General features: G+C 45.8%; 2 protein-coding genes across 2 annotated transcripts; one reads left to right on the top strand and one right to left on the bottom strand.

Annotated features, from left to right (window-relative positions):
* Positions 1-232,903: 232,903 nt before the first annotated feature.
* Positions 232,904-233,674, bottom strand: LOC144790857 (uncharacterized). The gene has a single exon (XM_078665521.1). It carries the CDS (start codon positions 233,672-233,674, stop codon positions 232,904-232,906), a length of 771 nt encoding a protein of 256 aa, XP_078521647.1.
* A 76,392-nt stretch (positions 233,675-310,066) lies between these two features.
* Positions 310,067-880,043, top strand: BMP1 (bone morphogenetic protein 1). The gene is made up of 20 exons (XM_078666375.1): positions 310,067-310,287; positions 458,073-458,183; positions 522,369-522,530; positions 523,356-523,473; positions 556,160-556,338; positions 559,126-559,231; positions 562,369-562,493; positions 663,926-664,041; positions 712,874-712,976; positions 733,258-733,374; positions 738,772-738,917; positions 741,326-741,521; positions 741,821-741,946; positions 745,085-745,245; positions 789,893-790,073; positions 800,423-800,548; positions 841,345-841,472; positions 841,911-842,124; positions 877,080-877,330; positions 878,610-880,043. Exons 1-20 carry the CDS (start codon positions 310,143-310,145, stop codon positions 878,742-878,744), a joined length of 2,946 nt encoding a protein of 981 aa, XP_078522501.1. The 5' UTR covers positions 310,067-310,142; the 3' UTR covers positions 878,745-880,043.
* The last annotated feature ends 43,656 nt before the right edge of the window (positions 880,044-923,699 follow it).

Consider the following 923,699-nt stretch of genomic DNA (forward strand, 5'->3'; position numbering starts at 1 on the left):
GCATCCACACTGTGACCGCTATGACTAAAGGAAACATCTCCAAGAAAGCAATACTCTTGCCCCCATTCTTCCATTGTTGTGGGCATACCTCTGGGCACCACCTGCCCTGCCAGTACATCCCAAACCGGCATGCTCTTACAGCGTCGTAAAATATCTGCACGTCCCATTCGCACTCCTCTGGTGCGGACATGGGAATCCCATTGAATTCTTCGAAGAACTTGCCTCACATGTGTAAATCCTCCTTTGTCCCTGCGGACAGTCACATGTGATGGTGTTGCAACATGAGTCGCGCTAATGACCTGCTCAATCTCCTGAAAAATGCCCTCCCTGACCTAACTACCCTGCATGCAAAGTTTAGATGCTCTAGCAGCACCGGTACCATCCTCACCATCCCTTTTGTCTTGGCCAACATGTCATCAATAAACAATCTCACGTGCATTTTCTTATACGCCGGCAACCTCGCTTCCATGGCCACCGAATCCAACTCAATACCTAGAAATGACAAAACCGTGCTAGGACCCTGCGTCTTCTCTGGTGCCAGGAGCACACATAGTGCCCCATTGAGCTCTTGGAAATATGCCAACCAACTGTTGCCGACAGTCCAACGAACCAGGCCTTCCCACCAGGAAGAAGTCATCAAGGGAGTGACCCCATTGCAAGAAGGAACTAAACTTCTCGAACAAGGCACATGATATTGAACAACACATGAGAAACTCCTTATCCACAAAGATGTTCCCATCCACTTAGATGCCCAGCAGCTGAAAATCCTCTGGGTATACTGGCATCAGATGGAAGGCAGCCTTAATGTCACATTTTGCCTTCTAGGCACCCCTGCCAACGTGTTCCACTAGGTCCCTCGATTTGTCCCCTGATAAATAGGAAACTAATGTCAGGTCCTCGATATGAAATCATTCACTAACCCTCCCTGTGGCCATGACAATTTCTGAATCAACCAATACTAGCCTGGTTCTTTCTTTGGCACCACTACCACCGGAGAAATAATCAAATCCGTTATCGGGCTAACAGCGAATGAGCCCTCCATGCGCCCTGTTTCAACTTCCTTTTTCAATTTTCCCCAAACCACTGATGTATGAGCCACCACTGACTTCAGATTCTCTGCCCATCTTGCTGTCCGAGGGGCCTCATACCCCAATTTAAAACCTTCCCTGAAACCCTTACTCAGTAACTATGCATCCTGCTCCCGTTGGTAGAATGTCAGCCAGGCATCCACGCAGTCATTCTTAATAGATGTATGAGCATTTGCCCATGTAACCCCGCGCCACTCTTCCTCCCCTGCCTCTCAGCCCCCTGTTGTCCCTGCTGTCCACTATAAGCATTCTGTTGTTGGAAACCTTGCCCCCCTTGCTGTCCCCTTCCTGCATATCCTGCCCCGAAGCATTGCACCAATGGGTGCCTTCCTGCGCATTTTGAGCATTCATGACGAAATCTATATTATACCCGCGTACAGGTTCCTTTATTGTAATCCCAACATACCCCCGGACCCCCCCCACCTCTTTCGGTGTGTATCCTACCCCTCCCCTGGTGGGGCGATTTTGAAAGGGGCGGTAAACTAAATGTAGCCCACTGGCCGTATACGTTGTCTTCCCAAAGTTGACTGCCCCCATCATCTGGTGATACAATACCTTCCCAATTTGCCTCGGGATCCCAAACTAGTCTGGCTCGGAACTCTTTGTAGTAGTGCGACCATGCATAACCCCGTATGTAAACTGTGCCGTCCTAACCAAGTCCATGTATTTAAAACAAGGACACACACATGTCTGGGTATTTCTCGCAATATACACTTGCGAAAATCTGAAAAGCTGCTGTCCAGTTTTCTATGGTCCTCTTTCGATCTCTCTTTGGGCCGCAATTCCCTATGCAGGAGCTTCAACATATCCACATATTCTCCCTTCCAAATATTTTCTTTTATGGCTAACATGATGTATGCTCCCAAACGTTTAGTTGGTTTCATTGGTTTAGTTGATTTTAGGCAATCAGACCTCTTTGCTCTCTTTGGCCCCCATCGCTTGGCTTTTTCCTCCATCTGTTTTGCCATCTCCTGTGTCATCCATCTCTGTCACTGCTGTCTGAGCTTTTCCGCATACCTTCCTTGTCTTTCCACTAGACCCTGTCTCCCCCTCTGTCTTCCGCCCTTCTGTACCTACTCCTGTGGCCTGCACACATTGTCCTTTGCGCAGATTGATCTCCCCGTCCTCCCCTCATGCATCAGTTCCCGTGGACACCTTCCACCTTAGACTAACTACCCAGCCATACCCCCACTTTCTTAACAGGCTTCAAGGTTGTCATCCACACTGGATCCAGCTGCCTAACCAGTCCTGCAGAGGGTTGAGTTGTATGAGGCTTGGCCAGGACAACCGCTTCCTGCTCTGTGTCCTGCAACATACTAGGCACAAAATTACTTGTCCCCTCCTTTCTTCATCTACTATTTCCCCCTCCTCTATGCTATCTTCTTCATAATCCCATGGTATTTCTTCCCATAACCCACCTCTATTTGCGCCCCCAAATGTGCCTCTGCACACTGTCGCATACGCTGAATAAATTCCTCCAAATTTTGCTCCACATGTGGCGTGAGCTTTCGCTGTCGTTCTTCCTCCTCTTGCTGTCCCTGCATTGACCATGTCACCGCGGAGCTAGAGGCCGCATCGGCCCAACCGGGCTGTCACCCCAACGTGACCATATCAAACCTCCACTTATCACTGAGTCCGTAGTCCCTCGCCGTGGTCCGGCTGACCTTCCAAGACCCTGCCATCGCTTCCACTTGGTACTGCGGAGCAGCATCTGGCTCACCCGAGGTGTGTGCCTCTAGCACCCGTTGATCCTACAATGAAATGGCAAGGTCCAGCGGGCAGGGTTTAGTATCCCTATCCGTCCTTGCCTCCCATTGGGCCGTGCACAACTGCTAATACCCCCCCGCACCTGTACTGCTCTTCAGGTAACTGTCAGTGCCCCCTCACACCCCTGCCCCCCCAAACCGTCTGCCTAAAACCTCCTCTACTCGTTCCCGCAGAGTACCCCCTCCTGTTTGCCTGGGGCCCCTACCTTTGACCCATACGCTCATATAGCCTTAGCAGAAACTCTTGATTTCACTCTGCCTCATTACCATAAAACTAAACTGTAGATCTCAACGTTTGGAAACTGTGATCGAAAACTGTCCCTAACTGCTGGCTGCAGTGTCAGCTTACAAAATGGTAACACAGCCCCAAAAATGTCTGGCCTAAAACCCAAGCCCGAAGCCCAAATGCAGCCCAAAGAGAGCAAAATTGGGCCCGGGCTGCACCCATGGCAAATAAAAACCAAGGGTGTGAGCCTCCCTACTGGACAGCCACCCCCCCAAAGCCCCATTGTGAACACCGCACGTGCAACCTTTTCAAACCTGCCGTGCAACTATCCTAAAGTGTGAGAACCATGTGACTTAAGTAATCATTCTTAAACTAACTCAGAAAAAATAGATCTGCTAATGAAAACAAAATGAAAATAAATCATGCTGTTTACACCAACAAAGAAGTAATGCAAATCAAGCAAGAAACCAAAACAAATTTGTGATAAACACATCAAGGAATAAACCGAAACAATTTTGTGAAAAACACATTTTTGTTTTTCAATAAAACACAATGTTTGTTATCTTAATATGGCTGCTTGGTTATCTCAAATAGCCTCTGAGAGGGTGCTTTTTCCTTTAAAACATATGGGGTGCAAACATTGTTCATAGGTGAAAGGTGAGAATGTGGATCCTCTGGGTTCTTTTTGTGAAGAAGGAGATGATCCATCTGAGCGCGTCCCCTTAGATGCTGATATGTTCGATCCTTTCGATCAAAGTGTGGTGGAATACAGTGTAGAAGGCTGCTGAGAGGTCGAGGAGGATCAAAGCAGCTGTTTCTCCATAGTTGAGGAGGGTTTGTATGTTATCAGTGCTTGCGATTGTGCTGTGATTGCTGCGGAAGCCAGATTGGGAGGAGTCAAGTAGCAGATGTGTCAAGAGTTGATTGTTGATAATCCTTTCCAGTACCTTCACTAGGAATGGGATGGGAGAGATTGTCCAGAGGTTTTTGAGTTTGCTGGGGTCAGAGGAGGGTTTTTTGAGTAGTGGTCTGACATCTGCGTGTTTCCAGGTGTCGGGAAATGTTGCGGAAGTGATAGAGGTATTGAGTAAGATGGTGAGTTCCTGGCTAAACCTTTGGTTTATGAGGTTGAAGGTTTGGTGCAGGCATGGGTCTGTAGGAGCTCCTGAGTGGATGGATTTCATGGTGGAGGTGGTGTCATGGGTTGAGAGGATATTCCAGATGGTCAGTGTGTGGTTTGTGTCAGTGACGGTGACGGTGGTGTTGTATCTGTCAAGGAAGTCCGTAGGTGTGGGTTGGGGTTTGAAGTTCCTGTATAAGGTTGCGATCTTGTCAATGAAGAAGTGGTCGAGGTTGTTGCACAGCTCCTGTGATGGTGTGATGTTGTTTTTGCTGGCAGACAGGTAAGAGAATTCCTTAATAATGTTGAAAGGTTCCTTGGTGTTGTTGATGCTGGTTTCCATGTGTGCGGCAAGAGCTGTCTCCTTTGTTGCCCCCAGCAGGTGGTGGTAGAGGTTGAGGGAGGGATTGAAGGCTGCCCTGTCCGAGGTGTCTTTGAACCATCTTCTCTCCAACTGTTTGCTGTCTCATTTCACTGTCCTGACTTCTTGGATGTACCATCTGGCCTTTTCTCTGGATGTTGCTCGTGAGAGAGATGATTCTGTCTGTGGAATTTGTGATCCATGCATTAAAGTTTTTCACTCACTGTGCGAGGTTGGTGTCGGTAGTAAGCTTCGAGGTGTTGAGGGCATTTGCAGAGCATGTCTCAGAGATTTTGTTCTACCTCCAGTGGGTGGTGTTGGTCATCTTGGGGGTGATGGTGCGGGGGCTGGAGATGCTGAAGTGGATGATGGAGTGAGCGGTCCATGTGAATTCTATGACACGGCTGTATTTGATACGGTTGCTGAAGGTGAAAATTGGGTCCAGTGTGTGTCCAGCAGTGTGTGTAGGGTGGTGGACAATCTGGGTCAATCTGAGGCTGCTCATACTTCGGGGGGTGCAGTGTTTTTGTAATTGGAGTCGTCGATGTGGAAATTTAGGACGCCGAAGAAGAGGGGTGCTTTGTAGTCGGTGATGGTGCTGCAGAAACTGGAGGCAGGGCCATGGGTCAGAATGTGAGGGTACGTCTGATAGTTGTCTTGTCATCCACGTGGAGCATGAAATTGAGATGTTCCTGTGGGAGTGGTGGTGTTGTCGGTGGTGCTAGTACACTGTATGGTTTTATTGTTGATAATGGATGCCCAGTGTGAGGGTGGCAATGAGGTCCCATACTTCAAAAGAATGCTTGTTAGACCTGTCAGCCCTTTGGATGATCCCTCCTTATTTTTTTTTTCCCTTTCTGCCTTCTATTTTTGTGTCCACCGATATTTTTGGATGTTGACTTTTAAACCTCCGGGCGTCTCATCACTGCTAATCAGTGCTGAGGCGCAGGTGTGCCCTTTCTAAAATGGTGGCTTATTGAGTTTTCTAAAATGATTGCCCTGTCAGGAGTTACCTCAGAGCCATGGCCCATAGGCTAGCATTAGGGGGATCTAGAACCTTCTGGTCCCTTCTAGTGACCTGGGCCTACGTTATATAAGGGAGCTCACTGGTCAGCCATTTTGCACACACTAAGGAACTGACTGGAGTGCAGACTGCTGCGTATGGGGGATGGTGATCCTGACCAGGTTGATGGTTCTTAGGGGCTGCTGCCTGGTGTGGCGAATCCACCACCCTACCTGCTGAACTGGCCCAGCTGTGAGAGGAATATACAGGACCTAGTACCAGTGTGGGGAGTGGTTAATGATCGCTACCTCCCCCGTTGAACTTTGAGATCGCCAGGCCGTAGAGGGACCTCATGTCGCCTAATTAAGAGGTGGTGAGTGGAAACTTCGAGGGGACCTCCATTGTTGCTGTTCTTCTTAGAGAAGTGGGGACGGAACTATGAGTTTCTAGAATCTCCTCAGGAACTAGCGCCAACTTGATCTAAAAGCACAAGATAAAGCATTCCATTCTTTTCTAAAGACGGTGTGGTGTCATTTTTCTAGTGGAGGTGCGCTGAGTTACTGTGCTGAGTGAGACGCAAGTACAACAAGTTGCCTTGGAGTTAGGCCTTCCCACTTTGTGCCAGGCTACCCTAGTCGGACCGGTGATCCCGGGTCCAACAATGCTTGCATAGTAAGCGTGGGTTGAGAAGGCACATGCGAGTTGGTGTTTTGTGCAGGTGGTGTCTGTGATGTGTTCGGGGTAGGGCTGGTTGGTGTGCTGGTCTTTGTGCCGTGGCTGGTAAAGTAGCAGTGGGTGCACATGAAAAGTCCTAGTTCTTACATAAAAACCTACAGTTCATACAATTGAGAGCAAACAAATAATACAAAGTTGTGAAAGCAATAATCGCTGTGTGCTTAGACTCATAGAACTAATCTATGCCACTCCTCTAAAATGAAAGTTAGGGCATTAGCCCTCATTGAATAAGTGGTGGGTACAATTCTTATTTGTACACTTTTAAGTCCATCTATTCATCCTCAAGTAACTGTGGTAAGGTGGATCGTGGATAGTACCCAATGAAATTCTCCCTGGGTGACATTACATTTCTATCTTTGTTGTTCCTCAGGCAGACCAAGGCTGTGAGTGCCATCGGAACATGATACCTTATTGAATGTTGTGTTTCCTACCAACCCAACAAGTGAGATCACAGTTGCTCTGCCTCAGCCCAGTTGATGTTGCCTCAGACCAAGCCTTCTGCTTGTGGTGCACCTGCCCCTTCCTGACGAAGACAGGCAGCACCACCATCAACGATGAGGAGTTTGCACTTTGCTCTCTGGTTGTGTTCCATTGAATTTTCACTGGGGCAATCTTTCTCTGACCCAAACACAACCCAGTCACCCAAACAACCAGCCCACCATATGTCACAGCAGTGACCAGGAGATAGAGACTGAGGCCCCCACTGATTCTGGAGAGTGGTCTGACCTACTGCTAAGCTGCCTAGGGCACTTTCAGATAAGGCTGTCAAATGTGATCACGATTTTCTCAGTTCCAATTAATCACAGGCTCTATGTCTTCGTGGGAGGGATACCACAAAATACATTTGTGGTATCCCTGGGCATGTCTCAGCTATAGGAGATACTTTCCTGGACACAAAGCAGTAATGCTGGGGTCTCGAAACCTCTCCACACAGCCTGAGGTGCAGATACTTCTCTGTTTAGCAGCACACAGCTCCAAGTTGTTCCTCTCCCAGTTCCTCACAGTTCACTCCTTATAGGTATGATCTTCTTCAGGCAAGAGTACCTCTAGCACTCTTCCTCAGCAGTCAGCCAGCTGCATTCTTCAAGGCAGACTCCAGCATCTCTTTTCCTGACAGATCACAGAGCACCAATTTCCATATTTCCACACATGACAAAGAGTAGCTGGCATTCAGCAGCCCCAACCTTCAAGTAAAAAATAATTTTTGGGGTGCGGCCAAGATGTGCATACCCATGTGGCCTGGGTTTCAAGAAAGTGGTCCAATCTGGCGTAAGACTTATGAGCTTCCGAGTAATGTGTAGTCACTATCACTGGGGTGGTGGCTCCGCCATACGTCCCTGATCCCACAATCCTCCTACCACTCCCTACCACTCCCTGACATAGATCCTGCCCCCCCCGGTCCTCGGGTTAGAGCGGTCCATCCTTGCATCCATGACCAAATTTAAATTGCCACCCACCACAACCAAGGAGTCGGGCGTGTGGAGAACCTCGGCCAGGGCCTCAGTCAGGAACTTCTCCTGATGTTCGTTTGGGGAATAGATTGAGGCTATTGTGAGGTTGTAGGTGCTGATTTGTAGCCTCATCACAAAGAGGTGCCCCTTAATCTCTGCCACTGAGCCCTCTATGGAACCTCTGAAGCGTTTGAAAAACAGGATGGCCACCCCACCCTTCTTACTCTTCCCTGAAGACCAGAACTGCAAGGGTAACCACCTGGATTGCATACTGTGTCTATCTTTGTGAAGCAGGTGGGTTTCTTGAAGTAAAAATATATCCTCCTCCGAATGCTCGAGTAAGGAGAGCACTGCCCTCAGCTTGGTAGGATTGATATGGCCTCCGACATTATAGCTTCTGTGTTCTCCTTTCTCCCCCCTTCTGCTGCCTCGTTTTTCTCCTTTCTCCCCCCATCTGCTGCCTCGTTTTTCTCCTTTCTCCCCCCATCTGCTGCCTCGTTTTGCTCCTTTGTCCCCCCATCTGCTGCCTCATTTTGCCTTCTGTGTTCTCCTTCCCCCCAGCTGCCGCCTTCCCCCTACCTGTGTGCTGGTCCTTCTTCAGCCGGACGACCCAGCCGCCGCTGAGCCGCCCTCGGACCTCCTTCCCGCCACAGACCTCCGGCGACTCCGCCCCCCCTGCCCATTGGCCACCCCGCTACCGCCACCCAGCTGACCCGCCCTCCCGGCTCCTCACTTATGACGTCCCTAGAGCGACCGCGCAGCGGACGCGCGCAGTGGGAGCACCGCATGTGCGCCGCATGTGCGCCGAAGGTAAGCCCATCTGCGCCCGTCCGCGCCCAGTACCAGGACCCCTGGCCCCCGACGATGCCAGCCCACACGACGGACCTACGACGCCGCCACTCTCAACGCACTCAATGCCGGCCGGAACCACGCCTGCTGCCGAGCCACCCCGAGACGCACCCACGGACCCTTCACCTGCTGTCCCCCCATCTGCTGCCTCATTTTGCCTTCTGTGTTCTCCTTCCCCCCAGCTGCCGCCTTCCCCCTACCTGTGTGCTGGTCCTTCTTCAGCCGGACGACCCAGCCGCCGCTGAGCCGCCCTCGGACCTCCTTCCCGCCACAGACCTCCGGCGACTCCGCCCCCACTGCCCATTGGCCACCCCGCTACCGCCACCCAGCTGACCCGCCCTCCCGGCTCCTCACTTATGACGTCCCTAGAGCGACCGCGCAGCGGACGCGCGCAGTGGGAGCACCGCATGTGCGCCGCATGTGCGCCGAAGGTAAGCCCATCTGCGCCCGTCCGCGCCCAGTACCAGGACCCCTGGCCCCCGACGATGCCAGCCCACACGACGGACCTACGACGCCGCCACTCTCAACGCACTCAATGCCGGCCGGAACCACGCCTGCTGCCGAGCCACCCCGAGACGCACCCACGGACCCTTCACCTGCTGTACCTGCAAGTTCACCTGCCTCCGAACCTGCCCCGCACCCGCCAAGCCAGGCACCAGCAGCAACCACCTCAAGTGCATCCTGATCAACACCCGCTCCGTCCACAGACACGCCGTGGAACTCTGGAACCTCCTCGACGCTACATCACCGGACGTCGCCTTCCTCACGGAAATCTGCACCCGACATCGCCATCGCCATCCCGCCACGCTTGATCCAGTCTTCTCATCCAGCAAGCACATCACCTTCAGCCACTCCACCGGACTCCACTGGACCGACCACAGCTGCGTCCACTTCAGCTTCAGAAGAACCATGACCCACCACCACCCGCTTCAGATTCCCCACAGAAGCTGGAGTAAGATCACCACCGAGCAGCTCACCACCTCTCTCAGCCAGAACCCACCCGCCAGCGCAACAGACCCCAACGAAGCAGCTCGGAACTTCACACAGTGGCTGACCGCCTGCGCTGACGACCTCGCACCACTGAAGAACCCTCCCAGCAGACCCAGAAGCAAGAAGGCATCCTGGTTCACCGACGAACTCAAGAACTCCAAGAAGACCTGCCGCACCCTCGAGAAAGCCTGGCTCCTCGACCGGACCACCGACAACATGACCGCCCTCAAACACGCTACCCGCAAGCACCACCAGCTTATCCGCACCACGAAGAAGAAATCCCTGAAGGAACGACTGGACAACAATACCCACGACAGCAAGGAACTCTTCAGCATCGTCAAGGAGTTCTCCAACCCCAGTACTGGCACCAACGACATCACTCCGTCACAAGACCTCTGCGACTCCCTCGCCTCGTTCTTCCACCGCAAGATCGCCGACATCCACAACAGCTTCAGCACACCATCCACGCACCCCACCATCGAACCAACTCCCCCCACCACCACCACCACCCTCACCACCCTCCGCACCTGGACCACGGTGACCACCGAGGACACAGCCTGCACGATGAACACCATCCACTCCGGATCACCGACCGACCCCTGCCCACACCACGTCTTCAACAAGGCCGACTCCACCATCGCACCCCAACTCCGGAACATCATCAACAACTCCTTCAACACCGCCACCTTCCCGGAGAGCTGGAAGCTCGCCGAGCTCAGCACCCTCCTGAAGAAACCAACAGCGGACCCCACCGACCTCAAAAACTTCCGCCCCATCTCGCTCCTCCCTTTTCCTGCTAGGGTCATCGAGAAGATCGTCAACAGACAGCTGGCCGCCTTTCTCGAGACGAACGGATCCCTCGACCCCTCGCAGTCCGGCTTCAGAGCCAACCACAGCACCGAGACCGCCCTCATCGCAGCCACCGACGACATCCGGACCCTGCTCGACAAGAGGGAAACAGTGGCCCTCATCCTCCTGGACCTCTCCGCTGGGTTCGACACTGTCTGCCACCGCACCCTAGTCCAGCGCCTCAGCAATATCGGTATCCAAGAGAAGGCACTGGAGTGGATCATCTCGTTCCTCGCCGGAAGAACACAAAGAGTCCGCCTCCCCCCGTTTCGCTCCGAGGCCACCGAAGTCATCTGCGGCGTTCCACAAGGATCGTCACTCAGCCCCACCATGTTCAACGTCTACATAGGACCTCTTGCAGCCATCGCACGCCAGCACAACCTCAACATCATCTCCTACGTCGACGACACCCAGCTGATCCTCTCCCTCACCAGAGACCCCGACACCGCCAGAACCTGCCTACACGAAGGGATGAAAGACGTCGCCGAGTGGATGAAGGACAGCCGCCTGAAACTGAACTCGGACAAGACGGAAGTCCTCATCCTGGGATCTTCGCCCTCCGCCTGGGACGACTCCTGGTGGCCCCCAGCCCTGGGCACCGCACCCAAGCCAACCGACCACGCACGCAACCTGGGCTTCATCCTGGACTCCTCCCTCTCGATGGCCAGACAAGTCAACGCCGTCTCCTCATCGTGCTTCAACACCCTGCGTATGCTTCGCAAGATCTTCCGCTGGATCCCGACCGAGACCAGGAAGACAGTCACCCAGGCACTCGTCACCAGCCGACTGGACTACGGAAACGCCCTCTACGCCGGAACCACAGCCAAGCTACAGAAAAGACTCCAGCGCATCCAGAACGCCTCCGCCCGACTCATCCTGGATGTCCCCCGACGCAGCCACATCTCCAGCCACCTGAGGAACCTGCACTGGCTCCCCGTCGACAAGAGGATCATGTTCCGGCTCCACACCCACGCACACAAGTCTCTCCACGACCTGGGCCCCAAGTACCTCAACGACCGCATGACCTTCTACACGCCCACTCGCCAGCTACGGTCCACCAGCCTCGCCCTCGCAGCCGTACCATGCATCCGAAGAGCCACCGCCGGAGGAAGATCCTTCTCTTACCTGGCTGCCAAGACATGGAACTCTCTCCCCATCCACCTTCGGCTGACCCAGGACCATCTCGCCTTCAGGAGACAACTCAAGACCTGGCTGTTCGAGCAGTAGCATACCCCTTCCCCTAAGCGCCTTGAGACCCTCCCGGGTGAGTAGTGCGCTATACAAATGGTATGATTGATTGATTGATTGATAGCTGACTACCTTAACTTCCATCAGGTTGTAAAGAACCATGGGGCTATATGTCTTATGCTATGGAGCCGAGAAAGGGGGACAGACGATGGAAGGGACCACACAGACAGATGTGACTGGATGGACCCTCTCAAAAGGGCCACAAGTAAAAAGCTCACCGGAGAGAGGACCCCCCATCCAATAAAAATATAAACAAACCAGAAAACAATAAACCACCAGCAAAGGCAAACACACAAAGTCCATCTCAACGTTGCTGCCACTTGATGATCGGCAGGCTTTGGCAAACAGTTTTTCCTTGTACTGGCAGGTCACATCCTATATTCAGGGTTGCTATATTTACTGCAGAATATATTAGGTTACTTGATAGGCATCTTCAGTAACACATCACTTTCTTTGCTCACTGATTAACCAGTTCTATTTTGATGGGGCAGTGGCTAAAGAGGCTACCATGTAAGCAGCACCCACCTCTGATAATTCACGAGAATGCTCTAGAGTGAGCATAGCCAGTAGTGTCATTTTCACTTGGTGTAGAATTCTCTCCTTAATTTTTGCGATTAGCAGACCTGGATTATTTCAGCTCGAATTTCTTCATCTGTGTGGTCTAGCTCAGGTGTGCTGGCAGGATTGCACAGGTGAGCATAGAATGAGATTATAGTTTTGTCCAGACCTTGCTTAGTTTGACAATGAACCTCTCGCAGTCAGATTTTGACTGCGTGCTGAGCTGCCCATTTATGGCTGCTATTGTGGCATTATTTGGTATCCTTGTCATCAGCTTTGGGTTCTAATACTTTACCATGGTCATGGGTTTCATAGGTTGACAGCATATCACAGCACAAGATCACACAGGTTCTTAGTCTCAGCTTGCACATGCAGAATTCCACACATGCCCATAAATTTGTTTTAAACATATGTTGTTGCACAGAGACCATTTGATTGGGCTCTCAATGTGCCAGTATCCTTGTAAGTCAGACCCCTATCAACTGTAGACCTATGTACATAACAGTTGTCCAACAACGGGCAGACCTCTACAGACCTACGACAAACAGAAGAAGGTGGTACGAGCTCTCTTTTCTTTGGGAGATATGCAGAGGGATGCCCAGAGGGAAGTTGGGAAGGCAGACAAGATTTCAGGTAGTGGTTTAATAAATCTGATGGACCCCACATTTTGTTTAATAAATTGGAACTGAAAGTGGTCAGATGAGTTGATCCTCTCCCTTCCCTTGTAAGAATGCATTATTACTGCTAACCGCCACTGACAAGCTCTTACCATACTATGTATGTACACTTGCACGACCTTAAAAGAGACGTTTCTGATGCTCCATCACCTCAGGAGACTAGTATAAGAAGTGGATTATTATTTGAGGAGGGCAGCTGCCCATTTCAAGGAATAATGACTGTAACTGGCTAGGGTAAACCATAAAGTCCCTAAATAAACCTGAACTCAACCCCCTGGTAGTTGTGGCACAGAGCAGGGAGGCATACCTTAGGGTAATGTGTAAAGTACTTATGCAGTGCCAAAACAGGAGAACCAGAAGAGGTCATGAAACCTCGCTGTGACCACAGACATCCTAAGTCATACACACTCTGAACCCATAGTAACTGTCAGAGTAAATGGTGACTCGTGAACCTTCTGAATTACAGCAAGCTCTTGTCAGGGCAATCAGTTTGGCTACTTGTGGAGAAGTTACATTGCACAGGTAGGACGCTTCCAAGACTCCACTCAGAGTACATACACCATAAGCGGCTCTTAAGATACCATGTTGGTCTCTTAGGCAGGACCCATCAACAAAAAGAGTGCGGTAAGATTCGGGAAGAGGTACATCTAGTTTGTCAGGTCTCGGTTTTGTGTAAAAACTTGGTAATGCTAGCACAGTTGTGGTAAAATTTGCCCTCATCATCTCCCTTTGGATTCGGCAAAAGATAAGATGGGTTTAGTGTGTTACATCTCTTGATGGAAACATTTTCTGCTGCCAAAATGATTCTCTCATAGTGAGTTAAGTGGCAATTTGTCAAATGCTATGTGTGGGAATGGATCATGATGTTCTCGATCGGGGTTCACCGCTACAACCACTTTGAGACAACTGTTGTGGAAAATGTGAAATATGAAAACATAGCGAAACAACAAACACCAGCAGAAAGCATTGCACAGTCATACATAGTGAGAGAACAGTGTGGGCCAAAATGTCGTACAGACAAGAGAGAGGCAAAGAGTTTGGGAAACAGCCATAACAACGCATGCCTTACATCGCATTCCTTTACAAGGCGGTTGTTACAACAACCGTGTTGTTACAACGTGAACCATTACATCGCAAGTTGTTTCAACGACTTGCTGTAGGGGGCGCACTAGTGTTGGATTTAGAATCCAACACCTTCCCTGCTGTTGCACAAACTGGAGTAGGAATAGTAAATTATACTATTCCTAAGTCCAGCCCGCCCCCACAGCAAGTCGTTGAAATGACTAGTGATGTAATAGTTGGTGTTGTAACAACGTGGTTGTTGTAACGACCGCGTTGTAAAGGCATGCGATGTAACGAATGTGAAGTAAAATAATATATTCGAAGAGTTCACTTGAGGACATAATATAATAAAAACCTTGAAAGCGATGCAGTTAAAAGGCAACTCGTGTTTAACAAGCTTAAACAAATGTATGGCTTTAGCACATTGGTTTATTGGCACTTATTTTATGTTATAGATTGAAGCTTGACTAGACAGTAAGAGCAGGAGATAAAATTACTTAAAAAAATATACTATGGTCTTAGGGGCACGATGATAAAGCACACATACCACTAAAATTGTATTTACCACAAATATACATGCATTCAAGAATGAAGACTGGTTAGTTTGTTAAGCATTGTTGGAAACTGCAATAAAGACTGGGTAGATGTTTGAGTTTGAGGTTACGGGGCCACGTGCATTTCAATGCTTTCTACTTTCAATCTGTAACTACTAAGTCAATTATTTTTTGCTGGTCTGTAATAAAGTACTTTCTTATTTTGTATATAAGAAGCTGACTGTGAAACAGCAAATTGAGACCGGCTGCCTGCCTGTGTGAGGAGGGTCGATTTCCTGGTCACAACAGTAAAAAGCTGTCTTTACATTGCAAAAGAGGAGTCTGTCTTTTTTAATTTTGTTAAGTTTTAAAGTCACCCTGCAACAGTTAGCAAGCCAGCCTGGAAGTTCCTCTTGCCCTCACCTGACTGCTAAAGCCGTAAGACCACCCACCCCTGCTGCATAGATTATTGCACAGCTTTTGATAAGGAAAGCAGCCACTGTGTTCTGTGAATTTCTGGCTGTACATGGGGGACCGGTAGGATCCAGAGATTGCCATCTTTTTAAGGTGAGGACAATGCAGACAATGGTCCTTGTTTTTGTATATATTGTATCAGTAGTTTCCCTTGGCAATAGTAAACACAGATGTAGATATACGAGATATAAGGTTATAAGAGACATAAGGGTATTGCATGCAAGATTGTGTACATGTGTTGCACAATGTCAGAAAAGGCGCTACATAACTGGTTACCTTGTTAGTCCCAATATAAAGTTGGAATTGGTCAATATGGGAAATTTGAAATTGGAAGGTGCCAATATGTGTTCCAATGTTTGACATACAGCGACAGATGCAAAGCTGATGTAGCCACACTTTACCTCCAGGTACGATCTGAACACGCAAATGACTGCCCTGGACCTTATGTGCAGAAGTCATTCGATAGACTAGGAGATACATGGTTTGAAAAGATTATCCTCTCTGAGCGCAGAGGCAAATGACCGGTGGTTGCCAGGTGTATTTATCGTTTAGAGTACAATAAGGCTGATTAACATTTAGAATTAGTTGAAGTGTTCATATTTCTTATGCTGATGGTGAGTGCGTGTGTGTGTATATAAATAAAATGTGGCCTCAGTATGATGCTGTGTAATGTTGCATAATGTTATTTTCATGTGTATTGCACAATTGATAAAGGCAAAATTTATGAATGTTCTTGTTTTTAAAAAACGTGTGTAAGTTTTAAAGTAAGAGTAATATTTGACCAGATAGATAAAAAAAATTACATTGTAGAAGAATTTGAAATACGAATAATCATGGAGACTCCCTTAGTGCATATAGAAAAGATATTTCCAAATGATCAGAGAAAATTGCAAAAATACTATTTAGAAAGGTTTAAAGCCTCCCAGAAACATACAAATCCCAGGCCAGAAGAAGGGAGACTTGAGGACAAAATACTAGAGCATATTGGTACACATCTCAGAAGTAAATATGCAGGAGCCAAATTACAGAAGCGAGAAGCCACTTTAGCTCTATGGCAAGATTTGTGTGAGAAGCCTAAGAACCCCTTGAAAGTTGATATCAGTAGTACCCCGTCTATTCCCCCACCCCTATATGATCCTATGAACACCTCTCCCAAGGTACCTGCTATTTATTCACTGGTGCAGCTCCAGGAAACCTCAGTGGTATTTGAGAACCCCGACATTGAGACCCCTTTACAATCTCTAAAAGTTACCTCTAATGTTACTCTACAAATGCCAAAGCAAAAACATGCAAGTATATCTAGGCAGCAAGTACGGGTAGGTGACTACCAGTTTTCAGGACATCTAGAAACACAGTTAACACTACATTTAGATCCAGCTTCTCCTCAGGAAGATAGAAGCGAACAGCAAAGACCATGAGATAGTGATGACCAGTTACATGTTTCATCAGCAACATTGCTTTTGTTGCACAGAAGAGACACAAAAGGAAGGGCAGTTAGGAAGCAGATGTCCACCCACAGCAAAGAGATGGAGATGATGTTCGATATAGTGACTAGTGTATAGGGCTGTAGGTATGGTGCAATGGCCAGTATCCCAAGAAAGGAATATGACTGAAGGTAGTCTACTAACTTGGCAGAAGGAGAACGTAATAGTTTCACAATAAAGTGATTAAGAATGGATATCACGAAGTGAGAGTAGAAGAGAGGCAAGGGAAGTGAGGAGAGAGGGATATCACAATAATTTTTCAGGACAGATTCAGGGAAGACTTGGGCGAATAACAAATGGAAGAGTATAGACATAGGCATGTGGATAGTATGGGTGAAATGCTTCAACCACCAAAGGCTAGGCACCTTACCTATGATGTTAATATCCAAGAAAAAACCCTTATCGATTTGGATCACACAAAGAGTGCAAGGCCATTGCCTAATCATCTTGATATTAAAGAAGGAGAGCAGAAAATGCTTTCTAGAGTTAGGAAAACTTGAGCAACAGAGCTCGAGCGATTGCAGTTTCAGGGAGCACATGGCCACCCAGACCTCAGGATGGGATCTTGTGAGGCCATTGCAGGATTGACATACATGATAGACCAGTACAGCAAATTCATTTTCAATCATTTTTGCACAGCACAGATCTCACCCCTAGTGAGATAGTCGCTGAAGGAGAAGAAAATAGCTGGCACAGTGGTGTGCCATATGGGGATAATTTAGTAGATGGGACTGAAAGGTTAGCCTTACAGATGAATCCATGACCACAGAAGGGAAGGCTTGTTTGATCCATATGATATGGCGAATGCTGAGGATTGCATTCTTTTTAGTGAGGGAGATCTAGAATGGGATTATCCCTACATGCTGAAATGTTCCTTTGTATGTCAGAAATATGCTAGACAGCACTATCCCCAGCGTTCTACCACTCCCTTACAGATGCACCCTGATAAGCAGGGGACCTGGGGCACCTCGTTCTGTTCCTTGGACCCAAGAAATGACTACAGCTGCTTACAGAGGGAGCAGGGAACTGGATTAGAGCTTTCAAACAGCAAACTGGAGGTATCACCTTGGCAGTAGGGTGCATAAAGTGTCTTCTTAGCTCGCTTATAGAAGATGAAACAGACATTGATTTTCGAAAAGCTGGAGTGAGAAACGTTGCCCTCACTGACACCAGATATGATTGGTCTCCATTTGATTTGGTTAGAACAGTGGTTTGGGATCAGCTGAGGAAAATGTATTCTGATAGGCCAGACATTAGATCTCTCATGGCTCAATCAATGTAGCAAAATGAGGATCCCGCGCAGTTCCTTGATAGGAAGAAAGAAAAACGGACAAACAAGAGGTGACATAAAAATCAGCAGCTAAATTAGTGCAGCAAAAGTTGGCAAAGGAAGGAGCAATAGAAGGAGCTTAAGTGGCAGTCACGACTCGGATGACTGCAATATCTGTGGGATTGGTCCCAGTGACTACTCGACAACAGTACCCTCAACAACAGGATAATGTAAGGATAAAGGGAAGTATTAGAGGAGGACAAGGAGGAATAGGAAGAGGTAGGCTACGGCATTAAAGGATGGATCAAGTAGGTCATTATTGTCAGAGGTATGGACATTTCATTAGAGACTTCAGAACTAAGAGACGGGATGAGCAAAATGGAAGAGTAGGAGTTTACAATCAGCCAGGAACCACAATAGTACAGCCACAGCCAAATCTGCAAATCATATATGTGCCTCAGACGCCATCACAAAATATGCAGCCACCAGTAATGCCTCAAGCACAACAGGTGCCGCCTTAGCAAAACTACCAAACACTCCCCATGGTGACTCCACCTCAAAGTGAACAAGGAGGTGTCATTGTGAGAGGAGGGAATCCTTTCCAGATTAATTCTGTGTGAGGAAATACACAAGGAAGGTAACCACAGAGTATTTATATGTGTCCATTATTGTCAGTGACATACAGGCCAGATGGGGAACCCACTGTGACAGTAGCTCTCAATGACAAAAGGTATGTATTACTCATAGATACAGGAGCAACAAGATCCTGTATTAGAGAGGGAGACCCTCTGATTTCCAACAGCTCATTGGACACTCAAGAATTCTCAGGGGAAGTATTGAGGGTTCCTTTACTAAACCAGTTGAGGTGGAAGTAGGAGGGAGGTACATCAATGGCTGTTTACTGTTATTGCCAGCTGCCCTAGCCAATTTGTTAGGGAGAAATCTTAAGGCCATGTTAAATATGACTATTCATTTTGAATCTGATGGTACCATGAATTGTTCTACCCCTGGAGTGCTACCTTCCAGGATCATAAAACAGTAGGGTCCTACTGGTACATGAGCAATGACAAATGCAACATTTAATTAGCACTTAAGGCGAACACCTACCACTCTTGAAAATTGCTAGGGGAGAATGTACATTGATTCTACACCTCCCGCATCACATGGAGCGCTTGCACCATTGTGAGGTTGCCCTACATTTCATCGCACTTCTCTCTGTCCTGATGAAGACCGGTATGCTAGGATCTAAGTCACCTTGTGCAACCGTCGGGTCTAAACGTTGACTTTTTTAGACTAACAAGCCGGGACTGATTATTGAACAAGGAGAAATAAGAGACCGTACTAAATCCTGTAGACAGGCTACCTTTGTATTAATCCTTTCTTCACCTTCTCCATATCACTGCGCACTTGAGCACCATCTGAAACACATCTTTTCTTTTTGGAGCAACCGTTATACAATAAACTTGATGTATTCCTTTGCTGAATTATAACTAATGAATCTTGACACAAAAACTGAATCCCATTGTTTGACTCTTCATTAAGTGCATTTCATTTATGTTGTTGCCTTTTGTGTTTGAATTTGTTTTGTGCTCAACTAAAGCTCAAATTAAATGTTGTATTTGTCATTGCTCATGTACCAGTAGGACCATACTGTTTTACATACCACATGTTACCCAGGTCCTATGAGTTTTGTATGGGTTAGCCCAGTATCTTGTAATAGTACCTTCCAGGATCATGGCATTAACAGTAGATTCCTCTACCGAAGGTCAGATCAGAGCATGACCTGCAGATATGGATGCATTTACTATGGCAGTATATACAATCATAGCAGAGACACCTGAGTTACCTAAAGAATTTCTATTTTGGCAACATTGGCAAGACTCTTAGATGCCTAATGCTGAATTAATACTGCAAATAGAGGCTTTAGAGGTGCTACCAACTTATGGCGCACTAACAGCCAGTGACCATAACCATGTCTTATGGTTATGTGTTATCTTCATTGAACAAGGAAAAATGGATGACCAACTGTTTTGTGATGATTCCATGAAAACAGTTGTTGTCTTTCAAAATGACATACTATTGAGGACAGTATTAGAAGTAAGGATGCCCACGCCAGGTAGAGTTTTTGGTTCTGTTAGGGAAGCAGATCTGTCCCATGTACCAGACACCTTGTGGACTAATAGTCCAGATGATGTAGTCTTATTCGTACTGCTTCACCATTCAGAATTACATTAAATGAATGTGCTACCTTACCTAGCGTGAGGAAGTATACTTTTTCTAAGGAGGCAAATGGGGGGCGTGGCCAAGATGGCATTGTGAGCATACGTGCTTTGTAACCGTTCCGCTCCGGCCCTGGATTTTTGCACCTACATCGCTGAACCCCGGGGTCCTGGGGGGGCTCATCTGCTGCAGCTGCGGCACTGGATATTCTCCGCCGCATTGGACGGCCCGGAGGGGTTTTTGGAGGCCGTTGCGGGGGCTCGGACGAAGCACCAGTGCTAATGAGCCGGCTCGCCTGGACCTGAGTGAGCAGGGCTGGCTGCACCCTCCGCTGTGGCTCGGTGGGATGCAAATGGCATGGGACTAGGGAGCTGAGGCCCAGCCGACTGAGTGTGAAGCCTCCACGACGTCCAGGCCTGCTCGCTGGCCCCCATCCATATCTCCCGCTGCGGCCCGCGGAGGATGGGTCGTCGTCGGAACAACCACCTGCATCTGCATTGCCACTGGCCTTCTCCTGCGGGGCCTAGAGGCGTCGGAGAGGCGGTGGCGCCTGGCCTTCCTTGCCGGTCTTTGAAGGTATGGCGGATCCTCCTGGAGGTAGCGGTCCCCCCCTCTCATTAGCGCACATCTGGCAGCTTGGCTCCATGGCCCCCAGGGGGGCGGCGCTGTGCTCCCCCTAAAGACACTCCCAAGTCCATCTGCAGTGGGAGGCCCGACCTGAGGCCGGCCCCCCTCATTCACGAAGGCTCTTTACTTCGCCGTGACTACACCATGCGGCCTGGGGGCTATAACAGGACTGTGGCTCCGCCCCTCCCCCCTTTGTCTTTGCCCTTACTGCCAGAGAAAGATGCTAGTCAGTGAATCGTGCTGAGGGCCTGGGGAGGGCTGACATAGTGGCCTCCAGTATTCAGCTCAGTGTGTGGCAGGATGGCATGGGCAGAGCTTGGAAGTGCCCCGGCGGTGGGGCCGGACTCTGAGGGGACCTAATGCTTCACTTGCTTCTAACGCCTTATCTGAGGCCCAGGCTGTTGCACCCTCCCACTGCCTGTGGTGACTCAGGGGGTTCTCCCTTTTGGGCTCCCCTTGGAAACAGATGCTTTGCGGGTCCCTGCTGGTGAGCTCTGTGCTGGCGATTTCTTCTGGTGCCTCACAGGTTGGAACGCTCCATGCTCCCTTTGAATTAATTACCTGTCCGTCGCCCTTGCGCCCTCGGATCCCACCTCAGCCTCCAAGATGACCACTGCCTGGGCTAAGAAGGAGCTTACAATCAAGGACATGCTTGCTAAACCCCCACCCAGCGTGCGCTCCCTGCGGAACCTTCGGCCCCGGAGGAAGGCTTAGATGGGGAATCCCCATCACTCGCTCCTGTATGGATGCACTTTTCCTGTCGCTGAAGGAGGACCACCAGCAGATCAAGAACGACCTGGCTAAGGACTTGCAGGCCGTCCCGCAGGATGTCTCAGAGATTGGGGACTGAGTGGACTCCTTTGAATCCAACGACACTGCTAGGGGTGAAGAAATTGAGTTCTCCGCCAATAAATAATTTGCCTCTCTGATAGACAGATTGATTTACAGGCACATGCTGAAGACCAGGAGAACAGGTCAGACGCAACAATGTGAGGATTCAGAATGTGCTGATCTCAGTGGAGGCAGAAAATGTTGAGGAGTTCGTCTAGGCCCTCTACGCACAGATCTTGGAGGATGTACCCGTCTCTGAGATACGCCTTGACGGTGTGCACCTGGTCGGACTCCCCCGTGCCTCCAACAGGCCCCCGCCGGACATCCTGGCCTGTGTCCACAGCTTCCCCATGAAGGAACATATCCTGCGAACTGTCCGGGGCTCCAATTCCATTAGCTTTCAGGGTCACTCCCTCCAACTGTTTCAGGACCTCTCTGGTGTAACCCTCCAGAAGCGGCGACAATTCTGCCCAGTGGCATTGCATCTTCGCATCCTTGGCATCCCCTATTCTTGGGGCTACCCTTTCCATCTACTTTTCGACTGTGAAGGTCAGACTTGCCAGAACCTTTCGCACCAAGCAGCATATGCCCTCCTTAAGATCGCACAGCCAGAATCTCAAGCTGGGAGCTTGGATGAGCCATGGGCGGGAGGTGGGTGCTGGGAGACACAGCAGAGGAGACGGAAGGGCAAGAAACTTTCAAAGTCCAGCCCAAGGTCATCATCCAAGAACGCAAGGCAGTCCTGGAGAGCATTACCGGAAGGTCCTCGGTGGGAAGGACAGACTGATTCTACAGGGCCCATTTCCAGGGCCTCGGAGGCCTGTTGGTTGCAGTTTGGGCCTCAGGGTGGAGCAGCGCTCGGACTGACTATGGCCATGATCGACCCCATCCGGACCTTTCCTCATCGGTGGTAGGGGACCTCTTTCCAGGGCCTATCCCCCCAGAGATTCTATTTTTCTTACTGTTTGGTCATGTTTGTGGGGGTTCTTTTTATGTCTTTTGTTTCCACACCAAGTACCTCTGCACTCTCAAATCCCTAATTTTTAAGTACGATTGATTATTACTGGAGAAAATTACAGAGGAAATGAAACGCCGACTCACACGTATACGCTGAATATGTTGCTCTGACCGGTTTGATGCTGATTGTACTTTTAACACATAATTAGGAAAGGCCACACACCTTTATGGCTAAGTCGACATAGTGCAAAATCACGACAACTGGAATTTTCCCTATTATATGAATTTGAAAACTACTAATTGGCTTTACCCTATAATCCTACAAGAATTAGCCTTGACGCAGTCTGTGGTTGTTACCACGAAAGACGAAACACGTGTTGGCTAGGTTTGGAGTTGAAGATCGCCATTGAATAAGGATATTAAATGAAGATTATGAGAAGATTGCGACGACTTTGATTTATTTTGAACATTGATTGGTGTTGGAATTTAGCTCATAATATATCTGTTTGTTTTTTAAATAAATTACCAGATCCCTTCGTTTATTGGTAGAGGAGCCAGTATGACTATTGATCATTTTAGTCTTCCTTTCAACCAGGAACCTTGTTATCGATCATGGAACTATACCAAGTGCACTAAGTGACCATAAGCCGCTAGTTGTCTCTTGTTATTGTAGACTGAAAAGCAGAGGGTTAGCTCCAAGACTGCTAACATGGATGCCATAAGTAGACGGGGATAGATCCTCCAGCTGTGCTCCAGAAGCTGTTAATTACTAATGAAGCAGAGTTTAAGTATTGCATGGGTGACAAGGTAGATATGTTACTCATTTTTGCATTTGAAGTTATTACTAAGCCACTTAATGCTTTCTTAACCCAAAAGCCTAGACACCCGGCCCATAGCAAAGCATGATTGGTTTCATCATTCATACATTCAGGATGCTAAAGTGCTGCGGACAGCACTGCACAGCTCAACCAAGGGAGCAAACTGTCTTCAAAATACTTAGGAAGAACTACAACTCAGCTTCAGGCAATAGTAAGTAGGCTCTCAGGGTAAAGACTTGGGCAAATGTAACCCAGGCAATCAAGGCCAATGATGCCACTCTGTTTTGGAATACTGTTAATGCCCCATCGCTGAAAGGTGAAACAGTTTCAGAGCTCACTCTGCATGTCTCCCCCCCTATACATGGGTTGAGCATTATTCAGACATTTTTTATCTCTAGCGAGTGACACAGAGCCAATCGGCAGCTGAGTTGTTAAGAGTCCTCTAGAAACACACCTGGAGGAAGTTCTTTTGGCCTTCGACCACAGTGCAGGGGTAAATTGCCTGGGACAGATGGTTTTCTGGTTGATACCTTCAAGGCTGTGGGAGAACTCTGGGGCCCTCATTTTCTTGACATAGTTGCAGAGAGTATGATTTCCCCTAGCTGCGCTGACTCTATTGTAGTGTCCATCTTTAGGAAGGGGGATAGATCAGATCCGAAGTGCTTCTTCGTTATTTCATTACTGGATTCTTCTGGCAAACTAATCAGTAGGGCTCTCCTACAAAAATTGGAGCAGTGGGCCACCGATAACTTCATCCTGCCAGGAGCCCAGTTTGGTTTTAAGAAAGGGTTGGGGGACCTTAAAACAGTGTGCCAACCTGGACCTTCTTTTCTGGAAATCTACAAAGGTCAAAGCTGGCTCACTATCTTTATTTTTGCTAACCTCAGTAGTGCCTCTGATTTGATAGATTTGGCTCAAGCTGGGAATGTACTCACTCCTTTAAAGTCAAGAAGGGAATAAGGAAGGGTTATGTTCTGGCTTGTTTCTTTTTGCCCTTTACATCAATGGGGTTGATGATGCTCTCAGGGCTCTGCAGGCCAACGCGCCTATTGTCGCCCGCCGGTTGGTCCCTGTGGAACTTTCTGCCAGTGGCGCAGTTTTGATGTCAAGAACATCGTCGGCCTGCACAGACTATGGACACCTTTGTCGATTTTAAGGAGAGGAGGAAATTGAAGATCATTATTACCAAAACCTGTACGAGAACATATGGTAAAAAGATCTAGAGGAGCAGAAGCATCTATATCACAGATTCCCTGATTACAAGGATCAATACATTCAATTATTTGGGTTTAGCGCGTGCCAGCAATGGCTCATGGGTCAATCACTTACAAAGTGGTAAGCTAAAAATAAGTGGGGTCTGCATGGGTGTCTTTAGACCTTCAAGGAAGCTCAGTAGTCATCCTACTAGAGAAATGATAAATATATATGAAGCCAAAGCACTGGCTGATGGCTTGTATGGAGGAGGCATCTGAGGATATGTTCTGAGAGGCTCTTTACAGACAGAGGAGAATGCCTTCCTCGAGCATCTGCTAAGAATCCCTACCTATGTCTCAACATACATTACCCTTAATGAGGTGGGACTTAGCTATCTAGAGGATTTACTCTTACTAAAGCCGATCTTGCTTTGGCGGTCAATTTGAGCTAAGCCTGAAATGACCTTTACTAGATTTATCATCATGGATTGTCATACACTTGACCATCTTTTGAACATTCCTTGGCTCTTCTATATTAATGATGTGCTAAAGAAGTTTCATGACTCCCTCATAATTCAATCCCCATCCAGTGTGATGGACCTGCATAAAAGTGATTTTAAAGACCTTTTTTAGGCTCCAGATCTGGAAATAGGGCACTGGTGGAGGGTAGGAAACCTATGGTCAACCTATACATGTCAATTTCATCCGGGGAAGGCTTCCAACTGTATTAGTCTATGGGCTTGCGTTCTCACCAGGCTTCGAAAATCAAATTGTGCACTTTCTAGTCCCCTTTCCAGTAATGACACAACAACATAGCGATATGACCCCATGCCCATGACCATGTTTGGAACATCCCTTGGCTCTCCTATATTAATGATGTGCTAAAGAAGTTTAATGACTTCCTCATAATTCAATCCCCATACAGTGTGATGAACCTGCATAAAAGTGAGTTAAAAGCCCTTTAAGGCTCCAGATCTGGAAATAGGACACTTGTTGAGGGTAGGAAACATATGGTCACCCTATACATGTCAATTTCATCCGGAGAAGGCTTCCAACTGTATTAGTCTATGGTCTTATGTTCCCCGCACCAATTTGTTCTAACCAGGCTTCGGAAATTGAATTGTGCACTTTCTAGTCCCCTTTCCAGTAATGAAACAATGACCTAGCGATGTGACCCCCATGCCCATGTGATGGCACTTCAAAGCTGAGCACTAAGCACTTTATTCTTTTTTGTTGTTTTATGATGGACTGCAATGATTTTATCTGAAACCACTTTTCATTGCAAATAATGCTAGGTACCACAAATCTGCACTAAAATTCCTACATGCCTTGACGGTCTCTTTTCTATTTTCTAGTATTGCTTCATTTATATGGGTTGAAGTACAAATTAGGAAAAGCATTTATTTTCTAGCTTAATACGGAGCATACTCATTTAACGTATTTTATTATATTTTAGAAGCATATGATGAACTGAAGACACACTGTCAAGAATTGTCCTTCTAGGGACCATTAACTGAAGTTCTGGGGGCCCTCCAAATCTGCTGCCTATCAATCAATAAATTGGGGTATCCAGGTGCTGTGCTGAAGGTATCAGGTGAAGGCCCAAGTCTTGAGTTCCTTCCTGAAGTGGTTCAGCGAGGGAGAAGTGCGGAGGTGGGGGGTGTTCCAGGCTTTGGCGGAGAGATGGGAGAAGGAGTGTCCTTCAGAGTGGCGGATATGCTGTGTCTGAGTGAGTGCAAGGTGTGTGGAGCGGGGGTTTCTGGGGGTTGGTGGACGATCAGGCGGTGGTTCATGTAGTCTGGTCCTTGGTTGTGGAGGGCTTTGTATGCGTGGGTCAGGAGTTTGAACTGGCATCTCTTCTGGATGGGGAGCCAGTGAAGGTATTTCAGATGCTGGGTGATAAGTGCCGGCTTGAGCAGGTTGAGGAGCAGTCTGGCTGCTGCATTCTGGATTTTCTGGAGTCTTTGTATGAGTTGGGTGGAGGTGCCGGCATAGAGTGTGTTGCTGTAGTCAAACTGGCTGGTGAGGAGGGCCTACGTCACAGTTTTCCTCATGCTGATGGGGATCCATCTGAAGATTTTGTGGAGCATGCCGTTCATATAGAAGGAGGCCGAGGCCATTGTGTTGACCTGATGTTTCACTGAGAGTTTGCGCTCCATTACGATGCCGAGGTTTCAAGCATGGTCTTTCGGTGTAGGGATGGGTCCGAGCTCCGTTGGTCGCCAGGAGTCATTCCAAAAGGGGAGTATGGTTGCCGAAGATCAGATCTTCCTTCTGTCCATGTTGAGTTTAAGACAGTTGCGACAATCTTCATGCAGTTGTGGCAGTTGGTTTTTGTCAAGGTGGGGTTTGTTGAGAGTGAGAGGAGGAGTTGAGTGTTGTTGGCATAGGAGAGGATATTGATGTGCAATCTGACAATACCTGCAAGTGAAGTCATAAAGATGTTGAAGAGGGTAGGGCTGAGCTGAGGGATGAGCATTGGGGGACTCCGCAGATGGTGTGCTTGGGTTGCGAGGTGAAGGGAGGGATGTAATGTATGTTGTATGCATCCCCTGTATTGTTCTAATTATTGAGAATTGTAGTAGTATTGAAGCATGCACTTTATTTTATTACCACAAAACAATGGTCCGGGGATTAATTAATAGCCTTTTATTAATAATGTTGTATTATTGTTCTTTTATGGTCAACTTGTTTGCCCTAAATAAAACCTTTAAACAAAACCGAGTCTCCTGGGCTTACAGAACACCTGCTTCCCCTGGAAGAGTGGCCTCCGGGCAGCAATTTGCCTTTAGTGGTACAGGCTACAAAGAAGGCACAGGAAGGACTCTGGCTGGGCTACGAATATTACAAGTAGCGCTCCCCACTGTAAAACTAGCGAAAACGGCAATGGTAGAAGGGGAGTGACAACCGGACTTCTGCCTCACCTGAGTTGGCTTGCTAACAGCTGCTAATGGAGTCTACTGCTGAGCTCGCGGGCGGGCTTGGAAAATCCTAATATCGAAAGCAGTGAAAGCAACAGAGTATTTAACCTTTACTGTTGTGGAAAGGCAGCATCTTCTGTTAAATCCCTTGCTATAAAGTTACTTTCTGATAAACTCTGATAAATTCTTGCTACAAAGACATTGATGCCAGGCTGTGAGCAGACTACGGGAGAGCGGCTCAGGTTAAAAGGCTCCGGTGAGTTCACGTGTAAAAGCACATTAACTTTCATTGGATTTTTTTCTGCTGGGCTTCATTATATTAAAATAAGCAGCTGGACTCTTTGAAATCTATTGTTCTCGGTTTTTCTGGGACACTATAGGTAGTCTGGCATGGCACCTAAAGTTGCGCGAGGTGGGAAAACAAGAGCCACTGGGGAGTCTGCGGAAGGATCACGTGCAGCACTCGCCGCAAAGAGCTCCAAAGAAATGTCTGGTGGGGCTGAGCACCTGGAGAGTACTGTACAGGACAAGGGCATGGTACAAGTGATATCCAAGATACCGTAGATTTTCCAAGTGGCTGCTGGTAAAAAAGCTGAGACTTCTTTGACAATCACTTCAAAACCCAGTGTTCTTGACGTCCAGCCGGGGGGGGGGGGGGTGAACTGACCGGTCTATCTCTTGAGGAGAGTCACTTGTCTTTGGAACATGTTGAGCCACTGCAGGCTGATTTAGACATAGTTAATGAGCCTGTATTAATAGATGATAATGGCATTATCAGTGACAATAGGAATGAACCCACCAGTAGTAAGGAAAGCGAGTTTTATTCACTTTCAGAGCACGCAGAGGTGTCTGATATGGAAGGAGATTTTCAACTGCAGGAAGAAGGGTTTGGAGACATGACCCCTACAACCATGGATGCAAGCCATACCAAGAATTCTTCTTCGGGGGGCGGATGACAGAAACGCCTGATTGGGAGATCTCCAGTGGGGAGCAGTCATTGCAAAACACAGTTAGACGGCGGGCAAAAACGTGTAACGATTTTACTGAGAGGATAGCAGAAGTGGAGACTCGCATATCACTCCTAGAAGATCAGATGGTGGTTCAAAAAGACGCTGTCGCAGATATAAAAGCCAATAAAGACGATGTGCACAATAAGCTAGTGGACTTTGAAAACCGTCTGCGCCGTAACAACCTGCGTATTTTAGGGGTGCCAGAAGGACTTGAGGGGCAAGATGTGCGAAAATTTGTAGCTGAGCTGTTTGAAGAGGCGCTGCCTGAGCTGAAAGAATGGAATTGGCCGCAGGAAATTCAACGGGCACATAGATTTCTGTTTTGGCAATGGCCAGCAAGGAGTGGACAAGCAGTGTGGGGGATGGTCACAGGCAGGGGGTGGGTGGGCTCTTTTGGGTGGTGGTGGTAGGGGTGTAGAGGGCCACTTGGGGAGTAAGGGGTTGGGAGGGAATCTGCGAAAGGGTAAACATTTAGTTCATAGCACGTGCGGTAGGAATCTTAGAGTATATCTCTCGCATATATTGATGGCCATGAGATACTCATGTAGTAATGGCAGATAGGAGGCTGCGAATATGTTCATTTAATGTTTGTGGGCTGAACAATGTCCCAAAGAGGAAACGTGTTATCACTGAACTCCGGCTAATAAACCCTGATATTCTTTGTCTGCAAGAGACGCATGTTCCCTCGTCTAATCGTAGGATACTATCTGAGCTGGGATTTACATTGTTATCAACTTTGAAACAATCCATTATGAATAGGGGGGTGGCGATCTTGGTGCGTCATGGCATAATTGGTACGGGTAGATTGAGGTTGGATAATTTCTGGAGGTGGGCTATTACTGAGTGTAGTGTAGGGGGTACCAAGATTGCGCTTTGCACTGTATATGGGTCAAATTTGGATGAAGCTGAGATCTTGGAGTTTTTGAATGTTGAGTTGGCACTTTGGGGGACCCCATTGATACTACTTGGGGATTTTAATATACTTGGAGATGCACAGATGTGGGATTCTCATTTTGTTAAGTATAAAGGGCGTAAGCCTAAAGTATTTAGGGCCTTGCAGCAACTTTTACAGAAACACGGACTAGTTGATGGGTGGATAACTGTGAATCATGGAGATCCGGGTTATACATTCTTTTCGTCCCCACACAATAAGTTTGTTCAGTTAGACTATATCTTCTTACCTCGGTTGTTGACCGTTGGTGCAAAGATGCAGGTGTGGCCCCGTATTACATCGGATCATGGCCCCGTGGTTATGGACCTTGCTAGTCTTAGCCTTCCGCTGGAACAGCGGTCCTTTACATTCAATAAAAAATTGTTAAGTGATGGGGAGTATATTCGTCATATCCAAATTTGGGCTACGCTGTTCTTGGATAGTAATAGAGGATCGGCAACCCAACCAATGATCTGGGATTCTTTGAAAGCTGGGCTAAGGGGCGAAACACTTAGTTATGGCTGGGCTAAGCAGAAACGACAGAAAAAACATATGCAAGCTTTACTCGAGGAGTTAAAGAAGGCTGAGTGTGAACTTATACAAGCGGTTAGAGTTAATGCGGATACTAAAGAAGTGCAAACTAAGACAAAACGCTGTAAGGCCCGGATTAATGGGGTATGGAGTCAAGAAATAGCTGCTCAGTTCAAAATTCATAAGGAAGAAATATATGAATATGGGGAAGCAACTGGTAGATTCTTAGCTCAAAGACTGCAGGGCAGACAAACCTCCCAGCGAATTGAAATTATGGAGGATGGTAAAGGAGGCACAGTTGAGACCATGGAAGGCATAATGGCGGTATTTCATTTGTATTATAAGGAACTATATACCCAAGATTCTTTGGAGTTGGGCAGCATAGAGCGGTATCTCCATAATTTTGATTTAACTGAATTAGGACTAATCAAACGGGAAGAGCTAGAAGCTCCTATTACTATGCTAGAACTTCAGACTGCAATTGATGGATTAGTGTTAGGGAAAGTGGCAGGGCCGGATAAACTCCCTTTGGAGGTCTATCGCACACTTTTCTCCATTATAAAGGATGATATGCTCGCCACTTTTATAGAAGCCTAATGTGGGAATCCCCCACCATCCTGGGATGATGCCAACATAGTGATCTTAAAGAAAAAGGATAAATCTCCCAGGATTCTGCGGTCGTATAGACCGATATCATTAATAAATGCTGATGGCAAGGTGTATTCAAAGATCCTTGCCACATGGTTAGCACAAGTTATACCATCGTTGGTATGCCGGCACCAGCACGTTTTTGTGCCTGGCAGGAGCACAGTTAATCACCTACACAGGATTATTGCATCGCTAGACCTTGCTATTACATTGCAAAAGCAAATAGGGATAATTTTTTTAGATGCTGAAAAAGCATTTGACAGTGTATCGTGGTCATGTTTGTGGGCTACAATGCGAAAGATGGGGTTTGGCCTCCAATTCTTGGTAACATTTCAGACTATGTACAAACCCCCGCGGGCTCAAATTTGTACATTGGGGAAAGAGTCATCCTTTGTATATATAACTAGGGGCACCCGGCAGGGATGCCCCTGCTTGCCCTTACTTTTTGACATCTATATTAACCCATTGTGGTTAATATTGGAGACTAGTAATGGAATACAATCAATGGTAGTTGGGCAGCATTAGGTACGTGTTCTTGCTTACGCTGATGATATAGCGAAAGTAACATCTGACCCAGAGCAAGCATTAAGTGAGATTGAGAACCTGACTCAGCAATATGGGGAAGTCACCGGGTGTAAGCTAATTGTTACCAAAACCCAGGTTGTTTGTACAGAGGGGCTCTGTCCTGGGGAAGCACGTGTTACACCAGAAGCAAGATATCTGGGCATAAAGATTAGGATGTCACTTCAAGAGATAGTTGAAGTGAATTGGGTAGATATACTAGCTTCAGTACGAAGTCAACTGGAAAGGGTTGAGTGTCTGCACTTATCAATGGTGGGATGATGCAATGTTTTAAAAATGAGTATACTTCCCCGGGTAATGTTTTTTTTTAGGACGGTACCGTTAGAGCTCACAAGAGTATAATTAATGCAGCTTCAGTCTGTTGTAGACAGGTTTATATGGGGCTGGAAGAAAACTCGGAGTGCTCCAAAATATATGACGCTACTATTGACACGTGGTGGGTGTGGAGTGCCGATTTTTGCTTTTTATTATTTAGTTTGTCTTTTGCAGAACATGCAGTGACCGAGGTGAAAGTAAGGTTATTTGAAGCCCCTAATAAATATCAGATGTTGTTGGGGACCCAGGCAAGAGAGGCTCTGCTCAAGTTCTATGAACCAAGTTATTCTAAAAGAACGAGATATAAAATTATATTAGCTGCGTGGAAGATAATACGTAAAATTGTATCTATAAACTGGATTGGTTATTATACGCCTTTTAACTCCAAGGAAATATTCCCTCTGTTTTTTTGGGATACAAAGATGGATATTTGGAGGGATAAGGTAATATGACGTTTAGGGGATATTTACAGTACGGGAGTACTTGTTTCTTTTTCAGATTTAGTTGAACGATATAAAATATCTAAGAATGATTTCTTTAAATACTTGCAAATTCGTGATTTTATTAATAAACATTGTAGACACTCGCCCATTATAACTAATGATTTAGTAGAGGCTCTGATTAAAAGAGCTAACATTGGGACACTGTACGATATATTGCAGGCAACTCAGCGGGATGATATTGAGATGCACAAAGCAAAGTAGAGGGATAGATTTGGCAATACTGGCTCATATATTCTGACGGCAAATCTACGCACCCGACACGATAAAACTTTGTTTAATTTATACTATACACATGTTAAAATGATGAAGGGGGCGGGCTTCATGACGGGAAATGTTTTAGGTGTCAGGCGGAGAAAGCTGACATTGTACATATATTTTTTGATTGCATAGTGTTAAAACAATTTTTAGATGGAATCTCAGAATTTCTATCATAAACTACGGGGTTCGGTGTTGGTGTGGGTGAGGATATTGTGCCCATGCAGACTTGTTATCCTTTTCGATATTTCATATTTATGGCTATGGCCGTTACTCGATTATGCGTTGCCTCTATGTGGCTGCAATCAGAGGCGCCATCATATGAAATGTGGCGTGCTAAGTTTTATAATGTGTTTAATCTTGAATTTAGTTTGTATCGCATAAAATCTTTGAGGAAGAAACAATTAGGGATTAAAATTTAGCATCCTATGCTACAACATATGGCGATGGCGATTTGAAATTTAGTTGTTTTTGATTGTCATAGCTTTTCCTTCTTTCTGCTGTTTTAATGCTATTCATGTTTTGGTGTTATTTTTGTAACTACATAACATTCCTATATTAATGATTTCAATGATTGATTTTTAAATACTATATGCTATGAATTGAACAATAAAGAAAAGAAAAAAAAAGTGGGTCCGGTGCTGGAAATATACAAGGCACAAGCCAGAGGAGCTGCCCTGTATGGGGTGGAAATTTGGGGCCATCGGCCATCTGAACAACTTGCCAAGATTGAGAACTCCTTCTTCAGACAACTTCTGGGACTTCCCAAAAGTACACCGCTCACCCACTCCGAATGGATCTAGGAGTTAGCCCCATATGGAGCACCCCAGAGCTATCTATCTTTAGAGAGGAATTGAGGGAAGTGGCAAATTTAAATGGAGCAAGCAAAATATCTTGGCTTGCTCATATCAAGAATACTTTGTTATCCATGGGAATGGGAAATTTATGGACTAGTCCCGAAGACAGTTGTCTGTTAATACCTAGGAAGGTTCTGAAAAAAAACTATAAGGAGTATAATCTTACCATATTGCTGGGGGGTTCCAGGATTGGTACGTTGACAACATCCTTTCTAGAAGTTAAATTGCAATATAGTCTAGAACTTGTCATAGACGATATACAGCTGTCTCTTGCTAAGAAACTATACTTACAGTTCAGGCATGTCACACTTCCCATGTGTGCTCTCACACATAAGTGGGGGAGTGGCTCCACAAAAGACTGTCCGACATGTAATAATTGTACAGAGACCGACCTACATGTACTGTTTTTCTGTCCGGCATATAAGGTAGCAAGACATCGCTGACTACGACAGCTGTGTAGGAACCATTGTTCACAGGCCTTTAGGATCCTTAAATATGATAGCAGTATGCCCATTGCGTATTCAGTATCTCGCTATCTGTTCTCAATGTGGTTCGCACGCCGAGTAATTTTAAAGAAAGGGCAACCCCAACTAAATGACCCTACTTCCCAACTGTGACTCGAGGTTTTAAAAAAAAATTGATTTTACTCATTATGATTGAGATACCTGCACTTTTTAAGAATATTTATTATATGATATAATTCCTATGAATTACTGATCAAATATTCTAATGTGTATGTCTTTTAATGTTGGATAAATTGCACTGATTGTATTGTAGTTTATATGTTTTTTATCTGTGCTTTTATGGCCTTGTTAGGCCGAAATAAAGTATCTCTCGACTCGACTATATTTTAACAATTTAAAAAATAAGTATTTAAATAAAAAAATTATAAATATACTATTCCCACTCCAGTCTGCAACAGTAGGGAAAGCATTGGCATTCAAATGTGTACATTTTACTATTTCCCCTCCAGTCTGTGCAACAGTAGGAAAACTGTTGTATTTTGGAAGGGTTACATTTACTAATCCCACTCCAGTCTGTGCAACAGTAGGGAAAATGTTGGACTTCGCAGAAGTAAAATGTACTATTCCAACTCCACTCTGTGCAACAGTAGGGAAAGTGTTGGACTTCAAATGGGTTAAATTTACCATTCCCCATCCTAGTCTGGGGCACAGTAGGTAAAGCGTTGAACTTCGGAGAGGAAACATTTACTATTCCAACTACAGTCAGTGCAACAGTAGTGAAAGAGTTGAATTTCGAGGGGTTAAATTCACTATTCCTACTCCAGTCTGCAACAGTAGGGAAAGCATTGGATTTCACAGGTGTTAAATTCACTAATCCAACTTCAGTCTGTTCAACAGTAAGGAAAGCCTTGGACTTCAGAAGGCTTCAATTTACTATTCCCACTCCAATCTGTGCAACAGTAGGGAAAGTACTTTAATACAAGCACATAACATTTTTAAATAACTCTATTAGTTGACCAAATATATACAACTCTTAATATGAAAATTATATATCTAAAATTAAATAACAATATAAAAGTACATGATTATTAAAACTTTTAATAATTTTAAAATATGCAAAAATGTTATAAATGTATTATTCAATTGAGTTCCCACACTATACTCCCACAAACCTAGCAGCCAACACTTAAAATATAATTAAAAGAAAGAATTATAACAAAATGAACATATTTAATAATCAATTAAACATTTAATAAATAATAATAGCCTAAATAACTTTCCACCCTATCCTCCTACAAACAAACAGACCTAACCTGATACATAACGTAAAGAAGTATAATAATAAACAATTTACATAATTAATTATGATTTAAATAATTAATAATACATTAGTAATGAATTGTTAACAAATTATAAATTAATAAATGTCCCATCGTATACCCCTACAAACCCAACAACCCGATCTTATATTTGCACAATTTACATAATTGAGAATGAACTAAATAATCAATAAATGTATAGGGCTCAAGCATGTGGTGCAACTCTCTATGGGGCAGAATTATGGGGGCATTCCTCGGTTTCTACTTTAGTTGTAACTGAGAATAGATTCTTAAGCCAATAATGGGTCTCCCGGCCAGTACCCCGCTAATCCCTTTGCGCTTAGATTTGGGTATTACACCGATTGAGGACGAGATTGCCCTAAAACTGTTGACGTTCTGGCGAAGACTTTGGGCAACTCCCGAATTAGCACCATACCAGGCAGATACAAATGAGCTTTTATCTTACCCAGGCTTGGTGAAAAGGGTACCTTGGTTTGCTCATGTAAAGCACGAGTGCGAAAAGTTTGGCCAACCTTTTATTTGGAGCACTCCGGGTGATACCTGTCCGTCAGTCCTCTGTGCCCTAGTGCCCAAACCTACTGTGCCTTAAAGCTTGGAGCACTCCAAGCAAATCATAAATTAGGCTCCCTAACAACACAGTTTCTTAGAGTGAAGGATAACTATAAGTTAGAAATATTTTTGGATGATATCCTTCCCCAGGCTGCAAGAAAGCTGTACGTACAGTTTAGACATGGCACTTTGCCTGTACGTGCGGTCACCAATAAATGGGCCAGACAGAAAGAGGAGGGTTGTCCCGTATGCATCACACAAGAAGAAACAGAAATGCATGTATTATTTTTCTCTCCTGGCTACCAAAATGCAAGGCGCTACTGGCTTGTGCAGCTATGCCGGAATCTGCGTTTTGAGCATTGTAGGGAGGCCTTTCGGGTTCTAAAATATGATACATCCGAACCCATTGTGTTCGCTGTTTCAAGATATTTAAACACAATGTGGCGCAGGAGGTGGGCTTTTATTCAGAGGGGTAGAAATGTATAAAAAGTGTAGCAGCAGCATTTTATAAACATGATTATTGTATGTACAGTTTTTCCTAGATATTAATTTTTAGCATTTGATTAGTTTGTATATAGAATTGTAAATAGTATTAATTTTTTATATCTTGTCATTTTAAACTATTTATTGAACTATTGCTGCTATTCCCTTTAGCTGATGGTAGATCGCATTACATCAATCGATATACATTTCTCCAGCAGTGAAATCCTTTGTTCCTCCTTCCCCCACTCTTGGCTTGACGGTAAAAACCCATTGTACTCGCCTCTAAACTGTGAATTGTATTACAAATGGAGTGTTCCTTTTTAACTCTGATATATATCATTTTAATAATGTGTGCCATTTTGTGCTTCTGTTGCTTTTTATGGTCCTGGTGACCGAAATAAAAGTTTTTGAAACGAAACGAATCATTAATTAATAATTCATTATTAATAAATTATTACTTAACTTCCCAGCAAATACAAAAGGCCCACGCCTAAAATATAATATAAAAAATATTATATTTACACAATTTGAATAATTGAAAATCAATTAAATAATTATTAATAAACTAATAATGCATTATTACTCAATTATTACTTAATTAACTTCCCAACACATACCCCTACAAACCCTACAAACCACACCTAAAATATGACAAAAATATAATTACACAATTTACATAAATAAATATCAGTTACAAATTATTACTAAATTAAAAATGCATTATTCATTAAATATACTTAATTAACTTCCCACCTTGCACCCCTACAAATCTCGAAACCTGCTAGGACACTATAAATTACTATTAACAATTACATTTAAAATTATAAATAACCTAAACTTGCAAACTTTATTTAAAAAGATTGTCAGCAGTTCTACAAACAATATATAACATATGAAATTGAGATTTGAACTAAAACACATCAAGATAATTAAAAATTGGCATTTATATCTGCAATATTATTGAAAACAATATTTAAAAAATTAATATTCTGGAAACTACATTATTCACTTAAAAAATCAATATTGTTGTCAACGATATATCTGCATCACAATTTTTATGTGTGACAATATTAAGAACTCAATATTTGTGTATCTCAATATTTTAAAATTCAATATTGTTTCCAAATACGGGTCCACACCATACTAGAACTCTCATATGCCATTCATTAATTACTGTTTTGGCATTATGTTGCCTATGGTACTGGAATGATAGTCAAATACATTACCTTCAGAGCGATGATGACTTTATTAATTGACTGACTGTTTGTGCTTTTCTTTTTCCTGCCATCTTGTTGCTTTTAGTTCCTGTTCACGTCTTGTACATTTTATGGAGACTTGTTTTAGTGGAAATATGCATAGTAGTATTTGCACTTGTACAGTGTTTCATTCTCCATTGCACATTATTGTCCAGGAAGCACACTACACAGTGAGGAGTGCTTGTTTGGAAGAGTGCTATTCTTTGTGGGAAGCCTACATGAGTTGTGTGTGAGTAACCAGAGTCGTGAGCCTATCATGTGTTGGTGTCAGAGAGAAAACATGAGATAGGGTTAGTACGCAATATACTTCTCTGCAGTTGGCAAGCTGAGTTTATAGTGATTTGAGATCTTTCAAAACACCTCCTGCAGTGAATACATTAATTAGGAGATCCTCTGTGTAGACCTGGTGTATCTAAAGAAGAGACGGTGGAGACCCAAACAGATGATCTACAGGGATGCTCATCCCTTAAATTGCAGTTGTTCTCAAGGGGTTTGTAGTGCTTTAGAATATCCAGGATTTAATCCAGTGGATTCTAAGTGGCTTAGTTTAGGTGCAATAATGGTGTTTTTCTGATAGTACTAGAGTTTCATATGCCAGTAAGCTCTGTTCTGGTAGTAGCCAGGTTAGAAGTCCTTTCTCTGGACCACTGAGAGTGCAGAACATTCCTCCAGACTTTGTAAAGTCCGTTGGGAAAGATTCTTTAGAGCCGGGGCTATGAAAATGTACTCTATTGTTCCCTACAACTGGAGTGTCTACCAAAATTAAGATTAACATATAATTTGATAAAAGAGAAACATCTTCATACCTTCTGCACGTCTGTTACCTATTCTTTCTCCAAAGATGCCAACAAACTCCAGGTTTACAGTTGCTTACCTACTAATTTTGTTGCCCTTGGGCGCATTTCTGAAATTATTTTGGCCCAACATCTTTGTCTTGTAGACTGCACAGCATACAGCAATAATACTCTAGACAAAAATAAAGAAAAAACAATTGAGGGAGACCTTTAACAATAATGAAAAAATTTGCTTCATGTTAATGCACTTTTTTAAGTTTATCGGGGAATGCATCATAGAACAATAACATTGTTAGGGTAATTTGCAAGATTTTTCGGAATCATAATATTTGACAAATGTTAAAATATACATCCATTGTTCGGCAAATGTGTATTGAAGATGTTGGGCTTCAGAATGAATCTTTAAATGTACTGGTTGTAAGGTGCTCTTTTTCGGGTTCCAGTTATCATCACTAGCCATCATAAATTAATTGAAAAGAGGATATGAGAACTTGAACTTTTTATCACCATTATATATATCCGTGGATGAAAATGCTGAATCTACCCCTTTCTTGTGCTAATATGTTTACATTTTTTTTTTACAATAAAGATTTTCTTAGGGGGATATTCTCAAGAACGTATGATAACCATTGCAAATTTAGCTTATTGCAACTTTGCATATCGTAGTCTATCGCAGGAAAGCAACGCAGTATTATAGTAGTATTCTCAACCTGGCGGCACCATGTGATAGTCCCACGATAATGCGTCAAATGACTGCGTTAAAATCAATGCGATGCCGCAAAAATGCAAAACACTAACAGGAATACAGTTGAGATTAGGCCAACCGCACTACAAAAATCTGCTATAACCAGTGACAGGCCTGCAATTCTCAGGCGTAATGCGGGAAAATGCACTATAAAAGCCGAACAAGAAAAACACACCATAAACAAAATAAACTGCGTAGCAACATGGATGCACCCGTAACGAGTGCTCAGGTCAACTTGAACCCCACAAGCCTCACAGGCCACCTGTAAGGAACCTTGGTTTCGGGGAAGGCCAGGGAGAAGAGGAAGAGGAAGACGGGGGACAGGCCGCATGACAACAGGATCGTCGTCACAGAGGTGACAGAACACTAACAACAACTGTCCGTCACCTCCACCGTGTCATTGGATACACAGATGGAAAAATGGTTTTCCATCGTGAATGCACTCGGAGTGTCAAGGAGGCCAAGATGCGCTGGCACGATGTGAAAAGCTAAACCAAGCAGAAACCTGCTGCCAACAGAAAGGCAGCAACGGCGAATGGAGGTTGGGAGTCCTGCCCCATAGGAGGAGCTGGAGCAAATGGTAGCCACAGTCATCAGTGTGGAGGCGGTGCAAGGAGTCGGGAGTCCGGACACTGTTCGACATGACCTAACACAACATCAACAGGGTGAGTAACGAACAGGTACTGGGGGACGGGGGGTGATAGACACAATTGCACATATGCACAACGAGGGGTAGCACACCGCACACCCACAATAATGCAAAAGACAATGCCTGCTCTTTCGGCACAGTATGTGAAAAACTAGGGAGGATGACATCCTTGCCCCTCGGAGCGGCTAAAACAAAAGTTGGGGGCCAATCTTCCTCAGCTAACAAGATATCATAAGAAGAAGTCAGATTTTTCCAAAAAATCCCTTTAATAACACGTTGGATGTCACCTTCAATTAGGAATACTATGTCATATAATCTGTCAGGGGGACCCACTCAGGTGTCAGCAGTCTCAACTGTGATGAATGTGTCAGTTGCTGTCACCTTCAGAAATGGACGCATTGCTTGCCTCACTATGGTAACCACCGCTGCGCTGTCTAGCCACGTTACTGCCCATGTTAGGTTCTGAAGTTGTTTTCTCACCGTCCGTGGCATATCGTGCTGTTAAAGCAGCAACTTTCTTTTTCTGAAACTGAGGGCGCAGATGAGTAAAATTGCTCTTTCCTTTACCGTTAGTCTGACAAGGCTGTTCGCGTTCTTGCGGGGCTCCTCGACCTCTGCTGCAAACCTGGCGATCTCCTCCACTGGCTTGTGAGCCTGATGTTTCCTGTGAAGAACAAGGAGAACACTGATCAGGGACATGAAACCTGTCAGGAGACCTAATTCTAGCACGGTTGCGCAAATCATAAGTGTGCTCAGAATACTCGGGTATTGGTGACGCAGCACGCAACCCTGGTTTCTGTTGTTGCTTACCCTGTTTTTTATTTTTCTAATTCTTTTTAGGAAAAATAGGACGGTCGTCCTCATTAGACTGCGCCATCTGAGTTTGCTGTTGTGCCTGTATTTTAGCAAAAGGCTTAAAACCCAATGGTCTTGTAAGCGTCTGCAATAATGTTCGGTAAGTCACCGGGTTTCTCATCCCCTGGGACAAGGCGCAAAGCATTAGACACCTGAAAGTTAACCGCATCTACCTTCACATTTGCTAGTATGAGATCAGCAACCAGGTCAAACACTCCAACAAGCCTCATTCCCAATTCAACCGCCGCCTCCGGGCCATGCTCATCTTGAACACACTTAATCATGGAGGGCAGTACAGTCATAGAAGGTGTGCCGAAACATTTCGCATACACCGCTGCAAATACTTTACCCCAATTCTCACAATCGGCTACATCTGGTATTAAGTCTTTCTGCAAACTAATTGTTAGGATCCTGTGTTTTTCCACAGGAGTGGTATTAGGAAATACTGCTTCCAGCTGGTCAAATTTCTCAGCAAGCCAGTAAGGTAAATCATCCTTATTCTGGGGACGCTTGCCCATAACCGAATTAATCATGACGGGACTAATTGAGATCCGGACCGGGCCAGCTGGTTGTGCCGCAACCCCATGTGCTCCCACCTTGAGATTTCGGGAAATCTATTGGACTAACGCCCTATGTACCCCAATTAAAGAGGTATGTAACACACGCAATTCGTCTACAGAGACTGCTACATAACGTGGATGAGATGTGTACCCTGCTAAAACTGGCCAAGTGGCCCCAGGAATCGACAAAGGGCCTAAATGGACCGGAGTCACTGTGTGGGGGAGGGAGCCATTAAACCAAATACAGTGTTGCCATGCCGAAATCGGAACTTCGAGTGTCGTATATGGCCGATATACCATAGGTACTTCAGTGGGAGTGTCTGTATGGAACAACTTATCATCTCCATTCACAGCCGGAAAGGTTACCCAAGAGTAGAATACCTCACAGTGGTAATCTGGGTTAGCACCAACTACAAAAATAAGCACAATCCCTCGTCAGGCACTCCATATGCAGCCAAATGACGACGGAGTGGTGCGCGACTATGCGCAGCAATATCGATATCAGCCATAAGAACAAAGAAAAGTAAAACAACTTTTTTGCGAGGCAGCACAAAAGGGTCAGTAATTCAATAACAAGAACCTTTTTATAATATCAAGCTTGAAAGAACCTATAAAATATCAATATAGGTAGGTTATGCCGTCACAACTGTTTATCCGGAAAACAGGAGTGAGGGTATTGTGGACAAGTACAACTACTACTGAAGTGTCTCGAAAATAAGTACCAGACCAAACGTTAGGTGCGCCATGTTGCAGGGATTCTGCTCATGCACAGAACTATGCGCAGGACCTCGGTGTATTGTGGTGTACCAAAAAGCCACCTCAGTGCCTAGAAGCCCAGTCCGACTAGCAATAGTGTCTCATTCATTCTCCGTATTACAGTGAAGCTACCAATGATAAGACAACCTAGAACATGCGACTTAGTAAACCCATCAAGAATAGTGGGAAACAAGAACACTCTTTCGCTCTAACACTCATACTAGTCCACAATGGTATAGTTTAAAATGTTTATTTTAACTAACGTTCTCTAATGTACAGTACACTAGCCAACACTAGCAGCAAAATGCATAAGAATAATACAATCAGCATTGTTACAATTCCATAAAACACAAAAGGGGAAAACATATTATAATGAAAGTGGAAACAGGACTGTAGCGCTTTTACCACCCTTCCCGTGCTGGAAGCTAGTTTATTTATAATTATAGAAGACTTCTAGGCTTTGTCAGGGGGACCCCATACCTCCAAGATCAGATGCAATGGATCACATCCCAGGACAATCACAGGGCATCTCAGTTGGAAAGGTTTTCTCCAAGTGCCCTTTCATGCATATAATTCCATATTGAAAAGCACCCGAGTTTTTTTTGGACAGCTGTGCCTCCTGTTATGTTTATGTGCGTGGGACTGACTAACGTGAATCAACAGCATACATTGTTTTTCGACCTTGAACACACTGTGCAGAGAGTACAGTGTACGTATAGATATGTGAAAATCAGACCGTTCTCATGTGAAGAAGGCAAGCCCTGTATTTACGAGAAGAGAGCCATGCAGTGTCGTGTGCAAAAGCAGAAAAATGGTGTCTAAGCATATATTTCACTTATGCTAACTTAACAATGTCTGCAGCTGACCCCATATTCTCACTACAGTATGGGCCATGTGAAGTATCACCACATAGGAAGATGTGAAGAGCTGCGTGCATAGTCACTAAAACGAAACTGCATTGCACGCAGCTGTCCTGATGTGTGGGATGAGCGCATACAGGTGTTGCCTGCCATGGTAGAGACCACCCTAACTCCTGCCATGTGCAAATTCATACTGGGGTTTGGGTTGAATGTAAGTGATGCACACCAGAGGATCATGAGCTTCATTGAAAGGAATTTGGCGAAAGGCAGTGCAGCAAGTCACCTTGCTCCGCTGCCCTAGGCCAAAGTTAAATGGCAGGAATGCACCACATGTATGCAATATGATGAATTCCTGTCTTTTCTCCCTGCACTTGTGGATTTTTGGCAGGCTAGTGCCAGCACATGCACCCTTGCACCATAGTGGAAGTGTGCATATTTTGCATGCAGGATCGCATTTTGTCAGGAAGGGGCACCTTCCTGCACAGAAACATTGCTAAGAGGTGTTTTCTTCTTTGTGTGTGTGCTGCAGAATGCAACACAAATAGAAAGAGGAAGGAACAAGGAGAAATAAAGAAATTACTACTTGTTAGGCCTCACCTCAGGAGGCATAAGGATTTTGCACTTCCCCAGGTTTTTTACAATAATGTGTTAATCTGGGGCAGCGTCAAAATCCAAGGGTGCTGTTGGAAACACCCACTGCCAACTCCCCTGGAAGATATCCCAACCACAGAGTAAGGCAAGGCACCGATTGGCACTGCTTTGCCCTAATCAACATTTATGAAGACACTCAAAGCCATGCAGTGTAACTTTGCTTAGTTTAGGAAATATGATTTAGAGCCATGCACCACTGATGTACCTCTTCACATGGTACAAAGATGATGCAAGGCTCTCAATAATAAGCCCCCGTGTGTGTGTTTTTTTTTTAAAGAATAGATGGTGTGTGAGCCCGGTGTGCCCCTGGAGTACATTGAACTGGTACAGTGTTTGAATGGAGAGACATTGCACGGCAAGGAGATGAGAAGTGACATGAGTGCTGCAAGATTGCCTGAGCAAAACACATGCACTGCTGTGTGTGATAGTGTCACACTTGTGTCGCAGCTGTAAATGAATTACAAAGATGAGGTCATTGGTGTTCTACATCCTAAATGTGATGTGGACCTGGGTGAAAATATTGCACGTGTCAGGAGGGTGCTGAAAAAAGAAATATCTTACATTGCTACATATGTCAAAGCAGTAGCATGTGAAAATGGGAATTGTGAAGTGACAGGATGAGCTAGGTTGCCACAACTCGGGGCTGGATTTGTGGATGGTTGGAGGGTGAGGTGTATGGGCCTAGTTATGTGGCAACCCTGGGTAGGTACATGTCACAGAATATCATGACTACTAGCATGTGGGGTACAGCTTGACCCATAACCCTCAAATATAGGCAGCCATGTCAGTCAATTAGATATGTTGACCAACAATGTTGGTGTTGAATTCACATGAGAGTCAATGTATGATATGGGTGCCATCAGTGTGTGACAGTAAAGGGAGTCCCAGGGACAAACTGAGGATTGCCAGGGGAGTTTTGTACATGTACAAGTGAGCAGTGCTCAGTCAAATGATGTTTAATACTCTGCGGATAACCACATTTTGTAATGATGAAATAGGTGGGCGTCAGTGCTAGCAACCTGCCTAGTCTGACTGGGCCTAACACTTCAGAGTTCGTACACACTGCATACTGTTCTGAACTATGGAGCAGAGTGTGTTAGTAATTACATCACATGAGTAAACAAACATTGGAAAACCATGGTAAGTGCATGCCCTAACACATCCCTGCAGTATGGCAAGGTTGCTAACTGTGTAGTGAGTTGTGTGCACGCACTTGAAATATGAGACTTTGGCCACATGTATGCACAATGTACATGCAAGACAGCAGAACAATGCAGAATGCAGTGGTGTAGTGCGCGAAAGGCAGACTGCAGGATCAAATCAAATACATGACCAAACCCACATCTCTTTCCCTGGAGCTGTGGGCTGAGTAGTGCCTAGAGGAAATGCAGGTACCCGGGTGCCGTGGTGCAATGTGCACAGTAGTGGTGTCAATATGTGAAACCAAATTCAGAATAGCCATCAAGAAAAACAAATACTAATCTAATCAGCAAGGCAGATTTGGATCTCACATCAACATACCAGCACAGACAGGACAGGCCAGCAAGCTGTTTATCTATGTTTCAATGTCTGGTCTAAAAAGTCACCCTTGTCACACAGTGGTAGTGTGACCAAAGCTGAGATCCTGCCATCTGCAAGGCAACTAGAGTGCAACTTGACAATATTTCCTAAGAGTCATACACGTCCTACACATCAATGTAGAAATCGAAGTTAATGAGAATAAAGTCTGTATGTCACCCAGATTACTCATGTCAACATTTAGCATAGATCACTATTAACATATTTTTATTTCATTGCAGAGGGAAAAACAACACAACCTGAACAGTTGCCTGTCCTGGATGAGCAGCCTGTTGGTGATGACATCCTGCTCCCAAAGGACAATTACACCTTTCGGCAACTCTTCTATGCCATTGGAACACCTTCTCTGGTAGCGAGAGGGGATAACAGGGGTCATGGTATCCAGAGGAACTGTCCACATCTGGACATACCCCATCTGCCAACCCAAGCCAGCCTTGGACTCCAAGGACCACATTGTTATCTTCTTACAGCAGGCGGTAGGAGTTCAGTGGTAGCTGGTGGATGAGGTGCGAGTGGGTATGGAGACCATCACAGGCAGCCTAGAGGGAGTTGGTGAGTGCCTCAGTCCAGATAAGGACACCCCTGAGGCAATAAGAGGCATCTACCTTCAACTCGACAGATTGGAACAGTCCCTGGCTGACATCGCTGGTGTCATGAGGTAAGAACAACAGATCTGCTGATGTAACACCAGTGGTGTTAGCACCCAGTTATGGGCTATATGCACCATCCTTGAATCTTTGGAGCAGAAGAAGGACTCCTATATTGTTACAATGGGTGCCTTCCACCGCAGCATTGTTGCTGTGCTGACAAGTCAGTAGTCCCTTTTCTGCACTCTACTGCCTTCCTTGCTGGCACAGGTAAATGCTTCAGGAGTCAGGGTAACCACATCTTCTGCCCCTGATGTATGTGTCATTGGACAAAGATGGGGACTTCAACCTTCTCCCATGGAGCAATTTCCGCTAACATTTGTCTGTGCCACTTGGCCCATTTCTCATTGGACCTGTGTTTAGGATCATGCCACCGCCCTTTTCACCTGGTTCTGTCCCCTTTTGGAATGCCCTCCTGTTGATCAAATCCATTGGTGGACTGCTGATGTGGCCTACCTTCCCTAATGGCAATGTGGACCTCCTCCTCACTGAAACACTCTCTTCTCAGCATGGCACAGGACATGTCTCCCCCTTTAACTCTGTCTGGACATCCCCTGGCTCTCAAATAATGTTGGGGTTGTTGCTACAAGGAATGGTACTTGCAAATTGCTCAGTTAAACACTTGAATATAAAAGCACATACATGAACCCATTTTTTTATTTTTATTTTTTTTTTAAATATATTTTTATTGCAGAATAGTGCAGTATACATCTAGAACGATCTACAATCCAAACATTGGCATGCATAGCTCCCCCGCCATAACAAAGTAGCACACAGCCATTCAGCCCACAACCCGAAGGTCGGGCGGCGTAAATCAAGAGAGCAATGGCGGTCTTTATATCGTAGACAGGTAATTGTGAATATTCCACAAAATTCTTTGCATCCACATTTCCTTTTTCTCCCAACCCCCCGCCCCCCAACTCTCAAACATCAACTCCTCCCCCAGAACCGAAAGCAGGGTAGTTCCACAGTTACTATCTATACCCGTAGATATTGTGTACTAATGTGTAGTTCCCTTAACCGATACATCTACAATACTAATTCAGTGCAATATCAGATCAACAAGTGAAACCGGCATCACAGCACAACGTTACCCATCAGTAACCACCCGTTCCAGTAGTCTGTCCTCCCACCCCCCAACTCCCTCCCCCCGTTACAGAGTCGGTGGTGTGTGCAGTATCAAAGTCTCAAATCGAATCACAACAGTGTTCCAACTGGTTAGCAAAGTCCTGTATCATACAGTTCCACCACATGGATGCTGAGCGCTCATCTCGCCTCTTCCGTTGCGTGAGAGTCCCTCAGCGCCTGAACAAGGGCCTCCCATGATCGGGCCACCTCTAACGCTTTTTCATCACCTGTGCGGACAGCCCGTCGGAGCCGCACTGTACTTTCACAACCCGCCCACTTGCAAAATTCCCTACGCCATCTCTCACCTGAAGGTCCCTCTTTTGCCTTCCAATGCCATGTAATTTCACGTTTAGCCAACAGGAGCCCTAGATCAATAAACTTACTGGTCACCTTAGTCCTGGCTGTGTGTGGGAACCAATGTAATAGACAAGTGGCCATCCCGTAGTCAAGTTCCCTATCCGTGATTTTATTCAAAAGGACTCCTATCTCATCCCAATAACCCTCCATTCCTGGGCATGACCATAGCATGTGTTCCAGTTCAACACCCTCCTCTCGACACCTGGGGCACGCCGCGCCCTGGACCTGGAAATATTTCCTGATCCTGCCCGGGGTCAAGTAGGCTCTGTGCAGAATGAAATATTGTATTTGCTGGAACCTAGCGTTCCTACTGCCCTTCCACGCCCTCTGGAGAACTTGGCCCCACGTGGTGTCTGGGATCGGGCGGCCTATGCTCTCCTCCCATTTTGCCTTAAGGGCCACCAAGGGACTTAAGCCCTCTTTGAGCATCCGGGAGTAGAGGCACGTGACCGCTTTAACGGTCCCCGCCGTCATCACAGTATACTGACAAGCTTGTGTCAGCTCCGGTTCCGTCCTCCCTGTCCTCCAATGCTTTTGAATCGCAGTCGTGAGTGCTGCATGAATCAGGAAATCCCCCTCCGGCAGCCCATATATGTCCCGCAATTCCGGGAAGGGCATTAGTTCCCCGTTCTGGTATAGATCCCCCATCATCTGCACGCCCAGTATCTCCCAGCCTGCCAGTGGAGTCCAATCCCCTCCGTGTGGCAGCGCCGTCAGCATTCCCAACGGGATCTCCGGCTTACGTTGGGTGCTATTCCAGCAAAGTCGCAGCGTTCTCTCTTCCCCATTCAAATCTCTCAGATCTAGTTTTTGTTGTAGAACTATATAGGCTAGGACGTGGCGCTGCACTCCCTGCCCCTGTCTATCCTCCGGCCCCCTATATTCACGTGCTATATGCTGAGTTAGGACCTGCAGTTGGGCGGCCAGATAGTAGAGCTCAAAGTCCGGCACCGCCAGTCCGCCCTCAAGCCTGGGTCTCATCAATGTTGACAATGCCACTCGCCGTCTACCACTGCCCCAGAGGAAACCCACGATTAACGATCTTAGTTCTTTAAATATGCGCGGAGGGATCCAGATTGGTAATGTACGAAAATAGTACAGAAGCCGGGGAAGTGCGACCATTGTGAGCAATGCTATTCTGCCCATCACTGAGATGGGAAGTGTCAACCAGAACTCCATGCAGCCCTTCAATCCCCTGATACAGCGCCCTATATTCCCGTCCAGAAAATCTTTTTCACTGTGATAAATTCTCACCCCCAGATATGTAAGGCAAGAAGGTTCCCAGGCGATCTCTCCCAGGGATTCGGGAGGAGCCAGATCTGGGCGAGTCGGGAAGAGGTATGTTTTATTCCAGTTCACTTGAAGGCCCGAGACCACCCCAAAGCGAGAAAGCAGGGAGGTAGCCCCATGTAGATCGTGTTCAGCATCATGCAGGAAAAGGAGTAAATCGTCGGCGTACAACGAGATATGGTGCGTGTCATCCCTGTGCAACAGACCCCTGTACCATCGTCCTGTCCGTGCCTGGACCGCAAGAGGTTCCACCGCCAGTGCAAACAGCAGTGGTGACAGCGAGCAGCCCTGCCGGGTCCCTCTCAGTATTGGATATTGATCAGAAATCACCTCCCCTAGCCGCACCCTGGCCATGGCCGAGACATACAGCACCTTTGCCCACTTCACAAACTGGTCCCCAAGGCCAAAGCGGCTCAAAACGTTATGAAGAAACGCCCACTCCAAGCTGTCGAACGCTTTTTCTATGTCCACAGAGAGGACCGCTGCAAAACACGTCTCCTCTCGGTTCTCCGCTAGCACTCGGAGGAAGCGGCGAATATTCAAGGCAGTGCACCGCGTGGGGATGAATCCCGCTTGGTCCGCGTGGACCAAAGCTGTCATATGCGGTAGCAGCCGGGTAGCCAATATCTTGCTCAAGATTTTGTAATCCACTGTTAACATGGATATTGGCCTATATGATGCTACGTCCACATCCGGGCGCCCCTGTTTCAAAAGGGGGATGATCAATGCTTCACGCATCGAGCATGGCAGCCTACCCTCCTCCAGTGCCTCCCGGTAGACTTCCAGTAAGCGGGGTGCCAGTACATCAACATATTGGGCATAGAATTCGATAGGAAGCCCATCTGGTCCCGGCGTCTTATTCCGGGCCATCTGTTTGATTGCACCGCGTATTTCAGCTAATGTTATGTCCTGCCCCAATAGCTTAGCATGGTCCTCATCTATCTGTGGCAACGGGATCTCCTCCAAATAGTCTTCTACATCTGTTCCTGCGCCCTTCCGTCTACTGGCATAAAGGGATGCATAATAAGTGGCAAACCGCGATACCACCAGCTGTTGTGAATGAACCAGCTGGCCCGTATCCTGCTCTATCCGCATTATTGGTCCACTCCTCTATACAGGATCGGCCAATCTGGCCAACAGTGTACCGACTTTATCCCCTTCCACATGAACTTTCGTTAGATACTCCTTGTGATCAAAACCATGGAGCCTCTCAGTCTCTGCCGCTAGGGTTTCCTTGGCTTCCAGTAGTCGCCCCTGCAATTCTGGCTTTCCCGGCCTCTGCTGTTCCAGGTCCCGAAGCGCCCTCTCTGCTTTTGTTACATCAGTCAGCACCGCCTTCCTGATCCCCGCAAATTTATTAATGCAAATCCCCCTAATAACCACTTTAAAGGCGTCCCACTCCACCGCTCTCTTGGTCGCCGTTCCATGGTTCTCCCGAAAATAACCATCAATACCTTCTCCCACTTCTGCTCTAAACACCTGATCCTCTAGAGTATCAGGCCGCAATCGCCATGTCGGGATTGCTGATCTCACTCTCTGCCAGTCTAGAGACATCAACAGCGGGTTGTGGTCAGAAATAGTTCTGGCAAGGTACTCAGTGTGCTTCACCACATGTGCAACCAAACGAGAACACAGGATAGCATCTAGTCGGACATGAAGTTCGTGTATGGAGGAGAAGAACGAATAATCCATGTCATAGGGATGCTGCGCACGCCACACATCAACCAACCCCCACCTATCCTGCCAATCGGTTCTAGTTTGAGCCAGTTTCCGAGTCGGGGCAGCCGCCAGAGGAGGATGAGATCTATCCATGTCTATGTCTGCAATTGCGTTGAAGTCCCCCCCTATCACAGCCAGGCCAGCCAGATACGGCGCCAGCGCGCCTGACAGGGTAGCCAAGAAGCGAGCCTGATCTATATTAGGGGCGTTGACACTACAGAACACAATGTCCCTGCCATAGAGCTTACCCTCAACTGCTGCATATCGGCCCTCCTGATCTATTAGGTGTTTCGTGGCCTGAAAAGGAACCCCCGTTCTTATCCATATAAGCACCCCTCTAGCAAATGCAGAGTACGCTGTACTAAAGACCTGGCCTCTCCATCTACGCTGCAGCGCTAAAACCTCCCACTTAGTAAGATGTGTTTCCTGCGATTGCGCTACGTGGACTCCCCGCCTCAGCAAATAGGCATGTACTTTGTGATGCCTAGTCATTGTATGCAAGCCTCTCACATTCCATGTGATACATTTCAAGTCATGTAACGTCCCCATCACAACAGCTTCGCATTTTCGCCCATTGCACTGCAATTTCGCCCACACCACCGGCTCCCCCCCATCCACCAACATCCCATGAACCCCTAACAACCCCCCCCCCCCCAGAACAGGACCCAATAGTAACCTATCAGCCCCCATCCAAACTTCATAACAACACTCACAACACTATACTGCGGTAGCTACCACAGTGCACCTTAAGGGCAAAGAGGGTGCGACCGGGCCCAACAGGGAGCAGCTCTCGCCCCAGTCAGCCCGCCTCAGGCCCCATACGTTACCAGTTCAGAAACAGGAATATACAAGCGTCGACCGGTTCAGCCACATCAATAGACGGGTCAGAAAACCCTTAGACCACAGGAGTCCCGTACTCAAGTCACTCGTCCAGCATTCCCTCCGCCGTCCCTGGTGTGACCGCCGGCCCCGTTGCGCTGTCCGATTCCGAATGTTCAGCTTCTGAACGTTTCCCCTCTTCATCCGAGTCCGTGCCCAACGTTGATCCGGTGTTCTGGGAGCCTGTGATCTCCGCTGTAGCCGCTAGAGCACTCTGCTTGTCCATCGCCATTTGGGCCCGCAGCCTCGCCTGCAGAGATTTTGTCCGTTTCCGTATCTGCTGAGACTTACGCACCCGGTAGGGCTTCGGATGTGCATCCTGGTCCCGGGAACCGCGGTCCGTGCCTGCCTTGTACGTTTCGAACCACGGCCACGCCTCCTCAGGTGTTTGGAAAAAATGAGTCGCGCCATCCAGGATCACCCTCAGCTTCGCCGGGAATATCAGGGAATATTGTAATCCCTCATCACGCAGTTCTTTCTTGATCGCCAGGTAGGATGCCCTACGCCGCTGCACATCCTGGGTATAATCCGGGAATATAGTAACCATGGCGTTGTCAACCTGAAAGGGTCCCGCCGTGCGTGCCTTTTGAATCAGGATGTCCCTGTCCTTGTAGTGAAGCAGCCTCGCCACCACTGGGCGCAGAGGTCGGCCCTGCTGCGGCGGTCGTGCCGGCACCCTGTGCGCCCTCTCAAGCGTGAAGAAGGACATCAAACCTTCCGGTGCCACCACAGTCCTAAGCCAGTTCTCCAGATAGTTGATCATATCATCTCCCTCAATTTTTTCCGGCAGACCCACCACTCGTATATTATTGCGCCGATTTCTACCTTCTGAGTCCTCCGCCCTCTGTTCCAGCGACGTGATGCGCGCGAGGGCATCCTCCAGTCTAGCGTCCGCTGCCTTTTGCGCCGGTTTCAGTTCCTGAATGGCCAGCTCATGTTCCTTTACTCTGTCCACCAGTTTCGAGTGATCAGCGTGCAGAAGCCCCAGCCTGGTCGCCACTTGCGCTATATCCTGGTGGAGGGAGTCTTTCATCGCCGCTATCGCCTCCAGTATCTTGTCCAGGTGTCGGCGCAGCTCTTTCCCCGTTAGTTCTTCCTCCGGGTCATTCCTCGCCTCCTGGGAGTCATCTTGCCCTGCAGCCTCCTCCTTGTTGCCTTTGGGCTTCATGGTTTGCAGCGGGAGCGACACCACCCCGTCCCTCAGACGGCCTCTAGAGCACCCGCAGAACAGGTGTGTGTAGCCCTGTGTCAGCTCGATTCGCCTGCACTCACTCTTGCACTCAATGCAGTCTATGGATGGGCAATACCCTCCGAAGCAGCCCGCGCCAGGAGGGCTAGTGTGTCTCTTCGTCCCACTGGTGTCGGGACCTCCCCTACAGTGTCTCGTCCTGCAGCGCTCCTGCTCTCCACTTCCACCAACGTAGAGCTCCTGAAGGCCCCACCAGTCCAGCAGCAAGCGCCCCCCAGCGAGTCGCAGGCCTCTGCGCAGTGTCACTCTGTGCGTGCCACCGGTCTAGATCCTCAGCGGCTCCGCCATCTTAATTCGGAGGGCACCGATGGTCACCCTCCAGCTGCTCCAGGCCCAGTCTCACTCGAAGGCTGCCAGCCCCTGTGACCTGGTCTCAGTGGTCACGCTTCCCTATCCCCAGCTCATGCGGAGCCCAAACCCGCTGTCCGCCCCACCTCCGTAGCGTCGGACGCAGGCCCGGACCGACACACTCACCAGGGATCTCCGCCGGGTGTCCTCGGCATCCACACGCCTCCGCCGCCGCTCTTTGGGGTCCCGAACACACAGCCGCGCCTCAGCTAGCGTGCTGGTTCCCCGGGGGTTCCGGTGTAGCCCTGCAGTACTCAGGTGGAGATCCGGGGGCCCGTCGCCACACAATTAGGCCCGTTCGCTGGCCACATCACTCGGTGCCGCCCTGCCAGTTCACGTCCGCCCTGTGCCTGGTGACGCAATCAGCAGTGCCTCCCGCCGGTTTTCGTCGCCGAGGGGCTACCTCGGGGGCCCCGCATCCAGGAACGATCTCTCCTCTGCAGGTCAGTCCGTCCGCCCCCGCGATCATCACCAAGCCGGCGCTGGGACTCTTAGCTCCGGTCTCCGGTCGCCATCTTGCTGCTCCCCAGCCGTCGCAGAGATCAGGCAATTCGAAGCCCAGGACGCTACGGGGCCTCACGAACCCCAGTTCCAACCGTCGTCTCTCGGTGACACCTTCCGAAACTATGCTTAAGAAGATCAGGCGGTGTCAGGGAGTTTTATCAGGAGATTTGCAGGGGCCCGGAGCGGAGCTGTAGGCTCACGCCGCTTCACCTATCGGCGCTCAAGCCACGCCCCCCAGCACTTACATAAACCCATGTGTTGTACCTTTTTTGCAGGTACGACTAACTAGACAATGGCGGATGTGTGAATACAAAACACACTTCTCAGCATCTGAAGGAAATTGCACTACGGTCCCTATCACATGGTCTGTTTGGACACAGCCAAGCATCAAGTACCTCCACTGCCATGGCATCAAGTTGAAAGTCTTCTTCAACTACTGAACTTCCTGGCATTACAATAGGCATCAGTAACTAGAAGGACAGTTAATAATTCAAACCAATTATGCATTTGAATACATGCACCGATTGTGTCCTGTGAGGCATATGAGCAACTAATACATTCCCATACATCCACAGATAACTCGCTCAGTAATCATGACAATATAATAATGCACACATGTCAGCCCATTAAAGATATCACATATTTACTATATTAATACATGCAATGAGAACAACAAGATACCAATGGCCAGACTCTTTATTATTTGGTATCATACCTATGCCACTGAAGGATATAGAAGCTCCATATTACCCCCTAGATGTCTGTAAGCATCACCTGCAACTATTAACAATGTGGTTCCTGTGTTAAATGATGTATGGTGTAGTAAGGCACACTGGCATACACATGGTCAATGTGTTACTCTGTCCATGAGAGCCCTCACATGCAATGAGTGTGAGTGTAACCAGACATGACATAAACTTTACTATATATACACTGGACAGATCCTACCACTGCTGCGCACGCGCTGCTGCTGGCGCTTCTGGTTTTTAAATTTCCCTGTTTTGTATTTGCTTTCAGTGCTTGTTCACTCTCGTTTCCCCTGTTTTTAGCGGGGCTTGGTTGGGTTCGCTCCCCTCCCTCTCACCGCATTTAAAAAGCTAATTTCACCGCCATTTGGTGGGTCCTGGTCCCGAGGGTGGTCCTGTGGGCGCCATCTTGCCTTGGGCTCATATTTGGAACTACGGGCGCCATCTTGGAGCGTACTCGCGCTCGCGCCGAGATTGGTCGGCCTATTTAAAGCTCCCCTCTCCCGCGCAGCGGGACGCGCAGTTGTGACGCCCTCGCTGTGCCGGAGTCGTGCCAGAGTCCTGCCCGTCTGCGCTTGTCCGCGCTAGGGAGACGCAGGACGCGGCGGGACTTTATCGTACTGTGAGTATGATCCGTCAATATTCCAGTCTAGCTCTTCATTCGATCAGACGATGTTTGCCCCCGTGCATACACGCAGCTCAGCACCCTCTGTGTGGTCCTCCTACGTGTTCATGTGGATGGTGGGTACTATTGGCCCCAACGCTGGCTCCTAGCCAGTTACAACTGCCTCGTAAGAGGGAACCTCCACCCCCCATTACCGGTAAAGTGTGGCATATGAACATCAGATCCTTGTCGAAACATCACCGAGATATTTATGAACTTATCTCCTTAGAAAGCCCCGATGTCTTCTTTATGACGGAGCCCTGGCTTGGTGACGAGGACACGGCCACCATTAATCTGGCCCTTCCCCCGGGCTATGCTATTCACACATTGAACCGCAAGGGGAGAGGTGGAGGTATAGCCGTGGCTTTCAAAACTTGTTTTACTTGTACTTGGATGCCGATGACCCTGGCTGGTGCTGAGTGTGCCCATTTTTCTATCAGCTTTAGTCGGCAGCAAACATTGTCGGGTCTTTTGATTTACCGCCCTCCAGGTAGTGACAGTGCATTCAGGATAGCCCTTCCTGAGCTGGTAAGCTCTCTCTCTCTCCGCTATATGTATCAAGCTATTTAGCATTCGCAAAGGCCGAAATTCTGCGAATTTCGGCCTTTGCGAATGCTAATTAGACAAATGGAATGTATCAAACTAGTTTGATGCAAAATAAGGAATAGCAAAATTTGCTAATCCTTATTTTGCGATTGCACTTAAGGAATTGCAAATTTTGCGATTCCTTAAATGCAATGTATCAAACAAATAAAATGCAATAAATGCCATTAAGGATTAGCAAATTACCACCAACTTCTAGTTGGTGGTAATTTGCGAATTCTTATCAAAAATCTTTTTTGATAAAAACCAAAGGTGCCATATGACGCCCATACATGCCCTTAGGGCATGTATGTGCGCCATATGCCCCCAAATGTCTTTTTCAGGGGTGCAGCAGGGTGTTCCTGAGACACCCCTGCACCCTTGGAAACATCCCTAATTTGCGATCAGCAAATTGCTAATTGCAAATTGCACTTTCATTCCTATGGGCCTCCTGGCCCATGGAAATGAAGGGGTAATTTGCGATTGACAATTTGCTAATCTCAAATTAAGGAATGCTAAGGAATCGCTATTGGAAAGCGATTTTGTACATACATACCGTTTTGCATTTGCTAAATAGCGATTCCTTAAAATTCGCTATTTAGGAAATGCAAAATGGTTTGTTGATACATATAGCGGTCTGCTCTCTTCCAACTTTACCATATTCGGCGATCTCAATATACACTTTGTTGCCACGGAGGTACCTGCGGTTAGAGGTCTGCTGGATGATCTGGAAGCATTACAACTACTTCAACTGGTCCGTCATCCGACCCATGATGGAGGTCACATCCTCGACCCGGTTTTTACAAACCTCCAACTGGTCGAGGTTTCCCCCCCTAGACCTATGGGTTGGAGTGATCATCACCTCATTGAGCTTTCTGTCACAATGGTGACACAATTTACTGGGAAGCCTGGTAAAACATCTTTCAGGCGGCCCTGGAGAAAGCTCAAATTGGAGGATTTCCATCGCCTGTTAATCACTACACCTCGGGTCCATTCAGATGACGTTGCAACCGGTTATACCATCTTTTGCGCTTGGATTGGTAAAGTCCTTGACGAATTAATTCCAGCCAGCTGGAGCAGGAATCGACATGCTCTGCCTAACCCCTGGTACACGGAGGCACTCAGGTGTATTAAAGCTACTTGCCGACAAGCTGAAAGAGCATGGAGGAAGAACTACGATAAAGACCTGAAGGTCAGCTATCTGGCCAAGGTAAAGTTATACCATATTTATTTATTTATTTATTTTTAATATTTGTAAAGCGCATCATTTACCCTTGGGCGTCTTGGCGCTAGTAAAACCAATTATCTGTGACGGTCAACATGAGGAAGGGATGATCATTGAGCAAACAGCCAGGTTTTTAAAAGTTTGAGGAATTGGAGAAGAGAGGAGCTGTCCCTGATGTTAGGGGGAAGCGTGTTCCAGAGCTTTGGGGCGGCCACCAGAAAGCGCCGGTCGCCGCAGGTGACGGTTTTAGTGCGAGGAATGACCAGTTGATCGAGGGTGGCTGATCGTAGAACTCTGTTAGGTTTGTATTGTTGTAGCTGTTCTTTCAAAAAGTGGGGTCCTTGGTTGTTGAGTGCTTTAAACACAATACAGAGGGACTTGAAGTGAATTCTATTTCGCACAGTGAGCCAGTGGAAGTCCTTTATATTGTTGGATATGGATTCATATTTTGTTTTGCCCGAGAGCAGACGTGCAGCTGCATTCTGAATAGTCTGCAGTTTAGTAATTACTCTGGATTGAGCATTAAGGAAGAGACCATTACAATAGTCCAGAGAGGAAAGGACAAGAGAGGTAACCAGTGTTTTGATGGCTGAGTCAGGAAGAAAAGGACGTATTTTCCTTATCATCTTTAGCTTCAGGTGTGCTATGGACACTATTTTGTTGGCATGATCCATGAAATTTAGACCCTCGTCGAAGATGATACCGAGGTTCCTGACTTTAGCAGTTGGAATGGGAGGAGTGCCAAAAGCCTCTGGCCACCAGCTTGATGGCCAGGCTGGCGAAAGGGGTCCGAAAATGAGTACCTCGGTTTTTTCTGAGTTTAATTTGAGGCAGTTGGTAGCCATCCATTCTCCTATGTCTAACAGTCCCTTCTTGAATTTTTCAGCCACTAGATCTCCATCCCCCTTAATCGCCAACACAAGTTGGGTATCATCGGCGTAGGAGGTTAGGCTCATCCCGTGTGCTTTGATGGTTTTAGCAAGGTCCGACACATAGATGTTAAAGAGTGTCGGACTCAGGGATGAGCCTTGAGGTACTCCACATGGAGATGAAAGTTGGGCCGATTGGAAGGGTCCTAAGATAACAGCCTGCGTTCTTTTGGCAAGAAAGGACGCAATTAAGTCTTTGGCAGTGTGGCAGATGCCAAATCCCTCGACACGGTCGACCAAGATGGTATGGTCGACCGTGTCGAAAGCTGCTGATAAATCCAGCATTACTAGAATGGCTGTGCCCCCTTGATCCCTGATTACCCTGATGTCATCAGCAGCCTTAATCAAGGCTGTCTCTGTCCCATGGTGTTTCCTAAATCCAAATTGCGTGTTGTCCAGAAGATGGTGTTTTTCAATAAATTCGGAAATCTGAATGTTCATGGTTTTTTCAATCACCTTCGCCATGAAAGGGAGACTTGCGATGGGACGGTAGTTTTTTAGCTCGCTTTTATCCAGGGACGGTTTTTTTAACAGGGGTTTTAGTAGAGTGTTTTTAAGGGGGTCTGGGTAGTTGCCTGATAGGAGAATGGAATTGCACACCTGAGTCAGTAGTGGTATGATAGAGTCCATTACCGGCAGGAGTACTGAGAGTGGACAGGGGTCCAGGGGTGATCCTGATTTAATGGTAGACAGTGTAGTTTTTATTTGGTCGGAGGTGACTGGTTGGAAGCTGGGGAACATGTTAACTGGAGCTAAAATGGGGGGGGGTTGACTGTCCTCACCAGTGAGTTAGCGGAAAAAGCCTGGTAAATATCATCCACTTTGGTAAAGAAAAAGGAAGCTAGCGAATCACATAGAAGTTGCGATGGGGGAGGAGTGAGGTCGGGGGAGTTACCTGACAATACTTTGGTGATTTGAAACAATAATCTGCTAGAATTTTTGGCTTTCTGGATCTGGTCAGTGTAATAGTCTTTTTTGGCTTTAACGATCATGGCTTTATAGAGTGCCAAGGCTTCCTTGTAAGCTGCTTTGCTAGCTGTGTCATAATCTTTTCTCCATTGTCTTTCCTTATTACGGTTGATTTGCTTTTGTGCCCTTAGTTGTTCATTATACCAGGGGGCGGTAGGTTTAGATCTATTTCTGGATAGTTCTTTGGTAGGGGCTGACTGATTTGTGGCCTGGCCCAACCAGGTGTGAAATTGCTGAAGAGCTAAGTTAGGCTCTGTAGACAGCGTTGGACGGGTGTGATCCAGTATTAGCTTTAGGTCATCCTGATTGATATTTTTCCAATCTTTAAAGGGCTGTTTGGGGATGGGAAGGGGTTTGTTATTACGACGAATGTTGGTGGCTATGGTTGCAAAGATTGCATGATGGTCAGTCCAAGGCATGGGTAAGATGTTGGATATTTGTAAGCCTTCTAAATTGGAAAATATGGGGTCTAGGATGTGACCAGCTTGGTGGGTAGGGGACGTAACCCGTTGTTTGAGCCCTAGAGTTTCTAGATCGGAGATGAGGGTGACCGAATCAGTTAGGTGACTTTGATCCAAGTGAAAATGTAGGTCACCTAGAACCGTAAAGGCACTTTCGGTGGCTACTGATTCCATCATGGTATTAATGCTGGTTAAAAATGCTGTTTTGGATCCCGGAGGGCGGTATATCAGTATTCCCTTAAAATTAAACAAAGGTGAAGGGTTAATAGCAAATTGCATGGCCTCACAGGAAGTGGATGGAATGGGGGTTGTTCTGACAGGATATGAGTCTCTAGCTATTATGGCCAGCCCACCCCCTCTTTGTCTGGGCCTGTTCTGGCAGTGTGCTTTATATCCGTCCGGTACTGCGATGGCTAGGTCTGGCTGAGATGTGTCATCGGTCCAAGTCTCAGTGACAAACAGAACATCTAGTTTAAAATCTGTTATAAGATCTGAGATCTCCTGCCTGTGCTTACCGAGTGAACGCACATTGATGAGGGCAATAGATATAACAGCTCCTTCATCGTGCTTAGTTGGTGTAGTATTAACGTCAGATAATCGTAACGGAATGGTGCAGCTACAATGAGGGCAGGAGATGGCCAGGTGCCTGTGAATCTCAGAGGGTATTATTTTGAGACAGCTGGTACTGGTGGTTGGCCGAAGTGCCAGTAAGCCTTGACTAGTATACTTCTTATTGGTGTCTAACACTTGTTGGGCAGGGGTTATGGCCCTAGGCCCGGTCCCGGCGCGGACGGGCGCAGACGGGCTTGCCTCTGGCGCGCCTCTGGCGCGCCGCCGGCGCGCCCGCTGCGCCCGCCCGCTGCGCCCGCCAGCTGCGCGGACGGGATATTACTCCTATTTTATACATAGAAGGGGCGGGAAGGGCGGGAGAGTTGATGGACTAGAGCGCACCCCCTTACCTCCTCAAGATGGCGGGTGAGGTGGGTCAGGTCACGTGACCGCGGCTGAAAAGGGCAGCGCTATTGTGAACTGACAGCAGTAATCGCGCCTTGCACAGAGCGTTCCTCACAGTAAGTTTAAACAATTAATTACATTCAAAATGAGTTTTAAAAACACACAAATGACAGTCCTCTGCACAGACAATCACGAGATCACGAGGTTTAAAAAAACACACAAATGAAAGTCCTCTGCACGGACAATCACGAGATCAGGTAGCGTTTGTTAAAAAGAATAGTGAGAGAACCCCCGGCTTCCGCCTCAGGGGAGAGCAGTTAACAAATAAGGTTTTTAGAGCCGTCTGCCGAGCCCGCGCTGATTACTATGCACGGGAGTTCCAGGCGAGCTCAAATCCGTCCAAACTGGTTTTCAAAGTCTTGAAGGAGCTCACAGTGAACAGACTTCCTATTACGGAAGTCAGTTCTTTAGCTCACTGTGAGTTGTTAGCCAGCTTCTTTGTGGATAAAGTAAACGTCATCTATTGCTCTTTTCCTAAAGTTGACCCTGACAGTACGCCTTTGATATTGCGTACTTCTCAGTGTTTGGCCTCCCTCTCCACACCATCGGAGCAGGAGTTTAATCTCCTAGCGGCCAAGGTCAAATCTGGCTCTCCGGATGACCCTCTGAGACCTGCCCAGTTTTTGGACTCGGCGTCCCTCTGCCTTCCTCCTATTCGCCATCTGGTGGAGCAGTCCCTTACCATCGGCTCTGTCCCCCCTAGTTGGAAGGCTGCCTGCGTCATGCCCATTATAAAGAAGCCCGGTTTGGATCCGTTGAAGTCGGAGAGTTATCGACCTATCTCCCTTCTCCCTTGGGTGGCAAAGATCACAGAGGCCCATGTGAATAACATCTTAACAAACCATTTGGCTTCTGCACACCTTTTGGATCCGACACAGAATGGTTTTAGATCTGGACATAGTACAGAGACGGCACTTTTATTTATGGTGGAACATCTCCGCTCTACACTAGATAAAGGTCAAACGGCGGCACTGGTCCTTTTGGACCTAAGTGCCGCCTTTGACACTGTATCCCATACCATTCTCATTCGTAGGCTTAGTGAGGCAGGCATTTCAGGAAAGGCGCTGGAGTGGTTTCAATCGTTCCTCTCGGAACGATCTTTTCAGGTTGTGGTACCACCATTTAGATCTAAGTCCCATGCTATCACCAAAGGAGTCCCGCAAGGTTCGGCGTTGAGCCCCACTCTTTTTAACCTGTACGTTCAACCTTTGGCGGAGGTGGCGAAGAGTTGGGGTCTCACTATGGTATCATACGCCGATGATACCCAGTTGGCTGTGGCTCTTAACGGGGACTCTGACCAACTGGCATCGAACTTTGCGGAGGGCTTGAGGGCTGTTGCTAATTGGCTTACTGCCAATTGTTTACAACTTAACACCCTCAAAACTGAGGTGATGGTCCTAGGAAAACACCCTGATCTGTGGGGCGCTAGTTGGTGGCCTAAGGAGCTGGGATCCCCCCCAAAACCGGTTACTGAACTTAAAAATCTTGGCGTCTGGCTGGATTCCAAATTAACCTTCTCGCTCCATACTAAGAAGGTGGCGTCCATGTGTTTTGGTATCCTGCGAGGTCTGAGGCCCATCCTCAAATTTTTTGATGCCCCTACCCGCCAGATGGTGATCCAAGCTAGTGTACTATCGAGGCTCGATTACGCGAGCTCTCTGTTTTTGGGCACCAACCAGGCGGAAGTTCTGCGACTCCAACGGGTGCAGAATGCGGCAGCTCGGGCCTTGGTTGGCCTACCGCGCTTCTGTTCAGCCCGTAGCACAATTTCCAACTTGCACTGGCTGCCAGTATCCAGACGTATAGAGTTCAAGGCCCTTTGTTTTTCATTTAAAATTCTTAAGTTTGGTACCCCCATCATTCTTCAGCACCTTTTGTCCTTGTATATCCCTTTGCGCAGCCTCCGTTCCGCCGGACAAAACTTGCCACTGGTTCCCCGCTTTAAAAAATGCCGATTGGGTGGCCGGTCGTTTACGGTCTTGGCCGCTAAACTATGGAATGCACTCCCGGCCCACATTCGCTCACTGGAGGACCTTTTTGCCTTCAGGAAAGCTGTTAAAACGTACCTCTTCCCTCTGCCTTATTAATTATTCCCATCTTTTGTGTTATCAGTTGTGTTATCTGCACCAAATATAGCGCCGGGACGCCCCTTGGCTGGGGCAGCTGTGCGCTCAAAAATTCGAATAACGTAACATAACATAACATCAAATATTAGGAGCTAGGTCACAGAACCATGGAACAAGCTACACATGCCCGGGGGAAGAGGAATTGTGAGACCAATGTTCATCTAACCAAGAAAGTGGTTGCATAAAATCACAAGCAAGAAGTGCGACTGATGGAGCGAGGTGGCAAACACAAACTTTTGTGTACCCCTCTCGAAATTAATGTCCCATAACGTTAACATTTATTAATAGTATGTTTTGTGAAATTAACCAACCATAGAATAAGATGCACACACATATATTTTTTACTATACACTGGAGTACTAATTTTGCTTGCATGTTGCCATATAATTAATTCATATGTATTGTTATTGTGTTGTGAATTAATGTGCAGCTTAAATATAGACAAACGAAGACTAAGTGTGCTTATTGTATACGTTTTTTGTGCTAAGAAGTGGTTGATTATGTAAGTATAAAACGCATTTGTGTAGCTTATTTGCTAGGTAACAACTAATGGGAAACATTAGTATGGTGGGAGGTAATCAGAATGGGTTTTAATTCAATAATTAACATGAATTTGTGTTTGTTTCTGTGATAGTTCCAAAAGTGGCTTCTGAGGCCTAAATAAAAATGAACGTTCGGGTAAACAGTGAGCAAGAGCTGGACAGCGCAGGTGCGCCAAAACCTGCAAGTCAGAGTGAACAGCCTGTGTTTGAGGAGGTTCAAGGCTGCCATGGCCCGGAGCCTAGGATGGGTGCCAAACATGGACGATTGAATGTACTGATCCTGAGAAAATACTGTGATGTTGCCACTGTAGGAAATGGCTAGGCCAAAGACTGACCTAAAACAAAGACCCTTTATTTTTCTGCTGAACCATCGAGAAAATGATGTTGTAATGGTGAGATGATGCTCACCCACCCCGAAATTGTCCAATGAAATTTTGAATAAGAAATGATAGTTACTTTTTAGATAGATTAAATTAGGGTATAAAAACCCCTAGTTTTGTCAAGAAGTCGTCGCTTTTTCGATTTTATCTGGAAGTGCTGCCCGACTGATGACCGATTCCTGGATGTAAGACTCTAATGATTTTACTTCTTTGCTTTGCAGGATTTAGTATAAGATGAGGGTGTTAGTTGGGGATGTTAGGAGAGAATGAATTTGGAACTATCTGTTCTTTGCTAAACTTTAACTGAATTCTAAAATAAGCGATTCTATCCTGAGCTCTAAATAAAATGATCATTTTGAAATAAAGTTTAAGATTTTTCTGAATAAAGAATTAACTAATGCATAAATGTCAGACATAATAAAGTTTTGCTGTTAATAAAATTAGGAAAATCAAATTTTAAAAGCTGGTCTTGTGATTTTCCTACGCCTAATTTTCTTTCTAGCAGATCCATTGCCACTATGGTGGTGTGTCTGAATAAAATGGTGTTTTAATGAAACCATGGTAAAATGTTTTAAAATTGCAGGTGTAAATAATAAATAGTTAAATAGGTTTAGACGCTCCACCAAATGTTACAGCCTTTCTCCATTGCGATTCACCAAAAGCCTTGAAGCCAAGTGTAAGTGAACAGAGTAAATGCGCAGTGTTATGGGCCCCACTGGTGCATGATTTGTGTGTTTTAAGGTTTCAGAGAAATGGTGAGTAATGATTAGAAATAATTTCTGGAGCCGCGCTGTTGCAGTTATATCTTGGTAGCAGAGTAGTGGTTGCTAAGGAATTAGCTAGGGTTATGTATAAAGTACTATATACAATTTGATGCATAGATTTATGACTAACATCTGTTGAGTTTGTATTACGTTATATGTAGTTTTTGAAAAGGCTTCCAAGTGTTGGATGAAGCCAGTGCTTCTGTCTGCAGACAGATGAAGTGTGGCAAGGTAAAGTCGCACAGTGAATTAGTCTGTTTCAAAAAAGGAGTATCGCCGAATACTGCGGTGGTATCGTCGTATATCACTGTTTAGGGACATTAGGTGTGAAAGGATAAATGTATAGTGAGGACAGTCTATGAAATTTCAGCATTCAAGCACAGGGATAATTTTGTGTATCCTGATTAAAACTTACTGCTGGGAGAGTAGTAGGACTTAACCCGAGCTTGAAAGAAGGGTAAAGGAGCGGCGTCTACTTTACTAACGATAGAGGAATTCTGTGGTGGGTTAGATGGACGCGCTGCCTACTGGTAAAACAGAGTTCATGTATATATGAATAGGGTTTTCCGTATGAACGTGTGTAAATGATATTGCAATACGCGTTCAAGTGAAACTCTGGGATTGTCTCTAAGGAGGTGAAAAAGATCTCTGTATGTGCTTTCCTGGAGAAACGAGTTCGTTATTGCCTGATAGAAGGGTAAGGCCAGTAGTGTTGCCTTATCGACGAGTCTAAAAATTCTGAGGAGCTAAGCGCCGTCTACTCCGGTTACAGAATACTTTTGTGTGATTGAAAATTCTATCACTTTATTAGCGAAACAGATTAGTGGAATTGTTTTGTGTAAGTTACTAACTGATTTTGTAAAATATTTTGTAAATACGGCTTCTTGAAAAAACCCTGTAAAGGAGGGGTCAGTCGGAGCTGCAGAAGCCGGAGCGCTGGTGACGTCAAAAGTGTCGCGCTGGGATTGGTCTGTGTGACCAAGACAGAGTAGGAGCTGATTGGTTCATCACAGAAAGCAGCAAAGACTATTGATTAAGCACTATAGGGACGTATCGTGTTCTAACTGGTGCATTAGTGCGAACCGCGCTGTGATAGGTTGGTGTTACGGAATCAGCAACAGAATAGTACGCGATCTTTTGAAAGCAGAAAAAGTTACCGAAAATGTCATACTACTATTATGATGATGACAAGAAGAAATCTTCATGGTTTAAAAAGTTGAAAAACATGTTTATAAAAGACAAAGAGGTAGTTACGAGAGAGGGAAAAATACTTCCTTCACCGAAAAAGCCTGCTTCTTATATGTTGACAAAATATGGTTATCATACGTGTGTTTGGTTGGAAAATTGGGTACACTATACCAAGGATGATGGTGTGTTAGCCTTTCCCGAAGGAGGATTATTTGATTTGGCTATTTTGAGGAATTTGAGAGACAAAATGATGAAACTTGAACCGAGACCCAGACCAACTCAATTTGAAGCATTGGTTGAGTGGGAAGATGAGATGCATCAAATGGAAAGTGAGAGGTTAAGTAGACATCTAAGATCAAGAGGTAGAGGTAGAGATTTGTGGGGAGAGACACATGAGACTAGAATGCGAAGATGGAGGAATGGAAGTATGTGCGATGGCATGTATCCAGTCAGATTGGTAGAAGAATATGAGGGACGAAAAAGTACAGAGAAGAAAAAGAATACTGAATTAGGAAATCAAAGCTATGGTGAAAGTGAATCAGAGGATGCTGTTTTAGAAGAAATATTAAATAGAAGACCACCCCCATATCAGCCAAGTTCCTTACGGACTACCCCAAATGCCCCGATGACAGAAGAAAGAGGACCAGGACAACCATCAAATTTCAGAGATTTCCCCGAAAGAGTAGAAACAAGATATGTTCCGAGTACACCGATAGGAGAAGCTAGAATTACAGGAACCCCTGTACAAAGTAATGATTCACACAGAATTGTGCTAAGTGCAGAAAGACGAAGTAATGAACAGCCAAATATGTCTGATTATGAGCGTTCTGCACATGAATTGTTTTAAAACCTTACTAAAAATATGGAATCTGTAACCGTACCAGTAACAATAGGACCTGTGATACCAGTATTTGAAGATCAGAAAATAAAAGAGCCGAGATTAACCATTCCATTACAACAAAGTCTACAGAGAGCAAAAGAGAGTACTTATCCTGATTTATCAGAAATAAGGCAGAATATAAGTGTAAATCCACCAGAGTTAACTTTTAATCAAAATTTGTCATGCGGATTCCCGACAGGAGCAGAATCTGACTCTGCCACTCCAGAGAGAAGTGCAGATAAAATAGATTTAACACAAACACCTATGGGACCATCAGAAAGAGAGTTGAGTGAATGGATAAAAATGTTAAAATTAAAAGAGCAGGAATCAAAAGTGTTGGATGTGGCTAAATTAAAAGTAGATATGGAAGAATAAATAATTGGAACGATTGGGACAGACAGATTAAAAACGTACCAGGATGATGAGCTCATGTTTTTATGTAAAAGCATAACATGGAGAGCTAAGACAATGTATGATCAATTAGAAGAGGTGGCAAGTGAATGTGGAATAGAATTCTCTAAAATAAAATCATTGCAGAAAACTTATCGAGTAGATTTTGCAGAACGAGACATTGAAAATATGAACATTGCAGGAAGACAAGTTCAGATAAAAGATTTGATTGTGTTATTGCCCAAATGGGGTGATGTAGGTAAATGGAGAGTAAAATGGACAAAGAAGAAAGAAGAGAATAGTGATAAATCTACATTAGCTTTCCCCATTAGAGAAAAGGGAAAAGTGGCAACTGAATTCCCTATGAGAGAAATTCCTGGAGGAGGATATGTACATGTGCCCTGGAACAGACAAGATATATTGTCATTTATGAATGATTTCCCCAGATTAAGAGAAAAACCAGTAGAGTGGTATAGGCCAGTTGACAGACTTGTAAAGGTGTCAAAGGTATTGTGGATTGATTTGGATGGATTGTTTGACATAGTAGTGCCAACAGATTTATGGACAGAGTGTAAAATATCTGTGGATTGGCCAAGGGAGGAGTATCCCAGAGATGAGAAAACAGGAGCTCTATCACCAGACGTGATGAGAAAATACGAACAAGTGATAGTGTGGTTGAAAAATGAGATTAGAACGCAGGTTCTGAGGCGGAAGCCGGGAACATAGTTTAGCGCTTCATTTTAAAATATATTTTTAAGCTTCTGTACTTGCTCATTTGCACTTTCCCTACCTGCCCGCATTGCACACTTCCCCTCAGCCGATTTGGGTGCTGACGAGGGAAGCTACAGAGCCGCCATTTTGGGGGAAGTCTCGGGGTGGAGGTCTAGTTGTTGCCCTCTCCCGCCCTCAACAGGATAAAAGACGCGCCTAGGCTCACGCGCGCAGATTGATCAGAACGCAGTTGCTGAGGCGGAACCCGGGAACATAGGTTAGCGCTTCATTTTAAAATATATTTTTAACCTTCTGTACTTGCTCATTTGCACTTTCCCTACCTGCCCGCATTGCACACTTCCCCTCAGCCGATTTGGATGCTGACGAGGGAAGCTACAGAGCCGCCATTTTGGGGGAAGTCTCGGGGTGGAGGTCTAGTTGTTGCCCTCTCCCGCCCTCAACAGGATAAAATGGCTATACCTGCCCGGAGGCGCAGCGGACGCGCCGATGGCGCGCCAAAGGGAAGCCCGTCTGCGCCCGTCCGCGACCAGAACGCGGCCGGGGCCGGACACTCTGCCCGAAATACCATTATTCAAAGGACCACATATAGCCAGATGGAGATATTCGCACTTAGACCTACAGGCTGCTCTCATCCCCTGGTTTATCCATCTGAACCATGGAGTTTGGACTTTTCATGTAAGTGGTGTGGTTTTTCTCCAAACACACATATCGTACATGATAAACATCTTTCTCTGCCCAACCCAAACCCATCTCGGGGTCCTAGAACGGGGATATCTCTTAAGACAGCACTAATAAATTGCAGATCGTTGGTCAAACATTCTTTAGATATTCTGCAGTCCTTAAAGGACAATGATTGGGACCTCCTTTTCCTGACAGAAACTTGGTTAAGCGAGGAGACCAATCCTGCCCTTACTCTGGCTATCCCTGATGGCCATAGTATTATCTGTGCCAACCGGCAGAATGGTAAACAGGGGGGTGGAGTGGCAATTATTTATAAAACCAAATGGACGGTCACCTCACCTCACTATGATCAAATTGATTGCATTGAAGGTCTTCCCTTCTGCATCAAATTGTCGGCCTCTATTTCATGTGCTGGCCTTTTGATGTATCGTCCCGCTAATTCCAGCCCTACCCATCTTCCAGGCTTGATGGATTATATTACCTAAGCATGCACTCGGTATGCTAATTTTACGGTTCTTGGAGACTTTAACTTACATGCTGAAGATATCTCATGTCCCATCAGCTCGAATTTTATCTCCACCTTGGCAGCCTGTGATCTGACCCAATTAATTGCTCTTCCCACTCATAGAGCTGGCCACACATTGGACTTGATATGTTCCAACCTTCCCGATATCTCGATCGAAGACCCTATACCGGTCATATGGTCTGATCACTATCTCATTCCTTTTTCCATTCAAATGACCCATTTTGACAGACCCTCTTTGACCCCTAAGGAATTTGGGAGAAATTGGAGTAAAATCTCTCAGGCTTCTCTTCAAGGGCACTTAATAGACTCTAGTCCGCCTCCCGCCTCTGATTTGGACTCGTGCATTTCCAATCTTAATGACTGGGTGGGCGAGGCAATCGAGTCACTAGCTCCTCTTAGGCCAATCAAAACCTTTAGGGCTTTACCCGCAGCCCCCTGGTACTCGGACGAACTGAGACAGAAAAAGTCCACCTGCAGAGTACTGGAACGCCGCTGGAGACTGGGGTACTCAATAGAAAGTAAACCTGAGTATCGCACTGCCCTTAAATAGTACCGTAAACTGATCATAATACAAAAAAGAAGTTTTTTATCAGACAAAATTGATAAAGCCAGTAACGCCCCCAGAGAGATTTTTACGATTGTCAGATGTTTCACTGACCCACAAGCCTTGAATCGACACCAGCCGGTGTCTCAATCTCTGTGCACCCAACTCTCTGAGTTTTTTGAGGAGAAAATTGCCCTCATTTACGCCTCATTTGCAACCAGGGATAGCTCTGATATTAAGGAGGCACCGATGGACCATAACATCTCAGTCCCGGTTTTTTCGGAATTCTTGGAAATATCCGAAGAAACTTCCCTTCAGGAATTGCTCAAATGCAAATCTGGATCTCCTAGCGACCCCTGGCCAGCAAAACAATATAAAGCATTAGCAGCTCTCCTCAATTCCCATCTCAACCCTATATGGAATGCCTCTCTTAGCACTGGTATTTATCCAGAAGCATGGAAATATGCTTTTCTGGTTCCGATTTTAAAAAAAGCCAATGCGGATCCAGAGATACCTGGAAACTACAGGCCGATCTCCCTCCTCCCCGCCCCAGCTAAGATTTTGGAAAACTTAGCTCATCAGCAAATTGCTAGCTTTATTGAGAACCATGGCCTCCTTCATGATTCCCAACATGGTTTTCGCTCAGGCTATAGTACGGAGTCGGCCCTCATTGAAATGGCGGACTCTGTACGGTGGACACTTGACCGGGGCTCGAGGGCGGTGTTGGTGCTGCTGGATTTATCGGCAGCATTTGACACCGTCTCTCACTCTATCCTGCTGAGAAGGCTAAGCTCTATTGGAATCCAGGGCACGGTCCTTAAATGGATAGGCTCTTTCCTCACGGACCGAAAACAACAGGTTCATACCTCTCCCTTCACTTCTTCAGTTAACCACTGAAATGGGGTGCTCCTCAGGGTTCCTCGCTACGCCCCCTCCTGTTTAATGTGCACTTTACCCCTTTAGCTGAAATGATATCACACTCTGGCATTAAAACAACATCATATGCCAACGATATTCAGCTGCTTTTTACTTTTGATGAGTCAACCCCGACCACTTTTGATCCCCTTAAGATATGCCTCAGGAACATCGCCAATTGGATGGATTTGAATTTCCTCAGACTCAATGCGGGGGAAAAACTGAGGTTTTATTTTTTAATCAACCATCTCCACTAGATTCCAACTTATGGTGGCCGGTAGATCTTAGACAGGCTCCTTTCCCGAAGGACTCTGTTAGAAACCTAGGGGTCCGATGGGACCACCGTTTATCCTTTGGGAATCAGGTCCAAACAGTATCTGCAGCATGTTTTTCTAAAATTAAAATTATAAAAAAACGTATAAACTATTTACCCAGCGCTAACCGCAAAACAATAGTTCATGCACTCTGTTAGAAACCTAGGGGTCTGATGGGACCACCGTTTATCCTTTGGGAATCAGGTCCAAACAGTATCTGCAGCATGTTTTTCTAAAATTAAAATTATAAAAAAACGTATAAACTATTTACCCAACGCTAACCGCAAAACAATAGTTCATGCACCTATAATCTCGCATCTTGACTATGCCAATGGTTTATACCTAGGTTTGACAGCAGGCCTGTGCCATAGATTACAGACAGTGCAAAACGCAGCTGCCCGTTTGATCGGCGGTATCCCCCTGAGGCAACACATTTCCCCCTACCTGCGAAAATTGCACTGGTTTCCTGTTTCTAAGCGAATTGACTTCAAAGCCATGACAAAAGGCAAAGGCCCAGCCCATCTGAGGTCAAGTCTTCGACCATACAGTAACTCGAGAGTCCTCCGCTCAAACACTAAGCTGTTACTTGCGACTCCTAGATTTAAAAAGCTCGATCGGGTGGCAAAACTTTTGAGGTATGTGCCACCCAACACTGGAATAAGCTTCCGCTGCACCTTCGGATGAGCCAATCGGAACCCGAATTCCGCAAATCCCTTAAAACCTTTTTATTTAGCCTTTAAGCCTCTGTCTTGGTCCATCTGCCTCTGATCAATCAGCGCCGGGACACCCCGATGGGGTAGCTGCACGCTTTATAAAATACAAAAAATAAAATACACAAAATAAATAAATAAATAAAATACCCCCAAAAGAAACTGATTGGGTAAAAATAGACAGGACCACTCAGGAGCCGAAAGAAACTGTGCAATAATTTTATGAAAGGTTGTTGTTGGTTTTCAAACAATATATTGGTTATGAGGAATTAAATGGAAAAGATATGAGTCATTTTGTGTATAGGTTTGTATATGGATTAAGACCAGAAATTTCAGACATGATTAGACACAGCATGATGGATTGGCAGTCGAGCTCAGTAGATAAGGTACTGAGACAAGCAAAATATTGTGGTGAGGAGATTGATGCAAAACAAAAGGAGTTAAAAGAGAAAGCTCTGTGGGCACAAGTAAACGTAGCAGAGCAACAAGTAGCACAGATGGAGAATAGGAATGCAGGGGATCAAGATGGGTTTAAAGGCAAACCTAAATTGGTGGGGAATATTGATGAATTGAAAAAGAAAATGCCATGTTTCAATTGCGGCAAGTTAGGGCATTGGAAGCGAGAGTGTAAATGTTCGCCTAGAGTTAATGGGGAACATACATCATTGAATCCGCAGGTGCAGTTTGAGGTAAATCAGCAGCAACCACAGCAACAGCAGATAGCAATCAGCAAAGTCAGGTGCCGCAACCGCCACTGCCATACAGTGGGAATCAGCAGAGATACAGTGCAGAGACGGGATTCAGCGGAGGTGAGCAGGTAAAAAGACCGCAATGAGTAAATGCGTGTCCTCAATATTGGTTGCAAGAAGAGAATGGCAGTAAGCCGGATGAAAGTTTCTGACGGTGCCTGAGGGAGGAAGAAGAATGTATGCTTGGAGCCACTCTTGAGGTAGATCAGTCCGGTCCATTTGTGAGCGGAAAGGTGAATGATGTGGAAATAACTTTCCTAGTGGACACTGGTGCTACCCGTTCTACTGTTAGATCAGTGGAAATGCAAAATCTTCCTCTCTCGGGTGAGACAATCCAGGTTGTAGGTGTAGCTAATAGACAAATAAATACTCCTTTGACAAAACCAGTTGAAATAGAGATTGGAACATACAAAGATATGCATCGGTTTGTGGTGTGCGACAGTAGTCCTGTTAATTTGCTAGGCAGGGATATATTGTGTAAAATGAACTGTGCCATATATTGCTCACCAGATGGCATAGAATTGCAAACCCCAGATGAAGATAGTTTGTATAAATTGACAATGCTCATGATTGAAGCAGAACAAGTAAAACTGTTTCCTGTTTTTGATAAAGAGAAAATTCCTGTTGAACTGAAAGAGGCAGTGAAGGTGTGTGGGATTTCACTGGAAAGGATATAGAGTTAATGAAAGGGGTTGATCCTGTGAAAGTGTCTATAAAAAAAGGTGCAAGCTACCCAAATATACCTCAATATAAAATGACTGTAGAGGTAATTGAAGGAATTACTGCAGTAATTGACAAAATGATTGAACAGGGAATTTTAAGAGAAATTGAGAGTAGTCCTTGTAATTCACCAATTATGGGATTGAAAAAGCCAAATGGAATGTTTAGAATTGTGCAGGACCTGAAAAAGGTTAATAAAATTGTTGTCCCATGTTGTCCAATTGTTCCGAATCCAGCAGTGATTTTGTACCAAATACCTCATGATGCAGAATGGTACACAGCGATTGATTTATGCAATGCGTTTTTACTGTTCCATTGCATCCAGAAAGCCAACAAATTTTTGCGTCCCGGTTCCAAAAGCGTATCCTGGCATGGTGTAGAATTCCGCAAGGGTACACTGAGAGTCCATCAATTTTTAATCAGTTGCTAAAGAAATCATTAGAAAATTTGAGCATGCCTGGAGAATCTGTGTTGGTGCAGTATATTGATGATCTTTTGGTTGCATCAAAAACAAAGGATGCCTGTATAACTGATACAGTGGCATTGTTAAATCATTTGGCTGAGGAAGGACATAAAGTGTCTCCATCAAAATTACAGTTTTGTCAAAAAGAAGTACAGTATTTAGGCCATAAGATTGCTAAAGGAATCAGACAGGTCACAATTGAGAAAATTAAAATGATACAAGGAATGCAACCGCCTACAACTCAAAGACAGGTACGAATGTTCTTAGGAATGGTAGGTTACTGCAGACAGTGGATAAGTGGATTTTCATTGATTGCAAAACCATTACAGAGATTGACAAAGGCAGACATCAGAGACCCTATTGTTCTGACCAAAACAGAGATGGATCATTTGAACAGTTAAAAAATAAATTGTGTGAAGCACCAGCTTTGGGAATGCCTGATTATGAAAAGGAATTTGAACTGTACTGCAGTGAGCGAGAAGGATGTGCTTTGTCAGTGTTGATTCAAAGACATGGAAGAATGAGAAAACTAATTGCGTATTTCTCAGCTGTTTTGGACCCCGTTGCATAGTCTGAAAGCAGTAGCAGCAACCAGTGTAAGTCTGGAACAAAGTGAAGGAATTGTGATGGGATTTCCCGTGAGGGTGTATGTACCTCATTCAGTGGAGATTATCCTTACTAGAGCAAAGACTCAGTACATGACCAACAGCAGAATGACACGTTATGAGAAAATAATTTTGGGAGCTGAGAATGTGACAATTGCAATATGTGTCAATGTCAACCCATCGACATTGTTACCTGACACCATTGAGGCAGAAGTGAAAGGTGAGCTTGATCACAAGTGTTTAGATGTTCTGGAGTATTGTACAAAGCCTCGTCCATACATCAAAGATGAACCTTTGCTCGAATCAGATTTTGTAATGTTTGTGGATGGATCATGCTTGAGAACAGAGAGTGGCGTTCTAAGTGCTGCATATGCTGTGTGTACAGCGGCAGAAGTGTTGGAAGCATCTTGTCTGAAAGGAATTCATTCTGCTCAGATAGCGGAGTTGGTTGCTTTGATACGAGCATGTAGGTTGGGAAAAGAGGTGAAAGTAACCATAGTGACCGATAGTCAATATGGTTATGGGGTTGTTCATGATTATGGACAGCTTTGGTCCCAAAGAGGTAATTTGACTTCTGCAGGAACACCTATTCTGAATGCTGAGTTCGTAAAGACACTGATAGATGTGATACAGTTGCCTGAGAAATTGGCTGTGGTAAAATGTTCTGCTCATAAAAAGGGTGAGGATTATATCACCAGAGGTAACAGTTACGCAGATGCAATTGCTAAACATTGTGCAAAGAACCAAATTTCGATCAATCGAGAGAAAACTGAAGAACATGTTCCAAGTCCTTTAATGCTAACCACTGTAGTTGAAACTTGGCAGGAAGTGAAGCAGATGCAGGAAGAGGCAGGAGCAGAGGAAAAAGATATTTGGCTAAAATCAGGATGTAGACAAAGAGAGGAAGATGAAATTTGGGTTTACAAAGATGAAAGACCAGTAATGCCCGATAGCATGATTTCTGATATGGCCCGAATGTACCATGGTCAAGCCCACATTGGTAGAGATGTTATGATTCGTCTCTTCAGACAGACTTGGTATAATCCTAAATTCAGAATGATTGCTGAAAGCCTGTGTCAAAGATGCTTAGTCTGTCAGCAATTTAATCCAAACAGAAAAACTGTTGTAAGCTTGGGAACCATAGGACGGGAGGGTGGACCATTTACAAGAGTTCAAATGGATTTTGTTGAGCTACCTCCATGCAACAGACTTAGATATGTTCTTGTGATAATCTGCTTGTTCTCTCGATGGGTAGAAGCTTTCCCCACGCGGAGGAATGATGGATTGACTGTTGGTAAACTGTTCTTGAGTGAGATAATACCACGCTACGGGTTTCCGGTGATGATTGCATCGGACAGAGGCCCGTATTTTCAAAATGAGTTAATGCAGATGATCTGCGAAGCTCTGGACATTCGCCAGAAGCTACACTGTGCATATAGACCTGAGGCTTCAGGAGTAGTTGAACAGGTGAATGGAACGATTAAAAACAGAATTGCAAAAATGTGTTTGGCAACAGGAATGAAGTGGCCTGATGCTTTGCCACTTGTTTTAATGACACTGAGAAGCATACCTGACAGAAAAACTGGATTAAGTCCACATGAGATCTTGATGGGCAGGGTGATGAGACAGGCCTATGTACCAGTTGATAAGTTGTTAACAATAAATGATGACATCATACTGGATTACTGCAAAAATCTGTCTGATGTGGTAACTTCTGTGCTCCACCAGGTGGGAACTGAATCAAATTCCAAAGAGAAAAATCCAGCTCATGATCTAGTCCCTGGGGACTGGGTACGAGTGAAAGTTCATCGCAGAAGGAATTGTTTGGTACCAAGGTGGCAAAGACCATGTCAAGTTATCTTGGTCAGAACTACTGCAGTTAAGTGTGCTGAACTGAAATGGTGGGTTCATGCTAGTCACACCATCCGTGTGCCTGAACCTGAATACCCATACGACGGTGAAAGTACAACTGACTCTGATTCTGAAGGTGAACCAGAGAAGGATCCAGATATTGAAGATCGACAGGAACGTCGACATCTGGAAGTATCAGAAGCCAGTTCTGCGTCTGAAGGTGAAGGTGAAAGGGAGATTGTTGAAATACCACATTCAGAAGATCAACCTGAAGATCGAGAATCGGTAAAGACAAGCACCAGTAAAGACGCTAAAGAAAGTGAAGAAAAAGTTGTGGCAAGGGAGAAAACTGAAAAGCAATCTGAAAACTCTGAAAGTAGGAACGGAAATCCTGAAACTGGGGAAGAGGAAGTAACTCACGAAAAGGATGAGATTCCAAGTACCAGTTATGAAGGTGTTCCAAACAGAGTAACAGTAGAGAAAACTAAATCTGATGAAGACAAAGACATTGTGAAGATCATAATCAATGATACAGTAGAAGACACTGAAAGTGAAGCTGATGACAGTGCAGAGGAAACTCCATTAAGAAAAAGCACAAGAAAAAGAGCTTGGAGAGTGGAGCATAATACAATAGAGCCGAAGACAAAGAAAGTCTGGAAAGGAGACAATTGGCCTAAAGGAGCTGGAGGATTGAGATTCAAAATAGTAAATAAAAGAAAAGAGCAAGAAGATCAAGTGAACGAGATTACCAGAAACACTGGGAAAGAAAATAGAGACTATTCAAAGGCCAAAGAGAGTAAGACGTCCGAATCTGAGGTACAAATCACCTGAATGGACATATATTGTCCTGCCACCAATTGTTGAAGTTAATAGAATTCAAGAAAACCTGTACAACCCAAAACCAATTAGGAAAAGTGAGTAAAGAAGTCAACTAAGAGATAAAAGATAGGTGCCTAAAGTATATGATATTAAAGTAAAAAGTCTGAAGACCTGTGAGACGGATATTGTAAATATAGGTGAGGTCGGAGTTGAAAAAAGGTCGAAGAAAACTTGTTAGAAAAATTGTATTATAATATAATTTAGAATAGTAACTGACACAAGGTCGAAGAAAACTTGTTAGTGTGTTGAGTGGTGTATAATTTGTAAGTGACATAAGGTCGAAGAAACGGTGTTAGGGAAAATGGCAATGAATAATCATAAAACAAAATGTTCTATTTTTAGAAAATTGTGTAGATGCTTTACAATATGCATGGGGTTGTTGATTGTATTATGGATAATATTAGCTAATGTGATTTCTTTCCAAACTAGTTTAACAAAATTAAAAGCGAATGTGAGTTCAAATAAGCAAATTGAGAAAGAAAGGGTACCTGAAACTCATGTGTACCAGCCAGAGTTGCATCAAGATAGGTCCATTAGTTATTACACCAAAAATACTTTTTCAAAGTTATTGCTTGAGTACAATAAAACTATGAATGTCGACGACTGTTATGTTTGTGTAAAACTGCCAGCATCAGTGTCAGAAGGGTGACATATCAGAACCTTCCTCTTACATATGGAGTAACTTGTAGTGTAATTGCAAGTTTGTTTTACAAGACTGGGAAATTGGAATATCATTATTCCAATGTAGATGAAATATTTGCAAAATTAAAAATTGACGGTACATTAAATAAAAAAACCTGCAAAGGAAATGGGAGAATATTTTCTAGAAGTAGATGAGTTAACGCATGAGTACGCTTTTAATCATAATTTGACATGTAAAATGAGCGTTGAGGAGAAAACATTCTTAAACATGGTTGAGGAAAGAAGAATTGCTTACAAACGAAATGAGAAAATGAAACATGCAAAGACAAAATATTATACATTTGATGATGAGAATATTGAGGACAAAAATGTGAATGTAGCAATCAATATAGATGCACCAGTGTTGGGAAAATTTTGTATTAGAAGAGATAACTCAATGTATGACAATTATTTTGTGGGTGCAAGTCAGTGTGAAGATACCTATAGAATTATAGGGGGTTGGGGATTTAAAGGAGGAAATGATCCTGTTTTTCCTGGAATGTATTTTATTTGTGGGAATCAAGCCTATTATAGACTACCAGACCATTGGCATGGGACATGTTATGTGGGTTTGGTCTTTCCTAAAAATTTTCATGTAGATAGAGGTACTAATGGAAAGCATGAGATAGGTAAAGTTCTAAGTCGAAAAAGAAGAGAAAGTGTGTTAGAAACAATAGGTGATGTATTTGGAGCACTGATACCAGCAGTGGGAATTTCGTTCAATGCAAATTGAATCAGAAAATTGTCCACAATAGTTGATTGATTATCAACAGACACAGCAGGAGGATTCCTGATAGTAAATACTGAAATGGTTGCTATGAGAGCTATGGTTATGCAAAATCGACTTGCCCTTGATATAATTTTAGCAAAAGAGGGAGGAGTCTGTGGAATTTTGAAAGTTCAACATTGTTGTACTTATATTCCAGATAAAAGTCAGAATATTGAAAAGTATATTATAAATATTACAGATTTGCATAGAGAAATTGAACCACTGGAGGTTGAAGGTGTCCTTGAAAGGCTGGGTAAAGGTTTCTCAGCAATTAAGCATTGGTTTCAAGAAATAGGTAGTTCAATTATAGGTAAAGTACTAATGCCGATAACAATCTTAGTGATAGTAATTTTTATGATAAGGTTATGCAGTATATACAAAGGTAGAAGAGATTTTAGAAAGTCAATAAGGAGAAGGAATGAAGAACAGCAGGCAAGAATGAGAGAAAAGAACGAAATAAAAATGGAAGAAATCAAAGAAAAGTTTTTCAAAGACTCAAAAGAGAAAGAGACAAAAGTATAGATGGCATTAACAAAAAGAAATTGAAACATGTTCTGCTAAATTTTCCAAAATGTTGAGAGTTATTTGGTAATAAAATCACCAGATGAGGGAATTGATGGAGCGAGGTGGCAAACACAACATTTTGTGTACCCTTCTCGAAATTAATGTCCCATAACGTTAACATTTATTAATAGTATGTTTTGTGAAATTAACCAACCATAGAATAAGATGCACACACATATATTTTTTATTATACACAGGAGTACTAATTGTGCTTGCATGTTGCCATATAATCTATACTAATATAATAAAGAGAGAGCCCAAACCTTTGAGGCGGGTAATCTCAGGAACCAAAGCACCAATCACAACACCCAATACACCGTTGGAAAGGGCAGTTGCAGCAGAAGGACATAGGCTATGCAGATGCCCACCATATACATTTAAAAGGTAAAATAACCGTGCCAGCAAAGTAGTCCCTTGTGGGTGTGTCTGCGTTGTGCTGTGGGCGTGTGCTGGGGGCGTGACAAACGCTGGGGGAGTGTGGTACGTTCCGCCCTTCATGCCATGTCTCATATCGTGTGCTGTGGGCGTGTGCTAGTGGCGTGGGCGTGTGCGGGCGCGGGATTACGGAAAGAAAAGCGAGCGTTGTGCCCAATATTTCATTTTTTTTTCTTCCCAGGTTCTGTACATTCCAGCTCCGGGTGTCCACCCTACTCCCTTTAAATACCCCTGCACCCCATAATCATAACCCACCCTTACTCCTTAAAATACCCCAACACCCTTAAACACTAACCCATCTTAACCCTATAAATATACCCTGTACCCCAAAACCCAAACCTACCCCTGAACCCTAAAAATACCCCTGTACCCCAAAACCCAAACCTAGCCCTGAACCCTAAAAATACCCCTGTACCCCAAAACCCAAACCTACCCCTGAACCGTAAAATACCCCTGTGCCCCAAAACCCAAACCTAGCCCTGAACCCTTAAAATACCCCTGTACCCCAAAACCCAAACCTACCCCTGAACCCTAAAAATACCCCTGTACCCCAAAACCCAAACCTAGCCCTGAACCATAAAAATAACCCTGTACCCCAAAACCCAAGCCTACCCCTGAACCCTAAAATACCCCTGTACCCCAAAACCCAAACCTGGCCCTGAACCCTACAAATACCCCTGTACCCCAAAACCCAAACCTAGTCCTGAACCCTTAAAATACCCCTGTACCCAAAACCCAAACCTACCCCTGAACCCTAAAAATACCCCTATACCCCAAAACCCAAACCTAGCCCTGAACCCTAAAAATACCCCTGTGCCCCAAAACCCATACCTATCCCTAAACCCTAAAACTACCCCTGTACCCCATAACCCCAAACTATATCTGAACCCTTAAAATACCCAAACACCCCAAAACATATACCTCAGTACCCCAAAACATATACCCCTATACCCATACTTACCTTATCCAAACATTAAAAAAAACATGCTTTTACCATTCATGCATTTACAACGAATTTCATTGTAAATGTATGCGTGGTAAAAGCATATAAAATGTAATGCCATGCGTTATAATGGCATTGCGGAGTCACGGTACTTTCGTAATGAAAGTATGCGGAGTGATGGTATGCGGAAAGAAAGTTGCGGAATAATGGGTGTTTACCCTCCCCCGGTAAGTACATTGGTGGCACGGCGGCCCACATCTCCAGCAACATACTCATATTTTTTCACCACTGATTTGAAAAATGCACAGGTCTCTCTCATTGATGGCTAGCACCGACATACACTTTTAGACACACCTCCCGCCACAAGTTCTAGAATGGCGAACTTTAGAGCTGGGGAGCTACGTTCGAATCTCGGCATCAGCTCAACATCCTGTGATTCCAGGCAAATCGCTTTGTCTCCCCGTGCCTACCACAAATGAATGTGTTCTTCTGTAATGTAAATTGTGCTCATGCCATGTTGTCGAGTTCGCGCTATATAATATTGCAAGGGAAAATAAAGTAGGGAAACTCGAGTTCACACACTACTGATCGCGCACTCTTAAGTGCATCAGCAGTGCACTGTGAATCAGAGCGCTTCACAGGCCTGTCACAGATAAGAAATGCTATCAAAACGAAATCCTACAAAACAATATACTACTGGCCGGCAGCAATTCATACCCGGACAACGTCGGGCGGCTGCTAGTTAATTAATATGTGTTGTTATTGTGTTGTGGATTAATGTGCAGCTTAAATATAGACAAACGAAGACTAAGTGTGCTTATTGTATACTTTTTTTGTGCTAAGAAGTGGTCGATTATGTAAGTATAAAACACATTTGTGTAGCTTATTTGCTAGGTAACAACTAATGGGAAACATTAGTATGGTGGGAGGTAAACAGAATGGGTTTTAATTCAATAATTAACATGAATTTGTGTTTGTTTCTGTGATAGTTCCAAAAATGGCTTCTGAGGCCTAAATAAAAATGGACGTTCGGGTAAACAGTGAGCAAGAGCTGGACAGCGCAGGCGCGCCAAAACCTGCAAGTCAGAGTGAACTGACTGTGTTTGAGGAGGATCAAAGCTGCCATGGCCCGGAACCTAGGATGGGTGCCAAACATGGACGATTGAATGTACTGATCCTGAGAAAATACTGTGATGTTGCCACTCTAGTAAATGGCTAGGCCAAAGACTGACCTAAAACAAAGACCCTTTATTTTTCTGCTGAACCATCGAGAAAATGATGTTGTAATGGTGAGATGATGCTCACCCACCCTGAAATTGTCCAATGAAATTTTGAATAAGAAATGATAGTTACTTTTTAGATAGATTAAGTTAGGGAATTAGGGTATAAAAACCCCTAGTTTGGTCAAGAAGTCGTCGCTTTTTCGATTTCATCTGGAAGTGCTGCCCGACTGATGAACGATTCCTGGATGTAAGACTCTAATGGTTTTTTTTGTTTGCTTTGCAGGATTTAGTATAAGATGAGGGTGTTAGTTAGGGATGTTAGGAGAGAATGAATTTGGAACTATCTGTTCTTTGCTAAACTTTAACTGAATTCTAAAATAAGCGATTCTATCCTGAGCTCTAAATAAAATGATCATTTTGAAATAAAGTTTAAGATTTTTCTGAATAAAGAATTAACTAATGCATAAATGTCAGACATAATAAAGTTTTGCTGTTAATACAATTGGGAAAATGGAATTTTAAAAGCTGGTCTTGTGATTTTCCTACGCCTAATTTTCTTTCTAGCAGATCCATTGCCACTATGATGGTGTGTCTGAATAAAATGGTGTTTTAATGAAACCATGGTAAAATGTTTTAAAATTGCAGGTGTAAATAAGAAATGCGTTACTTACCTGTAACTGCAGTTATCCAGTATTAGTGTCTTTCATAGATTCACATGCCTGAATCATTCCCCGTCGTCGAGACGGGAGCCTCCGGTATATAAAAAAGTAATGTCTTAGAGACATACATAGAAAAGAATAGGCCCAAAGGTCTCACCTTAGTAGCCTATCCACGTCCTTTTGCAGGAAGGACCAAACAGAGCAGGCCCCAAGGGTCCCACTTTGGTGGCCTATCTGGGTCCTTTTGTAAAAAGGACCAAATAAAGTAAAACAGCCAATCAGCTACTACCTCCTTCTAGAACCTTCCTGCCAGAAGCCCAAGTCTCTCAGATTTTCGTACGCACCAAGCTAGTTAGGCGTAAACTCATTAGAGAGAAAGGTGAGCCCTGCCAGGGGAGGCGGGAGGGTGCATGTGAATCTATGAAAGACACTAATACTGGATAACTGCAGTTACAGGTAAGTAACGCATTTCTTATCCAGTATTTGGGTGTCTTTCATAGATTCACATGCCTGAATCAGAGTAGCGAGCAATACATTATGCACATTCTGTATGAATACCAGGTATGATTATGTAGATAATACATATCACATGAGTAAAAAGCACAAATGCAATGACATAAATACAGTAAGAGAATGTGCATACCAGTAAAGGATGGAGGGATGTAGTAGGGCTCACCTCACTGGAATAGATGGCGAAGCACTGCTCGGTCCACTGCTGCATCCTTCATCAGCTCAGTATCCAGGCAGTAGTGCCTGGTGAAGGTGTGCGGGGACTTCCATGTCGCCGCTCTGCAGATGTCCAATATCGGCACTCCAGCGAATAGCGCCGCAGACGTGGACATGGCTCTAGTCGAATTAGCTTTGACTTGTGAGTCTAGAGGCCGTCCGGCCTTGTCGTGACAAAAGGTGATCGCAGAAGAGATCCATCTGGAGATACTCTGCTTCGTCAGGGGCATGCCCAGCCGTGGTCTACTAAAGGCAATAAAGAGCTGGGATGACTTTCGAAAGTGTTGTGTCTTATCGATGTAGAATTTGAGACATCTCTTTAGATCTAGAGAATGTAGAGTTCTTTCGGCTGCCGTGGTAGGATTCGGAAAGAACGATCGAAGCACCACTGGTTCGTTAAGATGAAAGTCCGAGGGGACTTTTGGAATGAAGCCAGGGTTAGTCCGCAGAATGACTCTGTCCTCCCCGAATTGAAGAAAAGGATCCTGGATGGATAGAGCCTGCAATTCACTGACCCTTCTGGCAGAGGTTAGCGCCAGGAGGAGGGCCGTTTTCCAGGAGAGGAACTTGATCTCTGCCTTATGGATGGGTTCGAAGGGATGCTTCATTAGTTGATGAAGAACCACATTGAGGTGCCACGATGGAGGAACTGGTCGTGGTCGTGGAAAGGACCTGAATAGTCCTTTTAGGAATTGTTTGATGAGCTTGTCCGCCCACAAAGATGGGCACGTAGCCGTCCTTGTGAACCTTGAAATCGCCGCTAGATGCACTTTGATGGATGCATGTGCAAGGCCTGATTGCGCAAGATGCAACAAGTATGGCAGCAGCTCCTGTGGAGTGGCATGGAAGGGGTGCAAGCCATGATCCACACACCAGGAACAGAAACGTTTCCATTTTAGTGAGTAGGTTTTGTTAGTGCTGACAGCTCTAGCCTTCGCAAGGACATCTCTGCAATCCTGCCGGATGTTCAGGTGGCTGAATTCGCGGTATTCAGGAGCCAGGCTGACAACTTCAGAGAGCTCAGGTTCGGGTGTAGAACCTGCCCTTGGAACATCGAGATCAAGGCCAGAAACTGCTGCAGGCGAAGAGGGGGCCGGGCAGAGAGGCGATGAAGCTCCGTGAACCAGTGCTGCCTCGGCCAGGACGGAGCAATGAGGATCAGAGTGCAGGGTTTCGCTTTCATCTTCCTGAGAACCCTGGGTATCAGTGGGAATGGCGGAAAGGCGTATGCAAAGACGTTGCGCCATGCGATGGAAAATGCATTCCCGAGGGTTCCTGAGTGGTGATGCCTGCTTGCGAAGCTTGGGCATTTGGCGTTCTCTCTGGTGGCAAAGAGGTCTATGGTCGGGGTGCCCCACTCCTCGAAGATACGGTCCAGCACCTCCATGTCCAGTTCCCATTCGTGGGAAGGAGACCTCTCCCTGCTCAGTGCGTCCGCCAAGACGTTGTCCTTGCCCGGGACGTACTCTGCTTTCAACGCTATGCCATGTTCCAGAAGCCAGTTCCAGATTTTTTGCGATTCTCGAGATAACGAGATCGAACGCGTACCCCCCTGTTTGTTCAGGTAGTGCATCGTCGTGGTGATGTCCACCATTGCAAGTGGTTGATAATGGGTCGAGTGACTCGTATGCGGTCCTCGAAAGAGCCTGTGGCTTGGGTCCATTGCTTTGTCAGTGCCTCCTGGAGTGGACACATTTTCAGGCGGCAGTGGGGAATGAGCAGTATGCATGAAGACATCATGCCCAGGAGGGACTTGAACATGCGTACCGGAAGAGTCTTCCGCGAAGCCACTGCCTTGGCCAGAGAGAGGAGTTTGATTTTTCTCTCCTGAGAGGGGAAAGCCTTGACACGCTCCGTGTCCAGAGTCGCTCCAAGGAACGTGATGACCTTGGTGGGTTCCAGAGTCGACTTTGCGGTGTTGAGGGTCAGTCCCAGGCGGTGGAAAATATCCAGACAGGCGCTGGAAGATGAGGCTGCGGCGGCCGCTGTTGGTGCCTTCACCAACCAGTCGTCCAGGTATGGAAATACCTGGTGGCCTTGCTGACGAAGAAATGCTGCCACGGGTGATAGGCATTTGGTAAATATCCTCTGGGCCGATTTGAGGCCAAATGGAAGGACACGAAATTGGTAGTGCTGTCCAGCCACCGCAAACCTGAGGAACTTCCTGTGTCCTTTGAGAATAGGTATATGGTAGTAGGCGTCCTGAAGGTCTAAGGACGTCATGTAGTCCCCTTTCTCCAGAAGACCAAGGATTTCTTGCAGAGTCACCATACGAAACGATTGTTTCTTTAGGAAGACGTTGAGAGCCCTGAGATCCAGGATTGGTCGCCACTTCTTTCCTTTTTGGTGGATTAGGAAGAAGTGAGAGTAGAAACCTTGTCCCTTGTGGACCCGTGGAACTCTCTCTATCGCTCCCTTCTGCAGCATGGAAGCTATTTCCTGAAGAAGTAATCGTAGGTGCCTGTGAGATCGTTGGCACGGTGGTGTCGTTGAGGGAATAGAGGTGAATTCTAGGGAATGTCCAAATCGAATGAGTTGGAGTACCCACCGATCTGTTGTTATAGTTTGCCAATTTTGTAGGAAGTAATTCAGTTTCCCTCCAAGTCTTAAAGAATGTAGTGGTGGAGGGGCTAGCCGGGGAGACAAGTCATTGTCTGTTGCCAGCAGGTCGTTTTTGGCCCTTTCCTCGGTAATTGGATTTGCCGTAGGAAGACTGTCGTCCCTGTTGAGGTTGTCGCTGTTGAAATTGCGGCTTGGACTGTGAATATGAGTACGAAGACCGATTTTGATAGGAACCTTTGTACGTAGGTTGGCCTCTTCCCCTGTTGCCACGAAAGGACTGGGTCCGGAATTGTAGAGTACCCAGAGCCTTGGCGGTGTCCGTGTCCTTTTTAATGGTGGTGAGGGCCGCGTCAATCTGTTCACCAAACAGGTGCTGGCCATCGTAAGGCATATCTAATATCCTGGTTTGCACCTCCTGGCAGAAAGTGGTGGCCTTGAGCCAACCCTGTCGCCTCAGGACTGCAGCCCCTGCCAGTTGCCGGAAACCAGTCATGGCGGCATCAATGGCACAATCGATGAGTTCTGAAGCAGAGGTCTGGCCTTCTAAGAGAAGTGAATGTGCTTCCTCTCTGAGATCCTCCGGCAGATTGGAAAGATAGGGTGCAATGTCCGCCCAGAGTTGGCGATTGTAACGGCCCAGTAGGGCAAATGAATTAGCCACTTTCACCGTCATGGCCGACGTGGTAGTGAAGCGTTTGCCAACGGCATCCAGTTTCCTGCCCTCCTTCTCAGGTGGCGTCGACAGAGGCGAGGCTGGATTTCGTGAGTTCTTCTGTGCCGCTTGAGTCACCACGGAATCTGCTTTGGGGTGACCTGTCAGGCATGCCGGTGCCGATGAGGTGGCCTTGTATTTCTTATCAAGCCTGGGCACCACCACCTGTATAGAAGCAGGAGTTTGCATGATTTGTTTGCCCTGCTTCCAGATATAGTCAATAATTGGGATTGACCTTGTGGTCTTCCTAGTGGGCTCCTTGAAGTCATAAAGGAAGCATTCAGTTTCCTGAGTTTCCATGGACATATGGAACCTCTTGGCTGCCCGCTCAATGATGTTGTGGAACCCACCGATGTCTGCGGGTGGAGACTCCGAGGTCTGTGGATCCGGAGAGGCTGGAGAATGTGCCACATAGTCCTGGTCTGCATCCGGGTCCGACTGGTCGTCATCGACTTCCCCTTCCTCCTGTTCCCTCTCCTCTTCGTCAGATGAGGGAGCGTCCTGAATGGGTCCCTGTGTCCTTTCAATGACATGGGGAGTTGGTCTATGGCGAGATGAAGGAGCTGGCGCCTGTGCAGCTGGAAGTGCAGGCGCAGAGGGTTTCTCCGTGAACCTTTCCTTATAATCCTTTATGAGGAATTGCAGGTCCGAGACGATGGATGCGGGGAGACACACCATAGGAGTAACCTGTGTCTGGGATGGAGGTTGGACCTGTTTTTGTAGAAGGTCTTCTTCCTCTTTCCAGCTCCTCGTCTGTGGTTTGGCACTTCAGTACTAGGTCTGATGGGCTAGTAGCCTGCGATGTCTGACACGGCGTAATAGGCCGTTTCTTAATTTTCACCATGACATGGCTCACTTGCGGGGGAAAGGCATCCATGGCGTGGGATAGGAGTGCAGACTCCTTCCAGGGTCCTGTAGACGTCGACGCTGGAGTCGACGGTGTTATGGCAGGTATTTTCGTCGACGGCAATTTACTCGTCATCGACGGTGGTTGCGACAACGGTGTTTTCATCGACGTCATTTTCGTCGACGGTAAGGTCCCCACCGTCGACGGTGTACTCGTCGTCGACGGCTTTCCCACCGTCGACGGGATGATCCTCGTCGACGAAGAAGACTTCGTCGACGGCGTCGTCGTCCTCGTCGGTGTCTTCGACGAGGGTCTCGTCGTCGACGACGATATCTTCGTCGTCGATGGAGTGACCGGGATGGTCGACGGCGTAGGTCTACTAGCCGATGATGAAGGCGTCGCCGTCGTCGTCGAGGAGGAAGCCGACGATGCCGTCGTCGTCGACACTGTCGTCGTCGACGTCGAGACAGTTTTCTGCGCTGAATGCACCATCGACGCTGTCGTCGTCGTCGGGACCAGCGGCTGCTTACTGGGGACAGGAAGGTCCTTGCCAGACACAGATGGCTTGCCCTCTGAGGACTGTTTAGAAGTCTTCATAGGAGGGGTGTCTGTGGGGCTAGGGGAAGAAACCCTTGGCCTCTTCAAGGAAAAATGCGACGCGCCAGACACACTCTCACCTTCGGACACCAAGTCATCAGTCTTGGTTTTGAGCCTGTTGAGCCACAGCAGAAGTCAACCTTCTCGGTCCTTGAGGGTCTTGTTGGAGAAGGTTCGACATATTTTGCAGTCCTTTGCCTGGTGGTGAGGGTAGAGGCAATATAAACATTTGTCATGTTTATCCTCAATATGAAGTCTCTTCTTGCTGCAGGAGGAACAAGCTCTGAAAAGACCCTTCTTCTGACTATCAGACATAACTGTAGAAGACAATTAAATTCGTTTTTTGAAGAAAAAAGAGAAATTCCTGAGGAGAACTCAGGTGGAGACTCCCTAGCACAACGTGCGGTAGAAAATCTGAGAGAGTTGGGCTTCTGGCAGGAAGGTTCTAGAAGGAGGTAGTAGCTGATTGGCTGTTTTACTTTATTTGGTCCTTTTTACAAAAGGACCCAGATAGGCCACCAAAGTGGGACCCTTGGGGCCTGCTCTGTTTGGTCCTTCCTGCAAAAGGACGTGGATAGGCTACTAAGGTGAGACCTTTGGGCCTATTCTTTTCTATGTATGTCTCTAAGACATTACTTTTTTATATACCGGAGGCTCCCGTCTCGACGACGGGGAATGATTCAGGCATGTGAATCTATGAAAGACACCCAAATACTGGATAATAAATAGTTAAATAGGTTTAGACGCTCCACCAAATGTTACAGCCTTTCTCCATTGCGATTCACCAAAAGCCTTGAAGCCAAGTGTAAGTGAACAGAGTAAATGCGCAGTGTTATGGGCCCCACTGTTGCATGATTTGTGTGTTTTAAGGTTTCAGGGAAATGGTGAGTAATGATTAGAAATAATTTCTGGAGCCGCGCTGTAGCACCACACTTAGCAAATTGTCGATGACAAGTATGATTGGAGTTTCTGGCCAGGTGGGGGCCACTGCAATAGATACTAGTCACCAATAAAAACTGATGTCATAGTAAAATGGTGCAAGGGTGAGTGCGTAAGTGGCAGGCACCAGTGTGTGTCCCAAAATAGCAATCAATGGTAACTATTGGTTGAGAAATCCATCCGTACAATACATGTAGCATAAAGGTACACACACAGTACAACAGTAGGTGACTACCTGTGTTGGGCAGTGCATCCATTCACACAAAGAGTCCCACTTACAGCGGGCAAAGATTGTTGAAGATCCCTTGAGGTGCTGCATTGCAAACTTGACTGACTCTGTACATAGGTATCTCAAAGTTACACATATCTACAAACACAGCAGGGAATTCCTACATCATGTGCTCAAATTAACATAACCTAATATGACAACGTCTCCGCAGTAAAACACCTAGCATTCGTGAAAGCCGAAAACATTATTTCAAATCAAAGAAATGTAAAGTACCTATGAATAAAAACAACTACCCTACACTAACTACTGTTAAGTAAACTAAACTAAGCCTTACCTAACTTAAACTATCCTATCTTACACTAACTTAACTCTACCGTAGCATACCTAATCTAATTTTAGCCTATGCTACACATATACTACAACAGACATGTTAAGCATCAACCCCCACCCCCACACATAGTCACAAATTGCAAACCTCAACTACACCTATAAATAAACTACATACACATCAAATCCTAAACAAAGATATTTTTGGGGGTATTTCTGTTCTTTCTTTCTTTCTTTTTTCTTAAAGCCTAAACAATTTCCCCTACCCACTATATCCTCATAAAAATGTAAAAACTAAAACCTATTACAAAATATATAAAAATCTAAAAGCTACCTTAAATAAACATACCCTATCTAAAACCTACCTAAAATACTATGCAAAATACAAAACTGTCCAAAAAAAAAACAAATGTTCACATCAGCTGTGCAAGCTATCTATTCAATAGCCGTCTTGAGGTTTGTCAACCGGGGTTCCTGCTGGTGATGCTTCTCAAGGACAGTGCCCACTTTTCTGTTGACTTTTTTTAGTTTCTGGATAACGATGTATTGGAACCCTTAGTCCCGAGAAGGTGGGCTCCTGGCCTATGTGGGCTGACATGGGGCTGCTGGGGAAGTGGGCAGAGCTACACGTAGGGGTGGCTGTGTATCAGTGACGTAACAAAACTTGAGGGGGCCCCCTGCAAAGTACATGGAGAGGGCCCCCCTTGCTCTGGACCCAGTCAGGAGCTCTCAGGCCAGGGCCAGACTGGGAACCCAAAGCAGCCCTGGCATAATTTGTCAGAGCAGTCCCTCTATACTCTATAGTACGTAGTAAGCCGGCTTAACTCTTGCAAGTGGGCTTGGGGGGTAGGGGGTGGTTCTCCCCTAATAATGTTTTTTTAAATGGCAAAAGCGGTGCAAAAGTTGTGCATTATACAACATATTCTTCATTGTATATTCAAATGTATTAACTTTTAAAACATAGTAAATTATGACCTTACAGTGCACCGGGATATCCAGTCATACCCACGTTCTTACAGGGAACATAGAAAATAGACCAGAGAAGCACCACTAAATCTGTCTCTCTTTCTTTTGTACGTTTTCCATCAAAGGCCACTGCTTTGGCTGTAATGTTTGGCACCTGAGGGCAGAATGTGGGTGGTAGACAGAAGCCACATGGAAGTCTGGCTCATTTTGGTCTCGAGGTTCCGACCAAGAAGACCCAGAGCAATCAACTGCACGGAGGGTCCGATCTAGCTACTGTGCCGGGGCTGGTCAAGCCCCTTCACCCAACTGAAAGCAGAATATCAGGAGAAAGGAAACAGGCCAGGCTGAGCCGACCTCCCATCAAGCCTCATTTGGAAAGCAGCCTGTGCAACTGGGGGTTGCCAGACACTGTAAACATCCCAATAGAAGCAACGCTTTCCCACCACCTCTCCCTGAGAAGAGAAATACAGAACCACGAAAGAGGAAGAATACAAAGAGGTTCTGAGTCTACTCCCTGCTCAGGTGAAAATATGCCTCAGAGGAGCTGGCACTACCCACGAAGTTTGAGGCGATGCAGCTGTAAAACTGCTGGATGGTGGCCTTCACCTACGCAAGGGAGCTGGCTGTATAAACCTTCTTGTGCCACCCCCTTCCCTCTTGTGTCTTAGTGCACTTAAGGAGACCTATATCTGCCTGCAGCACTCTTTAAATCAGCAATGGTATGCCGTATCACCGCCCGGTAACAAAACACAATATAAAAGCATGACAACATAACACATAGAGAAATGTGGCACACCATACTATTGAACAACATAACATAACATATCATGCAATTTAATTATTCCATAAGCCAACATACATGGCAAAGCAGCTCTTTTAAGGTGGTGCAATTCTTACAATGTTGCTCTCGTGGTTTTATGTTTACTATAACCTTTCATTTAAAACAGCAGGATAACAGATTTTTAACATTTTCAAAATCATCTTTAGAGTCACATGTTCATCAAACAATCCACTACACTCTGTCTCGTGTTAAAAACACTAATGGTGCAACCTCAAACAGGGCTGGTCTAAGGCATGCACTCAAATAAGGAGTCCTGCCCCTTATAGGGTCATCCAAGAAATCAAGCATCCAAAAGCCCTGCCAAGCTAACTAACACATAAGTCAGCCTCACCCATGCAACCCAGGGCATTACAATCAGGATTTTGAAAAAACAGCTTTTCTGAAAAATTGTCACTTTTTTTTAAAATCTAATAATATGTCAATAAAATTCATTTTACTAATGTGCTTCTTACTATTATGACCACATTATCAATACTTTCAGCCAGTGTAAAACTAGATCATAAATATACCCACCTACACTTTCTGTCAATGGCATGGGCAGTACTGGCAATGTGGGGTCAAGAACACACACATGCTGGAGAAGTATCTCTTTCTAATAAATATCACAGCCAATGGTGGCTTGAGTATTTGAACTGACATGTTACTAACTTGGTAGCAAACCATAGTATCCTTAGTCATGTGTTCTCAAAATAGCTACATAGTGTATTTTGTAATCCATAGCACATTAGCAAGGACAAGAACCGCTTCAAGACTGTGTTATGACGGAAAGGCAGACATTGCGCTGTAGAAACTACAGGGACATACAAGGTAGGTCCAGGAGAGCCAGGGCCGTGCCAAATTTTTAGGATTTCCAAATAGAAGACATCAACATAAAATGATTCTAAATTGCATTTGTTTACATAGTGCATGGATAGCTGAATATCTTGCATTGATCCAGTTCTCCTGGACCTATGTTGGACACCCCTGAGAGACTCAACGTTTGCATTTCTTTCCGAGGAGGCACAGAAAGAAAAAGTAGCAAAAGTAGCTTTGTATTTCAAGTAGCTGCTTAATTTTAACAAGTGTAGATTTTAGAGCTGACAGTTCTAAAAGCAAATCGCCTACAGTGCTAAATGACCAACCATTGTCAGACGCACTGATAACCCAGGCTAAAAAGATCATAGTCATTTGAAAAACCAGTCTGCACCAGGGCAGTGCAGCCCAAGCCGATAAAAAAGTAATTAGTGGAGGTGGCAGCCTACACAAAAGTTAGTGGAAAGTGCTGGAGGTGCTTTTCTGCCTGCAGATGCACTCTTTTTTGGGTAATCTAAGTATATTTGTTCATTTCAGAGTCAAAGAGAGGGGGGAGATCTATCTTGAACAACGTTCCAAAGGTTATATTTTTTTTATTTAATCAAAATAATGTCCACAGTTTTGTTAAGAAAATATTGTTCCTGCAGTCTGACGAAGGCAGATAACAATTAGCAAAGATGCTGAGGGCATGTTGTGTGGACAGGCAGGAGAGCAGAGTCGCAGAAACTTGTCATGGACAGGTAGACTGGCTCAAAGGAGTCAGCTCCTTAACACTGAGCAGTAAACACTGGGGTGGAACTTGGTTATAGTGCGGCTGGGTCTCGGAAGAAGGCTCATGGTCTCATACTGTACAGAAGAGCTGCAGAAGTGCAGAAGCAGGGGCCTCTACTCCAGGTTCATCCTCCACCTTAGCTATAGAATATACAGTTAGATGATCCAGCCAGTGCCAGATCAGTGAAAAGATGTAGCAGACAGGCTCTCACCACTACAAGCACACATCAATGGCTGAAATAGCAAATACATCCAACTCATACAGTGCATGTGGCACTCATTGAGTAGTGGTTTCATCTGAATCTGTATTCAGCTTAATATCATGGCCTATGACACAGTAATGTTACTCAAAAAGTAAAACATTTGCAAGGTGATGGGAAGACACTAGGAATAAGTACATTGAATGCAGCGTGACTATGGCATTTTAAATGTTTGCTTTATTCTGAGTAGCAGAGCTGTGAGAGCTTTTACACAAGTTTTCAGTGCTTTCCTACAACTTGAAAAGCAAACGTTTTAAGGAAGTGCAGTGCACTCATTTTAATGCCGTTTGAAAAACAGAAAAGCTGTCCCATCTTTTTCACCCAGCTTTCAATATTTATGAAGGAGTAATGCCCACTATTCAGTGGATCATTGGGATAGAGCTTCAGGCCAGGGCTTTGAGCCATAAGGCCACCTTGCTGCAATACCTAGACACTGACAGTCTGAGCCGAGAGCGCCACTGCCAGAGTCACAGGATCCAAACCTGGCTTGGTTCTCGTCTCCCTCCCAGAGCAACATGTGCAATCCACATATGTGGTAAATGTTATTCTGCTTGAGGTTGCATTTACTTGGTGAGATCTCACTTTTGGGGGCAGGCAGAACCTACCGCTGAAAAGCAGACCAAGCAATGCAAGGAGTCACTCATACCCAGATTCCACCCGCTATCAGGCATTGTTAAAACAGTTGCCTTTGTTCAGTACTTGCAGGGGCCCCAGGGGGGGCTCCTGGGGTTTTTGTTAAGTCTGGTGTGACCAGGTGGTGAGGCATAATGAATGCTATGGTATCGACCCAGTACCCCCAGGGCCTGTCAGTTACTCCATGCCTCCCTTTATTACATCACGGTAGAAAGAAAAGGGCTGCTGGTGGACTCACCTGTTTGGGTGACCCCAGTTAGTCCAGCCTCACTACTTCTTTAACCCCCAGGAACCACAGCCCTTTAGCAGCTGAAGGATGCCAACATGGCCGGGTGAAAGCCTGCTACTCTGTGCTGCTTGCCACCTCTGTAGTCTGACTCCGATACTGGACTCTTACTGAGGCTGCAGGCTGGATGTGGGAGGGTCCACAGACAATCACTGAATCCTGCTTTAGTCATCCATCCCGGCCTTCTGCAAGAGCCCTCCACCCTCTCCTGCAATTACAACCCCCCTGGCCTGGCTTCCTGTGGAATCAGTGGCTTCCTAAAATGTAACAATAAAGTGTTACTTACATTTTTCAGGGCAGTGTCAACTTATTGCACTCTGCACAAAGAAAAGAGCACGTTGCTGTCTGTTGAATATCAGGACAAGCAAGGTGCATGGCTGAGAGGTCCCTGGGCCTCCTGCAGGGGAGGGATGGGTGGGGGCAAGCCCCTTTGTGCGCACACACATTTACACAGAGTTCTATCACCTGTCTCTCCCTCTCAGCATTGCTTCTTCCTTTGAACTTCCTTCTGACCTTTTTCTTTACTGCTCTGACCACTGTTTCTTTCTCCACCCCAGTGCTCAGATTCACTGATAAATCCTGGTGTGTCTCTCATTCCAGGCCTCTGTACACCAGAAAGAAACAAAAGCTATAAATTTCAATTGTTTCTTTTTTGTGTGGAGACCTTTCAGAACACAGCTACCTGCCCAAAGACAGGTTGCAGCTAAACAGAACTGATGCATTGCTAAGGCCTGTGTTTCAGCACTCTCTTCAGTGTGGGGCCGAGGGGGCCCCTTCAAGTGTAGGGAATCCTGCAGCTGCAAACTGTCTCTGGGCCAAGTTAGCTCTGTGCATGCCTCCTGGTCTCTCTGGGGCCCCCACCCTCATCCTCCTTCCGGCCTGGCTCTGACCGAAGAGAAACATTGTAACTTTACTTTGTTTCTCTTCAGTCAGCGAGGAGCTGAGCGAAGGCTCAGACTGCAGCTGCTGATTTAGAGCCTGTCTCTGTCACAGCTTTGCAGATGAGCTGAGGGGGCACCCTTCATGTACTGGACACTGTCCCCCGCACTGCGGGAGCTGCGGGGGTATTTGTTACGCCCCTGCTGTGTATGTCATGGCCCTGGCCTGGCTTGGCACTAGTCTGGCCTGGTTTGACCGTAGTCTGGCATGGCCTGTGACATACTAGGGATTGGCTGTGTGCTGGGTCTGGCAATGTTCCAAGTACCAGAGGCTTTAGCACATGTCTACAATTTCTGCATCTTCCGGTATGCTTTGCGGACATTCCCTGCATGCTGGTGACTTTCCTTGCACAGCTTGAAGGTGCAGGTCTCATCAGAAGTCATGTTGGCTAGGGAGAAAATATAAATACATTGTTAACATAGTCTAGACATGTACATGATGTCTGACATAATTAGTCTGATATTGTAAGACAATTACTCTGTACCTGACCATAACAACACCAGCAATAGGGATGAAGATATAGACAATATGTTGTCACTACATAGACATCACCAACTAGTACCAGTTAAGTTGAGTCAAGTGCCATCTGTGTATTTGTACAGACTGTAACAGAACTCACAATGAGATAGAACCCATATCATATGGGCCAGGTTTTCACACTCATGTAGATGTCCAGATCGACAAATTTGACACATGGGCCTGGTTACACTAAATTGGGAGTTGGAGTGGCGGCCAGCATAAGTTTAGATCATTGATCATAAACATAAGTGTACATGGGTGAGGTGATACAGTACAGACAATGTGGCTATCTTGGTATACCCCATTTAGGCTTTCACAACGCTGCACACGTTGCAGCTCTCACTCAGGGGTTTATTGATGAGAGCCCTGCAGCACTTTTGCCCCACATAAAGTGGTACATGCATGACACAGGGCTCTGACTAAAATTCATGAACCCACACTAATCCATCCTGCGTGGCTTTGAGTGGCCTCATAAATATATACAGGCCAAATAGGAATATGTCTCATTACAACTAATGCGTTTTTCACGCATTCCATTCCGTTTCAACGCGAACCAGTACATCACTAGTCGTTACAACGACTTGCTGTAGGGGGCGCACTGGACTTAGGAATAGTATTATTTATGTGCTGTATCTTCATTTCTCCTCGTTCTTATCTCTTTCTATGGGCTCTGTATTCTGCAGCACACATAGAAAGGGGAAAAGGCCTCCTAGGATTGTTGCAGTGCAGGAAGGTAAACCTTCCTGCACAGTAACAATTCCAATGACAGCACAGGCACCTTTGCACCATGGTGCAAGTGTGCTTGCATTTGCACTAGTTTGCTGAAACTGTGCCAGTGGAGGGAGAATGGACAGGAACGCACTGTATTGCATAATACGGTGCATTCAGACATTTAGACACTCCTGAGGCACAGCCGGGAGCACAGCTAATTTCGCGCTAAAAAACCCACATTTTTAAACTGTAATTACGTGTTTTGTATTTTAATCTTGCTCACTTTTACCTTGCTTTGGGACTCTGACACTGCTTCCCTGATACCCGCGCAGCCGAGATAATCGCTGCTGAGGGACAGGCTCTCCCCACTCGCCGCCATCAGCCAACCTCAGCGCAGGCCACGCCCACCTGCACGAGGCCACGCCCCCTTTGATACTTAAGAGCTGACTACGAGCTCGCCCTCTGATTTAGACACTCCTGAGGCACAGCCGGGAGCACAGCTAATTTCGCGCTAAAAACCCCACATTTTTAAAACTGTAATTACGTGTTTTGTATTTTAATCTTGCTCACTTTTACCTTGCTTTGGGACTCTGACACTGCTTCCCTGATACCCGCGCAGCCGAGATAATCGCTGCTGAGGGACAGGCTCTCCCCACTCGCCGCCATCAGCCAACCTCAGCGCAGGCCACGCCCACCTGCACGAGGCCACGCCCCCTTTGATACTTAAGAGCTGACTACGAGCTCGCCCTCTGATTTAGACACTCCTGAGGCACAGCCGGGAGAACAGCTAATTTCGCGCTAGAAAAAACCCCACATTTTTAAAACTGTAATTACGTGTTTTGTATTTTAATCTTGCTCACTTTTACCTTGCTTTGGGACTCTGACACTGCTTCCCTGATACCCGTGCAGCCGAGATAATCGCTGCTGAGGGACAGGCTCTCCCCACTCGCCGCCATCAGCCAACCTCAGCGCAGGCCACGCCCACCTGCACGAGGCCACGCCCCCTTTGATACTTAAGAGCTGTCTACGAGCTCGCCCTCTGATTTAGACACTCCTGAGGCACAGCCGGGAGCACAGCTAATTTCGCGCTAAAAAACCCACATTTTTAAAACTGTAATTACGTGTTTTGTATTTTAATCTTGCTCACTTTTACCTTGCTTTGGGACTCTGACACTGCTTCCCTGATACCCGCGCAGCCGAGATAATCGCTGCTGAGGGACAGGCTCTCCCCACTCGCCGCCATCAGCCAACCTCAGCGCAGGCCACGCCCACCTGCACGAGGCCACGGCCCTAACATGTCTATAAAACCATGTGTCCCCCACGTACGCGCAGCAGACGGGCGCAGCGGGCGCGCCGTCTGCGCGCCGAAGGCGCGCCTAATGCAAGCCCGTCTGGGCCCGTCCGGGCCCTGACGGACCCAGGCCCAGTTACTCTGCCCATTTCTCCCGTGGGCCGACTTGTCTATACTAGAGATAGGCTTCTAGCACTCAATCCTGCAAAAAAACCTGAGTGCAACTACACTCACTCGGGAGGAAAACCCTTCACCAACTGTGTCCTATGTAATCCGGCCATTACCACTCCAGAAAATCACGGCCTACAGATGGGCCTCCTGAACTGTCGGTCCCTCCCCAAACACTCCCATGAAATCAACCTTCTGGTACGGGATCACGACTTTGACGTCCTGTTCCTCACAGAATCGTGGTTGACTTCCTGGTCGGACTCTGACATCATCAATGCCCTACCCCCGGGCTATCAAATCCAATCCCAGAACAGACCCCTTGGCAGAGGTGGTGGCCTTGCGATAATCTACAGAGAGCAATTCTCATGCAGGTCTAGCGATGCCAATATCGACGACTGTGAAAGCTGCCACTTCGCTCTACAAATATCCCCCGCGAACTCCCTCTCGGGACTGCTGATATACCGCCCGCCGGGAACCCCAGCGAAATGTTCAAGTGCTCTTCTCGACACTGTCACCCAGATGGCGACTGCCACTCCCAATTTTCTTATTTTGGGAGACCTCAACCTTCATTTCTCAGATTCCAAGGACCCTACTGCGTCCGAACTTCTCCTTGACCTCATGGTCTTTGACAGTCGACTAGCTAATTCAGAGCCCACCCACGACAAAGGACACCTTTTGGACCCCGTTTTCACTAACATCCCGGACTTCACAACCCGCACCCCTCTCCCCCTCCCCTGGACAGACCATTTTTTGGTACCTATTTACTGGCATCTCTTCATTCCACCCACCCTACCGGCTAAAACTCAGGTCACTGACCGACGCTGGCACAAACTTTTGCCAGATGAATGGACCTCCGTTCTTAAGGCCACTTCTCTTCCCCCGGTCTCTGACCCAGCCACTGCTGACAAACAGTTCAGGCTTTCCACCTCATTGGATAAACTCCTCCCTATAACTACTACTCTTAGGCGAATCAAAAGAGTGAGCCCCGCTCCATGGTACACCCCTGAACTTAACCTCCTTCGTAAGGAATGCAAAAGAACGGAGCGCTCTTGGAGGAAGGATAAGTCGATAGCAAATAAAGACGCCTTCCGCACCTCCTTAAAAAATTACAAGATTGCTCTACGCAACACCAAAAGTACATTCTTTCAGGAAAGGATAGAAAATTCCTCCTGCTCCGCCAAAGAAACTTTCATCATTTTAAAAGAATTACTTAAAGTCCCAGATCCGGAACCTAAGAAGCTGCCAGACTCCAAGACATGTGAAGAGAAATGCATGAAACTAGCCAAATTCTTCGATGAGAAGATTCAGAAAAATCTTGTCTCTCTACCTCCTGTCGACCTCGGTTTCACCGAGGAAGACTGCATTAACTCAAGCCCTACTATTCCCCACTTAAAATCTCTTGGACCAGTAACCATTGAAGAGGTCTCAACCACGCTAGATACTATCAAAAGCGGATCTCCCAGGGACCCGGTTCCCCTACGTATTCTTAAAAAAGTGGCCCCCACCATCGTTCCTCCACTCACTGACCTCATCAACGCCTCACTGCTCCCGGGAAAAGTTCCCTCCAGCTGGAAAGCGGCGGTCGTCAAAGCGCTCCTAAAAAAACCCTCTCTGGACCCCGCGGACATGGCCAATTACAGGCCAATCTCCCTCCTCCCGGTAATCAGCAAAATCGCTGAAAAACTAGTTAATAAAAAGCTTTCGCAGTTTCTGGAGACTAACAACCTGCTCAGAAGCTCGCAAACTGGATTCCGCCCAGGGCAGGGCACTGACATCGCCCTACTTGCGGCAGTGGAGGAGACCAGAGCTCTTCTGGACGCAGGAGGATCAGTGGCAGTGATCCTCCTGGACCTCAGTGCGACCTCAGTGCGGCCTTCGACACCGTCAACCATCGGGTTTTAATCCAGCGACTCAAGAACATCGGTGTTGAGGGCACTGCTCTGACTTGGTTCAAATCATTCCTTGGCCACCGGTCCTTTCAGGTTTGGGAGAATGACACCCGCTCTCCCGAAACCCTCCTCCAATGTGGTGTGCCCCAGGGCTCATCTCTTAGCCCGACATTATTTAATGTCTACATGTCCCCATTGGAGGAGGTCGTCATCCCGTTCGGAGTGAAAATCATCAGCTATGCTGATGACACTCAGCTAGTGGTGTCTCTATCTCACCCAAACCAAGAACCATCGGACCTCTACAACTGCCTTGTAGAAATTCAAGGATGGATGAATAGTTCATTGCTGAAACTTAATGGTTCAAAGACAGACATTCTCCTCCTTGGCCAAAAGGGGCTATCCCTCTCCCCGAACATCTGGCCCCCCTGCTTGGGTGAACCCCCAGTCCCCAAGTCTGAGATTAAGAGCCTAGGAATTTGGCTGGAAAAAGATTTGTCTTTCAAGACTCAAGCCAAAAAAATCGCTGGTACCTGCTTTGGGCTCCTCAAATCTATCAGGAAGATCCTGCCCCTACTTCCTCCTGCCTCACAGAAACTGCTCGTCCAAGGCCTCATACTATCAAGGCTGGATTACAGCAATACCATCTATCTGGGCGCTCCCGAGGCTACCCTTAACAAACTGCAAAGGATCCAGAACGCCGCGGCCCGGATTCTCACGAATACCCCGGCGAGATCCTCGGCTAAACCAGCCCTGAAGCAGCTTCACTGGCTCCCAGTGAGAGAGCGAGTTAAATTTAAGGCTCTCTGCCTGCCCCACAAACTCCTACAGGATAAAGGCCCCCCCATCCTAAAAAAATTCATTAGGCCTTACAAAGCCTCAAGATCTCTCCGATCTGACCATGAATACCTCATCACCACCCCTAGAGTGAAGAAGGTGCGAACTGGCAGACGGCGCTTTTCGGTCAACACAGCCCGCCTTTGGAACGCCCTCCCGCGTGACCTTAGGACGGAATCTGACTACCTCCGATTCAGGAAGCGACTAAAAACTCACCTGTTTCCCTAAACTCCTTTTCCCTAAAAATTCCTTTTCCTTTCTCCCCCTCTGTTATTCTCTGGATTGTCCTGATCTTAGCGCTGGGATACTTACGGGTGACTACGCGCTCTACAAAAACCTAATAATAATAATAATAATAATTCACACCCTTTCACATTGGTGTAGGGCAGTGCAGTAAGGTGACTTGCTGTGCTGCCCTAAGCCAACTCCCTGTAACTAAGGGCCTAGGTACATATTTAGAGATGTGTATTTCCTGTGGCCAGCTTACATGTACCTTACTGTAAAAACAGTGGTCTTTGTCTGTGAGAATTTCTAAAGACAGTTTCGCCCAGTGATACGCTGAATCACTGACAGCTCATTGATGGTAGCTGGGTGTTACCTCCCGCCACATATTGCGATAGCTCATTCCTACATCAATCAGACACATACATCAAAATAGTACCATTTACTATTGACACTTACTGGTAGCATTGGGGTCCTGGAATAATTGCACCTCTCCCCATGAGAATGGAAGATGGCCACCTAAAAGACATGAAAGAGGATATGGCATTTTGAATTTTGCATTTTAGCATGTCAACATATTTATAAACTATACCATAAGATAACAGTATTGATGAAGTGCACACCTTGGAAAAACGCATTTGGCAATATGCCCAGCTCATTGCATGCATCGAGTCCATTTGCACCCCAGAACATCTGGGATGCTGGACTTCAGGGGTACTGATAATGACATGCCTGAAGCATGCGTCCAGGATGGGATAGATTGAGTAATGCTGGCCAGCACAACAGCAGAGTCCAGTGTGCCAAGGCACATGGGTGACACGATTTACCCTGGAAGTATCTAAGGAGCAAGTTAATGAACACCTTGCACCGCACAAGCATAACATGTTTAAATGCTCCAGTGGGCCAAATTGATATGTCACATAAATTTGATGTGACACAAAGCCACTTTGGGTGGGTTAGTATTGCCTAATACATATGGAGTACGGCAACACAGGCAAAATCACTCCCTTGCCAGACTCAGCAATAGGTAGGTATTCCATTGGCCTTGTGGGGGCTTTAATCACACAACACCCATGTCTAATGATGGCTGCCCAGATTTATGACACAGTGCTGACCTGGTAATGTGCAAAGACCATATGGCTCCCCAGGGGAGGCAAAAGGAGGAGACATGATTGGAGTTCTCCTCGTTTTCTCATGCATGCATGTGTGCCGCATTCTGCAATACATATAGAAAGAGGAGAAAGGGTCTCAGGTTTTACATTTGCTTACGCAGTTGTGCCTTCCTGCGTAAACACAATCCTTGCAACAACACAGGCACCCTTGCACCATTGTGCAAGGGTGCCTGTGTTGGGGCCAGTCTGCCAATACAGCACCAGTGGAGGGTGAAGGAACAGGAATGCACCATCGTCCCTATATTGGTGGAAAAGATAAATGTAATACTAATCATGTTTCCGTTTAGTGTTCCAGATAAAGGTACATCACTATATGCAGATATGACATCCACACATACTGACAGGTCCACCGATCTCCAGCCCCGGGAAGTCTATTAGATCGGTCTCCACAGAGACGATATCTGCTCATACTGCTTTAGCTGGTGTGTAGTAAGGGACTAAGAAAGAGAAGAGAGAGACCCCTTCACGCAACCAGCGGAGTAGGTTACTATTGCGAGAGCAAAATCGGAAAAGGGAAGTATAAGAGATCCTCAAAAGATTGCTTTTAAAGGTAGGTGAAGGTTAGGAATAACGAGGGTCTGTCATTCAAAAAGGAATTAATGAAGGGTAAAAAGTAATGTGGGACCCTTTTACCTCAACAGTTAGAAGTGGAAGAAAATATGTTTTTACAAAAAGGAAGTTAAACCAGGGAACAGACAAAGCGATAAGACTCGACAAAAAGGAGAGGAAAAAAAAGGGTTTCCAACAAGAAGGTGAGAAGGAGAACCTCATATTCAGTCATGCAGTAAGAGAAGCATGAAAGTGTGTTAATTAGGTTACTTATTGTAAATTTAATTACATTACCCAGAATCGTGTAAACCCCCCAAAAAGAAGAGTATGTCCAATTAAAAAGGAGTGCTAATACAGCAGTAAGATGAGATAAGGTAATACATCTACTGTTTGTTGTAAATTAAGCAGAAATGTACACTTTTGATACAAAGCGAGTCTAACCAGAGATGGGGCATGGTGAAATTATCACCTATAGGCTATGCATAAATCAAAATACATGACTTAGAATACTATACTGGGGTGTTTACCGGGGTTGTAAATGAATCAGATTGTGAGAAGTATTCAACCATAGAGCTGAATTAATCTTTGGACTAAAATGTTGCTAGTCTAAGATGTTAAGTCATTACAGGAATTGAATGATGCTAAATGGAATACAAAATAGAGAATTAATATGATGTATCTCCAACAGGCATAACCCCAGCAGGCAGCCAATCAGTGCCTAAAAAAGAGAGACATATCCTGGTCTTGAAAAAGATGGAACAATAAGAGAAAGCCATCGAAACGCGTTGACGCCATTAATAGGCACGATCTTTTTGGGGACTGTGACCAATTCTTAAACACAAGCTAAGAGGATTGGTTTGAAAAATGAATGTTACCCTGATGTGTCGTAGGATGACAAATTTAATTGTCTGTGTTTTTGTCTGTCTGTTCATTGTTGTGCGGTTAAATAGCAGAAGGGGTAATAGTGGGGTGTTCAGTCTACACATTTGAAAAATGTATTTGTATTTCCCTCTTATGTGAATATTGATTTTCATGTAATTTTATGATGAAGTGTTTTTTATGATATATGTAGAGAGAATTATAAATTGTGTTTTTTTACAAATATATGTTTTTAACTGCAGATCATGCAACACAAAAAAAATTTAAATAAAGAAATTATTTTATAATATTCTAATTCGGATTTGGATTGTGTATGTTTTAAGGTAACAGGTATAGGGCCATATCCAATACTGTGTAGTAAGGGACACCTTGAAAATATTTTTGTGGTGCCAGCGCACTTGCTCCCGTCGGTCATGTTTGTCCTTTGCAGGATAGCCCTTGCTCATCCTGCCACCAACCTCAAACATCCTTGAGAGGTAATGTGGTATGAGCCAGACCAGCCATCCCAGCTGTGGCTCACTGAAGTTCCACCCCTTCCCCTCCCAGACATACCCCAACCCTCAACAATCCCCCAAAAATGGTCTACTCTAAATCTAAAACCCCTACCAACTATACCTACCCGCAGTACCCCAAAACACAATCACCAACAGTACAATGACAATACAAAATACATAACATTGACACTACACAATATATGACAGCAACAGGGACCTGGACACAACACACCCTCTCAATATCAACTAATACACTTCTCCAACAGATACCCTCAGGCAACCTCCTCCACTATGCACTGACTAACAGAGAAGTGAAGGCGTAAGCAAATTCACATTTCCTAGTTAGCAGGTTGTCACACCCAATGCATCACTTCCTGCCTCTATCCCGCCCATTTTTACAAATGCATAGGTTTTTTAATGCATTGGTACTGGAATAGACGGTTTTATGTTATGCCAATTTAATTTATGACTCCCTCGAATCACCCCAAGGGGTATCTCAGTGCAACCAAGAGACAGAGCAACAAGAGCAGCTAGATAAGAACAAAATTGTCTTAAGTACTTTCCTAAATCGAGAATGATCTGAATAGATCCAAATATGGTGTGACAGTTTGTTCTAATAATAAGGAGCCAGATAGGAATAAGACATGCTGCCCAAATGGGCGCTTTTGACACGTGGAATGAGTAACAATGCTTTTTCACTCGGTCTCAAAAATCTCAGCGGGTTGTAGTGCCTACGTTTGGTAGCTATTTAACCAGGACAGTTTCTAGTTAGAGCTTTATGCGTAAGACAACACATTTTAAAAATTATTCTCTTCAGAATAAGGAGCCAATGCAAGGTCTGCAGATGGGGAGCTGAGGCAGCCCCAGGTGACAAATTGCAAAGCAGGCGATCCACAGTGTTCTGTACCACCTGTAATTTTGATAGCAACGTCTCATTTGCAAAAGCAAAACAAACGTTGCAATAATTCAGGCGGCTAACCACAAGGGCCTGGACCGTCGTTTTCCTTGCTGAGAGTGGAAGGAAGAGAAACGCTCTTCTGAATAAGTGCATGATATGGAAACAAGAACCTGAAGTTGACATCACCTGTTCTTTCATGGTAAGAGGTTGATCAAGGCGGACTCCCAAATTCTTGACCACCCGCTTGGGTGTTGGCACAATCCCAAGTTCTGATGGGCACCAGTTAACAGTCCATATTTGGTGGGCCTTGCCAAACAGCATAATCTCATTTTTTTCTGCATTCAACTTGAGAAAGGTTTCTGTAATCTGTGTGCCAATTGCTGGTATCCGTCTAAAAAGCTGTGTTTAGTTTTGGCTAAATCTTTCTCAAAGTAGATTACAAGCTGCGTATAGTCTGCTTATATTATGATCTCAAAGCCAAAGGCTCTCACAATCTTGGCGAGTGGTGCAAAATATATGTTAAAGAGCAGAGGGTCAAGACAAGAGCCCTGGGCACCCCCTTGTCCAGCGACATCGTGCGAGATTTAAAAGAGCATAAAATAATGGTTTGGGTTCTGTTGGACAGAAAACCGCCAAGCCAATTTAGCTCTGTCCTATGAATGCCAATCTATTGTAACCTATAGAGTAATTTGGGATGGGACACTGCATGGAACGTGGCCGACAAGTCGAGCAATACTAGCATAGATGGTATATTGCCATATACAGACACTCTGATATGGTCTGTGACCACTACCAAGGCTTTCTCAGTGCTGTAAGACAGTCTGAAACCCACTGTGATGGGTCTAGGATGTTGTTAACCTCAAGTTACTCTAAAAGTTGTTTGTTAATTAATTCTTCCAAGAGCTCACCTAATTAAGGAAGCAATGAGATTGGGCGATAATTAGAGAGGTTCAAATGTGTTAAACTAGCCTTTTTTTGGGTTGTATAAAAAATAATGATCCTTGACTAAGATTTAGGTAAACACTTAAATGAAGTTCATTTGTTATTCGGTTATGCAATTAAATTCGCATGCATTGATTCAATCAAGACAGTGGGAGAGATGTATTCAATAGTAGTCAATAACCAAAAAGTTTGACACAATTGACTTGGAAAAGCCAGGAAATTAAAGAAGCAATCAAAGTATAACCACACTATGTATTTTTGTTATATCAAAAATTCACTTATTTATTTACAATTAGATAAAACAGTTGTCTTAACGGCGCAATCGACTATCAAGTGTATAGTCAGTGAGGAAGAAAAGGGGTGCTCAAGTGATAAGGAAGGTGAAGAAAAAGACAATGGTGATAAACAGTTATATTATTTACACAATACAAAGCGGGATAGCCTCCGCTATCATATGGGGCCTGTCCCCTATAAATGTCAATTGGGGGGTGGGGGGGAAGAAAACCTCAAAATTAGGAGGGATACAGGCAAATCACTTGAGCACCACCTGGCTTTTCCAAGTCAATTGTGTCAAACTTTTTGGTTATTGACTACTATTGAATACATTTCTCCCACTGTCTTGATTGAATCAATGCATGCGAATTTAATTGCATAACCGAATAACAAATGAACTTCATTTAAGTGTTTACCTAAATCTTAGTCAAGGATCATTTTTTTATATTATCCATACCCAGGTCCTTTGAACCCCATTGATTGAATGGTCTTTTTTTGGGTTGGCCTAAACTGGGCAGCCTTCTATGTGGCAGGGATTTTTTCAGTGTTAAACAAAAGATTGAATATTAAATCTATGGCAGGAGCAAACTGATAGGCGAGAGCAATGGAGATCTTGGCGGGACAAATATCTAAAGGAGATCCGGATTTGGCTGAAGCAAGTGTTACCTGAATTTCCTCCAAGGAAAGCTTCTTGAACTTTTCCAAGTTTGGTACCCCATGGGCGAAGGGAGGTAAGGAAAAGTCACCTCCAGATAGTAGGGGAAATGCTGATAGATTTTGTTTAGTTTTTCTTCACAGAGATTAGCCAGAGAATCACAAGGAGGCTGAGATGGCTGGATGACTAGAGTAAATTCTCTAGGGTTTACAGAATCATTTTGAACTCTAAATAACATTTCAATGAGTTTTTTGCCTGTGAAATTTGATCCGAGATGTATAGTTTCTGAGATGTATAGTTTCCGAGCAGCATTTACGGTGGTAGCATGTACGTGCTGCTCTATACAGCTCTCTGTCACAGGTATTATTAGAGCACCTCCACTGGCTTTCTAATTTTTTACATGATGATTTCTCCGTTCTAAGAGCCAATGTATACCAAGGGGCGTGGGCACCATGGGAGGGAATATGATCCCTTTGAAGAAGGGTGATCTTATCAGAGGCACAATTTAGAACATTGTGATATTATGAAAGAGCTTGATCCATGTCTGGGGTACTTGTTTTGATGGGATGATTAAATGCTAAAGCAAAGGACTCAGGAGTGATTTTGCGCCAATGTCTCCTTAGGTTTTTACCTACTTTAGATGATTTATGCATTTCTGTTGTCGTAGGAACCCTAAAATTGATCAAAGAGTTGTCCGTTCAAAGTAAAAATTGTTGATGCTCACAAACCAGAGGAATAGAGATGGTGAAAACTAGATCTAATATATGCCCTGTGACATGCGTGGACCCTTTTACTCTTTGATGCAGTCCGAGAGAGGCCATGTCAGCAATAAACAGGCTCGCCTCCTCGTTGTCTGGGTATTCCGGGTAGCAATTAAAATCAGCTGATAAAAAAACTGTTTTGCTGCCAGGATATGAGGAGCCATGTATTCAATTAGGTGATGAATAAACTCCATTTTAGTCCCTGTAGTCGATATACTAAGGTAAATCTCCAGTGATCCTTGGGCGAAAGTTCAAGTTTGAATATGCAAATCTCTGCCCAATCAACCGGGTCAGCATCTATAATAGACATTTTAATCATGTTTTTTAAAATATTATCAATACCTCCCCCTATCCTGAGATCCCTATCCAATCTAAACATGGAGTCATTTAGTGGGAGGGCCGTTGTTTTAGCTGAGGAGGAGGCTGGGGTCAACAGGTTTCAGTAAGGAAACTTACCTCCGGAAGGCTTGCAGAGTTTTGTCGCATGTTTAGGCAGTTACCTAACATTAAGAAGGAAACAATCTAAGCCCTGCAGTGTTGAAACAAGGCATGCTTGACACACGACGCATTTACCGCAATGCCTTTTTCACTGCATTGGCACCGATGTGTGACTTACGAGCAAAACTACGTTTGCAATGCAATGCAAAAAAGGATGAATGTTTGAGTTTTGGCCTTGCACGCAACTGGCCTATTGTCTGCGATACACTGTGTAGTAATTTGTACATTGCAGGTGAACACAGCTTGAGCCTCACTTACCTTGCTCCTCTCATCCCACCTGACAGGCTTGATATCATCAGATGGCTGCATTGTCATTGTAAAAATAGCGCCTATGGGTGGATTTTTGTCTTTCTTGTGCTGACATATTGGTTGAAAATATGTTTATGTGAAGAACACATCCATGTTGTGATGTGTAGAGACATAACAAACCATTTGGTGTTTTGTGGGTTGCAGTATGTTTGGTGGAACGTAGGTAGCCGCGGAGTAGTCATCTTTTTGCTCTATTATATAGCATTGCTATGCCTAAGAAATACAATGTTGTATAAACTATCATGCACCACATCACTATTCATACATTCTGTCTGCATTGCAGACATAGATGTGTTTATGGATGCAATTGACACTAAGGGAGGCACAGAGACTCACTCAGCCCTGCAAAGTACCACGCATCAGGCGTTGGACTAATGCATTTTAGTGTGGTGGTCTGCATCACCGCACTAAAATGAGAAGTCACACATTTATAGCGGCTCCTGATGCTGTCAAGACCAAAGCAGCGCACGGCCCATTTCGCTGCTCTCACCGAACCTGACTGCTGCAGGAACTGGGGGCTGCCTCTGCTGCGCTCGCTGGCTTCATTCGGCATTGCATTCACATGACAAAGAGTCATGAAAAGTAATTGCAACAATGTGACCATGTTTAATTTGCCCAGTAATGCCAGCCAGGATGCAAACTATAAATAGTGCAGGCCACATGTGGAGCAGGAGTGGACACCAGTTATCACATTTTCTTAAAGTTAAATTCTGGCTGGAGTCACCTTCCCGGTACCACATGCAGTATTTGGTGCGTACCTGCTGCCTCTCGACTGAGTACCGCCTAATGGGCTTCTGGACAGACTGTGGTTGGTGCCTGCAGCCTGTTATGATCATGTTGTGTGAGTTTGGACCGGACACGGCTGCCAGAGAATATTTGGTGCCTGCGGCCTCTCATAACCCTGGCCCCGACAGTACTCCTTAGATTGCTCTGCCAGAGCCAGACGGTCAGAAGTCTCAACAAGGTTATTAGATACCATTATATACATTTTTGAGCATCAATAATCACTGTGCTGTGCCTGTTACAGAGCTTACTGCTTGTCTTTCTACTCTGTGTTTTAATTGGATACAGGACACCTGACTGGGACCTGCAACAGTGTCCGGTGCCCTTTCACTTCATTCCTGGCCGGTAATCCCAGGCAGAAACGGAACCATTAACCCTTCATCAGGCCTAGTCGGGATAACATGGGGGAGCGGTGGTGGTGGTGGTGGAGGAACCCGTCCCGCCCCCGTAGAGCAAATCTCAGGTGACACAGGTCAGACCTCCGTTAGGTTGCCCAGTGCAGAAGAGAGTGTGCAACTGCAAAGTGCCCGTGCACTACCCAATTGCCCCAGGTATTCAAGCACTGAGAATAGCTACTCACCCCTCCTGACCGCGGAACTGCACAGCAGGAAAGTCTGTGCCCTGGAGAGGGGAATGGGGTTGCGTCCGTACTGGCCACAGTGAGAGAATCCATAGCTTGGCTCTGGATGGGTGAGCCGACAAAGCTTCAATAAAGCCGGCCTTGTGCGTTTTGTCAGTGCATGGGGGTTACTGCTGAGACCGCAGTGATTTGCCCCCTTAGATGAGGTTGCAGGTATCTCTTAAGTTGCCGTTCTGCCACCAGTGCAGTCAGATCTTGAGACTGCAGGTCAGGTCAGTGTATGGGGTTGATTTTTTCTGTCTGTTTATGTGCTTGTCGTGCTAGGTGGCTGGGCCAGACTGCTGAATTTTCTGGAAATAAAATCCTGCATTAAGCTTAATTGGATGGAATATGACTTATGCAAAATATGTATATAGCATATGAGGAAAATCTGAAAATGTGGCAGCTATGGTGCAAGTCATGATCTCCTACTGTTGCACTGACTTGCTATGCTATTAAAATGTGCTTTTGCTGGCACAGTCACGTTGCTCAAATGGGTGTAATTTCTGATATTTTTGTTTCCCTCCTCTTTTTTGCTTGATTTTGCTTGCAAAAAAGTGTCACTCATATTCATTGAATTTCACTCATAATTTCACTAAAATTATGAAAACGTCACACATAGCAATCCGAAACCTTGGCAGCTATGCTAGCTGGTTCAGCCAGTCTACAGTGTATTTGGCATCCTGCTTACCAATTTACAGGACAAATATTATGCTGTGTTGTTAGGCTAATATGAATTTAATGGCGCAGACACATTTGCTTTTTAGACTTTGTGTCGGAAACAAGATATGTGGCACAGGCACAATGCACCTTGGAGAAAGTCTAATCGAAATCTGTTTGCCTATGGTATGACCATCACGAGTCCAGCTTCAGTAGGCCAGACAAGTGTGATTATTTATTTATTTATTTATGAATCCTGAGTGCCACTATATATATATATATATAGTCCCTACATTGCATTACTCTGCATTAGAGAGGGGTCCCTTCACTTTTGCATGTGGGTACTCCCTCCCCATCCACCTTCGGCTGACCCAGGACCATCTCGCCTTCAGGAAACAACTCAAGACCTGGCTGTTCGAGCAGTAGCATACCCCTCCCCCCAAGCGCCTTGAGACCCTCCCGGGTGAGTAGTGCGCTATACAAATGGCATGATTGATTGATTGATTGCACATCAGCTGTAAATATGTGCATATACTGAAAGATGACACCAGGCAAACCTGTAAAGCGTCAGTGACTGCTACCGTCACTGGAGTGATAGTACATGCATGTAGTTACACCTTATCATTTAATCTTTTCTTCTATTGTATTCTTTTATTGGTATCCTGTGTACAGCAACACACATAGTTGGAGCACTGGGGCAAACAGCAAAGATAGGTTATCAGTAAGACACACTTTTACAGTCGCATCCATTTCTAGTTATAACAGACACATCCTTGCCTCGTGGGGCAAGTGTGCCTGCACTGGCCCTAGTTTGCCATTTCAGTTCCCGCACAGGTCAAGAGGCAACATTTTTAAAGTGTTATGTTGGATACTGTACAAATCTTGCAATGTACTTGTAAACATAGCTGTGGCATAGGGAGACTATCTGTGTGGCCTTGTGTGGCCATTGCCAATACACGCTCCTCTATTTCTAACCTCAGGACATCATGTAGGCTATACAGTGTTCCACATATGTAAGACCAAAAGTATTGTCATTGTCATGACCCCCTCATGCGCCCTAAGGGCAGTGGACTTAACTTGCAAGGATCATGTTGTATTACCCATGTGGTGCTTCATGGACTGCAACTATGCCATGACTGAGTTTTCATAACCCCTCAAATTCCTTGACACTTGAGTCTGTTATTTTACCCCTGTGCTGCCCTATCGCGCTTAAGATTCCATGACCGTTGTTCCCCATTACCCGTGATGCCATTGTGCTTCAGTCACATCAAGCGTCCCCCAAAACCCATGACCATATAGGTACCTTGCACCCACTGCCACTAGAGTCTTGGTTTTGTGTTCCTTTGTGCAGGTTTGAGCTGAACAGAAGCATTAGTTTCCTGGCTGATTGGATCCAAACATCAGTTTGCACCTGCCCTGCCTGTAAGATGGAAGCCAGTGCAGCAACACATTTATCCTTCTAGAGTCATGGGGAATCTTCCAGGCTTCAACATGATGCATGTGTCACATGTGAACTGCTACATCTGTTGGATCCTCAACTTGGTATGTCTACCATCCCTAAAACCCCAGGACCTTGCTTGTCCTGTGCACCCTGCAAAACAATCTTCACACGTCCCAAGCACCTGAAGAATCTGCCAGACCCATTCTGTTATCTGATCTTCAGCAGTTTAAATTGGGCTGGTGATTCCCATGTGTGACCAGCTCCCTCAACTCCGCCTTCTTCTCAGCCTCCTGCAGAGCTACTCCAGCTACTATAGCATGATGTGGTATATGTGACAATGTAACCAGAAAATAGTTCACATTTGCTGTGTTTTGTAGAAAGCCACCCGTGTTTATGCGTTGTTACATTTTCGCATGACCAACAACCACAACACTTTGCATCATCTGCCAATGTAGAAAAAGCTAGAGGTTTGCGAAGTTTCATGGAGATTCATCAGAGAGAAGCCAAGTTATTAATGTTCAAAAATCCAGGAATTTCATAACTCTGGAAATCCTAACTATAGCTACAGAGAGAGTGTGTGTGTGTGTGTGTGTGTGTGTGTGTTTTATTAGGATTCTGATGATGGCATTTTTTCAACCGTAGTTCTCCTTTCCTTTGTTCCCTCACTTGATTATGCCAAAATGCTGTGCTATTATAGCAAACAGATTTGGGGCTGTCGAAAGGTGTACCCTTTTGAGCAATGACTCGATACTGCGGCATTTGTCGGGGCCAAAGGTGACAGTACCTATATATCCTGCAAAATATTCAGCTTCCACTTTCTAATGCTTGGTCCAAGAAAGTCAACTAGTTTGTTCGAACATTCCTTTGGGGAGCACAGACTCAGGGCATCGCCTGGGATGCTTGGGTCAATCAGTGTTCACTGGTGAGTTGGGGCTGGTGGACATCTGGCTATACTATAGGGCATTGTAGCTCCTGGTCACCAATGATTGGATGGGCGAGGGTTGGAGAGGACTCAGCCTGGAGGGCAGAGTTGGCCTTGTTGAGCCTGGACAATGGCCTACGTATCTTATATGATGGTCCCATCCCCAAACACACACTGGCACCTACAAAGGCGGTACTCCTGTGCTGGCGAGTCTCGCTCTTCTTCCCAGAATGAGACAAGAAGTTAACCCAATAAACAGCACTGTGGGATGGGCAGTATCATGTCGGATTTTCTTACCGGCTCTGGTCACGGTGGGGGGGGGTCCTCTGGATTGAGGCTGCAGGCGTCATCTGGAGGCTTGAGGCAGGTCAGGAGTCGCCGGATCTTGGGTCACGATCACTGGGGGGACTTCTTCGTGGTGTTTGTTCACTCAAACAGGGGCCGGGCTCGGCGGGTGCAGAGGGTGCTGGGTTCGCGGTTTCTGGCTGGCACCAGAAGCTGCAGTTTAAACATGGCCGGTGTTCATGGGAGAAACAGCTTGGAAAGTGAATGCAGGCAGGTCCTCCGGGGTTTTTGAGGTGGCTGGCCGCTGGACATGCCGGGGTTTCGCAGGAGCAGATTCGAGGGGAGACAGACCTGTGGAACTGGGGCCAAGTCAGTGGACATCATCCTCTTGTTAGCTCTGCACGGCTTCTCGTCCTTCATCTTTTCTTGTGGTTGCTGGATCTGAGGAAGGAAGGTTCAGGGTGCCCCTAAATACTGAATTTAGGGGTGTTACAGGTAGGTAAAGGGCAGGGACCAATGAGTCCCTTCCCTGGGGTGGGTACACCCCCTATTCTGACATTTTTCCAGTGGGAGGGGGGCAGGAGCATGTCCCTGGTTGGATGGGTCCCCCCATCCTCAAGATGGCGGGGACTCAAGGTTGTGCTTCACCTCACCTCCCCCACCTTGGGGGTGGAGTTGGCAGAGGTGGGCACACCTCTCTTCCTCACTTGCTTTTCCCGCTGGGTCTCCCACCCAAAGTGAGGGGTAGAATCAGTGGGTACCAGTTGCTGAGAGCAGCAAGTGGTCTGGAGAGGCTCACAAAGGCGGTATGCCTTTGAAGCTTCTCCTCCGTGAACCCCGCTCATCCTGAGGGAGGAGGCTTGGTACTTCGTCCCAGGATGTGCATTGTTTCAGGCCCCCTAGAGCGGTAAGCTCTCGACCCAGGGGTCCAGAAACATGTCTGGTGGTGTCAGCCTAGGCAGCCACTCAGTCAGGTCACTGGGAGTTGGTCGAGTTTCAGGGGGCATCGCTAAGATGCCCTCTGTCATGCATTTTACATTAAATCCCACACTGGTATCCGTGTGGATTCAATGTGCTGAGAAGTATGATACCAAACTTCCCAGTCTTCAGTGCAGCCATTATGGTGCTGTGGAGTTCGTAATGACAACCTCCCAGCACCATATACTCATATACTCTTAATGGCTGTACTGCTATTACAGTGCCCAGGAATGGACCTGGGTACTGTAGGGGTACAGGGCTCACGCACCTGTACCCCCACCACTGGCATAGGGCACCCAGCTAGAGGGGTGATCGATGTATGCCAGGGCAGTGTTTTGTGGGCATGGCACACAGTGTGCCATTCGACTCTTCACTTTGTTCTGCACCAAGACATGCAGCTTGCAAAGGCAGTGTGTGAGTGTCAGGGTGCAAGGCCTTCAAGGGTGGCACAATAAGTGTTTAAGCCCTTAGGGCCTTCTCTGGTCACAGTGCCCTGGGTACCTGTGGTACCATTTACCAGGGGTTGACATGTGGCCAGGGATGTCAATTGGGTTAGTTTTGGGGAAGGAACACAGGCCCTGGGCACCTAATTGGCAGGGACCCAGGGCACACCAAGGAAAAGTGCATCAGTAGTCTGGCAAAAAGTGGGGGGGTTACTGCAACAGAAACCCACTTTCCTACACCTGGAAACTCACATATTTGACAATGAGTCTAGGATGACCTGGGCACCAATGAGACACTCACCAGCCAACTCAATGTAGAAAGGCCACGCAGCAGCAACTATTCCTATGTAAAGCACATCGTTGCTGGAGGGCAGCCACCTAACATATCGACGAACACAGCAACAAAAATGGTGGGCTCCTGTATCAACTGGCGACTCAAGACATTGCCTCACGATTTATACCCGAGGTTACTGATGTCTCAGGCAGTATAGCTAACTTACCCCCGAGATTGCGGAGGCGTTTGCAGCCTACTACAGGCAGCTTTACACCCACAGTCCGCGGCCTCTTTAACACTATACCAACTCCTACTTTGAGCCAGACCTAGTGTAGAGCCCTCGAGGAACCGATCGATAAAGATAAAATTCCCCTGAAGGCTGGGAAAACCCCTGGCCCAGATGGTTTCTCCCTGGAGTATTACTCCACATTTTGAAATATTCTGGTTCCCCGTCTACTTCGGCTCTACAAGAAGGCCACCAGAAAGGGATCGTTCCCTAGAGACCTGGCGACTATTGTCATTCCAAAAACCAATCCGCCTTCGCTGGTCCTATAGCCCCATTTCCTTAATCAATGCAGGTATTAAAGTATATGCCAAGATCCTGGCGACTAGGCTCCACCCAATTCTCACCTCCCTAATACATCCTGACCATTGTGGCTTTATGCCAAATTGCAGTACCCGTCATTGCATCCGACTATTGCAATGTGCTCTTGCTGATGCAGAGGAACTGACAGGTGACTTAGTGTTGTTCCTTTTTGATTGGGAAAAAGCCTATGAGACTCTTGACTGCTATTATCTGGTAGAAGGGTTGCATAGTATGGGCCACATTTTTGCACAATGGTGTCACTTCTTTTCTCGTGCCTGACAGCTCAAGTCCAAATCAACGGGATGCCATCCTGCAATTGTGTCCAAATGAACGGGGAACCCAGCAAGGCTGTACCCTTTCCCCACTTCTCTTTGCCATGGTGATTAAGTCCTTGCACAGCTCAAGGGCTGGTACTGGGCGAATGCCTTTGAGGGAAAAAAAATCATGTTATACACTGACAACGTTCTTCTTCTTTATCTTGCAAACCTGGTGGTCTTGGGCCCTCAATCTCCTTTGTCTTTTTGAGGAGGCCTCCACCCTGCGCCTTAACAGGGCAAAGTTTCTCATTGTCCTTCTGAGGGGTGCTAGTGCATTGACCAATGGGAGGACAGATGCCTCCATTCGCTGGCTTAGTTTCAAGTACTTGGAAATGAACGTGGAAACTGTACTGGATCTCACCTGTGCCCTTAACTTGACACCTCTCTTGAGCAGTCTAAAGGCCAGCTTAAATGCACGGTTGGACTTTTCGTTAAATCTTCTTGGTAGAGTTGCATTAAAAAAAATGATACTTCCCCATTTTCTCTACATATTACATACTTTTCTGCTCTACATTCCAAAAGCTTGGTTTACAGAGTTTATGGCCATGTCTGAACTGGGGTGGCAGAGTGGGCTAAAGAATGGTGATGGATTAAACCCAGATCAGTTGGCTGGGGGTGAGTGCTTGTATTGTCAACGCTCCGTCCATCATTTCCTTTGGTTTTGCTTTGTTCGCCATAAGTTGGCAGGGTATGCTCAGACGTGAGTCCCTTGCTCACTTTGCCACTGGATTCAAGCAAGCCCGGCTGAAGACGGCTGCAATGCCAGAAACCGGTCCTGGGAAGCTTGTTTCCGGTCCAGGGAAGGCATGGCTTGTCAGTTTGGGCCAGGCTGTTCCCATGAGGCACAGGGTCACACTGATTTGCATATGGCCATGTCTGAACTAGGGTGGCAGAGTGGGCTAAAGAATGGTGATGGATTAAACCCAGATCAGTTGAATGGGGGTGAGTGCTTGTATTGTCAACGCTCCGTCCATCATTTCCTTTCGTTTTGCTTTGTTCGCCATAAGTTGGCAGGGTGTGCTCAGACGTGAGTCCCTTGCTCACTTTGCCACTGGATTCAAGCAAGCCCGGCTGAAGACAACTGCAATGCCAGAAACCGGTCCTGGGAAGCTTGTTTCCGGTCCAGGGAAGGCATGGCTTGGTAGTTCGGGCTGGACTGTTCCCATGAGGCACAGGGTCAGACTGATTTGCATATGGCCATGTCTGAACTGGGGTGGCAGAGTGGGCTAGAGAATGGTGATGGATTAAACCCAGATCAGATGACTGGGGGTGAGTGCTTGTATTGTCAACGCTCCGTCCATCATTTCCTTTGGTTTTGCTTCGTTCGCCATAAGTTGGCAGGGTATGCTCAGGCGTGAGTCCCTTGCTCACTTTGCCACTGGATTCAAGCAAGCCCGGCTGAAGATGGCTGTAATGCCAGAAACCGCTCGTGGGAAGCTTGTTTCCGGTCCAGGGAGGGCATGGCTTGGCAGTTCGGGCTGGACTGTTCCCATGAGGCACAGGGTCAGACTGATTTGCATATGGCCATGTTTGAACTGGGGTGGCAGAGTGGGCTAAAGAATGTGATGGATTAAAGCCAGATCAGTTGACTGGGGGTGAGTGCTTGTATTGTCAACGCTCCGTCCATCATTTCCTTTGGTTTTGCTCTGTTCGCCATAAGTTGGCAGGGTATGCTCAGACGTGAGTCCCTTCCTCACTTTGCCACTGGATTCAAGCAAGCCCGGCTGAAGACGGCTGCAATGCCAAAAACCGGTCCTGGGAAGCTTGTTTCCGGTCCAGGGAAGGCATGGCTTGGCAGTTCGGGCTGGACTGTTCCCATGAGGCACAGGGTCAGACTGATTTGCATATGGCCATGTCTGAACTGGGGTGGCAGAGTGGGCTAAAGAATGGTGATGGATTAAAGCCAGATCAGTTGACTGGGGGTGAGTGCTTGTATTGTCAACGCTCTGTCCATCATTTCCTTTGGTTTTGCTTCGTTCGCCATAAGTTGGCAGGGTATGCTCAGACGTGAGTCCCTTGCTCACTTTGCCACTGGATTCAAGCAAGCCCATCTGAAGACGGCTGCAATGCCAGAAACCGGTCATGGGAAGCTTGTTTCTGGTCCAGGGAAGGCATGGCTTGGCAGTTCGGGCTGGACTGTTCCCATGAGGCACAGGGTCAGACTGATTTGCATATGGCCATGTCTGAACTGGGGTGGCAGAGTGGGCTAAAGAATGGTGATGGATTAAAGCCAGATCAGTTGACTGGGGGTGAGTGCTTGTATTGTCAACGCTCCGTCCATCATTTCCTTTGGTTTTGCTTCGTTCGCCATAAGTTGGCAGGGTATGCTCAGACGTGAGTCCCTTCCTCACTGTGGTAAATAAATAAATAATACCTCTATTTTTGGATGAATAAATGAATAACAGATAGCTCAATAAATAAGAGTCAAGATTCGAGGTAGTAGGAGTTTTGCAGGTTTAATACAGCATAAGGACAGGAACAGGACAACCTGCATAGGAATAGGATGGCAGGGCCCAGCAGCTGCTGGGGCTGGATCTGGGATGAGCGCGCTCACATTTAATAACAATACACGATCATATATACTAAAACAGTTGCATTACAATACATACGATAGGCGGAGCAGTGGGTGTGGTCAGTAGCAGTCGCGAAAGATAAGGGTGAAAGTGGGTGTAACAGAGGCGTATACATAGACATGTGATGCAAACGTAACAGAATATGTCATGAATGGGGCGGAAACCATGGAGGGGGCTACCTGAGGAGCCGGGACCTCTAACCTGATGGTGCGCGCAAACTGGCAATGACGTATTACTAGGAGAAACTGGGGGCTTCGAACTCTGTGCTAGGAGCAGAGACTGAAGTCTGGAGAGTCAGGGCGACATGTACCTAAGCAGTATCTAGTATCTGATGTTTAGGGAACATGTTGATATGAACCAAGAGTCAGGAGGGGAGAGGCTAACGGACTCTAAGACTGGAGCATGCATTATTCTATATGTAGAGCGTGATGAAGAATATTAAATGACCATTAAATGCAGTATTTCTCTTACATGGAGACGTAAAGGCTAGACAATGACGGAAACTATTGATGCAGTTCAGTAGCTTTAGGAATGCAGAGGAGGAGGACTGAACTGATAACTGGAATCATAACATACTCTTGGCAGACTCCGAGGCAGAGCCAGGCTGAGCCGGGCACTGCGAGGCAGGAAGTAAGTGAAGGGTCGAGGATACAGGTGGGGGCTGTATCGCTCCTCAGCGAGGCTTCAGGAGACAGGAGACAGGAACTGAATCTGGTGTCCAGGCCCTTCTGAGGCCTAGAAACGGGGACTTTACAATGGAATAACGTGCACACTGAGAAACGTGGCAACGTAACTTTACATAGGCCTGATATTCGTAGTATTCACGAGAACTGGAAACTGACATACTAGATTTAGACACAACTGTAATTGCGTCTTTAATGGAACATAGGGAATACATATGCATATTAATCATGCACAGATAACTTATGATGGAGGACTCGTAGGGACACAGAACACGGCAAAATTTACTTTTCCACATTCCCTCCTTGTCACTACGTTTCCATCAGGAAACATCAATATTCATGATACCATCTATCATTTCATACAGTATCATTTGCTCGTCTCGAGTTATCCTGGAACGGGATCTAGAACGGGGCTTGGGACTAGGAATACATGATGTAGCACAAATGCCGCAAATCGCAGGGCCACATTGTATACAGAGGCAGCAGCTGAATATGATCGCTACTGCAATACCTAGAAAGGACAAGACTTTCCATCCCCAGGCGGAAATTATATTCCAGAACCAACCGGACCATGTCCAGGTGCCTGGATCTTGGTGTAACAGATGGGCAATTTTATGGAGTCTGGTTATAGCTGAATAAACAGACGGCGCGTTATTTGGAATGAAAATGCAGCAACTAGATCCGATGACTCTACAGGCCCCGCCCCTATCGGCCAATATGACGTCAAGGACGAGACGATTCTGTAAAACGACAAATCTCATAGCAGATTGCTCTATTGACTACAGCTTCAAGGGTTCTGGTTAACCTACGGATTAGCTTACTATTCTGGATAGGTCCTATAAAGAAGAAGAAACCTCTGTTGAAATCTGTATACTGTTCTAGGGCAGTTTCAGTATAATCGACAATGGGGGACTCCCTTCTATGTCTAATGTGTACTAGATGTGTATTTCTATGATAATCAGATGGGGCTAGGAAAACTGGTGGCAGTAGGAAGGCAATGTAACAGGTTCCCTCCCAATCGAGGGGCAGACGAATATATGCAGTTTGACCACAAATAAAATAAGAATGGCGTGAAGCTTTGAAAATAGATTTCCCACTGTCACTATACTTGACAATAGTAGTACAATCGCTATGTCCTACATGTACGGAACCATTATTTCTAACACATAATTCGCCTTTGACTGGTAGTACTGAAAATAGCAGGTAAGTCTGGAGTAGTATCAGACTGAACATTCAGGACCATGAAATTCGAAGAATAATTACCTAAATTGTACACTTCATTTTCTAGATCTAACCCTGTTCTGTGGGGAAGACCTTGCTTGTCTGGAAAACATGTACTGTTAAGAAAAGACATATCTGTTGAGGATGACGTTAACGTGGACCATGCTCCACACGAGCCATTATGCGAAAATGGATAAGGAAAGAGTGGCAGAACTCCCTTCAGTGTCTGGAAAGGGGGGAGTCGACCACACACCCAACAATTAGTGGCATTGCTGGTCTGGTGTGAATAATGTAGCATGCGGATGAAAGAATTATTTCGCATAGCGAGGCGGTAAGAGAGTTCATGAGGAGGCAGATCACTAAACGTGTGTTCTACTGTAGCATTAGCAGACTTATTTACATGAGAAACTGAAAAATACAGATAAAATGCATAACTGGTGCAGGAAATCATAATGCTGAGAAATAATATGAAACATAGAAAAACGATACATCGGATTGAGTTTTGACTAACTCTCTCACTATGGGGGTCTGTTTTATACATGTCAGAAACAGTCTAACCGTTTCACCTAGGGGAGGACTTAGACAATCAAACTGGCTGACTTATTTTACTAGACCGGAGTTTCAACTTATACTCCTGTTGCGGAGTTTTCTCTAACGGGGAGGGTGCAGTATCATTGTTCTTTGCGGGACAGTCCTTGAGAATAGTACTTTGGCAATCCTTCAAATCCTGGGAAATGTTCTTTGAGACGGGTTTCAGTCCATAAAATTTCTTTACATGCGAAAGGTGCACCCAGCCTTTGCGTCCCTCCAACTTCACGGCTGTACGGGTGGCGAGGAGGACCTGTCGGGGCTCCTTCCAGCGAGGCTCTAGCGGACTTGAGCGGTCAAAATTGCGAACCAGGACCATGGATCCTGGAACGATTTCATGCGGTGCCACCTCGGTATTGTCTGGAAATGCGGCGGCAACCTGTGAACGACAAGAGTTGAGGGTAGACATCAAGGAAGCTAGGTAATCTGTCAGCATATTACTTGAAACATCGGTAATACTTCGGGGTCTGGGTGTACCCCACATGTTAGGGGGGCGGCCGAATACGACCTCATACGGGGACAGACCTGATCTGGAATGTGCGACCATGCGCATATAAAATAGAGCAACTGGCAGAGCTACTAGCCAGTCTACACCTTTCTCTTGACAAACTTTTGCGATACGGATTTTCAAAGTCTGGTTATGTCTCTCTACGAGACCGGCTGCTTCAGGATGGCGTACACAATGGAACTTCCGCTGGTACCCTAACAAAAGGGAAACATGTTTCATTAACTCTGAGGAGAATGGCTGGCCGTTATCAGAATATACGACCCTAGGGAGTCCATAACGGGGGAAGAACTCACGAACCAACTGCTTGGCAGTGGTCGCGGCTGTGTAATCTGGAACTGGATATGCTTCTGTCCACCTGGACAAAGCGCATACAACTACAAGGACATACTTGAAACCTCGACATCGCTCCATCTGAATATAATCCATCTGGAGGACTTCAAAAGGGTGGTCAGGAGGCTGGAATCCACCTTGTTCCACCGGGACACTTTTACCTGGATTAAACTGGCAACATATCATACAGGTACGGACTTTCTGTTTGGCTGCAGCTCGTAAATGCTTGTTGAACCAAATGTTCTGGATACTGTCTAACATAGCTTTTTCTCCTAAATGTGCTGGACTATGTGCGGTATTGATAATGACTTGAACCATAGAGTCGGGGAGAAACCATGTGGCTTTTCCCTTCGTCACCCATCCCTGATCTGTCTGTACCCCTCCTTGTTCAGACCATTTCTTGATTTCATCGGGAGTAGCATGTAACTGGATATCTATGACATCTTGAGTAGGGTCTTTAACTGTCATACATGTAGTCGGATCTGGAGTGTGTGTCGGTGTCTTAATTACTGGAATGTCTGGAGTCTGTGCTGTAAGCTTGGCTGTGCGATCTGCTAGATCATTACCTTGGGAAATGGTGTCAGTAACTTTCGTATGTGCTTTGCACTTCATGATAGCAATGGATGTCGGTAAGTGTATGGCATCTAACAGAGCCTGAATGAGGAGACCATGCTGAATCTTGGTTCCATGAGAAGTCATGAAACCTCTCTCTTGCCAGAGCACTCCGAAGTCGTGTACAACTCCAAATGCGTAACGTGAATCGGTGTAAATATTAACTTTCAAGTTCTTGGCGTGTATGCAGGCTTGTGTCAGAGCAACTAGCTCTGCTGCTTGAGCGGACAGGGTGTCAATACGGTGTGTTTCAATAACTTCAGTGTCAGTAGTCACTGCATACGCGGCTACTAGTTCTCCTGTACTTGTTCTCATACATGAACCATCCACATAAAGTGTCAGGTCTGGATCTGGAAATGGAATATCTGTCAAATCTTGTCTTGGCTTTGTCATGATGTTAACTATTTCCACACAGTCGTGTGTGGCGGAATTCGAAGTAACTGATGGTAACAGTGTAGCAGGATTTAAAATATTGCAGCGTCTGATTTCTATGTGTGGCTGAAACAGTGTCAATTCATAACCTGTTAAACGTGCAATTGTCAAGTGCTGAGTCTGTGTTCGGTTTAAAAGAACTTCCACGGAGTGTGGAACTTGTACTGTCAGGGAGTGTCCTAATACTATGGAATCACTTTGTCTGATAGCTAGTGCTGTGGCTGCAACTGACTTGAGGCACGCAGGCAGAGCCTGGGCTACAGGATCTAATGTGCTCGAAAAATAAGCACAGGGCTTGTATTGTCCTGCTTGATCTTGTGTGAGAACAGATAATGCTGTACCTTCGCGTTCAGTGACGAAAAGTGTAAAAGACTTACTGTAGTTCGGTGTAGCTAGAACTGGAGCTTGACATAGGGCTTTCTTTAACTCATTGAAACTGAGTGTATGTTCAGATGTCCAAGGGAGAACAGTCGATACGGCTGCCTCCCGTGTCGTTAACTGTATCAGTGGCTTGGCTAGAAATGCATACTGAGGAATCCATTGTCTGCAATAAGAAGTAAGGCCAATAAAAGCACGTACCTCCTTCTGGGTCTTGGGCTGAGGAAGACTCGCTATTAATTGAATACGGTCAGGTGTCAACTGCCTACCCCACTTGGACAGTAAGTGTCCTAAGTAGACCACTTGCTGGACACAGAATTGAAGCTTCGAAGGGGACACCTTGTGTCCCATCTCGGCTAGGAAATACAAGACTGTGAGTGATGCTCGCTCGCAAGCACGTTCAGAACGGGCTGTGATCAGTAGATCATCGACATACTGGAGCAGGGCAGTGTCAGTTGGCATGTGAATGTTGTCTAGTTGTCTCTTAAGTGCTTGACTGTAAATACTAGGACTTTCTGTGAAACCTTGAGGAGCTCGTGTGAACATATAGCTCCTTCCATTTAAACAAAATCCGAAAAGAAACTGGCTGTCTGGATGAATGGGAACACTGAAAAACGCGTTCTTGAGGTCAATTACAGTAAAGAACGTGGCTTCGGAATCGATGGCTGTCAATAGGGAAGAGATGTCTGGGACAACTGGGTACTGAGGAATAATACATTTATTAAGCTCTCGTAGGTCAATCACTAATCGATATACTGGGGGTGCATTTGGATCAGTACGTTTCATGACTGGAATGATCGGAGAATTGCATACATTGGAGTCAGTTTCTACAACCACTCCTTGAGCGATGAGTTCGTCAATAATTTTGGATAAGGCTGCTACAGCCTCAGGTGGCAATCTGTACTGTCTGATTCGTGGTAACACTACACCTGGCTTGAGAGTCACACGATGGGGTGTGATTTGCATATAACCAACATCAGTTGGACCTTGCGCCCATAGATGCTGCGGAACATTAGACAATCTGGGATCAAAATCTCGTAATACATAGTGACCCTTGAAGTCACGTAGGAACAAACGTATTCCCTCTGGGGAACAGCATATAACTGCACCTAATTCTTTCAGTGTTTTAATGCCTAACAGATTTTCTGGACATGACTTAGTAAGTAACAGATCAGTAGTGCGGGACAATGGACCTACTTCTAGAGTAACTGGCTTTGATATTTCATTTACAATAGGTTTTCCTGAAAATCCAAGGGAAACATTTCTTGAGCCTGAGAGCGGAGCCCCTGGAACTTCGGCGTGGCTAATTGTGGTCCTACTTGCCCCTGTATCAATCAAAAACTTTCTGTCTTTCCCTAATACTTGACTGTGAACATAGGGACCTTCTTGATCTACAGGTATCTCGATGAGAGGCAAGCCTACCTCCCTCTCCAGGCTGTTTCATGAATACTGCTGGTACTCTGGATACTCAGACTGTGCATACTGGTACATCTGCTGTGTAACGTGCTGTGTTGCAGCGATGGGCTGCGGTGCTGTAACTGTCTGTGGTGCATTCTGTGGCTGAGGAATCTGTGAAACTTGTTCTTGTCTAGGCGGACGTGGTCTTTCTTTAGTCTTACCGGTAGCTATGTTGTGTTTCAGAACTGCACACTCGTTTATAAAATGACCTGGCTGTTTACAATAATTGCAGTTCCCTTTAACGGGAGCTGCAGGATGACTGGTTTGATTCGGACCCCTCTTCTGACTGTCTTGAGGAACGGATTGTGCAACTAGTACTTTCATTTTCGTGTCTTTCATACGCTTTCTCTCGTGTTCTTGTTCTTCCCTGATTCTATTTTGGTGGTATTGGAGCATCTGTAACATCTGGGACGGGGTATTAGCTTGCCAGGTACTTTCGACTTTTAAAACTCGATTTTTAATTTGTGGGCTTGAATTCTCGACTAATTTAGTAACAAAAAGATGAGGGTATGACTCACTACTTGTCTTGAGGCCACTGTTGATGCTAAAACATTTCTCAAATCTGGAATAATAATCACTAATATCTTTGTCTTGTTTTTGTTTACAGGCTGAGATTGCATCCCAGTCTTCCTTTCTCGTTGTCAACAATCTGGGTAAAACTTGAATCAATAATTCAGGTAATTCTTTACATTTTGCTCCAAGACCGGTACCTGGTACTCGTGCCTTATCTTCAGCTTCTAGAACTGCCCAATCGATCTTTTTCTCTCCCACCTCCCATTCTTTTTCCTTGAGCTTTTCATACACCCCTGCGGGCAACAGGACCTTTAACATTTTAATGATATCTGGATACGTGTATTCTCCCATACGGAGCATGTCTTTTAATTCTCGATGGAACCCTGCTGGATCTTTATCATGACAGGGGATTAATTTTTTCATCTCTAGGAGTTCCATCTTTGTAATCGGAGTGTAAACAAACACCCGTTCTAGTTCGCCACCCGTTCCTCTAACTGGGTGGACTTCTCGTAACGGATTCTGTCTGTCCATGTAAAATGGTTTACTTTCTGGGGGTGAGACATGAACAAAATACGGGTTCAAAAACGTTCTATATTTGTGACGCTGTTCTAGAATGACACTAATTAAATCGGTACCTAAACCTTTCCATTTATACTGGAGTAACTCATTCAGGACATCGTGTAACGGACCTGGATCAGAATGTTGACCCTCATACAATGTAATGAGGTGCTGGATCATATACATACCCGCCAGTCGTTGCTCGGCTGGGGGCATTTTCAGAAACATTTGTGCCACTATTTCGTCTGGAAAAGTGGTAGAATCAGTAATCCATCGGACTGCTGATCGGACCAGTTCTTGTTCATGCATAGTACTTAACTCACTATAACCGATTCGTGATTTCAGAATGTGATCGGTAGCTTGAAATACTTGTTCTAGAGAACCTTGTTCTGGTGCTGGATGATGAAAAATAGACTTGTGTTCTAGGCGTAAATGGCGATCTGGAAATCTAGATTTTCCTACATACGCTATTCTGTCGGGATTCTCGTCGTCTACCTCTTCAGTATCAGAGTTACTTTCTTTCTCGCTTACTTGTGCTGCTTTACGCTGTTCGTGTATCCTTATTATTTCTTTACGAATCTTCTTATACATACTCTCTATAGCACCGATAGTCTTGTGCTTACCCTCGGCTATATTATCACTCCACTTTGTCAGGGTTCTCATTTCGGCTTGATCTTTGGTCGGATAATCTTGTTCTCGTATTAGACAATTAATCAAAAACTTTAATAGCATGAGCTGGACTTCAGCTTTTCTTTGGCACATGACATCACTAATACTTTCTGGATCATTCCCTGTACGGATGAAACGATATATTCTGTCTAGATCTTCTTTCATATCTGGTAGGGTGACTAGATACTCGGTCACCTTTCTTACGCGTAATGAATACAAAACCATACTATCCTCGCCTGGGACTGGATCATAGCCACATTCGGTAAGGGCTTTTCTTATTTCTGCAACAGACTGATACCTGGGCGTACGCCGTGACGCTTGTGCATGTAATTCGGCTGACGTTAAACGCTTGTGTGGCGGCGGGGTTTGAGGAGGACCTCCTCCTGCGGCCCCTAAACTAGAATCGTCGACTGATCCTCTTCGTACTAGTGTGGCAGGAAATTGAAATGCGGGCTGAACTGGTATGGCGGGCTGGACCGGGGGGACCGTAACAGGTACTGCAAGGGGTACCCCGGTGTCTGGAGGAACGGGAAGTGCCTGATTTACAGGGACTGGCGGAGCGCGAACAGGATTTGCATATTCTGGGACTGTGTCGTCCAAATAGGACGAAATAAAAATATCAGCTGCGGTCGGTTTGTGACGTAGCTTGGTCGGAACTAATGGTGGCGGGAAATTACTGGATGCCTCCGGGGTCACTTTTGGCAGGCCCTCGGCAAGAAGAGGATACATACCCTCAATAAGAGCATGCCTCTGTCTGTCTGACTGTTCGGTTTTAACTCGTTCACCAATCTCGATTAATTCCCTTTCTTGGGCTCGTTCCAAGGATTCTCTACTTAATTCTGACTTTCTGATTTCTTTTTCGGTTCTTTTATGAGCTTCTTTGCGCCATAACTCGATGGCATCTTTCTGTGACTGTCTGGCTTTCTTTTTCCATAATGCTTCTTCTACTCGCATGATGCACTCGGCATCCCATGTACCCGATACGGGCCATCTATACTTTTCTTCTAACTGTTTGGTATACTCTACCCATAAATCTAGATATAATATGGCACTTATGCCATGCTTCTGATACATAAAATGACCTGGACTGTCCCTAGGCGGAACTGGAACTGCTGCTTCCAGCAGACCCTTTCTAGTTCTTAACTGACGTAACTTAGAAAACAAGGGCATGACTGGACTGTAATCTAGACACAATACAATACACAATGAACACGATACTTATTCCCCATTCATACCACGACATTGAAATACATGAAGAACATTTAAAATAACAGTTCGGACAGAATACTACCTGGAATACGGGACACAGAATACATGAATTTTCTCGGGAACAGAACTGACTGGAACAGAAACTAGATGCACTGCTGAAACAGTACGAAACTTACCGGTCTCATACAGAGACACGTCAGGACCCGCATCCACCGAAGTGGACACTTCGTTTGTGGGTCTGTGTACCACCAACCCACGGACCAGAGTCAATCAGATTGACCCTGTCTAGATACTACCCCAGTAACGGTACTCACCGGGCAGCAAGAACGGAAGGCCTCGGACTGGACTGGACTGCTTCGACGTCGGACGGACGAACTTCGGACTTCTGTTACGGGTGGGCCTCCGGATACCTCGGACCTTGGACTCTCGGCTTGGGCTCTGGTCGGGACTCGCCGCGTTCCTCCACCGCCTCGTCTGGATGCTGGACCGCCTCCTCCGTCTCCTCCGTGGGCCTGAGGGATACTTGAAGCAGAAATATCTGCACGTGCACGGTATGGTTCCGTCACGGCTGCAGAGGGTCAGGGGGCCGGCGTGGCTTCACCGGCGCGTGGGGAAAGGGCAAGTCCCTGTTCGGGCGCCATTATGTGGTAAATAAATAAATAATACCTCTATTTTTGGATGAATAAATGAATAACAGATAGCTCAATAAATAAGAGTCAAGATTCGAGGTAGTAGGAGTTTTGCAGGTTTAATACAGCATAAGGACAGGAACAGGACAACCTGCATAGGAATAGGATGGCAGGGCCCAGCAGCTGCTGGGGCTGGATCTGGGATGAGCGCGCTCACATTTAATAACAATACACGATCATATATACTAAAACAGTTGCATTACAATACATACGATAGGCGGAGCAGTGGGTGTGGTCAGTAGCAGTCGCGAAAGATAAGGGTGAAAGTGGGTGTAACAGAGGCGTATACATAGACATGTGATGCAAACGTAACAGAATATGTCATGAATGGGGCGGAAACCATGGAGGGGGCTACCTGAGGAGCCGGGACCTCTAACCTGATGGTGCGCGCAAACTGGCAATGACGTATTACTAGGAGAAACTGGGGGCTTCGAACTCTGTGCTAGGAGCAGAGACTGAAGTCTGGAGAGTCAGGGCGACATGTACCTAAGCAGTATCTAGTATCTGATGTTTAGGGAACATGTTGATATGAACCAAGAGTCAGGAGGGGAGAGGCTAACGGACTCTAAGACTGGAGCATGCATTATTCTATATGTAGTGCGTGATGAAGAATATTAAATGACCATTAAATGCAGTATTTCTCTTACATGGAGACGTAAAGGCTAGACAATGACGGAAACTATTGATGCAGTTCAGTAGCTTTAGGAATGCAGAGGAGGAGGACTGAACTGATAACTGGAATCATAACATACTCTTGGCAGACTCCGAGGCAGAGCCAGGCTGAGCCGGGCACTGCGAGGCAGGAAGTAAGTGAAGGGTCGAGGATACAGGTGGGGGCTGTATCGCTCCTCAGCGAGGCTTCAGGAGACAGGAGACAGGAACTGAATCTGGTGTCCAGGCCCTTCTGAGGCCTAGAAACGGGGACTTTACAATGGAATAACGTGCACACTGAGAAACGTGGCAACGTAACTTTACATAGGCCTGATATTCGTAGTATTCACGAGAACTGGAAACTGACATACTAGATTTAGACACAACTGTAATTGCGTCTTTAATCGAACATAGGGAATACATATGCATATTAATCATGCACAGATAACTTATGATGGAGGACTCGTAGGGACACAGAACACGGCAAAATTTACTTTTCCACATCACTTTGCCACTGGATTCAAGCAAGCCCGGCTGAAGACGGCTGCAATGCCAGAAACCGGTCCTGGGAAGCTTGTTTCCGGTCCAGGGAAGGCATGGCTTGGCAGTTCGGGCTCAACTGTTCCCATGAGGCACAGGGTCAGACTGATTTGCATATGGCCATGTCTGAACTGGGGTGGCAGAGTGGGCTAAAGAATGGTGATGGATTAAACCCAGATCAGTTGACTGGGGGTGAGTGCTTGTATTGTCAACGCTCCGTCCATCATTTCCTTTGGTTTTGCTTCGTTCGCCATAAGTCGGCAGGGTATGCTCAGACGTGAGTCCCTTGCTCAATTTGCCACTGGATTCAAGCAAGCCCGGCTGAAGACGGCTGCAATGCCAGAAACCGGTCCTGGGAAGCTTGTTTCCGGTCCAAGAAAGGCATGGCTTGGCAGTTCGGGCTGGACTGTTCCCATGAGTCACAGGGTCAGACTGATTTGCATATGGCCATGTCTGAACTGGGGTGGCAGAGTGGGCTAAAGAATGGTGATGGATTAAAGCCAGATCAGTTGACTGGGGGTGAGTGCTTGTATTGTCAACGCTCCGTCCATCATTTCCTTTGGTTTTGTTTCGTTCGCCATAAGTTGGCAGGGTATGCTCAGACGTGAGTCCCTTGCTCACTTTGCCACTAGATTCAAGCAAGCCCGACTGAAGCCGGCTGCAATGCCAGAAACCGGTCTTGGGAAGCTTGTTTCCGGTCCAGGGAACGCATGGCTTGGCAGTTCGGGCTGGACTGTTCCCATGTAGCACAGGGTCAGACTGATATGCATATGGCCATGTCTGAACTGGGGTGGCAGAGTGGGCTAAAGAATGGTGATGGATTAAACCCAGATCAGATGACTGGGGGTGAGTGCTTGTATTGTCAACGCTCCATCCATCATTTCCTTTGGTTTTGCTTCGTTCGCCATAAGTTGGCAGGGTATGCTCAGACGTGAGTCCCTTGCTCACTTTGCCACTGGATTCAAGCAAGCCCGGCTGAAGACGGCTGCAATGCCAGAAACCGGTCCTGGGAAGCTTGTTTCCGGTCCAGGGAAGGCATGGCTTGGCAGTTCGGGCTGGACTGTTCCCATGAGGCACAGGGTCAGACTGATTTGCATATGGCCATGTCTGAACTGGGGTGGCAGAGTGGGCTAAAGAATGGTGATGGATTAAACCCAGATCAGATGACTGGGGGTGAGTGCTTGTATTGTCAACGCTCCATCCATCATTTCCTTTGGTTTTGCTTAGTTCGCCATAAGTTGGCAGGGTATGCTCAGACGTGAGTCCCTTGCTCACTTTGCCACTGGATTCAAGCAAGCCCGGCTGAAGACGGCTGCAATGCCAGAAACCGGTCCTGGGAAGCTTGTTTCCGGTCCAGGGAAGGCATGGCTGGCAGTTCGGGCTGGACTGTTCCCATGAGGCACAGGGTCAGACTGATTTGCATATGGCCATGTCTGAACTGGGGTGGCAGAGTGGGCTAAAGAATGGTGATGGATTAAAGCCAGATCAGTTGACTGGGGGTGAGTGCTTGTATTGTCAACGCTCCGTCCATCATTTCCTTTGGTTTTGCTTCGTTCGCCATAAGTTGGCAGGGTATGCTCAGACTTGAGTCCCTTGCTCACTTTGCCACTGGATTCAAGCAAGCCGGGCTGAAGACGGCTGCACTGCCAGAAACCGGTCCTGGGAAGCTTGTTTCCGGTCCAGGGAAGGCATGGCTTGGCAGTTCGGGCTGGACTGTTCCCATGAGGCACAGGGTCAGACTGATTTGCATATGGCCGTGTCTGAACTGGGGTGGCAGAGTGGGCTAAAGAATGGTGATGGATTAAACCCAGATCAGTTGACTGGGGGTGAGTGCTTGTATTGTCAACGCTCCATCCATCATTTCCTTTGGTTTAGGCTCCCTGGAGTGTGACCCGCGCTATACAAACACTAATTACATTACATTACATTACTGTCCCACAAATGTAGCAAACTTTTTAGGATCCCCTAAAAACCTCTCTGGTGGTGCCAAAGGCAATTGTACTGGTTGAATCACATGAATGGTAGACGGACCTTGTACTGGTCTGTCCAGGTGGAGGTAATATAGGGTCCCTAATGTACTGAGCCCCTCTAGACCCAGTCGGACTGGTTCGGGATAAACCTGCAACCTCGCGCCGGAGGGTACCCAATTCATTCCTCATATCCTGATTTTCTCCTCTAAACGCATCTACTTCCATTCTTAATGCCGTAAGGGTTTCTAATACAGAAGTTAAGACCGTGTTCGTATCCATCGCTCGGGCTGTAGTTCACCGTGGGCTTGTCACTCTGTCACAAACAAAATGGGTTAACTAACCTTGAAAAGCCGGGTACAGCAGAAGCAATGCTAGTTCTCTCCTTCCCTATATGTGGTACCTCTTGAGAGCCATATATATATAAACTCTGCAGATAGGACCTCACAAGGGGAAGGGGAAAAATTGAGAAATTAAATATAACGGACTGGCAGCCAGAAACCATCTACAGCCTGTGTTCAGAGAGAGAGTAGAGGAAGACACTCTAGGTCTGCTTTCAGTTTCCTGCAGAAAAGACACAAGGACATTTATGAGATTTCCCCCCTACCCCTGTAAGCAAAGTGTATTATGTAATGCATACAAATACCCACTCACTTTTGTGGCTGTCACAATCACTCCGAATATCAAAAGGCACAAAAAAGGAAAAAATAAATCTAAGAGAAAAGAAAAAGAATAGTTCTGGTAATGAGAGTCTGGATAACCCTTGACCTGGCTATCAGAAAATCGGAAAGTTTATGGCAGAAATCTACTTATCTGCTGATGTCTTCTCACTGAATACGAGAAGCAATTCTCGCCGTACGTCCAACAGAAAGAAGCGTTCTTCAAATGTTTTGCCAATACTCCTACGAATTCAATCCGAGCCTCTCAACGGCTCCGTAACAATTAACCCAGAAATCAGCGCGAGCTCCTCTTCCGATCTGGAACTGGCGAGTATGCCGTAAAATGAATAAATGATAATGCGCACACTAGTTGGGAATCACTAGCGTGCCATCAAACAGTTTTGCAGAGTTTTGATAGCTAGAGTACGAACACGGAATGAACCGCGCCCGAAGTTGATGCCTTCAGGGGGAAAGTCTAGAGTTGAAGAATGAAATGGGCACCCTAAGGAGGGAGGTGGCGGGTCTGTCCCGTGGTAGTCCTAAAAGCGCTAGAGGGGCCCCTCTTATTAGGAACTGGACTCTTCCCCCTCCCGCTCCACATGACATATCTCAGGATCAGAGTGGAGGAGTTGGACCATCTACCATACAGGTGATCCAACCTCTTCAGTTGCCATTAGCTCCACCTGAGAGATATTTTGGAGATCCCAAAAAGTTTGGAATTTTCTTCGGACAGTGTAAGTTGCACTTCATGTGCAAGCCTGCAGCATTTCCCGATGTTCGGTGCAAAACCGCATTTTTTATGTCCTACTTGGGTGGAAACGCTGCCAGTTGGTCCTTCCCACTTATAGAGAGGAATGACCCTATGTTACTCAATTTCCATACCTTTTGTGAGGAAATGCGCAAACTTTTTGATAGGAAGGCGCACCAGCTGTCCCTGGATAGGGAACTCATCACATTAAAGCAGGGTTCACAGGACCTATTGTCATACATAACCACATTTAATAGGCTGGTAGTAGAAACGGAGTGGCCTGTTGAAAAAAGGACGCTGTTATTCTATCAAGGGCTAAGAGCCGAATTGAAAGATGTGTTAGCTCAAGTAGTCCACATGCTCGCTACTTGTGATGAACTGATCGACCTAACTGTACAACTGAATCACCGTCTTCTTGAAAGGAAAGGGGATCGACAGCGTTCAGAACCTCGCTTTGTGTACTTTCGGCCAAGGGCTGTTGTGGAAGAACATACACCTGCTTCTGATGGTACCGAACCCATGCAAATCAGTGGCATACGGGGACCACTGAGTCAGGAAGAAAGGAAGAAATGGCGTAACCAAAAGCTGTGTATGTATTGCAGGAAGGCTGGACATTATATCAGAGACTGCAAATCGAAATTTAAGAACGCCTCCAAAGATCACCAAGGATCCAAGAAGGTGCCAGTGGTAGAGTACTTACCAGAACCGTCGGAAAACTAAGGTACTCAAGCAAGAATGAGACCCCTTGTTTGAGTCAGGATTTGAATGAGGTCTTTTCTGCTGTAGCTAATACAGTACAATAATCTGTGGCCCATATGAACTTGTGTGTTACGTTGGAATTGCCAGGGGAGAAGCCGGTCCTGGTGCACGCTCTTTGGATTCCGGGGCTACTGGCAATTTCATTGATCAATAGTACGCGCATGAACTAGGTATACCATGCATACAAAAAGAGACTCCAGAACCTGTGAGAGCAGTGGACGAAACCGCCTTAACATCTGGGCCAGTTCGTTATCATACACGTTTGTTACCCATGCAATTCGGAATGAATCATTTCGAAACCATACGATTCGACCTCATTGACGCTCCAAACTTCAAACTTATCCTGGGCATGCCATGGCTCCCGCTACATGATCCACTCGTGAAGTGGGCAGCCCGTACTGTTACCATGAATTCTTCTTTTTGTGCGGAACATTGTCTCAGAGACAAAAGACCAACGCTTTCCCAGTCTGTTAGTACTGCCGAATTATTGGCAAGTGCCAGCACTACTCATAGTGTGTGCTGTATGTCTACGCTACCAGACGAATATAAGCACTATAAATCGGTGTTTGATGAACAAGAAGCGAACAAATTGCCTCCTCATAGGGACTATGATTGTGTAATCGATCTGGAGCCAGGAGCTAGCATTCCATGCAGCCGCATTTACGCACTAACCGAAGCGGAGACGGTCTATCTTCAACAATATCTGGAGAAATTGTTATCCTCTGGCTTCATTTGTCTTCTTCATCCCCAGCCTCTTCGCCTCTGTTTTTTATTCCAAAACGCGAAGGAGGCTTGAGGGCATGCATCGATTATAGAGCCATAAATAGAGTCACAAAGAAAAATCGATATCCCTTGCCATTGATACCTGTGTTGTTGGATCAGCTGAAAGGATCCACCATTTTTACCAAGTTAGATCTGAGGGGAGCATACCACCTGGTTCGAGTGCGGCGGGGGGATGAGTGGAAAACGGCTTTCCGCACCAAATTCGGGTTGTTTGAGTATCAGGTGATGCCCTTCGGTTTCTGCAACGCCCCCGCCGCGTTCCAATACTTCATGGATGAAGTATTGAGAGGATTGCTAGACGTGTCGTGCATCGTCTACATTGATGATATTTTGATTCCCTCCGCTTCTGTCGAAGACCATGTCCGTCATGTTGATGCGGTACTTGAACGCCTACAACAACATTCCTTATACGCTAAACTTGAGAAGTGTCTTTTTCATCCTAAGGAAGTAGAATTTTTGGGATATGACATCGGATTCCTCTTTACATCGGCGGCAGAAGCCTGGCAATAACTCTACACCATTGCCTCTGACTACTGTGCACTAAGATTCCCTTTTGCACCTGAGGCGGAAGCCGGGTGATAGCCTGTTTGTGCATTTTAAAAATCACTGTTTTCTGATAGCTTTGTTTGCGGCGTAATTTGTGTTTTTAATTGTCTTCATTAGTTAAATTCACATACCGCATTGACAGCGCGTCTTTTCCTCCTGCTCACAGACAATTAGGTTCTGTGGCCGGAGAAGCGTGATCAGCCCCCCTCAGGTTTGCAGGACATAAACTACAAGTCCCAGCGCCCTTGCGCTATCGAAGGGACTACAAAGGAAGATGTCTACCACTTGGCGCAGCGAACACGAGCAGCGAGCGCGCCATAGCCGCGCCAGAGTCGAGCCAGAGTCTAGCCCGTCTGCGCTCGTCCGCGCCGAGGACGAGCCAAGGGCCACCCATTATACTCAGGTGACTCCCTTATCTAGAAATGCTATTTTAGCCTTAAAAAGTTCCCGTTCTCATTGCCACCATACCCTCAATGTAGACAAGTGGGCAGGCCCCATGTGCTGTTCTGTCTGTAGACATACACTAAAACCCTACCACCCTATTGTCAATCAATCGACTCCCAACTATCTGACGGGTGGTCTGATAAATGCTCGCTCAATGTGTAAAAATTCTCTTCACATATTTGATTTAGTTAACGAAAATGAGTTTGATTGTTTATTTATCAAAGAAACTTGGCTTCGTGATTGGTCCAACCCTGATACAGTCCATGCCGTTCCCCCTGGCTATTCTATTTGCAGACAAGATCGCTTAGAACAACGTGGTTGTGGCTTGGCTATCATTTATAGAGACACCTATAAATGTTCAATTAGAGAGCTTCCTGATATTGAAGAAGCTGAGAGCCTATATTTTTGCATTCAAGTGCATGACACTTTCACCTTCTCTGGAGCATTGCTCTATCGCCCTCCCCGCAATCCCACGCAGTTTCTTGCAAGTGTGGGGGAAGTGTTGAGCGACTTGACCCTCAGATACTCCAACTTTACTATTGTTGGCGATCTAAACCTCCATTTAGACAACCCTAATGACAATCACGCCTCCAACTTTAAAGAAATTTTACAGATCCTGGGATTAACTCTCAGGACTCTCCAAGCCACTCACAAGGCTGGACACTCCCTTGACTGTATCAGTTCCAATTTGGATAAAATGACGGTTAATGATCCCATACCTCAGACCTGGACTGATCATTTCTTCATTGAATTCGATATTGAGCTCACAGGGAGTCAATTGAAGTCTAAAGAGGTAGCTAATAAGGGAAACACTTTACCCAATTGGGGAAAAATCATGAAACACCCTGATCTCACAAGCTGGATCGAGGAAAGTAAACCTACTCTTTTGGGGAATACTACCGTAGACTATCAAAAATTCGAGAGATGGATGACCGACATTGGAAATTAAATTAGAAATCCTGAAAGAACTAGAGATTCCATAGGAAAAAGGAAAATTTCTGCTCCCTGCTTTTTAGACACCCTAAAAGAACAACTGGTGGAAATTAAACTTTTAGAGCGCAAATGGCGACGAAACTATGACAATGACGCTAAAGTGATATATAAGAAAGCTAGGAGATCATATCACTCTTCCATCAAAGTTGCAAAGACTAATTATTTCACTTCCTGTATTGAAGCAGCAAATAACAAACAAAAAGAAATTTTTAAAATCGTCAACAGCTTCACGAAGCCTAAAACTGCAACCCAAGAGATCCCTCCGTCTCAGATCTTATGTAATGACATAGCCTCTTACTTCACCCAAAAAATAGAAACGCTTACTAAAGATTTCCCCCAAATTCGTAACAGCAGAACCTGCGAGTGAAACTGTTCTCAAGCCCCACAAACCCATATGGGAACATTTCAGTCATATTAGCCTTGACGACTCTTTACAGGGAATTTTTACCCTGAAATCAGGATCCCCTTTAGATCCCTGCCCCCCTACACTCCTTAAATCCATAATACAGGAGGTTAACCCTTATATCAATGCCATTATCAACTCGTCCCTCCAATCGGGGGAGATTCCTCCTCAGTGGAAGGTAGCGATAGTGAAACCATTACAGAAAAAGGTGTTACAAGACCCCACTATCCTCTCTAACCTACGTCCGATTTCTCTTCTTCCTGCCATTTGCAAGATTGCAGAATCTTTTGCCAACAAACAACTAATGGCATTTTTGGAAGAAAAGGACATTTTACATCCTTGTCAAGCAGGTTTCAGGACCCACCATTCCACTGAATCTGCACTCCTGTCATCCACTGAAACCATCCGTGCTGCATTGGATCAGGGCAAACATGCGGTCCTGATCCTATTAGATCTCTCTGCAGCATTCGACACGGTATCCCATGCTATCCTTTTACAGCGCCTTACCAATGCAGGCATAGCAGGAACCGTGTTCGAGTGGTTTAAAAACTATTTAGCACATAGGCGACAGATTGTGAGGCTGGGCGACTTTTCTTCAGAAGAAAAAACTACCAAAACAGGGGTCCGCAGGGCTCCAGTTTAAGCCCTACCTTGTTCAACCTTTATATGGTTCCCCTATTAAATCTAATTTCCTTCTATAACATCAGTACTGTCGCCTACGCTGACGACACTCAGCTCGTTCTGACCCTTGACAAAAATCAATCTAACGCAGAACAAATATTGAAAGAATGTCTGTCAGCAACCTTCAAATGGATGCCACACAACCATCTGAAGTGTAATTCGTCAAAAACTGAAATCATTCCTTTTGGACCCAATAATTCCTTCTCGCCACAAGATTGGTGGCCTGAAAAGGCAGAAGCCCCCCCGAATACTATCAATGCTGCTCGAAACCTAGGCATAAAGTTTGACAACACTCTGACTTTTAATCAACAAGCCAAGGAAGTAGCAGGGGTTTGCTTCGGCATCATCAGGAGCCTTAGAAAATTCTTTGATCTTCTTCCTCTGAGGGCCAGACGTACGGTAGCTGTTGCTCTTATAACATCTAGGCGGGACTATTGTAACAGCCTTTATGCAGGACTTAATAAATCAGCCCTGCATAAACTTCAAATGGTCCAGCATGCAGCTGCCAGACTGGTCCTCAGACTGCCTAGGAAGTCTTCGGCTTCTACAGCTCTCGATGCATTACACTGGCTCCCAATACACAAGCGCATACTTTTTAAAGTTCTTACCATTACCTACAGAGCCTTTTACCATCACGGCCCACTGTATTTGCGCAAATACTTCAAACAATACCATCCGTCAAGATCACTCAGGTCCTCCACAGCTAACCTACTCCATGTCCCCAGGTTCAAAATGTCAACCAGAGGAGGTAAATCCATTGCAGTCATTGGCGCAAAAGCATGGAACAAACTTCCCTCACTCCTGCGTCAATCTACTACTGAACTAAAATTCAGAAAACTTTTAAAAACATGGATTTATTCCTTGCCAAACTCCGAATGCATGGGATTTCTATGATGTGTCTTATAGACAGGTAGTCTCTCCTTCACCTACTACCTGCTGTTTTCAGGAATCCAAGCGCCAAGATACTCCCTGGAGTGGTAGCGCGCTATATAAGTCTCATCTCACATCACATCAAATCACATCACCTGGTGGAATATGCATGGATGAGAAGAAGACAGACGCCATCACCCGTTGGGAATCACCCTCCAGTGTCAAGGCCTTACAGAGCTTTCTGGGATTCCACAATTTCTATAGACGCTTCATCAGAGATTTCTCCAAGATCATTCAGCCAATGACACATTTACTACGAAAGGGAGCCGTCTTTCTGTGGAACGATGATGCAGAACAGGCATTTCGCATACTAAAGAACTGCTTCACCAGTGCTCCAATTCTTCGTCATCATGATCCCAGTCGCCCTTTTGTAATGGAAACAGACGCTTCCTACTACGCTATAGGAGGTATACTCTCACAACGTCATCAGGAAACAGGACAACTACACCCGTTGCTTTCTTTTCCAAGAAACTGTCTCCATGTGAAGTGAACTACAGCATTACAGACAAAGAGCTGCTAGCCATAAAAAAGGCCTGTGAAGAGTGGAGACACCACTTAATGGGAGCACGACATACAGTGGAAATCTATACAGATCACCGGAATTTGCTGTTTCTGAAAAGTGCAAGAGCCTTAATACCACGGCAACTACGTTGGTCCTTGTTTTTTGCTGATTTCGATTTTATCATAAAGTACAGACCTGGACCACAGAACGGGAAAGCGGATGCCCTGTCAAGACCTACGCCTGTACCTGACATTTCTTCAGCTCATATCGAAGAACCCCCCTGTATTCTTCATAAAGCCTCATTTCCAGTTGAGATAATGGCTATAACAACAGCGTCGGCCTTTTTGGATGAGATACGAAAACAAGTGGAGAAGGTAGACGTACAAGGGTGGGTTCTTATGGATCCTCAACACCGGTCCACAAGCAAGGACTTGCTGTTTTATGATAAGAGGCTCTATGTCCCGGAGCGTGATCTACAGCTCCAAGTCCGGCAATGGACTCATGACTCTTCTTTAGCAGGGCATGTGGGAAAACTGAAAACTGTACAGAACATGAACCGATATTTCTGGTGGGAGACATTGAAGTCAGACACCGAACAATATGTAGCAGACTGCTCTATTTGTGCACAGGCAAAGGCGCAACACCAGCGACCTAGTGGATTGCTCAGACCCATACCACTTCCTCCAGTACCATGGCATACGGTATCTATGGACTTCATTGTGGAGATGCCTCTTAGCCTGGGTTGCAATACTATCCTTGTGGTCATAGATCATTTAACTAAAATGGGGCACTTCATTGCTTTAACCAAATTACCGACATCTGGGGAATTAGCCACCGTCTTCCTACAGAACATAGTATGTTTGCATGGTCTTCCTGCAGTTCTCATAACGGACAGAGGCACGCAATTTACCTCCAAGTTCTGGAAGGCGCTGTGTGATGTAATGAAAGTAGAGGCCAGGTTATCTACGAGTTACCATCCTCAGACCGATGGAAAAACAGAAAGACTGAACCAGACCCTCGAACAGTACCTTAGATGCTTCACAATGCAACATGAGGATGAATGGAAAACTCTATTGTGGACAGCTGAGTTTGCATACAATAACACGGAGCATTCCTCTTTGGGGTGCTCTCCCTTTTACTGTCTCAACGGGCATCATCCAAATATGTTGCCGTTCGAACTGCCTGTTTCATCGACACATCCCACTATAGAAGAACATCATGCACATCTCAAGGAGGTACTCACTAATGCCAAAACACATCTAGAAGCATCCAGAGCCCGAGATAAACATTATGCTGAGAGAAAGAGAACCCCTGAGCCTACATATCTAGTGGGGGATAAGGTGTGGTTGAAGTTTAAGGGGAACACTAGATTACAGCCCAAGTTTGTTGGCCCCTATGTTATTCACAGTATCATCAACCCCGTAGCCATGAGACTCACCTTACCTGCTTCATGGCACATACACCCTGTTTTTCATGTCTCTCTTTTGAAGCCTTGCCCCCCAGGGACTAGATTGCCTAAGAAACCATTGCCAATGGAGGTGGAGGTGGAGAACGAATATGAGGTGCAGGATGTGCTCGACTCTAAACACATTAGGGGAAGGCTGCATTATTTAATTGCATGGAAGGGTTACGGCCCTGAGGATCGTTCCTGGGAGCTTAGAGCGAATCTCCATTGCCCCGCTCTTCTCAGGCGATTCCACTCGACGTCGGTCGTGGAGAGGGGGTTCTGTCACGGTTCATACCCGAGGAAGGGCTAGATAGTGGGAAACATGGTTGAATGCATGAACTACATCTCCCAGAATTCTAGGGATGGTGTTAGTCCTATCTTCCTTTCTTATCTTTTTTTAATCGCTTCCTGCCAGGGGAAAGGTGCTTGTCACCTGAAAGAAGAAGCCGACTTGGGATCCTATAATCCTTCGCGCCTGGGGCGCTTTGTTCCTTCGAGCGCCGGACGGCGCTGAATTCTTCGTTGTCACCTTTGCATCAGGGGCGCCGTGTGATTTTCCTCGCTCCGAAAGGCGCTCAGACCATAATTACTCTTCGCGCCTTTGGCGCCTTGTTATCTTCCTTGAGCGCCGAACGGCGCTAAGCATTTCTGTACTCTTCGCAATTGGGGCACTTTCATTCTCCCGCACCAGGAAGCGCGAGAGCCTTTGTTTGTTGTGCGCTGGACGCTTCTGTTCTCGTAAACGTCGAATGGCGTTTTTTGGTTGTTATTATTGAACCCGGGGCATTTGGCCTCAACGTGACCTCCTGAGCAGAAGGAGCAATCTCCTTCGCATAAAGTACGTGACCTTCAAGCCTCTGCTACGAGGTAACGGATCTCCAAGAGCTGTTGAGGGCTCGAATTAGTTGTGCATGCAGCATTGGATGGGTCTACACTGCGGATATAGAAAAGAAACGTTCATATATTTTTACTACAAGAGTACCAGAGGACAGACTGGTGACAGGTAAGTGCATAGTAGTTAAGAAGTATCTAATTACCTATTATGCCTTAGAACTATCACTGCTATTGAAGTGATACGAACTCTCTTTGCTTTCTTTTCTTTATTTTTCCTTTTGTGCCTTTTTGTCATGTGGTGCTGGCAGCAGTTATAATTGTAAGTGTATCACAGACACATATTACATTGATAGAGCACTGCCAGTGTTGTCTGTATATTTATGTGTGGATGATTATATCTTTATACAGGATACACTGAGTCACTGCAGGGAGAGAGGTCTATACAACTCCACAACAGTACTGACTGCTGCAACTTTATTGTTTCCTTTATCCCTTTTTTCCCCTTCCCCAACTATGGTGGCATCTGGCGGGTGTTTGTAATACTCCTAGGTGGTTCCATATAGGGGAGGGAGTAAACCAGCTTCTCATCGCTGCTGCTGTATCCGGCTGAACAGGTTAGTCATAACCTCATTCGTGACATAAAGAATCATCGCTATAAGATGCCAGCTCTTCCCATTCCTATAAGGCATTATCATGTGTCTCTCCACTGTCAACACCATCATTATTAATTACGTTACTAGTTGGAAGCCCCAGATTATTGTTATCAGAATTTCGCCTCTCAACTCCATTAGGGACTGACTCATTAAGTCACCCATGTTCGGCGAGCTCACTGACGTAAGAGTAGCCTGGCTACCCTCTATAGACAGATCAGTCTCTGCTTCTCTTTGTGTCCCGTTTTTAGTCCCAGCACCAGTCTCCATACTACATTGTATCCCTGGCTGTGAGACATTTTTAATCACACTCTGACACATCGGTATAGCCTCCAACAATGTCTCAGATAGTTTGTTTCTATTATCCCTCTGACTCACCGACCCGGTTGCAAGCAGCTCAGCAGCTTTCCCTGTTTGAAATAGATGCAGTATTGGCTTACCGACAGCTGAGCCTCCAGCGTTACTCCCAGCAGCAGAAGCCTCACTCGTATCCCCTCCTGTTCGGTATTGGCAAGGGCACGGCCAGTCCGAGTTCCCCTCGGAGGATTCTTTGGAGGCGCCATGTCCCACTTCCTAAGCAGCGTTGTTGGAAAGCCGAAAGGCAGCCCTGGCCACTTGCGTGTCGAGCGGCAGCCAGACAGCCAGCATAGCAGCCTGAACGCCAGCAGCCCGCGTCTGCCTCTAGCAGCGCCAATCACTTACATACGTCCTCGAGTACTCAAGGTTTCTCCGGACCCGGAGAAGTGCGTTTTAGACAGTTTTGGGGCTTTTGGAGCAGATAAGTAAAGCAGTCAGTTTTTAATCCATTGCTCCGCCGCTATCTCCCTCACTCCGGGTTAAATACAGTTGGATGCGCCGTTGAGTATGGAGAGGCTTTCACCGTGCGGTGTGCTCCGTGGCGGTGTCAGCCCGCCATCTTGCTCCTCCCCCGGCTGACCGATAAATCCCAGACCGATTACATGCACTCCTACAGTATTTTAGGATGGAATCAAGACTACGCTGCTCCAGGAGCAAGTTAGTAAGTCACAGCTGCCATCCCGCAGGAGCTACAGGGTGAGAGCAATGGTGTTGGGGAGGGTTTGAAAAATAAAATTTTAAAAAGCAAACAAAATACAGGGTGAAGCAAAGAAGGAGCTGGAGCGGGTGTTAGAGCAACATGGAGACTCTAGGTGTGGTGATTGGAGCAGGGAATAAGCACACAAAGGAGGGTTCAAGAAAATATGTGTATTTCCTTGGAGTGCAGATAGAAAGAGTGCAATGACAAAATTCATCTATTCAAAAGGATGGTAAAGAAGCTATGCTCCAGAGGAGAGCCAGGCAGAAGAAAGGGAAAGAAAACAAAGAAATGAAAAAGAATCAAGCAAATGAAATTGTTAAGATCATCAACCAATGGCAAGCAATGGGATGGCGCAAAGCCCATTATAAGTATTGGTCTTGTCCACAGTAGATAGTCAATAACAGACAGCTTTTAGATGAGACCTAAAAAGTGCTACACTGCCTAAGGGACATTGGAGGGTCTGTCACATGCCCAGAGGTGTATTTCCACAGAGAAAACTATCCCTATCAGACTGCTTTTAGTGTGCGAATGATTACAGACTGACAAGGGCAGTTAATGTAGTTTAATTTCTTTATAACTGCTGAGAAGCAGCACACCACTGACACTACCTTGTGAACCGAAAGGAGGTGAACACCCCTCTTTGAAGCCCCCTTTTCCTTGCAATTCGGAAAGAATCACGCTTTTGACATTGTAAGTCACAACGAGCCAGATGTATCAAGCAATGCTTTTGCTATTCTAAAATAGCGAATTTTACCGGTTCGTTATTTTGGAATCCCAAAATGCAATGTATGTAGGAATTGCTCAATATTTTGCGATTCCTTAACATTCCCTAATTGCGAATCACAAATTGCAGTTCGCTATTAAATGGGAATGGATTCGCAATTTGTGATTAAAAAATTGGTACTCGCAATTTGTGAATGCAAATCCAAGGGTGCTAGGGGGCCAAAGGCCCCCCTGATGCACCCCCAAAAAAAGTAAGTGAACATGTATGTGCGCCACATGGCACTTTGAAAAATGCACTTTTCAAAGGATTCGCAAAATACCATCAACTTGAAGTTGATAGTAATTTGCGATTCCTATATGCAAAGTCGCATTTAGCGAATGCTACATACATTGCAGTCAGGGAATCACAAATTGCGATTCCCTAAATGCATTCGCAATTTAGGTAATCGCAAAAAATTGGGATTAACTATATTGCGAATGCAAAAAGTTACATACATTGCAAAATGCCTTTTTGCGTTCGCAAACGGGCCGATTCTGCGATTTGGCCCGTTTGCGTACGCAAAAAGCCTTGATACATCTGGCCCAAAGACATTTGTGACTCGCAATGATACATTCAAACCTCTTCTAAACTTGTTTCAAAGACATCAAAAACCAGTGAGAGAAAAGGCCATCCAATTTAGGTAAGTGGAAATGCATATGAGTTGAGTTCAATTACTATTAAAACATTTGTTATGTTATGACAGTGGCAATGCATAGCGCACAAGTTTGCCATAACATAAACATGATCAACGTATTTGTCAAGCACACGTTCAGAGGGCTTTAACAATTGCTTATATATCGGAAAAAATCCAACACAGACTGGTCTGAGGTTGGGTTTATAAGATGTAGTATCCATAGTGTATTTGCCTTGTTAATTAATAATTAATAGTATAATGGATTACGGATATTAGGTACGAGTTTTAATGTGTGTCACAACAGTTCCTGCGGAAGCGCTTACGGGCAGTCTAGGTTACGTGGCTAGCCCATTGCTCAGTATGGTGTTTCGTGTGTACATTTACAGAGTTAGAAGTGGTAATGTGGAGCAATACTACCCACCTTCTGACCTCCTTAGGCTTCGCTTGGTGAGTGTATAGAGTTCTTTTGAATGTTTTCTGTTGTTAATTAGTGAGTGGAGTAGTGTATAGGGTGGACATGGTGATATCCAACAATACAGCCTATCTTTATGTGACGGGGTGAGTCCCCGTGGGCCCCTTGAAGGGGGTCTGACCACCGACTGGTGGTCCGGCCCGAGCTTTCACCTACCTCCGTTCCTTCTCCACAGCCCCCTGAACCGGAAGCAGCAGCGGACTGGAAAGCAGGAGACCCCGGATACTGGTGGCCGACCGCGGACGAGGAAGACGTCTATTCCTTTAAGGAGCCGGACTCGACAGGCGTGGCCACGCCCCCTGAGGACGACGCGTCGACGTCAAAAGGGATCCGGAACCAGGAAGCAACGGACGGCGTTTCCCGAGCAGCGAGCCCCGGAGAGGAGAAGCGAGTGAGCTGTCGTCGCCAGGAAGCAGAGGACGGTATCCCGAGGAGAGCAGAGGTGCCTGAGAAGCCAGGAGGCCCACGGTTCTGCGAGCCGCCCCGCCACGGTCCCACGGGAGGAACGTGGCTACAACAGGTACGGAGGCGTATGGCAGGGTGGATGGGAAGTCAAGTCCCTTCCGGGAACGTGTGAAGAGCACCGCAGTTGGAAAGAACGTCCGACCCCCTCCCTCTCACGAGCACTGCCCTCCACGTACTTTTGTTATCATTCCACCACCCACGGGTTTCCCTCACTCCCGGTCCCTTATAGTAGAGCGGAATATCTGGCACTGATACTCCTCTGTATTCTTTCCTTTCATACGGAGCCCGAGTTGGAAGACGTGGGGAGCCGACGCAAGAGCCACCCTGGACCCGCCTCGCCCTCCTACATATGACCCAGCAGCGTTCGCCAGAGAACGTATCACCAGTAGAAACCGAAAAACTTACACCCAAATAAAACCTTCGTTAAGAACTTTATTCAAGGTCTCTGCCTCTCCTTCCGTTAAAGTGCTGGTTACTCCCTTGGAGGACAGCCTAACCCTCGTGTCCCCGGACACCCCGGGACAACTGGTGTCAGAAGTGGGATTGGAAGAACAGTCTGTCTGTACCCCCGAGATGGACGCCCTAATACAGCACATGATCAAGGGCCAGGAGAAGCTGGAGTGGGTGGTAGAACGGCAATTATCGTCGGCGCAGGCCGACCGGGAGCTGTTTAAAGCCACGTTCACCGCCCAAATAGAAAGCCTGAAGAATGTGCTGCCTCCACCAGCGACCCCCCTAGGGGACATACGAGTGCATACTCCTCACCCATCCGGCATATCGCTCCAGAAGTACCTCCCAGGAGAAGACCCAGACGCCTTCTTGATGAACTTTGAGAGAGCCGCCCGAGCCTTAGGCTGGCCCGAAGACAAGTGGCCCTTCTTCCTCGCCCCTTTACTCACAGGAGAGGCGCAATCCGCCTACCAAGCAGCCAACCCCTTGGGCAACACCCCCTACGTCACCATCAAGGGAGTAATCCTGGATCACTTAGGCCTGGACCAAAACCTTGTTCTTTAGACTCAAAATGATGGCCGACAAGTGGCTGACCCCTGACGCCTGCTCCAAAGAAGAGATACTCCATAAAGTCTATTTAGAACAGTTCATGGACGCCCTCCCCTGCGCCACTCAACGATGGCTACGCCAACATTCCGGTCTGGGAATAGAACAGGCTATCGAGATGGCGGCCAATTTTGCGAGAGCCCAACCGAAGGCCCTCCCCTGGCATAATGAGAAGAACGCTAAACACCCCCTACCCATGAAACCGGACAGAAAACCCAAACCTCTCATGGAACAGCCACACCCCAAACCACCCGGAATGGTTTCCCCCATGGGCCGAGGACCACAATGCTACGAGTGTGGGGACTGGGGACACATCGCCCGGGTGTGTCCTAGAAAACGACCCCCAGAGGAGCCCATGGAGGTTGGGTATCTGCCCCGGACAGTCCTGTACTCCGCCGAAATGGGCGCATCCTTTTATGTGAGTATGGGGATGAATGGCTATCAGGTTCGGGTACTCCTAGACTCAGGTTGTCGTCGGTCGGTAGTACAGGAACGCTTTTTTCTCCCTAACCAGTACGTACTGAGATCCCTAGTACACATCAGATGCGTCCATGGGGACGTGAAGCCCTAACCTCTGGCCTCTATCACACTGAACCACAAGACGAGAGGGCCCTGTACAGTTCAAGTAGGGGTAGTGGATACATTGCCTGAGGATGTCATTTTGGGGGTCGATAATCCCGAATTCCTTTCCCTATTTAGGGCCTTTCTCAAGATGTCCCCTCCGAACAAAGACAGCCCCCGTCCGACTTATCTCACCCCGGAACCCTGGGTTACGGATCAGAGCTTCAGGTTCGCCCAGACCGAGGACCGAACCCTGTTCAACGCCTGGGAAACAGCCCACGCCCAACAGGGAGCCCAAACCCGGGTCTACCCGGGGTTTCAGATCAATAACGGGCTCTTATACCGACTGTCACAGGAAAAAAGCCCGCCCCAACTGGTTGTACCGAAGGCCTTTAGGGATCAGGTACTCTTCTACGCCCATACACATCTCACTGCCGGTCACGCAGGAAAGGAGAAAACCACGGATGTCATCCTGAGATGTTTCTTCTGGCCGGGCATCTACAAAGAGGTCCAGGAGTATTGTGCCCGGTGTGAAGTGTGCCAACGAAGGAACACGCACCGACCGAGTGCGGCCCCCTTATACCCCTTGCCCATCGTCGGTGTCCCTTTTGAACGCGTGGGTATGGATTTGATAGGCCCCTTGCCGAAAACAGCCAAAGGACACGTGTATGCGTTTGTATTGGTGGACTACGCCACCCGGTTCATCGAAGCGTTTCCTTTGAGGGCCCCCACCACCGCCGCCATCTCAGATCGTTTTGTGGAGCTGTTCGCAAGGGTTGGTTTCCCAAAGGAGGTGTTGATTGACCAAGGAACGCCTTTTACTTCCAGACTGATGAAGGAAATCTGCAAAACATTGAACATTAAACACCTGAGAACCTCTGTCTACCATCCCCAGACCGACGGATTGGTCGAGAGGTATAATCAATCTCTGAAGGCGGTACTCAAGAAGATGCTGACGTCCGAAGGACCCGAATGGGACAGACTGTTGCCGTTGGCCCTATACGTATTACGAGCGCAAAAACAAAGCAGCCTGGGTTGCTCTTCCTTTGAGCTCTTATACGGTCGCTTACCCCGATCCTTGTTAGACATCACAAAAGATCTGTGGGAGAACGAGGAAATACATGACCAGAAAACTGTATTGGACTATACGAAGCAGTTGAAAGGGAAGCTGGGTAAATTGAGGAACCTGGCTTCCTCCAACCTGGAAGGGAAACAGGCCGCCCAGAAGAAACGGTATGACCAAGGGAAGCGACTGAGACGCCTCTCCGTAGGGAAGTGGGCACTGGTGCTACTCCCTTCCGTAGGAGGCAAAAACAAGAACGAATGGCAGGGGCCCCATCAAGTCGTGGATACTATCGGGGACACCACCTACAGGCTGTGCTTGTCGGCGCGTAAGACCCAAAGCTACCACATCAACCTCTTGAAGGAATGGTTGAGCCCCCCCCCCTCGAGGCGTAAACAGCACCTCTCCCCAACTAGGAGCCCCTTCCACCATAAGAAAACTTTTGGTGAATCCCGACCTATCCCCTACGGAGGAGGAGGCCCTGCACGGAGTCCTACAACCGTATCCCCACATCTTCTCCGATCTACCCGGACACACCCACCTCGTGGAACATCACATCAATACCCCCGAGGGGAAGGTGGTAAAACAGAGGCCCTACCGGATCCCCGCAGCTCGTCGAGCAGCCGTGAAGAAGGAGGTCAGGGAGATGTTAGACCTGGGGGTTATCAGGCCCTCGAACAGCGAATGGTCTTCCCCGATTGTGATGATCCCGAAACCTGACGGGTCCAAAAGGTTTTGTATGGACTTTCGTGCTCTGAATGCTATTTCCTCCTTTGATACATTCCCGATCCCCCAGGGTTGACGAACTGATAGAAAAAATCGGCGACGCCAGGTTCATCACCACCCTCGACCTCACGAAGGGATATTGGCAGGTGCCCCTTCGTGAGGAAGACCGAAAGAAAACCACCTTCGTGACAGATGAAGGCCTCTATGAGTTCACCGTCCTCCCCTTTGGCCTCCATGGGGCACCGGCTACATTCCAGCGCCTCATGAACCGCATACTACAGCCTTTTCTCTCCTTTAGTTCGGCCTATCTGGACGACATTGTCATCTTCAGCAGGAGCTGGGAAGAACACCTAGGACACCTACAAACCATCCTGGACGCGCTATGCCAGACGGGCCTGCATATCAATGCCAAAAAGTCACGGGCAGCTTTTTCCAAGGTGAACTACCTGGGGTACGTACTGGGGGAGGGACACATAGCCCCACAGACGGAGAAGGTGAAGGCCATCACTGCAGTTCCCTTTCCCTCCATGAAAAAGGAACTAAGGGCCTTTTTGGGCCTAATAGGCTACTACAGGCGGTTTGTACCTAACTTCGCCGAAGTAGCCTCTCCCCTGACGGATCTGTTGAGGAAAGACGTGAGGCCGAGGGAACTACAACAGCCCTCTCAGTGTGCCCTCGAGGCCTTCTCTCACCTGAAGGTCTCGATGACCACTGCCCCTGTTTTGGCGTCCCCCGACTTCACCAAACCTTTTGTACTAGCCATGGACGCTTCCAATGTAGGGGTGGGGGCGGTCTTCTCACAGACAGACCCTGATGGAGTGGAACACCCCCTGTTGTACATCAGTCGGAAACTATTCCCGAGGGAGGCCAGGTATTCCACTATAGAACAGGAGGGTTTGGCCATCAAATGGGCAGTAGAGAAGCTCCGGTATTACTTGGAGGGAAAGCCATTCATTCTCCATACCGACCATGCCCCATTGAGGTGGATGCACCAGAACAGCGGGCACAATCCCAGAGTGCTCCGGTGGTTCCTTTCCCTTCAACCTTATTCCTTTACAGTGGTACATAAAAAAGGGAAGGACAATGGGAATGCGGACTTCCTTTCTCGGGTGTTTCTTCTCCCCGATCGGGAGAGTCCAGGGGTGGAGGAGTGTGACGGGGTGGGTCCCCGTGGGCCCCTTGAAGGGGGTCTGACCACCGACTGGTGGTCCGGCCCCGAGCTTTCACCTACCTCCGTTCCTTCTCCACAGCCCCCTGAACCGGAAGCAGCAGCGGACTGGAAAGCAGGAGACCCCGGATACTGGTGGCCGACCGTGGACGAGGAAGACGTCTATTCCTTTAAGGAGCCGGACTCGACAGGCGTAGCCACGCCCCCTGAGGACGACGCGTCGACGTCAAAAGGGATCCGGAACCAGGAAGCAACGGACGGCGTTTCCCGAGCAGCGAGCCCCGGAGAGGAGAAGCGAGTGAGCTGTCGTCGCCAGGAAGCAGAGGACGGTATCCCGAGGAGAGCAGAGGTGCCTGAGAAGCCAGGAGGCCCACGGTTCTGCGAGCCGCCCCGCCACGGTCCCATGGGAGGAACGTGGCTACAACAGGTACGGGGGCGTATGGCAGGGTGGATGGGAAGTCAAGTCCCTTCCGGTAATGTGGGAAGAGCACCGCAGTTGGAAAGAACCTCCGACCCCCTCCCTCTCACGAGCACTGCCCTCCACGTACTTTTGTTATCATTCCACCACCCACGGGTTTCCCTCACTCCCGGTCCCTTATAGTAGAGCGGAATATCTGGCACTGATACTCCTCTGTATTCTTTCCTTTCATACGGAGCCCGAGTTGGAAGACATGGGGAGCCGACGCAAGAGCCACCCTGGACCCGCCTCGCCCTCCTGCATATGACCCAGCAGCGTTCGCCAGAGAACGTATCACCAGTAGAAACCGAAAAACTTACACCCAAATAAAACCTTCGTTAAGAACTTTATTCAAGGTCTCTGCCTCTCCTTCTGTTAAAGTGCCGGTTACTCCCTTGGAGGACAGCCTACCCCTCGTGTCCCCGGACACCCCGGGACACTTTACTTTGTTGGATGCGCTCGTTCAGCATTATTTCTAACATATTTTGCTAGAATGTTGTACTGGAATTAAATGCTTTTGTGGTCACCTTGATGGCCATTTAAATGCATATCTCCTTCTGGATGCATGTAAAATGTTCTGCCCACATTTTTCTGCTGGGTACTTTTTTGCTATTCACCATTTCTGATTGAAGACTTGTAGACATGTCTCCAGCCTCTCTAAAGAGGGGTAGAGCCAATCCAGTTGTATTTACAACTATAAAGTTACTAGAAGTAACTTAATTATGGGCTTTAATGTCTGTCACCACAGCTCCTAACTAAGCGCTTAGGTGCAGTCTGGTTTACGTGGCTGGCCCGCCGCACCCCTGGGTACTCCCACAGAAACCATAAGAAAGACCGAGATGGAGGTTTCTGGCCATAGGTTTGTACATTTCATTTGGCAGTAGAACAAAATGCAGTTTGTGATTCATGGCCATTGTTTCCAAACAAACACTAAATCCCCACGGTTGACAGCATGCCCACCTGAAAGGTTGGATCTGTTGCTGGTTTGAAGTGCATGAGGTGATATATGTACTAACGTGTCTCTTTTAGTGTGTGTGAAAGAGAGAGACCTGATGAAAGAGAAAGACAGGGAGAGATGTTGTGTTTATAGTGCTTTTATGTGTTTGTGATGTGAGTGTCTACAGGGGTCACCACTGATGATGTGTTCAATTTAAGTAGTGGATAAATTTGCACTGGAATCATTCCTACGTCTTTAGTTGAGTTGAGGGGTATCTGTGGAATGAAGGTAGTGCAGGGGCAGCTGAGATACGGTCCACTGTAGGGCCTTCTTTTTGTAACAAGAAGTAACACAAAAGTACCACTAAGTACAAAACATTTGAAGCAGACCTTCCAGCAGAAAATGAGAGCCGCGCTCCACAATTCTCGGCTGCAGCTATCCGCACTGGTTGTATGGGTAGCTAATGTGAGAGAAATAACAACATGCAGCCAACCAAAGAGTCATATTACATACAATGAAGTTGAGACAGTTGTCGACGACTGGATTAATCAGTAAAATCTAGGCCTAACGGTCTCACAGCGTAAGCAAAGGGGGGTAGTAGTGACGTCATGATGATTAATAAAAACCGCCTCTGTGAGATATTACATTCCTTGCGTGTGTACTCAAGATCAAAACGCCCAAACACATCGCCACACGTCTTCAGTGTAAATAAAAAAAACACACGCACCTGCGCTCAACGTTGTGAAACCAACATTCCTATCGCCTGAAAAAAACGAGCTGTATTCGCGGAAATTAGCTGACAGTTCTATCTAAGCCAAGAACACAAAAAAACCAACACAGACTATTCAACGTGGCCGCGCTGTGCCTGTGGGCCTTCAGTGCATTTTTGCGTAAAACTTGTATATTTACAGACATGATTTCAGTAACATAAATTTCAGATGAGAGTAAGGCTTATACAAACTTGCTTTAACATGGCCATGGAGTCTTTTGGTCACAATCACGTTTTCAGCAGATGCATTAACTTCCTGAGTTATTTTAATAAATATAAGGAAATGTTAATAACTTAATGCACTAAATGAATACAGCAGTTCATCTACAGTGCTGAATTGCTTGCACTCGTACGTAATTGAAAGAGAAGATAAATGTCTCACAATGAAAATTATAACTTTGCTCTTTGCACACACACACAAACACACAACACACTATCCATACTGTATACACGTTCTAATTCAGCCAAGGAGCTTTTGGGACACCTCACTCCCTTTTGAGTCAGACTCTCTGATTGACGCCGGCAACATGAGAAACATGTTGCTGGAAGCCATTACATGACTTGGGGACTTAGTCCCTGGTCCTGAAGTTTGAAAAAAGTATATATTAGGGGGCAGGGTAGGGATACACTGACTCTCTAGGCCCCATGGGGCGACCTACAGAGACCCTGTCTAGGGCCAAAAAGAAAAAACTGTAAAAATTACCTCAATCCTGCGAGACTCTCGCAGGATCAAAAAATAAAATGGCGGCCAGGACACAATTAACCCCTTAGCTGCTAGGTGTCCGTGCACCCCCGCCCTTCCTCCCAGTGTTGAGCCCTTGTTTGACTATTTGAGGTAGTTTGCACTTTGGGCTCCTTACATTGTTTTGCATCTAAGGTATCCACACCAAATTTGCGTCCTTTTTTTCAACATCCTGGGATTTCTTAAGGTACCCAGGCTATGTGGATTGCCCTGGAGCGGTCTAGGAAAGTAGGCAAAATATAGCTACATGTTGAGTTTTTTGGGAAAATAGGAAAAATGTGGTCTGGATTAAACAGGTCTGTTTTTTTCCTAAAAATGGCATGAACGAACGGTTTGCTCTACTAAAGTAATAATCTTCCTAACTTTCAGAAACATACAATAAAAATCCTATTTTTTTACCACTGTTTTGGCATTTTTCAACGAGGTAGCCTATTTTTCCTATTTTTTTGTGTTGTTAGCCTACTTCCAGTTTGTGGTGGAAACTAGTGAGAAATCAATGGGTGTTTCAGGAAAGCTATAGATTTCTGAAAAGTAGAAGAAATTAGTAATTTAAGCAAATGGCCATATGCGTAGATCCCACAAGGGTTTCCCAAATAAACTAACTGTTGAAATAAAGAAATATTGAAAATGAGTAGGAAAAAAAAGCTATTTGTGACAACTTTTCTCATCTGTAACTTTTTGTCACGATGGCTGATTCACCATCGCAATATACCACTACGTCCACTAGATCCTACCTGTCGCGGGGATATATAGGGCTTGTAGGTTCTCCAAAAACCCAAGGCACCCAAAGCCAACAGCTGAGCTACACCATACAATAGGTTTTCATTGTGTACCTAGTATAGACAAATTCATAAGGTGAAATATTAAGAATGAAAAATGGGCTTCAAGGCAACATATGTATTACTGAAATAGGCATAAGATGTGGAGTTTAGGAGCAGTAGTTATTTTTACAACTCTAATTTGAGGGTAACATACCAGCATAAGATTTAGAGGGCATTTTTCAAAATGTCTTCTTTATTAAATACATGCAGTAAAATATGATTGTCAATACCAAATGTTCTACTATTCTTGCTCCCACAATGTAGGAAGCTGGACCTGTATATACTATACCAAACTAAGGTAGTGTGTGCACAGAGTCCAGTGGATCCCTAGAGTTATAGCAGAGGCTAAATTAGATAATCATCAACAGCTCTATTTGTGGTAGTGTGGTTGAGTAGTTAGGCTTATAAGGAGGGTGTGTTAAGCATTTATTGTTTTCACTCAATCAAGAACTGATGGCACACACTCAGAGACTGAATCCAGACCAATTAGGTAAGTATACAAAAGGTATAATTATATTTTATTTCTAGAACCAAGGAGGTCTTGGCACAGGTAAGTAGAATATGCTTTCAAATGCAAGACTTTCCAAGAAAATGCAACTGTGGTTGAAATTGAATTTGTAAGAGGTTTGTATTTGCTTTTAAAATAGTTCAGAATACATTGAGATTACTTTTGATTAATTTTAGATTACTTTTCCGTTACTTCGACTACTCAGGGTGATTTGCCTAGATATCACACCGTGGACCTTACAAAACACAGGAAAGTAAGAAAATTCTAGGTTCAAAGTAAAATTATGTTGGTTTCCCTACAAAAGCCAGTTCTAAAAACATTTTTGGAAGAAAAATCACTACATAGGTTCCTACAGAAGGAAAGAATGTTATCAGTTTGCAAGTAAACAACCTCCAAGAATAGTTGTTGGAGGGTTAGAACCAAGGTTCCTCAAGGTTCACAGAGTGCACCACCAGTGACACTAGGGTGGCTGGGTGCAGAGTGCAGGGGCCCAATGTTAACCAAAGGGGCGAGGGCCGCTTCGGTCAAGGGTTGCTCATGAGCAGTTCACTCAGTTGTGGGAGCAAAGCTCCTGGGGTTAGGATCAGCACTGCAGGGGCCAACAATTAGCACAAGAGCTGCATCACCAGCGGCACAGGGGTGGCCGGATACAGGGTGGCAAGAAGACGTTGGGTGCCCTGTTGGTTTCAATGAAGATCGCTGGTTCGAAAGAACTGCTGTAGGCTCAGTCGAGGAGGATTCCTGAGGGCGACCACTGGCACAGGAGGTAAGTTGGAGGGTTGAGGGATGCCTGGACACAGTCAATTGGGCCACCCAAGGACTTGGGGCATCGGGTGCTGGGGTGTCTTTGAGCATCGGGTGTTCTTACCAGCTCCGGTAGCGGTCGGGGGAACCCCTTGGGTTGAGGATGCAGGCGTTGGGTAGGTCGAGGCAGGTCGAGGATTACCATATCCCAGGTCAGGATCAATGGGGACACCTCCTCGTGGTATTGGGCCACTTGAACTGGGGCCGTGAGCATCAGGTGCAGAACCGCAGATTCGGCTTAATCCGGGTTCAGAGTTGGAGTCTTTGGTTAAGCAAATTCGGTGCTCAAGGGAGACAAAGTCTGTTTAGGAAGGCAGGGCAGATGCTCCAGGTTCTGGATGGTTGCTGGACACACCGGAGTTTCGCCGGGTGCGGGACAAAGTTGGGACAGGCCAGTAGGGCTGGAGCCAAAGCAGTAGTCATCCTCTTCTTCCTCTTTCAGCACAGCTCTTCGGTCCTTCTTCTTTCTTCTTCTTCAATCTGAGGAGTACAATGATTCACTCCTCAGCACTCAAGATGAGTAATGTTCTTTCCAATAGAAATGCAAAAAGACTTATATAATTTCTTTAATTCCAATTCTTTATTGAGGTATGTAGCGTCCGATATTCAGCAGTATATTGTTTCCAAAACGCAGCTTATTGTTGAGGTACAGTTGAACAATTTACAGCCAACTCGTGTTTCGTGGTGTGCTCTAGCACACATATGACTTCTTCAGGGCTCATTCCATTGCCAGCTAAATTCTCAATCTACTCGGGATAATACGCTGTTACAGTGAAATAAAATCCTTATGGCTCGCACTCCCGAGCCTACCAAGTAAATATTGATGTCTTGTCAGTACAGAAATTATTTTCAAGGATGAATAACCTAGAATGTATGATAAGGCAGCAAAATGTAAGTGTCCAAATGACGTATAAAGGCGAAGTATGAAATGCGATCACAAGTCCATGACCTAAGACAGGTTCCCCCGGGCCAGAAAGTTTGGTACACCTACGCCATATGGAGAACTTTCTGGCCCGGGGAAACCTGTCTTAGGTCCTGGACTCGTGATCTCATTTCATACTTCACCTTTATACATCATTTGGATACATACTTTTTGCTGCCTTATCATACATTCTAGATTATGCATCCGTGAAAATTATTTCTGTACTGACAAGATTTACCTGGTAGGCTCGGAAGAGCAAGCCATAAGGATTTCATTTTACTGTAACGGCGTATTATCCCAAGTAGATTGCGAATTTAGCTGGCAACGGAATCAGCCCTGAAAAAGTCATATGTGTGCTACAACACACCACGAAACACGTGTTGGCTGTAAATGGTTCGACTGTACCTCAACATCAAGCTGTGTTTCGGAAACATTATACTGCTGAATACCCAAATAAAGAATTGGAATTAAAGAAATTATATAAGACTTTTTGCATTTCTGTTGGACAGAACATTACTCATCTTGAGTGCTCAGGGGTGAATCATTGTATTACTGTATTCCTCCTGTTGTGGGGATCAACTGTAGTTGAATTGGCAGCCGACCACTCTCCCCTTGGAGCACCAACTAATACATATGTTACATAGTTACAATTCCCTATGTGTTAGTTGAGCACCCAGTCTTTCTGTTCTTTGTCTGGTTGCCAATTTGCTTTCTTCTTCAATCTGAGGGGGCAAGGTTCAGGGTCGCCTCTAAATACTAAATTAAGGGATGTTACAGGGGTGTGCACGTTGGCACAAATAGGTCGCATCCTTGGGGTGACTACACCCCCTATTATGCCACCCTCCAGTGGGAGGGGTGAAAATGTCTCCCTCTGGTTGGCTAGGCCCCCTCATCTTCCAGATGAAATGTGTTACTTACCTGTAACAGCAGTTATCCAGTATTGGTGTCTTTCATAGATTCACATGCCTGAATCATTCCCCGTCGTCGAGACGGGAGCCTCCGGTATATGGAAAAGTAATGTCCTATAGACATACATAAAGAAAAAATAGGCCTAAGGGCCTCACCTTAGTAGCCTATCCTTGTCCTTATGCAAAAAGGACCAAACTCTTAGAGCCAGCCAATCAGCTATCACCTCCCTCTAGAACCTTCCCTGCAGGAGCCTCAGTCTCTCAGATTTTCGTACGCACCAAGCTAGGTAGGCGTAATGCAGGTAGAGAGAAAGTGAGACCTTCCAGGGGAGGCGGGAGGGTTGCATGTGAATCTATGAAAGACACCAATACTGGATAACTGCTGTTACAGGTAAGTAACGCATTTCTTATCCAGTATTAGGGGTGTCTTTCATAGATTCACATGCCTGAATCAGAGTAGTTAGCAATACATTATGCACATTTCTGATGCAATGATGCCATATAATCAGTTATATAATACACTTAGTATCATGCGACTGTAAGCATTAGGATACATCAACATAACCAAATAGAAGAGATGTGCATACCAGGATGGCGGGATGTAGGAAGGCTCACCTCACTGGAATAGATGTCGAAGCACCGCCTGACCCACTGCTGCGTCCTGCAGAAGCTCAACATCCAGGCAGTAGTGTCTGGCGAACGTATGCGGTGACTTCCACGTCGCTGCTCTGCATATGTCCAGAATCGGCACTCCAGCGAACAGCGCTGCTGATGTGGACATTGCTCTTGTGGAATGTGCATGAACCGTGGCATTCAACGGCCGGCCGGCCTTTTCATGGCAGAATGCTATCGCTGAAGAGATCCACCTTGATATACTCTGTTTCTTTAGAGGTAGACCAAGCCTTGGTCTACTGTAGGCCACAAAAAGTTGTGAAGACTTCCTGAAGTCTTTCGTCTTGTCCAAGTAAAACTTTATACACCTTTTGAGGTCTAAGAAGTGTAATGTCCTTTCTGCTGCAGTGGTAGGGTTTGCAAAGAAGGAACGTAGAACCACCGGTTCATTAAGGTGAAAGTCTGAAGGCACTTTTGGTATGAACTTGGGATTCATCCTCAGCACCACTCTGTCCTGTTTAAATTGCATAAATGGTTCCTGAATGGATAGAGCTTGTAACTCGCTGACTCTCCTGGCAGATGTTAGAGCGAGCAGAAGAGCCACCTTCCATGAGATGTACTTGATGGGTGCTCGATGAATGGGCTCAAAAGGATGTCTCATAAGTTGGGCGAGGACCAAATTTAGATGCCATGTAGGTGGAATCCTTCTAGGTCTTGGGTACGATCTATAGAGGCCTTTGAGGAACTGTTTAATAAGCCTGCTGGACCAAAGCGAAGGGGCCGTCGAGGACCTAGTGTATCGTGAAATCGAAGCCAAATGAACCTTTATAGATGCATGTGCCAACCCAGACTCCGCCAAGTGTAGAAGGTATGGCAATATCTGTACAGGGGTGATCCGGAGAGGTGACAATTTGTGTTCCACGCACCATAAGCAAAACCGCTTCCACTTGAGGGAGTACGTTCTGTTGGTACTGTCCGATCGTGCTTTCGCTAGGACCTCCCTGCAGTCCTGTGGGATGTCTAGATGACAGAATTCTCTGTGCTCAGGAGCCAGGCTGATAATCTGAGCGATGGTAGGTTCGGGTGTTGGATCTGTCCGTTGGACATAGTTAGCAGGTTCGGGTGCTGTTGCAGACGAATCGGAGTTCTGATGGAGAGGCGATGAAGGTCCGAGAACCAGTTCTGCCTCGGCCAGCACGGGGCAATGAGGATCAGGGTACAAGGTTCTGCCTTCATCTTCCTGAGGACCCTGGGAATCATCGGGAAGGGGGGAAAAGCGTACGCAAAGACGCCGAACCAACTGATGGAAAGGGCATTTCCGAGTGACCTTTGTTGGGGACGCCAACTTGCGTAGTTTGGGCATTTGGCGTTCTCCCTGGTGGCAAAGAGGTCGATCCTTGGGATTCCCCATTCTGAGAACACCTGATCCAGTGTACCTTGGTTGAGCTCCCATTCGTGAGTGAGAGACGTCCGTCTGCTGAGTGCGTCTGCAATGGTATTGTGCTTGCCCGGGACATATTCCGCTTTGAGCGTGATCCCTTGGAGCACTAGCCAGTTCCAGATTTCTTGCGATTCGCGTGATAGAGTGAGCGAACGCGTCCCTCCCTGCTTGTTCAGGTAGTGCATCGTTGTGGTGTTGTCCGTCCTGACGAGCACCTGGGAGTTCTGGATACGTGGCAAAAAGGCCTTCAGTGCCAGGAAGACCGCTCGCAGTTCTAGAAGGTTTATGTGGAATTTCTTCTCCTGCTCCGACCATTTGCCGCTGACTTGGAGGTCCTGGAGAACCGCTCCCCAACCTTCCAGGGATGCATCCGTGGTGATCACCAAAGGTGCTGCTGGGAGGAGGAAGGGTAGTCCTGTCGACAGATTCCTGTGATTCATCCACCATTGCAGGGTCTTGGACATCTGTGGTGTTATTCTCACCGTGTCGTCGAAAGAGCCTGTACTTTGAGTCCATTGGCATGAGAGGGCTTCTTGCAATGGGCGCATCCTGAGGCGGCAGTGTGGGATGAGGAGGATACAGGACGACATCATGCCCAGTAGTGATTTGAAAGTTCGAACTTTTATGGTCTTTCTCGAAGCCACAGCCGTGGCCAGAGATACGATCTTGTGTTTCCGTTCCTTCGAAGGAAATGCTTTTACGCATTCCGTGTTCAAGGTTGCCCCCAGGAAGGAGATGCGTCTGGTCAGGGTCATGCAGGATTTCTCGAGATTGAGAGTTAATCCTAAGTGCAGAAAGAGATTGGTGCAGGCGTTGGAGGATGAGGTCGCGCCTGTCGCTGAGGGAGCTTTCACCAGCCAGTCGTCGAGGTAAGGGAAGACCTGGTGACCCATTTGACGTAGGAAGGCTGCCACAGGAGAAAGGCACTTCGTGAAAATCCGCGGCGCGGATTTGAGGCCGAACGGCAGCACTTTGAATTGGTAGTGGCGTCCTGCCACCTCGAATCTTAGGAATTTTCTGTGCCCTTTGAGTATTGGGATGTGGTAGTAGGCATCCTGGAGATCCAGGGATGTCATGAAGTCTCCTCTTTCGAGGATGCCTAGTATTTCTTGGATCGTCACCATCCTGAACGACTGACTCTTTAGGAAAGAGTTGAGGGCTCTGAGGTCCAAAATGTGCCTCCACTTTTTCCCCTTTTTGCGAATAAGAAAGAAGCGGGAATAGAATCCCTGTCCTCTTTGAGACGAGGGGACCATCTCGATCGCTCCCTTCGTCAACATCGCAGATATTTCCAGGAGCAAAGGCCGCAGGTGTTTGTGTGGCAGTTTGTGTGGCGGTGTTGGAGGTGGGATGGTGATGAATTCCAGGGAATGGCCGAATCTTATTAGTTGTAGGACCCACCGATCTGTTGTTATGAGATGCCAATTGTGTAGGAAATGGGTCAACTTTCCTCCAATTTTGAATGAGGGAGATTGTGGCGGGACTGGCTGGAGTAATCGGTCACTGGCGTCCGCCAGTGCCCCTCCTCTGGTTCTTTCCACGAAAGTTCGATCTGCCATACGAAGTTTGGCGACTCTGCTGTTGCTTCTGCGGGTACTGCGATTTATTTTGGTATGAATATGAGGATCTATTCTGGAATGACCCTCTGTAGGAGGGTTGACCTCTGGACCTGTTGCCCCGAAAGGACTGGTTTCTAGCCTGCAGCGTACCCAGCGCTCTAGCCGTATCGGTGTCTTTTTTGATGTTCTGGAGCGCTTCATCAATTGTGGCTCCGAAAAGATGTTGGCCGTCAAAGGGCATGTCTAGCACCTTCGTTTGCACTTCTTGTCTAAATGAAGTAGCCTTAAGCCAGCCCTGGCGCCGCAGGACTGCAGCTCCAGCTAATTGGCGAAAGCCAGTCATGGCTCCATCTATGGCACAAGCTATGATTTCCGCTGCCGAGGCTTGACCTTCTGAGAGCAGTGCCTTGACCTCTTCTTGCATTGTATCAGGTAGCTCCGCCAAATAAGGGACTAACCGCTATATGTATCAAGCTATTTAGCATTCGCAAAGGCCGAAATTCTGCGAATTTCGGCCTTTGCGAATGCTAAATAGACAAATGGAATGTATCAAACAAGTTTGATGCAAAATAAGGATTAGCAAAATTTGCTAATCCTTATTTTGCGATTGCACTTAAGGAATTGCAAATTTTGCGATTCCTTAAATGCAATGTATCAAACAAATATTATGGAAAAAATGCCATTAAGGATTAGCAAATTACCACCAACTTCTAGTTGGTGGTAATTTGCGAATTCTTATCAAAAAGCTTTTTTGAAAAAAACCAAAGGTGCCATATGACGCCCATACATGCCCTTAGGGCATGTATGTGCGCCATATGCCCCCAAATGTCTTTTTCAGGGGTGCAGCAGGGTGTTCTTGAGACACCCCTGCACCCTTGGAAAAATCCCTAATTTGCGATCAGCAAATTGCTAATTGCAAATTGCACTTTCATTCCTATGGGCCTCCTGGCCCATGGAAATGAAGGGGTAATTTGCGAATGACAATTTGCTAATCTCAAATTAGGAATGCTAAGGAATCGCTATTGGAAAGCGATTTTGTACATACATACCGTTTTGCATTTCCTAAATAGCGATTCCTTAAAATTCGCTATTTAGGAAATGCAAAATGGTTTGTTGATACATATAGCGGTATGTCTTCCCACAGTTGGCGATTATAACGTCCCAACAGGGCTATAGAGTTGGCGACTTTCATAGTCATGGCTGACGTAGTGGTAAACCGTTTCCCGATGGTATCCAACTTTCTTCCCTCTTTGTCCGGTGGTGCTGACAAGGGAGAGGAAGGGTTGCGGGAATTCTTCTGAGCTGCCTGGGTCACCACTGAATCCGGTTTCGGGTGCCCATGAAAACAAACTGCCGCCTTGGTGGGAGCTTTGTATTTCTTGTCCAGCCGTGGGATCACCGCCGGTATGGAGGCCGGCGTAGCCATCAGTTTCTTTCCCTGGTCCCAGAGAAAGTCTATAATCGGAATTGCTTTAGTGATCTTTTTTGTTTGTTCTTTAAAATCATATAAGAAACATTCTGTTTCCGTTGATACCATGTCCATGTGGAAACGCTTTGCTGCCCGTTCCACTAACTTATGGAACCCGCCAATGTCCACTGGCGGAGAATCCGACTGGCGTGGTTGGGGTGAAGCTGGGGAGGGCGCGACATACTCGTCGTCTTCGTCCTGATCCGTGCGATCCTCAGGGACTTCGCCTTCTTCCATCTCCTCAGCTTCCTCCTCTGAGGATTCCACTACTTGAGGTGAGACTGCCTCATGGGAGGCCTGCGGAGGTGGTCGCGTCTGTCGTGGGGCTGTCGGTGGAGCAGATGCAGCCGGCGTTGGGCCCCTATCCTCAGCAGCCCGTGTCTCCGGGAAACGCTGCTTGTAGTCCTGGATGAGAAGTTTAAGGTCATCCACGATGGACACAGGAAGGTACACCATTGGGGTCACTTCCGTCCGTACATGCGCTTGGAAAGAGTGTTCCTGGTAGGTAAACTCCTCTTGTTCCTCATCAGTGCTTTGGCATTTCACGTGGAGGTCTGAGATGGACATAGCTTGAGTCGTAATTTCCTCTTCCGATTCCTCACTCTGGAGAAAGTCAGAAGGTAAGTGGCTCTGCACTTTGCTTGGGGATGTCGTTTCCGGCGTGATCAGCTTCTTTGGCAGTTTGCGCGGTGGTGTCGGCGGAGGCAGCGTCCATGACGACGGTTCCACTAGTTTGGACTTCATCCATGGTTCCGCGTTGTCCCTGGTCGTAGACGACCCTGCCGTCGACGGTTTCGTCGTCGACGGCATGTTCTCCGTCGTCGGTGGTGCAAGCGACGAGATTTTCGTCGTCGTCGATGTTTTCGTCGGCGACGCGGTCGTCGTCGACGTCCGCGTCGACGACGCACTCGTCGACGATTCATTTCTCGTCGACGATTCACTCCTCGTCGACGTCTTCTTCGTCGACGGTCTTGGTGACGCGTCCTCCGTCGACGGCGGGCTTCTCGTCGTCGACGTCCCTGGTTTGGTCGTCGATGGTTTCCTCGTCGACGGTGTCATTGTCGGCGGCCCCGATTTTGACGTCGATGAGCTCTTCGTCGACGGGGTCGTCGTCGACGGCCCCAATTTCGTCGTCGATGGTGTTTTAGTCGACGACGGTTTCGGCAGTATGACAGATGGGATGGGCCTACCTGCCGACGACGATGATGGGGTGGTCGTCGTCGATGCGAGGACTGACGACGCCGTCGTCGTCGACACCGTCGTCGTCGTTGTGGAGACGGCGAGTGGCGTCACAGCTCTCTTTTGCGTGGAAGATGGCGCAGGCTTGGTGGATGAGTGCGCAGGCTTCTTAAAGGCGTGAGAGCCTGTTGCAGACACTGAGGAGGTCGTAGATTTTGCCTCTGAAGATTTCTTTTGCATCTTCATAGGAGGAGTGTCTGAGGGGCCAGGGGGGTCCCCCCTTGGCCTCTTGAGGGAGACGTCCGAAGTCATGGAGAAGCTGCCCTCTGAGGACACCACATCGTCCCTCTGTTTCAGCCTGTCCAGCCAAATGAGAAGTCGGCCTTCTCTATCCCTCAAGGTCTTATTAGGGAAAGATCGACAGATTTTACAGTCCTTGGGGACGTGGTCCGGATAAAGGCAGTATAAGCACAGGTCGTGCTTGTCCTCCACATGGAGCCTTTTCTTCCCACATGAAGAGCAGGCCCTGAAAAGGGCTTTCTTCTGGGATCCAGACATTCCTTAAAAAAGGTAAGGAAAGACAGCACTTACTGCTAGAGAAGAGTCTGAAATATCTCAGTTGAAGAATATGAGAAGGCAATCCTGTTTCCAAGTGAAAAAAAGTAGTTTTAGAAGATATCCTGAGGAGAGCTCAGGCTGGAGACTCCCTAGCACAACGTGCGGTAGAAAATCTGAGAGACTGAGGCTCCTGCAGGGAAGGTTCTAGAGGGAGGTGATAGCTGATTGGCTGGCTCTAAGAGTTTGGTCCTTTTTGCATAAGGACAAGGATAGGCTACTAAGGTGAGGCCCTTAGGCCTATTTTTTTCTTTATGTATGTCTATAGGACATTACTTTTCTATATACCGCAGGCTCCCGTCTCGACGACGGGGAATGATTCAGGCATGTGAATCTATGAAAGACACCCCTAATACTGGATAAGGAGGGGACTGAGATGTGTGCTTCACCTCGCCCCCCCCACCTGAGGGCTAGGGTTGGTAAAGATGGGCACACCTGTCTCCCTAATCTAGTTTCCCGATGAATCTCCTACCTAAAGTGGGGGTCAGAACCAGTGGGAGCCAGTTGCAGGGGGCAGCTAAAGGCAGGGTCAGGTAACAAAGGCGGCAGGCCTTTGAAGCTTCACTACACGGACCCAGCCCATCCTGGGGAAGGAGGCATGACACCTCAGACTAGGATGGGCTTTGTTTCTGGACCCAGAGAGCGGAGGCCCTCTACCCAGAGGTCCAGAAACCTGTCTGGTGGTGGCAATGTGGTGGGTAGCCGTTCAGGAACCACACCAGGGCTGGTCGTTTTTCAGGTGGTATCTCTAAGATGCCCATTGAGTGCATTTTACAATAAATCCTATACTGGCATCATTGTGGGTTTAATGTGCTGAGAAGTTTGCTTCCAAACTTCCCAGGTTTCAGTAAAGCCATTATGGAGCTGTGGAGTTTATAATCACCAACTCCCAGACCATATACTCTTTATGGCTTTACTGCACAGTCAATGTCTAAGAATGGACTTAGACACTGTAGGGGTACAGTGCTCATGTGACTGTACCCTCACCTATGGTCTAGTGCACCCTGCTAGGGAGGAGACTTACCCAAGCCACAAGCAGTGGGTTGTAGGCATGTCGACTATTCACTTTTCTCTGCACCAAAACACACAGCCTGCAATGGCAGTGTGTAGGTGTTATGGTGCAGGGTCTCTAAGGGTGGCACAATAGGTGCTATAGCCCTTAGGGGTTTTCCCTGGTCACAGTGCCCTTGGTACCCATAGTACCTATTACAAGGAGCATACATGTGGCCAGGGATGTGCCAATTGTTGGTACAAAGATTAGCTGGATCCCAGCCAACGTTCAGTCAAGTTGCCAACAGGTTTGTGACAAAACGTTAGGGGGTAAACATGCAAATAGGGGCACTTTCCTACACACAAATCTTCCAATACAAATCGTACCTTACGTTTGTGGGTAAGCCTAGTGCCAGCAACAGTAAATGGGCCAAAACACAAAGACGCATCACATTTTCCACTCAAAACTAACATGTTTTATCCAATGTGAGTAGCTGTGGATTTGGGGCCCTAGCTTAGCAGGCACCTAGGGAAACCTAGCAAACCTGTATATTTTTGAAAAACATACACCTAGGGGAATCTTGTGTGGGGGTGACGCTGGTGGCTCTCACCAGGTTTATGTACCCAGAATCCCTTAGAAACCTCCAACTTTGACTAAAAAACATGTTTTACTCATATTTCTGTGACGGAATATTCTGGAATCTGAGGGGAGCCACACACTTCACTCTACACAGCATTCCCCAAAGTCTCCCGATAACAATGGTACCTAATCTGTGTAGGAAGGACTAGTGTTCATGACAGGAAACGGCCCAAAACACAACATGGATACATCACATTATTCCAGTCAAAAGTGACCCTTTTTTGCAAGGTGGGTAGCTGAGGATTTTGGACCCTAGCTCAGCTGGCACCTAGGGAAACCTAGCAAGTCTTTACATGTTTTGTGAACTAGACACATATAGGAATCCAGGGTGGGCTGACTTGCATGGCCATCACTGGGTTTTGCTACCCAGAATTCCTTGCAAATCTCAAACTTAACTAAAAAAACAATTTTCCTCACATTTCTGTGATGGAAAGTTCTGGAATCTGTGGGGAGCCTAACATGTCCTTCTACCCAGGTTTCCCGAAGGCTCTCAGTAAAAATGGTACATCACTTGTGTGGGTAGGCCTAGTACCCGCAACAGGAAACAGCCCAAAACGCAACATGGATACATCACATTTTTCCACTCAAAACAGACCCATTTTTTGCATGGTGAGTGGCTGTGGATTTTGGGCCCTTCCTTAGCCTGCACATAGAGAAACCTAGTAAACCTTTAATTTTTTTCACATTATACGTCCAAGGGAATCCAGGGTGGGGTGACTTACATGGCTCTCACCTGGCTTTTTTACCCAGGTTTTGCTACCCAGAATTCTTTGAAAAACTTTGACTAAAAAAACATTTTTCTTACATTTTTGTGATGTCTTTCTACCAAGCATTCCCCCAAGTCTGCCAATAAAAAAGTGGTACCTTTCTTGTGTGGGTAGGCCAAGTACCTACGACAAGAAATGGCCCAAAACTCAAAATGGTTACATCACATTTTTCCACTCAAAACAGACATTTTTTTGCAAGGTGGGTAGCTGTGGATTTTAAGCCCTACCTCTGCTGGCACCTATGGAAACCTAGCAAACCTGTACATTTTTAAAAATTAGACACCTAGGGGAATCCATAATGGGGTGACTTGCGTGGCTCTTCCATATTTTTTAACCAGAATCCCTTGCAAACCTCAAACTTTGACTGAAAAATTGCAATTTCCTTACATTTCTGGGATGGAAAGTTCTGGCATCTTTGGGAAGCTACAAAAGTCCTTCTATCCAGCATTACCCTAAGTCTAATGATAAAAATGACAACTCACGTTTGTGGGTAGGTTGAGTGCCCGTGAGAGGAAACAGGCCTGTAAGAAAACAGGGCTTTTTGCAGGTGTCCCCCCCCCTTTTTTGCCCCCATTCCCAGTACAATAGATGTGGATTTCTACTCTGACAGTGCTCGGAAGACTACTAACCAGGCTCCAGGGCCAGTTCTCTTTCCCTAAAAAGGCTATGTGTGAAATGTCAATCCTAATTGACAGAGACTTTACCCCCTGAAAAGCCTCTACTTTATGGTACGAGGGGTACCAAGGGTATAGATGGGAAAGGGGTCCCCGGAGCTGTAGCCCTGTTTTGTGCCACCCTGTGTAACCCCATAAAACTTCTGACAGCAGGCCAGATATTGCAGACTACAGGAGCAGTGTAAACTGCTCAAACTAGATTGTGCCCTCGCCATGTGAGGCACAGTCAAATGCACTGCTTTTGGTATATTTAAGTCACCCCTAGAGAAGGCCTCCCATGCCCAGGAGTCAGGGTGTAGTATATTAAGAGTGTAGATATGTAAGGACAAGTGTATATGTCTCTATAGTGTCTTTCCCTTCAAAGTACACTATAAGTGATAGGGGGTCCATCGGATAAATTGGGACCTGCACCAAGGCAGACCTGGATTACTAGTTCCATTATCGTACCACCTAAATAGGTCTTATCTGGTATCAAACAACATTCCTTCTAACCCCTGAAACAATTTTCGTGCCCTGGGTGACTTGGCATGCAGCCAGAAGGCGACCTTAGACATGGCTCACCTGGTGGCCCCAGCTTCACTGTGTTCTGGTTGTCTAGCCGCACTTTCCCGTGCCTGCTGCCTCCAAGTCAGGATTCTGACTTCCTGCTAAAAAGTGCGATCACTACCAGAAGTCAGGAACAAAGACTTGGGGAGGAAGGAGGACACACCTCCCAAGCAGGCTAGTGAATTGGCACATGAAGGTGTTGAGCCTCAAAGGCTGCAAACACACTGATATGCACCTGGGCTTTCCCCCGGAGGAGGGCAAAATCCTACCCTTGCCCAAGGCTCACTTCCACCTGGGCAAGGCGGGAAATTAGATATGCAGGAGGTGTACACCCCCTGGAAGGCTGGCCACACCTCTAAGATGGGCAGCCTGATATGTACACCTAAAAAAGAATTCTGCCACCTTTAGAAGGGTAGAAAAAGTAGGTTCTGGGTAGAAAAGGTGACCTACACCCCGGATGAGGCTACTTCATGGGCGGATTAGCTGCAGGGACTAGCTGCCCATTGGCTACTCGCTCCCACACCCCTAACTCCCCTTAATCTAGGATTTAAGGGACCCCTTGACACCAGACAACAGGACTTCGCCCATAGCACAAAGCAAAAGATGGATACTTTGTCCCTGAGGCAACAGGCATGTAATGTCAAGTTTAATGTGCGATTTCTTAAAATCATACAAGTTACATAAAACACAAATATAACAATAAAAACACTGTAATTGAAACTCTTATAAAATGAAATTTTCTATGTGGGAACGTATTTTGCAAGCGTTGTAAAATTAATACAAAACATATAAAAGTGCTAACACACTTGTTGTTCGTTACAAAAAGTCTTGTCTTCTTTTTCTTTTTGTTTAAAATCATTAAAAGAAATGCGTGCTAATAGCATGAGTGTATATCGAGTCAGGTCATGCAGATAGCAGCATCTGAAATGCACAGGGCCTTGTCATTAGTGTGCAAAGAGCAGTGACAAATAGTGTACAACTTGTAAAAAGCAAATGGTATGTAAAAAGGAGCAATGCATGTACAAAAACAGCTCAGAATCGTGCAAGGCGTGCTGACGCAGGCCATAGAAAATAAAGTGCAGTGCCTGAAGGCATTTGTCTTGTGTGGTACATAAAGCATTATAAAGGTTCTTATACATAAGCAACATGAGGTCTGCATTTTATGAGGAACAGGGACAGAATTGATCAAAATTTGTTGCAACAAAATAAACCATATAATTTAGGTGCTAAAGTGCCTAAGAAAGGGCTACTTATAAAGTGAGAACAGCATTGTATAGTGGGGCAGATCGAGGTTAGGCCGGTCATGGGCCATGGGGGAGCCACAGAGAATGAGTTATATGTCCTGTCCCAAATTATGACCTATAACGTTCAATACAAAGTACTAAAGTACTATGGTTTGTGGAGTCCCAACGACAAAGTTAATCAGAATTTGCTGCAACAATACAGGGTCCTTTAATACTGCCCATGGTGGTGGGTGTTCAGGTTGGCTGAAGGGGCTGTTGGCTGTTTGATTTCTTAAGCAAATTACAGGCTTGCATTAAGAATTTACTGCACTTGGTCATGTCTGCAACTTAATCCAAGGTATATAAAAAAGGGACGGCCTCTTTGGCTGACTGAATACTGTGCCGTGGTAGGATGGGCTTCAGTAGGATTCGACGGACATGTAGCAACGCCAGGCAGCAGAGTAGTATATGTACTAAGGATTCTCTTCTGTAGTTGCCCAATCTGCAGCTGTTGATATTTTCAAGAGATCTCCAGGTTGGATTCCGTTCTCTGATTAGAAGTGGAACTAGTCTACCTGATAAAATTTGTTTCAAAACGTGTAGATGAGATTTAACTAAGTTGCGGCACCATTATTGACTCGTGAGTGGCCATGGGTAAAAGAGTTTCTATGTCCATTTCTCATGAACGATGATGCACATTTTTTCCTATTGCATATTTGATGCATGTATAGTTGATAATGTTCGAGTCCCAGTTCTCCACCACCAGTGCATATATTCCTTAGATATGGCACGTGTTGGACCAAGGGATATTGGTGCTTTTAAAAAATTATTTTATTTTGAACCTTCATTGTGTTGGTGGAGACGACCATTGCCTGGAAGTAGTATTATGCCAGGGCTACCAAGTTTTCTGGATTTCGCTAGACCAGCCCACATTCCAACCTGATCAAGGTGTTCATTGTGTGCAGTGAAAGGTGGAATAACTTCTTGTAAGCTGTACACTGGATCCTTTCTAGGTTGGTTCCCAGCATACTTGGAAATGCTTGCTGGGAGCAGTTGAGTGCGGATAGCAATTTGGCTTAGACCACCCTCCGTATGGCGGAGGTTGGGTTGTAGAGTGTGGTGTTTAATTTAGACAAGGAGTATGTGGTCGTTTTTGCTTTATTTTTCATTTTGCTTAGCTGCAGAGTCAGTCTGTCGGTTTCACATACCCATGCTCCTAGATAGTTATAGTGCTGTATGCAGTCTAGCCTCAGTGGCCAGAGTGTCAGCTAGTTAGCCTCTTCTTTGGGTATCTCACAAAGATCACAATTTTTGTTTTGCTTCCATTAGCCACAAGCTTATTCATAAGATTAAACATATTTAGGGCATTGAGTGCTTTTTGCAGACCAGTTTTCATAAGGTTGAACAGCATGAGTTGAATTCTCTTGTCTCCGATTCTTTGGGTGACTAGGGCAACTCCTGCTAAAGCCGAGCCCAAACCAGTGGTGTATACATTGAATAACATGGGGGCCAGCACAAAGCCTTGTTTCAATCCTCAATCTGTTTCAATCTTAGTGGTGGCTGTCTCTCCCCATTAGTTTAACTCATACCAAGGTCCCGGTATATAATGACATTATTGCTCACAGCAGTTTGGGGCAAATGTTCCATCTCACTAGCTTCTGCCATACGATGTTCTGGGCAACTCAGTCGAAAGCCGCTGAGTAGTCGATAAAGCATGCAAAGAATGGCCGTGATATGTGGGATACAGCTTAATGAGCAAGGTAAGATAGGGCTACAATATTATCCACAGTTGACCCTCCTGCTTGGAACCCAGTTTGGCAGAAGGGTATTAGGCCTTCCGTGCAGGCCCAATGCGTTAGCTCCCATAGAAGTACGTACACTGGTGTATGCTTAGCCCTCGATGTCTAGCAACACTATTAGCTGATGATTTCTTGGGTCGGTATTGGAGCCCTTCTTGAACAGAGGCTGGAGAGGGGATCCTCTCCAAGACTCTGGGACCTCTTCAAGTAGCCAGCATTCAGCATACAGAGGTGCTAAGGTCGAGGCCCAGTACGGTGAGTACTTCCTAAATAGGATCCCAAGAAGCCTGTTGGGGGCAACAGACTTGGAACTGAATGAACAACCCGTGTCCTTGGGTACAACCCGATGCTCCAAAAAAGAGGGACCCTCAGAAGAACTCTCAGTGTCCCCATGTCTAGTGGCACTAATCCGCTGCAAACTGCAGGTAAAAACACTCGCCGGTACCAAAAATTGCTAGCTGTCGGGTCCTCTGTGGGATGACCAAATCCAGGTGGTCTGGTGCATTGTGGGAATTGTAGTCTCACCTGCCTTGATGTTTCAGGCCACTACGTTACTACCCCAGAGCATGGGAAGTTCCAGAATCTTTTTGTTGTGCTTACTGCTGCCAAGGCTTGTTGGTCACCAATCCGGTAACCAATCCCCACACTCGACGCTGCATCTACAGGAAGCACCATGCAACCATCATTCGAGGTCAGCAGCTGAATATCTGTTGTGTTTTTGCATTCTGTTTCTTGCAGCAGAGCAATCGGTAAAAACAGCACCACCTGTGGCCCCTGTAGCACAAAGGACAGCCAGAACGACTCTGCACCCAAACTCCACGGGCTAGGTAAAATTGATTTGACTACTGTGGCCTGGTCCTGGGGCGTGCATAACGTTAACCATATAAGGGTTCCACATACCTCGGCCTGGAAGTGACCGATTGTCACCAGTGGTTTTTGCCATTGATCGCAATGTTATCTTGTCTATGTATTTTACTGCATTAATATTAATATTGCTTCACAAATCTTTAACTCCAGATATATGGATGCTAGTCCGTTAATTTTGGTGTCTAAATTTAGATAACAATATACTCCATTTTTATAAATTGGAGCCAGCTTCCTCTCGAGTCAGGTCAATTACTTATCAACCATGTTGGTACTCTAAAAATCGTAACACATGGTCCTCTAGTAAAGCCTGATTTATCTTTGCCACTCTACGAGGACTGAGCTAAGGATTTATTAGTGTAAATCCAAGGACTCTCTTTGAGGTATTGTGATACTATTACATGGTAAGGCTCACCAGTTGTTTTTAATGTGTTGAACTGAAGATGCAGTTCTTTTAAACTGATGAATTTAAATCCCTTTTTTAATAAAATAAATGTGATATCATGTTCAACTTGCACAGTTGCCTTTGAGTTATATGTTATGTAATTTGTCCTTCTATTATATATGGCACAAAAACTTACCATAGGAGGAAGATTGAGAGAAGTGAGTGAATGAGATTCAGAACAAGTTGCCAACCAGAGAATTATTCTGTTATTTCGACGCACAGAATAGGTTTCCCCACGGGATTTTCTTTCTTCTACTCACAAGCCACGCCAGGGAACATCCTTATGACCGTCCATATCGGCTTACCCTGGCGTCGTCCGGTTACGATTGTGTAACACGGCAACCCACGTCTCAATTGGGGTTATTGGTCCGGGCTACTCTGAGCATCGACTTGTCCATATGACAATTACACACTGCCTCGGCAATTTGAGGTTTAGTGAAAAAGGCAATTATTTGTTTGTCCTGATGATGGTTCCCATGACCCTTTAGGGGGACCGAAACGCCGTCGACTTGCTCACAGCACCGTATACAAATATTTGATTGTTAAATTAATGTAATGGTGCTACTTGATATTTTCTGTAAATTGAATACGTAAACAGAAAAACGTTTCTTTGCCTTAAAACCTTTCCTACTTTTCTCCAACTGTAATCACCCCGCAAGTGTTGGGCACAGGCTTGTGTACCACACAGGGGCGTTGTGGAAGGTATCCTTGTTTTATCCTGAAAAATTCTGTTTATTAAGTAAACTTGAAGGACCTCTGTCCGGCTGGACATGTCATTCTAAAATATAGAATTGATTTCGTCTATATTTATTGGTTGTGAACTGGATTATGCATGGGACCACTGTTGTTTGAAAAAATTGCTCCCCGAGGTCCCGTGCTGACTGAATTGGGGTCCCTTGTTGTTATAAGAAACTATTACATGGTAAGGCTCACCAGTTGTTTTTAATGTGTTGAACTGAAGATGCAGTTCTTTTAAACTGATGAATTTAAATCCCTTTTTTAATAAAATAAATGTGATATCATGTTCAACTTGCACAGTTGCCTTTGAGTTATATGTTATGCAATTTGTCCTTCTATTATATATGGCACAAAAACTTACCATAGGAGGAAGAGTGAGAGAAGTGAGTGAATGAGATTCAGAACAAGTTGCCAACCAGAGAATTATTCTGTTATTTCGACGCACAGAATACGTTTCCCCACGGGATTTTCTTTCTTCTACTCACAAGCCATACTACATAATATTCCATTTTCACACAGGCCCAAAATGCAACATGGACACATTACCCTTTTCCACTCAAAACTGACACTTTTTTTGCAAAGTGGGTAGCTGTGGATTTTGGGCCCTAGGTCAGCCAGCATCTAAGGGAGCCTAACAAACCTGCACATGTATGAAAACTAAACACCTGGGGAGGCCAATGTAGTGTGCCAGACGTGGACCCCACAATGTTTTCTTAGCCACATGACCTGCAAACCTCAAACTTGGCTTGAAATCACACATTTTCCTTACATTTCGGTGCTGAAAACTTCCAGAAGCCACAGGAATCCACACAATTCCTACCACCAAGCATTACCCCACTTGTGCCGATTAAAACACTGCGCCACTAGTGTGGCTGGGCCTAGTGCCCGCGACAGGCACATATCAAACCAAGGTCAATGGGAGCCCTTGCAAGGGGACTACCACTGACCTTGGTTTGATCTGCTCAGGGAAACCTGTGTTTGCTTTCGCTTGGCTGAAGCATTTCTGAATTTTTCACCAAGCGGGAGCAAACACCATGGCCACTCCCAGCAGGCGGGAGCTTTAAAAATACTCCCCTGGCTCCCCTCCCCTTTATTTAAATAAGTGGTCCCTGGGGCTGGGGTCCACAGGGCCGATAAAGGCTCAGATTTGATTTGATTTGATTTGTCAATTTGTAAAGCGCGCGATTGCCCGTAGGCGTCTTGGCGCTAAGATAAATCCATTCCATCTCTGCATCAGTGATTGATGTTTATTCAGAAAATAGCCATGTTTTTACTTCCTTTCTGAAGGTTTCCAAAAAGTGGCAGGTTTTTATGACAAAAGGCAGTTGATTCCATGCACGTACTGCATGTAACAGGAAACTTCTCCCTCCCCAGTTGGCTCTTTTGAATCTGGGAATCAGGGAAGGGGGCTGTCTGCCCCTCCGCCTGAAAATTACGCCGGACCCGGGGATTGGGGTCCTCAGTGCAAAAACAGCCCAGGGAGGAATGCCACACTCACCCCGCCCCTTTATTTACAAAAGTGGCCCCAAAGGCTCAGGAAGGGGGCCCCTGCCTCCCTCCCTCCCCTGGAAATTGCACTGGAGAGGGGGGCAACATGTACTCCACTCCCCTTTATTTCAATGTGTGTCCCGGAGACTGTCATCAGGGCCTAAAAAGATTTGGGGAGGGGGACCATGCTGCTCCCTCCTCCTTATTTAAATAAGTGGCCCCCGGGGATGTTGTCCCCGGGGCCAATTATGGCTCAATGAGGGAGTCCGCATGTCACCTTCCCCTTAAATAAATACACAGACCTGGGGGATAGGGTACTCGGGGTCTAAAGAGAGCTCAGTTAGGGGGGGTGACTGCCCCTTCCTTTTATTTAAATAAGTGTCCCAAGGGGATGGGGTCCCCAGAGTCTAACAAGGCTTGGTGATGGGAGGCCATGCAGCCCACCTCCCCTTCATTTAAATAAGTGGCCGGGGTGATGGAAGGAGGGCCATACGGCCCTCCTTCACTTTAGTTTTAAAAATGGCCATGAAGGAGGTAATACCCGGGCCTAAAAAGGGCTTGGGAGGGAGGCTGTGCATCCACCTCCCCTATAATTAAAAAACAAACTGGAGGATGAAGTCCCCAGGGGTTTACAAGGTTCAGGGAGCAGGGCTGTGCGCCTCCCTTCCTCCCCTTTAGTAAAAATAAAAGGCGCTGGGTGATGGGGTCGCCAGGACCTATGGCGAACCTCCCGCTGTGCATGGCCAAGGGCTGTGTGCAGTGTGGGGTTGGCTGCCTTGGGAAGCGAGGGGGTTGGCCAGAGGGGCTGGCCACAATCCAGTCCTTGTGTCCAAACCATCTCCATGCACGATTGAAGGCCCTGCGCAGTGTGGTAGAAATTCACTGAAATAAACTAAGGTTAAGTAACGTTATAGTTAGGTGCAATAAAAAGATCTGTTTCTTTTTTTTTTTTTAAACCTTATAAATTCAATAAAAATATTAAAAATTAAAGTAGTGTTATACTTAGGGGAATTTGTCAGTGCCAACATTTATGTTTTGAAGTGAAAAAAAACACAGAAATGCACCAGTTATAGTTAGCTCTTATAACTTGCCCTCCTGCCATGCACTGCTGACCTCACATACATCACTCATGACATGTTCTGTGACATAATTTAAGACATCACATATGACATCTCAAATGACCTCGTACAATACCACCACTACCAATACCACCACACCAACAACATTACAAATACTATCAACATGAATACCAGAAGTACCACAACTAATACCACCACAAATGTCAATAACACACTAACATCACTACAAATACCACAACTACTACCACTACAACACCACCACTACAACTAGCAATACACTAGCACCAATACCAGTATAGCACAAGCACCAATACCATAACCAACATCACTTTTAATACCACCAATACCACCTCCACATTACCAATAGCACTACTACTACTACAACCACCAACATATCAGCTCCACAAATAGCCCAATCACTGCCATGAACAGTAACAGCAATATCGACACTACCAGTACCACAACCAATATTACGGCTGCTACTGAAACCGCCAATGCAACCTCTCCAACACCACCCCCACTAGTACAATATCATTCACACCAAAACCTGCACCATCAATACCACTCTACCACTACCAATGGTACAATACCACCAACACAAACACCACCACTACCACCAACAATAACATCAATACCACAACCAATATCACTTCTCCCACCCATAGCACCAACACCAGACACACCACAAATAAAGCCTCCAATTCCAACACCACAACCACTAATACAACACTGCAATGTCCTCAATTCCTACAATACTACTCCAACACTACTACCAATACCACGAATATTAACACCATATATACCATCATAGTCCTATCCTCCACCAACAAAACCTCCCGTAATGGCACCACCACAGCAGTATCACCACTACCAACTGCTACCAATACCACATCATTAGCCCAACCAAGAGTAAGTACTAAGCATTGACCAAGCCAACAGGTCTGGCTTTAACCTGCTGCTGCACAGAAACATAATTTCTGCAACCCTATATTCGCATAGATCATATTAAACCCATACCTATTGGCTTTCGCACTGCCTGTTTGTAAGAAGTGGTTTGAAAGGGTGAATTCAAGTCACACATGCCACCTGCCTGAATAACAAAATTGCAGCCAGCCCACTGCGAGAATAATGTGAGCCATGAGGAACACTCACTAAATGAGTAAGGATACTTAATAATTGAGTTCCCTACGCTAACGAACTATTAGTTAACCACGTTAATTGCACCACGAGGTGCACGCTGTTACTCTTTGTCCCATTGGAGCCCCGCATTCCCTCACTAAACAAACTCTGCCTTCTCTAACTAAACTAACCCCGCACTCCTTAACTAAACTAGGCAGAAATAAATGACAACCCCTGACCGTGGAAAAAAACGGGGAAAGCGTGACTGCAATGTTTGTCTCGAGGAGACACCATCCGTCTTACCAAGACTTGATAAGGAGTCGGAATAGAAATTGTTCCTTCCTCAAGAAAGAAATGCTCCCACCCGGACCTGGTGGCCAGAGGGGAGACAACAATCCTGTCTGTGACTCGAGACGGGGGCGGGGTACCAAGCACCCCCCTGTTCTACTCTTGGGATGCGCTCACCAACACTAGTGAAAACGGAAATGCATCCGCTTTGCCCCCAGCTTCCAGAAACCATAAGTCTGCTACAGAAACTCTTCTAAAGTACAAGCGAGGACAGCATGAACCTACTGAAATACAATTCGCTCTGATGGAGTCAACAGGAAACAAGCATTTGCAATGCAATAGGTCTCGCAGTTGTGAGAGTTTGAGCTATTGGCATTTTAAATGCCAGTGCCTTTTATTTATGTATTGGTTTTTAAAACATAAATAAAAGGCATTGTCATTTACAATGCCAACATCTTAAACTCTCGCAAATGCGAGACCTATTGCATAGCAAATGCTTGTTATTTTAATATTGCATTTATATAATTTTGTTAATTATCAACAAACCAGACTCTCTAGGGTTTTATGAATCTGTCATGCTATTGCAAATGGATTAAAAAAAATATGTAATATGTTGGAAAGTGAAATAGGTACATTGGAGATACCATAGTAAAAACTATCCATAAGAAATGTGATCTTCATAAATATTGAATATTTTAAGATGATCATAACCTTGGAACGGAAAGGGATGTCTCATCCATTAGAGCAGAGGTGCCTCACCCCCCCCCCTAATAAAATGCCACCAGAAAAGAAAATGGAAAATAAAGTAAATTTATTACCATTTTATTTTTCATCAACCCGTCCCGAACAAGTGTCAGGACAAGGTCTGCGGTGTGGCAGGGTCATGGAGTGGTGGTATGCTGCCTGTGCACTTGCCGTAGATGCCAGCTGCTACCCAGAACAAATTCCAAGACTTTGAGGTGTGGCAGCCTTATTAGATATTTTTCGGACATAGTTTATTTTGGTCTCGGGAGAAAACGAGTTTGAGATATTACCATTGTAAATGACAATGCCTTTTATTTATGTTTTGTGTTCTAAAACAAACAAAAGGAATTGTTATTTACAATACCTAAACATTTGCAAATGCAAGACTTATTGCATTGCAATAAAGGGCCTCTAGACAGCTTGTTAGATTGTAAATATCAGAGGAAGAGTCCGGCCTGCGACATCTTCAAAGTAGTGATAAATTGTGCAGTGAATAAGATGTGTAAGTGTTGTAAATTACACGGACACAAAGTGTGAAGTGAGAGTTACATATAATCTAGAGGTGGTGGTACTTGTGGTACTGGTAGTTCTGGTGGTGGTGGTGTTATTGGTGGTGGTGATACTGGTAGTACTGGTGGTGGTCGTACTGGTGGTGGTACTGGTGGTGGTGGTGGTGGTTATACTGGTGGTGGTTGTACTGGTGGTGGTGATAGTACTGGTGGTGGTTGTACTGGTGGTGGTGGTGGTACTGGTGGTGGTGGTGGTAGTGGTAGTATATGTGGTGGTGGTACTGATAGTGGTGGTACTGGTAGTGGTTGTACTGGTGGTGGTGGTACTGGTAGAATTGGTGGTGGTGGTACTGGTAGTGGTGGTAGTGGTAGTGGTGGTACTGGTGGTGGTGTTACTGGTAGTGGTAGTATTGGTGGTGGTACTGGTAGCAGTAGTATTGGTGGTGGTGGTAGTACTGGTGTTGGTGGTGGTACTTGTAGTTGTACTGGTGGTTTTAGTGGTGGTACTGGTGGTGGTAGTACTGGTGGTACTGGTGGTGGTAGTACTGGTGGTGGTGGTATTGGTACTGGTGGTGGACCTGGTACTGGTGGTACTGTCAGTACTTGTGCTACTGGTATTGGTAGTATTGGTGGTGGTGGTAGTACTGGTAGTGGTAGTATATGTGGTGGTGGTACTGGTGGTGGTGGTACTGGTAGTGGTAGAATTGGTGGTGGTGGTACTGGCAGTGGTAGTATATGTGGTGGTGGTACTGGTAGTGGTTGTACTTGTGATGGTGGTACTGGTAGTGGTAGTATTGGTGGTGGTGGTACTGTAAGCGGTAGTATTGGTGTTGGTGGTACTGGAAGCGGTAGTATTGTTGGTGGTGATAGTACTGGTGTTGGTACTTGTAGTTGTACTGGTGGTTTTAGTGGTGGTACTGGTGGTGGTATTAGTACTGGTGGTGGTGGTACTGGTGGTGGACCTGGTACTGGTGGTACTGTTGGTACTTGTGCTACTGGTAGTGTTAGTATTGGTGGTGGTGGTACTGGTGGCGGTGGTACTGGTGGTGGTGGTAGTAGTGGTAGTATATGTGTTGGTAGTACTGGTGGTGGTAGTACTGGTAGTGGTAGAATTGGTGGTGGTGGTACTGGTAGCAGTAGTCTTGGTGGTGGTGGTACTGCTGGCTGTAGTACTGGTAGTGGTAGTACTGGTGGTGGTGGTACTGGTGGTGGTAGCACTGGTAGTGGTGGTACTGGTGGTATTGGTTGTATTGGTGGTGGTACCGGTAGAGGTAGTTTTGGTGGTGGTGGTGTGGTAAATAAATAATTAATTACCGGTACTATTTTTCTATGCATTAACTGAAACAGATAGCTCAATAAATAAGAGGCAGGATCCGTGGTATCCGAGTCGAATAGGCTTTAATCAGATGGCTCGAGCCAATGGACCATCGGGTTCCATCACCTGCAAAGGTTCAGGAAGAGACAGACACAGGACAAAGGGAAGTAAAAGCCTAATGTCATATTAACATCATACAGTATATATAGTAAAACAGTGCAATTGCATTGAATACAGTAGGCGTAACAAGTGACAAACGAAAGATAAGAACATATGGGCGTGCAAAAGAAGGCGTGCACAGAGCGTGCACGAAGACATGTGATGTAAACGTCACAGAAGTGTCATAAATGGGTGGATACATGGAGGGGGCTACCTGGGCAGCTGGAACCTTTAACCTACTGGTACGCGCAAACGGGCCATGACGTGTAACTGGGGAGAGCTGGGGCTCTGACTTCTGGCACTAGAAGAGGAGACTAAAGTCTGGGATGTCAGGACGACATGTACCTATAGCATATCTGATATCTTGTGTTTGGAGAACATGTTGCTTGAATCTAAAAGTCATCAGGGCAAAGGCTACTTGACACTAAGGCTAGTGCATGCATATATTCTATATGTTTTGCGTGTGCTATGACTCTTCTACGGATACTAATTCAGTAATTCTCTTGCATGGAGACAGAGAGACTAGACTATAGCTGAAAATGTTTATGCGGTTCGTTAGCTTAGAAATGTGAAGCCGGGGAGCTGAACTGATAACCAGGGCATAACATATTCTTGGCAGACAGGCAGGCGGGCCAGGCCGGGCACCGTGCTGCTTGGCAGAAAGTAAGTGAAGGGTCAGGGATGCGGGAGAGGCTGCATCGCTCCTCGGAGTGATTCAGAAGACTTGAAGCTTGAATCTGGTGTCCGGGCCCTGTAAGACCTAGAAACGGGGACAACTCGATGATTTAACGTGCACAATGTAAAGACGTTGGCAACATAGGCCTAATACTCGTTGCTTTCGCGAGGATTGGATAACTGGCATACTAACGTTGGACACAACTATAATTGCGTCTTTATTCGGTCAAGGGGGTAAATATGCATAGCGTACATGCACATATAGCATGTAATGGGGAACACGTAGGGACACATGACAGGGCAAAATTCAATTTTCCTCATTCCCTCCTTGTTCCCTACGTTTCCTTCAGGAAACATCAATATTCATGATACCATCTATCTGTTAATACAGCATCATTTGCTCGTCTCGAATCTTCTTGGAATGGGACTTAGGACTTGGAATTCAAGAGGTAGCGCACAAGCCGCAAATCGCAGGGCCACATTGTAAACATAGACAACAACTGAATATGATCATTACTACTATTCCTAGGAATGATAGTACTTTCCATCCCCAAGCAGATATTATACTCCAGAGCCAACCGGACCATGTCCAGGTGCCTGGATTCTGGTGCAACTGATGGGCTATCTTCTGAAGTCTGGTTATAGCTGAATAAACAGACGGTGCGTTATTTGGAATGAAAATGCAACAACTAGATCCGATGACTCTACAAGCTCCGCCCCTATCGGCCAGTATGACGTCAAGAACAAGGCGGTTCTGAAGAACGACAAATCTCATAGCAGATTGCTCTTCTGTTAAGTTACCTAGAGCGGAAGTAGTCTCATTCACTACTGCTTCAAGGGTTCTGGTTAACCTACGTATTAGCTTACTATTCTGGATAGGTCCTATGAAGAAAAAGAAACCTTTATTGAAGTCTGTATACTGTTCTAAGGCAGTTTCAGTTTGATCGACAATTGGGGACTCGATCTCCCTTCTATGTCTGATGTGTACTAGATGTGTATTTCTGTGATAATCGGATGGGGCTAGAAAAACTGGTGGCAGTAGGAAGGCAATGTAACATGTTCCATCCCAATCTAGGGGCAGACGTACATATGCGGTCTGACCACATACAAAATACGAATGACGTGAGGCTTTGAAATTAGATTTCCCACTGTCACTGTACTTGACCACAGTAGTACAATCACTGTGTCCTAGATGTACTGAACCATTCTTTCGGACACATAATTCGCCTTTTACTGGTAGAACTGTAATAGCAGGCAAGTCTGGAGTAGACTCGGACTGAACATTCAAAACCATGAAATTCGAGGAATAATTACCTAGATCATATACTTCATTTTCTAGATCTAACCCTGTCCTATGGGAAAGACCTTCCTTGTCTGGGAAACATGTTCTATTCAGAAGGGACTTATCGTCTAGGGATGATGTTATCGTAAACCATGCTCCACACGAACCATTGTGTGAAAACGGATAGGGAAAGAGTGGCAGAACTCCCTTCGGTGTCTGGAAAGGGGGGAGTCGACCACACACCCAACAATTAGTGGCATTGCTAGTCTGGTGTGAATAGTGTAACATTCGGATAAAAGTATTGTTGCGCATGGCAAGTCGATAGGATAACTCGTGAGGAGGTAGTTCACTAAAAGTGTGCTCTACTGTATTATTAGAGGAAAGATGTACATGTGAATCAAGAGGAGGAAAAAATACATGTAAAACGTAACTTATACATGTGATCGTAAGACTCAGAAATAACATAAACAATAACGTAATAATACATCTGCATCGCAGATTTTTACAATAACGTATTTTCTTGGAGTTTCGTCTAACTCTCTCACTATGGGGGTCTATCTCATACATGTCAGGAACCTGTCTAACCGCTTCACCCGAGAGGGACTTAAACAATTAAACTGTCTGACTTGCTAGACCTTAACTTGATTTTATACTCCTGCTGCGGAGTTTTCTCTAACCGGGGAAGATTAGAGTCAGTATCGGGGCAGTCCTTGAAAAAAGTCTTTGGACGGAGTCCATGAAAACGCTTGATGTGGCTGGAGTGAAGCCACCCTTTTCTTCCTTCTAGCTTTACGGCGGTCCTTGTGGTCATCAGAACAAGTTTTGGCTCTTTCCAGCGGGGCTCCAGCGGACTTGAACGATCAAAGTTCCTCACTAGAACGAGGTCGCCTGGAATGACCTCGTGCGGTTTCACTTGGGTGTTGTCTGGAAAAGCAGCCGCGACCTGTGAACGACAAGAGAGTAGTGCAGACATCAAGGAAGCTAGGTAATCTGTCAGCCTATTACTGTCAACATCGGTAATTTTACGTGGCATAGGTGTACCCCACATGTTCGGGGGACGGCCGAATACTACTTCATATGGTGACAGACCTGAACGGGAGTGAGCGACCATTCTCATGTAAAAAAGGGCGACTGGCAGGGCTACCATCCAATCTACACCTTTCTCGGCACAAACTTTTGCAATACGTATTTTCAGAGTCTGATTGTGTCTCTCGACGAGGCCAGCTGCCTCGGGGTGTCGTAGGCAGTGGAACTTCCACTGGTACCCTAACAGAAGAGATACTTGTTTCATGAGTTCGGATGAGAATGGCTGGCCGTTGTCTGAATACACGACCCTGGGCAAACCATAGCGTGGGAAAAACTCACAAACCAATTGCCTGGCAGTGGTCGCGGCAGTGTAATCTGGAACTGGATATGCTTCTGTCCATCTGGACAAAGCGCATACAACTACGAGGACATACTTGAAACCTCGACATCGATCCATCTGAAGATAATCCATCTGGAGGACTTCAAAAGGGTGGTCAGGAGGATGGAATCCACCTTGTTCCACCGGAACACCTTTACCTGGATTGAACTGACAACAGATCATGCAGGTACGCACTTTCTGCTTGGCTGCTGCTCGTAAATGCTTGTTAAACCAAAGGTTCTGGATGCTGTCTAACATGGCTTTTTCTCCTAAGTGTGCTGGACTGTGTGCTGTATTAATAATGACTTGAACCATAGAGTCGGGGAGAAACCATGTGGCTTTTCCCTTCGTCAACCATCCCTGATTTGTCTGGACCCCTCCTTGTTCAGACCATTTCTTGATTTCGTCTGGGGTAGCATGTGACTGTATGTCTAGTACGTCTTGTGTAGGATCCTTGACTGTCATGCAAGTTGTCAGGACTGAAACGTCTGTCTTTGTCTTGTCAGCTGGAATGACTGGAGTCTGAGCTGTAAGCTTGGCTGTTCGATCTGCTAGATCGTTACCTTGGGAAATAGTGTCAGTGGCTTTCGTATGTGCTTTGCACTTCATGATGGCAATGGCTTTCGGTAAATGTATTGCTTCTAACAGAGCTTGAATGAGGGGGCCATGCTGAATCTTGGCTCCATGAGAGGTCATGAAACCTCTTTCTTGCCAAAGGACTCCAAAGTCGTGAACGACTCCGAATGCATAACGTGAATCTGTATATATGTTTACGTTCAGGTTCTTGGCTTGTATGCAGGCTTGGGTCAGAGCGATAAGCTCTGCTGCTTGAGCAGACAGGGTGTCAATACGATGTGTTTCTATAACATTAGTTTCAGTAGTCACTGCATACGCGGCTACTAACTCTCCTGTACTTGTTCTCATACATGAACCATCCACATAAAGTGTCAGGTCTGGATCAGGTAATGCAATGTCCGTCAAGTCTTGTCTTGGCTTTGTCATGGTGTTGATAACTTCCACACAGTCATGTGTGGCAGGATTTGATGTATTCGAGGGTAACAGTGTAGCAGGATTTAAAATGTTGCAGCGTCTGATGTCTATATGTGGCTGAAACAGTGTCAGTTCATATCCTGTTAAACGTGCAATTGTCAGGTGCTGAGTCTGTGTTCGGTTTAAAAGAACTTCCACGGAGTGTGGAACTTGTACTGTCAGGGAGTGTCCTAACACTATGGAATCACTTTGTCTGATAGCTAGAGCTGTGGCTGCAACTGACTTGAGGCACGCAGGCAGAGCCTGGGCTACTGGATCTAATGTGCTAGAAAAATAAGCACAAGGCTTGTGTTGTCCTGCTTGATCTTGCGTGAGAACAGATAATGCTGTACCATCACGTTCAGTAACAAAAAGTGTAAAAGGCTTACTGTAGTTTGGTGTCGCTAACACAGGCGCATTACATAAAGCTTTCTTTAACTCATTGAAAACAAGTGTATGTTCCTGGGTCCAAGGGAGGACAGTCGATGTGGCTGCCTCCTGTGTCGTTAACTGTATCAGTGGTTTGGCTAGATATGCGTACTGAGGAATCCATTGTCTGCAGTAAGAAGTGAGGCCGATGAAAGCTCGTACCTCCTTCTGTGTCTTGGGCTGTGGAAGATGTGCTATTAACTGGATACGGTCTGGTGTCAACTGTCTACCCCTCTTGGACAGTAAGTGTCCAAGGTATACCACTTGCTGGACACAGAATTGCAGTTTGGAAGGGGACACCTTGTGCCCCATGTCTGCCAGGAAATACAAGACTGTCAGTGACGCACGTTCGCAGTCACGTTCTGTACGGGCTGTGATCAATAGATCATCGACATACTGGAACAGGGCAGTGTCAGTTGGCATGTGAATACTGTCTAGTTGTCGTTTAAGTGCTTGACTGTAAATACTAGGACTTTCTGTGAAACCTTGAGGTGCTCGTGTGAATTTATAGCTACGTCCATTTAAACAGAATCCGAAAAGGAACTGGCTGTCTGGATGAATGGGAACACTAAAGAATGCGCTCTTGAGATCAATAACAGTAAAGAACGTAGCTTCAGAATCAATGGCAGTCAATAGGGAAGAGATATCTGGAACCACTGGGTACTGGGGTATGATACATTTATTAAGTTCTCGAAGGTCAATCACTAATCGATAAACTGGAGGTGCATTTGGATCAGTACGTTTAAGAATCGGAATGATAGGAGAATTACATACATTGGAGTCAGTTTCCACAACTACTCCTTGAGCGATGAGTTCGTCAATTATTTTCGATAAGGCTGCTACAGCCTCAGGGGGTAACTTGTACTGTCGGATTCGTGGTAATACAACACCTTGTTTCAGAGTGACACGATATGGTGTAATATGCATACAACCTACATCAGTTGGACCTTGCGCCCATAAATGCTGTGGTACATTCAATAATCTTGGATCAAAATCACGTAACACATAATGACCTTTAAAATCTCGTAAAAACAATCTCACTCCTTCCGGAGAGCAGCATATTACCGCTCCTAGTTCTTTCAATGTTTTAATACCCAGTAAATTTTCAGGACAGGATTTCGTAAGCAACAAATCTGTAGTTCGGGACAATGGACCAACTTCTAGGGAAACTGGTTTCGATATTTCATTAACAATAGGCTTTCCTGAAAATCCCAGGGAAACATTTCTTGAGCCTGAGAGGGGAGCCCCTGGAACCTCGTCATGACTGATGGTAGTCCTACTTGCCCCTGTATCAATCAGAAACTTTCGGTCTTTCCCTAATACTTGACTGTGTACATAGGGACCCTCTTGATCTACAGGAATCTCGATGAGAGGCAAGCCAACTTCCCTCTCTAGGCTATTTCATGAATACTGCTGATATTCTGGATAATCTGACTGTGCGTACTGGTACATCTGTTGTGTAACGTGTTGTGTGGCAGCTATAGGCTGCGGTACTGTAACTGTCTGTTGTGCGTTCTGCGGTGGTTGCGTATTTTGCGGAACATGTTCTTGTCTAGGAGGACGCGGTCTCTCTTTCGTCTTACCTGTAGCTATGTTATGTTTCAGAACTGCACATTCGTTTATGTAATGACCTGGCTGTTTACAGTAATTGCATGTCCCTTTAACGGGAGCTGCAGAATGACTAGTTTGATTCGTACCCCTCTTCTGACTATCTGATGGAACCGACTGTGCAACTAGTACTTTTATTTTCGTGTCTTTCATACATCTTCTTTCGTGTTCTTGCTCTTCCCTGATTCTGTTCTGGTGATACTGTAACATCTGGAGCATTTGGGACGGGGTATTAGCTTGCCATGTACTCTCGACTTTCAATACTCGATTTTTAACTTGTGGCAAAGAATTTTCAACTAGTTTAGTAACAAAAAGATGTGGATACGACTCACTACTTGTTTTCAGACCGCTATTAATAATGAAACATTTCTCGAATCTGGAATAAAAATCACTAGTGTCTTCGTCCTGTTTCTGTTTACAGGCTGAGATGGCGTCCTAGTCTTCCTTTTTCGTGGCTAGTAATCTTGGCAAGACTTGTATTAACAGCTCGGGCAACTCTTTGGCTTTATCCCCAAGACCAGTACCTGGGACTCGTGTGTTATCTTCGGTTTCTAACGCGGTCCAGTCAATCTTTTTCTCTCCCACCTCCCATTCTTTTTCTTTGAGTTTTTCATATATGCCCGCAGGCAACAGGACCTTTAACATTTTGATGATATCAGGATACGTGTATTCTCCCATACGGAGCATGTCTTTTAATTCACGGTGGAACCCTGCTGGATCTTTATCGTGACAGGGCACTAACTTTTTCATTTCTAGTAGCTCTATTTTCGTTATAGGGGTGTAAACAAATACTCGTTCGAGCTCACCCCCCGTTCCCTTAACAGGATGCACTTCTCGCAATGGATTCTGTCTATCTATGTAGAATGGGGGTGAAACAGAAACAAAATGCGGAGTCAGGAACGTTCTGTATTTGTGGCGTTGTTCTAGAATGACGTTAATTAAATCGGTACCTAGACCTCTCCATCTGTTTAGGAGTAACTCGTTCAGTACATTATATAAGGGACCTGGATCAGAATGCTGGCTCTCGTACAGTGTAATGAGGTGCTGGATCATGTACATACCCACCAGTCGCTGCTCGGCTGGCGGTAGTTTCAGAAACATTTGAGCCACTACTTCGTCTGGAAACGTGGTAGAATCACTAGCCCATCGGACTGCTGATCGGGCGAGTTCTTGTTCATGCATGGTACTAAGTTTACTGTAACCAATTCGTAATTTCAGAACTTTATCGGTAGCCTGAAATAATTGTTCAAGAGAACACTGTTCCGGCACGGGGGGAGGAAAAGCTTTCTTGTAGTCTAGGCGTGTGTGTCTATCAGAAGGTCTCGTCCTACCTACATACGCTATTCTAGTGGGATTCTCGTTGTCTACCTCTTCGTCTGAAGAGTCATTCTCTTTCTCGGCTACTCTCATTGCTTCCTCCTTTTGGTGTATACTTATAATTTCTTTACGAATCTTCCTGTACATGGTTTCTACACTATTCTGTGTTCTGTGTTTTCCTTCTGCTATATTGTCACTCCATCTGGTCAGGACTCTCATCTCTTCTGGATTTTTATCAGGATGATCCTGTTCTCTTATTAAACAATTTATTAAAAATTGCAAAATCATGCCTTGAATCTCGACTTTTCTGTGTACCATAGCTTCGTGAATACTTTCAGGTTTCTCCCCTGTTCGGATGAAATGATATATTCTGTCTAGATGTTCTTTCATATTTGATATGGTAACCAAGAAGCTTGCAACTCGTCGTAAGCGTATGGAATATATTATCATACTATCTTCACCTGGTACTGGATCATATCTACAATCAGATCCGCACTCATTGAAATACTTTCTGAGGGCTTCGTACGTAGTCACTTTCGGGGTACGTTGTAACGCTGCATCTCTCAGCGTCAGGCGTTTTGTTTGAGGCGGGGTGATAGGAATACCTCCCCCTGCCCCTCCTGAACTGGAATCGTCAATTAATACTGAGTGTGCGGCTACTGGTAACGTGACTGGCAAAGTAGGGGTACGTAATGCGGGTTGGTCCTGGGGTACTGGCACATTAACAGGACCAACGACTGGAGGCACAGTAATTACATTATTGACAGGGTGTTGGACCTGAACTGGCGGAGTAGGATTAGTATTAACATATTCTGGGACAGTATCGTCTAAATAGGAAGAAAGGAAAATTTCAGCCGCGGTCGGTTTATGACGTAGCTTAGTCGGGACCAAGGGTGGCGGTAAATTACAGGATGTTTCGGGGGTCGCTTTAGGCAAACCCTCGGCGAGAAGAGGATACATACCTTTAATAAGGGCATTTCTCTGTCTGTCTGATTGTTCTGCTCTAACTCGTTCACCTTCTTCTAGTAATTCCCTTTCTTGGGCTTTTTCGGAGGATTCCCTACTTAATTCTGCTTTTCTGAATTCTTTCTCTGTTCTTTTATGCGATTCTTTACGCCATAATTCTATGGCGTCTTTCTGGGATTGTCTGGCTTTCTTTTTCCATATTGCCTCCTCTACTCTCATGATGCACTCGGCATCCCATGTTCCTGAAACAGGCCATCTATATTTCTCTTCAAGATGTTTGGTGTAGTCCACCCATAGATCTAGATACAGTATGGCATCTAAGCCATGCTTATGATACATGAAATGTCCAGGACTGTCCCTGGGAGGGACAGGAACTGATTCTTCGAGTAACCCTTTTCTGGTTTTTATCTGACGTAACTTCGAAAACAGCGGCATATTTGAACCGTACTTGAACTTGAACACAATACACAATGAACACAGTAATGAAATAGCAAAACAATCACTCATACCACGACATCAAAAAACACATTAATAACAGTTCCAACAGATACTACCTAATACATTGAAAACATAATACTTGAATTTCTCGAGAAACGGACTTACTAGAATTTCTGGATGCACTGCTAAAACAGTACAGAACATACCGGTCTCCTAAAGAGACACGTCATACCGTATCCACCTAGGTGAACACGTCGGACCGGATCTGTGTACCCAAACCCGTCGGACCGGGCACAAACTAATGAACCCGTCTAGATACTTTCCAGCAACGATACTCACCGGGAAGCAAACGGAAGGCCTCGGACTGGACTGGACTGCTACGACGTCTGGTTACTGCTACGCACTACGCATGCGCCTCGGGCTTCGGAAACAGGTGGGCCTCCGGATACCTCGGACCTTGCTCTCTCGGCTTGGGCTCTGGTCGGGACGATCCGCCTTCCTCACCGCCTCGTCTGGATGCCGGACCGCAGTCTCCGTCTCCTCCGTGGGCCTGAGGGAGACTTGAAGCAGAAATATCTGCAGGTGCACAGTAGGGGTCCGTCACGGCTGCTGAAGGGTCAGGGGGCCTGCGTTACATCGCCGGCGCGTGGGGAAGGGGCTAGTTCCTGTTCGGGCGCCATTATGTGGTAAATAAATAATTAATTACCGGTACTATTTTTCTATGCATTAACTGAAACAGATAGCTCAATAAATAAGAGGCAGGATCCGTGGTATCCGAGTCGAATAGGCTTTAATCAGATGGCTCGAGCCAATGGACCATCGGGTTCCATCACCTGCAAAGGTTCAGGAAGAGACAGACACAGGACAAAGGGAAGTAAAAGCCTAATGTCATATTAACATCATACAGTATATATAGTAAAACAGTGCAATTGCATTGAATACAGTAGGCGTAACAAGTGACAAACGAAAGATAAGAACATATGGGCGTGCAAAAGAAGGCGTGCACAGAGCGTGCACGAAGACATGTGATGTAAACGTCACAGAAGTGTCATAAATGGGTGGATACATGGAGGGGGCTACCTGGGCAGCTGGAACCTTTAACCTACTGGTACGCGCAAACGGGCCATGACGTGTAACTGGGGAGAGCTGGGGCTCTGACTTCTGGCACTAGAAGAGGAGACTAAAGTGTGGGATGTCAGGACGACATGTACCTATAGCATATCTGATATCTTGTGTTTGGAGAACATGTTGCTTGAATCTAAAAGTCATCAGGGCAAAGGCTACTTGACACTAAGGCTAGTGCATGCATATATTCTATATGTTTTGCGTGTGCTATGAATCTTCTACGGATACTAATTCAGTAATTCTCTTGCATGGAGACAGAGAGACTAGACTATAGCTGAAAATGTTTATGCGGTTCGTTAGCTTAGAAATGTGAAGCCGGGGAGCTGAACTGATAACCAGGGCATAACATATTCTTGGCAGACAGGCAGGCGGGCCAGGCCGGGCACCGTGCTGCTTGGCAGAAAGTAAGTGAAGGGTCAGGGATGCGGGAGAGGCTGCATCGCTCCTCGGAGTGATTCAGAAGACTTGAAGCTTGAATCTGGTGTCCGGGCCCTGTAAGACCTAGAAACGGGGACAACTCGATGATTTAACGTGCACAATGTAAAGACGTTGGCAACATAGGCCTAATACTCGTTGCTTTCGCGAGGATTGGATAACTGGCATACTAACGTTGGACACAACTATAATTGCGTCTTTATTCGGTCAAGGGGGTAAATATGCATAGCGTACATGCACATATAGCATGTAATGGGGAACACGTAGGGACACATGACAGGGCAAAGTTCAATTTTCCTCAGTGGTACTGGTAGTGGTAGTACTGGTGGTGATGGTACTGGTGGCACTGGTAATACCGGTAGTGGTAGTATTGGTGGTGGTGGTACTGGCAGTGGTAGTATATGTGGAGGAGGTACTGGTAGTGTTAGAATTGGTGGTGGTGGTACTGGTAGCAGTAGTATTGGTGGTGGTGGTACTGCTGGCTGTAGTACTGGTAGTGGTAGTACTGGTGGTTGTGGTACTGGTGGTGGTAGTAATGGTGGTGGTGGTGGTACTGGTAGTGGTAGTACTGGTGGTGGTAGTACTGGAGGTGGTGGGACTGGTAGTGGTGGGACTGGTAGTACTGGTGGTGGTGGTAATACTGGTAGTGGTAGTACAGGTGGTGGTGGTACTGGTGGTGGTGGTACCGGTAGTGGTCAGTACTGGTGGTGGTGGTAGTGGTAGTATTGGTGGTGGTGGTACTGGTAGTACTGGTGGTGGTGGTACTGGTAGCAGTAGTATTGGTGGTGGTACTGCTGGCTGTAGTACTGGTAGTGGTAGTACTGGTGGTGGTGGTAGTACTGGTGGTGGTGGTACTGGTAGTGGTAGTACTGGTGGTAGTACTGGTGGTGGTGGTGGTACTGGCAGTGGTAGTATATGTGGTGGAGGTACTGGTAGTGTTAGAATTGGTGGTACTGGTAGCAGTAGTATTGGTGGTGGTGGTACTGCTGGCTGTAGTACTGGTAGTGGTAGTACTGGTGGTGGTGGTACTGGGGGTGGTAGTACTGGTGGTGGTGGTACTCGTAGTGGTGGTACTGGTGGTGGTGGCACTGGTAGTACTGGTGGCTGTAGTACTGGCAATGGTAGTACTGGTGGTGGTAGTACTGGTGGTGGTAGTACTTGTAGTGGTAGTACTGGTAGTGGTAGTACTGGTAGTGGTAGTACTGGTGGTGGTAGTACTGGTGGTGGTGGTGGTGGTACTGGTAGTGGTAGTACTGGTGGTGGTGGTACTGGTAGTGGTAGTATTGGTGGTGGTGGTACTGGAAGCAGTAGTATTGGTGGTGGTGATAGTACTGGTGTTGGTACTTGTAGTTGTACTGGTGGTTTTAGTGGTGGTACTGGTGGTGGTGGTACTGGTGGTGGACCTGGTACTGGTGGTACTGTTGAAACTTGTGCTACTGGTAGTGTTAGTATTGGTGGTGGTGGTACTGGTGGTGGTGGTACTGGTAGTGGTAGTAGTGGTAGTACTGGAGGTGGTGGTACTGGTGGTGGTAGTACTGGTGGTGGTAGTACTGGTAGTGGTGGTACTGGTGGTTGTGGTACTGGTAGTGGTAGTACTGGTGGTGGTGGTACTGGTAGCAGTAGTCTTGGTGGTGGTGGTACTGCTGGCTGTAGTACTGGTAGTGGTAGTACTGGTGGTGGTGGTACTGGTGGTGGTAGTACTGGTGGTGGTGGTATTGGTCGTGGTTGTATTGGTGGTGTTACCGGTAGAGGTAGTATTGGTGGTGGTGGTACTGGTAGTGGTAGTACTGGTGGTGATGGTACTTGTGGCACTGGTAATACCGGTAGTGGTAGTATTGGTGGTGGTGGCACTGGCAGTGGTAGTATATGTGGTGTAGGTACTGGTAGTGTTAGAATTGGTGGTGGTGGTACTGGTAGCAGTAGTATTGGTGGTGGTGGTACTGCTGTCTGTAGTACTGGTAGTGGTAGTACTGGTGGTGGTGGTACTGGTGGTGGTAGTAATGGTGGTGGTGGTGGTGGTACTGGTAGTACTGGAGGTGGTGGTACTGGTTGTGGTGGTACTGGTAGTACTGGTGGTGGTGGTAATACTGGTAGTGGTAGTACTGGTGGTGGTGGTACTGGTGGTGGTACCGGTAGTGGTCAGTACTGGTGGTGGTGGTAGTGGTAGTATTGGTGGTGGTGGTACTGGTAGTGGTAGTACTGGTGGTGGTGGTACTGGTAGTAGTAGTATTGGTGGTGGTACTGCTGGCTGTAGTACTGGTAGTGGTAGTACTGGTGGTAGTACTGGTGGTGGTGGTGGTTGTACTGGTAGTGGTAGTACTGGTGGTGGTGGTACTGGTAGTACTGGTGGTGGTGGTGGTTCTGGCAGTGGTAGTATATGTGGTGGAGGTACAGGTAGTGTTAGAATTGTGGTGGTGGTGGTACTGGTAGCAGTAGTATTGGTGGTGGTGGTAATGCTGGCTGTAGTACTGGTAGTGGTAGTACTGGTGGTGGTGGTACTGGTGGTGGTGGTACTGGTGGTGGTGGTGGTACTGGTGGTACTGGTAGTGGTTGCACTGGTGGTGGTGGTACTGGTAGTACTGGTGGCTGTAGTACTGGCAATGGTAGTACTGGTGGTGGTAGTACTGGTGGTGGTAGTACTTGTAGTGGTAGTACTGGTGGTGGTAGTACTGGTAGTGGTAGTACTGGTAGTGGTAGTACTGGTGGTGGTAGTACTGGTGGTGGTGGTGGTGGCACTGGTAGTGGTAGTACTGGTAGTGGTAGTACTGGTAGTGGTAGTACTGGTGGTGGTGATACTGGTAGTATTGGTGGTGGTGGTGGTACTGGTAGTGGTAGTATTGGTGGTGGTGGTAGTATTGGTGGTGGTGGTGGTACTGGTAGTATTGGTGGTGGTGGTACTGGTAGCGGTAGTACTGGTGGTGGTGGTACTGGTAGCAGTAGCATTGGTGGTGGTGGTACTGCTGGCCGTAGTACTGGTAGTGGTAGTACTGGTGGTGGTGGTACTGCTGGTGGTGGTGGTGGTACTGGTGGTGGTAGTACTGGTAGTGGTAGTACTGGTAGTACTGGTGGTCGTGGTACTGGTAGTACTGGTGGTGGTGGTAGTGGTAGTACTGGTGGCTGTAGTACTGGTAGTACTGGTGGTGGTGGTGGTACTGGTAGTGGTAGTACTGGTGGTGGTGGTACTGGTAGTACTGGTGGTGGTAGTACTGGTGGTGGTGGTAGTGGTAGTGGTAGTACTGGTAGTGGTAGTACTGGTAGTGGTATTACTGGGGGTGGTGGTTATGGTAGTACTGGTAGTGGTGGTAGTACTGGTGGCTGTAGTAGTGGTAGTACTGGTGGTTGTAGTAGTGGTAGTACTGGTAGTGGTAGTACTGGTGGTGGTAGTACTGGTAGTACTGGTGGTGGTGGTACTGGTAGTGGTAGTACTGGTGGTGGTGGTACTGGTAGTGGTAGTACTGGTGGTGGTGGTACTGGTAGTACTGGTGGTGGTGGTACTGGTGGTGGTGGTACTGGTAGTGGTAGTAGTGGTAGTACTGGAGGTGGTGGTACTGGTGGTGGTAGTACTGGTGGTGGTAGTACTGTGGTGGTAGTACTGGTAGTGGTGGTACTGGTGGTTGTGGTACTGGTAGTGGTAGTACTGGTGGTGGTGGTAGTGGTAGTACTGGTGGTGGTACCGGTAGTGGTAGTACTGGTGGTGGTGGTACTGGTAGTACTGGTGGTGGTGGTACTGGTAGTGGTAGTACTGGTACTGGTGGTACTGGTGGTGGTGGTAGTAGTACTGGTGGTGGTGTTAGTGGTAGTACTGGTGGCTGTAGTAGTGGTAGTACTGGTGGCTGTAGTAGTAGTAGTAGTGGTGGCTGTAGTAGTGGTAGTACTGGTGGTGGCAGTACTGGTAGTACTGGTGGTGGTAGTACTGGTGGTGGTAGTACTGGTGGTGGTGGTACTGGTAGTGGTAGTACTGGTGGTGGTGGTACTGGTAGTGGTAGTACTGGTGGTGGTGGTACTGGTAGTACTGGTGGTGGTGGTGGTGGTACTGGTAGTGGTGGTACTGGTGGTGGTGGTACTGGTGGTGGTAGTACTGGTGGTGTTAGTACTGGTAGTGGTGGTACTGGTGGTTGTGGTACTGGTAGTGGTAGTACTGGTGGTGGTGGTACTGGTAGTGGTAGTACTGGTGGTGGTACCTGTAGTGGTAGTACTGGTGGTGGTGGTACTGGTAGTACTGGTGGTGGTGGTGGTACTGGTGGTGGTAGTATTGGTGGTGGTGGTACAGGTAGTATTGGTGGTGGTGGTACCGGTAGTGGTAGTACTGGTGGTACTGGTAGTGGTAGTATTGGTGGTGGTACTGGTAGTGGTAGTATTGGTGGTGGTAGTATTGGTGGTGGTACTGGTGGTGGTAGTACTGGTGGTGGTGGTGGTATTGGTAGTATTGGTGGTGGTATTGGTAGTGTTGGTGGTGGTGGTGGTACTGGTAGTACTGGTGGTGGTGGTACTGGTAGTATGGGTGGTGGTGGTACTGGTAGTAGTAGTATTGGTGGTGGTGGTACTGGTAGTGGTAGTATTGGTGGTGGTACTGGTAGTGGTAGTACTGGTGGTGGTGGAACTGATAGTGGTAGTATTGGTGGTGGTGGTAGTACTGGTAGTGGTAGTATTAGTGGTAGTGGTGGTACTGGTGGTGGTGGTAGTATTGGTGGTGGTGGTACTGGTAGTGGTAGTATTGGTGGTGGTGGTGGTACTGGTAGTGGTAGTACTGGTGGTGGTGGTACTGATAGTGGTAGTATTGGTGGTGGTGGTGGTGGTAGTAGTAGTATTAGTGGTAGTGGTGGTACTGGTGGTGCTTGTACTGGTAGTGGTAGTATTGGTGGTGGTAGTATTGGTGGTGGTGGTGGTACTGGTGGTGGTAGTACTGGTGGTGGTGGTGGTATTGGTAGTATTGGTAGTGGTAGTACTGGTGGTGGTGGTACTGGTAGTACTGGTGGTGGTGGTAGTACTGGTGGCTGTAGTAGTGGTAGTACTGGTGGCTGTAGTAGTGGTAGTACTGGTGGTGGTAGTACTGGTAGTACTGGTGGTGGTAGTACTGGTAGTACTGGTGGTGGTGGTGGTACTGGTAGTGGTAGTACTGGTACTGGTGGTGGTGGTAGTAGTACTGGTGGTGGTGGTAGTGGTAGTACTGGTGGCTGTAGTAGTGGTAGTACTGGTGGCTGTAGTAGTAGTAGTAGTGGTGGCTGTAGTAGTGGTAGTACTGGTGGTGGCAGTACTGGTAGTACTGGTGGTGGTAGTACTGGTGGTGGTAGTACTGGTGGTGGTGGTACTGGTAGTGGTAGTACTGGTGGTGGTGGTACTGGTAGTGGTAGTACTGGTGGTGGTGGTACTGGTAGTACTGGTGGTGGTGGTGGTGGTACTGGTAGTGGTGGTACTGGTGGTGGTGGTACTGGTGGTGGTAGTACTGGTGGTGTTAGTACTGGTAGTGGTGGTACTGGTGGTTGTGGTACTGGTAGTGGTAGTACTGGTGGTGGTGGTACTGGTAGTGGTAGTACTGGTGGTGGTACCTGTAGTGGTAGTACTGGTGGTGGTGGTACTGGTAGTACTGGTGGTGGTGGTGGTACTGGTGGTGGTAGTATTGGTGGGGGTGGTACAGGTAGTATTGGTGGTGGTGGTACCGGTAGTGGTAGTACTGGTGGTACTGGTAGTGGTAGTATTGGTGGTGGTACTGGTAGTGGTAGTATTGGTGGTGGTAGTATTGGTGGTGGTACTGGTGGTGGTAGTACTGGTGGTGGTGGTGGTATTGGTAGTATTGGTGGTGGTATTGGTAGTGTTGGTGGTGTTGGTGGTGGTACTGGTAGTACTGGTGGTGGTGGTACTGGTAGTATGGGTGGTGGTGGTACTGGTAGTAGTAGTATTGGTGGTGGTGGTACTGGTAGTGGTAGTATTGGTGGTGGTGGTGGTGGTACTGGTAGTGGTAGTACTGGTGGTGGTGGAACTGATAGTGGTAGTATTGGTGGTGGTGGTGGTACTGGTAGTGGTAGTATTAGTGGTAGTGGTGGTACTGGTGGTGGTGGTAGTATTGGTGGTGGTGGTACTGGTAGTGGTAGTATTGGTGGTGGTGGTGGTACTGGTAGTGGTAGTACTGGTGGTGGTGGTACTGATAGTGGTAGTATTGGTGGTGGTGGTGGTGGTAGTAGTAGTATTAGTGGTAGTGGTGGTACTGGTGGTGCTTGTACTGGTAGTGGTAGTATTGGTGGTGGTAGTATTGGTGGTGGTGGTGGTACTGGTGGTGGTAGTACTGGTGGTGGTGGTGGTATTGGTAGTATTGGTAGTGGTAGTACTGGTGGTGGTGGTACTGGTAGTACTGGTGGTGGTGGTAGTACTGGTGGCTGTAGTAGTGGTAGTACTGGTGGTGGTAGTACTGGTAGTACTGGTGGTGGTAGTACTGGTAGTACTGGTGGTGGTGGTGGTACTGGTAGTGGTAGTACTGGTGGTGGTGGTACTGGTAGTACTGGTGGTGGTGGTACTGGTAGTAGTGGTAGTACTGGAGGTGGTGGTACTGGTGGTGGTAGTACTGGTGGTGGTAGTACTGGTGGTGGTCGTACTGGTACTGGTGGTACTGGTGGTTGTGGTACTGGTAGTGGTAGTACTGGGGGTGGCGGTACTGGTAGTACTGGTGGTGGTGGTGGTAGTGGTAGTACTGGTGGCTGTAGTAGTGGTAGTACTGGTGGTGGTAGTACTGGTAGTACTGGTGGTGGTAGTACTGGTAGTACTGGTGGTGGTAGAACTGGTAGCACTGGTGGTGGTAGTACTGGTGGTGGTAGTACTGGTAGTACTGGTGGTGGTGGTACTGGTAGTGGTAGTACTGGTGGTGGTGGTACTGGTAGTGGTAGTACTGGTGGTGGTGGTACTGGTAGTACTGGTGGTGGTAGTAGTGGTAGTACTGGAGGTGGTGGTAGTACTGGTGGTGGTAGTACTGGTGGTGGTAGTACTGGTAGTGGTGGTACTGGTGGTGGTGGTACTGGTAGTGGTAGTACTGGTGGTGGTACCGGTAGTGGTAGTACTGGTGGTGGTGGTACTGGTAGTACTGGTGGTGGTACTGGTAGTATTGGTGGTGGTGGTACTGGTAGTATTGGTGGTGGTGGTACTGGTAGTGGTAGTACTGGTGGTGGTGGTAATGGTGGTACTGGTAGTGGTAGTATTGGTGGTGGTGGTGCTGGTAGTGGTAGTACTGGTGGTGGTGGTAGTGGTAGTATTGGTGGTGGTGGTAGTATTGGTGGTGGTGGTAGTATTGGTGGTGGTGGTGGTACTGGTGGTGGTAGTACTGGTGGTGGTGGTATTGGTAGTATTGGTGGTGGTATTGGTAGTGTTGGTGGTGGTGGTACTGGTGGTACTGGTGGTGGTGGTACTGGTAGTATTGGTGGTGGTGGTACTGGTAGTATTGGTGGTGGTGGTGGTACTGGTAGTGGTAGTATTGGTGGTGGTGGTGGTACTGGTAGTGGTAGTACTGGTGGTGGTGGTACTGGTAGTGGTCGTATTGGTGGTGGTGGTGGTACTGGTGGTGGTAGTACTGGTGGTGGTGGTGGTATTGGTAGTATTGGTGGTGGTATTGGTAGTGTTGGTGGTGGTACTGGTAGTACTGGTGGTGGTAGTACTGGTAGTATTGGTGGTGGTGGTACTGGTAGTGGTAGTATTGGTGGTGGTGGTACTGGTAGTGGTAGTATTGGTGGTGGTGGTGGTACTGGTAGTGGTAGTACTGGTGGTGGTGGTACTGATAGTGGTAGTATTGGTGGTGGTGGTGGTACTGGTAGTGGTAGTATTGGTGGTACTGGTGGTGGTGGTACTGGTGGTGGTGGTACTGGTAGTCGTAGTATTGGTAGTGGTAGTACTGGTGGTGGTAGTACTGGTGGTGGTGGTACTGGTGGTGGTGGTGGTACTGTGGTGGTAGTACTGGTGGTGGTGGTGGTACTGGTTGTAGTAGTACTGGTGGTGTGGTGGTAGTACTGGTAGTGGTGGTATTGGTGGTAGTACTGGTAGTGGTGGTGGTGGTACTGGTGGTGGTAGTACTGATAGTGGTGGTACTGGTGGTAGTAGTACTGGTAGTGGTGGTATTGGTGGTGATAGTAGTGGTGGTATTGGTGGAGGTGGTACTGGTGGTGGTAGTACTGGTGGTGGTGGTAGTACTGGTAGTGGTGGTACTGGTGGTGGTAGTACTGGTGGTGGTGGTGGTTGTGTTACTGGTGGTGGTAGTACTGGTGCTGGTGGTATTGGTGGGGGTGGTACTGGTGATGGTGGTACTGATAGTGGTAGTACTGGTGGTGGTAGTACTGGTGGTGGTGGTGGTACTGGTTGTAGTAGTACTGGTGGTGGTGGTGTTTGTGGTGGTGGTGGTACAAGGTAGGAGCTCGAGGCATATATACAGGGTGAGGAGCTTCAGGAAGCTACAGCGGGTTTATACAATAAGGATCAGTTTGAGGAATATATATACACAGGGTGAGCTGGAACTCGAGGCATGTACACAGGGTGATGAAGCGCTTGAGGTATATGCCGAAAGGTGAGGAGCTTGAGCTATGCCAGGTTATACAAAGAGAGGATGAGGAGGGATGCGGAATATATACATAGGGTTAGGAGCCTCAGTCATATAGACCGGTGAGTTAGAAGCTTGAGGTGTGTACAGAAGGGTGAGGCGCTTGAGGCACAGACGGATAGGGTGAGGCGCCTCAGGTATACTGAAAAAGAGAAGCGAGCACGAGGCATGTTTAGATGTGTGAGGAGTTATAAGCATATACACCGGGTGAAGTACGTGACCCACTTTTAGAGACACTGGACTGTTAAAACGTGGATGATGACTTTTGGCACAAAGACAGGCAGTGCGGGGACCCCGCAGCATAGACAGTTTATATCACCTTCAAGTGCTATAAATAAATTGTTCACATGGACTAAACAAGGCAGCGCTAGGAGAAATGCGATACAGAAAAGGGGGTGGTGATGAACAGAGTGTCTGAATTAAGCAGACCACTCTTACCCAGTCCAAAGATCAGGGCTTGATCCATCACCGTTATTTATCTCACTGCCCCATCCCAGCTCAGAACCTGGCTATATGCAAATTAGTCTGTCCCTGGCCCAGTGCATCATGGGAACAGGGCAGACCAAACTACCAAGCCAATTCTTCACCAGAAAGGAGACAAGCTACCGGGGACCGGTTTCTGGCATTTCAGCCTCTTCGGCCCGGCTTGCTTGAATCCTGATGGAGCAGTGAGAAAGGGACTCATGTCTGAGTATACCCTGCCACACCTATAGTGGCCAAAAACGATACAGAAAAGGGGGTGGTGATGAACAGAGTGTCTGAATTAAGCAGACCACTCTTACCCAGTCCAAAGATCAGGGCTTGATCCATCACCGTTATTTATCTCACTGCCCCATCCCAGCTCAGAACCTGGCTATATGCAAATTAGTCTGTCCCTGGCCCAGTGCATCATGGGAACAGGGCAGACCAAACTACCAAGCCAATTCTTCACCAGAAAGGAGACAAGCTACCGGGGACCGGTTTCTGGCATTTCAGCCTCTTCGGCCCGGCTTGCTTGAATCCTGATGGAGCAGTGAGAAAGGGACTCATGTCTGAGTATACCCTGCCACACCTATAGTGGCCAAAAACGATACAGAAAAGGGGGTGGTGATGAACAGAGTGTCTGAATTAAGCAGACCACTCTTACCCAGTCCATAGATCAGGGCTTGATCCATCACCATTATTTATCTCACTGCCCCATCCCAGCTCAGAACCTGGCTATATGCAAATTAGTCTGTCCCTGGCCCAGTGCATCATGGGAACAGGGCAGACCAAACTACCAAGCCAATTCTTCACCAGAAAGGAGACAAGCTACCGGGGACCGGTTTCTGGCATTTCAGCCTCTTCGGCCCGGCTTGCTTGAATCCTGATGGAGCAGTGAGAAAGGGACTCATGTCTGAGTATACCCTGCCACACCTATAGTGGCCAAAAACGATACAGAAAAGGGGGTGGTGATGAACAGAGTGTCTGAATTAAGCAGAATACTCTTACCCAGTCCAAAGATCAGGGCTTGATCCATCACCGTTATTTATCTCACTGCCCCATCCCAGCTCAGAACCTGGCTATATGCAAATTAGTCTGTCCCTGGCCCAGTGCATCATGGGAACAGGGCAGACCAAACTACCAAGCCAATTCTTCACCAGAAAGGAGACAAGCTACCGGGGACCGGTTTCTGGCATTTCAGCCTCTTCGGCCCGGCTTGCTTGAATCCTGATGGAGCAGTGAGAAAGGGACTCATGTCTGAGTATACCCTGCCACACCTATAGTGGCCAAAAACGATACAGAAAAGGGGGTGGTGATGAACAGAGTGTCTGAATTAAGCAGACCACTCTTACCCAGTCCAAAGATCAGGGCTTGATCCATCACCGTTATTTATCTCACTGCCCCATCCCAGCTCAGAACCTGGCTATATGCAAATTAGTCTGTCCCTGGCCCAGTGCATCATGGGAACAGGGCAGACCAAACTACCAAGCCAATTCTTCACCAGAAAGGAGACAAGCTACCGGGGACCGGTTTCTGGCATTTCAGCCTCTTCGGCCCGGCTTGCTTGAATCCTGATGGAGCAGTGAGAAAGGGACTCATGTCTGAGTATACCCTGCCACACCTATAGTGGCCAAAAACGATACAGAAAAGGGGGTGGTGATGAACAGAGTGTCTGAATTAAGCAGACCACTCTTACCCAGTCCAAAGATCAGGGCTTGATCCATCACCGTTATTTATCTCACTGCCCCATCCCAGCTCAGAACCTGGCTATATGCAAATTAGTCTGTCCCTGGCCCAGTGCATCATGGGAACAGGGCAGACCAAACTACCAAGCCAATTCTTCACCAGAAAGGAGACAAGCTACCGGGGACCGGTTTCTGGCATTTCAGCCTCTTCGGCCCGGCTTGCTTGAATCCTGATGGAGCAGTGAGAAAGGGACTCATGTCTGAGTATACCCTGCCACACCTATAGTGGCCAAAAACGATACAGAAAAGGGGGTGGTGATGAACAGAGTGTCTGAATTAAGCAGACCACTCTTACCCAGTCCAAAGATCAGGGCTTGATCCATCACCGTTATTTATCTCACTGCCCCATCCCAGCTCAGAACCTGGCTATATGCAAATTAGTCTGTCCCTGGCCCAGTGCATCATGGGAACAGGGCAGACCAAACTACCAAGCCAATTCTTCACCAGAAAGGAGACAAGCTACCGGGGACCGGTTTCTGGCATTTCAGGAGAAATGCGAGTCACGGAGGCCGGCCGTGAAAACAATGCAGTAATCGTGAAACTGAAATCACGGCCGGCCGGCCGTGAAAGCCTTTGATGCCGCAGGGGGTGGAGCGGCACCAAGCTGGGCAACAGATGGCTGACGATTTGATGCTGTGCATGCGCATTTTAGGTCAATGCGCTTGCGCATTGACCTAAAAGCGCACGGGCACAGCATCAAATCGCCAGTTAGTTAAGTCTGTTTAAGCCCCTATAGTCTCACTTCGCTCAATGCGCATGCGCATTGACAGGTCGCGAGACCTAAAAATGCCTAACAGCATCTCTCTCTCTCAAGACTGTCATCTATATCCTATTCTCTGACACACATAGCACATATACAAATCAGATGACCAGGTGACTCACCATAACTCACATGAATTAGACATAGCGTCACCTCAGGGATACTATAAACCAGCTGCCCACCAGGGAGCAAGAAAAATCAAACAAACCTCCAGTCAGTGCCTTTCCTCGTCCAGGAAATTTCCAAATAACACAAATGTGCATCATATTCATGTGCCTTTCCCCTATGTTTGTCTGCACAGACATGAAACGACCACCAAGTGATGCTACAGTGCTCCACGCAGAAAGGCTTGGCTATGCACTGAACTAGACAAACTCCGTCTACAAACGAAACATGTAACAAGCATTGGCATAGCCAAGAGGTCTCGCCTTTGGGAACTTGTAAGTGCTTATCCATGCAACAGTTATTGTTGCACCAAGAATATTGTGCTGCATAACTAAATGCTTAGAAGGTCCCAAAAGCGAGACCTATTGGCTATGCTAATGCTTGTTTTTTTTGTGGCAGTCATCTCTTTTGCCCCTTCTGACATGTTATGCATATTATTTTTGGTGCGTCGGTTGTCTTGAGTTTCGTAGCTTTCTACAGCACTGGTGGAAAGGAAACCTTGGGGTGAATGATCGCCGACCAAAAGACACTTCACACGTTGCCGTCAGGAGTCGGCGGTCATGGTAGGTAGCCTGTATTAAGGCCGGTTCCTTCCACAGCCTGAATAACTGTTGTGTGTGTGCTGCAGCCTGCTCTTAACTGATATTCTAAAAGTGAAGGGCTGAGTTGGTTGTGCAACAAAGTGTTGCTAGCTAGATGCAGCAGCGTAACTTGTGTTATAAGATTGTATCAATGAATCCTGTATCTCGGTCGGGGTTTGGCAGACTGTTTCACTGACCGTTCTGTGGCGGAAGATGATGTCTCGATACAGCTCAGGAAGAGCACAGGGTGAAAGAGAGCAAGTGAACGAGAAAGACCAAGAGACCCAGAGAGAGAGAGCGAGAGACAGGAGAAAGATGGAGACAGGAGAAGAGAAAGGGAGAAGGGACAGACAGATGAGAGGTGGCCTGGAGGGAAAGAGATGACGATAAAAGACTAAGTGATAAAGAATGCAGGGTGGTGCGTGCGCGTTAATTGAAATGGAGCCCACGAGTGGTATGTTAGAAAACCAAGAGCGAAGGGGGGTGGCGGTGGGGGTATGACACACAGATCGAGTGAAGGTGGGGATCTACCCAGATGTCCATCGAGAACTGACACTAGCATAAAGCATGCAATTAACACAAGCATTAAAACACAAGCGCGGCCCCGATGCCGCAATCGTGTGTTTGTTGGCCGGGGAGTGGTGCATGCGTGCATGCGTGCGTGCGCAGCCTGCTCTTTTTCAAAGTACATACTCATGCTTGTGGTGTGCCGCTGTGCACTCCCGAAAGGCGTATGCCGCCACAAGCACAAGTATATGCTTTGAAAAAGAGCTGTACAACGGCTAAAGGTCTCCTATACAGTGCATGCGCACTGCGTAGGCGAGACCTAAAAACACTCTACAGGTGGATAGCAAATCAAACAGTGGCAAATCCAACAGTCTGGCTTGCATTTTGAGTCCGTGTGAAAACATTAAAAAAAGTTGCAGGGGAAAAATACAACACAAAACCGAGTGTATCCTGTTTACAATGCATTTGTGAGATACACAATTCAATGTTTGGTGAATGAGTGTAATGTTGGAATGTAAAATCATTGCAAGCACTCCATAAAAGGCCGAATGATACACCAAATAGCCAATACAAGGCGGTGAGACAGATTTACTCCACTGGGCGGAGCCGTAACCCACTCTATGTATATTTGAAAGGACTATTAATAATAGGTAACAAGAGATGAGCTGTCAAGCCAGGCCTAAGTATGATCAGTACCAAGTGAACCACTGCTTTTCAACTACGCGTTGCCCTGAAAAAGCATAACATTGTGTCTTTTAATAAGAGGAAGGTTATGACCTTTAATAGGAAAACAGAAAGAAATAGAGCACAATCGCCAAACGCTATGTATATTGCTGATATTTCTACTGTACACATTCTGACACTTGTCTCGTAGTGCTGTTGGCAGTCCGAGGACTTTCTTAATCAATCACAATAAATCAGGGGCTTATAAACCGCAGCTACTCACCCGTGAGGGTCTCAAGGCCTGGGGGGGCTGCTGATCCCTCTGGGGGTAGGATCATTTGAAAAGCCAGGTCTTGAGGTCCTTCTTGAATTGGGTCAGTGACGTGGATTGCCTGATGTGCAGGAGGCTCCAGGTCTTGGCGGCGAGGTCAGAGAAGGATCTTCCTCCGCTTCTGGTATTGTGGATCTTGGGGACGGAGGCATGGGCGATCTGTGCGAAACAGAGTTGTCTGGAGGGCACGTGGAATGCGAGGATGTGGTTCAGGTATGCTGATCCTTTGTCATGCTGAGCTTTGTAGGCATCTGTGAGGAGCTTGTAGGTGATTCTACTGTTGACTGGGAGCCAGTGGAGTTGTCTGAGGTGTTGCGTGATGTGGCTGCAGCAGGGGCTGTTGAGGACCAGTCTGGCTGTGATGTTTTGGACGTTCTGTAGTTTTTTGAGCTGTTTCTGCGTGACACAGACGTAGAGTGCGTTGCCTTTGTCCAGTCTGCTGGTGATGACTACGTGGATTCTGTGGGGTTTCCATCTGATTGTCTTTCGAAGCAGGCGGAGCGTGTGGAAGCAGGCTGAGGAGACTGCGATTATTTGGTGGTTCATTGTGAGCGTTGAGTCCACTATGATGATGAGGTTGCGTGCGTGGTCTGTCATGGTGGGAGGGGTCCCAGGGCGGCTGGCCACCGGGAGTCGTCCCAGGCTAAAGACGTGGGTCCCAGGAGGAGTACTTCGGTCTTGTCCAAGTTGAGCTTGAGGCAACTGTTATTCATCCAGGCAGCAACGGCCTTCATTCTGCTGTAGAAGTTGGTTCTGGCAGTTGCGGGTTCATTGGTGAGGGAGAGGATCAGCTGGGTGTCTTCAGCATAGGAGACGATGTTGAGTCTATGGCTTCTGACGATGGCTGCGAGGGGGGCCTTGTAGATGTAAAGAGGGTGGGGCTCAGTTAGGAGCCATGGGGCACCCCGCAGCTGATCTCAGTTGGTTCTGGGAAGAATGGGGCAGTCTGACTTGCTGGGTACGGCAGGTGAGGAAGGAGCAGATCCAGTCCAGTGCCTTGTCGCAGATGCTGGCCTCATGGAGTCTCGTGATTAGGGTGCGGTGGGAGAGGGTGTTGAAGGCAGCCAAGAGGTCCAGTAGTATGAGGGCTGCGGACTCGCCCCAGTTGAGGAGGGAGCGAATGTCATCAGTGGAAGCGAGGAATGCAGTCTCCGTGCTGTGAGGTTGCTTCAGAAGCCAGATTGGGAGGTGTCCAGGACGTGATTTACTTCTAAGAACGCGGAGAGAAGGGTGTTGATGGCCTTCTCGATGACCTTGGCTCGGAAGGTGAAGAGGGAGATGGGTCTGCAGTTCCTGAGGTCAGGACGGCTCTGAGATCACCATTGCTGTTCAAAGTCTGAATCTGCTTGTAATTTGAGATTTCAGTCAGAACAGAGTTCTTTTCAGTTTGTAAATGAGGGGCTGTGTTGGCTTTCAGAATAACCAAGAGTACTCACCACACTCACACCTTGAGCTGGTCTACCGGGCTAGGCAATGATCCAGCAAATATCAAAACATTTCAGCCTTAAACCTCAAACACCAAAGTCACACAGAGCCAAGTGGACACGTCAGGGCTGCTAAACAACAGTAGTGTGAGTGTTTTTCCTCGTGCAAATTGGAGAACCCTAAAGCACTTCTCTGAAAGGACCGGGAGCTGTGTAATCCCCTAAGGATTTTGGTGCTCCATACCTGTGCCTAGTCAATGAATCAATAAATGTAAAATTATGTGGAACACATTATGCTTCACAAAAAGACAGAGAATATTTTAGCATCACACCATAAAGGTTTATTATAAGGTAATAGTTTACAGAATGCAAAAATCAGGGTACAACCAATTTATAATCAGAATGTGCATGCTTCAATGTGGGGTTCATTACCTGTCTTCACTAAACCAATGGGTACATTTGGGGTACCCCTGGCAAATGAGAAAACTTTTGGCATGGCCATAACTCAGGTCTTACTTGGCATCATCATCAATTCAAAAAAGGGGAAAGCAGACTACCAACTGAGAGCACAAGAGCATTTAGATCTTCAGTGCAATTTTGCCTTAAAGCACGCAAGGTCATGTTGAAACAGCTACAAGTATTAGTGAGCCAACTCAATTACACCTAACAGATGATCCTGATGGATTGCCCCTTCTCGCAATCCATTGCACAGGCCAGGTCAGGGCCCAAAGAGAACACCACAGGTTTGTAACATGACATGAGGATTTGGTTATCATTAATTGAGAATGTCATTGGGTGTATGGTATTGCCTGCCCCTTTACGGTAAAGGCAAGGTTTTAGGATTTTTGCCAATGCACCAGCAGTGGCATAGGTTTGATGCCAGTTTGGTAAATAATGTTACTTTTTTGGAACTGTATGCCATTGTAGTTGTCTTGCATATCTGGATTGATCAGTTCTGCAACCCGTCGGTAACCTTTTGGTCAGACAGCATGTCAGTTGTCAGTAGTTGAATAAAATAACTTCCAGCACACCAAATGTAAAAGGGTATTTGGTTTGCTAAAAGAACTTGTTCTGGTTTGAAGTATATTATTCTGTTTCAGGCTAAGCATGTACTCGTAGCATTTTGAGTAATGAAGCAGATGCCTTGTCTTGCAGGATTTTTGGAGTTTCTATCTGGGGTAGATGTAAACCCCTCTTCTGGGACTATTATGGAATCTTGGTGCCCAGCCCTACCAGAGCAATTTACACCCAGTCTTGTGCCCAAGACCAAAGTGGCTTATGAGGGAGCTTTTTACGCTTAACTTCCATACACTGCATGCCACACACAAACTTTCTCTTTGGATAGCTGGCCGGGTTTTCTTGAACACATGTGCACTGAAGGGAGATCAGCTTCACTTGCCAAGCGTCATATCTCAGCGTTAGCCTTTTTCTCTAAGCTAGGCGAGGCTCCATATCACTCGCATTCTTTCTTAATTAAAAAAGCTTTGAAGAGCTGGGAGAGGTTTAAAGAGGCCTCCCCAGAAAAAAAGGCGCCCACAGACCTTGGCAAACTGTGAAGAATCCTGGATGTTCTGCACACTGTGTGTAATTCTAGCTAAATGTTGCTGTTTTCAGTAGCCTCCCCTTTGCATTCTATGGGGCATTCAGAGGCACCAAGCTGGTTGCAGGATCTAAAACAGATATTTATTGGTGGCTATTATTCAGCCACATCTCCTAGCAGGATGGAGACTTGGTGGTCATGTTACCTCGCTACATAGACGGATCAGCTAGGAAAAGGAGAAACGTGATCTTGAGGAGTGTGGGTGGTGTCCTGAGGTGTCAAGTCACCGCTCTGACTGAGCTCTTGCACGTACAGCCTAATGCTGCTTCCACCTCCCTGTTGGTTCACAACACTGACAGCCCTTTCACTTTGTACCATTTTAACCAGGTAATGTGCAAAGCTCCACAGATGGAGGGCAGAGACTGCTGTGATTACGGCTCTCAATCTTTCAGATAGGTGATGCAATGTCACCAGCAGGTACAGGTCTTAGCACTAAGACGGTCAAGAAAATAGGGAAGTGGAAATACAATTACTACAAACTATGTTTGCCTCAATATTATTTAGATTTGAAGCACGAGGACAAGATGATTGTGGAAAGCAGAGATCTCGCTTGATGATGTCAAGGGGACACCTTTACTCCTGGTGACTGCAGGGGTCAGACTTCCGGTTCCAGACATCACTAGAGCCATCATTGATAGCGCAGAGTGGGTGCTTTATAATTGTGCCGGTCTGCCGCGGCGCAGGATGCCTTCACTCCTGATGATTGCAGGAGCCAGGACTAGCCTCCGACCGAAATCCAAGGTTTCAAATCCGACCAACGTATTACAATGACTTGTTAAAGAGAAATGTGCCTGTGCCTACTGAATAATTTAATTTGTGATTAGAGAGAAAAATCTCCAGTTTTTCACAAAAGACAATTTGTCCTGTATAAGATTGGATATCGAATATGGACATTAAAGAGCCTTAAGGATCATAATCAAAAGCATATCACTAATAGCGATATATGTATTGGATGTCTTTTTTGTTAAAATGTTTTTCATGTAAAATGTGGTTCTGATATGTTGTACTGCACATTTATGTCTTATTTAAGTTTGTTTGTTAAATTGTTTTGAGAACAAGGTTGTATTGATATGACACGACATACGTCTTTTTTCAGATTGAAAGAATTAACTAAGAATAAAAAATAGTGACAGCTTTCAAAAAATGTGAGGGACAGACACATTTCTCTTTTTGGATGCTAATGACAAGGGTAACTCGTCATGGAGTGCCCATTCATTTCAATGGAAATTACATTGAAGTGCCAGAAGATGCTTAGCATCCAAGTGGTTAACAAGTTATAATACGGCCCTGCTTGTGCCTTGCCCCCTTGGGCCTAACTCCTCCTTTTCCTGTATTACAATGACGGCGGTCGGATTTGAAACCAGCTGGTTAATCCGACGGGCTCAAGGAGCCCGTTGGCCAATCGGACCGCCACACAATCCTGTACAAAGGCATTTCCGCTGTCTGGATTATGATGTCGGTTTCCCACAGACTTTCCATGTTGGGTTTTCCAACATAGTAAGACTGTCGGAAAGCAACTTTAGGGGCCCCTAGCAGGGTCCCCCTTCATTCACGTCCTCCGGTTGGGGCCATGGGGCACCATGCCCCCTGTAAATCCTCACGGTGCCTGCCACACAGTGCAGGGATTTATGCAAACTTCCATTTCTCTATGGGAGCTTGTGCTGCGGGCAGGTTCCGCCCGCACCACAAGCTCCGATAGGAAAATGGGACTGAAGTTTGTTGGTTCCAAAACCGCAGTGATGTCAGTTATAATAATCGGCCCCTTAATCGGGTACAATAGCTATAACTATAATGATACTTTGATGGTTAGGAGATCTACCTGGTTTGGTCTGCTGTATAAGGAACTTTTTGGGGATTGTGTGATAGTTAATTTTAGGCACCCCAGATGGTGGCTTGCCTTTTGGATTTGGCCAGTTTCTGCCTCTTGTCCCTATCTTCCATCAAGCTTTTTCCTTTGGACTACTTTTATCGATATTTGAATCAAAGGCCTAAGAGGACTGGTCCACTGCTATGTCCCTCTAAGACAAAGAGGCCTTCGGTGGAACTGGTCCCAACAGCAAGAATGGTCATGATTCCGCTTCTCTTTGGCTTCTGTCTCCGTCTCAACCTTTTCCCCACTCTCTCGATTTCCGGGCTTTGTGTCCTTTTTCCTTCTGGGATTGGGCCGTTCTCTGCTTAAAGAGACGAGAGCCCGTTTTTAGTGTTGCATGTCTTTTCTTCACGTTAGTCTCTTCTTAATTTTTCCTGCAGGTGCTGCGTTGGTGTCGTGAGCCTGAAGAGAGGGATCCCGGACATACACTCAGTAAGTCAGGGTTTTTAGGGCAGAATTCCTCACAGGCACTCATTTTCATCTGCTCTGTTTAGGATTCACCAAATAAACTGATTTAGTTTTAATTATTATAATACCTGTTCTGATAAAGTTGTTATAGATGTCCTGGCCACACTACATGAACCACCGCCTCTTATTCCACGCACTCCTAAGATCTCACCGCCCAGCTTTGCCTCACGACGGTGCAGCACATCAAGAAGATCAGAACAGGAGGCCAATCCTTCTTGTTCTTGTGGCCAAGACATGGAACACACTCCCTCTCCACCTCCAGCAGACACCAGGACCTCAAGACATGGCTCTTTGATGAATCACCATGAGCATCCGGCAACTGCACGAACCCTGGCAGGCCCTGGAAGACCTCAGGACCTACTTGGCCTTCGACAAAATACCATGAGTGCCAAGGAGCTGCGCGCCCCCCCATGCGCCTTGAGACCCTTCCGGGTGAGTAGTTGTGCTTTATGTTATGTTAATTGATTTTTATATAGTGCAAAATCGCCGGCAGGTCTCTTAGCGCTTTAGAGAGAGTGGCCAATGACCATTAGCGGTTACATAACAGCGCAAGGAAGGGGGATTAGACTGTGTCCAAAGCCTCCCTAAACAGGACCGTTTTGAGCTGTTTCCTGAAGGGGAGGAGTGCAAATTCCTTGTGAAGGTGACCAGGCAGTTGGTTCCATATTTGTGGGAGTGACAGAGAATGCTCTGCCCCCTTTAGATGCGGTATTGCACCGTGGAAGGGCAAAGCGGCAGGCCTCAGATGACCGTAGTATACGACCCGGACCGTAGTTCTCAAGGCGTTTTTTAATATAGACTGGGGCTTGGCCATAAATTGCTTTATGGGCAATGCAGAGACCCTTACATTTTGCTCTCTGTTTAATGGGGAGCCAGTGCAGCTTGCACAGCAAAGGGGTGGGTTGAGACCTTCTAGGGAGCCTAAAAATCAGCCTGGCTGCGTCGTTTAATACTGCCTGTGAGGCGGTTGAAAGGAGGGGGACAAGTTTCCGCAACTGTCTCATGAGCCCTATACAAGTTTCAACCACTGGGGTGACTTGGTTGGCCATGGAGAGTCGATCTTTATGCCCAGGCTTTTCACGACTGGTACTGGTGTGGGGGTGGCACCCAGCTCTTGGGGCCAGAAAAGGTTACTCCAGGGATTGTTTTTCGTAGAGATGACAAGGACTTCTGTTTTGTCAGGGTTCATTTTCAGTGAATTGGCTGTCATCTAATTCACTGTGAATCTGAGGATGTTTTGCACCAGATCATCGGCATGGGCGGAGTTGTCAATCCGGAGGATGAGTTGAGTATCGTCCGCGTAGTTGAAAACTCAGCAGTCCATACAGGCTAGAGCCGCCACCAGAGACTGTAGGTACATGTTGAAGAGGAGCGGGGACAGTGCGGAGCCTTGGGGGACGCCGCAGGTGAGGGTGCCCCTGCCCGATACCTGCTCACTGTGAGACGTTGTACAAAAGGGGGTGGTGATGGACGGAGCATCTGAACCAATCAAACACTCACACCCAGTCAACAGATCTGGGTTTAATCCATCACCGTTCTTTAGCCCACTCTGCCACCCCAGTTCAGACACGGCCATATGCAAATCAGTCTGACCCTGTGCCTCATGGGAACAGTCAAGCCCGAACTGCCAAGCCATGCCTTCCATGGACCGGAAACAAGCTTCCGAGGACCGGTTTCTGGCATTCCAGCCGTCTTCAGCCCGGCTTGCTTGAATCCACCACCCCCTTTTGTACCACTGTGAGAAGTTGGCCTGGCATATGCTGTCCACTATTCTAGGGGGCACCTTGCACCAGTCCAAACGACCCTTGTTGATGGTAGGTTTAAGACAACCTTTATAGAAAGCTATCCTAGTGGTAGCTGTGGAGAGCAACATTCAGGCTAAGTCTTGAGGAATGTAAAGCAGCTTGTTTTACCAGTCTATAATCTCATGAATGACCAAATGAAAGGAGAACCACACCAGGCTATATATAAAAATATATGTATGTATTCTAAACACACCCCTCGAGGCTGGAGGCAAAAGTACAATACAGGAACTTAATTAGCACACAGTAAATTAGCACAGTATACATTTTGCCCTAGGGGCCTCACAAACCATATATTAAGAAAGTGGTATAAGAACCACGAGGGGCATAGAAACAAGGCCTAGGGCCTGTAGAACCACTAGGGCAACCAGGAACCATCGAAGGTAGGGACTCAGGAGACCCACGGGGGACGCGTGCAGGGTCTAAACACAGGCACGAATCACCATTCACTTCTAAGGAGAAAGTTGCGGTTAGATTTTCAAGATTAAGGACCCTTAGGAATGGACTAGGAACAAACTCCTTCAGTACTGGACACTTCGAGAGTCAAGACCCACGGGAGCTCGAAGTACTCGTGTTACCTCACCTAGGGAAGCCAGGTGCATAGGTGTCTTTTCGTGTCGGGTTTCGTCGTTGTTTCCTATGGAGGGCTGCACAGAGCTGCATCTGAGGAACCTGAAAGCAAAAGGGACAGAGTCTGGATCCCTAGCCAGTGACCAGGAAGGCGACAAGAAGATGCCAGCCGATGTCGAGTGATTTCAGGTGATGTAGGTGAAGCTTGACTCTTCAGCCACGTGGACCAGGAGGCATCAACGATGACCAGGAGCTGGATTTGAGCTGTTCCCAGTGGTAGCTGTGGAGAGCAGCCTTCACGCTAAGTCTTGAAGGAATGTAAAGCAGCTTATTTTACCAGTCTATAATCCCTTGAATAATCAAATGAAAGGAGAACCACACCAGGTATATAATCAAATCTATATGTATTTATTCTAAACACAACCCCTCTAGTCTCTTTATGAGGCTAGAAGTAAAAGTACAGTACAGGAACTTAAATACCACACAGTAAATTAGCACAATATACGTTTTGCACTAGGGGCCTCACAAACCATATTCTAAGAAAGTGGTATAAGTACCACTCAGAGCATAGAGACAAGGCCTAGGTCCTGTAGAACCGCTGGGGCAACCAGGAACCACCCAAGGTAGGGACGCAGGAGACCCACGGGGGACGCATGCAGTGTCTAAACACTGCCGCAAATCACCATTGACTTCTATGGAGAAAGTAAAAGTTACAAGTTTAGAGTTTAAGGACACTTAGGAGTGGACTACGGTAAAACCCCTTCAGTACTGGACACTTTGAGAGTCAAGACCCAAGGGAGCACCGAAGTACTCGTGTTACCTCACCCAGGGAAGCCGGGTGCATAGGTGTCTTTTCGTGTCGGGTTTCGTCGTCGTTTCCAATGGCGAGCTGCAAAGAAGTGCTGCAGGCGACCAGGAGATAAGTGTCCGGATGGATCCATGGGTGGATCGGAGATCAGAAGAAACTGAAAGCAGAGGGAACAGAGTCTGGGTCACTAGCCAGTGACCAGGAAGGCGACAAGAAGATGCCAGCTGATGTCGGGTGCATTCAAGTGATGTAGGTGAAGCTGGTCTCTTCAGCCACGAGGACCAGGAGGCGCCGACGACGACCAGGAGCTGGATTCGAGCTGTCACACGAAGGATGTCGAGTGCTGCAGCATCGGTATCCGGATTGGACCCAACAAGCCTTGGCAACAGAAACCCACGCAGAATGGCCAAGAACAGGTGAAGCACATTGGGACAGGTGTAGGCCTTCCTGAAGCACCTTAGCTTGCTTCGGAGCAGACCAGCAAGGTCTGAGGAACTCACCCTTTGGAGGGGAGTCAAGGCACATCTGGAGCAACCAGGAAAGCCCAAGAAACAAAGGATTTACCTTCGTGGGGACCCACCAGTCAACGGACCAGGGATCACGAAGGAGCCTTGAGCAGGAATGCCAAAAGCGGGCCCCCGGAACACCTGTGGAGTGTAGGCCCACAATCTATGGTGCAAAGGTGTGAGGTTTCTAGGGAGAGGTGTGGCGCCGCGGCCAGGGCGACTGACGCTGGAATCTGGGGACCTAGGTTCGATCCTCGGCTCCGGCGGCAGGTTAGCCCAGCACCATGTGACTCTGGGCAATAGCTCGCTTAATCTTCCTGACGGCCCCCAGCGCCTAGAGACCCTTACGGGTGATTGTGCGCTTTACAAATGTGGACTTTACTTTAATGTGGACTTTAAGGTGCTCAGGGCTTGGACTAAAAGTAGCCCAATGCACAACTTCGGGAAAAGCTTGGGAAGCCGATGCACTAGCAAATGTGCCGTATGTCCAGGAGTTCCGGTCCCACATCTCTCGTGATGGCTACAGGTTTCAGCTTTGCTGGGGACTCGTGTCGGCCTCGGAGATGTCTGGAAGTCCGTGTCCTGTGTTGCAGATTCTTCTGGATCTGGTGGGAGCCTCGAAAATGCAGACCGGCAAGATGCTTCTTTGGTGCCTTGTTGAACAGGGGAGACATTCCTTGACCCCAAGGGGGATTTCTTCCATCTTCCAGTCGAAATGGAATGTCGAAGGTCTAAGATATATGTTGCAGAGTTTCGTCCAGGGTAATCTAAAGTCCTAGGGACTGGGTACCTATACTTATACTAAGTTTAGGGGTTGGACTAACTCTAAGGTCCCACCTATGGGAGGACCTGGGGAGGGGTTGGTTACACCCCTTCCCCTTTGTCCAATTTCGAGCCTGAGTTCAGGTTGAGTGCCCCAGCAACCAGTTTGAACTGGGAAATGCACGGGGACACCTTGTGTGTCTGAAAAGCATTCACTGAATGTACCCACCTTGCCCCAATACACTAAAGCCTGTCTGGGGAGGTGGTTACACCTCCCTGGATAGGAAACCTATTGTCCAGGCCTCCCCTACCGGAGTTCCATCCAGCAGCAGGAGGTCACACTTGTGTCTGTGGCAGCAGCATCCATTTTGTGGTGCTGGGGCTCTGTTTAACTTCTACTGGTTAGACCACAGTGTACATGTCTTCTGCCTTTAGAAGGGTGGAATGCTACCCCCGCTCCCAGAACTGGCGGGGGGTAGTATTCCAAAGTGTTCGACACCAAACACGACATGTTTTGATGCAGCCATTCCAAAGTTGTAATTGCAAACACAACAGTGATGGACAGAATGTGGATCAATGTCACACATTCACCCCAGTCCAAAGATCTGGGCCCAAATCCATCGTTTTTCCACTCCACACCACCCTGGGTTAGACAATGGCGATATGCAAATCAGCGCTGACCCTGTGCCCCATGGGAACAGTCCAGTCCGAACTACAAAAGCCATGTCCTTCCCAGAACGGAATCAAGCATCCGAGGACCGGCCCGGTTTCGAGGTAACACCTCTCATCAGCCCGGCTAGCTTGACTCCAGTGGTGTGGAGTGCCTGGGACTCACGTCTGAGCATCCCCAGTACACTTAGAGCGGTAATTGCAAACACAACAGTGATGGACAGAATGTGGATCAATGTCACACATTCACCCCAGTCCAAAGATCTGGGCCCAAATCCATCGTTTTTCCACTCCACACCACCCTGGGTTAGACAATGGCGATATGCAAATCAGCGCTGACCCTGTGCCCCATGGGAACAGTCCAGTCCGAACTACTTATATACAAAAGTAATAGCTTCGAGCAAGAATTCTTGAGTTTATGATATGGCTATACACATATTTCTACAATAATACAAAGAGCGAAGTCATGTAAGCAAGCCCACATTTTAGATGTCCAGTTCGTGATAGATTACCCAGTCAGGCCCGGAACTCCCATCAGATATCGATGAAACACCAATAAAGAAAGGCACCTCCTAGTCATAAAACTGGCCATAAACAAGGAACGTGGACAGGTGCATGTTTGCAGAAAGCATGGTCTGTATGGAGTGAATGGTTTGTGGAATGTTATGCATTGATGCTATCGTATTCGGCCACTGGGCGAGGAGCTGCCCAAACAGGTCTGGCTGAAGGCAGTGGAGTCAGTTGGGACAGGTCAGGGGGAAGTCAGGGAAGGTGGACGTGTCCTTTTGGATCAAGCTCGACCTTTAATTGACTTATCATGAGGGCAAGGCACAAGATGGATGCTGCTTACAAAATGGAGTTTAAAGGGTCGGAACGGAAACTATGATTTAGGGGTGTTAGCAACCTTCGATTCCTATGCAAATGCATAGGAATGATGTCCTAATCATTATCGGTCTGTAGACACCAAATTCGTAATGGTACGTTGATATTTTGTGACACGGGTATTGGACCTCGATATCGGGATAAAGACAGGGTCCAGATTTTCAGAACCACAGACCCTCCTTTTGCCCTTATGTAAGGCAATAACTCACGTTAATCTGAGTCCAAATCGGTATGGAGAAATTCGTGGAGATGCTGCTGTAGCATCATTCTGTTACTCCGTTCGTCCTTTAACACAGGCTTCCGTACACATGAAGTAGCACAGAGGCCACAGAGGGCAGGAGCGCACTGTACACACAGGCAGAACATAAACAGAAGTGCTAAGATCATCCCAATGAAGATCAGTGTTTTCCATCCCCAGGCAGTGATCAGTTCCCAGAACCACCCCAGCAAGGACCAATCCCCTTTCTCAACGTGAAGGGAACCAGATATTTCGTGTAGTTTAGAGATGGCCTGGTACACTGTCGGCGCATTATCAGGGATGAAAATGCAACAACTGGATTGGATGACTCTACACACACCACCACGATCGGCGAGTATGATATCTAGGGTAATTCGGTTCTGAAGGGTCATAAGTCGATCCGACTGAAGCTCGGTTGTCAAATTGCCATGGGCTCCGGCCGTTTCAATCACGGCGGATTCAACTATCCTTGCTAATTGACGAATATTCCTGCTGTTCACCATAGGCCCCCAAAATGGCAGAAAACCCTTTGCAAAGTCAGCGAATTCCTGACTTGCGGTGTCGTCTTTACTCACGACACCCCTAGCTGTCCTTGTCCGATGGTAATCTGCTCTGGCCGTGTAGGTGGGGGGGCAGCAGAAATGAAATAAAACAGGTACCTGAGAAGTCAGGGGGCAACCATGTGTAGGCTTGGTCGTGGCAGACGAAATACGTGCCTTTGGCTGCTAGGAGTATAGGGGAGGTTCGGGAAGCGAACACATATGTCTCTGTGCAAACGCTCTTTCCTAATTGTGCTTTGGGATCCCTACCGATACCTTGTAAACATAAGTGACCTCGGTGTGGTACTATCCAAACCGGGCGGGATTTCTTCGCTGTCTGGCTCTTACTCAGGTAAACCCCATGTTTGGTCACGTTCCAACGGGTGTAGGGACCGAGTTCATCTTTGGGGATTGTCAGATATGTGTCGATATCCCTACTCATATTTCTTATCCCTGCAATTAGCGCCTTGTTACTGGAATCGCTCTCAGTGGAACGGGTCGGGTATGGTTCTAGGGCGAATAGGAACATGGTCTGGAAAGCCCACAGAGAACCATAATAACTGAATGGCAGAATGAAGTATGGGATCCCCTTATCGGTCGTGTGTGGCATGAGTCCGCATATCCAACAGTTCGATGTGTTCATTATGGATTGGTGTTGGTGTAGGAGTTGAATGAAAGAGTTATTTACAAATTCGAGTCTTCGGGCAGACTCGTGTTCAGGTAGAGGGTGAAAGTAGTGTGGAGAAATAGTAGGAGGAGGTGTCTGGGTGTCATTCAAAAAGGTAACTTTAAATACGAATAGAGTATAACCAGTCAAAAACACAACTATGCTACATAACAATAAAACACATATTATCAAAAATCTTCTTCTGGACAGTATCATACACAATTGTCTTTCAAGGTTCGTAAGTTTGGCAGGTCTCTCTACCCTAGGAAACTCCATCCTCTACTTGCTGCCCGCGGTGGTAGGTTGATTCTGCCAGGGAGTGCGCTCCGTTCAGTCCAGGGTAACTCCCTCGGACCAACCAGAACCGTTGACCTAAAACTTCCCCAGTTGCACTCCCTAGACTTCAACCGCGACCCTAGCAGCGGAACCGGATGGCGGTTCGAAAATCAAAAATGAGCAAGGTCCCTGAGAGTGAGAGAGCTGAAAAATCAAAAATAGTTCGTAGGGGAAAAGAAATTCACATTAGTTTGCATTTTTATTAGTCTCTTTGTCTAGACCTTAGGTTGTACCGTCGTTTCCCAGGTACGGTGTGGTCTTCAAACAATGTCTCAGGTTCGGTAGTGTCTAACTGCATAGACGGTGGCACAAGTCCTTGCAAAATATGATCTCTGTCCTTTTCGGAACCAGTCTCTTTCAAACGTGCATCGCTGAAAGGAATGAAACGAGGTACAGATTCTGTCTCTGAGTCAGCAAGTCCTTCGTTGACCCACCGGTCGTATGGAAGGGGCAGAGGGACCCGTTTACAATGGGTCCCATGTACCCAGTTCTTTTTGCCTTCCACCCGAACAGCAGATCTCGTGGAAAGAAGTACCAGGTGCGGTCCGGTCCACCTCGGTTGTTCGTTGTTGGTGCGCTGGAAGTTCCGCACCAAAACCCACGTGCCGGGTACGATGGTGTGACCTGGATCGTCAGAGGCTGGCGGAGAGGAACTGTGAACCTGTTGGTGTAAAACACGCAATTTAGTTGTCAATTCGCACAAGTAGTCAAGCAGTACGGGGTGTTCTATTTCACTGAGTTTCTTTGGTCTTGGCACGCCCCAGACGTTAGCTGGGCGGCCAAACACTTTCTCGTGGGGGCTAAGTCCTAATCTGGAATGGACAGTCATTCTGGTCGACAGGAGTGCTAGAGGCAAGGCGTCAGGCCATTTAAGACCTGTACTGGCTTGGATCTTGGCTAGTTTCAGCTTTAATGTGCCATTGTAGCATTCTACTAATCCAGCTGATTGGGGGTGATTTGCAGCGTGGAATTTTTGGTGTATGCCTAGACACTCACACACTCTCTTCATCACGCATCCTACGAATTCACTTCCGTTATCACTCCAGACAATTCTAGGCATACCAAACCTCGGGAAGAACTCTTTGACAAGGGCTTTGGCAGTTGATAAGGCGGTATTGTCCTTAAGGGGGTACGCTTCCACCCACCTTGAAAAGGCGCAAACAACAACGAGCACATATTTCAGATTGTTGCACCTCTCCATGTGGATGAAATCGAGCTGCAGAACCTCGAACGGATACGTTGGAGGCGCAAAATGACCAGCTGGAGTTGGGGTTCCCCTACCGGGATTGTACTTTAAACATACCATACAGTTTCTAACCACATTCTCTGCATATTTTGGGATATTACTATTCTCCCGTACTGGGGCCAATAGTTTACATATTCCTCTCGAACTGATGTGTGCAATTCCATGAGCCATTGTTACTACTGCAAGTACATATGCGTTAGGTAATAGCCATCGCTGGTATTCTGATAGTTTGACCCAACAACCATTCGAATCTAATCTACCTGTGCTTTCTCTCCATTCATTCACCTCGTTCTCAGTGGCCTCGGCTTGTATCGATTTCACGCTGTCAATGGTGTCCTCACACATTCCCACATCAGCAACCCATCTAGCGGGACCCACAACATACATTCGACTCATCGTGTTCCTTGCAGTCTCTTTCGACACCTCGTCTGCAAATGCATTCCCGCGGCCAACATCATCCTGAATCTTTTTGTGTGCACTGCATTTCATGATGGCAACTTGTAGTGGCAAGGTCAGTGACTCAAGGAGTTTATTAACTAGCTGACCATGTTGTATCTTTGCACCATGTGACGTAAGGAACCCACGTTCACGCCACAATCTCCCGAAACTGTGAACCACACCAAAGGCGTATTGGCTGTCAGTGTACACATTAACTCGCTTTCCTTTCGCCAACACACATGCTCTAGTAAGCGCAATCAGCTCTGCAGCTTGTGCAGAATTGTGGGAAATGCGCGCGGTCTCTATAATGGTGTGTAATGTAGTTACGGCATATGCTGTAGTCGTATCACCATTCGGCAACTTGAAACATGAACCATCAACCCATAAAGTATCATTGCATTCGGGAAGGGGAGTGTCCTGTAAGTCTACTCTCCCTTTTGTCTCTTCTTCTGTCCTAAAGCAGCAGTCATGTTTATCAATCTTGTCTGTGTCTGTTTCTGTCGGGATGGGAAGTAGCGTAGCGGGGTTGAGTGTATCACACCTCTTTATGTGGATGTGACTTGCTAGCAGTGTAAGTTCGTAACTGGATAGTCGAGCGCTAGTGAGATGTTGTGTCTTTGTCCTGTTTAGCAAAATGTCTACTGCATGCGGAACCATAACGATCAGAGTATTATTCATGACTAATCCAGCAGACTGTCGAATGCAGACAGCTGCTGCGGCAGTAGCTCTCAGACAACTTGGAAGGGCTTTAGCCACAGGATCTAGAGTTGCCGAACAATACGCGCATGGGCGCTGTTTGTCCCCAAAGTGTTGCGTTAAGACTGATAATGCACAACCTTCCTTTTCGTGGACATATAATGTAAAAGGCTTACTGTAGTTGGGGTTTCCCAACACAGTAGCCGAACATAATGCATCACGCAACTCGTGGAAACTCGTCTGACAATCTTCAGACCAGGGCATAGGATTGGGTGTGTCTTTGCAGAGTAGTGCCAGCAAGGGTTTAGCTAGTAGTGAGAAATTCGGTATCCATTGTCTACAGTACGATGTAATGCCCAAGAAGGCTCGAACCTCTCTCTGTGTCCTTGGGGCACTTAGTTCTGCAATTGCCTGTATTCTTTCTGGTGTCAGTCTCCTTCCCTCCTTCGACAAGATGTGACCTAAGTAGGTTACTTCTTGTCGGCAAAATTGTAGTTTGGAAAGAGAGACTTTGTGCTTCATGTCACATAAGTGACGCAATAATGACAATGTGGCATGTTTGCAAATTTCTTCAGTGTCTCCAGCGATCAGCAGATCGTCTACATACTGAATCAGAGTTGACCCATCTGGCAGAACAATATTGTCCAGTTGTGTTTTCAGGGCCTGGCTGAATATTGATGGGCTTTCGCAGTAGCCTTGAGGAGCGCACTTGAAGCGGAAGCTTCGTCCTCCTTAATTGAAGCCGAAAAGGTCTCTACTCTCCTCAGCAATCGGGATGCTGAAGAAAGCGTTCTTCAGGTCAATCACCGAGAACCAAGCTGCTGAAGCTGGAACCATGGTCAATAATGCAGTAATGTCGGGGACAACTGGAAACTGTGGGATAACTACCTTATTCACTTCTCTGAGGTCAATCACAAACCTATACACAGGAGGCTGTGAAGGATCAGTACGTTTTAAGACGGGCAAAACTGGACTGTTACAAACATTTCCTGTTGTTTCCTCAATAACATCTTTATCGATCAGATCATAAATTATCGTTAACAACGCCTTTTCGCATTCGCTAGATATTTTGTATTGAGGAATACGTGGCAACCTAACGTTGGCTTTCAAAGTTATGACATATGGTGTTATCTCCAAACGACCGACATCATTAGAACCATTAGCCCAAAGTATATCAGGGAGCAATGACAATTCAGCTGGAATATTTTCCTTTGACAAATACATTTGAGAAATGACTTTCTTACCTAAAGTAAGTTGTACTCCCAAGGGGGAACAGTATAGAGTCACATACAACCTCTTTAGTAAATCCAAACCTAACAAATTTTCACCGCAACCTGTTGTCAAAATGAGGGGTGCTTCTAATTCGCATGGGCCAACAGAAAGTGATATAGGACTAGAGATCGGGTTTCTAACAGGGGCGCCAGAGAAACCTACTGAGACATTCATTTCGCCAGACAAAGGTGCGCCAGGAAGTTTCGAGTGCATAATAGAACTTTTTGTAGCACCAGTATCCAGCAGAAATGGCTCTGACACTCCTGAGGCAATTACCTCGACATAAGGTCCATTCTGATCTACTGGAACCGAAACAACTCCCTCTCTTTGTCCATGGCTGTCCTAGCAATCGTTACCCTTATTTTCGTGTTCGGTGTAATAGTCGTCAGCATAGTACTGAGCTGACCTAGACAATGCATTATTCTGTTGGTCAAAGCTGTTCATGGAATTCTGAGGCGGAAAAGAAACTGTGTTCTGGGAGAAATTTCCACGACCCCTACCTCTAGGGGCATGTTGAACACCTCTTCCCCTTACACCTGAAACACCATTCAAGCGTCGCGCAAGAGTCGGACAATTACTTTTGAAGTGACCCTCTTCCTTGCAATACGCACATTGATTCGGGCCATACGGAACACGCTGATGGGGAAACTCGTTTCCTTGCGCGTTTCTCGAATACTGCTGTTGTTGCTGATAATTGGGCTGACTAGCCGTACGAGGCGGATAGGCCTGCTGGAGAAGAACTTTAGTTTTTAAATCTTTCGTCTTTTTGTCTGCCTTATCTAGCTCGTCTTTGCGCCTATTTTCATAGTACTGGGCTGTTGCTAAAATCTGCGCTGACGTAGAGACAGCCCAAGCACTCTCTGAATCTTTTAGTTTATTACATAGTTCAGGAAGTAAGTTATGTACGAATTTGTCTACAAACAATCTTTGGCCACCCTCGGTAGCCATATCTTGACCACTATGATCGGTGAAAGTCTCCTCAAATCTCGTGAAAAAGTCAGACACATTCTCATCTTTCTTCTGCTTACACGCAGATAGCTTATCCCAGTTTACGCGTACTTCAGGCATTATTGTCTTCATGTACGCGATAATCCTACCGGGAAGTTCAGCTATTAACGGCTCAGGTTTAAAACCACCAATTTGTCTAGCATCTGTAGTTGTAATGTTTGCCCATGAGTCACCTAGTTCTTGATCATGATTCGTATGACGAATTTTACTCCATAAAGGGTGTGGAACAACGTTCCCAAACAGCATGTCTATATCCGCTAAATTCATTATACATGAGCTTGCAGTTTGCGATAACTCCTTATAATACCCAGTCGGGTTTTTACGAGGATCAGGTAGTGTCTGCTTGAGTGCTAAAACTTCGGATCCTTCCAGGGGAAATGTACCCATACACGCTGGAAATGAGGCAGAATTGGCGGTACTGCATTCGCATCGCCCTCCCTCCAAACCGGAGGAACCTCTCTCATGGGGTACTGTCTCGCTCTTTTCCTACTAGATGTACCACATTCAGATGATGACCCAGAATTACCACCCGTACTTCGATACGATAATAATATCTCAACTGCTTTTTCAACATCGGGACCTACGATCATACCTTCCCCAAATTTAAATCGTACGTTACACAATTCTCGAGTGTTGCTTTCTTGACCATTATCTTCCAAATCCTCACACAGAAAAACACACATCTGCTCAAAGACGTATCTTTGAGTTGGTTCATCCCATTGACGGAAGACGTTCATGACAGACTCTACATCATATCTCGCTGTATCCATAGCCCAATTCCGTGCTAACTTATTCAATAATTCCCTCTCCTGATAATCAGGCATTTGGCTTCGTAATTGTCTTTGTTCCGTATTAGGGGTCGTTTTAGGCGACCGAAACAGTGGTGAAGGAATGTTAGTAACAATGCTGGCCATTTTATGCCAGACAGAAGGTGAAAGTGGAGGAATAACTGGTGGCAGAACAGAGTCACGCAAAGCAGAAACAGAAGCATTCGTAGAACGAGTATCAGAAGTAATAGAAGGTGCGCTAGGCGAAGTTGTAGGAGAAACAGGAGGACAAGTAGATGTGATCGGTGAGCCTTGAGGAGGCTGCACCAGAGAAATAGAAGCCAGCTGAAGAGCGGCTGGTGAGTGTTGTAAAGGAGCCGGCATACCAGCTACCAGAGGTGCAACTAAAGGTTGCGGAGGTGCTGTGGCATTTTGTGCATAGGGTGGTGGCGAACTTAGCAAATGCGCCATTAATGGATCTTTTTCGCGCTCCTTTACTGTCTCTTGCTGAAGAGATGGTAAAACAGGATAGCATTTATCTATTGCCATTTTACGTTGCCTGTGCAACTGCTCACTCATTTGATCTTCTTCGTTGTCTTTAAATTTTATCGCGGCTTGCATTACCGAAATACCTCTTTCTCTCTTATTTTTCTTTTCTAATTTAATTTCCTTTTGTTTGGCCTCTTTACGCCATAAACGGAAAGAGCCAAACATCGCCGGCCGGGCTTTCTTCTTGAACAATTTGACCTCTAAATTATCTAAAATTTCTGAGTCAAAACTACCATATTGGGGCCATTTTAAAACACCATCCTTGCGGGTGTATTTTATCCATACTTCATTATATGCGATAGGACCTACGCCATGTTTTACATAGAGCTCATACGTTGGAGTTCCAATTGGAGGAACCGGACAAGAATCCTCTAATCGGGAGTCCTTACTACAACCAAGACAAAACAAGTTTCCAAGTCTGCTAAAACCAGGCATCCTCGCTCACTAGTCTAGCTTCAAACTTCAAAGGATTATCTGTTACGATATTTCTTGTGAAAACACGAGTCCTTCGGCTTTGGGGCTTGCAAGTAGCAAATCAAAGCGTATCTCAAGGATACCAAAAACTAAGGACTGGGAGACGCTCCACTTATACTTAACTGAAGTAGTTGAAGATCTGTGACGTCGCTAGAAGACTCGTCTATTGTTTCGCTCTACCAAGGATCACTGGGTCCAAAACAAGGCGATAGTCAGGGCAGCAGTCCTTCGTAGCCGTCGGGACGCGGGGAACCTCGCAGCAAAGACCTTCGGAACCACGTCGACATACAGGGGTCGCTGAAGTGGCTGGCCGTCCTCCGGAATTTTCACACGAAGCTCCTCACGAACATCTGGCTTGGACCGTCGCCGCTTGATACCGCCCCGAGTTGGGCGCCAGCTGAGGTAACGGGTTTTTAGGAACCCGTTGGTGCCAGGGGATAACACCTGAAGACCTCTGAGTTCACCCTTGTTCCGGACCACAGAAACTCGGAGTCTTCTAGTCACAGTCAGAGATCAAGTTTTATTGGTAGCTACCAAGTAACACGTGTCCCAGAAGTACACCACACGGGGAGTATATTCTCGGGAGACTGTTCGTTTTTACAGAACCAGCCTTCTCCTTATATACAAAAGTAATAGCTTCGAGCAAGAATTCTTGAGTTTATGATATGGCTATACACATATTTCTACAATAATACAAAGAGCGAAGTCATGTAAGCAAGCCCACATTTTAGATGTCCAGTTCGTGATAGATTACCCAGTCAGGCCCGGAACTCCCATCAGATATCGATGAAACACCAATAAAGAAAGGCACCTCCTAGTCATAAAACTGGCCATAAACAAGGAACGTGGACAGGTGCATGTGCAGAAAGCATGTTCTGTATGTAGTGAATGGTTTGTGAAATGTTATGCATTGATGCTATCGTATTCGGCCACTGGGCGAGGAGCTGCCCAAACAGGTCTGGCTGAAGGCAGTGGAGTCAGTTGGGACAGGTCAGGGGGAAGTCAGGGAAGGTGGACGTGTCCTTTTGGATCAAGCTCGACCTTTAATTGACTTATCATGAGGGCAAGGGACAAGATGGATGCTGCTTACAAAATGGAGTTTAAAGGGTCGGAACGGAAACTATGATTTAGGGGTGTTAGCAACCTTCGATTCCTATGCAAATGCATAGGAATGATGTCCTAATCATTATCGGTCTGTAGACACCAAATTCGTAATGGTACGTTGATATTTTGTGACACGGGTATTGGACCTCGATATCGGGATAACGACAGGGTCCAGATTTTCAGAACCACATAGGGACTCACAAGGGTAACCCAGTAACCAATCTGGAGTGTACCTAATGTACATGCAATCAATTTAGAGAGAGAACAGCTAGGCTGGGGTCCTGGTTAGCAGGGCCTTAGCCAGACTAAAGTGGATAAATCAGTGAAACACAGCAAAAAGTAGGGGTAACCATAGTAAGCAGATCCTACTCTCCTACACTCACCCAACTGGATCATCTGGGACCGACCTGACAGGAAGTATTCTAGCCACCAGTGTGCCAACCCTCAGATGCCCAAGTCAGTGATTCGGGCCAGCAGTTGTACATGGCTGACCGTATCAAACGCTGCTGATAGATCTAATAAAATCAGGGTGCTTGTATTATTTATTGACAGCCATAATTCTGAGCTCATCAAGTACAGACAGCATCACTAGCTGTAATGTGCTCTAAAACCCGCCTGTCGAGCTTGGAGTAGCTGGTGTTCCTCCAAGAAGGACAAAAGTGTCTTAAGGACATGTTGTTCCACAACTTTCGCCAAGAAGGGGAGCTGGGAGAAGGGCCTATAATTCTTAAGATTAGCAGCGTCTGCTTCTGGTTTCTTTAACAAACCTCCTTCAGGTTGGAGGGTAAATAGCCAGTCTCCAAGGAGTTGTTCACTAAAACGAGGATCTGCCTTTCCAGCCCGGGAAGGGGAATTCGGAAGATCCTCGGGGCAGCAGGGGTCTGCAAGAGAGCCCGAATTGGTACGATTCATCTGTAGTGTCAGGCAGGCAGAATCTAAATTAGGGAAGATGGTAAGTTGCTTGCAGGGGAGGGAAGGGGAGGGACCTGGTTCTGGACCAGGGAGCCCTGGTTGATTAGGGTGTTATCAATCTCAGAGAGGATGTCTCTGACCTTATGGAGAAAGAAGGTCTGAAATACGTTGTAGTCTACCGGCGCGGCTGTAGATTTCAGCTCAGACTTTTGGTTGAGTTCTTTCAATATTCTGAAAGTCTCTTTCTGTTTGTTTGCCGCGTCTGTAATTCTTGCCTCATAATACTCGGCTTTCCTGGTTGTGATGGATTTTTTATATGAGGTAAGTAAGAATGTGTAGGGTGCCAGCTCAGCTGGGTGATATGCTTTACGCCACCGCTTCTCGGCTTGGCAGAGATTTTGCTTCCTTTCCCTCAAAGTCTTATTAAACCAGGGTTCCCCCTTGCCCTTGTCTATAACTCTGTCCCTCCGCTCCGGTGCCACTTGATCTATGGCTCAGTGCAGAGTGTCGGTGAGGGCATCACTCTCCTGGTTGAGATTCCTTTTCTTTAATTTTGAGGGGGGGGGCCTGAGTAGGGTATCCACTAGGTTATCTGCCTCCATTTTTTTCCAGCTTCGCACCTTTGTCCACTCTGGGGGTGGTTGTGACAGTTGGCTGTCCATCAGGACCCAGCAGCTAATTAGCGAGTGGTCAGGCCAGGCACTGGGGCTAATATCTATTAGACTGGCCCGTAGTTGCGAGGTCCAGATAAAGGAGCTTTACAAACCCCTGATTGGTTGATTGATTTGCTGCTCTAGGTTTATCCCTTGAAAAACACACCTTGACGATTAACCCCACTATGTTATTTGTTTGGGTGGGGGATTTTCACATTCAGACTTGAAGATATGACTCAAAGGCAGTTTTTGGATTTGAAGATCATATGGGGGAAGGCCAAACTCATTTTCTACACACACCCTACGGTGATGCCTTAAACGTCCTAGTTACCTAATCAATCTGAGGTTTACGAGTGATTTTCGCCCTAACGCGGAGGTAATTTTACCGTTTGTTTTCAGGAAGAGGCGTAACAAGTACCATTGATAAAATTCTTATTTCAGGAAAAAGAACACACTCCTAAGAGACTTTAAAGTTGTGCTAAGATGTTTGTGTAATCATAATATAGTAGAACTAAAGCTCAATCTGGTGATACCTGGGAAAGATGATTTCCCTATACTAAGCAACACAGGCATTGTCAGACCTAATGGGGTAAGTATTAAATGGTCTGCGGTTGATCCCAAGAAGTATTTTTCCAACTTAATTAGAGTACGGAAAGTTTTGATATTTGTTTAGCAGACAACTGCAGCCCTAATGAGGTAGTTAAGTCCTGTGAAGCTATCTGCTCTGCCATTAACGTAAAGTTAACAAACCCTGCAACCATCAGGGGTGATTGTGATAAAGGCTGGTTTGATGAAACATGAAGAAAGGGACACTCAAATCGAAAGAAGGTCATGAAAGCTCACCCTAAAGACCGTTCTATAATTGCCTAATGCATTAGAGAAGAGGCTTCGGACAATCTGGTTAAAGCCAGTGTTTTAAACGATTTCAGGCAGTTTTGATCCATTTGTAATTACCCATTTTTAGAGAGGAAAACTATCAATCTCTTGATCAGGGAGTCTCAGAAGATCAATGGATAGCCCATTATAGTAATGTGTTTTCGGATGACATAGACGGTGTAGTCAATGCTGAGGGTTAAACTTCTTATGCAGTTAATAAATGTAATTTTCATTGGTGTTTGAAGACAGTCCTTGCTCGGGGTAGAAGTCTCACAGGCAAAATTGTAGCGCCTGATGGTGTTGCTGTTGATTTGTTTAAAGTCAACCATACACTTTGAATTCCAGTTTTAACTAATGTGCTTAATACCCTCAATAGGGGTGTGCTACCTTCTACCCGGTCAGAGATAACGACTGCCCTTTTTTTTAAAAAGGGATGATGGATCGAACCCTCAGTGTTACAACCCAATAGCCTGCTTAACAGCTCAGTTAAAAATATGGGTAAGCTGTTATTGGAGAAGTTACAAAATTGGATAGAGGAGCACACCCTATTATCTCTGATCTGGAACATGTATTCAGGAAAGGCTTATGCACTCTAGAACAATATTTGAATCGGGAACTGCTGGTGAGCAAGTGCATCAAGGCTAAAAAAGGCTTCTTAATCAAGGCTTTTATCGACCTTGGCAGTACATTTGACTGTGTTAACCACACTAAAATGTGGCAAATTATGTATACAATGGGTGCTGACATTCACATCATGAATCTACTTAGTAACCTTTATCAGAATGTCACTGCTAGATTCCGATTTGGTACAGTAGGGGAGTGTACTAGAAATGTTAAGGTAAAGAAGGGCGTCAGACAGGCATGCATTCTAGCCTCATTTCTAATAATTCTGTATATGAATGGCCTAGAAAATGCCCGTTTGCAATCCACTGCTGACTTACCTAAGACTGGCTCTCGCCTGATATCTGCGCTGCTATATGCTGACGATGCTGTTCTTTTGGCTCGTACTGCAAACGGGCTTCAGTCACTGCTAGATTCATATACACTGTATATTGAATAACTGAACCTCAAAGTTAATTTAAAAAATAACTACCACATGATTTCTGGGAAGGGAACTCCTAAAACGAGGCAATTTGTTGTTAAGGACAACACCATTTTGAAAGTTCCTTCGTTTTCGTACCTGGGGTTCTTATTTGATAATCAGGGGAAATAGTTTCCTCAAATTCAAGTCAAAACCCTCCAATTACAGAAGACAGCCTCCTCTGTATTCAGTTTCAGTTTCAGTTTATTATTATTATGCATAGTTACTTAAACCCAGTGCAAAAACATTATACAAAACAGTAGAAAAAGACTTTAAAATATCATAAAATTTGTACATTGTAATCATCAATAATGAGCTTGCACTAAACCCAGTCTGAATGATCGCAAGTATTTGTCTTATGGTGGGGCAGCATGTTCCCTTAAGTAATAAGCTTCCACTAGAAAACCCAGTCTGGTTGAGCAAATTGTTTATCTTTGTGGCGGGGCAGCGTGTTCCCTTACATCCTGTAGGCCGCCTGCTTGTTGCCTATATCAATGATCGAAAGTTTTTGTTTTTGGCAGTTTTTGCTCGATCATTGCAAGGAACTTAACATATCTACAATTCAGTTTAGTGTTCAAAGGGTTCAGGCAAGCTAGCACTGCTTGCCTTCTCGTGCGAATCCCTAGCTGCTTGAACTGGCCCTTTAAAAGCTGTTGACGGGCTGGCTGTAACTCTTCACAAAGACAGGTCAGATGGAGTATGTCGCCCTTGTCTATGTTACATAGCGGACAAACCTCGTGGCCATTGCTCCTTAGCCATGGTGTTAGATGCTCGCTGCTTGGCAAGATCCCTAGTCTGTATTTCAAGAATTTCAGTTTTGTGGTCTTAGGATAACCCTGACTGAAGTATGGTTGTGATGACAACGTTTGTACAAATTTAATGTCATCCAAGCGTGTTTTCTTTTGGCGAATGTGGCCTTATCTTTTAATAAGGATAGACTTTTGACCGTTTTCCAGACTAGTTTTTTGAACTGGTTGTGCCCAAGTTGCATGTCCCAGATCGCAGTTAGATTGGTTGCCCCCAGGGCTTCCTGCAGGTAGGATCTTGCCTGAGATGTGTCCCTGTTTTGAATATCTTGCCATAGCAGCGAGTCTAGAGTGTTGGTGGTAGCCGAGCGAAGTTTGTGGCAGCAGATGATGTATGCTCCCTGTCTGGCAACAACTTGCTTTTGCAAACCAAATTCCAGCCTGAGTTGGGCAGGCGATGTATAGGACGGGAGCGAAAACATTATTCTATAAGCTTTTGTCTGGATTATGTCCAGGTTCTTGGAGTCTCTCCCACGAAGCGCCTCGCTGCCATAGCAGATAGAAGGGAGTAGCTTGGCCTGAATAGCTCTCAGATAGGGTGTTAGAATTGGCCCCATCAATTGATTGGCTATGTTTTTTAGTGTGACAGCAATGCACGCCCCTCTCCTTTTCACTTCCTGCTTTTGCTGTGCAAAAGTGCCATCTCTATCAAAGAGGACTCCCAGGTATTTGTAAACGAGTGCAGACTCTATTTTTTGACCGCCTAGGGCCCATGATTTCTGAATCTTCTTCTTGGTGTTGATCGACATGGTGCGTGTCTTGCTCAAATTTATTTTAAGTTTATTTTCCGTAGCATAGCTGTTCATTTGGGTCAGAAGATGCTGGAGGCCGATATAAGTGTGGCTGAGTAACACGACGTCATCCGCATACAACAGGTTGCTCAAGATTTTCCCTCCCAGCCTCGGGGAATGCGAGTTGCATGTGTTGAGTAAACCTGATAGATCCGCCATGAACAGATTGAACAATATCGGGGCAAGCACGCACCCTTGCTTGAGGCCTTTGGTGGTGCGGACTTTAGATGACAGATGTGTGCCGCCTCCTAGCTTCACCTGCACCCAGGTATCCGAGTGTAGAAGCTTCAGCATGCTTAGAGTGGGCTGCGGTAATCCCCATTGAGCCAGTTTCCCCCAAAGTCTGCCTCTCTCAATGTTATCAAACGCTGCACTAAAATCGATGTAGCACATGTGCAGCGGCAGTTTTTTTATTTTTGCTGCATCGATCATTAGAGAGATGGCCAGAATATTGGTAGCTGTTCCGGTATTTTTTCGGAATCCGGTCTGGTTCAGTGGTATGATCTGATTTGAATCCGCCCAAAGCATGATCTCCTCTAAGAGGGTTCCCGCAAAGTATTTTGCATCATTGTCGAGGAGGGCTACTAGTCGGTAGTTGTTAGGGTCCATTTTGTCGCCTTTTTTGAATATAGGGACAATCGTTGACCCTCTCCAGGATTCTGGGATTTTATTTAAGAGTCTGACTTCCGAAAATAGCGATTGCATGTTGATAGCCCATTCTGTGATCTTTTCCTTGAATAGGGCTGGCGGAATGCCGTTCGGTCCCGGAGCACCTTCCTTCCTGCCCTTACGAATCTGCTTTTTTATTAATGCTATTTGCTGACCGACTGTTATATCCGGTGTATTTTTGGGTAGGCCTTGCTCTCTCTTAGTCGGGGTCTTCGTCGTAAGCATTATGGAGTTGGGCTCTGTGATGTTCAGTATTTGCGCTCCTGCATATTCTGGTAAATCGTTGAAGTGGGTAGAGAGGTAATTAATCCATAACTCTTCCACAATATGCGAGCCTAGATCTTTATGCTGTGGTCGTAGGATCCTATTTGCTGATTGCCATAAGCGTGAGCTATTACTACTTTTAATGTCATGTAATAATTTTGCCCATATCTCATTTTCAGCATCTTTTTTTATGTTCCATTTTATGCTTTTGAGCTTAGTTCTTTGTTTCTTCAGCGCTGCCCGAAGCTGTGCGTTATCGGGGGCTGATCTTAGCTGTCGTAGTGTCGAGTTTACTAATCTTTTGTGCTGCCTTAACTCTGCTTTTGGTCCTTTTTTAAAGTTGGTTTCACTCATTTCTTTATGCAAATTAGTTTTTGGGGGGATCTTAGTTGCCAGTTCTTTTTGCAAAGATCCTGTGTATTGCTCCCAGTGGAGGATATGCCCAACTGCATTTGTTTTTTGTGTGTTATATCATTGGAGGGCAATATCAGCCAGAGTTGTTAAGTTGGTTGGCGTGCATTTGATCCTTTTTTGATTGATGGAGTAGATCACCCCATAAGTTTTGTCTGGCCTGATTGCAATAGGCGACTTTGTTGTCAGATAGCATTCTTGGGGGCGGTGGTCACTTAGCCTTTATCCCCCATTCTAAATTCCAAGATGTGGGGGGAAAGTGCCAGACTGACAAATGTATAATCCAAGATGGAGCTGGCTGTTTGTGAGAAGAATGTTTCTACTGGGGGTCGATCTGTCGTGAATCTTCCGTTTAGTGCCCGAAGATTTAGATGTTCTAAGTCATTAAGTAGGGCATTATATGGATGCTTTCTCTTGTGTTGCGGGGAGCTTTGCGATGGTATCGTATAAATTATGTTTAGGGCCAGGACCTCTTCTTCTGGTGATGAACCAAGCAGGTTTTGGTTAAAATCCCCTGATAGGAGGAAGAGTGGCTTTTCCATCTGAGACATATACTCCTCAAGTTGTTTGGTAATTATTTTGGAGTCGTTGCCTCTGTGTTTAGGATGGACATATGCATTAACAAGGCATATCTCTTCTTCTTTGTTGCAGAGTTTTAGTTTTATTTTTACTGTTAAGGTTGAGGATGTGGAGGAGTTCATGAGATCTGCCGAGGATATTGTTGTATTGGATATATATGTAGCTAAGCCTCCTGACTGGTGGCCGAATCTATTGGTTCTGACTGCTGCTGTTGAGTAGCAGGAAAAACCCGTGATATGTTGTGTGGAAGTGAGCCAGGTTTCCTGCAGCATTACTATGTCAAATTGAGAGATGTACTGCTGAAAGTCTGGGTCGTCCATTTTTGATGTTAGGCCATTTATATTCCAATAGCAAATGCCTATGGTTGGCTCCCTACCCTTTGCGTCATCTCTCATTTGTTGATGGCAAATCTATAAAGGAAAAAGCATCTCATCAGCCACACATGGAGCTAGTATCTGGGGTATGCTAACAGCGATGCTTTGCAGCAGGTTGAAAGAACAAGTTACTTACCTTCGGTAATGCTTTGTCTGGTGGATACAGTAACTACCTGTAGATTCCTCACCTTTTGAATTACCCCAACGCCCAGCATTCCACAGAAACATTTGTCCATAGGTCTCCCACGCCGACGAGGACGTCACAATGGAACGGCTTCACATGCAACTCCGTGTGACTTCATCGGAGCCATAAGAAGACCTCGTCGGAGTACTGACGTCAGTTCTACCCATTTTTTCTGTTCCTTTGAGGCGAACAGGTAAACCGACAACATTTCACAAGTATACACAACCAATTGAAACTGGAAATTCTAAAATAAAGACATTTCCTAGTGACCAGTATCACAATAATAAAATACGTAAATTACATGATAATCATTTTTCGATATAAAACAGGCAGGCAGCGGTGAGGGGGGTGGGTCAGTGAGGAGTCCAAAGGCAGATACTGTATCCGCCAGAAAAAGAGTTACAGAAGGTAAGTAACTTGTTCTTCTGATGGATACATCTGCCTGTGGATTCCTCACCTTTCTGAATTGAATCCCCAAGCAGTCATACTCCTAGCGGTGGGTGCCTGCCTATCTATACCAAAACATAATGCAGCACAGAACGTTCAAAAGTGGTGATCCCTCCTCACCTCTGAGTCTAAGCAATAATGCTTCGCAAAAGTATGAAGGGAGGCCCAAGTTGCCACCTTGCAGATGTCTACAACAGGGGCACCTCTAGCTCAAGCCGAAAAAGAAGGCTTAGCTCCAGTGGAATGAGCTTGAATACCTTCAGGAGGCTCCTTCTTGGCCAAGGCGTAGCAGTTCATGATACAGAGGATGATCCACCTAGATAGCATTCTTTTGTGGACAGCCTTGCCCTTCAGCTTGCCCACATACCCGATGAAGAGTTGATCGTCCAACCTGAAGTCTTTAGCCTTGTTCCGGGTAGAAGCTGACCACCCTCTTAGGGTCCAGCCAGTGAAGTCTCTCCTCCTCCTTAGAAGGGTGAGATGGAAGATAGAATGTGGGTAGAGCGATAGATTGCCCTTAGGTGGAAAGGAGTGACCACCTTAGGCAGGAAAGCAGTTCTGGACCTAAGAACCATCTTATCCGTATGAAATTAGGTGAATGGCAGCTTGGAGCTAATAGCCTGCAGCTCACTCACTCTCCTAGTGGAAGTGAATGCAATCAGAAATAATGTCTTAAATGCTAAGAATCTCTAGGAACAACTATGCAATGGTTCAAAAGGAGACTTCATCAAGAAAGTGAGAACTAAATTCAAATCCCACTACGGTACGATAAAGGGAGTGGGAGGAAACCTATTTGTGAGACCCTTAATGAATCTCAAAACTATGGGAAGATTTAAATAAAGAGGGTTGGTCTGGTAGCCAGAGAAAGCTGACAAGGCAGACAAATAGCCTTTACCCTGTTGTGCTAGGAAAAGAGAGAAACTGAGGATATCAGACAAATGGGCTCGGAAGGGATAGACTGATCTCTCTCCACACCATTTTACAAACTTGGCCCACCTACCAGAATAGACAGATTTGAGTGGAGTGTCTTCTGGCTGATAAAATAACATCCACCACATCCGGTGGGAGAGAGAAAGAACTCAAGTTGCCCCGTTCAATCTCCAGGCATGAAGGTGCAGGCTCTGGAGGTGGGGTTGTAAAGCCTGTCTCTGCAAGAGGAGGTCTGCCCGGAGAGGGAGACGGAGCGTCAGGTGCGACGAGAGAAAAATAAGGTCTGTGTACCACACCCTTCTTTTTGCCAGTCTGGGGCAGTCAATATGATTTGGGCCCAGTCTTGACGAAGCTTCTTCAGAACTTGAGAAATCGAGGTTACAGGAGGAAACGCGCAAAGAAGCTCTGAGCCCCAATCCAACTGAAACGCATCCCCAGCACTCCCCACATCGGATAATGGAGACTGCAGAACGACGGGCATTGCGTGTTCTCGTGAGTAGCAAACAAGTCCAACCGAGGAACCGCCACATTCTGAAAATGCAAGGGACAACCTCCAGATGGACATTCAGCACTCTGGCCAGATCATTTGTAATCACGCAAATCTGATGGTCCTGAGCAATGTTCCCTCTTATTTTTTTCCTCTGTGTGCGGCAGTGGAGGGTCTCTGTGCGCTGCAACCATGGCTATGTGCGCTAGGAGCCAGACCGCGCGTGCAGCGCCAAATGTCACCCCAAACGTTTACTTAAAAAAGTGAAAAGATGGTGCATTTTCACACATACAGCACCACGTTAAGGGTTTTAAGGCCGGTTTGCAAATTGGAAATACATGCCATAACATGAACTGGTTACACAGGCAAGTACACTTAATGGTTAGAAAAGCACAAGACTCCAACGATGGTATAATCATAAGATTTTACTAAATATTCTTAACTGGAGCACTGTTCATTGTGTGGGGAAGTGTCGAGAGCCTATAAAATATCACATATACACAATAGGTTACAAAAATTACATAACATATTTACAATTTGAAGTGAAATCTACTGAGTAATGTTGGGCTATCCCGCCACATACTGAGTAATGTTGGGCTATCCCGCCACACATAGTTTGTAAAAGTCTGACATCCAGGCAAACATGGACTGTGGGAGAGGGCCGTTCAAACATGTCAAGTGGCATCACTAGATGGGGAACAGGGTTGCTTCTCACGGCGATCCTTGCCATTTTTCCAGTGCTGATACACTCTATCAAGGTCAACTTTCCCATTCAGGAAGTAGGCCTTTGTCCTCATCAGCATATCCAAATGATTCTGCTCTAGTCTATTCCTTGCTTTGCTCTTGATACTATTCATGAGGCTGAATCCTCGTTCACAATCAGCACTAGAAGCTTGAAATGTTGCGCAGACATCAACAAGCTGAGACACCACACTATACTGAGCAGCATTGCGTACAGTGAAATTCACCATGTCTTGAAAGGTGGTAAATAACCCACCCTTTACATGTTCTGCCACCACATATTTATAGTCTCTGTATTGTCGTACAACATCTTCTGGTGTCTCACAATCACCCAAGACCAAGACATTCTTATACTTTTTAACAAGTCTTTGTATATTTTCAGTCCCAAAATCAAAATGGGATTGTGTTGCTATTGCCTGGATTTCAAAACTTGCCCATTCTTTCAGTTCATCTTCAGGGAACCTTTTTTGCATGTGCTCACAAAGAAGGGAAACAAAAGACAACATAGGCCCACTGTCAAACTCTTGCCTTTCCTTGTACAACACCATCAGATCTTTTACATTGCTGCTCCAAAAGACAGTGTCCCCCAAATACTGTTCTTTAATTTGGCCAATCTTTGCTCTTGCATACTGTACAGCTTCTACAGTAGTCAAAGAACGTTTTTGGAACAGTTTGCACAAAGATGCAAATTCACTCAGAATATCATTAAGTACTGTAAGGGAAATATGGTAGTTTGAGTCTGATAGCTTTTTGTGACAATATTTAGCAACTGGATCATTCTCTTCAACGTTCTCATGCTCAAAGTACTTAAGAACAACCTCGTAATTCCGAATTAGTGCACCAACTGCAAAATGCCGTGAAAGCCACCGGACTTCATTCAATGGTCGAAAAGAGACCACTTCACAATCAGTGACCGATGCCATTTCTTTCAGCTTGGATTTCCTTGCAGGAGATCTGGAGAACACAGTGTAGACAGTCCTCAATAATGTCTCCATCTCTTTAATAATTGGAACCCTCTTCCAGGCATCATCAACTCCCAAATCTTCACGATGAGCGACACAATTCTGCTCAACTAGATGGGGAATGGATTGTTTAAGGCGAGTAGCAACACCATTATTTTTACCCAGCATCACAGACGCACCATCGGATGTGAACATGACCATTTTCATGAGGTCCAGTTCATTGGCAGTGTAGAATTCTTTCACAGCAATAGTGATAGCCTCAGCATTACAACTAGTCAGCTTCACTATGCCCCCCAAACAGTGTTTTGTGCTCTGTTGAGGTTACAGGTCGGAACTTGAAGTACAGGATGAGCATTTTTGTAACAGAAATATCTGTGCTCTCGTCAATTATCAGTGTGTGATATAAAGCGTTACGAAGTTCTGCCATACCTTCACAGTGTATCACACTATTGATGGCCTCAAGGAACTGAAAGGCATAGTTCTTGCTCCGCCAGCTGTCTGGTATCTTAACATACAAAGCTAGGTGGTCATGGATGTCTTGTACAGATAACATTGAAGTGTTCATCTTGACTGCCAGCAACACGTTGTTGATGAGAATCTTTATTTCACCAGGCAGGGATCTTTGTCGTTCAACTACTTCTATTCTATTTGCTTTGTCAGTGGCAGTTTCTGTCAGCATTGCCCGCACTCCAAAACCAAACCTGGCAGCAGCACTTCTGTTTCTCAATATCACAATGGCAGACTCATGAACTTTGCTAAGTAGATGGCGTTTCATGTAGTCCAGTTTCCAGCCATCACTCCATTTCTTCCCTGTAGAAAAGTCCCCAACAATCTTGGCTTCGGCACATGTTTTGCAAATCAATCCCACGTCTGGACTGTATTGAAAAAGTTCCCCAAGTTGGACGCGAACCTTGCTTCGTGATTTCTGTGTCTCAGCCTCCACAATTTCTTCCATCCACTCTTCCTTGAATACAAGGCAACATTTCTTCCTTTGTGGTGAAGCATCGCACTCTGCAGAAGGTACAGCTTTGCGCTTGAACATATTTGTGAGAACTGGGTTTAGCCTGCTACGCCACAAAGCCTGCAAAATAAAGGAACATGGCTAAAGTTGATGCCTATGCTCATGATTGCAATGTTTCACATAGTACTGAGGCTTTGCCGGCAAAACGTAGAGTGCAATTACCTGGATTTTTCTGTTCACTGCCCTGCCCTGCCCTGCCAAACTTAAATGTAGCACTGTCCGTAGAGCCTACAATAGAAGTAAAGATTATTTCAGTACATTGCGAATTTGTGATACAGTAATATGCCATGTGCACCATAAGGGAACTCTACCAAACAATTACCTGTTGTGCTCACGTATGCCCGTTCAAATGTGTGGGGTACTGTCTGCAGAACCTGCAACGGAAGAAAACATAGGTAAGGTATGTTGTTAAACTACAATGTACAAGCTGCACCACAGTTTAACTCTACCAAACAATTACCTGTTGTGCTTGTACTCACGTATGCCCGTTCAAATGTGTGGGGTACTGTCTGCGGAACCTGCAACGGAAGAAAACATAGGTAAGGTATGTTGTTAAACTACAATGTACAAGCTGCACCACAGTTTAACTCTACCAAACAATTACCTGTTTGTTCTGCCTCTACTCACGTCTGCCTGTACAACTGTATTTGTGGCACGGTCTCACAAACCTGCAAAAGAAATGGGGTGCAGATTGTGAATCTATTTACCCAGCACCCCCCAAAATCAAATGTGGAACATAAACAGAATTACCTTTTCTTTGTGGGTACTCACGCCTGACCATTCAAATCCAAATACCTTGCAGACTGCAAACCTGCAATTTAAAACAAGATAGTTAGCAAAGGCTCTACGAGTTACAAACAATGAATGGCACTGGCCAGATACTCCAATAGGAAAAACGACCAAATAGTTACCTGGGATTCCAATTTAGGCAAATAGGCATGTGCCCATGTGCTTCATTATTAGCATTCATTACGTTAAACTGGTCTACAAATCTGCATTATGTGTTACACCTTCTGTGATGTGTAAAACAAGCTCCAAGGAGTCACCCACAATTTTGATTGGGCTGGAGTTTGGTGCTCTGATGAGCTTTATATCCTGATTGAAAGGATCCTTGAATGTGGTTGTTATTGTTTCTTGTTGTACTGATCAGGGGCGGCTCCTCCTCTATGGCAGTGGAGCATCCCCCACTGCTTTTAAGCAGTGTAAAGAAAAGAAACATAATATGATAATAACTTTTAAGTTATTATCATTGTATGCTTCCTGACGTGTCCTGCTGCTTTGCGGCTGGTGGGTGGACTGGGCTGCTGTCCGATGAGGGGAGGAGTGGTTTGCCTACACCAAAGTGCCCAATGACTGTTTGGTCGGCCCTCTCGGGCTGTCTGTGTGTGTGTCTGTGTGGCTGTCTGTGTGTGTGTGTCTGGCTGTCTCTCTCTCTCTGTCGGTGTGTGTCTGTCGGTGTGTGTCTGTCTGTCTGTGTATGTCTGTCTGTCTGTGTGTGTCTGTCTGTCTGTGTGTGTCTGTCTGTGTGTCTGTCTGTGTGTGTCTGGCTGTGTGTGTCTGTCTGTCTGTGTGTGTCTGTCTGTGTGTGTCTGTCTGTGTGTGTGTGTGTTTGTGTGTGTGTCTGTCTGTCTGTGTGTCTGTCTGTCTGTGTGTGTGTCTGTCTGTCTGTGTATGTCTGTCTGTCTGTCTGTGTGTGTGTCTGTCTGTCTGTCTGTGTGTGTCTGTCTGTAACCATGCAGCACAACTCACATTTTAGGTGGTACTCAATGTGCTCACTCTCCCACCCCTGCCCCCCCCCTTTCCCTTTGGGCATTGCTGCACCACAAAGACCACCTCACTGCTAATTTCTGGGTTACTTAACCCCTTCCATGCTGGTGACGAACCCCAGCCGTCATGCTCCACGGTGCTTGTGTGCTGATGACGGCTGGGGTTCGTCACGGCCCCGCCCTGTTCAGGCGGCGGCCGCACACGGGGGGAATCGCGGCCGCAAGGAAGGGGTTAAACTTCCAGGCAAGTTACAGATTAAGCAATAGGCAGTGGATGACAGGTTTGGATTTGGGAAGTAATGTTATAAATCCAAAAGATGTCTAGATGGGTTTCACCTTCCACTGTGAACACGTTTACAAACAGCACTGCCAAAAAATCAACCGTCTTTTAATCCTACTTAAAAAGCCTGTTTGGATCAGCCAAGTTGCAGCATTTTGCACCTCCTGTTATCTTGCTGTCATACTGTGAGAAACGCCCTGGTACAGAGAGAGCCTGTAGTCCAATGGGAGATTATGACGGCCTCCTGCAATATTTTCTGACAATGTGAAGTAATTGGATGATCGAACAATGTACACTGCTGTGTTCGCAGCGTAAAGCATGACTGCATTCGTTTAGGGAGTTACAAAGGGAGAAAGATTGGTTGTGAGGATATGAAATGGCAAAGGCCTGGTAGTCACCATGTGAAAAACCATAAGGAACAGAAGCCTGGAAGTGACATGACTTGCCATCAATCCTTGTTCTTTTGAAGTTTTATATAGCGCAAACTTGACCCGAAATCGGGTATCAGAGTGCTTAAATGAGCACCAGTTGTGTTTCATGAGGACACATTCATTTTTGTGAGGCACGGGGAGATTAAGTGATTTGCCCAGAATCACAGGATGTTGAGCGTCATTGCAGAGACTCGAACCTTGTTCTCCAGATTTGAAGTCGCCCGCCCTAACCGTTAGGCTACATCCTCTCCCCAAATATACATCCTCCCCCTTAAATATCTTTTGTTACCATGCTGCTGAACAATTGTCCTGTGGGAGACAATACAGTGCAAATTAGCACTGTACAGAAATAGGCAAAATAAGCAATTTCTTACAGCAGATGGGAGTTGGGGGAGAAGGGAGAAGCTAGATAATAAAAATGTAGTAAATACATCCAGTTGCGGTATGAACGTTACACTGATTCAATCAATTACTGTTCACATCAAATCACTTGATCATTTTTGCTGTTTTCGGGATGTTTATTGGTCGTAAATTATGATTTAATGAAACTAGTTGTAAATGGATAGGTGAAAAACCGGTCAAACAAACTTGAGTCAAATTAATTCATATAAAAACCTTAAACTAACCCAGATTGCCTGTGAACCAGATGTGGACCTTTCCCAGTGTAACCTGACAAAAATATTAAATAAAAAAAAATAAGATAATTTGGCTTTTTTGGTCTACCAGTGATGTACACATTGTATTTGAAGTAAATTCCAATTTGTTGCTTAATAAGAAAACATTCACCTGTTTGGAAAATAGCAATATTTCTAATCCCTAAAAATGTCAATTTGTGAACTTTTTTCGATTTTGGACTCTGGACACTTACATAAGTGCATGAAGATTACTCTGGATTTTGTTTCATAGTATATGCAAAATAACAAACTAAAGTTTGATAAAGTTTAACACAAACATCTTGGCATAAAAATGAACAAGTGGGCCGTCTGCTTTTACATAACGAAATGTGCTTGTGTTCAAATCTTTCAAATAAAAAGTCCCCTTTACCACTTTTATAGAGCTGCTGTATTCCATAATATAAATTCGGGATAAAAAGGTAAGCATGTTACCAATATGTAGTAAATGAAAAGCTGTCATACTGCTTCTTCATCTCTTTGTAGAGCACTATGCCATCAGGGTCCTCCAAACGGCAGTCTACATCATAGTGGCCTCCAGTGATCACCTGAAACTCCAGAGTGCACTTGGTGTCCTGAGCGATATCTTAATAGAAACACTGCTTGGCGTTGTCAGGCAGCTTAAACGTAATCTCCGAGGCAACAGCGTAACCCAGAAAAATAAGGAAAGAGCAAACGAATCTCCACATGGGCGCGATCCTCAACAGCATCATAGTTATCACGTTTAATGCCTTGATATGAAGAGCCCTTGCAGCGGTACCCCGGGCGCTGATACCAGCAGATGAGACGGAAAACGGAAGGCTTCCGGAAGCGCTCCCTCATGTATCCCTCCTCGTTGCCGTTGCTTTCTTTTCATTGAAATCTTTGTCATTTGTCACAATTTGTTTATATATATATTATATTGGGTGTGCTTCTAAAGCGCTCGAATTCCAAAAAAGGCTTCTTGGCGCTAGCGGAGATAGCAGGAAGCAACGAGATCGTGGCAGTTTAGCAGGAAGAGAAAAAGCCATGCCTGATGGGGAAAAGTACACCCCCCTCCCCAAAACCCCCGGCACCACCCGCCGCTGTCCCGTGTCCTCCTGCATGCCTGCCAGTAATGAGTGCTAAAAGCCCTCAGCCTGCTCGGCGCTGTTTAACTCGTCACCATTCACGGCCGCTGGACTTTGATTTATATAAATTAAATGTTGTCATAAATGACAAGACCACTATATGTAATTAGCAAAATGCTACATAGACAACATATGTAATTTGCAGCGTGGGCCACCAAATGCAATGACACTGCAGCGGCTGGTTAGAGAAAGGAAATGAACAATGTAAACGGGGCTGGGCGGCGAAGGAAATTACAAGTGTAAACTGAGCTCGGCTGCGGCGTCACCTCTTAGATGGAGATGGCTTCCTAGTTCCTACTACTGTTATTTTCATGCTCCTACCAGACCCGGTCCTGCCTGCGCTCAAATTTAATGCAGGCCGTCAAAAACAAGCATTTGCAATGCAATAGGTCTCGCAAAGTTTGAGCTATTGGTATTGTAAATGGCAAAGTTTTTATTTATGTTTTTTTTTTTAAATACCTAAATTATTAGCTTTGTCATTTACAATGCCAATAGTTATAACTTTCGCAAATGTGATACCTATAGCATTTGTAATGCAATATATTTTGTATTTACATGACTTAGATGTATTGATATTACAAATAACAATGGCGTTAAATTTTTTTAAATAACTAATACTTAAATAAAAGTTATTGTAATTTATAATGGCAATAGCTTAAACTTTTCTAAAGAACTTTTGTGAAATTATGTTCAGTGTATCAGAGAGCGCAATAATACGAGATCAGTGTGAGATCCTGAACACACCTGCTGCCAAGATGGATACCGCCCAGGCTCTCTGTGACTCCATCCACAAATTAACCTGCATGAGCGACGAGTTTACAGTAATAGCCCCCTTTCTCCTCTCTGATTAGTCCCTCTGGCGTGTCTCACTCTAATATGCTTACAGTGTATGTGTTATTGACTTTGCCAATGCTTGCTTATTTAGCATGGTCACTGTCATGAGTAGAATCAAATGCAGCAAGAGAACGTTGCATTTATAACGGACCTCTATATAGGTCAGCTGAACATATATTCGATTTGTTTTCAAATGTTATGGCTTCTCTTGAATAAATGAGTAACACACAAACCTCACCGGGAATCCTTGCCTCGCCACGGACCTTTGCACCTTTTGAATCCAGCCTGCTGAGCCGTTCCTGCTCGCCGGACCCGCTGCGCGGGTCCCGCTTCGCGGTCTCAGGCGGCTGTGGGGTACTCGCTTGGGGCTTCGTGTAGATACCGGCAGGGCTGCGAGGGTAGAGCGGGTGGACTCAAACTCCCAGGAGTCCCCGCGCGCCCGTTGTCAGCTGGGCTCCTCTCCCTGCCGGCCACGCCCCCAACCTAACATCATTAAAGCCCATCCAGCCCGCACAGGAGTGGAAAACCTCACCGGGAATCCTTGCCTCGCCACGGACCTTTGCACCTTTTGAATCCAGCCTGCTGAGCCGTTCCTGCTCGCCGGACCCGCTGCGCGGGTCCCGCTTCGCGGTCTCAGGCGGCTGTGGGGTACTCGCTTGGGGCTTCGTGTAGATACCGGCAGGGCTGCGAGGGTAGAGCGGGTGGACTCAAACTCCCAGGAGTCCCCGCGCGCCCGTTGTCAGCTGGGCTCCTCTCCCTGCCGGCCACGCCCCCAACCTAACATCATTAAAGCCCATCCAGCCCGCACAGGAGTGGAAAACCTCACCGGGAATCCTTGCCTCGCCACGGACCTTTGCACCTTTTGAATCCAGCCTGCTGAGCCGTTCCTGCTCGCCGGACCCGCTGCGCGGGTCCCGCTTCGCGGTCTCAGGCGGCTGTGGGGTACTCGCTTGGGGCTTCGTGTAGATACCGGCAGGGCTGCGAGGGTAGAGCGGGTGGACTCAAACTCCCAGGAGTCCCCGCGCGCCCGTTGTCAGCTGGGCTCCTCTCCCTGCCGGCCACGCCCCCAACCTAACATCATTAAAGCCCATCCAGCCCGCACAGGAGTGGAAAACCTCACCGGGAATCCTTGCCTCGCCACGGACCTTTGCACCTTTTGAATCCAACCTGCTGAGCCGTTCCTGCTCGCCGGACCCGCTGCGCGGGTCCCGCTTCGCGGTCTCAGGCGGCTGTGGGGTACTCGCTTGGGGCTTCGTGTAGATACCGGCAGGGCTGCGAGGGTAGAGCGGGTGGACTCAAACTCCCAGGAGTCCCCGCGCGCCCGTTGTCAGCTGGGCTCCTCTCCCTGCCGGCCACGCCCCCAACCTAACATCATTAAAGCCCATCCAGCCCGCACAGGAGTGGAAAACCTCACCGGGAATCCTTGCCTCGCCACGGACCTTTGCACCTTTTGAATCCAGCCTGCTGAGCCGTTCCTGCTCGCCGGACCCGCTGCGCGGGTCCCGCTTCGCGGTCTCAGGCGGCTGTGGGGTACTCGCTTGGGGCTTCGTGTAGATACCGGCAGGGCTGCGAGGGTAGAGCGGGTGGACTCAAACTCCCAGGAGTCCCCGCGCGCCCGTTGTCAGCTGGGCTCCTCTCCCTGCCGGACACACCCCCTAGGTCACCCTTGTGCTTCTTTAAGAGGAGCAGTCCTTCCCGCTGCGCGGGAGCGCGCGGGAGTGCGCCGGGAGAAGCCCGGGACAAGGGCGGGACCGTCTGTGGCCGTCCGGGGCCGGACGAGGTTGGGTTGGGCCAAGAGCCCTGGTCCATTTTATTTTATTTTTTATTTTTTATATTTAGATACTTTTGACTAACTGTACCCAGAGGCTCTAACACCTGCACATAAATATGGCCCTGAGATCAGGTAAACAACGATTGGTGCATATTCAAACTACACAGGGTGTTGTTTCAGGCCCCCTAGATGCTTTTATTACCAGAGCCACAGGAATACTAGAAAAAGAAATTCAACAGGTTGAGCATAGATTGTCCCTGGACTTAGTTACTGGGAAACGCTCCTCACTAGGTGCTCTGGCCTGTGCTAAAAGCCCATTAACCAATGCAGCGTTTAACTGTATCTCTACATCAAACGCTGACATAATAGTCCATGAGGATGGGGTCGAATCTATAACACATAGGTCACAAGAAAATATGGATCTGAACCCTGACTACAGTTCGACTAGTATAGAAGGGGATAGCTTACTTAGTGAGAATGATAAGTGTACTTCGCCAGGAAACCCGCAAGTACATATCCTTACCCTACCCAGTACTCCCGTCCCGTTACCTGTAATTCCTAAGCAGGCTTCACGAAAAAGAAAACACGTTTCAAGCCCACAGGGGGTCATGGAGCAGAAACAAATCAAACTAGATCATGCAAATAGCTCCTCCCACTCCCAGTCTACCCAAGGACCCCCATTAGTGTACTGCCCATCATTGGCCCACTCTGGGTCGTCAAACACTTGTCCAACCTGTTTTAGCAGTGATGATGCCCTGTTGGCAAAAATGGAAGCAATGGTTAAATCCTTATTGCTTCCAGTTATTGAGAATACTAGGATAATGTCTGCTAAAATAGATGTCTTAGAAGCAGCTATTAATATTAATATGGACCTCCTACAAAATTTAATACCCACTGGTATAAAGTTGAGGGGCCCAAATCCAAATGGGGGAACAACTGTAAATATGGGGACAACCAAAATTAATCCGCTGGTGACACCAACTACTAATATAAACAAGAAACAACAAACGGGGATAAAAATACCACCTGTTAGTAGAGTCCCGGTCAAAGAAACACCGAAGGCCAAACATCCATTGGCAGTCAATACTGTTCAGGGAAAAAAAGAACGAGGGAATGGTGCATCAAATCAGGGGAAAAACACCCCGGTTTACACTCCTGCATTGGGAAGGGATAATAAAACCCCATATACCGACAGGAATAAGAGGACTAATAATAGAATCACACGAAACCCATTGAGAGTTAATCTGCCCCCAGAAGCGTCACAATATACTATTGTACTAACAGGAGTGGCCCCCCTTAGAGAGGGTTCTAAAGAATCCCAAATGGATCTGCGAAATAAGGTCACATTCTGGCTGAATAAACATCGCCCACTTCCCCCTTCATCCCCTACCGAAATCCTTTATGTAAGGAGAGTAGAATGGGTAGGAAAGGGCGAAAAAGATCTGGAAGGGGACTGTATTTTAGTTTCATTTAGAGATCACTGGGTAGTAGACAGAATCCAGAGGAAACCAAGATTCGCCCGTCTGGGTGACGTTCAGACCTTAAACCTTGGCTACTTCTACCCCTATATACACCAAACTAATTACATGGGTCACAACCCATGGAAAGTTAAAGGGGGAAGACCCCGAGAGCCTGCAACACACCACCCCCAATATTATCCTCCCCTCCACAACCAATTTGAGGCACTGTCAGACCTAGAATGGGTGGACTGACTATGTGCAACGACCCAGTTACCTAGCTTAGGATCAGTGGAAGTCGAAGAAGTGTATACCCCTCCCACCCATATCCAACAACTAGCAAAGGAGCAACTGTTTATGCTCCATAATCCCAGGATGCAGAGGGAGCATGTGGGGACTAACATCACCACTTCTAATATAGAAGACAATGGTCCAATAGGTACTGATCCACTGACTGCCTCTATCCCTGTTAGTAACAATCATGCAGAGATAGATTCACTAAACTCACATATGGTGTCTTGGAATGTTGCTGGAGCCAAGTCGCGCTTGGAATCGGAGGATTGGTTGGGGTTTATAGGTAACCACGAGGTTGTATTGTTGCAGGAGACGTGGGCTACAGATCCATTTTATCTGGCTGGATATTTAAACTTTTCTAAACCTGCAATAAAAGGTATAAAGGGGCGGGCATCTGGGGGATTAACCACATGGGTAAAACAGGCTTGGTGTTTTTCAGCTGCCGAATTGTATATAGACAATCCTGACATTCTGGCTATTAGGTTGAGCATAGCAGGGGGGCAGGACATGCTTATTATTAATATATATTCCAGAGGCCTCCCTGGCGGCCGAAGCCCCAAGTTGATTGGTGCTTTAGACACGCTACTAACGGGCTGGAATAAAGCCTCACTAATCATTATAGCAGGGGATATCAATTGTACGATTGAGCCATTGTATCTGCCGGAGGATAACTGGGGGTTTGAGGAAGACGCCACATGGATGATCCCCGAACTTTCCAACAAAATTCCAGTCAAAGCAACGGATGCCGCCCTGAACTGGACGGCTTTTTGTCTTACTTGGGGACTTCGGGCAGTGAATGGACGCACCAAATCGGACATTGAAGCTAAACCCACTTTTGACAATGGTGTGAGGAAAAGTCGGATTGATTACATCTTTATAAAAATGGAATATTGGAGTATAATTGATGACATGGAAATCATAGTACGTCCAGAAAGTGACCATAATCCCTTGTCCTTGAAATTTAAAATGTTTGATCAGATAAGCCTAGGAGAACCTGTTCCAAGGGGGCTTGGGGTTGTAACCTTGGCAAATGATCGGAGGAGAGTGAAGTGGTCACTAATTTCAAACGATGCAACGATACAGGCCGACATTGAAAATGTGGTGACAAACACCATAAACAATATGAGGTCCGTTGCAGTTGAGCGGGGTCAGGGCGAATTAAATAAGATGATGGGCTTACATGACAAATGTTTTTCTAAACTTAAAATGATTTTATCAAAGCCATGTAAGTCAAACAGCGGTCACTCGAATCCCCTAAGAGCAAAATGGTACAATAGAGAATGTAGAGAGGCCCATAGATATCTCATTGAGCAAGTTAAATCTAGAGATTCTGGTGCAGTTAAAGAGGCCAGGAAAAGGTATAAAAGGGTGCAATGGGTGGCTAAAAAGGAATGGGAAGATGAGTTCTGGTCGGATCTACTAGACGCCAGTAAATCAAACGACCAGACTAAATTCTGGGATATAGTTAAATGTGGAAAGGATGGTGAGTTTCGTACTCCGTCTAACCATGTATGCCCGGAAGACTGGATTAAATATTACTCTACCCAATTTTGTCCAGTAGCTGTAGACCCCTTACCCAGACCTTCTATGCTGACGGTAACAATCCCCAGCACTATGACCCTGTCTTTTACTGAAGCAGAAGTGGAGTATGCACTAGGGTTAACAAAGAGGGGGAAGGCACCTGGGTTGGACCAAATTCCGGCAGACCTATTCAAAGCAAACATAGGCCTTTGGGTACCCTACCTAACTAATATAGCCAATACCATAGCAGGAGGTGCTAGCATCCCCAATACCTGGAAAGGGGCGGAGATCATCCCCATACATAAAAAGGGTGATAGATCAAACCCTGGGAACTACCGCCCAATCAGCTTAATTGACTGTTTTCAAAAAGTGTTTGCTCGAATGATTCTGGTGAGGGTTCTGGGGTGGATGGAGCTTGAAGGAATATTGTCCCCATTACAGGCGGGCTTCAGATCTGGTATAAGTACCATTGACCAGGTCTTGAGGTTTTGTATGATTTTTTGGAAGACTGTCACACTCGGCGGTGGTACCATTTTTGCCGCTTTTATTGACCTGAAATCGGCTTTTGATTTGGTGCCGAGGGAAAAATTATGGCGGGTACTAAGGGACCTAGGAATGCCGGGGGAATTAGTGGAAATTATTACTAGATTACACGAAGACAATTTCGCTAGGGTTAGATGGGGGGCACAAGGGCAAGTTACGGACCCATTCCGAGTATCACGAGGAGTCCGCCAGGGGTGCGTTCTCGCACCCACCCTATTCTTACTCTTCATAGATCAGGTAGTGAAATTCTTCGGGTCTTTCAACACGGATGCACCGTCCCTGGCGGGGACTAAATTCCCAATGTTGATCTTTGCGGACGACACCCTCCTCTTATCAAGGACGAGGGGGGGTCTGCAGAGAGCTCTAAATCACTTTGAGGAATTCTGTCACCAAAATGACCTCCAAATAAATGTAGGGAAAACTAAATTCATGGTTTTCTCCAGGAAAAAACCAATACGTAGTAGTGTTCAACTTAACGGGGTTAACCTGGATCAGGTTGACACGATGACGTATCTGGGGGTCACCCTGGATTACCGTTTGTCTTGGAAGCCACAAATAGAGACCCAGCAGTTAAAATTGGCCCAACTGACCGGCTGTCTCCTGCGAGAGCAAAAGAAATCTATCACCAAAAGGGTCGCCCCTGCATTACAAATTTATGATGTTAAAATTAATGCTGCAACACTCTATGGGGCTGAGCTATGGGGTTTTATGGATCTCTCAAGCTTGTATAAAACCCAGTGTATGTTTCTTCGCAACCTAGTGGGGCTCCCCCAATCAACTCCACTGACCCCTCTTTGTCATGACATGGGTTGCCTGCCAATAACAGACATGGCAAGGTTTAGAGTAGTGTCCACCTGGAGGCGTTTGTGGACTACGGAGGAGTTGGCACTCTTTGCAAAGGAGCTAACTGAGGTGAAGGCAATCGGGCGCTCAGAGCGAATACCCTGGCTTCAATCGGTGAAAAAGAGCCTTTGTGATATGGGTCTTAGTCATCTATGGGTCTCGCCAAGTATTCACAATTTCCCCCCGAAAAAGGAATTTAAGAGTTTATTTTGGGCCTCAACTCGTCACTCGTTGGCACGTGCATCAAGCTTTGACGATTTAACGGGGCGTTTTTTAAGATTCAAATTGGATCCGGCTCGTGAGATATACTGGGATCTTATCTCCAGACCATTGGACAGAAAATTGTTCCACCAATTTCGGGTGGGTTCTTTACCCCTTAATTCCTTTACTTCATCCTGGTGCAACAATACTACCAATTGTTGTACTTATTGCCCCGGGTGTAAAGAAACAGAGGGTCATTTTTTGTTCGCCTGCCCCCAATATAGAGAACCCCGTCTAAAATGGCTAAAACCCATTTTTAAACGCATGAAATGCAAAAAATCCTCGGATGCAATATGGGCCTTAAAAACAAATACATCTGATTTCACTGTGACATGTTTGGCCAAATATTTAGGCTGGGCATGGGTAATCAGGGCAAGAAGGAATTCAACCGCCACATGATTAAATAATAGTGTGTAAATTGTTTAGTACCTTCCAGCAAATGTCAAATATATTTTTAAGAATTGTTAAATTTAATCTCTAAGAATTGTTAAAATGTAATGTCTTGTTCACTTCTAACAAAGGTTTAATAACTTTTTAAACTGTGGTTTCTAAATAGAGTCTAGATCGTTGATTTTATATAGAAGCAACTACTTTATAATATTTTCTCTTTTATGTAGGGATAATGAAATTGTTTTCAATGAATGTCAAAATTTGTCTTTTATGATTTTATTATCGAAATAAAGACATTAAAAAACCAAAACCAGTAACACACAATGGCAATTCCTACCTAACAAATTCTAGTTAAAAAAACAGTTGTTCATGTTTGCTTGGATCCAGCAGCCTAGCAAATAAAGAGAGGCCCATTAATCCAAAATAAAGAGCTACCGATGTGGAAATAAGAATAAACAGAATCGTTTTCCCAAAATATCATGATGTAACACGGCACTGAAAAACCATCTACCGAGGATGCCTGGTTTTATTGACTGTTTCTCACACAGATCATTTCCTTGGTTTGGAAGATCCTGACTTGCACAGCGGTTTGGCGTGTTGTTTCATATTGCAGAGGGAAGAGGAAATCTGCATTTTACATCACAGTTCTACATCAACTTATTACTCCTACACAAACATTATCCCCAAAATAGCATGCAATTTGATTTGATTTTTTTTTTATTAAAACATATATTATATTTTGCCTGCCTTGTTCGGAAGGATGTCACACAACTTAGCTTTGAAAACAATATAGGCGAGCAGCCAGGCTATTTCAGCAGCCCTACGGTAAGTGTGAGAATGTATTGTTTAAGGTAATTGCATTCATTCGACTTACCCTTTTCAGGGCCTGGGTGGATATCTCCTCGTGTCCTGAAAGCTGTTCCTAGGCCGCACTGCCCCTGCACCCTTGGGAAATGCCCTGTCCTCCCCTGGGGGGGGCACATGTTTTCTGTTGTGACACGTTTAGGCCGCTGCTACCTATGGTAGGCCGACCTGTGTGTGCGAGGGACGCGTGCACGCCACCCGCCAGGTTGTAACCTTTTTGTGCGCTACTGGGGGTGTGGAAAACGCTCTTTAATTTACAAACGCAAACACTATTGGCTTTGCCAATGCTTGTCTCCTTTGTTGGTTCTTTAGCAAGAGCAGTATCCACAAACTCGGCACATATCCTGAGGCGGGAGGTGTATGTGGAGCGGAAGTGTTCCGTTCGGAGCCTTTCCAGAAGGTTCTCGTGTCTCAGTCCCACCTGTCTGATAAAGTTATTCTGTCGAACCGGTCCGCGTGCCTCCGGATGAACTGTCGGTGTACAATGCGACACAGGCACGTGCATTGTATAAAGACGAGAAGTGCCCACGTGCGAGCGCCTTGAAACCTGACCTCCTCCCAAGAGGTCTGCACCTCAAAATACCGCCGTCCAGCCCCTTAGGCGGCCTGCGCTCTGCTTTGCGTCCTTTTCATGTCATTTATGTGACAAAAAATGGGCCAAGCACGCACAGATACATTTCTCTTCCGAAATATCACTTTTCGCTTTTTAAGTAATGTTTTGTTTTATTTTCCTCTGGAAGTTGAAAGTTCAGCCAACTTTGTGACACCTTTTGAGGGATGATTTAGTACAGGTGTCCATATAGATTCCATAGGTTCCTGAGAACAACTTAACCATCTCCCTCCGTAGCCTGTCTTCGTGGAGGTGCTTCCAAGTCCCACACCTGAGGTGAAGGTAGTTGCAGGCCCCCGCCAAATGTTTAATTATTTACAGGTCTTTTAAAGTAGGCAACACACTAGTAAGGCGTCGAGGTGCTTTAACTTGCTATTGTGATTACCAAACATAGGATTTGTGCATAAAAAACATATCGAACAGAAAAGTATGCAAAAACAAAATAAATAAGGAAGCCGGTGAGTGGGGTTGTTGCGAGGGCGGGGGGCATGTGTGTGTGCGCGCGCGTGCGGCGGCGGGCTGGGTGTGAGCGTGCGTGCGTGTGTGTGTGTGTATGTGTCTTGGAGTCTGTGTGTATGCGTGTGTGTGTGTGACTGTGGGGGGGGGGGAGGGGGTTGCCTGTCTGGGTGCCTGCGTGACTGTGTAAGTGCGTGTGCGCCGTGTGTGTCTGTGTGCATGCATGCGCGCGCGAGAGGCTGACTTGCAGTGAAAGTGGGACAGGGGATGTGCACGGCGCCGGCCTGGGCGAGCGCGCCCACGAGGTCAAATCCGCGAGGGAAAGCGCGTGCACCTCCCCTGTCCCATTTACAAAGTATACTAAAGTATACTAGAGGTCCCTTCGCTACGCTCGACCTAAAAAGGAAAATGCATTATACCGTGTTTTTTTTGTTTGTTTTTAGTGCTGCTCGTGTACAGCGCTAGCTCTCCAATACCTTCGGGTCGATTTAGCGCTATATAACTGGGAAAAATAAATAAATCAAGGTTCTCCTCCTCAGAACCACATGTAAGAATTCTCAAGAAGTGCCTTCAACCGCACGGCTGGCACCCTGTCCGCAAAAGTTGCAATTAATCAAAACGATACAGTGTGTGCGCTGCAGAGGCACCACTGGAGAGCCCTCATGTGCTAGCGTGCATGGTTTACCAACAGTATGCAGGAAGGGAACAGACCAAGCAGGCATGAGACCTTCAGGAGTGGAACAACCGCTCCATTGTGAAAAAGTGGAATCATAGCCTGGATGTCCGGAATCCTCTGCGGAGGTGGGAAGGCTCGACCCACTGTATGGTCCAGTACTGCCCCTATGAACAGGATGCACTGAGAAGGCACCAGGTGAGATTTAGGTATGTTTATCGAAAAACACCAGTCGAACAATAGATGTGTTGTTTCCTGCAAATGATGCAGCACCATCTCTTGCGACTTTGCCTTGAGCAGGCAGTCGTCCAGATAGAGGAAAACAGGAACCCCGACCTTCTGAAATGTGCTGCTACCACCACCATCCCCTTTGTGAAGACCTAAGGTGCTGAAGTAAGACCAAACGGAAGGACCCCAAACTGGTAGTGTTGAGATCCCACCGTAAAACGGAGATACTTCTGATGCGACTTCAGGATGGGAATGTGAAAAAAAGCATTGTGCATCTTGATTGACACCATCCAGTCTTCCTTTAGCAATGTCAGAAGAACCAGAGCTAGGGTTAGCATCTTGAACTTGTCCTGCTTGAGGTAAAAATTCATGACCCTGAGGTCCAGGATCGGCCTTAATCCCTTTTTGGGAATCAGGAAGTACCGGGAATAGCATCCCTGGCCCCTTTCCTGCTCCAGAGCCGTCTCTATCGCACTTTTCTGCAGTAAAGATAGATGCTCCTCTGAGCATCAACCCTGTCAGGGGGGAAGGAGGGGGAAACTCCCGGAAGGGAAAGGCATACCCATTTTCCACGAGATCCAACACATAGAGATCTGAAGTTACAGACCTCCAATTTCACAGAAAATGGAACACCAGTCCTCCTACGGGACCAACATGCTCTAGGATGGAGGATCTATAGCTGCTTCCCTATGGTACCAGTTTGAGGGGCAGGAGAGGAGGAAGAGGAGACTTGCTGCCAAGCTGCGCCTCACAGATGACCTCTACCTTTTCCTCTGTATGACCTATACAGAGGGTTCGCCTGTTGCTGCTTTTGTGACTGCTGCTGTAGTTTGGCTCGAAAGCAAGGAGTCCTGCCAAACCCATGAAATCTGCAGTACCCATAACCTCTGGGATGGGACTGAAGGCCCAAGGACCTTGCTGTGGGTCTACTATCTTTAAAGCGCTGGAGCGCTGAGTCCGCTGTGGCACCAAAAAGACGAGAGCCATCAAAAGGTAAGTCCAATAGGGTGCCCTGAACATTAGGTGAAAACCCATATCCCCTTAGCAGAGCGTGCCTCCTGTTTGCAACTGAGGAACTCGTTACTCTGGCGTCAGAGTCCGCAGTTATCAAGTCCTGATTGAATGACCTGATGGGCCGCAGCTTCGGTGTCAGATAATACTTCCACGAATTGGCCCTGAACAACTTCCGGAAGCTTGGGGAGTACCTCCCTTGCGGAGTCCATCAGAGCGTGGATATAACAACCCAGCAGGCCTGTCGCATTTGTAGATTTCAGAGCCATACTGGCCGAGGAAAACATCTTCTTTGCCGATTGCTCCATCCTCTTGGACTCTTGATCTGCAGGCGTGTATGAGAAAGAGCCTGCAGACTGTTTAGATGAGCAGGATGCATGGACCACTAAACTCTCAGGAGACGTGTGTGTGGAAAGGAAATCAGGATCTGGTGGGCCACCTTATACCTCCTAGCTACCGATCTGTATTCAGCAGTGGCAGACATTGGTTCCTGCCATACCTCTAAAATGGGTTCAGTCAAAGCCTCATTATAAGGTAGCAAAGATTCCGATACAGAAGTTGAAGAATGGAGTACTTCTGTCAAAATGTTGGATTTAAGCTCTGCAGTAGGTAACGACAAATCCAGCAGACCCGCTGCCTTCCTTATTACAGAGTGATCAGAGGAAACCTCCTGTGTTGGGAGGCCTTTTAGCGAAGAGAGCCCCCATTCAGGTGATGTGTCCAGTCCGCTAGCCTCCAGTAGGCCCCCAAACTCCTGCAAAGGGCCAACAATTTCACCCTCTTTAGCCTCCTCCTGCTGTTCCTAATATTCTTCCTCCTCCTGCAGCCTTTGAGCTTTCCCCCTAGAACTTATTCTTGGGACCGGCATCGGCAGTGCCAGATGGGGTGCCGGTGACTTCGGAAACGGCTTTGATGGAGGCTCAACAGGAACAGTCGAAGGAGCTGGACCGGAGTTAAGACAGTCCCGGAGAAGACACATCTAACATCGCACTTTCCTCCAGGGATCGCACCGGAATTGAGAGAGACCAACTCCCTGGAGTCATTGGCATGAAAGGAGCCTGTGAGAAGTGAGGTGGTAAACCTCCCAGGAAGTAGGAAAGCTGCCCAAGGGGCCAACTGTCGCACCAGCAGGGTTAGCCGCTCCGGTAAGCATGCCAAATATTGCATTCAGGAAATGCGACACATCCGTACCTAGCGGCGGAAAGGCAGGCTATCCTGGACCCGGTACAGCCAGTTCAGACACCGCTCGAGGAGGCAGTCAAACTGGCTCCGGTTGGGGCACCGGAGACCCTGGAGCTGATGCTGGAGTGGCCGGAGGTGAAGGCATCGCCTCCCAGGGCGCCAGTGAGATTCTCGAAGCGTAGACCTGAGGTGAAGGGGAAGAAGAGACTTCATCCTTGCGGTGATATAGGAGTACCGGAGACCCTGACATTTGGGGTTTCATCCTTCGATGACTGACGTCTTGATCCATGGTGCCGCTTCTTCTTGTGCTTTCTCGATGACTTCGATGTATGCGGAGTCTGCGCCTTGGACTCTGCCCCTTTTCTGCTTCTTCACTTTGGCCAAAAGCAGCTTGGCATCCCTCTCTTTTAAGGCCTTCGGATTCATGCACCTGCATGATGAATACCCCTCGACGTCGTGGTCCAACGAGAGGCACCATAAACAATCCTTATGGGGGTCAGTAATTGACATGACGCCCACATTCCCTGCAAAGTTTAAAACCAGACTTCTGGGTAGCCATGACACTGCTACAATTACAGGCAGAACCTGCAACAAAGAAATTCCCAGAAATGGAGAGCCCTGAAAAACAAAATGTTCTGCGTGGACTCTGCGTAAAAAAGGGAACTGATGTTAGCACGCCGACGAGGTCTTCTTATGGCTCTGATTAAGTCATGCGGAGTTGTATGCGGAGCCGTTCCATTGTGACGTCTTCGTCGACGTAGGAGAGCTATGGAGAAAGGTTTCCGTGGAATGCTGCGCATGGGGTAATTCAAAAGGTGAGGAATCCACAGGCAGATGTATCCATCAGAAATAAAATTATTAGAAGACTCTTAGTAGCTCCCCAAGCTAACCCAGCACTTTTCTGTTACAAGGAACTGGGTCTTTCATACATTGAGGACATCATAAAATGATGCCCGATGCAGCTATAGCACTCAATTTGAGTGAAATTCGAACCCACATTGAATAGAGCTTTAATTGTTGATTATCTCTCGACTGTTCTTACAAAATACCATGGTTGGAATTTATGAGATCGACCTATACATTTTCAGGCTTTTCGTTGGGTAATTTGGAAGAAAGCATTCTCTTCAAGGTTATGAAATATACAAAAGTCAATGTGCAGGAGAATGTGATAGCCTTGAAGACAGTGGCAGGGACCAACGTGAAAATGCCAAGAGTTCTGTGAAAGCCCATGTTTCGTTTTGGTACAATCCATTTTATAGTGGCTCATATTACACCAGGCTTTGGTTTAAGGATCTTAGGGGCACATGCATCAAGCATTTTTGTCTTCGCCAATGGGGCGATTCGCAGAATCGGCCCGTTTGCTAATGCAAAAAATGTTTTTCAGATGCAGCAAATCCTGTTTTGCAATTCGGTAACCTGTTACCGAATCGCAAAATGGGTTTGCGATTCGCTATTTAGGAAGGGGCGTGTTTAGGGCATCCCTTCCTAATACCAAATCACCTCGGTATGTAGGAATGTTATGTGACCGAAATGCGGTCACAAAACATTCACATTTTACCACCTACTTTAAGTAGGTGATAACCAATTCACAAATGGTGCCAGTGAGTGGGAAGGGGTCCCCAAGGGACCCCTTCCCCTTTGGGAATGTTTGTTACAGCGTTTTTTAAGAGCAGGCAGTGGAAAATGGGCTGCATTTTAAAAAAAAAATGTTTTATTTAGAAGCAATCACAGACATGGTGGTCTGCTGACCCAAGCAGGCCACCATCCTGTGATTTTTGCGATTCATAGGGAGTCGCAAATTGCAACCTACCTCATTAATATTCATGAGGTAGGTCATTTGCGATCCCCTAGGAATCTCAAAGTGTTCAACACACCTTTCATGCATGCCGTTTTGCGACTTCCTAATTACAAATCGCAAGGATTCACAATTAGGAAATCGCAAAACGGTTTCTTCATGCATCTGACCCTTAGAGTATGCCCATGGGATGGTGTGTCTGTACAAAGCACATTAATACTGAGTTTTTTTTTGTAAGTTTGTTTTTTAAAACAATTTGTATTGCACTTTAAACAGTGCAGAGCTGCACTTTCATATTTACAGTCTCGACAATCTTACCTATTTGTCAAGCTGTACTCAGTTTTATAAATAGTACTGTGAGAATTTGGTAATCCTTACCAGAAATGCACGCTGTTTGGATTCTATTTTATATTTTTAACGAGTTTTATTTGTACAGTCTTATGCTAACTTTTATGGTTATGAAATGCTAACCAAGTAAGGATGTATCTGATTTGATTTAGAGTGTGACCCTAGTAATCGGGATAGTTAATAATGGCGTATTTTACTGACCCTTTACATTAGGCCAGATTGCTCCAGCCAGTGCATGGATTCTTGGGTACTCCTTGGATGAATGGCAGGTGCAGCATTTAAGGCAGTTCCTGCAGGCAAAGCAACTGCGACCTCCTTTCAGTTTCATCAGGACGACAGATGTGGTCTTTTGGATGGCCTGCTTTAGCTTGTCATAGAAGTTGCAGGCAAACCTTCACTCATCATTCTACAAATTGGTGGTAATGATTTGGTGCTCTTGCTTGAACAGCCTTCTGAGGCGACTTCTTGGCACCTCTTCACTAAGATTAATCCCTCACAGTTGTCTAAGGGGCGAGGCCATTTTTCACAGGGATGGCATCCATCTATCATTTCAGGGCAATAAGGTGTTCATCGAATCTTTGTTAGGTTTCTTCGTGCTGCAATCATAGGAGGCCAAACAGGGGGCGTGGGGTGGGGGCGACCTGGACGGTCAGTTGTCTATTCTTGCCTGTGGCAAGGCAGAGTGGTTCTTGACCACAAAGCTGGGAGATACTTTGGCATTCGAAAGAAAATAAACATTGGCATAGCCAATAGGTCTCGCCTTTGGGACCGTATAAGTGTTTAGCCGCGCAACAGTTTATATGGTTGCCCCAAGGATATTGTGCTGCATAACTAAATACTTAGAAGGTCCCAAAAGTGAGACCTATTGGCTATGCCAACGCTTGTTTAGGACTTACATTGTCAGAGTCTACTTTGGGATTTTGGAAGTCTAGGGGATTCATTGAGAAGGGCAACCTTTTTTATAGGTCACAATCAGAAAACATGGAAGGGGCTTGTACTGCGCAATGGAACTCTGTGAGGTTCTGCAATCTATACTTACTTTTCTAGTGGGTTCAATTGTATCATTAGGAAGTTATCCTGCCCGTCGAGTACCACAATGGGTTGAGTTTTCAAATAAACTGCTCTACTTCAGCACAGTGGCTCCAGGCTTGCCTTTTCCATAACCAGATTTTTCTTAATGAACTGTTATACATTTAGCTCCTTGTCCTACTTTAGGTGAGATCATGCTGATGCTTTCACTATTTTAACACCAGGTTTTATTCAATGTTTTTTGGGTAAATGTGAATCCAAATAACTCAGTGAAAGATGTGTAATACCTGGTACACCACATAAGTAATGGACTCTGTGATTAGTACCGCTTCAGAAATTGAGCTGTAATTGTCATGTTTATTCAAAATGGTCTTGTGCAGGAGAAACCTCCCTTAAAAGAAGTTGGGCTTGCTTGCTTGCTTCACTCATTTGGTCCAATTAGAGGAAGGCATTGATGTGCCACCACGAACTTCACCAGTATCTGCTGATGAGTATAGTCTATGGTCCATTACAGTTGATTTGCATAGTGGAAAGAATTCTCTTTTGAGCAACAGTGTCTACCAGACCACTTCAAACTATTTCACCCACCTTGCGGACCATGGCACTGCCATCATTGATGAGTTGTGCCAGCATCATGGCCACATTGTGATCAATGGTGGTCAAGTGGTCCGTCCGCTCAGCAGAGTTGCCCACAAATGTAGCCAGGGCAAAGACAGCTGCACAGCGTACCTGAAATAGAGACAAGAAAGGAATCCTCAAAAAACGTATCTTACCATAACAGCTCCCCAACAATGAGGACCCTGAGACACAACATAATGAGGCATACCTACAGGAAACTTAGTGTTCGTACTGCAAGCTCATGACTTAGAAAATATACTGAATGCCAGTGTGCACTTGAAGAAAAGAAGAGCTCAAGCAGTCTACATAAGACAAACAGACAGGCTACATTAACTGCCTCAAGAGGACATATTGGAAAACGGTCAGTCCGGAGCCATGGGAAGAAAGTAAAATCAATCATAGATTAAAAGGAGTGAATGCAGAGGTCTTTCAAGATAAGAGTGCAATTGCTAAACGATTTTACTTGAACAGAAACTTTTTTATGTTTTTTAGGGGATTGGGTTTCATTTGGAGTTGACTCAGAATGTTTCAAATAGGCACTCTAAACATATTATTTGTATTAATACATTGAATTCTGCTTGAAATTCCAAAACAAAATACTAAGTTAATGAATTCAATGATAATACCATGTCTTTTATTCTCGAGTGGAATTATAGATTGCTGAAGTCAGTGTACATGAGTTTCACTCTGGACACCTATGACTGTGACCGCTCTCAAGGCCAAAAGATTTTGGGCCAGATGTAGGTAATCCCATTTTACAGACTCTAAAATACGGAATTTTACCGATTCGGTATTTTAGATTCGGAAAATGGGATGTAGGAAAAATTTCGGTAAAAAATACTGAATCGGTAAAATTCGGATTTTCCGGTTCGGTATTTACCGATTCGGTAAATACCGAATCGGAAAATACCAATTCGGTAATACCCATTCAACCCTATGGGCCTCCAGGCCCATAGGAATGAATGAGAATTACCGAATCGGTAAATACTGAATCTGTAAATACCGAATCGGAAATACAAAATACACCCAATTGAGCCTGTCAACCAATCAGGATCATCCACCACACCCCACAACAAAGCAACAGAGGAACCAACCAATCAAATGCATCTACCCCACCCCACTACCAGGAAGTGGCCACACCCATGCAGGTGCAGAGTAACTAAACAGTCTGGAGAGCTGTGAGACACTGAGGAACAGGCTGCCCTGAGCTGAGCTGAGCTGCACAATGGAGTCCCAGGATTCACAGAGGGATGGAGCAGAGTGCAAAAGGAAACTGAAATTCAGCACAGCTGAACTGCAGGTGCTGGTGGAGGAGGTTGTGAGACACCACACCCAGCTCTTTGGTAAGCAGTCTCTGCATGTTGCAGAGTCTGCGAAAAGAAACACCTGGCTGGGGATCCAGTCCAAGGTGAATGCCATCGAGGTCACAACAAGGGAAATTGATGACCTGAAAAAACGGTGGTATGATCTTAGGATCATAACCAAAAAAAGCACAGAAAAAAGAAGCCAGTGCCACAGGGGGAGGAAGGAACCGGGCACCTGCACTAACAGACCTGGAGCAGCTGGTGGAGTCCACCCAGGAGCCAGAGAGTGTCCATGGGATAGGGGAAAACAAGGTAAGCTGCGACCGCGCTCTTTGCCAGGGCCGCTTTTCGTTGCTGCAAAAACGGTCCTGTAACAAAAACGGCCCCCAGGAGCCCAAAACCGGCCCCCACCCTTGTGGCGCACCGGGGGATTGCCCGGTGCCCGCAACTGCCAGTCCGGGCCTGAAGGCCATGAACTGGCTTGCTACAGCCACCTCCCTGCTATGTCGGCGCTCTGTCGCCATGCAAGATGGCATTGTGCACTGCTGCACGGATTTGTCTAGGGGGATGGGGAGAGTAACCTCTGTCATGGAACTACTACTGACAAACCAGTCAGCCAACGCTGGGGAATCAGGTGTAGAGGACACTGAAGATACCACCAGCAGGAGCAGCTGTAGCACTCCCATACCATGGGAAACTTGTGCCATACATCCCCATGGACTCCCGAAAAACGGTGGTGACCACCTTAGCCCTATCAAGACTCGACTACGGTAAAGCATTATATGCCGGGATGCAAGCGCAACACCTGACCAAATTACAACTCAGCAGCACGACTAATACTAAATATCCCGAGATCAGAGCATATATCGCACCATCTAGACACGCTACACTGGCTCCCCCTGGCAAAACGAATTAGATTTAAATCACTGTGTTTAACATATAAGGCGCTCCAAGGTTCAGGATCTCTGTTCCTTAGAACCCACCTCAAGCCATACGTCCCCACTAGAGACCTACGGTCCAGCCAGGCAAAACTGATACAAGTTCCTAGGTTCAAACAAACGAGATGGGTGGGCAGAAGCTTCCTGCTACATGCCGCCAAAAACTGGAATCGACTCCCTCTCGCGATCAAAAACAGTACCTCCCTAATGTCATTTAGGAAAGCGATTAAAACATGGCTGTTCAAGTCCCGATAAACCAACTCTCACCAAGTCTCTGGACATCATGTCTTTTCTACAGCGCCAAGACGCCCAAGGGCATATGAGCGCTTTACAAAACCACAAATCAAACCACAAATCAATACCCGACATTCGAAGAAGCAGCAGGCGCCAATCTGCTGACCCTGGCTCCACTGCCACCGTTGCCACCCAGCCTCGGGCATCCTGCACTGTTGTGCGTGGGTGCAAACAATAATGCTGCCCACAACCCACAGGACATGTCAGGGTGAAGTAACCTGTGTCCACCCAGTGAGGTATTCAGACATTGAAGCAGCATGGTGTGCTATCAGTAAATTGCCGTAGTGCCCATTAAACTACGACATTCACATACAAAGCCTGGCTGTGTCTCCTTACTTACATAGAAATAGCTGCGTGTGATCTCTGCCCGTCTCAGTCTCCCATCTGTGGCTGGCGCTGCTCCTGCTGCATAGGGCTCTGGCTGTTCAGTTCCATCATCAATGTCCTCATGATATGTCATTTCCACTTCTGTGCCTTTCTTGGTGGCAAGGTTGTGCAGCATGGCACAGGTCGCAAGGATCTTACAGCAGATGATAGGAGTGTACTGTTGTGCACCTCCGCTCTTGTGGAGGCAGCGGAACCTGCTTTTTAGAAGTCAAAATGTGCGTTCTACAACGCTGTGTGTTGCTCTGTTTGCCACATTGTGACACCTCTCACTCCTGGTAGATGGATTAAGGTAGGGGGTGAGGAAAAGGACCGCACAGCATAAGTGCTATCGCCTAGGTAGAAAAGAGAGTGCCATTACTTACATACTCATAATACATTCATCTGCAGTAACTATCAGGGTGTGTCACAGTTATTTACCTAGCAGGTATCCTTCCCCAAAATCTCCAGCAGCAAGGCGTGTGTAGATCCCACTGTTCTGGAATATGTAGGAGTCGTGGGTGCTCCCAGGGAATTTGGCCACAATGTCTGTTATGATGTTGCCAGCGTTGCATATCACCTGCACATTGATTAAGTGTGTTGACTTCCGGTTCCTGTATATGTATTCTATGGCTGCAGGTGGGCAGATTGGGATGTGGGTGCCATCTATACAGCCTATGACGTGCGGGAAGTGTGCTAGTTGATAGAAATCAGTTATGGTCTTCACCAGTTACGCATGTGTGTCAGGGAAGCTAATGTAATGATGCATTCTCTGCATCATGGCCTCCAGGAACTTCCTGAAGAAACGGGACAGGCAGCTCTGGGACACCCCACCTACCGCAGCAATCACACTCTGGTAACTCCCAGATGCAAGCAGGTGTAGGCTACACAGGACCTGCACATGGGGTGGGATGGCGTGCGCCCTTGGTGTTGGGTGCTCCAGGAGTGGGTGCAGGTCCCTGATCAAGTCCAGGATGGTTTGGGGGTCAAGCCTGTACCTTTGCAATATCTCAGGCTCAGTGAGTTGGAAAAGCGTAATCCTCTGCCTGTAGACGTGCTCCTTCCCTTCTCCAGACCCTCTGTCCTGCTGCCTGTAGCCGTAGCCGCCTTGCAATGATGTAGAATGCCGCCATTCTGGTCACACTGTTGCATTTTGGGGGCTTTTTTATAGCCTGCACCTGGTTACCACCTGCTTTCACTCCATGGTAAATACTGACTCTTAAATACCGAATTTCATGAAATTCGGTATTTTTGAATTTTCCTACATCTCAATGGTCATTTTTTTACCATTTCCTATTTACCGATTCGGTAAATAAGAATTCGGTAAATTACGAGTCGGTAAAATACCAACTCGTATTTAACAAATCTGTCTTTTTTTGGCTCCTACATCTCAAGAAGCCAATTCCGGTCGGTAACGGCTGAAATTCGGTATTTTCGGCCGTTACCGACCGGTGTTTGGCTACCTATATCTGTCCCTTTGTCCCATAAATTCTATCAATGCAATTGCCAGGGCTTTGTACAGGTTGATTAATCTGTTAATTGTAGTCAATCCCCAAGCCTAGAGTTCTTGTACGTTTTGACGTTTAAATCATGTATGTTGGGAAGAATGATCAGGCTAAGCCCCTCAGTTCCTGTTGTAAATTTTGTGGTCAGTGTCCAACCACAGACTGAGCTGCAACTATAAAGAACTGGGTGAGTTTGACCAAGTTGGTTAAGATCAAAATACATAGAACAAAGGACATTTTGAGAATTCAAAAGCACACACGCTACGAGCTGGAAAAAATAAATTAGAGGAGCTAATGCAGAACAGATGGAATGTCATTATACCGAATGTAGAGAACTCAATGAACAGAGAAATGAGCTACACCTAGAGCAATAAAGCATTAGCATTGTTACAGCCATAGGCTGACATTCGGAGAAAGACTACAGGATCTGACTGTTGGTCATACAACTCAAATAGGTGAGAGAACTCGGCCAAATAGTATAGATGGCTGCATAAAAAGGCCAGGAAGCCCATGGGAAATAATGAGCTACTACCTACAGATCTTAGGAACAGTGGGTGAGGAATAGTAGACATTGCACCCTTTCCTGGGTGTAGTAGGGACTCAAAACTGTGAATGATGAAAAACAGAAGAGTGTGACCGTAAAACAGAGTGTAAAAGACACCAACTTTGAACCCCTTGTGAGCATCACACCTACCCCTTGTAAAACCCTACCAATGTTTCCCTGTTTCATAACCCACAGTGGACATTTTTCTAGTTACCAGTTCAAGGAACATAGTGTAGGTGTAAGCAACAATTTAAATAAAAAGACACTTGTTCTGCACACAGAACCAGTGTAATCCGGGTCACCAACGAACTGAAAATGCTCAAATGTGACATTACCAACTTAACACCCCTGTGATCTCTCTTACTTATAACTGTCAAAGTCACAGATGTTTACTGAGGCAGGGTGCTAAAGCATCCCATTTTTTGGGAAAAAGTAATTTATTAGCCCTTCAAACGTTACAATTTGTCTTCAGTCGACGGTGCTTGTACAGATCAGCCACACACTAGTGGCCACGTTGGCACAATGTATTTTAGTATTTGTATGAATATGGGATTTGCAAAGCGTGAACCTAGCCAGAAGGCAGTGGACCCCTGCACACTGTCAACGAGTCATAGGGGGAGGGGCTAGAATCTGGGAGCAGGAGTTTACAGTCTATGGATTATGATGTAGTGGTGCATAAAAGAGGACAAACGTACCTTGCAAAGTGATGAGTGACATTGTTAGTGTTGGAGGGAGACGGCCTTAATGTGCTATCTGTGTGCAAGTCTGTGATCTCTGCAATTAGGGAACACCATGCAAGACTTGAGGGGGGTCCCCCTGATTTAGAGAGCAGCTGATGCAAGCAGAGCTCTAATCCCGAGGCCACCCTAAATCCTCACACACTGACAAGCGAGCTAACCTCAGGCATGGGGTCGGACAGCAGGCTGTAGAGCTTCTCGTGGGCGCTGTCGCGCACGCCACACCATCGCGCAGAGTCGAAGTTCTGCCAGATGTGCCCAAGACAGATAGCAACCCATTGGCAGAGCAGGGGATGGGGGTCGTTGGGCTGCTCTAGGCAGATGGCAATAAGGTTTCCCGTGAGGCAGGCTTCCTACAAAAGAAACAATTGCAAGCTCAGGTATGACACACAGCTCAACTTATGGCAGGGAAGTGACTCACGGCACAGCCCCTGGAAGAGTGGAATGGAGGCCACGCTGGGGCATGAATACAGCGCAATATAGCGAGAGCATACACACTGAACACGCAGCTCACAGGGGCATGGCTAAAACCAACTTGCAGCTCTCGGTGGGGCACTCTAGACCACAGCCCGCCAAGCAAGGGCCTCCACACTACACAACTCAGTTACTCGGGTATTAGAATCCACTCACACCCGAGCCTTGAGAGAGAGACACCTTTGGGGCAATAGGGGCCACCACACAGTGACAACATAACACAGTGTGGAAAAAGAATTCACGGCGCTAGCTCACGAAGTGCGAAAACACAAGGCAGGCAGAAGTACATGCTCACCTTATGTGTAATACTGTAGAGTGAACACACACAACAAGCATTGGCCGAGCGGCCTAAAAGTAAAGCTGTGCGGCCGCGAAATGAAAACAAAAAAACTGCGAGTGGTGCTCACTTGCGTCACCGCAAGTGCTACCTTGCCAGCCACCAGCTTGCTATTACGCGCATGCACGCGCTCTTGTTCGCGTGATAGTAAGCTGGTGGCCGGGAAAGTAGCACTTCTCAAAGCACCTACTAAATATCTCGGCCAGACCAGCGCATGCGCTGGATCATGCCGAGACCTAAAAAGTAGACACATTCTGGAGTGATTTGGCTTTAAATCTTATCTCAAGTCAGGGCACAGGTATTGCGGTGTAAAGGGCAGGGCCTGAGGCATTTGCTATAGCGACTGTCCTTAACCGTCCTGTGAACTTATTGCATGCCCTGGGGATGTTAGGAGTTGATGCTTACAGAGGAGACCACAATATAGCCCCATTTCCCAGTCCCCTCTACAGAAAGGCGCCAGGGGGAATCCCTTTTTAGGTTTCGCCTGGCGTAGCACTGCGCAGCAGTGTTCGCGCAGGCGAAATCTTATGTTAGAACAGTACGGGGCTTTGTCCCGCCTCTCTCTTCCATTGGCGAGCTCCATAAATGGAGGCTAGCCATTGGAAGAGAGATCTGTCAGTCATTGCCCGACCAGATTCGTGGGCGTTCCGGTGATTTTTACTCATCCCGCCCCTTTTAGAATGTCATTGCGGCGGTGGTTTATTTCTTTATTTTTTTTAGGTTTGTTTTAATCATTTCTCCTAAAATGGCAGCCGGGCGGTAGCTTACTTGCGAAGCTCCGCAGTGACGTGCTTGCTTTTAAGGGACAGTTATATATATATTGCATTGCGTACAGCCCGGGCTTACTAAAATCGAAGCTTGCGTGGTTGGACAGCCAGACGAGATTACGGTGTATCCTGCTTTTGAATATTTTTGAAGCCCGAACACAGCAGAAATCTCGGACGGAGGGGGAGCGAAGACTACAGCTACCAGACTGCCCGGCACCTGTTGCGTCACTCCTGCGCCCGGAGGCGCATAAATCATTGCCGGGCACACGAAGAACAACTTGGAATCTGTGTGGTAACAAACCTCACATTGGTTGTCGAGGTAGGTATCCGTGGACGTGTGATAAGTTTTACTGTTGCACCTGGGCCTCGTCTCACACACAGTATGTCCCGTGGCTGACTGCGCTCGAGCCACCCTCCTGGGGCGGGGGCGAAGCAGAATGGCCGCATTCCACCTTGATCATCGTGGCTTTAAAATGTAAGTGCAGACTGGGCTCACGAGGCAGGACTGTCACTCTCCAGTTTGGCTGTCATTTCCCCTCGAGACTTTTACTGCTGTAAAGCCCCTCCAGGGCCCAGTCTCGTGGAGCCCAGCCCTCTTGGCACTCCCTTGAATCTGCAGACTGAGCTGCCTGCACGGAAAGTATAGATCAGGCCCGCCTACCCCAAGCACATAGAGGAATATTTGCTTTCATACCATATGGCGATTGAGTCCACTTCCTTAACAGGGTCCAAAGGTTTATGTAGCCGGGTGGTCTTTGGGTAAAATGGGAGTTGACTCGAATTACAATCTCTCCAAAATTGTGCCGCAATCCATCAGTCTGACTGGAGTATTGTATTGCCCCGGCGTGTTTGTTATACTGCTTCAATTCCGGTGCCTGACTTTACATTAACAACACGGATATTACGCCTCAGGCGCATGCAGACTTCTATCACAATGGCTGGTTTGTCGGGCGGAAATGAATGGGGGACAAAATTTGTGCAGGCCGCCATACGCTTCTCAGCTCATATAGCTCACCCGCACCTGTCTGTGTCCGTGCCCGAGGCCTTTATGTCTCTCCACGCACCACGACACTGTGTGCGCATAGAGGGCCGGGCTGGCACACACAAGCACTTTAGGAGATGCCCGATACGGTGGTAAACTTTGCACAGAGCCATCTGGCCAAAGGTGAGTCGGATGGGCACAGGTACCGCTGCGGTGGAGAACACGACTCATCCACTGCTCGTGCCAATTCCGATGACAGGCCCCTTTCCCAAATTCTGTAATTGAAAAACTTAACTAAATAACCATTTGACATCAACCCGTATCCTTTCTTCTCCGCAGCCATCATCGCTGTCCTCTCCCTGTACCTGGTCATCGGCTATGGCGCCTCCTTGCTCTGCAACCTCATCGGATTCGTCTACCCCGCATACATGTGGTAAGTGCATGACATCACCTCGGCTCAGTCACAGGATGTGTTATAATGGGATTCCAGGCGGCTCTGACACGCTAACATAACTTAGTCCTGCCCTTCTACATTAAGTACACAGCTGCTCGTTTTGTCCCGGTGTTATTTCAGTCATCATCAGGGTTCTGGTTGTTTGTTGTTAATGACACTGACACATCCCTGCAAACCCATCACGGCCCCATTTGTCGTAAATACAAGCCCACGGCCTGCTTTCGCCTCCACTTCCTTCTATGTGTTTTATACCAGCATCATAAGTCCTGTGTTCAGGAGCGAAGCTATTAATGTGCGGCAGGTTCAGTGGCACCGGGGCCGAGACTGTCCTTTTTTTGCACCAGGGTCCCACTAGTTTGTGTTTTTACCAACGCCTTTGACCCTGCACCCACTCCCCCCCCACACTTCCCGTACTTTTTAATGCACTTTGACCTTTGATTACATGGTAGGCGCATCCTTCATCACATGGTTTCTCAGCGCTAGCACATCCAGCGGGTCTGCTCTCCCACGAAGCATGCGCGTCCCTGCATGTTTATCAGTCCCCGGAGGCGGTGCCTGTGAGAGCCGGGATGAGCTGGAAACAACCCACACCTGCAGTGTGAGAGACAGTGTGTATGAGAGACAGCAGTGTGTCTAAGAAAGACAGCAGTGTGTGAAAAACAGCAGTGTGTGTGTTCAAGGCAGAGTCAGCAGTGTGAGAGAGACAGCAGTGTGAGACCTTTTATTTATGTTTTGGTTTTTGAAACATAAATAAAACGAATTATTTGCAATGTCAATAGCACAAACTTGCGTAAATACGTGACCTATTGCATTGAAAATGCAATAGGTCTCGCATTTGCGAGAGATTAAGCTATTGCCATTGTAAATGACAATGCCATTTATCTGTTTTCAAAACCAACACATAAATAAAAAGTTTGTCATTTACAATGCCAATAGCTCAAACTTTTGCAAAGGCGAAACCGTTGCATTGTAAATGCTTGTTTTAGTTGACTCTAGTGTGGTTGTTTATGGGCTCAGCTTACATGTTGGTCCAACCTTTCCAGTTAGGCAGAGGGTAAAATTTGTCATGTGAAAGTCACATTTGGAGGGCCTGGGGTTTTGGTTGAGCAACAGTCAATTAGCCTGTGCAGTAAGGGCTCAGTTACCACACAGCCTAGAGAAAAAGGATTCACAGATTTATGCGAACTGGGAAAATTAATACCTAACATGGTTCCGTACATTGGCACAGACACCTGCTTAACATACCGCACCGTACCACAGCAACAGTCTACCATTTCAGACCCCCATGCTGCAGTAGAGAATCCAGAAGGCCCACACCAGGACTGTAAAAATGGTTGACGTGTTATACAAATAATGTGCCTTCTTTCTCAATAACTCACTTTCCTTAACAATACAGAAGAGAGTCAGAAAGAGGGAAAGAAACAGGGACGTGTCTGTGTATCTAAAGCTACAACTACAGGCATGTACATAAACATATTTATGCACATATTCAGAGCAAGGGACTTCCCACAGATGTTTGTGATCCCTATGTGTTCAAATATTCGAATGTCCAAACATTCATTAATATCTGTGCCTGCCCAGGCACTCCATTTTTGGAGTATGACCCACCTCTACACCCAAAATCAATCAGCCTGTCTTCCAATAAATAGAAAGTGTACACAAACATATTTAGAGAAAAGTAAAAGAAAATGAAAACATTTATGCATATTTATGATTATTTTCCAACTCGTCTATGAACTGAAATTTTCTATGAAAAATCAAAGGTGGCTGGCAGAAATGCATGTCTATCTTTCACATTCTAACTCTTCACACACCGGCTCTGCCAGTTCACAGATTGCAAGAAATCCGACTTGCTAAACAGTCTTGAGATGTTCACTCTGCATGCCATTAGGAGCTTCGCAGATCGGTTCACCCAATTCACAAACCTTGGTCTAGAAAAAAAATGCAGTTGTCATGTGAGCGCAAGATGAGCACACCCCATCCCCAGTGAAGAGGATGGCACGCTGCAGTGCAGAGTGGAAACGCCACTGTTTCCTTGGTTAGAATTATTCCACAAGAATCGTAAACAAGATTGTAAATTCGTATTCCTTCTCGAACGGGATAACGAGGCACCCAAATGGCAATACAAACTTGAAAAAAATATTTATCAGTCACTGACAAACTGACCATTTATTTAATGCCTAAAATCAGTGGTAGCTCGAAGCATTTTTAACACCATTACCGAGGCTGGCATGGCACAATGCCTACAGCACGTGCATCCAAAACCTTTAGGAAAAGGTTGATACCCCTGTACCTGTCCAGAACATAGGCTACGGTTGAGCTGCTCCAAATAATGACCTGCTGGGTTATGACGACTTCTCTGTAGGTGGAAAACCATAGAATCAACATAAACGTAGGTATGGGCACGACTGTACCAGGACTTTCAGGATTGTGATGTGTGTCAAATCTTACATATTCACTCACATTCCCCTCAGTGAGTTAAGCACGCACTCCAGAGACCACTCTGTCCAAAGCAGAATCGACTAAACCCTTTTTTTTTTTTAAATGATCACTTAGAATTTGCTGTGCTATACCCTTAATCCCTATGTTTTTGGCCCTGCCCTGTCACAGGCCCTTGGCCCACCCACAACAGTGAGGTATCATTTTGCTTGGGAGAAAAAGGGGAACTCTGGGTGGTAGGACATTTGTGCAGGCAGGGTGATCCCACATAAAAATGTGTGGAAAAAGTGATTTGTTTTAGCTAATTTTGATGTTTGCAGGGGATTCTGAGTAGGGAAACGTTGGCGGATCCACGCAAGTCATACTTCCCTGGACTCCCCAGGGTGTCTAGTTTTCAGAAATGTGGGGGTTTGGTAGGAGTCACTAGATGGCCATCAAGCCTGGGGCCAAAAACGCAGGTGCACCCCTTGTAAAACCAGGTTGTTTTGTGATAGATAGGTGGACACCTATGTTTTTGGTCCCGGGTTTGGAGGCATCTAGGGTAACCTAAAATACCCAGACATTTCTGAAAATTAGACACCAGTAGGAGTTCTGGGAGATGTGGCTTGTGTTGAACCCCCAACATTTTCCTTCCAAGAAACCGTTGCAAACCTCAAATTTAGCTCCTCTAATATCTGTCAGGATTGTGCAGTAGTGGTACCTACATTGCTAACTTATGGACTACAACTCCCATGATGTTTGAAATGGGAGGTGGTATTTAGCCAATGTAGCGCATGGAACAATGTGCATAATTTTGAATCCGACGTGCCTCTCTCGCTCCGCTGAGTGAGAGGGTTTCCGCTGCGGGAAGGAGCCTCTCTGTGATCTTGCTTCGTGATCCTGAACGAGAATAGCGGATATTAGAGGAGCGGTGAGTAATCGCTGGGGAGATTGTGGAGAGGTCCGTGAACCCGTCAGTTCTTTAAGGAACAGTAAATTAGCAGCCCCGCTGCTTTGAAGTTTCTGACGTGTCACTGAGCGGAATGCAGCGGTGATTGGAACCATGCATTTCCGTGTCAGGAGTGATTGTTGTCATTCGCTGCCGCCGCTCGTAGGGTGAATGAGCTCTCATTGACAGGATACCATAGCGGAACACAGTGGTGAAGTAACCACATGTTTCCGTGTATGGAGAGACATTTTTGGGAATCAGGACGGGAGTTACTACACGCCAGAGCGGATTGCGGTTGTGTTTGAACCATGCTTTACCATATCTGAGGGGAAGCAGGAGACAGTTTATTAGGTCTCGCCTGTCGATGCGCATGCGCATCGAGCTTGTTAGGTCTCGCCTGTCGATGCGCATGCGCATCGAGCTTGCGAGACTATTGCGGCTTAACCACTCTTTAACTAACTTGCAAGGAATCGTGGCGATTCCTTGCAGTGCCCGTGACTTTTAAGCTCAATGCGCATGTGCATTGAGCTTAAAAGCGCGTGCACATCAGTTCCCTCAGCCGCAATCGCCGTCTGTTCCCTCAGCCGCATTCCTCCGACACCTTTTGAAGTGAAGCTTAGCTTCACTTCAAAGGCCCCGGCTTCTTCACACCCACATGCCGCTCTCCCCGCTCTGCCCCCTCCCCTGCCCGCCGTGTCGCAGATCACAGAATCTTGTTGATCTACTTTCAAGCGCACGGCCGCTAGGCCGTGCCTCCCCTACTCTCCTCCCCCCTCCTCCTCCTACTCTCCTCCCCTGCCTGCCGTGTCGCAGCTGTCTAAAGCTAAAGCTAAAACTGCTCACACAATACTTGCATTGTATTGCATCGGTGGATTTGCTGGAAACTCGCTTTGTTGGTGACTTTTCTAGTGGAATGCTCAGACCATCCAGCAGAATTATTTATTGTACATCCTTTACCACTACTATTTATTCAATAAAACGGGAGATTTTGTATTCATACTAATTTTGGTGTCTGGGTTTTGGGTAAGCACTCGTAATGATGGCCGTCAAACGGGTTTCCTTTGATTTCTGTCAAGTGCTGTCGAATATCTGTGCCAGATGAAGGAAAGTCCTCCTGCTCGCCCAGCTCTGGGTTCATTGCAGACTTTCTCTTCTTGTTCTCATGATGATCACATCTTCTAAATCTGTAATGCTCTTAATGCCATCCGTATGTCGAGCTAAGCCCCGCAAATCTGTGAAAAATGAGAACCACGAAGATATGAACGGCCCTTGTATGCAGCGCGCACTTGTGTGCTATTGTAGCTGATAAAGATTTGTCAGCGCCCTCCCTAATTCCCAACCCCCCCACCCCTCCCCCACCCCTCCCCGACAGAACAAATGTAGTCTCATCCAGCTCATCCCATTATCACTGGCATCTTAAATCATTTTTACAATAAGAAAGCTTTACTTTTAAATTAAAAGCATATCAGCGGCATCTGTGCCACTGCCTCCGAATCCCACCAGCGCGGGTACAATCAGCCGGTCTTATCTTTGATTTATTTCTTTGGACATATGGGCCGCGCGAAGCTGTTTGGAAAGGAAATGTCCGCCCCACTCCCTTTAAGAAATATCCAGCCACAATCTGTCCATCTTGTATAGAACCTGCTCCAGGTCTCTTTATTGATTAGTCATAGTATTTTAATGAGCCTGTTTGCACTTAGTGAGCATGTTTTAATAGTGTTTAAGTTATTCGATAGGAACAGGTTGCATAAGAACGATTTTATTTCTACATGTTCCTTTTTTGTTAATGATTCGTTAAGCCTTGTTCTAAATGGTACTAATATTTTTGCACATCACATTATAGCACCAAAAGTAGCAGGCCTAGCCTTCCCTCACCACACAAGTTCGGCAAAGCTAAACTGAATCAAGTTTGTGTAGCTTACCACGCGATTATCATCCTTTTACGATGTTTATTTCAATACAAGAGGACAAAAACAGTTGTTTTGTGCCCCTCTTTATTAACGATTATAATGCAAGATGGCAAGTGTTTCCATTCTTATGCATGCAAAATCCTTCGTTTTTGCAGCAGATTACACTACACTTTATTTTTCGACTCAGCCCCACCCACTGTGACTAATGGAAGAATAAGTTTCATTTTTTTCACTGTGACTTTCTGGTTGAAACAAAGAACCAAACTTAATAGTCACCATCTTGAAGTTGAGAATGGTGCTGCCGTTTGTAACTGTGGTCTTCGTTTTGAACGGACTGACGTATGTGTAACTTAGGTTTGCAGTACTGACAGAGTCCTATTGGTCATGGATAATTTTCTTCTGCATCACATTTAAAAAAGAAAAGGCACGTGCAGCTTTATCATATTTTTTGTTAGACTTAAACCAACCAGTTTTAATGTTACAGTGAGCTGGCAAAATAGCGTATCCAATAGAATGTACAGTAGTCAAAAATATCCTATGAGCATTCACACCACCGGTGCTGAGGTGCCATTATTATTCACCCTCACTCACCCTCAATCACCCTCACCCTCACTCACCCTCACTCACCCTCACCCTCACTCACCCTCACTCACCCTCACTCACCCTCAGCCTCACTCACCCTCAACCCCTCACCCTCACTCACCCTCACCCTCACCCTCCCTCAACCCGTCACCCTCACTCACCCTCATCCCCTCAGCCTCACCCTCACTCACCCTCACTCACCCTCGCCCTCACTCACCCTCACTCACCCTCACTCACCCTCACTCACACTCACTCACCCTCACTCACCCTCACCCTCACTCACCCTCAACCCCTCACCCTCACTCACCCTCACTCACCCTCAACCCCTCACACTCACTCACCCTCACCCTCACTCACCCTCAACTCCTCACCCTCACTCACCCTCAACACCTCAGCCTCACCCTCACTCACCCTCAACGCCTCACCCTCAACCCCTCACCCTCACTCACCCTCACCCTCACTCACCCTCAACCCCTCACCCTCAACACCTCACCCTCAACCCCTCACCCTCACTCACCCTCACAACACATATTGTGTTACAATAGGTGTCACATTTGCGGAAGATAAAACTATCTAGAGATGTAGCATAACGACCAGAGCTGCCATATAAGTCACGTAAATACTAAACATGTTGCATTCCAAATGCTATAGGTGTCACATTTGCAAACGTTATAACTATTGGCATTGTAAATGACAAAGCCATCAATATAGCAATTTTAACATCGCAAAAATAAATAAATTATGTCATTTACAAGACCAATAACTACAACTTTTCTAATGCGATACTTATTGCATTCCAACCCCACTCATCCACGCAACGCCACTCACACACGCAACGCCACTCACACACGCAACGCCACTCACACACGCAACGCCACTCACAGACGCAACGCCACTCACACACGCAACGCCACTCACACACGCAACGCCACTCACACACGCAACGCCACTCACACACGCCACTCATCCATGCAACGCCACTCATCCACGCAACGCCACTCATCCACGCAACGCCACTCTTCCATTTGCAAAAAGAAAAATGTCTAACTATTCTATTGCGAGACCTATTGCATTTCCAATGCTTGTTTCTGTTGTTCACTGGATTCATTTTGTACATTGGGGAAAAGGGCAGAGGAATGCCAATGGAACTTAATGCACAACAGGGACAGCATTGTTAAGGATTCTTGTTCTTGCCTTCTGGGACTTGCATTGCTTTCTTGTGTTCTATACAAAAACATTGGTATTTATGGAGTATGTACGGTGATGAATGCTCTGATGACTTGCTGTGCCACCTAGTGTACTAATTCCTGTGAGTTCTCTGTTTGAGGTACATTATATAGCCAGAGCGAGGTCCCCTGGATTGTAATAAACAAAGGAGATGCTGTCTGTTAGCAAGGTATAGAAAGGGCTTAGTGAGACTTTATGAGAATAGTCTTTTTTCTCGCACTGTTTATATCTTTGCCTTTTGTTGTTACAGGTTCCTTTTCCCACGCTGCTCCTTCCCTTTCCCTTTCCCTTCCCTTGCCTGATCGCTCGAACACCCTGTGTTACAAGTGGGGTGTTGGTGGTATCAGGAGGTGGACCATTACTCGCTGCATTTGGATTCTGAAGAGCGTATCCTGACAATATCTCTGTGGGAAAGTTGGGGGTGGGATCACCGCACGGAACAAATTTCCTGCCACTGAGCGTTACCCTCAGTCTCCCGATAAAAACTATACCTTACTTGTGTGAATGGGCCAAGTGTCTATGATGTGGAAGGGCCAAAAACGTGTAGAGATTGAGGGGGGCCCAAAGCTGGTCCAAAAGGGCAGTTGGTTTATATGTTTTTATGCTGACGCTACTTTGGGCACCCACACAAGTGAGGTATCATTTTTCTCGGGAGACCAAGGGGAATGCTGGGTAGTAGGAAATGTGTGCCTGCGCCGTGATACAACTTACTCACACAGACATGAGGAAAATTTGACTTTGAAAGTAAATTTAACGTTTGCTGGGGATTCTGGGTAAGAAAACACTGGAGAATCCATACAAGCCACACCACCAGACAAGAGTCAGTACACGCACACCACCATCCACACACACCAGCAGTCACGCGCCATCCACACACACCGCCACCCAAGCGCCATCCATGCACTCAGCCAGCCAAGTGCTATCCAAGTACACCACCAGCCAAATGCTATCAATACACACAGTCAGCCAAGCAATATTCACGCACGCCGCCAGCCAAGCACCACCCACGCACTCCGCCATCCAAGCACCATCCCCACACACCGCCAGCCAAGCAGGGCTGGACTTGGAACAGCAACCAGCCCAGGCAGATTGCTGCTTGACCAGCCCTGGTGGTAGGGGGGGCGGGGGTGTGCTAGTAAAAATCACTGCTTCCGCTTTTATTACTGGGGCCCGATATTGCAGTACTGCTGCAAAACCGGCCCCCCAGTGGCAAAACTACCCCCCACGGACAAAAAAACGGCCCACCGGGGAAATGCCCAGTGCCCGCTATGGCCAGTCCGGCCATACAGCCAAGCACCATCCATGCACACAGCCAGCCAAGCACCAGTCCAAGTACACCACCAGCCAAACGCCACTCCACGCACACCACCAAGCAAGCGACAATCTACACTCACCATCATCAAGCGCGAGCCCACCCACACCATTAGTCAAGTGCAGGTCGACACACACCGCCAGCAAAATGCCAGCCAAAGTTCAGTACACACAGACCATCACCCAACCTCCAGTTTACACACACACAAACTCTCCCTGGTTTCTAGTGGTTTTTAGCCCCCGCTTGAGTGCAGATAAGAATAAAATATCACTTAAACAGCCAAAATGTGAGCCTAAAAAAAGGAAGCGGCCCTTGTCTGTGGGGCTTCTCCCTGGTATGCCCATAAACATATCCCTGGTGCCTAGTGGGCTTTCTGTCCTCCCCGCAGAGGCAGATAAGGGGCTATTGCTCCGATCTGCCTCACAGTGGAGGCAGAAAGACAGTAGAATGTTTTTTGATGGGGGTTAGGGGCATTGGCATACCCATTTGGGCAGCCACCACCCCTATGTATAAAATAAAAAAATACCTGGTGCCTAGTGGGCTTTCTGCCCCCACCCCCGGGGGGGGGCATTGGCATGCCCATTTTGGGCAGCCCCCAACCCTAAAAACAATTAAAAAAAATAATCCCTGGCATCTAGTGGACTTTCTGTCCCCCCGGGGGGTGGGGGAAATTGAGGGCTACTGCCCGCATCTACTTCCTGGGAGGGGAGGGGGGGGCAGAAAGACTGTGGAATTTTGCGGGGATGGGGGCATCTCTGGCAGCCCTCACCCCTAAATCCAATTAAAATAAATCCCTGGCATATAGTGGGATTCTGCCCCCCGGGAGGGGGACAGAAAGACTGATTTTCCCCAAATAATTTTGGGGGGAGCAAAGGCCCTTGTCCAAGGGGCCACTTTCCCCTCCCTGGTGGCTAGTGGATGAATCCCTGCTTGGCGATCGCCCACTAGGAAGGGGTACCATTGGAAAGGGGAGATTCTCCCCTTTCCAAGGATACCTCTCCTGACTTTCTGAATGCTCAAGGGGCTGAGGTAGCCCCCTGAGCACACAGAAAGACAAACTGAAATGAGCCTATCGACTCATTTCAGTTTCGGTTTCACTGAAATTACGGCAGTGCGACGTGCGCGCTCGTCGACATTTCAGGGAAACCAATTACACAGCCTCAGGAGCTGGGGAAGCTCTTCCCCAGCTTCCGAGACTGTTGGGGGGACCAAAGGGATTTCAGGTGCCATGTGTGAAGACGGCCGGGAGCCGTCCTGCGCACATGCCCACCGTGGCTCAGTACCGCTAGTGGCTGTTCTGAGCACGGAAAGGGTTAATCTTGTAATAGGGAGATACCAGTAAAAATATTTTCAGGTTGACACACACAATTTTAATATAGGTTTATTAACAAAAAGATAACATAAATGTTGACATAAGAGACATAACCTATTCCAAACTAGAGAAGCCATAACTAGGAGATTGTACAACCAGTGAACAGTAGGACTCTGGGATGCTAGTCAGTGCTAGATGTGGAGTCCACTGATGAAGCATAACACACTAGGTAGATGAGGATTCATCATCCTAACTGACTACATGAATGTACCTGCAGTTGTTGAAACCTGATTGTATTATTTTTATTGTAGGGTATTTGAAATCATTGATGAGAACTAGGGCCTGCCTAGAATATTAGTCTCTTCTTAAGGGGGAAGAGGTACCCATAGTTTTAGGCATGTTATTGGTGTGCCTTTTTTTTGTGAAATCATGAAATCTATTTATTGCATTTGTAGTACTTCTTTGTAATTTGCTACGTTTCATAGATATGAACTTTATACTTTTTAAACACTTTTTATTGTATGCTTTTTAACCACATGCATGCTACAGCGATTTTTGCGCTGTGCTGCATTTCTAAAAAACCCACTTTACATGACGAGCTCACCTTGTCATGAGTGTACCAGAGGTACACCTCATGACGAGCTGAGCTCGTCATGAGCGTCGAAGGGGTTAAGGAATGTGTGTATTTACTGTGACCTTTATGGTTTACTCATTGTAAAACCGAATAAAGTTTATGATGATGAGTACATGAATGTATGGTAATTCCATGCTTCCATACTTCTTGAACGGTTACATCTGTTTATGGTGAGCATACAATATTCCTTTAACTCTTCTCACTCCCTCTTTAGTGTGTTTGCTACCTGTGTGTACCTGCCTTGCATGTATAATATCCATGTTGTACCTTTGTTGTGTTGTGAAGCTCATTATAAAACTTTTCACTAAACAAAAGACAAAATGATTTGGATTGCCAATGCTTGTTTTTAATGCAGAAAGTAATTGAAAGAGGGAACCCTCACAAAATATGTGAGCAGAGTTTACTTTGGCTTTATGTGTGAAAGTTGCATGTTTTGAAATGGACAGGATGACTAATCAAATTGGCTCCATACCATGTATAACACCTCCAGCCTATTACTGCATTTTAGCCAATAGCACTTTGCATGCTGAGGTTTGAGCTATAATGACAATGTTAAAAATAGTGCTCAATCCGTGTCGGTGGTTATGTTATGTTATAAGAGACTTATAACGCGCACAGCTACTCTGGAGTATCCTGGCGCGATACGGACTCAGGCGTGTGGAAGGAGAAGATTAAAAGAAAGCTTGATTAAAAAGGTGTGTTTTGAGAAGTCTCTTAAAGGCACCGAGATCCTGCGTGTGACGTAAGGCGACTGGAAGGCTATTCCAGAGCAAAGCTGCCTTGACCGAGAGTGACTGACCCCCCAATCTAGAGCGTCGAAAGCGGGGGGTGGCCATCAGACGGTGAGAGGCAGAGCGCATAGAGCGTTGAGGTGCATAAAAGGCCACACGTTTCTTAATATAAGAGAGACCAGAGTCATGCATGGCTCTATGTGCTAAGGCACAGCTTTCCAAACTTTTCATGTTGGTGACACACCTTTTTGTGAAAAGTTTTTCAGGGACACGGTAACGCGAGCGAGCGAAGCGAGCTAGCCCGAACCACCCACAACCCCACACACAACCCACACACACAACCCCACACACACACATACAACCCCACACACACAACCCCACACACAACCCTACACACCCAACCCCACACATCCAACCCCACACACACAACCCCACCCCCACCCCCCCACACACACACCCACACACAACCCCAGACACAAACAACCCCCCACACACAACCCCGCACACACAACCCCACCCCCACATCCCCACACATCCCCCCCCCCACACACACACACACACACCTCCCCCCCACACACACACAGATAATGTATGTAGGTTTTGTCTGGATCTGAAGAAAACCCACATGGTTCGCAACAGAGCATGAACAGGAGATTTGCACATTTGTGATATTACATATTATATACCTGGAGACTGTGTGTCACTGCAGCCAGGTCTCAGTTTCAGGGGATTTGAGAGAAGTATAAGGGTGTGAGAGAGCCTCACACACATAGCTGCCAAGTTTGCAGATTGTGTGACATTACCATGGTTTCAGTGCGCTTGTGAGTGGCACTCAACTGCCAAATGTGTGACATTGTCCTGCGAGTAAAACGAAGCAATGAAGTGCATGTAAATAATTAAATATTACAAATTACACCCTTTTGTCACTGCGAAGCCTTCTAAAATATCTTTCAACTGCTTCGAAACCCTGAAATGGAAGGTTAAAATACTTGTACAAAATTACAGAGCAATGAGTTGCCGCCACTCACCCATTTAGGAATAAGCCAAAAAGCCTTGATCGCCAATGGCAGGATATCAGCAGTAAACACACCCACCATGAGCTGGATCCTTTGAAGGTTCAGTAATGGGTAAAATGAGGCCGGTGTAGGCTCCAGAAGCTCGTCGCTAAATGTTGCAAGAACTACTAGACTCTCTGGTAAGTTGTAGTTCATTTAATTCAAATATCCTGAGTTATCTTTACATTTTTATTATAGCCTGGAAACTCTCAGTCACAAGAAATGCAGCCCCCCCCTGTTAGGTGATTTCAAACCTATGTTATTTAAAGTACCCCACCCCTCGGCGCCAGGTGGTGTGTGGCAGAAGATCCTGTAACAAAAGGATCCTTGTGAGAAAAACAAAGAGTTTTGAAAATATGCATTGCATGGGAAACAATATTTGCAGCAAGAATATTAACCTTTTGCCCTTATAAATCATAGGGAGAACAGCTATCAGAGAAAACCCCGACCCTTAAAAGGCCCTGCGTTTCCAGCACAGACAACGTTTTACTCTGCTACAGGATGCAGAAACACAATTAAGGACTTTCTTTGTTGCCATAATGAAAACAACCTTCATTTGTGAGATTCTCAAATGCATTAGATGCATCTTAACTTTCACAGTGGAGTCACGACAGTAATGAAGCAACCAGGCACATAGTCTCGGTTTGTTCCAAGCGCACTCAGCACAGATCAGGACCATGCAACGGATTGTATAAACGTGCTATTCAATAAATGGCAAACCCTGAGCTACAGCACGCGCTGGAGAGCGTGCATAAGTCACATTATGTCCCTCGATTCGGATTTGCGACTGAGCCTGGCCTTCCTTTCGAGGGGAACCGCTTTCTTACAATGTTGTGGACTTGCGTCCCTGGAACCCTCTGCTGGCATTTCAAAGGGCACACGCCGTCAGTAGAGAAAGGACCAAAACTCAGCTTCACCGCTAGGTGGCGTCTGACAGGCATTTCTCTCTGGGACCTAGCCTTTTCCAGTGTGCACAGAGTAAAAGTGCACCCTCATCTGCATGGCACTATGCCCAGCTGGAAGCCTTAGCCAACCCTCCCAACTCCGCCCCTTCGCTAACAAACATTTAAAATATCGACAGTCGATTACGAATTTGTGACTTACCAGTTTCAGAGGCACAGTGAACCTCGGCTGGTGATCGCCAGTGTTGCCGCAGACAGCGCCCCGCCACCCTCTCGGCCAAGTGAAATGCTTGTTCCCGAGATTACAGTAATTACAACCGCAGCTTGAGCTCCAAACACGCGCTAAATGAAACATCAGCACGTCAATGGGCAGATAAACAGCGCATTCTTAATCCCCCGGGCAGCCCTAACAAGCGCGACACACCTACGCATGGGTAGCGAAACAGTAACGTGTCGCGCCACACCGTTTGGAAAGCTGTGTGCTAAGGTGAGGGCCTTGAACTGCACTCTCTGGGCCACCGGCAGCCAGTGAAGGTCACGGAGGTGTGCCCTTATGCTGGTTCTTTTAGAGATGTTAAATAAGAGTCTGGCCACCGCGTTTTGGATCAGTTGGAGTTTGTTCACTAAATATCCCGGAATGCCAATGAAAAGCGCATTTGCATAGTCTAAACGGGACAATATAAGTGCCCGAGCCACCATTTCCTTGGCAGGCTGAGGAAGCAAAGGGAAAAATCTACTAAGTGACTTGAGTGTACCGAAACAGACACCCGTCAGTATCTTGATGTGATCGGAGAATCTAAGATCCTTCCTGAACCAAACCCCCAAATTTTTTGCCAGACCTCCCTCCGAAAGTGGGCGGGGAAAATTGGAGGGCCACAAAGCCTCCACAAAGTGAGGCGGAAATTGCCCATACAGAAGAACTTCCGATTTCCCCTCATTGCACTTTAGCTTAGCCTGTGCTAGCCATGTAAACACTGCGGTAAGGCAGCTCTGAGCAGCCCGAGTGCACAGGTCGGGCCGTTCCAATTAAATAAAAGCTGGGTGTCGTCGGCATAGGCCATAATTTTGGCCCCTAGCTCTTCAGCCAGGGCGATAAAAGGAGTCAGATAGATGTTGAAAAGCAGAGGGCTCAGAGTCGAGGCCTGAGGGACTCCAGTAGCGACCTCCCTGGCTGAGGATGAGAAAGGAGGTATCCAGACTTGTTGGGAACGAGCATCCAAAAAGGACTACAGCCAGGTCCACACTGCCCCAGAAATGCCAATGGCGGAAAGGAGAAGCTGATGGGGGACCGTATCGAAGGCGGCAGAGAGGTCCAATAAAATCAGAGCCGCTCTGCCACCTCCATCCAAGCAGTCCCTAATTGCCTCTGCCATTTCCACCAGAGTTGTCTCTGTACTGTACGATGTTCTGAAACCTGACTGGGCTGGATGTAAAGTCCCCGAGGATTCCACAAAGGCATCTTGTGGGCGAAAGGCCACTTTCTCACAGACCTTCGCCAGTGCAGGTAATAGAGAAATAGGGCGATAGTTGGCAGGAACAGCGGGATCCGCCGTTGGCTTCTTAAGGAGAGGAAGAAGCTTGGCTTGTTTCCACTGTCCCGGTACAATCGCCACCTAAAGTGACCGGTTGACAATGGTCGTTACTTCAGTGCAAACAACATCAGCCACTCCTGCTAAGACTCTAGCCGGGCACGGGTCAGAAGGTGAGCCTGACTTGAGAGATTTCAGAATAGAGAGAATGTCAGACTCCTCAGCCCGAGTAAACTGCGAGAGTGATGTGATAGGAGGGATAGCGGAGGGAGATATTGGGAGGGGGTTCAAAGGTGGCACTGATAGATCTAAGCCTTCTTGGATTATTTGTATCTTATGAATAAAGAAAGCTGATAGCTCCTCGCACCATCCTGCGGAGGCAGGAATGGCCTTGTGTTCCGTACAGGGTGACATGAAGCTTTTAACAATAGAGAAAATCTCTTTCCCATTGTTATTGGCTTTCATTATTATATCAGCGTAAAAAACGCTTTTAGCTTCCCTGACCGCTGTATAGTAGAGTCTCTGTGCCGTACGCAACTTGGACTTAGCTGCGGGACAGTAGGCAGCCCTCCACTGATGTTCCAACTTCTTGCACCCCAGTTTCATCTCCTTTAAGGCAAGGGAGTACCAGGGCTGAGAAGGAGAAGGCCGGTGAGCCTTAGTGGATAGAGGTTTGCCTGAGGATTCAACCCCCTGACTGACCCAGGTGTTAAACCGGTCGACCGCCTCCTCCAGGTTGGCAGCAGGGTCAACCTGGGAGTGCCTAAGGGTCTCCATTAGTCCCAAAATATCAACCTTACGGGTAGGGGGGCCAGATGGAGCAAGTGGCCTGCGAGAAGGTTTCCCATATCCCAAGAGAAGGTGATCAGGGAATGATCAGACCAGGAGACGGGAGTGGATCTTCCGTACTCAATTCAAAATTAGAACATACCAGGTCAATCAGGTGACCCCTTGAGTGGGGGGGCTTAGAGACCCACTGGGTCAGCTGTGTCATGGCCAGAAGATCCAATAGAGCCGTGGAGTCAGGGGACTCCGGGTTATCTAAATGAATGTTAAAATCGCCCAAAAGGAGGAATTTAGGGAAACGCAGTGCCCGTCCGGCGATAGCCTCCCCCAGAGTCTTTAGGAAGGCTCCAATCTGGCCGGGAGGGCGGTAAATCAGCATACCACCCAGCGTGAAATGGGGCGATAGGGTGAATGAGAAGTCCAGGGCCTCACCCTCCAAGACCTCCACAGAGGTCTCACAAGCAAAGGCCCAGTGATCCCTGAACACCACAGCAGTTCGTCCCCCTCTCCCTGTCGTGCGATCCAGTAGTAGCCGCGGCGAACAGCGAGTTCAACCACCGGCTCAGATGACTTCCCAAGCCATGTTTCGGTGATGAACAATACATCAAGCTTACAGTCTACAATTAAATCAAAAATATTTTCTGCATGTCTCACCATTGAGCGGGCGTTAATAAGGGCTGTCAGAACGCCCTGCTCCTTCCTTACTATAAGTCTCCCACTAGAAAAATTAGTATCAAGGTGGAAGCTGCAACTGGGGCACCCCCCAGCAAGATCTAGGATGGCGTCACAACCTTTCAGACCTGTACTAGTGACCGGGTCCATAGATAGCAGTTCAGCGCGAGTATAGGCAAGCCGGCACGCCCTGGCTTCTGAGACAGATCTGGCAGCTTGGCTGGCCCTGTGCTCGACCGGGGCGCGGACGGGCGCAGACGGGCTTGCCTTTGGCGCGCCTTCGGCGCGCTGCCAGCATGCCCGCTGAGCGCGTCCGCTGCACGCTCAATTGTTCATCTGGTTTTAAGGGGGAGAGGAGGCGACTAGAACGCCGACCTAAGCCACTGCAAAACCGGAAGTTGCCTCCCTCCACAACAATCGGGACCAGAGAGCCCGCGGTGGAACGGGGAGTACAACCGGCAAAATTAAAGTGCAAATGTAAGTAAGTGTAAAAAACGAGTTACAGCTAAAGTGGATAAAAAGTAATTTCCTTTAAAACGAGATTAGCAGCATTAGAGTGTCACAGTGCAAACGAAGGATTCAAACACATTAAAATCAGTAAAAATGCACAAGTATCCACTAGCAGGCACTTCACACGCGCGTCTGCGGTGCAGGTGGGACTTGCCTGCACTCATTTTTGTGGACTGGCACTTATTTTATCTCATCATACTTTGTCCAAGAGCGAGAAAAATAAAAAAAAAAGGGGGGAGAAGAATGAGGAAGAGAAAGACAGAATAACAGTGAAAAAGGCTTAAAGTGGAGTTTGAAAAGGACCTGCAAGAGTGAGTTAAAGTGACAGTGAGTGCCTGGAGTGGAAAGAAAGGCATCAGGAAGAATCAAGACTACGCACTCTGCTGTCTTTTGGCTAGGTTATCTCTATAGAAATTCCATTTACATGCATACATACTTTCCTCTTACTCTTTGACTTTATCCTTGTCTTTGACAATGTAAAGCACTCTCCTGCCTTCTGATTAGATTAGTGATGTAGAAATAACATATACATACTCAGCTTTGGCATTCGGCACCATGACATTTGGTAACGCACGCTGTGGGCTTCTGGGCAAAACTTTGGTGCCCAGCACTTATTCTTTTACAGATTTAGCACTGGTTAAATGCAAAACTACAAGCTTTACAACGCAAAATACTGTTGGCTGAAAATTCCAGGAATGGTTAATGGCGTCATATGAAATATTACATAACATACTTGTGAAGTGCAAAATAAAAGGTCGTTCTCAACTTTCTGCTTTTCCATCTTGTAGGAATTCAAGCATAAACTCGCTGTGTGTGTGTGTGCGGGCAGATAGTCTTTCAAATGCAAATACAAGCTTCTCGCTGATAATGGGATAACATTAACACTCCTCTGAAAAACAATCCAGCACACTAAAGACTTTACTTAGCAGAACAATGTTCAGCAGGAGCTGAATAGTGTCTGGAGAGAAAGTGAGAAAAGGAAACATGCTGGCACCCCTCTTCTTGAGCCCATCCACGACCTACATGTTGGTGTGATTTAGGTGGAGTGCCTTCAACGCCGCTATGAAGCGCCCTACCTTGAACAGATGCTGCTCTATGATGGCCTCCATTGCCTAAGTTTGCAAAAGAAACTGAAAAAATAAGCATTTGCAATGCAATAGGTCTTACATTTGCGAGAGTTAGTTCTATTAGCGTTGTAAATGGTAATGTCTTTTACCCATGTGTAGTTGTTTTGAGTGTTGTGGCTGGATGTGGTGAACTGTAATTGTAATTGCATTTATATATACTGCTAACAAGATGAGGCCGCAGTGTGCTTAGAAAAGAAGGAAGCAGGACGTGTTTGTTATTTAAAAGGGTGGAAGTGACACAGGCCAGACGGAAAGAAACACATGGCAAAAAACTAAACATTCTGAAAACTAAAATCAATTACAACCGCTTTTAAAACAAAACCACTTACAACCAGATTGGTTACTTGACAGAACTTTGGGTCAGTATACACAGAAACAACATACATCCAAAAAAGTCCTTCTCAAGAGTGTTTTTAAAAACAGCTGGGTGGGGGGGGGCGGCACACCACGGTAGAAAAAGCAGGGGCACCGAAGACACTAGAAAAAAAACCACTATCTCGGTCTTTAACCCCTTGCGTCCGACGTCACGGTGGGCGTGTGCGGAAGACGGCCGGGGGGCGTCCGAACCACGCCCACGCCATAAATCACCCGCACAGCGGCGGAATTTCCGCCGCGGTTAAAGGGTTAAAGGAGCAGCACTCCCGCCATGTGTTCGTGCATGATGCACTTTGCTGCTGGCAGGCGATAGAACATTATGCAGAGCAATTTCGGGTCATGTGCCAAGTTATAATGCCAAAGAGTAAACAGTGAACCTGATAAGCAACCATCCAGATTACCAACAGAAGTCTGAAACAGTAGTGGAACTACAATACCCAACGTGCACCACAAAGAAGATGTGTAGCAATGATAGCACATACTGTTAACGTCAAACAAAAGAAATGCAAAGTAAAAAAATCCTGCCAGAAGTCAGCAACGCTATGGCTGGGCATGAAATGACAAACCTTAAAAACAATAAGGGATAGGTTAGAGTTTGGTATCTGATACCTAAAAACGAGTGGGCATGCAGCCCATCTGACACACATGAAGTATAGTGAAGTAAAATAAGAGTACCTGGAGAACAGACTGTCTGTATGTGGCTGGGTGCACCCAGGAACCATGTGTGGAGAAGGCAGACCCACGGATAACAGTGAGAAATGCGGCTACCGGAGTGGCAGGCAATAATCCATTCGGACTGGAAAGTGGGCAGACAAGGAAATCTTGGTCAGTCCCAGAGCGCTCTGTGAATGCCAAACATTTAAGTGTGAATTAAGTTATTGAGCTAAGTAAAAACTGAGCCGGTGAACCACAAGCGTGACTGCATGCAACAGCGTATCAACCAGAGGCGCAACTAGAGCCACATTTCGTGGGGGGGGGGCTAAGAAATAATTTCATGGGGAACTGAATCTTTACTCAATAGGCAGAGTGGAGCTGCGGGGGCTCGTAGAATGGGTGAAACAACAGCAAGGCCTCATTAACATGCAAATGGTCTTTTAAAGACCTGTGAAGTGCTTGGGTGCGGCTGTGTGTGTGCCCGGGAAGCTGTCTCATCCCGGGCTGCCACACACGACGGGGGGGCTGAAGCCCTTTGAGTCCAATGGGTGTTGCGCGCCTGGTATCAACGACAAATGAATGAACTCTGTATTAACATAATGGTGAAAGCAATTGTGACACGCCAGGGCCATCAGCTGTGACGCTGGTGGTGCTATGAGGCAGCAGTGGCTGTACGGGAGTAGCGCAGGGAGTGGCGAAGCGTATGTCCCGGGTACAGAGTGGTGGAGCAAGGCCAACACGTGCACACTGAACAAGAGCGCTGCATTTTATGGCGCGTCGTCATAAACTGAGACCCGGACACTGCGCTGGCGCACTGCACTGTATCTACATCTTCTAAGTAGTGCTTTAAATGGGCCGATACTGTCCGGTACGGAGTACCAGCACTTTTTTACTTTGAGGAGGAGAGTACCGGCACTTCTCAAGATAAATGCAATACATTCAATTGTAGAGTACCAGCACTTCTCATAAACAAGCAGGAACTCTGGTACAGACTACCTGCACTTTTATTTTTTTATTTCTAGCACTGCTTATAAGTAAATCAAATGACTGCTCACAGCAGGACACCTACACACTGCACACGGGCACTGTTCCTCAGTAATGAAAACTCTCTACTTACAACGTGAAAGCTGCAAGCTGTGCTCGAGCGCTGCATCTATCGCAGTCTACTCACACTGTGCCCGTATTTCTGTGCTGGCACAAGCATAGGTCTCGGGCACTACACTGGGGCTTCCACGCTACACCGTGACGCTGTAACTTATGAGTAAACACACTGCTTGCTCACACCTTGGCACTGCCAGTGCCTACTCAGAGTATGGACTCTCTGCACTGCACGCACTGCATCGCATCTCTTGAACCCAAGGTCCGTGCGCCAGTTACAAGCACCCTTCCTCGGATGGGGGACTGCGTGTGCTGACATGAAGCTCACCTAGCTTTCAGTACAAAGTAGACTTTTTTCAGTGCCATGTTTCCTGCACCAGGGCAACGACCCGGGCTGCCTGTCCATGCAGGGCACCGGGAGAGCTGCAGTCAGCAGTGGCAAATGGGGGTCCTGCTCGTAGATCCAAGGGGGTGTCAGCAGGGGGCACCGGCACACATCTCGCCATGCTCAGTCCGGGGACTGGCAGCAGAGAGCACAGGCACTGAAAGCAGTCACTGCATCCTCGGGCCCTGCAGGTCCCAGTCCAGCATCAAGCATTCCTCGCGGGGACAGAAGCGCAGACGGACCAGTCTATCTGCGGCCACAGATGAGCACCTGCCACTCTAGCCACAGTACTGACAGCGAGAACTGTGCCTGGAGACGGGAGCACACATGGACAATCTACTAACTCCCGCCCTGCCTGTCAGGGGCAGGGAAGGCTCTATCCACAGCTTCAGGACAGAAGCACACACGAGAGCGGTCGGTCTATCCTCCGTCACCGGCAGGGACCACTCTATCGCCTGCTCCGGCTGCAGCAGCTCCTCCTGAAGTCAGCGTGCAGTAAATTAAAAGGAAAAGCAGCCACCATGACTCAAGGGCAGCGTTCCGCAAGTGGTGTGTGCAGCGGCCGATATTCTGAAACAAATAAAAATTAAAATGAAAGCAGATAACGAACGCCAAGAATGCTTCCTGAAAAGAGCGAGAAATTCCAAGCAAAATATCCAGTCAAGGTGGGAGGGGCCTAATGGAGACAGGGCGGACATCAACAAATGCCGAGAATGCTTCCTGAAAAGCCCGAGCAAGTCTAGGTTATCACTAAAATGAAGCATTTAGCCACAGAATGCCGAGATACTGTGCCAAAAATGCAGATAACGAACGCCAAGAATGCTTCCTGAAAAGTGCGAGCAAAGCTAAGCAAAATATGCAGTCAGGGTGGGAGGGGCCTAATAGAGACAGGGCAGACACCAACCCCGCTTCCAGAGAAGCCGGACACAAAAGCAACGACAATAGATCTCTCAAAGGCGAAGCAGTGCATGCGCTGCAAAGCAGGCGAGACCTAAAAAATGAGAAGGGGGATCGGTCAGAGGGCATTCCTGGTGTTTATCCCGAGCACCCAAAGGCCATAATCTGCGGGCTCTGCAGCTGAAGAGCCTGAGAGTAGAACATGTCGAAGAGGAGATACTTTCGGTGTGCCTTGTGGCTTCTATTAGTAAGGGGAATGAGCACAGATGCCACTTTAGCAGTACACTACACCCAAAGCCGGCTCAGCATGCACTTTGGCCCTACCCAGTGAGCTCCTGGCCAGGGAGGTGGGATTTGGCCAAATACCATGTCCTACACCCAGGGGCAAGAGGCCTTGGCTCAAGAGCGTGCCCTGCGGCCTTGACATCACACCTTGTATTTTGAGATTTGATTAAAAAACTGAAAAAGAAACTTGTGAAGTATTGAAAGTTTAGAAATAAAACAAGTAGTGGTCATTTATCTAAAGAGACATGAAAATTGTCCCACAAGGTTGTTAACGGGAAAAAGACTTCCAGGAGCATGCTGGTCACAGCCAATTTATGTGCCAAGTGGGCTTTAGTCATGGGGGAATGGCAAGGTTGAAGGCTATTCTATGCACCAAGACCAAGTGTGCAAGTGCCATCTCCTTCTTTCGAGCTCGCCACCTAGAGCAACTAACCACAATATGCAGCCAACATGTCTCATGGTAGTTGCTAGTGCTCCCACAAACAAACCAAACCCATTGACATAGTGATGGTGTATACATGCATGTTCTACTCAGTGCTGTAGCCACTGTCACTGTATCATAGGCCAAAGTGCAAAGAAGAAAATGGACACCCCGGCCGCTGTTTGAAAGGTGAAATACAGCAATAATAAGAAAAAGTTGGACCATCAGGCCTCTAGGCCACTAAATCTGCCACACCAATTGAAACTACACCCCAAGTTATACTGAAGGTCTCATGGTTCACTCTCACCACCCTGCCTCCCCGTACTCCCCATCCTCCCCCACCCCACATCTCCTGATACTTCGTTTGGGACTACCTAAATCACACACACTTCCCAAAAATACCAGCATGGGCCAGAATCATTGAGTACTGCACTGGATGTATTGTGGTAAAAAACAGGAATTCTCACTCCCATGATACACTGCAACAGGGTTACTTAAGTATCTCTTCCAGAAAGCTTAGCAACAAGGTTACGAGCCTGTCCCTCCTAGAATGTATTACAGTATTAATGCAGGACTTCTTTAACCAGAATATATTTTTGCTGTGATTCATAACAGTAATTCAAATAAATCACCACAGTAAAGGCATTTGGCTACCAATGCATTAATTAATTGCAGCAAGGAGTACAGGACTACTCTTGCTAGAGCGTGCTGCAGTGGGAATTCAGGTGCAGGAGTAGATGAATGCTAATACATAGTGTATTGCAGCAGAAATATTGGGCTGTGGTTCCCAGTATGCACTGCAGCTGTATTGGATATTGCCGGACCTAACATTGACAGTACAGCTACATCTAAACTGCAGCAGAGACTGCACTATGGATTCTTCAAACCTGATCAGTTAATGATAAGGATGTACAAGACAACAGCATTAAAGCTGACTTTCAAACTGATTGTAGATGATGCATAATGGTATCTCATTTGATTTCACAAAACACCTTTTAAAAGCTTTGGCTTCGTTAGGTCAGGAAGAAGAAAATATGTTGAAGATTATAGTGTTAGGCACTATTGGTTCACTTGGTTCACTTGTCCCGGCAATGTCAACTTCCCGAAGACAGAGTCACAGCCGTTACTGAGGTGTGAAAATCTATAGGAATAACAAAGCCTCAAGATTTAAGTTCATACTTGTAGGTTGAATTAGGATCATTTGCAAGGCTCCACCATGCCACCAACGATTTCTCTCTGGTTCTTACATTGGGTTTGATGATACTTGCAACAGTATTCTTGTCCCAAAGTGCCATGGATTCACGGCTTGTTCACAAAGCACAGAAGAAAAGTGTCAGACACCTCGTTTATATAACGCATTCAGACTACATGCAGCTCTCCTTCTCAAAAACGAGATACCGATTTGGGTCAATATCAGAATCAGGGAGATGGATGGCCTACCAGAGAGATCCCTTATGGTTCAAGAAGTTTAGGGCTGTCTGCTGCCAAAGACAGCATAATGGACAAGAAGTGGCAGATGAGACATCTGACGATTTCAAACAGATGTCCCGCTAACGCCAACTACTAAATTAAGCCTTAAGTCTTTGTGAACTAGGAGGAGTCTTACAAATTGGCTAACTATCTTTGCAGAGCTGATTTGAAACCTAAATACCCTCAACGTGCTTTCTAAGATACGTAATAACACTGGACTAGGTATTAACTCTCGTACTACAAGTGAGTACTATGAATCAACACTTCAATTGAGTGTTTAACGCTCTAGGAAGGGCATAACACTAGACCATAGCGTAACTCACCCACAGATGACTCTCTGGGTCTGAGGCTCCATTTTCGACGACCTCTCATACCTATTTCGCCTATCTTTTCCTTCGATGCCCGCTACACGGCATCGCCAATTGCCCTGAAGAAGCCCATGTTGGGCGAAATGCGTTGGCTGTTTACAACAAATGCAAACTGTTGTAATCTTCCTTCTTCTGGAACCTCTCCTTTCCCCCCTCCCTCCCTCACCATGTTGGTACAATCTTAGAACGTTCACTGAAGGCAGCTTTAGAATGTTGGTTATGTGAGGACTACCTCTCCCAGCGCCAGCAGCTGAGGGTGCGCATTACTTGTTATGATATTAATAAACAAACTTGAACCTTACCTGAAAGTGTTTGGTCAAATTACTACACTTTCCTTGGTGACGAGGACGTGATTGCTGCGACGGGGAAAGCGGCGCACCTTTCCCTGTGAAATTTTGACTGCTGGAAGCTCGAGGTAGAAGAGGGTCGTCTCAGTGATCACGATTGGGTGAGGCACAGGATCCTGTGGTTTAAAGTGGATAAATCTCTCCACCCGGCAAGAAGCAAAGGTTCTGATGAGCCGCGGTTTCACAGATTGCTGTCTGTGTTAATTTACCGTCTGGTGAAACTGCCTGGTTACGGTGAGTTTCCCGTTAGGGAGGTCAGCCGGTGGTGTGCGTCATTATATCAGACTCTGGCTTGGATGTGTGAGCTGTGCCTGATTATTACTGAAGTTAACCGTTGGCCTCAGAAGATAAATGTACCTCTGCGGTGGCGCTTACTATGGAAGTCTCCCCGGTGTGATCGCGGTGTTGGACGGTGAAGTCAGCTGTTTCTGCACCCAAAAAAGTTCGCGTGGATTGACTGGACGGATGTTCTGGAGGAGATTGGCCGTCACGAGGAGCAGCGTTTCAAGAGAGAGGAGGATCACGGAAAATATTTTCCCTAACACAGGCTGATCAGTGAAGTGGCATCCGGAGCGTTTCCGTTTGTGCCGCGAGCCTGTGGTGTGAAGGAAGCGTTTTTGGTGAGGCGTCTTTAGCGACATATATTTTCTTATGGGCCGTGGCTGTGGAGGAACGCATCTTGAGCAGAGGTGCACGGTGGAGTTTTGAAGGCGCTGTTCCAGGACCTGTACTTGGCCCAGAGTTTTGAGGCTAACCATCGGTGGGAACAAGGGACGCGCCGAGGTTTAACTTCCGTGTTGTTCCTACTGGATTGAAGTTCCCGCTTCTATTCTCCTGAGAGGCGGGCCGGGCAGACATTTCAAGGCAATAAAAAAAGGACTCTATATCCTCACACGATCTGTGGTACAATATTCTTCTTAATTGGTTGGAATTTTTAGAGTGGAGAATATATAGATTAAAGGGTAATGGTGCTGTTGAGCTAATTTTAAGGTGTAACTCCAAGTTATCTGTAGTATTGCCAAAGTCAACAGTATAATTCACTACAGATGTATGCCCCATTTTAATGAAACTGATTAAATCTTTTAATTTAGGTTTGGTGTAACAGTGTACACAGCCACTTTCAAATGGGTGCTTGTTTCAGCAAGTTACTGTTGTTTTCAATTTACATTAATCATACAATTGTTTCTTAGTTTTCATTTTCCCTCCATACCTTCACATGGCGTGTTCAGGGATGAATCAGCCGCCTCCTTTCTTGAATGAATTGGGAGAACCTGACATTCCGTGGAAAAGGTGGGAGGGAATATTTAAATCCTATTTATATTTGATTGCGATAGGGGGACAAAACTACTCTAGCATAAGAAAGCAACACATCTTACTGCACAACTTGGGGATTCAAGGGAGAAAGGTTTTTGAGGACATCACTGGAAGATTGGTTGAGGATGAGCCTTTAGAAGAAGAACAGGTGGGGGATGTGTATGAATACACACTGAAAAAACTTGAGGCACACTTCAAGGTTATGTTATGTTATGTTATTTAATCTTTTGTATAGCGCACGGCGACTCAAAAAGAGTATCCCGGCGCTTTTTGTAAGGAGGGCTGCATCATGATAACATAACAAGGTTAAAAAAGGGGGAAAAGAACAGAAAACCGAAGGGCATACAGAATAAGGGCTACTGAGTAAACAGCCACGTTTTAAGGCCCTTTCTAAAGGCAAGTAGGCTGGTGGCTCCCCGCAAAGAGAGCGGCAGGGAGTTCCACAACTGTGGCGCTAGTAGTCCAAAAGAGCGGCCACCCAAACGGGCTCTCTTCACTCGCGGGACAACCGCCAGGAACAGGGATTCCGACCTCAAAGAGCGAGTCGGATGATAGAAAGTCAGTCTCCTTTGGAGATACTTTGCTCCCACCGCATGGAGGGCCTTATAGGCCAGAGTCAGAGCCTTAAAGGCAATCCGTTTCCGGACTGGAAGCCAGTGCAAGGTCTTCAACAGACCCGTTGCACTGGCCCGTCTATTTAAACCAAAAATGGCTCTTGCGGCAGCGTTCTGCACCACTTGGAGCCGCTGCAGCAGATACTCTGGCAGGCCCAAGTAGAGGATGTTAGAGTAATCTAACCTGGACCCGATAAGAGCCTGTACCGTCAGCTTCCTGTGCTCCTCAGACAACAGGGGAAGGAACCTCCGCAGCATCCTGAGGAGGCCAAAGCAGGTGCCCGACACCCCGAGAATCTGGGATTTTAAAGTAAGCCCATTGTCCATCTTGACCCCCAAGTTCTTAGCCATTTTGGAAGAACAAGACGGAGGGAACATATCAATGGGCCACCAGGCCTGCCAGTTTGGCTCAGTATCACACCCAAAGAAGAGTGTAAGGTCAATGTGGTCTTAGAAAGACATACATTTTTCAAAAGAGTTCAAAAGAGGGAAGAGAAAGTATCTTCCTACATTGCTGTCCTCAGGGGTATGTCAGCTACCTGTGAATTTGGGCCATTAGCAGATTCTTTAATACGAGATCAATTAGTCAGATGTACTAATGATCAAAAGGTCCAGGAGGAGTTACTTACTCGCAATCCAGATCTGGAGGAAGCTATTAGCATAGCAAAGGGACTTGAACACACCGCTCATTGTATGAGAGAAATGAGAGGGACAGAAACTTTTAGAGAGAAAAATTAACCTAAAACCATCAGTGGTGAAGAGGCGGTGTGCAAAATAGGAAATAAAAGCAGGGAGGAAGTTAAAAAAAAAAGTGAGGGTTTGCAATGCTATAGGTGTGGCAGTGCCAACCATTTGACAAATAATTGGAAGTGTCCAGCTAGAAATATGACATGCAGAAAATGTAGCAGAAAAGGGCACTTTGCTAAGTTTTGTAATGTTTTTGGACCCAAAGTGCATTTGATTGAAAATTCAGAGGAAGAGAGGGAGGAAGAAAATAACTTTATCTTCCAAATTAAAGATGAAGAATCAGAGGAAGATATACAATATCCTAGTTGTGAGATTAGTTTGGATGGACAGGATTTCAGGGTATATGCTGATTCCTGTTCTCCGTTTACGTTGATAGACAAAAAGGATCTTGATGAGAAATTCGGGGAAGGGATGTTAGAATTGGGGAAAGCTGACATCTGTCCTAGAGGTTACAACAAAGGACCTATACCTTTAGAAGGTATGGCTAGAATGAGAATATCCTTTAAGGACAGGCATACGGTAGGCAAGTTGTACATAACCAAAAAGGGTTCTAGTTTGTTAGGGTGGAGGCATCAGAAGGAATTGGGGATTAAACTTGATCCGAACAATCACGAACAGGTCTTGTTGATAGAGCCTCCAGCTATTTGCACAGATTTGGTGGAGGAATTCTCTGATGTCTTCAATGATAAGTTGGGTCTATTAAAAAACTACATGAACAAAATTGTTCTGAAGGATGGTTCTATCCCAGTGGTTAACAAAACCCGCTCCATTCCTTTGATGATGAGAGACCCACTAAAAGTTGAGATTGAAAGATTGCTAAGTCAGTGTGTCATACAAGAAGTGGAGAGCTCTTCCTGGTTGGCGCCAATTGTTATCACAACCAAGGTTGGGGGGCGGAGCATAAGATTATGTGTGGATTTAAGGTCCCTAAATGCTAATATTCAAGTTGACAGACACCCATTACCGAGAATAAATGAAATGCTGGCTGAGTACAATTCATGGGGCCAAGTTCTTCAGTGTCCTGGACTTATCCTCAGCATATTATCAAATCAGGCTACATCCTGATTCACAGCTCTTGACTGGCTTTACCACTCCTTTTGGCAACTTCAAGTTCTTGAGAATGCCATTTGGGTTGGCATCTGCAGCCTCTGCTTTTCAAAGAGCTATGCAGCACGTGTTGAAGGATTGTCCCAAAACTCTGTGTTTTCAGGACAATGTTCTAATTTATGGATCTAGTGAGAAAGAACATGAAAACAACGCACGCACTGTGCTAGTTGAGCTAAGAAAAGTGGGGTTCACGACAAAGAAAAGCAAATGCAAAATTGGAGTGTCATCAGTGGACTATCTAGGGCATACAATTTCGGAAGAGGGTATTAAGCCTAAGATTGATCTGGTGGATGCTGTATGGAGAGCCCCCATTCCAGGTAATAAAGATGAAATTCTGGCATTTTTGGGTTTGGCCGAGTACATGTCAAAATACATAAGGAACTTTGCGATGATCTCCCAACCTCTCAGAGACCTGGTAAAGAAGGATGTAGAATTTATATGGGGTACTGAACAGAGTAAAGCATTAGAGGATATTAAGAAAACAATCATATCTGCACCATACATAGGGAAGTTCAATGTGGAGAAAGACACTGTAATCTTCACTGACGCGAGTGCTAAAGGAATTGGAGCCACATTAGCTCAAAGACATGACTCAAAGATCAATGTGGTGGCTTTTGCATCCAGAACTCTCACGGTGTCAGAGCAAAATTACTCTACAGTGGAAAAAGAGGCACTGGCAGTGTATTGGGCAGTGAAACACTTCAGCTTTTATGTGTGGGGAATTTCTTTTGAAATACATACAGACCACAAACCTCTTTTGTCTTTGTTCAGCAAAAAAGAAATTGAAAGCATGACACCAAGGATTGCCAAATGGTGTATTGGACTACAAGGATACAATTTCAGGATGGTACATGTCCCTGGTCCTCAAAATAAGGTAGCAGATTACTTATCCAGGGCTCCTGTAAAACGGAATTTGGAGGAGAACATGGAAAGGGATTTGGTTTTCGAAATAAGACAACCTGCCATCACTAAAGATCTGTGGAATGTAAACATGGAAAAGGATGATGTTATACAAAATGTAAAAAAAGTGTAGTTGAAGGTTGGCCTAGTAGTTGTAAAGATTTGCCATTTCACCTGCAACCGTTTTGGAATGTGAAAGATGACTTATCCATTGCTGGGGATAACTTGTACAAGTCAGGAAAGATTGTTCCCCCTGTTGGTTGTTGAACCATATTGTAGATCTCACACATGAGGGACACCTGGGCAGAAGCTTATGTAAGGCTAAATTGAGATCTGAGTATTGGTTTCCCAAAATGGATCAAATAATGGAAGAAAAAGTCAAAGAGTGTTATGCATGTGGGCTCAGCGATAAGACTAGAACAATAAGGCGGGCCCCCCTCATTCCGGTACAAGTTCCTGAAGCACCCTGGGACTGGATATCACGGTTCAAGTCAAGGGTTCACATAATTAGTATCTACTGGTACTCATTGACTACTATTCGAGTCGGATCACACATAAATTGGTACATAGCATTGACACAAAGGCAATTATAGTGTTTTTAAGTGACACATTTGCTAAAGAGGGCATTCCCTCCACTTTGATCACTGACAATGGAGTGCAGTTGGTTTCGGAGGAGATGAAAGGATTTTTAAAAGATTTGTCTGTGAACCATGTACGTACTCCCCTTTACTGTCCTAAAGCTAATGGTAAAGTAGAAAGAGCCAATAGAATGTTGAAAAATTGCATACAACTAGCAGGAAGGTCAGGTATTTCAGTCGAGCAGGCCATAAAAGATATGTTATGGTCGTATCACACAACACCTAGTCTGAGTACAGGTTACTCTCCTTTCGAATTATTGAAGGGAAGGAAAGCGGGCTCCAAGTTGTCACCCAACTGGTTGTTTCCCAAAGAACCTGTTAATGTGAATAAGGAGGACTTTAGAAGGGATGTAGAGTCACGCCAAAGCAAGTACAAAATGTGGTACGACAAGAAGTGGGGTACGAGAGAAAAGGTTCTAAAACAAGGTCAGTTGGTGCACATAAGGAAACCGGAAGGGTTGGGCAGGAAAGGGGACAAGTACCTCGCACCAGAAAGAATAAAAGAGGTGCACAAAAACACGGTCACGTTGGAAAATGGGAAAAAATGGAGTGTGGACAGAGTAGCCTCTAGAAAAACGGAGGTGGAGCCCAGAGTGTGCAAAAGTGCTGAGGTGAGAGAAGACATGGGAGGAGAACCTCCTTTGAGAAGGGGTACTAGGCCTCGTACAGCACCGGGGTGGCATCAGGATTTCCAGTGGGATTAAGTATTTGTTGCTGACTCATTGGGTCGCTTGACCCCAGGTCCACTACATTGGTCCTATCTTGTTCTGTTCACCGTTTCCTCATTGTTCTCTCCCCTTGCTTTTCCTCCACCTTGTTCTCCAGCTTGCCCGGTCCCTTCTGCCACCGTCTTCACTTCCACTCCACTAGCTACTGCTCTTCTGCTTTTCTCCTCTTGGGAAGGAAGAGGTGTTGTAATCTTCCTTCTTCTGGAACCTCTCCTTTCCCCCCTCCCTCCCTCACCATGTTGGTACAATCTTAGAACGTTCACTGAAGGCAGCTTTAGAATGTTGGTTATGTGAGGACTACCTCTCCCAGCGCCAGCAGCTGAGGGTGCGCATTACTTGTTATGATATTAATAAACAAACTTGAACCTTACCTGAAAGTGTTTGGTCAAAGTAAATAAAGAAGCATTCTGGTGGTAGCAGACACTAAAATCCTGACGTGAGAAATTCACCATCCAATCGGCAGAATCTACATTTTTTTCAATTTTGCTACATATTTTGATGGTTGACTATTATTCACTACTGAGGAGAAGCCATACTCATGCTTTTTATATGATGGCAGCTTCACAACAAGAACTGACATTTAATTACAAAAAGTGCCCAGACACCTAATTAACTCCCCTACATTAATCGTAAATGTTTTTGGTGTTTCACTTGCCACAGCAGTGGTGACTCAAGTACTTTTGACTGTTACCATGATATCCAAAGCAGTGGGCAACTATCCGAGTAGTAGAACGTATGCATGTGAACTGTTGCTGGCTTTGGTTTTAGAATAATCTTTTAGTCTGTTTTGGGATGTGCGCCAGGGTCACACCACTCCCTTTTCAAGGCTTCCATGCCCCCATTTAGGAACCCATCTATTGTGCACGCAAGACTTCCTCAGGGATCCATTTTGTCTAAACCATTGCTCTTGAAAGGAAACCAATAGAAGGCTGACTCTGGGGAATTAGGTAATGTTTGGTAGAATATTAGGCCTCAAATATTGTATACTGCCCTACAACCTTTTACACTATTCAAGTACAATACTAAAAGACAAAGTATGAGATCAGTATGTTACTTCTCATTTGCTGCAGTACCACCATTGAGTTGTCTAGATGGTAGTCCTGTTACTAGGTCATTTGATTCTTTACTAGTAATCTAGAAAAGGATATAATAGGGTTATAAAGGGGTATCATGTTTCTGGTGGTTGGGGTACACATGACCCTCTAAATCGAATGGCTACACTGAGAACTGTGCTTCGGTTAGGGTCTCAACTATGACTTTACAAAACAATTTTTCTCGACCTCTATGGGCTAGGAAGATAGCTCGTACGTTGCTAGAGTCAAGATGACCTGTGCATGCCAAAAGAGCCAGTCCCTACATGGGGCGAGTGAAGGCAGACTGTCTTGTGGGACATACAGCAATTGGTATGGGACCTCAGTGAAGACAATTAAATTTGCATCTCTACAAGCCTGATGATGAGTTCTTGTTTCTTTATTCTCCTGACTCACAGTATTCTGTGTTTCCTTAGTAATCATGGATGTCACTAGGGCCTTGACTAAAGAGATACAAAGCTCCACACATAATTAAGGCACGAGACCCAAGTTATCGTGTTAAATAGGGGCAGTAGGGATCCTCCCTATACGCATCAAGATAAAAAAAGACCTGTGTCCCTGGACAACAGATATGCTGTGACAACCACTAGTCACTGTCGAGTCTGAGTTAAGGTGTCTGTAACCAAACTTCCTCCGTATCAGGATGCACTTTAGATGTCTGTCAGACATGAGAGCACTGCGATGATGATGAACTGCAGGAAAAAATAGGTCTAGGCATACCAGAAAAAAATCATACCAAGTTGTGAGGAGGAATTTCAGCCCAAAACAAGTGAATGGCTAAGAGTGAGAGACAATTTTATTCAACAGGAGTGCAGTCCCCCCAGAACACCAGAGAGATCATTGCCTATAACATTTCTTTATTGTTCTCATAGTCACAAGGCACAATGGGATGGCATTGGCATAGCCCGATAGCAGTACTGCTGTGATATAAATTGGGCTTATATTTGATACCAGATGTTTTCAGGATCCTTGTGGTTCATTGTTTGTAATCACCATTTGTATAGTTCAATTAATCTAAAGTATAAATACATCCTATATATGTTAAACTATCGCCCTGGCTGGACATCAATATTTATTAGGAGCCATTTGACTATATCATACTATATCTACATTTCTAACCCATGACCACTCCCTGTAGTAGGCTTTGGCTGCATGACCTTAGTACAATACCTAGAGAAAGCCAAGTCCCAAACAGGAGTCTTTGGCACTTTTTGAGAGATGTAGCAGTACTCTGGGTCTTTGGTCAACAATGGTTAATGGTGGTTACTCACTTGAAAACTGCCATCAACCACTGACTCCCTCAAAATCCTGCCGAAAATGCCAAATGCTTTCTCTGTAAAGTAGTTACTATTTTCCCTCAATTCTGGAGAAAGGCAAATCAAACACTGATGCACCACGCCTCACCTTAAGAAAGGGGAGCGCTGTGGATATCCCAACATCCTTGTGGTGAGAGGCTATACTCTGTCCTGTTAGCAGTTCTGCGCTTCTGCCTTATGCTGGATGAGGGAGACCACATGTTTTTTTTTTACTGTTAAAGTTGTGGATTTTCACACTTCGGAGAGCGTGCATAGTTATCGAGTTTACATTCACATCTGCACATTTCTTCCATGCATTTTCACTGCACAACGAGATTATTTTCACACTAAATCAACCTAGACAAGCAGCAAAACCCAGGAACCATGTTGTTTGTGCGTTAACCTTTTCCAGGGCTGTTCTATGCAGAGTGGCTAATGCATGGAGAAGTACTATGTAAGTGAACAATCACGGCTTTCTATGAAGTATATCTTATGAAAAAATGTATTGTTAATCTTAACACAAGATACATGCAATATACACGTTTTAAAAAGTAATTATTTGAACATGAATGTGGAAAAGCAAAGCAAAGACCTTCATAAGCTTTGTAAAGTTGTATTGAATTGTGGCATCTGTATAGCGTTGAATGGTGAGCTAAAGAGCTTATCCATACACAAAGCCTGCTACTATGTGTGGGTGTATGAATGGAATGTTGTTGCTTTTGCTTTAAGCCTCTGTGGGAAGTATTCCTGTATTGCATGTAGACCACTGAAGTGCAGTTATTGTGTTATGGGATGCGGGACTTGACACTGGGATGGGTGACAAAGTGTGGGCGATATAAATGTGCTTTTTTAGGTCTTGCCTACCAAACAGTGCAAGCTGCCTGGTTGCAAAAGACCTTTTGAAGGCTTACCAAAAACGTGCAGTGAGCTAATAACAATTACTTACTTGCCACTGCCATTTTATTGCTTCTTATTCAATAGCTTGTTTTCTGCTTCCTGTGTTTATCCCTCCCTTGAGTATAGCCTCTTTGTCATTTTGATTGGCTAATTTGTGTCCTTTTCCTACTCACTTTTAGCTTTTTGGAACTTCTTTTTTGATTTAAGTATTCCATGAGAGTGCATGTGTGTTCCAGCTCTTTCCCTTGTGGGCTTGCTCCCCCCTACCAAATACTTACTCCCCCGCAGTCTGGGATTCTGTTCATTATCTCTCAACAGCTTCTTCCTCTGCCCCCACGCAGTGTTGCTCTCTCCCTCTTGTGCTTCTCGCCTCTGCCCCGTGTTGCTCTCTTCAATGTGTGCTCTCATGTACTTTGCAGTGAAACTTCCCGCCACTGAGCTCTGGGTTCTACTCTTCACTGTGTTCTTCTCCCTTGCTCTCTGTGTTGCTTTATGACTTTCTTTTCCCCTTATTCACCCTCATTCCTCCTTTGTACCATAACCTTGCGGGCCTTTTTTCATTTTGTGCTAAAAAATATGTTTTTACTCACCGATTCCAGTGACGTCTGCCATCTTGAATCAGTAAATAACAAAAAGGTAAACAATTGGTGCCTGTGTCATTTTACTGGCACACACATGCATGGTGATAAATGTATGCACATAAGTCATCACACGTGCAACAGCGGAATGCCATGACCGCTAGTAGCAGCTGTGACATCGCACTTTTTTCTTTTATTTTGCCAGTGCTGCAAAGCAACAGGAATAAGCATGTTGCTGTGTTATCCACTCAGACAGCATTGGAAAAAATACGTTAGCAGGGGTGACTTTCTTTTGGAATCCTAACAGCTCGGATTAACTCTGGTGTTCCTTTTATTGTGTTGGTATCTTTTCATTATGTTCTCAATCTGATTTACAGTGCTGTCTGTGGACTGAAGCCATCCATTCTGAGATCTTATGGATCTGGAGGAGATAACAAGGTAAATGAAGTGTGAGAGTATTTGAGTTCTGCCCAAATAGACTGCGTTACTGTACTCCTTTATAGGATTGTCATTATGAGCATAAAGTAAGGAGACTTGCCAAGATGCATTGCGTTATGATCACCCTTTCTAGGTCTCACCTGAGCCAGCGCATGCGCTGCTCTAACGAGACATTTAGTGAGTGGGCTTTAAAAAGCCGACCACAGCTTTTTGTGTGGCCTAGAGCATGCGGTTACGCGCACACCTACGAGCAGAGGCGCCATCTTGCTTTGCTCTCTCGTCATGGCTCATTAAGTGCATCGCTCGCGGGCACCCTTACAGCCCGCGATCGCGATCACTTTCACGGCCACATCACTTTCACGGCCGCCTGGCCAATGCTTGTGTTTTTTTTTTTTACTTTTAGCGCGAGGACCGCTCATGCACCACTCGCGTGCTTGTTTCCTTGTTATATTTCACATGAGTGGGCTCCATTCTCTGCTAACCCTAATCTAGCACTCACATAGTTCCACACTATGCAGCCCTCGTCGATTGAAAGACTCCTTTATGCGCACCCTTTTCATATTGGTTTTGTACTTCACATTAGTATACACACTACCGTATGTCACAGGAATAAACATCCTGAGTTTCCCACTTCGGCTGTATATGACATTAGTGCATCAACTTGCTTCTCATATCCCTATTGTATTCCACAGAAATGTGCATCCTACGTTTCTTGCTCTGGGTGTATATGACAGTAGTGCACACTGATGCTGCTTGCTACTCGTATCCATGAGTATCTCACATCCCCTGCCCACTCCGTTTCTCTTATCCTGCTTAGTGTGACATTAGGACACTCTTTCCTGTTGTTACCTGCAGTGCATATTAGTGGGTATCATCTGATGCACATTCCATCTCTATCACTGTGTCGTACGTCAGCCCAGCACACACTTTAATTCTCTTGGCCAAGGTATACCACTTAAAAATTAACATACTGCAGCTGCCACTCCGGGCATTTCTTTTACAAGTGCTTATCCGGAGTCTCTTACCCTGTAGCAGCTCGCAGTAATGTAAACCCTGATTCTCGTACACGTTCTGATTCACACTCTACTCTACAAATTGTGGCCCCTTTTACCTAAGATGTATATTACACTTGCACACCTTGTGCTGCTGTTACTCTTCGTGTTTCACATGAGTACATACCCCATATTTCAGACCATTTAGTATCTCCCATTAGTGAAACACAGCTTTCTTAACCCCATTTCTTATACAACTGGGTGCACATCATGCTGTTTTTACCTTCAGGAAAGGTAACACAAGGTCATACCCTCTTCCACTAAATTTGTAGCAATTGCGCGCACCCTGCCTCTCTTGCACCTTTTGTACCTCAAATGAGTGTATGGAGATTTTATCTTTGAACTACCTCACACTAATGTTTATGCCATGCTCCTCTTAAACCAGAGTCTTTCAAATTATTTCGCATCTCACTTCTCAGACTCCTTGTATAGCACTTCCTAGTACACACCTTGATTATTTTACTCTGGTGTATCTTGCACACGTGTGTCACTTTAGTCACACCTCACTTCACTTCAGATTAGAATATTTCACACTAGTGCACCCCTTTTATCGAAAGCATTAGCTATTTCACAGCAGTACAACCTTAATTTACAATTGTTTCTTTACTATTGTTAGTTCACACTAATGTATATACCAGCTTCTCTTATTTTGTCGTACCTCACGTTAATACATATCCAGTTTCACTTATGTTCGTAAACGCCCTTCTAATGAACACTCAACATCACTTTCTACAGGTGTTTCTCATGCACATCATACACATGTGCACACTTCTCTTACACCTTATGTATCCCACATACGTGTATACAGAGCTGTAGCTTGAGTTAGTGCACATCCTATCTCTCATAGCTGAAGTTTGTGCTCAGCGCATCACTTTAGTGCACAGAAATTCTGGGCAGGGATCTGATTTTACGTATGATCCCAAAAATTACTAATTTAATTAGCAGTTCAAATGGTCTCGTATTTGCGAGAGTTTAAGCTATTGGCATTGTAAATGGCAGTGCCTTTTATTTCAAAACACGTGAATAAAAGGCATTTCATTTACAATGCCTTTAGCTCAGACTCTTATAAATGCGAGACCAATTGCATTGCAAATGCTTGTTATATTTTGACATTACAGAACGTCCATTCTGAGAGGATGTGACTTTTCGGAACCTGCAGGGTGGGCCATTTTAGAGTCCCTCGGGACCCAGCAATTAGTGATAAATCTCTCCAGTCTTCAAGTGGCATGTTTTTTTTAAAATAATTTCACTAAGGTCGAAAAATACAATTTCACAACTTTCTACACTCATATGCCCACATGCATCAAAGTCAATTGCATTCGCAAACGGTGCGAATCGCAATTTTCGGCCGTTTGCGAATGCAATTGACTAATTTGGAATTTTAGGAATCGCAACCATTTTGCGACTTCTAAAATTGCGATTGCATTTAAGAAATCACAATTTCAGATTTCTTAAATGCAATGCATGATGTCAAATGTCAAATGTCAAAGGTTCTTATATAGCGCCTTTTCACCGCAAGGTCTCAAGGCGCTTGCTTTGGGAACCCGTCCTGGCTTTTCCCTGGGAGATAACCCGTAACCCCAAGGTGAAAGCCAGGCATCCCGCCGCGGGGGGCCGTAGTGGAGATTAAGCAAGCTATTGCCCAGAGTTGCAGAGTGTGAACCCGTGATTCGAGTGGGCACCGAAGCGAGAATTATCGAGTCCATGGACATTTGGGCTCAAGACCCTGCTGCGTCGGGAATTGAACCCTGGTCCCGGGTCTGACCTCTGCTTCATGGTCTGCCTCCTCTAACCAGGCTGATGAAGGCTGATAGCCAGAAACCGGTCCTTGGATGCTTGATTCCGGTCTGGTTGCAATTTTCACCCCGAGTGGGCTGGGTATGCTCAGACGTGAGTCCCAGGCTCTCCACACCACTGGAGTCAAGCTATCCAGGCTGATGAAGGCTGATAGCCAGAAACCGGTCCTTGGATGCTTGATTCCGGTCTGGGAAAGACATGGCTTGGTAGTTCGGACTGGACTGTTCCCATGAGGCACAGGGTCAGAGCTGATTTGCATATAGGCAGTGTCTAACCCAGGGTGGTGTGGAGTGCAAAATAACGATGGATTTAGGCCCAGATCCTTGTACTGGGGTGAATGTATGACATTGTTCTACATTCTGTCCATCAACTGTGTTTTTTGCAATTTTCACCCCGAGTGGGCTGGGTATGCTCAGACGTGAGTCCCAGGCTCTCCACACCACTGGAGTCAAGCTATCCAGGCTGATGAAGACTGATAGCCAGAAACCGGTCCTTGGATGCTTGATTCCGGTCTGGGAAAGACATGGCTTGGTAGTTCGGACTGGACTGTTCCCATGAGGCACAGGGTCAGAGCTGATTTGCATAAACCCAGGGTGGTGTGGAGTGCAAAAAAACGATGGATTTAGGCCCAGATCCTTGTACTGGGGTGAATGTATGACATTGTTCTACATTCTGTCCATCAACTGTGTTTTTTGCAATCCTCTAACCAGTGAGCCACACTTTTATTTGTGAATTCGCAATTTGGAAGTGGAAAATTAGCATGAAGTTGAACTTCATGCTAATTTACCGAAAACTTTCAAATATGCACAAATTGCATTTTTGAAAGTTTTAATTTACACACACACATGCCCTTGGGGCATGTGTGTGTGTAAATTGCATTTAAAGTTACATTTCAGGGGTGCAGGGAGGGGTTCTTTGAAATTGCATTCACATTTTGTGAATCGCAATTTGAAATTCGCAAAATGTGAATGCCTTCCCATTCATTCCTATGGGCCTTTTGGTCCATAGGAATCAATGGGAAGGGTTTTCCTTAATTGCGAGTCGCAAATTGTGAATCGCAATTAAGGAAAAATACCGAATCGCAAAAATAAATGCAAATTGTTCATGCATTGCCGTTTGCGATTTCTAAATTGCGATTCCTTAATTTTCGCAATTTAGGAATCGCAAACGGGTGCAATGATGCTTGTGGCCGTTAATCCTGGAGCAGGAGTACCGCAGCGGTGCTGCGGGCCTTATGCCCTCTCTATTGAAGGCTTTAGGAATCAGCCTTCTGAATTATTAAGGAGCGTAGGATACAGTGTTCTCTAGCAGATGTTTGTCATATCTACATAATTTTGAAAGGGGAGGTGTTCCGCTGCACTACCTCTCACCATCTGCTCTGATGAATGCTAACAGATTTGGGTCAGTCTGAAAGATGATGAGTTAAGGGTGACGGCTCACCCAGTGAAAGGAAAAGCCAGGGGAGAACCTCAAAACAGGCATCCCCAGGGTGGCCAAATTAAATCGACCTTGCAGATCATTCACCTCTTGTTGTAAATATTGTAGGGAGTCACGTGTCCACTACTCCCAATGTAGGATACAAATACATGGGCAGTAGCAGCTCATGTTCAGTCAAACCCTGAGACAATTCTGAGCATCTCTGTTCGTTCAGCGCTGTGTCATCAGCCACTCAGAACAGCAGCCAACTGCAGACCATTACAATGGTGACAAGGTCGGCTTCACGCAGACCGGAGACGGCAACCACCCCTACGAGGCGCTTCTGACCTGAAGCCACCGGACAGATCAGCTGATTCCCCGGAAATACGCTCATTGATGCGGCGTAGTGCATACCAGACAGTGCTGCTCAGCGCTCATCATACCACACCTCAATGTGGCAGGAAAAAGAAAGAGTGCCAACAGCTACCACAGACCTGTGTCCACATCTGGTGTGCTCCAACGTAGCGGAGAACTGGTCAGATGCTACAGACCAAAGCCTAAGAATAATATCTAGGACCTGCCACCAAATACTGGACAAACAACAATACAACTGTACAGAGGGGTCACTGCATAACCTAGGCAATAAAAAAAATGCAGACAAATAAATGTGAGTCACTGAAGCGACAACAAATATGAATGCGGGGGGCTAAAGAACACATCTATGGGAGAAACAAAATAAGACCAAACTGAAAGGCAGGAAAACGTCAACAAACTAGACCCCAAATATCTCCACCCAATATAATCACCACAACGTCTGATACACAAGAGCCATGGCAGATGATCAACAGAACAGGGGAGACAATGGAATCCTTAAGAAAGAGCTGTGTTTGCAAGACCCACCCCAGCAACCTTAGCTCCAGGTATTCCACAGAGCAAACATATCAATAGCAGTCCTACCATCATTCAACAAATGGAAAGACCCCACCTTGGCAACACCAAGGTGGAAGACATTGGTGGGCAAACTGAATAAATACTTTTGTGCCACCCGTGAAACTGTTAGCTATGTACAACGCTTGCAGCTGCTTCTCCTAACTGGAGAGGAAGGTTAGAAATGTTCTGAAAATCTGCCTAAATAGAAGCAGAGAGAGAGCAACTATGACACCGCAGTGGCTGCCTTATATATGCACTTTGACCCTCAACTAAACTCAAGACTATTAGAAATGGGTTTTCTAGTTGGCTAGGGATTGCACCTAAGCCAAGCAGAATCCACCACTCTAGTCTGGATAAGGGGATTACACGTCTAAAATAACCCCTGCTCACCACTTTGGTAGCTTGGCACGAGCAGTCAGGCTTATCCCAGAGGCAGTGTGAAAAGCATTTGCACATAACAAACAGCAATACAGTGTAAACACTACAAAAGGACACCAGACCAGTTTTTTTCAAAAATCCAATATTTATCTGTGTAAAACAAGACCAAAACGATAAAAATCCACCATACAGTAATCCACAATACCAATAAAGAAAAAAATAAACTTTATATACAGTTCCTTAAAGTCAATAGCTCCATCCGGGGCTATCACAGTGTCATGAACAACAAATCCAATCGTTTTGGCCGACCACGGCAATGCAGGCCAGCTATGGTGTCAGGGAGACCCATAAAACAGTACCTTTGGAGAAGCAGGGGTCGGACTTTGCGGTGAACTCCGGAGGAGTGGCATTGGCAGGCGTCGGTTCTGGAAGTTGGTGCAGGAGCCGTTGGACCCTTGTAGTTGCCCGCATTGCAGGTCGAGCTCCTTGAGTACAAGAGCACCGGCGGCACCAGGTGGTGGGCTACGGTATGAAGTGGAGTGGTGCGACGTGCGGTGCTCTCAGGACGTGGTGCAGGCAGCAGCTCTGTGACGGTCATCCAGCGGCATAGGTGAGACCAGGGCTGTGGTGCAAAGTGGGCGGTGCGTGTTGCGGTGCTGACAGGGTCACGGTGCAAGAAGCGGTGTTGTCGTTCCTGAAGTGCTGTTATCGGTAGATCCAAGGCTGCGATGCGAGTCGGGACAATGCAGTGTGCGGGGCCCACAGGTCACGGTGCAGGCAGCGGCATTGGTTGACGATCTGGAGACGATGAAGCTGGTGTCGATGGGCCAAGGCTGCAGTGTAGAATGGGGCGGTGTGTCGTCGAACTTACGAGCCGTGCTCCCAAACCACGGTGCAAGCAGCTGTGTCGAGGTCAGCTTGGGGCATCGTCGTCGGTGAGAAAAGGGCTGTGGCGTGAAGTGGGACAGTGCTCATTGTTCTCCACGAGTAGTGTCCACAGGTCACGTGTAGGCAGTGGCATTGGCGACAGCATCGTGGCGTCATCGGGGATACCAGAGCAGTGCTATAAAGCGAGGTGGTGTGAAGTGTGGTGCCCACAGGTCACGGCGCAAGAAGCGCTTGGTGGCAGCATCAGACGGCGTTGTTGGTGAGACCAGGGTTGTGGTGCGAAGTGCGGCAGTGCCCTCTGTGGTGCCTTTAGGTAACAGAGCCAGCAGCAGCGCCGTTGACCGCTTCGAGATGCCTTTCTCCTCTGTGGCAGCTGAAACATCCAGTTCCAGAAGCCGGTACCCACAAGATGTTGAAAGTCTTTGATTTCTCTGAGACTTCCAACAGGAGGTAAGCTTGACATCAAGCCCTTGGAGATACTTAGAAAGCAGAAAGAACAGTCCAGTCCTTACCCCTGCCCAAGACAAAAGCAGCAACTAACTAAAGGCCAACCCAGCAAAGAACACAGCAAAGTGGTAGTCTCTCATCACAGCTCTTCCAGCTTTTCTTCCTGGCAGGTTCCTTAGTCCAGCAATAATCTAAGGTTCTGGGGTCAGGGCCCCAATATTTATACCACATTTTCCTTTGAAGTGGGTACAAATAAAGTTCCTATCGAACACATAAACCAGATCAGCCTGGCTCAGGCCAGGTTCACCACAGGAGGAAGAGAGAGCTTTGGGAGAGGCAGCCACAGTCCATTCAGGTGCAGGCAACAACTCCTCCCACTACTCTAAATGCAGCCAGGTCTATTCAGCCTGGCTATGAGGCACCCAGGAAAGGCAGGCCACACCTCAACCTCCTCTTGTGTCTGTCTAGTGTAGAGGCACATTCCCAGCTCCTGTCACTTTAAACCCAGACAGGGAATACTCAAAAGACAGAGGCACACGGGATGGTTAGACAAGGAAATATCTACTTTCTAAAAGTGATATTTTCAAACACACAATTTAAAAATCATCTTTACTAAAAGATGTATTTTTAAATCCTGAGTTTAGGTATACTAAACTTTTTTCTATCAGCTCCGACTGGCAAGCTACCTTGGTTAAGTGTTACCAAGAAGCTCCCATGTTAATATATGGGAGAGATAGCCTTTCAACAGTGAAAAAGAAATGCACAGTATTTCACTATTACGGCATGGAAAAAAATACAGCTACATGTCCTACCTTTTAAATACACTGAACCCAGCCCAATGGGCTACCTTGGCCCTACCTTAGGGATGACTTAGATGTAAGAAAAGGGAAGGGCCTGGCAAGTGCTTGCACTTGCCAGGCCGACATGGCAGTTAAAACTGTGCGCAGACACTGCAATCTCAGGTCTGAGACACCTTTGAAAAGCTCCTTGTGTGGGTGGCACCACCGCTGCTGCAAGCCCACTGGTAGCATTTGATTTTCAGGACCTGGGCACACACAGTGCACTGTACTAGGAACTTACTAGTAAATCAAATATCCCAAACATGGAAACACCAATCCATAAACACAATTTACATGGAAAGCATATGCACTTTATCACTGAATGGCAGTGGTAAAGTGCTTAGAGTCTTAAAACCAACAAAAACAAGGTAAAAAAACAGGAGGACAAAAAGCAAAAAGTCTGAGGGTGAACCTGCTGAAGAAGTCAAGTCTAACACAGACTATGAAAGGTTTAAGCTCTGATAAACATGACAATGTGAAGGGGAGTCAATGGATTGCTTTTATGCACATCAATATGAATTAGCCAGAACCTGCACAGACAATGACCCAGCAAAGTATGTCAGGGGACAAATAATTCTGGTTGTAGAACCTTAATACTAAGGAGACTGATTTAACGAGAACCAGGGATTAAACAGGATGCAATACTCATATTATCCAGGCCCTATGAGCTCTCAAACAGAACAGATGGACACTGCAGAGCAAAGGTAACAATCAAGTCATACCACAACCCATACCACCAGTGAAAGAAGAGACAGTTGATGGCATATGGGAAAGGACAACAGCACAGCCCGCCACAATCAATTTGTGACCAAGGGTGAATCCATGTACGAACTGTGGCATGGAGATCCGCGTGCCACAGAAATGTACAGCAGAAGGAAAACCCGCTTGATATGTAGAAAAATAAATCATTTGCACATTTCTGCAGGAGCAGCAGAAAGGTGAGAAGACCATCAAGGTGAACATCAGCACACTCATCAGTATTCAACATCTCACTAAGAACAGAACTCCATGCTCAACCAGCCCCCCTTTACAGCTACACACCTACAAGGCCCTCTACAACCAATGACCACTATAGATCAACCACCGCCTGAACTACCAACATGACACCTGTGCTCTATCTCCCTCCCTCACACTCCCTGCATCTGCCACTGCGAAGGACACTCCTCCTACCTCATGTCAAGGCCTGGAATTATCTTCCACTCCACCTCCGAACAGGATCCTCTTTAACAGAATTCAGAAAGGGGCTCAAGACCTGGCTTTTTGACTGTTCGCAGCAGGATCCTAGCTAGCGCCTGGGTACCTTCACGGGTAATTAGCCGAGCTCTACAAATCTAGTTGATTGTTTGAAGGTGACCAAGTTGTTAAAAATAAATTCTATCTAACCAACCAAGGCTTCAAGAAGCTCATCAGCTATAACACAGCAGAAGACCTTAGAGTAATAGCATTTGTGAAGAAGGTAAGAGACTGCCATGTCAGTTACTTCCTTCAGGAACCTGACCACCTATATCAAGAAGTAGGCACAGTCAAGCTACACATAAATAACACCATCAACACAATAGAACTATGACACAGGAGAATCCCATTCCACCTAAGATCCATGGTGCTATAAACATCAGATAGACTTAAAGGCATGGATGTAATCAAAAAAGTATCAGCATTCATCCTGTGGGTTTCCCCTATCGTGGTAACAACTAAATCAAAACAGGAGCAATTAGGATTACATTTACTATAGCCTCCCAACATGCCATCAAATGAGAACAACTCATCACCCCCACCATAGATAGCATCCTCGTTGACCTCAATGGAGCACAATAGTTTTTAAAGCTGGTCTTAAACATGGGAAATGACCATCTGCACAACGTCAGGAACATTACCACTATTTTCACACAGGTTTGACCCTGATGGTACAAGGCACTACATTTTCAAATCTCCTTTGCAGCCAATGCTTTGAAAATGGCATCTAATAAACACTATCAGGGCTAAAATGTGGTATCAATATCAGGGGCGACATCCTGATCTTCACCAAAACTGAAGAGGAACACTAGTGCTCAGGGTGCTCACTAAAGCCCAGGATGAGTGGAAATGGTTGTAAAAAGAGTATACAAGGAGGCCTTCCAGAATGTTAATGTTTCACTGTTGCATGAAGCAAAAAATGAAGCACTTCAACCAACAAAAACACACTGAGCTAGTAGTGGACAAAGGCGCAGTGTGGCTCCAAATCATTTGACGCAACTGCAGTCAAAAGAAATGTGGGCATCCATCACTTTCCTGAGCACAACCTCATGGACAGATAATCTCAAAATTCCCAGATAGAAAGTGAAGCACTAGCAATCAAGTAGTGGCGTACCCACTTCCATGTATACCTTTATAGAAGAGGATACACAGACCACAAACCCATAATCAACTTATTTTCTGGAATATCCCAACAGCCCCATTCTGGCATAAAGAAATGGGTAATGCAGCATCAAAAATACCTCTTTCGGTGACTTACAGGCCAGACATAGATAATCCAGTAGACTTTCAGAGCACCCTGTGATTCATGGCAAGAAGGCCAATTGCCACACAGGGAAACTGAAGAAGACTTTGACTCGCTCCATAGTCAGCATGCTTCCAGTAACTGAAACTCAAAGTTTTTGCCAAAGAGACACTGTAGGACGAATGCCTCCAGAAAGTGTTCCGAAAGTTGAGGGATGGGATTATGGAAGACATTCTTAAACAACCTCAAGACCCATGATGCATAGACCCACACCACTCTCTCCACACTAAGGTGAGAAAGAACAGATTGAGAGTAACCAACAAAGGGCTGAGTCAGAGAAGGCACAGACACTACAAGAGAGAGTACTCAGACTGGCCCACCAGGACCTCAAGGAATGGCAAAGATCAAAAAGACAAAAACCATGGTTCCCGAGCATTGACAGCCTTGTTCAAGCCACCATCCATGAATGTCAATGATGCAAGCTCACCAGTGGAGCTGAGTGTCTCACCCTGATCATCTCCTACGAACGTTTGAGGCCCCCTGGACGAAGGTCAGTGCCACCTTCTGCGCCTTTGCTGATGGGCTGCAGCTGCTAGTCATCACTGACTCCTGATCTAAGTCCGAGCAGTAGAAAAGGTAGGCATCAAGAGCATCTGAACATGTAGGAACTAATTTGGAGACTATTGTTGTCACATAGAGCAGACCATAAAAAAACTAAAACAGACAATGGACCACCATTTAAAAAAATATGAATTAGTCATTGAAAGATAACGTCCTGCTAGCACCAAGCGAACAGGGATGTGAAGTGATTCATGAGGTTCCTAAACAAAACCTGTTAGCTGGAGTGGAAGAAACTGAGGACATAAAGTGGTCTCTCCATAGCTTGCATCACTGCACACTGCACCATCCAATGTGTGTCCACCAGCTTGCTATTTGGGAGGCCCCTTAGTGAAACATGTCCTGAGAAGAGTGGGCGCCGTCTCTCTGCCAAAACGGCTCCAGGCAGGAACTGTGACAAAGAAGTGAGCCTGTCTGAATATTCAAAGAGAGGTACACAACAGAAAGTGGTGAAAGGAGGACCAGGTCCTAAGGCACTGTAGCCCCAGTATACCTGGGTCTGGTGGCACAGTGGACCAATTGATCCACTGTAGGGGCCTGTGTTCGACCTCATGGTCACAGGTTCTAATCCCGGCGAGTCCACTCAGCCTTTCCTCCATCTGAGGTCGATAAAATGAGTACCATTGAGTTGGGTAACATTATACAACTGTTATTCAGCGCCTTGAGACCTTCGGGTGATACGTGCGCTTTACAAATGTCCATGTTATGTTATGTTGTTATAATGTTTGTGCCTATAGACTGTTCTGTAAAGCATCACTTTTTACGTGTGCATTAAACTACTTTGTTTTATCAGTCCACTGGATTGGACAGGTATTGCGCTGCCAGCTAATTATTAAGTTCTAAGCTAACACACTTCCACAATCCCTCTCTGAGAAGCCTGCAACTGCTCGCCATCGCTATCACTGACAGTCAAGTTCTGAAGGAGCGGTACTTGGTCTATTTGCGCTGAGCCATAGTAGGACAGACTTCAGAGGCAAACACCCCCTGCCTCCTTGGCTGAAGCCTAATAACCCCTGCTTGTCCCGTGGCACCCTGGGGGGCTCTGAAACCCAGCCATTAGCATCCCATAAACAAGGTGGAGAGGAATATATCTCCCACATCCACTGAATGCTCACCACCAACCATCACAGTGAAGAAGGTGACAGGCGGAGGCACTGTATTTGCCCACCCTTCTCACTTTTGCTGGTACTTACTTAGTCATCTTTCATCGTCATCTTTCATCACTTCCGTCACCAGGTAACACTCTCTCTTCTCTTATTTTTTGAACGGGGAAAAAGAGTCACACATATTCCTCTCTCTTCTAAGTAGCAGCATCCACTTTTGAAGCGCGCGAGGGAGGGGGCAGTCTCTCTTCTTTTCAACGTTTATTTCACCTCCAATTTTCAGGTGGGGGCAGTTTATGCACCCCTTCCCTCTCCAGAGTGCTCGAGGCAACCCCCACGGAGATTTAGAGAGACACCCCCCTCTACGAACGTTCACCTCTCCCCACCTCTTCTGCTTGGCAGCCCTCCCAGGGATGGCCTTGTAAGAGTGGGCTGAGCTCCCTCCACTGATCCCGCCTCTTCCACATCTCATTTCTCCCAAAAAAAATCAGAGAAAGAAAGAGAGCGAGAGAGAGAAAGTGCCACCTCTTCGGAGCAGCGCTTACTTGGAGCTGGACCATGGGGAGCCGGGGGCGCCCTGTGCTGCTGCTCCTGCTGCTGCCCCTGCTAACCCCCGCCCTGGAACTCATGGATGACCTCGCCTATGACCTGGACGACGAGGATATCGAGGACCCCATCGACTACAAGGACCCCTGCAAAGCCGGTGAGTCCGCACTCCTATGCAGTCTCCCCCCGCGACCTGATCTGCCCTCCTCTCGCCACGAACTTCCAGATCCCTCCCACCGCCTCCAGGCTTCAAAACTCAAATACACGTTTCTGTAAGAAGCACAGAAGCGCAGCAGCCAGCAGTCTCTTACCATGTGTTTGTATTTATTTATTTATTGTTGGGGGTGGGGGGGCAAGCCTGTCTCCCCTCCCCCGTGGATGACTGATCATTTGAAAAAGGATTATAGCGGGGGGTGGGGTCCCACACTTCAGCGGTGCCTGGTTGGCAGATTTGCTGGGGAGGGGGACGTAATTAGTCTGAAAGAGCCGGTGGGGATTTTGAAGGGGGTGGGAGGCGAGTTGTGGAAAAGTTAACAGGGAAGGGGCTGTCTCAAAGCAGACTGTTTGTAAACAAGGGTGCTTTTTCACACGCCGTTTCAACTTAATTAATGCATTGGGGGATGATGTTACGGAGTGTGGTGGGAGTCTCGAGCCTGTAAAGGGGAATCACTGAAAAGAAAGTGCACCCTTGCCAACTCCCTTTCATTTATAACGAAACCTAGGATTTTCAAAATATTTAGCCTCGGGTCTAGTCCTAGCCGCCAGGGTCTGATGTTAAATAACGCCCGGGAGGAATGAAAAGGACCAACTTCTGAGAACCGGTGGCTCATCGCCTGCCCGCATTTCTGATGTAAAGGGGTGATCCGGTCTACTAGACCCCTCCTCCACACCAGCGTTCATTGTGAGAAGCAAAATCCAGATGTGCATCTCTTCTCCATAGTGGGCGATGATGACGTCAGCAAGACTTGCTTGTAGCGTTGACGTCACCCCCTACGGCAACGACAGCATTAGCTCTGTGCTCACCACAGACACATCACAACTACTTATGTTCCGTTTCTGGCAACTAACCGTACCGGAGTTAGCTCTATTGAAAGCAGCTTTCAACCCACGGCTGGCCACTGTAACATTAGCACTGGCTGAGAAAAGTTTATGGTACCAGCCAATGCATTACATGGAAATGTAAAAGTGCAGGTACCACTCTTTAAAGTACTTCTTTGCTGGTACTCTATGGAATTAAATGTATTGCAGCAGTGATGAGAACTGTTGATACTCTCCCTTTCATATTAAAGAAGTGCAAGTACTCGGTACTGGAAGTCCCGAGCTAATTTAAAGCACTGGTGCCAGCAAAAACAAGCATTTGCAATGCAATAGGTCTCACATTAGTAAACGTTTGAGTTTTTGGCGTAGCAAATATTAATGCAACACAACTAGCTCGATTCTTCTGGTAATGGAGACCTATAGAATGTAGTGTGGTACAGTGAAGTGGTGTAGTATAGAGTAGAGGAAATTATTATAGAGTGGAGTGGAGTAGTTTAGCATGGAGTGGTGTTTATTTGAGTAAAGTGGAGGAAAGTTGATAGAGTGGATTTGAGTGAGTGTTGAGTGGTGTAGAGTTTAGTAAAGTGGCGTGTATTGTAGTTGAGTGGCAGAGAGTGGTATAGATTGTTGTTGAGTAGACTTATAGAGAAGAGTGTTGGAACGTTGAGTGGCATAGAGTACAGCGTGTAAGAGTAGTATTAAGTGGAGTGCAATTGAGTGTGATACAGTAGAGTGGTATAGGGTTCGTAGAGTGTTTTAGAGCGGAGTGATGTTAAATGTGGTGGTGTTGCACTGAACCAATTGAAGTAATGTGCTATAATATGTTGCTATCTCCCCCAAGAACAACTTTCCTCACTGACTTGGAAAATGGTGTTGTGATTAGATAATGGGTATGGTAAGGGACACTTGAAAGTACGTATACAAGCAGACGGGGAGGGAGAGAACGAGCGAGTAGCAGTTGAAAAGAGTTGTGTTAGTAGTCGCTCGCACTAACTTGTTTTGGGTCAGGTGACTGTGAGAGCCACTGTGGTGCTTGCTAACAAAACTTATCAGCGCGCCAAGCATCACTGAGTCAGAAGAGCCTGTTGTGTAGCTCTGTGTGACAGGCTGCGACTGGCATGAAAGTGGCACTTCGAAGGTAATGGGCAGCATGCAGGACCGGGGCGCACAACAAAGTAATACAGGTTGTGGCTTATGGTGTGACTCGTATTAGAGTTACTTGTTGCTTACATGTGATTAATTTCTGATATTTATGTTTTTCTCTTCTTCACTGCTTGACTTTGCTCGCGATAAAGTGTCACTTATAGTCCTTGAAATGGCACTGATAATTACACTGAAATTAAGAAAATGTCACACATAGCAATCCAATACCTTGGCAGCTAGGTAGCTGAACCATAACACATAAGGGATGGCCCAGAGCTAGGGAGCGAGCGAGCAGTAAGTGTGTTGATGCCGTGTGCAGGACACATGTACATATATTTAAAAGGTATCCCAGGATGGCTGCATATTTATTTTGTGTTTTTAGTGGCTAACGCCGCTGTATGTGTGTGAGGAAAAAGGAGGGGGATGTTAATGTGCCGCGTGCCGTACGTGTGCACATGTCCTATCCTCTGAGTTTTGCCACCGAAGTTATACGCATGCACAACTGCTGGTGTTTGTACATGTGCACATATTTTAGGCGGGTGGCGAGAAACTGAGCAGCATTGGAGTAGCAGTTTAAACGGTAAGTCCCTGGTAAAGAATAAGGAGTTAGTGTGTGGGGTGCAGAGTTTTGGAGCATGTGTTAATGTGCAGTGGAGTTTTTTTGTTTTGGCGGTTGGATAAGTGGTGTTGCTATGTAGGGACCTGATGGTATGAGGAAAGGAAGGAGTGTGCAATGTAATTAAAGCAGAACATGCCCAAAAAAGAGGAAGGAAGAGAGCGAGTAAGAGGAGCAGCAGGGAGGCAGCGAGTGAGCAGGACGTATAACAAGACGCATGCACATCTCCTGTCCACTGAGTTATGCTAACGCTGCTGTACGCGTGGGAGCAAGTAGCAGTTTAATGATAGTAAAGCGTTATTGTGTGGAAATGAGACGGTGTATAAAAAAAAAAAACCTACGTAGGGGCCTGATGGTATGAGATAGGGAAGGAGCACGCAATGTAGTTAACCCCTTCCATGCTCATGACGGAACGGTTCCGTCATGAGCGTCGGTGCTCCGGTGCTCATGACGGAACATTTCCGTCATGAGTCAATGTGATTTATGACCCTTCAGCACTGCAGCGAAATTCGCGCAGCACTGAAGGGGTTAAAGCAGAACATGCCTTACAAAGAGGGAAGAAGGGAGCAAGTAAAAGGAGCGGCAGGGAGATAACGAGCGAGCAGGACGTATTACAAGACGTGTGTACATCTCCTGTCCACTGAGTTATGCTAACGCCGCTGTACGCATGGATGCAAGTAGCAGTTTGGTGATAGTAGGCGTCATTGTGTGGAAATGGGATGGTGTATAATTTAAAAAAACTACGTAGGGGCCTGATGGTATGATGAAAGGAAAAAGCGTGTAATGTAGTTAAAGCAGAACGTCCCTTAAAAAGAGGAAGGAAGGGAGCGAGCAAGAGGAGCGGCAGGGAGCGAGCGAGCAGGATGTATTACAAGACGTATTACAAGACGCGTTCACATCTTCTGTCGTCTGAGTTATGCTAACGCCGCTGTACGCGTGGCAGCAAGCAAGAAGGTGGCGTGTTAACGTGCCGCGAGCCGTACGCGTGCACATCTTCTGTCCTCCAAGTTCTGCTGGCAGCGTCATACGCATGCACGACTGTTGTCCTTTCTATTTGTGCACATATCCTGTCCCCCTTCGGATACGAAGTTGACGACAATAGATCTTGCCAAAGCGATCAGCGCATGCGCTGCATCGCTAGCCGAGACCTAAAAACTGGCTGATGCAGTGAAGCCAGCACCAGTCCAGAACAGGCAAAAGAGAAACCACTACCATCCACAGCACTGGCCAAGACCTACCCACACTGACGTCAGACCATGTCCACAAATAGTTAAGGCGATTATGGCGACACAAGTGGTGAACATAAAAATAGACGGGTACCCTTCCAAAACTTAAAAAGCATTACCAATCACTTACGGTAACCACCACACAGGAGAACAGAAGCCTTGGATTGACAAGGGGTCCTCCTGAGGGTGAGACAGGGGCAGAACTGGCCTTGAACCGCAGATGCCAGAACTTCGACTAGATAGATTGATACCTACAACAACAGTATTTGTGTCACCCAGAGAATGGGGGCAAGTTTCTAGAACATGAACTCATTCACATTTTAAGGGCCTCATTATGATGTCCGTCGGAAAGTATTCTGACCAACTCCTCGTCGGAATCGTTTCCGACTGACTCAGGTTCAGGGAGTCTGACTGATTATGATGTTTCTGAACACCATTCGGTCGGACTCCCATTGACTTCAAAGGGAGCCTGTGTTCCGACTGACAACACAGGCTCCCATTGAAGAAAGGAGTCGTTGCGGAAAACCTTGCACCCTGTGGCAGGCACCCCATGCTGGTGCCTGCCACACTGTGCATGGTTGCAAAGAGGGGTCCATGGGTACCCCAACGGGCCCCAACCCGGAGGATTCCGGGTGAAGAGGGCCTGCTATGGGCCCCCCAAGTCAGTTTCCGACAACCGATCTGTGTCCGACAAACCGTGTCGGAAAGGCTGTTCGAATCGGACATCGTAATTTGCCACTTGCAAACGCGGTTCACAGACTTGTACGATTCGGCTCCGACCAACTTGGTTCCTCCGAATGCCGGTCGGAAATAAGTAGGAAGGACCGAACGGTTACCTAACATAATCGGTTGGTCGGAAATTATTCTAAGGCGGTCGGAAACGCGGGTTCCGAAATGTATTCGGACAAACTGAATGCCGTTCGGAGCCTTACGACTGACATCGTAATGAGGCCCATAATGTCCTCACTACAACTGGAATGTAAACAAGTATTCCCCATAGAGGAATGGTCAGATTTGGGGACCCAGGGGGAAATTAGCTAAAATAATATAGAACATCAAATCTTTTTTTACATTAAAACTAAGTGATATAGGCAAACTCGAGTCAGAGCAGTAGTCAAGATAAGCTCAGTGAAGTTGCTTACTTTAATTAAAGAAGTGAAGCTTTGAAATCTATACCAACATAAAAGAGGGGTCAGTTAAATTCAAGTCTTTCATTTCTCAACAGCATTACTCGAAATTATTTAGGTTATTCGGCAGCAGCCCTTCTCCTGCTCTCCTTAGTTGGTTATGTTAAATGTGTCGGTTTACACTTCTCCAGAAAAAACTGAAAGTCCTGGGCATTCCTTTTTGTTTTTTCTTTCAGGGGATGGTACATCCCAACCTTTCAATGACTGACTTGCCAATGTAGAGAGATTCAAACAAAACTGTATCCTTGTGCACCAAGTGTCCTGTACCTTTCCATCACGCGGTGTCAAGGTCCCTTTCCTTTGTCCTCCAGATTGGACTGTCTCCCTTAGACGTGTGCAGAGACTTAAGATGTAGTCAAGGTCACTCCAGAGCAGAATTCATGAGATACTTCTCATTATTCAGGTTATGTGAAGTAGCCGCTCAAATGACAAATCAGAAGGAAGAACTTTCTTCGTTAGGTCCAGTATGTACCAAATGGGACAGCCTCTGCCAAGAGCTAAAGCACACAAGAGCCTACCAAGGTCTAGACCATTTCTGTCATGGCTGCCAGACCCTATCTATTATTTGTAAGATAACTGCATCACAAACTTGGGAACACAGATAAGGGAAACCCCAGAACCACCTGTGTAAACATCGGTAGAACAGACTGGGCAGCCGCTCTGTGCAACAGCCTAGTTGTGCTACTCATTCACACGGTCTTACAGGTTTTCCATAAACTTGGGGGCAGAGAATAGGGAATGTCTAGTCCTAAGTGTATGCAAGTGTGCAGAACACATTCGGTTTGGGAGAGCACTCTGCTTGTGCTACACACGCCATTCACTCCCCCATTAATGCCACAACTTCAGATGAGAGACTGTCCCCAAACCCAAAAACAATGAGTGGGCTGTTGGCATCAGTGTCTGTGAGATGGCCAGAAGAATCTGGCCCTTATTGTAGCGTCTTGCCAGCCTGGGTACTCACCAATGGCCATGCCACACACGGAGCTTAGTATTACTTGTCTTTATTCTGCTGCGTGTAACTGTAGACTCAACATTCTAAAACGAGCTTTCATGGCATTGTGCTCTGACACCTACGTCACAGCTCTACGGAGTCCGTAGGAGCCAAAAGGATTCCGTCATGAAATCTTGCAAGACACTACATCTCCCCCTCTGTTAAATAAAAAAGTAATTTTTTTTACAAATCGAAAAAATTTAAAAGAAAGTTGCCCAATTTTAGAGAAGCCACTCACAGGTAGGTTTCAAATTGCATTTAATGGAGCAGGCTGCAGTATGCTGTACAGAATAGTTTCACCCCAAAGTTCAAAGTGCCCGACGCGTTTCGTGCGGGGTCGCACTTCATCAGAGGCATCAATAGTTCACTGCTCGTAGCATTCATCTTTTTAAATGACTGTGACCACGTGCACAAAGGGCGTAGGCACACCCCGAGCATTCTGGTCTAAGTAGTCCTTGTAATTTAACTTCAGTGAGTAGCTTGCAGCAGAGAAATGGATTCAAATAAAAAACCACAGTGGGCTGGGGAACACTTCTGAACACGGCATCATGCGCTGCGTTACCTCTCCACCTGCCCTTCCTGCCCCTTTGTGTGCCTCCTCCCAAGACGTGGCAATTTCAGTAGCAGTTTCAATGGCTTGTTTGATTTTCTTGAAACATCTCTCATATTCTTGCGACTACTTGAATGAAACATTTTTCTTCATTAGCTCTCGTAATGGAGCACTTATGGTAGCAAAGTCTTGTATGTATCTTGACCAGTAATTGGCCATGCCAAACAATGAACATATCATAGAAACATCTTGTGAGTCTTCAGCATTTAACAGCCCGTGTACTTTAGCAGGATTGGGGGTCATACCCCCATCAGAAAAGATATGGCCAAAGAAATTTTACCTTTGCCTTGTAGAACTCACACGTGTTTGTATTCAAACTCAGTCCTGCATCAATCAGTAAGCGATTAACTTGGGTTAGAGCTTTATCCTGCTCATTCTGTGTAGCTCCGAAAATCAATATGTCACTGCTAAAGTTGAATATATTCACAACTGGCTGGATGACCCATCAAATGACGACTGGGAAAAGTTACGCAGCCGGTGACGCCCAAAACAGAGTCTTTTATAGCAAAACAGACCAACATGTGTAGAAAAGGTTGTCATATACCTGCAATCATCTTGAGTTTAAACTGATGATAAACTTTATTCAAGTGAAGGCGAGAGAAAATCCTTGCACCATTTAATTGCATTATCATTCCAGCAATGTGTGGACCTTGATGTTCTCGTTCAATTGCCTTGTTTGCTTGGCGCATAACAACACATATGATTACAGCTCCCTTAGTGTAATCTTTGGGCCCTACCGCCTTGGGAGAAACCCATAGCGTCGGACCAGTTGATCGCTCAATACTGTCATGCTAAGTAATGAAATAAGTTATTTTTCAATGGCTTCTTGTGCAACTCATATATGTCTCTGAGCAACAGGATGACATTGTCATTAATGTGTAATTATACTTTCATAGTCTTTAGCTGTCCCAAACAATGAAACACTGAAGGAAATTGACTTACTATTTAGTGGTGAGCGTTCATGTTGTAATTCACAGAAATCAGTCCCATATCACCAGAAGTACTGCAACTGAGAAGACAGGCACTTGCAGCTGTACTGTGAAACAGACGGATAGGTGCTTGTGCCTTTGTTTTCTTGTGTTTCAATGTTACTACAAATGGACCTTGACTTTTTATGGGTGTCAATGCAGCCCAGGTTTACATTTTGGTTTTCAATGGTGTAAGTCAAGGCAATGTAGACAATTATCTGCATTTCTCTTCAGGCATTATGTTTATTGATGCGCCACTGTCGATGAAAGGTATCAAGCAGTCATTTTTTTCAATGTAATTTTCAGACCATATTTGTATGACTTTGGTGCTTAGGCACGTCGATTTTTCTTTGACTGACAATTTTCCTCACATGCGTCCAGTCTGACATGCGCACATTTCTCTGAGGTAAACATTGGTGGCTGCAATACTAAAGATGACGAAAAGAATCTAGAGGTTTTTTTTGCTGAATTCAATCTTCCTGCCTAGTCATTAGTATATAACTTATCCTGCTCGATACTAACTTCAGGGAAACCCTAGTAAGCTATGGGAAGCAATGAATAGGTGTCGGCATTAGGGAGTCTTTCGTAAAAGTACTCCAAGCCTACAAAGCATAGCATGAGGCTACACAATGAGAGGGCTCACATCAGAGATCTGTGTTTCGTGAAATCCTAAAGGATTCTGCTCTCTAGCTAACAATTCATCTATTGGCACACAAAGCATTCAAAGTAACCAGCATCATTTCCCAGTATATTTCCATCTTCCTAGGTAGAAATTCGCAACATTCAGTTCTTTTCCAACACTCTCGATGGGGCACTTTTGATTTTTCTCGATGGGGCACTTTTGATTGTTCTTGAGTGTCCCTCTACGCCGTGAGAACTCATCTCCCACCTCGTTAACACATCTTCTTCTTTACTAGAATTTCCTCCCTCTACCTTATTATCGCTACAAACAAACAATGCCTTGCTCTAACAAAGCCTTGTATCTGCACCAACTCTCACATGAAATTTTATACATTAATATTCGGAAACCTAGGGCCTTTGGTTACAGCAGTTAGAGTGCACTTTGACATTTGAATATACGTGCACGCAATTTCAAATGAATGTATGAAATATTAAGCGGAATAAATCATGGTTACATAAAATTGTGTGTTATATTTAAATCATTTGTATAGTTGTGAGTAAGAGCTACATTTATAATAAAATGTTCAACATTTATATGCACTCATTAAATGATTGTGCTATGGGTTATCATGGAGCATTTCAATAATACAATCAAAATGCCCCCGAGTTTATTAAAAAATTAGAACACACGGAATAAAAGAAGTATTAATCTATATAAAACACCTTAAAAAGTAACATGTGAGGGAGGATACAAATTACGCTGCTCCAATCCCTTCTCTGATGGTGATGTGATGTGATGTGAAAAGAATTTGTAAGCGCAACATACACTATACAGTTTCCTGGCGCTAGAACATAAGGACACTAGGCAGCTGCCTGTAAAGGGCAGGGAGTGAATAGCCGTAACAGGGGGGGGGGGAGGGAAAAGGTGGAACGGGTCGGGGAAGGGAGAGCAAATTAATTGTAAGCAATACGAAACAGGTGGGTCTTAAGGAGGGATCTAAAATGGGAGTGAGGCGAAGCCAGCCTTATGTCCACTGGGAGTGCATTCCAGAGAGATGGAGCAAGGAATGAGAATCTTAGGCCTCCCCATTTCTTACGCTTGACTCTGGGGACTTTGAGTAGAGCCAAGTGAGCCGAGCGAAGATTGCGAGAGGGAACATAGGGATGAATAAGGGAGGAGATGAAAGTAGGACCCAAGCCGGCCAAGGCTTTAAAAACAAGGCATCCCAGCTTGAATTTGCAGCGTTCAGGAACAGGGAGCCAGTGCAGGGATTTTAGCAGAGGGCGGACGTGGTGGTGCCTCGGTTGATGGAAGATGAGGCGTGCCGCCTGGTTCTGGACAAGCTGCAAACGTTTAAGTTGGTAATCAGGGATGCCAACGTACAAGGAATTGGCGTAGTCAATTCTAGAGACGACTAACGCCAAGAGGGCCAGGGTGAGACCCCCAGTGGTGAGACAGCGCGCAATTTTCCGAATTTTTTGCAGTTGGAAGAAGCAGGAAGAAACAGTAGCATTTATCTAGGGTTTCATCGAAAGATCTTTGCTGATGATAACCCCCAGACTTTTGACAGAGTCAGCTGGACGGGGGGGGGCCCAAACTAGTGGGCCAGAAGTTGGAGTTCCAGGGGTTGGAAGGCTCTCCGAGAAGAACCAGTTCGGTCTTGTCGGGGTTGAGCTTCAGGTGGTTTGCTCCCATCCAGTTGCTGATATGACAGAGGGTGGTTTGAAAGTCTGAGACTGACTGGTCCGAGGAATTAATGTTAAAGACTAGCTGGATGTCATCCGCGTAATTGAACGCGGTGACATTCCTGTCTCGGAGAGATCTGATCAGGGGGGTAAGGTATAAGTTAAAAAGAAGTGGTGACAGAGAAGAGCCCTGCGGTACGCCGCAGGTCAGCCCCACCTTGTCCGCGGAGAACTGGGAAAGTCAGACCGCTTGCTGGCGTCTAGTGAGAAACGAGCGGACCCAGTCCAGGGCTGTGCCCCCGATCCCAGCCTGTCTGACACGGTCGACGAGGATGGCATGGTAGACCGTGTCAAAGGCGGCCGACAGATCCAGGAGCACTAGGGCCTGGCTGATGTTAGAATCGGCCCCCCTGCGCAGTTCTTCCATGACAGAGAGTATGACCATCTCTGTGGAGTGGGCGGGTCTGAACCCAGCCTGTTGAGAGTCAAGAAAGTGAGACTGCTCAACAAACGAGCTCAAGATGTTGGTAACGTGAGACTCGAGCACCTTGCTGAGGTAGGGGAGGAGGGAGATGGGACGAAAGTTGCTCATGATCGTGGGGTCGGCTGTAGGTTTCTTCAAGATAGGCATTACCTCGGCTGTCTTGAAAATGCTAGGAACTAGGCCAAGAGTGAGGGAATTGTTCAAAAGTGCCAGGGGAGGGGCTGGGCAGGCGGTGAAGACCTCACGAAGGATCTTGGGGAGGCAGCAGTCAGTTGGGGACCCTGAGGGGACTTTGCTAAGGAGAGCGGCGAAGTCCGCCTCAAGGATGAGGGGGATCTGGATAAGAGAGTGGGGATTAGGAGGGTCAGCATGGGGATTAGCGAGGGGCCCGGAAGAGTCAGATAGGGGCAGTACCGAGATGCTGTTTTTGATTTTTCCAATCTTCTCGACGAAGAAGTGATTGACAGAATCACAGAGTCCCTGTGAGGGGAGGGGTTTGATGGAGACCCTGTCGGGGTGAGATAGCTCCTCCACAATCGAGAAGATGTCTTCTGCTTTATTGGCTGACTAGACGATTTTATTGGAGAAGTACAAAGTTTTAGCTAGCACAATGGAAGACTTGTACCCTTTAAGTAGGGTTAAGAACTCTAGCCTAGCTTCTGGGGCATAGTTTGTACGCCAACGGCGCTCGGCTTGTCTAAGACCGAGTTTTAACGCTTTTAAGTCCTCGGTAAACCATTTCTGAGCGTCATGGGGGCGCCTAAGTTTGACCCGTTTGAGAGGGGCAACCATATCGCTGGCCGATACAAGCCAACGGGTTAAGTCAGAGGCTTGAGTGTCAATAGAGTCGGACTCAGGAGGACAGGAGGTGCTGAGTAAGTCGATGAGTTGGCTGATGTCAGCTTTGTTCCAGTTCCGGGCTGAAAAGTTCGCCTCCAGAGGCCTACTGGGACAAGTAGGGGCTTTGAGGGAAAATGAGATAAGGGAATGGTCAGACCATGCACAGGGCAGTATAAGGGGGGCCGAGATCTCTAAATTGGAGGTCCAGACCTGGTCCAGTGTGTGGCCTTTCATGTGCGTGGCTGAGTTGATGTGTTGACAGCAATTTAGGCCACTTAACAGGTCAGAGAAGGCCATAGAGCACGCGCTCTCCTTCTCGTCCCGGGGCCAGTAGTTAAAGTCTCCGAGGACCAGGATTTTAGAATTGTTGATTATTACCTGGGACAGTAGATCTCCGAACATAGTCGGGAAATCAGGCATGAATTGAGGAGGGCGATGGACTAAGACGCAAACTAGGGGCGACACTGAGGATTCCAGTCTGAGTGCTAGGCAGTCAACCTGGGGGATGGAGGGTACGGTAAGGACGGAGAACCTATTAGGAAGCTTGATGATGGCTGCTACTCCCCCTCCGTGTTTACCAGAGGCCCTGTTGGCTTGAATGATGTAGTAGCCAGGCGTGATGGCTGCCAAGACGTCGGGGGAGGATCCATCATGCAACCAGGTTTCAGTTATAAACAGTATATCGGGACTGTCGGCCTCTAGGAGGTGATAGATCTCCGTCTGATGTTTTGCGAGTGAGCGGTTGTTAAGGTAGCTCACCTTGAGCTTGAGGTTGGGAGGGGGTGCAAAGGAAGGGGGGTGAGAGGTGAGCCGATGAGGGGGAGGGGACGAGCAAGCATCGAGCTCAGGAAAAGCTTCTCGGGCGTATCCCAAGCACAATTGATCGAGTTGCAAACGGGCTGTTGGAGCTAGAGGCCAGGGGGCATGCAGATCGAGCAGCTCAGAAAAGGAGTATTGAACAAAGTGGGCAGGATAACGTGCCCCGTGCCACGTCCGGCCGTGGACGGGCGCAGACGGGCTTACCTTTGGCGCGCCCGCTGCGCTCGTCCGGGGAATGCACATTGAAGAAGGGTGAAAGGGGGCGTGGCCTCGTGAGAGTGGGCGTGGCCAATGTCTTGGCGCGAAATGGCACCGATGTCTTCCTCAGCCCGCGGCAGCGCTAAGATCCGCCGCGTGGGGGTTAGTTATAGGAGGATTGAGGATGCAAAGTGCCCAGAAGTAAGTGAAAGTATAAAGATGCAAGCAAATACAGTGATTTTTAAAAGCAGTTACGATAGATTCTCCCGGCTGTGCCTCAGGAGTGTCAGAGTCCTAATGCGCGGCTTGTATTCAGCGCGATTTTTATGGAGACTAGGGCGGGGTGGGCGTGGCCTCGCGAGAGTGGGCGTGGCCAATGTCTTGGCGCGAAATGGCGACGATGTCTTCCTCAGCCCGCGGCAGCGCTAAGATCCGCCGCGAGGGGGTTAGTTATAGGAGGATTGAGGATGCAAAGTGCCCAGAAGTAAGTGACCGTATAAAAGATGCAAGCAAATACAGTGATTTTTAAAAGCAGTTACGATAGATTCTCCCGGCCTCAAGATGGTGACTCAAGCCATCACATTAATCTCCAGATCTTATCAGATACCCAATTAAAACCTTTTGGTCTTAATTGCCTTTCATCTGAGCTCTTACAGATCTTTTATATCATCATAATAATTGCTTTGCTTCTCTTCTATTTCCACATCAGATCTGTTTCTCTTCACTCCCTTCTTTGCTTTCACCTTTTGGTACACCTTAAAAGACACCAATACAACTATTGCACAAAGCGCAATAATCACACGAGATTTCAAGATGGAACTCACTATTCCACTTCTGAAATTTCCAAACCAATTTCCAGCTGCACTGACTCAATTTTCAATTGCCTCCCATGCACCTGCTGCTGTCAACCCACTAAAATCTTTCTGCAAATCAGTAATATTTTTAATATAGTTTTGTAAATCGTTGCTGTTAGCTGGAATATAAGTACCGCACTGCTTAACTTTCAACATTCGGCAGACCCCGCCTTCTTTTGCAAGCAGGATGTCTAACACAAGTCTATTCTGCAAAAACCATGGTCCTAATAGTAACCGTTTCAGTATCTACAAGCAACAAAGCTCCTGCCGTACTAGTAGACAGCTTATCGACTACAATGCTGTAGAATACTTTTGAATCTTAATATCATAAAGTATCACCCTTACATTTGGAATAATTGCACTAAATATATCTCCAACAATCTCTCCAGCACTTGTTCCTCTTTTGGGTCTATTTTTCTATTCCCATACAGGATGGTCAAGATTCTCTACATGATGTATCTTAGGGAAAAGTACACCTAGATAACATTTGCCGTACTATTTTCTGGGCAATTTAAAATATGCATTCTTTCCACAAATAAAGTAAACCCCAGGAATCTCAGAATCATCTGGATAGAATTTCCATCGTGCTCTAGCTTTAAAAGTGTGATCATGTTCACTGTTCCCTACAAAGAAAGTGTCCAACTCATTCTTCTCATTCTGAATACATAATTTGCCTGTATGTGGCCAATCTAAGGCTAATGCTTCTGTACTTCCTGCCATTTGATGATCCCCTTCCTCGTGTGACCAATTGGGTATTCTGGTTAATCCAATGATATTAGCTAATGCTGCTCAGAACCAATTTTCTGATAAATGTACAAACTTCTTTTCCACATCCATCAACAAACAAGCCAAATTATGTCAATGAGCATAGGCTGTGTCTAAAGTTTTGACAGGGACAAAGTATCTTCGAACAGTGTCACTTATTTGTGAAATGCATGTTAATTCAAATGTTTGAACATAGGGACTTATTAAAGAACTAAATAATAATTTGAGTAATAATAATGGAAATGGCTGTCTATAGAAGAGACTCAGTATCAGACTACCAGAAACACAATACGTTAAAGGTATATGGTGGTAAGTGATACTTTCAACCACTGAGGCAGGCAATTGCATATAAACATAGCAATTTCTTGCATCCATGACGTTGATTACATTTATAACGCAATTCAGCGTACCACCTAATAAAAAAGTTTCTATCAGCTACCTGTGATTATTTAGGTTGAGACTGAACCTTCTCCTATATGGCATTAGATGCAGGGGAATAAAACCCCACAAGGAACAAAATTAATACTACAACTACAATTGACAAAGTAATCCCTGTTATACACCTACGATAATATGGGTTGGTTTTCATAACTTGACTAAAGTTAGACAAGAGGGTGGAGAATAACAGCTGCAGTCTTCTCTGTTGGTCTCCAGCTGGGCAAAAGCAAAACCAAGTTTGTGATGTGCAACAACACTATATACAAATCTACATGAGACTTCCCTAACCCTACTCCACTGTCTTCTCAAAGCAACCCTACATTTATTCTTCTTCCACTCTGACCTAGGAAATCTTATCTTTTTTTCTCTCAAACAATTTGTAAATGTCTCATATTATCTACTGTTAGTCCTAAAGTGTTCCAGTGACAAATAGTCTGTTGAAAATTATTTCCAACATAGAACACAGTTCTGGGCAATTTCAGAGATGTCGTAGCACACACTTTAGGCAATCTGGATTTCAGCATTTAATTGACCTGCTCCAAAATGCCAGAAGCCTTAGGCCAATAACTGCAGTGCAGTCTCTGCTTCACTTGCAATGCTGTGCATAACATTCTCAGGGCCTCATTATTAAAATTAGTTCCTCTGTCTGACTCGCGGGAAGTCAGAAATTCAAACCTGGGGCTGAGTTCCCTCAGCAGTCGCTTAGCTAAGTGAGATTATCACACCTTCTTGACTGGTAGGCTTCGACCCAACATGAAAAAATGCACACCAACACCAAGACGTATCTCAGCCCATTACACACAGCCATCTCAATAAAGTCACAACTTTTCCCCACATTCATCTGTTGGCAAACAATATACCTATGACACAACGCTTATGTCATCAATCTGAACTTGGGATTGACCCACATCTGCTGAAACAACCTGGCCATGGCATCTCTTGCTACATGCATTGGTCCATGGTAATGCGTAGCCACAAACTGCGGCGGCACAGGTCTTCCATCTCCTGAAACCCAAATTCCATCCTTTCTTTTTATACAACCTGCCTTTCCAAACTCTGCTACTCTGTCACTTCCTCTTGCAACCTCTTAACTTCTTGCCAAGTATCGGCAACTGTTAGCAAAAGGTTGCAATCGGTTTTATCTGTTCCTTAATTGGTATACTGTCCATTAAAAGTACAAGCATTATGAACACAATATTTTGTGACTTCATCTGCATATCTCTTGCCAAAAGTCACATAATCATCTCCTTTGCAATGCGCGGAACATTTCATGACTGCAACTTGTGCTGGTAAATGCAAGATCTCCAACAGTCTATGTACATGCTCTTCATTATGAAAGGGGGAACCTGACGAGTTCATGAACCCTCTTTGAAACCATAACTGTCCGAAGTCGTGCACCACACCAAACCCGTATTATCGGTAAAAATCGTCGCCTTCAGCTGATCAGAAAGACGGCATGCTCTAGTAAGGGCAATCAATTTAGCTACGTGAGCGGAGAATACTCCCTGTGTCCAGGCAGCCTCCACTACCCCTGAGACAAGACAGACTGCATAAGAAGCTCTCAGAGTTCCCTCCTGGTCTTGTAAACACGAGCCATCCACAAACAGTGCATAGTCAGATTCAGGTAGTGGTTCATCTTGTAAATCAGGTTGTGGCTTGGTGCACAGTGCAGTAACATCGACACAGTCATATTCTACTTAATCAGAACCAACATCACAATCAGGAAGAGGCAACAAAGTAGAATGATTCAGAATAGCACCATGATTAATGTGATCTCGGCCGACAGAATAACTTGTTTGAACCTAGTAAGACGGCTATTTGTCAGGTGCAGTGTATGTGTTCTAGTCAACAAAATTTCAACAGAGTGGGAAACCTAGACACTCGAAGGGGATTAAATTACAATGCTTTCACACCTCTCAATACTGACACCTGTGGCTACCACGGATTTCAAAGTAGAATATGGGAGATTTTGCACTCCTGCTTATCACTGTTTTTTTCTTTATTAATATGTCTAGGTCGACCAAATTTGAACCTGTTTGCCTGCTATGCTTAACATATGCCTGCCTAGCATGCGTTACTAATCATTGTTGTGGCCGGGTTTTCAATCCCCTGGACTTAAGCATGCACTGCTATATTGATATACTTAACTTAACATCCAATAAACTATGTTTGTGTGAACTGTTCAGCAGTATTTATTTTCATACACTTCATGAACATTGTGGAAAAGTAAATTTTGTCATGTTCTGTGTCCCTACGTGTCATCCATCATATGTTATGTGTGCATGACCAATATGCATATGTTATTCCCCATGTCCGATTAATGACGCAATTATAGTTGTGTCCACCTCTAGTATGCCAGTTTCCAGTCCTCGTGAATACTACGAATACCAGGCCTATGTAAAGCTACGTTGCCACGTTTCTCAGTGTGCACGTTATTCCATTATAAAGTCCCCGTTTCTAGGCCTCAACAGGGCCTGGACATCAGATTCAGCTCCTGTCTCCTGAAGCCTCGCTGAGGAGCGATGCAGCCCCCACCTGTATCCTCGACCTTTCACTTACTTCCTGCCTCGCAGTGCCCGGTGCAGCTTGGCTCTGCCTCTGAGTCTGCCAAAAGTATGTTATAGTTCCAGTTATCAGTTCAGTCCTCCTTCTCTGCATTCCTAAGCTACTGAACTGCATCAATAGTTTCCGTCATTGTCTAGCCTTCAGGGCTCCATGTTAAGAGAAATACTGTAATTAAATGGTCATTTAATATTCTTCATCACGCACTACATGTAGAATAATGCATGGTCCAGTCTTAGAGTCAGTTAGCTTTTCCCCTCTTGACTTCTAGTTTATATCAACATGTTCTCTAAACATCAGATACTAGATAGGGTTTAGGTACATGTCGCTCCGACCCTCCAGACTTTAGTCTCTGCTCCTAGCACAGAGTTCATAGCCCCCAGCTTCTCCTAGTAATACGTCATTGCCAGTTTGCGCGCACCATCAGGTTAGAGGTCCCGGCTCCTTAGGTAGCCCCCTCCTATGTTTCCGCCCATTCATGACATATTCTGTTACGTCTGCACCACATGTCTATGTATACGCCCAGTTACACCTACTTTTACTGTTATCTTTCGCGACTGCTACGCGTCACGCTTTCTGTTCCACCCACTGCTACGCCTACTGCAATGTAATGCTATGTGTTCGCGCTATGTATATATGCTCGTGTATTGTTATCAAAAGTTAGCGCGCTCATCCCAGACCCAGCCCCAGCAGCTGCTGGGCCCTGCCATCCTATTCCCGTGCAGGTTGTCCTGTTCCTGTCCTTATGCTGTATTAAACCTGCAAAACTCCTACTACCTCGAATCTTGACTCTTATTTATTGAGCTATCTGTTATGATATATGTCTAGTCAAAAATAGGGTATTATTTATTTATTTACCACATAATGGCGCCCGAATAGGGACTTGCCCTTTCCCCACGCGTCGGTGAAGCCACGCCGACCCCCTGACCCTCTGCAGCCGTGACGGAACCATACCGGCCACGTGCAGATATTTCTGCTTCAAGTATCCCTCAGGCCCACGGAGGAGACGGAGGAGGCGGTCCAGCATCCAAACGAGACGGTGGAGGAACGCGGCGAGTCCCGACCAGAGCCCAAGCCAAGAGTCCAAGGTCCGAGGTATCCGGAGGCCCACCCGTAACCGAAGTCCGAAGTTCGTCGTCCGTCGTCGTAGCAGTCCAGTCCAGTCCGAAGCTTTCCGTTCTTGCTGCCCGGTGAGTACCATTACTGGGGTAGTATCTAGACAGGGTCAATCTAAATTGACTCTGGTCCGTGGGTTGGTGGTACCCAGGCCCACAAACGAAGTGTTCACCTAGGTGGATACGGGTCTTGATGCGTCCCTTTATGGGACCGGTATGTTCCGTACTGTTTCAGCAGCGCATCCAGTAACTCTAGTCTGTTCCGTTCTCGAGAAATTCTTGTGTTTCTGTTCTCAGTATTCCAGGTATTATTCTGTCCGAACTGTAATGTTATGATGTTGTTCAATGTATTTCCAATGTCGTGGTATGCCTGAATTGTTTTCCCAATTGTTATTGTTCCTCGTCTATTGTATTGTGTTCCGATTCAAGTTTACAATGTCTCTCTTTTCGAGATTACGTCAGTTAAAAACTAGAAAGGGTTTGTTAGAAGAAGCAGTTCCTGTTCCGCCTAGGGACAGTCCAGGTCACTTTATGTATCAGAAACATGGCATAAGCGCCATATTGTATCTAGATTTATGGGTAGATTATACCAAACAGTTAGAAGAAAAGTATAGATGGCCCGTATCGGGTACATGGGATGCCGAATGCATCATGCGAGTAGAAGAAGCATTATGGAAAAAGAAAGCCAGACAGTCACAGAAAGATGCCATCGAGTTATGGCGGAAAGAAGCTCATAAAAGAACCGAAAAAGAAATCAGAAAGACAGAACTAAGTAGAGAATCCCAAGAACGAGCCCAAGAAAGAGAATTAATCGAGATAGGTGAACGAGTCAAAGCCGAACAGTCAGACAGACAGAGGCATGCCCTCATTAAGGGTATGTATCCTCTTCTTGCTGAGGGCTTGCCAAAAGCGACCCCAGAGGCATCCAGTAACTTTCCGCCACCATTAGTTCCGACCAAGCTACGTCACAAACCGACCGCAGCTGATATTTTTATTTCGTCCTATCTGGACGACACAGTCCCCGAATATGCAAATCCTGTTCACGCTCCGCCAGTCCCTGTAAATCAGGTAATTCCTGCTCCTCCAGATACCGGGGTGCCCTTAACAGCCCCCCCGGGTCAGCCCGCCATACAAGTCCAGCCCACGTTACAATTACCGACCCTGCCAGGACGAAAAGCATCAGTTGATGATTCTAGTTTAGGGGCCGCAGGGGGAGGTCTTCCTCAAACCCCGCCGCCATACAAGCGTTTATCAGCACTCGAATTACATGCTCAAGCATCACAGCGTACTCCTAAAAGTAATAAGTCTGTTGCAGAAATCAGGCAAACCCTTGGCGAATGTGTCTATGACCCAGTTCCAGGCGAATTTAATATGGTTTTATATTCCGTACGCATAAGGAGGGTGACCGAGTATCTAGTCACCTTGCCGAATATGAAAGAAGATCTAGACAGAATATATCGTTTCATCCGTACAGGGGATGATCCAGAAAGTATTAGTAATGCCATGTCTCAAAGGAAAGCCGAGATTCAGCGCATGATATTAAAGTTCTTAATTAACTGTCTAATAAGAGAACAAGATTACCCATCTAAAGATCCAGAAGAAATGAAAACTCTGACAAAGTGGAGTGATAATATAGCCGAAGGAAAGCACAATACCATGAGTGCCATGGAAAGCATGTACAAGAAAATCCGTAGAGAGATAATAAAGATACACGAACAGCGTAAAGCAGCACAAGTAAGCGAGAAAGAAAGTACCTCCGATCCTGAAGAGGAAGACGATGAGAATACTGCCAGAATAGCGTATGTAGGAAAACCTAGATTTCCAGATCGCCATTTACGTCTAGAACCCAAGTCTACTTTCCATTATCCAGCACCAGAACAAGGTTCCCTAGAACAAGTATTTCAAGCTACCGTTCATATTCTGAAATCACGAATCGGTTACAGTGAGTTAAGTACTATGCATGAACAGGAATTAGTGCGATCAGCAGTCCGATGGATTACTGATTCTACCACTTTTCCAGACGAAATAGTGGCACAAATGTTTCTGAAATTGCCCCCAGCCGAGCAGCGACTGGTGGGTATGTATATGATTCAGTACCTCATTACTCTGTATAAGGGTCAGCACTCTGATCCAGGTCCGTTACATGATATCCTGAACGAGTTACTCCAGTACAAATGGAGAGGTCTAGGTACTGATTTAATTAGTGTCATTCTAGAACAGCGTCACAAATATAGAACATTCTTGAACCCGCATTTTGTTCATGTCTCACCCCCAGAAAGTAAATCATTCTACATAGACAGACAGAATCCGTTACGAGAAGTCCACCCAGTTAGAGGAACGGGTGGCGAAATGCAGCGAGTGTTTGTATACACTCCAATCACAAAGATGGAACTCCTTGAAATGAAGAAATTAATTCCCTGTCATGACAAAGATCCAGCAGGGTTCCATCGAGAATTAAAAGACATGCTCCGTATGGGAGAATACACATACCCAGATATCATTAAAATGTTAAAGGTTCTGCTACCCGCAGGGGTGTATGAAAAGCTAAAGGAAAAAGAATGGGAGGTGGGAGAGAAAAAGATAGATTGGGCAGTCCTAGAAGCAGAAGATAAGATACGTGTACCAGGTACTGGTCTAGGAGAGAAATGTAAAGAATTACCAGAATTATTAATTCAAGTTTTACCCAGATTATTAACAACGAGAAAAGAAGACTGGGATGCAATCTCAGCCTGTAAACAGAAACAAGATGAAGATATTAGTGATTTTTATTCTAGATTTGAAAAATGTTTCAGTATCAACAGTGGTCTCAAGACAAGTAGTGAGTCATACCCTCACCTTTTTGTTACTAAATTAGTCGAGAATTCAAGTCCACCAATTAAAAATCGAGTTTTGAAAGTCGAAAGCACCTGGCAAGCAAATACTCCGTCCCAGATGCTCCAGATGCTCCAGTATCACCAGAATAGAATCAGGGAAGAGCAAGAACACGAGAGAAAACGTATGAAAGACACGAAAATGAAAGTGCTAGTTGCACAATCTGTTCCTCAAGACAGTCAGAAGAGGGGTCCGAATCAAGCCAGTCATCCTGCAGCTCCCGTTAAAGGGAACTGCAATTATTGTAAACAGCCAGGTCATTTTATAAATGAGTGTGCAGTTCTGAAACACAACATAGCTACTGGTAAGACTAAAGAAAGACCACGTCCGCCTAGACAAGAACAAGTTTCACAGATCCCTCAGCCACAGAATGCACCACAGACAGTTACAGCACTGCAGCCTATTGCTGCAACACAGCACGTTACATCGCAGATGTACCAGTATGCACAGTCTGAGTATCCAGAGTACCAGCCATATTCATGAAACAGCCTAGAGAGGGAGGTAGGCTTGCCTCTCATCGAGATACCTGTAGATCAAGAAGGTCCCTATGTTCACAGTCAAGTATTAGGGAAAGACAGAAAGTTTTTGATTGATACAGGGGCAAGTAGGACCACAATTAGTCACGCCGAAGTTCCAGGGGCTCCGCTCTCAGGCTCAAGAAATGTTTCCCTTGGATTTTCTGGAAAGCCTATCGTTAATGAGATATCTAAGCCAGTTACTCTAGAAGTAGGTCCATTGTCCCGCACTACTGATCTGTTACTTACTAGGTCATGTCCAGAAAACCTATTAGGCATTAAAACACTGAAAGAGTTAGGTGCAGTTATATGCTGTTCCCCAGAGGGAATACGTCTGTTCCTACGTGACTTTAAGGGTCACTATGTATTACGAGATTTTGATTCCAGACTGTCTAATGTCCCGCAGCATTTATGGGCGCAAGGTCCAACTGATGTAGGTTACATGCAAATCACACCCCATCGTGTGACTCTCAAACCAGGTGTAGTGTTACCACGAATCAGACAGTACAGATTGCCACCCGAGGCTGTAGCAGCCTTATCCAAAATTATTGACGAGCTCATCGCTCAAGGAGTAGTTGTAGAAACCGACTCCAATGTATGTAACTCTCCGATCATTCCAGTCATGAAACGTACTGATCCAAATGCACCCCCAGTATATCGATTAGTGATTGACCTACGAGAACTTAACAAATGTATTATTCCTCAGTACCCAGTTGTCCCAGATATCTCTTCCCTATTGACAGCCATTGATTCCGAAGCCACGTTCTTCACAGTAATAGACCTCAAGAACGCATTTTTTAGTGTTCCCATTCATCCAGACAGCCAGTTTCTTTTCGGATTTTGTTTAAATGGAAGGAGCTATATGTTCACACAAGCTCCTCAAGGTTTCACAGAAAGCCCTAGTTTTTACAGTCAAGCACTTAAGAGACAACTAGACAACATTCACATGCCAACTGACACTGCCCTGCTCCAGTATGTCGATGATCTACTGATCACAGCCCGTTCTGAACGTGACTGCGAGCGAGCGTCCCTCACGGTTTTGTATTTCCTAGCCGAGATGGGGCACAAGGTGTCACCTTCGAAGCTTCAATTCTGTGTCCAGCAAGTGGTATACTTAGGACACTTACTGTCCAAGAGGGGTAGGCAGTTGACACCAGACCGTATCCAGTTAATAGCGAGTCTTCCCCAGCCCAGGACCCAGAAGGAGGTACGTGCCTTTATCGGCCTTACTTCTTACTGCAGACAATGGATTCCCCAGTATGCATTTCTAGCCAAGCCACTGATACAGTTAACGACACAGGAGGCAGCCGTATCGACTGTTCTCCCTTGGACATCTGAACATACACTAAGTTTCAACGAGTTAAAGAAAGCCCTATGCCAAGCTCCAGTTCTAGCTACACCGAACTACAGTAAGCCTTTTACACTTTTCGTTACTGAACGCGAAGGTACAGCATTATCTGTTCTCACACAAGATCAAGCAGGACAATACAAGCCCTGTGCTTATTTTTCGAGCACACTAGATCCAGTCGCCCAGGCGTTGCCTGCGTGCCTCAAGTCAGTTGCAGCCACAGCACTAGCTATCAGACAAAGTGATTCCATAGTTTTAGGACATACCTTGACAGTACAAGTCCCACACTCCGTGGAAGTTCTTTTAAACCGAACACAAACACAGCACTTGACAATTGCACGTTTAACAGGTTATGAATTGACACTGTTTCAGCCACACATAGTAATTAGACGCTGCAACGTTCTGAATCCTGCTACATTGTTACCATCAGTTAGTTCAAATTCTGCCACACACGACTGCGTGGGAGTAGTTAACATTACGACAAAGCCAAGACAGGACCTGACAGACATTCCGTTACCAGACTCCGACCTGACACTTTATGTGGATGGTTCATGTATGAGAACTAGTACAGGAGAATTAGTCGCCGCGTATGCAGTGACTACTGACACCGAAGTTATTGAAACACACCGTATTGATACCCTGTCCGCTCAAGCAGCAGAGCTAGTTGCTCTGACACAAGCCTGCATACACGCCAAGAACCTGAAAGTTAATGTTTACACAGATTCACGTTACGCATTTGGAGTTGTACACGACTTCGGAGTGCTCTGGCAGGAGAGAGGTTTCATGACTTCCCATGGAACCAAGATTCAGCATGGTTTCCTTATTCAAGCTCTGTTAGATGCCATACATTTACCGACATCCATCGCTATCATGAAATGTAAAGCACATACGAAAGTTACTGACATTATTTCCCAAGGTAATGATCTAGCAGATCGCACAGCCAAGCTTACAGCACAAACTCTAGACATTCCAGTTAACCTGACACACACTCCAGATCCGATTACATGTATGACAGTTAAGGACCCTACTGAAGATGTCATAGATATCCAGTTACATGCTACTCCTGAAGAAATCAAGAAATGGTCCGAACAAGGAGGGGTCCAGACAGATCAAGGATGGTTAACGAAGGGTAGAGCCACATGGTTTCTCCCCGACTCTATGGTTCAAGTCATCATTAATACCGCACATAGTCCAGCACATTTAGGAGAAAAAGCTATGTTAGACAGTATCCAGAACATTTGGTTCAACAAGCATTTACGAGCTGCAGCCAAGCAGAAAGTCCGTACCTGTATGATATGTTGTCAGTTTAATCCAGGTAAAAGTGTCCCGGTGGAACAAGGTGGTTTCCAGCCTCCTGACCACCCTTTTGAAGTCCTCCAGATGGATTATATTCAGATGGAGCGATGTCGAGGTTTCAAGTATGTCCTTGTAGTTGTATGCGCTTTGTCCAGATGGACAGAAGCATATCCAGTCCCAGATTACACAGCCGCGACCACTGCCAAGCAGTTGGTTCGTGAGTTCTTCCCTCGATATGGACTCCCTAGAGTCGTATATTCTGATAACGGTCAGCCATTCTCATCTGAGTTGATGAAGCACGTTTCCCTGTTGTTAGGGTACCAGTGGAAGTTCCATTGTGTACGCCATCCTGAAGCAGCTGGTCTAGTCGAGAGACATAATCAGACTCTGAAAATTCGAATTGCAAAAATATGTAAAGATAAGGGTGTGGACTGGCTAGTAGCTCTGCCAGTCGCTTTGTTTTATATGCGCATGGTCGCACATTCCAGATCAGGTCTGTCCCCGTATGAGGTCGTATTCGGCCGCCCCCCTAACATGTGGGGTACTCCTAGACCCCGAAGTATTACTGATGTTTCATGTAATATGCTGACAGATTACCTAGCTTCCTTGATGTCTGCCCTCAACTCATGTCGTTCACAGGTTGCTGCCGCATTTCCAGACAATACCGAGGTGGCACCGCATGAAATCGTTCCAGGTTCCATGGTGATGGTCCGGAACTTTGACAGATCAAGTCCGCTGGAGCCACGTTGGAAGGAGCCCCGTCAGGTCCTCCTCACCACCCGTACAGCCGTGAAATTGGAAGGACGCCGCGGCTGGGTGCATCTTTCGCACGTCAAGAAATTCTACGGATTGAAACCGGTCTCTAAAAACATTTTCCAGGATATCAAGACTTGTCAAAACATTGTTCCTAAGGACTGTCCCGCAAAAGACATTGATACAACCCCTCCCTTGGTAGAGAAAACTCCGCAGCAGGAGTATAAGCAAAAACTCCGGTCTAGTAAAATAAGTCAGTCAGTTTGATTGTATAAGTCCTCCCCTAGGTGAAACGGTTAGACTGTTTCTGACATGTATAAAATAGACCCCCATAGTGAGAGAGTTAGTAAAAACTCAATTCAATGTATCGTTTTTCTAAGTTTCATATTATTCATCAGCCTTTTGATTTCCTGCACCAGTTATGCCTTTTTCCTATATTTCCCAGTTCTTCATGTAAATAAGTCTGCTAATGCTACAGTAGAGCACACGTTTAGTGATCTGCCTCCTCACGAATATTCCTACCGCCTCGCTATGCGTAATAACTCATTTATCCGCATGTTACATTACTCACACCAGACCAGCAATGCCACTAATTGTTGGGTGTGTGGTCGACTCCCCCCTTTCCAGACACCGAAGGGAGTTCTGCCACTTTTTCCTTATCCATTCTCACATAATGGTTCGTGTGGAGCATGGTCCACGTTAACGTCATCCTTAACAGATATGTCTTTTCTTAACAGTACATGTTTCCCAGACAAGCAAGGTTTCCCCCACCGAACAGGTTTAGATCTAGAAAATGAAGTGTATAATTTAGGTAACTATTCGTCGAATTTTATGGTCCTGAATGTTCAGTCTGATACTACTCCAGACTCACCTGCTATTTCAGTACTACCAGTCAAAGGCGAATTATGTGTCCGTAATTATGGTTCTGTACATGTAGGACATAGTGATTGTACTACTATTATCCAGTATAGTGACAGTGGGAAATCTATTTTTAAAGCTTCACGTCATTCTTATTTCGTTTGTGGTCAAACTGCATATGCTCGTCTGCCCCTCGATTGGGAGGGAACCTGTTACATTGCCTTCCTACTGCCACCTGTTTTTCTAGCCCCACCTGACTACCATAGGAATTCCTTCCTAGTACATACTAGACACAAGAGAAATCTCCCGATTGTCGATTATACTGAAACTGCTGCAGAACAATTCATTGATATTGATAAAGGTGTGTTCCCTTATTTAGGTACAGTTGTAAATAGTAAGCTAATCCGTAGGTTAACAAGAACCCTTGAAGCTGTAGTAGATGAGACTGCCTCCGCTCTAGGTAACTTAACCGAAGAGCAATCCTTTATGAGAATTGTCGTTTTACAGAATCGTCTCGTCCTTGACGTCATACTGGCCGATAGGGGCGGGGCCTGTAGAGTCCTCGGATCCAGTTGTTGCATTTTCATTCCAAATAACGCGCCGTCTGTTTATTCAGCTATAACCAGACTCCATAAAATTGCCCATCTGTTACACCAAGATCCAGGCACCTGGACATGGTCCGGTTGGTTCTGGAATATAATTTCCGCATGGGGATGGAAAGTCCTGTCCTTTCTAGGTATTGCAGTAGCGATCATATTCAGCTGCTGCCTCTGTATACAATGTGGCCCTGCGATTTGCGGCATTTGTGCTACCTCTTGTATTCCTAGTCCCAAGCCCCGTTCTAAATCTCGTTCCAAGACAATTCGAGATGAACAAATGATACTGTATGAAATGATAGATGGTATCATGAATATTGATGTTTCCTGATGGAAACGTAGTGACAAGGAGGGAATGTGGAAAAGTAAATTTTGTCATGTTCTGTGTCCCTACGTGTCATCCATCATATGTTATGTGTGCATGACCAATATGCATGTGTTATTCCCCATGTCCGATTAATGACGCAATTATAGTTGTGTCCACCTCTAGTATGCCAGTTTCCAGTCCTCGTGAATACTACGAATACCAGGCCTATGTAAAGCTACGTTGCCACGTTTCTCAGTGTGCACGTTATTCCATTATAAAGTCCCCGTTTCTAGGCCTCAACAGGGCCTGGACATCAGATTCAGCTCCTGTCTCCTGAAGCCTCGCTGAGGAGCGATGCAGCCCCCACCTGTATCCTCGACCTTTCACTTACTTCCTGCCTCGCAGTGCCCGGTGCAGCTTGGCTCTGCCTCTGAGTCTGCCAAAAGTATGTTATAGTTCCAGTTATCAGTTCAGTCCTCCTTCTCTGCATTCCTAAGCTACTGAACTGCATCAATAGTTTCCGTCATTGTCTAGCCTTCAGGGCTCCATGTTAAGAGAAATACTGTAATTAAATGGTCATTTAATATTCTTCATCACGCACTACATGTAGAATAATGCATGGTCCAGTCTTAGAGTCAGTTAGCTTTTCCCCTCTTGACTTCTAGTTTATATCAACATGTTCTCTAAACATCAGATACTAGATAGGGTTTAGGTACATGTCGCTCCGACCCTCCAGACTTTAGTCTCTGCTCCTAGCACAGAGTTCATAGCCCCCAGCTTCTCCTAGTAATACGTCATTGCCAGTTTGCGCGCACCATCAGGTTAGAGGTCCCGGCTCCTTAGGTAGCCCCCTCCTATGTTTCCGCCCATTCATGACATATTCTGTTACGTCTGCACCACATGTCTATGTATACGCCCAGTTACACCTACTTTTACTGTTATCTTTCGCGACTGCTACGCGTCATGCTTTCTGTTCCACCCACTGCTACGCCTACTGCAATGTAATGCTATGTGTTCGCGCTATGTATATATGCTCGTGTATTGTTATCAAAAGTTAGCGCGCTCATCCCAGACCCAGCCCCAGCAGCTGCTGGGCCCTGCCATCCTATTCCCGTGCAGGTTGTCCTGTTCCTGTCCTTATGCTGTATTAAACCTGCAAAACTCCTACTACCTCGAATCTTGACTCTTATTTATTGAGCTATCTGTTATGATATATGTCTAGTCAAAAATAGGGTATTATTTATTTATTTACCACAACATCATAATCTTTTCATGATCATTCCACTTTACATTTAAATGAAACAAACAGTTACAAAACATTCACTGTTGAACAACCAATGTATGAATGCTTGTGAATCTTTGCCCAATGCATTTCGGGACCAACTGTCCCTTCGTCAGGGGCAAAACCTGTCAATAAAGCACAGTATCAGCATTACATGCTCATCTGAGGCATAATACACTGCACATCAGGAGTCTGTCTATATAACACTACCACCAAATAAATGCATGAGTCATTTTCTTGTGGCCAGAACTACATTCAACCTTTCTTAATCATGATGCATTATCAAAGTCAAATACCATCCCTCATGAACTAAAATAGAATAAAGACTGAAAGAATAGACCTTTTTGTACCATAATGCACTGTCCCAGTCAAGTCAGTCTTATAGTATAGACAACGAACCAAGGGTCTAAAAAGCCTTCCCCACACCACATGTGTAGCGCATGCTTCATAAGAAAAAGATTCAAACTCCCGATTAACCACTGCTAAACCAACATCATAACGAAGCCACTGGACTCGGCGTCACCTATATTCGTTGTAAAATATGCGCATGTGTCAAACAATCAAAAGGTAAAAACCTTTTAACCAAATGAATTGTTCTAGTTGGAATCATACCTGCTTCCCAAGTATTACGGTGCTTCGAGCGGAGTTCGATGCTTAAACCTCCTCGACCGTGTAGTCTCAAATAGATCTGTAACCATACAGAAACCTGAGTTATCGAGATAGCCCTTGACTATACAAAGAAAAAGCGTACTTTCACTGTAATACGCCATGTCATATTATGGCTCTTCTTACCTAAGAACAATTCTGTAGCCTCGCCGTATTGTCTCAGTGCTGAAGAAGTTTCTGACTACTCGCGTCCCAATGTGTGCAATATGAGATCGGGTTCAAAGACCCGCGAGACTACCAACGAGATCAGGACCACGGGCGCCATCTTGGAGTGTGCTGAATGCCGGATTTTAAAAAACCGCTCTCGAACAAAGAACCTGAGGTGTATAATCTGCATACTTAAAAACAAGATAAAACCCAATTCCACCGGATGCATGTGATGTCTAATATATCTTTATGGTTGGAAAAAAATGCTCGCTTCACCGTCCATGAATATTCTCTATGTATGTCGGTCCCGTGCTAGTGACAAGTCCACATCAGTCAGTACAACATGTATTCCTATTAAATTTCATGAACGTTTCTTCAGAACCTTTTCCACAACTGCTTTTTTTTTTTTCCACAACTGCTCTTCAGAACCTTTTCAATCTAAATAATACATGTTTCATTTCAATCTCCATTTTTCACATAAAGTTTAAAGAAATGAAAGGCATACTTTCCGTTGTTATCAATTGTGGCATCTATTCATATATTTATGACCTGCATCGAATACATCATTATTGCAGTTTTAGTATTAAAATCGTCAGCATGATTAATTAACACCCTCAGCATGTTTATGTGCTAAGTCATGACTTAGATGTACAAAGGTGTGTCTTTGTTCGTGGTTTAAATTTGTGAGTTATAAAGCATGCTATTTCAAATTTGTCATTCAGACCTGTGGGCATGAGTGATTTCAATGTTTTAATCCAATGTGCTTCTCTCTGCAAGAGTCTTTTTGAATTATTTAGGCCCTCCTGTTTAGGTGTTTGCTCTATAATTTGAAATTTCAATTGAGCAATGGTATGCCGATGTTGTTCCCAATGTGTGTCCACACTGGAGTTCTGTTTTTTTATGCCACAGATTTCAGACATCCAGGCAACGCAGCGGCTACGGGATCTAATGTAGCCAAAAAATATGCAACAGGCCTCCTGGCATCCCCATGATTATGTGTCAGTACTGAGAGAGCATTGCCCTCTTTCTTACTGCAGAAAAGCGAACGTTTTATTGTAATCAGGCAATCCTAGCACCGGGGCACGGCAGAGGCTTTCTCTCAACTCTTGGAACACAACCAAACAGTCTTTGTCCCAGGGCACCAAAACCGACACATCCTTGTGTGTCAGCCTCTGTAGAGGATTAGCCACTAAGGAGAAGTTTGGTATCCACTGGTGACACTAGCCCACCATCCCCAAAAACATCCTGACTTCTTTCTGAGTCACTGGCGGATTCATGTGCATGATCACTGTTGTTCTTTCCTGCGACAGCTTTCTTGCTCTCCTCACAATGTGATGTCCTAAGTACATGACCTCTGTCAAACAGTACTGCAACTTGTTTAGGGACACATTTGTCCATTCTCAGCCAAATGGTTCAGTAAGGCAATAGTATCAATCTTACAAGCTTTGTATGTATTTGACGCAATCAGTAGGTCATCAATATACTGGACCAACACTGAATTGCAGGGCATGATCAAAGATCCCAGAGTCTTTTTTAAGATCTGGTTGAAGATGGAAGGACTCCCGAGTACCCTTGAGGAAGTTGGCACCATGCCAAAACACGGCTGCTGGATCGGAAAATGAAGAGGAACTGGAGAAAAATGCCCAACAAAGGTCAATGATGGTGAACTAATCTGCTTTGCATGGAATTTAAAATGGTATCCCAGCTGGATTCAGTACCACGGAACAACAAGAGATCACAATGTTATTTATCTTTCTCAGGTTCTGCACGATGCAGTACTTACCACTTGGCTTCTAAAGGGCGATAATGAGTGAGTTACAGGTACTCCTCATTATTTTCGTATCATGTTCTCAACCACCGTGAGTGATACCAGCAACCGTTTCTGGGGTCAAATTGTACTATGGGGTTCTTGGGTACTCAGCATTAGTCTTTACTTGTATCTGGACCAGTGTCCTTCCCTGCAAAATCCCAAACTTCCATCTTTACGGCATCCCTAAGATCGAAGGGCAACTCATCAACTGTCATCACTGGGAACATTGTAACAGCAAAATTTTGATTTGTGATCTTGAATGCAATATCTTCATCATTCGTCTGAAGCTCAATGCCCTTTGGTGTACAATAAATTATGCTATTTAACTTTCACAGCAAATCACATCCCACCAAACATACAAGGCTGGAGTCGCATACCACAAATTGATGATTTTCAGTGAAATACCCTATTTTTACAGGGACCTATTCGGTTGAGGGGTGAGGCATTTGCTGATTTGCTACTCCTACAACTTGGATTCTTTTTCCTGAGAGGGGTAAGTTTGGAACCTCCACTGTTCTCACAGTAGAGCGGGTAGCACCAGTGTCAATCAGGAATGTGACTGGGTGGCCATCTATTTCAGCATCTACAAATGAGCCACTCTGGTCTACCTCCAACACTACGCTAAGTGTACAATCTTCCTACCCTCTCAAGCACCATCAGGAGGAATGATCGGAACTATATCCTTCTGATGGCTCAAACACAGGAAATTGCTGAGCTATATTTTGGTTGTGGAAAGAATTCTGTTTCATGTTTGGGGTCTGATTTGTACTGAACCTAGGGTTATTAGCATTCTACTGCGGCATAAGGGTGGAATATTTTCAAACCATAACAATGTTTTTCTTCCAAACTCTCATACCAAACCTCTGACCCAAACCAGCACGGCAGTCGATGACGTGAAAAAGCAATAACAGCACAACTTTACACCAACCTACCAATCTCAGTGCGGCACACTATAATACCAATCTCGCTCCTCACAGCGGCTCACCCTCCTTTACAATTTCCATGAACACTCTCTCTTCACTAACACACACACAAACACATGTAATACAAATAACGATCAACAATTGTCTCCTTTACTAAAGAAATGAACAGAATGCAAATACCCAAGACATTTTTCTATTTCAACACACATTCTAAATGAGACCTCGACCTGAGGAGATTCACCCTGATCACCCCAATTTCCCTCTGCGCAAAAGGTTAACAGCGCTGATCATCTCTCACTTTCACACATAGAAATAAAGTCCCTATTCTCAATTGGGCCTTCGACGATGTCTCGCGACAAACCCCACAAACCCCAGCAAGCAAATTACCATACAGTGTCTTCTACACTTTTAATATCATCCGGGGATCTAAGGTCACGTCGGACCCACACTTGCACAACACTCAAACACTTCGCTAAAGATCAGACCATTTTCATACAACAAGCAAGCATATGTTAGCCCTATTAGGAGAATCAGTAACCCCTGTAGCTTGAATTAGGGCACAGAGATCACAGTAGCGAACACGACCCTCCCCACCCTCTTCCACCCAAGTGGATGAAAAGTATACATCTTTGTTACACTCCGAGATGCAGGCCTAAAACCTTAAGCGAAACCCTGAACCTCACCACTTAATGCTTTGAGCCCTAGGGAAGCCAGCAAAGCACCTGGAAGCAACTCTTTTCAAGAAGAAACTTTCCTGCACATTAGACTTCACGTAAACCGATGTATTATTTATTTAACTATGAGGCACGTCAAGACATCAAGCTGTAGAAAACAGAATCCTATCTTAACACTTTGGCTGCGGGGATCATTCCCCCGCTGTGCTGGGGGGCGCGCACAGCGCCCCCATGCGCATGACCAGCTCAACTCGTCATGAGGCACAGTGCTCATGACGAGCTGAGCTCATCACGGTCACACCCGTTTCCGTGGAACGTTCAGCACAGCAGGGGAATTATCCCCACGTGTGAGCGTTCCACGGCTCATGATGAGCTGAGCTCGTCATGAGCACGGAAGAGGTTAAAATAGCTGCTGTTGTATACCTGAATGTGCAAGGACAATGGGACAAACAATGTCCATTACAACAAAAGAACGATTCTTCTTTGCATTTAAACATATAGTTTTTCTTTTCTACTACTGATGAAAGCTCTTCTCCGCTGTCAAACAATTATGAACGTTAACACCATGTGGGTAGAATTCTCATCTCTTTATAAATAAATAGTGCACACATGGATGACAGCTTACAGGTCAACTTTTTCAGCACAATGGCACTGCAATGCAGTCCGTTATTCAGTGGATTTAGTGTCTTTTGATCTGTTTGAATTTGAAAGGTTATTATCTTTTGCTAAACTCTGCAAAGTAGGTCCATAATAAAAGATACAGAGGCAAATAGTGGAAACCCATAACTAATACAGCAAAGTATTATAGTGTCTTTTGATATAACTTGTGAACCGTATGAGCCAGAGAACTTTCTTTGTTGAAAAAAGGTCTTTTTAGCGATGCAATTAATGCACCCATACTGTAAAGACGTATTCTTTTTTTTAATTGACAACGTTTGTCTGAACTGTGACCACCAATGATTGTGATAGTTTTATGCTACAAAATATTTTGTTTCACAACAAATTTTATTGTTGATGGGCAAAAAAGAGCCCAGGAGGGTCCGGGCAATACATCGCATACATATTATGGCATTGGTAAAGATGTCAACTTTTTATAATAGATTTGTCTAAAACATGAGGATACATAGGACTGAATCGATTGAAAGTAAGCATTATAAACCAAGAACAAGAGTGTCACATCGTCCATGTAAACAATATTAGAAAATGACTCCATCGCAAGGGCACTCTGGACCTCCTCCACGGTATTGGTGCATCCAAGTTGTCCTGCACGGCATCTAGCAGAGACTGCGGGGGCAGATCGGCCAAAAATCGGTCAATGGTGGCCACAGGGAGAGCCTCCCGCGGGGCTTATAGGTTTGCGTAGTTGTCAGCAAAGTTAGTAGCAATGTTAGCAGGGTCAGTAAGGACCTGACCCACCGGTCCTCGGATTCCGGGAAGGGTCACAGATCAGAGCGTTTGCTGGCACAGGCAGTGTAAAAGGGTGCTGGATTTGTCACCTCATTGATAGATGCGGCTACGTGGCTAGCCAGTACAGCTTGGCTTCGTGTAGTAGGTCACTGGCATAAAGTTGTTGGGCAAAGGGGAGTTGGCAATGAGCTGTCATGCCGTCGGCCTCTCTGCTCCTGTGTTCCAAGTCTAAGATATGCACTTCCGTGTGGACCGGTTTCTCACGGCGCAGCCGACGCAGCGCAGTGCAGAAAGCAATGTCTACTCCCGCAGAGTTGGTTTCATGGCCTCCCAAAGGGTTACAGGGGAATCCACGGTACCAATATTATGTGAGAAGTATTCGGTGAGGGCTGTATACATCTGTTGATGGTATGGATCATCCTGTAGTAGCCATGTCGAGAAGCGCCAGAGGGGCGGGGAGGGAGCAGGGCCCAACTGCACTACCAGTGTAACTGGAGAGTGATCCGACAAGCCTCTGGGCAAGATCTCTGCCGTTTCGAGCCTGTGGATGTGGGGCATACATGAAGATATAGTCAAGTCATGAGAAGGAGTTGTATGTGGTCTAAAAGCATGTGTTTTCATTTGCAGCAGGGTGTAGTTTCCGCCAGGTATCGACACATCCCAATCCCTGGACTAGCGTGTGAAGTCTCGACTCGCGCGTGTCAGTCAACGGCCCTGTGCTATGCCATCTGTCCAGCGAGGGGCACATAACATTCCAGTCGCCCCCAGCTAACAGCAAGCCCTGCTGGAGCTCGCCCAAAGGGAAGTCATCCATTCCACAAAGGACGACCACAAGGGAGGGGCGACATACACACAGACAAGAGTGAGAGACTCACCGTAAAGCGTGCCAGACACCCGGATATACCTGCCCTGGGGATCGGACCAAGACCGGTCATGGACAAGTGTGTTTCCTGCAGCATGAGGATGTCTGCATTGTACCGCCTAGCCTGGCGGAGTACTGCCCCTCGCTTAACCTTGTCCAATAAACCCCGGATGTTCCAGATGATGATGATTAATCGCCTAGCCCGAGTGATCATCATGTCGGGTAGATATCTCACAAATGGACCAGCAAATGGGTATTAGAATGCGCACGGAGTCTAAGCAGGTGATAGCACAGCGTGACACTAACAAATAACATACATTTCCCCCAAAACCCCAACCCCTGCCTCCAATACCTCGATAACATTGAAGTATCTGTCGCAGTATGGTGAGCTTCCCGCCCCCAACAGAGGGTAGGATCCGCTCCCATCCAATGGATCCCAACAAACCATAACAAGTATATTAGGGCGTCTTGAGTCTCGCCAAAATGTACAAAACTATGCAGCCCAATTTAAATTGCCATCAAGAGAGCTATGCCATATCCACAGTTCGCAAAATGTTCATTCATGTCAGTGAGACTGGGATTGCCGACCACATGCTACAATATATTTGGTAGTACATCTCTCAATGCTGTCCATGAGTTAGGTCGCTACCATTAGAGTCAAAGGTACTGTAGGAGAGTAGGGTCTGCTTTCCTATGGTCACCCCATTTTTTGCTTTTTTGGTTTTTGACTTAATGTGGCTGTGGGCCTGCTAATGAGACCCACAGGCCTGCTGTTCTCTCTCTAAATTCACACCATGTACTTTAGGTACATCACCAATTGGGATTTGGGTCACTCTTATGAGTCCCTGTACAATGTACTATAGGTACCCAGGGCATAGGAGCACCCAAGGTCTACCAGGGGCTGCAGCATATCTTTTGCCACCCCTGGCTGGCCATCCAAACTGACACAACTGGCTGATCACTCAGCTGGGGCAAGGTTGTGTAATCACCCCTTGCTTGGATATAGTATTCCTATGTCTAACCTTATATCTGAACACATATACACCTATAAGTCAATCCTATGGCAGGCCTTAACAATCCTGAAGGCAGAGTGCTTGGTTTTATGTGAGATGGTGCTCTAGCATAAGCTGAGCCTGTCTTCAGCTTTCGGAACCATGTCCTTATAGCTGTTCTAGGATAATGCCATACCATATACTCTTAAGTGCACTATGAACCTCGCGGTTAAATGCTATCTTTGGTTTGGCTTTATCAAAACATGTCGTGTAAGGTGTCATACGCTTTGGAATACTACCCCCTCGCCAGTCCTGGCGACGGGGGTAGCATTCCACCCTTCTAGAGGGAGAAGACATGTTACTTCTATTAATCCCGGTTAAAGTTAGCCAGAGCCTCAGCATCACAAAATGGATGCTGCTCCCACAGACACAAGTCTGACATCCTGCTGTTGGGAGTCCTTCCAGCGAGGGAGGCTTGGACAATAGGTTTCCTGTCACAGGGAGGTGCTAGCACCACCCCAGACATTCTATAGTGTATTGAGGCAGGGAGGGCTGAATGAAAGGAGACACTGCCTGGGGCACACAAGGTGTCCCATGCATAGTCCAGTTCAAACCGGTGCTGGGGCACTCCAGCCCCAGCTCTGGCGCGAAACTGGACAAAGGGAAAGGGGTGTAACCACCCCCTTCCTGGGTCCCACCCATAGGAGGGACCTAGCAGGTAATCCAGCCCCTAGATTTGGTATATAGGTAGGAGCTGTGTCCTTAGACTTTAGATATATCCTGACTGAAACTCTGATACGAAACTGTGGACCATCGACATCCTACTCGACGTAGAAGACTGAAGAATTTCCCTTGTGGTCAAGGAGTGACCACCCTGTGCAAGCAGGCACCATCAAGCGCTCAACGGTTTGCTTTGTCGTTGCTCCCGCCGGAGCTCGAACACAGAGCCTGACAAGACCCGGACTTCCAGACATCCAACAGCCCGATCCACAGCCACAGCAAAGCTGAGACCCGTGGAGGCGACGAGAGATGTGGGACCGGCCATCTTGGAAAGCCAGCGTATTGCTTTCCGTGCAACTTTTGAGGCACCCTCGAAGTTGTGCATTGGGGATTGAGAAGCCCCAGCCCTGAGCACCGACTGCACCTAAGATCACCTCTCCACACTCACCAAGTGCTGCGTGGGGCCCTTTTGCATTTTCCTGCTCGGCGCGTCTGTCCGGTCACTTGCCCATTGGCTAGTGGCCTCTGTGACGACGAAATTCAAAATCTACACTGCTGGTCTGGTTGCTCCAGACTGGCCCTTGCTTCCCTGCGAAGAAGAAGCCCCTCAGTCCTTGCTGGCCAGAGTAAGAAGCCATCTTCGATCCCTGCGTGGGTTGCATTTGCCAAGGCCTGTTGACTCCGAATCGAGCACTGACACCGCCAACAGCGAGAGCCTTTGTGGGACAGTCCGTATCCAGCTCCTGGTCGTCGTCGACACCTCCTGGTCCACGTGGCTGCAGAGACAAGCTTCATGACATCACCTGATTGCTTCCCGACATCGCCTGGTTCCTTCCTGGTTCCTTCCTGGTCACTGGCTAGTGACCCAGACTCAGTCCCCTCTGCTTTCAGGTACTCTTCATCCTCGATCCACCCTTGGATCCAACCAGACTCTTCTCTCCTGGTCGCCTGCAGCACCTTTTCTCCAAGGCTCCATAGAACTCCACGCCGAAACCCACTTTGACACCTATGCACCCGCTTCCTGTGGGTGAGGTAACGCGAGTACTGCGGTGCTCCTATAAAGAGTAACTCTCCTAGTGTCCTAGTTTCAAGTGGTTAGCCTCTAGTCCAGTCGGAAGACTCCTAATTCTTTAACTTTGTAACTTTACGCACCCATTGACTTCTATGCGTGCACGCATGCGCAATTAGACACTGCACCCGCATCCCGTGGGCCTCCTGCTCCCTAACAACTGTTAGTCCAGTGTAGCCCCAGCGATTCCCAAGGCCATAGGCCTTACCATTGTTCGTGACGTGGTTCTTATACCACTCTTTTAGTATATGGTTTAGCGGGCCACCAGGGCCTATCCATATTTGTGCAGCTTATTGTATGTTATATTAAGTTTCTTGTTATGCGCTTGTGCCTCTGACCTCATAAAGAGTTCAGAGGATTGATTTAGAAATAAACACATATATATTTTGAATATATAACCTGTGTGGTGTCCTTTCATTTGGTATTAAAGGGATTGCATATGGTAAAACAGCTGGCTTCACATGCCCTCTTGAGTTAAGTCTAAGACTGCTTTTGTCGGGGGAGGAGCCAAGCTCGCGTCCGAGATGGCCGCGTTTTAGCTCGGCTCCGTTCGCCTGCCTGTTTTTATCGTCTATCCTGCTGTTATCCTGCCCCGGGAAGCCCTCTTTGTTGTGCTGTAGTGCTAAGACGCCTTGCAGGCACTCACCTTTTGCTCCGGTGGTCCTCGGGTGCCGTGGATCCTGTACGGCGCTCCCGCTCGCTTCGGGGCCTCCGGAGCGGGCTGGCCTGGACCTTCTTGGCGGCGCCCGGACGGGGCGGAGCAGGATGATCGGCCCTTGATGGCGCAGTGGACGTGGTCGTAGAGGCCGTTGTGCGTATAGGCCGGCTGTGGCTTGCTGGCCGGCTCCGGTGGGCCGGAGGCCTTGGGTGGAGGCGCTGCCTCCCGTTGACGGGGCTAACCGTACGTTCGGCTTGCTCCCCCTTTGTTCTCCGGTCCGGCCATTTTGATTTCCTCCGCCCGGGCCCGGGGAACGGGACCGGCGGCACTGGGGAGCCGGCGATTCCCCGTCTTCTGGTGGCCCCCCTTCCTGCCCTGGAGTGCCCTGCTGCCGGTCGGCTGGTCTTCATTTGCCTCGCTGCTGCCCGGACGGAGGTTGACGGCCGCCGCGGCCCCGCCGGGCTTCCAAGATGGCGGCCGACCCTGAATGTCTCAGCCGGGCCTGGACGAGCGCTGGAGGCCCGCCGCATGACCCGGGTGCCGGATACTGTAAAGGTTTTCCTACACTTAAGGATATCCTGGATGCCCTACACTCCTGGCGAGCTTCTTTGGCCGCACCCGTCACCCTGGAGGTGGATCCTCTCTTCGGGCCGTTCGGCCCCCGAAACTGGGTGCGGCTTCACTGTTGCAGGGTGCGGCTGGCCCTATCCTAGGAAACATGGGCCCGGCGACTGCCGCGTCTGTTGGGGTGCGGAGTTCCGTTGCCCTTCATCGTCCTGTGCTGTCTCCTCTGCCGCTGGTCCGGGAGCCGGATCCCGTCTGGACTGGACTCGATGACTCTTCCTGCCTTTTTTCGCCTCGACTGACCGACCATGGCTCCTGTGCCAACCCAGCTGGGTCGGCCTTTCTCGAACTGTCCCTGAAATTGTGCCTGCATTGTGTGCGATGTTCTATGACTTTCCTGGATCTTCCGGGTTTTACTCCACGTGTCTTATCTGGACTGCCGTCTGATCTCCCTGTTCTTTGCCTTCTGTTCTTCGCGGTCTGGTTCTTAGTGAATCGGACGGCCACGACTTTGGACAAACAAGGACAGGGCTGATACAAACTTGCCTCTGTGTGCGGTAGTCTTGTACTGGTTGGATGATCGGCATGTAACGGTATGATTATGTGTGATTTTACGGTGCTCCTGGAGTGTATCCTGATATTTTTTGACTTCCCGAGGGCTCTGCCTTTTTTCGCAGGCGGGTGGGTGGGGGCAGACAATTCTGTTCCTAGGCCCTCTCCCGTGTGTTTTCTCCCTTTTCCCTTCCCCTCCCTCTTTTTTTTTTTTGTCTTCTGTTTCCGTCTTGCCTTTGCTCTTCTATATTTCGGGTTCTAATTAGGGCGACAGGCACGCTGCTGGGGGGTAGGCCATAGCCTTCTGCAGGGGTGCAGGGTGGGCTTGAGGGGTGGGTGGGGGGGTCTGTCACTTTGGGGGGTCTTTTTCCCCCTTTTTTTTTCTCCCTTTTTTGTTCTATGGCTCTTGAGTATTCTCTTTTTCGGGACTCCTTCTCGTCATGTGTCCCCCTGGGGTGTTTCTGATGCATTGACCTTCCGGTAGTATAGTGATTCTGGCTCACTACGTATTCCGTCATCGATCTTTAATGGATGCCGTGTGCCGGTTTATGTTTTCCTGCTTTGTCGCCGGGGGGCGCGCGGTTGGAGAGGAGTCCCTTCCTGTTTCCTTTTTCTTCCTTCCCCTCCCTCTTTCGAGGGGGATTTCCTTCCTTTTATTGGGGTGTGTACCGTATTGCTTTCTACGATGGGATCATTTTTACTCATGTTTGTTAAGTCGGGTTGTTGCTGTGGTGGGTGGGCGCTGGCCGGCGAACGCCATATCCTCTCCTTGTGGTACCTCAGTTGGGATTGTATTTATCGATATGTTTGGTTCGTGTTGGATTTATCCTGTAATTTCTATGATCGCCGAATCGCGGCTCACCACTGCCCCTCCCTTGTTGCTTGACTCACTGCCCGTCATGATCCTGTACTCCCCGTTCCCATAAAAGAAAATCAACCTTCGTGTATCCTGTCCCTGCTGATTGCTCTATGGCTTTTGATATGTCTCCTGTGTTCTTTTTGTCATATCCTGTGGACACGTTTGTATTGCTAATTAGGCTTTTGCTATGTGGTGGCCAGCCCGTTCGGGTTGTAGGCCCGTATTTGTGAGCACTCTTTGTACAATAAAGGTTTAAAAAAAAAAAAAAAAAAAGACTGCTTTTGTCCATGCTACCACTAGGATAGCTGGTCTATAAGGTTGACTTTACAACCATCACCATAAGGGTTGTTTGGACTGATGCAAGGTGCTCACTAGAATAGTGAACATCATATACCAGGCCAACTTCTCACACCAATCTTGTTATAAAAGGAGTAATTTGTCGGCAATCAAATTGGCATGGCAGGACCAAAACTCAAAATTAGTTGCGTGGAGAAGCGGCAACCTAATTTCAAAAGAGGAATTTGGATTCTTAAAGAAGGAATTTCCAGTCATACCTTCGTTTTATTTGCTTCCTAAAGTCCATAAACGTAGGGACAAACCACCTGGGCGCCCAATAATCTCCGCCATTAACAGTTCAACTGAGAACATTTCAACCTACATTGACTATTTTTTACAAGACAGTGTTAAAAACTTAAGGTCTTATGTGCAGGATTCATTTTTAACCACAGCATATTTGCAGGCTCAAAAAAGATCAGAGGAAAAAACCAAGTACTAAATACTTCTTGCTACAAATCACATTAACATATGGCACCCAATGTGTTTTTACACCCCAGAGCTCAATTTACATTAAATAATTGTAGCATAACACAAACACTGGCTTTGTATATATTATTACTGTATTTTACCATAGTTTATGGTGCGTGTTACATGTAGATTGTAACCCCAAGCACAAATCGGGAGCAACACAATTGGCACACCCTCTAATTTATGCAGTGCTAAAAATGGACTCAAATACTGCCTGTGTCTGGTTTTAGCACAGACCCGACATATAAAGGAGGTCCTGTAATATCTAGAGCCCTGTGCCTGAAGTCAGAATATGAAGAATCTGCAGTGAAACAGTTGGGTGCTTCCTAGGCCTAATAAGATCTGGATTGATAGTAGCTAGGTTGTGTCATAGATGATTTGTTATTTCATCTCCAAACATTTCAGTGAAGTACCCTCTTGAAGAAAATATTTATTGTTTAAAGTAATTTCAATTAAAACTATTTTTTAAAACTTTGTAATTGAAAATGGTTTTTATTTTTAATGCTACGGTTTCTTTTGTAGATTTTTTTTTTATAATGCTCTAAAATATTTTTTAGAACTACTTCAACTATATCCCCATTTCTAACCTAAACTTCCCCTCATCTCAGCAAACCTGGACTCTAATTGTAACCTTGATGCCACAACTATACTCACCAAAACTATGTTCTCAACCTTTACCTTAATCTTCATTGAAACCTGGTATTTTACGTAACTCCATTACTGGCCACAACCCTTACACCAAACATTACCCTGACCCTAGCGCTAACATTTACCCTATACATAACTCCAACTTAACTATAGCCCTAACCTTTTCCTCTAATTCGTACCCAAACCATAACCTAACTCTAGATTTGACCCTTCCTTTTAACCTACACTCGATGTTCACCCGCCTTCTAAACCTGACCCTATTCAAAATCATATCCCTATTCCTCATTTTTGATATTCTAGATTAAATGTATTCCTAAGATTTGTAGTTTTCTGATGTTGGTTCTCAAATGTATGTTTTTTTCCAGTAAATGGTATTCTCTGAAAATGAATGGGATTAAATAGGAGAACGTGCTACATTGGATCAAATGTTTCTGTGGGTGTATTTAGTTAATGATGATCAAGAGTCGCAGCTTCTGGTGGGTAATTTGAATCTGCATTCTCCTCAGAGGTAAGGAAATTAAGCTGTGACTATGGGAATGTTGTGTATGTTTGGGATTTTAGAGCTGACTGTATTGTAGCGTGATCTGATCTGGCTCCAGAACTCCCATAGGTGTTTGATCTTCTCAACCATGAACTTCACATAGTTTCCCACAAATAACCATTGACAGGATCATCTCTCTCAGAAGGGGTTCTCTTCTATTGAATCATACCATCATTCCGGCAGCAATATTCTAAGATTCTAAGAGACTATGTTGGCAAGAGCACCTCTAATTCTCTAGCCACCAGAAATCAGGCACATTTAGTTAGACGCCTTACCTCTGTGACTGCCTTATCAGTATTCAAGGAGGCTAAATGATGGTCTTTTTCAAGAAAAGGCTTTTGCAAATAGTTTATGATTTCAGCTTCCCCACTGCAAAAATTGCAATGCGTTTAGAATGTCACATTGACAATCCTTTGTTATCTAAAAGAGGACTGTATGTAACCTCCAGGGCACTCCTTATTTCTACTCCTATTTCTCACCATACTAATTCAATCAAGAAGTGTTTGAGTCTCTGCAGTTCACCTCCATTTTCTAATGACGGGAAATCTTCAATAAGGGTTGGTACTTTCGCTATAAGGGATGCTGAACTCTGGAACTCGCTTCTACTAGCATCAAAACAACCCAAGGCTTCTTTTCTTAAAGACGTGAAGTTTTTTCTCTTCTTTGGCAACTATTCCAATATGATCAATGCCAGCCACATTCTTAATGACTGAATTAATGTGTCTTTGCCTATAAGTCAACCACCTTAGCAAAAGCTGTGCTTTATAGAATTATATTAACATGATAAGGCTATTTATTAATTGAGAGATTTTTGAGTGATTTTCATGTGACCTGCATTTGCTTTAGCCAGGACCACTGTCCTGTCAACCAAGGGCTTGCCTGCAACAGAGACTCCTCCTTCTTTGTTGGATTTTTACCGCTGAAACTGAATGGAAGTACAGAACATATTCTCACCTATAATGAAACCTACGATTCTTACACTGTGAGGACTTCTCTTTGGATTGAAAAAGACGGAAGTCAAGTGGAGAAAAGTGTTGATGGCTCTGTGGTGGTGAGTTCCTGATAGACTCATGTGACCACGTGACTGATGCGAGGTCCTGCTACAAGTGTTAAATGATGTGGCAGATGGTCAGTGTCTGCATTGTGTGTGAGACAGCGGGGTTGGTCATGCCCTTGCCATAAGGGAGAGCTGTGAAGGTATGGGAAGAGACCTTGGTGTTAGTGTTTACATTGTTTTCATGTGCAACATGGCCCTCATTCTATGTGTGCATGTATTTAAAACTGGAAGGGAGTCGCGCCTACAAAAAGACAGAAGCAGATGCTTGAAGGAGTAGTCTTAATATGCAGAATCAAATGTAGATGATTATCTACAATACCATGGAGAGACATCTGGTTACCAGCAGTAGAAATAACAGTAAAGTGCGACTGTCAAAGTCTCATCTTCATGAAGTGCCTATAAAAGTAGTGTTTTCATGCTCCGCTTACAGATGTTGCATTTCCTAATAGTTTGAGAGGTAGAATCTTCTAGATGGTGTGGGTGTACACAAAAATAAATCACCAGCCAAAACATTAATTTTGATAAAGGAAAGGTGTGTGGTGCTTCAGGTTAGCAGTTTTTAAACTTCTCACAGGATAACTTGCATTCATTGGTTGAACGATCAACAACACGAGTCATAGCCCTTGAAGGCACTATGGAATAAATGAAAAATCTTTGTACCCAACGTTTGTTGAACAGAAAGCCAGCTTAGGAGTTGCTAGCTGGAGTAGCTTCATTTTGCTTCCCCAGGCAAGTGACCATGAGAACTGCCATATTATGTGCCCATGGTCTTTTTTAGGTCTCGCCTGAGCCAGCGCATGCGTTGCCCTGGTGAGACATTTAGTAAGTGGGCTTTTAAAAGTCCGACCACACGCTTTTTCTGGCCTATAGCTTGCGGTTACGTGCGCGAGCACGAGCACAGCCGCCATCTGGCTTTCACCATGGAACCCTTACAGCGTGCCTCGCTCTGCCCCTCACCACCACAGAGCGCGTCCCCGCCATCGCTTTCACGGCCACGCGGCTGCGTTACTTTTACGGCCGCGCGGCCAATGCTTGTAATTAATTCCTGCCGGCCCGGGCCCCTGAAGGGAATTGCTGCTGCTAGTTCCCGCACACAGGCATGCCACTGGACATTTCGATTTGTGTCGTCTTCGACACTGCTGCCCTACTTGTGTGTGTGTGTGTGTGGAGGTCAACTGTCTTTGTCAGGTGGTCAGTGCGAGATTGCTGTCGCTCACTGTGTTCTTAGAAGACACATGGCACAGGCCTGGTCTGAACTTGCCAGTGTGGCAAGACATGAGTTGTCATTGCAACTTCTGCTGTTCTGCAGACTGAGAGAGGAGCATCGGCTACTCTCCTATCTTCATCAGCAACTGACCTGAGCTGCCGTCCGCGCGAATCACTTGCGGCCAGTCTTCTCTCGTCCATGCACAGTCTGTTCCCCGATCATTGTAAACCGCATTTCTGGAGAGGGGTAACACGCTCTGCCACTTTCACCCTTGAAGGTCCCGCCTACATTTGAAAAAAAAGGTGCTCATGCGTCATTAGGGGGATTGCCGTGTTGTTTGATGCTGAAAACCTTGGTTTCCAAGCTTGACAGGAAGTGACGTTCCAGTCAGCCTGGTATGCGGAAGTGCGGGTGTTGTTGATCTGCATCACTGTGTCCACGGCTGCACCGGACCTGTCGACCTTGCCGGAACTCTGAGCCTTCAGTCTGAGGTCCAGCCGAGGGGTGAGTGAGACGAACCGTTAACTAGTTTAAGTTTCTTGTTAATTAATGCCGCAATGGAGTTTTATATTATCTGGACCAAGACTTTGTGGCCAGTGGCTTGTGCATCGTTTGGACATTGTAGATACCATAGACATCGGTGCAGTGCGTGTAGAAGAGTTGTTGGATGTGGTTACCATCCCTGAGGCTGATTCAAACCTGGATTCCTGCACACCCTTATTGCTCTGGCCAGTGTAAATGAGAGGGAGCTGGACCTGTGCAGTTTCTAGCAGACTGAAAATCAGTATGGAGAATGCAGTGCAGACTAGGAGCCAAAGGATCACAACAGCTCAGCTCGCCTATGGAAGAACATACATTTTAAGCTCCCTTGATTGGGAACAAATTGCAATGAATGCACGAGCCATTCTGGAAACGGTCCACTATGGATTTGTTTAGGACACTGACAAGGGATGGAGTCTTTGAGGCAGTTGTATGCGTCCATTACTGGAGGATCTTCGCCAAAATCAGATGTTTCAGAGCTGTAGAGACAATATTTTGCATGCTCCAGAGAACTTCACAATGGCTGTCTGGTAAACGCTGCCACACAGAAACATTAGGCGAAAATACTGAGAGTCTGCTTTGTTTTTCTAGGCAGGCTTTGAACCCCTGAAAAGACAGTACCGTTCGCCAAGACCTCTTAATTTTAGTAAAATGTTATAGTTAATATACTTAAGTATAGGGGTTTTTAGCCAGCTCTCTTCATCCGTTGTTCTGTTGCTGTTTCATTCACGTTTTTCTTCTGTCCACTGCAGCATAAACATGGGGCACTGGGTCAGCCAACTTCAGCCATTGTCCGACTTCGCTGGAAGTGACAGCATTCTGCTCTTTTACAAGGGGCACATCTGGATCAAAGTATTTCCATTCTTTGGAATGGACTACTATGACAATATGTCCTTATTGATGGCAGCAAAACAAAATGTCAGCCAATTTAATTTTTATGTTGGCGACAGATCGGCTGCTCCTGCAAGAATAAGGATTTACAAAAACCATGACAAAATGGTGTCTCTGGAAATTGCACCGTTTGAAACCATTATGCCTTTGAAAGTTTGGATTGGACCCTATCCCTGTTTAGTTGATGGATTTTTGGGAGTGACTGGACTTTTTTGGGCTTTATGATATTTTGGGCTGTACAACCCAAGTCATCCCTCGTGCCTCAGGAGCCGCTGATGCAGCGGCCTAGGCATATCAAAGCTGGATGCTATCTTTTGTTACTTTTGTCTGGCACCTCTCCCCGGGTGAATGAGTCATTCTTTGAACTGGCATTTCCCATACCAGGGCTTATTGTTGAAAGGGAATCTAGTATGAGGACCCCGTGGGTACGTTTGAAGTTGTGTTTACCAAAGGCGTTACTGGCACCTTTTCCTTCTTTTTGTGTACAATTTTTCTTCATACTTGTTAATAAATCAATGGAACATAATGACATTGAACCCTTGCTGTGCTTGTGAGTTCCTAAGGCTGGTAATTCCCCAGGAGATTGAGTGAACTCTCAAGACTGGACTGCTTGATACCCTCCTCTATGGTCATGGGGATTAATGTGAAACCTTGCTCGGCGTGAGCAATCACAAGGCTGATGGTGAGACTGCTATATATGTCGGTTAACTGACCGCCGATCCTCAGTACCTGTTGTGCGTGTGAGCTCCCTGGGTTGGTGGGTCGCCTGCTGTGATGTGAAACAGAGACGATGAGGGGAACTTTGTGTGAAAGATGTCACAAAAGGCTGATGTTCAGACTATACTTTGCATATTAATGCACTGTGCTGATTTTCAGGACCTTCTGGGCATGTGAGGTCATAGTGATGATGGGTCACCTACTGTGCGGGTGAGGTTATGAGGCCACAAGTGAACCCTGTATGATGTGGCCTCACGGGGCTGGTGGTTTGCTTCCTATGCCTGTAACGTTAGGAGGCTGAAGGCAAGTCCCTGGTATGAATGTAAAGGGCTTGTGGGTTGCCTGCTTTGCATATTAGACTATAAGGCTGAAGGTGAGTCTCTGGTGGGTTGCCTGCCGTGAGTGTGAGGTTACCAAGCTGAAGTTGAGCCCCTCGTGTGGATGGGAGGTCACAGGGCTGGTGGACCTCCTGCTGTGCACAAGGGCTTACTAGGCAGACTGATAGTCCCTGGTGTACATATCAGCCAGAGCTCTCTAGTTTCCCAAATCCATGTGTGAGTAGGTCATCTAGGCGACATTTTCCCTTTGCATTCTGGGGCTTGTCACATTAATTTATATAGTGGGATCAACCGGTATGCAAATCCAGGAATGCAAAAAAAGCAAGCATTGGCAAAGCCAATAGGTCTGGCGGTGACTTCCAGCCCTTTGGCTTTGTCTACACCTGTTTTATGTTGTCATGTTTTTCAGAAAACGTTATTGTTGCAGTAGCTGTCCATCTATTGGCGACATTAAAAAAGCGCCTGATAGAAAAATAATTTTTGTCATCAAAAAGTACATATTGTCATAGTAGTCCATTCCAAAGAATGAACTGCTTTGTTGCGGATGTGGTTCTTGTGAAAGAGCAGAATGCTGTCACTTGCAGCGAAGTGGGACAATGGCTTAAGGTAGCTGGCCCAGTTCCCCATGGAGCATGATGTAGTGGGCAGAAGAAAAACATGAATGACGCAGCAACATACCAATGGATGAAGGGGGCTGGTTGAAAGCCCCCTTAAGTATGAATATTAAATATAACATTCTAGTAAAATTAAAACGCCTAACTGTGGACCTAAGACATTGGTCTGGATCAGCTTCTCACAAATGGAACTAGGAACCTTGAGAATTTTGGTGAGCTTGTTGGGATGGTGCAGAGTCCCTACTGTACGTTTGAGCGTCTCCTGTTATGAGTGTGTTCCAGAGACTGAATGTGCTGCCCTCATTCTGGGCCTCCGCGTATGTGCGTCAGAAGGTAAACAGTTTACACAGAGCGGTTTGACAGCCTTTCCGGGCCTCTGTTTACAGGACTTTGAATCATGTCCCTTCCAGTCACCAGATTGCTTCAATTTCTGACCTATCTGCTGACTGACTACTATATCTTTCCTGAGTGACCTCTACTTCTAATGGTGCCTTTCGCAGAACACAACATGACTGAGCACCCGAAACTCACATTCAAAGTGCACCCTTTGATTTTTCACACCGTACCGAACGAAATTTGAATTATACGTGGATGTTTGCAAATCATTACTCTCGCAATTATGCACATTTTTTTCGGGGGACTGTTACAACCAGAAAATGTTTTACCAAGAGACATTTCCTGCTCCAACCTGTCTTCTGCTGGTATCTTGCATAGCTTTTTTTGCATGCGGTATGACCTTTTCGTACATACCGACAAACCACCTGTGGCACCAGACTCGTAATTTTGGTAAAATATTGTGAAACGCTTTATGAACTTTCACACACTACGAATGCTGTGCATCCCTTCTGGACTTTAAGCCAGCTTGCCTACGCACCTGATCCTGACCAGGAGTGACTGTTTTATTAGGTTGAAGCCTACGCTAAAGACTTATTGGGGAAAATTCTGAAAGGTGACCTAAGTATGCATTCCGCCCATTGCTTACCATTAGCTTTGTGGTTTGTAACTCACATTTGCTCTCTTTCTATTTGCAGGCTTCATTTGTTTTAGACCATCCAGCTTCTTTGTCCCTCCCATGGAGCATAGCCCATTTACTGTATTCCTCCACCAGTGCTCATTTTCTGTAAACAGGCCTTTAAGTTTTGTTCTTGTCATAATTGAGGTGCATTCAAAGACAGAGGTCAAATTCTAGCTCTTTCTATCAAAGGAACTTGATGTTTACTTTTCTTTCTCTGACCGAAAGTGAGATAAATTATCTGACAATCTGGGGGGTGAAAGGAAAGGCTTGTTTTCTAGCACACAACAAAACTTAAATGGCTGTAAATGAACTGTGCAAATATTTCAGAATATATCTGAATTAGAAAAGCAAAAATTTTTGTAATTCTGAAGTGCTCTCGAATCAAATATTTTAATACTGTCAATATGGTAGGTGATGCCATTTCCACACATTATCGTTTATGCTCTGTATAATTTTACTGGTAAAACTGAATGTCTGTGCAAATGTAATGGTCATTTCAAGTGAAAATGTTTTATCTTTAATGACTGTGTGTTGGAAGCTGGGTTTCTGTTGCAGTAACCCCCCACTTTTTGCCAGGTTTCTGATGCACTTTGCTTGATGTTCCCTGGGTCCCTGCCAATCAGGTTCCCAGTGCCTGTGTTCTTTCCCAAAACTGTACCTTGTACCCCCATTTGGCACCTCTCTGCCCATATGTCAGTCCCTTGTAAAAGGTACCATGGGTACCAAGGGTACTGTGACCAGGGAACTCCTCTAAGGGCTGCAGCACATATTGTGCCACCCTTAGAGGCCCTGTACTGTAATATACACACACTGCCATTGCAGGCTGCGTGTTTTGGTGCAGAGAAAAGTAAAGAGTCGACATGCCTGCAACCCACTGCCTATGGTATAGGTGAGACACCCCTCTAGCTGGGTGCAATATACCACTGGTGAGGGTATAATTGCATGAGCACCGTACCCCTACAGTGTCTAAGTCAAATCTTAGACATTGCAAGTGCAGTAAAGCCATAAAGAGTATATAGTCTGGGAGTTTGTCATTACGAACTCCACAGCACCATAACGGCTTTACTTAATTCTGGGAAGTTTGGTATCACTTCTCAGAATAAAAGCCCACAGTGATGCCAGTGTGGGATTTATTATACAATGCACTCAAGAGGGCATCCTAGAGCTTCCCCCTGAAAAACGACCAGACTCTGGTGGGTTCCCTGACTGGTAAACACCAGCCTGCTACCACGAGACATGTTTCTGGAACTCTGGGGTGGGATCCTTCGCTCCCTGAGCCCAGAAACAAAGCCTTTCTTGGGCGGAGGTGGTCAGAAAGAGTCATCTGTGGCAGGGGAGCTTCAAAGGCCTTGCCGCCTTTGTAACACGACCCCCAGCCTCTCCTGCTATCAGGAGCAGACCCCCTTCCTGTCTCCCCTCCTTTTCAGCGGGAAGACAGGCAGGAAATATTAGCACAGCCCAGGAGGTGTGCCCACCTCTGCCAATCCCACCCCTCAGATGGGGGAGGCGAGGTGAAGTCCACTCTTCAGTGCCCGCCATCTTGCAGATGGCAGGCACTCTCCAATCAGGATTAGGGATTGTGCCCACTCTCCCACAGTATTTAGGGGGCAGCCCTCAACCAAGAAGAGCGATTCCCGCAACCTACATATAAGAAGGATGACCGAAGATACCCAGCAGAGGAGACTGCAGACAAGAACTGACTTGGCCTCAGCCCTACTGGCCCGTCTGCAGTTTCCAGAGATCCTGCGCCAAAAGTCACCTTGTCCTGCAGCCAGTGACCTCCAGAATGCTAGAAGGACGGATTGCCTTCAACAAAGACAGGATCTCCTGTGAACAGCAGGCAGCTCTGTTCAAAAGAAACTCCCAAGATAGACTCTGAGCCTGCTGAGGACAAAGAAACCCGACGCCTGGAACCACCACTGCACCAGACGCCTTCAGCCTGAATCCGGGTGGCCCACTGGTCCCAGTGAGGTACCCCAGCACTCCAGAGCCCAAGTCCACTGTGGGATGACCCCCGCAGGACTCCCTGACGTCGCCTGCAGCCTCTGCACCGAGTCCCCCCCCCAACCACGAGTGACCCGGTAAGGTGAAATCCAACCTCAAAATACACCCCTGCATCCAGCCGTCCTCCACCCTGGAGAAAAAAAACAAGGTGCACCTACGTCCTGAGCCCTCCAACTTACCTGCCCAGCTGTTGGTTCCTCACGGAAGTCTTCCTGGACCGAGCCTGCAGCCAATATCGAAAACCGACAACTTCCATTGAAAAGAACAGGGCACCTGACACCAAAACAGCACCCTGCACCCAGCCATCCCTGTGCTGCTGTGGGTGCACCTTGTGTGCCAAATCGGATCCCCCTTTGCCCTGAGCCTAAACAGGAGCTTTGCTCCCACAAACTTGTGGCCTGCTCGTGAGCAGCCACCAACCAGAGGCCCCTATCCCCCATTGTATAGCATTGGGCCTCAGCACTGCACTCTGCAACCGGCCGCCCTAGTGCAGCTGAGGGTGCTCTGAGAGTGCATACTCGACCCTGGAGGAACCCTGGTTCTAACCCCAGAAACCCAAATCCCACAACTAAGTACTTACCTACAAACCGATAACTTCATTACCTCCCATAGGATTGCATTGACTGCTTTTCTTTGAAAATTCTTCGAAGTGTAGAGTTGGTTTGTATGAAACCTTGAAAAACTGCATATGTGGAAAAAGTGAATCACTTACATTTTGTCTAGGAAATGTCTCAGTGTGATATCTAGGCATATCACACTGTTCAGCAAAAGTAATCCAAGAAGTAATGTGTACTGTAATCTACAAAGTAATTGAAAAGTAATTCTGATTATTGACTTACCTGTAAATCAACCAACTATTTGAACCTGCATTTAACTGTAAATGACTGCATAAATATTGAAAAGTATTATTTCACTTACCTGCACCATGCCTGGCTTGGTTTTAGAAGTAAAATAACGAAATAATATTTTTATACAAACAACATTGGTTTGAGTTCAGTCTTTGAGTGTGTGACATAATTTCTTGCCTGAGTGTGTAAAATAAATGCTTAACACTACCCTTGGATAAAGCCTTACGGCTCGCCCACACTACCACAAACGGAGAGTAAGGTATTATCTTCTTTTCCCTCTGCCTACCGTCGGGGTTCTTCTGGACTCTGTACACACTATATCTTACTTTGGTATAGTATATACAGAGCCAGCTTCCTACACAGTGCACTACTACACCAAGCATACTTCACTCTATGAAACTCTATCCTACTCTGGCACTCTATTCCACTTTACGCCACTCCACTCAATGACACTCTATGCCACTCCACTGTACAACACTCTACTACACTGTGCCATTTCCCTATAGGCCAGTCCACTCTGCAACACTCCTTGACACTCTATGCCTCTCCACTCCACGCCACTTTACTCCACTCTACAACACTCCACGCTATGCCACTCTGACACATTCACTCCACTCCAACACTCTGCTCTATGCCACACCACTTCACTCTACTCACAACACTGCACACCAGTTTACGACATTGTACGTCCCTTCACTCAATGACACTGAACGCCCCTCCTCTCAATGACACTATGTGTCGTTCCACTCTACAACCCTGTGCGCTCCTCCATTCTAGGCACTTTACTCCACTCTACGCCCCACTCCACTGTGTGTTAATCCGCTATACAACACCCCACTCTATTCTACGCCCCAACACTCTACAGCACTGTATTCCACTCTACATCACTGTATTCCCATCTACAAAACTCTATTCCACTCTGCAACACTTTACACCAATCAACAACACTCCACTCTCCGCTACGCCACTCCACGCCACTGTGTGGCACTCCATGGCACTCTACACCACTCCACTCTACTCCACTTTAAGACACTCTCCTCTATGCCACTAACTTTTAGCCACGCTGAAAAGCAGCCGGGCTGATGTACAACATTAATAAAAGTACGTTGGCAAAGCCAACAGTTCGTGGATATGCGAGAACTATTGGCTTTGTCAATACTTCTGATCTAATATTGGTGTGAAGACAAAGCCCTGCCAGGACCCCACACCCTATCCCTTCAGTGCACTCAGCCATTCTGCTGTAAAAGCCAATTTAGCTTGCTACTTCAAAGCATTTTTGTCCTGCAGAATCTTAGGGCATTTTCAGGACCGGGAACTCTGACATTTTTCCAGACCTGCAGCACCCATTAATTATGCTTTTGGGGGTTTAGTACGTGGCCTAATTGAAGAAGGCAGATCCGGTCAACCATTCTGGATTTTGTTTTGTTGCAAACTCTCACCTGAAGACAAAAGGAGCATGAGGCACTAAGAGTTTAACTATAGTATATAGTAGAAATAATGTTAATTCAAAGAATAATACATTTGCCTAAAGACCGCATGCAAGCTCATTAATATTTTTTCTATGATAAACTGAGTGCTTCAAACTCCTTCAACACTTTAGTAATCAATGCATTTGGGTAGAACTGTTACATCTAAGGGAGTCACCAACACTCAGACTCTTGTAAAAAAAACAATTACTAATTTGATGAACTACCAGTAAAATATTTTTAGCAGACTCAGCCTCTTGATCAGACAAAACCCCTTTTTCATTCCTCACGTGCCAGCTACCACAGCAAGACCTGTTTACATCACAAGTGGCATGAGGTACACAGAGAGGCAAAAGACAATGTTTCTCAAATAAAACACGTTACTTGTCACAGTAATATGCAGACCAGGCCTGTATAATATTGCGGTGCTGGTATAAAAATAGGCCTGTATTAGTAACAAGTCTCAACAGCAATGTCCCAGAGCATGGTGGAATCCAAGGCCTGAATCTTGGTTGTTCATGGCCTACATGTACAAGCAGTAGGGAAAGTTTCCTCTTAGTTGCTTCAAGCTTTATCAGTTACTCCGAGTTGCTGGATGGTTAGTGGACTGTCTTGGTCTGTGGTGAGTGATATTTGGACTGTGTGAGTAGGAAGCCTATTTGTTTGTTGTATTTGCTTCCTGGTGCCAGTAAACATTTACTTTCTGATGACTCGGCTTGGTTATCCAATTTTTGAGGTGCTGGGAACAAAATGGATCCTGCAGGTGACATCAGTTCAGTTGATGTCGGACCTTTCAAGCACTGTAATACCCCCAGTAGCCCTAGAATCATTCGACTCAGCCCTGAAGTCTGTGACACGGGTCTGAATAACAAGAAAACCTCCCATGTCAAGTAACAAAAATGCAGTTTATTAATAAACAAACACCAGATACTTTCCAGAATATCTTGCATTGGGTCCACTCTTTTTTTTTTTTATAAATATTACTTTTCATGGAAGAAAGTGATATAACTAATATCTTTGGTTGAATTTTATATGACAGTCCCTTGGTTTCATTTGGTGTCACAAGATTTGCAGGTGAAGGAGCTTGGTGGTGCCTACGAATGTTATTTAAGGTCCTTGAACGTGACAGTAGTTGCGTTTGTGGTGCCTGTGTTGCTGATTTGGGGTCTTTTTAAGTGTGCCTTAATTGTATGTGTGGGTGAGGATGCTAGTAGTGAGATCGCGGCTGTTCCTGAGGTGAATCCAGTTCAGATCCAGTAAATTAAGTTCAGTCTTCTACCACCAAAAGCTTCCTGGCCTTGCTTGAGGAATCCTCAGATCAGCGATGGGATACACATTCAGCTCAGTATCTTGCAACTCGTAAAAATCAATGTATTGCCCCTGGACATTCTGCCATCTTGTCCCTCGGTGTTTCTTCTCTCCTCTTGCCATGGGTTTCTCTTCTCTCCTGTCTCTGGTCCATTCTCTGCTCCTGCTTGAGGATCTTCATCTTCTCCTAGCTCTGTCTCTTCCATTCTGCCACACTTAGGGCTTTCTATTTGCTTCTGAGGGGCCCATGGAATGTTAAGTAATGCAAACAAGATCACAGGGCTGCAAGAGTCATCTTTATAGGTCTCGCCTAGGCTGCGCTAGCGCTGTCTCTTGAAGACCTGCTGTATTCATGTATGGACTTTAAGCTCCCCCATCTTTTCAATTGGCTCCTGTTACTGTACTTTGCAAATGGTGGTTTTTGATTTGTGAATAGGCTTAGTTGTCTCTCCTTAGTACCTCTTTTTCTCCTGTTGTTACCTCCCATGAGGACTGGCCCTTTTACATGTGTTGTTACTCGGGATGTTTTAATTGTAGTCTGTGAGCACTATTTTCTTAAACGATTTTCTCCTGCCTGCTGGTGCGGCAATCATTTTGGGCTTGTGTACTTTGAATTTTATCTTTGGCTTTCGTACACAGCATACCCCTCCAACCTCCCCACACTGCATGGCTGTGCACCTTTATTAATTTATTAACTGTCGCAATCACTATTGGGCTTGTGTGCTTCAAATGTTACTTGTTGGGGTTTCTCAAAAGCAAACCCCTACCACCTCAGCATGGCCTAGCACCTTTATTTAACGAGGCCGTCGACTTAAATTGAAGAAACCTAGCTGAGCGTCGCACTTGAATATGCTCTGCTCTATTTCTCCACAGAGGCGTGCAAGGGAGAGGAGTTGGCCGAAAGGCTAGGACTGTCGACCTCAAATCTGGGGAATCAGGTTTGAGTCTCGGTAAGGACCCGCAACATCCTGTGATTCTAGGCAAATCACTTAATTTCCCCATGCCTAACAAAAATTAATGTGTCCTCCTGTAACACAACTGGTGCTTTTGTAAAGTGCTCTGATACCCAATTCCTTTGGGTCAAATTCACTCTATATAAAGCTCAGTTTAAAAAAAAAGTACAACTCCTGCCCTGTAAGGTACATCTTCTGCGTGTAACATTTAAGCTTCTAAGAAAAAGCTAAAAGCATGTTGCCATCTGAGAAACAGAGGCAATGGGAAGGCGGCCATTCTAAACTGTGGAACTTTGTATAGGACATTGTTTACCAAGTAAACACATTTCCAAAAATAGGAGACAGTTGGCACAGTGTTCAAGCTTTAATCGGACCAAGATGGAATAATAGCTTCCGAAAAAACATATAAGTCCGTCTGGTTCCATGATCTTTTACAACTTTCGAATAGGTCTGGTGTTTAAAAGTTTGGGTCCATTTTGCGTTGCATTCCATAGCACGTTTCACTCTTGCCCTTCTCCGTGAGGACTACTTCATGATTTTGCGACCCAAGTAACGTAGCCGGAAGTACGCTGTAGTACTATGTTTTTTATGTTGAGTGTGGGCCAAAGATAAAGACTTTTACCTGAGGGGGATGATTTATTCGCCCACCAAAACTAAGGCACCGGTAGCCTGACTGTGTGTGTTTTTTTTTAGGCAAAACTCTTGTAAAGCACCACACATCATTCAGGTTACTACGGCAGAGGTGAGAGGTTGGGCTGTACGAGGTAAGGTAGGGGGTGTTTAAAGAGGCTGAATACCTTGGCTCAGGTTGTAAGATGGCAAAATAGGAACACATTGCAGGGTAAACGTTTGGGGACCAATTAAAACCAAGACAGCCTGAGTGTTGCCTGTCCCGATTTTATTCTGCCTTGGATTTCCCATAAGACGTCACCTGTGCCTCGGTGCGGGACATCTCTCTGACATAATGCCTATTTACAGATATAGAATTGTCAGATTGTCGTTCATTTTATTTTTTTTTAACCGTGTAATTATTGTTATTGTACTGTTTTAAGGCGCTGAAACGAGCTAGCCCCAAATCACCCCGTTTTCTAATGAGCTCACTTAACAACACATTCAAACCGCTGCAGTGTGCTTTCAGAGTTCAAGTCGATACGATAGTTAAACCCAGAGGGTTCTGAAAAGTTATGGTATAAAAGTTTCTCATTGCAATCGTATGTTGATCTATAAAATGTGCACTGGAAATCCCCTCTTCGTGATGACCGTTGGCCGAGTTGAATGTATTGAAAAACGCAAAATAGTTGCAAAACTGCATTTGGTGTATTTGTCTCTTCAACGGTTTTTTAGGTCAATGGATTGCCTAAAATTCCCGACACCCTGTGGCGCCTCACAACACGTTTCCCTTCGTCAACAAGTTTTTGTTGTTATGGTCTTTTTGCACTTAGAGTCTGCCGGCTTTCCTATTGGTCATTTCATCCACTTATACTTTATAATGAGAATAGTTTTTCCATTTAAGTGTTACTTATAATTATACAGCTCTCAAATAATCATGTCATCTGTAAACTCTTCAGTTAGTTTCCATATCAATGTTTCTATACTTGTGGTACTCCATGCATCACTATACAACACCTCCAAAAATTTAGAAAACAACATACATCCGCTTCACTACAAACAAATTTCCTAAGTAAAAAACAGTATTATTTACAATGCCAATTTCTCTAACTTTCACAAATGCGAGACCTATTGTATTGCAAATGCTTGTTTTCTGTTCTTGCCACTGCTTTCTTGACTCTTGAAATAAGGAGTACTAAAATATAGCAAAAGCAGCTCCTGCCACACCTGGAAAACCTTAAATAACCGATTGGGGAAACAATCCACCACCCCTATTGAAGTGCACCAGATCATCTATGGTTGACCTGTAGTTTAGTTGACCGCCCCCTAAGCCCTGATTTCTTGATTGGAAAATATAGTGTTCAGCAGCAGTATATGGGTCATTTTGCATACTAGTTAAGGAGGTACAATCTCTTGTGTGACACTTGGTGGCAGTGCTTTTCCTACTGGCTTCTTGCTGTGAAGATGGAATTGTTTTAATGCTTACGATTTATTATGCAGACTTTATTACTTTTACTAATGTTTTATTGTGTATGTCATTGCAATAGTTTTATAGAGTCACGCAATAAAGATTATTATTATTATTACAGGTGACAAAAGAGTTAACACTGGATGAGAGGCCCATCCTCCTCGTAGGATCGCTGGCTAACACTAGAGCCTCATCCTCCTCAGTTAATAACAATAATGCTTAGTTGTCTTTAACAAGCTTGTGTTGGTGTTCTAGGACGTTATCTATTGTGACGAGATATGTTATCATAAATGTTGTTAGGTTTAAACATAACTGTATGATCACTTAATGTAGACCATGCCATATTATACCCGCCAGTAACTCACATGCAGGGGTAATGTCTTATAATGGCTAACTGATGAGTGCTAGAGCCAATGTTGTGTAATGTATATGCAATACCAAAAAGAGGTATAGTGTGCACAGAGTCCAGTGACTCCACAAAGGTATAGCAGAGGCTAAAGTAGATAATACCTGACTCTCAATTTAGTAGTAGCTGGGCTGAGCAGTTAGGCTTATCAGAGGGCTGTGTAAAGCACTTTTAGTACACACTCAGGCCAGAAATGATGTCACACACTCAAAGACTGAATCCAGACCAATGGGTTGTACAAAAAGTTACTTTATTTTATTCTAGAACTAAGGTAAGTTTTTACAGTGTTTTACAAGTAGCAATACTTTTCAAGAATGCAGTAATGTTTTGTAAATGCAGTCCTATACTTTACAGTATTAAAGAATGTTTTCTGTAAATGTCAATCAAGTCAGAGCTATGCTTTTGCAGTGATAAGATTAGACAGTTCAATGCAATAGATAGAACAACAATACAATCACATGGAGGAGAACAATGTTAAACGGTTTGCAGGTAAGTAACTAACTTACTTTCCCAGGTTTCGGGAATATAGGACAATACAGGGCAAGGTTCAAGACCAGGAAGGTACTGCCCCACCAGCGGCACTGGGAGCCTGGGGATATCCCGAAGAGGCACGGTTTTCAGGAAGGTACCCACAGTCTTTAGGGCAAGTGCCCCGGGGTTTGAGGTGAGCACACAGGGGGCCACAAAGCAGCCCCAAAGCTACATCACCAGCGGCAGAGGTGCGGCTGGGTGAAAATCAGTGCCAGGTGCCCAATGCTTTCCATTGGAGGTCATTGGTTTTGGAAAGAAGCTGCAGGCTTGGACCAGTAGGCTGGATGGAGGCGACCAGCGGCTGGGCAGGTAAGTTGGATAACTGGGGGAAACCTGGACACCAACAGCTGGGCTCCCCAAAGTCTGGGGCAGGTGGAGGATGCAGGGGTGCCTTTTGGTGTCAAGTTTTCTCAGCTGGGTCCGGTCGAGGTCAAGAAAACCCTTCGAACAGAGGCTGCAGGCGTCGAGGGGGGTCCTGGAGAGGTCAGCCACCGATGCAGACGAGGTCAGGATCGCAGGGGAGACTTAACAGGATAGGCGAGTCACTCAAACTCCAAAAAAGGCTCTCATTCCATGAGGTCAGAAACTTCTCTGGTGGTGGCTGGCTGGTGGGGACCAGTCAGCTATTACACTAGAAGGTGGTTGGTTTTAGGGGGCATTTCTGAGATGCCCTCGGAGTGCATTTTATAACAAATGCAACGTTGGCATAAGTGTGGGTTTATTTTGCTGAGAAGTTTGGTACCAAACTTCCCAGTTTTCAGTAAAGCCATCATGGAGCTGTGGAGTTTGTGTTGACAAACTCCCAGCTCGTACTCAAAATGGCTTCACTGCACTTACAATGTCTGTGAATGTCACAGCCACAGTAGGAGCATGTTGCTCATGCAGCTGTGCCCTCACCTGTGGTATGATGCACCCTGCCTTTAGGGATGTAAGGCCTGCTAGAAGGGTGACTTACCCATGCCACAGGCAGTGTTGGTGGGCATGGCACCCAGGGATGGGTGCCATGTCAACTCTTCAGTTTAGTCTGGACCAAAACACGCAGCCTACAATGGCAGTGTATGGGAGTTAAGGTCAGGGGACTCTTAAGGTGGCATAATACACGCAGCAGCCCTCATAGGCCCTCTCTGGTCATAAGGCCCTTGGTACCAGGGGTACCTTTTACAAGGGACTTACATGTGGCCCAGAGGTCTGTCAATTGTGGAAGCGAAGGAACAGTTTTAGGTAAAAACACAGGCCCTGGGAGCCTGATTGGCAGGGACCCAGGCAACACCCACTCAAGTTGACATCAAGTATCTGGCAAAAAGTTGGGGGGTAACCATTCACTTTACTATGTGAACAACAAGGACCCTCTGTAAAAGAATTAATACAGTTCCTAGGACAGGGAAAACAATACGTGTATATCCATCCTAGGCAATTACAACAACAGTAAGGGAAACAGGATTGCAAGAAGGGAACATATAAGACAAAATCAATTATAAAACTATATTTTCTTTAATCAGACATTCATATTAAAAACATGAATCATATTCAACATAGTACAATTACAAAAACGCAATTACAAAAAAACAAATTAAAATACTCAATTAATATCAAAGGTGGCAATTAATAGTATTGACGTGCGTTTCGGCGTTGAGAAAACGCCTTCTTCAGGAGCCACAAATTGTTCGATTAAAAACTACTCGCAATGTTCTAGTAATGGTTCTTCCACATGGACGCAATCGAAGGCGGGTTGTGGATGTAATGTCCCCAAGGGAACGTAATCTAAATATTAAACGTGCCGCATCTTCTAAATTATTGAAAATATCACCAAATAATAATCTCTTTTGTCAGCGATCAATCGGAAGATGGCCGATGGCGTGTATTCCAGACCTATCAACTGGAGAATATTTAACACGTAATATCAGGAGAGGTTTCAATACAGTCACCCATATAATTATAAATGACTCTGATTGTTTCGACAAGTCAAGCGGAAACATGCGCTGATTACAAGCTGATATGCTCAAGATGGCTGTCGCCGTCTTAACCGCCGGAAGACGCCGACAGCCATCTTTTGCTTCGGCGCCCGTTGATTAAATAAGCGGCCGCGTTTTGACTCGCGTATTTTGAGTCTTTACCCATGGCATTGAACCATAGAAAACGAGGCCGTGTGTGAGCATATCAGCTTGTAATCAGCGCATGTTTCCGCTTGACTTGTCGAAACAGTCCGAGTCATTTATAATTATATGGGTGACTGTATTGAAACATCTCTTGATATTACGTGTTAAATATTCTCCAGTTGATTGGTCTGGAATACACGCCATCGGCCATCTTCCGATTGATCGCTGACAAAAGAGATTATTATTTGGTGATATTTTCAATAATTTAGTAGATACGGCACGTTTAATATTTAAATTACGTTCCCTTGGGGGAGATTACATCCACAACCCGCCTTCGATTGCGTCCATGTGGAAGAACCATTACTAGAACATTGCGAGTAGTTTTTAATCGAACAATTTGTGGCTCCTGAAGAAGGTGTTTTCTCAACGCCGAAACGCGCGTCGATACTATTAATTGCCACCTTTGATATTAATTGAGTATTTTAATTTGTTTTTTTGTAATTGCGTTTTTGTAATTGTACTATGTTGAATATGAATCATGTTTTTAATATGAATGTCTAATTAAAGAAAATATAGTTTTATAATAGATTTTGTCTTATATGTTCCCTTATTGCAATCCTGTTTCCCTTACTGTTGTTGTAATTGCCTAGGATTGATATACACGAACCATTCACTTTACAACATATTTTGTCTTTAGAAAATGTGAATTAAAAAAAAAAATAGAAGCTGCAGTCCTGTGACTGAACTCATATGCCCTATCCAATTGGGTTCCCCGTGTTCCATTTTAACATTCTCAGCTAGAGAAGTGAATAAATTGTTTTTTTCTACTAGCCAGGGAATTTTTAAACATCTTAATTCTTTCACATATTTTCACCCCTACCACTCACTTTTTTCATAACACACATAGCCTGACTCCATAAACAACAAGTGCTCCCACGTAGTTCGCAGGTAGAAGCACGCCCCGCCCCGCCCCGTAGAGGGACGGGAAGACCCCCATGATGAAACATGACACTATGGGATTCATAGTGTGTGAGGGGTATTTTAAAAACACATAGTGCTTCCCTTGTCATCATTGGAAAAACAGGCCTGTGTCGATTTTTTGAGACCTTAGGGCTATCATTGATACTGCAGATCATTGCTGATGACATTCCATTTAAGAACCAGTTACAAAACTCTTCAGAATACACAAAAGAGAAATTCCCACGAGGGACTTGAAGTTGTGGTAAAAGTTCCAGCCACATCCCAGGTTCCTGCTGTCACACGGCAACTTGTTTCTCGGCGGGATTATTTTTTTTGACCGTTTCCACATAGTACTCAGAACGCTGCCCACTGCCTACTTTAGGTCTCGCCTGTCGATGCGCATGCGCATCGAGCAAGCGAGACTATAGGGGCTCATCCAGACTTTATCTAACTTGCAAGGAATCGTGGCGATTCCTTGCAGTGCCCGTGACTTTTAAGCTCAATGCGCATGTGCATTGAGCTTAAAAGCGCGTGCACATGCCCCCAGCCGCCTGCCTTGCCTACTCTCTCTCACAGCCTCCCCCAGCTCCGCCCCCTCACTACTTGATTGCACGGCCGCTAGGCCGTGCCTCCCCTACTCTCCTCCCCCCTCCTCCTCTCCTCCCCTGCCTGCCTGCCGCTAGGCCGTGCCTCCCCTACTCTCCTCCCCCCTCCTCCTCCTACTGCCGTGTCGCACCTCTCCCCTCTCCGCCCCCTCCCCTGCCAGCCGTGTTACGGTGAAAGGCTTTTTTTTTTACTTAGCAAAGAGAAAGAATTCATGCACTGGGATTTTTGGGGGCGCACTTGTACAACTACCTGAAAAGCGAGCAGTGAAAACACGTTAACTCCGCGTGCTTTTGGAGCAGTATGAAAACTTAACTCGAAATACATTCTAAATGCCAGCAGTAGCCTTGCAACCCTAACCCCTCCCGCAAACATAGAGCTAGCAAGGAATCTACAATGGCAGAGTAAAAAGGGCCCAACCCGACCCGACTCAGCCGCTAGAAATAATAAAGAGCGAACATGAGATACATTGTGGAGCTGTAATACTGCAAGGACGTGAATGACCGCACGTAAACCCGGCGGCCATTTTGAATCTACAGCTACGTCAATTTCCTAGGGAAGCCGCCCGCAAGCCCCTCCCCTGCCCCAGTCACAAGCCCTGCACGCCTACTCCTCGTGTATCGGTTGCTGTTGTCGGCGATCTTCATGAGCCTTTCAGCCAATCGCACAGCAGTTCACGCCTGCTTCTCGTGAGCCAGCAGGGCCTTTTTGGCTTCCCATTGGCTGCGATACTCACACCGTCTCCCAGTGCACGGACCTAGTCGTCTCTCATTGGTTGTCTTCACTCTCACTGCTGTAGCATTTACGAATCACGCATGCCCCTCGTGCACAGTTTACCAGCTCCCCGACTTCACCATGTATTGTAAACAGCAAAACTTGGCACAGACTGTACATCCTTTGACTCCAAAAAATATTAATACGCAACCCAGCCTGTTAAAACTGGTTTGTTGAAATAAATGTGTTGATGATACTTAAGAGGCAACTCTGTTTTCGACCCATTTCTTAAGGTATTTTCCAGGACATACATAAACTACTCACCCAAATAAAATGTCAAGCTGTGTTTACATGGGAAGCTTTTTATTTTGCTCTAGGCTAACTTCAAAGTGTCAGCGTTTATAGGAAAGAGGAATGCAGTATACTTGCTCCAAAGAGCCTGCTTGTGCCTTTAAAAAAAAAAAAAAAACCTCACTCACCCTCAACCCCTCACCCTCACTCACCCTCACTCACCCTCACCCACCCTCAACCCCTCACCCTCAACCCCTCACCCTCACCCTCACTCACCCTCACTCACTCACCCTCACTCACCCTCACTCACCCTCACTCACTCACCCTCACTCACCCTCACTCACCCTCACTCACCCTCACTCACCCTCACTCACCCTCACCCACACTCACCCTCACTCACCCTCACTCACCCTCACTCACCCTCACTCACCCTCACTCACCCTCAACCCCTCACCCTCACACAGTGCAATAGGTCTCGGAGCATTTGAGTTAGAGCTTTTAGAAATGTTTATGGCTTTTTTTTTTTTAATTCTTTAGCATTGGCTACAGGAAACAAAAATGCTTAAGATTTACAAAAAAACCCATAAACAATTCTAAAAGCACTAACTCTAATGCTGCGAGACCTATTGCATTTCCAATGCTTGTTTTAGGCTGTTCCCTGTCAGCCCTCTTGCCCCCGGCTGATTCTGCCCTTGTCTCTCTTGATCCCAAGCACAGGCTCTCTGGCACAGCTTTTCCCGAGTGCTGCGAATTTGATTCGCGCAGTTAGAGTGCTACAATCAGTTGCGCACCCTTAAATTAGGGGTTGATCATTGATTTTTATTTTTTTTGTTCGTTCCTGCCAGGCAAAAACTTACCGTCATTGCGACCAAGAAGGTTCGTCGTCTTTCTTATAGTAGCCGCTCCGAGCGCGTCTGTGCTGTTGTCACGCGGAGCTGTGCCTTTCCCTCCACCTGTGCAGACTGTCCCGCTCGCAGGTTCAATCACACAGCTCATAATTACAGTAACGGTGACCTCGCTCTGTGCGCGCGGAGTTCACTGGCGCTCGGCACGTGCAAGTGCGACGTCACCGCAGGCATGTGCGAGCTACTGGGATGACGCGTGCACATGTGGCTTTTGTTCCCCCAGGCAAGGTCATCCTGAATTTGGTACGTTTCGTTGTGTGTATTATGCCTTTGGGTTTGTTGTATAGCTCCTATATATCCTTATATCGTGTTAAGTTAGCATAGGTACATTTCAGATTTAAACGCCATTTTTCCTTTCTTGCAACTTCTGCACACGACCCTTAATTGTTGACTTAGCTTTCAACCTAGTGGTTTGCCGTGGTGTATGTGAGAATAATATGTTATTGCTCTGATATCAGTCTTGTTTAATAAACCATGTCTGCACGGAGAGTGCTGAAGTTTCAGGAGCAACACGATATGGAATTGTTATGAGGTCTGATCTCCACGCCTTCATAGTCATAACACAAGTGCAGCCTTTGCCAACTTGGGCTTGAGGCGGGATTGATATTGCTTTGCACGAGAATTGTTAACACACTTGATGCGGTGCACATGCAGAGAGAGCTGGTGTATGCTGATGTGATTCCTTCATGCTAGGACACTAAGGTATGGGCCCGCCCTAAAACAACCCAAAGAGACCTTCTTAGCTAATAATATAATATATGTGTTAGGGAGGGTGAGATATAAGTGTTGTTAACTCTTATTCATTACAGCATGTTAACATGCTGTCACCATTCGCTTTTTATGTCTTAGTAACTATGCTGATAATTTTGCTACTGATAATAAGTATACTTGTATTATCTAAGATACTGCGCCTGAGAAGACGGCATTAGTAAATAAACATTTCATATGCACATGTGTCTTCTTTACTCCATGTTCTGGTTTGTAATGATAATATAACGAAGGAGTGTTCATGAGTCCCACGTACCCTGAGGTACTGTAAGTTCATGTTTTGGTTTGTCTAAACATTGGGTGTTTGATATGTCCAATGAGACACTGTAGCTAGCTCGGTAAGGAGTGAGTTGGTTGCTAAGGTAAGTTTTGGGACACCCTAATTTGCCAAGGTTCCACTCCTCTGTGCACAGTTCTGTGTGAGTACAGAAACCCTGCAACATGGCGCCCAACGGTTTCGGTGGTCTTGTATCATGACACTCGAGTAGTTTATCGTTCATGCCTTAACCCCTTCACATCCGTTTCCGGAAAACGGGGTGTTGGTGAAACCTACCTATTTTTTGAAATAGGTCTTTATTCAAGCTTGATTCTTACTTAAACGGTTTCTTTGAATTACTACCCAGTTGTGCTACAAAGTATTCTTTGTGTTTTCTTGTTTCCGATTCTGTGATGGCGGCAGCGGTGGCTATTGCACAGCATAGTCGCGTAGCGGTACGCAACCATCTTCAGACGTACCAGGTCCCAGTAGATGGGATGGCTGTGATTTTCGTGGTAAGTGCAGATCCGGCGTTTCCTTACGAGTTGTTTTACTCTTGGGTTACGTTTCCGGCTGTGGACGCTAATTCTGGTTTGTTCCACTCCTACACCGCCTCGGATGTCCCGGCTGAGTATACGCCATACAGGGCATTGGAAATACCTATTGATCATTGGCAGCATCGAGTTTGGTTTGATGGCGCCCTCCCCCACTCTTTGTCCCGTGCGAGGTTAGGTCCACTCTCAATTCCAGGTACTAATTGGCCTGCGTTGGGTGGCTTTACCCCGCACCCGAATCACGGGGCTTGTACCCTGGCAGAAATTCGCAGGCTACATGTAGTTTCCTTTTCCGTGATTCGTGCTTTAGTGCAATACATCGGTCGACATCTTCCTGGTGGTCCCCAGGGGGGTACGGCCGCTCCCATGGAACGAGGCGGAATGCGTCTCAATCCAGTGATGGTAAATTCGGTTTTTGGTGCGCGTCCTGTTGACAACGATGACTTCCCATTCTGGCTAGCAGAGAAGTTTGATCAACTGGAGGCGGTTTTTCCGAATTCTACTCCTGCTGATAAACATAGAATGTTGACGATTACTCTACCGAAGGATATTACTCCTGAACTTGCTGACTGTGACAGCTGGGGAAAAACATTTGCGGCAGTTTATACAAGGTGCTTCGGCACCCCGTCTATGACTGCCCTGCCTGAAATCGTTAGACGTGTTCAGAATGATCACGGTCCAGAGGCAGCGGTTGAATTGGGTATGCGCCTGTGTGGTTCTTTTGAGATTGTAAGTGATCTCATTCTCTCCAATGTTAAAGGAGATGCAGTTAACTTTCAGGTGTCGAATGCTTTGGCTGCTCTGCCCGATGCCGAGAAACCCCGCCAGTTAGCAAAGATTGTGGTGGCCGCTTATAAAACGATTGGCCGCACAAGTAGAGGTCTGAAATATTTTCCAGTGAAGGAGAAAAAACAACCACAGGGACAATCTGCAGTGACAGATGCCCAGCCCAAGTCCAAGAAACAGAATTGGCCTAAAAAACAGACACAGGGGAAGCAGACTACGCAGACTCAGGGTCCCTTTCCTGCAATACAAGCTCCTGCGCCACCCGAAAAAGTTTATGATTTGCGCGACCGCGCGATGATTAAATCGCCTGATCGTTTTCAGGGTTCTGATCAACGCTCTCCTCGTTCCTTTCAGGACACATCGGCCCAGAAGACCGGTGGAGGAGGAGGGGGTGGACGTGGACGTGGTGGCCAACAAGGACGTGGCCAGTCCCGCCAGACGGACGGCGCAGTGAAGCAGGAGGATTCTACGCCTCGGCGTCCGCAGTTTGCGAAAAAGAAAGTCGCAGCCTTAACAGCGCATCGATATGCCACAGATAGTGAGAACGCGGCTTCGGAATCTGACGTGGGCTCTGACCTTGCTGGACAGCGCGGCGGAGATAACCATAGTCAGAGAGGCGCTGCGTCCACTACTGAGGGTGACAGCGACTGATGTCTACGTTGTGATAGAAACAGCAGATACGAGACTTGCTCCCCCTGAAAGACTATATGAAATTGTCCTGTTAATTGAAGGTGACATACAGCGTACCGTTAAAGGTGTATTTTGGGAGAATCTGTCTTCTACATATGATATTTTACTTTCGGAGGCTGACTGGCCCCCACCTTTTGTGCTCGCGGCGCCGCGAGGGGAGGAGGTAATCCTACCCAGTTTCGCGAACACTGTCTCGAAAGAGCATGCGCAGCATTTTGCAGAAGAGTGGGCTCGGGCTCTCGCGCCGGCTCTGTACCGTAACCAATGTGGTTGGGATAAATTGTCGCCTTGCCACGAAATTCCGTTGCGGTCTCAGCCGCAGCCTCAACCTCAATATCCCATTCGGCGTGAAGCAAAATCTTCCGTCGCGGAAATCCTTGAACAATTGGAATATCAGGGAGTTATTGAAACGTGTGTGTCACCGATGAATAATCCCCTTTTTACTGTGAATAAACCTGACGGATCATATCGTTTGGTTTTGGATTACCGGCATTTAAACTCGCATTGCCGTAACTGTGCTGTACAGAATACCCACGGCTCTGCCCTAGTGGATAGTCTCGTGCGTAAGCGTTTCAAGACAACGCTTGACATATCCAATGGTTTTTATGCCCACAGATTGGACAGCTTTAGCTCCCAATGGACCAGTTTTACAAGCGCTGGAGTCCAAAAGCAATTCCGGCGTCTTCCAATGGGCTACAAGAATAGTCCTGGTGTATTTACCGCTCGAATTGTCTCTATTCTGGAGGCACTCGACCCTGATGCTTTTTCGTATGTGGATGACATATATCTCACAGACGACGATATTTGGGAGCATCTGTGTCGTGTAAATTCTGTTGTTTGCAACTTCGCAGACATGGGTTACAAATTTAACTTTGCAAAATCGCACATTGCTGAACACACAGTGTTGTTTTTGGGCTATGAGCTCAACAATGAAGGTAGAGGTTTAGCTCCTCACTTCTTAGAGAAGTGCGCACAATTGCGCGCTCCAACAACACTGAAAAAATTACAATCTTTACTGGGCTTTTTGAATTTCGGCAGAACTTACATTCCGGAATATGCCCAGCGTATCAAGCCTTTGTATGCTCTGATACAACCAACTTTCTCAAAATCATGCTGGCTGCCTGAGCATTCAGCCATTTTGCAATCCTTGCAGGCTGATCTGCTCGCTTCTAAATATTTACTGACTCGTGATAACCACACCAACCTGGTAATAAGAATAATTCCTGGGACGGTGGGTTTCACCTACCTCACTTTTAATGAAGGTGACACAGTACCTATTGCTTACAAGTCACACTTGTACACCTCGGCTGAGATGCGGTTTCCCACCATTGAAAAGGTTTTAACTGCTGTACAGATGGCTATTCTAAAGGAACGAGCTCTGTCACAGGGGAAACGCATGCTAGTGGTAACACCCTGTCCTCATTTGGAGGCAGTCACGAAAGCCAGTGTACCAAATTCAAAGGCTTTGCACCCTCGGTGGATTCAGTGGTCTGCGTCATTGTCATCCACGGATGTCATGTTTATTTTTGACGCTTCCTTACGGTCGCAGGAGTACTTGCAGTATGAATTCGTTCATCCTGCTCCTCTGGCGATGCGACCTTTGGAGGACTTCCATTGCATCATTTACACTGATGGGTCAGCGCAGGTTGCGCATGGCTCTAAACATGCCTACGTTTCCGCATGCGCCATTGTGGTCGGTGCTATGTTGAATGATGAGTTCATTTCCAGGGAGATACACACGTTGCCCCTGGGCGATTGCACCGCGCAATTGGCAGAGCTTCGTGCTCTCTTACTAGCTTTGGAGTACGCAGATCCTAGTGTTACTACTCTAATTGTAAGTGATTCTTACTACTGTGTCCAGTCTTACAATGAAAACTTGTTCTTTTGGATTCAAAATGATTTTCATGATTCCAAGGGTAGCACAATAAAACATAAAATGATCTGGGTTCGAGTGGCACAGCTTAAGGCTATGTTGCCACTCGTTTATGTGATTCATACTCTCGGTCATCAGCGCGTAGGAGTTCACGCTGTTGGCAACTCGCTTGCTGATGAAGCGGCGAAATCAGCAGTATCTACATACTTAGTTGCAGCAGTTACTAGGTCTAAAACCAAGATTGATAGCGACATCTTGGCAGCGATTGCTGCCTCTGAGAAGGGAAGTAAACATCCTTCGGGATTCCCTTCGAAGTATAAATACCACTTAAGTCCCGAAAAGGTTCCTTTTGTGACAATTCTTGATGTTGGGGAACGGCTGATTCCCAACACGGATCGCAGAACAGACTTGATTACAGCGGCTCATGAAGGTGTGGCGTCTGCGCATGCGGGCGTCTCAGCCACTGTAACGCAACTACAACAACGTTTCTGGTGGCGGGGACTGTACAAACAGACGCGTGATTATGTCCTTCTTTGTGACATATGCCAGCAGATTAAACCTTCAACTGCTACGCGTCCGCCTCAGACTCAGTTGTACATTTCTAATAAACCACTAGGCTGTGTTTATTTAGATCACTGCGGTCCATTTTCATCTGATACTGCGTATAAATACATCTTAGTAGCAGTTGACTCATGCACACGCTTTGTGTGGGTATGGCCACATCGCAGCGCTGATTCCCGGACTGTCATCAGAGATTTGCGTATCTTTATAGGGATTTTTGCCTGTGGTACCTTCCATTCGGATCAGGGTCCGGCTTTCGCCTCTAAGGCGTTTAAGGATGCCATGACTTCGATGGGGGTCCAAGTCAAGTTTTCGTCACCCTACAGACCTGAGGGTAATAGTGTAGTTGAACGAATGAACCGTGATTTAAAGCAATCTTTGACAGCCCGAGTTATAGGCACTGGCAGAAACTGGCTGGCTCACCTCTATGGCGTGCAGCGTGCTCTTAATAATCTCCCTAGAAGGTCTCTGGGTGGGCGGACCCCATACGAAATGCTCTTTGGCATCAAGATGTTCGTCCCTGACCTTGACGGTCTAGACTCGGTGGTTCGCGCCACTTCCTTTGACGCAGATGAACATTGCAATGTTTTACAGAATCTACAAAAGACGAGAGACACTCTTGCAAAGGAACATTTGCCCTCCACATCGGATGATGCGTTGCAGATCCCGGTAGTTGGCTGGCTACCCCAAGTTGGCGAACTGGTTCGAGAGAAGATCGACAACAAGAAAGAGTTTGGTCCCTCCTATCGAGCTCCAGTCCCAGTGCTTGGAGTGAAGGGCACAAGAACAGTCATTTTACCACCACTTCCAGGTCGTAAGGAAAACAGGTTTATTTCTATTGACAATGTCAAGATACACAGAGTGGCCGATTCTTCTTAGCATGACACCGGCTGTTTCCTGTCCTTCCATTGTGAGAAATTCAATTATGCCCACTGCTTCTAATAATGAACCTGAGGTGGCCATTGAATTACCTGCTGTTTCCAGTCCATTATTGAATAATTTACCAGGAACTAACCTTGATGAGACAGACTATACATACCCCACTGATTTGTCCATGCCTGACCTGCAAGCTCGTTTAGCCACGGAATCCAGATTTTCATTTGACTCTGCTTCCCTTGCCTCACAAAAACCCTCTAAAATTGCAGTATATGCTAGCCTGTTTAAAAAACATTTTTTGATACCTCCTTGGATATACATTTGGCTGGTCCTTTTTTCGGTTTACCTTTTTATGTCAATTGGTTTTGTGTTTTATTTTTTTCGGATTATGAATGGACACTATGTCGAGGAGAGAACTTGCATTACTCATTTGAATGGAACTTTGGCCCCACTTTCCTCTTCACATTCTACACACAGATTAAAAAGAGACTTGACTTTGGTTAACATCACAGCGTGGCCTGTTCTGGATGGAATCGCGTGGGATGCAGTTCGTTTTCAGATTCATGGCCCAACGGAAGTCGTTAATGTCCCTAATGTACTAAGAGTTAATATGGGGGATGTGGTGAAACAAAACATTCGTTCTGATGATTGGGATGTTAATGCTGTGGAAAGTTTGTTTTCTGATTTGAAATATTATGCTGCTTTTGATGCTGAGGATTTATATTTAGAATCTGCTAATTATGGTGAATTGTTCTGTTACCAACATTATGGCAATCACTTCTTACACAAGACATCTTCCCGAAGGGATGCGGTTAATTTTACTCAGTGGGAACATTGCCCAGCACCTACACAAGGGAGTTCAGAAACGTTTCTTAAAAAGTATACTTATTTCACTGACTTTAACCAGTCCAATCCCGAGTCCTTTTATTTTAAATTTCGCAAACAGCCACTGTCCAAGGTTAGACTTACCGATACAAAATTGTTGTATTCGAGGGCCTTCCTAGATCAATTAGTTACTGGGGGCTATGAGTTATGGAAGGAAACAATAGACCTTAAATCAGTTTGGGGTTCAAGGGCCTGGCAGGTACGAGGCACTGAGGCTTTGCACCGTGCATGTCTCATCCCGAATCATATGTTGTTTTTAAATGAAACCATTTCCCAGACCACATGCTTTGGATTGGCTACATCTAAAAGGTTAAACACCCCGTCTTTCCCGGAGTTGGAGGAATATGAGGATTGGAGTAATTTTACTCAATTGTCCATTAAAGATATACAGGCTCTGCTTCTTAATTCCTCCTTTAACATTTCCAGTATGAATCCTAAGGGTTGGCTGCTTTGGCACCGTAGTGCTGATTCTTGCCAAAAAAGATTTTTAAATATAACTGACGGTTTTAAGACTGTTAGATCTGATCCCCGGTTTGATTTGAGTCATACTGTCACCTCTTACTCTGTGGGCAAGTTGTGTCAAGCTTGGCTGAAACATTCAACTTTACCTGCGGTTAAGTATCACCTTTCCAAACTGAATGCAGACGTGGATTTAAATGATTTCATTAAAGGCCCAGCTAGTGGCAGGTCGAAAAGGTGGTTATATGGGGTTTACAATGAAATTTGGAAACTGTCACAGATTGAGGCTGCTTCACGCCTTAGAGCTATTGATCAGGCAAATCTTGAGAAAGTTCTTGCAGTTGTTGACAATAGCATTAACGTGCTTTCCTCTAGAATTTACACATTAGATAATATTGTGTCGTCTGTTGTTGATATTGTGCATGATGAAGTATCTGTATTATACCATGGTCAAAATCAATTACGTTCGATCATGCAGTTTGCATGGACACTTCAGACTCTGAAAATGGGTAAAGTTCCCTGGGGATACATGAACGTTTCCTCTTTATTTGCACCGTTTAATTTGACAGACAAACAACGCTTGCTTTCAATGCGTGATGCTTCCTTTTCTATGCTCCATATTGAAAGGTTGGAATCTTTACCTTTTTCTGTGGCAGAAGCCACTGCTGCTACGTGGCTTATCCACGGTTTAATAACGCTGCCTTTTGCTTTATATAAGTTTTCAAATTGTATGAAGTATGTGCCAATAGGTCGTTTTGAACCCTTAGGTAGCGGTTTTCTTCATGAAGTCTGGTCACTCCCATACACATACAGATGTTTCAAGGATGAACAAGAAGTTTATCTAACAGGGGATGAGTGTACTGAGACGCCAGATCATTCTTTAATGTGCAGACACATACAGTTACACGGTTCATGTAACAAGGACCGACCGAATATGGCTTGCGTTTTACAGGGCACGCCAGTTCCTGCTATCATCCCCACGTTTAAATTGTTAGAGAATGGTAGTTATTTAATGCTCAATAATGAAAACTGCTGTGGTTTAATTAAGGGTATAGCTTTCATAGTAACGGTTAGTGAGCGAGTTATTTGTTGCAGAAATGTTCTTTATCCTCCCACACGTGAACATAGGGAGTCTTCCATTTGGCCACAGATACCGACCTTGGGAGCAGAATTCAGCGGCATGGCTAGAATAAGAGCTCTATTGTCCCAGAAAGAGGTGGCCTTGAGCTCGGCCCGTGAAACTTTCGTGCTTCACATTGCTAACACCCGTACGGAGGTTCAGGCTCTATTAAACACTGATTTGCCTTTGCATTTCGGAGCCATGGTCCGTTCTATCTTTAACGCATCCTCCACAACGGGCCTAGCACATTTTTTTAAAGTTGTTAGCGGTGGTCTCGTGACTTCCTTTGAGAAGATATTTGGAGTCATCCCTGCCTTCTTCCATTCTATTTTTTCATCCCTATTTGGAGGGTTCCCGTTTTTGCTTGCATTAGCGGCTGGCGCATTGGTGGTTTTCTGCCTTTTTAAATATGGATGCCCTTCCTGTGCAAGACCACGCACAGCTACTACTGACGCGGTTTCGCAACCGCATGCTTGATTACTATGGCACACTGCCGTTAGCGACTCTAAGCACGGCGTTTGGATTATCTTTTCGGTTCTCCTATTTCACCTGTGTCCAGCCTGTATTTCGCTGTCTGACCTGTGATTTCCTTTGGGCCATTGATTTGTGTCTCTGCGGACCAGCATCTTCTGACGTCGATTTTGATCAACTGATGAGTCCTATCATTGCTCACGAGTTGGTTTGTTCTGACGAAAGGATTATGGCCTTGGCGGTGGCACATGGACTAATGGGTCCCTGGGATGTGTTGTCGGCAGCGCAAAATTTCTTGGAACTAAGTTTTCTTGAGAACCCACCGAGCTGTCCTCTGATGGTTATAGAGGATCCGGTGCTGGAAGATCACGTATGTTCCTTTCATCTTTTAAATTGGATGGCTGAACTGTTTTCGGATGAGGACAGTGACTTCCTCCTGGAGGCTGTTGCAGCTTACTTTTCATATACAGTCTTATCATAGACACTGCCTCAAATTGACATGCTGATTGATAGCATTTCCTTGATTTTATTGACTTTTGGTCAAGACATTTTATTTTTGCTTGCCTATTGGCTTGAGCCACATTATATTTGTGGGCTATTTTTTAGCATTAGTTTTTATAATTGAATTTTTATTCATGCTCGTTTATAAATGGATTCTGCTCTCATGTGATGGCACTTCTGTTACCTTATTTAGTCCGTTCTCGGATCATGGGGGGGTGTTGTATAGCTCCTATATATCCTTATATCGTGTTAAGTTAGCATAGGTACATTTCAGATTTAAACGCCATTTTTCCTTTCTTGCAACTTCTGCACACGACCCTTAATTGTTGACTTAGCTTTCAACCTAGTGGTTTGCCGTGGTGTATGTGAGAATAATATGTTATTGCTCTGATATCAGTCTTGTTTAATAAACCATGTCTGCACGGAGAGTGCTGAAGTTTCAGGAGCAACACGATATGGAATTGTTATGAGGTCTGATCTCCACGCCTTCATAGTCATAACACAAGTGCAGCCTTTGCCAACTTGGGCTTGAGGCGGGATTGATATTGCTTTGCACGAGAATTGTTAACACACTTGATGCGGTGCACATGCAGAGAGAGCTGGTGTATGCTGATGTGATTCCTTCATGCTAGGACACTAAGGTATGGGCCCGCCCTAAAACAACCCAAAGAGACCTTCTTAGCTAATAATATAATATATGTGTTAGGGAGGGTGAGATATAAGTGTTGTTAACTCTTATTCATTACAGCATGTTAACATGCTGTCACCGTTCGCTTTTTATGTCTTAGTAACTATGCTGATAATTTTGCTACTGATAATAAGTATACTTGTATTATCTAAGATACTGCGCCTGAGAAGACGGCATTAGTAAATAAACATTTCATATGCACATGTGTCTTCTTTACTCCATGTTCTGGTTTGTAATGATAATATAACGAAGGAGTGTTCATGAGTCCCACGTACCCTGAGGTACTGTAAGTTCATGTTCTGGTTTGTCTAAACATTGGGTGTTTGATATGTCCAATGAGACACTGTAGCTAGCTCGGTAAGGAGTGAGTTGGTTGCTAAGGTAAGTTTTGGGACACCCTAATTTGCCAAGGTTCCACTCCTCTGTGCACAGTTCTGTGTGAGTACAGAAACCCTGCAACAGGTTTCTATGTATCCCTAAGATTATTCTTCTGCCAGGTATTCTCCTGTGCTTAACGCTGTCTTGCTTCATTGGTCCCATCTTCCCTTCCCTCTTCCATCCTGACCCTGGTTCGTTGACGCACTTGGACAGAGTATTTCAGCACCGGAAGTGCCCGGAGAGGAAGATATTGCTCGCAGGCTGTGACGTGAACGCGTCCAGGGCCAGCTGACACTGCTATGTGTTTCAGTGTGTAGGAGGCCAGAGGGCCCCTACACCCTTCGTGGCCTGACAACCGTGCAAGAGTGGCAGCTTATTTTGTAACATAAAAAAGGTCTTTAGCACCATGTGTTCTAACCCCAAGACCTGTGTTACTTTGTCTTTCTGTAGTGTTAGCATCTGCCTTTATTTTTGCGAACAAGTCGCTCTTTTTTAAAACATTTTCCTGGGCAGTCGCGCCTTCATTTTGTCTCGTTCCACACAGCTTAATGACACTTTGAACATGAATATTCACCTTTACAGCCCCCCCGAGATTTAAAATAGCCAATGGCAGACCGATGAAAGAAGGCGCCGTCATACCTGCCAATAGACCCGATTCAGACGGGAGACTCTCGATTTTTGAAGCCACAAATGGCTTTGTTTTTGTTTCCCACATGAAATTGCCTCTGCTTTAATAGAAGTTAATGAGGGAAATACATTATCCTTATTATTATTTGTTTTAATCTCCAACTTTCCTTTTCTAAAATCTTGTCATAAATGGATCTCTGAGCTCGCTGTACCATTGCCCAAAGAAAGGATAAGACCTAAACTCAGTGACCGGGGCTTCATTAAGTAGCCATGAACCCTGCTTTTGACTACAACCAAGTGAAAAGGCTTTTGTGCCATTCCGAAACCCTGGAACCTGTCCAAGACTGAGGGCCCAAAAGCCAATGCTTTCTAATCTCTCCCCCAACCTCTTTCCCTCACCTGCTTGCTCACTTTATTTGCTAGGACCATCAGAAAAGTGGGTACGTTAACACGTACCCCAAGTGGAGATTGACCAATGTATTTCCTATTCTCTTGGTGATAATGGACCATAGTTTCCTGTGCGGTGGTCCCAGGACGAGATCTCTGGGCTTCAAACCAGATTCCCATAACCAAGGGGTCAGTCAATACTTTAGGGCCCAGGGCAAGAGCGACCTTGCATTCATGTTATGCCCAGATCCCTACGTTAGAGGGTGCAGTGCCATTGCTGACTCTTGGTCTTAAGAGATCTTTGCCATTATCCAAGATAAGGAGGTGTAGTGTAGTTCCTATCATCCCAATAGGCTCTGCGCATTGGAATAATACCTACAGCAGTAAAGGCCTAGGCCAGACGTTAACTAGGTCTACTACTGTCGATACTAGACTTAAAGTTTTGGGTTTGCCAGCTTAGCTCAGAGTTCACTAGAAACTTTCTCGAATGTTCAAGGAGGACTTAACTTCCCTGATTAGACAAGAAGGGATTTAGTTTCTGACAACCATAGAACATGACAACTTTGCTCTCCCCTAATCAAGAGTAAATCTCGAGAGTCGTGTGAACAAAAGGCAATTTATTTTACTCAGTCAGTACGTGCATTCTTAGTCTCATCCGAAGGTAGAGAAAAGGAAGAGACGGGCGTGTTCAATAAAAAGGTGTTATTTATTGATCAGTCTCTTTTCTCATACAAGAGAAATGGATCGATATTATTGCAATACTTATAGCTAAGTAAAGTGCATACATTAAAAGCAATAGTATAAAATAATACTGTAAAAACATTGATTTGGTTTCTAAGCCATAAGATGTTTTAAAATGAATAAAATATATTACATACACATATACATTTGACTAAACGTGCTCAACTGGTGTTTCTAGATACGCCTACCCCGTGTACCTGACCTAAGCCTAATACGTGGGCGGGAATAGAAAGTTACAGTTTAAGTTAAGTTTGTTTTTGCAAGTGAATAACTAAAGAATTCTCTGTGAGGGGTTATTCAGTTCTGTACCTGGAAGTTAGGATGAATGAGGAATTGTATCTCTTTCTCTGGTCTCGATATTCCAGGCTGCCTGCGAGGGCTACCCAGAAACGCCGGTGCTGGATTCTCGGCAGGAGAAAGCAGCGCGTCTCTCAGCGCGTCAGGAAGGCGGGGCTGCTGCCAGCGGGGTCTGCTCTGCTCTTGGCTTCGGCAAGTATGGCTGCTCCGTCTCGTCACCACGCGTGTGTTTGCATAGGGCAAGATCAGTAATATTTATACCTTTAAGGTGCCGAGATTGACGTAAGGATGGACATAGATACGTCAATAAGGATGTCATACGACTTGCTCGTTAGCACATTCTTTTACTGAAGTTCTCGGTGAAATCAAAACAATGGCCGCAGGGTTTTGCCCAGGTTGTCATAGGTTTGATTTGTTATGAGAACTCCGTATGCCTTATCAGGGGCTGGAGGAATATCGCTTGTCTAATTAGATCGCAAGCGTTATGACCTAATCAGATAACACGTTCCTGTGCCGTAGTGTGACTGCGTCAGATAACGGTATCTGCATCATGGGGGTTTTCTGCCTCATGGGCTGACTGCTAGTTAACTTGTTGGTTTGTTTAACTAGAATAGGGTCAGGAATAGGGGGATCGATTCAGAACCTATAGGAATACATGACACCCACTCCACGCTAACTATGGACATATTTACTAATCTAGGCATAGTATAACATAGTACAACATACTATAGAGTAGTGTGTATACCTTACCACCCCAAAATACATAAATGCATTTTGAAATTCTTCAAATATACGGAAAGTTTGCAGACATATATATCGTATGCACTCAAGCTATGGAATAATGCTAAAGTTAGCACGCATTTGTATACATTATTGCTTATTTGGTATATGAGAATTACACATGAAATGGTTTCTTAAATACAGAAAAAAGTTTCGAGACCATTCCATCACAGAATAAAATATTTGTGAACATACCAGCGGGCAGCTAAAGTCTATAAAGTATCTAAAAATAGAAATCTTAGTTCTTTAGGAATAGTTTCTTACTTTAAGCAGAAGATAAGTGTCCCGAAAAACCGAAAAAATTAATTGGGGCTTCTGAAAGAGTTGCTGTCCGTGAACTGGAGTGAAAAATAGTTCATGTGACTTTATTATTTAAAGTTGAAGGCCGAATTCAGGGAACGCCGTGTGCGAGCTTGCTCAAAAGTCTCTATTTCTGTTCGGGTGAGAACATCATATCATTTAGGCTTTCGGAAAAACTGTCAACAGCTTCCTGGGAAAGTTCCACTAACTCGGAAATAGGTGTAATCATGCATTCTTGTGCATGATTGTCTCCATTGACATTCTGATTCGCATTGCTGACAGAAGGTCGTACCTGTTCGATGCTGCTTTCATCTTGAACTTCACTACCCATCAATCGTAGTGGTGAAGCTTCCACGAATGCCGTCATCAGGATTGGTAGCCTTTGAGGGCAGCACAAAGCATGAACCTTGATCGGGCTCAACAATGTTTCTGCATCCATTGGCGCATCCGATTGTAGCGTCAGACAGGTGTCTAACACGCATTCTTCTCCGCATAGCAGACACCTTAATACAGGTAAAACACATCTTTGCCACATTGGTCGAAATGATAGAAACCAAGTCATGTTCAGGTCTCTAAGCCGGGAGAGTCCCAGGATTTTTGATATCCGGTCCCGGTATCCAATGGCTAGGATTGTTTCTTCTCTTGTCGCCAGAGTTTTGTCTGTGACATGGGTTGCCATAACGAAAAATAAGGACTAAGAATAGGATTCCTGCAATTAGTCCCAAGATCAGGGGAAGTCCGCCAAAAATCGAATGGACGAAATCTGGAAAAATACCCAGTATGGCTTTGAATGGTGTTAATGCCATCGAAAATACTGTCTTAAATACCTTTGAGACCCCATTGGTATCAGAAATATTTAAGATTTCATTCAGGATTTCCGCAAAATGTACGGGGGAATTAGTTGATAATAATGTATGTATCTCTGCAGTCGTCCTTGCGACTTGTAGATCATACGTTTCTTTTGATGACGAGAGCCTGGTAGGCGTCTGAAGAAGCACTGTTTTCATTCTGCTTAAAGTATCTATTCGAATAGAAGTAATTTTCAAATCGGGCCATGCCCTTGCCTCCCTGTCTGGGAAGGAGCTGGGGAACAATGAGCGTCCACAGCACTTGACCTTCGCAGTGGTAGTTACTAGATAAGGAGTCCCGGGCATAAGACTACAACATCTGCGGTCTACAATTAGAATGTAACTCCCATTATAGAGTCTTTGAAAGAATGGTCCTATTTCTGTTGCAGGTGCGCCTTGCTGGTGACATGAAAGGTTGTATGAATTCCCTTCACAGGCTCCATGCAAACTAATTCCGTTACACAGAAGTGTGCCACTTAGTGACATCGCACAATTGTTGCCACTAAAACACTTTCTGTCCTTTATTACTGACACATGCATGTGAATAGGGCAGGTTCCATGTTGTTTTAAGGTACCCCTTTCCCAATTTCTCGTACATGCCAGCCTGTATATATTTTTGGCAGTATTGAAACCTGAAGGTTGAGATTGGAATATTTATTATCCCATGTATTATCCATTCACTGACAGGTCGTTCTGACATTGTCACTGGTAATCTTTCGAGTTTTTCAATGCTCAAGATTGTATAATCAGCACCCTTTTGTGCCATACTGATTTGTCTATCAGTAAGGTTAAAGATTTGGAATAATGACGTTGTGTTGATTAGACGCCAAGGCACATAGCCTGAACGCAGATTTTGTAACGTCCAGCCAAGCTGTACAATAGAACGCAATTGTGACTGACCGTGTTGTAATAACAGTAAGTCTTGCGATAATATATCGATTGCTGAAGACACAATGCTGTCCAAAGAAAAAATTCTGGAGGACAGAGTCATTAACCCATTGTCCACTACAGAAAGTGATTTTTCCAAATTAATACGGTCAATTTCCCGTATTCTCTCTGCTGTTTCAATTTGAGTAACCTTCCAGGCCTCATTGTATGCTGCATATACAGAGGCTGCTATGAAACGCTTTTGACGCTGTTTGCGTGGTCCCATAGTGAAATCACGCAAGTCAGCACCATCAGTAAGTAAAGTTAGGTATTGCTTAATTTCTGCCAGTGTGGAAGTTTGTAGCCATTGAAGGCATAATTTGCCCACACTGTAGGTGGTTATTATCCCTGGGTGATGTCTTTGAGGATATCTAGGGTCTGGCCTGGTCATTTTGAACCCCTGCGTTTTGTTCAGGAATCTGTCTTGACAGTTATTAGTATCTGTGGGCCAGATCAACCACTGTTTCCAATCAGGATGTGTTCTGTTTTGGTTTAATATATGGTTTACGTCTATCTCTTCATCTGTATCAGAGTTATTGCTAAACATTGTTGGCTTTGGAATAGACGGTTTATTTAAGTCTTTGATTTTGGCTAAGCCAAGACAGGTGGTCTGTTGAACAGTGTCATTTAAAAATATCATTTGTTCTGGGATCATGCAGGCTCTAAACAAAGCTTCTATACCCTGTACTTGCCAATCTTTTGTACCCCAAACACTTTTCAATTCATCATTTTTGTCCCAATAATCAAAACCAAAAGTATTCATTTGTTCAAAGAATGAGTCTGAATATAACAATTTTGTGTTGGTTATCATGGTCTTGGTCCCTGTCTTATTTGATAATTTAAAATAAAATGCTTCAGCATTACTTGTGTTAAAACCTGAGAAATATGAATATTTGTCGTAAACGGTTCTTGAGCTCCCTTTTGGAGGTGTTGCACAATGTTCCCATTGATTATAGTTTAAAACATTTCTAGGTTGTGCAGATCTATGTAAAAAATGGTTACCATAGTGGTTATAACAGTACATACTATCATAATTGGTAGAACCCTGCAAATAATCATGTTTAGTAAATTTAGCAGACATTACTAAATCAGACATCATATTATTAATGCTTTCGAAGTCCCAATCATCAGCAAATGAGTTTGGTTTTACAAAGTCACTCAAGGAGATCTTAATTTGGTGTGGACATTTCAGGATCTCGACCGGACCATAAATTTCATAGTCAGTGTTGTCCCAGGCTACCCCACCAGGTATCGGATTGGCTGTGAAGTTGGCTGAAGAAAGTTCTCTTTTCTCGACGTGTGAGGATGTGTGTGGTTTGAGGATCAAGTTGATTTTCTGACTTGCTGTGTCCATTTTTGCATATTTTCCCTCAATAAAGCGTCCCAATGTTAGTATCATGATGAGCCAAAGTATGAGGATAAATGCACCAAAACCCACCCAAAATTCAATCCATGGAGAAATCAGATATGTTTCTTTCAGTTGTTTCAAAAGTTCTTTGGCTTTATCTTTAAAGGTTTTTGATGATGGCTGTGTCTTTGATTCACTGAAGCCTTCAGAGGAATCATCGAAGTTTATGAAGTAGCCAGATGCTGTTCTGTCAATTGTTCCAATTGCTTCAGGTTTACTGTTTCTTGCATTTTCACTTGGTACTTCATTATAGATTGGTGTGTCTCTGCTAAATGTTTTTATTTGGGTTTTCAGAGGTCTGAGTTCTATTGCATTGTTGCATAGACCTTGTTGTTCTTCTGTAGGCGTTTCGAATGTGATGAGCCTCTTCGTTAGGACCTCTGTACTGGTAGCAAACCTTGGTGTTCTGCTACTTATTGGGAGTCCACTTGGTCTACTATTTGTTATCGGCCACATGTTGTGGTTTTACCAGGTCGATGGATACAACTCGGTTCTCCTTTTTACCAGCAAGTGGCGGTAGTACAACTGATCTTGTCCCGTTGACAGACAAGACAGGAACTGCTTTTCTGTAAGAAGGCCCAAATTCCTTCTTTACCGCGATCTTTTCCCTGACTAGATCCCCGACTTTTGGAATCCAGACCGGTCTTGCTGGGACAGGTGGTGGTTCTTCAGTGGTTGTTGGCTGTTGTTTCAACTTTATGTTGCTCAGGTCTTTTCTTGTTTTGTTTAAGTCCTGCAAAATAGCCAAACGGTCTTTGATATCAAAGCTTTTTTCTTTCACCACTGAAGTCTGACTGTCAAGGTCAGAGATAATCATCCTAGTTCCGAATAATAATTCGTACGGACTGAATCCCTTCAGAGAATTTCTTGGCAAGTTATTGAGACTACGTTGGACACTTATTAGATGTTTGACCCACCCAGCTCCCGTACCTAATATCCTTTCCGTTATAGATTGCTTTATGCCTTGGTTTTTTCTTTACACCATCCCGTACCCTCAGGAAGGAAGTGAGAAGTTTCCCGCTGGGCTATGCTCATTTGGCCATGTTTCCCCCCATGCTTGAGGGCTAGAGTGGAGACAATGGTCAAACATAGCATGCTCTTAGCGTATATGCCATTTAGACTCGCAAATCTTTGTATAACAGTCCGGACGTCAGCCGAGTGCTGGTGATCTACATTATAAGTGGAACTAGCCTGTATATGTTAATCGCAACCCTTCCTTTTTACTCCTGATTTTTCCTGGAGTAAACCGACGAGGTATTAAACTGTTTCTCTCCCCACTGCGATCTCTGTTGCAGTTTGGGCAGTTTTTTACAAACATGGTGTGACGCAGACTCATGCCTGGACCACCATTACCTTGATTGTAATTCTTCCAGAGAATCTTTTAGTTTGAGGTGTCTGAGACCCTTCCCCATATGTGCGTCTGCGATTAACAAGTTTCTCCTGTCCATGTTTGGAATCACTCTATCCCCCACTCCAGGGATTCGAGCAAAAGGGACGGAGTTTGCATCGATTATGTATGTATAATTGAGTGGATAGTTGATCGGTAACGCTGAGCAGTCACCTTTTGATGACGTTTTTACTGCCAGCACTGTTTCACCGTCAATGTATTTTAATGTACGCTTTTTCCGATCTACGGGAGCCGTTTTAGTTGCTGCCGCTGTGGCTGTTTCAGCCAATGAATTCCCTGCAACGTGAACGCCATCACGCTGATGACTCAGTGAGTGTGTCACGTGAGTCTTTGGTAGTTCTTTTTGTAAAAGAGCTATTTGTTCCCAGAGCAGTTTCTGCTTTATTGGTGCATCTGTGTCATCTTTGTGACCGTTTTGAATCCATGTCTGCAAATCCTTGTTATATGATTTGACGCAGTAATATGAATCTGACACTATAAGTGTCGGGAATTCGCGATCCGCATTATCTAGCGCCATTTTCAATGCTATTATTTCTGTTTGTTGTTCAGAATTAGTTTCTACTGAGTGTGTTTTTGTTAATAGAGGTTTTAGTTTACCTCCGCGCCACACTTCTTTTGTAATCCCACATGTGGGGTTGTATGCTTGTTCTCCCCAAACGGGAGGTTGAGCATGTCCGTCTGTATAAATTACACAGGCGTAATGTCGTAAAGGCAGAATATCGATTGGCAGAGGGTATGTTTCTTCATATTCTAGATTTTTCAACTCTTCTAAATCTGGATCAAGGTAATAGTATACTTTGTCCGTTGTGATTGAATTCACCCATTGTATCCACTTTGGATTCAATGTTGTTGTTGGTAAATTACACGGTGTTGTTAGTGCCTCAAAGGCTGATTCTGCTGTTCTGACTGTGATATGTCTACCGTCAGCTTGATCTTTTTCTCTAGCTATTGCGGTTTGAACTGCATGAACAATTCTTTCTGTACTGCTGAACTTCTTTTCAGCTTCTGTGTACAAGTGTGATTTGAATGCAATTGGTACCTTTTCTCCCTCATTAGAGGTCAGGTATGTGAATCCGCATCTCCCTGGGATGACTCGAATCACAAGATTGCGTGTGTTATCACGTGTTTCTAATTTTGTTTTAATTAGCATGTCTGTTTGTGGGGATCTCAAAATTTCTGTGTGTATTTGAGTCCAATTGGATCTTTTAAAATCTGGTTTTATCAGTTCATAAAGGGGTTTGACCCTTTCTGCGTAATTTGCAATGTATGTTCTTCCGAAATTTAGGAAGCCTAGAATCAACTGTAAGTTTTTTAGTGTTCTAGGTGCTTGGATTACGGCACATTTCTCTAGGAAATTGTCGGCCAGGCTTTTGCCTTCACTTGATAACTCATATCCTAAGAATAGGACTGTCAGATGGGCAATTCTGGATTTTTTAAAGTTGAATTTGTAACCCTCTGCTGCGAACCCAAGTATTATGGTGTTCACTCTCTTCAAGTGAGTCTCCAAGTCATCATCTGTTAAGTAGATGTCATCGACATAAGATAATGCTTCATCATCATATAGTTGTAGTAATTCTGTTACTCTCGCTGAGAATACCCCCGGGCTGTTCTTGTACCCCTGGGCTAACCGACAGAATTGTTTTTGAGTGCCATTTATTGAGAATGCAGTTAAATATCTGCTCTCTGGTGCTATGTTTTGACAAAAGAATCCATTAGAGATGTCCAAGGTTGTTTTGTATTTTTTGCGCACTATGTTATTCATTAGTGCAGCACTGTGTGAGTTTTGCACTGCAAAAGTTTTGCAACATGTGTTAAGGTGTCGGTAATCCAAAACTAGACGATATGAATTGTCTGGTTTGGAGACCGGAAACAAAGGGTTGTTCATTTGTGAGGTGCAAGTTTCAATCACCCCCTGGTATTCTAGCTGATCTAGTATTTCATTTACCTGTTTTTTAGCTTCTTGCTTAATTGGGTACTGCCTTTGTGCAGTTGGTTGTGATTTTAACTGGATTTTGTGAGGAGGAGAATCCTCATCCCATCCTACATGATTTTTATATAAGGCAGGAGCTAGAGCCACTGCCCACTTTCTAGCAAGTGTGTATTTTTTATGAATTGGAATTTGATTTGAGAAGGCAGGCATAATTACTTCTTCGCCATGAGGGCACTCCCTGACAAACTCTGGTGGCCAGTCTTTTTCAGCTAGAAGGATATCATAGCCCTTGGAGAGATTATCCCAAAATAGTCCCCTTATTTTCCTAGTCTTATCCCCCTCTATACGCAATGTTATTTCGTATATTTTGTGAGGTTTGCTAACTCTGGTGTCCGCAGTTTCCACTTGAAGATATTCATTCGTGTCCACTGTCTCCAGATGATTCATAAGGACTTTGCGAGCTATGCTCACTTCTGCTGCGCTGTCTAGCATTGTCTGAGCCCACCCTCCGTTTTTCAGTTGTGTCCTCAGTATTCTCGGCATTGTTAACTACCTTGATACTGGCTACCTTCTTTTTTGGAAATTGTAATTTCTTTTTTAGCTGAGCAGGTTCCTTGTCTTTGGACTTGGTGTGCTCTTCTCTTTGTTCTGATCGTCCTCTTCTTTCCGATTTCTGCGAGGAAGTCTGAAAAGATTGAGAGGGACGTGTATCAATGTCTTGATATCTATCAGGCTTTTTTATATTATCCCTATTTCTAAGGTTATATCTTTTCCCAGAGGGGTCACTCTGGGGTGACCTGTGTCTTTGGTTCGGAGATTTCTCTCTTCGCCTAGGAGACCTTCCTCTGGACTGGAATTTCTTTTCTTTAGGATTGGATTGTTTGTTTCCATCCCAGTTCTTTTTTGGTGAATTATTATTAAAAAATATTTTTTCTGGACTTTCAGTCAGTTGTGGTTTTACTGGTATTCCACCTAAACTATCTCTACCTAGTTCCTCATAGGATTTTTCTATGATTCTGGCAATTTCAGCTGGTTGGTCTGCTATATCTGTCTCTTTTAACCTCTGGCGGATCGCCACGTTTGCTGCTTCACCTTTTATGTTGGCTAATAATATAGCCGAGACCTGCTTGAAGTCTTTCAGTAATTTCATACCAAGAGTTAAAGCGGGTTCAGGTCCATATTCATCTTGAATTTGTTTTAGCACATCTGGTATTACCGAAATGGATGGAACACCGTGCATTTTTGTGTAGATGGAAGCAAAGACTGTACCCCAAGTGTCACAGTCCTCAATGTGTGGTGCGATTCCCATTGGAAGGCAGATAGTCAGAATCCTGTGCTTTTCTAGCGGGGTGGTGTCAGGAAACACCGCCTCTATTTGGGTGATTTTTTGCGCTAGCCAGAATGGTATTTGTTCCCGTTTAGCCGGTACTTTACCTAGGCAGGATTGGATGTTCTGTGGTGTAATTTTATTTGGGTTCCCCTGGTGAGGGGTCAGCTGTGGAAGTTTAATCGCTGGCTGAATTGTTGATGTCCGCATCACATACTGGACTAATTGTCTATGAATTTTTATTAATTGTTTTAGCTGTGTTAATAGCTCTGCTGCAGACATCCCATTGATGTCTGGATGTGGTGTGTATCCGGCTAGGACCGGCCACGTTGCTCCTGGTCTACCTAAAGGACCGAGCCTGGTGATGTGATTGTTATGTTTTAGGGCGCCATCAAATAAGAGCAAATGCTCTTGAAATTTGAGTGGTACTTCCACCTCCTCGAAAGGAGTGTACTCATTAGGAGGTTCCTCTATTTTGTATTAGTGGAAGTACTTTGTTACAGCATTTGCTGCTGGAAAATGTATCCATGAATAGTATACCTCTGTCTGCCGATATTCGTGTGCCTCAATTACGAATATGACTGTGCCACCTCTAGGTGTCAGTCCATTTTCTATAAGTTTCAGAGTTATAGATCTCCTTTTGATGACCGGGATCCGTATTATATCCTGGTCTGCTGCCTGCATGGTAGCATCAGCTGCTGCGAGTTCAGTTGCTAATCTAACTGCCTCTCTTTCTTCTTCATTGTCTGACATTTTACTGTCCTGAAGGTTATTTCTTTTGTTTGCAGATCCGGTTTCTTATGGAAACAAAGATTAGATGCACAATATTTTGGAACTGTTTATCCTTCAACGTTGACTATACCAAGAACCATACATAGGAGTTCCCTCCTGCGAGGTCTGGCGGATATAACCTTTCACCCACTCCAGACGTCTTTGGAGTATTTGGGAAAAGGGGTCTGAGTGAGAAAGCACGACTGAGTTACTCTAAATGTCTTACGTTAGTTTTATCGCCCTTTCCAAACGCGTTGGGTGCCATGTAGTGTAGTTCCTATCGTCCCAATAGGCTCTGCGCATTGGAATAATACCTACAGCAGTAAAGGCCTAGGCCAGACGTTAACTAGGTCTACTACTGTCGATACTAGACTTAAAGTTTTGGGTTTGCCAGCTTAGCTCAGAGTTCACTAGAAACTTTCTCGAATGTTCAAGGAGGACTTAACTTCCCTGATTAGACAAGAAGGGATTTAGTTTCTGACAACCATAGAACATGACAACTTTGCTCTCCCCTAATCAAGAGTAAATCTCGAGAGTCGTGTGAACAAAAGGCAATTTATTTTACTCAGTCAGTACGTGCATTCTTAGTCTCATCAGAATGTAGAGAAAAGGAAGAGACGGGCGTGTTCAATAAAAAGGTGTTATTTATTGATCAGTCTCTTTTCTCATACAAGAGAAATGGATCGATATTATTGCAATACTTATAGCTAAGTAAAGTGCATACATTAAAAGCAATAGTATAAAATAATACTGTAAAAACATTGATATGGTTTCTAAGCCATAAGATGTTTTAAAATGAATAAAATATATTACATACACATATACATTTGACTAAACGTGCTCAACTGGTGTTTCTAGATACGCCTACCCCGTGTACCTGACCTAAGCCTAATACGTGGGCGGGAATAGAAAGTTACAGTTTAAGTTAAGTTTGTTTTTGCCAAGTGAATAACTAAAGAATTCTCTGTGAGGGGTTATTCAGTTCTGTACCTGGAAGTTAGGATGAATGAGGAATGGTATCTCTTTCTCTGGTCTCGATATTCCAGGCTGCCTGCGAGGGCTACCCAGAAACGCCGGTGCTGGATTCTCGGCAGGAGAAAGCAGCGCGTCTCTCAGCGCGTCAGGAAGGCGGGCTGCTGCCAGCGGGGTCTGCTCTGCTCTTGGCTTCGGCAAGTATGGCTGCTCCGTCTCGTCACCACGCGTGTGTTTGCATAGGGCAAGATCAGTAATATTTATACCTTTAAGGTGCCGAGATTGACGTAAGGATGGACATAGATACGTCAATAAGGATGTCATACGACTTGCTCGTTAGCACATTCTTTTACTGAAGTTCTCGGTGAAATCAAAACAATGGCCGCAGGGTATTGCCCAGGTTGTCATAGGTTTGATTTGTTATGAGAACTCCGTATGCCTTATCAGGGGCTGGAGGAATATCGCTTGTCTAATTAGATCGCAAGCGTTATGACCTAATCAGATAACACGTTCCTGTGCCGTAGCGTGACTGCGTCAGATAACGGTATCTGCATCATGGGGGTTTTCTGCCTCATGGGCTGACTGCTAGTTAACTTGTTGGTTTGTTTAACTAGAATAGGGTCAGGAATAGGGGGATCGATTCAGAACCTATAGGAATACATGACAGAGGCACCTGCACCTCCTGACCCCCCCACCCCCCCACCCCACCCCCCCCAGGGCCCAGAGGCCAGGCCACACCTACAAGGCCAAAGGTATCCTTTGTCTACTCTGTGGTGCGCATGAGTTGGTCTGTGACACATCCCGAGTCAATAATTTTTGTATACTTTCTGTCCTCGGCTAAGGAATGACGGGGCCTGTGTTCTGATTCAACAATTCAGGCCATAATAGTTCAAATCAATGGCCCTATGTAAGAAGGGCCTACACACCTCTACCCTCACCTAGGGGCGAAAGCAGAGTTTTAGTCTGACTATAGGTATGTGCTATAGCCTGAGCCATTAGAGTTATGCGGTAAGGGAGGATCACATTATGTAGCCAGAAAAAAGCAAAGTAAGCAGCACATTTTGTAGCTTTAGTCATTATTTTGTCATTTGTACATCTTAAAACTGTCTAGGCAAAGGTATTACCGTACAAGTATCGGAGCAACACTTAAATACAACTATAAGCAACTGGAAGATGACCAGATTAGCTTTTACAACTGCCTGCTATTGTTTAGCAATGTTCATGGCACCGTTTTTAATAATAATCAGTTTGAGCTAGAAACCGTTTTTTGGGGTTACATTTGAAAAATATGCAGCATAAGATGGGTTATGTAGCAAGTGTAGCAAGTCCATAACTGTAGAAAATGCTGCAGGATAAAAATCACAGTTTGTGTCCCTGACTACAACTGTGTCCCAGACATGCTGATGTGATGGGCATGCCTATCTCAAGCCCGGGCAGTTGGCTGATTGGGGGAGCGGGTGAGGTGGGAGGAGATTACTGGGCCCCTCGAAGTAGCATCAATTCCTCCATCAGAGTACCCAAGCACAAAGAAGAAGCAGTACACCGTTATGTGGCCAGCTGTTTTTCCAAAAGGGCATTCAAGGAAGCAATGTGTTTACAGCTGCCCAGTAAGTGAATGACAGAGGCAGCACAATCGGCACATAACACACATTTCTACATCTAGTTAACATATGTAACACTGCGCGGTTGGGTCCCAAAAGTTTCCCTGATGCGAGAAGAGCCAGGCTGATTGGGAGTGGTCACAGCCCCTGGGCATGGGATTGGTCGACTCCTCTCAAACTCTAGGAAGACATCAAAGGGGTGACTAAGCGCTGTGCACTTTCATCCCTGCCTTTTTCCATGTGTGTGCCGTGGGGAGAGTCGGCTCAACAAGCAGGAGTCTTACTCAGTAGTGCCTACACTACACCGCCCTGAATTAATCGGTGCCAGATTAATCCCACCAAGAAAACCCGTAAAGGTAAAATCTGCAGGAGTTCAAATCTCACATTCACTCACAAATATATTTGGACTGAAGTGCATACAGTACAAATTGAATGGACTGAAGTGCATACAGTACAAATTGAATGGACTGAAGTGCATACTCTACAAATTGAATGGGGTGAAGTGCATACAGTACAAATTGAATGGACTGAAGTGCATACTCAACAAATTGAATGGGGTGAAGTGCATACAGTACAAATTGAATGGACACAGCAGCAGAAGTTGCAGAGGCATGTACAGGGCTTTTGGAGCTCTCTTCTCAGCCCTTAACATTGGAAACACGCTTTGGCAATGCCAATAGGTCTTCCCTTTGAGATCTATTGGCTTTGCCAATGGTTTTAACCCATTTATGTTTAGCAGGTCTATCATGTGTACGTTTGAGAGCATTGTGAGGATAATAGCACAGTGAGCTATGGAAGATGATATGTGACTTGTACACCTTGCAATACCCCAGTTGTATGTAACACATCCTGTACATTCATTTACAAACTTATATCATTTATTGTACATGTAATATGCACGTGTTGATGTGAAGCACTCCGACACCCTGCATTGGAATGAGTAGGGCTATACAAGAAAAAATAGTGGTACTTAAATTATTTCAACACCTTCTTAGGGAAAGTAAACTCAATACAAATGCAATTTGCTTTGTATAAATACTGGGAAAGACCAACACCGCTGATATTTATTTATTTATTTATTTATTTTATTTTGATATCCTCACAGTGCATGCATAACTCCTAAACAGGGACTGCACAAAGTGAAAAGCTGCCTGTCTTAAGTATGTGTGAAGTGCTAACAAGTTGTGAGCCTTTGTTTCCCCTCGGCTTCATTTGCATCAGGTGTGAGGCTCCTGACTGCTCCGAGCCAAGAGACTGAACAAAAGGAGGCCTGATGACCCCTCAAATTCGGCCTTTGTTATGGGCCCATTAGCGATAATGGGGTAACCCTGTGTCTTTCAAAACCTGGATATTTATGATATATAAAACAAGTGGTTCTGTTGGGAAGTGACAATTGCTTTGCTCAGTGTAAATAATACAGTCTGAAATCTCAATTTCCAAAAGCATACAATTTCAATTCATTATTGGTTTAAAGAGTAATTTTTCAACCCTAGGCCAGAAAAGGGAACACACCACAAGAGCAAAGCAATTTGCCAAAAGTAACGTTATTTACTCAATTGGTATTTGCAACAAACAATGAATACGGCTGTCAACAAAACATTACAATTTGCGGCGATGAAGTGGTGACTGTAGTGCAGGATAAGCGACTTGTGGTGGTATGTGTGATTAACAGTGCTATACAGGCATAAACAAAGTAAAGTGGGTGGGCTAGATTGCAGTGGGGTAGATTGGGGTAGAGTGGGGTAGATTGGAGTGAAGTAGAGGAGATTGCCGTGGAATAGATGGGGTAGATTGGAGTATGGTAAAATGGGGTAGAGTGGGTGGGGTAGATTGAAGTGGGGTGGAGTGGGTTAGATTGGAGTGGGGTAATTTGAGTGGAGTGGGGTAGATTGGAGTGAAGTGTAGTGATGTAGATTAGGCTGGAGTCGGGTTGATTGGGTAGATTAGAGTAGGCTAGAATGGAATGGAGTGGGGGAAATTGGAGTGGGGTAGACTAGAGAGGGATGATTGTAGTGGGGTAGATTTGGGTAGAGTGGAGTGGGATAAATTAAGTGGAGTGGAGTTGGGTAGATTAGGTGGAATGGTGTGTGGTAAACTGTGGTACTTTGGAGTGCGGTACATTCTGTTTGATTGGAGTGGGGTAGATTGTGGTGGAGTGGGGTAGATTGGAGATCTGTTAGATAGATTGCAGTGAAGTCCGGAATTGGGTGAATTGGAAGGGAGTGGGGTAGATTGGACTGGCGTAAAGTGCAGTGGGTAGATTGGAGTGGAGTGAGTTGGTTTGGGTACAGTAGAGTGGGCTGGATTGGGGTAGAGTGGGGTAGATTGGAGCAGACTGGGTTAGATTTGAGTAGAGTGCAGTAGATTGGGGTGAAGTGCGTTGGATTGGAGTGAGGTAGATTTGGGTAGAGTGGAGAGAGGTCAATTGTAGTAGAGTAGATGGGATTGCAGTGGAGTGGGTTAGATTGGAGTGGAGTGGGTTAGATTGGATTGGAGTGGGGTAGATTGGGGTAGAGTGGAGAGTGGAGAGGGGTCGATTTTATTAGAGTAGATGGGATCGTAGTGGGGTAGATTGGCTTAGAGTGAGGTAGACTTAAGTGGGGTAGATTGGAGTGAGGTGGGTTGGATTGGAGTGGAATAGAGTGGAGTGGGGTAAGTGGTGTGGAGTGGAGAGGTGTAGAGTGGAGTCATATTTTATGTCATGGAGTGAGTGGCGTAGATTGGAGTGGAATGTTTTTTTTTGTTTTTTTTTCAAAAACCTTTATTGAAAAAGATCAAGGCAGACACAGTACATCGTGCAAGAATGCAGTGCAATACACCAAAATAAAAAGCAGGACGTGCGCTCCATTATACATTGGTGTCAATTGTCAACACAGTGAATAAACATGAAAAGAATGCCTCAGCTCCATCACAACAAGGTCCCTCCCTCATGGGAAAACACAGATCAAGCGTTATCAGCAATAAAAGGGCTAAAGAGAAATGGGCGGAGGCGCACATTCCAGGGGGGGAAAGCAGTCACTGACCAGCACCGGCGGCCGCCGCTGACCCAGGGCCGGCGGGGAGCGCGGGAGAGGCAGCGCCACTAGGGTGAGAGGGGGAAAGGAGATAGGCAATCATGGGGCCACACATGTCAACAGGTCGAGACCTAGCAGGCATCAAATCCCAAAACTCCGACAGGTGAGTCTGGAACCGAGAGGCATCCTCTAGCCAACTCTCAACCTTGGGAGCTGGCTTGCGACCCCAACACATGGCCACCCTACGCCTAGCAAGGACCAGCAGCATCGCGATCAGGCGGTGGGAGGCGTCAGGGCAGAACTTAACAAACCCTAGGAGGCACAGAGGTGGTTCGGGCTGCACTGTTGTGCCAGTAATGTCAGAAATAGCAGAACACACTGCTCTCCAAAACTCCGAGACCTTCGGGCAAAGCCAAGCCAGATGAGCAAATCCGCCGCTGAAGCGGCACAACGCACACAGTTATCTTAGGGAGTGAGCCCAAGCCTATGAAGTTGCACCGGGTTACGGTAAAGCCTATGCAGGTACTTGAAATGGATCAAACGAAGCCAGTAGTTTGGGGACAGCGTCTTCGTCTGATTACAACAATAGAGCCAGTCAGCTGGCAAGGTTTTGGCACCAAGATCAGCACCCCATGCCTCCCGAGCATGATCGGAGGTGATGGGGACGGACACCAGGGTGAGGGCATATAGTTTGGTGACTAATTTTTGTGGGGACAAGGAGGTGTAAATGAGATCCAGAGCAGGCATATTGGCTGGGGGTTGAGGGAAGTTGGGGTGCAGCTTCCGGCACGTGGCACGCAGCTGGTAGAACAGGAGCGTGTCCTGTGGCCCCAATGCATCAGGGAGCGTGAAAAAGATGTTCTCCTGATAGAGGCCCGCCACCGTCGTCAGACCCAAGCGCGCCGCACTCCTGGACATGCTGGAGGCCTGAAGGAAAGGAAAATCCGGGTGGTAAACTATGGGCACGGAGTCAGCAGAGAGCAAGGGGATGTCGGACAGGCGACGCAGGCCAGACAAGGCCCATCGAAGCATCCCAACCGCGTCGACCTCAGACCGAGGGCGCACCGCGGGCGCAAACAAAGCTGTGGACAGAGGCCAGGGAGAAGCTATATCCATCTCCACGGCAACATGAGGCTGATAAGGGTAGGGGTGGATGCAAAAATGCAGGAAACTGTCCTGAGCGCACAGGGCATACAGCTTGAAGTCAGGCACGCCCATTCCGCCAGCAGACATGGGTAGAGTAAGAATATCGTAAGCTACTCTTGGTTGTTTACTCGTCCAGACCAGTGAAATAATAAGGGAGCGTAATTTGCGTAAAAAATGAGCGGTGAGGGGGATAGGAATATTTAAAAACAGGTAGAGGAATTTTGGGAGGACCAACATTTTGGCGATTGGGATGGGACCCGCCAAAGACAGCGGGAGCCGACTCCACAATGGGATTTTGGATTCCAGCCAGTCTACCGCACAGCCAAAGTTCGATCTCCACAATTCGTCCAGATCCCTACTGACCCAAATGCCCAAATAGCGCGTGGGGCCAGAGGCCCATGTAAATGGAAAGTCAAGGGGGAAAGGCACAGTGGCGTCAGTCAGTGGGAAAAGGACCAACTTGCTCCAGTTTACCTGGGTGCCCGAAAGCCCACCAAACCGAATAATTTCGCAGACGAGAGGGCTAAGGTTCTCTCGGGGATGACGGACATAAAGCATAATGTTGTCCGCATACATTGAGACGAGTAAGGAACGAGACGAGAAACCAATACCCCTGTGAGTATGGTGCTGCCGCAGCCTGGTGGCCAGGTGCTCCATCGCTATAGCAAAAAGCATGGGCGATAGCGGACATCCGTGGCGCGTGCCACGAGAGATGGTAATAGGGTCCGAAACTTGGCTGTTGATGCGGAGACGGGCTGTGGGATTGGTATAAAGGAGTCTGATGTTACGCAGGAAGTGGTCGCTAAAGCCCATGCGTGGCAAGATGCAAAATAAGAAGGGCCAATCCAGCGAGTCAAATGCCTTGGTGGCGTCAAGCAAGGCAGCCAAGGCCGGAAGGTCAGGGTTAATTTGATGCAATACTGAGAAAATCGTGGGGAGGTTGTGAGAAGTCGCCCTTCCAGGGATGAAACCCGATTGATCGGGAAGAGCAATGGTAGGCATAAGTAAGAGAAGGCGAAAGGCGATCAACTTAGCAAAGATTTTGTTGTCTATATTTACAAGAGACGGGGGCGGTAGGAGTCGCGGCGGTTAGAAGGTTTATCGGGTTTAACCCCTTCCCTGCTGGGCACATTCCCCTGCTGTGCATTGGGGGAGGGGGGCGCGCGCAGCGCCCAGGTGCTCATGACGAGCTCAGCTCGTCATGCAGCACAGTGCTCGTGTGCTCATGACGAGCTGAGCTCGTCATGACCACACCCGTTTCTTTAGAACGCTCGCACAGCAAGGGAATTAGCCCAGCATGCGAGCGTTCTAAAGGTCATGACGAGCTCAGCTCGTCATGAGCACCGGAGCACCGTGGCTCATGACGAGCTGAGTTCATCATAAGCATGCAAGGGGTTAAGAAGAAGTGTTAGCAGCGCCTCGCGCAGGGAAGGCAGTAAGGAGCCGGTGTCAAACGAGTCGGCATACATTGCAGCTAGATGTGGTTCCAGGAGACCGGCAAATGTCTTATAGAAAGATCATCTAAACCAGGGACCCTGTCTCCGGGTAGACTATTGATGGCTGCCAATATTTCTTCTCTGGAGAATGGTTCATCTAGAAATTTACGATGGTAGTCTTCCAACTAGACCAAGGCAATGGAATCGAAATATTGGTCAAAGTCTACCCGTGGCAGAGGAGTGCCAGCGGAGTCGAGTTGCGAGTAAAAGTCGAGAAAATGGGACCTGATGTCATCCGGGGATGTAGTCCTGTCCGGACCACCGTCACTCAAGGCCGTGACATAGGAAGTGGCGCGTGGTGGGCGTAGAAAGTTAGCGAGAGTTCGCCCGGGACGGTCCCCCTCTCCAAAACGGCGCGCCCGGCCCTCCCTGCCCAGAAAGGACAGTTCGCGACCAGCCTCGTCGGAGAATTCAGTGTGTTTCTGGCGCAGTTTCGCCAGTGTCTCGGGACTGGGGCTTGCAGCCTGGGCGGCGCCATGTCCCTGATCTCCCCCTCCAGCTGCTCCAAAGTGGAACGAATAGAGCGAAGGACGCCTGCCTGCTTAGATATACACTCACCACGAATGACAGCCTTGAACCCTTCCCATAGGGTGGAGGCAGACTCCACCGAGCACGCATTGAGATCAAATAATTGGTGATCGCGGTCTGAATGTCCGCACAGAAGACGGGGTCCCGGAGAGCAGTAGGGGAAAGGCGCCAATTGAAGGCCTGCCGCGGGGAATGAGAAGGGTGAAGGCGGATCTGGACGGGCGTGTGGTCGGAAAAGGTGCGAGCCATGTGCCTCACATCGGAAAGCCAGGACAGAATATCCGGGGAGGTCAGCCAAAAATCTATACATGACCAACAGCCCCGCGCGCAGGTGAAGCAAGTGCCCTCCCGTCCATCAGGATAGGTATTACGCCAAATGTGATAGAGAGCATTATCGGTAAGAATAGATGAAAGAGCTGCAGCAGCGCGTGGATGGAAGAAATGGGAGCCTGATCGATCCAGAGTTGCAGATAGAGTGACATTGAAGTCCCCGCCCCAAATGATCGCCGCAGGGCCGCAAGAAGAGATGAGGTCCCAGACATGGGTGAAGAAGTCCGCGTCGTCACAATTTGGGTCATAGACCGCGGCAACCGTGACAGGTTGTGCCAGTAGCAAGCCGTGTAGAATCCAATATCTACCCACCGGGTCGAGGATTACCCTGTCCGTCTGCCAGGGAAGGCCCCGCAGCATCAGAATAGAGACGCCCCTGGCATATGAGGAGTAAGTGGCGGAATGGGATTCCCCCCAATACCTGGAGTTGAGTTTGGAGATAGTCCCCGGCAGCAGGTGCGTCTCCTGTAGGAGACAAAGATCTACTTTGTGGCGCTGCAGATGGTAATGGATCAAGCGGGCTTTGCGGTGACCATTCAAGCCCCGAATATTCCAGGACCAGCACACTAAATCAGCCATAAGAAGACAAGAGTGACATTGATAAAATGCGCAGCAGGCGGTGGGCCCCACAGAGGAGAACAGCGATCACAAGGAGCAGGAGGGAAGGAGGGCAGTGGTCAGCGACTCGGATGAGGGGGGGGGCAGACACCCGGGATCGTCCCACCGGGGGGTTGAGCAAGTGGGCCAGTAGACGAAAGGCTCACAAGCAACTAGCGGACAGGCAGGGCCTAAAGCGCAAATCTCTGCAAGGGATAATGAAGGCCCAACCCCGGGCGACCCAAAAGGGAAGTGACATAGTGGGGGGGAGGGACCGAGAGAGCCACAGGTTGACCTAAAAACCAAGCACAGTGCGCAGAAGCAGGACAAATCAAAGAGCACAATAAAACATAGCATATAAAGTTAAGAGCAAGTGACCAAGGCAGCAAGCACGGTACAGTGTCAATGGTGAAACATGAATAGACAGTATGGAGCAACAATACGGCGGCAAACGGAAGCCGCCACCTCAATAGAGGAGCAAAACATCCCACAACCCCCCCCCCCCACTTCCCCCAACCATTTCCTGCACAAGAACCACAGACCAAAAAACCCCAAGAAGCCCATCCACCCCACACCCACTCCAACCCCCCAATCGGGCTGAGATAACCACCCACCCCGCCCGAGGGACCCAGAACTTGGAGGGGGTGACCAAACATCATAAGTGGGAATCATCCCAGTGAGGGCATGGCAGGATTCGGCGGACACCCTGTTGTAATTTAACTTACTTGTATTTCATTGTATTTATGTTAGCCCTTCCTTTGTGTCCTTTCCTATTCAGTATTCCAGAGTGTTAGGTTGTTCTATGCTCTAGCCTTCCCCTGTGATTCTAACCTGTTACAGTTACGAGTTGGGTCAGCTGGGAAGAAGATCGCTCCTATCATCTGTGACAATAAATGACTACGCTGAACTCTACTGGTTATTAGTATCCTGCTTTATTTCATTTACAACATTTTGGCGACAATTTGGTAGCTGATCTGATTCGAGGATACCTAGCCACAGACAAAAACAGCAGCGAGTTCTCTCTTCTCAAAAAACAGATCCTGCGTGCAGTGCCTTGTCCTTTCTACGGTCATCGCGACGCCACTCATCGGCAAGAATTATCGGTAACTTCGGGAAATGTTCTTTTAAACGTTGTTTAACTTATGGGATTAGACATCATCCTTAACGTCTCTGTCTCGAGCGCAGCCACGAGAGCGTCATCAGCCGTGCTCTCGTGATACCCGCACTGCGTCTCAAAGTATCCTAGCAACGTTCCCTGACCCGCGTTACCTACGCTGGAGCGTGACGTCACCACGCAACGTGCAGCCATCTTGGATTTCTGTGTTTACTTCATTCGTCTTCCCCGAAGCTTCACTGCGCACAACGAGCAAGGACTCTGCTCCAAATTCACGGTGACTCAAAATTTGGTCTATAACTACTAACTTTTAATTGTGTTATATCTGCTTACACACAACGCTAGTTTTCCAGTACGAACGTGTTTACAGTACAACTTAGAAACTTGTTCTCTACTTAACAAAGCAGTATGGCACAACAAATTAATGTTGCTCTACCTCCACCATTTCTGTCCGAACCTGGTACTCCTCTCATTCCTTGGGAAGACTGGATAGTCATGTTCGAGAACTATTTAGATGCTTTAGATGGCCAGCAATTTCCTGCTAAACGCAAAAAAGCTTTATTATTAAGTGCTTTGGGAAAAGAGGCACAGTGTATTTTTAAATACTTACCTCAACAACTACACTCATCTGCGCAATTAGCTCCTGATGAATATACTGATGCCATGTCTTGTTTAGAAATCCGATTTGCCAAGGAAGAAAATTTAGTCTTGAATAGATTTAAATTTTATACACATAAACAACGTGCTGAGGAGTGTATTGATGATTTTGTAGCTCGACTTAGAGAATTATCAGTTAAGTGTAACTTTGGAGCCATGGCTGACGAGATGGTGAGAGACCAACTAATAGTACAGTGCAACAATAAGAAGATCCAAGAGCGGCTATGGGCAGCCAAAAATCCTTCTCTCAAAACTGCTATTGACCTTGCCAAAGTGGTAGAACAATCAGAGCTATGCATGAAGGAGTTGCATAAATCAACTTCTGTCTCAGTTGTTTCTGATTATACTTCACAAGAATTTGAGGGTTATGATGATGAGTCTGTTGCTGTTTTGAAATCTAAAGGAAAATTTGTTTACAAACAAAAGCAGAATGTGAAGCCTAATGTAAAATTTTGCTCAAGGTGTGGGAGTAATACCCATTCTTCCGATGCAAGGTTTTGTTTCGCGAATAACAAGGAGTGTTTGAAGTGTGGAAAAGTGGGTCACTTTTCCAAAATGTGTCGGTTCAAAGGTAAACAGAGAGTGGCCGTCGTACAAGACGACATTATGGAATTTCACAGGGATAATGAGAAAATTTTAGTAGTTGCAGAATCTCTTTCTGAGGTAAATCTCATCAACGAAAAGAGAGAAATTCGTCCAAAGGCCAAATTCAATATCAATGGTCGTGATGTCACTTTGATGGTAGACACAGGCTCGAGGCATACAATAATTCCAAAATCTTTGTTTAAGAAAGAATGGCCTGATGTCCCTCTGGTACAATGTGACATTGTTCCCACTGGGTTCCAAGGTGAACACATAGAAATGTTAGGGTATTTTGACGCGAACATTTCTTTTTCAGGCAGAATTATTGATGGGAAGGTATATGTAGCATTGGATGGCCCTCCAATCCTAGGGTGGATTCATCAGTACGACCTTCATATTAGAGTAGATCCTCGTGCTGAGTGTCAAGTCATGGTGGTAGATGATGAATCATTGAATGACATCATGCATAAGTTTGAAAGTGTATTCAGAAATGAATTGGGTCGACTTGATGGTTATGTCCATAACATTTTATTAAAGAAAAATGCTATTCCCATTCAGCACAAGCTCCGCAGAGTCCCTATAACAGTTAGAGATGAAGTGAAAAATGGAATAAACGAAATGTTACAGGGGGGGGGTCATAGAACCCGTTGAGGCTTCTGATTGGGTATCCCCGGTCGTGATTTCACGCAAATCGGATGGGAAGATTAGGTTCTGTGTGGACCTTAGGTCCCTTAACAAAAATGTAATTGCAGACACTTTCCCACGTCCCAATATAGGGGAGTTAGTTTCTACTTTGAATGGGGCTAAATTCTTCACTAAACTTGACCTTAAGAGTGCGTATCACCAGATTCGTCTTCATGATGAATCAAAGAGTCTCACAGCTTTCATTACCACTGAGGGCACTTTCCAATTTACCCGTCTCCCATTTGGCCTTACATCAGCTGCCAGTGTGTTTCAACGCATGGTGACGCAACTGTTTAAAGGCATAGGCAAAGCAGTGTATTTTCAAGATGACATCTTGATTTTTGGAAAGACTGTTGAGGATCATAACTCCACTCTCAAGGAAGTTCTCTTTAGAATTCAGGAGGCAGGTCTAACTTTACGCAAAGAGAAGTGCTCCTTCTTAGTGCCACAGATCGAGTATTTGGGGTATGAAATTTCCTCACAAGGTGTTAAACCTAAGAAAAACCTATTAAAGGCGATACGTTTAGCACCTTGCCCGGTTGACAAAGACCAACTCAGATCCTTTATGGGTCTCATTGAATTTTATTCTAAGTTTGTAAAAAACTTTTCAGACAAAACGGTTGTCTTAAGATCACTTTTAAAAAAAAGGGGTAAAGTTTGTATGGAATGATTCTCATGAAAAATGCTTTAATGATATCAAACAAGAATTGTGTGACGCGAAAATGTTGGCACCTTTTGATATTAAGCGCATGTCCACTCTAATGGTTGATGCCAGTTCGACAGGATTGGGAGCTGTTCTTTTGCAGAAGTATGATGAAGGTCTGAGAGCCGTTGCATTTGCCTCACGCACTTTGTCTCTTTCTGAGAAAAATTACTCAGTTATTGAGAAAGAGGCACTGGCAGCTGCTTGGGCAGTGCAGTACTTCCGAACGTATTTATGGGGTACTTGTTTTAAGTTGATCACAGACCACAAACCCCTTATCAGTATTCTCTCTCCGGGTAGTTCTGGTAAAGGCTCTCCCAGACTTGCTAGGTTGGCATCTAGACTTCAGGAGTATCAATACAAAATTTCTTTCATCCAAGGTTGGTGTAACATTCAGGCAGATTGTCTATCTAGACTTTCTGTTGACTGTCATGCTAATAGTGAATTGGATCTGCAGGATGATATTGCGATAGCATTTGTGCAGGACGTGTTGTCATTGGGTGTTGGCACTTTCACTCAAGCTGATTGGTCCTCCGCAATGTCTCAAGATATTGTTTTAAAGGCTGTTGTGAATATGATGAAGACAGGTGTATGACGGGAAAGTTGTGTCCCTGTTTCTGTTCGTCCTTATATAAAAATTCTGGATGAGTTGTCTTTTTCTGATGGTGTTATTTTGATGCGAGGAGATAGGTTTGTTCCTCCAGTTTCGTTAAGATCTAAAGTTATTGCTTTGGCTCATGAAGGCCATCTAGGAAAAACTTTCACTCAGCGTAGAGTTAAAACTGATTTTTGGTGGCCAGCCATGGATGCCCAGATTGCTTCTTGGGTTCAGAATTGTTCCTCATGTAAGAATAGTGAGAAAAGACTAAAGCTGGCAGGTGGTCATGCTTGTGGTGAGATTGTTGTTCCACAACGACCTTGGCATAACATAGCTCTTGATTTTATTGGTCCTATTTCTGAGTTGCCCCTGGATCAGCGTTTCGCTATTGTGGTTATTGATCTTTTTTTCAAAGTGGCTTACTGTGAAGTTTGTTCGTGATATAACTACCAATTCCACAATAACATTTTTGTCTGTCTTGTTTTCTGAAGAGGGGTGTCCTCATACACTGATTACTGACAATGGTACTCAACTCACATCTCTTGACATGCGTAACTTCTTAATTAATTGTGGCATAACTCATCACAGGACTTCGTTATACAATCCCCGTGCCAATGGAGTTTGTGAGAGGGCTAACAGACTTATCAAGGGGATTATTCAGATGTCTTTGGCTTCTGGTGGATTTTCTTATGATGCTGTTCGTGATATGGTTTGGGCATATCGGTCGACTCCACATGAGTCTAACAGCAAGTCTCCTTTTGAGTTGATGAGGGGTAGGCGTCTAGGAACTAAATTGAATCCCTCCTGGTTGAAGAATAAGTCTCTGGGACTTTATGGTGTGTCTCAACCTGATGATACTGTGCGGAAATTTTCCTGTGGTGACCTGGTCAAGGTTAAGCCTGGCAGAGTGTGTAAAGGTTTAAACAAGTTTAGAGGTCCTTATAAAGTTAAGTTTTCTTTTCCTGATTATGTTGTTCTTGAGAACGGTGAGAAGTGGAATCTTCGTAATGTTGCTTTATTTCAGAAGTGTGGCCTGTCTTCTAATTCTCCCTCTTTGGGAGGTGTCTCTCTGGTGCCTGATTCTTGTGACTCAGAATCACCTTCAACTTCTGGTTATTTATTTTCTTCTTTTGAGGAGGTACCTCCTGTTCCTTCTGTTGTTTTAAGGGAAGAGGGTGGTGGTGATGCATCTAATGTGTGCCAACAAGTTTTTCCTTTACCTCTTGGAGTTAATTCACCAGATGGACCTCCTTCTGTTACTAGGGCTCCTAGAACACGTCGACCTCCTCCTTATTTGAATGATTATCTGTGCTGAGCTGTCTTTCTTTCTTTGTGATTTGTTTTGTTAATCTTTATAATCTTTTATGATTATTTATTTTATTGTTGAACTGTTCTTTTCCTGCGTTATATAAAGGGATAAGATGTGTTGTAATTTAACTTACTTGTATTTCATTGTATTTATGTTAGCCCTTCCTTTGTGTCCTTTCCTATTCAGTATTCCAGAGTGTTAGGTTGTTCTATGCTCTAGCCTTCCCCTGTGTTTCTAACCTGTTACAGTTACGAGTTGGGTCAGCTGGGAAGAAGATCGCTCCTATCATCTTTGACAATAAATGACTACGCTGAACTCTACTGGTTATTAGTATCCTGCTTTATTTCATTTACAACACACCCCTGCAGTAAAGCAGGGTGGCCAAGCTCGGTTGAAATAGCGGCATCAAAAACAGATATCATACTGGTCAAAAAACATTGTCTTCACAGACAGTCATAGTAACTATGGCGGCTAGCACCATCTTGTGAGGAATTAGAGAAGGAGGGACAAGATTCTCTGTCCAGTCTTAGTAGCAAAAACCATGGCCCCCCTCTGGTTTGGAAAAAGGAGTGTGCCAAGCTAGAAGAGAACGGCAACGTCTACGACAGTTCTCATGTGAAGCAAGAAAAACCATAGTCCACACAATTAGTCGTTGTCACTTAAGCGGTTGGCAGTTTCGAGTGAAGACGCGGGGAGAGGATCTGAATTCCTTATCTAGTCTCTTGGCAAAAGCAAGCACCTCCTACGGATCGGGAAAAATAAGTGTCTTGGAGCCCTGGCAGACCCTCAGCTTCGCTGGATAGGCCAGGGAGTATGAGACCTCGTGCTTTTGGAGGATGCGTTTGGCTGGCAAAAACTCTCTCCTGGCATCCTGGACAGTCAAGGTGTAGTCCGGATAGAAAGAAAGGGTGTTGCCCTGGTGCGTGAGGGTGCCCTTATCGTGCGCCGCCCGGAGAATGGCGTCGCACGATAAGGGCAGAGCCAATAATTATATTCTAGAGTTGTAGAGAGGCTATGAGTTGAAAGAAGTCCATAGGTAGGGAGAGTAAAGCAAAAAGATGAATGTAGCTGTGTTAATACAGATGTCAGACTCGGTTTGAGGGACTAAAGAGCAGACAGTATCTACTTGGCCCCAACAGTGATGGTAGAGGTCATTTGAATCTAATGTCCTGTGGTCCTTTCTACTGTGGATCTGTAAACTGGGCCATATATAACCATTTTCACACTTCACTCTTAAGGTAGTAAACATCACACAATTCAGTCCAGCATACAGGGCAGTGATCCTGGTCACGAGTCTGCCTTGAAGTGCTAGCCCCGCTGATTTCTTGTCATGCTGTGTCTGACAACGGTGGCCTTCGATAAACTTGCCCCCGGTGATTACAGAAACTACTTGAATACATTTCTGGTACAGATTCTGTTGCCCACAAGTCATCTTCACAATCATTTCATGCATTTTGGGTGTTCTTACCCATGGTGATGTAGTGAGTAGGAAGAGTTTCTAGCGCTCGACTAGCATGGCTCTGGTGGCTTAGTTTTCAACCTGCAGGTGGAGGCCCACTGTAATTGGAGGCTGCCACGAAAAGGCTGGCCATGGCCTAGTCCCTTCTCAAGCAGCTGCTTGGGGTCACTCCTGTGTCAATCAGTGGGCCTGGTGCTGCCACGTTGGGGTGGGCCAGGCTGCTGTGACCTTGTTCAGTCAGTGATTTAGGTGAAGTCTCACCTGGGCTGCTGGCTGACTCCAAAACAGTTAGGGGCCCTAACCAGACTAATCTGATCACCCTGGTAGTTGCAGCACTAACCAAGGCAACACAATCACCCCAGTAGTTGCAGCCCGACGACGATGACACATTCACCAAGACAGTTGCAGCCTTGATGAGCCATTGGATTCATGTCGGCTTTTCGTGGTTCCTTAAAACACACACAGTAAAAGCAAGTTCAGATAATTTTGTTTAAGTTCTTGCTTGTCATGTATGCTAAGATCCCATTGAGGGGGCCTTTACCCACAATTTGTTTCATTGGGCCTATTTTCATCCTCATCAGTATTGTGTTAGATGGCCATCTAGCCAAAGATTGGGGGCTATTGATATTAGGACCCTGGACTCAATTGTATCGTGAAGTGGAATAAGATTGTGTAGAGTAACTGAAATCATAGTTTATTAGTGGTTACTCGAACAAGATTAGAAAGCCCTTGCAAGAGAAGAAGCGGATGAATTGGAGTATAATTAGCCTAACATCCTTCATTTTATATAAATTATTTAGTCAGCATGTTTCAGCCTATTTAGATCCTATGGGTCAGTAGGCCTTGTTACAACTGTCAAGGATCCCTGTATTGTGTCCTACATAACTATTTTAAGACCTTTTTAAGTGTATGTGTAGGTGGGCAGACACAACATACATAAAACATGCATTTGGTACTTGCCCTATGCTGCTTTGCTACGTGGCATGTGGGAATATGAGAGGGAACATTTGCCTGTAGTCACACATTCACAAAGGGGCTGATGTCTCTGTGTCCTTAGAGCTTTGAAGGAGGGAGGAAGTAAAACCATGAGCACTGTACCTTTCTTCCTTTTGTGTGTATTATTTTTGCAGTTCCTGTCAGGAACCTTCAGAGACCAAGGGTCCATGTGCAGCACAGGTCGCCCTTGGCTTTGTCTCAGGAACTCTGCTTTCTCTGGGTGTCCCTCAATCAGGGACACACTGGAATTCTTCTCCCTGACATTCTCTCCTACAGTGCTTAGTAGACTTCATTCCTCTCTCCGCTGGAAGGCAAGCTTTCAGGCACCAGGCAGATCCTCGGCTCCACTAACAGAAAGTGCAACCTTCACATGATGTCCCCTCACCTCTGCGAGACTGGCTGTCAGGCAGACACGAGTCCTGGTAACACAGCAGTCCTTTGAATACACTGTGGAGCAATCCCTTCTTTGGTCACAAAGGACTTGGATCGGCAACAAAGTCAGATGGTTTGGGTTCCACATTTGGACACATTTTTTGTTGACGGGGTGTGTATTCACTGTCTTAACCTTCAGAACTGGTTTGAGGTGGTACTTTTTTCAAGTATCCTTCTCAGGCTACTCTCCATACACAACATTAGTATAGAGTGATCTAATAGAGCACTGGGCTGTCTCCAAACCGAAACACCCACAGCTTGGGTATAATGAAGTGTGAGGTTTCTGCATTTGGTTGTCATCAGCCTCTTGGCGCATTAATCGTGGATAGACTAAATGGCAGCCCTTATCTAGAAACTTCCTCACCTTTCCCAACCGAAACTGCAGTCCAACCCAATCAACTAAATGGTATTGTTCAGAAAGAAATAAACAGCAGCCCCTGGCCCACTAAGGTAATTGTTGAATTTCTTAAAGTAGCCCTGTTCCACCCCATCACTTCAGTGACTGTATCAGTGGTGTAGCTAGGCTGCCATGGGGCCTAGTGCAAGCAAAGTAACTGGGCCCCCTCACTAGGATTACATCTCAGTCTGTCAGCTGCCCCCGACCCCCCTAAAATTCCTTAGACAAAGTCTGCATCTGCCATATCAAAACTCACTACCACTCTCATACACACACTAATACACTCATGCAAGCACACTGTATTTGTATTTGTATTGTATTTCTTATAAAGCGCTAACAATCATCCTGCGTAGGATATCACCTCGCTACACTGATAATGGTGAGTGGTGGATAGACCCAAGTCCTACAGTTAATCTAGTTTGGGAAAAAGGAAGGTTTTCAATTGTTTTCTGAATGATAGATGGCAGTCCGTAAGTCTCAGAGCTACAGGCAGCTCATTCCATTTGGTTGCAGCTACATCAGAGAAAGCTCGTTCTCCCATCCTGGCTCTCTTCACTCGAACAGTTGTTGCTCTTGCTGTGGATTGAGAGCGAAGATTTCTGGTTGGTGCATAAAACTTAATCCTATTTCTTAGGATACGTGGACCAGTTTTATGCTGTGCTCTGTGTGTTATACACAGTATTTTGAAGGTTGCTCTCTGCCTCATTGGCAACCAATGACGTTCTTTTATGCAGCTCTTGGCGGAGTCGAATTTTTTTTTATTACAGATTGCCTTGGCCGCCGCATTTTGTACTATTTGTAGTTTGGCAAAGAGATAATCTGCCATCCCTACAAACAGTGAATTTCCGTAGTCCAGCCGACTCATCAGTAATGACTGGACCAGGATCCTTCTGCACTCTATGGGAATCCAGGGGAAGACTCTTCTGAGCATTTTTAACAAGGCAAAACCTTTGCCGCAGATTGTAGTCACATGAGACTTCATAGATAGGGTGTTATCGATCGTTACTCCCAGGTTCCTTGCTGTCAGTGTCAGGTTAGGGGCGCTTCCCAGGGATACTGGCGACCAGCTGTTGCTCCACAGCTGAGTATGTCCCCCAAAAAGTAATATTTCTGATTTGTCTGCGTTCAATTTTAAACAGTGGCTATACATCCAGTCAGACAATTCGGTGAGGCAGTTTAGAAGCCTGCCCTTGGGGTCATCCTCCTCATCCAGGATTACAGTTAGTTGGGTGTCGTCTGCGTAAGAACAGATTTCGACACCCCACTTTCTTCCTATTGCTGCGAGGGAAGACACAAATACGTTAAACAACGTTGGGCTCAATGAGGCCCCCTGTGGGACCCCATATTTGATGTTCCGATGAGGGGATGAAAAATTGCCCATGCGCACTGATTGCGTTCTTTCCGATAGAAATGATTGCAACCAACCTAGAGCTCTGTCCCCGATACCTTTTGCTGCAAGAGTTCTTAATAGTAAGTTGTGTGGTACGGTATCAAATGCCGCCGAGAGATCCAATAAAATCAAGGCGACTGTTTTCCCCCGGTCTACCTGCATTCTGATATTATCCAGCACGGACAATAGTGTTGTCTCCGTGCTGTTGTTGACCCTAAAACCCGTTTGGGAAATGTCTAATAAGTTGTTTGTTTCCAGGAAGGTGGATAATTGCCTGTTAACCAGTTTTTCTAGTACTTTCGATAGATAGGGCAGTTGGTATATGGGTCGGTAGTTGGCAGGATTATCGATGTCTGAGCCTGCTTTTTTTAGGTCTCGTGGCGTTAACAGCGCGTAAGCGCTGTCTCCCCAGAGATCTTTTGTCACTGGGTCTGCTTCCCAGGAGACAGTACCTGGCCGCGCGCATCTCGCAAAAGGCGATCGGCGCAGGCCACGCGCGCGCGAACGCGATCGCTGTGTCTGTCTCCTGGAAAGCTCCAGCGCATGCGCATACACAGCGACCCAGTCCCCACTGTCTGCTCTCCCCTGTCGCACAGATCGCTCTTCAACCATAAATCAGTGCTCCCCCGAGCCACACGCTTCCCCGGGCACATCAGACTTGCGCTACTGCTTCTTACCTTCTCGTGAGAGCCTGACCTCCGGCGCAGTCCTCGGTGTCGAGTTCCTGAGCTCGACGTCCGTCTTGCGGGATCACGGTCTGAAATACTCCTCCACCTAACAAAAAAAACCAGCGGGGCATCTGTAGGGTCCCCGCCAGACGCTTGCAACCCACAGGGCGCACTCCTGGCCGCGGCCGGCATGTTTTCGGCCAAGGTTTACGTGCACTCTACTGGGCCCGTCACGGAGCCGCGGGAGGGGGCGTGGTGCATTGTGTGCGTGAGCTTCTACCGAGACAGCTCACGTCGCGCGCCTCTTAGGTTTCGGTTTCGTTGATCTCTTTCCGTGTGATTCATCATCTTGAAAGCGCTCTGAGCCGTCTTCAAGAGTGAGTAACCCAGTGTTTGAACTTACAAAGCCACTTTTAAATTATTGAATTACTGTAAAGTTATGAAGCAGTCGGAGACTTTTTATTCGCAAATATTAACTCAAACCAGACTGTCATTTTATTTTCCTCTGTACTTCATCACGGCTGCTAGTGGGAGGGGCCGAGGAATCTGAGCCCCCGAGATACAAGATGGCAGTGCTTCTCTACTAGGGTTAACCAGCGGCAGAGACCTCCTCAATTGGTGATTTCACCTCGGTGTAGCATCTGTTCCAAGTCGCAGCCCATTGATTTCTGAGGCTCGCAGTGTGCTCTTGAGCAACGTGGTACCTCATAAATAATGAGCGTTTTGTATGAAAGGTGAGGGGGGCATCTATGGCCACCAGCGTTGTTATTTCTGGTGCCCCACTGGTAGGAAAGGATTTGGAGCAGGACCGGAACTTGGAATCGGGTGTGTAAGTTGGTCAACTGCTCCCCTTTGACAGACTAATGATACTGATTGTGGGCGGGGGCGGAGACATGACAATGACTTTGTTAGAGGGTGAGTGTATGAAGCATCCCCCCTTTGTAAATCGCACACCTTATTCCCTTCCTCCATGGTGTGAAGACAACAGTTGGTCTGCGGTCCTCAGCGGCCTATGAATGGCAGGGGAGCCCCCCTTGGACGCCACACAACGGCAGGAGGTGGTGGGGGGAGGGGGGAGTACAATGCACCCCCTCCCGGCCCAGCTTGAACCTTCAGAAAGGGGCGTGGGGGCAAAATAGCTGCTAAGTTCCCCCAGAGGTGCACGGGGGTCACCCGTTTTAAATGCAGACCCGCCACCATACCTGTACCGCTCGGAGCGGTGTTCATGCCCACCTCTTGGTGGGTGGAGGGCGCTAAGGGACTACACAACTCTTTTGAGTTTTTTTTTTAAAATGGCCTCCCCGCGTGTGGAATTCCTAACGCCTTTGTGCTGTGGGGGAACGGGCGCCTTTTTTCTTCTTTTTTTTCCTCCAGTCTATGATTTTGTTTCATTAGAGGCAGCTTTAAGTGTTACAGGGAAACACACCCAATAGTCCCGGATTCTCACGAACAGACGACCACAGTCGTATGCAACCAGCCGGTAATTGAGCGCGAGCTTCCTCGCCATGTATTTGCTTTTTGGACTAAAATGAGGGCCTTTATTGGTAGAGGACGGTTCAGCGTCCAGATGGAGGGGGCACTGAAGGATTACAATTATGCTATTAACCTGTTAAATTAACGCATCATGCCGCAATTTTGTTGCTTCTATGCGCTGTAAACTGTAAATAACACACGTCCTCGTAACCCTGTCCAATGGGTCGCCAAGCTCGGAAGGGGGGAAGTTGGTGTATGTACAGACAAACAGACTTATGTACTTACTTTGTTATCCCTGGAAGGATGAAGAGCGGATGTTGCTTTAACCCTGTGAAATGGGCATGCTTCGAACACCTCAGCAGCGGTTTGCTTCTCTGGGTTATAAGTTAGCTGTCTAGAACATGTCATTAGTTGTCTTGGAATGGATGGGCCACGGTGGAAGTAGGATTTCATAGCAGGGAGGCAAGGGGAGTTTTAAAGAACTTTTTTTTCATTCTTGTGGATGGATGTCAGATTATTGGTCGTGCAGTAATGCACCGTAAGATGGAAAAAAAGCAAAAGCGAATAAAGCATGTCTCCAAAAGGGGCCATTTATCACAGAGTTTGGAAGCAGGGTGGTACATGAAAAGGCAGAGGAGCCCTGGAAGCAGAAGCGTGTCATTCACATAGCCCCTCTAAGGGGTATGAAACGCCTGCATTTGTTACACATAAAATATTTGCTACATGGAATTGCCTTGTGGGGATTCCATTGTAACTTTCACTTGAATTGTTGTCCTTGTTTGTACATGAAGCCTGCCCCCATCCATACCAGTATTAAATGGAATACATTACTCATGTTTAATTGTGTACGCTTCACCTTGATTCAAAAGTGTCCGTTCAGGAATTTACAAAAACAAAAATAAAGTTTCAAATACAAATCAAAACGTTTATATCAATATTTGCCAGGAAAAATGTACTTTGTATTCTAAATAAACATTTTATTAATAACTAGCAAAACCAGTTGAGAGTATTCCTACTACATATTGCCTACAAAAATATACTATATAGCCTTATCACTAACAGCCTACACGGAAAAATTATTTAGGAGTACTACAATAGATTGTGAAAAACAATATCAAAAGCAATACCAAAAACTCTAAGTTAAATACTGCGAGACCTATTGCATTGCAAATGCTTGTTAATAATGGAGTAACCATAGCGTTCTTCCAGTTAGTTGGAAATTCAGCGGATTCTAGCGAGTGATTCAATGCTTGTGTTACTGCTGGACATATAATGGGAGCTATTTGTGAAAAAATATGATGAGGACATGAGTCCAGCGGGAAGCCTGATTTAATTTCAAGCATGACTTTCCCGATTTCTTCTTCTGAGAACGGGCCGAAGCGGGAGCAGCTAATCTGGGGGGTGGATGACTCGGGGGTCTCTAAACATTCCGGATTAGCATGAGAGAATGAGGAGTACATTTTATCTATTTTTTCACAGAAAAAGTCATTGATTTTATCGCAGCCTGCTTGTGAGGGAGTCAAATTTGACGAGAGACTTGTAGGGCAGCATAATTCCTTGACTATTTTAAATAGTTATTTGGCCGAGTTTTTATTTTCTGTTATTCTGCGAGAGAAATATTCCTTTTTTGCCTTCCTAATGGCTTTATTATAAAGTATAAGTTCTTTCTTGTATGACAATCTGGCATCTTGGGTTTTTGTAAGTCTCCATTTATGTTCAAGTGATGTGCATTTCCTTTTTAGTAACTTTAGTTCTGGCCCATACCACTTTTCTGACATAGTTCGTCTAGGTTTGTTATTGGAGTGTAGCACTGAACAATGTTCCAGTGCGTTCCTGATATGGTTCTGAAGTTGATCTATTTCATCGTTAATACTAGTTTTTGTAGTATTAGAATATTTAAAATGTTGCTGAAAAGCTTCTACTATGAAGTTTTTCCAACTCCTGGTTTTTGCTGCTGCCGAGCATAGTGGTCTGGTGTTATTGACAGGTAGATTAATATCAAACTCAATCATAGAGTGATCCGTCCAAGTCATGGGTTTTATCCTTTAATGAGGGTTGAATTAATATTGGAGAACATCAAATCTAATATGTGTCCTGCCCTATGTTTGGTTGTTCGATTCTCTGGGACAGTTGTAACATTTCCATATTCTTCTCTAGCTGTTTAGCTAGGGGGTTATTACTATTATCATAGTGTATATTAAAGTCCCCTAGTAACAAGAAATTCTTGGTATTAAGACAGACCGGCATGATTTGCGCAAAAAGTTGAGTACTAAAGTCAGACGTACAGCCTGGTGGATTGTAAATTATCACACCACCGAGTAGAATATAGGTGTTGATGGACCTGAGAATGCCATTGGCTGTTGGATTGTGTAATGGGCTCTTGTCTGCATGTGAGGGAGTCTTTGAACAGTAGAGCTACCCCACCTCCCCTTTTTTTTCCCCTATTCAGATTAAGAATTTTATAATCCGTTGGTAGGGCCATTGCAATATCCGGGGTACTGTGGTTGTCCAGCCAGGTTTCAGTGATGAAGGCCAGATCGGGTTTTTCTGTGCTCAAAATATCCCAGATTTCGATTGAGTGTTTTGGGATGGATCTTGCATTGAGGTAAATACATTTCAGTGCAAGGTCTGGGGTGTTTATATGAGCAGAGCAGTACCAGGGATCACTCTCCCATTTGCAGTTCTGACAGCAAACTGGGCCCATGATGTTCAAGGGCTCTAGTTGTGCACATGACGCGGGGTGTTTAGCGCCTGAGATGTTAAGTTTCCTAAGCTCACAACTTGAGTAGGTAATTGCACTACTTACTGCTCTCAGTGTGTGGCTGGTCAGTTGTGCAGGGGTCGTGGCCCCTGGTCCCGGCCTGTCGCGGACGGGCGCAGACGGGCTTGCCTTTGGCGTGCCTTTGGGGCGCTGCCGGCGCGCCCGCTGCGCCCGCCCGCTGCGCGGACGGAAAGGCATGGTCCTTTTATACAGTGCGGAGGAGGGTGTGAAGCGTCCTGCAGCTGGAGCGCACCCCTTTCCTCCCAGTAAGATGGCGGCAACTAGACTTTGAGCCCCGGCGTCAGCGCCTTAGTCGGCTGCGCCGGGAATGAGTGGGCGGGTACAAGGAGCCTCGGTGCGATGTAATTCTCGCACCCGAGAGTCCGGTTTTTCTTGGTAGGTAAAACGGCAGATTAAAATATTTACAATTGCTAAAAACAGTTTTTTACGTGCAAAATGCTGGAAAGATTGTAGAAGGGCCCCCGGCTTCCGCCTCAGGGGAGAAATGAGCAATCAGTCTGAGCGCTGTCACACAAATGCCCCTTAAGTATGCTGGGAGGGCGGGAAGCGTCCTGCAGCTGGAGCGCAACCCTTTCCTCCCAGTAAGATGGCGGCAACTAGACTTTGAGCCCCGGCGTCAGCGCCTTAGTCGGCTGCGCCGGGAATGAGTGGGCGGGTACAAGGAGCCTCGGTGCGATGTAATTCTCGCACCCGAGAGTCCGGTTTTTCTTGGTAGGTAAAACAGCAGATTAAAATATTTACAATTGCTAAAAACAGTTTTTTACGTGCAAAATGCTGGAAAGATTGTAGAAGGGCCCCCGGCTTCCGCCTCAGGGGAGAAATGTGCATCAGTCTGAGCGCTGTCACACAAACGCCCCTTAAGTATGCTGGGAGGGCGGGAAGCGTCCTGCAGCTGGAGCGCAACCCTTTCCTCCCAGTAAGATGGCGGCAACTAGACTTTGAGCCCCGGCGTCAGCGCCTTAGTCGGCTGCGCCGGGAATGAGTGGGCGGGTACAAGGAGCCTCGGTGCGATGTAATTCTCGCACCCGAGAGTCCGGTTTTTCTTGGTAGGTAAAACGGCAGATTAAAATATTTACAATTGCTAAAAACTGTTTTTTACGTGCAAAATGCTGGAAAGATTGTAGAAGGGCCCCCGGCTTCCGTCTCATTGCTCTGCAGTCTCAAATTAGGAGGTTGAAAGAGCAATCTTGGACCCAGAATGTGTATCCTTGGGCATGGGGTGTAAACATTAGAAGGCACTAAAATGTCCATCATGATAAAGTAAGATTTACAAAGAGATCAGTAGGGTAGTGGCTCATAGACAAACCACTCCTCCTCCGCCAAAAGAAACAAAAATGCATAATTTACTTTATAAAAACACTACTTTTCAGGCAGGCTATCTTCTTGTGAGTGTTTCAACCGTCTGCTGCCAAGATAACGACTGCCCCAAAAATGCCTACGCTCTGCCCAATGAGCTTAAATTGGTTCCAGAACTCCACCCGGTCAGAGTCGTGCCAGTAACCTAGATTCCCATCAATAAACAGGATATTGAGAGGCAGGATGAAGGCGAGGAGCTGTGCTGCTGTAGTGACATAGTAGCCAGACAGGAAGGACAGGGCCAGTAGACCATACAGAACGAAGGGTAGCTCAAACACAGGTGCACCGCTCGATAGGAAGGAACAGAGTTTGGAGATAGGACACAGGTTAGGATGTAGGAGACATAGGTTGATTATCTGGTGCATTGGTCCACTAGTGTAATTCAAAGTTCTTGAGAAGCTACAATGAAGCCTAAATGTTGAGATTACCTAATCTACCTTCAGTCACACTTGCATCAGCACTGCAGACTATGTGAGTCTGACCTTGGTGGATTTATAGTTTTCTTCGTAGTGCAATCATGTACTAAAATTTAAAAAAGATAGAAATAAAGAAAATGAAATAAAAAATATGCCTACTAAATGTAGGGGGCATGTGCTTCAATAAAAAATGTAAAAGTAAGGCTTCACACTGGTTTGTCATCTTGGATCAGTTAACAATGCTATAGTATGCAGAATCATGTTTCAAGATGGTGGCATGGTTTTGAAGCTTGCAGCATAGATGCCTGGCGCTCTGCCTGGTACTCTGCATACAAATGTTGTGGTTCAGTGACAGCAAAGCGGCTGCTACTCTCATTACTCAATTAACACTAGACAGCATTTGCAGGTGAGCTGCTGGGAGATGAAGTAAAGAAAATATCTCCTGAGGCCCAGAACAGCAAAGAGTAAGCAGGCAAAATACTATTACTTAGCCTATCTGCCATTGTAACGACCAGCGGTTGTCTACTAGGCAGAGCCATGCATTATCATCAAAGCCAACGGCTAAAGAGGGCTGATCCACTGTCCAATTGTATGTATGCTGTTCTGTGGGGTTGAACTAATATATATGTAAATGATGCTCTGAAGAATAACTAATGTAGACCTACCCAAAACCTGGACCGATCATTTCGCGCTTAAATTCACCATTAGCAGGTCGGATAGAGGAAGCCTGTCCCAACGTAGAGTGAGTCCTCGTAGGGCTTGGAGGAAAGTCACCCCTGCAGCATTTAGTCAGGTTTTTAGACCCTCCTCCTTTGATAAAGGAGAGGGAAGTGACAAGGCCTTAAGAAAATGGGAGTCCTCTATCGGAGACACTCTGAATATCATTGCAGCACTCAGGGTAGTACGAACGCAGGAAAGGGCTGCCTCAGCCCCCTGGTACTCTGAAAGTCTTAAGAAGGAAAAGGCCCGGTGTAGAGGCAGAGAAAAAAAATGGAGGAAAACCAAGTGGCCAGAGAACAAACTTGCCTTTTCAGGAGCACACAAAGTATACTTAAAAAACTATAATTCAGCGAGGAGACCACTTAGGCTCGCGAATACGGGAGGCAAAGAACTCCTCTAAGGAGCTCTTTAAAATACTCAGAGTTCACAAACCCTAAAGCTAACACTCCCTCTATCCCCCCGACACAAACGCTATGTGATGATAGAGCAAACCATTTTAACCCCTTCCAAGCTCATGACGAGCTCAGCTCTTCATGCAGTACACTGCTTGTGTGCTCATGACGAGCTGAGCTCGTCATGAACAATGGGAATCTAGGATCTGCAGCACAGAGGATGAATTGCTGTAGCATTCATGTGGTTAAGGACAAGGTTGACCAGATCTACAGCTCGCTGGCTGCAGGAGCAGTACTGAAGGGGTCGGCCCCTCTGGGGAGAGATCCCCCACTACCTAGACTCGACGCCTTCACAGCTATTACCACAGTACAAGTGGAAGCGGTGCTGCATGGACGAAAACAGGGGCCCCCTCAGACCCAGCGGTGCCATTCATAATGGCTGACCTTGCCCCAATTTTAGCTCCCTCGCTAGATGAGGTTTGCAACATTTCCTTGGCTACGGCTTCATTTCCTAGGAAATGGAAAAAGGTGCATATAAAACCTCTGCTGAAGAAGGCACTGGCAGACCTGGAGTATCTGCAAAACTATAGACCAATTTCCCTCCTCCCTTGTAGCTTGAAGATCATGGATACACTGGTAAATAAACAACTTACGGATATCTGGAGCAGCATAGTTTATTGGACCCCTTTCAATCAGGTCCATGACTTCCACCAATGCAGCCCACAGCACGGAGGCGGCATTGGTGGAGGTCATGGATACTATCAGGATGTCGCTGAACAGAGGGACGTCCACCATGCTGGTGCTCCTTGACTTATCAGCAGCCTTTTACACCATCTATCATAGTGTCCTGTTGGACAGGTTGCGGGAGATTGGTGTCAAAGGCTTGGCCTGGACTTGGCTGCAGAGCTTTCTTAACAATAGAGCACAATGTGTCCAATTGGATACATTTGCCTCTCAGACCACAGCAGTAGAGAAGGGGGTCCCACAGGGCTCCATCTTAAGCCCCACACTATTTAACATCTATGTGGCACCGCTGGCCACCATCATTAGATTTTGCGGTTTTGAGACAATCTCGTATGCGGATGACACGCAGGTGATAATCCCCATTGAAATGGACCCAGCGGAAACCAGAGCAAAGTTAAAGTCCTGCATGCTGAAAATTGCCACTTGGATGAGCGAGAATATGCTGCAGCTAAACTCCAATAAGACGGAGATCCTTCTATTTGGAAAGGCGACGGAATCATGGTCTTCAGACTGGTGGCCAGTGGAATTGGGAGAGGCACCCAATCCAACCACTCAGGCATGGAACTTGAGTATCCTGTTTGATAACACGCTTTCAATGGAGGAACATGTGAAATCAGTATTGGGCACCTGCTTTGGCATCATGCACATGCTGCGGAAGATTTTCCCCTGGATCCCTCTGGAGGCCAGAAAGACCTTAGTACAGGCACTACTAGTTAGTAGACTGGACTATGGGAGCTCACTACTATTAGGAATTTGGAGGACCTTGCATCTAGGTTACAAGTAGTGCAAAATACAGCAGCACAACTGGTCCTCAACAAACCAGTAGGTACCCCATCCCGACCTCTCTTGCAACAACTACACTGGCTACCCATGAGGAAGAGAGCAGTGTTCAAGCTCCTGACGTCGGGTATTTAACCCCTTCCACGCTGATGACGAGCTGGGCTCGTCATGGCGTAGCCTCCTCGCACGCTGATGACGAGCCCAGCTCGTCACGTAAAGTGCGCTTTAAAAAATCTCAGCGTACGAGCGGAATTCCGCCCGCACGCATGCGGTTAAAGCACACCAGGGGATTGGCCCGGCCTATCTAAGGTAAAAGATAATTCCCTATATACCTGCCCGTTTACTGAGATCTAGCAATCGTAATCTGCTCCGCCCCTGTAAAATCAGGAAAGCCAAAATGGGAGGGTGCTCAGTCGCACATCTAGCCCCGCTCCATTGGAATCGTCTGCTTGATGAGCTACGCACCTGCACACGTTTGGGGCAGTTTAAGAAGCAGTTAAAAACTTGGCTGTTCTAAATCCGCAACTTTGTCCTAGCCTTCAGCACTGCGTAGCCAAAACGCTGAGAGATCCCTGTGGGTATGATTCGCTGTGCAATAGAAATCCTAAATAAATAAATAAATAAAAACAAAGCCCATTTGCCCTGAGCAAGACGATGTATTATTTTTCATGAGGCTGGAGAAGACAGCTAAACCCCAGTCTTTTTTTGTCAGATCTGAAACACATAGAAAAAGATAGAGCACAGTGAGCAAGAGTACAGAGGATCCTTGGTTCACACACAAAAGACATAAAGCATCGGTCAAGAGTATCACAATCTTCCCGGATAGACATGGAACAAGGGTGATACTGCAGGACCAGGGTAAGTTTTCTTTAAAGTGCTTTAAAAACCTTAGACTGCGTGAGGATGTGTGATGTACAAAAATCTCTCATGTTTGACTTCATGGACTATAATGCTGCTACATGTAAAATAATAATGTAGCCTACATATAGGATGCACATGACAACTTTCTTGCCTCCGAGTTCACTAATGGTATTCTCTTTGGAGTTGGGTACATGAATGTTTAAAAATTAACACTTAATAAATGCTTCTCTATTCACTTATCTAATTTGAATTACTAAAGTGTAACATTTGTCAAAGAAATAAACGTTATTTAATTTTGGAGACACTTCATATTTTTGCATAATATTTTTTGCATGATTTCCATGCCAAATCGTCTGATGACTCAGCTCGTACCTGGGTTGTTAGTGCCAACATGGGCTTTTACCGCCAAGACAGATCCTTAACTCAGCTCTCCCTGTTAATTTGTTGTCTCGCCGCTTCTACTACAGTACTGTGTATAAGTTACTCAAGTTCCACCTCTGTCAGTAACTCGCTATGGGGAGCAACACCTTGTTTTCTGAGATTCTGGTTCGTTTTCGTGGTTCTCATAAGGATAACTATTCCTACTTCTGGTTTTATTAAGGAAGAATTTGTCATTGGCATATCCAAGAAGTTGTTTACAGTTGAGTTGCCTGTGCATTTTTTTAGCATAAAATGAAACAAACAATGCTCAGATCATTCATTTCCCAGTTCCAGCACTCCTTCCTGAGGAGTTATATGTTCTTTTAACAGCCATAGTCTGCCCTCCACCTGTCAGGCTCAATGCAGTGATTACTTCGACAGTCTTGTCTTCAGAGCCCCCCATCAGCATGGGCATAGCTTACTCACCTCTGCTGGTGTCAGGTTGCCGGGGCTGAATAGCACACTCTGTGTTTACTAAAGCGAGCATGTGCACTGCTCTGCATTTACGTGTGCCACAGCGAGACCTTTGCAGGTGCTTCAGTAGATTCTGCTGCTTGGAGTCTAAGTCTTGCAGCCGAGGGTATCAGACAGAGCCCTGCTAAGCAGTGATGCTGAAATAATTTTCTGACGAATGGTGCTGCCATCAATGTTACATCTTTGAACTTCTAGGGAATCTGAAAAATTCAAGCATCACACAAAGAATGTGTCACGAAGTAACCACACCCATTCAGCAGTAGAATGGTAAGGGTGTAATATGTAGCTGGTGGTGGATGTAGAAGCACACTGTCACAAATATATTACTAAAACATGTTGTGGTAACCACTGCCATTTAGAGACAGCACATTTTCCATTGAAATGACTGTTAACTTTGTGGAGACGCACAGTTTTACCGAAAAAACTATATAGCACACAAATAACGTGTCAGCACATATTTGTCATTTCTGCATCACCAAGTAAAGTGTCTTGATTTTTTTTTTACCCTATTAAAATCTTTATTCATGACACTTGGCAATAAGAAAAAAAAACCTGCTTCATTTGTACTTCTCTGTTTATGTAATTATATATTTGTACAATTCAATCGTTGATATTTAAATTGTGTTGTGTGTTAGAAGAGAACAACAACCTACAGCGTTTCATTTCACAGCAAATGTTACAAGATGAAAACAAAATTTTAAGTCATCTTTAATGGTCATTCAGCTTTGGAACTTCAGCATGGTTATTTAACCCCTTCGCTGCTGCCGTTGGCCGTCGCGCGAGCTACCTCCCTGGTGCTGCGCACGTCACGGCCGCACCCGTTTCTTCGAACGTTCAGCACTGGCGCTGAACGTTCGAAGCAGCAAACAGGTTAAATGCCCTCTCCGGGCGCAAGGTGCTGTTGTAGTTGGGGCCCCCTACCACCTCTGGGCCCCGGTGCATTGCACTTACTGCACCACTGGTAGCTATACCGCTGGTCTGGATGCCTTCGGCCATAGAATGGAGGCAATACACTTCCCCTGTCTGGGGAAGCTGTCCTTTTCCTCCATTTTGTGTCCGGCCAAACTAGGGTAAACCAAAATGGTTCCCACTGCCTTCAGTACTCCGACTCACTCACACATAGAGCCCTACTGCCGCACACATACTACATGAACACTGCACACGCTCTTTACATATGCACAGGACGCTCCTTTGCACGCCTTTCAAATCCTACCTGCTGCCACCATTTGGATTTCCTTCCTTTGCCCGACTGGGAGGTGCTTTTCTGACCCAGAGGGAGTTCGCGGTGAGGAGCGCGGCTCCGGTGGGCCTCCTGAACTACAATCCCCAGCCTCCCTGCGGGCGCAGGTCCATCGCGTCAGTAGGAGCGCCGTGAGGTGCTCAAATGCACCAGAGCCCTCACGCGGCGCGGGACACTCCTTTGCACGCCTTTCAAATCCTACCTGCTGCCACCATTTGGATTTCCTTCCTTTGCCCGACCGGGAGGTGCTTTTCTGACCCAGTGGGAGTTCGCTGTGATGAGTGCGGCTCCGGTGGGCCTCCTGAACTACAATCCCCAGCCTCCCTGCGGGCGCAGGTCCATCGTGTCAGCAGGAGCGCCGTGAGGTGCTCAAAAGCACCAGAGCCCTCACGCGACGCGGGATGCGCACGGGCGAAGCCCGGGCCCGTCCACGCCCCTCAGAGCCCAGAGGAGACCGGGCCGGGCCACATCTCTAACATCCCTCGCATCCCTGCTAAGACTGTAAGACTGATTTATTCTATTGTTGGGCCTCTTGTTATGTTATTGGATTTTGTGTGGTACTTCGCCTAGACGGCCTTGAGGCCACCTCTTGGCATACAATTCCCCAGCAATGAGTAAGAGGAAGGTTGGGGATAGGGTGGTGGGCACTCTTGATGAATATTTGATCCGGGCCGAGACGGCATTGAACCAACAGATCCAGGCTGTAGAGCGTAGGCTGTCTCTGGAGCCCGTCTTCTCGCTGCCCTGTGCCCAGCTCCCTGTAGTACACGCTAGTATTGATGGAATCCGCACAGGAGATTGCACTCTGCCTGACCCCCTGTGTATATCCCCTATGTCAGGTACCCCCGATGCCTCCCTGCTTATAAGTAGCACACAGAGCCCAGCTAGGGTAATCACCAGGGGGAGAAAGGCCCTTGAAGGAAAAGTGAGGGAACCACCTAGTAAGAAAAGGAAAGGGCGCGGTCCCAGCAAGCAAACTGCCTCCACGGCTGCAACAGGGCCCAAAGGGGTTCATGCTTTTGGTATGTCACTGCCCCTAAGGGTAAACCCCCAATGTACCCTGCAGCCCAGCCCAACTTTGAAATACTGTGCGCAACCCTTAAGGACCAGTTAGAAACCCTCATAGACCCTGTCTTGAAAAGGCTTGATTTAGTTGTAGAGAGGCTTAACCGCATTGAAGCTAATTTTAATAGTAGCAAACAAACATCAGATGCTTTTATAGCCCAGACGAGTGGGGACTTGGTTAGTAACCATACCATTGTGGATGTCAATGCCCGACATAATGTGCCACCACGGACTTTAGTGGATAATACCCAGGCCCATATAGTGACGGGTGACCATCCAAAAGAGAGTGCGGTCTCTAACTTAGCCAATAGGGTTCCCCCACAGCAGCAGAGGGTAGCATCGGGCAATAGGCTAAGGACAGAGGAGGGGGTAGAAGGGAGCCACGACATGTTACCCAGCCTACACCTCCCCCCGGAAGCCACCCCCTATACGGTGATTTTAGCAAACGTCCCCCCCACTATCTGATGGGTCCCGAGAGCACTGGTCCAATCTTAAAAATAAAGCCCTTCATTGCCTTGGGAAAAGAATTGGTAACAGTAAGGCACTGTTTGAGGAATTTAAAATGGTGAGGCGTATTAACTGGATTGGTCATTCCCACAAATCCCTGGCGGGGGATTGTGTGGTGTTGAGTTTTAGGTCCCCGTCTTTAGTCGAACACATCTTAGATATATGTTCCCACCAGGCCCCTGCACCTAATGAGATCAAGATCTTACCCCTGGGTTTTTTATAGACCTGAGAGGGCTTTGTACTATAGGGAGCATTGGGTCCCACCAAGAGCCCTCACCCTAGTTGATCAGCCCATTATGACTAGCAATCGATATGACCTCTTATCCACCCTTGAGGACAATGATTGACTGAGGGATGGTAATGTTTCCCCTTGGTCTGAGGTAACCGGGGCCCCGGCATCACCTCGGCGGGTGGTCCCAGACCGCGTTGTATCGCTGGTCCGAGGAGAAAGTCCTTTACAGGCATTAACTCCCACAAATGTAGGCTCTCCCAGAGTATGCTCTGTTCAACACCTTAATATGGCTTGTTTGGCGGGAAGCCCTTGTTCTGACAGCCCCTCCTTTAGGGTTTCCTCATGGAATATAGCGGGTTAGAGCCTAAGTTACACATACCAGACTGGGCTAGTTTCGTTGACCAGACAGATATATGGTCCTTTCAAGAAACCTGGGCGGTGGAACCTATATTTTGTACGGGTTACTTGAACTTTTTTAAACCTGCAGTTAAGGGCCACAGGAGTAGACCGGTTGGAGGCTTGACCACTTGGGTATGTCAGTGTGAGGGTGTTTCTGTGGTTGAGGTTCCCATTGACAGGCCTGACATTATGGCTTTTAGAGTTAGCTCCACGAAGGGCCTCAATATCCTCATTGTTAACATCTACGCGAGGGGTCTTCCGGGAGGGCGAAGTTCTCCAACAACCTCACTTCTGGAGAACCTCCTTAGCACAGTGTTGAATGATGGCCATAGGGTAGTGGCAGGCGATTTTAATACCTGTTTTGAGCCCCTGGATGAGGATGATGGAAAGCTTACTGAGGCTGAGGACTCATTGTGGGGGGGTTCCCCAGCTGGAGTTAAAACCCATAAGGAAATGGAAGCAGGCGGCCCTGCATATGAAGGGGTTGTGCCTTGATAAGGGTATGAGGGCAGTTATTGGCAGAACGAAGTCGATAGGTTTGGCAAAATGACCTTCGACAATGGTAGAGCTGGGAGTCGAATCGATTATATTCTGGTTAAAATGGAGTTGTGGTCGACCATCGCTGATATGGTGGTGATGAGTAGACCGGAAAGCGACCATAACCCCTTGATCCTGACTATAATCGATAACAGCTTCATCTGTTCCCCCATAGATGAAGATGCCTTTGTACAGGTGAAAGTAACCCTAACTAATGATCAGAGAAGGGTCCGGTGGCCAAAGATAGCCTCAAATGAAAGATCTCGGGCTGCCATAAGGAATATGGTTACTAGTACCATGGACAAACTATCTAGCTGTGAGTCCCAGGAGGGGCTCAAGGATCGAATGTCGGGCATCCACAGCGAATTATTTCTGGGGCTTAAATCTCTTTTTATTAAAAACCTACCAATCCTCAACAAAAACAAAGAGCAGAGACCATGTACCTGGTACGATAATAGTTGTAGACAGGCCCAACGAGCACTGGTTATAGCTGTTAAATCCAGACTACCCGATGCCATCCAAAGCTGTAGGGCTACAGACAAAGCTGTTCAGAAGAAAAATTGGGATGAGGACCACTGGAGGGAGCTACTTCAGGCTTGTGAAGGCCGGAATATGACCCAATTCTAGCACCTTCTCAAATGGGGTAACTGCCCGCAATCCATGAATTGTACTACTCATGTTGAGCCCCAGCAGTGGGTAAGTTATTTTGAAAATCAGTTCAAGACTAGGGATCGGCTTGTAGCAGTAATACCGCCCCTCAGTTCTGAAGCATCCTTGATATTTGCCCCCAGCGAGGTGGAGTCTGTTTTGAAATTAATCCCGAGTGGTGAAGCCCCAGGGCCAGACTGCATCCCCGCAGACTTGTTCAAGCAAGAACAAGACCTGTGGGTCCCTTATTTAACAATCCTAGCTAATGCCCTTGCTAGAGGAGCATTGGTTCCCGACTCTTGGTTTGGGGCAGAGATATTGCCGATCTTTAAGAAAGGCGATCGCTCTGCCCCTGCCAATTATCGGCCGATAAGTCTTATAGACGCAGTACAAAAGATCATAGCTCGTCTAGTACTGGGTCGTATCCAGAGCTGGATGTCCGAAACCGACATCTTAACGCCCTTTCAGGCGGGTTTTCGTTCACACATAGGGACCCTGGATCAATCCTTTAGGTTTGTGCTCCTGTATTGGAAGGAAGTACTTCTTGGGGGAGGCATGCTCTTCGCGGCCTTTGTGGACTTAAGATCCGCGTTCGATATTGTGCCAGGGGCCAAATTATGGGAAGTACTTTTGGGGATGGGTATGCCCAAAGAGATGGTGGCGATTTTGGTCAACCTTCATGAACACACTTATGCCCAGGTTCGCTGGGGTAAACCAGGGGAGGTGACAGCAAGATCTGAGGTGTCTAAAGGGGTTAGACAAGGGTGTGTGTTGGCCCCACCCAGTTCTCTTTGTTTATCAACGGGGTGATAAAGTATTTGTCCAGTCACCCGACAGATGCACCAACCCTAGCTGGCATGAAAGTCCCCTTGCTCATGTTCGTGGACGACAGTCTTTTAATATCTAAGACGAGACAGGGTTTACAGCTGGCACTGTCTCGCTTTGAGTTGTTGTGTCGCGAACATGAGCTGGAAGTCAATGTGGGGAAGACCAAGTTTATGGTTCTTCGTGGCTCAAGAGCAGTTAGCGCAAGGGTACACATGGGAGGAGCCACTCTGGAACAGACATCTGTCTTTACCTACTTGGGGGTTACCTTCAGTGATAATCTAAGCTGGAAACCCCAGATAGACCTACTCGCCCTAAAACACGCCAAATTAGGAGGAGCCTTGCTTAAAGAACATAGGCACTCTTTAACTAAACCGATGGCTCCCCTAGTTAAAATTTATGATTCTAAAATCCTCCCCGCCATTATGTACGGCGCAGAATTGTGGGGCTTTAGTAACCTGTCCCCATTAAAGGTTCGCACAGAATACATTTCTTAGGTCTGCTGTAGGGCTGCCGCAATCTACCACATATATACCCTTATTGTATGACCTAGGCTGTCAGCCTGTTGAGGACATTGCACGGTATAGATCACTGGCGTTTTGGCGACGTCTGTGGACTACACCGGAACTATCCTTATACGCCAAGGCCCTACTGAAAGTTAAAGGGCTAGGGGGTTCTCATAGGATCGCTTGGCTGTCTGGAATTAAAACTACATTGAGTTATACGGGGATGGGGGATCTATGGGCCAACCCTGATACAGCTGCCTTTCTCCCGAAAAAGCTTTTTAGGGATGTTTATTGGGGTAGGATTAAAGCTAAGAGACACGCATCTTTGATTGGTAGCACCTTGACTGCAACATTCCTTGTCACTAAGGATGATTCTTTCCCGGAAGAATACTGGGATACCATAACGAAGCCACAAGACCGTAAACTGTATCACCAGTTTAGAGTAGGTACCCTACCGCTGCAAGGGCTAACGAAAAGATGGAACACATCTGGAAGTGACACATGTCCATTCTGTTTGGATCAGGTTGAAACGGTTGATCACTTCCTCTTTGTCTGCCCGCAGTATCTTCAACCTAGACGGTTGTGGTTAGGACCTGTATGTCGGTTAATGGGAACCAGATCCGCGCAGGCCGCAAGTAGAATCCTGAAAACTGACACCTCCAAACCTGTGGTTATAGGTGTAGCTAAATTTGTGAGTTGGGCCTGGATACTCCGGATCCGGAAGATCAGTTCCTAACCTCATGGTGTATATGACATGGTTGGTTGGTTAAAGAGGAAGCTGGTATTCCTCAAGGGTACCGGGATTTGATAGAAAGTTTTACTTGATTATATCTAGTTGTCAAAGTCTTTTGCTATTTTGTATATTTAATACTTTTTTAGCACTGGTTTTAGCATTTCTTATCTATTTATATGTTTTATCTATTCACATACTATGGATAATTAACTTCACCTTGTACAACTTGGATGATTTGTATGGATTTTTGTATTGTATACTTTGTCTTTTATGATGATGAAAATTCGCAATAAAGACTTATTAACTTGATATACACAGGATCTCAGTGCAAGGTTCTAGGATTTCACATAAACAGTTTAATTTTACACGACTTGCTTAAAGTCTTTCAGTAATTTCATACCTAGATTTAAAGCAGGCTCAGGACCGTATTCATTTTGAATCTGTCTTAGTACGTCTGGTATAACCCCCATAGACGGAACACCATGTGTTTTTGTGTATATTGAAGCAAAGACTGTTCCCCAAGTGTCACAGTCCTCCACATGTGGTGCGATCCCCATTGGTAGACAGATAGTCAGAATTCTGTGTTTTTCATGAGGTGTACTATCAGGAAATACTGCCTCTATTTAAGTAATTTTTTGAGCTAACCAGAACGGAATTTATTCCCGTTTTGCGGGTAATTTGCCAATGACTGATTGTATAGTCTGTGGTGTAATTTTATTTGTGTTCCCCTGGTGAGGGGTGTGCTGTGGAATTTTTATTGCTGGTTGGACTGTTAAAGTCCGCATGACGTATTGGACCAATTGTCTATGTATTTTAATTAATTGTTTTAGCTGAACTAAAAGTTCTCTGTCTGACATTCCTTCAATGTCAGGATGTGGTGTATAGCTGGCTAGAACCGGCCATGTGGCTCCTGGTCTACCTAGTGGACCGAGCCTGGTAATGTCATTTTGATGTTTTAGGGCGCCATTAAACCAGTGCTGATGCTCTTGGTAAGTTAGTGGAATTTCAACGTCCTCAAAAGGAACGTATTCCGCTGGAGGTTCCTCTGCTTTGTAGTAGTGGAACTTGTGTGTCACAGCATTTGCTGCTGGTAAAGTTATCCATGAATAGAATACCTCTGTCTGCCGATCTGCCTCTACTAGAAATATGACTGTACCACCTCTTGATGATACTCCATTTTCTATAAGTTTTATAGTTATGGTTTTCCTTATATTTGCCGGGATGAATATAGCATCAGGGTCATTTTGTTGGAGAGCTGTGTCATCTAAGACTGCTTGAGCTGCTATTCTAGCTCTCTCCCTTTCTTCTTCACTTTCTGACATTTTTGCTGACAGAAAGTTTGCAGAGCAAGTTTCAAGCAAACAAAGATTAGGTGCACAATATTTTGGAACACTGTATGCTTCAACGTTGACTAAACCAAAAACTAATACATAGGATTCTCCTCCTACTAAGTTTGGCGGATATTAACCCTTCACCCACTACAGACGTCTATTGGAGTTTTTACGGGAAAAAGGGGTCTGTGTGAAAAGCACGACTGAGTTACTCTAGTATCTAGCGTTAAATTATCGCCTTGCCCAACGTTGGGCGCCATGTAGTGTAGTTCCTATATTCCCAATAGGCTCTGCGCATTGGAATAACATAAATGATAGTTTAGACGTAGGACTTAGGTCGACTTTGTCTCTATTGAATGTGTTAGACTTAATGATGAATGCCAGCTAGCTCAGAGGTCACTAGAAACTTTCTCGAATTCACAAGAAGGGATTAGTTTCTGACAACCGCATAAACATGACAACTTTGCTCCCTCAAGAATAAGGAGTATATCTCCAGAATCGCGGAAACAATAGATAACTATTTTACTCAGTCAATCGTGCATGCTTAGTTTCACCAGAAGTGCAGAGAAACAGAGAGACGGGCGTTTTCAATAAAAGAGGTTATTTATTGAACAGTCTTCTTTCTCACGCAAGAGAAGTGAGTTGCTACAATTGCAACACTTGTCATAAAGTAAAGTGCGTACAGTAAAAGGAGTATTATGAAATAATACTGTAAAAGCATGGTATGGTTACTAAGCCATACGGTGTTTAAAATGGATAAAATATATACAATGATAAAATCATGACTAAACATACTCAACTGGTGCTTCTAAGATACGCCTACCCCGGTGTACCTAACCTAAGCCTAGTACATGGGAAGGAGTAAGTGAGAAGTAGTTTGAGTTGAGATAGTTTCTGCCAAGAATCTGAATCAAGAATTCTCTAAGGGTCTAATCAGCTCCGCACCTTGGTTATAGAATGAAGGAGGTCTTGTATCTCTCTCTCAGGACTCGATCTCCCAGCAACCCGCAAGGGTGACAGGGAAACACTGGAGCTGGATTTCTCGGCAGGAGAAAAGACAGTGTCTCTCTCATTGCGTCAGCGGGAGGGTCGCCTTCCTTCAGCACTTGCTACAGAAGGGCGTCGGGCAAGTAGATAGTCGATCTGCCCCAAACCACCGTGTCTTTTGCTAGGGCAGATGCTGGTATATTTATACCTGGAAGGTGCCGAGTTTGACGTTAGGTTGGACATAAGACGTCACTAAGAACTCGCAGTTCTTTCAGGACTCCGGGAGTTCTAGGACAAATCAATACAGGAGCAGGGGCAATTCCCGGGCTGTTGGAGGCTTGGTTTGTTTAAGAACGTGTTGTGCTTTCTAGGAATCTATGGGAGTAGCCTTGCCGTATTTGGACTGCATTGGCTATGTCTTAATATGGGTATGATTCTTATGCCTATATAAGGATATGATTTTATATAACCACATAAGGGCATAAATCGGGAATATTTACTAGAGTCCTAGATTTGTCTACAACAAGGGTTTCAGGGCTATAATTGGATTAATTAGCCCTGGGGAGGGAGGCCACGTGCCCCCCTCCACTTAAAAAAACAGAAGGTCTTGTGGGGAATTTGCCGCCAGGTCCTGTGCCAAACCCCCTGCCATGCACAGCCTGTGGCTGTGTGTGACGGGGGTGTTGGCTTTACATATAGTAATAAAATATTACTTTACGTTAAAAGAAAGAACCCTAGAAATTCACTGAAGAAAAGAAAGGTTAAAGTAACACTATAGTTAGATGTGATAAAAAGATCTGTTTTGGGGGTTTTTTTAACTGAAAAACTAACTGAATAAACAAAGGTTAAAGTGACATTCTAGTTAGGTGACTGTCAGTGACAATATTGACATTTTGAACTAAAAAAAAAACATAGAAATTTACCTGTTATAGTTAGCGGAGCTAACTATAACTTGTGCCTCCGCCATGCACCGCTTATGGCCTCACATATTACATTGTACCTTATGACATGTTCTATGACATAATTTGTGACATCACTGATGACATCTCAAATTACATCATCCAAGCTTCTTTTGCACATTCTGCTCTATAAAGTAGAGTGGCATTAGAAACCTGAAAGCAAGTACAAAATAACTCAGAATAATATGAAGAAGCATTAATGCCATCACAGATACAACTCCCTACGGTGTCACAAGTATGGCTTATGTGCAAAACTTACCCTGTACCAGTGATACTCCAAGTATGGCCCGGGGGCCTCATGCGGTGCTTCTGACCTCTACAGGTGGCCCCCTCATCAACAGCAGAACTGAGTTGCTGTTTACTCAACTCCGCACTAACATCAAAAGATGCTAAATAAACTCGCCAGCGTTTACTTAAAGGTAGATGTAAGTTAAAGAAAGGAAGTAACTAGGGTGTCCTGCACCACTTACCTTTTAGAAATGTCTTAATTTTGAAAGGCATCGTGCAGCAAAAGTGTTAAAGTAAGCTAGTTTGATCGAAATTCAAAAAGTTAATTGCATTCACATCCAGAACTTTTTCATCTTAGTACATCAGATTATTTCAGTTCATTGAGAAGTAATTTTTAAAAGAATGATTGTTTTCAAACATGAATTTAGAAGCACTTGTTCCTCTCCCCACCCTTACAATAATGGCAACAGCAAACTAAGAGGCAAGTCAGTGGCATGTGTTTATATTCTACATGAACAGCATTATAGTTTATTAAATCAAACAGAGAAGGTCGTTTTGTACAGCACACACACTCAAGTCTTGTATTTTGAGGTCCTCATATGTGATAATGAAGAAAAAGGAGGAAAAGTGAAATAAAACAATTGAGTAGGATCCCACAAATTGGTTAAGTGGAGAAGCCGTGATTATTCCCCAGATTCTGGTTTCACATTGTGCAATTCAGACACTAGATGTATATGCTTCGCTTTCCCTACACCCCACATTACAGCCAACCCCCTTGCCCCACCCCCACCCCAACCTCCGACCACCACCATGCTGGCATCAATGTGGCCCTCGATCACGTCACAGACCACATTTTTTGGCCCCTAGAAAAATGTTTGTGAGTACCTATGCCCTGTACCATACACTCCATAGATAGCCTACTTCACATTAACAATTAGCTACAGATGTATGGGAAACCCTCATTGCACATAGTGTTCAATCTGTATACAACTGTTCAGAGAAAGCTCTTCAAGATGCTCAGTGTCTGTTCCCAAATGAATGCTCTACTATGGACAGCTTTTATCTGTATCAAACCACTCACAGTAACCAAACCTACACTGAGAAAAAGCCAAGGTCAAAGACTAATTGGCTCTAACTAGATGTAGGATAACTGTACATGAGAGGGTTTCGATCATGACTGATTAAAGTGCTTGTGCGATAAAACGTAAAAATCTATGCTAATTACATCTGGTGAACCAACCTCCAAATATTTTCTAAAAACAGTAACCAATAAAAAAAAGCATACTAATACATTCCTCCTGAGGTTATTGTAATTTCTGGGCACACAAAAGATGATCAAACAACCTTGTACAAAGTACTTGTGTAATGAAGATATAATTTGTTCCTATTTATACCTAAAAATAATACTCGTAAAACTAGGTCACACCTAAAATTGCCCAAGCAACATTGTATATTAATACATTCCTCCTACATCTAATATTATTCCTTGGCCCCGAAGGAAATGGTCAGTAGCATTATTCAAAGTGCTTGAGCAGTGAAGGTATAGACCAGTCCTATTTACACCTAAAAAACATTCTCCTAAAAAATTTAAACCACACCTAGAAAAAATGTTCAGCCAGCATTCCTCAAGGCATTTGTGTAATAAAAATTAAGATCATGCCCATGTGAACCTGTAACAGTAGTTGTAAAACATTTCGAATGCAGTAAACCATAAAATTATATAATTAATGTGCCTCTCCCAGTCACTAGTCTTGCTTCGAAATTTTACATCTCCGTCGCCATGCACAGAGTATGTATTTGGACAAACTGAATACTAGCCATTCTGTGTTATCACTTTTTAGTATTCTAATGGAATGGGTTAAGTGTACTATAGGAAGTGTACAACAAATTGGGATAGTTCAAATCTTCCTCAATTTAACGTAAGAGGGACATTAAAGAATAAAGTGTTCCTCTGTCTTAATGCTTGTCTCGCATGAAGGACAGGAACATTGACCATCAATCCATTTGCTTTGGTACTTGTTTACAGGCAGAACTCCATACCTTACATTAGTTTCCAAGCCATGTTTTTCACAGGAGGATGCTAACCGATTAATTAAATTCTGCAAGCCCATGGGAGTTTTGGAAATCAATAGCATTTCGTCTTCCAAATGCAGATCCGGTATCCTTTGATCCTCTAATTTCAGGGAGTCACTGATGAAATCATATAGTGTGTTGATGAGCCCATTAATGTATAGGGTAAACACATTTGAGCTAATATGCATTCTTGTCGTACCCCACTGTTGATATGTATGCATTCTGTTGGCTCACCTTTCCTTCCCCATCTTACTTGGGCTAATTGTCACTATATAAACTTATTATAATGTGCAGTAAATAAATCGGCATTCCCTTATCTTTAAGTGCTATCTAGAATTTCTCTTGAGGAATTAGATCAAATGATGCATGGAGGTTCACAAATACTACATATAGAGATGTTCCTAGTTTCAGACCACAAATTTCCAGAGTATTAAAATACAGTTGAACATCTGGTCAATCGTGCTTGTGTTTGATCTAAAACCGACCTGGAAATGTGACGAGACTTGTTCCTCCTCCACCCAGTTTTGAATCCTCGTCAGTAACTGGCTGCCCAATACCTTCTGGGAATTATCAATCAAGCTAATGTCCGATAATTAACTGAATACCCCTTAACTCCTTTCTTATAGATCAGCACTATTTCAGCACCCTTTCAAGTATCGCGTTTTCCCGCCCCTTGCGCTATAGCATTGGATATCTGGTTCAGAATGTAACCCCAGATAACTGGCTTGGAGGAAAATAGATCTCCAGGCATTTTATCAAAGCCAAGGGCTTTACCTTTTTTCTTGTTGTCTATTGCCGACATTGTCTAATACAAAGTAAATATAATCAAGGTATCCTCCTTCTCTTCACTACCATTGATCAAGTAATCTTTAACTCCCTCAGTATCCGTCATGTCGTTCTGCTTTGAGTATAGCATACTAAAGTTGTTAGCCCATGTTTGTGGTTGAGTACAGAAATCTTCCTCTTTAACCAATTGTTGATTACCTTTGGTTATCCAGTGCCAAAATGACTTACTGACCTTCAGTATGGCTGTTTTAACAAATTCCTGCCAAAACTTATCGTCCCAGGTCTTCCTGACCCTTAGCCTAGTAGTTTTTTACTGCTTCCTTCCTTCAACTATGGCGCCTCTGTTGTCACTTTTAATAGCGATCAACAGCTTTTCCCTGGCCACCCTGTAACGTGAATCATACCACAAGGCACCATTGGAATTAGCCACTTTTCCCCTGACCTCTTTAAGAAAGTACTTTTTGATCATTTTCAATAATTCATTAAAAATACACATAACAGTGTAGTCATCCTGTGCTTGATTGTTGAACCAAATTAGTGCATTGGTTACCAAGGTATAGATTCGGGATGAAGTGTCCTCATTCCAATCTATTGTAGGCCATTTTACCCTCCTTCTGTTGTTAGTAAGAAGAATTGACACTTCTGTCTGTTGGGGAGAGTGGCAATGGGGAGAATATGAATATTTACCAAATCTACCACTAGGGAGTTATGGCCACTATTGTGGCGTTCAATAACTCTCATATCTCCAAAGTTGGGCCAAAGCGATAAATCTAATAGAATATAGTTAATTCTACTTCTACAAGAAGCCCTCTTGAAAGTGTGTCCAGACCCTTTGTCGGATGGTGTATGTGCTTTGCAAGCTCGCAATCCACATTGTAGTGTTAAAGAGGCTACCTGCATTGCTACCTTGGACCTTATGAGTTACTTGTGCGATCATCAATCTAGGGATGCCTCTCTCTTCATCTTCCTCCTCCTTAATCATCCGAATCACATCCAAGGGTTCAAATGTTGTTACATTTAAATCACCAGCCATAATAAAATGACTGGTGGTATTGGACTGCTCCAAATAATTGTTCAAGATAAATAAAGTTGTGGAGTCGCTGTTCAAACTCTGGAAACAATTACATATATTCAACAGCCTTGTGGCAAATCCTTCACTTAGTGAGTGGATACTCAAACCCAATATATCAATAGACTTGATATTAAGCCTACTTGCACTGCAGATTAAGGCTGACTTTATCCAGATTATCAACCTACCTGACGGCCGACCCGATGGTAGGAGGTAGCCTCTACAATATAATTCATGAAACCCACTCTATGAACTGGGCGTAACAGCCACGTTTCCTGGAAGACGCAGATGTGGAAACCATCAATAAAAGTTCCACCTTCTGCATCGTTAAGTTTGTCCTCAATCCCGCTATGTTCCATGATAGTATTTTGAGTTTTGTAGGGACATGATAGTATTTTGAGTTTTGTAGGGACGTCTATTACTCTGGATATTTGCGGTAATTGAGATTGTTTCCCTTCCCCTCGAGCTCAGCATTGTCTCTTTGTACCCCTGAAAACTCTGGTGAGGTAATACTAGGAATGATCTCCCCCGTGGGGGGCCTTCCATTTGGCATTGGTGATCCCTCTGTTTGTCAATCCGTTCCCCTTAACCCAACAGCAACCGCAATTGCTCCTCCAGCTCCTTTCTGCTGTATTGCTGACTGATGGGTAACTTGATCTCTATCCTTGCCACCAGGTATACATCCCCTCTGGGGCATAACTGTAATTGAATTGGATCTTGGAGCCCGTAGGTATTTGTGGTGCGCTTGTCCAGGTTCACTAGACCTTCCGCAAATTCCTCTTTAGATGATTCCAAGACTATATAATCACATTCTTCATCATATTGGCAACATTTCACAGCAAGGAGGTCAAATCTTATCAAGGAATATCAATGCATATAATGCCTGATCCAATGTATTACTTTGTTTGCTAATCAATCATTATGCTCTCTTACTCTGTCCGACAACCTAGCGACATTAGTCATGAACAATTTGGTGCCATTTCTCTAATGTACCTCATTTAACCCTGAGAACTCCCCTATACTTGATACTTGTACCATTGCCTTCCCAAATACCTAACTTCCCAGTATTATCAGACCCCTGAGCCCATGATCCTCCTTTTCGCTCATTCTGCCTTGCTTGCGGTGTACATACAGTCAGAGCCAACCGATGTTCTCTAGTGTGGTATTGGATTTCCACCTAGGAGTATGTTCTGTGTTCCCACCTGAGAAGATTGCGCGAGTTAAATGGTTTGGGAGGTCCAGATATGCGACTCCCTGGCCTGTTCTAGTAGGGTATAATTTGCCAGGTAGATGTAATATTGCTATTTTCCAAGCGTACACGTTCACTACTTGATGGCAATGCCACCATTTCCTGGTGAATCCTATGTTTTTGTCCTTTGGGCGGGGGATATGGACACCCATTCCCACTGTGGCTTCTCCTAGAATCACTAAGACAATTAACAACAGTCCTCCCCGCCCCCACCTCCCGAACACCCATTCCCTTCTTTTCCCTCTTTCTTGGATGACATCAATTGCATTCCTTCAACTTTTCTCAGCAGTAGTTCAATCTGTGTCCTCAATCATTTAAGTTCTCCCACCATCTGCATAATAGTGTATTTTAATATTGCAATCACAGGCATTGTTATATATGGTAAATGATGATAACCCATTCCGATTATCTTTGTTAACACAGTCTCTGTCTTCTAGCAAGGTAGTAAGAGGACTGTACCAGTTCTGAAAACAATCTTTGGGATAATCTCTTCTGTAGACCTTCCCTCTACATTAAGGCTAGGTGGGAATGCTCCTTGATCTGTGTAGCTTCAATTTCGACAACATCCCCTGTTGTGGGATTATCAACCACCTGGGGCCGACTTGCAGAGAGTATTTGTGGCATTTTACTCGCCGTTACAATTGTATGGCTTTTCCTTTTAAATATTTCTGCTACTCTTGGGCCTGTATCAGAGAGGTCCATCTTTTTCCCCTTGCACAATATTTATTCCACTTCCTCAATGAGGTCAGTTTCATCGATAGTACAGTTCTCTGCCGCATGGTGAACAGTTTTCTTAGCCTTTTTTGCCTCCTCTGAGTGCTGACCCGGGCCTTTCTTTCCCCCATTGTAAACAGTACAACACTGCAAGTCTTTCGGCAATGATTAATATAGTCTTACCGCAGTGCACTGTTTAACCTTCACTTCCCTTCAAAAAGCCAGTGAATTTTGAGGCTTGGAGCATTAGTGGGGTGGCCCTGCCTTGCCTCATCCTATCTTAGACGGATCTGTCTTGGCCCGGGTGCATCCCATGCCATGGGGTGCAGCGGTGGCACTGCAAATGATGAGGGTGGCTTCCTTGCCGCGTAGACAACTGTGTCCGGTAGTCCGAGGCCTCCGCCGGCAAGATTTGGATCCCACGCTGCAGGAGTGCATCGGTGGTTATAAGCACTGCCTGGCACTGAAAATGACGAGGGCAGCTTCCTTGCTGTGTAGACAGCAGGTTCCTGTAGTCCGGGGCCCCTGCTTGCAAGATTTGGTAGTATGTGTGAATAGTGTAAGTAGTGCTAAACTTATAAGTTTTAAAAAGTGTAGTTATATATTGTTCTGCAGTATACCACTGTAAATTTGCGATATACCGTGGTACATGCAGATGAGAAGTCAGAATGAGATTGGCTAATGGCTGTGTTTACCAAAGCTAAAATACAGCTGTGTTGTTTTTATCACAGTTTTGGTGACTTCTACATTCTGGGTTACGGTCTTAGATATAGGTAAGTAGTAGGTTTTTATTATTGTTCACTACCTATTACCACTTTTATTAAAGTAAAGTAATTGGTAGAGAAAGTTGTTTATAATTTCCTATATTTTTTATAGACGTCCAGGGAGAAATATGTAGAAACGTATAAATATTTGTCCCTACCTCTTACCACTGTACTAAGGTAGTAATGGGTAATAGAAAACCTAATAACTACCTAGATCTGATGGCGTAATGCAGACCACCGGCAAACTGTACCTAGAAAGAACATGGATAACTTTAACTTTTGTGAAGGCAGCCATTAACCTAATGACTTGTCATCTCTATGTACAGCGGTACTCTTGTGAAATACCATGACATTTCATGAAAATAACGTAACAACAGATCTCACTAAGTTAATATACACTATAACATAAAAAATACTTATCCGTAGTATTCAAAAGAATAATCTGCGGACCATAATGTGTAATCCTGACCTATTTAATTGAAATCTGTTCCGCTGTTTTGGCGCTACGTCCAATACAAAAAGCCAAAGAAAAATGTATTGGTGTCAAAACCTGTTTTGGTACCCCCCTTTTATCTTTGTCCACCCCTACCCCCACTCCACGACCGATCACCTTAAAACTTTGCATTGTCCGCAGTGTAGAAGGAAGAATATGTTGCCACAGCTTTGTGGAGATTCGCCAAACAGGCACAAAATTATCAAGGGGCAAAACACCAAGGAATTCCTGTCTTTGGTAACCTTAACTATAATTACAAGGGAGGGTTGGGGCTGTGTGTGTGTAGAGTTGTGTTCAACATATGTTTTGCACTGCCCATTTTACTCTTATAAAGCAAAGTGCTAATAAAATGTTATTGCTGTGCTCCCATGCCAGACAAATGCATCATTTGCTCATGAATAACATTTTGAATAGGATTTGCCGAATGTAAGATACCGTTGTATTCCATTAACATTGGGATTCCTTTTTAGGTCGCGCCTGCGATTGCAGGGGCGAAAGCCCCTGCTGTCGCAAAGCGATCTTTTGTAATCATTTCAGTCCTTTTCCCTTTCAAGGACTAGGCAGAGGAGACAACAGACTGTCACGCGCACGCAGCCGTCCGGAATCGGATCAGGTCACGCGCTCCGATCCCGGCCGGCTGTTCACAACACATGCACAGGCAGGCACACACGCAGGCACACACACACACACACACACACAGACGCACGCACACCCCCCCCCCCCCCCCCGCCCCCCCAAAATCACCGGTAGACGCGTAAGCACTCGCAACACTAAAGGAAGCACTAAAAACCGGAACGTGCAATTATTTCTACAGCTACAGGGGCGCCAGGATTGCCCAAGCTTACCTTCAGAATTATTCATGTGATGCGGAGCTGCTTTGTCTAATTTGAAACCATCATTTTGTAATTCTGGCTCCATGAATAACGAACGTCTCCCCGTTGCAGAAGTGAAACTTACTTCCCGATGCGGTGATGCGTCGAAGCTTCCCATTGGTCATTGAGCGTAGCTGTCCAATTGGCTGTTAACTTCTTGCTCCTAAAGCTCCGCATGATTGTTTGTATTGGAGCAATCCAGCATTTTTGCTTATGAATATGTCCTGGTGTCAGAAAATTACATAAGGACAAACTCGGCATGGGTCTCTGGGGAAATAGGTGTTGGAACCGGGATCCGACGGGCTCCCCCTACTTTCTTGCACTGTTTGTAAACCCAACCACCTATGCTCCTAATTAATCTATGGCAAAGTTCAGGCACGTGGAGGGGGCTTTTTCAGTTCTTGACGTACTACCTGCCAACACCCTTTGATTTCGGTATTCAAACACATGCGAAAACCCCTTTGGTGAGTATTAATCGTTCAGGAGAAAGGCTCATCCTATTCTGTTAATAAATATATAGCTATATAGAGCGTTTAAGTAGAATGTTCTTTACGGCAAATATGTGTTCAGGCACTTAAGAACCAATCTAAGCTGGTACTGGGTTCTCTATCAAATCTTCGGAAATGTGTCGACGAAAAATTCTTCGGAGGCAAAACTTTCAAATTCGGTGCGGGTAAATAACACATGCGACGCCTCTCTGCATGCGGTAAATACTCACGAGACTTGTGTTTCGAGTGTTTGTTTTATTTTTGGATTTATACTTAAAACGGATGGACATGAGAAGAACTATGTTTTCTATGTCTTCTATACCTTGCTGGGCATGTACTTTCTATTGCGATTGTTACCTTGAGAAAGGCTCAATCGTTCCGAAAAGCGCTGGGAAGCTGCTTTGCTGCCATGTGCTCTAATTCCACGCCGCTCTTGAGAGCCCATTGTGAATACTTTTTTTAATATGGATGTTCAGTTGTTCATAATGATTTCTTGATCATACATATGGTAACAAAAATGCTTGTAGCACTTCTTTATTTCAATTTTGTTTTGGCACGAGCCGGAAAAGGAGTTGTGTTTTGTAAGGGATGATTTGAAAACATATCAGCTAGTGCTTCTGCTGTGCATATCTTTTTTTAAAGAAAGGAAACGGGCGTTTTAGAACACATGTATTTATTTTTCACTTTTTTAAGTACCTTTTGTTACGTATTTGCTCGTGGTGTCCGAATGTTTGAGGATAGGTTGTAGCACAGCTGAAGCAGAACCAGGTTCAAGACTGGCGAGAGGTTCAACTCTCCCGTGATTCTGGGAAAATCACTCCATCTCTCCTTCCCGTGCCTAAAAAATTGAATGTGCCCGTCTACAAAGCAGCTGGTGCCCATGTAAAGTGCGCTGATACATTCGGGTCGACTCTACGCTATATAAAACAAAAAGTGAAAAATATTTCGTCGTCCACGGTTGGAAGAGGCCACGTTTTTTAAATGTATTTATTTAAGGGTATTATGAAAAGGAATAGCAATGTCGAGGTTTCTTATTTTTTTCTCCAACTTTTGATCGGTTTTGCTAAAGGAAAGAATTCGAATTGGTGTTGAGACTGTTTGCGTGGAAACCTAAGTAATAACACCAAAAGATACTTGAATGAATATCTAGCAGGAATGAGTAACTCGTACAAATGCGGTCTTTAAAATTTTGGTCGGGTGGGGGTAGATTCAGAAATGTTTATGCAAAGTGTTTGAGTTTTACTATAAAAACAAGCATTGGCATAGCCAATAGGTCTCGTTTTTGGGACCTTATAAGTATTTAGTTGTGCAGCACAATATCCTTGGTGCAACAACATCAACTGTTGCATGGATAAACACTTATAAGGTCCCAAAGGCGAGACCTATTGGCTATGCCAATGCTTGTCTATTATTGTGTTAAAGTTACATTTGCCCTAGATTGTGGCACATGATGGGACATAGAATGCCTTTCCTTACTGCACTAAATTTGGTCCTCAATTGTTGCATAGTTCCATTGGCCCTCGTCATATTGACGTGTCCCAGGCTGTAACGTTTACTGCCTACTAGAGAAAGCCTTGACCGGTCGACTTGTGTCATCGAACCCGTGAGAAAGGTTTTTATGTGCCATTCAGACAACACAGGCGATAATGTGGGTGGAGCCGTGCGTTGTGCTCTCCTGAAAAGACCTGGTGGTGCTGGTACAAAAAAATGCACCTAATGCCATCTTGCCTGCCCATTTTCCTTACTATTGTAAAAACTTGAAACCCAGCTAGTTCTTCAGCTTTACCTTAGCTGCCCCATTACGTACCGGTTTGAGATCCCCTTGAGTGTTTGAAGTTGCATCGAAGGGTGTATACAAAATATATTTTCCTCTTAAAACAGAGGTGAATTAATTTTCCTTGGCTTAATTGGTGCGAGTCTAGGGAGTACATTTCACTGCATGTAGCTCGGTGCCTCTTTCGGGCTGCTTTGTACTGTTTGCGTGGCAAGCTTGCCCTGCTGCTCGCTCCGCCCTCCCTGTGGTGTGTTTCCCATGATGGCCCGCTGTTTGGTGTAAGGAAGGTTGCAGTGTTGCTTCTGTCCATATGTATTTTTATTAGGTCTTGTGACGGATGCGTGCACAACCAGTGCCTGTGCAACACTTGTATTTTTTGTCCGATTACGACACGCACTGCTGTGCCTATTTTATGAGTGTTAGGGTAGGTTTTCCTCTATGCCTCAAACTTCTGAAAGCTCGCATCACACAGAAACAATATAAAATAGAAGTGAAAATAGCCCAGGCCTTCCTGCCTGCAGTGCAGCTGAAGAAGTAGCCGTTCTTAGAAAGCCCTAATTTTCTCAGAGTCGAGGTCTAATTTGGCAGTCACTAGTGTGCAGAAACATCTGGATGCTTCTGTAAAGTTTCCTTTGCGATCCCGTGACAGCGTAATGGGATGCTTGGCTCTGATGGGAACTAACGTAATTGCTGTCCAGTGATGGAAGGCTCCCCCCCTATCTGATGGGAAATGAGGTAACGCTGTCTGTTGATGGGAGATTTTTCTCTCCCTGTCTGATGGGAACTGAGATCATAGCTGTGAGGACATGGGAGGCTTTGCTCATGTTGTCTGGTTATGGGAGGCTTTGCTCTTGTTTTTTATTGGCGATTGAGTTGAGCATATTGTTGTATGATGGGGTTTGAAGTCACTGTTTGGTGGTGTGGGTGGATGATATTGCTGTCTATGGTTTGGTGTTGAGAACATTTCTGTTTGGTGATAATTGGCTTTGTTGTTCTGATTTGGGTTGAGGATATTAATGTCTGATGAGGATGATTTAGGGCATTGCTTTCTGGTTATGGGAGACGTTGTTCTTGTCCGGCGATGGGAGTCTGAAGCCACTGTTTAGTGGTGTGGGTTGAGGACTTTGCTGTGTGGGGTCGGGAGCTGAGAAAATTGCTGTATGGTGATGGGAGGTTTTGCTGTTGTCTTGTGATGTGGGTTAAGGACATTGCTGTCTGGTGGATTAATTATTTTTCTCTTGTCTGGTGATATGGGCGCTGGTGGTTGAGGACAGTCCTGTCTGGTTAAGGGGGTTGGCTTAGCTGTTTGTTGATGGAAGGCTTTACTCTTGTTGTCTATGATTGGTGTTCCGGTTATTGCTGTCCGGTGATGGGAGGCTTGGCTCCTGTTGTCTGTAGGTGAGTGGTTTAACTCACTGGAAGATGTAAGGCGTAGGTAGCTGTTGCTGTCTGGTCATTGGTAGCTTTGATTTAAAGCCTTGGCTTTTTGTCCTGTAGTGGTAGGCTTACCTCTTATTTGCTGCGAGGTGCTGAACTCACAAGGAGATTAAAGGCTTGGCTCTTGTCGTCGGGTATTGTGTGGCTTAGTGCGACCAATTTCTATCTGCAGCAGTAAACACATAGGCAGTTGCATTGATTGAGTCCTGGTGAAGTGAGGCCCACCCGTGCCAGAGATGCCCTTGGTGACATTTATCATCTCTGCCCTGAGATTCCCTTCTCTCAACCACAAACTGATATAGAACTGTTGAACAACGGGTTATAAAATACACACATACAATGATGAGACGGAAAGAACTATAACAAGTCTCTTTGACGTTACCTCAAGGGCAGTGAAGGTTGGTAATGGTGCAAAGTTAAGATTTTTCTTTTTTTCACCCCGAGGTTGAGTGCAAAAATGAACAGCCCGATAGGGACCCGTCCCGGCAGGACCCGGCACACTTAAAGCCCTGCCTATGCCTAATGTGGCCATTGGTTCACGTTGGAATCTCAGTGGCGAACTAAGGATGCTGCCCCTCGTGTATTGGCTTGGCGTGGTCCCAGCTACTCGTCCCAGCTGCTCCCAGGGGTCCTTTAGACGTGACGCATCACGCCGCCTCCTCTCCCGTCTCAGTCGGGACATTCCTGCGTGCCGCCTCAGTGTTCGTCCCGCCTTGCCCTCCGTCCTACCCTATGCTTTGGAGACCTCGGTTACCCCCTCGCGCACACGAAGGAAGCGTCGTGTGGAGGATCAAAAGTGAGAAAGGCGGTTTCAAGGGAAATATACTTAAAAACAAGACTCGGAAATAAGAGGGAGATTATAGATCACTTCAAAACACATTGCGTGTTCTTACCCGTTCAGCCAAATAGCTTGAGAGCGATTTTCGCAAGATCAAGCAGGATTGATTTTATGAAAAAAACTAGTTTTGAAGCCATATTGTTTATTAATCGGAGGTTGGGAAAGTGGTCGTCATAAGCAACAAAAGTGTTTTTTTCCTTGACGTGAGCATTTGAGTTTACAACAGACCTCAGTTCTCGGAAACTCTTTGGAAACCGTGGGCCGTGATTAGGTGAAGTCGTTTTAAAACAGGGTGTAGTTCTGGGGTGTCCGTGGCCCCAGGCCCCCACAAGGAAAGGTCAGGCAGACTTATTTGATTTATCATGGGCGTGATCAAATGATGTTCGCCAATCGCCATCGGATGACACATCGACATTTCCTACCCGACCCCCCCCCCCCCCCCCCCCCCCCATGTAAGGGTTTTAGAACCTTTTATAGCCGCCCGCGTCCCGATTTGCGTAAAATAATTTCACTGGGGCCCTCAATTGAGCGCACGCTTTGTAACTTCGACAAAGCTGGTTTTGTAGTGGTGCGTCTCAACCTTGCAAGCTAGTTACACGAAGGGTAACACCTAGCAAGCCAAAAGTTTCAAGTTAGCATTTCCAATATTGTGTCATGCTTCTTTCTCGGAAAAAATCCAATTTATAACGTTGAAAATCTATTGTGATCAAAGGATCCAAAACGAGTATAGGGTGAAAAGAAATTATGACAAAAATTGATGTTCATCGTTGCATTTTTATCGTGTTACATGATCACCCAGGTGGTTAATGTCCTCATGTAATGTCTGACCCTTCCGTCTAGTCCTGACTTTTCAGCCAAAAGCACTTTGCCCACTGGAATATTTGAGTCTGTTCATAAAATGTTAAATACAAAGCTACAAGTCCCCAAATGCAGTGCACCTGTTGCATAAAATATCAGGACTGGTGTAAGATGTGGTTTATGTATTTATTTATTTGGCGTTTATATAGCGCGATCAAGACGCTTTCGGGTGACATCGTTTTTTACAAGAATAGTAAGGGAAGGTATGTTACAAAACGGTAGGCAGTATATCAAAGTACAATATAAGCAGGACCACAGGAATTATGCTATTCTGCGGCTGTGACGATTTTGGCATAATTATGGATTTGCTGCATTTGCCACATAATCCATCTCTGTCGCATAACCTACTGATCCCCCCCCCCACTCTCCCCCAATTTGTTTCTAGCTCAAATGAATCAAGAGTTACAAAACATATGCCAACTTGTGTTCCTACGCACCAGAAGGCTTTTCGCGAAGGTTAAATGGTCATCTTTCATTTGCTTTTTGCTTAAATTGGGTGTTGTATTGGTACTAATTAAGGTGAACACTTTTCTCAGACATTGTTACGAGGTGAAAAAATGACAAAATAATGAAATAATACTATTACAAAATGTGCAGCATTATGACACATAATTTGGCTTTCATAGGTGCATGATTTAGTCTCACCTGCTGCATAATTTAGCCCTCCTCTGCCCCATATTTCCAGTGGCCCTGATAAAAAGACAAATGAACAAATGGTGAGAAACCAACATAGACACATAATGGCAGAGTCCTCCCAGTGATAGAACGGTGTGTAGATTTACGGTAAAGCGTAGAACAGGGGCGGCTCCACCGCAGTATTGGAGGAGTATTGCCCCACTGGCTCAGAGCCAGCAGGTAAAAAATAATCTATCATCGTTTTATTTTTCACCTGCTGGCTGAGCCAGCATGTGTAGGGAGGGGCGGGGCCTGGGCATGGGAGGGGGAGAAAGAGTGATATATGCTTTTAAGTGCGCATGTGTGTTTGACTGGCAGTCTCAGGTTGGCCAAACACACATGCGCACTTGGGTTTCTCCAAACCGATTGTATTGAACAGCCGGGTTGGAGAAACAGCACAGACTCCCTGTCCTGAGCGGAGCGTCAAAGCAGCCCGCTCGGGCTAATCGCCATGCTGCTGTCATAGCATGAGAGCAGTGCAGGGATTGCACAGGGAGTCTGATGCTGCCCCAGTGCCTGTTGGGACAAGAAGAAAGACCACTAAGGTGTGATGCGGGAGGCGGTTGGCAGCTTCAGGCAAGTCTTTTTAGTGAGGACGGTGCTGTTCTTATCGATAGAAATGGTGGCAACTGCATTATACAGCGTAGAGGGTGCTATAGTCACTTTATGCCCCTGTGGAATTTTCTTGATTTTTGTGGTGGTGAGTGAGTGAGGAAGGTAGGACTTTCCTCCATTGAGCACATCTGTTGGTGGTGAAGATGAGGGCATTCAGTTGGTAACCCTTGTTGTAGCAGGAGTAGGGGGTCAGTGAAAAGTGTTTTTGTTAAGGTGGAGGATTTTATGTTTGAGATTTAGCTTTGGCTTTTTTGTTTAGGTTAGGGAGTAGTTTATTAGGTATGAGTTCTTTTCTACAGGGGATAGTAGGGGTGTTAAGCTTGCTTCCATTGAGAGGATCCATGTTGGAGGATGTCGGTAGGCGGGAGCTGGGTAGATTGGAGCCTCTTTAAGATGGTTGCCATTTTTAGAATAGGAGTGAGCACTACTGTTTGGAGATGTAGGGAGGATGCTTCATTGTGAGATGAAGGGAGGATGCTTCTTCGTGACTGATTACCATGGGTTTTCTAAACAGTCTTGGCATTCCATTTCCACGTCTAGATCCTGAATATGTTGTAGAGCAAAACGTCCAATATTAGTGGCCATTTAGGTGCAGGGATGGACAATCATAGTGGAATAGCCTGTAAATTATGAAAGTACAATAACAATTCGAGTGAGATACTCTTTGCAACTTTTGTTGAGGCTTCTAAGAGTCTATTTTTAGTTTCTGGGCATCCTCATTACTGGGGGGAGAGGTGGACCTCCTTCCAGTGTAAGTAGGCGAGTAGATACGTGTCCTTTTTCAATTTTTGCAGTCGCAACTCACAATCAAATAATAGTCAAGCAAGGGTGTCCTCCATTTAGTGAGAGGATAGGGTAAGAGATTATGAGGGTGAGTAGCACTTGCACACTGATGAGGGGAGGAAGAGAGGAGTGAGGGTAATGGTCGGTTTAGGGACAAGATGAATCATGTTTAATGTAGAGGTGAAAATCAGGGCTACCTTCTGAGATGACCATCTCCTTAGTAGCACCTGAATGAATGGATTTGGGTAGGTTAGGGTCCTATGTCTCTTTTTGGTTTCTGGGCATCATGATTACTGGGGGCAGAGGTGGACCTCCTTTTAGTGCAAGAAGGCTGGTAGAGAAGGGCCCATTTTCACTTTTTGCAGTCACAACTCACAAACAGATAAAAGCCAAGCAAGGATGTCCTCTGTTTTGTGAGAGGGAAGGGGTTATAGTCGGAGACGATTAGGCCAAGATGGGGGGGTGTTTGTGCAGAGAGGTAGGCCAATCACTATACCCACCTCATCATGAGCAGACACCAACGTTCAGACTCGTAGCATAACATTCCAGGGTTATCTTAGTGTGAGCACCACCTAGAGGCCTGAGTGTGTGTGTGTGTGGGGGGGGGGTGGGAGGGGGGGTAATAAGAAACGGGGTCAGTTGGCAGCTCTGAAAATATGTAGCAATTCAAATATTGCATTTCTTTTCAGTTGCCCCTTATAAAAGGGCAGTTAAAAGCACAATTGCCAATATACTGTTGGCGGACTTGCCACCCTAAGAGTCGTCACAATGTGATACTTTATCAGAAATGAGGCATTAGGGATATTTGAAGCCCCCCCTCCCCATGACACCTACCCTCTTGACACCTACTCCTAGCCCTAGCGTGTCGACGGCTGACAAAAGAGTTACTGATTGCCCCTTACAAAGTGACTCTCCTCCACTCTTTTCTTCCAATAAAGGCTCAGGACTTTTTTTAAGCATGTTTGTCTCTGCTGCTCACATGCATACATAAAGCTCATCTTGGCCCTTGTCTGCCAACCTCCCATCCCTGACATTAGTTCATGCCCCCTTGGAGGGCTCACCTCCCAGTTTTAAGACTTCTCAACTAATGGGTTACAGTTATTATGTGTTAGTGTCCTAGATGGCTGCCTATTCTTGCTTTGCCTTGCCTAGAAATGGCTTTGGCATTCCATGGCATAAAGATGTCTTTTGGGGAAGAGGTGTGTCTAGGGCACACCCAGGATCCCTGTGCACAGGAAGCAAATCCCATCTGCATCTGATGCTTAGTCTGTGTAAGGAAGGACACACCCTTGGTTGCCTGTTCCTCGGTGAGAAGGCCTAATATCTATAGGTGTGGGAGATCTGTCCTGCCTGTTTAGTCTAATTATCCTCTGCTCCACTGTGTGTAGAATGATGAAGTATGCTTCAATTCAGTTTAATCATTTATACTGTGTGCAATCCAACAGGTATCTAGGCCTATGGGACCGGTAGGAGGGGAGAATTTATAGTGTTCAAGTGGTAGGTCTTCTGCTTCTTTCGAAATCACCCAGATCTTTGCATTGCTTAATATCTTGGGGCAGAGCAATTTAGAATTGGGGTCTCACTGCTTGATATTTACCTCACAGCATGCTACCACCATACCTACTTGTGTTGTGTGGATGCACACTCACAAAAGTGTTGTGATTTATGCTATGTCAGAAGACATTTGTAGAGCGCAGTGTTTGCCACTTACTGAAGTCTTGGTACGTATCACCATTCTGTTGAGCATGGCTCTATATATCCTATTAGTAGCATACCCCTTAGGGTGCTACGAGTGCATTAAACAGACTATGGAGAGGTGTGGTGCAGCGGCCAGGACAACTGAATTAGAAGCACAGGATTCACGTTTCGATCCCCGGCTCCGGCGGCAGCTCAGCTTAGCACCATGTGACTCTGGGCATTAGCTCACTTAATTTCCACGACGGCCCCCAGCACCTTGAGACCCGTAAGGGTGAGTAGTTTGCGCTTTTCCAAATACGGATATACTATCTCCTTTCTCTGGGTAGTTTCCTGCCTTCACGTGAAAGGCTGTTGAGTATTTGGGGGTCGGGCCCTTTTAAACTGCTGGGTTGGACCTCCTTTGAAGTGAATAGGACCATTTACCGTAACTGAAATCATTCAAAGAAAGCTCTAAATTCTAGTACAAATAAATTAATTGCCTTGACTTATGTATTTATTTCAAATTCTTTGGTTTTTCATGCTATTTTTGAAATACACTTAAACATGTCTGTTAGACCATATTTAGACAAATATGTTATTACACTCTACGAGACAATACATGGCTTTTAACAAAACTTATACCATGATTACATAAACACACAAAAATACATTTCAAATTGTACTTGTATGACCAGTCGGATATTGTACAGAAATGCTGAGATTACAATCGCTACTATTATTTATGCAATGACCCTCTTGCTGTTGGTGTCCCTTGGGGGTTCTAGATGAGTTAATTACATTAGATTTATCGATTATTTGTTGTCTTTCTTAGATGTTTACTGTGCGATTTTTTTATCAAGTCAGACGGGTGTGTCCGTCGACGCGTTTCGAACCTCTTATTTCTTTTGGGTTCTCCTCAGGACCCTGTCTGGTTAAATACTCAATCTCTTTGGGTTAAGAGACATTTGTAGTCCTTTACAAGTATTCCATATTTTAACAACTTCTTTCTGTTGTCCTTATTTACTTTATTTTATCAGCATGCTACATCTCTCCGGTTCAGGGAATGAATGCCTCAAAATTACCTATATTTTATGGCATAGATGGTGCAGGTCTTTTGAGAAACTGCAGCTTATTGAAAAGGAAGATTGGTGTTTACATTTCCTTTCCTTGGATTCACAGTGAGGGAATGTTACAATATGTACTAAGTGACATACAGGAAATACAAAAGGGGAGTCTGCAGGATGTCAGATGTTTTCTAACGTACAAGAAAATGCAAATACTTGTAAATGAACATTACAAATATTTCAAAATGTATGAATAGCAAGAAATATTTAAGGTAAGCAAATCGGTTTTTTGTAATTCTGAGCTGTGATGGAAGCAAATATTTTAATACTGTTGAAACAGTCCAAAACACTTTACTAATTTAATGCACAAAGATTAAATATGCGCTGACACTTGATTTCCGCATATGATTGATTGTGCACTATATAGTTTTAACACTAAAGTTGCTTTACCAATGCAAATTGAATGCACATTTCAAGAGGTCATGTCAATGCAAAATTTGCTCTGTCACATACAGAACCGTAGCGCACCAAGCCTTATTAATTTCTTTAGGGCAATGTGCTCCAAAACGCACCACAGAATAATTACCTTCTACTAGTTGATGGTGCTCATTTGGCAATCTAATAAACACTATTAAGAGACTCTCCTGAGAACCAAGTCTGAACGACCAGAAACAAAACTCTCCATGGTTCTCATAAGACTAAATAATAAAATCCAACTATTGAGACAGCTCTGCAAAGAACTAACAAACATAATAGATATACAAAAATATACAATGTATTATCCATCAAAAGGACGTATATTACAATACACACATGTAAAAATATATAGAAGATTAAAAAACAAACATACTGCCTGTCAGTTTATTAACCCATGTCATTTCTCATCGTTAAAAGGTGGATAGTTCATAATTCTATATTTCAAACAGACAATATGAGGAGAGAAGTCAGTTCTCACTATTCGTCGAGACATTTCGGCAGTATATCTTGTTGTTGACCACTCTCTTCACGACAATTGCTGGGAAATCACACAAATTTACTTCGGATTATTTACAAATAAGCAAATTAAGAACATGCCTAAACACAAACATAAAAATTTAATAAACATATACAATATTTTTTGCACATACAGCAGAGCATAGGATCAATTAAATCTCAAGTTGTCTCCGTCTCTTGGATAAAGAGGATATTAATAAAACCCAGGTCATACAAATTTGTTCTCCCCACTAAAAAGGTTTTATGCGCAAAAATATATTTTCTTTGTTTCAGGGAGATCTTTGTCTTCAAATCGTTTTATAAATCTAATCGTTGTAAAGAAAGTCTTAACATCTCTTTCAATCTCAAATCTACAAAAACGTGAAAGAACAAAACGTAAGCCGCTCTCTAAAGTCCTAATTTCTACAGGGATAAAGTTGGGGAAGATAACTGTATGATGCATAACTTCATGGTCCATAATCCGCAGCTGGAATAGAAACAAAGAAAAACACTTTTAAGTTATCAACTGTAAATTATTTCCTGGCCTAATAGTTTTTCCAACCCAGTCCGTTATTTTCAGTTTTTATTGTAATTGGATACATTTACAAGATTGTGTTTAGTGCACCTGTCCTGGCACTGTTCCAGTATGGGTGCCAGGAATCACATCACTTAAGTTTAAGTCCTTGAACTCGTTCAGGAAGGCACCCTTATTCACATGCAGCCTTTTTTTCTGAATCTAATACTTTGCGCTACACTTACAGCTTTCTCTGAGGAGGACCAAACAATTTTTCCTCTACCAGCTCTAATGAGAATGGCTGGGCCTGCACTAACTAAACAACAGCAGTTGCAACTATGCAGAGTGGGTGAGGACTGGGATGGATGCAATTGGTTGCTGTGCTAGGTAGGCAATGGAAATACACTAGGAGAGTGATTAAGTGCTTAAATAAAAGGCCTATACTGGATGTATGGGTGGCTGGTAGCAACAGTAGTTTTCTTTTGCTATCGTTGATTCACCACCAATATCTTCATGATGTCTTTTGAAGTCCTCAATTAGCAGTTGCATATGCAAAACGTGATACTCTGAACCTCTAAAATCAGACCTTAGCTGAGTTGTCTTCAAACAGTTTAATGATGACCCCCTCCCTCCCCCCCCAAACCACTCCCTCCCATGTGAAAACATTTCATCGCCCCACCTCCTCCAAAATCACAGACATCGTCTCACAATTTCATACCATTGGCAGCTCTGGACAGATTAAACAGTTCAATACAATACTTTCTAGACAGCCTGATAACGGAGAATCCATCTTCAAAAAAACTATGCTTCAACGTGTTGAAGTCATTGCTCTGTTTTTATGTTGTGTTAAAGGAATATTGGAGCCATCTTGACATTGTCTATTCTCTTGTTTTTGCAGTTGCCTTTTGGGGAGACATAGCATTAGATGAGGAAGATCTCAAGATGTTGAATGTCAATCACATCATAGACTTGAAGCAACAAACCACCCAGATCACCAGCAATTCATCAGGTAAATCCTCTCCTTTGCCTTATACCACATTACTGCTGGAAAATGTGTAAATTGCTTTCTCATTGGCACCAAACATGACCAGGCAAGCAGCAAGAAAATTCACTATGCTGCTTCATTAGATGGCAAATGCTATTAAACGCAGTTATGAGACAGGACATTTTCAGATCTTGAGGCCATTTTCAAAAGGAACCTTTTATGTAACCTGATACAAACTGCTTGCAATATTGTCAACTAGTATCCCTGAATAGCCGCACTATGTAAGGAGGAGGAGGAGGAGGAGGAGGAGGACTGTGTGACCAGACCCCAGAGATTGAACAGCTACTGTAACAATGGCCTCGATAACATGGAGCCTTGAGGATCTGTATGTCTTACTGGGGTTGAATGATGTTACTTAATATGAAAAGGTTTTGTTGGATATAACTTTTGTATTCTATACCCTGTTTCAAATAGCTGCATGTTAATTTTAACAGTGCGGACATCACAGAGAAAAAGCTTGTGTTTAAATTGTAACCGTACAGCATGACACTGATATGGGTAAGGGACAGATATAGGGGATGAAGAGCGGAAGAAGAGGATTTTTGGTTTTGTTGGCATTGTAGTGGGGAGAGCTGTATGACACCTAAACTTAAATTGAGGAGAAACCGATGTTAATAGTGTCATGCAGAGTATTGGGAGTTGAAATACATGTTGTTGCTTGGGACCAATGGACGAGTCCACAGTTCTTCATGACACGGTGGGCTACCGTACTGGAAGTCACGGTTCAGGGCCAAAGGCTCTTAAATAAGGAAGGCTCTTAGTGTGCTGGTTCCTTAAGTGCACTGCATTGTTTTGCCTGCCTTGTGTCTCCTGCTTCTTGCTAGACCCTTGTATGGATGACCACAACGCTGTGGTAAATTTACATTCTGGACGAAGATTTAGTTTTTTGGTTGATCTTTTCTTTGCCTGGCTGGTTTCCATCCCCCTAAACCTATTGCAGCTGCAGTGCTCCGCTGCTGAAAGAGGCTGACAATGTGATCCCCGAATAGGTAAGGGCCTAATACTAGCATCCTAAGAAACCTGCTGTTTACACAGGGATTATCCAGCTGACAAGTAAGTCCTGGAATTTACTTTCAAAAAGGAGCTTAGAGGGAAAACGGAAGACAAGGAGCCCTCAATTAAAAACTTGGTACTAGCACAAAACCCTTCTTTTGCACCCCAAATGTTAATGGCAAATTAACGTCCTTCCCTTAACCTTTTAGAAGGAGAAAGGGACCAGAGAGATGGGACATATCTCATATTGTTTAGGGGGCCCTTCTCCAGACAACCTTTTAAAACGTGACAGGATCTGGAAGGGAATAAGCCTTTACAATGCAGCATTTACCACGCAATGCCTTTAACAAGCATCCTTTACCAAGCATAAGTGTATAAATATAAATAAATATATATGTATATGTATATGTATATATATATATATATATATATATATATATATATATATATATATATATATATATATATATAATGTGTGTGTGTGTGTATATATATCCAAAAAAAGAAGCACCAGATGCTTGGGGGCCCTCACAAAACGTGTATTTAAATCAGTTTCTTCAACAGCACATTAAAATCTTGACTGGCTCGAGCAGAGATAGCCATTAGAGTTCCAACGCGTTTCGGGCGTCACCACGCCCTTCATCCGGGAAAATGGCCAATGGGGAGAGGCAGTGAGATCTTTCAATTTATAGTTCTTAAGTCCCGCCTCTTTGTTTCGCCGCTATGCAGTATAGTACTTGTAGTTGGTAGTTCAATGAGGCAATCCTATAGTAGGTACTCACTGCCACTTTCTCCTCCAGATGCTTTAAAATCCCTTAGTGGGTTGCTCGGGATACACAAGGTGATAACTGCGCTTTCCTTTACTGTAGAAACCATCACGTTATTCCTCTCGTGACATTTGAGAGTAATGGCACAGGAGCCGCACTTCCGCGGCGGGGGCTCTCCGCGATAGCGTGTTTTTATAACCTATGTCCCGAATATTAATGCCATATTTTGAAGGCGCAAACTGAAAAGTAATAACAGCTGCCAAGTGCCTTTAATCGTGCTGCGGTGCTTCAGTATTTTGCTTGTAGCGCAGAGTTTCCAGAAAGAGGGTCTCACCTCTCTCATCTCCTTTTCTTTCACATGTTTCCCAATAGCCACGGAAATCCTTGCTGGCTGGAACATGTAGAAAGCGGGTCATCCCCCTCCATCGAATGTTTTCAAAAGAGTTCCATTTTACATCGAATAATGTGAGGCTTTATTAAATAATGCTTTTAAAAAAAGAAAGGAAGCTTTTCTTAAAAATTATAATTATATCAAGCAGCATAATTGGTACAAAAAGACATCCAGGTTTAAATACCTAAAATCACCACTAAGGGTTTTTGTACTTTAAATCTTATTGTAGTCATTTGATAAAAATCATAGTGGTACCCAACTTTAAAAGCCATATCCATATTTGTTGAATTTCTTTGTAAGGTTTAAACATTTGTTACCCATAATTATATTGTTAATTTGTCAGTGCCCTTTAGTGCAATATTGGCTATACCAATGCGTTATTTGAAAAAGTGCACGTGCAAAGAAATAAAATGCATAATGTTCTATGTGCAATTCACCAATGTGAAACAAAGCTAAAACCTATAACATTTACTGTGATGGTAATAAGAGGGGGCTCTGTGCGGTTGTTTGTTTAGTGGCACAGAGTCAAATAGAAAATATGTAAGGTCTTTAGGATCCCCATTGTGGGAATCCTTAAAATGAAGTGCCACTGGGTAGGCTTGGTCATTATTCATGATGGCCCTATGTGCTGGAGAATCCTCTTGTGGCCCTGAAGTATAGTACTTCCAACATATTTAAGACCACAATGACACTCCAGCACATGGACCAAAAATTCTGACTTGCAAGTAAGGGTTCTGTGGATGGGTTTCTCATCATCACTAAAGGGTGTTTTATATGAGGATTTATTAACCCCAAGGTTACATGCCTTACAGACCCGGCACTTAAAAAAGCCCCTTCGTTGGGATAACCAGGTGGATTTGGTGTTATTCCAAGGATCAGTGTGGATTAACTTGTCCCTCATTGATGGTGCTTTGCTGTAGGTAATTGCTGCCCTGGTGGGTAGCAAGTGACCTATTATCGGATCACTCAAAACAAGAGGCCAATTTTTCCTAATGATGTTATTGATGTCCCTCGCCTGTTTGCTGTAGCCAATGATAAATCGGAAAGTTTCTAAATTATCCAAATTATCTTGTTGTGTTAATAATCTGCTGGATCTTGTTTCATATGTCCTAGACTTAGATGTTAGTAAGGTTTCTCTTTTTATGGCATTGCTTTTATTTATAGCAGTTGAAATTATGCTTTTAGCATAGCCCCTTTCAAGAAACCTTTTCTGGCTAGCTAGTTGGGCTGTCTGTAGATCATCGTCATTGCTGCAAATGCGTCTTAGCTGGAGCATCTCGCCATACGGTATACTTCATTTCAGGTGTTGTGGGTGAGCGCTCCTGGCATGTAGGACAGCATTACCAGCTGTTTTTCTGCGATGTAACCTGGTGGCTATCTTGCCTTCCTTAATATAGACCTGGACATCAAGAAAGTTAACCTCTTGGTTGCTTGTGGTGGCAGTGAACTCTAAATTGAGATTTTTTGTGTTGAGATTTTCAATGAATCTTTCCGCCTCTGGCCGGGTACCCTGCCAGATGATGAAAAGATCATCTATATATCTCAGCCAAACCTTGATGTTATGGGTGACTGCTCTCTCATGTTCTTTGTGAAGGACCAGCTCCTCCCACCATCCCATGTGGAGACAGGCATAGCTGGGGGAGAATCTGGCCCCATAGCAACGCCTCTTAACTGCTGGTATAGAACATTCTGAAAGATAAATATGTTATTCTTTCAACAGAATTCAACCATGTCTTTAAGCATTCTATGATGAGAAAACTCAGCTGGTCTTTGATCCAAATAATAAGTTAAAGCCCCCATACCATCTTGGTGATTTATAGACGTGTACTGTGAGGAAACATCCAACGGAATTAAAAGATAGTCATTATACCACTCACACTTCTGGATTTTTGATAAAAAGTCCCCAGTATCTCGGATGTATGAGGGTAACTGTTGGACATAATCTTGAAGGAAATAGTCCACATAAATAGAGGTATGTTCCAGTAGGCTGTTTCTTGCCGAGATACTCGGTCTTCCCGGTGGTGTGGCAGGATTTTTATGTAACTTGGGAATAAAATACATAATAGGTGTTACTGGATAGTCATTTCTTGAATACAGATATTCCTGTTGCATGAGTAAACCAGCATTTGTCCAAGCTATCCGTTTCATTCTGTATGTATTGTATGTGGTCTTGAGCACTATTCGATCACTTTTACGATAACAATGCCTGTCCTGGAGCTGTTTCATTGCCTCTGTACTGTAGTCCATTTTGTTCCCCAAACTAAATTTCCTCCCTTATCGGAATTGCGAATAACCAACTCCAGATTGGATCTGAGTTTCTTCATCAGTGAGCGATATTGAATGTCCATTTTGTTTTCCTTTGTTCTTATTGACCTCTGTACTTTATGATTCAATTTCTTGATATTATTCACTGCTTGCTCTTGAAATATGGCGTCACGAGGCATGATTGGCTTGAAGTTGGAGTTAGGTTTGAAAGGTGTTACTTCCTTGCTTTGATCTTTTGTCTTGTTGAGAGATACATTGCGTTCTTCAAATTGTGTGGTAGTCATATTTTCCACCAACAATTCCTGCATTGTTTGAAACGTTGGCAAATCAGAAGATGTTAGGCCATGGGGGGGGAGAAGACAGTTGTGCTGGAAACTCTTGAAGTTCAGTTATGTTTATCTCAGAGGATTTATTTTGTTGTATGAAGTATTTCTTGAGTTTTAGTTATCGTATACTCCTGTAAATATCCATACGAGTAGTGACATAATTAAATGAGCTTTCCGGACAAAATGACAGTCCTAGTGATAATAGTTGCTCCTCCGCCTTGGTCAAATCTATGTTTGCCAAATTGATTACTGTAGGCGCTGTTGTTGATGCTGTCGTCTCCAATTCCGGCGTTTTGATTGTCCTTGTTTTTTGGGTGCACTTGTATTTGGCTCCTCTCCTCTCCATGCGTTTGATGGTTGATTTTTTTAGTTGCGGTTTCATTTGATTTCTAGGGCGCAGCTTTTGCCTGTGCTCCCAACATAACAATTCTACTTCTTCTACCAGAGATATTTTTATTGGTATTTGTTTGTGCTCCATTACTTCTAGGATCTTGTTCCGTCTCGCTTTCCATTGAGGAACTGAGATCAGAGGTAGATGCTGCATCTGCTTGGGCTCCTCCACTTGTCTTGTTCGATTTTTTTCCCCAAAGGTATGCCTTATTTGGAGGCCTTAATGGAATCAAATTTCCTCGCAAAAGTAAAAATGCAACCACATTCATAGTCCATGGGTCTCTATGAAATTTGAATGCCTTTCTTTCTCTAATGATATCTTCCTCCTTCTTTAACCTTTTCATCATTTCATCTTTGAGTTTGCTTATTTCGTCGCTTTGTCCCATTTCAGCCAATACAGAGTTCAAAGTGTCTATTTCATCTTGTAATTTTAGGCGATCCTTCTCAGCATATTTTACTACTATATATATATATATATATATATATATATATATATATATATATATATATATATATATATATATATACGCTCGCGTGTAAAGACACAGCCACACTCGCGGGGAGAAACTTGAAACTTGAACTATATATATATATGTGTGTATGTATGAGTTAGGGCAATGGCGTTTTTAGGGTTCTTGGGTGGAAAAGGGTATTGAATGGTAAGGGCATTTTTAGGGTCTAAGGGTAGGTAAGGGCAATAGCAGCTCCTCCGGTATGGCATCAAAACCAGACAGAATCCACTGTCCTAGATTGGCACAGAGCAGTCAGGCTTATCCTCAGGGTCAAAGTTTAAAGTGTTGTCACAACACCACCCCACGCAACACACTAAGTACCCTACAAAAAGACTCACCACCATATGAATAAAACACTTGGGATATATACTTTACGGTTATATGCAATTATTAAACTCTTCCACTAGCAGCAGAACTGCATGAACATATATGCACTAGTCATAGGTATTCACTTGTCCCATTATCCCCTCAGCCTCGTAAGAAACATAAACCAATGTGCATATTTCCCCGAGGTGTTCATGATCCAAGCAATCCTTCCCATATCAAAAGTGACAAACATATGTGTTCCACTCCCCTACTAACACATTACCATGAAACACGACATTCCTAATATCACATACCCCATACAGGTGTAATGGTTAGACTTTGTCTCGTGACCCAGCCCCATAGCCACACAAACTACCCTAGCCAATAAAGCAAGTGCACCGGCCCGCAACACTTTGATTAGATTGTAGGGAACACCTAAAGCGAAAGGAAACAGTTATGTGTTTTCGTCCATCCAGATTAGTACTTCAAGCACCCAGTGGCACCTTTGAGTGTGGGATCGTTATCTTCCCCCATAGGCAAAAGACTATGACACCGGAAGCTGGCACGCTTCCAAATTGGAGAAATGTTTCCGCTCCAGGGGAGGTGCGGGCTGCAGTTGCTCCAGGCAGCCAGCTGTGGATGGCCACATGGCACAACAAGACCCTTGGGTCCAGTCACGATGTTCTCAACAGCAGAGCACCATGTGGCATGGGTCTGGGGAGAGGGAACAGGTGACCTCAGATGGAGGCCATGATGTCAGGCCCTTTCATCCTCCCGATCTGGAGGTTGGAGACAGTCTAGGCTTCCAGCTCAGGTCCCGCATACTCCAACACCCCTCAGACATCACACGCTAGCACAGATTTCCAGTTATAAGCTTGCATCCCTTGGACCTGGCAAACTTCACCCGCACTCCTCAAGCTCATCACATTAAGGCACCCCAGGTGGGCCGATGATCTTTAGGAGCACAGCCCTCTGCACAGTGTGATTTCTGCATACGTCAGGATGGGTCCTGTCCCAACTGACTATCTCTTCACCCATTTCCGCCGCACACTGCGCCATCCTTACGATCTCGTGGAAATGGAGTGTGCTTAGGGACCTGGGTGACGACCGGCCAGCAACATCCAGGCAAAATCCACTAAGTAATAATCCCCTCTTTGGAGCACAACAAGCACCAGGCCTCCCCAAGTATTTTGATAATCCAATTGCAGTCCCTTCTGCCCCAAAAGGTTCCTCATGTTGATGTCCCAGCGTTGAACAAGCGTAGTATGGGTCAAACCCCAAAGCGCATCTAACTCCTGAGGACAGAACCCCAGTAGGTATACACACAATGGTCTTTGAAGATGAGATCAGTTCAAAAGGCCACCTTTGAAATGCACAGGCCCTCTCTAAATGTTGTCCTGTCAGCCATCCTACTCTGGGAGGCTTGATCAGTATCTTTAGTGGGGCCAGGATCCTGCCTCTTTGGAATGCAGGTGTCAATTCCACCCTCTCTTATCCATCCCAGAAAGGCCCCTCTGAGTCTGAGGTCTGCAGTTTCCCTTGAACCCCTAGTTTATAGCAGTGTATCAGGAGTGCCGGGATGTAGCTGTCTGCCCAGCATCCAGATGTGAAGTGGAGACAGGCTGACAGGCACACAGAGCCCCGAGCATCATAATACCCACTTTCCCAAAAGTGTTATTTCCACATTAGTAATGTTGAATCCACTTACACCACCATAGAGGATTTGCCATTACTAACTCATCAATATCAAACACTGTATTGCCATTCTTCTGCATGTAGGAAATACAGTTCAATAGCCTTTAACACAGATCCTTCGTGTCAATCAATGCGAGAAGCAGGCCCCACTGTACCGAACTCACAATCTGAGCCATTCACTACCAGTGCATGTAGCGCACATGCGTACATGCCCTACCTCTTCTCGACACCCCACCCTTGCCTCAGAGAGTACTCCAATGTAGCGAGAGACATGCAGAACCTTGGCAAGTAGCTCTTTACATGCCAAGCCGAGCAACAGTAACCTGCACACACAGGCCACGCCATGGCAAACCTGTGGCACGTTTGAAGAGCTACCTCTGTGGGTGGCACAGCATGTGCTGGAGGCCCACAGAGGAGCATTTGAGTTACATGACCTAGGTATATTTCTTACCCCTAGGCCAGGGACTTACAGCCAACCTAAATCAGCCAACCATGTATACACCAATCACCAGTATGTATATGACAAGCACTGCGCTTTTGCACTGAATGACAGTGTCAATGGCGCTCAAAATCCTAAAGCTAGCACATACATCAGTGGAAAACCAGGAGGGACAATAGCAAAAAGTTGAGGGAAAGCACCCTAGAAAGGGTAATTTCCAACACCACCCCCTCCCAGTCGAAAGCCAGGGTAATTTAATCAATACCTAGGTAAACTTCCTTGCATCAAGCGATAGACACTGGACAATGACCCACCTCCCCCACTGTAAACAGCCAGTCCTCTGCGCCCCGGAACCTCATCGGATCCGTTCCACCTACTCTCAGGGCACACTAAGCCTTCCCTGGGAACCCCCCCAGGATTAACCCAGTGCCCCTGTTGGCTCCGAGGTCTGACTCCTGGCCTCACCCCAGGCAATCCTAGTTCACCAGTAATAAAACCAGCAAGAACCAAATCTCTGTCTACCCCAAGCCCTCCGTCCTGGGTGGTTTACCAGAGGAGGGGGGGTTGATAATCCTGGGTGCACTGGACCCGTTATCTGCTCCCACTCTCACCAGGTCAGGAATGGTCTCCAGAGCCTAGTCATCCAGCTCAGGTTTGGGACCCTCAGTCTAGACAGGGGCCAGGGGCGAGTTCTTTTGCCTCTTGCCCCCATTTCAGAAGTTCCACACACCCCCGTTGAGGAGGTATAACTCATGATTCCTGAACCGGGGGGAATGCATGTGCCAGCCATCCCCCCATGCTCTTCCTCCACCAGAGAACACCTTTCTGTGGATGACATCCAGGGTCTGCCCTTGTTCCTCCCCGGGTACTCCCTCTGGGAATACACCCTACCCTGGAGTAAGAGCCTTCCTGGACCTCTGTCCAACCCTACACTCACTCCTCCTCCGAGGACGGACAGGGGACCCCCCAACACGACTCGGAATTGCCATTCTTATCTGTACCTCCCCCACATTCTGTAATGGACTACCAAAGTGACTCACTTTATGTCCCTTCCCTAGTGCCTTTCCATCCACCACACTGGACCAAGAGGGCATACTACCACCACCTCGGCCGGACCTAGTCCCCTTTGCTTGTGAATCTTTCCTGTTGTTCTCCACCCTGGAGCAAGCACCCCCTTCTTCGCCTTCGTCACACACTTTCTCTCTGCCCTTGCCCTTCTACGTTCCCATTGGAATATCCTGGGCTCCACCTCGAGCCCCCTTTCTCCCAGCCTGTCCCTCAGTTCCTTGGAAGACTGACACGTAGAGGCGACACTCCTCCCTGCCCAAGAGGGCACCACTCCCCATTCCTGCAGCTCCTGATTCTGGACAGCATCAAAAGGCAGCCCCTGTCCCTCATTATTCACAACATAATTCTCCTCTGAATCTCCAGCGGCACTCCTGGCCTCCAGCCAGATCCTCAATGACTTTTGCAGCTCCCCCTTTCTCCAGCGGCCTTTAAAAGAACATTACAGGTCTGTGCAGTCTCCTGAGCGAGGTCACCTCCCTGGTTCCCCATTCATCATGTCCAAACTCCCTCACAGCAAGTACCCCTGCTGGTTTTCCAGACTTAGACATGACTGTTGTGGGTACAGAAAGGTTTCCAAACTAAATGGCAAACCACAGAAAAAAGTAACAAGGCAAGAAAGTAATATTGCACACCACAGCCATAGCAAAACACTGTGTTGCTAGGGCTTGTGCCAAACCAAGTCCTATCCTCGCCGCTGATCACAAAATGTTAGACCTACTGGTTCTGACTGGCTGGGACGCAGGGCCAGCTTTAGGGTGGTGCAACTGGTGCCACCGCACCGGGTGCTGACTTCAGGGGGCTAGTCTAGGCTTCCAACTCGGGTGCTGCAAACTCTGCAAACTTTCCCACAACATCTCTTGGATACCACATTCTACAAGTGGTTTCCGGCTGTAGGCTCGGTCCCTCAGACTCAGCAAACTTCCCCTGCAGTCCTCGTACTCCTCATGTTACGGCACCCCAGGTAGGCCACTGATCTTTACGAGCACACTCCTCTGCACGACAATCACTTCCACCCATTTTCGCCACACCCTTTGCGGTCCCTACAAACTCATGGAAATGGGGAGATCCTTTCTGTCCCTGGGATCTCGTGGACAGGAGGCCAGCCAACTACCTCTTAGAGAGTGCTTAGAGAGCCGGCCCACAACAGTTGGCATTTAGCTGCAGCCCGTGCAAAATCCAGGCAAAATCTATAAAGTGATAGTCCCCTCCCTGGTGCACAAGCCCCTGGTTACCACAAGTCTGCGGATAATCCAGTTGCCCCAATGGTTCCTCTTGTTGATGTCCCAGTGTCGAACCAGCGTAATATGGTTCCAATCCCAAAAGCGTCTCTAACTGCTGAGGACAGAGCCCCAGTAGGTACACCACAATAGCCTTTGAAGTTGAGATCAGTCCAAAAGGCCACCTTTGAAATGCACAGGCTCTCTCTAAATTTTGCCTGTCTGCCCATCTACCCTGGGAGGCTTAAACCGTATCTTTAGTGGGGCCATGATCCTGCCCCTTTGGAATGCAGGTGCCAAATCCACCCCCTCTTATCAGTCCCAGGAAAATCCCTCAGAGTCAGAGGTCTACAGTTTTCCTTGAGCCCCTAGTTTATGGCTGTGTATCAGTAATGCACAGATGTAGCTGTCCCCCCAGCACCCACATGTGAAGTGGAGACAGGCTAACGGGCACACCGAGCATCGAAATACCCGCTTTCCCAAGGTGACATTGTGCCACCGGAGAGGATTTCCCATTACTAACTCATTGATATCAAACACTATACTGCCACTCTTCTGCACATAGGAAGTTTAGCTCAATAGCTGTTCCACATATCCCTCATGTCAATCAATGCGAGAAGCAGGCCCCACCTTACCGAACACACCATCCGTTGCCATTTACTACCAGTGCATGTAGCACACATGCATACATGCTCTCCCTCTTCCTGACACCGCATCCCTTGCCTCAGAGAGTACTCCGATGTTGCGAGAGACATGCATAACCTTGGCAAGTAGCTCTTTACATGCCAAGCCGAGCAACAGTAACTTGCACACACAGGCCCTGCCATGGCAAATCTTTGGCACGTTTGAAGAGCTACCTCTGTGGGTGGCACAACCTGTGCTGCAAGCCCACAGAGGAGCATTTCCGTTACATGCCATAGGTATATGTTTCACCCCTAGAAAAGGGACTTACAGCTAGCCCAAATCAGCCAACCATGTATACACCAATCACCAGTATGTATATGACAAGCACAGCGCTGTGGCACTAAATGGCAGCGTCAAAAGCGCTCACAGTCCTTAGGCTAGAACCTATATCGAAAAACCAGGAGGGACTAAAGCAAAAAGTTGTAGGGAAAGCACCCTAGAAAGGGCTATTTCCAGCAGGTCACATGCAGTAAAAAGTGATAATGTGATTAAAAATCGAGAAAATAAAAAATAGAACAGAATTCAACCCTCAAAAAGTGAATCACCAATTTCTCTGTGAAAGAACAGGGTAGATGTGGGAAAGCTATGAAAAAGTCTCTGTGGGATGCTGCGCAAGGGGTCATTCAAAAGGTGAGGAATCCACAGGCAGAGAGTGTATCTAGAAAAAGCAGTACCGAATGTAAGTAACTTGTTTTATATGTATATATAATCACGCTCCAGATTGCACCAGACGGGTCACTCTCGGGCGGGTGCTCTTTGTGGTGGTGCACCACATAACATTTGCGCTCCTCACTCCTTATCTCCTCACCAGGAAAAGAGTATAAGCACTCACGGGGAGAGTTTCAAATTGATTTATTCACAACAAAACAGATGCGTTTCGGGTTGCCTTCGTCAGTGTTTACCGTTGACACTGTGAGGGGCCTTTTTAACTGTTTCATCATAATTCATAGACATTGAAAGGAGACTTACTGCCGACAATGAATGATGCGCCATTTGTAAACAATTCAAAAAGTGGGGGTGGTGATGGACAGAGTATCTGAATTAAACAGAACACTCGTACCCAGTCAAAAGATCAGGGCTTGATCCATCACCGTTTTTTAGCTCACTGCACCATCCCAGCTCAGAACCTGGCTATATGCAAATTAGTCTGTCCCTTATTTTGGCCACCACAAGTGTCGAAGGGTATGCTCAGACATGAGTCCCTTGCTCACTGCACCATCAGGATTCAAGCAAGCCGGGCCGAAGACGGCTGTAATGCCAGAAACCGGTCCCCGGAAGCTTGTTTCCTTTCCAGTAAAGAATTGGCTTGGTAGTTTGGTCTGCCCTGTTCCCATGATGCACTGGGCCAGGGACAGACTAATTTGCATGTAGCCAGTTTCTGAACTGGGATGGTGCAGTGAGCTAAAAAACGGTGATGGATCAAGCCCTGATCTGTTGGCTGGGTAGGAGTGTTCTGATTAACTCAGATACTCTGTCCATCACCACCCCCTTTTTGAAATTATTTTGGCCACCACAAGTGTGGAAGGGTATGCTCAGACATGAGTCCCTTGCTCACTGCACCATCAGGATTCAAGCAAGCCGGGCCGAAGACGGCTGTAATGCCAGAAATCGGTCCCCGGAAGCTTGTTTCCTTTCCAGTAAAGAATTGGCTTGGTAGTTTGGTCTGCCCTGTTCCCATGATGCACTGGGCCAGGGACAGACTAATTTGCATGTAGCCAGGTTCTGAACTGGGATGGTGCAGTGAGCTAAAAAACGGTGATGGATCAAGCCCTGATCTGTTGACTGGGTAGGAGTGTTCTGATTAACTCAGATACTCTGTCCATCACCACCCCCTTTTTGAAACCATTTGTAAACATGCACGACATTCTTATAAATGTATATTACATATTCACATATTGACATTTTGTTGCATTATTTGCATATTTACATTTTGTGAACAGTCACCTTATTTCATACGATTTGCGGGGTAATCCCTTGCCGCCACTAATGATTAAGCCGTGTATTGGCACTACCGCTGTTTCCCCTGTTAGTGCACCTAATGCCTGCCTAGTGAGAGGAGCAGTGGAACCATTCGTATATGTTTTATCTCATCGACTAAACAAGTATATACATACTTACATGATTGTATATTTACATGACGGCCATTTTGCCAAAGGCAACACAATTCATTAAACTGTAAATCAGTAACAGTCACTCTTCAAGTGTCTCCACTATCTAGCCATGGATTTGCAAATCTCAAATTAATTACAATGTCTTATTGTTCCAGTTATTGACTGGATCATATTATTATTTACCCAGGAGTACTGCCAGTTCTTCTCCCTTATTTAATCCATTGGGTGCCTTTGACTGTAGATCAATAATGTAGCGGGACTCCAGTCTCCGCAACTTAAGTACCCTGTCCCCTCCCCTTGGATCTAATGCTACATGGTCTATGGAAAAGTATTGCAATAGCTCCCTGTTGCCCTCATGTTTTATGGCAAAGTGTCTGGCTACCGGGTAATTAAAATCCTTATTTACAATTGCACGCTGATGTTCTAAAATCCGGATCTTAACACTGTGTACTGTACTGCCTATATATCGCAGCCCACACGGGCATGTAAGGCAATACACAGCGTGTGTTGTGTGACAGGTTAGAAATTTGTTGATGATCTTTTTCTGTTGCAAGCCTGGTATATCATAGGATAACACCTTTCTACTTTTGGCACAGACCTTACACTTCCCACAGGGATAAAAGTCTTTCATATCCTTTATTCTACCTGTCTTTTCGGGAATGTTCTGCAGATGACTGTGAACCAGCCGGTCCCGTAGGGATCTAGCTTTCCTGAATGTGATAAGTGGGGCCTGTGGAATGTCATTATTATCTGTTTTTAGGATGTGCCAGCTTTTTTCATTATATTTCTTAAAGAATTGGCATCATCTGAGTAGGTGGTGATTAGTCTAAATTTCCCTCCATCTTTCCCTGCTTCCTGAAAATTGGTCTTGTGTTCTTTTTCTTTCAATAATTCACATCTTGGAATTTTCTTTACTTTTTCCAAGGTGGTATTCAGGAGATCTTGTGTGTGGCTCGCTCTGTGTGTGGCTCGCTCTGTGTGTGGCTCGCTCTGTGTGTGGCTCGCTCTGTGTGTGGCTCGCTCTGTGTGTGGCTCGCTCTGTGTGTGGCTCGCTCTGTGTGTGGCTCGCTCTGTGTGTGGCTCGCTCTGTGTGTGGCTCGCTCTGTGTGTGGCTCGCTCTGTGTGTGTGGGTCTGTGTGTGTGTGTGGGTCTGTGTGTGTGTGGGTCTGTGTGTGTGGGTCTGTGTGTGTGGGTCTGTGTGTGTGGGTCTGTGGGTCTGTGTGTGTGGGTCTGTGTGTCTGTGTTTGTGGGTCTGTGTGTCTGTGTTTGTGGGTCTGTGTGTCTGTGTGTGTGTGGGTCTGTGTGTGTGGGTTTGTGTGTGTGGCTCTGTGTGTGTGTGTGTGTGTGTGGCTCTGTGTGTGTGTGTGTGTGTGGCTCTGTGTGTGTGTGGCTCTGTGTGTGTGTGTGTGTGGCTCTGTGTGTGTGTGTGTGGCTCTGTGTGTGTGTGTGTGTGGCTCTGTGTGTGTGTGTGTGTGTGGCTCTGTGTGTGTGGCTCTGTGTGTGTGTGTGTGTGTGTGGCTGTGTGTGTGTGTGTGGCCCTGTGTGTGTGTGTGTGTGTGGCTCTGTGTGTGTGTGTGTGTGTGTGTGTGGCTCTGTGTGTGTGTGTGTGTGTGTGTGTGGCTCTGTGTGTGTGTGTGTGTGTGTGGCTCAGTGTGTGTTTGTGTGTGTGGGTTTTGTGTGTGTGGGTCTGTGTGTGTGTGGGTCTGTGTGTGTGTGGGTCTGTGTGTTTGTGTGTGGCATTTGCAAGAGATTAAGCTATTGGCATTGTAAATGACAATGCCATTTATTTATCTGTTTTCAAAACAAACACATAAATAAAAAAATTGTCATTTACAATGCCAATAGCTCTAACTTTTGCAAAGGCAAGACCGTTGCGTTGTAAATGCTTGTTTAATTAAAGCTTGATGTTGTGTAATGCTTTCATTGTAGCATCCCATGTTGGTTTTCTCATAGAAATCGCCATCGTTCAATTGTCTTAGTGCTTCTTGGCAATATTGTTCCCTTGTTAAAAGGACAATGTTGCCCCCTTTGTCTGCGGGTTTGCAGATAATTTCGTTGTTCTTTTCCAATTCTTGTAATATGAATCTTTGTTATTTTTTGATGTTCGTCCTAGTCTTTTTTGGAATTCTATTGTTCGAGCGAAATGTTATCAAATCCTTCGTTACCGCATCTGAAAACGAATCTATTGCGTCATGCGGCATCTGAGGTGTAAATTGTGATACAGACTTAAAGCTTGTCGATGGTGCTTCTGACTCTACACCCGCCTGTCTCATTCTTTGTGTCAAAGTCTGTTCTTCGTCCCCTAGTTTCTCAGATCGCAGGCTTTCTAAGATCTCTAATGTGGATAGATAATCCGTTGTTAAAATGTCAGTGTCTTGAGATTTTAATTGCCTGCATTCTTTGACTGAGGGTTTTAATTTGAAGAATTTGTGTAGTTTTAATTTCAACAAATTTAAAAAGGTCAATTCTTCTTTTGTGTGAATTCCATTTTCTCATTAGGTCAAAAGGTCAGACCCAACTTCAGCGTTGATTCTTCCATGGGTGTTAATATTTTAGATGTTCGGTTTATGATGGTCAAGTTATCTTCATCTTCTACCATCTCCCTCCTCTCATGCTCCGAGTTACTCTTGTTGTAACAGCCACTCTTCCCTTCCCCTTCCAGTCCCCTCTCCTTGTTCTCCTGTGGATTCCGGTGGCTTGCTTATCCCTCCTCTCAGCCACGTTTGACGAATCAAATTGAACTCCATGTGAAAAAGGGTTTGGGGGTTTTCAGTTGAGGTAGTGGGGATTTCATCCCCTAAATATTCGCTTTCGGTTACTTCAGACTCGGATGTTTCTACTCTCACAGGTGGTGGCAGGGATTTCTTTTTGTTCATATCTTTTCCCGGTGCCTCATACTTTTTCACGAAAGTTAATATCCTGCCCTGTTGATAATCTCTTTGATCTCCATCAACGCTTTCTCTCTATCACTCCACACCAATCTAATCAATAGATCCAGCATTCCTTTACTTGATAGGGCCTTGTGTTCTGCCCATAACTCTAGTAACAGGGGTTCGGGGTTCTCATATGCGGGACCTGTATATATTCTAAGACCCCTAGGGACTCTCTCCACTTCCACATAATTCTGTAAGGAAGTGGCCTCCCACGACTTCCTTAGCTCTCTTTCATACAGTCGTTCCAATTTAGTAAAAGGACATTTAAATTGTTACTCATTTCTACATTTCCTTCTGCTTTATTTGATCCCCTCTCTATTTGTCATTTCTTAAACATCCCCATGACCACCTCTCTCCGCACCGACTCGCTAAACATCTCTTCACTCATGCTGTGTTCAAGTCTCAGCTCTCAGTGAGATCCTCCCCTTCGCCCTGTCCTTAGCCGCCTCTCCTGCGCTCTGCCAGCTTCCGCTGCGGCTTACCCGATTTGCTTTTCTCACTCGCTTCGGGTTGCCGGTCTGCGTCTGCACTTTGGAACTTTCTTTGCGCTCTTTTCGCCAAGGACGGTGCTTCCGTAATTATTTCGCGCTCCAGATTGCACCAAACGGGTCACTCTCAAGCTTACACTACATTTGCATATTCGGAGGGGGCAGTCCTCCTTGACGTTTCCATGCATGTAAGTCTAGAACGCCGTTCACTTAGAGTAACCTAGATATGCAGCCAGTAGGTAATGCTGTTGCGGTAGAATGCATTAAAGTTACTGGAACTTACTTAAAAACTGCTGCCTTCTCTTCTGATACTATTCAGTGGAGTCGGGCTGATCAGCAGCTCTGTCATCCTGGCATCCAGCCCCTCGAAGGTCTCAGAGTAGATAGATGTGGGTCAAATGTCTCCTGGTTTCTCCTTGCCTGGGCCTCCTCTGCTTCTTCATCGGTGCCCTTGGATGCAAAAAGAGACAGATCCATGGTATGGTGAGCAGCACCGTGGATGTGTATTCCATAAAAGTGCACAGACAGCAGGGGGAAAGGGATGGCAGTGTAGGTGACACTTTTCCTTTGTAAAGTAATTTCCGCTGGCGTCGTAGCCCAGGGTTTGCTGTCTGTGCACTTGTATGGAATATTATTGCTAAGAAAAAGGGGCCCCCTGATACTAATTTGAAGTACACCTAGACAGGGAAATACAATAATGTAAATAATCTAGGGCTACTTCATAAACTAATTATCTCAAAACATTAGAGGGTAAAGACATAGTAGTGACACTAATGATTGAAAAAGTACAGAAATAATTTATTAATCATTATGACAAATTTGATCAATTTAAAATACAGAGAGAGTCCTACAGATGCTAGTTATACAACAACATTCTTACCGGATTCATTCAATATACAAGCATACTATATACATATAATCGTATTGATATGTGTAGTCTTCTAAACAAAAGACAAATACATTTGTAGTTTGTGCAATAAGACAATTGATGAACACATAATATTTTGGGTGGTTTCCAGAATGACTCAACACGCGTTTCGACAGACAACATGTAGAACAACAAATGCAAGTATATAATCCTGTCTGCAGATAACAGGATTGTGGGGTCTCGAGCTATGTCGGAAAATGGTAAACTGCAAGGCTCACAGTAAGACCTTCACATGAAGATGAGTAGCGCAATGGCTGGAATTAAGATTTTCTTTCTTGATAACTTCTATTTTAGACCCCGGGGGAATGCTAGTTCCTTTTATGCGGAAGATTCCCAAAATGTGAGTTGATTGATGCAAGTTTAATCAAAAAATGCAGCGGGCAGCTCCCTCATTGATCCAGGCTACCGACGACTCAATAGACAACAGGAAAATGCCAGATGAAAAAAGCAAGCCCTGGGCTATGACGGCAGCAGAAATTCCTATACAAAAGAAAAGCGTCACCTGCACTGGCCATCCCTTTCCCCCGCTGTGCACATCTTCCCACTCCCACCCCATGACGAGGCAGCTAGAAGTGGTGATTTGTCATTTTGTGGGGTGTGAATGTTATGAGAATGACCAGAGGTAGTATGGGGGTGGGTGCGTTGGTGTGAGGGTTACACCAGGTGAAACGATGGTTAGGAGTTGCTGCTTGGCATTTAGACGTTATCTGACTTTTAAGTGTATTTATGTTGACATTGCAAAAGAAACACAGAGCGGCATACCAATGTGCGTCTTAAGCATACAATGCATATTCCAATAGTTCTCCACTCGATAATATAGTAAGTACTATTGCACCGTGTTATAGGCCATTGATTCCATCATCATATTGCAAGTACCCAAACGAAACAGCGATGTACTAAACGTTGCCTCTATCCCTAAGTCATTCTAACTTGGGAGTTAGAAGTTATAATATAAATAATAGATGTGGTGGGTTAGGAGGTAAAAACACCAACTCACTGCCATGTGCAAGGCGCCAGTGGCGTCCCTGCGGGTTGTGCACATACACAGGTCCCCCTTCTGCTCCCCGACAGAGGGCAGGAAGGCAATCCGAAAGCCCACGATGTCCACAGGCCCACGCCGCTGTTTGCAGTAACTGCAGATAAACGGGGGCTCTGGGGAGTGGTGCATCATTTGGTGAGATGTTCTGCACAGAACGTTCCCTCTTTCAGTCACTTTTTGTTTGAAGGCGATGTGGCCTGGGCGCGAAATTACCAACTTTGGAACCTTACTTCTTTTTAACTGAAATGTGTTAAACTCTGGAAAATCCCCTTCATTTCCCTTCGCTTAAAAGGTATCAAATTGAAAAGTATGATATGTATTATATATTTTCCCAACCAAAAACAAGTATCTCTCATAGATGTTCAATGACCATGGCCACGCTCTGCCCTGTTTGGGAGCCGTCACGGCATATAGGTGACCTACTTTCTGCCTCATTACGCTCTTGAGCTCTCCAGGTGACGGCTAGAAAAGCACTGAAATGTATGGGGGATTGCAAAAGTGGGAACACCCCTTCCGAATATTGGGGCAGGGTTGTAGGCTTCCTGTCAAGTCTGGGGTAATTCAACAAATCCCTCCCAGTGACTTGCTTGTACTGTCATGTCTATAGGGATGGTGAATGGAAATTCACTATGTAAAGGGTGGGTATTCTAGTGAAATCCCCAGCTCACACTGTGCATTGGGGGGAGGGGGGGGGGGGGGGCTTTGCGCTGAAATTTGAAACCCTGGCTATCTTAGGGGCGGGGGGGTTCTGAACCAACAAACCACAGCCCGCCCCTGTAACAACCATCTCTATTCGCCCTTCTCATTCTAAATCGTGCATTTTATGTTATGTTATGTTATGTGTTTTGTTGAGCGCGACAGCTGCCCCAGCAACGGGGCGTCCCGGCGCTAAGAACCATAGCACATGTTTGTTGTTTATATGCAAATGTTACTTAAGTCGTCATGCAGCACTGGCAGCTGTGAGGTGGACAGTAACACGTTGCATGTCGGTTTTGTAGTTTTTCTTCTCTCACCCTGAATGAAGGACTACAGGTATCAGGCTTCAAAGAGTGTAGGTGGCTGTCATGGAAGAGCTAAAGGGTTCTATTAAACGTGTTTGTGGTGGTTTGAAGCGAGTTTGTGGCACTATGTGCTTGTGCGAGGACACAGTACTCACCAAACATACTTACAACGCAATCTGAATTTGGGGCTTTTTTCTCTCGTTCCTTGGAGTCTCAGTCGCTGCGGCACGGGTGTTAGGAGCGGTGTATAACAGAAGGGGTGGAACTTGGAGGGCACAGCAGAGTGTTTAAAGTCAGACGCCCAACGCCCATTGGGCTCAAAGGGCTTCAGCCCCCCTCCTCCCCCATCATGTGTGTCGGCCCAGCTGAGACAGCTTCCCGGGCACACACACAGCCGCACCGGAGTACTTCACAGGTCCTTAAAACACCATTTACTGGTAATGAGGCTTTGTTGTGTTTTCACCTCTTGTTAGAGCGCCTGCATCTCCACTCTGCATATGGCTGGATGAATTTTCCCTCCCTGAAATTTGACTCTAGGTTCGCCTCTTTTTAAAGTAGAGGTAGGAGGGAGACGAGTTGATGTGAGGTTTAAAAGAGGGGTGAACGAGGGATTGAAGACGACGCGTGGTGATGGTCATGAGCGTCCGTGGGGGGCAAGAAGGGGCGCTCCCTGCGGACGCCCATGTACACATGCCACCATTGACATAGTACTAGAAGCCTCTAGCAAGCATAAAACATCCGACCCTCACATACCATGAGACTTGTGCAGCTCTCGCGTGCACAGTGAGATTAAGTGATGTGCTCAGAATCAGAGGATGCTCAGCCGATGCGAAGACTCAAACATACTTCCCCAGTTCTAAGGTCCGCAGCTCTGCCCATAATCACATCTCCCTGCTTCATCCTCTGGTCCAACACCCATGGGACAGTTTTACAGCTAGCAACATATGTTGGTTTATGCCTCCTTTGAAGCCACAACAAATACCTTCTAAAGTCAATGAACCTCTTTTTATTACAGTCATGGTACGAGCTACAAACAATACCACTTAAAATAATTTCAAGATCACTGATAGCAATCTAAATCACAGCACTGCTACAATGACACTAAATAATTGTAAAAGAAGGATGTTGTCTTTGTTTAAAAACAAAGTTACACAGCTAAAAGAAATTGACAATTCCAATAGTTCTCGCAAAGGTGAGATCTATCCCTTTGCCAATGGTAGTTTCTTTTTATTTCTCACTGGTGCTAAACTTCACAGCTATTTGGAGGATCAGATCACAATTATCAAAGACAGCAAAAAGTCCACCAAAGACAGTCTAGATCAGTGTTTCTTAACAATTTTGATTTATGTGGACTCTCACCTAATGGTTATTGGAACCCAGGGACCCCCACTGAATCATCATTGGAATCCGGAGAACCCCACTGAGTCATTTCTGTTGAACGATGAACCCGGCAAAACAACGTTAGATGATTTGAACTGCAAAACAATACACAGAGACTGCTCATCGTCCATACAATATTCTGTTTGATACACTCCTCCCGCAAATTAATCTGAGAACACTAACTTAATTTGTAGCCTCCAATTTCAAATTCCTCCACATTTCCAGAACATTTTTACATTTTCAATTGTGCATTTCTTATTTATTTATATCCACTTTATTAATCTGTTAACATTATTTAATTTTCTAAGTAGTCGGGGACTCCCTGGGTGGACTTCGCAGACCCCCAGGGGGCCCCTGACCACAAGTTAAGAACCACTGGTCTAGCTGATGTCAAACTGATTTGAGCACTACAAGTGTACCAGTGGATGGACCTTGTTATATTACAGAAGCAGAGCTGTAATAAACATTTAATAGCAGGAATGCTACCTTCATCCAAGCTGATAGCTGCCCTTGTAACCTTACCAGGAAAAGTAAGAGACGCTGACTCCTTTTATTTGGTGTCACACCTGAATAGCTCTTTTAGGTTGTGAACCCAAGGTAACACCCCCCAAAGGAGTCATGGTTCACAGCAATGATTTGAAGCAGATCTGTGGATGCTACGGAACCCTCACTGAACCCAATATAGAGTGTGCCAGTTGGGCTATCCAGCTTCAAAACCATATTTAATCCCAGTCGAAACTAGTTGACAGTCCTTCCACTTTTAGGTCCCATAGAGTCATGTAAACTGATGTCTTTGATATTTAGACCAATGTTCTTAATGCACCGGAATAGGATGATCCAGTCCTCGTGGGATTGCTCGCTTTATCTGCTAACTTAGACACCAAAACACTCCATCCTAATGAATATCTTACAGGAGGTGATTGGAGGGTTGGAGTGAGCAATCCATTTGGTTTAAATACATTCTTGAAGAGAGATGTGTTCTCACTTGTATAATGGAAGCCATCATCCATACACTATAGAAAAGCTCTTTCCCTTTGCTGTTTAAAGTCAACATTAAGCCTCTCCATGATCTGCTTCAAGTGACAAAAGCCACATTTCATAACTATGATGTTTCAATTAATCAAATCTTTAGATCAAGCTGAGATGCATGGATTGATGCATGATAACTTTATTCGTTTAAATGAGACAAGTTGTGTTTATATAGATCAAGACTGGTGTCACTGCAATGCAATAGGTCTCGCATTAGGAAAGTTTGAGCTATTGGTATTGTAAATGACACATTTTTTATTTATGTGTGGTTTTGAAAATAGCGAAATTAATAGCTTTGTCATTTACAATGCCAATAGTTATAACTTTCGCAAATGTGACACCTATAGCATTTGTAATGCAATATGTGTTGTATTTACGTGACTTAGATGTATTGATATTACAAATAACAATGGCTTTTGATTTGTTTTAATAATTAATACTTAAATAAAAGTTATTGTAATTTATAATGGCAATAGCTTAAACTTTTGTAAATAACTTTTGTGAAGATTATATTCAGTGTAGTTTATTGTGACGAAAATCCAAGAACAGAATTGAAATATTAACATCTTTTTGTGACATTTGTAATAAAGCTTGAAACATTGAGAGAACATATTTGAACCAGTTGTTGTTGAATGGTTGCCCAGATTGATGTTGTGGTGGCGCTGAGTGATGTTGTGGTGGCGACGAGTGATGCTGTGGCGTTCAGTGATGCTGCGGTAGCGCATAGTGATGTTGCGGTGCCCCTGAGTGGTGCGGAGTGTTGCTGTGGTGATGCAATAGATAGATAGAGGGAGGGCGATAGATAGATAGAGGGAGGGCGATAGATAGATACATAGATAGATAGAGTGAGGGCGATAGATAGTTAGATAGATAGATAGATAGATAGATAGATAGTGATAGATAGATAGACAGATAAATAGTGTGAGGGTGATAGATAGATAGATAGATAGATAGATAGATAGATAGATGGAGGGCGACAGAGTGAGGGAGATAGATAGATAGAGTGAGGGCGATAGATAGATAGAGTGAGGGCGATAGATAGTTGGATAGACAGATAGATAGATAGATATAGTGATGGTCATAGATAGATAGAGTGAGGGCGATAGATAGAGTGAGGGCGATAGATAGATAGATCAATAGATAGATATAGATAGAGTGAGGGCGATAGATAGAGTGAGGGCGATAGATAGAGTGAGGGCGATAGATAGAGTGAGGGCGATAGATAGAGTGAGGGCGATAGATAGAGTGAGGGCGATAGATAGAGTGCGGGCGATAGATAGAGTGCGGGCGATAGATAGAGTGCGGGCGATAGATAGAGTGCGGGCGATAGATAGAGTGCGGGCGATAGATAGAGTGCGGGCGATAGATAGAGTGCGGGCGATAGTGAGAGGGCGATAGATAGAGCGAGGGCGATAGATAGAGCGAGGGCGATAGATAGAGCGAGGGCGATAGATAGAGCGAGGGCGATAGATAGAGCGAGGGCGATAGATAGAGCGAGGGCGATAGATAGAGTGAGGGCGATAGATAGAGTGAGGGCGATAGATAGAGTGAGGGCGATAGATAGAGTGAGGGCGATAGATAGAGTGAGGGCGATAGATAGAGTGAGGGCGATAGATAGAGTGAGGGCGATAGATAGAGTGAGGGCGATAGATAGAGTGAGGGCGATAGATAGAGTGAGGGCGATAGATAGATAGATAGAGTGAGGGCGATAGATAGATAGATAGAGTGAGGGCGATAGATAGATAGATAGAGTGAGGGCGATAGATAGATAGATAGAGTGAGGGCGATAGATAGATAGATAGAGTGAGGGCGATAGATAGAGTGAGGGCGATAGATAGAGTGAGGGCGATAGATAGAGTGAGGGCGATAGATAGAGTGAGGGCGATAGATAGAGTGAGGGCGATAGATAGAGTGAGGGCGATAGATAGAGTGAGGGCGATAGATAGAGTGAGGGCGATAGATAGAGTGAGGGCGATAGATAGATAGAGTGAGGGCGATAGATAGATAGAGTGAGGGCGATAGATAGATAGAGTGAGGGCGATAGATAGATAGAGTGAGGGCGATAGATAGATAGAGTGAGGGCGATAGATAGAGTGAGGGCGATAGATAGAGTGAGGGCGATAGATAGAGTGAGGGCGATAGATAGAGTGAGGGCGATAGATAGAGTGAGGGCGATAGATAGATAGAGTGAGGGCGATAGATAGATAGAGTGAGGGCGATAGATAGATAGAGTGAGGGCGATAGATAGATAGAGTGAGGGCGATAGATAGATAGAGTGAGGGCGATAGATAGATAGATAGAGTGAGGGCGATAGATAGATAGATAGAGTGAGGGCGATAGATAGATAGATAGAGTGAGGGCGATAGATAGATAGATAGAGTGAGGGCGATAGATAGATAGATAGAGTGAGGGCGATAGATAGATAGATAGAGTGAGGGCGATAGATAGATAGATAGAGTGAGGGCGATAGATAGATAGATAGAGTGAGGGCGATAGATAGATAGATAGAGTGAGGGCGATAGATAGATAGATAGATAGAGTGAGGGCGATAGATAGAGTGAGGGCGATAGATAGAGTGAGGGCGATAGATAGAGTGAGGGCGATAGAGTGAGGGCGATAGATAGAGTGAGGGCGATAGATAGAGTGAGGGCGATAGATAGAGTGAGGGCGATAGATAGAGTGAGGGCGATAGATAGAGTGAGGGCGATAGATAGATAGATAGAGTGAGGGCGATAGATAGATAGATAGAGTGAGGGCGATAGATAGATAGATAGAGTGAGGGCGATAGATAGATAGATAGAGTGAGGGCGATAGATAGATAGATAGAGTGAGGGCGATAGATAGATAGATAGAGTGCGGGCGATAGATAGAGTGAGGGCGATAGATAGATAGATAGATAGATAGATAGATAGATAGATAGATAGATAGATAGATAGATAGATATAGTGATGGAGATAAGGTTAATGAGGGACAGGAGCAGGGTTAGGCATAAAGTCAGGGTTACAGACTGATTTAGGGCCAGAGAGAGCGTTTGAGTTAATTTAAACTGCAGGGCATAGTTAAGATTAGGACATGGGTTAGTGTTAGTTAAGGCTCAGTGAGCTAGCGAGGTAAATTAAAGAAAACAACATTAGAAAGAAAAGTAAATTCAAAACAAATTATCTGAAGTCAATGTACATGTCAAAGATTAGCAATTCGATGCATTAGCAAAATAATATTTTGACGACAAGTAAATGATATTTTGAGTGATTTACTTAAACTGTTCACCTAGTGCTGGCCCCAGGGTCATGCAGAAAGGGCCAGGTGGGTGACAGGTAAGGGAGTGCGTACCGCCCATGACCACAGATGGGCGCTACATGTGACTGTAAGCGCTGTGATGTTTTGTATGTAACACAGACTTAAAGTTACAGTACAATACACGCGTAGCCCTGTGAGGAATGCTGGATGACAGAAGAGGCACAGCAGTGCCAGAGGATGGTGGCCCACGGCAGGTCCAATAAGAAGCGGTCTTGGTGGCTCTTGATCTCAGCGCTGCACATATGCATTACTGATAGGGAATGAGGTAATGCCCTGCACAGTCTGGAGAGCCTGCCCTCTGTTCCAAGTGCTGCGCGCGCTGCTCTCCGGTGACATCATCAGGTCCTCATCAATCCAAACCTAATTACAAAGAACTCAATCTGGAAGGATGGAGCGCCGGAGGCGAACGCGCCATCCGCGAAAAGGCAGAGAGGGCGGCTGAGAAGCGGGCAGCGCTAGGATCCAGAGAGCGGCATGCACAAAGCTGACAAAAACAATGAAAATAGAATAATAATAAAAACACGACGACGACGACTGCAAACCCACCACAGGCCCTGCGTGATCGTCATGGGATGGCAGAAGCTACTTTCACTGAAGTATATTTACTCGCCCCAGAAGCGGACGTGTTACTTAATTGAGCTGCTAAGCTGGCAGCATGGACATGAACCAATATATTGCTAATTAAAAATAATTTAAAGTTATTAAAAGACATGGGCACTTTTATGGAGATGCAGTGTAATCAGCGGTAAGCGTGCGCAGTAAGGAAAGGGCATAGGAAGGGCTGTTCTCGCCAACGAGCAGCGCATAAGACTCCTGGGCGCTGTGTGCGTGGCAATTGCACTGGAAAAGGAACAATCTCGCGGCATTGCGTGGTGGGGGCGGGGGAGCGGCATTGGGGGGCGGGGGAGCGTCTCTTGAAGTCTCATGCCGATGGTGTGTGATGTGCACGCGCCCGGCTCACATGCACTGTAGGCAATCCGCCTTTGGGTGCATTTTTTAGAGCCCTTACTTTATATATCGCCAAGCATCCCTAGTGGGATGGGTTAGGCTCGACCTAAAAATGGAAAGAAATGCGTACACCAGAATCGATGTGGGAACATCTATAATCGAGGTGACAGACAAGGTCAAAACCTTGGGAGTCTGGTTCAATGCCAGGATGTCAGTAGACCCTCAGGCTAGCGGCGTAGTACATCTATGTGAATATTTCGGAACAGACCAGATGAATATGTTTAACAAAAAAAAGTCAGGGTTAATCAATATCCCCATTGACTTGGGAGCTTTCTAAGTTGAGGAAAGTTATAATAAAGCCATTTTCGTCTTGAAAAGTTAGAAGCCACCCGCCTAAATCGGAAGTGTTGGCATCCATGCCAGCCTGGTCATTTATCTCATTGGGCATTACTCCAGGGGGTTATTGCAGCTGATAGAGCCAGGGGCATAATTATAGAGGGAGACAAGGGATGGAGAGATAAAGGTGAATGGAGATGAGGATGGAGAGAGATTAGAGACGGGGACAACAGAGGAGACAGCCCAAATGCATGACAGAAAGGAGGAGATGTGGGGTAGGAAGAAAGCAGTACTGGTAGGTCTTGTCCAATTATAGTATGTCACTCCTTCTCTGAGTGTGACTATTCCTGCTGAAGTAGATTGAACAGACGGCAACAGAACCTTCATCGGTGTGAAAACTGTTTATTGCTATTCTAATATCGCGGAATCCTAAAAAATCATAAGTTTGAAGTTTTGCAAAATTCTGGTGCTAGAGCTGTGTCATCTATCTCTAAGCAAAACCATACCTAACGTCAGTACAAAATTTGTAAAATAATAAGTGCCAGGACCCAAGACATTTCTCTGGAGGCCACTGCTGCTTGAGCCTTTTTAGGTCCTTGTCTGCGCTCCTAAATACCTTGACCAATGACACCTACTTACCTTTACAGTCCTACAGATGTTGCAATTTGGACTGTACTAGGTGACCCAAAGCTGTTAATTGTTTGAGTACCCAGGTATTAATATTTTAAGCAAGCAATGATTTGGTAAACACTTTGCTCGTGTTTTTTTTTATATATATATAAAATAGACTGACAAGGCCACCATTTGATGGACTGCCTTAAATACGTGCTAGTGTTACAAAACAAATAACAAATTCCGGCACTAGAAAACACCAGCGCTAATTAAACACTGCCTAACCTACTCTTAAGTTAGTGCATTGGCAAAATGTCTGGGCTTAGACAGCGTTGATGTCTGGGCTTAGAAAGCGTTGTAACAGAAGAGCAAGACATGCAGGAGAGAAACTTAGAAGCAAACGGAGAAGGCTATAGTTGCAAAGTAGTCCTTGATGCCAAAGTAAAAAACAGCTTTATTCGATTCTGATAAAAAGCATCATAAAAGCACAAGTAAAAACCCATTAAAAATACAATAAAAAAAATCAAAGGGATGAGTCTGAATAAGAATTACATGTTAAATACAATTAATTCATAGTTTTCCTAGATTTGATTACAGACTTTAAAAATGATGAAACCAGGTGCATAATTAGTTCATCCTCAAGCATTTGTAATTTCATCAACGTGGTCCTACATTGCCTTAAGCCCCAATATTTTAAGAGTGGGATTAAGAATCTCTTTCGTGGCGCAGTAAAGAATTTACAGAAAAATGTGCAATGTAAGGTGGACTGTTTTGATACATTGTCACAGGGGCATAAGTCCAAATCTCTAGACCAACAATTCTGCACCGGAAATGTTATGAGTCTAAAGAAAGTTCCCCCCCTAAATCTGGTCAATAACATGCGCGCATAGAAGCTAGTCACCTTAATTAGGTATTGCTGTAATCCCTGCCCTTGGTGGATCAGATAATAATCCATCACATATGTTTTGCTTTTCTCAGCTAGCCAGAGCTTGCTCTCAAGATACTGCAGGCATGTGTGCTTTAATTTCTTTCTAGGGATTGAGGCTAGGCACTCTGGGGTATCAAAATAATTTGAGTGCCCAATATCAGTCAGGAAACCCTTCACATAACTAAGCCAGGGAATCCTGTTTGCCCCCTCTAAGTCTAGGCAGTCCCGTATCACTTCCCTGTTCAGACCTGTCTCCTCTGTTGACCATACTTTGTGCCACAACAGAATAGGGTCAACTTTAATTAGGTCTGAAACATAATCAATGCCTAGTTCCTGATGGCAAACAAGCGTTGAGGTATTACGAGGAACAGATAGTAGATAGCGGAGAAATTTATTTTCTACGAGCTGAATTGATGTAGGCTCGATTATACCCCAGAGGCCTGCTCCATAAGTCGCAGTGGACACGCATTTCGCTCCATAAATGTCCAACAGTACTGGGCTTGGGCGTCCACCTAGTTTATTGGCAAATGATCGCACGGCCCCAACTGATCTAGTAAATATCATATTCCTTGTCTCTAAGGCCGAGGTCCACGTCCCCTTTTTGTCAAAATTGATTCCCAAATATGAGAACGTGCCTGCCGTGGCCAATTTTAGGCCTGAGAAAGATTTTACATTTGGGGGGCTTCCTGGTAGCGCAGGACATTGTGAAAGTTTTGCTTGTGTTTATTTTAAGACCTCTCTCACACATATACCTAGAGAATTTGGTTACTGCTCTTTGTAAGCCCATTTGGGTTATGGACATGATAACTGCATCGTCTGCATATAGGAGTATTGGTGCCGGGGATTTCTTAATCCTAGGATAATCAAACTGATCTTCCGTGAGGTGGGATGCTACGCTGTTTATGTAAAGATTAAAGAGGAAGGGTGCTAATATGCAACCCTGCCTAACGCCCTTTTGGATGTTAAATTTAGCGGTACATTCTCGCTTTAATCCATACCTCACTCTAGCCCCAGCATCCCTATATAGTTCTTTAATAAAGACTAGCAGAACTGGTTCTAGGCCCATTTGGGCTAATGTGGACCATAATTTTTCATGGTTCAGACAATCGAATGCTGAACTTAGATCCACGAAACACAAGAACAGATTTTCATTTTTGGCCATTATATACTTAGAAACAATTAAAGGTAAGTTCAGGCCTTGTTATGTGGTGCCAAGTCCCGCCCTGAACCCATATTGAAATTGTGAGACAGTGCCTTGATCTTCCAACCATAACTGAAGTCTGTTTAGTATGACTCTCCCTGCGACCTTCATTAGTGAGTCCAATAAGGATATGGGTCTATAGCATTTTGGATCACTGCGGTCGCCTTTTTTAAAAATTGGAATAACAATGGCCTCTTGCCATGTGATAAAAAACCCATTCTTATTAGAGCTGTTTAAGACATTTGTTAAAAGTGGAGCCCATAATTCTAAGTTCGATTTGTATATATCTATTGGTACCCCGTCGTGCCCCGGGGCTTTCCCAGCGGCACTATTGTTAATGGCCTGTTGTACCTCTGTTAGAGAGGATTTCACATTTAATGGGAACGTTTTTTGGGCCTTTTCCTGGGCCCCATAAATTTCCTTGCTACTCTCAGTCGCATTTAAGGTATCTTTCTTATATAGCTCGGTAAAATGTGTGACCCATGCATTTTCTGTGATAAATCTTCTAACACTGTGTGAAGAACGGTGCGTTCACGGCCTTCCAGAATCCTATAGTATCTTTTATGAGGCTAGCTTTATGTAACGCCTGCCAGGCTTCTTCCTTCAGCTCGCGCTTGCGATTTTTTACTGCCTGATAGTATCCTCTTCTAGAAGATCTAATAGCTATCTGATTACGTGGTAAAAAAATTTAAGGTTGACATTAAATGCGCATGCGATTTGCTGCACTCGCTATTAAACCATCTATTTTCCATGTTTATTTCTGTTCTTTGTGGCCTTCTAAGAAGATTTTGTATTTCTTGAGTTATTTTAACAAAAGCCTCACATAAGTATGAGTCTTCTTTGTCCTCTGTGAGACAAGTCTCAAACTCACTGTGCATATTAATAATGAGGCTAGCGAAAACGGCTACTGGTTCTATTTTATTCCATTTCAGGCAATAGCCATTTTTCTTCGCCAAAGTCAATTTGTGGCTGTACAGATTTTCAATTAGGGTGTTTGATTTACCCCCAGCTTCCACAAATAGTAAGGATAAAAAAAATGGATAATGGTCACTCATGGCTACCTCGCTTACACTAAAATTAAGAATACAGCCAGAATGCTGCTTGGATATAAGGGCGTTATCTATGATGGTTTGAAAGCCCCTCCCAATAAAAGTTGGTTTAAAAGGGACTGGAACGGGGCACAATTTGTTAATGAACCCCAAATCTAAGTCAGAAATTAAGTTATTAAAATGATTACCCAATATAGTGTGGGGAAAATGTGCGCTGCCATCCTCTCTGTCTGCATCTAGCCCGCAGATATTCAGGTCACTATGTGAACATAGGGGGGAGTTAAAATCCCCAACCAATAGGACGCATATATCACCTGTCTGGTCTGCTTCAACGATAGAAGTAAGGTTTTGGGATAAGTTCTCTAAGATCTTTGAGGTCTCTGACTTAGGAATGTTGTTATAGAAGTTTACCAGGACAATTGTTTGTTTTTTACCATCTGTCAATAGCAAAATTTGAAAATATTCTGATGTCGGTTCAAACTTTACGTTTAAGCCATGCAGAAGGTTTGATATATAGGTGCACAGACCCCCCCCCCCTTATTTCTGCCCCTATTCGTACGAGTTGCTGGTGTGTGAAAGGTACAGAAACCATTAATATGAATTGGGCCAAATGCCCAGGTTTCCTGCAGAAATATAATAGAGTGTTTTAGGAAAAGATTTGTGCAGTCTGTATTATCTATCTTGCCCGATAGTCCTGCTATATTCCATGACATAAGACCTATACTTGTTAGCAATTCTACATTTTTTGAAGGTGGTCTAAATGTGCTCCGCGTAGTGCTATCAATGAGGGTTCCCATGTCAGCTGTCATTAAATCTGCGGGTGGCGTTTCCAGTCCAGGTCTAATACTGGTAATCTGGATACTGTTATCAGGAAGATGACCCACATGGGTCTTATCATTGGGCTCTATACCTATTAGTCCTTGATGCAGTTCAGTGCAGGCACTTGAGTGGAGCCAGAAGGACGCATCCAAACCAACAATAGAGATAGGTGAGAAGGGAATACTTCACAGGGCTGAGCCAAACACATGCTTGACAAATCCTCAAGTCAATAGCTGAAAGATGCTGATCGAAGACAGCCAGTGATTGAAAGGGGTGGAGTGTACCTAAAGGTCATTCTTTCTGTATTGGTAGCAAAACGTCTGTTTGACAACTGCACTATCAAAACTAGGCCTGAAAAGAATCAGTTTTAAGACACTGGCCTTAGTTAACAAATATTTGTTTGAAGCTTCCCTTTACTTCCTATAAATAGAGGCTCTGGCAGAATCCTTAGACGAAGTGGTTATCAAGCCTTCATATGTCAAATTAAATACAGCAAGATGAAGTGACTTCTTGGCCAGGTCCAGAGCTCTCTGAAACATAGTACCAGAAAATCTGAGAGCTATGGAACTACACATGTCACTCCGGAAAGCCCTTGGTACCTGTCTTTTATAATATGATTGTTTTGTTTATCAACGTTTTAATGCTAGGGATATAAAGCGCTATATAAATCATGGTGATGATGGAGTAGGTGAGAGATCGGGAAGGTAGTATGTTGCTTATTTTCATCACGATGTGGCATAAGCAACAAGGCTGTTGCTGTGGTGATCACGAGCTTCCTTTGACATTCCAGTGAAGACTTAGCCTACTACTGCTTCCTGCTCCTTACCTTGTTTCTCTTAGCACTTGTACATGTGTCAGAAGAACATGATGCACACTTACGGGAATTGTGGGTAGTGGAAGGAGTCCAGCCTACAACACTCTCATCCTTCTTTTTAAATCATGACTTTGGTCTTAAATCTCTTTACAAGAAACTTGAGCTACTAAATGTAATGAAGCAATGTTAAACAAAAAAAGTATGCCTTTTCATTCAGTTAATATTTCAAAGATTAAAGCCTTTGTAATGAGTGCCCCGAAGTGGGATGTGATATCTATCTCATCCAATAAAATCTAACATCACAGGTTTCAAAGGTGCGTTAAATAGTACGTCCTCCCAAGTTTGCCCCGAAAATTGGGTATAACCAAAATCTGCATGTCCCACTATTCCAGAGCCTTTTCCCCCCCTAGTAACGTGAGGCAGGTTTGACTGGTCAAAATGTGTCCACGGGTGGAGTCTTTATCGCACCTAGTATATACAAAGGTGTAGTGAACTCAGCACAACTAGTAATTGTGATCCCTACAAACCAGGTGTTGTATTAATCCGGGACCCTCGTAATTCAATATGTAAATGTAATACTTGCACAGGCTGCTTTAAAACACAACCTGGCGAGTTAAAGGTTCCATGCCACCTTCATTTGAAAATGTTAACTCATTTAAGTCCATCCAAATGAATACCCCAAAACAAATATGGGGAGTGTATTGCTTAGTCAACCTGAGGAAACATAAGTTGTGATTTTTAGGTCTCGTGTAGACCGTACATATGCTTTCTTTTTGAGCCATTTTGTTTACTGTTAGTGGGCTTGGAGCCCTCCCATTACTTACTATTGGTAGGATTCAAAGCCACTCTCAATTGTTTGCTTCCTGCTGGTCAGTTCTGCGGTCAGCACTTCCCTCTTCTTGCATGTGACACTCCTCTAAAGCATGGTCAAAGGAGTTGTGTCCTTAAACTGCTCGCACTTTTAGGACCTATTTTTTTCTTTTTGTTAAGTCACTGTATAGAGTGCATCTTTCCTAGCTGGCTCTGTTGTTTGCTTGTTGTTTTAGGCTGTCCAGCTTGACTTAGTCTCTCCCGTGAGTACTCGCAATCTATAAACAGGACTTTGAATCTTGTTCTTATCTTGTCTCATGTTCTGTGCATTAAAAGACAGAGGTCAAATGTCAGGCTTTGTTTTCTGAGGGAACTTGGTGTTTACTTTTCTTTCGCTGATTTCAAAGTGAGAGAATTTGTGGGTCAATTCATCCTGCTGAGTACCCATGCGAGAGGACAGGCTGTAGGATGTTATCTTTTCTAGCACATAACAAAAGTGAACTATGCTGATGTTTCAGAATACATCAGAATGAGAACAGTAGAAATAAAACACTTTTTTTGTAATTCCAAAGTGTGGTGGAAACAAATATTTAAATACAATCAAAACAAATTAAAATACTTGGTGATGGCATTTCCACACATAATCATTTGTGCGTAGAAAAACTGTTTGTCTGTGTAAATGTAATGGTCATTCTCATTTGGAAATGTTTTGTCTGTAATGACAGTGTGCTATCAAATCATGCATACTCCACACTATCCCCACTCCACTTTACACTACTCCTCTCTTCAACGTTCTACGCCACTTCACTCTACAACACTCTGCTCCACTCTATGCCATGCCATGCCACTCCACTGTAAGACACGCTACAACACAACTCGCCACTCCACACCCCTCCAATCCATTCTATTCTACTAAACTCTAATCTACCACAACCCAATCTACCCCACCCCACTCCAATCTACCCCACTCCACTTCACTACAATCTACCCTACTCCACTCCAATCTACCATTCTATCTACCATAGTATAATCCACCCAATCGAATCCACTCCAATGTATCCCACTCCACCCTAACCTACCCCCACTCTACTCCAATGTACTCCAATCTACCCCACTCTACTCCACTCCAATCTACCCTGCTCCACTCTACCCCAGTCTCCCCACTCTACTCTACTCCAATCCACCAAATCTACCCCACTTCACTCTACCCTACTCCAGTCCACCCAATCTACCCCACTCCAATGTAGCCCAATCCACTATACCCCAATCTATCATGCTCCACTCTACCCCAATCTATCCCACTCTACTTCACTCCAATCTATCCCACTCCAATCTACCACACCACCCAATCTAACCCACTCCACCCCAATCTATCCCAATCCAGTGTAGCCCAATCCACTACATTCTACTTCACTTCAGTCTACTGCAATACACTGTACCCCACTCCACTTCACCCCACTCCAACCTACCCTTCTACAATCTACCCCACTGCAGTCTACCCCACTCCATTCCAATCTACCCTACTCTAATCCACCCAGTCTACCCCACTCCAAGTACCCCGCTCCACTTCCAACCTACCTTACTCTAATCCCAATGTACCCCACTTGAGTCTCCCCCCTCCAACCAAATCTACCCCACTCTTCCCCAGTGTACCCCATTCAAACGAACCCAACATCCCTTACTCCACTCCAATCTACACTGATCTTTCACACTCCTATCTACTGTAATCCACCCAAATCTACTCCTATCTACTCCAATCCACCCAAATTGACCCCTACCACTCTAATCTATCCCACTACACTACAGTCTACCCACTTCACTTCAATCTACCCTTCCCCACTCTAACCCATCCTACTCCAATCTACCGCCCTCTTCTCCAGCCTAACCCCCTCTTCTCCAATCAGTCTACCAAACGCTACACACTACAATATACCCCAATCTACCCCACCCCAGTCTACCTCACTGTCCCCAATATACCCCACTACAATCTGCCCCACTCCACTCTAAACCAATCTGCCCCTCTCCACACCTCCCCAATCTACCCCACTCTACTGTAAACCAACCTACCCCACTCCACGCTACCCCAGTCTACCTCCGCTCTAATATACCCTATTCCACTCCTCCACAATATACTTCAAACCGATCTACCGCACCCCACTAACGTTTTGCCTTAGAATAAAGCAGCCACACTGGTGTACAACATGGCTAAAGCACATTGCGAAAGCCACCAGCTCTGGACTAGGCGCGACCTAATGGCTTTGCCAATGCTTGTTTTTGTGTGTGCTGTTACCGTTAGGAAGTGTTTGCCTTTCTGTTGACTGATTAGTTGGGTGTCTCGTGAGCCTGCCCTTCTCTCTGCCCTACTCCTGGTGCGGGAGGAAGCGGAGCGCCCCCGATATTTGCCAGGAGGACGTTTAGAGCAGGGTGAGGTGAGGAACAGGAGGGTGGCAGGGCCGGGACGCCGGGAGCGCCCCCATTGTGATGGATTTGGGGTCAAGTGATGGATCCCTCCTCGGGTTTGATTTCTGGCAGTTCCCTGCCATTCACTGCACTAGATTCTAAAATGCAATCTGTTGCTACCTAGCAACGAGTACACTTTTCAAAGGCTTCCCACACAAAAAACTACACAGCTACATTCCACCAGACCCACTGCAAACAAACTCAAATTGGATAGTTTTTTGTTTCGTCCGGGGCGGGGGCGGAGTTTTCTGGCATTTTTCGTCATGTGTTGCTAACGTTACCGCTTTCAATGAAGGCCTCAAAAGTCGGACACGTTTGTGAGACAAAACCAAACGTAAGCGCTCGCAGATCACGATTTTCAGAGCTGTCCGTGCAGGCTTTAAACTCGACAATCTGTTATGAATTTCATAATCCCAAGGTTTAGGATTCCGAATTCTGAGGTATTTTTTAAATGAGAACCTTTCTTCGGCGATACTAAAAATAGGTGCTTGCGCATGTAATTGATGGGGAGTTCGAAAAGTTGATGCAGACATCTGCATTTCTGTAGTCCAGAGGAATGGCGGTAAACATTTCTCTTCATGTGGTTCCTGCCGTGTGTTTGGCTCACAGCCTTCTTGCATATATACGACCCATTACTCTGTTCTCTGTCCCTGCCTCAAACATCTGTGGCCTCACCCATAGGGTGACCAACTGGCCTGGATGCAAATTCACGACGGTGAGTGTAAAAATTCAGGACAAAGGGTCAGAATTCAGGACAAGAGGTCCAAATTCAGGACAAAAATTCATCCAATAAAATCGACTATTCATTACATGTTTACCTTATTTATAGCAAGAAATGAACCCCTAGCCCTCCCCAACACTCTCTAAAATTGTCTTGTGAAACCTATCAAGTTTAGGCAATTAATTAGCAGCCATTGTATTTTCAAATACACTATTTATCACCAATGTATTGGAGGAGAACACCCATCCTTCCTGCATGATATCGAATTGTCTGCCATTCACCGATGATATAGGCCGAACGTGTTTTAAAACTAACGATTTGCCACTCATGTCCCAAAATCATTGGTAGAAAAACCTGCATATTCATGTAAAGGTCCTTCTAAAAACGATATACTATTTTTCCCATTTCTGCTGTCCCAGTCTGCCCTAAAATGCACTGTCTACCACATTATCTGTAATGTGGCACGGTACTACCTAAACAACATATTGTTAAGCGAGAGTGAGACTTAAAAAAAATATATATATTCTGTATGGTGATTGGTGCCATTCTGACCCTGCTGTGAGGGGAGAGATTTGGTTTCACGGACTCGGGGTGGGACTGCTGCAGACCTTTAACACCTTCGACGCTCATGACGAGCTCAGCTCGTCATGAAGTACACCTCTTGTACGCTCATGACGAGCTGAGCTCGTCATGAACCGTGGGATTCTGCATTCCTTAGCGCACAGCGGGAAAATGCGCCTTATCGATGCAGTTAAGATCACCGCAGGTGCACAAGCTGGCCCCTGCAGTGAGAGTTAAAGAGCTCTCAGACTACTTGCGGGGCGACAGCTCGCTCTAATGGCCGAAATTACGGACAAAAGGCATCCCTGAAGAATTCCTCATGGACAAGAGGCACAAATAACAGGCCGTCCTTGAAATTTACGAACGGTTGGTCACCCTACAAACCCCCGAATATGCTCATAGAGAGAGGACTCTAAGCCAACTGAGGCACAGGAAGTTGGCCGAATCATTGTGTCGCTCTACCTTCAGGGGCGGCTCTAGGCTCATGGCAGCCCTGGGCAGGGAGCATAGGTAGGGGGCCAGTGAAGAGGGGGGGGGGGGTCAGGGTGTTTGGAAGTGGTACAGAGCCGGAGGCTGCTAAATCCCTGCCAGGGGGCACCGCGCAAATATGTATCCATCCTCAGAGGATTATTATATTAAGGATAAATATTGGCGTGTTGGCCCCTGGGGTTTGGTGGCCCTGTGCAGGTGCACAGCTTGCACATGCCTAAGGCCGCCCCTGCTACCTTAATTTCTTCTGAACCCTCAATCACCCCTTCCCACCCCCGTCCTTCATCTCTGCCCACTCGGTACTACTCAGGCCACAGCCAGTGTTGACCCCACTCCGGTATCATAGGCATTTTAAGGCATGGGCAAAGTGAGCTCTGGCCCAGGGACCCAGGCTTTCAGGGGCCCCCTGATAGAACCAGCTCTGTTCTGCAGTCTTGCCGTGATTATGCTTAAACAGATTGATTTAAATACCACTTTCCTTTGCTTTATTTTCAATGTGGGTGATGTGTGTGTGTATTACAGACATATTGTAGAGAATTGTTGTGTTGATGTTTCATTCAACATCCACAAAATAGTTTCAAAATCAGGACCTCAAATATGAGAACTGGGAGAGTGCCACAGAGATTATTTGGCATAATATTAGAGAGCCACAGCTGTTAGAATATTGAAAACATGCATCAATATCTCTGAATATTGCATGTAAACGCAATTAGAATTTGGACGAGTGTGTCTGTCACGGTCAGTGACTCGTCCAAAGAGGGCATGAAAGAGCTGAAATAGGACCACAAGTTAAAAACTTTTCCTCAAAGATGCCCCAAAATATTCTTGGCCCAGGGCCCCCAAAATCCTTAAAATGTCCCTGTGCAGCATGCTACGGTCTACGTTGGATTATTCAGCCTCCCCGGTATAAACAAGTCCCAGAGCTGTGTCTTGTACTGGATTAACTACTACTCCTTGCCCTGCAAACCCACCTCCGCCATGGTGCGATAACCTATATAGGGCAAAGTCCCCCTAGAACTCCCTGTGTGGTAAGTCAGCTGCCCTCTGTCACAAAGACCCCTAGTGTTGTATGATGTATGTTACATGAAGCAGTGTGACCCCCACACACGCACAACACAACACCACCACACCATATTGTGCTAGGCCCGCTCAGTATATCAGCAGACATACATCCACTCAATGCCAGCCCTCAGTGAAACAGATGGAGCATGGCTGAGTGTTTACTGCTGTGGTGAGACTCTCACACCGTCCTTCCTTTGAATGTCCTGGTCACGTCTCAGTGTAATTGCTGGTTCGAGTATCAAGGTAATTTAGATTGAGTTGTTCTTCGCATTCTTACCTGAAAATGCTCAGGCACTGGGGCTGTCATGGGCCATGAGTCCATGGCTTGTCTGACAAAGCCAGACATTTAATAAACTTTCCCAGCCCCGAGAACTTTTAACAGGCACTAGCCTGTCTGGAAACCTCCCATTTCCATAATTGACAGTCAGCCTGCCGGAGCGAAGACTGACCTGCAGGGTGTTGGTAGGGGGTTTGTGTACTCTGGCTGGAACCCAGGCACAATATTTGCGAACTCGAGGGCCACTGGAGCGAAAACACATTTGTCAGAAGGAACAAACCTCACCAGATGACCCGTCACGGGACACACTCTAAAGGGATTCCTGGAAAATCCGAATTTTAGGTTCCGTTCCATACATGGGACTGCACCGATGTAACTTGCCAACATCTGGGACTCTGCGTCAGTGACCGAAACTAGCCAAAGGCTCAGCGGTGTTTTTATGCCTCATGAGTAGAGCATCCAGAACAGGAAAAGCACTGGCAGTAGGAGTGCGAGCTTCCCTAATAAACAAAATGGGTTCAACAGAAACAGTAGCTGCACCATACTCCTTCAGAGTGGGTACACCACTGATCTTACACATAAGTACAGCCAGGGCTGCAGCAGTGTGAGCTTCCTCAAACACAGCATTAGTAGGACGGGCTGCCTGCAACAGCACAGACTGCTCTGACATGTAGAATGGCTGCAGTACCCCTCACACGTTTACAGAATGCGAACGCGCATTTTCTAGAGTGCGTGTATGCCTGGCGCACTGAGAAGAAGCATAGGCAGCAACAACGCAAATGTTCTTCACACACAACACTCGTGCAGCACAAGCAGCAGTAATGCAAACATACTCAGCCAGGGAACAAGTCCGAAAAAAAGAAGTGGGGGGGGGACTAACCTTGTTAGGCAGTAAGCAAGTGAAATCACGGCATGTGACATCACAGCGCGCGACATAACGGCACATGACATCACACATGGCATCACAGGAGTTGACATGATAGAAAATGCATCACAAGTCACGACTTTACAGAAAGTGGCATCACAAGAAGTGGCATCGGATCTAAAGTCCTCACATATATGTTTAGCAGGTCTATCATGTTTGCATTTGAGCGCATTGCGAGGATGATAACACAGTGAGCTATGGAAGATGACATGTGACTTGTACACCTTGCAATCTCCCAGTTTTACGTAACACATCCTGTACATTCATTTACAAACTTATAAACATTTATTGTACATGTAATATGCACATGTTGATGTAAAGTGCTCTGACACTTTGCATTGGGATTAGTAGGGCTATACAAGAAACAAGCATTTACAATGCAATGGTCTCGGCATTGTTAAAGTTAAAGCTATTGGCATTGCTCATGACATTTTTATTTATGTTTTTGTTTTTTAAACATATAAATAAATGGCATTGTCATTTACAATGCCAATAGCTTAATCTCCACACACAGAGCCACCCACACAATACCACCCACACACATACAGAGCCGCCCACAGAGCCACCCACACACACACACACAGAGCCACCCTCACACAGACCCACCCACACAGAGCCACCTACAAAAAAAGCTACCCACACACAGAGCCCCCCACACACACAGAGCCCCCCCCACACACACAGAGCCCCCCACACACAGAGCCCACCCCCACACACACAGCCCCCCCACACACAGAGCCACCCTCACAGAGACAGAGCCATCCACACAGAGCCACCTACAAAAAAAGCTACCCACACAGAGCCCCCCCCACACACACACACACAGAGCCCCCCCCACACACACATAGAGCCCCCCACACACACATAGAGCCCCCCACACACACAGAGCCCCCCCCACACACACAGAGCCCCCCCCACACACACATAGCCCCCCCCCCCACACACACATAGCCCCCCCCACACACACACAGAGCCCCCACACACACACACAAAGCCACACACAGGGAACAGAGGCCAGAAAAAACAGATCACAACGAGGGAACAGAGGCAATCGAGCACAAGCAGGGAACAGAGGGCAGAAAAACAGATCACAATGAGTAACATGGCGGCCTGCCTGAGGAGCGGGGGAGGGAGGGAGATGGGCTGCCACAGAGCGGGAGGGAGCCAGTGGGACAACCATCTAGCACAGAAGCACCTCAACCCCCCAGTTCATCTCACCGCACTGGACTCGCCTACTACTGTACTGTTAACAGTAGCAGGTAGACATCATGCCTGCTACCTACCCCGGGCACTCTTCAGAAGGAAGCACGCCTTTCTAACCATGAGGAGCTGCTTTTCACCCGGAAAGTTAAAAACACTGGCATCGGAAGATATCATGCCTGTGGTGACAGTTGGAGCAAATAGAACTACTTCCGTTTTTTATGAAAGGGCTTGAACAATTACATTACAATTACAATATCCCTCTTGATTATGTTTGGGGTCGTATTATTGGCGGATTCCACCCCAGTCATGTGGAATACCAGACTGTCCGACTGCTGCTGTCACCGTTCACTTTCAAATGAAGAGGATCTGCTGCTTGGATTTAAGCAACAACCCCAAGAACGCGAAGACAAATCACAGACATCGTTCATCATCAGATGTTCCCAAACATACCGCCCAAACAGATCCCCCCAACATCAAGCGCGTGTCAATCACACTTACCAGACGACTGAGCCTCCGCCATGCCCGGGCACTTGGCCAGTTCCCGGCGACCGTCTGCCCCAGCGCCTCTCTCTCCCCTCCTTGCCTCGCGCACCTCCAGATGGCTTCCGAGCCTCGGCGCAATTTTCCCAGCAGCGAGTTAGTATTAGGAACGTCTAACTCCAGACGCATGCACACAGCGGCGCTTCGCTGTCCGCAGCACCCAGCTGACTGAGGGCTTACCAACCTTCTTTATCAGCGTCGAGCCCTGCTCAGTAGGACGAGCTCTGTTGTAGCTGCTCCCGGCTGTAATACCTCGGCGGGACGGGCTCTGTTGTAGCTGCTCCCGGCTGTAATACCTAGGCGGGACGGGCTCTGTTGTAGCTGCTCCCGGCTGTAATACCAACGGCTACCCTCCATCTTGAGACCGGAGCACAGCGCATGCCTACATCGCGCACTTCCAGCTCAGAGCGGAAAGCATCTACTACCGTTTACGGCCCAAAGAGCATGGCATGCGTGTTTACTTCCGTCTTGGAGGACCTTTTTGACGGACCTCTTCCGGCGCAGGAACAGATGATGTAAATACTGTTTGAACGCGCACATTAGCGAAAAGACATGACATTGTAGTGAGGAAGACGCGGAGTCTCTTGAATGGGTTCAATAATTTATTTGAGAAGCAATAATAAACTGCAATCTTCCTCTCGCCAGTCAAGCTCAACTGGCGAGAATAGAATGAAACATTTTCTAGCTTATGCGTTAATAATTTTCAGTTCAATTAAGGAAATGGTAGCGAGGGTTATGATTCTCGTTTCTTTACTACCAAATGTAAGCAGCCAATCACAGTAAAATAAATTAACAACAACAGCGCAAGGAGGAAGGACCACCATCTTTATCCAAGGTCATGCGGAAATGCCTCGGAGAAAGGCACAGTCATTTTGGGATTCGTGGGCGTAAAATTCCAGCCAATGGGAAGAGGAGGGAAAGAAAACAGAAAGAAAGTAAAAAACACACCCCCGAATCCCAAAAAGACGGGGCTTAAACGGAGTGACGCCCCTCTCCTCCAATGGCTGGCCAGCATTTACGAGGCCAGCCAATGGATAAGAGGGGCGGGTTTAAGCCCGCAATACTGTTGACATAAAATCTCAGCTGCGCGAACACTGCTGCGCAGTGTAACGCTAGGCCGAGACATAAGAATAGTGGTACTTAAATTATTTCAACGCCTCCTAAGGGGAGGTAAGCTCTATGTAAATGCAATTTGTGTTGTGTAAATACTGGGAAAGACCAACACATCTGACATTCTTGAAGTGCATGCATATCTCCTAAACCGGGACTGAACTAAGTGAAAAGCTGCCTCTCTTAAATATGTATGAAGTGCTAACAAAGTGTGAGCCTTTGTTTCCCTCTAAGTCATTTGCATCAGGTGTCAGGCTCCTGACTGCTCCCATCCGAGAGGCTCGAACAAAGGGAGGCCTGATTACCCCTCAAATTCGACTTTTGTTATAGGCCCAGCAGGAGTCTTAAATAAGAAAGCCCCAGTCGGTCCCACCTACACGTTTTTGCTTGTTGCAGATGGAAAGCAGACAACGTGCAGGCGCTGCTGAAAGTGCCCCAGTGTTTGGAAATTACGCCAGGTCGAGTTCAGCAAATTATTCAGTGGGGTCCAAATTCTTTGCAGAGTGGACGACGTTCATCCTGTGAAAATAGTGGTTGGACGCCATCTACCCGCGTGCTTCCCCCGACTCGTGCCCTGTACTCAGCACAAAAATGCACTGTCTCCATATTAAGGTTTTGGGCCACTCCTTCCCCCCTGCCATTGCCAAGCTCCTCAAGACTGCGTCCTTGCTTGCAGCCCTTGAGGTCGCCAGTTCTGTCCCACTGCTCGCCAGGTTAGGCACACTGGTTTTGTTGTGCTGTAATTCTGTCCTCTTTACTGCTAATTCGTTATTGTTAAATTCCTGGTATTTTGTATTGTTTGTTTGAATTTTAATTATCTGTATCTCGGCTGCTGGTGCCTTTTCTGTCACTTACTGGCCCAGTTGCCCAGCACCCCCTGTTTTTCTGCCATTTTTACTCACGCTTGACACCCTCCCACCTCCCTGCCAGCCCCTCCCACCTCCCAGGACTACTTAAGTCGGTGGCCGCACAGCAGGCACACAAAGGGAAGCCTGTCTGCACATGTCCGTGCCTGCATAGCGCCCAGCGCCAGGACCCCTGGCCCTCCGGATTTCCATAAGTACTCTGCCGCAGATCTCTGCCCTGGACCACAAACACAATTACAACGACTGCCTTTTATCACCTCCCTCCACTAGGGAACCTTTCACCTGCATCCGCTGCCGGTTCACCTCCACCCCTGGGCTGACCGGCATCTCCATCGCAGCTACCAGCACCTCACCATCTCCGCCAACCGAGACCTCCCTGGAACAGCTCAACTGCCTCCTGATCATTGCCAGATCACTCTGCAAACATGCAACCAAGGTTTGGGACACCATCTCCATCCTAGCTCCTGATCTAACCTTCATTACAGAGTCCTGGCCCACCCCCACATCATCTCCTGACATTGCCACTGCAACCCCCATCGGCTACAAGATGAAGCACCGCAACTGTGCCAACAGTCATGGAGATGGCGTTGCCATCATACACAACTAATCAATCGGCTGCACCAATGACGTAACCACACCAGTCGTGGAAGACATCTACTGCCAACTCTGCACAGACCACAGAGCCACCCTTGCTTACAGACCCCCAGGACCACAAGCCAGCCTCAGTGACACCATCATGGAATTCATCACCCTGCTCGCCATAGATTCAGAAAACTACGTTCTCCTGGAAGTCCTCAACTGCCACCTGGGCGACCCCACAGACACAAACTCCATCGACCTACAGCGAATGGTCATCGGCCTCAAAATGCAAAGATACACCAAATGAGCCAGCTGGTACGCCCAGGAACTGAACGTGTCAAAATGCCGGTGCAAACAACTCTAAAGAAGTTAGTGCACCCCCAGAAAATACACTGACTGAGTTGCCTTGAAGTCCGTCCTCAAGAACTACCATTGCCAGCTCAAAGCGGTGAAAAAGGAGGCATTGACACACCCCATCGAAGCCAGATCCAGCCAGACCAAGTAACTGTTCACCATCATCCAAGTTCACCTGCCCGTCAGCTACAGAGAAAATGTAATGCCCTCCTCACAGGATCTCTGGGACGCCCTGGCTGACTATTTCCACAACAAGATAACCACCACATCCAACAACTTCGATCCCCAACCCACCAACCTCCTCAGCATTCCATCTCTCATGATCTCGGCTGCCGACCACCAGCTCACCGTATGGGAACAACTCCGTAAACCGGACACAACTACTCTAATGAACTCCATCCACTTGGGAGCACCCACCGACCCATATCCCCACCAACCTTTCAACCTCAGGAGAGACCATATCAGCCACAAGCTCACCACCATCCTCAACGCCTCACATCGCTACCTTCTTTCTCGACGCCTGGAAACACACAGAGGTCAGACCTCTCCTTAAGAAACCCTCTGCAAACCCCAGTGAGCACCAAAAAAACTGCCCTATACGCTGCTCTTGTTTCCCGCCAAAGTCCTGGAGAAGGCTAAATAAATCTACTTGCCCTGTAACAAAATCCACTTGTCACTTTAATGACATGTAGTGCAGTGTCAAATTGTGGCAGCAGTCTCATTATATAAGATCTCTGATACAGCCTCTCTGATTATGCCAGGGCTCATATCATAGGGTTTGAATACTAGCAATTCCCTTATTTTGCCATCTTTTCCCAGATCTACATACTGGGGTTGAAGGTAGTGGTGAGCAATAGTTCGAGGAATGGAATGCCCTTTTGAGTTTGTGCAAACCTATTAGCTTGCATGTTTTAAGGATTTTCACCAGCTCTTCTCTAATCTTTTCCCATACTGAGAAAGCTTGGAAATGTACTCATGATAATGGCTGACGTAAAACTTCTTCCAAGGTTGGGAAAAAAGTGGTTGTAGGGAAAGTGAACCTGCAAACGCTCATTAGATTTTGGAATGAGCAAATCCACACATGCATGTTTGCTCGTGCTAAAATGCAGTTTACATATATTTTCTAGGACCACCATTTTTTTGACTGTCTTCTGTAAATTCTTGGAATTCATGAAAGCAGTAAATCTGCACGAATGCAAGGACCTATACCATGGGTGCACTTCTGAGATTTTTTTAAATAATTGGGCCCTAATTAGGTGTGGTGTTAACCAAGACTTTGTGTTTATTAAACGTCTGTGTCTCTCTCTGCCTATCGGCTGGCTTTACTATCAGTGACCGCATTCTGCTCTTTCACAAGGAGCATATTGGCAAACAAAGTAGTTTTGTTCAGTGCCAAGAACTAATGTGGCAATGTGTGCTTTTTGAGACCAAAATGTTTTTTGCTTTTTGCCAATGCCTTTTATAATGGTGAGGGCCCGGCAGCTCCCATACCAATAAGGTTTTACAAAAAACATGCCTAAACAAGACACTCATTGGCAAAACCAAAAGACGACCACCAATTTCAGACCTACTGACTTTGCCAATGCTTGTTTATTTTTATGGTTCCCATAATCTTGTTGAAACTGGTTACATTTTCCATTAGAAACATTTTTGGGAACTATTAGCATGCATCAACACATTTTATAAATGATGCTGCAAAGAAATGGTACGTAAAAGATTCGTACCTTTTGCTTTCAAACTTCTGCAAATGTATGCATCTAATCAGAGAGCATTCTGGGATCATTATAATTAGCCTCATACTGGTAAACTTTGAAAACGTGTGTACACATGTTTATACTGGAACCGCTGTCAGGAGTACAGTCTGAGCTTACAACATTTCCTTAGAAAGCCCATGCTAATAATAAAGATTTTGCAATAATGAACCAAAAATACAAGTTCGAACAGCATTAACATATGAACGCAAAAAATTCCTTAACTGCAGACAGTGCCCTTCCCTGATCCATAATGTGGTACTATAAACTGGCAGCCAAAGGTTTAGCCCTGCAGGGGGTTGTACCTACTTGTCCCAAGGACAAAATACACAAGAAAACTTGTTGACCGTGACCATATGTCCTCGACGCCTTGCTATAGGAATTCCACACCCCAAGCCTTCTATGATCCTTTTGATTGACAGTCTTGTATCATTCCGCTCCTCATGTTTTGGGAGCTATTTTTAGGTCTCGGCTAGAAGCGAGCGAAGCTCGCTCTCGCCAGAGACCTTATTGTTAACGGCTCAGCTTCCCAGGAGGACAGCACTGGCCGCGCGCGCCGATTTGTTAAGGCCACGCGCACGAGAACGCGCTCGCAGCCAGGTGCTGTCCTCCTCGAAAGCTGCCTCCCTTCCCCGTGCAGGGCGGGCTGCCGCGCTGCCTGCGGCGACCCGGAAGCATTGCCGGCCAAACCGGAAGTCGGAGCCAGATTACCCTGCGCTGCAGTCCGACACAGACTGGGGCTTCACACCGCCCTCGTTTTTCTTCCAAAAGACTCCTTGTCCTGGGAAATGAATGAGCGCGCGCCGGTGCCTCAGTCACCACTGTCCACGCTTTTCAGTCAGCACAGAGGAGAGTCAGCCCTTCAGTCCTGCCCGGGTCTCGCCCTGCTCAGGGACTCGTCACTGCACCGCTAGACGGGGGACGCCAGGCGGTGGGAAACCTGGGATTGCAAAAAAAAAGGGGGAATTCGCCGGGTGCTGACTCCCGGCTGAGATGTGCAGAGAGACCTCGCGCCGCTGATTCATTCACTTGCTTAAAAGGAGTGAGGGGGCAGAGCTCGCGCTCACAGCAGCACCAGCAGCAACCCCGGCCGCACCTCCCTCCTCGCGCGCTCCACGTGGACTCGACCTCCCGCAGCAATGCGAGGTAAGCAGAAAAGTTTTTCAAAAGTTTTTAATTTCCACTTTCTTTGTCCTTGTGGCACAGACTGTATTTTAATCTTCAAATTTAGGTGGTGGGGGGAGACAAATGATTTTAGACAATGAGAAAAAACATAATGGGAAAAGCATCTGTTATAGTAGCAATTTTGCACTGTTTGCCCGGCAGTCGGTTAAATGTATGTCCAGTTGAAGCCGAAAGTTTAAGAAGTGACACTCTGAGATCCCCCCCCCCTCCATCTAAGGTTTTTTTATCCACTGAATTAACACTCTAGAACAAGGAGTGCAGGGGAGGTGTGGTTTTGTGGCTGAATAACTGTCTTCGGAGCTCGGCGACCAAGCTGCAATTCCGGCGCCGCCACTTGAACCGCAGCCATGTGTGATTCTAGTTAAGTAATTGTATCTCCCTATACATCGAATGAAAACAAACGTAGGGAGTAATGTAAAGTGGGCGTTTTGTACCAAGCTCCTGTGTGGATGGAGCAGAGACTGCATAACAGTGGATTGTGAGTCGCTTTTTGCATCACCTGACATAAAATTAAGAAAATAAGGATAAAAGGGCAGCTATCGGGCTGATGTAAAAATATATTTTTAAGGATACACTTTCACGTGGTCAGGTCCCTAATGTCTGTAATCACAGCACCCTTTAGGGCCACCCTGGACCATTGTTATAGCTATTTTTTGCTTTGTTGAGACAGTGCATGTAAAGGAAGAGTCTCCAGTCGGTTTACTTTCCGGTTAAATAAGAAATTGGAGTTATTTCTTAGTAGCTGGACAAATGCCCTTATCTAGTGGCTACTGTACGCTCATTCTCTCTTCTTTCTCTCACCCCCTTCTCTTTTTTGATTTCCTCTTGCATTGTTTCGCCAACAAGTCTCTTTCCCTAAAACTGTGTCCGAGATTTGGAAGACCCATGTGTGCGCTCTGAAGTGGCCTCAGTCATCTCCCGAGTCAATCAATAATAAACGAGTAGGTCAGGGTGATATCTGTCTCCTGCCTGGCCCGTGCGTGCCTGTTCTTTTTTCCATCTCTTGCAAAATGCAGATCCTGCAGGGCAGATAGCCCCATCTGGCTGCCACGCACTCTGGTAGGTTTACACTTCTTAGAACCAAGAGCCATCTTCCACATGGGGGTCTTGCAGAGAATAGATACCAGTGTTTACTTTTCAAACCTGCTGGCCCAGCTATCGCTGCACGGGATTTAATATTTCTATAGTGTGCAACAGGGGGCTCGCTTTTGGTACTGGAGTATTAATTTCAGGCTGGAGGCAGTTCTCCTGATAATCATATTACAGGATAGATAATACTTAGCTCAGTGCTTAATTTGTAAATAAATAAGTGCCAGAGACCTAGTTATGAGGCCACTGCAGCTTGCACCACCCATGGCCTCTGCCAGCGCTGCCAAGTGTGACAATTCAGACTGTTCCCAGCCCCTGAAGCTATAAGAATGGCTTGAGTGAGGTGTAGTCTTTTTCAATGCACATTCAATAATAAACAACTGTTTACCACACACACATAAATACCCACAACCACACCTAACCAAACACACACAACCACACGCACAGCCACATGCACAACCACACAACCACACACACAACCACACAACCACACACAGAACCACACACACACAACCGCACAATCACACACATACACACAACCACACGCACAAACACTCCACATAATTTGACATCAATCCACATAATTCAACTAAACAACACAATAACACAACACACCACATACATCTAATCCACACTACAGAACTCCACATCATGCCACAAAATTCTACAGCACACCACATAATTAAACTCCACCACATACCATTCCACAACACAAAATACCATTACACATAATTATACTCAATAACACACAATCCCACTCCACACAATTCCAGTAAACTCAATACCACATAATTACTACCCACAACATTCCACCATGCCACATCATTTCACTACACAAATACAATCCACACCACACAATTTCACGCCACACAATTCCACAACTAACAATTCCAATCCAACCCACATAATTCCACTACACACCACATGCATACACTCCATAACACATGGCTAAAAGACATTGCCATTTACAATGCCATTAGCTCTAACTAAAATAAATCCGAGACCTATTGCATTTCTAATGCTTGTTTTCTTTCTTATTATCCTCTCTATGAGGTTGCATGTGTTTTCTGTCTCTCCCTTGTGTGCTGCTGCCCCCCACCCCCTCCCCCTCCCCCTGGTGCTGTTTCTTTCCCCCTGTGCTGTTTCCTCCCCTTTCCCAGTTTGTCTGTAGAAGCACAACAAGAGTAATGTTCTTGTTGAGGTGTGGCTGAAGAGCAAGCCCCACTCTTACAACATTACCTCCCTACCTAATTGCTCGTTTGTGGACCTGCATACTGATAATGTTTGCCTCTCAATCAATTCGGACTTTAATTACATTTTGTTAGATAATACTCCATTGTGTCTTTGTTAATGTACTGATCTTTTATGCTCTGTAAGGCGATCTGATGGATCAGGTTCATGCTATATAAGACTAAAAGTAAATAAAATAAATACACAGGAGTTGTTTTTGTTTTATCTCATGCATTCTGTATATTGCATGAAAGCACAAGCATTGCCACACAAAGGCTTTTATAATGCTGGGGGATTGGCCATCTGCTGCTCTCACTTAGCTGGCATATGAGGCAGGGGGTGTATTTCCCATGACAATTGTCCTGGAGACCCATACATCTCTTCCCAGGGGTACTGCAGGAGGACCCAAATGGCTGAATACAGTGGAAAGTAAATTGGGTCGTAGTAAGCGTTCCCTTTTACTCTCTGACACATCCGTATTCTTTTTTAATTCTGTTCAGTTTCCCAAGTGAAAAGTATTTGAAAAATATACCATGACATTTCTTAAGATTGAAAACATTGAATTCAATGTGCAGTTTTGCAATAACATGAGATATGTTATCTTTTCCTCCAAGATTTTGATTTTTTTTTTTTAAACAATAACTTACAGACAAACATTAGCAAACCTAACAGCTCGCCACGCGCATTATAAAGGTGAGACACATGGGCTTGCTCTTGTTTATAGCCCAAGGGCAGATCTTTGCCTTTTTGCCAATTTACTCTAGCTTTCCCAGAAACTTAGACAATATGACTTGTTTCCTGTGCCGCAGATTCAGCACTAATTGAACCTCTGTGAAGACATGTATTCCCAGAGGTGCTCTCTTTAATCTTAGTCACTTCCCATACTTTTTTCCCAAGCACATGCCCATGTATTTCTCGCTTAGTCCTGAGAAAGAAACACTTTAACAGACGCATTCCATGTTGGACCGAAACCGGTCTTTGCTCTTGTGGCATAGCTCTACTGTCCGACATCTGACCCTCAGATACATCTGCATCCTGTATTCTCATAGCCACTGCCTATGTCCTGAGTGAAGCATGAAGGAAAGTAGAACTGGTTGGGCACTTATTGTAGTAGTATTTATATAGAACAATGGTTCCCAAACATTTTAGAACTATGACCTACTTTTTAGAACAACAAGCTTTCGCGACCCACCTAGCTTTAATGACCATGAGGCAGGTGATTTTTTTAGTGTAACTAAAGCATTATGTGGTAGCACATTGTCATTTACAGACGGCATGTTTTCCATTGAAATTGCTTCTAAATTTGCACAGACATACAGGTTTATTGCTAAAACTATATTGCACACAAATGATGTGTGGAAATCGGATTTCAGTGAATATATATCATTTGTGCACCACGAAGTAAAGTGTCTTGATTTATTTTGATCCTATTAAAATCTTTGTTTCCATCACACTTCAGAATTGCAAAAAAATGGGCTTAATTGTTGCTTTCCTAACGGCTGAATGTGTACTGTTCAATTGCAGTTATTTACGTTTTGTTGTGTGTTACAAAAAATGACCTCTCCAGCTTTTCCATTCACACATCTGGATTCCAGCAAGATTGTCACATAATTCACTTTGCAGTCAGAGAAAGAAAAGTAAAGTGAGAGATGTTTGTAAACACCAGTTCCCATGTTAAACAAGCATTGGAAATGCAATAGGTCTCGCAGCATTAGAGTTAGTGCTTTTAGAATTGTTTATGGGTTTTTTGTTGTAAATCTTTAGCATTTTTATTTCTTGTAGCCAATGCTAAAGAATTACAAATCAAAAAAGCATTGGCATAGCCAATAGGTCTCGTATTAGGAAAGTTTGAGCTATTGGTCTTGTAAATGACAATTTTTTTATTTATGTGTTGTTTTTGAAAATTTCTAAATTAATAGTTTTGTCATTTACAATGCCAATAGTTATAACTTTCGCAAATGTGACACCTATAGCATTTGTAATGCAACAGGTTTTGTATTTATGTGACTTAGATGTATTGATATTACAAATATCAATGGCTTTTAATTTTTTTAAATAATTAATACTTACATAAAAGTGATTGTAATTTATAATGGCAATAGCTTAAACTTTTGCAACTAACTTTTGTGAAGATTATGTTCAGTGTATTTTATTGTGACGAAAATCCAAGAACAGAAGTGAAATATTAACATCTTTTTGTGATATTTGTAATAAAGCTTGAAACATTGAGAGAACATATTTGAACCAGTGATGCTGTGGTTGCGCTGAGTGATGCTGTTGTTGCGCTGAGTGATGCTGTGGTTGCGCTGAGTGATGCTGTAGTTGGGCTGAGTGATGCTGTAGTTGGGCTGAGTGATGCTGTGGTTGCACTGAGTGATGCTGTGGTTGCGCTGAGTGATGCTGTGGTTGAGCTGAGTGGTGCTGAGTGGTGCTGAGTGGTGCTGTGGTGGTGCCGAGTGGTGCTGTGGTGGTGCTGTGGTGATGCTGAGTGAGGCTGTGGTGGTGCTGAGTGGTGCTGTGGTGGTGCTGAGTGGTGCTGTGGTGGTGCTGAGTGGTGCTGTGGTGGTGCTGTGGTGGTGCTGTGGTGGTGCTGAGTGATGCTGTGGTGGTGCTGAGTGATGCTGTGGTAGTGCTGAGTGATGCTGTGGTGGTGCAGAGTGGTGCTGTGAGTAGGTACTTCTGCCCTGGCAAGTGAAGACAGAGAACGTTACCTCTTGTGTGAGAGTGAACCTCAGTACCATGTGAGTGAAACTGATGCTATGAGTTCCCTGCATGCATGAGAAACGTGCACTCTCGGCTGCCCTGGCTGCCTCCTGCGTGTAATGATTGTACAGTGCACTGCTGCGTCTGTGGACTTGAGATAGGGTTTAATTAGAGGTATGTGAGCTGTGTGTATATGGTCTTCTTGGACCCCAAGGACCGATGGAGGCACAAAGTGAAATGTTATTACATTTTCTAGGAAATATCAAAATACCCCTCAAACACTGTTGCACATGAACTATGATATGAGCTCATGTCAGTGCCAACATAGACATGCTGGATGATTGGAAGGAAGGTTGCGGGAGGGGGGTTGGATGGGGTGACAAATATTGAAGCCAGCTACATTCTGTTCTGTCACTGCCTATTTCGTTTTGTTTGTTTATTTCGTGTATGTAATGTGTGTGTGTGTGTGTGTGTGTGTGTGTATCACCTATTTACATTGCCCTGTGATTATTTATTTTTCCTTGTGCATTTCGTGTCTTTATCTTTCATTTTGTGTTTCTCATCTGTTTGCACTGATTTGTGGCTGTCCGTATTTGAGTCTGTGTTTTGTGCCTATATGAATCTCGGTGTGAGAGAGAGGGTGGGGAGGCAACGAGAGAGAGAGTGCGTGCGTGTGTCTATGTGTGTGTGTGTTTGCATGTCTCTCTTTCGGTACCCCGGAAAGATGCAAACAGTAATTGGCTGCCTTTGAAACGGAGCCTGGTTGTGGAGTGGAGGGAGGGGGTGACAGCTGGAGGTGCGAACCAGATGTAATACGGGAGAGCTGAGGGGGAGGTGAGGGGCGTGAAAGGAGCTAGGCAGAGCATGGCGAAATGGAGAGACTACAAGATTGTTTAGCGAGGGAAAGAAAAACGCCCGAGGGGATTGGGTGGGTGTTCTGAATTCGGTTTTCATTTGAGAAACTCGGATCACTGCATGTGGTTTTAGTGTTGTGACCTGGATAAGAAGTGTGTGGGGTGGGGGCGCTCGAGCGCGGACTGTTACATAAAAAATGCTGTGGGTCTTTAATATAGCACACATCACAATCTGAATTGCCTACTAGTACTTGAGCAATGGCCGGTGCTATTTCTCCACATTACGTCACTTTTTATATTATCTTAAGAGTTAAAAGTAAGAGTCCACGCTTCAGGAAACAGGACCTGCTGCCTGTAGGTTATACATTTCTCTGAAGAAAGCGCTCAACACCATCGACATATACATACAGATTGCAACTCCACTCTTCAGACGCCTGCCGGACGCACTCGCGCACTTTATGAACACCGGTACGGTTGGAGAGTCCCCGCCACAATCTGGTAGGACAGTTGGTATGGAGGCCCTGGCGACTGACCCTACCACTCCCACCCAGTAATGGCCCCCCAAGCATGCCCTGAGGTGTGAAGATGGTCTTTGAAGGCCGTTTACAGTCTTCCACATGGTTTTCTGGTGTGAGAGCTGGCGACAACTGTTTTGGGGTGCCATAAACTCGCCCGTGAGGTGTGAGCTCCCCCTCCCTGTGGCTTTCTTTCATGGAAAGCGGACTCGCAGAATCCCTCGCCCCGTTCAAAAATATTTCTGCAATTTTTTTGGTTCTGGCTGGTGGGGCCACAGCCATAAATGAAAGATGAAGGGAGAGACTGCGGCATGGAGCGCAAGGCAGAGGGGGGCTGTAGAGGGGAGAGAGCACGCAAGGGGGGGGGGGGCATACAGTCAAAGAGAGAGAGACCGGCAGCAGACTCAGGAGAGAGCACGCGCACGGGAGGGGTAGAGGAGAGAGACAGTCAAAGAGAAAGAGAAGCTGAGACAGGCAGTCACAGAGAGAGGCAAGCCAGGCAGTGGTTAGTGAGAGAGGCAGAGACAGGTAGTGGAGTGAGATAGAAGCATAAAGAGAGGAGCGAGGCCAAGTAGAAAAGACAGGCAGACAGAAGGTCAATGGAAGAAAAAGAGAGACAGGTAGTCAAAGAAAGAAAGCGAGAGACATTCAGCTCAAGAAAAAAAATGTATCTGGGAGACAAAGAGGGGATTAGTGGAAGGGATGCGATGCGGGGAGACGACATTAGCATTAGTGGGCTGCAAGCACGCGCACACATCAAGATTAGGCGGGAGGGGGTTCGAATCCCGGGGATGTAATGAAGTCTTGTCTGAGGCGGAAGGTGACGTGGATGGAGGGGCTCGGAGGTGGGAGATGTAGGAGACGTGCGTTTTGGGTAGTGCGCAGTTTGGTAATGCCTCCATTGCGTAGTATAAAAACAAGTATGCAACGGATGGTAACTTGAGAGCCATGTGAAGGTTTTGAAGCATTGCAGTGGCAAGCTGGCTACTGAACTTCGAAAGTATTACAAGGAAGGACGCAGCCAGGCCCGGGGCTGTTCACGTGGGTGCAGAGGGAGGGGGTGGGCTGCCTGCTGGCGGGAGGGGGTTCGAATCCCGGGGATGTAATGAAGTCTTGTCTGAGGCGGAAGGTGACGTGGATGGAGGGGCTCGGAGGTGGGAGATGTAGGAGACGTGCGTTTTGGGTAGTGCGCAGTTTGGTAATGCCTCCATTGCGTAGTATAAAAACAAGTATGCAACGGATGGTAACTTGAGAGCCATGTGAAGGTTTTGAAGCATTGCAGTGGCAAGCTGGCTACTGAACTTCGAAAGTATTACAAGGAAGGACGCAGCCAGGCCCGGGGCTGTTCACGTGGGTGCAGAGGGAGGGGGTGGACTGCCTGCTGGCGGGAGGGGGTTTTGGCAAGCTGGCTACTGAACTTCGAAAGTATTACAAGGAAGGACGCAGCCAGGCCCGGGGCTGTTCACGTGGGTGCAGTGGGAGGGGGTGGGCTGCCTGCTGGCGGGAGGGGGTTCGAATCCCGGGGATGTAATGAAGTCTTGTCTGAGGCGGAAGGTGACGTGGATGGAGGGGCTCGGAGGTGGGAGATGTAGGAGACGTGCGTTTTGGGTAGTGCGCAGTTTGGTAATGCCTCCATTGCGTAGTATAAAAACAAGTATGCAACGGATGGTAACTTGAGAGCCATGTGAAGGTTTTGAAGCATTGCAGTGGCAAGCTGGCTACTGAACTTCGAAAGTATTACAAGGAAGGACGCAGCCAGGCCCGGGGCTGTTCACGTGGGTGCAGAGGGAGGGGGTGGGCTGCCTGCTGGCGGGAGGGGGTTCGAATCCCGGGGATGTAATGAAGTCTTGTCTGAGGCGGAAGGTGACGTGGATGGAGGGGCTCGGAGGTGGGAGATGTAGGAGACGTGCGTTTTGGGTAGTGCGCAGTTTGGTAATGCCTCCATTGCGTAGTATAAAAACAAGTATGCAACGGATGGTAACTTGAGAGCCATGTGAAGGTTTTGAAGCATTGCAGTGGCAAGCTGGCTACTGAACTTCGAAAGTATTACAAGGAAGGACGCAGCCAGGCCCGGGGCTGTTCACGTGGGTGCAGAGGGAGGGGGTGGGCTGCCTGCTGGGAGAAGCTGGGCTGCCTTGAAGGGACAGGGGCAAGTGTGAAGTCACAAAACAAGTGAAAGCGGGATGTAAGTAGGGGGGAGGAGAAGTCTGGGCAGGCAGGATGACTCAGGGGAGGGGGCGGAGCGGGGCAGAGCGGCATGTGGGTGTGAACAAGCCGGGCCTTTGAAGTGAAGCTAAGCTTCACTTCAAAGGTGTCGGAGGAATGCGGGCGGCTGTGCACGCGCTTTTAAGCTCAATGCACATGCGCATTGAGCTTAAAAGTCACGGGCACTGCAAGGAATCGCCACGATTCCTTGCAAGTTAGATAAAGTGTGGATGAGCCCCTATAGTCTCGCTTGCTCGATGCGCATGCGCATCGACAGGCGAGACCTAAAAAACAGCAGCAATTTGCAGAAGACATAGCCTGACATTTGACCGCTGTCTTTAAAGAGCTGCACATATGACAAGATAAATACAGAATCTAAAGGCATCTTTATTTATTACTTGAACTCTCGCGACTCAACAAAACTCGGCTCACGACCTACCAATGGGCCTGGGAACCACAGTTTGATTAACACCGATATAGAACCTACCATACCCCTTGCATGCCCTAAAGTGCTTTCTGTGTGGTCCAGTTGCTTTATTTATTGAATATTTGATACCCCCTAGTGCAGTAATGAAGCGCTCCAATTGTGTTTGATCCCTTTGGAGTGCATGTTTTAAAAGGTGTTGTTTATAGTTTGGTTTTATAGTACTTGTTGCGTGAGGTGTTTGAGACAACATGGTGAAAGCACAGTGTGCCTAATGTCACTGTGTATCTGTACATAAGAGTGGGTTGTAACCAGTAGAGCGGCTGACATTGCTCGCGGGGGAGGCGAATGAGGGGTCGCACAGGGGGGATTCACAGGGAAATTTTTAAACTTACCTTTCCGCCGTGCGCCGGGTCCTGTGTCTTCTCGGCTCATGCTCTCCTACCTCCGACTGGAAGCAGCAGCCAGGCTCCCTCAACTAAGCCAATCACAACGCTGCAATCAGCATTGTGATTGGTCGGGATGCCGGCTAGCCAGGGGCTAAGTGGGTGGCCATGTTCTCCATGTAGGCTGCATGGAGAAAGGGCAGAGTGCGCATGACTGGTTTGGTCGGCCTGCAATGCGCAAAGGTAACATAAAATCGTAATAACTTTTAGTTAATCCCGTTTTATGTTTGGGCTTTCTAGCACTGCGAGAAAGAAGTGGGGTGACGATCTTCTGCCCTAGTGAAAGAGCCACCCCTGATTGTAACGAAGAGTTTTAGAACATATGCTGTTGATATGCAGGTAGTTATCAAATTCAGGGAGGATGATCATATACAAAACATGGTGTTCGTGTGCATTAATTGGGTCTGCCACTGTATGTGGAGTCCATCCAGTCAGTAGTGTCAAATCTCTAACGTAGCCACTGTTACACTACCAGTCAGTGCTATATAGAGGAAGGTTGGAGGATTGTCCCATTACAGACCGTGTTAAGCCACTAAGTATGTGGTATATCGACCCCCCCCCCAAAAATCCCTCCACCCCCTCCGGAGCACTGTTCAGCCTCCTGAAGAAGTACAATATGGAGTCCACCCAGGAGTGAAGGGAGGAATCCAGGGGTTTGGGTGTGGGTGCTTTTTAGGCCTAACAAACCCACTCATTGAAGTTGCTGCTGGACGACACCCTTTACCTGTGGCTGTTTATCTCAATGCCAAGGGTGGATGCCCCAGATTCGAACGAATAATGTGAATGCCAATAACAACAAGGTCTGGTACAGGGAGTGCACAGCCCAATTGGATGGCAAATTAGTCGAATAGACTTGTGTTGGGGGGAATGGAACAAACACCACAACACTACCATATATCCACTCTCAATTGTTAAATAAAAGTTGCCACCGTCAATCACAAAAACAATCGACCCTGAAATGCGCTTTTTTCTCATCAGTGCACTTTACCTCAGCACTTCTTTGACCAATAAAAACCTGTGCACTGTTAAATGTAAATCTGATAAACATGATGATAAAATTAGTGTTTGATGCCCTTGTCGCCTTCAGCACATTGTCCACGGCTACTGCAATCACACTCAGGGGTGCCTCGCAGGATTGGGTACCTCACAGTTAAGAGGAGCATCGGTCTTGTTGATTTCCTTCATCTCTTGACCCTTGGAAGCATGAGGCGTTTACACAGTAATTTCCTCTATAGACCACTCTGCCCTGTCGTTTTTCACACCATGTGATCAGGACCCCCTTTATTCCGTGATCCATACAACTCCCCAGCTGAAGTGTTGCACTCTATCCTCACTTTTTAGGGCTTGCCTGCGAAAAGCGCACGAAGCGCGTTCTCGCTGCGAGAACTATAGTCGTCGGCTCAGCCGACAACGAGTGGAGACAAGAGCTAGCCATGCGCGCAGCATTGTCAATGGGAGAGACAAGAGATGGCCACGCTCGCAGCATTGTCAATGGGATTTGGTCACGCGCGTGAGTCAGTCTCCAATTCAGACTCGGACCTTGCGCCGGGACAGCCGATGTGCACGCTCACGGCGACGGCGTCTCGTGCGCTCCCACGCGCTTTCAGTTTCGTGGCCGGTGATCCAGGGAGCTCCATGCACCACGGCCGCGCCATGAAGATCCCGGGGGGTCACGATGTGAGGCTTGTTTTAAATTGTGTCTTCTTGCTCTTGTTTCCAAACCTCGCGGACCTCCTCTGCGAAGCCATTAACGTACATTTAGAAAACCCGTGCCGTCTTTTTACCGAGCTGCCTGGTAACAGCCTCTCGCTGCCTGCCCTTAAGCATCAGTTAGTTTAGTATTGCTAGCGCTGTTAAAAATAAGTCTCACGATGGCTTTGAAAACTTCCTGTGATTGTAAAGGGTACCGGGCTTGGCAGGATGCCAGCCCGTGGGACTCCCTGCCTCGAGGGCATCCTCTGCCAGCCTCGCGCAAACCTTCGGCGCTCACAATCCAATAATCTGTGTGGCGGCTGGGATGTACCGCCTCTTCCCACATGACGCGAGCTGTGAGATCACGGCGAGGAGGGAGGGAGGGGTGCGCGGGCCGCCGAGTGAGTGGCATCTGCAGACAGCCCTGCCCTGACTCTGGAGGCTGGCTGAATGAAGGACAGCTGCACACACCGGGCTGTCTCTTCTGTGTACTACTTGTCTCATGCACATTTGATGTCATATCGACATTCAGCACTAATGGGTGAACAGTGCACCAGCCCCATAGAATCGGCAGATGCGCTTTAATTTAAGACTGTTTTTCTGTTCATTGCTCACATAATAGAGTAAGTAGGAGGTGAGTTGGTTTCTGCTCAGAATTGCAGTTGCTGCAGCCCCCTGCTGTGTGATAATGCAAATGACATCTAGATGCTTTCATTGCATACTTCTCTGAAACCCTGGACTTCGTGTGCCCATACCAACTTAAATGACAGCACCAGAGGCTGGTAAACGGAATTTAGGAGTGTTTATCATCGAACCCCGGCGTTGAGAACCCCAGAAGTGTAAAATTAATTATTACCACGTTCATTTTGCTATCCAGCAAAACCGAGATTCACACCTAAGGGCTTTACGGTTTTTCATGTCACAAATCTGCAGTTAAATTGGCGGGGTAAATAAAGTTCGTGAAATGGTAACACTAGGTTAAACAAAGTCAGCTGAGCAATGAGAGAGTCATTTGGCAAGGCGGCCTTTACTAAACAAGCACTGGCGTTGCCAATAGGTCTCGCAGTGGGAAAGTTTGAGCTATTGGTTTTCTAAATGACATTTTATTTTTTTGTTTTGTGATTTACAATGCCCATACTTTTAACTTTTCGCATTAGGAAAGTTTGAGCGATTGGTATTGTAAATGACACTTTTTAGGTCTCGCGACCTATCGATGCGCGCAAAGCGCATCGAGCGGAGCGAGAATTCAAGTAGCCAAAATCCTCATGAAACCACCAGCTTTTTACTGGCGTTTTCATGAAGTTCACGTGAACCACGTGATCAAACACGAACGCGCATCAGCCTCCCTCCCTCCTACAGCACCTCCCCTCTCTCCTCCCCTCTCTCCCCGCACACAGCCTTCCTTGGATTTCTCCTCCCCCTCCCCAGCCAGCTTCCCCCAGGCCGTGTTCCCTCCCCTGCTACCCCATCCTCACTCATCCCTCGCACCCCCTCCTCCTTCAGGCCCCCACCATTTGCTTTTGCTTAAGGGAATCGCTTGTATCCCATCAATCACCCTCCCACGCCAGCAGCTCTTCCCGCTCGCCCCCTGCTCTCCGCCCCCTGCTGCATCAAAGGCTTTTTTTTTTTTTGCTACCGCCTCCGTCAGGCTTCATTCGCATAAAACATATGTCCGGGAGGTTTTGCGTGTGTTTACCATTGAATCCCAGCACTACACTCTCCAGGCACTGTCCTCGTATAATCAAACAACATTCGCACTGATACCCTGTCCTAAAACAGAAACAAAAGACTTCTGAAGCTACGATTCTGTGCCCCAGGGAAGCTGCAAAATCTGTAATGGGTGTCAATTGTGCATTGTTTCTACACGCAAGCTGGAAAACCTCGTGTAGGGCTTTCAGCTCGTCCGTGGTCATTGTGTAATATCGGCTCTTCGTCTGGAGACTGCTGGTATCGCGTGGCACACTGTGGCAGCCGTGTGAGTTGGCAGGCTTCACATTCAAACAAGTCAATGCTGGGCTCACGTCAAAGGTGCTCGGAGCTCATTATGCTTGCAGAAGCGAATGGATTAATTTTCTGAATATCGGCATTACGTCTATTTTCTTTTATGTGCACTCAATGCCGAAGTGCTTAAGTGTCCGAAAGGTTATAAGCAGCACATTCCTAAATACATATGAAAATATTTAAATAGCATCACCTGTACGATAATTTATTAATTTTATTTTAAAAGTTTTTATATAGCGCTAGCTTGACCCGTAGGTATCAGAGCGCTTTACATACACACAATAAAAAAACGGAAGTCCTTTTTTTCCCGTCTATTGTACCTGCACCCATTGTGTACTGAAACTTCTATCCCAAAATCTCTCCTACTCTGAAGGGGGTAAACCATGAGGTCAGAGCACACATTGTCATTTATTTTATTTTTTTTCTATCGTGCCTTCCTAGCTTCTATTTATGTCATCCCCCACTCTTTGTTGTTCCCCCTTAACGTTGTTGCCTTTAGTTGTTTTGTAGTTACCTGTAAAAATAAACAAGCATTGGCATTGCCAATAGGTCTCGCTTGTGGGACCTTATAAGTATTTAGTTTTGCAGCACAATGTCCTTGTTGCACCAAGGATATTGTGCTGCAAAACTAAATACTTATAAGGTCCCACAAGCGAGACCTATTGGCAATGCCAATGCTTGTTTAATTTATGTGTTGGTTTTGAAAATAGCAAAATTAATAGCTTTGTCAGTTACAATGTCAATAGTTTTAACTTTCGCAAATGTGACACCTATAGCATTTGTAATGCAATGTGTGTTGTATTTACGTGACTTAGATGTATTGATATTACAAATAACAATGGCTTTTAATTTTGTAAATAATAAGTTAACTCAGATAGTCCATTTCTGAGGCTTGGGCTTGATGCCTTTTGTCGAAAATGTAATAAAGATATAGCAACTTGGGGTTAAAAAAAACGCAGTAGAGAAGGACGGCCACTTTGTGCAGCGTGGACGCCCTGTCTCTGCATCGCCAGCACATATAAAATGAGGCCTAACACGTTAGTGTCTGCATGTACACGAGATGCATTACCATGCTTGCCAACACTACTGTTTCTGTTTTTACGGAAGGTTTGGGCAGACTAATTGAGTTGAATAAAAACACGGGATTTTTATGTGACATCACCCTCTGACCAACAAGTGTAATTTTCTCTGCTGTCATCCTTATGCTAATTAGTAGTTTTAAAACCTGACAGATCTTATTTTTGGTCTTACAACGTTGACAGGCATGTGACTTGAGACTCACTGTGTACCTACAGAAGATGCCCGTATGCAACGAAAGAGCCACCATCTGAAATGAGCTGTGTGCAGCTGCAGGCACGCATCAGGCACCCATCTGAAGCGAGGTAGCCTGGCTATGGAGGGGGACTGTATACAGCTGCAGCACACGTGTAGCGAGGAAGCCGTCGCCGCCTGACACTGGTTTCATGCTTACAGCCAGCCGCAGAACATGACACTTGCAGTTCTAAAGCGCCGCCTGGCAGTAGCTGTCGTGTCAGGCGCTACAAGGACGCGTTCACAGTGCCATCCTGGACAGGGAGTAGTTTGAAGGCAAGGCCGTGGCCCTACAAGGGAGCATGGCGGCTCGCCTTTGTGCCGAGTGAAAGGCGAGAAGCTGCCTAATGACGGGGTATGCGCCTCGTGCGTGTGCAGGTCCTTCGCCGTGTCCAGGGTAGCCTGCTACGGGGCCTGCTAATCACATGCCGGCCTTGTAATTAGGAAGTGGTCTGGCTGCCGTGCGAGGGAGGGGCGTGTAACACGAGTCCGTGCTTAGGGCAGAGAGAGTGGGAGGGAAGCGCTGGAGAAGCCCTGGAGAGGAAATGGGCCATTAAAACAGCAGAGTGTCTGCCGGACACACAGCAAGGCTACGGTGGGCAGGCCCATGAAAAATACGTATAAAGCCAAGTAAAACAAGAAATGTAATTTAAGCTCAAGAAACTAAAAACCTTGGCTTAAAATAACCACCATCCAAGAATTCTGAGAAAACAGTCTGAATATTTTCCATAAAATGCATTCCACTCGGTGCTTCGAGCCTCAGGTAGAAGAGTAGCCAGCATGTGAGCGTGACTGTAAATATTTGCTGACTGCGGGTCTCTGAGCACAGATTACATTGTTTGTGCTAACTCTCTTTCGCTTGAAATTACATCCTGTAAGGACGGAAACTGACAGCTGATTATTATAACATTTTTGGACGGAGATCGTGAACAAAGGGTAACACACAGGCAAGAACAAAAAAATGTGAACAAATGCGTGCGCCGGGAAACTGAGCCATGAATAATTAGGGGAGGAGAAGCCGAGAAGCCGAGAAGCCACAGAGGGCACGCTGGGCGAAGCCCTTTGATGTGCTGTGCGGCCGTTAAAAAAATAAAATGCAATTAGGAGGAAGGGAGGCTGATGCGCGTGCTTGTTTGGTCACGTGATTCACGTGAACTTAAAGAAAACCGCAGCAAGAAGCCCTTGGTTTGACGAGGATTTTGAGGACATGAATTCTCGCTCCGCTCAATGCGCTTGCGCGCATTGATAGGTCGCGAGACCTAAAAACTGCCGTTTGACGTTAGCGGTTCTTCATGCTACTGCCTTAAAAATGTACTATTTCTTTGGAAACTAATGCAGAGTTTCCTGTAATTCTAACTCGCTTAAAACACTGCATGATACCTGCCTCGAGAACAAGGGCTAATAAATAATCTCTGAGGCCGACTGGCTGAAGTCCGTCTTCAAAAGGGCATTAGCTGCCATAACAGTTACCCGGGAAACTAATTGTGTAATCGCTGAGCAGTAAGAAATGGGTTTTTATGTGTTTCTAATGGAAGTAATGGTTACTGCGCAAGGTATTCCATCTCCAATAACTCGCTGGTTAGCTGGAAATGGCGCTCCTCGGTACTAGGCCATGGCATATAGGACACTCACAACCAGTGCACCCACCCCTTGACATTGCTCATGCTCACCCATTTGCTTTGCAGCCAGCGAGGCACTGCATAAGAACCAAAACCAGCTGCGTGGTAGGCATTACCTTTCGTGCCCTGCACAGGGAAGAAGACGAGAAAAGCTCTCACGCGCCTTTAGGCGTGTTATCGCACATACAGGTCTTTTTTAAAGTGATGCAACATTTCCACACCTGCCCCCACGTACATGCAATTTGTCTGACACATTCAAAGGCCGTAGGGGGGATAACGTTAACTTACCAGTTTGATATGAATGTAATACACGTCAGAAAGTGTTTTAAGGCCAAATGTGTGGTGCCACAAATCTGCCTTGCCGCTGTAACTGCCTCACCTTCCTGTCGTGATGGTAAGTTCTTGGTTAAACCCGGAATTGTCAAATTCCCAACGCAAATTGCATCCTTCTGGTCAGAGTGCATTGCATCTTATTTCTTGTTTTTTCTGCAGTTTTATATAGCTCAAACTCGACCCGGAGGTATCAGGGTGCTTTACACGAGCACCAGCTGTTCCAGACGGGCACATCCATGTTTGTTAGACGCTGGGAGATGGAAGTGATTTGCCCAGAATCACAAGAGGTTGAGCAGCAGCTACTCGATCCTGGTTACCCAGCTTCGAGGTTGTACGCTCTAACCGTTAGATCACATCTTAATGAGTCCAGCCTGCAGGGACAGGGGCCCCTGTACTTACACTTCAGAGTTTGTCACTCCCGGGCGTGTCATTACTGAGGGGTCACTCCTGAGTGTGTCACTGGGGCGTGGGGGAGAGCAAACAACCCCGTACTGGTCAGCGTCTTCTATTTGTATGCCGATGCTTGTTTAAACCCGAGAGGCGCTTGGTGGGCCCTATACCCCGACCTTGTCAATTGAGAGCTTGTTTATTAGTTTTCACTTTTATATAGCGCAAACTTTACCCACAGGTATCATAGCGCTTTAAATCAGCATGCTTATAACAAGCAAGACTAGCACTCTATATTACTTCCAACTTTGCTTAGCATAAGCAACAGCTAACCATTCACAAACAATGTTTATATACCAATTGCAAATTAAAAAAAAAAAATGAATGCAAAGCATTGTCATTTACAATGCCAGTAACTCAAACTTTAATGCTGCGAGACCTATTGCATTGTAAATGCTTGTTTATTTTCTTTCTCTCCCAGACATTGGATCTAACAGCACCAGACCAAGAAGAGGGAGGCGGAAGAACCGACGAACAAAACTAGGCAGAAGTCGGCAAAGAACCCGTCGAGCAGCTACATCCCGCCAAGAGCGAGTCTGGCCTGATGGAGTCGTCCCCTATGTGATCAGTGGGAACTTTAGCGGTAAGTGGGAAACTGTGTATTTGGGGTTGGGTGGCACTTATGCTTTTTGGGTGATGGACGAGGTTGGTGCTGAACAGATGGACATTGAAGGCATGCATCAGCGGGTCAATTTCTGCATGAAATGTGAATAGAGTAGCCATAATGTCGGAAACCAATGCCAGTTAAGGGAATCAGCCCTCTCTTTATCTGGATGTCTTTGACAGAATATTGTGGAGATGTGTCCAGCGTTACATCCAAAGGTACTGAAGATAAACTGAATTGACCATTTTATCAATAAAAAATATGGGGTATTAAGCACTATATACATTTAATTACAATTACAATCAGTCTGGTCAAAAGAGCCATCACAGACAGTGACAAGACACGGCTTACTTAGTGAAGTGGAGGCGTTTAGTGTCTCTTCTGATATCCCTGCGTGCAGACGTTACTCCCCTAGACAGCACTGTGGATTCCGTGAGGTGCCTTGTTGCCCTAAAGGTACTGCACACAGAAGGCATCCTTCTCTGTAAGTTGCAGTGCTATAATCTCAGTACTGTGGTGCTCTAACCAGCATCCTCCAGCCTTAAGGAGGTGAGACACATTCAGAGTCTCCAGGCTTTTAGGTAGATAGTTGTAAACATTATTTGTATTCCCCTATGCTTTACTTTTATTTCCTATTCAAACCTCTGGCAAATTGGAAAGCAAAATAACTCAAACTTTCCAACCAGTCACAGATGTTGATCTGCTATTCTCCAATGTTGTCTTCCTGTGGCAGCGAGAGCAGGGCATATTGGTATCTGATTGGCTGACATAATGGCGGGGTAACTCTATGCTCAATCTTTCTAGGCAGCCAGCGGGCGATATTCAGACAGGCCATGCGACACTGGGAGAAGCACACATGCACCACCTTCCTGGAGCGCACGGATGAGGACAGCTACATCGTCTTCACATACCGGCCATGCGGGTAAGATGGGAAATGAGACGAGCACACATCCCTCAGCAGTGGGAGGCATAAGCGAAGATGTAGTAATACTGAAGACTTTTTCTAGATGGTCCTCACCCATAAGATTACAAGATTTCGCTGCCTTCTTTTCCCAACAGGATCCTCTATTTCCCTTCCATTGTAATAGTAGTCTGTCTAATGCCTGTGTCATTCGTAACATCATTTGCTTTCTGTTAGCGAACTACTTTCCCAGGATATGTTGCTTGCTTGAAGAGTGCCCTCCTGGTTCACTTACCCCACATTACCTCCCCCTCCAGCATCAGTAGTGGGCATGTCTTCATTTACCATGGAATGCCCAAGCACGGTGGACCTCTTTCACTGAGCGGCCTCGATGCGGGCTCCAGTGTGCAGCATGGTGACTGTTGGATCTTAGGTTACCACAGTCTCATCTAGTGCAGAGTACACCATCTGCTACTGAATGAACATCCGGACGATTTCCCCTATGACATTAGAGTCTGCAGCCCTACAGACATTAACATTTGCATACTCCATAGGAAACAAGCAGCGCCCATGTATACTTTTCTTGAAAACCTGGCACAGACGGGGCCATGGTGGTCTTCATCTTCATTGTGTGAACTGTGGTATGTAGGGGTGGTGGTGGATGGCCGTTTTTCTAATCACACTACCTTAAAGCCTAAGAGGACCTTTATAAATCAAGTTCATTAGTAATTCCAGAACTGAATTGCTTTCTTCTGCCACATAAGAACCCAGCCCACGAACCCTTTACCTCCCTACACAGCCAGGCATTGAAACCCCAAGTTTCTGAAAACTTGAATATTGAAATAATTGGACTTAAATAACCGGTCCCAGCGTGTTTGGAACATGGAGTGGAGAGAATATGGCTGTTACACCTATACATGCATTACTTTTGCTGCCTATTGTTCCAGGGCAGTCCGACCTGAACCCAATAGCAAAGAGGAGTAAGATTGGGATTTGAGTCTGTTCTGTTTGACTGCGGTTTGAATTGGTCCTTGAGTAGCCAGAAATAAAACGGATTACAGTCTCCCTCTGGAGATGTACTCTCTGGGCTTCCATTAAGAAGAGGCAATCTGATCAAAGATACTAAGGAGTACAGTTATTGGCACGTCGCTGCCTATCATTTTAAATTCCGATAGAAGCTGTGCACGTACGAAGGTATGGTGTAAAAACACACACACGTCGTCTACACACATTGTTCCTTTCCACCAAGAAGTCCAGTGAAGAGGCAGGGACTATTCCTCGGGCTGAGTCACCTTCAAACTCGCCCCATCTTAGCTTGTGAATCTGATAGTTTTGGATACCTTGATTAAAGACTCACAGGACTTGTTACTCCCAATTTTTACAGGACCTGGTAAGCACGATTCTGTAGTTGAAGCATCCTTTACTCTATTCATGCTGCTGGTGTTGACATTTTTGCGTTGTATAATTGGCTTTAACTTTTGTTAAGAGCTAGACCTGTGTCAAGAAATCACTTTAATACTGCTGTCACTTGTTGTTGCTCATCGTGACTGTTTGTAGAATATACCACAGTGTCATCGCTTACATTCAGTACAACATCGAGAATATCTAATGCTTCACAAATTGTTTTGAAGAATGATGTCCTACCTGAACTTGTCAACGCAATTTTTTTTCATAATGTCGGTGATAACCATAATGTTACCTTAGTTAACTTTTGTGTTGTCTCATTTTTCCAGGGTTTCTACGTTTTTGTAAAGTAGAAAGGCAACACGGCCAGATTAGGATCGCAAATTGATGAATAGTGTCATCCATGTGTAGAGTGATCATATACTTCTACTAAACTTCGGAGCTGTACGATGGAAGTGCTTCCTCTTCCAGGGTGTTCAAAATATTTACAATTTAAAAAGAATTTAGATTATTTATATCTCAGCCGTACACCTGCTCCTTGTTCCGCCATAGAATGGTGCTTGTGTTGAATGATTTTGTTTTGAGGCCATGACTGTGAAAGATCTTCCTAACTGCATTGGTGTGGGGCTTACATAGCTGTACAAGCATAGTGGTCTTTAGCATAGAGTTTAATGCAGCTCTCGTTCCATGGCATTAAACAAAGCCTCTTTGTTTACTAGAGCTTGGAAGTTTTAGTCATCTATAGCTACATTGCAATAAGGCTAGGTACGTGTTGATGGCATGGCATTATCTGAGGCACGTAACCGAAAAACCTAGGAATCTTATGATGTTGAAATAGTTGTTGGTGGTGCTGGTAACAGATCTTCTTAAGTTCATGTGAGCATGTCACTCGTTGTCCAATCATCTTCTCGTATCCCAACACTAATTTATCACTGTGGTGACTTACAGCTAGAAGCACCTCGTCTGACCCTTCAGCAGGATGCTGAGTCAAAATCGTTCCTTTGCCACAGGTGTGGTATATTGTTGGACAGTCATTAAGATAATGATGATGTCCCTCACAGTTACTGCATGTTTTAATTTATTTTGGTTGTATTGTAGCTCTTCTACTTTATTGTCTTGAGCAAGGTGTTTCCTCTTTAGGTTACTGTGATTCAAGACACAGAGATTTGAAAGCGTAAGGTTTGCTGTTGCTGTCTCCATATTGATGGCGTTTCTTTTCTTTCGTGCTGGTTGCCTGTATTTGTACAGCTGTGGAGTCCTACCTGTACAACTGGTGTCATTTAAGACTAGCATCGGCCTGCTTGAGGCATAACTGGGGAGGTGAGGCGAGTGATACCTGTAGTGGCCCCCTTAGCCCCCAAGGAAGACTCGACCACGGAGCTCGATTTCGGCACTTCTTTATTTCTCCTGTGCCATCACTTGACTGCCCTTCTCTCCTCCCTTCCTGTCCCCGCCCCTTCCGTCTCTGCCTGCCCTGTCCCAACATCAGGGTCAGGCAAGGAGACACGACACCTCCCCCTTTTGTACTGTCTCTTAGAGTTCTTCAATAAGGCGGACGGGTCGTTTGGTAATCCATCGTGGGCGGCTGGCCCGCACCTGTTCCGGAGGATGGTAGTCTCTGACATCTTCATGCCTTGTGGGGCTGGAATACTCTCGGTCGCTGTGTTCTCCTTGGCTCAATGAATCAGTGCTGGAGTCCCGAGCCTGGGCTCGATCGTGAGCAGAGGGATTACATTTTTTGAAATAAGATATGTTTCAGGTTATTCGTTTGTTGTCAGCCTCAGCTGTAACCATGGTCTCTTTACGACTGGAGACTCGCAATGGGTGAGACGGTATCGACTGTCTGCTTTTGTTCTGCGGTCGCGCTTAACCATCAGCCAATCTCCTTCCTGAATGTCCGTCTGTTTTGCATGCCTGCGCTGATCACCATAGTCTTTCATTTTTAATTTCGTATCGTGATCCAGCTTCACCAGCGTATCATGATCCGTAGTCACAGTTCGAGATTGCATGACCGCGCTTGAGGTAGGCGGCCGTGTGCGAGGAACTCGTCCAAGCATCAGGGTGGCCGGATATTGATTCGTGGTACTGTGTGGCGTGTTGCGGTAGGCTCTCAGTACTTCATTCAAGGCTTGTTGTATGTCACGACGAGCGAGTTCTGCTTGCTGGACTGCCTTGTTGAGGGTCCCCATAAACCGTTCCACCATACCGTTGGCTTGAGGCCATAAGGGGGTGATTTTCCTATGTTTGAAGTTAAGATGTTTTGCAAATTCAGTGAATTCGTGACCATTGAACGGTGGTCCATTGTCTGTCTTTACTCCGGTGGGGATTCCCCATGCTGCAAAGGTCTCATCAATGACAGGGATGATGGCTGTCGCTTTGGTGGACGGTACTTGATGTGCGATGGTAAAGTGAGAGTACTCGTCCATGATGACGATGATATATTTGCCCGATTTCAGTGGAACGAAGAAGTCAATAGCCACTTGCTGCCACACCCCATCTGGTAGTTCGGACATCTGTAGGGGAGCTGGCGGTTCGTCACGACCCACTAATTGACATGAGACGCAGTCTTTAAGTGTTGCTTCCACCATCTGATCAAGTAGGGGAGACCAGACGCGTTCCCGAAGTGCTTTCTTGGTGGCTACTATTCCTCTGTGTCCCTCGTGGGCCAAGTTGATAATTCCTTGTCGCAGTCACTGAGGAATGACTATCCTCCCCCCTCTTAGCAATAGACCATCCGTGCTGATTGACAGTTCCTCCTAGATATGTCTGAATGCCACAAGTTCTTGGGCATCAACGGTTGTGTTTTGATGGTTGTCCCTTAGATGTCTCCATGAGTTGGTACGTATTCGGACCATGACGTCCTGAATCGTGGGGTCTTGACTAGATGCTTCACAAATGGCTTCCAGTGGTACTGCAGGAGGGCATGCATTGTCGATGACAAAGTGAATGTATTCTTCGGCTACAGAGCATCGCTCCAGGGTATGCGATTGTGGGTGCCGTGACACATAGTCCGCTGGGTTCTCGGCTCTCCCGGGCTTATGGACAATGGTGTAAATATAGTCTTGCAAACGTAGGCCCCATCTTTCTATGCGCGGGGGCATCTTCGCTCGTGGGTTGCCAAATATGGTGACAAGTGCTTGGTGGTCTGTGATGAGAGTAAAGTGTTTGCCGTATACGAACAGGTGGAAGTGCTCGCAGGCCCATACAACCGCGAGGCTCTCTCTCTCGGGCTGCGAGTAGGCCTTCTCCGTGTCGGTGAGACTGCGACTGGCATAGGCAACCACATGACGTTGGTCTGCTTCCTCGTTGTATTGTGCCAGGATGGCACCTAGCCCAACAGGACTGGCATCCACTTGGATTTCAGTTTTCCTTTTGGTGTCAAAGTAGGCTAGGTTGATGGCAGAGCTCACAGCTTTCTTAATTTTGTTAAAGGCGTGTTCACACGCAGGTGACCACAGGAATTGTTGACCCTGGCAGGTGAGTTCTCTGAGCGGATAGCTGATGGTTGCATAGTCTTTAATGTAACAAGCACAGTAACTCGCCATCCCCAGGAACGAGCGAAGGTCGCTAATGTCTTGTGGTTGTGGGGTGTCTGCGAGGGCCGACACCTTCTCAGGATCTGGTTTCATGCCATCTTTGGAAAAGATATGTCCATAGAATTTCAATGTAGACTTGTGGAATTCACACTTGTCTGAGTTAAGTGTGAGGTTGGCATTGAGTAACGCGTGGCATACGCGGTCTAATGCTTTGTCGTGTTCTGTTTGATTTTCTCCGAAAACTAGGATGTCGTCACTATAGTTAAAAGCATTTGTGATGCCTTGAATTACTTGCCGAATGGCTTCCTGAAATATCTCGGCAGCAGAGGATATTCCAAAGTTTAAGCGTTTATAGCGGAACAGGCCTTGGTGAGTGGTGAAGGTGGTAATGTATCGGGATTTCTCGTGCAGTTCTAGCTGGTGATATCCCTTGTTGAGATCCAGCTTTGAGAAGACGGTTGCTCCATTGAGGCGAGCAATCATATCGCTGATTTGAGGTCCGGGGTGTCGCTCCCTTTCAATGGCGGTATTTGGTGCGCGCATGTCCACACACAGGCGTACCTTATTGTCTTGTCCCTTCTTGGGCACTACCACCACTGGTGATACCCACGGAGTGGGCCCTGTGGACCGTTCAATGATGTCCGTCCTCAGCAGGTCTTGTAGTTCATCATCCACTGCTTGTTGCAGGTGAAACGGTACCTTCCTGTGGTGTTGTGCTATGGGTGGTATTTGTTCGTTGATATGTAGCTTGACCTTGAACTGGTTACGTTTTCCAAGACCCTTGAAGAGCTTCGGGAACTTGTTGACGATGTCTGGGGAGTCATCTACCATGTACAGAAGTTCGACAAGCTTGAGGCGTGATGCTGTCGGCAGACTGAGAAGACAATCTGCTGCGTCTGGACCTTCAACCACGTGGACGTAGGCTTGAATCCGTCGGTCTTGATACGTTAGGGTCATGCTGAACCGTCCCAGACAAGGTAGTGGTTTCCTGGACATCCAAGTGTAGACTCGAACGGCTGTTGGCTCCAGTTTTGGCCGGAGTTTCATGCTCTGATATTCCAGGGTGCAGATGTAGTTTAAAGACGCTCCTGAGTCCAGTACAAACTTGGCGGGATGATTCCCTATTTGAATATCCAGTTTTGGGTATCTTTTCAGTCGGTCAGGGTCTGACACCATTCATCGCTGTCCTGCGAGACAGGTGTGAGAGATGACGATTCCCGGGACGTCGACCTCTGGGATCTGTATGAGCTGGCTGATTGGATGCTCGACCTTGACGAGCTGGATGAGCGGCTTCTCCTTCCCTTCACTGCTCTGGCTTGGTGACAAACTTCTGAACTTGACTTGGTTGTTCTTACCTCTGATCTTCGTGTTTGACAGGCTGCTTCAAAGTGGTTTTCTCTTCCACAGCGGTGGCACTGTTGTACGATGGTGGGACACTGTCCTGAGTGGGGGTAATCTTGTCCGCATCTATAACATTTCGAGGCTGGTCTGTTTGTCCGACTGCTTCGAGTTCCGTTGCGCGACGACGTCCCCCGGGAAGTCTGCATTGATCGTCCTGACTTGCAGTGATCCGACCGGCGCTTCGGGTCTGGGTGACACTGCATTTGAAACGCTTGCTCCTTTTTCTCAGACTTGTTGGCTTCCATCTTCTTGGCGTGGTCTTCCGCTTGATCGTGAAAGTTCGCTAGGTACCAGCCGATGCGTACCTTGCGGTCCTCAAATGCCAACCTGTTGTCGGTCCCGGCCTTTAGACTTAGCACGAGAGGGGGCAAATCACTGCCAGTCCTGGGATCCAAAGCCTGGAACACTCTTCCCCCTCACCTTCGGGCTTTAGAGAGGGAAACCGACTTCCGAAAGGCCTGGATCTTTAACTTACAGGACTCCCGGGCCAGAACACTAGTATGACAGTGGGAAAAACTAGTATAAGCAGCTTGACCGTGTGATAGATCTCCTGGTCATCAGTGGCGCCTAGATGCTCCTTGGAGCGATAGCTGCGCGATATAAATGCACAATTACATTACATCGTTTATGCGCGTGAGTTCCTCTATTTCTTCGAGTGTGTAGTGTTTCTTTAATAATCGGCGGCGTAATGATTCCGACTGGCATCCTGCAATTATGCGCAGTCGCAGCGCGTCTTCTGTGTTAAATGTGTCATATTCACAATATCGGGCTAGACGCCGAATGCGAGCAATAAAATCACACTTCGGTTCATCCTTTTCTTGTGACGCGAGGTTGAACGTGTACCGCTCGTAGTCTAAATTTCGCTTGTGCAGAAACTTCCGATCCAGGGCCCCTTTCACATCGTCGTATGAGGCGGTGCTGGCGGCAGGCAATTCTTTGATGATTTGTGCAATGTCTTTCCCTATCAGGTTTCGTAGTGCTATCAGCTTCTGCTTGGGGTCTTGTACTTGAGACCCTGTCATAAGTCTTCAAAATCCTCAGCCCAACTCTTCCATTTGGGCCCCATGCTGTTCCCTGACGTCAGCTCCAATGGTTCTGGCGGGCGCAGATATGATACTCCCAGTAGCATTGGGTGTGGTTGCTGGGGTTGCATGGCTGATCCCATGGCTGCTGGGCGTGAGGTGTCAGGCTCTACTGACATTCTTGGCTCAGATACCGGCTTTCTAGGCCAGACGGTGCTTTATTTGCTGGGATTTCGGTGGTTTTGAAGTTTCTCGGAGGTGGCCTGACTTCAAAATGGCTGCCGGATAAATGCCAATGTAGTCCTGTCTGGCGCCTGACTTAAATATGGCCACCAAAGGGGACATGGATCTCTATCTTTACAGTGGTTCCCGTTTCTTATTTGCCTCTTTCCTCAGGGTAGTCAATATTTTGGACTCACCCTCTTGCAGCTCCAGTCTTCGTGGGATGGCGCTCAAGCAGCGCTTGGCTCTCCTCATGATTTCAATCGCATTTTCGCGCTCTTTTGCGTTTCGGCGCGCTGAGGAGGCTGTTCTTTGGCTGCACGTTCACAGCGAGGGGGCAGCAGCAGTGGGTGGACAGTATCCCACCCTCGTCGCCAGTGTAGTGGCCCCCTTAGCCCCCAAGGAAGACTCGACCACAGAGCTCGATTTCGGCACTTCTTTATTTCTCCTGTGCCATCACTCGACTGCCCTTCTCTCCTCCCTTCCTGTCCCCGCCCCTTCCGCCCCTGCCTGCCCTATCCCAACATCAGGGTCAGGCAAGGCGACACGACAATACCCATCTACTATTTTTGCTCTGCTCTGAAATGGTGGATTATCGAAAGTGCAGGATGAGGTACTGTTACTGGTCATCTTTTGTGGCTGTAAGTATTCAGTGAGTGCGTGTACAGTGCCATCATAGTCTGTTCCCAGGGTCAACTCTGGTAAGTCTGAAAGATGACTGCACACCTCTGGCCCTAAATGATGCAGCAAAATGTTTTCTTCCTCATGAGTATGGTTATCTCTGTGGTATCTAGATAATTATTTCATTTTAGCCACAGGGCCTAGCATTATGGTAGGATTAACTGACACTTAAAACGTGCAGTAAAGAAAAGGATTTGAATGGGTTGGTGTTCTTCTATTGTTTCATTGTGCAACTGGTTCTGTCTCAGCTGTGGTGGTTGTTGAATTATCAGACGTTGATCTGGCAGGTTATGCCATGATGATATTTTTAGGCCTGGCTGGACAGAGCAGCTGTCTTTATTACCTGTTGTTACCAATACTGTTTCAGAGGTCTTCAAACTTTTTGATGCCGAGACCCCCTTGTAAAACCTTTTTAGGCGTAAGGACCCCCTTCCGACAAAAGTTTCTAGAAACTGGTACTCCTCAACTTTTGACAACCATAAATGCGCCTGTTAGACCTCATCACATCCATCCATCCATTATTCATCCTTCCAGCCATACATCCATCCACCCTTTCATCCATAAATCCATCCTTTACCCATCCACCCATCCATCCATCCACCTTTTCACACATCCATCCATGATTCATCCATGCAATCTTTTATGCATCATACATCCATCCACCCTTTCATCCTCCCATCCATACACCCATCCTTCATCCATCCACCCTTTCATCCATCCATCCTTTCATCCACCTATCATTCATCCCCCCACCTTTTCACACATCCATCCATGCATCATTCATCCATGCATCATTCATCCATCCAACCTTTTATCTATATAACCATCCATCCTTCATCCATCCACCCCTTCCATCCATCCTTGCATCCATCCTTCATCCTTCCATGCATCCTTCATCCTTCCATCCATCCTTCATTCACCCATCTTTTCACACATCCATCCATGCATCATTCATCCATGCATCCTTTTATCCATCCATACATCCATCCTTCATCCACCCTTTCATCCTTCCATCCATCTATCCTTCATCTATCCACCCTTTGATCCTTCCATTCATACATCCATCCTTCATCCATCCACCCTTTCATCCATACACACACCCATCCATCCACCCATCATTCATCCCCACCGTTTCACACATCCATTCATGCATCGGTTATCCATGCAACCTTTTATCCATCCATATATCCATCCTTTCATCCATCCTTCATCCGTCCACCCTTTCATCCTTCCATCCACACATCTATCCTTCATCCATTCACCCTTTCATCCTTCCATCCATCTATCCTTCATCTATCCACCCTTTCATCATTCCATCCATACATCCATCCTTCATGCATCCACCCTTTCATCCATACATACATACATCCACCATCATTCATCCCTCCACCTTTTTACACATCCATCCATGCATCATTCATCCATGCAACCTTTTATCCATCCATACATCCATCCTTCATCCATCCATCCTTTTATCCATCCTTCATCCGTCCACCCTTTCATCCATACATCTATCCTTCATCCATCCACCCTTTCATTCTTCCATCCATACATCCTTCATCCATCCACCCTTCCATCCATCCATTCACCCACCATTCATCCACCTATCTTTTCACACAAGCATCCATCCAACCTTTAATCCTTTTGATGAATAAAAAAACGTATTTAAATCTAAAAAAAGAAATTAAAAAAAAGAAATGTATAGGCACTAGATATCACAGGCTCTTAGGCCCAGAGTTCCAAATATTAAATATACAAGCCAATTTTCAAACTCCTATACTGTGGCTCACGGAAAAAAATAGCCTTTATAGGTCTTGCATAAAGGATCTGTCCAAGATAAAATAACAAGATAGATGTATAAACAAGTGATTAACAGCAAAATAGAAGTCTGGGAAAGAAAATAGCAAAAATTGGAGATTCACAAATCTAAAACCAATCTATTTCTTTACAGAACAACATATTCAGTCCTCAATCGATAGTAAAGAAGCAAGAATAGCTGTAAACGAGGAATTTTCATTACAGGGAGCCTCTCTTGAAAAAGCGAAAGAATTCCAATACCTACTGTACTCCTGGCTCTCAAAATGTGGGCAGAGCCAACACCTCTGTAGAGATGCTCACATATTTGTCTGTCGACAGCAGAATGCAATTGTAACGAAAGCAGTGATCATCTTCCTCAAGACGTGAATACATTTAAAAGAAATGCAGGAAAAACAGAATGGTCCCGAATAAGCCATATGTCAGCCTATTGTTCTTCAAAACGGTTCAACTTCCTGAGAGGTGTGTTTTCCATTTTGGGAGCAGCAGAAATGGAGAAACGATCTTTAATTAATCTAAACTTCTATTTGTCAACCTTTCCTTTCCGGAACGAAACGAAACCCGATGCGACTAAATTGTGAATTATTTCATTAATATAATTTCAAAATGAGGACTAAAAGTAAAATGTGTGCTTTTACTGCATATCTAATGTAGGTAGCACATGTGAATTGTGATTTTCACAAAAAAATCAATCATTAATCACACCCTTTCTGCTCTTGATACTATCATGCAGAAAAGGAACTGATATTCTGTGAAGCAATTGTGTTTAAAATCCTAATTTACCTTTCCTGCCTGCCCAAAGGGCAGCAGATTCCTTGTGATAGTTCCTGCCATGTAAGCCTGGTATGTGGTAGATGACAGGATTGTACACACACACACAGCCACACCCGAGTACTTGACAGGTTGTTAAAAGACCTTGTACTTGTTAATGAGGGCTTGATGTTTTTCATCCCTTGGTGTGAACTCGGCCTCCGCCGTAAGCACCATCAATCAGCCCGACGCCAGGAACTGCATGCTCTGGCAGAATCCGCGACCCCCTTCCAAGGACTCCACGACCCCCCTGGGGGTCGCGCCCCACAGATTGAAGACCTCTGTGTTAAATATACATAGACTGGGCTTTGGGTTCTACCAGAAGAGGATCTCGCTCTCAATTCATGATGCATCATTTCGCCTCCTTTGGATTGCTTGCTTTACAGTGTCTGTGGGACTATTTTACATCTCAAAAGGGCACTCAATCGTTACACATTAATTTCTTTATTTCATAGATGCGTTATATACCTACGGTACTTGCATTTGTCATGTTTTTCAATTGCAGCAGACGTTTTAAATGTTTTAATCAGTACTTAAAATGCAACTAAATCTATTTTCTCTGCCACTGTCTTGTTAGTTTATGCAAGTCTTTTCAGTTTATGCAAGTCTTTTCTCTCCTCCCCCCCCCCCACCTCCCCTCGCTGCTGTCTCTCCCTCTATCGGTTGGATGTCTCATCCATTGGGCTCTTGAGCTGCCATTCACATTTTTCTGCCCACTACAACATAGGGCAACTTTGCATTTTGAGTGACTGCATTTTGTCTGAGAACATATGCACAGCCATCCAAAGAGAAGTGCACTTCAGTGACAGCGCTGGTAGGCCAATACTTTACTTTTGTCAGTGAAGTTTCTTTCTGTTAGTCATCCTTTTTAAAAATGTTTGTCGTCCTTGTGTGTTTAAACTATGTCTTCAGGTTACAGTAATGGAAAGGCAAAAGTAATTTTTTCTTTGCAACAATAAGAAACATATTTTCCTGTTATATGCTTTAAAGCTAAAATGAGGTTCTACACAAGTTTCTGGTCTGGTCTTAGAAGCATGAGTACTGCTTTATTAAAATGACATGCAGCGAGTAATTTATTTTAGAATAAAAAAATATATTGCACGCATATGGCTGCCACATTTAGGCGGCTGCATGTTTTTTTAAATATATTGTTTATGCTTATATTAAATAAACAATGAAAAAAAAAACATTACACTACCTTGCCGAGGCCAGACCAATTGGCTTTCCAATGCTGGGTTAAACTTTGATGTAGAGGTTTTTGGCACCTTGAGTAGCTATAAAATGACAGAACATTTTCTCTATTTTGAAGAATGACACGTTTTTTTTCACCTTTTGTTCGGTAAAACAGACCGCATTTTCAGTGTTTTATAAATATTTTGCTTCCATGTCTGATATTTATCCGCTTATTGATTCATTTCGCTGGGCTCCTTATTTACCCAGAGATGTTTTAAGGCGTGGGCAAAGTGGGCAATTGCCCAGGATCCTGACCTTCCAAGTGCCCCCCTTGACACTAAATTTCACCTATTTTTTTTTTTTTTTAATAAATTTTTATTGTTGCACTAATCGCATCATAGGAGAATACATGGGGACACGGGCTGGCTTCAACATTCAGCCAGTATCCGTAGGTTCCGCAACTTTTCTTTTGCCCATGAGGATCACCCACCAATCAACCACAACATTGCAATTCAAACCAAAGCATGTTACAAATGCCGATGAATAAGAAAAAACAACCCCTAACAAACAGCTCCTGCCCTGCCTGTCCCCCACCCCCACCCCAGAGTCTGTCCACCCTTTCCTGATGAAAATACCCCCATCGAACAAGCACAGGGTACTATAGCGATACCGTTGAAGAGGCTCAATCTCCGCCCCCCCTACCATGCCTAGATTAATCATCAGGTATGGGAGCACTCTCCTTTAGAGCTCCCGTAGGTTCACTCTAGTCCATGGTATTGCCTCCACTTTGTCCATACTCTCCGGAACTTCTTTGGGCAACCCCTGGCCTTATAAGTCACTCTCTCCGCCGCCATATAGAGGTCGAGCCCCCTCCTCCACTCCTCCAGTTCTGGTGGCTCGGCCGCTCCCCAGCGCCGAGCAATGTCTCTCTTGGCCACCACTAGGGCCAGCACTAGAAATATGATCAGAGGGCGGGCCAAGTCGACTTCGGTCGTCAACCCCAGCAGCGCTAACTTTGGGTCACGTGGTAGAGTAGTCTCCAGTACCTCCTCTAATTCCCCAAATATGTCCTCCCAGTATGTCTGTATGATTCTACATCCCCAAAGTGTGTGGTAGAAATTTCCCTCTGGCTGGTGGCATCTAAGGCATGTCGTATCCATGACCTTCCCCATTTTGTACAATCGCACCCTATCGTAGTACGCTCTATGCAGCACCTTCAGCTGAATGAGACGGAGTCTGGACTTAATCGCGACCTCACGAGGGTGCATGAGAACCAGCTCCCAGTCCAGGTCTTCCATCTCCCCCGTGTCTGCCTCCCATCTGGTACGCAGGTCTTGTAGGGTTCCTAATGTGTTGTTGGTCAGCGTTCTGTACGTAAGGGATACCGCCCCCCTCCCAATCTGTTCCTGCAGTAACCTACCCTCCAATGGGGCGTATTCTGGGATGTCTGTCAGATCAATGTTCTGTGCCCTCCATGCGTGCCTGAGCTGTGAGTATCTGTAGTACTGAGTATTGTGTAGGCCAAAGTCCTCCTGTAAAGCATGGAATGTTTTGAGTTCTCCCCTGGCAATCACGTCCCCTACGGTCGAGATACCGATGGTATCCCACTGTCTGAAGCCTGTCAGTTTGTTGAGTTCACCCAGCCACTTGCAGTGCCATAGCGGGGTCTGTCGGATGGGTCGTTTGTCCCATCCCATTCGTTTGGTCGCCCTGTTCCACGCGGCCAGCGTGATCCTAGTAGCCGGCAGAAGGTGTCTCCCCGCTGGACCCCCGTATAGGTAGTGCAGAAGGTTCGTGTGAGACCATTGTGATCTTTCTAGTGCATAAGTAGGGTGATCTACAGCCGCATGTAACCATTCATTTATCGGGGCAAGGTGTTCTGCCCAATAGTATGCCTCTAGGTTGGGAAGGGAGATCCCACCGTTGTACTGGTGGCGTTGTAGTGTGGCCAGGGCTATTCTCGGGTGTTTCCCCAACCATAAGAATGTTCGCAAATCACAGTGAATTTTGGACAAGGTTGTGGGAGGGAGCGGGTAGTACTCATTTTGCAGTGCATAGAGGAATTTGGGCAGCAGAACCATTTTATACAGAGCTGCGCGACCCAGTAGGGTAAGAGGAAGTTGCCTCCACCGGTCCATTTCTAGCTTCGCACGATGCGCGTCACATTGTTGTTAAGGGAGAGTGTTACGTCTAGTGTTAGGAATACCCCCAGGTACTGGAATCGCTCCGTGGTGTGAATGAGGAGTTCAGGTAGACACTCCCTCCGCTCTCGGGTCCGTGGGTCATAGAGGATCGATTTATGCCAATTAATAGTATGACCAGCTCTCGCCCCGAAGTCATCCAACTCTCTGAAGAGGGCCGGAATCGTAGCATCCGGGTCCGTCACAAACAGCAGAACGTCGTCCGCATATAATGAGATTTTTTCCTGGGCAGCTTCCGAGTCGCCCCTTGTGAACCCCCTAATCCCTGGGTTCTGTCGGATCCGGATCGCTAGTATTTCTATTGTCAATGTGAACAGGAGGGGGGGGACAGTGGGCATCCCTGACGTGTTCCCCTGTTAATGCGGAATTCACGTGATAGTCGGCCATTCACGCGCACTCGCGCCTTTGGGGCTGAGTATAGGAGTCTAATCCATTGTAGAAACTTGGGGCCAAAGCCGAACCTCCGCAACGTCTCAAACAAGAAGGGCCAGTGGACTGCATCGAAGGCCTTTTCGGCATCTAACGAGAGGAACCAGTGGGGCTCGCTCCTCTCTCTGACTTCCTGCAGCCAGTTATGGGTGCGGCGGAGGTTTAATTTGGTTGCCCTGTCTGGAAGGAACCCGGACTGATCCGCGTGTACTAAATCAGAAATTACCCTCCGCAGGCGCCGAGCTAGTACCGTAGCCAGAATCTTCGTCTCCATATTAAGGAGGGAGATCGGGCGGTAGGAGGCACACTTGTCTCTGGGTTTACCCTCCTTGTGGATAGGGACAATTGTGGCCGTGGCTAGATCGGGTGGCAGGCTCGCCTTTTCGAAAGCCTCGACAAATAGCTTTTTAATATGGCGCTGCAGCAGGTCTGCCGTACGTTTGAAAAACTCCGCCGGGAAGCCATTGGGTCCCGGCGTCTTCCCCGACTTCAGGGACGCTATTGCCTCTGCTAATTCTTCTAGCGTGATCTCTGCTTCCAGGTCCGTGGCGTCCTCTTGGGACAGTGTTGGGACCTCCATGTCGCACAGATATTGTCTGGCTTCCGCCTCGCCACCCAAGTCCCTAGCTCTATAAAAGTCCTCGTAATATGCTGCAAAGGCCTCTGCTATAGCCTCGTCCGAACAGGCTGATCCGTTCCCTAGCACTTCAATCCGATCCACCCAACGTGCCGCTCTCTCTCTCCTGCTCAGCCATGCTAGAAGTTTGCCCGATTTGTCACCCACGTCGTATAGGCGGTGGAGTGTAGCCAGAGCCTGTGTGCGCGCTTCCCCAGTGACAAGTTCTCTATAGTGCCTTTGTGTGTCTAATAGTTTCCTAAGTATTCTTTCCTCCTTCCCCTGGTGATAATCTGTTTCGAGGGCTAAGATCGTGGCCTCCTCATTCGCCACCTCCTGATGTAACACCCTCCTGGCCGCTCCCAATCTGCTATTTATACGATCCCTAAGGGTTGGCTATAATGCTTCCCAGAGCGTGATCCCTGAGTCTACGGAGCCCTCATTCTCAGCCACATAGACCTTTATGTCTGCTCTAATTCCCTTCAATAGGTCCGGTGACTGCAGGTCCCATGCCGCAAGGCGCCATTCCACAGTCTTTTTCCTCCTCCCTCGTCCCAAGTGTACATATAGGGGGGAGTGGTCCGAGATCCCCCGTGCTTTGTACTCCGCTAAATCATTGACCGTGAGTTCTTGCCTAGAAGTAAATTTCACCTATTTGACCACTGTCTATTCTATTTCTCTATCTAAACCTCTCTCCCTCTCTGCCTGCTGTTACCTCTAGCTCTGTCTCTGAAAGCCAGTGTCATTTTAAGTATTTTTGGCAATCTAAGCAAGACATATTGCAACTATTTTTGTGTGACTATGTTAAAATGTAATCTAATTTAGTATTAAATGTCATTTTGTGTGCTTGGCATGGGTAATAAAATTCTAATTTGTTCAGTATAGGGTCCCCCAAAACATGTTTTCAGGAGGCCCTTAAAATCCTTAAGATGACTCTGTATTTACCACAGAGCGAAAAAAATTGAGATGCTACTGTTTCTATCAAGACTACTCTTGTATCTCTTTCCCACCGACCCTTCCTTCCAGCGTGTGCTTTTCTTCCTCCCTGCATGCCCGTCTTGTATCTGTGTCGAAAGAAGGTTGGGTACAGTGCTAAATGTGAGCCCGTGGCTACAGGTGAGGCCCACCGGTAATCTTTTTTGGGGACCGGAACTTATTTTTCCATCATTCGTCTCTGACCCAGAACAAGAGAGAGAAAGGCAGACAAGGGAGTAAAAGAGAATGATGGAAAACAGTGGTAAAGGGAGAAAGCCAGGATGAAACAACCTTCAAGAATGAGTTAAAAGGGCAGGGAGAGCAGGGTGGTAGATGAAAGGGGTATAAGGTGCAATCAATACTGGACAGCCTAGGTATTCAGCAACTCCAACACTTGACAGGTCGGCCGCAGGCTTCCAAAATAAGATTTGGGCACTGGTTGGCGCTTGTTATTTAACAAATTAAGCTCTGGTTGAGCAGCAAGGAAGCCTTAATTATAGTCTTTCCTTTCTCTTTATGTTATAGAAATAAAAGTAAGATGTAATGAAGGCTTATGTTGCATCCAACCTTTGTTGGAAATGGAAACAAAATAGGATTATATCGAAGGCGAGAAAGCATTCGATGCAGCTACATTACGTTTCCCATCTCACTTTAATGTGCTTGTGCTGCATATGTTAGCACATCAACCCCAGCCTGTTGACTTTTCCAATGCTTGCTCTACGTTTTTCATGAGCAACTGCTCTTTTGCCCCATTGCTTCTTAGCTGGAAACCCCGTTTTAATTGGGTAGGGCCTGGTGAGGTGATCTAGCTGCACAAAAGAGATACATGCACAGAAGAGATACATTCTGTAGTTGTCACGATGGAGTGTGTCCTAAATTTGCAGACCCCTCCTCTTTATTTATTTCCCACACATGCGCACTAGCATAACGAGTTCTATCTCCACTGAAAGACCATCCCAGGGAGCCTGCTATGTTATTATATGTTCAGGTGCAGCCACACTTAGAATTGAACCTGTTTAATCGTCTGGGTAGTCTGAAATCACATCGGATAGAGAACAGAAGTGCTTATAGCTAATTATAATTAGTAATGTCAGTTCCATTGTAGCAGCCACGTCAGTCACGTTCACCTATTGGTGGCTGTGTAGCCAAAAGTAAATGCTATCTAAAATGATTGTGGGAATCTGTAGGATGGTGCTCGCTTGTTTTTTCTATTAAACAGAAAATACAACTTTCGAATTATCAAGCTGCAGCGGTTTATTGAGCTGTATCCTGCAGGCATCTTGTAAATGTCTCACACTCAGGTAGGACGCTCAGAATGGAATTCCGTTTTTGGGCCAGTCTAGACAAAGTTTAGCTTTTGAAAGTGCTTCTTTAACTAGACTATAGTTTCACATTTCACTTCATGTGCTCAGAGATCGCATTAATAACCACTGCTACAGATGTCTAAAGCCTCTCACAAACTCATACTTTCCCAGTTAATATCGTTATAGAGCTACTGTGGTTGTATATCTAGTATAGGTGTGTATTTAATGTCGTTTATTTATTTATTTAGAAAAGTCGCATAGTTCGTTTACAGGTACTTAGTTATGTAGTTGTATTCGTTCTACTGCTACATTGTTATAGGGTGACCAGATTTGGAAAGTCATTCCACAAACATAGGCGTATATTGAAGGTGCTCAGCAACATAAAAAGCGCATACCACGAGGAAGTAAATGTAACTTTTATGCAAAGTAAAATCTGTTTATTAAATTACTCCCTTATAAGGCCTGCTAACAAGTCCTGCACCGGAACATGAAGCAATTTGACACGCTTAATCCAGTCAAATTTGCTAGATCGTGGAAAACTGGGACTGTCCCAGAAAATCCAGAACTCCTAGTCACTCCTAGTCACCCTACATAGTTGTTGTATTTACTTATATGTATTTATCTTCTTTTATTGTAGGACATTTTTAGGCCCAAAGTCTTGCTCAAAGGTGTGGCGATTTTCACTCTAGGGTGAGTGATCACCAAGTATTAGGTGGAAATCAAGGCAAAACTGAAATAATGCAGCGTTGCAATTATGTCCTCACATGGAGTAAAGCGCATTCATTGAAAACTACCGTCGGCAAGGCGGCTGCAAGATTTAGTAAGGAAGGAAAAGTGTTAGGCAAAACCAGCTCACCTTTAGCTTTGATGTTCGTAGGGACGCCAGTTGCACATGTATGCTCCGGCTCGCGTACACACAGTTCAGGTCCTTGGCCACTTCCACTGGACAGGATGGAGCAGAATGTCGGGCGGAGCCAGCTCCACATGCACAGGTAGAAATTATGAAGAAGAGCAAAGAGGGTCTGGTAGGGTATGCACGTCCTTTCAAAAGTCCTGTCCTGAAAACCTTTTACAGGAAGAAGAGCCTCTGGATCATGCCCCCTCCTACCCCCAAGGCTCGGGGCTGACTGGCAGACCAACCAGGGAAAGGGAGGTATAAAGAAAGTATCCAGTCTGGAAGGGGAGCAGGGCAGCATGAGAGAAACTCCCACTCAACTCTACATGTGTAAAGGACAGGAGCTGCATGAAAGGGGAGATGCTGGATCCATGAAAGGATGATTGGTTATAATTAGTTCTTCTCTTTAGGATAAACAGCATTCGTAGGAACACATTCCGCCTGTGACCCACCATAAATTGGACTAGTGGGAAAGACTGTTAAAAAGTGCATGTGGAAACCTTGACTGTAAAAGAGAAGTGGGGGTCAAAACCCAATTCTGGAGACAGAGAAGAGGGCGACATATATCAGGAGTACGAAGGAATACTTTTGTGTGCTCGCATGTACTCTGGCATACAGAATACATAAAATACCTTGAAATCTCTAATGCAGGTGTGGCCCAACTGTGTACAATGTGACAAAAGCCCTCACATCGCCTACGCTAATAGGAAGAGACCAAATGGGGAGTGTTAAATTCATAGGCATAAACTGGATTATCAAAATGCTTTGGTGTAAATAAATGTTGTTTTCGAGATTTGAAGAGATTCAATTTGCAGTATTCTATGAGAGCTTTTCAGTAAAGTAGTTCACAGTGCATTATATAGTTGTTTGGTTACACAGTTGCTTTAGTTATGTAAATGTATAGTTACATACTTATGTAGTTACATTGTCATTACATGATTCAAATACTTCTAATACATAGGATATTTATTTAGTCTCAATATAATATAGTCATCAATATATTGTTGAGAGACCTCTTGTTTGATAATTCTATAACTGGTATTCATACATACACAGTGTAGTAACATTGGGGTATTTTTTATGCAAATATTCTAGTGATATAGTAGAACATAGTTGTATGGTTACATAAATAGTATAAGAGGCCTGCATTACAGTTAGTGTTGTTCTGTATTTTAGTATAATCACATACTATAACTGAGAACATATAATGCCATATTGTTATATATTCATTATAGTTTACAGTAATGCCAGCATATATAGTAAGTTAATGTAGTGCTGCAGCTAATACAGTTTCAGAGTAGCCCCACATAAAAATGCCCCTTTTAAGTAGATCACCCTCAATTTTTTTATGAAGGGGGATTCTGATATAGTTTGCTTAATGAGGGTTTGTGAAATGAGGTTTATCAATTGACGTCGAATGACATGTTCACAATGTTTTTCTTTTGCCAATTGGAATTTGCACATATGATTGTTTTTTTTTTTAATTGTAAGATACACACTCTGTCCTGTACTTGATAGCTAAAAGATACATAGTCAACCAAGGTCATTTTTCTTCGGTTGCTAAAATCTAGAAAATGAAATAACAGTGGAAAGTAAAACAAAACTAAACAAACCCTTCACCAACTATGATTCACAAAAGGAAGACAAAACATTACTTACTTTATCCAAATAGTACGATCATAGCTGTCACTTATTTTCCATTGCTTAGATTGCTAACAGAAAAACACTGGCTCTGATGCATGCCTATCTTAGAGCCCTTCCATCTTTCAGTTAAAAATACTGACGATTGCTGTAGCTACAGACCATAAAGTTTATTCCGTAGGGTAACCTTGTGGATACAAACAATAGTCCTTTAGGACAGTGATCACAACCATGTTCTCCAGCCCCAGTGAGCGGCTGCCTGTTCCTTCTCACTTTGTGCTTCTTGCCTTATGTTCCCTTGTCACTCCTGATATCTTTTAGATAGTGATGCTGTAACTACGAATCATCTCAGGCGCTTGAAAAAAACTAAGCGGTTTGTTTCTTATTATAAACTCAAATCTCCTATTTGTATAGTTAATTTGATGACACCTCATTTAACTTTTCATCCAAGGAGTTTGAGAGTAATTCAAGGGGAATAACAGGTGCGGAAAGCCCTTTTGTTCATCAATTATAACGTAATTCCCTCAAAAAAGCTTGACGGTTCCGAGAGTGACCTCGAGCTTTACAGCTCGGAGCTGCAAGTTTGATTGTAATATCTGTTCCCTTGGACATAATGCAGTTTACATTAATGTCAGGTTAGGCTTTTAGCAGGAGGTCCTTAGCTCATTTACTGATCTATTGTTGTGAGGATCTTAAACAGCAAATGTATAGGTTACCTCCCTATACCCTGTCCTGATCATAGAAGCCCCACGTGAAAGGATTGTTCTTCTGATATATATGTTAGGATAGTGTTCTTATCTACAAACTCTTACTCCTATTTTAGGAGGCAGGTGGCGGTGCTGTTTGCTACTTGCATGGATGCAACAGGACCTGCCGTTCGGGCTGAGAGTGGCTAACATTTGAAACACTTGGGGCAGGGCTCACACTCCATGCAATCCGGCCATACTCAGAACTGATATGAGAAAACGGTGACAAATTGTGCATTTTTAACACAATAATCAAGCTCGGATCTAGAGGAAAAAAAGTCATTGTAGATATGACACCCTTTATAGACTACATATAGTGTTCTTTGAGAAGGGGATTGAGTACTCTGACAACTAAAAAGCTGCTTCTACCGATTCAATAAAACTTAATTAAACTCAGCTTTTGCAAATGTATTTCAAGGTGACAAACACTTTAGCCAATTGGCCCATAATTTCGTTTGAGGCAGGACAGTGTGCTCATGAAGTAATTATCATTGAAAGTCCAGATAGGTGCTGCTGCCTCATTGGTTAACCCAGGTTCGTTTTCAGCGCCTGCCTGTCTAAATGTTGTAACATATGCATGTCTGAGTCTGTACACATGGACTGGTCACAAAATATCAGCTTTAATGCACATGATGTTGGTATACGTGTTTGGTAAGTCCCCATGACGGGCATGTGATTGAATAAATAAATGTCAATCAGTTGGCAATATTACTTATTTACTCAGCCTCAAATCTGTTCTATATTTAATAACCACTGGCAAAGCCAATCTTCAGTTACTAGTTAGTTTAGGCACACTGTAAACCATAATTCATGTACCCAGTCACTAATCCTTGCACCCATGCTTCTATTCACCTACCCACTAATTTATTCTTGCTTTAACCCACTTACCCAGCTACAATAAAACACAAATAAACTCACCAAGCGTATGCAAGATTAATTCAAAGAATAAAAGGAGACAAGTGAAAGCCTGCCAATTAAACATGGCGGGAAGTATGCTTGCAATAAAAAAGATGTTTTAGAGTTCCAACATAGCAGCCTTGTGGGATGTTAACATAATAATGCACTATGGACAATACCGTTCACAAATTACCATGGTTTGTAGAAGCAGATGCTGTGCAGAATGTAGCGCACTGCAGGTGACATGAGCAACAAGCAAGCAGTATGGCAACACTGTTTGGAAAGCTGCCATACGCTCTAAAAAAGAAAGATAAAAAAGGAAAGTGAAAGAAATGAAAAGGGACCTATAAATGAAGAAAAAGAAAATTAACGGAATGTTATACCAGCCCAGGCACTGAGGCACCCTCATTCTCAGTTAAATGTGCACATGCTCAAGCCTAATTCTGTCACTCACAGGGCAATAAAGCTAGTGGCTGAAGTGAGCAGACCTGTTGCCTCGTGCTGTTTGCGGTCATGGCCGGAAGCATAGTGTGAATGACAGTCATACAGACCAATGACTAAAGAGGGCTCACTCAAAGGCCCTCCATGTATGTATGATTTCTTTTTTATTAGAAGAGTCGAGCAGACAACTGAACCTATCTGACCATCCTTTGAGCGTCAAGCAAGGATTATGAGTGTGTAAATATTTTACTCCCACCATTTGTTTAATGAACACCAGAACTCTTGCCTACTAAGGTAATCTCTTATATTTAAAGATTATTTAACAGCTATTGCGGACTGGATGACATCTAACTGTCTTCAGTTGAATGCCAGCAAATCTGAGATCTTGTTGGTTGGATAAGCAAACATCTGTGGAGTGAGCACTGGTGGCCGCCCACCCTAGGCCTCCTGCCTGCCCCCAAATGGACGGTGAAAAATCTGGGCGTATGGGTCGACTCTGCATTGACCTTCCAGGCTCAAACTAAGGCGGCAGCTGGAGTCTGCTTTGGGCTCCTGCGCAGTCTTAAACCTCTGTTGGGTTTTTTCGATGCTAACACCCGTCAGGTTACTATCCAGGTCACTGTACTATCTAGGCTGGACTACGCAAGCTCTCTGTACCTAGGGGCCAACAGAGCAGAGACACATTGACTACAAAGGGCACAAAACGCTGCAGTTCGGATGCTCCTCGGCCTGCCGAGAACCTGCTCTGTTTCGAACTTCCTAAGCAGACTATACTGGCTTCCGGTGGAGAAATGCTTCAACTTCAAAGCCCTGTGTATCTCCTATAGAATTCTGAACACCCAATCCCCCAATATTTTAGCTGATTTTCTCAAGCCCTACACACCCACCCGCCAGCTGCGCTCTACTGGTCAGCACCTGGCGGCTGTTCCTCGCGTAAAGAGAGCAAGAGCAGGAGGGCGCTCTTTCTGCCTTCTCGCTCCTAAACTTTGTAACTCCCTCCCTGTGAGCATCAGAAGCATCAAAAATCATGTGTCATTCCGAAAGGCGATTAAAACATCTATTTCTGAAGCAATCTGCTTCCCTCTCATCTACTCTTTTTGCTCTTCTGTTTGTTTGAAATCACCGCTAGGACTCCTCTTTGCTGGGGCAGCCATGCGCTTTACAAAATCAACAACATAACATACTGCATGTAAAAAAATAAATGATTTAATGCAGTATAAAACCAATCCACCCATAAATACTTATTGGTTTTAACAAATGCTTCTCACAATATTAATACGTCAGGCCCTTTGTATATGTTGTAACTTTTCATGATACACAGGGCATAGGTATGGCATTTGGCATACGTTTTGACAATGAGCCAATTCCGACTATAATCTTTATCGTTGGATTGTCTCTATAACAAACTCCGCATTTCTCTATTGAGCAGAAGCTTTCCCACAGGGCAAAAGTGCAATACAATCCCTCTTCTTCCGTGGAAGTTCAGAACATCTGCCAAATCAAATGCTGTTCTCAAGGAAATAAATATGTTCCCAGAGCGAAAGCCCCTCTCTCAGTAGTGCTTCTGAAAGCTGTTTTTCACTTGATAATATATGGTCTGATGACAGCTGTTCTGTCAAGTCATACCTAAAAATAAAATAGTTGTTGTTAGCACGCCACATTGAGCAATTCTCATATTCTTGATGTAAATGAGCCACTTCCCTGCAGGAAGCCTCAAGGCTGGCTTTGAGGAGCTGTAAAATAAAAAGGTATTAGCCCCTCAAATAACTTTTCAAAGAATGGTCCTTGGACATGCTAAAGATAAATGTTTTACTTAAAGCTCTAGAACACAAAGAATGTTAATCCGTGTTACTACTCTGCAATATCCTGTAAAGCAGTCACTCCACCAGAAACAGGAAAGGTGCATACAATGCAACAGCCCCAACCATGATTTTCATTATTTCTAAAAACCTTCCGCATGCAAAGTGTCAGATCTACAACAAAATTGCAAAACAAATGGCAATGTCCTTAAATCTAACAAAGGCAGATTTCTTCACAAAATTCATTAAAACTCTGTCATGCTTCTTCATATACATCTATACTAATTAACACAAAATTGTGGAATGCACGTTGGCATGTGTAGAGAGAGGGGCACTAGTAAATGTGACATAAATAAGACACCAGGTAATCAAGTCCGTCTCAATGTTATCATTGGAACATGTTGTGCTCGAAGCACTGTATCTTCCTTGTGCAATGACTTTTAATGGGTGACGTATTATGCTTCTGACAGGCCTAGGCTAAGTTTGAAAGAATAATTCATCCTACGTGTTCTGCTTCAGAACTGCTCTAGATTGTCAGGGAGGACACAGCTGTGCAATCCCTAGACATGGGGAGTGCTGGAGTTACGGTACACTGCCTCTGTGTAGACCGTATCCTGGGGTAAGGTGACCACTGCATTACAGGTCATTACGGACACTGTCTCCAACCCTGACCCTTCACCTATAAGCCATTGATTTCAGATACGTTAGCCCGATTACGTCAATGGAAGCAAAACACGCCTACAACAGTGCCCCTAAGGACTGGACGGTGCTGGTCACTCTATCCTGAGGAAAAGAAACCGACCAGCTTATAGGGTAAAATAAATTCTATATGTGTCTTGCACTGCACAGGAAGTAACCAGTCTTAGAGGTGCTTGCTTTAGGCAGCAGAAGTAACCTTCAGGTTACCAGTTTAGAAGGTTCTCAAGCAGGTTTTTAACCACTTCTTCGCAGTGAAGTAGCCTTCCTTGCAGTTGATGATCTCAGGATCATTTTGGATCATGGTGTCAGAGCAGCTATGTTTCTGTTGTAATTAACTGCCACATTTGCCACAGTCGTCCATCCGGCTACAAAATCTTCTACCGGTAGGCACCTGCGCCAAAGCTTTGACATGGCTCTTTTCCTTTTTGAACCACCAAAACCAAGCAGTTTTTGTTCCTCCGACACGGTTCTTCTAAAATCATCGTGATGATACTGGAATGAAGAGAGGTTTGGCGACCAAGGCCTTGATTCCTTGTTGTTGAGAATTTTGGCAATAATTACTGTACCTGATAAATACCCTTATGTCCGGTGGGGTATTTCCCTTGTGTACTGATTACCATGCGTGCCTCAAAATGAATCATGACAGCGGTGTTTGAATGTAGCTCAAACCCCATAGAATAGGGGTCTAGCCGAAAGTCTAAGGGTGTCGATCTTGGGGAATACAAACTTGCATTAACTATAGGATATGAGGTAGACTCCATAAACAAACGGCAGAGGAGCAACTCGTAGCTAGGAGTATTACACAGTCAGCCTTAGTATATGCTTTGAAGTGTCCACTCAGGAGTGATAGGAAGCAATCCAAAGTTGGGCGCATTCTATGGTCAGGACTGGCTTACGCTGCTGAGGCCTAACATGGAGTAGCCATTTTACAACCAGCCATGCTGCGTGCATTAATTAGAATTATTGATAGAACCCGACTTCAGAATTCAACTTTTCTTCCCTTCTTTTTAAATAGTGCCTCTGTTATACACGGGTGCAAGGCATTCAAGTAAAACAAATCCCTATTAAGTTCCTTTTTTCCTTTGGAAGGCAAACTTCTCATTGTTTCTGCGGTATCACTAAATATTAAATTGTTTGTCATTTGTTGTATTTGAAATCTGGCTTGTTACCCCTGCTATGTAATGTGGTTGCAGTGGGATGTGATAACAGATGCTTTCATCCCTGTTGAGTAGTGCACCTTTTGCTCATGGCTACCTGAAAGTTAGAAGAATTAGCTGAAAGAACGGGCATGGGAAGCTATGGAAAATAAACAAAGCCGCACAAACGTTTAAATGGCCTTTGAAAGACCTGCTAAATACATTGGATGACACAGTCTTTGGTGCTGCAGTCCCACCCAGTACAGGTTGAGACCTTTCTGTGTCAGGACGCTGGGTCACGCTGAGCTGCGGAAGGCGGCGGACAACGGTGGAGGGAGGAGATGGGGGAAATAGAGGCAGAGATGTTTCTTTCTGTAATCGATGTTGTTAAAACTGTATATAGGGAAATAATAAGAAAAAAAACAAACCATGATATAACGAAAGCAAGGAGGAGTGGACATGAATCATTTGGTAAAATTGTACATTGATCTACATTTTTTGAAAGTGCATATAGCACCCTTCACAAGCTTAAACATAATTTGCCAGGTTACTTATAATCATATTTTAGCAGGTAATCAGTAAGCTGGTCTTGTGTCCATCCGTCCGGCAACAAAAGTCTAATTGCTCAATAGGGCAGGGTACAGCATAGTGTTGGAACTAGTTCCGGTTCCTTGATGCTTGCTCCAAAGGTTCTGCATTGGTGCTACACCCCAATACTTGAAGCTTCTTCATAGAAAAGAAACCTGTAATGCTCAGACCCAACACTAGATAACAAGAGTATGTAAAGCATATGCATTGGCAGCACTACACACTACAAACAGATGCTTCCAACATAAGTACCACATTCCTTCTGTAGCCCAGAGACTGTGGTAGGAAGGGTAAAGCTGGAGACTGAGCGGTCTGTGTGTCAGAGCAGACAGAAATGTGGCCGATTGGACACGCTTCTGAATGGTTCTTCCTACAAGTACTGTGGCTCGCACTGAGGCTTGTGGTTGCATTACTTTAAAAAATGCTCTCTGCTAGTGATTTTATTTTTAAACATTAAGTGGGGTTCTTGCAGCTGTTGGTGACAAAGTTCAATGCGTAGGACTATGAGATCTTCCTTGAAGAGAAAACCAGGACACATGCAGAGCTCAAATCTGTAGCTGCTTCTTTTTTTGGCAAGTGCTGAGCTGCAGTTACATGAAAGATGATGAAATAAGGCTTTGGTTGCTCCACACACATAATGTAGCTTCCTGTGACATCACTGTCCGTAAAGGGATATGGTGCACAGAATAGCAAACATATACAGAAGATGAATGCAGTAAACCTTGGGTGGCAGATGCTCATTCACCGGAAAAAAGCTATGGCTCCTTCCAAGGAAATCTTCGTGGACACGGACGACTTCTTTAACACAGAAAAATCCAAATTTGATGGTTTGTAAAAAGTACAGAAAAATAAAACTCACCGGTGAGAGAACAGATGGGGAAGAATAAAGAAGGGAATAATTCTACTGCACTTAGACATTTGGTGATCTCTCTGTGGAAAAGTTAACAGTTTTGCAAAGAAAATGAATGTGTTCTTTGTTTTTAGGTCCAGTTACTGAATTTGTGGATTTTCTGAGTACAGGACACGAACTCCCGAAGGAAAAGAAAACTGCATTGTTCTGTGGCACAGAAATCAATCAGGAGTAACAGCTGGTGCCCCCTCCTCTGTCTGCCACCACCCCTTCTAACCCTCTGAGAGGAGATGAATACAGATGTTCCCAGGGCCTGCCCTTGAAAAGCAGCCTGGGAAAAGTAAGACTGTCTATAAGGGAAGGGAGGCTTTGCTTGGTGAGCAAACAAGGCCACTGGAAGTGATGCTGCTGGCCTGTAGTGCACTGACAGACAGAGGCAGACACAGCCATTTCCTGAATACTGAGAGAACTGGGGCAGGATCATTCCTTAGGCAGGCTGGTGCCACTGATAGACATTTACGCACGTCCTGCTATACTCTGGCCTGTTCGAGACACCAATGCGTCCAGCGAGACTTCCATTTTCCCTTCAGATGGTCCTCATTGGCAGGTCAACTTCTTGAAACCCCTCCAGTGCAACACACGTGGTGCCTACTATTATGGTTCGTGATTTCGTGACCACAAGTAGGGAGGAAGGATAAAGCCAATTTGAATCCTGTTGGTAGGTACCAAACCAAGCTAGTAGCTGCAAGGATAAAGAGGGAAAATATTTTATATTCTTTCTTTCTGACCAGCAGCAGGACAGAAATATCCATTTAGATGGAAAATATGCATGTTCAAAGAGCAGTGCAACTATAATTTGAACCCAGAAATCTGTCACTAGCCATTGGAAGAAGTTTTTATTTAATCTACTTGTAGGCCCACCAGTCAGTAGCTACAACCCCCGGTAAAGGTGCAGGTTCCGAGGCATCAGCAACGACCCAAAATTAGAGTACAGCATTGACTGTCACTCAAATGTTGGCAGACAAACACCGGTGCAACATTGGCAGCCAGCAAGCCTATATTTTATTGTATCATTTGTATCTTTCAATGCTCCTATTAAGGCAGCAAAGTGCTTCTTACCGGTCTGGTAAGAGGATAGAGGGGGGAGCTTGGGTGTGGGGTGTGAGGTTCAGAGGTTGGAGGCAAAGATTTAACTGGGCTTGGGCCATTCTTGAATAGCAGGATTCAGTGGGGGGGATCCTGGTGGGTTTCGATCCTGGACCTTGTCTTCGTGTGGGGTGCCTCCACATTCACCGAAACCCTTTTCAATAGCTATGGGGTCCAGCCAATTCATAGGCTTAACAGACATGGCTTCACCTTGATGTTTTGTGCTGACAGCACGCAGATGTACCATTCGCCAACTAATGAGCACAATACATTGCTGAAGCGCTCTCCTTACCTTCTACAAAGTCAGTCTTGTTTGAAATACAACTGATTTTAGCTAAATTAATTTAGAACAGATATCAGTTTGCTATGAGCAACTGTATGGCCAAAGGAATTGTAGGATGTGGTAAAACCGTCATTACTTCAGCAACAAATCAAGACTTTAAAACTTACTTTCGACAAGATCTTGTCTTTGGCTCCTCGAGTAGAATCAAGGAGTGAAGAACAGATGTCCTTACTGCAGGGAATCGAGAGTCCTTCCTTACAATTCCGAAGACATTATTTTGCTGAAGTACGTGATTAGCACGTCCCTAAGTGAGATTTGCCTTTAAAAATAGGGGTAAACAAACCAAGTTCCTTGTTCACACTCATCCCAAGAGAAAACATGATTTTACTACAAGTGTTCCAAGACCATGAAATACACAATACACTGCCCACTCGCCTGAGATCGGATCCTTCTATGCTCTTATTTTTGTAGGTCCTCACAATGCATCTTTTTGATGTGGACCAATGCTCCGCTTTTCCTCTTTCTTACAACTGTGCAATGTCCACTATGAGCAGTCTCAGGAGTTCATTTTGTAGAGCATCTCCGTAAGTGTGTGTAATTGATTACTCACCTAGTGGCCAATCAGAGGTTGGCACTAGTGGAAATTGTAGGGGGACCTGCAGAGACTGGTGTAACTACTGCAACACTTGCTGGTCGCTCGCAGTATGGCACTGGCAGACACTTTCGGGGGGAGCAGATACTCAAACTGGGGAACAGTATCAAATCGTCTTAGTTCTGGAAAAAGCCGATTCACTAGCGCGGCAGTGACATCTGTTGGTCAGTGACAGTATTGCACTGGTGAGCACCAAATTGAAGTAGACTGGTGAAGCAATGACGTATAGTGAGTGGCTTGTCATTGTGGCTTTATCAAAGATCTTGGAGTTAGAGGTGGGGAGACTAGTAAAGCAGCGATTTAAGTTGCGGCATTTTTTGAATAACTGAAGGGAGCAGATACTGCCGCACCCTAGGCAAGAGGTTGCCCCTTTAGAAGCATTATATGTTTACACGTTTTTTTGTGATCAGAATTAAACCAACAAAAAACATCAGCTATTATTATCTTTACACATCAGTGCTCCCCTACTGCACTTCATAGACACATCTCCCTCCTTAGAGTACGTATTTATTCCCAGAAGGAACGCCCACTTTCACTTCATTGATTTGAAACCGAATATCGGAGTGAAGGACCACTGTAAAGCCAAGGTCACCTCTATTTGAAAACAGGGAAAGACTACAGGAACGTCACAGAGAAAAGCACCAATAGAGACATCCTCCCGCACGGGCTGTAGAACTCAACTTAGAAGCATTCAGAAGCAGTTTTCTTGTATACCATCTCTTGATGAAAACAAAGTGATCTAGTTCCCAACATGCAGGCAGACAATGTCTGAAGGTTGGGGTGGAGAGAAACAGAGGGCAAAACATCACTGTAACAATCCATTTCTCACTGCTTCTCCTGGAGATAGCTAACTCCTGGGCATCCGGCACGTGCCTCATCAAATCTTTGTCTCCTCTGGCACTGTGTGGAGAAAGGGAATAATACCTGAATACAAACTTAATTTAATACTCTGCCAGTAAAATAATTCAGAAAAAAACACCCCAGCTAAAAATGTTGGCTCTTTTTTCATCGAATGATATTCCCTACCTGCCTCGGGTATATTGAACATAAATGTTTTGTCCCCATTGCTGATCTATATAGCCTGGCTAGGAACCACACCAAAACGTATACTCCAGTGGTGATGAATTCTTTCTCAATGACCTGTAAGTCTTTCCTGCACTGCAGTGTAACAAGACTAGGATCTGAGATGTGGATTCTCAAGCCATTCAATCTCTGTCCAGTTCCTTGGCTGTGTCTCAAGTCACTCATACCAGTGCTGACATGGAGGTCTTCTCATCCTCCAGAGGAGCCTCATTTAGGCAGTGGAAAGGTTTGTGCCACAGTCAGATGTAGCCAAGATTCCCTTTATATTACCTCCTCTAGTAATCATTGTACTTCAAATCTGTAAATCGGCTGGTGGTAAAAGGCACCATATAAGGATCTTTGTGGCCCGCGCACCATTCTTGAGTAAATTTATTCTACTCTCAGTGTTGGAAAAGGAGGTGAACAGGCAACTATCCAACTGTTGGCGCCTGCTAGTCGTGCCATTGTGTCCTGTAATGTGTGCGTAATTGTTGTCAACCATTGATTATCTCTCTCTCTCTTCTAAGCAGTTGAAGACTTAATATCCTCAAGAGCCCGCGGACATTATTAAAAATTCTCCTTGAATGATGCGCATCCAGAAATGTCTGTAGAATCTGAATCTTTCTCCCTGGGGCCACCGCCTTCACTCACCTCCCTGGTGCTGCTGGTTTTCTTTAGGAGACCTACTTCCTCTGAGGTGCTTGCCAGATGTACTGCCAGTCTGTACACAATAAGACTCAGTCGGTGTTAAAACCAGATTGCCAATGTGCCAGCAATTCCCCCGCTGCCGCTTCAGCTGCTTACCTCCCTCCACATCATTGCAATACTGCCTCTGGCTTTTGGAGGGACACTGGCCTATTATATGATTTAAATGGAGGGTGGGTCCCCTGGCTTGCTGTATGTGTCACTCACTTCAAGAGAGTCCGCTACCCATTGTTTTTTGCCTGCTTGCGTCTGGCACCACCCTCTTGTTTGCCCAAGGCCAACTCTCAGGTTAGTTATGTAGCTCACTGTGGGAACACCAGCCCCCTCCGCACCTCCCAGCGACTGGACGCGGTCCAAAAGTCAGAGCTGTGCTGGAACTCTTAATAGAAGAGGCTTTATTGAAGGCTAGCGGGAACTGCCTCGTAAAGCCAACGTCACTTTAAAAGTGACAGTCCTGCCTAGGACTGACGACAATCTCTACCCAAGTCTACCCTATTACACACCACCAGGAGGGCTTTGAAATATTCCCAGCTGGGTGTGAGGCCCTTTCTTGGGATCCTGGAGTGATGTGTGATTACTCTGCAGCATCAGTAGTTAGTATTGTTGTTTACACTCCACTTGGACACCTCAATCCACAGAGGTAGTAAAGTTGAGCAGTAAAGGCTTACTCTATTCGATGGAATGGAATGGATAATCGGATACAACATAACACAGCAAGCCCACAGCACTGGGATTTTTAGGCTCTGTGGATTTTTAATGGTTTTCACTTCACTGTGATCTTCTTAGTTGGAGCAATTGTAATGTCTGGAACATCAAACCTTTCATATGAATGGCTCCCTGTCTGTGCTTCTAACTGAAAAGCTCACATGATGTATTTTATCATGAAACACACAGTTGCTCTGTCAAAAGCTGATGGAGCTGATTACATTTGATATTTTCCTAAAAATGTCCTGCAAGTTAAATCTCCATTGCTCATTTGCAAAAGCAGCTGCCTGAATCTTGCAATGTGTGCTTGCGTTCAACATTTCGCGGTGTTCATTCCTAAATAGACTACGGTGATCCTGGCGGAATCAAGGGAGCTGTGATGCATTATACACTTGTGTGTGTGTGTATGGCAAGTGGGTGCTATCATGAAATCGAATGTTGGGGATCTCACGTGGCTTGGGGTTCTCCTGGGTGGGGGATAATTCCATGCATATTACTACCTAGGCACCAAGAGAAACCAAGTGCTTGCTTATTAGTGGAACATAGAATAATCCGATCCAGTGCTTGAAGCTGCTTGTAAGTTTCTGGAATGTCCACTAGTCATTCTCATCGTCCCTGTGTTACTGAAACATTGCTGGCTCAGTCCTCTGAATGGTTCCTTCTAGAGTCTGATTGTTTTGTGGGGACTGTTGCAAGTGACTATGTATGCAGCTTGCTTGGCCACGTCCCGTACCACTCAAAGAGGACAAAGACACTTTTAGAGTGAAAATTGAGCATGGGCACTTATGCATTCACACGCACCAAGCGCAAGACATGCGACTGTGGTCGGATGTGGACAGTTCTCTCTGACCATGTCTCTTCTTTTCCATTCAGGTGCTGTTCATACGTGGGTCGACGAGGAGGGGGTCCCCAGGCCATTTCCATTGGCAAAAACTGTGACAAGTTTGGAATCGTGGTGCACGAGCTGGGCCATGTGATAGGCTTCTGGCACGAACACACAAGGCCTGATCGGGACGATCATGTCTCCATCATACGGGAGAATATCCAGCCAGGTAATGAGGGCAAGCATCTTATGTAGAAGTCCTTCCAGGCATATAACTAGATGTGAGAAGTCTTGTTTGCATTTTCCACATGCCCTTCCATGCAGGAATCAGCTGTAGGCTCCAACTCTGCGCTTTTTTAAATTTTCTCCTCATTCAATACTCCTTAGCTGTCACTCTGCCTGATCCATTTTGTTTGCTTCCCTCATGATTCATCCCCTATGACCCTTGGTGCTTTGATCTTTCCTGTGCCGTTTGATACTTCCTTTTCTTTTTAACACTCGTTTCACTTTAACCTTGCTTCTTCTCTCCATAGGCAACCCTCTAATCAATCCATTTATAGATGATTAGCTTCAGACAATATTTTGTTTTACTTTTCGTGCAAAATCTCCCTTACATTTTCACTTACATGATGCAACATAAAGCTAGGGAGCAACACAGCACTGTACATAATGTTGATAGGCCACTGATTCGGTGTTGTGTCCGGAAGTCTAGTGAGGGTTGTAGGCCAGCAGTTTCCTGGAACACTTGGAGCTTGGAGTAGGGAGGTTTCAAGTCCGTGGCAGATGGGGTACTCGTTGAAGACATGTTTGAGATCCTTTCCAAAGTTCTGGAGTTAAGCCGCATGCCTTGTGTGTGAAGTTTTTTCTAGGTCCTAAATGCGTAGCTTGAGGCTTATTTTCAGATTTATTTCATTTTTGCCCCTCCTGATTTTAATTCCAGCAGTGTCTTTGCTTCGTGCGTTGCACTGATCTTGTGAGATGGTGAATTATTCTCCTAGATTGGAAAGGCAGTGATAGCTACTGCCTCATAGGTGATGCCACCTTTGACGGCAGCTAATGAAAATCCATCAGGGTGATAGCAACTAATGCTTATTTAGTACTTTAAGATTGGCAGAGTCACGAACATTGATTCACTATATAGTCGTGCTTAAGTCAGGGATGTTAGTAAAGAAGCAGTGCTTGGGTGGGGATTCTAAATTCTAAGCCTGGAAGGTAAGGCTTTATTCTGTGTAGTAGGGGCAGATGGTACTAGTATATCTTTAATTTTCTTGGCGTTGAAGGTGGAAGGATATATGTATATTTATGTATTTAGCGCTTTTTAAGGATCATTTGCGGTTTTATGTCAGTGAACTATTTCTGTATGGTGCGCTTTATTCTCCGAGTATAGAGGATACATTCAGTCTTTATCAGTTTTAACCTGAGATAGGCATTTAAAATTGTCTTAGACGAGGGCAATCTGGTGATTTTTAGTGTTATTAGCATACTGATTGATTTTGTGGCTGGCAAGGAAGGCTCAAAGGCTTTTGAGATAACTCAAGTGACACAATGGAAGAGTAGTTAACTCCATCTGTAATAAGACACAGGGCGGGAGATCAGTCAGCCTCAGGCTGACTTCCAGCCAACACTGATCATTGCTTGCCCAGAGATTCCAGGGTGAGCAGAGGAAAGCAGAGAGTTGAGGTTAATGGGCTCCTGGGCGGTGCAAGGCCATGAAATGTTATAAATAACAGCAAGGCCTTTTCATGTTTTGTATGTGGCATTTATGTGGGTTTGCTATAGCCTTATGGGATGAGGGTCTCTAGAAATATGTATAATTGGTGATGAGCAAAGTCTCGTAGACACCCGAATTTAGCTTGTGAGTACTGCTTGTGTCTACGATGTCTGAGCAACGTCCTGCTGTAGAGCTGTGAGATTGATGTGCCTACTCACAGAGTTGGTGATGTTTGAGGTTGGAAGTGTGTGTATGTGTTTATGTATGCGAGTTTGAATTAACAGCCCCTGTGGCCATATAAGGGCGATGATTGTGCAGGTCTGGAAAGACTAGAACATGATGGTGACCTCCCTGTCCCTTGACCCTTGCCAATCAAGAGCTAGCTTTATATTTCCCCACTATTAGCACCCAGTTCCTGGGAAATCACTCCTTGTATGCATAATGGGAGGTAAGCAGATTAGGAGGGAGAAGGTAGTGACTGATTAACAGAAAGGGGAAATGGACCTGATTTCTCACCTAACACGATTGTCCAGGCACTTCAGTGGTGCCTCTGATGCTCCACGGGCCATGTATTATTGGTATTTAGTGATTGAAGGGAAGGAACGTGAAATTAGCTGTGGTAATCCTGTCATATTATTAGTAAAGCCATACCTTTGGTGCCTTTCACTGTTCTGTGATCAAAAGAGCTTACCTTCTGTTGGAAATTAGGATTCTTGGTGCACAGTTACTCCTAGTGCTCTCTCCCTGATCCTTTTGTTGGTCCTGCCTGTCCTTTTTATTGCTCCCTCTCTGACCTTTATGTTGCTCACTCCCTGCCCTTTTTAGTGCTCTCACATCATGGTCTTTTTGGAGGTTCCTCCTTTTGAATGACCTCCCTTTGAATGTCCTCCCTAAGGTCAAATCGAGGAGCTCTCTTTGGGGTCTTTATGGGGGTCACTGCTTTTGGCCCTGTCGGAGATCATTGCCCTGTAGTTGTTCTCGTACCCTGGCCCTCTGAGCTCTCTGATACTGGCCATCTTGGTGCTCCCACTCCTAGCTCTTTGTGTGTGTCCATTCTGGTGTTTTCTCTGCTACCCTTTTGCCACTTTCTGCCCCCATTCTGTGTCCTAATCGGTTCTCCATGCGGGGGCCTTTTTCTTTGCCAGATTTGTACTCTTTGCTCTGTTGGCCATTTCTTTGCCCCGGTCACCCTCAGACCCTTCTGCAAAGGCTAATGGACAAGTGTTGAATAGGTTCCTCTCTGCCTCACCAGTTCTAGAGTGATGCTAACATACACACTGTTTCTCTCTTCCCCTCTTTCCGCAGGGCAGGAGTATAACTTCCTTAAGATGGAGCCTGAAGAGGTGGAGTCTCTCGGGGAAATCTATGACTTTGACAGCATTATGCACTATGCACGCAACACTTTCTCCAGGTGAGATAAGAGAGTTCTGTGATCGTATGGAAGGTAGAGGGGAAAAATGATCACACCACTGCAAACTTCAGCTCAACTTCTTTATTAATGTATGTCAATCAATCAAGATTCATAAAGCACGGCTAATCACCTAATAGGGTATCCAGGTGCTTGCAGGTCCCGGAGACTTATTCGAACAGCCAGGTCTTGAGGTCCATTCCTTATTCCGGAAATAAGGTGATGGTCCGGAGGTGTGTGGGGAGTCTGTTGCAGGTCTTTGCTGCAATGTTGGAGAAGGAGCATCCTCCACTTCTGCTTCGGTAGATGCGGGGAGTATGGGCAAGTGAAAGAATAGAGCACTCCAATCACTAACACCAGCAGGCATCAATCAGTTTGAAGCTCTGATGTCACCAAAAACATGAATCCAAGGCAGCACCTCCAGTGTGCTCCTGTGATTGTTGAGCTTGCCGTGGAACATACACAAGGCAAACCAGAATCATGCAAGAGCAAGGTGACTTAGCTTCACAAACCTTACCAAGAACCTTTCTCGCAACAGAACCTTCCAGTGGGAGTTTGTCCTCTGTTGTTTTCTTTGGTCTCCAGATATCAGCAAATATACGAGTTGTGCCGATAACTGGTCATTGCTTTCCAGTGACTGGGCAGTACCCCAAGTGGACTGGGTGACCTATGCATCCATCACTAGGAATACTCAAGACTTTTCTTGTAGGCGGAGATATTTTCTTGTAGATTGGGATCTTGTTTTGAGTGGTGTGTTTTTAGGGTAACCATTCTAAGGCTAGCACTAGGTAGACTTTTTTTTTTTTTTTTGAAGGTCCGTTGGGCTGTGCCAAGTTGGAATATTTATTTATTTAGGCATTCGTATACAGCACACTCAACCCTGAGATATCTGTGCGCTGTACTCGAAACAAGAGAAGGCATGCTTTTGGCTGCACAAAAACTGGTTAGAAGAAAAAGCAATTGAACAAGTGTTGGCGACTCAGAGGGAAAGAATGAGATTGTCATGTTTTAGCAAATGATAGGGAATGATTTAGGAGGCTCTCAAAGAAGAAAGATTTTTTTTTTTTTTACAAAAAATGAATAGAGACTCAGACGTCCAAAATTTCAGTGTCACAAGTTTGTAATTGATGTTTGAGCTCCTTTAGAGGATTGCATGGTTGCTATTCTTGTGTTGAATTTCCTTGTTTTCAAGTGGCAGATTCTCTACGCTTCTCAAACTCAATTTTTTTGCCATATATTTTGAGTGTGAATCTCAGATAACAAGTTTTAATGAGATGTAATTTTTTATATGGGATACAGGCCAGGACCGGGGTTAGATACATCAAAACCTGTTTGCATACTGTATTGTCCTGAAGAAGGTCTTAAGGATCAGTTCCATCGGAGACTGAAACGTCGACTACTCAGTCCTTTTCTTTGCTTATGATTAAACCTTCATAGATTATTTTTTATTGTATTTAAATAGATGTCATCTTTTTATTGATACATGATTGGACTGTGTTGCAAATGAAGTACAGGTTGTTGTTTTCACTTTTCCTTTTTTCATTTGTATAGCACTGTATTTCAACTTTCATTGTTGATTTGTACCCTTATGATTGATTAAATAATCTGTATATAAAAATATTTTTTTCAAAAGAATAACTCCTCCGTGTCTTTCTCTACTATGTAGAGCAGTTTCTCAAATTATTTGATTGAATGTTTTAAATATTAACATTCCCCAATTTAATGATTTCAATACGTGATTGATTCCTTACATTTTCTGTGATTAGTTTTAACACAGAATTATTATTTTGATAAACAATTGACTTAAACGAATTCCCTTGCTGGTACTCCATTCTTGATTATTTACACTGACCCAAGATCGCAAGGGTTTATTGGGTTTCCGACCCTTTCTCTAAGTAATACTATAGTGACGTGTTGGCACCCGTGGGTTTTTCGACCTGTCCGTCTCCCCAACACACCATAGCCAATTGGTTGACCTTACACATATTTGGATAATGTTTTTCCCTGAGTGAAGCACTTGTCAACTGTGTGGACATCTAGTTCACAGTGCTGGCATTTGCTCAACATTGTGTGTTTGCTGGCTGAGGCCGTGGAGGTTTTTTTTGTATGGTGTCAACAGCTTCTTCCTGGAGTCGTATCACTCATGATGCTCTCAGGGGTATGGTCCCTTTCACTAGAACAATCTCCATTTCTTCCACCTTACTGTTCGCTAGTTCATGGGATAGGTTAGGACAAGTATATCTTCCAGTCGTATTCTCGGATCTCGTAAGATCAGGACCTCTTACTTTGGCTAGTCATCATCCATGCATCTGAGCCTGTTGCAGTTTGAAGCACTTATAGCCTAGATTGAGCTGTGGGTCAAAAATGCAGTCCGTGCTGCTACTATTGCATTGTAATCGCGATCAGCCCGTCTTCAGGAGATTTTTATAATGCTTATATAATTCCTTCCCAGCAAAGTGAAGCGGTAGTGACCTCTTTTCTGTGTTGTCTGCCTCCCTTGTGGCTCGAAAGTAATTGTTGAGGCAGGCCTAGCCAAATTTTCCAACTCGGGCTAGGGTCGACTAGCTCATTGAAGGATGGCAGAGCTGTCTTGGAGGCTTACATTGGCAACCCCCCTTGTTGTGATGCCCCTTGGTGTATTACCGGTGCCTGGATCTGGGCAACTGGTGGATCTTCAGCAAAGTTTGCTGCCTCAGAATTTTATCCTGACATGGTTCAGTTGAAAATTGTCCTACAAACGCTTTCTTACTGCCCTGCTGGGCAGTTTGTGCTGGGTCCTTCGATTGTGTCTTTGTATTTCTTTCAGCTTTATCTGTTTAGATTCTTGGTTAATTTGTTTTAAGATAGTGCTTCTGCCTTTGCATCTGTGGGGCACTCTCACTTTGTGACTGATTATGGGGCTTTTGCTGCATTCAGAACTGCGGTTCATATGCTGCAATGTGTTTTGCCTGAGCCCCGCTCCTTAGGGCCAAAGTCAAATGCATCATATTACTAGTACCAGTTTGGATGTCTTCATTTTATGCTTGTACAAGTTCGGTCATTCCCTGTACATAGTTAGTACTCAGTTAAACTCCCCTCTTTAGGCTGTCATCTGTTATGCTGTGTCCAGTAACATCTCTCTATTTTTTAATCTTTTTCAGGGGTCTTTTCCTGGACACTATTCTGCCCAAGTATGATGTGAATGGGGTGCGGCCCCCCATTGGCCAGCGCACACGACTCAGCAAAGGAGACATCGCCCAGGCTCGGAAGCTCTACAAATGTCCAGGTGAGGAGCTGCCTCTTTGAGTCGAAGGAAATCAGGGATGTTTCGGCATTGGGTGGGGGGGGTCTGTTGAAGAAGAGTTGGAGGTCAGATGTAAGTGAGCCTAGCTGTATGAAGAGGATAAGGGGGCAAGATGAGTAAACTGGAAAAGGGTGGCCAATTACAGCAGTGCAGTTGACAGCCAAACTGCAGGAAAGAACTGGTATAGAAGGATAGGGATAATATGCAGCAGCAGCAAGTGGACTGGACTATACTAAAAGGGGTATGTGACATGCAGCAGTTAGAAGACCCGGGTGAAGAAAAGAGCTTCATGCTCCGAGGCAGTGATGGAAGGAATAAGATTGAAGCAAAGGGACTGAGCTGTATAGTGGAGTATAGTATAGTGTATAGAGTATAGTGGTCCATACTTGCAAGTGAGACAACAGCAAGAGGGATGGACTGCAGATTAAGGGATAAAAAGTGGCATTTAGGCCTGACTGTGACATGATTGTTAAGAAGGATCGGTAACTGGGCTGACTGCTTCCAGAAGGGTTTAGGGGCAGAAGTTGAGGTGACCTCTCAAGATTCCCAGCTGCATGCATGAGTAACTAACTCATCTAGTCCAGTTTATTAGGTCTGATTTAACAGTGCAGATGTCGCCAGACCATATGTGATTAACAGAGGTTTCAGAAGTACTATAGAGAGAGGGGCCTATGCTCTGCCCACCTCTTTCACTTAAGTGCAGCATTTGTTTGGCAAAAGGTGTATGCTACCATTGAAAAAAAGAGCTTCTATTGCTCTTTTTGACTTGTAAAGCTTATGCTCAATACAATAGGACTGTGTTGGTCATTGGGGTCAAGTCAATTATCAAGGCTTTAGGCTGATCTGTTTATTATGAGAATTTACAATAAAGGCAGTAGGTCAGATGCATTTATTGCGAAAAGCACATATTAAAGTCAACAGACATTTAAGGATGGATTGTTATTGCTCTGTTATTAAACCTGCTTAGAGATATTTTGTTGCATGAAATCTCATATTACCGTAGAAGGCAAGAGTGTGGGTGTTGGTTATCTGGTCTGACCAACAATGGGGATTGAAGATTTGCATTGTGATAATCCTGGTTAGGCCTTCTGAGGAGAAATAGTATTTTGCTTTTCCAAATGTAAATGTGTATATGTTTGCAATTCTGTGACTGTCTGCCTGATGGTTGCCTTATGGGAAAACCTGTGCTCAATTCAGTACGTCTGAGTCTGTTGTGGTGAAAATCCGATGATTAATGTTGTGGACCTATAGATTCACTGGTAAAAGTTATGCCGAACGCTGTAGGTTTGCGCTGTTTATTATGGAAATGTATGGCATGACAGTAGTCCTGGCTTATTTACGGCGAAAAGCATTTCTTAAAGCCATTAACAGTGGGGTGTTATCACACTGTGTTAAAGGCTGTAGATGGGTATTTTGATATGACATCTTGTAGAATAATGGAGTTGCCAAATGTTTTTATTGCCCCCCCCTTCTGACGAACCCCGTGGGTAGAATATTTTCACTGCAATAGACCTTGTTAGGCATTTTTAAGATGCGATTGTATACTGTTTTAAAAAGTAACATTTTGTACATGTCATTTTATAATTGTATGCATGATAGTTATCAATTTATGCACACTTCAGAGTGCCTTTGTTGGTTAGGGAGTGAAGCCATTAGTAAAACATATGGGTATTTTTGATTAATTCTGAAAAATGTCAGATTTCACAGGTTTGATCTCTTAAGTAAGAATAGGAGTGACAAAGCCAGTAGGTTCACTTACATATTGCGAAAATCATGTTTTAAAGGAAATCGGCCTTTAAGTGTGGACCAGTAACACACTGTCGTAGTGCCTTTGGTGAGGTATTTTGTTACATGGAATGTCACAGATTACCATAGTAGGCAAGGTTCCCATGTTGGTGCCACATCAACTAACTGTGGGGATAGAAGATTTGCACTGCGGCATTTCTTATTAGGTCCTCTTAGCAGGGATTTTATATTGTTTGGACAAAAATCCTTTTGTACATATTTGTAATTTTATTATGCTATTTCTGATAGTTGCCTGTGGGAAAGCTTAAGCTCAATATGTTACGTATGAGTTGGTTAGATGACAAGCACTATATGGATGATTGGTACATTTGCAAAAGCTATTTCAGATGCCATTGGTCTGCATTGTTAAGAAAAGTTACAACAAAGGCTGTAGGCCTGCTTTATTTGTTATGCGACGCATATTTGAAAGCCGATAAGGTATTAAGGATGAATTGTTACTGCACCATGTCAAACCCTGCCATCATTAAAACTCTGTCTCTCTGTCTCTCTGTCTCTCTGTCTCTCTGTCTCTCTGTCTCGCTCTCGCTCTCTCCTTCTTCTCTCTCTCGCTCTCTCTGAGGGACTTTTGGTCAGCCCCTTTATATCACTGGTCTGTTTGAATGTCATTCACTTCTGCTTCCACCCAGGATAGCAGACAGTGTGCCTGTTCCCATGGGGAGCAGTGTCTGTAATCATTTGCAGAAGGCAGGCCTCTGCCTAGGGTAGAATGGTGATGAAAAGCAATCTCCTGGAATGCAGCCTGAGTGATCACCGTTGGCTGAGATAAATGCAAACTTTCTGTCCATCACCTTGTTGTTTATTGCACCTTACAGCATGCAGTCGTGGGCCAGCCTACTACAGCTGTTACTCCTATTGCTCTGTGAATGACAGCATTTTAATAGATTAGATATGCACATCTGCCCTGAAAATAATTGCACTTTAGTGTCAGGGATGGTGAGCTGGCCTTTTAGTTTTCCAATTTCTCCTTTGACGGACCATCTTTCATATTTTCCCTTCTCTTTTTAGTTTAATTTAGAAGAGCATTCTGCTGCTTTGTAGGTGGTGATAACGGTCTGCTTGCTCGCCAGGCATTTTATTTGCAGTGCACCACAACCCTCTCGGCCACTACTTCTAAACCAGATGAACATCACAGGTTTGGTATTGTCCTTAGTGTATGCAGTTCCTAAGGGGATTAAAGGTGGATAAGTGTGGGGCGGGATCCAATAGTAGCTAATGAGAGGAAGGATGGGGAATCCTTCCTTTCGGAATGAGGGCCCTCGCACACCTAGCCCGCTGGGTGTCATGCTTCATCATAGTAAAGAGAAAAGAGAGGTGCCAGGGCTCGAATTTGAAACACCAAAACTTATTTATTCAGCTGGTGTGAACCTTCCTTTCAACGATTCAGGAGGCTGTGTATTTGTCATCTGTTACCGTATTCAAAATATGCTCAATCTTATACAATTTTCAGAGTGAGAAAACATTCCTTAAACTGTGGAAACAGTTTAAACACATTTTTACATCCATTACAATACTTTCATTATAATCAAAAACAAAACAAAGCAGAAAAAATTCTTCATCAATATTTACATACAAAACTTTTTGGTACATAAAATAAAGAACGGCGAATCATGTACACCTAGGTTCATTCGGGTACATTTGATTGTAAATACATTGCCCTATTTTATTTATGCGTCTCTTTTAGACAGCCAGATAGCCGACGCGTTTCCAAACCCTTCTCTCTAATCAATGGGGTTCTTCATCAGGGCTGGGCTGTGTACCTGTGGTGTAAGATTTAAGGGACATTTAGTATCTCCTTCTCTCTAAATCTATATCATCTATTATATGAACAGGCGAAGCCTTTACATTGATTTTACCTGGTTTCGCATTATTCTTGGGCGATGTTTTTCTGAGCGGGGCATCAAGTAAAACTTAAATTTTTCACCACTACCTAGAAAAAGTGAGGGTAGGCAAAAGTTGTACATTTTTGGGCTTCTATCTTCACTTGTTACCTTCACTACATTTATAGAGCACTGACACTTACTTTTATGTCTGTTCGTGTGGTCCTTCACTACGTCATTATCACCATGTTTAAAAATTTAGCTGCGCGTTCCGCGGTGCTTGTTTGTCTGTAAGTCAGAAATTAAATATCAATTCATGTTCGGAAATGCTGTGTGATTGTGTATGCGTGCATTCTCTGTTCTGCTTACTTGTGCGTATAGCGGTGGAAGACCCAAGCGTTGCTATGTTTCTGCCTGGTTGCGCTATTACCACTCGACGATAATTCAAGTTTCTAAAAGAAAGGAGGGAGGGGGGGGCACAACAATGGTTGCCATTACTCTGCGGTCACATTTCTTTAAGTTTAGAGCTTCGGTTCGGTGACCGAAGAGAAGCTTACCCTGATTAGTATCTTTAGGCGCCGCAAGTTGGGGTCTGCACGCCGCGTAAATCTCACTCCGTTTGTTAATCTCCTTGGCGGATTACCACGCTCGGCGAGGTGCGGTTTCCCATTTACATATGCTGCTAAGCATTGTGGGATATGTAGTTTTGACGGATTTTCCGCATGTTTTTTTAAAGAAGGAAAGATTTCTGAAGGTGGTCATTATTATAAGTGCAGTGCTCTAGTTCTGATTTTCTCAAAGTGTATGATTTGGAAGGTGGGGTTCACAGAGGGCTCAGTAATTGGACCTTTGTAGTTCGGACATTTCGTTCAGGCCATCCATCACACAATTATACTTTAAAATTAGATATGCTTCTTTTTGAAGTAACATGGCATCGATGTTTCCTCCTCTTGGGGGGATTTTCATGGCTTGCAGGATTGTCCATTTAAAATCTGTCTCATTATGATTTAGTTCAACAAAGTGCTGGACCATGGGTGCGGACAGCACTTTGTTTTTGATTCTTGATCTGTGTTGAGCTATTCGTTGATTAGCTCTCTGTGTGGTTTTCCCTATGTACAACTTGGGACAAGGGCACATAACTGCGTATATGACGTTGGTCGTTTTGCAGTTTGAGAATCCTTTGTGTATCCATTTTATATTATTGAATAGGAATTCTTCACCTTCCATTGTATTGGGGCAAGAGACACACGAACCACATTTATGGTGGCCTGTTACAGGAGGTAGTCTCCATAGCGTACGTAAATCGGTTTTTGCTTGACTGATGCCCAGGTCGGCTCTGACTATATGTTGCGCAATACTTCTGTTCTTTTTTAGGGCAAACAATGGCTCCTCCATTGGGACTTCTGAATTCTTGATTAGATGCCAATTTCTTCGAATAATTGATTTCAACTTGTTCGTATAGGGCCCGAACGTGGTGACACATATCGGCCTTTCGAGGGGTTTGGTTTCTTTCATAGAGTTCAATAACTCCTCCCTTGGTGTGTTCCATGCCCGTGTGGTGGCATGTTTCAAAAGTTTATGAGGATAGCCTCTCTGTTGCAATTGGTCACTTAGTATTTTAGAGTGGATCAAAAAATCTTCCTTCCTAGAACAATTCCTGCGGATTCTCAACATTTGTCCGTACGGCAAGTTGGATTTTAGGCTTTTGGGATGGTAACTTGCATAATGCAAGATCGTGTTCTTATCAGTCTCTTTACGATGCAAGGTAGTTGTCAATTTGTTTTCACAGGGAAAAACCACTACATCAAGGAAAGTCAAAGATGTTTTACTAGATGTTACTGTGAATTTTATATCCGGATGTCTGGTGTTTAACCACTGATGGAATTGGGCAAGCATTTCTTCAGACCCTTTCCATTGGCACCAGATATCATCAATGAAACGATACCAATTGGTGATGTTCTGTAGAAAGGGGTTGTTCCGGTAGATGTAACGCTCCTCGTACAGGGCCATGAAAAGCACCGCCATTTCTGGGGCATAAGGACACCCCATGGCGGTGCCCTTCACCTGCACGTAGAACGTGTCCAAGAACCGGAAGTAATTCCTTTTGAGTGCTATTCTCGCCAAGTCGATAATAAAGTTTGTGGGGACTCTATGTGGTCTGGGTCGTGTCTCAAGGTAATACTCCATTGCTTCAAGTCCCTCCTGCTGGGGTATTTGAGTGTATAGGCTGGTGACATCAAAGGATACCATCATTTCTTGATCCCCATCAAATGGGGTCCCTTCTATCTTATTGATAAAGTCCCTTGTGTCTTTCAAATATGATTTTACTTCGGGTAGAAAAGGTTTTAGGAATACATCCACGTACTTCGCCAGCGGTTCCAATAATGAATCGCACCCGGAGACAATGGGTCTCCCGGGAGGTTCAGTCAAGCTTTTGTGAATTTTCGGAAGAAAATAAATCACTGGGATACGTGGGCTCTTTTTGTCGAAGTATTGGAACTCTTTCGTTCCTAGTATCCCCATGTCTCGGCCCTCCACTATTTTGTTCTGGATCTCAGCTTTAATTTGTGGAGTTGGATCCTCCTTGACTTCTCTATACCATTCAGTGTTTTGAATCTGGCTATTAGCCTCTGCAATATATTTCTGTCTGTCCCAGACCACAAGTGCACCCCCTTTGTCGGCGGGTTTTAACACTATCGAATCGTCTTTACATAAGTTATTTAGAGCCATATGTTGGTCCCTGCTAATGTTCCTCTTGAGGAACATTTTTTGTTTACTTAATTGTGTGATGGAGGATAGAACGGCTTGCTCAAAGGCTATTATTTCCTTGGGGATTGTATATGATGGGGGCACGAATGTAGATTTGTTGGATAGATTAGAGGGTTCAATGACTCTATTGTCTTCTCTGTGATAAAAGAATGCCTTTAGTCTTAGTTTTCGACAAAACTCCAAGGCCTCAATCTTTAAATTAGTAAGGTCAGTGTGTGCTGATGGCACGAATTTGAGTCCTAGTTCCAATACAGATTTTTCATGTACCGTTAGTTGTTTGTTGGAAATATTTACTATTGAGGTCAGGTTTATGTTTTGTACTGGGTTCTTCGTGTTCGCATTTCCCATGGTTGGGGCTGCGGTTTGAATCTTACTCTTCCCCTTCCTTCGCCCTTCTCTAAAAAAGGACTTCTTTTGGACGATCCCTCTCTGGGGTCTGAGTCGTTGGCTGATTCGGAGGATGAACTCTCAGAAAAAGTTGTGAACCTGTTCTTGGACCTCCCCTGGTACTGTGAGAGCGCTCGTCGGGATTCCGTTTGGGTGTAATAGTCCTCTTTAAGGTATGGGTAGACTGATTCTATTTTGAAGGCCTTGACGTCTTTATCGAATTTGTTGGACCTAAAGTTAATGGTGTTGTCTCTAAATGTGGCAATTTCTTTGTTGATTTTCTCGAGTAAAGCCTTGACTTCGTCTACAGTGTGATTGTCCTCTATTGCTTTGATCAATGCCTCTATCTCTTCCTGTTCTTTCTCACAAATTCTCTTCGCTGTTTCTACTGTATGGACCATGAGGTCTCTACTACATTTTGTCGCGATATAGCTGAAGCCCTTTTTATATAGAGGGTCCTCTGTGAACACCACCGGTACGTTTTTGACTTGAAGACCCCAAGGGATGGTGCCTGCCTTGAGGTGTTCAAATAAAAAATGCCCGTGCAGTTCCGTGCGGGTATGTTTTTTGTGTAATCTTAGCAGTTTATCACTTTCGTTTTGTTGTTGAGCATTTGTGCTAAGTTTTATGGCGGAGAAAGGAGATGGTCCTGAAATTAAATTTTTGATATGTGCCTCAGAAAAGGACAAGGTTTCCTCCTCTGACATGTTACAACAAGTTATGTTCTATAACCTGTTGTGGGTATTATTCAGAAAAATGTTCTGACTTTTTTGTCAAAAACCCACGCAGGCTTCTGCCTGCTCTTTATACTTATATAAATAGGGGGGTTTTGTCCTACGGGTCCTGGCTGGACAATAACATTAGTAAAGAGAAAAGAGAGGTGCCAGGGCTCGAATTTGAAACACCAAAACTTATTTATTCAGCTGGTGTTTCATCATAGGGCATGCTCCTAGTCGGGTCGGCGCTGCAATACCCAACGGGCACCCTATGTAGGGGCTCTTTGGCGGAGATCTTTTATTCCTTGATGCATGGTTCAGTGCATGTGAGGGGCCCTAAAAGTGTAGAAGGGCAGAGGATCCGGTGCTAGTAGACCATGTGTGTTAAAACTGGGAAATGGGAGGATCAGGATGACTAATTTTAATGATCCTGCCTCCCACTTTGAATAAAATCGGTGTGGCGACTACAACAGCGATGTTGCAGAGAGTTGCACTTAAATTACTTTGATCGACATGTTTCTTGCCTATTTAGTCGGATGGATCTGGCGGTAATTCTTCAGGACCTAAATAAAATGATGCATCTACACTCAAGTCAGTGGTAATGTGGTGTATTAACCTAGTTTTACCAGCTTGTTGCACCAGAAGGGTGTGATATCCGTCGGTGCAGTAGCCAATCTAATAAGAAATAAAACATGAAGATAGTCATATGGATCATGACGTTCTAGGAGGATCACACCACCAACATTCCATTATTAGATGGCCAACAGTTTATTTCTAAATTTGGCAGCCAGGCTGGATCTTTAAAACAATTATACACTTTGTGCAATACCATTGCAAGACAGCCACATACTGGTATGTTTCATTTGATCTTGTATTGTTCTTGAGTTTGTGTGTCTGCTTTGTTGTGGTCGTGTCAGTGGGGAATGCAAAAATAATTCACTAGGAGGATGAATGGATGCATGAGTGCGAGGATGGGTCATAGAGTGCATTTGCGATGACTTAATTAGTGCTTGAACTCATCAATGATTAAAGGGACCCTTCCATTTATGAGCCAGACCTGTTTGCGTTGCCAATACTTGTACTTTCAATTGAGTTACTTGTAGTCATGGTTTTGTAAAATACACGTGCCAGAATCCAAAGAAAAATCATGGGTTAGATGAGCTTTTAACACATAGATTCTGGAAACGTGCAAGTTCTGTGACAAACCACAGTGGAGGACAATGGGGCAGCAGTGGAGTGGCTGCAGGATAAAGTTTAGAAGTCAAATGGAACAGCAAGCCTTTTGGGCTACAGGGAAAGAGTCGTTGTCCGGTGCAGAAGGATATGCTCCAAGAAAAGGGTTAGCAACAATTATGTCAAGCTGCACAGTAGGCTGGGAAGTGACTTGTGGCAGTGGGTTTAGTGGAAGCTTTGCAACAGCAGCAAAAATCTTGGGCTTCAAGGAAGGATTATGAGTTAGCAGAAAGCTTGCCTGTCTTCAGTCAATAGGTTAATGAGTCAGGGGCAGCACTAATTTTGCCTGGCTGCAAGAGAAGAGTTTAGGATCACGGAATCTTTACCCTACTTTTAAATCTGTTCATGACCAAAGCCTGTGTCCTCCAATGTTAATGTACATGTCTTACATGGTGGCTTTTTCAAGGAAGGGGGCAGTGTAGCAACCCCTGAACCACTTGCACACACTCTACCATATATGCCAAGCCTGTGTCAGCCATTTTATAATGTTACCTGTCAATTAAGGATCTAGTTCTCTTTCAAAACCTGGAATCCATGGTCTAACCTTTAACCCGTTTGCTGCTGCCAGTGCTGAACGTTCGAAGAAACGGGTGCGGCCGCGTCGGCCGTTGGACGTGCGCATCACCAGGGAGGTAGCTCGCGCGACGTCCAACGGCCGATGGCAGCAGCGAAGGGGTTAAGAGGCTTTCTTGGTGTGTAAAGGTCATGCTCAGCAATGGCACTGTTGAGGTTCCTTATGCTCTGCCCAATCAATGTCTGTTCCAAGTGACTTGGGATGAATCGGGAGATTGCTTACTGATCCACGGAACTCTGTTAAGGGGTTCTAGAAAACACTCTACTGATGGTGGAGGGAGTTCTGTGTGACTGTCCCTCTGAGAAAGGCTTGTTTCATGGTACTTTGGCATCCCAAGCCTTGTGAGAAGTGTTTTATGTGAGCTTGGTTGGACATGTGACAACTCACAATCTTGAGCCTGTCTTGGAGGAAGTAACTGTGACCTATTCCAGGAAAGTGATTTTTCCAAAGATGGAGCAAGAGTCTCGACCATGATTAACTCAAGGCAAAGATGGTCCTCATGAGTTTTGGGTTCTGGATCTGATAGAGACTTCTAGCCACAGATTCCTTATCTTAGAATAATCTCCAGGCATCAGATTGGATCAAGAAATTTGTTTGTGAGCAGTTCTCTGCGTGCCAGTAGGTGGTGTCGTTCGGCTCTGCATGGCGTCATCCTCACCAGAAGTGATGTTTGCTGTGCCTGTATAGGTGCCACCCAGGCGCGCTGACGTCCGTTATTTTCTTTCCGTACCAACCAGCACAGATCCTGGAAGAGCTATTCTTTAGTCACTTTTTGGCTAGGTTTTTTTGATGTTTTGTTGAAGTCTTTTTTGAGTTTTACCACCTGGTGTAGCAGGGATGTCTTTGAGGAAGGCCATCATCAAGCCCTGCAGCGCCTGTCACTGACAGATGTTGGTGGTGGACCCTCACCTTGTATATCTTTGGTGCCTTGAGCTGTACCGTGACCCACAGGCCTTCCCTGGCTGCTGTGCCATGCACCGGAAGGCCTTGAGGGAGCAATCCCTCAAGCTGATGGCAGCTCGACGTACGATGCCACAACGTTCATGGGCCTGGTTGAGAGGAAATTTACAGGAGTAGTCGCGGAGCCCGAGGTTGTCGTCTCATTTGAAGTCGTCGAGCCATTTGGGTAAGTCCAAATCTCACAAAAAGAAGAAAAGACAAAGCGTGCTTCGACTTTGCCTCGTTCGTGGCCAATGAGAAAAAAGAGTGTTTCCTCTTGAGGCCTTGCTCTGCAGTTGAGCAGCGTCTGGGTCACCTCCGCGCCTCTCCGACTTTCCAGGAGCCAAAGCGGCCGCTGGCCAATTGAGTCAATTTTATGAGGCCATTCACCGCATCTATGGGCGGCCCGTTCCCTCTAACATACCTTCATGCTCTGCGGGTTGTGGAGGGGCCCCTACTGGGTCCACGCTGGCAGCTCCTGCCCCGGCACCAGTCACGCCCCAAGGATGGACAGAAAGATCCTGATCGGCACCGGCGTGCCACCTCGACCTTCCTCGGAACCTATCTCGAGGTTGAGCTCCAGGTGCCGCCAGCCCCCTCAGGCGGCACCGTCCCCATTCTCATCCTCCAACATGGAGCCAGAGGGGTGTCGTCCGGCGCCGATCGGAACCATGCCTTCCAGGCTAAAGTCTGACCCTATTCTTAGGGCTTAGGATTCAAAGAGGATTGTGAGGGGTCACTGGACCCTAAAAAACACCAACCTTATGAGGAACAACTGGACTTGGCTGAGGATGTGGGGGAAGCCAGTGGACTGGATACTTCTCAAGATACTGGCATGCTGTTTCTCCCAACCAATGCTATGGAGGAGGGAGATTGTTTGGCAATGGTGGGGGGGGCAGCTGAGGTCCTGGACCTTAGCTTGCCTTCTGTGGCAGTCAAGACTAATGTCTTGATGGAAGTGCTTCAGCCGGGAATGTCCCCTTCAGACAATGACTGAAAATAAGTTTGTTCTTTTGACACAAACCCACAGTCCTTAAGGTTGGGCCTGTTTGTGATCAGCAACCAACAGACTTCAGAGCAATTAGCTAGATGAGTGGTTTCTTTTTGGTCTTCACTTATATAATCAGAGCAGTGTCATCCAATGTATTACTAGAGAGAGACTACAAACCCAGTGAAAAACTCACCTCTAAGTAGCGGTTCACAAGTAAGAACAAAGGGGCAAAACTGTTTTTTTGGGGATGCCACAAGTACACTTTCCCTATACAGCTCATGTGGCATTGGTGTTCTGTGCCCACTGCACCAGAACAAGGAATGCTCTAAAAGAGTAATGGTTAAGTTGCTTGCCCTTTATGTACCCTTATCTAATCCATATAAGGGTGTAGCTCAGGATACTTTTCATTGATCACAAGTAGCTCTCACTTTAGAAAAGGTTGGCTACTTCTATTCTAGACTGTCCAACCATGTGGTTGAGGAAATCTTGCTTCAGGTATATTTATTCTATGCCGGGGGCACCTGCTATTCCACATGCAGCAGCAGAGTCGTCAGTGCCTACTTGGAGACCCAGGCAGCACATAGCAGACTGTGCCCCCTTTGTGGGATGCCTGTGCCACCCGATTGCTCCTATCTTGTTGATCAATCTGAACCCTGCTGCCTTTGGCCCATGACTGTCTTTAATTCCTTGACTGAGCTAGTCTACTGATAGAACTCTTTTGGTTTCATCTGGCAGGATTTGCCCCTCCTTCAGTGCAAAAATGAGGTAAACTGCTGAATCTTGGACAGACTGAAGCTGTTGTATTTGAAACCTCCATAAAGTGTATTGCCATAATCTATTCTAATCTCTATCACGTGTCCACACTATTACTTATACATGCTCTCATGTTGAAAGTGTACGGTTTTCTGCAGTTGACACAAGCCCGAGTTCAATACGTATGTTATCTGAAAGAAACAGGTTAGTATTAGATTCCTTACCTTAGAATATCCCCAGGCGTCAGTCTGGATCCGGAAACTTTTGCGTAGCAGTACCCCTGCGCGTCGGTAGGCGTCGTCTGCAGGCGTCCCCTGCGGCTCCGCGTCGTCGGCGTCGTGCGCCGTGATGACGTCGCTGGAGTATATAGACGCCGCCTCCGCGCGCTGACGTCAGTTCTTCTTTTTTCCGCGCCAGTTAGCGCAGATCCGAAGAGCAGTACTCCGGTCTTTTGACCAAAGTTTTTGATAACTCTAACTCTTTCAGGTGCCGGTAGGATGCCCGGTTTTAAATGTTGTGACGGGTGCGACCGCCTGATGTCGGTCACCGACCACCATCGACTCTGCCTCCGGTGCCTGGGCGCCGACCACGACGTGGAGTCCTGCGTCGACTGCCGGGCCTTGACGGGTAAGGCTAGACGGGAGCGGTCCCGCACGCTGCTCGAGCTCCGGCTGTCGGCCCCGCGTCGGGAGCGGTCCCGGTCCGGCCGGAGGTCGAGGGAGCGGTCGAGAGAACGATCGCGGAGCCGCCACGAGCGCTCCGGAAGTCGTCACCATTCCTCCGGTTCCTCAGGTAAGCGACACAAGAAGTCGGGGCGTCGTCATCGTACCCCCGACTCCCCCGACGCTCGCGCGATGCGGCCGGGGGTTCGGGTGGCCCCACCCCCGCGGCCCCGCGTGGGTCGCCGACGCCGTCTGCTCCATACCCGTCGGTCCCTGGGCAAGACGCGTCACGCGAGGAGATAGAGGAGTTCCTCATGGCCATGAGGGCGCTGTCTCCTACGGCGCCTGCGGGCCCGTTGGTCCCGTCTGGGGGCCCGAGCGGTTCGGGTGCTCCTGCTCCGACGCCGTCGGGTGCTCCGGCCCCGACGCCGCCGACGGCTCCTGCCCCGGCGCCGCTGGGCCCTTCAGGGTCGTCGCCGGCTGGTCAACCGGCCTCTCCGGCACCGATTCCATCGGGGCAACCCGTGGTGCCGCCTCCGCGCGGCGCCGTGACTCCGACGCCGGTTCCGGCCGGCGTCGGGGCTCCGGCGCCGGCACCGGGCGGCGCCACCCCCATTCCCTCTCCAACTCCGGACGCGGAGTCGGACCGGCGTCATCCGACGCCGAGTCCGGCGCCGATGGGGCCCATTGACCCCGAGGAGCCGGTCTACATCGTTGAGTCAGTCTATGGTGATGATGAAGATTATGGAGAGGGTTGGGAGGGGTCTGAGGACCCTCTGTCACGCAAGTGTCAGTACGACGTGGACTGGACAGGTGACTTGGGTGATGCCAGTGGTCTGGACGAATCTCCTAACCCTGGTTTTGTCTCGCCTCCCACTGTGGCGTCGGAGGCTGGGGCTGCTTATTCTGTGGTGCTGATGAGGGCTGCCAAGGCCTTGCGCCTTGAGCTCCCCGTCGCAAAAGTGAAGCCTAACATCCTCACCGAGGTCTTCAAACCGCAGTCATGCCCACAGGAGCCTCTGCTGCCGTTCAATGAAGCCTTGACGGACGTTCTTTTGGGCACGTGGTCCAGGCCCGCTTCAGGTTCGCCTGTTGATAGGAACGTTGCCAGGCGCCACCGTCCGTGTTCGGACGACCCTAAGTTCCTGTCCACCCATCCCACCCCTGAGAGTCTGGTGATCCAGGCCTCAGCTTCCCAATCCGCGTTCCCGTCTGCCCCGCCCGACCGGGAATCTAAGAGGTACGACCAGTATGGCAAAAAGGTCTTCTCGTCCCTGAGTCTGGGACTGCGGTCTTGCAACACCGCATGCCTCTTGGGCCGCTACACCCACTCTCTGTGGGATACGGTCGCGGAGTGGATGCCGCAATGCCCGCAGGAGGTACGGACAAGCTCGGCCAGGCTCTGATTGAAGGCCGAGACGCGGCGAGGTATTCCATCAGGTGTGGTCTTGATACGACCGACTCGCTGGGCAGAGCGATGTCCACGACGGTGGCGATTCGTCGCCACGCCTGGCTGAGATCCGCCAATTTTTCGACGGATGTCCAAAATGCCTTGATGGACATGCCGTTCGCTGGCAGTCGCCTGTTTGGCGACAAAGCGGACAACGCGCTTGAGCGCTTCAAGGACTCCAGGGTCACGGCCAAGTCCTTGGGTCTCTCGACCCAGCGCCAGCAAACGGGTTTGTTTCGCTCCTTTCGTGGCCAAGGAAGGGGCGGTCCCACACGTGCTGCCAGCCACGCACCGCAGAACACTTCTCAACGCGGTGGCGGCCGTGGATTCCGCCGTGGTGGCGGTCGGGGACAGCGGCGAGGTCAGGCCACACCTCCCCCCGCAGCAGCCTCCAAATCCTCCTAGTCCGAGCTTTCAGGCCCATGTGACGCCAGTGGGTGGCAGGGTTCGCCATCACCACTCCCGCTGGCGCACTATCACATCGAACAGGTGGGTGCTGCAGCTCGTCCGAAGGGGCTACTCCCTCCCCTTCGAGACCACTCCTCCAGCCATGCCACCGCAGAACCACCGTGTGTCGGGGGACCACTTGACACTTCTGCAGGAGGAAGTTACGGCCCTCTTGGCCAAGGGGGCCATCGAGCGCGTTCCTGGGCCAGAAGTAGGGTGTGGTTGCTATTCCCACTACTTTCTGGTGCCCAAGAAGGACAAGGGGGGCCTGCGTCCTATCTTGGATCTACGGAACGTCAACGGCTTCCTCCGGAAGGAGAAGTTCAAGATGTTGACTTTGGCTTAGGTCTTGGCTTCTCTAGACCCACTAGACTGGATGGTAGCGTTGGACTTGCAGGATGCGTATTTTCACATCCCCGTCCTGCCGGCCCACCGGCGTTACCTGCGGTTCACGGTAGGCCGCGAGCACTTTCAGTTTATCGTGCTCCCATTCGGCCTTACCAGCGCCCCACGGGTGTTCACGAAAGTGATGGCGGTGGTCGCAGCTCATCTGCGCCGGTTAGGGGTTTCAGTCTTCCCCTACCTCGACGACTGGTTGTTGAAGGCGGGCTCGCCCCAGACAGTCGTCCACCACCTTCAGATGACGGCAGACCTCCTGCACGAGCTGGGGTTTTCCATCAATGTGCCGAAATCACACCTGTGTCCCTCTCAAAAGCTCCTTTTCATCGGAGCGGTTCTCGACTCGGCGCAGTTTCGGGTTTATCCTCCGGAACGGCGGGTCCGGGATATTCAGGCTCTGATTCCCATCTTTCAGCCGTTGTCCCGGGTTTCGGTCAGGTTGACGCTGCGGCTTCTGGGGCTGATGGCCTCCTGCATCCTTCTGGTGCATCACGCCAGGTGGCGGATGCGGGCTCTGCAGTGGGACCTGAAGTTTCAGTGGGCCCAGCATCAGGGCAACCTGTCCGACCACGTCCTGATCTCGGAGGGCACTGCGAGACAGTTGCAGTGGTGGCTTACGGACCGCGATTGGGTCAGAGGCAGATCCCTCTCCCTTCCCCAACCGGAGCACGTAGTTGTGACGGACGCGTCCCTCCAGGGCTGGGGAGGCCACTTGGGAGAGGCGGAGATCAGAGGCATCTGGTCTCCGGCGGAGTCCCGGCTCCATATCAACATGTTGGAGCTGCGGGCGATTCGCCTAGCACTGACGGCATTCCTCCCCTTTGTCAACGGGAGTGTAGTGCAGGTGTTCACGGACAACACCACCGCCATGTGGTACTGCAACAAACAGGGCGGAGTGGGGTCGTGGACCCTTTGCCAGGAGGCTCTGCGCCTCTGGCAATGGCTGAAACGTCAGGGCGTGACTCTGACGGTTCAACACCTGGCAGGTTCTCTGAACGCCAGGGCGGACGAACTCAGCCGTCGGTGCTCGGTGGATCACGAATGGCGTCTGAACTCGGACGTGGCGAACGGCCTCTTTCTGCAATGGGGAGAGCCTTGGTTAGATCTATTTGCCACAGAAGAGAACGCGCAATGTCATCAGTTCTGCGCGTTGGAGTTTCCAAGACAGCACTCGCTCGGCGACGCCTTTCGGCGCGAGTGGAGTTGCGGTCTGTTGTACGCCTTTCCGCCTATACCACTTCTGCCCAGAGTGCTGAAGAAGATCAGGCGCGACCGGGCCCAAGTTATCCTTGTGGCTCCGGACTGGGCTCGAAGGTACTGGTATCCCGAGCTACTCAGCATGTCAGTCGGTCCCTCGATCCGCCTGCCCCTTCAGGAGGACCTTCTGTCGCAGCAGCAGGGGACGGTCCTCCACCCGAACCTGTCCAGTCTCCACCTCCATGCTTGGAGATTGAGCGGCGACAGTTGAGGCCATTTGACTTGCCTCCTGAAGTCTGTGATGTGATTCTGGCAGCCAGGCGTCCCTCCACAAAGTCGGTATACGCCTGCCGGTGGAACAGATTTGTGGCATGGTGCACAGCAAAGGCTGTGCATCCTCTCTCTGCCCCCCTTTCTGAGGTTCTCCTCTTCCTTCTTTCTCTTGCCCAGCAGGGCTCTGCTCTGGGCACTATCAAGGGCTACCTTTCTGCCCTTTCCGCCTTCTTACGGCTACCTGATCAGCCATCTTTATTCAAGTCCCCTATTGTAATGAGATTCTTGAAAGGCATCACGCACATGTATCCACCTGTTCCGTTCGTGATGCCTCAGTGGGACTTGAACCTGGTTCTGACTTTCTTGATGTGCGCTCCCTTTGAGCCGCTTCATTCCTGTCCTCTCCGTCTTCTCACTTTAAAGACGGCCTTCCTGGTTGCCATCACCTCTGCCAGGAGAGTGAGTGAGCTCCAGGCTCTTTCTGTGAAACCTCCTTTCTTGTCCGTTCATCCTGACAAGGTGGTTCTTAGAACTAGACCTTCTTTCCTGCCCAAAGTAGTTTCTGCTTTTCACATCGGGCAGTCCATCACCTTACCCTCCTTCTTCCCGCCTCCGCATCCTTCAAAAGATGAAGAGCGGCTCCATCGTCTGGACCCAAAACGTGCGCTTTAATTTTATATGGATCGCACACGCCAGTTCCGGGTGGATGACCAACTATTTGTTGGCTACGTGGGTGAGAAGAAGGGAAGGGCGGTACAGAAACAAACCATCTCTCGGTGGGTCGTCCTGTGCATCAAAGCATGCTACTCTTTGGCTCGGAAGGAGCCTCCTGTTGGGCTGAGGGCCCATTCCACTCGGGCCACGGCGGCTACTACTGCCCTGGGCCGGGGAGTCCCTTTGCAGGACATTTGCCAGGCGGCTACGTGGGCCTCGCTGCACACCTTTGCGAGGCATTACTGCCTGGACAGTCAAGTCCGGAGGGACGGCTTCTTTGGCCGTTCGGTCCTCCAGGATTTTCTGGTGTAGGATTGTATTGGTTCGCAGACCCACCACCGGGGTTGGTATTGCTGGGGTATCTATTCTAAGGTAAGGAATCTAATACTAACCTGTTTCTTTCAGATGAACAAGTTACTTACCTTCGGTAACGATATATCTGTAAGAAACAGTAGTTAGTATTAGATTCCTTACCGCCCCACCCATCCTCCCCGTTCTGCGAACTGATACCTAGGGTTAAGGACATCCCTTTCAGGGCCCTAGTTTCAAATGGCACCAGTGTTGGTTCTCACATGGCTCTGCGTGTTCTGGTGCGGAAAAGCTGTGTGCAAAGAACTGACGTCAGCGCGCGGAGGCGGCGTCTATATACTCCAGCGACGTCATCACGGCGCACGACGCCGACGACGCGGAGCCGCAGGGGACGCCTGCAGACGACGCCTACCGACGCGCAGGGGTACTGCTACGCAAAAGTTTCCGAGTCCAGACTGACGCCTGGGGATATTCTAAGGTAAGGAATCTAATACTAACTACTGTTTCTTACAGATATATCGTTACCGAAGGTAAGTAACTTGTTCTTTAACACTATCCTTTAGTTTGGTGTGACTCACAATATAGCTGGTATTTGTGGACAGAGTGCAGAGGAAAATACATGTTTAGAACCCAAAAGAAAACACCCCCGTTCTGTCACTTGATATGACGTCATTACATGTATCCTTTATCCTTTGGGTCTTTTGCTCAGATAAAATTCAGTATTATCAACATAGGAAGTTAAATTAAGGCCTTGGTGACTAACGTCCTATTAAAAACCTGATATAGACGTTCAAGAAAAAGCACCAACCGGGATTCTTGAGGTACCACACCTGTGATGGGCAGGGGTGCAGAGATAAAGGAAGAGAGAGAGATATTTTTTATTTTACCAGGGTGATGAAATGTTTTGAAAGTAGTACCACATAATAATGTTATAGTGTTGTGCAGTGTAGTCTAGTCTAGACTTATATATTGGTTTCAATCTGGAATTTAGATTGGTTCATGTAGTTTCCCCAAATTAAGGAGAAACATAATGGTATGACCAGGTCTATCGAATCAGTTGTTTTCCTGCTGGAAGCCAGCAGACATCAGTATGTTGGCAACTCAGTCTTTTTATCACATTATGATAAGTCCTATTCATCCAAAGCTTTTTTCATTGTTTCTGTTTCAGCCCCATCTCTGCGGTTAAACGTCAGTTTGATATATATATATATATATATATATATATATATATATATAATATATATATATATATATATATATATATATTATTCATTCTGGAAGTACTTGTTCTATACTACTAGTGAGCATTTCCCCGCCACTTCAGAAGTCTTAAATCATAATTCCTATGCCTCACAGAAGAACGCTACTAGATATGTAAAAGTTCCCCTGTTTAAGTTGTGCCACTTAATCTTCATGCACAATTGCCAAACATTGTTACAAAGACTGCTATTTAATATTCTTCTGTTACTAGTGATCAAGATTGTGGTGCAAATGTTGGTGGTATTGGTCTTCACTGTTCTTCAGTAAAATGCCAACGGGACACATACCATCTGATCATCTATCTAGTCATACGGTTGACCTGTTGTTCAGCTTTAACTATTCAGGACCCTCCTATGTTCTACCAAGAGGTTATATTGAGGCAACAAAATGGAAAAAAAGATAGCTAAGTGGGCTTTTAGAGCTGTGTTAACTTTTTCCTATCCTACCAATGCAGTGTAATGTGCGATCCCTCCCTAAGCACGCTGCCGAGGTTTGGGATCTCCTCGCCTCGGTGCAGCCCGACTTTGGGTTTTTAACCGAAACCTGGCTGAAGCCCCATTCGGTCCCCTCTATAGCTCTTGCTGTGCCAGAGGGATACAGATTCACTCGCATGGACAGACGAAATAAAATAGGAGCTGGAGTTGCTATTGTGCATAGGGACAACATCAAGATTACTGTACTGGAACAACACAGTGACGCGACCATGGAAGTGTTGGTCTTCCGCATCGTCCTTTCGTTCCATACAAGTTGGAAGGGGGCCCTGGTATTTCGAAGTCCCGGCCCGCTAAATAGCTTCCCTCTCCATCTTCTCGAGCTCATCGCTCCGCATGAAATCGCGGGCAGCAATTATTTGCTGCTAGGTGACTTTAATATACACAGTGAGTGCAGCTCCAATGTGGAAGCAGGGACACTTTTAAGCTAGCTACTCTTGGGTTAATCAAGCTCAATGAGGGCCCACACACATAGCGGGTCAAAACCTGGATATTGTTTTTTCCAACTCCCCCAATGTCTCCTGTAAATCCCCTCAGCTCCTGCCTTGGTCTGACCATGCGTCAATTGAATTTTGTATTCAGGCACCTAGGAAGAGGACTCATACCACCAATGACTCCCCTGGCCTTTTCAGACAGTGGAAGAGAGCCACCTTGGAGGGCTTTAAAGCCACTTTTGTAGAGCAGCGGATATTAGAATCGGATAATATTGAAGAGGCGCTAGCCAAGTATAACCTGGCAGTCTCTAGTGCAGTGGACCAATTAGCCCCCCTGAAACCCCTCCCTAGCATGCCCAGGCTCCCTCAGAACGCCTTGTATTCTCCCTTACTTCGCACGCAGAAACAAATCTGTAGGAAGTATGAAAAACGGTGGCGCCTCACTCATGAGGAGGAGGATAAAGTCCGGTTTCATGCGGCCCTGGCTCAGTACCATGGGAAAATTAGGACGGCACATAAAGATCACATAGCCCTACAATTAACCCAGGCCAAAAACGACCCTAAGGTGTTATAGCGCATCCTAAAGTCCTTTACGGACCCTAAGTCGTGCGAGAACCCGATGGTCCCTACACAAAAACTGTGCGATGATTTTGGCCCCTTTTTTTCACAAAAAATTGAGACCATCTATGATAAAATTGTTCAATCGGGAGAGCGCTCTGCCACCATTATGATTCCCGTAGAATCTAGGCAGGTAGCCGCTCAACTGCTAGGAAGCTTTCCCCCGGTGACACAAGAGGAGACTGAGTTATTGATCCACTCAGTAAAATCTGGTTCACCTCGGGATCTCATGCCGGCAAAAATTACCACTTCTCTTGCCAGCCACCTGTCCCCCTCCATTGCACATCTCTTCAGTCTCTCCCTGCGAGAAGGACTGGTCCCATTGGAATGGAAGGCAGCACAATTTATGCCTATCCCAAAGAACTCTAAGGCCCCGCTAACTGAGTTTTTCAATCTCCGTCCTATTTCTCTCCTCCCTTTCCTGGGCAGGCTTTTGGAGAAACATATAAACACCTATCTCTCCAACCATGTCGAACGGACGGGCAGCCTTGCTTCATCTCAATCAGGCTTTCGCCCAAAATACAGCACAGAATCAGCCCTACTAGAGGTAACCGACAACATCAGGATGACCCTAGATAGAGGCCACTCCACGATTCTGGTGCTGTTGGATCTGTCTGCCGCGTTCAACACGGTTTCCCATAGGATCTTGCTCAGGAGATTGGAGGAGGTCGGATTTATAGATTTGGCCTTTCAGTGGTTGACAAGTTTTCTTTCCTCTCGCTCCCAGGCGGTCAACCTTGGTTCATATCGTTCAGCGCAACAGAACTGTCCAAGGGAGTCCCACAGGGCTCCTGTTTGAGCCCTACTTTGTTTAACCTCTATGTGGCTCCCTTGGCCAATCTGTTTAGGAACAGTGGGTTTATCCCTGTTTCTTATGCGGACGATACCAAACTGCTTTTTCCATTTGCAAAGTTTACTCCATCAGTGCAGGTCGCCTTCTCCCTGGGAATGAGAAACCTCTCTCGGTGAATGAGGAATAACTTCCTTCAGTGCAATGTGAGGAAGACGGAAATAATGCTTTTCGGGGAAGCTCAATTACTGTGGACCCCCGATTGGTGGCCCTCAGATCTAGATACTCCCCCTGTTCCAAAAACCTGTGTGAAAAACTTAGGTGTTCGCCTTGAACAGACCCTCACCATGAAAGAGCATGCTCCTCAGACAGCTGGCTCATGCATTCACGTGTTGGATCTACTGCGCCGTATCCTTCCTCTGCTCCCTGATTCATCTAGGAAGACGCTAACCCACGCACTTATATCAAGCCACCTGGATTATTGCAATAGCCTTCTGTTGTCTACCAACGAGGCCGCCCTTGACAGACTACAGGTTTTCCAGAACTCGGCGGCTTGTCTGATTCTGAAAGCACCACCAAGGACGGCCTCTCGGCACCTGCTCTGCCAGCTCCACTGGCTCCTGATACTGAATCCTGTACAGTTCAAGGTTTACTGTACCATTGACAAGGCCTTGTCCAACTCTGGTCCTAGTTATCTGGCAGATAAATGTATTCCCTACATACCTCAGCGGTTTCTCCACTCACAATCAAAATACCTGCTCACAGTGCCTAGAATCAAACGAGCCAGACAAGGTGGGAAGGCCCTATCTTATTTGGGCCCCTGCCACTGGAACAAGCTTCCTGTACAACTAAGACAATGCACGGAACAATTCCTCTTCAGGAAACAGCTTAAGACCTTTCTGTTTACTTCCGATCCTTAGTTGTTAGGTCTTTCCTCACGTGGCCTGTCTATAGCGCATAGATACCCCTTCGGGGGTTGATTCTGGCGCTTTATAAATAAATAAATTTAATGCACCCTGAAACCAGCAGTAGCAATGGCAGTACCAGGAGGGTGAAATGGCAAGCCAGTTATAGCAGCTTCTACTACGGTTTACCTCTGATCACTGTCGGTGTGTGCTGTGGGGACATTATGGATATTCACACCTGGCCAGTTACTGTGATTCTTGTGTCGCAAGTAGCCAAATCCTTTAAAATGTGGGTTGCATTTCAGGCTGTTGTAGTGGCCAACCAAATAAAAAATATGGATATGTGAAATTGAACTAAGGGTTTTCATGTAGGATAATAGATTACAGCTTCAGCAGTCTATGTGGTATAGACTAGAGCATGGGCATGAACGATTCTTGCTTCTGACAGCAGGAAAGTTGTCTCCTGTACTAACATCCTATCCGGCACACAATGCAAAGGTATTCTCTGCTGCAAAATACATATATGAGCAAAACTATACTTAAAGAAAATTGTAAATACTGCAGTCTTCGTTATCGATTTTCAAAAATATTCTTTTGGGGAGGATGCCTAAATACCTTATAAAAGTTGTTTTTTAGGGATGAGACCAAAGCAAGTTGATTAGCCTATTTAAGAGTGCACCATTGATTGTACCTGACTCAAGAACCTGCAATTTCAAATCCTGCTCAGCCTGCAGGCGACATATGCAGGAATGCCGCATTTTCCATCCCTTAGTATACAACTCTTTCAGGAAATCCCTTAACCCCCTGTAAAGAATCTATAGCTCGCAACAATGTTAGTGGCTGTTGGTGCATCATTAACAAAATATTGCCCAGAAAATGACCTTCCTAATTATGCAGTGAGCCACGAGAGTTAGAGAAGCCCCTGCACGTCATATTCACAGTTCTTACTCTTTCTTCCCTCTTAGTGGTGGTGTTCCTCACATTTTCCTTCTCTTGCCCTCCTCTTTTATTTGTCCCTTACTCCCTCCATTTTCCTTTATCTTCACCTCGCTCCTCTTCACTTTCCTTTCATCTTCCCTCTCAACTTGCCTCTCTGTCGCTCTCCACTGGCTGTACTCTCTTCTGCCTCTCTCCCTGCACTGTTACTCTCTCCTCTCCACCTCTCATTCACACTCTCTGGTGTGATCTGCTGGAAGGTGCAGAGTGAATCCAGCTATGAGGTTTGGCTTGGTGCCTGGGCGAAGGGAGTCCAGAAAGACGGATGCAAGGAAATTTGGCTGATGCCAAGCTCCTGCATCATCGAGTCCAAAACAAGCAGCAGACACAGCCGGGCTCTTGATCGGGTTCAGCTCGTGCCTCCAGCTGGTCTGTCCACCCCACAGTTTAGGGCGACAGTTTACCTGAGCACTTCACATGGCTCCAGTAGGTCTGTCTCGTGTGTCTGATTAAATGTCCACTCCACATGGCTTCAGCTGGCCTGTTTATCCTCTTTGTTTTCAGCCAGCCTTGCCAAAGCCAGCCTTGTCAGCCTGGTCCGCCCATTGTCGCTCTGGCCAGCCTGTCCACAACATGTGGGTGCAGCTGCAGGGCCCCCACTGCATGGCTTCAGATGTCTGGTGTAAGTGTCTGTGTTTCAGTATTTGGATACTCTTCGATTAACAATGACACAAGGAAGCCCTTTTAATTTCGATGTCTTCGGGAAAGGACCTTACACCCCACCCCACCCCGCTGCGCATGTCTTACCTCAGTATTTAACATCGGCTTTGTATTACCTCAAGTAACATGTCACACACTGACACATGGACTCATTGTTTCCTTCTTTTACACTTGAAACCTTTGAATTAGTGACTGCACAACATTAGACGTTGTTCAGTGTCAAGGAATTCAGGCCCAGCAACAGAAGCTGAAAGAAATTCTCGTTCCAATAAAGTGACATCTCGAAGTCGGTTGAAATAAACGCAACTGATAACTCAGGCTGTTTGCTACAGCACAGAAGATAGCTGGTCTAAGCCTTCGTGAGCTTTGCAGTACACTTGACCAGTGCTGGCAAAGGCTGTTTGCGTCCTTGGGTAGAGAGAAATCGTGGGGGCCAACTGCTGCTTTAGCCGGTTTTCTAGTTTGAGGCTTTCTCCCTGTCTCTCTCCTTCGAAATGGCGGGACGCTAACCTCTTACCAGCAGCCTCCCTACCCAGGGCCGGACTGGGAACCAAAACTGGTCCTGGCAAAGAGCTCGGCCGGCCCCCCTGGGAGCGGCCGAGCTGTTTGCCAGGGCCGGCTTCTGCCGATTTTGTTACAGGGGCTGATTTTGCAGCTATGCTGCAAAAACGGTCCTGTAACAAAAACGCCCCCCCACCTCGGCGGCACACCGGGGAAACGCCCGGTGCCCACTACGGCCAGTCCGGCCCTGCCCCTACCCCTCGGGGTCTGTACCATTGACTCACTGAAATAACGTTCAGGGTTCAAAAGAAAACCCTGCCGTGATGCCAACACTGTTTTTTACCCCCAGAAGGCATTGATTGAACACTGTTTCTATGTTTGTCAAAAAGTGCAGACCACTATTACCCATATGCTGACAGTGCTAAAATGGAAGTCATCTTGAAGTCACACTCCTTCGTCCCAGAGCTGATCACGGCAGATTCCGGCAGTGTTGGCAAAACGCGAACGATTTCTGTTCAAGTCCCATATGTGCCAATTGGTCTAACCTGTGGTAAAGTTAGACAAAAAGGCTATCTGGATCTTTTGTTACTCACAACCAAGCTGGCGACCCATGTGTATCAGAGGATGGAAATGGGATAGAGGCATAACAGCCTGACTGGAGACTAGACTTAATGAAATAATCAATCCTGTGCACAATTGTGCATAGGCACACCTTTGGACATAAAAGCTCTGGGTAGTAACCAGAGTGGCATACAAATAAACAGTGCACACTGTGGTATGATAAGTACATAATGCCACTGACAAGGTAGACGGACCATCAGTCTATAGACACAATCACAGCTATTGCTACAAGCACCAATCTGTGGCATTGGTCCCTGGGTTTACAGATTCGCTAACCCTGCTTCAGTGTCATTTTGCGTCCACAGGCAGTTCCTTAAAGAGTAACCAGTCCACTCAGTCGAAGTATGTCAGTCACTTTCACCAAGACATCAAACCCTAAACAAAGAGTGGTGTCAATACAAGATGGGCACAAAGAGACGATGGATGGAACGCTGAAACTTTTCAGACACTCGGCCCAGTCACAGATCTGGGTTGAATCCATCATCATTCTTTAGCTCACTTCGCCACCACAGTTCAGACCCAGCCACATGCAAATCAGTCTTGACCCTGTCCCTCCTGGGAACAGTCCAGCCTGAACTGCCAAGCCAGGTCTTCCCTGGACCAGAAACAAGCATCCTGGGACTGGTTTCAGAGTAGCACCCCTATCAGCCAGGCTAGCTTGACTCCAGTGGCAAAGTGAGCAAGGGACCCACATCTGGGCATGCCCAGCCAACTTAGGGCGAACAAAGCAGACACAGAGACGATGGACGAACCGCTGATACAAGATGGCCCAAGCTTCGGCACACCTCCTTTGCCTCTCTGTGTCTGCCGAGCCTCAGCTCTGACACTGGATGGCTGTCACCTCGCTTGAGTGTCTTTAGTTTACATGTGCCCCTGTATGTCTTGTCCGACCATTGAGGTGGGGTGCGGAGCCAGCATGGTCTTTGTGTTCTAGGCATCAGGGTGCATGGAAAGTCTGGATTTATAGGGCCTGATATGATGGCTGCTTTGTATGTAATGCAGGTGGAGCACTTGCGAATGAAATGTGAGGGAGGGGAAGCAATGTACATAATTATAATAACTCACCATGAAAAAGAAGTACACTGACTGACAGGACCTGGCATCTCCAGCAAAAACTTCTGCAACCATGGCAACAGTGCAGGAGCACCTGGTATCCACGACAACCTGGAGATTTTTTTTTATTAGCAGAATGTCTCTTTTCTCTGTTCCTAGTTTGTTTTTAAGGGGTGGGGGAGGCTTCTGCCATTGAGTATTGGTGCCTTTAAAATGACACAGTGAGCAGTTCTGGACTTGAGTGTCAAGCCCAGCAGGAGAATGGTAAACCTGGTTCCTCAGGAGGATGGGTACAAAGAGTAACTGGTGGCAGAGCGCCTCTAGCTCAGGGACTATCCTGCAATTCTCAAGTTGGGTTACAAAGATTGGAATGAACTGTGTACTATGAGCAGGGCCCATCAATGTGAGCTTTCTCAGTAGTGGCCCTTTAGCACAAGCTCCCTCCAAAGGCACCCCATCAGCACAAGCTTCCTACACCAGACTCTCATCAGTTCAAGCTTCTTCCCCCATCCCCTCATCAGCTCAAGCTTCCTCCTCCAGCATGTCATCAGAGTGAATGTTTTCTGGGCAGTTCCTGGTCCGTGTAAGTTTCTTGGGGTGGCGGCCCCAACCGAAACCTAAGGGTCGCCTTTAGTCGTTCATTGGGCAGGAGCACATTTCTAGCATGCCCAAGCAATCTTGGGCAAAGGGAGGGAGAAGTTACCTGCCTGCTCCAGGCAGTTCTCATGGGGCAGCTCAAGTTCAGGTGCCCCACCTACAGAAGGTGAGGTCATCCACCGGTAACTTGGGAGGTTTTAAAGTATCGGGGAGCAAGGGAACTTTTCTTTTGTTCTTTGGCCAGGCTACCAACCAGATGTCCCAACACCTCTGTTTCTGCAGCTGGGGATGATCCAGTAGAAGGCCAGGGATTAACACTTCAGAGACAACAATAAATTCAAATTGATCCCATATACACATTCAAGTTTCCTGGCTGTTCCGCTGGGGGTCAAATTTTATATTCACTTTGATCTTGATTAGTCAATTCCTAATTAATCTTCACAGATCAACACTCTTCCTTTGGTCAATGGACCATTAGGCGAGTAGTTGATGGTGATATTCACAAATCACCTAATTATAACTTACAATTTTCAATCAAATAATCACAGACTGAGTAAGATTCATTACATTTTATCTAATATCTCAGTCAAAATAGACGCCTATTTGTACAGATTCCCAGTGCAAATTCCATCAACTTTAATGGGAGAGAAAACTTTCATCTATCAAATACATTCGATTCACATACACAGTCAACAATTCAATGCATTAGGAGTGGATAGATAAAGAGACAAAAGGCATAATAACTCACACATTTGCAAACGATATGCAAATATAAGATAGAATAATAGTTACCAGCTGGTGAAACGGGAAACCTAACCCTCTGGCCAAAGGACTGGTGGAGGCCTCCTGATTAAGAGTAAGGAGACAAAGACTGTAGTACAGGATCAGGATATGATAATACTTACTAAAACTTCTCTTGAACCCAAACGCACCGGAGCGCAACGCTCTCTTACTCTCTCTCTTTTCTCGATATTCTTCCGCAATCTTCAATCTAATCAGGCTGCCTTTCAAGAATGAATCTTCCCAGTCTGTTCTTCTTTGTAGCTGCTCTCGCCCACACCTCACTCAGCATCGACGTCACCACCAATATACTTTCAACTTAAGTCACTTCTAGTTATACTCTTACTTCTGCATGTCCCACTCTCAAAAGTTGCAAATCTCAGTAAAATATAAAATATGATTGGTTGAGACTAGGGGAGTTCACATCATACTATGCTGACATGTTCAATTTAAGTCTCTTTTGTTTAGTAAACCCTTCCCTTTTAGCTCCTCATGTCTTTCTTTCCAATACACATTTTGTAACTAATTAAATAACATTTTATTCAAACTCCATTGACAAATATCACTTTCCCATGTTCGCACAGCTACTGTCCTTGATCTTTGGTAGTTGTTCAATTTTCTGGGCACAAGGTCACATTCCGTCTCTTTCTGGACATGGGCAGTAAATCTTTCTTCCAGCGCCATTTTCTTTCATTTTCAAGGTATACCGGCCCAAATGTACACTATTAATAAAAGAATCATAAACAGATGTTAATTTCTCAAATGTGTGATTATCCCTGTTCACCACCCACTCCAACTCTATCCCATGTCAAATTATCTTTCTTTAAGCAAAAGCATTAGCAGCAACATCTTCTTTTAAAGTTCAGGAAAGCATATGCTAGGCACGCGGTGCCTTAAGACTTAAGGTTAGTAATTCTTGTGCATGTGTGAGAGTTTCCCTCTCAAACAAGTTAATCACACGATCTTTTACGTAGGTTCTGGTTTGCGCATGCGCAGAAGCATTTTCGGTTTAAAGTGGGATTTGATCACGCTGTAAATTATTCTTTGTTATTTAAGCATGCAAAAAGCTCTCTTCCTCATATGTGAATGTTGCGCATATGTTAATTTTCACTTCATTTCTATATCTAGAGATTAGTACTTGTTAATGAGGAATTGATTTTGAGCAAGTTCCTTTTTTTTGTAATCTTTGCTCCACCAGGGCCATGTAGTAAAACACCCACCCTCACCTTAAGCGATAGTCATTTTCTAAGAAGCTAAGGGAAATAACCAAGACATTTTGTTTTTTTGCTGGTTTGTCTCCTTCATGGGGTAGTGATTTTCTGAGTAAGGGGATGGATGAACGGTCATTGCTGTGCTAGTGATCCTGGATATTTTGGCCCTACCCCTGGGTTACGTTATTGGTGGGGCTTTCTTTGGGGGCTGGACAGGTCACTAATGACTTGGCAAGGACAATGCATTATGTGGTTCCTGGTGATGTGTGTTTTTCAGGATTAATCGCATTTCACTTATTCCATCACTCTCCTGTTTAAACTGTGAAGTCCTATGCAGTTCCCTGGTGATGTGTTCTTTTCAGAAATAATCATATTTCATTTATTCCACCTTTATAGTTGTTGATGGCATTATTGCCACTGACCTTTTGGATGGGGAAGTAAAATATTGGCATCATGACCTTATCCCATTAAGGGATGTAAATAGAACATTTTCTGACCGTAGTGCTACCCCTGTCAGGTGCATGTAAGGCGGTCAAGTTGGATCTTGAATCTTGAGCTGTTTTGCCACTACTGAATTATTGCTGTATGTATCTATGTTGCAATATTTTAAAATTGCCACATACTGTGTAATGCCTTCATATTGATTGTGGATGGGACTGGCTTACCAATCTTTGATCTTTTATTTAATTAATTAGTTACATTTTGGTTTGACCACATGGCTGGAGTTCAAATCCCTTGTTGTTGCAGAACATGGGGAGGAAACTTACAGGTGCAATCTGAATAGTGAGCGTCAGCGACTTGCACGTTGTGAGCCTACTATATAGCAATGTCGTAGTTGTGAGCTTCTACCCCGCTGTGCTCCCTGTGACTTTATTCCCATTAGAGCACCGTCAGTTATGATGAATACTTTTAACCATAGATTCTTTAACTTATGAATATCCTCAGGCTTCAGACAGGATCTAGAAGATTTAAACAGCATTGCTCCCATACACCGATAGGTAGTGCTGTGTGGCTCTGTGTGGACTTCTTTCCGCCCTGGAAGTGAGAGTGGAGTCGCATATAAGCCATGCACATCCACCTCACTACCTTTACTTCTGTGCTTTCGTATGTAGATCCGGATCTCCCTCCCAACTGTTTCCTCATCAGTTGATGGTTTTTTTCCTGAAAAGTTAAATGTTTTCAGTGTGCAAGGCAACCATGTCCCATCCTAAAACTAAAGGGCTTAACAAACAGATATGATCCCCATGAGGTGCACCTCGGCTGTTTGGATTTGGGGCATGACTCCAAGTCCTATGAGGAGTGTTCCTTATGAATCTGAAGGCAATCTGGGAACTCAAAGGGAAGTTTTATGTCGCTGAACACCAAAAGAAGTCTCCCAAGTCCCACTCCTTTTCGAAGTCGAGGGCACAACAGGTCCTCGTTGCGATCCTAGTCTTCTGGTAATTTGAAGTAAAAGCACAAAATGATCAGCAGGATTTGTATCAGTCCACTACTCACAACCCGAGATGTTGCAAGGAGTCTGATGCACCCCAAGGTTCTGCTGCCTTCGGTGTCATCTTGACCGGTTGTGGGCTTTAACAAGGACATGTTGTGAATCTGTGTCACTCTTACTGCTCCTACTGATGTGCCTCTTGGCACCAAGAATCCTCCAAAGGTTTAAGTAGGGTTACCACAGGTGGGTCTGCTCTCAGCGGCGTTTGTGCCTCCTGAATTTATCTCGGGTCCTCTCTAAAGTGGGAGCAGACTTCAGTCCGGCACCGAATTCCACATCAGTCCTTTGACTGACGCAATAGTGCTTTTTGACTCTGAGCCAAATTTGTCTCAACTCCAAAGGTCGTGTCCCAATATCACTCAAATGCACACAGTCCCAGTCCAGGTTGATTCAGACAGAACCATTCCTTTGCCCTCGAGCCACACGACAGCGCTCCAACAACATTTCAGTTCCGAATCTGATCAGTATGTGGAGATGAAAGTGGAGTTGAAGAGGATTATTTCCTCCACACTGAAGGTGGCAATTTCTACATGGACTCGCAGGATGCCTGTTGGCTGGACACATCCCCCGACACTGGGTGATGGTCTCTCCCTCGTCCATTAACGGAAGAGAGTGCTTCCTTTGCCGTGGTGATGAGACTGGCAGTGGAGGTGTTAGATTTGCATCTGCCAACTATAGAAGTTAAAACCAATGTATTAAGAGAAGTTTTACAACCCTGTCAAACTTCCTCTGAGCCCTTACTTCCATCTGATGAAGCCCTGACTGACTCCCTAATGGGCACCTGGTCTAAGCCTTGTTCCTGCCGGCCGGAGGAAAGGCCACAGGGTGCCACAGGCCAGCACCAGGCAACCCTGACTTTCTAACACAGCACCCTACATCAGAAAGTTTAGTCGGTCGGTCTTCCACCAGCAGGGTTAACCCCAATTCTTTCCCTACGATTACTCCAGTAAGTAGAAATTAATAGAAGCTTTTGTTTTCCTCTTCCAGCTTAACCCCCGGTCAGTCAATGTCAGCTGTTTTCTCGGGAGCATTTCCATGCTTTATGGGACATGGTTGGTGAGATCTTACAGCAGTCCCTGTGGAATTTCCGGCCAACCTGGATCAAACCATTTTCATCAAGATGATCAGGATGTGTCTCAGTTCATCATACTTTCAAGAGGGAACATTACCGACTACTTGGGCAGGGCAATTGACACTTGCGTGGTGCTTCTGTATCACACATGGATGAGATCCACGAGATTCTCTGGTGACTTGCAGGCCTCACACATGATCTGCTATTAGACAGATCTTGCCTGCTTTGCAAGAAGGCAGGTTCTGCTATGGAACGCTTGAAAGACAGCCAAGCCAGACATTCTGGCAAGACCATGCCCTCAGCAGTTTAGCCCTTTCTCAGGTTACTCCAGGGGTTTGGTGTATGGCAGCACCAAGACCCAACACTGCTGTAACAGGTACTCCAATCATTTCAGTGTTGGGCGGGGATTAAGAAGACAAAGTTCATGCCACCGGAGGCAGCAAACTTCTCAGTCCCAGTCTACAGACCCCCTTAAGTTTGCCCTTAGAGGCACCGATCACCCTGTAAAAGACAGGATCAGACATTTTCAGTCTCCATACAAAGACTTCAGGCCAAATATGCCGCTGTCTGTTCTCTCTTCCTCCCCTAATCACATTGACTCTCCAAGTCAACAGGATTGACCTAGCTATCGGACACACAAGACACCAATACTTTATCTGACTTCGTGGTGGACATGTTGGGTTCATTGGTACATCATGGCCACTTATTTATTTATAGGTTTCATATAGCGCTAGCTAGACCTGAAGGTATCGGAGCGCTTTACATATAATGCGATGTTGTTTGATTTAAGTACATGCACATATACAGACAAAAAAAATCGTTAGGCAGTCAAGGTACTTACAATATGCGTATATAAGTTATTGGAGTAAATGGCATAGCATACAGCTGAAACAATCAATTGACTGCCGCAGCGGGTCTAGTCGGATTGGGTGTGAGCTTTAACATAACATTAAACATAACATCTGCATAACGTAGTCAAAAAAGGTCAAACCGCAAGGTTGTTCTTATATTGCACCAGAAAATAAATTAGGGTAAAGTGCAGACATAATAAATTTAACTTAATGTGGTGTTTTGTTGCGATATGTCTTCCTTATTACCTTTCTGAAAGTAAATAAACTCTAGTTAACTAGAGGATCTCTGAAGGCAACCCGGAGCATCTGAAAGTTTTCTCCATATTATAACATTGGCCTTAAGTTTCTTTTTGGTAAAATTCCTGCACATACAAAAAAAATTTCAGTCCTATATCGGCATCAGAGGGTACTACTGCTTTCAGTTTATGTGCGAGTATGTTAATTTTAACAACCACATTTTAACTTAAGCATTCATCGTAGAGCAATGGAACTGAATACATTTTGAATTTAAAATAAGATATAATATGACTCATGTAGCCCACAGTACTTGTGCAGGTCTCTAGGTGCCATGCTCCCTGCTGTGCATTATACCATTCTGCACTCACAGAAAAGAAGGATCTTTAGATCGCTTTTACATTCTTCAAGGGAGTTATCCAGTTAAAGGGGCTGTGGTAGAGCAAACGCACAGAGCCTGTGCAGCCTGTTCTGGCTTGCTCTGGACTCACTCTGCTCTCGTCCTGGGGCTATGTCAGTTCAGCTCCCCGTTCATGTATTAATTTCTATCTCAGGGGCAAGTCGGATGATGATTCAGCAGCATGTTTGTCCTTGCGCCTGTCTCACAGTTGGCATACAGCCATGTGTGGGCTGGGCTGCGGCTTGCAATGCTAAGAATGTATCATCTGGGCGGAATGGCCTCCATGCGTTTAAACATTTAGAGCACGACCTAGAAATGTCATTGTATGGTGTCCGAAGGAATGACATTTTAAGCGTGGATAACCTTTGACCCCAACACATGATATCACCGCATCCAAACTTAACTTCTAAGCTCAACAGTTGCCAGAGCTCTAGTTGTTTAAACAATACACAGTATGCATTTTTGAACAGAAAACGCATGAAGGGTTTTACTATACATTCTTAACACAAAACAACTCCCTCGTTATTCCCCATGAACTTGCAGAGCTTGTTTCTTTGGTGGGAAGCGGTTCATATGCAGTGCACCTCTAAGAAACTGAGCCGTATAATAATTCTTAGTTGCAGGCTTTCTGGTGGTAGCTGTCCATGCTGTCACGTATCATGTCATTTTAATCTACAGACTAACAATTTATTGACTCTCTTCTAATCTTAGTCGTATGGTTGACTTGCTAACATTGGATATACCCGAGATTTGGCATTTAATAATTTGGATATTCACAATTGAATTGCATTTCCCCTCTGTAGGTCCAGAAACATTGCTGTATCATTTTAGGACCCCTACTGCCACTTGCGTGACTAGAGTAGTGCAAAAAGTAGAGGGACCTCTTTGAAATGTGACTAAAGGTATGTTGTCTGAACAAGGTTAAATCCTACATGCTTTGATTGCCTTTTAGTCATCTAAACATCCCTAAAGGGAACCTTATTAGAATAATTTGAGCAAATTGGAAGAAACTGAACAACTTAACCCTGCGCACAACTCCAAAGTACAGACACACATGGCCTATTGCGGTAGTAAGAATTGTACTGTATTGTAGTTTCTGGTGTGACCTATGTAGGAGCAGTTTTGTTATTGTGCATATTTGGGACGGAATAGTCCCATGCATGATGACGGATGTGCACCCCTGCCTTGAGTGCCCCTGCTGCATGGATAGCTGGATTCCTGGTACTGATTTTTAGGTCATGGCTGAACACAGGTTAACACAGGTTGTGCATGTGCACCATGACCTAGGCCTGTCTCATGGTAATGCGGTCTGGTTATACCAGAAGGGGTGCACCATATGCTACCTTCAGAGTGGTAAAGGGCTACTGCACTTACCGGGAATTAAGAGACACAAACACGGTGATGGCAGCATTCCCCTTTTGTGTTTGATAGTGATCAGTAGTCTAAATAGGGCCCTTTACTTGTATCACTAAAGTGGTGCCTACTTGGCCGACTCATCTAGAGTTCTGATGCTGTGTACTTAACTCACCATAACTCATACTTGGCCTACATGGTGAAAGTTCTTAGCACTGGACAGATTGTGTTACTTGAGTGTGTGTGCTGGGATGTATGCGTGCCTGGTACATAACATGGAGGCCTGTGGGTTCCTTTCTGGAAGCTCAGGTACTGGAAAGACAAGTGGAGGTCAGGTCTGCAACACCCACAAAGGAAGTTTGGATGCTGGCATAACTCAGGACTGGAGCAGGAACACACAAACTGGAGGAAGGGAAGCAGAACATCCTGTGTGCACATCAAAGGTGTATTTGATCCCATGAAGGATCACTGGTCAGTGGAGCCTGGACTTATTGTCAGGAACATGGTGGGTCTGATAAGGTTGGCACTGTAATACCAGGGAACCACGAAAGAGAGGAAGCCTTAGGCCTTTGAACTATGATGAGACGTATTTCAGTGGCGTCTGACAGCCAAGTGTGATCCCCAGTTTATCCCTTGGCCTGTGTTGTGTGTCAGTATGAAAGAGAGCCACTCTTGTTGTGGCAGTCTGTCTCTTTGCCAAAAGGCAGGGCAGAGGAGAGGGATTTTCAAAGCAACTGACACCCACATCCCAGATTTCAAAGGACCAGACATCAAACCACATTGGTCTCTGTATTTGAACTATAAAGCTCGCATCATGAATCCTACAAGTTGTTCAACAGCAGTGTTCAACAGGGGAGAAGATCACCAATGCTTCTAGCTTCTAAGGTCTGCTGGTCTCCCTGCTAGGTGAGGGGCCATCACTCAGGAAGTCGAGACCATTTGCCCTGAGCCTTCTGCTTGCCTGCCAAGACCAGTGGACCCTGTGAGGAGGAGGAGAGCGCCTAGAGGGAGGTAGGCTTAGCGGGGATCCTGATGAGTGGATCCTGGTGAGCGAACTGTGAGAGACTCCCAGTCATGACCGCTGCACAGAAGTCGAGGGCCCAAATGAGGGCTACCTTGATGTAAGGACGTCACCCTTGTGCAGGAGAAGTCAGTGGCCCCTGTGTGTCAGGAGAGGGCCACCTTAGAGGCAGGGCCATTGCCCTGAAGCATCTTTCCCAGGCTGCAGTGAAGAGCATTTGCCAATTGTCGCAGAGCCTTGGAGAAGGATGTTGAGCACTGACACAGGATGCCTGGAGACTGAGGTAGGGGAAAGACCCCTGAGAGGTCGCAGACCCTCCGCATCGGGAGACTGCAGAGACATGACCTGATACTCCCACAATTGCTGGCTGCCCTCGGCTGAGGCCGCCAGGCCTGTTTGCAACTTGCACAAATTTAGCTCGTGGCACTACTAAAGTTGACTCCTAAGACCACACTTAGACTTTGTTGTGTGGGAACTTGTGTGGGCTTCGTTTGAAGGTTGCCCGCATTATCGAATGGGAAGTAACCAGCCTCACTAGAAGAGGCAGAGGGACTTGAGGATACCATCCAGGATGCTGTGAGCACTCCAACCTTAAGAGACTGTAGATATTATTTAATGTGTTGCCTCTATGTTTTTTGTGCTTATGTTAAAATACTATTTTTTCATAAATGCAAGTATTTGACTGGACACTCAACTTACTGCAGCTACTATTTCACTTTAAGCCTTGGGTCTGTGTATGCCTCACTCTTACCTCCACCTCAAAGAGCCTGGGACTGCTAGACCCATGCTACCGCTGAGAATCGAGTGCAAAAAGGGAAAGTACTTGGCCCAGTTACTCAGGATCCACAGTAGGTCGGGCGGGATAGCAGGAGTAAAAGTCCCAACCCCCATGGTCCGGGTCTGTAACTCCTGCTTGCCCCTTGCATGATGGCCAGATTTGTGCATTTGTTGTGTTTTTGTCACTGTACCTCGATGTGAGGTTAAATGAAAGAATTGACAGATGGGAGGCCTAAGCTTAAGTGGCTCTAGTGGATGGATGGAGAAAGGTGTTTGAAACCAATGTGGCCTGTGTCATAAGTGTTTACGTGTTTTGCTTATAGGGCAATGGCTGCTTGTACAATGTCAATGCAAATATGTGTCACTGCACTACTACTACAAACATTTGCCTATGTTGTAAGTAGTGTCTACTGACTAAATCAACCTATTTTTTTTATTTCATATATATATATATATATATATTTTTTCTCCTTCTGGTTATAACACACTAAATATAAGAGAGCCCATACAGGGCATGAAAGCAGTTGAATAAGCCCATTCTGGGCGTGATTCATTGTGGAGATGGGTATGTTGACAAGCCGAATACCTACAAATATAGAGTTATCATGTATGACGTATGGCATTATAGCCTTACTGTGTAAAATATAAATTACACATATCTCTGAAAAGGGTATCAGTACCATATATATGAAAAAGAGAAAAATAGTTTAAATTTGTCAAAAGGAAGTAATTATTTCTTTCTTTCTCATTTCCTCCACATTAAGAATTTATCTTTATGTAAGAAAAAAATGTTTTAAACTTTTCACTTGCACTTACTCAGTGACTGTCTTTATTTTGATGCATTGACCCAGTGAAAAAACATATTTAAAGATGGCTGCCATTGTGGCACTTACAGAATTAGTCCATTTTTTATGTTTACTGGCTGTCTGTGGAAATGTATGAATAAAATGGTCACTATTTTTTACACACGCCAACACTGACAAAGCCGTGAGGTGAAACGAGTCTGTTGGAAGGTTAGGGGGTCTGCAATTAAACACTTTTGCAAACCTGAGATCCGAGTGCTTTCCTTCTTCAATATCATATTGGATGTTGAGCTGTTTTGTAATATAAATATATATTTAGATGTTTACCAAGAACTCATCACGAAAGATCTAAAGAAATTATACATAATTACAAACAAAAAACACTTAGTGGTCAATAAAATTAATCAGAGCTACAATAACTTGATAAAAAAAAATCAAGTAAAAACATCGTCGTCCGCCAGGCAGATAAGGGCGGGAACGTAGTTCTATGGCCACATCAGATGTATATTGATGAGGCAGAATCCCAACTGAAGGACCAATCTTGTTATAAAAGGAGTAATTTGTCGGCAATCAAATTGGCATGGCAGGACCAAAACTCAAAATTAGTTGCGTGGAGAAGCGGCAACCTAATTTCAAAAGAGGAATTTGGATTCTTAAAGAAGGAATTTCCAGTCATACCTTCGTTTTATTTGCTTCCTAAAGACCATAAACGTATGGACAAACCACCTGGGCGCCCAATAATCTCCGCCATTAACAGTTCAACTGAGAACATTTCAACCTACATTGACTATTTTTTAAAAGACAGTGTTAAAAACTTAAGGTCTTATGTGCAGGATTCATCAGACTTTGAGCGTAAATTGAATGATATCACATGGAATTCAGAATGTTTGCTCGTTACATTAGACGTGGCATCCTTGTATACGTCAATACACCACAATGATGGAATAAGAGCAGTTAGCCATTATTTAAATCAGCGTGCAATCAATTTTTCTGCTCATAACACTATGCTAATTTCCATGATCAAGATCTGTCTGGAACAGAACTTTTTTCTGTTTAACAACCAAGTGTACCAGCAGGTCGGAGGGGTGGCCACGGGGGCCTGTTTTTCTCCCAGCCTAGCGTGCTTGCACATGGGCTGGTGAGAGGAACAGGTCCTCATGGGACAACACCGGATTACCATGCAAAATCATGTCCCGCTATATTTAAGGTACAAAGATGACCTCTTTTTGATTTGGCAGGGATCGATGGATGAAGCACTCTCTTTTGTGGCACAATTGAACAATAATGACCTGAACCTAGAATTCACATCCACAATTAGCACATCGTCAATATGTTTTCTTGACATAGAAGTGTACATAGAATCTGGAGGGTTAGCCACAAGACTGCACAGAAAGCCAACAGCAGGCAACACAGTCCTGCACACGGCCAGTCAGCATCCTCATCATTTGGTACGCAGTATCCCCTTTGGGGGAGATGCTGCGTATCAAAAGAATATGCAGTACAGAGGCTGAATGTACTAAAGCTCAGGAAGCAAGTAAATTGTGCTTCCTTGCTAGGGGTTACTCAGAGGGGGTATTACAAAAAGCAATTGACCGCTCAAGAACTATAACCAGAGCGCAGGCACTATTACCCAAACCACTCCCTAGCATAGCTAATACAGCAATAACATCAGACCCTCCTAGGATCATTGTTACCTACAGCCGACAGCATAAAGAGATTCGGAAAATCTTTTCCCGCAATTGGAACCTGGTAACAGGGGACCCTGTCATCGGTGATCTAGTGGGTAAAAAAACGGAAATCTCTTTCAGGAAATCCACTTCTATGGCGGACAGATTGGTCAAAAACTATTTAGAGCAGCCAATTTCAGATACCTTTATGGCTTTGAGAAAAGGTTTCAAAAAATGCTCAAGCTGTAAAGCTTGTAAATATGGCTGCAGCAAAACTCAATATCTGACACCTTTTAAAGACACGCCTGTACAAATATCCAAACAGCTCACCTGCAAAACAGAATTTGCGGTTTATGTGTTGCAGTGCCCTTGTGAGCTCCGGTATGTGGGGAGTACCCGACTGCCGGCTCACAAGCGGATATTGCAACACATAAGAGCTATTAACACTAAAGATCAGTCTTATCCGGTGGCACGCCATTTTGAGAGTACACATGACAGTGATCCAAGACATCTACTGTATTATATCATTGACTGTGTGATGCCTCTGAAACGAGGGGGTAACAGAGATGCACTATTACGGTTGCTTGAGACCCGTTATATATTAGAATTAGATAGTCGAACCCCCAGGGGTCTTAACGCTAGCGAGGATCTTTACACATGCCTGTGATTCTATTTACAGATAACAAAAACAAAAATTACACAGGATCTCCAATGACTCATGGTACTCACTCGTTTATTATTTATTATTTATGGGCTGCCAACCGATTTATACCTCAATAGAATTAAAACTGTTTTTGCTTTTGCATTAGCTGGTTAGGTATCATCTTTTATGTAATTACCTATTAAAGGGAGGGGCTCCTCCTTTTGAACTTAAAGAACCAAAATTGCAAGTTTTAATCATTTATTATTGGCACTTTGCACTTTTATATAATTTTGCACTATGCTAAAATAGCTGCTCCTTGTCACACTTTCAGGTATATCTATGTTTACATCTGAAATTAGTACATGTACTTTTTATAGGTCCCCACTTGGGGTATATTTGTACAGGTTTTCTTTCAAATCGGAAACATAAGGTCTCAAATGAAATTGTATCAATATATCTTTTATGGTATTCATATATTTATACATTTATTTATATTTGTATTTATGACCACTGCGATATTTTGCACATTTTTTGTTACATTTTATTACATTGTATAAATTGTGTAATATATTGAGACAGAACTCACTATGAGTTTTATTTTTAGACAGTTAAAAAGGGGAAAACATTTCTTCTTCTTTTTTCCTTAGTCTTTCTTTTGTTTCCTTGACTAAAAACCTATGACATATGGAGGGTGTTAACTAACAGTCCGCCCTCTTTGTTTACTATTTATACCTCTTCTGTGACAATGCACTCACATCATGGGATCAAGACTGTGGAGACAGTCGAAACGCGTCATGGCGGCATGCTGAGCATTAATCTGCACAAATAAAGACACCTTTGTTTTGGCACCAGAATCGGGTTCCACTCTTCGTCATTTTCCAATTGAACTAATAGTTGGTGGCGCCGTGGGCGTCTGGCGAGTTCCTGTTCATATATATATATATATATATATATATATATATATATATATATATATATATATATATATATATATATATATATATATATATATATATATATATATATATATATATATATATATATATATATATATATATATATATATATATATATATATATATTGCAACCAGATCCAACTTTGTGTCGTCAGAAAAACGGCAAGCACGCAGGCAATCCGATGTTCAGAATATCTTTATTGCAAACCCCCTCACCCCAGACAGACGCGTTTCACTATAAAAGCTTCGTCAGTGTCAGTTTGTGTTTGTGAATAGTTGCCATTTTAAAGCCCACCTGACCTGCATTAATTCATCGACATAAAAGAAGGTTCATACATTAAAAAGGCGGTGGCCATCTTGGAGTGCATATATCCACATACATTCACAATAACTTTGAATGGCAATTCAATAAAGTGCTTAAAGTGCATAATTTAAAACTCATTGACAACAACACACATTTATCATTTGTGTACATACTATCATTTTTTAAGTCAGATCCTAATTTTTGCACTGACTAATTCAACACTTATTCTAATCTATTTGCTATTATAGTGTTTCATCCAGGGGTGAATCCCCAAGTATAGTCTCTTTTTAAGTGACGTCAACTGTTCTTTTCCTGACTTTTTTGTTTGTTTTTTTGTGTAGCCCTGTATGGGCAAATTTTACTATTTGTTGGAAATGCTAAAGAGCTGCAGCATAACGTCGGACTTGAAGGTTAGGAGACTTTCATTATCTGTTTTTGTTTTTTAAAACATGTTTGACATATCTGCAACAAAGACAGAACCAAGGTACACATGATCCCATGTGTCCGTTTATAGATGGACCCACATCTCCTCATCATTATTCAGACCCCAAGGTGTCATGGTCTTTAGGTCAATGATGTATTTTGACTCTAAGATTGGGAGTGACTTCTCTCTGTCCCCTCCTCGTTCTACTCTGGATACTTGGTCCATGCAATAAAAGCTGAGGAGATCTCTATTGCTCTGATGGTATTCAGCGAAATGACGAGCGACCGGGTAGTTTTTATCCTTATTTGCGATCGCTCTCATATGCTCTAGGATCCTCAGCTTTGTAGCATTAATAGTGCTACCAATGTATCTTTTCTTACATGGGCACTCGAGACAGTAAATAGTGTAGTCAGAGTTGCAGTTGAGGAGATGTTTTATTTTTCTATTTGGTCTGTCTTCCCCTGTTCTACCTGGGAACTCTGAAACTTTTTTGCTGTTTTTGCAGGCCTTGCATCTTAAACAGGGAAAGAACCCCTTTGTATTAGTTAAAGATGTAGGTTGGCGTTTGGACGAAAAGTGGCTGTGGACTAGATGATCTGATAACGATTGACAGCGGCGATAAGTTATTAAAGGCCTGTCTGTCAGATGCTTTCTTAAGACGTTATCAGTAGTTAAGATGTGCCAGTTCTTTTGAAAGCTGCGGACCAGATCACCAGATTTGTTATTAAAAGTTGTGATCATTCTTACATGGTCATCATCTTTCGGCTTTTCTTCGGCTACCAGGAGATCCCTCCTATTAACAATAGATGCCTTTTTCACTGCTTGATTAAACAGGTTGGTCGAATATCCCCTGTTCTTGAACCTCTCACCTGCTTGTACATTTGACCTGCAAAAAGAAACATGTTATTAAACAAACAGAAACGCATCATGCTTAATATCATGCTACTATGTGTACGATATTTCTCTGGCTTCCTATCCAGGAACCGTTTAGTAGCTGCTAGACCATATTCATGTTTTATACATGTATATAAATTTACTACGTCCAGCGTGATTAAAAGCATGTCGGGCTCCCAAGATATATTGTCCATCATACGGAGAAAGTCTTGTGTGTCTCTCACATATGAGGGTAGGTCTTTAACAATAGGTGCAAGGAAATAGTCAATGAAGCGGGATGTATTCTCTAAAAGGCTTCCAATCGAAGATACGATCGGTCGCCCTGGTGGTCTTTTTGCATTTTTGTGGATTTTGGGGAGGTGGTAAAAGGTGGGTAATACAGGTGCATCGCATTTCAAAAACAAGAATTCTTCCCTGTTGAGCATGCCTTTATCTTTCCATTTACCCAACATTAAATGGTACTCAGTTATACTTTTGACATACTCCGCTCTTTTTATAGTCATGTAGCACTCCGTGTCTTTTAGTTGTTTTAGTGCTTCTTGTTCATAATTTTCTTTACTGATGATCACTATATTCCCACCCTTATCGGAGGGTTTTATTTCAATTGTTTTGTCATTTTTTAGAGACTTGATCGCCTCCCATTCCCTCCTTCAGATATTAGATGTTTCATATCCATTTTCACTTTTGCCATTCTCTCCAAATCCATCAACACAGCTTCATTAAAAACGTCTATTGCGTCATGAGCAGCATTAGGCAGTTTTTTTGATTTATTTTTCAAATTGCTAAGTTCTCTGATTTGCAAGTTTGGAACAGATACAACGTTTGTTTGGCTCATCTGTGAACCTCCTTCTTGTTGGGGTCAACAGCATTTCTACCAAAACATTCGTATCTTCATCTGTCGGTACTTCCGTGGTATCGACCGGACGCGTTCCCATAACCGCGTTTCTTGAATGTAACAAGAAGATTTTTATTAATTTTTATTTTCGTATGTATCTGAATAGATCGATTTTTGTATCTACCAGGTCAAACTCGCTTGTAGGGCAGAAGCTTAATCCTTTTCTAAGGACGGGAATTTCAGAATCTGTAAGTGTTCTTTTTGACAGATTTATCACATTATTGTCCTCCTTTGTTATTGTCGCCTCCAGCGACTTGATGCACTCCGTGTCACCCTTGGTGAGGTGTTTATCTGTGTGCCTCCTCTTGCCCCTCTTGCCCCGCCTCGTCCTCCTCTTTGGTTTAGTTGGGGTGGATGATTCGTTTGTTGTGGTCTTTGGCGAGTCTCCTTTATGACCTGGTATTCGTCGAAAAAAGGTTTTTCTGGCACCTTTTCCTTTGTTACTGGAGCTGTTACCTGTTCTCCATCAGATAGATCAACCTCCGATTCCTCCGTGTCGACATTGCTAGTACCTCCATTTCCCTGCGCCAGTCTTTTCCGCGTTGCATCGAATTTTTTAGCAAAAGTCAGTATTCTGCCTGTAAGGTAATCTTGCTCATCTCTTTGAAATTTATTCTGTTTTCGTTTTCTGATTCCCATCTCATAGTCTTTGATTCTCTTTGTCATTGCACCTCATAGGTCGTCGCACATTTTTGTATCTTTCTCTTTTGCGATAATTTCCTCCAGGTCTGCTATTTCTTTTAGGCATTTTTCCCGGTCACTCCAGGCGTATTTAATTAAAAACCGTACCATTCCACATTTTTTTTATATATATACATTTAAATGAAATTAAAAAATAGGTTGATTTGGTCAGTAGACACTACTTAGAACATAGGCAAATGTTTGTAATAGTAGTGCAGTGACACCATTTTGTTTCCGGGGGGGGTCATGTGATCAAGGCTGCAGTGACGCAGCCGAAACGCGTCATGTTGACTTTGGAGAAATAAAGCACTGAACTTTATACCTTGCACATCTGTGGCCTGTACCTGATTCGCCTACTGAAGAAGTTGTGTAGCTCAGGACTGTTGGTGATATATATATACATGTATATAATAGAAAGTGTTATGAAATCCTTGCACCAGCCTTGAAATCTACAAAATATTCCACATTTATTCCTATTCCTTATTACATTTAATCGTTGGCAATCAATTCAAGGTTACATCATATAAAAAGTGTATCCTATGCATGTGACCCATGGGATCTTTGAAAGCATTTTTCATCCATCCTTTATCATACTTGCCATTCACAATTTGGTCTCAAAGTTTCTCATGTTCATTCCCTTCAAGCCAATAGCAGTTTGCCATATCTCTCGACTTTGAAGATTATCTTCCTTATTGAGATTAATTTAGCTTGTTGCCTGAGTAAGATTCTGGCACTGTCGGTGCAACCGCCCGGTACCACCTTTTGTCCAGACAAATTGGTGTTTAGAACTCTTGCAGCCTTCTTTCCTAATGATGTGACTCTTTTCCACAGTGGGCATTCTATCACCATGCCTGCATTCGTCCCCACTGCATCGACCACAAAAGTGCTTTAAGCTTTTTTATTAATTGTACATAAGAATACCATGTGGAAAATCAGCTTTCACCAGGGTGAAGAAAGCTAAGGCTATGTATAACAGGACCTTGTTGAGGTGATTACTCCTCTGCATTATGCTCTGGTATGCACTAGCCAAAAAGCAGCCACCTGAAGGTTCAGGAGCAGGGGCGGCTCCTCCGCTATGGCGGAGTGTCGCCCCACTGCCTTTAAGCAGTGCACTACAAAGTAAAGGAAACCTACAATGATATCTTTGAGTTATCATTTTATGTTTTCTGCTGCTTTGCAGGTGGGCGGGTGAGGCTGTTCTGCGGGCAGGGGAGGAGTGGTTTGCCCACTCCTAAGTGCGCAATGACTGTTTTGTCAGCCCTCTCGGGCCGCCAAACCAGTCATACGCACTTTCCTCTTTCTCCATGGAGGCTGCATTACAGCCTGTATGGAGAACAAGCCCAGGCCCCCAGTCCCTGGTTCAGAGTCGAACCAGGTCGCTCAAAACCAATCACAATGCTGCATTGTAACATTGTGATTGGTCAGGGGAGCCTGGGTGCTTATCAATCACAACGCTGTATTGCAGCGTTGTGATTGATCAGGGGAGCCTTTTCTGTGCTTCCTGTGCATCAGTCGTATGAGGAGAGCAGGAGCAGAGACGCGGTACCAGCGCGGCAAGGTAAGTGTGTCTTTTATTTAAAAAAAGATTTTACCGTCCCCCACGCCCGCCCTGCCACCTGCAAACCATGCCGGCCGCCACTGTTCAAAAGCCCATTCTACCTGGGCTAAGGCTGCTACAACTGCTTTGGCAGACGGTGTTCCTGTCCTTTGCATTTTCCAGGCTGCGACCAGGGCATCAGCGTACATGTTCACAAAGCTTTACTGCCTTGACATCCGTTCCAGCTGGAAGGGCATTTCACCTGGTTGATCTTGCATGACTTTGGTTCTAGTCCACTTCACAGACCCTCCTCCTGGGGAGGTACTGCTTTATTATCTACTAGCAGCCCGTCCCGACGTTGTCCGGGTATGAAATAGAATGTGTGTATTTGGCAAGGGCAATTTATTTTTAAATCTTGCGGTAGACAACATTTTTTGTTACATTAGAATCGGGACGGAGAAGGCCCAGCTGCAGCCCTGGTTGATGTTAGCAGGCGCGTGTAATTGGTGTAGTGATCCGCCGCCTGAGCCCGACTACAGCCCTGGTTGATGTTAGCAGGCGCGTGTAATGTCGTTGAATGAGAGAGTTATCAGATGCGGGTAAATCCGTTTAATGAGAGAGTTGAGTGACAGCGAGTAGGAGAGGGTGCAGTAATTGTCCCCGCAGACGTGCTCATTTGCGTGTTCCCCCGCTTGAGGCCCAGATGCAGGCCAGTTTGATGTTAGCAGGCGTGTGTTCCCCCGCTTGAGGCCCAGCGGCAGCCTTGGTTGATGTTATCAGGCGCGTGTAATTAATGTACTGATCCGCCGCCTGAGCCCGGCTAGAGCCCTGGTTGATGGTAGCAGGCGCGTGTAATTTCGTTGAATGAGAGAGTTCAGTAACAGTGCGCAGGAGAGGCTGCAGTAACGTTACTTACCACGCCTCCAGCTGAACGCGTTTGTCACGCCCCCAGCCGACGATCTTCTGATTAATGTACGACCCACATGGTATGAAGGGCGGAACGTAGCACACGCCCCCAGCGTTTCTCACGCCCCCAGCGTGCCCCTTGATGCGGCGCAATTGCGTTCACATGGCATGAAGGCCGGACACACGCCCCCAGCGTTTCTCACACCCCCAGCGTGTCACGCCCCCAGCGTGCCCCTTGATGCTGCGCAGCAACGTAATTGGCGCTTGTATGTACGACTCACATGGCATGAAGGGCGGACACACGCCCCCAGCGTTTGTCACGCCCCCAGCATTTGTCACGCCCCCAGCACACGTCCACAGCCCACGATATGAAGGCCGACCACACGCCCCCTGCGTTAGTCAGGCCCCCAGCCCACGCCCACAGCACAACGCAGACACGCCCACAAGGCACTACTTTGCTGGCACGGTTCTTTTACCTTTTAAATGTATATGGTGGCCGTCTGCATAGCCTATGTCCTTCTGCTGCAACTGCCCTTTCCAACGCTGTATTGGGTGTTGTGATTGGTGCTGTGGTTACTGAGATTACCCGCCTCAAAGGTTTGGGCTCTCTCTTTATAATATTAGTATGGATTCTAAGGTGAGGAATCTGTGATTGAAAGTAGCCATCAGAAGAACAAGTTAACTAACATTCAGTAACGCTCCTTCTGGTGGATTCTCTATCTGCATATGCCTCACTGCTTTTCCACCTCCCAGTTCTGTGGAGTGGCCTCTTTTGATCATCAAAAAAGGTCCCATATTAGCAATCTGCACACTGGTACGAACAATTGTTCACACTCCACACAGGGCACCACCTAGCAGCACAAAGGAGTATGCTGGAAACAGTTTCTGGATCCAGTCTGACTCCTGGGGAGTATTCTAATATGAGGAATCTGTGGTTAGATAGTTACCACCAGAAAGAGCATTACCGTATGTTCGACCTGGCACCATTGGCGTGGGTCTCCCTTCCATTTTTGCTGTTGCCTCATGTATTTTATCTGGTGTTAGATGATTTTGGCACTGTGCCACTGCTGTCCAGTGCCACAGTGCAAGTGCTCCCTATTGTAAATTGATATATTAATCAGTGGTTCCATGGTTGGCTCTTTGGTTTACTTGTCAGACCCTAGTACAGTGCACTGAGCGTGCCCAGGGCATGTAAATCCAAATGCTGCTGGTGGGCCTGCAGCACTGGTTGTACCACCCACAGAAGCAGCCTTGTAAAATGGGTCTAAGGTCTGCCATTGCAGAGCCTGCGTGCAGTCTGGTACTGTCATGCTGACTGGGCAAGTGCACCCACTTGCCAGTCCCTAAACCTTCCCTTTTCTTCCTATCACACACCCCTATGGTAGGCCCAAGGGCAGGGTGCATTGTAGGTATAAGGTAGGACAAGCCCTGATGTGTGTGGCATGTCCTAATAGGGACTTACAGCTATTTTCGTTTTTCACTATTGCAAGGCCAACTATTCTCCATAGGGTAGAATGGGCAGTTAGATGATTACATTCTTATAATCCTAACTGACTCAGAGAACATGGTAGAAATTCGAGTTTAGTATGCCTGGACTCAGAATGATAAAATGCATCTTTTAGTAAAGTTGGTTTTAACTTTCTGTGTTTGAAAATACCACTTTTAGAAAGTAGGCATTTTCACGTCTAAGCTTTCAAGCCTACCTCTGCTAGGTTGTGTATTCCTTGTCTGGAGTTTGTGAGTGACAGGGCTGGGGGATTCCAAGAGACAGGATGAGTCCGCCTAGTGGTGAATAGAGAGATCTGCATCTAGATGGGAGGGAGGAATTGCACCTGAACCTTGAATTGGGCTGTGCCTGCCTTCCATAATGCTGGCTCCACCTCCTAGGGTGCGGCTGATGTCTCTGCCCCGCACACCGAAAGAAGAGAAGGAATCCTGTCAACAAAGTGCTCCAGGGCTGTACTTGCCGTCCACAATGCTGGCTCCACCTCCTGTGGGGCGTCTGATGTTTCTTCCCTGCACTGTGAAAGGAAAGGAGAAGTCCGGTAAACATAGTGCTTCAGAACTGGTTTGGACTGAGCAAAGGCCCCTCTCCCCTAGGAGAACAAAGGATTTTGAGGTATAAATATTGGGACCCTGATCCCAAGAAATTAGATCACCTTTAGACTACGAGAAGAAACCTTTACTGAGGAGAGGAACCTGAAGAAACTGAGGAGAGACTATTCCCAAGCTGAGGTGCTGCTTAGGGGATTGGCCTGCAGTGGTTGCCTTACTGCCAAAGGAAGGAGAAAGGAACTTTATGTACTTTGCTTTCAACTTGTGAAGGATCTCCATGGGCTTGGAAAAGAGTTTGCCTCCTGATGAAGTCTCAGGGACAACAGACTTCACCCCTCAGCTCCCCAGAGTTCTTTGGAAGTGCCTGCTGCTGTTTTGGGCCTTCTGAGAGACTGCGTGTTGCAAGGAGCCGTAAGCGCGACTCAACGAAAATGAAGCGTGTTGCCGTCGCTGCTGCTGCCGTCGCACTTCTGAACTAGGGTGTTGCCGCTGGAGTTGTCACACTGCACCGCATCGAGAGAAGCGTCTCGCAACGAAGAGGAAGCGTGTCGCCGTCTCTGCTGCCTGCCGTCGCACTTCTGAACAAGGGTGTCGCCGCTGGAGTTGTCGCACTGCACTGCATCGAGAGAAGAGTCTCGCAATGAGGAAGAAGCGTGTCGCTGTTGCTGCCGTCGCACTTCTGAACAAGGGTGTCGCCGTTGGAGCTGTCGCATTGCACCGCATCGAGGAAAGCGCCTTGCATCCCCCGAGAAGCGCGCCGCCGTCGGAGCTGCTGCCGTCGCATTACTGAACAAGGATGTCGACGCGGTAGTTGTCGCATCGTGCGAAAGCTTCACGCAAACGTGGGAGAAGAGTGTCGCAGCTGAAGCTGTTGCTGTCGCACTTCTGAACAAGGGTGTCGCCCCTGCAGTCCACGCATCGAACCGAGAACTTTTCGCATCCCCAGAGAAGCGTGCCGCATCTGGAAGGTACATTAACGCAAAGTGTCGCAGCTTCAGAACTGAATTGAACTAAGCTAAAACTACTATCTTAAAGTAACAGTATTGTGTATTTTTGGTCGTTTATGGTCTTGTGGTAAATCTATATAAAGTATATTTATTTTTGATATAAAACCTTGTGTGGTGTCCATCTGTAGTGTTGTCACTGGGTTACTGTATGTGGTCACAAATGCTTTACACACTGCCTCTGAGATAAGCCTGTCTGCTTGTGCCAAGCTACCAAGGGGGTGAGCAGAGGTTATTTTAGGAGTGTAATCCCATTATCCTGACTAGAGGCAAGGGTCCCTATTTGTCACAAGTACCTACCTGTGCCAACTAGAGACCCCCAAATCTAACACCGTAGGTAAATAAGTTGTTGTTCACACACTTTGACTTAAAATGGTGCGGCGCCTTGTAGCCAGAAACTCAGCTTTGCTGTTGTTGGGTTGTCCTTCGTCGAGTGTCTTTTTGCTGCAGTTCCGCTCTAAGCCTGACCGGGACCTGAGGAACGACGGGAGAAGAACCCGGATTTACCGGTGACACTACAATCCCCAGAGTCCTTAGTGCACTGTCAGCGCCCTAAAAGCAAGACATTGATCAACGGTGCCTTGTAGCCAGAAACTCACCTTTGCTTTTGTTGGGTTGTCCTTAGTGGAGTGTCACTTTGCCGCAGTTAGAAGAACCCGGATTTACCGGTGGCACTACAATCCCCGGAGTCCTTAGCGCACTAGAGGGGCTAAAGCACCGCATTTCCATCTAGCCTAAAAAAATCGAGATAGTGGACTCCTTTCCATACCTGGGGTTCTTGCTTGATAACAAGCAATCCTGGAACAAACTGGTGGAAGCAAGAGCCCTGGGTATGGAAAGAGGAATTCAAACCATAAAGAGTTTTGCTAAAAAAATTAGGCGCCAGCCCTCTGAACACAATCAAAAACATATACCAAGCTAAAACTAAGGCGAGCCAACCTATGGGGCCGAAGTTTGGGGAATGACGCAAATTGATCAACTGCAGATAGTGAAAGACACCTTTTTTTAAGTCAAGGGTTTCGCTACCACCTTCAACATCTAATTACATCTTGCATCTCGAATTGGGCCTCCCATATTTGCTTGACTCTATAAGAATGGCGCCCATCCTGCTGTGGATCAGATAAGTGGAGACGGAATTAAATGCAATAGGGCTGGGAGACCTCTTTAGAGACCCCACATCTTGCAGTAAGGTCCCTAAACGGAAATTAATTGACCTCTTCTTGCTGAAGGCTAATCGTGGCCGTAGGGAAAAGAACAGGCATTCTCAGGCGCTCGCAGTCTATGATCAAATTCCACCAAGATTCAACCCCGCGTTACACTCATCACCATGGCAGGTCACCAACAAAAAATTATGGTCTTCATTGGACCGAGCCTCCTTCACCTTTGACCCACCTTGAAGTTCCAAACGATGAGGTCTGTACTCAGTGATTTATGGGCTACATGTTGCGTGAACTGTAATGGCTGTATCTTGGGCTCACGGGATTGACAACCTTAGAATCGTGAAGCAGGAATCATGAAACATAAATGGTGTTGTATGACTTGATTTAGACGGAGGGCTCTACGGAACTATGTACAAATATGAGAATGCAAGGATGGTACTTTATTTTCCTTTACTGTATACGTATTGTTTTGTGTAATAACCCATGTCTGGTTGCGGTATTTTTGTAACATGACTGTAATTCTTTTGATGCTTTCTTGCCGCTATCATATCTGTTTTCATTTTTATTATTGTTTAATAAAATAAAACATGATTTGAAATAAAAAAAAAAAATTCCACCAAGATCGGAGGAAGGCTACTGTTACCTTTTCTCTGTTACAGTAGCCCAACACAGATTCATTCTGTTGCGTTTCCGCCTGACTCTAATTCCCTTGATGTTGGGGTTCCCAGAAAAGAGGTACAAGCACGCGGATTTAGGTCCCTGCCCTTGTGGTAACTGTTCACCTAAGTCTGACCTACATTTGATTCTATTTTGCAAGTTTTACCCTATTGAAAGAAAAAGGTTCCTCCTCCCTATTTTAAGGCGGAAACATTTTATGCAATGTAGTGGCACTGCACTTTCTGAAAGCTCTTTCGAACCCCCACGTCTGTTATTCTGTAGCTTCTTTTTTGTGGGCCTGTTGGAGGAATAGAAGTGCTAGGGGTTTGCTATCATGAATTATGAATTTTCACTTTTAGGGATTAAATTATACAGACGATGTTGGTTTTAGCAAAGAATTAAAAAAGTTTAATAAGGTTTTATAATTGTTTTTGGGTTTTTTACTTAAAGTGTTTTATTGTGATTTGATTGAATGTGTGCTTTTATGATCTGTTTGTACATAGATCGAATAAAGATTTGAATTGAATTGACTTAAAATAGTAATTACAATTGGCACATATGTGACCTATGTTCTCTGTGCTCTGCATAGAGGGCAAGGATTGGATGAGCATGTAGCTGAACATCTTTGAGACACACTGACAGGCACTGTGAGAAGGTTGCACTGCCTTCGGCCTTAACTCCAGAGCTTTGAATCATGCCCCATCATGAACCACCATTTACAACATGAACACACAGAGAGAGAGGTGACGCAGTACACAGTATGCATTATACAAGAGTCATATGTTGCTTGGAAAAAAATTATAGAAACACATCTGGAAAAGCAAACATTCTTATGGAATGCAATTCGAAGTGAAGCATGTGAAATCTATACAAGGACTGCATCGCTGATCGGGGTTAACTTAAATTGCTTTTACAGCCATTATTGGGATGTTGAACAGGGTTTTAGCCTGGAAAGTGAAGCACACGAATAAAGGGGCCCTTTCAAAAGTCGGTTATTAATTACTTCCGGGTCTGAAACCTGGCAGGAACTGCTCCTCTTAAAGCCCAAAGCAATCTGTCTATTGTGAACAGTCCTTGCAAGGGCTTAAAGATAGATTTCAAATTGAGTCTGCCCTTCACCTTCTACATTCGACACCTTCAGCCAGACCTGGCTTTTTAGCCAAGCACACACTGTATGTTGGGTTTTTTCAAACCTATATTTGCAATTCAAAAATCCAAACTACAATTCCTGAATGCTACTTTGTGTTGGCCAGAAAAACACTACTGCCTGAAATTGTTCAATTTGAAATTGTGCCTTTTGGCAACTACGGGACTAGCAGTTCCAAAGCAAAACAAAGTATCTTCCTTAAACAAAGAGAATTCCTGTAATAATAAAATAAATGACAGGAGAATGAATGTGGTACATCTTATGGTCGAGTGTACAATATATGGATACTATAAGTCACCTAGTGCACAGCTTCCTACTATAAAAAAATTGTTAATTGTGTGAGAGGGGGCAGAGTTTTCTGACTGTCTCTGCCTGAACACCATGGGGCCAGGACTTGTAGGGGAGCGCTGTGCTTGAGCAGCCTGCGCTGAAAACTGCCCAAACACACGGTTGGGAGTGGGCAAGCCAGCAAATTTATACGAGGGTCGAGCCAACGGTCTGGGTTCTAGGAGCTGTGCACGAGCCGAGCCATGAAAATATTTGGCATCCAACAAACATGTACAAATATGATAAAGTCTCTTCAAGAATGTATTTCTTTAACATACAGAAGTTTTTCACCTTAGTACATCAAATGTATCCCTGCATTTGGAGCTATTAAAAATGATAGTACTTGAACTCAGAAATATTCCTATCCCCCGCTGCCCTCGCGGTAATGCCATTAGTGAACTAAGAAGCAAGTCATCTGTCATGTGTACCCTTAAAAAGCCTAGATTCTTATTATAGAAGGAGAAACATTTTAGTCTTAATTCAAATAGGTTTTTGTGCAGCAAACATTCTGAACTGTTATTTGAAGGTTCTCTAATATGTGATAATGAAGAAAAAGGAGGCTCGATGAAATAAAGTATTTGCCTAGGATCATACAGTTTGGTACAGTGAGGAAGCTAGGTCTGAACCCAGATATGAGCCAAGAGTTTCTTATTTCATGTTGTCCATAAAGTATGTCATTCTCTCGCTGGTTGACATGAAAGGTCACTGCTTTGTCTTTAATTCTTGACTCATGAGGTAACAGTGTGGGTAGCACACAGGAGCTCAGCACTTTGTTTTTCAATGTAAATATATATAAATATATTGTTTTGCTTGAGGATCAAAGTGTACCTTGAGCTGAGCCAGAGTCCGGCATCTGGCTCTAGCTTTCAGTGGCTCATCCACCCCTAAGCACAAAAATAAAGCTTCTGTAGAATCTATGCTGGGGTTGCACACTGTGGAGCAGTGGTGCCGGAACAATTTTCAGAGTGGAGGTGCAGCCATCAGTGTTACATCACTGAATTCATGGGAAGTGTGAAACCCAATTGTCACACAAAGACCAGTGCCCTGATTCCAAGTTTGTTGGTCTCAAGATGCTGTTTATCACAGCTCATGAACACAATACCCCCAGAGTATGTTATTTAGCGGTCGTGTGACCCATGATGGTGCTGTATGAGTTGGCACTGGCAGGGTGTAAACGTCGAGGCACAAGGCTAGAGGAAGGCATGGAACACCGAGGTACCCTGAAACAACCTTTCTATGCACAATTGGGCAATCATTTATTCCTTCTAATGTGTCCATTTGGGTGGGTACCATGAATGCTGTCTTAAAGGGACACGAGCGTCAGGTACCTGGCGAGGGTGGGCTAGAACACTACAAAGGGTTCTGTTGCAAAGCTCTCAAGTTTCACAAGTCCACGTGTCAGTAGCTAACACAGGCCAGGATTTTTTTCTGGTACCTTTATTCTAGATTTCATAACTAGTTAAACAGTACTGCCAGTGGCAGCATGCAGATATAAAAAGACTGGATGAAATACTCGCGAGCAGGCCTAGGAAACTTAGCAGGAGGGATGGTGCTGGCAGTCTGGCCTTGGTTGTCATTGTGTGCTCCTGGGCACTGCAGTGACATTAATAAGGCTTGACGGTCATAGAATGCCACCTCTCACACTCATCAGGCCTCCAGGTCACGAAGCGGGGGCTGCTCCCTTTAAACCCGTTTAAAGATTACAGTATGGATGTATGACTGCGCTGTGAGAAGCCTGACAGCTGCTACTTGTGCTTGCAGGCCCTCTGATTCACCTAGGTGGGAGAGCTTCAGGAACAGTGTTGCTCGAGGGCTGCAGCTGTTGGTATCCGCTCACCATTGCAGACTTCTCAAGCAGAGCAAGGACTGAGAGCTGTGTGGACTTGCTTTGGGCAGTGCTGCTCGCACGTCATCTTCTCCCAGTTCACGCGTGACCTGCGACCGGAAGTGCCCTGTGCCATGCATCGCACGGCGTAATTTACACGTTGACTCCCCAATCCCAGAGATGTGTGACGTCACTCATCACCGGTAACAATTTATAATATGTGGGAGCCTGAAATCCCTGTATAAAACCCGGTCTCTGATTTACCTATTACAAGCGAGGTGTGAGAGCCTTAGTTGCCTATATTAAAGAAATTACTTAGTACAGTTGATTTCTGTGGTCCTGCTGCCAGAACCAGCAGCCAGGGTTTTGAAAGGCAGTTCACAGAACGTAATTTAAGGAAGCTGCACTTTAGTAAACGAAAATATAAGTGGCTTTTCCTTCTTCTGGTCTGTATTTTTAGATGAACAGTGATAATCAGAAATGAGATATGTATGCCAACATGTTAAATTTTCCCACACTTTAGGTATTTATAGGAAAGACAGAATCTATCTGCAGGTTTCCACGCATTCGGAGCTTCAGATCTATATTAATCTGTTTTGTACTAAAGTGATTGTAATATCTTTTTGCAACAAATATCGAACTGCTGTTTGGTGTGTTTTATTTTGCACTAGAGATTCTAATTTTATTCTTCATGTTTGCAAACCTGTTTCTTTCATATGAAAGAGCACCGCCCAAGGATAGAAGTGATTTGTGGGAAGGGTTATGGTGTGGTCATGTATTATAAGGAATAACGTACCCCCTGCTGCACATTAAAAGGTAATTGCAAGCGACCAAGGAATTTCAGGACCATATAAAGGAACGAGGTCGAAGGCAGAGTTCCTTTTTAAGGTTATTACACTCCTCTGTGACTTGCTATAGCAATATAATATAGGGCAGGGGGTACTATATGCGATATATAATACTTGGTAGTCTGCAATCCCTTTATGAAAGCTAGTTTCTACATTACTACAGGGCACTTGTTACATCTCTAGTCGCCTGTGATAAATAAATGATGTAGCTACTCAATGTAATAACTTATTATGGTTGAGTTCTGGTGGCAATATGCCTGCTGTCAGAGTAAGCAGCCAAGAATAAAGGAAGGTGATGGAGCATAATTACAGTAGTAGATTAAACAAGGACTTCCTTTTCTTTCTTCTAATATTCTTTTCTGAAAAATAAAAAGTGATTGGCAGAAAGGAGACTGGGGTGTTCAAGGAGCTCCGCATAAGAAATCGTAGCCTCCTGTAGCCTCTCTGCCGCCTCAGCATCCTCGATCGCTGCCTGTTCCAGCAGGCCAAGGCTGCATTCCTTTTTTTTTAAAGCAGATTTTATTTGTCAAAATTACACATATAACGTAGATCTCTGAACTCCAGAGACAACTGCCACATGAAAGATACACAAAGTGACTTTGACCATTTTACATATGTTAAAGAAAGGAGAATATAAAAAGCAATACAAATAAAATCAAACCCTCTGAACAACCACCCTCCCCCACCCCCTACCCCCCAATGCACTGTCGCCCTATTCCGGAGCCGCATAACACTAACTCAAGCTGCCATTTGTCAACACAGGAGCCCACCTTCCACAAGAACATATACTGCTGAGGAATCATGGGCAACCCACCAAAGGAATGCTAAGAAAACAGAGGAAACCCGAAATAAGGGACTCGGAGGTGGGGGCCCTGGGTATCAATTTCGGTCCCCCTCGCGGCGGTTCAATCTCCAAGCCGCGGTAATCCGCCCAGCGCTTCCAGATCTTGTTATGCTTCCGGGCAAGGGACACCCTCTGGCTTAAAAAATAGGGATTTCCAAGCCCATACAAAAGTCCATACTATTTTTCGAAGCCTAAACTGGGGGGAGCCTCTGCCGCCTTCCAGTTTTTAGCTATGTCCCTCTTTGCCAAGGTAAAACCTAGGAGCATGAGGTGACGCTTCTAAACATTGCCCCGATCCCTTCCATCACACGTAGGAGAACTAACTTCGGCGAGCTAGGAAGTTCCCACTCCAGCACCTCGGAAAGACAGGCCAGAACTCCCCTCCAGAATCGTGCTAATGCAGTACATTGCCATATAGTGTACAGCAGGGTCCCCTCCTCATGTTCGCAACGGAGACACAATGGGGAAGCCACCAAGCTTGCCCTCCAGAGCCAGACCCTGATATAATACACTCGATGAAGGTATTTAAATTGAATAAGCCGCAGCCTCATTGCAATAGCCACCCCACGCGGGGAGGCTAGAGCTTTTGTCCAATCCTCCTCATCCATCTGACCCACATCACCCTCCCATGCCTCCCTTAAACGCTGCAATGAAGGGGAACAATGTGTAACCAAAGATTGGTAAATTTTTTATATCTTATGATCCAGGAGGTCCCCCATAAATACCTTGGCCTCCACCGGGCTGAACTCCGTCAGCGAGCCCAGGCCCTCCAAACTGGGGGGGGGAATGGCATGCCAAAACTGCAAATATTTTTAAAATTGAATCTTCGGCATCTGGAAATCCTTCTGAATGTCATGAAAGGACTTCAAAACCGGACCCTGCATAATGTCGCCCAGCGTAGATATCCCAATTCTATCCCAGTCACGAAATCCGGAAAGACTCGCAAACTGCGGAAGGCGGCCATTATGCCATAGCGGGGTCTCCCTAGTCAATCTGTTCCACCGGCCCATTCTACGGAGTGCTTGCCTCCAAATCTGAAAAAAAATCCTCGTGGCGGACGGCAGAGTGCGTCGCAACGGGGCAGAATACAGAATAGTTTGAAGGGACTGGGCCCCCATGCAGCGCTGCGCCACGGCGTAGGCCGGGTCCGCCCTGTCCCCATACCACCACTCATTCAGGACAAGCAAATGTGAGGCCACATAGTAGGACCAAATATCCGAGGTTGCTAGCCCTCTGCAGTACGTCGACAGAAAACAAGTCTGAATTGCCACTCGAACCGCCCTGCCATCCCAGAGAAACTGACCCAGGGAAGAGTTCACCATACGGAACCACCGCGGGGGAATCGGATAGGGTTGATTCTGTAATTGATACAATAGGCGCGGGAGTAACACCATCTTAAAAATAGCTGACCGACCGTAAATGGACAGAGGCATATGGGACTAGGTCTTAAGATCACCATGCACCCGCTCCCACACTGGTGCAAGGTTTCGCTCCCATGCCGTGGTGGGAGAATCAGACAGATAGACCCCAAATATTTCAATCCCAATGCACCACCTGAATCAACGACGCCCAGGAACCAAGCCTGCCCCCGCCACCCAACACCCACAGGGTGGACTTCTGAGGATTCATGTATAGGCCGGAGGTTTCCCCAAAGATCTGCATAATACACAACAGCCGGGGCTCGTCCTATCCAGAATGGTGAGGAAAAACAACACATCATCGGCATACAAGGCGATGCGATCGGACAATCCGTGCGCCCACTCAAACCCAGACACCTGAGCACCAATCCGCACCCAAGCGGCCAAGGGCTCCATTGTTAAGGTAAAAAGATATGGGTATAGCGAACACCCCAGCCAGGTGCCCCGTCCGATAGAAAATGAAGGGGACACAACGCCCGCAATTCGCACGGACGCCGTCAAGTCTGTGTATAACAAGGTCAGATAGGACAGGAAGCGCGGCCCAAAATTTAGCCTCCGTCTGCCAGTAAGAGGGCTGCCAGTTCCCCCAGTCCCTGAACCGTCGCAACCGCTACATATGCTAGTCTAATGTTGTGACGCATAGCCCGTTGGGGCATGAACCCAGCCTGACCCGGATGTACGAGCGAGGTTATATGGGGTCGAAGACTATTTGCCAGCGCCTTGGCCACGATCTTGGCCTCAACGTTCAGGAGGGAAATGGGGCATTACAATCACCACCCAGTACCCCCGGGTAAGGTGTCCAGTCCGCCAACACCACTGACACATGGGCCAAGAACACATCCTTCTCTGTATTAGGTGCGTAGATGCAGCCAAGTACAATCAGAACCCCATCTAATTCGCCCCTTAGCAGCACATAGCGCCCCTGCGTATCAATTCTGGTATCCCAAAACTGCAAACTGGACACCAGCATGGAGCCATTTCGCAGCGCCCCTCACGAATGCAAAGTAGGAGGTATTATTTAATTGCCCTCTCCATTTGTTATGTATTTTTTTAAGCCTCTGGGGCAATGAGATCGCTCTCCTGCAAAAATGTAATATGCACGCAGCATCTATGCTATTGGACTAATACCCTATGCCGTTTGTACACAGAGCTCATACCCCACACATTCTAAGTGAGGATAAGTCCAGACTTATATAATTAGCAGTGATTTTGCAGATGCTCAATTCCCCTTAACCTCCTTTTCAATCAATGTATGAGCCTTGATATGGTACCACAACAGTCATATGTGCTATCTTGGATAGTTTCTGAGCAAGCCTATGTGAAAGTCACCTTGGTATGTTGAGTTGTTAGACCTCTTGGCCACTTTTGATTCAATCACCGTACATTTCTGGAGAAAAATATGAGGGAATGGCTTGCATTTCATCTTTCTTAATGGTTGTACTTCTTATGTAATTTGTGCTGGCGGTTCAGGAGGTGGTCACTAGCACTCGTTTTTGGGAGCCAGTTAGTCAGATTTTGACCTAGACCATAATAGAACAAGCATTTACAATGCAATGGTTTTGCCTTTGTTAAAGTTAGAGCTATTGGCATTGCTCTTGACATTATTTTTATTTATGTTTTTTTAAACATAAATAAATGGCATTGTCATTTACAATGCCAATAGCTTAATCTCTCGCAAATGTGAGACCTATTGTACCCTATGGACGAGCTCAGCAGACAGCAATTACTACCACACACACACACCCAGAGCCACACACACACACACCCAGAGCCACACATACACACACCCAGAGCCAGCCACACACACCCACCCAGAGCCACACACACACACACACACACACCCAGAGCCACACCCACACACACCCAGAGCCACACACACACACACCCAGAGCCATACACACCCACCCAGAGCCACACATACACACACCCAGAGCCAGCCACACACACCCACCCAGAGCCACACACACCCACCCAGAGCCCCCCACACACACACACACACACACCCAGAGCCACACCCACACACCCAGAGCCACACACACCCACCCAGAGCCACACACACCCACCCAGAGCCACACACACCCACCCAGAGCCACACACACTCACCCAGAGGCACACACACCCACCCAGAGCCACACACCTGTCTGGCTACGGCCAAAGGAGATATGCAATCTGACACATCAATCAGTTCTATGACCCCACAATTTATCAACTACTCAAGTTCCTTGGAAACGTCCTCCCTCACCATAAAATGAATACTCTGTACTTTGTGAACTATGAGCTTTGCATCAGTTACCAAGATAATCTTGTGCTTGAATCCTTTAAAATGTCCTAGCTTACAACGGAAAACATTTAGAAACTTTGTAGTCAACTCATTACTCATTTGTATCCCTTCATCAATCACCAGGACTTGTTCCTGGCTGGTTGGATCAAGCATGATGTGTAAATTACATTGGTCAAACGAACCGAGCGCAGGTGATCCATGCTTAGCAACATAAAATTTGCCTCTAGCCTGTCTAGTCCTAAAATCTAAAGGTTAACCACCTAAACCCTATGATGTCAATCCTGCCCCAGCTATATACTTCTGGGTTCATGCCTGACTTCAATAGTTTTTCACCCACTTTCTTTACAAAATAGTCCCTCCCAAGTTCCTTATTGATGTTTGGACAATAATACAGCACGACTCGCCCACTGAGATGGCAGCGGGAGATGCATGCCAAGCTGGGTTGCTATAGATCTGCGCACAGGCGCTACAACCCAGAAGCCGGCCACAGGGGCACGAAAACCGAGGCACAAGCAGGGAACAGCAGAAACAGCTGCCCCACTCACCGGCTTCTCCTGCTGTTGCGGTTCCGGCAGGATGCGGGGCCCTCCTCAGCGCATGGAGGTCCCGTGGCTGGACAGGCGGACGGCTCCTTTCTCCTGGGCGGCGGGGTTCTACTCCTCACAACGGAGCCCCGCCTACACCATCCGCTGCCTCTCTTCTTCCGGGTGAGTGCACCGGGGCGCAGAGTAGGCTCCTGCCTGCCCCGGTGCCCAATGCAGCCGCGATTTTTCCGGGGGAGGCGGGGTAGGCTCCCGCCCTCCTACTTCCGGTTCCGGGAGTCCCGGAGGCCCGCCCCAGGCCTGCCTGACTTCCTGGTCGGGCGCCGGGCGGCGGCAGGGACGATTTCATGGGCAATGAATTTTTGGCTTTTGGCTGACGTAGCCTGACGTAGCCAAAAGCCAAAAATTCTCGGGAACGCCCCCGAATCTGGTCCGGCCATGACGGACGCCTCTCTGTTCCAATGGCTAGCCTCCATTTATGGAGCTAGCCAATGGAACAGAGGGCGGATTCCCGAGCAACATACTGTACTCATTAGCTTTCTCCTGCGCAAAAGCTGCTTGCGCAGCTTTTTTGCAGTCGAAACCTAAAAACGAATAGTGCTGCATGCCTTTTGACGTTTCGTAGCACTGTAAACATGCGTGAGCGCACTTTGTTTTACTGCCTTTGAAGTATAAATGCAGATCTCTGCAGCCGAGAGGAAGTTTAAACTGGTAAACCGAAATAGTACTCCCTGCACTGCTGATCACACCGAGCTCTCGAGGTGCTTTTGTAGTTATGCATTTGCGCTGTCATTTGCGGTAAGTATTCACGTTCACTGGTAAGACAGCGCAGAGGGTTAATGCACCTGCTACAAAGAGCGGAAGGCAACAGGCTCAGGTGTCACCTAACACTTCTCGTTCTGTGACCAGTACATGAAGAGAACCATTAAGTAGAACCTGGCAGCACTGTACTTGCAGACTCTGATAACATTTAAATGCCCATCCCTGAGAATCACACAGGTGTAATAGTGGCAGTGGGAGGGGAGTGGCGTAGCTTCCATTGGTGCAGCAGGTGCAGTGACGCCGCGCCCAGAGGCCTGAGGGGCACGTGAACCCCGATTATTGCTTTTATTTATGTGGCCGACAGCATCCAGTGGGCCCGTGTCCTTTCTTGCACTAGCGCAGTGTCACACTGGCTACGCTACTGCGCCAACTGACAGGTGGGCACTGCGCGCAGCGCATGCACCTATACGGCATCAACAGGCGGGCAAGCACCGTGCGCTGACACTGCATCGGACGGAGCACCGACCCGCAGAGCAGCACCGACAGGCAGGAACTGTGCACGCTCCCAAGAGGCAGCCGATCGCTGTCATACCACACCAACAGGCAGCAAGTAACAGCGAGCACTCGCACGAGACGACGGCAGCCAGGGGACGTGCGTGGCACCAACAGGCACTCCGGAACTGAGCATACTGCACAGTACTATAAACCAGCTAACCTCCGCGTACAGAATCAATTAAACAACCAAGCACCGTGTAGGAAACCAGGCAGCTAAACAGTGTGTGAACCCCGTCGGAGAACACATCATAGTGGCGAGCACAACAGGCATCTGGATTGTCACCCATACTAAATACACACAAAAAACAAGCACGGCCCGGCCGGACCAGATTCGGGGGCGTTCCCGGCTTTCGGCTGACGTCGCGTGACGTCGGCAAAAGCCAAAGAATCTCGGGAACGCCCCCGAATCTGGTCCGGCATTGACGGACAGGCCCCTCGTCCAATGGCTAGGCTCCATTTATGGAGCCAGCCAATGAATGACGAGGGCCGACCCAAAGCCACACTACAGTTCTCATCAGGTTTTCGCCTGCGCGAAAAAGATGCGCAGAGCGCATCTTTTCACCAGGCAAAACTCAAGTGCCCACACAGGTTACACCACTGGTGTGCCTACCAGCATCCATTGTCTCAGACCTGCAATTCCTAATAAAGGACTACAAGGAGCGGTTTCCGGAGAAACCCACTGCGCCTACACTTCCAGCTGCACCTACTCCTTTGTCTCGACACAAGCCACCTCCACTGGTGCTTAGTAAAGACCAGGAGCCAACACAAGACATTCACTCGTCTGACGACGAGGAGAGAGATCAGGAAGAGGGCGAGGTCCGTGACGACGAGTCAGACCCTGATGTAGACCAGGACTATATTGCACATTCTCCGGCCTCTCCAGAACCACAGTCTTCGGAATCACCACCCGCAGACATCGGTGGATTCCATAATCTTGTAGAGTGGGCTGCCAAACGATTCCATATGTCTATGGAAACTCAGTAGACTGAATGCTTCCTTTACGACTTCAAGGAGCCCACTAAAAAGACAACCAGGTCAATCCCCATCATTGACTTTATCTGGAAGCAAGGCAAACAACTAATGCAAATGCCAGCTTCGATCCCAGTGGTAGTGCCTAGGCTCGATAAGAAATACAAGGCAACCTCATCGGCGCCAGCATGCCTCACAGGTCACCCCAAAGCAGACTCTGTGGTAACCCAAGCGGCACAGAAAAACTCGCGTAATCCAGCATCGCCTCTGTCGACGCCACCTGACAAAGAAGGCAGAAAACTGGATTCTGTAGTAGGGGATGTCTGTGTATAGTCATAATCTAGTGAATAGTCCCGCCCATGTGCGTGGACCCCGGAGCAATCAAAAATAATCTCTTACAGTGTCGAAAAATGCAGAACTGCACAAACACTTAAGAGAGAATTTAAAGACAGATAAGGCAGCCTAAAAAAGGCTACACTGTCCAGTACTTCAACTAGAAATTCCACCACAAAATCCACAAAACAGCAAAGCCTGTACAGATTTCCCTTGCTTTACAGCAAAATCCCTCAGGAATGATAGAGAGAAGAACCTGGACAGACAAGCCCCATAGGCTGCCATTATGTGGCTCAGAACAGGATACTGTGCCTTTAAGAGAACTTTCCAGTACTTCACAGTATCCCAGAATGCCCTGCAGGTCCTAGTTACTTTCAGTTCTTTTTTCCGGCTCCTGCAAGCAGGACCCTGGAGCATTGAGCTCTCCCTTTTCAAGGGTTTGTTGGTATTTTTTCGCTGAAAAATCGATTTGGGTACTTTCTAAGTACTTTTGGGCTTTTCTTCTTGGTTTTTGCACTCTTTTTCTGTCAAATATGCCTTCATTATTTGACAAATGCCCGGAGTGCTCCAGGAAGATGGCTAAGTCAGACCCTCATGAGGTGTGTATCCTCTGCCTGCCCTCTTCCCATGTTCCAGAGGAGTGTGAGATCTGTAAAGGCTTCTCTGGAAGGACCCTGAAGGACAGAATGAGGATCAGACTTCAGGGCCTCGAGGAAAGGAGGCTGAAGGCTCAAGGTGGGTCTGGTGGTGCTCCATCTGCCCATGCTGAGGCCTCTGGGGGGCTCCCCAGGTGCAGGAAGTCCAGCAAACGCCCACAGTCTCCGTCTGGTTCGGTAGCTCTGACCACGACATCGAGAGGAAGGTCCACGGCCAGTTCCCGGTCTCCCCAGGGCTCTGGGTCGAGAAAACTTAGCCCGTCGACGTCGAGGGACTTACACCGGCCGCCGTCGAACCCTGTGACGATTTCATCGTCGTCGTCTTCGACGTCGAGTGATCGGCGTCGGCGCTCGCCGTTAAGGCGACACCGCCGATCGCCGTCGACGAGCAGGTCATCGTCGTCGTCGAGGGGATCCTCGTCTTCGAGACCACCGTCGAAGCGGAAGAGGTCACCGTCGAAGCACAAGAGTTCTCCGGCGAGGCGTAAGAAGTCGCCGTCGAGGTCGCCGTCGAGGCGGTCGAGGTCGCCGTCGAGGCGCAAGAGGTCGACGTCGAGACATAGAAGACGGTCGACGCCGAAGGGGCGCTCGACGTCGAGGGACCCGCGCTCGACGTCTGAACACCATTCTTCGACGTCGAGGGGTCGTGCTGACAGGCCTAGGACTGTGGGGGGCTCCCCTCAGTCTGGGAAGGATGGTGGGTCACCGGGATCGGTGTACTCCAAGGTGTATACCCCGAAGAAGTCGGTTACACCTCCTCCTCCGTTGCCAAGAGGTCTACCTCCGAGGGCTCCCACCCCTCCTCCGTTGCCTCCTCTGCCTCCACTTCCAACAGGACCGCAGACCCCTGTGCCGGTCAAACCTCCACCGGTTCCGCCGAGGTCGGTCTCGTTGCCCCGGCTTCCGACTCCTCCCAAGAAGACTCCTAAGTCTAAGGAACCGCCTAAGCCCAAGACGTCCGCCCCGGGGAAACCGGCTGAACGTCCCAGGCCCAGGAGATCGAGGTCTCGCTCCAGGAGGAGAGATAGATCGAGGAGCAGGCACAGGTCCTCCACTAGATCCAGACACCGCCATAGGAGGCATAGGTCCAGGTCCCGTTCAACCTCTGGGACCCGTTCCTATTCACCGACTTTGTCGGACTCCCCGGAGACTAGGGTGTCTCCGATCGATGACATCGGTACGTTCCAGGAGGTTCTCCTGAGGGGGGCTGCGAAGCTGGGTATCGTGGTGACGGCTCCTACACCTACGACGTCCGTGATATTCGAGACTTTGCACAAGAAACACTTGACTCGCCCTCTACTGCCGTTGGTGCCAGGGCTGGTTGAGCCTGCGGAAGAGCTTTTTCTTATGCCAGCGGTGGTGAAAGCTGCTCCCTCCAGGCTTCTGAAGAAGTACAGGGCGCCTGACTCGGACCCAGCCTTCTTACGGATGGATCCAGTGCCCGATTCAGTGATAATGACGGCGGCCAGGAAGCTGCATTCTACCTCCCCGTCCTCCACCGTGCCTCCGGATAAGGAGAGCCGCTGGATTGATTCGGCTGGAAGGAAAGCATGTGGGACTTCTTCCGCTACTATGAAGGCTTCCAGCGACTCGGCGTTACTGGGGCGGTACGACCGTGCGCTGTGGGATTCCATGGAACAGGTCGCGGACCGTGTCCCGCGTGACAGGAAAGAGAACTTCATGGAAATCGTCCAGGAAGGAATGCTGGTCTCGAACCAGACCATCAGCGCCGCGGCGGATATCTCCCTGTTGGCCGCACATGGATACTGCCACGGGATCAATCAACGCCGCCATGCTTGGCTCAGGCTTACGTCGCTCAAGCCTGAGGCGCAACAGCGAGTGGCCAATCTGCCGTTTTCCGGTGAGACTCTATTCGGGAAACATGCAGACGACGAAATGGCCCGGATGAAGGCCGAGGCAAAAACCCTGACGGCTGTGGGCTTGGAGAAGCCCAAAGACAAGAATCCCTACCGCCAGTTCCAACGACGGTTCGGCTCGCAGGGGAAAGGAAGAGGACAGTCTTCTGGGCAACAGCAGCAGCAGCAGCAGCAACAGCAGCAGTTCAGGAGACCCTTCCAAAAACGTCAGAGGGGTAGAGGTGGACAGCAGTCCTCTACCGCGAACAAGGGCCCGGCCGGGTCTCGACCCTGAGCGGTTACTTCCCCTTCGTCCGTTACCCGCTCCGGTGGGGGGAAGCGTTCAATTTTTTCTGGCAGAGTGGAGAAAAATTACTCAGGACAAGTGGGTGCTGAATATTGTTTGCAATGGATACAGTCTTCGGTTCACCAGCCCGCCTCCATCGATTCCTCCGGTCAGCTCGCAGTATCAGCTGCGCGAGCTCCAGGCGGAGGCCGATATCCTGTTAAGGAAAAGGGCGATAGAAGACGTACCTCTGTGTCAAAGAGGAAGAGGTCTGTACTCCCGGTTCTTTCTGGTCCGCAAGAAGGACAAGAACGAGTTCAGGCCCATTCTAGACTTGCGACAGGCAAATAAGTGGATTCGCAGAGAAAAGTTTTGCATGCTGTCGTTGCATCAGATTTACCCTCCACTGCAACAGGGGGACTGGCTTTGCGCCATAGACCTACAGGATGCATACTTCCATGTGCCCATTGCACACAAACACAGGAAGTTCCTGCGATTCCAAGTCGGCGCCAATCACTATCAGTACACGGTACTTCCGTTCGGGCTGAAGTCTGCGCCCAGGACGTTTTCGAAGTGCATGGCAGTGGTAGCGGCACACCTGCGGAAGAACAAGGTGTTTGTCTACCCGTACCTGGACGATTGGTTGATCAAGGCCTCCTCCTTCTCGGAAGCTCAAGCACACTTCCAGAAGACGTGCGTTCTCTTGAACAAGCTGGGGTTGCACATCAACATGTCCAAGTCTGTCCCGACTCCGGTCCAGTGCATCCAGTACTTGGGAGCCTCCATCAATACGCTGTCGGCAAGCGTGTCTCCTTCGGAGGAACGACGATTATCGCTCCTTCGAAAGGCTCAGGCTCTCATGTCCACTCCATCTACGACAGTGAGGACGGTGTCTTCTCTACTGGGATCGATGGCTTCCTGTATCTTCCTGACGCCACATGCGCGGCTGCACATGAGACCGCTGCAGGAGTGCTTGGAAGATCAGTGGGACCAGAGGAGAGGATCTTGGGACGACAAAATAAGACTGCCTCTACATGCTCTTCAGTCTCTGAAGTGGTGGTGTTCGGCGGAGAATCTCCTACGAGGGGTCCCCTTCCACAAGGACATTCCCACTCAGACTATCGTGACGGATGCTTCTCTCCAGGGATGGGGAGCGCACTCCGGAGACCTACAGATTCATGGGACGTGGTCCCCGACGGAGTCCACGTACCACATCAATTTCCTGGAACTCAGAGCTGTTCACTTGGCACTGAAGGCCTTTCTTCCGTCCTTTCAGACCGACTCTCTGCTTGTGCAGACGGACAATACGACCACGATGTATTACCTCAACAAGCAGGGGGGCTCGAGATCCCGCACCTTGTCACAGGAGGCGCAGGCGATCTGGCGCTGGCTTCTGGCTCGAGGACTGACGATAACGGCCACCCATCTGCCAGGTGTGCAGAATGTTCAGGCAGACGCACTGAGCAGACTGATTCAGGAAAACCACGAATGGGTCATAAACGACGAAGTACTAGGAGAAGTCTTTGCAAGGTGGGGAACTCCAGACGTAGATCTGTTCGCCACCGCAGAAAACAGCAAATGCCGAGACTTCGTCTCCAGGTACTACCAGCCGGGGACGCTGGGGAATGCGTTGTGGATCGACTGGTCGGAGAGCTTCCTGTACGCTTTTCCGCCCATTCCCCTGATTCCGACGGTTCTCATCAAGCTGTCCCAGTCCAGGGCGCGGATGATACTGATTGCCCCGAAATGGCCCGGACAGTGGTGGTTCACGGACCTGCTTCACCGGTCTCTCCTTCCTCACATGAAGCTGCCGTGCAGGCCGGACCTTCTCACGAAGTTCGGGGGGCGGATGTTGCACCCCAACCTCTCGTCTTTGAGTTTGGCGGCATGGCTCCTGAAATAGTGCAATATGGCCATCTGAATCTCCCAGAGGATTGCATGGACATACTGAAGGAGGCTAAGCGACCTTCCACTAGAACTTCCTATGCTTACAAGTGGAAGAGATTTTGCATCTGGTGCAAGTCCAAGAACTATGACCCGACGACATGCAAGGAGGATGTCATCCTTCCGTATCTACTTCATCTGGCGCAGTCTGGCCTTAATGTCCATTCCATTAAGGTTCATCTGGCTGCTTTGACTGCCTACAGGAAATGCCCTTCACAGACTTCCTTCTTCCAGATCCCTGTGATCAAAGACTTTTTGGAAGGCTTGAAGAAAGTTTTCCCTCCTGTCAGGCTTCCTTCGCCCGGAATTGAACGTGGTGCTGTCGAGATTGATGAAGGAACCTTTTGAACCTATTCATAAGGCTTCGTTGCAGCACCTGTCCTGGAAGGCGGCGTTCCTCGTGGCCATTACATCGGCCCGCAGGGTGAGTGAAATTCAGGCGTTGTGTTGCCAGGAACCTTATACTGTATTTCATGCTGCTAAGGTTGTTATGTGTACTCACCCTAAATTTCTTCCCAAGGTTATTTCTGATTTTCATGTCAACCAGACTATAACTTTGCCTACGTTTTTTCAGAATCCTTCATCTCCGGCGGAAAGGTCTTTACATTCCCTGGATGTTAGGAGGGTGCTGAAATTCTATCTGGATAAAACCAAGGATATTCGTAGGTCAGACCAATTGTTTGTCAATTATGGATCAGTCAGGACGGGTCTTGCTACCTCTAAACAGTCCATCTCGAGGTGGATTGTGTCCTGCATACAATTGTGTTACCAGAAAGCTAATAAGACCTTAGGGGGCAAACCTAAGGCTCATTCCACCAGGGGCAAAGCTGCCACGACAGCGTTGCTTCGTAATGTTCCCATTGCAGAGATCTGCAAGGCGGCCACTTGGAAGTCGGTCCATACCTTTGCTAAGCATTACTGCCTGGACGCTGATGCCAGGGCAGACGCTCAGGTTGGGCAGGCTTCGCTGCGGAATCTGTTCGCACAATAGTGGCGTAATTTCTTTTTTCTCCACCGCCGCTTGGTGTGGGGATGGGCTTGCCATTCTATTCACTAGATTATGACTATACACAGAGATCCCCTACTACAGAAGGAGTAGTTTCTGTCCTGTAACTCCAGTTCTGTAGTAGGGGTATCTCTGTTATAGTCATAAGCGCCCGCCCGCCTCCCCGGTGGAGAGAGATATTCAGGTTCGGAATGCTACAGGTCTGGCGTGTTACGCCTTCAAAAAGAACTGAAAGTAACTAGGACCTGCAGGGCATTCTGGGATACTGTGAAGTTCTGGAAAGTTCTCTTAAAGGCACAGTATTCTGTTCTGAGCCACATAATGGCAGCCTATGGGGCTTGTCTGTCCAGGTTCTTCTCTCTATCATTCCTGAGGGATTTTGCTGTAAAGCAAGGGAAATCTGTACAGGCTTTGCTGTTTTGTGGATTTTGTGGTGGAATTTCTAGTTGAAGTACTGGACAGTGTAGCCTTTTTTAGGCTGCATTATCTGTCTTTAAATTCTCTCTTAAGTGTCTGTGCAGTTCTGCATTTTTCGACACTGTAAGAGATTATTTTTGATTGCTCCGGGGTCCACGCACATGGGCGGGACTATTCACTAGATTATGACTATAACAGAGATACCCCTACTACCGAACTGGAGTTACAGGACAGAAACTACTCCTTCTATTGGCAAACGTTTCTCCACCACGTCGGCCATGATGGTGAAAGTGGCGAATTCAATAGCACTTCTGGGCCGTTACAATCGTCAACTCTGGGCAGACATTGCACCCTATCTATCTAATCTGCCAGAGGATTTAAAGGAGGAGGCTCATTCGCTTCTCTTAGAAGGCCAAACATCTGCCTCCAAGCTCATTGACTGCGCAATGGATGTCGCCATGACCGGTTTCAGGCAACTGGCAGGTGCCGCCATACTAAGAAGACAAGGTTGGCTCAAGGCCACCTCTTTCCGCCAGGAAGTGCAAACGGAAATTCTCGATATGCCCTACGACGGCCAGCATCTCTTTGGCGAAAAGATTGATGAGGCCCTCACCACTATTAAAAAGGACACGGACACTGCCAAAGCCCTTGGAACTCTGCAATTCCGGAACCAGTCCTTTCGTGGAAACAGAGGAAGAGGACAATCTTCATATAGGGGCACCTACCAGAATAGGTCTTCCTATTCGTATAACCAGAGCAAAACGCAATACCAACCGCGACAGAACCAGCAAGGACGTCAGACTTCCTACGGCAAGTCAAACTACAGGGGAAAAAAACAAAAAAGACCTGCTGGCAACCGCCAATGACTCGTTTCAATGGCCAGTCCATCCACCATTGCGTTTTTTAAAACTTGGAGGGAAACTCACATACTTCCTAAACAATTGGCAGAGGATAACAACAGATCGGTGGGTACTCCAACTCATTCAATTTGGACATTCTCTAGAATTTGTCTCAATTCCCCCAACAACACCACCTTGCAAACGGTCCCACAGGCACCTACGATTACTTCTTCAGGAAATCGCTTCCATGCTCCAAAAGGGAGCGATAGAGAGAGTTCCACAGGCCCACAAAGGGAAAGGTTTCTACTCCCACTTCTTCCTAATCCACAAAAAAGGGAAAAAGTGGAGGCCAATCCTCGACCTCAGGGCACTCAACGTGTTCCTAAAGAAACAATCGTTCCGTATGGTAACACTACAGGAAATCCTGTGTCTCCTGGAGGAAGGGGACTACATGACGTCCTTAGACCTGCAGGACGCCTACTACCATATTCCTATCCTCAAAGGGCCAGGAAGTACCTCAGGTTTGCGGTAGCAGGACAACACTACCAATTTCGTGTCCTTCCGTTTGGCCTCAAATCTGCTCCACGGATATTTACCAAATGCCTCTCCCCTGTGGCAGCCTTCCTTCGTCAACAGGGTCACCAGGTCTTCCCATACCTGGACGACTGGTTGGTCAAGGCACCATCTGCGGCCGCCGCAGCCACATCCTCCAGCGCCTGTCTGAGTATTTTCCACCGACTAGGCTTGACCCTCAACCGCGAAAAGTCGGCACTGGAACCCAACAAGGTTATTACATTTCTCGGAGCGACTCTGGACACGGAACGCGTCAGAGCTTTCCCCTCTCAGGAGAGAAAGGTCAAACTCATCTCCCTGGCTACGTCAGTGGCATCACGGAAGACTCTACAGGTCCGCACCTTCAAGTCCCTCCTCGGCATGATGTCCTCATGCATCATGCTCATTCCCCACTGCCGCCTCAAAATGCGCCCGCTCCAGGAGGAACTAACGAAGCAATGGACACAAGCTGCGGGGTCATTCGAGGACCGCATACGTGCCACTCGAACCATGGTCAACCACTTACAGTGGTGGAGATCGCCCAAACACCTGTCACAGGGACTACCGTTCCTGCTTCCAGCAGAACCACACGTAATAACAACGGACGCATCCCTAGAAGGCTGGGGAGCGGTCCTCCAAGAACTCTAGATCAACGGCAAGTGGACGACGCAGGAAACCAAGCTCCACATCAATCTACTGGAGTTAAGAGCGGTCTTCCTAGCTCTGCAAGCGTTCCTACCACACATTCGAAACTCCCCAGTGCTCGTCAGGACAGACAACACCACGACGATGCACTACCTGAACAAACAGGGGGGGACGCGATCGCTCTCACTATCTCGAGAATCGCAAAGAGTCTGGAACTGGCTTCTGGAACATGGAATAACGCTGAAAGCGGAATACGTCCCGGGCAAGGACAATGTCCTGGCGGACGCTCTGAGCAGAGAGAGGTCTCCATCCCACGAATGGGAGCTGGACACGGAGGTGCTGGAGCACATCTTCGCGGAGTGGGGAACCCCGCGAATAGACCTTTTTGCCACCAGAGAGAACGCCAAATGCCCAAGCTTCGCAAGCAGGCATCACCACCCAGGAACCCTCGGAAATGCATTTTCCATCGCATGGCGCAACGTATTTGCGTACGCCTTTCCGCCGATACCCAGGGTTCTCAGGAAGATGAAGTCGGAGCCCTGCACTCTGATTCTAATCGCTCCATCCTGGCCGAGGCAGCACTGGTCCACGGACCTTCATCGCCTCTCTGCCCGGCCGCCTCTTTGCCTGCATCATTATCCAGCCCTGCTCACAATGTCCCAAGGGCAGGTTCTCCACCCGAATCTGAGCTCTCTAAAGTTGTCAGCTTGGCTCCTGAATACCGCGAATTCAGCCACCTAAACATCCCGCAGGAGTGCAGAGACGTCCTTGCAAAGGCTAGAGCGGACAGCACTAATAAAACCTACTCACTAAAATGGAAGCGGTTCTGTTCTTGGTGTGTGACTAAAGGCTTGCACCCCTTCCACATCACTCCACAGCAGCTGCTACCATACTTACTGCATCTAGCGCAATCGGGCCTCGCACATGCATCCATCAAAGTGCATCTAGCGGCGATCTCCAGATTCACAAGGACTTCTAAGGGTCCATCCCTGTGGGCGAACAGACTTATAAAACAATTCCTTAAAGGTCTATTCAGGTCCTTCCCACGACCAAGACCAATCCCTCCGTCGTGGCACCTCAATGTGGTCCTTCACCAGTTAATGAAGCACCCCTTCGAACCCATCCATAAAGCGGAGATCAAATTCATCTCATGGAAAACGGCCCTCCTCCTAGCTTTAACCTCTGCCAGAAGGGTCAGCGAGTTGCAGGCTCTCTCAATCCAGGATCCTTTTATGCAGTTCAGGGAGGATAGGGTCATTCTACGAACTAACCCTCGGTTTATTCCGAAAGTCCCCTCGGACTTCCACCTTAACGAACCAGTGGTACTCAGGTCATTCTTTCCAAATCCTACCACTGCAGCCGAGAGAACTCTGCATTCATTAGATCTGAAGAGATGTCTTAAATTCTACATTGACAAGACACAACACTTCCGAAAGTCATCTCAACTCTTTATTGCCTTTAGTAGACCACGAAAAGGCATGCCCCTGACAAAACAAAGTATTTCAAGGTGGATTTCTTCAGCTATCACCTTTTGTCATGACAAGGCCGGACGGCCTTTGGACTCACGAGTCAAAGCTCATTCGACAAGAGCCATGTCCACGTCTGCGGCGCTGTTTGCTGGAGTGCCGGTATTGGACATCTGCAGAGCGGCGACCTGAAAGTCCTCGCACACCTTCACCAGGCACTATTGCCTGGATACTGAGCTGATGAAGGATGCAGCAGTGGGCCGAGCAGTGCTTCGCCATCTATTCCAGTGAGGTGAGCCTTCCTACATCCCTCCATCCTTTACTGGTATGCACATTCTTTTACTAATATTTACATGACAATGCATTTTGGTGGTTTGCAGTCGCATGATATGCATTATCTACAGACTCATATATGATGTTCCATCAAAAATGTGCATAATATATTGCTTGCTACTCTGATTCAGGCATGTGAATCTATGAAAGACACCCAAATACTGGATAAGAAATGTGTTACTTACCTGTAACTGCAGTTATCCAGTATTAGTTTCTTTCATAGATTCACATGCACCCTCCCGCCTCCCCTGGAAGGACTCACCTATCTCTCTAACAAGTTTACGCCTAACTAGCTTGGTGCGTACGAAAATCTGAGAGACTTGGGCTCCTGACAGGAAGGTTCTAGAAGGAGGTGGTAGCTGATTGGTTGGTTCTCTTTACTTTGGTCCTTTTTACAAAAGGACACAGATAGGCCACCAAGGTGGGACCCTTGGGCCTACTCTGTTTTGGTCCTTTTTACATAAGGACGTGGATAGGACACTAAGGTGAGACCCTTAGGCCTATTCTTTTCTATGTATGTCTATAGGACATTACTTTTTTATATACCGGAGGCTCCCGTCTCGACGACGGGGAATGATTCAGGCATGTGAATCTATGAAAGACACTAATACTGGATAACTGCAGTTACAGGTAAGTAACGCATTTCTTCTCCTGTACGGAAACTTTGCAAGAATACTCTATTCTAACTCTAATAAACTGCAATTAACTGCACACTTGGTCCAAATATGGCACTGAGTCAACAAGAGCAAGGGGTGGGTAGGGAAAATCACACAAGCCACCCCTCTCTGGGACACAGAACGACTTGGCACCCTACGTAACACCAAGGGCTTTGACTGTTGGGATATGATATTTATTTCCCGGGTTTGGGATTTGTGGAAAAAGAGGGATGTGATTCTCTTCGCACAGTTGCAAATGGGAATTTGAATTGGCAGAAAGAGAGAATTTTAGATACTTGCAGACAAGACACGCTTTGCGAGCAGTTATCACTAGCGGACGTCGCTTCCTGCATTCTCCCCACTCGAAGACAGAATCCTGGATGAGCATATGCCAAATAGAGCTATCTCCTTGACATACCAGAAACTAATTAATAATATGCCCGACCCCCTCCTACAGCTCTGCACATACTGGGAACAAGATGTCATGGATCTGGGGGACAAGGAGTGGCAGGAAGCCCTGGCATCCCCCAGAGAAATCGCAATCTCCTCTAGGCTAGGACTGCTGCAACTCAAAGTACTGCACAGAACATACCGATCCGGTCCAGCGTTGGTGAAAATGGGTTACAGAGACAACTCCGGGTGTGGGAGACAGTGTGGACAGGAGGGTACATTCTTCCATATCATCAGGGAATGTGCACATATTAGAAGATATTGGTCAGCATTAACACAATGTATTGAGGAAGAGCTGGGGTTGAAAATAGAACCCCAGCCTGGACTATGCCTGTTGAATAGTTAAGAGAGAGCATGGTTGACGCTGGGAATGAGTATTGATAAGTGCAACATCACAAGACTGTGAGGATCACAAGACGTACCAACAATCACTGCATGGAGCTGGGACATGGAATGGTGCATGTTAATGGAACGGACAATATATGAGTCAAGGGGCTGTCCCAGAAAATGGACACAAATATAGGGGAAATGGAATTAGTATAGAGGGAGTATCTGTGAGTCTCCGAGGGTGAAACAGCACCATATCACTTCACATAGCGAGTAAAACTTGGCATGGATTGTGTTAGCAGATACAACATGATGGACTCAAATATGATAATGCATGACTCATGTAATCGTATTACGTACTACGCAGTGTATTGACCTGCAACATTTTTGTACAGTGCTGAAGCGGTCATCAATAAAAATAATTAGAAAAAAAAGAATAAGCCAGCCTTGAAATTTGACAATTCGGGAGCACTAGTGGTGGGTTCATAAGAAAAATATTAGGCCCATGCAGACCTGTCAAAAAGTTGGGGGTAGTGTCAGAGGGAGCATTATGTCCCAGCCCCCATGGTTTCCAGCTGCACGCTCCCTTCAGCAATTTTTATAGATTTTTTTTCTTGCAAATAAGCTTGCAGTCTAAAATACTGAGGCAGTTTATATGGCCATACCAATAAATGGCGCCATACACCAAGCTTTTCTCTTTATTTCTAAATACTTAGGCACATGTGCTTATGGCACCTGACAAAAAAGGAAGAAACATCTGCCGCTTACAACCATTTTTTCAACCACCCTCTTTCAGCCATGGGCTTGAAACCTCTAGGCATTTCTTTGCTCAGCCCAATGTTGTATTAATGTCTCACCTAATACATTCGGCTGTTTCGGTATATCCTCTCACTCCAATTTAGTGCTTGCATTGAACTACATAACTACATGAATGACTTATTTACAACTTGAGTCCTCTTTGTCGGCTTCATGTGGCTCCTTTCCTAATGTGCTACCTACATGCGTTAAAACACTAATCCCAGACATGTTGGATTTACCAATGTTTGCTTAACCCGGATAGCAATGCCATTCTATAAAGTGATAAATCTCTGGATATAGCTGGATTTCACCTTTTCTATTGAACCCCAAATTCACCATGTACGATTTATTTTTTGTTTAGCAATGTTAAAATCATTTGATTTTTACTGAACTCTGAAATATTTGACTTGGCTGAGGCAGCAGCGCTGTGTAATGGGTATGAATGAGAGATTGCTTGCAATGCTTGAATTAGCACAAAAACACTGAGTATTAGTCTGTTTGGCATAAAAGCACACGCTCACATTTGAGGTCTGCCGTTTTCTTCACTACCTGGAAGTGTGTTAAGATGTAATATCTGACATCTGCACAAGCGTCTTACTACCACATGGCCACACTTGGCTGCATAATTTGATTTCATAAAATTATGTATTTGTAACTATTAAGCACATTATATAGAGTTTGGCAAATGGGTTACTTTGCCACAAACGTGATGAATATCCCATCCAGCATATTAATAGTGCCATAGGATATAATGAGATTTAATAAGGCGAGTGGAATTTCTTTCTTGTTTGTGACGCAGTAAACTGTCATCAAACTCTAAATAAGGCCCCAAGGACCTGATTTAGGCTTTGCCCTAAGAGGTAATACGCCCACCAGGTTAGCAGAGGACATTACCTCCACCACTGTGATGGATTTCCATCCTAAGGATTTATAGATGACAGTCGGTCCAGCTGTTATCTTTGTTGCTCAAAAGTAACTGGCCTCTTGGTAGTTCCCTTCATAGTACTAAAAGCTTTGACAGCCATTCACCAAAATTGTTAACTTTTTTGCTTTTCAGAAACAAACTACCATAGCAGGAATTTGTTTTTGAAAAACCAAAAAAACGACTACCACATTTTTTACCCAGGGTGAGGGTGATATTTTGTGTTTTTGTCTGTCCCTCACCATCAAATTTTACCTGGCGGTGATGGACAAAAAGAAAGGACATTACATTAGCCACCCTAAGTAGGGCGGGCAGTATAATTCCCATCCTCAGACGGCCCCTACTCCATCGGGCCATCAGAGGAAGCTTTCCATTGAGGGAAATCTTATGCTTCACCCAACTCTTAAGTGAGACAGCTGGACCGACAGTTTGGCAGGCAGGGTACTCTGCTACATTTACTATGGGGTAATAATAACAATAAATCGGCTCGTAAAGCCCCATGGTTACACCAAATGGTGTCCCCCCACGCTGGGCTAAGAATCAGCTAGAACTCGTTAGAGAGGGAAAGACTGAGAAACAAATAAGCCTGACCTCAATGAGCACGTAAGAGAGCCGCACACTAAGGACACTCAAACAGCCAGGTTTTCAGTTTTTTCCGAAATTGGGATACCGAAGGTTCCATTCTTAGAAAGTCTGGCATGGAATTCCACATATTCGCAGCAAGGAAGCCAAAAGAGCAGCCCTTCATGCGGGCTCTGTATATACAGGGGACTGATGCCAGATAAGCCCCAGAGGATCCGAGGCTAAGAACAGGACTATAGGGGAACACCAGCGAAGATGAGTACTGTGTGCCCGTGACCTTCAAGCTTTAAAAACAGAAGTACAGAGCTTTGAAGGATATCCTCTTATGAAGAGGGAGCCAGTGAAGTCTGGAGAAGGCCATGCTAGAAGAAGCTCTCCTGAGCAGATCTAGTACCATCCAAGTGGCAGTGTTTTGATTCCTTTGCAGCTGTATCAATCTCCCCTTCGTCATGCCTAAGTAAAGGGCATTACAGTAGTCCAGCTGAAAGCTGACAAGAGCATGGACTACAGTTTTCCTGGCCTCTTAGGGGAGAAGATTCAAGATCTTCCTAACTGTCTTAATATTCTGTGAGGAGCTGGGTCCAGTGGGGTTCCAAACTTAATTAGAGTCACAAAGCCATGTAACTCTTTTAATGTAAGGTCTTCAGTCTTTAAAGGAGTGAGAGCTACTTCTGATCTATGATGACCATCCTGAGTTACTGCCTTATATATGGATTAGATAACAATACAAAAAGGAGGAGCCACATACACACTGCCCCAGAGCAACCAGTCCTGCTGTAGTCAATACACTATTAAGAGCAAATAGCTGTATAAGGAAAGGTTTATCTGTGTGATCCCCAAGGGCCAGTTATGTCTCTTTACTCTTCTTTAGGAAACCTGTGAAATGTGAGTGTCTTACTTGGGTTTGTGACCTCTTAACCATGCAAAACATACGATGATACATCTCTCATTATTAGATCTACTTCTGGACAACTTTGATTTTTTTAACCAATTGACTGAAACTCTTTTGGTTGATGTCCAGAAACTTGCCCTGCCGTAATGATCAAGATTAAAAATAGGTATATGCAGACTTTATAGCACTCTACAAGTAAACCTACACTGCGGCCTCACCAGGACTGTTAAATATACCTTTGAGACAAAGATGAAACACAAATGAGTCAATGAAGAGATTGCTTTAAGAAGTTAAGTACATTTAAAGAACGAAAGAAAGAAGAGGAAGAAAGAAAAAGGACAACAGAATAATAGAGGGTGAAAGAATGCACAAAAGAAAGGGGAGAAAGAAGAATATGAGGAGGAAGCCAAAAAGAAACCAAGGAGAGAAAAGAGAGAAAGGAAAGGACGAATGAACAGATGGAAGAAGGAATGGGGCCGAATGGAGAGAGGAAGGATGAGGAAGAAAAGATGGAATGAGAATAATAAAAAGAGAGGACAAATGGAGAGGATGGAAGGACAAAGAAAGGATAGAAGGACCGCGAGAGAAGTTGAATTAAGAATTTTTTTAAAAAGGAACAAAGGAAAAAATGGAAAAAAAGTACAAGGGGAAGAAGAAAATGAAAGAAGGAACAAAGCAAAGAAGGGGGAAAATGAAGAACGACCAAAGAAGAGAAAAAGAGAAACAAAGGGAAAAAACAAAGGTAAGATTGAGACAAATGGAGACGAGGACGATAGAAAGAAAATTAAACAAAAAAGGAAAGCATAAGAGTAAGTGTGAGAAAGAAGCAGAATGTGAGTTATCAAACAATTAAAGAAAAAAGAGACAAAGAAGAGAAAGAAAGAGAACTAATAGGAGAAATATAAAGAAAATGAAGGATGGAGAGAGAAAATGAAGGAGGGAACAAAAGAAAGAAAATATAGGAGGGAGAAAGAGGAAATGGAGAGAAAAAAGAACGAAAAGAGGAAAATAAATATTAGAAATAATAGAAAACCACTGCCAATGACCCTTAAAAGATACACTTCTCATGGATACAGCTTCATATCACTCCGCAGTCCTGCACAGTCACCGTTCTGTGCCTCACAGCTGCATATTCCAAACTACTAGCCTGACTCGAAGACAGTGTGCAAGCTGCTTGTAGCTGTCGATAGCCCTGTGGCGATTCCTGATACCCTGTGAGTCAAACTCTAAATCAGGCCATAAATCGTCTAGTCGGTCACCGGAATAAGTGCTTTGCTTCTTGGTACCACAAATGGTGAAACAGAGTGCCACCCGTCATTCAACTGCAACTGTCCTCCTGCAGCGTGAGAACCCTGGTAAAAATTAAATAACTTGTTGCTCCAAACACACTACCTCGATGATACAGTTCAGAGCATACATTCATCTGCATAGTGCAGTAACTATTCACTAATGGCATGTGTGGCATTGCTTGTGGGCGATGTAGTAGCTAAATGCATAGCTTTGGGTATTGTGTGAGATGTAACTATGAGTCGAGCATGACGTGGCAGTCTGGTGGGGGCCTGTCTGTGTTCACTGTGTGATGTGGCGGCTTACAGCTGGGAGGGGAGAGTGCAAGCGGCTGTCGATAACCCGGACTGTTCTGCACATCTGCCTGCCACATGCTTGGTCCCAGCGGTATCACTGAAGCAGAGCATTCTGGGGCTGTGAGCTCATGACAGTTCGCTGAGGTCTGGATGGGTGTGTTGTAAAGCTGGGCTGGAACTGGATCGGCTCCACACCCACTACCTTTCCAACCCAGCCCCCTTTCTCGCTCCCATTTACTCCTCCTGTTTTTGTTTCCCAGTCTCTTTTCTTTTCTTTCTCTCCTCTTTTCATGCCCACTTGATCCCTTTTACTACCATCTTCATTTCTTTATCGCTCTCTTCTGACCCTTTCTTTCATTCTCTTATCCCCTCTTTTCATCAGTAGCTCTCCTTTGTATTCCATTCATCGCTTTCATCCATGCCTTCTATCCTCTGAACGTAGCTCCACCACTCTTCCTTCTCATCTCACCGTTTCCTTCCCCAACCCCTCTGCTTTTTCATTGTATAACCCTTTCCTTTTCCGTTATCAACATTCTGTCCACTTCTGTTCTTTGCTCTTTCTCACCACTTCTTTTTTGTTTGCTAAGTCTCAGTTCTAACACCTTTTGGCACGGTTCCTTCCAACTGCGATCTGTTCGCAATGAGTATCCCCACTCTTCACTTTATCCTTTTCCCAACACTCTCCCTATCACCCATCTTCTTGTCCACTTCTTTGCTTTTGCACGTATCCAGATTTCCTCTTTCAGCCTTGCTCCTGCCTGCGTGCATTTGGGGTGGCTTTTCTTCCATACTCAGATACCCGAAAACATACTAACCCTAATGCTACCCATCCGTGAACCCATAAAAACCCTACGACTCCTCAGTGCTACCCCTCCTTGAACCTTATAAACCTCTTGATACTTAACTCTACCCTTCCTTGAATTAAAAGAAGCCTTACTACCCATTAGGCTACGCATCCCTGAACCATAACATTTCTTACTCCTCCTTAATGCTCCATTGAGGGAGGGATACTTGGAAGAATTGAGAATCATATTTCTGATTCTTCACTTCAATGATAACCCATTCATGTACCATACAATCCCCTAAGTACCCCTTAATGCAACCCTTCCTTAACACTAAAACCCCCTTGCTACCCCTTATAGATACCCATTCATGAACTCTAAAATCCCTTGTTACCCCTTAACGCTACCCTTCCCTGAACCCTACAAACCATTTACTACCTCTTGGTGCCACCCATCCCTGAACCCTAAATTCCCCTACCTATCCCTTAATATTATCCTTCTTTAACACTACCCCCTCCCTTATTATCCATTACAGGTACCCTCCCTTGAACTCTAAAAACCCCTTAGTACCTTTAAAGCTACCCTTTTCTGAAAACTATAAACTCCTTGGTACCTATAAATGCTACTCTTCTCTGTACTCAGTGGCGATCCTACTTCTTACAGCTACCCTTCCACTAAAAAACACATGCTACCTCTTAACACTGCCCTTCCATAAATCAGAAAAATGTACTAACTCTTAAAGCTACACATCCATGAGCCGTAAAAAAAGTTCTATGACTCCTCAGTGTCACCCACCCCTGAAACCTATAAACCTCTTGATACCTCTTAACTCTACTCGTCCTTGAACTCAAAAAGCCTTACTGCCCCTTAAGGCTACCCATCCCTGAGCCCAAATCCCTTAATCCCCCTTAATGCTCAATTGAGGGACTTTGCCTTTTGAAAGCAGGGGGAACCTAAGGGCGAAATACTGGGATGAACGGAGTATCAAATTCCTGATTCCTCAGGTAACTCCTCATTTCTAAGGAGAACCTTAGGGTCCCACTTGTGATCCTTGATATTTCTAACCCCTGTTCCGCTGGTATCTGGAAGGAAGGAATTGTCGGGTGATATCAGGAAGGTTGTTCGAAGGCCCTTAGTGACGTTGGGCAGCACCGAAAAGCTTACCTCTTTTAAGAGTTAGAAAAACATTGGGCATCACTGGAAGCACTTTCAGGACTACTTTCTACTGTTTATGTATAGTGGACCTGTGCTGTATTGACATTTAGGACAAATAAGCAGCACCCCACTCATAGTCATGTACAGAATGTCAGATGTTTTGCTGTTCTATCAGAATTCACTGATACTGTTACCCTCAACCAGTGAACATGACAATACTGAAAATTAAGAAATAAATGTGCAAACATTGTTTCGGTCTCTTTTTCCACAATTACTGGTGTGAAATTAGCACTAGCTTTTTGCTTTTCCTCTAGTACCAATAGTCATGGTATGCAGTACTTTTCTCTTAATTCCAAAGGTGTGTTAAATGCACAATGAAAAACCGCTTTCCAAATATTTCACTGGATTATTTACCGCTTCTTACATATTCTAAATAACTCGCACAGTAGTATGTCAGTAAATGACAAAACACACCAAATAGTGCGTTACTAATCTTTAAAAAAATCGTCATATTGGCCTATCTAGGTAAGTTAATCTTTCCTTTCTAGATCTAGCTTGACAGTGCAGCAGTCTGGATGACGGATTTTTGCACATAGTGAGTTCTGGTTTGGATCCACCCAAAGCAGTATTGCCCTTATCGCCTCATTATATCAGCTGGCAATGTATCATCCGCCTTCCAAGAAGTATTTCCATTAAACACTCAAGAAATTATTATAAATCTGAAAATTAAACTCCACTGTGTTTTTCACATTTAGTTATTTTTCTTCTACATACATGCAATATTTCTTGCTAATTTGTCCGAGCACTGGCACAGCCCATGAAACAGACTTAAATGTGTAAACTACATTTATGCAAACTATGCATACTGAAAAGCATTTGTGAATGACTCTGTGTACGATTTTTTGGTACATTAAAGCCGGAACTATTGGCTTTGCCAGTGCTTGTTTTCATAGAGAAGCTTGGCATAACACATGGATGCACTAGTTGAGCATGACCGTTCTTTCATGAAGAGCGGGAACTGACACTTGTGTGGCATGCATCCTGACTTGCTCATTTTTCATATGAAAGCGTGGCCTGACTTCTGAGCTCAGGCATCAGGAGTGGTTGGCTCTTTCATAGAGAAGCGTGGCCTGACTATTGAGCACACGTGGCGTTTTCTTTCATAGAGAAGCGTGGCCTGACTTCTGAGCTCAATCATCAGGAGCGACTCTTCAGTCATTGAGAGGCTTGTCCTGACTCCTGGGCACTGACGCCAGGAGTGGGCCTTCTTCCTTGGGCACTGGTAGTAGGAACGGCTCTTCTGACTGAGCACATGCATCAGGAGTGGTTCTTCTTTCATAGAGAAGCATGCCCTGCCTCCTAAGCACAGGCAGTAGTGATAGAGATCGCAGGTCACCCGACCAATATTTTCACCACTTAGGTTTCGGGCCCATATACTTTAATTCACTATATATACATTAATCAGATGACCTCACAATCTACTACCAATAACATGAGTCCTTTCGATTGTTTCTAGAGTACCCGACTTACCATCCACCGTTACGGGTACCTATGACCTCGATGGGTCAGGGAGCTAGCTGTAAAAGGAAAGGCAGGAAATATATGCAAACCCAACTTTAAATAACTTTGATATTTGTCAAATGACCACGGACAACTGGGAAGTTTTAAGAACTTTATCTAGAAATCAGTTTCGGAAATTATAAGGTTTACAGTTAAAAGGCAGTCAATAATCAAGATGACGAAAATCACGTATCCATAAAGGAACAAAGTAAGTGCAAACATTTAGATTTCTAAAAATAGTGAGACAGGTAACACGCTAAGTAGAGGTTAAAGTGGAATTCAGGATGGACATCTATAAATGGACAAGCTTATGCATGAACTAAACGTATACTATGGGAACGTACTTTATAAGTCTGAATTAAACTAGGACTCCTATACATCTATAGAAAGGGAGAAATGGAAACACGCTATAATTCTAGGAACGTTACTTCAAATCAGAGCGCAGAAGAAAACTTGTAAATCACATTTACAATTCATAGGCAGTGTGGAAAGAATATCCTCTAAAAGGTAGGGTAACATAGGAACATGCTATGGAAAAGTAATGCAATGACTTTCATATAATAGACTGCGAAAAGCATGGAAAATTAACGTATGCAAAAGTATGTCTTTATTGAAGCAAAGACAGAAAAATAGAAAGGTGCAGTTTAGAGTTTCAGCAAGATATTTACCTAGACTGGTGTGAAAACCAACCCTGGCCACGGGTCAGTTAAGGACAGGAAATACCCCCAGGAAGGACAGTCATCAACGGGACACCAGGTGCAGACTGGACACCCCAGGACCGGACAGGAAACCCAGATTAGGATCAGGACAGGACCACCAAGGCACGACCAGCACCCGCAGTTTGGAAGCAACGCCTGCGCTCCACCCTCTCTGCAGCTATCAGTCAGAACCCCGATTGGGTTAGCGAACTCCCCAGCAAAGTGCTCCGCCAGCACTTAAGGTTTAGTAAAACCTTTGAGTCTATGGTCCAATTCGGACAGAGTGCTCCGCAGCACCTCTGTATTCAGTCACCTATTGAGTGCGTTGGGTCAGTGACAGGTCAGCTGTTCAGACAAGTCGGACAAATTACCTAGGTGAACCTAGGCTAGTTGTACTGTTTTCGGGTCAGTGTACCACCCCCCAATGTTGCAAAGTGTCAGAATCCCCAATTTCGATTGGTCCTAAGGTAGGATGGGTTAACACACCAATCAGAACAGACTTTTCTAAGGCCTAATTTACATTCTAGGGTACCGCCTAGCAAGATTGGGGTTCCCATGAGAAGTCGCACTGAATACAAAGGGAAAGAATACATTGTATATAATGTAGCACAATTTGGTCTCTCTGGCTGGGTGAAGGTGCATCTTCCCAGGCACGTCTTGGCAGCGACTTTCTCTTGGCGCTGTGACAACGGCACCTCGCTACTTCTGGTCCTGCGCAGTACCGCACTCCAAAATGGACTCACAAACCCCCTCCGTGCCGAGGACACATGAAAAGTAAGCGAAAACAAATTAACACATAGAAATAAATGAATGTATTACATGTTGTGATTTCGGACTTCAGGTTTATCATCATAAAAATATACTATGCGATTTAGGGTAAGTGCAACAGACAATATCACAAGAGCAGCGGCGCAAGCTTCACCACGTTATCACATCAAGCTGCCATCTTATGGCTATTATGCATGCGCACCCTTTCCCTCCAAACTGTAACTACGTCACGTCACGTGATTATATCTAACGCATGCGCAGAAGCAAAATTCAAGCAGCGGCCATTTTTATTTACAAGGGTTATTTGTATTAATAAAACACATAGGCAAGCATCACTAAGATACACACGCACATTCGAAATACATAAAATTAGTAAAACGAAAACTTGGGATTACAGGATTATAACAGATTTCGAGGTTCTTGACTCGAGCAAGTCGCGATGCGAAATCTTGCTCTATCAATCCCCTCTTTGATGATATTTACTATCATCACAAAATAACGGAACCAGATGCCAACTTTCTTTCACACTTTGTACAACTCTATCTCCTCCAACAGGCGATTCAGTTTCTCTTTCTCATTTTTGGTAGGGTGAGAATTTTTCACCCTTTTGTAAATCTGATTATTCATTTCTTCTAATTCGAGTTCATCCACACTTCTTTTCACACCTCTCACATTCACTGGGTACTTCTTTGTGTGTTTGCGACATTTGCAACAGACGAATATGAGAAATAGGATAAACCCTATCACTCCAATTGGCATCAGTACCTTAACCAATAAGCTTTTACCTAAACTAGCAACCCAATGACCTACATTGGAGAGACCATCGACCAGTCTCTTCCAGGCACTGTCAACCTCCAGTGGTTTGAGTTCCTTTTCCAAATTAGTAATGTTTTTCACATATCTTTAAAGCTGCACACTTTTGTCCGGAATGTAAGTGCAACAATGTTGCGCCTTCAACATCCGGCAGACTCCGCCCTCTTTTGCTAATAAGGTATCAAGCGCAAGTCTGTTCTGCAAAACCATTGATCTGATCGCAACCATTTCGGTATTGACCAACAGAAATCCATGAGCTGTGTCAGTAGACAACACATCCACTATTGTGGATAATTTGCAAATTCTGTGAGTGTTCAGAACCACTCCCACTCCAGGTATCAGTGCACTAAAAATACTACCCATTATTTCACCTACGCTTTCTCTTTTGCTACGCACTAAGCCATTAGTATCTTCATTGCTTCCAGCAATTTCATTCACATGGTATATTTTCGGGAAAACAATGCCAAAGTAGCAGCTTCCATACCAGTGATCCGGCAATTTGAAATAAGCCTTGTTTCCACATATATAATAAATTCCGGGAAACACAGGTTCTGACCCATTTTTGAAACCCCAACCTCCAATTACCTTATAATTATGCTCACATTGACTGGAACCAATGAAAATGTTATTATAGTAACTAGTCTTCTCGCGATGAAGACAGAGTTTCCCTTTCCTTTCGAAATCCAGCAACAAAGCAGGCTCTGCCCCGCCATTTGAGGTGCTTTCCATGTCCTCAGCCCATTTCGGGGTTTTCTGTCTTTTGTCATTTGCCTTTCTTTGGAAACTCTCCCTTCTTTTCTCTGCCATGTTCAAAAATATTTTTTCTTGTTCATGTAATGAATAGGTCAAGTTGTCCCTGTGTGCGTCATTTAGGTCTATGGTACCTATAGTCAGAAAGTATTCTCCCATATAACGTGTAACGTCACTTTTAGTATGTACAGGATTCAGATTTCCACGTATAGGAAGTTCAGAAAATATCACGTCTGAGTTAGAGTAATAGTACTGTAATGGTCCTCTTTTGTAAAATAAGCTTGCTAAAATACTACAGGAAATTCCGTAAGTCAAAGGTAGGTGGTGATAAGTCATGCCTTCAGCTACAGAAGTAGGTAGCTTCATGCAGACATAGCAATCTTCTATCTCCATAGTTTCTACATAATGTACTAACAGGTTTGCGAAAACGTTTAAATGAGTCGGGTTCTTAACTCCATGATAATGTAGTCCTTCCTCATCTGATGCTTCTAAGTCTCGTTTTGTTTGTTTGAGTGCTTTTTCGCGTCTTTCTACACCTCGTGTTGTCAGTTCTTCAGTGTCGGTAGTCTGTGTAGGGTAAATATTAGTATTTTTGCTTACCATAAAAGGAATGAAAACTGTTAGTCCTATCCATATTATTATTACTATAGCTATACTACATATACATACTTTGCAGCATGTTTTGCAACAACTGCGACTAGGTCTACCATTCACTCTTGAATCAGACATTTTGCTCAGAAGAAGTTTTCAACCCCTCTCTGTAACTTTGCACAGGTAGCTTACTCTGAGCAACTTTTCAGGTTAGTTCGTCTTCTTCGGCAGATAGATCGGCAATCTGTTCTCCGTCACTTTCGTCGGAGATATCAAGATCCTCAAATTCCTCCAAAACTAAGTATGTCCATTCAGGATCCTGGTATTTTTCGTTTAGTCTTTTTATTCGATCACTTCTTCTTTTGGAGCTTTCTCCAACTTGCTCTATAATTCGTGGACTTTTCCTTCTGTCTGCAAGTTTCTCTTCTACTGTTTTTATTCTTAGTCTTAGTCTCTTAATATATCTTGGTTCGATATGTTTCTTTTTCTTGAGTCTTTTAGCTGGCACTGTGCTTTGGCTTTCTTCTAATGCTCTTTTATTTTAGTTTGTTTGTGGCACTTCGGCTTCTGTTTCTTCCCTTCCTGTCTGACTAGTCCCAGGTCTTGTATCTATTTCTTCTGCCTGGTTACTAAGCTGGCCTGGTTCAGGTGAACTTTGGTTTTGGCTTTCGAGCGTCTCTGTTTCTATGTCCTGAACACGTTCTTCTAATTCTGTCGGATCCTGTTCAAGCACTTCGATCCCTTGATTTTCTTCTGCTCGAACCTTTACACTAGTTCTAATCTGTCCCTTTTCGATTTCAGGAGTTAGCGGAGGTGTGTCAATCACCTGTTCTGTCCCTGTCTGACCTTCTTCTTCGTCCTCAGACTTGACGTGAATCTCAATGATCTGAGGGTCTTCGTCTGTGCCTGTCTCGTCCTCACTATTCCACTCTCTATCTCCGTAGTTTCGCTCTCTTGTTCTTATTGGGTCCTCAGTGAGATCGATTATAGGTATCCAATCATCTTGGCTGGTGCTCGGCTGTTCATCATCAGCTACTTCAGGACCGACGTCTGCATACCCCTCAGCTGGACAACCTTCAGCTCCAGGTTCCTCGTCAGGTATCACCTTCTGTGTATGGCTGGCATGGATCCACTTGGGAACGCCTGCACACTTCACTGCTGTCGTGGTCACCAGTATTATCTGGCGCTTTTCTCCCCACCTCGGTGCAAGGCAACTCGAACGAGTATGCTTCTTGATTCTAACCCAGTCACCTGGAACCAACTTGTGAACTGGAGTTGTCGGGTTGGCGACGGCGTCTTCCCCAATCTGGCGAGAGATAGAACGCACTTGGTCACCTAGTCGCCTGCAGTACTCAAGTACCAAATCATCAGTAATGCTTAACAGTTTGTATCCTGGTACCCATGCTTGTCTCATCACTCTTCCCATCAAGATTTCATGGGGGCTCAGGCCTGTTTTCCGGTCTGGAATACTTCTGAGTCCCATTAGAACAAGAGGCAAGGCAGTTATCCATTTCATGCCAGTAGAGTCACACATTTTTGCCAACCTCGATTTTATAGTGCCATTTATTTGCTCTACTACTCCAGAAGCCTCTGGACGATGTGCACAGTGCAGCTTTTGTGTGATTCCAAATGCTTTACAGAGCTGAGCGATTACCTCATTCTGAAAATGTCCGCCTCTATCTGATTCAATAATGACTGGAACCCCGAACCTAGGTATCAATTCTTTCAGTAACAGTTTGGCTACAGTTATGGCGTCACTCTGTGTGGCAGGGTAAGCTTCCACCCATTTTGAAAATAGGCAGACAATGACAAGGACATATCTTTTCCCCTCGCAACGAGGCATGGTGATAAAGTCAATCTGAATTCTTACAAAGGGACCCCCTGATTTTCCAATTTTCCCCAGTTCAACTACTGTTCTTTTCCCAGCGTTGAACTGTTGGCAGGTCAAGCACCTCTGGCAGAGTGATTCCGCTACCTTCCTGAATTTCGGATTATACCAGGTTTGTCGAAACACCAAAACCATGGCATCCCTACCAGTGTGTGAATTTCCATGTATCAATCTGGCCATAGAGGCAAGCAGGTGTCTAGGTAACACAGGCATACCATTTGGGCCCACAATGACACCATCCTCACGTCTTGGTCGACAATTAAGTTTCCTCCACTTCTCTTTCTCTTCTGATGGTACAGCATTCTGCCACTCTCTCACTTCATCCCAGGTAGGCACTTCTTCAAACACCATAAGTTGGCAGCTGTTTCCAATCCCTCCCAGTTAGATATTTATTGACATGCGATCCATAGCACATTGTTTTGCCACTCGATCAGCAAAATCATTTCCCAAAGATACAGGGTCAAGGCCCTTTTTATGAGCAACACATTTGACCACTGCCAATTCTTTTGGTAATTGGATTGCCTCTAGAAGGTCTTGTACAATCTTTCCATATCGAATGGGGGTACCTGATGAAGTCAGGAATTCTCTTTGTAGCCATAATTGGCCAAAGTCGTGCACAACCCCATAACAGTACTGACTGTCAGTATACACTGTTACTCGTTTTTCTTTTCCCAATTTACAAGCTCTTATCAGAGCAATCAATTCGGCTATTTGTGCAGACTTTATCCCAAATAAACAGGATGCTTCTTCAATTTTGTCTAAAGTGACCACAGCGTATGCAGCACTTAGGCCTACAAGTTCGTGTCTCATGCATGAACCATCCACAAACCATTCCTTATCATGTTTGGGCAAAGGTGTTTCTTTAATGTCTGGACGGGGTTTAGTACTGAATTCTGTCAGGTTAATGCAGTCATGCTCGTTTTCTCCCCCATCTTCCATAATCATTGAGTCAGGGAGTAGAGTGGCTGGGTTCAAGATATTACACCGAGTGATGACCACATTTGCAGCACCCACGAGAATCCTCTCGTATTTAGTCAGCCGACTAGGGGTGAGATACTGAGTCTTGGTTCAGGTCAGCAAAATTACAACTGCATGAGGAACATACACAGTGACCGGATGTCCCATTACAATGGATTCACTCTGTTCTAAACTTGTGCAGGTTGCAGCTACTGCTTTCAAACACCCAGGTAATCCAGCAGCTACTGGATCCAAAGTGGCTGAGAAATATGCCACGGGTCGTCTGGTCAAGCCATGCTCCTGAGTTAGGACTGACAAAGCACAATCATCCCGTATGTCACAGAACAGGGCAAAGTCCTTAGAATAGTCAGGCATCCCTAAAGCAGGGGCTGTACACAGACAATCTCGTAATTTAGTGAATGCTGTTAAGCTTTCATCATCCCATTCCACAGGGTCCCCTCCGCCTTTCTTTGTCATCTTTATCAAAGGCTTGGCTAGGACTGCGAATCCCACAATCCATTGCCTGCAGTAACCTACAACTCCAAGGAACATTCTGACTTCTTTCTGAGTACGGGGTAACTGCATCTTTTGAATTATTCTGACTCTCTCTGAGGTGACTTTTCTGATTCCCTTTTCTATCTGGTGCCCCAGATATTTCACCAATTTTGAACAGAACTGCAATTTTTCGGGGGGCACTTTATGTCCCTTTTCACCTAGGTGATTCAGTAGGGCAATGGTGTCAATCACGCAATCCCTATGACTTTTGGATGCCACCAATAGGTCGTCTATGTATTGTACCAAAACAGACTTTCCAGGTAACACTAAAGATTCAAGGCATTTTTTCAAGATCTGATTAAAGATAGAGGGGCTTTCTGTGTACCCCTGGGGGACACGATTCCAAACATACACGTGACTGTTGAAAGCAAATGAGAAAAGAAATTTGCTGTCTGGATGCAATGGGATCGAAAAGAATGCGTGACATAGGTCTATCACAGTGAACCACTCAGCATCCCAGGGAATCTGATACAGGATCACTGCGGGGTTCGGGACAATAGGACAGCAAGGAACCACAATCTTGTTTACCTTTCTCAGGTCCTGCACTACTCTGTACTTGCCACTAGGTTTCTTGATTCCAATTGTGGGTGAGTTACACGGGCTACTCATCACTTCTTGTATGATGTTTGCTTCTAGCAATTTCTGTATTTCAATGGCAACTCCTGCTCTTACTTCGGCACTCATTCTGTAAGGCTTAGTATTTGGGTAAACTGCATTTTCTTTCATGGCTATTTGTATTGGGTCTACATTGGCCATTAATCCCACATCCTTTCCTGTAAAGTCCCATACGTCTGGTTTCACTGTCTGTTGAAGTTTTTCAGGTAAGTCCTGTATAGTCATTCGTTTAATTTCCGAGTCAGGTCTGATTAACATTAATTTGTAGATACCATCTTCATCTGGGGTCTGAATTTCGACGCCCTTTGGTGTGCAAAAGATAGTGCAGTTCATTTTGCACAGCAAATCACGTCCCAGTAAGTTCACTGGGCTGGTGTCACAGACGAAAAATCTGTGCATTTCTTTAAAGTTCCCTATTGAAATCTCCATGGGCTCAGTAACTGGGGTACTAATCAATTGATTAGACACAACTACTACCTGGATTGCTTCTCCCGAGAAGGGTAGGTTTGGAACGTCTGCTGTTCTCACAGTAGAACGGGTAGCACCAGTGTCCAACAGAAAGGTGACATCATTTCCATCAACCTTTCCTTCGATGTATGGCCCTGACTGGTCTACCGGCAAGGAGGCGCCAAGTACACACTCCTTGTCCTCCCCTCTCAGGCCCCGTCAGCACTGATCGTCACAGAAAAAGGTGTCATTTAACAAATACTGCGAAGTTGCTGCATTTCTGTTCTCATTGCCTCCCCAGATCTCTACGTCGTCACCCTGCGGTGACTTTCCCTTAAAACTAGGTTTTGGCGCTCGGGGTACTTGAATCGTTTTTACCTGCTGCTGGGTCTTTCTTGGTCTTTCATTCTGCGTCAGTGGAATTAAGTCAGGGGTTTGGGTATTATCATTCTGTAAATATGGACACTCGTCTCTCCAGTGCCCGATTTCTCCGCAATGGTGGCAGGGAAATTTCTTTTTGGCTTCCTCTCTGCTCATTTTTGCTCGGGGCTTTCCCCCACCCCCAGGGCCTTGGTTCTGAGTAGTTTTATTTAACTTATTCAATTGCTTTTCTTGCTGTTCTGCGAGCTTTACTTGTGCCCACATCACTTTCTCCTTCAAAGCCTTTTTCTTTTCTGCCATCTCGTCCTCACAGTACTTTGCGTACCGTAGGACCTCGTCCATTTTCTTGGACTGCCAACAGATTTTGTTATCTTTTATCCACTGACAAATTTCGGGTCTTAAACCATTTACAAACCTGTAAATAAAATGGGTCATGTCCTTCATCTCGATGTTATCTATGCCACTATATGTTTTGAACACCTGCAACAGTCTTTCATAAAAGGAGTGTACAGTCTCATCCCTTTCCTACGTGGTTCTGTCTATCTTGGTCCAATCAGTTTCCTTTGCAGGTACCTTTCCCTTTAGGTGCAATATTACCTGGTCATATTTTTTCATCACTTCATTAGAGGGTGCGCCTGTGACATGGTCCCTCGGGTATTCCTCACTAGGCCAACCTATGGCGATCTTACACTCAGTCCATAAATCCACCGGGACCACAATATCGAAGAACCCATCCAGGTCCTTCCATAGGCATTTTTGCACCTTTACAAATCTTTCCACCTGTCTGTACCAGTCCACGGGTTTTTCCCGCAACTTTGGGAAATCATTTGTAAAGGACACAATATCCTGTCTGGACCACGGAACGTGCACGTATTTTCCACCTGGCACTTCACGCATAGGGTATAACTGCTCTGACTTGTCAGCTTCCTTTAGAACGAATTCTGGGGTCGCCTGTCTAGATCTAGCCTCGTCTTTTTTCCTGGCCCACCTGGCTTTCCATCTTTCTACATCTCCCCATTTCTGCAACACTGTCAATAATTCTTTGACCTGCGCCTTCTTTCCTGACACGTTCAGGTTTTCTAAATCTTTGTCTGAGAAATCTGCTCTGTACGGTTTCTGTAAGGGTTTCGATTTTGAAATATCTATTCCCATGCTAGCAGCAGTGTCTGTCAATTTCTCATGGAGTACTCGGGCATTGCGGGTAAGACTTTTGCAAATGAACAACAGCTCTTCTTCAGAGTAAGTATTTAATCGGTCTAATCCTACATTTCCTGCCATTAATTCTTCTATTTCTACTCTCAATTTGTAGAGATCTAAAGGTTTCGTCTGTGGGGTTTGTTTTTCTAATTCTTGACTCCATCTTTCGATTTCCTCAGGTGTAACTAGTGTAACACTTTTAGTACCCGAAGTCGATTCCATTTGAATCTCCCTCGTATTGAAAGGATTGTCTTTTCTGCATCCTTTTCCCTGTATTCCTAATGGGCAGATCCAATAGTGAGACTTCAGACTCGCACTCGCTCGTCTGTTCATTTACGATTAAGGGTTCTGGTCTGGGTTGTGCTATGACTGGAGTAATGACTGGAGGTTTTGGACTCTCTTGTCGGTCCCCATACAACGGAACCACTGGTCCAATAGTTACTGGGATTGTCAAGGCTTCAGGGCTTGTATTCAACTGGGAGATTCTCTGAACTATCTCTGCTCTCTGTTTTGCTAGAGCTTCTCGCTCTTTTTTATTTCTAATAATCTCTCTAATGATTTGTCATGTAACACCTGTGGGGTCAGAGTGGGAGCATAACTCGGGGCAGTGGGATGTGTCTCACTTGGTCCTTCACCATATTTAGGTCTTGGGAACAAACTTCCTGTACCTAGGGATCTTGGTTCCTTTCCATATAGAGGCTGTAAGAACGGTATTCCTGAACCGGATGGTCTCGCCTCACCTTCGTAGGGAGGTCTCGAGAAAAAGTCGCTTTCACGAGAGTATCTTACATCCCCACTAGCTGGTAATCTTGGATAAAGATCTCTTGTATCTACGGGACCTAAACTCTCGGTATAGGGAGGTATGAGGCAACCCCCTCCTACACTGGCAGATCTGGCCTCATCCTGGAGATGAAGTCTTCGAGAATTATCCCCTTCACTGCAAGGTCTATTTCTTTCATTGTAAGGAGGCGGACTTCTCATAAACATATTCATCATCCGACTCTCCAATAGGCACCCAATGTTTGCACTTCTCTGTCTTCTTTTCCCCTCCAGGAGGATCACCCACTGGCATCATTGGAAACAGCCCTTCTACAATCATATTCTGTCTCCACTGTTTCATTTTTTTAGCTCGGGTTTCCTGCTTCAATTTTGGATAAAATTTAGTTAACCCTTTATCCATTCGGGGCTTATCCCTTTCAAAAGCCTCAATCTCCCATTCCTCTAGTGCTTCGTACTGCGTTAATCTAGGTCTGGGATGTAAATCATTCATTCGGGTTCTCAGATTGAATAGAATCCTGCTGTTAAAGGTACCCTCTAACGGAAAAGCCAATACTCCGTCATCTTTCGTGTATTCCGCCCAGTTTTCCAACCATACACATGTGTTGTACCCTTTATCGAACATCATGAAAGATGCGGGAGTGTTGGGTGGCGGTATGACAACACCTTCTCTAGTTTTAATCGGCTTGTCCTTTTTGAAATAATTCTTCACTTTGTTTACAAGAGACAATTTTCTTTTGTTTCCGTACATAATGTCGTTTTTAACACCTTTCCACTGATCGTTCTCAAATCCCATATTCCGTGGATCAGGTCTGTTATGCGGTCTATACGAATGCCACATATGATTTCTACGAGTGACTTTGTTTACAAAATCACTTCCAATCCAAATACGTCTTTTATTTTCGTGCGACCAATGAAGTGCACGGATTCAAATATTCTCGTCCAATGGGTGCGCGGCCCTTTCGTGAGACAGTTCTCACGCTTCGGCACTCACCCCTCCTTTACAATTCCAGCTCCGCTACACACCCGCTGCGTCTACCAATCCCAGCGCGGCACAGAGTGACGTCAGAGCAGCTTCGCGCCTGACACCCTCTTTACAAGGTAACGGAAACTTTCTTTCTTTCTAAAGTGCTAGTGCTCGGTTATTTTACAACGAATACACATTCGCCACTGTACTCAAGTGTCTAGACAGGAAAGAATTTTGTTTCACTGCAAGTAAACTACTTCCATTTACTTTTCACACACTACGGATAGATCTCTTCTGCCTATCCTTCACATAAGCATTGGAGAACCTGCTACTTCCCTAGACTCATCCACTTTTCCGGGATATATCCAAGTCTAAAGTTTCACCAGCGAGCCCCTTTGCTTTCACCCAAGCTCCGATGAACCTGCTACTTTTCCGGTGTGACCCTTACTAGGTTATGCCACAATAGGAATTTTGCCAATGAACCTCGTTGCTAACATGTATTCAATCATACATTCAGAAAACCCTAGTTAGTGCTTCCAGTTCTGCCTAACCCGCACCAACTTTCCTTGGGCCAGTGACCTCAAAGCAAGTGGATTCTATTCACCACTCGCTATTCAATTCCCCGGGGATTTCCGACAACACAGAAGACGTTTTACGAACGAATGTATTAGTACATATATCAATATAATAACAAGAATAACAATTTTAAAACATTTCATAACTTTTCAAAGTAAACATTTCAAGCGAGTGATCAATTCCCCTGAACTGCCTACCCTCGTAGCAGCAAATAAGGTTTCCTACCTAGCAGCATCCAACTTAGCTAATTCAACTAGTCCTACCTAACCTTTAACTATTCCCTAACCATCCTCTGCTACCAGTAAATTACTGATAGAGATCGCAGGTCACCCGACCAATATTTTCACCACTTAGGTTTCGGGCCTATATACTTTAATTCACTATATATACATTAATCAGATGACCTCACAATCTACTACCAATAACCATGAGTCCTTTCGATTGTTTCTAGAGTACCCGACTTACCATCCACCGTTACGGGTACCTATGACCTCGATGGGTCAGGGAGCTAGCTGTAAAAGGAAAGGCAGGAAATATATGCAAACCCAACTTTAAATAACTTTGATATTTATCAAATGACCACGGAAAACTGGGAAGTTTAAACAATTTTATCTAGAAATCAGTTTAGGAAATTATAAGGTTTACAGTTAAAAGGCAGTCAATAATCAAGATGACGAAAATCACGTATCCATAAAGGAACAAAGTAAGTGCAAACATTTAGATTTCTAAAAATAGTGAGACAGGTAACACGCTAAGTAGAGGTTAAAGTGGAATTCAAGGATGGACATCTATAAATGGACAAGCTTATGCATGTACTAAACGTATACTATGGGAACGTACTTTATAAGTCTGAATTAAACTAGGACTCCTATACATCTATAGAAAGGGAGAAATGGAAACACGCTATAATTCTAGGAACGTTACTTCAAATCAGAGCGCAGAAGAAAACTTGTAAATCACATTTACAATTCATAGGCAGTGTGGAAAGAATATCCTCTAAAAGGTAGGGTAACATAGGAACATGCTAGGGAAAAGTAATGCAATGACTTTCATATAATAGACTGCGGAAAGCATGGAAAATTAACGTATGCAAAAGTATGTCTTTATTGAAGCAAAGACAGAAAAATAGAAAGGTGCAGTTTAGAGTTTCAGCAAGATATTTACCTAGACTGGTGTGAAAACCAACCCTGGCCACGGGTCAGTTAAGGACAGGAAATACCCCCAGGAAGGACAGTCATCAACGGGACAGCAGGTGCAGACTGGACACCCCAGGACCGGACAGGAAATCCAGATTAGGATCAGGACAGGACCACCAAGGCACGACCAGCACCCGCAGTTTGGAAGCAACGCCTGCGCTATACCCTCTCTGCAGCTATCAGTCAGAACCCCGATTGGGTTAGCGAACTCCCCAGAAAAGTGCTCCGCCAGCACTTAAGGTTTAGTAAAACCTTTGAGTCTATGGTCAAATTCGGACAGAGTGCTCCGCAGCACCTCTGTATTCAGTCACCTATTGAGTGCATTGGGTCAGTGACAGGTCAGCTATTCAGACAAGTCGGACAAATTACCTAGGTGAACCTAGGCTAGTTATACTGTTTTCGGGTCAGTGTACCACCCCCCAATGTTGCAAAGTGTCAGAATCCCCAATTTCGATTGGTCCTAAGGTAGGATGGGTTAACACACCAATCAGAACAGACTTTTCTAAGGCCTAAATTACATTCTAGGGTACCGCCTAGCAAGATTGGGGTTCCCATGAGAAGTCTCACTGAATACAATAGGAAAGAATACATTGTATATAATGTAGCACAATTTGGTCTCTCTGGCTGGGTGAAGGTGCATCTTCCCAGGCACGTCTTGGCAGCGACTTTCTCTTGGCGCTGTGACAATGGCACCTCGCTACTTCTGGTCCTGCGCAGTACCGCACTCCAAAATGGACTCACAAACCCCCATCACCCCTCCGTGCCGAGGACACATGAAAAGTAAGTGAAAACAAATTAACACATAGAAATAAATGAATGTATTACATGTTGTGATTTCGTACTTCAGGTTTATCATCATAAAAATATACTATGCGATTTAGGGTAAGTGCAACAGACAATATCACAAGAGCAGCGGCGCAAGCTTCACCACGTTATCACATCAAGCTGCATCTTATGGCTATTACGCATGCGCACCCTTTCCCTCCAAACTGTAACTACGTCACGTCACGTGATTATATCTAACGCATGCGCAGAAGCAAAATTCAAGCAGCGGCCATTTTTATTTACAAGGGTTATTTGTATTAATAAAACACATAGGCAAGCATCACTAAGATACACACGCACATTGGAAATACATAAAATTAGTAAAACGAAAACTTGGGATTACAGGATTATAACAGATTTCGAGGTTCTTGACTCGAGCAAGTCGCGATGCGAAATCTTGCTCTATCAATCCCCTCTTTGATGATATTTACTATCATCACAAAATAACGGAACCAGATGCCAACTTTCTTTCACACTTTGTACAACTCTATCTCCTCCAACAGGCGATTCAGTTTCTCTTTCTCATTTTTGGTAGGGTGAGAATTTTTCACCCTTTTGTAAATCTGATTATTCATTTCTTCTAATTCGAGTTCATCCACACTTCTTTTCACACCTCTCGCATTCCCTGGGTACTTCTTTGTGTGTTTGCGACATTTGCAACAGACGAATATGAGAAATAGGATAAACCCTATCACTCCAATTGGCATCAGTACCTTAACCAATAAGCTTTTACCTAAACTAGCAACCCAATGACCTACATTGGAGAGACCATCGACCAGTCTCTTCCAGGCACTGTCAACCTCCAGTGGTTTGAGTTCCTTTTCCAAATTAGTAATGTTTTTCACATATCTTTTGAGCTGCACACTTTTGTCCGGAATGTAAGTGCAACAATGTTGCGCCTTCAACATCCGGCAGACTCCGCCCTCTTTTGCTAATAAGGTATCAAGCGCAAGTCTGTTCTGCAAAACCATTGATCTGATCGCAACCATTTCGGTATTGACCAACAGAAATCCATGAGCTGTGTCAGTAGACAACACATCCACAAGCATCACTAAGATACACACGCACATTCGAAATACATAAAATTAGTAAAACGAAAACTTGGGATTACAGGATTATAACAGATTTCGAGGTTCTTGACTCGAGCAAGTCGCGATGCGAAATCTTGCTCTATCAGTAGGAGTGGCACTTCTGTCACCGAGAAGCTTTGCTTGAAGATGAGCACCACCATCCTTTTGTAGAAAAGCCTGACCTGGCTCTTGAGTACTGTGGAAGAGGAGGGTCTCTTCTCTTGTGGCTGTGCTGATACCTGAATCATTTCGAAGACTTACTTCTTTTCAGATACCCCTCCTCCAGGCTTCCTGCCAGCGTATTCCTTTCTCTTCCGTTCTCTGTTTGTTTCCCATAGATCCTTGTTTAGCCAGCATGATAGCTCAGTGGATTCATGTATCTATTGCAGTGGCGTGTGTGCGATCTGTATGTCACATTTTGAGCCCTTACTGGGGTACTCAACCTGCCATTTTTCAGATGTTGATAACATAAATCGGTGTATAACAGCCATTTATTTCACCCCAGCACAAAGCTATAGGATTGTAACAGCAGGCACTATATAAGTTGAACAGGGTCCATGCAGAGACGACCCCTTCACCCCCTGTTCTTTGTCCTGGCTACTGTGCCGTTGAAATGGCTGCTAAAACATTTTGGTTCTCAGCCTACCTGTCAGAAGGGTGCGTTTTGGAAGACTGCTCACCGGTACATTATTTGTATAGTGTGAGCCCAGCACCCAGCCCCTGTCACCTACCACTGGGGCCTTCCCCCTTGCATCAAACTATGTTTTGATCTGTAGGACTCGGGAGACTCCTTTTGGGTGTATCTACGACTGACTCAGGTCATCTTTGTTTAGGGAATCTCACAGCGGGATCTTATTGGCATCTCTCAGCTGAAAACCCTGTTTTCCCAATCAAGCCTGCACTCATTCTTAGGTTCCGCCTAGATAGCGCATGCGCTGTCTCTGCAATGCATGTTGTTTACACACAGAGGGCTTCCAGTCTTCCCATAGCTCTCCATTTGTTTGCTTCAGCATCATTCTAATTTCCTTCATTCTCGTTTGTCACAGCATGTGGGCGTCATGTCCTCTCCTTGCGTTTGGTCCTCCCCTCAAGCACCTGTGATCATCTGCTGCTCCAGTTTTTTGGAGCTAATGTTTTCTTTGTGCTCAAGCACTCAAAATGAGTGCTTGTGTTTTCAGTCTATCTCTCATCTCCCCACTGGTGACATTTGAAAGTGGTGACTGGTGAGGCACTCTTACGTCACCTCAGGAGGTGGCCATAGTTGGCCTGTATTGCCTTATTCCATTGGTTCCCAAGCCTTTGACTCCTGGGGACCCCCAATGAATCATTACTGGAACTTGAGGACCCCCACTGAATCATTACTGGAAACCGGGGACCTCCCATGAGTCATAACTGGATGCCCAGCACTCTGGCCTAAGCATTGTTGATGATTTGAACCCCAAAACAATACACAAAAAATACAGAAAAAAGTATTCATCAAACAAACACACAAATGTTGGTAAATTATATTAATTCGCAAACACATATAAATAAAATAATTTTTTTAAATTTTAATAGAAAGGTTGGAGCTTTTCTAAATTCAATTGAGGCTACTCATCATCCATACTATATTCTGGTTGATGCACTTGCACTGCTCTCACAAATCGATCTGAGATACTAATTCAATTTATTTGCCTTCAATTTCAAATTCCTTTACATTTACAGTACTTTTTAAACATTTTAATTGTACATTTAGCTTTTTTATTTTTATACACACCTAATTAATCTGTTAATATTATGTAATTATCTAAGTAGTCGTGGACCCCCTGAAGAAGCTTTGCGGACCCCCAGGGGTCCCCGGACCACAGTTTTTGAACCACAGCCTTATTCAATTGAAGTGTTTCCACTCTGAGTTCATTACATATAAGTCCAACATGACAAAGTGTATCGAGCTTCCTCTTCAATGCATCTTAGATGCCACACTGCACAGCCCGGCTTACTCCACACTACCTTGGCTTGCCTGATTATGCCGGTTTTCTGGAGGGAGGTCCTAAAAAGTTTTACGCATGCACTGAGTCGGCCGATCCCACCCACTACAGCACTGTTCTTCACATCTTTGACGGCTTCATTGCACATCTGTACATAAACGCACTAGTAAGCCAGGGTTTTGTAATAGCACATCGTGATTTAGCACAACACTGCAAAACTGTTATTCCCTCTCCTTACGTGGGAGAAAGCAGGGCACTTACAATATATGCTCCTTAAAAGACCACTATATGAACACTGGGATGTCTCTATAAGCAGAAACGTTTGTTATCCCTGAAGGGAGAATTGTCACCTGAAATGAAAAGTGGTGTGATGGAGCGAAGGGGCAACACATAAGCCCAGCTACTAACTCCTCATCACTCTTGTATCTGTCGAAATGTATTCTTTTCGACATTCACTTTTGTCAAGTCCACATCAGTATAGCTGGCATGCACCTCCTAATGGTAATTACATATTGTTTTCTTTGTTACTATATTTTTAAATGCCAATAAAAACTTTGAAAAAAGAAAATCCAGTTGTTATTTGTTTACCTCTTTGTTCCTTTGCTGTCTTCATTTTTGTTTCACCCTCTCTTTCATGCTGATTTTTCACTTTTTTTTCAATATTCTTCCCTCATTTTGTCCCCCAGGCCAGTTCCACGTATATTAGGGCGCCTTGTTACCATTTTGGAATCATTTGATCACATTGTCTTATTCTTGAAAAATGACTCTCTTCACCATGGCCTCAGTTGCCTAATTTGCTAAAATGGGAAACCTTGAACTTGGACTAAAAATAGGTATAACAGAATAAACAGTGTCATTTTATTTGGCTAATAAGCAGTTTTCCTAGTTTTGTGCCCCAAACAGTCTTATCTCACATTCAAAATTACTACTTTTCAACCTGTTCTAAAAATTGTTGGGGAATTTATAACTTTCCCCAAATCTTCCAGGACTGGAGTTAGAATAGTAAATAAGCCTCCTGGAATATTTGGGGAAAGTTGCCCTTTCTCCAAATATTCTAGGACTGGAGTTAGAATAAGGCACCTGGATATGATTCATAATGCGTTCTGTTTTTATGTGGTATATGATTTGGTAATATAAAGAAGAGAATATATACTGTTTTGAAAATGATTGGATTTGTGCACAGGTAATCAAATTACACGGAGTCTGTTGTCAGACTGATGACTGTGAGCTAATGGTAGCATGTAAATATGTGTCTATCTGCATCAAGATTTAATTTAGTGTTGCAGTTTACAAGACTTCCAATAGCTCTCTTCATTGGCCCTTCTCAAATTCCACTTTGTCTCCAGAGTCTGTCTTTCCTCTTGCTGTTTCATCCCTACAGAGAAGTTGCCCATACTCCGTTCTTTGTGGCTTCTGTGATTCTGTTGTGGTGATCGCCAGCTCTCTCAAGAAATTTAGAGGCACACTGTTTATCCCTTATATTTTCGAACCTATGAGACACTTAGGGAATCTGCTGAGAAATTTAAAGGCTTATCCACTGGTGCTACAATATTTCCTCCTCAGAAACCCTATACTGACTCCCAGATCCAGTAATTCAGGAGTGACTCCTTTATAAATTGCGTTAATAATATAGCAATAAATGAAGCAGGAACATAGTGAAGGAGGCACTCCCAGTTTCTCTCTACTACTCTTATTAGAAGTCATTTAATCTGCTTTACCCATTTGGAGTTCCTTACAGATCATGCAATAGTGGATTTGGGCATGAAAGCGAGACAATGCAGTTCTTACAATGTAAGGGATATGCACTGGGAGATGAGCGGGAACTTTCTTTACTTGGTGTTTAGTTGAGCCACTTCACGAATAATGGCTTTGATGAGTATCAGTGAGAACTCTGGGAGAACAGCGACAATTGTGTTGCCTCGTAAATGTATGATACATCGAGGTAGTGGACCACAAATGATTAATAAGGGAGCAGAAGAACTTAATTTTGTGCAAGAAAGTTAGTTGGAATTATGCCATTTGTGCATTTCTCATGATGTTTTTTTGATATATCACCATATCAATAAGAAGCTTATGAATTCAGCGGAGGATGGGTTACCGTAGAGAAGCCATCTAAAGTTCATATTGTTTATTCATTTGTGAATGAAGGGATCAAAGGTTCCTCCTTTATGAAATTGAACTAAGTCTTTGTTGGATTGAGTTTCAGATACACTTCAGACATACAGTTTTGAATGGCGTCCAGACAGTATGTCGTTGCTGATGGCACTTTAAAGTATAGCTCGATGTTTTGATCATATTGGTGGGTAGCAGTGTCTTGTCCGCTGAGGAATACTCCCAGTTGCCCCACTTATAGAGATAACATCATGTGGCACCTTGCCCGACATAGGAACTGGCGAAGATGTGGTGGATTCCACTTGTACACATTGTTTGTTTTCGGAAACAGAGACCTGAAATAAATCGTGTTTGGCGATCATTGATGTCCATGCTTGAGTGAAGGTTAAAGTTTTGGTGACAATGCTTGATGGTCTTCTGGCTCAAGAGTGTTTCTTTCATCATAGCGATTATTGGCCTGACTCTTGTACCTCACCATAAAGACTCGTTAGTCACACCTGTATCTTAGTGAAACTGGATGTTTTTACTAGGCAGCTCTTTCATTGTCTAATCTTTCTTCTCTTGCAGCCTGCGGTGAGACTCTACAGGACAGTCAGGGGAACTTCTCATCTCCTGGATTCCCAGGAGGATATTCCGCTTATGTACACTGCGTCTGGAGAGTGTCCGTGACTCCGGGCGAGAAGGTAGAGCATGTCACGCTATGATTTGATTCCTTTCTCCAATGTTCCTTTTCCTTGGTAGTTTATCCTTGCTACATTAATAGACTCTATCAAGAGAACAAGCATTTACAATGCAATGGTTTCGCCTTTGGAAAAGTTAGAGCTATTGGCATTGCTCACACACAGAGCCCCACACACAAATACACACAGACACACACAGAGCCAGACAGACACACACAGAGCCAGACAGACACACACAGAGCCAGACAGACACACACAGAGCCAGACACACACACACAGAGCCAGACACACACACACAGAGCCAGACACACACACACAGAGCCAGACACACACACACAGAGCCAGACACACACACACAGAGCCAGACACACACACACAGAGCCAGACACACACACACAGAGCCAGACACACACACACACACAGAGCCAGACACACACACACACACAGAGCCAGACACACACACACACACACAGAGCCAGACACACACACACACAGAGCCAGACACACACACACAGAGCCAGACACACACACACAGAGCCAGACACACACACACAGAGCCAGACACACACACAGAGCCAGACACACACACACAGAGCCAGACACACACACACAGAGCCAGACACACACACACACACACACACACAGGGCCAGACACACACACACACAGAGCCAGACACACACACACAGAGCCAGACACACACACAGAGCCAGACACACACATTGAGCCAGACACACACAGAGAGCCAGACACACACAGAGAGCCAGCCAGACACACACAGAGAGCCAGCCAGACACACAGAGAGCCAGACACACACACAGAGCCAGACACACACACAGAGCCAGACACACACACAGAGCCAGACACACACACAGAGCCAGACACACACACACAGAGCCAGACACACACACACAGAGCCAGACACACACACACAGAGCCAGACACCCATTCCTAAATATAATATTTCTACCATGAATAGTTTGCAGGTTTTGCTCTGAAGCATCTGGACGAGACATACCATATTTTTCGTGAAATTGTTAAATAAAGGTTGATCGGGTTGTGATGCGAGTTCTTCCCATTAATAGTGCTACCCGTTCACAGCAGTCTAGCGGAGGAACAGGCGACCTTTCTGCAGCATCCGTCTGGGATTTAACTCCTGCCGCTCTGAAGCACAGCAAAAAGAAAACAAAGGGAGCGGGTGAGGCGTAACAACCAGAGCTGGCGACTTTAGAACGGAGGAACCAGGTTGCAATCTCGGCGTGGGCTCAACATCCTGGGACTCTGGACAAATCACGTAATCTCCCCGTGCTTACAAAAATTAACGAGTCCTTGTGTAAGGTAACTGGTGCTCGTGTAAAGCGCTCCAATACCGTCGGGTCGAGTTCATGCTATTTAAAACAGCAACAACAAAAAACGAAAAAGCTGCCCAAGTATACAAACGAATGAACATTAATTAAAACAAGTGAGCTATTGAGGAGGGTGGGGGCAGTTGTAGCCGACACTGCATTAAACAACGAAGTTCAACAAGGATCTCCTCCACTCTGTGCCCGGCAAAGCGCTTTAATTGCCAAGTCGGGCTGAGCGGATTCTGTGGCCGACTGAAGGATCCGAGTTTTCAAGCAGGGAGGGTTGTAGTGGGGGAGGGTTAGTGCACGAGGGGCAGGCTCCGAGCACATAGGGCAGGTTACAACAGACCCAAAGCAACGGTGCACGAGCCGTGCACGTGGTAATGTGCATCGCACTCTACACGCTATCCCTTCTTGGCGCTGTAATGAGTCTTGGTAAACCGAGGCACTGGTTGGACCGCCCGCATTACATCTATGAAAGCTGTGACTCGAACCCGTGTCCAGCAGTTTACACCGATCAACTGCAGACAACCCGCGGAGCTAGCTTAAAAGCCAGTTATTGTCCTAAATTCCAAACCAGCATTGGCAAAGCCAGTAGGTCTCACCTTAATAATGTGAGTGCTGGGCCATTGGCTTTGCCAGCGTTTGTCTGTAAAGTATTGTTTCAAAAAAGAAAAATGCATTCCAAAATATTGTAAATACGTATCTTATGGTATCTCAAAACATAGCACACAATGTGAGAGGTCGGAATTTGAGGCAGGAGAAGCATACGAGGGAGAGGGCTAAAAAGCTTGTGCACTGTCATGGAGTATTGAAAGTAAAGGGAACAAAGAAGTTCTCTGAAAGTGAGCATTGGCAATATGGAAGCTGGCCAATCAGAGAGATGGTAAAGAGGCAATGCTCCAGGGGAGAGACAAACACAAGAGGGGCATGGAAAGGCATCAAATATGAAGCAAGCAATGAGAGAGCTTAAGTGAAGACCACCAGTTCAAGCTGAATGCAACAGGAGAAAAGGAAGAAAGTGTGGTTTACACTCTAGCTGCTGGATACCTGCACTACATGAAAGGAAGGCAATGCTACTCTCCCTCTACCCACCCAACAAAGGAGACTGTTTTGGGGTGGAGGTCCAGAGGACATTGACAAGCAGGTGTTGTTGTCATGTGCACTCTGCTTGCAGGTGAGACACCAGTGTGCGCAGCCATTCAGGCGATGTTCAAACTGCGACCCCCCCCAACCAGGCAGCTGCACTACAACACACCCATAACACAAGTATACAACGCACACATGGTAATAAGCATGAGACCTTAGTCCTGGGAGACTGGTCACCCGTTTAACAGTTGGAACCACTGGACATGCTAATCTTAGGCTACAGGTAAAAAGGCTGTTATCTTGTACTCTAATTCGCTGTCAGCTCACAGACTTGGTTGATAGGATCGGACTTACATTTGAAGGGTTCAGTTTCTTGTGCCCTGTTTGAAGAGCCTAGCTATGCTGACTAGCAGCACAGCAAAAAATGTGAGCGCCCACCAGCGAACTCTCAGATTTCTCAGCTGACTGGATAGTAAAAATAGGGCAGGACACAACAAAATGTATATTGTATGGCAGCCCAACTTTCCCAGGTCATGCAAAGGGCATTTGTCCCAATGTCAAACCAGGCGAGTATGCAAATCCCTTAATGTGTAAGACTGTGTTATAACATTTTCCACATGATGCCCGACCGAGCCAAGCTGTCACTGCCCAATGATCTAACGCTTTTTTATGCAGTGATTCATAAAGCATCTAAGACGTAGAACAGCCTGCAACAGGCATGCTTTTCAGTACAAATGTTTGATCGAACTCAGACAGTAAATATTGTACCTGCTAATGCCGCCAGAGTTTCTAGAGATTGCAAATAATTTATTTCCTAACTCAGTTACATTCAGGCTGGTAGCACGAAGTGCAGAAAAGAAAGAGGACTAGATACCACGGCAGAAGGTCCCAGAAACCGGTTAGCTGTTTGGAACTACAACTCATAGGTGATCAGCAAAATCCCGTTCCAGGGGCCTCACCCCCACCCCATCCACCTCAGGAAAGGATAAGAAATCGTCCACCTTCACTAACAAAGCCAGCAGAAAGTTCGACAAATTTGCTGGACAGATGTCACATCTGGAACAAAATTAAGGTGACCACTTCGGTCCAGGTCTTTACTGACACAGTCCGAAGTCCTCAACTTTTCTCATACAGAACAATCGTTTCAAGCGCTTTGTATATTGAGTTCAGTGGAAGCAAAACCAAACTACAACGCTCTGCGTTAGCCTTTCGCACAAAAATCCCAAATGACCTTGAGGGAGGTGGTCACTCTAGGCAAAACGGAATATTTCTTACAGTACACCCAGAAGATGGAAAAAAAATTGGTCACATGAGGAAGGACAAATATTATCCAATAATTGCATGAAGTAGGCACTGAAGCCGTAGAAGGCAGCCAGCTACAGGACTGTGCCTACAAAGACATCAATTGCTCAACATTTCTAACTTCTTCGAACCGGGGTTTCAGTCTGCTCTCTCGTAGTCTCTCAGGCGGCGTCATTTCATGCAGATGGCTTCTAGCGGGACTATCTTGGTACCAGCAGATTTGGTGGCATTTGGGGCAAACACCTCCATCCCAAGGGTTTCAGGTCCTGCTCTGCTTCTGGGGTCCTGATGAGAGTTCCTTCTGTACTCTCCCTGCGTGCACCATTTTGGACTTTTTAAAAAAAAAAAAATTTATTGAAGCATAATAGGCAATCCACAGTGGAAAAAACAAACAACATAGCAATTATAGCAATGATGAGATGCCATATGTAACATCACACGTTGAATAATGGTGTACACATTAGGATTGCGAATTGGTTATATAGAACGATACAAGGCTTCAACATTTTGAAATATAGCAACATAAAACCATAAAACAGAAAGGAACATCACAGAAATTTAAAGCAAAGTAAAAAACAAAAACAAAATCATATCTACGAGATTGCAAGACCGATACAGTCAGCCGGCTCGCGACGTGTCAAATACCACCATGAGCAATGTTGTCAGTACAGACCCAACAAATACCACCATACATCCCGCATCCCTGGAATGGGCATCACGAAAGTACAATCACAGGTGAGCATTAATCACAAGACAGTGGACTGTACAGGTAAATGTACCCTGGAACACTGCCCGGAGCACCATCCTGACGGAGCCGATGGCGGCGACGTGCCACACGCTGCATAGGGAACGCGTGAGCAATGAATACTGTCAGGACATAACAAGTGTTGTAAAGGGCAGTGTGCCACCAGACGACATACACTCAGCCGCGTGAAGCATGGGGCAAGCGCAAGTAGTGCGCACAGTAACGTGATGTCGAGTGCGGCTCCCGAGCCGCTCTTGCTCTAGCCCACCCCAGTTGGCGTGATAGGATGAAGTGACTGGGAAGGCGTTTCTTGAGCGAGTTTCGCAATGTATTATCGGTATGGACCCCAAATATCAGTTGGGCGGGAAGAAGTTGGAAGTTGTTCCGAATATTCCACACTATTCACATTGCTGTAGGCCACACTCCTAAGCCATGAAGTGACCGTCGGAGCGCGTCGTGCGCACCAGAGCAGTGCCACCTCCCTTTTGGCCAAGAGGAAGCAAATGGACGCCAATCTACGAAGATGGCGGGGGAAATTTGCAACGTAGCCCAGCAACGCAATTTCAGGTGTAACACTCAATGTCAGTCCTAACATGTCGCCCAAAACCCGGTGGACCTCCAGCCAGTATGCATGTAACCATGGGCAAGTCCAAGACAGATGTGCGAAGTCCGCCTGCGGGGCGTTGCATTTGGGGCAGCAGTGGGGCCTACTGGTGTCGATTTTGTGAGCAAGCGCCGGGGTGTGATACATCCTCCGCAGGAATTTAAAGTGTATAAGCTTGTGTCTACTGTTCATGGATATATCCCTGGTAATAGCACAACATGCCTCCCATTGGTCGTCCGAAATCTGTGTGCCCAGATCGCGCTCCCATGCAGCACGCACCGCCCCGTCCAACGCCGTAAGAGAAGCCAAGCTCAGTTTATAGAGCTTGGACACCACATGCGCTCCTGACTTGTTTTGTATTATAAATGTAAGTGCGGGGTTGTCTTCAGGGGGAAGGGGGAACGTGGGAAATTCAGCCCGTAACATCGAGCGGAGTCTCATTAAAGTGAAAGCATCCATGAATGTTCGGTCGGTGAAGCGGGAGTCCTCCGTCAGAGAGAAAGCATGACCATCGGGGAACAGGTCACCGATCGTGAGTATTTGGAATTTGGACAACGTACGACGGATCACTGACTCGCCGGTGATGGGGAGCCAGTGAGGGTTGGGTAAAGGAAGAGCAGAGGAATACACTTTGTCTATGTGCAGTAATCGTCTCATCTTGTCCCAGGCCCAGTCTGTGGAGGACAGCGGGTGGATGTCCTGTGGGTCCCGGGGGAGACCCTTGGGGAGGATTGCGTTAAGTGACATAGGGAGCGCAGCATCAGCCTCCGGTCTCAAATGCGCGATTCTAGCATCCGGGTGAAACCAAGGATGTGCATACGAGCACTGCGCGACCAAGTAATAAAGATAAAAATCTGGTACCCCAAATCCTCCTCTCTCATACGGTAGTGTAAGTGTGCGCCAGGCCACACGTGGATTTTTACCGCCCCATACCAGCCGTAATAGGGCAGTGCGTAGTTGGGAGAAAAATATCTTAGTGAGAGGGATCGGGACGTTATTGAAAAGGTACAAAAACCGGGGGAGGACTACCATCTTGACGATAGCGATCCGGCCAGCCATAGACAGAGGGAGACGGAGCCACCGGTCCGTATTATCCTCCAAAAAATCCAGGGCCTGTCCGTAGTTCAGACGAATAATGGACACTATGTCAAGGTGCACGTGGATCCCTAGGTATTTAACAGAGTCCACGCACCATTCCAGCGGGAAGGAGCAAGACCACCGTGTGGTGGCGGGGGTGAGCGGAAACTGCTGCGATTTGTGCCAGTTGACTTTGAGGCCTGAGTATTCGCCAAAGCGAGCGATCTCAGACAGCAAGGGTTGCAGGTTGGCCTCTGGGGTACGGACATACAGGACCATGTCGTCTGCATATAGCGAGACTAAGAGTGGACCGGTACGGAATTGGAGCCCTCTGTGGAGATGTTTCTCCTGAAAGTGCCGCACTAGAGGGTCCATAGCAAGGATGAAAAGGAGTGTAGATAGGGGGCATCCCTGCCGGGTGCCTCTGGAGAGTGTGAACCTCTCAGTAATGGTGCCATTTAAGCGAATATGAGCCGAGGGTGCCGTATACAGCAGCTCCACCGTGGCTACAAACACTGCGGGCATGCCCATCCTCCGCATCACTGCCAGAAAAAAAGGCCACTCCAGAGTGTCGAACGCTTTATCGGCGTCTAGAAACACAGCAGCTGCCGGAGTGGAGGGGTCAATCCTATGTAGGACCGAGAAAAGCGTGCGGAGATTCAGGGAGGTAGACCTGTGAGGGACAAAGCCGGATTGGGCCGGTGAAACAATAGTATCCACCAGCAGCGCCAGTCGTATCGCCAGAACCTTGGCCAAAATTTTATAGTCGAGGTTGAGGAGCGACAGCGGATGATAGGAGCTACAGACCGAGGGGTCACGACCCGGTTTAGGCAACAAAACAATGACCGCCTCCCGGAGCGTGGGGGGGAGAACACCAGACTCCAGAGCCTCCGCATATACCTCTACAAGTCTGGGTACCAGTTCTTCCTTGTATTCCTTGTAAAAGTCGGCCGTGAAGCCATCAAGACCAGGCGCCGAAGAACCCCTCAAGGAGTCAATGGCTTCAATTATAGAGTCCCGTGTAATGGGATCGGCCAGAAAGTCTTGCATGTATTTTTCCAAGTATACCATGGCAATTTCATTAATATACGACCCTGGGTCTCGGCGATCCTCTGGTAGTGCAGAGGTGTAAAGGTGGCGATAGTAAGTCAGAAAGGTATCACAAACATCGGGGGTGGAAAAATGGTGCGTATTTTGTGTGTCGATTATGTCTGTGATGTATGCAGCTTGTCGTGGTGGACGGAGCAGCTGAGCCAATAATCTGCCCGGCCTATCCCCCTCACCATATTGGCGTGCCGCGTGGTACTTGCCCAGAAACCGCAACTCCCTGTCCGCTGCTTCCCTGAACTCTAGAAGTAGCTCGAGTCGCCTAGCTTCGCGGGTCGGCGAGGGGTTAGCGAGAATCTCGCCTTCCACCGCCAAAAGCTCCGCCTCCACTCGGTTCAGAGTGGCGCGAATCTCACGCAGAGCCCCAACATGCTTGGTGATACAGACTCCCCTAATGGTGGCATTGAACCCCTCCCACAACGTGGCCCAAGTGGCCACCGAGCCAGTGTTGATGTCAAAGTAGTCCTCAATGGCAGTGCGGATCTCTTCAGTAAAGACCGGGTCTGCAAGGGCTCTTCCCGGGAAACGCCACTGTCGTTCGTACCCACCCAACCTCGGTACCGCAAGAGTCAACACCACTGGAGAGTGGTCAGAAAGCGTGCGTGGAAGTGTGCTGAGATCAACCACCCACCCCGCCAAGCCCGGAGAGAGTAGCCAATAGTCAAGTCTGGTGCTAGTGTTATGGAAGCTGGAATGGTGAGTAAACGCAGGGGTGTGAGCATGCAGTCTGGCCTCTACATCTAGCAGAGAGAAGTGTGAGCAAATAGCCGCCACCGCCGCGCGAGCAAGTGGCTTGCGATCTGGGGAGGAAGACGTGCTGTCTCTGCCAGGGCCCATCAATAGGTTGAAATCCGCCCCCAATGCCAGCAGCTCTATGTCTGAGTGGAGTAGTGTTAGATGCAGGTCATGGAAACAGGCCGGGGAGTCCGTATTAGGGCCATAAACCCCTACCAAAGCAATTTTCTACCCATACAACACACCAGAAATTAATGCATATCTGCCGTCTCCATCCACCTTACTGCCTGTAAATACAAAGGGTACTCGCTTGTGGACAAGAATCGCAACCCCCCGTGCATACCTACTATAAGTGGAAAACACTCTATGAGTACCCCAACCCCTAGCCAGTGAAACAGTATCCGCCTGCACCAGGTGGGTTTCTTGTAGGAAGAGGATATCCACCTTATGACGGTCAGCATATTGCAAAACTTGTTTGCGTTTCCGAGTGGTGTTCAAGCCGCGAACATTCCATGACATCAACGTCAGCCTGGAAGGACCAGACTGCAGACCTAACCTGGCCATAGCGCTAAGCCAAGGACAGCAAACGGTGAGCATTCAGCTAACAGGCCGATACCATGAATCTCGCAATCAAACACAAAGAAAATTTTCCACAAACAAAAATACACACCGTCCCCCACCCACCACCCAGCCTCCCAACACCCCAGGAGAGGCAGAACCCAAACAAGCGCTGAACAGCAGTGCAGAACACAAATTGCAAAATGTACATTGTAATAGAACATATCTGCAAACTAAAAGATAATAAACCCCAATAGAATCGAAACAAACAGGCATTCGCCATAGGGGAAAGCAACTCCACCCCATGCGGGCGTCCCAGCAGAGCGACCAACGAGTTACTGGTCACGTAATTGAACCCATCAGAGCGGAACCCTCATCTACCATATAGGAGGACCCATGAATAGAGTGCCATTGGATGATCAGCCTAGGCCAGTTTCAGCGAAAAAGTCAGCACTGGCCTGCGTGTCAGTCTGAGGCGGAGAATGAGGCCTAGAGCCGAGAGCTGAGCACGGTTGCTTTTTGTAGCCATGACAGAAATCTTGGGCCTCTGCCGGAGAGTCGAAGATGCGGAATCGGCCGTTCACCTCCACCTTCAGACGTGCCGGATAGAGCATGCCGTATTTCAAGCCAAGATTGCGGAGTGCGGCCTTGACACAGGTGTACTTCCTGCGTGCCTCTTGCACCATGAGTGTGTAGTCCGGAAAGAAGGACAGCCTGCTTCCCTGCCACTGCACCTCTCCCATCTCACGTGCAGCGCGGAGTGCGGCGTCCCGGTCCCGAAAGTTCATAATCCTGGCAATGATGGGACGAGGTGATTGCCCAGTGCGCGGTCTGGGCCCTAGGGACCTATGCGCCCGTTCGATGACAAAACCAGCCGTGAAGGTGTCTTTTCCGAACAGTTCGATGAGGAGGTGCTCCACAAAGGTATCAAACCGGCCCGTGGCAGTTGTCTCCGCCACCCCAATCATACGAATATTATTTCTCCGGTACGCGCTTCCAAGTGCTCATTCTTAATGGCCACATCTTTAAGAATTTTTTCGACTCGTTCCAGCCGTTTCAGTGTCTTGGCGGCCCCATCCTCAACATCTGAGATTCTGGACTCCGCCAAGTCGAGGCGGCGGTCATGGGCTTGCACCGTGGAACCAATGTCCGACTATTTTTTCTCTAGGCTGTCGAAGCGAGTGTCCAGGGCCTTGAAGCCAGCGCGCATTTCTCCCATCATGGCGGCTACCATGGACGCTGCGTCGCCACCGTTCGCTGGGCCGACCGCTCCAGAGGCCGCGCCAGGCGGGGGGTCCGTGGTGAGGAGGGATGTTTTATCGAAGCTAAGCTTCCTCTGGTTAGGATCCCTTTTCCCCATCACCAAGGCCGTGTGAAAAGCGCAGCAGCAGCAACAATGGCGAAGGTGGCGGGCAGCCAGTCAGAAGGCAGGGACAGACGAACAACTTGGTGGCCTCACCACCGGCGCCTCCAGAGTGCGGGCAGGCCAGGCGTTGGCAGAGGAAGGAAGGCAGGACCCAGCCCTCAGGCGCGAAGTTCCCGAAACCAGCGGCCGGGAATGGACAACGCAGCAAACTCAATGCGGGTCCCTCTTCTTCAAGGACGCTTCGTAATACTCCGTACTGTGAGGCGGGGAGCAACCCTCTCACGGTGACCCGCACCGGAGGTAAGGGGAGATACACGGTCCCCCCAGCAGGCGTGCGTGAGGCGGGGCCGCAGTGTGTCGCCGGAGAGCGCCGCCGGAGTCCCCAGCCGCCCCGCTCCCATCCCCCACCGCCACCGGCCAAGCCCCACAGCCACCACCCGAAAACCAACACGGGCCCGAAATCGAGGCCCCGGCGCTTCCTCAGGCCGAAGGCCGCAGTCGCGCGCCGGGAGCCAAGCGCCCCAAAAAACGGGAGCCGCGGAGGAGGGGAGATGCATGCGTGAGCCCAGCGGGGAGAGCAGCGGGGAAAGGAAGCACAGCGGCCAAGAGCCGCGCCGCACTCACCCGGCGCACCAGCGCAGAAGGGAAGATGGCGCCGAGGTCCGGAGGCCTCGATTCCCCTCCGCCGTATACGCAGCCTTAGGTTGCTCCCGCGGCGTGGAAATTTCACCTAGCTGCCCAGGGTGTCATCAGCAGTCGGCTCCGTGTGTCTGGGGAAGGTAGGAGTAGCGGATCACATCTCGCTCACTGCCGCTGGGAGCCCGCATGGAGGAGCTTCACGGCAGAGCGGCCATTTCGTTCGCCGCACGTACCATTTTGGACTTTGGAAGGAAGCGGCTGATGCCAGCAGCTTATTGGACTCCCAGCAGAGTGGAGGGCTATCACTCTAGTCCAGGTTTCCATGTTCGATCTAAAAGTTCGAAGACGGAGGTGCACCATTTTTGTATCCTTTTTTCTCAATCTGTTATTACTGGGCTCATATGATTTGTGGTGTCATTTCCTTTTCCTGTCAGTACACTATTTGAGAATGGTCTTTCTTCTTTTCACTGCGGCCCAACGCAGCCGTAGTATTTATCTGCTGGTTCTACAACCCATATGTTATGTATATTTAGCCTTCGTTTTTCTTTGAAAAATTGGATTAAAAGCTTCATTCTGATCTTCAACTTGCTATATTTTTCTTCTCTGACTTCAAGGATCCCTATCTCCTGTCTCCTGCTTTTCCAACTTCTGGGAGCAGTTTGTGCTGCTAGCTGTTTCTCTAATGTGAGAACATTCCTGCGAACACCTGTTTTTCACAAGTAATATATCATAAAAGGCTCTGTGGCTACTAGAAGAAGTTGTCCTTACCTCAGACAAACAGAACCTGAACTTGGATACTTTGTCCGCCTCCAACCCTTGACATTCCTGTGTTTTCTGGAGCAACTTACAAATTAATTTCTGAAATATGGTGCAGTATTTTTCCTTCAGTAATGCACGGAAAACCTATCTTTTTTAACAGAGCCATCAAGATTCTGTCTACTTGTGTTTTAGGCAAAGGGTATATAGCTATACATAGATACCGCTGCAGATGAAAAAAACACAACGAAGGGAAAAGAAACTGATGCAAATGATTCATTTAGGGGAAGAGCCCAACCTGCGGGTATACCTGCTGTTCAGTCACAAAGAAGAGCTAAATGCACAAGCGGGGGAGGAAGTGTGAACTATGGTGCTACTCCTTACATCTTAGATGTTAGCAGCTAATTGCAGTGCTCTAGTTGGTTACAGCTTAACCATCTTCCTTAAAAATTCAGAAAAACAGTATGCTGGGCTCATGTCGGCTCAATAGGCTTACAACACTAATTAGAAGAAAATGAAGATGCTCTTCATAGCGTATGTTGAGAGGCAGTGCACCGTCTATTAGAAAATGACACTATTGCAATAGTCCCAGAGAACACTTATTCAATTTTGCTTCCCTATCCTTAAGAAGATTGGAGCTCCTGTCTTGGATCTACTAGGTGCATTCTTACTGAAACCGTTATGATGGCAATAGTGTAGGATCTAATGTCCTTCCTAGAGGAGGGAACATCATGGTGAAAAGTAATTTAAGGATGGGAACTTTCATATCACAATGCATCACAAGTTCAAGATGTTTTTTATTCTAGGTAGGTCTTGAACAACTGTCATTTCAAACTTCTGCCATTCAGCATAAAGTGAGTATCAAAAGTGTGTACAAAAATGTGTAGTAGTATTTGAATCACATTTCAGAAGGAAAACAATGCATGTAAATCCTTTGAGATGCATGCTTTGCAAAGGGTGACTACGGGTACCTTACCAGCACAAATGGCATCATGCAAGAGGATCCAGATGTTGCATCATGATGAAAAACAAAGGCGCAACCCAAGTGATCCAAGGTGGAACATGGGTAAATTTGGAGTCAAACAAAAAGTAGTCCATCAAACGGTGAACAATATCAACAAAAATATGGAACAACGGCAGAATGCCTGGTCAACCATATCAACATTTGATTTGACATATATAGTATGCCTATAGTGTCAAACAGTAAAACCTTAATACAGCAAGAAGCTAAAGATAAAGAGCTATTTATTGAGTCAGTTTACCTGTCGAACTGAAAAAAGTGCTAATGTACCGAGCACTCAAATTGTGATTCACATGCAGTTGGCATGACACACTACAGCAGGCCCACAATGCTCCAGTACATGATGTCCATTTTAGATGACTTTTTCTGCTAGTAGGTTCAATGTTAATGGAGAGGTTTCCGAGGAAAATGAACGTTAATTGTTTTATTGAGAATCATCATGAAGATGTAAAGCAACAAATCAACATGGAGCAGAAAGAGTTTATGTCAAGGTCTTTGACATAGTTGGAGAGTGTATATTGCGGTAGATGTTTTACTTTGAGTCTCCTCAGCTCCATATTATAGGTTGAGTAGTTTGTTCACATTTTGCCCAAACAAGCGAACGTTGCAGATGAATACCCTGTATGCATGCTCTGTCTGCCTCGAGACCCATGCGTCCAAAGACTGTTATGCCTATTTATTTGTTAAACCAAAAACCAGAGTATATAAAGCTAAGATCACTGTGGTATACTGGGCGAAGATGTAGTTGATAGGGGAGATAGAAGTCCAGAAACAAAAAAGAAATGCTCCACCATGGAAGACTTGGGTCTGCTTACTGAGGAGATAGATGTTGAGCTTTCAGAGGAGGCTCAGGGGTAACATCACTCTGGCTCTGACTTTTAACAGATATACTCTTTAGATATACTCTTACTCAGTTGATGCGTAGGAATCGACCCTGGAAGATATTCTACATACTCCCGAGGCAAGTGATCATGTTTTCACAGTGCCTTCAACAAAGGGAGCTTTGGAGCCATTAAGGATGGCAACCAAGTCTGCCTGTCAATTGTTTACATTAAAAAACGTTTGAAGACAATGCTCAGTGCTAAAACTACGTCAATCAAAAGAAATACGGAAAAATCCTATCCCATATGGTCCAAATGCAGAGCCACTGGTAAGAAACAATTAAAAGACATGAACTCCACTTTTGTGGATGATGAAGCGCGGTTTGGGAAAGAGATGCCCTTGACCTCACAATCCAAATAAAGAGGAGACTGATATTCAGCCACGAAGGACAAACAAGAAACTCCAAGGCTTTCAACCTTGAGAGAGAAAATTAATTTAGCACCTTCAAAATGAAACAGATTCTTTGAATACACCGACTTCAAAGAATAAACAAGACAAAATCAAAGTATTATTGAAGAGAGCGAAGGTGTATGAAGCAGAGAAGAAAAAGAATGCTATCAACGTTAAAACAGAATTTATTGATGAAAAAAAAATCATTTCAAGATGCTTTAGCATGTTATATAGACCCTAAATGATTTGCCATTAAAACACACAGAGGGAAATGGAAAACTAGGTTTCTCAACCCCCAGAAAGGAAGGAGGATGATATATTTTATAATATCCATGAAGAAGAGGTAGAGATGAGGAAAAGCCAGTAACCTAAAGAGCAGTGGCTCCAAGAAATGAAATAAATCTGTATACCATTCCTGCAGGACTCAGTACTCGTCAGCACAGATAGGAAGAGTGCTGACCACATGAGGACTTCCTCCATACAGGGGCAGTAAATACCTTGGGCTGTGGGCACGCAATGGTGTATAGCATATTCCAGTTGATTGCATAGTAGATATGCACTCCATCAGTGGGAGGAAATGGAGGATATGCTCCAACATCTGCCAGACCTGTATCAAAAGAGTGTAAAAGTAATGGGAAAGGGTAGAACTATTGTAAAAACATGCATAAAAACCAGCATTGGATGCTGCAGATAAAGACAGGTGACAGTAGGCACAGTATTACCCAGACCCTCTTTGTTTTGAATTTCAGGATTCAGAAATTAAGTGCAAGCAAATGTAATCAACGCTACTTCCACAAGAGAGCTTTATTTAGCCATCTTGAGGGTCAGAGGCTTGAAGACATGAAAAAACCCAGAACCCATAGCCAGCGGGGGCATTGTAAGTGAGGTGTTCCTTTCACAGAGGTAGAGCATTGACTAATAGAGGTTATGCTAGACTGCCCTAAAATGCATGAGTTCAGAAACGAGCCATCCCAGCAACTTTTCCAAATCAAGGCCAATGGCATGAAAATTAGCATAGCAGACAGCACTTTAGAGGCAGAGGCAAAATCCGAGGCTTCTCCAATAGAGGAACCTTCTCGTGCCTTAAAAGGGTCTTCGGCCCCCCTCAACATTTAACACCAGTAAGCAGCAGAATCTAGGACTACCTAGAATATTGCAGTCCATCACATACAAATTAGGGGTTAAACAATATTAAATGTGAATATTGCGTAGAGTTCCTAAAATCTTACAATTCTACCAAACAAACAAACATACAAAAACAGCAATTGGAGACATTGAAACACAAATCCATTTGCTATAGTTGAAAGGTTCAGGAGAAGTACCACCTCATGAAACAAATACTTATTAATACGTAAATATGATTTGATATATAGGCCAATACTTGACAAACAAATTTATCGAAATACAGAAATTTCAGATTATGACACTCCTGGATCGGGAAGTCCTGCTGCAATTAGAGAAGAACGATTAGCTAGCCACCTTTGACCTGAAAGAAGCTTACTTTCATGTACTGAAGGTATCTCATGTTTATGGTGAAGCTTTCTAATGAGCAATTCAAGACTTTAGAGTTTGTAATAGAATGTGCACCACTGGTTTTTACGAAAAAGGTGAGATTGGTAACAACATTGTCAGGAGGGAGGACATTCGTGTGTACCCGTAACTGGGACTGATGACTGGTCCGGATGAGTTGTTTAAAAAAAATGTCAATAAAATTTCTAGAACGATTCACAGTGAATATTAAAAAATAGTTCCCTACTGCCTAGAAAGAGAAAACATCTAAAAACACTACCTACTCGTCTCCCTTTCTGACAGTGAGAACTGTGATGAAATTACTGGGTCTAATGGTGTCATGCAGTCATTTGATTACGAATACAGTGCTACACATTAGGCTAGTTCAAGACTGGCTGATAAGTCCATGGTCTCAAGTTATAGGGGATTGGCAATACCTAGTTAGAACAGGCAAGATGGAGAAGAAATTAGTGGTTGTTAAAGGGGATACTATTCAGAAGCATCCGGATGCCATCATTGCAACAGATGCCTCACAAGTGGGATGGGGAGCACACCTTCAAAATCTGAAAGTTATGTAGGATGCTGGAGCAGGATGCACACAAACAAATCATCTGTAGCTAAGACAGTATTCCAGGCCAGAAAACAGTACTGCAATATTCTGTTTGCAAGACCCAGTTAGGGAAGGTCGATTTCCTAACCTCGGTTAGCTCAAGAGTTTTGGCACGGGACCAATGCTGAAACCATCTTTTACCATCTCAACTAGCCTGCCATGTTCCCGTAGAATACATCATTCAGACATATTCCCTTAGCAGACAGTGAAGCTCTTCCCACAAATAGGAATTAACACAATTGTGGAATAAATATTCAGCATCATGGGGCAGACCAAGGATAGAGTTGTTCTCCTTAAGAGAAAATTCAGAATGCCAGGATTTCATATCCAGACATTACCTTCCACTATCAAAGAGAAAGGCATTTTGATGTGTGTTATTTATGTGTACATATCCTCTGATACCATTCATTCCAGTAGTGATCAACAAGCTCAAAATATCCAAAATTAAACTCGTAGCATAATAGCGCCCATATGGTCTTGTAAAATGTTTTTCTTATTACAACTAACACAGTTGGCATAACAGAATGTGCTAAAGATTCCAGTACAGAAGGAAACTCTCCTCTGCGAGGGGAAAACTCTGACAAAATCAACGGCAGATTGTGCTAAAGATTCCAGCAGAAAATGACACATTAACAATGAAAAACAGAACGATATTTCATCCAAATCCTCAGAGTCTAAAACTAGCAGCCTGGCTCCTGTCACACAGTTTCAACATATAAATATTCAACAGATGAGAAAGTTAGAAGACCTTCCACAAAGAAGTGTTAAGCAGCAAAATTGTGCAGATTTCACAACTGGCCACATTGTGTAAGGACAACAAGATCTTCAAGGTATCACTAATTAGTTTAAACAATTAGACAATTCATAGATAACGAAAACCCAACAATTTAGTACATACACACACACGCACACACACACACACACACACACACACACACACACACACACACATATATATATATATATATATATATATATATATATATATATATATATACATTAATCAATTTAAAAGAAACCTTGTTTTATGCAAAAAGCTATTTACACATAAAGCTATATAAACCATAAATAATCTGCCAATTAGTTACATTTGATCTGGTCTACAGTATTTACAGTGTTCTATTTGGTGGGTGATCACGCATTACAATTGAATGATAACAACAGACCAATGGAAAAAGTCCCTTATGGTGATCATTGTAAAAGGCGATAGACAAAAAGATGGCCCGCAAATTAATGCAGTTATGAAATATACAGAGCAGAGTAACAATCAATGAATCACAAAACTGTTTGCAAAGCTCCACGCTGTTCATCATAATTCCCCTAATAATTCCTTTTCATTAATAATTATTGATGGCGTTTTGACCCAAAAGCAGCAATATAAGGGTCAACAGGGCAGACTAGGTTAGAGACCACATAGTAGATACTGAGATTCCAATGAAGAGATATTCGGAGCAAGTGCTGATGCGGACACGCTGACCATCGGATTAATTCCGTGGCTGTATATTAAAATTCTGGTTATTCAATTAACCACAAGACGATTCACTCAGCTTCTTTAATATTGCTTGCCTATATCCAGTGGGCTCTTTTCCCACTGAACCGATCCTTAAAATTCATAACAACTACTAATTGTCAACAATAGAATTGTTGTTGACTCATTTGAGCATTCTTTTTCACCATTTGCTCTGGATAGCTCTTCCTTAAAATCCCATTAAAGTCAATTGGTATTTAAGGGTGGATTGTTATTTCTTTCTATTAAAACCTACAGGTAAATATTTTATTACAAGAAATGACACAGATTACCTTTGTAGGGAAGGATGTTGATGTTGGTTAAAGCCTCTGGCAAACCCTATGGGTAGAAGATTTCTAATGGATTTCCTTGCAAAACACCATATCTTTCAGCCATTCTTTGAATCAAGGCGTCGTTCTGCCATTCCACGTCATTGCAACTCTACGCCTCCCCAGTAATACAGCCATCGCTGCCAGCTTTCGAGAATGCTTTGGGGTGTCCAAGACACACCCGTAAAGGGCCACCATTGGCTGATACTTGGGCCCCATCTCCATCATAATCTCTGTTGCTTCTATCACCCTTGCCCAGAAGCGTGCGACACCTGGACAGTTCCAGGTCAATTGAAAAAAGTCAGCATCTGGACTGGAACATCGAACACTGATTTTTGCTACATGCAAAATGTTACCATCAGGAGTATAATACACTATGAAAATATTCATAGTGTATCAATCTATAGTTACCATTGGAGGGCACCTCTTTAGTCTGCCTACAACAGTGAAACCACTGTTTATCCGGGATCTCAATACAAAAGTCTTACGACCATTGTTGCCTAGTGTGGATTTTGTCCCCCTTCATCCCATTCAGCATGGAATTATATAGCCTGGTTATCAATTTGGCTGGCCAAAGACTGGTCTTGAGGATATTTAGGGGCTTCCATCCATGTGGTCACGCTAAGGAAGTGGTGAACAATTCTTTTCTCAAATTTCTTGAAGTATAGTGTGTGAGAGTTTCCAGTGAAGTGTTGTTGGGCGTCCCCTGATAGTCAGCAAGCATGAGGAAATTGTGATTGGGGAATAAATCACCCAATTTTCTCATATTTTTATTTTCCAACTGTGTACTTAGCAGTGGGTTGTTCTCATTGTGTGTAAATAGATATTGCAAAATGTTGGTGGTATGTGAGTACGTCAGCAGACAATCCCACGCCGTCACCATAGGGGACCAGGCCCATGTTGTGCATTGTACCGTATTGATTTCAGAATTCGGTCTAGTCGCCATTTGGAACAGTGCAGCCTGAATCGGAAGCTTAGAAAACATTCCTCTTTCCAGATCATAGTGTGGGACTTGCCTGCAATTATGTACCCAGTGGTGTACAAACTGAGCCTGTGCCACTAAATAGTAATTCTGTTTCAAGGCTTCTTGTTACAAATTCCTCACTTTTGAATATTCCCCAGGCGTCAGATTGGATCCAGAAATATTTGTGCAAAGAATGTCACCCTCCAAAACGACAGGTTTAAAGCGCTTTAGGGACGGTTGCAAAAATATATCTGTGACAGATCTTCGTCAGGTGTGCCTGGGGGTAAGCCATGTCTCCAAAGCCTATGGCGACTGTGTGTCGATGAACCCGAAGGTCATCAGGAAACGCTAGGCAAAACTCTGTCGCCAAGCATACGAAGGTTCCACGCCGATACCATTCGAGTTTTGCTTCATATCCAGGGCCTTCTCTCAGACCATTCCTGCTCCTGCAATCAACGGAGCAGCTCCAGAGGCCAGTTTTGATCGCTCTCCAAGTTGTCATGTAAGCGTAAGAAACACGAGAAATCAAGAAATCAAAACAGAACTCCTCTCCCTCACACCACTTGCATTTGTCTGATCAAGCGCAGGAAACCCTAGCTGGAAAGCTTAGTGGTGCAGCCTTCCACCAGCTACTCTAATCCAAATATATTTCCCACCACTCCCCTGATTGGGATTCTAAGCAAGTAGAAACATTCAGAAAGTGTGTCTTTTCTTCTAACACCCTAGCCCTCTGATCTGTTAATGCCAGCAGTTTGTTGGGATGCTACTCACATGCCATTTTGGGATTCGGCAATGCAAATTCTCCCTGGTGTGCCTGAATACTTTCACCCTGTACTATCTCTGGGTATTCAAGATGTTTGTGATGCCACTAAGTTCAGTATATATAGTTGTTTGAACACCACAGATTCCATTGGGCTGCCCATGGGCACCAGTGTTACCATTCACCACCATGCATGGTTGCGATCACCTGGGGTCTCCGGCGATGTCCAGTCCTCCCTGATGGACATGCCATTTGATGAGGCCTGCCTGCTTGGGGAAAAAGCTGATTCTGAGCTCAAGCTCTTTCAGGAGAGCAGGGCTGCTGCTCTTTCTTTGAGCCTTTCTGCTCCACGTCGCCAAACGCAACCGTTCCAATGCTCCTTTCACAGCTTTGTCTGAAGCGTCCCTTACCTCCAAATCCCTTAGAGAACCTAACATTTTTGCTGTAGAGGCTGTACTGTCCACGGCCCTGTGGCCAAGGACAGTGAGCTGCCCAGCCTACTACAGCCCCACCTGCTAAGCCTCTTTAACTTGCCCTTGTAGGGACGCAGTCGCCTAGTGGGAGGCAAAATCCACTGATTCTTACTTGATTGGCAAGCAATTATGTTGGACATATGGGTCCCCAGATTTTCGGCAAGTGGTACATCTTACCCTTCCTCTCTTCTCTGCTGCACCTTCCACTGTCCCCTCAGAAACTGATGGAGGACCATCACTCCATTTTGCAGCAGGAAGTGCAAGCCCTTTTGTCCAAAGGGGCTATCGAGAGTGTGCCTGTGCCAGAAGTAGGTTGTATTTCTCATTCCTGCTACTTTCTGGTGCTTAAAGAAGGACTGAGGTATCAGCCTATTCTAGATCGGCACCCTCCTAATGCCTTAGAAGGACAAGTTCAAAATGCCCACCCTGACCCAGGTCTTGTCCTCGCTTAACCCTGCCCTGGAGACCGGATGATAGCATGGGACCTGCGGGACACCTATTTCCATATTCCCATCCTGCTGGCCCATCAGCGTTATCTGTGGTTCATGGTGGTAGAGGAGAATTTTTATTTTGCTGTGCTCCCCTATGGTCTCACCAGCACCCCTTGTGTGTTCTCAAAACCGATGGTGGTGGGCCAGCACAGCTTTGGAGGTCAGGGGTGCCAGTCTTCCCATATCTCAATGACGAGCTGTTGAAGGCTGGCTTGTCTCAGGCAGTCGTCAACCACCTCCAGACTACGGCGAACATTCTGCCATCTTTTGGGTTTACTACCAATATGCCACAGTCACACCTGCCTTCTTCCGAGACGTTCCTCTTCATCTGAGCCATTCTAGACACTGCTCAGTGTTGTGCTGTTTCCCCGGGATAGGGAGTACAGGATCTCAGGCTATTATACTTATCTTCGAGCCTCAGTCCTGGATTTCAGTTAGGTCGACTCTAAAGCTCCTGGGGCTGATGGCCTCCTGTATCCTGGCTGAGCACACCAGGTGTCATGCGTGTGCTTTGCAGTGGGGTCTGAAGTCTCAATGGGCTCAACAACAGGAGGATTTCTCCAGCCACATTCAGATTTCGGAAGTGACAGCAAAAGATCTGCAGAGGTAGTTATTGGACCGCGATTGGGTCCGTGGCAGACCCTTCTCTCTTACCCCACCCAGAGTAGTTGTTACTGATGTATCACGTCTGGCTTGGGGGGCATCTGGGGGAGTTGGGGATCAGAGGCCTCTGGTCTCCACATAAACCCTTTGGAGCTGATAGCCATCTGCTTGGCGTTGAAAGCCTTCTTGATGTTGATCATGGGGAGGCTGGTGCAGTTACTCACTGGCAACATCCCCGCCTTGTGGTACTGCATCAAAAGGGTGGGATGTGATAATGGACCCTGTGCCAGGAGGCTTTGTGCCCTTTGTCGTGGCTGGAATTTTCCTGGTAGTAAACCACCAAATTATTGAATGCCACGGTGTGAAAGATCAGTCGTTGACGCCTAGCAAATCACAAATGGAAGCTACACCCAGAGGTGGCACAAAGAATCTTCCATGAATGGAGAAAGCTTTGGCTTGAGCTCTTCGCCACCGCCAAGAATGTACAATGTCAGCAGTTCAGCGCATTGGAGTTTCAAATGCACCTCTCGCTCAGAGATGCATTCTGCCTCGAGGGGAACTCTGGGCTCCTGTAAACTGTTCCGCTGAGACCACTCCTGCTCCGAGTTCGCAAGAAAATCAGGACAGACCAGGCATAAGTCCTCCTAGTGTCTCCAGACTGGGCATGGAGAGTTTAGTATACAGAACTCCTGGACTTGAGCATGTGTCCTCTGATCATGCTGTCCCTCTGGGAGGACTTGCTTTTGAAGCAACAAGGCAGGGTTCTGCTCCCGCCCCTACGCAATCTCTACCTTCATGTTTGGAGATTGAGTGGTGACAGCTGAACACCTTCAACCTCCCTGTGAAGCTGTCGATGTTATCTTAGCAGCCAGGCATCCCTCAACGACAACCATATGCACCTGTCTTTGGAAAACATTTTTGGCTTGGTGCGGCACACACCAGATTGACCTCCTCCAGGTCAAGTTATCTGATGCTGGCGGGGCGTGGCCAAGCAGCATGGCCGACAGGACGTGAGCTCCACCAGCTGCGTCCAGAGGACCCGTAAATCCTGAATAAAAATCCTACCTGGGCTGTCAATTCACGCGGGATGCGAGCGGGAAGTCCTCCTGAATCGCCTGTGACCCCCACGCTGAAGGAGCACTTCGTGGACCCCCCCGAAACAGAGGCGGCGGCACTGTCGGCATCCGGAGCCCCGCACCGGACTACGCGACACCGTGGTCTGGGCCTGTAGCGAGGTATCGCGCTGCGGGTGGCCCGCCCGGACGAGGCGATTCACAGCTCCTGGACCGGGCGCGTCCCTGATGAGCCCCCCCGTGCTGCGGGCTACGACTGGCGAACGTCTGGAGGCGATTGGAGGCCGCCGGGGGTCCAGGACTGACCAGCGCGGGGGGGATCGCGGCGCCCGCCCTCCCCGTGGTGCCCTCCTGCAATGGAGCTGCTGCTCAGGCGCCGTTGCCCCCGGTGAGAGACTGACTGAAACCCCAGATCCTTGGGGGGCTTGGGGAGTGCGGAGGCGGACGGGAGTACCGTTGCCCAGGCCCTTGGTGGAGGCGGCGACTGAGCGGAGCCGCTTCAGAACTATCGGACGGCCGGCCTGGCCTGCCCCGTTGCCGCGTACCGCGGTGGCCGCGGACCTCCCCTCCCCCGAACCGTGGCCTTCACTAGACCTCCCGCCGGGGGCTGGATGTAACTGTGCCGACCAGCGGAGACCCGTGATATGGTGCCTTAAGAGACATGTACAACTTGGCGCCCCTCCCCCACTCGCCCGCCATCTTGACTGAGTGCCGGGGCACGCTGCACCGTGGTGGCACGCAGCGCGAGAGAGACTCCTGGCCCGAACTCCACTGCGATTGTGTGTCCCTCTAGGGGGGCGTCCCTGGAGCAGTGGGGGTTGTGAGTCTGTCACTTGGAGGCGAAGGGCGCGCCTTGGAGTGCCCTGGTTGAAGTGGGACCTTGCTGCCTTGTTGCGACCGAGCTGCCTGGACTGCGACCTACAGGCGTAACTACACTGGGAGGGAGACATTGCTCTGCCTAGTTGGTCAACCCGCCTGATTCGGACACTACCAGCATTGCAGTTGCTCTGGGTTGCCTGGGGCGATCCCGTCGTTCCTGTTGCTATCAACCTTGGCCCACCCTTACATCCAATATCTGGCCAGCGGGGCCTGGGGAGAACTCTTTGAAACACATTGGGTTGGCGCGGGACCTGCCGCTCCCAATGGCGCAGCGCAAAGATAGATCCTCGAAGTCCTCCCACCCTAATACTATAGTACAGTATACTACCCCGCGTCTGCCTTCTCAGAGGATCACACGGCAGACGGGTCTGGAGGACGGAGGGGACGATCCAGTGGAGCCATCTAGAGTAGAGATCTTGAAGGCTATTCAGGGATCCCACTCTGCCCTGGAGAGGCAAATAGAGACTGTTTCCATAGATGTCAATCTACTCCGAACGGATCTCCGCAAGGTAGCAGACAAAGTTTCGGACACAGAGGGTAATATTGCCCAATTGCAGGGTGAGGTGACCTCCCTGCAAAAGTCAGTTGCGCAACTTACATCCACCACCCGTGCGTTGGAGAGAAGGGCTGAGGACGCGGAAGGTAGGGCCCGTCGGAGTAACATCAGGGTCCTAGGAGTGCCGGAACGATTGGAGGCGGGGAATGCTGAACGATTCCTGGAAACCTGGATACGCACCCAGCTGTGCCCCCACTGGACTGTCCAGTGTCTTTATTGTGGAACGAGCGCATAGGGCCCTTGTCCCCCCTCCGCGGCCGGGCGAGCCCCCTAGAGCTCTAATCGCAAAGATCCTGAACTACAAAGACCGCGACTGTATTCTGCAGGCCGCAAGAGAAACGGAGTCCCTCCCAATTGAGAACAGCCGCGTATCCATTTACCCTGACTACACCCAACAAGTGCAGGAGCAGAGAAAGTCCTATTTGGGAGTCAAACAAAAGCTTCGGGAAATGAAACTCCAATACATGCTTTTATACCCAGCCAAGCTTAAGGTCCTTTCCCAGGGCCGTGCTCACTTCTTCGAGTCCCCGGCGGAGGTATGAGAGTGGCTCGAGATTCGGGGAGATGACCTGCCCCCGGGTGAGCGTGGTGGCCCCCGTGAGTCCTGGGGGACCAGGCCCCAGAATAGGCATCGAGGTAGAGGACGGCGCCGTTCTGGATCCCGAGGTTCTTCTGAGAATCGGGTTACAGTGGGAGCAGATGGCGCACTCCATCTGGGAGCATCGCCGACGAGGACGGCTCCGCGGTCTCCTGGGACGTCCGTCCCTGGTGAGATTTTGGTCCCAGACACCTTGCAGGAAACACTGCTGGACACGGACTCCACGGCTCCGGTGATACCGGAAACTGGCCTCTCTGAACCAAGGTTGGAGTAAAAACTTATCCTGAGATACTGTTTGATTTACGCTCTGTGGTCCTTCGAATTGGGGGACTTCCTATTGGAACTCTGCTGGCCCAATGCTGTTCCTAACCGGTCCTAGAGGTTCTGGATACCTGGCTACCGCGGAGGACTTGCACCCCAACGGACTGAGGTATGGGGCAGGGGGTCCGTTTGCTCCCTGAGTGGGTTGTCGCCCGTACTAATAATTGACTTTAGTGGACATGCCCGGGAACTGTTCTAGACCACTGGGTCTCTCAGGGAGCTGGGGGGGAGGGTGGGTGGGGTTGGTTTGTTGTGTGTGAGTGTGCGTTGAGTGAGTTGTATGGGGTGGCTGTGTACGTCCTGGCACTGGCAGGGGAAGAGCGGGGTGGCGTTTTTCTTTGTTGCTATCCTCTTGCTCGTGGGTGGGGGTGGGGAAAATGTTTTTGAAGAAGTTTCGCGTTTTGGGGTTTTTGGAGGGTGGGGTGGGGTTGCTCTAGGGGTTATTGCTGGCATTGTATGCATGATGAATCCGACGTGTGTGTGGCTCATTGACAGGGCTACTCATTCCGGTCTACCCGGGGTGGGGGCTGGGGGGCGGCAGGACATTTTGTACGTATATTATGGCCCGGCTGGGCGCAACTATCGACCATGGGTTTTAAATGTTTAACTTGGAATGTGCGTGGTTTGGGTACTTGCACCAAGAGACACAGAGTCCTTTCCTTCCTTAAACGTCATGGGGTCTCGGTGGCCTGTTTGCAGGAGACCCATTTGGATGACTACCGCGCACAGCGGCTGTCTAAGAAATGGAGAGGTCAGATCTTCCACTCCTCTTTCTCCACATATGCCAGGGGGGTCCTCATTTGGGTGGCCCCTGGGACCCCTTGCGCTGTCCAGTATGTCGAGGCGGACGTGGAAGGCAGGTATCTCCTAATGCGGCTTAAATTGGATGACAAGGACCTATTACTCCTTATCTCCTATACACCAAATGTCGATGACCCGTCCTTCTTTTCTCGTATCCAAGATCTTGTAACCTCGGATCTGGATGCGCCCTTCCTCTGGCTCGGGGATTTCAATTGCGTGTTGCACCCTGAGTTGGACAGACACCCCCCCCCCCCCCGGTCGGGCACGAAGCCTCGTATGACGGCGCGGCTTCGGGAAGTGATGCACAATTTGGGGGCGCTAGATGTTTGGCGTACTTGTCATCCCACCCAGAAACTGTATACGTGTTATACTCCGACGCATGGTACCCATAGCAGATTGGACCGCGTCCTTGCGGCTAATCTCACCCCGTCTCTCACCCTGACGGTTACGCATCAGGCCCGATACCTCTCGGATCATGCCCCAGTGACGTGCATGGCGCAGTGGGCTGATCGAGCTGCCCGTCCCCGCACCTGGCGAATGCCCACTGACATTCTCCAGGATCAGGTGGGTAAGGACCATGTGGCCACTGCTCTGTCGAACTATATAGATCTGAACTGGGGGGGCGATGATCTACCCTACTCTACTAAGTGGGAGGCCCTGAAGGAGGTGGTGCGTGGAGCCTGCATGGGCCTCACATACGGGGTCCGGAAACAATTACTGTCTGATTTGCACGATGCGGAAGTTGTGCTTCAACGCACCCAATCCCGATCAGATCCTGCCGCCCTAGATCAGCAGACGGAAAGGGAGGCGCAGATGTCGATACACGACATCCTTACCCGACTTGACAAATTCACATTGGGCCAATACAGGCAGCGACTCCACCGCGAAGGCGACAAATCTGGTCGCTTGTTAGCCTGGATCCTTCGTCGTGAACTCGCGCCTGAAAGGATAGTTGCCTTACGAAACTCAAGTGGTGAAATGGTCCATTCGGAATCAGATATACTTGAGGTCCTCCGTTCCCATTTACAGACTGTGTACGCGGCTGACCCTTTGGTCCCGGAGGACTCCTATAGACCATATCTCTGAGATTTGGACCTCCAGACGCTGCCAGAGGCGGCAGTGAAGGAACTTGAGACCAAGCTGACATTGGGCGATATCGGGGCGGCGCTTGCTGCCCTCCCAGGTACTAAGACCCCTGGTGGTGACGGATTCCCATCCGAGTTTTATCACACTTTCGGGACAGTTCTCGCTCCCCTCTTGTTACAAGTCTACGATGAAGCTCTAGCCGCTGGCACTCTTCCACCCACCATGAATCAAGGGGAAGTTTGCATGATCTTGAAACCGGGCGGAGATAGTTGCGATCCAGCAGCTTTCCGTCCTATTACCCTGATTAATACGGATGCAAAGATCCTCACTAAGCTCTTGGACACTCGCCTGGCCCCACACATGACTCAATTGATTCACACGGACCAATGCGGATTTATCCCGGGCCGTAACACGGCGATGAATCTACGCCGCCTTAATCATGTCCTTCATGAGGTCCGGGGGAGAGAAGGTTCTCACGTGCTGGTGTCAATTGACCTGGCTAAAGCCTTTGATACGGTACATTGGGGGTATCTGATGGAGGTGCTTCGGAGAACGGGGTTCGGGCCCAAGTTTTGCAGTTGGATCCGTGTGCTCTACGGGGCGCCCCGCTCCAGGGTTCGGCTTGGGTCGGCCTGCTCGGAGGAATGGTCCCTGGGGAGAGGCACCCGTCAGGGTGCCTCTCCCCAGGGACCATTCCTCCTGTGATGTCACTTCTTGCGCCTCACCTCTTTCCTTTCGCCCGGGGCCTCAAAAGGCCTAGGACCGGCACTGTTCAGGTGGCCGCAACTGACGAGCTCCTGTTGGCTCATAACGTCGACAGAGTACTCCAGGCTCTCCGCAACTCTGTCACCTTTTGGAACACACTCCCTCTCTCCCTTATGGGGCGATTGGCGATCGCCAAAATGGTGATGCTTCCCAGAATCTTATACGTTTTGCAGAATACCTTATGTCCATTGCCTCCCCGAGTGTTTCGCACACTCGACTCGCTCCTCACCTCCCTGCTCTGGGCGGGCCGGCGCAGCAGAGTCGCTCTATGCACTGTGACCCGGTGTTGGGAAGAGGGAGGCCTCGAGGCCCCGAGATTTGACTTATATTATTATGCGGCGCAACTTCTCCCGGCCGCAAAGTGGTTCGCTGACGAGGAAAACTGGGAACTGGCACTGCTGGCAGGCACGGCGAACGGGAGGGCTCTGAGGGAGGCCTTGATGCAGGGACGAGGCGCTGATATAACTTTGCTATATGTGGTGCGACACACGGCAGAAATCTGGCAGCGATTCGTCGAGAAGGTGTTCCGAAGGGCCCCGTTTCATAGGGAGCTCCCGGTGTGGATCTTGGCCCCGGTACTCCAGATGGAGGAGAACATGTCCTGCAGAGAGTGGCGCTGTGGTGGTTGTGAGACCCTGGCGGACCTCTACCCGAATGACTCTTTTGTGTCCTTTGAACGGGCTACGGAGATTTTTGGGTTAAGTAGGGGGCAGTACCTCCACTACAGAGGCCTCCAGGACATAGCCAGGACAACGTGGCCCCAGTTCCCGGAGGCGCCTCCGCTGACTTATACTCTTGACATCATCTTATCCTGCGGTAGAGGTGGAAGACTGATTTCCCTGCTCTACTCGGCCATGCGCCGGGACTCGACCCCCCCCGACCGCGCCGTCTTGGGCGGCCTGGGGGATGGAGTTGGAACCGGACCAGCGTAAACGGATCAGGCTCAAACTTATACACTTCAATTTTGTCCACCGTACCTATATGACCCCGGTCTCCCTGAACCGCATATCTGCAGATAGACGACACAACTGTCCTAGGTGTGGTGCGCAGAGAGCGGGATTTTTTCACCTAGCGTGGGAATGTCCTCTGGTCAATGCTTTCTGGAGAGAGGTAGTGGACCATATCGGTCGTGCCACGAAACTTAGAATTGCGCTGGACCCGCTACACTGTCTCCTGGCTTTAGTGCCCAAGCCCAGAAAGAAGAAGCTGTCTTATACATTTTTACACTTACATTCTAGTCTTGGCTAGGAGGCGCGTAGCTATAACCTGGATGGGTCAAAGGGCTCCCGAGCTCTCCCTCTGGCTGAGAGATGCCAGAGAATGGGCCCTGGCTGAAGAGACACATATGCAGCGCACTCGCCGAGATGGGAAATTACAAGATGATCTGCTTGCTTGGAGGATGTTGTGCATAGAGGGGTTGACGGATGATGAGTCTGATGCCACCAGCGCTGAATTATTCACCCCTGATGAGTCTGGGTCCGAGTGTGCTGAGCGGGGAGCCGAGTTGAGGGGCTCAAGTCCTGTGTAGTACCCCACCGAATGCACGCTGATATTCCTTGGTTCGAATAACTGTGATTAGCTTTGATCCCTATAGGTCTTTAATGCATACCAATGACTGCGCCTTTCTTGGGCCTCAGATAGTCTGATTCTTTAACCCCTTCCCCGCTCATGACGAGCTCAGCTCGTCATGAGTTACGATGCTCGTACGCTCATGATGAGCTGAGCTCGTCATGTAACATGGCTTTTTAAAAAACGCAGCGCACAGCGGGAAAACCGCTAGCGCGCGTGCGGTTAAATGATTGCTCAATAATGCCATGCTTCAGGGGTTTGTTTCTTGTTTTATGTTACACTGTATTACCATGAACACAAAAGGAAAATTTGCGAATACAAAGATAGTTCCATATCCTTAACGCACAACTGAGTTACTCTATATGCATGATCTGATTTACGCCGCCCAGCCTCCGGGATGTGGGCCTAGATGGCTGTGTGTTGTCCTGGACATAGCATGTCGTTACTCTTGCATATAAGTGGTTTGGATAACCGTGTATAACTGTGCCGTGCCTTTTGTGATTTCGCAATAAAAATATTTATAAAAAAAAAAAAAAAGTTATCTGATGCTGGACGCTGGGGATCACGGTTCTATCCTCAGCTCCGTCGGCAGGAGTCTGCCCAGCACCATGCGACTCTGGGCAATAGCTCGCTTAATCTTCCCAACGGCCCCCAGCGCCGAGATACCCCTTCGGGGGTGATTCGAGCGCTATACAAGAACTAGATTTACATTTTATATTCTGTTATTTATTCTGTCTGTTGCCCGGCAAGCCTTTTCTTTGGGTATAGTTGAGGGTTATCTTTCAGTTCTTTTGGTTGCCAGATCAGCCTTCATTTTTTAAGTTGTGGTAAATAAATAAATAATACCCTATTTTTTGAATGTATAAATGAATAACAGATAGCTCAATAAAATAAGAGTCAAGATTCGAGGTAGTAGGAGTTTGCAGGTTTATTACAGCATAAAGGACAGGAACAGGACAACCTGCATAGTAATAGGATGACAGGGCCCAGCAGCGCTGCTGAAATCAGGATCGGGGCAAGGGGAACGGATGACTTTTTTAATAACAGTGCATGAGCATATATACATAACGCAAACACATAGCATTACATTGCAGTAGGCGTAACAGTGGGTGGAGCAGAAGGCGTGACGCGTAGCAGTCGCGAAAGATAAGGGGCAAAAGAGGTGTAACAGGGCGTATACATAGACATGTGATGTAAACGTAACAGAATATGTCATGAATGGGGCGGAAACCATGGAGGGGGCTACCTGAGGAGCCGGGACCTCTAACCTGATGGTGCGCGCAAACTTGCAATGACGTATCACTGGGAGAAGCTGGGGGCTATGAACTCTGTGCTAGGAGCAGAGACTGAAGTCTGGAGAGTCAGGGCGACATGTACCTAAACAGTATCTAGTATCTGATGTTTAGAGAACATGTTGATATAAACTAGAAGTCAGGAGGGGAAAGGCTAACTTGATTCTAAGACTGGACCATGCATTATTCTACATGTAGTGCGTGATGAAGAATACTAAATGACCATTAATACAGTATTTCTCTTACATGGAGACGAAAAGGCTAGACAATGACGGAAACTATTGATGCAGTTCAGTAGCTTAGGAATGCAGAGAAGGAGGACTGAACTGATAACAGGAACTATAACATACTTTTGGCAGACTCAGAGGCAGAGCCAGGCTGGACCGGGCACTGTGAGGCAGGAAGTAAGTGAAGGGTCGAGGATACAGGTGGGGGCTGTATCGCTCCTCAGCGAGGCTTTAGGAAACAGGAGCTGAATCTGGTGTCCAGGCCCTCTTTGAGGCCTAGAGACGGGGACTTTACAATGAAATAACGTGCACACTGGGAAACGTGGCAACGTAGCTTTACATAGGCCTGATATTCGTAGTATTCACGAGGACTGGAAACTGGCATACTAGAGGTGGACACAACTATAATTGCGTCATTAATCAAACATAGGGAATACATATGCATATTTAATCATGCACACATAACATATGATGGAGGAGGCGTAGGGACACAGAACATGGCAAAATTTACTTTTCCACATTCCCTCCTTGTCACTACGTTTCCATCAGGAAACATCAATTTTCATGATACCGTCTATCATTTCATACAGTATCATTTGCTCGTCTCGAATTATCCTGGAACGGGATTTAGAACGGGGCTTGGGACTAGGAATACAAGAGGTAGCACAAATGCCGCAAATCGCAGGGCCACATTGTATACAGAGACAGCAGCTGAATATGATTGCTACTGCAATACCTAGAAAGGACAAGACTTTCCATCCCCACGCAGAAATTATATTCCAGAACCAACCGGACCATGTCCAGGTGCCTGGGTCTTGGTGTATCAGATGGGCAATCTTATGGAGTCTGGTTATAGCTGAATAAACAGACGGCGCGTTATTTGGAATGAAAATGCAGCAACTAGATCCGATGACTCTACAGGCCCCGCCCCTATCGGCCAGTATGACGTCAAGGACGAGACGATTCTGTAAAACGACAAATCTCATAGCAGATTGCTCTTCGGTTAAGTTACCTAGAGCAGAGGCAGTCTCATTTACTACAGCTTCGAGGGTTCTTGTTAACCTACGGATTAGCTTACTATTCTGGATAGGTCCTATAAAGAAGAAGAAACCTCTATTGAAATCTGTATATTGTTCTAGAGCAGTTTCAGTATAATCGACAATAGGGGACTCCCTTCTATGTCTAACGTGTACTAGATGTGTGTTTCTATGATAATCAGGTGGGGCTAGGAAAACAGGTGGCAGTAGGAAGGCAATGTAACAGGTTCCCTCCCAATCGAGGGGCAGACGAACATATGCGGTTTGACCACAAATAAAATAAGAATGACGTGAAGCCTTGAAAACAGATTTCCCACTGTCACTATATTTGACAATAGTAGTACATTCACTATGTCCTACATGTACAGAACCATAATTTCGGACACATAATTCGCCTTTGACTGGTAGTACTGAAATAGCAGGTAAGTCTGGAGTAGTATCAGACTGAACATTCAAGACCATGAAATTCGAAGAATAATTACCTAAATTATACACTTCATTTTCTAGATCTAACCCTGTTCTGTGGGGAAGACCTTGCTTGTCTGGAAAACATGTACTGTTAAGAAAAGACATATCTGTTGAGGATGACGTTAACGTGGACCATGCTCCACACGAACCATTATGTGAAAAAGGATAAGGAAAAAGTGGCAGGACTCCCTTCGGGGTCTGGAAAGGGGGGAGTCGACCACACACCCAACAATTAGTGGCATTGCTGGTCTGGTGTGAGTAATGTAACATGCGGATAAATGAGTTGTTTCGCATAGCGAGGCGGTAAGAGAGTTCATGAGGAGGTAGGTCACTAAACATGTGCTCTACTGTAGCATTAGCAGACTTATTTACGTGAAGAACTGGGAAATACAGGAAAAATGCATAACTGGTGCAGGAAATCATAATGCTGAGAAATAAAATGAAACTTAGAAAAACGATACATCGAATTGAGTTTTGACTGACTCTCTCACTATGGGGGTCTATTTTATACATGTCAGAAACAGTCTAACCGTTTCACCTAGGGGAGGACTTAGACAATCAAACTGACTGACTTATTTTACTAGACCGGAGTTTGAGTTTATACTCCTGTTGCGGAGTTTTCTCTAACAGGGGAGGGGTTGTAGCAATGTCTTTTGCGGGACAGTCCTTGAGAACAATATTTTGGCAATCCTTCAAATCCTGGGAAATGTTCTTTAAGACGGGTTTCAATCCATTAAATTGTTTTATATGAGAAAGGTGCACCCAGCCTTTGCGTCCTTCCAACTTCACGGCTGTACGGGTGGTGAGGAGGACCTGTCGGGGCTCTTTCCAACGAGGCTCCAGCGGACTTGTTCTGTCAAAATTGCGGACCATCACCATGGATCCTGGAACGATTTCATGCGGTGCCACCTCGGTATTGTCTGGAAATGCAGCGGCAACCTGTGAACGACATGAGTTGAGGGCAGACATCAAGGAAGCTAGGTAATCTGTCAACATATTACTTGAAACATCGGTAATACTTCGGGGTCTAGGAGTACCCCACATGTTAGGGGGGCGGCCGAAAACGACCTCGTACGGGGACAGACCTGATCTGGAATGTGCGACCATGCGCATATAAAATAAAGCGACTGGCAGAGCTACTAGCCAGTCCACACCTTTTTCTTTGCATACTTTGGCGATTTGGATTTTCAGAGTCTGATTATGTCTCTCTACGAGACCGGCTGCTTCAGGATGGCGTACACAATGAAACTTCCACTGGTACCCTAACAGAAGGGAAACATGCTTCATGAGTTCGGATGAGAATGGCTGGCCGTTGTCAGAATATACGACTCTAGGGAGTCCATAACGAGGGAAGAACTCACGAACCAACTGCTTGGCAGTGGTCGCGGCTGTGTAATCTGGGACTGGATATGCTTCTGTCCACCTGGACAAAGCGCATACAACTACAAGGACATACTTGAAACCTCGACATCGCTCCATCTGAATATAATCCATCTGGAGGACTTCAAAAGGGTGGTCAGGGGGCTGGAATCCACCTTGTTCCACCGGGACACTTTTACCTGGATTAAACTGACAACATATCATACAGGTACGGACTTTCTGCTTGGCTGCAGCTCGTAAATGCTTGTTAAACCAAATGTTCTGGATACTATCTAACATAGCTTTTTCTCCTAAATGTGCTGGACTATGTGCGGTATTAATAATGACTTGAACCATAGAGTCGGGGAGAAACCATGTGGCTCTACCCTTCGTTAACCATCCTTGATCTGTCTGGACCCCTCCTTGTTCGGACCATTTCTTGATTTCCTCAGGAGTAGCATGTAACTGTATGTCTATGACATCTTGTGTAGGGTCCTTAACTGTCATGCATGTAATCGGATCTGGAGTATGTGTCTGTATCGGATTAACTGAAATGTCTGGAGTCTGTGCTGTAAGCTTGGCTGTGCGATCTGCTAGATCATTACCTTGGGAAATAATGTCAGTAACTTTCGTATGTGCTTTACACTTCATGATAGCAATAGATGTCGGTAAATGTATGGCATCTAACAGAGCTTGAATAAGGAGACCATGCTGAATCTTGGTTCCATGAGAAGTCATGAAACCTCTCTCCTGCCAGAGCACTCCGAAGTCGTGTACAACTCCAAATGCGTAGCGTGAATCTGTGTAAACATTAACTTTCAAGTTCTTGGTGTGTATGCAGGCTTGGGTCAGAGCAACTAGCTCTGCTGCTTGAGCAGACAGGGTGTCAATACGGTGTGTCTCAATAACTTCAGTGTCAGTAGTCACTGCATACGCGGCGACTAGTTCTCCTGTACTTGTTCTCATACATGAACCATCCACATAAAGTGTCAGGTCGGGATCTGGTAACGGAATATCTGTCAGATCTTGTCTTGGCTTAGTCGTAATGTTAACTACTTCCATACAGTCATGTGTGGCTGGATTTGAAGTAACTGAAGGTAACAGTGTAGCAGGATTTAAAACGTTGCAGCGTCTGATTTCTATGTGTGGCTGGAACAGTGTCAATTCATAACCTGTTAAACGTGCAATTGTCAAATGCTGAGTCTGTGTTCGGTTTAAAAGAACTTCCACGGAATGTGGAACTTGTACTGTCAGGGTGTGTCCTAAAACTATGGAATCACTTTGTCTGATAGCTAGTGCTGTGGCTGCAACTGACTTGAGGCACGCAGGCAGAGCCTGGGCTACAGGATCTAATGTGCTCGAAAAATAAGCACAGGGCTTGTATTGTCCTGCTTGATCTTGTGTGAGAACAGATAATGCTGTACCTTCGCGTTCAGTAACGAAAAGTGTAAAAGACTTACTGTAGTTCGGTGTCGCTAGAACTGGAGCTTGGCATAGGGCTTTCTTTAACTCATTGAAACTAAGTGTATGTTCAGATGTCCAAGGGAGGACAGTCGATACGGCTGCCTCCTGTGTCGTTAACTGTATCAGTGGCTTGGCTAGAAATGCATACTGAGGAATCCATTGTCTGCAGTAAGAAGTAAGGCCAATAAAAGCACGTACCTCCTTCTGGGTCTTGGGCTGAGGAAGACTCGCTATTAACTGGATACGGTCTGGTGTCAACTGCCTACCCCTCTTGGACAGTAAGTGTCCTAAGTATACCACTTGCTGGACACAGAATTGAAGCTTAGAAGGGGACACCTTGTGCCCCATCTCGGCTAGGAAATACAAGACTGTAAGGGATGCTCGCTCGCAAGCACGTTCAGAACGAGCTGTGATCAGGAGATCATCGACATACTGGAGCAGGGCAGTGTCAGTTGGCATGTGAATGTTGTCTAGTTGTCTCTTAAGTGCTTGACTGTAAATACTAGGACTTTCTGTGAAACCTTGAGGAGCTCGTGTAAACATATAGCTCCTCCCATTTAAACAAAATCCGAAAAGGAACTGGCTGTCTGGATGAATAGGAACGCTGAAAAACGCGTTCTTGAGGTCAATTACAGTAAAGAACGTGGCTTCGGAATCAATGGCTGTCAATAGGGAAGAGATATCTGGGACAACTGGGTACTGAGGAATAATACATTTATTAAGTTCTCGTAGGTCGATCACTAATCGATATACTGGGGGTGCATTAGGATCAGTACGTTTCATAACTGGAATGATCGGAGAATTGCATACATTGGAGTCAGTTTCTACAACCACTCCTTGAGCCATGAGCTCGTCAATAATTTTGGATAAGGCTGCTACAGCCTCAGGTGGCAATCTGTACTGCCTGATTCGTGGTAACACTACACCTGGCTTGAGAGTCACACGATAGGGTGTGATTTGCATATAACCAACATCAGTTGGACCTTGTGCCCATAGATGCTGCGGGACATTAGACAGTCTTGAATCAAAATCTCGTAATACATAGTGACCCTTAAAGTCACGTAGGAACAATCGTATTCCCTCTGGGGAACAGCATATAACTGCACCTAACTCTTTCAGTGTTTTAATGCCTAATAGATTTTCTGGACATGACTTAGTAAGTAACAGATCAGTAGTACGGGACAATGGGCCTACTTCTAGAGTAACTGGCTTTGAAATCTCATTTACGATGGGTTTTCCTGAAAATCCAAGGGAAACATTTCTTGAGCCTGAGAGCGGAGCCCCTGGAACTTCGGCGTGACTAATGGTGGTCCTACTTGCCCCTGTATCAATCAAAAACTTTCTGTCTTTCCCTAATACTTGACTATGAACATAGGGACCTTCTTGATCTACAGGTATCTCGATGAGAGGCAAGCCTACCTCCCTCTCTAGGCTGTTTCATGAATACTGCTGGTACTCTGGATACTCAGACTGTGCATACTGGTACATCTGCGATGTAACGTGCTGTGTTGCAGCGATGGGCTGCGGTGCTGTAACTGTCTGTGGTGCATTCTGTGGCTGGGGAATCTGTGAAACTTGTTCTTGTCTAGGCGGACGTGGTCTTTCTTTAGTCTTACCAGTAGCTATGTTGTGTTTCAGAACTGCACACTCATTTATAAAATGACCTGGTTGTTTACAATAATTGCAGTTCCCTTTAACGGGAGCTGCAGGATGACTGGCTTGATTTGGACCCCTCTTCTGACTGTCTTGAGGAACAGATTGTGCAACTAGTACTTTCATCTTCGTGTCTTTCATACGTTTTCTTTCATGTTCTTGCTCTTCTCTGATCCTATTTTGGTGGTATTGAAGCATTTGCAACATCTGGGACGGGGTATTAGCTTGCCAGGTACTTTCGACTTTCAAAACTCGATTTTTAATTGATGGACTTGAATTCTCGACTAATTTAGTAACAAAAAGGTGAGGGTATGACTCACTACTTGTCTTGAGGCCACTGTTGATACTAAAACATTTTTCAAATCTAGAATAAAAATCACTAATATCTTCATCTTGCTTCTGTTTACAGGCTGAGATTGCATCCCAGTCTTCTTTTCTAGTTGTCAATAATCTGGGTAAAACTTGTATTAATAATTCCGGTAATTCTTTACATTTATCTCCAAGACCGGTACCTGGTACTCGTGCCTTATCTTCAGCTTCTAGAACTGCCCAATCGATCTTTTTCTCTCCCACCTCCCATTCTTTTTCCTTGAGCTTTTCATACACCCCTGCGGGCAGCAGAACTTTTAACATTTTAATTATATCTGGATACGTGTATTCTCCCATACGGAGCATGTCTTTTAATTCTCTATGGAACCCTGCTGGATCTTTGTCATGACAGGGAATTAATTTCTTCATCTCAAGAAGTTCCATCTTTGTAATTGGAGTGTATACAAACACTCGTTGCATTTCGCCACCCGTTCCTCTAACTGGGTGGACTTCTCGTAACGGATTCTGTCTGTCTATGTAAAATGGTTTACTTTCTGGGGGTGAGACATGAACAAAATGCGGGTTCAGAAACGTTCTATATTTGTGGCGCTGTTCTAGAATGACACTAATTAAATCGGTACCTAGACCTCTCCATCTATACTGGAGTAACTCGTTCAGGATATCGTGTAACGGACCTGGATCAGAATGTTGACCCTCATACAGAGTAATGAGGTGCTGGATCATATACATACCCACCAGTCGTTGCTCGGCTGGGGGCATTTTCAGAAACATTTGTGCCACTATTTCGTCTGGAAAAGTGGTAGAATCAGTAATCCATCGGACTGCTGATCGGGCTATTTCTTGTTCATGCATAGTACTTAACTCACTGTAACCGATTCGTGATTTCAGAATGTGATCGGTAGCTTGAAACACTTGTTCTAGTGAACCTTGTTCTGGTGCTGGATGATGGAAAGTAGACTTGTGTTCTAGGCGTAAATGGCGATCTGGAAATCTAGATTTTCCTACATACGCTATTCTGTCGGGATTCTCGTCTTCTACCTCTTCAGTATCAGAGTTACTTTCTTTCTCGCTTACTTGTGCTGCTTTACGCTGTTCGTGTAACTTTATTATTTCTCTACGGATTTTCTTGTACATACTCTCCATAGCACCGACGGTCTTGTGCTTACCCTCGGCTATATTATCACTCCACCTTGTCAGGGTTCTCATTTCAGCTTGATCTTTAGACGGGTAATCTTGTTCTCTTATTAGACAATTGATCAGAAACTTTAATATCATGAGCTGGATCTCGGCTTTCCTTTGAGACATGGCCTCGCCAATACTTTCTGGATCATCCCCTGTACGGATGAAACGATATATTCTGTCTAGATCTTCTTTCATATTCGGTAAGGTGACTAGATACTCGGCCACCTTTCTTACGCGGAATGAATATAAAACCATATTATCCTCGCCTGGGACTGGATCATAGCAGCATTCGGCAAGGGATTTTCTTATTTCTGCTACAGACTGATGTCTGGGCGTACGCTGTGACGCTTGTGCATGTAATTCGGCTGTCGTTAAACGATTACGTGGCGGCGGGGTTTGAGGAGGACCTCCTCCTGCGGCCCCTAAACTAGAGTCGTCTACTGAGGCTCTTCGTCCTGGCAGAGTTGGAAATGGAAATGTAGGCTGGACTTGTATGGCGGGCTGGACCGGGGGTACCGTAACAGGTACTCCGGTGTCTGGAGGAGCGGGAAGTGCCTGATTTACAGGGACGGGCGGAGCGCGAACAGGATTTGCATATTCTGGGACTGTGTCGTCCAAATAGGATGAAATAAAAATATCAGCTGCGGTCTGTTTGTGACGTAGCTTGGTCGGAACTAATGGTGGCGGGAAATTACTGGATGCCTCTGGGGTCGCTTTTGGCAAGCCCTCGGCAAGAAGAGGATACATACCCCTAATAAGGGCATGCCTCTGTCTGTCTGACTGTTCGGCTTTGACTTGTTCACCTATCTCGATTAATTCTTTTTCTTGTGCTCGTTCTAAGGATTCTCTACTTAATTCTGACTTTCTGATTTCTTTTTCGGTTCTTTTATGGGCTTCTTTACGCCATAACTCGATGGCATCTTTCTGTGACTGTCTGGCTTTCTTTTTCCATAATGCTTCTTCTACTCGCATGATGCACTCGGCATCCCATGTACCCGATACGGGCCATCTATACTTTTCTTCTAACTGTTTGGTATACTCTACCCATAAATCTAGATATAATATGGCGCTTATGCCATGCTTCTGATACATAAAATGACCTGGACTGTCCCTAGGCGGAACAGGAACTGCTTCTTCTAACAAACCCTTTCTAGTTTTTAGCTGACGTAATCTCGAAAAGAGAGACATTGTAAACTTGAATCGGAACACAATACAATACACGAGGAACAATAACAATTGGGAGAACAATTCAGGCATACCACGACATTGGAAATACATTGAACAACATCATAACATAACAGTTCGGACAGAATATTACCTGGAATACTGGGAACAGAAACACAAGAATTTCTCGAGAACGGAATAGACTAGAGTTACTGGATGCACTGCTGAAACAGTACGGAACATACCGGTCCCATAAAGGGACGCATCAAGACCCGTATCCACCTTAGGTGAACACTTCGTTCGTGGGCCTGGGTACCACCAACCCACGGACCAGAGTCAATTTAGATTGACCCTGTCTAGATACTACCCCAGTAATGGTACTCACCGGGCAGCAAGAACGGAAAGCCTCGGATCGGACTGGACTGCTATGACGACGGACGACGAACTTCGGACTTCAGTTACGGGTGGACCTCTGGATACCTCGGACCTTGGACTCTTGGCTTGGGCTCTGGTCGGGACTCGCCGCGTTCCTCCACCGTCTCGTTTGGATGCTGGACCGCCTCCTCCGTCTCCTCCGTGGGCCTGAGGGATACTTGAGCAGAAATATCTGCCACTGCGCAGAAGAGTTCCGTCACGACTGCAGAGGGTCAGGGGGTCGGCGTGGCTTCACCGACGCGTGGGGAAAGGGCAAGTCCCTGTTCGGGCGCCATTATGTGGTAAATAAATAAATAATACCCTATTTTTTGAATGTATAAATGAATAACAGATAGCTCAATAAAATAAGAGTCAAGATTCGAGGTAGTAGGAGTTTGCAGGTTTATTACAGCATAAAGGACAGGAACAGGACAACCTGCATAGTAATAGGATGACAGGGCCCAGCAGCGCTGCTGAAATCAGGATCGGGGCAAGGGGAACGGATGACTTTTTTAATAACAGTGCATGAGCATATATACATAACGCAAACACATAGCATTACATTGCAGTAGGCGTAACAGTGGGTGGAGCAGAAGGCGTGACGCGTAGCAGTCGCGAAAGATAAGGGGGAAAAGAGGTGTAACAGGGCGTATACATAGACATGTGATGTAAACGTAACAGAATATGTCATGAATGGGGCGGAAACCATGGAGGGGGCTACCTGAGGAGCCGGGACCTCTAACCTGATGGTGCGCGCAAACTTGCAATGACGTATCACTGGGAGAAGCTGGGGGCTATGAACTCTGTGCTAGGAGCAGAGACTGAAGTCTGGAGAGTCAGGGCGACATGTACCTAAACAGTATCTAGTATCTGATGTTTAGAGAACATGTTGATATAAACTAGAAGTCAGGAGGGGAAAGGCTAACTTGATTCTAAGACTGGACCATGCATTATTCTACATGTAGTGCGTGATGAAGAATACTAAATGACCATTAATACAGTATTTCTCTTACATGGAGACGAAAAGGCTAGACAATGACGGAAACTATTGATGCAGTTCAGTAGCTTAGGAATGCAGAGAAGGAGGACTGAACTGATAACAGGAACTATAACATACTTTTGGCAGACTCAGAGGCAGAGCCAGGCTGGACCGGGCACTGTGAGGCAGGAAGTAAGTGAAGGGTCGAGGATACAGGTGGGGGCTGTATCGCTCCTCAGCGAGGCTTTAGGAAACAGGAGCTGAATCTGGTGTCCAGGCCCTCTTTGAGGCCTAGAGACGGGGACTTTACAATGAAATAACGTGCACACTGGGAAACGTGGCAACGTAGCTTTACATAGGCCTGATATTCGTAGTATTCACGAGGACTGGAAACTGGCATACTAGAGGTGGACACAACTATAATTGCGTCATTAATCAAACATAGGGAATACATATGCATATTTAATCATGCACACATAACATATGATGGAGGAGGCGTAGGGACACAGAACATGGCAAAATTTACTTTTCCACAAAGTCATTGGTTGTGATTCAATTTTTGAAAGGGCTGTAACACCTTTTGGCATACCCCAATAGACCCTAAATTTGATTCTGATATACCAGAAACGTACTTCATTCGAGACACTTCGCAGCTGTCCTTTTTGACTCCTTACGATCAAGACTGTGGTCCTCATAACCATCACTTTGGCACAGAGTGTGAGGGAGCTTAATTCTCTTTGTGTTACTCCTCCTAACACTTTCTTCTTCCCTGACAAACTGGTTCTACGGACACGGGCATCCTTTCTCCCGCAAGTTGTAACACCTTTTGACATTGGTCAAACCATCACTCTGCCGGTGGTCTATGCTCCGCCTCACTCATGTAAGGGGGAGGTGTGACTTCATTGTTTAGACCCCAACCGAGCGTTGAGCTTCTGCATATTTTGTACCAAAGAACATTGGGTGGACAATCCGCTTTTTGTGAGGTTCACTTGAGCAAAAAAGCCAGGTAGTGCCGAAGAGACCTATTTTCTTCTGTATCGTGCTCTGCATTAAAATATTTGATATATTGCCAAAAAAGGAGCCTCCGGAAGGACTGCATACTTGTTCTTCTAGCTCTAAAGCAGCTACCACTTCATTGACATACAAATTCCCTGTCCTAGACATTTGCCAGGTGGCTACGTGGGCATCCCTCCATATGCTCACTCAGCAATATTGCCTGGACAGTCTGGTTCGCCAGGGGCGGTAGAGCATTTTGCTTGCTCGGTCCTGCAGGACTTCTGGATTGAGTCCATCCACAGACCCGCCTCTGAATGAGTATTGATTTGATATCTATTCAAAAGGTGAGGAATCTGCGACTAGAAGTCTGTATCAGAAGTGACCTCCCAGTTTTGTGGTTAGCCTTTACCAATTAATAAGATCCCAAGTCTAAGAATCTGCACACTGTCTACCAATTTGCTTTTGTGGCTCTGCATCTGGGGGCACAGACAGTCTTAAACACAACTGACTCCTGGGCATGGGAGTGCCACCTATAGAGGTCATGCACGCCACATCGGAATGGCGTCAGTGCGGAGCTGCAAGGTGCCACCTTCTGACACACAGAAGAACTGCTGAAAAATGTTCAAAAGGTGAGGAATATGCCAGCAAGAGCATTACCGAAAGTGAGTAACTTGTTCATCTCAAAGTTTGGTGCATCAAAGCCACCCTTATCATACGGTAGTTGGAGCTATGCTCAGCTGATTCTAGGCTGCCCTCCTGCCAACACCAGTTCAATCATAAGCATTGCAAGGTGGACAAAAATAGCCCTGTTAAGTGGTATGTGGATGTTCTGAAAGAGGTACAATAGTTTTGTAAGGACAACCATCATCATAAGGGATATTCTTCCCGCCACTGCTAGTGGGAGCTAGATCCATCTTTTCTCAGAATCAGTAATCGAGATCATGAATTTTCCATAGTTCCCAACCACAACCGTGCGAATGTTCTATTGTACTTTATCCCCAGATATCTTAAATGGATCCATCAGCCACTGTAACTGAACATCTGTGTGCAATCTAGACGTGTTAGCTGTCAGTGGAACCATGACTTATTTAGACTAGCTTATTTGTAGCCCTACCATCTGCCAAATTGTCTGATTGCACATATCACGAGGTTTAAGTTCTGCATAGGATGTTTAACCAGTAGTAGTATGTCTTCTACATATAGGGACAAGAGCATATCACACCTCCCAAGCTGTATCTCACAGCCATAGTGATACTCTCACAATATACGCACCAAAGGCTCCATCACCTAGGCGAACCAGAGGGCGTACAACAGACACCCTTGTCCCGTACACCTTCCTATATTTACCAGTCCAGAGAGTTTATTTACTTTAATACAGGCCAAGAGACATATATATATAGTACTTTAATCCAATGCAGAAAAGCCTCCCAGCTCCCAATGCGCTCTAACACTGTTAACGGAAATGGGCATTCAATAGAATCACATGGTTTTTCCATATCTAAGAAAGTCACCACCACTTCCTTACTTGGGTCTATTTGATGTTTTATAATAAACGGAGTGCGCAAGTTGTCTGCTGTGGATCTCCCCAAGATAAACCCTCCCTAATCTGACCGGACCAGTGCAGGCATCGGTGGCAGCAACCTATTGACCTGTATTTTCAGCAGTATTTTGCTCATTGATCAAGGACAAAGGGTGATGTGATCCACATAGCTTAGGAGGTTTTTCAGGGTTTAGGCGCGTGAATACTATCTCCTCTTGCATGGACTGTGGGGGTATATCCTTCTTGTGTGCTTCCTCATACATGTCTAATAAAACTGAAGGCAGTTTCTATGTATGTTCTTAGTAGAATCCTACCAGGAGGCCATCGCTCTCCATTGTGGTACCGTTACATAACTGTTTAATCACTCCCTGGATTTCTTCAATTGAAATAGGTTGACGGGGGAATTACTGGTCTAGATCTAACCCCGCCAAGGTGGACCTGTCAAGGCATGCGTGTATGTCACTCGACGACTCTGGCATTTGCAAGCCATAGAACCCGGCATACTTCTGCACAAAGGTGTCCAGGATTTTAGCGAAGTCATGTTTTATATGTGTCTCAGCAGTCTGTATCTTAAGCACATTAATGGCTGCCCATTTTGGTTTAATGAATGCAGCTAGTTTATGCCCCGGGCATTCGCCGTTCCCATACTGCCTCACCGCAGCATATTTGCTACTGAAATGTGTCACTCATTCAGCCAGTTCTCTATACTCCTCAAGCTTAGCTTGTAATTGCTCTAAGAGCAACGGATCATAGTGTTGGCACTCCAAAGTGTGAATTTCCCTTTCTAAATGCATCAGCTGCCCACAAATAGATTTGAGGGCACCACTACCCTTTGAGGCTCATATCCCATGAATCAATACCCTCTAGGCTTTCCATGGCATTGCCTCATCTCAGTTGGTTCTCTATTGGTAGGGTAACCTTCCTGATCTCCTCCCTGAATAATTGGTACAGCAGATTAGTTGGGTGCAAACACCAGATGTTTTGGGAATTTCTAATGTTAGCAGCATGGGAGAGTGGTCTGAGAGTGTTCAGGATAGGTGTGTTATCAATTTAGTCCAGCCCACCATGTGCTTAATGCCCAGTCAGAAATCCATACATGAAGATGAGTCGTAGACAAAGGAGTGGAAAGTGTAGTTCATATACAGTCAGTCAGTTAATAACTTTATTTCGGCCGCTCGGGCCATAAAAGTACATTATTACAATCATAAAACCAAAAAAAAAATTAGATAACGACAGACAATACAATCATATTTCTACATTTATTACAGTATAAAAATATTGGCTGGCCATTATCCTAAAATCGGGTAAAATATGACTGTACAATTCATTTAAGATTATTAATTAAAAAGAATTGATGGATGGAGCAAATGTCCTCATTGTATAAGCTTCCATAAATTTGATTAAAAAAGGGCATAATTATGTCTCTCCACACAATCACTTTAGAAAGCCCCTGCGCTTATGCCACATACCATTCATGAAGCGCGAGACAGCAAAAACAATGGGGGGATGTGTATCATGTTTTAATATCCTATAGGCCTGAAGACAGTGCCTGAACCCTAGGTTTCTGCATATTGGGGCTAACCAACGTTTGCGTGGTACAGAATATGCTGGACAGGGGAAAAACATGTGAATTTCAAACTCTACCTTATAATTGCACACCGGACATTCTTCCTTCTTTTCTTTGTCCCATTTACTAGTGAATGTCATAAGTGGAAGTGTCCCCAATCTTAATTGAACATAGTTTCCTAGCCAGAGGAGGATAGATCACATCCAAGTACTCTTCTTTTCTATATTCGGCCTTTATTTGTAGGAACTCTAGTGTCAACGAACCACCGGTGGACCTTTCATGGAGGATTATCAAATTATGGTGCTGTAGAGCCGCACAAGATCTACCCTAGTTATTAGTGGGCACGATAATTCAGGTGTTTTCCAGAGGTCCTGCCTTCCTATCTTATTACTAAAGTCCCTTATGTGGTTGAGCCACAAGATTTTCTTGTTAGTTAAACAATGTAGGACCTCTCTAAGTTCGGCTCTGTAGCAGGACACCTCTGGTGTTGCCCAAAGCCTACGCCAGAATGTAACAGGCCTTAGGGCGATCTCCTCATCAATGGGTAGCAAGCCCAGATCCAAACGGAGGGGGACTAGGGGGGTACTACAAGGGAGGCCCACTATTCGTCTCATGAAATTGTGTTCTATTTTCATGAGGTTAGAGGGCCTGCAGTGTCCCCACAATTCAGCCCCATAAAGGTTAGCCCCCCTGGCCTGAGCTTTATATATTTGAATAACAGGGGCAGCTGGCTTGAAAGTGAAAGTTCAATGCATTTTCAAAATCCCCGCCCCCCCCCCCCCCCCCCCCCCCCCCCCCACTATCTGTGTTAACTTCAGACTTGCCTTGGCCAGTTGGGTATCCCACTCAAGATGTTCCGTTAATGTTATGCCCAAATACTCAAAGGTCCTCACTCTCTCCAAGGGTGTGCCATCTAGGGATGGATTTGGGCGGGTGGTTTTGGAGGGATTGAAGATCATAACTTTGGTCTTAGTTAGATTGATCTCCAAGCCCCTCAATTTACAAAAATCAGCAAAACCATCCAGGGTGGGTTGTATGCCCGTTGCTGTTTTGGACAACAACAAAGTGTCATCCGCGAACATCAACGCAGGCACCCTCCCTGAAACTAGCCTTGATGCATCGCTGTCATTGACACCAATTAGGTGCTCAATGAGCCCATTAGTGTAAAGGCAGAATAGAGTAGGGGCAAGGACACACTCCTGGCGAACCCCTTTTTTGACAGGGAAGCGTGCAGAGAGTTCCCCATGTTTTCCACATCTTACTTGGGCATAAGTCCCCGTATGTAGCCTCACTAGCACATCCAAAAGGTAAGGTGGGATCCCAAGGTCGCACAGTACTTTCCATAGTTTTTCCCTGGGAACGAAGTCGAAGGCAGACTTCAGGTTGACGAAAATGAGATAGAGGCTGCCACCCTCTAAACTCACCATCTTCCAGTAAAGTACTTGAAGTCTAAATATCTGGTCGACGTTTGATGTACTCGACCTGAAGCCTGCCTGATAGGGACTTAGAATCTCCATCTCCTCTATCCCGCCGTGTATTCTTTCCAAGATGACCCGTCCCATAAGTTTCTGGGAAGTATCTATTAGGCTGATCGGCCTGTAGTTTGAGGGTAGGAGAGGGCAACCTTTTTTGTGAATGGGGACTATCTCTGCACCCCACGCAGGTATCCGGGGGATCCATGCCCTTTAAGATGGCATTTATTTATTTATTTTTGTTTTTTGCCGAGTTTTATATAGCGCGAACTAGACCCGAACCGAATCAGGTATCAGAGCGCTTTACATATTTTCCAGTTACGTTACATGAGGACACACTTTCATTTTAGGCAGGGGGAGATTCAGTGATTTGCCCAGAATCACAGGAGGTTTTGGCGTCGTTACCGAGACTCGAACCCAGATTCCGAGGTCGATTTTCGGTTCCGTCCGAAAGAGATCCCCCGGTAGCTTATCTAGGCTAGGTGCTTTATTGGGTTGCAATTTATCAATAGCACATTCTACTTCACCCAAAGTTATCTCCCAAGCACCTTCCAATCGATTCTCATGGCAGGGCTCGGGGAGGCAACAGAAGTACCCACTTGGGTGCGACCATCATATAATGCCCCAAAGTGTGCTTCCCAAACTGCGGATGCTATATTAGATTCTAGGGCGGGTCGCCCTCCCCTTCCCCCAGAACTTACTATTGCCCAAAATATTTTCAAATCTTTATCATTCAGGGCAATCTTAAGGTCTTCCCACTTCTCTGCTTCCCAGTTTTTCTTTTCTGTTTTGGTAGTCGACTTGTACTTTGCCCTACACTGCTTGGTTGCTGACCTATCCTTTGCCATCACTGCATTTAGCAGGTCCAGTTTGGCTTTGCGGCAACTTGCTTTGAACCAGGGGTGCTTGGAATCGTAGTTTGCCCTTGGCTTTCCCACAGGGTAGAATGCATCGAGGAGTTTTGTTATCAGCTGCTCATGGATTTTTAGAGGCCTGTCCTGTGCCCCTATTTGGGAATCCGCTCCTTCTACCTCCCCCATTTCAATTAACAGTGGTAGAGCCTGGTTATAAATATTGGCCAGTTTAGGTTGAGATTTCTGAATATGACACCACCTCAGTCTCCGCCTGTTGTTCGACAGTGTTAGTGCATTTTGCTCCCTATTAGACACTGTTAGAGGGTTAGTCAAGCCCAAACTCCCTGCTTTTAAGGTCATTACTAGTGCATTATGATCGCTGTCTAGCCTCTGGTGGAACTGGAAGTCAAGGACCCTGTCCCAAGTTCTAGTCTCAACTAGGATATAATCAAGGAGCGAGTTCTGACCCTCTCTGTTAAACGTAAACTGGTCTATCTGATTTGGTCCTCCCATTGCATGCCCTCTATGATAATGCCAGGGTAAGGGAATTTAGTTGCAAGACCAGCGGCGACCAGGCTTTAACTGGTGGAGTCTGTGGATCGGGTATCGACCAATACTGGTCCTCCTCAGTGGGCCCATCTAGGGTTGGGTCGATAAGAGGCTCAAACTGGCAATTAAAGAGCCTGCTACTATCAATATAACTGCTGGATCCAAGGCTGGTATAAAGTGTGCCAATTCCTCTATAACACCTGATTCTTGCCCATTCTTTACAGGTCTAGAGTAAACATTGAGTAGGGCTATTTGTGCCTTTGAGGCAAGTATTAAAAGAACACATTGCACGTCATCAGTATTGGATAAAATCTGCTCAGCTTTAACGCCGAGGTGTGTGCCCACCCAAATACTTAGGCCACCCGACGGTCTCCCCCTGCCCTTCGTGGTAGCCAAAATGTTAAAGGAAGCAAACCCTGCTCTCTGGTATTCCTCCCGGGCCCACGTCTCCTGGAACAAGCAGACATCGTGATTGTCTACAAAACTTCCCCAGTCTAGGCAGGGTAATTTGTTCTTCTTTCCGGCCAGGTTCCAGGACAGAATTCTAATATTATCGCCCAATACTCTGGCTGTCTGCTGTACCACGTTACCCCTATCACCCGGGGCCAACAAATCTTCTGGAAGGAGTCCGCAGGGATTGCCATCTACCGTAGCCAATTCTGCAGGGGGGTCCGTCCGGACTACTAGTGATGATACATCCGTGGCTCCCCCTTCCTGTATGATCATAGGTGGAATGCCAGAGTTCTTATACAGCGGGTCGCTCTTCTTCCGAATATCCATGTTATGAGTGATGTAATGTGTGAGGTGAGGTCATAAACAGTACATAAACTGTGCATGGCAGAGGTGCAAGTTACAGTTGTCTCAATAAAATATAACTTTTGAATTCTAGTGGGTTTTTTTTTCAAATGTTAGATTTTATCATATTGCAACATCTAGCTATAATGTCACAAAACTTTCCAAAAATACGTTCTTCCACCTACGCTCCTTTCTGAAAGGTTTTCCCACTGCTATACCATAGTTAAAGAAATAAAAAATAGAGTGATGTGATTGGCTAAGGGAGCCGCTGCTGAGTATGGGTCACCTTTGGTACTGTGGGACCAAGCAATCTCCCATAATTGAAGTTTGTATGGTCCAGCAGTGCCACAGGGTGCCGCTTGGATAGCAGTAGTCCTGAAGTACCGTGAAAAGATTGTATTTTTTTTTTTTTTAAATGAAAACTGTGGGATGACGTTCTTGAGGGGTAGAGCGGGTTGGCCAGCTGCTGGGGGTTGGGTGCAGAGCCTTGCAGGCCAGAGCCATGCAGACAAGAGCCCACCCCACCACCCCGCACAACCTAAGGCCATGCATGGTGGGCTGTTGGGGGGGCCAGGCCCTGTGGCCTAACACTCACAGTGCCCGGCCGGTCATAAGCAGTGTATGGGTATATGGCAGGAGCACAAGTTAGTTAGCTCAGTTAACTATAACTGGTGAATTTTTGTGTTTTTTGGGTAAAAGTGTTTGTATTATTTCAACACCTAACTATGACGGCACTCAAACTTTGCTTTTTTTCAGTTAATATTTATACAGACACACACCTCTCTATTCCTGAGCTACTGTTTCTCCTCTGTTGCACATCATTCTAATGCTCACCTCCCGTTCTGTCCTCTTACCTGCTTTTTCCCTTGATTCACTTCTCCTTCGTTTTCAATCTGCATGTGGCTGTAGTGGACACTTTTGTTATGATATATGCCCCAGTGGGATAATGGTTCCCTCACTTATACATGAATCTCCTTTTTCCAGATTATTCTGAATTTCACCAGCATGGATCTTTACCGCAGCCGCCTCTGCTGGTATGACTACGTGGAGGTGCGCGATGGTTTTTGGAGGAAGGCTCCACCACGAGGTAATGTCCCAATAATTGAGCGTGACTTGCACGAGAGGAAACTTTAACTCAAGTAACAAACAACGCGTAATGAAGGGTAAAGTAATGGGTAACCTTATCTCCTGCTACAAAACACTACACTGTCCATGGCAAAGCTCTTCTTAGTCACCTCACCTGATATCCCAGAACCCAAAGCAAACTTTTCGCACTGAGACATAACTGCCATTCAAGGCACCATGCTTGCTGTACAGCTATTTCAGGGTGAAATCGAAGGGACTTTTGTAATTGGACAAGGAAAATCTCATTGCTGCCTCTAGCAAGATTTAGCTATGAAAGGACCTGTACACAACATCTTCATAGTGTGTAGCTGGTTGACCCTCAGAGTTTTACGAAGTAGTAAAATGCACTAGTAACATGAGTCTGTAAGGTTGAAGCATGGCTGTTGAATCAGTCAAAACAGTGCTTTATTTGCCAGTACCTTCAAAGGTCCTGCATGGCCTAGACTCAGGGGCTCCTCATTATATTTTGCAGGTGGGCCCTTCTTACACCACTGTACCAACGTATCACTATTGCAAACAGCCATTCCTCAACTAGACTGAAATCCTGACCCAAGAGGATTATTAAATGTAACTATTTCTAGAGTGCAGTATACCGATTCTTAAAAGTCTGTGTTGCATTGATAGGTTCCTAATCCTTCTCTAACATGTGTTCATCTGTTCTCTTAATATACCACCCTAAGATGAGCTGGTGTGGATTTCGACAGGGAAGACATTTTACGCTTGCTTTTTGTAGGTGCAGTACCACCATTGGATTTAGAGCCCTAAAGCAACATGGTTCAGCTTGTGATAGCATGAGTGCTAATACTATACCTGGTGTATAACACTCTTGGCTGAATTTGTATTCACTTGGTTACAAACACACTGTTGCTAATGGTAATTTCTGTGCTGTAAATGTACCAGAAAAGACAGAATTGTAAGGTCTTCCGATATTTACCATCTTACTCCCCAACCCCTACATCTCAGATCAGTCTCGGAGTGAATCAATTCAGGTGTCTCTGCTTATACGTCAGAGAGCCAGGAGCCACTGTGCAACTAAACATCCCTTAGCAGAGTGATAATAGGATCATTTCTGTAGACCCCCTAAGAGCAAATTCAGTGAACAGTGGTGAAAGAGTGCTTTGCCCAGGTCCTGCCCCAGTGCATGGTTACCCTAGTTTCAGAAATGTGATGTTATTTATGATGTTGTGCATTCTGGTGCTGGTTTCGGACAGAGAAATGATTTGGTCTTTAACCAGGATTCGTTGGGCCACAAAAATAATATTTTAAAAGGTTTTTGGACAAAATATAGAGTTGTAAATATGGAAAGAAGAAATATCTGAAATAAAATAGCAGGATACATAAATATCCTGATGCAAGAATATTGTTGACAAGAATATCGTTTTTGAGGTAAGTAATATTGTTTTAAATAATATCAATTTATTTAATATTGTTTTCAGTAGTATAGTGGTTAGACATTGTTTTTATAGTTATTTTAATGTGTTTTAGTTGACAAATACATTTTGTGTTACTATTGTTTATATAAATGTTAATAATTTTTTTAAACAGCGTGTAATTTTAAGTGATTTAGAATAAAAAAAAAAAATCTTTTTATTAACAAAAGCTCGAGAAATCACATTACGCAGTGGAAATGTCATGAGTACATTAAGTTCCATATGCAGAGAATCATAAGCAATACTTTCTCGGGCGGAGCAAGCTCCCATGTCATCCATTTTCATAAAACTATTTGCCCCCCAACATCCCTCTGTATCTTCTCCAGGGCGCCCACACCTTTTCCACTGGCGTAACGAAAAGTGAGGGGGCCTCCCTGCACGGTACTTAGGGGGGTGCCCTCCGGGCTCAATCAGGAGCTCTCCCGGCCAGAGTTCAGTGCCAAGGGGGCCCCTTGGAGCTAGGGCCCCCCCGCACTGCGCGGGCTGCGGGCGCTTGTTTTACGCCCCTGACCTTTTCCCATTTCCGAGCGGACCCCCTAGTCTTGTACACTGTTTCCTCCGCATTTTGACCACAATCAAGATCACGTTTCGATTCCTCAATCAGAGGGGTTGCCGACACCCCCCAATTTTTGGAGATGTTGCGCTTTGCCACCCTTGCTGACAGTGCTAGCCATATACTCGCATACCTGGGCTATTCTACCTCCCCCCTGATCATTAAGAGAAGCCATTTAGGTTCAAGGGGGACATGCGCATCCACCACCTCCAACAAAACTTCCGTGACCCTCTGCCAGAATATGGAAATTTCGGGACACTCCCACATGATCTGTATGACGGTTCCCTCCTCTCCACACCCCCTGATGCACCTCGCCGATGGGGCACCCCCTTTTATTTTATTTTTCATAGTAATATATAGTGGGTTGTTGGGTTTGTATGGGGGACAGGGTGGGAAGTTAATTAGTTAATAATTAATTATGATATTCGTAGCATGCGTTGACACATGCTATGCACGCTCCTGCCATCTAGTGTTGGGCTTGGGCTCTACAGTTTGTTTTTCTTTAGGAAGTCTTTTATGGTTGACTTAGTGCATCATATTTCCTACTTCTTGAGGCATTGTTGCATGTAAGATTATAGTTTTCTACCATCAGACTCGGATGGACTCCGTCGAAGCTTTGAAGGTTTCAACGCCCAGTGTCCTACAGACGCTTAATGGCTACAGTGAAGATGGACACACAGCTCCTGCGGCAGTTGGGATCATGTAGAACACACTCAGTTAGAACTGACTTCAAATTTTTTTGTCCTCCACACCCATGGAGAATGGTCATTTCCAGGTAATGGAGGCTAAAATGGGCAGCTTATTTAGAAAGTGCCCTTGGTGCTGGGCAAAATACGCATACGCCTACTGCGACACCCACAATGTCTGCACGCTGTGTCTGTCGCCGGAGCACAAGGGGTAGGACTTCGCCACGTGTAACTTGTTCAAAAACAAGGAAACAAGCGGAAGCAGACGTAATCGGAGACTAGCTCACACCATGGATAGGAGGGCGGAGGCAGAGTTCTCTCAAGAAGAAGCGAGGATGAGTTGCACGTCAATATCACACCTGTTATGGGGTACTTCATCACCAGCCTGCTCTACGTCTCCTCCGAAGGGTCCAATGAGGGAGAAGAGTCAGCCGTGCAGGTTGAGGAACCTATTCATCAAACTGGGTACCTGCTTCATGACCCAGAATGAAGATGACGCCAAGGGCCGTGAGTACAATTGACCCACCCCGATTGAAGAAAATCTTACATATCCCTTCCCTTCCACGGTGCACCACAGCCCTTGGGCTCTGGTCGACATCAAGAGCGTGCCATGGAGCCGAGCCAGGATGACAAGGTTCTCAATCATAGTCAGGTGACCAGGCATACAAAAAACAAGGGAATCTACACCAGGCCTACATTGGTGCTGAAACAACCATCAATGTCGAGCAATGCATCAGTGCCGATGAAACAATGCACTCGGCTTCAACGTTGAAGAAGCACTCTGATCAAAAAAAACTCTTGCCGTCAAACCTTCTGCAATGCAAACAGTCATCAGCTCTGACAAAACAAAAGGAATAGGGTCACTCGTTGACACTGAAGAAATTCCTTGCTCCAACCACAACAAAGACAAAAGTGTGTTCCTCAGTCACAACAACAGTGCCAGAGAAGCAGGCAATGGGATGACAAAAACAAGTCTTACCAGAGGAAGAAGGCAATGTTTTTTAAGGCCTATGCAAGTTCATGCAGGAAAAGCACCATAAGCAGTCATCCAAAAGACAGGGTCAACAATTGAATGTGCTACAGCCACTACCTAAGGGAGTGGCCACTGAACATAGGGCACAAGCCTTAATCCTTTACATCAACATCTATCCCCACACTCCAGATCACCCTCACCTACTCAGGAAGAGGAAAGAGGGGATTGCCCTGAGCTTGAGGACTATTACTCATACTCCCAGAGAGATACCCACCTCAGCCCAGACCCAGGGGATGATTATGACTTGGACCTTCTGGACACCGAAACACCACAGCACAAGACATTAATTCATAAGTAATGCTCCATAGAAATCCATGTATCAAATAAAGGGAACCCAGTCGCTTTTTATTTCTACTGCTTCTTTTATTTGGGGCAGATACCACCCAACTTTTTAAAATTCGTGGGTGTTGTGATTTATCTATTTATAACCACATTTACAAGTTACTTCACTTGGATCAACCAGTGTAATAGTCCGAGGTTTTTTTTGTCAAACACCAGAGGCTAGTGTTTACATACAATTTTTACAATAAACGTTCAAACAAACAATGAGACGACAAGGCTTTGCATATCTGGGTTCAAACCAGATCTGCAAAAGCACATTTTAAACATTCCTTTTGATGATGAACATCTTTTTGACCCAGAGGTTGACATGCAACAAGAAAAGTAAAAAAAAAAGTATATAGAAACAACCAAGTCAATGGGAGCCTTGCAGTCCACAATGCAAAGGCAACAACCCTTTCAACCCTACCAAGGGAGAGGGACCTTAAAGAGTACTACACCAGAGACCCCAAGCTACCAACACCAATAGCAGCAATACCACCAGCAATCAGGGAAGGCGATTACCGAGGTGGCTACAGTTCACAGGGTAGAGGAACGCCCACAAAGGGAGCCTCTACCACCAAACAGTAACTCCCCACCCATCCCCCCCGACCACACATCATCTGTCAGGAGAAGGCTACAACACTTCCATCAGTTCTACACACATTATTTCAGGGAAATACACCACCTGATGCCTAAAGCCAAAGCAGGAGGAGTACTGCTTTACAGGCTATGCATAGCATGTGTATCAGCAACCAATACATACCTCGACTAGGAATATGTTACTTACCCTGTAAGCATCTATTTGTAGTGTGCAGTGCTGCAGATTCACATGCCATCCCTCCTCCCTTGCAGGTATTAGATGTGGCACATATACACAGTAAATTGAAGCATGTTCAAAAGCAACCACTAATTTGCCAGATTATCCTCACTTAACATATTGTCGTATTGTGGTATATAAATAAATAATACCGGATCTAGGTTTTACTGGACATAGTAATAACAGATAGCTCAATAAATAAGAGTCAAGATTCGAGGTAGTAGGAGTTTGCAGGTTTAATACAGCATAAAGGACAGGAACAGGACAACCTGCACAGGACTAGGATGACAGGGCCTGACAGGGGGGCCCCGACAGCTGTCGGGCAGGATCGGGCAGGATCTGGGATGAGCGCGCTAACATTTAATAACAGTACACAAGCATATATACTAAAACAGTTGCATTACAATGAATACAGTAGGCGGAGCAGTGGGTGTGGTCAATAGCAGTCGCGAAAGATAAGGGTGAAAGTAGGTGTAACAAGAGGCGTATACATAGACATGTGATGTAAACGTAACAGAATATGTCATAAATGGGGCGGAAACATGGAGGGGGCTACCTAAGGAGCCGGGACCTCTGACCTAATGGTGCGCGCAAACTGACAATGACGTGTTACTAGGAGAAGCTGGGGGCTATGAACTCTGTGCTAGGAGCAGAGACTGAAGTCTGGAGAGTCAGGGCGACATGTGCCTAAACAATATCTAGTATCTGATGTTTAGAGAACATGTTGATATAAACTAAAAGGTATCGGGGTAAAGGCTAACAGACTCTAAGACTGGAGCATGCATCATTCTACATGTAGTGCGTGTTGAAGAATATTAAATGACCATTAATACAGTATTTCTCTTACATGGAGACGTAAAGGCTAGACAATGACGGAAACTATTGATGCGATTCAGTAGTTTAGGAATGCAGAGAAGGAGGGCTGGACTGATAACTAGAATCATAACATACTCTTGGCAGACTCGTAGGCAGAGCCAGGCCGAGCCGGGCACTGTGAGGCAGGAAGTAAGTGAAGGGTCAGGAACACAGGTGGGGGCTGTATCGCTCCTCAGCGAGGGTTCAGGAGACAGGAGCTGAATCTGGTGTCCGGGCCCTTTTGAGGCCTAGAAACGGGGACTTTACAATGAAATAACGTGCACACTGGGAAACGTGGCAACGTAACTTTACATAGGCCTAATACTCGTAGCTTTCACGAGAACTGGAAACTGGCATACTAGAGATGGACACAACTGTAATTGCGTCTTTAATCGATCATGGGGAATACATATCAATCATGCACACATAACATAAGATGGGGGACACGTAGGGACACAGAACATGGCAAAATTTACTTTTCCACATTCCCTCCTTGTCACTACGTTTCCATCAGGAAACATCAATATTCATGATACCATCTATTATTTCATACAGTATCATTTGCTCGTCTCGAATTTTCTTGGAACTGGATTTAGAACGGGACTTGGGGCTAGGAATACAAGAGGTAGCACAAATGCCGCAAATCGCAGGGCCACATTGTATACAGAGGCAGCAACTGAATGTGATCGCTACTGCAATACCTAGAAATGACAATACTTTCCATCCCCAGGCGGAAATTATATTCCAGAACCAACCGGACCATGTCCAGGTGCCTGGATCTTGGTGTAACATATGGGCAATTTTATGGAGTCTGGTTATAGCTGAATAAACAGACGGTGCGTTATTAGGAATGAAAATGCAGCAACTAGATCCGATGACTCTACAAGCCCCGCCCCTATCGGCCAGTATGACGTCAAGGACGAGACGATTCTGGAGCACGACAATTCTCATAAAAGATTGCTCTTCGGTTAAGTTACTTAGAGCAGAGGTAGTCTCAATCACTACTGCTTCGAGTGTTCTGGTTAATCTACGTATCAGTTTACTATTCACGACAGTACCTAAATAAGGGAAGACACCTTTATTGATATCTATGTATTGATCTAGAGCAGTTTCAGTATAATCGACAATCGGGAGGTCTCTTTTGTGTCTAGTATGTACTAGGTGGGAATTCCTATGATAGTCAGGTGGGGCTAGAAAAACTGGTGGCAGTAGGAAGGCAATGTAACAGGTACCCTCCCACTCGAGGGGCAGACGAACATATGCGGTCTGACCACAAACAAAATAAGAGTGACGTGAAGCTTTGAAAATAGATTTCCTACTGTCACTATACTTGACAATAGTCGTACAATCACTATGGCCTACATGTACGGAACCATTCTTTCGGACACATAATTCACCTTTGACTGGTAATACTGACATAGCAGGTAAGTCTGGAGTAGTATCAGACTGAACATTCAGGACCATGAAATTCGAAGAATAATTACCTAAATTATAAACTTCATTCTCTAAATCTAACCCTGTTCTGTGGGGAAGACCTTGCTTGTCTGGAAAACATGTACTGTTCAGAAAAGACATATCTATTGAGGATGACGTTAACGTGGACCATGCTCCACACGAACCATTATGTGAAAATGGATAAGGAAAGAGTGGCAAAACTCCCTTCGGTGTCTGGAAAGGGGGGAGTCGACCACACACCCAACAATTTGTGGCATTGCTGGTCTGGTGTGAATAATGTAACATGCGGATAAAGGAATTATTACGCATAGCAAGATGATATGAGAGTTCATGAGGAGGCAGATCACTAAACGTGTGCTCTACCGTAGCATTAGAAGACTTATTTACATGAGAAACTGGAAAATACAAATAAAATGCATAACCTGTGCAGGTAGTCATAAGGCTGAAAAACAATATGAAACTCAGAAAAACGATACATCGGATTGAGTTTTGACTAACTCTCTCACTATGGGGGTCTATTTTATACATGTCAGAAACCGGTCTAACCGTTTCACCTAGGGGAGGACTTAGACAATCAAACTGGCTGACTTATTTTACTAGACCTTAATTTCTTCTTATACTCCTGTTGCGGAGTTTTCTCTAACAGGGAGGGTTCAGTATCATTGTCTTTTGCGGGACAGTCCTTAAGAATAGTACTTTGGCAGTCTTTCAAATCCTGGGAAATGTTCTTTGAAACAGGCTTTAGTCCGTAAAATTTCTTCACATGAGACAAATGGACCCAGCCCTTCCTGCCTTCCAGCTTGACGGCAGTACGGGTGGCCAAGAGGACCTGTCGTGGCTCTTTCCAACGAGGCTCCAGCGGACTTGAACGATCAAAGTTCCGGACAAGAACCAGATTTCCGGGAACGATTTCATGCGGTGCCACCTCGGTATTGTCTGGAAATGCGGCGGCAACCTGTGAACGACAAGAGTGTAGGGCAGACATCAAGGAAGCTAGGTAATCTGTCAGCATATTACTTGAAACATCGGTAATACTTCGGGGTCTAGGTGTACCCCACATATTAGGGGGGCGGCCGAATACGACCTCGTACGGGGACAGACCTGATCTGGAATGTGCGACCATGCGCATATAAAATAAAGCGACTGGCAGAGCTACTATCCAGTCTACACCTTTCTCTTTACATATCTTGGCAATACGGATTTTTAGGGTCTGGTTATGTCTCTCTACGAGACCGGCTGCTTCAGGATGGCGTACACAATGGAACTTCCACTGGTACCCTAACAACCGGGAAACGTGTTTCATCAACTCGGAAGAGAATGGCTGGCCGTTATCAGAATATACGACTCTAGGGAGTCCATAACGGGGGAAGAATTCACGAACCAACTGCTTGGCAGTGGTCGCGGCTGTGTAATCTGGGACTGGATATGCTTCTGTCCACCTGGACAAAGCGCATATAACTACAAGGACATACTTGAAACCTCGACATCGCTCCATCTGAATATAATCCATTTGGAGGACTTCAAAAGGGTGGTCAGGGGGCTGGAATCCACCTTGTTCCACCGGGACACTTTTACCTGGATTAAACTGGCAACATATCATACAGGTACGGACTTTCTGCTTGGCTGCAGCTCGTAAATGCTTGTTGAACCAAATGTTCTGGATACTGTCTAACATGGCTTTTTCTCCTAAATGTGCTGGACTATGTGCGGTATTGATAATGACTTGAACCATAGAGTCGGGGAGAAACCATGTGGCTCTACCCTGTGTTACCCATCCCTGATCTGTCTGGACCCCTCCTTGTTCGGACCATTTCTTGATTTCTTCGGGAGTAGCATGTAACTGGATATCTATGACATCTTGAGTAGGGTCCTTAACTGTCATACAGGTAGTCGGATCTGGAGTATGTGTCTGTGTCGGATTAACTGGAATGTCTGGAGTCTGTGCTGTAAGCTTGGCTGTGCGATCTGCTAGATCATTACCTTGAGAAATAATGTCAGTAACTTTCGTATGTGCTTTGCACTTCATGATAGCAATAGATGTCGGTAAATGTATTGCATCTAACAGAGCTTGAATAAGGAGACCATGCTGAATCTTGGTTCCATGAGAAGTCATGAAACCTCTCTCCTGCCAGAGCACTCCGAAGTCGTGTACGACTCCGAATGCGTAACGTGAATCTGTGTAAATATTAACTTTCAGGTTCTTAGCGTGTATGCAGGCTTGTGTCAGAGCAACTAGCTCTGCTGCTTGAGCAGACAGGGTGTCAATACGGTGTGTTTCTATAACTTCAGTGTCAGTAGTCACTGCATACGCGGCTACTAGTTCTCCTGTACTTGTTCTCATACATGAACCATCCACATAAAGTGTCAGGTCGGGATCTGGTAATGGAATATCTGTCAGATCTTGTCTTGGCTTAGTCATAATGTTAACTACTTCCACACAGTCGTGTGTGGCAGGATTCGAAGTAACTGACGGTAACAGTGTAGCAGGATTTAGAACGTTGCAGCGTCTGATTTCTATGTGTGGCTGGAACAGTGTCAGTTCATAACCTGTTAAACGTGCAATTGTCAAGTGCTGAGTCTGTGTTCGGTTTAAAAGAACTTCCACGGAGTGTGGAACTTGTACTGTCAAGGAATGTCCTAATACTATGGAATCACTTTGTCTGATAGCTAGTGCTGTGGCTGCAACTGACTTGAGGCACGCAGGCAGAGCCTGGGCTACAGGATCTAATGTGCTCGAAAAATAAGCACAGGGCTTGTATTGTCCTGCTTGATCTTGTGTGAGAACAGATAATGCTGTACCTTCACGTTCTGTGATGAAAAGTGTAAAAGGCTTACTGTAGTTCGGTGTAGCTAGAACTGGAGCTTGGCATAAAGCTTTCTTTAACTCATTGAAACTAAGTGTATGTTCAGATGTCCAAGGGAGGACAGTCGATAGGGCTGCCTCCTGTGTCGTTAACTGTATCAGTGGTTTAGCTAGAAATGCATACTGAGGAATCCATTGTCTGCAATAAGAAGTAAGGCCGATAAAAGCACGTACCTCCTTCTGTGTCTTGGGCTGAGGAAGACTCGCTATTAACTGGATACGGTCTGGTGTCAACTGCCTACCCCACTTGGACAGTAAGTGGCCTAAGTAGATCACTTGCTGTGCACAGAATTGAAGCTTCGAAGGGGACACCTTGTGCCCCATCTCGGCTAGGAAATACAGGACTGTAAGTGATGCTCGCTCGCAAGCACGTTCAGAACGGGCTGTGATCAGTAGATCATCAACATACTGGAACAGGGCAGTGTCAGCTGGCATGTGAATGTTGTCTAGTTGTCTCTTAAGTGCTTGACTATAAATACTAGGACTTTCTGTGAAACCTTGAGGAGCTCGTGTGAACATATAGCTTCTTCCATTTAAACAAAATCCGAAAAGAAACTGGCTGTCTGGATGAATGGGGACACTGAAAAACGCGTTCTTGAGGTCTATGACTGTAAAAAATGATGCCTCAGAGTCAATGGCTGTCAATAGGGAAGAGATATCTGGGACAACTGGATACTGGGGAATTATACATTTATTGAGTTCTCGAAGGTCAATCACTAATCGATATACTGGGGGTGCATTTGGATCAGTACGTTTCATGACTGGAATGATCGGAGAATTACATACATTGGAGTCAGTTTCTACAACTACTCCTTGAGCCTTGAGCTCGTCAATAATTTTGGATAAGGCTGTTACAGCCTCAGGTGGCAATCTATACTGTCTGATTCGTGGTAACACTACACCTGGTTTGAGAGTCACACGATGGGGTGTGATTTGCATGAAACCTACATCAGTCGGACCTTGCGCCCATAGATGCTGCGGAACATTAGACAATCTTGGATCAAAATCTCGTAATACATAGTGACCCTTGAAGTCACGTAAAAACAATCGTATTCCCTCTGGGGAGCAGCAAATAACTGCACCTAATTCTTTCAGTGTCTTAATGCCTAACAAATTTTCTGGACACGACTTCGTAAGTAACAGATCAGTAGTGCGGGACAATGGACCTACTTCTAGAGTAACTGGCTTAGATATCTCATTTACAATAGGCTTTCCTGAAAATCCAAGGGAAACATTTCTAGAGCCTGAGAGCGGAGCCCCTGGAACTTCGGCGTGACTGATGGTCGTCCTACTTGCCCCTGTATCAATCAGAAACTTTCTGTCTTTCCCTAGTACTTGACTATGAACATAGGGACCTTCTTGATCTACAGGAATCTCGATGAGAGGCAAGCCTACCTCCCTCTCTAGGCTGTTTCATGAGTACTGTTGGTACTCTGGATACTCAGACTGTGCATACTGGTACATCTGCTGTGTAACATGCTGTGTTGCAGCAATAGGCTGCGGTGCTGGAACTGTCTGTTGTGCATTCTGTGGCTGGGAAGTCTGTGAAACTTGTTCTTGTCTAGGCGGACGTGGTCTTTCTTTAGTTTTACCAGTAGCTATATTGTGTTTCAGAACTGCACACTCGTTTATGAAATGACCTGGCTGTTTACAATAATTGCATGTCCCTTTAACGGGAGCTGCAGGATGACTGGCTTGATTCGGACCCCTCTTCTGACTGTCTTGAGGAACAGATTGTGCAACTAGTACTTTCATTTTCGTGTCTTTCATACGTTTTCTCTCGTGATCTTGCTCTTCTCTGATTCTATTCTGGTGGTACTGGAGCATCTGTAACATCTGGGACGGGGTACTAGCTTGCCATGTACTTTCGACTTTCAAAACTCGATTCTTAACTTGTGGACTTGAATTCTCGACTAATTTAGTAACAAAAAGATGAGGGTATGACTCACTACTTGTCTTGAGGCCACTGTTTATAATAAAACATTTTTCAAATCTAGAATAAAAATCACTAGTGTCTTCATCTTGTTTCTGTTTACAGGCTGAGATTGCATCCCAGTCTTCCTTTTTAGTGGCTAATAATCTGGGCAAAACTTGTATTAACAGTTCTGGTAATTCTTTACATTTATCTCCAAGACCGGTACCTGGTACTCGTATCTTATCTTCAGCTTCTAGAACTGCCCAATCGATCTTTTTCTCTCCCACCTCCCATTCTTTTTCCTTGAGTTTTTCATATATGCCTGCGGGCAACAGGACTTTTAGCATTTTAATAATATCTGGATACGTGTATTCTCCCATACGGAGCATGTCTTTTAATTCTCGGTGGAACCCTGCTGGATCTTTGTCATGACAGGGAATTAGTTTCTTCATCTCTAAGAGTTCCATCTTTGTAATCGGGGTGTAAACAAATACTCGTTGCATTTCACCATCTGTTGTCCTGACTGGGTGTACTTCTCGTAACGGATTCTGTCTGTCTATGTAAAACGGTTTACTTTCTGGAGGTGAGACATGAACAAAATGCGGGTTCAAAAACATACTATATTTATGGCGTTGTTCTAGAATGACACTAATTAAATCGGTACCTAAACCTTTCCATCTATACTGGAGTAACTCGTTCAGGACATCATGTAACGGACCTGGATCAGAATGTTGACCCTCATACAATGTAATGAGGTGCTGAACCATATACATACCCACCAGTCGCTGCTCGGCTGGGGGCAATTTCAGAAACATTTGTGCCACTATTTCGTCTGGAAAAGTGGTAGAATCAGTAGTCCATCGGACTGCTGATCGGGCTAGTTCTTGTTCATGCATAGTACTTAACTCACTATAACCGATTCGTGATTTCAGAATATGATCGATAGCTTGAAATACTTGTTCTAGAGAACCTTGTTCTGGTGCTGGATGATGAAAAACTGACTTGTGTTCTAGGCGTAAATGGCGGTCTGGAAATCTAGATTTTCCTACATACGCTATTCTGGCGGGATTCTCGTCCTCTACCTCTTCTGTAGAAGAGTCATTCTCTTTCTCGCTTACTTGTGCTGCTTTACGTTGTTCGTGTAACTTTATTATTTCCTTACGAATTCTCTTGTACATACTCTCTATACTACTGATGGTTCTGTGCTTACCCTCGGCTATATTATCACTCCACCTTGTCAGGATTCTCATTTCGGCCGGATCTTTGGTCGGATAATCTTGTTCCCTTATTAAACAATTAATCAGAAACTTTAATAGCATGAGCTGGATCTCAGCTTTCCTTTGAGACATGGCTTCGCCAATACTTTCTGGATCATCCCCTGTACGGATGAAACGATATATTCTGTCTAGATCTTCTTTCATATTCGGTAGGGTATCCAAATACCCGGTCACCCGTCTTACACGGATGGAATATATAACTGTACTATCATCACCTGCAACTGGATCATAGCGGCATTCAGTGAGAGCTCGTCGGATATCTGCAACGGACTTATATTTGGGCGTACGCTGTAACGCACATTCATGTAACTCGACTAACGTTAAACGTTGGTGTGGTGGCGGGGTACCAGGAGGACCTCCTCCTGCGGCCCCTAAACTAGAATCGTCGACTGATACTCTTCGTGCTGGCAGAGTGGGAAATTGTAGTGTAGGCTGGACCGGGGGTACCGTGGCAGGTACTCCGGTGACTGGAGGAGCAGGAATGGCATGATTTACAGGGACTGGCGGAACAGGATTTGCATACTCTGGGACTGTGTCGTCCAAGTAGGACGAGATGAAAATATCAGCTGCGGTCGGTTTGTGACGTAGCTTGGTCGGAACTAATGGTGGCGGAAAATTACTGGATGCCTCCGGGGTCGCTTTTGGCAAGCCCTCGGCAAGAAGAGGATACATACCCTTAATGAGGGCATGCCTCTGTCTGTCTGACTGTTCGGTTTTAACTCGTTCACCTATCTCGATTAGTTCCCTTTCTTGGGCTCGTTCTAAGGATTCTCTACTTAATTCTGACTTTCTGATTTCTTTTTCGGTTCTTTTATGAGATTCTTTGCGCCATAACTCGATGGCATCTTTCTGTGACTGTCTAGCTTTCTTTTTCCATAATGCTTCTTCTACTCGCATGATGCACTCGGCATCCCATGTGCCTGATACGGGCCATCTATACTTTTCTTCTAACTGTTTGGTATACTCTACCCATAAATCTAGATATAATATGGCACTTATGCCATGCTTCTGATACATAAAATGACCTGGACTGTCCCTAGGCGGGACAGGAACTGCTTCTTCTAACAGACCTTTTCTAGTTCTTAACTGACGTAGTTTGGAAAACCACGGCATGACTGGACTGTAATCTAGACACAATACAATACAAAATGAACACGATAATTACACCACTCTCATACCACGACATTAAAATACATGAAGAACATTTAAAATAACAGTTCGAACAGAATACTACCTGGAATCCTGAAAACAGAATACATGAATTTTCTCGAGAACAGAACTGACTAGAACAGAAACTAGATGCACTGCTGAAACAGTACGAAACTTACCGGTCTCATAAAGAGACACGTCAGGACCCGCATCCACCGGAGTGGACACTTCGTTTTGGGATCTGTGTACCACCAAACCCCACGGACCAGAGACAATTAGATTGACCCTGTCTAGATACTACCCCAGCAACGGTACTCACCGGGCAGCAAGAACGGAAGGCCTCGGACTGGACTGGACTGCTTCGACGCCGGACGGACGAACTTCGGACTTCAGTTACGGGTGGGCCTCCGGATACCTCGGACCTTGGACTCTCGGCTTGGGCTCTGGTCGGGACTCGCCGCGTTCCTCCACCGCCTCGTCTGGATGCTGGACCGCCACCTCCGTCTCCTCCGTGGGCCTGAGGGATACTTGAAGCAGAAATATCTGCACGTGGCCGGTATGGTTCCGTCACGGCTGCAGAGGGTCAGGGGGCCGGCGTGGCTTCACCGGCGCGTGGGGAAAGGGCAAGTCCCTGTTCGGGCGCCATTATGTGGTATATAAATAAATAATACCGGATCTAGGTTTTACTGGACATAGTAATAACAGATAGCTCAATAAATAAGAGTCAAGATTCGAGGTAGTAGGAGTTTGCAGGTTTAATACAGCATAAAGGACAGGAACAGGACAACCTGCACAGGACTAGGATGACAGGGCCTGACAGGGGGGCCCCGACAGCTGTCGGGCAGGATCGGGCAGGATCTGGGATGAGCGCGCTAACATTTAATAACAGTACACAAGCATATATACTAAAACAGTTGCATTACAATGAATACAGTAGGCGGAGCAGTGGGTGTGGTCAATAGCAGTCGCGAAAGATAAGGGTGAAAGTAGGTGTAACAAGAGGCGTATACATAGACATGTGATGTAAACGTAACAGAATATGTCATAAATGGGGCGGAAACATGGAGGGGGCTACCTAAGGAGCCGGGACCTCTGACCTAATGGTGCGCGCAAACTGACAATGACGTGTTACTAGGAGAAGCTGGGGGCTATGAACTCTGTGCTAGGAGCAGAGACTGAAGTCTGGAGAGTCAGGGCGACATGTGCCTAAACAATATCTAGTATCTGATGTTTAGAGAACATGTTGATATAAACTAAAAGGTATCGGGGTAAAGGCTAACAGACTCTAAGACTGGAGCATGCATCATTCTACATGTAGTGCGTGTTGAAGAATATTAAATGACCATTAATACAGTATTTCTCTTACATGGAGACGTAAAGGCTAGACAATGACGGAAACTATTGATGCGATTCAGTAGTTTAGGAATGCAGAGAAGGAGGGCTGGACTGATAACTAGAATCATAACATACTCTTGGCAGACTCGTAGGCAGAGCCAGGCCGAGCCGGGCACTGTGAGGCAGGAAGTAAGTGAAGGGTCAGGAACACAGGTGGGGGCTGTATCGCTCCTCAGCGAGGGTTCAGGAGACAGGAGCTGAATCTGGTGTCCGGGCCCTTTTGAGGCCTAGAAACGGGGACTTTACAATGAAATAACATGCACACTGGGAAACGTGGCAACGTAACTTTACATAGGCCTAATACTCGTAGCTTTCACGAGAACTGGAAACTGGCATACTAGAGATGGACACAACTGTAATTGCGTCTTTAATCGATCATGGGGAATACATATGCATATCAATCATGCACACATAACATAAGATGGGGGACACGTAGGGACACAGAACATGGCAAAATTTACTTTTCCACAGTATGGTTTGTGGGCTTTTGCGTGTATGTTATGTTAGCATGGCTTATTCGAAGTTTAAAAGCCATTTTTCCCCTTTGCTGCTTTTGCACACAACACTGATTAGCTGTTTTTGCTGACTTAGCTTGGATGAAGGTCTATACATGGGAAACGGGTTGTTTATCGACATCTCTAGACATACATCGTATCCCCAGTCTGTACAGTGAGTGCTAAGCCGCCAAGGTTATCATAACGCGAGCCTGTTTATTGGCTTGTCCGTGTAACACATTCTAGACACAACAATTTGGGAGCTGCAAGCTGAGTAGGATTCTGGCGTCTTTATCATAGCACACTTGCCAGAATTGCACACACTTTGAAGATTCCAGGCAAGCAGAGAGTCTAACCGATCCTGATGTAATTTACACTTACTGAGCGGACAGGAAAATGAGAACTCCAGAGACCTTCTATAGTTTTATAATACATAGTTCCTAGATAGGGAGGGTGTTTTAAATAGGCGCTTTTATCACCTGTTTGCACTATCAATGTAACATGATTCCTCCTTTTGTATTTTATGGAATTGTAACCATGCTGTCTGTATCATTATTATCCATATGTATGCTGATGTTGATTAAAATACTGCGCTTGAGATCACGTCGTTAAAATAAACATTTTAACCTTACCGTGTCTCTATTTTACTCCTGTTGTGGACTGGTATGAGCGTATAACACAAGTGTTCTCACTTCCCACCATTCCTGAGATGGTTCTAGGTCGCATGTTCTAGGTTTTCTAATCATTGGCCTCTTTGCTATAGGAGCTAATGTGACACTGATTGCTAGTCTGGGAGGGGATTTTGGGTACGAAGGTGAGTTTTGGCACCCCTAATTCACTGAGGTCCTACGTCTCTGTGCACAGTTCTGTGTTTGCGCAGAATCCCTGTTACAATATGGCAGGGAAAAAACATTACAATCTAACAAAGGAGCTGTTGAACATGCGCAATGCCTCAAGGAGGAGGAGTTAAGATGCATGATGTCGACCATAAAAGACTGCCTCAACTTGCAGAGCTTCCCGGCCCAACACTAGACGGCAGTAGTGTGCATAGCTTGTGAATCTGCAGCAATACATGCTACGAATAGATGCTTACAGGGCAAGTAACATACTCCCTATTTAATAAATGTAATGTAATTATATGATTGATATTTACTATGTAAATCATGTATCACTGATTTATTTTTATTATATGTTATCTGTGAGCTGTTAGGTGTGGAGGTGTATAGGGTGGGAAGTTAATTAAGTATTAACAATTAATTATGAATTGTTAATTATTTAAATGATTTTGAATGGTGTACTATATTGCATACCTATTTATTTTATCTCATATTTTTGTTTGGGCTGCTAAGTTTGTAGGGTAGGATGTTAAGAATAATGAATTAACTTTTAATTATTAATTGTTAATTATTTAAATTATTTTTAATCATATAATTTATGGGATACCTGCTTATTTTACTTATATTTTAGAAAAGGACTGCTAGGTCTGTAGGGATCTAGGATGGGAAGTGAATTGAGTAATTAACAATTACTAATTGTTAATTATTTAATTTATTTTAAATATGTACAGTATGGAATACTTATGTATTTCTATGTGCGGGCTGCTAGGTTAATGGAGGTACAGAGGTGAGTAATGAATTAATAATTGAATAACAATTATTAATTGATAATTATTGAATAGTAAATATGCAAATTGATTTTTATTTTTTAATATATGTATTTCATGTTAATACTCTTTATGTTAACAGTTTAATATTTTTTGAACATTCATGGGGTTAGTCAAGTATGTAATGTGTTTGAAGTAAAGTACTTTCCCTATTATTGCTTAGACTGCAGTGGGAATAGTAAAATTAACCCCTCCGAAGTCCAACACTTTCCCTACTGTTGCACTGTTTGAAGTGGGAATAGTAAATTTAACCCATCTAAAGCTCAACGCTTTTCCTGCTGTTGCACAGATTGTAGTGGGAGTAGTAAATTTAACTCCTACGAAGTCCAGGGCTTTCCCTACTGTTGCCTAGAGTGGAGAAGGAATAGTACATTTAACCCCTCCGAAGATCAATGCTGTCTCTACTAGAGGAATAGTAAATCTAACTGTTCTGCAGTCAAATACTTTCTCTACTATTGCAGTGACTGGAGTAGGAATAGTAAATCCAACCCTTCCAAATTCCAATACTTTTCCCTACTGTTGCATAAACTAGAATGGGAATAGTATATTTAATATTCTTAGACTCCAATAGTTGTTTTAATATTGTGTGAATAGATTTAATAGCAATCTTTTTTTATATTTGTATTTTATTTGTTTTTATTTTCACATTTATTTTAATGTTTATACTGTTTTTAGTAAATGGATTTTTGTGTTTTTAAAATTTTTGATGGTTTATTTATTTTCTACATTGTTTGTATTGAATTGTTTATATGTTTATGGTTGTATTGTGTATTTCATAGTGTAACATAATATTTAATTGACATTATATTATTTTTTGTAATATTATAGATATATTACAATAAATATATGTGTGTGTGTATGTATATATTTTTTAACACTTTCTACCCATCCAATCAAAGGTATCAGCACACATTCAGAGTGCTGGTGTTTTTTTATTTCAAACAACTAAAAATATACAATAACCTTGGTCACTCTTATATATAGTAATACATTTTAAATATTACAAAAAATAATTTAATGTAAAACTTATATTTATATCAATTACACTATATATTTATATAAACACAAACATATATGTATTTGTTTGTTTATATAAGTATATCCTTCTAAATAAAAATAGTGGATATTTATTTAATTTACATTATATTAAATTTATATATTAAAATAGATAACATTTATTGCTTTCAGCTGCATTTGTAATAAAAAAAATCAATATTAGTGTCAACAATATATTGTTTCCAATATGTTGGTACTTACCATTATAAGTATAGGAACACAATATTGTTGTAAATGATATTTTTGACACAATATATTTGTGAACTATATTTTTTATCAAGATATTGTGTCAGTGATCCAGTTTAAAATTTTGAGAGAAAGAGTTGCTCATGATGGTGTAAAATATTTGCCAGCTTTGAATGAGTGACTTTGATCTCTATCTATCTCTCTTTTTCTTTCTTCCTTTTCTTTTGTTCCCTGTGCATCTTCATTTCATTCCTGGAATTGGTTTCACACATTTATGTAAAGGAGCGAGTAAGAGTACTCTACTGGGACACATTTCAGAGAGAACTCTAATGCAAATTTTGCACAGGGTAGATATTTGGAGAGGAGTTTCAAACCGATCAAGAAACCTGTTCTTTATGGGACAGATATTGAGTTATAGATTTAGTCAGTCTGTAGTGAAATGTAAAACTCTCATATAATCCAGTCTCTGAGTTGGGTAGACAAAGAGATACAATTTAAAACATCCATGTGTGACACCTATTTAAGATTTCGATGTAAACTAATCTCGTGTGTGGTCCTAATTTTGAAGTGTATTTTGATTGAGGTGTTTTATGTTGCAATTTTAGGCATGGAATTTGGTAAAAGTGATGTGTGCGCCACTTGATGGAGGTATTTTTTACATGGTATTTTTAAGTTTGAAGTTAAAAAAAACTTTCTGGGGTAGACTGAGCAGTTGATATGTAGTCCGTGAATGTAGTGATCCACTTGGGCCAAGCCTGAATGCCCGATTTAGAGGAGCAGGAAGAAACCAGGACAATTCAGTGGTGCAGTCTTTCCGAATGATTTGAGAGGACCATGTTTAACCTCATCAATGCTACAGCAATTCCCCCTGAGTGCTGTTACTCATGATTTGCCATTGTTCATGACGAGCTCAGCTCGTCATGAGCACACGAGCAGTGTACTGCATGACGAGCTGAGCTCGTCATGAGCATGGAAGGGGTTAATGAGTGAATTTAGGGTTGACATTTAAACCTAGCAATGTGTGGCCGTATATAAAGGATGGTAAAGTGGGTGTGTGAGTCGAGCTGACCTCTAAGTGTTTCTCCTTGTCTCCAGGCAGATTCTGTGGGGACAAGGTGCCAGAGCCCATCATCTCGACTGACAGCCGGCTCTGGATCGAGTTTCGCAGCAGCAGTAACTGGCTTGGAAAGGGCTTCTTTGCAGTTTATGAAGGTAACCAACATTCACAGGTAATGTGAGGAAGGATATGAATGCCAACGGATCCCTCGGAATGAGCACAAAAAAACCTTAAATAACCACAAAAAAAACACCCCAATAGGTGAAAAAGATGATGGGACTGGTTGTGGAAGTGTAGGAATGGGGAACGCTGTGGCCCCCATTTTTTAAACTGCAGTAGAGTGTTGGGAATATTTATTTTACAGAAAAAAATAATTTTGCAAGAGGTAATTCCTTATACTAAAACTAAAACTTCCTTTAGAACCTAACCTAGTCCCAAGTAGAAAGTAAACATACATAAAGGGTGTAGTCACCCGTATGTACCTGAACCCTCCTCCCCTTGAACCTGATTCATATGCTGGCCATTGAGAGCTGTGTGTGGAGATAACGTGCCTATATATAGCCAAGCTTTGAAGCTTAGATGGATGAGTCAGCCTTGCTGTTATGTGAATCAGTGACTTGGTAGGTTGCTCACACATTTTTTTGAATCTGATTCTTTGACCCCTTGATCTATTTTATTTGCAGAATTAAACACAAGCTTACCCTTTTTTTCTTTCACCATGAACTAGACTAGCGATGGCTATTCTGCAATGGCAGAGGAGCGTCGGCTCACTGCCTCAGGCACCAGCTGTAAAATAAAACCTTATTTTATATTTTGACTGCTGGCTGAGCCAGCATGGGGGGATGGGCAGGGCCGGGACATGGGAGAAGGGGCGGAGTGATGTGGACTACTAAATGTGCATGTCTGTTTGGACGGCTGTCTTAGGCCGGCCAAACAGACATGCGCAGTTAGGTTTCTCCAACCTGGCTGTATTGTAGAGCCAGGTTGGAGAAACAGCACAGACTCCCTGTCCTGCGCGGAGCGTCAAAGCAGCTCACTCAGGCAAAAATCCCTCCACTCCTCTCATGCAGCATGAGAGCAGTGCAGGGATTGGATGGGGAGTCTGCTGCTGTCCCTGTGTCTGCTTGGACCAGGAAGCAAAGGAGCTCAGAGGCGCGAGGCGGCAGAAGTAGCAGGAGGCACGTTTTCTTTTTATTTTATTTTTTCTCCCCCACGCTTCTCCCCCGTGCTTCTCCCCCCACACTTCTCCCCCTCCACCCGCCAATATACATCACCCACCACTGAACTAGATGCATAGCTTCTATAATCTGGAAACCTAAAGACAGAAATGTCGGTGGTACATTTGATGGATCATGTTGGTAAGGATGTCCCTACAGAATATGGCACCGATTCACTTTGAGCACCATAGATGTATCAAATAAAGTTGTAATTTATGTTCATGACCTCACCATATATCTCTTGTGGATTTGAATTTACATGGATAAGCTCTAGATCTCATAGTGCGCGTCAATGCTGGACTCTCTATAGCTGTTGTACTGTTTCTATATACTGACAAACCACCATGACATCAAGTATGTTATTTGTATGAGATACAGGATGAAACTTCCTAAGCTGTGCATATCGATGAGGAGGCATTTTATTGTATGTTCTTTGTCTGAAATTGTCAAAGAGTTGGTGGAAGTTCGGCAATTAGACTTTGAAAAAGAAAAAGGAAGTAATGCAGAGTGCCTCGAATTGCCCTTAGTCATGTGAGATTACAGTAAAATCATAAAACCTTAAAATCATACCCTTTTGATGGTAATCTTGACTAAATCTTGGTACTCCTCAAGCTAGGGTGCCAAATGTAACACTTTTATTAAAGAAACTTCCTACATTAAAATGCAGGCAGAAAAGGGGCAATCCTTTGATATTGGAACAGTCAAAGCAGAGAGAACCTAAATTAGCACCCATAACAGCTACATAATAAAGATGTTGATGCCCTCTACTGCCTTGTCATCTTCTTACACTGACGTCATCAAAATGGACTTCAAAGAGGAAAAGACTCTGAAATCGTCTATGAGCCTCAAACATATGTAGACTCTAGCATATTCAGTGTCAAAGCCTTGAGAGAAACATAATGTCTCCTTCCAAGATCTCAGAATCACAGATCTCAGAGACCGAATGTAGAAGCAGTATGCAAGGCGCCCTCTTGCCATCGATCGAGAGGAGCATGCGCTCCTGAAGGTAACCGAGAATGTTTATAGACCTGACCCTTTCACAGGATGTTGACATTCTTTCTTGTCTGAGAAAGAAGAGTAGCTTTGAGAGGAACTTGAAAGGTTATGCGAGGATTATAGGACTGGGTCGTTTTATGAAGAACAGTACTTTATTAGTTCCTCACTGCCAGATATGTGGATAAAGTTCAATGCAGCAATACAGCAAGCTGCAGGCAAATTTAAAATTGAGATCGAGAGAGACAATACTCAGACAGATTTTCCAATAGAAGCCCTTACCCAACTCGGTCATGCAGTAACTATTGGCCCAATCAAACACAGTTTAAAAAAGCAAACAAATGAGGTCTACCAGAAATGTGCTACAGTGCAATCTGTGAATAAGCCTAACACAAAAACGGTTAGTTTCTGCATTAAAGTCATAAACGACTGAATAATTCCACGCTGTCTGCATGGACCAAAGCACTATAACATAGTTGCACTGTTCATAGAATATAGCACTGAGAGTCAATGTCCATTTGTCCATAGGATGAGTAGCACCCTGTAGCAGTGTGTCAGAGACTGGATTTTTTTCTGGAATTGACAAATAGGTTTACCCTAATAGCATTTTTTTTAAAAACGACATTCCCACATCTTAGATGCAAGGGAGGTTTGAAATTTGAAGTGTGAAAGAAGAAATGCAGCCTGATTAACTTCCTTTGTAAACTGAGAAAAAAAGAGCCATTGTCCTTTAAGGGTATAACAAACATAATAATTGCAGTTTTTAACCCTGTGTTAACTATTTAAGAAAAAGGTTCAAGTAATACTGATTAGTTCTGGTGTACTGTCGATGTCAGAGCGTGGGCCCATGTTTATGACTAGAACATTAGTGACCTCAGAATATTGGGGGTGGCATCAACTAGAAGGTATTTTGGGCAAGACCTTTTTGGTGTAAATAAGAGTTGAAATTGTAAGACCAGAGTTTTGATAGAAGCCTCAGAGGACAAAAGTTCCTGGTAGTTAAAAATGAAATTTTGGAGATACCCTCCTCCACTTCTCCTCCTCACCCACCAGAAGAGGTGGTTTGCCTCATAACACAGCAGTCTTCGTATTTAGGAGGCTGACTCTTGCTCATTTGTCCAAATGTATGGACATGTCATCCTTTTTTCTGCCTCTAGTAACACGTTTCACTTTGAAGCGAGTAATTTTAGCAAAAAAGTCCCCTTAATTTGGTCTTAAAGTCTGCATCTAATGAATCCCCAGGCATGGTTTACATGCAGTACGAACATTTGTGTAGGGGCTCACTGCTTCCCTCGTGTGTGCGTTTGTACACCTTCTGTTGCCCCACTCACATAAAAAAGAGGCACACTTCTTGGGTTTGAGCCGAAACATTTAAGGTGCCAGCTCTTTTGGGTGTCATTTTGTGAATATATACAAAGGCAGTTTTGTGGTTATGGTAGGTCTGAAGGAGATATATTCCCATATTCTAATGCACGGAAGGCACAAGAATTTCTTGAGATTTAAGGAAGTCACAAAACATTACCAGTTTGGGATACAGTGTGCTCCAAGAGAGTTCACAAAATGCTTGTCTCTGGAAGATAACTATATCACAACGGATTCCATTCATGTTATCGTTACATAGACGATTAACTGGCGAAGACTAATTCCCTTTGCCAGACTTCAGTCTCTGATAGCAAGAGAAGTGGTGAAATTGTTGGAAATGGCAGCGCCATACATCCACCTGTTGCCCAGTATAAGATTACTGGTGATATTACAACAGCAATGGTCACCACCCCTGGAAGATTGGGAAGAAGTAGTGTTTGTTACACTAAGGGGCAGGAGAAGCATCCTTGCATTGATAGATGTTGGACCGTTTATCAAACATCCAGAGACTCAGAACCCGGCGTGACCAGTAAGACAAATGTATCCTTGATGTGGTGTAGGTCTACCTACAAGACCCAGAGACCAAGAGTGAGTGGTGAGTTCAAAATGGTGGCAATAGTTATATGTGCTAGAACTAAGGATTGTGGGTCCAGTTCTGGGGTCATTCAAAAGAGTGCTTCTCAGCAAATGGTGCAAGTAGAGATTGGCACTACAGTTTCAATGATGTAATATATTAAAACTGGGAGGGAACAGTGTACCCTCAGCCATTTGCAGATGCTCGAGTTACTTGGCATAGGGCAATCACAAACAGAACCTCGGCCGTGCCAGATCATGTTCTGGTGCACAATTATGTGGCATATACTTGCCAAATGAAAACTTCATACAAGTAGGAACTAGAACACTAAAGTGTAGAGGGAATACTGCATGAATGAGGAATCCCAGAAATCAGTTTATTTTCAACGTGAATATGAGAAATGTTTTCACCCCAACAATATTGGTTAATGTAGATAGCGTTTCTAACCATTTTTTACAAGAAAAGTCCCTGTGCTTGATGTATGCTGGGCAAACACCAAAGTTGTGATAAGCAGCTCTTCCAAGTTTAGTTAAGGCCCTTTGAACCACATATCATAATCCTCAAAGGAGAAGTGACACTCATTGTGTTTGCCCTGCAATTTGATATGTGAACGATTCATGCTTCAAAAATGTACTTTTAACAATAGTTTTTCAGAATAAGGATAGATTAATGTAACTATGATGCTGCTATGTGGTGAATGTAGAGCAGCATTTACTGGAGGGAGGAAGGTGTTATTATAGTCCTGCCCGTAGAGAAAAACAAGCATTTGCAATGCAATAGGTCTCACATTTGCAAGAGTTTATGCTATTGGCATTTGTAAATGTCAATAACTTTTATTTATCTGTTTTGATAATTAACACATAAATGAAAGGCATTGCCATTTACAATGCCAAAACCTCAAACTCTTGTAAATGTGAGAACTATTTCATTTTAAATAAGCTTCTGCCATTGTCCCGGGCTGCTTGGAAAGTAAAAGTGCCCATGGCGCACTGAATGTTGCAGGAAAGCATGTCATGCCTACAGTAGGAGAAACTCATTAAAGAAAATAGTGCTTACAGACTAAATAAGACATACTGTGTCACAACAGAATGGGCCAGCCCTCATGGGAGGTTACAAATGAAGACAAAGTGGTACTAAGGAGGGACTAACAAGCCTATTAACGAATCAAAAGCCAGCATTTACAAAGGACAGTGACACAAGCCAATGACAAATATGGGCGGAAAGTGGGTGGTGCTTCAAGTCGATACTTGAATACAGTATGCAATACTCAGGCTCGACCTAACAAGTGAAAGTTATGATCCAGCCACTGGGTGAGAGAAACATGCACAGCATGTATATCGATAACTAGTATCAAGCTGAAAATCGGTACCAACATGTAACTTTTTTCTTTTCCTCTTCTCTTTCAGCGATCTGCGGAGGTGATGTAAAAAAAGACAATGGCCATATCCAATCCCCAAACTATCCCGACGATTACAGACCGAGCAAAGTCTGTATCTGGAAAATCGTAGTGTCAGAGGGCTTCCACGTTGGCCTCACCTTTCAGTCCTTCGAGGTATGGTGCCAGCTAGTCTGCCGCCAGGGGACACCAGCAATCACAGATATTGGGGACTGTGCTACTTTGGGGGTATCATAGTGATGTAAGGGGAAGATAGTAGTGACATTCTTATACTGTAGAATGCCAAAATGCCAAGCAGCTCCAACATCAAAAATTGTAATTACAGCAACGGCCTATGGATTCACGTATATACTGTCTGGAGCTGGACGTTGTAATCCCTAGAGCGTCTTACAGAACATATCATGGCCTGGGAGATTACTTGGTGCTTGGCCCTTAGACATGTCTCCCCCCCCCCAGGCAGCAGTTACGACTGTAAAAAATCTGGGAGTAAAAATGGACATGTCCTATCTCTGACACCCCAAGTACAGCCAGTAGTGGGCACGTGTTTCGGTCTCATGAAAATCCTCTGTAGGTTTTTATTTTTATTACCTATCCCCCACAGAAAGACGGTAATCCAGGCCCTCATCACTTCTAGATTGGATTATGGCAACGTCCTCTACCTAGGCCTTCCTGAGTTTCTTCTCAACACACTACAAATTGTGCAGAACGCGGCAGCTAGGGCAGTACTGAACCTCGGTCCTAGAGACCGGATTTCCCATCATCTGAAAAATCTGCAATGGCTGCCTGTCCAGGGCAGAATACTCTTCTAAGCTCTGGTCCTGGCTTTTAAAGCTCTGCTTGGCATGGGAGCACGGTACATCCATAGAAGAGTTTCATACTATGTACCTGTTAGATCCCTTAGGTCAGCACACCAACACCTAATGGTTATTCCTAGGTGCTTTAAAGCCCGTTGCGGCGGTCGCTCATTTCAGGTGCTAGTGGCTAGATCCTGGAACAAGCTTCCACTCTAGCTCAGGCAGGCCACACACATATGGGCTTTCAGGAAACAACTGAAAACCTGGTTGTTCCAACAAGCGGAACAATGATTTGGGACTCTGGGCTTGACGCTCCCCGCTTTCTCCCTTGACCTCTGTATCTTTCCGTCTTAGCGCCAGGACACTCTGCAGAGTAGCTGTGCGCTCTACAAGTATATAAAAAAAAAACATTGTCAAAGAGAACAATACATACATGAGCCTCCGTAACATACAGTTCAACCAAGGAAAATTGATGACTCATGCCCCCAGTGCCTAGTTGATACCTTAAGGGAAGATATGTTTGCACTTTACGAATATGGAGTATTTATTTATTTATATATTTCCTTGAATCTGCCGGTCATTACAGTGCCATACAGCTCAGAGTGAAGTAACTGAGGTACTCTAGGGAAATACCATGTCTTCGGCTGCATATAAATAATGCATGGGTAGTGAGGGAATGCACAGTGCAGCACAGAAGAGAACGCTGTAGTGCTATCCAGCACAGAGAGCAGAAACTGTGGTACAGCATGCACTACAGTGCCTTAGGGTGAGCTGTGGCAGCGGTACAGTGACATACAGCAAAGAGACAGGGGCTGTGGTACAGTGCCTGCAGCACAGAGCACAAGACCCGAGGTACTGTAAGACTGCAATGTTAGACAGAAAGGAGAGGGGGAATCTACATAGTGAGAGGCTCTACAGTGCCATGCAGGACAGTGAGCAGGTGTGGGGGTACTGCGGAGGGCTCTAGAGCCATAAACCGCTTAGTGGGTGCCAGGTTCTTGCAGGACACCTGCCCATGGAGCAGTGACCAGGGTCTTTCAGTATTCTGCAGGGCCATACTGCATAGATCAGAAAATCAAATGTTGCAGGGCATTATTGTGCGTATTGCACAGAGAGCAGGTACAAAGGGACTGCCTTGCAGTACAGTGTACTACAACACAGCTAGCATGGACTGGGGGACGGTAGTTGCTAAAGTGCTGTTCAGCACATTGAGCAGAGATCTGTGTACTGCAGGTAATTACAGCGTCACACAGCATAGACCGTAGGGTACTTCAAGGTGCTACAGTGCATGCATCACACGGCGTAGGGACTAGGAGTGCTTACAGTGTTTTAGATCACAGAACATAGAAAAGGGACATCGATACTGCAGTGTTGGTCAGCACATAGAAGGGAGTCATGGTTACAGTGAAGCACTGTATTGTCATGCATCACAAAGAGTGGACTGTGGGCTGTTGCAGGATTCCACAGTGGCTCATAGCAGAAAAGGAGGGAGCAGAGAGAGCTGGGACTTCATTGACATTATGGTTACAGTGCTTTACAGGCCAGAGAGGAGGCTCCATGGTCCCGGGAGGCTTGGCCGAGGAGTACTTCCAGGGACTGCAGTACTATTTAGCGCTATATTGACCGTCCTGTCTCCTTTAGGGTGGTAGGGAAAAGGGAGGGAGAACGAAGTACTGGTCATACAACATCACCTTCTTGCTCGTTGCTAATAGTGTTCAGTTGTACAAAGTGGATTTTGAAATATGTCCTCTTCATACATGCATTCTACAGATTGAAAGACATGACAGCTGTGCATATGACTACTTGGAAGTCCGGGATGGCAGCAGCGAGTCCAGCCCCCTTGTGGGACGGTACTGCGGCTATGACAAACCTGATGATATCAAGAGTACATCCAACAAGCTGTGGATGAAGTTTGTGTCCGATGGCTCCATCAACAAGGCAGGGTTTGCTGTTAACTTCTTTAAAGGTAGGTTGTTTGCTAGGTTGTGGTGGGTGAGCCTGTATGATGGAGGTGCGCGATAGCGAGTAGTCGCAGTTGCAGATCACATGCTTCAGGCGTTGGTGTGAGTGGCAAAAATGATGTGCAAATTGGCCTGCTTGTTGGTGGGGATGATGCAGAATATGTGTAAAAGCCTGACCTGTGCTTGATGGAGGTTGTATTTTGTGTGGTGAAGATTAAAGATCATAGGCTGTGTGATCTTCCTCCCATCTAATGATAAGCTGTTTGGTCAATCCTCGTCCTTCTCTCTACTTTTCCCATCCTAGAGGTAGATGAGTGCTCTCGACCAAACAATGGAGGCTGTGAGCAGCGCTGCGTCAACACCCTGGGAAGCTACAAGTGTGCCTGCGAACCTGGGTATGAACTGGCCGCGGACAAGCGCAAATGTGAAGGTGAGTGCATAACTGCAGCATGGCAAGTTATGGAACACCTGACAAAGACCACATTAGTGTGAAATTCCTTCCAGGACTGCCTTCAGTTTGAACGTCTTAAAGTGATGGCTGCAGTATTCATTTCATCCTCACAATGCCCCTTAGGGTGAGCTTCTAGCACTGGCCTGCTTGTGACAGCATCTTCCTAGTAATAGTACCATGTCAATGTTAGAGGTTCAGTTATGGTAACTTCATCAAAAGCAATCCCTAGCAATTGCTATCTTCCTCCAGCAATCGTCCTTCAGTTTGTGCTTTCACAGGAGAGTGTGTGTGTGTGTGTGTCCCCAGAAGCTTTATCCAGGAGGATCGCTGGGTAGGTTTGCATGTTTTTTCCTTCTCGCCCTTAATTTACTTCCCTCCTGGCCGTTTCCTGAAATACTCTTATTTTCTCTCTTGACCAGTCCATATCGCTACTCGGTCTCTGTAATTCTCATGATTTGTCATTGACAAATCACTTGTGCCAAAAAAACCTTTTGCGAATGCCTTTCCTGTTGAATGTTTTTAAATATTCATGAGGCAGACCTGCATGTGTTCCTCAACTATTTCTAAAAGGCAACCCTACATATATCTCCTTAAACTGCACCTATTGCTCCCCTTTACTTTTATTTACATCAGTGTTACTGCTGTTCTTGTGCTGAATACCAATGGAGTCCTGCGCTGTTATATGGCAGGGCAGAGCAGTGCACCCTAGTCCACTTTCTCTTTCTAACTGAATAAATGGAAAGTGAAATTACAGTGTAGATTCTTGCTTTGCAATTGTGTATGCATACTTGCCAACCCAATTTAGGCATTAGGTTACTGCTTTTTCAGCAAAATTACCACCTTCTGTGATTAATCAATGTCATCCTACTACTTTTTTGGGGTAAGCATTCCCACTTGGAGTGAAAATATATAATGTTTGCACTTCCAAAGAGAGGCTATCTGAATAGCCAGTCTAATAGCTCCTACCACAAGGTGCTCAGCCAATAGAATTGTTTGTGAGAGTGTAGCTGGGCACCTGTTATTCGCACACTGCTCAAGTTTAGGCTTTGGGTTTCTCCTTCCAGGCGCATAGATGGTGTGCAGAAGACCACACATATAGATCTGTGAGGTAGCGGTTGCAGTTTGCATGTGTGCTCAGCATGCTACTCTTACAGGCTTTGTTGTGACATGTTCATCAAAAAGGGATACGAGGGGAAAAAAGGCTATCTAGGGCAGTCCCCCACTCAACAAATCTACAACAAGAAGCCCTCTTAGCCTGCATGTAATGAATCTCAGACTCAGTAACTTACGGGGTCATACCTCCCGTCCACACACCAAGTGGCCAGATCAGGTCAGTGCTGCGTTACAGGTCCAGACATGCATTCAAACATACCAACAACACTGTGCACACGATACAACACATAAAGAAAATATGTGTGAAAGCAAGGAAAGCACCTCACGGACGTAACACCCGAGGGGGTTCCCTGTCTATGAATGGCCGGTTTACCCACTTCTCATCATCGGTTGCTTTCCTTGCAGGGAGGATGAAAATGTGCAAAAGAAGATGTGCACAAAACAGGATAGAGAAACAGAGAGGGAGTGTACAGATACACTACCTAGTAGGATAGAGATATGTGTTCAGAACTAACAAGTACCTACACCCAACACCAACAAAACATAAAAATATATAAAATAGTGAGGTTTGGCTGGCTGAATCAATTTTATTCTGGTGCTGCCAAACTGCACTGTTTATAAAAAATGGTTAAATTGATACCATTTGATGTTGTAATTGGACCAACATGTTTCATTGCCTTGTCATTGGCAATTTCATCAGGGCAAATGGTTGGGTCTCTTATTCTTAATCCTCCATTTGGAAACCTTGTGCTCGCAAATACTGGGTATACCGGCGAGCATCAACTAGGACGGCGTGTCAGCTGATCACGAATCCGTCTTGGAGACTCCTCAAGGTGAGTCACCACTGCCGAGTCCCTCCGGCGCTTCCGTCGTTTCACCCAGTTCTGAACACATATCTCTATCCTACTAGGTAGTGTATCTGTACACTCCCTCTCTGTTTCTTTATCCTGTTTTGTGCACATCTTCTTTTGCACATTTTCATCCTCCCTGCAAGGAAAGCAACCGATGATGAGAAGTGGGTAAACCGGCCATTCATAGACCGGGAACCCCCTCGGGTGTTACGTCCGTGAGGTGCTTTCCTTGCTTTCACACATATTTTCTTTATGTGTTGTATCATGTGCACAGTGTTGTTGGTATGTTTGAATGCATGTCTGGACCTGTAACGCAGCACTGACCTGATCTGGCCACTTGGTGTGTGGACGGGAGGTATGACCCCGTAAGTTACTGAGTCTGAGATTCATTACATGCAGGCTAAGAGGGCTTCTTGTTGTAGATTTGTTGTGACTTGGCCATTCAGGCAATATCCCCACTTTATTCAGGTTTTAAAGACAGTATTTATGATGTAATCTGTGTTCTGCACTCTCTGGTACAATTATCTATCTTGTTGCCCAGTCCTGTCGTGGCCTGCATTGCCAGTCCCTTATTTCTGTTTCTTTTTACCAACCTCTCCTAGTCCACACTCACTGAGTAGGATCTTCTGTCCTCTATCCTGTCCTTTTGGCCTTGCTGTTTGGCTTTGTGTTCCTCCCTTGTATCCTGTACTCTCCTACATGCCTCTCATTTCTAATGATTTCTCAAGTACTTGTGTGATCTGATGTTTTTGTCTCCTGTACTCTTCCCTGTCTTCTCCAGCCTTTACTCCTAGATATTTAGTTCCTGTCCTAGATCATGACCTCTGTCAACCACCACTGTTGACTCTCATTTCATGCCTTGTCCTCTCCCAGCACATATCCTGCACTGAATCCCACCTTTTCTCTGTCGACCTAAGCTTTTCTGCTCGCATCTCATCAACTTTTGTGAGTTCCGTATTCTTGCTGTCCTTGTGGTCATCTATTATCTCTTCTCCTTCACCCTGGCCTGTCACTAATCATCTCTTTCTTTGTCTTGTTTGTAGCCCTCTTCCAACTGCAAACCTCCCTTCTTGTCCTTTTCAGGTCTCTGTTTCGTTTCTTGTATCCTGCTCTCTCGGTGCCCTCACTGCTTCCTCTTCTCTCATCCCCACAGCTGCCTGCGGAGGATTCCTCACCAAACTCAATGGCTCCATTACTAGTCCAGGCTGGCCTAAGGAGTACCCACCCAACAAGAACTGCATCTGGCAGCTGGTGGCACCCACACAGTATCGCATATCACTGCAGTTTGAGCAGTTTGAAACCGAAGGCAATGATGTGAGTAACTAATCATGCTCACCTGTCCGTGCCGGTGCTCATTCATGTACGTTTGCTGTGCACATATAGATAACTGTCTTGTAAGTAACTGAAACACGCACATCCAGTAATTATTTTCAGTGCATTAACCATAAGTGTCTACAGCTAACCTCCAATATATTATAAGAGCTGCAATAACATCCTGTTACATACACTGAATAAAAGTGTACATAGCAGGCATACCTGTACATTTAACTTGATGTAGTGAAGGTTGTCAGGAATCAAGTAGTATGAATATATATATATTTATTTCATGAAGATGGTACAAGGTGGTGAGTCCAAAGGTGGTAATTAAGGATTATAAATACGAACCCCACCAGGAGCAGGCTCCTTTCAGCTCAGCCCCAAGCTCCCAACTGAACTCCTCAGAGCCAAGGAAACCAACATTCTAATACATCATTGATGAATGCTAACATTCCACAAGGTGACAACAGTGGATAAGCAAAGAAGAAAAGAGACAGACACTACACTTGAGCATCTGTAACTTCCATTTTTAGACAATCAACCCGATCAACAAGGGCTCATTTTCTACAGATAAAAATAAATACCCACAGTGCCTCTTAATATATATTTACTAAATATGAGTGTCAGTAACTAATCTCTGTATATATTAAACACAACATCCAGATCTCATTTTTTACATGCATTAAATACGTATCTCTGTCCTTATTGATGTACATTGAGTGTAGGCATCAATAGCTTCACTTTGTGTACCTTATAAAATTGCATTCATAATGCTTTTGTATACATAGTACAATCAAGGGAACACGTGTAACAGCAGTCCTTTACATGTTTTTTAAAGCTGTGTCACCCTGCCTGGTTAGTTTTTTTCTGGATAATTCCACTAGAGGTGCTTTACATTTCAGGCAAGTCCTTTGTCAGCAGAGCTAGGCTCAATTGAAAAGGGGTGCACACAGTGTACCCCGAAACCAAGTGATTGTGGCTAACGCCCCCTCCTACCCCTCGCTCCAGCTCATGAGGTGAATGGCTGGTGACAGCAATTTTAGTTTAAGGGTGCAGACTTCATGCTGACTCTCCTCTGTAAACATCCGTTCTGTTCTCGATAACTGGAGTCTGTTGCCTATCCTCATATGATGCACTCTGTATGTGTCTAAGTGCATCTGCCATGCCCCTTTTTTGAGAGGCCACGCCCCCCATCGCCACTACTTAAGACGCTGAATACAAGCGCCACGCTGATAGCGATTTCTCCTGAGGCGGAAGCCGGGAGTAGGCCTGTACGATTTTTAATACTTTGAGTGTCACATATATTTTGTTGATTTTATCTGCTTACCTATTCACTTGCCGTGGGCGCCCCCACGCTCCTCATCAAACCGCGCAGCGGAGTTTAACGCTGCTGCGGGACCCTGTCATTGCCGCCATTCACGCTGCCCACACAGGCCACGCCCCTTTTTTGAGAGGCCACGCCCCCCAATCGGCATCTTCTTTCCTCTATAAAAAATGTGTATATTCCGGTCGCGCAGCGGGCGAGCGCAGCGGGCGCGTCAAATGCGCGCCGGAGGCACGCCTAAGGCAAGCCCGTCTGCGCCCGTCCGCGACCGACCGGGGCACGGGGCACAACACCATGCACGTCTACTTACATACACCTCTGAACAACTGTGCTCCTTCAAAAAGAGCTGGCCGCTGAATCCCGCAACACTGTCCTAGGTTCAAAAGCTTGGCATTGCCTCCCCTATACCCATCACGCCTGCTCCTCCCCCCCCCCTCCCACTACTGCCCTCCTTCTCAACACGAGATCAGCCGTCAAGCACCAGACTGAAATATTTGACCTTCTGGATTCTAATTCCCCAGACCTCCTGTTCTTAACCGAGACCTGGTATAGATCTGACTCCTTGCCTAGCATTCTAGCCTCCCTCCCGCCCCACTATTCCATGCTTTGCGTTGATCGACTTGAGAACAGAGCAGGAGGCGGGGTAGCCCTGATTGCTCGTAAGGGTTTTCATTTTCAGACACTGACCTCGCCTACACTACCAGCAGCCGACTGCCTTGTAGTACGATCCACCTCCTTTAAGACCCCAATCACCTGTATATTAATTTATCGACCACCTCAGTCATCTCCCTGCTTTCTCCTTGCCTTTCAGAACTTATTGGCCACCCTGGTAGTCAACAGCGCCTCTGTCCTTGTTCTGGGTGATTTTAACTTTTGGCCTGCTGACCCTGCCGAGGACTCGGTCTCTAAAGATTTCACGCAACTGCTCCTCAGCCTTAACTTCACCCAGCACGTTCTAGACCCCACCCACATCCGGGGCCATATCCTTGATCAGGTCTGGAAACTTAACATTCCTATGTCCACCCCCACTATCTCGCCCTGTCCCTGGTCGGATCATTTCCTGCTTGCTTTTTCCCTGGATTTGAGCCATAAAACATCACTTCCTCTTCCCAAAAACACCTGGGCTAGGAACTGGCATAAAGTTGATATCCCTTCTCTTTGTAACTCGTTAGCTGCCACCTGCCCTGATCTTTCAGGCTTGGACCCCCACTCCCAGGCTGCCACATTAGACCGGTGGCTCACCAATGCCTGCGATCCTGTGGCCCCCCTGAAGCGGATTACCATCAACCGCACCCATAATGCCAACAAATGGTTCAGCCCTGACCTCAAAGCTAAGAAATTAGAGCTAAGGCAGGCCGAACGAGCCTGGAGAAGAGCATACTTCCCCACCCGTAGACAACACTTCATTACTGTACTTAATGAATATAAAGTAGCCATTCTGACAGCTAAGACCGAAAATTTCTCTGGGCGCATCCTAGCTGCAGAAAGCCAGCCTCGTGAGATTTTTTCCACCGTCCACGAGCTGGCATCATCGGACAGAACTCTACCCAAGATTCCCCCCTCTCAGGCCTTATGTGACTCGCTTAACGAGTTTTTTATTGATAAGATAGCCCTTATCAAAGCCAACATCCCCCCGCCTCCCCCACCTTCACTCCTCCCCAACCCCCTGACAATAACTGCTCCTTCACCTTCATCCCCCCACTCACCAGAGAATCCTTGCCCCTCCTACTCAGTCGTGTCAAGTCGGGCTCCCCAGTTGACATCGGCCCGGCACGCATTCTCCGTCAGTTCTTTTCGGTATGCCCATCCCCCGTCCTCACTCTCCTGAACAACTGCTTTACCTCTGGTTTCGTTTCGGCTCCTTTAAGACCGCCATAATCCTCCCTATTCTAAAAAAACCAGGGGCTGACCCCTCTTCCCCGGCTAATTACCGCCCTATATCCCTTCTCCCTTATTTGGGAAAGGTAGCAGAGTCCCACTCACCCAGGTGCTCAGGTCCTTTATAGAGAGCAGTAACCATCTTTCACCCTGCCAGGCGGGCTTCCGCCCTCGACAATCCATGGAGAAGGTGGTCATTTCAGTTATGGACCAACTCAGGGAGGGACTCGATACCAACATCCCCCAGGCCCTGGTCCTTCTCGATCTGTCCGCCGCTTTTGACACGGTAGACCATTCCATCCTTCTGTCCCGTGTCAAGGCGGCGGGCATAGGGGAACAGGTTCTAACCTGGATAGGTTCCTTCCTGGAAGGCCGTACTCAGGCGGTCCACCTTGCCGAATTTTCGGCCTCACCTAGCAGGGTGAAATGTGGCGTCCCTCAGGGCTCTTCTCTTTCCCCTCTTTTATTTAACCTTTATATCTTCCCTCTTATTTTTGCACTTCAACAAATGGAGGTCACAGTTTATAACTATGCTGACGACCTCCAACTCATTTTCAATTTCTCCTCCCCTTCACCAGCCACTTCCAGCTTCCAGTCCGTCTTGCTGTTTATCCGGGATTGGATGAATGAAAACCATCTTAAACTCAAACCGGATAAAACTGAGTTGATTCTGACTGGAGGCAGTGGCAATCCCTGGTCGCCCTCCTTTTGGCCCTCTTCCTTTGGTCCTTCTCCCATCCCCTCTCACTCTGTTAAGACCCTTGGTATCACACTCAATCCCCACTTGACACTTCACTCCCATATCAGTTCCGTTGTCTCTTCCTGTTTTTTTACTTTACGTATTATTAGGAAAGTATCCCGTTTTTTTTCTCCCTCTGCACTTAAACTGATTGTAATGGCCATGGTCTTATCCAAGATCGACTACGGAAACATCATCTATAATGGTGCTCCCGCCTATGCACTTCAACGCCTCCAGCTGGTGCAGAACCAGGCAGCTCGCCTGGTGCATGGCCTATCGAAATACCATCACTCTTCCCCCTTCTCTTGGCCCTTCATTGGCTTCCAATTAAACAAAGAGCCCTTTTTAAACTTGGCTGCCTGACTTTTCAAGCTCGGACAGGTACCGCCCCCGCCTGCATCAATTCTGCCATCACTAACTATAGTCCTGCCAGAGATTTGCGTTCTTCCACCAAATCCTTGTTGGTGATCCCCCGGTTCAAGAAAAAACAATCCGGGGGCCAGAAATTCTCGGTACTTGCTCCTACCTTCTGGAATTCCCTTCCCCCCCTCTCAGATCCTCCCCCTCCTACACAGAGTTTCGTAAAGCCCTTAAGACTTTCCTGTTCCAGCAAGCTTTTAGCTTATAGCTCCCGATATCCCCCCAGTTTTGAAATCCTATAGCGCCAAGAAACTGCCTAGTGAATGTGCGCTTTACAAATTTCTAAAAAATTCTAATTCAAAAATCTGTGCTTTACTGGTCATCATGAATAGTAGATATTCATTAGGACACTATGTGTGGATATGCAAGGTGTTGGTTTTCTTCTGCAGTCCTGCAGGTACCTGAGGGTGTGGGGATATTCCCCCATTGTAAAGAGGCGAGGGAGTCGGTAAATTTTGTAGAAAAAGGTGTATTCATTAAGCCATGAAAAGACCCACTGTTGCATATCAAAATCACGTCCTGTTACATTCAACTTCAACCGCTGCTCTATCCTCCCCTCCCGTTCCAACCCATGACATAACAACATTCTACATGACATAAAAACATTCTAAATTACAATGCCTACAAGAAACTTTATTAGAACACTATAGTGTGAACACCCATCCATTGCATTGCTTGGTGAAGGTTTTCCCTTCTCAGTGGTAATGCCCCTATTGTTCTGTCATTGGCTGTTACCTAGCAACCTGAGCCCTCTGGTTGCTCCGGTCTGTCTCTCTGTTCTGTACTGAAGGATCATCATTAATAGTCATTAGAATATTTCCTTACTGCGTACGTGGACCCTGGAATTTCAATTTATATATTGATATTTGAATAAAGAATTTAAAGAGTCCAGCATGTCCAAATTGTTCGAAGGGCCCTCCAACAACTGATCACAGGTAATATTTATAAGATTTTCGACTTTATGCAGTATCAAGAACCCTTTCTTTAAATTACATTACAGCAACTATAACACAAACTGTTGGCTATGTGTATAAGTAATGAGAAAAAGTGCAGCCTTACAGCCTTACATTATAAGACTTAAAAAGGACCCTGACCATTCAAGGTCGTATGTGCTTCCACTAGCAGTGATGCCTTGAACCGACAGTTACCTCCCCAGACTCACTTCTTTCTCCTGGCATGTGATTTGGTTCCTGGAACACTCTGGGTGTTTAAGACAGGCAAGAGGAAAACAGCCAAAGGCATCTCTCAGGAATGTTCAGCTTCCACTGCGATAGAGCCTCAACTCCTAAGGACTCTGAGTGGGAGATCCAGGGAGAAGGTTGGATAAGAGTGAAAAAAGAAGTCACCCTCATCGACATTCATGTCAACATCATCAACAATTACCTTCAAAGGCTTCCACGTCTGCAAAAGCCAAAGCCCCAACATGTTCCCCAACGAGAATTGGCTCAATGTCAAAACACCGTCATCTGCACTGATCTAGCAGGTATTCAATGTCAGAGTGCTCCAGACATATGCAGGTATTCTGCTCACCATCTATTCACTCGACGTCACCTCACAACTCACCATTGGTGCAGATGCCATTGGGACAGATATTGATGTCGCCTAAATGGGCAAACTGGTTTTCAACATCGACTTTTACTTCAGAGAAGGATTGAGGCTATTACTTTCTATAAAACCAACCCCTCAAGCTTTTACACCACCAAGGTTCCTCATCCCTACAAATGATCCATTGCAAACGCCATTGCATCCTCTTATTTTTCCACCTCCTCCATGTGTAGTGTCAAGACATAGTTCCATTCAGCCTATACGAAAGTTAGCTTTGCCTCTCATAACATCTCTAGTTGCCATTGTTCCTCCTAGAATACTTTAGTCCCCCTTAATGCATTCAGGTTCTTCTTGTATGCCAAACCATAGGAGAGTTAGATCTCCCTCACCGCCAACATCTCTTTCACACTCTGATCTCAGAGAGTTGAGATATTCTTTCAAGAGTTTTCCCAGTGGACAACATTGCCAAATTCCAACATATTTTGGCGCAAGGTCCTCAAAACTGAGTAACTCCATGGGCACAAACATCGGTGTCTGTCATGCAAACTCTCAAAACCAGAGCTTCCCCAAGACCTTTGTTACCAGGTGTACTAGTGTTGGCGGGAGAAAAAAAAAACTCACTCCAACCACGCTAAAAGCTGTGACTCTAAGACCGTTCAAGAAGTGCATGTCACCTCCACAGGAAAGCAGACCCTAAGCTAGTCTGTGTAATATTCTCAGCAGTAAGAAGGGGACATGCTTCGGCCCATTAAACTTCAGTACCTCCTGTCTGATGTCATGAAGTCATTTGCTGAAGAAATGCTGAGGCTTCACAGACAGGATTTTGAAGAGATCGTTTGTGAAGGTTCCCAGTACAGCGATTGCCTCTGTAGAGCTGGCAGCACTGGCATATTCCATGGTTTCCCTCTATGCTAATCTTCCTGGTTACTTATCACCTTTTTAAATTGGATTGCAGTTTATGTTCTCAATCTGCCCTTTTTCTGGTTTGCTCTTGTTCAGACAACACACAGAGAAAGTGATCGTACGAATGAAAAACGAACCCACAACCCTAAACACTGTGGGTCTGGAGAATAAGAAGCAGCTCTTTAAATATCAACACAGAGAGATTGCCGCTATTAATCTTTCCAGAGATGTATTGGCCCTATCAGCAGCAATCAATCAATCAAGCATTTGTAGAGCGCACTACATACCCGTGAGGGTCTCAAGGCACTTGGGGGTGGGGCCGCTACTGATCGAACAGCCAGGTCTTGAGTAGCCTCCTGAAGGTCAGCAGGTCTTGGGTCTGTTGTAGGCTCAGTGGGAGGGTGTTCCAGGTCTTGGCGGCGAGGTTGGAGTAGGACCTCCCGCCGGTGGTTGTTCTTCAGATGCGTGGGACGGTGGCGAGTGCGAGGTCGGCGGAGCGGAGCTGGCGGTTGGGGATGTAGAAGGAAAGTCATTTCTTGAGGTAGGCTGGGCCGGTCTTGTGGAGTGCCTTGTGTGCATGGATGAGGAGCTTGAAGGATATCCTCTTGTTGACGGGCAGCCAGTGCAGGTTTCTCAGTTGGGGGGTGATGTGGCCGTGGCGTGGTACGTTGAGGATCAGTCGTGCCGAGGCGTTTTGGATGCGTTGCAGTCGTTTGATGAGCTTAGTCGGGGCTCCCGCGTAGAGGGCATTTATGTAATCGAGTCTGCTGCTGACGAGGGCCTGGGTGACTGTTCTTCATGTATCTGTCGGGATCCACCTGTAGATCTTGTGGAGCATGCGGGAGTGTTGAAGCAGGAGGAGGAGACGGCGTTGACTTGCTTGGTCTTGGAGAGCGTTGAGTCGAGGATGTTACCCAGGTTTCACGCGTGGTCGGTGGGTGTTGGGGGTGCCCCCAGTGCCGTCGGCCACTAGGAGTCGTCCCAGGCTGAGTGGTTGGAGCCGAGGATGAGGACCTCTGTTTTGTCCGTGTTCAGCTTCAGTCGGCTGGTCGTCCTCCACTCGGCGACGGTCTTCATTCCTTCGTGGAGGTTGGCTTTGGCGGTGATGGGGTCCTTGGTGAGGGAGAGGATCAGTTGAGTGTCGTCGGCGTAGGAGATTATGTTCAGACCGTGCTGTCGGGCGACGTGTGCGAGCAGGGCCATGTAGATGTTGAACAGTGTCGGGCTGTGGGTGGAACCGTGGGGTTCGCCGCAGATGATCTCGGAGGCTTCGGATCGGAATGGGGGGAGGCGGACGCTCTGAGTTCTGCCGGAGAGGAAGGAGGTAGACCATTCAAGGGCTTTGTCTCGGATCCCTACGGCATAGAGGCGTGCGCGTAGTGTGCGGTGGCAGACCGTGTCGAAGGCGGCGGAGAGGTCCAGAAGGATGAGGGCTGCAGTCTCACCGTTGTCCAGCAGTGTCCTGGTGGCGGCAATGATGGCGGTCTCGGTGCTGTGGTTGCTGCGGAATCCTGACTGGGAAGGGTTCAGGATTCTGTTTTCTTCGAGGTATCGGGTTAGCTGACTGTTGACAATCTTCTCGATGACCTTGGCTGGGAACGGGAGCAGCGAGATGGGCCGGAAGTTCTTGAGGTCTCTAGGGTCTGCCTTGGGTTTTTTGAGTAGGGCGTTGATCTCAGCATGTTTCCAGCTCTCTGGGAAGGCCGCGGTCTCGGGGGAGAGATTGATGACGTTGCATAGGTGGGGTGCGATGGAGCTGCTGGCTTTGTTGAAGATGAGGTGCGGGAATGGGTCTGACGGGGAGCCGGAGTGGATTGTGCTCATTGTCTTGATGGTGTCATCGATGCTCACGCTGGTCCAGACCAGCAGGGATCGTGATCGATGGTGTGCGGGGAGTCTGTTGTGTTGCTGTCTAGGTGTTGAAACTGTCGTGGATGTCTGCTATCTTGCGGTGGAACAAAATTGCGAGGGAGTCGCACAGGGCTTGCGACGGCGGGATGTCGTTGGTGTTGGAGCTGAGGTTGGAGAGTTTCTTCACGATGTTGAAGAGCTCCTTTGCTGGTGTGCGCGTTGTTGTCGAGGCGGTCTTTGAAGGAGGTCCTCTTGGCAATCCTGATGAGGTGATGGTGGTTGGGGGTGTGGCGTCTTTGTCTGCTGCAAGGCTGTCCGGAGTCTGTTCGCTGTGCCATTTCTTCTCTAGTTTCCGGCAGGCTCGCTTGGATGCTAGGAGTTCTGGGGTGAACCAACTGGCCCTCTAGCTGATGTCTCTGTGCTATAGCAGTAACATCTGTTGTGCCAAGACTATTGTTATTCACAGTATTTCAAGGCATCTCCATCGCTTATACCACCAAAGTAGGCCTCAAAATGTCAACTAGCCGACCGGTGGAAGGAGATCTCTACATTGCTGAGAAAAAGTGTGATGGAACCAGGTCCTTTGCTAAAGGAGAGGCATGTGCACATGATATTTTCTGAAGAAGTCAAGGTGGCATCTGGAACTCTGCTATGCTGCCAATAAATGCAGCTACTCTTGGCAAATTGTGATTCGCTTGTGCACCTCCCTGTGGCATAAACATATTAGGAGCTACTGAATATCAGATGCCCTTCGGGCAGCCCGGAACATATCAGATTGAGGTGTTGAAGCCAGGAGCAGATAGGTGTTGCAGAGGTGCCTTGCGACATGGGGGATGGTGACCGAGATTGGACTTGCAGTGAGAAACACCATAAACTTGGAGCAGAGTGAGGTGAAGCAGTGTTATCCAGCAGCCTAGCTATAAAGGTTCAGCCAGGCGAGCAGCCACAGAAGAGCGAAAAGTGGCTCAAAGTGACTGCCTGGCTATGCATGGAGAAAAGGTAAGATGTGCCCCCGTTAGAAAGGACATATGTAAGCAGTCTGCCTTGTACTGTGGGGTCAACAACGACGACTGCACCCCACAGTGAAAGAATGGAACAGACCTGCAAGACTGAAACACCAGATAATAGAGGTGGTTGTCTGCCATCCCGAAACCTAGATAGAGGCGCAACAGATGGAGTGCTCCCCTGAATGCTAGAAGAGTGAAGTGTCTATTGGTAAGGCTAAGTGCTGAGATACTGGGCAGCAGGGTACTACTAACTGGTACCAAGAATCTGAGGGAGAAGGAACTCATAGGATACAAGTACCTATAAAATAATAAGCAGTGCACTATACCAATCCCCTCACATGTCAAAAGAATATAAAACTAAAGTGGAGACATACCAACGCTTAGTGCTAGCGTAAGGACTGGCGAGAATGGCACATGGTGCACCCACGATGCAGCAGGGCGCTATGACAGGACTGGACACTTCCAATACCAAAGTGAAACAGCTGATGCTCAAGGAGAACAAGCAAATTACTGAAAAAATAAACACCTTAGCTGACAGTGTTGCTCTCTTCAGACAAGAAATATACAAAGTTAGAGATAAAATTACTGAAGCTGAAAGGAGGGTACAGATGCTGAAGAGCACACCAAGCGACAGGCACAAATGGTGAAAGTACAAGAGAAATGACCCAGATTGCATTGGAGAACCTACAAGAAGAATCACCCAGATTGCATTAGAAATACCATGGACTGCCGGAATAACACGTGTACTGCAGAAGATCAGTTGGAATGCTGTTAAAAACTAGAGGGTGCTTAAATGAGATTGTAAATTGAAGCTAGACAACATCATAGTTGCTTATCAAATGAAGATATGTTTTGTACACATGCAGTAGCTTAATCTCTGACTATGCATGTGATTTACAGTATGTATCTGTGTTAACAGTGATGGTTGTACAATGTGGGGTAAGACAAATGTTCTAAAATAATAAAGGTATATAAAAAAAAGCATATATTTTCTGTTTCATGAAAAAAGATCCAAAGAAGGAATTCAGGTCAGTCCTAGACCTGTGGATGGCCAACAAGTGGATCAAGAGGGAAACATTCTGTCTGTTAGCATTCCATCCATTTTTACCACATCTTAGGAAAGGGGAAATGGATGTGAGCAGTAAGTCTGCAAGATGCTTACTTCCATATTCCAGTAGTGAAAAGTCCTAAGATTCATAGTAGGGATTTAACCCAGATCTTTTGACTGGGGGTGAATGTGTCATTCGCTCTGTATTCCGTCCATCATCTGTGTGTCTTTTGCTTTCTCACCCTAAGTGCGCCAGAATGCCCAGACGTGGGTCCCAGGCTCACTGTGCCACTGGATTCAAGCTAGCTTGGCTGATGAGGGGTGAAACCCTGAAACCGGTCCTAGGATGCTTGTTTCCTGTCCAGGGAGGACCTGGCTTGGCAGATCGGGCTGGACTGTTCCCATGAAGCACAGGGTCAAGACTGGTTTGCATATGGCCAGGTCTAAACTGGGGTGGCATGGTGAGCAAAAGAATGATGGATTTAACCCAGATCTCTAGGATTTGGATATCAAGAAAGTTCTTTGCATCGATCTTGACAAATCAAAGACCTTATGTAAATTTAACCAGTGACAGTCCTATTTTCCAGGACCCGACCACTTCAAAACAATCCATTTGTCACTAAATTGTATCCTGCATTTCACTGTGTTCTCATTTGCCTAATGAACCCCTGGTAGGGAAACCTAGAGGCCATTCTACGAGTCGGATGACAGTTTCCACAGGTTGGCTGAGAAGCATTTCCCTTTCAGATATATGCCAGGGGCCACTTGGAAATAAGTCAACATTTTTACAGGACACTAGTGTCTGGACTGTGATACAAAAGTGAACTTTGACGTTAGCAGGCTTAGGAATCTTTCACATTAACTCTGTATTCAAAGTTTCTCCAGTCTCTCATGTTAGCCATAGTTTTTATTCATTGTGGCCAAAAGGTGCTAGAATTATAACATGTTCTAGAGTTTGACTTTGACTTTCAGTGAATATATGTTATATATATTATAAACATTAAACCTGAACACATAAATCAATTTGGCATTTGCCTCATACCACTTATACGGACACATTAAAACTAATTTTCCACAACTCCTCTGCGCATAAACAAAAATCTGTAACTTATGACTGTGCTCTTTAAAGATGTGTCCAGGTTTTCAATTTATTTACATTAAGCAAGTGCCTATAATTTTTCTTTTTATACATTCACTTTAGCTTCATCTTAAGTATGCATAACTCACACTTGTTTGTATTAACCACTACGATTCATAACATCTATGTAGACATTAAACACCAACAATGCTCATAAATACACTATAGTTAATAAACATGAGCGTCCATAATTCTCATTGATATGCACTAAACACAAGCATGAATTCATACTATGTATACATTAAATGTCAACACCCATAAATCCTAGGTAGTACAGTAAATAAGCGCATATATATTCCTCTATGACACTAAGAATTGGAAACTGTACGTTAACCATGCATGTGTGGAACTCCACTTTTGTGTAGACCAGTCACGAGAACATGTCTTTGTCCTGCATTGTCATGTCTTGTGTATGTCTGTGTGCTCTACGAGTTACCATTGATCATCCTTGCTTGGTCTGCTGAGGTCCTAGATTGCCATGTCAACTTTCAGTCTGGGTTCAAGAAGTGTCTGTGTCTGTTAGGACTGTTCAGGATGTAACACCTCTACTCCTGTTGATGCGTGGTCATTCATAATTTAATCCAAACAAGCAGGGCTTTATGTGGGGTGGCTCCTGCAAGACATTGAAGCCAGTCCCTACCGAATCCTTTAAACATGGTCTTAATTTTACAAGTCAGTCAGTCACTTAGCTTTATTCGATTTTGATTTAAAAATCATAAAAGCATACAAACAAACATGAAGAAAAAACATACAAACAAAATATATCTACAAGTTAAAAAAGCGTATGCCCAGCCTATTGGGACAATTCATTAATTACAATGCACTATACATAAGATTAGCATTTACAGTCTGGGTTAATGCGTTGGCATGTCCCTTCAGAAATTACAATGTTTGTGCAATAAGTCAAATCTATTGCGGACAAGAGAGCTACTGCCAGTAAGAGCACGAAATCCACTTCCCATCAGATATTTGTGTGCTGTCATTGATCTGAGTGGAGGGATATGTGGGGTACTTGGATAGAAATCGTACAAGTCCCAGATGGAAATGGGGCCGTCACCTTCTTTGGGCTGGGAGGATCGTAGATATGGGACAATGTTCTGATTCTTAAATTTCACTAGGATTAGGTCCCCAGAGATTTCTTTAGGTAATGACCCTAACCAGCCCACCCTTCTAACACTCAGAATTCCACCGTCTTGATTGGGTGGAAGGGGTCTGTTTTTATTTAGCCAGAATATGACTTTATTAAGAAGGTCCTTGTGTCTTTCGGGTTTTCCATAAGAGGGTGCCGGTATTCCCGAAAGAACAAGCACAAAAGGGGCGGCTTCCGGAGGTAAATGGATGCGTGTTACTCTATTTTGCTCTACTCTAACCACAGGGAAATTTGTTAATACAGATTTGGGGGGAATTTTAGTAGCAGTTAGGGGTGGTATTTTGGAATTTTGACTTTCAGTTAGGACATTTTTCCTGGTGTTAATTGGCATAGGGGCTTCGGATGCAGTGGGTAAGTTGGGATACTTAGATATTACCGTCTTTATAGGAGGTAAGGAGTTGGTTTTAATGGTTGTCTCTATATTTGTCAGCCTATCCCCCAAGATATTAATTTTTTCTATATGGGGTGCTATTATGGATCTTAGCATTTGCTCAAACTGAGATAATAGTGGCAACTGGGACAATGGTACTTAGTCGTCCAAACTTTCAACATCCCCCTTAGATACAGCGGAGTTCATGGCGGGCGATGTGAGACCAACGCAAAGTTTCTGTATTTTGCATTGGGTTCCATGGTCATTAACCCCGTCAAATTTCCTTTTAATGCTTGAGCCCTGTGGCTGTACAGCGGCTTGGGAGTTGACCTCGTTAGGTGGTAGGGATGGTTCGCACAGTCTGCCAACAGGGATGTCGATACAGGAGTTTTTTTCAGGAGAGGGGGATGCTACTGGAACGAACTTAGCACCACACAATGCATTTAGTTCCTCCCAATAAGACAAGTGTTGCGGTGTTCCCAAGGTTAATGGGGGAGATAGCGTACTATCTAGAAGATGGAAAGATACATCAGTGTCTACTTCTCTTGGAGGGGACAGTGTCTTACTCCTCGGAGTTTCATTTTCCATCCCCTTCCCCGAGCCCCGCAGTAAAAATGAGTTTTTAATTGCCTCCTTTCGCATCATTCTTGACGGAATGTGTTCAATGTTAATGTCTTTCACTGTTCATGGAAGGTCAATTAATAATGTAGATCTCTGTACCTTGTGTAGTCAGGGAGCCAAGGGAGGTGGCCCGTCCCGTCCTCCTCAGGCCTCGGAGGGCCACAGAGGGCCCGCCCTTTGCCCGGGCTTAGCCCGGCGTCCCGCGAGGGAGGGCTGACGGTAGTTTTATGCGCCTCCTGGCGCTCCAATTGATCAGGTGGTTCTCTGGGCTGCTGGGGCTTGTAGTTTCCCTAGCCTGCACTCCACGCAACGGCCAGCGCGTCCCCTGTTGGTATTGGGAGCGGGCAGCGGGGGGCAGGCGGCAGGCAGGCGGCAATCCCGGCGGGTCAAGATTGGTTCAGCAGTCCTCCACCCCGACTCCTTACGGCAACAGGCAAGTTCCTGAATGCTCCCCCCCGCTCAGCAGGGCTGACGGTAGTTTTATGCGCCTCCTGGCGCTCCAATTGATCAGGTGGTTCTCTGGGCTGCTGGGGCTTGTAGTTTCCCTAGCCTGCACTCCAGGCAACGGCCAGCGCGTCCCCTGTTGGTATTGGGAGCGGGCAGCGGGAGGCAGGCGGGCAGGCGGCAGGCAGGCGGCAATCCCGGCGGGTCAAGATTGGTTCAGCAGTCCTCCACCCCGACTCCTTACGGCAACAGGCAAGTTCCTGAATGCTCCCCCATTTTTTTACAAGTGAAAACATTGATCTCCTTCTTGACAATGTGCTGAAGGATCCTTAAGGAAATACAAGTCAGCAGTGGAATTCCTGTTACATTTTACGCGTTTTGCTTCATATTGCATGGCGTTTGTGTCCCTGTTCAATAAAGGTATTTCCTTTTCCCAGATGGGTTCCTTACTTTTGTTTTTTATGCAACACAAATCTTTTATAGTGCAAACTGTGTAGTCTCTGTGTGCCTTGGTGGGTTCAGGGTGTTGATTGGTAGTTCATGGGACACGATTGAGAGCTCTGGAGACAGGGTTGAAGGCAGCACAAGTTCAGACAGTGTCTCTAACTGGGTCATAAAGGTGTTCAGACTACACACTCTTCCAATCATTGGCCTCTCTCTGCAGAGCACACAGACAGTCACATATATGCTAATTGTCATTATTATTCCATGGGGAAGTGTAGGAAAGACCTACAATGCTGTCGGATTTGAGGGGATGGTGATGTAACTTAAGGAAACACCTGGAGCAGAAGAGGGTACAAAGATAGGATGGAGAGTGTAGGAAGCTGCCTCTGTATATGGTATGCCACTAAGTGGTTATACCATGCTCAGAGTCCAGAGATTCCCCCAGAAGTGTACAAGAATCAGTGCAAACCTAAAGTGCTCTGTTTGTGGTAATGTGGGCGAGCAACTTTAGGCATAACACAGAGGAGTGTAAGACATTTGTTGTGCACACAATGACCAAAATATGACAAACGAATCAAAAAGGAGATCCACACCAATTTTATAAAAAATAATCTTTGCTCAAGATTTATTTTAGGACCAAGGTTTTCATAAAAAGGTAAGTACGTTTTTAAATTGAAATTTTGTTATTTGGGGCTTCAGTCACATGCTCCCGTCCAGGCTCATTTAAGTGCGGCCCAAGCGAGGACACGTGCAGTGTGCTCACCAAAGACAAGCTCATCTGTAGCCGTCCGTGACCCGGAATTGCACTCTTTTTTCCATCAGACAGGTTAGTGTACTCAGCTTTGCGTTTACTCACTCTTTGTCCTATAACTTCAGCTGCTTGCCTCTCTTCAGTTGACATGGATGCTAACAATGATAGAGGGACCCATTGTGATTTAGGATTGCCAATCTGTGCACAACTCATAAGTACCATTGTAAGCCAACTGGCACTGCAGCGGGCTTAGCCATAATGTAAATTTACAAAAGCCGAAAGCAATTCATTATCAATTTTACAGCATTAATTGCCATTCCTTAATGAAGCACCAAATGGAACTTTTTAACCTTTTAGTTGATTATAATCCGTATGCCCACTTTCTAACCGAAACCTGGCTTAACCAGGTTTTGATTCAGGATATAATTACCGCCCTACCCACAGCTTTTGGTATCAAACAACAATGTCCCAAACAAGGGTATCATTTAGATAGCAAATATAGACGGCGCAATCAATTGCAGTAGATTTGATCCAAATGAGGAGAAACACAGGGAGACACATTCATGTAAAGGTAACTTGTATTGGACATGTTGGATATATTAATCTTCATATGTACAAGCACATGAGAAGGTAGCACTGCGTTACATTAATGGACATGTAACCAACAAGATACTGTGCACAAGTGCTTATGAAGTTTGTGACAGCGCAAGTGACAAGTGACGTGGTATATGCAGCGATAGTGGTGGGCGCGACAGAGGACAATGTAAAACAACCACAAATGTACATATTCAGGACATCCAGACAATAAATGTTGTAAAATGTTGAAACACGGTTAGGTCGGGTGTCCATAAATAGGGGCGCCAGAAGTTAAGCTGTGAAAGTCAACGGCGTTTCGGCCTGCAGGAGTCTTGGGCCATCATCAGGACTGTTTGCAATTGATTTAGAAGCAGTGAGAAGCTGGATCGAAATGGATCCGAGCAAACGGGGGGAGGGGCGAGCGTCTTGGTTCCCGAGGGAGTTTGATGCAGTCCAGGAGTAGTATGAGTAAATCTGGGTGGAGTGAATCCATGTAGTCAGGAAGCCGGCGACCCACAGCTTTTAGCATGATTAGACTTGATTGCCGGGACAGGATGGGGGAGGGGGGAGACTGCAGTTATTTTTAAATCACAATATCAATGCATAATGGTGAATCTGGAGATCCCTGACTGTGAGGCTTTTCTGTTCTCCCTGACATTATCCAACAACTTTTCTCTGTCTGGAGCCCTAATTTATCGCCCCCTTATATCAGCAGGTAACTGGAGCACCCATATTTCAGAGATCCTCTCGCTGTATATCCTTAAATATGCTAATTTCACAGTATTAGGTGACCTTAACATTCACTTTGACAGCAAGGACTGTAAATTAGCCTCGACCGTGATTGAGGATCTCAACGCCTTAGATATCCAGCTTATTAATGGCATGCCTACACATAGGTCTGGACATCTACGCAACCCCCTTGTTACAAATTTGAAGGGAATGCAAACCGATTCCCCTTGTATCGTCGGACCACCTCATCTCATCCACACCAAGTAACAAGGAACAGGAATTATCCTCGACATCGAAGAACTGATCCAAACTTGATGTGTTTGCCTTGAACTCCATGCTAGAGATTAGTTGCCCGGCTCTGAATCATGCAATGGAGGCGGACTGTACTACTATTGATAACTGGCTCCGATCATCAATTGATGCTGCGCTACCTATGACCTGAGTCACGCAACACAGAACACGCCCTCCGGCGTCATAGTTTGAGACACTGAGTGAAAATAAAAAAGTGCAAACACCTGGAAAGAATTTGGCGCAAATCCTATTCTGAAACTGATCCAACAACATATAAACAAGGTCAAAAACTGTTGTATTTCAATAACTTCCTTCTTCTCAGACAAAATCTCTAAAGCTCAAAATAGCCCTAAAACCCTTTTTCAAGTGATTAAAAAAAACGTATCAGATCCCACTAAGATATTCCCCCAGTCTTTTTGTCGCAACCCCAATGTGATGAATTAACCTGCTTTTTTGTGAAAACAGTTGCTAATATTCAGGCCTTCTTTGCTCTGGTTACCATTCCAGACAGCTCTGGGAAGGTAGAAAAGTTAACAGATATTCTGACCTCTTTTTCTTAACCAACCATCCTAAACAGTTCTCCAGATGGTTCAAGAGAAAGTACTATCCAAGTTATATCCGGTCACCATCATATGCAGGCTAGTATAGACCACCCCATTAGCCCTTGCCTGTCCCGTTCATTGGACAACTTCGGATCTCTGGACCTCGGGACGTTTACGGCAGCCGCTGCCGGTAGTGGGAGTTCCGGCCGTGCGGTGACGTGGGAGGGGGAGGGGCAGGGTGGGGGGTAGTAATGTATGGATTACGGAGTTTAACAGGTAAGTAAACATATAAATAAATAAAACGAATTTCGTGCGCGCACTGCATTGCATTTGTGGAAGCAGTGCATGCAACGAAATTCGTTTTATTTATTTATATGTTTACTTACCTGTTAAACGCCGTAATCCATACATTACTACCCCCCACCCTGCCCCTCCCCCTCCCCACGTCACCGCCCGGCTGGTACTCCCACTACCGGCCGCGGCTGGTTTACGGGGTTCCTAAATGTCACTTTCTGTTGGATCCACTTCCTGCCTTGATCCTGGGTAAGCTGGACCCACAAGTGTTACAATTTCTAGCACAGCATCTGAATGCTTTGCTATTGAACGGATATGTTCCCAAGGCATGGAAACATGCTATGGTCAAGCCGTTGCTAAAAAAAATAAAACGTAGACAACTCTAACTATGGACCTGCTTTTCTCTTCTCCCAATATTAACTAAGATCTTGGAAAAACATATAAATAAGCAGCTCACAACGTTTATTGACTCAAATGATCTCTATCAGTCCCAATCAGGCTTTAGGGCCGACCAGCCCACCCTCCCCACCCAAACTTCCTGGTATCACCCATTACCTTACGTCTAGCATACCCAATTGTGCACCCTCACATCGCTCATTACCCTGCTTCTAACGTCCCCACATCGAACCCTTCCTCACCACCCATGCTCTCTGGAATTACCTTGCTTCTAGCATACCTACACCCAGCACTCCCCTCGCTACCCCTCACTTCCTAGCATATCATTACCCTGATTCTAGCATACCCAGACCCAGCCCTCCCTCGCCACCCTCACTTCCTGGCAACGCTCATTACCCTGTTTCTAGCATTCCCACATCCTGGCCTCCCCTCGCTCCCCCTCAATTCCTGGCAACACTCATTAAACTTGTTCTAACATATCCACATCCCGGCCTCCCCTCACTCCCCCTCACTTCCTGGCATCACTCATTACCCTGCTTCTAGCATACCCACATCCTGGCCTCCCCTCGCTCCCCCTCACTTCCTGGCATCACTCATCACCCTGCTTCTAGCATACCCACATCCTGGCCTCCCCTCACTCCCCCTAACTTCCTGGCATCACTCATTACCCTGCTTCTAGCATACCCACATCCTGGCCTCCCCTCGCTCCCCCTCACTTCCTGGCATCACTCATTACCCTGCTTCTAGCATACCCACATCCTGCCCTCCCCTAGCTCCCCCACACTTCCTGGTATTTCTCATTACCCTGCTTCTAGTATACCCAGATCCAGCCCTCCCTCACCACCCTCACTTCCTGGCATTTCATCCATAGACTGCAAACTGCCCAGGGGGCACATAGAGCAGGGGCATAAAAAAGACTTGAAGGGCATCAGCAGAGCCTCGGTACTGTAATTGCAGGTTAAGCTGCACGTCTGGATTGAGATAGGCAGGGACAGCAGTGTCGGGCCCCTACCAGCAGCACAGCGAGCAGTGGCAGATCGGGATAGGTGCCCTTCGGTGGAGCAAAATGCCAACATTTTAGAAGAGTAAAGAGGGAGATTTGTTTAAAATAAATGGAAGAATGAATTTTCCCCAATGACTTCTGCAAAGGCAGAGGCCGCAGGCTGCAGAAATAAAGCTGGTTTTGGCTTTAAAGGTTGGGCGTCTCCCGCCCAAATCGGGTCTTTTGACATGTATGAATTTTAAATGCCCGCAGTGAGCCTGGCATAGGTGGTGCCGCCAACTGCACTGGCTTCTGAGCAGGGCACTACACATTGAAAAAAAATAACATAAAAAAACAGCAGATAAGAAAATTGACATTTTCTGTTTATTAAACAAAATGCAAGAGGTATTTTATTCCCCCCACTTACTTGATGTTTGTGGAGTTCAACTTCAGAGGCAGTCCAGGCTCCTCGTGCAGGCCCTGGTTCAGAGAAAAGGGCAGAGCTGTAAAGGAGGGGTCGGGACCTCTGGGCAGGCACGGAGAGTAATTTCCAGGAGAGGCTGGTGGGGCTGGGTCATCTTTTCAGTGGCTGGCTGGAGAGCAGATTCACAAAGTCCCCCAGGTGGCGTCCATCAGTCTGCTTGACACCAAAGAATCCTGATGTGACCATTGTCACAGGTCACAGTGGGGGCTGGCAGGCAGCGTCCTCACAAATGAGGTGTGAATCACGGGCTCACGGCAGCCGCAGGGCCATCAGAGGTAGCCACTTTCGCGCTATGCTACACTGATGGCCCTTTCAGTCTCACTTTGCAGGCCCCTAGACACAGCAGGGAAGGGGAGGAGGTCGGGCGCCCTGCAGAGGCCTTCGTCAATATTCACGTTGAGTGGAATAAAAAAAGGTGTCATTTTAAAGTATGCCTATTCCTACAGTCCCGGTACGCTCTTTCAAAACCAAGAAGTAGGGGAACGGACTAGCATAATTTTTAGAAGTAGGGGCACGCCGTGCCCTTCCGTTCCCGCCCACTTCTAACACTGCCTTGAATAGTTATTAGACGGAGATCTTGGTGGTGGGAAACCATCATCCTTTTGTGGGGGGCTTTGTCTGTTTCCTCAGATTCTCTGGACATGCCCTACTCTAGTGCTAGCTGTTAAAAATTATGTGCGCCTGATTAGATGACAAGCTTTCAATGAACGCCCAGATCACTAAGGTAGTGGATATTTGCTTTGGAATATAACATGTTACAACGCATGCTTTTACTTCGCGTTCTATTACAACTCGGTCGTTACAACGACTGCGTTGGTAGAAAGCGATACCCTTACATCGCAAGTCATTAGATCGACTTGCTGGATTTAGGAATAGTATCATTTACTAAATCAACTCCAGCGTGCGCAACATTAGGGAAGGTGTTTGAATAATAAATTATACTATTCCTGAGGTTAGTGCGCCCCCTACAGCAAGTCGATCTAATAACTTGCGATGTAAAGGTATCACTTTCCAACAACCGTGTTGTAAGTGTAACACGAAGTAATGACCGCTTTGTAAACGCCGTTTCCCCTTGCTTTGGAATGCTCAGATGGTTAAGAAAGATTCTTGGTTGCCTTCCTACTCCAGCAAAAAGAACTGATAAAGGCTTTGATCCTCTCAAATTTGGATTACGGCAACATTCTCTTTCTGGGTGTGATTAAGGGTTCACTTAAACGACTGCAGCTAGTCCAAAATGCTACTTCTAAAAGCCGCCCAAATTCAGGTTCACATCTAAGCTTTTGCACGAGCTCCACTTGTTGCCTGTGGAAAACGAATTCATGGCAAAAACATGTTGCCTCGTGTACAAACTACTATCAAACACTGGCCCTCAGTTTCTCAGACACCTGGTATCACCCTACAAACCACGTCGATCCCTAAGCTCCGGCAGTTCTAACTTTTCCTCAGTTCCTAGAGTAAGACATGCCTGGGCCCAAACTGAGGAACGCAACTTCACGCTCGCTGACATCTTGTTAGTCACTTTCTATTGTTCGAAAACAGCTAAAACCCTGGCTGTTGTGAACTCTTATTACTCTGAGCAAGTACTATGTGGAGCATAGCGCCGGGAAGCCCATTGCGTGTAGCTCTGTGCTTTATACAACCCTAATCATAATAATAATGCCAGGACAATGCATTTCCCTTACATTAACTTGAATTTTTATTTTTCATTTAAAGTGTTTACATTATACTTTATATACAGTTACCTATAAGCAAAAGGTCAAAAAAGTAGTTACAGAATATGATGTTCTTTTTAAGCTGCGTGTTACCCTTCCCGCACACTCACTGACCCCAACTTCACACTTTTCTGACCATGCCCCTATTGTACTTAAGACCGCAGTCCCCATACTATTTTAATGCATTTCAAGTGCTATTTGGAACCTTTCCTACCTGTGGTCTCTTTGCAGTGCAGAGTGTATTCCGGCCCTTACGCACATCAATAGAGCCTCTAGTCTATTTAGATTAAATAATCCTGTGCAGAACTCTTCCTTGGCATACAGGGAAGCGAGCACGCTCTTGGCCCAGCCGTCACCTAGTATGCATCGAACATAAGCATGGGAGAGGAGTCTTTAAATACTCCAATAGGAACTAAGGGTTCTTTTAGAAATGTTCGGAGCTAGTGTGTGCAGAGCTGCATTAAAACAAATATATATATAAATATATATATATATATATATATATATATATATATATATATATATATATATATATATCTGAGGTTTACTTTATACACCTTACTTTGTCATCAGTATGCATTGTATTATATCTCATTTCAAACTTTAGCAGTCTTGCAGCGTTCACGGCAACCTTCGGTGTTCCTTTCTATGTGGTCCTTGACATTGACAGACGTCAAGGTAAGCCGATAGATACCTTTGCCTCGTCTATGTACATATCTGCCACCTAGTGGCTGAATACTGGGATTTTTTTTTTAAAGAGCCATTGTGTACCAGGAATACAGGAATCTTAGTCCTGCCCCCCAGCGACTCTGCTTCTTTTGTTCCACTGTTCATGTACGACCTCAGAGCCGATGTTTTTGCTTGTTTGTATAGGACAGTTTAGCCGACTGCAAGGTATGTTTTCATCAGATGTTACCTTTATTGTTATTTCGGTGTGAACATATACAGGTCCTGTTATTGACAGCAGCGGTGCATCCATTGGGGCGTAGGGGCGTAGCCCCACTAAGCCCTGGACGCACCGTCAACTACACTAATTCAGTAATATTCTCGTAATATATAATATTCTCTTCAACTGCGCAGCGCGGGATCATGTGACGTGACGTCAATGCCTCAATGGTATGGTGCGGTCGAAGGGGGTGGGTCTGCTGCAGCTGCTTGAGTGACAGCAGCTGCAGCAGGCCAGCACTGTGCGCATGATACCCCCGGGCTAAGACTTGCCCGCGCATGCGCCAATGCCCTTAGGCATAGAGAAGGGGCTGGAGGTACGGCTTCAGCCGGGCCGGGTTTGAATGGCTGCCCAGGGCGAGCAGTCCATGTGCCACCCTAGCCAATCCTGGTGCTGCATGCAGCGCCAGGATTGGCTGGCCCACCGTGCAACATCCATTATTGGATGCCGCGCTTGGGTGGGCTGGGGCAGAGTGGCGCTACCCCGGGCAGGAGCCAGGAGGAGAAGCAAGCAGGCCCCGGTGTCGTGGGAGTGTCAGTGTGTTCCAGTCCTGTTGTGTTCTCCGTCGCTGCCTGTCTGGGTGAATAGTCTGTCCCTTCAGTATCGGTTAGTAATAGTTTGTCAGCCACCGGACTACCTCGGACATCACTGTAAGTCTGAGTTTTTTTTTATTAAACCCACCCAGTTCTGTAGCTTGCGTATTTCTATGATTTGTATTCGTTTTTGTAAGTTGCGTGTTTTCTGCTTTTGATTTTATGTTTAATTCTCTATCGGGTCTCGATTTAATATTCTACGCTAATTATCTGAACCGAATTATAGCCCTGGTTTAGTTCTCTGCGCTAATTATCTAAAGTGAATCGTAGTCCTTAGTGAATGAACTGTGTTTAAAATTGAACGTTTGACTTTAAAATAATCCGCTCACTTTTCTTAAGTTCTTTTACGTTATAAACTTTGATATACATTATCATGGGCGCTATTGTTTAAAACGTGTAAGTAAGATACAACTCGTTACCCCTGCTGCTCTGACCTTGTCTATTGAAATAGGCGCCTTCGGCATTCTGACTGGATCTGACCAATGGCGGCGCTCGGCTCGTGCTGATCGTCGTGGTATTGTTTTAACAATCAGCCCAGTCTTATCAGATTGGTGTCAGACCGCACATTTACACGGCGCAGCATCAGAGGCCCCTTTAATCCACGCCAATGTGATGAACTAATGAGTTGGGATCCTGCTGCCCGAAAATGTATTCTCATGAGAAGGGCCAAAGGAATGCACGGGCGTCTTAGAGTATATGTTCTCGAAATGAAAGCCACTCACTCGAGTTTCATCACTCCCACATCTCGTTTTCAAATTCGCATTTACTGATCACACCTGCGTCTGGCAGTAAGTCAATTTTGATTTACTAAAATCCCTCGGCATGCATAATCAAATGGCCGCGCTTGTTAATTATAATCCGGTAAAACAGCATGCATCCGTACACTTCTAATAGGCCATACTCTTTGCAAAAACATACCCTTTCAATCTACTCTGAAGGGGTAATAAGCCTTTTAAACACCTGGCCTCGACCTCAGTCCCACGCCAATTGACTGACATTTACATTTAAAATCAGACACTGCATGAATTGTATGGTATGTATAAGTTGGCGCTATGTAGCGCCTAAGTGAGGCGAAGCGTGCCTCTGGGCATGTGTTTCTAGTAGTCTCTGGATTGGTTCATTGACCGCTGTTGGGTAGGGTGTGTTGATTGAAAGACGTTGCAGAGCTCACTGGACTTTAAGGGCAGACACTGTACCCTCATTTTGCACTCGCAAGTGTTTTTCTGCACATAGCGGCCACCCACATACAGCCACCCACCCATACACAGAGCCACCTACACAGCCACCTACACACACACAGAACCACCTACACACAGAGCCACCCACACAACCACCCACACAACCACAGAGCCACCCACACACACAGACAGAGCCACCCACACACACAGACAGAGCCACACACACAGACAGACAGAGCCACACACACAGACACAGAGCCACACACACAGCCAGACAGAGCCACACACACAGCCAGACAGAGCCACACACACAGAGCCCAACACACACAGAGCCCCACACACACACAGAGCCCCACACACACACAGAGCCCCACACACACACAGAGCCCCCCACACACACACGCAGAGCCCCACACACACAGAGAGCCACACACAGGGAACAGGGGGCAGGAAAGCAAGCACAACGAGGGAACAGGGGGCAGGAAAGCAAGCACAACGAGGGAACAGGGGGCAGGAAAGCAAGCACAACGAGGGGGCCGTATTTTTGGGACAAGGCCACGACATATGAAGTAGATCACCTATGTTAACTTATCACAATCTCGCCAGCGCAGCGAGGCGCACTAGCACTAGGGTATTATTTGTGGAGTTTCGCCAGTTGTATATACCAGTCCTACAGTAATTTAAAATGTGTTTCTTTGCCAGAAAAGTGTGGAGTGCCTCGTTTGCTCCCACCTTAGGTGTGAATATTGTTGATCTGAGATTTTCATGAAAGTCCTATAGTCTGAATTCAGCACCTGAGCGTAATAGGACAGAATGTATGAAGCTCTGTGGTTATACTGAATAAGCAGCTACCTATGTTATGCCATCTATTAATGTAATAAGTGCACTTCCACAATTGCTTTATTAACCTTCCTGCTTTCTCAAATTTGCTTGAAAATGCACGATTTTTCTTCTTTTTTTTCAAAATTTTCTTGGGGTTTGGTCTCGCACGTTGCGCGCGCTCGCTACGGTGCTGTATGCAAATCACATTGCGCCTCACCACTTTCAAATGTCACCCACCGCCCCTGGTTATTGATCAAGTTTAGCGTGACCAGATTTTTAAAACCAAAAACCGGGACATTCAATAAACATAGAAGTAGGACTACCATTTTGTATCGCCCTAGGCTAGGGCACAGAATGATTTTCTTGCCCACGCTCATCAGCTTAAACATGAGAGTATGGTCCCCTGAACCCAGCAGGACATCTCAAAATATTGAAGTAATGAACTACTGGGGCAGAAATACAGATGACAATGGAGACAACAAACTAAGTGGGGATCTGAGGGTCCCAGGGAAGAAAAACTCACTTGATTGGTATTAATTTTATAATTAATTAACTCTGCCATCAAAATCAATGTTGCTGCTCTCCCCATTCACAGATCATTGCAACTGAAACCTTTATCTAACACAAAAAGCAAAGAAGGCAGCTACATTCTGATTGCCTGCGGGTTGGTCAATCGGATCGCCACAATAGCCACATAATGTGTACCCATTGTGGGTCAGAACGTTTTCGTTAGAAGCTTTGTGAATACACTAGTGGAATACGCTGAAGGCAGCCTGATTGTTTTATGGGATTGCAACTTAGTATGGGACCCAAAAGACGATAGATTAAGTGAAGGTGTTCCTCTGCTCAGCCGCCTTCTCTGGAAGTCTGGTAAGTAATCTTGAGGGGTTAGGATTACTAGATGCATGATGAGAATTACACAAGAGACTCCAAAGAATACACCTTTGTTCTTCATGCGCACCACACCCATTTTTGAACTGATTACAATGTATTTACCAATGCCTTGATGTCATTGATTGACTGTGTGACCATAGTCCCCATAATAATCTCACAGCATGGCTCTCTATCAGCAACCCTAAACATAGATTAAGAGGCCCATTGTGAAGGAGAGGGACTGTCCACCTGATGCTTTTGAGAGATCCTGTTCTGAAAACCATGCTTAGAGCTCAGATTGAAGAAACCTTCAGTCTTAATGGCGCACATGAGGAGCTACTGGTTGGATCTTGAGATCTGTCATGTGTGTAACAAGTGTATAGAGACAATGCCACATTTGGAAAAACTCATAAATATGGAGAACGACAACTGGAAAAAACATTGAAAGTATCCGAGCAAGAGTACAGTGCCACCTCATCACTAACATTCCAACGTAAGGTGATGGCTTTGAAGGCTAAACCTAATGCTGTGGCCTCCAACATCTCGCTGCAACGAGAAGAGCCGGTTGAATACGTTTTCCGTCTTGAGTTCGCTTTACAAAGGCTGTCATTAAGTGCCAGCATCTTTCAGCCCTCTACATTGTGCGGGCCTCGGACACAAGGCCCAGGCACATATCCAAAGAATGTATGTTTGTGGATTTCATCAAGCAAATTGTCCAGCGTCGAGATTATCTACATAAAGCTCTTTAAATTGGAGCTTCGGTCCTGATGAGAACTCCAAACTAATTACGAGTTCGAAACGCATAGACCATATTTGTTGAGCCATAAGACCACATAAACTTTCCTTTAAAGAGTGCTCCAAATTTCGAAAAAAGATTTGATATATCAACTGTCTATGGTGTTTTGTGAATACTGTAAATGAAGATGTAATTGTAAATATTTATGAGAGTTGTGTATGTGTTAGACTGAATGTTTGATGTATGTAATCACCGCGAGTATGGAGTGAATATGAATATGTAGTGGGTGTTGTTTTTTGAAAATGTAAACAATTTTTGTATTTACTGTAGAGATGTTTGTATAGGTGTTTAAAACATGAATTTGGTGACATTCAACCAAACAATGAATCTGAAGAAAAGAAATACAAAATAGATTAACTCCGTCCAACAAGTTGTGGATTTACCTGTTGTTCAATTCGCTCGTATTTAGAAATAAGGTTCTGAGTAAAGAGAACAGTATTGGCATTTGTTTCATTCTATAGTGGCCTCCAACAAAGCACAGGTGACTCTGCTTTGCCTCAGGAAGACCGTCTATTTTTTTTTTTTTTTTTTTTTTTTTTAGCATTTATAAAGCGCCTGGCTACACATAGAACAGTGAGTCCCCGCGCTAATTACTGATAAATTCTATCTAGGGCCTGAGAAACCAGGATTATAAAGTGGGGAAGAGGAGTGTTTTTAATTTCCTCCGGAATCCTATTTCAGATGGCTCCATTCTCATGTTCAGAGGTAGAGCATTCCAGTATTTGGGGGCTAAGTGCCTAAATGAGCGGCCGCCCATTCTGGCCCTAAGAATACGGGGAGTTTTAAACAACATCGCACCAGAGGATCTTAGATTGCGAATAGGGCGATGTATGGCCAGGAGGTTTTTGAGATAATCCGGGCCTTTGTTCTGGGCTATGCGATGAGTGTAGCAGAGGGCTTTAAATTTAATACGCTCCCTGACGGGAAGCCAGTGGAGTTTAGCCAAGGCAGACTTTCCTGAAGCTCTGCGCGGAAGGCCAAGCACTAAACGTGCGGCGGCATTCTGCACGCACTGGAGTTGGTGTAGTGCTTTTTGGCTTAGCCCCAACAGCATGGCATTGCCGTAATCAAGGTGTGGAGTTACTAGGGCGTGAACAATAGTTTTTCTGGCTACAGCAGGCAAGAGGTCTAAGACCTTACGAAGAACCTTGAGTAGGCCAAAGCATCTCCCTGTGACTTTATTGACGTGGATCTTATACGAGAGGTCGGTGTCCAACATAACACCAAGGTTACGTACCGACTCCCTCGGAATGGGGGGGTCCCCAAGTTCACTGGGCCACCATAGTCTTGACCATGAAGATGTTGCTCTTCCGACCACCAACAGCTCTGTCTTTTCGCCATTGAGGCGAAGGCAGTTATCATTCATCCACACTGCTACTGCTGACATACAGTTCGAGAAGTTGATGGCATCTTGACTGCGGTCGGGTGAGAGTTTAAACACCAACTGGGTGTCGTCAGCGTAGCTAACAATGTCCACCCCAAAAGTCTCCACAACGCGAGCCAGGGGTTCCATATAGATGTTAAATAAGGTGGGGCTCAAACTTGACCCCTGAGGAACCCCATGGCTTACCCTGCGTGGGGACGATTTGAAGGGGGGACAGTGTAGCTGAAAGCTTCTGTCAGCCAGGTAAGATTTCAGCCAGGCTAGCGCTGACCCCGTCACCCCCATCTCCATCAGGCGAGACAGCAGCGTGGAGTGCAGCACGGTGTCAAACGCTGCACTCAGATCTAGTAAGACTAAAGCTGCTGTCTCGCCTTCATCCACTATCTGCCTTATGCGCTCAGTGGAAAATAGAACTGCTGACTCCGTCGAGTAGCCGGTTCTAAACCCAGATTGAGATGAGTGGAGGTGGGTTTGTTCTTCTAGATGTTGCATGAGCTGTTTATTTGCAATTTTCTCCACAATCTTTGCGCAGAAAGGAAGAAGGGAGATAGGGCGAAGGTTTTGCAATTGTGAGATGGGGATGTTGGGTTTTTTCTTAAGGGGAATGACCTGGGCAGTCTTCCATGCTTCCAGTACATGACACTCTTGAAAGGACAGAGTGATCATATGGCTAATATGGTCGATTAGCGTGCTCTCCATAACATCTTTGCACCGCGCCACTGGGCACGTGTCAGATGGAGATCCGGATTGTATGCTTTTGGTCTATGACCAAGTTAATGAGGTAGGCCCAAATCTGTTAATGCAGAAAATAGAAGCAACCTACATGCTCAAATGTTTAGGTCCTGACGGGTAAACTATTAACATCTGAAGAAGATAAAGTAAATGGAGTACATGACTACCACACCTCTCTATCTGGCCGAGACCCCCGCCCCCTCCCCTTATCCGGGGACACCAAGCAAGAAGCCTGCTTAGAATCAGCACCTCTCCACACACCGACACCTGACCATCAAGAAGTAATTTAGGTTCCTACTGTGGCGTCCATAAAGAGCATCAAGATCAACAAATCCATGTATGCCGATGTTTTCATTGGGATTTTATTTTTTCTAATATCAGCATTGCTCTCAATAGTGAAGCAGAAAAAGACCCCCGATTATGCTAATCTTAGATCCTTATTGCACTTTTGAACTTAGATGAAAAATTCTTTATTACTTTTCTGGCGGACTATTTGCACTCCTTTCTACCAGGTGTTATACACTAGACCAACCTGACTTCAAAGTCAAATTTAGCTTTATTCGAGATTCACTCATAAAAGCATATTAAATTACATGTATTTCAGGAATATTCAATCGTTTTAAAAAATAAGTTACAGGCAAATAAATAAAAACACAATCCATATACAACCGTTAAAGTTCATCTCGATTGCTATATACAAATGACCCATGAATTACAAAAACTAATTTTATACAATGTCTAGCATAGTGAATATTCCATTTTAATCTAACACACATTCAGCAAACAATACCTAAAAGCTTCTGTCTAATCACCCATGCCCAACCTAAATATTTAGCAGTTGCTATTGAGATGGGCAATAAAGTGCTAGTGCGTATGATTCTTAAGGCTTCAGAACTACTAATAGTACCTAAGGTCTTACACAGTGGAGTTAACCAAGCTCGTCTTGGGGTTGCATAGGCCAGGCAAGCAAATAAAAAGTGGCCAATAGTTTCCTTAGGATCCCCACAAGCCGGGAAGTTGCTAATAGTCGGGCTACCCCACCTGCCAGTCAAAGACCTAAGGGGTAGGGAACCAGCTCTAAGTTGGAAGAAAAGCTTCCTGTCCCCTGGTTTGGTAATGGCATCCCAATAAGGCTCTAAGCTGGGATTAAGCTTTGCATCTAAAAAACCACCAGCCATAGTAGAGGAGCCAGTACAGCTCCAATTTCGATGGGCCACCTTCTCCCAATAGATTTCCTTTAAAGCTGTTTTTGATGGGAATAACGCTGACTCCGGATTTTCCCACAACGTTTGCATACCCATGCCAACTAAGTTCATTAAGCCAACTGACTTTATGGAAAACATCAATTTTAATAATATCTAAGAATCCAACCGCATAGTGTAGAAGCTCTGGAGTAGTCCAAAGCCTACGCCAATATAAAGTTGGACGCAGCCTTGCTAGATCTAAAATAGCCTTCCTGCCAAGATCATACTTAAGTGGCAGCAAGGGAGTACTCGAAGGGAGTCCAGTAATACCTAGGAGGAACTTGTTTTCCGAAATTATCAATGGCTTCAATTTCTCAAATCCCCACAGCTCAGCACCAACCTGACTTCGTAACGGATCACCAAATGCAGCATCAAACGAATAGTCAACCGGTTAGAAAAGGTCAAAGAGAAGGCAGTATCTGCTGTGTTGCTCTTATTAGATGCAGATGGTGCGGACTAGAACTTCCTTTGGAACATACTTCAAGGAGTCGGACTGGGGCCAAGGTTCATTTCTGTGGTAATAGCAGGCCATCAGCAGGCCATCACTCACCTACATCTAGAATAAGCTTGAATGTTACATCATCGCAACGCCTTCAACTAGGTAGAGGAACAAGACAGGGTTGTCTCTTTTACCCTCTTTTATTTGCCTTCATCATCAAGTCCTGTGCAACAAAGATAAGAGATGACAATAAGATAACCAGGATCCCAGACATCCAGGAGCCCGGAGATCCACAGCAATATTTCACTTAATTTGTTGTCCCTTAATTCTTCCTTTATCCACCTGATAAACCAATTAGTGTCCTTTGATATTGTCAGGATTCAAAATCATCATAGATCAATCAGAAATCCCAAACCTGTTATCTTAGGCGAAAGTGGAGACTCTTCTGATGTCTACTTTCTTTAGGTGGGCTACTAGATCCATTAAATACTTGCATGTTGATATTTCTCCAGCAGTGGCAGATCTCTGTAAATCAGATTACCCCAGACACCTAGCAGAACTCTGTAATGACCTCAAACCATGGTCTCGCCTTTTTCTGTCCTGGCAGGGCCAAATTCATGTAATAAAAATGAATGTTACTGGGGTCTTCTATTTTAGGCCCTGCATATAGTGATGAAAAGACTTCTTCATAGATCTGAAAAAACGAGTACTCCGCATGATGTGGATGTGATTGCCCACAACATCCCAGCCACCCAAGCGATAAAGGAGGTCTAAAGCTCCCAAGATTTTCTTAGGTTCTATAGAGCAGCCTATTAATGGGTTCTAGGACATTGGTCCCTGATGGTGGCGGACAGAATGTGGCCTTATATGGATGAATCCTAGCTGGAGGCTAACTTTGGAATTTAGCCAAATATAAATGTACCGGTATTTATAGAGCGCACAGCTACTTCCCTGAGGTAGTGTCCCGGCGCGTTCCGTATACCGCTTAGGAACCCTTCCTCGTTTTCCCTGTGAGTATCCACTCCTGGGCACCCCCAGGGTGAAACCAGGCATCCCAGAGCTTTTGGGGCCGTTGTGGAGATTAAGCAAGCTATTGCCCAGAGTCGCAGAGTGGGACCCATGATTAGAATAGGCACCGAGGCGAGAATTATCAGGTCCGAGGAAATTGAGCCCAAGACCCGCCGAGGTGGGTATTGAACCCTGGTCCCGGGCCAGACCTCTGCATCAGGGTCTGCCGCTCTAACCATTTGAGCCACACTTCTCCACTTACACATACTAATTGGAAGATAGGCCTTCTAATGTTGACTTAAGTACTCCTGTGAGTACTCCCTCGCAATCTGGGGCTCAGTTTTCACACAAACCAGGGTCCCATGTTCCAATTTTCGTATAGCACATCCACTCCAACCCCTCTTTTTTGCCAGCTTAAACCCCTCAGCCTTTCGAAGTGGAAGGATGTACCATGATTGCATAGATTTCATATTTATGTAGTGCAGCCACCATCAAATTAAAGAGGCAAGCAAGCTTTCAGCCCAGGTGAAACATGAAGATTGCTCAATTGAGACACCATATGATGCATGAAGAAGCTAAAGCAGTGGTTACGAAAGCCCGTACACAATGTGAGAAATTAATCGCATTAGTTGGTTGCTCAGAAGACACAATCTCTAACATCTATAAAATAATTACTGATTCGACCTGAGTCTGTGCTGGGCATCTATGAACTTTGGCAAAATCTTAGTAAAGGGATCAGCTAACATTTAAGGGAGTAAAGCTCACTGTAAACAGGTGATGACCGACTAGTCCTTATCCAGTGATCCTTCCACCAGTTTACTCAGTTGGAGAGAATGTGAGTTGTTGGGGAACTTCCAACATATATAATGGGATTGCCCCTTCATTAAACCCCTGTGGAAAGAAATACCTGTGGCATGATGGAGATCTTGCCATAATATTTGGCATCTGCTCCCCCCTTCTAGGACACCAGTCAAAAGCAGATAAAAACTGTAATGTGAAACTGTTTTGGAGTGCGAAGCTAACTGTAGCCACTCAATGGAAAAATAAGGATTGCCCCTAACTTAACACAACAACACCTCCGCCTGTTGAACCAACTGGTTGTTGAGTGCTTACAGAGAGTACGCTACGACAAATATAACAAGTTTGAAGCTGTATGGACTCCTCTACTGCCAGACATTTGAGCAGGCAATATCTACCCTGTCCTCCAAGTTGGAAACCTCTAATCTTGTTTGTATATTGGTGGTGGAGTAAAGACAGGCATGAAGGGTGAATTACAACATGCTTTAGATTAGCTAGATTTTAATTTGAGCAGAGCTGTCATTCAACCACAGCTTTGTGATGAGCTGATCTAAGTGTGTACCTTATTTAATAACTACTGGGGTTTATTTGGCAGTGACCCATGAGGGGTGTTTGAAATTGTTGAAGAATGTTACTGATGTTCTTGTAATAATGCTGTTAATTAGCATCTCCAATGCTGGAAGAATTGGTAGTCTCTTTTCATTTATTTGAACTTTAATAAAAAAGAGTGCTTAAATTAAAAGAAGATAATAGGGAGGAGTGAAGAGAGATTTAAAAATAGAGAATATGAGATGGATGATGATCAGCTGCAGGGATTTTAGCCAAAGATCATTCCAAGCACAAAGAGAGAAGTAGCCAGCCACTGAAAAACGCCTTATTGTCTCTGTCCTTTACCTGGGCAAGCAGTCTGTTCGCCATGTGGAGGAAGTTAATTAGGAGTCTGGACCGTGAGAGACCGCAGACAATCCAACAGTTTGGTATGGGAATAGCCAATCCGAGGAAGCCCTAGTTACATGATTGCATGGGAGTGAATAGTGTGGGCTCTCATGTCGAGGTAAGAGAATGCTGGTAGAGACTACTACATGTCTAATATGTGCAAAAATACCTACATTGAGAAAGGGAAGAAAGAAAAAGTTTTGTACCAATGGAAACATCACAATTCAGTTCAAATGTGTATAGCTATAATGATAGATCTTAAACATCAATTTTACAACGGATGGAAAACCCTGCAAGAGGTGGGGCAGATTGAACTATAGATGGCAATGGAAAGAGAATTCTCTCCTGCGCCAAAGGACCAAATAATTCCTAACATGGTGTCAAATCTTTATGCTGGATGAAGAGCTCTTCTGCAACTGATCTGTGCCTTTTCCTCCTTGCAGTTTTGCTTTTACGCTTCTTGGAAATTAGGGCAAACACATTTGCATAAGATTTTGTGATTATTCATATAGTTATGAGACCATGTCCATTTGCAGAGATTACTTTAATTTCAAATAAGTTTGTGTGGGATGCGAATCTAAAGATATTTTGTCCTCGTGATTTTTTTTTTAAATGTCAATATTTCTTGCTTTCTACATACTTAACCATAGGACATTCTGCATTCTTCATTTAGACTTACAGTATTGCCTACTGTATTGAAGGGCCTCACAAGAAGATAAGTTTATCTAAAATGTCTAGCTATAGCGTAGGAGCTTGTATAGCATTGTTCCAAAAGCAAGAGTGTTTGACATAATTGCAAGAATTAAGCTATTTCTCAAAAAAACAAATCTAGCACTGTTGAGACCAAAGTCAACTGCATTAGTTGGGAAAGCTATGCATCCTGTCCTTACGTTTTTCAGATGTGTCCCATTTTTTCCATCCACTGGGCTGGACAATCATGCACTGCAAGTTGTGGGTGTTCTATTTTGGCTTTGTCAACACAGAGCTGTATTCTCATGTCACAGGGACACCCAAAGTATGCTACAAAATATCTGTGTGAGAGTGGCTACCACCTCTAGGATATTCCAGGTTCAAAAGCTGTTTTTCATCTATACCCCTGTATGGAGACTATTTATTGTCTTTCGGCAGTGAACAAACATCCAGCTAATTTTCCTTGCCTGCATCAAGTATGGAAGAGGTATGCTTGTGGAAATATGGGTTGTGTTTTTTATGAGTGGACTAGTGAAAGGTGGTTTCTTTATGTTTCAACTGGTGATGTTCATCCTGGACTTCCCACTCTTCACAAACACTCTTCCTGTTGCCCTTCCTGAAATTTGTATATGTAGTGGGTCAAGTGGAGGTAGCCAGCATTTACCGTTTGTCCGGTGTAAGTTTCTAAACCATGGTTCAGAAATACGCCCCCCCCCTATTTTCTGCAGTTTTGGCATCTTCTTAGGCAAAAGGTGGATGCCTCATTTGCCGTGATACCTCAACTTATCATAACTGGTCTGAATTGTAACTCCACTCTGAAGACTGTGAGAGCGGATCAGCAACCGAGACAGGATGCTCCTTCAGGATTATTATAGCCTGCACAGTTATGGCCAAAGCAGACCCACTGGATGACTCTGGCATCTTAACTTGACCACCAGAAGAGTAGAAGTGCTGGACATGGGCGTCCGCAGAAATGTTTCCAGGGGGGGGCAAAATTTTTACTTCATCACCATGCTCCGACATGGTTGAACACAAGTATTAAATACATTAAAAAAATCTAATAGGACAAAGAGCTTAAATAAACAAAGAAACCCATAAGGGGAAGAGAAAAATCTTGTGAGGTGCCACAGCAGACGACCTGGCAACTACAATAAAACAGAGGGAAAAACTAAAAATGCCCGGAAAAAAATAAAAAAAAAATTCTAAATCAGGTTGATGTGGTTCTAGAGCATGGGTACTCACAAACTTTCTCTCAGGGGCCAAATTTACAGTGTGGTTTGTGGCCGAAGGTCGCACCAGTGGGGGCGGGGTCAGTGGGGGAGTGAGGTGGGGCTAGCAACAAAAAAAACTATGACCATGAGGTTGAACACATACCCGGCAGTGGCCGTCTTCATCCACTGAGCCACCAGACCCGGCATACACACATCTATCTTTCTTTTCCCTCTCTCTCTTTCTCTCTCTCTCTCTCTCTCTCTCTCTGTCTGTCTCCCTCCTTCTCTCGCTGTCTCCCTCCCTCTCTCTATCTGTCTCCCTCCATCTCTCTATCTCTGTCCATCTCTCCCTCTCCATCTCGCTGTCTCCCTCTGTCTCCCTCCCTCTGTCTACCTCTTCTGTTGCCCTCTTCCCTCTGTCTGTCTCCCTCTGTCTATCTGTCTCCCTCTGTCTGTCGCCCTCTGTCTGTCTCCCTCTGTCTGTCTCTCTCTCTGTCTCCCTCTCTCTCTCTCTCTCTCTCTCTCTCTCTTTGTCTCCCTCCCTCTGTCTCCCTCCCTCTGTCTCCCTCCCTCTGTCTCCCTCACTCTTTGTCTCCCTCTCTCCCTTTGTCTCCCTCTCTCCCTTTGTCTCCCTCCCTCTGTCTGTCTCTCTTTGTCTCCCTCCCTCTGTCTCTCTCTCTTTTTCTCCCTCCCTCTGTCTCCCTCCCTCTGTCTCCCTCCCTCTGTCTCCCTCCCTCTGTCTCCCTCCCTCTGTCTCCCTCCCTCTGTCTCCCTCCCTTTCTCTCCCTCCCCCTGTCTGTCTCCCTCTGTCTGTCCCTCCCTCTGTCTGTCTCCCTCTGTCTGTCCCTCCCTCTGTCTGTCTCCCTCTGTCTGTCCCTCCCTCTGTCTGTCCCTCCCTCTGTCTGTCCCTCCCTCTGTCTGTCTCCCTCTGTCTGTCTCCCTCTGTCTGTCTCCCTCTGTCTGTCCCCCTCTGTCTGTCCCCCTCTGTCTGTCCCCCTCTGTCTGTCCCCCTCTGTCTGTCCCCCTCTGTCTGTCCCCCTCTGTCTGTCCCCCTCTGTCTGTCCCCCTCTGTCTGTCCCCCTCCCTCTGTCTCCCTACCTCTGTGTCCGTCCCTCTGTCTCCCTCTCTCTGTCTCCCTCTCTGTCTCCCTCTCTGTCTCCCTCTCTGTCTCCCTCTCTCTCTGTCACCCTCTCTCTCTGTCACCCTCTCTCTCTGTCACCCTCTCTCTCTGTCTCCCTCTCGCTCTGTCTCCCTCTCGCTCTGTCTCCCTCTCTCTCTCCCTCTGTCTCCCTCTCTCGCTCTCTCAGTCTCCAACCCTCTGTCACCCTCTGTCTCCCTCCCTCTCTCTCTCTCGCTCCCTCTGTCTCCCTCTCTGCCAGTCTTAGTCTCTGCCTCTATTTGTCTGTCCCTGTTTCCATCCCTCTGTCTCCCTTTCCGTCTCTCTGTCTGTCTCTGCCTGTCTTCTCCTGTCCTTGCCTCCATCTGTCTCTATCTCTTTCTGTCTGTCTCCCTCCCCCTCTCTCTCTCTCTCTGTCTCCCTCCCTCTAAGTCTCCCTCTCTCTCTCTCTCTACCTCTGTCTCATTCACTCTGTTCTTCTCTCTCTGTCTCCCTCTCTCTGTCTCCCTCTCTCTGTCTCCCTCTCTCTGTCTCCCTCCCTCTGTCTCCCTCCCTCTGTCTCCCTCCCTCTGTCTCCCTCCCTCTGTCTCCCTCCCTCTGTCACCCTCTGTCTGTCACCCTCTGTCTGTCACCCCCTGTCACTTCACCCCAGCTTCCCAGGCACACACACAGCCGCACCAGAGTACTTCACAGGTCTTTAAAAGACCATTTACTTGTTAATGAGGCTTTGTTGTGAATCACCCAGCCCCCATTGAGCAGAGTGTCTCGGCGTCCGCGAAGCCGTGGTGGTGTTTGCCGACACTCTTTAATTTTTTTTTTAAAAACACAGGTAAGATGTCTGCAAGGCATGTTAAAGGCAGCTGGCCCATTGTCATTCTTTATGTGATGATCAGCAGCAGACAGAATGACAATGGGCCTATCCACAGTCTGCTCGAGGTCGGGAAGGGGCTGCAGCAGCCTCTAGAGTTCATAGAGAAGTGCGAGAGGCCCCATGTGAGAGAACGTTTAAACTCCTGGGGCTTCTCGCAGGGGAACAGCACAGCCTGCTGTAATTGTGAAAATTAAGGGGACCAAAGGCGTCCGTAAAAGGAATGTTGACGGCCTCCCTGCTCAGAACACATGGGCGTCCGCTACAGCAACGTGCGCTGCCTGAGTGTTAATACCACACTGTCACTGGGCCAGCACCAGACGGACCGGTGATCCAGGCAGACCCGGTTCTATGATTCTTGCTCAGGGAGGGCCACGAGCATCGATGGGTGGGCCACAAACATTGATGGGTGGGCCACAAACATGAACGGGGAATGGACAGGGTACAAAATATTGCAAAGATCTGATATTTTAGGTATTTACATTGTCAACTTTTGACATTTTGAACACCATAAGTACCAAAGAACGAGGGACCTACTTTATTTTCCCTGCTTTGCTTCTAGCTTTATGTTTCTGTTGCCACACATCTCTTTGCAGCTTTTCATATTAAAAAAAAAATTACTTTCCACTTTGCAAAGCATTGAAGTTTAAAAGTGTGGTGCAGTAAGCCCTCTGACAACTTTGCACAACCCTGCCTAATAAAATAATTCAGACTTTACAATTATTTATCCTCCCTTTCTATGTACATAGGCAATAAAAACACAGTTAAAAACTGAGCTATGGTTTTGCCAAATGTGCAAAACCAATGCAACTCACCAGTTGTGCTAACCAATGCACACATAATTCATGTTCCCCATCATGCTCAAAACCCTATCTTAACTGGGCCTGGGTCTTTCTCCCATCTCTTTTCAGGCCATCAAAGTTTTTACTGACATATTGCTTTTTTTCCCTTCCAGCCTCTGGCTGTCATCCCTGTAGAGGTGATACTCTCAGCATTCACATCTCCCCCTTAATGGAAGAAGCAACAACGTGCTTGAAGTGCTAGTAGTGAGTTGTCTGCTTGTTTAGGTAGGAGCGACCCTTTCTGGTAGCCACAGTGCTGCTAACAAGTCAACGTCAGGACAGACAGTGTCTTCTAAAAGGAGGCTCCGAGGCTAAAAAAAAGGGAAAAACCTCTGATGGAAGAGGTGACTCCAGAATCCAGGCAACAGGACGCGAAAAGGAGGATAGTCAGCAAGGGGATGACAGACCTGCGAAGAAGAGGAGAATTGCAGAAGAAGGAACCCACAGGACCAAAATACCAAACTGGAGAAAAGTGTCACCAACAGAAGTTAATAGATATCAACAGGAGAAAAGAGACACCAACAGGAGTGAAGAGTGTTGCAACACAAGAAAAAATAGAATTCCAGTCCCTTATATATACACAAGGACAGCAAGGAAGTGACGCAACAGGAAAAGGAGAACCACCATCTTGGTTTATGAAGAAAAAGTAAGAAGGTTATAAAACCTCCATCTTGGAATGCGGAAGAAAAAACAGTACTCAAGGCACTCTGGGAACCAGACAGAGGAATTTTGGAAGGAAGGAACACGAAAAAATAGCCCCTAACCATGACTGCAGGCAACTCATATTAAGGTCACTCTAAGATTCAGATAAGTCTACAGCACCTGGTTCCCAGGCAGTCTCCCATCCAGGTGCTAACCAGGCCCGACCCTGCTTAACTTCAGATGAGATCAGGTGCTTTTAGGGTTGTATGGCCACTGCCCACAGTGGCGGCGTACCCCAAGAGAAAAGAGAAGTGCTTCATGGCGCGTCTTTGCACTCAGAAAAGAAACTGCAGGGCGCCACACTGAGCTGCGGCATGCCCAGCGTACAGAAATAGGTGCCACGTACCAAGTTACAGCCCGCAGCTGTGAGGCGGGAGGTGCGCAGGTCATGACCCAGTCCATGGCGTATCACCACATCTATTAGATTTTCAAAGTTTCTGAATGTCTGACCATATATCATACCAACTTTTCATTCTGTCTCCCTCCCTCTGTCTTTCTCTCATTCTACCAACCCCTCCTTTATCATACTCTATCCCATTATCCATCTCTTTCATGATCCATCCCTCTTTTCCTCTCTCTCTTCCCGTTGTTACCCTGATTTTCCCATTTCAATTGCCCCTGCACTATTTCCCTCCCTCTCTCTTAGTCTATAATTTACCACTCTTTCTCACTTGTCTCCCATAAACACTCTATACTTCGTTCTATTTCTACCTCCTATGTCCTTAGTCCCCACTCTCCAAATTCCTATTGCTTCTTTGAGATTTACATCAGTTCTTTTTCCTGTATTGAAAATTCTCCTGTTCTTCAGTTATGTCTTCTTATGCCAACTACCTGCTTTATCAAACCTTGTCATTTGCAGAAGACTCTTCTCTGTAGCCATTAAATAGATTCCTGTCCCTGTGAGTGCTTTCAGTTCTGCATGCTTCTAAAGGTTAGGAAAGTGGAAAGACCTTGTTCAACCTTTATTAGGCATTCGATCAAAAGAAAGTTTATTGTTGAGTGGTAAAGGAAAATCCACCTATTTCTGGAGGAGTTGTTGGATACCGTGGAGACTCCACATGTGGCATTTCTTTTACCAAACTATCCTTTTCGTGAAGTGATAGTGCCATATTTCTTTGATTCTACTCCTGATTTGGCACTTCCTCAAGGTATCACCAACCTCTAAATCATGCTGTAGGCTGCTGAAAGTTAGAACTAAGAAGTGTGTGTGAGGCCTTGATTCATCCTTTCCTTATTAATACTGACCAGGAAACTTCTAATAATCCTCTTCTGCATCCATCCTTTGCGTTGTCATTCACTATTCTTTTTACTCTCCTTGCCATCGCCCTTCTCCACTTTCGTTTCCTACCCTATCTTTACCAATCTCGTGCTCTAACCTTCTCTCCACTTAGTCTGTTCTCACTTCATCTTTTACTTGGCTGTTTCCTTCTTTCATTTCCCCCTCTCTCCTTGTACTTATCTATAATTATGTCCCCCCCCTCTCGCCTCTTTTCCTATCTTCTCTCGTCAATCATTTCTCCCTCTTTCCTCTCCCCATCTCCGTTTGTCTCTACTCCCCACTCCGTCTCTTATTTTTCCTTTTGGCTCTGTCTCTCTCTTTATCTCTCCTCTGCTCTTAAGTCCCCCTTGGTCTCAACATGGAGGGTTAATAAGATTTTTCACTACAACATTGTCAAAATCGAATTTTCATTTTTTTAAAAAAATTTTAGTCATATTCTTCTATAAATGTAGTTATTTCAGTCTTCAGTGTTTTTTCCGGATTTTTTTCACTCTCAGCTGTGTACAGCACTCTCCCCATTGCTCAAACGGATTAAGTGCAACCTGTGTTGTCACGTTATTCCAATATCTTCATAACACTGAGACTTTCCAATACACCCAAAAAGGAGCCAGAGATGAGTTACCAGAGATGAGCTGCACAAGTTGCCTCTCCTTCTAATGATCAAACGTAGCTGCTGCTTTGACTGGAGTAGAGTTTTCTTTTAAAGTGGTAGACATTTCCAACATAGGTTTCATAGAGGGGGGGGTAGTTATGGTTCAAGCAGTTATGTCTGTAATGTATATCAATAGAAATACTGGCACAGTTACTATACATTGTTATGTTAACTATGTCATTATCAGCGTCCTGCTTTGCATGTACTATATTCACCTCACAAACTATAAAATAGATGGTGTGGTAGTTTCCTTTACTCCCACATAAGTATTTGTTGACATGAGAGTCGGTCTTGCGATCCTGGTATTTGAATTGTGACTTTCAAATAAAATTGATCTCCTTTCCCTTAGAAAGATTGGTTCCTTTTAAATTCGACTATTAGTAGTAATGCGCATTCCGTGATCTAACTCAAAGTGATGGGGCTCACTGCAGAATACAAAGTGGGCAGTGCTTAATATGAAAATAAATAAGAAGTGCTAGGGATACACATTGCTCCTGCCAGCACTGCCAATGACAACCCCTATCTATCACACTGTCACCAATGTGACAATTCCGAATATTCCAAGCCCCGGCTCAAATCTGTAAGAATGGCTTGGGTTGCAGGTATAAGTCATTCTAATGTAGGTAGAATTAATAAACAATTATTGTGCTCATATCTGAATTAGGCAGACAGCGCTACCCTGCAGCAGCCTTCCATAAGTTGCGGTGTTAACAATTGAGTGCAGTGTCGAGCACAGGAAAGAATCGGCTCAAATTAAATACTAAAAGAGGGCCCACTGAATTTAAACATATTTCACAGATATTCATTTGACTAGCCCCGCTCCCCAAACGCCCTCAACCGCGCCCCATACCTTTTTATCCGATCGTTGTGGCCTGCTGTGAGGGACTAAAGATCACGTCCCCTACCTAAGACTTGTTAATTGTGCTGCTCGAAAGCATCAGCAGCTCCCCAAGGACTCAATCTCTTCTCCTGAGGCGTGGGATGAGAGGAGATGCTCCATGCTGTGCCTCCTCTGCCGGCCCATTATCATTCTGACCATGACAATGGAACGGCTGACTCTGTGACCTGCTGAGAGTCACACTCGGGTTGCCCCAGCAGGCAAGTCGGCCCAGGTAAGTGGGCCTGCTTTTCCACTTCTGAATCGCCTTAAGAATCGGGCCTAGATCCAGGGGGGGGGGGGGGGGCAAGCGCCCCCTCTTGCCCCCCCTGCGGACGCCCATGGTGCTGGACCCTCTGCACCTCAACTGAATTAACGTTTAGCGTGGGGTGCCCACTGTACTGGTGTAGAGAGCCTAGCCTGTTGAGAGGCCCTTTGCTAAACACCCATAAACCATGGGAATCAAGCTATAGCTCATTGATAAGGCCTATGTAGGCTGAAACCGGTCTTTTGGTTGCTTGTGTTCCCATTTGGAGGGGCTCTGGCCTGGCTGTTCAGAGAGAAATGTTTGTATCGGAGCACGGTCATTGTATTGATTTACATATGGCCAGTCTGTGGCTAGACTGAAGGAATGGTGGGTGCCAATTATTTTAGGAGAGGCAGACACAAACGTAGACTGGCCAGTCCCTGCTGAGCTCCCCTGAGTGTACAGTCCCGATTGCTCACCTTATAAATATTCTCCTGGCACCAAATTGGATTTGAATCTTTTTTCCCCAGCAATAGCTCTCCAGAGCCTGCCTCCAGTAAGCACCATGTCATTTAAGTCGCTAATCTACCCACCCTGGATGTGACAACATAGAAATATAGATGATTTCTGGCACGCTGATGTGGAAGTCTGGTTTCCAATGTTTTGTTAACAAAGTTACTGAGCTCTTCTCAACACTTCATTAATGAAATTCCTCAGCTTTCAGAAGTAATTAGGTGAAATATCCTCTCCTAAGCTGGCAGGGTTCAAACCATTGTGCAGATGCCTAAGTAAAGAACATGACCCTCTTGGCCTGCAACTCCAATTCATTGATGCACCAAAAGGTCATCAGAGAACAGGTGGCCAAGCTATTTTTGTTTCAGGCCCCCAATGATGCACCGAGATGTTGCACTTCATGTAATTCCCTGGACAGGGAGCAATCTCTCGAGATTTTTTCCCACAAAAACATTGTAGGGAGTAGGAATCCTCCTTCCACAAGGATACAGTCCTGATCCTGAGATCTTTCAGAATTCTGACTCTGTTCCCCTTCAGACATTGCAAAAGATTAAACCAGAAATCCTAACTCAATCAGCAGAACCCACACAGGTTGAGGTTTTCTTGCTAGCCAGGCTGTATATCCCTGGGCCACTTCCCAAGTGTGCACCAGCTACTGTGGATTTGGCGATTCCTGCAGCTCTCCGACCCTTCCAGACTGTGCGCTTCTATTTGGCTTTGCTTCTAGCAAAGCCTGTACCCTGCAAGGTGCTGACCACTTGTTCTCGGCCCTGTCTATGATGCCAACACCTGTGCTCCCTCAGAGCCAATGTTGGCATTGCCTTCAAAACTCTCAAAGTTAGAAGACATTATTTTGCTGGCAACTGAAAAAGTTTTGACTTGTTTCGATGAGCCCATCGTGTGTCATCCTAACTCCCGCATTCCAGATCATGTGACACTTTAGGTGACTAAATCGCCTGACCACACCAAGAATTAGCACCTATATGTTTACCACACAGCCAAGAACTCAATCATCTGGACTTTCTCCTTACATTTGGAAGCAAAATGTGGATGAAAATCCATAGTGAGGAATGTAAAAACCATTGGAATACACCATGCAGAAGCCGTGATGGGACCCCATTAAGTTAGAACCAAATCCCCCACCACTCTTTCGGTGAAGTGACCTGGGCAATTAGATGATAGAGGCAAGTGTGAGGAGCACCGGTTGACAGTAGAAAGTTTGGCTTCCCAAGTGAGCAACAGTAAGAATAAAGGACAAAGCAGAGAGTGCATCTAGGTCCGTAGAGAGAACATGAGAAGAAATAAGGAGAATGATCCAATTTGTCCTCCTAGAAGCCAGTGCACTATCACAGATCATTGCAAGGGCCTCTAACATGAAGACATTGCAAAGAACCAAGTGAAACTCTTGGTGAAATGGCTGATCTTTGACAGAAAAGATGGGCATTTTACAAAAGGAGGTGAGAGGGGACAGAAGGGCAAACATGAAAGTTTGAAGTAGGATGGCACTTGGAGTCTGGCTAAAGTGCAGCTTCACTGTCGGCGATCTTGTTTTCATGCAGATACAACAAAGTTGTGTAAAAGAAAAGCTAGTAGGCATTGTTCCCATCAACCACCACAGTAACCGATTTCCCAACAAGAATTAAATCGAGGCATGCCAGCACTGCATCCCACTCAGGCTAAGTCCTACACCCACAGGAAAGAGAAGGCAGCAATTTCCCAAAAATAAATAAGTTGGCAAGAGAAAGCAAAAAAGTCGATTCATTCACCAAAACATACAAAATAATATGCATTCAGACCCCAGACAATACAGCAATCACTTAAGAGACACAGAACCAGGATTTCAGCCCTTAGCCAGCAGAGCGTTTGCTTAGGCTCAGGTCTCAGACAGAAACATGCAATACGAGATACCTAGATGTACCAGGCCTGGGAAACCTGAGTTGACAAACTGCCAGGTGTTCACATCAAATAGCACTTTAATCTTAATGAAAAACTGACAGGTTTGTTCATTACAAAGCACAGTCATCCATCAGGTGGTAAATAGTTCATAAGCACTGGCCTCACACAGCAGAGCTAACTTCAGTTCATACAGATCATGCCAGTGATACATTTTCACTGCATAACTAATAGTCATGTTACACAGTTTTTGCAGCTATTAAATATAAGCATATCCAGGACAAACCATGTTGTCTGTAACTTGTCTCAAATGCAAGTCTTAATGTTCTGTCTGCTTTGTCCCCCATGACCCATCTTGTGTGCAGGTCTGTAAGTATGACTTCGTTGAGGTGCGTAGTGGGCTGACTGCGGACTCTAAGCTGCACGGGAAGTTCTGTGGTGCAGAAAAGCCAGAGGTGATCACCTCACAGTACAACAATATGAGGGTGGAGTTCAAGTCTGACAACACTGTCTCCAAGAAGGGCTTCAAGGCACAGTTCTTCTCAGGTACGTTGGCCAGCACCTCAGTTAGCGCTCTTTGCTGTTTCTGCTCGATCCTTCACTTCTAACCAGGAGTGCTGGGGGTGGGTAGCGCAGTCCATGCTTTCAGATATTTGAGAGGCTTTTGATTTAACAACAAACCTGATGTTGTCCTTGTGGGACCAACCATCCCACAGTCTTCCTTACCCCTTCTTAATTGCATCCTATAAAGAATGCAGGTTGCTCACCTCTCCTCTGGGGATTGTTTTTCTCCATTGTGACCTTTTTCCAGAGCCCCCATTTCTCGTTAGTTTGGAGTTATTCCCCTTTGTTGAGATCGTTTTTGCAGTCTCCCCACCTCTTCCTTATTGTGAGTCTGAGATCAGTCCTGTTCCCTAAAATCACCAAAATATCCTTAACCTGGTGTTTTTATCCTCTGTTCAGTCTTCCTTTCTAATAGCCTTCCATCTCATCCTTATTCCAGAGTTTGTTACCTTTGTTCAGTTCTACAGGTCTCTTGTTTGAATCATCCTTATTTCTTGATTATTAGCTCTCTCAGTCCCCTTTCCTAAATTCCTTCAATCCCGTCTTAAATCATTGTGTTGTTAACCTGTGTTTAGTCCTTTTTTGGGAGGTCCCTCTATCTCATTTATATTCTAGGTTTATTACTCCTTTTTCAGCCCCCTTTCAAAAGGTGTCTTTCTTTCATCCTTATTCTGCAATACCTCTATCCTGTGTGACATTTTTTTGACCCTTATTGCTGGTGTTTCTGAGTTCTTGATGCACAGGGCTCCCTATTGGATGACAAGCCGCAAACCCCCAAAAGCACATGAGAAATTCAGTTTGAGAATTTGCAATTCCTCTGTCCTCATACTGGCTTTCTCTAGTTCCCTATTGAACCCTTGAAGGGCTACATCTGTGAATTATGTATTTTATTTATGGAGTGGCAATGAAAGTGTGGCCACATTAGAAAGTATTATGTTTCTGCTAACAATGCTGTGAAAAGTTGAATAAACATTTGTTTATCGGTAGATGAGATGGACATTTATTTATTTGCAAGCATAAGAGGTGGTGTGGAACATAATGTCTATGAGGCTTTATAGTAGTGTACAAAACTTTGAAGTTACTGGGGAGTACCCCGTCAAAATCCTGATAGGATGAAAACAGCAAAAAATGTACGTAAATTAGTGAGATATTGTTAGGTTGTCCAAAATATACTGCTGCTGATCATTAAACTCGGGCAGCTTCTTATAGTATGTCAGCTACGACTTCCATGATAAGCCGCTTCCAGGCAGAGCACAATTTCCCTGCAGCTCACAAAGCCGACTATCATAAGTTATGACCTCCTATATATGCTAAGCCCTTTGACCTGAGCTTTTTGCTATTCATAATGGCAATTAGTTTTGCAGAGGTCTCAAAGTGTAAGGAGTGATGCCTAAGTTCCAACAAGCCCACCTTCCTGCTTCTTACTCGTACTAAATATGCCAGCTCTTGGATCATCTACTGTTATGGAAAGCTATGGCCCGTTATAGCACCATGATGGCTGTTGGTGAGTGTGCATTTTACAAGTACCGATAAGAAATGTACGAGGATTTTTCTGTGATGGGAACAATGCCTACTAGCTCATTTGAAATGGTAACTCCTTTCTCAGACAAGAAATGACACTCTGCCTAAACACAATTAATTCCCTTTCTTTTGTATTGTCCAAACCCATATTGATTCATTATGGAGGCTTTGGTAGTGTGCTCAGAATTAATCCAGGTTTATTTTTGATTTCTTGGAAAGAGTGACAGAGAGGTCTCTACCTGTCCTATGAGAAGCAGTAACAAAATCACGTAGAGGTTTCAGAGTCTCACTCTTTTTAAATTCTCTTATTCTCATCCTTACACATGGGTTTGTTCCCTGTGTTAATGCATTGTGTTAAGATTCCTTTATCTTATCCATAGTCTGAGCTGCTATTCCTTGTCATTCCTCCTTCGTGGAATCGCCTCTTAAGACCTTTATTGCTTAGATTTGCTTCCTTTTTATTGGTTATGTTTAATGAGGTTGCATGTTGGATTACAGCACTTCAGTTCCAAAGATGTTTACTCTTAATCGGAGGTTTGTTTCTTTCTTATCAGTCCACTTTTGGGAAATCCCCCTCACTGATCCATATTTTGGTAGTTGTGTTGTCTTACTGGAACTCGGTCTGTTGTCCCTACCAATTGGCTGCTTCCTCCCACACCTCCATGGCCAATGCCCACTGTAGAGTTGTACATCCCTCCCTGATATAGCTGCTACTTACATCACTGCAAAATGTAAAAGGGCTGTGGTCTTACCCTACTATAATTTGAGCTTTAGCTTGTCCCGGTCCTCTCAACAACATCTTCTAGAGTCTGGTGGATATGGTTATTGAACACCACCTGCCCCTGCAGTCTGTTTTTACCCTGCAACTTACTGCAAAACTGGTATATTTGCTCTGAGATTAACCTGCCGTGTTCTGCCCTGGCTACTCTATCATGGAAGACTGCAAATATTTTATTTAAAATGTGTGATATTCAGAACTGAAGCAGGTTCATGGCATTCATTTAGAAATTTAATTTTTTTCATCTCACAATGCTCTCTCCTTTTGAGATTATGTTCTTGTCTCCCTGCACCCAGTCTGATAAAGGGACTGCGCCTCTCTCCGCCTCCTCCTGCTAACACAGCCTGGTCTGAAAGGCCATCTGCTGCTGTACTACTTTTGCATGTCTTCTGATGCTCAGCTTGCCCAGGCATGGCAATTTGTTGCTTCGCTTAATGATTTTGACATTGCCTTCCCTTGCTGTGCCTTTGAGGTCAAGTGTGGCATCTCAGCTTCCTACTACTCGACAGTTGACAAACTGACCCTGCTTGCCTTTTTGCATACTATATGAGTGGGGCATCTTCGCTCTGAGTGGAGGGAGAGGCCAGGTTTAAGTTCTCGCTTTGTTTTGCAGTTCCTTTGAACTGGAATTCTCACAGACCAGTATATTATTGTCACTGGTTCTCAGTATTAATGTTGATTAATGCTAGAGATTGAAGGTGCGCCATCCTGTTGGTGAATGGGCAGATTCTAACAATCTGATTCTTTTGAAATGCTGAAAAGTCCTGGACGGAGAAGTTGTGTATCAAGTATTAAACTGAAATGTGAGTGAATCTGCCCAAGTTCTGTCACCATTTAAGGTCTAGCTAGGCACCATTACCGGCTTGCCCTGTGTGTGTATGTGATTGTGTTTTTATTTGCAATTAGTTCTCTCTTGAATGTGGAGAGCATCACCTCCTGGTTTTGCAGAAAACCTATCTCCAGTTACTGCAGAGCTTGAACTAAAACAAGAACTAAAAGAACCTGCTGAGTCCCTCAGGTTAAGGGTTCGTGGCTCTAAGGCTCACAAGCTCGGACTACTACCAGGGTGTTTGGAACATTCCTTAAGGCTTGAACTGTTGCACTGTGCAATGAAAATGAATACTGCATGGAGGACACTGGTTGGCATCCAGTCCATATGCATGAGATCTCTTGGTCACCAAATACCTTTGATGGCTGAAGTGTCTACTGGTGAACTCTGCCAACCCTTACATGAAAACCACCCTTCAGATGTTGAGAATGTGGTAGGAATCTGCCTGGCTGAGGAAACTATTCCAGGAACAGCTAAGCTGACAGACGCAGGACACAAGGCTGTGTTAAGCATAGAGAATCACCCTACAGAAACTGTGGTAAGTATCTACTTCCCTCCTCTGTCCCTCACTCTGCCCTGCATTCCACCTCCATCTCTGCTGTCTCTTAGCTGAAGAATAGTTTGCCAGTTCTGGTGGATCCCTCTTTGCATCCCTCATATCAAGATTTCTCCTGCAATATCATATATCGAAGTGTCAGTGGGCCACAGTCTTGGTGATATGTCTGACTGTCGACTGGTAATGGGAGATGGTGGCATCTTTACATTGTTACTTGACAGCCAAGATTCATCTGCAGTTGGACTTTAAGAGGCATGGCAGGGATACAATATTGGCAGTGTTTATCTTAGTGAGGCATTATTTTCCTAAAGGTAGTCCTTCTCTCACACGATGAGACAATGCTTAAAACGTGACTGCAAGTAGAAGACGCTGTGGGCATCTGAGTGGATGTAGCATATCGTACATCTCAGCAGTGCCTATGATTAATCAAATGGACGGTGATGAGAGTTCATAAAGCTCTATTAGCCACCAACCAATAGTAGCCTTCGTTGAAGTCCTGCCCAGTGGTCTCAGCTGAGAAGTCACCATTAGTGTCTTTGCTTCTGCAGTTTTAGCTAGTCTAAAGGGAATAGTGTGTCCTAAAACCTTGTGTGGAATGTGGTGTTGACCTCTATCTAATGTGTCTGGTAGGATTCAAGCAGAGTTCAGGTAGTCTAGAAAGGTCTTAGACCTCTGATGTAAGCCATTGAAGTTGAAGTGTTAAGACAGGCAACGAAACAATAAATTAATGAAGGTTATGCGAGGTCTGGATAGACCGTAGGCACAAAATTAATGTAGGTTATATAAGGTCTGCATAGACTGCAAGCACAATGAAAAATCTAATTGTAGTAACTGTGTGCAAGCAGCCAGTTGTCTGTAGTGAGAAAATTGGCTTACTTCATATACCTAAACTGGGATTGGCCCTCTGGTTCTGGGATCTAGGTTTTCTGTGCAATTGTCTGTACATACACTCTTCTTACCCTGACTGTGGGCTTACATACTCCCAATCTGTCCAGTCAAAAATATATTAATATTTCAACAACAAATTATTTGTGGTGAGCAGGCTTCCAGAATGTTTCCTGCCTCTTATGAACTTCAGATTTCATATTATTGAAAAACGGTACTTCTGATTTAGTGGATAAACAAATAAAGCACAGCATAACAGAACACATGGATTACCAGAAGAAAGAGACTGGGTTGGTGGGAAGGGGTATTTGTGGAGGGAAAGCCCATAGTAAATCTGCAAGGTTCCTGCTCCACCAACTTTCTGGTTCCCATACCTACCCCATTAAGAGGTGGGTAACCTATGATTGGCCACCATTAGAGCCTCTGCCAGCTCCACCAGTGGTCTGTGGTTGCAGAAGCCCTCCTGGCAAAGGGCTTGCTGCGTCTGATGTCCTGGAAGGTTCATTCTGTTTAGGGCAGACCGCCAATGCAAACTTTCCCTACCTTTGCATTGGGGGCATGAACAGGGAAGATCAACATTGGCCCTCATGAGTGGGTAGAAAACTCCCTGCATGTCAACACCATTATGTTTTTTTTTCAGAAATAAACCGCACTTTGAGGGAAGACTTCTTCGGAACAAAAAAATGTTGCTTCAACGTGGGGGCCCACCCAGCATTCATTTCAGATTAAAATGCACTCTTTTTGTTGCTTTGATAGATGGCCATTGAGATCTGATTGAGCTCCAAGCCTTTGCGGGTGCTATGAATGCGTGTAAAAGGTAACAAAGAGACCATGAAATGTCCACGTGTCCCTTCAGTTTCTAAGTCCTTGTCGATCGGATAGCTCTTTTGCACAAGAGTGTGTTCTTGATTCCCCATTCAAAACTATTGGCATTAAAACTTTTTTCTGACTTTTACTAGTGCACTACCATGTGCTAAGAGATCTGTGAATCTATGGGAGATCCCACGTGCTACTAAGTAAGGCAATGAAGAGGAGTTCTTGAGAGGATTTGAGGTAATCCCTTTCAAATTCTTGGCATCTGCAGGCAATTTTTACTTCCAGGTTCTAAATCCAAATGGGTTCTTGGTAGTGTCTTCTGCTTCTTCACAGTAGCACTTAACCTTGCATGCAGCTGGATATGGCCGTGTTCCTGCACGTTTTCCCTTTTCCCTACTTACTTCCGTTCTTACTGGCTCCTGCTCTGCCTCTGTTCCCGCAAATTCTGCGACTTGAAGAACACTCCTTGCCTCACATAGAATATACACATGGAACGTTTTTCTTCCTCTCGTCTCCTTTTCTACCTCTTTGTCTCTCTCTTTCTCGTGCTCCTTTCTGATTTCAGAAAAAAAGTATCAGCAGCTAAAGCAGCAGTCAAAGCAGCCACCCAAGTACCAGCAGAAGCAGCGGACTTCCAGGGGGAGACCCAACATGAAGCTCCGAACCAAAAAAAGGATTCGCCCTCCCTACTGAACCGACTTCACCAATGTAGACCGATCATGTGGGCCCCAGTGTTAGCCTATGTGTCCCTCCTCCCCTATGGGCACTGGAGGACAGCAGCCACTGTTCCAGACACCTGGTGATGCCACAGGGTGACCCAAGCATGGTGTTACCTGCTCAGACTCTTGTTTCTGATGGGACATTAAAGTGGGACGTTGGTTATTGACTTAACTGGCTTGTAAGGGGCTAGTTGACATTTTGCCAAGCATTTTTGTCTGTGGTCTATATTTTGGTTCTGTTGTTCAGCTGGCATCTAAGTCTTCCCTTCACTCCTCTTTGGTCCAGTTGTCTTGTTTCTGTCAATGTCAGTCTGTTAAACAGGTAATGGCTGATGTTTGGGATTTATGTGCCAAGGAAAGCCCTAGGTAAGACCCAAGGCAAGTTTTCCAATCCATAAGAGTTGCCATCTTGATATGCTAATCCATGTGGTCTACAGTCTTGTGTGAACTGAAAACTGGAATTTATGTTGCGTAACAGAATGGCTGACCACTTGCTGTAGTGAATTTATTTATTTGTTTGACATCCTATGAAGATCTTATGACATATTCAAATGTTTTTGTAATACTTAATTTTTTGGAAAAAAACAAAAGCAACTTGTGCCATAAAGTACAGCCTGGTCGATAAAATCAGCATAAAAAAATACAAATCCTAGTTATTTATCTTGCAGCAAAAAACAAGTCCTTTTATTAGACTTGTTCAACAGTGTTCATAGTGATTAGAGGCCAACATTTCCGTCTGAGACTGTTAAATTGTGGAGCTATTAAAATAACGTTCAGATAATTCAACCAAATAAAAAGAGGCATACTCTGCATTTTATATTTATTTCCTGTGCTGCTTCCCAAATGTACATCATGGACTGAATATTACTACAGTTTGCTATTCAACTGGAGACTCTAACACAGTCAAGTCTGACATCTGGTTCACTCTTCCTGTCTTGAAGCAATCTTGTTGGATTTTGCATACAGACAGCGTTCGCTATTTAATGTCGAACACCTTGTGACTAAATCAATACATAAAATGGGCCTTGGGTCATCTACTTGCTCATGAGAGGATGTCAGTCTAGTCTGTCTCAGTTCCTTGTGCTTGATTTGATTGCATTTTTTCCTGTTCTTGTGTTTGTCCCACCCATACAGCATAGCATCTTTACCATAATGCTTTTCAAAAGCATTTTTATTATATTTTAAAATCAATGAGCATCATAGACATTCACATTAAAGACATATAGTATGTGTTAGAAATATGGGGTGTCTAGTTGGCAGGCAGTTACCCTGTACAAGTAGGGACCCTTCTTCCTACTCAGGATAAGGTGGATACACTTCTAAAATAACCCCTGCTCACTCCCTTGGTAGCTTGGCACGAGCAGCCAGGCTTATCTCAAAGGCAGTATGTATAGCAATTGCACAAAACAAGCAGAAATACAGTGAAAACACTACAAAAGTACATCACACCAGTTAAAGAAAAATATCCAATATTTTATCAGTGCAAAACAAGAACAAAAACTGGAAATAAATTCACCATACAGTTCTTAGAAATATCAATAAGCAAAAGTGTACTTTAAATAAAGTTCCTTGAAGTGGATTGCTCCGGCGTCGTGAACAACAAATCCAAACAGTTCTGGCTTACCACAGCTTCGCGGGCCAGCTACGGTGTTGGGAAGACCCTCAAAAACAGTAACTTTAGAAATGTAGGGCTTTGAGGAGCTCACGGTGAGCTCCGAAGAGCCGGCGTCTGTACTGGAGAACGGGGCAGGAGTTGTCGGGCCCTTGAAGTCACATGCTTTGCAGATAGAAATTCCAAGCAGTTGAAGTTAGAACCGCAGGCATCGGCGCTCCTGTGCATAGTGAAGGGCCCCAATATGTATACCACATTTTCTATTTGGTCTCTTTGTGGCAAGGGTCTCTGAGCCCAGTCCAAACCAGTTTGGCCATCTCTGGCCCTGATTGGCTACAGGAGATGGAGACAGCATTGTGCAGAGCAGGCACAACTTATTCAGATGCTAGTGAAAACTCCTCCCACCACTCTAAATGCAGACCAGGGCTATTCAGCCAAACTATGAGTCAGCCAGGAAAGGCAGGGCACACCTCAACCCCTCTTGTGACTGTCAACAGTGAATGCATATCCTCAGCTCCTGTCACTCCAAAACCAGACAGTCAATACACACACCAGCAGAGGCACACAGAATTGTTAGACAAGAAAATGCCTACTTTCTAAAAGTGGCATTTTCAAACACACAATTTAAAAACCATCTCCCTAAAAAGATGTGTTATTAAATTCTGAGTTCAGAGAGCCTAAACTCCATTTCTCCATCCTGCCCCAATGGAAAGTTGTACTTGTAAGATGTTACAAAGCAACTCCCATGTTAGCCTATGGGACAGATAGCCTTTCGGTAGTCCAAAACGAATTTGGGAGTATGTCACTATCAGGACGTGTCACACACACCAGGGCATGTCCTACCTTTCACATACACTGCAACGTGTCCATGGGGGTACCTTGGGCCTACCTGAGGGGTGCCTTACAAGTAAGAAAAGGGAATGTTGTGGCCTGGCAAGTAGGGGCACTTGCTATGTCGACATGGCAGTAAAAACTGCACTCAGACACTGCAGTGGCAGGTCTGAGACACATTTGAAAGGCTGCTTGGCACAATCAATGCTGTAGGCCCACTAGCAGCGTTTGATTTACATGCCCTGGGCACACACAGTGCACCGTACTAAGGACTCAGTAGTAAATCAAATACGCCAAATGTGGAAACACCTATCTATAAACACAATTTAATGTAGGAGCACTTACACTTTAACACTGAACAGCAGTGAGAAACTGTGCAGAGGCACAAAACCAGCAAAATGGAGTCCAACATACCATTGAAAACCGGTGGTCAGAAAGCTAAAATACTGGGGAAGCACGCCAAAAGATGCCAGGTCCAACATGTGTCCCCTCCAACTGAAAGTAGGAAGAACTACCCAACCTCCTGGGAGTTCTTTTCACTAAAGCGGACGAACCTGGACAGACGCATAATTCAAATTCAAGCAGGCATTGGCAAAGCTAAAGGTTTGGCAGTCACCTTTGGAGATGGCTTTGCCAGTGCTTTTTTTTCATGGTGCAAGACTAAAAACTATGCCTTAAAAGGTATAAATGTTGAGGTCTGTCGACAAACAGTGCATATCCATCATACCCTCGGATTCAGTGAGAACTCACACTAACAGTGGCGTCAATTGGGGATATATGGTAGTCTTGAGACAACTTTATCGGTGCATTGTGTGGCATACAAGTGCCCCACCTTAATATATCTTAGTATAACTGCAGACATCAATAAAGGTTCCTATGACACTTGCTTATGTGAGTCCCAACAACTTTAACTTTGAAAAAAACAAGTGGTAATTCTAGCCCTACCGCTGAATGCCGGAAGAACTGCCTGCGCGTAAGTCTGCATCATCCTCAAGGTTGCAAACTAAAGATTATCATTCAAAGGCAGCTTGTATGGCTTACCAGAAGTATGCCACAAAGCGAACACTTTCCTTGTTCTGGTAAAAATCCCTTTTGTGAGCCAAACTCCAGATTTGTTTAGCCATACAGGTGTTAATAATCAGGTTCTCTGTGATTTGCTAATGCTAAAGGTGCCTCCTCTGTAAATTGTTCTTTTCCTGGTAATCTTATGCCTCAAAATGGGACTTTAGAGGTTTTGTGTTTATATTGATCCGTTTCCTTTACCAGTTCCCACACAAGCATTCCTGGTCTGCAATGTATGGCGTCCTTTATGAACAGATTCCAAAGCCAGAACAGCGGTATGAGGCTCCTGTAAAAGAGATTGAGGAAAGGTTGCACGTCCCCATTTTTCATGCTTTTAAATTGTTAGGGTACATTATTCAAACCCGCTGTGAGGATGTGTAAGAGGCACACGAATTGGCAATGGAAAAGAGCCTATATTCTAAATGAAGTGCAATTGGTAGAGGTGAGTAAGATTATCTTTTGTTTGAAAGATAGGAAGATAAGGCAGGAGAATGTTGAGCTCTTTACCTCTGCTCTGTATTGCTCATGCTCAGCGAGGGTGGGCGGTCCCCTCCTGAAACCTTTATGGTTGGTAGACTACTTTCACGAGTAGCTGGTGAATATCAAAGCTAGTTCAATACACCCATCGACTGCAAAGGAAAGCAGTGGCTGAGGGGAGAAGAGGGGTGGGGGACTCTTCACTTTGCTGCTGAGAACTGCCACTTATCTCTGTTTTCTTTCAGACAAGGACGAGTGCTCCAAGGACAATGGAGGGTGCCAGCACGACTGTGCCAACACCTTTGGAAGCTACACATGCCAGTGCCGCAGCGGCTTCATCCTGCATGACAACAAGCACGACTGTAAAGAAGGTGAGGGTGCCGGGTACCGACTAGTAGCCCTGGAGCAGCCTCTTCCTGCTCAGTGCCCTGTCTTTGGCTCACTGGTTTCTTTAACTCCTGTCCTCAAAATGAAGCATAATACTTCGCCCTCAATCATGCCAGCTTAGATGGAATTCCGTTTTAGTAGAATTGTGCTGTCCAGGACTACTTATTCATTCGTATGTGCAATACTTTGTGCCTTCAGCCTCTCTCCCCCTCCTTACCTTGTAATACTAGTAATGTCTTTCTTTAGTGTAACAGGAAAGTAATTTAATATCCCTAAAGGAAAACTGTTCATTTGATTAAATAGGTCAATATAGGTTTGTAGTTTTCTTGAACTATCAATGCAGTGTACTGAAAGATGATCATTCGTCTCCATGAGAGCTAATATTATCTGGAGCAAGATGAATTGTCGCAGTAAGAGGCAGTGAAACCAACTCGGTACTCTAGAGGTGGCCTTCAGAACTGGAGGCATACTCGAAGTGAGGCCTGCAAAAATAAACACAATGCTCCAGCCAAGGCCTCTAGAATTGGACACAGTGGGTAAATGAGGCCCTCCACAGCTCACGCTGTGCACAATATTAAACTGTGAACTATTTAGGGCCTCTAGCATGTGGTACAATACGTACATTGTGACCTCCATAGTTGGCTAAATTAATTGAAGATTTTTTATTTTTTTTATATTTTTATATAGAGTTTTATATAGTGCGAACTAGACCCGAATCGGGTATCAGAGCGCTTTACATAGCACCAGTTGCATTACATGAGGACACAATTATTTTATTGTTAGGCACAGGGGGATTAAGTAATTTGCCCGGAATCACAGGATGTTCAGCGTCATTGCTGAGACTCGAACCCAGTTCCCCAGATTCGAGGTCGACCGCCCTAGCCGTTAGGCCAGTTGCACTGAGAAGCACCCTAGCTGTTCTATCGATATTACGAGACTCTGCAACTGGTTGCATAAGGATATATAACATTTTTGGGACTTACTGGGTTTGTTCCAAAGTCAGGCATTCTTTTATTTTCCAATTAATTACATTCTGCCTCCATTTTAAATACTAGATTTCCTTGGATTGGCAAACATCTTGCTTGTTACATGTGTCTTCACTTAGAGTGCAAGTTATTCTTGTAACAGATTGTCCAAAATCAAAAGCATTAGACTTATAACACCATTGCATCCAACAAAACCACTGGCTTTGTTGATTTTGAATAAACAGCTGGATTTTAATATTTGGAGAGGGCAGAGCATGTTCATTGGATGAACCACTGATTTCACCACATTTCGGAAAAAGAATAGTAAACTGCTTGGAGCCAATGAAACATTACGTTTGAGATCACCAAGCAGCACAAGTTATCCTGAATCCTTAGTACACTTTGATGCCTCCATACCTCAGATAATCGTATGGTACATTTGAGGTCAATGTAAATATCCTGTATCAACACCTTTGCATTATAAAAGAAAAAACTATTTATTTACTAAATTCCACGAGACAAGCTTTGTCTAGTAAGATGGACACTGCTTCTATAACACTGAACAATAGACTTGGAAAGATAGAAAGAAGTATGATGGTAGGTTGACCCTAAGGGATCAAAACCTGGGAATCAAGGGCTTTCTAACTCAAGATAGATGAATCTACGGAGTGGACCTTGCTTTGGAGCCACATACTTCTAGAATAACCAAACCTGTAATTGAAATTTGACTGCCACAAACACCACAAAACAACAAAATAGTAACAGAGTGTTGTGGAATGTTTAATGGATACACTGAAAGCATTTATGAGGGCTTAGTTTTTGTCACCATATCATGGAGATTACCCAACCATTTCGCTGCATCAAATAATATCTGAGCATTCAGTCGGGTAATATGACTTTGCAATATAACAGCTCTCAACAGAAGGTATGAGGCATCTTCCTTCTGTAGGATGTGATTATGTCACTTGTGTTCCATGCTCCCTTGGAAGGTAAAACTATCAATGGGGACAATCTGATTAATGGTGGTGAATTCTAAATATGATTCCAGTAATATTAGCTGGGAGGACATCATCAACAACTTGTGTAGTTGTTGTTTCTCTGCTACAGCGAGAACCTGACTGTTTATTATGTGGAAGGTTATTGGACATGTATTTACAGTGCGGGATTGCAAATCGGCTCGTACTTCTTTTTCAAGATTATTCCTTTGGAAGGGGAGATTGATGATTAACAATTGGTTGCTAAAACTGTGGGTTCAGAGTTTATTTTTATTGACCTGATAGAGGATTTGGCCTTTCTTTGGGTCACAAGGAAGTTTCTTGTGAGACAGTGTCACTTCTGGGGGACTTCCGGATTGAGTAGCGCATCAATGTCATCGTAGTAAGAGATACTGCTTATATGATGAAGGTGAAATCTATTTATAGGGTCCTAGGACTTTGACTTCAAAACTTGTATTTTTACAATAGTGTTTCAATATTCTTTGTTGTATGATTGAAGGCAGTAAGGAGGGTGTGTACATTGCTTGGGTGAGTCTGGTATAGAGGCTTCATAGGAGAAAAGCCATGGGTGAGGGTTTCTAGAGGGTAAATTCTTTGTGGGAACATGATAATTGTTCTACTGGCTTTGACTTGCTGTCATAAGGATGGTCAATGGAGGCCAATGTATATCCAATAATTGCACTAAGGCATTAGTCGCAAGTGATACTGCCAAATTGTAGGTGGCTACTGGTTTATATAAAAGATGACATTCCCTAGTTTAGGCAGTGGAAGAAGCTTAAGTAAATAGAAAATGATGATTACTGGAAAGAATCTGTTTAGCAAGCACATTGGTAATGCATTTGAAATAATTAAAACAAATCTTCTGATAGAGACGTCTAGCCCCAGATAACATACCTTAGAATTATCCCCAGGTGCTAGCCTGGATCTGGAAATGTTTCCATATCAGTACCTCTACACATCAGTAGAGGGCACCAGGCGACTCTATACGATGTTGTCGACCGGATGTGACATTGTCTGAGTTCTTATAAGCTCTCCCCTGACGTCAGTTTCTTTCTTTCCATGCGGATCAGGAGTGCTGTACCTCTGCTCATTTTTGGCCTCTCTCGACGTTTGTCAATGATACAGTGTGTTTTTTTCTAGATATCTTCGAGGTTCCTGGGGTCTACAATGTCGAGCTCCCATCCTGTTTGCATGTGGGGTCTAGGTGCCCACCTTGACTCCAACGGTGCGGCTCATGTCTTCAGCTTCAGTTGTTGTCTCTGCTGGAGCACCGCATGACACTGGTAGCCGCACTGTGACAGTCACAGTCATCTTCTTCCTCCGAGGACCTGTCGAGAGCCAGCTTCTGAAGTCATTCGTCTTCGGTGTCTCCAGATAAGTCACGCCATAGACGGCCTGACTCGCCTCCTATTCCTACCAAGTTGGAGAGGGTGTCTATTCCAAGCCTTTTTTTCCCGGCACCTAGCCAAAGGTGGCTCAGATGAGGGACTACTATCTCTTCTTTCATGCCATTTTTGACTCTCAACTGCCCTCCAGCCAGCCTCTTGGCCCTGAGAAGGTCGGTGAGGCCTCCCGGGCCCTCCAAATCCGTGTCTGACTCCCTTTCTGCACCATTGCACAGCCCTTCGGAGTTCCCACCTGTGATTGGATCCGTCGGTGCTTACTCTGGCGTAAGTGACACCAATCGCCTCTACTTTGTCTCTTCTACCGAACGCAGAGGTGTCGTCTTCTTGATCCCGGTTGACGTCGGTAACAGCACCGGCGGACAGTCCCTTTTGGGCTACCTTCCACTTTCGGGTGAACCCCCTGCATTTTTCTCAATGGCACAAGGGTATTTTGTTTATGCGCATGCTCACTTAGGTGAGCTTCCTCCGGAGTTTCATTGGGCTTTTAACCTTGGTGGCGCTAGTGGCCTTGACTCTTCCCCATCCTCTGGCCTGTTTTCTCCTCCTCGCTTTAGAGGCTAGCTCGGCTTTTGCTCAGCTTTTACCGAGAGTTGATGTAGTTCTGGGGCTGCAGCCTCCTTTTGTGAAAAGACCATTGATCCCCTACTTGGGGTGTTCCAGCGGAGCCATCTGAGAACTGAGCCTGTGCTTCCCTTCAGTGAAACTCTCTTTGGTATTCTGTTGGGGCCTTGGGCTAAGCCCATTTCAAGGCCCTCTGTGGACAGTTCTATTTCTCATAGGCACCTTACTGCCCCTGGAGACCTGCTCTGCCTTTTCCATTCAGCATTCTCCGCGAAGCTTTACGGTTCAGACTGCTATAGCCTCCCCAACATCAGCACTGTGCCTGACGTTCATCCGGACAGAGAGTCTAAAGGGCTACATGCCTTGAGCCGATATATCTTTTCTGCTACCAGCTCCGCTATGCGGTCCCTTAATACAACTTGTGTTTTGGGCTGTTTTTCTCATGTATTGTGGGATTCGGTCTCACGCCTTCTCCACTCTGTCCCCAGTGAGTCTCGGGATATTCTTGTTCAGTTGATCAGGTGGCTACATTACTGATTCGTGGTGGCATATATTCCATGGAATATGTCGGGAAGGCTATAGCCCTTTTGGTAGCTTTTTGCCAGCGTGCCTGGCTACGTACCTCCGGCTTTTCTTAGGCTGTTCACTCCGCCTTGGTTTGAGAAAAATCTTAAGCCCCGATTGCTATACCGTGCTCTCTGGCTGGAGATGGTCTCCTTCATGTTTAGTTTTGTTGCGTGAGCCGTTTTAGGGCAGTATCAGTTAGCTCCTTTTCCCTCGTCCCTTCCTGTGCTGTCCGGTGTGGTGCCCTGTCCTGCCCCAGCAGGTATTTTCTTTTCTTTAATTCTTATCCTGTCAAAGACAGGTTGTGGTCCCTGGTTGTTTTCTGGCATATATCTTAATTTTTGACCCTTTTCGTCTATGCTGGTGGCTAAATGGTGTTCTTTGCTTTCTACCCATGTTCTGATTGGGGTGTTTTCATGGTGTTGTGCAGATGCACTGTTGCCTTGTTCCCTGTCCAACAGGGTACTTAGTCTGTATGCTTTACAGTTATTCCTCAATATGTTTGACGCCGTAGTACCCCTTATTGGTGACTCCATATGCCGTGCTTGGTGCACTGGTGCAAGTCGGAAGATAGTGCACTGGGATTCTCCCCTCCTATACCACTCCCTGTTTTTTGAGTGTTCGCCGCACGGGCGAGGGGGTTCTTTCCACTCTGTCTGGTGCCCTTCTTTCCTAGCAGCTGCAAGGGAAGGGGCATGTTTCTTGGCTCACAGTTTTGTCCTGTTCTGCCCGGAGTTGTGTTCTTTCTTTCTCTCTTAAGGCGTTAGCACTTCTTGTGCTTGTTCTCGCTATACACGGTCTCTCTCTCTCTCTCTCTCTCTCTCTCCCTCTCCCTTAGCACTTCTTGTGTTTGTTCTCGCTATACACGGTCTCTCTCTCTCTCTCTCTCTCTCTCTCTCTCTCTCTCTCTCTCTCTCTCTCTCTCTCTCTCTCTCTCTCTCTCTCTCTCTCTCTCTCTCTCTCCCCCTCCCTCTCCCTCTCCCTCTCCCTCTCCCTCTCCATCTCCCTATCCCTCTCCCTCTCCCCCTCCCCCTCCCCCTCCCTCTCCCTTAGCACTTCTTGTGCTTGTTCTCGCTATACACGGTCTCTCTCTCTTTCTCTCTCTCTCTCTCTCTCCCTCTCTCTCTCTCTCCCTCTCCCTCTCAAAATAAGAATTTTGGAACATCTCAGGGCCATACAGAATAGAGACCCCACATATCCAGTGGCAAGGCATTTCGAGAAATTTCATGACAGCAACAGAGATCTTTTGAGTTTTTTCTATATGGATCAAATGCCCCTAAATGTGAGAGGAGGGAATTGAGTCCTGCAGCTACGCAGATTAGAGTTGCGGCACATCATTGAAAATCAGACCAAAAGGCCAGGTGGTCTAACTAGTGGTGAGGAGATTGCCGTACATCTGTAATGCTCTACGCATATTAATATTAATATTGCATGAATGCTCATAATTGCTCTTCATTAGGGATTCCAAACAGTCACCAGTACCTGATTGCATAAACAATACACGTGCAAAAATAATTGCTGATGTAAAATAAGGCCCATCGAGGGCAAATCTTTTGCGTATACTTGTAGACTGTGGGTTACTGCCCATCCAGGGCGTTATGTTTTACTTTGCGTAATGTTCAGTCACACGTGGAATTTATAACAGTAGATGTATGCTGTACATGATGTGGTTTGACTTTTGCTTTACTACTTTGTATGTTTAGTAATGGCCGACACCTTTGCGAATGGAATCTGGGTGTCCTTTGTTTTTGTTTATGTTTTATGCACTGTACTATATAAACTTTCCTCATGGCATCGCCGGCCACTATTGAGAAAGGCGGCAAGCCGAAACGCGTCTGGAGTTGTATTTCAAACCCAAATATATATATATATATTTATATATCCCCCAAAACAACGCCCTGTGCCTATAAGAACGCACTCCGCAAAGGATGGTTTCAACAGGAAACTTTATTTGAAAGTTCAGCACCTCTGTCCTCAGTTTTCTTAACCCAATGCGTTTCGGAGCTGCTTGCTCCTTCTTCCTGGGGTATACACACTGCCAGTCCTCGGCAGCACTTCAAACAGCCCCTTAATGAGCCTCACAGGTGAGTATTTCAAACTACCCATTGTGGGATTTGTAGTGCAATCAATTCATCCCCGCCAGTGGGGGCCGCAGTGCTGCAGTTTCTTTTGTGACATTTAGAGCCCTCCAGTGGGCCTCAGGGCAGGAGTCTGATCTTTCAATATTCACATCCTTCGCGCTGTTTTAGGCTCCGACATAATTTCTGAACCCGCAGACCGTTTGCAGTACATGGGCGGTGCAGATCTCCACGGCCAGACTGCCACGCAAACTAATCTCTTATATATATGTTTGAGCCCTATATTATGCCTACTTCTGTGGCTGGAAGCTTGGCCCAGTAGTTTTAGCTGTTGTCCTTAGCCTTCCGCCTCAGTCTCTTGAACCAGTTTTCCTTCCAGGGGCCGCTGTAGGTCTATGTTTATCTGGAGTGTTCTTCCCACTTGTCTTGTTCTTCTGCCATGTATTTTCTCCCATGTCTTTGCACGGCTGCGGATTCGGTTCCATGTGGGGTTATCCCTGAGTTTTCTGGTGGGATGTTTTCTTTCACCCCTCCCTTCCTGGCAAGTGGTCTCTCTTTTTCTTTTGCATACTGGATAGCCTAGTCGAGGATATTTCTTGGAATCAGTTTGCAAGCCCTTGCTGGGATGGTATTGCTTGGGTATCTATTCTAAGGTAAGGAACCTGCTGCTAGATGTCTCTATCAGATGAATAAGTTACTTACCTTCGGTAATGCCTTATTTGGTAGAGGCTAGATCTAGCCGCAGATTCCTTGCCGACTCACCCATCCTCCTCGCTCTGCGAACTGATTCTCCCCTTCTTCCTGTTCCATTCATACACCCTTGTGCCTTTTGTTTAAAAAATAAATAAATAAAATGCAGAGTGGAGACCAAGAAGGACAATCCATACTTCCAGTTGTTCTTCATATAATTGGTTTTCAAAAAGAGGGCTCTTTTTGGGCACGCTGTTACCAGAGCAGTTTCTATATGTTGCTCCGCCTTTTAGCGCAGAAAGTAGTCATGGGAGAAACTGACGTCAGCGTGTCAGGAGAGGGTTTATATGGACTCTGATGATGTCACAGCCAATGCGCGACTTCATACAGAGTCGCCGGGCGCCCTTTACTGACACGCAGAGGTACTGCTGTAGAAAGATTTCCGGATCCAGTCGGTCACCTGGGGATAATTCTAAGGTAAGGAATCTGCTGCTAGATCTAGTCTCTACCAGATAAGACATTACCAAAGGTAAGTAACCTATTCCTTAATGCTAAGGCAGTGTCAGCTTTGCAGATGAGAACTCCTTTTCACAAAGCGCCAAAGATAGGGTAGTAAAGGTTTCTTTAGTATTTGGGGTTTTTAAGGGTATTGGGTGGTAAGTGTGTTTTTAGTATTTAAGGGTTCGGTAAGAGTAGGGTGGTAAGGGTATTTTTAGGGTTACATGGTGGGTAAGGGAATACAGCGGTATGTGTGTGTCTGCGTATATATATATATATATATATATATATATATACTAGCAGCCCGTCCCGACGTTGTCAGGGGTAGAAAATGTATGTCTGCAATGTTTGTAATGTTAAAGTATAATTTATTGTAATATTTCACGGTATACAACATTTTTTGTTTCATTTGAATGTGGACATAGAATAAATTGATTAAGAACATTGCCGGTCCTAGAGAGTGCTACATATAACTGTCCATGAGTGAAGCAGTCTTCTCGTAAGTCTATGCCTATGACTTTGTAAGTTTGACCTTGAGATTTTTTAATGGCAGAAGCAAAGGCAATGTTAATAGGGAACTGCAAGCGTTTAAACTGAAATGGTAGATCAGTAGGTATCATGTATGCGTGGAATGTGAGCTAATTGGCCTGCTGCAGGGCCAGAGAGAGTAATTGCTTTAATGACATAGGGCAAAAGATCATCAACTTTTAGGCGTGTACCATTGCATAGATTTGGCGGATGTAGGTTGCGTAATAACATAATAGGAATCCCAACTTTAAGTTTGAGCAAATGAGGTGAAAGTCCTGTAAGTTTAGGAATTTTTGTGGATAATGTACGGCGTCTTGAGTTTCTAACACTGTGTCAATGGATTTATAGACTTTAGTGTCCCCTTGGATTTTTTTGTAGTATGTGATCATTAATATGGTTTACATTTGTGTTTCTGGGTGCAACAATAGCTCTTTCGCTAATCCATTGGTAGTGTTTATCACCAATATGTTCAATGTTGGGGTATACATGATGTATGAGTTTATCTAAGTTAGAGACAGGCGTACCTAATTGAATATATATATATATATATATATTTTTTTGAAAACCTTTATTAAAAGCGAGTTCAGTTACAATCGATACAAAGCAGAACATCATAATCAGCCATCGGAACAGGTTCAAACAGAGCAAAGCAATTAGACCATGGCAGTGCAAATTTCCGTCCCACAAATGTTCGGTTGCAACCCAGGAGAGCTATTTTATCAGAAAACAACAGGATGAATGAAGGTTTAATTTTAAGATGAAGTAGAAGGGCAGGATCTGTGGCAGTATCTGTAGATCAGAACAAATCATGGAAAGTTCAAGGGGCAGGATGATCGTAGTCCAGGAGAACTGCCAGTGGGACGTAATGATTCCACTCGGTACCAGGATAATCAAAAAACAAAAACAAACGGCAGTCCGCCCACCAACAGTTCCCGATTGCCATAACAAAGCAGTCTAAATCCCCCTTAAGGATCGAACTAGCAATTGCACAGAAAACTACCCCCACAAAGATCCCAAAGAAAGAAAAGGAGAAAATAGAATTAGCCAAGAACAAGAAGATAAGGAGGCCATAGAAACAAAGAAAAAGAAGAAAACAACAACACCCCGCCCCCATCCCCCCACCCTGCACCCCTGCATGTGGCTACGGCCCACCCCCCCAGCAGCGTGCCTGTCGCCCATTGTGAACCCGAAATATAGACAAGATTAAGAGAACTAAGGAAATAAGAAGGGAGAAGGAAGAAATAACCAACAGCCCACAAGAGGGAAAGAGACATGGGGGAGACTCCCCGTACGGGAGCCCCAACCCCCCCCCCCCCCGCCCACCTTTAAATCAATCAGAAAACAAATAGACAATATTGGGAGCACCTACTTAAACAGGATGTATCAGTCGCTACATAGTCAAAGTCCCATGGAGGGGGCATAAGGCACTCCCAACCACAGAAATGGCGCCCTACGCACATTCGACTCTCACAGGGAAACAGGATCAATGATGCAGGTCCCGCCCGCCCCAAAATGCCGGACCGGGGTAGAAACCACACAGTGAAACAGTCATGGCAGTCCAGGAATAACCAAAACCTCTCCAAAAGGCACATTAAAAGAGCAATCAGCCACCATCGATCGTAGTCCAAGGAATACACTGTCCTGTAGCCGATCCGCCGTGAGACATCAGGAAGACCCCCCCAAGGGGAGCAAGTCCACAATGTCGCCATCAGTAAGCCACCGCTACGTCGAGCCGCAGTCTCGCCGTGATAGCAGTAACCTTTACCACAGCGAAAGTGGCGAATGAAGCTGGTGACGGCCCCAAGAAACCTCGATTCAATAATAATCAGGACTACTTCTCATCATCACCAGAATATAGGGCCGCGGCCCCTTAGAGAAGTACAGTCGCCGTCCTCCGGCCTCCAATACACCCAGTCGCCGCCACAAGGTATAATCCATCGGATCGCCACTGTTCCAACAAGCAGCGCCACGGCACCACACGGGCAGGCTCAGGATTCTTCGGTCCCTTTCCAGTCAAGATGGCGGATTGTCTGTGTATCAGCAATAGGCAACACAGGATGCCCTCCTCCCCATCACCAAGTATCGTTAGCGGGCCCCCCCAGCCCAAAAAGGCACAGTAATATCGTGCACTCGCCAGCGCCCATGAGCTGGAGATAAAACGTCGATTTAATTTGCAGGCATGCAGAATGCTCCAGACAGGCAGGGAGCAAATCTCGGAGTCCGGCAGCCAACAAAAATCGCTGGGGGGGGGGGGGGAGTAATGAGGGAGGAGAAGCAAGCAGCACAGGAGAATTGTGCAGTGCACCTGGAAAGGGCTGCGGCGGTGTCGAGGGTATTTTCAGGCTCCCAGGCGGGAGACCGGCGCCTCACAAGTCGATGTGTCCGCTGTTGTTGCACTGGCGGTCGGGTGCAGCGAAACGCGAGGTCCCGGTCGCCGGCATCAGGCAGGCCGCCCTGCTCTGACGAGCGTATCTCCGTCCCCGGAGCCAGAAATTTCGCCGGAATCGGACGCCTCACCTCGGCGTCCCCTCCGACGCACGGAAGCTCCGCGCTCTCACTGGGCAGGCAAGCAGAACAGGCGGCGAGGAGGGAAGGTCGGCGGAGCCGGGACTCGGTGCGGCCATCTTGGCCGCCGGCCCGGCTCCGCCCCCCCAATTGAATATTAACGTTGTCATTAGTGTTTGGTAGGTCTCCATTTCCAACTTGTAGTAGAAGGTCAGCAAAGTGACTATCTCCACCTCCTAAATGTGTCCTCGTGTTAGTGCGTAAGGTTAGAGTTTGCACTGAGTCCCGCAGGTGTGATGCTTTTAAACATGCTTTTACTATATCAGCACGTGTTTCCCTTGGAACAACGGGAAGAGTTTGTCTGAAGTCACCAGCAAACACAAAAGTGACACCACCCATTATGAGAGTTGAACTCCTAATATCTTTTAGAGTTCTGTTAACGGCGTCTATATGTGCGCGGTGTGTCATAGTACATTCGTCCCACATGATAAGAGACACACTTTGAAGTAGTATGCCTAAAGGGCTATTTTTCCGTACAGAGCATGTAGATTACTTTTCAAGTGAAAGAGTTAAAAGTAGTTTAAAAGTTGAATGTGCCGTTTTGCCTCCAGTAAGCAAAGTAGCTGCTATTCCAGATGATGCAACAGCAAGAGGTAATAGTCCTAAAGAGCGTACTTTGGCAAGTATAAGGTTGATTAAGTAAGTCTTTCCAGTCCCGCCAGGTGCATCCAAAAAGAATATTTTCCCTTGCTTTGTTTGAACACTTTAAAGAATGGAGTTGTATGCGACTGTCTGATCAGGGACTACATTTGGCAAATGTTGTGCAATGTATTCATGTAGTTTTTCTATAGAATCATGGTTTTCTGTTGGGTTGTATAGTGAATGGTTTGTTCTGTCTGTTGGTGGCAGTTTGAAATCAGTTAAATATTTTTCACTTAAGAGATAGAGTCTTCTATTTGTATTAGTCCTTGGTTAAAAATGTCCTCAGTGATTGTTATTGAGTTATTATGTGTTTGTATACGTTTAGTGTGTAGTATATCTTCACATAAATGATGTTTGTATGCGTTCCATAAAGCCATAGGATCAGATGGGTTACAAAACAACAGAATAGTAGCAAACAACTGACGTAGCTTTGATGGTGAATCGGAAAGAGCAGCATCACGTAATGTATGTTTCCAATTGTCATTGTCTTCAATGAGTCTGAGAACTTTACACGCTGCTTGATAGGTAGGGAATAAGTGTCATTAACTGTTAAAAGACTGTCGAAACTTGTAGGTTCCCAAACATGTTGCAAAAGTAGGCGTAAGTGGAAGCACTCAGATTGGTTTGGGTGAATAGTGTACATTCTTCCAAGAGCTGAGTCTTTTTTAACCCCAGGGTGTCCTAAAATGTCTTTGCCCCGTTTTCTACGTGTAAATGTAGAATTAGCCCAGGTATAGTATTGTGGTACTTCTTGGTATAGCAATGTTTTTGCAAAAGTGTCTGTGTCACATAATTTGAAAAAGGCAGTAAGCATTGTGGGTGTTGGCTTGTCTGCTATGCGTGTAATGTTTTTCTCATTAAAGTATACTCTTTGTTCATTTGGTAGATGAACAGCTAGATGCGTGACAGTGGAATGCCTTTCATGAATGTGAAACTCTAGAAGGCGCCACACAGCTTCAGAAGTGCTAATATAGCGTCCATTTACATATGTTTCTATCTCATTGTGTTTATTTTCCAGAGTAGCAGTTGCTTGATCTGATCCTTTGTTAATATATTTGCAAATATATTTGATAGCTTTAACTGATTGGCAGTATTCAATATTAATGTGAGCGTTGAAAGTGCGAGACAGTACAGCTGAATATGGAACTACCCACTGAATATTGATAGTGACTTCTTGTCCTCTAATAGTCATTATGAGTGTATGTCCACCATCTTGGGGTCTCCTTCGACGGTAAATCAGATAACCATTAACACCAGTTTCAGTTTCATTAGTGAGTGTGCGTGGGTATTTTTTAATACAAATTCCATTTTTCATACATGGGGAAAGAATGTTGAGTTCACCACATGGGCCGTGTATCATGTGTTTTTTTACAATGCTAAATAGTTCTGGATCGTTGATGGGATGAGGCAGCTCTGCGGATATAATATGATCCACCTCGTCTGGCTGTACTTTTGGCTCAAGCCACAATAAGATGTGTACGTGAGGCAGTCCTCTTTTTTGCCATTCAATAGTAAATATGTAAGCTTTTGCATATCCAAACATAGCTTTTTGTGTTAATAATTTCATTAGTACTTTGACCTTTAAATTGAAAACACGTGCAACAATGTCATTTCTATCGCATGACTTTTGTTTTTGGAATAATTGTGCTTTAATTTCTGGCCATTCTGGATTGCATGTAAAAGTGATGAACAAATCAGGTCTGCCAAAGTGCCTGACGTATGTCATAGCATCTTGTGTCTTTTCATGCATGTACCTTGGTGAGCCTGTGAAGGTAGCTGGTAAAATAACGTGTTGTCCAATATCTAAAGCATTAATGTTTTGATCTTGATTGAGTGCATCTTTTAAATTGATGTAGTTATCTGCGCGTAGTTGTGTTTGATTGCGGCGGATAAAGGCTAGTCTTTCTGTGATCATCTTTGCCATCATATCCACAATGGATTCCTGAACCAATGCAAGGTATTGAAAGTATTGTTTCGAACCATAAGAGTATAGGCATAGTACTGCATGCATGTAACTGTTTTGTTATTAACAGAGTGTGTCTGTGGTATATTGAGACAGTAACCATCTTCACCTCTAGTGAATAGAAGGGGGTATTGTAAAGGATCATATGATCTGTGTAAGCGCTGCGAGGCCTCAGGGTAGTTATGCGCTATACAAGTGTAATTTTTCATTTCATTTCATTTCTGTGTAATTCTGATACTTTATGTAATTGTCCATCTCTGGTATGTAAGACAATGTCGCATGGTCCTTTGTTTTCCTTGACTAAAAGAACTGCAACCTCATCGGTAGTTGGTGCATTATATCTTCCAGGATGAGTATTTGCCGGATGTTGATCTGCATGTATAATAATAGTGAAATCTTCCTCATGTGAATGTAACTCATAGTTGTATTTGAGAGACTGAATGTAGGTGTTATGGTTGTGTAATGTGTCTTGTAGTTGTTCAATAAGCTGGGTGTTTAGATTTGGCAGCATGTGTGAGCGTAGGTCAATTTGTTGTTGTTGAGATAGAAAATATATTTGTAAAAACTGTGGAGGCTTGCTTGGTTGTGGAGTCAGACTGCCAATTAAGTGGTATAATTGGCCATGTGTTTTAAAAGTGGGCATAAAATTTCCCTCTTTTACTTCATTAGCCCCAAAGGATGTCATTTGGAATAGAGTATTGTAACGGTGTGTGTTTGCTAAGAAATTATTTGAAAGTGGGCGAGTGCCATAAGTAGTTGTCTAATGATTTGAGGTGGATCTTGAATGTTGTTGATAACGCCCTTTCCTGATGAGCAGCAAAGCCCTTGAGGTTCAGCTTTCCATTTAAGTGCGTAGCACTTGTTACAGACATTGTTTATGTAGTCTGTAAGTGGGTTGTAGTGGAATGCAGATCTGAGACTGTGTGCTGTGTGCGTTATTGGTGGCAAATTGAGTTGTGTAAGTTGCTGTTCATGTTGGTCTGTTGTTATTATTACATTTTTTGTTGGATGTATGTTGTGTGTGTCGTTATGGTCAGTATGAGTGTAATGTATAGGTATGTCATTTACAATGTGGTTTGTGTGTATAGTGCTGGATGTTGTGAGTCAATCATTCCTGTGAGAAACTGTGAGCGTGGCATATTTTGCACATGAAAAACAGCAGAGGTTGAGGGATTAGAGACGGTGTTTAACATTTGCTCCTTATTTTCCTGAGAATTGCGTACACGTTTATTTTTTTGTGCGCGTGTTTTATAAGTTTCCCTTGCAAGTTGTGTTTTGAGCTTTACCATTGTAAAGTTTATCTTGCAATTGAGTATGTAAATCCCGTTAAATGGTTAATATTTAAACTGTGTGTATGACTAGTTTGAAAAGTAAGTGTTATTGAGTGTGGTTGTGCATGCAGTGTTAAGTGTGACGTTAATATGTGTGAATGTAAGTATTTTGTGCTTTGTCATTTTTTTTTTGTGCAGCGTGAATGTGCGTTTGTGTGCCTGTTTCAGTGCCTGTGCGTTGTCCCTCTGTGCTCCTTCTGTGTGTTTGTAACTGTTCTTTAATATGTGTGTATGTAAGTACAGTGTGCTTTGTAAGTATTAAATTGTGTGCAGCGTGACTGGGCGTTTCTGTGTGCCTGTTTCAGTGCCTGTGCGTTGTCCCTAGAAGTTGCTCCCTCTGTGTGTTTGTAAATTTTCTTTAATATGTGTGTATGTAAGTTCTGTGTGCTTTGTAAGTGTTAAATTGTGTGCAGCGTGACTGGGCGTTTCTGTGTGCCTGTTTCAGTGCCTGTGCGTTGTCCCTCGAAGTTGCTCCTTCTGTGTGTTTGTACGTATTTTTTATATATTTTTCTGTGCGTTTTGTAAGGCTGGTTTAATTTGGTGTGCGTTGCCTGTATTTGTATCTTCTTGTTTGTGCCTGCACGCAATGTGCGTTGTCGAGTGCCTGTTTGAGTGCCTCTGCGTCGTCGGTATGTTTATTCCCTTCGTTGTTGTTTGTGCGTGTTGATTGACAAATGCTTTCCCGTCAATGTGCATGCGTGATGAAGTTGAATGTTTGTCGTGTGTGAAAGTTCTCCTTTTTAGGTCTCGGCTAGTAACGCGCGAAGCGCGTTCTCGCCAGAGTACTATAGTTGTCGTCTCAGCCCACAACGAGCTGGAAAGTGGAGACAAGACCTGGCCGTGCGCGCAGCGTTGTCCCATAGGATAACGTTGGGCACGTGTGCTTTTGCATGGCAGACAGAGGCGGATCGTGACGTGCGCCTCGTGGAATGCAGGGGGAGTCTGTTTGCCGTCCCCGGGCTGCGGCTGCCTCCTCTTCCCCCCTCCCTGCATTCGAGTCTCTGTTGGTCAGTTTAGCGAGCACTTGGGAGTTCTGCAATGTTCGGTCTGTTTAATGGATGTGGGAAGATAATGCGCTTTCAGTGTATTAAAAGTATAAGTATTTAACAGGAGTAAGTTTATTTGAACATTAGGAGTTGTTTTTCGGCTGCTCAGATAGATTGTCCACCAGCTCTTATGCTGAGACCTGGGCAGTCGATTTCCTCGCTGATGCAATTGATAGCTATCCTAACTCGATCCGGTAAAGATAAATAAAAAGCCAGAGCTGAGTGTGTGTTCCTGGTACACGGTCCAACTGTTGTGATGAGGTCTCTTGCATTGAAAGACCGGGGTCATTTTACACTTTGCTTTCGCTTCCTTTATATCTGCTGTCTGCTGTTAGGTTCCAACTCTACTGCTTTAGGCTAACGCTTGAATTGTTGCTTCCCAAGAAACGCTTGAATTTCTTAAGGGGTAAAGGGAATATCGGTGTCCCGTGGTTTACCTACTATGCGGAAGGTCTTGAAATGGGAAAAATAGAAGTGCAGACACTGTAAACCGGAGTACTTGCGTGTTTCTCAGAAGTACCAGTACACTCCACTTAAATATATTACGTCAGTTTTGAATAGTGCCGGTACTCTCCCTCTCAAAATAAAAGTGCCGATACTCCGTACCGGCCCATTTAAAGCACTGCAGTGTGCCAAATAAACGTTCACTGTGTATGTCCTGCCTACGGAAGGTTAGCCTGTGGTCTCATTGTGATGCATACACTACACATATATGTTAACCAGAGCCGAGTGTGCTTTCCTGATACACGGTCCGACTGTTGTGATGCGGTCTCTTGCATTGAAAGACCGGGGTCATTTTACACTTTGCTTTCGCTTCCTTTATATCTGCTGTCTGCTGTTAGGTTCCAACTCTCCTGTTTTAGGCTAACGCTTGAATTGTTGCTTCCCAAGAAACGCTTGAATTTCTTAAGGGGTAAAGGGAATATCGGTGTCCCGTGGTTTACCTACTATGCGGAAGGGCTTGAAATGGGAAAAATAGAAGTGCAGTCACTGTAAACCGGAGTACTTGCGTGTTTCTCAGAAGTACCAGTGCACTCCACTTAAATATATTACGTCAGTTTTGAATAGTGCTGGTACTCTCCCTCTCAAAATAAAAGTGCCGATACTCCGTACCGGCCCATTTAAAGCACTGCAGTGTGCCAAATAAACGTTCACTGTGTCTGTCCTGCCTACGGAAGGTTAGCCTGTGGTCTCATTGTGATGCATACACTACACATATATGTTAACAGTTCGAGGACTATTTCTGGTGTAATCCAAGCACTGTGCCCTTCAGTTTGTGTCCAATGATGTGGTTGATGGTACTGATTTAATTACCTTTTTAGAAGAGGTTTTTAAACCTCATGAGTGTAAGTACCAAGGACATGGCTGAGCTGTGCAGGTGCAAACCACTGCTTATCCTGACGTAAAGACCGCTTTAGCTATGTCAATCTGGTAAATAGACCAATATTGCGCAGTGACTGTCTCTGCCCGCTACAACCATTGTTTTATTGACTGCTTCTCTCCGTGTACCTTACTGTATACGTTTAATCCTGCCATGTGCTGCTAGTGTCATAATGCCTATATACACATACTCCGGCAACAATGTGAGCTCTCTGCTTTTCTAAAGGTAAATGGCTCCTTAGTGTTGGATAGTTTAGTTGATCTAGGTAGGCTAGTAAGCAGGGACATGGTAGAAAATATTTACTTGTGGCCAGCAGCGTTTATTATTTTGTAAACTGTTTTATTGTGTTTTAAACAAATGAAGATCTGGCCCTCTAACCTCCAAGGCAGGGCGCTTGATTAGTATATTTCAGCCAAATTCCAGTTAATATGAATTAAAGAAGACAAACAAATATTGTTGTTCTTGATCTTGTTTTTAATGAGTATGGCTTTAGTTTGGGACTCAGAATTACTTGTGTTTCCTGTTTTAATGTCTTTTTCGGGGTGAAATGGTTTCCAGACTCTTCCCGCAGCATTTTAATATTTTTCTTCTTATCAGTATGCCGGTGCTTTTTTAATAAATGCTTAGTGTAGCTACTGTTACCCAGAAATGTGGCAGGTGCCGAAGTGCACTCCAGAAGTGTGCACAGAGCACACTGTACTGCTGGAGAACCAGCATTTTACCTGAGGCAGCCCATGCTGCTGTACCACGTTGAGTGCGGTCACACAGCCACACACACACAGCTGCCACACACACAGCCGCCACACACACAGCCGCCACACACACAGCCGCCACACACACAGCCGCCACACACACAGCCGCCACACACACAGCCACACACACACACACACACACACACAGCCACACACACACACACACAGCCACACACACACACACAGCCACACACACACACCGCCACACAGCCACACACACAACCACACACACACACACACACACCCACACACACACACACAGCCACATACACACAGCCACACAGCCACATACACACAGCCACACACACACACAGCCACACACACACACACACAGCCACACACAGCCACACACACAACCACACACACACAGACAACAACACACACGCACACCACCACACACACACACACACACACACACAACCACACACACAACCACACTGTCAGTGCACACTTTCACCAGGCACAGGCACCATCAGTCGTCAGTGCACGCTTTCACTGGGCACAAACACCACCAGCTGTCAGTGCACGGTTTTACCGGGCCCAAACACCACCAGCTGTCAGTGCACGCTTTCATCAGACACACACCACCAGCCGTCAGTGCACACTTTAACCAGGTACACACACCACCAACCATCAGTACACGCTTCCACCAGGCACACACACCACCAGCCGGCAGTGCACACTTCCACCAGGCACGCACACCACCAGCCATCAGTGCACACATCAATTGTTAACGCATCCACAAATAACTATTGTAGCAATCGCAGTATGGTGCACTTTACTTTCAAACATATTCATCTAAAGCGCAGCATGCCACCACTGCTACAAAAATTAATACACATTTTTTTGGCCTACAATTTATAGACTTTTGGTGCAATTGGTGTTGCAATATTAAGCAATGCCAATAGCTCAAACGTAATTAACCCGAGACCTATTACATTGTAAATGCTTGTTTTCCTACTGTGGCTGCGTCGGTGTAGCCGTGTGACGGAGCCGTTATGCTTAAATGTCCTTGTATTTAGCAAGATATAAAGAAAATGGTCCTAGACACAATTCATTAAACACTGAATGCACAACTCATATTAAATCTGAGTTAATCCACGGGACTTTATCCTGCAATGTAAAGAAAAGAAAAGCAACAAAAAGCCAAATGCGTTAGTAGTCTTAATAATGCTACTCAAAAATAATAATGAACACCAATGTTTGTAGAGCAGCAAAAAGTCTGCCAATTTATTTCACAGTCCTATATACAAAATATTTAAAAATCCCAAAAGTTGGGAGGAAACTGCCAGGTGCAGTAAAGAGTGTAAAAGGTTGTGCTCAAGTGAAAGAAGAAAGATAAGTAAAAAGAGTAATCCAATATTTTGAAACGTAACTAAGGTTCTATTCACTTAGTATATCACGTCTGCCCCACGTATTTTAATCATACGCTCAATCTACAGTTCTTCAGTGGTGGAAGGGTGATGAAAAGGGGTACAGACGTCAAAATGGGGGAGAACATTTCGACGTTTCGACCCTATTGCTGTAAAGGGAGGATCAACACCTCAGCTGCGAGTCTTCTTCAAGACAGGACAGGAAGGGTGGACCTGGGAGAAACCATACCAAGAGTCAAATAACCAATAACTAAAAATGACTTAAAAAAGAAAAACCCCAATCAATGGGTTGGGTACATTACCTAGATTGCATAAAGACAGCGCCCCTGCAATGAGGTTGGCCACCTAGAAGCAGAAAACGCAAGTGGCTAAGTGACCAGAAAGACAAATTACTGGCACCTTAGATCCCAGAAGGAGATCTGTCTAATAGTCCTCGATGCTACAATCAGCAGAAGAAAACACTCACCAAATAATGATGGGTTCAAATATTCCCAAAACTTGGAAAAAGGGTGTATCACTCAGCCCTTAATGTAGAAATCACAACACGAAAAATGTATTTCCAATCACTAAGAAACAGAAACAAACATACAAATAAAATCAATATACAATCCATTACCAACATATCATCTAGAATACGATATGCCATTACAACCATTCACAACAAACTCACCAATCACTGGTTCTTTAATAGTTGCACCACGAAATAATGCAATAAAGGTTGTTCAGCAGCCACACAATATAGCCATGATGTAACTCTGAAAATAAATAAATAAACACAAGCACTACAGAGCTCCCGGCTACAGCCTAAGGAGTATCTAGGACTGGCGAGCAGCGCTTTTCCACTGCTTATGTAGGAATTGCCGAGCGCGATTCCCCCAACTAGACCGCCACCCAGCGTACCTGACCTAAGATGGCCGCTATGTTAGTGCGGCAGCCTCCTGCTACAAGTGGCAACTCAGCGCCTGATCGGCTGAGGGGTGAAATGCGGCGAAGAACACAGAGTATTTTAAGAGGTAGCAAATTGCACAAATAATAAGTTTTAAAAATGCACAGTATACAGTTTCTAAATGCAATTATTAAATCAACTGCACTACAGAGCTCCCGGCAAACCGCCTCAGGAGTAACTAGGACTGGTGAGCTGCGCGTTTCCAATTCTAATGTTTAAACACACGGTATTAAAAAGTTAGCAAATTGCTCAAAGAATAATTTTAAAATACACGATACACAGAATCAGAATGCAAGTATTAATCACAAGCACTACAGAGCTCCCGGCTACAGCCTAAGGAGTATCTAGGACTGAATATTGAATATTGAATAATTAAGTGATGCATTTATTCTCAGAACATTGTATAAGATGCACCCATGTGTGTTGCGATATCGTGAAAAACAAACCCGAAGAAGGTGGAAACAAAATAGAGGTTCAACAATCCCCAAATGCCCTCCCCCACCCAAGAACTGTGGGTGTTTATGTTTTGCAGAAGACAACTTAATCTTCCCGAGTACTTTGATTCAAATTAGGTACTACACAAAACACAGATCTCTCCAACAAATGCTTTAACCTCCAGAGTTATCTCTATTCCCTGAAATGTACTGGGCACCTCTGCAGCAGATGCCTTAGCCGCATAAAATATTTTAAAATACAGAATCTGCAACCAATTAAATTGAACAGATTGACTACCTTGTTGTCAATTTCTTTGTGACAGGGTTAAAAAAAAAAAAAAAACTTTTTGGGCACAACCCCAACTCCAAATCTTATTTGTTAAATCTCATGATGCACTTAAATTTACTCATGATACACCTGATAAACATATGTATGAGATCTTAGTATCTGATGTCACTTCTTGTGATGTCCCTTCCAGTGAGGTCACTTACTGTGATGCCACGTGGAATGTCACGCATTGTGACATGTGCTGTGATGGCACGCGTCATGATGTCACTTGCATACTGCCTAGGTTGGACAGTCCCTCCACTTCTTTTTATAGGACTTTTGCCATGGGACTGCATGTATGTATGTGAACGAGTTCCTTGTTGGGTATATCATGAATAAACAGATTGATATGCCTCTAAACTGTGCTGGAGGCTCTAGAGCCCCCTGAGTCTAGCTGATGTGTTGGTACCCGTGAGCACGAGTACCATCTAATGCTTGGAAACTCAGGAACTAAGCAGCAAGATGCGGATGGAAACTAACCCTTAGATTCATAGTTAAACTACATTTACAACAATAAAAACAGGACCCCATCTTCTTCAATGAAACGTTCCAACGGTCGGGTCTTTTCTCAAATATGGCGTCTTTGTTCATTTTCATGCTTCTATTTCATAGGAAAGGTTTTGTTTAAAATAAACACTTAAGCTGATCAGGCTTCCCCCCGGCCGTATGTGCCTTTACATCTCCCACATTCCTTGCTGGCCTCTCATTGTACCGTACAGGTCGGGCAGTAGCTGTGTTCATACAGGAAGTCCCTGTGCATTTCAGGAGGCTGCGCTACAACAGAGATAGAGCCTGTGGTGCTTGTCATAATTTTACGGCAATATGTCATGTTTCACCTGGCTGTGAAAAGTATTGTTGCTTGCTGCAACCTGTGTCACATTCGGTGCATTTGTGTCCCCCTCAGCTCTGGTAATTGTAGCACAGCACTGAGGGGCTCTCTGACAATTTTCAGATTACCCTGTTCTCTTTCCTGCCCGCCTACACATGCATCATTCGTCAATATCTGGAAACTCTTGAACACAGCCCTTGTTAACCGGCCCAGCAGTCTCTTCCTGTTCCATCTAGTTGGTAAACTTGACACGCACAGATCATTACAGATCACCTCTGTGGACCCCATTCCCATCACAATTAGTTCTCCACAGGCCTCCTCGTTTACTATCCACTCATTATGTGACAAGTTTCCTGTGAAATGTTGTTTGGTACTGCAGGGAGGTCTTATTTTTCTTTCAAGTAAAGCCTCCCTGGCGATTAAATGCCAGGGCACACTTTGCAAAGGTAGCCACAGTGAGGTATGTGCTTTGAATTCAGCTTGGGAAGTCGCAGAGGTGCACCAAATACGTTTAGAGGAAGAACCACTGCAGAAGAAGGTTGCACCTAAATTGATTTCACAGGGGATTGCGTATTCAGAGGTTCAGAGCGCGTGCTAGGCAATCCTTAGGATTACAAAAAGTCTTGTTGGAGGGACAGTGTAAACCTACTGCACTGTTTCCCCTTGTCTTTGTTCTGTAGCCCCGCCCCCTTATTGTGCCTTGATATTCTATTGTAAATCTACCTTTTATACAATATTACTGTGTAGGTGGTGACATGCAGACCTCCATGCATGGCAGTCAAGAGGATAGAACCTGCATATATTTTATAGGGATTGGCCGAGTGAGAGTGACTTATATTTACTTTGGGGAAGCCAGTGCAGTCCCATGGTCACACCTACATTTAATTTATAAATGGAGAGGGCAGTTCTAGGGTATTCCCAGAACTGGACCTGCATTGAGTTTTCCGGGGCAAGCCAGGGCAGGTACTTCCACCTACATCAGTTCTCGATGAGGCTTCAAGACAGCCATAGGATTATATTCTTATTGGTTCTTGAGGGGGCATTTGGCCAACCACATCATTGTAGCCACTTTATTATGAGAGGGCAAAACCAGATTCATCTAACCACATAAAATATGTCTACTATTCACGTTGAGGAAATAGAGGCTATGGGTCCTAAAGGGTGAGCTGGCCTCAAATCAAATCTCACACACAAAAACAAAGCAGTGATTTATTTTACAATCCTACCACATGTTACTGCATAATTATCCGTCTTTTACTAGACGCACACAAAACTTCGACAGTATGTCCTCACTCACCACCAGGTGTCCTGCTTCATCATAGGATATCCCTTCGCTCTCCAAAAACTCGGTTTGTTGGAAAGTGGGCCTGCACCCTGAGATCAGGGAGGCACTTTGACAATAGCTAAAGATAGATTAACAAGCATTTACAATGCAATGGTTTCGCCTTTGGAAAAGTTAGAGCTATTGGCATTGTAAATGACAACATTTGTATTTATGTGTTGGTTTTAAAAACAGATAAATAAATGGCGTTGTCATGTACATTGCCATTATCTTAATCTCTGCAGTCATTCTGCAGTCCCTAGCACTCCATAGTCACTCTGCACAAACAATACGTGTGCTCCTCTGCATGTATAAATGATTCTGCATTTCCTTGTCCAGTGTGGGTCTATTTCTGCATGTGTAGGTCTACGAGCCTCGCTCTGCTGCATCGGTGTACCACACATGTCTTTCTTTATGCGTAATAACTGTTTTTCAATGATTATAGTCCACTGTACATGTACTAAATGCAGTGTTAACATTTTGTCTAGTCTCGGTATTACCAAGGGACTGAAACTAATCCTCTAGCGAACCCCTATTGAATGTGGAATAGCATTGGAAATCCGTATTTGCATACCAATTTATGCATATAATTCCTAATGTCAGGGCCTCTGTGGGGGAAAAAACCCCTAGGTTTAACCTGATGAATTTACCGCCAGCATTACACGGGCTAATTTTGCCAGCAGTAATGCCACATATGAAATTACCACATGCCTCGCATTAATATTTTGAGCGGAAACTCCTGTTTCTGCCCAAATCAAGGTAAGAAGCTACTCATAATGAAGCCCAACGTAAAAAAGCTTGTATAAAACACTGTTTGGGCCACGTTTCCACTTAGCACACGACTCAGCATGAAGACTTGATAGCCCCAGCCTCAAGGCGACTATGCACGAGTATTTTTTGAGCCCGAGAACAATGATTAGCCCTAAATGATAGACAGGTAGAGACGATAGAAGACAGGTATAGATTATGAGCAAGAAAAAACGGGTGTAGAGCGAGAGGCCCAAACCTGGACCCAAAAGCAAATCTCAAGATAGATCAAGAAGGTTCAGAGGGTCTCTTTTAGAGTACTGCATCAGCCGTTTGAGGTAATACCGAAGTACAAACGCTTACCTCTCGTTCCATCACTGCCATTTTTTTTAAGGTTTTAACGGGGAACAAATGAGTACAAATATGCAGCAAGTATCATTCAGCATTCTCTGCCTCATTTTTTGCTCAAATTCCTAAATCCAACTGTCATCCGGTGGCAATTGAATGTGGTAATGTTCTGAAGGGATTTTATTAAAATGGGGACGAGAGACAGACGGAAATAATAACGTTTACCAAAGATAGAAACAAAAAAAAGACGAACAAAGTGCAATATCATGGTGTACATGGAGAGTGTGAACCACAAACACGCCAAACACAGCAAGACAATACACACGCCCGGAACCCCTAGGCTTCCATTCACCCTGCTAGATCTTCCCCAAATCTCTGGCGCTGTAAACAGTGCCTGTCTGTCATGCGTGCCTACTCCCCTGTGATGCCTGACCCTGCTGAGAGGGATAATCTGATAAATAAACAAGGAGAATCCTACTGCCAGTGTGCACCACAGTGATGGGGAACACTCAGTGTTGTGTAAAATACCCCTCACACACCAACAGGCCCCTTGGTGTCATGCTTCATCATCGGGGTCTTCGCACCCCGCTAAGGGGATGCGGCACGCTACGACCTGCGACTACGCGGGAGCGTTGACAAGAAATGACTATGTGTGGTGTGTGTTGAGTGCACGTGAGGGGATTAATGTGAGTGAAGGGTGTGGTGAATATTAAAAAGTACCTGGCTAGTGGGTGTAGTGAAAAAAACTTTATTCCATACCCCTAGCTGGTGCTGTTAAAAAGTGTGCAAAAGGCGAGGTTCAGAGTCTTAATTAGGGACTAGACCTCTGGTGTGCGTCGACATGTTTCGGAACTGGTGTTCCTTCTTCAGGACGGGGCACAACTTCCCAACCCTACTCACGTATTTCTATTAAAAAGTGTAATTCTACTTATTAAAAAGTGAAAAATGATCTCATGAAGGCTATCAATGTGCCTACAGCGGTATCTTCGGTTCATGCAATTGCATGCCCTGAAAAAAAGGAAAGAAAATTCACTTTTAGTTTGGTAGTCAAAAAAGACTGGCTCAGACAGGTGCAGTCACCTGGAGCCCCAAACAGTCAAATTGACCTGTAAGAAAAAAGGGACATACAAAACACACAACATAAAAGACACACTAGAAGTTTTTTTGTATATGTTTTTCATTTGGACATACTCATTGTCACTGTTGTGAATTGCGTCATGAGCATATCCAGAAACATCAGGGTAGGTAGGTGGATCCACAATCTGTGAGGGTAAAGAAGTGGTTTCAGTACTGTGACTCCTATTACTCACTGTTGGACTCCACATTAGATCTGGATATCAGAGAGTTGCTCTTGTGTTCCATATGTATACTCACAAAATCCGCCTAAATTGGCCTCCTTCTACCACCCTGTGCTGCTCCGCCGTAAATGCGAATGCACGCACCATGGTGGTATATATTGGGGATTCAGGCGGTCTCTCATTCGCTGATTAGCGGAAATCGGATTATGGCCTAAGAAGGTACATCCGTATGTCCGCCTATCATGTCCCATGTGTGTTCTACATGGGGCATGTGTCCTTGCGTTATTGGTTTATTGCCGGGTTTTTCAGAAAACCAAATAAGGAGTGTCCGCTGCCCTGCCAATTGCATGCCCAGACTTTAGTTGGTATCGACCACAGCCTTACTGCGCATGCCTCGTTATTGAAAGACTCGCAGAACCAGACGCGCATGCGCTATGTAACCCTTGGTTTGCTGGTGACAGGCGCATGCGCGAAAGCATCACACTGGTCGTGCGGTAAAATAGGAAATGTTTTCGTTTTACACCATATCAGGAAACTGTTTTTACTGGTCATCCATTGTTTTCTAAAAGGCGCGCGCATGCGTATTGCATGCTTCTTTAGCCCTGGTGTTCTAATCAACTACGCACGTGCCGATGTGTCGTTTGCACTCATCTCGTGCGGTGTAGCTGGATGGATGTTGCTTTGTTATATATTTACTGAGTGTCATGGCGGAAAAACATTGAATAGAGAGGGCATGTGCCAAGGAGTATTACTAATAATACCGTGTTGGTCCATTAGTGTGCGTATTTCTTTCCCATGACTCTTTAAACCATATCCAGAGCAGAAGACAATATCAGAAATAAGTTGGTTCTTATTCCCCTTGACCTACACCCAAGTAGAATGACAAAATGTTAGATTATGGTCCAGTAATTTGGCTCCACGGAATGTCATCATTAAGTCCTGTGACATGGGTTCCCAAGCGAAACACCCACCGTTGTTCTTTCTGGAACAGGCCTGTGTCAGATGGTAGACGTTCGATGACCGTCCAGCGTAAATCGTTGATACAGTGCTGAAATTCCAAAAAATGTGACGCCATCTTCGTAGTAGGGATAATCTGCCTTCCTGCGGCGGCCCCGCCCGCAGCGGTCCGGTGAGGGATTACACCCCCTCCAGGTGCACAGAGGTAAACCTCGCCTGCAGCGATTTATTTATTTATGCAATTTTATATAGCTCGGACTTTACCCGAGGGCGTCAGAGCGCTTCACAATAGGAACACAAATGATACATGATGAGAACATTACACAGGAACTGATTACAAAAGTAGACGTTACGTTACATAAGGTAAAAGTGACAATTGTGAGCAAATAAAACACATGAGGTATTAAAAATTGTGAGAAACCAAAAATACATGAGGTAGTAAAGAGTGCACAAGAGGAAAAAGTGACAAGTGTGCAGGATATAAGAGAAAACAAAGTATAGTTTGAGGTATAATACTGCAATATGAGCTAGACACTCAGGCACAAGAAACAAGCGTTACGTAGGCAAAGGTGGCACTTGTGCAAGTATCAAAGGCAAAAACATGTGAGAGGTAGCAAACCGTGTGTTACAAGGGCCAAGTGGTGTGTGCATATTACAAAAGGGGAGAGGAGGTAAGAGCCCCCCCTGGTGGCCGCCCCTGCTCCGGAGGCAGCGCGGTGTCACCACCAGGTCCCGTGCAGGCCTCAGCGCTGGGACCGGGCCTCGGCTCACCCCTGACTCAGGCATGGAGACCTCTGACCTCAGCGAGCCCTAGCTGTCAATCATCTCCGCTGCAATCCATGTCTGCCTCTCCCTGAGGCCCAACTGCTGCATCCTAATGAAGAGGCAGAGATTTCCGTTCTCCGAGAGACAGAGGTTTAACTTCATCCTACGGCTGCCATTAACCCTCTCAGTGCAGCAACGAGCGCCAGTGCGTGTGCCGCCAGGAGAGATAGACCCGCCCGCCCCAGCTCCACGAAAAAATGTCGCACAGAGGTTTAACTTCATCCTACGGCTGCCATTAACCCTCTCAGTGCAGCAACGAGCGCCAGTGCGTGTGCTGCCAGGAGAGAGGAGAGATCAACCCGCCCGCCCCAGCTCCACGAAAAAATGTCGCCCGCATGGCCGAGAAAAAAATAAATAAATAAACAACCGCCCACTGCCGCATGACGTAGGGAAAGCGGTGGGATGAGTAAAAATCGCGGGAACGCCCACGAATCTGCTCCGGCAATGACGGGCAGATCTGTTTTCCAATGGCTAGCCTCCATTTATGGAGCTAGCCAATGGAAGACAGAGGCGGGAGAAAGCTCCATACTTGTTTACAAAAGTTTTCGCCTGCGCGATACTGCTTGCGCAGTAAACGCCAGGCGAAACCTAAAAACCAATGTGGTGACCCAGTCTGAGTACATTGAAGTCAAAACAGACCCAGCTCCTGGGGACTCTTCGGCCAGGGGGCGTTCTGCCTGAAGATCCAAGACCTGGGGTTGGAGGCTCCCATCAGCATCTTCAGCAAGGAGATAACATCCTTTGACAGAGACGAGGAATCCATCACCGGGCCTCTGTTATCCTTTGCTCCTGAATGAGGCAGCATCAGCAGCGCTGTTCCTTCTTGAGGTGGAGCGTTTGCCTCTGTCGCCCTCTTTTGGTTTCCATGGGAACTCCACCTGTATTGGTATAATTGTACCCTTGATCATAAAGTGATGGAGGGAGATCGTACCTGAACATTCTGAGGTTGTTTGAACAGAGGAAAATATTATTTGTCGCATATTTTGTTTTATTTTCCTGAGAATAGTATACCTTGAAATAACATATTGTTCTTACTTTTGGTTTTATTTTAAAATATTTCCGAGACATTAAACTTTTGTGACTTAACAAACAGCAATATGTTTGTCGACGCCTGGATGGCTCCTGTAACTGACGTAATTTTGTAAATCACTGATCCTCATGTAAAGCACTCTGATACCTCAAGGTCTAGCCAGCGGTATATAAAACTGCAAATAAAAAAAATAAGGCCGGTTAGTAACCCGACTCTTCATTAATGACAAACGAGCAGCTAAAAAGCCCAAAGCTTGTTGAAGAAAGCCGCCATTACATAGCGTCGGCTGAGGAACTTTAAAGTTTAAAGAGGAACTTTAGCGCCGTATTTAGCAAAGCAGTGAAATGTTAATGTCCGTGCGGATGCTCAATGTTTGGGTAATTCAGCGATTTTTTCCTTAACTTCCTGCTATAGCAAGGCCCTCTGGGTATGCCGACGGAAGGACGCGTCCAATCACGCGAATGCTGGTGTTAGGCTCGCCCCTTTTTATGTAAATGTTATTACGCGTTGATTTACAGGGCCATCTGATGAACGTTGTGGCTGAATGTGTGTTTGTACGTCGATATGTGGCAATTTGCGCATGAAGCGGTGGCGCTTCATTTGTATTCTGCTCCTATTGAGACGGCCATATGTTTTACGGGCACGATACGCCCACATTGATGACGCGTTCATGACGCCCACAACACGCCCACTGTTACGCAGCAGACGTTTGGCGCTTCATTTGTATTCTGCTCCCATTGAGACGGCCATATGTTTTACGGGCACGATACGCCCACATTGATGACGCGTTCATGACGCCCATGACACGCCCACTGTTACGTGGCAGGCCATTTAGACGGAGCGGTGGTGCTTCATTTGTATTCTTAGTCCGGGTTGATTTCCAGGGCCATCTGTAAATGTAAATGTGGGATACTTGTAAAGCGCACTGTTACTCTACCCGAGTGTCCTGGCGCTGTAGACCGCTGGGGAACCCGTCCTGGTTTTCCCTGTGAGATGGTCCCTTTCTGGGTATCTTCAGGGTGAAACCAGGCATCCCCGGCGTCTGTGGGGGGCCGTTGTAGAGATGAGGCAAGCTTAATGCCCAGAGTTACCGAGTGTGTTCCCTGGTTAGAGTAGGCACTGAGGCGAGAATTATCGAGTCCGTTGACCCTGGTCCAAGACCCTGCCGCGTCGGGAATTGAACCCTGGTCCCGGGCCATTCTCTGCTTACAGGTCTGCCGCCTCTAACCAGTGAGCCACACCTCTCCATGATGAACGTTGTGCCTGATTTTTTTTTTCTACATCGATATGTGCAATTTTGCGCATTAAGCGGTGGCGCTTCATTTGTATTCTGCTCCCATTGAGACGGCCATATGTTTTACGGGCACGATACGCCCACATTGATGACGCGTTCATGACGCCCACGACACGCCCACTGTTACGCGGCAGCCGTTTGGCGCTTCATTTGTATTTTGCTCCCATTGAGACGGCCATATGTTTTACGGGTACGATACGCCCACATTGATGACGCGTTCATGACGCCCACGACACGCCCACTGTTACGCGGCAGCCCATTTACACGGCAATATGATTGATGGCCACGATCGATGAGACTGCACACGTGGCGTGTGCCGTCTCATCGATCGTGGCCCTCCAATGACGCCCACGACGCTATATGATTGACGGCCACGATCGATGAGACGGCACACGCCACGCCCCCCAATGACGCCACGCCCCCCAATGACGCCCACGACACGCCCAGAAAGGACTACTTTACCCCCTTATGTACTTTTACCTTTCTAATGTATATGGCGCACAGATGTGTAGCCTATGTCCTTCTGCTGAAACTACCCTTTACAATGGTGTATTGGGTGTTATGATATGATTGGTGCTGTACTTCTTGAGTTTACCCGCCTCAAAGGTTCCCAGTTCTCTCTTTATAATAGTAGTATATATATATATATATATATATATATATATATATATATATATATATATATATATATATATATCCGTCTGGGCATTAAAAACAAAGTGATGTATGTAGAGTTGGGGCTCTAGCTGGTGTGAGCCGCGTGATGACGCGGCACGCCCGCGGCCATGATGGGATGCGCGCGCAGCCTAGACAGAAAGAGCGCGAGTGTCGGAGCCGGCAATACTTGCGGCTCGGCGCTCTCTGATGCCAATAACCAGAATAAAGACCCTAAAGGTACCCACGGCTCCTGTCATTATTTCGGGAGTGAGATACATCATTACAATGGCGACGAGGAGGTGATGGCAAATACGGAAAAAAAAAGGGTTGAAAAAAACGAACCACAGGCAATATCGACCACTGAGCCTCGGGGCAGGAGCACAACCTGAACATCCCGAGTGCTCGTCAAACCCTCCCACTATTACTGGACAAGGACATCAGAGAACGTGGCAGAGCCCACCCACGTACTAAGGAGCCACACAGCCACCACAGAAGGTGAGAGGGCTCGGAAGGAGGGGGCAAGACAGCACAGGACCCACCAACCCTACACCCCAAGGGGTGGAGAGCTGGTGACTCCGGGGAAAGACGAAGGGGAAGACAATAAGAGCCCCCAGAGACAACCAAAGAAACAGGAGGAGGACGACTCGCCAGGCAGCCCCAAGAACCACAGTGGGACTAGCCCCCCAGAAAAGCGCGAGAGGATGTGTGCCCAGACATCTTCAGCTATGACACCGGTTCCATTCCTACCCAAACCAGGGGAACCCCTCATGCGGTGGGAGGATTGGAGAGAATATATAGACAACTTCATAGAAGTACTGGAGGATGAAAATGAGGAGAAATTTACAAGCCAGAGGAAGAGACGAATACTACTACTTAACCTAGGCCCAGAGGGACTCAGGGTCTTCAAGAACTTAGTACCCAAGCAACGGGCAAGCACGGACGACGACGTCTACGCCCATGCCATCGAGGAATTAAATGAACACTTTCGCCCAGCGGTCTGCGTCTCAATCGACAGATACAATTTCCAGCAAAGGAAACAAGAGGCAGGTGAATCAGTGGAAGAATATGTGGCGGCATTGAGGAAATTGGCCTCCACGTGCAGGTATGCTGCGTTCCAGGATGAGTTCATCAAGGATCAGATCGTGATGCACACCACGAGCAAAGCTGTGCAGGAGAAGCTATGGGCAAGCGGAGACACCACGCTGAAGGAAGTCATGGTGACGGTCAAGAAAGCAGAACTCGCGAAACGGTGTGCTGAGGCGGCGAAGAAAGAGCCGGTGACCAGACCAATGGTGAACAGGATAGAGAACGAGGTGCACCAAAAAGAAGGCAAGTACAAAGGTACTGTGCAGAAGATTCCCAACAGATGGCAAGGTAATCCAGGACCCCCAGGGAAACAGGCGGGAACCAACAAACGGAGCTGTTACAGATGCGGGAGCATGGCGCACGAGGCTCACGACAGGAAGTGCCCAGCATTCCGCGCCAAATGCCTGTTCTGCGGGATCGTAGGACACTATGAGAAGGTGTGCCGCAGGAAATCAACCAAGACCATGGTGAAGTTTGTAGAACAAGAGCAGGAAGACCAAGGGGAAGACAACTACGAAGAAGACAACACCGTGCTATGCATCTACGACCAGATACTCTGTGTCGACAACAAAAGGTCAACCAAACCAGTGCTGGATATGACAATAGGAGGAGTACCAATCAGCATAGTGGCGGACACAGGCTCGCCATACACAATAGTCCAGAGGGCGGTATGGAACGAGACATTTAAGCCGTCACTGGGACCGGAACTGGAGCGTCTAGAAATTCGCCCGGTCACGTACAACGGAGACCGCATACGCATGGCAGGATTCAGGCCGTTGAAGTTTGAATTTAGGGGGCGCACTGCCATCTGCAAACTGTACGTCTCGGAGAAGGGACCCTCAGTCTTGGGTTGGTTGGATCAAGGTGACCTGGGTATCAAACTAGACCCGGGGGGAAAGGTCCAGATCCTGCTCACAGAACCAGACAGTTGGCCGGACTTAGACCAGTGGAAGAAGGAGTACCCCAAGGTGTTCGGAGGCAAGGAGGGGAGACTTGAGAAGTTTACGCACAAGATAGTACTCAAGGAAGGAGCGGTGCCGGTATCGCACAAAGTGAGGAACATACCCCTGGCCGTAAGGGAGGCAGTCCAGGAAGAGCTACAAGAACTAGAGAACAAGGGCATAATCGAACCCATCACGTGTGCAGAATGGTTGGCACCACTGGTGGTGGTAATGAAACCCAGTGGTAAGGTCAGGCTGTGTGTTGACCTCCGCGAGCTCAACAAGAGCATCGTAGTGGAAAAGTTTCCCTTACCCCGCATCGAGGAGATGCTAGCAAAGACCTGGGGAATAAAGTGGTATTCCACGATAGACTTGACTTCTGCCTACCACCAGATCGCATTACATCCTGAGAGTAAGAGACTGACGTCCTTCATCACCCCCTTTGGGTGCTACCAGTTTTGCAGCAGGCCGTTCGGACTGGCATCGGCTGCGGCGGTGTTCCAAAAATTGATGCACCAACTTTTCAAGAACATGGATGGCATCCAATATTTTCAGGATGATATCCTGGTGATGGGGCGAGACAGACTTGACCACGACGCCAAACTGGCCAAGGTGCTGAGTGTACTGGAGGAGAAGGGCCTGCCAGCGGAATGGAAAAAATGCCGCCTGGGCATGGAGTCAGTAACCTACCTGGGGCACGAGATAGGAGTACAAGGAATCAAACAAAAAACTGAAAATGTGAGAGCAATTTGTGACGCACCGCCCCCCGCCAACAGAGAAGATGTCAGATCCTTCTTGGGCATGGCCGAGTACAATAGTAAGTTCGTCCAACATTTCGCAACAAAGACCCACCACATGCGGCAATTGACAAGGGAGAAGACGCCGTTCAACTGGACGGAAGAAACACAACAGGAGTTTGAGAGTGTTAAGAGAGACGTGGTGAACGCAGTGCCCCTACAAGGATACGACCCTCAGGGCCAAACGGTACTCACGACAGACGCCAGCGACAAGGGGCTGGGCGCAGTGTTAATGCAGGACAGAGGCCAAGGAGTGGTGGAAACGTTGAGCTTTGCATCACGCACACTGAGTGACACAGAAAATAAATTCAGTGTCATAGAAAAGGAGATGCTGGCGGTAGTGTGGGCAATGGCAAGATTCCGACAATTCCTGTGGGGCACACGCTTCCAGTTGAAAACGGACCACAAACCCTTAGTAAAGGTATTAACCTCAAGTGGACATGCCAGCGCCACGCCCAGGATAGCCAAGATGACGTTGAAGCTGCTGGAGTACAGATATGACGTGGAGTATATCCCGGGCAGTCGGAACAAAGTAGCTGACTATCTGAGTAGAGCAGCAGCAATGGAGACGGAAGCAGAAGACGGAGAAGTCGGAGGAGAAATGGTGGCATTGACGGAGGACCAGGAAAGAGTCATCAGTAACCAAGAGTGGCACGAAGCCTATAAAGAGGACGAAGGCTTACAGGAGGTGAAGGAATGCATAGTGAAGGGATGGCCGGAGAAAAGACATATGGATGAAAATCTAAGGAAGTACTACGAAATCAGGGAAGAACTATCAGTTGGCGACAAGGGAATGTTCGTATACAGAGGAGACAAGGTCATCCCCCCGGCAGGAATTGTCCCGAGATTACTAGCGATACTCCATGAGGGACATCTGGGGATTGGAAAGATGAAATTACGGACCAAGCAAGGGTACTGGTGGCCGGGCGTGGATGCCCAAGCTGAACGGTATGTCAGGGAGTGTGCACAATGCCAAGAAGCGGACAAAACACTTAAGCCCTTGAGGCCAGCACTAGGGAAATTCGAGGCCCCAAGGAACCCGTGGGAAGAACTGTCCATTGATATCCTAGGCCCGATTTTGGATGGACAAGGGACCCAGAAGTACGTATGTGTCCTCATAGACAGGTACTCTAAGTGGCCAGAAATGAAGGTGGCAGAAGTGATGGACACGGAGACAGTTGTAAAGTTCCTGAGCGACACATTTGTGAGAGAAGGTATTCCCAAAACCATGCTAAGTGACAATGGGCCTCAGTTCACGTCAGAGAAGTGGACCAACTTCATGAAGAGAAATGGAATCATATCCAAACACACGTCTATTTACCACCCGGCTGGGAATGGCCTAGTAGAACGTTTCAATAGAGTGGTAATGGGGTCGGTGCAGGCGGCCATCATGAGTGAGAAAGATTGGGAGAAGGAAATATGGAAAATGATATGGGCCTACCGAATTACACCCACGGGAACAGGATATAGCCCCTTCCAGATACTGAGGGGTCGAGACCCATTCACGAGAGACAACAGAGTGTGGAAGGAAAAAACAGTGACCTGCCAATGGTCCCCTGCTGTAGTTCATGCCAATCTGGAGAGAGCGCAAGCAGTATATGCCAAACAATACAACGCACGAAGGAACGTGAGAGACACAGGACTGGAGAAAGGCGAATGGGTGAGAGTCAAGCTGGCGACGTTACAAAGAAAAGGGGACAGCAAGTACAGCAAACCACTCCAAGTTAAGGAGATATATGACAGAGCGGCCTTATTGAGTGACGGAAATGTATGGTCCCAAGATAGGATGGCGAGGTGCAACAGAATAGTGAGATGGGACGCCGATGAACATGATCAGGAAGGAACTGTGGAGTGTGGACAGGAAGTGGAACTTTCCAGCTCCGAGGTGGACGCAGAAGCAAGAGGTTTGAGTGAGGAGCAAGGCAGCAGTGTCAACCACCGAGTGGAAGCGGAGAGGAGCACAAGGCGATTAGCGGGGAGCCCAGCTGGACCCAACCAAGGCGAAGGTATCGGAGATACCCAGGAGAGAGAGGACACTGCGACCCCGGTAAGACGCACCCGAGGGAGGAGAGCAGTGGTGAGACCGTCCAGGTTTCAGGACTATGATATGGGTGATGGACAATAGTTCAAGTTTTTTTATATGTGAAAAAAGGGGAGATATGTAGAGTTGGCGCTCTAGCTGGCGTGAGCCGCGTGATGGCGCGGCACGCCCGCGGCCATGATGGGATGCGCGCGCAGCCTAGACAGAAAGAGCGCGAGTCTCGGAGCCGGCAATACTTGCGGCTCGGCGCTCTCTGATGCCAATAACCAGAATAAAGACCCTAAAGGTACCCACGGCTCCTGTCATTATTTCGGGAGTGAGATACATCATTACAATGTATGGAATGCTTGAATTAATCTCAGCCACTAGTAGTTGTGGGGCTGTATCCCAGTCAATACCTTTTTGCCCACCATACCACGTCAGTTTGGATTCAGCCATATGCAAACCAGTCATGACCCTGCTTCAGCTCCAGCACAGTATGGGTTACAACCTTGCTGAAGAATGGAAAATCTGCTGGAAAGTATTAGAAAAGACAAAAGAGATCTAAGTATAGTGTCCAATGGATACTGTAACAAATTTGAAAGTAAGCTGTTACCTCTAATCGGGCTAAGGATAAAAACACAGTACACATGGCTTTTAGAAGAAAATATGTCACACAGTTATTCACAAGAGCAGCTGACGCAATTGCCTTGGAAAAGAGGTACTAAAACAGCGCAAGAGGACAACCCACAAGACAAAGCTGTGTTGAACAACGAATACTAGGGAATTGTCTTCATCTGCCCAAGGACATCAAAATTCCTGGAGGCAAACATAGATACTCTAGTGCTTCCTTCGCAAGAGAGGTTACAGACATTCTAGAGGGAAGATGTCTTTGTTCCAGACTCCACAATATTTTATGCATATGTAATTGGTGAGAATATTGCATTTAATGGCACCATGAAGATAGTTAGTTGCAAGCATAAGTTTGAGGATGAGGTTGGTTCAAGAACGGCAGGCAGCAGCCATAAGATTGGAGAGCCTCTGAGGACTTAGCCTCAATCAAGCACGGATAGTTGAAATCCTGCAATGGTAAAAGTCCTCCATTTTGGTAAACTGGCAGAATTCTAAGACCCAATTGGAGAGATCACTATGGATACATCTTTCTTGGCATAGGTAAGGCCTATGGTAGCTTCACAACTGAAGCATTGTGAGAGTAACTAGTATATTTGAATTATTAAAGGAAATAGGGCAGGCCCTGGACGCATTTCCAAATAAAAGGGGCCAAACGAGATAGTTCAAGTCTGGACAGACATCACCACCATGTACTACATTTGGACACAGTCCTGACAGTGGTTAAGAGAATCAGATGCTCCATGACCTTTTATTGTATCCTGCTGGGACTTCATAATGGCACAAGACATGCTAGGAATAGCCCATGCAGTTTTAGACTTGTTGCCTTTCAACTTTCATAACATTCATAAATTAAGGGGTAAATTAACATACTCTGAATGGGACTGTACTAAAATTGGAGTTTCTTAGAAAGAAAAGATAAATTCATAAATCAGAATTAAAGCACAGCTTTCTAGACATCCAAAGGACGGATCTTTTGTCATTAACTTTTTATAGACTGATAAAGGATACTGGATCCAACCTCACTAAACTTTACTCGGTTATTTGTATGCTAAATTTGTTTTTATCCTGTCCAGTTTGATGTAGGTTGAGGCATGTCTTCTCTTGTTTCACGAACAGTGTGCTAATGCTACAGGGTTGAGTGTGATATATAAGAATGTCTCAATAAGTAAATTAATAAATAGAAACGCTGATTACACAGGTGCTTTGGAGACTAGAGAATTAAAAAATATAAATGATTCTGACAGTGGACAATGCAAACATGGCTCTTGCATCTCACAGAATGTGAGTGTATCTGTACTCATTATACAGAATCATTTATCCGGACGATGGCCCCAATCTGTCATCTCAGTAAGAGCACTCTTAATTTAACGGTGTGTCCTCTGAAATCATAGAACACAGAAATATGACCCATCCCCCTCATAAATAGGCCCATGCTTGTACAGATGGGGAGTCCTACCACACAAGCATGCTATGCAAACAAAGTGAAACCATGCATGACGTGGTGTCTTGGAAGATTTTCACCTACAATTGTAGGGTTGGTGTATTGTCTTACTGTTCTGTTTGGCTTAAAAGCAACTTTATGGCCTTTTGTTAGAGATCACTTTGCAGTTTTAACAGAATAATGAAAGGGAAAACAGGTGAGTTACTGCTCTCCGACTTGAAGAGCTTAAAGTCGACCTTTGCAAGTTTGGACACCATCTTCAGAACAGCAATTAAAAATTGACGGAATCAGTTTTTTGAACTAATACATAAATGTGGCTTTAAATACCCACTTAGCTTGCTTGGTAGATATCCTATTGGTCAGCTGATGAACAATTAATTGATTTCCATACTGACAAAGCTGTACCACATTCTAAATTCTTACTCCTCGTAGTTTTTTCGAACAAATCAAGATCCACAATTTCTGCTGGAGGAATGTTGTTAGAAATTATGGATGGATTGCTTTGAGCTATTACTTAGATTATGCAAGAGATTTTAGGAATCAGGACCTCTTTTTGATTTGTTTAGCCATGTTTTAAAAATGAAAGACTATCAAAACGTTTATGAATTGCAAGGTTGATTTAAGTTTTTGGGTTTATCAACTTGCAGGAAAAAGCTGGTGATTGATCTAGGCCTGAGGATGGAAAAGAACACCTGTAGCTTCCCTCTGAAACATTTTACTACATATTTGCGAAGTAGCTATGTTGAGGTCAATACAAGAGATGCGCGGGTGGGACAAATAATATCTAAAATGCATCAGCAATGCCTTGCCCATATCCCTTCTGAGGGAATATTACTAGGACCTCTTTACACAGCATGCGAGTCTACTGGAATTTCATACTGGCAAGGAAAACATGTACTTACCTATAAGAATAGTTTTAACAACACTATTTTTGGTTATCAATAGGCGGGATATTACATTGTTTACTTACCTATAATAATAATTTTTACAACTCTGTTTTTGTGTGTCAATAAGAACGATATTTAAATATTCCATCCACTATAGGCTAATACATAGTAAAATTATTGGCACATTTTATAATGTTTTTTCTTTGCATCATGTACAAGAGGGTATGTTTGAGGATTTGGGTGTATTATATGGATGGCTGTGCGGCCCTACAAAAATAGATTATATTTTAATGATTTTTTTTCGAGCCCAAGATGAACAAAATCCACCTGAGTGTTCTGGCAATCCTAAAGTTTGTAAGATTTTGAAAAGTTTGTAAAAGTTAGTTCACCTACTCCGGCCCAGCTTAGGTGACCAAATCCAGCAGGGAGAAGATGTTTTCCAGTCAGGTCCTAAATTTTAAAGCACAACCATAGACTTCATTGGAGTGGTCCTGATGTTGCTAATGCAGTAGATGAAGATGTTCAAAGATACTCCGGGTGCTGTGCAGTTGACGGGATTCCTCTGCGGTTATTCCTTGGTCCACGGGTAAAGTGGGGCGACCTTCGCCTCAGAGGTCGTGGTCCCTTGAAGTCCTCTTTGAGACTGTAGAAGGCCAGCTGGCTGTGGGTGGGCTAAGGGTCTATGTGTACAGCGGTCCCAGCAATATCATTTGGTGGGGGCGGGTGTCCCTCTTGGGTGACCAATCTGAACTCAGATGACACTCCCCTGTCTGACTGACTAGCCGCAAAGGATTGGTCTCTTGGGATGCCTAGTGGCTGAAGGTAGTGATCCTTCCTTAGTGGCTACCAAATTTCTGATTTTCTACTTTAGTTGCTCTGACCCTGGTGCATGTTTCAGGAGTTCGGTCCACTGTTCTCTTGAGTCAGTCTTTTGGTCTGGGGCTGGAGCACAACTGTTCCCCTATCCAGGAGCCACAGGCACAGTCCTCTCTTCACTAGCCCAATGTGCAGCCCAGCAGATGGTTCAGCCTCTCTTTGTGTAGTCCAGGGGACAGTAAGGCAGTCCTTCTTCAGTCCTTGTTCCAGTTCCGATGTGATCTGAGGGCAACGGTGCCGATGGTGCCCTGTATATTCCCAGAAAATGCTGTGGGGGGATGATATGGTCACTAGCCAATGGGCTAACAGGTCTCCTCCCTCTTGGTGACACGGCTTCCTGGCTATGTGTGGCGTTCTAAAAGTTTTATTTCTTCAATAGTGAAATTGAATTTGACTTGGGCATTAAGTTTGGTTTATGCCATGATTAATTTGATGCCTTATACTGCCCAGCTAGGCAGTCCCATTCAGACGTTAGCCTGGCTGAGGGGTCAGCCAGTAACCCTGTGTTAGCCAATGGGCCTGCTAGCCCTTCCACAGCAAAAGGACAGTTGCAAAGTGTTGCTGTTAAGACATACATACAAATACATGTGCTACTTAATAATATACAGCTCCCTGCCTTTGGGCTCTATAGGCCTTCTTTAGAGGAGACCTACATATATTGTTATGGGAAGTGGGAGCTTTGCCATTAATTTGAATTTCAAAGTCGAACCAGCAGTGTTACAACTGGCCTTCCAGTCTGCAGTGGCAGGCTTCGAGCGATTTTGTACATGGTCACACACAGGGTTGCATAAATAGTGCTGCAGCCCTGGGTGCACACTCTGCCTTAAGTGCCGTTGGCAATTTGGGTCCATATACTGGGGACTTGGAAGTAAATCTGTCTTTCCCAATTGGGGATAGCCAATTTAACATACACTTTGTAATGGGTTAGGACACTGGCACTGAGGTCTGATTAATAGCCCTCAGTGTACTCTCAGTCGACAAACCAGCAGTATCAGTCCAGAAATGTGGGGGTGAACATGCAAAAAGATGTACTTACTTAGAGTATGCCTTACCTACTTGCCAGCATCAAAGTCACTTATAAATCCATTAATTAACCTTTGACCAAAAAATACTCTGGTAGCCTTCTTTACCTCAGAATGTTCTACTTTTACAAGCAGTCTCTTCCAACCAGCATTCAACAGGCTTCTAAGCCTCCATACCAACCATGCTCCTATCCCAAAGCTGTTTATCCTATTTACTAGTCTTGTATGGTGAAAAGTATCAAGTGATCTACTGAAGTAAATGTAAATTGCATACACTACTTGACTTGATATGTTTTTTTGGTAATCCTATATCCTATTTAAATATGCAACTGCGTTAGCCTAGCCTGACCCCCACTTGAAAATCCATGTAACCAGCTCAGTGCAAGTCTTGACTCTTTCCTTTAAATGTGATTTCAGGCATTTTCCTTCCATCTTAGTTGGACAGAGTTGCCAGTAGTTGTCAGCCTCCTCCCTAAACCCACTTGTGCGATGAACGTAGTTCTGGGTGGAAATGTGACAGCAGCACGACCTAGCAGGCTTTCCCGCGGTGGTGTTGGGAAGCTTTGGCTTAGATGGCTCCGTGCTCGTCGATTATGGGTGGAATGTGGGAATCAGGCATCGAAAGCACTGCAGTAGTGTTCCTTGATTTTGCCTCATGATTTGGGGCACTAATTTGGTGAGTGCAGTGCACAGTATGCCCTAATCGGTGTTTGTTCTTCCAACAGCTGGCTGTGATCATAAAGTAATTAGTGCAACAGGCACAATCTCCAGCCCAAACTGGCCTGATAAGTATCCAAGCAAGAAAGAGTGTACCTGGCTAGTCTCAGCAACCTCCGGACATCGAATCAAACTGGTAATATCTGGTTCGGTATCTATGATTGGTGCACTGTGCCCTATACATGAAGACATGTTTTCAGTTTTTGTTAACTTGTTGAATTTATTTTTTGCCCCTTCTTTTCCTTCCCTTTTCTCCTTTGTTCCTTGGTCCCTGGTCCTTCCTCTTTTAATTCTCTTCTTTCTCTTTCTTACTGTCTTCTCTTGCTCCTCTGCCCGCTGTTATTTTCTTTCTCTATCCTGTGCTTTTTGCTCTTCTTGTCTAATGTCTTGCTCTATTTCTCCCTTTTTCCACTTCATTGATTCTCATCATTGTTCTTTCCAATTCATGTTTTCTGTCTGCTTCTCGTATCCTTTGCTTTTCTCCTTTCTTGGTCTCTCTGCTTTTCGTCTGTACTCTTATTCTTTTCTCTCCCCTGTGTCTCTTTGCAATCATCTCCTGCCCTTCCTGCCCCAGACCATCACAGAACTGGACATTGAGCCTCACGACGAATGCACGTATGACAACCTAGAGGTTTATAATGGAAAGGATGCCAAAGCTCCTCTGCTGGGCCGCTACTGCGGCACCAAGATCCCTGATCACATCATCTCCAGCAGCAGCAAGATGTTCCTCAAGTTCTTCTCGGATAACTCTGTGCAGAAGAAGGGTTTTGAAGCCACACACAGCACAGGTAATGTATTAGAAGCTCAGCTCTGGGATTGTGGTACTCCCTAGGTCTTAAGAATAACATGAGTAAGTGACATCATTGTACAACCTCTTCAACAGTACAAGCTGCAGAGAAGTTAAAAATTAGTGTATGCTACCCAGAATCTGCCACGTCACCCATGGTGCTGACGTGTCAGACAGCAGGACATTAGCCTAATGATGAGGACTACAGGGATGCAAAAGCTACTACGGAGTACCAGTTTTATGGACTGTCCTCCCCCCGAACAAGTATTATCGTTCCTCATTCCTGTTTTATAAAATAATGTCCTTGCTCAAAGGGCTAGATGCTTCAGAAATCCTATTAAAAAAAAAACACTTTTCCTTTTGGTGCCATGCATTGAGAGTACAATTATGGAAGTGTTCGCATTACACACAATCTAATGTAATGGCCTGGTTATGCTAGGGCACATAACATAAATATATTCAGTGCTTGGACCCTAGCAATGTTCTGATTTTGCCACATTTCCGCAAATCTACATACAGGAGCTGGAATTAGTCTGTTCCCACCCACAAACTTAAAATGTTTAAGGGTATTTATCAACTCCTCTCTATTCTCCTCCCATGCGGGACAAGGTCAGGAGTAAAACTTTTTCCAGGTTATCAGTGGAAAAGGGTGCTGAAAGTGAAGTGAATTTGTAATTGTTAAGCAGATTTTCTCATGAGCAAGTATGAGGGTATATTTGCTCATGTGAAAATGGGATTCACAAAAGTTTGTTAGGAGTGCATAATCCAAGCCTACTTCTGGAAACTTTTGTGAATATCGAAAGTCGCAAATGTTCACCATTGCAAATACATATATCTGTGGATGTACTTCTGTAATTTCCTTAAAGAATTGGACCCCTAATTAATTTTAATGCTGCCCACAATATTACTATATTGTTTTACACTGATTCTCTAATACAGAATGTTAATCTTTTTTAAATATTTTCATTTATCAAACACATTTCCTAAATGATGCTGCAGAGAAATGGTATTTAAACTGCACAACTGCATAGCAAAATGTTTTCTCTCAAGTTGCAGTTTGTTTGCGCACGTTGTATTTTCAAAAACTCCCTAATCTTTTCAGGCTCCTGCTTTTTTAGGTCTCGCTGGTAAACTGCATCCGAAGGATGCGTGTCCAGCTGGAGGCGTATAGTTGCCTGTCTCGGGGGAAGGAAGGACAAGAGGGTGTTACGAGCTTGAAAGCCGGATTTGGGTGCGCGAACGCGCACGTTCCGTCCCGCGCCGAGCCGTGCACTTCCCTCCCATACTCCCAGCAAGTCAGCCTAACGCGCATGCATGCACACAGACACACACACACACGCGCACCCCCCCCTACTTCCCCCCACTCACCGGCACCCCCCGCCGCACACACACAGGAGCACTTACACACACGCACACACACACAGAGACCCCGCCGCCGCCTACATACAAGCGCACCCCCCCACCCCACAAGCCCCACTTACCGCCATTATGAACTCTTGCAGCCTCCGCGGGGCTCTCCCTCAGGCATGGGAGCCCCGCGTCACCAGCACTGCTGCTCTCCGTGGGCGCGTGCGCGGGCTTCCGAAGACTGAAGTCCCGCCCCCACTTGTTGTGCTCTGGCTGGAAGCAGCGAGTTTGCTGAGCCTGTCCGTCTCAAGCCGGCCTTCCCAGCCCTGTTTTCAGAGGAATCACCCCTGTGGGAAATCCCGCTTTCCTTAAAGCACTGGACTCTTTTTGGAAAGTTGCCAAGTTGGATTTTTGCCTTAAAAGGTGAACATTCTGCTCGGTTTCCGCAGACCGCACTCCGGAAGTCCCCAGTGTGTTCTCTATTGTAATCTAGCACGCAAAAGTGCAATGGTAGTTTCTAGGCACCTAAATTGCGCGGGGTTTGTTCCACAAGTGTTTTTTTTTTAACATGCAGTACGACAAAGACTACATTTTCCACTTGGAAGCAGCGAGTTTGCTGAGCCTGTCCGTCTCAAGCCGGCCTTCCCAGCGCTGTTTTCAGAGGAATCACCCCTGTGGGAAATCCCGCTTTCCTTAAAGCACTGGACTCTTTTTGGAAAGTTGCCAAGTTGGATTTTTGCCTTAAAAGGTGAACATTCTGCTCGGTTTCCGCAGACCGCACTCCGGAAGTCCCCAGTGTGTTCTCTATTGTAATCTAGCACGCAAAAGTGCAATGGTAGTTTCTAGGCACCTAAATTGCGCGGGGTTTGTTCCACGAGTGTTTTTTTTTTAACATGCAGTACGACAAAGACTACATTTTCCACTTAACTAAAGTGAGGCTGTGTGGGCCCGGAACACCCCCAATCACTTTTGGCAGAAACACCACGAACACCTGCTCTGCGGTGTAGGAAGGCGGCATGCGTCCCCTTCAGGGTGGGCGCGTGAGAGAGGAATCCCCCAGGAAGGAACAGTGGCATTCTCCATAACATGGGTTACTCTGTGCCCTGAAATCCCCCTTCTAGCAAACATCCTGTTTCTCACACACTACATTTTGTCTTTGTTTAAAAATATCCAAAATTTCACACCTTCCCCAAACATTTGCATCAATTTCCTTACTCTTCTGCAAATAAATAATTAAGGGTGTTTTGGTGAGAACGTGTGGTAAATCCTCTTGAGATGGATCAGTGGGTTTGGCGCCTGCTGCAGTGAACCCTGTACTGTAACTTGTCCTAGAGGGTGAAGGTAGAATCCTGACGACACTGAAAAAATCCGTATTTGGCATTGCGTTACAGTCACTGTTGTGAGTTGGGTGATCACGAAGTGTTTTTTGTGAATAATTGGCAGAGAGAGCAGCAGAGTGGACAGGTGGGTGGAAGCCTGTGCCTTTTGGAAGAAAAAAAACTGTAGATGTCGAGGTGATTGAGCAAAACCCTTAACATTATGTGGCAAGCAGGGGCCGTCACTATGCAAATAGTTTCACAAAATCCCATTCTAAGACTTTTTAAAATTGAGCTATTGTGACCTGCTGTCAGTGCTGCAGAATGCATCGCAAATGCTTTAGAACATGGCCCTGGCGACGTTCTCAAGTAGCTACACAAATTCAAGAGATCTGATTTGAACGTTTTATTTACATTTTGACTTTCAAGTTAGGGCAAAATAATACACATTTATTAATGAAGGGTTCTTGATGGGTGTGAGTAGAACAGGATTGTGAAGGTGTTCCACGCTCGCTTTTATGAATACTTGGAGGGGCAGTGTTTGCTTGTATGACGTTTACTGTTTGGTTGTGCGATTAGAGGGAGCGTGTGATTCTTTGCTCACGAGTAAGCTGTGTATTTGTGTCACGTGGCAGTGTGTGTGTGTGTCTGTTGGACGCAGCGGCCCACCATATGTGAGCTATCCTGCTCTCTCAGCAGACTGCTCTTTCTGTACAGAAGGGAATGGCTTCCAGAATCTCCTGTTGCACGGCCATGTGAGGGGAGGGAACACACGCTTGCATTTACACTCAGAGTCCACACTGACTGCACAAGCATTAACATACAAACCTTTTTAAATGACACCACTGTGTGCTCTAGGACTTCACGCTGTACACTCAAAGCCGTAAATAAGATACAAATGTAAAGGTACACTTTTTAGACATCACCGCCACAGAGTCCAGTTACTCCACTGACAGCCAGAGGCCGGCTAGTATGGGGAGTGTCAAAGCTTGTCAGCTGACTAATTCTACCCAAGGAATACCTGGGCTAGGGAAGAATGACTAACATGACAGGCTTGTGGCTTGTTGTTCCTATGCTCTACCAGCCTTTCAGAGGTGACCGCCTGTTCCAAATCTTCAGCCTGTCTGTTGCACAGATGTCTCTGCAGCGTGCCCGTTCATGTGCACTCCATCCTTCCATTATCAGCAGGCTGGTCGGGTTCCTGATGCAAGAATAACCCAGTTCCAAGCACCCAGGAAAGGGCGGCATATTGGAGCCCTTGACAAATCTCCAAGGGAACCATGCCAGACTTTTCTGGATGCACATACAATCCAACCCAAGGCTTGCCACACATTGTCTCAATTCTTTCTTGCACCCCTCTGCTATAGCATACCTGGATGGCATTGGGCTTCCAACATCATGCTGCACCAAACACCACCACTACTGTACATATTCATTGCAATCTCACCTGCGAACATTCATACTGCTACAGCATACCCTAATCTGCACCCTCACATACCCTGCATCCTCACAGACCCTGCATCCTCATAGACCCTGCACCCTCACACACACTGCACCCTTACACACACTGCACCCTCACACACACTGCACCCTCACACACACTGCACCCTCACACACACTGCACCCTCACACACACTGCACCCTCACACACACCGCACCCTCACACACACCCCACCCTCACACACACCGCACCCTCACACACACCGCACCCTCACACACACTGCACCCTCACACACACACTGCACCCTCACACACACACCGCACCCTCACACACACTGCACCCTCACACACACACCGCACCCTCACACACACACTGCACCCTCACACACACACTGCACCCTCACACACACACTGCACCTTCACACGCTGCACCCGCACACTCTGCACCCTCACACACTCTGCAATGGAACATACACTCCAAATAACACTCAGTGCCACATAATTACACTGCACTCAATGCAACATACACTCCAAATACCGCTCAGTGCCACCTAGTTATATGCAACATAATTACACTGCACTCAATGCAACATACACTCCAAATACCACTCACTGCCACATAATTACACACCACATAATTACACTCTACTGACTGCAACACACACTCCACACAATACCACTCAGTGCCATATAATTATATGCTACATAATTACACTGCACTCAATGCAACATACACTCCAAATACCACTCAGTGCCACATAATTACACGCTGCAAAATGACACTCTACTGAATGCAAAATACACTGCCCATATTACCACTCAGTGCCACATAATTACACGCCACATTTCACTCCTGTTCTTGGATTTTCGTCACAACAGAATACAATGAACATAATCTTCACAAAAGTTATTTACAAAAGCTATTGCCATTATAAAATAATAATAAAATAATAACTTATATTTAAGTATTAATTATTTAAAAAATTAAAAGCCATTTTTATTTGTAATATCAATACATATAAGTCACGAAAATACTACACATATTGCAGTACAAATGCTATAGGTGTCACATTTGCGAAAGTTAAAACTATTGGCATTGTAAATGACAAAGCTATTACTTTCGCTATTTTCAAAACCAACACATAAATGAAAAAAATGTAATTTACAATACCAATAGCTCAAACTTTCCTAATGCGAGACCTATTGCTTTGCAAATGCTTGTTACATATATGCAGGGAGCATTCTGGGAGCATTATCAGTAGACTCGATTTGTTAAATTTTTCAAACACGTGTTTGTGTTTGTGCTCTTGTCAATAATGCAAGCTAACCTCACTGCCTTTTCTTAGAACATTCATCCTAATAGTAATGGCTTTAACATGATGATTCATATATACACATTTGAACATCGTATACATTTGGATACAAATCGTGCCTTAGTGGCAAACAATCATCTTTCATAGATCAATACTGCAGTACTATAAACTGATGGCCTAAGAGTTTGTGCTGCAGGAAGTAGGGCCTACATTGCTGGTGGACAGCTCAAGATTTGATGGGTGGAGGACCCTTGGTATGAGTGGAGAAATTCCACCATACCAATAGACTTAGAACCTCCTTCCAAACCCTAAATCAGCCCCTTTGTCCTTTAAATCCTAATCCACCAAGTGAGTACCCTTTTAAAGCCCCCCCCCCCATTACTTCAGGAGAGGCACCTGAAGTTTCAGCGGTGTCAGGCAGAGGCCATTAGCAGGGTCCATTTCAGTTACCACTATTCAGATGGGCAGTTGCAGGAAAGGCTTGTAGCTGGAACCGAAATGTCGGCCCTGTGACCCTTGTAGCCTACTTCTTTCTTTTGGGTACAAGAAGTAGCAGTTCCAGTCCTTCAAAGCTCCTCTCAGGTCCCAAGTAGCAGGTGCAGTCCTCTTCTGTTCTTCCTCAGGTCCAGCTTTGTTCTGAAGTGTATGCTTAACCCCTCGGTTTGTTTCAAAAGCCTCCCTCCAGCGCGTGCAGGCTTCTGCTGCAGAAGGAGCTCTCAGCCAACCGGACAGCTGCCTTGCCTCAGTGCGTCCCCCGTGACCTAGTTTAGGACACCCCCCCGCGCCGCACGGCCACCAGCTGCTGCGTGCTCCTCCCGCCTGCCTGCTTAGCTGCCTCAGCTGCCGCCGTCTGACCACGCCCCCTACCGCCGAGCGGCGTGGTCTGTGCTCCTGTGCCCCGCTGTCCTGCCGTGTGCCCCTTTGCATTCATTGTGTACTGCTTTAATTTTGTTTATTTTTGTAATTGTATTCTTTTCTCCTTTTGTGCCTGCTTTTCGCTCCCCCGTGTAATCCCTGCCCGCTTCCCGCCACCGCCGCTGACCATGCCCCCTTTTTCTTTGTGTACCCTCCCCGCTCCCGCCTCCCAGCTGCTCCGCCCTCCCTCGCACTTCGCCATATATGGCGACCGTGCGAACGCGCAGCGGTCACGCGCAGCGGGCGCGCCGATTGTGCGCCAAAGGTAAGCCCGTCTGCGCCCGTCCGCGCCTGGACCGCGCCCAGTGCAAGGACCCCTGGCCCCCACCGACAGAAGACGACCCGACCGACCTACAACGCCGCCGAACTCCTCGCACTCAACACCGGCGGCATCCCGGGATGTCACCGAGCCACCCCGAGGCACACCCACGGACCCTTCAGCTGCCACGCCTGCAAGTTCACCTGCATCCGGACCTACCCTGCACAAGCACCCGCCAAGCCGAACACCAGCAGCAACCACCTCAAGTGCATCCTGCTCAACACCCGCTCCGTCCACAGACACGCCGTCGAACTCTGGAACCTCCTCGACACCACAGCCCCTGACATCGCCTTCCTCACGGAGACCTGGATGAACGCCTCCTCAGCACCCGACATCGCCATCGCCATCCCAGAGGGCTACAAGATCACCCGGAGGGACCGCACCGCCAACCAGATGGGAGGAGGCATCGCCATCATCCACAGGGACACCATCCGCATCACGACCAACACCGACGACTCCCTAACCACCGCCGAACACCTGCACTTCCAGATCCACACCGACCCGAAGACCACCCTCAGAGGCACCCTGATCTACCGACCCCCGGGACCACGCACACAATTCAGCGAGGACATCGCCGACTTCATCAGCCCGCATGCCCTCCCCTCCGCCGACTACATCCTCCTGGGGGACCTCAACTTCCACCTGGAGAACAACAGCGACCGAAACACCATCACCCTGCTCGACAACCTCGCCAACCTCGGACTCAAGCAGCTGGTGTCCACCCCCACCCACCTCGCCGGACACACACTCGACGCCGTCTTCTCATCCAGCAAAGACATCGCCTTCAGCCACGCCACAGGACTCCACTGGACGGACCACAGCTGTGTCCACTTCACCTTCAAAAGAACGACGATCCACCAGCAACAGGTTGCCCGAAGAAGCTGGAACAAGATCACAGCCAACCAGCTCACCGCTTCCCTGAGCCAGCACCCTCCTGCCGGCTCAGCGAACCCCAGCCAGGCCGCCGACAACCTCACGAAGTGGATCAGCACCTGCGCGGACGAACTCGCCCCTCTGAGGACCCCACCCAGCAGACCCAGCAGCAGAAAAGCCCCATGGTTCACCGACGAACTCAAGAGCTCCAAGAAGAACTGCCGAGCCCTCGAGAAAGTATGGAGAAGGGAACCAACAATGGACAACATGACCACCCTCAAGCTCGCCACCCGGAAACACCACCAACTGATCCGCGCCACCAAGAAAAATGCATACAAGGACCGGCTGGACAACAACGCACACAACTGCAAGGAACTCTACAACATCGTGAAAGAGCTCTCCAACCCCAACGCCGGAAACAACGACATCACCCCATCACCAGACCTCTGCAACTCCCTCGCCTCCTACTTCCACAACAAGATCGCGGACATACACAACAGCTTCAGCATCCAACCGACGCACGACACGACCGCAGCAACACCACCACCCTCCGCGCCTGGACTCCGATCAGCACCGAAGACACCGTCCGCACAATGAACTCCGTCCACTCCGGATCTCCGACCGACCCTTGCCCTCACCACGTCTTCAACAAGGCCGACGCTGTCATCGCACCCCACCTGCGGGACATTATCAACACCTCCTTCGACACCGCCACCTTCCCTGAGAGCTGGAAGCACGCCGAACTCAGCGCTCTACTCAAGAAACCTACAGCGGACCCCACCGAACTCAAGAATTACCGTCCCATCTCGCTCCTCCCGTTCCCGGCCAAAGTCATCGAGAAGACCGTCAACAAACAGCTGGCCGCCTTCCTCGAGACGAATGGAGCCCTCGACCCCTCACAGTCTGGCTTCCGAGCCAACCACAGCACTGAGACCGCCCTCATCGCTGCCACCGATGACATCCGAGCCCTGATGGACAACGGAGAAACAGCGGCCCTCATCCTCCTGGACCTCTCCGCGGCATTCGACACTGTCTGCCACCGCACCCTAGTGCAGCGCCTCGGCAACGTCGGAATCCAGGAGAAGACACTGGAATGGATCACCTCCTTCCTCGACGGAAGAACACAGAGAGTCCGCCTACCACCGTACAAGTCAGAGGCCACCGAAGTCATCTGCGGCGTCCCTCAAGGATCCTCGCTGAGTCCCACCCTCTTCAACGTCTACATGAGCCCCCTCGCGGCCATCGCACGCCAACACAACCTCAACATAATCTCCTACGCCGACGACACCCAGCTGATCCTCTCCCTGACCAACGACCCCGCCGCCGCCAGAGCCAACCTGCACGAAGGGATGAAAGATGTAGCCGAGTGGATGACGACCAGCCGCCTGAAACTGAACTCAGACAAGACGGAGGTCCTCATCCTGGGCTCCTCGCCCTCCGCCTGGGACGACTCCTGGTGGCCCCCCGCCCTGGGCACCGCACCCAAACCGACGGACCAAGCACGCAACCTGGGCTTCATCCTGGACTCCTCCCTCTCCATGACCAGACAAGTCAACGCCGTCTCCTCGTCATGCTTCAACACCCTGCGCATGCTACGGAAGATCTTCTGGTGGATCCCCACCGAGACCAGGAAGACTGTCACCCAGGCCCTCGTCACCAGCCGACTGGACTACGGCAACGCCCTCTACGCCGGAACCACCGCCAAGCTCCAGAAGAGACTCCAGCGGATCCAGAACGCCTCAGCCAGACTCATCCTCGACATCCCACGAAACAGCCACATCTCCGGACATCTGAGAGACCTGCACTGGCTCCCCGTCAACAAAAGAATAACCTTCCGTCTCCTCACCCACGCACACAAAGCCCTACACGATCAAGGCCCGAGCTACCTCAACAACCGAATCAACTTCTACGCTCCCAAGCGCCACCTCCGATCAACCAGCCACGCCCTCGCCGCCGTCCCCCGCATCCGAAGAGCGACAACAGGAGGAAGGTCCTTCTCCTACCTGGCCGCCAAGACCTGGAACTCCCTCCCGACCGACCTACGCCTGACCCAAGACCACCTCTCCTTCAGGAAGAAGCTCCAGACCTGGCTGTTCGAGCAGTAACGGCACCTCCCCCCCCCCCTAGCGCCTTGAGACCCTACGGGTGAGTAGCGCGCTCTATAAATGTCTTTGATTGATTGATTGATTATGCCTGGAGATACCACATTTATGCCTAACATGAGCTAGTGGGTGGGAATGACTACTGGACATGAGCAAACTGATGGAATGAAAGTTCCCAGGGCCAACTCTACCCACGTTGGGCATTTTCAAGATGGCAAGTGTCTTCAGCCACGCTTGACTCTGGCTCACAGGTCTGGGGGGGTTGCAAGGGAGGAAGGGAAGAGCACTTTGATAACCCTAGGGTTCACCCACACCTAATACTAAAATTGAGTTTATGGTAGCAACTGTAACCACAACAAACCCAGAGACTGTATTAAGGTAGGAGAAAGGCAGGATTCTTCAGCAACCAAACAGTGTATGCATACAAATTGTCTTGGCATGCTGTTCTTTACCTTTAAAGCACACCCCAAGTGTTATATATAAACTCAGCCGACCTGTAATGAAGAATTTGACACTCCAGCAGGAGCTAATGCTGTAGTGCCAAAAAGGAAGTCCACAGACCCTCCCGCCTCCCTTCAGATTCTTGGAGGTTCAGAGTAGTCATCTCAACTTATTCAGGTGAGCCTATTGCTTGCTCCTGGGTGGCATTTTATACCTTTTTCACACCTATTCAAATGCTAATTACTGGCTAAGAGAAGTTTGAGAACAAATGCAAATTAGCATCCACGAACTTCAAGGAGGGAAAATGTAACTTTCTAGAAGTTGCTTTTCCTCAATATTTATTAATAATCTGACGTCACCTTTGCATTAGATTTTTAATTACTATTAAAATAGTTGTTTGATTATTTTTCTAGCTAGTTCCTTTCCGAAGATACAGTAGTAGGATTTTAATCTGTACTGTTTTTCTACAAAGAGGTGTGGCGCCGCGGCCAGGGCGACTGACGCTGGAATCTGGGGACCACGGTTCGATCCCCGGCTCCGGCGGCAGGTTAGCCCAGCACCATGTGACTCTGGGCAATAGCTCGCTTAATCTTCCCGACGGCCCCAGCGCCTAGAGACCCTTACGGGTGATTGTGCGCTTTACAAATGTGGACTTTACTTTACATAAGACAGATAGGCCTAACTCAGTGAAAAATAGCTTTTAAGGGCTAGCCAGTTTAGGGCATGTCAACATTCAATTTCTACATATACCACATACCTTGCCTTGTTGGCTACATGGCCTACAAAGGGGTGACTTAATATTAGAATGGAGGTTAGACCTTTTGAAAGTGTTCATTTTGACAGGTCGAATTGCAGGTTTTACATTGCTACAGTTAGCCTACACTGGTAGACCTGGAGCCATGTTTGCACTGTAGTGGATGGCACTATAGGTGCTGCAGTCCAGTAGTGGCATTTAACTTTCAGGTCCCGGATACACTTTGTACCATATACTAGGGACTTATAGACAAGTTAAAGATGCCAGTTAGGAATATGCCAATTTGAACATCTTTTAAGGGGCAGGCACTACTGGTTAGCAGGGGTAGAGTGCAGAGTTGAAAAAAGCCACCAAAATATATGGTTCAGCAAAGTAAGCAAGGGGCCCACGTCTGGGCATACCCTGTCAACTTAGGGCGAACAAAGCAAACACAAATCTGGGACTTAAGGCGAGTGTCTCATAGGTTTCAGCGCTCCGTCCATCATCTCCTTGTGTTTGCTGTGTTCGCCCTAAGTTGGGAGGGTATGCCCAGATGTGGGTCCCTTGTTCACTTTGCCACTGAAATCTATTTAGCCTGGCTGATGAGGGGTGTTACCCCAAAACCGGTCCCAGGATGCTTGTTTCCGGTCCAGGGAAGACCTGGCTTGGCAGTTCAGGCTGGACTGTTCCCATAAGGAACACGGTCAAGACTGATTTGCATATGGCTCGGTGTGAACTGGGGTGGCGAAGTTAGCTAAAGAACGATGATGGATTCAACCCAGATCTGTGACTGGGGTGAGTGTCTCAAAAAGTTTGAGCGCTCGTCCATCATCTCCTTTTGTTTGCTCTGTTACTAATACAAGCAGTCAAGCTAAGATCGGGGATCTGTTGCTTAAGGAAGGAGTATTCCACCCCTTCTTGAATTGAGAGGGCGCGTATATTCACATCCTCATTCACCCAAACTACTGAAAATATCTGAGAGCAGCACCACCAATTCGCAACACTCCCTTTTGGCCTAAAATCTGCACCCCAAATCTTCAACAAATGTCTTGCACCAGTCAGGCATTTTTCAAGGCCACTGGGTCTCTTTATATCTGGGTGTTCAGCTGCCGAAAGCCTCCTCTGTTCAGGAAACGCAGTCCTCCATGACTGCCTGCAATAACCTGTCCACTAGCAGGGCTCTACACTCAACATGGTCAAATCTTCCATCCACCCTGCTGCATGCCATCAGTTCATGGAGAAGTCATGTACACGTAACAGGGTCAGGTCATGGAATGACACCGTCAAAGCCACACAATACCTTATGAAAGCTCTGTTGCGGTGGAGATTTCCAGAAAATCTAAAAGCTGGTCTTCTATTTGAATCAAGACAACCTAGACTTGCTGTGATAACCGATGATTCAATGTAGGTTTCTGGTTCTCTCAAGCAGGACATTTTCACAAAGGACCAGTAGTCAGCAGAAGAGAAATCACTCTGTCAACATTCTCGAATTATAAGCTATCCATTGGGCTGCAAGTATTCTTAGCACTACTGTTAAACAAGGCTGCTCTGAAGATACACAAACCATGTATTACATTGGCAAGCAGAAGAGTTAACAACAAGGTCCTACACTCTTTCAGAGGAGGCAGTGGTACTATGGGACTAGTCCATATTAAATGGCGTAGACGTCTCATAGGAACATCTAAAAGGGATCCAAAAAGAACCTTTGTGTGGCCTTTGCTGCTCTCTGTTTGATTGCAACGAATGGTAGGTTCGCCAAGAGCAACATCAGCAAATCTTCAGGAAGCGGTGCCTGTTTTGATCTGCTAGATCTGTTTTGACACTTGAGAACAAAAAAATGCTGTTCTTCTGCAAGCAGGTCCTGGTAACCAGGCTTAATGGGAAATCCCTTCTGGATGACTTGGCCCATCATTTTTGCATTGAGGCTGTTTCTCCTCTTCCCCAGGCTTCTGTTGAAGGCAAATTCAGTGTGATGTTTCCTGATTCTTAAAGCTCTGGATGCCCATGTAATTTCTGGTACTCTGAGCTAGTCTGCCTGTTCCAGTACCCACTGATTTTACTGAAAATGTATCCCAGTCATCTTTCTAGGCAGAACAGACAGGTCTTGTGCCATGGCCTGAATCTCTGATGATGACTTCCTGATTCCAGACCACCTAGAATTTGATAATTTCTGCAGATTGTGGAGTGATCCTGTTTCTATCTAGCACCCCTCCTACAATTTAGACCTACACCAAGTGGAAGCATTTTTGTACATAGCGTGAAAGCATTCGTCCTGTCTCAGTAGAGCTGCTTATAATTCTACTGTACTTACTTCAACTGGCCCAGGAAGGGGTGAAACATGCCTCCGTAAGAGTACACCTGGTTGCAGTATCCAGTTTCAGAAGATCCTTTGACTCTCACCTCTTCTTTTCCCAGAGGGCCATCAAATCGTTCACGGAAGGTCGTTTCTGAGCCTTCCCTACAGTTTAACATTCCCCTGTGCCATGGAAACTGAACACAGTACTCAGCCAGCTCATATAACCACCCTTCGTCCCTATCGATGTTGTATAATTGAAACACCTTTCATGGATGTCTGCACTATCTTTGGCTCCGACATTAGAAAGGAGAGTGGAGCAGCTCCTGGGTTTCACAATAATCTCCACTTTACTAAGAACAAAGATATCCTGCACACCACAACCTTAGGCAAAGCCTATTATTTTGATATTTCTTTCTAAATTCATCAACATCAGCTGAAAATGCTCTAAATTCACCAGGTATGCTCAGGTGCATTAAGTACATGGACAGAACTAAGGACTTATTACCAGCTCTTTGTCTCTTTTGGTTGTCCCTGCAGGGGCTGCTATTTGGCCAAACAAGGCAGTGCCTGTTGACTCCCCGTCTGCATCACTTTCTGCCACAAGAAAGCAAAGCACACCCTTAGGAATAAGTTGACAGTGCAGTCTCCTTGAAGTGTCTCTGCTGTTGTGACGCTCTGTGCAGGAGTCCTTCTCCGAGACATCAACTGTAGAGCTACATGGAGAAACTGGAAAACTTTCACCAAGGATTGCTGGGCCAAGAAGTCTTATTAGACTATCTGTGTGACTAGGGTATAGCGTGCATCCAGCATATTACATGGTTTTCATACTTCTTGGTACTCTGCTTAAGAATGTTAATCTATAAACATTTCTCCGCAGGAAAAACAGTAAATTACTTGCTTATTACTACGGTTCTCAGGAACTGTTCATAGATTCCCAAGAGACCCTCTTTCCTTCCCAGTCAGAGACCCACTGCCCATTTCATTACATCCTTCACACTTCCGCTGTGAAATCTGAGCAGTGGTAGTTGCGACGTGGCATAGCGAGCAATGCACATCCACCTCATTAGCTGACGTTTGGCTTGATTTAACTGAGGTGGGTATGCAACTAAATGTACACTGCTGTTGGGTCTACTACAGCCCTGTTTACACTGTTTATTGCTATTTTAAAAATCTCAGGGATTCCCCACCTGACAATGGCGAATGATTTAAGGATTTGAATATAAGATTTATGCCGACTGGTGAATTGGAGTTACGGGTAAGTAAGTAATTTCGTATATTATTTCATAGTGTCCTCTCACTGGCGCTAGCAATCCAAAGGCATCCTTTTGACATGCTGTTTTGGCTGTTACCCCTTACCTCACCCCTTCCTCTCCATAGGTCATGAACCTCCTTATAACCTTATGTTTTAGTCCCATGTATTACTTCCCCAAAAGGTCTATTTGACAGATCTACACTGTCCAATGCAGCACTTCCTATGCTTCCAGCAGGCTATTCATAATCACCATAGACATTTCCAGTTCCTGTCTTTAGGCTTCCCCTGGCTATTCAGGCTTGTTACCCATCAGTGTACATTCCTGCTTAGCCTACCAATTAATTTAGGAATGCCTCTGGGGCATAATCAGTCTACTAGTATGATCATTTTTACCTTTCACAGTGACTACTGGTGTTTTTTGCAACTATTGGTTATTCCATCTTGCACTCCTCTGATTTTTTGCCCAGGCTGTAAACTCAGGGAGGGCAAATTATGCCTTACTCTCTAATATGAGTGCTCACTTCTGATCTCACAAATGATTGCCTATATTATACACCTTGAGCCTTTACTTACCAAAATGAACAAGAAATGCACCATTACCATAGTAATAAATCGAGACATCATGCAGATTTTGGAGACCTGCTTTATGCTACTTTAATCCTTAGCTGACATTTCATCCGCACATATATTCAGGTTGGAAAGCATCTGGATCCTAGAGTCTTCCTGCAGGTGACCAAATCCCTGATCGTCCAGACCCCTTCTTCCAATGATATGTGCAGTTTCTATGCTATTAATACCTCTCAATGGCACTGGCACCTTTAAAATAACGGAGTTTAACCTTGGATGCATTTCATAGGCCTGATGTTTGGGTGGTTATGGTTGATTGGCTGTAAACTAAACTTGCACCCATCTTTTTTTGTGTGACATTGGCCTAAGGGAATATATTGGTCACTGTCATGCCTTTGAGATCAATAAAACAAAGAACCATGAGAGAGTCCTTAGTTAAGCCTTTGAGATCAATAAAACAAAGACCCTTCAGAGAGTCCTTAGTTTAAATACAGAACAACATATTGCTATTGTTACTTGACATTTGGATAGCGCTCTGCTGCCACTTGTATGTTTATACTGTTCTTAACATTTTCGGGTAAGGTGTTGGCTATGGTAAGGTAGTATTCCTCTAGTTGTTAGGCAGGTTGTTTTAAGAACTGGCTTCCATGTCTATGAAGCATAGTTTTGTTTACAGTGACCTGTAGTTTCTCAGACTACAAGACACAAAGCTGGTTAACAATAATGCATGCTGCTCTGGCTGTAGGTCATGGCATTGCCTATGGTGGCATTTTTCCTCCGGCTCCGTGGGACGGTGGGTGTTGATTGGTGTCCAATAATGTTCGCCTGGCTTTAGGGAAAATACTTGGTTACATTGAGCTATTCTTTTCCTGGCTGTAAGGCAAAATCCTGGAGATTTTGAAGTATTGCTTCTCCAATTCTAGGGTCAACTGTTTATTATGAAGACATCTGGCTTGGTTACGGTGTTGATTATACTGAGATGCTGGCCACACAGAAGGTACATTTCTGTAAGACACAATGTTGGCTCCAGAGTGGCCCTAGTTCTTGAGGTTCTCAAGCAGATTGGCTGTTAGTGATTCTGTTGGCTAAGGTGGCATGCTGTTTTCTCTGATTCTGTCTTGCAGGATCTCCATTGATAGTCATAAACACTGAATAGCCCTGCCTCTGTGTGGGGATAGCAGAGCACTTCTTATAATATCTCTTATCTGAAAGAAACATGTTAGTGTTAGATTCCTTACCTTAGAATATCCTCAGGCGTCAGACTGAATCTGGAAAGTTTTGCGTAGCAGTACCCCTGCACATCGGTAGGCGTCATCTGCGGATCCGCGTTCGGCGTTGTTGGCGCCGGGATGACGTCATCCGAGTACTTAGACGTCCCCCTCGCGCGCTGACGCCAGGTCTTCTTTTTTCCGCGCCAGCAAGCGCAGATCCGGGAAAAGCAGTACTCCTTAGTCACTTTTTGAAGTGTAGATGTTCCCCTTTCTTCAGGAAGGCCTGGAAAAACACTGAAGACATGGATATGTTGCAGCCTATAAGAAAGACTGCAATGGACAATTTCTTCTGATTATGTTTTAAAAAGGTTAATAAATATATAAGTATATATATACATTTCAGGAAAATTGAGTGCAACAGAAGTATTTGACTGCTTAAATCTCTTTCACAACCCTTTTTTTAAAAAGAGAAAGATGAAGAAAGAGAGGACAGTGTAGCCATTCAGACTGTCAATATGTAATGTGAAAAGAGTGTCTGCGCCTTTAAAGACCCTCCAATATCCCATCATGCCCAGGCAGGTGGCAGTTGCCTCAGTTCGTTTCTTTTCCTCTCCTGGTGACAGTATCTTGGAAGACTGAGCTCTGCCTTTTTTGGCTTTTGTCCTCAAAAATCTCAGTAGGGAATGTTTGACAACTGTTTCACTCAACTGATTTAATCTGTACCAGTGTTTTTCTATCTTATTTTGACAGATTTTTATTCCTTGGTCAAATAAAATGCAATCTTTATTTGACAAGTTCCAAGCCTGTGGAAGAAAGAAGGCCAAGTCTGACCCTCATGATGTCTGCATCATCTGCCTTCCTGAGAGTCATATTCCTTAGAAGTGTCCACACTGCAGGAAGTTTTCTATGCAGACCCTGAGGGAAAGGGACAATATTCACCTCCATGGTACAGGGAAGCGACGCAGGCAGCAGGCGCATTCAGAAGGTGGATGTCCTAGGACCGAGGAGAGAATCAGTCCTCTACTAGGGCTCTTCAAATTTCCTCTGAGGACTCCAGGTGTGAAAGAACCAAAATGAAAAGTTACTACCAAAAACAATGTTGTTGCAGGTCAAGGGCATCGACGTCAAGACATGGTAAAATCTCTACATGTTCACCTTCGAGGGCTGGGTGGACATCGAAGAGGAGACGACGTCGAGACTTAGGAGGTCGACACTGAAAGGTACCAGGACGTTGAGACGTAGAAGAAAATCAACGTTGAGAAGTCTTTTGATGTCGAGACAATCCAGACCTGTGGAAAAAGTCAGTAAATCAAGACAAAGATGTCTACCATCCACTTCTGACTCTGAATATTCCAGGGCATATTCTTCAGCATCACCTATACTGTTTCCAGACTCTACTACGCCTCCTCCACCTCCGACTATGCCGTCACCTCCTTCTACACCTCCACCGCCTCCTCTGGTGGTACTTCCACCTGCTTTGCCACTGCAGCTTCCACAGCCACAATCTGTGGTTGCTGCACCTCCTAGGCCTTCCCCTCGAAGATCATATTCCAGACTTTGTCATCGTTTAAGACATTTGAGGTATCTCCGTAGGTCCCTATGTTCCTCATCACAACCATCTTCTCAATGCACATATCACCATCATGTGTCCAGGTCCAGAACATGTTCAAGATGTCGTTCTTCCTATTATTCTTTGTCTTCTTCCTCCAGCGTTGGGAGATATTCACTAACACTGTCTGATTCTCCCTAAGTGTAGCTCCAGTGGATGACATTAATATCTTTCAAGCAGTGCTTGTGCAAGGCGCATCAAAATTGAACATTCCAATGCCGGCTCCCACTCCATCTATATCGGTGATTTTTGAGACGCTTCACCACCGGACAATGTCAGGCCCCTCCTACCACTGGTTCCAGATCTAGTGGAAACAGCCATGGAGCTGTTCCTTACACCAGCTTCAACCAAATCGGCTATGTTGAGGCTATAAAAGACGTATAGACCTCTAGAGCAGGACCCACTGTTTCTTCGCTCAGACCCTTCCCCTGATTCTGCGGTCATCCTGGTGGCAAAGAAACTACATCCCACTACTCATTCATCTACAGTCTCACCAGACAAAGAGACTGAGAAGTTAGATTCAGTAGGGTGCAAGGTTTGTGGTACTACTGCCACCACCATGAAAGCAACAAGTGTGTCGGCCCTGCTGGACAGAGATGACCGAGCCTTGTGGGACTCCTTACAAAAGTTTGCAGAAGACCTCCCAAGAGATCGACGAGAGGACTTCCTTGAGGTGGTAAAGGAGGTCATTATGGTCTCCAACCAAGTTATTAGTGCTGCTGCCGACTCTTCATCACTGGCAGCACAGGGGTACTGTCATGGCCCTAAGAAGGCACTCCTGGCTTTGTCTTACAGCCTTAATTCAAGAATCTCAACAGTATTTTGTTAATCTTCCCTTCTTGGGGCACACCTTGTTCTGCAGTCATACCAAGGATGAGATGGCTCGGATGAATTCTGAGATGGAAACCTCGAAGGCGGTAGGTCTCGAGAAGCAAAAAGAACAACTTAAACACACCTTCTAGCCACATCAACAATATTTCAACCCATTTCAAAAACATGCCTCCTCACCGCTGACATGCATCTCGTGTCAAGGACGATGTGCCATGCACCCAGTGGCTACCTCAGAGGTTGCTCACCTGATTGCCCCAGCCTTTCTTGTGCTCTGTCTGCCAGCCTGTGCTTGCTGCCTCCAAGACAGGAATCTGACTCCCCTGCTAGGAGGTGTGAACTATCCCAGGAGTCCGAAACAATGGCCTGGATGGGAATGAGGTCACACCTCACTCCCTGACAGGCTGGCTAGTAAAATGGCACCTCAAAGTGGTGAACCACCTGTGATATGGAGCCAGGCTGCCTCCTGAAGTAGGAAACACCCCTTCCCCTGCCCCCAGGCACATTTGTACCCAGGCATTCAAGTTGTGTACAACCCCAGAAGAATAGCCACACTTCTAGGGTGGTCTACCTGGTCTGTACAGCTAAGAGGACTTCAGCCATTTTAAAAGTGGTAGAATAGTGGGTTCCGGTTAGAAAACGTGACCTACACCCCCAGATGTTGTTACCTCATGGGCGCATTAGCAGCAGGGGCTAGTAACCCATTGGCCACTTACACCTACACCCGTAACACCCCTAAATCTAAGATTTAAGGGCTACCCCTGACACCAGAACCTCCGTTCTGATCTGACTTGCAATAAGGACAAAAGAAGAGACTTGTGTCTGCCACAACAGGAGCTGCACAAACAAAATGCGTGATACACTGCATCTGTGACAACCTTCCTGGAACTGTGTGAACGCGACTTGTCCTGGATCAAAGCTCGGTTCCCCCAGACAGAGGGACCCCTTTGAGGGCAGAAGGCATCACAAGACTCCTCTGGACTAGTGGGACTAGTCCCAAGTGACCGCAGGTAAAAAATACATACCAGAACCGAAGAATTGCTGGCCATCGGGCCCTCCCAGATAACGCCCAGAACTAGATGCTCTAGTGCATTTTGGGAAATGTAGTTGTAGGAAGGTAGGATCCTTCTAGCATGGTTACCCCAATTTTTTGCCTGGCTCAGTATGTTTTTGATTAGTCTGACTGGGATCCTGCTATTCAGTACCCTAGTCACTGTGCTTTCTCCCTAAATTGACCATGGTAAGTACTTCTGAACATCCACAATTGGCTACTGGTATACTCTCGTAAGCCCCTGGTATATGGTACTAAGGTACCCAGGTATCTGAAAGAAACTATTAGTTATAGATTCCTTACCGTAGATTTACCAGCAGGCGTCAGACTGCACCCGGATATTTGTTTTCATAGCAGTACCTCTGCACGGCGATAGGTGGCGTCGGTCAACTCCACGTTCGCCGTTGGTGTCGTGGTGCCGGGATGACTTCGCGGTATCTACCCACGCGCTGACGTCAGTTCTTTCTTTTTTCACACCAGCCAGCGCAGATCCGGGGAGAGCAGTACCTCCAGTCACTTTTTGGCTGCTATTTTTTTTACTTTTGTTGACTTCCTTTTTGAGTTGTGTTGACTCTTGGTGCACACAGGGATACTGTGTTAGATCAGCTTCAAGGCTTGTGACTCCTGTCACAAACTGATGTCGGTTACGGACCTGCACCTCGTGTGCCTCTGGTGTCTGGAGCACGACCCAATGTCGGGCTCTGACTGCTGGGCCATGAACTGGAAGTCTTTGCGGGAGCCCGGTGGTCCGCTCCGTGCCGCTCAAGGTCCCGCTCCAGAGGCAGGTCGCGGGACCGGTCACGGAGCCACCACCACTACTCTTCGATGAATCCGATGTCGACACCTCTTCCACCTCTGATGCCGGTTGTGTCCCCAGCCGACGTCGACCCTGGCCTCCACCTCCACATGGACACTGAGCCTGACCGACGTTGACCGACGCTGGATCAGGCGTCAACCGGTACTTTTGTACCATTGTTCTATCCTGGTGTTCCTGATTGCAAACATGTGAGATCGAGGAGGACTGGGAGGCATCTGTGGACCCTCTTGCAGACCAGTTGGATGAACCGGATTATAGAGAGGAGTTTGGTGATACCAGTGGTCTGGACACCTCTCCAGACCTCGGTATGCTTTCTCCCCCTACCATGGCTACAGAGGAGTGTGCATCTTACTCAGTGGTGTTGCGTATGGCGGCTGAGGCCCTGAACCTCGAGCTTCCTACAGTGGCAGCCAGGATTAACCTCCTGACCGAGGTGCTTCAACTGGCAGCGGCCTCTTCAGAGCCCCTGCTGTCGTTCAATGAGGCCCTCAATGACATCCTTTTGGACACCTGGTCCAGGCCCAACACGGGCTCCTGTGGTTAGGATGATTGCCTGACGTCACAGCCCGACATCACAGGTGACCCCATTTTCCTCTCCCAAGACCCTATCCCTGAGGGCTTGGTAGTCCAAGTCTCTACTCTAAGGCACATTCCTTACTGCTCCCCCTGATAGGGAATCCAAAAAGCTGGATCATCTTGGGAAGAAGATGTTTACTTCCGACAGCTTGGGACTGCGGTCGGTGAACACTGCATGCCTGTTGGACCATTACATCCACTCAGTGTGGGATACGGTTGCGCAGGTGCTGCCACAGTGCCCAGAGGAGGCCTGGGCCACTCTCTCACTTTGCCGTTGCTAAGGTTAGAGATGCAGCCAAGTTCGCCAATCGGTGTGGAGTAGTCACCGCTGACTCGTTAGGCACAACAATTTCCACGTCTAGGTAGCTCTTAGACGTTATGCCTGGCTGAAGTCCACTGACTTTTCGGGCGATGTCCAATCGACTCTTTTGGACTTGCCCTTTGATGGCCGTCGTTTGTTTGGTGACAAAGCGGACAGCTCCTTAGGCCTCGCTACCACCTGTCCCGTGCAGTCTGCTTTTCGCCCCTTTCATGGCTACGGAAGGGGTGCCCCTCCATGTTCTGCCCAGGGCCACAGGCCTGCGCAAACTCTTCAGCCTTTTCGCGGCCGGAGTCGTGGGACCCAGCATCGTGGGTCAGGGGGCCAGCAAGTGGGCCAGTCCACCAGTGCCCCCTCCCTAGCAACCTCCAAACCTTCCTAGTCCGACCCTCCAGGGCCACCAGTTGCCAGTGGGCTGCAGGATTCGCCATCACCTCCCCCATTGGCAGAACATCATGTTGGACAGGTACGTTTTGCTGATAGTCCGACGGGGCTACTCCCTCCCCTTCGAGACTACCCCCTCAATCCATGCCACCTCAAATCCATCACATGTCGGAGGATCACTTGGCCCTTCTCCGCCAGGAAGTTGCGGCTCTCTTGGCCAAGGGAGCCATCAAACGTGTCCCTGTGCCAAAAGTAGGTCGTGGTTGCTATTCCCACTACTTTCTGGTACAAAGGCCTGCGTCCTATCTTAGACCTCAGGGACGTCAACCGCTTCCTCCTGAAGGAGAAGTTCAAGATGTTGACAGACATTGGCTCAGGTTCTGTCTACCCTCGACCCTGGAGACTGGATGGTAGCATTGAACTTGCAGGACGCCTATTTCCTCATCCCCATCCTGCCAGACCACAGGCGTTACTTGCGGTTCACGGTAGGCCGCGAGCATTTTCAGTTTACTGTGTTCCCCTTTTGCCCTACCAGAGCCCCTCGAGTGTTCACGAACGTGATGGCGGTGGTTGCAGCTCATCTGCGCAGATCAGGGGTTCCAGTCTTCCCCTATCTCGTATACTGGCTATTGAAGGCGGGTTCACCCCAGGCTGTCGTCTCCCACCTCCAGACTACGGCGGACCTCCTGCACTCGCTGGGGTTCACTACCAACGTGCCGAAGTCACACCTTATTCCCTCTCAGAAGCTCCTCTTCATCAGAGCGGTTCTGGACACAATGCAGTTTCGGGCTTATCCTCCCGAGCAGCGAGTCCGGAATATTTGGGCTATGATTCCAATCTTTCAGTCTCTATCCCGGGTTTTGGTCAGAATGACCATGCGGCTGCTGGGCCTCATGGCCTCCTGCATCCTGCTGGTGGATCATGCCAGGTGGCATATGCAGGCTCTGCAGTAGGACCTGAAGTTCCAGTGGGCACAGCATCAGGGGAATCTTGCCTATTGCTTCCAGATCTCGGAGGGCACTGCACACCAGTTGGAGTGGTGGCTAGCAAACCATGATTGGGTCAACGGCAGATCCCTCTCCCTTCGCCAGCCAGAGTTCACAGTGATGACAGATGTATCACTTCTAGGGTGGGGCGGCACATGGGGGAGGTGGAGATCAGGGGCCTCTGGTCTCCGGCGAAGTCCAGGCTCCATATCAACCTTCTGGAGCTCCGGGCGATTCGTCTTGCACTGAAGGCATTCCATCCCTCTGTCCGGGGAAGAGTAGTGCAGGTGTTCACGGACAACACCACCGCCATGTGGAACTGCAACAAACAGGGCGGGTGGAGTCGTAGACCCTATGTCAAGAGTCCCTTCACCTCTGGACATGGCTGGAACATCAGGGCTTATCCCTGGTGGTTCAACACTTGGCATGCTCACAGAACGCCAGGGCAGACAAACTCAGCCGCGGGTGCATGATGGATCACGAATGGCGTCTTCACAGAGGTGGTGCAAGGTCTCTTTCAGCAGTAGGGAGAGCGTTGGTTAGATCTATTCGCCACCGAAGAGAACGCGCAATGTCGGCAATTCTGCGCGTTGACATTTCCAAGACTGCACTCGTCAGCTACGCTTTTCATCCCAAGTGGAGTTGCGGTCTTCTATTCGCTTTTCCGCCTACACCACTTCTGCCCAGAGTGCTGAAGAAGGTCAAGCGCGACCGGGCCCAAGTCATTCTTGTGGCTCCGGATTGGGCACAAAGAGTCTGGTATCCCGAGCTGTTACAACTGGCCATCGACCCTCCGATCTGACTGCCTCTTTGGGAGGATCTTCTGTCGCAGCAGCAGGGGACTGTACTCCACCCGAACCTGTCCAGCCTCCACCTCCTTGCTTGGATATTGAGCAGCGACAGTTGGCAGCCTTTGACCTTCCTCCCGAAGTCTGTAATGTTATCTTGGCAGCCAGGCGTCCCTCCACTAAGACGGTTTACGCATGTAGATGGAACAAATTTGTGACATGGTGCACAGCAAAGGCTGTGGATCCCCTTTCTGCCCCTCTTTCTGAGGTTCTTTTGTTCCTCCTTTCTTTAGCCCAGCTGGGCACGTTTAAGGGATATCTCTCAGCCATCTCAGCCTTTCTTCGGCTTCCTGATCTGCCTTCTCTTTTCAAGTCCCCTATTGTAAGTAGATTTCTTAAGGGCATTACTCACCTCTTTCCTCCTACTCCTTTTGTAATGCCTCAGTGGGACTTGAACTTGGACTTAACATACCTTATATGCGCTGCTTCCAAACCGCTACATAACTGTCCTCTCAGACTTTTAACCATAAAAACTGCATTTCTGGTTGCCATCACCTCGCTCGCAGTGTAAGTGAGCTTCAGGCTCTGTCTTCTAAGCCTCCTTTTCTAGCTGTTCATCCGGACAAGGTTGTCCTAAGAACCAGACCTTCCTTTCTTCCCAAAGTGCTTACTTCTTTCCACATTGGACAGACCATCACTTTGCCCACCTTCTTTCAACCTCCACATCCCTCAAAGGAGGAAGAGAGGCTCCACCGTCTGGGTCCAATACTTGCGCTGTCCTCTACCTGGATCACACAAGACAATTCCGGGTAGATGACCAACTCTTTGTTGGCTATGTGGGCGCCAAAAAAGGTTGGGCTGTGTAAAACTGGACCATCTCTCATGGGTCGTTCTTTACATAAAAATATTTGCTACCCTTTGGCAAAGAAGGAGCCTCCATTAGGACTCCGTGCCCAGTCCACCAGGGCGACAGCGGCCACTACTGTTTTGGGACGTGGAGTTCCCCTTCATGATACCTACCAGGCAGCCACGTGGGCATCTCTGCACACGTTCACAAAACACTATTGCCTGGATTCTCAAGTCCGAAGAGACAACCTCTTTGGCCGTTCTGTTCTCCAGGACTTCCTAGTGTGAACTTAGTTCGCAACCCACCTCTGGGGTTGGTATTGCTGGGGTATCTATTCTAAGGTAAAGAATCTATAACTAATAGTCTCTTTCAGATGAACAAATTACTTACCTTCGGTAACAATATATCTGTTTGAGACATATATTAGTTATAGATTCCTTACCGCCCCACCCATCCTCCCCGCTCTGCAGACTGACTTCTAGCGTTAAGGACTCTAGTTTTGTGCATCAGTGTGCAGTGTCTTGCATGGCTCTGCGCTTCTGCCGTAGAATATCGTTTAAAAAACTGACGTCAGCACGCGAGGGTGGCGTCTAAGTAGATACCACGACGTCATCCGGTCGACCATGACACAGACAAACGCGGAGTTGACCGACGCCACCTATCGACGCGCAGTGGTACTGCTACGAAACAATTTGTTCGAGGCATGTGGGCTGCTAAATTCATATCTTAGCATTAGATCGCCGCCTAGTGTTGGGTCCGGATGATCGCACATTGTTGTCCTGGAAGAGTCTTCGAAGTATCCTGAGATAGGTGGCTCCTCCCCTGGACTACAGTGCGCATGGGCATCGGCTCCATCCCCAGATTGTTTTTTTCCGCCATTGGGTTCGGATGCGGTCTCGACTTCTCTCTGTCGGAACCGAGTAAAACTAACTTTTTAAGGCCAAAAGGCCTTGTACTTATAGCGTCGGTATTGTTTGCGCACGGTCTCGAGTTCTTCCGACTCTTGAAGTCGGATTCAGCGGAGTTTTTTCACTCTTCGAACATCGAGGCCTTCTCATCGCGACACGACCACGACTTTCCAGCATGGAGCGGTGTCCGTTTAAGTACTGTCCGCTCTGTGGGTCCAAGTACCCACATATAGACCTGCACCCGGTCTGTAACAAATGCCTTTCACCGGACCATGACGACGGCAAGTGTAAGGCTTGCGCTCAATTTAGGTCGAAAAAGACTCTCAAGCTTCGGCGCGCGGTGCGCCTGGAGGCCAGACAAGCGGCCCCGGATCCAGAAAACATCTTCGGCGACCAAGAAGAAGATGAACAGGGTCATCATCTCCAAATATCCCCGCCCGAAACGGAGGTCGAGGCGGATCCGGTAGAGTCGGAGTCGTGGATCAAGGCCTTGAATACGTCGACGAGGTAGGGGACATCGAAGAGATTTATGGGGCCGCGGCAGATAGCTCAGGGGACGAGCTATGCCCCGAAGGTTTCGAAGATCACGATCGGGTCACGGGATCGCCAGTTGGCCTTACCCAAGACCCCGTACCGCAAGCCACGGCCCCGCCTTCAGGCCCGGCCACGGACATACTTGCTGAGCAGGCCGGATCGAAACCGAAACCTACGGTATCGACTACGCCTAAAATGGCCGACCCGAAAACGAAACCGAAACTTAAGGACTCGAGCGTCCCTAAAATGGCGGCCGGCCAACAGAAAACTACTGCACCCGCCGCCGCATCGGCTCCGTCGACCTACGGTCCACAGAAGTCGAAGAAGTCGGTCGATTCCACAGGGTCAAAATCGGCGCCAGAGGAGGGATCCTCTAAGAAGGGTGGTCGGCACGGATCAACCGCTGCAACACCGTCTAAGCACGCCAAGGCCAGCGGCACGGCTCCGGTTCCGACTGGGACTCCGTCCGTCGGTCGCGTAGTGGAGTCGGAGGCGACACAAGCACACGGATCGACGGCTGGCACATCTGCGCATCGATCCAAGGACTCTGGGTCGGCGTCCAAGACTCTGAAAGGCCACCATGACGTCGGATCCGAGGGGAAGGTCAAGACATCCTCGTCAGCGCCAAAAGCCACTGTAAGTGAAGTGTCCCCCATCGCCGCTTCGCTGCAGAGAATCAGGGACAAGGCCGCTGCTACGTCGGCTCCGTTACCGTCGCCTCAGACGCCGAAGGACACTCCGGCAAAGCCTAAGAGTAAGCTTCTCTTCCTTCTGCCGCCGAAAGAGGCTCCGAAGGCCTTTTCGACGAAATCGACGCCAAAGAAGTCGGATTCTTCTACGGCGGGGGTACCTTCAGGTCGAGAACTCGAATCAGAGGACGATTCTGAGCATTTCATCGATGCCAACACTGGCAAATTAACCCTATACAAAAGGAGGATTACTTCTGAGCCTCTGGACTCCTATGTCATCCCACTGAAGAAAAAAAGGGTTCCTCAGGACGCTTCTGACCTCATAGAACCTATCCAGCCTCCTCCAAGAAGAAGCCCTACTCCCTCACCAGAACACTCTGAGGGTGAGGGATATGATGAGGAGGACCAATACACCTTCCCCATCAATGAACCAGATGCACATCCAGATGCATATGATGACATTGGTGACCAAGGCACCCAAAGTGTGGGGCAAGACCCACAGCCTTTCAGTGCACGTGCATCCCCGACAGAGGATTCTGCAGGTTTTCATGCACTCATTGAGAGGGCAGCTGCTAATCATGATGTGGACATGCATGCTGACCCAGTAGAAGAGGACTTTCTCTTTGACACTTTTTCAGTCTCTGAAAGAACTGTGAAAACGCTGCCTATGCTCAAGGGAGTCCTCAAGCATGCAGCTGACATCTTTAAAGAACCTACCAGAGCGAGAGTGGTCAATCCACGTATCGAGAAAAAGTACAGACCAGCACCTGCAGACCCTGCATACATTCGGGGACAGTTGCCACTAGACTCTCTTGTGGTCGCAAATGCCAGGAAACGGGCCAACTCCCAGACAACGGGCGAAGCTCCTCCCCCAGACAAGGAGTCCAAAGTGCTAGAGGCAGGGGGCAAAAGAGTGGCGGCACAAGCTGCAAACTTTTGGCGTATTGCAAATACACAAGCACTCTTAGCACGTTACGATAGGGCGCATTACGACACCCTAGAGCAGATTGTACAACACCTGCCTCCAAAGTTTCAAGAAGGCACCAAACTGCTTATAGAGGAAGGGAAACTGATCTCCAACGCAGCCATCAAGTGTGCACTTGACGCCGCAGACACAGCAGCTAGGGCGATCAACACTAGCGTCATGCTGAGACGACAAGCTTGGCTCCGCATATCAGGGTTTAAACCTGATATTCAGACACCAATACTTAATCAGCCAGTCAATCCTGATAGACTGTTTGGTCCAGATGTTGACACCACCCTCGAAAAGATAAAGAAGGACACGGAAACTGCTAAATCTATGGGGGCCCTACAATCACAACAGTTTCGTGGCAATAATTTTCGTCGCTCAGGTGCACGTGGAGTCACCAGAGGACAAATGGGTCAACAATCGCAATTCTCAAGAGGTGGAGCACAATCCTCGTTCACAAAACAGAACAAGGGAGGTTACAGAAATAACAGCAACAGAGGTCGCGGCAGAGCAAACAACAACTCCCGCTCCTCTACCCCAAGCAAACAGTGACTCTCTGTCACTGCCCCCGACCACTTAACACCTGTCGGGGGGAGACTGCAGCAGTTCCTGCCCGTCTGGAGAAACATCACCACAGACAGGTGGGTGCTACAACTTGTCCAGTACGGTTATTGTCTAGAGTTAAGGTCCACTCCACCCAACATTCCACCAAGGCGACGGCCTATGTCCGCAGAGCATTTGCACTTATTGCAGCAGGAAGTAGTGGCGATGCTGCAAAAAGGCGCAATCGAGCTCGTGCCGGTGGACGAGGAGGGCACAGGGGTATATTCCCTGTACTTCCTTATTCCAAAGAAGGACGGATCTCTCAGACCCATTCTAGATCTACGTCCCCTCAACCTGTACATACTATCAGAACATTTCCATATGCTTACACTGCAACAGATTCTTCCCTTGTTAAACCAAGGGGACTTCTTAGCAACCTTAGATCTCAAGGATGCTTATTTCCACATTCCACTGCACCCGTCCCACAGGAAATACCTCAGGTTCACTATTCAAGGCAAGCATTACCAGTTCAAGGTCCTACCCTTCGGAGTCACCACAGCCCCAAGGGTGTTTACCAAGTGTCTGGCGACAGTAGCAGCGCACCTCAGGAGGCAGAACATCCATGTCTACCCCTACCTGGACGACTGGCTCGTTCAAGCCAAGTCGGAACGACAGTGCGCCGCGGACATGTCGACCACCATTCACCTCCTTCACAATCTAGGTTTCTCGTTGAACTACCCAAAGTCGCATCTTCAGCCGGCACATGTCCGGCAGTTTCTAGGTGCGACGATCAATACCCTGACGGCCATGGCTCAACCAAACCAAGTCAGGATAGACAGCATGCAGTCTCTAATCCAGATGTTCAGACCACAACACTCACTTCCAGCGAGAGTGTTCATGCAGTTGATAGGCATGATGGCCTCCTGCATCTTCATAGTCCCTCACGCACGGTTACATATGCGCCCGCTCCAGGAGTGCTTAGCAAATCGGTGGACACAGGCTCAGGGACAATTGACAGACCTAGTGTTGGTTACCAGTCGGGCATACGACTCTCTGCATTGGTGGACTCCACACAACCTTTGCAAGGGCCGACTGTTCCAGGAGCCAGTGCCACAGATTATCCTGACAACGGACGCATCTCTCCAGGGATGGGGAGCTCATCTGCTCACTTACACAGTGCAGGGACTATGGACGACGCAACAACAGAGGATGCACATCAATTATCTGGAACTGATGGCAATCTTCATGGCGATCAAGTCCTTCATTGTACATCTGTGCAACAAGGTAGTGTTAGTCCGGACGGACAACATGACCGCGATGTACTACATTCAAAAGCAGGGAGGCACCCACTCGCCACAGCTGTCTCACCTGGCTCAGAGCATGTGGAAGTGGGCCATTCAGAGGAACATCTTCCTCATGGCAGAACACCTCCCGGGCAAGGACAATCAGATGGCGGATCTGCTCAGCAGGTACAGCCATCAAATGCACGAGTGGGAGATACACCCATCTGTCCTCCACCCGTACTTCCAGCAGTGGGGTCATCCGGAGATAGACCTGTTTGCCACAAAAGAAAACGCAAAATGCCAACACTTTGCCGCCAGGTTCCCTCACCCACAGTCGCAGGGGAATGCGATATGGATGAACTGGTCAGGCAGATTTGCGTACGCTTTTCCGCCAGCCCCTCTGATACCGCTGGTGGCAAGAAAGCTAAGGCAGCACGCGATGACTCTCATCCTAGTTGCTCCAACGTGGGCGCGCCAAGCATGGTACACCACGTTCCTCGAACTCTCGGTGGTGCCGCACCAAAGACTGCGCCTCACGCCCAGACTTTTGACGCAGAACCATGGAGAAATTCAGCATCCAGATCCACAACAGCTCAACCTGGCGATCTGGCTCCTGAAGTCCTAGAGTTTGGATACCTTAACCTACCTCCGGAATGCATGGACATCATCAAGGAGGCAAGGAAGCCAACTACCAGAGCATGCTATGCTGCGAAATGGAAGCGTTTTGTCATTTACTGTACAGCCAATGACATCAACCCGCTAGATGCATCTATCCCTGACATCATTTGCTATCTGTTGCATCTTTACAAGTGCAATCTAGCGTACACTTCCATTCGGATACATCTATCCGCCATAGCGGCTTATCTTCAGAACAGGCAGCATCTCTCTGTCTTCAGAGTGCCTGCCATTAAAGCTTTCCTTGAAGGTCTGAAACGAGTCATTCCCCCAAGAACACCACCAGCTCCGGTGTGGAACCTCAATGTGGTCCTCACCAGACTGATGGGACCACCTTTTGAGCCACTGCACTCGTGTGAACTCCAGTTCCTAACGTGGAAAGTAGCTTTCCTAATAGCTATTACGTCACTAAGGCATGTTAGTGAGCTACAAGCGCTCACAATCCAAGAGCCTTTCATTCAGATTCATCCAAATAGGGTAGTGCTACGCACTAACCCCAAATTCCTTCCGAAGGTGGTGTCACAGTTTCATCTCAACCAAACTATTGAATTGCCGGCATTCTTCCAAAACCCACAGACGGTAGCGGAAAGAATGCTCCATACCTTAGATGTACGGAGGGCGTTGATGTACTACATAGACAGGACACAACCCTTTAGAAAGACAAAACAACTTTTTGTTGCCTTCGCACCACAACACAAAGGCAACCCTATTTCCAAAGCAGGAATAGCCAGGTGGATTGTTAAGTGCATCCAAATATGTTATCAAAAGGCCAAGCGCACTCTAACGATACCCCCAAGGGCGCACTCCACACGCAAATTGGGGGCATCCATGGCTTTCCTAGGGAACATTCCTTTAGAGGACATTTGCAGAGCAGCCACGTGGGTTACACCACATACCTTTACCAAACACTACTGTGTTGATGTACATTCCAAGCAGCAAGCTGCTGTAGGACAGGCTGTTCTCAAGACACTCTTTCAGGTTTCTGCAGCTGGCACGGGCAACCGCCGCTGATGGAGGGACTGCTATGTATTCTATGCTAAGATATGAATTTAGCAGCCCACATGCCTCGAACTGAATATGCTACTTACCAGTATGCATCTGTTCTTGGCATGTAGGGCTGCTAACATTCATATCGCCCACCCTCCTCCCCGGTGCCTGTTGCAGCTGCAGATATACTATTGTATTCAGTCATTAGCATGGACATCCTTTACACTTTTCACTCCATCTTCTGCCACAATGGCGAAAAACAATCTGGGGATGGAGCCGATGCCCATGCGCACTGTAGTCCAGGGGAGGAGCCACCTATCTCAGGATACTTCGAAGACTCTTCCAGGACAACAATGTGCGATCATCCGGACCCAACACTAGGCGGCGATCTAATGCTAAGATATGAATGTTAGCAGCCCTACATGCCAAGAACAGATGCATACTGGTAAGTAGCATATTCACTCTGGATCCAGTCTGACACCTGGGGGTAATTCTAAGGTAAGGAATCTATAACTAATATATGTCTCTTACAGATATATAGTTACTGAAGGTAAGTAACTTGTTCTATAGGTACCCCAGGGGTCTCCCATGGGCTGTAGCATGTATTGTGTCACCCATGGGAGCACACTCCCAGCTGTGGCTACAGACCTCCCATTGTAGCCTGTGTGAGTTGGTGCTTGCACCTCTCATGGCAGATATAAGTTTCCTTATATGTGAGGTCACTTCACTTCAAACCTTTAAGTCACCCCATGGCAGGCTCTTCAGTCCTGAGGGCAGGTTATAAGTGTGAGGATGGGCCTACATGAGCAGGACACCCCTACAAACCCCGGAGTCTATTCTCCAGGCTTTGAAGGTGCAGTCAGTCATTTTGATATAGTGGACATCAGTAATTACGAGATGTCTAGCTATATAGTGGCTGCACCGAGCCTGGTCATGTTTGTTATCAAACATGTTGGAGTCATACCCCAACACTAATTCCAGTGTACTGGCAGGCTCCCTTGGGGTACCCCTCCCACCCCCGTACTCCCAGTAACAGCCTTTATGGGTGTGACAGCAAGCTAGTGCTGCTGCCGACCACAGATACGATTCTGCCCTCCTGCTGCTGAGCCATGCTCGAGCAGGGGAAAGTAGAACAGTAGGTTTCCTGTCGCAGGTAGGTGTGACCACCTCCCAGACAGGACTTAGTGTATTGGGCTGGGGTGGAGGTGCTCGCCAGCTCCACCCGACTGCTTTTAGGGCACATTTGGTGCCCTCCTTGCATACTCCAGTTTGAACCAGTTCAGGGTAGCCCTTGGCTCCTCCTCTGGCACGAAACCGAGCAAAGGACATGGGGATTTCCTCCCCTTTGTCCAGCCCATCCTCTGGGAGGGGCCCTTGAGTTGTTCCAACTATTTCCGTAGGGTACTTAAGGACTTACCTGTGGGTGGGTCATAAAATTCCTCATGGGACAAGACTCAAGACTGAAACTACATCACTCTTCAACTGTCTGGACACTTGGACTTTGCTGGACTTCACCTGGAACCGAGACTCCTGGTCTCGCTGTTCCTCAAGTCTTCTTCTTCTAGGATCTTCACCAGACCTGTTTCATCAAGGACACCTGAAGTAATCTTCATTAGAGTGAAGGAGTCACTCCCCGTCATCTGCCGGCACCTCAACAAAGCGGACCGGTCTGCTGCTCCGGATGTCCCATGGACTTTGAAAGCCTCAGCTACAAGGGCGGTGGTTCTGCAACTTCCTCGAGGCCTGAACAGTCCTCTCTGCAATTTAGAGACCAGTATCCCTCGTCGGAACCGCTGGGACTAAACCCCTGTGCACTGCATCAACTTGTCATTGCCAATGCTTGTTGGCTCTGCTTTCCAGAGATCTTGGGCTACAAGAAGCTCCAGCCTCCAGGATCTCTTCCTGCCAAGTACAGCTTCCTCACCGCATCCTCTGCACCGTGGGCCTTCCTTTTTGGTGAGATGCTAGAGGTCCTCTTGTGAATCCTGTGCCTTTGGCCTGTGGGTCCTCTTGAGGGTCTTTTTCTGCTCCAGTGGGATACCCTGCTTGCTTGGGGCCTGCTCTGACTCTCCTGCTTGTCATGTGTCTCTTGGACCTCGCTGGTCCCAACTTTGTTCCTTCTTTGATCTCCACGCCTGTTGCACTGCCAAGGCGCATTGGTGCTCCTGCCGGAACCTGACCCCCTGGTTTTCGACTTCCGATGTGGGACAGCTAGTGCACAGCTCCTGGGATTCCTCAGCATCCCCTGATCTTCACAGCTGCAGTGTCGAGGTCACTGTCAACACTTCTGAACTGTCCAACATCTGTGGGCTTTGCTCTTCTGTGCCTCCTGTTCACCTCAGAGTGGCATAAACTCTGTCTCCTCTGCTTACAGGTTCTTCACTTCAAGAATCCACCCTTGGATTCCACTGGACTCTTTCACTGTCTTCTCCAGTGGCATCTTCTTTGAAGTCCTCCATTGTGGTTTACATCAGTTTCTGACGTCACTTCACACCTATGCACCGGATTCCTTGGTGTAGGTATCCTGGTTCCTGGTGTGTCTGCGGGTACGGTGACTCTCCAACCTTCTGTCTTCCATAGGGTTTCTTCAGGGTCCACTGGGAAGGGGCCTTCTTGAAAACTGCAACCGCTACTTGCCCGTTGACTTCCTTTGGGCACGCGGCTGTCTTTCCACTCTGCACACAGCCTTGCTGGTGGTTCCTTGTGTACCCAGCTCCTCCAAGTCTCCTGGTCCAAGTCCCGGCCTTGGTCGCAGTTCACATACCATTTTTTTTTCATATTGTTTAGTCTCCCCCTGGAGACTACATGTATTTTGTGCTAACTTACCTATTTACAATTGAAGTATTTTTGTGTATTTGTGTTGATATTTCCGGGTAGGAGACATGCCAATGTGTTAGTGAGTGTTGTGTAATAAATAGACCTATTTTTTATATATACACTATGTGGTTCTTTTTCATTTAACCTACTCTACATGATTAAACTGGTAAAGCAAGCTACTTAACACTCCTTCAAGATAAACCTGAAGGCTGCTCTCTACAGCTACCACTTTGAGAGCCTTCTATGGTTCTCAAATACCACTAAAACCACCATAAGGGTTGCCTGGATTAGTGCTAGGTGCCTCACTTAAATAACTTTACACCACATACTAAGCCAGCCTCCTTCAGTAGTCTTGACCTCCTGAAGTTTCAGGCAGCTACCATGTTCTCCAGGGCCTCCGGTCGTCGAATTACCTTTTTACTGTGCTTACCGCTGCCATGGCTTGTTGGTTACCAGTCTGGCAACCACCCCCTTTACTCAATGCTGTACCTCAAGGGAACTCCGCAAAACATTCATCCACGGTCGGCAGTGGCTTTGTTGCTATCATTTTGCACCTTGCTCCCCACCAGCACTGTGTAAATGGTAAAACCAGCTATCCTGTGGCTCCTGCTTCAGCACAAAGACAGCCAGGACAACTCTGCACCCGGGCTTCTCGAGCCAGGTAAAATTGAACTGACTGTCGTGGCTTGGTCCTGGGACCCGCATCATCTTTACGCTCCTTGAGTTCCCACGCAATGCAACCTGCAAGTGACCGATTGTCCTACTACTTTTTCCTATTGACTGCATTGCAAAGGTTTTGCAGCAGTGGATTGCTGTGATTTATGTTTTCTTCTAGAATCCTTAACTCCGGTTAAATGTATCTGATGTCTTTCATTTTGGTGTCTAAATTAAGATAAAAATCTGCTTTATTTTTGTAAATTGGTGTTGGGTTTCTTACGGGTGGTGTCAATTACTTAACGTCCATGTTGATAATCTGAAATGCTTAACATGTTTGTTCCTCTAGTAAAGCCTGACTTCTCTTTGACACTGTACCAGGACTTAGCTAAGGATTTATTATTGTGAACCCAAGGACCATCTTTGGGTTATTGTGAGAGTATTGCATGGTGAAGCCTAACCAACATCACCTCATAATATCCACCTTCCTACACACATCACATCAGATTTCTTTGTGTGCAATTTCTGCCTTTATAATTGCATTTTTCCCACTCTTATCATTACAGTGTGTGGGGGAAACCTAAAGGCTGAGGTGAAGACAAAGGACCTTTTCTCCCATGCTCAGTTTGGTGACAATAACTACCCTGGTGCTTCGGACTGCGAGTGGGTGATCGTAGCTGAGGAGGGCTATGGGGTGGAGCTCATCTTCCAGACGTTCGAAGTGGAAGAGGAGGCGGACTGCGGCTATGACTACATGGAGCTGTATGATGGCTATGACAGCATGGCGCCGAGGCTGGGACGCTACTGCGGATCAGGGGTACATGTCTTGTGAGATGGGGGATGTCATTTTCAGATACAATTCAGGGGCCACATGGAAATGGAGGTTGGGGGCTTTAGAAGGCATTGCTTAAGTCCTGAGCAGTTTGAGAACAGGTAGATTCACTGTATGCATGTCACAAAGCATTTCTCAGAGTCAGCACTAGATTTGCATAGAGAACCAGAGGGAGTCAATCCAAGGGAGAACGAGCCAGAGAAAGGCAAGTGATATGGCTGTGATGTGAGGAAAGAAGAGAAATGCCAGAAGTGCTTTAAGTTTGGGAATAAATGGGAAACGGCCACTACAACGCGGCCGTTTCAACGAAAAGCTTAACCATGCATGCATTACAACGCATGCGTGGTTACAACGAAAACCTTTACCACGCATACGTTTACTACGAGGTACGTAGTAAAGGCATGTGTGGTAAAGGGTACAATTAAAAAATGGGGGGTGGGGGGGTTTCCCCCCCCTCAAAAAAAACCCACTAACCTTAATTAGAGAAGTGCAGGGAATCGGCATCGTAGAGGAAGGAAACGGACGTTTTTTTTTATTACGTAACACGTCACCACGGAAAAAACGTGGAGAAGGTTATGCGTGAAAATAGTATTCCGTTGTAACGCATGCGTGGTAAAGGCATGCGTTACAACGGAGTTCGTTGTAATAACATATAACCGGAATAAATAGTTGAGGGGAAAATGAAGATGGGCGAGTGCTAAGTATTAAATGGGGTAAATATAGGATGTGGAAAAGAAAGGAAAATGATGAGTAGTCTTTTAGCAGGAGGCAATCTTTAGCAGTCTGCAAGTATGTGGGTGCCCCGGTCAGACTTGCAGCTTAAGTTGAGGCTGCTTGTTATGGCCGCCATGAAAAGTTAAATATTGAACATGGGTTTTTGTGACCATTTGATATGAGAGTTGGGCTGTTTCCACTACCCTGTCCTATGTAAGGAAATTAGGATGGCTTCCATCACTCTCACATAGCATGGGAAGGGTTGGGTCACTTCTATGACAGGAAGGAATAGCATGACCTCCACAAAGTTCTCCTGTATAGTGGGAGAGCAGGGTGGCTTTTCAGGACACTCGTAATTGTTAAGATTGGAAGTATATAGAAGGACTAGGGTGAGAGGGAAGAATACAAGGGGAGGTAGAAAGGAGGCAGGCAATGAGAGGAATGTGATCGGGTGATGCTAGGACAAGGCGAGGGAAGGAAGTTTGGAGGGAGGGCATGTGAGCTGCCCACTTCTCATATTCTAATATTTTTCATGTTTCTCTCTTCTCAGCCTCCGGAGGAGATTTTTTCGGCCGGCGATTCAGTGATGATCAAGTTTCACTCGGACGACACTATCAATAAGAAGGGTTTCCATCTGCGTTACACCAGTACCAAGTTCCAGGACACGTTGCACACCAGAAAGTGACCTGGGAGTCAGGGATCAAGCCCACTTGCAGCAGCTTACCTGTTCCAGGGGCAGAAAGGATTCTGGGAAAGTGTGAGAGAATGCATGCCATATCCAACCATACAAAGATGTACACATACATGTAGTACAAAACATGCAAACCAAAACGCATGAAATTTAAACCACAAAGGCGCTATAATGCACAAAATGCAGATGACACAGGCACATGTAATACACTACATGCAGATATGCATAACAAGTGGGCCTACAGGAGACACAGCTTGCAGACAATATAAGCCTACAGAACACCTACAGCGATTTTCACCTCATGCTGATTACGAGAATGAAAACACTAAATAGGTTGCCTGACTGGACGGAGAATATAAAGTATAAGTTAATTAAATTACTATATAGAACACAAAATGCAGGAATACTAAACCCTTAACATTCAGACCACATGACTGCACATGGCACACACATACCTCCAGAACACACATAGTTACAGCATTAAAAAATGTAAACTTCATGTAGAATGCACATGTACATAGCAGGTAGATAACACATACATAACACTTGCCTACAAACACATTACCAGGGATATATTCCCGATAACAAGTATAACACATACACATCAGAAACCGATCAACACCGGGTAGACATACTTTCATACTAACACAGAGGCTTGCATTCAAAACGGGTATGACTCGCGGCTATTCACAAGACCAGCAGACATGCATAAGCCACACAGTGACATGCAGATCAACACCTACCGAAGATAAAAACTAATAAATAAGATGCTCGTGCCAGGTGAATACCTAAATACAGAAATGCATCCATTCATAAAGGGTATACATTCATTGCAGCATATTGCTGGATCCAGGGCTGTGTGAATGCATTTGTACTGACTGGTGTCCTTATTGGTCCGTGGCAGCGGACTATCTGCACTCTTAATCCTTTGCACCAGGCATGCTGCCTCGTTGGTCTCTGGCACCAGGTGTGTCGCCTTAGCTGATGAACTTTACAACTTGGGATCATCCTCAAGGACTGCCATGGGGCTAATAATGGTCTACTTTTTATGTACAATATTATTTTTTTCATTTCTTTAAAAACTCTACCAAGAATTACTGTTGCGCTTTAAACTTGACTAAAAACTCTTGTGGTGCGAAGGCTGGAGTGTGCTCCCTGGAGACGACGAGCCACAGCGGCCCAATGTATGAACTCTGACTTGTGCCCCAGGCTACCACAGTGGGAGCCCTCTTTCCACTTGTTCATGCAACTGTCACAAGAAAATGTAAACTATCACATTTGTTTAATTACCAATTTTTTCTGTCTCTCTCTTCTTTTCTTGTTGTCTGGTCCACTGTGTTGTTCACGCCTCACTCTTGAGCAGTTCCATGCAAACTTTTCAAGTCTGCCTTGCACCTCTTTGACTGAAGAAGCCCGGGGAAACCTTATTCGTTGTTGGCTTTTATAACCTAAATTGCTCATAGAGCCACTCTGCATGCAGCACAGGTCAGTGTTAGTTAAAACTGTATTAATTAATACAACTAGACCTAAAGACAGAATCTACAGTTACGGATAAGTCGTATGTCCAAAGTAGTTGGCAAATCAGCAGAGCACCCTGCTAACATTTTAGTCCCAGTAGAGTATACACCATGGCAACCCACCCCACACGGTTAATACTTGGGATGCTTAAAAACAGACAATAAAGTATCTCCTTACATGCTAATGAGGCCAGATTCCATAGAGTAATAAGCTCCAGGTCCAAAATTATTTCAAAAACTGGCATAACCCTTGTTTGTAACAAGCTTTGGTAAATGCATTAGGTTTCACCTATGTGATTAATATTAAGCTGTTTGTGCAGGCCAAACCTAAAAACAAAGATATCAAACTTGATATTCGAGTTGACTACCGGTACTCGGTTCAGTACCAAAGCAACATAAAACCAGAAAAGAAAATGTATGCAAGAACAATTTTTATATTCAATTTAAAAAATACCCAGTAGATGGCAGTGTTGTCCAGTTCTTTCAATATGGAGAGAGAGTGACGTGAGATCTCCACACGGGCTTGTGCAGACATACTAATATAACTGCCCCAAACAAAGTCATAAAATTGAATTCAAGAACTTGAGCCCATATAAAATGGAGATTGAGATCAAATGAATACTCAGTAGCATCATGATGAAAAGATCATGAATGTAACACAGCTGTTTCAATGCGTGCAGCCAGGAAAAGTGAACAAAAAAAGTACTAATCAACTGCGGATGGACACAGTAATTCGTAGGAAGGGTCTCTGATGAGTTATCTCTATCAATCTTTGGCCTCAGTCTGTGTTGTGTGTTCCGAACCATAGGTTGAATGGTTTGATCGTGAGAGAAGTGGTCCTATCAATGCACCGTTCTTGTTCTATTGTTGGAAGCTTCACATGTTCTGTATTCTCATTTTCGTTCTTTATGTGCTGCCTATTCTGCTGACAGCTAGCTTCTAGTTGTGGGGTATCATCTCAAAAGTGCCTGTGCTGAACTGTAGGATGCCAGCTTTGTCTTCCATTTTCAACCGTTCTTCTTGGAATTTATAACCATGTTGATGATTGGTGCAAAATGGCTAGTGCTATTATAGTGGATTAGGTTCTGTAACCCTTAGTCAACGTTGGTTCCCTTACTTTCATTTTGCTTTCTAATTCTGAAAGTGACTGGTCGTAGTCCATTGTCTATGTATTTATTACTCTCATTGTAGGAGGTTGTGTTTAATGGCTTTTGTTTTACATGTTTTCCCTTTCCCCCTAATATGTAATGTTTAGTTTCGAGTTATCAGCATGAACCTGGTATTGCAACTGTCAATCCACGTATGTGGAGAGGAGGGATGGGAGTTGTACAATTGATTTGTTGTTGGGATGTGTTGTGCATACGGTTCCTTAGTGGCACTGTGTAATCCATCATTGTTGAAGAATCATCAGTAGCTTTAAGTACATGATTGCTTGGTCTCTTGTGCTCTCACTAGCAACGTGGAATGGTGTTGTGTAGATAATGTTGGACCTATTGCTCCTCTCGTTGTTTTTTTGTAATTCTGTTCCAGGTCCAATTGTGTGCTGCCAGAAGGGCAGACCAGTCTTTCCTACTCCCTACGCTAATTAATATATTTACCTTCAAAGCCCAGAGTTGGCAGGAGGAAGGGCTATAGACTGCTGGTTGCAAACAACTCGTTTTCTTGAGAGCTGAACCTTGTTTGAGGAAAGTCGTATTAGAGGTTGTTGCAGAGGTTCTCTGCAGAGTGTTAATTGGTGTGTATTTGCTCTTTCTTGTCAAAGTGCAGCATGACACTGTCTAGGCCTGACACTAGGCTACCATTGTGGCTGCTGTGATCAGTCTAATGAAGGCTGTGGGTGCGCCGGGGCATGAATGAGAGACGGTCAAAATATAGATCTCTTTATTTTGCTCCTGGATTTCATTCTAACAAACATCGCTATACAGTGTATGTGTGTGTGTATACGTATGTGTGTGTGTGTGTGTGTATATATGTATGTATGTATATATATATACATATATATATATTTTTTTGCAGCACGTTGGTTTCACCGCCGTCGCTCCTCAGCTCCCCGGGTGCCACACACCAGCGCTGGTGAGACGCCGAATATAAATACACGTTTCTGTATCCAATCCCATGGGTTGCAGAAATGAAACGGCAGGCACACTGGAATCCGATTTACAAAATTTAATAGCACCAAACCCCCCTCACCCCTTACAGACGCGTTTCGCCTTCGCAGGCTTCGTCAGTGTAACACAGTGTATGGTTAAGGTCGCCATTTATAAAGCCAGTTGCCCTATACATATTGATCAACATAAAAGAAGGACAACAACTCTGCAAAATTACAGTGGCCATCTTGTAACGTGCAAATGGCGTTTACATTGTTGGCTAAAAAGTGGCGAATACAGTGAAAAGTGCATAGTGCGTGTTTAAAAACATATGGATTAACCATTCTATGTACATTAATTCATTTCGTTTATATACACAGCGAGAATCACTTTTTGCTATAATGGATTCAGTAGCACCAAAAAGATATATTTCTTTCATTTTTGATTTGTTCACATTTACTAAAGTGCAACAGTGTCTTCATTACGCCCTGAATGGGCAATTCCATAAGCAATAAAAACATATCTCGTAAGGACAAATTCCCGTTTTTTGAGAATACTTCTTCTCTATATACAGTTAGCAAAGCAAGTGAAGGTTTTCTACAGATACATAAGGTACCGAACTTACAGGTGCACCCAAAGCTCTTCATTATTGTTTAGCCCCCAAGGAGTCATGGTTTTAAGACTGATGATATATTTTGACTCTAGCACTCGGAGGGATTTTTCCCTATCCCCTCCTCTTTCTGATTTGGGAACCTGATCCATGCAGTAAAAACTAAGTTTTTCCCATTTGCTTTGATGGTGCTCAGCAAAATGGCGGGCAACAGGATAAGACTTATCATTATTTGTAATGGCCCGCATGTGCTCAAGAATTCTTAGTTTTACCGGTTTGATTGTGCTGCCGATATATCGCAGCTTGCAGGGACAGGTCAGGCAATATACAGTATACTCAGAATGACAATTGAGCAACTGTTTAATTTTGATATTGGGTCTTTTCTCCCCTGTTCTGTTAGGATAATCCTGTGCTTTGCTACTGAATTTGCAGGCCTTACATTTTAGACACGGGAAAAAACCAACTATATTTGTCACCTTGATGGGTTGGACTGATGGTTTAAAGTGACTGTGGACCAGGTGATCTGCCAGCGAAGGACATCTCCTGTACGTTATTAGGGGTCTTTTTGGCAGACTGTTTTTCAACGTTTTGTCAGCCGTTAGTATGTGCCAGTGTTTTTGGAAGATGTTAACTACCTCTGCCGATTTGGTGCTGAATTCCGTGATCATTCGCACCTCGTCGGGTGCCTTCTCTTTCACCTTCGGAGTAAGGAGGTCCCTCCTATTTACCCCAGAGGCTTTTGTTTTTGCTTGTTTGAGGAGTTCCTTGTTGTACCCTCTGTCCTCAAACCTCTCTTGTGCTTCACTTATGGCGAGGTTGTAGTCTCGGTCCAGAGAACAATTTCTCTTTAGACGTAGAAACTCGCCATAAGGTACATTTTTTACTAAGCTTTTCGGGTGATAAGAGTTGGCGTGTAGGACAGCATTCCCCGCCGTAGGTTTTCTATACAGGCGGGTCTGCAAGATGTTATTGTGTACAAACACCTCCAAATCTAGATAGTTGATACTAGTGGCACTGATGGTACTTGTAAACCTTAGGTTGAGAGTATTTGTGTTCAAGACCGTAATATACTCTTCGGCTGACTGACGATCACCATGCCATATTATGAACAGGTCGTCTATGTACCTGGTCCACATCAAGATTTTTTCGGTCCATTTTTGGTTGGAGTCCCTCCAGGCCTCGTGCTTCTCCCACCAGCCCACGAATAAATTCGCGTAGCTGGGGGAGAAACACGAACCCATGGAGGTACCTCTCTTTTGATTGTACATTGTCCCATCAAATAAAAAGTTATTGTTGAACAAGCAGAATCTGATCATAGACAATATCATCGAACTATGGTTCAAAAACTGTTCAGGTTTAAGATCAAGGAACCATTTGATGGCAACCAACCCCTGTTCGTGATCAATGCATGTATAAAGGTTGACCACATCAAGTGTGATCAACAACATTCCAGGGTCCCAGGTGATACTGTCCATGACACTCAAAAAATCTTGGGTATCTTTGAGGTATGATGATAGATCTTTGACAAAGGGTGCCAAATATGAGTCTATAAACCTGGATGTGTTTTCAAGTAAGCTGCCGATGCTGGACACTATTGGGCGTCCAGGAGGTCTTTTCGCATGTTTATGTACCAAAAACACTGGCACATACTAACGGCTGACAAAACGTTGAAAAACAGTCTGCCAAAAAGACCCCTAATAACGTACAGGAGATGTCCTTCGCTGGCAGATCACCTGGTCCACAGTCACTTTAAACCATCAGTCCAACCCATCAAGGTGACAAATATAGTTGGTTTTTTCCCGTGTCTAAAATGTAAGGCCTGCAAATTCAGTAGCAAAGCACAGGATTATCCTAACAGAACAGGGGAGAAAAGACCCAATATCAAAATTAAACAGTTGCTCAATTGTCATTCTGAGTATACTGTATATTGCCTGACCTGTCCCTGCAAGCTGCGATATATCGGCAGCACAATCAAACCGGTAAAACTAAGAATTCTTGAGCACATGCGGGCCATTACAAATAATGATAAGTCTTATCCTGTTGCCCGCCATTTTGCTGAGCACCATCAAAGCAAATGGGAAAAACTTAGTTTTTACTGCATGGATCAGGTTCCCAAATCAGAAAGAGGAGGGGATAGGGAAAAATCCCTCCGAGTGCTAGAGTCAAAATATATCATCAGTCTTAAAACCATGACTCCTTGGGGGCTAAACAATAATGAAGAGCTTTGGGTGCACCTGTAAGTTCGGTACCTTATGTATCTGTAGAAAACCTTCACTTGCTTTGCTAACTGTATATAGAGAAGAAGTATTCTCAAAAAACGGGAATTTGTCCTTACGAGATATGTTTTTATTGCTTATGGAATTGCCCATTCAGGGCGTAATGAAGACACTGTTGCACTTTAGTAAATGTGAACAAATCAAAAATGAAAGAAATATATCTTTTTGGTGCTACTGAATCCATTATAGCAAAAAGTGATTCTCGCTGTGTATATAAACGAAATGAATTAATGTACATAGAATGGTTAATCCATATGTTTTTAAACACGCACTATGCACTTTTCACTGTATTCGCCACTTTTTAGCCAACAATGTAAACGCCATTTGCACGTTACAAGATGGCCACTGTAATTTTGCAGAGTTGTTGTCCTTCTTTTATGTTGATCAATATGTATAGGGCAACTGGCTTTATAAATGGCGACCTTAACCATACACTGTGTTACACTGACGAAGCCTGCGAAGGCGAAACGCGTCTGTAAGGAGTGAGGGGGGTTTGGTGCTATTAAATTTTGTAAATCGGATTCCAGTGTGCCTGCCGTTTCATTTCTGCAACCCATGGGATTGGATACAGAAACGTGTATTTACATATATATATATATATATATATATATATATATATTCCAAAGTTTTTTAACACGTAGTATCCAGTGCTCTCAGACAATAATTGGAGGTCCACACCAAACAAGTTCCAAGGGTGTTTAATCACACCAACAACATGTTTCGGCTGCGTGCAGCCTTGTTCACGTCAGTGTTACACAACGTGCACCCAGTTAATAAAGTTAGATACAAACATAGTGAAAGGACAAAACGATGCCCGACAGTTTGGCAGACATCTTGTAATGGGTTCGTTCCAAATTTACTTGAGCTAGTCAAGATGTCTCACATGGTGAAATAATAAACAGAACTTTGTGAATTAGTCTTTGTAAAACGTATACACAATTTTATAAACCCAATTATTTAACACATATTTTGTTTCCCCTTATTCGCTATTCTCATAAATTTGTTAAGAAAGCGACCAAGCAAAATAATGCATCAAAAATAGATTGGGCAGTCAATATCTGCCCCAAATTCAGTATACGTTTTCAACATGACAATGTTTTTCACCATTCAAGTATGGACAAAGAAAGATAATATGTGTAAAAATACACAAGGGATCCACGTAAAATACGCAAAGGCTAGCAGTACCAAATATCAATCCTGAGTCTGACATTAGACAACAAATAGTACCCATTAGATAAATAAGAGTCCTTGTTAGAAAGTAAATTGCCCCGTGGTTGGGGCCTACCGTGCTCAAAGGGTGCTGGGCGTGATGACAGACAGAGGGCGTGCTCCTAACTTTCACAATTTGTGATTCCAGTGCCGTAAGAGAGACTGTCAGTGTAAATTAATTTGATGACTTGATCCCGTGTTCACACGCTCTTCTGTGTGTAATATAGACATAAAAGAAAATTAAGAAACAATTAAAATTCAATGATTCCACGTCACAATGATAAACTGGTATATATACAAATGGAAGAGGAAGACATATGTTAAAAGACTGACATGTAGGACTGAAATGTGGGGAACAGAGAAAAGGCAAAAAAAACTTATGTAATATATCCAGATGAGAAGGCAAAAAATAAATAAAATGCATGAGCTTCTAACTTTCCCTTAAATGAATTGCCATTTCTTCATCCTGGTTAATGCCACCCGGGGCCTTTGTTTGGAATTCTAGAATGTACTTCGATTCCTTCTGCCTTAGCTTCAGTGTTCTGTTCCCTCCCCTGGGATTCCTTTCAATCTGTTCTAAAATGAAGAACCCCATAAGGGAAGCATTAGAGAAGTGATTGTCACGGAAATGTCTGGCTACAGGGTACTTGTCGTTATTGTTTGTGATGGCCCTGTAGTGTTCTAGTACACAATTCTTAGCAGGTTTCGTTGGTACTACCTATGTACCACAGAAGGCAAGGACACATTATAACATAAATAGCATAAGTGGTACTACAAGTCAAAAATTGGGTGAGTTCTTTGTGCACTCCATTGTACTCAACTCTTTTCTTATGTATACTGTTCCTACAAGCCTTACAATGCGCACAGGGAAAAAAGCCTTTAAGGCCAACACTTTGCGTGTTCGGATATGTGGTGATGTCCCTTTTCACACACATGTCTCCAATGCTTCTGCCTTTTCTATAGGTAACAGAGGGTCTCGAAGGGATCTCGTTGCCTATAACCGTGTCACTTTTCAATATGTCCCAGTTTTTGGATAGGATCTTATCAATTTGCCTTGATTCAGCATTGTAGGTGAGGATAAGGCGGGTACTATTTTCCTCATACTTTGTATCTTCAACCGCATAATCCTTAAGGGTGTCTGCTCTGGAGACGCTATCTGCTCTCTGTTTGGCCTTCCTAAGGACCCACCCCGGGTATCCCCTCTCTCTAAATCTCTTCAGCATTTCAGTACTGACCAACTCATAGCCATCATCAGTATTGCAGTTCCTTTTTGCCCTTAGCAGTTTACCGTACGGAATACTCCATTTGAGAGTTTCAGGATGACTGCTAAGGGCATGCAATACACTGTTACCTGCAGTGGCCTTCCTAAACAAGACAGTGTTCAAATGACAATTGACATTTTCAATCCTCACATCTAAATATTCAGCTGAGTTGTCACTGATGTTGCTCGTAAGGACTATATTCCTGGAATTGGTATTCAAAATGTCTACGAAATGGTTGGCTGATGCAGTTGATCCTTTCCACACCACGAACAAATAGTCTATGTAGCGCCACCAGAAAATCACATGGCGCCAATGTTCTGATAAATTAGGGTCAGAGCGGATGGCTTGCTCCCAGTGCCCCAAAAAGAGGTTCGCAAAACTGGGAGCAAAGCATGAACCCATCGCCGTGCCAATCACTTGTCTATACAAAGTACCATCAAAGAGGAAAAATTATTCGACAAACAGAATCACATCATTTCAACTAACATTTTGCTATGTTCTCTGAAACGTAGGGGGTGTCCATTTAGGAAGGTTTCACACGCTTCAAGGCCATGATCATGATCAATTATGGTGTACAAAGATTGTACATCCATCGTGATGAGGAGGTAATCCTCTTCCCATTGGACGCTTTGTAACTTCCTTAGAAAATCTTTCGTGTCTTTGATGTAGCTAGGAAGACTATTGACCCAGTCACGCAGGAAAAAGTCTACGTATTTAGAGACATCTTCTGATACACTTCCCCTAGAGGAAACAATAGGTCTGCCTGGGGGGTTGTCACGATTTTTGTGAAGTTTGGGGAGGAGGTATAACACAGGCAATATCGGATGGTCATTCTTTAGGTACCTAAATTCCTCCCACTCAAGAATGCCCTGATACTTCCACTGGGTGAGCCTGTCCCACAGTTCGATTATACTATTATTGTATAAATCTTGTGTGGTCGTAGTGTAGTATTTACTGTCCCCCAGTTGTCTCAAAGCTTCCAGTTTGTATTTTTCCCTGTCAAGCACAACAATGTTCCCACCTTTATCCGCGGGGCGGATAACCACGCTGTTATCTTCCATAAGAGATTTGAGTGCCTCTTTTTGTTTAATTGTGAGGTTTTGTTTTCTCATTTTACCCCTGCTCTTCTTGTCTCTGTGAGTGTATAGTTGTTTACTGTCACAGTCATGAAAAGTGTCTATACAATCATGTGGCACGGACAGTTGCGCAGCCTCTGGTTTCAAGCCGGTATCCACTTTTATCCCGGTCATGCCACATGATTGTATAGACACTTTTCATGACTGTGTCAGTAAACAAATATACACTCACAGAGACCAGAAGAGCAGGGGTAAAATGAAAAAAACAAAACCTCACAATTAAACAAAGAGAGGCACTCAAATCTCTTATGGAAGATAACAGCGTGGTTAATCGCCCTGCGGATAAAGGTGGGAACATTGTTGTGCTTGACAGGGAAAAATACAAACTGGAAGCTTTGAGACAACTGGGGGACAGTAAATACTACACTACGACCACACAAGATTTATACAATAATAGTATAATTGAACTGTGGGACAGGCTCACCCAGTGGAAGGATCAGGGCATTCTTGAGTGGGAGGAATTTAGGTACCTAAAGAATGACCATCCGATATTGCCTGTGTTATACCTCCTCCCCAAACTTCACAAAAATCGTGACAACCCCCCAGGCAGACCTATTGTTTCCTCTAGGGGAAGTGTATCAGAAGATGTCTCTAAATACGTAGACTTTTTCCTGCGTGACTGGGTCAATAGTCTTCCTAGCTACATCAAAGACACGAAAGATTTTCTAAGGAAGTTACAAAGCGTCCAATGGGAAGAGGATTACCTCCTCATCACGATGGATGTACAATCTTTGTACACCATAATTGATCATGATCATGGCCTTGAAGCGTGTGAAACCTTCCTAAATGGACACCCCCTACGTTTCAGAGAACATAGCAAAATGTTAGTTGAAATGATGAGATTCTGTTTGTCGAATAATTTTTTCCTCTTTGATGGTACTTTGTATAGACAAGTGATTGGCACGGCGATGGGTTCATGCTTTGCTCCCAGTTTTGCAAACCTCTTTTTGGGGCACTGGGAGCAAGCCATCTGCTCTGACCCTAATTTATCAGAACATTGGCGCCATGTGATTATCTGGTGGCGCTACATAGACGATTTGTTCGTGGTGTGGAAAGGATCAACTGCATCAGCCAACCATTTCATTGACATTTTGAATACCAATTCCAGGAATATAGTCCTTACAAGCAACATCAGTGACAACTCAGCTGAATATTTAGATGTGAGGATTGAAAATGTCAATTGTCATTTGAACACTGTCTTGTTTAGGAAGGCCACTGCAGGTAACAGTGTATTGCATGCCCTTAGCAGTCATCCTGAAACTCTCAAATGGAGTATTCCGTACAGTGAACTGCTAAGGGCAAAAAGGAACTGCAATACTGATGATGGCTATGAGTTGGTCAGTACTGAAATGCTGAAGAGATTCAGAGAGAGGGGATATCCGGGGTGGGTCCTTAGGAAGGCCAAACAGAGAGCAGATAGTGTCTCCAGAGCAGACACCCTTAAGGATTATTCGGTTGAAGATACAAAGTATGAGGAAAATACTACCCGCCTTATCCTCACCTCCAAAAACTGGGACATATTGAAAAGTGACACGGTTATAGGCAACAAGATCCCTTCGAGACCCTCTGTTACCTATAGAAAAGTCAGAAGCATTAGAGACATGTGTGTGAAAAGTGACATCACCACATATCCGAACACGCAAAGTGTTGGCCTTAAAGGCTTCTTTCCCTGTGGCCATTGTAAGGCTTGTAGGAACAGTATACATAAGAAAAGAGTTGAGTACAATGGAGTTCACAAAGAACTCACCCAATTTTTGACTTGTAGTACCACTTATGCTATTTATGTAATGTGTCCTTGCCTTCTGTGGTACATAGGTAGTACCACAAAACCTGCTAAGAATTGTGTACTAGAACACTACAGGGCCATCACAAACAATAACGACAAGTACCCTGTAGCCAGACATTTCCGTGACAATCACTTCTCTAATGCTTCCCTTATGGGGTTCTTCATTTTAGAACAGATTGAAAGGAATCCCAGGGGAGGGAACAGAACACTGAAGCTAAGGCAGAAGGAATCGAAGTACATTCTAGAATTCCAAACAAAGGCCCCGGGTGGCCTTAACCAGGATGAAGAAATGGCAATTCATTTAAGGGAAAGTTAGAAGCTCATGCTTTTTATTTATTTTTTGCCTTCTCATCTGGATATATTACATACGTTTTTGTTTGCCTTTTCTCTGTTCCCCACATTTCAGTCCTACATGTCAGTCTTTTAACATATGTCTTCCTCTTCCATTTGTATATATACCAGTTTATCATTGTGATGTGGAATCATTGAATTTTAATTGTTTCTTAATTTTCTTTTATGTCTATATTACACACAGAAGAGCGTGTGAACACGGGATCAAGTCATCAAATTAATTTACACTGACAGTCTTTCTTACGTCACTGGAATCACAAATTGTGAAAGTTAGGAGCACGCCCTCTGTCTGTCATCACCCCCAGCACCCTTTGAGCACGGTAGGCCCCAACCACAGGGCAATTTACTTTCTAACAAGGACTCTTATTTATCTAATGGGTACTATTTGTTGTCTAATGTCAGACTCAGGATTGATATTTGGTACTGCTAGCCTTTGCGTATTTTACGTGGATCCCTTGTGTATTTTTACACATATTATCTTTCTTTGTCCATACTTGAATGGTGAAAAACATTGTCATGTTGAAAACGTATATTGAATTTGGGGCAGATATTGACTGTCCAATCTATTTTTGATGCATTATTTTGCTTGGTCGCTTTCTTAACAAATTTATGAGAATAGCGAATTAGGGGAAACAAAATCTGTGTTAAATAATTGTGTTTATAAAATTGTGTATACGTTTTACAAAGACTAATCACAAAGTTCTGTTTATTATTTCACCATGTGAGACATCTTGACTAGCTCAAGTAAATTTGGAACTAACCCATTACAAGATGTCTGCCAAACTGTCGGGCATCGTTTTGTCCTTTCACTATGTTTGTATCTAACTTTATTAACTGGGTGCACGTTGTGTAACACTGACGTGAACAAGGCTGCACGCAGCCGAAACATGTTGTTGGTGTGATTAAACACCCTTGGAACTTGTTTGGTGTGGACCTGCAATTATTGTCTGAGAGCACGGGATACTATGTGTTAAAAAACTTTGGAATTGAGATTACCGGCGCGCTCGGCCGGGGTCCGTGCCACCTCCCCCGGGGCCACAGGCAGTGGTTTGCAGAGCGAGCTTTTTTGGAATATATATATATATATATATATATATATATATATATATATATATATATATATATATATATATATATATATATATACTGAACAAACAAAAGGTTAAAGTAGCATTATAGCTTAGAAATTCACTGGGAAAAATATAGGTTAAAGTAACATTATAGTTAGGTGAAAATGTCACTGACAAAATTTACATTTTAAACAAAAAAACACAGGGTCACCAGTTATAGTTAGCAGAGCTAACTTTAACTTGCGGCCCCGTCATGCACAGCTTAGGACCTCACATATTACATCACTCATGACATGTTCTATGACATCATTTATGACATCTCAAATGACATAATTGATTACCACTGATGACATCATCCAAGCTTCGTTTTTGCACATATTACTCTATAAATCAGTATTATGCAATAATTTCAGACTCAATTGGGGGTCTTCCTGGGGCCTGCAAAGGCTAGGGAAGGGGGAGGTGGGGGAGCATGCGGCCTCAAACAATAAAAAAAAACAATAACTCTGGATGCAATTTAGGTTTTTTGGGTTTTTTTGGACCTGTTTTTTTCTTTGTTTGTTTTTGTCCTTGAGGAGGAGGTCAGGGTATCCCTACCCTGTCTCCTTGTGTGTATGTATATATGTGTATAATATATATCAACCAGAGATCCTTTCCTTGGCAGAGATCAGAGGACACAGCGGGGAAACCTTTGGAAGAATCTTTAATGACAGATGAAGGGCAAAATGCATTTCGGCGTTAGTGTGCCTTCATCAGACGCCCTTAGCAAAACCAGGACTTCACCAGCCCCCTCCTTTGTACTGCTACGGTCCTCCCAGAATCGGGAAATCAGCTGACTCCTCCCAATTTCTTGCATCTGCAGTCCGATGAAAAGACTGCAGCTACCATCATGCAATGTCCTGGTGAATACCAATAGCGGACTCCTTGCTGAAATGAGCACTGTAATTCCTGGCAAAGGGGGCTTCATGACCTCAGTAAAACCTGTAAGTATGAAAGTCCAGATCTTCCTCGGGTCCCCAACGTTCTGCCTCAGTGTCCAGAGTCAATCTGGGCCATAAAGCGTGAATATAGTGATCCCCATTTCACGTGAAGTCACGAGCTGCTCCTGGCAGTGGCCCCTTGCCCAGCCTGGTCTTGAGGCGGTCCTGCGGTATCCGATACCTCGGAAAACGATAGTGTTGCCACTCTTGCCAGCAAACCACAGCCATCTTGTAGAACGTGTCCTCTTACATGCGTTACCGGCACACGCATGAAAACATCAACCAGAGACCCCTTCTTTGGCAGAGATCAGAAGACACAGCGGGGAAACTTTTGGAAGAATCTTTAATGACAGATGCAGGACATAATGCATTTCGGCGTTAGTGTGCCTTCATCAGACGCCATTAGCAAAACCAGGACTTCACCAGCCCCCTCCTTTGTACTGCTACGGTCCTCCCCCAATCGGGAAATCAGCTGATTCCTCCCAATTGCTTGCAGCTGAGGTCAGTCATTATATATAAATAATAAATTATTTTTTTGTTGTTTTTTTACATGTTCAGGACAGGGGACTAACAGGCACATGCATCAAAGCTTTTCGCGATCGTAAACGGTGCGATTAGCAAAAATCGGCCGTTTGCGATCGCAAAATTTGCTTTTGCGATGCATCAAGGGTCAAGGCCCTCGCAATTTGAGAATTTGCAATTAATTGCGAGTTCTCAAATTTCGATTCCTTAAATGCAATGCAAGAACCACTTTGAAGTAGCGATTTCGCTATTAGGGGTCGCAAATTACCATGAAGTTGAACTAAAGTGCATTTTTCAAACTTGTAGGTTACACACACTCATGTCCTTGGGACATGTGTGTGTGCAACATTTGTGCACAGATCAATTTCAGGGGTGCTACAGGGTGTCCTTTTCACACCCTTGCACCCTTGAAATTGCATGCACAATTTGCGTGTACCAATTGGTACTCGCAAATTGCGCATGCAATTTCCCATTCATCATTCATTCCTAAGCACAATCTGCGAACCAAGATCTGCCTGATTTGGTGTAATACCTTTCAGCAATTTTTCCTGTAGCCTTGTCTAAATAAGTCTATGGAAAATGCATGGGGATTTTGCGTTTTGGGACCCCCCTTTCTTCTCGGCCCCTGCTTGATGAATATCCCCTAAACTTTCCATGCACAAGCAGTCAAAAGTAGCACTTTTTAAAAAAGGTTTGTGGAGATTCGTCAAACTGTGACAAAGTTCTTTCATCAAACTGTGACAAAGTTCTTAGCAACACAAAAAATGCTTTTCCTATGGACCAGCTGACCTAACTATAACTACTCAGTGGTGATCGCCACTGTGTAGATATATAAATTCACAGAACAAATCAAAGGTTACAGGGACGTTAGGGTTAGGCTTAGATTTCACTCATACAAAACCAGCGAAATTCAGCAGTTATAGTTACCTGAGATAACTATAACATGCCCCCCACAGTGCACTGCTCATACCCTAACATATTGCGTCACTCATGACATCTCAAATGAGATCACTGATTTGATTGAGTCACTGTGTGAATGGCTGTATAGGTGTTTGAGTCGGTGTGAGTGTCTGTGTGGGTCTCTGACATGGTGTGTGAGTTTCTGTGTGGGTCTGTGAATGGGTGTGTGTCTGTGCCTCTGAATTGGTGCATGAGTGGATCTGTGAATGGATGCATGAGTATCTGAATGGATCTGTGAGTGGGAGTATGAGTGTCTCAGTGGGTGTGTGAGTGTATGAGTGTCTCAGTGAGTGTGTTTGTCTCACTGGTTGTGTGTGTGGATGTCTGAGTGGGTCTGTCAGTGGGCGTGTGAGTGCCTGAGTGTGTGTCTAAGTGTCGGTGTTGGTATGTCAGCAGCTGTGTGAGTGACTGGGCCACAACAGAAGAAGCCAAAGTGGAAGGTGCACTCAAAATGAAATCAATAGAACCAGAGATGTAAAGTGGATATTTCTTCTTTATTCAAATTGTTAAGTTTCAATAAGCATAGGCACAGCCAACGCGTTTCGTTCCCATTAGTGCCGTGGGAACTTCGTCAGGGCATAAATAAGGAAAACACGTAATGAAAATTAGAAGTAAAAGTTTCCGGACGGAACTTCTGGAATATGTCGTCCTTAGTCAAAGGATTCTAGGAAGAATCCTAAATCTATCAAACGTCCTGGCTCACCGGATATTCCACGTTGAGATATGGCTTCATAAGTGCCCGAAGAACAGACAGTATCAAAAATGAATAATTAATTTGTAGTATATAGAGAAGGATTTCTTAAAATCTGTAATGAACTATTGTAAACTTTAGAATATGTAAGGCAGGTATAGCTCATGGGTTTCAATATCCTAATTAGACTCGCTTATGATAAGGCGATAGTATGTAAAGTTAACTCCAATCAAATGACAGGCAAACAAAATATGTCAAGTTCAATTTAGACCTGATTCAAGCGAAAAGCAGCAATGCGGCACCTCGCTTGTAGTGAGGCAATATCGTGATGTAAATAGCACCAACGATTTAACCAAAAAAGAAGTAAAACGTAGAGGTCCAAATAAGACCTAGTCCGAGCGTGTGCCGGCAATACGGCACCTGTAATAGGGCACCAGCGACGAGAATCACCACGAAAGGAACCATCCTTGCTCTCAGAAGCTAAAATCAGAGAACATTTTCTATAAATACACATAATCTTCCTCAGCTATGTGGGAATAAATGTCTGATATTCTGAGTAAAACATGTGCAGCCTCTCACTTGATTCCCAGTGCTCTACTGCAGCTTCCCACAGTGTTCTAATGAACACCTAGAGCGCTAACATTCTGCATGTATGACAAAACAGGGACACCTAAAGCCATCTTGATTGAATCAAAGCTGTACAACTTAAAGCATTTCTTTTGGAAATGATCAAAAGGAGAGGGTTAATTTTGTCATAGAAATTATGTTTACTGCTCTAGAAAGTTAAAATGAGGACACATTTTCAATGAGTTCTTAAATATTTTTCTTATGCATGTCAGTAAAACATGCTGACATGCAGACTGAAACATATACTTTTAACACCAGCAGCCATCTCTCAGTTAATTACATAGTGATCCACTGCAGCTTTACCACAAAGTTCTAATGAGCAACTAGAATATTAACATTCTGAACTCATGACAAAAGTGTGATACACCTGAACACCATATTGATGGAATCAAAGCTGTAGAACTGAAAGCATTTCCTACAGAGTATACTACAGTAAATGAATAAATAATGGTTTTCTTTTTGTCCTAAAAATAATGGTTAATGCGCTAGAAAACTTGAATGAGGTCACATTTGTCTCTGAGTTCTCAAATATCTTCATCGTCTTTTTAAGTAAAATATACTGACGGCCTGAGTCAAATGTGTACTTTCAACACCTCATCAATTTGTCAGTTATCTCCCTAGTAATCACCTGCAGCATCACCAGAGTTCTAACAAATAACCAGAGTGGTAGTATTTTATATTCACAACACAAATAAGGCACTCCTAAACACCATTTTGCTGGAATAGGAACTGTTGGACTTCAAGCCTTTCTTAAAGAGCAGGTTGAAGTAAATGAGTATACAGATGTTAATGCTGTTGTGGACCCAGAGAGTAGAACATGAGGGGAGGTGTGGGTTTTAATCATTTGAGACATAAGGCTCAAAATAGTTGGAGAGAGAGACCTCTGCTTAAGTACAGCATTCCCTTTCCATATCTGTTTACTCAGTGGACCCGTCTTCTCAGTCACTTAACAGCTCCCTAATTTTATAATAACATGTAAACAATTAAAAAGGAAAAACATAGTAGCCCTGTAGAAAAAGATGAAATATGTGTATGGCATGGCAAATGTGCTAGATTGTCAAGACATATTCTTATGGTGCCACGCTAGAGAGGACTGGCATTACCAGATCTATTCAGATATTATCAGACAGTCCATCTGAAACCGCTTCACGAGTGGACTCGGGGAAACGGAAAAACCATGGGTGATGGGCAGACCAGTATGGAATGTCCTTTATCTGGCCAAACAGGACCGACCTAAAAATGCCTGCCAGCAAACTTCTTAGTTCCTTCTCAAAAACATGGGCTACGATGAATTGTAATCTTGGATTGACAACCGATTCACACCAATACACAAAAAACTGAATTTACAGAAGTAATGATGGGCCAGGCTCCCACACTTTGGATAGAGGGGAGCATCTTCATTTAGGCAGCCTATTTACAAACGGAACAATTAAATCGTTTCTACAGTGAAAATCGGAATGAAAAATCACAAAACATAGACAGGCTGACATGCTCTGATGAGACTCTGGGTCTTCCAACCCACATTTAAGAAAGGAACTATTAGAGAAATATATACTTAAATGCCCGGACACAAGGGTGGGCGTATTGCAAACGTACAAAATTATGAAAAATGTGAACAGAAAAAGCAATGGGAGTAGAACCCTGGGGAGGGAGAAGGAATGGGAAAAGATGTGGGAAGACATAATAGGTTGATACAGGAACGTAATTCAGAACTATAAAATCGTGTATAATTGGGACCTTACCCCACAGATTCTGAAGGCGATTTTCCCAAACACTTTCTGAATGTGTTGGAGATGTAGTGGGGAGAAGGGAACTGACTTACATATATAGTGGACATGCGAAATTAAGGCACTTTTGGAAAGGGGCACTACGTAGAATTAAGCTAATATTTGGGATATCCTATAAGGGAGGGACCAGAAGTGATACTGCTCGGACTTAGAGACCTGAAGTCGAAAGTATGTTAGAAGTGACAGAACGTCGGCGACTCACTTGATCACCGCTGCCAAACAGATTATTGCTAGAGACTTGGAAAAAATAGACCTGCCAACACTACAGTGTCCATTCCCTCCCAGCTCCTTCATTGGCCTCAAGGAGAAGTTCTGGCCTTCCCCAATAAGGAAATTGTGCTTCTGCCTCCACTGACTGCTTATCTTACCCAGTGCCTATGTGCTTAGAAGCAGAAATTAATGTCCGAAATTGCTGTCTTGCACCAAACGTGTCTCCTCTGGCAGTAGAAATTAACGGCATCGGCTGCAGGTGAGTAGTGGGATGCAGGCTACCTCAAAGTCCCCACTTCACCTTTCAGAGCAGTGTATCTGCCAGGGTTCCAGTACCATCTCAGGGGAGTGGAGACCCTTGCACCCAGGCATCCTACAGTAATTTTACGGCAAACCGCCCCTCTCATTGGACCTTCTTCAAGCTGTATTTTCCCAGGAGAAACTACACTAAATGAGCATCCGTCTGTGAACTGGGCACAGGCTTTGTGGCCATTGAACCATAGTCCTGGAACCACCAGCTCCTTTTGCGATGTAAAGTGCCTCAAAGTAGACTGCGAGCAGCAGTTGTGATTTTGGGATTGAAGCCTGATCAGCGTGAAACCCGATATTCAACTGGGGAGAGTGAGGGAGGACAAGGAAGTGGGTCTTTATTGTCCCTTCTGATGAAGTGCTTTCTGCAGGAGCTATGTCTGTGCACTACCATGGTATCCATGCTTGGTTCCTTGGCAAACCCCCTTGCTGTCCCACATCCTCCTGTATAACACCGCCTGGCATGTCTCACAATCCTTTGTGTGGGACCGTAGAAGGCTCATCACTCATATGTTGCAATTGTCCTTCAACATTTTTGTATTACACAAAGGACCTCTGTGGAAAAGAGCTGAAATTGTGGCTCGTTTAAAAAGAATGAATAGGTTACGAACACAGGAGCCAAAGATTAAACATTCCTTTACAAGTCAATTTAATACAAGCAGAACAATAGTTTTCAGTTTAGGAAAAAGCATTTTGAAAACGTAGTAGTGTTTGGTATCCTTTCAAAGTATGTGGATAACCAAAACTCTTCTCCCTGCAGTGTATTTTTCAGGGTAGGGCAGATTCCAGAGTTCTAAAGTAGTTGTAGTCTTCACTCATGTGCGCCATATGTACAAACAAGCTCACCCATCCCGGTGTTCTTTTTTTTTTTTTAACCCGTTACTAGAGCGGTGTTTTCAGTCAAATGTACTCTATTGTGGCAGAGTTCTCTCAATTGGATTGTCTTTACAAAAATGGCAAACGTGATACTAGCACCTCTTGGCATGTTTTCTTGTGAAGATATTCTCCTGTCACGATGGAGATTTAGACTTAGAAATGAATTACTATTCCTTTATGGGGTTCTTTCTGTCAGTATGGTAGCTATCAGAAGCTCATGGGGCTCTTATACGAAAGTTTTGCTAGAAATCGGAAGATATTTTATGTTTAGTGTAAAAAAAAATCTTTTACAGACCTTTTTTTTTTCCTTGTGTTGTGGGTATTATACTTCTGTAATTATAATGGATTAAAGAAAATGGACAGTAGCAAAAAGTAAAGATAACAAGCATTTGCAATGCAATAGGTCTCGCATTTGTGAGAGTTTAAGCTATTGGCAGTGTAAATGACAATGACTTTTATTTATCTGTTTTGATAATTAACACATTAAAGGCAGTCATTAACAATGCCAAGAGCTCAAACGTTTTTAAATGTGAGACCTATTTCATTTCAAAGAAGCGGCCTCCATTTTCCAGGGCTGCTTGGAAAGAGAAAGCATGTTGTGCCTGCAGTAGGAGAAACTCATTAAAGAAAATAGTGCTTACAGACTAAACAACGCATTCTGTGCAACAACAGAAGTAAAAGGGCCAGTCCTCATGGGAAGTTGCAAATGAAGACAAGGCAGTACTAAGGAGGGACTAACAAGCCTATTACCGACTCAGACGCCAGTGTTCACGAAGGACAATGACACAGGCCACTGAAAAATATGGGTGGAGAGTGGGCGGGGCTTCAAGTCCATACTCAATACAGTATGCCTCGCAGAGCAGCGCATGTGCTGCCCAGGCTCGACCTATAAATAAGACTAGGTCTGTTGCAACAGGGCTAGGTAAATTACTGGCATGGGACAGATTTGATCTGGAAACTGTTGATCCTTGAAACGTTGGGTCTGTGCCTTTGCCAACACTCCTTTCATTTGCCCACTGGGTTATACTTTTCTTTTGAGCACTCATTCAAGCTCACTTCGTGATGATCATCCCGTGGAACTTGGAGGCCTCCACCGCCAACGAAAAGGGGGGGGGGGGGGGGGGGTGGAACTATGTTGCTTCATCATCTCAAGTATGCAAAAGGTGATATGTATTTTGAAGTAAAAGAACTGCACTTTGGCACTTTGCTAACCTGTGGTCAAAAGATCCAAGATGTCTCTATTGCATTTGTCTAACGGAAGCTACAGAGGTATTCTAGATGTTGCAGAAGGACGCTTTATAGGTATTTTGGTGGGAAGATGGCGGCCGTGGAGTCATTGGTATCCATCTTGGCGAAGGAACAGGGAGTAACCAGGCAAATATACAATGGATTGAAGAGCCCGGAGAGTGGAGTCAAGCTGAAGGTGTGCTGCTGCCAGCTTTCCTCTGGATCTTGGTTGCTAGGGTGGTTGCCATAAGAATTGGCTACTTCTGGAACATCTTCAGCAGAGGAAGATACATACCCCATATCATTTTGATTGCAGCAAATATGTTGCCTTTTGCCCACTGCAGACCAAGGTTTTAATTGAAATCAGTGTTCACTGTTAAAACAAATACATTCACTGTTAGTAAATACGTTACAGTATAATACAAGGTGCATTGTGGGGTGGGGTATTTCGGATACACACTTGTATACATTTTTGCTGCTTCTTTTCCAGCTCGCAGAGGATGATTTTTGTTTGGGAGGAAAGTGGAGAGGTCAGGATGCCGAAAATTTCTACTAGTTTCCTTATTTAATGTGTTTTATATATTGCTTCTAACTAAAGAATGGGATCGGGTGTGGAACAGGCTCTAAACAGAAAAAGAACTTGACCTGAGCTGAACCAAGCGGGACACATAATGGCAAAGCTCCTGCCTAGCCACCCCTTCTGTCCTGCATAATCTTGTGCAGCATAATCTTGTGCATCGGATGACTGAGAGATGCCCTGAGCCACATAGCTGCAAGCAGCAGACAGTCCTGGCTACAGGGTGAAGCTTTGTGTTCTTGAAGCACCAATACAAGATCCGTGATAGAGAGTGGGAGGAGTGCCCCCCTCTCTCGCTTTTCATGCGCAATGCACCTACAGTGAGCAGTGCTTGATTGGAGTAGCTCTTGGGCTCAGGCGCAGTCATGCCAACAAACCTAGTACAGTGCGAAGACGTGTGCAAGAACTCAAGAATGGTGGTAGTCGCTGGGCTCCTAACAAGAAGAGGACTCCAATAGATGCTTGAAGTGAGTCGTTTGCCACTCCACCCCAAAGGCTGTGTGGGACAAAGAGGGAAATGGCTGAGCAAACTCGAGAGAGGCGCTGCTGAGCCCTGGGGTGCCACTAGAGCCTAGGAAAAAACATGCCCGTGGTACTGGTCCTGTGGTGGGGTCACTGAGTGAGATCAAAGAGAGTCCCTGTGGTCAGCAGGAGGAGAATGCTTCTGGTATTATCCCTTGGCATTAATCCCGCTGAGGCCCAGTGGGGTGAAACGTACCCTTCTCTGATGAAAAGAAAAATGCTCAACTGTAAAAGATCTAAGGAGGGTTGTTGGTCAGGGGCGGCTCCTCCGCAGTGGTGGAGGAGCGTCGGCCCACTATCTCAAAGCTAGCAGCTAAAAAATAAAATGATATTTCATTATTAAGCAGCTAGCTCAGCCAGCAGCTGCAGGGACGGGCGAGCTGGGGGATGCGAGGGGGGAGGAGAATTTCTATGTGCACTTTCTAAGTGCGCATGTGTGTTTGCCCGACTGTCTCAGGCCTTCCAAATACACATGGGCACTTGAATTTCTCTAACCTGACTGTGTTCAACAGCCGGATTAGAGAAACCGCACAGACTCCCTGTGCCTGAGCGAGCGTCTTTTCAGCCGCTCAGGCCAATCCCACCGCTGCTCTCATAGCATGAGAGTAGCGCAGGGATTGCACAGAGAGCCTGCTGGGACAAGGAAGAGGAAAGACCAGGCAGGACGGGGCCGGCAATAAAGGTACGTTTTCCTTTTTTTGTTTTTATTATTTAACTACCCCCGCGCTCTCCCTCCTGCTTGCCACCCTCTCCTGCCTCACCACCTTTTGTATGTGGCAGCTGCCACTGAGGTTAGTGAAGGTTGACAGGCGGCCCGGACTGAGGTCTAAAGGGTGTGGGCAGGACTGGATTGATTGTCCCGAGCCTTCTCCGGTTCCTGGGGGGAAGAGGGGGGGCATGAAACCTGTTTGATTGACAGGGTGGCCTGAACCATCAGGTGAACAACAACTGAATGTGTCCCTCCTAACAGGCTATCTCAAAGTTCTGTTATATGGCCCTGGATTGGATTCAAGAGAGTGAAGCCAGGGACACTGATTGACCTGAATTCCAGTGACGTTGCAAGGAATATCTGGGGCCTGATTTATCAAGGCATTGCATTGCCCTTGCGTCATGCAGGGTGTTGCAAGGGAAACACAATCCCAAAGTCAGGTTTACTATGCAACTCAAGGCCACCTTGCTTTGCCCATCGTTGCTTGGTAAGTTTGGAGTAACTCAAGGCAGCGCAATTCACTGCCCTGCATTACTCTTTCACTGGGAAGGTGTTCCATTGGTGGAGCGTGGCAGTTCCCACACATCCCCTCATGGTTTTTGGCACATTCCCAGGAGACCAAGACAGGTAAACCTGGGAATGCATCAAAATGCTACGCCTTGCCATATGAGGAGCAACGAGGAGCAATATCTTTACTTCTCCCGGTTTCCTCTTTCTATGCAACACACTTGGTAAGAGGAAATGCCTCTGAGAATAGTTTTTGTGTAGGAAGGTACCCCTTCAGCTCTAACATCCGGAGAATGCAAGGACTTCTCTGCTGCCATTGATGGATTAGGGTAAGTGGGTAAGGAAATTGTTTGGTTAACGTGTCAATCCGAAAACACCTTCGGGAGAAAACTGGGCTGTGTCCTCATAACGTCTCTTATTACTATGGAATTCTGTGTATGGTTCAGTGGCGCTTAGCGCTTGAAACTCACTACATCTACTTGCAGAGGTAATAGCAACTTGGAAAGCTGCTTTCCATGTAAGATGTTGTAAAGTGGCTTTGTGAATGAGTTCAAAGAGGGTCTCATTAATTTAGGGAGAACAATGATATCTTCCCAAATAATAGAAATCGACATAACTGGTGGGAAAACCTTAATACCTGCTAGAAAATCTTTAATCACAGGTATTTTAAAGAAAGATATTTATGATGGAGACTTTCTATAGGCAGTTATAGACACAAGGTGAACATTAACAGGGGAAAGCAGTAAACCAGACCTTGCTAGGTTAAGAAGATATGGTCTCAGTACATCATCCTGACAGGAGGATGGATTGTGGCTGTTCTGGAGGTGCCAAATGCAAAATCTCTTCCATCTGAAGGTGCATATGATTTTCTTGTGGAAAGAGGCTTGGCATCTTTTTCAGGATGTTAATGCATTCTTGTGGAAGACTTAGATGGCTATATTGCAGGAATTCAGGAGCCAAGCTGCTAAGTTCAATGATGAAAGGTTGGGGTGCATAATCTGCCCCCAAAACTTGTACAGGAGATCCTGTCTGCACTGCAACCTCTTGTGCGGTTGCTCTGAAAGGTGAAGAGGGTCCATGAACCAACACTTAAGAAGCCATTCCAGGGCAATCATTATCATCTTTGCTTTAGATCGATAAAATGTGGGCAGAACTGTTGGAATGAGAGCAATTGGTGTAAATACATAGAGACATTTCTTCAACCAGTCTATCAAAAGAGCATTCCCCTTCGTTCCTGTTTGGTAATATCTGGAGGCGTATTCTTGGCACTTTTTGTTTTTTATGTTGACAAATAAATCTATTTGAGGATTTCACCAATCTTGGAAAATGTATTCTACGACTTTGTCATTTAGAATCTAATCGTGATTGTCTTGGGAGGTTTGACTTAGGGTGCACACTTTCATGTTTTGAGCACCTGGGAGTTGGACAGATGTAACGTTCAAGTTTCTTGCAAGAAGCCATTAACATATGGCTTGTGATTCTAGAGACAGAGATCTCAAATGTGTTCCTCCCTGCTTGTTCACATAGTACATTGTTGTTGTATTGTCCATCTGAACAAGCACAGAAGTCATTTTGATTGCCGAAAGAAAAGATTTTAAAGCCAGATGAACTGCTCTCAACTTTAGTAGGTTGATATGGTAGGTGGTCTCTTTGTGTGAATATAGCCTCATGGTCCTTCAATGACCCCAATTGTGCTCCCCATCCTTGTAGGGATGCATGTGTGACTAGAGTCTAAGCTGGGAGACACTGATGGAATGAGGTCCCTTACATCAGATTTTCTGATTTTGTGCACCATGGTAATGATTCGATGGATGATTGTGTTAGTCAGTTTCTTCTCCCAACTGTTCGCGAATTGGTTTCACTCATCTTCCAGACATTGCTGTAAAGATCTTATGTGGAGTCTGGCATGAGGAACTAAAAAAAGGCCAGAGGCATCAGATATTAAATCTGCCGGGCTTTATGGGGAGGTGATTGCAATAGAGTGTGACACTTCAGGTGGATTGATAAATCTCGACGACGGATACGTGTTTTGCAGTATGCATATCTATTATAACTCAGATAATGAATGTTTTGACCGGGGGAGGTTGTTGATTTTTTTTAGTCTTACATGAGGAGCTACCTTGGTGCGAATGTGGGGACATTTTTGTGTTTGATAATATTTCTGCTGAGGATATTCCTTTTATAAGCCAGTGGTCTGGGTAAAGGTAGACAAATATTTTTTGTTTTCTCAGATGTGCTGCAATGACAGCCATACATTTCACAAATGTTCGCGGAGCGGACTTCAGTCTCAAGAGAAGGACTTTGTACTGAAAATGCATTGAGCCTACTGTGATGCTTTTTGATGATTTGAATATGGAAATAGGCTTCTGTAGTAGGGGATCTCTGTTATAGTCATAATCTAGTGAATAGTCCCGCCCATGTGCGTGGACCCCGGAGCAATCAAAAATAATCTCTTATAGTGTCAAAAAATGCAGAAAAGCATAGACACTTAAGAGAGAATTTAAAGACAGATAATGCAGCCTAAAAAGGCTGCACTGTCCAGTACTTCAACTAGAAATTCCACCACAAAATCCACAAAACAGCAAAAGCCTGTACAGATTTCCCTTGCTTTAACAGCAAACTCCCTCAGGAATGATAGAGAGAAGAAACTGGACAGACAAGCCCCATAGGCTGCCATTATGTGGCTCAAAACAGGATACTGTGCCTTTAAGAGAATCTTCCGGAACCTTCTCCCAGTATCCCAGAATGCATAGCAGGTCCAACTGACTTCAGTTCTTTTTTCCGGCTCCTGCAAGCAGGACCCTGGAGCATTGAGCTCTCCCCTTTTAGGGTTGTTTAGTGTTTTTTCATTGAAATTTCGTTTTTGAGTACTTTTAAAGTACTTTGTGACTTTTCTTCTTGGTGTTTGCACTCTTTTTTTTGTCAAATATGCCTTCTTTATTCAACAAATGCCCTGAGTGCGCCAGGCACTTCTCTGGCAGGACCCTGAAAGACAGGAGGAAGATCAGACTTCAGGGCCTCGAGGAAAGGAGGCTGAAGGCTCAAGGTGGGTCTGCTGGGGCTTCATCTGCCCATGCTGAGGCCTCTGGGGGGCTCCCCAGGGGCAGGAAGTCCAGCACACGTCCTATTTCTCCGTCTGGATCGGTGGCTCCGACCACGACGTCGAGAGGAAGGTCCACAGCCAGTTCCCAGTCTCCCCAGGGCTCTGGGTCGAGAAAACATCGCCCGTCGACGTCGAGGAGCTTACACCAGCCGCCGTCGAACCCAGTGACGGTTTCTTCGTCGTCGACGTCGACGTCGAGTGGACGGCGTCGACGGACCAGGCGTCGGCGCTCGCCGTCGAGGCGACACCGCCGTTCGCCGTCAAGGACATCATCGTCGTCGAGGGGATCCTCGTCGTCGAGGCCGCCGTCGAAGCGGAAGAGATCGCCGTCAAGGCAGAAAGGGTCTCCGGCGAAGAAGAAGTCGACGTCGAGGCGATCGAGGTCGCCGTCGAGACAGTCGAAGAGGTCGCCGTCGAGGCGGTCGAAGAGGTCGCCGTCGAGGCGGTCGAAGAGGTCGCCGTCGAGGCGGTCGACGCCGAGGCACAAGCGATCGTCGTCGAGGTTTCGAGGATCGTCTATCTGGTCAGGATCGACGTCGAGGCATAGAAGCCGGTCGACGCCGAGGCATGTAAACCGGTCGACGCCGAAGGGCCGCTCGACGTCGAGGGGACCACGTTCGACGTCTGAACACCGGTCTTCGACGTCAGGGGGTCGTAAGGACAGGCCGAAGACTGTGGGGGGCTCCCCTCAGTCAGGACGGGATGGTGGCTCGCCGGGAACGGCGTACTCAGAGGTGTATACCCCTAAGAAGACTATTACTCCTCCTCCTCCTTTGCCTAGAGGTCCTCCTCCGAGGGCTCCGACTCCTCCTCCATTGCCTCCTCTGCCTGCTCGTCCTTCCGGACCGCAGGCCCCAGTACCGGGTGTTCCTCCTCCGGTTCCACCGAGATCGGTGTCGATGCCCAGACTTCCAACACCTCCGAAGAAGACTCCTAAGTCGAAGGTTCCTCCTTAGCCCAAGACGTCCGAGCCGGGGAAGCCGGCGGAGCGTCCCAGACCCAGGAGATCGAGGTCTCGCTCAGGGAGGAGAGATAGATCTAGGAGTGGACATGGATCCTCCTCGAGATCCAGACATCGCCATAGGAGGCATAGGTCCAGGTCTCGTTCGGCCTCTGGGACCCGTTCGTATTCACCTACATTGTCGGATTCACCGGAGACGAGGGTGTCTCCGATAGATGACCTTGGCACGTTCCAGGAGGTTCTCCTGAGAGGGGCTGCGAAGTTGGGGATCAAGGTGACGGCCCCTACGCCCACGACTTCTGTGATCTTCGAGACTTTGCACACGAAGCACCTGTCTCGTCCCCTACTGCCTTTGGTGCCAGGACTGGTCGAGCCTGCTGAACAGCTCTTCCTTACGCCGGCGGTGGTGAAAGCCGCTCCCTCCAGGCTTGTCAAGAAGTACCGGGCTCCAGAGTCGGACCCGGCCTTCTTACGGAAGGACCCAGTACCTGATTCGGTGATTGTGACGGCGGCTCGGAAACTGCATGCTACCTCCCCGTCCTCCACTGTGCCTCCGGATAAGGAGAGCCGCTGGATTGACTCGGCTGGACAGAAGGCGCGTGGGACGGCTTCCACGACGATGAAGGCCTCCAGCGACTCGGCGTTGTTGGGGCGGTATGACCGTGCACTGTGGGACTCCATGGAACAGTTTGCGGATCTTGTCCCGCGTGACAGGAGAGAGGACTTCATGGAGATCGTCCAGGAAGGGATGCTGGTTTCGAACCAGGCCATCAGCGCCGCGGCGGATATCTCCCTGTTGGCCGCGCATGGATACTGCCATGGTATCAATCAGAGACGCCATGCTTGGCTCCGGCTGACGTCGCTCAAGCCTGAAGCACAACAACGAGTGGCAAATCTGCAGTTTTCCGGCGATACCCTCTTCGGGAAACACGCAGATGACGAAATGGCCAGGATGAAGGCCGAGGCTGAAACCCTGACGGCTGTGGGCTTGGAGAAGCCCAAAGAGAAGAAACCCTACCGCCAATTCCAACGACGGTTCAGGTCACAGGGTAGAGGAAGGGGACAGTCTTCTGGGCAACAGCAGCAGCAGCAGCAACAACAGCAGCAGTACAGAAGGCCCTTCCAGAAACGTCAGAGGGGTAGAGGTGGACAGCAGTCCTCTACCGCGAACAAGGGCCCGGCTGGGTCTCGACCCTGAGCGGTTACTTCCCCTTCGTCCGTTACCCGCTCCGGTGGGGGGAAGCGATCAATTTTTTCTGGCAGAGTGGAGAAAAATTACTCAGGACAAGTGGGTGCTGAATATTGTTTGCAATGGAGGTAACATGTACAATGGGACCCCCTCAAAAGAGCGAATGTGGCCAAGGGACGGAGGGGAGAAACAATTAAACTGAAAGCGGAAAAAGTCCCTTCAATGGCCATATACTTCAATTATGTGCATACATCAATACATATCAAAAACTAGTGACAGAAGGAAGGTAATACTAAACAGAAATCATTCAAAAAATTGTATTTATTATTTCTCTTTTATGTAAGTATAAATTCATATAAAAATCGTTATAAATCAGACAATTCTATAGAAAACACATCAATTAATTATACAAATTCATGAGCAACACAATAGAATCATAAAAATAGGCAACAAATAAATAAATATCCCCCATGGTGTCAGACATACAACCAACTTACTCTCGTGCTACCAATCATACTACAGTCAAACCTCATACATAGATGAAAAAAGGAACTGGTTAACAATTAGCCAGATCACACAGCTAAAATTGTTCAAGGGCTCCAGAAAAGGAATAACGGCCCTTGTAGCAGGTCTACGCGCGTTTCGGTGGTTCAAGCCACCTTCATCAGGACCTTGTTCATCATTTTGTGCAGAACCCGGGGATCAGACAGAACAAAAAACAAGAAAGCACAGTGAGTATTTCTCATTTATAAGTACGATTATAAAGGTCAAATGAGGAACCAGATCAATTAAACAGCATCAATAGCGTCGTTCATGATGGGAGCAATAAAGGCATGTGAGACTCAGGACTTCATCCGTATTGATTGCCACGCGGTCGCAGTGTGTCCTTATTTAGTGAAACTTCACGAAATACATCAATGTGTCGTGTTAAAAGAAGGTCTCAAGTTAATTGGAGCAGACGGCGAAGGGACTAAGTACTGTTACTTCTTAATTTCTATACACAGTGGAAATGCAGTCCATTGGTAAACTGCTATATTGTATACCAGCGACCCTTCAGGTCCGTGGCAACGCGCCGTAATCCTTCTCCGTCACTGCGCCCCTTAGTATTGTTTGCAATGGATACAGTCTTCGGTTCACCAGCCCTCCTCCATCGATTCCCCCGGTCAGCTCGCAGTATCAGCTGCGCGAGCTCCAGGCGGAGGCCGATATCCTGTTAAGGAAAAGGGCGATAGAGGACGTACCTCTGTCTCAAAGAGGAAGAGGCCTGTACTCCTGGTTCTTTCTGGTCCGCAAGAAGGACAAGAACGAGTTCAGGCCCATTCTGGACTTGCGACAGGCAAACAAGTGGATTCGCAGAGAAATGTTTCGCATGCTGTCGTTCCATCAGATCTACCCTCAGTTGCAACGAGGAGATTGGATGTGTGCCATAGACCTGCAGGATGCATACTTCCATGTACCCATTGCATGCAAGCACAGGAAGTTTCTGCGATTTCAAGTCGGCACCAATCACTATCAGTACACGGTACTTCCATTCGGGCTGAAGTCTGCGCCCAGGACATTCTCGAAGTGCATGGCAGTGGTAGCGGCACACCTGAGGAAGAACAAGGTGTTTGTCTACCCGTACCTGGACGATTGGTTGATCAAGGCCTCCTCCTTCTCGGAAGCTCAAGCACACTTCCAGAAGACGTGCGTTCTATTGAACAAGCTGGGGTTGCACATCAACATGTCCAAGTCTGTCCCGACTCCGGTCCAGTGCATCCAGTACTTGGGAGCCTCCATCGATACGCTGTCAGCAAGCGTGTCTCCTTCGGAGGAGTGACGATTATCACTCCTTCGGAAGGCTCAGGCTCTTATGGCCGCTCCATCGCCAACAGTGAGGACGGTGTCGTCTCTACTGGGATCGATGGCCTCTTGTATCTTCCTGACGCCACATGCACGGCTGCACATGAGACCGCTGCAAGAGTGCTTAGAGGATCAATGGGACCAGAGGAGAGGATCTTGGGACGACAAGATACGACTGTCTCTACATGCTCTTCAGTCTCTGAAGTGGTGGTGTTCAGCGGAGAATCTCCTCAGAGGGGTTCCCCTCCTGTCAGGCTTCCTTCACCTTCGTGGGACTTGAATGTGGTGCTGTCCAGATTGATGAAGGAGCCTTTTGAACCTATTCATAAGGCTTCGTTGCAGCACCTGTCCTGGAAGGCGGCGTTCCTCATGGCCATTACATCGGCCCGCAGGGTGAGTGAAATTCAGGCGTTGTGTTGCCAAGAACCTTATACTGTATTTCATGCTGCTAAGGTTGTTATGCGTACTCACCCTAAGTTTCTTCCCAAGGTTGTTTCTGATTTTCATATCAATCAGGCTATAACTTTACCTACGTTCTTTCAGAATCCTTCGTCTCCAGCGGAAAGGTCTTTGCATTCCCTGGATGTTAGGAGGGTGCTGAAATTTTATCTGGATAAAACCAGTGATATTCTTAGGTCAGACCAATTGTTCATCAATTATGGATCAGTCAGGACGGGTCTTGCGACCTCTAAGCAGTCTATCTCTAGGTGGATTGTGTCCTGCATACAGCTGTGTTACCAAAAAGCTAATAAGACCTTAGGAGGTAAGCCTAAGGCTCATTCCACCAGGGGCAAGGCTGCCACGACAGCATTGCTCCGTAATGTTCCGATTGCAGAAATCTGCAAGGCGGCCACTTGGAAGTCGGTTCATACCTTTGCTAAGCATTACTGCCTGGACTCTGATGCCAGGGCAGACGCTCAGGTTGGGCAGGCTTCGCTGCGAAATCTGTTCGCACAGTAGTGGCGTTAATTCTCTTTTCTCCACCGCCGCTTTGGTGTGGGGATGGGCTTGCCATTCTATTCACTAGATTATGACTATACACATAGATCCCCTACTACAGAAGGAGTAGTTTCTGTCCTGTAACTCCAGTTCTGTAGTAGGGGTATCTCTGTTATAGTCATAAGCGCCCTCCCTCCTCCCCGGTGGAGAGAGACATATTCCTTTATGGAATGCTACAGGTCTGGCGTGTTACGCCTTCAAAAAGAACTGAAGTCAGTTGGACCTGCTATGCATTCTGGGATACTGGGAGAAGGTTCTGGAAGATTCTCTTAAAGGCACAGTATCCTGTTTTGAGCCACATAATGGCAGCCTATGGGGCTTGTCTGTCCAGGTTCTTCTCTCTATCATTCCTGAGGGAGTTTGCTGTTAAAGCAAGGGAAATCTGTACAGGCTTTTGCTGTTTTGTGGATTTTGTGGTGGAATTTCTAGTTGAAGTACTGGACAGTGTAGCCTTTTTAGGCTGCATTATCTGTCTTTAAATTCTCTCTTAAGTGTCTATGCATTTCTGCATTTTTTGACACTATAAGAGATTATTTTTGATTGCTCCGGGGTCCACGCACATGGGCGGGACTATTCGCTAGATTATGACTATAACAGAGATACCCCTACTACAGAACTGGAGTTACAGGACAGAAACTACTCCATCTTGAAGCTCTATCACAGACATCCAGCCCCCTTGATGTAGTTGGGGGCACAGCTGATGTAATGCGAGCATTCAGAATCTTTCCTTTCTTGTCTACTTGTTCAGTACCCTGAGGTCGAAAATTAGTCTGAATTCTTGTTTTGGTCCTTTCTTTTGAACAAAAAAGTACCAGGAGTAGACTCCGAATCCATTTTGATAAGAAGGAAAATCCTCCACTTTATTTTTCTGTAGTAAAATGTTCACCGCCTTCTGAAATAGATCTTGTTGATATGACAATGTTTTGGTTGGAGGAAGAGATAGCGGAGGGGATTTGAAACAAAGAGTGACCCTTCTGAACAATATTCAGAATCCATCTGTCTGTAGTTATGAGCAGCCACTTTAAAATGTGTTACAATACTTCCACCAAAGCGACCGACGGATATGGGGGAAGGCGTGAGTCATTGGTAGGCGTTTTTTCCTGCTGCTGATTGTTGATGTTTGCCCTTATTCCTCTAGAGGATCTGCGTTGAATGAATGACTGTTTCTGCTGGAGTTGCTGCTGGTGGTGTGACCAGTTTGGGTTTGAACCCTCTGGGGATAGTAGCGCCTGTCATAAGGCCTGTATCTCTTTCTGAATTATTTTTGCTTTTCCAGGCCCACAGCTTTTAAGGTGTCCAACTCAGACTTCATCCGTGACGTTTCATCATCTGCATGAGAACCGAGCAGCGTGTTTCCTGAATGAATTACTGAATTTGTAAAGCATACGGCTACTCAAGATTGTCCCGTTGCTAAAGCGAATGCAGGTCATAAGTTAAACAAGTAGGTTTTTAAATGGCTTCTAGAAGGAAGTTGTAATGGGAGCTCATTAGAGATCATGACAACTCAGACAGAGAAGAACGAGCTACCCTGTCTCTTTCTTTTGAAGAGTGAAACCACAAACCGATGTGCATCTCTCAAGCTTAAGGCCCTTGGAGGACAGTATCCTCGGATCCGGTCATTGAGGTATATATGTCCAACCTCATGGAAGGCTCGTGGCAATAGTTAGGGCTTTAAAACTGATTCTTTTGCACATCAGCAACCAGTGCAGCTGATTTCGGTACAGAGGACCATTTTGTGAATGTAAACAGAAGGTGAACTGCAGTGTTTTGTGCAACTTTGAGCTGATGTATTAGATATTCCGATAGTCCCAGGTAAAGAGCATTAGAGTAGTCCAAACTGAATAAAATCAACAACTTGACCACTGATTTCTGAGCTTCCCAGGGAATAATGTCTAACAATTTTTTTAACATTATTAGTACCCAGAAGAAAGATTTTAGCCACAGAAGTACTCTGGGCTTTAAACCTGGGATGCTAATTAAATAGCACCCCCAGATTCCTTGCCACATTCGTGGGGGTTGGACAATCACTTGGCCAGCATCCTGTCCATCCTGCTAGTGGTTTCGAGCCGCATAGCAGAATTTCCGCCTTGTCTGGGTTGCATTGCAAGTTGTTCACTGTCAGCCATCTTATAACTGCCTTTATGCATCTTGCAAAGGTCTCTTTAGCAGAGGCAGAGTCACCCTCGTAGGAGAGCAGTAACTGAGTGTTGTGCACGTATGAAACCATTTTAATGGCATTAAATTCCACAGAAAAAGCAAGAAGAGGTGTATAAATGCTAAACAGAATGGGGCTTCTTCCAACCTGCCTGATCTTTGAGGTAAAAAAAAAAGAACTGGACCGTTTCCGGAGAATGGCATGTTAGGTATTCTAGAGTGTGCTTCTGTTTATAGACTTGTTAGTCTAAGCCATGAGGATCTCCTAGCACAAATACCATGGGCGGATACATTTAAAATGTCAGCAGCTGAACCAATTATCTGATTTGATGCCAGCATTCCTTTGTTAATGACCTCCTGAAAGTCTTGCACGTCTTCTTTAGGAAGTTAATTCATAAATCTTGTAGGGAGTCCCAAAGCAATCTATCACATCTTCCTAAAAGGGCATTGGGACTTACTGATTTCATCCTAAAAGTTGAGGTTCCACACACTTTGTTTCCAGGAAGTCTATTCTTTTGCTCCCCCTTATCTGGTGGTACAGAGGACACTGGTGGTACTATGTGTGCCTTTTTTGCGCATTCACAAATACTGAGTACAGTGGTGGATCTGCCCTGAGAAAGAAAGGATTTTGGTCGAGAAGCTTATACTTTTTCAAAAACCTAGAAGGAGCCTTTCTGTAGATGCAGGTGTCAGGAACAACTGCATTGCAGGCTCAAGAAGACCCGGGACCAGAGGGAGAAGAGGTCTTGATAATGCTCTTTGAGGTAGGGACTCAAAGATGACATATGTATATGTAGTGGGAGCTGGCCTAGGAATGCTCAGCTTAGTTGCACCTCTTACAAGCCCCTCATTATAAGTTGTCAAATCGTCAACTGGAGAAACCCTTGGTGGAGATGTGTTGGATAGAGTCGGAAAATAATCTCTGATGGAAGATCTTGAGGTTATAGTCCTTGAAGGGGACCATATTCTACATCGCAATCATGACCTTCTGTGATGGCTTGTACTAGATCTTCTTGATCTAGAATGGGATGACTGGCCTCCCTCTGGTTCCTCTTAGAGATCTGTGTCTGGACCTAGATGTAGAGCGATGACCACGAGTTAAAAGCGGACTGTCCTGTGATAATGTGAGCACAGAAGGAGAGGCCGGAGGTATTCCAACTGATAGCCTAGGTGATACTGAACCTGGACAAAATTGGGTAGTGTTGCTCCCTGTGGTGAAGCTGTACCAGAAAGTGCTATATCCGGCGTGTGACGTGATGGGGAGCGTGCTTGGGAGTAATTGGAACCTGGAGTCGCAGGGCTCTCTGGTTGAGACTCCTGTGACCAGCTAGAAAATTGATGCATAGATAGTAACAAAGATTTTGCTCTAGATGTTACTTTTGAAGGCTGTGATGGCTTTGACGTCGAAGTTGGAGGTCTTGATGTCAAAGAAAGTGACTTCAGCATCAATTGGAATGTCTTTGATGTTGACTGAAGGGCCTCGATGTCTAAGGGGGTGGCCTTGATGTTGACTGAGTTGGTGTCGACGGAACCAGTCTCAGCGTAGACGGGGTAGACTCGCCGTCCACGGAGGTTGGTCTTACCGCCCATGGAGGTGTTTTCGACGTCAGCTGTGTTCACGATGGCGACTGTTAGGGTTCTTTATCCTGTCAAGTGTCTAGATATTATACCTGATGATGGCGAGCAAGTAGGTATGTGTCTGGTCTGTGACGCTATGCTCTTCAACGTTGAACGGGGAGCATTGTCTCTTCATCTGATGTCTCTTCTCCTTGGATCGGCCTCTAGGGGAGTTCTTGGAGCGGAATGAAGAAGCTCTAGCAGAGTACTGACCTTCTCCAGGGTTTTTAATAGATCTGGCATCATGTTCTTCCTTCCTTTGCTGCATTCCCTGTAATCTGATTTTATGTCTGTCCTTCAAAGTACCTCTGGAGAAGGACAGACAATGAGTACAGGAATCATGGATGTAATCTTCTGGAAGGCACATGATACAGAGCCTGTAGGGGTCTGATTGTGCCTTATTTTTCCCCACAGGAAGGACATTTCATAAAAAATGATGCAATTTTTAACAGAAAAGATTACACATTTTCTGGCATAAAAAAGGTGTCAAGGTGTCTTAAGTGATAAAAGAGGTTGAGTGAAAACTCTAAATATAAGGTTTGGAAAGATTTCCAAAAGATTGTTGCCAAAAAGGCAGAGCTTAGTGACCCAGGAGCCTGTTTCCAGGAGCCATAAAAATGAACTGACCTTAATGTCACCTGTGAGGCATGATGGAATACAGGGGGTACAGTGAGGTTCTAAAAAGGCACAGTGCCAGTTTTCTATTCTATGCTTTGGCATTGCTGTCTATTGGCTAACAATGTCATATATTCCTTTTCCTTTAAAAAAGGTTTGTGAAAGATCTACTGTGTTCACCTTTTTTATAGTGATGCCTATCCATGCAACTGGCTTATTTTTAAAATGAACATTCAATTAAATCTGGCTATTTTTAGCCTTCTTTAAGCTGCAAACTTATATATAAGGTAATATGGTACAAATTATTGTTATACATATATGTATTTTTTTAAAGGGATCTGGGGTCACCGCACTTGGGGTCCCTATTCATTGCGTATGACTATGGATGAGGATACCCTTGAAAAGACTATGTGTCATAGGAGAAACTGAACAGGGTGGAGGGGCCCAGTATGGAACATTTTGTGGAAAAATGGTTCCAGAAAGTCTTTAAAAGTAAGGGGCTGTCCAATATCTTCTCATTGGAACATGTGCTCCTGGTGCCATCATCGCACCACTTCTTATTTTTAGGGATAAGTACTGCATACTCCGGACTTCAGAAGAGTCGAATCCACTATGAGAACTCCATGGTTCTTCTTTTTACACACTTTACACATGCAGTGCAAAAGCAGAGGAAACGCTTTGAGGCTGTTAAAAAGGTGTTTAGAGAAGCAGAAGTAAGAAATATGACGCTGATCACTGCCAGCTACATATTATTACAGAGGACAAGATGTGGCACATCACGACACCTAAGGCGGTGTGGAACTAATTTGAAGCTTGGAAAGCATCTAATTAAATAAAAACACCCTGGTTATTGCAGACAACAACAAACAGGAGAATAAGCAGGCTCTCGGATGGGGAATGGCAATTAAGAAATCACAGAACAGGAGGGACTCCAGAATTGTGCCCGGCTGCAAATCTTGATCTCCATAAGAGCCTTACAATGATGGAGTGGAAGCAAAGGAGATCTGTTGCTCCATGGATTGATGGAGCGGACTATTTAGATAGGGGTTTAATACATCCCCCCACTTAAAGATAAGTAGTATAGAAGCATAATGTATGGGAATTGAATGATTGGGATCTGGTCAAGTATCTTAAAAAACATAACCGTCTATTATTGTTAGGAAAATATGGTATTGGATATGTCGGTAGAGCTATTATGGGAGGTATGCAAATAGTCCTTAGGGGTTTGCACCAAGGCCAGATCTGTTCATAAGGAAAAGTCTTGAATGAAGGAGGTCAGGCCTCTAGATCATGTCTTAAGGGAGTAGGGTTGAATTGTGATTAAGCTAGTAAAGGCACTTATCTGTAGATTCAAAGGAAGTTGGATGAAGTGGGCAACAAAGCTTGTCACTAACTGGCCTGGCTGAGTGAGAGCTGTGAGAGTATCCTCTGGCTAGAGGCAGAGTGATGATGTCAGGCCAAGATAGTCTGGATCCTTCACTGCAAAAGTCTGAAGGAAAACAAAAAGACAGCAACAACATTTCACTTTCTCCTGGAGGTACAGACCACTAATCATGTTTTTAGTATCTTTTTGAGAAAGTCAACTCTGTTATTATTTTGATGGTGGATAAACATCCCATATCAACTTTCTGTAGGATCTCTTCCTTGATAAATACTCTACAGCTCTGGAATACACACTGAAAGATAGAGGAGCAAATCCCCCCCCCCCATGAGCAGTTTTTCACTCCCCACCCACACTCTACCTCAATCAGAGAGGCAGTTCCTAGCTACAGCGCTGTACATGCTTGCCTACCTCTAAGGTTTCTACCAGCTGTGATTGGCAGTCTTCAGGAAGGCAAGCTTCTTTGCCTGGGGAGGTTGGTATCCAACTCAGAAAGCACCCTCCTCCATGATGGGATTTTCCAGTTTTGTTTGGTGATGTTATGGGACCATCTGAAATCAGCAGTCAGAGGATTGCATTTGCACTGTTTCCTTTTGGTAAGGGCTACATAGGCGTACCCCAGATCAGGATATATGGTAGATTGCATAACCACGTGTGAAACACCTTGATCGATAACTGTTTTTTTCTCCTTGCATGTCGACTGGAGTTGAATAATAATTTAAACTTCCCTTCTCCGGGTGCATGCAGTATGGCTGTCTTCTGGACTCGCCCTGGTCCTTCACTATCCAGAGAGTAGCAAAGATCCATTTAGAGGACCTGCCCCAGGCCGCCATGTCCTACCCATAAGAATTAGGCAATGTGAATTGGGGCCACATTTATGACCCAGTTTGCGCTGCTCTTGCACCACCCAACGTGGTGCAATAGCGACGCAAACCTTAAGTACAATTTTTGAAGCCACGCAAAGCCACTTTGCGTGGTTCAAAAAATCTGGAGAAACGCAAATCTGCACAGATTGCTGCGTTGCGTTACTCTGCCTTGGGTAGATGTTCCATGGACGTTGTGTGGGTGTTCCCATCCAACTTCCATTGTTTTTGCGAAATCCCAGAGTTACATGGCCTTGTAAACTTGGGAACGCAAAAAAAAAATACTCCTCCCCAGGTGAGGCGTAGCGAGTAGAAATATCTTTTTTTCTCCCTGTTACTTCCTCTTTCTGTGTGTGCTGCATTCTGCAGCACACATAGAAAGAGGAAAACCCACTTCTGGATTGTTTTTTCACAGGAAAGGGCTGAAACAATCCTGCGTACAACATAGGCACCTTTGCATCATGATGCAAGAATGCCTGCTTTGGGCTTTAGGCTACCAAAATGGCGCCAGTGCAAGGAAAAAGGACAGGCTGCTCAGTATTGGATAACTGTGGCGCATTCCTGCCCTTTCTCTGTGATGCCGAGCAGCACAGCAAGCTGACTTGCTGCTCTGTGCCACAAAATTCATAAATACGCTGCTTGGTTTCTAAAGTCCAGATGGTGTTCGCGAGAGCTGTGCAGCAAGTAGATGGATCAGCCAGTGGTGGTAGGGACCAGATTGGAGGGTTATCAAAGTGTCAGAACTTATGGGTGGAACGTGAATATTTATTCCCACTGCCTCCATACTGACCTCTTCCGCTGCCTAATGCCTATATCCAACCTCATCCACAGTCATTAAGTACCTCCCCCGCCTTGTAACTGTTATCTATGCCTCCAGTCTCCAACGCATCCAGAACGCCTCCGCACGACTCATCCTGGACATCCCCCGACACAGCCACATCTCCCGACACAGCCACATCTCCGGACACCTGAGAGACCTGCACTGGCTCCCCGTCAGCAAGAGAATCACGTTCCGACTCCTCACCCACGCACACAAGGCCCTCCACGGCCTGGGCCCCAGGTACCTCAACAACCGCCTGACCTTCTATACTCCCACCCGCGAGCTACGATCGACCAGCCACGCCCTCGCCGCCGTTCCACGCATTCGAAGGGCCACCATGGGAGGAAGATCCTTCTCCTACCTGGCAGCCAAGACTTGGAACTCCCTCCCCCTCCCCATCCACCTCCGTCTGACCCAAGACCACCTCTCCTTCAGGAAGCAACTCAAGACCTGGCTGTTCGAGCAGCAGCGGACTCCTCTCCCCCAAGCGCCTTGAGACCCTCCGGGTGAGTAGCGCGCTATACAAATTTCTTGATTGATTGATTGATTGATTGATACCATTGCTCCCTCCCTACATAGCCACCCAGTTAGACAGGTAAGGCAGCAAGTGGCTTACAGCTGACCTACCTTCATGACCAAGCTCTACGCTTGACTCCTTCTGTCCCCTCCCAGCTGGCCCTGTTCCCAGTACCATCTGATGTGAAAGGCAGGTACTAACCGGCCTCGATTTCAAAGCTTTGCCTTTTCCTAAAGTTACTAAGAAACAACAGCAGTAGAACAACCTGACCAACTTGCACACCACGTTCCTGCTCCTCTGTGAACCCATCCCTTGTGCTGTTATGCAGCTACTTGCATTATGTAACGTTATGAAAGAGATAGAAACACCTCGAAAGATAAAAAGAGCAGCCTAGTGATTTATCAGAGGAGTACAAAGAAATGGAGGCGCCTGGATATTAATCAGAGGAGCAGAGACAAAAGGTGCATATTAGAGACCCATCAGAAGGCGATCAAAGAATGAACTACGAGGGTTTTATTTTAGAAAGGAGCAGAGGAAGCACAGCAATGGACCTCAAAAAAGAGAAGGGGCTGAAGCCATGGCGGTAATCAGGGATGGCACGTAAACCATGGGAGAAGGCTTGACATTTGTCAGCGGAGCAGACCCTGAGAATGTAGCTAGATGTTTATTTGGGGCGAAGCAAACACGCAATGAGCCCAAGCTGTTCATCAGAGGTGCAGGACCTCACAAAGAGCATGGATATTTTTCAAAGGAGCTTCAGCAACTAAGGGAAAAGCCTGGAGGTGTTTTGGAAGGGCATGCACTGGCTTATCAGAAAGGCACTGCGAAGAAAGAAGCTAGCAGGGTTTGTGAATGAGACCAAGGGAGAAACCTGGAGCTTTATCATAGGTGCAGTATCCATAAAGGCGCCCTGGGATAAACAGAGGAGGGAAGAGCAGGCAGGTGGGATGGGGAGTGGCAGATTTCTCAGAAAAGCATTGACCAAGCAAGGAACCAGGGCATGGACTGTGGCTTAACAGAGACGTCTGGCCCTTTATTAATGGAGCATACAGTAAGGGTTCAGTGTGGATATGTTATAGAGCGGCATGGATCAAGTGCAGATCCCAAGGGTATTAATTACGTTTTTATGTTGACCATTGAGAAAGGTGATTAGTGTTTGAAAATGTCACCTCAAGGGAAATTTACCTACATATCTGAGGACCATTGCTCACACCATTAGAGATTCCCAAGGGAAATGATCAATGTTTTTATGGTCACCATAACCACGTACCTATTAATAAAGTACTTCACCTAGTACCATCCATATTCAGGATTGAAATCAAGCCAATTATTTGTAGTCAGGTTTGTGTTCTCAGGCACATGGTCTGAAGGTGCCACGAAATGAAAGGTGAGACGTGTATTGATGTAATGATGGGTGCACACGCACGGGGCACTAGGACCTGCCAGAGGGAGAACGAGGGCAGGCGGATAGGGAGGAGCCAGGGACTGGGGACGGCAGTTAGCCGATGAACCAGGATGAAGAAGGACGTGCAATAAACAAGCTCCCACATAATACCCTGTGTCCGTGTCTCTGTGCGTGCAAGGACACTACATCTGGCAACGAGGATGGGATCGGAACCTGTGGCGTGAGGAGGACGGCTAACTCTGTCGGCGCACGCCCCTGGATAGCACATCCAGCATTGTGGGCCTGTGACCGCGTGGTAGCAGAGAAACGGCGCGAGCATCCTCACGCGCTGGGAACCCACCCCAGCTGTCCGGAGGTGTGTCCACTTGCCCGGAGCTCACCCCGCTGCACCGCGTGTGTGTGTGGCACGTCCTGGGAGTTAGAGCGCGAAATCTGCCTGCTCGCCGGGAGCCCACCCCGGCGGTGTAATAACTAATGAAGGCTGCCTCACCTTGTGCTCCCGCGACGACGCCCGTCAGAGAGGGTGAGTGTTGGCTGGCACCGACGATCGGTGAGAGGGAGCTGCCGTGAAAGCATTGTGTCTCCGGTTGTAGAAGGCCAAATCTCGTTGTACACGAGATTCTCGCGGCGGCCATCTTGAAGTTAGGCGGTTCGTACAATCCCCTGTCAGGGATCTTCAGCGGCCATCTTGGAGTCAGGCAGAGAGCAAGAAAGCCATCAAGCACTGGTAAATACACAGTGCCCAAAAGAAACAAGCATTGGCGAATGTAAGAAACAAGTCAACAAGCATTGGTGAGTGCAAGGAGCAAGTCAACAAGCATTGGCGAGTGTAAGAGAAATAAGTAACAAGCATTGGCGTGTGCAATAAAAAAAGTAAACAAGCACTGGCGAGTGTAAGGAAACAAGTAAGTAAAGTAAAGTAAAGTAAAGTCCACATTTGTAAAGCGCACAATCACCCGTAAGGGTCTCTAGGCGCTGGGGGGCCGTCGGGAAGATTAAGCGAGCTATTGCCCAGAGTCACATGGTGCTGGGCTAACCTGCCGCCGGAGCCGGGGATCGAACCCTGATCCCCAGATTCCAGCGTCAGCCGCCCTGGCCGCGGCGCCACACCTCTTCCTATAAGCAAGCATTGTTGAGTGCAAGAAGCAACTAAACAAGCACTGGTGAGTGTAAGGAAACAAGTAAACAAGCACTGGTGAGTGCAAGAACTAAAAAAAAAAACTGTGGCAAATCCAATTAAAGAACCGACAGAAAGGACTTTTGTCACTACGTGTCGGATTAACGGGATAGCGAGATGCCTGACCCCGGTCCCATGGGTGTGTTGGGAGTATCGTTCCTGCGCCCTCCGGAGCCCCTCACTCTTGAATCTGGTGGGGGTATGGGCCTGCGGTGGCAAGAATGGCTAGAAGATTTCACGGACTTCATGAAAGGGTCCCATGTAACTGATGCTGGACAGCAATTGATCGCTCTCAGGAATCTTGTAGCCAAAGAAGTTGGACAGATCATAAAAGAGTTGCCTGCTGAGTCCGCTGCGTCATACGCTAATGTCTGTGAAGCACTCAACCGCAGGTTCTTGCACAAAAAGAATGTCGACTATGAGCGATATACATTTACCTGGCATCACAAGAGAAAGGTGAGCAAATGAGCGTATTCATCACACGTCTGAGACGCTTAGCAAGATATTGTGATTTTGATAATTTTTCCACGGAGGATGCCCTCCGATTGAGAATTATAGAAGGCTGTCTGTCAGAGCCCTTGAGACGCAAACTGCTCAAGAAAAGCTACCCGCTAGATGAGATTGAGGAAATGACAAGAGTCGATGATCAAGCCGACGAGCATGCGAAAAAGATGGAGGCCGGGAGAAGCGAGAAACGTGAGCAGGCGTTCAGAATGCAGTCTCGACAAGTGCATGGATGGTCCCCACCACAAGCGCGCTCCTCCAGATCCAAAAAAGCAGTAACACCCTTCAAGTTGTTGGCGCAGAAGCACGAGTCGCACCAAGAAAAGATCGGAATGACAACTAAAATGCTACAGATGCGGCTACGATTTCCCACATGCAGACACATGCCCAGCACTAGGTCAACGATGCCGGAAGTGTGGTAGAGACAACCATTTTGAAAGCATGTGTGGGACTTCCCACAAGGATGATCAACGAGAACCTACCAGACAATATTGTCCCTCAAGCAGCCGTCACCATGTCAGAGCAGTACAGGATAGACGAGACTCATCCACTGGGTCGTCACAATCCAGCTGTCACTCCTGCCGAACACATCGATCTCGACGGTCGTCATCAAGAGGGTCAAGATCCCTATCACCCTTCTCACAGCACCACGACAAATACATATGTTTTGTAGCGGACCCTGATCGTCTAAAGGAATATCCACGGCTAGACATCAGTATTGGTTCCCACCACGCCAAGTTTGTGATGGACAGTGGGGCGTCGCTAAATTATTTACCTGTAGTGGAATATCAAAGAATGAGGACACCTCCCAAATTGATCAACGCCCACGTGCGAGTATATAAGTGGATGTCAAAAAAACCACTCCCCTGTCTTGGGAAGTTCGCGACCGATCTATCATATCAAGATCGCACCATCCAAGCCTACATCCACGTCATTGATGGGCCTGAGGCAGACTGCTTACTGAGCCTGCCCACCACAGAACGACTAAGGCTGGTGGACATACTATACAAAGTGGATGACAAACCAGACATTACTCCGAAGTTCCCTAAGCTTTTCCAAGGTCTCGGGAAGATGAGAAACTGCCAAATTAGACTCCACATCAACGAGCAAATCACACCAGTGGCACAACATCACCGGAAAATCCAATTTCATCTATAGGAGGCCGTGGAGAAGGAGCTCCAAGACTTACTCGAGGCTGACATCATAGAGAGAACTGATGGACTAACACCCTGGGTCTCCCCGGTTGTAGGGGTTCCAAAGAAAGGAGAGACGGACCGAGTCCGTCTATGTGTGGACATGAGAGCGCCTAACACCGCGATAGAGAAGGAGAGGCACCCAGGCCCCCACATCAGTGACATGATCACGTCACTCAATGGAGCCAAAATATTTTCAAAATTAGACCTTAACAAAGGGTACCACCAACTAGAGTTGCATGAGCGGTCCCGATACATCACGACATTCTCAACACATCTAGGGCTGTTCCGGTACAAAAGACTCAGTTTTGGGGTGTCCTCAGCTGCGGAAATTTTCAGGAAGCAATCAGGAGAACAATCCATCATGTTCCCCATGTACTGAACTATAGTGATGACATCCTGGTATATGGAGCCACCGCTCAAGAACATGACACCGCGCTAGATCGGGTCTGCCATGCCCTGACGGAAGCCAACCTCACGCTCAATCAGGACAAGTGTGAATTTCATAAGCCAACGTTTAAATTCTTCGGCCACGTTTTCTCTGGAAATGGCATGAAACCGGACCCCGAAAAGGTAGCGGCGCTAAATGATACACCGAGCCCAGGTGACGGTGGAGATGTGCGCTCGTTCCTGGGCATGGCCAGCTACTGCTCCAGGTACATACAAGACCACGCCACAATAAGTCACCCCCTGAGAACTCTCACCAAACAGGGGCAGCCATTTCAGTGGTCCACTCAATGTGAACGTGCTTTCAGAGATATCAAGGAAGCTGTGGAGTCTGCTGAAAACATGGCCTACTTC

Source organism: Lissotriton helveticus, chromosome 11, assembly GCF_964261635.1.
Source record: "Lissotriton helveticus chromosome 11, aLisHel1.1, whole genome shotgun sequence".
In the NCBI taxonomy this organism is placed as follows: Eukaryota; Metazoa; Chordata; class Amphibia; order Caudata; family Salamandridae; genus Lissotriton; species Lissotriton helveticus.

Excerpts from the sequence above, each read along its gene's own strand:
- LOC144790857 (XM_078665521.1), bottom strand. The coding sequence starts at position 233,674 with ATGTTCAAGCGCAAAGCTGTACCTTCTGCAGAGTGCGATGCTTCACCA.
- BMP1 (XM_078666375.1), top strand. The coding sequence starts at position 310,143 with ATGGGGAGCCGGGGGCGCCCTGTGCTGCTGCTCCTGCTGCTGCCCCTG. Across the intron at positions 738,918-741,325 it reads TCACCTTTCAGTCCTTCGAG|ATTGAAAGACATGACAGCTG; the intron begins GTATGGTGCCAG and ends TGCATTCTACAG. Across the intron at positions 790,074-800,422 it reads CAAGGCACAGTTCTTCTCAG|ACAAGGACGAGTGCTCCAAG; the intron begins GTACGTTGGCCA and ends GTTTTCTTTCAG.